General features: G+C 45.6%; 11 protein-coding genes and 3 long non-coding RNA genes across 34 annotated transcripts; 6 read left to right on the forward strand and 8 right to left on the reverse strand.

The window, feature by feature from the left end:
* The first annotated feature begins 16791 nt into the window (after positions 1-16791).
* On the forward strand, positions 16792-359548 carry STK32B (serine/threonine kinase 32B). Of its 3 annotated transcripts, none has more exons than XM_082389996.1 (12): positions 16792-17138; positions 107981-108036; positions 133483-133634; positions 241065-241238; positions 293281-293318; positions 310688-310777; positions 328495-328598; positions 334521-334637; positions 336760-336885; positions 339590-339721; positions 341776-341840; positions 357615-359548. In XM_082389996.1, the coding sequence occupies exons 1-12, from the start codon at positions 17087-17089 to the stop codon at positions 357751-357753; spliced, it is 1245 nt and encodes a 414-aa protein (XP_082246122.1). In that variant the 5' UTR covers positions 16792-17086; the 3' UTR covers positions 357754-359548. The 3 variants fall into 3 exon arrangements, with proteins under 3 accessions (XP_082246122.1, XP_082246124.1, XP_082246123.1); XM_082389997.1 differs by lacking the exon at positions 16792-17138 and adding an exon at positions 18471-20501; XM_082389998.1 differs by lacking the exons at positions 328495-328598; positions 334521-334637; positions 336760-336885; ... (1 more) ...; positions 341776-341840; positions 357615-359548 and adding an exon at positions 313646-313859.
* Positions 269486-310677, reverse strand: LOC309627802. 3 transcript variants are annotated; one of them, XR_014243962.1, is made up of 5 exons: positions 303163-310677; positions 288037-288205; positions 287859-287957; positions 279196-286328; positions 269486-278495 (listed from the first exon to the last, which is right to left on the reverse strand). It is a non-coding gene; the product is annotated as an uncharacterized lncRNA (long non-coding RNA). The 3 variants fall into 3 exon arrangements; XR_014243963.1 differs by having other exon boundaries at positions 269486-286328; XR_014243961.1 differs by lacking the exon at positions 287859-287957 and having other exon boundaries at positions 269486-286328.
* Positions 359549-395827: 36279 nt separating the features above from the next.
* EVC2 (EvC ciliary complex subunit 2) lies at positions 395828-542177 on the reverse strand. 6 transcript variants are annotated; one of them, XM_082389985.1, is made up of 23 exons: positions 541885-542177; positions 535189-535243; positions 531890-532056; positions 528963-529031; positions 526810-526996; positions 521401-521510; positions 516653-516706; positions 499690-499824; positions 496927-497066; positions 467633-467957; positions 460043-460282; positions 457310-457485; positions 454622-454781; positions 450128-450582; positions 444640-444844; positions 440921-441043; positions 424980-425207; positions 415669-415886; positions 413522-413629; positions 412857-412944; positions 403894-404090; positions 401043-401144; positions 395828-398724 (listed from the first exon to the last, which is right to left on the reverse strand). In XM_082389985.1, exons 1-23 carry the CDS (start codon positions 542083-542085, stop codon positions 398454-398456), a joined length of 4014 nt encoding a protein of 1337 aa, XP_082246111.1. In that variant the 5' UTR covers positions 542086-542177; the 3' UTR covers positions 395828-398453. The 6 variants fall into 6 exon arrangements, with proteins under 6 accessions (XP_082246111.1, XP_082246106.1, XP_082246107.1 ...); XM_082389980.1 differs by lacking the exon at positions 413522-413629 and having other exon boundaries at positions 541885-542176; XM_082389981.1 differs by lacking the exons at positions 413522-413629; positions 516653-516706 and having other exon boundaries at positions 541885-542176.
* Positions 542178-544444: 2267 nt separating this feature from the next.
* Positions 544445-626187, forward strand: EVC (EvC ciliary complex subunit 1). Of its 5 annotated transcripts, none has more exons than XM_082389990.1 (21): positions 544445-544858; positions 551282-551407; positions 557117-557200; positions 559288-559520; positions 560952-561036; positions 571525-571623; positions 574383-574520; positions 577355-577513; positions 581779-581995; positions 583686-583834; positions 586286-586384; positions 601013-601225; positions 609617-609726; positions 612094-612304; positions 613271-613477; positions 616202-616346; positions 617913-618024; positions 622932-623058; positions 624208-624301; positions 624972-625123; positions 625476-625580. In XM_082389990.1, the coding sequence occupies exons 1-21, from the start codon at positions 544679-544681 to the stop codon at positions 625500-625502; spliced, it is 2967 nt and encodes a 988-aa protein (XP_082246116.1). In that variant the 5' UTR covers positions 544445-544678; the 3' UTR covers positions 625503-625580. The 5 variants fall into 5 exon arrangements, with proteins under 5 accessions (XP_082246116.1, XP_082246114.1, XP_082246115.1 ...); XM_082389988.1 differs by lacking the exon at positions 625476-625580 and adding an exon at positions 625610-626187 and having other exon boundaries at positions 544446-544858; XM_082389989.1 differs by lacking the exon at positions 625476-625580 and adding an exon at positions 625613-626187 and having other exon boundaries at positions 544446-544858.
* Positions 551414-553602, forward strand: LOC309627804. Its single transcript, XR_014243965.1, has 2 exons — positions 551414-552886; positions 553093-553602. It is a non-coding gene; the product is annotated as an uncharacterized lncRNA (long non-coding RNA).
* Positions 618033-620124, forward strand: LOC309627803. Its single transcript, XR_014243964.1, has 2 exons — positions 618033-619614; positions 619651-620124. It is a non-coding gene; the product is annotated as an uncharacterized lncRNA (long non-coding RNA).
* A 146-nt stretch (positions 626188-626333) lies between the features above and the next one.
* On the forward strand, positions 626334-632334 carry LOC309627801 (uncharacterized protein). The gene is made up of 2 exons (XM_082389999.1): positions 626334-631491; positions 631532-632334. The coding sequence occupies exons 1-2, from the start codon at positions 631313-631315 to the stop codon at positions 632073-632075; spliced, it is 723 nt and encodes a 240-aa protein (XP_082246125.1). The 5' UTR covers positions 626334-631312; the 3' UTR covers positions 632076-632334.
* Positions 632335-632475: 141 nt separating this feature from the next.
* CRMP1 (collapsin response mediator protein 1) lies at positions 632476-704838 on the reverse strand. Of its 2 annotated transcripts, none has more exons than XM_082389994.1 (14): positions 704405-704838; positions 682254-682342; positions 676379-676563; positions 672567-672731; positions 661457-661518; positions 659458-659538; positions 654100-654168; positions 652681-652801; positions 649469-649625; positions 646460-646601; positions 645611-645781; positions 639447-639626; positions 636379-636544; positions 632476-633499 (listed from the first exon to the last, which is right to left on the reverse strand). In XM_082389994.1, the coding sequence occupies exons 1-14, from the start codon at positions 704783-704785 to the stop codon at positions 633408-633410; spliced, it is 2061 nt and encodes a 686-aa protein (XP_082246120.1). In that variant the 5' UTR covers positions 704786-704838; the 3' UTR covers positions 632476-633407. The 2 variants fall into 2 exon arrangements, with proteins under 2 accessions (XP_082246120.1, XP_082246121.1); XM_082389995.1 differs by lacking the exon at positions 704405-704838 and adding an exon at positions 700263-700635.
* Positions 704839-705399: 561 nt separating this feature from the next.
* Positions 705400-827041, reverse strand: LOC309627707 (uncharacterized protein C4orf50). The gene is made up of 13 exons (XM_082389854.1): positions 823883-827041; positions 819222-819360; positions 815412-816005; positions 806392-806503; positions 805183-805310; positions 801185-803743; positions 794058-794231; positions 789684-789740; positions 786890-787072; positions 780443-780752; positions 778586-778744; positions 772730-775778; positions 705400-716660 (listed from the first exon to the last, which is right to left on the reverse strand). Exons 1-12 carry the CDS (start codon positions 824167-824169, stop codon positions 775429-775431), a joined length of 5052 nt encoding a protein of 1683 aa, XP_082245980.1. The 5' UTR covers positions 824170-827041; the 3' UTR covers positions 705400-716660; positions 772730-775428.
* Positions 827042-847194: 20153 nt separating this feature from the next.
* On the reverse strand, positions 847195-861529 carry LOC309627781 (janus kinase and microtubule-interacting protein 3-like). Of its 2 annotated transcripts, XM_082389963.1 has the most exons (5): positions 859261-861529; positions 858457-858510; positions 857861-857926; positions 851475-851543; positions 847195-850072 (listed from the first exon to the last, which is right to left on the reverse strand). In XM_082389963.1, exons 2-5 carry the CDS (start codon positions 858487-858489, stop codon positions 849965-849967), a joined length of 276 nt encoding a protein of 91 aa, XP_082246089.1. In that variant the 5' UTR covers positions 858490-858510; positions 859261-861529; the 3' UTR covers positions 847195-849964. The 2 variants fall into 2 exon arrangements, with proteins under 2 accessions (XP_082246089.1, XP_082246088.1); XM_082389962.1 differs by having other exon boundaries at positions 858457-861529.
* Positions 861530-861669: 140 nt separating this feature from the next.
* JAKMIP1 (janus kinase and microtubule interacting protein 1) lies at positions 861670-957096 on the reverse strand. Of its 3 annotated transcripts, none has more exons than XM_082389959.1 (13): positions 954180-957096; positions 904715-904979; positions 896795-897289; positions 888500-888709; positions 887584-887703; positions 884368-884514; positions 883277-883417; positions 881532-881591; positions 869760-869888; positions 868466-868594; positions 867006-867089; positions 863893-863955; positions 861670-862054 (listed from the first exon to the last, which is right to left on the reverse strand). In XM_082389959.1, the coding sequence occupies exons 2-13, from the start codon at positions 904841-904843 to the stop codon at positions 861881-861883; spliced, it is 1881 nt and encodes a 626-aa protein (XP_082246085.1). In that variant the 5' UTR covers positions 904844-904979; positions 954180-957096; the 3' UTR covers positions 861670-861880. The 3 variants fall into 3 exon arrangements, with proteins under 3 accessions (XP_082246085.1, XP_082246086.1, XP_082246087.1); XM_082389960.1 differs by lacking the exon at positions 954180-957096 and adding an exon at positions 948256-952436; XM_082389961.1 differs by lacking the exon at positions 954180-957096 and adding an exon at positions 930593-932182.
* Positions 869800-881513, reverse strand: LOC309627782 (uncharacterized protein). Its single transcript, XM_082389964.1, has 2 exons — positions 874014-881513; positions 869800-869888 (listed from the first exon to the last, which is right to left on the reverse strand). Exons 1-2 carry the CDS (start codon positions 874117-874119, stop codon positions 869857-869859), a joined length of 138 nt encoding a protein of 45 aa, XP_082246090.1. The 5' UTR covers positions 874120-881513; the 3' UTR covers positions 869800-869856.
* Positions 957097-973034: 15938 nt separating the features above from the next.
* LOC309627805 (uncharacterized protein) lies at positions 973035-1001072 on the forward strand. Of its 2 annotated transcripts, XM_082390001.1 has the most exons (12): positions 973035-973263; positions 977030-977193; positions 980392-980471; positions 981481-981604; positions 984373-984499; positions 987562-987620; positions 991285-991353; positions 991484-991592; positions 994383-994586; positions 995271-995362; positions 997811-997940; positions 1000244-1001072. In XM_082390001.1, the coding sequence occupies exons 1-12, from the start codon at positions 973236-973238 to the stop codon at positions 1000246-1000248; spliced, it is 1191 nt and encodes a 396-aa protein (XP_082246127.1). In that variant the 5' UTR covers positions 973035-973235; the 3' UTR covers positions 1000249-1001072. The 2 variants fall into 2 exon arrangements, with proteins under 2 accessions (XP_082246127.1, XP_082246126.1); XM_082390000.1 differs by lacking the exon at positions 991285-991353 and having other exon boundaries at positions 973146-973263.
* Positions 1001073-1006399: 5327 nt separating this feature from the next.
* SLC9B1 (solute carrier family 9 member B1) lies at positions 1006400-1073998 on the reverse strand. Of its 3 annotated transcripts, none has more exons than XM_082389092.1 (12): positions 1073853-1073998; positions 1052902-1052971; positions 1050781-1050919; positions 1033338-1033508; positions 1031997-1032139; positions 1030798-1030925; positions 1018186-1018361; positions 1014047-1014153; positions 1013012-1013161; positions 1009439-1009547; positions 1008740-1008876; positions 1006400-1006630 (listed from the first exon to the last, which is right to left on the reverse strand). In XM_082389092.1, the coding sequence occupies exons 1-12, from the start codon at positions 1073981-1073983 to the stop codon at positions 1006418-1006420; spliced, it is 1674 nt and encodes a 557-aa protein (XP_082245218.1). In that variant the 5' UTR covers positions 1073984-1073998; the 3' UTR covers positions 1006400-1006417. The 3 variants fall into 3 exon arrangements, with proteins under 3 accessions (XP_082245218.1, XP_082245219.1, XP_082245220.1); XM_082389093.1 differs by lacking the exon at positions 1073853-1073998 and adding an exon at positions 1053899-1063550; XM_082389094.1 differs by lacking the exon at positions 1013012-1013161.
* Between the last annotated feature and the right edge of the window lie 5984 nt (positions 1073999-1079982).

Consider the following 1079982-nt stretch of genomic DNA (forward strand, 5'->3'; position numbering starts at 1 on the left):
TTTTTAGTTGACAGAATGTATTTGCATCAGAAACACAAATTAATTGTAACAATTTTTTTAAAAATTATTCTTCATGCCTGTTTTCAAAAACATTTTTCTTCTATCATATTCAAAATTATCTATTAAACTAAAAGAATATAAATTAGAATATAAATTATTGATATAATTAATAATTATACATTATAATAGAAGAAAATTTAAAATAAAAATTCTTTAAACTAATCAAAAAAGATTTATTACTTTGAAAATATGATGAAATCTCACTGACTACTTTTACGAAATAAAACGATTTTGATTCCATGTTCAACGTCCACCTAGCTGCTAATATAAAGAATCTGTATCACACTTCAGACAAGTTCTATCTAGACTTACACACATTGAAATAAGCACAAAATGAATATTTAGTAATGCAAAATGTTCCTCAGCCACACCATGCGATTCTTGCCAATACCTGGTGGTTCATGAGTGCCTCTGGATCTACCTATTGGAGCCAAAAGGAAGCTAGAAATGGATACTCAGCCCTGCAGGGAAACGATACTCTGTTATACAGGAATCTGACGGTTCATGCACTCTAGAGCAGGGATGCCACGTGTTAACTCCTTTGTCTTTTCTGGTACCTAAACCCTCTGGCTGCTCAAATCCTCCTTACTCTTGGAAGCAGTGTCTGTCTCTAACATCAGCCGTGAATCAACTTACAAATCTTGGAAGCATTGGCATGCAGTCACATTTTGTTTTTAGGAGATAATGCCGGAGATGCAGAGAAGTGTTCCCAGGTTTCTGACCCATCTTTAGGGTTATGGGACATTCTGTGCCAGCTCCCCTGAGAAGGAAGCCCCAGAAGTTCTAACAAATTGCAGGTGTGTTTATGACTTGCCAGACCTTCTAAAAGTGGGGGACCCAGTGCAGGAGCCCCTCATGCCTTGATCTAAGAGAGATACACTCTTTTGTATTAGATTCTTTTGTATTAGATTAGATTGAGGGTAGTTTCTGTATCCTAGATCAGTTTATTTCAGTTTGAGTTTAAGGGCAATTTCAATTCTTTAGAGTACTGATCACTTCCTGAAATATTTTGTTTAAAAAAAAAAAAGCATGCTTTCTTGCCTATTTTCCTTCTTAGAATGTCAACTCTGCAAAGGGAGATTTTTTTCTGTTTTCTTCCCTGCCTTGAGCAGCATGTTGTAAGATCTTGAAGAATAAGAAGTGAATGACTGCAAAACTAAACAAAGGTACCTTGATGGCCCACCACATGCCAAGGTGTCGGGGCCACTTAGGAGCCCACACATAGCCTGGTATAGCGGAGGACAGCTGATTCTAAAATAGACTCAGGCCTGCTTTGCCTCCCCTTCATTCATTCGCTCACTCACTGCATTTGCCAGTGTAATACGAAGAGTGGTACACAAAACTGACCCTGAGGGCTTAGTTAGGCTGCTTGGACAAGGAGATAGCAGGGGGTAGGGGGTCCCCTATCCTGGATGGAGGCTGTACTTTCTCTCCACTTTCTATGACCAGAGGGACTTTTTTTTTTTTTTTTTACTGTGTATTCCATCCTCACAATGTATCTCATATCTTTCTGTAAATTTTTATTTTTTTATTGAAGTGCAGTTAGTTTACAACGTTGTGTTAGTTTCTGGTGTACAGCAAAGTGATTCAGTTAAATATATATATATATATATATATATATATATTTTTTTTTTTTTTTATTCTTTTTCATACTCTTTTCCATTATAGTTTATTACAGGATATTGAAAATAGTTCCCTGTGCTATACAGTAGGACCTTGTTGTTTATCTATTTTATATATAGTAGTTTGTATCTGCTAATCCCAAACTTCTAATCTATCCCTCTCCCACACTTTCCCCTTTTGTAACCCTAAGTTTGTTTTCTAAGTCTGTGAGTCTCTTTCTGTTTTGTAAATAAGTTCATTTGTACTTTTTAAAAAAAATTTTATTTATTTATTTATTTATGGCTGTGTTGGGTCTTCATTTCTGTGTGAGGGTTTTCTTCAGTTGCGGCAAGCGGGGGCCACTCTTCATCGCGGTGCGCGGGCCTCTCACTATCGCGGCCTCTTTTGTTGCGGAGCACAGGCTCCAGATGCACAGGCTCAGTAATTGTGGCTCACGGGCCTAGTTGCTCCACGTCATGTGGGATCTTCCCAGACCAGGGCTCGAACCCGTGTCTCCTGCATTGGCAGGCAGATTCTCAACCACTGCGCCACCAGGGAAGCCCCCATTTGTACTATTTTTTAGATTCCACATATAAGTGATATCATATGATATTTGTTCAACTTACTTCAGACTTACTTATTTCCCTGACTTCGCTTATTATGATAATCTTTAGGTCCATCCATGTTGCTGCAAATGGCATTATTTCGTTCTTTTTTATGGATGAGTAATATTCCACTGTATACATGTACCACATCTTCTTTATGCATTCATCTGTTGATGGACATTTAGGTTACTTCCATGTCTTGACTATTGTAAATAGTGCAGCTATGAACATTGGGGTGCACATATCTTTTCGAATTAGAGTTTTCTCCGGATATATGCCCAGGAGTGGGATTGCTGGATCACATGGCAACTCTATTTTTAGTTTTTTAAGGAACCTCCATACTGTTCTCCATAGTGGCTGCACCAATTTACATTCCCACCAACAGCATAGGAGGGTTCCCTTTTCTCCACCAGAGGGACTTCTACTTCTAATGGACGACTCCAAGGTGCCCAGATGCCAGGCAGCTGGCTTTTCCAGACAGCTGTAAGAGCTGGCACCAAAATCCAAATTGGTGCCAAAAGGGTCAAATTATTCCTGCATTTGAAAAGTTTCCATTCTGATTGTCCTGCACAAAAGGAGAGCAATAGGGGTGGGGTCCCTCCACTGGATGGTAGGCCTCGTCTGGACGCCCAGCAGAGTACCCTGGCCCAGCACACCTCTCCAGGGGAGGGTGGGAGGATGCCACCCCGCCGACCTTGGCCTTGTAAGATTTGCTTTCTCCAATAAAGCCTATTCCTTCACCTAACTCACATGGCTTTGTAGAGTTTAGTTAGAAACCAGGTGCATGGCATTCAAGATCTCCTTGGTATAATAGTCTGTCCATCATTAACCCCACTATCTTCTCTACTGTCTTGAAAATTTAAAAAGAATTTAGGCTAATGGGGAGGCACTACATAAAGCTACACATTCTAGACAGAATGATAAATTCTGTAATATGGGAATGAACACATCTCGGGGGAAGCACTGAACTTGAGATGAGGATTAACTGTGCCTTGGTCCATCAGAGAAGGTTTCACCAAGGAGGTGATACTTGAGTGTATCAACCTGGCCACTTCTCTTCCCCAGTTCACTTCCTTGTTCCCCTGTGACTGTTTTCTGGGGTCACCTCTCCAATAAACTGCTGCATTCACATCCTTTTTGGGGGGTTGCTTCTGCGGGACCCAGCCTAAGATTTATGGTTTCTTAAACACCAAATTTATGTCATGACTTACCTATCACCACCCTCCAGAACTGTGCTCCAGGAATTCCAGTTTGGGGAACACTAGGGTTGGTTGATCTCTGAAATCTTCCTGCTCCAACACCCCAGACTAACTTTTCACCGTGCAAGGCAGGTGGGACAAGGCTATGTTAAGGGCATGGGCTTTTAAGTAAAGCAGATATTGTTACTGAGTCCAAGCTTGTACTGCTCACCAAATGACAGGCCAATAAATCAAGAGATTGCGGCAAGGAATAGAGACTTTATTCAGAAAGCCATCAGACGGAGATGATGGTGGACTAGTGTCCAAAAGAACCATCTTCCCCAAGTTAGAATTCAGGCTTCTTTTATAGCGGGGGCAGGGGATGTGTTTGGTTGTTGCAATCCTCTTGGTGTCAGAATCCTTTGTTCTTGCAGTTGTCCACTAGGTCAGGTCATGATGTTCCTATAAACCTCCAACAAGACAAATGTTTTTCTCTGTTCTGCAGCTTTTTATCTCTATGTGAATGGAAAAGTGTTGTACCTTTAAAGGTCAGAACCTTGAGCATGGGCTATCCTGTATATTTCAGGCTGTAGGCAACTTTCTTAACTTGTAGCAAAAGGAATAGTACACAAAGGTTAAAGCAAAAGAAACTGATCCAATATGGAGCCAGATTTGTTCTTCCCTATTACAATATGCATTTAAGTTTAGTCTACCCATCTTACTACTTAGTGTGACCTTGGACAATATATTCATTTCCTGTAGTTGCCATAAAAGTATCACAAACTAGGCGGCTTAAAACAACAGAGTCTTATTTTCTCACAGTTCTGGAGGCCAGAAGTAAGTCTAAATCAAGGTGTCAGCAGGATTGGTCCATCTTGGAGGTTTCTGAGGGAGAACCTGTTCCATGCATCCCTCAGCTTCAGGCAGTTCTTGGTAATCCTTGGTGCTCCTGATTTGTAGATGCATCACTCCAATCTCTGCCTCTGTCGTCACGTAGCATTCTCCCTGTGTGTCTTTTTCTCTGCATTTCCCTCTTATTATAAGAACAGTCATTGGATTAGGCCCATTCTAATCCAGTATGACCTCAGGTTAACTTGATTACAACTGCAAAGACCTTATTTCCAAATAAGGTCACATTTACAGATTGCAGGTGTTAAGACTTGAACATTACCTTTTTGGAGGACAAAGTTCTACCTGTCAAGGTGAGTTGCCTAACCTCTCTGGATCCACTGTCCTGTCTGGTTAAACAGGGATGAAAATAAGGTCAAGAGGATTAAATGCTAAAATATGTGTCAGATGCTTAGCCGAGGTCCTGGCACATAGTATACACTTAGTAAATGGTGGCTGGGATTATTGGTGAGTCGAGGTGATCAGCCAGAGAGGCCAGAGCCCTGGGTCTACCAGATGGCCTCGGGTATTTCTAAGGCTTTGCAATAAATGAGCTGTCATTTACAGAGATGGGGGCTCAGGTGTTGTCACATGCACGTGGGGCTCAGAGAAATGTCACCAACAACAAAGGAAAAGGTTGAGGTTTCCCCAATTTTAATTGGGGAATGGGGCCCAGAAGGGAAGACCTGGAGCTCATTCCCATGTATTCCCAGAGGAATAACCAAGGTTCTCATGGAGAGAAAAAGGCATGGAATATGGTTCAAAGAGGTCAGGGTTTGACTCTCCATCCCCCCATTTACTGGCTACATGCACTTGGGCTCGTAGCACCTCTGAGCCCTGGTTTCTTCCGTTCCTAGTCCTTCCCTCCCATATCTGTGATATTCTTGTCACTAATCTCATTATCTATATGCTATTATTACCCAATATATTGTTACTCTTATTACTTTAAACAAATGGTTCTTTTCCGGATCAATTAAGAATAAGAAAAGTAAAAGATTTTCTTTATCTTCATTTGTTCCTTCTCTAATCCCCTCCCTTCCCTTATGTAGATCCAAGTTTCTGACCTATAACATTTTCCTTCTCCCTGAAGATCTTCTTTCAACGTATTTTGTAGGGCAGGTCTGAATTTCCTCAGTTTTTGTTTGAGAAAGTCTTATTTCTCCTTCATTTTGAAGGATAAGTTCACTAGATATAGAATTCCAGGTTGGTGGGGGTGGGAATGCAGAAAGGCAAAAACAGATTGGAGGCCATTACTGCAATAATCTACCTACTTAATCCACTAGTGGTCCATGCCTTGCTCATCATAGGATTTGGGGCTCTGCATTGTGGTTGCCCAGCCATTGGACATATGTCATCGTGGTGGCTGCCCATTATCTTTTGAATGGACTTCTTATTTTAGGGAAGGAAATTTCCACGTTGTGAATCCTGCTTACCTCTGCAATGGAGAATCAGAATTCGATTTTCCTAGCTTCCCTTGCAGCTAGGACAAAGGACGTGACCTAGATAGCACCAATCAGATGCAACTAAAGGAGATTTGGCTCCAGAAGAGAGAAATTGTCCACCTTGTTGCAACTTCTGTTCAGCATCTCCAATGCTAGTGCCTAGAAGCAGTGGGATTATGCCTGCAGCCTGTCCAATGGGGAGTTATGATCTTGGTTACTGGCTGCATCATGCCCTGTTCAATTCTCTGGCCATCCCAGGGATTGTGTAAGCTAATGAATATCCTTTAATACTTTCCTTTTATGTGTATATGATTTAGGGCTCATTTTGCTATTTGCAGCTAAGAATCCTAATTATGCACTTGTGTGTAACTTTCTCACCTCTAACAGCTACCATTCCTGCTTATTTCAAAGATTTGTGTAAATATAATAATATATGCTAAAGCCATCTGAAAGCAGCTAGGTGCAATTAGCATGGGGGCTGCGTTTGTTTTATTTCCCACCGAATGCCCAGCACTTAGCAGTTAGTGCCTGGAATGTAGTAGGTCCTCAATGAACATTGGTTGGAAAAATATGCTAAGATCATCACAGCTTACACTGGTAATCACCATCATCAACAACCCACTCCTTCTCCATACAGCAGGCCCCTTATGGTTCTGATTATGAGGATTGCATCCAGGTGTCTCTGAAGTCAGAAAATAAACTCCACAATTGCAGACCAGACTAGAAGATGGCGCTGTTTCCTGATGAGTAATCAAGTGGACCTGAGCAAGTCGGATCAGGTTCTGCCAGCAACAATTCATACATGGATAGAAGGAACTAAAACTTGTGCTGCTGCTATTTTGAGGCAAAGCTTCCAAAATTCCAGTTGACAGTCATAGAAATACTGTTTTATAATTATTTATTAAACACCAAGGCAAGGGTAGCATTTTAAATTGCATACTATAGATCTCTAGCAAGATTTTGAATGTATCATGTGGAAGTCGGTATTTTGATGGACTAGAGCACAGTCTCCCACCACTGGCACTATTGACGTTTGGGAGGGATATTTCTTTGTTCTTGGGAGTTGTCCTGTGCATTATAGAATGTTTAGCAACATTCCTGGTTTCTATCCACTAGATGCCAGCAGCACTGCCTTCCCCCAGTGCCAGTCATGACATCAAAAATGTCTCCAGACATTGCCAAATTTCCTCTGGGTGGGGATCACCCTGATTGAGAACTACTGGGCTAGAGCAATATTTCTCATGCTACCAAATCAGCATCTATTCACATGTATTGAGCCCTTGGTAGGCAGTGGGCACTTTGTTGGGTACTTTGATTCGAAGTTCACAATAACGCTATAAGATAGGAAAAATTATCTTCATTTTACAAATGAAGAAATTGAAAGGAAACTTGTTTGAGCAGAATGACTGAATAATGAATGAGTGGTCCAACAGCCATGGTGGGTTCAGATCACAACCAGCTCTTCTCACTCCCAGGCTGGAACTTTGACCCCTCCAGAACCCCAGGTTCATTGCTAATCAATCTCAATTACTCCGCAGACAAAGGAAGTGGACCTAGAGTGAGGACGCCTTGAGGATTCTGAGAACTGGCTCTGACAGATGAACTTCCCCGAAGCAAATCAGGAACTCCTGATCGTGTTTAAGTTGGTGGAGATAAAGATAGTTCTTTTCTGGAGACCAGCTCTGGGAGACTCTGAAGACTCAAAGATTAAAATGTCACCATGTTTCAGCCTGTTTCAGCTTCCACCGCACTGCTTTTATTTACCAATGCTCCCCTTTCTTCATTGGCTTGTGAGGGTTAGCATGCAGACGTGTTCACTTCTGTACCCACTGGTGCCTGGCATGTAACAAGCACATGTTTGTTGAGTGAATGAGTGAATAACTGAAAGGGGGCAGGAGAGAGGATGAAGGGGGTGTGTGTTACATCTCTTTGACCCCTCTTAGAATCTCGCCTTCCCATCCTTTGTTTGGAAGACGCTGGGCTAAGACAATGCCAGTCACCTTGGTGTTCCCAAGTGACCCTCAGTTCTGAGAAACAACAGGACAGAATTTTAGTATTGGAAGAATACTTAGACATGATATCATCCATAGCCAGTCTGGTTCATCCCAATAATATTCCTGACATGCCCATTAAACCCATTCATTTATTCATTCATTCTTTCACTTTGCTGGCCATCTGTTATGTGTTTATTCTGAATGTAAGGGAAGATGAAGATCTTGGCATTCATCCAATCTGTAGTAGTTAAATAATGGGCTTAACTGCTGAACCAAAGAAACGATGATAACTATGATCGTTAACTATGATAGTATGTTTTCCTCTCTTAACGGTCCAGAGGTGGGCAGGCAGTCCAAGGCCAGCAGGGCATTCAGCTGTGTGAGGTTATCCAGGGACCTGGGCTCCTTCTATCTGATTTTCCTGTTCCTCCCTAGGGTGTGGTCCTCTCCTGCAGGGTGGAAGCTGGCTCAGAATATCATGTCCCTATTACAGCCTACAGAGGAAGGTACAGTCATTATATACACCGTTTCTCACATCCTATTGGCTGGAACTTAGTCACATGGTCACTCCTCCCTATAAAGGAAGCTGGGAAATGTAGTCTCTAGCCAGGTAGCCATGTGCTCAGCTAAAACTGGGTGTGTGCATGTTCTGTTTTTAAAAAGAAAGAAGGGACAAATCAATACCAAAGATCAAGTCGTAGTCTGCCATACAGCCCAACTCCTTCATTCTTCTGGTTTACAGATAAGGAAACTAGGCCCAGAGAGGGGAAGTAGCTTGTCTGAGTTTGCAAAACAAGGCAGTGACAGTAGAAATTTTAAGACCTGTCTCCCACCTCCTAGGTCATACACTTTCCATCTCAATACATGGTGCCTTTTAGTAAATTGTTATTATTACTCCTACTCCACTTGGCTTCTGCTTTCTAAGAAAAGGATTTATTCTCTCTGATACAGACTGTGTAGACTGAAAAAAAATGCACAACCTAAAATTTGAGAGTTATGTTTTATTCGGCGGAAAAAACTGAGCCCTTAAGCCTGGGACACAGCATCTCAGATAGCTCTGAAGGACTGCTCGGAAGAGGCAAGGGGGAGCCAGGATATACAGGGGTTTTTGCGACAAAGCCCAGGTAGTCGGAATGTCACAAGATGACTGTTCATTAAAGAAAGCCAGACATCTCAAGTTAAGGAATTTAGTGCTTTTCTATGCATTATGGGAAGATGCAAGAGTCTGGGCTCACTGAAATCATTCCTTTGATATGCACTTCAGCTATCTGGGGCCAGTATCCTGTGTTTTCTCACCCTGAGTTTCCTCAGGGTGCACCGTTGGGAGAAGGGGGGTGCAGGGGGTAGTGGGTGGCTGCAATTTGAGATTCCATGGTGGGTATTATGTTTTCCATCCTGAGCTCCCTCAGGGCTCACCAGCACCATCCAGGGTGGCTGAAGTGGCCGTAGTGTCTGATGGCTGCTACAGCCTTTGTTCACTGATATGGCAGGCAGCATTTTTAGTTCACAACGATCCTACAGATCAGTGGTTCTTCGTCCTTTTTTTTAGGGGAAGAGGTAGACTCATGGAACTTTTCAGGGAACTATGAAAGACTTTCACTCTCTCCCCATAAAAATACTCAAACATGCAGGCACACGCACACATAAGTACACACACACAAGTTCAGGTGCAGTCTGGAGTATTCCCTCCCATATGACCCTAAGAATCCCTGTCAACCCAGGTGGGAATACAACATAACACGCTCCATGGATGCTGTACTTGGCAGCTACGCAGCCTTCTTCCTGACCGAGCTGGGTTCACGTGACAGCTAGAGTTCCCCGCAAACACTTAATTTGAGATCAGCGTGGAGCTACTATGCAAATTGTTTTAATATAAGAATGAGGAGCTCAGAATTGCTCGGCTACCAAGTTCCGAACGAGGGAAGTTTTATCATGCCAGGAAAGGAAGAAAGGCCATAATAGTAGCAACTGATGGATCCTTCTTTGGGGTAAGCATGTACACCCACGCACTTACCCACAAAGACTCAACAATAAAAGGTAACTCTTGAAATTACCATTTCTTAAATCATTAGGGATAATTTGCTATCTGAGTGAGGTGATTTTCAACAATGCACTGGCTCTGCAAACCACTCCGTATCTTGGTGTGCCACAGAACAGCCTTTCTCATTTTTTCTTTGTAATATACAACACTGCCAAACAGAACATATTGAAAGAAAGTGCAAGCAGACGGTATTTACTCTAAGTGAACCAGAATCAAGTTTTAAATAAAATAGGCTTAACAGAAACGATAACAAAATCTGATCTAGCAGACTCAAAATAATGGCTTGGCACAGAAGACAGCCTGCCCGGAGAATTACATGAGCCTCTCCTGTACGATTGTGTTACATAAAATTAAAGGTTACAGCCGCTGGAGTTTATAGTTCTAAATGCAAGTCTGGTGAATGCTTAATCATGTTCTCTGTGATAGGTCCAGCAGCCCCAAGAATCTACTCATGAAAACTGAAGTCAGAAAAAGCATCCCAGTTCTTATTTTCTGTGCCTCTATTTGGGATTTGAGATGTAACACAGAATCGTATACTCAATTTTGTGTCACATTCATAGGAGAAGACTTAGACCGCAACTTCCATGGTCTTTCCACAGTCAACCTCCTGGGAAAGGCAGATACACTCAGGGCAGAGAAGCAGATGGCTTTTATTTTATTTATTTATTTTGCAGCTAGTCAGAAGACCACACAAAGCCTTATCAGTATGTGAGCCAGGCAAGAGGGCAAGACCTGTAGCTGGCTTCGCCTTGAACACAGCCGATACCAAGTTCAGCCATTCTCATTCAGGGGACTAGGTGACACTCCACATTGTGTAGGAGATGGAGGAGGAAGGTACTTACATCAAAATAATTCAGCCAGATTGTGCCAGGAGGACGTGACCAATTCCTGCAGCCATGAAGAGTCATGACGAGGGTTTCTGGAGGCTTCCAGTCTCAGCTGTCTGCTAGGGAGAGCAGAGCGGGAGATGGAGGGTACCACCTTGTCATCCATCCCCCCTTTCCATACCTGGAGACCTGCCTGGTTGAAAATGAGTCTTGGTTGGCGGGGCGGGGGGTGGGGATCAGATTAAATGTGTGACTCTGTCTCCTTGACAAAAGAAGCCCTCACCCAGACACCAGTAGGAGAATGGAGCTCTCATCTGTCTTCTTTTGGCAGTGGGCTTCTGACTACAAATGTCCATTGGAGTCTCCTCTGTCTCAGTCTTTCCCAACAACACCTGAAAAATCTTTTTCTGTAAAGAGTATTTTATGGGGTTGTAAGTAGTAAGAGTTAAGAACTGAGTTCTCTATGAGGAATGAAAACATAAACTTGTACTTAGCTTTTAAGCATATATTCCATGTATTAGTCTTAATTATCCATATGGAGTCACATCTCTCATAAATCTAGAGCTATATGTGTCACATAATCCTTGGAACAAATGATGACTTTATAGATGACGAGCCACAGAGAACAAGCATAAAGCCTCTGCTCTGCCCCCCAGGATACCTTGGGCAGCATCTTCTCATACGAGGCGGTGGGATGCATTTTTACTTACTGGTCTCCTTAGTGCTCCTAGCCCAGCGTCTGACACAAAATACAAGCTCAGGGCATGTTAACTAAAGCACTAAATGATAGTGAGGAAGCCATTTGCCAGAAGCAGTTTGGACATTATGTCTAACCAGATTTTTATTGGGTTCACTTCTTGTGTTGGCCACTAATAAACATAGCTTGATTGTTACCAATATACCAGGGGCTGTGCTACTTTCTCTACATGAACAAGTTTAATCCTCACACCTGCCCGCTGATGCAGGTACTCTATTTGCTGCTGTAGATCATCTCTGCGCCTCAAGCCCTTCCCCCACGTAGCTCCCAGAGCATCCCAGACTTCGGGTTTCCTCTTATATGCTGGTTACTGCCTCTACAGCTCCCCAGCCTGTTTTTATTAGAGGCCCGCCCTGGGGTTTGACATCTGGCATCTCCTTCTTCCTTGGCGTCTCCAAGATGATCTCCTCCCATCTCAGGGCCTGAAATGTCATTTATAAGCTCAGGATTCCCAAATTTACATTTCCAGTCTCACTTTCTCCACTAATCCCCAGACGTACCTGTCTAGAGGCCGGTAAGCAGCCACAGGAGACATGTCCCAAACAGGACTCCAGACCTCCCCACTTCCCCTCCCATCTCCTCCTGCCACTCACCTCCCCGCCCCACAAATGCACAGATCCTATCCTGCCCACAGTTTTCCCCAACTTGGTCAATGTCAACTTTTTCCTTCCGGTTGTTCAAGCCAAAACCTCCTAGTCATCCTTGTTGCACTGGCTGCCCCTTCTGCCTGTAATGTTCTCACCCCAGGTATCCATGTGGCCAGCTCCCTCCCTGCCTTCTGGATTTTCCTCTGGTGTCCGCCCAGGGAGGCTTCCCTGACCATCCCGCTTAAAAGTCCAGACGCCTGATTGGTGGCCACGGAGTTGGGGTTCCTTTCATGTTTCCCAGCAAAACCTGCATTTCTACACACCTGAAACCATCCTCATTCATCATTTCGTCAGTGAATATTTGTAAGCATCATTTCTGTATCAGGTACTGAACAAGACCTTGGGGGCGCAAAGATCCCTGTATACAGACCTGGCTGCCCTTGAGGCTCATGGATAATAGGAGAGAGGGTAGAATGTGGAAGCGATGCCATGTGGTGTGGGTCCACGCATGCCTGTAGGGAGACAGCCTTGCTGCTGAGTAACTGTGGTGGTTGCCTGGTGGCCCCCAATGAGATACATCCAAGTTCTAACCCCAGCCGGGAACTGTGAACGTGATCTTATTTGGAAAAAGAGTCTTTGGCGGTGTTTTGGGATTTTGAGATGAAAGCATCCCGGATTATCTAGGTGGGTCCTAAATCCAATTTATAAGAGACAGAGGAGGAGGTGACACGGAGACAGAAGGCCATGTGAAGATAGCAGCAGGGATGGGGTTCTGCAGCCCTAAGGCAGGCAATGCCTGGAACCACCAGAAGCTGGAAGAGGCCTGTAACTGATCCCCCCTCAGAGCTTCTAGAGGGAACCCACCCTGCAGACACCTTCATTTTGGACTTCTACCCTCCAGAACAGTGAGAAAATATATTTCTGCTGCTTTAAACCAAGTTTGTGATAACTTGTTACAGAGGCCATAGGAAACTATAATACAATAACTGTGGCATTAAGGACAAGCCATTTGACCCTCTGAGACTCTTTTTCTCCATCTGCAAAATGGGGATCTTCCTAGCACCCCCTCATGTCACACAGTCACGTAGTGATGAACCATGAAACATGCCTCACAAAATCAGGTGTGAGTTAGTGCCCACAGATTGTTTTCAGAATGAAAATATTGCTCATTGTTTTTACTGATTATTAAAATAATACAAAATTTTAAAAAGAAAATAAAAATGATCTGAATTTCACAACTCCAGAAACAGCCACTATTCCCTACTTCCTTTCTTTCAGATCTGATATATATGTTTAATTTGTGGATCTAAATCTCCACCACTTTGCAACCATTCGGCCTTGGCTTAACCTCTCTGTGCTTTTGTCTCTATTAGTACAGGGGTGATAGTCACGTCCACCTGCCAGGTTCGTTGTGAGGATTAAAGGGGGTGATCCATGAAAAGTACTGGAAATAACAGGCCTGACACAATATCTATAAATGGGTAGAGGGTCAGGGAAGGGGTTGCCTGGAGGGCCACGCTTCCTGCAGAGTGCTGGCATGGAGCTGACACGCGGAGAGTGCTCCACACATCACGCTGCAGCTGCTATCCTGATCACCCCCGCACTCAGTCACTGCACTCCAGCGACCTGGAACAGCCGAGGCCCTTCTCACTTGGCCTCCGGACTTTGCTTGGTTGCCCCTCTCTTCTCCCACCTGGCTGATTCTTCCTTGCCCTTCTGGTCTCAGCTAATGTGCCATCGCCCTCCTGTCAGCTTCTTTGAGTGTGGTTCTGTAATAGGGAAGAACAAATCTGACTCCATATTGGATGTTTCTTTTACTTTAACTTTTATATTCTGTTGCTTTTGTAGCCTCTGGCCTGGAATATACAGGATAGCCCATTCTCAAGGCCCTGAACTTTAGAGGTATAACACTTTTCCATTCATATAGAGATAAAAAGTTGCAGAACAGAGAATACCATTTGCCTTGTTGAAGGTTATAGGAACATCGTGACCTGACCTAGTGGACAATTGCAAGAACAACGAATTCTGACATCAAGAAGTTTCCAACAACCAAATACACTCTCTCCCCTTTTAGTGTAAAAGAAGCCTGAATTCTAACTTGGGGAAGATGGTTTTTCAGGACACTAGTCCACCATCATCTCAGTCCTTGCCCCAACAGCTGTCTCTCTATCTATGGGCCTGTCGTGGGGTGAGTGGTATGAACTTGAACTCGGTAACCGTTCAGGGGCCTCCCCTCTGCCTTCACAGCCTGTGCTTATCCCCCTCCCCTTAATCAAAGTATGACCTGCTCTGTGAGTGTTGCCCTTGTCCTTCACCAGCCTTCTAAACTTCAGCTTCACGGAAGCAGACCCTGTCTTACTCATTGCTGGGTCTGCCTCCAGCACCCAGCCCAGGGCCTGGCCCACAGCAAGTGTTCAGAAAACGCTTGTTCAACAAAGGAGGAAGTGAAGGAACAAACACTCGTGACTCCTTTATGGGGGACCCTGCGCCTGCCCTGACTCACAGGGCTGGGACAGGTGCCTCCTGTGTTCCCATAGCCTCCTGGGATCCCTTCCACACAGTACAAATCACAGTTAGAGACTTTGCATGCATGACTGTTCATTGAATATATGTATTTGTCAGCTCTTTCTGTGATAATGCTGTGGAACAACCACCTCCTCAGCAACCTCCCCCCCACCCCCCCAAATCTCACTGGCTTACAAGAACATATTTTTCTTGCTTGTGAGCTTGTAGCTCTGCTTCAGGATACATGTGGGGTCCAGGAGTACACCTTGGGTCTCTCATTCTGGGAACAGAGGCTACCCAGGGCCAGATCTTCTTGTGGTGGATGGCAAAAGGACAAGAGAGCTGAAACATGCAACATCTTAAGGCTGTCACTCAGAACTGGCACACTGTCACTTCCTCCCATAGACCACTGGCCAAGGTAAGTCCTATGGCATGCTCCACCTCAGTGGTGGGAAAGTAGGAAATGCCCCCTCATTCCAGTGAGCAGTATCAAGGACAGGGAGAGAAGGAAAAATTGTGAGCCAATAGTACAATTTACACCATAGCTAATTACTGAGGATAATAACTAACACCTGTGTTGTGCTTATTATGTTCCAGACATCAACATCAATTCATTTATTCTGCATAACAGCCCAAGGAGGGGGAAAATACTGTTATTATCCCCATTTTGCAGATGAACAAACTGAGGCCAGTAGAGGTTAAGTAATTTACCCAAGTTAGCTTGCTAGAGAGTGGCAAAGTGGAATGAAATCTGGGAAGAACAGGGCCCAGCACTCATGCCTGTCATCATCCCTCCTCCTGCCTCTTGGTCTAGGGGCTGTACCTCCTTTATCTTGGTTCAGTACATTGCCTGGTGTAGACTGGCCACTCAGTCAATGCCTGTGGGCAGAATGAAAAGCAAGAAATAGTTATTGATCATTTGTTACATTCCAGGCCCTGTTACCTGCTTTTATAAATATTATCTGATATAATTCTCATAGCAACGCTGGGGAGTTAATATCAACCTCCCTATTTCACAGATGAGAACTGGAAGGGGGGGGGGACACATACAGCCTGTAAGTGGTAGAACCAGTTCTGTAAATGATGCTTGTCTGACCCCTGTGGCCTAGCAGTTTAGGCCAATCCTGAAACTTCAGCTGGATGGGGCTGGCTCCGTCTGCTTGACCTCTTCCCGTTGTCTCTCGGAGTTTTCTTGCTGTGTTAGAGAGAGAGACACTCCCTCCGTTCCCTCCTCCTCCACAGAAAAGAGACAGACAAAGAGACAGAGACAGCTTGGGGGTGGGGGAGACAGGATAGGGAGATAAAAAGAACCATTGCTTTCCACCAAAGCACGGACGGTAACTTAAGGCGCCCAGCAGATGGCAGGATGTGGCCAAAGATTCCTGGCTACCAGGCGCCTGGGCGGGCAGGACTGCACCGCGCGGGTAACCTGCGCGTCCCTCAGGGAGCGCCCTCCGAGAGTCCGCGCTCGCCCCACGAGAGCGTTGGGGCACACCCATCGCATCCCTGTCATTAGCATCACCGTGCCCAGTCTGGCCTCCCCAGCTCCCGCCGCCAGGACCCCACCGACCCAGAGGCGAACCGCCCTTAGTTCAATTTCAGGGGACACCCGAGGCCCACGCAGAGCCACTCCTAGGGAGAATGATTTGGGGCAAACCACGCCCCTTTGGGAACTCAGTTTCCACTGGAGAATGAAGGGGTTAGATTGAGTCCAAAAGGGTACAGACTCTACTTTCACTCATTAAACATTTAGAAAAACATCAAGAAGGAAGAGCGTGTGTTGCAGAACTGGCAGACACACCACTGCCCGGGTCTCAGTCCGCGTGGACAAATAAGGCCAATAGGGCGTCCGGGGGTCTCCCTTCGTAGCCGGGACCGACTGACTACTGACCGAAGAGCTCCTTTACCCCTGAACCTCTACCTGACTCTAAAATGGGCAACAATGCTTTTTCTAACCGTTGGGTTATTGAGAGGGGACATGGGATTGTGTTTATAAAGCTCTTGACTGAGGCCCGGCACACAGTAGATGCTCACGACTCGCTTCCTGCCTGGAGGGAGCGCCCCGACTCCTCCGGGACGACAATGCGCTCAGCTCCGGTGGGTGCAGCGGGGAGGCGGCGGCCCGTGCCCTCTCCTCCAGGCAGCCCCTAGGGCTGCGTTCGCCCGCTGTGCCCGCCGCGCCTTCTCCTTCAGGCCGCCCCTAGGGCTGCGCTCGCCCGCTCGCCCCCTCTGCGCAGCCCCCGCCCATTCCCTCCTTCCCCTCCTGCTCCTCCTCCTCTTCCCGCGCCGCCTCCGGTCTCCCGCGTGGAGCGCGCCTCGGCGGCCCCCGCGCCGCGACCTCCAGCGTTCCAGGGCGGGCGCGGGCGAGGGGCGCGGCGTAAGAGCTAGCGTGGCCAGGGAGCGGCGGGCGAGGCGGGAGAGTGCCGCCACGGGGACGCCCGGGAGGAGGGGGCGCGGTTCCCGCCGCTGCGCGGCGCTCGGCCCCCTCCGGCTCGGCGCGCGGCTGCAGCCTGGGCTGGGCGCTCGCAGCACATTCCGCACCGGCACCCCGGCGGCCGGGCATGTAGTAGCGGCAGCTGCGGCAGGCGCCGCGGCGGAATATGGGCGGGAACCACTCCCACAAGCCCCCGGTGTTTGACGAGAATGAGGAAGGTAAGAGGGCGAGGGGCGCCTGCCCCGCGCCGCCCCCTCGGGCATCGGCCGGGCATCCCTCCTTCCAGCACCCTTGGCTGAGCGCCGGCTCTGTACCCGGCCCGTGCCGGGCTAGGGGCTTCTACCGAGGCAACAACTCCTCGCGTCGGTGCCCCTCAGGGGCCGGGACGGTGCCGAGCGCGAGCCCGGGCGGGGGATTCCGAGAGGAGAGTGAACCCGAAGGCTTCCCTTGGGGGAGCAGGAGGGATGAGTTGACTTCGGAGGCGAGTCTGGATGTTGCTTGGGCTCCGGGGAAGCCGAGGTCTCCTTTAGAGCCCGAGGCTGAAGGAGGCGTTGTGTGTGTGTGTGTGTGTGTGTGTGTCTGTGTGTGTGTGTGTACTACGCATTTGGTCTTGTGCACGGGCAGGTTCCATGCTGCCCCCCTCATTCGCCCAGGACAGCTTAGGGAAACTTTTCTTGATTAAACTCTGTGTCTGGGCGGAAGGCGTCCCGCTGTTGGCAGCCTCCCCGGTGGAGGAGTGGTGTAGGCGGTCCAAACCTCATCTAAACTCCAGAACTGGGTTCTTGTGGCTCAGATCAGTAGAGCTTCGTATTTGGAATAGCAGAACCCCTTTTCCAGCGCTGTGTGTCTGTGGGCAACTTCCTTAACCTCTCTGAAACCTTTGTTTCTTCACCTAGGAGAAGAGACTTATGAAATTGCTTACTACCTTAGGGGGTCGTTTGAAGCTTATAACCACTGGTAATTCATGTGAGAAGTGCCTTGTAAATATAATCAGTTACAGAGCTCTGCACAGTGTTGTTTATGTGTTAACTTTGCCTCTGAAAGCTCGGTTTCCTATTGCACTGGTTTCTCCAGTCTTCACTGTGCCCCCAAATGACAGCCAGGTCTACTGAGCATAGTCCCGGTGCCAGCTAGTGTTCTGGGGCTTTACATGTCCTCACTCAGGCCTCATGGCAACCGTATGAGGTGGGTACTTTTGTTGTTCCATTTTACAGTTGAAGAAAGAGTTGTGTCCTAGTCAGAGCTGGCTTTGAGGCTGGACAGTCTGCCCTGGAGGCAGTGCTTCTTGTGCCCAGGAATAGGCTTGTGGGCATCAGTCATGATCTCTAAATCTACCAAGGCTGTGGGTGGTAGTCAAACGCTCACTCTGGCAGTCCCTCTGAAAAGAATACCTGAATACAGTCAATGTAATTGAGTCAGGCCCATTTGGTCCTTTCTTAAAGGAGTTCCTAGTCTAGTGGCACTGAGGACCATGCATGGTGATAAGGGCAGTGAGTGGGACCAGTGCAGGGGCTTGGAGACCCAAAGAAGCCTAAGCCCTTCCTGGTTGTTTAGTCTGGAGCACAGGTAGATAGGGAGCCAGGAGTGGACAGACAAGAGGTAGCCAGGTGGGTGGGGGAGGCTCTTGTGTATCCCAGGAAGCATTTGGACACCATGTAGCTGAACTCTTCCCCAGTCAAGTTCATAATGACCCTGAATTGCTCTATGAAAGTCAAAGTGATCTTGACACTTAAATCAGTATTTAAATATGTGCTCTGCTAGGGACACATCCTGCTTGGGGTGGATGTGGGGCAGGCCTGTCCCTTTGGGAGAACTTCTGTCCTGTGAGGTTACATTCAGGGGTGCTCAGACCCTATGAGAAGATACACTCATGGACAGATGGAGAGGATGACTTGGGCCAAAAACTTTCTGTTCTCAATCAGTCAAAGGTTTCCTGTCTATTTTGGGGAACGGACCTATATTAGTCTGCTCAGCCTGCTATAACAAGATACCCCAGATGTGGAACTCCCTGGTGGTCCAGTGGTTAGGACTCTGCACCCTCACTGCCGAGGGCCTGGGTTCAATCCCTGGTCAGGGAACTAAACTCCCATAAGCTGCGTGACATGGCCACAAAAAAAAAAAAAAAAAGAAAGCATTCACAAGATACCCCAGATGCTTAAACAAAAGAATTTGGTGTTGGTGGTGGCTTAAACAACAGAAATTTATTTTCTCACTGTTATGGAGGCTGGAAGTCCAAGATCAAGGTGCCTTCAGGGTTGGTTTCTGGTGTGGGCTCTCTCCCTGGCTTGCAGACAGCCTCCTTCTCCTTGGGTCCTCACATGACCTGTGTGCTCAAGGAAATAGAGAGAGATCTCTGGTGGCTCCTCCTCTTCTTATAAGAACACCTGTCCCACAGGGTTAGGGCCTCACCCTTATGACCTCACTGAATGCTAATTACCTCCTTAAAAGCCCTCTCTCCAAACATAGTCATGTTGGAGGCTAGAGCTTCAGCATCTGAAGTTTGGAGGGGACACATTTCGGCCCATTACAGGATCCTTTGATGAAAGCCATGGACTCCTTTCCCAGAAGAAAGCACAAACTTATGCATCACTCCCAATTTTAGAGGTTCGTGGTACTAGCCTGGGTCAAAGGTCACGCTTTAGGTAATATTTTAGTGTCTTTCTCTTTTATTTGCAGAGGAAATTTGCTTCCCTTATATCGACAACTGTCTCTATCCTTTATCCCAGAAAATATGCTTTAAATATCTATTGGCAAAATAGTTATATCTGGCATAGCCAACCTTTTGATTTTCCTGCTGTTGTTCCTCATTCCAAAAGTGGTCGGGCTCAAGGTCAGCTGCCTGGTTGAAATACAAGGTTAGGACTCTCCTCATTTTGCTGGCTTCCAGCTCAGTGAAACATTAACTTGTTTGATTTTGCCAGCATATGTCTCAATACCTGTGCAAGTAACACACTGTTATTTGCCGCCAATTGATTCGCTTATTTCATAGGCATGTACTGGTCGTCTTTTCTGCACCCACCCCTGTGCTGGGCAGCAGGAATATGGAGAAGATGAAGGCAAAGTTCTAACCCTCAGGGAGCTGGCAGAGCAGATAAACAGCCAGGACAATGTAAGAGAGCTCAGGGGACTGTGGTATCCCACAGGAGGTGCCCTAACCCTGGGGCAGAGAGGAGGGATCAGACAAGACTTCCTCTTAGACTAAGTCTTGCAGAAATGATAGAAGTTCCCAGGAAGGAGAGGTTGGTAGTTAAGGGAAAGGTGTTTCAGAGGGAGGGAACAGAATGTGCAAAGACAGATGGTAAAGAATAAACATGGCTCTTTGGGGAGATTGTGGGGACTTTAGTACTCCTGCAATGTGGTGTGTGAGGCTGGAAGCTACAGGAGATGAACCCTGAGTGCTGGGCTGGCCTTAAAGGGCCCAGTGGCCATGTATTTGGAATTGACGTTATGGACATCTGTAGTCATGGAAGGATTTTAAGCAGGGCAGGGACATGGTCCGGTGACCGAACATGCTCTCCCAAACCAGAGTTGCTGAGTGGTTGAAGATGCAGATACCTACGCAACCAGAACGAATCTGATCTGTAAGTAATTTAAAGCTAAATTATAGCTGAAAATTTGCCATTGTGTAATTGTACCATAACTGTCTACATTCTGATGGCAAACATTTAACTTGCATCCAGATAGTATTAAAAACTGTAACTTAGTGATGCATTGTGTGGACTCCTTTTCATACCTAATTGGGAATCATTATCACAACTCAGCCAGGGAGGTCTCAGAATCTGCATTTTACTAGAGAGTTTACAGAGGACCTCCGGAAAACTGCCCAGGGTCCCGTGGCCTGTGTATGGATGAGCTGGGACTCATGAGTTAAACACCCAGGCCTGTTTAACTCCAGAGTCTGGTACCTAACACTGTTTCCTGTACCACCCCTGAGGACCTACAGGAAAATTCATTCCTCATAGATATGTAGGACCAACGCAGAATGAGACTAGCACACAGGTGAGGCTGTGATAGAGGTCTCTTTATGCAAACGTCTATAGGAAGATAGTAACAGTGCATCCTGACAGCACTTGATCATTTACAATAATCAGCTACCATCTTCAAAAAACATTTTGTTGAGCTGTCATATCGTAATGCAAGTTCTGGGAATGAAAGCAAAATCATCTCCCTTTCCAAATTCGTGTCAAAGTTGTTTTTAAGTTTTTTTTCCTTTACCGTCCTAATCTATGTCTAGACATTTTTACATAAGGGTACACTTGCCACACAAAATGATTTCTGCTTTTTCTCTTAGCATCATGTTTTAAGTAGTTTATGTTGCTATAATGTCTTCAAAATTAATATTTGAATGGGCTAGGATATTCCATCTGATGGAACTATTGTAACTTACTTAAATGTTTTCTTGTTGTTAGACATGCAGGCTGTTTTCAGTGTTTCATCTTTATAAGTAAGTTGCCTGAAAATTTTATACGTAAAGCATTTTTCTTCTTTTAAGTGAATTCCTTAAAATGAGGTGCAGTGAGTGAGATTATTGGATCGAAAGGATTGAATAACTTCTAGGACTCCAGAAACATGTTCTTAAATTATGTTTCCAAAAGGTTTTTTTTTTTTTAATATCAATGTTGTATCAATTTATGGCCTGTACCCACATTTGAGGGTATCAGTTTCACAACCTTGTAAACAGCTCTGGGTATTCTCATTTTAGATTGTTAGGAGTTAAAGGGACATTTAAAAAGAAATGTAACTTCTATATTATTGTTGGGCCAGGTAACTTCACATGCAGCGTAGAACATGAAAGCATCTTCTTGGTTAACATAAATATACAACAAAAGTTGTTTAACTCTGGGCACAGTCAGATAACAAAGGCAATTTAAAAAATCACTCCCTAAAGTTGCAATCATGCTTTACTTGGAGATGGTCTTTTGAACCTGGGGTGTCCCTGTCATTGTGATTCACAAAGTGGCTGAAATTTCTTAATGGGGCAGGATTCACTTCCAACTTTGTCTCAACTTTTTTGAACTTGGGGGAAGCTCACTTATGTTATACATTGCTTTTCATGCTCGTACCAGTTGTGGCTTGTGCAAAAGGTGGAAACCAAACATATTCTGAGAAAGTTTGGAATTGCTTTGACTGCACTTTGTTCTTTATATATAGAGTACGTACAGAAGTAGAGGCTGGAGAGAGGCCATGTAAGGGATGTGGGCTTATGGGCTTGGTGTCCATATGTGTATCAGGCATGTGTGTGTCTAATGCAGGAGTCTAGAATGTAAAGCTTAGATTTTAAGATCTACACCTCACTTGAAAGTTCATTTTGATTTGTCTTGTACATGGGGGATTAAGAAAATTACCATAAATCAGTCTGAGATGGTTAAGTAGAAATGAATTGTAGGATGCATTTATACCTTTCAACCCTCCTAGAAAATAAATATGGACTTCATAAGGATAAACCATGTATTAATCATCTCTATAAAGTCAGACATAAGTATACACACTAATGGATTTCATTGACTATAACGTACACACTTTCCCATGTTTTGACATTTCTGAAATTGGGATGTGCTTTATGATCACTGCTGGTCATGGTGGTACTTGTGATGTAATTTTATTGTTTGTACATGGTCACAGTTGTTCGTACTAACATGATATATGAAAGGTCTAAAGGAACTCTTTTAAGGGATGCGAAAGAATCACATCGTAGATTAATTGGCAGCATTTCCTCCTTCTTGGTGGCACATAAAGTAATAGTGCATTTAATGTGGATGGCACCTGAAAGTAGATGGAATAGAGCATGCCAGCCTCCTTCAGCTGCAAGTGACAGAAAAGCAACATGAGTTCCTTTGAAGGGAATTAATTGGCTCTGGCCACTTCTCATCACTTCCATTCTGGTCCAAGCCAGCGTCACCTCTCTTGCTTAGGTTATTACAATAACTTCCTTAACTGGTCTGCTTACTTTTTCCCTTCCCCTCTTCTTGGCACCTCCATGCAGCAGCCAGAGTGATCCTGTTAACATGGGCATCATTTTTCGTGCATTGGTCTCTTCCTAAGGAGTTACAAGCTCCTTAAAGTAGGGATGTGGTGTGATTGATTCACTGCTGTGTCCCCAAGCCCTAAAACACCTGGAACATAATAGATGCTCAATAAATTTTTGATGGACAAATCAATAAATGAATGAATGGAGGTGTAAGTCTCATCAGCTGTGGCTGGAACCAAGTTCCTGAATACTATCATGAGAAATCTTCCTCCTTGGATTCTCTCCTCTGTGTGGCTCCAAGCAGGCTCTCTCCTCATGAGGCCCTTACCACCCCCAGGCTCACAGCCTCCCAACTCCAAGTGTGGAAAAGGGAGTATCTTTTTCACCATCATTGCAGAGAACATTCCAGGGTTAGTTACGATGGGTTCTCATGAGGTCTTGGGCCATTCTTGCACCAATGGCAGTGACCAGGGAGTCTGAGGCTCTAACTGGCCGGGCTGGATCTCATGCCCACCCTTGGATTCAGGGGGTGGCGTTGGTTCCCCTTGAGGCATTGGGACTAAGAAGATATGTGAAGAATATTCTCAAGGAATATTGGAGTATCAACAGAAGAAGAGAAGTGGACCCTGGGTCAGGCAGGTAAAAACAAACAGAAGCATCTACTCCAGTGACTATTATTTTTGTGTTCCTTGAAACATGGAACATTCCTTGTTTATTTTGTTGCATATCCACTTCTGCACTAGACTGTGACTTACTGAAGAGCAGCAATTCTTTCCTTTTCACCTTGGTGTCTGCAAGGCCTAGAATGGGGACAGTGAAGGCCTATGGCAGCTCTTTGTTGAATGAGAGATGAAAGTAATAACTTATTGGCGGCCAATTTCTTATATTCTTCTGAGTTCAGAAGCTGTTGAGAAACAAACGAAGAAATTTCAGATGTATTATTAATAAAGTTGGTTTGGAGAACCGACTTGGATTTGAGTCCAGAATGACCTTTCTATTCTTGTCCCTTAATTTCAAGCTTGAGACTTGCTTGGGCAGAGAATTGAGTCTGTAAGGTGGGCTCTGGGACCGTGGTTCCCAGTCACAGAGAAACCCAAGAAATTTCCAAAAAATGGCAACCTGTAATGATCAATGGATATCGGACTCATGTGTGTCATGATTTGGGCTATCACTTCTCTTCCCATGGAGAGAGAAGGCAGATCTTTCCCCTAGTGCTTTCTGGGTAAGACAAAAATCCCTCTTTTATGGGATAGCAAAAGGGTGGAGAGGGGAGATGGCTCTCACGATATGAGCTGGAGTGGATAGGGTGTTAGGCTGGCGACAGGATTTATGATTAGTCTTGAGGGAAGGGTTTAAATGCCTTGAGGGAAGAAGTATCACTATTTTAGAAGGATCAATCAGCATAAGCTAGCACTGAGCTTAGGCATTCTCCTGAGAGAATTGGTAGGAACAAAATATTCTTAGCAATACTCAGTTATCTAAAATCTGGTCTCTGAGCTATTACAGACAGAGATGGAAAAACTGTTCTACAAAGAGCAGTGAGAGTCCTGACACCCTAAAGGGATATTCTCCTGCAGACAACAATGGGGACAAACAGTTTAGGATACCAGGGGAGAATTGTGCACCAGAACTACCAAGAAGAGAAAATCAGGCTTATTAGCCAGAGCCAACCAAGGAAAAAGTGAAGACCAATATTGTTACTGATCCTCAGTCTAACTCCTTTCAGCCCTTGGTTTTTCTGACCTTCTTGGAGTGTCCTTATTCATTGAGGAGTCTGGCCTCTGGTTCCTGTTTCCATCTGTGAAGTCAGTAATATAAATAGGCCCCATTCTCTCAATGTGGGGCTTTACCACTGTTCACCCATATCCCGTCCCTGTTTATTTCCATGCAAAGAATTGTCCTTCCTTGTCCAGTTGCAGTTCTGTGGGAACATGTGACTTGCTTTGGTCAATGTGAGCAGAGGCAATGTGTGTCACATCTTGGAAAAAGTATTGACGAACTAGGTGTCACTTCGTATGTCTCTAGCTCTAGGCAACCACGATGTTCTGGATGGTGGAACTTACTTCAGCCTGCTTCCCAAAGTGAGTGCAATGTGGAACGGAGGCCACACTGACTACCAGCCCACCTGACCTGGGACATGGCATCAGTGAGACAGACACTTCTGCTTTTTGAAGGCACTGAGATTTGGGGCTGCTTGTTACTGTAGCAGAACACAGCCTGTCCTGATTGGCACACTTACCAAAACCAGCTCTCCCTCAGGTAGAGAGCATTCACTATTTTACAGTTAATTATTATGTTAGCTGTATTGTTATTGTAGATACCCTTTATCATGTTATTTTCCTTCTATCCTGATTTGCTGGGAGGTTTCATTATCAATGAGGGTTGAATTTAAGTAAACGCTTTTTCTCCATCTGTTGAGATAATATGTGGTTTTTCTCCTTTTTCTTTATCTGACTGGGTGAAGAATCAAATTTTTAGAGTATTCTTAAATAATAAATCAACCTTTCATTCTTGGCGTAAAACCCACTTTCTCATGATGTGATATGTTATTAGATTTGATTTGGTAATATTTTGTTTATAAATTTTTCATAAGAGGATATTATGAACAGTATGCCAATATATTTGAAATTTGGGTAAAATAACTACTTTGGAAAACACAACTTAGCAAAAATAATACAAGGAGAATTTAAATATTAGAATAATTCTGTATGTATTAAGGAATTGAACCTGTAGTAAAAATTTTCTTGTAAAGGGAAGTCTAGGCCCAGATGTCTTCATAGGTGAATTCTTCCAAATGTTAGAAATAATAATAATGATAATCTTCCTCAGACTCTTCCAGAGAAGAGCAAGAAAGGGCACACTTGTAAAAAAAATTTTATTGAAGTATAGTTGATTTACAATGTGTTAATTTCTGCTGTACGGCAAAGTGACTCAGTTATATATATTTATTCTTTTTCACATTCGTTTACATTATGGTTTATCACAGGATACTGAATATAGTTCCCTGTGCTCTACAGTAGGACCTTGTTGTTTATCCATTCTATATAAAATAGTTTGCAGCTGCTAAACCCAAACTCCCAGTACTTCCCTCCCCCACCCCCTTAATGTCTTTATTAGTTCTTTTAAAAATAAATTTATTTTAATTTTTGGCTATGTTGTGTCTTTGTTGCTGCACGTGGGCTTTCTCTAGTTGTGGCGAGCAGGGGCTACTCTTTGTTGCGGTGCGCGGGCGTCTCATCGTGGTGACTTGTTGCGGAGCACGGGCTCTAGGCATACGGGCTTCAGTAGTTGTGGCTCACGGGCTCTAGAGCGCAGGCTCAGTAGTTGTGGCGCATGGGCTTAGTTGCTCCGCAGCATGTGGGATCTTCCCGGACCAGGGCTTGAACCCGTGTCCCATGCATTGGCAGGCGGATTCTTAACCACTGCGCCACCAGGGAAGCCCATCTTTATTAGTTTTTTGTATCAAGGTTATATCGGCCTCATTAAAATAATTTGGAAGTATACCATTTCTTGAAATTCTCTGTAAGAGTTTGTTTAGGATTGTTATTATTTCTAAGTTTCACATGTATTGGCCAAATGTTCATAATATGTTCTTAATCTTTTCAGTGTTTGGAGGATCTGTAATGATATCTTCTTTTTTAATTCTGATTTTGGTAATTTGTGTTTTCTCCCTCCTTAATTTATTTTTTGATTGGTCTTGCTTGGGTTTATCAGTTTTTTTAATTTAAAAATACCCTTGGCTTTCTTAATTATTATTTGTTTGCTAATGATTTACTGGTTTATGTTCTCATTTTAATTTTCTCCTACGTACATTTTGGTTTAACTTACTGTTCTTTTTCTAGATTTTTGAGATAGAATCTTTGATCATTGATTATATTTACTCACATATTCTGCTCATTATTTCTTCCTTCACTTGGAAGTTTCCATTGGAATTATCTTCATTTTGCCTGAAATATTTTCTTTAGCATTCCCTTTAGTATATGACTTCTGGTGACAAGTCTCACTTTTTATTTGTCTGAAAATGTCTTCATTTAAACTTTGTTTATGAATTATTATTTTTCTGGATATCAAATCTGTATCGGCAGCTTTTTCCTTCAGCATTTTGAAGATATGATTCTATTGTCTTGTGGTTTTTATTGTTTCTGATTAAAAGACGATTGTCAGTACTATTTTTTGCTCCTTTTCAGCTGACATGTTTTGTCTTGCTGCTTTTAAGAATTTTATATTTTGCTATAAAATTTAAATCAGAAATTAAATAAGAAATTTAATTACGGTTTGCATAGGTCTGTCATTCTGGCCATTACCTCCTGCGGCTCTTGCTTCTTCAATCTGTGCTTGAGTGGCATTGTTATTTTTGCGGGATTCTTATTTTGTCTTCTAATATCACTTCTGACATTTTTTTTCTCCTCACATTATCAAACTCAAATTGCACAGATATTAGGCCTTATCACTATGCCTCGTATGGCTCTGACAATATTTCCGTATTTTAAAAAATTCTTTTCTTTCTCTTTGTTTTTAGTCCGAATATTTTCTTCTACCCTATTTCTTTTGTAATCACTTCAGGTCTCTCTATCTGCTATGAAGTATAACTTTCAAGTTCTTAATATTCATTGTTGCACTTTTCAGTTCTAGAATCACCATTTGGTTCTCTTTTATGGCTTTCACCTCTGCTGAAATTCTCAAAACTTGCTTTTTAATTATTTAAACCTATAAATCACGTTTACTTAGAAGACATGTTTGATAACTCCATTATTTGGTAACCTTCTATTTTTATTATCAATTGTTTCCTTTTAGACATCTTTTGTTTTCTCATTTACCTGGTTGTTGTTTTCTTAATGACATGCTGGGCATTATTTAGGAAACATTATTTAGAGAAATAATTTGAAGCTTTGGATGATGTTATGTTTCCTTAGAAAGGTTTTCTTTTCGCTTTTTGTAGGCGTCTAAGCTGGAGCGCCAGGAATTGCTTTTGATCTCAGTCCTCACAGAGATTGAGATGATGAGACATCCTGTGAGGACAGTTCTCATCCATTTCATACTCATTGCTGGAATAAAGCCCTTTGGCATCCTTACGGGAAGCGCAGAGTTTACCAAGCCTCTTCCTTTTTGGTAGACTCTGATTTTTAGTATGTGTCCTGTCCCTAAAGCCTGCGAGGGCTTCCAAACCCTGTTTGACTTCTCAGCCTCCTGAAAGCTGTTTTCAGATTTGGCAGATACCTCTTGAGGAAGAGTGATCTCAGTGCTGGACCCATCTCTTTGGGCTTTTCTTTTTCATCGATATTCAACCTGCAGCTCCTCGCTCCTTTGATAGCTCTATGAGTCCTTCAAATAGATTTTAAAATATATAGTTTGTACAGTTATCATAGTTCTTATTAGCAGGAAGGTTGACCCGAAACACTCTAGTCGACCAGAAGCAGAAGTCCTCTCCTCAGTGTTTATCTGTGCATAGTGCCTTCTATTTTAATAATAAGCTCTCCCTGGTACCCGTGTCACCTTAGGTCTACTACCCAACATGCCTCACTTTCACAACCATACTTCCCCCCAAAACAGTCTTCTCTTGGTGTCCTCACTTTCTCATGATAACTTGGTCCTTAACTCACTACATTGGCTTCATCATTTCAGTGAAATAGCTCTGAGTCGAGTCACCATGATCATTTGGTTCTTAAAACTAGCATGTGATTGTAAGTCTTTTCTTTCTTGGAAATAAGAAAATGAGCTCATGCATAAACTCATAATCCAACTGAAGAGTAGAGCCTGTCCTGTACTCCTGAAGCTCCCTGGGCTTCTCCCTGACTCCATCCCCTTTCCCACACTTTCTCATTCCTAACCATACAGTGTTTAATTGTTATTGCTTTATGAAATTTATAAAAATGGTACCACGTTTTATGTGTTCTTCTGTACTTTGCAGTTTTTGCTCAAGACTGAGTTTCTAAGATTGACCCACACTGTGTATAGCTGTACTCTCTTCATTTTCACCAATGTATAATGTTCCATCATGTGACTGCACCGTGAATTTTATCCTTCCTACTGACAGTGGACATTTGTACTCTTTCTAGTTTTTGACTATTATGAACAATGCTGCTATGAACAATTTTGTATATATCTCCTGGCGCACATACGCAAGAGTTTCTCTAGAACATATACCATTAGGAAAATGGCTGGGTCATAGAATAGGTGTATGTTCAACTTTGTTAGATAATGGCAAATTGTTTTACAAAGTAGTTGTACCAGTTTACACTCTGGTTAGCCATGTGTGGACACTTCCATTGCTCTACATCAGCATTGTTGTAAAGAAATATGATGGAGTCACCAAATGCAAGCCACATTTGTAATTTAGAAATTTCTACTAGTGACATTATAAAGGTAAAAAGGATTAGGTGAACTTAATAATATACTTTATTTACCCTAACATAACTAAAATATTTTAATTTCAATGTCAAAATTATTGAGATATTTTACATCCTTTTATTCATACTAAATCTTTGAAATTGGGTATGTATTTTACAGTAACAACATGTCTCAATTTGGACTAGCTACATTTAAAGTGCTCAAAAGCCAGATGTGGCTCGTGGCTACCCTGTAGGACCACACACCTTTCCTTCCTTGCCAATATTTAGTGTTATGGACTTTTTCATATTTGCCAATCGAATGAGCATAACATGGTATCTTATTGTTGTTTTAAATTGCATTTCCTCACTAACAGGTTGAGGTTTCTTTATATATTTCGTTCCCAGTTTTGTGAAGTGTCTGTTCATAGCTTTGTTAATTTTTCTTCTAGACGTCTGCCTTTTTGGATTGATTTGTTCTTTACATATTCTAGATAACTCTTCTTTGTCAGTTATATGTGTTGCAAATATTGTCTCCTATTTTTTGATTTCCCTTTTTAAGTCCTTTATGATGTTCATTGGCTGTTCCTTCTCCATCTTCTTTGCAAGTTCAGCCTCCTCCCCCTTGCAGTAAATCTTGGAATTCCTCAATACTGAGCCCTTGTACCTCTTCCTTAGCTCTCTGTACCGTCTCTCCAGGTGATCTTGCCAACCCCTACATGTTCAGTCACTCTGTACCAGTCTGAGTGCAGTCAGGAGACCAAAGCAATGTCAAAAAGGGAAAATGTAGTACAAAGGACTGTCATTCTAGTCAAAAGGTTAACTTCGAAAAGGAGTCAGGACTCTAGGAGATCCACAAGTAGCAATTTCAGGAAAACAGCTGCTCCCGCTAGGGCTGAGGGTGAGTTAACAAGGAAAGAACTCAGAAACCTAGAAGAAGGCTTCCCTCTCCATCTAGGCTGTTTCAGATCTCATTGGGAGGGCCTGGTTGTCAGAGGAACAGGCATCCTACTGGGTGGCACAGAAGCTTGCCGGAGGATGCTGGCTGCAGCTTGTGCAGGAGGGCTGCTGAGATAAGGGCTACCAGGTCCCCTGCACCCCAGCCTACTGCAGCACGTGGAAAGCAGCACGCTGGAAGAAAAAGGGACGTCCCTTCCTCCCACTCTGGACAGGCAGCGTCTCTCTTGCGCCCTCTATTGGCCATGCCGAACATGAAGCCAGCTGGAAATAAATGTCCACAGGGTCCTGTCCAGTATCACAAAGCAGTGGATTTGGAGCTGAGAGACAGCACATGAATAACTGGTGCCTATTCCTCTAAAACAATGACTCAGTAATTTATTTCCTTAATTCACATTTCTCCTCTGGGCTCCCAGTCTGTGTGCCTGTGTATACATTTCCACTTGGATGTCTCAGAAGATTTAATACCTCAAATTCAAAATGACCTCAATCAAACTCATGTGTTTTTCAGAGTTTCCGAGCTTAGTGCACAGTACCATCATCTATCCAGTTGCAGGAGCCAAAATCTCTGAGGTTTTCCTTGATCCTTCCATCTCCCTCACCCCCGTGAATCCAATTAGGCACGTGGCTGTGTTGATTTTACCTCCCAAATATCTCCCAAATCTGCCCTTTCTTTCCAGCCTCACCACTACCATCTCCATTCAACGTCGCCCCTCATGGGACCCCTGTGCTGCCTCCTGACTGGTCTCTGTGCTCCCTCTTGCCCTTTCAGTACATCCTCCATCCAACCACTGGAATCACAGTTTTAAACCATGAATATGACCAAGCTGGTCCTGCTTAGCGGTCCTTAGTGGCTTCATTGCTTAGTGGCTCAGTGGATATTTTTGGAGTGGATTTGTAATCACTGAACTCCCAGCAGCCCTGGGCGGCAGCTGGGTGGATGCAGGGTTGGGCCCTGGGGGGTCTGCAGGGTAGGCGTTTGCATGTTAGCTCGAAGGCAGGGGTAGGTCCCAGAAGGGAAGTGAGTCCCACACTTTGTTCCCAACATCAGAGCTGCGGCTTGATGCTCTTTCAATCACACTCCAGCTTCTAGCCCCGCTTAGAGATAGTATATTGGCCTCTGGGCTTATGTGTCTCTGGGACACAGCAGGCGCCCTGCCAGGTACACCCTGGAATCTTCCAGCAGGGAAGCCCTGTCCACAGCACAGTGGTTAAGAGCACAGACCGTGGAGTCAGACTGCCTGGAGTTCCATGCTGGCTCTGCTACTTACTAGCTGAGCAACCTCAAGTAAGTTTCTTCTCCTCCCTGATTCTCAGTTTCCTCATCTGTAAAATGGGGATTCAGTGGTACTTACTTCATAAACTCTTCTGAGGAGTAAATGAGTTACTATATGTAAAATGCTTACTACATAGTCTGGCGCATAATATGTGCTATGTAAGGTTTATTAAATTAGATTAAGTTTTGTGACTGAAGAAGGTCATGCACAGAGGTTAAAAGGACAGGTTTTGGGGGTTACACAGGTTTAAATCCTGATTTTTCTACATATTGTCTAATTGTGGAGCAGTGCCTTAACCTTCCCAAGCCTCAGTTTCCTCCTCTGGACAATGGGATGCAATCTGATACAGTTGCCATGGGAATGGAGTAAGGTGGTGCTTCTTACAGTGGACAGCGCTTAGGAGGGCACTTGGCCCAACACCTGGCAGCATGATATATGTACAAAGAGAGAGGTCAAGTGAGGACTGCTGTTCCTTTCAGCCTGAAGAAGGAAGTTGTTCTGACTCCCTCCTGCCTTCAACCCCTATCGTCAGGAGGGATTCCTCATTTCCATTCTCCTAGGAAACAGCCTGTTCAGACAAGCTTCCTTGCCCGAGTCCTCATCACATCTGTCAGGAAGGCCAAGGCCTATTTTCAAGAAGCCCGACTCTGGCAAGTTGTGCGGAACAAGCGATCAGGGATAGCCGTCCTCTTGCTGGTGGTCGATGCCACTGACATGGATCAAGCCGACTTTTGAGTCTTTTTGCTAAATCTCTTGGCGGCCCCTATGGAGGGCTTGGGAGTGGAGTGGGATTTTTAGGGAGGATTAGATGTCGGGCCCCCCGTCTTTTAGAAAATGTCCATCATCTTAGGTGCTTGAAGGAAAAAAAGAAAATGACTTCTGGATGCCTCATATTGTGGATTGAGTTGAGTCCCCCAAAATGAGTGTGTTGAAGCCTAACCCCCAATACCTCAGGATGTGACCTTATTTGGGGACACAGATGTAGTTAAGTTAAAAAGAAGTCATTAGTGTGGGCCCGAATCTCATAAAAACAGGAAATTGGAACACAAAGACAGACACACACACAGGGAGAGTACCATGCACACATGGAGGCACAGGTGTGGTGATATGACCACAAGCCGAGGCACACCGAAAACTGGGCAATCCACCAGACGCTGGGAGAGAGGCAGGGAACACGTTCTCCCTCACTGCTCAGAAGAAACCACCCCTGCTGATACCTCAGTCTTGGACTTCCAGCCTCCAGAGCTGTGAGAAAATAAATGTCTATTGTTTTAAGCCACCCAGTTTGTGGTACTTCGTTATGGTGGCCCTAGGACACGATTTCACCTTGTTTTACCATTATGTAGTAACTTCAATGTGACGTTCCAGAGGAAGCCACAAATCAGGTCTGGGAAGTGTTTCTAGAAAAGGCAATTTCTTTTTTTTTTTTAAGATTTTTCTTTTATGTAGACCATTTTTTTAAAGGCTTTATTGAGTTTGTTACAATATTGCTTCTGTTTTACGTTTTGGTTTTTTGGCCTCGAGGCATGTGGGATCTTAGCAGCTCCCAGACCAGGGATCGAACCCACACCCCCTGCATTGGAAGGCAAAGTCTTAACCACTGGACCGCCAGGGAAGTCCCCAGAAAAGGCAATTTCTGAGTCAGTCCTGAGGTAGGGACAGGAAGCATTGAGGGGGGGTAACATGGGAAGGAAGGAAAGAGCTGAGAAGGTGGGGCTGGGGGGGCCCTTTAAGGCTAGGGGAGAAGCATGTGCAGAGGTGAATGGGTGGAAGGAACAGGGAGGTGTTCAGAGTTAATGGGGAGTGAGTATGGTGGGGGAGGGGGCATGGGGGAGGGAAGCCATAGAGATGGGGCTGGAGACTTAGGCCAGAGCCAGGCATTAAAGGGCCTAGAGTGTCATGCTATGTATCTTGGTTGGCTTGGGTTGCCACAGCAAATACCACAGACTGGGTGGCTTGAACAACAGACATTTATTTCTTACAGTTCTGGGCCCTGGGAAGTCCAAGATCAAGGTGCTGATGAGACCTTTCTTCTGGTTTGCAGACAGCTGTCTTCTCTTTGTATCTTCACCTGGTGGAAAGGGATAGAGCGCTAATCTCTCTCTCTCTAAGGACAGTAATTACTCTCTCTCTAAGGACACTAATCTCATCATGGGGCCCCACCCTCATGACCTCATCTAAACTCATTATCTCTCAAAGGCCCCATCTCCAAATACCGTCATCTCATTGGGGGTTAGGGTTTCACCATAACAATTTTGGGGGGACACAAATATGCACATCTCCATATGCTAAGGAATTTGATTTTTATTCTTAGTTGGCAGAACTGACTCTGTTATCTGTGAGACTCAGTGCAAAATAAAAAGGTGGGGTCCCTCATTCCAAAATTGGAAAAATGCTGTTAAAGGTACTAAGATATAAAGCTTTTTCCTTTCTTTCATGGTCTGCCTCTTTCTCTTGGTTTGTCATGGTGTTTTTTATCTGCTATTTAACAGCAATCTCGCTAAATAACATTTAAAATTTTGAATTATCAGTGAGCATTTTACCATTCATCTCTGAATTGTGCAGTGCCAGTTTTAAATGCAAATACAAAAGCATTGAACTCTCGTGCAGAATCACAGAAATTACCCAATTCATACATCGAGGTACATATATGCACATATATTTCATTCTGACCAGAACAGTGGAAACACTGCAGAAAATTAACTCTTTTTATTTCCCTCCTTGATGTGTGTGCTTTCTACCAACGCTGCCTACCTTCAGCTGACTGATGAGTGAGGAGAGATGGAAGGGAAGAGGAACTATGGTTGTCTCATCTTTTCCTTTCCATCTGTGTCATCACTTCAGCCTCAGTGATTCGCTAACACAGGGAAGTAACACAGGAAGGAAAGGATATGACCAAGGTTCCTTGGTCCTTGCAGACTCTTAGGACACCTATGCTTCTTTTCACATTTGGAGTAAGTTAGTTCTAGTTGGACACAATACTTGGTTTCTGAGGGCCGTCAGTGCCCCTGCTTACTCAGGTATAGACAAAACACACTTACCTGGGTCTTGCTGAACCTCCACACTTCATGGATCCACCAGAATTCTGTGCTCACGGAGCATTACAAATGCCATATGGGAATGAGGGACATGCACATTGAGTGTAAAGCCTCTGCCCATGCGCACGCCCCATGGTAATGCCTTACAAAGCTACATTTCCAAGGTGAAAGACAGCAACTCCAGAGTGTTCAACCAAGTGTAGGGCCCTGAGCTCAGAGCTCTGTATTATTGCATGCCCACAAAGCTGGCCCTCTTAGTAGAAGATGAGGCGACACTAATGGTTTTAACCTGGGGAGTGATGTGACCAGTGACCGTTTTAGAATGATCACGATACCTGCAGACTGAAGGATGGGTTGGCAGGTGGAGAAATTGGTGGCTAGGAAGACAGTATAAAAAAATCCATAAGAAAGGGAGGAGGGTTGTAAATCCCCATAATTGGATATGTTGGCATATGTGTAGACAGTTACCTGTATCACTATATATTGATGTACAGGAAAACGCAAATACTCCTACAGGTGTTTTTTTACGAATCTAGCCCCTTCACCCTGTGGATAATGCCAGTGAGCTCCCACTTACAGCCAATATAGCTTATCAAATTCAGCAAAATCATGGCACAGCACAATTTTCTGCAGTTTACTTAGGTGGTATAATATGTTTATAAATTCCATTTAAAATGTAATTAATTTTAAGCACACTTTTTAAACAAAATTGAAAAGTCACTGCATGTCATATTTAATAAGTTCCAACATAGTTTCTTAACCCTCCTCTCCAGAGTACAATTTCTCCATCAGTCTTCCTGGAGAATCAAAGGGAGCTTAGTAGAACACACCTTTCACGCATTAACCAGAATTGTGCTTGCTTTGGAGTTGCAATTGAAAGTTATTTGCGTTGGCATTTTATTTCTTCCAGAACATAACAAATGTTTCTGATCTTCCTGAGGTATCTTGGTCTTAAACTGAGGTTATAAATCTTTCAGAGCTTCTGTTTACCAATTCCTTTAATTTCTGTGACGTGACAGGTAGAGAGAGAAACAAAGCTATAATTTATGACTCTTTTTCTTTCTTAGCCAGCAAATAAGACACAAAATCAGGCCCTGGTATGCAGGTTGGCAATTTGGTTTGTGTTTTGGCTTATGCTTCTGAGTTGCCCCTGGGGGAGGTGTACCTACTCCCCATCTTTCTGGAAATGTTTATCTGTTTGTAAATAATGGGAACACTGTGTTAGATTTTGATATAGATTTCTGGCTGAGGCCTATAGGGCAGAGGGTCTTAAATATGATATTGGTTTGAGATGAAATAGCTGTTTAAAAAACCACTAGTGGGCTTCCCTGGTGGTGCAGTGGTTAAGAATCCACCTGCCAATGCAGGGGACAGGGGTTCAAGCCCTGGTCCGGGAAGATCCCACATGCCACGGAGCAACTAAGCCCGTGCACCACAACTACTGAGCCTGCGCTCTAGGGCCTGTGAGCCACAACTACTGAGGCCGCATGCCACAACTACTGAAGCCGCATGCCACAACTACTGAAGCCTGCGCGCCTAGAGCCCGTGCTCTGCAACAAGAGAAGCCACCGCAATGAGAAGCCTGCACACCACAACAAAAGAGCAGCCCCTACTCGCTGCAACTAGAGAAGGCTCGCGCACAGCAACCAAGACCCAATGCAGCCAAAAATAAATAAATAAATAAATAAATAAATTTATAAAAAGCAAACAAACCGCTAGTACATTATTTGCTGACAACCCCATCATTTGTTTCTGTAGGCACAACTTACGCCCTGCAGGCTTAAATTTTTAGTTGCCAACCCAAAGGTTTTACATGGATATCTGGTAGGAATCTCACTCTTAGTGCCCCTCAGTTGAACTCTTGCTTTTCTACCCCATCCCTAAATCTGATCCTTCCCATCTTCTCTACTTTAACAAATAACAGTTCCATTCTTCCAGTGGTGAAGGCCAAAACTTTGGAGTCATCCTTGACTTTTCGTTTGGCACCTACCTACCCTCTTTCCTTTAGTCCTTCCATTCCTGTCCTGTACTCCTGCCCTTCACACCCACCATTTCAATACCAAGACACTGAGAAATTTGGAGCAGGAGTTGAAAAAGACTCATCTCTCTCAATTGTCTCAGACTCCCACTCCCAGTTCTGTTTATTTTCAGTCTTCTGGAGTTTATTGAGACTTATGTCTTGGCATTTGGTCAACTTGCCATAGCCTCTTGGAAAGAATAGGTATCCCGTAGTGATTGGTGTAGTGTTCTATAAATGTCACTTAGGGATGTTCAAATTTCCTGTATCCTTAATGAGTTTTGCTGCTTTTTTAAAAAACTGGTTACTGAGAGAGGAGTTTCAGCATCTGTATGTATGTTTGTGAATTTTTCTATTCTTTTTAGTTTTGTCAGCGTGTATGTATTTTGAAACATGTTAATAGTTATATGCACATTTAGGATTATTTTGTCTTCTTGATGAATTGACACTTTTATCATTATGAAATCATCTTCTTTATCTCTGAAAGTAATGCTGTTTTTTTTTTTAAGTATTTATTTATTTATTTATGGCTGTGTTGGGTCTTCGTTTCTGTGCGAGGGCTTTCTCTCGTTGTGGCAAGCGGGGGCCACTCTTCATCGCGGTGCGCGGGCCTCTCACTATCGTGGCCTCTCTTGTTGCGGAGCACAGGCTCCAGATGCGCAGGCTCAGTAATTGTGGCTCACGGGCCCAGCTGCTCTGCGGCACATGGGATCTTCCCAGACCAGGGCTCGAACCCGTGTCCCCTGCATTGGCAGGCAGACTCTCAACCACTGCGCCACCAGGGAAGCCCTGCTGTTTTGAATTCTACATGGCTGCTATTAATATAGTCATGCCAGCTTTTTAATGCTTAGTGTGTGCATGGGAAATCATTTTCCTTTTTCTCACTTTCATTTACTGTATCTTTGAATTTAAGCATCACTTTAAACAGCATGTAGTTGGAGCTTCCTTTTTTTGTTTTGTCTGAAAACCTCTGCCTTTTAGTTGGAGTAATTAGTTCATTTATGTTTAATATATTTTTTGATGTGGTTGGGTTTAATTCTGCCTCTGTCAGACTTTGCTCTTTGTTTATTTGTTCCCTGTGCTCTTTGCTCCTTTTTTATTCCCTTTTTGAATTTTTATAAATCTAGTATATTTTAATATTCCATTTTATTTTGACTATTGGCTTTTTAGCTAAGCCTCTTTATATTTTTTAAAAGTTGCTGTAGGGATTATAATATGTGTTCTTAGTTTATCACAGTCTACCTTGAATTAGTATTATACCACTTCATGTATAATGGTAGACTCTTATAATACTGTAGTGTAATTTCATTCTCCTATTTTTGTCCTTTTTTTGTCAAATATATTTATTTCTATGTAGGATATAAAACCCATGGTACTTCATTATTATTTTTTCCTTATCAGTTGTCTTTAAGAAAAAAGTTTTATATTTACCTACATGCATACAATTTCCAATGTGCTTAATTACTTACTGTAGATTCAAAATTTTATCTCATATCATTTCCTTTTTGCATGAAAAATTGCCTTTACCCCTTTGGTAATACAGTTTTGCTGATAACAAATCATTTCAGGTTTTATTTAACTAAATATCTCTATTTCACCTTCATTTTTGAAATGTGTTTTCATTGGACACAAATTCTAAGCTTGACATTTTTTTTTTAGTACTTTCCATTATCTTCTTGACTCTGATGAGAAGTCAGCCATCATCCAAATCATTGTCCTCCTGTAAGTAATGTGTCTTTTTATCTCCAGTTGCTTTGAGGATTTTTCTTTATCCTTGACTCTTACAGCTTGCATCTTATGCATCAAGATGTAATTTTCTTTGTATTTATTCTGCTTAGGGTACACAGAGCTTCTTGGATTGTGGATTGATGTTTTAAATAAAATTTGGAAAACTTTGGACCAATATTTTTTCTTTTTCCTTCTCTCTGTCTCCCTCTCTCTTTATGGAACTCCAATAACGTGTATGTCAGACCACTTGATAGCATTCCATAGAATATTGGAGTGTCTGTTCCATTTTTTTCTATTTGTATGTTAAATATATTTTCTCACTTTGCTTCAGTTTGAGTATCTTTCTGTTGATCTGTGTCTTCAAGACTCTTTCTTCTGTATTGTTCAGTCTGCTCTTTCTATTAAATTAATTTAAAAATTTAAGACATATTTTTCAGTTCTTCGATCTTCATTTGCTTTTTCAGATTTTCCATGTCTCCCCCGAAATTCTTCATGTGCTTATTTGTCCAGTATATTCATTTTTTTCCTATATATTCTTTAACAGTTCTTCTAATTTCAGCATCTTATTGTGTGTCTTTTTCTATGGATGTTGTTTTCTAGACCATGGGACACGTTCTCTTGTTGCTTCACATATCTAGTAATTTTCTTTATATGCTAGACATTGTAGATGGTACAGTGTAGAGGATGGCACTAAACTCATCCTTGGCACAATAAATATTAGCTAGAATTATCGTTTTAGAATGTTTTATGAATACTACATTTTGTCCAATAAACTTTTTATTTCAGATATTGTATTTTTCAGTTATAGGTTTTCCACTTGGTTGCTTTCTTCTTCTGAAGAGTGTGAGTTTTGTTCCACTAAGAAAATAAATTACTATCTGTTTACTTTGATCTTTAGAGTCTTGATTTTAGGCTTTGCTTCTGGGACTTGGTACTTACTCTTACTGGGTTTAACTTGAACTCCAAACTCTGTTGTTGAATACACTGCAAAGTTGCTGAAATTTCTGCTCCTCTCTTTCAATTTTTCACTTGTTTCACTGGACTCCTTGGAGTCTCACCCAACTCATGCCCATTTCAGGAGTCAACTAAGGACTCCAAGGGGAATTTGTATACACATTTTGGGGCGTTAAAATCAATTGTGTCCTGCTGAGTTATTTCTTTATAAATTCCAATGGTGTGATTATTGAAATAAAGAATCTGAATGTCTCTATAACTTTATAACTTGTAAAACACTGGCATTCCAAAACATTTTTCTTAAGTTTTGTTGCTACCAGTACAGCTTAAGTATAACAATTCTTCAAGAACTTCTCTCCAAAAAGTGTTAACATTGTTAAATCTGTTTTCTTGATTAAATAGGTTTGATATGGAACTTGAGGGTTTTATTAATGTTCATGATAGCAATTCCTGAGAAGGATGAACCCTTTTTTCAGGTCTTTATTCATTATTATGTGTCCTCTCTGAAAACTGCCTTTTTATATGTTTGCCTATTTTTTTTCTGTTGTGTTTTTGATTAAAAAATATATCTAAATAGGCTCTTAATTCATTTCGGCGATTAACCCTTGTGTCCAATTTTATCTTCTCCTCTTTTTAAGATTATCATTGGTTAAATTGAATGATAACCAAATTCAGTTCTAGTGAACTATTTTAATTATTTTTTTATAGTTAATAATGCTCATTTATTACTTAGAAGACCTGGAAATCACATAGCACACGTGGGGCCACACAGCAAGGTCACAGGTAGAGGGACGTTCACCTGGGGTTCTGCTTTTATTAAGGGTGGGGGCCTAGAGATTTGTTGGTTCGCTCTTTATTGGTGAATTTAGAACATAAAAGCAGGAATTTAAAGTGTGGGAAGAGAAAAAAATGAAGCATGCGGCCCAAATAGTCAGTTATCAGAATCAACCAAGATTTCTAAAACAAAAGAGCCTCAGTCAAGTGAGGGAGCCTGGCTCTTTATCTTGCCATGTGGCTGGCAGTGTGTTTGTTGAGATAGCCGTCTTTGAAGTGGATGCCTCTGAAATGGATGCCTCAGCAGACAAAGCTTAAGTCAGGCACTTGCCTTACAAAAAAAAAAACCCAAAACAACTGTCAGGGTTGACACTACACTAGTAAATACTGCATATTCACAAGGCTGATCTATACTGACATAATCTGCATTTTGTATCTTATCGGCTAATGCTGTGGAAAAATGTGCTAAAAAGATATTGAATTTTAAGTTGGTGGACTGTGTACATGGTAATTACAGGTTGCAAGATGGTAATGATGATAAACTCTGCATGTGTAAATATTTACCATGGTTACAGTGGCCACAATTATGGGAAGAGATATTGATATCATAGGGTACTTGGACCTTTTTCATAACTAGGTGTGGGTCAGAAGGGAAATCCTTATTCCTTCATTGTAAAATTTTCCCAGGCAGTGGTTTTTCTTTCTTTGCATTGTTATGGAAGGGCTAGGTCACTGCGGGAAGAAGGGCAAGGAGAAGAGAGAAAGGGATGCTTCCTTGCTCACATCTCACCATCTGCACTGATGCCCTCAGGATGAGATGCTCTGTCTTGCTGAAGGACTCCTGGGTTTCTGAGCTGCGTCCCTGGGCTGTCGACTCCACTTGTGTGGACTTTGTCTGCCATGTTTCTCTCTATACACTCAGCAACTAGAACACTGCATGGCACAATATGCAGAAGTCCCCGTAGTATATTTGTTGAAAGAATAAATGAGCCTCCTAGTGTTTGTTACATTGAGTATGGTTTCCCCCATGTCAAGTTACCAACAACATGAAAATGTCATGACAATGAGAATAAGCAGAATCTAACAAAAATATTATGTCTCACTACCCTGTCCACCTCCCTGCTGCACACAGTCACATCCTTTTACAGTCTAGACCTCTTGTTAGTCCCTCCTTATCCCCCAATCTCACCCCAGCCACTAAGATGTCATTGCTATATGCCGGTTTCTCCAGTCAGCTGTGAGGGCAGACACTAGTAACTAAATCATGGCACCACACCCACTGAGCTCAGATCAGCTTCAGAATCCCCCCAAGCACCCCCAGCGGCTTCTCTCCAATGACCAGAGCAGGCATTGGAGGTAAAACCTCTCCCTGGTTGACCCGTTGTTCAGCCTTCCTCTGGGTGCACCTCCCATCCTTCTTTCCAAGACCTCTTCTCCCTTTCCCCCGAGGTTAAATGATCAAAATACCTCTTGCCTATTGCCAAGCCTAAGACACATCTTGTAGTTTTGTACAACAACCCAAGTTCTGTGTAATCCTTAGCAAAGATGCTGCTAGGAAGGCAGGAAATAGGGTTCCCTAACATCAGGATCCCTGGAGGACCCACACCATTGTAACAGTTTCAAGCCTACACTAAGACAGACTCTGTGTCAGGAGATTGTGTGGTTAGAGAAAAAAATTATTCAACGACACTTTCTAAAGTGTGGGAAGGAAGACTCTATTCAAGGTGGGGGGTGCATCTTGTAAGGTGTAGGGACCACTGCAATGGAGTCTTGTGGTGAGGGAGAGAGCTTGGACTCAACTCTGATATAGCATGGGCAAGTGGGAATTTATAGCCATGGAGAATGGTGGGGGCCAGGGGATGGAAAATTACTTGGAGGAACATCAGGATTAAGGGAGGATTCTGAATAAACTGAACTAACAGAATTCTTGCTGAAGGCAGGCCAGGGTGATCACACATCGCCTGGAGGATGGTGGAGGATGAGGAACCCAATTAGATATTGAGGGTAATCAGATATGGAGAATGGGGGATTTTAGCTAAACTAACTTCCAGGATTCCTGCTAAAATTGGACAATGCAGAGATAAGCAAACATGGAGGCTCAAAAGTCAGGCCTAGTTGAAAAGTTCAGAGGAGGCTGAGTAGAGTTTGGCTAAGGAGAGGATCTTTTTGAATATCCAGTAGGATGCTTTTGGCTTCAGGTAATGGAAAACTCAACAAATAGTAAGTTGAACCGTGACGACATTGCTGTGTAATTAACCAGAAGTACAGAAGGGTGTGGACCAGGGATGGCCAGGGAGCAATGATGGCATGAAGACCCTGGCTGTTTTTCTTCCGCTGCTCCACCCTTCTCCCCTTACTGGCTTTTCCCCTCAGGCTCGTCTCTCAAGGTCTCAGGATGGCTGCCACAGCTTCAACATCTCCCCTCGTGACAATGTCTGAAGAGGTGGGGGAGTGAAGGAGGAGAGAGGGCTTTTTCTTCTCTTGCCTCTCTTACAGAGAGGGCAATACAGTTGACCCTTGAACAATGAGGGGTTAGGGGCACTGACCCCCGTGCAGTTAAAAATCCCTGTATAACATTGCAGTTGGCTCTCCATATCCTTGTTTCTGCATCCTGGATTCAAGCAACTGGGGATCGTGTCGTATTGTAGTATGTATTTATTGAAAAAAATCCGTGTATAAGTGGACCCATGCAGTTCAAACCCATGTTGTTCAAGGGTCAACTGTACTTCCTAGAAGTTATTTGCAGAATTCCCTCCTTTGCCACTCATTAGTCATAACTAGGTCACATGTCCTCATCCTCCACCAATCACTGGCCAAAAATAACTGGAATGCCATATTTGTCCTAGATCAACAAGGATTCACTCCCCAGCATTGGTCAAAGAAAACGGGAACTTTCAGCCAGGGAGAAGATAGAATGGCTTTAGGGTAGACAAACTGTAGTATCTGCTACAGCCTAAAAAAACAAAAAAAACAAAACACCTGCCATGGTGTGAAAAGTGGAGGCTAAATTTAAACCATGTAAAATGCAAGACCACATTACTATGAAGTTAATGATATCTGTAGGGCAAGCCTTTCCCACTAGCCATCTAGTGGGAAATTCTGGGGGTCTGGAATTCTGGAGGTCCTACCCCTAGGTCTGAATATATCCAAGCTCCAGATTCCATTTGGCACCTCCTGGTAGCTTTTGTCCACTCTGGCTTAAATATCACCTGGGACACCTCCTGATGTCAGATCCATGGGGACTACTGGGGATTTGGGGAACGATCCTCCACCTCCCATCTTCTCAAGTCAAGGTGGCCAGCATTGTGCTGCCTGGCCTCAGTCCCCTTTAACTATCCCCGCCACCCACTTATCCCAGATGATCCAACTCTCTCTGCCTTTGAAAGGAGGGGCCAGCACAAGGCAGGGAACATTATAATGGGCTTGGTGTTAGCACAGGTTTAAGTGTATTTCATTTTATATCACTACCTGTGAGAGTAGAATAACCATCTCCATTAAAAATAAGATTGTTGGGGCTTCCCCAGTGCAGGGGACACGGGTTCGAGCCCTGGTCCGGGAAGATCCCACATGCTGCGGAGCAACTAAGCCCGTGCACCACTACTACTGAGCCTGCGCTGTAGAGCCCGTGAGCCACAACTACTGAGCCCACGTGCTACAACTACTGAAGCCCGTGTACCTACAGCCCGTGCTCTGCAACAAGAGAAGCCACCACACAACAACCAAGAGTAGCCCCCGCTTACCGCAACTAGAGAAAGCCTGCGCACAGCAATGGAGACCCAGTGCAGCCAAAATAAATAAATAAATAAATAAATATTTTTTAAAAAGATTGTTTTTCCTCATAATATTAAAATTAAAATGTTGAAAAAGCTTCAGTTAGAAGAAAAAAATATTCTTATCATCCAGAGACAACTGTGATGCTTTAGTGATTCCTTGCCAGACTTCTTTTGTTACTATTCACTGTTTTTTTTTTTACACCATATTACACTGTATTACATTTTGTATTGCCATTTCCTTTAAAAGCTATGTTTTAACAATTCATAAAAAAATTTAATGGCTGCACAATATTCTATTATGTGGGTGGGTACACAATAGTATTTTAACTGTATCTCTGTTGTTGAATGTTGGTCTCTTTCCAATTTTTTATTTTTAGAAATAAGAATGTAACTGCATACATAAATCTTTGTACATTTTTCTATTTTCCTAGAACAGATTACTTGAAGGGAAATTAACAAGGTGAAATTTATGAGCATGGCAAAGAGTCTTGATTTTTTTTTTTTTAATTTTAAGTTTTATTTTCACTTCTTTTTGTCATTAGGCTATATCCCACTGGGGATATACAGCTAAATTACTGCATTTTATTTATTTATTTATTTATTTATTTATTTATTTATTTATTTATTTATGGCTGTGTTGGGTCTTCGTGTCTGCGCGAGGGCTTTCTCTAGTCGCGGCAAGCGGGGGCCACTCTTCATCGCGGTGCGCGGGCCTCTCACTATCGTGGCCTCTCCCTTTGCGGAGCACAGGCTCCAGGCGCGCAGGCTTAGTAATTGTGGCTCACGGGCCCAGTTGCTCCGCGGCATGTGGGATCTTCCCAAACCAGGGCTCGAACCCGTGTCCCCTGCATTGGCAGGCAGACTCTCAACCACTGCGCCACCAGGGAAGCCCAAGAGTCTTGATTTTTATCCCCAAATTATTTCTCAGAAAATGTATGCCAGTGCATCCTAGCCAACAAAGAAAGTTCTAATATTTTACATCTTTGCTAATTAAAAAAGCAAATACTTAATCTTATTATTTACATTGGAATTGTTATTGCTTAGTGAGGTAGAATATTTTTTACATGTGGTTGTTAGCTATGTGTCTAAAATTGAAATCTTGATTTTCCCCTCTGAACAGCTCCTGGCAGCGACTCATGGATAATCTATTCTTCTAGATGCTCAGGTCAAAATTTTGGTGTCATCCCTGACTTTTCTGTTTCTCTCTCACCTCTTATCCCTCACCCTGTCTGCAGCAAACCCTCCTGCACCACCCCCACTGCTCCTCCCAGCAGCCTCCTGCTTGTTCTCAGGAATCACTGCAGCAGCCTCCTGATTGTTTGCCCTACAGCCAGGTCTTAGGACAACAGCAAGGGTCATCCTGTTAAACCGTAACTCAACGTTACTCTAGTGCACAGAGCCCTCTGTGGTTCCCTATTGTAGTCAGCGAAAAAGCCAGAAGTTCAAATTCTACAGGGCCCTTCATGATCAGACCTCCTGTTACCTCTCAGACACCATCTTCTTCTGCTTTCCCATCGATCTCCAGTGACACTTGAATATCCTAAGGCCATGCCTGCCTCAGCACCATTGCTCTTACTGTCTGCTGCTGCCACGTCTGCTGTCTTGCTATTCCGTGAACACTCCAGCATGGCCTCAGGACCTTTATACTTGCTGTTCCAGCTCTCTGAAATGCTCTTTTTTTCCAGATACCTGCCTGGCCAGCTTCCTTTCTTCCTTTAGGTCTTTTCTGAAATATCTTTTGTCAGTGAGGTCTTCTCTGGTCTTTTTAAACCTTCCATCCTTCTCTACATTTCACCTTGCCCTTATGACTATCTAGCTACTATATGGGTTACTATTTAAATCCTTTTTTAAAAAAAATTTTTATTGGAATATAATTGCTTTACAATGTTGTGTTAGTTTCTACTGTACAGCAAAGTGAATCAGCTATACATATACATATATCCCCTCTTTTGGGGATTTCCTTCCCATTTAGGTCACCACAGAACATTGAGTAGAGTTCCCTGGGCTATACAGTAGGCTCTCATTAGTTATCTATTTTATACATAGTATCCATAGTGTATATATGTCAATCCCAATCTCCCAATTCATCCCACTCACCTTTCCCCCTTGATATCCATACGTTTGTTCTGTACGTCTGTTTCTATTTCTGCTTTGTAAATAAGATCATCCATACCAGTTTTTTCAGATTCCACATATATGCGTTAATATACGGTATTTGTTTTTCTCTTTCTGACTTACTTCACACTGTATGACAGACTCTAGGTCCATCCACGTCTTTACAAATGACCCAATTTCGTTCCTTTTTATGGCTGAGTAATATTCCATTGTACATAGGTGCCACATCTTCTTTATCCATTCATCTGTTGATAGACATTTAGGTTGCTTCCATGTCCTGGCTATTGCAAATAGTGCTGCAGTGAACACTGTGGTACATGACTCTTTTTGAATTACGGTTTTCTCTGGGTATATGCCCAGTAGTGGGATTGCTGGGTCACAGTAGTTCTATTTTTAGTTTTTTAAGGAAGCTCCATACTGTTCTCCATAGCGGCTGTATCAATTTACATTCCCACCAACAGTGCAAGAGGTTTCCTTTACTCCACACCCTTTCCAGCATTTACTGTTTGTAGATTTTATGATGATGGCCATTCTGACCAGTGTGAGGTGATACCTCATTGTAGTTTTGATTTGCATTTCTCTAATAATTAGTGATGTTGAGCATCTTTTCATGTGTTTGTTGGCCATCTGTATGTCTTCTTTGGAGAAATGTCTATTTAGGTCTTCTGCCCATTTTTTGATTGGGTTGTTTGTTTTTTCTTGATATTGAGCTGCATGAGCTGTTTGTATATTTTGGAGATCTGAGGGTTGTCTTTTGGTCTTGTTTATGGTTTCCTTTGCTGTGCAAAAGCTTTTAAGTTTAATTAGGTCCCATTTGTTTATTTTTGTTTTTATTTCCATTTCTCTAGGAGGTGAGTCAAAAAAAATCTTGCTGCGATACATGTGAAAGAGTGTTCTGCCTATGTTTTCCTGTAAGAGTCTTATAGTGTCTGTCCTTACATTTAGGTCTTTAATCCATTTTGAGTTTATTTTTGTGTATGGTGTTAGGGAGTGTTCTAATTTCATTCTTTTACATGAAACTGTCAAGTTTTCCCAGCACCACTTATTGAAGAGGCTGTCTTTGCTCCATTGTATATTCTAGCCTCCTTTGTCATAGATTAGGTGACCATAGGTGCATGGGTTTATCTCTGGGCTTTCTATCCTATACCATTGATCAATATTTCTGTTTTTGTGCCAGTACCATACTGTCTTGATTACTGTAGCTTTGTGGTATAGTCTGAAGTCAGAGAACCTGATTCCTCCAGCTCCGTTTTTTTTTTTTTTTCCCCTCAAGATTGCTTTGGCTATTTGGGGTCTTTTGTGTTTCCATATAAATTTTAAGATTTTTTGTTCTAGTTCTGTGAAAAATGCCATTGGTAATTTGATAGGAATTGCATTGAATCTGTAGATTGCTTTGGGTAGTATAGTCATATTCACAATATTGGTTCTTCCAATCCAAGAACATGGTATATCTCTCCATCTGTTTGTGTCATCTTTGATTTCTTTCATCAGTATCTTCTAGTTTTCTGCATATAGGTCTTTTGCCTCCTTAGGTAGGTTTATTCCTAGGTATTTTATTCTTTTTGTTGCAGTGGTAAATGGGAGTGTTTCCTTGATTTCTCTTTCTGATTTTTTGTTGTTAGTGTATAGTAATGAAGAGATTTCTGTGCATTAATTTTGTATCTTGCAACTTTACTAAATTCATTGATTGGCTCTAGTAGTTTTCTGGTGGCACCTTTAGGATATTCTATGTATAGTATCATGTCATCTGCAAACAGTGACAGTTTTACTCCTTTTCCAATTTGGATTCCTTTTATTTCTTTTTCTTCTCAGATTGCTGTGACTAGGACTTCCAAAACTACGTTGAATAATAGTGGTGAGAATGGGCACCCTTGTCTTGTTCCTGATTTTAGAGGAAATGCTTTCAGTTTTTCACCATTGAGAATAATATTTGTTGTGGGTTTGTCATATATGGCCTTTATTATGTTGAGGTAGGTTCCCTCTATTCCCACTTTCTGGAGAGTTTTTAATCATAAATCAGTGTTGAATTTGGCAAAAGCTTTTTCTGAATCTATTGAGATGATCATATGGTTTTTATTTTTTAATTTGTTAATATGGTATATCACATTGATTGATTTGCATATATTGAAGAATCCTTGCATCCCTGGGATAAATTCCACTTGATCGTGGTGTATGATCCTTTTAATGTGTTGTTGGATTTGGTTTGCTAGTATTTTGTTGAGGATTTTTGCATCTATGTTCATCAGTGATATTGGCCTGTAATTTTCTTTTTTTATGATATCTTTGTCTGGTTTTGGTATCAGAGTGATGGTGGCCTCATAGAATGAGTTTGGGAGTGTTCCTCCCTCTGCAATTTTTGGGAAGACTTTGATAAGGATAAGTGTTAGCTCTCCTCTAAATGTTTGATAGAATTCGCCTGTGAAGCCATCTGGTCCTGGACTTTTGTTTGTTGGAAGAGTTTTAATCAGAGTTTTAATTTCATTACTTGTGATTGGTCCGTTCATATTTTCTGTTTCTTCCTGGTTCAGTCTTGGAAGGGTTTTACCTTTCTAAGAATTTGTCCATTTCTTCCAGGTTGTCCATTTTATTGGCATATAGTTGCTTGTAGTAGTCTCTTATGATCCTTTGTATTTCTGTGGTGTCCATTGTAACTTCTTTTTCATTTCTAATTTTATTGTTTTGAGTCCTCTCCCTTTTTTTCTTGATGAGTCTGGCTAAAGGTTTATCAATTTTGTTTATCTTCTCAAAGAACCAGCTTTTAATTTTATTGATCTTTGCTATTGTTTTTTTCATTTATTTCTGCTCTGATCTTTATGATTTCTTTCCTTCTACTAACTTTGGGTTTTGTTTGTTCTTCTTTCTCTAGTTGCTTTAGGTGTAAGGAGAGGTTGTTTATTTAAGATTTTTTTTGTTTCTTGAGGTAGGATTGTATTGTTAATGAACTTCCCTCTTAGAACTGCTTTTGCTGCATCCCATAGGTTTTGGGTCATCTTGTTTTCGTTGTCTTTTGTCTCTAGATATTTTTTGATTTCCCCTTTGATTTCTCCCTTGATCTCTTGGTTATTTAGTAGTGTATTGTTTAGCCTCCATGTGTTTGTGGTTTTTACAGTTTTTTTTCCAGTAATTGATTTCTAATCTCATAGCATTGTGGTCAGAAAATATGATATGATTCAATTTTCATTTTGATATGATTTCAGTTTTCTTAAATTTACCAAGGCTTGATTTGTGACCCAAGATGTGAGCTATCCTGGATAATGTTCCATGTGCACTTGAAAAGAAAGTGTATTCTGCTGCTTTCGGATGGAATGTCCTATAAATATCAGTTAAGTCAATCTGGTCTAATGTGTCATTTAAGGCTTGTGTTTCCTTATTAATTTTCTGTCTGGATGATCTATCCATTGGTGTAAATAGAGTGTTAAAGTCTCCCACTAGTATTGTGTTACTGTCGATTTCCCCTTTTATGGCTGTTAGCATTTGCCTTATGTATTGAGACCTCTTGTGTGAGGTGCATAAATATTTACAATTGTTATATCTTCTTCTTGGATTGATCCCTTGATCATTATGTAGTGTCCTTCCTTGTCTCTTGTGATGGTCTTTATTTTAAAGTCTATTTTTTCTGCTATGAGTATTGCTACTCCAGCTTTCTTTTGATTTCCATTTGCATAGAATATTTTTTTCCATCCCCTCACTTTCAGTCTGTATGTGTCCCTAGATCTGAAGTAGGTTTCTTGTAGACAACATACATATGGGTCTTGTTTTTGTATCCATTCAACCAGTTTGTGTCTTTTTGTTGGCACATTTAATCCATTTACATTTAAGGTAATTATTGATATTTACACTCCTATTACCATTTTCTTAATTATTTTGGGTTTGTTTTTGTAGGTGTTTTTCTTCTGTTGTGTTTCCTGCCTAGAGAAGTTCTTTTAGCATTTGTTGCATAGCTGGTCTGGTGGTGCTGAATTCTCTTAGCTTTTGCTTGTCTGAAAGCTTTTGATTTCTCCATCATGTCTGAATGAAGCCTTGATAGGTAGAGTAATCTGGGTTGTAAGTTTTTCCCTTTTATCACTTTAAATATATCCTGCCACTCCCTTTTGGCCTGCAGAGTTTGTGCTGAAAGATCAGCTTATAACATTATGGGAATTCCCTTGTATGTTATTTGTTACTTTTCCCTTGCTGCTTTTAATATTTTTTCTTTGTATTTAATTTTTGTTAGTTTGATTAATATGTGTCTCGGTGTGTTTCTCCTTGGATTTATTCTGTATGGGACTCTCTGCGCTTCCTGGACTTGGTGGCTCTTTCCTTTCCCATGTTAGGGAAGTTTTTGACTATAATCTCTTCAAATATTTTCTCAGACCCTTTCTCTTTCTCTTCTTCTTCTGGGACCCCTATAATTCGAGTGTTGGTGTGTTTAATGTTGTCCCAGAGGTTTCTGAGACTGCCTCAATTCTTTCATTCTTTTTTCTTTATTCTGCTCTGCGGCAGTTATTTCTACTATTTTACCTTCCAGCTCACTTATCTGTTCTTCTGCGTCAGGTATTCTGCTACTGATTCCTTCTAGTGTATTTTTAATTTCAGTTATTGTGTTGTTCATCACTGTTTGTTTGTTCTTTAGTTCTTCCAGGTTCTTATTAAATGTTTCTTATATTTTCTTCATTCTATTTCTGAGATTTTGAATCATCTTCGCTATCATTACTCTGAATTCTTTTTCAGGTAGATTGCCTATTTCCTCTTCATTTATTTGGTCTTGTGCTTTTTACCTTGCTTCTTCATCTGCAATGTATTTCTCTGTCTTCTCATTTTGTCTAACTTACTGTGTTTGAGGTCTCCTTTCCACAGGCTGCAGAGTCATAGTTCCTCTTGCTTCTGGTGTCTGCCTCCAGTGGGTGAGGTTGGTCCAGTGCCTTGTGTAGGGTTCCTGATGGAAGGGACTGGTGCCTGTGTTCTGGTGGGTGGAGCTCCATCTTTCCCTCTGATGGGCAGGGCCTCATCAGGTGGTGTGTTTTGGGGTGTCTGTGGGCTTAGTATGACTTTAGGCAGCCTGTCTGCTGGTGGATAGGTTTGTGTTCCTGTCTTGCTTGTTGTTCGGAGTGGAATGTTCAGCCCCGGAGCTTGCAAGCAGTTGGGTGGAGCCGTGTCTTGGAGTTGAGATGGAGACCTACAGGAGAGCTCTTGCCGATTAATATTCCCTGGGGCCGGGAATTCTCTGGTGTTCCAGTGTTCTGGACTCAGCACTCCCACCCCAGAGGCTCAGGCCCAATCCCAGGCTTGGGAACCGAGACCCTGCAAGCCACACAGCTCCACAAAATAGGGGAAGAAAAGAAAAGAAAAGAAAAAGGGCGGGAAGAAAACAAATGAAAACAAACAGGCAAACAAAACCCAATATAAATAGTAAAGACAAAAACAAGTAAACAGCAACAGCAACAATTAAAAAGAAACAAACAAACGAACAGACAAACAAAACCCCAGACAAATGGTAAAAGCAAAACGAAACAAACAAAATAGAAACACACACACACACAAAATAAGAAACGCAGAGGAAACAAAAAACAAGAGAACAACGAGACAAAGAAAAGAATCCCAAAACGAAAGGAAACAATTAAAACTAAAACTAACAAAAACAAAAACAAAAAACAAAAGCAGAATGCAAACCAGTTATGTGGGGATCTTTCTTGTCCTTTCTGGTGTCCGAGGTCTTGTGCTAGTGTTCAGCTGGTGTTCTGTGAGAATTGTTCCATCTCTAGATGTATTCTTGATGCATTTGTGGAGAGAGATGGACTCCATGTCCTCCTACTCCTCTGCCATCTTATTTTTTCCCATCTTACAATCTACTTTTTAAATCTTAATTGTCGTTTGCATCTCCACTAAAATTAAGCTACAGCAAGGCAGGGGTTTCTGTCTTTCTGATTCACTCCTATATTCGCAGCATCAGTGCCTGCTGGGAAGATCATAGCAGCTCTAATATGTGAATGAATGAATACATGTGTATTGTCTGTCCCAATCCTTTGGCATTTATTTGTTTGGGATCCTCACTAATTTTTTTCTATCATAAAACTAATAAAGGATAAAAATTGGGAAGAGTTCAGAAATCACTGCTGTTGTCCTAACTTTGAGTTGAAACCAATGTTAAATTTTGCTTTATTTCCTGGGACAATTTTTTTTCCTCTCTGCTTAAGTACTTTTTAAATGTATTCTTTGTGCAGTGAAATTTCGCATTCAACTTTTGCACTATTCATTATGAGTTGTTTGTATTTTTCATGTAATGATAACAATTTCTACATAAAATTTTTAGTGATTTCAAAATATTACACTAAATGAACTTACTTTATTTTCCTTAGTTTCTATTATTGGCTCTTTGTATTATTTTCATTTTATTTACTTTGTAAATAGTGCTGTGATGAACATCCTAGTACATATCACCTTTTCTGCCTTTCAGATCATTTTCTTAGACTCAATTTTCCAAAGTTAAAAAATGTTTATGAATAGTTTTAAGGTGTAACATTTTGTCAACTTAAGACTTTCCTTGGAGAGTCCCAGAGATGGCTAAAATTCAGCTTCAATTAATAATTCCCTTTCAAAATATATTTAGAAATTTGTATTCTGTTGGCTTCAAATGCTTTTTGAGATGTTTTCATTTCTGTTCATGGAGTTTGTTGAAGAGGGGTCACTTGGTACTGTGGAAGGTAACAGACTGCGGACTGAGATGTGTTTTCAGCTCTGTATCAGTTACTCATTGCTAGAAGACCTGGGGCGAGTTACCTAACTTTTGAGCCTCATTTTCTGCTTTAGTCAATTGCATATAATTATACCTGCTTTGTGGTAAGGGTTAAATGAGATGGAGTACCTATAGCCCCTTTCACAGACACTGGCATACAGAACATGCTCAGTGAGTGGACGTTGGCACCACTACTATTTCAAATGATTAAGGACTAGAATTATCCCCAGTGTCCACTACATACAGAAATAATCATTAGAACAATGTTTATTCATCATGTATTTAAATAGCAGAAGGAAGTGATAGCCTCTATTTTGGTTCCTTAGCTACAGACTGCTCCTCTTCTGTTACTGGTTTGTTGAACTTTCCATGTCTGTTCCTCTCTACAAGACCATGTTTTTCAGTAACAGCTGCCCCCCAACTTCTATTTTTAAATCCTTGTAGTTTTATTGGATGTTTCATATTTTAGATATAATTTTCTTTGCTGAATTTGTGGATTCATTTCCACCAATCTATACCTATGTCACATTTATCCTCTCTTCACGTCACTATGGCTGGAGACTGTATCCTGTCAGTTGGCACTGCTGTGTGTGTATTTCTTTGTGTACCTTCTGCCTGCACCAACTTCTGTGTAAAAGATGGACACTGGCATTTTGTGATCATCCAGAGCTGTTTATCACAGAATTATTTAAAACAGTGAAAGATGGGTAACAACCTAACAAGTCAACATGAGTGGAAAGATTCTGTAAATTATGATACTTCCCTGTAATGGAATATTTTGAAGGTATGCAAAAAAAATGATGTTTATGAAGGGTTTTAATAGCATGAAAAAAGAATTCTAGTAATAAAAATTATATGTATGGCAAGATTCCAAGTATGAAAAGAAAACAAGGTCCTCAAAATACTAGAAAGAGGTATGCTGACAGAAATTACTTTTGAGTGGAAGGAATTAAGTTTTGTATTTTCTGTTCCTTTAAATATTTTTGTTTTCTTTTCAAATTTTCCTACACTGAGAACAAATTGCCTTCTTCGTTGGGAAAAATAGCTTGTGCAAAATATTGAAGAAAACAATTTTTTAAGGTGGAGCCCGTTCACTTAGTTCTTCTACAACTTCATAAATTAAAATTATATTTGTAAATTCTGCCTCTGGGTAGAATCTTTTGCTTTTGTTTTTGTTTTTGTTAAGGTAGCCTTTAATGCCTACCCCCAAGGAGACACTAAAATTCAGAAGCTTCTATGTATGGATACTCTATAGGCAGACGAGCTCCACATTTCATTCTTCAATCAATATTTAATGTTGTAGCAAGTGTCTGTGGCATGATTTATGACAGCAAAAGTGTCGAGAAAAGCACAAATAGGGTTCTGAATTATGGTGTTTTAGCTCAGCATTTTCCAGAATGTATTCTGAGACACATTAGCTCTCCAAGATTCTCTGTGAACAAATGTTTCTGTGGCCAAGTTAAGTTAGGGAAATCCTGCAGTATGGTGTATTGACTTAGAGCAAAGGCTGGAAAGTACTTCGATTAAATTCCCAACTCTGGCAATTACTAGTTGGGATAATTTACTTAAACTTTCTATGCTTCAGTTTCCTTGCCTGTGAAATGGGAATAATATTATATGGTGGTATGAATTAAATGAGATAATAAATAGAAGTATCTAGCACCATTTTCTGGCCTGCAAGTTACCTGCTGTTATTTTATTTTATATTGTATATTTCCCTTGAAAGTGTGCAGCATCTTTAGGGTAGCAAATTATGGATTCTGAGAAATCTATAGTAAGGAAATATGTTTAAATTTAACGTGCAGATCCCAAACTTATTTCACCACAGAATATAGTACCAGTTGTTTCCCCATGGAACTAGTATTCTGGGGAACACACATTGGAAACATAGCTCAGGATAATTCTAAGAGAATAAATTGTAAAATTCAACTGCACCCTTAGTCATGTTCAAAACAAACATCAAGGGGACATTAGTGAAAGTGGCAGAGCAAGGAACTCTGAAATTCTGAAAAAAAAACTGGCAAAAACTGTCAGAATTAACTTTTTAGAGCTCTGGAAATTAACCAAAGATTTATAGAAACCCAAGGAGCACTTATTCAAGAAAAACAGCTGAATCTCAGTAAGAACAGCAAGCTTTGTGGTATTTCAACTCACCCTAGTCCCATTTCCCACTTTGTACCTCAGCAGTAGCCTTGAAAATAATAGCTCATATTCTTAGTACAAGGGGGAACAGTCCAGACCTCATTCACAAAGAATAATCATTACTAGATCTGTCTGTTGGCTCCCTGGACGAAGACTGGCTGGAAAGTCTTATCTTTATTTCATCTGACTTGGAACTTGCCCACTGCTATCTGGGGGGTGCTGGTAAAAATTATTTACAGGCAAATGTTTTAGTCATTGCTACATGAGACAATAGATAACAGTTGGAGTGAGTAATGGACTAATCAAAAATCTTGGGTGGAAAGGCTGGAGAATGAGATGCTTTGGATAATAAGGGCTTTGAATAGTTCTAGCATATTCATGGGAATCTAGAAGGTCACATGTATTTCCAGGGCTTGAACATGCTCATGAAAGACCTGAGAAGGCCCTAAGATCTCACCTTTGGCTGACCTTGGGGGTCTGTACCAGAAGGAAGTGAAGACTAAGGTATTGTTGTCAGCTGCATGGCTGAGTGTTGAAGGTGTGCTCCAACATACTCACAGAGTCCCTCTGCAAAGGTGGGAGGTTTTTTTCTGCCCAGGAGTGTAAGGAAATCTCTTTCCAATCATTAGCTGACCACTAAGCTAATGGGACCAAGACTTCAGTGGACACACATGACAAAGAATACAGACTTTACAGAATTAGTTCAGAAAAGCCATGAGATAAAAAAACAGCAACTACAACAAACAGCAACAACAGCAAATCCTGAGAAAGGGGAAGAATCTGATTTCCAGAGTTGCCACAACATAATATTCAGTGTCCAGTTTTCAACAAAAAATTGCAAGGATTACAAAGAAGCAAGAATGTATAGTTACTACACAGGAAAATAAAAAAGCAATCAATACAAACTCTCCCTGAGGAAGCCAAGAGATTGGACTTTCTAGGTAAAGACTTTCAATCAAGTATTTAAAACACGTTCAAAGAGCCAAAGAGAACCACACCTAAAGAACTAAAGGAAAGTATGAGAACCATGTCTCACCAAGTAGAATATTGATAAATAGATAAAAGTTATACCAAATATAAATACCAGAGTTGAAAAGTATAAATAACTAAAATGAAAAATTAACTAAAGGGGCTCAACATCAGATTTAACTAGGTAGAGCAAAAAAATGAACATGGAGATAGGTCAATTAAGATTATCTAGTCTGAGGAACAGAAAGAGAAGAGAATGAAGAAAAATGAACAAAGCCTCAGGGACCTGTGGGGTGTCATCAAGTATATCAACACACGCATATAATGGGAGCCTCTGAAGGAGAGGAAAGAGGGAAAAGGGCAGAAAGAGTATTTGAAGATATAATGGCCAAAAATGTTCCAAATTTGATAAAAATGTTAATCCATACTTACAAGAAGCTCAACAAACTCCAGATAGGATAAACTTAAAGAGATACACACCTCTTTAGATTAATCAAGCTGTCAAAGGTTAAAGATGAAGAGAATCTTGAGAAAAGAAAAGTGACTCATCATATGCAAGGGTTCTTCAATAATATCAACAGCTGATTTCTCCTCAGAAATCATGGATGCCAGAAGGCAGTGAGATGATATATTCAGAGTGCTAAAAAATATACTGTTGAACAAATACTCTGTATCCAGCAAAACTACCCTTAAAAGATGAAGGAGAAATTAAGATATTCTCAGATAAACAAAAATTGAGAGAGTTTGTTGCTAGCAGACCTACCCTGTAGGAAATGATAAAGAGAGTCATTCAGGGTGAAGTCAAGGACACTAGATAGTGACTCAAATCCACGTGAAGAAATAAAGAAAACCAGTAAAGGTAAAGGTACCTACACAAGTAAATACAGAGGACGGAATAAATGTATTTTTGTTTGTAACTCTTTTTATTCTATCTGTACTAAAAGATGAGCACGTAAAGCAATTATAAATCTTTGTTGATAGGCATACAATGTTTAAAAAAATAATTTGTGGCAATAACAGCATAAAGGAGGTGAATGGAGATATATGTGAGCAATGTTTTTCTATATTAAATTGGTATTAATCTAAACTAGACCATTATAAATTAAGACATTAATTATAATGCCCAGGGCAACCACTAAGAAAATAATTGAAAACTATACAGGAAAAGAAAAGATCAGGGAATTAATTAAGGTACACTAGAAAAACTTCTTTAACAAAAAGAAGGCAGTAATGGAGGAATTGAGGAATAAAAAAGATATAAGAAATATAGAAAACAAATACCAAAATGGTAGAAGTTAGTCCTACACTGTCAGTAATTATATTAAATAGAAATGGATTAAACTCTCCAATTAAAAGACAGATATTGGCAGAGTGGATAAAAAATATGATTCCAACTATCTGCTGCCTACTAGAGATCTATCAATACTTTAGATTCAGAGACACAAATAGGTTGAAAATAAAAGAGTCAATCCATCAAGAAGCTATAACAAACATTCACTAAAAACAGAACCCCAAGATACATGAAGCAAAAACTGGCATAATTGAAGGGAGAAATAGACAACTGAGCAATAATAGTTGAAGACTTCAATACTCCACTTTCAATAATGGGTAGAACAACTGTACAGAAGATCAAAAGGAAACTGAAGACTTGAGCAACACTATAAAGCAACTATACCTAACAGACATATAGAAAACATTTCACCCAACAATAGAAGAATACATATTTTTCTCATGCACTGTGGAACATTTTCCAGGATAGACCATATATTCAGAAACAAGCCTCAATACGCTTAAAAATATTTGTCATACAAAGTATGTTCTGTGACCACAACAGAATAAAATTAGAAATTAACAACAAAAATAAATTTGGAAAGTTCACAAACATATGGAAATTAACCACACATCCCTAACTAACCAACATTAGAAAATAGTTTGAGATGAATGAAAATGACAGCACAGCATACCAAAATTTATGGGATGAAGTGAAAACAGTGCTCAGAGGGAAATTTATAGTAAATGTCTACATTAGAAAAAGAAAAATCTCAAATCAATAGCCTCACCTTTCTTTAAAAAAATAGACAAAGAATAGCAAACTGAACACATGCAAACAGAATGGAAATAAATGAAATGGAGAATAGAAAGATAATACAGAAAATCAACAAAACAAAAAATTTGTTTTTTGAAAAGATCAAGAAAGTGGTCAAGACTTTAGCTAGTCTGACAACAAAAGAGAGAGAGAGAGAGAGAGAGAGAAGAAAATTATAATACTAAAGTCAGGAATGAAAATGAGGACATTACTACTGACCTTATAGAAATAAAAGTGATTACAGGGCAATGCTATAAACAATTGTATGCCAACAAACTAGATAATCTTGATGAAATAGACAAATTCCTAGAAACACACAAACTGCAAAACTGAGCGAAGAACAAACAGAAAATCTAGACAGACTTATACCAAGTAAAGAGCATTTGATAATAATAAAATATCAAAACCTTCCAACAGATAAAAATTTCAGGACCAAATAGTTTCACTGGTAAATTCTACCAAATATTTGAAGAAGAATTTACACCAATCCTTCTCAAACTCTTTGAAAAGTATAAGAGGAGAAAACACTTCCCAACTCATCTTTGGGGAGCGCATATTACTCTGCTATTAAAACCAGACAAAGATGTCACCAGAAAATCAAAATACAGACCAGTACCACTTAGGAACATTGATGCAAAAATCTGCAACGGAACACCAAAAACTGAATCCATTTAGAAAGAATTATATACCACAAACAAATGGGATTTCCCCAAAGAATGCAATTTTGGTTCAATGTAACAAGATCAATGTAATATACCATATTAATAGAATAAAGAAAAAAGTCACATAACTGTCTCAATAGACACAGAAAAATCATTTGACAAAATTCAGCAGCTGCTTATGGTAAGAAGCATTCAGCATACAATAGACAAGAACTTTCTCAATCTGTTAAAGGGCATCTGTGAAAAACCCACAGCTAACATTATACTTAATGATGAAAGACTGGATGTTTTCTTCTTAAGATCAGGAATGGAAAATGATGTCTGCTCTCACCTTTCCTATTCAGCTTTTTCTGGAGATTCTAGTCAGGGCAGTTAGGCAAGCAACAAATAAGTAAATAAATGATTGATAAATAAATAAATGGCATCTAGATTGGAAAGGAAGAAGTAAAATTCTCTCTCTTTGCAGATGACATGATCTCATATTCAGAAACACCCAAAGAATCCACAAAAAACTCTTAGAGCTAATAAAAAAGTTCAGCATAGTTATATGGTATAAGATCCATAAAAAGTCAGTACTTATATACACTAGCAATGAACATTCTGAAAATGAAATTAAGAAAACAGTTCCATTAAGAATTGCCTCAAAAATATTAAAATACTTAAGAATAAAGTGTAAGACTTTTATGCTGAAAACTATACAAAACACTGTTGGAAAATACTAAAAGAAACCTGGGACTTCCCTGGTGGTCCAGTGGTTAAGACTTCGCCTTCCAATGCAGGGGGTGCGGGTTTAATCCCTGGTCAGGGAGCTAAGATCCCACATGCCTCGCGGCCAAAAAACCAAAACATAAAACAAGCAATATTGTAACACATTCAATAAAATACTTTAAAAATGGTCCACATCAAAAAAGAAACAAAAACTAAACTAAAAGAAACCTAAATAAATAGAAAGACATCCCATGTTTATGGATTGGAAGACAATATTGTAAAGATGGCAATAGTTTCCAAATCAATATACAGGTTAAATGCAACCCCTATTAAAAAAAAAACCCAACTGCCTCTTTGGCAGAAATTGAGAAACAGATCCTAAAACTTAGTGGAAATGAAAGGGACTTGAAATAGCCAAAATAATCTTGAAAAAGAATAACAAAGTTGGAAGAATCACACTTCATCATTTTAAAACTTAGTACAAAACTACAGTAATCAAGAAAGTTTGGTACTGGCATAAGGATAGACATATAGGTCAATATAATAGAACTGAGAGTCCAGAAATAAACATCTACGGTAAATTCATTGTTGAAAAGTGTGCCAGTATCATGCAATGGGGAAGGAATAGTTGTCTCAATAAATGGTGCTGGGACCACTGGGTATGCATATGTAAAAGAATGAATTTAGACCCCTATCTCACAGCATATGCAAAAATGACCTCAAAATGAATTAAAGACCTAAATGTAAAAGCTAAAACTTTAAAACTCTTGGAAACATAGGTGTCAATCTTCATAAACTTAATTAGGCAATGGCTTCTTTTATATGACTGCAAAATACAAGCAACTAAATAAAAAATAAATAAGTTGGACTTCATAAAAATTCAGTACTTTTGTGCTTCAAAGGACATTAGCATCAATGTGTAAAGACATCCCAAAGAATGGGAGAAAGTATTTACAAATCATATATTTGATAAGATCTAGTATACAGAATATATAAAGAACTCTTAAAGTTCAAAATAAAAAGACAACTCAATTAAAAAATGGGCAAAGGATTTGAATAGACATTGCTCCAGAGAAGATCTTCAAATGGTGAAAAAGCACATGCAGAGATGCTCAAGATCATTAATTATTAGGGAAATGTAAATCAAAACCACAATGAGATAGTATTTCATACCTACTAGGATATGTATAGCAATAATTTTTTAAAAATGGAAAATAATAAATGTTGACAAGAATGTGGAGAATTGGAAACTTCATACATTGCTTGTGGGAGTGTAAAGTGGTACATGTGCTATCCAAAACAGTTTGGTAGTTCCTCAAAAACTTAAACATAGAGTTAAAATATTACCTAGCAATTCAACTCCTAGGTTTATAAGAAGAGAATTGAAAACACATGTGCACACAAAAATGTGTACATGAATGTTCATAACAACATTATTCATAATAGCCAAAAAGTAGAAACAACCCAGATGTACATCAGCTGATGAATAGATATACAAAATGTGGTCTGTCCATACAATGGAATATTATTTAGGCATAAAAAGAATGGAGCACTGTCATGTGCTAGAACATGGATGACCTTTGAAAACATTATGCTAAATGAAAGAAATCAGTCACAAAAAGCCACATCTTGTATGATTCCATTTGTTTGAACTGTCCAGAATAAGCAAATCCATGCAGACAGAAAGCAGCAGATGATTGCTTGCCTAGGGATTGGAAAAGTGGTGGTAGGCGGCGGGGGAGGATTGGGAGTGACTGCTAACCAGTACCAGACTCTTTTTGGGGTGATAAAATTTCCTCGATTTAGATAGAGGTATGGTTGCATAATATTGTGAGTATACTTAAATCATGAATTATACACCTTAAGATGGGTGAATTTGTTATGTGAACTGTATCTCAATAAAAATATTGTAAAAAAATAAAGCAAATATGATAGTTAATTTTGTGTCATCTTGACTGGATCATGGGATGAGCAGATATCTGGGTAAACAGTTATTTCTGGGAGTGTCTGTGTCGGTGATTCCAGGAGAGGTTAGCGTTTGAATCAGTAGGCTGAGTAAAGCACACTGCCCTCCCCAGTGTGGGTGGGCATCATCCAATCCATTGAGGGCCTGACTACAATAAAATGATGGTGGTTAGGAGGATTTGCCTTCTCTCTGCTTGACTACTACAGTGGGACATCAATCTTCTCCTGCCCCCGGGGGTTCTAGGTTATCAGACCTTCAGACACAGACTAGAATCTATGCTTACTAGCTCTCTTGCCTTCCAACTATATGGTCTTCCTGGGTCCCCAGCTTACAGATAGCAGATTGTGAGACTTCTTAGTCTCCATAATTTCATGAACCAGTATCTTATAATGAATTATGTAGTTATAGATATAAATCCTATAGGTTCTGTTTCTCTGGTGAACCCTGGTTAATACAGCCAGAGCAAAGGAAAAAAATCAGCAAAAACCATATACTTATTTTCTGCCCCCAGTTATTTCAGAATCAGTAGTGCAGTCTTAGGTCAAGTCCTGCAATTAATTCGTTCATCCAGGCTGCATTTACTGCACACCCACTAGCTGCCACCCCTGAGCTGGGTACCAGGAGTACAGAGAGGAATGAGACTCAGGCTCCCCCTTGAGGAGGCCACAGTCTGGCGGGTGAGACAGAGGTAAGGTGGGTCTAATGCTACTGAGGACAGGTGCTTGAGCTGTGAGAATGAGGGCTAGGGACATTTTCACTAGGAGGGGACAGTCGGAGGGCATACAAGTGGTGTGTTTGGGGTCCAGTCAGAGGTGGCCAAGGGCACTCTGTGAAGAGATCAGGCCAACCTCAGATGCCAGGCTGGGGTTTGGACAGTGACTTAATGCTAAGCTTGGAGATATGGGTTTAAAAATATTAATAGAAATTACATTCTAAAAATATAACAGGGTTCATTCAATAAAACTATATACATTGTTCCAGGCCCTGTACTTGGTTTGGGAGAAATGTTGGTGATTAAAAGAGATATCGTCACTGCTCATGTGGCCCTTCAATTGTGTCTTCGTGGCAGCATGATTTACAATGGGAGAACACCTATAATTTCAGTGTTCAATCTTAACAGAATGGCTAAGTAATTAGAGGACATAATATGATGAAATGTTATTAATCATTCAAAGTAATGTTTGTTGGTAATTTTGATGGTTGATGTTTAAGATTTAAGCAAAAAAGCAGGTTGCAAATATGAACTGAAAAAATTACTGCTGGAATTATATTTCATTGGGTTGTAAAATTATAAGTGATTCTCATTGTATTCCCTCTACTTTTCTACATTTTCTAAGCAGGGAAATATTTTCTACAATGAGCATGTGCTTTAACATAGTAAAAAATTGTTTAATATGCCTTAAGAAAACTCCTAAAAGAGCTAAACGTTTGGGTCTATACCAAAATATCTTTTTAGACTTTTCAGACAGCTGGTATGAGGGATAAAGAGAGTACTGTCTTAGCACTTTAGAATTTTTGTACTTTCCTATTAAATATAATAATGAAACACCCACTTCTGTCTCAGCATGTTTAGCTGCTTGTGGTGCTGGAGGAGCCAGCAGGCGATCAGCATTTCTGCACACCCACTGCTGGGAGTGACCATGTAATCCAAGAAAATTGATCTCCAGGTGTCCTTCACCCCAGATGGCATTTTGACAACAAAGATAAAACATTCACACAGTCACAGTGCACATCCAGCTCAATTAGACTCCCTCGTCTTACCCTGGATCTGTTGGAGGGGCTTCTTTATTTTTAAATCCTCCCTTTGAACTTGAGGAGTGCTTTTTATCAGGCTGTAAGCCTTAGTGGTGTTTTATTGTCTGGTGGCTTTTAGAAACTTGGGGCCTATGGCAACTGCCGAATCCATTTGGGGACACCCTGAGGTTTACCTGAGATTATGGGAAGGGGGAGGGTAGAGTATGTCAGCCCATGTTCAAAAGCCCAAACCCCCTTTGGAGATGGGCACTTCTGTGTTGCCACATAAGGAGCCTGGATGATTACCAATGGGCAGAAAAATAGGAGCAAATATTAACACTCATAGCAACCAAGATTTACTTTCATGATGTTGGCCATTTGTGAAGAGGGAAAGGACTAACATTTATGGAGCTCCTGCTAAGTGCCAGGCACACTCCAAGTGGAAGCTCATTCAACCATCTCAGTGACCCTAGGAGTTAAATGTTTTTATTCCCATTCTAGAGAAGATGAAATTGAAGCTGAGAAAATAAGGAACTTATCCAGCTTGTAAGCAACAGAGATGAGATATGCACCTCAGTCGTTCCAGTTCTAAAGACCTTGTTTCTTCTTCTTGTCCTGACTGTGCTTTATGTATACGAAGTCTCATTTAATCAAATTGGCTTTCTTGCCCATGGTACTTTTATTGTGGGCGGGAAAGGGAACATGAAAACTATTATTATACTAACTAGGGAAGCCTGACTAATTTCTGCAGTAAGTGGATGTGGTCACACTCCACCAGTGTTTGTTGAATGAATGAATGATATGCACGTGCCTTAAAAATGGTATAAATGCTGCTTTTTGTTATACTCCTATGTATGTATGTGTGTATGTATGTATGTGTTTACCTATTTTATTGTTATGAGGACACTTAACATGAGATCTACCTTCTTAACAAACTTTTAAATGTACAATACATTGCTGTTGACTGTAGGTACAATGTTGTACAGCAGATCTATAGAGCTTATCTATCTTGCTTAACTAAAATTTTATGCCCATCGATTACTAACTCCCCATTCTCCCCACCCCCAGCCCTGGTCAACCACCATTCCACTCTTTATTTTATGAATTTGACTATTTTAGATACCTTATAAGTGGAATCATGCAATATTTAACTTTCTGTGACTGGCTTATTTCACTTAACATAATTCCCTCAGGGTTCATCCATGTTGCTGCATAATACAGAATTTCCTTCCTTTTTAAGGCTGAATAGTATTCCACTGTACATAGGTACCACATTTTCTTTATCCATTCATCTGTCCATGGACATTTAGGTTGCTGCCACACCTTGGCTATTGTGAATAGTGCTGCAATGAACACAGAAGTGCTAATACCTCTTTGAGCCTGATTTCAATTTTGGGGGTTAAATACCCAGAAGTGGGATTGCTATACCATACGGTAGTTCTCTTTGTAATATTTAGAGGAAGCTCCATATTGTTTTCCAAAGCAGCTTCATCTTTTTACATTACCACCAACAGTGTGCAAGGATTCTAATTTCTCTACATCCTCACCAATACTGGTTGTCCTTTTTTTTTTTTTTTTTAATATATAATAACCATCCTGACAGTTGTAAGATGATATCTCATTGTGGTTTTGATTTGCTTTTCCCTGATGCTTACTGATATTGAGTGTTTTTTCCTATACCTGTTGGCCATTTGTTATGTCTTCTCTGGAGAAATGTCTATTCAAGTACTTAATCCATTTTAAAATTTGGTTATTAGTTTTTTTTAAAACTATTGAGGTGTAGGAGTTCCTTATATACTTTGGAGATTAACCCCTTATCAGATATACGGCTTGCAATATTTTTTCCCATCCTGTAAGTTTTTTTTACTCTACTGGTTGTTTCCTTTTCTGTGTAGAAGCTTTTTATTTTGATGTATTCCCACTTGTTTACTTTATTTTTGTTACCTATGCTTTTGGTGTCATATCCAAAAAATCATTGCCAAGATCAATGTCATGCAGTTTTTCCCCTATGTTTTCTTCTAGGAGTTTTTCAGTTTATGGATTAAGGACATAAACAGCCTTATATTTGTGTCTTTAATCCATTTGGGGTTGATTTTTGTGTATGGTGTGAGATTAGGGGCCAATTCCATTCTTTTCCATGTGGATATCCTGTTTTCCCAACACTATTTATTGAAGAAACTCTCTTTTCCCCATTGTGTATTCTTGGCTCTCTAGTCAAAAATAAATTGACCATATGTGTGGATTTATTTATAAGTTCTCTATTATGTTCCATTGGTCTATATGTCTCTCTGTATGCCAGAAAACTATGTTTCGATTACTATAGCTTTGTAATATATTTTGAAAACAGGAAGTATGATGCCTCCAGCTTTGTTCTTCTTTCTTTCTTTCTCATTTGGTTGTTCATGGTATTTTGTGGTTTCATTTGAATTTTAGAATTATTTTTTCTATTTATGTAAAAAATGCTATTGGGATTTTGATAGGGATTGCAGTGAATCTGTAGATTTCCTTGGGTAGTATGGACATTTTGATAATATTATCTTCTAACCCATGAAATGGATGCCTCTCCACTTGTTTGTGTTTTGTTTACTTTCTTTCATTCAATGTTTTGTAGTTTTCAGTATACAAGGCTTTCACCTCCTTAGTTAATTTTATCCCTGCATATTGTATTCTTTTATTCTGCTGTTGTAAATGGGATTGTTTCTCTAATTTTTTTTCAGATAGTTCATTATTAGTGTATAGAAACATAACTGATTTTTGTATGTTAATTTTGTATCTTGCAACTTTACTGAATTTCTTTATTAGTTCTAATAGTTATTTTTAACTCTATAACCATAAAAGTATAGTTACATAAAACTTTAAAATATAAATCTTTGGGATTTTCTATATAAGATTGTGTTATCTGCCAACTGGGACAGTTTTACTTCTTCCTTTCAGTTTGGATGCCTTTATTTCTTTTCCTTGCCTAATCACTTTGGCTAGAATTTCTAGTACTATGTTGAATAGAAGTGGTAAGAGTGAGCCTCTTTGACTTGTTCTTGATCTTAGAGGAAAAACTCTCAGTTTTTACCATTGAGTATGATGTTAGCTGTGGGCTTGTCATAAATGACTTTTATATTTTGAGGTAAAATTTCCTTCTATTCATATTTTATTGAGAGTTTTTATCATGAGATGCTGTTGAATTTTGTCAAACTTTTTTTCTGTGTCTGTTGAAATAATCATGTGATTATTATCTTTTATTTTGTTAATGTGAAATATCATATTAATAGATTTATTTATGTTAATCCATCCTTACATCCCAGGAAGAAACTACTTGATCGTTGTATATGATTCCTTTAATGTGCTACTGGATTTGATTTGCTGGTATTTTGTTGAGGATTTTTTGCATCCATTTTCATCAGGGATATTGGCCAGTAGTGTTTTGTTTGTTTGTTTGTTTTTGTTTTTGTCTTGTCTTTGTCTGGCTATGGTATCAGGGTAATGCTGGCTTCACAAAATGAGTTTGGAAGTGCTTCTTTTTTTCAATTATTTGGAAGAGTTTGAGAAAGATTGACATTAATCATTCTTTAAATGTTTTGTAGAACTGACCAGTGAAGTCATCTGGTCCTGGATTTTTCTTTGTTTGGAGGTTTTCGATTACTGATTCAATCTCTACATTAGTTAAAGTCCTATTTAGACTTTCTGTTATTCATGATTTAGTCTTGGAAGGTTGTATGTTTCTAGGAATGTATCTGTTTCTTCTAAGTTATCCAGTTTGTTGGTGTATAATTGTTCACAGAAGTCTTTTATGATCTTTTTATTTCTGTAGCATCAGTTGTAATGTCTCTTCTTTTATTTCTTCCTGTTTGAGTCTTTTCTCTTTTTTTTCTTAGTCTAGAAAAGGGTTTGTCAATTTTGTATGTGTTTTCAAGAAACAAACTTTAGTTTCATTGTTTTTTCTGTTGTTTTTCTGTTTTTAAAATTTCATTTATTTCTGCTCTAATATTTATTTCCTTCCTTCTGTAATTTTGGGCTTAGTTTGCTCTTCTTTGCCTAGCTCCTTGAGGTGTACAGTTAGATTTTTATTTGAGAGCTTTCTTCCTTTTTAATGTAGGTGTTTATCACTGTGAATTTCACTCTTAGTACTATTTTTGCTGCATCCTATAAGCTTTGGTATGTGTGTTTCCATTTTCCTTTGTCTCAAGTTATTTTTTAAGTTATGCTTTTGTTTTCTTCTTTGATCCAATGACTGTTCAAGAATATGTTGTTTAATTTCCTGTATTTGTGAATTTCCAGTTTTCCTTCTGCTATTGATTTCTAGTTTTCCTTTGTTGTCAGAAAAAAAAAACTCAGTTTGCTTTCAGTCTTCTTAAATTTGTTAGGACTTGCTTTGTGATCTAACATGTGATCTATCCTTGAGAAAGACCTGTGTGTGCTTGAGAAGAATGTATATTTTGATACTCTTGGTTGGAATGTTCTATATATGTGTTAGGTTCACATGGTCTGTAGTGTTATTCAAGTCCTCTATTTCCTTATTGATCTTCAGTCTGGATTTTCTGTCCATTAGGGCATTGAAGTCTTCTACAATTAATTTTATTGCTATCAGCTTCTTCCGTCAATTCTGTCAATGTTTGCTTTATATGTTTAGGTGCTCTGATGTTGGGTGCATATATACTTATAATTGTTATATCTTCCTGATGGAGTGATCCTTTTATCATTATATAATGTCCTTCTTCATCTCTTGTGACAGTCTTTGACTTAAAGTTTATTTTGTCTGATATAAGTACAGCCACTTCTGATTTCTTTTGGTTACTGTGTGCATAGAATATATTTTTCTATCCCTTTGCTGTCAGCCGAAGTGTATTCTTAAATCTAAAGTGAGTTTCTTGTAGACAGCATATAATTGGTTTTCTTTTTTAATTCATTCAGCCACTCTTTGTCTTTTGATTGGAGAGTTTAAAACATGTACACTTAAAGTAATTGCTGATAGGGAAGGATTTACTATTGACATTTTTTTAGTTTTCTGTCAGTCTTGTAGTTCTTTTGTCTGCCTTTTTCTCTCTTGCTGTCCTTGCTTGTGTTCTGTTGATTTTTTGTATTGATATGCTTTTATTCACCTCTTGTTTTCTTTTACTTACTTCTATAGGTATTTTTTTTGCATGTGTGGTTACTCTGAGGCCTAAGTAAAATGTTTTTATAGTTTTAACATAATTTTAAGCTAATACCAACTTAAGTTCAATTGCATACCAAACACTATACTTTAACTTCTCCCTCTCCACTCTTTTTATTATTGTTGTCACAATTCGTATCTATTCATACTGCTTATCTTTTAACATTTTTTAGCTATATTTTTAATACTTTTGTCTTTTAACTTTTGTACTGGAATTAAAAGTGATTTACCCACTACTATTACAGGAATGCATTATTCTGTATTTGTCTAGGTATTTACCTTTACCATCATGTTTCAGACGTTTTTATGACATGGCATACTCTTGAGTGTCCCTTTGTTTCATCCTGAAGAACTTTTTTAGTATTTCTTGTAAGGCAGTTCTAGTGGTGACAAACCCCTTTAGCTTTTGTTTGTTGGGAAAGTCTTTATCTTTTCTTCATTTTGAAGGATAGTTGTTTTGCCAAGTGTAGTATTCTTGGTTGGCAATTTTTGGGGGCACTTTGAATATATCATCCCACTCCCTTCTGACCTGCAAGCTTTTTGTTGAAAAATCTGCTGAGAGTCTTATAGGAGTTCCCTTGTATGTGACAAGTCACTTTTCTTTTGCTTCTTCCAAATTATATCTTTATCTTTGACTTTTGACAATTTGATTATAATATGTCTCAGTGTGGATTCCTTTGGGCAGTTCTTATGTGGTGCATTTTGGGCTTCTTGGATCTGGACATTCATTTCTTTCAGATTTTGGGAGTTTTCAGCCATTATTTGTTTGAATAAGCTTTCTGGTCCTTTCTTTCTCTCTCTCTTCCTTCTGGGCTTTCCATTGCATGTATATTAATCATTTGGGGGATATCCCATAAGTTCCTAAACATTTCTTTACTCTTTTTCATTCTTTTTTCCTTTTGCTTCTCTGACTGAATTATTTCCAATAACCTGTCTTCATGTTCACATGAAGATCTTTTCTTCTGCTTTATGTAATTACTATTATACCCTTCAATTGAAATTTTCAGTGCAGTTACTATGTTCTTGAGCTCCTTGATTTCTGTTTGATTCTTAAAATGTATTCTCTCTCTGTTACAATTCTCACATTGTTCATGCATTGGTCTCTTGACCTCAGTGAATATCTTTATGACAATTATTTTGAATTCTCTGTCAGGTAAATCATATAGCTCTTCTTCATTATGGTTAGTTTCTGGAGATTTATCTTGTTCTTTTGTTTGGAACATCTTTGCTTGATTCTTCATTTTCCTTGATTCTCTTTGTTGGTGTCTGCACATTGTACAAAGGAGACACCTCTCCCAGTATTTGCCAACTGGTCTCATACAGGAGAAAACCCCACCAATAAGCTGGGCCAGATAATCTTGGGGCCTCTACCAATTCGCTTCCCCAGGAAGAAACATGCAGCTGTGTTTTTGTCTGCTTGCTCTATGCTGAGTCAGTGAGTGGAAAACTATGGTGTCTACCAGTCCAAACCACCATCTCTGTTCTTTCCCTGGAAGCTAGACTGTATCAGACCTGTCAGGGCTTCAAGACTGGAAAGTCAGATGCCAGTTCTTTGGGGATCACTGGAAAAGTTGGTGTATTGAATACATAATTCAACTGCTTCCCTCCCCAGAAGGAAACCCCTTCTAACTGAAGCTAATGTGTCCTCTTGAGCAAGGGAGGAGTTGCATGGTATTTTTAAAATTCCACAAACTGGGAGAGTGATGTCAGCAAGATGTTAGAATAGGAAATCCTAGCTCGTAGATCCTGCTGTTTCATTAGGAATGTCTACACATCAACAAAGAAAGAGTCCCTGCCTGCTCCTCAACAGAGTGTGAGGGTCTTGCCAAGCATCCCTTTTTCTTGCCAATCCTGTGTGGTCATTGCTGTTCTATCCTCCAGGCATTGAAGTGCAGCCAAGAAGGAAAATCTAAGAACTGGGACTCTTTTCATGATTGTGACTGATCAGAGTCTTTTCAGAGGAATCAGTTTTACAGTTTCAAAAGGACTTAGATTAATATTCAAACAGCACCCTGGTCACTCACTCATTGGTCATCTGCATATGTGATTCACAGGTTTCTACAGTAACTAGTGAGTAACAAAAGGATCAGTTAGCTATTGCTGCATAACAAATCACCTTAAACTCAGTGCCTTAAAACAATAAGCTTTTATCATTGCTTATGAGTCTACAAGTCAGCTGGGCAGTTCTGCTGATCTGGACTAGGCTCAGCTCATCTTGGGTGGGTGTGCTCAGGTGTCTGCAGTCAGCCTGTGGGTCACCCAAGCAATGGCTGGTCTAGGACGGCTGTGGCTGGGGTGAGTCATCTCTGTCCCACATGGTCTCTCATCTGCCAACTGGCAGGTCTGGGCTTGTTCATAGATGGTGGCAGGGTTCCAAGAGAAAGGGTGTAATTGTGCAAAGCCTCTCGAGACCTAGGCTTAGAACTGACATACCATCCCTCCCACCACATTTGTTTGGCTAAATCAAATCTCCAAGCCAGCCCAGGTGCGAGAACTGGGGAAATAGACTCCATATCTTGATGGAAGATGCCAGAAAGTTGTAGTGCAAAGGATGTGATATGAAGATGGGTGAGAAATGGGTGTTAAAGTCAGTGACTTGGAGCAGAGAGAGTTGTTATCTTCATAGTAGAGCAGGGGAGGAAATGGGGTGTTAAGATCTATATGTATGGTTTCCTTTGCTGTGCAAAAGCTTTTAAGTTTCATTAGGTCCCATTTGTTTATTTTTGATTTTATTTCCATTACTCTAGGAGGTGGGTCAAAAAAGATCTTGCTGTGATTTATGTCAAAGAGTGTTCTGCCTATGTTTTCCTGTAAGAGTTTTATAGTGTCTGGCCTTACATTTAGGTCTTTAATCCATTCTGGGTTTAATTTTGTGTATGGTGTTAGGAAGTGTTCTAATTTCATTCTTTTACATGTAGCTGTCCAGTTTTCCCAGCACCACTTATTGAAGAGGCTGTCTTTTCTCCACTGTATATTCTTGCCTCCTTTGTCAAAGATAAGGTGACCATATGTGCACAGGTTTATCTCTGGGCTTTCTATCCTGTTCCATTGATCTATATTTGTTTTTGTGCCAGTACCATACTGTCTTGATTACTGTAGCTTTGTAGTATAGTCTGAAGTCAGGGAACCTGATTCCTCCAGCTCCGTTTTTTTTTTCCTCAAGATTGCTTTGGATATTTGGGGTCTTTTGTGTTTCCATACAAATTGTAAAAATTTTTTTTCTAGTTCTGTGAAAAATGCCATTTGATAGGGATTGCAGTGAATCTGTCGATTGCTTTGGGTGGTACAGTCATTTTCACAATGTTGATTCTTCCAATCCAAGCACATGGTATATCTTTCCATCTGTTTGTATCGTCTTTGATTTCTTTCCTCAGTGTCTTATAGTTTTGTGCATACAGGTCTTTTGCCTCCTTAGGTAGGTTTATTCCTAAGTGTTTTATTCTTTTTGTTGCAGTGGTAAATGTGAGTGTTTCCACATTTCCACAAACAACCAATCCAATAATGGGCGGAAGACCTAAATACACATTTCTCCAAAGAAGACATACAGACTGCCAACAAACACATGAAAGGATGCTCAATATCACTAATCATTAGAGAAATGCAAATCAAAACCACAATGAGGTGTCACTTCACACTGATCAGAATGGCCATCATCAAAAAATCTACAAACAATAAATGCTGGAGAGGGTGTGGAGAAAAGGGAACCCTCCTGCACTGTTGGTGGGAATGTAAATTGATACAGCCGCTATGGAGAACAGTATGGAGGTTCCTTAAAAAATTAAAAATAGAACTACCATAAGACCCAGCAATCCTACTACTGGGCATATACCCAGAGAAAACCATAATTCAAAAAGATACATGTACCACAATGTTCACTGCAGCACTATTTACAATTGCCAGAACATGGAAACAACCTAAATGTCCATCAACAGATGAATGGATAAAGAAGGTGTGGCACATATATACAATGGAATATTACTCAGCCATAAAAAGAAACAAAATTGAGTTATTTGTAATGAGGTAGATGGACCTAGAGTCTGTCATACAGAGTGAAGTAAGTCGGAAAGAGAAAAACAAATACCGTATGCTAACGCACATATATGGAATCTAAAAAAACGGTACTGATGAACCTAGTGGCAGGGCAGGAGTAAAGACACAGACGTAGAGAACAGACTTGAGGACACGGTGGGGGGAAGGAGAAGCTGGGATGAAGTGAGAGAGTAGCATTGGCATATATACAGTACCAAATGTAAAATGGATGACTAGTGGCAAGTTGCTGCATAGCACAGGGAGATCAGCTCGATACTTTGTGATGACCTAGAGGGGTGGGACAGGGAAAATGGGAGGGAGGCTCAAGAGAGAGGGGATATGGGGATATATGTATACTTATAGCTGATTCACTTTGTTGTACAACAGAAACTAACACAACATTGTAAAGCAATCATACTCCAATAAAGATATAAAAAAAAAGATCTATATGTATTATTCATGTAACAGAAGGACCCAGGGAACAAGTACACCCTTGGGGTTAACACACCACCCCAGTGTTTCTTGGCTGAGAACCAGAGCTCTTTCCCAGGTTACAAAACCCAGTGTCAGTAGCAGAGAGTGAGTTGAAGTGTCATCCTAGGAGTTTTTAATGAGTATGTGGTGCATATATGTATGTATGTTCTAAACATTTAAAATAAATCTCTTGTGTGTACCAGTTACTTATTACAGTAATTCTGTAAGGAGGTACTGCTTGCCCCATTTTACAGGCACGGAGACTGAGACTCATTAAAGTGAAATAACTTAACGGTTACCATAGCTACTAGGTGGTGGGCCAGGATTCCAGCCTCCATCTTCTGAGGCCAAAGCCCTGCACTCTTCCCATCTTCTCTCTGTTACAAGCTGATTTCTCATTAGGCGTTAATTGTGTATCCTGGTGACTCAGCAGCCTGGAATGAGAGACAGTGAATCCTTGTCCTTGTGTGATTCTGGGATGCAGATAAGGAATATGTGGTCAGATTCAGTATCTACAGGCTTAGATTGAGCACCAACTATATGAAAAGATGGTGTATTAGTTTCTTACTTCTGCCCTAACAAATTACCATCACCACTGGCTTAAAACAACACAAATTTATTCTCTTACAGTTCTAGAGGTCAGAAGTTCGGAATGGGTTTTACTGGGCTAATATCAAGGTGTCAGTGGGGCTGCTACCTTCTGGAGGCTCTTAGGGGAGAATCTATTCCTTGCCTTTTCCGGCTTCTGTGGGTTGCCTGCATCCTTGGCTCGTAGCATCCTTCTGTTTTCAAAGCCAGCAATGGCCAGTTGAGGCCTTCTCGCATCCCTGTGACTCTGACTTTTCTGCTTCCCTCTTCTACATTTAAGGGGCCTTGTGATTATATTGGGCCCACCTGGATAATCCAGGAAAATCTCCCCATCTACAGGTCATCTGATTAGCAACCTCAGTTCCGTCTGCTCCCTTAATCCCCTTCTGTCGTGTAATGTAACATTTGCAGGCTCCAGGGATTAGAACGTGGACACCTTTGGGGGAGGCATTATTCTGCCCACCATAGAGAGATTCTGCTAAATGGGGAACACAGATGAATTAGGGCCTCTCCCCTCAAGAAGTTTACAGTCTGGTGTGTGTGTGTGTGTGTGTGTGTGTTTGTTCACAGCTAAGTGGAATAAAAGGCAGGATGTGAAAAGGGACATGGCAGGGTTAAGTCTAGGAGGTAGAGGAAGTGAGAGGAGGGTATTGCTTCAGACTGGGGAGTTGAGGGGATAGAGAAAGGCTTTTTGGAAGAGGTGGTCAGTGAACTTAGCGCTGAATGATGGATAGAATTTCAAAGGGTAAAGTTGGTTGGGAGAACATCCTAAGCAAAGGGAATGGCCCAGAAACACAGGATGAGTGTCCTGCTAGAGGTGTGTATGTCGTGGTCCCCAGCTTAGCTGCCTTCAGGGGGCCCCAGTCACAGGGGAGAGAGGAGCCTCCTTCCCCCTTGCTGGCTCCTGGGTTTTCAGGAGGGGTGGGTCCCAGCCAGAGTGGGCAGCTACCACCGAGCTCCAGCGTATTGTCGCCGTGCAGAAACCTGGGCTGGGGTGGCCAGATTGTTGCTTTTCTAAAGAAGCCTGAAATCTGGATTTTTGTGTGAAATACTTAGGTTTTAAAAGTGAGTGTGTAATTCAGTTCTAAAACCCCACAATGGGGGCTTCCCTGGGCTTCCCTGGTGGCGCAGTGGTTAAGAATCCGCCTGCCAGTGCAGGGGACACGGGTTCGAGCCCTGGTCCGGGAAGATCCCACATGCCGCGGAGCAACTAAGCCCGTGCGCCACAACTACTGAGCCTGTGCTCTAGAGCCCAAGAACCACAACTACTGAAGCCTGCGCACCTAGAGCCTGTGCTCCGCAACAAGAGAAGCCACTGCAATAAGCCCGCGCACTGCAACGAAGAGTAGCCCCCGCTCACTGCAACTAGAGAAAGCCCGCGCACAGCAACGAAGACCCAATGCAACCAAAAATAAATAAATAAAATAAATTAAAAAAAAAAAACAACCCACACTGAATAGGCCAAATGGAAATCAGAGGGCTTCCAGCTGTAACTTCTGATGTGAGGCACAGAGAGATTGAGTGATTTGCCCAAGGCCACACGGCTGTGAAATGACAAAGCCAGCATAGTCAGTGATCCCTGGGTTCTTGATAACATGTTCCAAATTACTCAGCCATCGTGAGTATCCTCTGGAGAGGTGGATAGACAGCTGTCATGGACCACAGGAGGTGTTCAAGTCGGGAGAAGATGGCTACTGATCAGTGCGATGGCCTTGTAAGAGCATTAGTGCAAGAGGACAAGATTTCTTTCAACCCTGAGACGCTGTCATTCCAGGAAGATTCGGGACACGTCATGTGGCTTCCCAGGAGGGTCTGCACTGTTCCGCAGCATGAGATCTGGAACATTGATTCAGGAATTTATGTCCTGCAGTTGTTTCTCTGAAAGAGAGAGGCAGCGGGTGGGTGAGGAGGGGAGGGAGGGAGGGAGGGAGAGAGGAAAGAAGGAGAAGAAAAAAAAACAGAAGAAAAGAAAAACCAAAATTACCTCTTTTGTTTATGGTGAAAGAAAAGGCATTTGGCTCACAAAAAGAGAATAGATAATTATTGATATGAAAGTTCATTGGAAACTCCTTTTTTTTTCAAGAACAGAACGATAGAAATGATTTCTTTATCATCATCTCTGATAGAATAGAAATTTTATCCCATCTTGTACCCCAGTTACGGACTGTAATGACTTCGTCTTCGGAAAGAGTTTTGTTTAATACAAAGCATTTCTTTAATTTGCATTTTTACCCTCTGGTTTTGAATAACAGGCTGTGCAATGATAAAACTGCAACTAAAATTCCTATCTGATGGGAATTGCTGTAGAGTTACATTGAGGGGCCTGCTTTTTCAGCAAATGCCCCAGGTAAGTACAATTCAGTTTCGCAAATGTGTCTTGCCCAGTGTTATGTGGTGATTAAGATCCTGGCCCTCAAGTAGGAAGGGCCTGCATTCATTCATTCAGTAGTTATTTGTTAATAAAGTAACCTTTCCTCCCAGTCTGTCCACGACTGCACTGTTTTTCCAGAGTCTCCTCAATTTAGTGTCTCCTTTTATTCTCAAAATTGTCCTGGTTCTAACACTAAAGTATATGGTCATGCTCATCTTGGGTGTTTACTCTGCACCAGGCACTGCTCTCAGCCCAGAGGGAAGAGGTGCTGAATGGGGCAGACACATCCCTGCCCTTTCCTTATATAACCACCTCATAGCTTTGTGACCCGTGGCAAGTTACTTAACATCTCTGTGCCTCAGTCTCCTCATCTGTAGAGCACAGCTGGTTGTATCTACTTGGTGAGGTGGTTGTGAAAAATTAGATGATCCATTCCATGCAAAATTTGTAGCAGAGTCCCTGGCACAGAGAGAGAGCTGGTTACGTGCTAGTTATCATTGTTAGTATCTCTCCTGAACGCGGGGACTGTGCCTGGTCCAGTGTGTGTATAGCAGACGAGAGCACACTAAGATAAGCTGTGGACCAGTGAAGGAGAAAGGAACACACACAATGACAGAGAATCCAAAGGCATTTTTTATTCATTCGTTTATTTAACAAGTAATTTACATGTTTCCTACCAAACCTAGGCTCTGAGCAGGGTTCTGGGGACTCACTGGTAACGGAGAGGTAAACCCTGGTTAACATGGCTTGAGATCACTGTGGTGCAGCTGAGGCCCCCATGCTGTGTGAGCGTAAAGGCGGGTCTCTGGTTTAGGTAGAGGGGTAAAGAGGCCTTTCAGGGTAGGCTGAATTGTGCCGTCTCAAAATTCATATATTGAAGTCCTAACCTCCAAGACCTCAGAGTGTGATCTTATTTCGAGCCAGGGTCTTTACAGAGGTAATCGGGGTCATCAAGATGGGCCCTAATCCAATATGACTGGTGTCCTTATAAAAAGGGGAAATTTGGACACAGACATGCACACAGGGAGAACACCGTGTGATGATGAAGGCAGAGATTGGGGTGATGCTTCTACAAGCCAAGAAACACCAAGGATGGCCATTAAGCCACCGGAAGCTGGGAGAGAGGCCTGGAACAGATCCTCCCTCACAGCCTCAGAAGGAACTCATTCCGCTAACACCTTAATATCAGACTTATCAGAGAATAAATTTCTGTTGCTTAAGCCATGCAGTCTGTGGTACTTTGTTACAGCATTCCCCAGATACCGACAGACCTTCCCAGAGGTCACGGTGTCCAGGCAGGTGTTGCTGGGTGAGCAGAAGCATTTGCACTGGTGGGACGTGTCCCGTCACTTGGCTGGAGTTCCTGGGGGCTGGTACACTCCCTTATCTTAGATATGGACATCCTCGGAGCTCCATTCCAGCCCATTCACTTATCATGACTCCAAATCAGCATGCCAGGGTGACAAAGAGGAGATGAGGCTACAAAAGCATGTTTTGAGGGAGAAAGATGCAAATCGTTGTTTTCCAGAGGCAAGTGATACCACTGGAACAGCTGCAGGAGGAAAGAAAAAAAAAATTGGCTTCAAGTGAACCACAGATTTGGAGTTCTCAGACATACAGCTGCTACCTCGTGTACCTTAACCATTTCAGCCTTCTGTTTTCTGCCATGCATTCAGTGATTGGCTAACTACATTGACCAACTCACAGAAGGAGAGATGTTCAAGTCTGCCACTGGCTTTTTCTATACTTGTGGGGAAATTGTGACATCTCAGGCATAACCACATGCAACTGACACTTGCCATTTGCAAGAGATATGTCTAGAGTCCTTCATGGATTTGAGGATTCGTGAATAGGATCACTCTTTTGTTAATGATTTTTTTTAAGTGAAATATGTCAAACACAGAGAAGTACAGAAATAATATATTGCCCACCAGCATATCCTTCCCCCAGTTTAAGAAATGAAGCATCATACATACAGCTGAAGCCTCCTGTCTAGCGCGCTGTAATCGTTTCCCCTCCCCAGAGATTACCACAAACATTTCCATGGGTTTTTTCATTCTTTTGCCTAATGTTTTGTAACCCAAAGCAATAGATCCTATTCTTAAACTCTACCAAAATGAAATTAGATCATTCTGCAACTTGCTTTTCTCACGCCCCATTACCTTTTAATGTTTATTCATACGATGCAATTCATTTATTGTAACTGCTCTACAGTGTTCCCTGGGATTATGCCACAATTTATTAACTTATTTCCATATTGATGTAGATGTGGTGTAGATGTGAACATTCTTGTTTGGGTTTCCTTGTGAACATTTCTGGGAAGTTCTGTAGGGCACATTTTACAGGATACATATGGAGAAAAGAGTGGTCTTGGTGGGTCATAGGATTGGCCATCTTGGAATTGATAAGATTGTGACAAATTACTCCCCAGAAGAGTACTTTACATTTCCACCTGCAATTTTGACAGTTCCTGCCTGTCCAGGCCTAGCCAACACTTGGTATTATGAAACTTTAAATTTTGGCCAGTATGGTGAGTTTTTAAAATTGCATATTCTGATACCAGCGAAGTTCAACCTCTTTGAAATATTTATTATTCATTCAGGTTTCCAAAATGGGAAAGGGTATTGCCCATTGTATCCTTTGCCCATTTTTTTTTGAACAGGTTGAATTGTTGAATAGCATCAGTAAGAGAGGGCATCCTTGTCTTATTCCTGACTTCAATTGAGATGCTTCTCAAGTTTTAACATTAAAAATTATGTTTGTTTAAATTTTTTGCTGGTTACCTATTACCACATTAAGGAAATTTACTATATTCCCAGTTTTCCTTTAGAGAAGTTATGATTTTGCCATTCATACTCAGATCTACAACCTACTAATAAGATTTTTTGTATAAGGTGGAAGAGAGAGGTCTTTAGCAGACTTAATAAAATTAACAGTAGTTATGTAATATCTTTCGGTCCGTATTCAAATTCCCTCCAGTGCCTAAAATATGCCTTTTGTAGATTGTTTGTTGAAATTGAGATCCAAACAGGGGTTTTCTTTAAACATTACTTTTTCATGCTACTTACTTGTGAAGGAGGTGAGTTGTCCTGAAAGATGTTTTAGGTAATGGGTTTTATTATCTCTTCTTTGTGGTGTCATTTAATTTGTTCCCCTGGCCCTTATGTGTCTTGTAGATCTTCAGTTAGATATAAAGTGTGGATTAGGTTTAACTTTATTTTTGGCATATGGATTCTTCACTAGTGGTGCTTTACCTCATGTCCAGTTTTGGGTTGTCATGTTTAGTGATGCTTAGATTGATAAGTGGGTTAGCTAGTGACAGTTTCATTCCTTCCTTGTAAAATCTCTCATCAACCTTCCACCTAATAATTTTACCATCCATCAATGACCATTGTCTGAATCAGTTATTAACTGAGGAATTGCGAAATGGTAAATTTTAATTCTACCATTCCTTCAGTATTTAGTAAGCAAAAGAACTTTATCCTCTTTGATATTTGATTACTCTGAAGTAACATTCATGTTAGAATGGGAGAATAAATGCGTAACTCTTTCCCTTTATTTATCAAATTTCAGAGGAGTTGGTGTCTTTGCAAGACCCAGTGTTATCCATCCAGTGAGTTTTGTTTCTATCTCCTTTTTTATTGAGGCTAATTATTAACTCATTGTTTTCCATATATTCCATGTATTTTAGTAAATTACAGTCTAATTTTTATGAGTATCTTTATTTATTTATTTATTTATTATTTTTTTTTAGAGAGGGGTTGTTTCTTCCTTTATTTATTTATTTATATTTATTTTTGGCTGTGTTGGGTCTCCGTTTCTGTGCGAGGGCTTTCTCTAGTTGTGGCAAGCGGGGGCCACTATTCATCGCGTTGCGCGGGCCTCTCACTATCGCGGCTTCTCTTATTGCGAGCACAGGCTCCAGACGCGCAGGCTCAGTAATTGTGGCTCACGGGCCCAGCCGCTCCGCGGCATGTGGGATCTTCCCAGACCAGGGCTCGAACCCGTGTCCCCTGCATTGGCAGGCGGATTCTCAACCACTGCGCCACCAGGGAAGCCCCTATAAGTATCTTTATTGAAGCATAATATATGTATAGATGATCATATGAACTGTTCATGTACAGCTTGAGGTGGTTTTCATAAGGTGATACTTATATGACCGCTGCTCATATCAAGAGGTGCAAAATGAAAAGTCTTCCTGTGTTCACAGATTGGAAGACTTAATAATGTGAAAATGTCCATGCTATCCAAAGCGATCTACAATACAGATCCAATGCCATCCCTACCAAGATCCCAAAGACATTTTTTTACAGAAATAGAAAAACAATTCTAAAGTTTATATGGAACCACAAAAGACCACAAATAGCCAAATCAATCTTGAGAAAGAAGAACAAAGCTGAAGGCATCACGCTTCCTGATTTCAAAATATATTACAGAGCTACAGTGACCCATATAGTATTATTTGGGCATAAAGACAAACGTACAAACCAATGAAAATGAATAGAGAGGCCAGAAATAAATTCAGGCATATAGGGTCAACTGATCTTTGACAAGAGTGCAAAGGAAACACAAGGGGAAAGGATAGTCTTTTCAACAATGGTGTTTGGAAAACTAAATAGCCACTTGTGAAAAATGAAATTGGACCCTTATCTCACACCACACACAAAAATCAACTCAAAATGGATTACAGACCTAGATACGAGACCTGAAACTGTAAAACTTCCAGAAGAAAGCATAGGGGGAAATCTTTATTCTATTGATCTTGGCAATGATCTCATGGATATGACAGCAAAAGCACAAGTAACAACAACAACAGAAATACACACGTGGGACTGTTGCCAAGCTAAAAAGCTTCCTCACAGCAAAGGAAACAATCAACACAGTGAAAAGGCAACCTACAGGATGGGAGAACATATTGCAAGCCATGTATCAGATAAGGGGTCAGACTCCAAAATGTGTAGGAAACTCCTACACCTCAATAGTAAAAACAACCAATAACGCAATTAGAAATGGGCTAAGGACTTAAATAGACATTTCTCCAGAGAAGACATAACAAACGGCCAACAAGTAGATATAGGAAAAAAAATGTTCAAAGGCACTAACCTTCTTTTGATTTGCAGGGAAATGCAAGTCAAAAACCACAGCGAGATGCCACTCATACCTGTCAGGATGGCCATTATCAAAAAAACAAAAGACAACAAGAGAAATTGGAGCCCTTGCACACTGTTGGTGGTAATGGAAAACGGTGCAGGTGCTGTGGAAAACAGTATGGAGGTTCCTCAAAAAATTACAGGTAGAAGTACCATATGATCCAGCAATCCCACTTCTGGATATTTCTCCAAAAGAATTGAAATCCAAACCTCAAAGAGATATTAGCACTCCTATGTTCATTATAACTCTATATAGAGTAGCCATGATGTGGTAACAACCTAAATGTCCATTGATAGATGAATAGAATAAGAAAGGTGTACTATATATATATACACACACATATATTCACATATATATATAGACATACATTGGAATTCTATTTTGCCTTAAAAAGGAAGGAAATTCTGAAATATATATAGCTTGGATATACCTTGAGGACATTATGCTAAATGAAATAAGCCAGTCACAGAAAGATAAATATTGCATGATTCCTCTTACATGAGTTATCTAAAATGCTCAAATTCATAGAACCAAAGAGTGAAATGGTGGTTGCCGGGGCTGGAGGGAGATGGAAATAGGGAGTTATTAATCAATGGGCATAAAGTTTCAGTTAAGCAAGATAAATAAGCTCTAGAGATCTGCTGTACAATATTGTACCTATAGTGAATAATATATTGTACACTTAAAAATTTGTTAAGAGAATAAATATCATGTTAAGTGTTCTCACCATAAAATAAAATAAAATAAAATAAAATAAAGCAAATAAAAATAAACGGAGTCTCTTGCAGACAAAAAAAAAGAGCAGTAAGAAGAAGGAAAGAAAGAAATTACTGACCTCAAGAACTGCAGCCCCTCTCTCCTCCACCCCAGGCTCTCTGCCACTCATCTACTCCTATAGATAACCGTTGCCCTGACTTCGTCAACCTCATTTAGTTTTTTTCCAGGTTTGGAACTTTAAATAAATGTAGACCTGTGGTGTATCTTCTCTTGTATGAGGCTTTTTCATTCAACATTATGTTTCTGAGGATCACTTGTTTCATGTAGTTGTAGATTGTTTATTCTAGCTTGTGCCTGTATTTCAGTGTTTGATTATATTGCAGTCTGTTCTTTTGGCTTGATGGAATTTGGGTTGTTTCCATTTGGGGCTGGAACAAACCTTGTATAAGTCTTGCACATTTTTTTTTTTTTTTTTTTTTTTGGTGTACCTGTAATTTTTTGGATGTGTACTTTGGAATGGAATTGCTAGGTCATATGCAAATGCTTAGTTCTGATTGGCACTGTCAAATCGTTTTCCAAAGTGTTTTTACCAATTTACACTTGCACTGTGATATATGAGAATTCTAGTTTTCCCTCATCTTTGCCAACACTCGGTACTGTCATTCTTCATAATTTTAGAAATTCTGGTGTACGTGTAGTGACAATCCATTGTGATTTCAGTTTATATCGCCTTGATGCCTGATGAGACTGAGCGCATTTTCATCTGCATATTGGTCATTTTAATACTCATTTTATGAAATATCTGTTCAGGTCTTCTACCAATTATTTGTCAAATAGGTTTCTCTCTCTTCTTACTGATTTTTAGGTGTTCTTGATGTGTTTTGAAAAAGAAACATTTGTCAGTTATATACATTGCAAATATTTTCTCACACTCTGGCTTTTTCATTCTCTTAATGGTATCTTTTAGTAACAGAAATTGTTACGTGAATGTACCCAACATAACAAGTTTGTCCTTTGTAATAGTTAAGACATATTTTGTTTCCTATTTAAAAAATCTTTGCTACTTATAAGTCCCCAATATTTTTTTCCTGTGTAACCTTTTGAAGGTTTACATTTTTACCTTTCATTAATGATTTTCCATCCATCTGGAGTTGATTTTCTTTATGGGGTGAGGGGAGGAGGGGACAGTATTTATTTCCAGTTTACCCAGTACTGTGAATCAAAAAGGCCATTGTGAACAGTTTGCTATCACTGTGTAACAAAAACTATCAAAAACAATTTAGTCACTTGAAACAACTACCATTTATTTTGGTCACAATTCTGCATGTCAGCAATTTGGGCTGAGGCTCACTTATACATCTGCAACCCACCTCTGGGTTGACTGGGGCACCTTTCCATATGGTTTTTCACCTTACAGCAAGATAACCTGGCTGGTTCACATAGCGGCTAGGTTCTAAGGAGAAGAGAATGTCATAATGTGAAAGCACTTTTCAATATCCGTTTATATCACATTTGCTATCATCCCTTTGGCCAGAGGAAGGCCAGTATTCAACCCCAGACTTTGGGAGGGGACTTCCCCATGTCATGGATATAGGGTAGTGTGGTCATATTGGGGTCCATTCTGCAATAATCTGCTCAAACCATGCTGTCCCCATGGCACTACAATGTCACCCTTGTCTCAAAGGAATTGACTGTACGTGTGTTGGTCTGTTTTTGGTTTTGGACTCTTTATTTCATGGTTCTACTTGTCAGTCTGTATGCTAGTAACATATTTCCTTAATTCCCCTAACTTTGTAATTTTAGATATGGCATTTTAACTTCTCTTACTTTGTTATTCTTCTGTGAGATTGCCTTGACTACTCTTGGCCCTTTGTATTTCCATATAATCATAGGAACAGGTAGTCAATTTTCTTTAAAAAATGGCTGGAATTTTGTTAACTAAATAGATAAATTGGAGGACCATTAACAACTTCAAAATACTGAGTCTTCTAATCCATGAGCATGGTATATCCCTCTATTTATAGTCATTCTATTTCTCTCTGTAAAACTTGAGCTCTTGCACATTTTTTAGATATGAAAAAGTCTGCATACAATTAAACATTATAGATGTTTAATTGTATGATGCTATTTGAGTGTTATCTTTAAAATGATACATAGAAATACAATTGCTTTTTTGTATATTGATCTTGTATCCAGTGTCCTTTCTAAAATTACTTATTAAGTACATTAGTTTTTCTGTAGATTATCTTTGACTTTCTACATATCTAATTGTGTCTTCTGTGAACAAGGGTGTTTTATATTTTCTTTTCCAAACCTTATACCTTTAATTTCTTTTTGTGCCTGAGAAATTTTCTAGGACCTACTGGAGGCTGAATACAAATAGTGATAATAAGCATTTTGCTTTTTTCCTAATTTCTTTAAATATTGAACCATTAGGGTTTTTTTTTAATTTTTAAAATTTTTTTGGTAAATACTCTATCAGATTAAAGAAACTCCATCTACTCCTAAATATACTGTGTTTTATCATGAATTGGTATTGGATTTTATCAAATGCTTTTAATGCATCTGTTAAAATTATTTCAAATGCTTTTTTTTCTCTTTATCTGTTAATGTCATCAATCTTACATTTCTGGGATAAACTGAATCTGGTCGTGTTGTAGTAACCTTCTTATAGCAGGATTCAGTCTGCTAATATTTTATTTAGGATTTTTGCATCCATGTTCATGAGTCAGATTGACCTGTAATTTTCTTTTCTTATAATGTTTTTCTCATGTTTTGGTATCAAGATGAGGCAGTCTCATAAAACACATTGGGAAATGTTCCCCCTTTTTCTGTTCTCTGGAAGAGTTTACATAATTTTGGTGTTCTTTCCTACTTTAATGAAAGAGGCCATCTGGACCTAAAGACTTATTTGTGACAATATAGTTAATTGTAGATTCTACTTCCTGAGAGGTACAAGACTATTCAGATTTTCTATTGAGTTTTTTATCTGTCAACCAGTCAAGCAACTTGCAGAGTGAGAGAATCAAGCTCATGTTAAAGTTCAGGTTCATTTGGCATTACACATTTTTTTTAAGTCAATGGATTTTATTCACACTTATCAATCGTTCCACTAGTGTCTTTCATAACATAAGGAAAAAATTTTCACAGTTCAGGAGCCAATTCAAGATCACATATTACATTTAGTTGTCATGTATATTTCTTTAAAAATTATTTAAGTTGCTTTTTACTTGATAGTGGCCTTTGATTTTATTTATTTATTTCCATTTCTTGCTATTGTGAATCAGTGGCTTAAAATTTAAAGTATTTCTACTCCTGGGAATTATGACTGTTTCTTAAGTGGTTAGCAGATCTGGTGATGGAAAATACATAAATCCACACACACCTGGATTCAAAGTCCAAACCTACCAGTTCTAGCTGTGTGATCTGGGGAACAATGCTCCACTTCTTTGAGCTGCATTTTTTTCTTTTTTTAAATAAAACTTTATTATTATTTTTCACATGTACAATATTATACTTCTACTCCACCACAGTGTGCTTCAGGATCACCTGCAAACCTTAAATCTGCCGATGCTGAGGGTCATTGACTTCAGGAAGTGGGCTCATCATTGTACCTCCTAGAATGACAAGTAGAAATCAGGGGGAAAAACAGAAGAGTGACTAAAACAGTAATTAGGAGAGAACAGTTATGTTTAAATCTGAAACACTCATTAGTCTTGAAGAATGGAAACCTTAAAAGGCAATTTATATGCAAACACTTCCAATGTTCTTTCTGCACCAGGCTGCCCACCATCATTAGCTTGCCAAAGACCACCTCTAAGGAGGATTTTTTCCCTCTCCCTTTTTCTTCCCTCCTAATTGCCATGCTCTCGCCAGCTTCCTTGTCAAATTAATGCAGACAGAAGCCACGTTCTTACCCAGAGCTTTGTCCGGCAACAAAACCATGTGCTTCATTATCCCGCCAGCCACTGATGTCTCAGAATCTCAGGATGTGAAAGCCAGAAGTAGCTTTCCAGGTGCCATGCACAACGGCCTCATTTTCCTAGTGAGGGAGCCGAGGTCCGGGAAGAAGGCACAAGTCCAAGGTTAGATCCTTCCTTCATCCATTTACTCGACAGATGTTTATCAAATATTTATTGAGCAACTACTTCACACCTGGTACAATGGAAATAAAGATAGACAAGTGCCCTAGTTACAGACAGACAGTGAGCTAATAAATTAATACATACAAAATGGGAGAATATGATATATGCCAGAAGGAAATATACAGGGTCCTATGATAGAAAATGATGTGCATGGACCTCCTTGATGGGGTTTGTCTTAGTTCAGGTTTCTCTAGAAGTAAACCCTGAGACAAGGTTCTACATGCAAGCAGTTTGCTTAGAAGGCGATCCCAAGAAAGACGGAGGGAGGGCAAGTGAGGCAGGGAAGGGGAGACAGTCATTAAAGCTTGGGTTATCAAGCAGGTTACCACTGTGGGCACCTGCAGACTTTGGGAAGTGGTATAGAACATGCCTCAGGGTCATCCCACCCCTATGTTCAAGGGATGTGGGATGTTGATTCACCCATGCCCACCAGTCACTGGTTGAAGGCTCCCCCAGGGTACTTGCAATTCTGGGCATTTACCAGCTGCCATGCAGGGCAGAGCAGAGTCCTATCACCAGGTAAAGCCCTCCATCAAAGAGATGCAGGTGTTTGCAGTGTGTGCATTGAGGTGGTAAAGACAGAAGATGAGTGGGGTACCAACAATGTCAGCTACAGGGTAGTATTAGTCAGGGAATCCAGAGAAACAGAAGCAATAGGGACGCTATTGGATGGGTAGATGGATGGATAGATAAAGAGATTTGTTATAAATAATTGGCTTATGCAATTATGGAGGCTGAGAAGTCTCAAGATCTGCTGTCAGAAGGCTGGAGGCCCAGGAGAGCCAATAGTGTAAGTTTCAGTCTGAAAGCTAGCAGGCTCCAGATCTAAAAAGAGCCAATGTTTCAGTTCAAGCCCGAAGGCAGAAAGACTGATTTCCCAGCTCTAGGGAGTCAGTTAGAGTGTTCTTGTACTCCTCAAAAGGGTTAGCTTTTTGTTCTATTCAGGCCCTCAACTGATTAGATGAGGCCAACCCACATTGGGTAGGGCAATCTGCTTTACTCAAACTACCAATTTAAATGTTACTTTCATCCCAAACACCCTTGCAGATAAACTCAGAATAATATTGGACCAAATATCTAGGCATTTCACACCCCGTCACGTTGAAACATAAAGTTGACCATCACAAAGGTAGTCCAAGAAAGTTTCTCTGTGGAGCAGAGGTCTAAGATTGGAAAAATGAACCATGAGTGGGGTTCACAAAGAGCTGGGGAAGAAGAGTCCTGGAGTAGGGAAGGGAGGAGATTGGCTGGCTCTCGGGGTTAACAGATGACTGTGACTGACTAAAGTGAACAACATTCATTTATTCAACAGATGAGATTCAATGCCTCCTATGTACCAGGCACTGGGGAGAAGGGAGTGAACAAATCAGACAAATATGCTAGTTCTTAAGGAGAGAGATAGACAACAACCAAAGGAGTAAAATACATAGTAGGTCAGATGGAGCCTCTGTCAGCCCTGGTCCCTGAGTGAGTGCAGTAGATGGAGCCATCGGCTGATCTGCGTGGACAAGTAGTACAAGTAACAAAACAAACATTCATTATTACAACCCATCAAGATTTTGGGTTTACTTGTTACACAGCATAACCTAGCCCATACTGATTGATGAACCATCTTGCTAAATGGCAAAACAGATCCTATCACCCCATTCTTTTAACACACACACACACACACACACACTCCCCTCTACCACTCAGAACCCTGTATGCTCCCCATTGCCCTCAGGATAAGGCATAACATCTTTATGCAACCTCAAAAGCCCAGCATGGCCTGCTCTTGCCACCTCTTCAGTATCATCTCTTGCCTCTACACCCCCCACCCCAACCCCATTTCAGTGTCTTTGAACTTGCTCTTTCTTCTGCTTGGAATAATCTCTCATACTCTCCCCACTTCCACCCCTCCTGCCCCTCCTCCCAACACTGCCCAACTCCTGTGTATCCTCTGGTCTCAGTGTCAAGTTCACTCCTTCAAAGGAGCCTTCCCTGCCCCCAGGTGTCTTCCTTCCCATGACATCTCTTCTTGTAGCCTTCAGCACTTCTGCCAATTACAGGTAAAATTCCTGTTGAATGTCAGGTTCCTATTAGATTTTAGGTTCCTGAAAGACAGAGACGTCTGTCTTATTTGTTCTGGTGTCTCAGCACACAACACCAACGAAGTCAAAGAATAAGCTCCCTGTAAATATGTAACCAATGAATAAATAACAGATCTTTCTGACATCTTTCCACCAGAGTGCTTTTATTAAAAGTCAGATTTTCTTTTAAAAGGAGTCCTGCATAGAGACATAGGACTCACTTTTGTGAGTTCCAGTCTTTTCAAAGAACTCCCTCCTGTCTTCCAATAAAAAGAGAGACAGGAGAACCGAGGAAACACATCTCCTCCAGAACACACTGTGCCTCCTGCATGGCGGGCGGCCGGGGAGATGTGATGCTTTAATTGGGAGCAGCGGGGGCTCATTATTCCGCGGGTGGAGGCGTGATGCACCTCCCAGGTTGGAGCCCGGCCTTTGGGATTACTCAGCAGCCCCAGCTCTTCCCAACCCCTGACCCCACATTAATGACCCAAGTTAAGGAGAGGGCAACTGTTCCGACCACTTTGTGAGGTCCCGGGCTGCAGGGAACCTACCCTGCATGGGAGGGAGTAGCTGGAGACCTTCCCTGAAATTCCATCATCAGTTGTCAAAGGTCATAGTGAAATTATGATTTAATTTGGTTAGAAGTACAGGGATCTGGGAGATGCTCAAGGGTGGTTCTCTTGTAAGTGTCACATCTCAGGCTGTCCTGTGTCATTGGTTAGCTTTGCCAAGTTGCTTTATCGTCCAAAAGGGAGACTCCCATCTCCTGGTCTTTGGGACGCTCTTGGTGCCTCCAGGGCCTCACGTGCGGATTTGCACGTAACCGGCTGATTGAGCCCAACCCAGTTCCAGTCCCTGGGCCACCAGGCTTCCCAAACAGCACCGGCCCTAAAAAGGATCATAGTGAGGGAGACACGTGCGTGAGCTTGAAAAATTGCTTTCCTACTGTGTTCCAGGAAATATTCAGTTGTCTTAGCAGGCACTGGAAGTATAAGAGGGTGACACAAATGAAAATATGAGTGAAAATAAGGAAGAAAAACAGGGATGGGGCAGAAATGGCACCAGGGGGAAGCTGGAAATGTGTACCTTCAAAGCCCCCATGCAGATCTGAGCTTCCTCGTGGCCAATTCGAAAAGTGTAGCCAGGGCAGTAACCCATTTCGCAGGTCTGTACAGAGAAACCAGGCCTGGTGCTGAGGAGCTGCACAAGGACTCCTGGCCCTGAGGGGCGGCCCTGGACAAGCTGTCTGGAGGGTTGGCTCTCTCCTTGGCACTGAGACTCTGCTGGTCGCAGGAACTTGGCCAAGTCACTTGGCTCCCATTAAATCAAGGACAAGCATCTCTGCTCTGTTCCCCTCCCAGGGTGCCGTGAAGGTCAGAAAAGGGTGGAAATGCTTTTTTGAACCAGAAAGAACGATACAAGCATGAGGCATTATTATCTATAAGAAATTGATGGTACTAATTAATCTCTCTGAGCTTCAGTTACCTTAACTCTAACAACGGGCATAATAACAACCTCACAGGGTTTTTGTAAGAATGTAGATTGTCTGATTGGTGGCAGGACTTGTCTGATCTTAATCCTCTCCCTCTCTGGCTTTCTCTCATTAAGCAAGAGGGACAGACCCTCAGATTGAAATGGAGTGGGTTCAAATCATAATGACAAATGTTCTGCTCTGAACATTTATCTATTCTTTTAAACACTGTACATACATGGAATGCTCTACATACTCACTCACATGTTACACACACACACACACACACACACACACACACACACTGTATTCTGCTACATTACCTGCAAACAAGGCCAGCTCCATGCATGGGACCTGGGCAGTCGCCTCGGGCTGCACCCTGAGAGAGGCCCCACATTTGGTTTGATGCTCTATCACCATCTTGAAATGTTTAATAATATTTGAATAAGGGATCGTGCGTTTTCACTTTACACTGAGCCTTGCAAGTTCGACAGCTGGTCCTGTCCTGACTGCACGCGTGACTGGCCAGCACACTGAAGGAGGAAGAGAAGAGACCTTTAAAGCTGGAAGCTCAACTTCCTCGCAGAGTCTCTTTCTTTTCTCAGTAAAGCAGAGAGGGCTGTCTTACTCACTCTGGTGTCTGCATGTCACTGCCTGCCCGAGACCCCCAGAGACGGGGTGGGGGGCAGGCTTCCACCTGCTTCTGGGAGAAGGGGACATGTGATGGGGGTATCCTGGTGTGGCCGGTGCTTGCTGCATCTTTGACTTTCATTCTTCCGTCTCTGTGACTCCCACTGGCCTCTGATCTCTTCATCTTCATGCTGCCACGGCCGCCTGCGCCAGTGCACATCCTCCTGCACAGTGCTGTGGACCCAGTGGTTTCAGGCTCAGGCTCTAGAGCTGGAACGGCCGGTGTTCAAGTCCTCGGCCTGCCCCTCCGCGCCTCTGACCCAATGGCAAGGTTCCTGGCTTGTTTGGGTCTCAGCTTCCTCGTATGGAGAGTGGAGAGAGTGGGTGTGAGCTCCTCACTGTGAAGACTGAGAGCTAGGCCTGGCCCCGAATCGTCTGAAACGTCAGGCAATTGATGTGGCTGCAGCAGCCTCTTAACCCACACCCCCTTTCTGAGTTTGCTCCCAACCCATCACTTGTGACAGGCAGCAAAAGGGATCATCTGAAAATCTAAGTCAGGTCATATACTGTCCCCGCTTGGGACTCCTCCACAGTACCCCCTACATTTAAATTCACTCCAAGCTCTGTAAACAGTGGCCTGAGGGGCCCACCTACCTCTCTGACTTCAGCTCACTCCCACCTGCCCTTCCCATCACTCACCGCTTCAGACACACGGCCTTTTGTCAGGTGCTCAGAAACACCAAACTTGTTCCTGCCCCAGGACCTTTGCACGTGCTGTTCCCTGTGCTGAGTACTCGTGCACGAATAACTAGCATGACTGTTACAAACACCTGGCCAAATGGCACATTGTCCTTCTACCTCCCCACGCTTGGCTGGTCACTGCAGGCCAGAGCTTCTCAACCTCTCTTGCATCATCACCTTCCCACGCCCGTCCCAGGAGCCTTTTGAGACATCATTTTCCTGATCATCTCCTCCACTCCCCGCCTGCCATGGGATTTTGATAGCTCAGGTATACTGTATACCTGTGCACACTGTCTCTGTATGCCTGTGCTTTGCACTTAAAAGAGTAAGATAATTTTGCCCCCAGAATCAGTTTCCCCCTTCTTGCAGGATTGCATGCTGTGGGTAGTCCTGATGGTGGCGAGCTTCTGCCCCTCAGGCAGGCTCTGAGTTTGGTGTCATTCCCACAGTTTAGTAAACTCTTTCTGTGCCTTGTCCTGTGTGTGAAGTTCTGTCAATGTTAGAAATGAGAAGTTTGATATTCTGTTAGCTGGGAAAGCTCACGGAAGGGGTAGGAGCACGTGTAACCACTGGGGTGTTAGGAAGATTTCATACCAGGCTGGAACAGTTTCCATTTCTACATGGACAGAAAAGGAAATGGTTTGGCCTTTTTCTTAGCGAATATCTGACAAGGAGTGCTTTGGAGCTGGGCTGGACAGTGGGAAGCATGAGATTTCCAGAAAGCTTTCATTTCCTTTTCTTTTTCTCTCAAATATTGTCAATTTTTTCAGACTTCTGTTCTCAAGGTTTTATCTCCTTCCAAGAATCTGACAAAACCCAAGCATATGCTCAGCGACTGAGCAATTTGTGTTATGACTGTATGATTCTGTTATCAAATGTTCCATTTTCAAAATAAATTAGATAAGGACAGTCTCAGTTCTGAAAGAGTGCACTTAGCTTATAAATGTAGTTCACATATGAACTCACAAATTTCAAATAACATATTTGTATGTTCTGAGACTAATGTGGTGACTGGAGCTACAGAAGTTGCTTTTGTTTGCATAGAATCTATTATGTCCTTAAAGTTTTAATGATTTCTTTTTCCTCCACATTTATTTCAATATCCAGTCAGTTTTTAATCCCTACACATAGAGATCCAGTACTCACAAATAGACACTTTTTGAATGAATGATCGTAATGTTTACAGATCATGTGTGAAATCATGAGAATTTTTGAGATCTGTCTGTTAGTGTAAAAACAACTAAATGACTTAGTGACGGTGATCGGGAACCTGCCTGGTGCCGTGCTTTGTTCTGAGCACTTTACAAATATTAAATAATTTGATCCTACAGCAATCCTATTATGTAGCTGTTATTATTACTTTCCTATTACAGAGGAGGAAGCAGGTCCCACAGCTTGTAAGGGGAAGAGCCAGCTTCAGGTTCTGTGTATGTAGTGATGTCATTACAATAACAATTAACAATATTAACAGCTGCCAGTAGTAATGGCTTAGATGGCAGTAACACTAATAACAAAGCAGGTCAGATCTATCAGGTAGAATGCTGGATGTTTTCTGTAAATCATCTCTAATTTTCACGGTGTCTTTCAAAGGTAGTGAAATTACTGTGCCCATTTTGCAGATATGGAAGCAAAGCCCCAGAAAGGTTAAGACAGCCTCAGGTCACACAATGCTGGGTGGAGAGGCTGGGTCTGGAGTTGGGCCTGCATCCAAGTCTCTGTTGGGTCTCGCTGTGAGAGCTGAGAAGACTGCTGTCCCTGATAAGGGGGAAGGGCAGACGTCTGTTCAGGAAATTTCTCCTGGCCACCACTTGGCAGCCAGCCACATCGAGAGGCCAGGAAGGCTAGGAAAAACATAGCCCAGGCCTGTCCATGCAGATCTCCTGGGCCAGTGGAGAAGGGATAAATATCCACAGAATGGGGAAGAGTGGCTGAGTGTTCGCTGTGTCCACCCATTCACTCATTCATTCATTCAGTTGTCCATTTGCCAATGCTTTGAGGGCCTACTGTGTGCAGGCCCTGGCTCCACTGGGGATACTGACCACACCCACACCTGTGGCATTTGACCCAGTGGACCCCTCCGTGGACTCTCCTCCTTGGGTTCTCTTATGGACTGAATGTTTATGTCCCCCTGAATTCATACCCCAGGGTGATAGTATCTGGAGGTGGGCCTTTGGGTGATACTTAGGTTTAGATGAGGTCACGAGGGTGGGGCCCCATGATGGGATTAGTGTCCTTGTAAGAAGAAGAAGAGAGAAGAGAGCTCTCCCTCTCCATCACGTGAGGACACAGCAAGAAGGCAGCTGTCTCTGAACCAAGAAGAGAGGCGTTACCAGAACTGAATCTGCTGGCACCTTGTTCTTGGATGTCCAGCCTCCAGACCATGAAACATAAATGCCTGTTTGTTTAAGCCCCTCAGTCTATGGTATTGGTTACACCAGCCCGAGATGACTGAGACCAGTTTCGTGATATTCTCGGGTTCTCTCCCCTGTCTCCAAGCAGTGTCCCCTCCTGTGTCCCGTGTTGTCTTCCTTTAGCTGCAGGTGTCCCCAGGCTTCTGTCCTCAGCCCCTATTCTTGACCAGCGTGCCCCACCTGGACCAGTTCATCCACCTCTCCCACGCCGGCTGCTGAGTCCAGAGCCAGCACCCCCTCCTTACAACTCTCTGGGTCCTCCTGCTGTCTCTTTATCACCACGGGCCCCTCAAACTCACAGGCCCTGAACCAAACTCTCCATCTTTCCCCACAAATTGTCCTTGTTTCTCCTTTGGTCTTTGCCTCTGCTGGGGCCTTCACCCTCCATATCTAATCAGTCACCTGTGCTGGGGATCCAGAATCTTCACTGAGTCCACGCCTCCCTTCCTCTGTGGCCACTTCCAGTGTTCTTGCTGATTTGTGTCCTTTTCTCTCCTCCTGTCCTGGCTCCGGTTCAGACTCTCTGACCCCCTTGTCTGGATTCTACATGTCTCCTGGCCTCTCTTCCCTGGATCCACACTGTGGTGGGTGTGGGTGATGATTGAATACAGAGTTTTCCCTCTATAACCCAGGGTCTCTCATGTCCCCTAGTCCTGTGCTTTTCCAATAACATCAATATCATCATCATTATTGTCTGAATCTGCTCGGGCCACCATAACAAAGTACCATGGACTGAGGGGCTTAAACAATGGTAATTTATTTCCTCACAGTCCTGGAGGCTAAAAGTCTGAGATCAAGGAGTCAGCAGGGTTGGTTCCTTCTGAGGCCTCTCTCCTTGGCTTGTAGACGGCCGCCCTCTCCCTGTGTCCTCACATGGTCATCCTTCTGTGCATGTCTGTGTCCTAATTTCTTCTTCTTATAAGGACACCAGTCGTATTGGATTAAGGCCCACTCTAGTGACCTCATTTTACCTTAATCCCCTCTTTAAACGCCATTTCTCCGAATAAGTCCCATCTAAGGTTCTGGGGACTTTAGCATGTGAATTCTGGGGGACACAGTTCAGCCCATAACCATCATCGTCAATCATGTCACCATTGTCATCATCCCCATCACTCCTCCCCCACCACACGCACATTTATTGATCACCTGGTATGTGTTGGGCTCTGGTGTAAACCTTTTCACGTGTGATCTCATTTAATTTTCACAGGAATGGGGAGGAGAGAGGTGAGGTAAACCCCCACTTTGCCTCCTCAAGGAAGTGTTCTCTCATGCCCTGCTTCTGTCAAAATGTCATCATCCCTCCAGTTTGTGGGCCAGGGGAGCTGCTACATAGCCCATCCACTTAGAAATCACACCCTTCTTTGAATTATAGAATCTGGCTCTCTCACAGAGAAAAAGTCCTGAAATCTTTGAGTGCATCAGATGTCTAAGCAGCAAAGGATTTCACTATGATTGTCAAGAGCTGTATAGTCCCAACTCTCCTTAAAAGTGAGCAGCACTTTCTGGGCTCTGGAGCCTCCTGAAACCGTCAGAGGGGGTGGCCAGTCCCCCCTCTGCCTCCACCCAAAGCCTCCGGAGCTTTCCTCCATTCTAGCCTTTGTGGGTGCTGCTTACCCTCTTGACGGGCACACCCTGGATATGGCTGGGACCAAGTTTGGTTTGTTTCTGACCCAGGGCCTGAAATAGAATCATATTTCCGTGAAGGTCAGGAAGGAAATACAAAATAAACAGATCTTCTAACCCCAAAGGGACACCACAGGCCACGGATATAAAGCATTTCAATGAGGCTTCTCATCTTATTATTCTGGTTTGCGTTAGGCTAGTAAGGGAATTACATTGTGCGTGTGTGCCCACGTGCATGCATGCATGTGTGTGCATGCCTGTGTGCATGTGTGTGTGTTTTAGGGGCCATCCCTAATCCCTAGCAGTTCAAAACAATAAATTCATCATTTATTTGGCCCTGTAGGTGGCAGAATTTTAAGATGGCCCCCATGAGCATCCGGTCTCCCACTCCACTCCTGTGATTATGTCACATTATATTGCAAAAAGGAGATTATCTAGGTGGGTCATATCTAATCACAGGAGCCCTCTAAAAGCAGAGAGATTTCTCAGAGTAGTTACAGAAAGGACAGTAGGAGAGAGATTGGAAGCATGAGAAGCATTTGCTGTACTATTAGGAGTTTCCAGATGCTTAGAAAACTCCCACTTCACAGCCAGGAAAGAGACAGGCACCACCATCCTACAACCACAAGGAACTGAACCTGCCAACAACCTCGATAAGTTAGGAAGCTGATTCTTCCCCAGAATTTCCAGTAAGAGCAGCCCGGCCAGCACCTTGATTTTGGCTTTGTGAGACCCTAAGCAGAGAACCCACTTGCTTCCACTCAGATTTCTGAACTGCAGAGCTGTGGGCTAATCAATGGATGCTATTTTAAGCTGCTAAATGTGTGATATTTGTTACACAGCATAGAAAACCAATACAGGTCCTTCCTCTGTTTGTAGGACAGGACATGGACCAGGAACCAGGGACATGGAGATTCCTGAGACAGGCCCCTGCCCCCAGACGTTCATGGTCAAATGTGAGAATCCAGAGTTCAGGCTGGAGGACCACAGCTGAAGGCAAAGGTCACTGTGGGGCTGCCATAGCAGCACTTGATGGCAGGAAAGAGTAGTGGGCAGGCCTGGGGCCAGGGCAGGTGCTGGGGGGGAGGACACCGAGTTGGCCGTCCTACCCTCTGACCCAGAGTGGCTTTTCTGAAGCTGTTGGGTCACGTGGGCGTGTTTGGGCTCGGGGCCATCCAGGGCACCCATCCCTGGCTTTCTTTCTCACCTTCCCCGAGCCTCTGCTTCCACCCTCCCCATTTGCCTTCATCAAGGAGTCTGATTCCTCTTTCACAGTGAGAATGGCAGCCCCTTACACCAACTTCATGGTGTCTACAGATCTGCCTCCAGGCTGCCCAAGCTCTTCCTCGGACCTCGCAGCATAGCTGTCTCCTGTTCCCGTCCCAGCAGATTGATCAGTGATCTGACCCTGCCCCCAGCCAAAGACTCTGGCCTTGACTTAGGTCGAGGGATGTCCATGGATGTTCAGTTGTTCCAGCACCATTTATTGAAAGGCTGTCCTTCTTCCGTTGAATTGTTTTTGTACTTTTGTCAAAAATCAGGAAATTGATAGCTTGGTTTCTAGGAGAAATGGTCATGCTCTAAGTCACACAGAGTTTCTCTTTCAATCATTGTGTTGAGAGCTGGCCGGGACATCACTTTTTGTCCAAGGTTGCACAGCTGGAAATAACAAAAGCCTGCCTCTCCCAGAGCTGGTTCCACTCTACCAGAATGAGGAACCAAGTGATGCCATTTTGTTTCTAAAGTATCTTTTTATTTCTACAACTAGACAGCTGTAAGTATACACACAGGTGCATACAGCCACAGATGTGGATCATTTGTTTGGTCATTCATGCATCTACTTGGTCATCCTTTATTCACCCTCTCCTCTGGGCCAGGTGTTGTTCTGGGTGTTCTGGATTGAATAGTGTCCCCCCAAATTCATGTCCACCTGGAACCTCAGAATGTGACCTTAATTGGAAGGAGGGTCTTTGCAGATGTAATTAGTCAAGATGAGGTCATCTTGGATTAGGGCCCTAATCTAATGACTGGTGTCCTTATTAGAAGAGAAGAGACACAGAGACAGACACAGAGGGGAGACGGCCATGTGATGATAGAGGCAGGGATTGGAGTGATGCGGCCACAGCCAAGGAGCAGTAAGGATGGCTGGCAGCCCCAAAAGCTGGAATAGGCAGGGAAAGATCCTTCCCTAGACTGTCTGGAGGGAGCCTGGCCCTGCTGGCACCTTGAGTTCAGATTTCTGGCTTCCAGAACTGTGAGAGAATATATTTCTGTGGTTTTAAGCCACCCAGTTTGTGGTTCTTGGTTATGGCAGCCCCAGGAAATGAATATACTGGGCACAGAGGAAGCAGATGTATCTGAGAGAGTCTTTGCTTCGAGGAATTGTTAGTCTCTCTCTCTCATGTGTTTGATACTTTCCTTATCATAGATTCCACCTGTCCACCAGCATCCAAATTAGCTTCTGTCCTGAGATTATTGCCATATAATATTTTCCTATATGAATTGGGCATATGATTTCCTAAATGCTTATAGAGTCAGTGTTTTTGCTGATAAGAGTATAGAGTGAGAAAAAAAGGCTTTCGGTCTTTATGAAACACATTTATCACGTAGAAAACAAAACAGTTTTTAATGAGGCTAAAAGAAGCAGCTCAGTTTAGCAAACACTGGTTTTCTACTCTGTACGTAAGAAGTCTGGACGGAATAACTGGTCCAGCTCTGGCCCCGACCAGCCAGAGTGGATGCTGGCCAAGGAGCTGGATCAGAGTCTCCAGCTGAATATCAGCCCCTGATGTAACCACGGATGAAATCTACACCTTAGGGCAGAGGAACCACGGTTGAGTGAGGGAGGCTCTATGCAAAGATGGTTCCCTCCAGAGCCCTGAGTGCTACTAGCATAGACTTGCGGATGAACTCATAGCCTTCAGCACTGGGAGTGAATATGTACACGTGGCTCCCCCGTGCAGCCACTCTTCCTGGGTGGGAAGGTGTCAGTTCCAGTCCCGCGTAGCCTATGAGTCTGTGGCCTCTGAGTAAGTAGGCTACCTGGTGAGGGAGGAGGTTACACACCTAGAAGATGGTCGTCTCCATCAGTCATGGGGAAGGAAGAGACTGGTATTTATTGAATGCTTCTTGGAAGGCACTGAGCTTTGTGGTTTTGATGTTGTTACGTGGAACTCTCATCCACTCAATTGATTTTGGAGTCTAGTGAACAGAGAGAGGTACTGATTTGATTTGATTTTTGTCCCAAGAACTAACCAGTTTTCCCAGCCCTACTTACCAAATAGCTCTTCTCTTCTCTGCTGGAGTTCAGCCTGAGCTTGTCAACCTGCAAAGCTGTGTTCCTTCCTCTGCTCCATCCTGAATCTCTGGTGGACATTTTTGTAACTCAGTTTCCCAGAAGAATCACACTTCACTCGGGATTATGTCTTTTTTGTTCACCATAGGCATCTTATCACATGCAGTGACCGTTGAATGTGTAAATAAACTATTACTCTTATGTCTGGTAGGATAAGACTTTTCTCTTCAAAACTTATTTGGTAGAACATTTTACCCTATTCTCACTTATTCTTAAGAATGATTTTGCCAGTTTGGGGGAACAACCTCAATTATGATTATATAAATGTGAGCATGAATTTGAGAGGAACTGACAGATGTCTTCTCGTGTCCTGAAACCTTTACTGCCTTATCCCATTCATCACCCTGACAACCCCATGAGGTTGGCATCATTGTGCCCATTTCACAGATGACTAGGGCGAGATGCTGAGACATGGAGGGCCCCCTCCTCCTTGAAGCTATCTCTAACCCCAATCAGAAGTGAGGCTGCCATCCTTAATGTGCTCAGCACTCTCTTGGACTTCTCCCTTTCATGGCCATTCATTCAATAGGTATTTATTGAGCACTTACTATACGCCAGGCACTGTTCTAGGCTCCAGGGATACTGCAGTGAACAAAACAGGCAAACATCCCAGCCTTCAAGGAGTTGGCATTCAATATGGGGGTGGAGACAACGAGCAGGTTGACATGAGAACAACAGATATTTCAGGTTGTGAGAATGACTAGGATGGAAATAAGATGGTGATGAGGTAGGGAGGACTGAGGGGGAGGTCACCCAAACAGGGCGGTCAGGGAAGACCTCTCACTTCTGCAGGGAAGAGAGACCCAAGGATGGGAAGAAGCTGGCACAGGGGTAAACCAGAGCCAAGCATTCCAGGCGGAGGAACAGCAGGAGAGTACCTGGGCATTTGGGCAACAGCTGGGAGGCCTTGGAGGCTGATGGATGCCAAGGGAAAGGAGCATGCATGGGGAGGCTGGGAGGGAGGGGAGGACAGGTCCTTCCAGGTCATGGTGAAGAGTGTGATTGTATTACCTGTGCAACCGGACACTACTGACGGATGAATCTGAATAGTACTTGAGTTGTAGGCTCTTGGGATGGTGGGCAAAGGAGGGAAGAGAGGACTCTTCTTCTTGGACCTGAGAACAGACTCAGACCCTGGGGTCAATAGGTGAATTGGTCCCTTTCTAAGAATTGCAATGGTCCCATCTGCTGTCCCAAATAACCCCTTACTGAAACCCCGAGTCCCTGCGAGGCTGATTCCCGGGGACTTGGTGGCTTGGTAAATAAGGGGAGAGGATCCTCTTGGGCCGTGCTTTTCCCAAAAAGCTCTTGCGGAGGCTGGACGTGTCCTTGCCCTGAAGAAATGTCTAGTGATCCTTCTGGTGGGTTAACCACCCCCCTCCAACCCCACCCTACTCATTCCTTTCCGCTCATACCCCTGTCCTGCTGTTCCAGGAACTCACCCTGCTGTTTCATGCCACTGGGTGCTTGTTTTCCTTGTAGCTTTTCTTGGAATCATTACTTCTTCTCCTCACCCCCTGGAGAACTCTTATTATTCCTCAAACCCACACTCAGGGTCTTGTGCTTTCAAAACTTTCCCTGACTGTCCCCGAAGGATGGAGTAGATCCCTCTCTATGACCTTGGTCCTAGTCGCTACGGCATCAGCACCCTGCAGGGCCCAGCGTGTCCCCTGCTAGGCTGCCAGCTGCTTGTGAGCAGAACCCTGTCACTTTCGAAGCCCCCTTCTCTCATCAGGATCAGCCCACTGTAGACACGGAAGATGTGAGGATGGACCTAAATCTAGTAATGAGAATGTCTTGTCCCTGCTTCCACATAGGCACAGGCTGAACCAAGGCAGCTACATGCTTGCTTTGCTTCTCCCTTTCCTGGGCTCCTGGCTGATCACCACTCCATCTTTTTTTCTTTTTTTAATGACTTTTTTAGAGCATTTCAAGGTTCATAGCAAAACTGAGGGGAAGGCACAGAGACTTCCCATATACTCCGGCCACCACGCATGCACAGCCTCCCCCATTATCACCTCCCCCACCACAGTGGTACGTTTGTTACAATCAGTGAACCGATGAAACTGACACATCATTATCACCCAAAGTCCATAGTCTACATTAGGGTTCACTCTTGGTGTTGTGCATTCTGTGGGTTTGGACAAATGTATCATGACATGGACCCATCGTTATGGTATCATGCAGAGTATTTGTACGGCCCTAGAAGTCCTCCATGCCCACTTTATCTTTTCAGATAAATTTATTTAGCAGACTGTAACATCATTGCTGGGATTCCACGTCCTTAATTACCATCATGTGGCAGTTCGGTTTCCCTGAGGTTACAGCTAAATTTGCTTATTTCCAAATAGCTTAAACCAACAACACCAAACCATAGTTTTCTTTTCCCTCATCAGGACCCTCTAGTACTTTCCCACCATGTTTAGAAAAATCTCCTAAAGCCATTACCCCAGCCCTGTATGGCCAGCTCCTGACCACCCTTCTGACCTCATCTCTCCTACTTTCTCACCCTCTCAAGCTGCACTCCAGCTATCCTTGCCTGCCTGCTTTTCCTGCAGACCATCATGCATGTTCCTCCCAAGGGCTTTGCACTTGCTGTTCCCTCTGCCTGCCGTTACCATCCCCCAGATATTTACATGGCCTTTTTCAAGGATCTGCTTAATTGTCCTCTCCTTAGAAAGGCCTGCGCTGACCACCCTATTCTACTCCCAACATAGTCGCTGTTTATGGCTGTCCCTGGTGGGGTCGGCAGAATAATGGCCCCCCAGAGATGGCCACATCTCAATCCTAGAACTGTGTATACACTGCATTACATGGCAAAAGGGACTTTGCAGATGTGACTAAAGTTAAGGTCTTGAGATGGGGAGGTTATCCTGGATTATCCTGTGGGTACAATGTAATCACAAGGATCCTCATAAGGGAAAGAGGGAGAAAAGAGGGTCAGAGAAGGAGATGTGACGTTGGAAGCAGAGGTTGGAGTGATATGGGGCCATCGGCCAAGCAATGCAGGTGGCCACGAGAACCTGGAAAAGGCCACAAAATAGATTATTCCCTAGAGCCTCCAGGAGGAACTCAGCCTGCTGACACCTTGATTTTCGTCCGGTGAGAACTGTGTCAGACTTCTGACTTCCAGGGCTATAAGATAATATATATGTATTATTTACGCCCCTGTGTTTGTGCCTGAATTTGCTAGAGCAGCACTAGGAAACTAATACACGTGGATTTATTGTTTTCTTCATAGAATTTACCACTTCATACCAATGAGTTATACATTGATGGATTATTTGCCTCCTTGCACCAGAAGGTCAGCTCCATGGATGGAGGGTCATTTTGTGTTCTGTTCACTGCTGGGTCCCAGTACCTAGAACAGGGCCTGGCACACAGCACACACTTATTGTCACTTCAACAAGTATATATATCCACTCAGTAGACCTTTATTTTTTCAACCAATAAATACTTGTTGAATAAGTGACTAATAGAAGCATTTCATGGTGATGCCTGATGCATCTGGGTCGTCCCTGCTTTCTGTATGGAGGTCAGTTGTGTCCTATAAAGACACAACTGTCTTTCCCAGTCCCAGTTCCTGGACAGCCCAGTCCCTGGAGAGCCCCTTCCTGATCTCCTACCTCACTGCACAGCTCATGTATTCATGCCTGTGTTTGGTCATCTCAACTGAGTACATCCTCTGTGCTACCTGTCACGTATCTGGGAGTCAAGGATGAACAGGGCTCAGCCCCATTCTCAGTGAGTCACCTGGATACATGCATTATCTCTATGCTAATGAGAGACAAAACCAAAACCAAATAATCACCAGCATTATGTGCTGATTATGGAATAGTCTTATCCTGAGAAAAATTCCACCGGATGAGTGTGACCCCATTTGAGAGATGAGCAAACAGATTGTGAGATGCTAAGTGACCAGGCTGAGGGTCCACAGCTGCAGCAGGGATTTGAGTTGATACTTTTCAGGGTGGCTTCCATTTGCAGAATCAGCCTTCTGCTCTGTCATTGCCTGTGGCCCTCACCCCGACTTGGGGAGGTAGACATCGCTACTCCCATTTTACTGATGGGAAAATTGAGGCTGGGGAAGTTAATTTATTTCCTCAGGTTCACAAGGACAAAAATGGTGGGGTTAGGTTTAAAGCTAGCTGTGCAGAACACCAAGCTCTCCCTTCCACCTCTGCCCCTTACCACCTCCCCATCTGATAGGTCTTTTCCCACTACAGTCCAATGACCCAAACCTCAAATACGGGATCAGGCAGGAAACGGAGATGCATGAACTGGGCAGGCATGGATAGTGGCGACTCAGAGAAGACTATTGTCCTGTTGTCAGGGGGCATCATAGGGCCAGTTATGGCAGATCTTCCAATTTTTGAAATGATGGCAAAAATCAGTATTTTGAGGTGAAATTTCCTATACACGCATGACCAACCCAAGTGCAATGGTACAAGAAATGAACTCCAGGTTTCAGCTTTCTAGGGAAATGATAAAGGGGACATTTGCTTGCTGTCCTTGCTTGATGTATTTTTATAGGATATTGATTGGGGTTTACTTTCCATTACAGATTGTTTAAAGAGTAGCTAGCCATCTTGAAAATTCACATTTGGCTCTCTGAATAAGCTGCTTCCTGAATATTGCATGTTGAAAGAGTGCTATGAAATTCATTAGAAATAGTTGGCCTGTTGGAAATGAGAAAAGAACCCAGTAGCTCACAAGGTAGAACAACCAAATTTACCCAGTGTGATAATTACAATCAATAGTTAATAGGCACTAATACAGTTCTCACTTTATCACCCAAGCGATGTTTGGTCATGATTTAATCAGACTAGTGTTGTGTCATAAAGGTGAAAAGTGGGGAAAAGCTACTCATACAGAATAATAATGATAATCATACCTAATATTGGTAGGCATTACTTCAGACTCAGGATTATTCTAAATACTTTACCTATATTGATTCATTTAATATTCATGACAACCATAGATGGGTATTTTACCCATTTTATAAGTGAAGAGACTGAGGCACAGAGAGGTTAAGTGACTTCCCCAAAGTCACCCAGCCGGTGCGTGGTAGAGCCAGAATTCAAATCCAAGCAGTGTGGCCCCTGTGTTTATACCCCAAACAATGTTTTTCTTCTGCCTTTCAGTAAAATCACGATGAGGCTGGAAATTCAACAATAAAATAGTTAGCATTTACTAAGCTCTTACTATGTGACTGTCTTTGTGTATCAGAGAGAAATGCTTCTGGCTTCTTGTAGTAGCAAATCTGACCCACAGTGACTTGAACAAATAAGACTGCTTTGTTCTTTTTTCTAATATAATAAGAAGTCCAGAGGTAGGTGGTTGCTGGCATAGCTTCAGAGGCTCAACAACAGGGAGTGGCTTCTGTGCCCAGAAATCTTGGCCTTTTGCTTGTGTTTGTTGTCTCATAGTCACAAAATGGCTGCTGCATCTCCAGACATCACATCCTCATTCATGGCAGGAAGAGGTGGGAGGGTTCAAGAGCCAGTCCAGCTGTAACTGTCCCTTTTCATCGGGAAAATATGCTTTCCCAGAAATACCCCCATTAATCTCCTGCTTAGATCTCATTGACTAGACCTATGTCATGAGGTCACTGCCAGCTGCATGACTGTCTGTGACAGTGGAGAACAGAATTGTCCAGTGGATAATCAGTATCACCTGGAAACTTGCAACCTGGGAAATACAAGTTCTCTGGCCTCTCCCCAGAAACTCAGGAGGGGACCCACGATCTGTCTTAACAAGCTTCCAGGGGATCCTGATGAACTTACTGGATTGGATCAATTGTGACTCATTGTCTGAGGCCGGCCGCACTGCTCCGTAACAGATCTGAGGTTTCCTGATCAAGGATGAAGGGGGAGTTGGCCCTGGCTGGGCAGGCAACCAGTTATTTAATGGTTCGTGTGTCATTTCATCGTTTGTGTGACAGCCCTCCAGGCAGGCGTCACTGTTTTGGAGCCTTTGGGTGAGGTCACTGGCACCCCCTTGGCTTTGCCTCTGGCTGGCAACGTGCTGCCTGTTTCTACTTTAACAGTGTACTTATTACAGTGTCACCCTTGGCAACCCTAGTGTCTGGTGGTCTGAACAAACACTGCTTTTCAAGAATTCACCTTCCCGTCCCCTGGCCAGCTCTGTAAGTGCTTGTGACTTCTTCAGGTGGGACAGCTGATGATCTAGAAACCTACAGGTGACCAGTTGTCCCAGTTTTCCCAGGACTGTGGGGTTCCTAGCATTGCAGGACCTTTAGGGCTAAGACCAGGAAGGTCCCGGGTAAACCATGACCAGATGGTCACCCTAAGAAACCCACTAATCACCCCTCCTACACCCCTCAGCCAACTCCTCTTGCTCTGGGCCAACAGCCCTAGGTGACAGTGTGATTTCTAGGAGCCGTCTTTGGCCTGGGACTCTCATTGACTGAAGTCATTTCAATCTGCTTATCAATCAAGTGTAAACCCTTCCCTTATTCAGTGTATTCATGGAGGCACTATTATGTAAGTCTCAGTACACCAGGTCAGGGGGATGCGAAATAAATGAAAAACCCGGGCCATACACTCACTCACTTAAATCCAATCTGGGTTATGGACCTAAGCAGTTTGACTCCAGGCTGGGGTCTCCTGATCCCTGGACCGATGTCTGCAGAAGGTTCTGCTATTGCACTAAGGAGAAAGTGATTTGTTGGAAGTGGGGGAAAGCTTCATGAGTGAAAAGAATATGTGAGCTGTGTGTCAAAGGGCAGGTAGGAGTTTTCCCTGAAATAAAGGGTGTCGGAGGAATGGCTTTCCAAGCAGGTGAAATAACAGCACAGGGACATGGCAGCATGAAGGAGCATGGCCTTCAGGGGAGTGGGGATGTTTATTGCTAATTGGTGGGGAGGGCAGGTGTCAAATGCCAACAGTGGTGCCTGCCTCCCGGGACCTTGGGGGCTTGGGATAGGATATGTGCATTTCCTAGCTCATTGCTGGTCACATCACAAGTGCAGTCCCAGCCCACTGCTTTCTCTCTTCCCAGTTTCTTTTCCTGGCAAGTTATGCGCAAGGGAAACCAATCTAGGTCAAGGTTTTGCTAAGTTAACCGTTAACCCTGTCTCTCTATTCTAAGCACGTTAGGTGTTAGGTGGCGCACTGGATTCTGACGTTGGTTTGGCAGGGACACAGTTCAACATAATTATCCTCCATGGTGGTGAGTTGAATGCACGAGGAACTAATTGTATTCATTCACCTCCCCCTATCCTTGCCCCCATAATGTAGTGAACTAATCAGTTCCCTTCATCTTTTGTAAATAGCATGTCTTGCCTAGTTACTAGAAACTGGCCGTAATTCAGTCTAATTCAGAAATATTTACCGAATACTCATTATGTACCAAGAAGTGTGTCTGGCACCATGAATATGGGGATCTGCTTTCAATCATTCCTTTAGTTGATGAATATTTGTCAAATACGACTGTGTACTAATGCCGTACTAGCTGTAGGGATACAGTAGAAAAACAAACATGGCCTTTGACCTCAGGGAGCTTAGAGTCTAGTGGAGGATCAACGATCTTAATCAAATGCATGTAAAATAACACAGAATGATGTCTTTCGGAGCAAATTCCCGGGTGCTGTGAGAGTATATAATAGGCGGAGCAGACTTAGGCTGAAGGGTCAGAGCAGCCTTCTCTGCTTGCAGAAGAATGAAGAGGAAGCAGAGTTAACAAGTGTAGGGCCAAGAAAAGAGCATTAAAGGCGTGGGGAATGGCTGCTCAAAGCACAGAAGGAAAGCTTGCAAGTCTGAAGCTCAGTGGCTGTGAGGAGCATGGTAGGAGGTGAAACAGGAGAAGTAACAGGGGCCCAATTGTGTAGCCTCGTGGCCATGGGGAGGAATTTCCTCTTTTCCCTGAAAGCAATGGAAGGGCCATTGGAGGGGTGTAAGCAGAGGACGAGCAAGAAGACCCCTCTCCTGAGAGAGGTGGTTGGAAGACCACTGTGGTTGTCCGAGCGAGAGACGATGTGGGTTAGACCAGAGGGTGGCCACAGGGTGGATGGATGGGAGAGACAGTGAAGAGGTAAAATGGACCTAACCTAGTGAAGGATTAGATGTGGGGTTGGGAGAGAGAGGAGTCCACGATGAGTTCCAGGCTTTGAGCTTGTGAGGTCGAATGAATGTTGAACCACTCATCCTAGGCCGTGTTTCTTTTTTTTTAATTGATGTATGGTTGATCTACAATGTTGTGTTAGTTTCAGGTGTACAGCAAAGTGATTCAGTTGTATATTCGGTTTTATATACATATATATTCTTTTTCGTATTCTTTTCCATTATGGTTTATCACAGGATGTTGAATATAATTCCCTGTGCTATACAGTAGGACCTTGTTGTTTATCCATCCTATATATACTAGTTTGCATCTGCTCATCCCAAACTCCCAAACCATCCCTCTCCCCCCCGCCTCCCCCTTGGCAACCACCAGCCTATATATATATGTGTGTATATATACCTATGTATGTGTATATATATGTTCTTTTCCATTATAGGTTATTACAAGATATTGAATATAGTTCCCTGTACAGTAGGTCCTTGTTGATTATCTATTTTATATATAGTAGTGTGTATCTGTTAATCCCAAACTCTTAATTTATCCTTCCCCCCTTCCCCTTTCCCCTTTGGTAACCATAAGTTTCTTTTCTATGTCTGTGAGTCTGTTTCTGTTTCGTAAATAAGTTAATTTGTATCATTTTGTTAGATTCCACATATAAGTGTTATCATATGATAGTTGTCTTTCTTTGTCTGACTTACTTCACTTAGTATGATAATCTCTAGGTTTATCCATGTTGCTGCAAATGACATTATTTCATTCCTTTTTATGGCTGAGTAATATGCCATTGTATATATGTACCACTTCTCCTTTATCCATTCTTCTGTCAATGGACATTCAGGTTGCTTCCATGTCTTGGCTATTGTGAATAGTGCTGCTGTGAACATTGGGGTGCATGTGTCTTTTTGAATTAGAGTTTTCATGTTTTCTGGATATATGCCCAGGAGTGGGATTGGTGGATCATATGGTAGTTCTATTTTTAGTCTTTTAGGGAACCTCCATACTGTTCTCCATAGTGGCTGCATCAATTTACATTCCCATCAATGGTGGAGGAGGATTCCCTTTTCTACACACCCTCTCCTAGGTTCCATTTTGGACCCATTGAGTTCAAGGTGGCTCCAAAGCCTCCAGGAGTTTCTGTGTGGTAGGATCAATTGGTACGCACAGCCTGGAAAGTCACTGGCCATTAGGTGGTGACTGAAACCTTTGGAGCCAGTGAGGAGAGGAAGGTTGCAGGATGGAGGCTTGACGGAGTCCAGTAATTAATGGCCAGGAGGACAAAGATGCATGTGCCAAAAGGCTGATGCATGAAATGGAAAATTGAGAGGGTGTGCTTCCATTGAAGTCATGCAGGTGTTTCAAGAAAGAGACAGTGGCCAAGTAGAAGGGGCACAGAAAGTTGTCCATTGGCTCGAGTGGTATAGCCATACGTTGTTGGCCTGTTGTGCTATGGGGATGGGGTATATGCCATACTGGAACAAGGCAGTAGAGATAGCAAGAATGGGGAGCCCCATCAAGAAACGTGATGAAAGGGAGGCATGAGACAGGGTAATACCAGGAGGAAGGTGTGGGATCACCATCCTCATCCTCTTGGCTCATGATATCAGTGGTTAGACAGACACGCAAGCAGGGAAGGACCATGGTGTGGTCATGAAACTTGGGGGTCCAGAGGTTCCATAATGGAGGTGGGATTAACTTCTTGGATACTGAGGCAGGTGAGCTGATGCCTGAGTATGTAAGGTAAGAGTGCTTGATGGACAAGACAGGAACCAGAAGTAAGGAAATGTCATCCTGGCAAAGGGATTAACAGGTACAAGAATTTGATAATCCAAGTATCCAAGTTTTTCTCTGTCCTCCCTTCCCTCTGGCCCAAAAAATGTCTCTCCTCCTATATACCATATAGGTGTATATGGTTGTGGGTGTCTAGGTATATGGTGAGGTGTTAACTGCCAAATATATGTGCTGGGAGGGGAAATGGAATATGCTGAGAAGTATCCATTCAGTGGTGGAGTGCTGCCATGACAAACATGATGCAGTAAACCAGGAGCCATTTGAAATAAATGGGTAGGTGTGCAGGTAAGGACGTTTAAGAACCAAAACAAGGTTTGACAAATCTGACTTATTCCTGTTTTTCTCTTTTTTCTTTTACAGTCAACTTTGACCATTTTCAGATCCTACGGGCCATTGGTAAAGGGAGTTTTGGGAAGGTAAGAATGATGGATTTTAACAAATTTCATCAATAAAATAGGAAAGTTCCGACCACTGGGCTTATGCCTATGTGCATGTTTGTGTGTTTGTTTTTGTGTTGATTGCTGGGCATTGGGAATTTCCTGTTTGACAGAAAGATTTGAATTTGCTAAATTTGAAATGTGAAAGGAAGTCTGAATAGTTTCCTTTGGATATGCTGTAATTTCATTCTGAAAATTAAATTACAGCAGTCCTGCTTTAGGTGAATTACTATGGTAATTATTTCAAGATTGCTAATGCTATTTCTTCCTTGAGGATCTAAATAAGGAAAGTGGAAAAAACCCCGCAAATTTATGTGATGGCCAGCAGTAGCTCTTTTCCTGCAATGGAGGCACTTTAAAAAAATTATTGTGGAAAGAAGATTTAACATGAGATCTGCCTGCTTAAATTTTTAAGTGTACAATATATGTATTGTTGTTGGCTGTACATAGAACACTGTATAGCGGATCTCTAGAGCTTACTCATGTTGCTTGGCTGAAGCTTTATGCCCATTAGTTAGTAATTCCCTGTGTCTCCATCCCCTCAAGCCCTGGCAACCAGCTTTCCAGTCTTTGGTTCTATGAATTTGAATATTTTAGATACCTCCTGTACATGGAATCATGCAGTATTTGTCTTTCTGTGACTGGCTTATTTCACTTGGCATAACGTCCTCAAGATTTACACATGTTGAACAAAAGTGGCGAGAATGGGCATTCTTGTCTTGTTCCTGAACTAAAGGGAAAAACTTTCAGCTTTACACTGTTGAGTATGATGCTAGTTGTGGGCTTGTCATATATGGCCTTTTATTATGTTGAGGTTTCTTCTATACTCATTTTGTTGAGAGTTTTTATCATAAGTGGATGTTGAATTTTGTCAAAAGCTTTTTCTGCATCTATTGAGATGATCATGTGATTTTTATCCTTCATTTTGTCTATTTGGTATATCATGTTGATTGATTTGTGGATGTTGAATTGTCCTTGCAGCCATGGAATAAATGTCACTTTGAATACTGTGGATGATCCTTTTAATGTATTGTTGAATTCAGTTTGCCAATATTTTGTTGAGGATTTTTGCTTCTATGTTCATCAGGTACATTGGCCTGTAATTTCCTTTTTTTGTGGTGTCCTTGTTTGGTTTTGGTATCAGGGTAATGCTGACCTTGTAAAATCAGTTTGGAAGTGTTCCCTCCTCCACAGGAAGAGTTTGAGAAGTATAGGTATTAAACATTTGGGTGTTTGGTAGAATTCACCAGTGAAGCTGTCTGACCCTGGATTTTGTTTGTTGAGAGTTTTTAATCTCCTTACTAGTAATTATGTTTATTCATAATTTTCTCTTTCTTCATTATTCAGTCTTGGAAGATTGCATGTTTCTAGGAATTTATACATTTCTTCTGGGTTGTCCAATTTGTTGGCATATAATGGTTCATAGTAGTGTCTTACGATCCTTTGTATTTCTTTGGTATTAGTTGTAATTTTATCGCTTTCATTTCTGATTTTATGTATTTGAGCCCTCTCTCTTTTTTTCATAGTGAGTCTAGCTAAAGACTTGTCAATTTTGTTTATCTTTTCAAGGAATCAGCTCGTAGTTTCATTGATCTTTTCTATTGTCTTTTTAGTCTCTATTTCATTAATTTCTATTCTGACTTTTATTGTTTCCTTCCTTCTGGTACCTTTGGGCTTCATTTATTCTTCTTTTCCTAGTTACTTTAGCTTTATCGTTAGGTTGTTAATTTGAGGTTTTTCTTGTTTCTTGAGGTAAGCCTCTATCACTATAAACTTCCCTTTTTGAGCTGCTTTTGCTGCATTCCACAGATTTTGGTATGTTGTATTTCCATTTTCATTTGTCTCAAGGTATTTTTTTAAATTTCTCCTTTGATTTCTTCTTTGATCCATTGGTTGTTCAGTGGCATGTTGTTTGTCTCCACGTATTTGTGTTTTTCCAGTTTTCTTCTTGTAAATGATTTCTAGTTTCATACCATTGTGGTCAGAAAAGATACTTGACATGATTTTGATCTTATATTTATTGAGACTACTTTTGTAGCCTAACATATGATCTATCTTGGACGATGTTACATGTCCACTTGAGAAGAACGTGTATTCTGCTGCTTTTGGATGGAATGTTCAGTATGTATGTATTAAGTCCATCTTGTTTAAAGTGTGCTTTAAGGCTGATGTTTCCATGTTGATTTTCTGTCTGGATAGTCTTTCCATTGTTATAAGTGTTATAAGTCCCCTATCATTATTGTATTGCTGTCAATTTCTCCTTTTAGATCTGTTAATATTTACTTTATATATTTAGGTGCTCTTATGTTGGGTGCCTAAATATTTACAAATGTTATGTCTTCTTGCTGGAGATGACTTTATCATTATGTAATGCTCATCTTTGCCTTTTATTAGTCTTTGTTTTAAAGTCTATTTTGTCTAATATAAGTATATCTACCCAAGCTCTCTTTTGGTTTCTATTTGCATGACACATTTTTTTCCATCCTTTCACTTTCAGTTTGTGTGTGTCCTTACATCTGAAATGAGTCTGTGGTGGGCAGCATATATATGGGTCTTGGTGTTTATCCGTTCAGCCATTCTATGTGTTTTGTTTGGAGAATTTAGTCCATTTACATTTATAGTAAGTATTGATAACTATGTACTTATTGCCATTTTGATAATTGTTTTCTGGCCGTTTTGTAGTTCCTCTATGTTTCTTTCTTCTTCTCTTGCATTCTTCCCTTTTGGTTTGATGACATTCTATAGGGTTATGCTTAGATTCCTTTATCACTATCTTTTGTGTATCTACTATAGGCTATTGCTTTATGGTTACCATGAGGCTCACATGTAACAGCTTATATATATATACACAGACACATAAATATATATGTATGTGTATATATAAAATCATCTATTTAAAACTGATAGTAAGTTAAGTTTGAATGCATTCTCGAACTCTGCATTTTGAACCCCCTTCACATTTTATGTTTTTGATTTCACATTTTACATTTTTTAAATTTCATGTATCATTTAACTAAATTATTAGTTATTTTTATTACTTTTATTTTTTAAACTTCATAATAGCTTTGTAAGTGATCAGTACACTACTTTTACTATATATTTACCTTTACCAGTGAGATTTTTACTAATTAGTGCCCTTTCTTTTCAGCTTAAAGAAGTCCCTTTAACATTTATTGTAGGTCTGGGTTAGTGGTGATGAACTCCTTTAGCTTTTGTTTGTCTGGAAAGCTCTTTATCTCTCCTTCAATTCTAGATAATAACCTTGCTGAGTCAATTATTCTTGGTTGGAAGTTTTTTCCTTTCAGCACTTTGAAAGTGCTGGCCTTCAAAGTTTCTGCTAAAAAAATCTGCTGATAGTATTATGGGGTTTCCCTTGTTTGTAACAAGTTTTTCTCTTGCTGCCTTTATGATTTAGCTTCAGCTTTTGACATTTTAACTGTAATGTGTCTCGGTGTGGGTCTATTTGAGTTCATTTTGTTTGGAACTCTCTGGGCTTCCTGAATCTGGATGTCTGTTTCCTTTTCCAGATTAGGGAAGTTTTCAGCCATTATTCCCTTAAATAAGTTGTCTGCCTATTTCTCTCTCTTCTCCCTCTGGACCCATATAATGCAAATGTCATTCTGCTTGATGTTGTCTCATAGGTCCCTTAAGCTATCTCCACTTTTTGAATTTTTTTTTCTTTTTGCTGCTCTATTTGAATGAGTTCCAGTGACCTCTCTTCCAGATCACTGATTCTTTCTCTGCTTCTTGTAGTCTGCTATTGAACCCCTCTAGTGTATTTTTCATTTCAGTTATTGTATATTTCATCTTTGTGACTTTTATTTGGTACTTACTTATACTTTCTATCTCTGTTTAAGTTCTCTCTGTGTTCATCCAGTCTTCTCCCAAGTTCAGTGAGCATCTTTATGACTAACATTTTGAACTCTGTTTCAGCTAAGTTACTTATCTCCATTTCATTAAGGTTTTTTTTTTTTAACCTGTGGTTTTATCTTTTCCTTTTGTTTGGAACAAATTCCTTTCTCTCCTCATTTTGCTTGACTCTCTGTGTGTTTCCATGTATTAGGCAAAACAGCCATCTTTCCCAGTCTTGAAGTAGTGGCCTTGTGAAGGAGATGAACCTTCTTGTTTAAACTTGCCCTAGCTCTTGGTTATATTTTGAACCATTGTGATTGTCTTAGCACCCTGATTTATTCTGGGTAATTCCCAGTTGTTGAAGACTTGTGAGTGTTCCAGAGGGTGGGATCTCAGTTAGCCCTTAATTTCAGGCTGATTAGAAACTAGGCAGCAGCTTTTAAGGTATGCAAATATACACAGTACTGTGAAAATGCAATTGTAAACCTTGCTGGCCTCCGCACCAGGTGATCTACAGGTGTCCCATTAGTGAAGTTGCAAAAATCGGGGCTCCAGGTGAGTGTTTGATTTCATTTCTGGGAGGTACCAGTGAGCTGTAGTGAGGTCAAGGGAGAGCACAAAGGTGATATCCCCTAGACCTTCCATAGCCTCTAGACGTATGGAAAACTGGAAGCCTGTCCATCAGGCTGAAGCTTCAAGACAGGTAAATAGGGCTTTTTCACAGGAAGACTGGGGGTGCATCACAGTCAGCTGTCTGTGCAGTAACTGGAGTGTGGTAGCCTGCCAAGAATAGTCTCTCTGATTGTTTCAGACCCATGGGGTCCCAAAACACAATCCCCCCTGGACACCAGAGCCAGGTGCTCAAGAGGCATACACTGTATGGGCTGCATGTGCCAACTGGCTTTGGCAGGGCTGCAGAAGTGGCATGAGGATGAGGCATGTACACTGGGCCTAACAAGGTGGAGAGAGAGCACAAAAATGGCACCTGCCAGCTTCTGTTTCCAGGAAGAGTCCCAACAGATTCCTGCCCCTCCAGCAGATGCTTTAAGATTAGTAAATAAATCTCCTTCACCTATGGTCTAGACCTTTCCATACTGTTGCTTTTGTGCTGGGTCCTAGGACGAGTGAGTCTGCGTGCGAGCCCTTTAAGGGTGCGTTCCCTGTTCCCTACAGCCCTATGGTTCTTCTGGATGTAAATCCTGCTGGTTTTCAAAGCCAGGCATTTTGGGAGCTCTTCTTACCAGTGCAGGTCCCAAGGATTGGGATGCCAGATGAGAGCACAGACCCCTGGCTCCTCAGGGAGAAGTTTTGTATTTGTGAGACCCCTCCCAATTTCAGGTCACTACGCTGGGCGTGGGGTTTCGGGCAAGATCGCATCTCTGCTTCTCCTTCCCGTCTTGATGTGGCTCTTTTATCCTTTGCTGTGGAGGAGCTGTTCAGCTAGTTTTTGGATCCTTTTCATAGGGAATTTTTCCATAGGTAGCTGTAAATTTGTTGTGCCCATGGAAGGAGGTGAGTTCAGGATCTTCCTACTTCGCCATCTTGAACCGCCTCCTTCCTCAATCTCTGTCTTTACTGATTTTAACAATCTAGTTGTTTTATCCATTTCTGAGATGGTTGTATACAATCTCCAACTCTGATTTTGGAGTTGCTTCTTCTTCCTTTAATTCTGTCAGTTTTGCTTCTTATACTTGGAAGGTCTGTTGTTAGGTGCATACTGTTTTATGGTTGTTATGGCCTCATGATGAATTGACCTTATTATCATTGTGAAATATACTTTTCTATCTCTGCTAATAATCTTTTTTGAAGCCTATTTTTTCTGAGATTAATATAGTCATTCCAACCTACATGGCATATATTTTTCCTTTTTTTTTCTTTCATTCTATCTGTGTTTTTATATCTGACATAAATCTCTTGAGGATAGCATATAGTTAGGTCTTGCTTCTCTTTAAATCCACCTGGTAATCTCTTTTAGTCCTTTATTTGTTCTTGTTCTCTTTCTCTTTTGTTCTTCTGTTTCTCTTTTCCTGTCTTGCTTTGGATTAATTGAATATTTAGAATCTCCATTTAATTTATCTACTGACTTTATAGCTATACTTCCTTGTGTTATGTTTTAAAATTGTTGCTCTAGGGATTATAATACACATCTTCAATTTATTTCACAGTCTGCTTAGAGTTAATATTTTATACTTCACATAAAATATAAAAACCTGGCAGCCGTATAGGTCTATTTACCACTCCTGTCAACCATTATACTATAGCTGTCATATGTATTACAGCTTCTTAAATCATAAGTCTCCAATACAATATTATAGTTTTTTGCTTTAAATGTATAGAAATATATGCATATATAATATATGTGTAAAATATATACTTATTTTAAAATATGTGTAGCTTTTTGGCTTTTAAAAAATTAGGAGGAAAATAGTTCTTGATATTTACCCATACCTTTCGTGAAGGTCTGAATTTCCCTCTGGTATCCTTTCCATTCATCCTGAAGAATTTTCTTTAGTATTTTATGTGGTGCAAGTCTCCTGTCAACGCATTCTCTTAATTTTATTTTATCTGAAATGTATTTATTTCACCTTGTTTCTTAAAGAATATTTTTACTGGATACAGGTTATTGGGTTGACAGTTTTTTCTTCACTGCTTTAAAGATTTTGTACCATTGTCAGCTGACCTCCATGCTTTCTGATGAGACGTCATTAGACTTGAATCATTATTATCTGATAGTAATGTGTCACTTTCGTCTCTCTCCTTTCAAGATTTTCCTTTAATCTTTGACTTTCAGCAATTTGGCTATGATGTGCCTAGGTGGAAATTCTGGATTAAAAGAAAATATTTTCTCTCTCTTTGCTTAGATTTCCTATATTTTCATTTATTTCTATCATATTGCCCTTTATATCATGCAGCATATTCATAGTCATAAGAGCTGTTTTCATGTCCTTTATGCTAATTCCAACATATGGGTCATTTTAAGATTCACCTCCATTGAGGATGGGTTACATTTTCCTGGTTCTTTATATGTTGCATAGTTTTGGGTTGCATCCTGGATATTGCCAATGCTATGTTGTATAGACTTTGGATTGCATTGTATTTCTTTGAAAATATATTTTTAATGAGCAATTGACTTGGTTGGATTTACACTGCATACTCTGCCTCTTGAGCAGGCACACAAAGCGCAGTCTTTTCTTCTTCACTGTATTGCTTATAGTCTGCCCCTTATAGTCCTTAGGGGTCAGCCAGAGATTTGGGCAGAGTTTATGTGCCACGTTTGAGATTCCCCTTCTCTAGATTTTTCAGAGAGAAGAGTTGTGGCCCAGAGAATTTAGGAAGTTTGCCTCTAGTCTCTATGGATAGTAGCTGAACTTCAACAACAACAAAAGATTTTAAAATTCTGTTAAATCTTTAGTTTCTGTTGTCCCTTATGTTGAGGATTTCATGGATGAAGGAAAATGGAAGCAACTTTTTAAATCCACAACACAATCGGCACCACATAGAAGCATATCACTTTTACCCTCATGTCAATGATGATTTTGGTTCTGAGCTCCTTGCACCCCTTCCTGTCATACTACCAAATCTGTTAGCATATGCCCTCATGAATCATTAATTGATTATATCCTGTCACCATCCTTAAAAGTTTTGTTTTCCTTTTCTGCCTACATCTGTGCTGCTGTTTGCCTACTGGCTTGGCTCTCAGAACCTGTATTCCAGAGCATAAATGTATTAAAGCTATGGTTATAATGGATGTTCTGAAAAAAATGCAAGCTTTATAGAGGATCTAGTTTTAAGTCCCTCTTAGGTTGTAGCAATTTCTTGATGACACCCAAATTCATGTAAAATGTACACAAACATCCAGTATTCAGGATGAGGTTAGTTTACTTCAAGGCAATCAAACATAGCTTTGTTGTGGTCAAAATACCAAATAATCACTGCCTTTCATGGTAAGTGCAGATGAGTCTGTATGACTATTATGAGACTCAAGGTGGAGCTGAGCTGGACTAAGATGAAGAAAACCACCCTCCTAATACTGAATGGATATTTTGGCTTCGCTATCTGCCTTTGGCAGGTTTGATATCTGACATTTATTAAGAGTTTTCAAGAAAGACATTTCATTGTTAAAGTATGACAGTAGCCTTGGTTATCAGGAAAAAGCACATGTGAATTCACAGAAATCTCATTTTACTTTCATTCTGGAGGAAGTTGTGCTTCCCCAGTGTAGCACCAAAGTAAACAGCTGCAGGCAATCCACTGATTTTTAGCAAGAATTCACTGAAAATTTGTATAACCCTTTTATGACTGAATTTTAGGACAGTTGAGGCACAGCAGATTAATTTCTACATATCTCAGTGGAAACACTTTAGATTCGGGAAGGAGGCTGCCTCTGATATGTACTAGTTGTGGCTACCTGGGAAAGTGAATTAGCCACCCTGAAGCTTAGTTTACTCATCTGTAAAAAGGAAAGGGAATGGAGAATCATAGTGGACTGTAGTAACTGTTGTTTTTGACTGTTCAGCATGCTTTTTGGTCCCCTTTCTTATCACAATAACATCTCTTTCCTTTGGAAAACATCTCCCCCACCCCATGTAGACTGTCAATTATTGTGGTCCCTCACTCACCTTGTGAGATGGGCATGTGACCTGGCTGGGCCAACCACTTGGGCCATATTCAGCTAGACTGGTGTTTGGTCCAAGGAGTGGCTGTGTGACCCAAGCCCAGCCATTCATAATCCTTCCACGGAATCAGAGGTGAAAGGCTTGTTCTCATCCTCTCATTAATGATGTACTGTAAGAAAACAGGTCTGCATGAGTTGGTGACCGTTTTTCTCAGCAACTGGTGAAGGTGAAAGTCTCTCTGCAAAAGGAAAGAATGAGGCCCAAAGTGAAGAAACAAACAGATGTAAGAGGCAGGTGGAGAGATGGACTCCTGTTGAGTAGGGTCAGGACTGGGGCGAGCAAGCAAGGCACCAGGAGTGAAAATTTAAGGAAGCATTGCTCCCAGGGTCCTCCAAATGCAGGTCGACATTGCTTCCTTACATTTTGCCCCCTCACTTGCTGGACCCCAGTCCTGGCTCTGCTGGGCACTGTCTGAGCTTGGGTTCCTCCAGGAGCTGAAACTGAGACAAAGCATTGAGTGCAAGCAGTTTTTGGGAGGGAGGTGATCCCAGGAAGCACCTGAAAGAGAGAGGGACTGAGACCCAGAAAGCAAGGCAGCCAAGGATGGGCATTTGGTGAAGCCACTCACCACTGAGGCCCTTGGACCCACCTCCATTCTGGAACTCAATGCCGAGGGTGCCTTGAAGGCAGCCGAAGGTCAGAGAAGCTGATGTTTTTATGCACAGTTCCCTGTTCATCATTGATGGAGGGCTGCTTTAAGCAGCATTACCTCTCCTGCACTTTTTGGCTTATCCCATCCAGGGCAGAAGAAGGTCCCCAGCAGAGAGTCACAGGTGTCCACAGTAAGCATCCTGAGGTGTGTGGAGGTGCAGGAGAGGGAACATGGCTAGGTACCATCAGTGCCTCTGCCTTTGTGCTCTTCCAGTCCTGTGAGCCTTATCCACTGTCCTTACCAGCTACAGGAGCTGGCATCCTGTTTTGATTATGCAAGATCATGTTGGGTTCCCAGTATTTGCAACTTGGAGTAGAGTCCTGACCAATCAGAAACTCACAGTCATTGTCCTAGGAACTGGACCCCTCTTACCATCCTTGTTGCCCTAAAAGCCCAGTGTGCTGGGCATTATTATCCCCATTTACATATGATGAGTCAGAAGCCTAGAGAGGACCCCACTGTCACACACAGCCTGTTTTGTTTCCACATGTTCCTCCCAAATACAGAAGTTAGGTTGAAACTAGCTTTAGTCACATGTGTATCAGCAGGAGACCATGGGGGTCAGGGGGATAGTGTCCATCAGTGTCCAAAAACACTGGACATTTGGTTTGGGAAGTAACATAACATAGAGGAAAGAGCATGGGCTTTCTAGATGGGGAGGCCTAGGCTCAGATTCTGGTCCTGCTGTTTCTAGCCATGTGAACTTGGACCAGTCATAAAGCTTCTGCAAACCTATGTTTCCTCTTCTGAAAAACAAGAATGCCCATTTCTGTCCTTATTATGTTCACATTTTCCTTAAAATCCTTGAACATACATAACATATTAATAATAGCTCTTTTAAATTTTGTTTAAAATTGTTTAAATAATTTGATCACTAATGCTTATTTACTAATTTCATCACTGGTGCCATTTCTGGGTTTGTTTTTCTTTATTAATTTTCCTCCTGCTTATGGGTCATATTTTCCTGCTTCTTTGCATGTCTAGTAATTTTTTTTGGACACTGGACATTGCAATTTTACTTTATTTATTTATATATTTTTATTGATTTACAATGGTTAGTTTCAGGTGTACAAAATAGTGATTTGATATTTTCATAGATTATACTACATTTAAAGTTATTATAAAGTATTTGTTATATTCCCTATGCCATACATTATATCCTTGTATCTTATTTATTTTATACCTAGTAGTTTGTTCCTCTTAATTCCCTTTCCCTCTCTTTCCCTTCCCCCCACCCCTCTTTCCTCTGGTAACCACTCAAATAGAATTTAGAGAGATGAGAACTACAATATATGAAATGAAGTATTCATTGGATGGGATTAACAGCAAATTAGGCAGTGCAGAAGAAAAGGTTAGCGAACTTGAAGATATAGCAATAGAAACTATACATGATGAAGCATAGAGGAAAAAAAAATTAACAGAGCCTCAGTGACTTACGGAACAACATGCAATAGTTTAATAACATATGTGTAATTGGAGTCCCAGAAGGAGGGATGGGCATATAAAATATATTTGCAGAAATAGTGGCTGAATTTTTTTTAATTGATGAAAATGATAAAATCAAATCCAAGAAGTTCAACCGACTGCAAGCAAGAGAAACACAAGGAAAACATCATCAATGATCATCATAATCAATTAATAAATAGTTTAAAGCCATTAAGAGAAAATCTTAAAATCAACCAGAGAACAAAAGGACACATTGTGTTAGGAAATGGAAACTATGTAAGCCCAAAGACAACGGAGCGATATCTCTCTAGTGATAAAAGAGAAGAACCATCAACCCAGAATTCTATATTGAACAAAAATACCTTTGTACAATGAAGGCAAATAAAGACTTAAAATAAAGAATGCCCTGAGTGATCTTACTGTGAAAATAAGGGGCAGAGTCCATGCAGCCTTCAACATCAGACCTGACATATGGTTGGCATTTTTAAAATGCCTTCCATGTCTTCTTGGCCCTGGGTGATGTGGTGGGTTCTGGAAAGTTTTAGGTAACCACCTGAAGGGGTGCGTCAGGGGAAGTACCTGTCTGTCTTAGCTTCCTCTTTCCATCTGTCACAGCACATCTTGCCAAGGGATGGTCTTCAGCTTGCTCAGCTGCCTCTGCCATCAGACTGTGAGATTCCTGAAAGCTTGGGATTGGTCATATTCACCTGCCCAGTCCCATCAGCACCTGGCTTAGTGCTCAGCAGGTGGTAAAGGCTCAATAAATGCTACCTAGAGAATGGATGAGGGGGAGAGAGAAAGAAGAGGGAAAGCGCTGGTCCACATAGCAGCCAGTGATGTGATAAAGCATGGATTGGCTCACATGCTTGCTGCTTTCAGAATGAATGCCAACCTCTTCTGCTGGCCCACAAGGCCCAGCAGTCTGACTTATGCCTAGTTTGCTGACACCTCTCTCTACCCACTCCATCTTCCTACTCATTCCACTCAGCCCTTCTTCTCATCTCTCGAACATGCTGAACTTATTTCTAACTCAGAACCTTTACACTTGCTGTGCCCTCAACCTTGATCACTTTCCCCCAGAACTCTGCAAGGATCACTCATACCATACAGAATTCTGCTCAAATGTCCCCTCAGTGGAGGCCCTCTCTGAATATCCACCCCACTTGACTCCACCCCAAGCATTTCATATCCACGTACCCTTTCTGGTCCCCTTTTCTTCAGTGCACCTGTCATTACCTGTAATTCCATTACATGCTTATTAATTTGTCCTCTTAGTTGTTGGTCTCGTGCACCAGAACATAAGCTCTGTGAGGGCAGCAATGTTCCCTCATTGTTCACAGTTGTATCTCCAGTACCTACTAAGCAAATATATATGTATAAAGTATAATACATATACACACATATGTATATTTACACATACATATATGCATAATGCACATACATATACACACTCACTAATCAGCATATAGATACATGTATACACACGTTAAGCAGTGTATATGTGTATATATATGTGAGCACACATATGAATATGCATATATACACACCTAGTAAGCTGTATACATAGACACATGCATATATATATAAACATATACACACATATCTATATGCATGTATATACACATACATATAGTATATATAAACACATGTATATGTATATGCATATAAGCAGTAAATATACATATATACATATATATATACACCCACTAAACAGTTTATATATAGGCAGATATACATATACCCACCATATATTATATACATATACACACTCATATATGTGTACATATATATGTAAGCCCACAAAGCAGTATATATGTATATCTACACACATATAGATATGCATGTATATACATACAAATACATGCATATATACATATCCACTAAGCAGTGTATATATTTATATTCATATATAATATATACTTACATATACACGTGCATATGATACATATGACATATATGCTCTATATAATTAACTGAATGAATACATATTATGTAAATGAATGAAAAACTTGACAATTAACCAATCAACTGATAAGAGTTAGTTGACCGGTTTATACTGACTGCCTCTCGGTTAGGGTCCTGAGGAGAATTTCTCTATCTCCCCTGCTGCAAACTCTAATTTTTCACAAATGTCCCTTTAATTTCCACCTCTCTCCTGCCTCACTCTCCACCTCCCACAGGTTGCTCTTGACCCCTCGGTTGGTTGAGCCATTGGACATTTTGCTCCTGCACCAGCAGAGAGAGTCCAGGCTGGAGTGTTCTGCTCTGAGTCAACTTTGAAGTCAACAGGGCTTAATTATTTTCAAGGGAAGGAGGAAGATACCTTTAGCAGACCTTTCTGAGAAGTTTGCTTCAAAAGTGTGTTTCTTGGATTAGCAAATGGGCCCCGTGCTTAGAGAGTCATAGGGTTGAAGCAAAATAAACAGAGAGTTAATTAAAATTCATGGAATAGCCAGAGGCAGTCTGCACATAAAACAGCAAAAAGTGGCACAGATTTATATGATAATAGCTCTTTATGTCTCTCAAAGGAAGAGTCTGGATAAAATTGAGCAAGAGTTGCACAGATGATAATTCCAGACTCCACACTCTCATTATGCAATGATGATCATTTCCACATGCAAGCATATTATTAGCTGTCTCATTCCACATTCCAGAGTTTCACATCTGCATGTGAATTCATAGTGTGAAAAAAAATTTTTGATTAATAGCGGACTAACCAATTTAGTGCCCAGACTGCAACAAATCCATTCTGGAATTAAGTCGAGATTCGATTTTATATATATGTTTATAAGTTTGAATGTTCAGAAACATTTGACTTAGTGTTTTTTTTCCTTTAAAAATGTAGTCTTTGGAAATCTTTTTCATCTTTTAAGATAAGGGTAGCATGGTGGAAAGCATAGCAGGACCTTGAGTCAGACGGTAAATGTTTATGCCAACTGTTCTGTCCCAGCATTAGTCTAGGTACTTGTGATGGTGTGGCAAACTAGATGGACAAGGTCCCTGATGCCATAGAGCGGACAGTTAGTAAGGGAGACAAATACACAAACAATACCCAACCACGATTTCAATAATGATAGTTGCTCTGCAGAAAATGCATAGTGCAATGACCTGGGAGGGTAGGCCTGCTTTCCTTGGAGGAGAGGGCAACAGAGAAGAAGGCTTTGCTGAGAAGGAGACATTTAAGCCAAGGCCTAACTGCTAAGAAGGAAACAGACCATGTGGAGATCCAGGGGGTAGAGCATCACATACAAAAGGGGCAGCAGATGCAAAGGTCCTGTGGCAGGGACAGACTTAGTAATGGGGCCATGGCAGCAAATGTGTGTAAGATGCCCAGCCAACATTGTGTCTGCCACAAGCAGGAGTTTGGAATATATGTTTGCTCTTTTCAGGACAATGCAGGAGTTAATCAGTTTATAGCAAAATGGTTAGAGAGCTTTGCCTCCAAGTCTGACAGAGCTGAGTTGGAATTCTGGTCAACCAGGTGACTCTGGGCAAGTTACCTAACTTCTCTGTGTTTCCAAAGTGAGCTGCTATTCTTATGTAAGAATCATTTCTAGAATTCTTAAACATGATTCTTTTACTAGAAGCTTTTATTGTTCATGCAGACATCTTTTATAAGCAGTGGAATCCATTTCTTTTTAATGAAATATTTATTCCTTTCATATTAATTAGTCCATGTTTGGCTTGAGGCATAGGTTGGAGGAATTTGCTGGCTCCCAGGGATCACTTTATTAAGAGCTGAATATCACAGGAAATGCAGGCTCATTTGCGAATGGCTTCCAAGCATAGGCCAGAGCAAATGATCCATTACTGACCAGTTTAACAGACATCATTGCTCATTTGCATTTCCCATTTTCCAACAATGACGTCTCATTTCATATTCTGGATGAGCCTTCCCAGGCCTTTTTACATCTATAAAGTGGTCTCAACCTTGCTTCACCCTAAAAGATACATTTCCAGCAATAAGGGTGTCAGAAAGCACCAAGGTTGGTCCTGGACCCTTGCCCCCATGACTACTTTTTGGTGTTTCCTGACAAAGCAATGTCCCTTATGACTCCAGAGGGAAACTGTGTGCGTAAGCAGTGGCATTATTTATAAAACACACGATCACCTCTTGGAATTACCTCCAAACTCTCCTCCACCCTGTTGCCAGAAAGAACTCCCCTCCCCCTCAAAACCCACATTTTCCATGTTGTTTGTTTGTATGTTCTTTCCTTTATTCATTCATTTGCAATTGTATACCTAGGATCCACTTTTTAAACCCTTCTGTAACTCCCCAGTGCCCTCAGGACAAAAGCCAACTGTATTGGTCTGCTGGTGCTGATGTGACAAAATCCCACAGGCTGGGGGCCTTAAACCACAGGAGTGATTGTCTCACAGTTCTGGAGGCCAGAGGACACCAACCCAGTTGGGTTAGGGCCTGCCCTCATGACCCCATTTTAAGTCAATTACCTCTTTAAAAGTCCTGTCGCCAAATGCATCACATTCTAAGGTACTGGGGGTCAGGGCTTCAACATACAGATTTGGGGAAACACAATTCAACCTGCAACACTAACCTTTTAAACATGTCATTCAAAGCCATCTGTCACCTGCTCCTCACTCACCTTTGTCACCTCATCTTTTGCCATGATCTCCATGATGTCTGTCGTGCACTGTCTCAGGGTGAACACCAGGGAGTATCACCTGATACAGGTCAGAACTCACAGATGAAGTGTCCGCGGGACAGGCGCACTGTTTCTTAGCATCTTAAGGGGAGACTGGCTTGGCTTAGAGCATAGCTGGACACACCATGGGGCTGTGCCCCAACCAAGGCATGTCTCCCCATGCTGCTGTCTCTTTTTATGCTGACTGGGGACAGATAGTTTAGAATCAAGTACCAAGCAGTTTGAGCTTCCTGTGCTTCCAAATGCCCAGCACTGGTGGCCTTAGTGACTCCCTGGGCCCATGAGAAGTTGAAATCAGGTGCTGGCTTCTGATCCTGGCTGGCTCATTGCCACGTGTATTAGTCAACGTTCTCCAGGGAAACAGAACTAAAAAGAGGTGTGTAGATATAGATATAGATATAGATATAGATTAATTTATTTAAGTAATTGGCTCACATGATGATGGAGGCTGGCAAGTCTAAAAATCTGCAGGATAGGCTGTCAGGCTAGAGACCCAGGAAGTTGCTGATGTTGCTGTGAAAGGCCAAAGGTCATCTGCTGCAGAATTCCCTCTTTCTTGGGGGAGGTCAGTCTTTTGTTCTATTCAGACCTTCAACTGATTGGATGAGGCCCACCCACATGGAGGGCAATCTGCTTACTCAAAGTCCACCTTTTAAAATTCATCACAAATTAATTTTATCTAAAAGCACCTTCACGGAAACATACAGAATCATGTCTGACCACATATCTGGGCACCATAGCCCAGCCAAGCTGACACATAAAATTAACCATCACACCAAATAGTTGTGAAATTGTTCCTGAGCTCCTTCTTGGGCCACTTCTGCACATCTCTACAACGTTCTCTGGTCTTACCTTCAGTACATGTATGAATGATGATCATAATCACAATAATAATCAATAATTTAGTAAGTGCTTACCATGTAACCCTCACAACCACCCACTAAGATAAGTACACTGCTACCCCCATTTTACAGATGGGGAAGTTGAGAACACTACTAATACATGCTAAAATGCACCATGCATGTTCCATCTCTCTGTACTTAGAGAGGGGCTGTGTGCTCTCCTGGTAATGCACTTCCTTCCCCCTCTTCCTACACCTCCATCCTCATGAAGCCAACCCTTGATGACTGAGAAACAGTTCAAAATGCAGCCTCTAATCCCATAACCCCAAAATGCCTTTCCCTAATCCCATAACCTGGTTAGGATCCCTCTTCTCAGGTCCCTTAGTCCCATGTGCTCACCTATCCTATAGCACTGTTCTTTCCTAAGTAGTAATTATCCATTTCTCCAGCCAGCCAGCCACAGATGTCAACTAGATGTTCCAGGCACTGTTCTAGTCACTGAGGAGGGAGCAGTGAATAAAAGAGAGAAAAATCCCTATCATTATGGGGTTTACACCACAGTGGGCGAGACAGACAAAGGGAAAACAAACAAACCAAGAAGCATGTGCTGTTACAGGAGTTGGCCAGGGTGATGGAGGAAACAGGGAGGGAGGATGGGGACTGAGGAGGGATTAGCTCATTCACACATGGAGGTCAGGGATGGCTTATGGGATAAGGTGATTCATGGGTAGAGCCTGAAGGAGGTGAGGACCCAAGACTGGACATCTGGGGAAGAGCATGGCAGACACAGGAATGGCACAGGGGCCAGGGTGGGAAGTGAGCAGGGAGGAGAGTAACAGATGGAATTAGAGGGGACTTGGGGCCACGCCATGTAGGGCCCAGTGACCTGAAGTGAGTGACTTTGTCTTTCACTCTTGAGTATTGTTTGTTTATCCCATTGAACCTTGAGTTCCTAGAGCAGTGTCATATCTTCATGGCTAACATAGTGCCAGGACCATGACAGGCATTTCACACATGTTTATTGACTGAAATATTCATCCAAATGAGTATTTTTCTTGAAGCTAACTTTTGATCACTCTGGTGAGGCCACCATTGGTCACAGCCCACATGGACTTTCTGTGCCATGAAACATCATCGTATAGTTTGTGTATCAGATGGGGATGTTCTCAGGAATGAGAAACAGAAAATCTGCCTTATAGTGGCTTAAACAAAGAGGGTTTATTTTCTCACATAATAAGTCTGAAGGTAGGTGGCGCTATGATAACAGGCTCAGTAACTCTGGCACCTTCGTAGCTTCATGGTCATAAGGGGCTGCTGCAGCTCCAGACGTTACATATGTGCTCAAGGTAGAAAGGAGAAGAATAGTGGTGAAGGGAAGAAAAGTGGAACCATCTGTAGCTATTCTCTTTTATTCAGAAAGCAAGACTTTTCTTAGAAGCCAATAGCAGACTAATATTTCATTGGCAAGAACTATGGCTACTTCTGGCTACAAATGAGTATTTAATGGATCATACTGCCTCCTTGAAGAAAATTATCCTATTGAAAAGGAAGAAGAGGGAGGATGCATTTGGGTAGTTAACAGTCATTGTCTGCCAAAGACAGTCTTCTTGTCAGATAAGGATATTTGAACAGCAGTACCCAGCATGATCACTCTTTTTTAGTGACCTTATTTAATCTTGATTTTTTTTTTCTTTTTTGCTTTTCCCCAAATTGGTTGTTTCCCAGAATCTTGCTCCTGTAAGCATAACCAGTGTCCGTTAATGTCGCACTATAGCTGTGCATCAATCAACAGCATCTGCTAAGTGTACTCAAGCTGGGGGTGGGGTGGGCAGCACAGAGAAGGTCAACTGAGTCAGGTGAGAAAGGGCATCCAGGCTGGTCCATGGAAGGGCAGAGCCAGCCTTTGCACCCGCACAGTTCTGGGTTACCAGCACAGCTCTGGCTTCTCTGATTCTGGGGTGACCTGTCCCCCCAGAGCTTGGCTTGCCTGAGCTGAAAAGTGAGGGCTACAGTCCTGACCATCAAGGTCACTGAAGATGCAGCCAGACAAGGACTTTCCTGAAGAATCCAGCAAAGTAATTCTCGACTAGCCTGCTTATCAGACTCCCCCCAGGGAGTTTTTACAAAATACAACATCCCAGGACCCTCCCAGACCTCTGGGGGTGCCACAGAACCGAGGTCATCAGTGCTTTGAAGGTAAGATCCGGCTGAGGACCACCAGATGCTGGCATGATGGAGGGTCTCAACACGCGTCCCTACCCCTTCTCTGCTGAATTGGGGTCAATTCCCAAATTCCTGATGCACAGTGTGCTTGACACGTGCCATTCTCATGGCAAATTGCCTGAAATCCATGCTCGCTAGCATTTATTTATTTGTCCCAATAAATTGTAATTAATAATGATAACATCAGGTCCTAATTGAATTAGACTAATGAGGAGTGTTAATTGGGTGCTTGCCTGTCAGCAGCTTGGGTGGCTTTGGCCAAATTGCTCATCCCTTGCCTCATTAACTGTGATTTCTGGTGGAAAGGGCTATGTGCTGACCTGCTGAGGAGCCTTGGGGCCACTTGGGACGCCCCTCTTCTGTTCTGAAGGTTCCCAGGATGTGGGCAGAGCTGCCTGCTGGTGAGGAGGGCTGACGTTCCCTCTAGAACACCTGTCCTGAGCCCAGGAGGCTGAGATGCTGCTTTAGTTTTAGCAGATTCCCTCCGTCACGTGGTCGCCTTGGGCTCCAGAGCTGGGAGGACGGGCAGGCCCTCCTGCTGGGAGTCCAGGCACCGAGGACCCCACCTCCCTCAAGCACACAGGGCCTGGTGGGCCTTGTCGTAACTGAAATTCCAGCTCCCCTGTGGACTCCCGCTCAGGCCTGGAGGTCAGGGTGGCCCTCAGCTCAGGAGATGGTGATGCCCGCAAGGGGTGAGGCAGGGGCCGGCCTGTAGGAAGGGTATTCTAAGCAGAGGGAACAGAATATGCTCGTGCTGGGAGTCAGGGGCCAAGGTGACAAGTTCGCATGTCTGAGCCTCTGGAAGCTCGGGGTTCCATAGGGGACCAGGCAGCATGGCTCCTGCCTTCATGGTGCCTGGGGTCTGCCTGTCAGTCAGTAAACAGGGAAGATCCAGTGTAGGACGCAGCACAGTAGAAATAGGGGCTATGGGAGCCCACCGGGAAGGCTGTTGATGCAGCACCCCCAAAATAAAAGGGAGCCTCCTACAGAAAGTAATGAATGAGCAGAGACAGAGCTGGTGGGTGAGTGGGTAGGAGGGGGACATGGGCCAGGGAGGAAGTGAGAAGGGGAGAAAGCAGTGGTGGTGGAGAAACTCTTTAAAGAAATTCTAAGGGGGATGAGGTAGCTGGCTTGAAGGGGATGTGTGCGTGTGTGTATGTGTATGTGTGTGTATTTGCGTGTATGTGTATATATGTGTGTGTGGTGTGTGTATGTGTGTGGTATGTATGTCTGTGTGGTGTGAACACACACACATGCCTGTCAGAGGTGACAGAGGCACGGAGGACTTTGAATGACAAGACACAGACCTTGAACACTTCCTTAAGGTGAAAGAAAGCCCTTGCAGGGCTTCAAGTCTTTCATTTTGGGGAAGTTCCCACTGGGCAGAAGGACATGTGCAGAGACCAGAGCAGAGGAAACGCTGCTGGTGACGAAGCTATTACAGTGAAATGTTCCCGCCTCTGAAATCTCAGGCACTAACTCTAAGTACCAGAAGTCACTCTGGTCACAGGGACTTAGGGGGAGAGGACACAGGCCAGGGGATCGGGCTGGAATGTGGAGTCCCGGGCACTGACCTGGGAGTTAATGCACTCAGGGCTCAGGGTTGGGTCCCAGGCGGCAAAGTGCTCAGCTCCCCACCAGCCCACGTTTCCTGGGCACCTGTGTGGGCCACACGCTCTGCTGGGCTCCATGGACACCTGACTGTAGACCTGCGGGGCTCAGATGGAACCCGCTGCCCAGGAGGGATCACAGAGGTGCCTGGCCGAGTTGGTCAGCCAGAAGTCGATGGCCATGATGGACATTTACAGACTGTCTTAGTTTCCTGTGGCTGCTTTAACACACTGGGTGATTTAAAACGGCAGACGTTTATTCTCCACTGTTCCGGAGGCTCTGGGAAGGATCTGTCCCAGGCCTGTCTCCTGGCTACTGGGGTTGCGGCGATCCTAGGCCTTCCTTGGCTTAAAGATGCATCATCTCTCCGATCTCTGCCTTCTTTTCTCTTATTATAAAGACACTGGTTGATTTGGGGCCCGCCCTAATCCTAGATGACACATCTTGAGAGCCTTAACTTAATTATATCTGCAAAGACCCTTTAACCAAATAAGGTCACCTTCACAAGCTGAGGGGGTCAGAACCGTTCAACCAGGACTACAGCCTGCCTGTCCCCTCCTATTTGGTTTTGTGCATTGCATTCCCTGTGCCACAGTCATCCTGCCTGACAGAGAGCCTGGGGGCTGGTCCCAAGTGTCCCAACTTCCTCGGGTCTGCAACGTGAAGGGATTGGCTCAAGCCACCCTGGCAAGTCAGTAGGAAATGTCACCCCAAGCTCCAGCCATGGGGCCAGAGATATCTGTGACCCTGTGTCCTGGGAAGCAGGCCTCCCTCCCAGCACCCTGCCCTGCCTTCAGATAAGTCCTTAATGATGGTTGTGATGACAGTACCAGTAATCACAATAATAACTGCATTTGCTGAGAGGCCTCTGTCCCGGGAGCATTAACTGTCCATAACCCTATGGAAAGTAAAGAAAACTCACCTCCATTCGGTACCCCCAACATGACAGCACCACACCACGCCCTTCACAGCATCCCCTCCCATGTCCTCACAACAGCCCTTGGAGCAAGAACATACCACCCCATTTTACTGATGAGTAGACTGAGGCTGAGAGAGGGTGGTTGCACAGCAAAGAACTGGAATGTAAGCCCCGCTCAGAGTGACCCGAGAACCCAAACTCTTTCTGTGTCTCTGAGACTTCCCAGCAGACCTTTGTCTCTACTCAGTGCCTTAGACTTGTCTTCGGTCTTTTTTTCATTTTAGCCTCTCTGTCCCCTGGTCAGGTTGAGTCAGCCATTGCTACCTGCCTTGCTTGGCCAGTGAAGAAGCGAGGGCAGAGGAGCCAGGGATACGTCATGGCAAGACGGCCATGAGCAGAGCCCAGCTCTTCAGACCCTGAGTCCAGCTCTGTGTTCCTGAGAAACATAGAGTGTTTCTAAGATGCCTTAGAAAATAGATTCAAGCCCTCAGTTTATAGAGGAGGAAGTTAAGGAATCCCAGCCACACCTTTTCTTTTATTTTTTGTTTTTTTACTTTTGTTTGTTTTGTTTTGTTTTTTAACATCTTTATTGGAGTAAAATTGCTTTACAATGTTGTGTTAGTTTCTGCCGTATAACAAAGTGAATCAGCCATATGCATACATATATCCCCATATCCACTCCCTCTTGCATCTCCCGCCCACCCTCCCTATCCCACCCCTCTAGGTGGTCACAAAGCAGTGAGCTGATCTCCCTGTGCTATGCAGCTGCTTCCCACTAGCTATCTGTTTTACATTTGGTAGTGTATATATGTCAATGCTACTCTCTTACTTTGTCCCAGCTTACCCTTCTCCCTCCCCGTGTCCTCAAGTGCATTCTTTACATCTGCATCTTTATTCCTGTCCTGCCCCTAGGGTCATCAGAACCATTTTTTTTTTTTTTTTTAGATTCCATATATATGTGTTAGCATACAGTATTTGTTTTTCTCTTTCTGACTTACTTCACTCTGTATGACAGACTCTAGGTACATCCACCTCACTACAAGTAACTCAGTTTCGTTTCTTTTTATGGCTGAGTAATATTCCATTGTATATATGTGCCACATCTTCTTTATCCATTCATCTGTTGATGGACACTTAGGTTGCTTCCATGTCCTTGCTATTGTAAATAGTGTTGCAATGAACATTGTGGTACATGTGTCTTTTTGAATTATGGTTTTCTCAGGGTATATGCCCAGTAGTGGGATAGCTGGGTCATATGGTAGTTTTATTTTTAGTTTTTTAAGGAACCTCCATACTGTTCTCCATAGTGGCTGTATCAATTTACATTCCTACCAACAGTGCAAGAGGGTTCCCTTTTCTCCACACCCTCTCCAGCATTTATTGTTTGTAGATTTTTTGATGATGGCCATTCTGACAGGTGTGAGGTGATACCTCATTGTGATTTTGATTTGCATTTCTCTAATGATTAGTGATGTTGAGCATCCTTTAACTCTTAGAGGAAAACATAGGCAAAACACTCTATGACATAAATCACAGCAAGATCCTTTTTGACCCACCTCCTAGAGAAATGGAAATAAAAACAAAAATAAACAAATGGGACTTAATGAAACTTAAAAGCTTTTGCACAGGAATGGAAACCATAAACGAGATGAAAAGACAACCCTCAGAATGGGAGAAAATATTTGCAAACAAAGCAACTGATAAAGGATTAATCTCCAAAATATACAAGCAGCTCATGCAGCTCAACATCAAAAAAACAAACAGCCCAGTCCAGAAATGGGCAGAAGACCTAAACAGACATTTCTCCAAAGAAGATATACAGATGGCCAGCCACACCTTTTCATCAGCATGGAGCTGGCCAAGACCCCAGGCCTCAACCTCTTCTTTGACTTGTAAATCCAAGCCTTCAAGCTCCAGGCAACGTCCTGTACCAACCTCTCTTCCTTATCTGGTACCCAAAGTCAGACCTCCAAACCCTATTCAAATCCTGAGCTCTGCTTTGAAAGCCAGAATTCTAATCCCATTTTGAAGAGTCTCTTCTAGTTCCTGAGCTGTCTCTGAGCTGCTATGAGGTCACCCTCCTCCTTCCCGCCCACCCCCCTACCCCGCCCCGGGAGGTGAGAGCCATCTCTCAGCACCTTTGCCCATCGTCAGTCATACCAACAGGAGCCGGGGCTGGGAGGGGTCTTCCTCTGACGGGGGTATTGCCCCGACTCCGTGGAATCACAGCCTCAGCTTTTCGAGATGATGCAGCCAACTGGACTTCAGGGCTCCCAGCCCTGGCAGAGACCATGTCTACTCCACATCTCTTCTGAGAAGGCAAATGAGGAGTGAGAGAGATGAGAAACCCTAATTAGTGGAATGATCTGCCCCCTGCGTGTCTGCCTGCGGACGTGGGTCTCAGGGCTCTAGAAATCTCTCTTCAGGTTCCTGCGAACCATGGCCCCAAGGGGCTTTTGGCCACACACCTTTGCCTTCTGTGGTTTTATATTTTCAAGTTCACTGGTAAAGTTCTTGGGCCTTCAACCTCATGCCACTAATCGTACTGCCTGGAAAAGCATTCTTTTGGAGATTTCATGAAATGTGCTTCTTAAGACATTGAGATTCGGGTGACATTTATCATCCCCCAGACACAGCCGGCCACTCCCACTTCCTTGGTGTCATTTAGTTTCACCCCAGTGGGGCAGGGTGGGCTTTGATAACTCAGTTCAGACAGATGCTGAGACAGAAGCTCAGAAAGGCAGCAAGAACCAAAGTGGGAATTGGAATTCAGGCTTTTCCCCACCGTCTTGTATCTGCCTCAGATTCATAGCACGTCGGAGCAAAAGGGGTCCAATTTCCAATAGAAGACCAACTTGGGACGCCCAGAGAAAACCCCGAATTCCCAGGCCCGTAACCATATCCCTTGCGTTCTCTATCACAGACCTGTTCCCAGGGAGGATGCATCATTGGTGCGTCCTGGGAAGGCAGAGAGCCTGGGTTTGAGTCCTGAGGCGTGAGGAAGGTCTAAAATCTTTCTGTGCTTCTCTTCCTTTATCTGTCAAGTGAGGGTAATAAAACTAGTTACTGTACTGGGCTGAATAGTATCCACCCCCAAATTCATCTGATGTCGCTGCTAGCAGGGGGCATCAAGGATTAATAACAACCCCCAGAAATTAGAAGAGGCAAAGAAGGATCCTCCCCGAGAGCCTGCAGAGGGGACGTGGCCCTGGCAACACCTTAATGTGGAGCTTCTGGCTCCAGAACTGTGAGACAGTAAATTTCTGTTGTTTTGAGCCCCCAGTTTGTGGTACTTTGTTATGGCAGCCCGAGGAAATGAATACAATTCCCCATCAGGATGTTGGGAATACAGTACATGCTCACTCTGCTACTTTTTTCCAGCCACACCATACTCCTTGCCGGGTGTCCTAAGGCTCCATGTCCTCCTTTATATCTTTCCTTTCCCCTAAAAGCCTCTTCTTTTGCCTTTGCCATCTTTCCATCCTTTCATGCCCACCCTCTGGCATTAGTGCCTCGAGAGAGCCTTCTCTGACAGCAGGTCCCCCCTCCCAGCGCTGCCCCTTGTGAGTAAGGGCGTCACTCAAAAATCAGACTGTTGTGGGTTTGAATCACTGTCCTGACACCGAGGGGCTTGTTGAACTCTGGGCAAGTTAACTAGTGCACACGGGGCTGCAGCTTCCTCGCGCTCAAGGGAAGATGGAGCCTTTATTCGCAAGGTTCTTGTGGGGGTTACGTGAGATTATCAAGGAGACAGTTTGCTCAGCCTCCCAAAGTAGAGTACTCAGTACAGGAGCTGCCACCATTGCTGCCACCACTTCTCCTTTGCTCCCCCAGGGCCCATGTGCCTTAGTTTGGGTCTCCCCAAGGGCCCTGGAGAGGAAGAAGGCACAGGTAGTGAGTTGGGAAGTGAGTCAGGGAAGGAAAGGCAGGAGACTGCTGGTAAGGGTGTGCCGTCAAGCCAGTTAGCCCTGTGGGCAAACTCTCAAACTTCTGGGAGCCGTGGGATGGACAAGGGACCTGGGGTGTAGATGCCCCAGCTGCCTGCGTGGGTCGAGTGTTGCTTCTGTGGACCTTAACTCTTTGGCATCGCCAGTCCGTTACAGCAACGCGGGCTCTGCTGGCAGACAGAATCGTCGGGCAAAGAGAAGCAGGGCTGGCGATGGAGGTGTGAGCGGAAGTGGGGAGGGCGGGGGCCACGGGAGGCACAGATACGCGTATCTCAGTGTTGTAGATATTGGTGCATCTGTCTGTTTTCCCCCCGGGCTATGAGCTCCTTGAGTGCAGGGCTGCCTTTTCCCCCTGCTGTTTCTGCAGCTGCTTTTTCAGCACTTACTTAGTGTAAATACCTGATCAACAGGTGAATCTGGTCCAGCTCTTCCATTTTGCAAATATTGGAGAGGTTGTGGCATAGCCAGCGCTGCTCCACTAGCAAGATTTCAGAACCAAGACTTGAACCCAGGAGTGGGGATGCCATGAGGGGCTGCCTTTTTGTTCCTTTGAAACGTTGGCCTGAATGTTCTCCCTTTTGGCTGTCACTCAGGTCTGCATCGTGCAGAAGCGAGACACTAAGAAAATGTACGCAATGAAGTACATGAACAAGCAGAAGTGCATCGAGAGGGATGAAGTCCGGAACGTCTTCCGGGAGCTCCAGATCATGCAGGGGCTGGAGCATCCTTTCTTGGTCAATCTGTGGTGAGTGATTCCATCCAGGGCTCTGGTGAAATCCTCATTATGGGGCCAAATGCAAATACGGCTCTGCTGGAAGGAAGCTTCTGTACTGTAGAGAGAAAGAAATGAAATTTTCTGGGTTCAAATATTCTTTTGAATATTTCGTTGGGTATGCTTTCTGATGACTATTCGGTAGAGTACATTTTCTGATGAAATCATTAAGCATATGCTTAATTTTCATTCGGTCCTCTTACCTGGTGAATCAAAATTGAAATTGGTTTAGAAGGGAAGGTTTTTGTATGTTTGAGAACACATGTAGAATGTTATAAGAGGATGCCAAATGGAGTCTTCTAAGGGGAATTTAACTTTTTAGAAAATTACACCCACAGTGTTCATGGCAAGAAGGACTTGCCATGAACATCAGGAGGTGATGTTTTACTCCACTTAGGATGGCTGCCCAGTGTGGACATGCTAAATTCCAAGTTTTGAATCTGGCCGACGAGGCCCACTAGGAGCCATGTTCTGGAACTTTCTCTCCCTCCCACCCCTGGCTATCATCTCTGCTTTAATTTGTGTCCTAGATTCGCCACTTTGCTGGTTGTTTCGTGCCTCTGTGTCTTTGCATGTGAAGTCTCCTCTTCCTGAGACTTCCACCTTCCTGTCTCCCCAGCTTCCTCTGACCAAATGCTGTGCATTCCTTTGGTTCAGCTTTCGAGGTACTTAGGCGAGGAGCCTTCGCTGCCCCACAGGCTGGGTGAACACTCCTCATGTCTCCGCCTTGACCTGTGCTTGATCCAACATAGCCTGCATCACCTTGAACCCAAATTATTGTTTATTTATCTGTCCTTACTAAGAAATCACTTGCTCCTTGAAAACAAAGGCTGTTTCCTGGTTCTTTGTTTCTGGGAGTCTAATACAGCCTCAGACATGTTGGGGGCACTTAATAAATGTTTCCTGAGCTGGATTTTGTTGAAGGGGAGAGGACAGGCTATTCTAGGAAGCAAAATCTGACAGTTTCATTCTGCATCTCAGTTGACAGATTTTTGATCTTAAGAGCATCTTTTCAGATGGGAAAGTCTAGCCTAGCCTGAATCCCTAATATCACCAATTGTTTCTCTTACCCTTCATAGATAGAAGCACTCTGAACATTGGGTGATAGGACAAGGAGGGACATCAGTTGTCCTGTTTGAGAAAATCCAGGTCTGCCTGGCAGATGCCTCAGACTTGGGCATTTCTGTGGGCAAAAGCCATACTGTGTATCATACACTAGAATCTGGGTAACAAGTGTGCATTTGTCATGTCTCCAGCCACCCAAACACTTCAGTTATTTGGGGGAAATAAACCTCTTCATGTTTTGATTGCTGTACGAGGAAATTTTTTAAATTTATTTTTTATTGCGGTAACATTTGGTTTATAACATTATATAAATTTCATGTGTACAACATTATATTTCTACTTCCGTATACCCTACAGTGTGCTCATCACCAAAAATTAAGCTTCCATTCATCACCATACAGTTGATTCCCTTTACCCATTTCACTCCCCTTCCCCCAGCCCATCCCTTTCCTTCTGGTAACCACTACTCTATTCTCAGTATGTATGTACGTGTTTGTTTTGTTTTGTTTTGGTTTTTTTTTTAAAGGGATTTTTCAATTTTACTCATTTTTTTTAAATTAATTAATTTATTTTTGGCTGTGTTGGGTCCTCGCCTCCGTGCGAGGGCCCCCTCCAGCCGCGGCAAGCGGGGGCCACTCTTCATCGCGGTGCGCGGGCCTCTCACCATCGCGACCTCTCCTGCTGCGGAGCACAGGCTCCAGACGCGCAGGCTCAGTAGTTGTGGTTCACGGGCCCAGCCGCCCCGCGGCATGTGGGATCCTCCCAGACCACGGCTCGAACCCGTGTCCCCCGCACTAGCAGGCAGACTCTCAACCACTGCGCCACCAGGGAAGCCCCACGTGTTTGTTTTTGATCGATCTGCTTTGTTCCTTTACTTTTTGTTTGTTTGCTTTTTATATTCCGCATATGAGTAAAATCATACAATATTTGTCTTTCTCCATCTGACGTATTTACTTTAGCATAACAACCGTCAAATTCTATTCATGTTGTTTCAAATGGCAAGATTTCATCTATATTTTTATGGCAGAGTAGTAATCAGTTGTATATATATATACCACATCTTCTTTATCCATTTGTCCGTTGATGGGCACTTAGGTGTTTACCGTATCTTCACTATTATACATAGCACTGCAAGGAACATGGGAGTGCAAATATCTTCTCAAATTAATGTTTTTGTATTCTCTGGATAAATACCCAGAATTGGGACAGCTGGATCATATGTTACTTATATTCTTAATTTTTTGAGGAATCTCCGTACTATTTTCCACTGTGGCTGCATCATTTCTAATCAGAAAAGCAACATTTGTTCATTGCAAAATACAGAAAATGACATACATAAGAAGGCAACAATTATCCAGAATCCTACCACCACCAGATTACATTTCGGTGTGTAATTCTTTTTATACTTCTTTTCTCATATCAATATGACTGTAAATGTCATTGATATAAAACCATGCATAACAATGTTGGATTTTGCTTTTTCAAATTAATTGTCTAGTAGGAGCATTATCTCCTTACTACAAACTTTCTGTAAATCATTTTTAATGGCTACATAACCTTCCACTGTGGAGAAGTTCAATAAGACATCTAACGTCTAACCTGTCGTATAGGTTATTTAGGGCTGTTTCTAATTATCTTGCCAATGTAAATAATGCTGAGGTGAAGATCTCTGAGCTTGAACTGTTTCAGGGGAGACTCCTTAGACCGGGTAAGGGCGTGGGATGTACATTTGGACTGTGATGTGTGTTGAAGGAGGGAGGTTATGTTGGCATCCTCCCTTTTTAGGACCGTTTTTCGATGCTCTGTTCATGGTCTCCAAGATGCCAACAGATTAATGACAGACCCCCTTTAATTCCATCTAAGTGCTGGGTCAATGGGAAAGCTCCCTGTGCACGTTGGCCTCTTAGGGCATTGTATTCCCATCATAAGCAAGAAAGGATAGAACCTGCTGCTTGATTTTGGAGTCTCCACCTCTTTGGCCTCAATTTTTCACCTGCTAATGGTGAAAATAATACCTTGTTTACTGCTAGCACTGTTTTGAGAGTTAACTGATAGGAAAAGATATGACAGTATATCTTCTGTAAATGAAAATATTGTTTACTGTAAGAGGTTATGTATATATGTGTGTGTGTGCATGTGTATACCTACATATGATAATAGATGGATGATAGATAGAGAGAGAGAGAGATAGAGAGAGAGAGAGATAATGCTCCTTCCAGCTATAAGTGAAAAGGAGAGCGTCCTTAATTCTTTGGGCAGTACTGAGTACTTTACATACTGTGTGGCTCAAGGGGCAGAAACTTAAACTTGCTTCAACACCAAAGGGAATTTCTTGGGTTTTATACCTAAAAAGTCTAGAATTCCAGCTGACTTCGGTCTCTATCTCCTGCTTTCCCCTGTGCTGGCTGTGTTTCAGAGCCACGACTCATGCTGACTGATGGTTTTCCTACTTCTACTAGCTGAACAGCCACAGCAGAGGCTGAAGGTCACGGGCGTGATTGACCTGGTCATGTGCCCCTTCCTAAAGCAGTGGGGAAGGGGCCAGGAGGTTGGTCCCACCTGAGTCTTAGGAATCTGCAGAGGGAGGTTGGGAGCTGTTTCCAGAAAACAGTAGTGACTGTGCCCACCACGTGATTGGCACCTGCCACGCAGACATTATATCCTTGGGCTGGAGTCTTCATAACAGCCCTGCGGGACAAGGGGTTTGGGCCCCATTTCTCAAAGAAGTAAAGCAGGGCTCAAAGCAGTTCATGATCTTACCTGAATCAACGGAATTGTGATTCAAACTCAAGACCGTCCAGTGTGCCCCGAGGTTTCCAGTTCTTGTAGGGAAATACCACTAACGTTTATTAGGTTCTTGATAAGTGTCTTCTTTAACTGCTATTAATCCTCCTAACGGCCTCTTTAGTTTCCTACTATCATCCTATTATTATTGTCCCCATTTTACAGATGGGGTAACTGAATCACGCCACTAATAAATGGAGGAGATGGGACTTGAACCCAGGCTGTCTGGCATCATGGCCCACATTCACAACCCTTCTACCATGTCTGCTGTAAGAAGGCCCTGACCCTACCCTGCTTAGCCCACCACACCCCCTTCCTCCCTGCATGGAGCCCCTCCTGCTGGGCTTCTGTTTGGCTGCCTCCCTTACCCTGCTAGGAGGGAGCATGGTGTGGAATTGCTTGTCAGGTTCATAAGGACACCACTGCTTTAAATTAATTATATGTCAGCTTTTCATCTCATTACACGGAGGGTGAATTATCGCAGCCTTGGAAAGCCTGACTACGCCCCTTGTCATTCTTCACTTTTGCTGACATGCTCTATAACTGCCAAAGGCAAAGGCAAAGGCAAAGGCCGGGTACTGATTAGTTTTCACGACAATTTGCCCTCTAAAGAATGAATGATGGGTGCTCCCAAGCCTGTGACGATCCAGGTGGAGTTGTCAAGTGCAATATTTTCACCTGTTCTGAAGCAAAGCTGTTTTGCTCTCTGGGGCTTAAGACAACTGGGGCAAAGGAAAAAGGCGATGAAAAATCACACCCCAGAGAAGAGGGCTGTTCACTAGCGGGAGCCCTGGAGAGGTGGGGAGTGGGAGAGGAGGGGAGGGGAGAGATGGGAAGGGGAGAGATGGCGGGGAGAGTTTCAACACTCGGGCTCTGAGGTCCGATGTCCCAGGTTCTAATGACAGCTCTGCCTCTTGTAGGCAAAGTGGCTACTCTGGAATTGTGTTGCCTCCCCACCCCCTCCCCGCCCCACAATATGACTAACCCCCAATATGACTATATCTGGAGACAGGATCTTTAGGTGGCTATTAAGGTTATACGCGGTCATTAGGGTGGAACCCTAATCCGAAAGGATGGTGGCTTTGTAAGAAGATGGAGAGAGAGCGAGTCTCTGCCATGTGAGGACATAGCAAGAAGGGGGCTGTCTGCAAACCAGGAGGAGAACGCTCACTGGAACACGACCATGCCCAGACCCTGATCTTGGACTTCCAGTCTCCAGAACTGTGTGAGAATACACTAACTTCCGCTGCTTCAGCCTCCCAGGCAGTGGTATTTTGTTATGGCAACCTGAGCAGACTAATACAGAGGCCTTGAGAGTGATTTGATTCTCCCCCCTGTGTCTCAGTTTCCTTATTTGGAAAATGGAAATGAAAAGATGACCACATCTTAGAGTTGCTGTAAGGACCAAATGGGGTAATACGTAACAAGCATTCACATGGTCCCAGGCATGAGGTGACCGCTGGATCAGGGACCTCCACTGCTGTTGATACGATTAGCACCCGTCTTTCAGGTTAGTCTGGGGCTGGCTGGACCAGTTCTCTCCTTCTCTTCCAGCGGGGAATATGAGGACATGCTGACTGTTGGAAGATGAGTCGAGATTTCGGTACTAGATTTTTATCCTGATTACATTGTAGTAGGTAGGTAGTTCATTGTGTTTTCAGACTGTATTTTCAGAATCCAATCCTGCTTACCAGATTGACTGTATTTACTATACTGTTAAAATGTTCTGTTTATAATTAGGCAGTGCCTCCCCTGCCCTGTTTGCTGCTGAATTAACTGTGAGGACAGATACCTGGCAGGATAGGATGAGAACAGATACCTGCAATCAGTTTAAACTGTTCTCATAGCAAGTGTTTCTGGAACCTTTTCTGAGTAGCGGAAGGCTGAGTCAAAACATAGGTCTCTATGAGCCACTCTCAGGCAAGAAAGAATCACTTAAGTTAGTGGCTAGTTTTTCTTAAGCATTGAGACCTTTGATTAGAGTAAAACTATGTAAGGTGTTTAAAGGTGGAGCTGATCTGTCTGAAGCAAGGGGGCAGGAAAGGAGGTTGGGGGGAGGACAGAGACAGAAGGTCCCTCAGGGACCTCTGATGAAGGATAGAAGCCCTTTACAAATAATCACCAGTCACTGAGCAGCTTCATTTCCATAAAACTAATTATCTTTGGCCTTGAATATTGCTACAACCTCCCAACCAGCATTTCAACACTCAGCCATCACCAGTTTTCCCCACACAGGGTGTCTTGGTCAGCTCAGGTCGCTGTAACAGACTACCATAGACTGGGGGCCTTAAAAGACATTTATTTCTCACAGTTCTGCAGGGTGAGAAGTCTGAGATCAGGGTACCAGCATGGTCAAGTTCTGATGAAGACCCTTTTCTTGGTGTAGAGACGGCTGTCTTCCTGCTGTGCCTTCACCTGGGGGAGAGAGAGAGAGCTCTCTCTTGCCTCTTCTAGTGTAAGGGCACTAATCCCATCATGAGGGTTCCACCCTCATGACCTAATTACCCCCCAAAGCTCTATCTCCATCACATTGGAGACTAGAGTTTCAACATATGAATTGGGGGAGGGGACATAAGCACAGTCTATAGCACAGGGCAAGTCTTATCAAAGTGTAAATCCGAGCCCACTCTCTGATTAGAATTCTGCAATGGCTCCCCAAAGCCCACAGAATAAGTGTCTCTCCATGCCCTGGCCTCTGACATTATGTCAGTCTCTCCTCCTGACACCCACCCCTGCTACCATCTTGGTGCGTTTTTGTCCCAGCCATACTAACTGATTAGGGACACCTGTAATTCATCTTGCTGTCATCAGCCCTCCGGGCCTTTGCACATGCTGTTCCTTCTGCCTGGAACACCGTCTCCCCTTTGTTCTCTTTGAGAACTTCTGCCCCCACAAGTATTCATTCATTAAATAGATATTTATTGGACTCTTACTGGGTACCAGGCACTGTGTTAATTTTTAGGGATCCAGAGAAGAAGAAAATCCTTATGGCTACTGCCTTTTAAAGTCTATAAGCCAGGCACCACTTCCTCTATCGAGCTGCCTCAGGATTGCCACCCAGGCCTCAACTGGCAGTGCTTTCTTCTGCACTCTGTTGCAGTACAAAGCAGCTCAATCACATTTATGTATCTGTACATCTGTTTCTACCATTAGCAGTGAGCCACTTGGGGAATGGGACCATGCTTTATTCACCTCTGTACTCCCAGCATCCAATGTTCAATAAATTAATTCATTCAGTGTTTGTTAAGGACCTACAACATGCCAAACCCTGTGTTGGCATCAGTGATAGAACAATGAGCGAGACAGTCACTCTCCTTCTTTACAGAGCTTACAGATGAGAGAGGACAGACCTTAAAGCAACAGCTGACCCTGCTCCCCTGCTCTCTTCCTTCCATCTTGAGTAGTCACTGTCCTTTGGGGTCCTAGGTAACTTAAAAAATATAGAGATTACAAATGTCCACCATGTCCTGGAGGTCATAGATGGGAAATGCTCATGGGTTTTTTCCCAATTCCAATTAGTATCATCTTCTTTAGTCTCCATCACCATGGTAACTCCCTTAATAAAAGGGCACAAGAGGTGATGCTGACTCATCCAGGGTCCTTTTTTCATCCTTTTCTATTCCAAGATTTGTTAACATCACTGGTAACTTCAGTTTGTGCTTTCAAGATGGCAGATTTCTTAGGTGTGTTATTCTTAAGGGGGTGAGTGTGGATTACAAGATGTCCCAGCTGCATTCTGACATCCAGGGTGTCAGCACTGAACTGTGGAAAGGGATGGATGAGGAGCCAGAGGTCATGCTGTGTAACTCCAGGGCTCGAGGAAGGTGGAGTTGGGCCCTGGTGTATCAGACAATTCCTGTGGGTGAAGGGGGTGGATCCAGCAATCAATCAGGAAGGGCATGGAGTTTGCCCAAGGTCAGAAGGAAAGCCACGACTCACTTGGACCCACTGGTGGTCTTTGGGGCCCTCTGATTCCCCACGTTCTGCCCCCCCCATGGCACCTTCTTGTGCCCATTTCTCTGACTGCTCCTCATGCTTCCCACATGTTTTCCTGTAATTAAGACTCTCCTTGGTCCTTGGGGAATCATTAAAGTCTTCCCACACTTCATCAATGCCTAAAATATTGGTAACACAATCCTTTATGGATCACCTGTGGTTCATGGCTCTTTTCCTATTTTATCCTGGTTAATCTTCAGAATCATGTTCTTATCCCCAGCGTACAGTTGGGGAAGCAGAGGACTGGTGGGTTAAATAACTTGCGTAAGATTACGTAGCTGACGAGAGGCAGCGCTGGGATTAGAGGCAACAATGTACCAGGAAAGGCTTAACAGCTGTCCAAGAGGACAAAAAGCAAGTCCTGATTTCTGGAGTCAGCTGATTTCCATGGTGTAAATACTCCCATCATGGCCTGCTACAGACTTAATGTATGTGTCTTCCCATAATTTGTATGTTGAAGCCCTAGCCCCTCAATGGCATGGTATCTGGAGGTGGGGGCCTTTGGGAGATGATTAGGTCATGAGGGTGGAGCCTTCATGAATGGGATTACTGCCCCTACAAGAGGCCCCAGAGAGCTCCCTCACTCCTTCCCCTTCTGCCATGTGAGGACACAGCAAGAAGACAACCATCTATGAGCCAGAAGGCTGATGCTCACCAGACACCAAATCTGTCCGCACCTTGATCTTGGACCTTCAGCCTCCAGAATTGTGAGAAAGGAATTTCTGTTGTTTATAAGCCACCCAGTCTATAGTATTCTATTCTAGCAGCACAAACAGACTAAGACATGGTTGATTTCAAACTAACAGCATGTTGACCAGCTTATAAAATTTCTGAAAATTCAGCAATTCTCATGAGCCAGTCTGAGCCAGCTCCAGCACAACCCTGATAGACCCAGAACTAACACCAAAGCTTTTGTTCTTCCTAAACCAACTTCTGGGAGCCAGGCCCGGGGATAAGCCTCATGAACCTAAGATGAATAAGCAGTGAAAGAGATACCTTGAGAGGAATTAAAAAGAAGAAATACAGTAGTTGGATACTGGACAAAAAATGGTCCTTCCCCTTCCTAGGATGGTATTCTTGGAAAGCCTCAGTTTCCTCATCTGTAAAATGGGGATAATACCTCCCTCCCTTCCATGCTTTGTGAAGTCCAAATCACATGAGGACCAGTGAATGAAAGCCCTATGGAAATGATAATTTGTTAGCGAGATATACATTATTATACTTCCTTCTGAGAAAAACTGAAGGATGGGTAATAGCCTGTAAATCCCATGCACAGTTTGTGTGCGTGAAATTGCCAGTGGAAGGCAGTGAATGCGGTTATACATGTAAGGACTGCAGATAAAGACGACGGATGCTCAGTGAGGAGCAATTTTATGTTAAGTTCATATCCCAAAGCGATACAAAAATTGCATTAGAACGTAATACATTTGGGAAGTATTTACCCGCTGTAGTGAGCTTAATTAAATTGGAGACTGTGGCGCCCTTGTTCCTCAAGTGTTTGAAAGTCACATGGCAGCTCCCCATGTTCTTCCAACAGCTGGGCACACACACCCCCCATCCCCACTCCCCGCTTCCTCCCCTACTCCTGGTCTTTGCACCGGTGTTTCCTCTGCTTGGGACTACTTTCTCTAGACACCTGCAGGGCTCACACCTTCACTTCCTGCAGATCTTTCTCAAATGTTACCTCCTATTTGAGCTCTTTCACTGACCACCCAATTTAAAATCATAAGCTCCTCCCCACCCTGACTGGCAGCCCCTAACCCACTAACCCTCTTCCTTGCTTTATATGCTATGGTACTTTTCATCCTGTAACACGTGATACATTTTACTTATTCATCTTGTTTATTTTTCTGTGTCTCCTACACACACACACACACACACACACACACACACGAAGGAAGGGCTCCAGGAGTGCAGACTCGTCTGCATTTTCACTTCTCCTTCCCAGTGCTCAGAAACATGTCTTGGCGTCAAAGAGATGCTCAGTAAGTACCTGCTGAATGAAGGATTGAATGAATAAATGTCCTGCCTCCACAACACGTGATATTCAGAGAGCCATATATGGCAGCCCCCTTGGTTCTTCACTCCCACCGACCCACACTGACCTGGAAACCAAAACCAAGATGGAACCCTTTAGTCTTCTAAACCCAATAGAAATGATTTTGCTAATCTGAACAAATGGTGTTTCCACCCCCTACCTCTGATCCAGAGTAAGTCTGTGAAACTGAGGAAGGAAAGTGACCTTTTATATTCTGGTGGGTAATGATGGTAGCAGTTCTAATAGTGAACCTTTATTAAGCACTTGCTGGGTACCTGGCTTGTGCTGAGTGTTCCACATGAGTCCTCCTGTTCATTGTTCCCACAACCTTGTCAAGAGCCGCTGTGCCTCTCCATTCTGCAGAGAGACAATTGAGGCTCAGAGCGGTTCGGGGCTGTAAGTAAGCAGACAGTGCATTGGGCTAGCGCTCTGCACCAGCGCCCACTGCCTTTGGGTTCACGAGTTCATTCATTCAGCGCCTATTTATTAAGCGCCTGTTATGCGTGCTGGACATGGTCCTAAGCGCTGGTGATATGCGCAGAGCAAAATAGGCATGGCCTCACCTGCGTGGAGCACCCCCTTTTCCAGTCTGGACAGGAGACAGGCAAAAATCCAATAACTTTATAAAAACATGGACAATTCAAGATTCTGGCAAGTGCTGAGAAGGGAGTGCATGTGCACAGGAAACTGACATTGTAAAGGAAGAGGAAGCTTGGCATCCTTTGTGGCATCGGGGAGACTCCCTGACCAAGTGGCGCCTTGGGGATTTTATGGCACCCAATGCTCACAGCAAGCCCCCACGGCAGGTGTTATTACACATGGGGAAACTGAGGCTCGGAGAAGCTGAGTGATTGATTGTATAGGGCCCGACAGTTAACAGGATAGAGCCGGGATTCACCCAGAACTTACACTTTCCAGAACGTGGCACCACCTCCATTTTTCTAGCTGATGCGATAAAAGTCTTTGGAAATTGTGTGGGAATTTCAGAGGGAAAACTGAGACCTGCCGTTGGGATCTTATCCGCTCACTTGAAATTTGATACCTTCCTTCTCTGGATACAGTTTTCTCCTCCGTGGCCTGAAGGCCTTAGACTCTATCCACTGGTTTCCCTGGAGCCCTGGGGGACCCAGGAAGTTCCTTAGAGGTTACTTGGGGCTGATGAGGCTGAATGTGTAGGGACCAGGCCTCTGTCCTGCCTCATTCTGCGTTCCTGTTTCGTAATGTTCTACATTTGGTTTCATTTAAGGAAGACTTTTTGCTGCTTAACCATTATGACAGCCAGTAGCCTGAGTCGTCTCTCCTGCTCTGTGAGTGTGAGATTGGGCCACTGCAGCCTGTCCTGCGGGCTGAGAACCGGGTCCAAGCACAGCCAGCTCTGAGAAGCAGAGCAGAATGACCCAGACTGTGTGATCAAATCCAAAGAATCACGGGCTTAATGAAAATACATCTCACCGTGTAAAACTAGAGGCAGCACATTCATGGTTAAAGAAAAGTGTTCTGTTCCACACTCAGGTTAACTGCTGTGCCCAGGCCAGTGACAGATACCACGGGGGGCAGGAAAGGATGCCTGAACGTGCTCCCCCAGCCGCATGCGGCTCCCACAGAACCAGGAGCCTCGCAGGGCCTCGGGAGTCAGGAGTTATGTCTGGACAGTTGAGACGCACAGAAAATATAACAGAGTTATTGTTGACTCTCAGGAATGTGTGCTTCGTTTATAAATGGCCACTTGTGCTTTTGCCCTGAGAACTGTTTGAGAGGCGATGGTAAATGACAGTGGAAGACCACATTGCTCATGAAGGGCAGAGTGGAGATTTGCAAGGTCCTCAGTCCAGGATGATGATATTTTCTTAGAAAACCCATCACAAGGGACCTCGAGGGCCATTCTTCCTGCTATTGGATCCCCAGGGATGCCTGTGCGTGCACAACTCCCAGGGGACCATCACATCCTCACAGTCTCCTGCAACATGGTAGCCTGGTCCCCAGGGCCTTCCTGGCTGCCCCTGAGAGCTCTGTGGACCATCACTCTCCTCCATGACTCCTGATGCCCTGTCTGAACGTGACCCTGACAATGTGTTGACCCCTCCTCTCAGCTTGTAAGACTTTGCCTCTGCAAGACTAGACTTCATTCACTCCTTTCCACCTCTCAGCCCCTTCCCCCCAGTAGATCACGAGCCTTCTTCCTGTGCAAGGAGAGGGGAAGGCATGCAGTGAACATCATTAGCTCGATCTGTAGATGAAAAGACCCAGATCTGGTAAGGTGGAGCGATTTCCCCAGCATCATCAGACCTTTAAGCTGGGGAGTCAGTATTTTAACTCGTCTGTCTCACTCCAAAGCCTGAGCGTCTCCCACCACTTTCCCGGCCTCCCTCGCTCCGTGGAAGCCTCGGCCGCCGTCCAGCTGGTGCAGATGCTCAGCGGGAATCCTAAGTGTACATGTTGCTTCTCTGTGAGCCCCTCTTCTGGCTGCGTTTCTGTATTACAAGGGGTCGGTGCCCTCACCTGGGGCCCCTGCCCTGCATGAACCCACCCACGGCTCCCAGGGGCGACTTTTTCACAGGTGACACTGGGTTTTTTATTTCCAGCCACATTATCAGTCACGCGTGAAACTGGGAGAAATATCTTGAAAGGTGGTGACGGGAGGAGCAATGTTCCCGACACATGTGCAAGAAGAGATTTCAGGAAGTTTACTGACTTAGAAGCCAAATGCGTTTGCTGGATTGTTGACACGTTGAACTGGAAACCTACAAAGGCCACCACAGTCAGAAACCCTTATCCTCCAGGGACATCCCTGATCAGCACCTCCGTCCAGAGCAGAAATCCTTGCTCCCTCCTCTGGGTCCCCGCAGCACGTGGCTAATGCTCTCGTGTGGTCCTCCTCAGAGTCTGCCCTGTAATTGTTCCATCCGAGAATCTCAGAAGAGGGTCATGGCTCATTCATTCACAAGAAGCCGTCCTGGACCATTGGCTTTATCCAGCTCACAGGCTTTCTCTGTCACGTCACCCTGTTTTATGTAGAAAGCACACCTCCTTTCTGCCTCTGGTGTTTGCTCATTACTTTACAGACTTTTCCAAGACTAAATATGAGCTCCCTGAGGCCAGGGTCCTGTGTATCTCATATGCTGTGTTTCCAGTACCTAAAACAGGATCTGGCACAGGTGGGCACTTGATAATCCATTTGTTGGATGTTTGCACCCAATCCATGGCTTGGGACATAGTAGTTTCTCAGTGGATGGGAGAGAAAAGGGAGGGATGTTTGGAAAGAAATGGGGAGCTACCTGTTCTCCCAGTGGGTCCTTGAGGGCAGGGACCATGCCTTTTTATGTCTGTACCCCTGGCTTCTAGCACAGGAGAACATGCTTTGCATGGATGATAAATTAGCCCCATAACATGCTGAGTTTAATATGCAAATATATGTGCTCCAGCAACAGAACAATGCACTTAAATGCTTCTCGATCTCAAAAATCCTTTTTTTTCTTTCATTTTTAATTATGTTCTCCATAATTCATAACAGAAGTGCATTTTCTTTTTGATTGGCAGGGCACGTACTTTTTATTTGCCAATGTGTTCTTTACAATAGGTCTAAGGCTGTTGGCTCACATTGAAGTGGAGGAAATGAGGCATTTGTAAAACATATTTCTGTAAGATTCATGTTTACTCCAGCCTTTTTTGCTGCTACCTCCCTTTCCTCCATGCCCTGCTAATGCTAGCAACCTGACGTTCCCCAGGCACATTTCAACAAGCAAAAAAAAAAATGTTGAAATGACCTTGAAAAGTGATTATCCACTTTCCAGGTGATAAATTGATTCTGTGACTTCCTGGAGAAGGAGGTTGGAGAGACCCCATAGCGGCCCCTCATGATGATATGTGCATCATCTTCGTATCTAAGAACCACCTGCATATTATGGACTTAACATTTTTATATCAGCTCACTTTTTTTAAAAATTAATTAATTTATTTATTTGTGGCTGTGTTGGGTCTTCGTTTCTGTGCAAGGGCTTTCTCCAGTTGTGGCAAGCGAGGGCCACTCTTCATCGCAGTGCGCGGGCCTCTCACCATCGCGGCCTCTCTTGCTGCGGAGCACAGGCTCCAGACGCGCAGGCTCAGTAGTTGTGGTTCACGGGCCTAGTTGCTCTGCGGCATGTGGGATCCTCCCAGACCAGGGCTCAAACCCGTGTCCCCCTGCATTGACAGGCAGACTCTCAACCACTGCGCCACCAGGGAAGCCCCTCACTTTTTTATTTAGATTAACTTGATCTTAAAAGCTTGGTATTACCCCATGAGTAAAAAACTATCCTCTGTTTTCTTAAATAGAAAGCAACACTAAGAATTTATACCATGAAACATATATAGTATCATGAGATTCTAACTAAATACTGTTGCCTGCCGAGATGGTGAACCTGAGATCAGGTCTTTTCATTGCTTGAAATGGAGATTGACAGGTAGTAGGATAGTGTTGAAGAGAGGCTGGCATCAAACCCAGACTTTCCCCTTGATACAATCAGGATGGAAATGCAATTGGAATTGGAGTGAGTAGCCCTTTGCTCTGCATTTGATGGCATTCAGTGCCACACCAAAGGCACCTGGGATCATCTTATTGGAAGCAGTTGTGATACAGGGCCCACATCCTCAATGATACTGGGTGCTGATGACCTGCCACGAGCCAGGTAACATTCTGCAGGGTTCTCTTACTCTTTCTTTTTCCCGCTCTTTTTTTCTTTCTATTCCTTTTCTACCCTATTGTTTTGCTCCAAAATTACTTAAAGCCACTCACACAAATTCTTTAAAATTCAAGATAAGATATTACTAAGCGAGAAAACAAAAGGAAGAACTAACGTGGGGAATGTAGGCAATGAAAATGTCGTGAGGAATCAGTCCAAGTTCAGATAAGCACATAGCTCCACTGCCCTGGATCAGTGATGGTAGATGCCATGGCAGACATGAATCCCCTTACCCCCACTCAAACCTCTTTAGAAGCAGCAGGGACTCAATCTGCCAGGACCTCAGCTGGCTTCTTTCTATGAGCAGGTGGGCTTGAGAAGTGACCCTTACCCGCAGGCCCTTGGGACCAGGAGCCATGCCAAATTAGGACTCACAGACTCGGTTGCCTGCAGGGGCAGACAGGTAACAAATGAAGAAAAGTAAGAATTGTGGCCAGCAGAGATTGTGGCCTTAGCACGTCATCAGCCTGTGGGGGTGGTGCAGGGCAGGGTTTGTGGGCGGAGCTGAGAGGAGGCCCCCAGCTCTGTACATCACCCACTGTCTGGGGCTGACCGTCTCTCATCATTTGTCATCCTCTTGGTCTCACTTTGCTGTGTGGCCAGGTGGCAAGGTGGTGGGTGGACCAGTGGGTTTCAGGCTGAACTCTGTGCCATCCCTTTAGTTGCTGCAGGCAGTGAGGGACATGTGTGACGGGAAGGTTCTTATGACTGCAGCCCTTCTATCTGTTTGTCAATACTCTGGATCATTTTCCTCAGAGCATATGTCACCATCAGAAATTAAATTAAATTCGTTTAGTGGTTTATTTACTTCCTCCTCCAGAATGAATGCATCATTTCTGGGACACCAGAGCTTGATCACAAAGAATTCACTCCACAAATATTGGTAAAATGAATGAATACTTGAATGATGAGTCAACATATTCTACTTTTCCAACAGTTCTACCTCTTAACTAGTTCCCTTGTTTGAGTGCATGGATAACCTTGTGGATGTTATCCTTTAATTCTTGTTTTTCTAAGAGTTTTTTTATCCTTGGGGTTGACTTTGAATTTTATCAGATGCCTTTTGAAGAATCATCAAGATGCTTAGGTGTTTGGTTTCTTTGATCTTGAAGTCTGGTTAATTATATTATTAAATTTATCAACAGTGCCTCATGCCACCTGGAGTAAATCTCACTACTATGTTTCATGGTAGAACATGTGTTGTTGTTTTTTCAGCAAATAACAATGACAATAATAGCAATATCTAAAATGCACTGCATTCTTTTTGCATGTCAGTTTCTCTTTAAAATGTGTTATCCCGTGTCATCCTAACCACTTCCTATGATGGAGTATTCCTACTTCACAGAGTGGGAACTTCATAAAATCTATGTAAAATGAGGGCATGGTGCCCAACAATGGTTAAATCTCAAACTCAGCAACTATTATGATTATAAAACTTTATCTGCTTCCCTGATCATTTGCTTAAAATATAAATTATGGGAGACACAATGGCAATCTTAATTTTCTTTCTTCTTTTTTCTTTTTTTCTTTCTTGGCCACACTGTGGGGCTTGCGAGATTGAACCCAGGCCCTCGGGAGTGAAAGCGCGGAGTCCTAACCACTGGACCGCCAGGGAATTCCCACAATGGCAGATCTTGGTGTCAGGCTGGTTTAGAATTCCTGCTGTGCACAGCGTTTATACGGAGGTGGCTAATCCTGTCTTCCCCTCCGAATTCTGCACTTTTGTATGAGGTGCACTGAGAGGGAAAATCAGTCTAAACCACTCTGACAATTTCCATTTTGTTCGCACCCTTGAGATCTGTACTGGGAGTAATGAGATTTCTGATGAACCCTGACCCAGTCACGGCTTTCACGTCTGGATGGTAAACTCAAAGCAGTCTCAGACCTTATGGAGATCCTTTATGGGATGTTAAAATTCAGATGGGTGACCTCGGCTGCCCTTCTCAACCACAAGTCCGGGGAACATCTGGTGTGCAGTGAATGTCATTTTAATTAAGGATGCATGGTGGTGATTTGTGCAAAAACAGCTGAAAGTGAGGCAGGCCCACGCACATCAACACAGTGTGGAAAGTAGAAAGTCTAATAAGGTGTACACAGGAGCGGTACCATGGGGAGCTATTTTAATGAATGTATTAAGTGTTTGTCATTAGCATATCTTTGTTGCTATGTGACCATCTACTTCTGAATATTTGAAAACCTATTAGTACCCTATGTGGTTTGGAATTAGTGCGTCTAATCTTGCTTACATTATAAATCAGTTCCTCAAATGCTTCGTTTTACCTATCTGAGTTGCTCCATATTCCAAATTAGTGGAGCCCACCTTAATAAGATTTTATTATCCATCTTTAAATTAAATGTTCTCTTCACTTCTCTTTGGTTTTCCAACTTGACTAAACTTGACATTGTGATTAAATTAGTTAACCTCACATTGAGCTCCACAAGTACTGGACTCCTTGGAGCCAAGCATCAACATCAAGTGGTTTCAGACACTTGTCCAGGTCTTTGCATGTGATGTTCCATTTTCCTGAATTTTCTCCCAACCCTATTCACCTGGTGAGCTACTATTTGCACCACAAAACCCTGCCCAGTGCTTATCTGTGAAGCTTTCTCTGATCCCATCTGAGGGATGCCTTTCTTTCTTTCTTTTTTAAAATGTTTTTTTTTGAAGTATAGTTGATTTACAGTGTTGTGTTAATTTCTGCTGTACAGCAAAGTGACTCAGTTTTATATATACACACACACACACACACACACACACACACACACACATTCTTTTTCATATTCTTTTCCATTATGGTTTATCACAGGATACTGAATATAATTCCTTGTGCTATACAGTAGGACCTTGTTGTTTGTTCATTCTTTATATAATAGTTTGCATCTGCTAATCCCAAACTCCCAATCTATCCCTCCCCTACCCCACTCCCCTGTGGCAACCACAAGTCTGTTCTCCATGTCTGTAAGTCTCTTTCTGCTTTGTAGATAAGTTCATTTGTGTCATATTTTAGATTCCACATATAAGTGATATCATATAGGATTTGTCTTTCTCATTCTGACTTACTTCACTTACTATGATAATCTCTAGGTCCATCCATGTTGTTGCAAATGGCATTATTTCATTCTTTTTTATGGTTGAGTAATATTCCATTATATATATATATCTCACATCTTCTTTATCCATTCATCTGTTGATGGGCATTTAGGTTGTTTCCATGTCTTGGCTGTTGTGAATAGTGCTGCTATGTGAGTGATGCCTTTCTTGAAGTCAGTGCTTGGGAAAAAAGTTTGTTTTCCCTGAGGAACTAGAAAACATCTTCATTCTGATAATGAAAATTGTGTATCTGGCTGTGTCATCCTCTCCCTTGTGATTGAAAGGAAGCTCAGAGCTAAACCACGTTAGAGAGGCTACAGGGTGCCTTAAGAAGCGAGAACCCTCAGACAAGCAGGCCTGAATTTGAGTCTCAGGTCACTGGCTGCAGGACTTGGGATGATCGATTGAGACTCAGTTTCATCATCTGTAAAATGGGACTAATGTCTGGTGCTTAAGTTTTAAATGTATATTATTAAATGTCACAGTTCCTGAGCTCTTCACACGTTGAAGGACGTTCATTCTTCCACGTGCATTTATATGTTCATTTCCTGCCTCATTTTGATCTGCATTTCTCTGCTCTTCTTTTTTTATTGCTTTGTTCTCTACTTGACATTAAAATTCCTTGGTCCCTAATCTCTTTCTATTTTTATCACCATTTTGTTTTCTATGTTTATGTTGTAAGCTACCTAAAGTCACTTGTGGGACTGGCCAAAACACACTGAAATAAGCCATTCTATTTTTAAAGTGGTTGAAACCTTCCCATATAGTGTGTGAGGGAGTCATGGCACCCAGGTCCTCCCACACTGCTTTTCTCATTTAGGGTTGGGGCGATGGAACAGACCCACAGGGATACAGAGCCAGATGGGCAAGTGCCGCCTTACTAATATATTGGCAAAATCCCCATACCTCATCACACGGTTCTGCAAAAAGCAGGTTTGGAAAGCTCGGCTTGGACTTGCGGTTGAAACGGAAACTGCTTCCTTCAGCTCAAAGCTAGAGGTGGGGGTGTCCTTCAAGATGGCGGAGGAGTAAAACGTAGAGATCACCCTCCTCCCCACAAATATATCAGAAATACATCTACATGTGGAACAACTCCTACAGAACACCTACTGAACGCTGGCAGAAGACCTCAGACTTCCCAAAAGGCAAGAAACTCCCCACGTACCTGGGTAGGACAAAAGAAAAAAGAAAAAACAGAGACAAAAGAATAGGGATGGGACCTGCACCTCGGGGAGGGATCTGTGAAGGAGGAAAAGCTTCCACACACTAGGAAGCCCCTTCACTGGCAGAGACAGGGGGTGGCAGGGGGGAAGCTTCAGAGCCATGGAGGAGAGCACAGCCACAGGGGTGCAGAGAGCAAAGTGGAGAGATTCCCGCACAGAGGATCAGTGCCGACCAGCACTCACCACCCTGAGAGGCTTGTCTGCTCACCCTCTGGGGCAGGTGGGGTCTGGGAGCTTTGGCTCGGGCTTCAGAGGTCGGATCCCAGGGAGAGGACTGGGGTTGGCTGCGTGAAGACAGCCTGAAGGGGGCGAGTGCGCCACAGCTAGCCGGGAGGGAGTCCGGGAAAAAGTCTGGAGCTGCTGAAGAGGCAAGAGACCATTGTTTCGGGGTGTGTGAGGAGAGGGGATTCCTTCCCTGTCTGGCCACAGAAGGCAGAACACTGCCTAAACGAGCTCCAGAGACGGGCACGAGCTGTGGCTATCAACTCGGACACCAGAGACAGGCATGAAACCCTAATGCTGCTGCAGCCCCCAAGAATCCTGTGTGCAAGCACAGGTCACTCTCCACACCTCCCCTCCCGGGAGCCTGTGCAGCCCACCACTGCCAGGGTCCCGTGATCCAGGGACAACTTCCCCGGGAGAACACACAGTGTGCCTCAGGCTGTTGCAACGTCACGCCGGCCTCTGCCACCTCAGGTTCGCCCCGCATTCCAACTATAACTACCATAACCCTCCCTTCCCCTGGCACGAGTGAGCCAGAGCCCCCTAATCAGCCGATGCTTTAACCCTGTCTTGTCTGGCCTGGAACAGAAGCCTGAAGGCAACCTACACGCAGAGGCAGTGCCAAAACCAAAGCGGAACCCCAGGAGCTGTGCGAACAAAGAAGAGGAAGGGAAATCTCTCCCAGCAGCCTCAGGAGCAGCAGATTAAATCCCCACAATCAACTTGACGTACCCTGCATCTCTGGAACACCTGAATAGAGAGTGAATCAACCCAAAAGTGAGGCGGTGGACTCTGGCAGCAACTGTAGACTTGGGGTTTGCTGTCTGTGACTGACTTGTTTCTGATTTTTAGGTTTATCTTAGTATAGTTTTTAGCACTTGTTATCATTGGTGCATTTGTTTATTGGTTTGGTCGCTCTCGTCTTCTTTTTTTTTATTACTTTTCCATTTTATTTATTTTTATTTCTTGTTTCTTTCTTTTTTTTTCCCTTTTCTTCTGAGCCGTGTGGCTGACAGGGTCTTCGTGCTCTGGCCTCATGTCAGGCCTGAGCCTCTGAGGTGGGAGAGCTGAGTTCAGGACATTGGACCACCAGAGACCTCCTAGCCCTATGTACTATCATTTGGCGAGAGCTGTCCCAGAGATCTCTGTCTCAATGCTAAGACCCAGCTCCACCCAATGGCCACAAAGCTCCAGTGCTGGACGCCCCATGCCAAACAACTAGCAAGACAGGAACACAACCCCACCTATTAACAGAGAGGCTGCCTAAAATCATACTAAGTTCACAGACACCCCAAAACACACCACCGAATGTGGTCCTGCCCACCAGAAAGACAAGATCCAGCCCCACCCACCAGAACACAGGCACCAGGCCCCTCCACCAGGAAGCCTACACAACCCACTGAACCAACCTTACCCACTGGAGGCAGACACCAAAAACCACAGGAACTATGAACCTGCAGTCTGCGAAAAGGAGACCCCAAACACAGTAAGTTAAGCAAAATGACAAGACAGAGAAATACACAGCAGATGAGGGAGCAAGGTAAAAACCCACCAGACCAAACAAATGATGAGGAAATAGGCAGTCTACCTGAAAATGAATTCAGAGTAATGATAGTAAAGATGATCCAAAATCTTGGAAATAGAATGGAGAAAATGTAAGAAACGTTTAACAAGGACCTTGTTAAAGAGCAAACAAACAATGATGAACAACACAATAAGTGAAATTAAAAATTCTCCAGAAGGAATCAATAGCAGAATAACTGAGGCAGAAGAACAGATAAGTGACCTGGAAGATAAAATAGTGGAAATAACTACTGCAGAGCAGAATAAAGAAAAAAGAATGAAAAGACTTGAGGACAGTCTCAGAGACCTCTGGGACAACATTAAACGCACCAACATTAGAATTATAGGGGTCCCAGAAGAAGAAGAGAAAAAGAAAGGGACTGAGAAAATATTTGAAGAGATTATAGTTGAAAACTTACCTAATATGGGTAAGGAAATAGTTAATCAAGTCCAGGAAGCACAGAGAGTCCCATACAGGATAAATCCAAGGAGAAACATGCCAAGACACATACTAATCAAACTTTCAAAAATTAAATACAAAGAAAAAACATTAAAAGCAGCAAGAGAAGAGCAACAAATAACAACATAACTTTAAATAACATACCGTAAGGTTAACAGCTGATCTTTCAGCAGAAACTCTGCAAGCGAGAAGGGATGGCAGGACATATTTAATGTGATGAAAGGGAAAAACCTGCAACCTAGATTACTCTACCCAGCAAAGGATCTCATTCAGATTTGACAGAAATTAAAACCTTACAGGCAAGCAAAAGTTAAGAGAATTCAGCACCACCAAACCAGCTTTACAACAAATACTAAAGGAACTTCTCTAGGCAGGAAACACAAGAAAAGGAAAAGACCTACAAAAACAAACCCAAAACAATTAACAAAATGGTAATAGGAACATACATATTGATAATTACCTTAAATGTAAATGGATTAAATGCTCCAACCAAAAGAAATAGACTGGCTAAATGGATACAAAAATAAGACCTGTATATATGCTGTATACAAGAGACCCACTTCAGACCTAGGGACACATACAGACTGAAAGTGATTTCCATGCAAATGGAAATCAGAAGAAAGCTGGAGTAGCAATTCTCATATCAGACAAAATAGACTTTAAAATAAAGACTATTATAAGAGACAAAGAAGGACACTACATAATGATGAAGGGATCAATCCAAGAAGAAGATATAACAATTGTAAATATTTATGCACCCAACATAGGAGCACCTCAATACATAAAGCAAATGTTAATAACCGTAAAAGAGGAAATCGACAGTAACACAATCATAGTAGGGGACTTTAACACCCCACTTTCACCAATGGACACATCATCCAAACTGAAAATAAATAAGGAAACACAAGCTTTAAATGATACATTAAGCAAGATGGACTTAATTGATATTTATAGGACATTCCATCCAAAACCAACAGAATATACTTTCTTCTCAGGTGCTCATGGAGCATTCTCCAGGATAGATCATATCGTGGGTCACAAATCAACCCTTAGTAAATTTAAGAAAATTGAAATCGTATCAAGTATCTTTTCCAACCACAGTGCTATGAGACTAGATATCAATTACAGGGAAAAAACTGTAAAAAATACAAACACACAGAGGCTAAGCAATACACTACTAAATAACCAAGAGATCACTGAAGAAATAAAAAAATACCTAGAAACAAATGACAATGAAAACACAACAACCCAAAACCTATGGGATGCAGCAAAAGCAGTTCTAAGAGGGATGTTTATAGCAATACAATCCTACCTCAAGAAACAAGAAACATCTCAAATAAACAACCTAACCTTACACATAAAGCAATTAGAGAAAGAAGAACAATAAAAACCCAAAGTTAGCAGAAGGAAAGAAATCATAAAGATCAGATCAGGAATAAATGAAAAAGAAATGAAGGAAATGATAGCAAAGATCAATAAATCTAAAAGCTGGTTCTTTGAGAAGATAAACAAAATTGATAAACCGTTAGCCAGACTCATCAAGAAAGAAAGGGAGAAGACTCAAATCAGTAGAATTAGAAATGAAAAAGGAGAAGTAACAACAGACACTGCAGAAATACAAACGATCATGAGAGATTACTACAAGCGACTATATGCCAATAAAATGGACAACGTGGAAGAAATGGACAAATTCTTAGAAAAGCACAACCTTCCGATACTGAACCAGGAAGAAATAGAAAATGTAAACAGACCAATCACAAGCACTGAAATTAATACTGTGATTAAAAATATTCCAACAAACAAAAGCCCAGGACCAGATGGCTTCACAGGCGAGTTCTATCAAACATTTAGAGAAGAGCTAACACCTATCCTTCTCCAACTCTTCCAAAATATAGCAGAGGGAGGAATGCTCCCAAACTCATTCTACGAGGTCACCATCACCCTGATACCAAAAGCAGATAAAGATGTCACAAAAAAAAGAGAACTACAGGCCAATATCACTGATGAACAGAGATGCAAAAATCCTCAACAAAATACTAGCAAACAGAATCCAACAGCACATTAAAAGGATCATACACCATGATCAAGTGGGGTTTATCCCAGGAATGCCAGGATTCTTCAATATACACAAATCAATCAATGTGATACACCATATTAACAAATTGAAGGAGGAAAACCACATGATCATCTCAACAGATGCAGAAAAAGCTTTTGACAGAATTCAACACACTATATGATAAAAACTCTCCAGAAAGTATGCATAGACGGAACCTACCTCAACACAATAAAGGCCATATATGACAAACCCACAGCCAACATCATTCTCAATGGTTAATAACTGAAACCATTTCCACTAAGATCAGGAACAAGACAAGGTTGCCCACTCTCACCGCTGTTATTCAACATAGTTTTGGAAGTTTTAGCCACAGCAATCTGAGAAGAACAAGAAATAAAAGGAATCCAAATTGGAAAACAAGAAGTAAAATGGTTACTGTTTGCAGATGACATGATACTATACATAGAGAATCCTAAAGATGCTACCAAAAACCTACTAGAGCTAATCAATGAATTTGGTAAAGTAGCAGGATACAAAATTAATGCACAGAAATCTCTTGCATTCCTATACACTAACAACAAAAGATCAGAAAGAGAAATTAAGGAAACAATCCCATTCACCATTGCAGCATAAAGAATAAATTACCTCGGAATAAACCCACCTAAGGAGGTAAAAGACCTGTACTCAGAAAACTATAAGACATTGATGAAAGAAATTAAAGATGATACAGATGGAGAGATATCCCATGTTCTTGGATTGGAAGATCAACATTGTGAAAATGACTATACTACCCAAAGCAATCTACAGATTCACTGCAATCCCTATCAAACTACCAATGGCATTTTTCACAGAACTAGAACAAAAAATTTCACAATCTGTATGGAAACACAAAAGACCCCGATTAGCCAAAGCAATCTTGAGAAAGAAAAATGGAGCTGGAGGAAGCAGGCTCCCTGACTTCAGGCTATACTACAAAGCTACAGTAATCAAGACAATATGGTACTGGCACATAAACAGACATATAGATCAATGGAACAGGATAGAAAGCCCAGAGATAAACTCACACATATATGGTCACCTTATCTTTGGTAAAGGAGGCAAGAATATACAGTGGAGAAAAGACTGCCTCTTCAATAAGTGGTGCTAGGAAAACTGGACAGCTACATGTAAAAGAAAGAAATTAGAACACTCCCTAACACCGTATACAAAAATAAACTCAAAATGGATTAAAGACCTAAATGGAAGGCCAGACACTATCAAACTCTTAGAGGAAAACATAGGCAGAACACTCTATGACATAAATCACAGCAAGATCCTTTTTGACCCACCTCCTAGAGAAATGGAAATAAAAACAAAAATAAACAAATGGGACCTAATGAAACTTAAAAGCTTTTGCACAGCAAAGAAAACCATAAATAAGACGAAAAGACAACCCTCAGAATGGGAGAAAATATTTGTAAACGAAGCAACTGACAAAGGATTAATCTCCAAAATACACAAGCAGCTCATGCAGCTCAATATCAAAAAAAATAAACAACCCAATCCAAAAATGGGCAGATGACGTACATAGTAGACATTTCTCCAAAGAAGATATACAGATTGCCAACAAACACATGAAAGGATGCTCAACATCACTAATCATTAGAGAAATGCAAATCAAAACCACAACGAGGTATCTCCTCACACCAGTCAGAATGGCCATCGTCAAAAAATCTACAAACAAGAAATGCCTGAGAGGGTGTGGGGAAAAGGGAACCCTCTCGCACTGTTGGTGGGAATGTAAAGTGATACAGCCACTGTGGAGGACAGTATAGAGGTTCCTTAAAAAACTAAAAATAGAACTACCATACGACCCTGCAATCCCAATACTGGGCATATACCCTGAGAAAACCATAATTCAGAAAGAGTCATGTACCACAATGTTCATTGCAGCTCTATTTACAATAGCCAGGACATGGAAGCAACCTAAGTGTCCATTGACAGATGAATGGATAAAGAAGATGTGGCACATATATACAATGGAATATTACTCAGTCATAAAAAATAACGAAATTGAACTATTTGTAGTGAGGTGGATGGACCTAGAGTCTGTCATACAGAGTGAAGTAAGTAAGAAAGAGAAAAACAAATACTGTATGCTAACACATATATATGGAATCTAAAAAAAAAAAATGGTTCTGATGAACCTAGGGACAGGACAGGAAAAAAGATGCAGACGTAGAGAATGCACTTGAGGATACGGGGAGGGGGAAGGGTAAGCCTGGACGAAGTGAGAGAGTAGCACTGACAATATGTACACTCCCAATGTAAAGTAGATAGCTAGTGGGAAGCAGCTGCATAGCACAGGGATATCAGCTCGGTGCTTTGCGACCACCCAGAGGGGTGGGATAGGGAGGGTGGGAGGGAGATGCAAGAGGGAGGGGATATGGGGATATATCTATATATATACCTGATTCACTTTGTTATACAGCAGAAACTAAAACAACATTGTAAAGCAATTATACTCCAATAAAGATGTTAAAAAAGAAAAAGAAAAAAAAGCTAGAGGTGGGGATCCACGAACCCAGATGTGGCTGCAGAACTAAGAAAAGTTGTGACCAGCAGACCCTGAATGTACTCAACCAAATAGCCTCTTGGTGGTTCAGCCTTTACTGAGCCTCAGATCATTGGGGTGACTTTGCCAATGATGGGTGCTGGGACCCCACTCAGTGGGGTGTGATTGAGCTGAGACCAACGCCCAGGCATCAGTGGTTTGAAAGCTTCTCAAGTGAGTCTAAGGTGCAGCTAGTGTTGAAACTACTGAGCTGCTGAACGCCTCAGCCCTAGGAGGTGTGAATTAAAGGAGTGCAGGAAGCAGAGGCCAGACCCTTCCTGGGACCCTGTGGGTGGAGGAATAGCTGGCAGGGAAATACGCACAGGCTTGCTTTTTGAGGCTCAGCAAATGAATATCAGGGTCTGGTCAATTGGGTGAACCTCTCCTTCTATATTAGGGAGATGTGAGTCAGTGGGGAAGTGAGAGACCAACAGTGTTCTCAGCAACATTCTGGAGTGGGAGGGGCAGCAGCTCCCTCCTGTCCAAAAAGGCAACATTGCTCATGGGAGATCCCTGCGCTCCTGTCCCTGCACCTGAGTCTGAGGATGCAGTGAGCATTCCTGCACCCCACCTAGCCTTGGAAGTCCCCCAGCTCTGTGGGTTTCCACTGAGGAAGCTGTCAGCCAGGTGTTTCGTTTTAGGAAAAGTTGTTTGATGTTCACACACTGCTCAGTGATTGAGGTGCCAATTGTATTCCCCAAAGTCAGTTGTACCCCAGTCTTAAAGTATGGGGAGGGGAGGAAAGAAAGCAGAGTTGTCCAATGCAGGGCACCTTTGGGGAAAAGCTAGTGTGGCTGCTCATCTTCTTGCGTTGCTTAAGCTGATCAGCAAGAAACACAGAGCTGTCCCTAGATGTGGGGCTTGCACCCTGGAATGGAGTGACCTGCAAGGCATAGTACCTGCACTTCAGCCCTAGATCTTGACTGTTCCATCTACTCCCAATGGAGCAGTAATTTCAGGAGTGTCCTCTAGGTACTTTAGTTAAGATTCACCTATTAATGTTTATCTTGGGAAAGGACAACCGAGCTTGGTGCCAAATTAACTTGGCTGGTGTTGACTCGCATTTCCAGCTCTGGCTGGAACTGGTTTATTTATTCTTCTGAAGCAAACACATGGAACATTCTCCAGGAAAATCATATGTTAGGTCACAAAACAAGTCTTAAGAAATTTAAGAAGATTAAAATCAAATCAAGTATCTTTATCATCCACAGTGGTATGAAATTAGGAATCAAAAACAAGAGGAAAGTTAGAAAGTTTGCAAATATGTAAAAATTGAACAGCATACTTCTGAACAACTAATAGGTCAAAGAAGAAATTTAAAAAGGAAATCAAAAACTGTCTTGAGACAAATGAAAATGGAAACACAATATACCAAAAGTTATGTGATGTGGCAAAAGCAGTTCTAAGAAGTATGTTTATACTGATAAATGTCTACATTAAGGAAAAAAAAAGATCTCAAATAAACAACCTAATTTTATGTCTCAAAGAACTAGGAAAAAGAAACAAACTAAACACAAAGTTAGTAGAAGGAAGGAACTAATAAAGATTACAGCAGAAGTATTTAAACAGAGATTAGAGAAACTGTAGAAAAGATCCAAGAAACTAAGAGTTGATTTTTTTAAAAGATAAGTAAAATTGAAAAACTTTTAGCTAGACTAAGAAAAAACTCAAATAAATACATTATAGATGAAAGAGGAGATATTACAACTGATAACACAGAGATACAAAGGATAACACAGAAATACAAAGGATTACAAAAGTTGAAAAACCTTTAGCTAGACTAAGAAAAAACTGAAATAAATAAAATCATAGATGAAAGAGGAGATATTAAACTGATAACACAGAGACTACTATGAACTATTATGTCCCAACAGATAATCTAGAAGAAATGAATAAATTACTTGAAACATACAACCCTCCAAAACTGAATCATGAAGATAAACATCTGGACAGGTCAATAACGAGCAAGGAGATTGAATTAGTAATCAAAAACCTCCCAAAAGGGCTTCCTTGGTGGCTCAGTGGTTAAGAATCCTCCTGCCAGTGCAGGGGACACGCATTCGAGCCCTGGTCTGGGAAGATTCCACATGCCGCGGAGCAACTAAGCCCGTGCGCCACAACTACTGAGCCTGCACTCTAGAGCCCATGAGCCACAACTACTGAGCCCAGTTGGCACACCTACTGAAGCCCACCCGGCTGGAGCCCATGCTCTGCAACAAGAGAAGCCACCGCAATGAGAAGCCCAAGCACTGCAACGAAGAGTAGCCCCCACTCACCGCAACTAAAGAAAGCCTGTGCACAGCAATGCAGAACCAAGGCAGCCAAAAATAAATAAATAAAAATAAATTTAAAAAAAACCCAAAAAACTCCCAAAAAAGAAAAGTCCAAGACCAGATGGCTTCATTGGTGAATTATACCGAAAATTTAAAAATTATGCCAAATCTACTCAGACTCTTCCAAAAAAATTGAAGAGGAGGGACTACTTCCAAACTGATTTCACAAGGCCAGCATTACTATGATTCCAAACCCAGATAAGGACCCAGATAAGAGAAGAAAATTACAGGCCAATATCCCTAATGAATATAATAGATGCAAGTATTCTCAACAACATATCAGCAGATGGAATTCAACAGCACATTAAAATGACAATACACTATGATCAAGTGATTTTTATCCCTGGAATGCAAGGATGGTTCAACATACATGAATCAGTAAATGTGATATAGCACATTAACATAATGAAAGGTAAAAGTCATATGATCATCTCAATAGATGCAGAAAAAGCATTTGACAAAATTTAACATCTTTCATGATAAGGACTGTCAACAAATTTGGTATAGAAGGAATGCACTTCAAAATAATAAAGGCCATATATGACAAGCCCACAGCTAAATTTATCCTTAAAGGTGAAAACCTGAAAGCTTTTCCTCTAAGTTTAGGAACAAGACAAGGATGTCGATTCTCACCACTTCTATTCAACATTCTACTGGAAATCCTAAACTGGGCAATTAGGCAGGAAAAAGAAATAAAAGGCATCCAAATTGGAATGGAAAAAGTAAAAGTGTATCTGTTTACAGATGACTTGATCCTATATACAGAAAATCCTAAATACTCACCAAAAAACTGTTAGAACTAATAAATGAATTCAGTAGAGTCACAGGACACAAAATCAACATAGAAAAATTAGATGTGTTTCTATACAATAACAACAAACTATCTGAAAAAAAAATTAAGAAAGCAAAACTGTTTACAATGGCAACTTGCTGCAGAGCCAGAAGTGCCTGCCTGGGAGTCTGCACTCCTTCCAGGTGACCCTGTAGCCATTGAATGATGGTTCCAGGACTGTGAGAGGCCAACTCTCTTGCACTGAGGTATGTGCCCTCCAGAGCTCCCTGCAGGATCAGGCTGAGGCTGTATTTGCCTGATGTCGCACCCTTGCTTCCTACCCCACTGGTCACCCAGGGAGCACTCCTTAATGAATCACTTGCTGATAAATCCTCATCCCAGGGTCAGCATCCAGAAAAACCCAACTAAGAAAGGTGCATATCTGAAATGGTAGAATTATAGAACTCGGAAACAGACAGTTTGGGGAGTGGAACGAACATGGTCTCTGGAACTTCTGGTTCTGATATCTGAACCCGTGCTCATAGCAAAATGGTGATAACTGAATTGTAGAACTTTAGAGCTGGACAGAGTCCTAGAGGTTAATAAGTGAGATTCCCATAATTCATTTCAGTGGGCATTTTATTGAATATGTGCTCTGTGGTGGGACTGTGATGGGCTTCAGATGGGGAAACTGAGGCCTAGAGAGCGGACGTGGGCCACAGAGCACATGAGTGGTACTGACAGTAAATGGTGGGCTTCTTTTGGTTCTTGTGCAAAATATAGTCCTTGACCCTACTTCTTTCTCCTCCTTGGTGGACCTCTGGTGGCTGTAAGTGGGGCTGGGGCTCTTGAGGCTCCTGCTTCTTTACCCCCTCTCCCTCACTCTCTCCAAAGACAAGGCAGGGTCCAGGGCACATGGAGACATGGAGAAGAAGGGGTGTTGCCCATGGGCCTAACTGGACTGGACTAGACTATGTTGTTGGTGGCTGGAGCCCTGAGGGCCTCTCTGGATGGCTACTCTCTACCTCTGAGGGCTCTGCTGATGGCAGGGGCAGTTTTTCATCTTAGTTGAGGTGTAATTTCAGAGGTTCGGGCTTGGAGGGGGAAGTGACAGTGGGGGTGATGGTGCACTGTGTGTGTCTGGGAAGCTCAAACTGGGAAAGCCGAGGATTGTGTAGAGCCCTCGTCCTCTACTCTGGGCCTTGGGGAGAATCCATCCTGCCTTAGAGGAATTCTTTCCTGCTTAGTCTCACCTCCCTTCCTCTCTCCATCAGAAGATATTGGGACACAAGTTTAGGATGGGGCCTTGGGGCAAAGGAATGGAAAAGGCAACTGGAGCTGGCTTTAATTCAGGCCACCTGGGTTGTCTCTACTTAGGTCAGAAGGAATATTCTTAGCACCAGGGCACCCAGCCAGTCCAGTCCAAGAGGGGCCAAGACTTCCCAACTGGGGGTTTGATTGAAAAGCTTTATAGTGTTCAACCAACTGCTTTAGTCTAGAGTGTCACCTTTGCTATTTCCTTCTCAAGTCTGTGACAAGGATAGAGGCTAGTTATAAGTTCTGGTCAAATACCTTCCCAGGTCATAATGCCTAGCAGAAAAATAAAACATCCAACAAACCAACCCCCTTATATTCCAATAAAAGCTATGACTTTCTTCTCTTGTGGTAATTCATCAGAACTTCCTTCTGACTCCTGACTTTCCTTCAACCGGGGATGGCTCTAGCAGTAGGGCAGGGAATGGCTTCCATGTAAGTGGATTTGCAGCAATATCCTACTATATAGTCACTTTCAGTAGCCCCTGCTTCTGGCTGCTCCTCCACAGAGCTGCCATACTTCTTGGAAACAGTAATGTGGTCAATAGTTGATGGTGGTTATTGCTTGGAGAGCTCATTACAGTTCTCTAGTCCTGAGCTAACAACAGCGTCATCACTTCTCAGGGGTGGTGGCTGGTGTCCTCAGGAGGGAGAGCCCTGGCAGAGGGAGGGGCTAGCGAATGGAGGCCTCAGTAATTGAAGTGACTGCGGGTGAGTCATGCACACTCGAGCAGAGTGGGAACAGCTGTGGAGGGGGAGGTGGAAGTCCCGTCTGTGGAGCCTTTCCATAAACCCAGATCTGTTTCTGTGGAAACAAGACAGCATCCGCCAGAACCATTCTGCACCCATGAAGACAGAGACACATACAAGGAGGAGCCTGAGCCAGGGGACGGGGAGAGGAGAAGCTTAGGGGTTGGGCCTGGGGTGCCTTCATCTTTGAGTTTTCATTGGCTGTCTTCTCTCCCTTCTCTTCTGCTTCCACAAATTCTTCCATTCTTTTCTCCTTAAGTCCCTTTATATCGTTCTTTCTAACCTGGCCAGCTACTACAAAGTGCCGTTGCAGACTCAACCCATTCTTGACCCACTTGATTCTAAACTGCTTTAGATGGTTCTGGTTTTCAGTCTCGATGGGTTGGCAAACTATGCCTCATGGACCAAATTTGATGTGCCTGCTGTTTTTGTAAATAAAGTTTTATTGGAACACAGCCATGCTCATTTCTTTAAGTATTGTGTATGGCTGCTATCACATGACCAAAGCAGAGCCGAGTAGCTATGTGTCCCACAGAGCCTAAAACATTGACCCCACAGCACCTATCCTGACCCCTGTCATCCCTCACTCTGTCTCCATCTTCTCCAACTTCCTGCAGAACTAAAGCCTTTTCGATTTTTCCCAGGCTGATCCTGCCACTTATCCCACAGCCCAGGCTAGAGAGAGCAGACCCAGGAGGGGAAAAGATCTTTTATTTTTCTAGCCATGTGACCAAAAGGGAGCCATGTGGCATTTGTCATACATTTGTTGTCCCTCATCTGGATACTTTCTTTCATTCCTTTCCTTTTTCTCCTCTCGCCCCTCACTTTTTAATCCTCAATTCCTTTTATGTACATGTATTCAAAAAGAAAACATTATCTGAGTTGCTATGATGTTACAGGCACTGCTGTGTTGGTCAAGATGGGCTAAGCTATGCTGCGGTAAAAAACAGTCCTCAGTTCTCAAGAGCTTAAAACAGCAAAGGTCTATTTGTTGTTCATGCTACAGTATGTGCAGCCTGGCCTGACAGAGGGCCCCGTTTTTCACAGGGATCCAGGCCTATAAGTTGATGATATGTCTTGAGCACCATCCATGCCAGGCCAGAGGGAAAGGGAGCTCAGCCCCAAAATGACAGATACCCATTTCTGCTCACAACTCAGAATTAGTTACAGGGCTCTGTCCACCACAAAGGGGTCAGGAAATGTATTTCTACCACGTGCCTAGAAAGGAAGGAGAACCAGGTATTGCTGAGTAGAATGAATGATAAACACTGGTGATGTAGAGATAAATAAGAACAAACCACAATCTGTGCTCTGGAGGAGAACCAAGTCTCATATGTGATTTACTGAGTTCTTACTGTATACACAACGTTTTGTAGTTGTTATGACATTTGATCATCACACGAGTCATGAGAAATTTCCCCACTTACAGGTGAGAAAACTGAGTCCCAGCAAGACTACATGACTTGATTAAAGTCAGTCAGCTGGTGGGACTTGTGGGTATAATTCTCGCTTCAAAGAAAGAGCTCCGTCTGTGATGCTACAAGTGCCCCCAGTTTCCCTGCTCAAACTCTGGCTTTGGATTCCCATCTGTGACTTCAGCCACTGGTCCTTGAAGTGGGGCAGGAGGGAAGATCCATTTAGGAACTCGTTGATCACCCCATGGTGGGTAGGAAAGAGATGACAGAGCCTAATCTTGGCTTGAGTTGTCCAAATCAATCCCATCTGGTAAATATGATCATTTTGTCCAAAGTCTGACAAATTATTGTAATGCCTCATAAGCAATCTTCATTAAATTCCATTTTCAGCGACTTCCCTGGTGGCACAGTGGTTAAGAATCTGCCTGCCAATGCAGGGAACACGGGTTTGATCCCTAGTCTGGGAAGACCCCACATGCTGCAGAGCAACTAAGCCCGTGCACCACAACTACTGAGCCTACACTCTAGAGCCTGCGAACCACAACTACTGAGCCCACGTGGCACAACTACTGAAGCCCCATGCCACGACTACTGAAGCCTGCACGCCTAGAGCCCGTGCTCCAGAATAAGAGAAGCCACCACAATGAGAAGCTCACACACCGCAACGAAGAATAGCTCCCGCTCGCCGCAACTAGAGAAAGCCTGCACACATCAACAAAGACCCAACGCAGCCAAAAATAAAAATAAATTTAAAAATTCCATTTTCAGAAACCACTTCCTCCCCTCTGTGAGATTATTCATGCCCTCCCCCCGCTCCCCCCCACCCCCTGCCCTGCCTCCCATTGCCTTCAGGAGAAAGCCCAAATGTCTTTGATTGATTTTGAAAGTCCTGCCCAGTTGGGCATTCCTCCTCCTCATGAGCCCTCCACCTTATTCAATGTGCTCTATCTTTCTCCCAGCTTCCACCCCTCAGTGCTTCTGTAGATGGAGAGGTTCAGGGCAGACAAGATGAATGTCTGGACTAAGACACTGACAGTAGGATGGGTGGAGGGAGAGAGAGATTGGGAGACTAAGTATGAGAAATTCAGGTTTACGTTTCTTGACTGAGGCAACCACCAGTCAAAATTCTGAAGATAGTGAGGGGAATAACAGTGGGCAAGAGAATAATCTCATGAAATTGCTTTCTCCCCACTCATTCCTGTGTTCCAAGGAGGCAAGGACCAACCTTTACTTCCCCTTGTCTCTTGTCTATTTGACTTTTTAGAGAACTGACTGCATGACACATAGTTCACCATGTCACTCAGTAAATAGTTGTTGAACGGAACTGAATGGATAATGATGATATAGTAATCATAGTAGCCATAGTTTACATTGAACACCTACCATGTGCTGGTCTCCATGCTAGATCCCTCATCTACATTATCTTACCTAATTATCATAAACCCCTAGGAAGCATTTATAATATCCTCATTCTACATAGGAGAAAATTATTCGGAAACTTTAAAGAGCCGTCCAGAGTTGCAAGGCTAAAAAGAAACAATCAGGATGTGCCCCACCCCCAACTGTCTACTTCCAAAACCCAGACCATTTCATCTACGCCGTTACTTGTCCAAGGACAATGTGTTTCATGTTGCCGACACAAGGAATTTTGGCCAAATATGTGAATTTTTAGAGGCTGACTGCCTGGTTTGGATGTAACAGCACAATTCCTAGAAGACTTAAATTATGCATCATTGAAGCACTTCCATTGGAAAGTTAAAATGTCAAACACACGCCCACAGCTCAGCACATACGTAATCTAGCAGCCATTTCCTTGAAAATAGCATCTTGTTACAAAGGCATAATGTCGCAGACTGAATCTCCAGCCTACGTATGCAAATGCGGTTTCTCTAAGTGCATTTGAGGAGAGGAATGAAGAGTCTGGTCAGGGCCAATGGCTTGAGGGCTGAGACATCCCCCCTTACATAGCTCCAGGCATGTGGCATTGATGAAAGGGGCCTGATTCAGCACTGCAGCTCAGTAAAGATGAATATGGGGGTGCCCCCTGGATCTCTCTGCAATAAGCCATTTCCTTCTTTTCAGGATGGTGAACGCCTCTGATCTATTGAAGTCATCTCACCATCCTGGACCTCAGTTTCCTCATCTATTAAATGGATATAATAATTGTACCTACTTCATTGGATTGTTGCAGAGGTTAGATAAATTAATACATGTAAAGTGCTCAGGGTAGTGAGCCAACCCTCAGTGAATATTAATTATATATTAATCATCATCATCATTCCAATGCAGCAAATTCACTAAGGGGTGATCATTGACTTTGGTGTCTGGCAGCCTGCAGATCAAATGCCCGCCCTATCACTTATTAGCTGTGTGGCCTCAGGCAAGTCCTTTATGCTCCCTGAACCTCTGTTTCTTCAATCAATGTGTTTTTATCTAGTACTTTCTAAATGTTAGGTGGGCTGCTCAGCACTTTTCATATATTATCTGTCAGGCCCCAACAATACTGGGAGCTAGATTACAGAGCCCGCCTTTACAGATAAGGAGACTGAAGTTCAGAGAAGTTAAGCAAATTGCCCAGTGCCACACAGCCAGTAGGTGGTGGAGCCAGGCTTAGCCTAGGTCTTTCTGCTTCCAAAACCCGTGCTCTTAACCACCTCACTAAGCCATAACGGTTGGATTCCCTACCTCAGAGGGTTCTTGGGAGGTCTAAACAATATCTGAAATGTCAAACAGCAGTTATGGGGCAAGAATGAAGTGGGTGTTCAAACATGGTAGTAGAAGTATTGATACTTTATCATTATGATTATGGACAATGACCAAACAGCTGCTTCTCTCCTCTTCCTCCTCCTCCCCTTCCTCCTCCTCCTCCCCTGCATCATTATCATCATGATCATCATCAAGGCTTTCCCCAGGATGCCCTGACCCATTGTGCATATCTCGCTTTCCATCTCGCCCCTCCTTGAACCTGCATGACAGCCTGGGCCTGTGTACTCCAGCCTTCTTGCCCTGGTCCCTGCTGTTCTTTCTGCTCTACCCATCTCTGCACATTCACACCTTAGCCAGTCTTTCATCAAAATCACAAATCCTTCCTTTTCCATGGAGACTTTTTCTTGCCCTCGCCTCAAGCTTAACATGTTGTGCTTTTGCATCGTTAATGGTATGTATTATGAACTCGACTTGGGAGTTTATTGACTTGTCAGTCATTCCCTGGTTAGACTTCGAACTCCATGATGGCAGAGATGGAGCGTGGAGTTCACTGTCATGTGTCCAGCCCTGCGGTAGCCACTGGCGGGCATTCAGCAGCAGATAAATGGGCATTTAATACAGTCTTAAATCTGTTCCTTGGAACACGGGTACACATACCACAGTGTGCAAGAGTGTACTGTGGTTAAGTCAGCTTTAGAAATTCTTCTTATATCCCCACTCCTGAAGAGTCATATGAATAGTGGTGTGCAAAGGCTCTGAGAAACCCATTTTCATTTTATAACCCAGTAAACTTATTTGCCCATTGGACCCCCCCTCCCTTCCACAAATACCCATTACTCCTCACACCTCCTCCCTGCGTATGTTGTAAGAAATTAAGAAGAGAAAGCTTTTCTGGTCCAATGCTAATGGGAACGATTTGTAACTCTGGTAGAGAGAAACAGAGCTTCTTCCCCCGCAGACTCCAACTTCCTGGATGTAGAGCTGCCGTGTGGGGAGCAAGATTAGCATCAACAGCCACCGGAAGTGGCCTCACCAGCAGTGGGATGACCGGAAGGACTACCTCCCCTCCAGTGACAGAGCTCAAACCAGGCCATGTGTCCACTGGCTTATGGGATTCAGGCAGAAGAGGGAGGAAGAGGGAGATGGAGATGGATGGCTCTGATTCCTTGCTGGATATGTTGTTCATAACAACTAATGAACGTTATTTGTTCGTTTCTTCGGGGAAGGGAATACTCCATCCAGCATCTCCTACAGGCCAGGCTTCCCTTGTGTTAATTCACTCACTCTGCATAATGACCCTATGAGGTAGGCATCATTCCCTCCCAGAGAGAAATAAACAAATGAAACCAAACAATCTTGTTTCACAGTTTAAAATGCAGTCTGTTCATTTGAAAAATAAACAAACTTGCGTTTTAAACTGTGAATCAAAACAAGCAAGTGGCAAGTCTTCCTGATTTTTAAAAAAAAATTTTAATTTTAATTTTTTCTTGATGTATAGTTGATTTACAATGCTGTGTTAGTTTCTGGTGTACAGCAAAGTGATTCAGTTATACACACACACACACACACACTCACACACACACACTCACACACACAAATATTCTTTTCCATTATGTTTTATTACAAGATACTGAATATAGTTCCCTGTGCTATACAGTAGGACCCTGTTGTTTATCTATTTTATGTATAATAGTTTGTATCTGCTAATCCCAAACTCCTAATTTATCCCTCCCCCACCCCCTTTCCCCTTTGGTAACCATAAGTTTGTTTTCTGTGTCTATGAGTCTGTTTCTGTTTTGTAAATAAGTTCATTTGTATCATATTTTAGATTCCACGTATAAGTGATACCATATGGTATTTTTCTTTGTCTTTCTGATTTACTTCACCTAGTATGATAATCTCTAGGTCCATCCATGTTGCTGCAAATGACATTATTTCATTCTTTTTTATGGTTAATATTCCATTGTGTGTATACATATGTATATAAATATGTGTGTATATATATATATATGTATATATATATGTATATATATATATATATATATATATATATATATACATATTTATATACATATATACAAGACATTCCGTGTCTTGGCTATTGTAAATAGTGCTGCTGTGAACACTGGGGGTGATGTATCTTTTCAAATTAGGGTTTTCTCTGCATATATGCCCAGGAGTGGGATTGCTGGATCACATGGCAACTCTATTTTTAGTTTTTTAAGGAACCTCTATACTGTTTTCATAGTGGCTGCACCAATTATCATTCCCACCAAGAGTGTAGGAGGGTTCTCTTTTCTCCATACCCTCTCTAGCATTTGTTATTTGTAGACATTTTAATGATGGCCATTCTGACCGGTGTGAGGTGATATCTCATTGTAGTTTTGATTTGCTTTCTCTGATAATTAGCAGTGTTGAGCATCTTTTCATGTGCCTGTTGGCCATCTGTATGTCTTCTTTGAGAAGTGTCTATTTAGGTCTTCTGCCCATTTTTTGGTTGTGTTGTTTGTTTTTTGTTATTGAGTTGTATGAGCTATTTGTATGTTTTGGAAATTAAGCCCTAGTTGGTCACTTCATTTGTGAATATTTTCTCCCTTTCCCTAGATTGTATTTTCTTTTTGGTCCCTGATGAACCACCATTTATTTGATATCTGCCATATTATTTCATTTTTGTGACAACTTGGGAGTTGATTTTACTGTCCCCTTTTACCAATGCGGAGACTGAAGATGGGAGAGTGATGATAATTCATTCAACATCCTTGCAACAAATGGTTATTTGGCCCCTATCATGTGCCGTGTACAGTAATAGAGTATGTTGCAGGTGGTCCTATTTAAAGATAATATTACCTGCTAGTCTTTGTTGAACATCCATCGTGCATTAGGCACTCTTCTAGTGTGCTGTACACTGAATGTTTGTGACCCCCAAAATTCACATGTTGAAATCTAACCCCCAATATGCTGGTATTTGGAGGTGGAGCCTTTAAGAGGTGATTAGGTCGTGAGGACCCCAGAGAGCTCCCTTTCCCTTTCCACTATGTGAGGACACAGCAAGAAGACAGTCTATGAACCAGACACCGAATCTGTTAGCAACCTGGAGCTTTCCAGTCTCCATAAGAGAGACAAATAAAAGTTTGTTGTTTTTGTTGTTTAAGCCCTCTGGTCTGCGATGTTTTGTTATAGCATCCCCAGCTGACCAAGACATAGCATTTTATACAGGTCATCCTTTTTTAATCCTCACGATGAGTAGGGAAGCAGATGGGATTAGTGTTCACATTTAACAGATGGAGAAACTGAAGCACAAGATTCAAAAAAACTTGTCCAAAGTGGTGCAGCTGCCCCTGGCTGACCAGGATCCAGCCTCAGGTGGTCAGGGTTATTTGCCCAAGTAACGCTTGGATGTGACACCTCATGAAACAACTGTCCCTTCCCTATAGCCTGTGGCCTTGCTATCAGCCTAATAAAGAGGTCTCGGGACATAATTCATGATTTTCTGCTTTACGGGGACTGTGTGGACCATGAAAGGTACAAAAGATGTGGGTGAACCCCCAGCCCCCCATGGTCCCTCTGAAGAAGCACCCAGTGGTTGCTTAATCAAAGTCAGCTGGCAGCCCTGAAGTCAGAATGCCCTCAACACACTGTGATTTAATCCAAACATTCCAATTTTGTTACCTTAACAAAAGCCACTAGGCGATCTCTCCTGCATTTGTCATCATCCCTTAAAACATGACATAATTGGAAGTTGCTGTGCTGGGCTGAGGGTAGGATGACATTTTATGCACATTCAATTTGGACATAAATGTCATATTTGCACTAGGTTGAGGCTGCTGGCTGTAAGGATAAAATGTTCATGAGGGATGAGCAGACTTACTGGAGATCTTGGTGAGTGAGAAGAAAGCAGCTTCTGATGACCCAGGCAAAGAGAAATTAATTACTGCAGGAAGAAGGTTGGCATTGTTCTCTTAAAAGCAAGTGTCTGCCCTCTGCATTTTCTTACTGCACCACTACAAAATAGATTCTCTCCATCCTCCTGCTCTAAACGTCAGATAAAACGTGATCAGCATTCACTCATTAAAAATGCATATATATGTATATATATGAATATCCCCTTTATATATTAGTACAATACATAATAATATATAATAAATATTATATTTATTTGAAGAGCCATTGTGAATTAGCACCTCTGTCTTCAAGACACGTCACATCCACTATTCTTTACATTTGATTTAATTCTAGGGCTCATCCTTGGTCCCGTCTCTCCCCTCCCCCCGCCCCATTCAATACAATACACACCCCGTTGGCTCTGAAGGCTTATTATCCCTCCACTCCTGTCACCAAGCCACCCTCATGCCTGCTCTGGGTTTGGTGAAAGTGGACTAATGATCTTTTAGCTTTCATCTCTGCCCCTGAGTCTATTCTCCATAGAGCCGCCAGGATAAACTTCAAAAAAACTGAAGTCAGGTCATGTCATACTTGTTCAAAACCATCCAGAATAAAATTCAAGTTCTTTCCTCTTGGGATTTGAGTCTGATAAATAATAGCTTTCCCTCTCTTTTGCCCACCCGGCTTAGAACCAATTGAGAAATGAACCCAGAAGTGAGGCCGATAAAGATGCAAATATCATGTTTATTACTGATACAGAGGTTGTCCAAGAACAGAGCTTGGGTCTGCCTAATGAGTGGACTTCAGTACTCCCCTTAATTGAACTTTCTCCTGCCATATAGAAGCCTGCCTCATTAAAATCACAAACGTTGCCTTCTCGGGGAAGCCTTCTCTGTCCCCTGTTTCAGACACTCCCTCTCCCATCTATAGTCATGCCATTTGCTCATTTTTAACAAGATTGTCTTTTTCCTTATTGGTTTATGGGAGGATTTATATATGTTGGATATCTTCTTGCAATTTGTAGCTTGTATTCACATGTTATGGTGACTTTTGATAAAAATGATCTCAGTTTTAATGGAATTAAATTACCAATCTTTTCTTTTTAAAGTTAGTGTATTTTATGTCTGCTTTGAAAAAGCTTTCTCAGTCTCCAGGTCCCTATATTTTCTTCTAACAGTTTGAAGTTTGGCTTTTCACATTTGATTCTTAAATCCAAAAGGTTTCTATGTATGGTGTGAGATGTTGATTTTTGTATATGGTGATATTTAGGTGCAGTTTTATTTTGTTCCTTATAGAAAACCCACTATTTCAGCACCACTTATTATAGTCCCTCATGGATACAATGTCCCCCCCTTCTCCAGTGACCTGCAGTGTTATATATCATTTTATTATACCTGTGGGTTTGTTTCTGGGTTGTCTTTCAGTTCCTATGGTCTACTTGTCCAACCCTGCACTACTGTCACACTGTATGAGTTGTTATAACCTGATAATAATAAGAGAAAATTAAGAAGAGATTTTAAATCTCTCATGATCCCATCAGCTAAAGACTATCTCTGTCGGGGCTTCCCTGGTGGTGCAGTGGTTAAAAATCCGCCTGCCAATGCAGGAGACATGGGTTCGAGCCCTGATCCAGGAAGATCCCACATGCCGCGGAGCAACTAAGCCCGTGCACCACAACTACCGAGCCTGCGCTCTAGAGCCCGCAAGCCACAACTACTGAAGCCCGTGCACTTGGAGCCTGTGCTCTGCAACAAGAGAAGCCACCACAATGAGAAGCCTGCGCACCACAATGAAGAGTAGCCCCCGCTCGCCACAACCAGAGAAAAGCCCGCGTGCAGCAATGAAGACCCAATGCAACCAAAAACAAAATAAAATAAAATAAATAAATTTACAAAAAAAAAAAAAAAAGACTATCTCTGTCTCAATTTCTTTGGCATTTCCTTTTAGTCTTTTGCTTATGCCTATTTTTGTACATCCAGGAGAGACTGTATATACAGATATGAATTTTCACTTTTCCGTAACATAATTTTAATTTTTCCTTAACATCTGTAATTCCTACAGATTTGAATTTTCATTTTTTTCCTTATAAGGAAGAAATTTTCATTTTTTCCTATATTTAGATGCATATTGGCAAATGCTCCAAATTTGTGTTTTTATTATGAGAAAGATATGAACAAAAGCGTTAAAGTTTTAAGAGGAAGCAAGAAAGCATTTCATCTTGGGAGAAATCAAGAAAGATATTGTGACTCTAAACTACTTACTTAACATAGTTCTTTTCTTGTTGATAAATGAATGGTGACAATATATGGAAAGGGCTGGATCATCCATTCAAAACTGTGACACGAAGACATCTGGGAATGATGGATGTATTAAAAGTCTAACCATCATTTTTGAAGGCCTTTAGATGGAAGCAAGGTATTTGTTATATGGGATCATCACTGAACTATTTATTTCAGGAACAAACAGTGACACAAAAACATGTGGAATCCTTTCCCTTCAGCAGTGTCAATCGTGACCCTTTCAGCGTCAAGAGAACAGAGTCTGGAGAACATAGCGTGTTAACTAAGTTCTAAGTCAAAAGAGAACCATCCTGCAATTTGTATGGCAATTGTGTGAACTGCAATTTTAAATAGGAAATTGATGTGTTGATTGTTGTTGGGAGGTGTTTAAAGATCTTAGTCACTTCAATCAGTTTTTACATCTTTCTCTAATTTGACTGCAGGACTTTCAACATCATTTCCTCTCCAAATGATTATCTATTCAGTCAGCCCCAATTAGGAGACAGTGTGTAAACGCAGAGCACCTTTCACAGGGAACACGCTCCGTTTGATTTCCAATACTGGCAGCTTCTCCCATTCAGGTCTCCTGAAGTTGGACCTTCTTTGTTCTGTCAAACAGCTTCCCACTTAGATTTAATTTTTTTTTTAATTTAGAGCCGTTTATAAAATCTTTATGACTTAGCTTCTCCTGGAGTCAGGTAGAGGACAGTTCCTGGCTTCTGCTATATTTATTCAACATTAGAGGTTGTTTTACCTAAGCCACTCTAAGCTTCATTACGCTCCTTTAAATCTTCAGAGTAGGCACAATTGTGGTGTCTCCAACAGTCTTCGAGATGAATGGTAACATAGCAGCTGGTCTTACCTGACTCAGGAATCTCTTCTCCACCGTTCAAGTCACCGTTTATTGAGTGGTAACTCTAAGCCAGAAAATGTACCTGCACAGCTAGGTGCCTGGTATGCCCTGCTCTCTTTCTCAAGTGCATTCTGTTATGGAACTTTCCTGATTGTGAGAAGATGCCTCCTATCCCTTATCCAAAATCAGCCTGCAAAGAATATCCACCCATTGGTTCTAGTCTTGCCTTTTGTGGTTGAGCAGTGTTAAGTCTTGCCTGTTACAGTGTGAGTGTCTTAGTGTTAAAGATCAGTGGTTCTTGGTGCTGTCTAGAGGTAAATAGATAACTAACAAAGACCTACTGTATAGCACAGGGAACTACGCTCAATATTTTGTAATAACCTATAAGGGAAAAGAATCTGAAAAAGAATATATATATAAAAAAATATATAACTGAATCACTGTGCTGTACACCTGAAACTAACACGATATTGTAAATCAACTATACTTTAATTAGTTAATTAATTTAAAAAAGACCAATGGTTCTCAAACTTTAGTGTGCATCAGAATCACTTGGAGAACTTGCTAAAGCACGATCTTCTGGCCCTACCTTAGAGTTTCTGATTCTGTAAGTCTGTAATGGGACCAGAGAATTTGCATCTCTAAGTCTCCAGGGGATCTCATGCTGCTGGTCTGGGGACCACACTTTGAGAACTTCTGCTAAAGACAAATAACATCCATTTATCTAGGTGCTAGGCATTTGTTGTCTGCCAAGGATACAGCAGTGAACAAAATGGGCACAGCGTTTATCCTCATGGAACTTATGGTCCAAGGGAACTTACTGGAGATATAAACAGCAAAGTAAGGTGTTTGTCATGACAGGGAAATGTTGAGAAACTCTGAGGGTATACAGTAGGGGACCTCATCTGGTCAATGGGTCAGAGTCAGGGAGGCCTCCTTGCAGAAGTGATTTTTGAGCTGTGACCTGAAATATAGATTGGAGTTTGTCAGACTGAAGAAGGAGGATGGAGCAGTGAGAAAGACAAGTTTTATGCGTGGGCACAGGTTGGACAAAGATGGATGGCACATAAATACAAGATGCATAGAGACAGCCAATGTGATGGACATGCAGAAAGTAAGGGGAAGGCTGGAGGAGGTGGAGATGCTTTCTGAACTAGCTTAAGATGTCTAGTTTTTATCCCAAGGTAAATGGGACGCACTTAAAATCCTATGGGGTTTTAAACCAGGTGAAGTGGGTGTACCTCGTTATCAACCTTTCAGGGCTCTATAAACGGCTTAAATCTATACTGCTGTTATTCAAGACCCAGCCCTAGGAGTTGCACAGAGACACTTCTGCTGCACTGCTAGTTAATACAAGCCACTGGGCCAGCCCAGACTCAAAGGGAGTGTAAGTAGATTATACCTTTTGATGGGAGCAGTGGCGAAGAATTTGGTGTCCACTTTTAATCCAACACGCTGATTTGTATGTTTAAAAGCTCACTCTGACTTCTGTGGGGAACATAGATTGGGGTGCAAAAGCAAAACGGCCTATTTAGGAGGCTTTTGTGGTGGCCCAGGAAAAAGATAATAGTGTCTTGAATTAGGCTTGTAAATGGAAAGTAGATGAATTTCAGATACATTTTAAATGTAGAGCCAGATAAAGGATTGGGCCTCATGGGTAAGAACTACAAACGCCAGCCTACAATATGTGAAGAATTCTTAACAAAGAGTCCCAAAGAGAAGATGGGATTAACCCCAGAACCCTCACTCATTATGGCTTCAGGAACCATCAGAGCAAAAGAGCTCCTTGGGAACTGTCCAGGGTCCTGAAGCATTCTCTCAGCTGTTCATCCATCCAAGGGCCTCTGGCTTTGTGCCAGGCACTGTGATAAGGTTTGGGAGTGTTAAGAGCAACAGGACAGGGTTCCAGCTCTCACAAATGAGCACACAGTCCTTTTGTAAGGATTAGCAAGTATGTAAGAAATCCCAGGGACAGGGTGGTGGGTGTTGAGTATAGGTCAGCCTGCTGAGGTCAGATAAGGCTTTCTGGTGAAGATGATCTCTGAGCTGAATACTGAATAGGGAGTGACAGGTTGCAGGTTAGTGTGAGGCAGAGAGAAGGCATTTCATGTATAAGCAGGTAACGGTAACATAAAATACAGAGACATAAAATGCAAAACGTCAAACAACTAGAGCTGAGGCTGGAAAGGCAGAGAGCAGATCACCAAGAACCTCATATGCTAGGCTTAGAAATTTAGATTTCATCTCCAGACATTCATCTGGAGACACTTCCTTTAAGGAGGAAGTGAGGGCATGAAATGATTTATACCTTGGCTGCATCTCCGTGGGAGCGTGGCACTGACTGGAGGCAGAAAGAACAGAGGCGGGAGGTGAGTGAGGTCCCTGTTGCAGTAATCAACTAAAAGAGTGGCAGTGAGAACCATCTCTGCCCTCTCCTCTTTATCAAGCTGACACCCCAAGTAGGAATTTCTACTAAAAAATCCAATCCATTTTCTAAGAAAATTATTGGAGAATAAGCTGCTGTCATTTCTTCGTGCTTCTCATAACTTATCGGATTTCTGAGTAATTGGATATATAACATCACTTAAAACCTCCTTTCTCTATTGAAAATAATTGGCATATTGAAGGTGAGTGTTCCTCTGAGGGTGCCTGGCCCTCTCTATTCCTTAGAGATGGCCTGCCTGGAAGCAGTTCACGTCCTTCTCTTTGTTACTGCCCCGCCCACCAGGATGGTGGGTGAAGCATCTGCTCTATAGATCCAACTCTTTGAATGCTGAAGTTCCAGCGTCTGCTGTTGGAAGGAAGTAATCAGTGGTATCTCTACTTCCACCAGTAGAAGAAGCTGCATTCTTCACCCAACTTTACAACAATAAAATGCATCCAGTATTTCTAACGGGCATGCATTCCTGAGATGTTAAGGAAGTAACATTGGCAGGGCTTGGTGACCTGATTCCTATAGGAGATAGGAGATAAGGGAAGAGGAGGAATCTTAGTGATACCTGCGATTCAGGCTTGGAAGGATGGTACTGTTTACTGAGATGGATAATACAGACGAAGGAAGACATGTTTGGGTGGGAGGCACAATAACTTACCTCACCTGTGAAATGGGCATGTAGCAGGTGCTGTCCGTGCTCTGGCCATGCCCTTGCCTGCTTGGATCACTTTACCACTTGTTGGATCACAGCATGCTTCCCTCCAGCTTGCCAGCACCTACGTGTCTTTGTTGTTGGGCTGCGCTCAGCCTTCTAGAGCCTTCTCTGCCTGATGCACATATTGCTGGAACTGCCCAGGAATTTATATCCTCCTGGAGATACCTGGGTGCAGATGTGTAAATCCTGCAGCTCCCTTGAACCTCAATCAGGGACATCTCAGGAGTGGTTCTCATTGTCTCCAGAGCTCCCCCTTAGAACCCTCCTGTGTATAGATGTCACATTCTTCCTTGGCCTCTTTTCATGCTGGGTCCCACTTCTCTACTCCCTGACTGGTTTTCCTAGAAACCCTTACCAGTAAACTGCTTTCAGACAAATCCTCATCTCAGGACCTGTTATTGGAGAACCAAAACAAAGACTGGGAGCAGTAATTAATAATACCTATATCATAGAGCTGTGAGGATTAAATAATGCTTATAAGGACTTTACTACAATGATTGGCTCATAGTCAACGTTCAAGAACTGTTAGCTAATTTTTTTTTAAGCTGAGATTTTTAGAAATGTTTATTTCAGGTGTCCATGGTCATCCAAGTGGACATCAAATAGACAATTTAGATGAGTGGTTTTCAAAATGTTTTGTCTCAGGTGCCCTTTTACACTCTTGAAAATTACTGAGGACCTCAAAGAGATTTTGTTTATATGGGTTGTATCTATTAATATTTATAATTTTAAGAATGAAAACTAAGGAATTAAAAAGGATTTATTTATAAATGCATTTTTAAGTGACAATAATAAATCCCCTACATGTTAACATAAATAAAATTTTTATTAAAATTCCTATTTTTCCAAACAAAAATATAGTGAGAAAATGCCATTGTTTTACATTTTCTCAAATCTCTTTAATATCTGGTTTTATTGAAAGCAGTATCCTTATATCTGCTTCCACATTCAATCTGTTGCAATGTGGCGCTTTCATTGAAGTATATAAAGAAAACCCAGCATCACACACATATATTGTTGGTGGAGGGTGGAGTATTTTGATGGCCTTTTTTCAGATAATTTTGGATATTCTTCTTTGATATTATTTCAAAACCCAATGAGTGGCATCTCCTTAAAGATCGGTTGTGGTATGATATCTGAAACCATGTCAATGAACTTTTCATATTCTATTACCTTAAAATCCTTTAGTCTATCTTGAAATTTAAGTGGACCCTTTACTCATGCATTATTTTGTAACATAATACATCAGTAATTTGGAAAATAGTCAATGATTTATTCAGAGCTTCTCAGTGTTGGCATACTCCATTATACAACATTTAAAAATCACACTTGTTAATATGACTACCAAACTCATCAGAAACATCTTTACGTGTCAGAAAGCTGTCAAACTCATGTGACAGACACAAGTTTCCTAAAAGTCTACTTTTTAGTTGAAAACTTAAATTTTAGTATCAGCAACAAATACAATCAGATGTTTTTTTCTTGAAATGACAGGCTGACTTCATTCATCTTCAGGTTTGTCAGTCAGTCAATCTCTGAAGTAAAAATGGCGTCCCATGAAAAAAGTGTCTAGTTCAATTCAGTTTATGACTTAACTGCAAAAAAAGGGTTTGTTTTTTTTTTTCTGGAGAGAGGTGCTTTATACAAATTTCCCATTTTGTCACTCAGACTATTAAAAAGAAAGGATATAAATTTATACAGTTTTTTTCCTGCTTCATCAATGCCATTCTTAAGTGAATTGGCTTTTATTTATGAGTGTGTGGCAGCGAGAAACGCAATGGCTATTGGTACAGTTTGGTGCCATTTCTTTAATTTGTGCAAAGGGGCCATCCATTTTACCCATCGTTGCATTTGTGCTGTCAGTGAAAACACATTCCAAGATTCATAAGATAGTCAGCACTTTGAATACTTCAGCACCACTGTTGCGAAATCTTCTTTGATGATTAGCTGATGCTGATACCAGAAGAATACAAGCAAAACTGCAAGTCCTGCCATGTCTGTCGATTTGTAAGACAAAAGTACAGTTCCACATTTGATTGGTTGACTCAGTCTTTATGTTTGCAACTAACTCTTTAACTCAAAAGGTAACTGTGTTGTTGGAAACTGTCAATGCCATGGTTTCTTTTGCGGACTTATCATTCGTCAGACGTTCAGTAATGTCAAGGGTATAAGCCTTTATTAGCCTCTGAGCTATCATCTGTGCTTCCCTAGCCAATGAAATGTGATAGCTTATCCTGTAACATGCTTGAGTGGCTTTTTCATTTAAACTGTGAAAAACTGTAATAAACAACCTTTTTGGCTTTTAAGGAACTTGTTTTGTCTATGTTTAATATATTTAGTTCCTTTTTCTCTAAATTCTGAATGAACTGGCACCACAGTAGTATTCTAAAATGGTCTGTTCCATAGAACACAGTAAGATAAATGATTAACATCTGTGAAGTTGAGGGAACTAAAGTAATTTTGTTTTTCATTGTAGTTTTGTTTGTATTTTTACCTAATTTCTTTGGAGTAGATTGCTTTCTTCCTTGAGTCAGAATGGTCTGATATGTCTGTTTCATCTTTCTCAGGAATTTTAGTTACAGATGATTCAGCTATGGGTTGAGGAGGTGAATCGTCTAAATTATTTTAAGCTAATGACCTGTTCTTAAACAGAAGAAAAGTATTTTATAAATGTTCATTTATTTTAAAGTAAAATATTACTAAGTTATAAAATAACAAAGGTTTTAGATAAGATTTAAATTTTCATATTTTTATTTTCTAGAAATTATTTTGAAATTATTTTCTAAATGTTATTACAAAATGGGACAACATAGGATAGTTTTTACGTTTCTAAGTAAGTATAAGGAGAACTTCAGGATTTCAAATGAACAATTTATTGGATGATAATGAGGTTACAGATATTAAGCAGATATAACCAAAGATGGCTAATAAGAACAGTGGAAATTCTGAGACCAAACTGAGATAATCTTTGAAAATGAACATATGTATACCTCAAACTTGCTACCTTAGAAAGGTCTAGAAAACACAAGAATATACAAGCACGCATTCCATTTAAATTTGACATCATAACATGTCATGTGGCTTTGGAAAACTCCACTACACACTCATGAGAATATGAAAGTTTTGGCAAATAAAGATTTAATAGTATGAAAACAATTTTGATGATGTAGACACCCTGAAAGGATCTGAGAGATCCCCAAAGGAGCACATTTTTTTTTTTTAATTAATTAATTTATTTATTTATTTTTGGCTGTGTTGGGTCTTCGTTTCTGCGCGAGGGCTTTCTCTAGTTGCGGCAAGCGGGGGCCACTCTTCATCGCGGTGCGCGGGCCTTTCACTGTCGCGGCCTCTCTTGTTGCGGGGCACAGGCTCCAGACACGCAGGCTCAGTAGTTGTAGCTCACGGGCCTAGTTGCTCCGCGGCATGTGGGATCTCCCCAGACCAGGGCTCGAACCCGCGTCCCCTGCCTTGGCAGGCAGACTCTCAACCACTGCGCCACCAGGGAAGCCCAAGGAGCACATTTTGAGAACTGTTAGTGCAGAGCTTAAGATGCTTATTTGGGCTAGTGATATGGTGTTTAAGAAGCATTTATACACATGTACATATGTAAAACATGGAGTGCAGTTCTGGCATAGAACACTCAAGAAATATTAGCTGCTATTTATCACAGGGGCTAGATGAACCTACAGAAAATTTCCCCATGGGATTACCTTAGAAGATGATGAGAACAGTTCTAGAATGCAACCTTCAGGAATACCAATATTTAAGGAATGGATGTATTACCAAGAAATTCCAGGAATAGCAGAGGTGGGGGAAATTGGGAGAGAGTGGTTGTCACAATGATGGGTAGAAAACTGCCAGCAGACCTATTTAGAGTCCATGGAAAAGGATATAGAAACTTCTGGAGACAGATACAAGAAAGCAAGAGATAATCAAGCAGGCCTGCTGATGTAGGTACAGTTTCCCAGGTCCTCCAGGCTTCCCTGTCGGGTTGTACAGCAGTAGGAAATGTTCCCTGCCAGACTGAGGACTAGCCAGGCATGAGAAACTCCACTGTCACTCTCATAAGGAATTTATGGCCTTCTTTCAATATTCCTTATCACACTTTCTATGACTTGTTTTATTTGTGCTTTCCTGAGCTCCAAGAGGTGAACAGCTCATGAATGACTTCCTCCATGCTCTAGCTGCCTTGCCTCATATACAGTGGACACTCAATAAATATTGACTGAGCAAATGAAGGATGGATGTGACCTTAGAAAGAGTTGTTCTCAAAGGAATGGTTGTGGGTAGAAAAGAGAAACCAGATAACAAAGGGCTCAAGATTGATGGTCACAGAGGAAGGAGAAGAAACAAGTGTAGACACATCTTTAAAGAAACATGAACGTGAAGAATGAAAGAAGAATCAAAAGGAATCAGTAGCCCTGTGACGATCTAGGGGACAAAAGAGAATCTTTTTTTCGAGGGGCAGGATTAGCAGAATCATGTGCTGAGATGAAAGATCTGAGAGAGAAAGAGAAAGGGAGAGAGAGAGAGAGAGAGAGGGAGAACAAAGATACAAGGGAGAAGGAACCCCATAATAAGGGTGGTAAGAATTCATTCATTCATTCATTCATCAAATAGTAATTGAATGCCTGTTATGTGCCAGGTCTTGTGCTGGTCGCTTGAGATGGGGTGGAGAAGGATGGAGGTATGTCCTTGTCATGCACAGATTTGGAGATGAGGTGGACTTTCTCAGTCCTTTACTAGTGGGCAGCTTTGGGCAAGAAGCTCAATCTGAAGAAAACTCCAGATGTGTCGTCTATAGAATGGGTCCTTGGCTGCCTCCTGCACGAGATTGTCCCGCAGGGTGCTGTGTACAATGCCTAGCACGCGACGGGTGCCGGGTGGCCAGCCTGGTGGACAAGAAGATGTTCCCTGGGACCTGAATACTTGAATTTGAATCCCAGCTCCACCATTTACTGGTTGTGCCACCTGGGGTAAGTTACCTAATCTCCCTGTGCCTTGGTTTCCTCTCCGTGGAAAAGGAATGACAGTGTGTGTCCCTCTTAGTGTTATGGGGAAGGTGGAATGAGGTGGGATGTGGCGAGAGCTTAGAACAGTGCTGGGCATGTGGCCGATGCTCTGTAAGTAGCTGCTGCTCTTCTTCTCATGCCTTCCCCTCTCCTTTGAAAGGTTTCACTGCAACGCTGTAAATGGTGTGGTTTTTTTGGACCATTTGAAGGGTAGTAAGAGTTTTAAAGATCTGTCTACAGAAAGAACACTTCCTCTTTAGATTATTCATCCTAGATTGCATGTCAAACTCAATCCAGCAACTTTATCCAAGAGCTTGTCCGTATGAAGAGAATTGAAGATAAATAGAAGGTTATACCTTAGCCAAATATGACAGAAATTTGCCTACACTTGAAAGGTTGGCATCGCAACTTACTAAATCCAAGTTATAACATAACTTGTTATTTTGACTAAATAAAGTATTTGTCACTGAGGAAGAGAATCTGTTGAGAACAGTTGGCTCCTGTCTCATTTGGCTAAAATTAGAATCTTCAATTTGAACCTTTGAACCCAACAGCACTGCAGATTCTTAACAAGGCTAATAACATCAGGTCCTGGTATAACTTCCTCCTCCTAAGAGTGAGTCTGCAGAAGTGAAGACGGAGGTACCAGATGCAGGAGGAGGGGAGATGGGCTATCGGCCGGCAGACGTGGGCTGGAGTCTGGTCCTTGTCACTTTCCAGCTCTTCAACAAACAAGGGGAACTGAGCATCTAACACTGAGAGACCTGCAGGAGAGGACAGGAGCAGAACAAGACTCCAGGAAAACAGGGGTGGGTGGGGTAACTATGGGATCCATTTGTGGGAGCATCTGGACACTTACTGACCATCAACTGTGGCGTGTTGGTGGTCAGAGCCGCCTCTCAAGCTAGGTTGTATTGGGAAAGTTCTCTTTTTTTTTGCCCGCAGAAATGAAATTTTATTTTTCTGTAGCCAAGCCCAGAGCACTCCTTATGATGAAGACAAAATGCTTAATCATAGTTACTTCCTCTTGGGTATCGTAGGGTGTGGAGCAATTCAGGACATTATCACATGGCTGATTAGGTCACTGATTTCTTCGGGGCAGAGAATATACCTTAGGTTTGTATCTCCAGCACCTAAGAGCTTATACAGGAAAAGAAATTTTCTTTATTTCTTGTTAAAAAATATTTATTTACTTATTTGGCTGCTCCAGGTCTTAGTTGCGGCACACGGGCTCTTAGTTGCATCATGCGAGATCTAGTTCCCTGACCAGGGATCAAACTTGGACTCCCTGCTTTGGGAGCGCAGAATCTTAACAGCTGGACCACCAGGGAAGTCCCAGGAAGATTGTCAATAAATGTTCATTAATGACACAAAAATATTCTTCAATTTTAAGTTTTTGAGGTAGCCCGTGTGATACACTAATTCACTGTTAGAAAAATTTGCTGGAAACAGGAGGCAGATTCTTCCGCCTGAGTTTTATTATTTTTATTTTATTTTTTATTGGAGTATAGTTGATTTACAATGTTGTGTTAGTTTCACGTGTACAGCAAAGTGAATCAGTTATACATATACATATATCCACTCTCCTTTTAGATTCTTTTCCCATATAGGTCATTACAGAGTATTGAGTAGAGTTCCCTGTGCTATACAGCAGGTTCTTATTAGTTATCCATTTTATATATAGTAGTGTGTATATGTCAATCCCAATCTCCCAATTTTAAATGTTAGTGTCCCTCAGAGCTGAGTTTCTGGGTCTTCTTCCCTTTCATTCTAATTCCTTTTTTTTTTTTTTAATTTATTTATTTATTTTTGGCTGCGTTGGGTCTTCATTGCTGCAAGCGGGCTTTCTCTAGCTATGGAGAGCGGGGGCTACTCTTCATCGTGGTGCGTGGGCTTCTCATTGCGGTGGCTTCTCTTGCTGTGGAGCACGGGCTCTAGAGCGCAGGCTCAGTAATTGTGGCACGTGGGCTCAGTAGTTGTGGCTCACGGGCTCTAGAGCGCAGGCTCAGTAGTTGTGGCGCACGGGCTTAGTTGATCTGCGGCATGTGGGATCTTCCCGGATCAGGGCTCGAACCCGTGTCCCCTGCCTTGGCAGGCGGATTCTTAACCACTGCGCCACCAGGGAAGCCCTCTAATTCCTTTTTGAACCTGTTTCCATTACCTTTCATATGCCACCAGTGCCCACATGAGGATCTCCAGGCCAGATCTCATCTTCTGAGTTGCAGACTCATATTTTCAGTGCCTACAGTTGTTTTTTAAAAAAATTTTATTGAAGTATAGTTGATTTACAACGTTGTGTTAATTTCTGCTGTACAGCATAGTGACTCAGTTATACATATATATAGATATACATACATTCTTTTTCATATTCTTTTCCATTATGGTTTATCACAGGATACTGACTATAATTCCCTGTGCTATACAATAGAACCTTGTTGTTTATCCATCCTGTATATAATAGTTTGCATCTGCTAATCCCAAACTCCCAGTCCTTCTCCCCCCCAGTCCCCACCCCGCTTGGCAACCACAAGTCTGTTCTCTATGTCTGTGAGCCTGTTTCTGTTTCATAGATAGGTTCATTTGTGTCGTACTTTAGATTCCACATATAAGTGATATCATATGGTATTTGTCTTTCTCTTTCTGACTTACTTTGCTTAGTATGATAATGTCTAGGTCCATCCAGGTTGCTGCATATCAGTGCCTACAGTTCTTCTTTCATGAATGAGATGGGCATCTCAAACTCCCTATGTCTAAAACTGGATTCGTGGTATTCACCTCCAATTCTGTTTCTTCTGCCATGTTTCCCAGATCAGTAAAAGGACAGCACCTCAGTCCATTTACACACCTGTTCATTCAACAAATACCTACTGTGTGCCTGTGATGTGTTAGGAACTAGATGTCAGGAAGGCACTGATGACTAGGCAGGTCATGACCGCCCTCACTGATCTTTCACATCTTTTCCTTTTCCTTTTCACATCCAGTCTGTCACTAAGTCCTATTGTTCTACTAGAAAACATACTTCTAGTCGTTCCACTTTCCTCCATATCCGTTACCACTGCCTAAGTCCAAGTTACCATCATCTGTCAGCTGAACATCCACAGCATCCCCATAAAGTGATTTTGTTGTGCCCATTCTTAACCCCTTTTCTGTTCATTTTCTCCACTGCCATCGTGGTAAAATGCTTCAAATGCAGTCCTTATAAGACCACGTTAACATCTCTGGGTTAACATGGTCCAGGGGCTTCTCATTACTCTTAGAAGATAGCATAAAATCCTTAACATGACCCATAAAGCCACGGACAATCTAGTCCCTGCATACCTCTCCACTTTTATCTTCTACCTCTCTATGAAACAGCCACATGGCCTTTTTTTTTTGGTTGCGCTGGGTCTTAGTTGTGGCGGGTGGGCTCCTTAGTTGAGGCAGGCGGGCTCCTTAGTTGTGGCATGCGAACTCTTAGTTGCAGCATGCGTGTGGGATCCAGTTCCCCGACCAGGGATCGAACCTGGGCCCCCTGCATTGGGAGCACGGAGTCTTATCCACTCCGCCTTCAGGGAGGTCCCGCCACATGGCCTTTTATATTGAGGTACAACTGAAATACACCACTATATTAGTTTCAGATGTACAACATAATGATTGGATATTTTTATATATTGTGAAATGATCACCACAGTAAGTCTAGTTGACTTCCATCACCACACACACGTTACAGTTTTTTCTTCTTGTGATGAGAACTTTTAAGATCTACTATCTTAACAACTTTTAAATATACAATACAGTATTATTAACTATAGACACCAGGCTGTACATGACATCCCCAAGACTTATTCCATAACTGGAAGTTTGTACCTTTTGACCACCTTCCAAAGGTGAAGATTCAAGGGGAAGTTCTAATTCTCAAAAAGGTCACCTTTACAACTCAGTCGTAGTGTCTCCTGGTCATTCTCCTCCTGTTTCAGGTTCAGTCTTCTGAACTTCACACCTGCTTCTACCTGGCACTCTCTCAGATACATAAAGATCTACAGTTCTGCCTCCTACCCAAGTCTTCTCTTTTCCTAGATGAATAGCCTTTGTTCCTTCTTTAAAATTGTTTAGCTTTAAGAAAAATTCAACACATACAGAAAAGCGCACATGTAATAAGTGGTACAGCTCAAAGAATTTTCCAAAACTGAACTCACCCAGCACCCAGAACAAGAATCAGAACATAGGCACCCCAAGATCCCCTTCGATCTCTATCCCCCAAAAGTAGCCACTATCCTGACTTGGAACAGTATAGATTGGTTTTGCCTGTGTTTGTATTTTATATAAATGCCATCAGACAGTAGTTATGAGATGTAGATAAAGTGCACACAGCATGGGACCAGAGCCTCTTTGTCTGGATTACTGTGTTCAACATTGTGATTTGAGGTTCATCCATACCTTCCTAGGCAATTGTAGATCACTTGTTCTCATTGCTGTGTAGTATTCCATTGTGTGAATATACCACAATTTATTTATCCGTTCTACTGTTGATGGGCTTTTGAGTTATTTCTACTTTGGGACTCTAACAAATAGTGTTGCTATGAACATTCTACTACAAGACTTTTAGTGCAAACATGCACATGTCTGCTGGATATATACCTTGATGTGGAATGACTGGGTCACAGCACATAGGTGGAATGTTTTCATATCCAGTTTGAACAGGTAGAGTCAAACAGTTTGCAAAAGCAGCTATACCAACACCGTCTCTTCTTACATCATGTGTTCCTGATTGCGCTGCATAGGAAGCTCTCTGATGAACTTAGTTTGTAGAAGTGGAATACATAACTAAGAAGAAGAAAAAGGATTGTCCAGAACCTCCAGGAATCATCAGCCTAAATTAAGGTTAAATTCTGCAAACACACCCCCCCTCCCCCCGGCAAAAGGTGTTCTGGTCTGGCTTGGTCACATGCCTGAGCCACTCCCTGTGACCAGGGCAATGGGACCATCTGATTGGCCAGCCTGGCTGTCACTCAGGCTCCCTAGTGCCCTGCCAGGGGTGGGACACTGTGATTGACAGCTCCTCTGCATGGGCAGCTAGCCAAAGGCGAATAGGCGACTATACCCTGACAGGTGGACCGTTCCTGTCACAGCCACTGGGGCATCTGAGAGCCAGGGTGCTCCTGCATTTCACCACCTGCTTCACGCTGTCTGGAGGGACCGCTGGGAGCATCACATGAAGAACTGGATGTGAAAATGCTGTGCAAACATCTGCATATGTTAGTTATTAATGTCCTGCATCCATTTCATCCTTTATTGTGAAGAGTTTTCCCACCCGGCAGATTAATAAGAAAGAACCCAGCTTCTATCAATGAGGTCTGTAAGGCCAGCTGGATTTAATTGTTGGGGAGTGAAGAACTTGCAGATGTTTCCTCTGAGGCCTTACCAGAAAGACTGAGACAATGAATCTAATAGGATGAGGGAAAGGAATTATTAAAAAGAGAAAGGAAATGTGAGCTAGAAACGAATGTGAGCCTTAATGAGAGTGGATCGTGGGAAGGGTGGTGTGTGACCAAGGAGAGAAGCAGCAGCACGTTATCTCCGAGGATATGTGATGCCAATGTCGCCCTTTTCCCCAGAGAGGAATATGTCAAGGTGAAGTCTGCACTGGATGTGTCTCTACTGCCACATAGTGTGTTTGATGACGTTGGAGAGTTAAAGTGAGCTTTCTGGTAAAGGACCACTGGACTCTTTCCTTTGTCCCCTCTCACTAATATTTTTCAACATTTAATTGGATGATAAGATGGAAAGAGAATCAGAATACGTGGTCCAAATCAGAGGTCGAGGCCGCTTTTCCCCCAACAAATTCCTTTTTCTAGGTCTTACTTTTCTTATTTAAAAAAAAGGGAGCTTAAAAATATACAAGGTTGTTTTAAGCTCACAGTCTATGGTTGTGTGATTCTTTGATGAAAATATAGAAGGAGGCGTCAAAAGTTGGATTTGTTTCCTATGGCTACCACGACAAAGTACGCGAAACTGGATATCTTAAAACAACAGAAATTTATTCACTCACAGTTCTGGATGCCAGAAGTCCCAAATCAAGGTGTCCAAAGGGCCATGCTCCCTCTGAAGGCTCTAGAAGGAGAATCCTCCCTTGCCTCTTCCATCTTCTAGTGGCTCCAGCCGTTCCTGGGCTTGTGGCTGCACCATTCCAGTCTCTGCCTCCGTCTTCATGTGGCCCTCTCTCTGTTTCGTTTTTCTTTTTCTGTCTCTTGTGAGGATACTTCATTGGATTTTAAGCCCACCCTAATTCCGGATGATCTCACCTTGAGATCCTTAATTATATCTGCAAAGACTCTTCTTTACAAATAAGTTCACACTCACAGATTCTTGGTGGGCAAGTCTTTTGGGGAGCCATAATTCAACCCCTTATAGCAGTTTTAAGTGGCATCCTTTTTGAAGGGATTGTTCAAACTGTGGATGGCAAAAAAAATCTAGATTCACTTGTGCATGTTTTGGCTTACATCCTGGGTTCAAACCTGGCAATTTGAAATTGAGTTCTGATGAATATAAAGTTCAGCATTTAGAATCAAACAATTAATTACCCAGAAAATGGTGGGAAGACTTGACTTGGCAGTAGTTCATAAAACATTTAATTTGACCAAAAAATTGGCACATGCCATCATTGTGAGTAGGTGCTTATCCACTTAGTCATTGAGTAAATGTGTTTTGGTATCTGCTTGTGTCAAAGAAGAGGGAATTACATGTGGTTCTTGCCTGCCATTATAGGGGGAAGCATTCAACAAGGTTTGTTAACTGAATATTGAATTAAGGAGCCTATTCTAGTAGTGGATACAGACAAGTCAGCCTACATTTGCGGTTGATGTTTGTAGGAGGCTTTGTAAGGGTTCACATCTGTGCACGGAGGAGGCAGGCATCCGTCCTCCTGGGGAAGAGGAGGGAGAGTGGCGAACAGATCGCAGTCAGTGACTACCCTACAGGGTTCTGCTCTGTACAGACCATCGTGGTGGTAATGGGGTCAACTCCGGGGAGCCTCATGTCAGCACATTGCACTAAGAGGAGACTAAAAGGTGATGAGGGGTACAAATTATATCTAAGAAATTTAAGCCTCTCTTTCAATACGACAAGACCAAGGTGAGTCAGGATAGGGTCATAATGGGATGGAGATGACCAGACCACCTGATGTGTGGGAACGGGAACCTTTTAGAGCAGTGCGAGGGGAAGAAGGCAGACCTGGGTGAAAGGACCCATGTTTGGCATTGGTCCTGGTGGTGCCCGATGAGTGTCCACTGGATGACACAGATTCAAGCATGTTTTAGGCAAGTGGAGAAGGTAGCATCTAGAAGGTGGGCCATGATAAATTATTAATTCATTCACCCACTCAGTAATTGCGTGCTCAGCATCAAACGTATGCCAAGGACCGTGCCGGCATCATGGGACGCAGATAAGCACATTCCAACAACCCTGATCTCAAGGAGTTCAAAGCCTGGTGGCGAATATGGATGAGTAGATAATTACAAGGCAATAAATTCAGTGCTATAACAGAGGATGAGTAAGATACTATGGAAATTAGAGCAGGAAGTGCTTAATGCTTCTGAAGAGATTTTGGTGGTGTCTAGAAGGGATGATGTTTATCCTAAATCTTGAAGATGAAAGATGGGAATAATCAAAGGAGGCATTTTTGGGGCGGGGGAGGTTTCCAAGCTGCAAGAGCAGCATGTGGAAGACCCAGCATGAGAGCACAGTGAAGGACTGATGTTACTGGAGCCAAGCGCCGAAGGCAGGAAGACAGAGGCAGAGATGGGAGAGGTGAGCAGGGCCGGTGTCTGGATGTTATTCCAGGAAGTCGGTGAGGTGTTTTAACTAGCAAAGAGATCATATTTTCTTTTCAAAAGATTTCTCTGGCTGCTGGGTGAACAATGAATTGGAGTGGGTTGGGGTTAAAGAGTGAGCTTGCTGGGGGACAGATGTCAAGTGACCAGCAGAACTGGAGGCAGGAAGGCAGGATCACATCTTTCCAGATGATGTGTCCTATACAGGCAGAACTGGACTTGTGGCCCGGGGTTGAGGGGGATGGTTCGGGTAACAGGACTCAGCCCCTGTGGCGAGGGGTGGCCAGAGTGAAGTATCAGGCTCTGAGTCCCCTGAGCATGCCGGAGATGCGAGGTCTGAAGAGTGAAACTGATCTTAGGGCTCCCCAGATGGAGGTGCTGCGCACGCGCATGGAAGTGCTGCGCGTGGACGGGGACTTCCGGCCCGCTCAGGTGCCAGACAGGGCCGAGCCTGCAGGTGGCGCCCATTCTCAGGAAGTCCAGAGGGTTGAGGCAGGTGCTTAAAAGACTCAAAGGCAAGATAAAAAGATGAGTGTTGACTATCAGCTGTAATTATTATTATGGCTATATTAAATAAAATGAAGCTTTTTCTTTTATCTGAATGATGTTGAAGGTTAGACTCTGGTCTCTTTTTGCCTCCAACTTCATTCACCAACTGCAGGTCTGTTCCCAGCAATATGAACAACATGATTTGCTACAAATGAATCATTCTCTTTCATACCCCCATACCTTTTTCTTGGCTGTTGCCTGTGCCTGGACACCCCGTCCTCTGCCAGGTTAACTCCTACCCATTCTTGCTTCCTCCTGGAAGCTTGCTTTCCCTGACACCCCAGGCTGCCCTAGACATTTGACTTGTGCTCCCATCTTGATCTGTGCTTCTCTCCATCGCAGCACTTAGCAGATGAAATTGATGTCGTCTACTTCTCTGTAACCCCCTAGACTAGAAGTTGGCTAGAGAGTGGGACCGTGACTGACTTACTTTTGTGACTGAAGCAGTGATTCAAACCTAAGCTCTCAGTAAGTGTTTTTGAATATGTGGGTGAATGAGGGAGTGAGCAAGTAAGGAGATAATTGAATAAATAAAACTAAAAACAATAATGGCATTCTGCTATCAGGAGGCGTCTTTGGTCTCAGATTAAGAAAGAACCTTCTCACAGGTACCTCCGCTTAGGGAAGGGATAGGCTGCTTGGGGTGGGAGTGGGTGCTCTTATCTGGAGAATGTAACTCTGGGCTGGACGACCCTCACTCAGACAGTGAATTTCTGCCTTGAGTGGGAGACTGGTTAGCAAGACTGCCAACTTCCATTTTAACTGTAAATTCTCTATGCTATTCAGAAATGAGTCAAGCCTGAAATTGGGTTATAATTTGTGGGGATGACACTTTATTGAGGTTTATGAATAATGAGATCAAGAAAAGTTAATTTGTAACTATATCCATCAAGAAACATAGAAAAATGAAGCGGAGAAATTTTGCCTAGCTATTAAACATCTCCTGGACCAAATAATCACATTAATTCCTACCTTGTGATTTTATCTCTCTTAAGTAAGCAATCCATCTTTTTAATATTTATCATAGATTTTAACATATTAACCTTATTAAATGATGGATTGCAGAAACGTTTATCCTGAAAGTCTGAATTTTTAGTTATTTCTGAGAACTCAGTTACTAAATCAACAAATATTTATTGACTTCTTATGTGTGCCATGTGCTTTTTCATATACTGTCTCACTTAAACTTAAAAACAAATACTGCAAGAAATGTATCCTTATTCCAATTCAGACTTACAAAAAAAAATACACCAGTGTGCCCATCACCTTTCTTAAGAAACCACTGAGGAGTGAAAGTACAGTAAAACACGACCACAGACACTACCCAATGGTAAAGTTTACATTACTTTTCTCCATATGGATGTATCAATAAGCAACATGTGATATCGTTTGCATGTCTTTAAATGTTATCATGTTATAGATGATATCATGTATGAAAGTTATCCAACTTGCTTTGTTGTTGTTTTGTGTTTGGAAGTTCATTCATTTTTACTGCTATAAAGATTTTGTCATAGGAAACTATCACAACATATTTATCCATTCTTCTGCTGGAGAGTATTTGTGTTTCCAGTTTTCTATTATTACAAATAATGCCATTATGTGCCTTCTTACACATGCTGTTTGTTTGTCCGTGTTTATGTTAGTGTTTCTCCATGTTTATGACAGGAAGTAAGATTGCTGGGTCACGTGGTACAGCAACCAGATAAAGTCAGTTGTCCCCCAAAGCGGTTTTATCAGTTTGTATCACTTCTAAGATGCTGATAGTTCCTGTTGCTCCATGTTCTTGCCAACACATGATATTGTCAAATTTTAAATTTTTGGCTATCTGATAGTGTGAAACTTTGTTGTTGCTGTTTTACTTAGCATTCTATCATGACTTGTGAAGTTGTCTTTAGCTTTTGTTGATTTGTAGGAGTCTTTTGTATGTTGATGGAATAGGGTGGAAGAAGCAAGTGCCATTGTCATGATTGAAGACTCCCTCAGCCTCATTACCAGATTTCAAAGGCCGAATCTGAAGTAATACTGAGTTTCTGTTCGTGGTCAGGAATAAAGTCACTGATCTTCTGTGCACTGTCTTTTGGCTCCCAGGACTGTCCTACTCTGGTTCCTTGTCCTAATCCCAGCTGATAGAAGGAAGCGCTTTGCCTTCTTAGCTAAAATGAGTCACTGAAGACTCTCATGTTAAAATGTGTGGTGCCTTCACAGCATGCCAAATATTCTGAGCTTGGCTCCACTCACTGGAGGGTCGGTCACCATGCAGGGAAAGCCCTCCTGCCCTAAGTGCCATTAAGAGGGAAAGGGTCTCTGTTTTCTCCCACGATTGGGGGGCTGTGGGCTGAGATGGGGCAGTCTAGGCTTTGGAGCCAGACTGCATCACTTCCTCACCATGAAACCTCAGCACGTCACTAAAGCCATGAGCCTGTGTCCTCATCTGCAGAGTGAGCTCAGTGGAGCACATGCACAGTGCTGTTGGAGGTTGGTCCCTGGTGTCTGGATTGTTTAAGCAGGTTCAGTGACTTGCCCAATGTTCCCATTGGTGAGAGATGGGATCCAGACTCAGGCGTTCTGATTCTAGAGCCCAAGCTCTCTCTCCACTTTCCATCTTCTTCCCTCCCTCCATTCTTTCCTCCCTCCATTTCTCCACCTTTCCTTCCTTCCTTCCTTCCTTCCTTCCTTCCTTCCTTCCTTCCTTCCTTCCTCCCTCCCTCCCTCTCTCCCTTCCTTCCTCCCTCCCTCCCTCTCTCCCTTCCTTCCTTCCTTCCTCCCTTCGTCTCCCCTCCCTCCCCCACTTTCCTTTCTCCAAAACTATTCATTGGCTACTGTGTGCCAGACACTATGTTGAGCATCAGGGATACAGTGGTATCCAATTAAATGTGATTCGTGCTCTTAAGGAGTTTACAGCCTAGTGGGGGGAAAGGAATAAAAACTTAAATTATAGAATTGTGAGGAGCTAAGACAACAATGGATCTACTGAAGTAAGGGGAAGTATATTTATCTATATGTATCTTCAAGGGCTAGCAAAGGCCCAAAGCACATAAAATTCATAATAAAACATAGGTTTAATGTTTATTAAAATAATTTTCTCCCCATGGTTTCCCTCTTCCTTGATCTAGATATCAAGCATAGAGGTAGGTTAAAAGCCTTTTTTCCCAAGGTGTGAATGCCGGAGTTCTCAGGCTGGCTCTTCCCCTAACTCGTTTTGTGACATTTGATAAGATGTCAGACCCTGTGTGGGCACCAGTTTCCTTATCTGAGATGTAAGACTGATAATGCTGCCCTCGCTGCTTCTCAGTGAGTTATATAGAAATTGGATGATGTTTATGAAAGCTCCCTGAGAAGGTACAAGTTATAAATGGATATGTGTAAGGCTTACATTATGAAGTTCATATTCTTTGAACTTCTCTAACCCAGAGATCTCCAATTAGTCTATGGCAAGACCCAGCCAGGGGACTTAATTGAGGCACTTCCAGGAACAGAGTGGGAAAGGAGGAGTTTCTGTGATGAGATACCTTTTCTATACTCAAAGCCACTTCTTTCTATCTCCACCCCCTCGCATAAATTCCTGTCGGACATTTACTACGATTAACCATAAGAGAACCATTTCGTGAGTATCTGCCAGTGCCAGGACCTGTGCTGCATGCACTGGATAAAGAATCTCTAATTCTTACAAGAATACTATGACATCAGTTTCAGTATCCCCATTTTATAGGAAATAAAACTGAAGCTCATGGGCACTGGAAGAAACTGAATCATCTTCCGTATCCATGATAACGACCACCTGTGCTACAGTACTTCATCTCAGAGAGTGATGCTGGGTAGGTAGATGATGAGCAGCCCCGTCTGTACATCTTCTTCAGCCCTGTGTTCTCCTTTGTCCCTTGCCCTTTAGCTATCCTGTCCACTCTATTACACTTACCTATTCCCTCTACTTTAGGCTGTCATTGTCACTCATTTTTAGGAGAGAAAAGAGTGAGGAGAAAGAACCTGAGCTGGAGTCACACCTGGATATAAATCCCAGCAGTACCACTTCTAACCTGTGTGATCTGAGGCAGACTATTTAGCCCATGCCTTGGTTTCCCCATCTGCAAAACAGATGCAGTAAAATCATCGAATCAGTGTCAGAGCTACATGCAATGACTTATAAAGTGCCTGGTACATTGCTTGGCATTCAGTAGGGGCTGAGTAAATGCGAACTTCTTCCTCTCTCATCAGGATTGGTTGCAACCTGTAACTGATCACCATTTCTCTATTCTCTCTAATTATTTGTCCCTTTTAATCCTTCTAGCACCACTGCCACATTTGGCTTCCCAAGGACGTATCCTTGTTCTCAGTGGCTCCTGAACACCTACGAGAACAACTCTTCTCTCTGGCTTTTCAGGATGATACTTTGGCCTTATCGTCCCTTTCCGAAGCTGCTTCTGGAAAGCCCCTGGGGGTTACAGCACTCCATCCAGTAGCACAGGGTTCATCCACTTGCCCTGTTGTTTCTTGGGTAGTTACGTTGTTCTCTCTGCCTAGAGGGAGCTCCCTCCACCTCTGCCTGAAGAAAGCCTATATAAAACCAAGCCTGGTCCTCCAACTAGACATATTTTTGAGACTGAGTGTTTCTCTGGGGCAAGGGTGGTGGCTTATTCATCTGGAATCCCCAGAACCTGGCAAATGTTTATAATTTATTTCATAGATACAGGACCACTCAGATTTTCTATTTCTTCATGTGCTAGTTTTAGTAAGCTATGTCTTCCTAGAGATTTTCATTTCATCTAAATTTTCAAATTTATAGTCATAAATGAATTTACCATACCTCTTATGTTTTTAATGTCTCTAGGATCCAGAATGATGCCTCTTTCTTCACGCCTGACGTTGTTTGTGTCTTTTCCTTATTTTCTTCATCCATGTTACCAGGTGTTTATTAATTTTATTAGTGAGTTCCAAGAAGTAACTTTTGGTCTTATTGGTCTTCTTGGTACATTTGTTTCTATTTCATTGATTATGCACTTTTTAAAAATTATATCCTAGCTTGCAAATTTTAATTTTTTTCTAATTTCTTTAGATATATACATGCATCATTAATTTTCAGCATTATTTTTTCTGTCTAACAATGCACTTAAGGCTGTAATTTTCTTCAAAGCATTGCTGTATCTGAATCACACGAGTGTAGTATATCATATTTTCATTATCATTCATTTTGAATTATTTTCTAATTTCAATGGTAATTTTTGCTTTGACTCATTAGTTTTTGAGAAGTATATTTTAAAATTTCCAAACATCTGGAGATTTTCTAATTAACATTTTGTTATTAAGATTTAGCTTAATTGAACTGTAACCGGAATGTAATCTTTTGTCAGGTTTTGCCTTCTGACCTCACAAGTGCTACGTTCTTAGATGCAGTTCTTCAAATTTTGCCCATACTTTTTTTTAAAGATTACCAAAAATAAAGGTAAAGGAAAAGACTCATGAGATGAAGTGGATGTTATGATCTTGGGTTTTCTTTTGAATTATCCTCAAGCCTCAATAAACATTCCATACATAAAACTCTTAGTTTATTACTAGCAGCCATCATTCACTAAAAAAATATTTATTGAGAACCTTTTTCACACTAAGCATTTAGCTAAATGTTGGAGATTCCACAGCGAGAAAAATCAGACCACATCCCAGATTTCACAGCCCAATGGGGCAGACTGACATGAATCAAATAATCAGTGTAATAATGTGTTATTTTAAACTGAGATAAGTGTTCTGAGGAAAATGAACACGTTCTCTGAGACCATATACTTAAGGAGTCTTGCCTGTTCAGGGTTGGAGAGGGGCAGGTCTATTATTCACACACCAAGTTGTAGAAAAACTAATAGGGTTTGGTGCCTAACATAGCAACGTTCTTGTATTACTTTGAGAGCATCACAGCCATCTGACTTTCCCCTTTTGTTAATTAATACTCAGCCATCTGACTTTCTCCTTCTGTTAATTAATACTTACCTCATAGGATTTTTTTCTTCCTTTTTTCTTTTTTTTGGCCGTACCATGCAGCTTGCTTGCGGGATCTTAGTTCCCCGACCAGGGATCAAACCCATGCCTTCGGCAGTGATAGCCCAGAGACCTAACCACTGGACCACCAGGGAATTCCCAGAATTTTTTAAATTTATTTTTTAATTGAGGTATAACACACATATACAAAGTCCATTAATCTTAGCTATACAGTTTAAAAAAATTTTACATATGTATGTACCTTAGTTGACAATGATCTGAATCAAGATGTGGAACTTTGTCAGCATCCCAGAAGATTCCCTCATGTTCCTTCTTGGTCAATACCCCTACTAAGAGGTTACTGCCCTTCCAGTCTCTATCTCTAGAGGATTATGTGGTCTCTTTCTACCTTATATGAGTGGAATAATGGAATAAATACTCTTTCACGTTTGGCTTCTCTCACTGAACAATGTCTTTGAGATTCATCTGTTGTATCTTGGAAGTTCTTTTTCACTGCTGTATACTATTCTGCAATATGAATTTACTATAGTTTGTTTAATCATTTTCCTACTGATGGACAATTGGGTTGCTTATAATTTGAAGCTGTTATTAATAAGGCTGCTATGAATTTTCTTGTCCATGGTGAACATATGTACTCATGTCTCTTGGGCAATTTACACCTCATGGAGTATTGTTGAAGGAAGTATAATATGCAAGGTATATAGTATGTGCAAGGATATTGCAAGTCCCAGTGCCATATTGCATGTAAGTGGTTGCTTTGGTTATTTATTACTCTGAATTTAGAAGAAGGAAATTGTGGGCTTTGTGCTCTAGAGTTGATGTTTGATCTCATCAGGCCTTCCCGTCTGTTATAGATGTAGACACTGAACCCAAAGGGAGGACGTGACATTCCTGGGACCACACTTGGAATTTACAGATGGTTCATCTCACAAACTTAATGTCTTTTAAGCCAGAGACTGTCTTTCATAAACATGTGTGAAATTTAGTTGACAGAGCGTTCTGTCATAGACAGAGTGTAGGCATATTGACTGGGTGTCCAAGCCTGGAATCTCAGGAGGAGGACCTGAGGTTTTCTAGGGGACAGGAGCACAGAGCGGGGTGGGTTTGTTATACATAAAAGAGCAGACCCAAGGCGAGCATCCATCAAAAACCCTCCCTCCCCAGCCCCAGCCTTCCCAGCCCTTTCCCTTTTCCCCATGGAATAACCCAGCTGTATCCTTTGGTACAGACTTAGAGCACCTCTGTTCTCTGAATGCTCAGCCAAGCTTATGCTTCAGCTTTTCTCTCTGTAGTGTCTGAGCACCCTTTAACTACTTTTCTGACTTTAAGGCCCAGGTCAGACATCCTGTGCCCGGAGAGACTGACTCTCTTCTTGGGTTCCTGCAGCCTTGTATGAGCTAAACTCAGCCTGGGCTCACAATGGATCGGCTACTCTGAGATAAGCCCTACATGCCCCGTAGAGCCCTGACCTTCTAGAATGCCCTGTGCAGTCATGTGCTTCCTGTCTCCTTACCTGGTGAGGTTCTGAGCTCTGTGAGGGTGGGGATCGTGTCTGCCTCGAGCCCACTATCCTTGGCACCTCGCACAGGGCCTCACACAGGGGAGGATGGAGTTATGAAAAGTGCAAAGCAAGCACCCCAGGAATAAGTAAATGAATGAATGAGTGAATGAATGAATGGGCGAATGAATGCAGACTTCTGCCCAGAACATGGCAGCTCCTCTCCACTTCACCGTAACCCTTCTCTGACCACCAGGGTCTCAACCCTTAGTGGTCTCTTCCTCCCATCCTTGGCCCCCTGCAGTCTCTTCACAACACAACAGTCGGGGGGACCCTTTGACCTCTTATCATGTCACTCTGCTCAGAATCCTTCAGTGACTCTCATCTCATTTAAACACTACGGTGGGGAAGAGGGTGGGCCATGGGGTCAGACTTCTTGAGTCCAAATCCCGGCTCCTCGGTACCGGCTATGTGACCCTGTTCCGTTGCTTCACCTCTCTGTGCCTGCTGATGGGCTTGTGGAGAATACTGAGTGAGTCAGTTCATAAGAAGCACTAAGGACAGTGCCGGAGCATAGTCAGAACTGAATAAGATCAGTATAGTGTTGTGAGGATCAAGTCAGAGAATAGAAACAAAAATGGTGATGGTATTGTAAAGTGACACAGCACTGGGGATAAAAGTGCAGGCCGCATACAGTGCTGGGCTCAAGTCCTGGTCTGCCACTTCCGAGCTGTGTGACCTTGGGCAGGTTATAGAACCTTTCTAAGTCTCAGCTTCCCCGTAGTGCATTGGGAGAATCTTAGTTCGCACCTTGTAGGTTTTGAGCAACCCGTACTTTACAGAGAAAATCAGGCCTCTCAGGGCCCAGAGGACCCACACCTGAATTCTGCCTGGACAATCAGGAGAGGCTTCCTGGAGGAGATGCCATTCAGTCTGCACCTGCTGGAGGAGAAGGGGCTCTCTAGGCTGCTAAGTTTGAAAGGTCCTTCTAGAAAGAGAGAGAAGTGTGGGTAACAGTAGGAAGCCGGGACAGTGAGTGGCCTGTGGGAAGGAGAGACAGCTGGCACATGTCACACATGTGAGAGGTGGGTCACCCATCTAGAGAGGTTGCCTGGGTTGCAAGTTGGTTTCTTGGGCAACAGATTCTGAGGTGGAAATGAGCAAGCAGGGGATTGGTAGGGAGGGTCTAATTAGGGAGTGCCCTGGGTATCGGCATCTGGGGAAGGAAGAGAAGGGGGGAGACAGGGTTGAGCAGGGGAGTGGTTGGTCCTGGTGGGGTTTCAGTGAAGCCTTGGATGACCCCATGGGGCGTTCTGAAACTGGCCAGCTCTTCCGAGTTATCCTGAGTCAGGGTGACAGGGCCAGGCTTTTTCTACCCCCAGGGTGGCCAGGCAGTGGCTGTGGGCTGCCCCAGGAAGGCACGAGTGACCTTGGCTAAGGCAGCTCTCTTAAGCTGAGGCAGTTCTAAAAGCAGCTGATGTCTGAGGGCTGTCTACCCTCAGCTCTCCCAGCAGCTGGGTGACGAGCCTGCCGTCTTATTAAGGGTCTAGGGGTGGCTCGCAGCCTCCATCACAGCAGCCTGACCCTCTACATGAAGATTTGTGTCTCTTTTTGAGGCTTGGAACTTGTCCTGCAGGCTGCAGAGAGTCATCAACAGTCTCTGCACAAGGAAAAGACGTGCATTCAGATGTGTATGTACCTGCAGCACTGGAGGAGAGGGGAGGGAGGGAGAGGGCCCCGTGGGGAAAGTTATTGCTTCAGTCCAGGTGAGTGGTGATGAGGCCCTTAGCAAAGATAGTGGCAGTGGGGCCGTGGAAGATTTCTGGGTAAATGAGAGTCATGACAGTCATCATTTATTACGCCCCTGCCCCGTAGTGGACCCTTTAACCTGATGTTATCAACCTTCACAACCGTTATGCAAAGTATGCGTTTTTACACAGAATAAAGTTGAAGATCAGAGAAGTTAAATAACTTGCCTAAAATCACACAGTGGTAAAGAACAGAGCCAGGAATGAAACCCAATTTTACCAGACTTAAAATTCTGCACTTAGGACAGCTTCTGAAACACAGTGGGTACTCAGAACACTAGTTGTCGTTAGTATTACTTATCACGGCTATTGCCATCATTATCTGGATAAAATGCAGGCCCGGGTAGCAGATCTGCATTTTATTAGCAGAAAAAGCACTGAGGATTGCTGACAGCTATGATGATCTTGACAGTATTAAGGGCAGACATATTCAAATGCAATTAAAAACAGCAAATATAATAATCAAATGTAAATGAGCAGGAGCCAGCAATTACTGGTGCATATACAGTTAGCACACATGGTAATTTAGTGGGAGGCATAACTTGCTCCATTTCATCGCCTCTAACAAATTGCTGATGCCTCGCCTTTCCCCTCCCGCCTTTCCCTTCTCTTTGCTGCTAACAGTTTCCTCTCCGTGTTTGTCCACGCTCTCTGTTGGCAGACAAGAGTCTAATTAGCTGGACTCTCTCGGAGCCAGGATGCATCTAGTTGTGGCTCAGAGAAGGAGCTAGCTTCACAGCCTGCCCGGGGCCAGTGGGCAGGAGCAATCAGAGAACTTTGTGCCCTCACTCTTTTGCTGACAAATGATGCTGCTCATGGAAAATGTTAATCATCTTCTCCAGCAAACACTTACTAAGCAGCCACTGTGTGCCAGGCCCTGTGCCGGGCACCAGGAGGACAGAGGTGCATTGGTTCACGCCTTCATTTATTTATCTGCCAGTCATTTGCTGACCACCTGCTCCGTGTCAGCATCTGGGCCAGGCAGTTAGGACGTGGAGAGGAATAAAACAAGGCTGATGTCCTTTGGGAACTCACAATCGTTTGGAGAAAAACAGAGAAGCAAATAGGTAATTTCCACACAGCATGCTGTGTGTGCAATAGAGGTTAGGGTTCGGTCCAGGGCTATGTGTGCAGTGCGCCTGCCAAGGGTTTGGGCTGCCTGCAATTGCATCCTCGATCCTCCTCTTACAAGCTGGGTGACGGTGGCCACATCACTTGACCGCTCTGTGCATTTTTACAGTGATAATATTAACACAGACTCACAAAGGTGGTTGTGAAGACGAGTCGGTTCTCGCAAAGCACTTAGCCCAGTACCCAGCACACACGGCAGATGCTTGGGCAATGTGAGCTGTGGTCACATCCTTATCTCTGCTCTTGGAACTCAGAGGAGGGACAGGCTGCACTTCTGCCCTGGGAGTTACCGAGTTCAGGAAGAGCAAAAGAAAGTCTGGGGGAAGGTGTTAAATTGAGCTTGTCTTGTGGAAGGAACACACTCAGACTCTTACTGGATGATGCCATAACCTCTTTGAGCCTCAGTTTTTGCATCTAGAAAGTGTAGATAAGAATACAGTCAATCCTCATTATTTTTGGATCCCATATTTACAAATTTGCTTACTCACTAGAATTTATTTGAAACCCCAGAATCAGTACTTGTGGCACTTTCATGGTCATTTGTGGACATGCACAGAGCAGCAAAAAAAAATTGAGTCACCAGATGTGCATGTTTCCAGCTGAGGTTGGACAAGGCTGCCTTGTTTCAGCTCTCATATTGTGACAAGCGTCCTATTTGCATTTTTATGCTTCTTGTTGTTGCTGTTGGTGTTTTAAGTGGTCCCCAAGCCTAGTGCTGAAGTGCTGTCTAGTGTTCCTAATCTCAAGGCTGTGATGCGCCTTATGGAGAAAACACGTGTACTAGGTAAGTTTCATTCAGGCATGAGTTATAGTGCTGTTGGCTGTGAGTTCACTGTTAACTAATCAGTAATATACATCAAACAAGCTGTCTTTAAACAGAAACACACACAAAGCAAGGTTGTATATTGATTGGTTGGTAAAACGTTGTGACCAGAGGCTCTTGGGAGCCTAGCCCTGTAGGAGCACTAGTTTGCTATTCACTAATCCAGTGTTCATAGCAACTTCATCCAACAAAGCTACCATGAACAGTGAGAATCAACTGTATCTTTGTTGCAAGGGTGCTATGAGGACTAGCGCTGTGCATAAAGCACCCAGAACAGTGCTTGGCACAGAGCAGGCTCTCAGTAAGTCTGCCTAAATCCACAACAATTTTACACATGAAGAAGCTGAGGCCTAAAGAGCTGAATGGAGTTCGTAATTGCTCCCAAGTGGCTGATAACTAAATTGTCATTGGAATCACAGCCTGAAAAAGATTAAAATAAAAATAAAACAAGCCTCAACAAATGTTAAAGAGTTACAATCATTCAGAGTATAATCTGACTGTAATGGAATCAAAACCAGAAATCAATATCAGAAAGATGCTCAAACACTTGGAACTGAAACAACAAACTCCTGTATAATACAGGATCAATTGAGAGGTATCAAAAAAATTTAAAATACGTTTAACTGAATGGAAGTGAAAATACAATACATCAAAATATGTGGGAAACAAAACAGTGTTGAGTGGTAAATTTATAGCATTAGATGCTTACATTAGAAACAAGAAAAAATCTCAAATTAATAATCTAACTACCTACTTCAAGAAACTAGAAAAAGAAAAGTAAACTAAACCCAAAACAAAGAGAGGAAGGAAATAATAGAGATAAGAATAGAAATCAACAATATTGAAAATAAGAAAACAGTAGAGGGAGTTCCCTGGTGGTCTAGTGGTTAGAATTCAGCGCTTTCACTTCCATGGCTCAGGTTCAATTCCTAGTCTGGAAACTAAGGTCCAGCAAGCCGCATGGCACAGCCGGAGGAGAAAAAAAAAAGAAAGAAAGAAAGAAAAGAAAAGAAAACAGTAGAAAAAAAATTTTTAAGCTGATTTTTTGACATGATCAATAAAATGGAAGAACCTCCAGAAAGACTGACAAAGATAAAAAGAGAGAAGATACAAACCATGAATATCAGGAATAAAACAGAGGTTGTTAGTACAGATCTTGCAGCATTAAGAGGTTAATAAGGGAATACTTCAGTCAAGTTTACAATCAAAATAAATTCAATATCTTAGAAGATATGGAACAATTCCTTGAAGACCACAAACCATCAAAACTTAACTAATATGATATAGATTATCTGAACATTCCTACAACCATTAAAGAAATGGAATTTGTAATTTAAATGCTCTTGAAAAAGAAATCTTCATGCCCAGAGAGTTTTATTGGAGAATTCTACCAAAAATTAAAGAAGAATTAACACCAACTTTATATAATCTCTTCCAGAAAACAGAAGAGGGTAGAACATTCCCAACTCATCTTATAAAGCCATTATTACCTGATACCCCAACCAGACAAAGATAGTACCAACCTGCACCCAAAAAACTATAGACAAATATCTTTCATGAACGTACACTTGAAAATCCACAACAAAATATTAGCAAATTGAATCCAACAATGTATAGAAAGAGTCATACACCATGAACAAGTAGGATTTATCCCAGCTATGCCAAGTTCAGCCTTCAGCATTGTTAGTCAATGTCATCTACCATATCCACAATCTAGAGAAAAAAATCATATGATCATATCTATTGATACAAAAAGAAGCATCTGATAAAATCCCATACTCATTCATAATAAAAACTATCAACAAGTTAGGAATAGAGGGAAACCACTCAACTTGATAAGAACATTTACAAAAACCCACAGCTAAGATCATACTTATGATGAAAGACTGAACTTTTTTCCCCTAAGATTGGGAACAAAGCAAGAATATTCACTTTCACCATTTTTAGTCAACGTAGTACTAGAAGTTCTAGTCAATGTAATAAGGCAAGTAAAGAAAATAAAAATGTATATGTAGTGGAAAGAGAAAAGAAACTATTCTATTTGCAGATATCATGTTTGTCTATATAAAAAAACCTAAAAGAATTTACCAGAAAAAATTCCTGTAACTAATAAATGAGTTCAGCAAGGTTGTAGAATACAAAACCATCACACCAAACTCCATTTCATTTCTATATTCTAACAATGAACATGCAGAAACCAAAATTAAAAACACAGTATCATTTATAATCACTCCAAAGGTAATGAAATATATAAGTGTACACATAACAAAACATTTACAGGCTCTGTGTCCTGAAAATTGCAAGTGCTGATGAAGACAATCAAGAAAGACCCAGATATATGAAGCAGCATACCCTCTTCATGGATTGGTAAACTCAACATAGCAAATATGTCACTTCTTGCCAATTGACCTATAGGTTTAAAACAATCCCTAACATAATCCCAGCAAGGAGTTTTGTTGACCTGGACAAGACTATTCTAAAATTTATATGGAAAGGCACAGGCCTTAAATTAGCTAAAACAATCCTGAAAAAGAAGAAATAAGTTCTTCTTATTCTACCTGATAATAAAGCTTATTCTTCAATTATGCTTATCAAGACCACGCGGTATTGGCAGAAGGGTAGAACTGTAAATCAGTGAAACAGAATGAAACCCCCAGAAATAGAACCACAAATTTGTGTGCTCAACTGATTTTTGACGAAGATCAAAAAACATTTCAATGGAGGAAAGATAGACTTTTCAACAAATAGTGCCGGAGCAACTGGACATTCATAGGCAAAAGAAAAAAAAAAAACAACCTAAACCTTACACCTTATACGAAAACTAACTGAAAATGGATCATGGATTTAAATGTAAAACTATAAAATTTATAGGAAAAAAAATGTAGGAGAAAGTCTTGGGGACCAAGGGCTTAGTGAGAATTCCTAGACTTGATTTCAAAGGCATGATCAAAACATTTGGTAAAATAGACTTCACTGAGATTTGAAATGTTTGTTATGCAAAAACTCCTGTGAAAATACAGGCTACAGAGTAGGAGAAAGTATTTGCAACTCACACATTTAACAAAGAACAAGTATCTAGAATAGATAATGAATAGTGAAAAAAAGCCAGTTAAAAAATGAGCAAGAGACAAGAGTAGTCATTTCACTGAAGAGGATACACAGATGGCAAATAAGCACATGAAAAGTTGTTCAACACTGTTAACCATGAGGGAAATGCAAACTAAAACTGCAATGACAAATCACTCTACATCTATCAGAATGGCTACAATTTTAAAAACTGTGACAACACCAAATGCTGGTGAGAACGTGGAGAAATTGGATCATTCATTCCTTGCTGTGGTGGGAATGTGAAATGATACAGCTGCTCTGTAAAACTTTTGCAGTATTATAGTTTCTGATAAAACTAAACATTAAACTACCATATGACCCAGCAATTGCACTCTCTGGAATGTATCCCAGAGAAATGAAAACTTAATGTTCACACAAAACCTAATCATAATGACTTAATTGGTAATAGCCAAATGCTAAAAAACAGCCCGGGTATCCTTCAATGGGTGAATGGTTAAATAAACTGTTGTACATGCATACCATAGAATATTACTCAGCAATCAAAAGGAACTATTGATGTATACAACTTGGATAAATCTCTGGAGAATTATGGGGAATGAGAAAAGCCAATCCCAAAAGTTTGCGTTATGATTCCATTTATATAACCTTTTTGAAATGACAAAGTTTTAGAAGTGGGGAGCAGATTAGTGAATGACAAAGGTTAGTGGGGAGGGCTGCATAGTGGTGGAGCAAAGGAAGATGGAGGTGAGTGTGGTCTTTAAAGGACAATGCCATGTCTTCTAGCAGTGATGGAACTGATCAGTATCTTGACCATGGTGGTGGTTGCAGGAACCCACCCGTGCGATAAAATTGTGTAGAACTAAATGCACACACCTTTGAGTAAAAGTAAAGCTGGGGAAATATGAATAAGATGAGTGGCTTGCAACAGTGTCAATAGCAGGTTGTAATATTGTACTATAGTTTTGCAAAATATTACTATTTGGGGGAAACTGGGTTAAGGGTACATGGGATCTCTCTGAATTATTCCTTAGAACTTCATGTAAGTCTAAAATTATTTCAATAAAACTTTCAATTAAAAATGGCAGAAGTCAACTAATGATAGAAATGGAATTCTCTGGAGAAGACTCCTTCTGGGTTTGTATTGTATTGAGGAAGAGCTATATGAATTCAGAAGATTTGGAGGTTGGGACATCAAGGACTGAGCTTTGCTTAAGAAGGTCTGATTATATCTTAGATCCTTCTTAATCTTAATGAAATTATGGTGAAATGAGCACTTTTTTTCATGCCTATTTAATACAACTGCCCTGTGTCATTACCCATGACACCAAATGTCCTCTCTTCTTTCTTTCATGAGCTATACATGCATCACTTTGTTCATTATATGTTTGGTCAGTGTATGTGTTCACTTGGTCTTGGTACAATCTGATGGCACTGATCACTGCTGAGATTATTTTCTATGTTTATTTATTTGCGGTCTCCCCCTCCTGAATGAAGGCTCCGGAAGACAGGGCTTTGTCCATTTTCCTCAATGATGTATTCCCATCATCCAGAACTGTGACCAGCACATAGTTTGGGCTATTTCATTATTTTTCAATTTTCCTGTTTTTTTTTTTTTTTTTGGTTGTTGTTCTCAAGTTCTTCTTATTTTTGACTTATGGCTTCTATTTCTTATTTTTTTCTTTAAATAATTTGAAAATACTTATCTACAGCTCCCTTTCAGGTTGTTCCTTTAAGTCCGTTTATTGAGAGGTTAATTCTTTTTAAAAAATCTGATGTGTGGTTAAAGTTTTTGTCAGAGGATTCATCTTCAGCCAATTTTCTGTGTTGCATTGGTTGCAGAAGTATTTCACATTTTCTTCTGCTGGGGTGTCAGTTTCCACTAGTTCAAGGCCAGTTTTTATGTTAAATGCCTACCAGATGGGTGGTATGAATTTCACCTTCCAACCACATTTGATGCAGACTTGCAATTTTTATTTCTTGCAGGTGATTTTTCCCACCATTTCCCAGAGTGGATGGCAAGGTTTTCTTGTATTTCCCTGGGTGTGCAGGAGGTGTTTTAAGTATATTTTCCACTGATCATGTAGGCCTTCAAGGCTCCCTGCTTCATTGAGCCCTCAATTCCCTTTTCTCCCAATTATCTTGGGCCCAACCCCCATCTCCTTTCCCCACATGGGCTGACTCTTCCCCACCTTTAAGGCCTGTTTCTGACTTTGTGAGTGTTTGACTTCATCTCACCTCTCTGACTTAGAGATACCACCTGGTCTCTGCATCTGCCTTCTTTAACTTTCTCACTCTTGACCTTGAACAGATTATTTAGATCTTTTGGTTATCTTTTATTCAGAATGTCCATACCCTTGGAGTGGGAGAGCGTTCACCCCACTTCACCTCTGTGTCCCGACTCTCTTCTTATTGATATACTTCTTACTGGAGCCTCTTGTCCCCTAAACTAGAGAGTGTCAGCCAAAACCACATATGTCCAAACCTGCAATGTGTCCCTAAGTCAGGTAATCCATCCAGAAGCCAAGTGCTCAGACCTGAGAGAAGAATTAGCCTGAGCCAAACCTCAAAGGATAGCTATTCAAGGCCAAAGTATCCACAGGGATAAAAACTCAATGAAAGGAATTATTGGCTGCCTCTGGTTTATATTCAGTCCCTATGGTCTAGAGGGGTGGGAGGTTATTTCCTGAACTGATTAGAATAGATACTCAAGATTGTAATGCATAAGGCAACAAAGTACTCAGGAAGAAAAGAGTGGCCTTTCAAAAACACAGATCTGCTGGTGTCACTCTGTTGATTCAGACTTTTGATTTGCTCCCCCAGACTTTTGGATTCAGGTGCAAATCCTTAGACTGGCCATTAAGACCCTGTCTGTTTGACCATATTCCCCTCTCCCATCTTGGCTCCACACACAGCCTGTGCCCCAGCCTCACAGAATGGCTTGCATTCTCCAAATTCTCGATGCCCCTTTCCGTGGTTTTGGCTTCATGTCTGCAGTCATCTCTTCCTTTTCCCCTCCCACATCTTCATGGAAGCTCCTCCCTCTCTAAGACCTAGTTAAACACTTGTAACAATTGTACAAAACTGAAAACCATTGTGGATGATCCAGAGAAGGTTGGTTAAATGCAGGGCACAGCTTGTGGGGTAGAATTCTACACAGCCATTAAAAATGGCTACGTGGACTCATACAGGCATGAAGAGCTAGCAACGATGTATGGTGAAGTATTAAAGAAAACAGCCTATAAAACAACATGTATAATAAAATCCCATATTCATGTTAAAGAAATAAAGAGCACTTAGCATGGGGAGGTCTGGCAGGAAAGACACAGTCATAATACTTACAGAGCTTATCTCTGAATGATAGGATGTAGACTGAGGTTCACAATACTCAGTGCTTTTCTAATTTTTTTTCACAACGAACCTCTATTACTTTAATTATCAGAGTAAAGCCACTGAGTTACTCCCTTGTGAAGACTTAGCACAAATATCAGCTCCACTCTGAAACCTTCCCTGACCATTCACTCCCCACCTGCCCCAAAGAGTTGACGATCTCCTACCCACCCCTCCATTTTAGCACTTTATTTTATTAAATTGGTTTGTGGAGCTCTCTTTCTACTAGACCGTGAGCTCCTGAAGGGCAGTGTCAGCACCATTAGGGGCTCAGAAAATGTTTGCTGGTGTGAATTGGTGTTCACTAAGGTGGTGAAGAAAGAGGGATGTCTCACTGGGAGACAGTCCATTTGGATCAATACAGGCTCATATATTTTGTGAATATCATCAGGGAGTATCTCAGACTTGATTTTGGCTCTCACCGGACACAGAGCTGTCATCAAGACACAGAGCATGGCTATCACCCCCAAATTTCTTTTATGCACCTTCCTTGTCAATCTCCATTGCTGCATTCCAGGAAATCACTGTTCTTATCTCCTTCACCATAGTTTCATTTTGCCTGTTAGAATTTCATATGAATGGAAAGTTTGTGCCTGGTTTCTTTCAAGCAACATGTTTTTGAGATTCAGTCATATCATTCATTGTGTGTATGTAGTTCATTCCTTTTTCTTATTGTGTAGTGTTCTACTGTATGAAAAATACCCCACTTGATTATCTGTTCTCCTGTTGATAGACATTTGCTGTTTTCAGTTTGGGACTATTATGAGTAAGGCTACTGTGAATATTCTTGTATAGGTCTTTTTGTGAACATATGCTTTCGTTTCTATTGTGTAAACATTTAGGAAAGAGCTGAATTGTTCAACTTTATAAAAAACTGCCAAAGAATTTTCCAAAGTTATCATAAAATTTGATGCTCACTTATGGCAATTTATGAGAATTCTGCTTGCTCCACGTTGTTTTCAACATTCGGAGCCATCAGACTTGTTACTTATAGCCATTCTAGTCAGTGTGTACAGGCATTCCTCTGTGGTTTTAATTTCCTTTTCTCTGATAACTAATGATGTTAGGAACTTTTCATCTACTTATTAGCATTTATATATCTTTTTTGTGAAGTGCCTGCCCAAGTCTTTTGTATTTTTAAAAATTGGGTTTTTTAAAAAAATTATTGAACTATAGATGTCCTTTATAAATTCTGGATGAATTCCAGAATTCTTGGTCAATTATACACTGTGGATATTTTATCACAGTCCGTGAATTGCTTTCCATTTTCTTTGTGATATCGTTGATGAGTAATATTTTAGTTTGGGTGAACTGCAATTGATCAATCTTCTTATCTTATGTATGGCTTCATTTTTTTCTTGTGGTGGTTCTACTTTTTTTTCTTTTGGCCACACCGTGTAGCATGCAGGATATTTGTTCCCCGACCAGGGATCAAACCCACACCCCTTGCACTGCAAGTGCTGAGTCTTAAACACTGGACTGCCAGGGGAGTTGATCAATCTTCTTTATGTTCATTGCTTTTTATCCCCTAAGAATTCTTACTTACCCCAGAACACAAAGAGAGTTTTCTGTGTTTCTTCTAGAAAATATATTCAACCTGTAGATCTGTTATCTGTCTCAAGTTATATTTTGTGTATGGTGTGAGGTAGTGATTGCTATTTCTTTTATCCCATACGGATGCAGTTTTTCTAGTCCTAAATGTTAGAAAGACTTTCCTTTCTCCAGTGACTTTCTTTGGTCCTTTGTTAGAATCTGGGAAATGGTGCAAAACAGCCATCTAAGAATTATACCACCTGAAAAGTGAGAATGTTGGGTGTTTGTTTGACTCCTAAGAGTAGTTGAAGCCTCCTTCTAAGAAAGTGTTAATTCTTTGGATCTTCTAATCTGCTGTATACATAGCCTCCTGCAGGTCCAGATAAATGTCCTTGGGTATAGAAATACAGATACTGGCAGTTAGGAGTACTTCATGGCTAATTGAAATGGTAGAGTCCAAGGTTTATGGGCGGACTTTGACACATTTGCTGTAGAGAACTATAGTGCAAACATCCTGAATTGCACAATGATCATCGAGATGTTTCTAAGATATTTTGAGTTAGGTCAGTCTAACTTTTATTTGTTGCATACATATTAACTTAAAAATAAACATGCAAATAAAACTTTCCACAATCTTGTCACTCCAAATTGACTGTTCTTAATTTTCACTCCTGGTCATTTCAGTGTTTGCCCATACAGACTTACTTCTATATAAAGTAATTATAGATTTTGCATATTTGTCTTCTTTATTTTCCACTTGATACTATATCCCAAGTGCCTTCCCTGTAATTACATAGTGTTGATTTTAATAACAGTGTAATATCCCATAATATGGTACCAAAATGTACTTACCCATTCTTTTATTGTTAGATAATAAGATCAACTCCAGTGTTTGGTAATATATGAAATGATGAGCATCTTTATACATAAACATTTTTTTTCTTATGTTAATTTAGTTCTTTAAGGCAACTTCCTAGGTCTTGGATTCCTGCATGAAAGGATTAAATGGATGGGTATTTCTAGTCTGCTGATATACATGTAGTCCCCTGATAATACGTATGCATTCAGCAGGTTTGGGATTTAAACCAAAGATGCTACGGTGAATTTTATCAATATTTTTTCTAATTACCTAACATTAATAATAACAAAAGCATCAACAACATTTGGAAGCAGTTTATTGTGTTTGGATTTTGACAAAACATATTCAGAGCTGGCTCACAATCTGTCCCTGGAGAAATTAACTTTTTGAGATAGTACAGTTATAAAACTCTCTTTGCAAACTGAGCATATAATGTGAGGTTAAAATAAACAGTTATCTTCAGATCCAAATGAAAGTCTCCAGAGAGTGTCTGAGGGTAAAAGGGTTAGGTCTGGTTTCAAAGAAAATTTTAATTAATGATCTGAAAGACCAGGACAGCAGCTGGTTAATTAAATTCACAGATGGGACTCAGTTGGGAGGTGGCGTGAACTCTGGGAAAAGGTGAAGAAATTAGATAAAGAACTCTGTTGCAATCGCCAAGGAACACAGAGTGAAAGTGAAAATTTGCAGTAGTCTGAATCAAAATTATTTGGTCTCATATTAATAGTGTTTTACCCCAGTCATAGCTCTCTTCTAGCATGACTTAGATGCTCCTCCGGAGCATTGAGTTTGGAAAGGCAATTTGGATGTGAGTTCCTTTCCTCCATCTTTGTGATCTTCACCAATTCCCCTTGATCTCTCTGGGGTTCAGGTTTCTGTCTATACATGGGGGATAATAGTTATGCTGACTTTGCAAATAAAATAACAGGAAGAAGGTGAAACTGCTTGGTCAACTCTAAAGTTACTTTACTTGTAATTCCTTTTCAACCCCCGGAATCTTTTGCATGAACTTTGATTTTATACTTTTAAATATATTTTGCCCACAGCAGAGAAAATTCAATAAAGGCCAAGCAAAGGGCTCCCCATCTCAAACACCCAAACTCTTTGGGGTCCATAGGACCAAGATGGGACCCAGGAGATAGGTTCTGAACCATGAAACCAAGATGACGTAGAATGCTTGGATAGAGGACTTTACACGGAAAATTTGTTTTGTTTGCAAAGAGCATACCACATTTTCAATCACCTTGTTGAAACTTTGAGTGAAGAAGATCTGAAAGATTCCCAGCGAGCAATGAGTGGTAAATAGGTATTCATTATGGCTGAGCCAATGGGTGCAATGCCATTGACATTCTTTTAAGTTCAGTTCAGTCTTTAATTTTTAAAATTGAATAAAAGTATTTATTACAGACTGTGATCTTGATTCTTTCCCTCTCCCCATTTCCCCTAGGTTTCTCAGCTTAGCGCCAAATTCTCTTCTTACTTGGGGAATTGTGTGTGGCTAAGCCTCATGTCTGGGTAGGGAAGGACTCCTGTATCATTAATATGGTTAATAGCAGCTCCCCTGGGAGAGGATGGGAAGGTGAGAGCATCCTCGTATCTCAGGAAAGGAAACAAAATCTCAGGGAGATTAAATGACTTGCCCAAGGTCGCACAGTGAGTAAGTCACAGAGCTGGGACATAAATCAAGTTTATTCAGATATTCTGGTTATGCATTTCTTGAAGCCAAATATGGAGAGAACAAATTATACCAGAATGTGGGGGAAGGAATCTGAAAAATGGTTCCGCTTATTATTGTAAATGGCAGCCCACTCTAAAGAGATACTGTTTGTACCACTTTTTCTCATGCAAAGAGAACCCTTGAATACTTCATCCATTTCTATGCTCTATCATCTCTGGAAGGAAATGTGGCAGCTGCCAAACAACTTGCAGCTCTGTTGTTTCCTTTTTGGGACCAGAGAGTGAGGAGGATGGCTATGGGCTCCATGGGAATGGTTTGCCAGCAATGCTTAGGGTGTGCTGTGGGAGGATGCCTTGGATGAGGTGCAGGACAGCGGTAGGTTTAGGAACCATTCCATCCTGATTGCCAGCAGCCTGTGGGCTGAACACACTCTGCAGATACAAGGAAAAGTGAGCCAATTTCTCTGATGTTTGTTGTTCATCCTTCTAGAGGGAGAGATGTAAAGAAAGTTTCACTTTAATATTTCTTTGTGTGTTTGAGTGCAGTGTTCCCACTCTGCTCCACACCTTGCCCGTGATGTGTAAGACTATCAGATCTGGCCCCTGCCTTCCACTTCTCTCTCTCACTACATGCCAGCCACTCTGGTCCTCATTCTGCACTGCAGTGTGCTGAGCTCACTTCCCACTCATGACTTTTGTACCTGTGGATCTCTCTATCTGCAGTACCCTCCCCCATGACTGCTACATGGTCACCTCCTCCTCAGAGATGCATTCCTGACCAATATCTATAAGGCTGTTTTCCCACTGTCTTCCGGTCCCTAGTGATCACTCTCATTTGCCTAACGCTATCTAAAATTGTCTCATTTATACATTTATTTTTTGCATTATGTTTTTGACTGTCATCCTCCATTAGACTGTAAGCTCATGAGCGCAGAGGTCTTTTTGTCCTGTTCACTGTGCATTCCTGGCACCTAGAACATTCCATAGTCATTACTTCCGTCAACATTTCTTTTGGAAAATCTACTCTGTAACAGAATGTAGGCTAAGGGCTTCCACTTCTGACCAAGGTGGAGTAAGGGAGACCAGATTTATCCTCCCTCCTGAAACAACCAAAGAAGGGAAAAATTGTGTGATACATACAAGGACATTAAAAGTTATTATAACTGTATTCCATAAGTTCAAAAAGTTAAGTAGAAACATGGAAGATATAAAAAAGACCTAAATCGAACTTCTAGAGTTGAAAACTAAATGTTTGTGTTGAAGATATACTGCATAAGATCAATAGCAGGTTAAACATTGCAGGAGAAATGGTTAGTGAACTTGAAGACATACCAATAAAGGGAATACTCCCTAGTTTATTCTTTGAGTCCAACATTACCCTGTTATGAAAACCAGACAGGCATTACAAGAAAAGAAACATGCAGACTAATAACCCTCAGGAACATTGATGCAAAAATTATTCACAAAATTTTAGAAAATCAAATCTAATAGTATATAAAAAGGATAATACATCATTTCCAAGTGAAATTTATTCCAGGAATTCAAAATTGGTTTAACATTTGAAAAGCAATCAATGTAATTCACCATATAAACATGCTAAAAAGAAGAAACATATGATCATTTCCATCAGTGCAAAAACATCATTTGACAAAATCCAACATCCATTCCTGGTAAAAACTTTTAACAAACTTGGAGTACAAAGGAACTTCTTCGACCCGATAAAGGACATCTACAGAAAACCTGTAGATATCATTATATTTAATGGAGAATAATTGAAAGCTTTCCCCCTAAAATCTGGAACAAGAGAAGAATATCCACTCTCACTACTTCCATTAAACATTATAGTGGAGGTTTTAGCCAGTGCAATAAGGCAAGGAAAGAAAAAAAAAGCATTCAGATTGGAAAGGATGGATACAACCCTCTTTATTCGCAAATGATATGATGATGTTGTTTATATAGAAAATCTCATAGAACCTACATAAAAAATAGAACTAATAAGCAAACTTAGTAGGGTTCCAGACAAGGTCAATATATAAAAAATTTATCGTATTTCTGTGTATTAGCAATAAACATTTGGAAATTGAATTTTTAAAAAATACGATTTATAGTAACATAAAAATATGAAATACTTAGAGACGAATCTGAATAAACATGTATAAGACCTATACATGGAATACTACAAAACATTGCTGAGAGAAGACATGAATAAGTGGTGAGATATACCTTGCTCATGGGTCTTAAAATTCAATATTGCTATGATGTCAATTCTCCCCAAATTGATCCACAGATTCAAGACAATCTCAATCAAAATCCCAGTAAGCGCTTATGTAGAAATTGACAAACTGGTTTTAAAATATATGTGGAAATGGAAAGCACCTAGAATAGCCATAACAGCTTTAAAAATTAAGAATGCAGTTACAAAACTAATTTCAAGACTTATAAATATACAGTAATCGGGCTTCCCTGGTGGCGCAGTGGTTGAGAGTCTGCCTGCCAGTGCGGGGGACGCAGGTTCGAGCCCTGGTCTGGGAGGATCCCGCGTGCCGCGGAGCGACTGGGCCCGTGAGCCACAATTACTGAGCCTGCGCGTCTGGAGCCTGTGCTCCGCAACGAGAGAGGCCGCGATGGTGAGAGGCCCGCGCACCACGATGAAGAGTGGACCCCGCTTGCCGCACTAGAGAGAGCCCTCCTCGCACAGAGGCGAACACCCAACACAGCCATGAATAAATAGATAAATAAATAAAAATTTAAAATAGGCATGTGACTTTTAAAAAAATATATATATATATACAGTAATCAAGACAGTGTTGATTGGTATCAACACAGACAGATCAATGGAACAGAATAGAGAGTCCAAGGATAGATCCACAAATATATGGTCAATTGAATTTTGATAAGGCCTCTGTCCTCTAAGGGCAGTCCCCTTCTAATGGGGGGCACAGACTATATTCAGATAAAACAAGTAAACCAATTATATAATATTAAGCAGTGATGTAGTTTCAACTTAGTCACTGCCTATCTAGCCTTCATGTTCTTTCATTATCACAATGAGAGTGAGTTGATTCTGTTCCAATTTGTCATCATATTTTATAGTAAACAATTATTTTTCAGTCATGATTCCAAGAGTCTGTTGTTTTTGTTTTATTTAAAACTGCCACAAATCAATTTCAATGCAAACATCTTATTGTGGTTCATGTCTGGTTGCTCTCTCACCCAGTTTGTGTGGGGAATAAGAAGAAGGCTTCTCGGAGGAGGTACACTGTCTTCCAGGATTGCTTTACCCCTTTGCCATACCTCCGAACCCCCATAAATCCTTTGCTTGCTATCTCATGTCCACCCTTCACATTGTAGCTCTGATGTTGTATCCATGACTGTCACCATTGTATCCCCATCAATTTCTGCAATGGCTGGTGTCCAGTGGGTGCTTTGGAAACACTGGATGAATAGATGGAGGGATGAATGGGGCTTTAGGGCTGAGTTGAGAAGTTCTGGGAGGGTTCCCTGTAGGAAGAACCACCATTGAGTCATTCACATTGAGTACGGCTGGGGCCCAGGTCACTGGTGGGGTGAGGAGGAAGGTGGGCTCAAAGTAAAGGCAGGGCCCACATTTGAGAAGTCAAGGAGAGCCTCATGAGGAACTTTTAGCATTTTAAACAGAACCAGTTTTTCAGCCATGCATCAGTCACCCCAACTCTTCAGGTACTGTAGCACATCACATCTATCTTCTGTTGTAGATGCCCCAAAGCATCTCATTTCACCTAAGAACAAAGTGAGAACACAGTCAGCCCACATTTTAAAGGAAATTTTATCAAGTTTTGATGCTTTTAAAAAGTATACAGACTTATTAGAATGCACATCCTACTTTTGGGAGTTCAGGGGCCCTCTCTTATTATGCCATCCTTGCCATGCACAGGTTCCGTTCCAAGCTCTTCCCCCCAGGCTGCTGCGTAAAGATAGAGAATTTGATGTTTCCAGAGTCTCCGATATCAAATCTTGAAGGAATTCACTGAAAGGGTTGTTGTACATCATGTAGCAACTTCTTGGCTGAGAAGAAAACCAAAGGACTTAAAACACAAGCAGATTCTTTTTCTTTCATTTGTTATTTTAATGGAATAATAATTGCATCTATTTTTCAAACTGCTTCCACATGCATCTTCTCATGTGTTTCTCATAACAACCCGTGATTTGTTATTATTTTTACAATAATCATATTAGAAAGAAAGGAAATGCAGCTCAATGACTTGAGATACTTGCCCAGAGAGGCACAGCTGCAAATGGTAATACATGGTCTCCACCTCTGCGCTGTCCAAATGCCCAGCTCTGGTGTTTTTCTGCAGCACCAAATTGCCTCACAGTGAGAACAGGAGCTTGCCGGGTTTTCCAATTTCCTCCCTGACTGACTGACTCATATAGAGGGCACTCTGTAAATACTTGTTTAATTGCTGTTCATTTGTACTAGTTCCCACTAAATATGAATGCCAGACTTTGGAACCAAGATGGATTGCTCCAGATGATCTTTTATCTCACTGAGTTTGTTCTCTCCAACTCGAAATCCTTGTGATAAACATGGAGCCTTTGAAAGCCAAACAGGTTTGTTTGTTTTTGTTCCTGTTTATTGTGGGTTTTTTTTTTTTAAGATCGAGTATAGCAAGCATGTTCAATTTGGCATTGTAGGATGGTTGTGTTGTAGATGGTAGAGTGCAGAGAGAATCAATGCCCATTCTAGGATTGACTTGAATGTGCTTAGTTTGAACCATTATTTGTGCAAGTGTGTATCTCACTTTTAATTTTCAGTACAGGGCAATGGAAGAACTATTAGAGAACAGGTCATTTCTGGGACAAGAAAGCTGTCTGGAGTATTATTTTTTTACTCAGCCAATTCATTCTTTTTTTAAATTACCTTAGACACCTTAGAAAATTGCAATCAGTAGCAATTTTTGTGGGGTGTGCCTGTGGATCAGCTAACACAGATGTCTAGAAATTGAAGCATGAACCTTCATTTGCTTATGAGTACACTCTCAGACCCATTTTTTCTCCATTTATAACAAGTGGATAAATCCGTTTTCACCTGCCTACCTGGATGTGATGTGAAAATTAATGGGAGGTGTTTTACTCAAAGAAAAAAAAGATGATATAAAGAGCTGCACCTCAAAGTTTATATCTCTGTGGCTCACCCATATATGGTCTTTTTAGTGTTCAGATGGCCAACATTTTCAGGAGCCTTTAAATAGTATTTTTCCTTTCATATTTGAAAAGGATACAGATTTTTTTTTTAATTGTATAAAAATTGTATGTTACTGACAACCTGTAATCTGGATCTTTTAAACATTTCTTTGACCATCAATAAAAATATTTCTGGCTATACTAAGCCTTGCCTATCACTCAGCAGGTATTCTTTAATTATTTGTGCAATGAATTAATAAGTGAGTGACCTAGGAACTGTTTCTAATGCTTGATGTGACACTCTACTGCATATCCACCATCTTTAAGATGCCCTAAATGAGAGCGATTGATCAAGAAGCCATACTCTGCTGTGCCCATAGCTGCTGGCCAGCGGCGAGGTGAATGGAGTGACTGATGAAGAGTCCCAGGGGTGGTGAGGGTTGAAAAAAAGAGCTGCCGTTCAAGATTGCATGGCAGTTTCTACTTCTGGCAAAGCAGTGCTCTAGTATAGGACATGAAAAGCCTCCCAGTAAGAGCACCAAGACACACGGGACAAAACGTATTTTTTTAAATTATTTTAAGTACAGAACTTAGCTTGAAAGAAAGGAAAATCTTCATGTGCCAAAAGTAAGGCGGCCACCAGAAACCAGAGCATGAAGGATGTGAGCTGACACTATAGCTGCCCAGGAACAGGTGAGGGTGCTGATCTCAGTTACACTGGGACTTAGGGTTCAACACCCAAGAGGTAGAAGATTAGACCTTGGGCGAATGTAAGGCAGAGAGTATGAACTGAGACCTCCACATAAACTGGGAACCTTCCGAAGTCTGTGCCTTCATTGAAAAGGCAACCAGGAAAAAAATGTTCATCAGCAAAGGAGATAACCAGGAAGTCTCTAATGGGCTCTGGAAAGAAAAAAAAGTATTTCACATGTGAATGTGAGACCCCAAGTGTACACCTCACAAGTACCAGAGCTTGAATATATATCACCTACATTATTACAGAGAAGTACTGCTGTACAATAAATATCATTGTATACATTTTAAATTATGCTAAACCAAGCAACACATTTTAGATATATGCACAACTGTATATCTATAAAATAGTAAGACAAGGATAAATTTTTTAAAAAGATTAGTAGTTCCATCTGGGAGATAGAGGAAGATGTAATTGAAGAGAGGTCTGCAAAGACTTAGGTGCTATCAGTCAGATTCTATTTTTTGTTTTATTTTTTTATTCTGGCAAAATACACATATAAAATTTGCCATTGTAAGCATTTTTAAGTGTACAGTTCAGTGGTATTAAGTACACTTATATTGTTGTGCAGTCATCACCCCCATCCATCTCCAGAACCCTTTTTATCCTGCAAAACTGAAAATCTATACCCATTAAATAATAATTCCCCATTACCAGCTCCCCCATCCCTGGAACCACGATTCTTCTTTCTGTCTCTATGATTTTGACTACTCTAAGTATCTCATAAAAGTGGAATCATATAGTATTTGACCTCTGGTGACTGGTTTATTTCACTTAGCATTATGTCTTCAAGGTTCATCCATGTTGTAGCATGTCAGAATTTATTTCCATTTTAAGGCTGACTAACAAGGTGGTACTTCATTGTCACTTTGCTATTTGTTTTTTATATACCTTATAGCTTTCTGCCTCTCGTTTCCTTCATTATTGTCTTCTTTTGTGTTGTTATATTTTTTTGTAGTAAAATGTTCAAGCTCCTATCTCTTTCCTTTTGTGTATATTCTATATCTATTTTCTTTGTGGTTACCATGGGGGTTAAAGTTAACATCCTAAGATTATAACATTCTAATTTGGATTTACACTAGTTTAACTTAAATAACATACACAAGCTCTGCTCCTTTACACCTCCATCCTCACTCCTTTCAGTGCTTGATGTCCCAAAATTACATCTTTAAACATTGTGCATCTAAAAACAAACTAATATTTTAAAAAATACATTAGTCTCTTAAATTATGTAGAAAATAAAATATGGAGTTACAAACTAAAGTTATAATAATACTAACTTTTAGACTAATAATTGCTTTTTTAAAAAGTATTAATCTCTTAAATCAGGAGAAGATGAAAAGTGGGGTTACAAGCTGTTGTTACAATAATACTAGCTTTTATACTTGCCCATGTATTTACCTTCATTGAGACCTTTATTTCTTCCTGTGGCTTCAAGTTACTGTCTAGTGTCCTTTTGTTTCAACCTGCAGCACTCCCCTGAGAATTTCTTACAGGGCAGGTCTAGGGGTAATGAATTTCCTCAGCTTTTGCTTATCTGGGGATGTCTTATTTTCTCCCTCACTTTTGAAGGACTGTTTGCTGGATATAGGATTCTTGGTTGACAGGGTTTTTGTTGAGGACTTTGGACATATCAGCCTCCTGACTTCTGGCCTCCAAAGTTTCTGATGAGAAATCTGCAGATAATCTTATTGAGGTTCCCTTGTATGTGGCATGTTGCCTCTCTCTTACCTCTTTCAAGATTTTGTCTTTGGTTTTCCAAAGTTTATAATGTGTCTCAGTGTGGGTCTTTTTGAGTCGATCCTATTGGAGTTCGTTGAGCCTCTTAGATGTTTATATTCATGTGTTTTCTCAAATTTGGGAAGTTTTCAGCCATTATATCTTCAAATATTTTCTCTGCCTCTTTCCCACTTTTCCTCTTAGGACTCCTACGATGTGTATGTTGGTCCACTTAATGGTGTCTCACAGGACCCTTATGCACTGTTTGCTTTTCTTCAATCTCTTTTCTTCTGTTCCTCAGCCTCAATAATTTCCATTGTCCTATCTTCAAGTTTGTTGATTCTTTCTTCTGCTCATTGAAATCTGCCTTTGAATCCCTCTAGTGATTTTTCATTTTAGTTACTATACTTTTCATCTCCAGAATTTCGTTTTGGTTTCTTTTAAGTTTTCTATCTCTTTTTTGATATTTCCATGCTATTTGTGTATCATTTTCTTGACTGTCTCCACAGCTTCCTTTACTTCTTTGAGCATCTTTAGAACCATTATTTCAATGTCTTTGTCTAGTAAATCTGTCATCAGATCTTGTTACAGGGACAGTTTCTGTTGGTTTATTTTTTCCTTTAAACGGGCCATACTATCCTATTTCTTTTTATGTCTTGTGGCTTTTTTGTTGAAAACTGGACATTTGAATTTAATAATTTGGTAACTCAGGAATCAGATTCTTTCCCCTCCTCAGGATTTTTTTGTTTTTGCTTTTGTTTTTGATTGTTGTATATTGTCTCTGTGCCAAGGATCAGTCTGAGGTGTAAACTTTAGATCTTCTCAATTTTTTTCTGAGCCTGTGCTTTTCCCTGTGCATGCATGGTGAATTTCTAATTTTTCCCATATATGTGGTTTTAAATGTACTAGTCATTAATATCTGGTTCCCAAAAGAGGAAAAGAGAAAAATGAAAGTGGGGTGGAAAGGGCACAAGCCCTTTAAGTCTCCTGAAAGTCACTTCGGCCAGTGGGGGCAGGGTTCACAACAGTGGGGGGAGGTGCAACAACAATGGTCACCCACCTCTTTGTCTGCACTTCTGTGATCAGAAGCAACAATTAGCAGTCAGGTCACAGATCTCCAATATTTGAAGAACAGGGTCCTCTTCACCCACCCAGACTTCTGCAAGCTGTGTGCAAGCTGCTCCTGGAATACATGCACAGCTGCCTGCTCTGGGGCTGGGGGTGAGGGATGGGTAGCTACTACCCTACTAAGAGCTGAAATCGACCATACTTAACTTCAATCCAAGCCTTTCCCTGAAAGTTGCAAGCCTTCATCAGACTCCAGAGTTCCCAAATAATTACATCAGACAACCAGTACAATTGTTGTCACGGTGGGAATAGAGATTCCTGGTGCTTCCCTCTCCACCATCTTCCCAGAATCAGGTCTGTTTATTAAGCTATAGAGTTTATTTAATTCTTATTTACAAACCACAGGTACATGTGTTTTATACACATATATATATATATATATATTCTTTGTCTGAAATACTTTTAAGTGACAGCAAATAGAACAAGGTTAAGATAAATAAAATTTAATTCTAAAAACTAGGTTTAAAAAAGACTAGGTAACAATAACATAACAGATATGGAAGAAGAGGTGATCATAATAAAACATATTACTTGTATGTTTTTTAAAAAGAAAGTAGAAATATTGTTTAATTCAATACCATTTTAAGTAAGGTACAGACGTTAAAATTTAAATGTAAGCACTAAAAGTTTAGAAATAGGATACATAGCCAAGAGGGGAACTAAAGAAACTCAATCAGTGAACTTGAAGGCAGATATGAAGGGGAAAAAAGTAAGAAAAAAGTATGGTAGACAGAAAGCACTAAACACAAGGATAACTGTAATTCAAAAAGTCAGTTGTGGGGCTTCCCTGGTGGTGCAGTGGTTGAGAATCTGCCTGCCAATGCAGGGGACACGGGTTTGAGCCCTGGTCTGGGAGGATCCCACGTGCCGCGGAGCAACTAGGCCCGTGAGCCACAACTACTGAGCCTGCGCGTCTGGAGCCTGTGCTCTGCAACAAGAGAGGGCGCAACAGCGAGAGGCCCACGCACCACGATGAAGAGTGGCCCCCACTTGCCGCAACTAGAGAAAGCCCTCGCACAGAAACGAAGACTCAATGCAACCAAAAATAAGAATAAATAAATTTTTAAAAGTCAGTCACTATAATAAATATAAACATACTGAACTCACTAAACAATACTCAAACTCTCAGTTTGGATATTTTAAAAATCTATGCATGGCCTATTTATAAGAGTCACAGCAAAAAACATGAAGGTAGTGAAAAACTATACATAATGAGATGTAAAAAGGTAGACCAGGAAAAGAATATAGATCAAAACTGATGTCACAGCAAAAAAACCTTTTTTTTCAGGATAATGAGGATAAACTACAAAATGATAAGAAGGAAAATTCACGTCTCTTAACTTGTATGCTGATATAAAACTGAAAAATATGTGAAGCAAAAATTGCTGGAATCGTAAGGAAAGATAAGAAGTCAAATATTTGGTGAGAGACTTTTAACTCACCTGTCTCATGGGGAGATAGATCAAAGGGACAGTTAGTAAGACACAATTAACAAGTTTAAGCTAATGCATAGAAATAGCAGGAAACAAAGTGAACAGTCAGAGCACTGGATGAGAGAAGGTATTGTCAGCCTAGACACATATCAAAAGGTTAGTCTCCAATATGTAAACAGTGTCTACAAATAACTAATGAAAGATCAAACAGCCATATAGATAAATGGATGATGAACAACAACAGGCAGTGCACAGAGGAGAAGGCCCAAGTGGCATATGAATCTGTGGTTAAATATCAGACTCATTGTTTTGGGCTGAATTGTGTCCACTCAAAATTAATGTGTTGAAGCTCCCAGAGCCTCAGCATGTGACTGTATTTGAAGATAGGGTCTTTGAAGAAGTAATTAAAGTTAAATTAGGTCATTAATGTGGACCCTAATCCATCTGACTGATGTCCTTATAAGAAGAAGAAATTTGGACACAGACACACACAGAGGGACAATCATGCGAGGACACATGGAGAAGACAGGCACCTTCAAGCCCAAGAGACAGGGGACTCAGGTCGACACTTTGATCTCAGACTTCCAACCCTGCTGAATTGTCAGAGAGTAAATTTGTTATGGTATCCCTGCAAACTAACACACTCAATCAAATACTGTTGGTAGGAACATTTTGGTGCATGTATTTTGGTGTATATAGGTGAACATTTTTGCTGGGTATATACAGAGGAAAGAAATTGCTGGATTTTGTTCAGCCTGTGTAGATACTACCAATAGTTTTCCAAAGTGTTTGGCCAGTTTACACTCCCATCAGTAGGGTATGAGAGTCAGGGCTGATACACAGCCAGCAACTCATGCTATTGTCCGTAGTTCTTATTTTAGCCACTTTATTGAGTGTGATGAGAAACCACATTTTCATTTTGATTTGCACTTCTCTAATGAGGCTGAACTCTTTATATATTTTGTATATATACCAGTTGTATATCCCCCCTTTTGTTGAAGCACCTCTTCAAATCTCTTGCACATTTTTCTTTCACTTTAAATGGGTGAACTTAATCTAATGTATTCACTTTTGAATAGGTATATTCATATGATTTATAATACAAAAGGGTATATAGTGAAAATTCCCTCTTCTAGTTCTGAAACCAGGCCATCTAGTGATCCTGCCCAGATCACAGTTGTCAGTCTTATAAATATAATTCCAGAGATCTTTTAAGTATGTATAAATAACACATATATTTTATGAAAATATATGTGTTATTTATAAAATGTTCTTCCACTTTTTACACAAATGGTTTAGTACACTAAACATGGTTGTGTATGTTGCTATTTTGGTAACAGTTTCATTGAGATATAAATTCACATTCTATAAAAGTCACCCTTTTTAAATGCACAATTAAGTAGTTTTTAATTCATTCACAGAGGTGTATGACCATCACCACCATCTAATTTTAGGACATTTCCATCACCCCTCAAAGAAATCTTATATCCATTAGCAGTCAGTCTTTATTTCCTATACTCCCCAGTTCCTAGAAACTACTAATCTACTTTTTGTCTCTATGGACTTGCCTATTCTGTAAAAATGGAATCCATGCAATATATGGCCTTTGTGACTAATTTCTTTCATTTAGCATAATACATCGTTTCACCCATATTGTAACATGTATCAGTACTTAATTCCTTTTTATGGCTGATTAATCTTCCGTTGTGTAGATTTACTACATTTAATTTATCCATTCATCTGCTGATGAATGTTTTGGTTGTTTCCATTTTTGCCTATCATAAATAACGCTACTATGAACATTCGTGCACAAGTTTCTGTGTGGACGGACATATGTTTTCAGTTCTCTTGGGTATATATCTAGGAGTGGAAGTGCTGGGTTATATGGTTATTCTTTATTTAACATTTTGAAGAACTGCCAGACTGTTATTCCCAGTGGATATACCATTTTGCATTCCCAGCAGCAACGTATGAAGTTTCTCCATATCCTTGTCAATACATGCTATTGTCCATCTTTTTTTGAGCCACTCTAAAGAGTGTGAAATTGTATCTTGTTGTGATTTTGATTTAAATGCCCCAATAACTAATGATGTTGAACATCATTTCGTCTACTTATTGGCCATTTGTATATCTTCTTATAGGAGATATGTCTATTCAAATATTTTGCCCAATTTCAAATTGGATTGTCTTTTTATTGTTGAGTTGAAACAGTTCTTTATTCTAAATAAATGTTCTTTATAATATACATGATTTGCAAATAATTTCTATTCTGTGGGCTGTTTGATAGTGTGCTTTGAAGTTTTTAATTTTGATGACATCCAATTTATCTATTTTGTTGTTGTTGTTCTTGTTACTTGTGCTTTTGGTGTAATATCTAAGAAATCTTTGCCTAATTCAATAATCAAGCTATGGAGCTCTACACCTATGTTTTTTTTCATGAGTTTTAAAATTTTAGCTTTACATTTAGGTCTGTGATCTATTTTCAGTTAATTTTTGTGTGTGGTGGCAGGTAAGGGTTCAGCTTCATTCTTTTGCATGCAGATATTCAGTTGTTCCAGCACCATTTGTTGAAAAGACTTCTTTCCCCTATTGAATTATCTTAGCATTCTTATCAAAATCAATTGATCATAAAAGTAAAGGTTTATTTCTGGACTCTCAGTTCTGTTACATTGATCTATATGTCTCTCCTTATGCCAGTACTGTACTGTCTTGGTTACTATAGCTTTGTAATAAGTTTGAAAATGTTAGAGTAAATCCCTTCACTTTGTTCTTCTTTTTAAAGATTGTTTTGGTTATTATGTGTTTTTTGTTTCCATGTGAATTTTAGTATCAGCTTGCAGTTTCTGCAAAAGCTGCAGTTGGAATATTGATAGGGATTGCATTGAATCTGTAGATGAACTTGGGGGATATTGCTATTTAGTTTTTTGATCCATGAACATTTTCACTTCTTTATGTCTTGTTTAATCTCTTTCACTGATGTTTTGTAGTATTCTATGTAAAAGTCTTGTACTTATTTTGTTAAGTTTATCCCTAAATGTTTTAATAATTTTTATTTTAAATGGAATTGTATTCTTAACTTCATTTTCAGGTTGTTTATTGCTAGTGTATACAGAAATACATTTGCTTTTGTTTTTTTTTTTTTTTTGGTCTATTGATTCTCCTTCCTGTGACCTTACTGAATGTATTTATTAGTTCTAAAAAGTTTTTTTAAATAGATTTCTTAAAATTTTCTATGTACAATATCAGGTAATTTTTGAATGGAGATAGTTTTACTTCCTTTCTAATCTAGTTACCTTTTATTTCTTTTTCTTTCCTAATTGTCCTGACTAGAGCTTCCAGGACAACATTCAGTTGCAGTGGTGAGAGCTGATCTTTGTCATGTTCCTGATCTTAAGGGGAAAGTGTTCAGTCTTTCCCTATTAAGCCTGATTTGACTGTGTTTTTTTCATAAATGACCCTAATCAGGTTGAGGAATTTCCCTTCTCTTCCTAGTTTGTTGACTGTTTTTATCATGAAAGGGCACTGAATTTTGTCAAATTCTTCTGCAGCTATTGACCTCATCATGTAGGTTTTGTCTTTTACTCCATTCATACAGTATTAACATTAATTTTTGTATACTAAGCCAACATTACAATTCTACCATAATTGTTATATATATAAAAACTTGTTATGTGTATATATATATGTATATACCTATATATATACATATATAACAAGATATAATTTATAATGTTATATATATAATGATACATATGTAACAAGATATATATGTGTGTGTGGGGGGGTATATATATATATCTGCCTGAATGACTGACTCTTTATCATTTTAGAATATATTTCTTTGTCTCTAGAAACAGTTTTTATCTTAAAGTTTATTTTGTCTGATATAGTATAGTCACTACAGCTCTCTTTTGATTACTGTTTGTATGTTTATTTTACTTTAAGCCTAATTATTTCTTTGAATCTAAAATGTGTCTCTTGTAAATAGCATATAATTGGATCATTTTTTTAAAACAATCCATTCTGCCAACCTCTGCAATTAAATTGTATCATTTAGAGTGTTTACATTAATGTAATTTTTGATAAGGTGGTATTTACATGTACCACTTTCCTATTTTTTTCTATATGTCTTATGTGTTTTTCCCTTCTATTCTTCCACTACTGCTGTCCTTTGTGTAAAACAAATATTTTCTGGCACACTCTTTTAATTTCCTTGTTTCTTTTAACATACCTTTGAGTTATTTTCTTATTTGTTGCCCTGAGGATAACAATTAAAATTTTAAGTTAAAACAATCTCATTTGGATGTGGGTGTGTGAGTGTGTGTTGGCAAGTTTTATTTTGATATAATTTCAATATTTAAAAAATTGCAAAAATATTACAAAGATACTTATATGCTTTAAACATATCCCCAGTTGTTAACATTATGCCCCATTTTTATTCCATGTGTTTTTTGAGAACTGAAGTTCTTGATTTTAATCAAATCCAATTTATCAATGCATTCTTGTTATCAGTGCTTTTAATATCCTGTTTAGAAGTTTCTGTCTGTCCTAAAGTCATAAAGATCTTCTCCCATGTTTTTTTCTAGAAGTTTCAGTTTTACATTACACATTGAGATCTACAATCCATCTTAAATTGATAGGTGTGTATGATATATGGTCTTTGTCAGAATTCATTTTTCTCCACATAGATATACAATGGATGCAGAAACATTTACTGAAAAACTTGCCATTTGCCACTGGTTAAAATGTCCCTCTTCCTTTTAAAAAAATAAATCAAGTGTGTGATGTTAAGTAAGCTACACTCTCAAGATGCCTGTTTGGGCCTTAGTAAAATAGGTATAATTGTGTATTCCTTTGTAGTTATTGTAAGGATTATAAGAGTAAGGATGTGATACACCTTTATCACTCAGTATGTTTAACATCAGGATGTTAGCTTTATTCATTTAGCCGCTCATTCTTATAATCAGCTCCCCCTAAGACCTCCTATGTGCTACCCACTGTGCTAGTTGCTTAGCTCACTTTACGTAATCCCACAGAGAGAGGGACATGATTTCTGTTGTTTACTTATGTATCCAAAGCACCTAGACCAGTGTCCAACATATGGTTGGTGCTCAATACATGCTTGTTTAATAAATTATCTTGTGCATGTGAGCACAAGAAGAAATATGTAAATAGCCTCATTGCAGCATCACTTGTAACAAGGGAAAAGTAAAAACAATTGTGCTGAAATTTATCTCTCAGTAGGAAATAGATAAATAAACTTTATAAATATAAAATATATACATGGTAATATGATATGGGATACTATATTAAAATGATTCAAATAATGTGTTATAAATGGGTCAATCATCATAGTTTCCAAATACATGAAACAGAATTTGATAGTGCTGAAAGGAGACCTAGAAAAAACCACAATTATAGTTGGGGACTTCTTAGCAATTGATGGAACTTCTAGACAGAAAGTCAGCAAAGATATAAAAGAATGAACACCACCATAACCAAGAGAACCTAACTGACATTTACAGAACATTTCACCAAATAACAGCAGAAAATACTTTTTTTTTTCAAGTTTCCATGGAACAGTCACAAAGATTTACCTGGCTCCTGGTTCATAAAACAAACCTCAACAAATTTTTAAAAATGAAATCATGATAGAGTATGTGCTATGACCATATTGGAACCAAACTAGACCTCAATAACAGAAGGACAACAGGAAAACCTCCAGATACTTGTAAATTAAACACAAATTTCTAATAATCCTTGGGTTAAAAAAGTAGCCTCAAAAGAAATAAAAATACATACAAGTGAATGAAAATGAAAACACAGCATATCAAAATTTGTAGGATTCAGCTAAAGCTGTGATGAGAGGGAAATTTATAGCTCTCAATGCTTACCTTAGAAAAGGGGAAAGGTCTCAAATTAATCTAGTCTTGATCTCAAAAAACTAAAAAACAATGAGAAAAATAAACCTGAAGCAAGCAAAAAGAAGGAAACAATAGAGTAGAATCAATGAAATTGAAAAGAGGAAAGCAATCGAAAAAAAATCAATTGGAACAACAAGCTGGTTCTTCAAAAAAATTTGATAAAACTCTAGCAAGAATGAAAACTATAAACTGAGAGAAGATACAAATTAAGAAAATCACGAATGAAACAGAAGCTATCACTACAGGCTCTGCAGCCATTAAAAGGATAATAAAGGAATACTGTGAACAACTTTATACTCATAAATTTGACAACTTAGAAGAAATGGACCAATTCCTCAAAATCCACAAACTACCAAAACATAACCAAGAAAAAATTAACTTAATTCTATCTTTTTTATATAAATTGAATTTATAATTTAAAAGCTCCCAAAAAATGGAGTTCCGTGTCCAGATAGGTTCACGGGAGACTTATAACAAATATTTAAAGAATTAAATTTAAAGAATTTTATACAGTCTGTTCCAGGAAACAGAAGAGAAGTGAACACTTCCCAATTCAATTTATGAACTTGTATTACCCTGATACCAAAGGCAGATAAAGACAGTGCATTGTCTTTTCATTTTGTTTGTGGTTTCCTTTGCTGTGCAAAAGCTTTTGAGTTTAATTAGGTCCCATTTGTTTATTTTTGTTTTTATTTCCATTACTCTGGGAGACAGATCAAAAATGATATTGCTGCGACTTATGTCAAAGTGTGTTCTGCCTTATGTTTTCCTTTAAGAGTTTTATAGTATCCAGTCTTACCTTTAGGTCTTTAATCCATTTTAAGTTTATTTTTGTGTATGGTGTTAACAAATGTCCTAGTTTCATTTTTTTACATGCAGCTGTCCAGATTTCCCAGAACCATTTATTGAAGAGACTGTTTTCTCCATTGTATAGTCTTGGCTTCTTTGTCATAGATTAATTGACCATAGGTGCGTGGGTTTATTTCTGGGCTTTCTATCCTGTTCCACTGATCTATATTTCTGGTTTTTTGTGCCAGTACCATACTGTTTTGATTACTGTAGCTTTGTAGTATAGTCTGAAGTCAGGGAGCCTGATTCCTCCAGCTCCGTTTTGCTTTCTCAAGATTGCTTTGGGGAACTTCACTGGTGGTGCAGTGGTTAAGAATCCACCTGCCAATGCAGGGGACACGGTTTCGAGCCCTAGTCCAGGAAGATCCCACATGCCACAGAGCAGCTAAGCCCATGTGCCACAACTACTGAGCCTGCACTTTAGAGCCTGTGAGCTACAACTACTGAGCTCATGTGCCACAACTACTGAAGCCCACACGCCTAGAGCCCGTGCTCCACAACAAGAGAAGCCACCACAATGAGAAGCCCGTGCACCGCAACAAAGAGTAGCCCCCACTTACCGCAACTAGAGAAACCCCGCACGCAGCAATGAAGACCCAACACAGCCAAAAATAAATAAATTTATTTTTAAAAAAAAGATTGCTTTGACTATTTGAGGTCTTTTGTGTCTCCATACAAATTTTAAGATTTTTTGATCTAGTTCTGTGAGAAATGCCATTGGTAATTTGATAGGGATTGTACTGAATCTGTAGATTGCCTTGGGTAGAACAGTCATTTTAACAATACTGATTCTTACAATCCAAGAACATGGTATATCTTTCCAACTGTTTGTGTTGTCTTCGATTTCTTTCATCAGCGTCTTATAGTTTTTGGAGTACAGGTCTTTTGTCTCCTTAGTTAAATTTATTCCTAGTTATTTTGTTCTTCTTGATGCGATGGTAAATGGGATTGTTTCTTTAATTTCTTTTTCTGATCTTTCTTTGTTAGTGTATAGAAATGCAACAGATTTCTGTGTATTAATTTTGTATCCTGCAACTTTACCAAATTCATTGATGAGCTCCAGTAGTTCTCTGGTAGCATCTTTAGGACTCTCTATGTGTAGTATCGTGTCATCTGCAGACAGTGACAGTTTTACTTCTTCTTTTCAAATTCGTATTCCCTTTATTTCTTTTTTTTCTCTGATTGCTGTGGCTAGGACTTCCAAAACTATGTTGAATAAAAGTGGCAAAAGTGGAAATCCTTGTCTTGTTCTTGATCTTACAGGAAATCCTTTCAGCTTTTCACCATTGAGTATGATGTTAGCTGTAGGTTTGTCATATATCTTTATTATGTTGAGATATGTTCCCTCTGTGCCCACTGTCTGGAGAGTTTCTATCATAAATGGATATTGAATTTTGTCAAAAGGTTTTTCTGCCTCTATTGAGATGAACACATGGTTTTTATTCTTCAATATGTTGATGTGGTGTATCACACTGATTGATTTGCAGACAACCCACAGAATGGGAGAAGATATTTGCAAACCATGAGACCAACAAGGGATTAGTCTCCAAAATTTACAACCAGCTCATGTGGCTCAATATCCAAAAACCAAACAACCCAATCAAAAAATTGGCAGAAAACCTAAATAGACATTTCTCCAAAGAAGATATACAGATGGCCAAGGGGCACATGAAAAGATGCTCAACATCGCTAATTATTAGAGAAATACAAATCAAAACTACAATGAGATGTCACCTCATACCAGTCAGAATGGCCATCATTAAAAAGTCTACAAACAATAAATGCTGAAGAGGGTGTGGAGAAAAGGGAACCCTACTACACTGTTGATGGGAATGTAAACTGGTAGAGCCACTATGGAGAATAATATGGAGGTTCCTCAAAAAACTAAAAAATAGAGCTACCATATGATCCAGCAACCCCACTCCTGAGCATATATCGAGAGAAAAACATGGTTCAAAAGGATACATGCACTCCAATATTCATTGCAGCACTGTTTACAATAGCCAAGAAATGGAAGCAACCTAAATGTCCATGAAGATATGGTACATATATACAATGGAATATTACTCAGCCATTAAAAAGAATGAAATAATGCCATTTGCAGCAACATGGATGGACCTGGAGATTATCATACTAAGTGAAGTAAGTCAGACAAAGGCAAATATCATATGATATCACTTATATGAGGAATCTAAAAAAAATATGATGATACAAGTGACCTTATTTACAAAAGAAAAACAGACTCACAGACTTAGAGAATGAATTTATGGTTACTGGGGGGAAGGGTGGAAGGGAGGGATAGATTGGCAGTTTGGGATTGACATGTACACACTGCTATATTTAAAACAGATAACCAACAAAGACCTACTGTATAAATAAATAAATAAATAATTTTTTAAAAGACAGTGCAGTGAAAGAAAACTACAGACCAGTATCTCTCATGAATATTGGAATGTGCATAGGAAACACTCCACAAGTGTGAATTACCATTATTTGCTTCCTATTTCTTACTCCATGCTTCCTCTTTGTAAAGAATGCAAATTATACATTTCTTTTGGAATTCAGCCCAAGGGGAGATGTTTGGCTCCATCTCATTCAATCAGACAGTGAGAGTGGGTCGTCTGTTCTGCATTGCCTTTGTTGCTGTGTCCTGTGAAGGAGGTTGAACCATGCTCACAATCAGTTTGTCCATGTGAACAAAACACTCGCCTCTCCTTTGTTCCACATTTTTCCTCTCCATCGCATCCATCAGTCTTACTTTGTTAGGCACTGCAAAACCTTTAGAAGTAAGCAGAAGTGAGCACAGATTTAATCTATAAATGAAACCATTAAGCCACAAGAACAGTGTCCTGCACTGACACAAAGAGATGACACTTTAGGGTCTGCAAATCCCACTGTGTAGCTGGCAGGTGGGGAGGGCCGTGGACTTGCATCTTGCCTTTGCATCATCCCACAATTTCTCCTGCCCTAAACTACCTTGGCCCGGGGAGCCGGATGGCATTTGAGAGTCTCACCTTGATGGCACTTGGCTTACAGGCAGCAGATGGAAACTAACCAGTAATCTCCTGGGACAGAGACAGGGCCAGAATCAGCCTAGTGTGAGAACAGTGAGGGCTAGCGTGTTCGAATGGCTTGATGACTTTTGTGGCTGAAGTCAAATTAAAAATTTTAAAAACAGCTTATTACTGTGAATGTTACTAAAGGCATATGTATCAAGCACAGTTCAGGTTTGATAAGCTCCTTTTTATTTGTCTGATGTGAGCTAACAGAAGGCCCAGCATCCCATTATTGGATTTCTTAGTCTAGAGAGTATTTCTAGCTCCTCTCTTGCTGGATATTAAGTCTCTGAGAATCGCTGGAAGTGAGCATGTTGGGTGAGCCCCCCTCTCTACCTGCTCCCCCTCGAAGATCAAATTGGACAGAAAATGGTCTTAGGAGATGCTCGGCTCCTCGTCCTTGTGGGTGGACAGATTAAGGACAGAGGAGATGAATGTTGGAGACACGTGGCTTGTCCTGCTGCCAGGGCTTCCAGAATGACCATCCCACGGAGTCATCTCTGGGCAGTTAACTCCTTTTGCCTCAGGAAAAGTAGAGAAAGGCATTTGTTTCCAGTGGGCAAGTGGCATTGCGCTGCTGGAAGACTAAGAAGGTTTAGGATTTCCTGCCGAAGGTCCCTTTCATTTCCATGCCTCCCCAGCCATTAATAACACACCGTTGGTTGAAGAGACCAGGTACTGGGCAAGGTGAGATGAAGTGAGAGGGAGCGCTGGAGATGCTCTAACTGGACATTCGAGGCAGATCATTCTTTGTCATGGGACCACCCTGTTCATTGTAGGATGTTTAGCAGCAGCCTTGGCCTCTAATCACTAGATGCCAGTAGCATCCCTTCCAGTGTGACAACCAAAAATGTCTCCGGATGTCATCAGATGTCCCCACTGGAACACTGGTTGGAAACCACTGCTCTGAACTGGGAAGGGGATGATGGATAAGAGTAGAGAGGTGGGATTAGGGAGCATTGTGATTGAGCAGGTAGGGATGAGAGAGTGACAACAATGAGTGTCTTTGGGACTGTTAAGTCCATGGCCAAGGGCAAAAAATGGAAATGCAGCAATGGATCATCAGGGGGCACTTGTCCTGGCACAGGACATCAAACTCCAGACCCCTTATGATTATCCCAAACTCAGGTGACCTAGTGGGGCAACTTCTCCCACTGAATCCCAGCTTCTGGCACAGGGCTGGATGCGTAGTAGAAGCCTACTGAGTGTTTGTTGGTGTGTGCATGAGCTCATATTTGTGAAGTAGTCCCTGAGGCCATTCACCAGCATTTCTTTTATTAAGAAAGCTCATCTGTGAGCATGACACCCAGACCACTTTGCTGTTGCCCCATGTAGCACTGCTTTTACGGAATTGGACTTTGATGCATTCAGTCTATCTTGAGGAACATCATACAAAAATCCCGTTAAACTTGCAACTCTGTTCAGAGCTATTTTATATAGCTCATTGATCACCACGTTACAGAATGCCGTCTTTATAAGAATTCAGTGGGAGAGATTTCCCTCTGGCTTCTGCACCAGCAATAAACATATGAAACATAAAAATAAACAATTGATCTGTTTTTTCACTTTGACCCTTGAATCATGAAGCTGGTCATGATTCTCACTTTGCTCTGGTTGCTGGGAGGGTTAGAAATGCATTGATGGGGCTTCCCGGGTGGCGCAGTGGTTGAGAATCTGCCTGCTAATGCAGGGGACACGGGTTCGAGCCCTGGTATGGGAGGATCCCACATGCCGCGGAGCAACTGGGCCCGTGAGCCACAACTACTGAGCCTGCGCGTCTGGAGCCTGTGCTCCGCAACAAGAGAGGCCGCGATGGTGAGAGGCCCGCGCACCGCGATGAAGAGTGGCCCCCGCTTGCCACAACTAGAGAAAGCCCTCACACAGAAACGAAGACCCAACACAGCCAAAAATAAATAAATAAATTTAAAAAAAAAACAAAAAACAAAAACTGCTTTCTTCTAAAAAAAAAAGAAATGCATTGATGGCCTACTTCAGGCAAGCAGGCAAGTTCTTTGGGCATGGATTGGGGTATTTTTGCCTGCATCCATTTTCTTGTATTCCTTTATTATTCTTTGACTTGGTCTGTGGCTTACTTATTTTTAATTGTATTATGTTATATGTATTTTGCAAGTCACTTTTAATCCATTTTGGAATAAGTAGGAAATTAATACATTTTTTAAAAAACCCAAAGGATGTTGGATTCTTCATGTTGGCCTATGTCAATGTCGAGGCCAGGACTGATGCCATCCAAACTCCTGACCTTCTTTGATCTTGCATATTGAGCCTAATTATCCAGATTTCTCCATGGTCAGCATTACTGCAATCAAGTGCAGGTTTTTCATTTGTGATCACCATCATTTCCATGACAATATGCAACAGCGTCATGAGAACATAATTATAATTCCAGTCCAATAAGAAGCAAAAGAGGCAATGGCACAGAGCTGTGGAATGGCACAAAACTACAGAGAGATCAATGCAAGGTCATTCTCTGTTCTCCGATAATAACATTGAGTCTCCTGGAGAATGTAGGGTCCATGGCCCAGGGTGACGATGGATCTGCAGCGAGAAAAAGCCGTAATCGGAGTTATTGCCTAAATTATTGTTATCTTTGCATTTTGGATTTTCTCTTTAGAATTCATTCTGGTCTGCAAGTTTCTCCCCTGAAAATTCATGTTGCTCCTCCAAAAAGTTCTGATGGAATACTGAATGAGATGCCCTTTGACAGTTTAGCTGTGAATTGAGGGTGCAAGAACTCACTGGTCATTAACATAGCGTTTCAATAGTCCATCAACTATTAGAATACAAATTGAGCATCTGTAGGAGCGTATTACAGCTGATTCCTGTCATTTCTTTCTGAGCATCTAAACCCTTATCTCCAGTAGCAAATACGTGGAAAGATGCATCAGATGACTCTTTCAATTCCAAGTGACAGAAACACAGTGTTAAGTAGCTTAAATCAAAAAGTACAGTCATTGCCCATGTAAATAGGAAGTTCAGGGACAGACTGCTCTTCCGCCCAGGCTGGAGCCCTCCCCTCCAGCAGGACCTCTCTCTGTTTTCAGCCCTTCAGCCCTGCTTGACTGTCTGCTTCACTCTACAGATGGGTCTTATCTTCATTTTGGGCAATAGGATCTAGACAGCCTCAGTTACAGCTTCTAGCTGAGCACACCTAGAGGAAGAGGCTTTTCTTTCCTCATCCACACACTGACCCCAGGAGCACTCTGAGGGGGCCTGATGAACCAACACCAGTGGCCAGAGGACGCACGTAAACTTTCTAGTCATGTTCTCATCTTTTGTTGAGAGGGAGGAGTAGGAATCATCAGACAGCTCCCACAGGTATGCCTTAAGTGAGGAGGGAAAATCCCAAGTGCATCATAAGTGGGGGAATGGAGGGCGTTTTGACACCAGACTTTCTACAAGCACATGATGTCTCTTGTACACTCTTCTTGAACATAGACAAAACAAAATCATTTCATCATACAAAGCCAGTATTACCATGATACCAAAACAGGGTCAGGACAAAGGTAGGAAAATATAAGCCAGTGTCACTTGGAACGTTTGATGCAAAAATCCTAAATGAATAAACCTGAACCCAGTAAAAAAATATATATATATGTATACATATATATATAGTATATGTTATATATAATATACTTATATATATATTTATTATACATTATTATATTATATATATTATATAAGTTATAAATTTAAAATATATATTATAAATATATACTTATATATTTATTTATTATTATATGTTATATATAATACACAGATACATATATATGTGTATATATATATACACATAGATATACATATACGTATGTGTGTTTATCAAGTAAGGTTTAGTCTAGAAATGCAAAAACAGTTTAATGTTAAAAAAAATAAAATAAAACCTTTGAACCCATTCGATAAAAATTCTTAGCAGTCTAGAAAGCAACTTTCTTAACTGGATAAATGATATCCATCAAATATCTACAGCAAACAATTTACTTAATGGAGAAACAGTTTACTAAATTCCAGAACAAGATAAAAATGCCCAGCATCACCTCTTATAATCAATGTTTTACTGGAGGTCCTGGATAGTAAAATAAAACAAGAAAAAGTAAACAGCATAAGGATTGCAGGAGTATAAACATGGCAGTTTTTTGTAGAACACATAATCATCTTCATATAATAAGTGGAAAAAATATAAGAAAGGTATTAGAACTAATAACCAAGAGGTCAACCAAGCTGCTAGATTTAAGATAAACATAAGCAATTCCGGAGTGTATTTTCCCCTAGCAATGACCATTTAGTACACCTTACTTTCAAAGATTATCTTCACAATAGCAATAAAATTTATTTTAAAATATCAGAATACTCTGCTCAATGTTATGTGGCAGCCTGGATGGGAAGGGAGTCTGGGGGAGAATGGATACATGTATGTGTATGGCTGAGTCGCCTTGCTGTGCACCTGAAACTATCACAGCGTTGTTAATCAGCTATACTCCAATATAAAATAAAAAGTTAAAGTCATAAAAAAATGCATACATGCCAGGCCCTTAAGTAGAAAATTATAAAACTTTATTGACAAACATAAAAAGAAGACCAGAATAAATAGATATTTCATGTTCATGGAAAGGTTGGAAAGTTCCAGCATCGTAAAAATGCAAATTCTCTTTAATTTGTAAATTCAACGTAATTCCAACAAAAGTCAGAGTTTTTCAAGAAACCAGATACATTTATTCTAAAATTCCCACGAAGGAGAAAAGGTTAATACAGATGGCTATGACCATGTTGAAAGACAGATTGAAGCGTGGCTTTTACAGTGCTGGCTAAGGAGGCCCTTGGTTACCTGCTCCATGCTCCAGTGTGTCAAGAGCATCTTTGTTTGATTCTCTCCATCCTCGCATGGGCCCAGATAGTCCACCCAGAAAACGTAGTGTCTGGAAAAGGCCAGTGCCTCCAGGCTGGGGAGCCTACCTTGGGCAAGACTCCTGGGCAAGCTTTATTTTTTAACATCTTCACGAGCATCCAACTCCTGCAATGCATCAATTGGAGCAGTGATCACGCACCAGACAGCTTATACTTGTCCTGAACCAAATATAAAGTCCAGCTGGTGCCCTCCAGGTGGCCCTGGACAACCCTACAAGCCCCTGGACCACCTCTTTCCTGCCTGGGCAGGCAGCCACTGCTCCAGCCCTGAAGTCAGCCTGAAAGAGAATGGAAGAAGCTGGTCTGCATCATCACCCTTGGATTGTCAGTGGCTAAGATGCTGAAACTGGGGGGACGGGAGGTGCTGTCCCCAAGACCCTACAGAGTCCTGGACTCCCAGCACCAGAAGGTTCATGCTGTCCTTCTGTCTGGGTCACAGTCGCTGTGTGTCCCAGACCCAGGGTACCCTTCATCTGCAAAGACCTTTCCACCCACCTCACTTGCTGGAGAGCTGACTTCCTCCATCCACATGCCCACTGCACCCCAGAGAGACTTCTAGAGCCCCTGTCCCCCTGCATGACCACTGACTGTTGACTTAGCCCTTCTCTCCCAGGGGACTGTGTGCCCCTTCAGAGTGAGGACAATTGCTTTGTCCCAGTGTCCCCAGCACACCGCCCAATGCCTGTCACAGGACAGGTACTCTGTAAACATCTGGTAAGTTTACAGTTTAAGGTCACAGTATATCACCCCCCTCGTCCCTGCTTTGATTCTGACCCTTATGAACAGCAGGTGAGATATACAAGCAGAACTGTGACTCTTGGGCAGCCATTTCTTCTCTCTCTGGATCCCAATCTCTGTAATACAGGGCTGGTGGGAGTAGATGGCATTTAAGGTTCCTTCCATCCCTGGAGTCCCTCATCCCATAAGCACATGGTCTGCCACCTCCCGTGTGGCCGAATCAGGCTCCCTCCTCAGGGCCGCCCGCCCAGGTCAGGGAAACACAGCAAGTACGTGTTACAGCAGCATCTCAGCAGCGTGTGGTTGTAAGAGCTCCATGAGAGTGGCAGGTCTGAGTCTTATTTTCACCCTGACAGTGGCTCACTGAGGCCCTTCTTCCCCCTTCTGCCAAACGAGGGGAATGGCCTGGCTGGCCCGGGTCTAATAGTCGAGGATCTGAGACACAGATCTAAGCATCCAGGACAACATCCTGTCATTCTGTGATGCCCTTATTACAGTTCATGGTTCTGTACGGAATGTGACGACATTTTATGACGTGATTCTAGTTTACAATTGTTTAACGCCATTCTCAGGGTTTTTATGTTGGTGCTTCAGCCCTTAAAAGGCCTAAGTGCAATTTCTGTTGCTTTGGGGGGAAAATACACCTAAAACCTTAGCGGCTCAAAATACAACCATTTCATTATCTCATGTTCTGTAAGTTGACTGGGCTCATCGGGGCGGCCCTTCTGCTCCATGTGATGGCAGCTGGGACTGCAGCAGAATATCCAGATTCCCCAGGTGGCTCACTCTCACGGCTACTGGTTGGCGCTGGCTGTCACTGAGTGCTCAGCTGGGGCTCTTGAACAGAGCACCTTGTTTTTCCTTCTCGTGGCCTCTCCACAGGGCTTGGGCTCTGGCCAGGTTCTGAGAAGCAATGTGAGTAGAAACTGCCAGTTCCCTTAAAGCCTGGGTGTGTCTTACCAGAGCATCACTGCCTTCAAGGGCTGCAGAAACAAGATCCTTGTGGGGAGCAGCATGTGTGGGGAGGACAGGGGAATGAGTGGAGAAGGGGCTGCAGCTTTGGAGACCAGCTACTTAAGTCCGGACAACATCTAATTAAAGCATGTACTAAAAACCAAGTAACATGTTGGAGTCCAGTATTGGTACAAGTGCCATTTGTGAGCCAGAGGACTGGTGCTGTGTCATAGAACACTGTAACTTGGGCAGCATTAGTGCCTCTCTCTGAGCCTCAGTTTTGCTCTTCTGTAAAATGGGGGCATCGGTCTTGAGGGCATTGGAGTCATCTCCATCCCTAACTTTCTCTGCCCCTTGGTGCTCCTAGGTACTCCTTCCAGGACGAGGAGGACATGTTCATGGTGGTGGATCTACTGCTGGGAGGGGACCTACGTTATCACCTGCAACAGAATGTACATTTCACAGAGGGGGCCGTGAAGCTCTACATCTGCGAGCTGGCCCTGGCCCTGGAGTATCTGCAGAGGTATCACATCATCCACAGGTAACCAGGCTGCTGGAGGGATGCTGGGGGGTAGGGTGTGATGGGGGGGAGTCTGCAGCCATCGAGAGTATTTTCTCACTGACATTCTTTAGAAGTGGCAGTACATGGAGATCATAAAAAGCAGAACAGCTTTATTATTGCTTTTACCTTCTCTACCTACTCCCTTGTCACATGCATCGAGGTGGAACACTCCCACTGCCTGTGTAACCTCCTCTCTTGGTACCCCACTGCTTAGAGACGTGGCTGGTGGTTGGCCTTTGCTTCTCCATTCTGGTGTGTCTTTGGGAGGCTGGAATGTTCTGTCCCTCTAGCGTCAGGTTAGAAAAGTCACAGTGGCATGAGATGGGAATGTGAGGGATTCTACTCTATTCCTTTCCTTACTTTGAAATCAATGCTGTGCATCATGGAGGATTTCTTCCTCTTGGGAGGCTTCAGTGCTGGCTCTGGGCTTTGGATATAAGCTCTGAGTTTCTGCTGCTTCCTCAGGGCCTTTGCTTCTCCCCGCCTGTGCACAGCACCACCACATCCAACCTGGTGAGCAAGGCAAGTTTGACTGCAGAGGCAGGAGGCCAGCGAGAGGCTTCAGAAAGCAATGGTTTCATTAATAAAGTCTTCTCTCTGACCACAGAGGAGGGGGCCAGCGTGAGTAGCTCCAAATCTGTTCACCCATCGTCTTGCACCGTGCCTAGTGGATCTTCTTCTAACTTATACAGTTTTGGAGGACTTGGGAAAGACAAGAACTTGAGCTTCAGGGTAAAGACGGTAGATGAAACACACACACGTGCACACACACACTTACAGTTTCTCCTTTCTAAAATCTCCATAAAATGACAGTAAGGAGGGTTTGAAAAATGGTAAATTCACAAGGATGGGGAAAACTAAAGAGGAGACTATAGCAAAACATGGTGGGGAGGGGGATTAGAAAGAATATGTAGAGTAGTAAATGGCTTAGGATGCCAGAAACTGAATTTTGAGTTGTCCCTGGGAAGAACCATGAATTGATAGGCACTAAAGAATCCCCCGCAAGGCTCAGGAATGGACAGTCATCAGTATCGATGGAAAGAGGAAGAGGGGGTAAAAGAGAGGCTAAAATGAGGTTCATTGTTTGAAAGCCTTGTAAGATGTATTGAGAACCCCCAATCTGCTTACCCATCCTGAATAACTGGATGGCTGTCCCTTCCTCTTCCAAGCGGAAGACTGAAGGTTTGTTCCCTCAAGAGAGTAAAATAGAGAGTGTCTGGACTGAAAGACATCAAGCCTCTTGAGTTGGGATATGGTACTGAAAATAGCACGACTAAGTAGACGCATCCATACCAGATGCTCAGATAACACACCCTCCCCACTTCCAGCTGGGCTCAGGCCTTCCTCCTCCAGGCTGGACACCTGGATGATTTCAGTGGGGGTTTGGCTGAGCCAAGAGGAAAGAGATTTAGACATCAGAAGTTCCCCAAGATCCTTGGAGTGTAGTTCAGGGTCAGCAAGCCCTGCTCATTTGTTATAAGCTCCCAACTAAGTTAGTGACAACTAAAGATTATCAGACATCCAGAGAAATCTTCTAACATGAATAGTGAGAGCCACGCAGTCAAATGGAAAAAGAAAAAAAGCTTGGAATAAACAGAGGCTCTGCCAGGAGAAGACACTATCAGAAGAACTATGGTCAGTATTTTCAGCGGGATGAAAAGATTTTTGCAATTGTGAAATAAGAAGTACTGTGTGTATTTAAAATTCAAAAGACAGACATCAGATCAGAGCTCTTATAAATTAAAAATATGAATGTAGAAATGAAAAATTCAAAAGATAAATGTTTGGAAGATAAAGCTTGAAGATATCCTATGCACAGTAGAATAAAAAGACAAAAAGAAAATATAAGAAAGTTAGAGGACCAGTACAGTAAGTTCAATATCAGAGAGAGAGAGAAGGAAGGAAGAAGGAGAGAGAGAGAGAAAGGAAGGGAGGGAGGGAGGGAGGGAGGGAGGAAGGAAGGAAGGAAGGAAGGGAGGAAGGAAGGAAGGAAGGGAGGGAGGGAAGAAAGAAAAGTGAGAAAACATAAACATAGGGCAAGAAATCATCAATGAAATAAAGAAAATCTCTTGGACCTGAAATATATGAATTTCCAGACTGAAGGGTCCACCAAGGATACAGTGACTAGAAACAGACATACATCAAAACAAACTTTGGATCCAGTAAGCTCGCACTGTAGAACAATAGTTTGGGATTATCAAACACCAGAAGGCAGTGGAAACGTGCTTATCAATCAAATGTGAGATGTACGTTTTCACAAGTTCGAGGTCTCAAAAAATATACTTCTCATATACCTTTTCTCAAGTAGCTGTTAGAAAATGACACGGACTCCACTAAAATGAAGGACTAAATCAAGGAGGAAGAAATGGAATACGGAAAGCTGGAGCTCCAGCAAAGAAGAGAGAGGCAAAGGAAATCTTCCGGATGATGGGTGGGTCAAGGATGTCAGCTGTGCCTGCAGTGTAGACCATGACCAGTTCTGATTGGAGTCAGATCAGAAGTCCCTGGGAGAGACTTCTTCAGGAAGAGTGAGCTGATAGAATTCCTAAGACATCTGGCTGCCTTGAGATATTTATTTATTTGGCAAAGAATCTGAAGTTGAATAAATGCGAAGTTCAGGGAAAAAACTCAGCAATAAATAGAAGATAATTTTTAACTCCAGGGAATGAAAGTGTTGGACAGGACATTGCATATCATACAATTTACTACATGAATCATCTCTGCGTAGCATGCTTAATCATAATCACCTAACCCCTAAAAATTGACCTAACCAAAAATACAATAATACCCCATGAGGGGAAGTGAGGAAATGGGAAGATGAGTGTGCCTTGTGGGGACACACGAAGGAAAGACTCCTACATACTCGTCTTCCATAGTGGGAAGCCAGCAGATGGAGCCGGAAATTGAAAAGTCAAGGAGTCCTGTACAGCGGTCATTTCAAGATAAGGAGCTAAATACCAAAATTATAGCCTGGGAGAGATAAATGGATGGAGAGGGAAAAATCAGGGAGAAAGTGATAGGGATTGTTGCTATATTGTAACAAAACTTTCCGCACAATTTGATTCTTGGAACTGTTCCCCTGTATAATTTTGACACAAATAGTAACAAACATAACAAAATGCAAATGAAGACGAGGAAGGAGGGGAAGGAGAGGTCGAAAGAGGAGGAAGGGGAGGAGGAGGAAGTGTAGTCGTTCCAGTGGTAACAGTAGTAGTAGTAGTAATAGTAGCAGCAGCAGCCCTGGTCGAATAGGAGTAAAGGGACTGTTCAGTGTAACGCAGAGTATTTCCTGAGGTCCATTGTTCATTCACACAGTCATTGACTAGCTTTTGCCCACAGGCATTCCTGCTGTGGAATCTGGGTTTATAAGCACTGTGCTATATTTGTTAAGGAAGGTCACCCTATACCAGAGTAGCCTCTGTGGGCTGGCTGGGCTTCTTTGAAGGCAATGAAAGGAGCGAGTTCTTTACCAACCTATTGTACAAGTGTCATTCACCCATTATCACAGTCCTTCCTCCGCTAGTGTGTAATAGATGATCTATTTGCCTACATCCCCCCAGACACTGAGTCATGTGGACCTTGGTGAGACAGATGCCAACATCCCAGAGCAGAGCTGACGATAGACCAGGCGGAAAATGGAACTGTCACAGAAGAGCATGGTGGTTTGGAACCATTTCATTGTATTTCAACAAATGTTTTTATGTTGCTCTATGTGGGGTCATCTGCCCTCAGATTCCAGATCTACCTGAGAGAAAAGGAGCTATCCAACAATGTAAGGACATTTTTAACAATCCACTAAAAGTAAGTGGAATTACCTTACCATTTCTAAACTTACAGACTTGGCAGAGATTTGAGTCAGGGTTTTTTTCCCCCTCCCATATGGTTCAATAAATCTCTTTTTCATTGTGTATGTATGTACAGACTTGAAATTATGTGTGTCTGTACACATTGTGCATAGGGATATAGGATAATGTTGTGCAATGTTTTGTATTCATTCAACAGCTGAATATGTAAGTCCCCTACTGCATATGTACAAGACACTGTCAATGCCATATTTTATACAGACTGATGAATGTTGCTTCTTTCCAAGTAGCCACACTTGCAAGTGGTAGAATCATTCCACAAATGCAAGCCTGAGTTGAATTGCCAAGAATTTCTATCTTCCATCTTGGTGGACTCAGACATGTGACTTAGCTTTTTGGACTTCCATTTCCTAATCTGTAAAATGGGCCTGATGACACCTACTTCACAAATTCCATGAGATGCAAATTCCATGAGAAAAAGTTCATAAAGGATTTAACTGTGCCTGGGGTCTTTTAGGTGCCTCATCCCTCTTTCTTTCATCTGGGGGAATTGATTTTGAAACCAAGTGTTCATTTATACTTAGTGGTGACAAATCTCCATCCTTTGAGGATGATGTAGATCTAAGTCATTTCAGAGTATAACCCAGTAAGTTTGAAAGTGCATAAGCAGGAAAATACCATTGTGGGTTCAAAATAAATCATTGTCTTAAAACAATTAGAAGATTTACTTTTTAGAGCACTTGAGTTGGCCCTTCATTCTTTCAAAACACCCTGGGCCAAGAAGTGTGCCAGCCCCGGGAAGAAAATGATGGGTGGGACCCTTTGCCTGCACCTGAGCAGATTCCCCGGGTCGAAGAGACAACCACTCTAGAGGCCAAATTACTGCAGTCCGAGGGAGAGAGGGGACCCAGGACAGGACACCACACAGTGGCGGGTGGGACCTCTGAGGAGGGCACCCAGCCCAGACTGAGGTGGGGGGCAGAGCAGGGGGCACAGAGGAGGCTGGCAAGGCTTCCTCTGGGACACGCAAATGTGATTTGTAGGACAAATAGACATTAGCCCAGAGAAGAGGAACGCTGGAGGCACTGGGCAGACAGGCTCCTACTGAGAGGCCTGGGTGGGCAGAGCCTGAGCTGGTCAGCTCGGCGGGGAGCACTTCCTGAGGCTCCGGCTGGTGTCAGTCATTGATGGGTTGAAGCTTGGGAGTGATGTGATCCAACTGGTAATCGAGAATGACGTTCACTGAAGGCACCTCCCCGGGGTGCTCTTCAGCCAGAGCTGGTTACTGGACTAGGTACCCAGAAGGGCCAGGTCATACAAAAGCAGATGACTAACAACAGCAACAGTGAATCAAGTTTATTAAGCTCTTGTGTGTCAGCACTACTTTAAACTATATATATATATATACACACACACATACATACACGCATGTGTATGTGTGTGTTTGCATATGTGTGTGCATATATATGCATATGTGTGTATATTCATATACATACAAATATCATCTCATTTAATTCTCACATCAATCAAATGGGCTAGGTACTAGGATTATCCTAATTTTTCAGAGCAATTGGGTGATTTGCACTCTGGCACACAGCTGGCAGGTCATGGAACCAGGTTTCAAACCAAGACACTCTGACCCCAGATCCCATGCTGATGAGCACATGCTATCCTGGCTTTCTGCATTGAACTGTTTATAAAACACTTATATGAGTGAGGGTGCTTGCACATCTGAACATAAAAATATGCATGGATGGATCTCATCGACTCCTCACAACCGCCCCTGAGGAAGGCTCTTCCAGCAGTGCCCATGAAGCAGGGAGGGCTTCTGGTGGTGACGCCCCTAGCCTGAGGTCACCCCTGACTCACTGCCCGGCACAGAGGAAGTGCTCCATTAACTACATATTGAATCAATGAAGAAGTACTAAAGAAAGAAGTGAAAGACACGCCTTACTTGAAATTACTTGAAAATACAAGTTCAAATTCAATAAGTCACTACCCAAATCTTGCACTGCTTCCTGTAACTTTTCTGCCCAAATATCCCTTGATATCTGAGGAGTCAGCCTTTTGAAAACTTCTGGTGGGGCCCAAAGTAGCCAGGCACAAGCATGAAATTCCTTTGAAATCTCATGTTTGATGTTAAAAATTTCTCCAAGTTCCACTGCAATATGTAGTCATAATTCTTTTGATACATAAAGTAGTGCTTTGAAGAACTACCTTTCATCAGAAAAATAAAGGAAATGAACAATAAAGGCTTCTTGGAGTCTCCTTGGTCAGTGGCAGGTGCTGTTGCATTACATCTATCAATTTGGGGGAGATGAGCAGATTTGAAGAGAGCTCCTGGCTCAGGTGAGGTTCAAGACACCAGTAATTCTCTCCCTTGTCTTTTATTTTTAGATCCAATCCAATCACATAAATATGAGCCTGTAAACAGCAAGCTTGTTCACTGTTTTGAACAGAGCAGTGATCTAAATGCTAATCGAAGTGGGTTTGGGGCAACATTTTCAAACTTCTTTTGAAGAAAAATTTTCACCAGTGAGGTTACTTCTACCAAACTGTGGTCTGAAAATTCCTGAAAGTCCTAGGGCAGTGTCCTTTACTCCCTTGGGAAAATCTCTCGATGAAGTCTGATTATTTATATAGTGCATTTTATTTTGCTTCCAGCCCTGAACCTGCATCACATGCAGATTAACTCATAGTCTCAAAGGTTTGTAATCCCAGTGGTCCTTCACTTCATCAGACTCACAGGCTTCCTTTCCAGGGCAGAAATCTCATCAGATATATGAGAAGCATCTTCAGCTTTGCCTTGGAGTTGTTTATTGAAAGTATTCAGCCTTGAGAAAATATCTACTTAATAGGTCAAATATTTGTGAAGCCCTCTCTATCATTAAAGCTAATTATAAATTTTATTTGAGGGCTTCTTTATGGGCTTTGTCAGAAATCTTTTTCTTTTCCTTTTTATCTTTAGGAAAAATAATAGTTCAATCCTGAAACACTAGCAAGCACCTTTCTTTAAACTAGCATTATCTTTGAGAAGAGCAAGCTTTTCAAAGCCACTTCTCATTTCTACAAATTGTCTAGAAAATAAGTATACAAATGCTAAGTTATATAAAGTTTATCATTTTGTTACCGAGTTCAAGTGCATACTGCTCACCACACAACAGGCTAATAAATCGAGAGATGAGTTGTGGAGGCAAGGAAGAGTGACTTTATTAGGAAAACAAGCAGACTGAGAAGATGGTGGACTCGTGTCCCAAAGAACCATCTTGCCTGAGTTAGAATTCAGGCTTCTTTTATACTAAAAGGGGAGGGAATAAAGCCAAACTTTTCCTGGTTCTGGTCAGCCTCTGGAGGGGATGTGTTCATTTTCTCCTTGCTGCTGTCATTCATAGGTGGGCCTGGTCAGGATGTTTCCTGTGAGCTAAACAAAGGTATTTTAGCTTAATGCCCATTACCTGGGAGGCAGGGTTCCCAGAGATGGACCATTATGCATACTTTAACATCCCTTTAGTGAGTAACCTGTAGTAGAATACAAAGTTCTTCCCTATTACAAGTTTTTGTCACTTTATTGAATAAACTGAGAAAGTAAAGAAGTAAAATTTTTTTTTTGCTATGGGTTTTGTTAGCGTTAAGTCCAGGTCTTATTTTTTAATAGAGAGTATGTGTATGTGTTATAAAGTTCAAAAGATTAAAAAGTGTGCAAGTGAAAAATAATTCTCCCATTATTTTGAGGATTTTCACTTATTTACAGCATATGCTTCAAACTTCCGCTTTGAATTCACCATTCATATTCCCTGTGGACAACTTAATTTAAAAATATTGACAGGTAAAAAGTAAATGAAGCACGTGCATACACACACACGAGATTTTTGGCATTGTGTGTCTTTGGGTGGGAATAGTATGAGAAGGAGATTACTTACTAGGGCAGGGCTTGGAACTGAGCTTTGTTCATATTTATGTACAGTAAGAATTTAAATGCAGTGGATCATCCCCATATTTGAAATCTGTGATTGGTAGGTAACAAAATAGAAATCATTGTTTGTAAGATGCTACACCCATGATGGAGATAAAGATTTGCTGAGCACTTTGCTTGTGCCAGGCTCTGTTTTAAGTACTTTGCAGGTATGATCTCACCTAATCCCAACACCAGCCAACAGAGGTGGGGCCCATTATCAGCCCCATTTTACAGGTGGGAACATTGAGTCTCATAGGGAATAAATTACTCGCCTGGGAGCAAACACTAAGTGGACGCCTCAAGTCACCAAGCTCTTCCTGTCTCTATACTGATAATAAGTGGCAGTCAAGTTCTCTAATCATATTTACACATAGAATCTTTCTATTACCCAGGCTTTTGCGAAGGAAAAATCATGTGACTGACTCTCAGGAAAAGGTGATACCTTTTGCTGTTGTGTTCACATACAAATATAACTCTACTTTTTGTGGCAATATTCAACCTCCTCCGTCCCTGAAGCCCTTGGCATTGCCAGATGAGTTGCTCATTATCTTGTGGGGCAGCATCAGTTTTCAGCTTGCGTTGCACGAACTGATGGGGCTAGCGTTCCTGTCCTTACTTTGGAATGCTTGTGTGTTTATGATTTTTTTTTTTTTTTTTTTGGTAAATAGACTCACTCCCTTATGCTTGTGCCTCCTGAACTCTGGAAAGAGAAACTGTCTTTATTCCTGATAATTTGGCAACATGGCCTACATGCATTTCCCAGGGAACTGTGTGCAGAGTGAGGTGGGGTGTTGGTTTTCAGTGGCCGATATCAGTTTATTGGAAAATCAAATGCCTCTAAGCTGTAGGGACAGGGATTGTGCCGAGGGGTGAAATATGACCGGGCTGCTAATCCCACGTCATCTTTGGCAAAGGCTTGTCCCTCATGTAATGGCAGTGGAAGTGAACCATTTCCTAACCCGTGGCTTCAGTGGCTTTGGCTGAGTCTTGGGCAGTAGCCTGCTCTCTCTGGCTCCCAGTTTGGGTCCCATTTGATGACCAGTGGAATTTGTAAACAAACAATCCCAACCTCTGACCAAAGTGGTGGGACACAGGAAATGAGATTGTGAAGAGGAGAAACCAGACTCCGTACCTGACAGTAGGGGAGGGGTCAAGGGCATCTCCTGCTTGTAGGCAGGGTCCTGGCCCACCACTCCCATTGTAAGGAGTAGTGCTGAGAGTTCCCACATCGTGGTCCAGCCGCAGGAGACCTTGAGTAAGTCCATTACGTCTCTGACTTGAGTCTGCTTCTCCGTTAACAAGAGGAGCGATCGCCCACAGAATGACGTGATGCAGGTGAAGTGTCAGGCACACATGAAGTATTCAGCAAGCGTAGCTCCTTGTTTTCGGGAGCAAAGAGCAGGAAGGCACGGTGGTGAAAAGCCTGGATTCCGCTAAGATAGAGGAGGCTTCCGTGCTGTGAGCTCAGGCACAGCATCTAATTGCTCTGAAGCTCTGGTTTATCACCTGTAGACAAAAATGGTGGTGGACAGAAAAATGCCCTCCCCACAAGATGTCCACATCCTAATTACTGAACCCTGTGAACATGTTATGTTCCATGGCAAAGGGGAATTAAGGGTGCCAGTGGATGAAGGTTGCTCATCTGCTGTCCTTGAGATGGGGAGATTGCCCTGGATTATCCAGGTGGCCCAATGGAATCACAAGGCTCTTTAAAAGTGGAAGAGCAGGCACAAGAAGAGGTCAGAGGGATGTAGTGTGAGAAGGACTCAACTCTCAATCCATTCTTTTCTGGCCTTGATGATGGGGAAAGGGGCCATGAGCGAGGAAAGGCAGGCGGCCTCTAGAAGCTGGGAAAAGGAAGGAAACAGATTCTCCCCAAGAGCCTCCAGAAGGAAAGCAGCCCTGCTGAAACCTTGACTTTCCATCAGACCTCTGACTGGCATACAAAATGTAAGGTAATAAATTTTGTCATTTTAAGTCACTAAGTTTGTGGTCATTTGTTACAGTAGCTGCAGGAAACTAATACTCTACTATACTGGGGTGTTGAAAGAACAAACTGAAATAATGTGTGTTGCATGTTTCAACTTAGTACCTAGTAAGTGTTCAATAAATGTGATCTTCTGTGACAAAGGTTACTGATGATGGTGATGATGATGATGGTGGTGATGATATTGATGATGATGATGATGATGATGGTGTGAGGATGAAGATCATGATGAAGATGAAGAAGGTGATGATGATATTTGAGGGCCTTATTCTTGCCCATCTCTCCAGCCTCATCTCTTGCATCCCCCTCCTCTGGTTCCGCCCATAGACCTTTGCAGTCCACTTGTCCCAGACTCTGCTTTTCTCCCAAGTTCATGCTGCCTTCCACCTCTGTTTTTCCTTTGCGTGATGATCTCTCTTTAAGAAATGCTTTTACTTACCCTATCCACCTGTTTATCTTATTCCCATCTGTTAGAACTCACAATGGAATTCTGAAGGCCACAGGGCAGGGTTTCTCCATATCAACACTGTTGATATTTTGGTCCAGATAATTCTTTGTGGTGGGAACCGTCCTGTGTACTGGAGGATATTTAGCTGCATCCCTGTCTTCTACCCGCTAAATGCTTAGAGCCCTACCTCTCCTTCCCCGCCAAGTTATGACAATCAAAGATGTCCCCAGACATTGTCAGATGTGCCTTGGAAGGCAACATCATCCCTGGATGAGAATTACTGCATTAGGGGATATCATCCTTGAGCCCTGCCCCAAACCAACAGCTTTGCAAACACACGGCTTCCCTGAGGAATGCAACCGTATGGAAAACCTGAATACCACTTTATTTATAGCTGGGCTTGGGCCCCAAACCTCAGAATAAGGCATTTCTAGGAGCAGAGCCGGACGCTGTGGAGCATGATCCCACTGAGCTAATTAGGACTCAGCGCCTTCACACCAGAGGCCAGGAGGCTGCATCTCCCTAGTGCCCAGGAGGATGCCTCAGAAATAGGCGGGCAATAGGGATGGTTGCATCCGTGGCAAGTGCTGAGCAGACTCACACCCCACATGGGCCCGGGCCGGCCACACCCCTGGACGGGAAGAGGTGGTCAGTCATGGAAGAGGTCTTCTGTAGGGCTTCATCTCTGACCACAAGGAAGGGAGAAACAGGAGGGAGTGAGCCCCACCCCTGCACTCACCTTTCAGCACACAGTGGCCCAGCACCTAAGAAAAGAGGCCCTAACCCATACCTGGAATCCAGCCTCTCAGAATAATGGTCTGAGGAGAAGTGAGGAAAAGAGGGATATCAGGAGTTGGTGTTGAGCATGTTCTACAACATCACATTAGTTTCCTGTGGCTGCTGCAACAAAGTACGAAAAGCTTGGAGGCCTGAAGCAACAGAAATTTATTTTCTCCCGGTTCTGGAGGCTAGAAGTCCACAATCAAGGTGTCAGCAGGGTCAGGTTCTCTCTGAAGTCTCTAGGGGAGGATCCTTCCTTATCTGCTGATAGTTTCTTCTGATGGCTCCTGGCGTTCCTTGGCTTCTAGCAGCATCACTCCAATCTCCGCCTCCATCTTCGTGTGACCTTTTCGTCCCTGCCTCTCCATGTCTCAAATCCCCCTCTCCTTTTCCTTTAAAGGACAACAGTACTAGGATTTAGGGCCTACCTTAAACCAGGATGAGCTCATCTCTAGATACTTAATTTCATTTTATCTTCAAAGACCCTATTTCCAAATAAGGTCACATTCACAGACACGGAGGGTTAGGATTTAGACATATTTTTTTGGAGGACACAGTGTAACTCACTACGATCATGTTCCAGCTCCAAGGTCACTCCTGTGTGAAGACTCCCGACTGCTCCAAGGAGCTGGGTGGTTCCTCCTTTGGGCATCCTCTTCACACTTCAAGGGGGACCTCCCTCCACTTGTTTATTGTGTTCAGGAGACCTCCAAAACTATACACTCCTCCAGAAGATGCTTTCAGAATTATCTATCTCCTGGTTACTTATTTTAGGTCCTGGCACATAGTAAGTGTTTAATAAATGTTTATGCCTTACCAGCACTTTTTACAATAGCCAAGACATGGAAACCACCTAAATGTCCATCGACAGATGAATGGATAAAGTAGATGTAGCACATATATACAATGGAATATTACTCAGCCATAAAAAAGAATGAAGTAAAAAAAAAAGAATGAAGTAATGCTATTTGCAGCAACATGGATGGACCTAGAGATTATCATACTAAGGGAAGTAAGCCAGACAGAGAAAGACAAATATATGATGTCACATATGTGGAATCTAAAATATGACACAAGTGAAATTATCTACAAAACAGAAACAGACTCACAGACATAGAGAACAGACTTGTTGTTGCCAAGAGGAAGTGGGGGGCAGGGGAGGGTTGGATTGGGAGTTTGGGACTAGCAGATGCAAATTATTATATATAGAATGGATAAACAACAAGGTCGTACTGTTTAGCACAGGGAACTATATTCAATATCCTATGGTAAACCGTAATGGAAAAGAATTTTTAAAAAAGAAAAAAAATAAATGTTTATGCCTTAAATGAATGATTGAGGCCTAAGAAATAGAAAGGATTTGTCCAGGTAGTGAGATATATCTGCCCTGGCAGGCTTTGAAGTAAACCAAATCTCAGGATCACATTCATTCAGTTAGTAAATGTTTAACTGGCACTTACTGTGTGCCAGACAGCACAGCAGAAACCGTGATACATAAATACTTGGTCCCTTTCTTCAAAACCCAAAATCTTCTTAAGTATGCATTGAGCACCTACTGTGTGCCTACCACTGGGCTCACAGTCGGCCTAGAGAGACAGACATGTAATGGCCATCTCAGCTGGGGTGGGAAGTGCTTGGTTCAAGCACATTCAAAGTGCTACAGAACACGGAGGAGCCAGGATAAAATTTGGCTTCAAGGAGCATTCAGGCTTTGGGGAGATGATGGCATCTAGGTTGGATTTTACTTTTGGGGGAGAAGGGAGTACTTCCTAAGACAAAGCATTCTAGAAAAATAATTTCTGGGCAGTCTGAATATGTATTTGCTGGTGGCAATAGAAATTGTTACAACACTTTTGAAAAGATATTTGGCAATAAGAATCAAGTACTTTAAAAATATTTATACACTTTGACCCACTGATTTCACTTCTTGGAATATATTATAAGTCTCCAGTCTGGCCTGCCTAAAGAGTTCTAAGTGTGAGCATCTTTATTACAACATTGCTTATGATAACCAATAATTTTGAAATAACCCAAGGGAAAGAAATCAGCTTAGTAAACTGTATACCTACTGTTGAGAGACTTGAGACTATGACACACCCACATATATAGGGCTTACTATGAAAATCCTGCAATATTAAAAGGGGTTATTTTCATGATCTTGAAAGAAAATTATAGCTTTTAAAATTATATAAACTATGTAAAATTCTTTACATAGTCTTTACATGACTATGTAAAGAAATGTCTGCTTATTAAACAAACAAAAAATCCCTCAGCTTTCCACTGCACTAGGTTGAAGGGAGATTTTTCTTTCCTTCTTTTTCTTATTTTGAAATTTTCTTTAATAAGCATGTCATCCTTTTAATGAAGAAAATCAAAGCATAGCTTTCTCTCTAAAAGGAAGGTGTTTATCAAACATGAACTTTATTTTTTGTTAATTTTTATTTTTTATAATAGCAATGTTTTATTTATGGCTGCATCAGTAATCATATGTATATTCAGATACACAGTTTAGTATTTTTCTACAGAAATTAGCGTATTTTAGTACCAATTAAATTATCTTGTGTTTCCCTTATATATTTTTTCTAGATCCTTACTGAAAACTACACAATTGGGATGGGGAGGTGAGTACCTTAGAAAAGCAAATACATTTGATAAAAATTCAGAGCTGTTGAAATCACTTTAACATCATCCTAAATTTTGGTGCTTTACACTTAGACTTACAATTAGTCTATCAGACATGAGCTTGAGATTGGAATACCTGGATTGGAATCGTAACACCACCGCTTAAGCCAAATGTGAGAGCTCAGAAAAGTTCATCTCATCATTCCTCAGTTTTGTCATCCTTAAAATGGGCTCATGTGAGAATGGGACGAAATTTTCCATGAATTCTCATAGCATAATGCCTGCTTCACACATACTAAGCCTTCGGTGAGATCCATAGTAAAATAATAATAATTAATAAACACAGAATAAAACCGATATGACCTATTTTTATATCCTAAATATCCTCCCCACCCCCTCTGGCAACACTGTGCTGAAAATAAACTGCCAATTCTCATCAGATTAAAGAAGAAACACTTCATCAATTCTTCTTCACTATCCTGTGGGACCAGGGTCAGAGAAACAAGATAGAAATTTTAAGATGGGAAAAAAAATTGAAGACATGCAGAAGTGTCATTTAAGATGGAAATTCCTATTTAATTTCAGGAGTAACTTTGTTATTTCTAAGCACAAAGCTTGGTTTCCCTTCTGTTATAGGCCAGCATTTTGAGAATTTATGACTTTGTGATGATAAAAAAAAAAAATGAGATACAAGAGAATCCAATTTATTCCTTAAAGGGATTGCTCCATCTCTGGGGTATAAATTGCTCCTGCAATTGGGTGGCAAGCATTTATGTTAGATAATAAATTTTAGAAATAAGGACTTGGATCTCAACTTAATGTCAAAGAAACTGGAATGAAATCTGGGAGCAGAATTTGAAAGCAGAGAATAAACCTCTGAAAGAATCCAATAAATTAGAGGCTGTTTTACAGAAGATGTTCAAAAGCAAGACAATGAATGCAGTGTCAGGAAATCAGGTCAGCATTTTTGGAAGTGTCAGCATGCAGTGAGAACACAAAGATTTCTGAACTTTGTTCCCATGCTGTTCCCTATGGCTCTAAATCCCTTTCCCAAGTAGAAGCCTTCATTCATTCATGCAGTCATTCAATAAACAACAATGGACAAGTTTCAAAGCTTGGGCATTAAGGAGAGATGCATTAAGACAACAAAACTACCCTCAGGAAGCCTCAATCCTTGTGGGAGGAGCACATTGGTTATTAATAATAATAGCTACCATATATGGTGCTCTACATAACCATATACATATATACACACAGTTACAGATATATACCTTATTACAATATATATATCTTATTATACATATCTTATTATTATACATATCATATATATATATATATATAATTATGATTCATTGTAGCCTCCCCACCCCCTTTTAGCAAGTGAAGAAAATACAGGGCTAGAAAGGATATGAATCATGAGAGGGGGTAGGTGAAGACAAAATATTCTGACATTTCCAAGAAGTGAGAGATCACATACATTTTATACCTTGCCTGGGCTTCTGGAGGAGCTGTACTTTGAACTCTGAATAGCATTTTAACAGGCACAGGTGGTGGAGAACATTTTTCCAGGAAGAGGAATTGACACAAGAAAGGGGTTGGCTTACTTCAGGTCTTCTTGTGCAGGACCTTGAGTACAAGGTTATTAAATATGGGCTTTATCTTGTGACAGTTGCCATAAGGATTGTTGGAATAATCCTTCAAGTCAGATGAAGATTGAGATAAAGAAAGAAGAGAGGACTCCCCAACGGACAATGATTTAATCAACCATGCCTACATAATGAAGCCTCCATAAAAATCCCTGAAGTACAGAGTTCGGAGAGCATCTGGTTGGTGAACATGTGGAGGTTCTGGAAAGAAAAGAGAATACGTGAATAAAAAATAGAACAATTGGAAGTCAACAGGCTTTTTTAAAAAATTAAAAGTCACAATGTATTTATATTGCACTGCTTTTCAAAAAGAAGAGATTGTTCCTGAGGAACACAGAGCTTGGAAGATGAGAAAATGACCTGCAAAAAATGATCTTTCACTTAAATGAGTAGATTGCTGATTGGCACCCAGTGGACTAGCACCAACACCATGTACGGAAGGCCACTAGTGCACTAATGTGAAGACTAGCTCATAAAAAAGAGTAAGAGGAGGTGCCTTCAAGATGGCAGAGGAGTCAGACATGGAGATCACCTTCCTCCCCACAAATTCCTCGAAACTACATCTACATGTGGAACAGCTCCTACAGAACACTTACTGAACGCTGGCAGAAGGCCTCAGACTCATGGAACATTCTCCAGGATAGATCATATCGTGGGTCACAAATCAACCCTTAGTAAATTTAAGAAAATTGAGATCGTATCAAGTATCTTTTCCGGCCACAACGCTATGAGACTAGATATCAATTACAGAAAAAAAAAATCTGTAAAAAATACAAACACATGGAGGCTAAACAATACACTACTATATAACCAAGAGATCACTGAAGAAATCAAAGAGGAAATCAAAAAATACCTAGAAACAAATGACAATGAAAACACGATGACCCAAAACCTATGGGATGCAGCAAGAGCAGTTCTAAGAGGGAAGTTTATAGCAATGCAATCCTACCTCAAGAAACAAGAACCGTCTCAAATAAACAACCTAACCTTACACCTAAAGCAATTAGAGAAAGAAGAACAACAACAACAACAAAAAAACCCAAAGCTAGCAGAAGGAAAGAAATCATAAAGATCAGGTCAGGAATAAATGAAAAAGAAATGAAGGAAACAATAGCAAAGATCAATAAAATGAAAAGCTGGTTCTTTGAGAAGATAAACAAAATTGATAAACCATTAGCCAGATTCATCAAGAAAAAAAGGGAGAAGACTCAAATCAACAAAATCAGAAATGCAAAAGAAGTAACAACTGACACCGCAGAAATACAAAGGATCATGAGAGATTACTACAAGCAACTATATGCCAATAAAATGGACAACGTGGAAGAAATGGACAAATTCTTAGAAAAGCACAACCTTCCGATACTGAACCAAGAAGAAATAGAAAATATAAACAGACCAATCACAAGCACTGAAATTGAAACTGTGATTAAAAATATTCCAACAAAAGCCCAGGACCAGATGGCCTCACAGGCGGATTCTATCAAACATTTAGAGAAGAGCTAACACCTTTCCTTCTCCAACTCTTCCAAAATGTAGCAGAGGAAGGAACACTCCCAAACTCATTCTACGAGGCCACCGTCACCCTGATACCAAAACCAGACAAAGATGTCACAAAGAAAGACTACTACAGGCCAATATCACTGATGAACATAGATGCAAAAATCCTCAACAAAATACTAGCAAACAGAGTCCAACAGCATATTAAAAGGATCATACACCATGATCAAGTGGGGTTTATCCCAGGAATGCCAGGATTCTTCAATATACACAAATCAATCAATATGATACACCATATTAAGAAACTGAAGGAGAAAACCCATATGATCATCTCAATAGATGCAGAAAAAGCTTTTGACAAAATTCAATACACATTTATGATAAAAAGCCTCCAGAAACTAGGCACAGAGGGAACCTACCTCAACATAATAAAGGCCATATATGACAAACCCACAGCCAACATCGTTCTCAATGGTGAATAACTGAAACCATTTCCACTAAGATCAGGAACAAGACAAGGTTGCCCACTCTCACCACTATTATTCAGCATAGTTTTGGAAGTTTTAGCCACAGCAATCAGAGAAGAAAAAGAAACAAAAGGAATCCAAATTGGAAAAGAAGTAAAACTGTCACTCTTTGCAGATGACATGATACTATACATAGAGAATCCTAAAGATGCTACCAGAAAACTACTAGAGCTAATCAATGAATTTGGTAAAGTAGCAGGATACAAGATTAATGCACAGAAATCTCTTGCATTCCTATACACTAATGATGAAAAATCTGAAAGAGAAATTAAGGAATCATTCCCATTTACCATTGCAACAAAAAGAATAAAATACCTAGGAATAAACCTACCTAAGGAGACAAAAGACCTGTATGCAGAAAACTATAAGACACTGATGAAAGAAATTAAAGATGATACAAACAGATGGAGAGATATACCATGTTCTTGGACTGGAAGAATCAGCACTGTGAAATGACTATACTACCCAAAGCAATCTACAGATTCAATGCAATCCCTATCAAACTACCACTGGCATTTTTCACAGAACTAGAACAAAAAATTTCACAATCGGTATGGAAACACAAACCGCCCCAAATAGCAAAAGCAATGAAAGAAAAACGGAGCTAGAGGAATCAGGCTCCCTAACTTCAGACTATACTACAAAGCTACAATAATCAAGACAGTATGGTACTGGCACAAAAACAGAAATATAGATCAATGGAACAGGATAGAAAGCCCAGAGATAAACTCACGCACATATGGTTACCTTATCTTTGATAAAGGAGGCAAGAATATACAATGGAGAAAAGATAGCCTCCTCAATATGTGGTGCTGGGAAAATTGGACAGCTACATGTAAAAGAATGAAATTAGAACACTTCCTAACACCATACACAAAAATAAACTCAAAATGGATTAAAGACCTAAATGTAAGGCCAGACACTATAAAACTCTTAGAGGAAAACATAGGCAGAACACTCTATGACATAAATCACAGCAAGATCCTTTTTGACCCAACTCCTAGAGAAATGGAAATAAAAACACAAATAAACAAATGGGACCTAATGAACCTTAAAAGCTTTTGCACAGCAAAGGAAACCATAAACAAGATGAAAAGACAACCCTCAGAAAGGGAGAAAATATTTGCAAATGAAGCAACTGACAAAGGATTAATCTCCAAGATTTACAAGCAGCTCATGCAGCTCAATAACAATAAAACAAACAACCCAATCCAAAAATGGGCAGAAGACCTAAATAGACACTTCTCCAAAGAAGATATACAAATTGCCAACAAACACATGAAAGGATGCTCAACATCAATAATCATTAGAGAAATGCAAGTCAAAACTACAATGAGGTATCACCTCACACGGGTCAGAATGGCCATCATCAAAAAATCTGCAAACAACAAATGCTGGAGAGGGTGTGGAGAAAAGGGAACCCTCTTGCTCTGTTGGTGGGAATGTAAATTGATACAGCCACTATGGAGAACAGTACAGCGGTGCCTTAAAAAACTAAAAATAGAACTGCCATATGACCCAGCAATCCCACTACTGGGCATATACCCTGAGAAAAACCATAATTCAAAAAGAGTCATGTACCACAATGTTCATTGCAGCACTGTTTACAATAGCCAGGACATAGAAACAACCTAAGTGTTTATCGACACATGAATGGATAAAGAAGATGTGGCACCTATATACAATGGAATATTACTCAGCCATAAAAAAAATGAAATTGAGTTATTTGTAGTGAGGTAGATGGACCTAGAGACTGTCATACAGAGTGAAGTAAGTCAGAAAGAGAAAAACAAATACCATATGCTAACACATATATATGGAATCAAAAAAAAAAAAAAAAAGGTTCTGAAGAACCTAAGGGTAGGACAGGAATAAAGACGCCGATGTAGAGAATGGACTTGAGGATACAGGGAGGGGGAAGGGTAAGCTGGGATGAAGTGAGAGAGTGGCATGGACATATACACACTACCAAATGTAAAATAGCTAGTGGGAAGCAGCCGCATAGCACAGGGAGATCAGCTGGGTGCTTTGTGACCACCTAGAGGGGTGGGATAGGGAGGGTGGGAGGGAGACGCAAGAGGGAGGAGACATGGGGATATAGGTATATGTATAGCTGATTCACTTTGTTATAAAGCAGAAACTAACACACCATTGTAAAGCAATTATACTCCAATAAAGATGTTCAAAAAACATAAAAAATTTAAAAAAAAAAAAAGAAGAGAGGAAGATGGTGTAGATTTTCCATATTTACAGGTTGGTGATACCTACTGTGCCAGCCTGCATTATCTCCCTTGGGCTGGAGTCAACAACCTGTGCAGTCTTCACAGGTACCCATTCATTCATTGATTCATTCATTCATTTGTTCATTCAGTTGTTTGTCCATTCATCCATCCAACCATGCATCCATCCATCCATGTATCCATCCATGCATGCATCCACTAAACAGTGACTTACCAGGTACCCACATCATGTCAGGCCAAGGCTGCAGCAGTGAACAGCTGATCAAGTTTCTGCTTGTTTGGTGCATATGTTCTTGTGGAGGGAGGCAGACAACAAACAAATGTGTGTGTAATATGTCAGGAGATGATAAGTGCTGTTAAATTCTATGGCAACATAGGGAGGACCACAAGCAGGGGTCTGGCTTGCTGATGCTTTATGGAGGAGAGTGGTCAGAAAAAGACCTCATACAGGGCCACGTGAGCATGAGCTGGAGGATGTGAGGGTTGGGACTGTGGTAATCTTGGGGTAACCTTTCCAGGTGCAGGTGTAGAGGTGCCAAGATGGGAGTGTGCTTGGCGTGTCTCAGGAACAGCGAGGAGAGCAGTGTGGCTGGAGCATCAGGGAGAGTGGTGGAGGTGAGACCAGGGGAGAGGTGAGGTAGAGGGGAATAGTCATCGGCTTGGGCTTCTACCCTAACAGAGTGGAAAGCTAGCACCCCGTTTTCAGCAGAGGAGTGACATGATTTGATCTATGGCTTCAGTAGAAGTGCATGCATGCTGGCTGCTTCTCACAGGGGCATTCTGGCTGCTGTGTGGAAGCTGGACAGTAGGCAGGAGGAAAGGGGAGCAGCCTCCCCTCCCTACGGATGAAGAGAAGGCATGGCTCTTGCTGGAGAGCAGAGAAACATTTCTACAGAAGGTCAGATAACCTGCCCTAATACCTCATTTGGCCAAACCAACCACAGTTCAGTTACCAGGAAAGAGAGACTCAAAGACCATTTGTTGTTCGTTTGACAAATTCTGCTGTGAGGTGCCAGATCCAACACTACATTCTGGGGTGACAGAATTGGGCTGGAACCATGCCAATCTTCAGAGCACTCCTTGCCCAGTGAGGGGAAGATCAGAGATGCTCACAAACTACAATAAAACAGGTCAGAGAGCCCCACATTCTTGGAGAGAAAAAGCCCTAAGTCAGGGGCAATGTCATTGTGAGCCCGCCCAGGGGAGGGGGTGCCAGGTGAGATTAGGTGACCCTTTGTTGCTTTAGGAGGGGTGTGTGCTCTGCTGTGAGGGGCTGGCCATTTTCTGATTGTTGGAGCTATTGTGTGGGAGGGCATAACTGATGCAGGGCATGGCGTGATCATATGTGCAGGAGGCTCAGGTGTGTGAGGTGGGCATTACCTAGATAGCCTTGCAGCTGACAGAGAGAATGAAGCTGGAAAGCTGAGCTGGAGTTGTTTATTTTTTATTGTGGTGAAATACACATAACATAAAATTTACCATCTTAACTATTTTTAAGTGTACAGTTCAGTAATGTTAAGTACATTCACATTTTCGTACAGCCAGTGTCCAGAACTCTTCCATCGTCCCAACCTGAAGCTCAGAATAAACCCATTAAACAGCAATGCCCCATCCCCCCTCCCTCTGGCCCTTGGCAACCACTGTTGTACTTTCTGTCTCTGAACTTAACTCGAGAGACTTCATATCAGTGGACTTCTACAGTGTTTGTCTTGTCGTGACTGGCTTTTTTCACTTAGCATCACGTCCAAGGCTCATCCATTTGTAGCATGTGTCAGAATTTCCTTCATTTTTAAAGTTGAATAATATTCCATTGTATGTATATACCACATTTTGTTTATCCATTCATCTGTTTATAGGCATTTGGTTTGCTTCCACCTTTTGGAAATTGTGATTAGTGCTGTTGTAAACAAGTCTTTGAGGCATATACTTAGAAGTGGAATTGCTGGATCACATGGGAATTCTATTTTTAATTTTTTGAGAAGCTGCCTGTGCTAGAGTTTTATATTGAAGAACTTCAACTGCTGGACTAAAGAATTCAGACTTTGTTCTGTAGACCATGGGGAGATGAACAGTGTACTCTAGTCTTCCTGGCAACCGCACAGAGCAGGCATTCTAAGAGAGAGGTTTAGGTCAAGGCAGCCAATTAGGAGATGGCTACAGATGTTAATGTCATGGGGTACTAATGTAAAAGGAAAGATTGAAATCAGTATTTCAGTTCTGAGGATATTAGAATTAACTTAGACATTAGAATTAACTTCTAGTACTCACAGTAATTGAGATTGCTTCCTTTCCAACATCATGGGAGGCATTTGCAAATTCTGAATGTTTTGGTGCAGAAACCAGATTTCTCTCTGCAAAAGTAAACAAGCCTTCTTTAATATGAGAGAGTTCATTTCCATCAAGATATATAGAGCACTGTTATTTATTTGTTTGAAAAGGCAATAAAAATTTCATATTGCGGGAGGAGCTCTCCTTAGTGCTGGAAGTAGAAATTTTACATCTGTTCCTTGACTTCAAGTTGGAATTGCAGATATGAAGACACAAACAAATCATAGACAGTCAGCTAAACCCCAGGAATGGAAGGAATAAATTTAAGCCCTTATGCACTCCTAATCTATTTGAAAATTGGCAGGTCTTGTCATCTCGGGAACCATCCCTCAGCTCTCCTCTCTCTTATTCCCACATGCACAGAAGTTCAAAATCCTCCTGGTTTACCTCTCTGCCTCCATCCATCATCATCTCTCTTAGACTAATTCATTGGCCTTTGTATATAGGTCAGGATGCTGGCAGAATATAGAAATCACCCTTAGTATTTCAAACAGAGGGAACTTAGTACAAGGAATTGGTGACATTGATGTATGTCTTCTGTACTGAGGAACAAACAGGGGTTGATGAGGCAACAAAGAGATTAGCCAGAGCAGGCAGCTGCTACATACCCTGGAGGGACACAGGGGACGGGGGATGGGGAGGGTGGTGTCCTGGACCCCTGGAGCCAGGTTTCTGCAGTGGAGCTAGACCCTCAGAGGATCTGGTCCGTGAGAGCTGGAGCTGAGAAGTACCACAGAGGCAGGCACTGTGTGATACAAGCTGGAACAACAACGTGGAGAAGATGCAGCCCTGCCAGGGGTGCTGCCCAAAGAAACACCCTAGCTTCTCCCCAACTCCCACTCTCCAGTCTTCCACCATAGGGCAAAACCAATTGGAAACCAGAAGACAAGTATGCCCAGGAAATGTGGTCCCTGTGATACAGAAAAGAACAGGCAATGGATCAAACCATGTGCTGGCCCATGACCAGCACAACTACCTGGTCTAGCTGGTTATACTTTGGCTTTCCATCAATCCAGCCTCCATACTTCCTGGGTGATTTCCCTAGAACTTTGTTGGTGTGATGTCACTACCAACTCCAGTATTGTCCCCTCCATGGTGGCTACCATGACTTCAAAGGGAAACACATTGCAGTTCCATGCTTCCCTGCTACCAAAGTACCTCATACAGACCCCCACTAGCATAATGACCATCCCTGTAGTCTTAGTCTATTTCTCCCTACAAGCTTGGAACCATATTCTCATCATCAGTACAGACCCAATGCCTAGCAGAGTACCTATCAAGAATGCTTGATGGATGACCGTGGAATGCCTGTAACAAGATTATGCACCTTTTATATAAATACATCTTTCACATAAATATTTTGAAATTCAAACAGTTTAGAGAGTCTTGTATTATTTCATATAATTCACGCAACAATTCTTTAGCTTGGGCTATATCTTATGATTTCCCTTATTTTATAGATGGAGAAAATGGAGGTTCAGAGAGAGGCTATGACTTGTCAAGGCTGCAGGGTTAGTCAGGGCTGGAAGCAGGTCCTGCTGCTGGTGTTCTGGATCAGAGTCCAAGGCCTGGGTGATGTGTCACCTGTGGGTTCTGGGCAACATTTGCACATTAAAGGCAGACTCCAGCCTTGATGCTAGTTCTGTGGCCTTTTCTCAGTTACTATGCCTGGCATTGCTTCTTTTAGATATTATAAGGATTGTCAAAAGTTGAAGCTTTTAGACCAAAACAGAATGACTTCTAGTTCAGGGTTATGAAAAAGATATTATCCAGAGCAGAGCTGCTCTAACCAAAGAATTAGATGTGGAGAAATGTGTTTGGCCAGCCTCCCTATTGTGACTGTTCCTTTGTTTCCTTTATTAATTGATGTGTTTGCTAATTGTGACACATGTCCTGTTACCTATGGGGCTTTGGCTGTATGAGAGATGTTCCTGTGAAGTGTTTACTCCATTACTGAACATAGAAAAATTCAATATTCATTGCTAATTGAATAATCTTAGTTACTAAAAGAGAAAACTGCCTCCTGGCATATTCAGATGAAATTATCAGTTTCAAAATATGCATCCTTCTCTCTCCACCCTCACTGAGTAAGTGGAAACTCTCACAATATTTGCGTGAACCAATGAATGAAAGATCTCCTGACTCATTCCCCTGCTGGAGACATCTTTCTAAAACAAAACTGAACCATGTTACTTTGCTTCTTAAAAACGCTCACTGACTCCCCATTGCCCAGAGAATAAAGTCTGAGTGTCTTAGCCCTGTTGTTCATAATCGGACCCTTAATTCTCATTTTGCCCACTCTTCCCTTTATGCTACTAGGGTACAGCAACTTGTCATAGTTGTTTTAATAAATTCAGAGTGATAGACGCTCAAACCAGTTTAAGAAAAAAGGAAATTTTATTTTAAAAATTTGGAAGTTAGCATATCTGATATTGTTGAAGCCCAGTCTCGGGTGGGGTGTGTGAGCGGGGGAGGGGGGAGAGAGAGAAAGAGATCTTGCTTTGTAGCTGTCTGCTAACTTCATTTGGCAAATAAGCTCTCCAGTGGGCCAGCAGCATAGCTGCTCGCAACCCCACTGCTGCCATGTCCCCAGCTGGACCATCACAGAGGAAACTGGTCTTCTCTTTCACCAGAGAAGCCTGATTGATTCTTCTGAGTCACATGACTATCCCAGAAAAACCTCTGATTGGTTCTGCTTGACTCACGTGACTATCCCTGCCTGAATCCCTGTAGGCAGAACGATGGAATATTATAATTTAGATACTTGAACCATGTACCCCCCCCCAAGCCCCATGGACAGCCCCTCTGGGACCACCATGAGGGGAGAGGGGTTACCGAAAGGAACCAGAAGAAGAGGTAGGAAACTATGTTAAGCCGAAAAACAACTTGCTACTCCAGTCCACACCCACAATATCCTTTTAGGTCTCCATGTGTTCACAGGCTGAATGATGCCCTCTTCTATCAACTCTTCCTGGAAAAAAAAATACTTCCTCCTTTGAGAAGGCTTCCCAAATTCTTCTAAAATATGTAGCTATCTCCCCTCCTTGAATCTTTTTATGCATCTTGCTCCCTTTGGGGTTTAATACAGTGCCTGGCACACAGTAGGTTCTAGATATATCTAGAAGCAGTGAATAAGGTGATCAATAAGAAACCTCTCAGTTTTCTCTACATTAAACCTAAATATACCGTTTCATTCCCATTTTAAAGTTCCTTACATGTTTTTACCATTCATCTTGTTTATCTGCATACTTCAAAAGCTGCATATCAAGTCACATTTGGTTTTATAGCAGTGAAATTAGATTCTGGGCTGGGGAAGAGACTTTTGCGTTTGAAAACCTTCAACCTCACCAGTTGCATGAAAATGCAGAGAATTTCTATTGAGTTTGGCAGCAGGCGATATTCCTGATGTGGCAACACACATTTTCCTGTGGAATGTTGAAAAGTTAACTTGGGAGCTTGCCTTCAATGTTGATATTACTCATTCTTCAAAAGAGACTGATTAGTGAGTCACTGGGAAGAGGATGTTATCAAGAGTTGAGTGAGTGTGTGTGTGTTTGTGTGTGTGTGTGTGTGTGTGTGTGTATCCTGCAAAGGTGTGCTGCCAAGAATCAGACTGCTGAGGGCTTGGGATCTTAAAGGGCAGTGTTCCAGGACCTGATTTAGAACTTGTGACTCCACTCTGCTGTGCTCTTCCATGTTTACAGATGTGCATGAAAAATGTATGGAAAACTCACAGTTGTGCAGGTGCTGGACAGATCCTCCTCCCTAGTATTTATCTCTGTAAGAGGTGTGCATACCCCAAACCTACTTCCAAAAGAACCCGGGGTGACAGAAATGGAAGGAGAGCATGAAAGGCAACAAGCAGAGATTCCAGGTTCCGAGACCGAATCCCTAGCCGTGCTCTCTGTGGAAAGTTGCTTCAGTCCCCGGAGCCTGGATCCACTTCTCATCCTCCAAAATGGGGATGGTGATGATAATCGCAGGGATTCTGTGAGGACTCAAGAGATAATGTACCAGAGTGCCAAGCCCTGGATGTGTCTTGTCACAGTCACTTGCTCAACTTGTCGCATCTCCCCATCTCTCACCTTCCCGAAGGGCTTGACAAGGAAGGTACATTAAAACAGAGTGAAATATTTATTTTAAAAAACTGAGTTTGGAGCCTGCCACTTGCTCTCTGAGTCCCAGGAACAGGCTGATCAATCTCTTTGATTCCTCATTTCCTTCATCTTTAAAATGAGGTGAGTGTATGTCCCTCATAAGAAGATGCTCAGTGCCAGGGAGGTACCAAAGCATGTGTGAGAAAAGGAAACTTGCACATCAGTCCTACTAAGCAGGGCAAGAGGCGTGAATGGCCCAGTCACCTGTCCCAGGTGATGACTCAAGTGGCATCAGATGTACCTGGATTCTTGGTGGCCTCTTTGTAATGTTTTGCATTGAGCAGAAACACCAGACATTTCACACAGAAAGACTTGGGTCCAAATCCTGACCTTGTCTTGGTTGAAGCTGGTGTCAAATTCCTAGACTGCTAAGTTTGGAAGGCAAATTGGAGTGAATAATATCAATTGTGGCCCTGAGGATCGCTGCCATTTACTGCGTGCCTAATGCGGTATAGGGTTCCATTAGGAGCATTACATGCACTATCTCATTTAATCCTCACAACCATCATGTCTGTTGGGCATTGTGAACCACCTGCCTCCCATTTTGCGGCTATGAACATTGAGGACCAGAAAGGTTAAATAGCATGTGGAAGATTGTGAGGACAGGAATTGGTGGAAGGCATTTAAACCCACAACTGCAGATCTCAGTGTCCCTGCCCTTTTCCTCCAGTCTACGTTTAGCTTTTAACTTCAGAAGAAAAAAAAATAAAACACCCTGATCACATGGAAAGAACTCACATTTCTCCCTAGAACTAAGCTAAAAGAGAAATGTGACACATGGGTTGTTTTTTTTAATAAGATATTGACGATTCCTTTGTCAATGCCCAGTGAAAGGCCATTCACCCCACCATGATGCAGAAATGCTCTGGGGCACCTCTGGGGTAGCTCTTTATGCCTTTTGATTTGTCATACGGAAGAGGAAAGATGCTTAAGTTGTGTGACCCCAGAGGGCAGAATTGGCACAAAGGGGCAGATGTGATGGGGAGGCTGGTTGGATTCTCCATCACATAAAGGATTTGGAGCTGTCCAGCCTGTGGCCAACAGCCTCACCAGGCAGTGAGTAGTTGCCTTTCCCTGAGCCCATTTCAATGGAGGCTGGAGGACCACTGAACAGGATGCTGGAGAGAGGACGCATACAGGGGCAGAGCACCGGGCCAGGGGGCTGGCAGCTCCCCCACACCAACACTGAAACTTCCTCGGGCTTGTCTATAGCAACACCCTTGAACCACCCATGGGGCTGTTGCGCTTGGCCAAGTACAAGTCAACTTGTAGGAAGGAAATGTGAACATAACCAGTTTATTATGTTATTTCTGCTTGTTGAGCTATTTAAATCAAATCGTCTTTATTTTTCTCTAATTCTGGTTCAGATGCACAGTGGTGAATGTTCTTTCTCTGTTGGGTAGCAGATCCCATTTTGGGTAGATTCCATCACATCCCAGGAAACTTCGGTAATCAAAAGTCCAATCTAGTCCACTTGGAAACTCTAATCTCATGTAAGATCCAGAGCCTTCCCCTCCCCAGTCACTGTCTACGTGTGGCTGCGGACGCTGAGGTGGGGAGGTGCTTATCTGCCTTCTCCTTTCTTTCCCGTTTCTCCCCTTGGCATGTGAGTGTGGAGATACCCACCCCCAAGTCCCCCCTCTTCTGGGTCTCTCACTTCTCTGGTGTGTCAGGTCAAAGAAGAGGAAGATTAAAAAGGGACTTGAGATGATATCTCATTGTAGTTTTGATTTGCATTTCTCTAATGATTAATGATGTTGAGCATTATTTCATGTGTTTGTTGGCAATCTGTATATCTTCTTTGGAGAAATGTCAAATACAGTATGCTAACACATATATATGGAATCTAAGGGAAAAAAGGTCATGAAGAACCTAGTGGTAAGATGGGAATAAAGACACAGACCTACTAGAGAATGGACTTGAGGATATGGGGAGGGGGAAGGGCAAGCTGTGACAAAGTGAGAGAGTGGCATGGACATATATACACTACCAAACGTAAAATAGATAGCTAGTGGGAAGCAGCCGCATAGCACAGGGAGATTAGCTTGGTGCTTTGTAATCACCTAGAGGGGTGGGATAGGGAGGGTGGGAGGGAGGGAGATGCAAGAGGGAAGAGATATGGGAACATATGTATATGTATAACTGATTGACTTTGATTCACTTTATAAAGCAGAAACTAACACACCATTGTAAAGCAATTATACTCCAATAAAGCTGTTAAAAAAAAAAAAAAAGGGGACTTGAATAACCAGCCATGTTAGTCCTTTTGCTGTTGGCTGACCAGCCATGGATGCTCTCTACATGGAGATGTCTGAATAAAACCACAGCAAACTTACCACTTGCTGGGTCTGGTTCTAAGGGGTTTGCATTCAATAACTCACTTAATGCTCACAACAATATCCTGAATTAGGTCTATTATTATTCCCAATTTATAAACGAGGAAACAGGCAGAGAGGCACAGCGACCTGCCCAAGGTCAAATAGGAGGTGAACCAAGGCGGTCCTGGTGGCACATGGCCTCGTCTCTCATGGGCATGAGTGCATTCTTAAGTGGGCCTGGCAGGGACCCCCTGACATGGGAGTTTCAGAGCAGACCTTCCTTTTTCCACCCCCCTTCAATTCCTGTCTTCTGAAGGACACCCCCAAAGGGGACGCTGCTGGTGTCCCTTTGCCTGGGGACTCTGCACAGGAGACTCACGCATCCTTGCTGTGTCAGATGCTGGGAGGGAGAGGGCTGCCCTCCTGCTATTCTCTTCCTCTTTCCTGCTGTGGCAAAATGGTAAATTGTCCCCAGTAGGTGTTCTTCCCATAGGATTAAATTCTGGCCCATAATATTAAATTGTATCTGGGCATGCTGTCCAGAATAGACACCATGTTGCCTGCCTCGCTTGCATTAGCTGTGATTGTGGGACTGGGTGCTAGCCTATGAGATGTGAGCAGAAATACCAAAGGCAACTTCCACGAACCTTCTGATGAGCAGGCTGATACTTATTCTTTGCCTCTTCCTCCACCCTTTTTCCACCTGGCTGTTTGGATGGAGACATGGTGCCTGGAGCTCCATCCTAGGGGGATGAGAATCCACAGCCCCGTGATGTTAGAGTGGGGAGCTGGAAACAACCTGTTTCCCCAAAGACTTGGTGGTGCCCTGCTGCTGTGCCAGCTCTCGGGTGCCTACCTCTAGATTTCCACATGGAGGAGAAATAAACTTCTTTCTTTTGTCAAACCACAGTTATCTAGGGGCCAAACCTAAATCCAGCTAATCAGTCTCTATCTCTCACTCTCATTCTTTCTTCCACCGTTCAGGTCAGCACAAGGGCAAGCGGCAAGCTCACTGCCTGAGCAGACAGTGGATAAAATGCCGTTCATCAGGTCTTGCAGGCAGCTCTGATCGCTGCTGTGGGTCTCTTACCCCCTCTCTTGGGTGGGTGCAACTCTTCCGTGTTCATGCGCTTCCTTCTCCAAGCTGGCAAATCATGCCTGATGATTCTCACTCTCTACCCTCACCAGTCTTCTTATATGAGGGTTTGGGGTGCAGTGGCAGCTGAAGGATGGACCAACTGTGTCAACTCTTTGCATCCACTTCTTGGACCTGGTGGTCAATTCTCAGGCAACATGAAGATCTCAATCGTGATCCTGTTAGGTGCATTTCCCAGATGTGGGCCAAGATGGTCTATGAAGCTATGAGCAAGCACATTGAACAGAGTTGATTTAAGCAGTTCACCAGTGGTAAGGCTCTTGTGGATGTCTTCGTGTTCGCTGTGGGATTCTCATTGGCTGACTCAGTGCCTGCCACGTTGCAGGAGCGCCATGTTTTTGAATGAATAAACCAGTGAATGAATGAACTCTTTGACAGCCCTTTTGAGAGAGTTTAATCCTGAAGAGTGACTAATGGCATCAGTGGGTAAAGATGGTGATCAAGACTATGAATCAGAGGTTTGTTTATACTTCTGGGGTGAGAAATGTTTTATTCAAGCAAAAGGGTCCCCAAACTCAAATCCAGAGTTCAGTGTGTGCAAGCAGCATCTGAGCTTGGATGTCTAGCTGGAGAGGCAGTTGCCACAGAGCAAAGTTGCTCTACTGGCTGCCACAGAGCCTGGATTGGAGCCCTGGTGCCATCACTGACTCACCATGGCACTTCAGGCGAGATATTCACCTCTGTTAAAGAAAAGACTATCCTGACACTTGCTAAAATGGTAAGGAATACTTTACTCAGGACTATTGCAAAGGGGTCAAGACTGTTGCCGTAGAGAAGAGAGATCAGGTTCAGGTCCAAATACAGCAAAGACAAGTGGGGATTTCTAGCCAAGGAGCAGAATGGGGGGATCAGCAGATGAAAACTTACTAGAAGGAGACATCAAGAGTAGGGGAAGTCTCACTAAACTGATGTAGCAGCAGTGTTCTTCCTAAAGTCAAACTTGGCAGGCCAAAGACAAGACCCCAAGATGAGGTCTGATCAGAAAGGGGGCTCAGAGGAACCTGTCTGGGGTTTAGCCAAGCTTTTGTCATTCTTGAGCCTGTCTCTTGTCTTAAGTCCCCTGCAAGGTTATTATGAAGACAACACAAGGTAGGGCAGCAGAGGAGAGAGGGGAGCTGGAATCCAGCCCTGGCTGTGCTCAGCTCATGGTGCATACGTTTCACCTACAGGGCCAGTGAGGGAATATTTTAGGCTTGTTGGTCGTAAGGTCTTTGTCTCATTGCTCAGCTCCGCCATCACAGTGTGAAAGCAATAATAGACAGTGCTTCAATGAATGGGGGTGACTGCATTCCAATAAAACTTTATTTACCAGAACAAGATTTGTGCCTGAGACATAGGTTGACCTCTGTCTAGAGGGGGGCGTCTTTTTCCAATTCATACAAGAGTACTGTATAGACCAATGGTGCAGTTTTCATAGGGCTTGAATTCTGTTTCCCTCACATTATCACTTATTATTTATTTTATAACCCAGTGGTAATGTATGTGCACATTATCAGTTATTATTTATTTTATAACCCAGTGGTAATATATGTGTTGTGTAAGCCACTTTATAAACCTTTTTGGAATAAAGTGGATATAAATATTTTTAAATATATTCTCTTGTGTGACTGTCCAAGATTCCAGCCTATGGAACTTGGGGCAGGGAGACCAGGGAAGGGCAGTGTCACAGGAGGTGGCACGGTGGGAATGAGAGCCCCCCCGGTGCAGGACACACCCAGATGGTCAAAGAGATGTCCTGCTGGAGGCACAAGCCACTTCTCTCCACCCCTGGCAACAGGCCAGGATGTGGGCTGCACTTGAGTTGACCCTACTCATCCCTGCAGACAGGCAAATAATACAGATAAAGCAGATGGTCCAGAATGAGAGCACAAGAAAATTGGCCAATAGTTGACTAACCCCATGACAGAGAGATGAGCACCAGTAGTTAGAAGGGCTTACATTTGAGAAAATACAGACAAAGGATTGGGGACCAGGGTAACCAGTAAGAGAACAGAAAATGTGGAAGCAGAGGGTACCACAGCCCTGGTACTCCCTGGTTTCTGCCTCCTCTGTCTAGCCGGGTTGTGCATGGACTTGTTAATTTACTGAAAACACCATGATGCCATCCATTCTTTCTGCTGGAGCCTTGAAGCTTCCATTGGGCCAGGACTCATGGTATCCAGCACCGCTTAGCTCTCGTTCTGCATTCTAAACATCGTCATTGCTATTCTGTATTGGCATCCTACCGAGGCAATTGTCCTATAGCTGACCCAAAAATTCAGAGTGTTTAAAAAGGAGAAGATGACAGCTTTCATCTTTTTCTGGGTCAGTGGACTATTTAAGATTAAGATTTCCGCTTAATCCCTATCATTACAATAATAACTGCATCTACACACTTTGAGCTCAAGGCCTCAGCAGGAGAAAGGGGATTCTACCAAACTAATATTCCCAGCTCTTCCTCTCCAACACACATCTGTACTTTTTTCCTGAATTCAGATTGATTTTTGCAAGGCATTTCATGCTACAGAGCATGGAAGCTGAGTTTTCTGCCATAAGCCCAATAAAGTTTAAGATTGGGTTCAGCACAGTGGAGGCCCTTCAAGACACAAGACCCATGGACCTAGTGGTGAATCCTCATTTTGCTTGTTTGAGGTCGACAAGGATTAACTGGATGCTGTTTAGGAGTCAAGCATTTTGTTCACACCAATTGAAAGATGTGATTACAGCAGCAGCGGGGTCAGCCTGTGGAGCCAGGAAGAGCTTTCTAGAGGGAGACAACTTTGCAGCTGTGACTTAAAGCATGAGTAGGAGTCACTCAGAAAACAGAAACAAGATGAGTCCTCATGGGTATAACCTGCCCATCCGTATTTGTTAGGGTTCTCCAGAGAAATAGAACCAATAGGATAGATATACATATTTTCCTCGACTTACAGTGGGGTTACTTCCTGATAAACCCATTGTAAGTTAAAAATATTGTAAGTCAAAAATGCATTTAATACGCCTAACCTACCAAACATTATAGCTTAGCCTAGCCTGCCTTAAACATGCTCAGAACACTTACATTAACCTGCCATTGGGCAAAATCATCCAACACAAAGCTTACTTTATAGTTAAGTGTTGACTATCTCAAGTAATGTATTGACTACTGTACTGAAGTGAAAAACAGAATGGTTGTCTGGGTACGGAATGGTTGTAAGTGTATCAGTTGTTCACCCTCGTGATCATGTGACTGATGGACCTGCAGCCACTGCTGCTGTCCGGCATCATGACACTGCCTATTATGGGGCTGGGAAAAGATGAAAATTCAAAATTCGAAGTATGGTTTCTACTGAATGCAAATTGCTTTTGCACCATTGTAAAGTCAAAAAATCATTAAGTTGAACCATCGTAAGCAAGGGACCATCTGCATATGGAACCAGCCCACTTCACTACAGAGGTGAACACGTGCCAAGATCCACAGGTGAGTCCTCAAGGTGGAGACCCAGGAGAGCTGATGGTATTTCCAGTCCAAGGGCCAGGTGGCTCGAAACCCAGGAAGAGCTGATATTTCACTTCAAGATCAAAGGCAAGCGGGAAACAATTCTCTCCTCCAAGGAGAAGGGTCAGACTTTTTGTTCTACTCAGGCCTTCAACTGATGGATGAGGCCCACCCAAATTGGGGAGGGCAATCTGCTTTACTCAGTCTACTGATTCAAATGTTAATTGCATCCAAAAAATCCTCACAGATACACCCAGAATAACGTTTGACCAAACATCTGGGCACCCCGTGGCTCAGTCAAGCTGATGCAGTAGAATTACCATCACACCATCCATTCACAATTCCCACTAGGGTGGCTGGTCTATGGATTGATCTGGAATTTTAACCAATGACAGCTGAGATTGTTGGAGACAGCAGCTGGGCAGGCAGGGACAACCATGTCAGTCTGGACAGATGACTGGCATCAGAGGCATTGGTGGACATGGTCCTTCCTCACTCCTGATGTTCTGCCTCTGAAGGGCACTCATTGTAACTCTTGGCCTCTCTGAGCACCTCAGTGCTAATGTAGAGTGACTCATCTGATTAGGAACTTGGAAAGACTTACTGGCCGTGGCCTGCTCAGCTTTGCCCACAGAGCACGTGTTCTGTTCTCTGTGCTACACATTTAACTGAGCAGATCTTCTCCATGTGGAGGGACCTTCCTTGGTTGAGTTACCCAAGACTGAGTGGGCAAATATTCTGATTCCCAGGCCCTTTGGGCCCTCCTGCTAGGCCTCATCCTCCAACTTAACCTCTACCAGTAATAAAGACAGCATGTTGGTCTCTAGCTTTACTCTTATTTTAGTCCTCAAAGTTCTCACACTCCAGGTGTGAAAGATATGTGCTATTTAGCAGACGTCTGCTCAGAGATGCCATACATTAATTTAATGATTTAATAAGTTAAAAAGAGTTAAATTTTGGAGGTTGAAACTTCAAGACCATAAGAGAAAAAAAGAGTCATGGAATGGTAGAGAAAACGTTTAAAAAGAAACTCAGAGGGCCAGGGCAAGACTTTACCCAAATTCCCACACTTTGAGAGCAGCAGAAAGAGAAGCAGCAAAGGAATGAGAAGAACAGAGGCGAGAGAACTCAGCCAGCACACACCAACACTCATGGGAAGGAGCTTCAAGAAGGTGGTGGACAGTGGCAAGTGCTCAAGCCAGATATCCAAGAGTTTTCCAATTCACCAACATCCCAAACCCCCAAAGTTGAAAGAACATCCCAGATCTATCCATTTCCTCCACTATTCGTCAGGGCTTTTTAGAGAAACAGAATCAGTAAGATATATCTACACATCTATATCTACATCTATATATACCCTTCCCCCGCTTCTCTGTCTCTCTCTCTCTCTCTCTAAAACAGAGAGCTTTATTTTAAGGAATTGGCTCATGCAATTATGGAGGTTGGCAAGTGCAAAATTTGCTGGGTGTGCTGTCAGGCTGGAGACCCAGGGAAGAGCTGACCTTGCAATCCAAGTCTGAAGATCATCTTGCTGGCAGAATTCCCCCTTGCTTAGGGGAGGTTACTCTTTGTCCTAGTCAGGCCTTCGGCTGATTAGATCAGGCTCACCCACTCTGCAGAGGGCAATCTGCTTTACTCAGTCCACCAATTTAAATGTTATTCTCGACTTCCCTGGTGATCCAGTGGTTAAGATTTCATGCTTCCACTGCAGGGGGCACGGGTTCGATCCGTCAGCAGGAGGGAAGTTCTGCATGCCATGTGGTGCAGCCAAAAAAAACCAAAAACTGAAAAAAAACAATGTGTTACTCTCATCCAGAAACACCCTCACAGAAACACTTAGAAATAATGTTTAACCAAATATCTGGGCACCCCATGGCTCAGTCAAGTTAACACATAAAATTAACCATTAAATTCCCTAAATCCAAAGACCGTGTCCTACGACACAGAAAAGGACACACAGAGACCCAGAGGAGAGAAAGCCACGAAGACAGAGGCAGGAACTGGAGTGAGGCACAAGCCAGGGAACACTGGAGCCACTAGAAACTGGAAGAGACAAGAAAGGACCCTTCCTTAGAGCCTCAAGAGGGAGTTTGGCCCTGCTGACACCTTGATTTTGGACTTCTGGCTTCCAGAACTGTGAGAGAATAAATTTCTGTTGTTTTAAATCATTCAGTTTGTGATGATTTGTTACAGCAGCCCTAGGAAACTCATACTCTACCTTTATGATTTTTGCCATATCTGCATACTACCTATACTATTGTTTAAATAGCATTCAAACTCAATTCGCTTTTGCTAAGATAAATTTGTTTCAGAAAGACACTTTATGTTAGTTCTTGAAAGAGGAAACGGTGTTGTTTGTCGTAAATATAAGGTGACCATGAAAACATAGTGAAATCAAAATGATGTTATTAAGGGCTAGCTAGATCCCATTGTCAAAGGTGCTCATCCTGCTATCTGCTCTCTCTTTGTTAAAAGGGATATTAGCAAGTGTCCGATGTTGAAGAGAGAAAAGAATCAAACCAAAGCACCTCTTTGACCTAATTAGAAGGACTGAATGAGAATCTCTCATTCTGTGCTCCAGCGCAACAGAATGAGGCTGCCTGTGTACTAAAACCACCGCCCACCCACTATGGTCCTGGCAACCCCACTTCCTGAAACTCCAGGCTCCCCGCCCAACCTGCTTTTCATACCCTGCCACCTCCTCCACCTGCTGGCCCAGCCTCATTGCCCACACTCCCTCTGCTCACATTGGACCTTCCTGTTCTCCTAAATTATTTGGATGTTGGACTTGCTAGAATGATCCCCTGTGTTTTAATTTTTTTTCTTATTCTCCATCTGTGAGACTTTTCATTCTAGTTTCTGAGAAATTTCCCTGACTTCATCCTCCAAACCTTTCTATTGATTCTTTTTTTTTTTTTTTTTTAGTTGTCAGATATTCGATTTCCCAGAGCTCTTTCTCCTCCTCTGACGATTCCTTTTTCATTGTGCCCTGTTGTGTTTTATGGGCACAGTATCTCCTCCTACCTCTCTGAGGATATTAATAATAGTCATTTTGAAGTTTCCTCTTCCCTGAATTTATTTCTGTTTCCTCTGAGGTCCTTTGATATTTTTATTTTATCTCTGCTTTTCATTTTGAAGATTTTCCTCAAATGGCCACTGGTCATGGATAACTAACTGTTCACTGATATTGAAGAAGGAGGCGGTTAAAAGCTGGTTGGTGGGTCTTGGGCATGGAAGACCCCACAGTGGAGCTTCACACAGCGAGAGCTGGTGGAGAGCTTCCTCCATGGGATGCCCAGGCAGTAGCTCTGGGGCCTCCTCAGTCTCATGAATGGTGTTGACCCTGGCCTGGCTGCTGAGGTTGTGGCTGCAGGACAGGACACCATTTATGAATCAGACTTTTGTTTATGACCCTCCCCGTTTCAGCCCTGTGCTCACGTCCACCCCTCCCTGTGAGTGACCCAGCATCATGGGGCTGGGAGTGGATTTGTGGGTTCAACACCCTAGGGGCAGAGTGTCAGCTATCCAGCCCCTAGCACAGCCCATCTTCAATGGCTCCCGGTCCTTCTACAGCTGGAGATTCTCCAAGGTTCTGTGAGTGACCGGCTTGCTGGGCTCCCCCGTGGGAGCCCTGACATCAGAGCGTCCTCCAGCCCATTCGATCGGCTCCTCCGTCTGCTTTGCTTTTTAAACATGTGATGGCAGTTCATCCTTTGCTATAAATTGTCCTGATCTCTTTGTCCCAGTGGGTTCATACTGGTTTTATTCCTTGTCTTGCCGGGGGACTCATTCAGTCACGGAATAAATACTTGCTGATCCCTTACCCTGTGCCAGGCACTCTTCCAAAGTAATGAGCAGAAACACAGCCGTCCTTGCCCACCTGGAGCTTGCGTTCTAGTGGTCCAAACGCATCTTGTCAATTCCCCATGTTTACTGGAAAATGTCAAACCATCTTCTACAAACGTAAATCAGACCATGTCACTCCCCCAGTGGAAACCCCTGTAACCAAGTCCAAACTCATAGTGCTCGCTGCACGACAGGCCAATAAATCAAGAGATGAGTGGTTGGGGAGAATAGTGACTTTATTCGGAAAGCCATCAGACCAAGAAGATGGTGGACTAGCGTTCTAAAGAATCATCTTCCCCAAGTTAGAATTCAGGCTTCTTTTATACTAAAAGGGGAGGGCGTATGGCTGTTTGTTGCAACTTCTTGGGGCTGGAATCCTCTGTTCTTGCAGCTGTCCACATAAGTCTGGTCACAAGGTTCCTCTAAGCCTCCAAGAGAATGGTATTCTCTGTTCTGCAACTTTGTATCTCTATATGAATGGAAAAGTGTTAAACCTTTAAAGGTCAGAGCCTTGAGAATGGGCTATCATGTATATTTCAGGCTATAGGCAACATTGTATTATAAAGGGGCAGAGCCAGCATGACTAAGCACAGGCAACAGAGCACAGGGGTTAGAGCTAAAGGGATAGATCCAACATGGAGTCAGGTTTGTTCTCTGTTACACCCCTTCAGGATCCTCACACTGCAATTAGCCTAGACCGAAGGCCCTCAGCTTGGCTGGAGTGTGTCCTGACACCCCCCAACCAAGTCTCCCCAGGACCCTTCACCCTCCCTCCTCTCAGCCTCGATGCTGCCTTTGTCTTCCTGCAGCACTGGGTGTCCTGTTTTCATTTGTTATCACATTAGGCTTCATAGCGCTCCTTGGAGGCAAGAATTGTTGCCTCCACTTTGTAAATGAGGAAAGTGAGGTGTAGAGAGGTCAAATGACTGAGTTAGGTCAGGTCACAAAGTAAGCCAGTGAAGCCAGCTGAGTTCAAGGAGGGACGTCTGACATCCCAGCTCCCCTTGGCTCCCAAACCGCCTTCCTCCCTTCTCTCAAGATCGGTGCACAAACCCATGTTCTCTCTCTCTCTCTCTCTCCCTCTCATCGGTCCCCTGCCTGCCATCTATCCGAGAGCAGAGAGGGACCCAAACACAGCACTGGCAAGACCCAGGAGCCAGCGACCCTACCTGTCTTAGAAAGGCCGGCACAGAGATTTACTTCTTTTCTCCTCCACAAGTGCACACAGATCCCAGGGAACTGTCACAAATGCGGCCGTTTGTGAGCTTCAGGTTGATGAAAATGAGGCTGGAAGAAGCAGAGTCTCCCACAGCATGTTTAGTCCCTTTTAAAGTTATTGTTCAGAATCTGCATCCACCCCTCCCCCTCCCCTCTCCCTCTTCCCCTCTCCGCATCTGTCCCTTCCTCTCCAGGCCCACTCACTTCTCTCCCAGCTTACTGGCAACCCTACTGGCGGTCTCAACGCCTTGCCTTCTTTCTCTGCCTCTTTATCTTCCCAGCTGTCCCGAAGGGTCTTTTTCAAATGCTAAATAAGCAAGTTGCCACCATGTTAGAAATTCTCCCGCGGCTTCTCCTCAGGTCTCCTCAAAAAGCCCAGATTCGGTGGCCCTGTTCCTCATAACAAGCTGCCGCTGTTCCCAACTTCCCGCCTCGTCCTGCCCTGTGCTGTGTACCCTCCTCCCCCTCCCCCGCCTGCGCTGGCTCTCCTTGGTGTGTCCAGTCTGCCAAGCTCTATGTAAAGAGGTAAAGACTCTGGGCAGCTCTGAGCCATGCAGATAGTGAGCACTCAGAGAGCTTTCAGGGGTCAACACTGAGGTTAGGGACAAGGGAACACTGGTGGGGAGAAACCTCAGGATTCAGCCCTGAACTAGACCCCCTCCTCCCCACCTTTGCTGGTCAGTGATAATGGTGAGGTTGAGATTAACTGGTTACCTGAGATTCTGTAAACGGATATTCCTCTATTCCTTATGAGATTGTTGGCACAGCTGGATTCAAACCCAGGTCCCCAAGACCTGTGGCACTAGCCTCTGTGCTACCCCTGGGTGCTCCCCACCACATTCCCTTTCTTCTCAGACCTTTCTCCAGGGTCCCCTTGGCTCCATCACTTGGTCCTCACTCTCTACAACGTCCTTTAACTCCATTGCTCGGTCCACTCTCGGACATATCATCCTTATGCCAACTGCAGACACCCTTTCTGACCTCAGGGAGCCTGGTTCTTCCTGGACCTCTGTTCCCCCATAATCATCTCCAGAGGAGGCAGACCATCCCCCCTTCCACCCAGAGGTCAAGAGGGTTCTCTCCTTTTCATATCATCCCATAAGAGGGTGTTATGAGCTGAATTGTGTCCCCCAAAATTCGTATGTTGAAACTCTAACCCCTAGTACCTCAGAATGTGGCAGTATTAAGAGATAGGGTCTTTAAAGAGATGACTAAGATTGATCATATGGGTGGGCCCTAATCAAATATGATTGGTGTTCTTATAAGAGGGGGAGGATTAGGACATAGACGTGAACAGAGAGACAGCCATGTGAGTTCACAGCAAGAAGACGTCCATCTGTAAGCCGAGGAGAGAGGCCTCAGAGGAAATCACCCCTGCCCACACCTTGATCTTGGACTTTTAGCCCCCAGGAATATGAGAAAATAAATTTCTGTTTTTTAAGCCCTCCATCCTCCCTGCCCCATCTGTGGTATGTTGTTATGGCAGCCCAAGCAGACTATACTGAGGACTAACGGTCCCTCTGGTGCATCCTTGGGGCCTCAAGCAAGTACAACCCCTAGATCCCAGCCCCGCCTAAAGCCAGCTACCTGAGGTCGTTTCCTCCAAGGAGGCAGGGCACAGGTATTCTCCTCCTTGTGCACGTGATGAATTAGGATCTTTGTGGAGGTGACTCTGTTACTAAGAACAGTGAGGTTCATGGCCCAGGGGCTGCTGGCATCAGTATTGCCAGGATTACAGCTGGAGCCACCATTGTCTGAGACAGGACGTGATGAAAGCGTGCACACGTGAGGCTGCCGGAATCTCAGGGCCACATCCAGTGCACAGGGCATCTGCCAAGCCCACTGCTTCTTTCCTGGGGACAATTTAATATGTTTATTATTCTGGTGAAGCTGCCCCTAACCAGACCTATCCTGCAGCTGGCTGAGAGCTACTTCATTATCTCTTCGCTCAACAGATAAAAAAGAAAATGGAACACAGTGGGCTGCATCAGAGCAACCCCTTATTTTTAATCCAGGGTCCTTGCTTCCCTCCCAGCCCCACTCCCAAACTTCTCCAATGCTACCCAGAGAAACACAAAAGGCCAAACTTCTGTACTGAAATTACACTATGAAATAGAAGGGTGTTGCTTGGGAGACATACAGGAACTGTACTAATGCTCTAATTTTGTGAATAGATGTTATATAGAGAAAAGCCTCATGTTTAAGATGAGGATGACTTTACAGGAATCCTGTCCCAGCCCCTCTCCCTCTCTCTGTGTATATACAGGGACTTAAACTCTCTGTTTTAGCTTCCTCATCCATCAAATGGGAATAATTGTCCTTCCAGAGGGGTAGTTGGAAAGATTAATTAAGATAAAGGATGTAAAGTAACAGCAGTTTCTGGCAATGGAAACCTGGGAAATCATCAGTTCCTTCCACAGTGTATTCGGAGCTTACTATGTGCCAGGCACTGCTCTCTACTTGAAACAGAGTGGACGAAACTCAGGCAGGTTCTTACTCTCTTGGAGATTACATTCCAATAGGGAGAGACAAGGAGTGAAAAGGAAACAGGTGACACATGTAGTCATTCACATTGTGTTATTGTTGTGCAGATGTATCCTGGGTGACAGGACCGAGAGCTGGGGGGCAGGGTAGGCTAGTGGGGATGATGATGGTGATGATGATGGTGATGGTGACAACAATGGTGATGACAATGGTGCTGGGGACGATGACGACAGTGGTGATGATGATGGTGACACAACGACCTTTGTACCGTGAGCAGGCTGCCTGACTTCTCTGAGTCTGCAGAATAAGCTACGAATTACATGATTAGAGGTAAAAGCAGGACTAGCTACATAATTAGAGGGGTCCAGTACAAAATGAACACGCAGGCCCCCTGTTCAAATCTTATTAAGCTTCCCTCTCAGCTGTGTCTTCCTTTCCCTCGGGTGGAAGGAACAGAGGGAGATGTGACAGAGGGCCCCTCAGTCCCTCTCCGTGGTCTTCTTCCTGAGGCTGCCCCAAGATGTTAATTCTCAACAACTTGCAGCAAAAAGACCCCAGCTTTCCATCCTGGTCTCAGTTCTGCTACTTTTCGTGGCATTTCCCTTCTCCAAACCAAGAGTTATTTATAATTAAGCAATTAAAATTTTTTAACGTATTAGCTGAGACTTCACAACAAGCCTAGGCTAATTCTTTTGTATACATCATTTCATTGAATCCTCACAACAACCCTTGGAGGTGGACGTGATGATTATCCCACTTTACAGATAAGGAAACTGAGTCTCAGCAAGGTTACAAGACCCACGGCTAGCTTGTTTCAGATATACTTAAGGTCCCTTCCAGCGTTGACAGGCTGGGACTCGGTGACTCTTACACATTTTGGCAGCGTGCTCTCTTGGATGAAATATCAGAGAGATTGGGCCCTAAAAATAGCAACTCTTATAATATTAATTCACTGTAATGCTTCACATAGACTCTTCTTTCTAACCAGGCCTCCCTCATTCTTAGTAAAATCAGAGATTGGGAAATCCCAATCTGGGCCCTGCCATCAGCCTTGGGTGGGTGGGTGTCAGGGGCTGTTTTCTTCTTTCCTTTGCCAGCTGATCAGTACCTGCCATGTCTGGTTGCTTTAGAACCCACTAAAATAGAGCCTGCTCTGCTCACTTCTGCACACAGATCCGCGCTGTGAGTCAAAAGGTGATTCTCCCCTCTCCACATCCCCGCATCACACCAATCAAACTGAGCGGGCCTGCCCCTAAGGGGGCCCACGGGACTCAGCAGCTATAACACAATCCTCCTAACTTATTCCCAAAGGAATCAGAGCCCATTACCGGGGCCCCATGTTTTAGTGAAAGACGCCTACACGCCAGGGATTGGAGACTAAGAATTCTGGGCAATTCGTCTCCTGAATTCAGCCTCCCATTGTGAACCAGCTCAGATATCTGTCTCGCCCCTTAAGCAGAGCAGGGCTCTCAAACCCCAAGAGGCATCAAAATCCCACTGGAGCTTGTCCGAATGCAGGTTCCCAGGCCTGGCTCACAGAATCTGAGGCTGTGGCTGGTCTAGGTTGGGGCCTGAGTTGCTGTATTACTCAGAAGAACCCTGGTTTCTGGAGCTGGAAAACTGTGGACCAACGCTGAGAAACAGATGAAGAGGAATCATGGGGGCAGGCAGTCCTGAATGCTGGGCCTTCACCCACTCAAGTATCCAAACAACTGTTTACTGAGTGTATTCTTTATGGCAGATAATGTTCCAGGTCCTGGTGATACAGCAATGGGGGGAATCATCCCTGCTGTCATGGGGTGTATAGCCTAGTCTGGAGAGGGAAACCACGAAAACAAGTCCGTAAGTAAAGTGTTAGGTGGTGAGGAAGCCGAGGTGGAGGTAAACAGTGGTCTGGAGGGAGTGGGTAGGAGGAAGGTAGTAGAAGTGGGAAAACAAACTCTTGGCGATAGAAAGAACACTGGCCATGGAGAAAGATCTAGCCAGACCTGAGCGCAGCTTTGTAAGGACGTATTTGTAATTTAGAGTAAGTAATTGAACCTCTCTGAGACTCATTTGCTTCGTCTGTAAAAAGGGAGGGAGAAACAAAATTATTTCCTAGCTCCTTTTTTAGCTATACAATACCTTTCTCACTGACTCAGTAAGATCCAGGCGGATAAGAAGGTTACAATAGTCAGGAAAGCAAAATTCAAACCCCAGCCCTGAGGCTAACTTACCGATTGACCCAAGGAAATGACTCACCTCTCCTGAACGTCATTCTGTTGGTCTGGAAAATGACAGGGTTATTCCTGAGGGGGGTCAGGTGTCCCCCTGGCCAGTGCTCTTAGATTCCAGTAGGAATCACATGAATAGAATAAGACCTTGACATGGAGCCTAACTCTTTCCAGTGTTCTCCTCAGAAAGTAGGATTAAGAACATGAGGCATATGTCTGAGCATCTTAATGGAAAAGCAAAGAACTGGGAGCTGTGGGAGGGACCACGGAGCTCCTGCAGAGTCACGGCACTCCTTAGGCTCCGCCACGTGGAACCCACCACGATTACTGAATCCAAGAGGGAAATGCAGGACCAAATGACTGTGGCAGTTTGCAAGCTGCCAGAATTGAGTGAAATAAAATGAGAGCTAAGCCGTGGTCTCTGGGGAAGCCGGGAGAGTTGGGGGGATCCCCTGCCTGGACCACCCCCTGCCAGGACCTGACACTAATTGGCCTGGTTCTCCCTCAGGACCTTTGGACTCAAACATTAGGGTTCTGGCCAACATTTACCCTGTGCCTTGGGACAAGTTTATAGATGTAGGAACTTAATCAATAGTTGTCAAAAGCCCAATCTGTGCTCAGCACCATGCCAGGTTGCTGATCTAGAGGTGGGCCCTGCTTCGATGGAACTCAGAGCCTATTGGGAAAGAAAAACATCATTCAGATAACCATACACACATACACACTGGCTGTGGTCACAGCCAGTGAAGTTCAGGGAACAAGGAAATGCAGGACAGTGACCGGGACCATCCAGGACTTCAAGGAGGGCTTCTCAGAGGCAGTGGCAGCTGAGCAAGGGCAACCAGATGCAGGGGGTTGACCAGGAGGCGATTGGAGAGCTCCAGACCGGGGAACAGCGTGTGCACAGACACAAGGACTGGGTGTCTGCCCCACCCAGGAAATGGAAAGAGCATTGGGCATCAGGAGAGCTGGGTTCAAATCCCTCTGCTGCCACTTTTAACTCTGACCATGGGAAGTCACTTCACCTCTCTAGGCTTCAGTTTCCTTGTCCATGAAAAGAAGATAATGCTGGTTCCACAGGGTATTCATGAGGGTTAAATGAATTACAGTATGGGAAGGGATTTTGTGAACTGTACCACTGTGTACATGTGAAGGATGGTCATAATCATTTTCAGGGTCGGCTCTTCCATCTCCTTTTCTGCCCCATCCTGTTCCCTCTAAACTCCCTGCTAAGTAGGGGTGGGTCCAAGTGGGGGAAATGGTCACCATTTTTTGAGCACCTACTCTATGCTAGGAACTGAGCTAGGTCCTTTGCGTTCATTATTTCATTTCATCCCCATTTTACAGATGAGGAAAACTGAGACCCAGGCAGTCGTAGGGTTCATGTGTGAAGGGCTTCAAAGCTTTATCCATCATCACAGGCTGTCCTGCGGTCACTGCAGGGCGTGGGCAAGCACCCTATCCTTCTTAACACACTTTTATGGTTTTCCATATGCTGTGCAGTGGCGCTTAACTTGAGGAGTTCACAGACTGACTCATGGACAGACCTTTGTAATATAGTGTTCCTAGAGCAACTAGAAAGAAAGAAAACTGGGCTGGGTGGGTCTGCGTGGGCTTCACGGACCCTTCCTGACCTGCCTGGGAAGGCGACACCCTCACTATGTCTAGGGCAGCGTGCTGTTGGGCTCACCCATCCATGAAGGAATTAATTGAGCCCAGTGCATCCCTGAACCTGTTTGTAAATCCTGAAACTCTTGAATTCTCCATGAGGTGTACTTAGCAATTAGCCGAATGCAATTGCCTTAGTAACCAAGTTTACACCCAAACCCCATGGAGTGGCATAGCGTTTGAATGTAATGAATCAATGTCAACCATGCTGATGTTTATTCTTTGCAGGATTAAAGAAAAACTAACAAACCCCAAGCATGGCTTGACCAGATGCACTTTCTCTCCCAAAGGATAAAGTGAGAGGAAAATGATTTGAGTTGCAACAAGAGGTTTTAAGCCAGATGTAAGAAAGAACTGACTCACCAGGCTGTGTATACATTTTAAAAATTGTTTCCATGCCTTTAAATCAAGACCTGTGTCTCTAACTGGTCCATCCAGGCTCTACCATGAACTCTGTGACCTGGAGAAAATGTTTAACTCCTCTCAGCTGCAGTCTTGTTGTCCAGTAAAATAAGGATAATAATATTACCTACCTGTGTTAGTTTGCTGGGGCTGCATACAAAGTACCACAGACTAGGTAGCTTAAACAACAGAAGTTTATTTGCTTATAATTCTGGGGGCAGGAAGTTCAAAGTCAGTGTGTCAGCAGGGTTTCTTCTGAGGCCTCTCTTCTTGTAGACCACCACCTTCTCCCTGTGTCCTCACATGGTCATCCCTGTCTGTATGTACAGCAGAAATGAACACAACATTGTAAATCAACTATACTTCAATAAAATAAATTTTAAAAAATAATAAACACTTCTCCAGGAATGGGCCTGAGGCCTGAGACAGCCGTGCCTTATGCTGAAATTGTGTCCTCATGACTCTTCCGGGCTCCTCCTTCCCTCTTTTTGTACAAGTACAGTGGTAGTGGCTGCTAGTTTTCTTTGATGCCCTCAGTTGATGGCTTTCAAACTTGACGGCCACATCTGAGCATTCACTTTTTATTTTTGAGATTATGTTAGAATATGGAATCCCAGACACCGGCCACCAGCGCTGTGGGTTCCAGAGGGCAATTAAGGGAATTTATGTAAGAAGGGACAGATGTATGTTTTGGAAAGCCATTCGGGTCATATTAAAAAAGAAATACAACCTTGTATGTGGGTGTTGTAATAAAGAAACATATCCTGAAATCCAAGTAACATAATTTTGTTGATCAAATAACATATGTATTATAGGCATGCTCCTGGAATCACTAGATTCATTTTCTTCTTGAGTATTTCCCCCAGGTAGAGAACGTTGATCTAGAGGCAAGTTGAGAATGGGTCTTGTCTGCTGACATGTGACCTTTGACCCTCTGTAAATACTTCTTTCTTCATCAATAAAATAGGACTAGTGAGTGATCCCTGCCTCTAGAGTTGTGTCAGAATAGAGCGGGGTGACGCAGAAGGTGATGCCACAGCACCTGATCCAGAGAAGCCACGCTCCTTGTGAAACCCACGTGACCTGCCCACATGATGCCCAACTCACAGTAGGCTCTGCAGGAAGTGCAGCTGTGAGTAGCATCAGGACTTCTGATGATGTGGAGGCATCGTGTTGGGGGCTGGGGGCCGTACATGGTCCCTGCCCTCCACAGGAGGCAGGAGAGAGACAGGAGAAAGAAGTGAAATCTAACCAGTAGCAACGATATGCGGTTTCAGAATCGGTACCCAGTTTCTGGGAAGACAGTCCGCACCAATATGGTGAGAGATTCCAAAATGTGAGAGCCAAGTTCATCAGCCTCCTGTCCCCCGTCGGCTTGCTGCCGGATGAGTGCCAGCTGGCCACAGAGGTCCACAGCCAAGGTGAATCCCACCCGTTCAACCCTGGCTCAGTCACTGCCTCCAGCCTCCCTCCCCGGTGCCCGTTCTGGTAGCTCATCCCCAAGACTGAAATGTCTTTGCTCCTTCTGTTACTAACAACAGGCGTGCATCCTACAGGCCTGGCCCTTGGCTGGCTGCTCTCATAAAACCCCACCTACCTCAAACGGAATCATCTAGTACCCCAGCCAGCCTGGAGGAAAATCCCAGGTATTGCCTCCTAAGTCTAACAACCTGAAGTTGGTTCCATAATCAAATAAAGCCCCTCGTAAGTGGTCTCAACCCACCTGTCTAAACCCATCTCCCTCTACCCACCAACCTCTAACCCACCACTCCGGCAAGACCAGTCTTCTCCAGCCTCAGAGCTGGCCATCCCTCCTCCTGTCCCCAGTCCTGCCTGTAATGCCTTACATGTAACTCCTTGGACAGCAGTGAGGAACCACAGAAGTTTCTGGATCGCACGACTGAAACTATCGAATTTGCATTTCAGAACACGACCAAGATAAGCTCCTGTAAGAGTTAGAATGTAGGTTTAGGCGCTTTAACAACAGACAAAATAAAAACGACTAAAACAAACAAAAATCCTCACCGTAACTACGTGGAGTATGTGTTATTTTCCAGTTTACAGCTGAGGAAACTGAGGCTCGCCCTGCGCATTGTGCCAGGACCACAGGGCCACCAAATTTGGGGCTGGAATATGACCACTGTGTGTCCGCCTCCTCCTGCTACTTCTGTGATGTCAACAGCATGTTCTTTCTCTAGGGGTAAAATATCCACAGAATTTCATTTCACAGATGTGAATCTTTTTCCACCAGGTTTTTATTTGTCTTTATTACTGCATAAGATCATGGACGTATAACACTCAGAGACCCCCAGCAAAGGCACACGTGCAGAAATGTCCCCACGGCCCTTTTTTGCAGTCTGGATCAGAGCCATTTCTGTGCTATTTTTTTTGTTTTTTTAAATAGCCCAACTGACATTTTATGCTTTGTTTTATTTGGGGGCTGGGGGATAATTCCAAAAGCAGAACCAGGTTTTATAGCCTCGCATGCACACTTTCTATCAAAGTGTCATTTTGCCCAGCTCTGAAATTATTGGACCTGTCCTCAGAAAACATTGTCGCAGACTTGCCTATCCTCGCAATGCTTCTAATGCCATTTCTGAACACACAGGCCCATTTTCAGCAGGATGACGTGCTTGGGCTGAGATACGATCAATGTGAAAAGTGGAACCGGAGGAAATGGTCCTGGAACCCGCTAACCTAGAGGCTCTGATAAGATGCTTTGCCTATAAAATGTTATTCTTATTAAATCCCGAATGAATCAGACTCCCGTCTCTTCCGTGAGGCTTTTCAGGAGTCTGCCTGGTGAGTCTCCTATGAAAGAGATCTAATGCACTTTGCTAAAAGCTCAAGAATCCGCCCCTGAGGCCTCCCTAGCTCCTTTTAAAGAGCAGAGATAGGCCCCTCATCGTTATTTATTTCAGCACTTCTTACGCACTGGGAGCCCTGCTAAGCCTTGCATGATAGCACCTCCGTGTACACGCCCAGCAACTGTCAGATAGGGACTGTCATTCCCATTTTCCAGATGAGGAGAGTGAGGCCCCAGAGTACGTTGCCCAAGATCATATAGCTATCGTAACAATTTTCTGTCCCTGCGGAACAAATTTCCTCTAAATGAGCGGCTTAAAACAAACTCGTATCTATGTATTTCCTCAGAGTTTCCACAGGTCAGGAGTCTGGCCACAGCTTAGCTGGCTCTTCTGCTCAGGTTGTCACAAAGCTTCGACCCCGGTGTCCACTGGGCTGCACTCCTTTCTGGATCTTTCTGGATCTTTCCCAAGCTCTCCTGGTTGTTGGCAGAATTCAGTCCCTTGTGGCTACAGGAATGAAGTCCCCCCATTTCCTTGCTGGCGCTCAGCTCCTAGAGGTGCCCACAGGTCCCTGCCATGTGGCCGCTCCCGCTCCAGCCCGCCAGGACTCAGTCTGATAGCCTGTGATCATGCGAATGACCCCACCACCTTTGTCCTGTTCCCTAGGCTGGACAGATGTCACAGGTTAAGCCATTCACCCTCCCAGCTTTCCGTGGACTCATCTGCAAGATGAGAGCTTGCTCCCGGGTTGCGTCTGACTGTTTCTTGTCATTCACATGTCAAGCTAATGTCACATCTTCTGAAAGTCCTTCCCTGGCCACCTACCAAAAGCAGGTCTCTTTTCTAGACCCTGATTTGTTCTCTTCAGAGCACTTGTCTCAACTTGGGGTCGTGTCACTTATTCGCTCCTGTCAGCCTCCTAGAAGCGAGTTCCATTTGCTGGGTCTGCCTTGTTCACTGTTGCAGCCCCAGTGACCATGGAAGGGACGCCCCCAAGATGCTTGAGGGCCATTGGCTCCCCTCCGTGCTAACAGCCAACACAGAGGCATGTGTCAGACATTAAGTCCACACCACAAAGGGAGCCGAGGCACAGGGAGGTCACCCCGATAGCAGGAGAGGCGCCGGGGTGTCAGACAGTCTGCTCCCGAGCAGGATTCGCCTGGGCAGGACACCCTCTTTCCTTGGAGCCTTGGGGTCTAATTTACCAAGCCACTCGTATCTGTGCCCCTGTTTGGTCCTCATGATATGAGAGACCATGGACGGAGGCCTTTCAGAATGCGGGCTCTGATGGATGGTGGGCCTATCCAAGGTCACACCGTGGTCAGTGGGGGAAGCTGGCTGCCACTTGACATGTACCCACCTCCTTCATTAGCTCCCTTTCTGCTCTGCCAGATGTGTAGCCTCCTGTGGGCTGCTGCAGCAAATTATCACAGAATTGGTGGCTTAAAAAAAACCGCAAAATCGTGACCTCACGGTTTTTGCCAGGACTGAAATTAAGGTGCCAGTGGGGTCAGCCTTCTCCAGAGGCTCCGGGGGAGAATCCTTTCCTTCCTCTTCCAGCTTCTGGGGGGTCCTGGTTCTCCTTGGCTTGTGGTCTCTGCCCCTGTCTTGACATGGCCTCTTCTCTCCGTTGTGTCTGTGTCCAAACCTCCATCTCTTTTCTAAGACAGCAGGCATTAGGACCCCCCAAACCCAGGATGATTTCATCTTGAGATCTTTAACTAATTCCTTGAAGCTGCAAAGGCCCTGTTTCAAAATACTATCACTTTCTGGGGTCCTAAGTAGACGTGAATTCTGGGGGGGACACTCTTCACCCTACTACACCAGGTCACCTCTCCTTAGGTCTGCCACCACCGCCCCATCTTTTCTTGGCTCTGACGCCCTGGTCCCCACTGGTCCGTGTGACTCCCTGGCCGGCCGTTCCCTCTCCAGCTGCCCCAGTTCCATCTCCCCCAGGGTTCACAGCAGTCTCCCTGCACCGTGGCTTCTGTGCCACCCCACCCGCATGTGTCCCTCTCCCACTGATTCTGAGCTTCCAGAGGGGAGGGACTGTGTCCCCAGCTCTCTGCCCAGACCTGCCAGGAGGAGGCATTTGAGGACTATCCCGGGAATGCCCTGGAAGGAAAAGGAAGAAGTCGGAGGAGGGAGTGAGGGATGAAGAAGGAAGAAAAGGAGAGGGGTGGGCAGAAAACCCCGAAACAGGGCAGTTTCAGCATCAGCGGAGGCGGCAGCTCAGGCCAAGGACCTTGCAGGCCTTTGGGGCTCATGCCCCTGGTCCACGGCCACCTCCTCCGAGATCTGCACACCCCAAACAAGGTCATCCCAGTTCTAGGGACACCTTAAAGAAAGGATGCTCTTGATTATTTGCTGCTGTGTTTTCATTCTTGACAAGTATTTATCTTCCCTTTTCTCACCTTTTCTGGAGAAACCCTCCTGGGAGAGGCCCCAGACAGGGGACAAGTGTTTGCTGATTTGAGCCACAAACACTTGACTCCAGGTCTTCCGTCTTTTGTTTTAATTGTGTGAGCTCTCAAGTTCATCCTCCCCCTGGGGACACCCCTAACGACCAATCTCTGTTCACCAGGGACGTGTGTTTGTGAACTTGGCAGCTGGGGTTCCATTGGCTTCATGCTCATCAGTATTCACAAGTCACAATGAAAATTAAAATTTAAAGCTATGGTTTGAGTGTATCTTTCTTCCCCAAAGCCCTAGGCATTACCTCATATTGTTACAAATAACCATGGTGTGTTTTCAGGTAGAATTGCTATTTGATAAACTCAGGAGCAATCGCTTTTTATTTCGAAGAAAGCTGTCATTAGTCTCAAAAGATTTGACATTTACTCTAAATGAGTGAGTGGGGCTTGTATTTCTAAAACCTATGGCTTTAATACAAAGCTTTGGAAAGTGTATGCAAGTTAATGATGGGTGAATCAGAGCTGAAGCCGTCCAATGAGTTTCTCCAAGGCTGTGTTTCTCTCACATTCATTCTTCCGTGTTTCCTGTGTGTTGACAAAGGTTCTTTTCCCCCCCAAACTCTACTCAGGCTCTTCTGAGTTCTTCTGAAACCGGACCTCGTCTTTTGTACTTCTGTGTTGTCTCTGCATTGTCCGGTCTTAGCAAGAACCTGCTAAGTTGGTTTAGCCAGAATCCCCCATCCTCCCGACCTGATCATCTTCTCATCAGGTTGCTCATCCCCCGGGTGGTTTGATCACCCTGGCCTGCCATCAGCAGGAATCCTGAACCCCCCTCACCTCTGATGTCTCCTCTTAGTAACTTTCCATCCACCGATCCCCACCTGCTCCTCGGCTACAAATCCCCACTTGTCCCCGTTGTGTTCAGAATTGAGCCCAGTTCTATGCTGAGGTGTCTTTTCCCCTTTGGTGATTGCAATTGAATAAAATCTGTCTTTACTGCTTTAACTACTGTCCTGGTTTTTCTTTGACTGTGTCTGCTGGTGACAGACACCATGCTAGGGGTGCAGAGGTGAAGAAAGCAAAACCCCTGCCTTTAAAAAGCACAGCTTGGAGTTGGGAGCCCCTTGCTATAATGATGACATAGAGCAGAATTTTCCAGAAACTCCCCAGCCGAGATTTCGCTGGACATGGCCCACTGTGTGCAAAAGGGATCAGCAAACTTCTGAAGGACCAGATAATAAATATTTTAGGCTTTGAGGGTCACATCAGTCTGTGTTATACATTTCTTTTCCTTTTTGCTTTGTGCGTGTGTGAGTGTGTGTGTGTGTCTTGTTTTGTTTTCTACAATCTTTTAAAAATGTAAAAGCCTTTCTTAGCTCACAGACTGTACAAAAACCGGCTGATTGCTGGGTGTGATCTTTTAAGAAACTGAATTGACATCTTCAACCCTGATTTAGTCATCATGAACGTGCATACACTTTCCAAAGCTCCATATAAAAATCACAGATTTTAGAAATTCAAGCCCCATTCACTTCTTTATAATAAATGTCAAATCTTCTGAGATTGTACAAAAACTGGCAGAGGCTGTGGACAAGGCTGACCAGGACAAGTTACTGAACCTCCCAGAGCCTCAGTTCCCGGGTCTATAGAGCAGAGACCATTACACCTGGGAGGTTTAGTACCTAGCAAGGTGGGAAGGCTAAATTCCATCAGGAGGGGTAAGTGTCTGTACCCACCAGTAGAGACCCTATGCTCAGTGAGCAGTCACTCCTGGGACTCAAGAGGCCAGAAATCGTTAAGAATATTGAGGAGAAGAATATTCACACAATCCACTTGCAGTTCCAGGAAAAGGAAAGGGAAGGGAGCAAGAACACGGGGCTCCACGATCATAACAATCACTCTCCTGCTCCCTGTCTGAGCCCTCACGCCAGGAGAGAGACAAGCACTCTAGGTGTTGTCAGGCATTTATCCGCAGTTGTCATGTTTGTCACGTGCTGCTCGGTAGGCTCCAGAAATCACATTTTCAGCTTCTTTGTTTTCTCTTACAGAGACATCAAGCCAGACAACATACTGCTGGATGAACACGGTAAGCCTGTTATGAACGCTTTCTACAGACTATTTCAGTGGGAACTTGGAGGCTCTGGGAATTTGGTCCTGGTCCTGGTGAGTTGGATTTTAGGGTTGACTAGAAAGCCTTCTTTTGTTTCAATCCTGGTGAATGAACACCTGTGTAAATTTCTGGTCTGTGTCCTGCTGCGGTGAGTCAAGTCCAATGTATTTGATGGTTTCATATCTAAAGACATCACCGTTCATGTCCTGGTGTGAGGACAACAGGGCAGAAATGGGAATGGGATACAAGGCTGGAAAGCTCTGAGCCTCCCACCCCTGCTCCCCGACTTGTGAACCCGGGGCTTCAGAGATGTCACTCACCTCTCTAAGCCTCAATATCACCTTCAGTAAAACGGGGAAAATGATACCCACCTTCCAGATTGTCGTGGGGATCAAATGCGATAGGGTGTGCTTGGCAAGCTAGAAATCAGTCATCATCCAGGCTTCCCTCTAAGGGAAGCCTTTCCCTCATCCAGGCTTCCCTCTAAGGGAAGCCTTTCCCTCATCCAGGCTTCTCAAGCTTTTATGTGTGTACGGAGTGTGGGCATCTTCCTAAACTGATTCAGTGGAGTGAGGTGGACCTGGGATTCTGCATTTATAACAGCTCCCAGCTGAGGCTGACACTGCTGGCCCATGGAGAAGCCTCTCCAACTCTGGTCTTATTGGAATCCCCTGGGGGACTTGGTAAGAATCAGAGGCCAGACCCTGTCCTGTTTAGAGAACCTGGGCCTCTGTGTTCTGAGTCAGTCCCAGGGATGTGGTGCCCAGTCAAGTCAGGACCACAAGTCCAGGGCGCAGCCCAGCAATGACTGACACTCCACTGCAGTCCATGCCAAAGGCAACTTGCAGCCAAGCATCATGGCAGTCTTGGAGACTAAATTCCCTGATGTTGCTTCAGGAGCTCATCTCCCAAGGGCTTTCGGGAGTGTGGGCTGGAGTGAGCAGGTGGGGATTTTTCTGATGTGCTGCTGAATCTTTCAGGGATGAGTCTGCCGCCTCTTCTACACGGCTCCTCTGACCTACCTCCCCCACTCCCTCCCGCAGGCTGAGGCTGTGGCTCCAGCCCGAAGCCCCTCTAGGACTTGTGTGTGTCACCAGTGTGTCTCAGGGAATCCTACCTCGTTGTATAAACCCCTTGGCACTGGGAGACAGGGTGGGAGTGGTGGATGGGACCATCTGGGCTCCAGTCTCCCGCCAGAGGCTGAAACCAGACCAAGTGCTTTGGGGTAGAGAGGTGAAATCCCTGTGCTCCCGAATGGAAGGTCAAGGATGACCTTAGGTTGCCAGGGGGAAACTGAGCAGAGCTGAGGCTGCAAATCAAGGTCCCCAGTTTGTATCTAAAAGGCAGGAACCCCAGACCTGGGTCTCCGCTGGTCCCCCAACTAGCTGTGTGTCTTCAGGCAAGTTGCAAAACAAGTAATACCACCTTGCAGGGTGGCAAAGGTCTAAGACAAGATGGTGAAGATCAGCCACTGTCTCAGCACCAGGACATAAAGGTGCTCAGGAGGGCTTGTATTAGCGTATAGTTCTCAGCCTCTCCTGTCCCTTCTCTGCTCAGATCACAGAAGCAGGTGAGGTGGAGGAAGAAGAGGCACAGGCTGGGTGATGCAGGACCCCTGGCAGGGCTGTCCTGGAAACCAGGGGTGTGGAGGGTAGGGTTATGGCTGGGATCCTCACGGCTCCTGCCTAGAGACTTGAGAGAGACTTTTGGACAAAGACCTTTCAGACCCTGGGCAGCTTTCCAGAAGCAAAATCAAGGCAGGAACACCAAGTAGTAGGAATAATTCAGCCATTTCCTCTAGGATGCAATGAGACTCAGCAAGCCTGTGGGGTAACCAGGGCCTGCCTGACGCCGTAGTTCCTGCCCGATGCTACAGCCTCGGGTCAGAGCTCACACAGCCTTCTCTGGGTTCCCTCGTTCCTGAGCTCCTGGATCTCTGTCCATCCCTTCCTACCTCCCCTTCTGTGCTCGTCCTCTCCCCCTCAGCCCTTTCCCACTTTCCTCCCAGATCTCCCCATCCTTCATCATCTCCCACATGCCTTACACAGTGTCCTGACCCTGCCCTCTGGCTTTGCAGCATCCCACACGCTCCCCAAGGATTCGAACCCTCCTCTCTCTTGTCTAAGCTCCTTTTTCATCAAGCTTGCTGTCGAGACAGAGCACTGAACACTATTCCATACTAAGATGTGAATGGCTGATACCCTCCCCTCCATCAGCTTTAGCATCCAGTGAGTGCCTTTTTAGGCAGTGCAGAAGGAAAATCAGGAGCAGAGAATTCTCAAAAAACACAAATCTTCTCCCCTAGGAGAGAAGGACAAGAGAGGAGACTGTGGCTTGTTTTTCCTTTCCCTGATTTATGACAGGAGATAGAGGTTCATCAGCTTTTCTTTCTTTTTTTCTTAGTCATTGTTGCCTTTTTTCCCCTCCAGCTCTATTGAGGTGTGATTGGCAAATAAAAACTGTATATGTTTAGGTTATACAATGTGATTTTTTAAAGATGTACAACATGATGATTTAATACACAAATACATTGTGAAATTAACAACACAAGGTAATTAACGTATCCATCACCTCTTATAGTTACCTTCTTATTGTGTGAGTGGTGAGAACATTTAAGATCTACCCTCTTAGCAAATTTCAACCACACAATACAGTATTATTAACTACTGTCACCATGCTGTACATTAGATCTCCTTACCCTTTTGTTAAATGCATTAAAAAAAAAACAGTTTACAAAACAGATAACTATGTGTTTCTATTTAAAGAGTTTGCTGATCGATCTCATTAAGTGTTTTCTCAGAGAACAAGTTGGTTGCTGTGTTTACAGTGAGTTATAAGCATAATTAAATAAATGCATTCATATTTTATTTAAAATGTTCAAGATCTGCTGGTTATACAAAATCCAAGACTCACAGGAGTGTCTCTGCTCCCCCGGTGTCTGCTCTGCTTTCTGATCTTTCAGGCTGGTTTTATCTCCTAGAATGGGCGCTAAATCTACTTTGAGATTTGGGGTCTCCTGGCTAGCAGCAAAAGCAGAGGGACACCATACCTGGAGGTAAAATGAAGTTGAAGGAGGATGTAGCATCATAGCACAGTGTGAGAGGAAGAGTTGAGAGTGCTTTAGGGCTGAGGGCAAAGTGCTCCAGGAAATGGGGAATTTAAAACTGTAGAGGGAAGGGGAAGGGATTGCATTCATTTTCTGTTGGTACAATAATGCTGGGTGATGAATAACCACATGAATTTAATGGCGTAAACAAGAAGCATCCAGTTAGCTCACAGGCCTGTGGGGTTAAGCTCTTGTAGGCAGGGCTTGCTCCTAAGACTGAGGTCCTGCAGCGTCAGCTAGGCAGCTACAGTGACGTTGGCTGTGCTCACTCCCATGTCTGGGGGTCGCCTGGCTGCCAGCTGGTACACCATGACCTTGGCTCATTGACTGGGCGACTCAGCCCAGCTCCTCATGGCTCACCTTCTGGCAGGCCAGCCCTGTGTGACCTCGCGTGGCCACAGCAGAAACAGAGGCAGGGAAAGCCCAGTCACTTAAGCCACCACCTGCATCACATTTGCTGCCATCCCAGTGGGCAAAGCAACTCACAAGGCCCAACCGGGTCGGGGTTGGGCAATGCCAAATGACATGGCAAAAGGAAGGATACAGAGGAGGAGGAACTGCGGAGATTAATGCAATCATCCAGCAGATGCGCAGGTGGGGGGCTGGTCTTTAACACATGGGAGCTTGACTTCCCCCCAAATGAGCAAAGAGCCAGGAGTCAGAGACAGAAGGGCAGTGCCTGCGTTTTGCCCTGAGTGTCTACTGAGGACCCTTGGTCAAAATGTACTGACCATATACTGTCAGCTTTCTTACCTGGGGTTTCACATTCTAGAATTGAACCAACCTCAGATGGCAAACATTCAGGAAAAAAACTCCGGAAAGTTCCAAAAAGCAAAACTTGAATTTGCTGCTAGCTGGCAACTAGTTACATAACATACACATTGGACTTACAACTATTTACATAGCATTTACATTGTATTAGGTATTTATAAGTAAAAAAAAAAAAAAGTATATGGAAGGGTGTGCCCAGGTTATATGTAAATTCTACACCATTTTATACATGGGACTGGAGCATCCAAAGATTTGGGTATCAGTGGGGGTCCTGGAACCAATCCCCTGCAGATACTGAGGGACAACTGTAGCTCTGTCCTCTTCTGTACACAAGAAAGTAATTCCTTCACTTTTGCAGACCTGCCGTAAGCCAGGCGTTGTGACAGGCGACCCAAGGACACAGACCCCCTGTGGCCGAGGACATCGTGGTCTAGGGTGGCGCTTCTCAGCCACGGCTGCATGTCACACAGGAACTGTAAAAGATGCCAATGCCAAGGTCCCACCTGCAGAGGCACTCACTTGACTCATCTCGCAGGAGAAAGTGCTGGGCGGGGTGAAGGTGGGGTTAAGGTTACCAGATGGTTCTAAGGTGTAGCCAGGGCTGAGGGAGGGACAGAAAAGGAAACAGGTGATTCCGACCCAGCAGGGTCAGTGCTGGGACGGGCAGGGGTGAGGCTGTGCCGGAGCAGAAGGGCAGTGAAGCTGGGGGAGGGGGAGGGAGGGCTTTCTGGATCCTCCCTCCAGAGTGTGGTCACCAAAGCATTTGGGAGCAGAGCATTCCAGAGGGCAAGGGAGAAAGCTCCACTGGCCAGAGGACAGCAGGCTGTAAGGTGTAGAACTCATTCTTTTCTCAGGGACCTCGGGATGGGCGCTTGGGCATCAGAAACCTCACCTGGATGTTTAGTAACAGGTGACACAGCAGCCATGCCAGCAGAATGAATTTGCTTCCTCATTGTATTCACCATGTCTTCTATTTCCTGTAATCTGATGCTTGACTTCTGCACACTCCAGGCCACTATCCACTTGCCCTACACACCCCAGTGCCAGGATCCAGACAGCCAGGGACAGCTCCTGTGCCCCAGAACCCCTGAAATTATTCAGACTAGCCAGTCCTAAGCCTGCTTGCCCTGCCTTGCCTGTTCCTTCCCACAGAAACCACCAGAAAGGCTCTTGCCCACATTTTCTCCCTTCTCCCTCTGTCTCACGACTAACGCTAGTGCTTCCCTGGGGGGGGCCCACATGGTGTGATGTGACCCCTCCTCTTAGGAACTGTGAATAACAAACTATCTTTTCAATGGCAATTGTCTCCTAATCTGTTGACTTTACTTCAAATTTTCTATTAACAGGCTATATTTCAGAGCACTCATTCACTGGACTTATTTCAAAGAACTTCCTCTCCATCTGTTGCTGACATATTTGTCGGCAAGTATGATAAGTGTTCCCCAAAACAGCAGTGGCCAGCAGCAACACCCCCTTATCACTTGTCAAAACACTGTATGTGCCGTGACATCCCCATCACGAGACTCCAGGAAATTAACAAATCAGGCGTGTGTTGATTCTGAAGCCTCAGATGCAGGGATTGGAGCAGTTGAGATGGAAGTGGGAAAAGCCACCCAGGCAAGTTGGGGGGCAGAGGTGTTTCTGCTAAGTCAGAGGAGCCAACAGTGGGTGTCATTATTCTAGACGAGTTTAAAGCTAAAGCTTAGGAATGTGGCATAAAGCTAGCCTGGAGTCCTTGGGAGGTTTGTAATGAGATTCTTTCTGAAGACTGCTGGGAATGGAAGTGTCTATCACAGTGTGATGTCTTAAAGTCCTGAAGACCCAGAGCAGGAATCTCTGAGGACCCCCAATAAATAGCCCCCTGTATTAGTTTCCTAGGGGTGCTGGAACAAAGTCCCACAAATTGAGAGGCAATAAACAGCAGAGATGCATTGTCTCACAGTCCTGGAGACTAGGAACCTGAGGTCACGGTGTCCGCAGGGCTGTGCTCCCTCTGAAGGTGACAGGGAAGGGTGTGTGTCAGTTCTGTTTGCCAGCTTCTGGTTTGGAGACACGCATACTTCCTTGACTTGAGACAGTGTAACTCCAGACTTCAAATGGCATTCTCCTTCTGCTTCCTTTCTGCTTCCAAACCTTGCCTGAGTGCATTTGAATGGCAGAACCTAAATCTTGTCCAGAACCCTAGCTTCAAGAGGGTCAGGACATGTGGTTTTTCTCTCTTTCTGGTCCTTATAATACAGGAGGCAGGAAAGAATGGAGTGGAAAAGGATGCTAGGTATCAAAAGATAGTCTCTATCCTGGTGCCTCTCAGAGTCATTGCAAAGAGCAAATCATGGCTGAGAAAGTTTCTAAAAACCTCTCTGTAAACCTAATTCATTGTGATTAGTATGATTGCATAAAATTACATGCCAACACAGAGACGTGGAAGGGAAATGATTGATCAGGTAGCCATGGCTATGCTGCAGTAACTAATTAACCCCAAATCTAGTGACTTAACATTAAAAGCCACAGAAGTAGAGAAAAGGGGAAAGAAACTCAGAATTGTTGAGCCCTCTCAAAAGCCTTGGGGGAGGCGGTTTCCAAGCAGTATCAAATCAAATAGGGTGTGAAGGTTGGGCAGGTTTTATGAAATCACAATATATCCAGGGGGAAGGTGTTGAAACTCATCTTGGGTGGGAATTCCCCCAAATCTCAGCCCAGGAGCTCAAGAAATCCCACACGTGTTGCATTTCTTGTACCCTGCTATCGTTTGTTCACCCCCGCATAGGGGGAGCAGGGAGCACACAGATTTTTTGTTTTTTGAAGATTTATTTATTATTTATTTATTTTATTTAGTTTTGGCTGCGTTGGTCTTAGTTGCAGCACGCGGGATCTTCATTGAGGCACGCGGGATCTTTCGTTGCGACGTGCAGGCTCTTCGTTGTGGTGCGCGGGCTTCTCTCTGGTTGTGGCATGCAGGTTTTCTCTTCTCTAGTTGTGGTGCACAGGCTCCAGGGTGTGTGGGCTCTGTAGTTGTGGTGTGCGGGGTCCAGAGCACGTGGGCTCTGTAGTTTGCAGCACGCGGGCTCTCTAGTTGAGGCCCACGAGTTCAGTAGTTGAGGCGCGCGGGCTTAGTTGCCCTGCGGCATGTGTATGGGATCTTAGTTCCCTGACCAGGGATCGAACCAGCATCCCCTGCATTGGAAGGGGGACACTGGACAACCAGGGAAGTCCCACACAGATTGTTTTGAAAGTCCTTCTTTCCCATCCCATGTCCAAGATAGGGGAGGAGGTCAAATCAAATAGAACAGAAGAAAATCAGAGGGTCATTCATTCTACATCAGGCAAAGGCGTGCCCCCAAACAGAGTCAATCTTTGGTTGAGGTAAAGCCAAATGAAGCCTGGATAAGCTGGTGCCCTGGAATTTGATTTGGTTTCTTTCTTTCCTTCTTTTCTTCTTCCTCCCTTCCTTCCTTTTCCCTCTCCTCACCCCCTCTCTCTTTCTGCCACTGTCCTGCAGTACATTCACTGTCATCTCCATGAAGACAAGTGGGAGGAGGGAACAGTGCCCAGGATGTGTGATCCTGAGGGACGTATCACAGCCAGGGTAGCATCACACTGACATCTTGGAAGTACAGGTATTATTAGCAGTGAGCGTGTGAGCCTGTCATGGCGGGGCAGTTGGGTCCAGAGCAAGGTTCTCACCCTCTTGGGCATCCAGCTGCATCTTTTCAGCAGCACCACTGTGACCTCTGGCTTAGGCATGATGTAGACCCTGTGAACCAGCTAAGGTGGGGATAGATGTTCCCATGAGGCTTTACTCCAAATTCCAGGGAAACAGGGCAGAAAATAATGTGGGAGGAGATCATCTCTTACACATGGACCCCCTGTCAGCCTAACTCCCAATCTAGTGCCCTCTGGTGGGCACTACCTTAGCACTCACTCCCAGGAATTCACAGCCACGAATCCAATCTTGGCTTCCTGAGGACAGATCTAGAGAGAACTCACTCTGCAGTAAACAAAGCCTGCCGTTGGGTTGACTATCCCCTCCCAAGCAGACCCCATCTTTTCCTGGATTGTGGCCTTGTCGGTCCCAGTGAGAGCACTGCACTGCCCTCACTCATTTGGTAAATACCCAGGCGGGTTTGGGGTTATTTCATTACAGGGGCTGAGAGGGGAGAAGGGAAGGGGGGTGGCATGGTGGAGCAGGAATAGACACTTGTGCAATGTAGCTGCAGAAGAAACAAATCAAAATTCAGCAAAATTCAGGAAGGCTTTGGATGTTTTCTCCTGGAATATATAGGGAAGATGCAGGAATCAGTCTTCGAAGTAGGAGTCCCTGTTACTGGTAATACTGAGAAGATTCTCTGCATTGGCAATTATACCCCAATGAGGGGACTGTGGATGGGACTTTAGCCCCGTGTAACCTCCATCATCCCACCCCCCAGTTCCATGACACAGGTAACTGGCGCATCCTTAGGGTCTGCAGTTTCAAGCCCCCTCCACCCATATGCACAGGTAGGAGGTGCTCATTAAGTGATTGCTAAGTGAATGAAGAAATGAGTGAGAATTTTTCCAAGTCACATGGATGTCAAGTACTTTTGTACTCGGAAAATAGCCCAAGTTACAGGTCCTCGTGGTGCCAATCCTGACACTGGCACCAGTGATTACAAAAACCATGGAGAGTGTGGCCGAGTCCCACCAGCTGAGGTCCAGCTGAAAAAGTGACGTTGCTACAGTTTTAAAAGCCAAAAATTGAAATGGAGTGTTGTCAACTCCTGTAAATATCATGATAGCCTTAAGAAGTAAAAAATGAAGAAAGGTGATAGGATTGTCTACCATATTTCCTTCATTCAGTCTTTCATTTGGTCAGTCGATCAGCCAGTCAACAAACACTTGATAAGTACCTTTTCCAGGTCAGTCCAGTGCTAAGGTACTGGAGACATAGAAATGAATGAGGGAGGGTTCCTGGCCTCAAGGAGATGGACAAAGTGACAGATACAACATGGTGAATGCTAGCATGGGAATGACAATGGAGGGGACTGTGGAGGTATGGGTCGGGGTCCAGAGGAGAGGCCTAAACTAGTCAGTCTGCCATGGATTAAATGTGTCTCCACCAAAATTCATATGTTGAAGCCTTAACCCCCAGTGTGATGGTACTTGGAGCTGAGGCCTTTAGGAAGTAATTGGGTTTGGAAGAAGTCATAGGGTTGGAGCCCCCATGATGGGATTTGTGCCCTATAAGGAGATGAAGGGACCAGAGCACCATATGAAGATACAGCAAGAAAGTTGCCATGTAAACTAGGAATATCTTCACCAAGAACCCAACCATGCTGGCACCCTGATCTTGGACTTCCAGCTTCCAGGACTGTGAAGAATAAATGCTTGATGTTTACACCACTCAGTCTGTGGTAATCTGTTTTAGCAGCCCAAGCCAACCAAGACACACACCCCTCATGGCAGTGAGTCTCCTGTTAGTGGAAGCAAGCAAGCAAAGGTTAGATGTGCGTCCAGCAGTAATATAACTCTCCAGCCAGGTTTTGAAGAATGAATGGAAATCTGCCAGGCAGAGGGGAGGGAAAAGCATTCCATATGGTGTCAGAGTCTTGGAGGTGTGATGAATTTCCATGAGTTCAGAGAAAGGAGAGAAGCAGAGCTGGAGTTCAGGATTCATAAACAGGGCTGGGAGGATGATTATTGATTATTGATTCTCTCATTAAAACTTGTACTAACAGATCTCACACAATATCCTGGGCTCCTTCTCTCCCTGAATTTTGAATGTTTTTAATTTACAGAAAACAAATAGCTGAGAAGTCAGTTCATATTTGCACATTTTGTAGTAAATTTCCACTCTCCTTAGAAGGAACTCAGAGGAGACCTCATATGGCACTAATTTTCACTCTCCCACGTCTTGACTCAACCGTTAAAGGAGACACACCGGGAAGTTACAGCGCATCAGCTCACGCGGTACAGAAACCAGAAGTGGAATTCAGCTGTCTGGCGCTCCTGTTGGACGTGAATTCCCGGGTAGACTGGTCTGCTTCAGAGCTGCCCCAGATCCTCCACCCCAGAGGGCCGGGAGGAAGTAAGGGCTGGGCTGTGAGACTCAGCCCTGAAGGGGGCAGCGTGGGGCGGAGGGAAATGCCCGCCCCGGAAGAAGCTGGAGACAAACAGCTTCCCACGTATCAGCTGCTGACCGTGGGTGAGTCACGGGCCTCTGGAGCTTCAGGCTACTCTTCTGTAAAAAACAGGGTAGCCATACCCCCCTGATAAGAGTACTTCAAGGATTAAATGCGCTTCAGCACCAATTATGTACCAGTTATGCAACCCTAAACAACAGCAGCTTAAATAGATGGGGGGTACATTTTTTTTCTCCCTCTTTATCAGTTTCCCTGCTTTGACTATTGCCCCTACAATCCATACACAAGCCAAAGTGATTCTAAAGTGAGTTGGATTGTATCTTTCTCAAAACCCTCTCACTTGGAGTAAAAGCCATCTGAGCCCCTTTCCCACTTTCTCTCTCTGGCCCCCTCGCTGGTCCCTTGCAGGGCCTTTGTGCTGCCCATTCCCTCTGCCATCACACTCCTGCCCCAGAAGTCCAATGGCTTGCTGCCTCTCTTCTTTGGGTCTTTGCTCAAAGGTCACATTCTCAGTCCCTATCTACCCTGTTTAATGCTTACAACTACCCTACAAGGTGCTTACTAATATTAGAAGAATCAGAGGCTTATAGAGTGAAATAACCTGCCCAAATCTCATGGTAAGTGGCTGCATCATTAGGACGCCAGCAGTGTGTGGCAAAGAACACGGAGCCCAACTCAAATAGTCCTAAGCAATACAGGGGATTTTTAGCTTGTATAGCTGAAGCCCAGTGGATTGTGGCTTCAGGAAGGGTTCGCTCAGGCTTTGGCACCATTTCTCTGCCACCCTTGCAGCTCTGCCTTCTCCAAGGATAGGCTTCATCTTTAGCTTGTCTTTCTTTGTGGAAGCCAATGGCTTCTACAGTTCCTGGGTGGGGCAGGGGGGGGTGGTTATATCCCCACATCACACTGGCCAAAGGCAGAGAATATCACTTTAGGTAGCTCCTGAAAAAAAAGAAAGAAAACTCTTCATTTCCTGAATCCCTAGAAAATCATCTCCCCAGTTTTCATTGGCCCCAATTGGTTCATATGCCCAACCCTGAGCCAACTGTTAGAGCCAAAGGGTGAGGTTGGCCTGGCTGGCTGCAGCTGGAGCCACATGCCCCATTCCACAGCCAGATGTGCAGGGATGAGTAATTGCTGAGATAAGGGGATGTGAGTGGCCACAAACAGCAGATGTCCCACACAGGAGCACAGCTGTTTGTTCCTGAGCAATCTGACTCTAAAGACTGTATTCTTAACCACTGTGCTCTAGGCCCTTCAACCAGGGAAAGGACACCATCATTGTATGCAGATGATGTGCTTCTATGCCTAGAAACACCAAAAGGCTCACTAGAAAAACTATCAAAATTAATAGCGGGCTGTAAAATTTAAGAGAGACATAATTCCTTTTCAAAGACTCACAAAATTTTTTTTAACGAAACAGAAGTAGTTTTCTCTTTGGTAAAAGTCTAATCTCTCCTCCATTGGCATTTACTGTGACCCAAGCTGCTTCTACTTTGTTGCTCCACATCTGTGTGGCCCAAAATATCCCCCCAAGTCCACATAACAGGTGACAGAATGGGGGGGTAGTGGAGGGAATGAGGGAATTCTCATTCCCTTTAAGGAAATATCCTGAAAGTTGCAAATATCATTCTGTTCATATCCCATTGGTCAGAACCTGGTCATATGACCACAGCCAGCTGCAAGGGAGTCTGGGAAATATAGTCTTTAACTGGGTGAGCATGAACTCAATTAAAAATTCTATTACTATCTGAGAAGGGGAGATGGGATATTGGGAGATAATTTCTTGTGCTATGGATGATTAATAGAGTAGCCAAATAGGAGATAAATAAGCAAAACTTAAGAGCTTTTTATTGTACTAAAAACAACTAGGTATAAAAAGAAAAGGAAAATATCCTCATTCAAAATAGTGATCAAAACTATATAATATCTAGGAATAAATTTATCCAGGGAGTTGCAAGGTCTAAATGAAGAAAACACTAAACATACACTGAAGGAATAAAGCAAGGACTGAATGAAAGACAGAGCATGACCTTGGGTGGATTACATGTCCACACTTCTCGCATGAATGCATAACTTAGTGTAATTCCTATCAAAATCTTAATGGGAGTATCTCCTAAAACTGGACAGAATTCATCTCCAAAAATAAATATTTGAGAATAAATATTCTTTTCCATGTTTCCAAGAAAACATGGAAAAGAAACAATCATGAGGGTGACCACTCTCATCTAATTTTACAGTGGGCTACAAATCTATTGTAATGAAATGAATATAGTTCTGGTCCAGCAATAAACAATAGGTCAGTACAACAGAAGAGAGAATCCATACGCAAATCCACATATATGTGTGACTTGATGTAAAATGAAGGTCAAATTACAAGTTATTGGGAAAGGATGAAATTTTCAAGAAATGTTGAAACAAATAGCTATCTATTTGGAAGAAATAAAATCAGAATCTATATTATACCATATAGAAAAATATAATCCATATGGTTGGGAGATTTAAATATTGATATAAAATATAAATTTTATATATATATATATTATAAGAAAATATTGAGGAATATGTAAAATCTTGGGAGTAGAATAGGTTTCTGGAAACTGGAAAGTTATAAGAAAAATAATACTCAGAAACTATAAAAATAATATATTGTTTGAATTCTTTAAACTTTCAAATGGAAGAGATCCTATAAACAAAGTCAAAAGAAAAACAATAATCTAGAAGAAGAGATTTGCAGTAGATGGACCAGAGAAAAGAGTAAATGTATTGAATAGTCAAGGAGCTCTGACTGAAAATGACCAAGACTCTAGATAGGCAGTTCGCAGGGATACTGGTCACATGAAGACTATGCAGCCGCATCAGCATTGAAATAACATTTCTCACCATCTGATAATAGCCAATAAGTAAAATTATTGATAGCAGTTACTGCTAGTAAAAGTGCAGAGAAATACACACTCATATTCTGTTCATAGTACCATAAATTGTAAGTTTTTGGAACATAAAATGCATACCCTTTAACTATACACTTCAACTTCTGGGAATTTATCCAGTCAAAATAAAAGTACCAATATGTAAAGAGAAGCTCAAGAATACTACTGCTGCATATTTTATAAGAACAAGACAAACAATTAAGCAAACAAAACTGGAAACAACCTGAGTGCCATAATAGGAGAATTGTTGAATAAAATATGGTATAACCATATATGGAATACTCTGCAAATACAGGTCCACAATTTCTTATCTGAAACTCTTGGGGCCAGATATGGTTTCATAACTCAGATATTTTCAGACTTAAATATATACTTGTATTAAATAATATATATCATAATAATATGAAAATAATGTGTCTAACATAACATATAATAATATTTTAAAATAATATATGCTGTATATTATGTAATATGTACTGTATACTATGTAGCAAGGCTTGGAGAGCATCTTGTAATCAAATATATAAATATTTCTATAGCAAAACATGACTTTTCACCCTAAGTAGAATAAATAAAACTATGAAGGGCTTCCCTGGTGGCGCAGTGGTTAAGAATCCGCCTGCCAATGCAGGGGACACAGGTTCGAGCCCTCGTCCAGGAAGATCCCACATGCCGCGGAGCAACTAAGCCCATGCACCACAACTACTGAGCCTGCACCCTAGAGCCCACGTGCCACAACTACTGAGCCCACACGCTGCAACTACTGAAGCCCACGTGCCTAGAGCCCGTGCTCGGCAACAAGAGAAGCCACTGCTCACCACAACTAGAGAAAGCCCGCGCACAGCAATGAAGACCCAATGCAGCAAAAATAAATAAAATAAAATAAATAAATTTATTTTTTAGAATAAATTAAAAAGAAAAAAAAAAACAACCTGGGCTTCCCTGGTGGCGCAGTGGTTGAGAATCTGCCTGCTAATGCAGGGGACACGGGTTCGAGCCCTGGTCTGGGAAGATCCCACATGCCGCGGAGCAACTAGGCCCATGAGCAACAACTACTGAGCCTGCGCGTCTGGAGCCTGTGCTCCGCAACAAGAGAGGCCGCGATAGTGAGAGGCCCGCGCATCGCTATGAAGAGTGGCCCCCGCTTGCCGCAACTAGAGAAAGCCCTCGCGCAGAAACGAAGACCCAACACAGCCAAAAATAAATAATAAATAAATAATAAATAAATTAAAAAAAAAAAAAACTATGAAGAGGACTTCCAGGTCAGATTTTATCACCAAATGAATTACAAAAAAACAAAACAAAACAATGGATTTCGAATGGAGGTAGGGATTGTGGATCTCATAAGTAGACCTACGTATACTGATTTGGAAATATGTCCACAATACGTGGTTAAATGCAAAAGTGACTCTTAGAATGACCCATGGAGTATTGAGCTCTTTATTGTAAGAACAAACCAAAGTCCTAACGTATGTGGATATACATTTGCATAAGTGAAGGGAGAAATAATGGAGGAGCTGTATGAATCAGGGTGGTTATATGGCAGGGAAAGGAGAGACTCAAACACATGTTTGTATTCTGTGATTTATTATAATGAGCTGGCTTTACTTTCATAATGCAAATATTAAAAAATTTTAAGAGGAGGAGAAATGAAAGAAAACCAAATAAAAACCATATTTGAAGATTCCAGAATTCCCTCCCAGCGGTGCTGCTGTGCTTGGAACTGTTCAGGTGTGGGGTGCAGAAATGACTCAGATGTCCACCTACTTTCACATACCTCACAGTGGAAAACAGGACTGTGAATTCAGTTGTTTGTTAGTATTAGAAATGAGGCAACGGAGGATGGAGGGGTGGACTGGCCCTAGCTGGAGGGGGATTGGAGCCACGCCTTGGCAGGACAATACTGCTAAGAGTAAATGCTTATACGAAATTCCCTATTTCATGTGTGTCAGTATGCTGTAACCATTTCATATGTATTAACTCCCTGACTCCTCCCAACAGCCCTCTGAGATGGATATTTTGTTATCATCATCCCCATTTTACAGATGAGAAAACCAAGGCTCAGGGAGATTATTTGCCCAAGGCAAATACCACACAGCTGGTCACAACAAAGCTGAGACCCAAACCAAGGCAGCCTGGCTCAGAGTCTGTACACCCAACTACTGCACTGCACTGCCTCTCTGCAGATAGGACCACGGATGGCTGAATGGGAGGGATGCTCATCCCAGCCCCAGAGGCTGGAGCAGACTGGATATGTTCTAGAGATGCTACCTGGGTGGGGACACTGTGTGTCTGGCCAGAAAGGTTTCCCAGCAGAGGCCTGGCTGGGTGACTTAAGCTTCATCCACAAGCAGCTGAGGGGTGCTACAGATCATCACTGAGTACTTCCTGCTGCATCTCCCCCGGGGGGCACTGGACAGAGAGCCTGGCAGAGCAGCTTGGTCACACATCAGTGCTGGCCGTTGAGCCTGAGATTTGGGATTTGCACGTGACACCGCTGGTGCTTTTTCCATCCACTGTGGCTGATCACATCAGGCACGCCTCTCCCATGAGCCTCTCAGCAGGCCTCTGTGCACCTGCTCTAGCGGGGCTCTGTCCATCTCTTGGAGGTGCCCTCCAGGCTCTCCCAATGTACCAGTTTTGTGTATGCCACCCACCTGTGTATTTAAGCCCCAGCATTCCAAACACAGCTCTCAGATTTGGTGAAAATCCCACCATTTTCACAAGGTGATGTGATGACAAACAGAAAGAAATGTGATTGCATTTATATCAGGTATTCAAGGGTCTCAGAGCTGGTTTTATTTTATTTTATGTGTTTTTAAAATTCTGTAGTGCTTTATAGTTTTCAAAAGTTTCACACACATGATTTCCTATAATCCCATAATAACCCTTTTTTTTTATCCCCTACCCCTGCCCTCTCCCCCCCGGTGATCACTAGTTTATTCTCTACATCTGTGAGTCAGCTGCTTTTTTGTTTTATTCACTAGCTTGTTGTATTTTTTAGATTCCACATACTAGTGATATCATAAAGTTTTTGTCTTTTTCTGTCTGACTTATTTCATTTAGCATAATGCCCTCCAAGTCCATCCATGTTGCTGCAAATGGCAAAATTTCATTCTTTTTTATGGCTGAGTACTATCCCATTTTATATCTACACCCATTATACCTCTTCTCTATCCATTCATCCATTGATGGACAGAGCTGGTTTTATTTTATGTTCCAAATTCCCCAGAGGGCCAGTACTCACTATTTTGGATTTTCCTCCTTCTCACCTGTCACCCTCTTTCTGTCACTTTCTTTCTTTTCCGCCTTTATCCCCACATCTCCTTGTCTCCTTCCTTTTCTGCCCCTCTTCCTTCCCTCTCAGGGTTCTTCAACACCCACGTCCCATCTGCTGCCGTTACTTTAGGCTGGATGGAAGGTGGTCTCAATCCCCAAGCCCCCTCCCTACTCAATTCATCAGGTACAGTACTAAGGCCCCCACTGCCCAGAGCAGACAGACAGCAGAACAAGGGTGTCTTCAGGGCATGAGAATCCTCTCTCCCTGTGCCCTCTCCCAACCCACTGTTTTCCTGAGTGAGGGAATCTGGACTCTCCTGTCTCATTTATTTATCAGGAGCTTTCACTCTCTGGACCAGTGCTGCTAAACTTTAATCCATAAAAATTTCATTATGTCTTCAACATATTTGATTATTTATAAATAGTATGCATGTACCACCAAAATTCACATTATAAAACCTGCGTATAAAATAGATTTTTTTTTCACCTCACATATTTATATATGTATATGTATCTATTTTTTGGAGGGTGAGCATATTTGAGTGCTACTATCTTAGCAAATCTTAATTATACAATACAGGGTTATCAACTGTAGTCACCATGTTTTGCATTATCCTCAAACCTTATTCATCTTAGAGCTGAAGGTTTGTATCCTTTTACCAACCTTTCCCTATTTCCCCCTCCCCTGGCCCCTAGCAACCACTTTTCTACTCTCTGTTTCTATGAGTTCGACTTTTTTTTTAGATTCCACATACAAGTGAGACCATGCAGTATTTGTCCTTCTCTGTCTGACTTCTCACTTAACATAATGCCCTCAAGATCCATCCTTATTGTCCCCAATGGCAGGATGTCCTTCTTTCTCAGGGCTGAATAAATTCCACTATGTACACATACCACACCTTGATCCATTTGACTGTTGATGGACACTTAGGTTGTTTCCATAGCTTGGCTACTGTAAATATTGCTGCCCAAAATAGGCACTTCTAAAGTATCAGTTAAAATACTAATGTAAGTAAAAGTTCTAATATTTTCCTCCTGCGCCACCCACCGCTTTGCAGACCACAGCTTTAAATCAGACAAGGAAATAACCCAGCTGCCTGCAGCTCTTGCTAACTGTGGTTTCTGATTCTCTGTCTCCAGGACATGTTCACATCACAGACTTCAACATAGCGACGGTCGTGAAAGGCACAGAAAAGGCTTCCTCCATGGCGGGGACCAAGCCCTACATGGGTGAGTATTCCAGACCCCTTCAGGCCTCAGCATTCCTCTCCTGCTTCATCTCACCCCTCCCTCACCCACCTCCCATCCCCTCACCAGACCCCAAACCATGCCCAGTATGTGCCGTGCTCTCTCACACCTTTGGCCCTTACCTAAGCTGTCTCCCCTGCCAGGAAGTTCATCTCCTCCTGTGTTTTCTAGAGAACTCCTACTCAGCCAGAAAGGTTGGCTCCAGCTTAGGGAAAAACAAACAAACAAGTAAACAACAAACCCTTCTTCTTTTTCCTTAAAGTCCAGTAGTGTTGCCAGAATACAATTTTGGTGTTGGTCATTTTGGATCTATATTCTTAGGTACACAGTGCTCTTGCAATGTGGTTTCAGGTTGGTTTTTCTTTAGGACTTTTCATGGAAATGTCATTTTTTTTATTACACATTCTTTTCCTTTACTTTTTCTTTGTTAAGGATGCCTGTTATCTGAATGTTGGGTCTTCTTTGTCAGTCTTCAATAGTTGCCATTTTCAAATCTTTCTTATCTCTTTCATCCTATGTTTAAATTTTGTCTCATTTTTTTTCTTTCTCTTTATTTTAAAGCATTCTCTGTTGTGTTTATTTGCTTTGTAGTGAAGTATTTATTTCTGAAATAATTTCCCTTTGTTTCTAATTTTTTTCCTGAGTTCTTTTGCCAGATTTCTGAGTATTTAATTATAATTTATGTGTTCTTTCACGTCTTGCATAATTTTTAAATGTCTATATTAGTTATTAATTCTTAATGTCTGTATTAGTTGTCAATTGCTATATGACAAACCATGTCAAAACCTAGTGGCTTAGAACAATAACAATTGTATTATCACAATTCTGCCAGTTGTTTTTTTTTTTAACATCTTTATTGGGTATAATTGTTTTACAATGGTGTGTCAGCCTCTGCTTTATAACAAAGTGAATCAGTCACACATATACATATATCCCCATATCTCTTCCCTCTTACATCTCCCTCCCTCCCACCCTCCCTATCCCACCCCTCTAGGTGGTCACAAAGCACCGAGCTGATCTCCCTGTGCTATGCGGTTACCTCCCACTAGCTATCTATTTTACATTTGGTAGTGTATATATGTCCATGCCACTCTCTCACTTTGTCCCAGCTTACCCTTCCCCCTCCCCGTATCCTCAAGTCCATTCTCTAGCAGGTCTGCATCTTTATTCCCGTCTTGCCCCTAGGTTCTTCTGACCATTTTTTTTTCTTTCTTTTTTTTTTAGATTCCATATATATGTGATAGCATACAGTATTTGTTCTTCTCTTTCTGACTTACTTCACTCTGTATGACAGTCTCTAGGTCCATCCACCTCACTACAAATAACTCAGTTTCGTTCCTTTTTATCTGCCACTTGACTGAGTGGTTCTTCTGCTGGTTTTTGTTGTGGTCACTCATTCAGCTGCTGGGTCAGCCAGGACAGCTGAGATAAATGGGCCCCTCTCTCTGCGTGGTCTTTCCTATCAAGGGGACTAGAGAGAGCTTGCTCACATGGTGGCAGCGGTTTCAAGAAGGAGAACCCAACTCCCACGTGCCTATCAAGCCTCTGTTTGCTTCACACTTCCTGATGTCCAACTGGACAAAGCAAGTCACATGACGAAGACCAGGGACCACATGGGAGGGGATGCACTGGGCATGGATACCAGACAGCCTGATTCACTGGGGAACCATTTATGAAACAATCCACCGCACTGTCTTTTCTGAGGTGCTTTCCTTGTACAATGTCGTTCTGTTCTTTATTCTCCTTTCTCTTATACTTGACATGGAATTTGACTTTGATACTTTCCTGTTGCTCATTTTCACGTGATATTAGTTTTCCTGAACCTTTATAAGATGGTGTGGCTCAGGGTAGCTTTTCTAACAGACTTGCCTCTTCTGTTGTTTAAGTGACATGTCACATCCCAAGGCAGCTTGCTACCTGGGATTTCCTTGCCCACTTCCATCTGGACCTCCTCTTTCTTTGGTCTGAGGGGCCCCCTTCCTGCTCAGTTTTGATTTCACTCCCAACAGTTTCTCCCTGGGATCTTTCCTAGATGGGAGCTCTGGCTGGATTGATGAGAGCGATTTTGTGTCCCAGACTCTCCAGGTCCTGCAAAACTTACCAAGGGCCCTTTTCACTCACCTGAGATGGGTCTGGACAAGTCCCTCCCAGTTTCAGCTGCTATTCTCAGACTGGGCAGCTCTGCCTCCCAGTCAACGTCTGCTCACTATTTTGGAGTTCCCTGTCCTCTGGTCCATCATAGGCTGTGTTGTTTTTTTCTTTGTTTCCTTCTGTACAGAAATCACTGCCATGGAGGGCTTGTCACTGTTGCCGGTTTGTTCCCACCTGCTTATAGTTTGGGGTCTGGGGGAACAACTTAGCTTTGTAGTAAATATTGCCCATGGTTTTTGGTTTAGCTATTTATCTGCTCTGCCATTGTTTATATGTGGATTGTGGAGATTCAGAAACTATGTCAGCATCTCCCCAGAATGGACTCCTTGTGTCCTTCATCTTTAACTTACTAAGTAGATTACATAAATGAAGTTTGGCAATAAATAATGGTAAAAACAATACTTTTTAGCATTTACTATGTATGGGCCAGGCATTCCATCCATAACCTTATTTAATCCTCACAAACATGAAGTAGGTGCAATTATTTATTCCCATTTTTAGAGTTGAGGAAATGGGCTGAGAGAGGTCGGGGGACCTACCCAGGTTGACCTTGGTGGTGAGAGCAGACCCAGGTCAGTGTGAACACCAGAGGGTATACAGTGAGTGGGTCTGTCCACTTCAGAGAATCCCCTTGGGATGCTGAATACAGACCTTAATAAGGCTTTCACTGTTGATGATCTTTCTGAAATCCCATTCCAGAAGGATCCAGAGCTGGGGCAGTTCTATCCAAGGAGGTGCCTGCTTTAAGATTCAACAGAGATCAGACATGGAGATGGAGAATGGCCGTGAAGGAGGGGATAAGGCTGCCTCCAGGCCTCTGAATCAAGCAGTAGAGGGGATTACAGTGAAGATCACTGTGCGGGGAACACCGCAGGAGGAGCAGGTGTGTGGGATGGTGGGAAGGATGAAGTTGAAAGTGAGGTCTGTAGGAACTTCAAGACATTCAGATGTACTCCAAGCATCTGGAGAGTGATGTGGACTCCATCGGTGCATCGGGAGTCACCGGCACAGAGATGCAGCAAAGCCACGGCAGTGACAGGATCCCCCAGGGAGGACACAGGAGAGAAGAACACCCATTCTAAGCCCAGGAGCATTTTGCCAGAAGGGGCAGGTAGAGGCCGGAGGAGTCATCATCTCCAGAGGGAGGATGGAGGAGAGAGGTGACATAAGAGAAGAATCTCCCAATTGGAGCCACCTCTATAATCCTATAAATTAGTTCCCACTGCCTTGAGGCTATTTCCAAAAAGTAAATTGATCTCTAGGAAAGTAGATTCTGGACCACTGGAGAAATTCAAGACAATGTTCTCCCAACCCTGACCTTTCTGCCCCTGCTTTGCCACTGTTCATAGCAGACTTTCCTGGGCTACCTCAGCCTCATGCCCTGACTTCCCACTCATCTCTGACGCAGCTCTGTCCTGGCTCTCAGCTTCTGGGAAAGCAGACCAGGGTTGACCCAGCTGGCCGCTCACCACAGTGGCCCCACTGTCAAAAAGGAGAAGAAAACCAACATGTATTTTGACCCTACCAGATGTCTGTCATTACATTTAATCCCCAGAAGATCCATATGAGGATTCTACATCTCTTTCATTTTATATATGAGTAACCTGAGGCCCATAGAGGTTAGCTAACCTGCCCAGAGTCACACAGCTGGCAAGTGATGGAGCCAGAATTTGAAGCCATGTCTATTTGGGTCGGAAGTCCGTGCTTTTTTAAAAAATTTTTATTGAAATAGAGTTGATTTACAGTCATTGGGTTAGTTTCAGGTGTAGCAAAGTGATTCATTTTTTATATATATGTGTGTATATGTATATGTATATATATGTATAAATATATATATTCTTTTTTTATATTCTCTTCCATTATAGGTTATTACAAGATATTGAGGAGAGTTCCCTGTACTATATAATAGGTCCTTGTTGGTTACTTATTTTATATGTAGTAGCGTGTATATTTTAATCCCAAACTCCTAACTTATCCCTTCCCCCCCTCCCCTTTGGTAACCATAGTTTGTTTTCTGTGTCTGTGAGTCTACTTCTGTTTTGTGAATAACTTCATTTGTATCATTTTTTTAGATTTCATGTATAAGTGATATCATGTGATATTTGTCTTTCTCTGTCTGGCTTACTTCACTTAGTATGATAATCTCTAGGTCCATTCATGTTGCTGCAAATGGCACTATTTCATTTGTTTTTATGGCGGAATAGTATTCCATCATGTATATGTACCACATCTTCTCTATCCATTCATCTGTCGATGGGCACTTACGTTGCTTCAGAAGTCCATGCTTTTGCCACTGTACCAAGGTGCCTTTTTGACACTGAGTTCTTGTATCAGAAAGCCACATTTCTCAGACAAGAAAAAAGTGTATTGTCCCAGCTGTACCTAGGATTCAGGGCTTCTAGTGTCCTTCTAATTAAAGGAGCTTCAGTCCTGAATTAGTGAACGAATTGCACAGGAGAGATTTTTATGGGATTTAGAGAGCACAGCTGATTTACCAAATGGATATATTTTCAGAGACTGTAGGGGTTGGCAGTGCCAAGCAGTGGGAGGTTAGTGGGGAAAATGGGGGTGAGAGGGAAACTCTCTCATTCAGGTCACATCCTGCAGTTCCCAGGGCTGTAAATTCCTGCTATCGAGTGGCAGGTTTGTTGATTTCGTTCACTTGAGCTGTTCAGTTCAAAGGCCCCATAACAAGTTCCCAGAATGTTCCAAACATGGATTCAGGGAACGGGCTGATGAGTAAGCTCCCAAAGGTTGCTCACGATGGATGATCCCAGAAGAAATATTTGCATAGTACTGAATTTTCATTCATTAAAAGAGCAGATGGAATTCACCAACAGAGAAAAAAAAAACTCTCTGGAACGTGCCAGATTAGGAGTCAGAAATGTTCCAGCAGCCTCTCGGAGCTTCAGAGTTTATTCACCTGAGGTGAAATGAAGAGCTGAGTGGTCTTTCGGCAAACACAGCGTGTTGCAGAGATGTGAGGCTCAGGGTCAGGCACCGGGGCACAGGGGTGAGTCATGCTCTCCGGGGCCAAAGGGGCGCAACACCTGTGGGGCAGAGAGCTGTGCAGGCCTGGATTTAAGCAGGTCCCTGTCAAGACGGATTCCCCAGAGTGGGACCATCTGAGGAGTTAAAATCTCAGGGTGTGCTCAGAGCTCACCTGCCAGGTGAGGATAAGGAAAGGCCGTTTCAGTCCGTGCAAAGGCATAGAGGAGGGACGCAGCGTGGTGGGCTGGGAGACCCTAGCGCTCCCATCTTTTTATAGCTTGTAGAACAAGAGGAGGTGAGAGGGAGAGACGAAACAGGCCAAAGTACCAGGGTCTTCAATGCCATGATAAGGGCCACGGAACCAGTGGAAAGGCCAATGCTGGAGACTCACGGGCTTGGCCTCATGGGTGGCCTTGGAGAAGAAAATGGGCAATCGGGCTTGCCAGAAATGGGTCTCAATGAAGTGTGGGCTTCAGCGTGGGGTGATTAGGGTGTCTTCCACTTAGAGGCTGGGTGAACTTAGGCAAATCCCATTAGCCAACATAATACACTTAAACTGCCCAGCATGGTCAAGGTCAAACCACGGGACCTGACAGTGTCCTCATCTGAGAAATGGGATTAATGGTTATGCAGTCTGCCTTAGTAGATTGTTTGTGAGGATTTCATGATGTAACTGTGGAAAGTACATAACCTAAAGTCAAGTGTAGATGCATCAAACTGGTAACTGATATTATTATTGTCGCTGTTGTCATTATTCAGACTATTTAGTATATGTTAAGCCCTGGGAACCCAGAGCCAAATCTGACATTCCCTTGCCTTATGGAGTTTGCAGTCTAATTGGGGAAAGAGACCCCAACCAAATCCTAATTCACGATAGGAGTTGGGTCGGCTGGGGGGGTGGTGGGTGCCCTGGGGGATCATTGGGCCGGTGCCCTGTCGGTACTCACCAGATGTGAGTTCCTTTCCCCAGTGAGCAAACACAGGTGGTTGTGGAGGCACCATGGCCATGCTTGTACTTTCCTTGTAGAAATGATGGAGGCTAAAGGGAGTAAAGTTTGCTACCCCTGTGCCAGAGAAAGTGACAGAGCCAGCATTCAGACCCAGGCCAGTGAGGCTCCAGGGCCCAATATCTTTCCTGAGAACCTGCCAATCCATCCATCCATCCATCCATCCATCCATCCATCTATCCATCCATCCATCATTCATCCATCCATCCATCTATCCATCCATCCATCATTCATCCATCCAACAGAGATTTATTGAGCACCTTCCACCTGCCAGGCAGTGTTCTATGGGCTGAAAACACATCTGTGAACAAATAGGCAATATTCCTGCCCTCATCAGTTTGGCTGTTTGTGAGGGAGACAATCACTTTGCAAATCATCAAACTGATAAATATATAGTTCGAGATGCTTATCTTTGAGGAACAACTTTCATGCAGTAAAATGCACTCTTTTAGTGTAATCCAGTAAATTAATCCACCATAATGAAGACAGAGAAACAGTTCCATCACCTCCAAGGTTCCCTCATCCCAGTTCCTGGCAACCAGTGATCAGTTTTCTATCCCTATAGTTTTGACTATTCCAGAAAGTCACAAAAACAGAGTCGTATTTCTATAAACTTTTGAATCTGGCTTTTTTACTTAGAATAATGCATTTGAGGTTTTGCCTCAAATTTGTGTGGATCAGTAGCTTTCCTTTTGATTTCTGAGTAGAAATTCTTTGGGTGAATATACACATTTGGTTTATCCATTCACCAGTTGTACGGCACTTGAGTTGTTTCCAGTTTTACAAAATTATAAATAAACTGTTTGCATACAGGTTTGTATATAAACTTAAGTTTCTACTTCTCTAGAATAATTACATAGAAGTGGGATTGTTGGGTCATATGTAAATGTACATTTAACTTTTTAAGAAACTGACAAACTGTTGAATATAGTTTCATTTGCTTATTTGCCATCCACATACCTTCTCTGTGAAGTATCTGTTCAAATCATTGCCCATTAATTTATTGGGTCATCTGTTTTTTATTATTAAGTTCTGATAATTCTTTATATATTCTGGTTATAAGTCTTTTACCAGATATATTTGCAAATATTTTCACCAGTCAGTGGCTTGTCTTTCTGTTACCTTAATAGCATCTTTTTAAAAACAGATGTTTTAAATTCAAATGAAGTCCAATTTTTTATTTTTCATTTATTGATCATGTACGGGGTGTCATTCTAAACATCTTTTCCTCCCTCACAAAGATTTTCTGCTTGTTTTCTTGTAGAAGTTTTATACTTTGGGGTTTTGCATTTAGAACTACAGTCCATTTTGAGTTCACTTTTGAATATGTTGTGAATTTTCATTGATTTACAAGGACTGTCCAATTGTTCCATCCAGCATTTGTTGAAAAGGCAATTCTTTCTCTATTGCACTGGCTTTGCAACTTCATCAAAACTCAATTGACCATAAATGTATGGGTCTGTTTCTGAATTCTATTCTGTTCCATTGATCTATTTGTTTATGCTTTGACTAATCTCATACTTTTCCTTTCGCTTCATAATAATACTCGGATCAGGTAGTGAGAGTCCTTCAGCTTTTTTCTTCTTTTCAAAATTATTTTGGCTTTTCTATCCTTTGCCTTTTCATATAAGGAAAAGGCTTTGTGCCCAGTATTTGTCATGAGTACCCAGTGAGGGTATGTAGAGAGGAGTCGGTGAGTAGTGCAAATTCCTCTTGTATCTAGACAAACAATAGTTCTATTCTCTCACTTAAGTTCTTACACAACCTTCAGCAATTCAGTTAAATTAAGCATCTTAATTTAAGTCTCCTTACTTTCTTCTATGGCAGCCCTATTTTCTTCCCATGTTCTTCCCAAGGTAAGCCAGTCTTCACATCCCAAATCTTCTTGAAGGCACTCGTCTTTCCTTAAATTTCAGACTAGTTGAGTTCAAGAAAAGTTATGGTTTCATAGATGATCGAGCTTTTTCTCACTGTTAGGCTGGGAGTGACACTCTTTCCAACTCCTACATTTTAAACAGAGTAGAATTGTTTGAGGTCTTTCTAAGGATTATGGTGGAAAAAGAGAGATGCTGATGGGATAGATGATTAGATTGGAGGGGTCAGGATAACTTTGCTGAGGAAGTGACTTTCAGCTAGTTTCTAAAGGATGAATAGGTGTTGTTCAGCACAACAGGTGGAAAAGCACTCAGGAGATGGCAACTTTTTGCCTAGACCCTGAGGCAAAAAGGAGCTTGTCACATCGAAGGAACCATAAGGAAGCTAGATTGGCCTGAACGAAGTAGGCAAGGAGAGTGAGCCTGGAGACATGGCGGGGCCAGATCATGTGGTACCTGTGTACCCACCAAAGCTTTTGACAGTGGGAAATTTTAATGAACATTATGGGCCTTAGATAAACAGGGATCTTGGAATCCTTTAAGAGTGTAGCACTATCTAAATGAACTTTTCCATCAGCCTAACATGCTATTTAGATGTTTGTCCCCCATGTCACATATTAACTGTGTAAAATGCACTTGATTCTAACCCTGTGCTTTCAGTTAGCACTTTCCATCATTCTCTCTGAAAACTTTCCAAGGGTCTTTTTTTTTTTAATCTACTAATTTAATCTGACACATTTAACATGAAGCAGTTTTCTGGTACTGGTGCATCATTAACTTCTGTATCTCATCAGAGCTTCTCAGCCAATTAAACTTTCCCTGCCGTTCCTTTTCTCATGCAGACAGGTGAGGTCCTACTGGTCTACACCTGAGCAGCGTCTTACACACCTTAATGAAACCACTCTTCTGTTACTATTAACGCTACTAGCATCACCAGATAGAAAGAAATTATCAGACTGATGCAACAGATTCATTTCATCTCAGATTAATATCTGAGTTCATTTGCCAAGATAAAAAGCCAAAGAAGCATGAATTGCCCCCAAGGGATCCAGACAGAGGCCAGGCACCCTGCTCATCTCTGCTTTCCACAGCTTTTCCACATACTATAATCAAAGAATGATGATGGAGCTCTTGAATCATTTGGGGAACATGTACAACATGTACATTTGTGAGTTGAGCTTTCATTTATGTGTACATTTCATTTCCCATTCAATAATGAATTGATATAATAATAACTAGCTCACATCTATTTGGAACTTGCTCTGTGTCAGTCCTTGTTCTAAATGACTCACATATAGCTTTGTGCTAATCCCTGAGGTTTTGACCCTGACTTAGTCATACCCCTATTCAAAGAGCTCACAGTCCAGTGAGAACGGTGGACATGTATATCCTTAATTACAGTACAGCATGATCAGTGCTGCAAGGCAGGAACCGACAAGGGTTTGGTGAGAATCCAGAACACTGATGTACTTGGCCAAGAGAGGGGAAAAGAAGGGAACTGAGAAACTGGAAGGGACTTGAAGAACACTCCACAGAAGGTGTAAAATTTGGTCTGGGTTTTGAAGTATGAGTAGGACTTCATGAGTATAAAAAATAGGGTAAAGATTACCAGGCAAGTCATAGAAGATTAAACATAAAGTGTTTCCTATTCTTTAAAGTTGGCACAATGGATATAATAAAGATAGTGGCCAAAATATGAGGAGGTTGGAACCTATTTTTAGGAATTTTTCATGCTAAGGAGTTTGACCATTATTCTACAGTAAATAGAAAAATTTGGAAAGTTTTTTTTTTATAAATTTATTTATTTTTATTTATTTATTTTTGGCTGCACTGGGTCTTCATTGCTGCTCGTGGGCTTTCTCCAGCTGCAGCAAGCGGGGGCCACTCTTCATTGCAGTGCGTGGGCCTCTCATTGTGGTGGCTTCTCTTGTTGCGGAGCACGGGGTCCAGGCACGCGGGCTCAGTAGCTGTGGCTCGCAGGCTCCAGAGTGCAGGCTCAGCAGCTGTGGCACACGGGCCCAGCCGCTCCGCGGCATGTGGGATCTTCCCGGACCAGAGCTCGAACCCACGTCCCCCTGCATTAGCAGGCAGGCTCTCAATCACCGCGCCACCTGGGAAGCCCTGGAAAGATTTTAATTAAGTGATTTGAACATGTGAATGATAATACAATGACAACAATGTTAGATTGCATTTATTGAGCACTTACTTTGTGCTCAATAAATACGTACAGAACTTCATTTTCTCTTCTCAATAACTTGATGTAGCGGACATCGTTATTCCTTTTTACAGATGAGGAAAACCAAGGTACAAATAAGAGGTTAGGCATTTTGCCTGAGGCCACTGTGGCAGTAAGCCTGGGAGCTGGGGTTCAGGTTCAGGTTGAATAATCACTACACTCACACCTTCCGTCTCTCCGTTCCACTGATTCTACTGACTTAGAAAGGTTTGAGGAGTAAGTGTAGTGGGATTAAAGGGCCCCGGGCTGAGGTAAGGGAGGAGCTGTCCTGAGTCCAAGCAGAAGTGAAAAAGGACCAGAGAAGAGAGGAAGATTCTGGAAGGGAAAAATGATGAGTCTTGAGAATTAATCACATGATCCAAAACATAGGCTGGATGAGGAGCAGGGTCCATGAGACTCCCACGTTTCTGACTTGCACAGCTGAGCAGCCCATCGACAGAGACTGAGAATCCAGGAGAAGGGGCAGTTGGGGAGGGAGAGTTTGGCTTGGACAGATTGAATATGCCATGCCTGTGGGGCTTCTAGGTGGAGGTGTCCAGATCTGGCACATCCTGCCAGCCGGGATGTGTGAGCCACAGAAAGGCTCAGTGGACAGGAGAACTGGGCTCTGGTCCCAGCTGGGCTGGAAGCCATGGAACTCCTCCAACAGGCTTCGGCTTCCTCACCTACAAAATGTAGGGGAGGAAGGAAATTACCTTGAAGGTCCCCTCTAGGCTGAAATGCGGTAATTCTATGTTCCCATTCCAGAAGGACGCAATTACCTGTAGAAACCGATCCTGGAAGCCAGTCAGCTTGTAAGCTAGACGTTGAATAGCATTGTCACGCTCCACTGCAGCAATCAAAGCCTTCAGGAGTATTCGTAGAGCTAAAGCAGCAGACCAATAATTATAACTTAGGAGGCTTCTGTGGGTTTTCTCCATATTTTTAGTCTAATGAGGAAGTAAACTCTGTGTGGTGAGGATAGGGGGCAAAGCCCACCACATGCATATTTACATGGCCTCGGGGTGATCTCTTTCAGACGACACCCCATGTTCTTGCTTTTCTGGAAGGCCAATTCTCTGATGTCCCTTGGAATCCAGACTCACTTTCCATTTAAAACCTGCACTGACAGAATTGCTCAGCTACTGGTAGAAATGGTTAGTGGGAAGTGGGGCTGATCTGTCCACGCCACTGGGCCGTGCCGGGGAAGCGGCTTCCGTGGAGCCCGATTTCCCCCCAGTGTATTCATTCGTGGGCTCACAACTCTCCATGGAGCGTGCAACGTGCATGCACACCGTGAAGGATCCTGGGGATGTAGCGGGGAAGGAAACAGGTGTTGCTGGGGAATGTGATTCAACAGCCCCTTTTATTAATGTGCATGTTAATGGCGAACCACATGTTTTTTTCTTCTTTTGGACTATGTTGAAACCTTAATTTCCTAAATGTAGAATACCCGGACCTTCGTAAATACTCTTGATTTTCGTTCCAATTGAATTCACAGATTTAATGCATTGACCATGGAGAGATTTTGGCGTATAAAACATATAAAGTATATATTGTGTGTGTATATGTGTATCTGTTTTATGATACATTATTTTCAGCATATACATAAAGATGGTGTAAGGTCTGGAGTTTGAAGGAGACAGGGCAAGATCTGGTCGTCATTCTGGATGACCCCAGAGAATGGGGGAGGCCTGGGTTCAAATAAGGCTCAGAGCCACGGTAGCTGTGTCACCTCTCCAAGCCTGGCTTCCTCAGATGGAGATCATGATCGTACTCGCCTCTCAAGTTCCTTCTGAGGATAAAATGAGATAATGCATGTGAAACTGTAGAAAGTGTTCCATAAATGTTAGCTTTCCTGAGGAGTAAATAATATATGTAAAGAAACTTGAAGAGCTTCTAGCACATGGTAGATGCTCAACAAATGGCCACGTTAATAATGGAGCTCTTGGTGTTGTAAAGAAAACCACTGCTCATGATAATAACGGAACAGCTGCATTGAGCGCCCCTTGAAAGTGGTAAGAGCAGCCTTCCCGTCCACGCTCTTCCACTTGTTGTCTCCACGGCCCTGAACTTGCCCCTTTACCTCTCTGTGCGTCTGTTTCTTCATCTGGGGCTTAGGGTGCTTTGAGCATGGGTGGGGGTAATTATGAAGGAATATTTGTGCCCTAGAAAGCTCTGCATGACTGTTTTGTGCATGATGATGATGGTTACAGTGGGCATTTTCTATGGCTCAAAATAGATGCAGGGTTGGCCCTTACCCCACCAGGGCATTGCAAGAAGTTTTAGTTGTTTTTCTTTCTGGAAGACCTTGGGGAATTTCATTCATCCATCACCCCGGCAGGCGTACCCAGACCTTGGGCCCTGGACATCCTTTCTGGGCAAGACCATAGCCAACTTCAGCTATCTGCTTGGTTTGTCGTTTGCTGTCCTGGGCTCCCCCTTCAGGGTTCCGTCATCACTCCCTCTGCTCCAGGGAACCCCCAGTCCTAGCCTTGCCAGCATCAGCCCAGAACATCCTGGTCTTTCCTCAGTGAGACTCAGCTGCAGCTAGCCAAATTCCACGTCATTGTGAAGATTAAATGAGTTAATACCTGCTAAACCCTTAAAACAAAGTTTGGTGCATGACAGATGCTCCAGAAAGATGAGCTGTTTTTATTAGCAGTGTGTCAAGAGCTTAGAACGGGGCCCTGGCACATAGCGCGGGCTGTCCTAGTGTTCGCTTTTTTTTTATACGATCATTCATTTATTTGGCCAGTCAACAAACCTTGCCCACGTGTCTTCTTCATGCCAGGCAAGACTTGGGGAGCCAGGGAGAGCATGACCGTCCCTGCCCTCAGGGAGCTTAAAGTCTAGCAAGAAGCAGACAAATAAGCAAAAATGCAGCCGGAATGTAAAAAATCAAGAGATGCCTGGGGAAGGTGGGGATAAAAAGGAAGCTCTAATCTAGTCTGGAGGGAGGGGAATGATAAGAAAATAATAATAGCAGAGATGTATTTTGAGGAATACATGACACATGTAAAGAAGCCTGCAGAATGGTACGTATTCGGCTCCTAGAAGTGGTAACTCTGAAGCTGCACCCTTTGTGAGAGAACCTGGTGGATTAGGGGAGAGAAAAAGAGACCGATAGACAGACAGGGTGTTCTAGGAAAAGCAAGCAGCGTGTGCAGCTGGAGCCCAAGCTGGCCATGGGCAACCCCTGGGCGGTAATACAGCTTAGAAGATCTACAGGTAGGAGCTGAGGGGCTACAGAATTTAAACCACCCTCTAGGCCACATGGGTTTCCAGCCCTAGTACTTTGTACTGCTCCACTGAAAAATCAAAAAGATTCCAGGATCAAGTCTAATAAATTTCCAAACCATGCTTGCTATTGAGTCATTAAAGGCGCTAAGAAATCTACAAGAAAGAACGCAATTGAACCTCGTCATTTCCCAGACATGTTTGACCTCAGAATCCTTTCTCCTCCAAAATCTATGAGCCCAACATGGCTGGTGGCATTCCTGGGAATACAGATCGTGAAACAGCCATCGTGATAGGAAGACCTTGAGGCAGGGTACTGCCGTGGTCTGAGTTGCATATCAGAAAGCTAACTCCCCCAGAAGCAAGGACGGACTGGAGAAGGAGACTCTGGAAGCCAGAGGACTGGTGGAGAAGCTAGTGCAGGAGACCGGGAGGAAAGAATGGGGATCTGAACAAGGGCCGTGTGTTGGCGAAGAGGAGGAAGGGGATACAGGAGCTGAGGAGGGAGAGTCATTCGGCATTGATGGCTGAATTTAACTGTTCCAATAATGGGAACCCCCTGAACCTGGAAGTCAGGACCAGGAGTTCTGACTTGAGCCGTGAGTTGGTGAGTTGTGGCCGAGGCAAGCCACTCTCGCCCCTCAAGCCCGGTGGCCAATTCTAACACAGAGGGGACGATGACAAGACGGTTTCCAAGGGACCCTGCACCTCTGCCATGCTGACACTCCTAGGCTGTGAGCTGTCTCTACTTCTGAAGCGGGCAAGCAATGTGCTGGACCAGCTCTATGGCACCAGGGTGAAATTGACATGCATTGACTAAGTGCCTACCATGTACTTGGCTGAGTGCCAGGCTCTGGGACAGAGGGAAGGACGGTAGAAGCTTTCATCAGGACCCATCCTCAGGTAAGTCCATCACCCCTGGAAGTCACCTCAGTATAGGAGAAAGGACTTTGGAATCAGATACCGAGAGAGGCTAATCCCAGCTCTGCCATCCCAGCTGGATGACCTGGAGCAAGTTCCCAGCCCCTCTGACTAGTTTCCTAGGGCTACACAACAAAGTCCCACAAATGTGGGGGCTTGGAGCAACAGAAATTCATTCACTCACAGTTCTGGAAGCCAGTAGTTCAATGTCAAGGTGTCTGCAGAGCCATGCGCCCTCGGGGGTGTGGGAGAGGCTCCTTCCTGGCTCTTCCAGCTTCCCGGGGGCTCCAGGGCTTCCTTGGCTTGTGGCCATATCCCTCCAGGCTCTGCCTCCTCCCACGGCTTTCTCTTCCTCTCAAATCTCCCTCTTCTTTCTCTTAGAAAGGCATCAGCCATTGAATCTAGGAAGGGTCCACCCTGAATCCGGGATGGCTTTATCCTGACGTCTGTATTAATTACATCTGCAAAGTCCCTATTTCCAAATAAGGCCCTATTCGCAGGTACTTGGACATATCTTTTGGGGACACTGTTCACCCAACTACACCCCTTCACGTCTCTGCCTCCTCATCTGGAACGTGGAGATCATTGTAGGCTTGTTTTATTGGGCGGTTGGGAGGATGAAGAGAAGTAGTACGTGTAAAATCCTTAACAAAGCACCTGGCAAACTGTAGTTTCCATATTCATTCATTCATACCTGAAATGATGGTGACAGGTCTGTGTCTTGTACCTGTCCTTCAAGCTCTAATCCTATATGATGCCCTCGCCTCTAAGCACTGATCCAGGCCACTAAAGCGGCCGTTTTGGTGGCATATGGATTGTGACATAAAGGTTGTTTTTGTTCTGTCAGCCCTAAGTGTGCAAGGGAGGAGAGACTGTCACCTTCTCTGGGAGTGGGGTCACAGGCTGCAGACATTTGTCACTTGGTTGGTCACAACAGCCAGGACAGACTTGGTCAACAGCCAGGACAGAATTGGTCAGCTGCTGCTTCTACCCTGAATTCCAGATGGGCATGGGGCTGCCAGGCACTACAAGGATTTATGGGGACACCTGGGCACACAGCCTCTCCTGCACTCCTGGGCGTGTCCCTGCCTCCCTCACTGTCTGAGCACATGGGCTGGGCCAGCAGCTGTCAAGGCCCCGGTTCTGTAGAATTACATCTACACATGCACAGACCAGCATGATGTGTCTCCTTCTCTCCTGGAACCCTCAGCACAGAGGGAAGAAGGACAAGTACACAGATTGGGGTGCAGGGAAGGAAGCCCCTCTGGGTTGGAGCTCAGCCTCAGGCTCCCAGTGGGATGCAGAATAGCACAGCTCAGTGCCTGGAGCTGCTAGGAAATGAAATATTTTCTCACTAGATGTTTAATGAACAGGTATGATTGCCACCTTTGAATTCAGGTTGATTTAGGATCGATAGGAAGGGGCAGACAGAAAGATGCTGGAAATGCCAAACTCAGCGGGTCTGTAGACTGATAGGTCATGAGGCTGAGGAGGATGAAGTTTAGCACGCTTCCCAGGCTGACTGCGTGGACCGTGGGGAGGCCGAGTGTGATCAGAAGCGGAGGTTTGAATGACAATTCTAGCCATAAAAACCATCCCCAAGATTCCCGGAATGCTCACAATAGACCGGCCAGGCATCGGGCTTAGCTCTCAGCCTGCATTGTTCCTTAATCCTCATAAGAACCCTATGAATACACTGTTTATTCTTGTTCATGTTTTACAAAACTGAGGCAAATAGAACTTGTTAATTCAGCTCCAGCCCCACTGACCTTCTTCCTGTTTCCCATCACACCATGTTGCTTCCTTTGGGAAGCTCAAATTACCCAAAGGGACATTTCCTCAAACTCCCAACCACATCTTCCCCAGTGCAGACTGAGTATGTTTCTGTACTCAAATGTTGATACGAACCTTTTTTCAAACTGGGATCCGACCAGTGTATCAAGGCGCACGTCAGCTCTGAACTCCCCTGCTGTGTAACTTCCTGTGCACCGCTGTGCCTCTCTGAACCTCTTTGGTAAAATGTGTCAAATGATAACATGGCCCTGAGGGTTGTCGTGAAGAGGAAAGGAGAACCCTCGGGTGAAAGTGCTGTAAAATACAAAGTAAATGGAGAGGGTCTCTAGAGGGCAGCTGGGATCTGGCCGCTGGTCAGGTTCAATGGTCCAGCTGCCAATCCAGAGCCCAGATTCGAGTGTCCATGTCTGCCCTCATCTGCCTCATCTGGCCCTCCCCGATCCCACGCCGTCTGAATGCCAGTCTGAAAATTGAGTCGAGACGTCTTTAAACACAACATGTCCTGCTTCCCTGCAAGAGAGTTTGGCTGCTCTGACACCTGTAAAATGGAATTACATCTACAAATTAATTTGCTAGAAATGATTCACATTTCCCAAGACTTTCCTGGAAGCCAATATGAGCAATTAGAGCTGGAGATGCACTCCTGGCCTGGTGAGTTGGGGGTGAGGCAATGATGAACCCACCACCCATTAGCTTAGGAAGCAGCAGGGCCAGGGGACCCTGGAACAGCTGCAGCCCCCTGAGGAGTAAGGATCCATCACCCAGGGGCCTCCACCCTCCACTTGTTTATTTATTGAGGTGAAATTCACATAACGTAAAATGAACTGTTTTCAAACAGAGTGGCATTTAGTACATTCACAATGTTGTGTAACCACCACCTCTGTCTAGTTCCAGAACATTCATCACCGCAGAGGAAACCCAGTGAGCAGTTGCTCCCCATCCTCCCTCCCGGCCCCTGGCAACCCACGATCTGCCTTCTGTCCCTGTGCATTTACTTATCCTGGATATTTCATATTCGATCCCACCTATGCTAAAATAAAACTGTACCTGAAACAGGCACCAGGCACAAAGGGCTCTAAGCATCCTAGTTGTTGGGACACCTGACCTGGTGTTGGTGCCAGAGCAGAATGACATTTAGCAAGGTTCTTAGCCCCTTGGGGGTGCAGTTTCTTCTTCTGAACTCAGACTTTACTCCCCGTGCTGACCGTGATTCATACTCCAGCAAACCCTCCTCCTCCCCAGACTTTCCCTGACCCTCCCCGAGAGAACGCCCTGCACAGCACACTTGGGGTGCCCCATTTGTATTCTGTCCCAGGTGGCACACCAGTGTTTCCTGTGATGCCTGCACCTTGTGGCTTACGGAGGGCAGAAACCACGTGGCATAGCAGATGGAGTACTGGCTTTGCCATCCAGAAAGCTGGGTTCCTGGCCCCGCGTCCTCTCTGTAAGAGGCAAGGAGTGTAAAGTGAGATGCGCAGTGATGTTCTTTTGTCCTGTCGTTGGCAGCCCCGGAAGTGTTCCAGGTGTATGTGGACGGAGGCCCCGGGTACTCCTACCCCGTTGACTGGTGGTCCCTGGGTGTCACGGCCTATGAGCTGCTGCGGGGCTGGGTAAGATGTGCGCCCGTGTGGTGAACGCGAGGGCTGTGGAAGTGGGGGGCTCAGCTTCTACCAGGCTTGGGTGGTGTGGAATGGCCCTGCCGCTGGACGTGCACCATGCCGGCAAGCAGCCCTGGGTGTCAGTCCTGATTGCCCGTGTGCCAACTACAAGGTCCTGAGCATTAGAAAGCTCTTAACAAGCTTCTGGTCCAGCCCCTCATTCTACTCACGGGGACAGGGATGTCCAGAGGGGGAGGGTCTTGTGTGAAGCTCAGCAGCTGATCCGTGGCAGCTCAAACACCCAAAGCATCTTGGTGTCATGATTTCAAACGCTGTCCTCTCTCAACCCACAACATGATGCGCCCGTGCCCAACTTTCCAGCTTGGTTTTTTGTTGTTGTTATTTTAGTTCCAACCTTCCCCGAATACTTAGCTCAGTGTCCTATAAAAATGGGGCATTCAGTACGTATTTTTGTTTTATTTCTTTTAAATTTAAAAGCTGAAGATGACTAATGGAGCTATTTGGCAACTAATAACTCAGTTTTATTTTAGCAGAAAGAATTATGACAAACGAATTTCGAGGCTTTTTTTTTTTTTTTACACAAGTATCATTTGAAAATGACGCCACTTAACCTCTCAGGACCATGGTTTCCCCTTCATACAATGGGGATAGTAACATCCTTTCAGTCTATTCTGTGGTGCTGAAGTTATCCTGGGATCGATGCGCCCCTAGACTGGGACACTCAGTTTGCATATTACCCACCTTATAGCTCCAGCACCCAGCACACAGCACACAGCGTAGAGAGTCAGTTCCTCCCACTGGCTGCTGCTTTAACATTGTCTCACGGTCATCTGCATATATGCATATTCAGGGGGGTAGACAGCGCCCCTTGAGGGCAGGAGCCCCCAGTGCATAGTGATAACTGGTGGGAATGAAGGAAGGAAGGAATGATGACAGCTGTGTGAAAACCATCCAAGCTATGTGAGTGTTATTAGTTATCCCCCTGTGGTTCAGGCAACTGGGGTCTCTCTTGATCTCAGTGATTTCCCCTGAATTCCTCAAAAACATACCTGATGATGTTGTTAGAATGCAAAAAATATGTATATGGACTTGTGAGTTTTCTCGGGCACTGAATGAAAACAATTCATCTCTCCCCATCTCCCTGGTTGGTTCCTTTGTCATGTACTGGTTCTTTGATATACATGCTCCAGGAGGGGACATGAGGGTCCCCATGATATTTGTATGAACCAGAGAACACAGACATCGCCAGATGATGTTTATCATGGAATCAGTCATACAAATGACCTTGGCAAGCAGTCGACCCAAGCATGATTGGTCATTTGCCAGCAGAAAGTATATTCTCTGTCAGAATACAAGTCAGGACAGTCAAAGATGATGACTTGGCAAAAAGCCCCAAGAGCTCAAAATAAAACGTTTCATTTTCAATTTATCTGAGTTTTCTGCTCAGGGATCGAAATGCCACTTTTAATAGAAGAGGGAGGGTCACATGGTGGGATCGGGCCTTTGGTGTGGGGACAGAGTGAACAAGAATGCCTGTTATGGGTTAGTGTGACTCTGACTCCCAGATATCTTGGTCTGTTCATCTCCGACTTGAAACACAATGAGTTTATGCAAATAGTTTATTCTGTTTTTTTAATCCTGGAAACGATCACATTTAGTCCAAAAGCTGTACTGAAAAACACTCATATTTTTCCATGGACCATGTGCATTTAGAAGTTATCCTTCCTCATTGAAATTCCTCCATCATGTCAGTGACAGCATCCCTGATAGGTGATCCCCCCCCCCCGTTCCTTGATTCCCTCAGGATCCAGGGAGCTCCTTACCTCCAAAAGATGAAAGTCATGATGGGAATTTTCTAACACATATTCTAAGATCATAGAGTTGGAAAGCGTTAGAAATGAAAGGTGTGGGAGATTGAAGGTATTAATATGGTATGTTAGCCAGGGACCCAGGCATGCTCTAGTCCTAGAGCAGAAAGAGACATCTCTCCCGAAATGCTCTATCAGGAGAGCAGAGGAGTGGAGTGCCATCGGTGGGCTTGAAATGTCAATGCAGAGAATTCTGTGATCCCGCTTGGATCCTGTAGCCCAGACGAGGGGAGTAACTTGTACCCAACTTTCCTATGAGCCCAGACAAGAATCTCAGTTCTCACCCTGAGACCTGCTAAGTGAAAAAAAAAAAAAAAGACTCAAGAAGGTGCCACCTGGAGAGTTCCCTTTTGAGCACAATTATCTCTGGGACTGTGACCACACCCCCTGAAGAGAACCCCGTGGGGACAGAGAGGAGAGGGAGGTTTCTCATCCACTGACCCAGAGAAGGGCCTTAAAGGTCTTAGCCCAGCCCATTTCCCCACCTTCCAGGCTCCTTGACGGCATCCCTGGCAGTGTCACGCACCTGTCCTCTGGTTTCCCTCCGCAGGCACAGGGCTCTTATCTCCAGAAAGAACCTGTTTCATTCTTTTAAAGCCCTAATGGCTAGAAAGATTTTCCTCTTACTCAACTGAAAGCTGCCTCCTCATAACACAGAAAGAGGATCTTAGAAGAATTCACAGGTTCAAACCCTGGCTCTACCAGGCGCCTTGTCTGTGATCTTAACCAAGGCCAGTAGACAGACCAAACGCTCAGAATCCTCCATCTGTTAACTGAAAAAATAACAATAATAGTAACACCTACCCAACAGGGTGGCTGTGAATATTAAGTGATTCTGACAATGCCAATTACCCAGCTCTGTGACTGATAAAGGGTCGGCACTCGGTCCATGTCAGCTCCCCTCCCCTGGTCTCTCTGATTCCCACCCCGGGGGCCTGCTGGCAGGCCTGCATCCTTTCCAACTTAGCACCTCTCAAGGTGGAGACAGGCCCTGGGGGAGGAGCTGAGTCACATGTGGCTGCGGACCGTTAGTGGGGAGGTCCTGGGCCCGGTGGGCAGGGGTCCGGGCTCCCATCCACACCCTGTGTGCCTTGATGCTGTGATTCCACCTTAGTCACTTAACTCCTCTGAGCCCTGGCTTCCTCCTTCATGAAATGGGGATGATGAGGCCGGCCTGCGGGGTCACCGTGGGGATTCCGGGAGAAAATGTAGGCGGGGCACAGGTGGTGTCCAGCACACAGGAGGGATGCTGACCGCTACATAAATGTGCACGTGGCGATGATTCTCAGACAGGTAGCTGCAGGGACAGCGCTGATGACTTCTTCTTAGAGGAGCAGGGAAGAATTTCTGAGGGAGGAAGCGTTAAGGGGAATCATACATGAGTTGGTTGGGAAACCGTGTGAGCAGAGACCGGGAAGGGCAGCTGAGGCTGACACAGCAAACATCTTAGACTGACCAGCAGTCAGAAAGACAGTCTGGGGGCTGTCTAGAAAGGACCCTGAGGTCAGCTGGAGGCACTGGCTTCACTTTGTAGGCAGTGTGGTGCTGTTCATGGAAGCGACAGTATGGTGGTCAAGCGAGAGTCTGGGCTTTGGAATCACATGTTCCGGGGATCAAATCCCAGCTTTGTTGCACAGTTTCTGAATGTCTGGGGTGAGCCTGTTTCTTGTCTATCAAATGGGGAGAACAGTGGTTGCAAAGCGCAGGGTTCCTCAGCCTCAGCTCTACGGACGCTTGGGACTGGGTACTGCTTTGTGATGGGGGCTGCTCGGTGCACTGTAGGATGTTTAGCTGCATCCGCGGCCTCTACCCACTAGATGCCAGCAGGACTTTGCCCCCACCCGGTAAGGACAACCAAAATGTCCCCAGACATTGCCATATGTCCCCTGGAGGGACAGATTATCCCCGCTTGAGAACCACTGCCATAGAGTAATCAAGGGGACTAACGGAGATTCTGGTAACCAAACGTTGTCTTCTACATCTGTGACTCTATTTCAGTTTTGTAGATAAGTTCATCTGTACCCTTTTTTAAGATTCCACATAGAAGTGATATCATATGATATTTGTCTTTCTCTGTCTGACTTACTGAGGGATAAATTGGAAGATTGGGATTGACATATACACACTACTATATAAAACAGATAACTAATAAGGACCTACTGCATAGCACAGGGAACTCTACTCAATACTCTGTAATGACCTATACGGGGAAAGAATCTAAAAAAAGAGTGGATATATGTGTATGTATAACTGATTCACTTTGCTGTACACCTGAAACTAACACAACGTTGTAAATCAACTATACTCTAATAAAATTTTTAAAAATAAAGTTGCAACTCCCCTCCTCCCCCCCGCCCACAAACACCTCAGGCCCTCCTTTTTCTCTAAGACACATAACACCACCATGTAATATCTGTTTTATGTATTTTGATCGTCTATTTCCCCACACTAGAATGTGAACTCCATGAGGTGGGGATTTTTCTGTTGTTTATTTACTAACGTGTTCCCCAGCCCCTAGAGCAGAGCTTGATATACCTTGGGGACACAATACTTGCTGACTAAATAACTGATGGATAAATAAAGTCTCAGTCAAGTTTCTTAAAAATAAATAAATGAAAAAATGAGATTCTGAATGTCAGATCACTGGCCCATGGCCTTGCAGCAGGGGATGGAGCCCTAAAAGCCCATGCTATGGTGCCATGAGGACTTCTACCCTCTCTGCTTCCCCCCAACCACCTCCCTCACATGGTGTTACCCTTGCCTTTGACCCCTGTCAGCACTTCTCCTTAGGGTTCAGTAGACAGAGAAGGCGTGGGTGATGGCTAATAGAGGGAGGGGTGTGGCGCTCCTAGAGGTTGGAGCAGAACTAAGAACCGCTGGGCACACACCGGATGGTGGGCTCAACCACAGAGACAAGGAATCTGTTGGTATATTAACCCAAGAAAGGGAGAGAGGCAGCCCTTGGGTTGAGCACCGCCTTTCTGTCCCTCGGTAAAGCAAACAGAGAGAGCCCTGAGCTGGGAGTCAGAAACCTGGGGGGAATTGAACTCTGGGACCTCGCCCCTCCACGTTTTATATCTCCATAAAGGGAGGGGTTTTCAAGCTGTGTTTCCTGGAAGTATAGGACCCTGAAGAGGTGATTCTACAGTTCATATGGGAAAAAAATGTTTCTCCAGGCTTTGGACATTTAAATAGCCCAGGGAACTGTTATTCCCTTTCATCTGTTCTATGTTTGGGATTTTGAGTAAAAAGATTTGGGGGAAAAAACATTGGATGAGATGGTCCTCAAGGCCCAGCTCAGCCCTAACAGTTAAAATAACAGGTCTACTGCAGTTCTTTTCCGGTTTCTTCCATTTCTCGGTAAACTGGCAATTTTTGTAAACTGAGTTTCATGGAACAGAGACGAACCTGCTCTCTATAATGAGTATATCCAGTGCCCTGCTGCCAAAATCACTTTCACCAGCAGAACATGTAATTACTTTACCTTATAAAGACCACTTGGTTTTCTGAGTCAAGACATCCTAAGGCCAATGAGTGAGAACCGAGCATCAGTTGAACTCTACCAGACGCAGATGGAATATGGATCTTAATATGTGCCAGTATTCTTGTCGAAGGACCTGGCTTTCTCCACAACCACGCAAACAGATTAAGGCTGAGCCTGGAGTTTAAAGGCACAGAGCTGATTTTATTTTATTATTTTTAAAAAATTTTTATTGGAGTATAATTGCGTTACAATGTTGTGCTAGTTTCTACTGTACAGCAAAGTGAATCAGCTATACATACACATATATCCCCTCTTTTTTGGATTTCCTTCCCATTTAGGTCACCACAGAGCACTGAGTAGAGTTCCCTGTGCTATACAGTAGGTTCTCATTAGTTATCTGTTTTATACATGGTATCAATAGTGTATATATGTCAATCCCAAACTCCCACTCCATCCCTCCCCCTCCCCCTCCCTCTTGGCCACCACAAGTCTGTTCTCTATGTCTGTTTTAACCGCGTGGGGTCTCCCTCTCTGATGCCGCCTGTTGTCCTTTGGTTGCAGAGGCCGTATGAAATCCACTCGGCCACTCCCATCGATGAGATCCTCAACATGTTCAAGGTGGAGCGTGTCCACTACTCCTCCACGTGGTGCAAGGGCATGGTCGCCCTGCTGAAGAAGGTAAGGGGGCAGCGGCCAGCCCGCCTGGCTAGGGAGCTGGCCACGCGGTGCAGCAACAGGCAGACCAGCAGGTTAAGGAATGAGAAAACGAACGGTGGGACAGTGGTGGAAATAATAAAGTCAGCGGTGCTCTAATGCCTCCTCGTAAGCACTCTCACCATCCCGCATCAAGATCACAAAGCCGCTGGAGAGGGTGGCTTGTAGTCACGTCTGCGACAACAAAGCCCACAGGCTCTTTTCACTCCATGACAAGCTTCTAATAATTAGAAATATTTAATGCATATAGCTCTTTAAAAATTTTACAAATCGTCTTTTAACTCACTGACCTTTAAGACGTTGGGCGTCTCTGACTTCTCCTGGGAACTGTTGCTAGTAGAATAAAGCACTGGTTCTCCAAGGTGGTTCCTGGACCAGCATCCCCCGGGAGCTTGTTGGAAATGCGGATTCTCAGGCTCCACCTGCAGACCTGCTGAATCAGAAATGGTGGGCGGACCCTGTTGTTTGTGTTCTGATAAGCTCGAGTTCAGCATGGGCAGTGGGTCGTGGCGCCCTCCTTCTGAGGCTGACATTCAGCTAAACTCACTCGGAATCCTCCGAGACACAGAGTCGAGCCTTGCATGTGGTCAGCACCAGTCACCTTTAATGAAGGAATTATGATGACGGCAGCCGGCACTGGTTGGGGGAATGTTATATGGGGGCTCTGCTCATTTAGTCCTTACATGCCCTGTGAGAGGAGTAGTGTTAGTGCCCCCATAGTAGAGATGGGAAAACTGAGGCTCGGGAAAGCAAATCATTCACTCACTGCCACAGGGCTGTTAGAAGCAGAGGAGGATTTAAATCCAAGCTCTCTGAACTCCAGATGTCAGCTCTTAATCCCTCCAAACTCTGTAGATGACTTAGGGAATTACTCATTAGTTACATTGCTTTCGGGGTGATTCACCCCCTGGGTTTTAGGCGTCAGTGGTCCTTAACCAACTGCTGATTGGAATCACCTGAAAGCTCTACCCACCTGCCAACACCTCCACCTCCCACCCACCCATGGAGTCAGAGAACTAACCGCTGCCCTAAACGGTGACCAGCCCCCTCCACCGCCGCCCTGCCCTGGGCACTGAAGCAGCATCTCTGTTTAAATCTGTACCCGTCATTTTGGGGACAGTTCCTAGAGAGAGGCCACCATGATCAGCAGGTGGGACCCTGCCAGGTGCCCCTCCCATGGTGTGACTGTAGCCCACTTGCTGCCGTGACGGGCGGGAGCCGACTGGCGGGGGTCCGGACTCCAGCTCCCACCTGCCAGCGCCTGGCTGTGGCATCCGGCCTTGGTGTGTCCCAGCCCCTCACCCATCCCCTTTGGGTCTCATCTGAATCATGAGCCGGCAGTGGAAGAGTCACCATTATCCCTCCTACTTGCAGAGGAGGAAACATGCACAGCGCAGTCGGCAGCTCCGCCGGGGCCACACTGCTACCGAGTGGCCCTCCCAGGGCTGGGCCCCGTCTTTCACTTTTAGCCTCAGTGTTCTTGCACCAGATAAGCTAGTGTTTTGAAAGCTGAAACCCCCTCTGGATGCAAGGTAATATTGTACGGCTATCTTTTTTCTTTTACTGCATCACCCCTTATGAGCAGAAACTCCATTTGAAAGGATGCTAAAAGTTGACCCCTTGGCTACAAATGAGGCCATTCCATCAGACTGCAGAGGTCACCTCATAGCTGTCCAGGGAGAAATTTTATTATGCTTTTGTGCATCCCATTACCAAGCTGAAAGTCCTAAAACAAGGTGGCTAATTCTTTTTATTTTTAATTGGAAGCCTCTGCAGACCTCATTGAGAGGTGGCACGTCACAGGGTGCGATTTCCCAAGGGGAGCACGGCGGGCGAAAATCTAGTCCCTGTCCAAAGAGCCCATTGCTGGATGACCTCCCAGCAGCCTGACCCCTCAGTTCCTCACTGGCTATAAAGAGATGAGTGTAGGTGACGCTTCCAACACAGCAGCCCAAACAGGGCAGGACATTCATGGAACGCAGAAAGCAGGGGCACCTTCATTTTCCCAAGACTCCGCCTTCGGATTCCCCCCAAAACCTCGGTGGGGTGCACTGCCCAAGCGAGCACATTTGCCCTTTGCCTACAGCTCCTGACCAAGGACCCCAAGAGCCGCCTGTCCAGCCTCGGTGACGTCCAGAGCGCACCCTACTTGGCCGACATGAACTGGGACGCGGTGTGGGAGAAGGCCCTGATGCCCGGCTTCGTACCCAATGTGAGTGAGGTCCTGTTCGACGGCATCCCGCCCTGTGCAGGGTCCCCTGCCTGGGCGGGCAGGAAGACGCCAGAAGCTGTCCAGTGGGGGCCCTGCTGGCCACGGTCACCTGAGCACCAGAGGAATCACGTTTCACTGAGATTCAGGGTGGATTTGTACCTGATTTCCGAGGTCCACACCCAGATGCCTGCAGTTGTCCCCTCTGGCCACACTGTTTCTTAGCTCCATACCTGTGAACACACTGCTTCCTCTTCCAGGAATGCCTTTCTTGTCCACTTGGAAATCTCCTACCCCTCCTTCCAGACTCAGCGTAAAGCACAGCAAGTGGTCCACTGGAGGGTTTTGGTAACTGCCTTCTGGATAAGGAGCAAACTCAATCATTGCCTCCTCTGGGACGTTTTCCCAGCCAACCCCTCCACCCCCTTACCTGGAGTGGATCTCACCCTCCCTGGTTCCCCACTGGACAGGTGCCTAGGTCTACGTTAGCGGTCAATCACGTTCTGTTGCGTGCATCTGCCATTCCCTGAGAGCTTCAGAGGGTGGGTTGGCTGACCTTCGCCTGAGAGAGATCCCAGAGCAATGGGTGACCCCAGAAGCTGCTAGAAGACCTTGATATGTGCTTGTCACATGAGTATGGATCAGTTAATGATAATAGCCAATAGGGTTAAGCGTGTTCTAAAGCTTCATGTACATTATGTCATATAAGCTTCACAACAGGGAAGGGGGCCCTGTTAGTAGTCTCAGCTTAAGTGAATAGTCTCAGGTTAAGCAAACTGCCCACAATTACTCAGTGAGAAATTGGCAAAGCCAGAGCTTGACCTCAGGGAGTCTGGATCCAGAGCCTCCATTGAAGGAAGGAAGGAAGGAAGGAAGGAAGGAAGGAAGGAAGGAAGGAAGGAAGGAAGGAAGGGAGGGAGGGAGGGAGGGAGGGATGGAGGGAGGGAGGGAGGGAGAGAGGGAAGATAAATCAGGCCAGGAAAGACTTGGGCCTGGAATCTGACCTGCTCACTGGGAGAGGGAGAATGGTGGGGGACAGATGTGCCACCAAGGGAAAGGGGACTATTAGTGGAGCCATAGAAGTTGGCGGTGTGAGGAGCCCGGCAGGGGCAGGTGTGGGAGAGCTGTCAGTACAGACAATCCCAGTGGGGACTGTTCTGCTGGGACCTCTCTCCAGGATCGAGACGGGAAAGGGAAAAGAATGTAGAACTGCTCCCCATCAGACCACCAACAAAACAATACTAATAATAACTGTGATTAACATTTGCTGGTACCCATCCTGGGGCAGGGACTGGGCTAAGAGCTTTCCCTGCATTGTCTCACCCCAGCCTCACAAGCTCGGAGCACTTACCCTCATTTAACGGTTATGGAAACTGAGGGCCAGAGAGGTTGAGGGACTTGCTAGTGAGTGGAAAAGCCAGGCCTTGCCCCAGTTCTATCTGCAAAGCCCTGGTTCCTCCTCCTGCCCTGGCCATGGCAGGGCACTGGCTGACATCGAGGGGTGAGGCAGCCTGGCCAAGGCAAGTTTGATGGCAGGTAGCAAGACCCTCGCTTGTAAGTTGGGGTTTAAGGCCGGGGCTCCCATGGGAGGCGGCTGGGACTGCAGGGCCGCAGAGGGAGTGGTCAGTCATTGCAGGCCCGCCATGGATCAGGGAGGACCCATTCTAGAAGATTTGCAAACACCATCTCAGTTAACCCTCATCAACCCACTGAGCCTGCTGCATTTTACGCAGATGAGGAAACTGAGGCAGAGAGAGGTTATATGTCTCCCTCAAAGACACGCAGGTGAAAGGTGAGGCTGTAGGACTCAGTGGCAAGGCTGGCAGACCCCCGGGGTTGTGCCTGGTCCCTCTCCTCCCTGGCCCCCATCCAATCAGAAACAGGGACACCTACTCAAGGACTTACTTCTCACTTGGCCCTACATGAAGAACTTTATTAACTTATTTAATCTTGCATGAGGGAGGAATGCTTATCCAGACTTTACAGATAATGAACTGAGTCCCAAAGAAGTTAAAAACTTGTTCAAGGTCAGAAAGCAGCAGAACTGGGTTGTTGTTTTTTCTGAGCACCTTCAGGGCTATTGATGTTATAACCACCAGACTGTGCTGCCTGAGAGGGCCAGCATCCTGGGCTGGGTCTCAGGATGGAAAAGAGCCACCTGGGATAAGTCAGGGAGACCGTTACTGCTCCTGACCAAAGTGGCAGGAGCCCAGCCTAGAGCAGGGCCAGGCCTGAGGGTCAGCTGGCTCTAGCTGCAGGAGAACAGGGAGCCAGGATGGGGAACTGGGTAGATTTTGTCCAGAAATGGTATTTTTAAATGGAATTGTTAAAAATGATATCTATAGAAAAGGTAGTAATGACATGAGAAGGAGAGTATGAGAAAATAAGTGAAAAGAACAGATTGGAAAACTGAACTCAACCTCACGAAATTAACATACGTAAGGAGATCAAGGGAACGTGTGGATGTTAATAAGTGGGGTGTGCAAGGTGGGCGGGATTATGGGGATAAATGAATGACATGTGCAGCGAGGATGTGTCATTGTTCATTATCAGGAAGAAAGTGTAGCTGATGTATCCCATAGGAGTAGTTCATTGGTACTTGTTGAATGAATGATTGATTGAACGAATGGATGAATGAATGAATGAAAATACAATTCAATGGCACGGAACAAAGACAAACCGTGTTTTCTTTTCCATTTCCTTTCAGAAAGGGAGACTGAACTGTGATCCCACATTTGAACTTGAAGAAATGATTCTTGAATCCAAACCACTTCACAAAAAGAAAAAGAGGTTGGCAAAGAACAGGTCCAAAGATGGCACGAAGGACAGCTGTTCTCTGGTGAGTGCTATCTCAGGAGCAGACCCCAGGCAGAGAGGAATCCTATATTCCAGTGAATATGATTGAGCTGCTTCTTAGCCAGATGGGGACTTGTCACTTTGCCCCACCAAATACGTTCATTTGCAGTCAATAAAATGCCTCCATCGAACAAGTGGTCTTTCATAGCAGGACGCCGTGAAAGCATCACTGGAGATGGACATATCCGTGCTCTCATCATTCACATTAGCACTGTTCCTAGTGCAGGAACCTCCGTGTCTGTGAGAAGGAGCAGAAAAAGTGATGCTGAGCGACATCAGCGCTGTTCCGAGTAGCCCCCAGCACCCTCTGCAAAGGTTTTATACTGTGGAGGCACCCAGGGCCACACTCTGTGGGCCCCCGCATTAATTTTCTAGGCTGCCATCACAAAGTATCACACACTTGGTGTCTTAAAACAACTGAAATGTGTTCACACAATTCTAGAGGCCAGAAGTTCAAAACCAGGTATTGACAGAGCTTTGCTCTCTCCAAAGGCTATAGGGAGGGTCCCTCCTTGCCTCTTGCAGCTTCTGGCGGTGGCCAGCAGCCCTTGACATCCCTTGGCTCGCAGCTGCATCACTCCCATCTCTCCCTCCGTCTTCACGTGGCGTTTTCCTCTCTGTGTCTTCACACGGCCCTCTTTTAGGGACACCCGTCATTAAATGTGGAGCCCACCCTGCTCCAGGATGACTTCAGCTTAACTAGTTCCATCTACAAAGACCCTGTTTCCAAATAAGCTCACATTCACCAGTCCAGGGGGTTAGGACTTCAACATATCTTTTTAAAATTTTTTTTATTTTTTATTTTTTATTGAAGTATGGTTGATTTACAATGTTGTGTTAATTTCTGCTGTACAGCAAAGTGATTCAGTTATACACATACATTCTTTTTCATATTCTTTTCCATTATGGTTTATCACAGGATATTGAATATAGTTCCCTGTGCTATACAGTAGGACCTTGTTGCTTATCCATTCTGTATATAATAGTTCGCATCTGCTAATCCCAAACTCCCACTCCTTCCCTCCCCCGCCCTCTCCTCCCCCTTGGCAACCACAAGTCTGTTCTCTATGTCTGTGAGTCTATTTCAGCTTTGTAGATAGGTTCATTTGTGTCATCTTTTAGATTCCACATGTAAGTGATAACATACAGTATTTGTCTTTCTCTTTCTGACTGACTTCACTTAGTATGATAATCTCCAGGTCCATCCATGTTGCTGCAAATGGTATTATTTCATTCTTTTTCATGGCTGAGTAGTATTCCCTTGTATGTATACAAATCTTCTTTATCCATTCCACAACATATCTTTCTGGAGGACACAATTCAACCCACAACTGCCCCTTCCTCCATCAAAATATATTAAAAATTGTAATGCATGATTACATTGGTAGGAAGATGAATATAACTTTCAATGTTAAAAGTTCATTTTTTTCAGCTTATTTGAAAAGAAATTAAAACATCTTTGTAGCCCCTAAAAGTATCGTGGCGCCTCGGCCAGTGCCTGCAGAGCCTAATGCAGAAGTTGGCCTGGGAAGGGCTGGGTGTGTGTACGTAAGGGCGCACAAGGGTGTGGGGTTCCTGCACAGGCATGCGGTGAACATTCGGCATCCAGGCAGCCTCTGGGGCGTGTATTACAGAGCATCCGTGGGACAGGTAGTCCTTGGCACCTGTTCCTGAAGAGAATGAGCACCTTTGCACGATGGCCTTAAATTTCTCCCTCTCCCCGCCATGCTTCTTAATTAGGACTAACGAACATTCAAGTGATCAGGAAACCAAGGTCATGATTTTCAATTCCTATTCCGTTTTAACATGGCTTTTAAATTGGATTTAATGGCTTAAAATGGAGAAAAGCATCTTTGTCTGCCAGCCCCCCTCCCCATCCCCGGTGGCACAGCCGCCGCTACAATCAGGGCTGCTCCAGCCACTTCGATTGTCCCCAGCCGCAAGCATCCGTGATCCCATTTAGATCAGTGTCTGCTCGTCCTCACTTCTTGGATGACGCTTCATCACTTACAATTCCCTCTCTGTGCTCTTTGACAGAATGGACACCTCCAGCAGTGCCTGGAGACGGTGCGGAAAGAATTCATCATATTCAACAGAGAGAAGTAAGTCCACCACCAGCATCTGCTGGGCAGAGCCCTTCCAAGGGCAGAAAGTCTCCCTGGGGGAATCGGGGTCCCTGGCCCCCCATGAAGCCAGCCACGACGCTGGAAGGGAAGCAGCAGGTGGACCCCGTTGTTCTAATCCTGCCTCTGCCGTGTGGCCCGAGCGAGGCACTAACTTCACCTCTCTGGGCCTCAGGGTCTTCATGTGAAGTGGGGTGGCCACAGGAGGACCAAGCTGGCACACAGGATGCTGGCACAGAGGGGCAGGCCTACAGATGGTTACGTGCCTGAGCTCTGGAGCAAAATTGCCTGGGATCAAGTCCTGGCTCTTCCGCTGCCAGAGTGACCTAAGGCAAGTCACTTAACGTCACTGAGCCTCATTTTCAGCAATGACAAAGTGGAAATCTCTCCCTTGCAATGTGTTTGTTGTAAGGTTAAATGAGGCTGTTGATACAATACCTGGCATGGTAGGAGTACTCGTGAAAAGGATTACTATTATTGTTGTTGTTGTTGCCATTGTTCTTGTTATTATTTGACGGGGTAAGGTGGTGTGGACTGTGCTGGGACCCCAGCATCATGGGCTGGCAGGAGATAGGATGATGCTGAGTTGGGAGGGGCGAAGCTGGGGTCTGACCTGGCCGCATGACTGCCCTTACGGCAGCCAAGGAAGCAGAGGCTCAGGCTTGGTCCCAGCTGACATTACTATCTGGGGGCTCATCCGCCTGTGCCTGATGGGTCAGAGCAGAGGCTTGGGCAGCCATGGGCTCGTGCAGCAGGAGCTGAAACCCTGTAGGCAGGACTGACAGCACATCAGCCCCATTTGGCCAACACTCAGCTAGGCCTTGGGCTTGCGGAGATGATCGGATACGCTTCCCTCCCTCCAGGAGGGCCAGATGGACACATACCACGTTGGCCCTTAGGCGTTCACCAGCGTTCCACCATTTTCAGCTTATAGCAGGTGACAGCAGCACTGGGGATGCATGATACGGAAAAGGGCAGCCCAGGCGTGGCTCCGACAGCAGGTGCCAGGCTCAGCCTGGGCGTCAGGGAAGCTTCTGGAGGCACCGTGCCCGGCTGAGTCCTGGCGGGCGAGGAGGGCAAGGCGTGGAGTTCCAGGAGCGAGGACGATGCACGGAGAACGAGACGGCGTGGCAGACACAGGGACCAGCGGTTGTTTCAGAAGTCTGTATTCCCTAAGCGTGCATGGAGGGTGGAGCAGCCCGAGGTGAGGGCCCCGGGGCAGAGTTGTTTGGGTCGGTGGGCAGGGCGGTGCCCCATTCCCAGTGGGCACTGGGGGAGGTGAAGGAGACTGCAGCCTGTCATTTATCCTGGTCAGCTAAAGCTCTAGGGCTGGTGGATGCCCAGGTTAGCCCAGACACACACACACCAAGCTGGGCAGCAAGCCTCACCCACTGCGGGACTACGTCCTTGGTCCCAGCAGAACGGGAAGCGCCTGTGCAACACAGCCCGTCAGACTTGGGACAGGCGGGGGCTGACGTGGTGAGTGGTTTCAGAGCTCATCACAGTTTCCCTGTGGTCCTGCCTGCTCTGAGGCTCACGGTCCCCTCTCAGCGGCAGACACCGAGTCCTGGGAGCTTCTGCTCAAACCAGCTTGGGCACTTTGGACCAAAGTGATGGTGGGCTCCAGGCAACCTTGCCTCGGGTCCTTTATCAGTTCAGGCATGTCTGAAGGGTCCTCCGAGAGTGCCTGGATGGCAGATGTGAGCCTGTGAAAAGGCAGAGGGGTGACAGACCCGAGCGGATAGCAATCACATTGCATATTGTGCTGCGTGCCAGAAGATGCTTCAATCTAAAATCCGAAGAATCCAAGTTGTTTCCCTTTAAAAGAAAATGAACATGAGATATCCCTCCTTGTGTTGTTTAGGGGTTGCATCCGGCTGCTTTTAGCAGAAATCTAACTATATAGTGGCTTCGACCAATTAGGTGTTCTTTCTCACGTGGAAAAGTGAATGGATAAGGAAATGTAGTAGGATCACCCAGCCGTGCTGAGGACCCCTTTGAGAGTTGTGGTCATGGATTTGAAGTGAGCCTGGCACCGTTAACAGAGAGAGGGTGGAAGTCATTTTCCAGATGGGGACTGCGGGGTCAAGGACCAGCATATGCAAAAGCAGGAGGCAGGAAAGAAGATGGCCCGTAAGGGGAGATGTGCATGGGTTTCACCGAGGTTCCTGCTTTTCATCCCTGCCTCTCTGTTCACCTCAGGTGCTCCCCAGTGGCTCTGAGGCTATAGGCTACCTGTCAGAGCAGGTGTGCTGGGAGCAGTGCCTTTCCCCCAGCCTCTCCCCACCCACCATATAAAACTATCCAGGTGGACGGCTTGGTGTCTGGATGCTGTCTCAGCATCATGTCGACCGCTCCATGTCAAACCCCATCCCTGCTCCACAATGTACATGGGAAGGGAGCCACATTGCATCTACCCATAACCCTCTCTGCTGCGGTTTCTCATCTACAAAAGTGCCTGTGAGAAGTCAATTCATGAGGCATGATCTGCCCCAAAGCAAGAGATTTCCTTTTAAACCAAGAAAAAAAAGTCGGCACTATTCATCCTGCACTTCCTTCTGCAATCCTGTTTTTGAAGCACCTGCTGTGTTGGCACTTGAGTAGCTGGAAAATTAAGTCAAGTACCTTCTTTCCGACCTCAGACATGTGGCCAGTGGGGTGACAGTAGGGGACGCCAAGATGCCGAGCCAGGCTTCCCTCCATGCTCCGCTGGGACCATGCTGCCCCCTCGCTGCCTCCCTCCAGCAGTTCTATTTCCTTTCATTCCCTGCACGCCCGGCCGTCAAAGTGCAACAGACTGGTCCTTCTCCATGTACGGTTGTTACAGGCCTTGTCTCTGCAGAAGGCTCTGTAAAGAAGAACCAGAAGGAAGTGCCATAGTCACAGGGGTTCATGTCGGAATCTCCCGGGGGGTTGTTAGCATTTAGAATTGCTGCATCTGTTACAGGTTGAACTATGTCCCCCCCAAAAGATATGCTGAAGTTCTAGCCACCAGGACCTTAGAATGCGACCTTATTTGGAAACAGGTTTGTTGCAGATATAATTAGTTGAGATCAGGTCACACTGGAGCAGGTGACCCTTAATCCAATATGACTGGTGTCCTAATAAGAAAAGAGACACAGACACAGGGAGAAGACTGTGTGAAAATGGCATCAGGGATTGGAGTGATCCATGTGCAAACCAAGGAAAGCCAAGGATGGCCCACAGCCAACAGAAGCCAGGAGAGGGGCCTAGAACAGATTCTCCCTCAAAGCCTCCAGAAGGAACAAAGCCTGCCAACACCTTAATTTCAGACTTCTGGCCTCCAGACTGTGAGCTAGTACATTTCTGTTACTATAAGCCACCCAGCTGGTGGTACCGTGTTACAGCTCCCTGGCCCCGCACCCAGGAAACCAACACGGCATACTTCTGAATCAGAAGCTGAGAGAATGCGCCTGGGGATCTGCACCGTAACATGTTCTTCCAGTCATTCTGATGAGAATTTCTGCGGGAGACCAGTGTGCCCAAACCGTGCATCCTCCAGTTGGCTCTGGGCTGAGTCATGAGAATTCCCCATCTAAAACTGTCTCCGAGGACAGAGGGAATGAAAAGTGCCCAACGAACTGAGAAGGTATCTTGAGACCAAACAGCAAGGCAGGCAGCTCCATAAAGTACAGTTGTGAAGTTTATTGCGGGTAACTTACATGCGGATTGGATGGGGCATATGGCAATCTGGAGGCATCGGCAGCTGCACTCCGCACCTCCGAGGGACCATCACAATTTTATAGTTAACCTAGGGTATGGGGGTAAGTGCTTGGAGACAGGGATTGCATTCCTAAGTCAAGACTTTATCTGATTTATGATGGGTGGGTGCCAGGAATATGTCAGCGAAGGTCTTTATCATTATTTGGAGACTAACAGAGCATAGAGGCTACCTGGACCTCATGATCACAAATCCATTGACGACAGAGAAGAGATTTACTACACAGTACAGTCCTAGGTAGGGTCGGTGGAAGGACAGGAGGAAATGAACAGGCCCGAGATGGCGTCAGTTATGCTAACAGCCATACACACTGCAAACTTTCCAGCACTCTTTCTCCTTTGCCCTGGATCTTTCACCTGCAACTTCGAGCCCTCGTGGGTGGAAGAATACTGCTGAAGGCTCTAACCGCCCCAGCATAGCTACCTACCTCTTGCATGGGCCAAGTGCGCTTCCTCAACTAGAAAAAACTCTTGGACAGAGAAAAGGCTCCCCTCCCTCCGTGGGATGAGGAAGCTGTCATAGGCATGAAGTGCCAAGGGGACACGGGCCGGGCATCTACTGTGGCAGCTCCCATAGAAGGTTCTCATTCAGCCCTTTGACAGATACATTATAATCCTGACCTGAGACTTGGGGTCATGGAAGTGGATCTAGTAGGACCATGTCCTCAGGATGCTTGAAGCCTGCAAAGGAGATGGTGAGATGCAGACATTCTTAGGCCACTGTGCAGACGTGGAGGAGATGCCCTAGGTCTGACCTCTCTGGACTTCAGTTTCTAAACAGAGAACAAGATTAAAATTAGCACTGCCTAATTTTCTGGAAATGCAGCTATTATTGGTTAATGGTCTCAGCTAGCAAAAGGCCACCGAGCCAGGTGGAGCAACTGCTTCCAGGGACTGGTCGGGGCTTCCAGGGCCTGGGCAGCTGAGCTTCCATTAGTCTGAGAAGTGCACTGTGGGGCTTGTCCTCCTATTTTGGCCAAAGATCCAAGCAGGGGTGATTTTTCCAAAAGGTCTTTTCAATAGCATTTGACAAAGTTTTGCAGGATAAGAAGCCCCTGGTGCAAAAGGAGTTTGAGGAGGTGAATTTTCTCTCTGCTTCCTCTCTTAAAGAAATAAAATCATTTAAAAGTACATTTAAGCTACCTTTGGAGCCCTTGAAAACATTACATTTCAAAAATTGAACACTGCACATGTTATGTTTAATAATATTATTAACAGTAACTGTACATGATTTTATGGTTTTAGATCCTGTTCTTTTAATCCAGGGCTTCTCAACCTCAGCTCTGTTGACACTTGATGACTATTGACATCAATTCTTTGATGTGGGGACAGTCCTGTGCATTGTAGTATGTTTAGCAGAATCTGTGACCTTTATTCATTAGATATCAGTAGCACCTCCATAGCTGTGACACCAAAAATGACCCCGGGCATTGCCACATGTTCCCTGGCAAGCAGATCACCCCCAGTGGAGAACCATTGCTCTAATCCTTACTCATCACATTTTCCTGAGGTACTTATTATTATTATTATTATTCCCAAGCTCTTGCAGCTCTTAATTGGAAGATGAAGGACTTGAACTCTCATCTTCCATCCACTGGATTCTGGGCTCTTTCGAAAACTCAAGTTTCATGAAAACTCGAGATCAAGAAATCACACGGGAATCAGGGCCCTCTGTTCATTTCACTCGGTTCTCCATCAAAGGAAATTTCAGCCAGGTGAAAAAGGGTGACTGATCTTGACGTATCAATCTCAACCAATAAAAGATAGGAGCCTTGGTTTTCAGTCAGCCAAGGGAGACACGCAGGCCCTGACAGATCGCCCCGAGTGTATACAACCCCGTTGCCCCGAGCAGTAAAGCACATGCTTTTACTGGTCTGCTCAGACTTAACTCATTTAAAGACCCATCTTTACTTTCCCTTCAATCGGTTTTCTCTAGTAAAAAAGAGGTACCCTAATTTTTTATGTGAATATTTATAGGCCTTATGTGTAATGAGGCTATGTGTAAATTTGAAAATTATAAATAGGACCTAATGTTCTGTTTTAGAATAAATGATGGTGGTGGTGGTGGTGACATTCCCACCAACAGTACAAGAGGGTTCCCTTTTCTCCACACCCTCTCCAGCATTTGTTGTTTGTAGATGTTTTATGATGGCCATTCTGACCTGTGTGAGATGATATCTCATTGTAGTTTTGATTTGCATTTCTGTAATGATTAATGATGTTGAGCTCTGAGCACGTTTAAGGTAGGAAAAGCTAAGCTATGATGTTCAGTAGGTTAGGTATGTTAAATGCATTTTTGACTTTTAGGATATTTTCGACTTACAAGGGGTTTATTGGGATGTGTATATATATGTGTGTGTTTGTGTATGTATATATATATGTGTATGTGTATATATGTATATATGTGTGTATATATACATATAAAAAACACATACCTAAGTCCCATGGCTTAACCTACACAAATCGTGGCTCTAGGAGTCTAGAGAGGCAGATACCAGCATAAATGGTGAATTCTCTGAGACTACCATGGCTACAAGAGATGAAAACAAAAAGAAAACAGCTTCAGTGAAATGGAAACTTACTGGAGGACTCATGTAGCCACAGGAAGTGCTGGAATGCAATGTGATCCCAAAGTAACTGGGATGGGGGCCAGGAACCTTGCCTGAACTCACTCCTTCCTTCTTCCGATGATTTGTTTTTCTCTGCACATCAAAGTCATTTTCTTTTACTGTAAACCAGTTCTTTCTACACACTGAGCTCCAGAGTCTCCCAGCTCTGCCACCAAACTCAAGAAAGTAGATAAAACAGGGAGTTGAGGAAAGACAAGAAGGAGAATGCTTTCCTGATCTCAAATTCGAGTACCCCAGGGAATGACTCTGATTGGTCAGGTGCTAGTCCCTGGACCAATCAAATCTGGCCATTGGAGAACTCTGACTGGTGCTGATTGGGTCATGTGTCTGCCCTTAGGCCAATCAATAGCTGTGAGAGGGAGGTAAGATTTATAAAATCACTAGAAAGGCAAAATGATGGTGGTCCACTCCACTTGGAAAGTAAGGATGATAGCGTAGGGTAAATAGAGCCCAGCAGAGGAAAGAATAGGGAGTGACAGATGTTGAGGTCTGGGGAAGGTTAATAAAGAAGTGGCAGGTGATCCCTCTTGGCTTTCTGTCTGACCTCCTCCCTTCCTCTGGGCAGGTAGAACGTGGTAACTGTACATGGATGGGGCGGGGGAATAGGAGACAGGGAGGGCTGGCTGCCCAGGCATGGAAGTACCGGCCCCAAAGTGGACACCAACTCAGGTCCCTTGGCCGTCAAAGGGTTCATTTCAATCTGCAGCCCCAGGGTTTTCCCATGGTTACTCTCTGGCCCAGAATTGGACTGAGGCCATTATTCACCAACAGACCAGTGTCTGGATCTCCAGAACCCCTCTCTGAACCTAAAGAGGCACAAACTCCCAATCTTGGTGGCTTACAACAGCAAAGGTCTGTTTCCTGTTCATGGCAGGTTAGCTGGGGGGCGGGGGGGGGCGGGTGCTGCTGTCATGTCACCATCCCCATCATTCCAGGCCGCAGACTGAAGGAGCGTCTCTGGAACATGGCCGTGAGAGTGACAGAGGGAAAGAGACCTCGGGAGGGTCTTGCATCAGCAATGCTCCAGCCTGATGGTAGCATTTCTACTCACACTCACTGGCCAGAACTGGTCACATGGCCGCACCCAGCCCCAGAGGAGCCAGGAAGTGCAATCTTGCTGCGTGCCCAGAGAGGGGCAAATCAGAATGTTTGGTGAACACCATTAGTCCCCCAACCCACAGAAGTGAGGACCCAGCAAGTCTCATCCTTAAGCCAGCTCAGACGTAAAAGGTCAGCCCCACCTCTAAATCTAGAGAGAAATCTACTAGTGCCAGTGTATAGGGAGGAGCACTTAGCTGGGAAGATGGGAAGAGCCAGGCCCTCCATTTGAGCCGGGGCTCCCCTCTGAAAAGCTGTGTGACCTACCACTAGTTCCTCACCCTCTCTCATCCTTTTCTCACCCTCAGAATGGGTGCTGTTAATTCTTATCTGGAAGGGTGGGTGTAGGTATTCAATGAGGAGGTGCTGAGGGAGGATGAACTTATCAAATCTCAATCCCTATCTCTCAGAAACCAGGGCTGCCATCCCTTCAGTCTTCCCGGAGCTCATCCATTTGCAAAGGGGTATATAGACATGATGCTCAGTAAGATAATCCCCTACAATTTGCTATATCACACCCACGGCATAGCTGACGCCATCCTAAGACTCCCTCAAATAGGTTTTGCTTCAGGCAAAGCCGATAAAATAGACAGAATTGTAATGCTTCTGGCCAAAGGCTGTTACTGAATTTGTGAGGTAAGTATTGCATACAAGGTGATCTTCCCAATAAGTGATGAGGTTTGAAAGTGGAACAGCCAGTTATGCTGAGTTTTTACTTAAGGAAGAGACACCTCGTGGGAGAGCAGAAACATGTTGTATCAGTCAGAGTTGCAGAGGAAACACTCCAAGGATAATTTATTTCCAAAGGACACTTTACAAAGGTATGGCTGTAAGGGTGTCATAGAAGCTTGTGCAGTGAACTGGGGCTTCGGAGAAGGCAAGGTGTTCCCACCCGGTGGGTGACAGAGATGAGGAGAGGGAGGTCATCCAGGGAGAAGGCTACCTTGATTGGAGCAGCGACCTTCCAGTGTTCCCAGCAGCCCCAGGTGACAGTGCAGGAAAGGGGCTGGGGACCTGATGCCCAAACTTGACTGCCCTTGCTCCTTCTGATTTCTGCCAGGGCTCCCCATGGGCCAAGCCCAGCTGGAAGCCCAAAGAGCTTGGGAGCTTTTGATACAATTCCTACAAGTCGGAGTCCCAAGCTGGAGAGCAGGCGGAGAGTGGGTCAGGGTGGACCTGGGGGACGATGGAAGATGGATGATGGAGGTCCAGGGGGCTTCTAAGAATTGAAGAAATGTCCCATGAGAGAGAAATTAGAATCAGCTGAGTAATTCCAGGAAGCACAACAAAGGCCAACGGGGAGGAGCTCTCAGGCAGCAGATTTCTCAGGTGAAATGTTATATGAAGGAAAAGTTTCTAAGGATTTAAGCAGTTCCCACATGAAATGGGCTATCTTGGGAGGTGGGCAGTGGGGTTTGGGTTAAGACTGGCCGACTCTCTGCTAGGGATGCTAGAGGCGGGATCCTTGCAGTGTACAAACAATTAGACCAGGTGACTGTTCGCTTTCTTCTCTTCAGTATCTAGCCCCTGTCCCCAAACAGACAACCATTCTTCAATTTGGAGTGTTCCCTTTCAGAACTTTCTGGTAACTTCGACTCTGGTTTTTATTAACCATAGAGAAGCAGTATGCGTAACAGCTAAAAGCACAGCCTCTGGAATCAGACTGCCTGGTTTTGAATCCTGATCCATGCTAGCTTTGTGACCTTGGGCCTCACAGTACTGCCTCAGTTTCCTCATCTGTAAAATGGGGTATTAAAACCTACTCCATATGAAGGATTGTTGTAAAGACCAGTGAGTTAACAGATGTTAAGCACTTAACAGCCCCCCTACACAATCAGTCAGCACTGCCCAAGTGTTTGCTAGTAATATTAATTATGCACAAAATTATCAGACCAACACAGTACTGTATCAATTAAGTGCCATGTCAAACATCATTTTGCCGTAATTCTTTAACGAACTCTTACGCATACACACAAAATAACAACCTATCTCGACTCCCTTGGCCACAAGAGAAAAAGCTCCATGCATGTTGACTCATGCAAATTGTTGTCCACGAGGGCTGTGAGCTCGCCAGTTCTAATGGTCATCCAATTTTTGTCCAGCTAAGACATTCTTTTACTCCTTTAATTGGGACTGGCATCCTTCCCCCCTCGGTGTGTTGAGACAGAGCCTGCCAACCTGTGCAAACAGGCTGCTGATGAGTGGTGGAAACCTGGCTGGGCGTTTATTCCTGCATTCACCCGCCCAGCCTTCCAACACACATTGACTGTGCGCCCGCCCCAGGCTGGTCGCTGTGCCAGCTGCTGTGCAGCAACAGATGGCATGCGGTGTCCCTTGCCCAGAGGAGGGGAGACCAGTAACCAGGCTGGAGACCCAGTTCCAGTTGCCAGTTCCATGCCCAGCCTTCCCTGGTTTACAGGCCCCTCTGGACCCCACCATGACTTGTGGGGCTGGATTCCCTCCCCCTGAGCTTATTGTCCTGTTTCACCCATTTCTGGGTCCTGACTCTCAGCCACTCTGTGTGTACCCCCTTCCAGTACCCTCCTCTTCTCCAGGTCTTCAGCCTTGATCCCCCAGAACGAGGCCTGCAGAACCATCTGTGGGGGCCTCCTTGCTGGGAGACATTCATCAGAACTGTGGCAGGAAGTTAAGCTTTACTTACTGATCCTCAGTTTCTCCATCTGTGAAATGGGGGTATCCCCACGCTGCAATCATCATCATAAAAATCGCTGCCCTTTATAAAGTGCCTGTTACAGGGCAGATGGATACTATGCATTAGTTCCTCTTCTCCTTTAAAGAGGTGGTGCTGTGGCCATGTTACAGGTAAGGAAAGAGGGGCTTCAGGAAGCTGGGCAAGTTCCCCCAGGCCCCTCAGCCAGTCATGGCAAAGGTGGGATCCTGATCGAATCCTGTACGGCTCCAAATCCTGCCTTCTCCCACCATGCCACACTGCCACTCCACGATTCCACACAGTTCAGGAGACATATAACCAGTGAAATGACATGAATAGGTGTGGCAGCACTTGAAATGTTTCCCATTTTTAAAGCACACAGCGCAAAGGAAAGCTGGTCATCGCCCTGGAACAGGAGGCCAGGCCGCACCTAGGGTTTGATGCTGCAGATCAATGTTGGTATGAAACTGATTCCACCCTTGGGGTGTGAAATAGCTTGATTTGAAATTAGTTTGATTGCTAACCATTTTATTTTAGTCCTATGTAGTGCTTTGCCTTTGAAAAATGCCTCCAGCCCAAATTATTACAAATTTTAATGTGTTCTGTTCTTGTTAATCGAGGGTCTCCATCACAGAGCACTTCCTTCTGGAATCTAATGCTTGAGTTTGAGACGTTGAGAGCATTCACATCCATCACTCAGAATTCTGGTCACAAAGCTGACAATTAATTTGATAAAGTGGCTGAGAAAATTAAATGTTCCTGCCATCGTGGAGATAACTAGCCAATTTGCATCGATAGACTTGGGCTGTGTCTAGTAAGATGTGTAAAATCCTTTTTCGTTTCCTCCGGAATTATAGGTAACTAGGCTCTGGGCTAGTCATGGAAGTGAGCTCTCGGGGCCAACCATATGGTTTCATATCATTGTCTTGGTTCGTGGGGTCCTAGTTGAGCAAACTGAGACTTTCTAATTCCTTCAGAGTGTGGAAAAATCATTCCATGCTACCTTCCTTCCAGATCCAGATTGAAATGCGTAAGAGTCAGTGGAAAGGGCAGGGGTCTGGGAGACAGACAGCCCTGGGTTTGAATCTAGCCTCACAAAGTTACATGGCTAGTGAATGGCAGACCCAGGGGTAGAACCAGACAGCCTGGCTGCAAACCCAGGCCTTGAATGCCAAGCCATACTGCTTCCTTCCAGCAAAGACTTCATCACAGTGAACGTTCACTGTTTGCTCTCTGTCCTGCCCCCCAGCCCCTTCAACTGTGAGCCTGGAACATAGAACCTGGCACACAGATAGTGCTGGTAAAAAGGATGAGTGGAAGGATAGGGGAGTGAATGGTGGGTGGGCACTGAGCAGATGGGTGGGTGGCAGTGATGAATGGAAATATGGGAGTAGATGGATGATTGGATGGGCAGAAGGGTGGTGGATGGATGGATAGACGGGTGGATGGATTCTAGATGAATAGGTGATGTGAGGTAGCTGTGTGGGTGGATGGGTAAATTGGGGGTCTATGGGGGGAATCAATGGATGGGTGGATAGTGAATAGATGAAATGGATGGTAAGTGGATACTTAGATGGTTGATGAGTAGAAGGGTAGATGGAGGGATGTATTGATGGATGGATGGATAATGAATGGTTGAGGTGAATAGATAGGTGTCTGTTAGAGGTACATGGGTGGGTAGGTCAATAAGTAAGTGAGTAAGGGGAGGTCAGTTAGGTGACTAGGGGTGGACAGGTGGGGGTGGGGTGGGACAGATGGACATATGGATGGATGATGGTTGGATGGATGGGGTAGATGAATAGGCAGATGGGTAAGCAGATGAATGAATATATGGATAGGTGGATAGAAAGTGAATGGGTGGGTGGCTAGTGGCTGGATGCTAAATGGTTGGTAGTAGGTGGGAATGCAGATGTAGTGGGAAGAATGCAGGCTTTGGAGCCTCCCAAAACTAGATTCGAATCCAGTTGTGTAAGCCCGTGGATGGATGGGTGGATGTCTAGAGAGGGGTCCATCCTTCTGGATTCTGTCTTCTCGTCTCACACTGCACCTGGTGGTAAGTTGCAAGGGGCATGACTCACACCTCATTTAGACACCGCTCTAGGCCTCCAGTACCCATGGTCATAGTATTCTTATGAATACTTATGACCCTCCATAGAGGAGGGGAGACTTGAAACAGCTGGTTCTACTCCTTTTTTTTTTTTTAATATTTTATTTTATTTATTTATTTATTTTGGCTGTGTTGGGTCTTCGTTGCTGCGCGCAGGCTTTCTCTAGTTGCGGCGAGTGGGGGCTACTCTTCATTGCGGTGTGCGGGCTTCTCACTGCGGTGGCTTCTCTTGTTGCGGAGCATGGGCTCTAGGTGCGCAGGCTTCAGTAGTTGTGGCGTACGGGCTTAGTTGCTCCACGGCATGTGGGATCTTCCCAGACTAGAGCTTGAACCCGTGTCCCCTGCATTGGCAGGTGGATTCTTAACCACTGCACCACCAGGGAAGCCCCTGGTTCCACTCTTTAAAATAGCTCTGGCCAGAAGGCGGAGCTGAAGTGGCTGAAACTATCCAGCTCCAGAAGGGACTCTGGTCCACCATGCAGTATTGTTTTTACTTTCCGTGACTTACCTCACTGGTGTCCCTTCATTTCAAATCTCCTCCCTCCCTCCCTCCAGCTTCACACATTCCAGACCAATCCTTAAAGCCCAGCTCAAAGGCTGCCTCCTGCAGGAAGCCTTCCCTGATCTACACAAGATTTCAGAATCCATCTCTCCCTCATCAGGGCTCTCTCATCCCTATGCTCCACTCTTTATTATGCAGTCTTTGAAGCTTTATTTTGCGTTATAATCAGGGAAATTCAGAAATCTAGAGATAGTAATGCTGTCTATGCTATGTTTAGGCATTTAAAAGAAAATCTTAATGGCATTCGTCTTTATCTTGCAATATACCCAGAGAATTGTGGGGCTTCACAGATTGTGAACCAAACAGCAATGTCCTACTTTGGAAGTAGAAGCATTTCCCTTTCACTCTCATAGATTTCTCAGTCATTTGAGTTTTCCCTAGTTCCGATCTGATTTTCTCTCCAGAGGTGCCTGAAAGAGTCTCTGAATGTAGGAGAGGGAATAAAGGGCCAGGGGAGCAAGATTCCCAGGCAATCCCAGCCTTGCTGAGGAAGTCTGACCACCTCCCTTCCTCATCCTAGGCTCTCCCCTCCCTGCTCACTTTGGCCTCTAGATCCAGTGCCTCTGGGCCTTTGGGCCCTGAGCCCTCCTCCACTAGGATGATGTATTTTATCCTGACTACCTTTCCCAGTTGTCCTACCTGGAGGGCTGCAAGCCTCAGAGGCAGAGGCACGGGGCACCTGGTCCTAGTCCCTGCAAGTAGACAAAGGACAGGAGGCAGTAGCTCCAAGTTCACTGTCTTATAAACTACTTTGTTGATGCTGGTATTTCACATTGCCTGAAGGACTTGCTCAAATACTGGCATGGTTCCAAACACTAGGCATCTCTGCCAAACACACACACACACAGAAGGCATCCCCACCACACACACACACACACACACACACACACACACACACACACACACACAGCATTCCCACCATGCACACACACACACAAGGCATCCCTACCCTGTGCACACACACAACACACATACACACACATGACATCCCCAACATACACACACACACACACACACACACACAGCTGTGATCCATCGGAGGCCATGGACTGTGTTGTATTCATCCGAGGATCATCCACAGTGCCCTGCACATGGCAAGTACATACAGATGTTTGTTGGGTGAAACAACTCTTTCATTTAAATCAGGCAATAGGTCTGCACTCTGTTTAACAGAACATGCTAATGTAAAAGGTACATTTCAGCTGAAACCTGTGTCTTTCAGAACAAGGTAGAACTGCAGTTGTATTATTTCCAGCCCTGTACTAGATATTTCACACACATTCTCTCTGGTTCCCCTTAGCCACCTGCCAAGGGAGTGATATAGTCCCCAGTGATAGGAAAACTGAGGCTCAGAAGATAAGCAGCTTGACCCCTTGATCCAAGTGGCTGATGTTGAGAGCCAGGGTTTGAGCTGAGTTCTTCCCTATTCTCAAACTTCTCGCTGCCTCCTTAAATGTCTTGGTTTCATTTTTTACCTGCACGGTCCACATGGAGTGACAGCTGTGGGGTAGTGCACGAACCTGAAATTGAAGATCAGAAAGAGAGGTGTGTTGACGTCTTCAATCGTGTGGAAGGTGACCAGGTGACCAGCTGTTAGGAAATGCAGTGTTCACGGTCCTGCTTCCTCAATGTAAATTGGTGCAGCCATTATGGAAAACAGTATGGAGGTTCCTTAAAAACCTAAAACTGGAGTTGCCATGTGATACAGCAATCCCACTCCTGGGCATATATCTGGAGAAAACTCTAATTCGAAAAGATACACGCACCCCAATGTTTGTTGCAGCACTATTAACAATAGCCAAGACATGGAAGCAACCTAAATGCCCATCAACAGATGAATGGATAAAGAAGATGTGGTAAATATATACAATGGAATATTATTACTCAGCCATAAAAAAGAATGAAATAATACCATTTGCAGCAACGTGGATGAACCTAGAGATTATCATACTTAGTGAAGTAAGTCAGACAGAGAAAGATAAACACCATATAATATCACTTATATGCAAAATCTAAAATATGATACAAATGAACTGATTTACAAAACAGAGACAGACCCACAGACATAGAAAACAAATTTATGGTTACCAAAGGGTGAAGGGAGGGAGGAGGAATAAACTAGGAGTTTGGGATTAGCAGTTGTAAACTACTGTAAATAAAATAAACAACAAGGTCCTACTGTAGAGCACAGGGAACTATATTCCATACCCTGTAATAAACCATAATGGAAAAGAATATGAAAAGAGTAGATAGATAGGTAGATAGTTAGATAGAGATATATAGAGATATATAGCTGAGTCACTGCTGTACACCTGAAACTAACACAACATTGTAAGTCAACTATACTTCAAGAAAAAATTTTTTTAAAAAAATTGTGCTCCCTTAACACAGTGTGTCATGGGGTAGTTTGTAAGTCTGGGTGCTCATCTGTTCAGATATTTCTTTGTGGGACAATTTGATCAGTGTCCATCTTCCCCACAGGTGATAAGCTCGATGAGGACGGAGAACCTCACTGCTTTGCTCGCCAGGGTTTCCTCTGCTCCCTGGCACGGTGACTGGTCCATCAGTGGGCGTTCACTACATATACATGCGCGAATGATGTGTGGGACACGCCCCTTTACCTACTGTGTGAACTTAGGCAAATTATATACATGATCTCCTGTGGACTTCACAAGGAGCCATGATGTAGGTATTATTATCTCCATTTTACAGATAGAGAAACTGAGGTTCTGGGTGTTGAGTAGCTCATCAGATCCACACCTGAGCTGGGTGTGGATCCCAGCCTGCCAGGCTCCAGACACAGCATTCTGGCCCCCTCAGGGGTTGTGCTTCCCCAGGCCAGCGGGACATGAAGGCTCCTCGGCCGCCCTGCTTCCCCAGCCGTGTCCCTGGACATCCCCCGCTCCACATCACTAACTTGGGTCTATGCTGTGCTTGTCTGCAGGCTGAGGAAGCAGCAAGGGCAGAGCGGCCAGCTCTTGGACACAGAAGGCCGAGCCGGGAGCGAGGCCCAGGGCAAGCTCCAGGACGGGTGTAACAACAACATTCTGGCCCACGCCTGCTCCCGTGGCTGCAGCAGCTAAGCCACCGCCTGCGGCTTCCAGCGGGACTGCACACACCTCTGCCCTGCCCACCAAAAGCCCCTCTCTGTGCCACGATGGTCCCTGTCTCACCTCTAATAACATCAGATGCAGAGAAGGAACCCTGGGCTCGGAGCTGGGGAGCCTGGGTTCTGGTCCCAGCTGCCCGGCTGATACCTGCTTGACTGTGGACAAGCCTTGCCCTTTCCGTGCCTCAGTTTTCCACGTCTGCCAAAGGGGTTAAACAGCTCTCTGCCCCACCTCTAATTACAAGGTTATTCAAAGAATCCGATTGGGTAGCGGACATGCAAAACCTTTATAAAGTTGTTTACACGGGCAAAATAAAACCTTAATATTTGAAGTGCACTCCCCTCCCCCAAAGCAATTAGATCAACACAACTTTGCAATTCGGTCCATCCTGGCTCTTAAGACAGTACTTTTGAAAATGCAGCCCTCAAACATCTGATGTGTTAGCCCAGCCTATGGAAACACCATTCCCCAATCCTGGAGCTAAGCCGGAAGTGTCTTCTTTTGCCTTCTCTGTCATGCCAGTCTTTCTGACCTTCTAAGATGGCTCTCCACCATCTCCACCTTTAATTTCAGTAGGTCTCCACTCCCACGCCACCCCTGGTGCTGGGATGGCCCGTAGATGCCCATTCAGAAGGTCAAGTCACTGATCATCAGTCTCTCCTATAGAGTGTCGGCAGAGTTCCTCCCAAAACCCAGTCCCACAGCAGAACTCTGAGTCTCCGTCCCCGTCCAGGTTTTCTTTCCTGAAAAGGGGTTATGTCATCTCATCGGCATTGACTTAAAGAGGGTCTCCAACTGCCATCAAGGAGGCTGCTCCACACTGATAAATTAGGAAGCACAGGTGGTTAGAAAGTTTAGGAGGATGGTGGGCTCACACAAAGAGCAAACTACTTTATGATCTGTTCAGGGAGCACTTTGTCTTTGAAGTGGGAGATGCTGTAGCATAGGGGATAAAGCTTGGACTTGGAATCAGGACTGTGTCCAGAATCCAGCCCTGCTGTTTACTAACGGGAAGACCTCAGGCAAATCTCGTAATCCCTTGAGTGTCAGTTTCCTCGTTTTAAAACAAGGATAATAAAACTAACCCTCGGGGGTTGTTATAGGGTTAAAAAAAGATCCTGTGTGTGATATACCCAGCACATATTACTCTGAATGGTAGCAGTTTTTGGTCTACATCATCATCAGCATCATTTGAAGAAACTTTCCTGTTTCATTCATTTGGCAGGTCAGTTTTCTGTAGAAACAAGCCTGGTGTTTAAGATTCTTTGAACTTTTCATCCTGGAGTCTCTGATATCTGTGCATTCCTCTGAAAGTTCAATTGTGTTTTTATTTTTCATCCAACTTTCACTTTTTACATCATAAATCAATCCTTGGGACTGTCAATGCCATCTCTTAGATTTCTTAAGAGACATTTTAATGTATTATGTGGTTTTATATTTTTATTTGAAAAAAAGGAAAGAAATGATTATTGTTTTCCTCCTTCAAACCCAGGCTATTTCTAGATGGTGTTGCCCACGTGTCCACTTGTCTTGCACACTTTTCATTCTTTGATTCCCGTTGGCACCATCCTGTCCCCTCCAGGAAATAACGGGGCTGCTTCTCTCTTCACTGTGACCCTGGCAGCACTTAGGGCCCCTCACTGGGCTGAGTTCATGAATTAGGGGCAGGAGCTGGAAGCAGCCCAAGATGCTGGATTTCCTGGCTCTGTTCAAGTTAGCCTTGTTCCTTGTTCAGAATAAACTATTTCTTGGCCATTCCTTCTTACAACTTTGTTCTTATTCAGGGTTGGGTTGGATGGGCAATGTCCCCTCAAAGTCAAGTTTAATGAGGAACATAGAGACTGGGGGCGGGGATGTGGGGAGGATATCAAGTCAGTGATGTGTTTACTTTGCCTACAGAATAAAACCAAACTTGGCAATTCAAGGCTCAGTCAACTTGATCACAATTCATGTTATCATCATCACCATCATCATCACCGTCATCATCATCACCATCATCATTGTCGTCATTGTCGTCCTTATCATTATTTTAAAAAATACAGAAGATTCTCCACCTAAAGAAAAACACTCTTAAAATCTCCTCAAATTACTGCTCAAACCTTTATATAGCACACACATGGGTGCAAATGAGCAGTAACTGCTCTATTGTACAGATTCCTTAACTTGCCGCCTCCCTGCTTTTGCCCACCCTGCCTTCCCTACCCAGGATGCCTTTCAACACCCATCTCTACGTGTTAAAATACGTGCCTCTCAGGGGCCAATTCCACCTTTCCCGTGATGCTTTCTGGGTCTCATGGCAACCCTAACCCAAGCCAGGTGTAATCTCCTCCACACACCCTCTCACGCATTTTCTGTGACTTTCCGCAGCTCTGATTGCTGCCAACTGCACAACAGGGTGACTTTCGCCCATGGCTCATCCTTCTTATCCTCAAGCTCCTATGAGAGGTCTGATTCTCGTGCCTATGTCCTCTCACCCTCCATCTTCCGGTCCTAACAGCGCCTGTTTCACAGGAGGTAATCAATAATTTGGAATGAATGAGATAAATGCAAACCCAACACAAACTCTCCAAGTGGGTGAAGCTTGCTTTTGGCAGCCTCCTGTCTGGTCCCACTGCCACCTCCCCTGCTTTTTTTTTCTCTCCTGGTCCCAGTGGTTTCCCAGAGGCTGCCTCCCCCTGAACCACCAATGAGGTACCCAGTCCCCACCCCCAATCCCCTTAAGAGCATATCTCCTCAGTCTCAAGTTCCAGATGAGTTTTCCCTTCTCCCTCATCCACAACCCCGTTCCCAGAGTACAGAGCCCCAGGTCAGTTGTTGGGAAAGCAGTCCGATCAGAGAAATATGTATCCAAGCAAGAATTTACATTAGGAATCACCTTATGATTTGGGATTCAGGCACAGAGGGACAAGCTGTAAATTGGTAACATTGACAGGGCTTTCCCACCTCCACTGAAATATAACTTGGGCTTCTCGTGCCAGTAAGTAAAAATAGGTCACGTTTATAGTAATAGTAAACCCAAGCTGCATGCTCTGAGTCCCTTCCCACTCACTGGCAGAAAATACAGTATATTGTCTGAAATCCTCCCCAAATTTGCCTGAGTGACCACAGCATAATTTCCTGTTAGCCAGAAGGGCCCCTTCCCCACCAGTGGGGAGAAGGGGATCCCCTATGAATCCTCAGTGCCTGCGGCTGTTGTCATTCTGCTGTGTTGACCATCCTGGTTCCTGGCCACCATGAGCTGTGACCCTCACCTACAGGCTTCTGCCAGAACATCAGCCTGCACCCCTTTTCTTTCTCTCCAGCCTGTAGAGACACAGCTTGCACTTCTTAAAATCAGCTCTTCTAATGGTGGTTCCAACGCAAAGCTCTTGAGCTGTAGGCAACTCAGTTCCTGCCTTTATGCCTCCTCCCTCACCTTCTCAAAATACACGATGTGGCTGGTCCTGGGACGGTCCTGTGCAGGGACACAATGACCCTGGGGTCCCTGCCTCCTGGTGCTCCCTGGCCCCCTTGCCAGGGCTTATCTCTCAGCTTTCTTCAGGGACCCCTGTCCATCAGACTCACCTCCACTCCCATCATGGGTTGGTCCGCTTCCCTTTCCGGGGTCCTCGACCCACACAGGAATCAGCTCTTGAGGGAGGCAGCAGCTTCCATGTCCTGAAGTCTCCAGCGATGGCTGGGAGGCTGCTCCCCACTGGACACGCTGGTCCTCTCTGGGGTGGGCATGAGCCCACCCAGTCTGATACTGGCCCAGCGAGAGCTGGCTCTGCAGTGGGAGATTTGGCTTCAAATCATGGCTCCACCATTCACTGTGTGGCCCCACTGGGAGGCTCTCAGCAAGTGCTTACATCTCTGAGTGTCAGTTTCTGCACCCATGAGCAGGGCCTGGTAATTCCTGCTCTGCCTTTTTCATACAGCAGTTATGAAGGTCAACTTCAGGGCTCTAAGCGGGGGGTTGCACGTGTTAACTCATGGAGTGCCGTGTAAAGCTGAAGCCCTCACCAAGCAGGGCATTGCTTCCCACTTCAGGAAGCTCTTCCCACACATTGTCCAAGTTGATCTCTGCAGACAGCGGTCTCCACCACCCACCCCCTTCGTAAGCCCTCCATCTCTGTCCCGTCCCATGCAGCCTACTTCAGGCTTCGGGTCAAATAGCTACCAGTGGCCGTCCCAGAAGCCACGACAAAGACCAGGCATGGACGGAGCCCAGCAGGCAGTGCCCCAGCCTGCTCCTCCCCCAGGAGTCCCAAGAGAGGCCAGAGCTTAGAAGGATCAAGAGGTGGGAATACACCCTTATTCCATGCCCATTCCCTGCCAGGAACTTCACATGATTTAAATTTTATGGAGTATGTGCATTTTAGAGATAAACAAAACAAACTCTTCAGAGGACCTATAATTTGTCTGAGGCCACCCAGCTACTTGGTGGTAAAGTCAAGATTTGAACTGTCTGCCAGGATCCAAACTTCATGAACTTTCTATTACACAGTGGAGACCCCACAGGGTTGGCTTGGGGGTGCCCTTCCCAATCTCTCCTAGTATCACAAAACCACCCCATAAAGGTGCTCTTTAGTCCCTGCTCTATAGAGATCCTGGAGCCACCCTGCCACTTGTTACTACAAGGACACTCTGTCATCTACCAGGAAGAGCATTTGGAAGAGAACCTTCTCAGGGGGGACAGCAGCAGCTTCCAGCTCTGATGTGACGCTCCTTACCATTTCCACACTGCTGTGAACCAGGTTTAAAACACTTCCCAGTACATTGGTTGCTTGTGGCCCCTTGCTCTAGAAGGGAGAAAGAGGGTGGCCAGGGGATGGAATCTCTGAATCGGGACCCAGCCCTAGCGCTTCTGACCTTGAGCATCCTACAGAAGATTCCCAGGGACCAAGCCAAGTCCAAGGAAAGGTAAATGCTACCCCTTCTTCCTTTCTTGTGTAATTAAAAGCACAAGGAGTTGCTGGGAGAAGTTGCCTGGAACCTTTTACCTTGACAGATTCCTTGACTTTGACCCATCCAGGAAACTTCCTTCTCTTCAGGGAAGGGAGGTGTGTCAAGAGACTCCTAAGTCATCAGAGGGCGTTATTACTAATAACAACAGCAGTACTATAGCATCAGCAAGTTCTTGTGCTGCCTTTTGTGCCCCATTTCCCTCAGAATGCTGTGGAGTAGGCCAGCAGACATGCACGTGCAGTGGGGTGCATTACACAAAAGGCACCCTGAGCTCAGGGAACCCGGATGTTTTATAACAGGCCGTGAGCACACTCGCCCTTTGCTCCCAAGGGAGACACAGTCTCCATCAGCCAGGTTTGTCTGCTGCACAAACATCCTTGATAAGCTCTTCTAGAGCAGAAAGGCCATCAGTCTCACTTATAAGACATGCACTGACACAAGATATCCACGGAGAGTTGTCTCCCAGCATTGCCAAGCTGTGAACAGTTAGGATTCTCACACCACCCAGCCTGCTGGGTATATGAATCATCTCCATTTTACAGGTGACAGAAGTGCGACCACTATATATGGCAGTGACATATGTGGAGGTCTCAGGAACAATCCTTGTGAGCAGCAGATTCTAATTCAATGGGCCCCAAGTGGGGCTTGAGATTCTGTATTTCTAACAAGCTTCCAGAGCATGCTGATAATAATGGACCAGGGACCACACTTGGAGTAACAATGATCTAGTCCCTTCTATCCTCAGGCCAACCTGGCCACACCCACTTGCTTCCATGTGTCTACAGCTGCATTCAAACTACAACTGCAGAACTGATTATTTACAACAGGGATCAGATGGCCTGCAAGGCTGAAAATATTTATCATCTGGCCCTTTAGGGAAAACGTTTGCTGACCTCTGATCCAGGAGACACATCTGGGACATTAGATGGGCAGATTGAGAATGCACCTTTGTCTTGCTCACCGGCAATTCAGCCCCACAAGTTCCCCATGGCGAAGAATTTGCAGAGAAATCCACAGTCCATTTTGTCTTCATGGGTTGACTGTTGGGCCTTTTCCCAACGGTGGACGCTTGTCAGTGACACCCTTCCCAGTTGAGTATTGAAAGTCACTCTCTTTCTCTCTTCTTCCTCCCCGTGCCAGCAAGTCCTCCCAGCAGCCCTCTGTGTAGCGTCTCTGCTTTTGCGGTTTAATTTTGGCAGCACTTACCACACTGGACCAATTGAAAGTAGCTCTTTTGCCCCTTTCCTGTTTACCCATTTCTGTCCCCCTCTAACCTTAAAAACCAAATTAAAGGAATGAGATCACTAAGCAATTGAAACTAACTCCTGAATTATGCTTTCCTGAATGCACACCATGCCTTGTCTAACCTGTTGATCCTTTTCCTAGATAAAAAGAAGTAAGAATGAAGAATCCAGTAGTTAAGGAATGATTAGCTCTCTACTCCCCAACAACCCCCTAAGGAATCCTGCAGGCAGATCACGCGGGCAAGGTAACATCTGAAGAGAGAGAGTCAGCCAGTGTGCATGCAATGAAGAATGATGCAGAACCCAACCTCCTGCCTCAGTGATTCACTGAGATTCTTCCCCCCATCTTCCCCTTAATACACTGTCATGGCTGAACAGAATCTTCAGAGTTTGTCTCTGGACATGAGTCCACCTTCTCCCCAGATTGCTGGCTTTTCTTTTTTTTTTTTTTTTAAAGTTGAGCATTATGTTGTTTGTTTTATTTATTTATTTATTTATTTATTTATTTATTTATTTATTTTTGGCTGTGTTGGGTCTTTGTTTCTGTGTGAGGGCCTTCCCCAGTTGCGGCGAGCGGGGGCCACTCTTCATTGCGGTGCGCGGGCCTCTCACCATCGCAGCCTCTCTTGTTGCAGAGCCCAGGCTCCAGACACGCAGGCTCAGCAGTTGTGGCTCACGGGCCCAGTCGCTCCGCGGCATGTGGGATCTTCCCAGACCAGGGCTCGAACCCGCGTCCCCTGCATTGGCAGGCAGACTCCCAACCACTGTGCCACCAGGGAAGCCAGGGCTTTTCTGATTAAAGCACCTTTCCTTTCTACTGGCACTTGCCTCTCGAATTATTGGCTTTTGAGCAGTGAGCAGCTGAACCTGAGTTTAGTATAACACAATGATGGTTATGTGTCCCACACACCCCACTCCAGGCTGTGAATTCCATCAGGGTGGGCTGTGTATAGTTGGCCCCCCAGCACAGAGCTGCCTTAAAGCCATCTCTCAATGGACATGAAAGAAGCGCAGACACTCCCACCTTGGCACCGAGCTTAGGACTCATTTAGCAAATGCCTACCACTTTGACGATTCAGCCCATACACTGTGCCTCCCACCATTCACTGTCTGTCCCATTTCCTCTTCTGACCTCAAACATGAAATCATGGCTAGGCCTCTCTCGTGTTTAATTACTGTCACAAGGAACAAGCAGCTTCTTCTTCCTGGGTAATCACAGACAAACATGATTAATGTGTTTCCCTCTCAGTGTCTCTGCACTTCATGTTTATTCTCCATCCCCCCAAACACACACTTGCTAATTATTTCCTCTCTGCAGGGAGGATGGCAAGTTACACTCAGACCCTTCGCAAGCGTAGAGCCTGCATCCTAGCATTGTCTTCATGCTAAGAATCTATTTGTACAACCACCTCCTATGCTCAATTCAATGGCATTTTCTAAATAGGAATTCATTTCACATGTCATGTTTAGTCAACTTAACAATTAAGGGTGAGAATGGGGGGAGGTGCTCCTGGATGGTGTTCTGGCCAGGATGAGAAAAACCTGAATCCTGTTTTGCTGATAGGCCCTTCCCCAGCTCCCCGGCTCCCCTCACAACAGGTTCTCAAGGGAGCTCAGCATACAAGAACATAATAGGAATCATCGAACAACTGACCTTCTCAATGTTGAAACCCCAATGCCGAGCCAGCCCTGTGGGAAGTTCAAGTTGAAGTAAGAAGCCCAGGATCAAAGCTTTAGCAAGGCCCCCTACTCTTCTCAAAATCTGACCTAGGATCCAGCAACCTCAAGGGTGCCAAGCATGGCAGTTCCACCCATTAGTAATAGTGGCCCCATCAATGGCTACTATCAGGCTCTAATTAATGAGATCAAATTCCTCTTTTATTTTGAGAGAAATGGGAAAGGACTGATCACAGACATGCCTGGCAAAGCAAAATGTGTGAAAATTCCCCTTTTCTCTTAACTATGAAGCTGTAGGAGAGTCCTTCTCTATCAGAGAAACCAAAATCGAATAAGCCCAGGATTTATTCACTTGCCTCCTCTACATCTCCTTCCATAGAGTTTCTCCACCCTCACCTATCTACCACTCTTTGAAGTCACGGCCAGGGTGTACTGATAGACATGCTCTTTTGTATTACATTTCACATCTGTGCCTCTGAAAGAATTAGTCCCATATCTTGTAAAGCGCTGGGTATTGCTAAGATTTCTACACTGTCAGGCTACCCACCTGACAATCTGAACCGTAAACATCTATCATTCAGGTAGACGACATTGCACAGGGGGAGGGGGAGTTATAGGAACACAGAGCAGGGATCCTAGCCCAGCTTTAAAGGATCAGAGTAGACTTCCTAGAAAAGGTGACAGTCCCTCAGTCCAGAAGGAAAAGTGAAAGAAATAAGGAGTTAATTAGGGGGTGAAGATTAGGAGGAGGGGAAGACCATTATTTTGCAAAGTCCCAAAGATAAAAAAGAAATCTGGGCATCTTCCAGGAATAGCAAATATTCAATATGGTTTAAGCAGGGAGTAGATAGAAGGTTGGAAGAAAGTGATATTGTGGATATTGGATTTTCAGACTCTAGAATCCTGTGGTCATTAATGCCCTGTGCCCTCTCATGGCCAGTCTGGGTTTTGGCAAGTGTCAGCTGCCCATCCATAATTTGGATAGTTAGGAAATTTCATTGCCACGATAGGTGAAATCCTCCTTCCAATCACTCATAACCCACTGGGTAGTTGCCACAGAGACTGGTAATACAGGCTACTCCATCAGTCTGGGTCCCAGAGTGAAGATTTTTTGCAGCAGAACAGCAGTCAACCTTTGATGGATATGTAGCAGAAGTGGTAAATAGGTCTTTGCTTTGTAAGCCACTCAGTTTGGGGGGATGTTTGTTACTGCAGCACAATCTAGCCTAGTGTGATTCAGTGTTATTGTCTCTTATCAATCAGTCCTGGCCTCAGAACCACATGATTACCAAGAACAGAGGCTTAGAAGCTCAAGAAAAAGATTTGTCAGAAGGACCCAGCGGAGTCCTGCTGACCTAACAGGGGAACTTCAGATGGCCTCATGGGAACTGCGGAGTCAGCAGGCAGCTACAGCTGCCGCCGTCTTCTCTGAAGCTGCAGGAGCCCCTCCGCTGCTCCATCTCTGCACGGCCATGCTGCACTCCTGCTCCTCTTCCCACGCTTGCTTTTCCCGCTGTTCCATCTACTTGCCCATGGCCCAAGGCTTGTTCTTTTCATAGTTCCAGAACATATCACCCCCTGTCCAAGTCCTTCTCTGTAACTCTTGGTCCAAGTGTGAGAGAGTTTGGCCCAGTTCAGGTCAGTGACCGTCCTGATTCAGTCAGGTGAGGCTGTGTGGGCAGGAAGTCCAGGTCTAGAACCCCTTGCCATTTACAAAGGGCTTTACTGAACTATTTACAAAGGGAACCCGTAGCCAAGATTAGGCTCATTTTTAAGAATTGCATGGGGTTAAGTATCTGGTGTCGCTCTTGTAATTTAATTTACATTTTCCCTATTTCTGATGTTCTCGGTGTTCATTTACATTTTTCTATGTTATTAGGTTTCTTCCTTATGAGCCACCTCGAAAGCTCTGTGGAATAGCTGGGCAATAAATAGAGAGCTCTTCCAATTATGTTCATTTGTTCATTAAATATTTATTGAGAACCTACCACGTGCTAAACATTGTTCTGAGTGCTGGAGGCTCAGTGGTGAGAAGGTCCTAGCCTTCATGGAGCCAATATTCTAAACAGGGAAGTCAGTCAAGGAGAGTAACTGAGAAATAAAAATAATTCAAGTTGAGATGAAGGTAATAAAGGGAGTACCCTGGGTGACACACAGACAGGAGCTACCCTGGTGTGCTCAATGAAAGCCTCCTGTGTCAGGACCTGCAGGTTGAAAAACATCAGCCGTGCAAAGAAATGGTGGATGACGTTGCATTCCAGGCAAAGAGGACAAATGCGCAAAGGCCCTAAGTTAGGAATTACCTGGAAGAACAGTAAGGAAGCCAAGGAAGCTGGAGCTTGGTGAGTGGAGTGAAAAATGTACAAGATGAGGCTGCCGAGACAAGCAGGACCGGATCATGGAAATCCAAAGGGACCACAGGAAAGAGTTTGGATTTGCACACTGAGGTGTCCTTGAATCATTTTGGAGAGAGGAGCGACCAAGAGACAGCGCAGACAACAGACAACAGGCAGGAGGAGTGAGGGTGGCAGTTGAGACACCAGTTAGATGGGAGATGCCGCAGACCGGGGAAGGGATGATGGGGCTTGGATCAGGGTGGTAACGCCGGAGATGGAGAAAAGTGGGTGGATTGGGGACATTTCTAGAGGACTTGTCTAAGGATTGAATTGGGCTGGTAAAGGAAAGTGGCAGGACTTTGGAGTCAGATCTTAAGCCACTTTAAATCTCTAAGCCCATCATGGGGAGTGAATAAAATCATGTATTTAGAGCTCCTATTGCCTGGTATGCAATACACACTGAGTGAAAGCTGTCCTCTCCTCTCCTTTATCCCTCTTGTGGGAACAATAAGCACTCGATGCCCTCGGTTGAGCTCTTTCTCCCATCTGCTTCTCTTAGTCAGCTGGCTGCTCCTCTGCCCAACCCTCCATGTCCTGCTCCCTTTACACACAAACACACACACACACTTTCTCCCTCAGATAAAAACATCCGCCGTGTTTAAAGGACATCTCTGTAAGAGTCTCCAGAGAGGTATTTCAAAAAGGTTGCTTGTTCGCAGGAGGATTTTTCTAAAAGTGTAGTGTATCCGTTTTCTTTCTGCTATAAGCAAGAAGAACCCCAACTCTAACCATCTTATGCAAGAAAATGTATTATCCCACTTAACAGCAAGTCCACGGGAGGGAAAATCCCTGGCACAGAATGTTATTAGGTTTCTTCCTTGTGAGCCACCTCGGAACCTTTGTGAAATAGCTGGGCAATCAATAGAGAGCTCTTCCAATTATGTTCATTTGTTCATTAAATATTTGTTCACCGATGGACAGCATCATCAGGAGCCCATGTTCTGTTCATCCTTCTGCACTGACATCCCTGACGTGTCGGCATTGTCTTCAGGATGTTGACCCTCTTGGTCATTAAATGGCGGCCTCAGCTGTGCACATCCTATCGAGATGGAGGCACATTCAGGGGAAGGAGAAGGAACACTACATTCCCATGTCTCGCTCTCAAGAGTGGCAAGGGAGGCGGGTCATGGGAGAGCATGGCAGTTATCCTGGGACCTGTGGGCAGGACTTAGTGACTCGCTTCTAACAGGTACAATATGGAAAGAGGAGGAAAGTCTGTTACAGCGGAGAAAAGTGACAGACACCACCTAACCCAGGTGATCAAAGATAACATCACCAGGAAAAAGTCACATTGATATCATGTATCCCGAATTAGATGTGATGAGCAGGGCACTTCATCTCTGCGGTGGCTTCCCCCAAATCCATAACCCCAGTGGATTCATGAGAAAACATCAGACAAACCTCAACTGAAAATTCCTGACCACCACTCACCAAAGTATCAGAACCATGAAAGACAAGGAAGACTGAATAATATCACAAATTACAAGAGACTAAGGAGACACGACAATTAAATGAATGAGGTACCCTGGATGGCCTCATGCAGCAGAGAGAGGGCATTAGTGGAATAACCGGCGAGATCCAAATGAAGTCCGGCATTTAGTTAATGGTAACGTACCAATGTTCATTTCTTAACTTTGACAAATGTACTGTGGGTATGTGAGATGTCGACACTGGGAGAGGTAAATCATGCTGTCTTTGAAGCTCTTCTGTAAATCTAAAATTATTATAAAATAAAAAGGTTTTTGATTCTCTTTTTATTTTTTTAAATTCTATAGTATTTTACAATTTTCAAAAGTTTCACACACATGATTTCATGTAATCCCATAATAACCATTTTTTTAAAATCTCCTATCCCTATACTGCACCCCCCCCTTCCCTCTCCCCACCGGTAGCCACTAGTTTGTTCTCTGTATCTGTGAGTCTGCTTCTTTTTTGTTTTATTCACTGGTTTGTTGAATTTTTTAGATTCCACATATAAGTGATATCATACAGTGTTTGCCTTTCTCTGCCTGACTTATTTCACTTAGCATAATGCCCTCCAAGTCCATCCATGTTGCTACAAATGGCAAAATTTCCTTCTTTTTTATGGCTGAGTAGTATTCCATTGTATATCTATACCACATCTTCTTTATCCATTAATCTATTGATGGACACATAGGCTGCTTCCATACCTTGGCAGTTGTAAATAATGCTGCTATGAACATTGGGGTGCATGTATCTCAAAAAAGATTTTTAAAAAATATGTCTGCAGAAGAGCTGGCCGTCAGCCCTCCCAACACTGTCTCCTCCGCCCACACCCCAGCAAAACTTCATTTTTTCCAAGACTGAAATTGGAGTCCTACTTTCCAAAGAAACAGAAAGGTCCCTGAGGAGGGCTAACCTAATTGCAGGTCCTAGTGCTCAGGGTAGAGCTTATGCTTGGAGGAGGGGCACTCTGTCTGTCTGTCTGTACCAGTCCTACAGACTGAAGTCAAGCCACGCTCTGACAGACCCCACCCACGGGGAAAACCCACATCAACCTTCCTTCACGGGGAAGTCGAGAGATCGAACATGGTCACACAGGCCTGGCAGAAGCCCGTGGTGCCACCTCGACCATCAGCTTGGTCCTTTATTGACGAACCATAAGAACAGGCCACGATAAGCAGACCTTGGGGAACAGCAGATCACAGGAGAAGGAGGCCAGGATAAACACAGAACAACTCTCCCCAAAGGAAATAGTTGAATCAGGGAAGAGAAGAGAACTCTGAAAGATTAAATTCATATCCTCAGAGAGATTTGAGAAGATATTGCAGCCATAAAATAACAGAACAAGCTGTTCTGAAAAAAAGAGAAGAATATGAACGAGTTCCTGGAAATTAAAAATTATGGCCCCAATAAAATATGCAATAAAAGCGCTGGAGAAGCAAGTGGAAGAAATGTCATAGAACTGAGAGTAAAGAGAATATGAGTGAAATCTGATGGAGAGGTTGAGACACATGAGATCAGTATTTGTAATAATAACACTAAGGTGTACTGAGTGCTTACTACATGCTAAGCAGTCTACCTTGAATGCACATACACGGAACTTTCACGGCCCATGAGATCAACTCAGTTAGGATCTCGATTTCACAGATGAGGAAACCAAGGCCCAGGGATGAGGAATGACTTGTGAAAGTCACACATTCAGTGAAGGAAAGAGCCAGTCCCCAAATCCAGGCCTGAATCTCTTTCCTCCTCTGCTTCTTTCATAGTGGCTGCCTCTTCTTAGAACTAAGCAAACCCTTTGGCTTGGTAGAAATTTATATCCAAGGAAACATAACAAACATAGTATTGCAAATGCTTCTGCTGGTTTAAAATTGTAGAATCAAACCATGGACAAAGCAAAGATGTTTTCCTTATATTTAATAAAGAGAATGTGACTGTGAGTTAGCTGATAGAAGTCAGAAGATGGAGGGGTGAAGCGATGGAGAGAATTCTCCAGGTGCTAAGCAACTCATTTTTTCACGATGGGAGTCCACAGGCACAATTTCAATTGATGAAATAAGAAATAGAGCTTATTATCACCCTCATTATAACATGGTGATTACAGCATGCTAGTAGAGTTATATGTTATATAACTATACTGCATACATATGTGACAACTTTGACATTATAAAGTTAATGGGGCAGATCCGGATTTTGAGGGTCTGGAGCTTGTACAGTTTGTGGACTGTCTTTAAGAAAATGAGCACAATCTTGCAAATTCAAAATTAGGTCCAAGGCTTTGGAAGGAACCTGAGAAACTGAGGCATCCAAAGCTTCAACTGTCTTATATTTACAGTCATTCTACCTCTAATCAACAGATGACACCAAACTTCAAGAAAACAGAAAATGTAGAGGGAGGGAAGAGGAAGTGGATAATACAGCAAATAAACTAGATCCCTTATTATTCAATGTAAAGACTATATAATCTCAAAATTTTTTATTATGTATAATTATAAAAACACACACATACTTCAATTAAAAAAAGAAAACATTAAATTTAGTGATAAAGAACATGCATTTATCATCAGAAGGATCTGGGTTCAAACTTCTGGATTCTTTATGTATATATTTTGGTAGGTTCATCAACCTTCAAGAACTTATTTCTTTATTTGTAAAATAAAACTAAAAACAGGATCTGCCTCCTGAAATTGTTTTCAATATTAAATGGCATAATGCTTGAAATGTGATTATGTTAGTGACTCAATAAATATTACCTATAACATAAAAAACCACAAAAACATACATACGTGCACATAAAATTGGGTGATACACAATCAGAAAAAATAAAAGCAGAAAAGTTTAAACATTATTTCTGTGGCAGGACTCATCTGGAGGTGGGGTCCCCATTCAGGATGCTTGTATTCTATGTTTTCATTTTCATATACTGCTTTTATAATGATACAGGAGCCTTGTGCCAGAGCCCTGGGCACACCAGGCCCCTCCCTCATGGCCACCTGCACACACGTGGGAATTCTGTACAAGTGGGCAGGGCCATGCAGGGGACATTCTGCTGCCAGCGGGGGTTATGGTCTCAAACCCCAGGATGACCATATCGGACTGTGGCAGTGAAGGTCTCCTTCTGCCCAGATCAGGGGGACCGTGTGAGCAACGCCACGCAGGCCTACCTTTTTCTTAACATCTTTATTGGAGTATAATTGCTTTACAGTGTTGTGTTAGTTTCTGCTGTACAACAAAGTGAACCAGCTATACATACACACATATCCCCATATCCCCTCCCTCTTGCGTCTCCCTCCCACCCTCCCTATCCCACCCCTCTAGGTGGTCACAAAGCACCGAGCTGATCTCCCTTTGCTATGCGGCTGCTTCCCACTAGCTATCTATTTTTACATTTGGTAGTGTGTATATATGTCCGTGCCACTCTCTCACTTCGTCCCAGCTTACCCTTCCCCCTCCCTGTGTCCTCAAGTCCATTCTCTACATCTGCGTCTTTGTTCCTGTCCTGCCCCCGGGTTCTTCAGAACCATTTTTTTTTTTGGTTAGATGCCATATATATGCGTTAGCATACGGTATTTGTTTTTCTCTTTCTGACTTACTTCACTCTGTGTAACAGATTCTAGGTCCATCCACCTAGTTACTACAAATAACTCAATTTCGTTTCTTTTTATGGCTGAGTAATATTCCATTGTATATACACTGATCTATTACCCAAACCTTTGGTTGAAGGAAAGCACAGCAGGCGCAGCCCAGACCTCCTGAGAACCCTCTCACCAGCTCTAGGCCTCCACCCCCAGGCCCTGTATGCTTTGCTGCCAAGGGTGTGCCCCTGCAACCTTCCCAGGTTTGCCCCTGGGCACTGGAGCCTTCTTTGCTGGTACAGTTTGCTAGAAGAACTCTCCCAGGGTCCTTCCCACCCCCCCGCACCCGACCCCATAGCCAAGGATGGCCAGTACGGGAATACAAAAGCCTGCACCTTCGCCTGGGGCAGGACAAATTCTGAGATGTAATCTCTGCTTCATCGGCACCGCTCACCATGGGGCTGAGGCTGGAGTTCTGCCGGAGATCAGAATCTGACCCAAGGGGGAAAAATAGTCATGAGGAAGAGAGTGGCAAACCAAACAGCGCAGCCCCTGACTTCAGGAAGCCAATTGCGAAGAAGAACGATAGCTTTGTTGGTGGGTGCTGACCACTGCAGGCTAAGGAGGGCGAGTGCCTATAGTCAGGGATGAAGTCTGTTGGCCGAAGGTGGGAGATTGCTTCAGCCCTCTTCCGCAGATGCACATTCTCCATGGACCGTTCCCACCCCCGCTTCTCAAAGCACACGGGCTTCACCGTGCTGCCTCCCGGTGTGGAGCCTGAAGAAAGTGTGCTGTTGTTCAGTGGAAGCCCAGGGTCCCCTGAGCATCTGGCCTTTGTGCCAATTCTCTTGGGAACAAACATGCAGAACCCAAACAAGGTCCTCAGGTGGATAGAGGTTCAGTTCCCTCTGTCTTCGGAGAGTCTGCCTTGAAGAAGTAGGGTTGTTTCGGGTGTTTTTCTGTTTGTGAAGGGGTTTTTTTTTTTTTAATGTTTCCTGAGAAAACAGAACTGAGCATCATTGAAAAGCTGAAGATGACAAGCGTAGGGGATGAAAGGTGTCTTTTCCCACCCTTCTGAGATTTTCTGACAGCTCCCAGCTGATAGGATGCTAAATGATGAAAGATAAAGGACCCCAGAGAAGAGAGAGGGTGGGTGGGAGGGTGACCTCATCCCCCAGCTGTTTCTCTTTGAATCTGATTTGACAAGACGCCTTCCAGCTGACCCCCCTGGGAGGCTGCTCCGCACCTCGCACATCACCTTACCCAGTCCTCACGACAAAGCTAGAATTCATTTTTTAATCTCCCCGTGAGAGATTACAAACTGAAATTCAGGGAGGTTATGGAACTTGCTTGAGGTTGCTCACGTAATAAAAGAAGGTGGGCTAGAACCCAGACTGATCTACCTCCAAAAGTGAGTTCTTTTTCACTGGATGACAAATATCTTAGGGGTATAATTTCATCCACAGTCTCTCCCCATTTCACCTTTTCAGGCAAATCCTGTGAGGGTTAAATGAGATGACACATGTTAAGTAAACACACTCTGCTGCCCCCTAGCACCGGAGGGGCCGGCGCTGCCGCTGCCGTTGCTGGGATGCTGCTGTTACTACTATTGTTGTTGTTGTTGGCATGTTGATGATGAGGGCCGTGTTGATATACCCGTCTGAATTCATTGCTTCTGTTACAGTTTTCCAGATCAACCTAAACTTCAGCCGGCCATGATTGGCCAGCTTTGCAAGGAGAAATTTCTTCCCTACTCCTGGTATTTCCATAAAGGCAAGAGTATTTGCATCCCACTCTCCAGGAGGGAGAGTCTGAGTTTCTCTCTGTCTCATCATTGAGCTGGGCATGGTCGTCTCCGAACCCCCTTCTCAGAGAGCTGCCTGCTGTGCACCATTGGACAGCACCACTGACTGGGTCTGGGTTAAATCTGAGCTCATCTTGTATGTATGAACTACTGTGATGGTGGGGAGAAAACCTACCTAACGCATGAGGTAGTGGTAAAGTAAAAGGAAATCCATGTGGCCACTCAACTCAGGTACAGGGACCAGTCCAGCCTTTTCTTCTGAAAGCCAGCAGATCAAGAAGGTGGTAGATTAGTGTCCCAAAGAACCATCTTCCAGTTCAACCTTTAAAGATGGTATTCTCATCTCCACCTATCATGCTCCTGGTCTTAATTAGTTCAAAGTTGGGTGTTATCTTGCCTCCAAGATACCCACAAATTCCTCGCAATATAATTCGATTGAATTGTCACCTTCCTAAAGGAATCTTCCCTTCCCACCTGTGAATCTCTGTAGCAGCTCATTATTTATTTGCATTCCGTCGTCTATACCATGAGATACGTGAGTGAACCCAGATAGACAGTGCGTCCTTCAGGCTGATAGCGCGTCCTGAACATCCCCTGCTGCCTCCCCCTCTGCAGGATCAATGGTGTCCTGCTTGCTTCCAAAGCTGAGCATCCTCGTCCCCTCTCCCCAGTGACCACCTGAGTGTGGCCACCTCTGGGCTGAACCCCTGGCAGACAGGAATTTAGCTGCTGATAGTTATTTGCATGCCTTCTTCAAACATGGCACTCAGGGTGCTTGAGGTGAAGGGTGTTAATCAGGTCTGTGCCCTGGGCTGTTTGCGTTGGGTGAGAAGCCGGGCCTGCAGGCTGGACGGGAGGGGACCTGAGATTTGTTCCTGCGAGCAGCACACCAGACACTCTAAGGACTTAACCCCATTTCATCCTCACAACGCGCATGTCAGGAGAGACTCTAACCACCCACGGCACAGGCGAGGAGGAAAGGAAGCTGATCCGGTTCATTCATTTGCTCAGCAGATCTGCCTACCATGCGCTCGGATTCTAAGTGCTTGGATGCATCCCTTCTCATGGAGCGGACATTGCAGTGAAGGGAGACAGGATATAAACAAGTGAATGACACAGTGTGTTACAAGCTGATGAGTGCTATGGAGAAAAACAGAGCAGGAAATGAGGGGAGGGGGATAGGTGTGGGGAGGGAGGGACGGGGTTGCAGTTTTCAACCAGGGAAGGTCTCACTGAGAGGGCAACGTCTGAATGAAAGCTGAAAAGAAGTGAGGAAGCAAGCCCTGTGGAGGGTGAGAGAAGAGTACGGCGGAGAGAGCAATCAGCAAGTGCAAAGGCCCTGAGGGAGCAGCATGTCTAGCTGCTCGAGGTATAGCAAGGACCAAAGTGGCTGGAGCAGAGTGAGAGGGGAAGGAGGGGGAGAAGGGGTCAGGCAAGTAATTGTCCAGTGGGTTTGGCTTTACAGGGCAGAGAAAGGAGCCTGACCTTTTCTCTGTCTGAGAGGGAAACCCTTAGAAGGCTTTGTGCAGAGGAAGCGTATGGCCTGACTTACCATCTTTGTAGGATCAAAGAGATTAAGAAGCTTGTCTCAGACCACACAGCTGGTAAGGGATAGAAGGACAGGTCAGTGTGTCAAACTGTGAAGGCTGTTATTCCCTTTCACCATCACTACATCAGCCGGAGTTCCTTTCCATTTCTTGTGACTAAGAAAGCTGACTGATAGCATTATGTGAAAAATAAAACAGGTGTTGGGGGAAGATGGGTGAGTGTGTGATAATTTAGGTAAGGTAATTTAGACAAGTCTTGGAAGGCCTCCCTGAAGAGAAGATACTTGAGCCAAAACCTGAATGGTAGCAGGGAAATACATGGAGAGTCGCATGTTCAGGAATAGGTGGTACAAAGGCCCTGAGGTGGGATGCAGCTTGGTGTATTGGAAGGATAGAAAGAAGACAAATGTGGCTCAATTACAGTGAGCAAGGGAGAGAGAGGTGCAAGATGAGGTCAAAGCAGACCAGATCCCTCGAGGCCTTGCAGGCCATGGTAAGGAATTTGGATTTCATTCCTATGAGTGATGAGGAACCATTGGAGGATTTTCAGCAGGGAGTGATTTGCGTTGTTTAAAAGATCAGTCTGGCTGCTCTGTGGAGAACAGACTGGGGAGGGGCTTACAGGCTGCATAACCTGAATCTCAGTTTTCCATATAGAAAGTGATCGTTATCCAAGAGAGCTGTTCACTGTGCTATGGGAGAATGGCAGGAGGGTGTTAATTCCACGGAGGGGAGGAATTTGCAAGTAGTGTTCACTGCTGTTCACTGATTCTAGAACAGTGCCTGGCATATAGTAGATCCTCCGTTAACTACTGGTTGAATAAATGAAGGAAGGAAGGAAGGAAGGAATATGCTTTGAAAATTATGAGGCACCACATAAAGGTGAGAGGCTGGGGGGTTTTGCATTGACCATCAAAGTTTAAGGCTTTCCCAAGACATGGAAACAACCTAAATGTCCACTGACAGATGAATGGATAAAGAAGATGTGGTACATGTATACAATGGAATATTATTCAGCCATAAAAAATAAGGCAATAATGCCATTTGCAGCAACATGGATGGACATAGAGATTATCATATTAAGTGAAGTAAGTCAGAAAAAGACAAATGCCATATAGTATCAATTATATGTGGAAATCTAAAATATAACACAAATGATCTTATCCACATGAAACAGAAACAGAATCACAGACATAGAGAACAGACTCGTGGTTGCCAAGGGGGAAGGGGCTTGGGGGAGGGATGGATTGGGATTTGGGGTTAGCAGATGCAAACTATTATATATAGGATGGATAAACAACAGGGTCCTACTGTGTAGCACAGGGAACTATATTCAATATCCTGGGATAAACCATAATGGAAAAGAATATAAAAAAATAACGTATACATATGTTTAATTGAATCACTTTGCTGTACAGTAGAAATCAATACAACATTGTAAATCAACTATACTTCAATAAAATAAATTTGAAAGAGTTTAAAGGCTTTCTCAAGAGAACCTAACTTATACCAATGGGAACTAAAGGGTTAATGAACAATTCTGGGGATTTTTCTTCCTTGGAGTATTGTCATTCTGTGCTAACATATTTCCTGTGATATTCTTGGGAAGGGGGGTGGAATAACCTCCCGCTAATTTCTCAAATTAACATGTTTGGGCTTCATGTTCAGTAACTTCAAACATCTCACACCGTGCAGCCTGTGCAGAATTATTTTCCGGATGCGACTGCAGTGAGTGATAAAGGCTTTTACTGTTTTTGGTATCCCCCACTGGTCGAAAAGTTTTGATATCCTGGTTTTCCTTTTGCATCTCATAGAGGTCTGTCACTCGGCACAGCATCTAGTATATAGAAAATGCTAGACTCTTTTTCAAATGAACAAAGAGAATGGTTGGCGGTGATAATGCAATGGTTTTACTTTCATCTCTAATTTCTAAAGAAAACAGGGACAATTTTTTTCTTGTTTGTCTCCCTCTTTCTTTCCCGTCAGTTGGGAAGAAGCTGCAAGTTTCAAATGCAACTCTTTACTGACCAGACTTAAATAATGGGCAATAGCCAGAGGTTTCCCCAGCACCAGTTTAAAGATGTTAAGGACTTCCCAGACACCCCTACCAAAGGGTCTGAGGATCAGGCTTGATGGCTACAATATCCAGGAACGATGTCCAAATCTCCCTGCTTGTCACCTTCAGTGAAGTTCACCCACTGGCACTTGCATTGAGCTTGGACATCTTATCTTACTAGGCTGACTGCGAGGCTGGACCCCAGAACTCCAGCCCTGCCTGTCCCTCTCTGGAGTAACCTCTGCCGTAATTCTCCTGAGAAAGTGGATTTCCAGAGGCACTTGCCTCATCCAATCATTTCTCTTTTGCAAATCAAAGTCTCAGGTCAGTGCATCTGATTGGTGAAGACTGAGTCACATGCCTGCCCTGAATTGCAAGGGAGGCTGGGAAAGTGAGTTACTGATTTCTGCTTCAGGGATGCAGGTATCATAAGGAGGATAAGTTTCCAAATTTAGGAAGGGTATTCCACAAACTAGGCAGCCACAAACAGGACTATACCCACTGCAGCCTTTCTCTTATACAACTATCTTCTTCTACAGTGTCACCACATAGTATATGCTCAGTAAAGGATGGCACTGCTTTTCCCTAGCCATGCTTCCCTGTTTAGACTCTTTGCCCATCCCTAAATATGAGTCTTTCTGCTTGGGTTCCTGTGCTTGGAATTTCTTCCCAGGGATCCTTTCACTATAACCGGAGCTTTGAAAGGAAGAACAACCGAATTCAACATTCAGAGGTTTACCTCATACAACTTTAGCAACAGATTTGTAGCACAGATTCATGCAAATGTTCAATACAAACATATTTCAAAGACATTATTCTCTAAAAAAATCTGGATACTGACAGTCTAGCTGTTACATCAGAACCTTAGTGTCCCTCACCCAAGGGATGTTTAAAGAGTTTATCTGAATGCTTGTTTTCCCCCTAATGTGCTTACTTATATTGCTTGTTTTGAAGAAATACATTTAATAATTTCGAAGCTATAAGGGAAAATACTTTTACATAAAAATTAAAAGCATTTGCATGACAAAAATATAAAAATTAAAATGACAAATATTATTCTAGGAAAATATTTGGAATTTAAATCACAAGAACAACAAAGTATGAGTATCCTAATATATAAATCTCTATAGAGTTTTCCAAAATTATAGGAGGAAGAAAAACCCCGGTGAAAAATGAGCCAAGAAACAAATAGACAATTTACCAAAAAAGAATCTAAAGTGTATGAAAAGATGTATAACTGACATGAGAAAAATTAACTAAACCTACTTTAGTCTAGAGCCTATGACCAAGATGTAGTAACAAGGACCAGATTTACCCTTCCACTAGAAAAAAAAAGGTTTTTAATAGACTAAGTTACAAAACAATAGTTTTCAAGATATCGGACATCAGGCAATGAAGGACAGTGACCCTGAGAGATGGGAAGTAAATGAACTGAGCCCTGTGATGGCCCCACTTTCTGCCTTGAAAGACATTCTAGGCAACCCTGCAGGGAAGGGAGCTCAGATGGAGTCCAAGGGCTCCTTGAGTTAAGGAGACAGAGCTCAGAGTCCAGAGAGTTCAAGGTGGCCAGAGATTCTGGGCAGAGTACTAGAGAGGAGAGAACTTCAGAGAACTTCAAAGGGTCACCCTCAACTATTCAGTGGAGTACTGTCAGAACACGCATGTGAGAAAACTACTTGAGACCAGGGAAAGAAACACCAAAAAGGATTAGAGGGAATAGTATTCAGGGCTCACACAGGGCTGGGAATGGTGCTCTTCCCAGACCTGACGATCTTTTAATTCTGGGACCATTCTGTAGAGTACTCAGAAAAAGCATATCTCAATAGTGGGGAATAATTAGCCATAGACTAAACACTGCCCTGGTCCCACCTAATAAATCTTAAAAACTAGACTCAAAAGATCAAAACAGGGCTTCCCTGGTGGCGCAGTGGTTGAGAATCTGCCTGCCAATGCAGGGGACACGGGTTCGAGCCCTGGTCTGGGAAGATCCCACATTGCCGCGGAGCAACTAGGCCTGTGAGCCACAACTACTGAGCCTGCGTGTCTGGAGCCTGTGCTCCGCAACAAGAGAGGCCGCGATAGTGAGAGGCCCGCGCACCGCGATGAAGAGTGGCCCCCTCTTGCCACAACTAGAGAAAGCCCTCGCACAGAAACGGACCCGACACAGCCATAAATAAATAAATAAATTTATTTAAAAAAAAAAATGATCAAAACACCTCCAAGTGCTTAACTGCATCCCAGAACAAAGCTCAAGGATATTTATAGGAATAGAAAAATATCTAGCCCCTAACAAGTTACAATGACTGTCATTCAATAAAGTAATAATGATAGGCAGGAGACTCAAAAAAAGCCAAAAATTGAAAAGTTTAAAAAGCAATATGATTTACAATAGTATTAAAAATAATTCATTACTATATTTGTGGGTCAGAAGACTCAGTCTTTTTAAGATGTAAATCCTGCCTAAACTGATCTGTAGATTCAACACAATCTGAATCAAAATCAGGATTCTTGATAGAAATTAACAAGTAATTCTGAGGACTTCCCTGGTGGTCCAGTGGGTAAGACTCCACGCTCCCAATGCAGGGGGCCTGGGTTGCATCCCTGGTTGGGGAACTGGATCCCACATGCATGCTGCAACTAAGAGTCCGCATGCCACAACTAAAAGCCTGCATGCTGCAACGAAGGTCCTGTGTGCTGCAACTAAGACCCGGCTCAGCCATAATTAATTAATTAATTAATTAATTAATAACCAATTAATTAATAAACAAATAAATATTTTTTTTAAACCAAGTAATTCTGAAATTTGTACGGAAATACAAAGAACCTATTATAGCCAAAACAACCTTTTAAAAGGACAACAAATTTATATATCTAATACTACCTGATCTAGGACAATAAAGCTATAGTAATTAAGAAACTGTGCTATTGGTGTCAAAATAAACAAATAGATTAGTGGAAAAGAATAGAGAGTACAGAAACAGACTGACTCATATGTGTATAACTGACACAGGTGTAAAGGCAATTCAGTGGAGAAAGGAGAGCCTTTTCAAAAAAATGATGCTGTAATGACAATTGGATATGCATATGCAAAAAAAAAAACTTCGATCCACAGCTTGCCCTATATACCAAAAAGCCTCAAAATGGAGCATAGATGTACATGTAAAGCTATAAAACTATATATGTATACATGTATGTATATGCATGTATTCATATTGTTGTATATGTGTACATATACATATATAGTACATACATACACATATGTATGTCCATATATACATATATAGTATATACTACATACATATATAATATATGTATATAAAACTTCTAGGAAAAAATATAGGAAAAACCCTTCATGACCTTGGGTTGAGCAAATATTTATTTCTTAGATAACAAAAGCACAATGCATATAAGAAAAAATTGACAATTTGGACTTCAAAATTAACGATTTCAGCTCTTTGAAAGATGCTGTTAAAAGAATGAAAAGATAAGGTGCAAAAGGAGAGAAAATATTTGCAAACCATATATTTGATAAGGAATTCGTCTCCAGAATATAAATAAACTCTTTATACCCCAAATAATAAAACAAGCCACCTAATTAAAAATGGATAAAAGATTTAACCAGATGCTTCACCGAAGAAGATATGCGGTTGGCAAATAAACATATAAAATCCTAATTAAAACTGCAATGAGAAATCACTACTCGCCTATTCGAATGGCTAAAGTACAAAGAACGGCCATACTCATTTAGGTGAGGGTGTGGAGGAGCTGGAATTCTCAGTGGGAATGTAAAATGGAACAACCACTTTGGAGAACAGCTTGACAGATTCTTACAAAGTTTAACATATGCTTATCCTATGATCTAGCCATTCGCTCATAGGTATATATCTAAGAGACATGAAAGCACACTAACAGAGCTTTATATGTAATAGCCAAAGCCGGGAACAACTCATACGTCCATCAAAAGGTGAGTGAATAAACACTTTGTGGTACATCTGTACAACTGAGCACTGCTATGCGATAAAAAGAATAAACTATCGATACACGCAATGACATGGATGAAACGAAATCATTATGCTGAGTGAAAGAAATCAAAGAAGGATACAGGCTGTTTGGTTCCATTTATACAAAATGCTTTAAAATTCAAACCAATTTATAAGGTCTGAGCAGGTCAATGGTTGCCTGGGGATGACGTGGGAGGTGCCTTTAGAGTGGGGATTACAAAGGAGCACAAGGAAACTTTCGTGGGGGACGGATATGTTTTTTATCTTGATTTTGGTGATGGTTTAACAGCTGTATCCAAACTTCAAAATGCATCAAATTGTACATTTTAAGCATGTGAAATCTATTACACGTCAGTTACACCTCAGTACAGTTTTTTTTTAAACTACCTTAATGTGCAATTTCTCCCCTATCAAATTGGCAAAATTCTAACACTTGGACAACATATACTGCTAGCAAGGTTGTAGGGAAGCAGGTTTTTGAGAGAAGCTCTTTCCATTTCCACTCCCACCCTCATGGTCTGAATGTTCCCCATCACTACTAGGTGTCAGGCACTGTCTTAGGCACTGGAGATACAGCTGTGAACAAACCTGACAGCATCCCGACTCCCACAGAACTGACACCCCAGTGCCGCCAGGCAGACCATATACAACCCGTCAGACACATAGGTGTGTGTCAGATGGTGTATGGAGAAAAATAGGCAGAGATGGAGAGGAGAGGAGCTCGGAGGGAGTTGTCATTTGAAAGAGAGGGGTCAGGTGGGTCACCGTGAAAGGTAACACCTGGAGAGAGAGAAAGTGTTGGGATAAGATGACTTGGAAGGGTTGAAAACAAGCTCCTTTTCCAGCACGAGTTTAGTTTTTTTCCCCATTTGTACATGTTTGGAATGCCAGAGGGATTTCATGCCCTTTCTTCTCAGCCTCTGCACCTTTCCACAGAGCTCTGAAGTCTTTTCAAGGCCTGTTGATGTTTTATTGTGAGCTCAGAGTCCCAGGCCTGGCAAGAGTCCTTCTCACCAGCTGGGTGACCCTGAGCAGGTCACTGCATATCTCTGAGCCCTTGTCTCCCCGTGTGAAAATAGAGAAGATAAATAGTTTGTGCATTCATCCAACAAATGTGAATCGAGCAGTTATTAAGTGCCTGGCCCAGTGCCAGGTGCTGAGGATGCTGGTGGGTAAGACAAAGTCACAGCCTTCACTGGTCTGTATCCAGCCAGGCATGCTGACGTGTACAAAGAACCAGGGTGATGCACATTTCCAACAAGACATGTAGGGGCCACGGGGCATAAAGAGAGGACCAGGCTAGGTCTGGACATCAGAGAACGCTTCCCAAAAAGGAATTTAAATGAGACCTAAAGAAGTTAGCCAGGCAGAAGAACAAGGATGGCACATGTGTGCATGTGTGTGTGCCTGTACACACGTGTGTGTTGCAAGGAAGGGAAACATACCAGGAAGCAGGAACAGATCAGGTGTAAAGAACCCTGAAGCAGCACAGACACTGATGCTTTTCAAGGACTTGAGGGGAACGCCAGGATCAGTGTTGACGGAGCAGAATACTCATCTCACAAGGTCATAGAGTCAAATGCGACCACCTGAGCGGAAGATGCTCCCTCCCTTAGATGCTCGACACATGGGACCTCCTGTCTTCCCTTCCTAGAGCTCTGAGCCACCATCAAGGTGCAGGACACTGTCACTGTCCCGTCACGCCTCTAGTAACCTCAGGTTCTGTTATTGCATTTAACCTACACACACGCAGGTTTGACAGTAGAGATTCTTGTGTGCGTTTTCTAGATGAGAAAACAAGCCCTGGGAGAAGTGATATTAATAACACCTTGTTTTCAATCAGTTCAACAAACGTTGACTGATTCCTACAGGAGACCAGCTTCTGGGTGGATCTGGCTTGGACATGCAATGTGAAAGTGACCTGTGCCTGGGAAATCCCAAATATTTATACCCATGATGTGTATCTCAGCTTCCTGTAAGGAGCCCTCATTTTCCAATGCCCACAGCTTTTATGGGGACCTCCTAAAAGAACCAACACCTTTACCCCTCTGGGGCCACCACTCATCCTTGTCATCTGATGATGATGTAGGCTCCAGAGGTAGACTGCCTAGGTTCTAATCCTGGCTCCCTCACCTACAAGTTTCTGCTTCTGTGTGCATTAACTGTTGCACCCCAGTTTTCCTATCTGTAAAACGGGGATTATATTAGTATTTACCTTGCAGAGTTGTTGTGAGACATAAGTGGGTTATTATATATGAGGGGCTAGTCGTTGGTCACACAGCAAGCTCTCAGGATTGGCTCCTCAAAGTCCTTCTGGACAAAAGGACCACTCATCATGGCAGGGAAAGTTCATGCATAGCCTGCTTATGGGAAGCACAACAGCTGTTCCAGTCCCTTCCTTGGTTTTCCTGGGCCCACTGCCAACCTCAACAGTATCAGCAATGGATGGTTTTCTCTGCCCTGCCATGGAAACAATTCCTCCACTCCCCCCGACCACATTGCTTAAGTGAGGCAGACAGGCAAGAATTCCTTATTTAACCAACTATAATTACAGGAACGGAGGTTCTGATGATTGGAATGCTTAGTCTAAAATCATGTAGAAATGTGCTTCTTACATTTCAGACATCCATCCACTTAACAAACATCTGTGGGGTCCCTACCGGATACCTGGACGTGGAGCAAGAGAAAATTCTGGGCTAACCAAGGTTCCCCCCACCATCACCACCCATTTCCTTGTACCCATTACCCATCCACCCCAAACAAGCAGCAACAGTCAACACACATGGTCCTCTCCTTGGAATGACCTGGCAGAAATCAGATTACAGTGGAAGCTGTTGACTTACAAAATAATCTCTTGAAAATCAGAGAAGACACAGGTTTGAAACCCCGATTTTCAACTGCAAGAGGCAAGCTTTGAGAGACTCAGAAGTGTTTCCCGAATCTGGGAGTTGGCAGGATTCTGAGTCTAAAGATTGGATCACACACAGTAGAGATGGCAAAAAAATATGTTAAGAATAAAAACAAGTTTTCTAAACCAACAGGTGAGGCCATGAGGGAAGGAGGGAGAGAGAAGAAAAGAGGGGAAGAGGCTGAGAGAGTGTCTTTTAGAAGGAATTCCACACTCTTCCCCCTTCTCCAGGTGAAACCCTGGAGGTAGGGTGAGGAGAACGTTAGAAACCTCAGTTACATGAGGAGTGTCCGGAGGGAACTTGCACCTGCTTCCTTTCTGGGGCTCCAGGAGGGCAAGAACCCTCAAGGAAAAGGTGCATTGTCATCACGATGCTGGAGTCGGGTTGGTAGAGTGGGGTCCAGGTGGTAGACTGGAGGGCGGCTTCAGGGAATTCACCTCCACGCCTGCATGGCACAGGGAGACAAGAAAAGGGTGCAGGTCCTAGCTGGAGCCTGCAGGGCTGTGATGAGGGGACGCAACCACAGGTGACAGTGTGGGTGCCCTGGCCACAAGCTGAGGTGGAAACTGACAACAAGACCTCAGCCGGCTGGTCATATACACCTCCAGATGCTCATCAAGGGGAACTCTGGACCAGAACCACGGGCGCCTCCCTCTCCTGGAAACCAAAATGGCAGCGGTGGGAGAAGGGGGGAGGGAGAAACGCTGAAATCATCTGAGTTTAAACTAAAACTAAGAAATCACTGATTTTGCTGGGGCTTACCTGGCCATGACTTGGTTAACTTTTTCTACAGCAGAAAATGCTGGCTAGAAATGGAAATTAAGTCATTATGGAAAAAGAGAAAACTCTGTGTCTGCAGCCTATGTCTCTAAGTTGTCAAATGTTCGACCCACTAGAGGAGGAATGAGACTAACCTTTGCTTTCACGGAGGCACCTGAGATTTATATTTATTTCCTCTGGAAAGAACGCAATCCTACCATCCACCATTCCTACCCACCCCGCCACACACTCCCGCCTTCTTAGTTTCAAGAAGTGCAATTCTAGGGAAAGCACATTAACCTTGAAAACAAGCACAGCCGACTCTGTCCCAGGAGCTGGAGACCTGAGGGTGGGTCCACAGAAATGGACTTGGCCACTGAATCCCCCCTGTTCACCAACAGGGAAGAGTAAACTCACATAATTCGAAAAATGAAATTGGAGCTTCAGGACAAACCGCCAGAGTCTCCTGCCCATCACTTTGTAAATTCCCAAAACTTAGTCGCTGAGAAGGAAACAAGAAGAGTGGAAGGGGCTTCCCTGGTGGCGCAGTGGTTGAGAATCTGCCTGCCAATGCAGGGGACACGGGTTCGAGCCCTGGTTGGGGAAGATCCCACATGCCGCGGAGCAACTGGGCCCGCGAGCCACAACTACTGAGCCTGCGCGTCTGGAGCCTGTGCTCCGCAACAAGAGAGGCCGCGACAGTGAGAGGCCCGCGCACCGCGATGAAGAGTGGCCCCCAGTTGCCGCAACTAGAGAAAGCCCTCGCACAGAAATGAAGACCCAACACAGCTAAAAATAAATAAATTATTAAAAAAAAAAAAAAAAAAGAAGAGTGGAAGTGAGGGGCTACAAACACTGGTAAAGACACAGAGGGGCCACCAACAGATGCCCAGACTGAGCTCCATGGCCTGTTCCTCCCCAGGGACACAGAGCGTTTGAGCCTTTGAGATGGAGTCCAGCCCCTGGTCTCCAGGACCTGCCCTGTGTCACCCTGACCCTGCTGCTCTGGAGCATACTCACCCCCTCTTCCCACCCGCACTGTGATCCCTCCAAGCCCAAGCTCCCTTCCTGTCTGCACACCCTGCTCCGTCCTCCCGGCTCAGGTGCGCACCCAGTATCCTTGGTGACATTTTCCTGGGTGCTTCTCAGAAATAGGGGGTCACAGCATCCTGTAGATGGCGCTGTGTGGCCCTGATTGATGTCCCTCACCAGGAAGACAGTGAGCTCCTCCCCACAAGGCAGGCACTTAGTCACTCATTCATTCATTCATTCATTCATTGGACAAATAGTCACTAAGTATCTACTACCTGCCAATACACAATGCACTTATCAATGGCTGAAAGAAAAAGTAAATGATGCCTGCATTTGCAGACCAGGGGAGTCAGGATGGTGCAGTGGAAAGAGATGGGCTTTGGAGTCAGACAGACCTGAGTTAGAAACCCAGCTCTGGAATTTGCAAAGCTGGGTGGCTCTTAGGGAGATATTTACTCTATCTGAGCCCCACTTTCCAGAGGTAAATGGGAATAGTAATATCCACTTCTGAGTCTAAAGAGTTCTGAGGAGTAAATGAGAATGTCCACAGAAGAAACAGCACACAGAAGCCCTAGCTTCCTCTTCCCGTAAGAAAAAAGTCTCAACCATTTCTGGTCTCCCACTGGCCACATGAGAATTTGGCAGAGATTTTGAGTTGCCCACCCATACCATTTATTCCCCTTCTATTTTACTAGAGAACCCCAATTTGGAGGATGCCAGTTCCAAATGACATTTCACATCCTCCCTTTCACTTGGGGTTGTCATATGATTTAGTTCAGGGCAATAATTTGCAAGCAGACCTTATGAAGTGGGGCTTCTAGTAAAGCTCTTTAAAGGGGGCTGCCACATCTGGTATATTTTGCTCTTCTCCTTCCTCTTTCTCTCAGCCTAGAATGAGGATGTGACGATTGGAGTTGCAGCAGCCATCTTGGGACCATGAGATAACCGTGAGGATGGAAGCCATGCACCTAGGATGGCTGAGCAGAAAGATGGCATTGGTGACATTGTGGAACTTCTGCCCCAGCCTGGATGCCACTTCTAGGTTGTGTGTCATGTGAGAGAAAATTAAACTCCTATCTTATTTACATCACTATTACCTTTTTTTCTGTTACATGCAGCAGAACTCAATCGCTAACTGAAACTACGAGTGTCTGCTGATCACTCAAATGTACCCAATCATAGCACAGTAGAAAAACTGGTAAGAAAAGTTGATTTTATGATTTATTATTGTTATGTGAAGTGGATTTTAGATACTCCTAAACGAGGAATATAATTAGAAGGTAAATTATGAAAATTATTTTCTTTATACCAAATTTCTGATTTTAGATACCATTTTGTGCTCTTATCTGACTACAAAGGCAATAGAGATTCATTTTAACAAATTTAGAAGCTACTTAGAAGCACAAAGGAAAAGTAAAAGAAAATCATCTGTAATCAGTTCTCCAGGGGCAAGTAATGTTAACATTTTGCTCTACTTTCTTCAAGTTCTTTTTTTATTCTACATAATCACTTGAAAAACAAGTTTCCTTCTTTCCTTCCTCCCTCCCTCCCTCCCTCCCTTCCTTCTTTTCTTCCTCCCTCCCTCCCTTCCTCCCTCCCTCCCTTCATTCCTTCCTTCCTTCCTTCTATCCTTCCTTCCTTCCTCTCTTCCTTTCTTCCTCCCTCCCTCCCTCCTTTCCTGTTTTATTAATTCATTTACTGAACAGACATTGATTAAATGCTAAACATTGTTATCTCCCATAAGTCTGCTTTTTTTTTACTTATTTGTATTTGTTAAAGCTCTCCTATGTCATTAAATATTCATCAACACCACTAAACAACTGAATAGCAACAATAAAACTAAATAAAATATAGAATATTTATATTATGTTATACTACCATAAAAACATGAATAACAACACAATCAGCCAACATTTGTTAAGCCCTTAATATGTGCTGGGCATTGGGAGTTTGCTTTTTCTTTTCATCCTCTCAACACCCATAAGATGGGTACTATTTCATATCCTCACTGTACAGGTGAATAAAATGAGTAGTATAGAGTTTGAGAAACTCTTCTAGAGTCCCACAGCTCGTCAGGGGGCAACACAGAGCCTCAAATTTGGGTCTGTCTCATGCAATGTTCTTTCTCCAGCTTCATAATGCAGAAACATAGATTATTGATTTTAGATCTTTTGTCTTTTCTACTACATGCATTTGATGGTATACATTTCCCCATACATACTTCTTTTGCTGCATCCATACATTTTGTTAGGTTGTATTTTCATTTTCCTTCAACTCAAAAACTTTTTTAAAATTTTCTCGAGACTACTTTTGGATCCATATGTTATTTAGAAGTGTGTTGTTTAATACCAAATACTTGTGTGATTTTCCAGCTATCTCTCTGTTTTTGATTTCTAGTTTAATTACACTGTGATCTGAAAACATACTTTGTATAATTTCTATTCTTTTAGATTTTTTTAGTTGTGTTTTATAGCCCAGAGTATGGTTTATCTTTGCAAATTTTGCATGTGAACTTGAGAAGAATGTATATTCAGCTGCTGTTAGATGGAGTATTTCTCCTTGTAGTTCTATCATTTTTTGCCTCATGTATTTTGATACACAATTGTTAGGTGAATACATATTTAGGATCGCTATGTCTTCCTGGAAAATTGAGTCATTTATTAATATGTAATGTCTTCTTTATCCATGATAATTCCCTTTGTTCTGAAGTCTGATTTGCTTCACTGTATAAATCCAGACTTTTCTTTTCTTTTCTTTTTTTTTTGATTAGTGTTGGCATGCATGGAATGTCTGTCTCCATCCCTTTGCATAGAATCTGTCTGAGTCTTGGGTCTTGGCTGTGACTATCTTGATTGGCCCATCCCTCCAGATTTCAGGGTGGGAGTTTGCCCTGTGACTTCAGTTCTCTGATAGGATCCAGAAAAGACATTGGTTTTCAGTTTTTTCAGCTTTTCTTCTTGTTGGAAAGACAGAAGTTTTGACTTCTAAGCTGAACATGTCAGAGCTGAAACCAGAAGTGGTGTGAACACTTTTTATATCTTCTGTTTCTCCCATCATGTTTATGTTTTCTCCTTCATTTTGAACATATGGGGAATGTATAATAGCTGATTTAATGTCAACATATGTTAATACTTTCATATCTGTCATTTCTAAGTCAGTTTCAATTGATTGGGTGTTTTTTCTCATACTTATGAATCTTATGTTCTTGCTTCTTGCTTGCCTGGTAATTTTTTAAATTAATTTTTGATTGGAGTATAGTTGATTTACAATGTTGTGTTAGTTTCTGCTGTACAGCAAAGTGAATCAGGCATGTATATACATGTATCCTCTCTCTTCTAGACTCCGTTCCCATATAAGTCATTCCAGAGCACCGAATAGAGTTCCCTGTGCTATACAGTAGGTTTTTATTAATTATCTTTTATATATAGTGGTGTGTATATATCAATCTCAATCTCCCAATTTATCTCCCCCTCTCGGTAACCGTAAGTTTGTTTTCTACATCTGTGACTCAATTTCTGTTTTGTAAATAGGTTCACTTGTACCATTTTTTTAGATTCCACATGTAAGCGATATCATATGATATTTTTCTTTCTCTGTCTGGCTTACTTCACTCAGTATGACAATCTCTAGGTCCATCCATGTTGCTGCAAATGGCATTATTTTGGTCTTTTTTATTTGCCTGGTAATTTTGGATTAGCTACCAGGCATAGGTGATTTTATGTTTTGGGGGCACTGGATTATCTTGTATTCCTGTAAGTGGCTTCAGACTTTGTTCTGGCATGCTGTTAAGTCACTTGAGATCAGTTTAAATTGTTTGAGGCTTGTTTTCTTCTTCTTCTTTTTTTTTTTAACGGTTTTATCAAGATAGAATTTACATACCATAAAGTTCACCCACTTAAAGTGTACAGTTCCCTGTTTTTAGTATATTTACAGAGTTGTGCAATCATAGCTACAATCTAATTTTATAGAATTTTCATTACCTCAAAATGTACCCATTAGCCCTCACTCTCCATAATCCCCATGCTCCTGTCCATCCCTCATGATTCCAGGCAACTACTAATCTACTTTCTGTCTCTATAAATCTGTTGAGACTTGCTTTTAAACTTTGTTATGGTGAATCCAGAGCAGTTAATTTATTCCCATTACCAAGGCAAGATCCATCAGAAGGCCAGCTGATGCATCACACTCTGGCTGGTGGGAATGGGAAATATTCCCAGTCCTTGGTGAGCTTTGGGAATTGTTTGGAAACTACTTCTTTCTGGTGGTTCTTTCTCCCCGCTGACAGTTTACCCTCATGTACACATGGCTCAGTATTCAGACAAAGACCCCGCTGACAGTTTACCCTCATGTACACATGGCTCAGTATTCAGACAAAGACTCAAGGGGGCCCTTTTGTTGATACTAACGTGCCCTCCCTCTTTCTCTTTCTCTCTCCCTCTCTGTGTCTCTCTTCTATATTCTGCCTCGTAAATCCCAGTTGCCTCAGCCTCCCTGAATTCTGCTCTGTCTCCTCAACTCAGGGAGACTGCTGGGCTCTGTTTGGGTTTTCCCTCCATGATCTGCAGCCTTAAAACTGCCTCCAGGCACTAAGCTAGGGCAGTCACAGGGCTCCCTTCATTTATTTCCCTTTTTTTAGATATCACGGTCCCATGCTGCCTGTTGCTCAATGTCTGAAAATAGTTCTTTCCTGTATTTTGGCTAGTTCTCTAGTTGTTTAAGTTGGAAGTTTAAATTCAGTCTCTGTTACTCTATCATGGCCAGATGCCCTTCCATGTTATCTTGAAGCAAATCTCTAACAACATATAATTTCGTCCATAAATATTTCAGTATATTTCTCCAAAAGATGAGTCTTTTTTTTTTTTTTTTACCATAACTATCAATTATTCCTAGCCAATTGTTAACTCTAGGGAAAATGAAAAGTTACCCAAAAAAGGAAATGTAATTAAAATGCACTACATGGATCAGCTTCAAATAAAATTTTATTAGTTATAATAACATAAATGCTGAATATTTAGTGAAAATTGTACTTTAATTGCATAGATAACTGGAGAGGAAGGGTGTGTGTGTTGTGTGTGTGTTTACGTGTGTATGAGTGTCTAAGAAAGCTAAATTCTCATCTGCTATAATAGAAGGTCAATATATGTTATGAATGATAACAGCACTGAGAAGTTGCACTATGTTCCTAAGAGTATAAATCTTGATGCCACAAGAAAGAGCTAAACAGTTGCAATTAGTTGCTCCTGGAAAAGAAGAAATTAAAGGTAAGGAGTAGTGGGCAGGGGACTACAGGGGGCTGTAAGAAACTGTACTTTAATCTTAAATAGAAAAAAAGAAATACTAAAATTTGTAGTATCAGAAGTCAAAGAAGCTGAAAATAGGACAATAGAAACAAATAAAGAAAACATAAATCCAGTTCTTGGAAAAGATCAATAAAATCAATATACGTGTAGCCATGTTAATCAAGGGAGAGAAAAAGAGAATAAGCTCATTACATATTGGAAATGAAAGAGTGGTATTCACAACTATTCTCTTGGACATTAAAAGGAAAACAAAGGAATATTTTCCAAAACTTTATGCTTGCACATTTGATAACTTATATGAAATGGACCAATTTCTCAAGAGACACATGCTACCAAAACTCACACAAGAAGTAACAGACAATCTAAATAGGCTTATATCTTTTAAAGTAATTGAATCAATAATTAATACCCTTCCAAAACAGAAAGCACTAGGCCCAGATGGATTCACTGGTGAAACTATTCCATATGATAATTATTATTATTCAAGGAAGAAGTGATACCAATTCTCTACAATCTCTTCCAGATAGTAGAAGCAGAGGAAACACTTCCTAAATCATTCTATGGGACCAGCATTACCTTAATATCAGATAAAGATATTATAAGAAAGGAAAACAACAAACCAATATCTTTTGTAAGTGCAGATGCAAAAATCCTCAACAAAACATTAGCAAATCAAATCCAATAAGAGTGACATCTTTAAAGTAGTGAAAGAAAAAATTTAAACACTGGAAACCTAGAACTTTATACTCAGTAAAAATAGCTTTTGAATATTTGAAGGCAATAAAGAGACTTTTGACACAAAGTGTGAGAAAACTCATCACCAGAAAACTTGTACTAGAAGAAATATTATGGGACATTTTTTATGCAGAAGGAAAGTGATACAAGATGGAAATATGGATCTACATAAAAGAAAAATGAGCACCAGAAGTTGCAAATATTTGTAAAAACATATTTTTCTAATTTTAAATGTCTTTAAATATAACTGCATATAAAAAGTAAAATATCATCAACATACGTGGGAGTTTAACACAAATAGAAGCAAAAATGTGGTTAACAATAGCAGAAAGGATAGAGAAGGGAAACGGAAGTATATTGTTGCAAGATTCTTACACTATATGTGAAGGTACATAATACTATTTGAAGTCGGAATATAAGTAAAAAATGTACATTGTAAAACCTAGGACAGCCTCTAAACAAAAGAGATATGATAGGATTTCCCTGGTGGCGCAGTAGTTAAGAATCCACCTGCTAATGCAGCGGGCACGGGTTCAAGCCCTGGTCTGGGAAGATTCCACATGCCGCAGAGCAACTAAGCCTGTGCGCCACAACTACTGAAGCCCGTGTTCCTAGAGCCCCGTGCTCCACAACAAGAGAAGCCACCGTAATAAGAAGCCGCGCATCACAACGAAGAGTAGCCCCCGCTCACAGCAACTAGAGAAAGCCCGCGCACAGCAGTGAAGACCCAACCAGCCAAAAATAAATAAATAAAATTAAAAAAAGAAGTATGATAATAGTCCAACAGAGAAAATAAAACTGAATCATAAGAGATACTCAATATCAAAAAGGCAGGAATGGAGGAAAAAGAGAACAAATAACATATCAAAGAATGGAAAACGAAATAGCAATTTGGTAGATTAAAATGCAAACATAACAAATACAGCAAACATCAAAAAATACATTAAATATAATGGTCTAAACACCCCCGTTAAATAAAAGGCAGAGATCTTTAGCATCACCCCCACAGCCTGTAAGGAAACTCTGGGAGTCAGTAATGGTTCATCTCCTGGGGCTGGAGGAGGAATCCCCTTCCCCTGAACATGTTACCACATAAATGAAGTTGGGGTGCAGTAAAATTAAGGAGGAAGTACTCTCAGGTGGGTGAGAAATGGTGGTTCCCATATACATTAATGATGAGTAAGGTCATTTCATAGCAGGTTATCTGTCAAATAAGAATAATAACATCTCCTCTACCTGGTCTTCTTGAGGATTAGGAAAAATTTAGATAAATCTTCAAGTGATGTGCCTGATCCAAAGAAGGCAAACTCAAGAGTAATCGTGTTAGTGTTGTTGTTGGTGGTGGTGGAGTGGTTGCTGGTAATTTTGGCAAACAAAGGCCAGACAAGCAAGGACGCACACAAAGCAGGAGTAGAATTATCTCCTCACTCCCTACCTGTAGCTGTGTATTGGAGGACAGAAGCCAATAAAAAGCCCAAGTAACTGCTTCTACTCCTGGCCCATCCTCCATAAGACCTTTAGAGTCCCTTTCTAAAACAAATCGTATCATGTCACTCCTCTGTTTACAAACTTTCTAAGACAATAATAATAGCTAGCATTTATTGTGTGTTCCCTGTAGCAGACACATTACAGTATCACTTCATTAATCCTATAAAACAGGTGAGGGAAACAAAGGTTCACAGAAATTAGGTAGCTTCTCTAGGGCCACAGAGTAAATGGCAGATCCAGGAGGCAAACCCAGACACACCTTCTTCTTTGTGTCTCATTGCCAATCAATGGCTCCCTGGAAAGTAGAGGCTTCCCCTATAGACACAGGTAGGAAGGTTATTAGAGGACAATTCATGGAGGTCTTGTAGGCATTGACAAGTTTTTGGAGGTCTTTCAGCAAGGGAGTGACTCAGATATGGCTACCATAGAACAAACTGGCTTGAGCCAACCTGGAGAGAAGGGACGCTGCTGGCACCATCCAGGAGAGACGTGGCCTGGGAAGGAGTGGAGGGGAAGAAGAGGGCATAGATGTGAAGGTTAATGCAGTAGTCCAATCAGCAAGACGTAGTCACCATATTTGGGGGTTGAAAACAGGAAGATGTCTAGGATGACTTGTAGGTTTCTGACTTGGTACCATCTACTCAGAGAGGGGACATCCATAGTGGAACAGGTTTTATAGGAAGCTGATGGGTTCAGGGTTGGACAGGCATCTATGACAAATGTGTCTGGAGTCCAAGAGGAAGTCCAGTCTGGAGATAAAGATTTGGGGTCAAAAGCTTAAAGCTGTTCCCAAATATCCCCAGTCAGGTTGCATCTCACTCCCAAATTCCCACAGCATGGTTTTCATAACTCTATTTTATCCCTTGCGCTTAAAGATGATTTATTTTTGTGTCTGTCAACTTAACTAGACTGAACTCTTAGAAGACATAATCCATGGGACGCTGAGCCTCAGAGAGGTTTAGCAATTTTCTCAAATTCTCCCAACTTGTAAGTAATGGAGCCCAATCTTGAAATCAAGTCCTCTCAATTCAAGTTCCCTGGAGCGTCTCTCTTATGAATAGGCTTCCATGTATTGTGGCAGGTGCAGCCCTTCTAGAAGGGTCACTGTCTTCATGTAGGGTGAAAACAGGAATGAAGGGAACCACAAAGCTCAATTTTGTGAGTATGTAAAAACATAATAAATAAATAAGCTACATTTATTGCATATCAACATTTTATTGAACACCAACATTTTATATAATATCCAATATCTGCACTCTTTGTGACATCCCTACCCTAAGGTAGGTATTAGGACGCCTGTTTTACAGATGAGGAGACAGGTTCAGAGTGGTAAAGTGACTTGCTTAAAAGTTGTAGAGCCAGGATTTAAACCTGAGCTACCTGATTCCAGGAGCACAAGATTTCCCTATCACATCTTCCTGTTTCTCATGCAGTGAGTTTAGAGGAATTAAATCAATAGCTAGTCTTTGTCTATTAACATAAGGAGTTATTATTAGGTTCAAATGCTGTATTTTGAATAGCTTGAGCACCTCCTGTTGTTGCTAATAATCTATTCAATCACCCTTCAGCCCATAATTTTGAGCTATTTTTTCGAATCCTTATATGCAATCTACTTTCAACCATGCATAATTCTAGCAGAGTCCTAGAATCAGGAAATTATTAGAAAGGCAGATGGGTCACCTGCAAGGAATACAGAAGGACATAGATGTGGCAGGTGCACACCACCACCAAACACTTTACTGATCCAGTTTCATCTAATCCTCATAACAAGGGATTCTCATCATCCTTTTGTTGATGAAGAATATGAGGCTCTGAAAGGTAAGGTGACTTCCACAGGCCACACAGCTCACGAGCAACAGAGCAGCATCTGAACTTAAGTAAGCTTACACCAAAGACCATGCGTTTTCCACTCCACTATCCTGTGTAAAAATCACTGCTCTTTCTCTCCTCTCTCTTCTCACTTGAGCTTCTGATGGGAGAACTGACCCCATCCACTCTTCTCTCCTGCATTTGCACTGCTTACTTGTGCACACCTGTTAATGCAAAGATGTGGCCAACTGGCAGCCACTACGATGGTACACAGCTGCCCCCTGGAAGAAGTGCAACTCCAGGCAAAGATCCCTGATCACCATGCTGCACGCGTGCTGATGGGAAACTGCAAATAAGACTTGGCCTTCAGGTTGCCAAAGGCAATGCGATGTCTCATGGCAGGTAAGGGTTTGAAAGCTAGGAGACTTGGGTTCAAAGTGAGGATTCCTCCCTTACACGTGGTGTGATCACAGGCAAGTTACTTAAACCTTCTGAGTCTCAGCTTCCTTGGCTGCAAAATGGGAGTAGTGATCCCCATCTGCTGGGTATTGTCAAGGATTAAGAAGTGGGTTCAATAAAAAGGAATGAAGCTGGGTCATTTGTAGAGATGTGGATGGATCTAGAGACTGTCATACAGAGTGAAGTAAGTCAGAATGAGAAAAACAAATATCGTATATTAACACATATATGTGGAACCTAGGAAAATGGTACAGATGAATTGGTTTGCAGGGCAGAAATTGAGACACAGATGTAGAGAACAAACGTATGGACACCAAGGGGGGACAGTGGCAGCGGTGGTGGTGGTGTGATGAATTGGGAGATTGGGATTGACATATATACACTAATATGTATAAAATGGATAACTAATAAGAACCTGCCGTATATATAAAAAAAAAAGAAGTGGGTTCAAATAGCTGTAAGGGTCTAGGAGCAACTCTCATGTAGGAGATGCTTCATCAGAATCCCTTTTCTTCTCGCTGGTGACAGGATTCCCTGCCTAATCATTTCCCACGTTTAGGAAAGACCCACTATAATTGTATTCTTTGCCTGGTTCTCAGAAAAGCTCGTATAATGATCCAACCACACTGTGAGGATGGAGAGGGTCAGGGCACAGGAAAGCACTTTGTGCAACATGAGGACCTGTGTGCAGTCAGTTTGTTGGCAAACACCTGAGGGCAGGTATGTGTCCATTTACCAAGTCCAGGAGAAGGGACAAGGGTTTGGGGCCATAAGGAGTTCAGTGGAGTCCTGACTTTGTTACTTATTGGCTTTATGATCTTGCCTAAATCCCCTCACCTTCTTAAGCCTCTGAGTTTCCTGATTTGAGTTGGATATGGTATCGCCCAGTGGCTGGCACATCTTCTGGCCCCTGGAAAGATGGAGGGCAAATTTCCATTGAACATCACAACGTGGGGGCCAAAACCCAAGAAGGGATTAAAAATAAATGGTTCCTACAGAAAGCAAAGACAAGTTCCCTTGAGAAGAGCTTTAGGTAAAATGATTTTCAAAAGCTCCCTTGATAAAAATAGAATATGTAACAAACACACAATGTGAGAGAAGAGAGAGCCTTGCCTTCAACACACAGCCCACTCTTCAGCCAGGTGTTGCGGGGATGTGAATTAGGGGCCTGGGGCTCCTCCAGACCCTCAGCAAGGTGGGACTGAAAGCAACGAGGGTTCACGGGCTGGTCCCCTGTCTCTTCATGTCCCTTGCGATGCTGAAGGGAATGGGCCATCTGGGAATTCATGGGACCAGATTAAACTGAGCCCATGAAAGTCGTGGTGAGGGAGGGAGAGTGGATGGATGTGTCCTCTGCAAGTGCAATGAATACCTGCAAGTTGTACATTATAAACACACACACACACACACCCATGTGGGCAGGAGGAAACAAATCTTTCTGGCTTCAGACTCCTTGGAGCTTTCCTTTGGGCTAGTTCATGCCCAAGGCCCAAGTGGCCTTTTTGGCATTCAGAAAGTTCTTCTTCTTTTTCCTGGGAGGAAGGTGCAGTGAGATCTCCGGCTCCTTTGGATTTCTGAAGATGAAGAGCTTTTCGCCCGTGTTTAATAAATCAATGGTTTCTGCCCCTACAATGGGCACCGGGGCCAGTTCACCAATAGACTCCAATGACAGGTGTGGCCAACTTCCTTTTCCAGAGAATATCACCCTCTCTCTGAGAGGGGGACACGTCTTCTTTAATATGCTAAAGGAAGAACAGAAGATCAGATACGACATTTTTGGCAACTGACTCTCCCAAGTGTCCTGACAGAGTTCTCTAGGAAAACCCCCTTTTGTCCCTAGGGCCCCAATCAAGTGTCTTTTAAAGAAAGGTTTTTCCCTGTGGTTGCCAGGTTGCCCCTGAGATTAGCTGAAGCCTGTGGCAGTGGTGGTGCAGACAGCTCTCACCAACTCATGACTGTTCACTTTTGTGGAGTTTTGTGAGCCTGTTGTCATCATATTGTCAGCACGGAATCAGCCACAGTGGGAGTGTTTCACACCACGGAAACTAAGTGCTACACATCAGAGCTCCCATCTCCCCCCAGACAATTGTGAGACATTTCCTAGGACACCCCTGCCTGTGGGCCTCACACTAAAAGCAGGCTGATAAAACCTGATGATAAAGCAACAGTTAGAAGTTAGGTAAAATATGTTTGAAATAGAACAGAGCAACACGCTTTGGGAATATCCTGTAAAAGGATGGCTGGAACCTTGCCCATAAGCAGTCCAGCCCCTAAATCCTGGCTGCTCTTCATAATGGTTCTGACTCTTTCTGAGAGTGCTATACAACCTGAAAGCCACAGGGTCCTTTGTCCAAGCGGTGCAGGACGAGGCCATGTCACTGGGGGCCGACCTACTGGAGGCCGCTGGTAGGCTCGTGGGCCCTTCCTGAACAGGCGTGGCTAATGAGGCTCCGCCCCCCTCACCACGAACTCCTGCCCTGGCAGCTGCATGATCTGAGCAAGGACTCAACGCAACTCGGACTGATTCACAGTCTCTCCTCCTCCCACCATCGTGCACAGCACCTCAAGGCAAAAAGGCGAGTACGGCGATCCAAGACAGTGGCGCCAGGGTCCTCCTGATCTGTACTCGCCCACTTGTGTCAGTGCAGCCCAGGAAGGCATTCAGCAGCCCCACCCCATGCTAATCTAGAACAACTGACTTCCGTTCCTTAGTGGAGAGCTTTACATTTATACAGCTTGAATTTAACTTTCTTGGTTTGGGCTCAATATCCGGATCTAATTTCTCTGGGACTAGATTCTGATACCTGGCCCCTTATCAATGGCTCCCAGGTTTTTATTCAGGGACTATTTGGGAAGCTTGTCTCTGCGGCTTCACCGGAGCCCTGAGAAATTATGGAAGGGGCAGGACACTTCTCTTGGACATCCTCTGTTTCCAGAGCACACTTTGGTTATCACATTTTAACCTTGTATGTTAAATGGGCTAACGTAACTCTTGTGACTCATGTTACCCTTTTTCTGAATCTCTAGGGGGAGACACACGAGACCCTTGGTCTGTTGTTTGCAGCACCCTAAAACTGCTCTGTCTCTAACTTTCCTCTGCTCTCCAGGTGTGCCATCACCACAGCTGAAAGAGAAGGCACTCGAGAGAGTGAGAAGAGCGCTGGTCTGGAAGTTCAGGGAAATAAAGGGGTTGGTTACATGGCCCTAAATCCCACGGTCACTTTTAACAGCTGCAGGCATGGGGTCTCTTCCTCTGACCTCCCTGAGCTGGTGAAACGTGGCTGTGGGATTTCCCCCACTTTCCAGAAAGTGGGGAGGCTCAGGGCAGCAAGGCGGGAGAGGGCTTTGTAAACTATAAAGTCTGAACATCTGTAAGGAATTATTCTCCTTCTAATGAGATTCCATTTAAAAAGATCCATTAGATAAAATAAATACTGCAATTAAAATGCTAATAAATGACAGGAGAGCATTCTCCCACTGATAGCTGGCGGCTATCTTCAGCTCGTAAACTAAGCGCACTTTGCATTTTTTTTTTTAATTGAAGTATAGTTGATTTACAATATTGTGTTCGTTTCAGGTGTACAGCAAAGTGCACCTTTTCCATTATAGGTTATTCTTTTCCATTATAGATTATTACAAGATATTGAATATAGTTCCCTGTGCTATATATAAATCCTTGCTGCTTATCTATTTTATATCTAGTAGTTTGTATCTGTTAATCCCATACTCCTAATTTATCCCTCCCCACCCTGCCCCCGCTATCCCCTTTGGTAACCGTAAGTTTGTATTCTATGTCTGTGAGTCTCTTTCTGTTTTGTAAATAAGTTCATTTGTATTACTCTTAAAATTCCACATATAAGTGGTATCATATGATATCTGTCTTTCTCTGCTTACTTCACTTCAAACTAAGCCCACTTCGAATAAAGACTGCGGTCTTTAGGGAAGGAATGTTGGTATGTTTGCAGTGACCCTCCCTTTGTGGTCCCCTCCGCCTCCCCTTCCCAGCTCACAGGCGGTCTGGCTGCCCTCCTCAGCCCACCTGAGCAGATGCCCTCGTTACCTCTCCTTCGTCTTGTGAGCCCAGCGCATCTTTTCTAATCCTCTGCTTATCAGTTCTCCTCGAAGTTTGCTCTCAAAGGCTTGCCACCAGCCCTGATGTTTCCTGAAGGCAAGAAGGGAGCGTTCTTATATTTTTCAAAAAGAACACAATCTTCAAGTGATGCATACTCTTAAAAAGCACGATGGGGACCCCCTCCCTCAGTGTGACCTTTGGCTGACATGAGAAACCCTGGGAGTTTTCACGTTTGTTCTCTCACTCACTCCGCGAACACTGATCAAGCATCTTTTCTGGCCGAGTCAAGACACAGTCTCTGCCGCAAGGGGTCCCCGATCCAGGGGTCACAGACAGGTACCAGGTGACATCAGTCAGATAAAGGAAGGCTGCCGAGATGTGGGACACTTGAGCTGAATCTTGGTATCCCAGCAGAGGGAACGCATGGAGCATTCGAGAAGGAATGGGCTCTCTGCCTCGGCTTGTGTGCAGTCCATCTCCCCCACTGGAGTGGACACTCCATGCAGCAGGACTGTCCTTTACTCTCCCACGTACACCAGTGCCTAAGACAGTCGACATACTAGGATCTCAGTAAGTGTTCATGAATATATGAATAAGAAGGTTGAGAAGGCACAGTGGAGGCTTGGAAGGTGGGTGAGGCAGGGAGTCCTCATGCCACGTGAAGGAGTGTGATTCTCGACCAAAGAAGGGACAGTGTATAAGGAATAGGGGGTGGGGAGATGTTCGCAGGCTTGGGCTCAAGTCAAGTCAATAAAGGTCAGTGTAGGAGAGAGTCCTGTCTATGCCTGCCTCTGGCCAAGTTCATACTCTGCCTCAGCTGGTTCACACTGCCCAGCTGGTGGGGTGAAGGATCCTTGCCCATGCTGGGCCAGGCTCTCTGTCCCAGGAGTCTAGCTCTTGGGCAGAGAAGGCTGGTCCTCTGAAGGGAGCACCCAGAGAGGATGGTCTTCGTGCTCTCCGGGTCCTGCCCGTCCAGGGACCTGGCGTACAGCTCGTCCTGGATCCTGACAGTCCCCCACACACCCTTTCTTGCTTAGATTCATCAGTCAGTTTCTGCTGCTTGAAACCCAAGACTCTGAACTGATGGTGTGCCCGGGCACCAGTCGCTTGGGACACAGGAGTAGTGATTGCCCTGCCCTCAGAGGCTATGGTGAGTGGCTTTTGACTCCAGACGTCATCCAGTCTACTTGGCCATGAGGTCGGGCTACAGAAGGGCATGCCCACGCTCCACACTCCTGGTGACAAGCCACCTGGGCGCTCCTGCTTTGTCCCACATCCACCTGCCCATGCCGGCTCACCAGCCTCCCAAACTAAACTGGCCGAAGGGGAGCCCGTAAACAAGGTCCTCGTGGGCAGCCCTCAGGCAGAGGTGACATCGCTGTGACCCTGCACATTCCTGCTCCAGCGTCACCCCCTACATCTGCCATCTTCATGCTCTTGCCTGACTGTGCACTGAGAGAAACCAGGCTGAGACATGCAACTCTCTGACCACACCCAGCCCTCTGACCACGCCCACACCAGCCCTGACCCCACCCACACCCCAGCTCCTGTGACCACACTCACATCCAGCCCCTCGTGGTGGGCCCCACCAACTCTAGGAAGGCTCGTCCCAGGCCCTGTGGACTCCCACCCGTGCTCAACAGCTGTTGTTCCCACGCTCCTATCCTTCCTCTCACCCTAACCCTACTCTTAGCCCTCCGCTGAGTCAGGGACCCCCTTTACGAGTCAGAAAAAATAATGTACATACCCACCTTTCCACACAATCATGCCATTTTGGCAGACTCATGGGCTCCGAGACATCCATCCCCAGCCTCCTGTGGGTCCTGGTTGAGGACCTCGGCTTCACTGCCTGGCCTTCAACACTTTCAGGTCTGGTCGTGGCTTTCCTTGTAGCCTCACCCCCAACAAATTCTGCTCTCAAGTGGCACCACTGGCTGCCCCAAACCCACCTTATCCACAACTGATCAAACGCACACCTGAAATTTGACCCTAAAAAAGTAGCTCTGCAGCATTATTCATAACTGAGGAAAAATGAACGCAAACTAAATGTCCAGTAAGAGGGTAACAGTTACATACACACTACGCTACACATCTCAGTGGAATAATAGGCAGCTGTTAAAAATAATATCTATGGAGATGTTTCAATAACTGGGAAAAGTATGAATTTTAATTTGTTAATAAAAACAGCAGAAATAGAGTCAAAATAGTGTGATAATTAGAAAGACGTCTGCACGTGGACAGGAGTCGAAAGGTAATAAGCAAACTTGCCTCTGATATAAGGTTCTGAAAAGCAGGACACAAGGTTGTATATACTGGGATTCCTACACACACACACACACACACACACACACACACACACACACACACACACAATGCACACACTCATAAAACCCAGCAGAGGAAACACGTTCTGGAGGAAGAATGGTAGCAAGACGCTAACAGCCATTTTCTCCAGCTGACAGAACCATGGATATTTTTTTTCTTCTTTTTCCTTTATGTATTTATTTCCTTTATGTATGTATTGTATTTATTTATTTCCTTTATTATTTATTCCTTGGGCTGTAAATATGCATATATGGCATATTTACAGCCCAAGGCAACTTATTCTCTTAAGATCCTACTGGGGAAATGAATTGGTGATGAAAAGACAAGCTGTGGACAAAATACTTGGGTCTGCCATGACTTACACAGAGGATGCATGGCGACTCTCCTGGATGCTGTCTGCTTCTTGAGCAAAGAAATTCCCCTGGGAAGGCGGGTGTGCTTGTGCCCCGTGGTCCCGCTCCCCTCTCCCACCCGTTCTCTCTACAGGGACCTCGTTTTCCCACCCTGTACTCACCCCCTCCTGCCCAGGTCGGCCTGCGCCCCGCCGCCGTCACTCTCCGCTGTGTGGTCCTGATGCCTCTGGCCCACGGGATCCAGCACGGAGAGCAGCTCGGGCTGCAAGGCTGCAGGCACAGCCACGCTCAGGAGCCAACGCAGCGTGGCCCCCGGCAGCATCGTCAGCTTCGACAGGTAGGACGCCAGTCTCAGCTCCTAGAGGAGTGAACGCAGGGACTCGGAGCCTCATGGCTCTAACCTTGATGAACAGCAAGTTTTAATGGATCACAGTCTTAGGACTTTTTGTCCCAGGGAGATAAATATTTTAGTACCTCAGTCTTGAAAACATGTTCCCAAATTCACAGAGCTGTCAAGAAAAATCTATTTGGTCAGCAGCCTTGGCTCCCCATGACATTCCCCAAGCCTTCATCCATCCCTTCCAACTACTCTCCACTCACTCATCACAGCTACAGCCCGGGCCCATTAGTAATTTCTCCTCCTACTCATGTTCGGTGAGGCGATAGGGCTCAGAGGGAACAGCACAGACTGGAAACAACTGAAATGTGCCTAAATCAGTGGATGGTTAAAGAAACTGTGCTATGGCCATGCCACGGAATACCAGTCTGCAGTGAAAGGAAAGAATTGGATGGATCCCCAGGGCGTTTCGCTGCGTAAAAAGAGCCAGGCCCCGCTGTACTTCCACGTGAATAACATTCCAGAGGTGACAAAATTTAGAGATGGGGAACAGAGCATTAGTGGCCGGGGTTAGGGGTGTGGGGGGGAAGTGGATATAACTATAAAAGCGTAGCACAAACAGATCTTTGTGGTGACCAAACAGTTCGACATCTTAAATGCGGTGTCACGCTAAACTACACGCGGTAAAATGACACAGAACTATATACATGCATTTTATATGCATGTCAACTTTCTGGTTTTGATGTTGTCCTAGGGTCCTGTAAGATGCAGCCATGCGGGGAAACAGTGAAACAGGGATCAGGGCACTGGAACTCTCCATACTAGCTTTGCAACTTCTTGTGAACCTAAAATTATTTCAGAAAAAGGTTTGAAAAGGAGAAAGAGAGAGTACAGGCAGGCTCTGCACTCCCCCAAACCTGTGTTGGTTCCCAGCCCCACTGCACAGAACTGTGTGTCCTTGGGAAGTGTCTTTATTTCTCTTCGGGCCTCAGCTCCCTCATCTGTAAAATGAGGTAACAGTAATACCTATGCCAAAAGGTTCTGTGAGGACAAAATGAGCTGTGACGTGTAAAACTGGTCTGTGTTAAGAAGGCAAACTCCCTTTCCTAGCAACAGCGTGGGCATGCCTGGCCACCTGGCCAACCAGAGACCTTCCCTGGGATTTTACACAGCAAACCCAGGAGAGAAAAGCACTTTATACAGCAAAACCAGGAGAGCTGGATGCTGAAAGGCCATCAGCTCAGGGCTGTCAGCTTTCATGTCCCTTCCTGTGTGGAATAAGCTTATTAGTGGACACAAAGAAACAGGGGAGAGAGAGAGAGGAGAGAGACCCACAAAGAGTCCTTTGCCAGTTGAGCCCCCAGAGCTCAGCTCTGCTCTTTGAGGGGATAGTCAGGGTATTAATATATTTCGTTTACACTCAAACTAGTTTGAAATGAATTTCTGTTACCTTCACCTAAAAAGAATTCTGACTTTACAAGACATCTAAGTGCTGTGCTTGACAAATCAAGGTCATTCAGTGAGTGTTGGTTGTTGCTGTTGTTACAGTATTTGTATGAGTTTCCTATTGCAGCTGTAACAGATCACCCTAAACTTGGGCTTAAAACAACACACATTTATTCTCTTATGGTTCTGGAGGCCAGAAGTCTGAAATCAGTGTCACTGGGCTAAAGTCAAGGTCAGCCGGGCTGGCTCCTTCTGGAGGCTCCAGGAGAGAATCCCTTCCCTGGCCTTCCCTAGCGTCAGCTGCTGCCTGCATTCTTTGGCTTATGGTCCCTTCCTCCACCTTCAAAGTTCATCCTCCAATCCCTGCTTCTGTCATTGTCACATGGCCGTCTCTTCAAGCTGTGACTCCTGCTTCCCTCTTGTAAGGACACTTGTGATTACATTTAGGGCCCACTGGGATAATCGAGGATAACACCCCCATCTTAAAATCCTTAATCACATCTGCAAAATCCCCTTTGCCATAGAAGGTCATATTCACAGGTTCTGGGAATTAGGACTTAGACATGTTTGGTGGGCCACTGTGCCAGATTATTAGTACATTTATTCATTCAACCAACACCACGATGGAGTCCTACTGGGTGCCAGACCCTGTTCCAGGCACTGGAGGCAGAGCAGTAAGTAACACAGACAAAGTCTCTGCCTTCACGAGGCTCACAGTCAGGTCAAAGAGACAGATGGTAAGCCTACAAAGAAACACCGTATCAGGCAGTGTAGCTGCCAGGATGCAAAACAAGGCAGGATAAAGAGACAGAGGGTGAGGGGCGGGGGTGGCTGATATTTGAGACGGGTAGTCAGGGAAGGCTTCTCTGAGGAGGTGACGTCTGAGCAGGGACCTGAATGAAGTGAGGAAGTGAACTATGGGCACATGGAAGGGAAGAGCTTTCCAGGCAGAGGGAAGGCAAGGGCGAAGACCCTGAGGTGGGGATATCCTTGGCATGTTTCATGGAGAGCGAAGGAGGCCAGTGTGGCTGGCATGGACCGTGTAAGAAGGAGAGTGACAACAGTTAAGTTTGGACAGGTGGCGGCGGATCAGCTCATACGGACCTTTTCATCGTAGGCAGGATTTTGACTTGTCTTCATGGTGAGCTGGGGAGTCACTGCAGGAATTTAAGCAGTGGGAGTGGCATGAGCTGATTCTCATTTTTTAAAGATTACTTTGGATGACACAGGGGCCATGAACCATCTGCAACAAGTGAGGTAGCAGAGGGGCGGCATCTCAGGCAAGAGATGGTAGCTGTGTGAGCCAGAGTGGTGGAGGGGAGGTGGTGAGAAGTGGTGGGACACGGGAGACACTTTGATGGTAGAGCCAACAAGGTTCATTGAAAGACAAGAATAAAGGATGACTCCACCATCTTTCACTTGGGCTGCTGGGTAACTGGTGTCATTTACTGAGATGAGTGGAGCAAGCCTGGGACAGGGGACTGTCAGTCACTTGGAGTTCTGTTTGGACAGGTTAAGTCACTAATGGCGATGTCAAGTCTCAAGTTCAGGGCAGGGGTCTGGAGCTAAGATTAGATGGTAATCAGTGTGGTGATGACATCAGCAAGGGAGTGAATGTAGATGAGAGGGAATGAGGTCCAACGACCGAGTCCTCAGGCTCCCAACGTCCAAAGGCCACGATGCATCCAACACAGGGGCTTGACCACAGGTAGCCAGAGGGCTGGGAGAGAACCAGGTGTCCAGGGTTTGGAAGCCAAGAAGGGAACATATTCAAGCAAAGGGCTGTGGATCAAGTGCCACAGAGAGGTCAAGAAAGACAAAGACATGGACTTGCCCCCTGGATTTGGAAACATGGGGCTGCTTACTACTTTGACCAATGCTTTCAGTGCAGTGATGGGGAAAAGTGTTATTATAAATACCAAGCTCTTTCCTTGCGACCCATGTGCTTCCGTCTGCCTATAGTACACTTTTCCCCAAAGTGCTCTCTGTCTGGCTCTCCTCAACTCATTCTTTTGGTTTCTACACCAGTGTTGGGCTTCTGGAAGCCTTTCCTGACCCCACATTCTGGGACAGATGCCTCTCCTCTGCTTTTCTCTGGTTTTAATCAACTGTATTCTGTCCAATTCTTGTATCAAATTCAATTGTCCAATTTCTCATGTGTCTCTGCAGTGAGGTTTTAGGATGGGGTCAGCATCATATGCCTCTCTACCTCCAGCATTTAACCTGGTTCCTAGCACAGAGAAAAACATCAACAGACGTGGGTCGAATAAATGAAGAATAAACTCCATCAACACCCTGTAGACTCACTTCCTCCTGAGGCAGAGGAGTAACCCTTCATCACTGGGATCCCCACTGGTGAAAGTGGGGACCCACCAGCCCACTGCCATGGCTCTCCCAGCTCTGAAGCTTTCTGATCAATAAAATAATCCTTAAAACAGGTCAATTAACTGGGTCAAGTCTTCCTGAAGGTGGTGACACAAAAAGCATCTGTGTGGGTCACTTCTAGAGACTGAAATGAATCACAAAGCAATGTGGGGACCGGCTGTTCATGCAGAAGGCGGTGGCAGAAAGACCAGGCTTAACGGCAGGCCCTGTCTGTCCCTCTCTCCTGTTCTGCTTCACCATCACTGGACCTGGCATGGATTTCCATTGTTTCGGTGTATCTTGGCATATTTCATCCTTGCCTTGATTTTTAAGAAATACTGCTAATTTTAAGGAATCAAACAATGTAGAAAAGCACAAAAGTGTTAAAGTAATTATTCCAAATGCCACTATCCAGAAATAGTTATCAGTACCATTAGGCAAACCACATTCCAGGAATATTTTTAGGCATATACATAAGCAGATGAATGGATGGATGGATGGGTATACAGATGGACAGATGGGTGAATGGATAGATGGATGATGGATAGTGGGTGGATGGATGGATGGGTGGTTAGGTGGATAGATGGATGAGTGGCCAAATGGACAGATGGATAGATGGATGGATGGATGGTGGGTGGATGGATGGATGGACAGACAGATGGACTGATGGATAGATGGGTGAATGGATGGACGTGTAGACAAATGGACAAGTGAATGGATGGATGGATAGACAGATGGAGTGACGGACAGATGGATGGATGGACATGACTATAAAAATGAGATCATAATCCACATAAAATACTGTTTGGTTTATGTATTTATTTTGTTGATTGCCTGCTTTCCCCACTAGAATATCAGCTCCTGAGGGCATGGGCTTTATCTGTTTTGTTTGCTGCTAAAATCCCAGTGCCTAGGATAGCACTTGCCACTTACTAGGAGCACAGTCAATATTTATTCAAGAACAAAGTCCGTTTAGAAGATCTTAAGCTGAATCTAAGTCATCCTTTACGTGATTAGAAAAGAATGCCACTCTGTTGTCTACAGTGGCTGCAGTCATGCTGGAGCGCCAAGGGAGAAAGGAGGTGAGTTCAGTGAGGACCACAGATGGGGTCCCAGACTCTCCCCACAGCACAGGGAAACTTCTTGCCTTGTGGGGTTAGTACCATTCATTTTTAAATGAGCACCCCCTTCCCGTTTTATTCATGAAGCAATTAGGAAATATTTTGTTTTAAAGGGAATTGTGCAGTAGCATGAAATGGAATGAGTAGAACCTTTAAAGGGAAAAAAACCCTGATTTTAAACCAGTCCCCACTGACTGGCTATGGGACCCCGGCTAAGTCACATCACCTCTCTGACCCTCAGTTTCTTCATCTGTCAAGTGATGATCCTCTCCATGCCTCTCCTCAAGGCTGAGCTGATATCAGCCGCTGTTTGTATCATCACCATCACAGAAGGGCTGATGAATTTGCAGCAGTGCCCTGGGGAGGCTCTTCCCACTGCCAGGGTCCCCAGAGCAATGGTGAGCCTTAACTGGGATGATGTGTGATGTGTCTAGCACAGAGCAGGCATTTGAGAGTGTTATTTTGATATTGTGATAAATATGCAAAAAAGGAGGAGTTGGCAAAGTTGCATAAATATGAAAACATGGGTGCTCGTGTGGAAACTATCCTTCATGCAAATTTTGTAATTCAAACTATGCTGTCCCTAAGGCAGTGTAATCATGAGGAAATAAAACAAAAGAGAGAGAGACAGAGACAGAGAGATCACAAGAGAAAGAAGAAGAAAAAGAAGGAGGAAGAGGAGAAGGAGAGGGAGGAGGAGTAATTAGAAAGAGTAGGAGGAGGAACAGGGAGGGAGGGAGACAGGGAGGGAGGGAGACAGGGAGGGAGAACTGGGCCTTCCTGGTTATCATCTCGCCTGGTACAAGGAAAAAACAGGTAAAATACAGGAGTCCTCTAAACAGGGAGTGATGGTTAACTTTACAGGTCATCACGTCTGGGCCACAGTGTCAAGATATTTGGACAAACATCATTCTGGAGATTTCTTTGAAGGAGCTTTTGGGTGAGATTAACATTTAAGTCAGTGGACTTAAAGCAGATTGCTTTGATGTGGGTGGGCTCCATCTAAGCAGGTGAAGGCCCAAACAGAACAAAGAATGACCTCTGAGCCACAGGGAATTCTGCCAGTAGTGGGCCTTTGGACTTGAACTGTAACATCAGCTCTTCCCTGGGTCTCCAGCCTGCTGGTCTACACTGCCAACCTATTTGGACTTGCCACTCTCCATAGTCACATGAGCTAATTCCTTACAGTAAATCTCTCTCTCCCTCTCTCCCCCCAAGTCTTTGTGGTTCTGTTTCTCTGAAAAATCCTCACTAATACACAGGGGCTGGAAAAGAAACAAATCAGTTGAGTAGACTTTGCTGAGGGTACTCTACAAGGTACAGGGTTGGGGGCAGAGAAAAACCACCGCCTGACCATAGGGCCAATTCTTTAGCAGAGTTCACAGTTTAAAAGAGCCAACAAATCAGAAATGAATCTGGATGAAATTCCACATGTGACACTTTGGCCGTCTGTCAATTCTCTTAGTTACAAAGAAGAAAGGTGGGGGGGCGGGCAATCAGAGTGAGTGTGGAGATGGCTCAGCTCCCCCAGACACCCGGGCCAGAGGCATCATGTGCTCTGCAGGGAAACTGAGCCGAAAGAGCACACCCTGTGCTCTCTAGATATTTACAACAAGAGAGGAGCACCCACCCATGGCAGGACCCAGGAGAGTACTTGTCACTCATCTCACTGACAGGCAGTTCTATCATCACCCCCTTACAGACAGGTCCTCCAGAGGGGAAATTATTGCCCAATTCACACTGAGGAGCCGGGTGAAGTTCACAGAGCACACCCTGTGTAGCACACCCCAGGGTGAATCCTGAGCTCCAAGGCGCGGCAGTGAGCCCTGGAGCCCTCACGCCACCAATCTGGGCATGGTTCCTCTATTTGAAAAATGGAGAAGATAGTCCCCATTTCCCAGCTTTCTGCAAGAATTAAATGAATAAGAGATATGAGCACCTGGGATGATAGTGAACAGCAGGTGTTCTAGAAACTTCCGCTCCCTCCCCCACCCCAACTTTGGAGCTCAGGCTGAAAGATGTGGGGTAGGAAGAATGTGGGTTCCAATCTGAGCTTCACCTGGCTCCTCAGTGTGAATTGGGCAATAATTTCCCCGCTGGAGGACCTGTCTGAAAGGGGGTGATGATAGAACTGCCTGTCAGTGAGATGAGTGGCAAGTACTCTCCTGGGTCCTGCCATGGGTGGGTGCTCCTCTCTTGTAGATATCTAGAAAGCCCAGGTCAGCTCTCATGTCAAAGAGGAAGGAGCACGTTAGACTCACCACTGAACTTGACACATAACCTTGGCTTCCTGTGCAGTGCGATTGCCAGAATAATGGCTTCTAAGATGTCCACACCTCAGTCCCAGAACCTGTGAATATGTCATCTTACATGGCAAAGGGACTTTATGATTAAGCTTAAGGATCATGAGCTGAGATTATCCTAGATTATGCAGGTGGTTTCAACCTCATCATCGCATGGGTCCTTAAAAGCAGAGAACTTTTCTTGCTGTGGTAGGTCAGAGAGAGATGTGATGATAATGGAAGAGGCATCCGAGAGATGCGATTTGTTGGCTTTAAAGATGAAGGAAGGGATCCATAAGCTAAGAAATGCAGATGCCTCTAAAAGCTGGGAACAGCCCTCAGCTGACAGCCAGCAAGGAAGTGGGGACCTCAGTCCTACAACCGCAATGAACCGAATTCTGCCAATTACTTGAATGAGCAGGAAACAGATTCTCCCCAGAGCCTTAGAAGGAGTACAAACCTGCCGACACTGATTTTGTCTGGCTAAACCCACATAGGACTTCTGACCTACAGAACTAGAAGATAATAAATTTGTGTTCTGTTAAGCCACTAAGTTGGTGGTAATTTGTTACAGCAGCAGTAGGAAACTAATACAAGTGGGAAGCTGCGTGTGCCTGTGGACAGCTGTGGCCAATTCTGCTGGCTGGACACCTGAAAGTGTCCCCACCCTTTCTCCTTGCTGGCTGTCTTTGGAGGTGGAGGAAGAGGTGTTAGTTTGCAGCCTCCCTCGTGGCCGGGGGTCCATGGGCTGGGTCTCCTCAGGACGTGAGTAAAATTTACTTCAGGGACTTGGGGGGCATGTACTTTCTTGGAAAGAAAAGACAGCAGGGTGACTGTGTTCTACCTTTACCTTCTTGACCAGAACACAGACACGGTGGCTGGAACTCCAAGAAGGAGAGGTGGCAAGAATCACAGAACAGGACTGTGAACTCACTGAACTGAAGCAAGGGCTGCGACACCTACCTCCTGACGGCTTGTGATTGGCATAAGCTACTGTCACAAATCACGTTTGCTGGAACTCACAGAAATCAGGAAGCCCACCTTTAGATGCACATAAAACACAACTAGTAGCAGACTTATGTAAGTAACTCTACATATGGCTCTATGCACATAGCCTCCGGGCTCTGTCTTGGGAAGGCTGTTGAGAGCTGCAGCTGTGGCCAAGAATGAGACAGATCACCCAGTCTCAACACAGAAAAGTTGAAATGTAGGGTGCAATCTCACTGGACTCCTTACATGGCCCAGATTTCAGTGACCAACTTTGTTCCTGGTGGAACCTACTCTGCATATATTAAACTTACTTAAGACTGAGAAGAAGAAGGTTTGGGTGCCTGCCTAATTACAGAATCTGACCAGGGCAATGATTACTATTGTCATTGCTGCTGCCGTGACCCCCGATCAAATGTCCTCTATGTGCTGGCCCTGGGCCAGGCGTTTTCACAGATCCGCTCGGCAGCTCCCAAGGTTCGTGTTATCATCCCCATCCTGAGGGTGAGGAAACGTGGACTCTGAGAAAAGGGTGAAGTGACGAGCTGGCAAGGGATGGACCCAGGACATGGCAAACTTGTTCTCACCTGGCCGTACAGGGTCACAAAGGTGTCCGTCTCCATATTCTCCAGCAAATCTTCAAGCATGACACCGTTCTCTTGCTCCTCTCTCAAACTAGAGTGAAAACAAAACCTACATGAGTCCAGTTTTGTAATAAAGCTAGTTATTTAAATCCTAGTTATTTAAATAACAAAGGATCACAAATCTAATCAACATGATTTAAAAAAAAAAAAAATCCATCCAAAGAGGTGGCCAGAAGAAGCTCGCTGCTTTTTAGCTAGATTACCTTGCAAATAATGTATCAGGGAGGGCTCACCAGGATGGAGAGCTCCTCGAAGCAAGAAGTTTTGTGGGAGCCATATGGAGACTTTTCTGTGGCTTTGCAGGGCAATCTGTGATCTGCATGGCTATTAGCATAACTGATGCCATCTTGGGCCCTTACAGTCTCTCCTGTCCTTCTGCTGACCCACCTAGGACTGTGCAGTGAATCACTTCTCTGTCATCAAGGGCTTTGTAGTTAATAGATATTGTTCAATAATCATTAGGACCAGGTAGCCTCTATGCTTTGTTAGTCCCCAGACAAGGATGAAAACCTTCCCTGAAGTATTCCTGGCACCCACGAGACTAGTTACCCATTCATAAATCTTGACTTAGGAATGCACGTCCTATTTCCAAGCACCTACCCCCATACCCTAGGTTAACTATAAAATTGAACCAATGGCCCCTTGGTGGTGCAGAATGCAGCTGTGAAGGCTTCTGGATTATTGTCTGCTTGATCCCACCCTGTGAGTATGTTACCCTAGATAAACAGATCCATTGGTTATATGGAGCTGCCTGCCTTGTTTTTCGGTCTCAAGATGCCTGCTCAGTTCGGTGGGCACTTTTCGTTCCCTCTGACCTCCAACCGTGATCCTAATTTGAAAACTCTCAGTATTAGTTGTCATGCTTGTGCTCAAGAACACCAAGATCTGGAGTCTTCAATTACCATGTGCCCTTGTGTTGAAGCGGGCGCAGAACCAACTCCCAAGGATGGACCTGACTCCGACCACAGAGGCTGGGTGGGACCTTATCACACGAGGTCTCTATCAGGCTTCTTGACTTCCCCACAGGGAGGTCCTCCCAGCCTATCCCTCAGCCAATCAAAGTTGGCATCTTGGGTTATCCATCCTGCATTCCTGCTGGTTAATACAATCCAAACCCAATCTGCAGGTACAATTCATACAAAAACCTTGATCACCAGCAGTTTCCTCCATGAAGCATGGAATACATTACTAAAATCCTAAACCAAGTCTAAATAAAGTCAACATCTCTGAGCATTTTCCTCTGATCAAACAGATTCAGTCTCTTATGCAATTATTTCAATGGAAAACAGAACTGCACTTTGATGTTGTGTTTACACAGAAAAGCGTAATCAAATACGTTAAAATAACCTGTAATCTCACCACACAGAAATCACATTTATTACAATTTGGCCTATTTTCTTCAGTTAATTTGTGTGTATGTTTTCAAAAATGAAATCATGCTGTATATATAGTTTTCACCCTGTCCTTCACATGTCAACATTATATTCACAATGGAAAATTACAAAGCTGTTAAAAATTATGTTTTCCAGAAGATATATGTACCTCTATGTTCATTGCAACACTATTTACAATAGCTAAGATATGAAAGCAACCTAAGTATCCATCCATAGATGAATGGACAAAGAAGATGTGGTATATATACACAATGGAATATTATTCAGCCGTAAAAAAGGATGAAATCTTGCATTTGGAGCAACATGGATAGACCTGGAGGGTATTATGTTAGGTGAAATAAGTCAGACAGAGACAAACAAATACCATATGGTTTCACTTATATATATGGAATGTAAAAAACAAAACAAACGAACAAACAAAACAGAAACAGACTCATGGATACAGAGAACAAACCGGTGGTTGCTGGGTTGGGTTGGAGGGAAGGGGGGTGGGAGGAAACTCAAAATAGGTGAAGGGGATTAAGAGATACAAACTTCCAGCTATAAAATAAATAAGTTATGGGGATGTAATATACACATAGGGAATATAGTCAGTAATACCTTAACAACTTTGTATGGTGATGGATGGTAACTGGTTTTACTGCAGTGATCATTTCATAATGTATAAAAATATTGAATCACTATGTTGTACACCTGAAACTAATATAATCTTGTATGTTAATTATAACTCAAAAATAAAATAAAATACCTAGACTCTGTAAGGGAAAAAATATTTTTTTCAACAGTTCTTAATGCCATGGGCAAAGGCTAATTGTCTAATTAATTGAAAAAGAATGCAAAAAACAACAACAAAGAAGATCAGGGGGTTCTGTCTGTTTTATAATTTTACAAAAGCAGGATATAAATATTATGTTTATGGTGAGGCTTGGGTAAGGCCTGTATTCACTGCATCGTGCCAATGTCAATTCCTGCTCTGGATAATTTGTTGTTATCCTGTGAGATGTTGCCATTGGGGGAAGCTGGGTGATGGGCCATAGAACCTCTGCACTATTTTTTTCAACTTCTTGTGAGTCTATAATTATTTCAAAATAAAAAGCTGAAAAATATTATCTTCAGTAAAACCTCAATATTAAATATTCAATAGAAATTAAATATTAATAGACATTAAACAATGAAGTATAAAAAGATGTCAGGAAGAAGCCTGTTACGAAGTTAGCAGCTCGTGCCTGAGTGCTGGGAGGACCTCTCAGACGGGAGCACGATAGCCCAGGTGGGCCTTATCCCGCTGAGTCCGAGAGGCCAGGTGCCCCCCTGGCCTGCGGGGACTGAGCCTACACACTGCCCTTGGGCCCTTGGCTCACCTCTGCTGGTGATGCTCCAGTAGCTTCTGACCCTTGCTCAGGGCCCGTCGCAGGACAGCCGAAACCTGCCTTTCAGAATCCGTCTCCTCCTCTGGCTCATGCAGAAGCCCAGGCCCCTCACCTGCCCACTGCTGCCGACTCTCCAGGGCCCGCTGCAGCTGGGCCGCCTCCTGGTGCGCCAGCTGGTCCTCCAGCTTCCTCTCCAGCTCCTGGAGCTCCTGCACACAGAGGGGCAGGTGATGAGCCCAAGGCAGGTGGACCGCAGGATAAAATCCGCCCTGCTTGGCACGGCGCTGCAAGCCTGGCACCACCTCGTCTTGCTGCCTCCCGGATCTGGCCGTGCCAAACAGCGCGACGAGACTGCATCTGGGTCTCTCACACCTCCGTGCCTTTGCACACACTGTACCCCCACCTGCAGGGCCTTTCCCCGTTTGCCTGGCCAACTCTGAGTCTTCTTTCAAGGACTGGCTTTAGAAGAACCTCCTCAGGAAAGGGCTGTTTTGTGTTGGCTCAGCCTGTGGACTCTGATGTTACTAGCTGGAGATGCCCGGGGGTCCTCACCTGGGTCCACACTCCTTGGGGCAGCGCCCACAGACATTTTCCTGATGGGCTGATGTCAAAGTTGAACCGGCCCTTGTGGTTCTTATGATTGCAAGACTCACCTCAGCAACAACCATCAAGGAGCTTGAAAAAACAAGGTTTATTACTCACACGCCCTGGAGGGTACCTGGCACACCCGGGCCACAAAGCAGGGTCACAAAGAGAGAGAGAACATGGCCCTGGGGCCTGCCTTTTGGATGGTCGAGGGTGGGGTGCCTAGTGTTTCACTGGTTCACTCTTTGTGGGTGGACTTAAATCATAATAAGAGCAGGAATTAAAGGTGCAGGGAGGGCAAAGCAGGGTCACTCAAGAGGTCAGGTATGTAGGTCAACCAGAGCTTTCCAAAAAAGGGGAACTTCATGGGTGGGGCCGCCTGGCTTTTATCTAGTTGTTTAGTTGGCAACCTGTTTATTTTCAGATGACGTCTTTGAAATGGATGCCTCGACAATCAAAAGCTGAATGTCAGGCACATATTACAATCAGAAAAGCTAATTGTCAGGCACTTACTACTGGCTCCCTGAGTCCCCTGGGAGATGCAGAACTCCCTCTCCTCAACTGTCCACTCACCATCCCTCGTATTTTCCTGTTACAGACTGAATGAATATTTGTGGTCCCTCAAACTCCACATGCTGAATCCCTAATCCCCAGTGGGTTGGGGCTTGGAGGTGTGGCCTTTGGGGGTAATTAGGTTTAGATAAAGTTACAAGGATGGGGCCCCCAAGATGGGATTTGTCCCCTTACAGAACGAGGAAGAGACCAGAGCTCCCTCCCTCTGCCATGTGAGCACACAGTGAGAAGGCAGCCATCTGCAAGCCAGGAAAGATTCTTCTCAACAGAAACAGAATCAGCCGCCACTTTGATCTTCGCCTTCCCAGTCTCCAAAACGGTGAGAAAATAAATGTCTGTTATTTAAGCCCTGCAGTCTATGGTATTTGGATACAGCAGCACGAGCAGAATAGGACAGTGCTCCATTTTCTGCTGGCGTGTGAGCTCCTGGGGGGCAGGGCTGCATTTCCATCCCCCGACGTGCAGCACACGGCAGCTCCCACCTGTTCCTGAAACACATGGGTTACCAGCACGTATCCTACATGGCGAAAGCTGTGCTGGACCAGCAACCATGGATAACACCTAACACTGACAGTACGCAGGTCAAGCCTGACCCACTCTAAGCGCTCTGTGTATATTCATCTCATTGAATCCTTATAACAACTGTAAGGAATATATACTTATTTTCCCTGTTACAAATGATGCAACTGAGGCAGGGAGACAAAGTAATCTTCCAGGTCATGCAATTCTTAAGTGGCAGAACCAGAATACGGGGCCAGGCCAGCCGGCTCCAGGGTTTGTGTCCTTAACCCCCAGGCTATACTGTCTCTCACTGGCCAAACAGAAGAAACCTGCATTCTGAGGCCACCAGTCAGAGAATCTGGGTACGAGAGACTGTCCACAGCCTGCTTAGATGGGTAAGAGAGGGTAGGCAGGAAGGTCCCAAGCCTTGTAAAATGCAGACACACCGAACCTGTTATTCACCAACTGGCCAGTGTTCTATGTGGGGTGGAGTGAGGATGGGGCTTAATCGTAAGAGGCCTTGGATAGGTGTCGTCAGGAGATGGTGGCCCTTGGTCCTCCCAAATTTTGTGCCAAACGGTCTGCCTTTCTGCAGAGGGGCCAAAGCTTGCCTCAAATGCTCTGAAGGGTCTCAAAGTCCCCCAGAGGCTCAGAAACACTACTCAGAAACCAAGGCAGAAGAGAAAATGGCCAGAGAGGTAAACTGAAGTCGTAGTGTGGAGAGCGCGTGGGTTGTGCCCTCAGAGCCGTGGAAGCTTTGGAATGCTCTGAGCGTGGGCTACCATCACGCTGAGATTTCCAATTATGACCATCCTTCTCGTTGCTGCGTCCCAAATTGGAAACATAACCAAACACAGCATTTCCAACAGCACTAATGAGTTTCCCGCAGCGTGTTCTGTCAGCACGCCTGGAGCCTGGTCACGGACCAGACTTCCACCGAGGTGCCAGCCCCCAGCCCACAGTGTGGGGAAGGAAAGGACAAACCCACACCAGCCAGTGTCCCCAAAACAGGCAGAGCACAGAGAGCTGGCGAGTCACACTTTGGTTTTCCGAGACCAGGCTAGCCCTGGTTAGGAACAGGAAACAAGGTGGGAACCTGGTATCCTGCAGGTTCTAAGATGCTGATGGGAGGTTCTCCCAGAGGTCAGTTCTCCTCCAAACCCCTGCCTCTTAGCACAACTGGAATCCAAGATTCGGTTCTAGAACTGTCTTCCTTAATGCCTGCTCTCTTCACTAGAGTTTAGATGCTCAGGTAGGGACTCTGGAACTGTCTTGTTCATCCTTCTCCCCAGCAGGAAGCAGGCACCTTGCTTGTGGAAGGAGTCACAGTAATCAGCTTCATCTTACTATTAATAATAATAACGGCAATTAGCACATACCGAATGCCCACCTTGTGCTAGATTTGATTCACGCTATCTTTACATGAATTTATTTAGTCTTCACAAAACAGCACAAGGTAGTCCCATTTTATCGATAAGGTAGCTCAGGCACAGACAGTGTAAGGAAATCTCCTGAAGTTCCAAGAACCCGAGAGAGGAGTGATTTTAAGTTTCTCTGACTCTGGGCCCCATCTCTCGCTTCTATTGTCTCTGGAAAGCATTCTGTAGGCATCTTTTGAATGAATGGATGGTTGGACAGATGGACAAATGATGATGATGAAGACAGACAGACAGACAGGCAGATAGAGAGACAGTTCCAGGCCTTTTATTGGGCACGAGGGATGCGGGGTGAATGAGACATGGCCCCTAGACTCTGGAAACTCACGGTCTAGTGTGGGAGACAGTTGTTCAAACACAGTAACAGTGACAGGTAACAGCCCGTCTCTGGGAATCGAGATGGAGAGTTATTTGAGTACAGAGCTGGGAGAGACCAACTCTGTCCAAGGGAATCATGGATGGCTTCACAGAAGAGGCAACATTCGGCTTGTCTTAGAATATGGAGAGGAGTGTGCAGGTGGGCGGCAGAAGCATTCTAGGCAGAGGTCTTTCCAAGGAATGGAGGCCTGAATGTGTCTCAAGTGTTCAGGAAGCTGCAAGAAGGTCCAGGGGCTAAAACGCAGAGTCTGAGGGAGGGAGGGGTAGAGGGTAAATATTAAAATATGGAGCTGGGAACCGGGCTGTCACTGATCATTTTTATTTTTCAGAAAGGCTCCTCTGGCTGCGGTGTGGAGGAGACTGCAAGGGAAAGAGGAGGGCAGGTGGAAATCAATGTCAGGACAGGAGCCAGGCTTTGCAGGCAGGAGGTGTGGGCTCTGCTTTCCAGCTGTGGGACCCTGGTGAAATGCGTTAACCGTCCTAAGCCTCAACTCCATCTGTAGAATGGGAATAAAAGCATCCTGGGGTTGACAGAAAGTTTACACACTTAACACGATGCCTCGGACTTAACGAGAGCTCAATTAGTGCAAGCTACTCTTGGTGTGATTTTTGGTTTTCAGATTTGTCTGAATAGTGAAGCTGGGCGGCAAAGGTCAGAAGTGAGAAAATTCAGGCAGGATCGACAGACTGGGTGACTGGCAGCAAGTGGGCAGTAAGGCAGAGGGGAGAAGAGAAAGATGTCCAGTCCAGGCTTGGAAAAGTGGATATGCAGCCACTTAAATTGAAATGCAAATACAGTGGGTACAGTTAGTCTGGGGTCACATTATCTGTTATGAGTAAGTCCATCCCATTTAAATTTGCCCATGATTCAATTATGCCTTTGCCTATGTCCCAATTTCACAAAATGAGTCTAAATCTTTCATCAAGTGAGGGGAACTTGATATAGTTTTCTTAGGAGTCATTGCTTCCAAAGCTTTTCATTTCATGCTTTTTAAAATTCTCCTGAATGTGTAACAGCTTAAAAGCCCGTTCCCAATGGGAAAGTGGTTTTCCCAGAATGATCAGATTGCAGAATGAAAGTCTAATATCAGGAGCAAAGTGACAGGTTTGTCTTCCCTCCAAATGCAAATCTTCATTCCAAAAACACCCGGCGTCGTATCCATCACTTTACCAGGAATTTAATAATGCAGCATCCTCTGATTTATTATCAGTTGCTTCCAATTCAGGACACATTAACTCATCTATTCTAAACACACTTGAGAATAAGAAAGCTTTGATGTCACTCAAAAGGGCTTTAAGATAAAATTGAAAATGTCAGTGTTGTGCTGCTCAATTACTAATGGGAATAAGGGTTGTTGCAAGTGGAAAGGGCCATTAGGTGTCTTAGGGCTGAACTGAGGTGCTTCTCAGAGCATTTATGATGAAGAGATGAACTGGGAACTGAAAGCCAGAGGTTCCTAGTGTCTTATTTTGTTCCTAATTTGTTTTTTTGTTGTTTTTTTTTAACATCTTTAATGGAGTATAATTGCTTTACAATGGTGTGTTAGTTTCTGCTTTATAACAAAGTGAATCAGTTATACACATACATATGTTCCCATATCTCTTCCCTCTTGCATCTCCCTCCCTCCCACCCTCCCTATCCCACCCCTCTAGGTGATCACAAAGCACTGAGCTGATCTCCCTGTGCTATGCGGCTGCTTCCCAGTAGCTATCTATTTTACGTTTGGTAGTGTATATATTTTGTTTGATACATGACCTTGGACCTGCCCTTCCTCTGAAGGCCTCACCTGCTTCACCTATAATTCCCGGCAATGGCCACCTCCATGCCAACCACCTGGCAGCGATACTTACTGTGGGTTTTGGGTAAACATCCTGCAGGTATTTCCTCCTATTATTAATTTGCTAAGGAGTCTTACGTTGGATGGGTGCTGAATTCAGTAGAATACTTGTTCTGTATATACTGAAATGACCATAGGAGTCATTTCTTTAATCTGTTAATCTAAGGAATTTTGTGCATGAATGTTTTAACGTTAAACCAACCTTACATCCCTGAGAAAAACTCAGTCTGGTCATGCTGTATTAAATCCTTTTTACAGACGGCTGGGTTAGGTCAATACTTTGTTTATGAACTGTACATCTATGCTCAAAGTAAGACAACTGTAATTGTTCTTTCTCATACTATTCATGTCTGGTTTGGGTGTCAAGGTTATCTGAGCTTCATGAAATGAGGAATATTCCCTATTTTCTTTAACATCAGAAATAATCCTTATATGAGATTGGAAAAACTTGCTACCTTAAGGTCTGGTGGAGCTCACCTGTAAAACTATCAAGGTAAGATATCTTTGCATGTGTGTCAGAAGATTTCAAAACTATTGAATCAATTTCTTTCATGGTAATAGAACTATACAGATTTTTTTTCTAGTTGAGCCAATTTTGGCGATCTATAATTTTTTAGAAAATTTCCTGTTTCATTGCAGTGTCTGAAGTCATCTACATAAAATTATTGTTCATAGAATTCTCGTATTTTTTAAAACTCTAGGGCATCTATTGTTATGTTGCTTTTTATACTTTTGATATTACTTGTCCCTTATCTCTTTTTTAAATGGTCAGTCTTTCTGGATATTTGTATATTTATTAGACTTTTTTCAAAAAATTCAACATTTCACTTTATTGATTCTCTCTGCTGTAGTTTTGTTTTTTTTTTGTTTTTTTTGTTTTTTTTTCAATTTTGTAAGCTTTTTTTATTGTCAAATATAGCACACATGCAGAAAAGTACATAAAATATAAGTGAACAGATAAACAGATTAGCATAGATTGAACACTCATGTAATCAGCACCCAAGTCGGGAACACATCACAAGCACCTTAAAAGACCCCTATGTGTCCTCTCTTGATCATAACCAACTTATTGGAGACCCTGTAGGTCTGTATCCACTGTCTTTTCTTTCTACTCATTCTCTCTTATGGTGTCTTGCCTCCTCATATGTCTGGTTATCTTTGCATATTGCATCCTTTATTTTAAAAATAGTTTTAGAAATAATTTGAGGCCTGAAATGTGATCTTCCTCCAAAGAGCTTTCTGTTCATTTTTTACCAGGTACTGGAGTCACTAGTGATCCAGGGTTACCTTAACACACATACAAACCTTGTAATATCTTATCCTGGGCCACCAAAGGTCTTGACAGGGATCTGTGTCCATGTGAGGACCACTTTACTTCTGGGTTATCTTTACTTAGTGGTCCCAGACAAAAGGTGCAGGAGATGAAGGATCAGAGAGTCTCCAGTCTGTAGTTTTGTTTTTAATTTTATTTATGCTCCCTTCCTTCCCTCTACTTTCTACAGGTTCATTTGTGGTTGTTATCCCCCTAACTGTTTATATGATTTTAATTGTGAGCCTTTCTTCTTTTTCAATATAAGTTTAGGGCATAAATTCCTCTCTAAAAACTGCTTTAGCTGAATCCTGCAAATTTTGATACGTCGTATCTACATTATTTTTCTGTTCTTTGAATTTTAAAATTTCCATTATGATTTCTTTGACCCATGAATTATTAAGAAGTATGCTTTAAAACCTCCAAAGTATGGAAGTTTTAATCTCTTAAGAAAACAGATTTAAACTTAATTGCCCTTTTTCAAAAAGGCGGTCAACAGGGTAATGCATGGTCAATTACTTTTTAACTGTTCTAATATGTGCTGAAGAAAAACGTATGTTCGTTAACCGTTGGCTGTGAGATTCTGCATGTGTATATTAAATACAGGTTGTTAAATGTGTGATTCAGTTCATCTATATCTTCACTGGTGTTTCATTTGATCAATGATCAACCACAGAAGGAGGTGTGCTGAAAGTTCCCACCATGATGAGAGATCTATCAATTTCTCCCTGTTGTTTGGTCAATTTTTCTTTTTATTGTTTTGGGTCTTCTACTACATATATGCAAGTTGAGAATCTCTCTGCTCTCTGGGTGAATGAAACTTTTAAATCATTTTGGAATTATCTTTAACTTTTAAAATAATTTCATAAATCATTATTTTATATTCTATACTGATAATTCAGACATCTAAAGTCTTTGGGGATTTTAATCTGTTGGTTTTTTGTTTCTCTTATATACAGGTCCTCTTGTCTTGTGTCTTTATGTGTTCAGTGACTCTTTAAATTTTAATTGAGAACTCATATTTGGCTGAACTTAATCTGTAGAAATCCTGAGGTGCCCAGATTGAGAATATTTTCCTCTGGAGAGGATCCGCCTTAGCTTTAGCCATGCACCAGGGCAGGCATCCCACCTGGACCTATTTAAATTTAATTTATCACCTTGGAGATTTCCCGACTGAATGGCTAAAGTATTTTTGGATTCCTTCATCACATTAGCAGAAGCCTTTGATGACAAATTCAGAGGAGACTCGCTCCCCCCCTCACCCCCTGCCACCAGCAGGGCTGAAGATGGACAGGTTACCCTGGTGGCTTCTTTGACCACAGGTGGCTTTCTCCTCCCGCCTCACTGGGCATTCTGTCTCCTCAGGACATCCCGCAGCCCCATCTCCTAGTCCTTCAAATTAATCCCCTATCCCTGGGCATTCTGGGTTTCACCCTTTGCCCCTAGATTTCAGCCTCTGGATTTGCTTCTATCTCCCTCTATGAGTTCAGCTTCTCCAGGCTATCCTTAGCCCTTGGGGATTTTCCTCATTCTCTTGCGAACTCGCAAAGCATTAAAAAGTATGTTTATTTTTATTTACCCAGCGTTTGGATGTTTTGTGCTGGGATATCAACAAAGCTTCCCCTTCTTTCCTATCCCTACAAACAGGTGTCACAGTGCAGGGTGCACTATGTTTGCTGGAAAAATAGCTTGGACTCTTCAGAGTCTCATGTTATTTATGACTTCTGTAAAGAAATGACGGGAACCCCCATTAGCAAGATCAACCGGGATAGTCCATGAACGTGACCCAGGGGTCTGAAGTCAGAAAGGGATACATTTCTGGCTCCTGTCACTCATTAGCTCTGTGGACCTCGGAAAGAACTTGACCTGCCACCTGCCCGAATCTCATTTCTTTACTTGAGAACTGAGCACAGAAAAGGTACCGACTTCATGGCATGGCTCGATGATTAATTGGCATCATGTCTGACGAAGAGCATAACTGCAAAGCAGCATAAAATTGCAACTTATTAATAATCATGCTTAAATGATCATCTTAAGACGCACAATTAAGTAATGAATTGTTAATGCTTAAATGAGAGTACGCCCATTTCACAGCTCATTAGTGCTTGCCTGCCACACACGTGACACTCGATAAATGTGAGTTCCCTTTCCTCACTATAAGTAACTATTAAAATATAATAATACATGAAATTCTAAAATTATACATACAGGGACTAAAATTAGTCCTCAAAACCGTTACGTCGGTAGCTTTTGTTTTACGAGTATACCTCTCACGCCTTGAAAAAAAAGCAGCATGTAGGAATAATGAGAATTTTGAAAATAAAAAATAATCCGTTATTTCGGAGCATTCATTGAAAGCTACACGGCTATTTTTCATAGTAGTATGAAAGAAACAATACTGCTGTTGGTTGCAAGAGGCATCCCAGTTTCCCAGATTTTAAAAATGTTAAAACTCAAAAGGTTTGCTTCCTTGGAGGCAATGAAATAGAGTAGTCTTGGGCTGCAAGGGTGCACCACGCTCCCATGTAGGTTTCCTCACTCAACCCTCTCCAGGACGCTGCAGTGGACACAGGACAGTGGACCACCCACCTAGTGGTGGGAGAAGTGGAGGGGGCCACCAGAACGAAACACCCAGGTATGGGGTGCGGCCCCCGCGCCTTCCTTCCCAGGTCTGCCACTCACCGGGCTGTGCGACTCCAGGATCTGCGTGCAGGCTGACTTGGTCAGGGTCTCTGATGCACTCAACTCCTCCAGGAGCAGGTCCTGGATGGTCAGGAGGGCGGTGTACGCCCACAGGGTCTTGGCCATCCTGGCCGCCTTCTGGAACTGCAGGGAGACGAGGGACTCGGCAAAGCGTCCCTCCTGGGCCTCCAGCTGCTGCACCCTCTCGCGAAGCAACTCTCCTCGGACCTGGGAGGGGCCAGCCAGAGAACCAGAGAGCAGTAAGTGGAGGGACGGCGGAGGACGGAGCACGTTGCTTACAAAAGCACGGTATATTTATATTCCTGCAGGCAGGCAGCCAGTCTTCGATTCGGGATTCTGAGCAAGGTCTCAAGTAGTTACAAGGCAGCAGCGCTGGAATCTCAGTGCGCAGTTTAAGACAGCAAGGGCCTCTCTGCTTATAAAGATGCTGCGGGGCTTTCAGAGTCCACCTGTTCATTCCACATTTATCACTCTCGGAGGTAAATCGAACTGCGTTGCTCTCCAGGTCAAAATCCTTCAAGCCTCCCCATCTTAAAGGATGAAAATTCAGTCTTCCTAACACAGCCCCTGAGGCCCTCCCTCCCCGATCCCAGCTAAGGTACAGCTGGAAAGGTCTGGTCTGTTCTGCCACCTCCACCCACATACCTGGGACTTCCATTACTCCTGACAGTTCAGGGCCCTGCACACCATGCACTTTGTGTCTATCAATCATCCGAGCTCTTTGCTATGATTCAAACATCCCGCATCTTTGTCCTCTTGAAAATTTCCTATTTGTCCTTTGCGTCTCTGGTTCCCAAGTGAGCTGCATCCTCACTCCACATCTGTCGCCCTCTTCTCTGTGTTTCCTTTGTCTCTCAAGCTCCTCTCCCCAGCTGGCACCACACTGTTTACCCCACCAGGACAGAGCTCCTCCAGGGAAGGGCCCAACACCCGAGGGGCCCAGCAGCCTCTAGATGAGAGAATCCATTCACTATACTCATTCACTCAACTAAGTAGTTCATTCCAGCTTCTCTACATTTTTTCTCTGCTATCACTACCTCTTACACTTTCTCTAGGAAACTTGCTACAGGGAACAACCTAGTCTACTGCTTCTCTGATTTCACCACCCGAGCCCCTAAAGGCAGGTCCCTGTAAGTGTGCACCCCTCTCCCCTGCACAGGAAGCTAAAGTACAACCCCAAAAGTAGCCTACACAAGCATCATATCCCGATGAAGCCTTTCATTTCATCTTTAAAGGTTTGTGGAATATATTCACAATAGCCAAAGTCAAAGCAACCCAAGGGCCCCTCAACAGACGTACGGATAAACAAAATGGGGTCTATCTACACAGTGGAATATTATGCAGCCTTAAAAAGGAAGGAAATTCTAGCACATGCTACAACATGGATGACATTATGCTGAGTGAAATCAACCAGTCACGAAAGGACAAATCCCGTATGATTCCACTTACATGAGTTTCCTAGAGTAGTCAAATTCATAGAGTCAGAAAGTAGGATGGTGGTTGCCAAGGGCTGGGGAGAGGAGGGGGTGGGAGTTAGTGCTTCATGGGGACAGAGTTTCAGTTTGGGAAGATTAAAAGTTCTGGAGATGGATGGTGGTGACAGCTGTATACAATGTGAATGTACTTAATGCCACTGAACTGGATACTGAAAAAATTGTTAAGGTGGTACATTTCATGTTACGTATATTTTACCACAATAAAAAAATGGAAAAAAAAAAGCTTGTGGAATTTTGTTTCCTGCTACGTAACCTATTTTTAAGATTCATATGTTTATATTCAGAGGTTTTAAAGTAGCTGGCACAAGGGAAAATATTCACACGGCATAGAGGCTGGCAGAAGATGGTGGCCCGGGTTCTCCCATGGCTGCGTAATTTTCCTGTGCCCATTGTGTGTCTTTCAGAGGAAGGCAAATCCCAGTTTAAAAAGCTCAGATTTCACCTGTGTGATCTGTCCTTCAGGAAAAACTCTGCTGCAGGAAGGAGGGAAAAAGTGCCCCAAAGAAGCAAATAGCCCACTTTGGGTATTATTGGCTGGAAAAGAAAACTCTGCTGGGGGACCTGCAAAGGCTTCTTGGAGAGGTGGTGCTTACCACAGGCCACGGAGAAGGAAGGACAACAAGTGAAACTAGTTCTTCAAAGACACGCTGTGGGGACCTGCATATGTGGGTCACAAAGCAGCCCACTAGCAACAGGGGTCAGAGGCAATAACACACAGAACTACGGCATGAAAACAGCTTCTCTGGAAGAAGACACTTCATTTCCCTGCTTGAAAGGAAACATGAAGTCTTGTTATCAAAAGGATGCTACCAGACCCCAGTCTTTCCCTAGTTTGGAGCACCAGGTGACAGCCACTTGTGACAGTCCGGTGACCTGTTTCCATGATAATTACGGATCACTGGCCTGCGTCTTCTAGGTGGGCTTTCTTCGAGGGCCAGCAGCCGTACTCAGCTTGTATGAAGGAGCCTGCACAGCTCATAGGGGTGGTCCAATGTCCTTGCAAGACTGGGCGATGCCCTGTGAGAATGGGGCCCCAAGAGCAGTGTCTGAGTACTTCCTCATGGGGACACTTGGAAACTGAGTCTCTGAAGTGCTTTACAGATCCTAACAGTCTTCCAGCAAACTCTTTCTTCCCACAGTTATTTTTTTCACAGTAAGTTCACCAACAGAAAATATATTTACACCTTTGTTCATTCATCCAAAAAAATTTAATGAGCACCAAATATGTATAATATAAAGGAATGTGTGACGCACCCAGGGAATGGGGACGGGTGCGTCACCAGACATGTATCTAATCCTGAAAGAGCTCAGAATTGAGGAGGGAAGTAGGCACCATGGTGAAAGGCATAGGCTCCAGAGCCAGTACTCTAAATTTGTTTGACATTTTGGCACTTTAATTATCTAGATGATGGGGTGGGTGGCAATGTCTTTCCAGGCATAGAAATCAATTTTTCTATCTTAAATTTAAGCACTAATGATGTTTATTTAGCCAGGTGTTATGTTTATTTAGTTATGTTATGTTTATTTAGTCATGCACATGACTTAGCTTCTCTGAATTCCTAGCTTTGTCTTCTTCACTCGAAGAGTCCACCAGGTTCTCCCTGGCTTCCTTCCCCTGTGCCATGGCCTGGAAGCTCTTTCAGGGCCATACCCAGGACAGTCACAGGGCTCATTTGTTCCCTGTTTCTCAGGGATCACTTTTGACTGTTGTCCAGTGTTTTAAAAGAAACATTATTTCATACATTTTGTTCATTGTTTTTGTTTTGTTTTGTTTTAGGTGAGGGGATAATTTGATGCTTCAATTCCGTTGTGGCCAGAAGCAAAATAAGTCCCTAGTAAGGCTATTTTGATTATTAAATAATCTACTACTTTGAGAAAACCATAATTCAAAAAGAGTCATGTACCAAAATGTTCATTGCAGCTCTATTTACAATAGCCAGGACATGGAAGCAACCTAAGTGTCCATCGACAGATGAATGGATAAAGAAGATGTGGCATATATATACAATGGAATATTACTCAGCCATAAAAGGAAACAAAATTGAGTTATTTGTAGTGAGGTGGATGGACCCAGAGTCTGTCATACAGAGTGAAGTAAGTCAGAAAGAGAAAAATAAATACCGTATGCGAACACATATATATGGAAACTAAAAAAAAAAAAAAAAAAAAAAAATGGTCATGAAGAACCTAGGGGCAAGACAGGAATAAAGACACAGACCTACTAGAGAATGGACTTGAGGATACGGGGAGGGGGAAGGGTAAGCTGTGACAAAGTGAGAGAGTGGCATGGACATATATACACTACCAAACGTAAAATAGATAGCCAGTGGGAAGCAGCCGCATAGCACAGGGAGATCAGCTTGGTGCTTTGTGACTACCTAGAGGGGTGGAATAGGGAGGGTGGGAGGGAGGGAGACGCAAGAGGGAAGAGATATGGGGACATATGTATATGTATAACTGATTCACTCTGTTATAAAGCAGAAACTGACACACCATTGTAAAGCAATTATACTCCAATAAAGCTGTTAAAAAAACCCCAAAAACAAATACTTGAAAGAAAACAAATAAATAAATAGTCTACCACTTTTAATTGACTATAACAGTGCCTGACACACTGAAGTGTTGAATGATGGCTAGCTGTTGTTGTTTATTGTTAGTATTAATTTTATTATCAAAGGTAGAACGTGTTGGTGCCATGAAGGAGGTCCATATATAGTGCTATGATATTTTAGAAGATGGAAGACGGGGAGGGGTCAGGGAAGGTTGTGAAGATATCAGCATTTGAACTGGATATTGAAGGAGCCAGGCATTAAGGAAGAGGGAACAGCACAACCAAAGGCACTGAGGCAGGAGTGTATGGGGTCCCTATAGGGTTAGTGAGAGGGTGAATTAGACCAAAGCTGAAAGGAAAAGTGGAAGAGAAGGACATAGAGGTCAGACAGAAACCACATTACAGAGACCCTCACTGCCAAGGGAAGGTAGGTAGCCTTTCTCCAGAGGCAACAGAAAGGGCTTTGGCAAGCCTGTTAAGGTTACTAAAAAGGAAATACATGAGTGACAGGCAGGTGAACAAGAAATGGACGAGAGGTCCCCTCATTACACACCTGCCATGAGCTCATATTTTCACATTTCCTCCATGTGGTTTCAGTCTTCCCCACCCCTGGACAGGTAGTGGCCCAAATACGCTGTAAGGCCTAGTCCCCTGCAGAGATGCAGGGCAGAGTGAGGGGGCCATGAGGGAGATCTCATTCTATTTATGCAAAGTCATTCCTAAAATGTGGGATAAGTGTAAAGCCTTTTGCATGTACTTCAGGAACAACCCGGACAGTGAAATTAACAAAAGAAAGATTCTCTAACATCCTCTTTCTTCTTGGGAGAGCTTAATTTGTTAATTCTAGCACCAAGAGAATATGCCTCTAAAGAGGGCTTTCATCCTTGTTTAAAAGAACTCCTGGGAAAAGGTACAGATTTGCATTTCTATGAGGTATTAATGACAGGCTTAATTAAATATTCAAGCTACCTAAAGTAATAAAAATTCATTTGCAAAACAATATGCTGCTAAATACTCTTATTTTAAATGTGAAGTTCAAACAACTTCCTAACTAGTTTCCCTGACAGAATGTGCAGTTTTGAAGTAATTTCTTCTATGCATTGGGATGTCCTTTAAACACAAAATAAAATCAACCTGTCAATCAGCAGAGAATTATTGAGATTCTAAGAAGTTCAAGACCTTACACCCCTCCTCCTTGCACAAGTTTGGAAACATATACAACTGGATGCATGGGTGAGCCAGACAGACACCAAATGTCAGCTTTCATATTGATGGAAACTAGACTGGAGAATGTCGCTCAGATGTGTTTGCAAAGGAGTGGACACTCCTCCAAACAGCAGGTCTCCCTGCTAGCTCATCACATCGTAGTCAGAAAACGGGGGCTTCCTGCAGGCAGGCTGGCTTCCAAAGAGAGGAGGGAGTTGCACTGAGCATGCTCAGTTCCTACTTTAATCTTGCCAATCAGATAACACTCTCCTTGGAGAGAAGTGGGCAAGGAATGGAGAGAGGCCAGGATGTCACTAGCAAAGTCCCTCCATGTGGAAAGAGAGGGGTCAGAAAGGAGTCACATCAGGAATCTCACATCCAAATGCTGGGAGGAGATGCTGTTGAAACACTATTTAAATAAAAGAATGCACTCGTATTCTAGTGGCTTGCCCTCTCAAAAAGCAGGTCAGTTTAAACCATGCTTTGCAGGATGGGTTCAAAATTTAAGACTCTCTCCTTTATCTTGCATCAGGAGGGGAGTGGACTCAGTAAAGGTGTGTTGGGTTAATGTTTATTGAATGAAATAACACCTGGCTAAATAAACATCATTAATGCTTCAATTTAAGATAGAAAAATTGATTTCTATGCCTGGAAAGACATTGCCACTCAACCCATCATCTGGATAATTAAAGTGCAAAAATCTCAAACAAATTAAGAGTACTGCCTTAAACTAGTCAGCATAGTTTTATTTCTTTTGTTTATGGCTTATCTGTTATCTCCTACTACAAACTTACCACCTAACTAGCTGTGTGACCTGGACAAGTTGCTTAACCTCTCTGAGTCTCAGTTTTATCTATGAAAAGCAAACAATAAAATGACAGGCAACAATGCCTAGTAGAGTCTGTGCTACCTAATGAGCCCCTAATAAATAGTAGCTGCCATATTCTTACCACTACTATTATTTTGATTATCATTACTATAATTAGTTAAATAGAGTCTCCTTTGCATTGCAGGAAAAAGATAAAACAACAGTTTATAATATTGAGTTTTCTTTCCTCCTTTAAAAATTTTTTCATTTCTAATTACAAAAAACATGCACAATGTAGAAAAATATTAGCAATTGAGATTCCTGGAGAAAGACAGTAGATTTATAACATGCATCTACTGCTCTCTTTAAGGCAGAAGGACTCAAGTAAAACTCTACATACTGACTACTAAAATCTCAGTTCTCTTCCCTCATTTGGCTCCTGACATATGGGCAGCAAGGCCTTTACCATTTAGGCAGGAGACTGGTCTTCTCTGGGCACTCTGACCAGATTTCAAGAAAGCTCTAAAGTTACAGACACTGGGAATTCCCCAAGTGAGTGGTCCAGCCCAGTCACACCAGAGTGAAGGTCACAGTCTGCAAGCCCTACTTACAGCTCAGAGCCTCCAAGTAGCTTTTTTTTTTTTTTTTAATTAATTAATTTATTTATGGCTGTGTTGGGTCTTCATTTCTGTGCGAGGGCTTTCTCTAGTTGCGGCAAGTGGGAGCCACTCTTCATCGCGGTGCGCGGGCCTCTCACTATCGCGGCCTCTCTTGTTGCGGAGCACAGGCTCCAGATGCGCAGGCTCAGTAATTGTGGCTCACGGGCCTAGTCGCTCCGCGGCATGTGGGATCTTCCCAGACCAGGGCTTGAACCCGTGTCCCCTGCAATGGCAGGCAGATTCTCAACCACTGCGCCACCAGGGAAGCCCCAAGTAGCTTTTAAGTACTCCACTCTTAAATATGAGCAGACCACCAAGGATGGCCACATACCGGGAAAGCCTCTAATGAACGTAGAAGTAATAGTAAATATGCAGGAATTTTTTGGAAAAACTTAAATTAGTGTTCTCAGAGAGATACAAGAGTTATAGTAGCCTTAAAACAACAAGACAATGTTATTTCGTAGAGAGCATTCAGAGAAAAAAAACTCTTGAAAAATTAGAAATTAAAAATATAAGTGAAAAAATCAAAAGTTTGGAAGATAAAACTTAAGATATTCCCCAGAATGTAAAGCAAAAGAAAAAAGGGAAGGAAAACAATAAAAAAGAAAAATAGACAAGAGGTCCAACATCTAAATAATTAGAGATCTAGAAAGACAGATTAAAGATAGGGAGTTAATCATCAAAATTATTCAAGGAGGGCTTCCCTGGTGGCTCAGTGGTTAAGAATCTGCCTGCCAATGCAGGAGACACGGGTTTGAGCCCTGGTCCCGGAAGATCCCACATGCCGCGGAGCAACTAGGCCCGTGCGCACAACTACTGAGCCTGCGCTCTAGAGCCCACGAGCCACAACTACTGAGCCCATGTGCCACAACTACTGAAGCCCGTACACCTAGAGCCTGTGGTCCCAACAAGAGAAGCCACCACGATGAGAAGTCTGTGCACCACAATGAAGAGCAGCCCCCGCTCACCGCAACCAGAGAAAAGCCCGCGTGCAGCAACGGAGACCCAACGCAGCCAAAAATAAAATAAAATAAAATAAATAAATTTATAAAAAAAAAATTATTCAAGGAAATTTCCCAGAATTCCAAGATTGGTCGAACTATTCATCAAGTATGGGGGCAGAGTAAAAACAGCTTCAGTCTTGCAAAGCTTTGAAATATTAAATCTCCCATGTGTCCTTTCCTAGGAAACTAATACAGGCTATATTTCATTAAAATAAGGAACATATCGGGAAAGAGAGGGGTGAAGTGAATTTGTAGCATGACTTCAAGATGGCAGCTGTGCATAAGGTATAGAGGGCAACGTCCAGATTGGAGCACATCTCTCCAGAGGTACAGAGACAGATGTCCTCAAGAAGATGGAATTAATAGAAGACATGACTTGTGTGGCAGACCTGATAGGATATTTGGCCATCCATCAAGAAGTAATTGAATTAGTGATAACTACATAACTGAATTAGTGATAACTACAAAAAAGAAACCAAAGAACAATAATAACTCCAGAAAAAACAAAAAGTTACAGAGGAATAAAAATAAATCTGTTTTTATATGGCTTAGATGGGAATAACTTTTAAATAATCATAATAGAAACCTTAAATACGGATCTAACTATATGGAATGTCGGGGAGGACAGGAAGGGCTTATGTGCTGCAGGTTGAAAAAGACAGCTAAATCTTATCTTCTATAAAGAAAAGTGAATAGATAATACCCAAAATAGAGAAATCAAGAAATGGGAAGACAAGCATGGTATTTAAAGATATGGAGGTAAACACCAAAAGATAAAACTATAAAAATTAAAAGTTGTTACCTCTGGGGATTTGAAAATGTGTATGTGTGTGGCTGCAAGGGGTGCTTTTTTTTTCAGCACAAAACTTGTAGAGTTACATGACTCTTTAAAAGAATGCATACATGCGTAAGTTTGATACAAATGAAAAGTAAATTTTAGAATGGACAATATAGAAAAATGTTACTACATTCAAACTATCCAAAGATAACCATGGCAACATTTTGGTATGTGAAAAGTAGAAGTAGAATAAAAGATTAGAAAGGTAAGCTGAAGACTGTTCGTAAGGCCTTGAATGTTACGCTCAGGAATCTGGGTTTTGTTTGGGAGCAGTGGGAAATATGAAGCTTCCCTTAGGAACTCTGCTCAATGTTCTGTAATAGCCTAAATGGGAAAAGAATTCGAAAAAGAATAGATCTGTATATGTATAACTGAATCACTTTGCTGTACACCTGAAACTAACACAGCATTGTTAATCAACTATGCTCCAATATAAGATAAAAATAAAAAAAAAGAAAGAAACTTTCCTTAAAATGGTGTTTCAGGGAGATGACTTTGACAGAGTCTGCCTCAAGGGATAAAACAGGGGCAAGAGTAGACATGAAGAGAACCATCTGGAGGCTTTCCCAGTCTTGGTAGGTGGATGAATGGATTTTCTCGCCTCTTCCTCAAATGCATTCCCTTCCAATGTGCCTTTTTTTCTAAGCTTTATAAAGACCTGTACCATCAGTTTTCTCTCTTGTCAGATCATCTGAAAATGAGCACATTATTCTCATGCTTCAGCTCTAGTCACTTCTGAAATGACAGGTGTGTGAAGAGCTGCTCCTGACAGAAGCGCCAGCCACCTCTGCATAATTGCCGAGGCTGCTGCAGAAACACACTAGGATGCGTGGTCGATTGCACTGCAAGAGCTCCACTCCTGATGGAGGGATTGCTAATGAAGTATGCAAGCATGGCATATCGCGAAACCTGGAAATAGTGAATGAATAATGGATGGGTGAACGGTTATGTGGTAGACACACCACCCAGATGGAGAGCAACATCATTAAAATAATACCAGAAACCGTGGGTGAGCAGAAAATATGGTCACGTCACTTTCATTTATATTTAAATGTTCCTAGAGAATATTTATGAGAAATTTATATATACTTTGCGCAAAACCGTCAAGAGAATGCACCAAAGATGAACTGAAGTATTGCCTTCGTTTCTGGATCCATCAATTAAAATTCTGCTAACAGAACACAGAGGTGGGTATCAAGAGACTGGAACCTTATCCTTGCTGAAGTGTCTGGCCTCAGGGCCCCTCAGTCCCCAGAAACCAATCCAGCTCTCGACAGGGGCTGGGATTGCAACCTTAACCTCCATCTCACACTGACAAGCAGAAGGAAAAGAACAGGTCAGACTAAGACACGGCCCCCAACCCCTAGAGCCAACGAGAGCAGAGGTCAGGAGAGGAGGACTGTTCAACAGAGACTGACTTCTAGAACTACTAATGAATATATCCTGTGAAACATTCTCTACGAAGTGCCTACATCTTGTCAATTTTTCCTCAAAAGGTCTGAGCTTCTCAGTGTAGCTGTCAGGCCTCTCATGACCTGGGTCCTCCCTGCCTCTAGTGCTCCTTTCTCCATATCTAACAGAAAATACTCAGCCTTTCTGAGGACAAATAAAGCCACAAGGTAAGCCTCAATACATTCCAAAGACTTGTTATCATATACACTTTGTTCTCTATCTAAAACATACTAAATGTAGAAATCAATAACAGAAGGATAGGTTTTTTTTCTTTTTAAGGATCTGTTAGAAGTAAAAATCAATCAAAAAAGGATAGGTTAGAAAGTTCTGCTTCTGGCCATGATAGAGGAACAGGGAACAAATTTACTCTTTAACCAGATTTGCTTTCCCACAGCTAGAAAACTAGACAAATCACATGATGCAATAGTTTTCAGACGTTGGACAACAGGTAGCACAGAACTGGGATACTTGAGAGAAAGGAAATAGACAAGGTGAGCCCCACGGTTGCCCCAGCTTACAGCCTGAATGCAGCTCCTGGTACACAAAAGGATTGTGTACTAGGGGAACCCAGGGAGAGACCAGCAGGCTCAGTACTTTCAGAAAACAAAAGCAGAGTTTGGGAGGCCCCTGTGCCTAGAATTTGTGGGGCAGAGTCCTAAAGAGGAGGGAGCTGCCGAGAGAGAGAGAGAGAGAGAGAAAGAGAGAGAGAGAGAGAGAAAGAGAGAGAGAGATCCAGAGATTTGCAGGAGTGTCCTCAAGGCTCTGGCTGAATACTGTGCGTGCTTGAAAAAAACCCAAATAACAAACCGATGCCAGGCCAGGGAAAGAACCACCAGAAATGATAGGCAGAACCATTGCTGGAGCTCACACAGAGCTGGGAAGAGTTTCTGTTCCCACTATCCAGAGTGAAAAGACCCCAAAACGCACAAGGTATCAGGTAGAGTCCTCAGAAGTGTGTCGCCTCAGCAGCGGGGATACATTAGCCCTCGACTAAAGGCAGCTCTTGCCCCAACCTACCAAAGCTTAAAAGCAAGCCTTGAAAGGATAAAATTAATCCAAAATAACATACCTACATGTCAAAACTCCACTATTAAAGAAAATACAAAATCCAGTACCCAACATGTAAAATCTACAATGCCTACCATCCAATCAAAAATTACCATACATGCATAGAAGCAGGAAAATATCCATAATCCAGGGAAAAATCAACCAATGGAAATGAGAGAGATGATGGAATAAGCAGACAAGGACATTGAAACACTGATAAGAAAAAGAAATGAGGTGTAAGGCTCAGAAAGGAGGCTACGAAGCTGTGACTATTTGTAGACATTATGACCAAATGCAAAAAATCAACAGAATCAACAGACATATTCTCACAACAATCTTAAGAGGTAGGTGTATCTATCATCCACACTTGAAAGATGAGTTCGCTAGGGCATAGAGTGGTTAAGTAACTTGCTCAAGCTCACAAGGCTATAAAGTGCCAGAGATAGGGACTTGCACCCAGCAGTCTGGCTCCAGCGATAGAATAAGGGAGTCTGGAAAGACTTATAAAAATTAGTAATATTTCTTTACATCAGTATCAAATAAGCCCAAAACATAATTGAAAATAGGTAATAACTCACAATTGCAACTAAACCTATAATGTATCTGGGAACCATCACAAAGAATACATAAGACCTTATGTATATGTATACCTTATGCATAAGGTGACCCTATGATTTATCGCCCAAGTTGAGAGTAAAAGGAAGAGCTAACGGGAAGGGACATGGGGATGACAGGGGACAATGGGACTGTCCCAAGCACATCGAGATGGATGTTCACCCTATTTAATGGAAACAAATATAAAATCTATTAAAGATCCTAAAAGAAGATCCACATAAAATAAGAAAGATTCCACCTTTTTGGAGGGGAAGACAATTCTCAAATTAACCTGTAATTTTAGTTCAATCCAACAGAAATTTATCTTGGAACTTGATTAACTTATTCTAAAATGTACATGCTCTCCAGAGTCCTCCAGGTTGGAAATCATGCATCTGTGCATTTGTAATGAGCCCATCAGAAGACTGGGATGTCTGTGGAGCGTCACAGGTGCACACAGGCCACTCAGGATGGCTGCCTCTGACCGGAGCTGACAACCCATCAGCTGGACAGAAACGGTGGGCCGGAAGGAAGTCCACTTTCACCCCTCCGCCTGTCTCTCTTTTCCTCCCTGAATCAGTCGTACAAGTCTTTCTGAATGAGTCACATACCACTCATTCAAGGCGGAGCTCAGCATAGTCAGGTGGCTTCTATGTGAAAGCAGGAGGCAAACTTGTAAACGGTCGATGCACAAACTGTCTGCTCACCTAAAACCGTGAACATCTCAAGGGCAGGATCCTGCAACAGTGCCTGGCCCAGAGAACAGGCTACCAAATGTTCTAAAGAAGGAAGTGAAGGAGAATGAGGGAAAGGGGAAAGCTGAGAAGGGCAAGGAAAAGGAAAAAGGTGGAAGAAAGGGAGGGGACGTGGGGAAGAGAACAAAACAGCCCTGCTGGGAGGCTGAAGCCTTCTCGCTGTCACTGCGGGCCCAGCACCATGATGGAAAGGGCATGGGTGATGGAAGCAGACGTGCCTTGTGGGAGCCCCAGCTCAACCACTCACTGATGGAGTGACCTTGGGCAATTCTCCCAACCTCTCCAGATGGCAGAGTCCAGACCAGGGACATATCAACCTGGGGCTGAGGGTTGCAGGGATATCTGATGCAGATTCTAGTAAAGAAAGGGGGCACCTGGCAGGTGCTTCCAGCATGCTCTGCAACCCCAGCTGTGAAGCCACAGTCCCTTTGGGGACAGCACACTGCCAGCCAAACAGGGGCTTAACAATGGGTCTTGGGGCAGTGGCCATTAGGTCCCTGCTCCATCTTGATAGCTACATGAGCTTGGAAGGGGTTCCCAGTCCTAAAGCACAATCAAACAACTCTCAGCTGCTGGCATGCCCCCCAAGGGCTGTCATTTCTGTGCAATTACCCTGCAAATAAAAAATCTGAACAATTGCCACTCGGATGCTAAGAGATGCAGTCGACCAATTTCAGGAGGAACATCAAAGCCGCTGACTGGGGAGTGCCTATTTTATTGGCACTTGCCACAATGAGAGAGCCATTTGTGAAGATGGCCTGTCATGAAAAGGTCACAGCTGACAAATGACTCTCGGCTGCCTTTCTCCATGAGGCCGGGATTAGGTAGCCTATGAGCTGCTCCGTTGTTGGGGAAATGGGCACTGGAGCCCACTCCAAAGTTAAAAAGCACCTTCCAATCCATTTGTTCCTCACAAATCCGGTGACTAGTGGGTTATCATTGTCTCAATCCTGATTTTACAGATGTGGGAGCCAAGGCACGTTCGTCCAACATTACACAACTGTGGGAAATAACCATGTTCCGTGAGAATATTCCCTGTCAAAGACGAAGAAGAGATAGAGCTTTAGTTTGAAGTGCTGGATCCACCACCTCCTGGCTGCAGAAACCTGGATGAACTCACTGTGAAGACTCAGTTTCCACATCTGTAAAATAGGGATATGGACCGTTCCTACTTCTTAAGGAAGTCGGAAGGGGTAAAGCACATAATGGAATGAAAGAGAGACAGGCTAGAATGGGGGAAGCACGTGCGGTCAGGTGAACTCACGGTGGGTGGGCTGCTGAGTCCGGCTCAGGAAACCTCGGGACCTTCTCAACCTATCCTTCATCCTGTCCCTCTCCTCCTTCTACAGCGCTGGTGAGACTCAGCCCATCTTCCCAGACAGGCACTTGAGACCCTCCACCCCGGGTCTGTTCCCCCATCCCCTCGGGAGACCCAGCACCCCAGCAAAGCAGCCTTTTCATGGGGCTGCAGACTCTCTGGGCTCCCCTGAACCTGCATTGTGTCCTTGGCCATGGCTCAGGCCACCCATTCTTTCCACCAAATCAAATCCCCACTTTTCCTTCTCTGACAATATCTACCTTAAGTGTGACAGTGGGTCACAAACCAGCGTGCATTGGAGGAAACGCCCTGCCCCACCCCCCATGCTGCTAGTTCCTCCATGTGGTCCCTGCCTCACTCCACCCTTCTCCTCTTCCCCTCCTGGCTGAACTGGGAATCCACCCCACCGGGCACGCTTGGCTCAGCTCTGCTCTGGGAGCCCCACTTCTGCTCCTCCAGGAAGGCTGCTCCCAGGACCCCCCCCCCACCCCAGGGACACCTGTGATTGGGTGACTGAGTCTGTTTAATTCTGGGATGTTTAGCAAGCCATCTGGCTCTCATGCTAATTTCTATCTTCTGAATTAGCCTTTAACAGTAAGACAGATGATATTTCCACCTGTACCTAGTCTTTGTCTTGTGTCTCAATTTTATATAGAACACAAGTGGGAATAGGGTGCTACTTCTTGTGTCGCTTAAGACATCAACAACCTGTACACACCTGGAAGGAGCCATGACCTTGCCTGGAGCAGGTTCTACGGCTCTTTGCTGGATTACGCATTTGTGTTCTGAGAAATACACTTACATTAAAAAAAAATAAATTAAAATAACTAGGTAAAGGACCTGAGGGACAGAAGGTAGGAACAAAAACAGCAGCTCTAGAATATGGTCTGCACCTCCACTCACTGACACACTCCCCTGGGAGTCTGCCCTTTGCTGGGGAAGGCAGCGGGCCCCTGGCAGTGACAACACGGTGTCGACTCTTAAATGTCACCTCCTCAGAGAGACCTCACCTGACTGTCCCACCTACAGTGGATCCCACTTCCCCCTCGCCATCCCCCCACCCCATCACTATCACACCATCTTATTCGTTTCTTTATCGGCACTGATCACGATCTATCATTTTAAGTGCTCTTTGTCTAGAACGTGCGTCTCTGAGAGCTGGGACCACCCCAGCGGTCGTGAACACCATGCCTGGGACATTGCTGCCTCCTCAGCATCCCAGTGGAATGAAGGAACAGCGTGAGATATGCTAGGACAGGAAAAGAAGTTGGCAGGGGGAGGCGTAAGTGGGAGAACTGGGTGTTCCGGGAAGGCTTCTTGGAAGAGGGGACACCTGAGGACAGAGGCAGTGCCTTAGGACAGCTGAGGACAAAGTCCACTTGTTCAGGTAAAAAGAGGTGGAAAGGTAAATCCAGGAAGAGGGAAGGACACGGGTAAGCAGCCCGTGGTCATACGCAGTATGCGCAGAAACAAAAGTGTAACAAAAGGGGGTTGGTGAGGGAGGCTGGGTTGCTTGTGGGGCACAGAGGAGGGTGTGCAAGATAAATGCGGAGACAGAAGTGAAGCAGCACAAGTGAACCCCTCAGCACAGAGCCAGGCACAAGGATGGTGGCAACCACAGGCCACGGAGGCAGCACCAGAGATGAGGCCAGAAGAAGGGACCAGAGAGAGACCTCCTGGGGGAGAAGTGGAGGAAGAGGGTTCCAGGCAGAAGGACCAGGTGAAAAGGGGCGGGGGGCGGGGCAGGTCCCACCTGCAGGAACACAATGTAAAAGCCAGGTGCTGCGGGGAGGGGGAAGGGGAAGCTGGGACGAAGTGAGAGAGTGGCACGGACATATATACACTACCAAACGTAAAATAGATAGCTAGTGGGAAGCAGCCGCATAGCACAGGGAGATCAGCTCGGTGCTTTGTGACCACCTAGAGGGGTGGGATAGGGAGGGTGGGAGGGAGACGCAAGAGGGAGGGGATATGGGGATATATGCATGCATATGGCTGATTCACTTTGTTATACAGCAGAAACTAACACACCACTGTAAAGCAATTATGCTCCAATAAAGATGTTAAAAAGAAAAAAACAGGTGCTGGGTGGAGATGGACAGTCACAGCCCCCAAGGGCTCTGTGCGCCCTTAAACTGGGCGGCTGCCAGCCCTACCATTGTGCTATGAGGAGTGACACATGGAACACTGACCTTTTCAACCAGGTCTTCAGGGGCCTGTTCCTCAAAGAGCTGAATTTTATCTTCAGTGCACTTCTTCAAAAGGTCTGTCTTGCTTTTGCTCTTGGAGCGTGGCTTCCTCGCCCTGGACTGTGGCTGGAGAGAGGGGAGAAAACATGGGCGAGAAAGTGATCGCCGGCAGGTTGGCGCAGCCCCTGGTCTCCCCAAGCCCAGAGAGGCTCCTGCAGCTCTTGGCACCGCACAGCTGTCTTAGCCAGAGAGGGGAGGAGAGATGAACACTCTCCTGGAATGAACTCCATTCATGGGCCTTCGGTCTTGGCATACTTTGGGAGCTCGTCCCGCCAAAGGGAGGAGAGGGATGCTCGTGGGCAGGGCCGGAGCTTTGCAGTCAGACAGAGAGCGGCCCCACCTGCGTCCACCTCCTCTCCAGTGGGGGGACCTCAACCCATCAGCCTCTGTGAGCAGGCACAGGACGGAAGAGGTCCTTGTCCTTGGGAAGCTTACAAAATAGCGGAGGAAAAAAATCAGTAAACATGAAAACAAATAACTGACCAAGACACTCTCAGAGGGTTGGTGAGTGCCATGAAGACAAGGAGACGGAATGAGCCTGCTGGCTATTTTCTTACATTAGGCGGATGGGGACACGTTTGCAGAGGTGAACGGCTGCTGAGGACATCCGTATGCATGCATTCAAGGAGGCATCACATGTGGGCTTTAACATATACCATCCTCCTAGAATAACAGTCTGCACAACCTACACACACATACCAGTTTCTCACAAATGTAAAGAAGTGACATTGCAGCTGAGCCCCGCATGACAAGGTGTCAGGAGTGTGAAAATGTGGGAACAGAAGGTTCCAGACCCTGAAGACCTGAAGCCCAGAGCAAGGGTGAGAGGGGTCGAAGAAGAGGTTGTGTGGGACTTCCCTGGTGGTCCAGTGGTAAAGAATCTGCCTTCCAATGCAGGGGACCCAGATTCGATCCCTGGTCAGGGAACTAAGATCTCACACACGGTGGGGCAACAAAGCCTGTGTACCACAACTACTGAGCTCACGCGCCTCAATGAGAAAGTCCATGTACCGCAAAAACTACAGAGCCCACACACATGCGCTCTGAAGCCTGTGCGCCCGGGAGCCCGCACGCCACAAAGAGAAGCCTGCGCTTCCACAACGAAGACCCAACACAGCCAAAAAAAAAAAAGACAGAAAATAAATAAATAAAATAAATAATTAAAAAAGAGAAGAGGTTGTGGGTGTTCAGTAAATTGATATTCAACGAATGAATGAATGAATGAATGAGTGTATCAGATGCTACAGTCTGTGAGCCTCAGTTTCCAGACCTGTAAAATGGAGCTAATAATACCTACCTCATAGGATTACTGCAAGAACATAACACAATGGAACATAAATGTAACATAATCTAACATAATAAACAGAAAAATATAACAATACAGCATACTGTAATACAACACGATAGAACCTAACAACATGCCATAACAGAATGTAGCATAAATGAGAATATAACAATAAGACATGACATAACATAGCAAAACATAACACCACGCAGTACAGCATAATGTAGCATGACCAACACAACACACACCACATCTAAGAAGCTCAGTGCAATACGTAGCTGGTGGTCACTCCCCATGAGGGCCAGTCCTCCTCCCTTCCCAGCTCACATACCCACCCTTCCTCCACTCTTTCACTGTCATGATCTCCCAGAGCCTGCTCTAGACCTGGACTCAGGCCTGCCCACCAGACTCTGACCCGGTTCCTATGGCCATGGTGATAATGCAACAGAAGACCCCCATGTCCTCAGGGCCTGCCCCAGAGCACTCAGAGGAAGCAAGCACGTACACAGTAATTCACTGAGTTCAGAGACCCCCATTTGACAGAGGTGGAGACTGAGGCCGGAACAGAATTGTCGGCCTCAGCCACATCATGGGAGCCCTAAGAACTAGATGGTGAGCTTCCTGACTCCAGCACCCAATGTCTTTAAAAACTCGGGCTGGGCTCAGCTAATCCCATGAGTGAACTATAGTTTTTATCTCCTGATCTAAGGTGATAATACCAAAAAGAGGAAATGGGGGGTCAACCCCTCTTAGGAACAGAGCTAGGCTGGTGGGTGAGACCCTGAAGCCCAGAGCAAGGTCTGGCACTGGAAGGGGGGGGGGAAGCCAGAGTGGGGCGGGGGTGGGGCAGATCGTGTGCACCCCTCGCAGCCCCACGCACCGTGATGTCAAGTCGGTAGCCTGAAACTGGCCTTGGAAGGAGTATTTACACCAGGGGAATAGGCAAATGCTACAAATCAGGAACTCTGCACCCCCAATGAGAGTCATTTTACCAGCACATGACTGGTCAGGGGTCAGACCACAGGGGGCCTTGAGATCACGGTAGAACTTATAGCTGGGCAGAGAGCACCAAGGATGTGCCTGAATTTTGTTTTCTCCTCAAGGAGAAGCAGTAGGTTTAAAGTCAGAAAGCACCAGCTCCAAGACCAGTCCTTCCACTTCCTGCTATGTCGGTCAATTCACTTTTCCTCTGCTGGTCGGTGCTTTCATCTGTAGAATGGGGACAAAATATCTACCTCCTGGCCCTGCTGTGAATCACAGATGAGCTACTGGAAGTGTAAGTGATTCGAAATGTTTTCAATCTCAACATAATATCAACTCAAAAGAAGTCCCCGCATTCCGCCCACATCTGGTGGTTGGTTGGTTCAGTCAATAAAATTTATTGCACACCTATTATGCACCAGGCACCTTCTAGGTGCTGGGATGGAGTGCTGAACGGGAACTACAAACAGGGAGCTTGTTGGTAGTGGGAGCACAGACTGTGAGTAAGTCGAGAAACCAGGACATTGCAGATAGCAATCAATTCTCTGAAGAAGCGGGAACGCAGCATGTGATAAAGGATGCCTGGGAAAGTGGTGATCTTGGATAGTGCCCAGGGAAGACCTCTCTGCAGGTGACATTTGAACTGAGATGTGAAGAGACCATAAGGAGCTGGCCCTGTGATGTTCTGGGCAGAGGAAACAGCAGGTTCAAAGGCCTTGTCTCAGGTGGGATTCCCCAGAGGCAGAGCCAGAGACAGGGACTGGGGTACATGCAGTTTCCTGAGAGAGGATCTCTGAGCAAGGCATGGGGGGTGAGGGAACCAGGACAGGAGGGGGAAAGGGCCACGCACGGTGGAGGTCGCAGGTAGGGTCTGGCCGTGACTGGTCCACAAGGGGCTCCAGAGTAAACCCTGCACGCAAGAGTTGCCTCCTCTGTGGCACATAACACGTGCTCACCACAGGCCTCTGTCACTCATCACCCTACGAGGCCCCGGGTGAGAGATGCCCTTTCCCACCTGAGCTGAGCACCCTCCTTGTGCCACATGCAGAAGTACTCTGAGTGGGTCACTGGCTGTGGCCAAGGGAGGGGGCAGGAGGAAGAGTCACCTTTCAGGGCAGGTGGCTCCCATCGCTGAGGGGAATGGTCAGGAGAGGGGCGCAGCTGTGAGCCGTGAGTGGCAGAGACTCAGGGCCACTGGTGGACAGTGCAAAGCCCAGGTACCAGTGTGTCCACCACAGAACTTAAGGTGCTTCCAGGAACAGCTGATGCCAACAGGGCCAGAGAGGAGAGGGTGGGAGATGAGCTGAGGGTGGGTGGCGGAGCCAGATCCTACAGTATCAACCACCAGAGGAGACCCCGCTTCTGCACCCACGAGGCCCCGAGACGCCCATCCTACCTGCAGCTCAGGGGCGGCCAGTGCCTGGTCCAATTTCAGGAACTCTGCTTCTCGCCACGCGGTTTGAAATTGCTGCAGCAGGACTCGGGCCCGGATTTTGGGAAGGGCCAAGCTCCTGTCCATCTGAGCGAAGCAGCCGTGAACTTCCTGCCTCATCCCAAGCAGCTCCCCTTCGGACAGGGAGAAGGCAGAGGACCAGAGCTTCCTGGAAAAGGAAGAACAGTGATATGTTCTCGTGGAGAGAAGACAGTGCGGGCTGTGCTGGGGGGAAAGTGTAAATTCAAAGCTCAAACTCCACTAGTCAAATCCACGTCTGGAAAAAAAACACCATCTCCTTAATCGGGCATTCACTCCACAAGGATTTCTTGAGCACCTAATGTGTGTCATGATGGACACAACATCATATCGGGGCTAAGAATTCAGAGTTGCATGAGACAAGCCTGTGAGCATGTCTGTGAGGAGGCAACAGGCGTCCTGGCGCTCATGACCTTGAAGAGAACCTGTCTCCGTTTAGAACAGACATGAAAACAAAGAACTGTCCACCGAGCCTGGTCAGCAGCAGACTGTAAGTAGGGACCAGCAGCCCAGAGGAGAGATGCCCAACTCGGCAGGTCGTGGGGAAGGGGGGCCTTGTGCTGGGTCTTTATAGGATGATGAGTGACAGCTCTCATTTAGGGAAAACCTATTCCGTGCTGGAAACCATGCAGAGTGATTTACCGTTAGGGGCTGACTGTGTCCTCCCAAAAAATATGTTCAAGTCCTAACCCCTGGTACCTCTGAATGGGATCATATTTGGAAATAGGGTCTTTGCAGAGGTAGTTTAGAAGTAAGTTAAGATGGGGTCATATTGCAGTAGGGTGTACCCTTAATCCAATATGACTGGTGTCCTTCAAAGAAGAGAAGACACACACACAAGGAGGCCATGTGATGATGGGTCTACAAGCCAACAAGTGCTGAGGACTGTAGCAACACCAGAAGCTAAGAGAAAGGTGGGGATCAGATTCTCTCCTGGAGCCTTCAGACAGAGCATGACCCTGCCAACACCTTGATTTGGACTTCTGGCCTCCAGAACTGGGAGACAATACATTTTTGTTGTTTTAAAGCCCCTGGTCTGTGGTGCTTTATTATGCCAGCCCCAGGAAACATTTACCTGCACCCTCACTAATCCTTCGGGGACTCAGTCCTCAATTTACAAATGAGGAAGTTAAGGAATGTCCTCCTCTTCCTCCCAGGCAAGGCCTACAGCCACTCTACAGGGGAGAATGGCCACAAGCTCTCTTTCCCACCTCTGGGGATCCAGTCTGGCCAATGAGATGGAAGAGGAGGTCTGCTGGGACTTCTGGACAGAACGCCCTCCCTGACCCCGGAGACAGCATCTGGGGGGAGGCCATCTCTTCTGTCCTGCTTTGGGCAACATGTGTCTGTTCATTGATCACTCAAAAAATCTTCATGTGGGCCTGCGGGACTTCAGCTCACCTAGAAAGTTCTCTCGTGGAAACAGAATAAGACCGAAAGGGCTGACTTGGGTCCCCAGACAGAAGCGGTCTGAAGGCCCCAAGCCCATGTCTTGGGTTCCCTGAGACTCACCAATTTTTCTGAAGCACTTAAGGAAATTGCAGCTGTTCCTTTGTACCTTCCCTCGTGGAGAATCTTTGCCCCACGTGTTTGCTGCTTACGTGGACTCCAAGGTGAAAGCAACTCTGAAATGAATCTGAGTCTTTATTCTTGCCCATCTTCAAACCAGATTGGCCCAGGGTGATCTGGCTTTAATCCTCCACTAGGTAGGCACCAAGATAATACAGAAAGAAATATAGGAGATAGGGTCTTTGCCCTGAAGGAATTTAAAATCCAGGCAGGAGTTTAGCAAAAAGGTCTCAAAGACACTTTCCCTGGCAAAATATGCATTAATTCTTATTTTATAGGACCAGGTTTACAGCAACTCTCTCTTGCTTGAAATTGAGAAGCCTATAAAAATATGTTTCAAAACTATTGTGCAAAGCCATTTCTACTTAATGCCTCAGAAATAAAGGCTACAACCTTTTAGGGTCTTAAATAAGCAAAGTATATAAGCAGACTCAGATTGTGTGTATTGTTAGTTGACCCCCTTTAACCCTTAGGAAAATCATAAAGAGTTTTCTGATACCAAAGTGAGATTTCTCTTTTCCTGTTGAACGACTCAATCGGCGGCTGCTTTAATAATACTCCCTGCAAAATGGAACCACATGAAGTCAAAGAAGATGACCACCCAATAATGAGAAAGTCAAGTCCAATCCATACACTTTGAAGAGCCCAAAGCAGGCTGGATCGAGCAAAGGGACTTTGGTCGAATGTAGATTGAGCTGAATAATTACTGCTGAGAACAATTCGTGGGAATAAGAAGTGGCATTTAAGGATCTGATTTGTATGGGCTTGGAGAAGACAGCATCTTGTTTGTTCAAGAAAACAAAAACTAACAAAGATTGCAAACTAAACAAGGACAGAACCATAAAGAAAGAGAGATGAGAAGGAGCGGAGAGGTCACTTCATCTAAACCAAGACAATCTCACCCTCTGCGAACACCAGGGACCTCTCCTCCCTGGCAGAAAGGTCAGTCCCTGGGAATGAGTACTTAAGGAGGAGGCACTGCATCCTTGAGGCCAGGAAGACCTTGTTCCATCGGATGTAACTGCCACCAAGGAAGGATGGGCACTGCACAACGATGCTCTGCTATTTGGTATCCCTGAAAGGGTTCAAGGAGAGCTCAGGCCTCGGTGCAGATGGGGAGGACCACCGACGTCCAGCAAGCAGCATGCAGGATCAAGAGAAGAGGGGGACAGATGGACCGAGCAGATAGACTGAGAAGGACGCCTTCCCCTACCCTCCCCCAACACCCCCTCCACAATCCTATGTCGATGCAACCTTTTCTAATTAAAAGGGCTTCAATTCAATTCAGAATTGAAATTGTGGCTAAGATCCAAATGGAACTGTGGAGTGGCCATACCGAGGAAAGAATAGTCAAAGGGCTTTGGTTTTGTTTATTCGCGTCAATAGTGTTTTCTGGGTTGGTTGGTTCCTTTAGGAAATATTGATGGGTGGGTCCATCGGTTAAAAGGAAAAGAGCGCTATGTTATAGCCAAATGGGCACAATTACGCCCTCATGTGTAAACAGTCCATACTACTCTAAATAAACAGACTGGGAAGATGGCAGTTACTGTTTATCTTCACTGCGCTGCTGCTGCTGGGGGTTTTGATTCTGTCTTTCATGCGGTGACATTGGTTTCCCCTCTTCACACCCAGACAAGGATCCACCCAGCTGTTCCACCGCCTAGTCTTGCCCCGCCTCAGCAAGGCAACAGTGGGCGGTGTCCCCTTGTCTCTGGCTCCCAGTTCCAGGTCAGTGGCCGGCACCCAAAATGTACCTTCTTCAGAGCTTGGTAAGGATCCTGGTCCTCCATACGGTTACCTGGTTAATTACTCCCGCTTTGTGTATCACAGTCATCTATTTATGTGTCTGTTTTCCTCCTGATCATCTGAGTTCTTCCAGCACAGGAATGATGGTGGTGATGATAGCAGCTACCTCTTATTATCCACTTACTGCAGACCAAGGGTTGTGTTAAAAGACTGACATATACTTGCTCATGTAATCCCTCATCAATGCTGTGGAGTTGGCGCTTTGCCAGATGTGGTTGATGGCACTTCCTTGCCTCTTATCAGCTCAGCTTTTGTTTAGATGGGTTACTCTCCAACAATGCTGGGGATAGGAACACCCCTCACAGCCCCAGAGAGGGAATCCCAGGTGGTCTAAGGCAGGAATTGGCAAACTATGGCCTTCAGACCAAATCTAGCCCACTGCCTGTTTTTGTCAATAACGTTCTATTGGAACACAGTTACGTTCACTTACGGATTGTCTGTAGCTGCTTTCACGCTACCGGGGTAGAGCTGAATAGTTGCAACAGAAACCATGTAGCCTTCAGAGACTCAAATATTTACTATCTGGCACTTTATAGAAAAAGTCTGCTGTCCTCTGGTCTACGACAGTCATGGCCATTTCACTCTCCTTGCCGGTGAATGGTTTAGGCATGGGCTGGTGATGTAGTCCTGCCCAGTGGAATCAGAAGAATCAGTGCCTCACATGTTAAAAAGAGATGATGTATGTGACACCTGGAGCTGCAGCAGCCATCCTGAAACCATGTGGGGCTGAGCCCAGAGACCAAAGCAGCACACTGAGTACAGTGGAGCAGAAGGATGTTGAGGGCTGGATCCTTGATAGTATCATTGGGTCATGGAATCAAAACTAGAAAATTTACCCCCCCGACTTCTTATAAAATGCTTTTTTCACCTTCTAACAACCCAATAGTATCATGTGCTGCTGAAAGCACTGTAAATGATTTATCATTGTCATCCCGTTCTACAGGCAAGAAAGATGAGGCTCAGAGAAGTTAAGTAACTTGCCTACACTCAGACAGTTGGTGGCAGTGCTGGGATTTAAACCCAGGTTTTTGGTCTACACTGCCCACATTTCATTCCTCTCTGTAGCCCCATGTGGGCCGTGTTCGAGGCTCCTCCAGTTTCCAATCTGACGTGCCAGCCCTAAACAGTTGCCAAAGCTTTGCTGGTGTCTATCACACAACTGATGGCCCCTTTTGGGCCACACCAAATCTCAGTCTGCACAAAGAGCTGGCAAATGCTGCAGGGGAGTGAAGGACTGTCAACAGTGGCCCCTCTGGAATTTGATTTTAACTTGTCCTCATTGCTTCCATAGCTCTCCAATGGCTTTAAAAACATTAGTGGTGCAAATTATCCATTATTTTATAATTATTACACCAGGATTGCTGGCGGGCCATGGCTTACAGCCTCCTAGTCAGAAGTGGATGTCATTCCATGGTTCTTGAATTCAATGAATGAAGGGGCCCCGTAAAGAGACGGTGCAGCGGGCCGTAAGGCCTGGAATGAAGGCCCACTACCATGTGCTCCCCGACATCTGCTGACACAGGGAGGGCCTCATGTGGCTTAACTACAAGTTCCCCTCCCCACCCTGCTCCTGTGGACAAGGTCCCCTCTTTACACAACACTTCTCATCAAGGCGACCAGGCGCAATCCCTGCTTACTCATGAGCAGTGGGTTTCAGTTCCCTGCCAGCCTGTAATTGTCCAAACAAGCCCATCACATCCTCCCACAGGAACCAGGGGGCACCTCACCCTCTTGTTACCCTTGCATTGGCCAAAAAGTTTGTTCGTTTCCCCCCTCACGTGAAAAACCCGAACTTTTTGGCCAACCCAAATACAAAGCCTGCCCCCCACGAGCCCTGGTTGTTTGCTCTGCAACTCCCGAGTGGCCCTGGGGGACATGCACTGCCCGTCTTCCCTGGGCTGTGGGTATAAGTGACTAATGCACTGCTGTCCAGCGTCAGATGGCACGTGTCTGGCCATCCCCGTAACCAGGCGGTGAATCCCTCCCCCACCAATGGGAGGAAAGGAGGCGATGAAAACACACAGGGATTAAAACTCACATGAAGATCAAGTGCTCCCAGTGTCTCAGCTCCGCCTGCTCCTCCGTGGAGGCCTCCAGGGCATCGTCCTTCAGTCTCTGCCTCACGCTCTGGATGCCCTCCTGGCCCCTGTCCCTCTCCTCGCCCTCGAGCCGCTCGGCCCGGGCGGCCAGGTCCCTGCTGTGCTCCTCCAGGATCTGCTGCAGGAAGAGCCAGGGGACCCCGCGCTTGAGCAGCTCCTGGGTCATCACCGAGTTCTGCAGCCGCCGCAGCTGCTCCGTGGCTTTCTCGGACAGTGAGAGGGTCAGGGCCCTGAGCTCGTCCAGGGCAGCCTGGTCCAGGCGCTCCTGCAGCTCCTCCAGGGTGGCGCTGTGCTCGGCCACCAGGCTCCGCCACTGGCGCATGTACTGGCGAGCATCCTCAGCCGCCCCGAAGGCTTCAGCGACGGACAGCTGCTCCCTCCGCTGCTCCTTGTGCTGGCAGGAGTTCCAGAACAGACAGTTAACAGGGGGTGGGACTCGGGTGCACAGCCCTTGGGGAAAACACTCTGGTTGCAGGAAGCACAGAATGTCAACAGCCCTTTCCCCAACCACCTCACATTTAGCAAATTATTCTTTAAAACAAAAAAAGTAACATAATTTAAAGACCAATGGAGATTGCCAAAGTAGCAGCAGAGGAGAACTGAACCACGAAATGGAAACTCTGAATAAATACTTTGCTCTTCTAAAACCAACTAAGATTTTTATGCAAATAGGCTAATAGGACAGAAATACTGCAAGAGCGTGTTCCAAACTGGAAGGACTCTTGATTTCTCCCCATGGTCAAGCTTTAGACAACAAGAGAGGAAATTTCTATTAAGGTTTTATCTTCTTAACAAATCCTCCCCAAAGGAGAAGAGTGTGTAACCTGATTGATCTTTAGTAAAATGTGACCACCTTTTACTCATTTGTTTCAAAGAAGGACCCAGGACATCTTTTTTTCTCTTCCTTCACTCAGATATAATATTCTCTCTATTCTCTCCATCTTGCTCTCTTCTTCTGGACTAGACAAAATCTGCCTCTATGTTAATCACAGTATTCCAGAGGCAAGGGGTGGCAAATTTCATAATTCAAAGATTTATGGTGAGGATTTAAGCAAAAGGCTTAATCTGCCTCATCCAACTGAGCTTTTAGCAGTGCCTCTTTTGTTTGAGGCTGCATTGTTTTTAAATGAATCAATAAACTTGATCGTTGTTCCCCCCTCCCAAAAAACCAAAATTATTCTTTAGAAAATAACCCAAAGTGTAGTGAAAACTTCATTTGTTCAACATTTATTGAACACGTATTTATTGAGTAGGTAAAACGCAAGAGGCAGACCACCTGGGCTCCCATCCTGGCTTCTCCACCTACAAGATGAGCCACCCAAAACGAGTGTCTGGCCCTGTCTGGGCCTCTACTGCCTAATCTGTAAAATGGGGATAATAATAGGATCTACTTCACAGAGTAGTTGTGAGGATGCAATGAGTTGCTGAAGACATGTGTAACTCTGAGAGAAGGGCCTGGTGCAGAATTGGCATCAATGAATGTCTGCTATTATTATTACCAAGTCCCAGGCACATAGGAACTGAAAATTGAGATATCCTAAGAGAAGACCCCCCTGAGATCCATGAGAGACAATTTAAATGAGGAGGTCACAGAAGGCCTTTTAAAGAAGGAGATCCAAATGGATAAACAACAAGGTCCTATTGTATAGCACGGGGAACTATATTCAATATCCTGTAGTAAAACATAACGGAAAAAAACAACAACAAAGGCTAATCACCACCAAGAGTAATTATAGTAATAATACGCTACTACCAATTTTAAAAAGTTAAGAAAATAAAAAATAAAGAAGGAGACCCAAGGGAGACCTGAGGGATGAGGTCATATCTCAGTTGGGTTAAGATGGGGGAAAGGATATTCCTGGGAGAAAGAGCAGTAGGCATAAAGGCCCTGTGCTGGGAAAAAGCTGACATGCATAGAGATGTACGTCACGGTGTTATTAACAATAGTGCACCTGTGGATAGTCTGGGTTCTATTTTGTGCAAATATGTCTTGTTCATGGGTCCAGGTGACCAGAGAGTGTCAATTCCTTCCTTCTACAATATTGGTTGAGCACCTACAATGTGTCCTCAGAGCTGAGGATATGACACAAACCTTTGCCTTTGTGGAGCTATGTTCTAACTCTGTGCCACTCACAAGGTTTCTCAAAAGCAGCTGTAAGAAACAGTACTCATGGAAAACTGCTGAAATATCTGCAGTTCTTCCATCCTTCCAGATCCTAGCCTTGAACCAGGCCAGACCATCAGAGAAGTGTGTTCTTGGGCCTCATTGCTTTGATCCTTGAGCCAGTGGAGATGGATAAGGTGATGCTAAAGATGGGGTGGAGTTCAATGGTCCAGGCGAGAATGCTGGGCCCAACACTTGATAATAAAAGCAGAGTTTTTAATCAATCAAATTAAGTTATTCTGTTTCCCTTTCCCTCCCGCATGGCACCAGACAACCACCTGTGTTATCCCATGCATCTAGTATCTCCTCTGAATCTGTCCTTGTTCCCAGGCTCAGGACATGCTCTCATCAGTTTTGACCTGGTCAAGGTCTACAGCCTCCCACTGGTCCCACTGTAGACCTGATCAAGGTCTACAGCCTGGGGCTCCTCCAACTCTATCCGAAGGCTGCTCACATGAGCTTCCTAAATCCCAAATCTGATCTTCCTTTTGAAACTGAGCAGGACCTGTGGGGCTCCTGGGCATGGGAGCCTTTTGAACAGCTGCTAATCAGGGAAGGGAGGGGAGGCAGAGACAAGGGAGGAGCAGCCAAGAAACAATAGTGCAGCCTTGGGGCAGGGTCCCGGTTCCACCTCAAGGGATACACAGAACAGTATCTCTGAGCTCTTTTACAGAACTAAAACCCCCAACAAACGGAAGATGTTAGCATTCTTCATTCCAGAGAAGGTAATGACCTGCTCATCAGGAGACCACCTGAGGCCAGATTAGGGAACTGCGGGGCCCTGCACACACCCTGATCCTTAGCAGCATGTCTGCCCTTGAACCACTGCTACAAAACTCATCACCAAATCCTCCCGGGTTGGGACACACGGTTTTTCAGGGCATGAGCCCACTGTGTCCTTCTTCGCCTGACAAAGCAATAAAGCTATTCTTTTCTACTTCACCCAAAACTCTGTCTCCAAGATTTGATTCAGCACTGGCGCACAGAGGCCGAGCTTTGGGCATCACTTCTCCTCCTGAAAATCCTTCAGTGTTCCCCACTGTCCTCCAACGAAGGTCAGCTGCCAGCCCGGCACACTGCCCTCATTGACGAGGTGCTGCTTCCCGGGCGTGTCTCCTCCAGCCCCCGCCCCCTGTCCTCCCAGCTCTCATGTTCTCCGAGCTCCAAGCACAGCGGGGCACCCTCGCCTGAGTCTTTGAACAAGACGCCTCCCCATCCCCTGCAGTGTCCTTCCTGCCTTGCTCGCATCAGGTGCTCATTTGTCCCCCAGAACTCGGGTTCCCCAGGAGACGGTGACTTCCTCTCTGTGCTACCGGAGCGTGTAGGGAGCACATGATGCCTTTCTGTGGTTGCCGGTTGGTCTCTCCCCTCTCGAGGTTCACAAACAGCTGAGCAGGTCCGTGTCAAGGACAAGGCCTGGGCTCAATTCCACGTCTGCCACTCACTAAACATGTGACCTTGACCTCATTACTTAATACTGTGATCTGAATGCTTGTGTTCCCCCAACGTCCATATGTTGAAACCTAACATGGGACATGGTGGTGTTAGGAGAGGGGGCCTTGGGGAGGTGCTTAGGTCATGAGGGTGGAGCCCCCTGAATGGGATTAGTGCCCTTATAAAAGAGGCCCCACACTCACCCACCAAGCTACCTCCCCCTTTCCACCCTTCTGACTTCTACCAGCAAGAAGTCAGCTGTCTGCAACCAGAAGAGGGCCTTCACCAGAACCCGACCTTGCTGGAACCCTGATCTTGGACTTCCAGCCTCCAGAACTGTGAGATATAAATTTTGGTTCTTCATAAGCCACCCAGTCTGGTACTTTGTTATAGCAACCCAAAGAGACCACAACACTTAAGCCCTCTCAGCCTCAAATTCTTCATTAAAAAAAGAGAAAACAGTAGCATCTACCTCATAGGGTTAATGTAAGGATTAAATAAAATACATAATACACTTAGCACAGTGCCAATTAAACACTCCATAAATGTTGTAGCACCCATCTGTCATTATTCACTGGAACCAGCACTCCTATTCCCTTGCCCTGGCAGACATTACTAACCTACTGCAACCCTCAGCTTTGCTAGGACCTGTAGAAATCTTGACACAGCATTCCAAAAAGTCACTACCAATCAACTGTAGATGGCACATCAGGATGCCTGCCCAGCTGCCCTTTGGATCCTAGCCCTCTGATGGCAGTGCCTGGCATGGAACCTGGCACTTGGTGGGTGTTCACAATGGTTATGTAAAGAATCAGGAGCATAATTCCTTATATACCTTTTGCAGCATCTCTCGCCTTCTCTTAATTATTAATTTTTGGTGGAGTTTTTTCTTTTCCTGCTTTAAGTCATTGTCCAACTTCTGTTTTATAGAAAAGACTTCTGTCTGAGCCCGCTCCAAGAGCACCCGCATCTGATCTTCATCCAAGTAGCCTGCTCTAGATGAAGAAGATGCAGAGTTAGTTAACACACTCTCCAAACTCACCTGCAGCTTGACTGTGCTGTGGCTGAATGTTCATCTCCATATTAGTTTGGTTTGAATCAGAGGAATCTCTACCATCAGAAGAAGCAGGAGAACAGGCAGCTAAGACGTTACTAAAATGCAGGAAGGGTAAGGTCAGCTCTTTCAGAGATGTGCAGAGAAAGCTCAGCATCCCGAGAGAAATTACAATTGGGCAAGAGTTCTCGGAGAAAGCAACGTTCAAGGGGACCACTGTGGAACAGACAGAATCTTCCAAGAGGAGATGGTAGATTAGGAAGTCCTAGTGACAGGAATGGCACAAGTAAAGTCCAAGAGGTAAAATGTAGGGAAAACTCGGTGTGAGGGTTGATTCTGTTTATCAACTTGACTGGCCAGGGGGCCCAGATTAAAGATCACTTCTGAGTGTGTCTGTGCAGGTGTTTCCAGGTGAGACTAACGTTTGAATGGGTGGGCTCAGTAAAGCAGATGACCCTCCCCAATGTGGGTGGGTACCCAGTCCACTGAGGGCCTGAACAGGATAAAAGGTGGAGGAGTAAGGAATTCGCTTTTTTTTCCTGCCTCACTGTTGAGCTGGGACATTTCATCTCATCTTCTCCTGCTCTAGGGCTGGGATTCATTCCCCTGGTTCTCAGGCCTCTGGACTGAATTACACCACTGGCTTTCCTGGGCCTCCAGCTTGCAGACAGCAGATTTTGGGTCTTCTCAGCCTCCACAGTCACACGACACAATTCCTCATACATATCTTACTGGTTCTGTTTTTCTGTTGCTGCCACTATCACCACTACCATTCCCAGTCTGTCTGCATCCTTGGGCTGGGCCCCCTGCTTGGCATACAGTAGATTCACCATGGAAGCTTCCTGAAGGAATGAATAGGTGACTGAGCAAATGGTAGATACACATTTCAGAAATATAAGTCTGTGCCAACCTATTAAAATAGGATTTAAAAATCAGGGGTACAAAACACTTCCCTGGTAACTGCTCCCAATGGTATAACCAGCTATTGGGTGCTTCCGTTCAAGGCAAGGAGCTGTTTCTTTCACTCGAGTGAAAATGAATCAGGAATGTCAGGTTAACTGCAGTGACAAATTCATTAGCATCTTTGGGTGGGAAGTGTTCACATAATTTGCACCTTACCGAATCCTCATTAAAGAGGGCAAGAGAGCTGCCAAGTCCTAGTACAATTACCCAGGTAGTAGAACCAATTCATAAAAGCACGGCTTGCCCTAAGAAAGCCAACTTTATCAACATGGCCCTACTCATTTTAAAGCTTGTAATCTACAAAGAATAAATTTCATTGTTGACAATTATGCGTCTCCCTAAAGACTAGCTGAGAAGGAATGCTGTCGAGGGGCTAGAGGCTGCAGTGAGCAGCACCATTTACCTGGCTGCATGGTACCCCAGTGTTGCTGAGAAAAAATACTCAGAATCCAAGATAAGCATCTGTGTATTCATACTTAATTCCAAAGGCCAAGACATGGAGGCAACCTAAATGTCCATTGACAGATGAATGAATGAAGAAGATGTGGCATATATATATATATATATATATATATATATATATATATATATATGTAATGGGATATTACTCAGCCATAAAAAAGAATGAAATAATGCCATTTGCAGCAACATGGATGGACCTAGAGATTATCATACTAAGTGAAGTAAGTCAGACAGAGAAAGACAAATACCATGTGATGTCACTTATATGTGGAAGCTAAAATATGATACAAATGAACTTATTTACAAAACAGACTCACAGGCGTAGAAAACAAACTTATGGTTGCCAAAGGGGAAAGGCGGGGAGGGATAAATTAGGAATTTGGGATTAGCAGATACACACTACTATATATAAAATAGATAACCAACAAGGACCTACTCTATAGCACAGGGAACTACACTGAATATTTTGTAATAACTTATAAGGGAAAAGAATCTGAAAAAGAATAGATATATATATGTATGTATAACTGAATCACTGTGCTGTACACCTGAAACTAACAAGTCAACTATACTTCAATTAAAAAGAAAAACAAAAATAAAAACAAACTCCCTCCCCAACCAAAAAAAAAAAAAAAACAAAGGTGAATGCAAGAGCCAGCGGTGTCCTAGAGTTCAAGGAGAAGTGGGCTATCCCAACACACAGTTCATGAAAGCCTCCACCATTGATTTCTCTATGAAATGTTGGGGATTTGCTTTAAAATAACTCAGGGTAGGGATGTATAGCTACCTCAAGATTGCCCACAAGCTGGTACCTACTGAAGCTGACGATGGGCACATGTCGGCTCACTGTATGGTTGTCTCGACTATTGGGTATGTTTTTAAAATTCTGTAATGCAAAGGATTCTTCCAACTAGAGAGTTCTTAAGAAATAAGTCAGGAGCAGCCAGTGCAGTCGCTGAATGAACAGAAGTAGATGGTCTTTGATGAGGAACGTTGGGGCAAGGCTGTTTGTCTGCATCCTTTTGGGTGGCTTGGGGGTTTTACCTCTCGTGTTTCTGGATAAGGAGGGTCAGCTGAGCAGAAGCAGTGCTAAACAGGCCCTGCACACGGGTCTCTGATGACTGTATGTTCTGGACCAGGTACTCCCTGTGGCCAAATCTTTTACTGAGATGGTATCTCTTACTAGCCTGGAAAAAGTCCATTAACTCTTCTACATTCTCCTGTTAAAAAAAAAAAAAAAAAAATCAAGAAAGTATGCTTAAATAAAATTTAAAGAAAATTCTTTCTAGTCAGTTAAAATATCACATTTCCTTTCTGAAGAAAATACATGGGAATAGAAGCCCTGGGATTAACACCTTAAATGTCCCTGCCCCGAACAAAGGCTTAGAAGAAAATTACATACTAATAAGAAATGAGGGCTTTGAAAAGTGCATTTGAGACCCAGATGGTAAAGAGTTATCAAAACAACTTTGCTTCCCTAGGAATGGAATATAAATTTCACTCAGGCATCCTTCACCCATGTGCACAGTCATACCTGTGGCGCTCCCCAAACACAGCACCAGCACAGGTGCTGAAGTTCTGGGATAAGTTAGCCACCGGCTCTGACCCCAGAACTCCCACACTCATGGAGGACACGAGATGAGCCTGGTCACAGAGTAGCAAGAAGTTCTTATAATGTACAAAATGCATAAGAACCCAAGCAAGCACAAGAGAGTAATAATGGCCTTGCATATACTGGATGTTTTTGCTGGGCCTGGCATTGGACCCAGAGCATTTCTCGTCTTTTGTAACTTAACTTAGGGAGAGGATACTATTATTCCCACTTCACAGATGAGGAAACTGAGTCCATATCACACAGCTGGTAAATGACTGAGCAGGGATTTGAACTCAGCCATCTAATTCCAGGGCCTGTGTTTTAACTTCATAATAGGCTGTCTCCCAAATCCAGCTTCAAACAGTAGCATAATAATTAGACCAGCAGTAATTAAACCCACGGTAATTAAAACATCAGCCTCAGTGTACTATCCCACTGACCGGCTCTGCTGTCTTTTTTTCCATCTGGGGAAATACTGTCCATGCAGTGGGTTACCCGAAAGTTCAACATTTTGTTCAATAAGAAACGTATGGTGTTTTCCTTTCCACACAAAAGCTATAATCTCTCCAGGTCCAACACCTGAGGATTTGCACTCCCCTGACAGTGAAAAGCAGAATGGTCGGTGGGATGTGGCCAAATGCCAGCTTCTCTCTGAGAGTTCCTGGCAGCAGAATCAATACAGCAGGAACACTGTGGTGACACTTTCATCCTCTACGGAGCTGGATCACGTGAGTCAGCTGACCTGAGCCCTTGACGTCGGGAAGCTCAGAGTCGGGATCCTCAAATACTAACCTGTCTGTGCCTTGGGACTGTCACCAGGGCTGTTACTTTTTTGTCCCCAGTATTTTTTTTTTTTTAATTTTTATTTATTTATTTATTTTATGTATCTATTTTGGCTGCGTTGGGTCTTCGTTGCTGTGCGTGGGCTTTCTCTAGTTGTGGCGAGTTCGTTGGGGTGTGCAGGCTTCTCATTGCGGTGGCCTCTCTTGTTGCGGAGCACGGACTCCAGGCACACAGGCTCAGTAGTTGTGGCGCACGGGCATAGTTGCTCCACGGCATGTGGGATCCTCCCAGACCAGGGCTCGAACCCGCGTCCCCTGCAATGGCAGGCGGACTCTCAACCACTGCGCCACAAGGGAAGCCCTGTCCCCAGTATTATTAACAATAACACGTGTTCTTTCCAGCATGGAGAGTCAGCCACAGCTTATCATGAGGAGCGGGCAAAACGACAGCAAAATCTGTTAATCCCTAAGTGATGCTGTGGGGTCTGAATACCTAGCCAGGACTTTGTTTACTCTCCTAAAGTTTTACTGTGAAAAACCAAGAGCAAAACGGAGAGGCTGGCTAGCTCTCTCCACGCCAAGATGCCCAGTGCCTTCTGACAGTGGTCCTCTCTTTCCAAAAGGCCCATGAGGGCCGCCTGGTCTCCTCCTGGGACAGCCCTGATCTGTTGCAGCTCTCACTCACGAGGCCTGTGCCGGGACCAGAAATCTGGTGCATTACTGCACATCAGTGATGTACTACAGTGTGTACAGGCACAGGTAAAATGCCTCAGGCAGGCCTCATAAAAATAGTGACAGTCTCATAAACTATTTTCACAGTCATCTAGGAATTTGTTCAGTCTGGGTTAATGACACTCACACTCAAGCTTACATGCAAAAACACCCACAAATTCACCTAAGAATATCGAGACAGAGATCATAAACCTTAGGCATACATCACCACACACATTTGAACACACATACGTATATGCACATATATATTTTTAACCACTATATATATTAAACATATATTGTGCCAAGCACTGCCTTTCCATGAATTAGATCATTAAATCTCCATCATGCCCCTTTTAGTGTGGGGACTCTATTACCCCCATTTTACAGGTGAGGCAACTGAGTCCAGAGAAGTTAGGCAATTTGCTTAAATTCACAGAGCTGATGGGTAGTGGAACTGGAATGCAAGTCCAGGTGAGCCTGAGTCTAAGGCCTGTGCTTCAAGCCCCCATTTGCCCTGCTTACTGGAAACTCAGCCGCCACATCAAGAGGTCGAAGGAAGACAGCATTAGTTCACTGGAACCCAGCACAAAAGAAGAGACAGGACTTAGCTCAGAAAGAGGAGAAATTTACCGAAACAGTTCAGGAAAATGACTCCTCCATCAGAGAGAGCCTCATTTGAGGCATTACCTGTATTTTAGAGTAATCTTGCAGCAGCATTTTCGCTGCCTCTGGCTTCAGTTCCCCTTTGAAAATAGCACTTTTTATCTGGGTAAAAAAGATATTGTGCAGTTCATTCCTCTGGAAAATGGCCAGCTGCCTGTGGGCCTTGGCAAAGTCTTCCTCCTGCTGCAGAGCAAGGGACCTCCTCAGGTGCTCCTGCTCCAGGCCATGGAGGGTCCGCAGGAGGCTGCTGCATTCGATAGCGGACTGTGGAGAAGAGGGGGGCACGTGGGAGGTGACACACTGGTCAGGAATGCAAGGCACATGTGTGCAACATGCAAGCACACACGTGCATGCATGTGCACATGTACATACATACATGCACACACGCACCAACACACACGTGCACAGTGCATATAAATGCACCCAGCAATAATGCACATACAGGCACACATGCATGCATGTGCACATGCACACACACATGTACATAGAGGACACATACATGCACCATCAACATACACACATGCAGAGTGCATATCAATGCACACAGCAGTAATGCACAAACATGCACACACATACAGGTGCACACACATGCATGCACGTGCACAGGCACATACACATATGCACAGCACACAGACATGCACCACCAATGCACATGTGCACACATATACATGCACAGTGCATATAAATGCACAAACAATGCACATACATGCACAAAGATACATGCACAAAGATACAGGCACACGCAGCAACACAAATACAGTGCACACATGTGCACATGCACACACAAGTATGTGTGTGCACACCCACATGGAACACACACATGTATACACACAGTCATACACACAAACTGAATCCCAAATTTGCCATGAGGAAGCTGCTAAACTCTGGGAAATGCTGTTGTAACCTGTCCTCCCTGTTATCTTAACGTTTTCCAGAACCATCTCAAAGAAAAAAAGTCACAAGGGTGGAAATTTTCAAATCAAACTGCCTGAAAGTAGCTCGCAAAATGGAAACATCAATGGACTGTGCTGTTAGGCTCTCAAGCTTATTTCCATCATCTTTCATCCTTAACTTAGTTGAAGAGAAAAATACCAGCAATCAGGCTCAAGCTGATAACATTTTTGTTAAAAGGGAGGCAAAGAGGAGGTAGGAAGTGGCTCCTGGGATGCCTGCACTTTATGTGGTCCAGAGGGAGGACAGCAGGGGGGAGACACACCTTCACTAGGTTCCTGATGCATCTGCACTCCCATTACCTCAAAAGACTCATGCCGCAGGAGGGCATGTTAGTCATTCCACGTGCAGAGGCGGAATTCTAAGAAGGCCCCAAGATTCCTGGCCCCCGGTGTAAGACGTCACACAAATCCCCTCCCTCTGAGTGTGGACATAAACTTTGAATATGATGGGACTGTCACTCCAGTGGTCAGATTATTATGTGGCAAAGCTGAAGGGGTCTTGATGATGTAATTAAGGTCCCTAATCAGCTGACTCTGAGTTAATCAAAAGAGAGGTTATCCTGGGCAGGCCTACCTTATAATGAGAAGAGTCCTGAAAAGGACTGGACCTTCCTGAGAAGACAGCCACTCTCCTCCTCGTTTGGAGGAAGCGAGTAGCATGTGTAAACTGTCTATGGGGAAGGGAAGGCTACAGGCGCTCAGGGTCTCAGTCCTACAACTACAAGGAAGTGAATTCTGCCAACAACCGGAATGAGCTGGGACTAGGGCCCCAGCTCCAGAGGAGGGGAAGGGAGCCCAGCTGAGACCACACTGGCAAGTGTGAGACCTCCACACAGAGAACCCAGCTAAGCCGCGCCCATACTCCAGACCACGGAAACTGTGAGACGGTAGGTGTCTTGTTTTAAGTTGCTAAATGTGTGTTGATCTGGCAGACAAACACACTTTAAAGGCAAAGAAACACAAAGCTCAGAGAAGCTAAGCATGGTTCCCCAATTCCCGCCAGCACTCAAGATGTGGGGGGAAGGAGTGGAAACCAAATCTTTAGGCTCCTAGACACTGGACAGCGTGACCTGTTGGTGAGCAAGTCAGGGGAAGGTGTACGTGTGTGTGAGGTGGAGGGTACGACAGTCTCAGAGGTCAAGGTCAAGAGGGCGTGGGATGGTGGCTGTGGCCAGGCTGAGCAGAGACCTAGGGAAGACAGATGGGCAATGATGGCAGAGGGAGAGGGCCGTACCTCCTCCAGCTAAACAAGGAGATGGCGTGCTTTACATCTTCTGTTTTCAGTGACCGCGGCACCATCTCCCAATCCCCCAAGCCACAGACCCACCCGCTTCCACCTCCAATTGCTCACAAAGGCCTATTATGGTGATACACCCATTTCCAGTTTCTTTCACTGACTTTTCAATTTGCTCAGAATTTGGCCCAGAAAGAGGAATGTTATTTATTTGGGGCCCAAGCAGCCCAGCAGCCAGCACAGGACAATCCCTGCCCTTGGGGAGCTCCCAGAAAGCTTTGCATATGTGAAGAGTAGTGGCCACAGCACCAGAAGCCGGAGGACTTTTGTTCGTATCCCCTGGCCACATCTCCAGGAGCCATCCCAATGGTAATGGTTGGCCTCAGGTACCAGAAAACATCACGGTTCTCTTTAGAAACTGATTTTACAAACAGGATTGGATGACATTTTTCCGAGTCACTCTTCTAGAGAGACGTAGCTATTCACAGCTGACTTGATCTAAATTACGGAATGCAAGTCACCCACAATGAGGGTGTTGGGCCCCTGGCTCTGGGCATCACAGGGATGCTCTGCTACCAGGGGAGTAGCTGGTGCCCAGATAGGTCCATTCATCCATCAAAGTGACCTTCTGCTTTGACAGTATGGAATTCGACAAGCTCCAAACCTCAATTATTTTAATTAATAGGAATGAAACAGGGGTGAAATCCATTTTACTCCCCACAGCCAGGACAAAAAGCAAGCACACAGCACACGTGCGCGCACACACACACATGCATACACACATGCTTGAGTGCGCGCGTGCAAATCCTAAAACGTAATTATCTGTCCTTGCTTAGAATAGTATTTCTGCTGAAGAATAAGGCATGAGGAAATGATGTGTCTGTGTCACAGTGAAATGCTCCTTAAAATAACTTTTGATGGGAGTCCCCCCCATTTCCATGTACACTGCCCTCCTAAGGGGGTCCAGAGACCCACAGAAATGTGTTCATCCCCTGCTCTAGTTCAATCCTTCTGTGGCACGGATGAGAAGACTAAACCCTGAAGCAGGGGACACCACCCAGGCCTGCCAAGCAGGGGAGGTCATGTGAGGTAGCCTGGGAAGTACTGTACTAGGCAGCACTGGGGACTGGGGTAAAGTAGAGAGAGCAAGCCCTGCTTACGGGGTCAGCCACTGCTCAGCCCACCAAAGGGGGCTCTGCAGGACTATGCACCTGGTGTGGCCATATCGTCCCATTTTTTTTTAAGAGAAGCTGAAAGTCTGGATTTTCTATCCAAAATTTTATGTTTTAAATATTGGCAACAAACGTGCATTTTTAAAGGTACATTAAAATAATGGTCACTCACCCCCAACTCCCTATTGAACTTTCCACTAAAATAGACTTCTCAGAGAAATGAGGCATGTTTATCCTTCGGCTTAAAATGCCTAAAAAAGCAACTTGCATGGAGAGATTGGGAGGCATGCATCAGGACAGGGCACTTCGATCCTGGTTCGAGAATCGCAGGCCTGTGCCAGGCTGTTCTGACAACTGCTATTCGCGCTGACTCTAGGCCATCAAAAATGTGAAATCGTGTCAGGAAATTATGACTGTACTAAATGACACTCCCTGTACTCAATTTAGCAAGCTGGGCAAATTGTGAAAATGTTTTATAGAAATAAATCCCCCAGAGATGGTTACAGTGTAAGAGTTCTTGCACTTAAGGCATCTTTTCCTTTAAGACACACTCAAAGGAGTTAGGAAGCCTCTGGAAGCTCAGGGCAGCATGCGCTGGTGCTGCCTCTTCTCCAAGTAGCTGGGAAGCACGTGGATCTGGAAGAGAGTCCCCCTACAAAGCACACACCCTGAACGGCCAGTGGCTGCTTGCAGGAAGCTGGGCAAGTCACCTCCCCTCTGGGCTTCTGTTTCTCCAACTTGAACTGGAAAGATTTCATATCCTGACTGTTTTATGTCATGGGCTTCTTTAAAGATTACACTAAATAATGGAACTGGATAGAACAGGGCTGACCCTGCTAAGCATCGGTCTAAGTACTATACAAGTATTGACACTCCTATATGACAGGCATCATTATTATCCCCAGTTTAAGGATGGGAAAACCGAGACCCAAGGAGCCTGAACAATGCACCTTCTGGAGGAACAAAGTGAGATCTAAACCTAAGCCACCTGCCTTCAGAGTCTATATTTGCCACTACCCTTAAGAGATTCTCCATGCAGAAACGCTTTACAGACTGTACGGGATCATATAGATGTTTAAATGTGAACAGATTTCATCGCTATATTAATTCCTAAACTTTACTCAAAAAAACTGATACTCCTCATTTAGCTTTTTTTAAAAAAACAAAACAAAACTAATTCTTGGAGGAATAATATGGCCAAAATATTTTCATGCATTTTATTTAAAGATAACTACAATAAATGAATAGATGACAAAGTCATTCTAAGATGGAATGATTTGCACAGACTGGAAGGGAAATAGCTCTGTTAACTTTTGCAGCTTTATGCTATTTTTGGAAGTGGATTTGCTCAAATAAGGAGACTTGTCTCTGTACAGGGTGGCCTGGGGGATCCACAGTGATGGTGCCGCCCACCGTGACCCCTGCACAGAGGGAGCAGGAGGACACTGTGGGTCACCCCTTCTCCACGCCCCCAGCAACCAGTGGAAATAATGAGCAAACACTTAAAACTGCGCTGCCGCGGGCAGTCTTTGTAACGAAAGCATTGCAAAGGCAGAAGCCCACCAGGATTACGATGCACTGTTGTATGAGGGTGGCCGTGAGGCTTGGTGGTCGGGGCGAGCTGCCTGGGTGTGAGTCTTGGTCCACCCACGTGTCCTCAGGCAGGTGACCTTCTCCCATCTGTTTCCTCACCTGTATACGTGGGAGCCTATCAATTCCCACTTCACTGAGTGGGTGTGAATATTTGAAGAGAAGGTCCAGGTGATGTGCTCTGAAAAATTCCTGGCCTTCAGTGAATGCTAAGTGTGAGAGGGTTTAATGACATCTGTGATGGTAAGTGGAAACAACCACGATAGAAAGTTCAATGAACCGCATAAACCTTACTCTGTAAAAAAAAAAAAAAGTAAAAATAAAGCAAAAGGTTTATGGTGAAATCCGAGGACAGGAGTGGGGTCCCCTTAGCATGGTGGTGTCTCCAGGCTCAGACACACAGCAGGAACTCAACAAACAGGCTGAAAGAATGTTTGTCTACTGTTGACTGGTGGAATGGGTTTCAATTTTTTTCTGGGTTTTTCTTTTCATGCTTTGGAGCTGGAGTTGGCAGACTTTCAGTAAAGGCCAGATAAATATTTTAGGCTTTGCAGGACACGTCAGGGTTCTGTCACATATTCTTTTTTTGTTTTTACTTTTTACAGTCCTTTAAAAATGTAAAAACCATTCTCAACTCAAGGGCCAGAAGAAACAGGCTGGGCAGGATTGGACTCATGGGTCCCAGTTTGCCAACCTCTGCTTTTGTGTACTTTCCAAGCCTCCCTCATTGAATGTGTATTATTTTTATCAGAAAAAAATATATAACAAATTGAGGAAATAAGAGAGAGAGAGAGAATGAGACTGTCTGGGGCTGAATCAGTGAACAGTGTGTTTAACACATTCTTTTTAAGTGCTGGACTCAAGGAAACACAGTGCTGACCTGTGCAATCATGGATGGAGATCAGAGAGCGGGGTCAGCCAGGAGAACCGTGGTGGGCTGAACGTTGCCCCCTCTCCAAAAAGATACATCCACATCGTAATCCCAGAACCTATGAACATGACCTTATTCGTAATAAGGGTCTTTGCAGATAATCATACAGGATCATTTAGCTAGGTCCTAAATCAAAAGATGAGTGTCCTTAAAAGAGACAGATGTGAAGGTGACAGGGTCATGGGGCCACGTGAAGACCAAGGTCAAGATTGGAGGGATGCAGCCACAAGCCGAGGAACGCTTGGAGCCACCAGAAGCCGGCAGAGGCAAGGAAGGATTCTCCCCAAGAGATTTCAGAGGGGGGATGCCTGGCTGACTTCTGGACTTGATTTTGGACTTCTGGCCTCCAGAACTGTGAGAGAATAAATTTCTGTTGTTTTAAGCCACGAAGTCTGTGGTCATTTGTTACAGCAGCTACAGGAAATGCGTACAGGAGCCAAACAGAAAATAAGGCACACACTAAAATGAGATGTGTGTTGAGGCGAGGGGACCCCAGCTGCAGGGGAGTGGCTGGGGGTGAGACAGCGTGAATCGCGCCTCTCTGCTTTAGTGCCCAGCCCGTAGTCTGACCACAGGTGACCATCTGAGAGCCAGGCGCTGTCACCCTGAGAGCTCTCTACTCACTCCCAGAGGATTTCTGTGCACGGCTGCCAGTCTGCAGAATGGAAGTTAGGAGTTCAGAAGCTCATTCCTAAGATGTTAGACCTCCCTAGGATGATAAATTTTCAGAACAGGTTATGTGGGCTCAAGTCACCGGAGTGAACCAGCCATCTCTTCCATGGAGGAAGGCAGAAATCAGACTGGATTTGGTGCGCCTGGGAAAAAACTCCGGCATGATTCCTTTCAAGACAGAAACTGACACTCTCTTAGGAAAATGAGAGCTGATCTCCGATCAACAGAGACCAGCCCTGGGAAGGCCGAGAGGCGAGAACTCCCAGAACCGGGCACTGTGCACGAGAGCCTTCTACAGCCCACACCTGGGGCTCCTTTCCTACATTACTTCTTCCAGCCGCTCTGAGAGGGGGGCGCCCTCGGCCTTGACTCACAGACTTACAGAGGCTAGTTAAGGCCTTCCGGAGCTGAGCTGGATTGTACTAGAATATGAGTCCAGGTTTGTCTGACTCCAGAGCCCGTGCTGGAGAGAACTTAGCGCGGTGCAGTCCAGACAGACACACATGTGCACTGACATCACAACCCCCCTGAGCTGTGCTCTTGTGAACATGCTTTTCTGTGAATGAAGCCATTCTACTCGTCCTATGATATCCCACAGCACTGTGAATGTACCTCTATTACAACATGGCTGAATGAATTCACATTTGTTATATGCGAGTATCCTTCATTAGACTGTGAACTTCTCAAATGCCAGAACATGTCTCAGTGTTCTCTGTACCTTCACTGCCTAGACAGTAGTGATCAGTAAATGCTTTCTAAATGAATTCTGGGAGGATGGATGGAAGTGTAGATGGACAGGTGGATAGAAGGGTGGTAGATGGATGGATGGATGGGTTGGGGGTTGGATGAATGGATGCATGGATGGGTGGTGAGTGAATAAATAGACAGATGGATGAGTAGATGGACAGATAGATGGAAGGGTGGTAGGTGGGGAGAATGGATGGATGGGTGGGTGCATGGATGAATGGGCAGGTAGATGTATGTATGTATGTATGGATGGATGGATGGATAAATGATGAAGGAGGGAGGCAAATGAAAGCCTTCCTTTCAAAGTTGCCTTACCCTCTCACTAACACGTTTCAGCATCTCTTCTGCTTCCTCCATTGCTGCCATCTCCCTCTGGTACTGGCTTTCTGTCTTCTTTCTTGTTTCCAGGTCACACTCAGCTGTCAAGGCCACCATCTTCCGATCATACTCGTCTTGAATTTCTTTCTCCAGCAACAGAAACTGCTTTTTGAAAACAGCACCCATCCTCCTCTCTACCTGAGGGGAGAGATGGCCACTGCTGGTCAGATTTTTCAGTAGAAGAGCAATGATATCTTTGCTGATTTGGGTTCGACAAGCTTCCAGATCTGAGTCTGCCCGATTCAGGGTTGCAATTTCCAGCCTGGGAAACACAAAGGTCAAGAGAATTCCATTACATAAAATCACAGCAGAAACCAAAGGTCCCTCAGAGCTCTGAGGTTTTAACTTATCTGTAAAGTAAGGTCTTTCTTTTTTCCTTTTCCCTCCTTCTCTTCCTTTTCTCCCTCTCTTCTGCTCCATCCAGTTGTTGAAGGACAGTGACTAAATTAGCAGAATATTATTTAGTAAATTTGCAAGGTACCATGCTGGAAACTACAAGGAATATAATTAATATAAGACATGGTCTTTGTCAACAAGCAACAAGTCAACAAAAACAAGAAGACCAGGAGAAAAATGGTTAAATATTTGGAGGATTTGAAAAATTACGTTCATTTTACTTTTTTCCAATTAAAAATTAATGTATAGATATGTCAAGTAAAAGTAATGTAATACCCTGGATGGAATCCTGGAACAGAAAAAGGACATTAAGTAAAAACTAGGGAAATCTGAACGAGTATGGACTTCAGTTAATAATAATGTATCAGTATTGGGTCATTAATTTTAACAAATGTACCATAGTAATAGAAGATTTTAATAACAGGGGAAACTAGGTACAGGGTATGTAGGAACACTCTGTACTACCTTCTCAATTGTTTTGTAAATCTAAAACTGCTCTAAAAATGAAGTCTACTCAAGAAATATTTGTGAGATACTTCACAGGGTCACAGGTTCTAAAACTTGATTGTAATGGTGGTTGTACAACTATATATACTTACACATATATATCAGACTGTACCCTTAATGTGGGTGAATTTTATGGTATATTGGTTATACCTTTATAAAACTATTACAAAATGCACAGGACAAAATTACATCCATGATAGAAAAATCTGGAAAATAAACACAGAAAAAGATTTCATTCACTGTAGGTCTATCACCCAATCAGAACCAATGGAGGCATTTTGTTGTATTTGCTTCCAGTATTTTTTTTGTCTATACATATTTTTCCCATGGATGTATACTGTTTACATAGATGCAAGTACAGTTTTGTCCTGTTTTCAATTAATGTTGTAACAGGCATCTTCCAGTTGTATTTAAAAACTGTAAAAGTCTCCTTTATAATGGTTGCAAAATATTTCATGATGTGGTGTACCATGATTCAATTAACCATTCTTCTAGTGGTGCACATTTGGGTTACTTGCAAAATTCAAAGTCTAAAATAACTTGAAGTGAACATCTTTGTAAAGAGTTTTTGATATTCACAATGATTTTTTCAGTATGATTTCTATAAAGGGAATCACTGGGTCAAATGCTAGCAATATTTTAAGCCTCTTAGGGCATCCTGCCAAACTGCTTTCCAGAAGTTCCCCAGCAATGCAGTAGGATCCTTATTTCACCCCTCCCTGTAAAATGTTTAAATATCTTTAATAATTTGATAGGAGAAAATGGCATCTGACTGTAAAAATATAAGGGTTTTAAGAAAACTTTATTATGGGGCTTCCCTCGTGGCACAGTGGTTAAGAATCCGCCTGCCAATGCAGGAGACACGGGTTCGAGCCCTGGTCCAGGAAGATCTCACATCCCGCGGAGCAACTAAGCCCATAGGCCACAACTACTTAGCCTGCGCTCTAGAGCACGCGAGCCACAACTACTGAGCCCGTGTGCCACAACTATTGAAGCCCGTGCGCCTAGAGCCCGTGCTCCACAACAAGAGAAGCCACTGCAATGAGAAGTCCACGCACCGCAACAAAGAGTAGCCCCCGTTCACCACAACTAGAGAAAGCCCGTGCGCAGCAATGAAGACCCAATGCAGCCACAAATAAATAAATAAAATTTTTAAAAAATTATGAAAAGAAAAAAAAAGAAAACTTTATTATGGAAATTTTCAGGCACTTAAAGTAAGTAGAATAATCAGACTCCCAATGTAATCATTACTCAACTTGGAAAACTGTCAATATTTGCCAATCTTGTTTTAGTTACTCCCTTCAAAGTTTGCTTAGCATTTTAAAGCAAACCCCAGATTTTTCATTTTACCTTTAATTTCCTCAGTATGCATCGTTAACTGTCAACTGTATATATATATATATATATATATATATATATATATATATACACACACACATACACACACGTGCATATGTATGTCTATATATGTGTATATATGTTTATGTATATCAGTTTTACCTAACCTTGATGTCATTATCATATTCAATATCATTTAACTGTATCATATTTAAAATGTTAACAATAATTCCAATAATTAATATCAGTCATTATTCAAACTACCTCAAGTGTCCCAAAATAATTTTTACAGTTGAAAGTCTAATTCAAGAACCAAACAAAATCCCACAATGTTGACTAAGTCCACTTTATCCTATATCATTCTGCCCTTCCATTTTCCCTTCCATGATTTGTTGGGGAAACCAGGTCATTCATCCTGCAGAATGTTCCACATTCTGGACTTGGCTGATTGCTTCCAAAGGGTGTCATTGTTCCTCTATCCCTTGTATTTCCACAAACTACTAGTTAGATCTAAGGTCTTGATTAGAGTCAGATTAAGTTTGTTTTTTTAAAATGTACCATAAGTAGTACCGTGTGCTTCCTGTAGGATCATACTATGGGTAAATACTAAGATGGATCACAGGTTCAAGTGGTGCCAGCATGATCCCTATATTATGAAATTCCCTATCTACCTTTCACCTAATGGCTTTAGTATGCATTGTAATTGTTACCTAGATCCATGATATCACTAGGGGTTGAAAAATCACACTTTCTAATTCTATCATTTCTTCTGTATTTTTTTAAGCTGGAGTTCTTCACAAAGAACTTTCTCTCCTCAATAATGCAGTTACTCTGACATAAAGCTTATAATTATGATAGATGTTTGATTCTTTGCTAGTTAAAGAGCTGGTGTCATAGCAACCTCCAATGGTGACAAATGAGTTGGGGTCTGTTTGTTCATTGGTTTATTTGCTTGTTTTGATATGAGAGGAAAAGGTTAATAAAACTTTTTCCAACTTCCTGAGAACCTGAGCTTTGGTTTTTACCTGAAAACCTCAGAAGGACGAGAACAGCAAATGTCATCAAAAATGATGCCTGATTGGTAAATTACATCTGGATGGGAGGACTTGTAAATGAACCATAAATCCCTAACAGGGAAGCAGACACTGTGCTTTGAACTTCCCCGAGTGAGGTCATTCTTGGACCTGGGCATGTGCCTTGTGGAAACGCTGGAAGCCATGCCCGCAAGTTGTTACAAAAAATGCTGGCAAGTCTGGGGTATGAAGCGTTTAAGCCAGGAAGGCTCCCATAGCTGCCTGGTGTAGACTGAACCTCCTTGCACTAGAGCTGTGTGACTTGGGGAGAAAATACCTCTTGGACAGCTATAGGTTGCAGTGTGACCTGAGGCAAGGGCACCCACAGAAGACTGTCTAACGCTGCCCTCGCAGTGGACACGTACACTGTGTTCCTGCCCTCGAGTTACATAGAAGGGGTCAAGTGTGGCCTATGGGAGTCTGAAGGGTGCAAATGTTGAGCTGAATCTAGGAAGACCCCCTGCCTCGGCGTAGAATCACTATGAAATTGTATATATTTGGTGGGTTTCAATCGACTGCAGCCATTATTCTTTTCAATGCTCAAATTTTACCATCTTAGATCAAAATGTCTCCCATGTCCTTTCGACCAAATTAATATAGTTTTAAACAACAGCTCGTTCAATTCATTCTTTCATTTCCTCAACGGGTACTTACTGAACATGGCATGTGCGGAGAGTGTCTGCAGGTTACAAAGCAAGGAAAAAGCCAAGAGATGCCTCCAGGTGGTGTATGCATGGTTAAATATCCAAGGAACCAAACAAACCATGTTCCACGGTCTCAGAAAAGAATTACTTCTCTACTGAGACAGACAAAGTAGACTTCACACCTTTAATGAAGTTTTTGTGGTAGACAAAATAATGCCCCCCCCAAAAGATGTTCATGTCCTAATCCCCAGAGGCTGTGAATCTGTTAGGTGACATGGTAAAGGAGAAATAAGGTTGCAGATGGAACTAGGGCTGCTAATCAGCCCACCTTTCACCAGAGATTGATGACAAGGTCTTTAAAAGTGGAAGAGGGAGGCAGAAGAGGAATGGGAATCAGAGGGAGATTCGATGAAGGAAGCGGGCGTAGGGGGGTAGGAGTGATGGGATCATCATCTTTGAAGATGGAGGAAGGGGTCACGAGCCACAGAATGTAGGCAGCTTCAAGAGGCTGGAAAAGGCAACGAAATGGATTCTCCCCTACAGTTGACATCTTGATTTTTCCTAGCGAGGCCCATATTGGACTTTGATGTCCAGAACTGTAAGACAATACATTTGTATTGTTTTAAGCCACCAAGTTTGTGGTCACTTGTTACAGCTGGATATGAAACTCATACACCTTATCTGACTCACTCCATCCATCATTCATTCATTCATTCATTTATTAACTTGTATAAGAAAATGAGTGGCTACCTATTGGGTAAACTGCAAGTGCTTTACCAGGTACAAGGGGATTGAAATGAACAGGAGGACATTTCCCTAAGTTCTTTGCTCTTAAATCACTTCCTAGCTTAAGCAAGCTGGGTAAAGGACTCGGCTTCCCCACCGCACAATGGGGACCATCCTCATAGGTAGTTGTTCAGGGCTAAAAGAGATATAGATATAGATAATACAGATATAGAAAATACATGGTGCGGAGTCTGGCATTTTGTTGTTTCTAAATGCAGTAGTTTCCTTATTCTTTTCTATTCTCTCTCCCAGGAAATTGGCGGCAGAAGAGAGTCGGTCCTCACAGCTCACCCTTCCCGATCCCCTGGGAACACAAGCTCACAGGCACTTTCTGTTTTAATAGTATTAATGTTAATCACCATGGATAAACTCTCAGAAGTAACAATAAAACTGTCAGGGTGTTCCAAAGCCATAAAAGAAAGAAAAATGCCCCTTTAAACCAATTAAAATAGCACGTAATTAATGAAGGTATCATCTGTTAATTTCCCAAACAGCCACAGAAGAACGAAATGCATATTAAGAATGCATAGTTTGCATATAGGATTGGATCCACTGGTAAAATTCTCATCACCCCCTATGGTACTTTTAATTATTTAGACAACAATGAAATACACATATTTTCCCACTCCCCCCCCCCTTCCAAAAGTCCCTAATGCCTCCATGAAACAAAGACATTTTGAGTTGCACAGACTGGACTTGGATTCTTAAACTTCTTTACTGCTTCAACAAGTTGGCAAAGTTAGCCAGATTCAAACGCTTCTTTCCTAGAGAACATTTAATTTTTTCAGGTCGCAAAAGTGTCAGCTTTCGTTACTGTACTTTAGAGAGGAATGTACTTACTCCGGCCAGTTTTGCTGCATATACATCCTGTACAAGCGATAGCCCTCTTATAAATGAGTGATTTCACGTGGGAGTTAGAACAATGACCAGTACGGAGGGAGCACTTCATAAATATAAGCCATTAAAATGTATTAGTGGCTTTCCCATGATAACATCTTTTTCAAAAGAAACGGCACAGCTTAACTTATCCCAGAACTGATTAATACTTTGCTTAGCTACTGACGATACAAAAGAAACAGAGAAAGACATAAGTGTCTTTTTCCTTATTTATTTTGTATAAAAATGAATCAAGTTGTCACCAAATGGCAAGCAAGGTGTCAGAAAGAAACTATGGTAGGATTTGCTACAGAAGGCAGTAGGTGTTCTCCTGAATGAGAAAGAGGACTCATTAGCAAGGAGGGTAATCCATTCAGAGTGAAAATGAAATGGCCATGGCCATTTTTTATAATATAAATCTCCATGTTGGCTGATGTAAGTATAATAGACCCACAAAAACCAACTGAGTATTAGTGAAACCGAAATTTTCCTCATAGGAGCCAATTTCCATGGCATCTTACTGCAGCAAGATTCCATGCAAGGACCATAAATCATATTTATATCCAATCGATTTGAGGGTCTGGACAATAAGAATTCAGGGGAAAATACCTCCTGGGTATCCTCACTGTCAAAACTGTAATGGCAGGTTAAATCAGAGTAAAACTAATTACTGTGTGTGAGTGAAACACTGGTTCAAGTTAAGATAAACCCTACATTTTTTAGTTTGGTATAAACTCAAATAGATTGTCAGATCCAGGGTCAGTATCCTTGTCTTTGACTTTTTCCTCTTAAAGATCTCTTGGTTTAGAAGTCAGCTTGGGCCCTCCCTCTCCAAGCCTGAAGCAGACAGAGGCTCATTAACTCCTTCCATCCTGGCGTTTCCACATCACTGCCCACTCCCCACCCCCTCAGTGGCCAGACCTGACGGGACAGCTCTGGAACAGGCGAAAAATGTAAGGGAGAGTTCCTCTCTCCACTTGGCCGTTTCCCAAGAGATGGTGTTTCACTATGTCTGAAAACATCATGAACTCAGGAGTCACGCCAACTTAGCTTCCAATCTCAGCTCCGCCTCTTAGGCGCTGGGTGACTCAGGTGAGTTATTTGATGTCTCTGATCCTAGATCCCTAGTTGGTTAGTAAGAATATTATCACCCATGTCAAATGAAGGCCATTGAGATACACATGAACTTATCTACAAAACAGAAACAGACTCACAGACATAGAGAACAGACCTGTGGTTGCCAAGGGCAAGGGGGTTGGGGGAGGGAAGGATTGGGAGTCTGGGATTAGCAGATGCAAATTATTATATATAGGATGGATAAACAACAAGGTCCTACTGTATAGCACCAGGAACTATAGTCGATATCCTGTAATAAATCATAATGGAAAAGAATAGGAAAAAGAACGTATTTATGTATAACTGAATCGCTTTGCTGTACAGCAGAAATTAACATTGTAAATCAACTATACTTCAATAAAATACATTCTTAAAAAAATGAAGGTCATTGAGAGGATTAATAGTGCCTTTTATGCACAGGCTTTGTTTTAATAGCTTGATGGATATCAAGCCATTTAATCCCCATGATGATCTTATAAGGTAGGTGAAGAAACTGAGACACAGAAAAATTACCTTGTTGAAAGTCACAATGCTATTAGGTGGCAGAACTGGGATCTGAAGCCATGACATGTGGCTCCAGAGTCCTGGCTCTATACTCTGCCCCGCTGCCTCACACTGACACGCACAAAGCACTTAGCCGGTGCCCGGCACAAAACAGATGCTGGAAAATGTTACTTCACATTGTTGTTGCTGTGATTATGGCCATCAGAGTCTTCCTTGGTGTCATTCTTTATGGCAAAGAAGAGAAAATTTGAAGGGAACATAAACAGATGGATAGATGGATGGAGAAGTGCAGAGATGAATGTTACATCAATAGGTAGATTACATTTGGAATTCTTATTTGTATAGCTGGATCTTGCTCTACATGGAGATTAGATGACAGTGATGGGAAAGAAAATATAAGGTGGAACATTTAAAGACGGCTTTAGAAATGAGATCAACCTTGGACATCAGCTAAGTCATCTTTCCAACCAATGCCCAGGTGTCCTCATTATCTTTCCTGCAGAAGTCCCCCAGCCTCCACTCTGCACACACATGGTGAGGGGTGCTAACTGCCTCTCCGGGCGGGCATTCCATCGTGGGAGAGCTCAGACAGTCAGAATGGTCTTCTTCGTAATCCACTAAAAGCCACCTCCCTAAAATGTCTATTGTTGTTCCAGGTTCCACCATCTTCATGATGATTTCAGAGGTATCTGGCAATGGTGACCATGTGTACACTATTTCCAATTGTGGGCAGATGACACGGGTTTACCAAGAGCAACAGGAGGCTGGCAAAGCCGGGGTCACTGAAAAGAATGGATTGAGGGTCCGGGATGGACGTGAGGTGAGTGCAGGTGGCCGGTGAAGGCATGGCAACGACCAGGAATCGGGTGGTGAAGGTGAGATGGAAAGAGGGGAGAGGTCTGGGAGAGAGAGGTGAGGGGCCCCAAGGAGAGGCCGTGTCGGGATGACGCCCACAGTTCACCAGGCTGTTTGCTTGCTCACGTGGAACCTTGAATGGGGACTCCTGGTTAAAGACGAGGAGGGCCTTTCAAGGACTACAAGCTGCCTACACTGAGACGGACGACTTACTGGTTTCCTGGAGCTGCTGTAACACAGTCTCACAAACCAGGTGGCTCAGGACAACAGAAATGTCTTGTGTCACAGATCTGGAGGCCGGAAGTCTGGATCAAGAGGCAGGAAGCTATGCAGGGGGGTTAAGACCCACAGGAGCATCCTTCAAGCAGTGAGGACTCGGAGTTGCAGATGAATGGTCCAGGGTAAGAGAGACAGAGGGCTGGAGGGTTTGCAGTTTTACACGGGGAACCTTGGGACTCGGCCGAGAACCAACTAGAGGATGCGCGGTTTGGGCACACGGGTCTCCAGCAGAAGTTCTCGAACTATTAGGCATCAGAATGACCAGAATGACTTCATGTTAAAATGCAGATTCCCAGCACTACTCTCAGATTCTGATTCCGAAGAAATGGATTAAGGTGCTGTATTGGTTTCCTAGGACTGCCTTAACAAACCAGGTGGCTTCAAACAACAGAAATGTATTCTCTCCCACTTCTGGAGGCCAGAGTCTAAAGTCAAGGTGTCCACGGGGTTGGTTCCTTCTGAGGACCATGAAGGAGAATCTGTCCGATACCTCTCTCCCAGCTTCTGGTGTTGCCAGCAATCCTTGGCATTCCTTGGCTTGTAGAGGCATCACTAGTCTTTACCTCTGTCTTCACATGATGTTCTCCCTTTCTGTTTGTGTCCAAATTTCCCTCTTATAAGGACACCAGTCATACTGGCATCTTAACTTAATTGTATCTGTAAAGATTCTATTTCCAAATAAAGTCATATTCACTGGTGCTGGGGTTTAGGACTTCAATATATCTTTTTGCGGGGACACAATTCAAGCTCCAACAGCAACCTCCCAAGAATCGAAGCCCCTCACTGTCAGTGAGATATCCAAGTAGAAATGGGTTGACCATCTGTTGGGTGTACTAGAGACAATGGAATGGAGCAGGGCCCCATGGTCCTTGCCCTCCATGTCCTCCACCTGCCTCTTGTCTATAGAAAAACTTTAGCCAAAGAATAAAATTAATCAGAGAGTGAGAAAATGCAGAAGCAAAGGAAAACAGTCAAACACGACCAAATAACAATAGTTCAGTCATTAAGCAAAGTCAAGGACTTTTAGTTCTTCTTCAAGGGCTATAGATAATATTCTGAGCCATATCCTGCGAGCTGTTTTGTAGATACTGGAACCCTCCCCAGGTGGAAGAAGTTAACTACATGATGACCAGACTGTAGCCATGACATAAGCTGCCACAATTCTGAGAACTGGCCTCAAGGAAATGGGAACAAACTGACCCAGAAACTGAAGATTAACTGTACTTGAAACAATCAACATGACGTTGATCAGACCACTGCAGGACCAATTTCCAGATGACTGTCAGAGCTGACTGTGCTGTTTCTGCACGTAGCCCCCTCCCTCCACCTATACACCCCTGAAAATTCCCTTTAAAAGCTCTTGTCCACTGATTGTCAGGGGGCAGTTGGCCTTTGGACACGACTCTGCCTTCTCCCCCGGTTGCTGGCCTCCAAAATAAACGAAACTTTCCTTTCCACCAACCTTGCCTCTCGAGTATTGGCTTTCAAGCAGCGAGTAGCTGACCTAACTTTTGGTAACAAGAATACTTTTTCCCTGGCCAAGAATTTAGACCAGATGACCTCTAAGATCCTTTGCAGCATCAAAACTCTAAGATTCTATTCTCCCAGGAAAGTAGAAATCACTTTATACTTGATGTTAGCTAACAGATGATCAGCAATTTGTGAAAATGGTTTTCATCCCACAGCTGTCCTTTCACTAGTTTATAAGGGTGTACTCTTACATAACCAAGAGAAGCTTATTTTCCTGCTCATTGATGCATACATATAAAATGTGCCCTTTGTTGCTCATTTAACCTTCACCACATCCCAACATTTCATGACAACCACCTCCAAGGTGTGCCATCCTGGCAGCCTCGAGGGAACGTCCAGCCCCTCATGAGCTCAGCCACTACTGTTTCAGGAGGTGAAGGAATTTCTGGGCTTTTTATTGTCACACTTGCACAGAGTTAACTATTTTTCACTTTACGTGCACTGGACACAATCACAGTATTAATCCTATTCTTGTTCACTCATTCACCAACATTTACTGAGCACTCGGGGTGACTTTTCCACTTCTCGGGATTGGTGCTGATTACAGGGCAGACGCGTGCTAAGGACAAGGAGATAAAGCTTCATGGTGCCCAGCATGGTGTGGAATCATATATTTTTCCATGTGGTTCTCTGATGATTGCCTGCCTCCCTCACTAGACTATAAGCCCCGAGGGCCAGGACCCTGCCTGTTGAGCTCATCCTTGCATTTCCAGCCCCTTGCCACCTACTGTAGACTGAACGATTGCCTGGCATGGGTGGGCAGTGGAATAAGGAGTCAGGAGTCACCGAGGAAATGTTGTCCATTTTTGCAAAATCCATGAAACTGAGCCATAGAAAGAAACCATGGGGTTCAGTGGGCAGAATAGAGCCAAGAGCTAAAATGACTGGAAACGGTGACTCACTTACTATGAGCCAGGCATCCCCAGTCTCAGGTCTGGGTGTGGGGGAGCTCATTAAACCTTCACCATCCCCGTGTTCAGATGAGGACACTGACGCACGGGAAGGTTACGGGTTGTGGTCAAGGTCACTAAATGATTAAATGGCGGAGCCAAGAGTGGGGAAGAGCCTTGCCACTCAAGCAGCCCTGTGCTAAGCCCAGGCGACCTCCTCTGCTAACCAGACAAGAAAACACAACTACACCTTCAACATACGAAAAGTTGTCCAACCTCACACATTATAAGAAAAGTGAAAAATTAGAGCTCCAGGGAGGTGCCGTGGTTTCCTATCAGACCGACACAGGTAGAAAGATCAGCTGCCCCTATGACTAGGGTGTGGGAAAGAGAGGATCTCAAACACTGGGGGTGGCAAACTGGTCCGGCCTCTATGGTGGGCAATACCTATTTTTAAAAATACACACTAATGCAGCAACTTGACTTTGAAGAATTCAGGCTACAGACGACCTTGCACACGTGCATAAAGACGTCTGTGCCGGACAGGCACCGCAGCACTGTGGGAGGGTGTGGTTAAGATGGTAGGCTCTGGACGCATGTCCTGACCACACCTCCTACTTGCCTTGTGACCTCTGGAAAGTGACTTAAACTCTCTGGGCTTTAGTTTCCTCATCTGTAAATAGTACTTAGCTCAGAGGCTGCTTTGAAGGGTAAATATGTTAATGTCAATGTCAATAAAACAACCAGATCAGTGTCTCATTCATATTAAGTTCTCCAGAAATTCAGTTATGATTACTGTTATGGGAATATTATGCAGCCACTTAAAAGAGCAAGGTCGCTGTGTAGGTATAGCTCTCCAAGACTGCTGCAAAGTGGGAGAAAAGGGAGCAAAACAGTGGGTAAAGTATGTGATTATTTTGCATTTTAATAAAGGAGTATATGTGTAAATATATATGTAGCCATAGATGATCTCCAAAAGGTACATGACATGGGTAACAGCCTGCCTTTGCCTTGGGGATGACAACCAGAGCGCAGGTGATGAGAAGACAATTTGGTTTTTACAGTATGGCCTCTTCTGTCATTCTAATTCTTGGCCATGTTCATTAGTTACTATTCAAAAAATTGAGTAAAGAAACAGAAAAAAAGCAAACATGGGTGTTATCGGAGTCAGGGACTACGTGTCCCTGCAGGACAGAATGAATTTCTGGGTCGCTTCTGACAACCTCTCTTCTGGCCGCTCTCTGTGGCTGGTGCCAGACCAATGCGGATAGTGATGTCAAGATGGTGGCCCAGGACAGCGCCTCGGAAGTCGGCTAGAAGCACCACCACACCCGAAGCACCCGGCCCTACCTGCCAGCACACACAAACTTCCACGAACTAGTGTCCATCACTGCAGTTGACTGATGGCCTGTGCTGGGGAGGGGCCATGTGCCTTTTCCCCCTGCTTACGGCCCCTCCACGTGGAGAAGATCCGGGAGTGGAAGTGATGGAGGACCGAAGCAGGAATCCCCCGCAGTCAGTTTTAGGGAGAGGCCTGCAGTGGGGCTGGCTATGCTTCCAGATAAAAGCCACATCCTCCAGCCTAGCTTTTCTAAGTAATAAAAGTGATGGGTGATTTATCTGGCTGGACCGGACAACATGCCTGATGTATGTCTTATCTCCCAATTGGCTCAGAACTCAAGGTGGTGGGAGATGGGAGCTGTTTACTGACCCCTCAGACACGCCCAACCGTTGAGATGATTCCTGTTATGTCTAAGAAACTCCTAAGAGGATGCATGAACCTTGTGATCTGGAAGGGGTGGTGTGAGGAAGGTGAGACGCTGAGTCAGAGAGCACAGCCATCACAGCCTGCAATTGTTAAACGGACCATTTGTAAGTCCTTCGCACACAGCAGAGGCGCTGCAGTGGGGGTGAGGGTGCTAGTCGATGATCATCCCAGCCTGCACCGTCTCACTGCGCTGCATTCTTTCGTCTGAGTTGATTCTCCCTGTAGAGGGCTGCATGTTGGGTCCTCGCTTGCTTTGGCTTCCTCTCCAGCACCTCACCCAGCTCTGCGCCAAGCACTCAGCAGGAGCTCGGTAAACACTTGCTGAAAGAAGGTGTTTGTGGGACACAGAACTTCTCCGACAAACACCTTGCTGTGAAGATGAGTGAGGGTCACCATGGAAACCAGACTGGCACTGCTGCTGCTCTGCTCAGCAGCAGTCTCATTATGTCCCCATGAAAATCCCCCTCCGGCTGGTCGGGCACTGGTGGGACCCAGGGGCAAGGCACAGGTGTGAGGACAGGGCTGCTTTCTGCCTCGGTTGGCCTGTGTAGCAAGATGCTTGGCCATTTGATGTTCTAGGTGAACTTGATCCTTCCAGAAATCCAGGAACGGCCCAGACTTGAGTTATCTTCTTAAGAGCCCCTTCACTTCCTGACAATGTCTCGATGACCCTTCAACATCCAGTGCGAATTTCACCCACTCATTCATTCACAAGACGATGGCTGATGCTTACCTAGTACCACCAGACTGGTTCCCTCTGAGGGCTCAGGGTCTAATGTGGAAACAGACACACAGTCTGGGTACCACAAAACCATGTGGTGAGGGCCCAACGGGGGCCCAGGGGTGGGAACACGGGTGACTCTTGTTTGTGTCCCCACCATGTGGCACGGTATCTGACACATACTAGATGCCTAATCAATACAAGAAGAAAAAAAAAATGAAGGAAGAAAAAAGAAAGAAGGAAGGGAGGGGGGAAGGAGAGGAAGGGAGGGGGGAGGGGAGGAGAGGGACGGGAAAGAGGTATCCTCAAAGTCATTTAGAATTTGGGAAGAAAAGAGGAGGGAGTTATTTACTGGCCTCCTAAAACCCACCACGACCCCACTAGTCTCCAGTGGGACATCCGGCCCCAGGCGACGAGGTGCGATTCTTCAAGGCCGTAAGTATTTCCTGAACCCCTGCCACCTGCAAGCTGCCACTTCTATCCCAATCCCACTGAGGGAAGTGGGGAAGCTGTACTATGAGGGGGAAAGCTGCCTCACCTGGATCAGGACCCCTTTCCCTCCTGGGGAGTCTCCTCTTGCTCAGTTTGAGAAGACTGTCCATCAAATGCTTTGTAGACAATGAGGAAGCACCAGAGGGCACCCAGCCTTGGTGTCAGAAGACTCAGATTTGAGCCCCGGACCAACTAGTTCTTAATAGAGAGAAGACCGTTTCCAACGGCCCTTGTCTGAAGAGAACCCTCAGGAACATTCCAGAAACAATGCTATAACCCACCTCCTTGAAACGCCCAACCCACAGACCCCCTCCTCTCACTTCTTCATGAGACCCCTCAAGTCTCCACTCCCTTCCTCATTCTTTTGAGATTTCCTGATCATTTCCTGGAATAATGGCCACCCAAAGATATCAGGTCCTAACCCCTGGAATCTGTAAATGTGGCCTTATTTGAAAAAAGGATCTTTGCAGATGTAAGTGAATAATCATGACTGGGGAGACCATCCTGGATTATCTGGTGAGCCCTCAATCCAATCACGCGTGTCTTCCTAGGAAGAGGCAGAGGGATTGGATACATACAGAAGAGGAGGAGGCCACGTGGGGGAGAGATTGGAGTGATGCGGCCACAAGTGAAGGACTGCTGGCTGCCCCCTGATGCTGGAAGAGGCAGGAAAGACCCTCCCCAGGAGTATCTGCAGGGACTGCAATCCTTCAACACCTTGACTTCAGCCCAGTGAGACCGACCTTGGACTTCCGGCCTCCAGAACTGTGGGACAATAAGTTTCTGCTGCTTGGAGCCATTGTTTATAGTACTTTGTTAGAGCAGCCACAGGAGAATACCACACTCCCCTCGTCCCTCTCCTGCTCACCTGGAAAAGCCCTTCCTGTGCAGAGCAGGGGACCAGCCACTGTCCTAGCACTCTCCGAGGCAGGCACAGTTATCCCCATTTTATAGAAAAGGCAACCAGGCACCCAACGGCAAGTGGCAGAACTCGGACCCAAACCAGGAGGCCCGGCTGCTCAGCCTGAGTTCCTAAACCCTGGGGTCTACAACCAACCTTCGGCTGTCTCTGCATCCACCCAGAGTGCTTTAAGCATTTCCCTCTCATGGGCCCACGTTCTCCTTAAGCTTCGGCTCCATTTCTCTGCTCCCCTTCATAGCAAAGCACCTTGAAGGAGCTGCCCATACTTCTTGTCACCATTCTACTCACTCTGTTCTGGTTTTCTGCCCCTGCCTCTCCCCCAGAGCTGCTCTGATCATCAATGGTATCCCGGTAGCTGAAAGGAAGACACTTGACTGAACTCCAGGCAATATTAGGCATGGTCAGTCACCCCTTTTTTCTAGGATCCCTTTTCTCTTGACTTTCCAGACCTCCTTGTTCTCCTGGGTTCCTCTTACTTTTCTGACTTCTAAATGCTGGCATTCCTTAAGGGATCGTCCTGGTTCCCTTCCTTCCCTGTCCTCTCCCATAAGTTCTCCCATCAACCCCCATCTCTACTTAGCACCTCCATCCAGACTTTCAGCCAATAACAGACCTACACAGCTGACTGCCCACCTGACACCTCCATCTGGGTGTCTCAAAGGCACCTTTCAGTCACCATGTCCAAAACTGACTTCCAATCTTTTCCTCAAAATGCAATCCTGCCCTCTCCTTCCTCATCTTAGGAAATAGCACCACATTCTCCCAGTTGGTCAGGCTGAAATTTAGGCATCATCCTTGATGGCTCTTTCTCCCTCAAACCCCATTCTCAATCCATCAGCAGGTCCTGCTGAGTCTCCCTCATCATTCCTCAATTCCACGAGTATATATGGAACCTGTAGGATGGACATTGGACAGACCTACATCCTAGGGGTTCTAGTTTGAGTAGCCTTGCACCTTCTCTTAATCTTTGCCATCAAATTAACCAACAGTGATTGTAAAAAACATCACATGGTTGGTACATAAAAAACTACTCAATACAAGCAGACCTTGTTTTATTGTGCTCTGCTTTACTGAGCTTCACAGCTACAGTATTTTTTACAAATTGAAGGTTTGTGGCAACCCTGTGTTGAGCAAGTCTATCGGTGCTATTTTTCTAACACCATTTGCTCACTTCCTGTCTCTGTGTCGCATTTTGGCATTCTCGCAATATGTCAGATTTTTTCATCATCATTATATTTGTTAAGGTGACCTGTGATCAGTGATCTCTGATGATACTATTGTAAATGTTTTGGGGCGCCACGAACGGCGCCCATACAAGATGGCAAACTTAACCAATAAATATCGTGTGTGTTCTGACTGCTCCACAGACTGGCCATTCCCTCATCTCTCTCCCTGTCTTCGGGCCTCCCTATTCCCTGAGACACAACAATATTGAAATGAGGCCAATTAATAACCTGTAACAGGGAAGAGCCAATTTTGACCCCAAGTTGGATCCTTCTCTTTTGACTTTAGCCTTTGCTTTTCGTTGCTTTTGTTATTATTATCATACATAATGGCCTGCTTCAGGGAACCCTACCCACCTGTGGATGGCTGCAAGAAAGAAGAAATTAACACATCCCCGCCCCCCTCCCCAAGGCTGGCCATTCCAGGAGATGTTTTGCAAGACTGATGGCCCTTTTTACTTTACTTCCTCTCCGCCTCTCCCTCTCTATTCTGCCCTTTTACTTTACCTCCCTCTCTGATTCTAGAAAAGAAATTGGCATCCAGACCCCTATAAAATGGTTTTTGGGGGGACCCTAGTCCACCATCTTCTCAGTCTGCCGGTTTTCCGAATAAAGTCATGTTCCTTGCCTCAACACCTCGTCTCCAATTTACTGGCCTGTTGTACAGCGAGCAGAGCGAGCTTGGACTCGGTAACAGCCCCACAATGGTCTCTAAGGGTTCAAGTGAAAGGAAGTTACACATCTCTCACTTTAAATCAAAAGCATTTTTTGGCAATAAAGTATTTTTAAATTAAGGTATGTACATTGTTTTCTTAGACATAATGCTATTGCACATTTAATAGACTACCGTATAATGTAAACATAACTTTTACACGCACTGGGAAACCAAAAAATTCATGGAACTCGCTTTACTGCGGTGGCCTGGAACAGAACCTGCAGTACCTCCCAGGTATACCTAGACACATGTTTAAAAGCCTCAGTTTTACAAATACTCTGAACACCCACTTGGTACTGATGCCAAAAGCTCAGCCTCTCAGCACAGGTGTCGAATCAAGTCTTGGAAACGGAGTTTTGGGTGAAGTAGAAAAGAATAGCTTTATTGTTTTGCCAGGCAAAGGGGAACACAGCAGTCCTTGACCTTGAAAACTATGTGTCCCAACCCAGGAGGATTTGATGGGGAGTTTTATAGCAACGGTTCAAGGGTAGGGTTGCTGATAAGATTAGGATGTATACTTGGCCTGCACCTCTAATCTGGTCTCAAGTAATCTTCTTGATGACCTTCTCTGGTTCCTTTAATGTAGCCTCAGGTGGTCTTTCTCATATGAAGAATGTGGACATCTTAAAGAGCTTAAAGGCACTGTTATGTGTATCCCTTGAGTTGGAACCAGGACCCCGCCCCAAGGCTGCACTATTGTTTCTTGGCTGCCCCTCCCTTGTCTTTGCATCCCTTCCCTTTGTGGATTAGCAACTGTTCGAATCTGCCCTTTGGAACTCAGGGAAGGTCATGGAGGTTAGAGTCAAGAAACAGGACATAAAGACTTCTGTGCAAGGAGCCCCACAGGGTCTTGCTCGATTTCAATACAAAACATGATTTTGAGGCAGTTTAGAAGGTGATGTTGGTAGCATCGAAAGATAGCAATAAGCTTCCTTTTAATAACAAAGGAAATAAACACAGATCTGGACTTACTATCTTCTCTTATTTTTCTTTGCCTCTCTAGAAAAACCTAAGCTCAGTCTTTAAAAAGCTGTTCTGTCAATAGAACGGTGGATTTGAAAGCACTCAGGCCTGGGACAAAATCTATTACCACTCGTGTGACCTCAGGCAAAACCAATGAACCTTCCCGAACATCAGAATCCTTTGTGAGAGTTGCTATGAGAATTAAGTAAGGGCATGGGTGTGAGATGCTTGGTGGTGGTCAGAGCCAGAGCAAGGCTGGAGCTAAAACCCTGTGGGCACACTATGCTTCCAGAAGCTTCCGGGACCAGCGAGTCACGGTCATTTCCTCCTTTCTCCTGTCCCAGCATGCCTGGGGCTGAGCCACCTCCATTAGGACCATAGCTGGGGAGCCTGATAAAAATCAAAGGAAATATTCCTTCCTCAAATGCTCTGTGTAAGAGGCAGCCTATGAATAAACAATGTAAAAGATAAACAACCAAGCAAACCAAGGAAATGCTCTTTGTCAAAAATAAATCAGCAATATAGGGCAAAGTTACGGCTCTGATGGGTCTCGGAAATGAGGTAGCAATCAAATCACAGGCATATTTAGAATCCCAGCTAAACCTCAGGTAAGAATTACAAACGGGATAAATGATTTGCTGGAGAAAAACTCTATTTTTAGTGGGGAGACTATCACAGATTCCCATGCATATTAATCCCCTGACATTCTGAGTGACATTTTTCTTTCTGGGAGTTTCTAAGCCTGACATAAATCAAGATGGAAAGATTAAAAGTAATTGGCAATGCTACAGTTTTTTAAACAATCACCAGGTCCCAAAATGAGCGTCCAATCACAGTGCTTTAAACAGAACTGGCATGCAATAAATATTGAGTGTCAGGATGGGGAGGGAGGGCAGAGAGACGGGAGAAGGAAGGGAGGAGAAAATTTAGTTCTCTAGCTGAGGACTTTCAGGTCATGCTTAATAATCAATGTTAAACACTCCTCAGACAAAATAAGATCAGTTCCCAAGGAGAAATAAATATAAAAGTCCAGAGCTACTAAGTAATTTACAAGAATAAAATCTTGGTGAACCCCAATATCCCTATTGCATTCACACACCAGGATCAGCAAATTGCAGCAGCTGAGAATAATCTCATAAAATATAGGGATAAAGGAAGACTTTACCCCTATATTTAGTGTTAGCTTTTCATAAGCTAACACTTCTTGAATCTAAAACAAAACCGGAAGGATCAATACTTTCCGATTTTATAGTACTAATGATACCGAGCAAGACCCTGTGGGGCTCCTGGGCAAAAAGCCTTTCTGTGTCCCCCATTTCTTGATCACAGGAAATAGGCTTCATTCAGCCTCTATGAACTTCCCTGAGTACCAAAGGGCAGGTTCAAACAGATGCTAATTAGGGAAGGGAGAGGACACTAGACAAGGGAGGAACAGTCAAGAAATAGTGCAGCCTTGGGGGAGGGTGCTGGTTCCCCCTCAAGGGATACACATAACAATATCTTTGAGCTGTTTTGCAGATACTGAGACCCCCACCAGGTGGGGGAAATTAACTGTGTGCTGCCCACAAGCCCGTAGACCCCAGGCCAGTTGGAACCAGAAGGTTGATGATGCTGACTCCCGCTTACCTCACCACCAACCAATCAGAAGAATGTCCACGAGCTGATCACGCCCTGTTTGAACTATGACTATAAAACTTCTCCCTGGGGCTTCCCTGGTGGCGCAGCGGTTGAGACTCTGCCTGCCAATGCAGGGAACACGGGTTCGAGCCCTGGTCTGGGAGGATCCCACATGCCGCGGAGCAACTGGGCCCGTGAGCCACAACTACTGAGCCTGCGCGTCTGGAGCCTGTGCTCCGCAACAAGAGAGGCCGCGACAGTGAGAGGCCCGCGCACCGCGATGAAGAGTGGCCCCCGCTTGCCACAACTGGAGAAAGCCCTCACATAGAAATGAAGACCCAACACAGCCAAACATAAATTAATTAATTAATTAATTAAAACAAAAACCAAACTTCTCCCTACCCGCTCCAGGTTGGCACACACAGTTTTGACAGCAATATCCCACTGTGGCCCACTTTGCCTGGCAAAGAAATAAAGCTATTCTTTTCTACTTCACCCAAAACTCTGTCTCCAAGATTTAATTTGGCGTCAGGGTACAAAAACTGGATTTGGCTTCATTAATTACTCAGGTCAGAAGGTGACAGAGTCTGATCTACTTGCAAAATGAAATATCTAAGTGCTGATCACACAAACCAAATCATTTCACTCTACTCATTTTCAAGTTTTGGAAGAAAACAGACTTTTAGTTATGAAATACATGGATAATCACCTGCTCGTACCACTTAATATAATTAGAGATATTCATGAATCTCTGCCAGTAACCATCCCCCTTCTCCCCACTGCCTGTCCTCCCTCCGCTCTCTCAGACAGTGTGGAGAATTTTAATTTGTCACCCTTGGCATTCTGATGAGGGAATTAAGCTAAAATGAAGGCTTACAACTGAATGGCTGCACAACCCTGACACCCAGCAATGGATTAACAGGCCCGATTCCCAGCTGGGTGCCAGCTCAGCCCAGCACTCACGAAGCTGATGGCCTGGCCCTGCACTGAGGCACTCACTCAGCTGGGAAGGAGCTGCCTTTCAAGCAGGAGGAAAGCCCCTCTCTGCTTAGAATACCCTCAGCCCACAAAGTGCTGTGAGTCAGACACAACAGATTTCTCCTCTCGGGCTGATAAGCGGTCCCTCTAAAGACGAGGAGGCCACACTCTCTGTTTCTGATTCTATCTTGGGTCCATGTCTATTCACCATCAGGTTCCAGGGAGACAGGATCACACAGATGCTCAATTTTGCCTCTGAGCTTGTAACAGAGCAGGACCCTATGGGGCCTTCCCGGGACAGACCCCTCCCCCATATCCTCTGCTGTAGCTCCTCTCTGAAGGACCTAGATAACAGTATCGGATGCACATTTCTTGAGCTGTTTTACAGATGCTAAAACCCCTACCAAATGGAAGAAATAAACTACGTGAGCATGTAGCCCCAGGACCTACTGGTGCCTGAGGTTTGATAATATTAACTCTTGTGACTCCGCCCTGTTACCTCACCATCAACCAATCAGAGAACTGTGCAGGAGCTGATCACATACCCTGGGAGGCTCCTCCTTCACCTGGCCTTTAAAAATGCCTTGCTGATCGTCTCAGTGCTCTGTGGTGACCTAAGTGGGAAGGAAATCTAAATAAGAGTGGATATATGTATATGCATAACTGATTCACATTGCTGTACAGCAGGAACTAATACAACACTGTGAAGCAACTATACTCCAATAAAAATTTTTAAAAAATGCTTTGCAGAAAACTATTATATATAGAATGGATGAACAACAAGGTCCTACTGTATAGCACAGGGAACAATATTCAGTATCTAGTGATAAACCATAATGAAAAAGAATATGGAAAAGAATGTATATGTGTATAACTGAATCACTCTGATGTACAGTAGAAATTAACATAACATTGTAAATCAACTATACTTCAATAAAATAAAATTTAAAAAATTCTTCGATGAAACCTACCCGGGAGTTTGGGGTTTTAAGCACTAGCTGCCCTGAACTCCTTACTTGGTGCCCTGCAATCAAGCTGTACTTTCCTTCACCACAAGCAGGTGTCAGTAGATTGGCTTTACTGCAAACAGGTGAGTGGACCCCAGTTTGGTTCAGTAACAAGCTCTTCCATTTTCGGTTCTATCTGCAATGTTCTTGAGAAAGACTCAAGAAAGTGCTGATCATCTTGAACACTTCTCTTCAGCATCTGCTAATCTCCCTTTAACTTAGATCCAGGCTTAGAGGCCACATCGCAGTGAAAACTCTACCATCATGCATCTTTCATATCAGTACACTTCACAGTATCCCAGGGCAGTAGGTTATGGTTTCCCCAGATGAGAGATGAGGAAACTGAGGCTCAGGGAATATTTGTAAAGTATCATGTGCTCAATATTAAATTCTGAGAAAGCTCAAGACCTGTTATGTCACTTACTAGATGTGTGACTATGGATAAACCTCTTTACTTAGCCATGCATCAGATTCTTCACCTATCAACTACTGAAAATAAGATGCCCTAAAGAGCATCGGTATGAGGACCAAATTAACTAAGGCCTGGGAAAGAGACTGTACATTTTTATATACTACCCAAATATGAGTTATTATACAAGAAAATAAGGCATTATAACTTATCAGTATGGTAATGACTCAAAATTCATAGAAATTACTCCCCAGTGGGAAATGGGCAGATGAAGCTACGCCTCTTGACTCTAGACTCAGAAAAAGTTTGCTGTACATGGAATCCAGTTTGAAGGGTTCCCACACGGTCCCAGTATTAATAATCAGCAGTATAACAAGAAAGCAAAGACAGAAAAAATAAAAAGCTGATAAAACCAAATGAGAATCCAGTCTCTTCAGATGGTATATTTGGCATAAATAGATCTTCCAAAGACCTCTGCCCCAGATTCAGCATCTAACTACTGTCCTGAAAGTGAACCCCTCTCCTTCCTCCAATCTCCTGGACACTTCTGCAGCCTCTGGATCTACTGAGCAGCTGGAACTGTTGGGTGGTCCCCCCACTCCCCCTCAAACACAAGTACATAAATAAACTAACAAACAAAACCCAGAACCCTGGGGAGTCATCCAAAAATTTTCCCTCCCCTTCAATGTCCAAACTGCACCCGCCCTGTGCATACACACACAGTAAGGTAACAACGAGTTACCCAGTTCTGCAGGCTCTTCCCACTTGACCCTCTCCTCCTCAAGTCTACCGTTCCCACCCGACATCACACCTCAACATCTCCTGCAAAGTCTCCCTCACTCTCCCCTCTAAGCCATTTGCCATCTGCATTCAGAGTAGTCTTTTAAAACAAAATCTACCCACGTTAATAAATCATTGCCTGGGTCTCCAATGCCTACTATGGAGTCCTGGACATCCAGAGATCTCTGTGACCCAGCTCCTCTTCTCCATCCTAAGCCGTCACTTAAGTAAGTAAACCAAGGCCACATGGGGATACAGCCCAGATTTAAACCTGACCTAACTCCAGGGACCATGGTCTTAACCAAAGCACTCAGTGGTCCTATTGCTCTATGCTCTTTTGAGCCTTGTCTGTTTCCACGTCTATCTCCCTCTTAGGCTGCCACTGATAACAGGGACTCTATCTGGTTCATTGCTCAGAGTATGGTTTACACAAAAAAGGGTTCTGTTCCTATTAACGGTGGTCTAGGTAATTCTGACAAACTATCCCACTGAAAACAGTTAGAAAAGTTGGACAAAAACAAAATCTGTTTGAAAGCATCTGAGAGCTAACAAGGCAGTGAATAAATATGAGGCTAAGATCTAGGAGAATAAGGAAGCTCAGAGATGGCAGTCCCATATTTGGGGTCACTGTGTTCCTAAGAGCATCTTGTGGTTCTAGAAGAGGCAGCCCAGGGGGCTGAAAAGCTGAGCAGAATTTCTGATGATGAAAACTGGAGTCCCAAGACTGCTGAGGAGATGTCAACATGATAAAATCCCTTGGCCTTTTGGTTGGTATTCATACCTTAGTAGTAAAGGACACCTGAAACAGATCAGCCCTTGGAGGAAATGAAGCCCAGCTTCAAATGAACTCAATTTCTGATTAGATTGAGGTAATCCATAATAAAACCCTTAGTTGCCTGGAGGAAGATAACATCATCCTAGTCCTCAAACTGTCTTCTCCATTTTCATTTACAATGTCTGGCACACAATCAAAACTACCTAGGCATACAAGGAGACAGGAAAATAGGATCACAAACTCAGAGGAACGAGAGGTAATAGACACAGAACAGGGGTAAAGATAATGAAGTTTTCAGACAGAGACTTAATAATTATGCTTAATATGTTTGAGGAAATAAAAGATAAGACTGAGAATTTTAGCAACAACTGAAAAAAGGGAACATATAAAGAAGTCATCTGCCAATATCTGTGAAGTGAAAGAAGGAAAGGCCAAATTGATGAAACTTACTGAGTGACAGTCAGCCAACAGACTGTGTCCATTGCCTGGCCAGGAGAAATCGTGGTCAGTGCAGCACCCTGATTAAGGGCATGTGCCCTGGAGCCACAGTGAGTGGGTTTGAAACCTGCCCCTCTCATTTACTAGTGTGTGCCCTAGGGCAAGCTTTTTAACCTTAAGTCCTCACCTGTATGATGGTAAAAACATCAATGCCTGCTTCCTAGGGTTATTGAGAGGATTATACATATTTGCAAAGTTCTTAGAACCATGTCTGGCTCTACGTTCTATTACTCATACATAGAACATTATAAGTATTTGTTAAATAAATAAAAAGAAATGGGTGTACTGGAGGACTTCAGCATCATGGTGGAGTGAGACACTCTCTTTGTCTCCCCTTCAATCAGTAATCAGTAAAGCACCCACAGTGCAACAAAGGTGCCTCTGCCTGACAGGATGCCAGAGAATTCCACACATTTGTACATATAACGGTGAGCAGACTGGAACACAGAGAGGGGGCAGAAGTGGGGGAACAGCAGGGCTGGTGCCTGCAGTCCTGGCCCCCCAAGCCATGGCAGATGAACCCACAGCCCCAAAGATCCCAGTAGCAGCAGGGGGAAGCAGCACACAAGACTGACATCCTGGCCACAGCAGTGCCCATGGCCACAGGTAAGTGGGCAGCAGTGGCAGTGGGGTCTGGGACCCTGTCCCTCCAGCCACTGAGGCACCCATGACTCTGACCCCTCAACCCCCTAACCCCCAGCAGCAGAGCCCATGAACTGTGTAACACTGGACAAGGCAGAGGTGCCTGTGTGAATCCAGCTCCCCTCCACTACCCCTTGTGGTGGCAGAGCCTGCAACTCAGGGATTCCCAGATGTGGCAGAAAAGCCTTTCATCCTGGTGCCCCAGGTAGCAATGCCAGTGACAGTGGCAACAGCAAGGCACCAACAAACCCGGAGACACAAGAAGTAATAAGGAAGACATGGAGCCACACCTCTGACGGAGGCAGTGGAGGATGAAAAGTGCCAACTCTCAGATATAACTAGAGGCAGCGCAGAATCAAGCACAAAGGTGTTTGTTACTTCAAAGGCACTGGCAGAGGAACAACTCACCAAACACCATGAAGAACCACAGTAACACTGCACCACAAAAAGAAAATGACAATCTCCAGAAACCAAACTGAAAGTCACGGAATACTGGGATCTAACATATAAAGAATTCAAAATAGCTGTCATGAAGAAACTCAGTGAGCTACAAGAAAACTCAGAAAGGCAGTTCAATGGGCTGAGAAATAAAATTAATGAATAGAAGGAATGCTTTACCAAAGAAATTGAAACTCAAAAAAAGAATCAAACAGAAATTCTGGAGCTGAAGAACTCATAAACAAGGTAAATAATGCATTAGAAAGTTTTGGAAATAGAGCAGCCCATATGGAGGAGAGAATGAGTGAGCTCAAAAATAGAAATCTAGAAAGATACAAGTAGAAGAGGAAAGAGAAATAAGACGTTAAAAAACAGGGAAATTCTATGAGAGCTATTCAACTCTTTTAGGAAGGGTAACATTAAGGTAATGAGTATCCCAGGGAAGAGAGGGAGAAAAGAACAGAGAGTTTATTTAAAGAAATGATAACTGAGAATTCACAAAGCTGGGAAAGGAACTGGATATACAAGTCTATGAAGCTAAGAGAACACCTAATTACCTCAAGGTAAAAAGACCTTCCCCAAGACACACTATATTAAAATTGTCAAAAGTCAATGACAAGGAAAGAATTTTAAAGGCAGCCAGGGAAAAAGGTTCCTACAAAGGAATCACCATTAGGCTATCACCAGATTTCTCCGCAGAAACTTTATAGGCCAGGAGGGAGCAGAATGACATTCTCAAAATACTGAAAGATAAAAACTGTCACCCAGTAATATTCTATCCAGCAAAGTTATCATTCAGATATGAAGGAGAAATAAAGGTTTTCCCAGACAACAACAGCTGAGGGAGTTCATCACCACCAGACCTGTCTTACAAGAAATGTTGAAAGGAGCCCTTTGATCAGAAACAAAAAGGCAAAGTACCCAAAAGTTTGAGTAAGGTGATAAACAGAATCAGAAAATTGTTACTCTTTCCCAGAATAGTTTTTAAAACATTTTATCATAGCATAAAGGTTAAAGGAGGGGAAAAAAGCAGAAAAAATAATGGTAACTACTTCAGTTTGGTAACTCACAACATAAAAATGGATAATTTGAGAAAACAAAAACATAAAAGGGGAAGAGGAAAAAGATGGAACCCATAGCGTTGAACGAAGATAAGACGCTATCAGCATAAAAAGGACTATTGTATCTATGAAAAGTTTTATACAAACCACAAAACATAAATCTAGGGCAGAGACACGAAACATAAAAAGAGGAAACTGAGAAAAACATCAGAGAAAACCACCAAATCAAAATGGCAGACAGAAACACAGGGGGAAAGAAAACAGTGGAGAGACAGAGCAACCAGAAAACAAAAGATAAAATGGCAGTACTAAGTCCTCATCTATCAATAATAACCTTAAATGTTAATGGACTGAATTCACCCATCAAAAGACACGGAGTGGTTGGATGGATTAAAAAACAAGACCCAACTACATGCTACCTCCAGGAGACCCATCTCAGCTCTAAAGACAAACACATGTTCAAAGTGAAGGGATGGAAGATGATACTTCAAGCAAATGACAGCCAAAAAAGGGGGTGTAGCCATACTCATATCAGACAAAATAGACTTCAAGCCCAAAAGGTAACAAGAGACAAAAATGAACAGTATATAATTATAAAGGGGAAAATTCACTAAGAAGACATAACAGTTATTAATGTATATGCACCTAACATAGGAGCACCAAAATATATAAAACAATTATTAACAGATCTAAAGGGAGAAATTATTTCACACAGTATTGGAAGTCCTAGCCAGAATAATTAGGGAAGAAAAAACCTAAAGTTATCCAAATTGGAAAGAAAGAAGTAAAGCTGTCACTATTTGCAGATGACATAATTTTATACATAGAAAACCCTAAAGACTCCACCAAAAAACTAAAAGAAATAATAAACAAACATAAAATTGCAGGGTACAAAATCAACATACAAAAATCTGTTGCATTTCTATATGCTAACAATGAGCTACCAGAAAGAGAAATTGAGAAAAAAAAAATCCCATTTACAATCACAGCAAAAAATATAAAATAACTAAGAATAAATTTAACCAAAGAAGTGAAAATATGTACACTGAAAATTATAAAACACTGTTGAAAGAAATTGAAGGAGGCACAAATAAATGGAAAAATATTCCATGCTAATGGATTGGAAGAATGACATTGTTAAAGCATCCATATTACCTAAAGTAATCTACAGATTCAATGCAATCTCTATCAAAATCTCAAGGACATTTTTCACGGAAATGGAACAAAAATTCTAAAATTTATGTGGAACCACAAAAGACCCTGAATAGCCAAAGCAATCCTGAGAAAAAAAGAACAAAGCTGGAGGTATCACACGCCCTGATTTCAAACTATATTACAAAGCCATAGTAATCAAAACAGTGTGGTACTGGCACAAAAACAGTTACATAGATCAATGGAACAGAATTGAGAGCCCAGAAATAAACCCATGCATATATGGACAATTAATTTACAACAAAGGAGCAAAGAACATACGATGGATAAAGGACAGTCTCTTCAATAAATGATGTTGGGAAAGCTGGACAACGATATGCAAAAAAAATGAAACTAGATCACTATCTCATATCATACACCAAAGTCAATTCAAAATGGATTGAAGACTTAAATGTAAAACCTGAAACCATAAAACTCCTAGAAGAAAACATAGGTGGTACACTCTTGGTCATGGGTCTTAACAATATCTTTCCAGATATGTCTCCTCAGGCAAAAGAATCAAAAGCAAAAATAAACAAATGGGACTACATCAAACTAAAAAGATTCTGCACAGCAAAGGAAACGAAACTATCAGCAAAACGGAAAGACAACCTACCGAATGGGAGAAGATATTTGTAAACAATATATCTGATAAGTAGTAATATCCAAAATATATAAAGAACAGATACAACTCAACAACAAAACAACCCAATTGAAAAATGGGTGGAGCTGAATAGACATTTTTTCAAAGAAGACATACAGATGGCCAACAGGCACATGAAAACAATAGCACGAATTATTAGGGAAATGTAAATTAAAACCACAATGAGATATCACCTCACACCTGTTGGAATGACTATTATCAAAAAGGCAAGAAATAACAAGTGTTGGTGGGAATGTAAATTGGTGCAGCCATTATGGAAAACAGCATGGAAATTCCTCAAAAAAATAAGAACAGAACCACTATATAATCCAGCTATCCCACTTCTGGGTATTTATCCAAAGAATATGAAAACATTGATTTGAAAAGATACATTCACTCCTATGCTCATTGCATCACTGCAATTGCCAAAACATGGAAACAACCTAAGTGCCCAATAACAGATGAATGGATAAGGATGTGATACGTGTATGGAATATTACTCAGCCATAAAAAGATGAAATCTTGCCATCTGCAACAACATAGATGGACCTTGAGGGTATTATGTAAGTAAAATAAGTCAGGTGGAGAAAGAAAATATCATATGATTTCAGTCATATGTGGAATATAGAAAATAAACAAACAAAAACACAAAATAAATGAACAAAATCAAACACGTATATACAGAGCTCAGAATAGTGGCTACCACAGAGGAATGGTGGGGGAGGGCAAAATGCATAAAGGGGATCAACTGTATGGTGATGGATGAAAACTAAATTTTTGGTGGTGAACATACTGTAGGGTATACAGAAGTAGAAATATTTAATGTTGTACACATGAAATATATAATGTTATAGACCAACATTATCTCAATAAGTAATAAAATAAAATAAAGATACTCAGGTCCTGGTCCTTAAAAGTAAATTATAGATAGATAAATTGATAAAAATTTAAAATAAAATAAAAAATAAAAAGAACTGAATTCAGTTTAGCCAACAATCACAACACCTGGTCTGGCCTCTCTCTCAAGGTGTTACTTCCTCTCCTTCAATACACTACTCAATATTCCAATCCACACGTCAGTCGTACTGAGCTCCTTACACCTCACCAAATGTACATATCTTGTTCACTTCCTATCTTGGCATCTGTCCTGTCTTTCCTCTGCCTGAAAAGCCTCTCCTCCCTTCATCTACTTGAAAAACTTCTGCCCGTGCTTCAAGAATTAGTTAAAATATCTCTTCCTCTGGGAAGCATCTCCATGACCCACTCAGAGGTAATTACTTTTTCTTCTGGGCTCAGCTAGCCCCGATCTTAGCATGGTACTCATCAAACATTTATGGTCACTTCTGTTTCTGTGTTTGTCTTCCCACTAGGTCAGACTGCCTCACAGCTCAACCTATGTCTTATCTCTTTTTTCAAATACCAAGCATAGTGTTCAGGGCATGGCAGTTGTTCGATTATGACTACTGAATGACAAATTAATGATTAATAGGATGAATTAATGAATGAAACACACTCAGTGTTTGCTCTCATGCTGCTATAATAGGTAAAACATTCATCATATCCACGGAAGTATAATGTGACTTAGAATTCTTACTCTTCTAAGGCTTGAAGCATGCTCCCGGGGTCCTCTGAAGACAGAATGTCTATCATTTGGTCATTTAGAGCGAGATCTTCATTCACACCATCAGCTGAGGTGAACTGGGAGCGCTCCAGCTTGCTCTCCTGATGCTGAACCTTCAGGAGAATTTCAGAAACCACAATTGAGTAGGCCTTCTTGTGAATGTCACATGCCGGAAAAGTCATGAGGGAAGGCGGGGATCTGCAGTCAGAGAACCTAGCTGGCCCCACCACTTGTGAGCTGGTAAGACTCAGGCAAGACATTGCACTTCCTTGAGCCTCATTTTCTCATCAGAGAAGTGGGATAATAATTCTGGTAGCCCTGCACAGGCTTGTTGTGTGGATAAAGCAGAGCAATGGATGGAAAGACCTTTATAACTATAAGGACGTAATAAAAATATTTCATCATCATCATCACCACCATCATCACCATCACCATCATCATCATCCCCATCATCATCATCATCATGCAGGGGGAAATTACAGTTGGCAGATGGACTTCAACATCATGGATCTGGCTGGTTTCTAATCAGACTATAGAGTTGTCACATGGACGTGACATCAGAGATAAGCTCAACCCTCCGATTGGGTAGATGATATACCTGTTTTGCTCACTATCATCATTATTTCTGCAGAAATGCATGATAATTATAACTAACATTTAAGAATTCCTGTCCCTGTGCCTTGTATGTGTCATACCATGAAACCGTCACACAAAGTCAGTGTTGATGCCCCCGCTTTACGTATACGGAACTGCAGCTCAGAGAGATGAAATGACATTATCTGAGTTCCCACAGCTCATAAAGCGCCTGCTTGGTTTTCGACCCAAAGTCTAACTAACTCTAAAGGCTGCCTTCTGTTTACAGCATGTTGTCTCCTTGGTCACTACCACAATGGAAAAAAATTTCTTTAATGTGAAGAGAGTTCGTTTTGTGATGCCGGAAAAAAAAAATTTTATAAGAGGCTTCAGACCTTAAATCAAATTCACACTTTGCTTTCCTCCCGCGGTCTTAACAATCAGCCCTTAATCTCCAAGAAATGAATCCTGCTCCTTCATCGAAGTAGCAGGGTGAGTTTTGTTCTTCTGTGATTGATAACAGCTTTGGGAGAGTAAGTGGAATGTCTCATTAGATGGGCCATTTTTCTTTTCCTCACTTCTGCCTGCCAAGGAGACTGTGGGCTGACCTCACTTTGAAATAACAACTCTCTTCTCCAGGAAGCAGAAACAAAATGAACAATGGGACAGGACTGCCAGCCTCCAGAGAGGGTGGCGGGGTGGTCCTCGGAAGCCAGGTCCCAGCCTACACTCGGCCACGTGAAGCAGGCTGTTTAGCTTCACGGGCCTCAGTTTCCTCAGCGTACGGTGAGGGAGAAAGATGATAGATGTTCCTTTCAAGTTGCTGGACCTCTGGGTGACAGAGTCACAGCAGCTGCAGCCTCCATGGCCCTGAAGGAACAAACAACCTACCAGGGTGCTCAGTCCCAGCAGTGCCGTCTCACCCTAGGACGGTGCCCTGCTTTCCTTCCTCTGTCTGCCCATCCTCTGCCTGGGGGCTCATTCATTCCTTCACACGTTTACTGAGTGCCTTCTAAGCGCCAGGCTCTGTACCAGGCAATGGGGATTATAGCAGCCAGCATCCATGCTTCATCCACGTCCCCTCGCCCTTGACGTTCACTGCCTTTTAGCCCAAGATCCACCAGCCAACACCTACGCTTCCTCCCCTGAAGGCTCCTGCTGGCCTTCAGAGCCCATGCCAGGGAAATAACGTTACCCTTTGTCCTGGCCCCCTCACCCCCCTGTCCTCAACCAATGGCCAATGGGATTTGATGGCTAAATACCCCGGCTCCTTCTCCCCTCAGGCTTTATCCCGGGTGGGATAAAGCCCCAGGTGCCCACAGTGGTAGCTTGACTGACTGCCTTCCCTTCCCGCCTCACTTCCTCACCCCCTACCATTACTTCCTGGGATCACTTCCCATATAAACTGTTTGCATTTGGATCCTAGTCTCAGGATGTGCTCCTGTGGGAACCCAGGCCAAGACAGGAAAACAGAGATTGAGGAGTTCACAGGTGGGGATAAATGCTGGGTGGGGTCCAGAAGCTAGTGCGGGAACCCAAAGAGAGAGCCCCCAACTTAGCCAGGAAGTGGCCAGTGATGATTTCCAAGGAGAGGCAAGGCCCGAATGAGTCTTAAAGGATGCGTCAAGAGTTCTGCTCATTGAAGAGTGGAAAGGATTATAAAAGCATCCAGGTGAGTGTGGAGAGCTCAGCAGTCATTGGGTAGAGCCGGAAGCTGAGATGTGAAGCTGGACCACAGGGGACTTTCTTTATAAGCCATGCTAAGGCATCTGGGCTTCACCCTGAGGACAAACAAAGTAAGTCTTCAAAGACTTTTCAGAGGGAAGTGTAGACCAGGACCTGAGTCAGGGTGTGGCATGAACGCACAGCTGGCCATACAGGTGGGCGCTCAGTTCTTCAGTCAGACTGCAGGGGTTCCCAATCCTGGTCGTTTGTTAGAATCATCCAGGGAGCTTTTAAAAACTACTAACGATGGGCACGCTTCTCGGGACAAAGCAGTCGGAGTCTGTGCAGGAGGGCCTGGCTATGAGCATGCCTCACGGTTCCCTGGGGGTCCTGACATCGATCCAGAGTTGAGACTGACTGAACTGAAGGATAAACTTCAACCTCACATCTACCACCAACCAACTACCCTCCAGGAAGAGGATGCACATGGACTCCCACCTGATGTCTGGTAAGCACGCTTCCCTTCAAACACTGATATCGAACCATGAAGAAAAGCACAGCCCAGGTCAGCACCAGGGAGAGGATGAAGGCCACGAAGAACCCTGCTGCGTGGAGGCCGTGGTTTGGTAGAACCTATGGGGATAAGAGAGAGAGATTTGTTTGTGGCCACACTTTACATCTTTCAAATCAAGTTACAACTGCGTTAAAGCAGAACAAGCACAGAGTCAGTGAAACCGACCCGGGTTTAGACCGAGCTCTGCCACCTATTAGCTGGTTGCCTTGAGACCACTGCTGGACCTCTCTGGGCCCAAGTTAAACGGGGCAAGCACTTCAAGGAGCTGAGCATGGAGGCTTGCACACAGTAGGACCAACCACCCCAAGCCTGGCACATCACAGGCGCTCAGGAATGTTAAATTCTCAAATCAAATATGTAACAAACCTAAGGCAGCACTAAAGACCTGTGAAATGTTTTGAGTCGGACAGAATTTTGCAGAGGGCAGAGGAAGAATCCACGGTGCCCTCACCTTCCCTCAAAGCTGTCCGCTCCCCCAACCCTGGGAACTTAGGGGTGCAGCCCACTCTGGACTTCAGGATCGCTCTGGAGGATGCACGTGGCTGGGGAGGCATCACACAGCAGGAGGCAGGCCAGCTGCCAGGCAGTCCAGTAAACGACCAGCCAGGGGGAGCTCGAGACTTCACGTGAGCTTCATCTAATGTGCCCAGTGTACTTCTCCCTCCTCAAAGGCTTCCTCCGGGCTCCAGTCAGCGACATCCTGGGACCAGTGTGAATCCACGGATGGGCCGGAAGTGGCTGGCACCAAATAACAACTGTGAGAAGCAGTAAGTTCTAGACACCCCACATTCCTCCCCTCCCTCCACCATTTCTTTGGGATCTAGAACATGATGCCAAAGACAGCAGCAGCTGCCATCTTCCTAAGCACTCAGCATGGGGCAGGCTTGGGGCTAAGGCTGTGCTCGTACGTCGGAGCTCACATCAGAATCACCTGCAGGGTCTGTGGAAACACAAATTGCTGGGCCCTTCCCTCGGGGATTCTGAGTCACTAGACCTGGGGCAGGAACCGAGAAGAGGCATTTCTAGCAAGTTCCCAGGGGAAGCTACCATGCTTTGAGAACCCCTAAGCTAAGGGTTTCACAAGAATTGACTTCTTGAATTCTCCCAAAGACACTTTGAGCAAAATAAAAACAGCTCTGGTTTCAAATCCTACAGGCCTGGGGCTTCCCTGGTGGCGCAGTGGATAGGAATCTGCCTGCCAATGCAGGGGACACGGGTTCGAGCCCTGGTCCGGGAAGATCCTACATGCCGCAGAGCAACTAAGCCTGTGCGCCACAACTACTGAGCCTGCGCTCTAGTGCCCGCGAGCCACAACTACTGAGCCCACGTGCCACAACGACTGAAGCCAGCAGCCTAGAGCCCATGCTCCGCAACAAAAGAGAAGCCACCGCAATGAAGAGTAGCCCCTGCTCGCTGCAACTAGAGAAAGCCCGCATGCAGCAACGTAGACCCAACACAGCCAAAAAAAAAAAAAAAATCCTACAGGCCTGAATTACAATGCCTCCTCTATCGAAACAGCTCTATACTTTGGGCAAGTGACTTGACCTCTGGAAACCTCAGTTCTCTCATATGTAACATGGGGATAAAAATACCTCACAGCATGAAGATTAAACAAAATAATAATGCAGAGGAGCTTGGTGCAAAGTTTGGCTCATCTATTTAGTCGACAAATAGGTACCGGGTGTCCCCTGTGTACCAGGCCATATGCTAGAAGCTAATAAGATGCTGATGCTTTCTCCCCTTGTGTGATTACACTCTTCCTGTGGACACTGACCGGGGCTGACCCAGCCTACTTGCTTCTCACAGATAAGGGCCTGTAACAGCACAGAGAGTGAAGCTCTTGGGCTCTAGACTCAGACCACTGGGTGTGGGACCCATCTCTGCTACTTACTGGCTGTGTGGCATTGGGGCAAATCACTTCATCTCTTCTTGCCTTTGCTCTTCCCTTGTAAGACAGAGACAAGAGTCTTCCAAAGGATTAAACACGAGACATGAACAAAGTCCAATGAAGTCACTAGAAGAGGGCCTAACCCATGGCACTCACTGACTAAATGTGAGTGATTCTGGCCCTGCCCTCCTTTGTGGGTTGGGTGACCCAAGGCAACTCCACTGCTACAGAAAGGGAGATGCTATGTGGTGACCGTTACCCAGTCATTTCTTCAGAAGGTCACCTCAAAAACAGGCCTGGACTAAAAGAAACTAAGATTTTTATGATACTTTCATCCTTTGGAGTGCTCTCACCAAAATGTCTATACTCAGAAATGAAAGGGAAAAAATGTCTGTGTCCATAACAAGGGGCTTTAAAATGTTCACCCCTTTAACCTAGTGATTTCATATCCAGGATTCACTCCTCAGGAAATAATTCAAAAATAGGCATAAAAGCTTATACACAGGTTGGTTTGATCCAGAAATATGCATGAAGATTTATTTATATATAAGGCTGTTTTTAAGAACATCATATAAAATAACACAAATGGGATGTATCCTAAATACTCCACAACACAAAGAATGGTTAAATATTTTAAGCTTCTATGAGTTATTCTATCCATATAATGGCCAATCATGCAGTCATTTTACAAGTTTTGAGAAGCAGAATAATGCATGTCTGCTAGGGAAAAAAAGGTGTTTAACAGAAGCCAAGGGCTTAAAAAGAGAAGCAAATATCCTGTGTCCTTCTGCATCCTCTTCTAACCCCACTTCCCAGAGGCAACTATCTTAAATAGATACTGGTTTTGGTTTCTATGGTTTAGTGAACCACAATGGTTAGTTAACTTAAATACTCTAAAAATTATGCATACATCTTTATTTCTTGATATGTCAACATTACACATTATGTATGAATTCCTGCTATGACAGATGTGGATTTAGGTCATGAATTTTTACCCCCAAATTTTGAAGGATTGTTACCTACAAATAACCCTCCCTACACTTTCTCCCAATTTCAATGGTTATATTCAGTTAGCTATCTTTGTCTAACTTTAAAAAATTGAAACAGTTTTTATGGCATTAAATTTAGAGAATATTTCTTGTGTTCTTACTAAGAAAGAAAGAAGAAACATGGTGAAACTAGTGCCCCATATTTGCTTCCACCTCTCCTTTCACCACTTCTGCCCTCCAGAATTTGTTTATTTTATACATACATGTACGTATGTATATTCTACAACCACAATTAAGTCTTTGTGGTAGTTTATAAGTTAATTCTGAAAACTAAAAGTAAAAAAATTTTAAAGACAATATCATTATTATGATTAGACATATGTATTCACTGCATAATAAAGTAATTGAATGTAATCCTGTATAACTAAATATAAGCCCCTAAAAGCCACATATTTTTAATGCAGTGCCCTTTCTTACACTATCAATTTTCAAAATCATGCCATAGTTTTAGTTTGCTTCAACTTGGACCAATACTTCCTTGTGTAACTTTTTGTTTTTCCTGGGGTTTCTCACTGCTTTTCTTTTTTCTTCCTGGTATACACCCATTTCTTTAATGATATTAGCTGTTGCAGGGAGTCATCTGTTTTTTTTTTTCTTAAAATCATCACTCCCAGAGGTTTTTGACATTCTAATCTACTCAGGACTGGCTACTTTCTAGGTTTGCTGCACTGCTGTCATTAGAGCTCTCTTTACTGCTTTCTTGTTTTTTGGATTCCATTCCTCCCTCTTTCTTGTATTTTTTTTTTCAGTTTGATAGAGTATTTTCCATATTTATGTGTTCTCAAGTAAATTGGTTTAGAAAATATTTTTATTTCTCACGTGTTAAAATATTGTTACTTTGTGTTTGTTTGATTGTTATCTTGGCTGAGTCTATCACTCAAGGTCCAAAATCTTTTTCCCTCAGAATACTGAAGGAGCCACTCCACTATCTTTTAGCATAAGTGTGCCTGATGACTTCTTAGAAGGATCTTGCTTTCTAGGAGCTTTAAGTTCTGAATGTTTAACCATTTAAAAGGAGATTTTGAATGATTTTTTAAAATAGAGTAAAATACACATTACATAACATTTACCATTTTAATCATTTTTAAGTGTACAGTTGTGTTAAGTACAACCACGCTGTACAACCATCTCCACCATCCACCTCCAGAACTTTTTCATTTTGCAAAACTGAAACACTGTACCCATTAAACAACTCCCCATTCCCTCCTTCCCCAGCCCCTGGTGACCACCATTCTACTTTCTGTCTCTATGAATATGATTACTCTAGGGGCTTCATATTAGTAGAATCATACAGTATTTGTCTTTTTATGAGTGGCTTATTTCACTTAGCATAATACCCTCAAGCTTCATCTAGGTTGTAGCATATGTCAGAATTTCCTTTCTTTTTCAGGCTAATATTCCATTGTATGAATACACCACATCTGTTTATCCACTCACCCATTGATAGACACTTGGGTTGTTTCCATCTTTTAGCGCTTGTGAATAATGCTGCTATAAACATGAGTAAACCAATCTTTTCAACACCCTGCTTTCAATTCTTTTGGGGATATACCCAGATGTGGAATTGCTGGATCATATGATAATTCTATTTTTAACTTTTTAAGGAATTACCATACTGTCTTCCATAAAGGCTGCACATTTTTATTCCCATCAACAGTGCACAAGGGTTCCAATTTTTCCACATTCTTGTCAACACTTGTTATTTTCTGTTTTTTTAATAAAAAAACACATTAACAGGCGTGAGGTGATTTGCATTCCCCTAATGACTAGTGATGGTGAGCATATTTTCATGTGTTCACTGGCCATTTGTATATCTTCTTTGGAGAAATGTCTATTCAAGTCCCTTGCCAATTTTTTAATCTGGTTGTTTGGTTTTTATTGTTACTGAGTTGTAGGACATTAGGGACTGAATGTTTGTGTGTATTCCCAAAATTCATATGTTGAAATTCTAACCACCCTTGTGATGGTATTAGGAGATGGGGCCTTTGGGAGGTAAATGGTGTCCTTATAAAGAGACAAACGGACCAGAGCTCTTTCTGCTCTCTACCAAGGGGGGATTCAATGAGAAGATGGCCATCTACAAACCAGGAAATGGGTTCTCACCAGATACCATATCTACTGGCATATCTACTTTGACCTTGGACTTCCCAGCCTAAAGGACTGTGACAAATAAATGTGGGTTGTATAAGCCATTCAGTCTATGATACTTTGTTATAGCAGCCCAGACTAAGACGTAGGATTTCTTTATGTGGTATAGATATTAACCTTTTATCAGATAAATGATTTGCAAATATTTTCCCCCATTCTGTGAGCTGCCCTTCACTCTGTTGATTGTGTCCTTTGGTGCACAGATGTTGTTAATTTTGATGTAGTCCAATTTATCTGGTTTTTTTCTTTTGTTACCTGTGCTCTTGGGTCATATCCAAGAAATCACTGCCAAATGCAATGTTATGAAGCTTTCCCACATGTTTGCTTCTAAGAGCTTTATAGTTTTAGGTCTTACATTTAAGTCTTTGATGCTCTATGAGTTAATTTTTGGTATACATGGTATAAGGTAGGGGTCCAACTTTATTTTTTTGCAGGTGGATATCCAGTTTCCCAAACATCATTTATTGAAATGACTATCCTTTCCCCATTGAATAGTCTTGGCACTCTTGTTGAAAATCATTTTATTATAGATGTGAGGGGTTTTTTTCCTGGGCTCTCTATTCTTTTCATTGGTCTGTATGTCTGTCTTCATGACATTACCACACTGCTTTGATTATTGCAGCTCTGTAATAAGTTTTGAAATCAGGAAGTGTGAGACTTCTTTGTTCTTTTCCAAGATTGTCCTGGCTATTTGGGTTCCTTTGAGATTTCATATGAATTTTAGGATTTCTATTTCTACAAAAAAATGCCATTGGAATTTTGACAGAGATTGCACTGCATCTGTAGATCATAACAATATGAGGTCTTCCAGTCTATGGACAAGGGATAATTTAATTTTCCACTTACTGGTTTTCTTTAATTTTCTCTCAGCAATGTTTTGTAGCTTTCAGTGTACAAGTCTTTCACCTCTTGGTTAAGCTTATTCCTAAGTATTTTATTCTTTTTGATGCTACTGTAAATTAAATTGTTTTCTTAATTTCCTTTTTGGATTGTTCATTGTGTATGTATATAAAAGCAACTGACTTTTGTGTGCTGAATTTTTAGTAATATAAAAAATGTCTATATCCTAGTATAACATTTTAAAAGAAGACACAAAGCTGTATATACACAAAAATCCCAATTACATTAAAATAAAAATAATATATATGCACCCATATACATATGGAACCTATGAAGAAAATATTCCAGAATTTTGTTGAGCGTAATTACTTCATGAATTTTCTCTTTATGTTTCTGTGTTTTCTATAATGGGCATGTATTACTTGTATAATCAGGAGACAAAAAATGATAATAATGAGTTCTAAAGGTAAGTTTGGTAGACAAGGAGATGAATCACCCAGATCTCCCTTCAAGGAAGGACTAGGTGTCCAGCTACGGGCAGTGTGGTCAGTAGACCTCCCACTTCATGGTCTAGATCAGCTGCAGAGAGCCACCTCACTTAGGTCATGCCAACATCTGGTAACAGAACAAGGCAGAGGCATAATGGCCAGCCATTTAGCCTGATGAGGGATGCGTAGACAGGTGACAACACTTGCCCCACAGCTCTCTGCCAGGTGAAGCTTTGTCAGCCTGGATCACACTTGACTTCTTCCTCTGCCCAAACCTGCTTCCTCCTCCTCCCCTTCACAGGTGATCTGATTGTGTTGGGGGAACCACACGACCACCCCCAGGTTAGATGATTCACAAAGACTCATATATAATCACAAAGGACTCAGCATATAATCATCCTCACAGCTATCATTACAGTGAAAGGATACAAAGAAAACTCAGCAAAAGGAAAAGGCATGTGGGGCAAAGTCCGGGGAAACCAGGAGCAAGCTTCTAAGGTCCTCTCCCAGTGGAGCTACAAAGGGCATGCTTAATTCCTCCAGCAATGAGCATAAACGCTGTCCAACAGTGAAGTTCATTTGAGACTCGGTACCCAGGGTTTTTATTCAGGACTAGTCACTTAGGCATCCTCTGCCTGGCATGTACCAAAATCCCAGACTCCAGAAGAAAATGAGGTGTTCAACATAAAATATATTCTTTATAAAAACAGTTTAGGTGGGTGAGTCACCCATAGTTCAGTAAATGGTGAGAATCGTCCTGAAATCCAAGTTCCCAGATGCCAGCCAAGAGCTAACCTTGTAAGTAGGGCTTTCTAAGGATAGCAGTCTCAGGCCAGCTATGTCAACTCTTCTGCACACTGGTTACCATGTTATACCCCAATTCTGTCTTGGCATCTGCTTCCAGAGAAGCCAACTTGTGACAAGTTTAATTTAAAATGGTTGCAGACCCCAATGTTCATTGCAGCACTATTTATAATAGTCAAGACATGGAAGCAACCTAAATGTCCATCAACAGATGAATGGATAAAGAAGATGTGGTACATATATACAATGGAATATTAGTCAACCATAAAAAAGAATGAAATAATGCCATTTGCAGCAACACGGATGGACCTAGAGATGATCATACAAAGTGAATTAAACCAGACAGAAAGACAAATATCATAAGATATCACTTATATGTGGAATCTAAAAAAATGATATAAATGAACTTATATACAAAATAGAAATAAACCCACAGACACAGAAAACAAACTCATGGTTACCAAAGGGGAAAGGAGGGGGGAGGGATAAATTAGGAGTTTGGGATAACATATATACACTACTATATGTAAAATAACCAACAAGATCCTACTGTATAGCACAGGGAACTATACTCAATATTTTTAAATAACTTACAAGGGAAAAGAATATGAAAAAGAATATATATATATGTATAACTGAATCACTTTTCTGTACACCTGAAACTTATGCAACATTGTAAATCAACTATACTTCAGTAAAAAAGTGGCTGCAGATTATGGGAACATTTAACGCATTATATAGGAGCTGGAAGACAACTAACCCATTCCTCATTACTGTGGTCACAATGCACACTGTAGCTAAGGTTAAATTTTTTTGACAGACCAACAAGGCCAACATGACCTTCCAAACAGTCAAAGCCAAGTTAGGTCGGGAACAGGAGCTTCGGTCCAGACAATTACTGGAACCTGAATCAAAGTGTGTTGCCATGTATGACCTGCCTATGGTGAATCAGCCTCTGTCCATAGAAGCTGTTATCAGAGGTGGTCAGGAAACCAATTCTGTTTTCAGACTCAAACATCCTGATTCTAAATCTTACATTTTGATTAGCACCAAATTGAAATGCAAGTTCTCCATTTGCACTGGAAATAGCCTTCTAAGCTCTGATTTGTGTACCTATCAGATAAGAAGAAAATCAATAAGCTGGGTAACTATGAAAAGCAGTGCAAACAGGTTACATAAAATATTGATGGAAAGGAGACAAAACATCTGTGTCTAAAGAGAACAAAAGGCTATAGATCAGCGATTTGTTTTCAAAGTTTGCTACTGACAGGAGGCAAACACTTTTAATTTTACAGCTTTAGGGAGAAGAATGGCGAGGAAAGGGAATGAATGACATTTGATCACCTACAATATGCCACTCCCTGGGCTAAGTGCATGTAGGGGGTTGAACTGTGTCCTCCAAAAAGCTATGCTGAAATCTTAACCCTCAGTACCTATGAATGTGACCTCATTTGGAAATGAGGTCTTTGCAGACATAGTCAAGTTAAGATGAGGTCATACTGGATTAGGGTGGGTCCTAAATCCAGTGACTGTATCCTTATAAGGAGAGGGAGATTTGGAGACAGACACACACAGAGAAAAGACTACGTGACCATGGAGGCAGAGATTGGAGTGATGTAGCTACAACCAAGGAAGCATTTCCAGGAGCCACCTGAAGCTGGGAAGAAGCAAGGAAGGATTCTTCCCTAGAGTCTTCAAAGGGAGCATGACCCTGCCAACACCTTGATCTCAGTCTTCGAGCCTCCAGAACGGTGACAGGATAAATTTCTGTTGTTCTAAGCTTTGTCATAATTCGTTGTGGCAGCCCTAGGAAACTGAAAAAGTGTGGTATTGCTTTATCTCATTCAATCTTCAGCAATCCTGCAGGGGATGTATTATCCCCATTCCACTGATAGATAAATGGAGACGCAAAGAGATCAGATAGTTAATCAAAGTCCATAGCTGAAGAGGGACAGAGCTAGCTCTGCTTAATTCCAAAGTCTGTGTTCTCCCCGGTACATTATACTACTTACCGTCCAGGGGGCTGTGTGGTTTTCTAAACACATTTTTAGTCTCAGCCTCCCACACCGTGGTAGAAGTTACTTATCTGATGGATGAGAACCAGAAACAGATATTGGGACAGAATTACAGGCAGGCAGCGTCAATGTACTAAAAAAAGCAGGAACAAAACTAACTCATTCTCTCAAAGTCTCCCTCCCTTCCTCCCTTTCCTGCTTCAGGAAGTAGAACAGCCAAGACAAGCCACCTCACTCCTCCTCTTCCCACCTCCACCTTCTCTGAATCTCCACCTTAAGATCTTGCCGTCTTTTGACCAGTCATGTGGCCAAGAGAATTTGAAGAGTCGAGGCAGTGTGAGGAGCAGGAGCTTAATTCAGCAACACGGCTGCAGGAATGAACTCCTGTATTTAGGAAGAGGACAAAGCCAGGCCAGCTCTGCAGATCACACCACCTTTCTCCCCTTCTCTCCTGCAATTCCTACTTTCCAACACCAGGTGATAAGCAAACGTAGGTAAAGACTACCTCCTTGGGGCAAGCCCACTCACAAGTCCCACTTTCTTCTTTTCAACCTTCTTCATTTATCTCTGTTACTAACTTAAGCTAGGTCCTGATCCCCTGACCTGTCCACAACACCTTTACTCTTCAACTTCCCTCCTCCATACAAATGGCCAAAGAAGACGGAATCTCAAGATTTAGCTTTATGGGAAGGAAAATCCCCATAATCACTCATATTACCGCCATCATCATCATTATCATCATCACCATCAACATCACCATCACCACCATCACCATCATCATCACCATCATCCTTACCATAACATCGCCATCATCACCATCAATACCATCATTATCACCATCATCACCATCATTATAGCTAATATGTATTGAGCAGATACTGAGTGCCAAGGATAGTTCCAAGTGCTTTACATGCTTTATCCATTCACTCCCCATGGCAATAGTATAAAGTGGGCACTATTTTAATCCATATTTTACAGATTACAATGCCAAAGTATAAATAAGTTAAATAAATGGCCCAAGGTCACAGAGCTAACAAGTAACAGACCCAGAATTCACACCCCACGGTCTAGGCTAGTAGTCTTCAGTCCGCAGCTGCCTCTCCAGGGCTCAGGCTCCAGCCTGGCCTTTTACCAGGAGCCCTGCACTGAGTCATCAGGGGCTTGTGCCGCTGTGAACATTCTGATTCCCCCTCTGAGTAGACAGCTCACCCTTCTGGGGTAAGTGACTAGCAGGGCAGAATTTTAGAATTCCTGAGTCTCTGGCCAAAAGCCTTCCCTTCAAAACTACGCTTAACTATCAACATCTTTATTGAACTTTCATCAGAGGCCAAGTAATTCCTTTTTAATCTTTAGAACAATGCTTTAAATACAGAATTCACACTTCATGGGTGCAAAATTCAAGCTCAAAATTACTGCCAGGTTTGACTCAATGTTTAGATGTGGTGGTAACCTTTCTTGACAAGGAAAGACAAGGAGGAAAGAGACCCAGGCCCTGCTCCGAGGAGCTCAGCATCCTATAGAGGAATGGCCAGGCACACAGGCTGGGGCGACATGTGTGACTAGGGCAAGGGGGGAAGAGGGGCAGCCCCAAACCCAGCTCAAAGGACAAAGAAGACCTTCCAAGAGGTGACCCGTGGGGAGAGGACAATGAGCCAGGCCAGGAGGAGGGTGATCCAGGCAGAGGGAACAACATGAGCAGGTTGCAGATGCAAGAGACACAGCCCAGGTCCCAGAGGGCCTTCAAGAGAAGGTTAGGGACTTGCGACATCATCCTACGGGCTTAGGGGGCTCCCTGCAGGGTTTTAAGCCAGGAAGTAACATGGTCATATCAGTATTTTAGAAAGAGAAATCCATATGCTGTGTGACTTCAGCCTGGAGGAGGGTGAACCTGGGTGACTCAGCCAATGGAGAAACGATGAGGACCAGAAACAACGCTATGGGAAGCAGAACATACTCGTAAAGACCATGGACTTGGGCCCTCGTTGGGGGTTCAACTCTCAGCTCCTCCCCTACCACACTGTGGGACCCTGAGCCTTTCCCTCCCTAAGCTGCAGTTTCCCCATCTGTAAAATGAGGGCAAAAATCTTGCAGACAAATTCCACTGATAATCATTGTAAGTACAGAATTTCAAAGAGCCTATCTACCTTAAACTTCATTATCTAAGAATAAAGGAAAAGAGGTGGCTCAGTGACCCCAGCTGTCTTATCCCCAGAGCCCGCACTAACTTTCCTTCTTGTCTCTGGAAAAGGATCCGTTATTACCACCACTTTAATCACATATTAGCTGGTAGCAGATTCCTTTGATGAGTTCCACCACTGCATTTATGAAGAGCAATGCCAGACAAAAAAAGACTTTCAAAAGAAATGCTTTAAATGCTTAAAATCCAATAACAAGTTACAAGAGCAAGAGGAAAAATTGTTTATACAATTTGACTTCAATTATGTAATAAATATATTTATAGACTTGCAGAAGGCAAGAAACTACCATGCTAGCAATGGTTATCTCTGGTGGTGGGGATATGAAGAAATGTTATCTTATTCTTCTAACTTTCTCCTTGTGTCTGTGTGTGTGTGTGTGTGTGTGTGTGTGTGTGTGTGTGTGTGTGGAGGGGTTGTTTGTTTAAAGTGTCCACAATAGACGTATATTAAATCCCACCCCCTCCCCAAACCAGGAAAAGTTTGAAGGGGAGAGCATACAGAATGATTTATCTGAAAGACATTTTAGGAGTAATTTAGTTGAAATCCTTCAACTGCTTGAAGAAGCAGAGGAGTCAGTGACTTGCTGACCCTTGTCCCACAGCCCTTGACGGGCAGCTCTGAGGGCAGAGACTCTGATAACTCTGGCAAGAGCAAGAGCTTGAAGGTAACCACAAACAGAGACAATCACACTCACTAATAGAGGTCTGTAAGTTACAATCCAGTGAATAAGGCTTGGACTACAGAACAAACTGCACAGCATGATTCCATTCCTCAATGTTGTATCAAGCTTCAGGACCTTGGTCAGTTCCCAGAGCCTCTCAGGACCTGAGTTTTTTTTTAACTCTTAAATGAGGAAGTAAAACTAGATAATCTTTAAAGTCTCCCCCTGGGCAAAAATTCTATTCTGATGTCAACAAAAATGTATTAAGTGCCAACCAGGGGAATAATCTCAATGTCACAGAGTGACAAGGTTTATCAGATGTCCCAATGCCACTGGATCCCACCAAGGGGTGCCACCAGCCTGCTTGGGGGATGTGAAGGAATCACAGAGGTGGAGAAAGTTGGTCAGGGTCCTGCAGGATGTTTACGAGCTGCCAGAGGACAGGAAGGAAAAGATCAGCATGTGTAAAACCAGAGCGATGTGGAAAACACAGGAACCCCACGGCACAGGGAGATAGCAGAGGTCATCTTTCCTGGTGGAGTCTGAATCCTAACTTAAGGGAATTGGGCTTTATCCAGCAGGCAATGGGGAGCCCCTCCAGAATAGAAGGTAAGCAGGCTGTTGTTTCAGGATGATGGGCTGGAGGGGAGCAGGACTGAACAGGCAGAAGGCTGGTAAGTCATCCAAAGAAGAAGTGACCCAGAGAAGGCAGACGTGATGATATGCGACTGCATGCTTCCAGCCCTCTGAGTTACACCCAAAGCCACATGATTTTGCCAATGGAGTTACACGTTCCCTCCACTGTGATCAAGGGCACACATTGTAAATCTTTGTATTTGAGAAATTCTCATATCGTACATAGCTATCTACTGCGGTATTCTTTATCTTATTAATGAATAGGAGCTCTTTATAATGTATTATAAAGACATTAATCCTTTTTAATGTATGCTACAAATATTTTCCCAAGTTTACCCCTTACCTTTCTTAATACTGTTTTCAAATGTAAAGTTTTCAACTATTTTGTGTACTCAGACCCATGGTTTTCCCCCATGGTTTTTTTCATAGCATATTAACTAATATTTACTTTTTACAAATTGTTTTATCCATTTAGATTTAAATCTGTTGAATTCACCTTCATTTTTCTTCCAAAAGATCCAGTCGGTTGCCCCCCAAACTTATGAATGAGACATTCTCTTCCCGTTGATTTGAAATATCATTTTATCATGTATACATATGTGTAGGTATTCTATTTTGTTCCACTGGTCTGACTTTTTTTGCAGGACCTGAATACAGCATTAATATAGCTTTCTAATTTTTTATATCTGCTAGGGCAAATCCTCCTTTGTTACTCTTCATTTCGAAATTTTCTCATCTAGCTTTGTAAATTTATATTTCCAGGTGAAACTTTGATTTGATCACATTCCTCCCCCAAATTCCACTATTATTGTTATTATTCGAATTATACTCCAAATGAATTTGGGTGACATAACAATTGGTTTAAGTGTCCCTCTCTTGATTAGATTCAGATCCTTGCAGTGAGATATGGTGACCTGTTCTTCTGGTGCCTGGCAGGGTGCCCAGCTTCACTATGAGAAGCTGGAGTGAAGTCCAGCTCAATCAGAACACCTCCACTCAACTACCATCCATAGGATAAACAAGGTCCTACTGTATAGCACTGGAAACTATACTCAATATCCTGTGATAAACTACAATGGAAAAGAATACGAAAAAGTACATATATAACTGAGTCACTCTGCTGTACAGCAGAAATTAACACAACATTGTAAATCAACTATACTTCAATAAAATTTTTTTAAAAAGAACACCTGCACTCAATGTCCGGCACAGGGTGGAGTGATTCTTTTCCTCTCTATTCATCCAGGAGGCAGAAAGGGTAAGAAGACTTCTTGGGGTCTTAGTTGACATATATCAGTTTCACCCTCAGGAAATTAATAAGAAATTAAGGAGGTGATGGCCTCTCTTCCAAGTGTTGCAGTTCCCAGTTTACACAATGGGTTACTCAATGTCTTTGCTTTGTATCTTTTAACTGCTTGAGAAAAATGTCAGAGGAGCTTATACCTCACTGCTGAGCTCCTCCTATTCATCACGGTCACACTTTCCTAGTATAACGACGTTATCTTTGCAGGTGCCCAAGTCAACCGTGCTAGAACACACGCTGCAGCTGGCAAGGGCCGAGCCTCCTCCTTACGTATACCTAAAAGGTGCCGGGCACTGTGCTCGAGCCCAGTAAACCTCGGTTCACGTCCAACCTACAGTCAAACAGGCTTAACCTTGACGTCAGATCTTCAGATACATATTTTAGAAACCTCTCCTCCACCCCTAATTAACTCCTTCCTTTAAGATCCAAGTGAATTCTTACCTCCTCCAAGAGGCCTGCCATCCACCCAGCCCGCCCAGCCCACCCTTTCTCCCTTGTCAGTACCCCCAGCACCTATGATCTGTATGTTGGGTCACAACCTCACAAGTTGTCACAGCTGATGTACATGGTTTGTTTGGCTTTTTGCCCTTGTTTAATGTCTCAGTGTGGGGGAGGGACGGTGGGTGATGGGCGATTGGAATCTCCAGGCTGCCTCAGACTCCACTGCGCCCTAGAATCTTGCGTGGGCCTGACTCACACACTTACAGTACCGGCATGGCCCTCGTGGGAATTTAAGCTTGAGACCCTGATACCTAACATTCTTTTCACAATTAACACAGAACACTTGCACAGCAGCGTTATTTCCATGTGTAATAATATGAATGATGTTTACTGAGCACTTACAGAATGCAAGGCACTGTGCCAAGTGCTTTGCCTGCATCAATCCGTTTACTTTGATGACCACCCTACGAAGCGGGTACTATTATTATTCTCATTTTACAGCCAGGATACTGAGGTCCAGGGAGGTAAGTAATGTGCCCAAGGTCACATACAATCAGTGGAAAAACAGGGATGCAAGTCCAGGCCTCTGGTGCAAGAGCCCGTTGTTCCCACAACACTCTAGGGCCATCACCTGCATATGTCTCATCTCCCCACTCGATAATGACCTCCTTGAACATGGTCCACAGGCAGAGGTCACCTGGCCCAGGGGCCAGTGGGGCTGAAATCCAACCCACTGCTCCACTGCCAAGCCTTGCACCCATGGGTCTGCAGCCCAGGGGGGCCACCTATTCCTGCTTCTCCTGAAGGCAATGAGCTGGAGACAGCCCTGAAGACCTGGGTACGGCTCGTCTCCATCCACGTGAGAAGGTCTGGGCCACGGAGGAAGGGCTCATAAATACTGATTAAATGAATGTTCTCTGACCTTTACTGCAATCACGTAGCATTGATGACAGTCAGCTCAATCATGGGATATTTACCTGTTGAGTGCCACCCACAATGTAAGGCACCGTGCGGGATGCAAGAAGGAATCAGACACGGTGCTGCCTGGCAGGAGCTCACAGACCAGCCAGGAGAACTGTCTGCACCTGTGTGCCTGACTCGGGTTTTGTGCCGGCCTCATCTGTGCAGGCATTCGGCTCACTAGGAGGCAGTGTGGCCCACTGCCCAGCAGCAGGGCTCTGGAGCCAAAGGGCCTGGGTTCATATCTTGTTCTAACACTACCTGTGCAGAATGGCATTCACACAGCCGGCCTGAGACTTCCATCCTCTGGGAGGCCTGCTCAAGGTGCTGGGCCTTGGCTGGTGTCTGGGAACTCAGGTTTCAGAGGGTTCCCACCATCTCCTGATAAGAGGGGCTCACAGGGCCTAAACTGTTGGGCAAAGGATGTGGTGTACACTGAACACATGCTGTCCTCCTGGGAGGTACCAGGCAGAGGGTGCCCCGTGCCCAGCTCCCAGTACAAACCCTGGCACTGGGTCTCTAATGAGCTTCCCTGGTGGACAGCACTTCACATGTGCTGTCACAACTTGATGCCAGAGGAATTAAGCGTGTCCTACGTGTCTCCACCGGGAGAGGACCCTGGAAGCCTGCACCTGGCGTCCTCCAGACCTCGCCCTGAGTCCCTGTTCCCTTTGCTGATTCTGCTTTGCGTCCTTTCTCTGTCATAAATCAGCCTGAGTACGACTATGTGTGCGGTCCTGTGAGCCCTCCTAGGGAATCACTGCACCTAGGAGTGGTCTTAGGAACCCTGACACACTAGCCATGTGACCTTGGGCAAATGACTTGAACTAAGTGTGCCTCAGTTTCTCCATCTATGAAATGGAGGTGATTTAAAATACAATCTATCCCCTCACCTTATGGTGAAGATGTCACAATTCAGCAAATGAAGACTGCTTAGGATGCCTGGCGCCTAGTAGGTGCTTAAGAAATGTGGAGCGTGGTTATATGGTGAATAAATACTTGATGAACATGTGAATGAGTGAATGCATGAGCTGTGGGTGACTGAATGATGAACAAAAATGGAGGAATGTTAATGGTGAACAGCAGAAGCAGGCCTGCAGGGCCCTGGGCAGCTCTGGGAAGACAAAACATGACCACCCACTAGCCGTGGGGTGAACACTGTAGGGCGGGTACCAGCCGGCTGATGGGTGGGTGGAGCCCCAGCCTGCCCAGGCAGTGACCGACCCGTCTTGCCCAGATGAAAGGGTCATCCAGGAAACTAGCCGGACAGCCTCAGGCCACACTGGGGGACCCCAGACTGCACAGAGCCCCCAGCCTTGGCTCGTGTCTGGGAGGCTAAGGCCAGCGGCAGGCCCCTACCCTTGGCTCTGAGGACAGCAAGAGACCACACACCAAAGGCATAAAAAGACACACTGGGGGCATAGAGCGGGTGTCCAGGTCAAAGATTTTCTCCTACCGTTATCTTTTCTTCTGTTGTTATGGTGAAAAGGGCTTTTAGCTGGGCTCTGTTCTAGAAAAAGAAAAAAAAAAGCACTTCAGTAAATAGGTTTTGGCATCTGAGACACGGGGTAACATTTCGTGTTTCCGACCCACCGACCCACCGTGCCTGGAGCAACACCGGGCCCTTGACTTCGGGGGTGGAGGCTTGTAGGGGTCTTAAAGTCCCTTTGGGGGAAAGGTCTATGAAACTGTGATGCCTCCTTCTCTCCGAGAGGCGTGTGTGAAATCCAAACACCAGTTTCCCTAATTGCCAGGGAAACCCAGGCAGTGTGCCCTGGTGGTGAAACACTTGGGGTTACGGTCAGGTCGGGCTGGGGTGAGGGATGACCCTGAAGCTTACCCGCCCCGTGACCTGGAGCAGCCACTTTCACCCTCCGGGATCTGGTCTGTCCCCTTCAGGAAGGGGGAGAGAATCACAGGCTCCGATGTCATTGCTCCGACTGTCAGCCCTCTTTCCAATGCTCCCAACACCCCTAAACCCCAACTCCCGATGTGTCTCCTCCCAATACTTTCTAATACTCCTCTGCTTAGAAAACATAGGAAATGGAAAAATGAAGGGTGAGCGTTATGACTGCTATCTGTCCAACCATGTGGTATCTGAGGAGACTCAACATGAGATCATACTTCTTCCTGGGGGTAGAGTCAGAATATCTTGCAACTGAAAGGCAGTGCAGGGTAGTCTGGAGAGAACCAGAGTTCCCCGGATCATGCCTGGCTCTATCACTCTCCAGCACTCTGGTTTTGGACAAGTTATTGACCTCTCTGTGCCTCAGTTTCCTCATCTGTACAATGGGAATTATATTCAACTCGGAGAGTTGCTGTAAGAATTAATTAGAAGAGTGCCTGGCACATAGGGAGGAGTGTTGTGAAAGTATTACTGCTATTGGGTGTAGCAGGTGGCGATGGGTGGTTGTATCAATGTAGATAACTGGCCTGGAGACTTGGAGCCTGAAGTCCAGTGAGCTAGGCAACCCCTGTGCAATCCTGTCACGGCCACTTGGAGGCATTTTCCCCTGACCTGAGCAATGGTCCACCTGAGGTAGGAAACTTCCTGATCCATGCCCTACAGTTGTTACAGCAGCCGCACTGGGCGCACTGGGGCATCCCAAATGCATCACGGGCCAGCAGGACAAGCTGATGGAGGCTTCCAAGGGAAGTCGAAATGCCACAAGCTTTCTTTTTCAGGAGGGAAATGGAAATTTTAAGAAACAAACAAATAAACAAACAAGTCTCTAAAGAAGAGACATCTATGAAGCAATCACTTGGCCCTTTCTGTTCCTGAATTGTCTGTGCTTCGGAATATTCATGGTGCCCTGTGAGTTTCAGGGTCTCCTGCACTAGTGGGTTCAAAGGTCAGTTTCCTCTCTCTTCACTCCCTCTGGGTCCCTCCTCCCTGTGTTTCCTGACACTCAAAGTCTCAGCAGAGAGGGGCTGAAAGTGTACTTCATCTCTTTGCAAAACATGAATCCTCAGCCCCGCGCCTACATAAACTTCAAGACTTGAGAAACATGTTTTAGATCACAGCCTGAAGTCAGGAAACATGGACCACGTGAGACCCAGTGATGGTTTTATAAGGTGGGCAGGATGTTTATAGAATAAATGGTAAGGAATTGGAGATGAATGTTCTAGATTTTCCCCTCTTTGACCTCCCTTCATCTAGGTCCTGTCTTATCTACCCTTGTATGAATTTGAGGTGCATGTGTGTATGTGTGCATATCCACATGCATGTGTATCCATGTGCATATGTGTGCACGTGTGCATATCCATGTGCATGTGTGTGCGTGTGCATCCATGTGCATGTGTATGTGTGCATATCCACGTGCACATATGTGCATGTGTGTATCCATGTGCATGTGTGTATGTGTGCATATCCACGTGCATGTGTGCATCCAGGTGCATGTGTGTATGTGTGCATATCCACGTGCATGTGTGTGCATGTGTGTGTATCCATGTGCATGCATGTGTGCACATCTGTGTGTGTTTGAGAAAGTAGTTTCCAGATCTAAACACAATGCATCTCTGACAGTACCTACTTCATGCTGTGAGGATTAGTAAGTGGTAACTATTTTTATTACCCTCTCCACTGCTCTCATACCATGTGAAAATGTCAGAACTAGAAGAGATTGTGGGGAGTCTTCCTACCCCTCTCATTTCTCAGGTGGGAAAACTGAAACTCAGAGACACTGAACTGTTCTGAAAACACAGCGAGGACAGCGTTCCCACCTCTGAAATACCAGACACCAGCTCCATGCTAACTTGAAGGATTTCAAGTTGGGCACCTGCATTTTTAAATAACTCCTTTATTCTCCCATTTGTAGTGTGAGCCTCTTTATGGCTGACAAGCAGTGTAGACCAATGTTCTCTTGGGGAGTTGTCGTGAGTCTCACTCAAACTTTGATCATGTGCAGCCCCAAATACACTGGACCTTCTTGCCATCACGCAGGAAGGCCTAGGAGTCACCCAAAGAAACTGTGAAGTCCAAATGGGTGAACCGACTGGAGAACGAGGCATAGGAGCCGCTCACTATCATCAGCACTTATCCACTCAGCAAACGCCGGCCTTCCACGAGCCTTTTCTAAGGCAGGGCCAGGAAGGGTGATGTTGACGGTCTAACGCAGGCGGGAACCTACAACACATGTGAAGCCTGGAGCTCTGGAATCTCCAGGTGGGCAGGGGGACTCTCTGCTCTGTCTACAGAACTGCCCAGAGAGCACCTGAAGGCTTGGAAGGGGACGGAAAGAAACTGCAGGCCACGTGCAAATATAAAATCATCTCTTTTATCACCACAAGAGACTGGAGACTATAGAACAATCTCCCTTTTACTGATGAGAAACTAGAGGCTCAGAGAAGTTAAAAAAGAAAAAAAACACACCTGCCCAAGAACCATTAGTTCACTGATCTATTCATTCATTCACTCAACAAATATTTACTGAGCAACTAGTGTGGGTGGGGCTCTATTTTTGGCACTGAGAACACACCTGGGAATAGGGCCATTGGGGTCCCTGGTCTCATGGAGTGACATTCTAGTGGCGGATGGGGGTTTACTGGGGGGATGGGGTTGATATGACACAGACAGGCACCAAACAAAGCAACGGACAGGACCCGTCGGGGGTGACAGCCAAGGAGGTCGCCCTGGAGTGAGAGGCCCCGGACCTCATGCCTCCTGCTGCCCCACCAGCCTCCCCAGGCTCTGCTGGGAGGTGAAGCCGCCCTGGCCTAACGTCCCCTCCCTACACGAGGAGGTGGAGGCTTCCAATTTCACTGGGTTTCTGAGTTTCTCACTGTTGGTTTCTGACTGTTGCCTTATCTTAAATTTTGACTTTAACATATTTGGTTTCCTGTCCTTTGAAATTCGGATGGTATTTCTTCTGGGCCATTTTTATCTCCATTTTTGTATCCTTCTTTGTCCTCTCTTCTTGACTTTGCATTTAATTGTATTCTGAGACATTTGTCTTTTCTGACAGTTTTATACAGTTTTCTCATATCTGGTCTTTACCTTTTGGGAATCTTTCATTTTATTTAATTTTATCCAGGACTATTTCTCTTATTGCAGCAGAAACATTGCACACAGGCCCCTCAGCCTTGGATGGAAGGATCCGGCAGCTGCGGGGTCCGATATTGATTCTGCCACGTGACCTGGGGCAGTCACCCTTGGAGCCTCATTTTCTAAGTCTATTATAAGAGGTACTTTCTCCAGGGACTGAAATCAGAATAAAATGACCAGAGTAACTAGAGCACGAGCTCCTTGATCTAGAGGCCGGAGATCTTGACAATGTTGTCTTGACAACAAAGACAATACCGGTGATGAACTCTGGAAGGAGAGCTGGGCAGGAGGCAACAGAACCTCTCCACTCCCAATACCTCCGGCCTCGAGCGGAGCACAGATCTCCTCCTCTGTATTCCCAGGAGTACACAGCATGTAGCACGGGTCGTGCAACCAACCACATTCACTGCCTACGTGGATTAACAAAAAAGTGAATGGAAAATGAAGGTGCTAATAGTAATGGGGTTACAGGTTGAATCACGTCCCCCCCAAAATCCATATGTTGAAGCCCTAATCCCCAGTATGTCAGAATGTGTCTGTACTTGGAGACAACCTTTACAGACGGGATTAAGGTAAAATGAGACCATCAAGGTGAACTCTAATCTCACCTGAAAAGTGTCCTTAAAAGAAGAGGACACTAGGACACAGACATGCAGAGAGGCATGACCATGTGAGGACACAGGGAGAAGACAGCCATCTACAAGCCAAGGGCAGAGGCCTCAAAAGGAACAAACCCTGCCCACACCTTGATCTGGACTTCCAGCCTCCAGGACTGTGGACAAACAAATTTCTGTTGTTTTTGAGCCATCTGGTCTGTGGTACTTTTTCACAGCAGCTCTAGCAAACCAATACAAATGGGAGATATTTGGTTGAGTGTTTACTACGCCCAAGACACAGCGATGAGAAATTAACATCTATCGTTTACATATCTTGATAATCAGGTCCAGAGAGGTTAAAATAATTAAGGTCACAAGGAGCTTCGAGGGAGCCTGATTCATGGTAAAGTGTGTGAGATTCCAGGGCCTGCACATTTATCCAGAATTGGGTGTCACTGAACAAATGAAGGATGGAACGAAGAAAAGAATGAACTAACAGATGTTGTGCCCAGGGTTTCTAAAACAACAGTGACAAGAAAGAAATCAAAGTAATAAAGACAATACCGGTGATGAACTCTGGAAGGAGAGCTGGGCAGGAAGCATCAGGACCTCTCCACTCCCAACGTCTCTGGCTTCAAGCGAGGCTGTGTAGCTGACGGAGAAGGAGTCTCCAACTGCTCAGAGAGAAGGCACATGTGGGTCAAGAACGGGGCCCCTGCCACACCCCAGACACAGCCAAGCATCCACAGGCGGCTGGCATCACAGCTGACAGTGGCAGCAAGAGCCCCTTCGATCTCACATACTTGTTATCAGGGAGAAGAAACGGGGCAGGTGTGCTCTTGGAACCCCTCTTTTTTCACTTGGAAGGGCTGTCAGCGCCCTTACAAGGAGCTTTACCTGGGCTCCATCCCATCCTGGGGCTGGGCGGGCCAGTCCTCCTAATTCAGGATGTCATACACTTGGGAAATCCAGAACCTTTTTGTTTTGTTCTGAATCCAGGTGGGGACCTATTTGTTCCCAATGATCCCATCCACACAATGATGGGACAGAGTTTTTATAGGACTTTTGGGCGACACTAGCTGCCGCTTTGACACCTCCAGCTGGTTCTGAAAGCCCAGCACGCAGCACAGGGAAGCAGTGCCAGACCGGGCCCAGGAGGGGGCAGTGGAGAAGGTCACTCAGGCTCACGTAGGGTCTCCTCCAACCTCATGGTCTCTGGCTGGCCTTCGATGGCTTAATTACACAAACAGAGACGCTTCCTAGGAGATGGGGTTTCTGACTCAAAGCTCCCCTTAGTCAGAAGCCAGGACTGGTTAGAAGAAGACGGCTCTGCTATCGGGAGGGGCCACACTCAGTCACACCCCCAGGTGAACAAGCAGACTCCGGAGGCATGGGTGGAAAAAGAGGGACCCCAAACGAAAGCAGGTGACAGGGTGGCCACCACTGCAGGTTTCCAGTTTTGCAGGAGGCAGGGATGTCTCAGCCCCACCTTCTGGAGGTAGAGCCGGCGTGCCCTGGGGACCCTTCCGTCTGATGTTGGAAATGGACTGTGCCCACTTTAACTACTAAAGGCGGAGTTCTCCCACTGAGCTGACGTTCTCAGGTGGGCTCCAGACACCTGGCAGAAACCGAAGGCACGTGTGAACTAAAGCAACATCTATGTCCTTGCTCTTTCTGACGGATGCTCTAAGCCTCAGCCATGGCCTGGGGAGGACGCTGAGTGCTGCTTTGGGGACATGGCCGTGTCTGTCCAGAGGCTGAGACTGGCGGCTGGTTGTCTGAATTAGGGTGGATGTGGAAATGAGACTGTGATACTCCTTTTTTTTAAAAAAACAGCTTTGAGATAAAATTTATGCATCACCCAATTCACCTGTTCTAAGCGTGAGATTCAGAGAATTTTGTATACTTACAGAGTTGTACAGCCATCACCACAGTCTGATTTCAGAACATCCCTATCACCCTAAAAAGTAGCCTGGTGCCCAATGGCAGTTGCTCTCCATAGCCACCCCCAGCCCTAGGCAACCACTGATCTACTTTCTGGGGACTAATTGGCCTTTTTGGACATCTCATGGAAATGAAATCATACAAGCTGTGTTCTTTGTGTCAGGTTCCTTTCCCCGAGCAAACCTCTTTTTTTTGAGGTTCATACATGTCGCAGTGTGTACCAGTACTTCATTCCTTTCTATTGCTGAGCAATATCCCACTGTATGGATAGACCACATTTTGTTTATATGATACTCTCTTGTGTCCCCTTACCTCTATGGAAATTTTTAAAAGTGAAGCATATGAAAAAATTGGGGTTCAATGAATTTCAGCTTCTGGGTCAAGGAGCTGCACCCTTTCTTCTGCTGAAGGAACCCCAACTCCTCCCAGCAGCAACAACCATCGGGGGAGTCTGGACAGAATAAAACAATGGGAAGATGGTCTGGGGAACCTTAATTTAAGAATTTTGACTTTGGACTTCAAAACTTACAAGGGCAAAAATTTTGATCTCAGATTTTAATTCCTTTTGGACTTGAATATATTTGGATTTCTATCTGTCAGGGATTCATTCCTGAACTTTTAATTTCTCCGGGAGAATTTGCAAAAGGGAGGTGCTGGCAGGTCATTGTTGGAGGATCTTGATGCGAATGAACTCAGGGTTGTCCTTGAATCATATTGCAAAACCCCTGACATACTTTGTTTAATAGCATAGCAGGATGTGATCTGAATGGGTATTAGAATTAGGGAGAATTTCCAGCCTTGGGTCTGGAGTATCCTTTGAGTTTATTTCAATAATGTAACACTCGAGTCATTTCCAAAACCTTCATGGGGCAGGAAAAAAAATTTCTTCCACCAACCAGCAGTTCCAGAAGGACACACACAGGGGCAACGAATGGGGGTTTGGGGGAGCAGGGCTGTCCTGAGTCCTGACCAACAGCTGTTCTCCTTCCCCAGGGCACTAGTCACCCCCCTGGCAATCCTCAGATTAACCAGGAGCCCAGTGGGTTTGGAGAACAAAACGATGGAGATCGGCAAGGGAAGCACACACTCACCACCCTTGAGGTTTCTGTCCCTGAGCATGGGTGCCCCACCTGAAACAGGGCTGGCCTCTCCCTGCCCCTTTCTCACTGGGCAATGCACGCCATCCGATGGAAAGTTTGGGTATGCATTGCCAGTCAGCCTATCTTACTCGTGGGAGTGGGCTACTGGCAGAAAGCAAGACTCCTGCTTGTTTTTTTGTCAGGATGGGGGAGCCATCCCAACATGCCCAGTGGGTGACAAAGCCTGTCCAACTCTGCTGGTCAGTCACCCAGCCCACCTGATCTCACCTACACTTGTCCTCTGACTCTGCCTGTACCTGTATCAGGGGTGATATTTTATCCCTAATACGCTATAATGTGCCTCATCTCTCAATGTATTGAGACCTCAAAAAGATGTAAAGAAAAGAGGAGAAATTAGCACTGAGCCTGTGGAATCCCTAGGATTTTTGTTTTAAAAATCCTCAACATTTTAACTTTATTTGTGTGTAATGATAAAAGTTAGATCATAAAGATAAGGTGATAAAGATTAAATTGCTAATTAAAATGATAATACCGGCGAAGGTCATTATAATCAGACCTGGCAGTGATTTTATCACCCTCAAAATGTCTGCAGGACGTCAACTAGTTGATCCCCAAATGGTGTCCTGAGACAGATGGAAAGTACGATATTTCCTGTTGCGGACAGAAGAGAAAACTGAGACTGACAGAGATGAAGTGACTCGTTTAGGGTCACCCAGTTAATAAGTAGGAAGCCACCCATCCCTCTTGGACCTGTGGCTCTTTTAAAGCAGCAAATGATGATGATGATGAAAATGATATTGATATTGTCAGAGCATCGATGAGCTGGGGTCAGATGGGTCATTTGATTCTGTAGTTCTACACTTATTCTTCGGGAAAAAAGTTTCATGCCACTAAGTTGAAAACCAATGTCATATCCCTTGAGATTGCGGTAAGTTACAGACAAACACAATTTGGATATTACTCTCAGGGCATGTAGAATCTAGTAGGCAGAGGTAAGGCGAGGGCATACATACAATAATAATACAGTCACAAGAATAAACATATTTGCCCGTGGCTGGGAGGCGGGGGCAATGGAGTTGCTAGTCAATGGGGATAGAGTTTCAGTCATGCAGGATGAAAAAGTTCTACAGATCTGCTGTACAACAGTTAATAGTACTGTACTGTATACTTAAAAGCTTGTTAAGAGGGTAGATCTTATGTGTTTTTTACCAAACACAAAAATAAAAAATAAAAATAATCACAACAAAATAGCCATGGACTTGGGAGCACTTCCCACGGGCCAGGCTGTGTTGCTTTTCGTGAATGAACTAGCTTCTCCTTAGAAGGACTCCCTGAAGTGTGTCACCAGCACCCCCAGTTCACAGGAGCAGAGGCTGAGGTTCAAGGGTGTGCAGAGCTCATGTGTTGGGGCGGAAGTCAGTGAGTTCATGCATGAAGTTCCTGGGTGGTCCAGGCTCCAAGCAGATGAAATGCAGGAGGGGCAGGTGAATGAGATGCAGGGAAGGAGAGAAGGACCCTCCAGACAGACACAAGAGCAGGATCTGATGTCGAGTCATGGGAGAAAAGTGACAAGTTCGCTCCGCAGGAGCATGGACTACAAAATACCACAGGAGCAACAAGACCAGAGAGGCAAGCCACACTGGAGCAGGCAGAGCGCCAGGCCACATCACCTCGTCTAGACTCTGCAACAGCTCTACGAGGCTGTTATACACATGCCACATCTGGAGTTCAGAGACGGTGATTTACAGGGGCCACACAGCTCTAAAACGGCTAAGTTAGGAGTCAAGCTAGGTCTGTCTGAGACCGAGTCTGTGCTCTGCTCACAGCCCCACGTTCTTTTCTCTGAGCACCAGTTTAAGAATTGGGGGGATTTATTTTTACATCATTGAAGAAAGGCACTGAAGATCACTTAGCTGGGACGTATCATACAGTTTTTATGACACTGCTTAAACCAGAGCCAGCAAAGAGGTCACTACTTGTGGGCCAACTCCACTGGTAGCTTCTGTCAATAATATGGTGTTAAGAAGGATTCTGAGGCTTCATCTAGACTCAGAGAGAAAGAATGCTGGGATTGATGAGCAACGTGGGCCATGTGTATGGAAGTGGAGAGGTCAGTAAGAGTCCCAGGCATGTGAGAGGCACTAGAGCATCCTGGGTATGGGGTGGATGGGGGATCCAGACTTCCTGAGTTTGAATCTCAGTCTTGAGTGCCAGTCCTATGGTCTTGGGCAAGTTCCTCACCACCTTAGTCTCTTTATCTGAAGACAGGGCACCTACTCAGAATAAAAGAAATCTCACCTTCCTAGGAAAACTGACAGTTCTGAAGTCATAGGAACAACTGCATCCAGAATTGGTTTTAAATCTCCTTAATTAACCAATGACAACTCGCCTCAGGAAACACATCTCTGAAAGCCAATCAGTGATGGTGTCATACTTTGAAAGGGAGCCAATCAGTAGTTGAGTTACTCCCGTGAACACGCCTGAACACGCTTGAACATGTCAAGAGCATGCTTCCAGGGCTGATGTCAGACCACGCCCATGTCTGCCCAGCACTCCCCAAAACAAGCTCTTCATTTTACTGAGTGATGGTCATTTTGGTCATCTGGGTGATGGATATATTGGGGTTCACTATAATCTCTGTGTATGTTTGAAATTTTTCATAATAAATGTTGCATATATATATATTGCAAAAACTCTTTCCCCAAAACCCACCTCTCTCAACCTAAGTGACAAGCCAGCTTCCTGGGTGCAGATACTGAGCAGTGGTCTCCTCCTCTGATGCCCTGATGGTACAATCTATTGTGAGGACCGACTGCACGAACACATGTCACGTGTCTAAGAAGATGCCTGCTGCATATCCCATGCTCTGTGAGTATCTGTACGTATTTTCATCATTTTCCACCCCTGACTTCATACACGTGGCTATTACCTTGCAGAAACTTCTTCCTGAAAGCCTGGAACCCTCTTGAGGTCTGGTTTCCAGCCGACTCCCTAACGGTGAGGCCCGTGATGTTGTCCAGTAAGAGCAGGTCAGAGAGGTTGGCAGCCGCGGGCGTCCTCGTGTTGTTCACAAACAGTCGCACGTGGGCTGTCGGCCACTCGCTCTGCACGGACACCTAGGGCAGGAGGCAAAGTGAGGTTGGGCTTGCTGGCAAACCCAACTTCCCAAAACGAGGCCCCAGCTCAACTGTGCCTGTGGGAGGGGATTAGGTCTCACAAAGGTTCTAGAATTTATCAGGTTTGATTTCAAAGGCCCCAGGAGAATTTTGACTCCCGCTTGCCAAGCTGTTGCTCAGAGATAATTTCAAAGAAACCGGGACCCTGAAATGCAGTGAAATCATGCCCACAGAGAAACTTAGAAGAAAAAACATATCCACGCACAGGACCACAGTCAGGCTGGGGAGATTGTGACAACTGGTGTCACCAAGAAAAGCAAACAGTGGCTCTTTCTTACTCTATTAGTTTGAAGATTCAGCCCCAGACAGTCCAGGGCCTCTGACTGCCATCTGATCTCCAGGTTTGCCCCAAGCTGGTCTCCTGTCTCCTGACCAGTCGCCCCCTTCAGGGTTCTGCCTGCCCATATGTTTGAATAGCTCAGGGCTAGGGAGTTCCCTGGTGGCCTAGTGGTTAGGATTCCAGGCTTTCACTGCTGTGGCCTAGGTTCAATCCCTAGTCGGGGAACTGAGATCCCCCAAGCCATGTGGTGAGGCCAGAAAAAAAAAAGTTAAATGAATAGCTCAGCTCTTCAAAGCCAGTGGCCCATCAGCAGCTTGGCTCCCCACCTGGCCTCTGCGACCTTGCCCTGCTCCCTCTCTCGAACCCTGTCTCCCACCACTCCTGCCCTTCCTTCACCCCAGCTCTGCTGAAGAAAGAGGAGCTGAGGAAAGAGAAGGAAGCCATGTATGTCCCAAGAAGAGTGAGCTCTGGAACGTAGTAAATGAAAAAAGCAAGTTGTAAAACTCCGTGTATGGAATACTGGCACCAACGTAAAAAGGGGAAGAAGGAAGGTATGTGTATGTATATACCTGCACCACACACACACACACTCATAACTGAGTGCATGTGGCAGGAAACATCTCTAGAAGGACACAGGAGAAACTGGTAGTACCAATTTTATCCAGGAAGGGGAGCAAGACAGCTGAGGGCCTGGGCTGAAATGAGGGCTGTGCAGTACGTGGTCAACTCAGCAGGCTGGGATTGTCCAAACCCCACACATCCCAAAGAGAGGACCAGCTCCTGGGAGACTAACCTCTAAAGCCCTTGGCATATCCTGCCTGATAAGAGTGTCTTTATATCCTACGGCTTTGGGCCACCCCAGGTAGTCTCTGCAAACAATGTGGTTCACGGTGAGGGCCTTGGGCCAAGCTATGTTCAGGTGACCTGAATAACGGAGGTCAGCGACATGGGTGCACATGCTTACGTGATGGATCCTTAATAAAAATCCTGGATTCCATGGCTTGGGTGAGCATCCCTGGTTGATGCCACACATCATTGCTGGGCAAATTAAACGCTCTTCTTTCAACTCCACCAGGAGAAGACTGGCTGTCTTGGGCCTGGTCTCCCCAGAACTCTGTCCTATGTGCCTTTTGCTTTGCTGACTGTAATCTATATCATTTTGCTGTTATAAACTGTAACTGTGTGTAGAACCGCTTTTCTGAGTTCTGTGAGTCCTTCCAGGGAAGCACTGAAACTGAGGGTGGTCTTGGGGACCCTCAACACAGGATCATGTGAAAGCCATCTCATGAGATTAGTAAGGGTCAAAGACCTAAAGACATTAAGTGAATTTTTAATCTGTCGGGCATCATATCAATGTTAAAATCTGAGAGAAAATATACACTTTCTCATTTTAAATGATCGCAGAGGATTTTCACTGCCAATAATTTTATTGTTACCAAAAAATCTTAGTCCTGGTGCTGCCATATAAAATATAAGATCCCTGTGGGTTGCATCATCACCTGTGTCCAGACATGGGTAGATAACCACGTGATTCACCAGTTCTTTAAATACATAACTCTACTAATATATGATTTGGGCAACTTCAATTATTTTCTCTTTAAGTATAAACTACCTATGAATACTCACCACTGCACATTTCTGAAAAATTACTCCATTCTCAGAAGTTCCTTGAATGTCTCTTGAAATGTCTCCATACTACAATAAAATATAGAAATCATTAGAAAATGAAAAATATTTCATGCTATATTTGTCAAGTAAAAGTACAAGGTGAACTTTTAAAAGGGCCAGGCAGAGGGGTTACTTCTGCTGGTGTAGTAACTCCCATCAGTCCTGAAGATTTTTTTAAAAGGAGTATTACAGGACTGGAACTTAAAACCTATGAGGGGCGAAGAACGTGGACGTGGATCACACGGGGCTGTGTCCCGGTCTGTGGTGCGTGTCAGTGACACCATTGTCACAGGGACTCAGCAAACCAGGCTTGACACTTCAGCAGGAGGCATGTGAGCAGAGCTATGGAAAAATCCTTTAAGGGCTGCGCACATGTCCTGTGTGGGGTACACCAGCCACACGGCAGGGACTGAGTGAACGTGGACCACAGCATGTTGGGGCACCTCCCATGAGCGGGGTGCATCATCAACAGGTAGAGAATCAAGCCAGGATTGGGCTCCTCCAGCCCCACGATGGCTCCCCTGGAAGGAGACCAGTGGAAAGCCAGAGCTCGCCCACCAGATGCCAGCCCCGCTGCCCCTCGTAATCACAACTGGTCCCTGTTCATTTCCGCCCTTGCCATATGCCCCGTGACCCCAGGCCATGCCTCCCCGCTGTCTGCCCTGCCCCCCTCCATCTGCAGTGGGTGGAGCCATACTGTCAATCACAGACCACGGCAGCTCTCGGTGATACCAACGATCATAACAATGGCTATTCTTTCCCAAGTGCCAGGCATAGGCCCATCACTGTACACATATGAATTCTATTACTCCCATTTTACAGATGAGGAAACTAAGCCTCATGAGGGTTAACGCACTTGCCCAAGGCTGCACAGGCAGGAAGCTTGGACTCCACCCCAGGCTGTGTGCTCCGTATCCTATGATCCTCCCACACCGCACACCCCTCTCCAGAGCATGACCCTCTCATTGTACAGAAGCGAACAAAGACACAGAAAGGGGAAGTGATGTTCCTGAGAATACGCTGACCACATGCAGCAGCATAAGCTGCCCAGGCCTCTGATTCTGGTCGAGTCTCTGTCCACGACCCCACTCTCATGCTCTGACGTGCCAGGCCCCCAGTGCGTCCTTGAGGGCAGACACCTGGCTTTCTACTCTTCTGATCCCCACACAGCATCTTGCAAATGACAATTGAATAAACATAGCTTGTTGGGCAAAGACACACAGGAGGGGGGATGGAGGATGGAGGTGCTGCCGAAAGAGGGGTTGAGTCACCTGTCACTGGAGAGGATTGGAAAGATGATGACCAACATGGTGGGTTGAATGTGGCTCCACGTCCTAAAGCCCAGAACCTGGGAATGTCACCCTATCTGGAAAAGGGGTCTTTGAAGATGTAATTAAGCCAAGGCTCTCAAGATGAGATCATTCTGGATTTAGGTGGATTGGATTTAGCTAGGCCCTAAATCCAATGACAAGTGTCCTTATCAGTGACAGAAAAGGAGAGTACACAGCCACAGAGAAGAGGCCACAAGAAGGTGGAGACAGAGTGACAGTAAATGTTACATGTCAACTGGCTGGGCCATGGTACCCAGCCATGGTACCCAGATATTTAGTCAAACATGTCCAGATGTCACTGTGAAGGTATTTTAGATGAGAGTAATGTTTAGGTCAATGGACTTTGAATAAAGCCGATGACCCTCCATGAGGTGGGTGGGCCTCGCCCAATCAGGTGAAGCCTTAATGGAAAAGACTGAGGTTTCCCCTAAGGAAAAGGGAATTCTGTGGCAGACACCTTTCCAACCTGAGCATCAGCTCTTCCCTGGGTCTCCAGCCTGCCCTGCAGAGTGTGGACTTGCCAGTCCCCACAATCACATGAGCAATTCCTTAAAATAAATCCCCCCCTCTCTCCCTCACATGTGTCCTACCTGTTTTGTTTCTACCAGTTTTGTTTCTCCAGGGAATCCTAATAGAGAGATTGGAGTGAGGCAGCCACAAACCAAGGAAAGCGATCAGAAGCTGGAAGAGACAAGGACGGATCTTCTCCTACAAGCCCCCAGTGACAGCACGGCTCTGCTGACACCTTGACTTCCCACCTCCAGAACAGGGAGAGAATAAATGTCATTGTCTTAAGCCACCAAGTTGGTGGAAATTTGTTACACAGTCTAGGAAACTAATACAAACATGTAGCTGGGGGCCAAGAAGGGGCTTGTGGCCATGGCAGCCTGTTGGCTGAACGCAGTGGTCCTCAAGGCATCTTAAGTCATGAAAGCTTAGGTGAAAGTCAGCGCCATGTGAAGCCAACACATCACACAGAATATGAACAACAGCGGGAGCAGGGGCAGTGGTTAAGAGCCGGGGCTCCAAATTCTGGCTCTGCCACTTCGGCCTGTGGGACCCTGAACAAGCCTCTTAATCTCTCCAATCCTCATTTCCTCTCTGTAAAATGGGAATGAAAACAGTACCTGTTTAAGAAACTCGTAATGAGGCTCCAGTGAGATTATGCATAGACAGTGCTAAGCCTCATGCCTGGCAAATAGAAAATATTCGTTAAACACCTAGCCCTATTATCGGTAGCAGCATTTTTATAACAGGAGCAAGTGAATCAGTCGGGTTAAAACAGGACCCCTTGCCCTGCTTTAGAACCAGCAGGGGGGCCCAATGCTCAGATTCACACATCCTGTTCATCTAAATACTGTATATTGTACAGAAGAAGCAGCTCTCTGGAAAGAAAAAGGGATTTACTTCCCAATGATAACTATATTCAGTGAAAGAGGAAGAACAGGTTTTTTGGAGGAACAAAAGCCTGTGACATTTTCTACACATATGGTCCAAAACTGGCTTCTTTACAACTTCTGATATGTCTTTTAAAGAACTGAACATGTTACTTACCAAGTGGTGTGTTACAGCAGACTCTCTTTTAAACAAGGTCTTCTTGGGCCACGAGGGTATAAAAGCAAATACGGAATGAATCCACGGCCCACTGGAGGCTGCAGAAGTCGGAGGTGGGTTAAAGACTTCAGTTTTCTTATTGAATTTCATTCCAAATGGTGCTTCTGCTGCAAAATAACAATGCACATGCATTACACAATACAGAAAGGCAGCGGTTAAACTCCAGAGGCAAACCACATGGTACGTGAAGGCACTTGGGAAATCTTTGCTGAGTAAGTGAATAAGTGAGTAAATGAATGAATGACTTACCATCTCTTTGCCAAGAAGATGAGACATTCTCATTGGGAGACACAGAGCTTAAGGACAGTGTTTCTCGAAGTCTGTGCTCCTTACCTGGGCTGTAGGCTGAAATGTACATTCCTGGGCCCCACCCCAGACCTACTGAGTCAGAACCACAAGGCGAGGGAGGAGCCATAGGTGATTCTTACACACCTGGCATCAGACAGCCCTGCGTTCAAATCCTGGCTCTGTCACTCACCAGCTGTGTCCTTGGGAAACTCATCTGACCACTGTATAAATTTATATTTTGAAGTGACCTGAATTGTGGAGTTGCGCCTTTTCAACATTTATCTTCTATCCAAATATACACTTATATTGACTGAGAATGAATCCTGTTATTCAGTCTTTCTTACACAGAGTATTGATAGCAAGGTCTTTAGAAGTGTTTTTGAACCCTTTTTTAATAGAATTTCTAAATATATGTAGGAAAAATTAAAATTAAAAAAAAAAAGGACGTGGAACTGGAATCCTAGATAAAATCAACATCTTTTTTTCTAGAATAGTACCTGTGGTTGATTCAGTTCATGATGTTGGAATGGGGACAAAGGTGAGCATCGGGGAATTGACAGCCCTCACATGGGAACAGGCAGGAGCTTTCCCAGGCTGGCTGCTCCCTCGGGATTGTTTCAGTCAATCACACAGTGGGACAGGACACCCACCTCCGGACCGCAGCCCAGCCCCTCGGGCTAAGGAACAAATGCTTTCCCAGGAGACTTGCTGGGTGTAAAATCCTAAGGCCACTCTGGGCTTTATCTCTGGTGCAGGCATCCTGCAGGTGCCCCCTGTTCCTCCAGGCCCTCAGAAGGCCCAGCCGCAGGCTCTGATGAAGACCTGAATGAGGCAGCCACTGCTATTGTCCACATACAGTATAGAAGGAAGTCAAGCTCCGAAGTGACCATCACCACCCACTGCATCATTGCCCAGCGGCCTCCCCACTAGTGCCACTGTCACATGGGTCACCTGTACTATTTGTGCAGGTGTTTGGATGCACCCTCACTCCCTCGCCTCTGGGCTGCCACAGGCCTGGAAGCCTCTCCTTCCATCCCCTTGTCCTACTAACTGCCACTCCTCAGGACTCAGTTGAGCAGCACCTCCTCCAGGAAGCCCTCCCTGAAGCCCTCCCAGTGGCCTTAGTCCTCCACCCTCTGCTCTCACTACAACCACAGTCCTTAGTGCACTGCGCTCCCTTTGACCAACAAGTCTGCTTAATCAGTGGCTAAAAGGTCTCTGTGATTACTGTGATATCACCTCAACCTATTTTACTCAAATGAAAACATTGGATTTTGTAAATTGTAAAGACTGCAGAGAGTAATAAAAGATATAAAAAGTACTTCTGACTCCCCCAGGAAATGAAATATGTTTATCCCTGGTATAGAACAAAGAGGTGTATTCATAATCTGTGCCTAGCAGATTCTGGACAAAAAAACTATTCTGCCTGCCCAGGACCCCTCCCTTCACGGTAGCCCCGCCCACACATACACACACTAGTCAGTAAGATTCTTAGTCTATACAGAAAAACCTGGATCCCAGCCCATCCTGGTCCCCAGGAGGCCAGAATTAAGCACGGAACCCAGAACACTCTCCCCGCAAGCCCCAGTGACAGGGTCAGGAACTGGCATGGGACCCAGGCTGCACCCACTGGTCTTTCCTGAACTTTTGCCGAGCTACTGGGAAGTCTCTTCCTTTCTGCAAGTGGCAGCAGTCAGACTCCTGAAAGTCCGGGGCTGCCAGTGGTTGTCTTTCCCACCACGTGGAAAGAATGTTCCTGAAAATCACACTCACCAGAGGAAAGCAGGGGCCGCGACGGAAAGAGAAAGGCAGAGCCCTGACATATATACACTACCATGTGTGAAACAGATAGCTAGTGGGAACCTGCTGTATGCACAGGGAGCTCAGCTCGGTGCTCTGTGGTGACCTAGATGGGTGGGATGGCTGGGTGGCAGGTGGGAGGGAGGTCCAAGAGGGAGGGGATATATGCATACATACAGCTGATTCACTTCATTGTACAGCAGAAACTAACACAACATTGTAAAGCAACTATACCCCAATTAAAAAAAAAAAAAAAAAAGAGAGAGAAAGAGAAAGGCAGAGCCCTGAGAACACCACTCCCCCATCCAGCAGTGCCTAGGGCCTGCGAGGTCCAGTTATAGGGACCAACAAATTCCTCTTTGCTTAAGTTAGTTTCAGTTGAATTTCTGTCACCCAGTGTGGTAGGCTGAATGACAGTCCCCAAAGATACCCAGGTCCTAATCCCAGGAACCTGTGAATATGTTACCTTATATGGCAACAGGGACTCTGCAGATGTGATTAAATTATGGGCCTTGTGATGCGGAAGTAACCTGGATTACCCAGGGGCCCATAAATGTAATCCCAGGTGTCCTTAAAGAGGGAGGTAGAGAGAGATCTGAGAGGCAGAAGAGAAGGCCATGTGCCCGCTGAGGCAAGATGCTATTCCGCTGGTCTGGAGGCTGGAGGAAGGGGCCATGACCTGCATAATACAAGGGATACAGCTCCAGATCCTGGAGAAGGAAAGGCCTTCTTCCCAGGGCCTCAGAGGGAGTGGGGACCTGCCGACACCGTGACTCAGACCAGTTAGACTGATTTTGGACTTCTGCCCTCCAGAACCATACGAGAATACCTTTGTGCTGTTTTCACCACTAAATGTGTAATAACTTGTTACAGCAGCGAAAAGAAACTCATACACTTGGCTAACACAAACATTCTGCATTTTCTTTATCAGATGCCTTCAGGGGGAATGAAGACAGACCACCTCACCCTGAATTCTGGGCTGTGCACCCAAGCTCCAACCCACTGCTGTAGAAGGTGACACATTGCCTTGCTCTGTAAGGCACGCTGGTGAGCAGGGGGCAAGGGAGGCAGAAGTAGGAGGGCTATGGCTTTAGGGTCTGGTTCTCTCTCGTGGTCAAATCAATAAAAAATCAACCAAAAGAAAAACTTACCTGCAGTCAGAAAGTGAGAGCTTTCCACACTGGGCCAAATCCCATGGGGCAAGTCCTAAAAAGAGTCAAAAGGCACAAAGACATTAACGAAGAACATACTAGGGGTGGTTGAAAGCCATTTTTGTAAATGGCTCACGTGGAGAGGAGCTGCACTTTTATCCAGAAATCTGATGTAAATTTTTCTAAGTCGATCATCCCACCAGCTTTTGAGTGCAGGATGATGTAACTGCATTTCTGGGAGCTGTCTAGGGAGACAGCAGAGTGTAGGGGAAATTTCATATAGTTGGACAGACCTGGGTTCAAATCCCATCTCTGCTTTTCACGAACCCTGTGATGTTGGGAGAGCCTCAAGTCTCTGAATTCCCAAGATCCTGCAAGTTTTCAGAGTGGCACATAAAACACTAGCCTGGGAGTCTGGAGAACTGGATTTGAACTGGACCATTTACTCGCTGTATGTCCTTGGCCAAGTCTCTCAGCCTCTCTGAGCCTCAGATTCCTCCTCTGAAAAGTGTGGACCTCAAAGCCTCCTCCCAGCTTGCTTCACCTCGTTCAGTGATTAAAACTTGTCTAAATGGGGCCCAGCCAACCCCTCCACTCTACCTTTGTAAAATACTGAGCCTTGGAAAGGCCCAGACCCCACCACTATAAAATAATGATAATAATAATTACTGTTATTGTAGTGCCCTGGCTACAGCCCTTGAAATGGGCCAAGCCCAGTGCTGTTCACAGCAGCATTATTCACAATAGCCAAAAGGTGGAAGCAACCCAGTGTCCACTGATGGATGGATAAGTAAAAGTGGTCCATGCATACAATTCTACTTATAGGAGGTATGTCAAATTCATAGAGACAGAAAGTAGAATGGTGGTTGCCAGGGGCTGGGGGACAAAAGAATGGGGGGGGTTGTTGATTAATGGGGACAGAGTTTCAGTTTCACGAGATGAAAAGAGTTCTGGAGATGGAAGCACAACAGTGTGAATGTATTTAACATCGCTGAACTGTTAAGAGGGTAAATTTTGTTATGTGTCTTTTGCCGCAATTACAAATATAAACAAAGAAATAAATAAAGCAGATCTGTGATTACCTAGAAGCAACTCTAATATATATCAAGTAAGATCCCTAGGTCATAAAGTTATGAATAATATGGTTTCATTTAATAAATATGGCATTTTAATATGTTTAAGACATTATTATATATTTAATAATTATATTTACGTATTTATATTATCTTTATTTTTATATAAATTACAGTTAGTTTACTAGTATATATTTACATATTTACTTACATATTTAATAACTTGAAAGTATATCTATATATATGTAGATATTTAACAATATACTTAATACTAATTATTTATACATTTAATATATAATTACACGTTTAACAATATACAATATCATAACCACACATTATTTTTAAAAGCCATGAAAGGAGTATGCTGAAGACTTAGACTTTGGGACTTGGGGACCAAGTCTGTGCACAGTAGAGAGGGGGATCCCTTGTTTCCGCACCACTTATATTGTTTCATTTCTTGTAAGAGGAGCGTGTGCCCATGTGTCGTTGCAACAACAGCAATAACGAGAACAGAGACTTAGTGACCAGACACTGATGTGGATGGAATAAGTCTGTGCTGCCATCTGGCAGGAAAAAAACATCTCCTAAGAGCACACATCCAGCCTGTGCATAGTGACCTCCTTCTAACAAGTACAGCGCAGGGGGAGGGGGTAATTTCACAGTGGAGCAACCTGGCCAGCGCTGGTCCAGCCGGGAGTTCAAGGTCAACACCGACAGTGAAACATCCCAGAAAACTTCCTCTTAATTGCTAGTCTCTACTTCTGAAATTGAAGACCGTGGCATAGTTTCCAACTTATTTAATATTTCTTTCCCTTTGACTGGGAATCCACTAAAGAATCATTTTTGTCATTGTGTGTTTCATTCAAAGAAACATTTACTAATATGATCATTTTTACTGTGTGGGCAGATGTCTGTTCCCAATTTAATTCCTGGAAGCCAGGAAGAATTCCAAGCAACTCACAATTATTTGACAGTTTTCCATCTTTGTTTCCACTGGTAGAAACAGCCTTCTTAAATGTTCAACTCTTTCAAATAAATTAATAATATCTTGAATTTATGTTCATGTCTAATCTAATGTTCCCAAACTGGGATAATTTCTAGTCAGAGAAAATTCCCCAAAGCTGTTTTGTAGGACAAGGTGTTCTGTACATTATTTTTTATGTGGCTGCATATAATTATAAACATAGAAACAACAGTTTAATGTATCTAAATCTGTCTTCCTTAGATGCTCATAAATTGAATATGCCCTCAGGACCATGTGGGTGTTTTTTCACGGTTATAAACTGTAGTGAAATCTGAAAACAAACAAATGAAAAAAATAAACACCAACAGCGATAAATCATGTTACTAGATGCACCAAGATGAATCCCAACAGAGGGCACCCTGCAAAATACCTGCCCAGTCCTCCTCTAAACTGCTGAGGTCCTCAAGACAAGGAAAGTGACAGCTACATGTAAAGTGGTGTCCTGGATGGGGTCCTGGGACAGAAATGGACATTGGGTACAAAAGCTAAGGAAATCCGAATAAACTATGGACTTTTACAATAGCATATCAAGGTTAGACCATTAACTGTAATAAATGTATCTTACTAATGTAAGACACTAATAGTAAGGGAAACTGTGTATTGGGGAGAATATATATGAATTTTCTTTACCATGTGTACAATTTTTCTAAAATCAAAAACTGTTCTGAAAACTAAAGTCTGTTAACCAGAAAAGACTAGAATTCATTCGTGAGGTCTTTGGGGCAAACAGTGGTGCCACGGGGCACCCAACTCCCACACACGTCTGCCTATACGACCCCTGCCCCTGGAACTTTCCATCCATTCTTTCACCCAGCCTTTGCCACACGGCAGGCTCTGTGCCAGGTCCCTGACCTCACCGAGGGACAGAGGTCCCCTTCCCAACAGACGCTTCCACTTGAGGGGGAGGGGCAGGACCCAGGTAGCAAATGACTCAGGAAGCCCTCAAGTGCCAGGGACCCTTGGGGACCCTTGGCTATGGCTCCCTGAGGTCTCGCCAGATCCTGGGTATCACTAGCCTAGGGGTGACTCTCTGGGGGCTCCTTGGCTACCGTGAACGCCTGCTCTCACACACACCACACCAACTGCCAGTCGATACCCACCTTCAATATCCAGCCTTCCCCTCCCTGGTGATCCCCCTCTCCAAGATGACACAGCTCCTGACAAGGTCACCAGGACCTCTACAAGGCCTCAGTTCACAGCCAGTTCTCCATCCTTATTGCACACAACTCACCAGCAGCATTTGGTATGTGAGTGTATTAGCATCCTACGGCTGCTGTAACAAATCATCACAAACTGAGTGGCTTAAAACAAACACATGTTTATTACTGTACGGTTCTGGAGGTTAGGAGTCTGACATGGGTCTCACTGAGCGAAAATCAAAGTGTCTGCAGGGCTGCATTCTTTTCTGGAGGCTCTGGGTAAGCCTCTTCCAGCCTCTAGAGGCAGCCCACACTCCTTAGCCCACGGCCCCTTACTCCATCTTCAAAGCCAGCAGCAGTGGGTTGAGGTCTCCCAGTGCATCCCTCTGACCTTCCAATGTCACATCTTCTGACTCTCTCCTGCCTCCCTCTTCCATTTTTAAGGACCCTTGGGATTACCCTGGGACCACCGGGATGTTCCAAGATAACCTCCCTTTTATAAGGTCAGCTGATTAGCAACCTGAACACCATCTGCAATGTTAATCTCCCTTTGCCATGTGATGTAATACACTCACAGGTTCCAGGGATCAGGATGTGAACATCTTTGGGGAGCCCTCTCTCCCTGAAATACTTTCCTCCCTTGACCTGTGGGTCACAGTCTTGGTCTCATCTCCTCTGCTGGATGCCTGGCCCTGGTGTTGCTCCAGGCCTCTGCCCTAAGGCCTCACTCTTCTCAAACCATACTTACTCCCAAGGGCAACTCAGCCAGGCCCTGTGGGGTTAAAGGCCTGTGTACACTGTCCACTCCTTGATATAGATCTCCAGCTCAGATTTCTCCCTCAGATCAAGACTCACCCATCCACACTCTCCTGTACATCTCTACCTGGATGCCTCATAGGTATGTCAAACTCAACAAGACCAAATCAGAATTCCTGATGGCCTCCGAGGTTTCTGCATGTTAGCTAATGGTATCTCTAGTCTCTCATCTGCTCAGGCCCAAGTCCGTGGTTTCATCCTTGACTCCTCTTTTCCTCTCTCTCAACCCACATCCAATCCCAGCAAATCCCCTGGCCCTACTTTCAAAATATATCCCCAATCCACAACTTCTCAGCAGCCCTCCACTAACCTCCCTGGTCCATTTCACCTCCATCGTCTGCCTGGTCTCCCACCTGCCTCCTCTCTTGGTTTTTCTTTCCACCTCTGCCCTCTATCCTTTACTCCCACACCTGCCATGGGGATGTTTTAAAAAGACGAGTCAGAGCAAGCCACTTTTCTGCTCAAGACTCACCCATGGCTTCCATCTAACTCAAAATAACAGCCAGTCTTAAGCATGGGCCACAGGGCCTTTCCTGATCTGGCCCCTCCTCATCCTCTAGCTTCACCTCCTTCCACTCCTCCCTTCTCCCCCCACCCCTCCTCAGGCCACACCAGCCTCCTTACTGGTCCTGGGCCACACAAAGCACTTCCCACCTCTGGCCTTTGCCCTCACTATGATCTCACTCTGGAAAGTTTTTCTCCAGAATCACCCATGCCCCTCCCTCATTCCATCCAAGGCTCTGCTCAACTGTCATCTCCTAAAAGCGCCTTCCCTGACCACCCCGTCTAGATGGTGCTCAAGGCTATATCTGCCAGCCCACTTTGCCCACTGTATTCCTCTCTACAGCCTGACCACCAACTACCACACTATAGATTAACACCATTTAGTGTCTTTCTCCTGCCCCAAGAATGCAGGTCTAAGAGCAGAGACTGTCTTGTTCCCTTGTATCTCAAGCACCCAGAACAGTCTGGTACCTAAAGGGCCTTCCGTAAACACTCAGAAGCCTCTTGTCCACTCACGCCTTCACTGTTTCTCTCCTTCTGACAAACTTCCAATAACACTTTCTGGGATGATGGAAATGCTCTGTGGTCTGGGCTGTCCAATATGGGAGCCACTAGCACATGGGGCCATCGGGCACCTGAAACGTTTAAATTCAAACAGCCACAGCTTGGCCAGAGCCAATGTACTGGACACAGCAGTTTTAGAACAACTGGGAAACAGTTGTAAACTGGCTGTTAGCTCATCCTTTGCAGGAGGGGAGACATAATAAGTTAATGCGAGCATTTGGGTTCAGGTTTTTAAAGCACTCTTTTGTAGAGCCTAGCAACAAGCATCCATGTAAATGTTCTGGCATTGGCTTCCCAAAGGAAAGATCAGGTGAGGACAGGTGAGTGAGCTCTGAACGTGGGGGCCATTGTGAGAGCACAGGACAGGCCTGGGGGCTTGGCTCCCTGGGCCTTGGTTTTCTCATCAGCAAAATGGGCCAGATACTTCCCACCACACCAGACAGGAGCAAGTGAAAGGATCTTGTGAAAATGTTCATCATGAGCTTTATAAAAGCTCAGTAAATTGACACAGCATTACTTTGTCTTCTCTAGTGAAAACCTAAGAATTAATCATAGACAGTGAAGGGAATCTCATTTAAGAGACCTAAAAATCTGTAGCAAGTGTAGCAGGCACCCTGGGGTCTACAGGTAGAAAACTCAACAGGACAAGAGGAGCCGGGTCCTGGGGGAGGGCTGGGAGGACCACAGGGCAGCGATGGGCCAGACCACTGGACAGACATTCCTGGGAACAGAAGCCTGGATTTGCAACAGGGGTCAGGGTGGAAAGGGGATATACGTGGCGAGCGGGGGGCAGGGCAGAGTGGTCAGGTGTATACCATGGACAGGTCACCTAGAGGTGGGGGGAGGAATGGACGGGAAATTAGGGTGTGAGGGTGACCCAGAGGAAACAATCATCAAAGGCCAGAGGCTGAGGGGTGGGGACTGAACCTAGTGGATGCAGCCAGGTGGGTGAGGCAGTGGGGAGTAGACATCAGAACTGATTAGGAGGAAAAGGCAGGGGGACTGGTGACCAGATTTGGCAGAGGGAGAGGGGAAATCTAGGGTGACAGCCAGAGCTCTGTGCCCTCCCAAGTTAGGGACCACACAGGAAGGGGCAGGGTGAAGTAGAAAGTGGCTAAATTTGCAGTCACAGAAAACCCCAGCAATAGTGTCTTTTATCAACTGCTACACTCTCCCGAAGCACTCACCTGTGTAAGATGCTCTACCTACATTCCTGAACTCATCTAAACTCTCACATCGACCCTCTGGGGTGGACCCTGCAATAGTTACAGATCAGGAGAGCGAGGCACGAGAAGTGACGCTACCTGCCCGAGGTCACAGAGCTCTTAGGCTGCTTAGGGGGATCGACCCGGCCTCTGGCAAGGTCCAAACCCACAGCCACCAGCCACACCGCTGTCTCCACCTTTCCAGGGAGTTTTCTGGCCACAAGCGGAAAGGAACACCCGTTGCATCCTACTCAGATCCCGCCCTCCCTTTAGGGTAATTTCCCTAACCCGAAGGGGCCTCCCCGCCGCGGGTATAAGGTGAAGCCAAACTTCCCAACTCAGACCCGAGACTGGGGGCGGGCCCTCCTTACCTCCGCGGTCTGCTCTGGCCCCACCCCGGGAGCCGAGCGGGGATCCGGGGGAGGCTGGGCGCCGAGGGGGCGCCAGAGGGGACCCGGGTCCGCGGGGAGCCGGCCTCGGTCCCCGGGCCCCGCGGGCAGCGCCAGGGCGGCAGCCAGGAGGCCCCCGGCCAGCACCCACGTGGCGTGCCCCCGGGCGCCCGCCGAGCCCATCGCCAGCCAGGGACGAGAGACCCCAGACGTGGCGAGGGAAGGCCGAGTTGGAGCAGCTTCCGGACCCCAGGCCCGCCCCGCCGCCGAGCATGCTCAGTGAGAGCCTCCGCGGAAAGTTTTCTGGAACTGACACAGGCATCTGGGGCTTGGCGGGACGAGAGGAGGCTGAGGACCAAGACCGGCGTGGGAGGGAGGGAGCCAGGCTGGCGCGGCGGGCGCTGGGCGGCCACACTTGAGTTTGATCGCGCCCCAGCCGGGGGGTCTACCAAAATCAGATTGGGTGACCCCTGCTTCCAAAGATTTCAGGGGCTCCAAGTGCCCCTCCATTAATGCCTCCTCCGTTCTCTAAGTCTCAGCTCAGACTCACCTCCTCCAGCAAGGCTTCCCTGACACACACACACCGCGCTGAATCGGGAGTGTGCCCAGGCCCACCAGCCCCCTATTAGAGAACTGTGAAACTTTTGGAGAGGCAGGGTCATGGGGATACAGGACAGCAAGGAGACGGGCTGGGAGGGAAAAGGCAGCTCAGAGAGAGGAAGGCCGCTGTTCATGTCCTGTTGGGTTCTGTTCAACCCAGTGAGGTTCCCACTGTGTGAACCCTTGCTGTGGATGAGCCCTTGGACATGTCCAAGAAGCCACCCTCACATTCCCCCAAGAGGGAGGGGTGGGCAGGTAGTCAGGACAGCCACTGGGGGACCTCTCTGGGGAACCAAAAATAGGGGAGGTGGTGTCTGGAGCCAGGAGGCAGCAGCTGAGCAAACTCCCAGAACTCTCCGTGACAGCAGGGCTGTTACTACCCTGGGCCCGCAGCGACAGCTTACACCTCTTCACCCTCCTGCAGCCTTCCTACAGGGCAGCCTGTCATGCTGTCTGCAGCCTCAGGCCAGGAAGCCTGGCACCTGTGCTCCTTCTTACCCTGCCCCTCCGAGGACCGTCCTTTCCTGACTTGACAGGGACAAGACAATGGGGTTTGGGAATCTGACAGTTTATTAGCCAAGCTTTCCGCACGAGGTACACTGTCCTTGCGGGTACGCAGCATGTGCCAGGAGTGAGACAAGGCCAAAGACTAAATGCTAGCATATTGCTGGAGCATTAATTCTATTAGTGAGTAAAGGATGATTTCGATATGCAACCAATTTTATAATAAAGTAAGATGCAAAGAACACTACATTTTAAGAAATAAAAGCCTGAGTATCCAAAGAAATAGCCAGCATAAAGCAAGAACTTCTGGTTATTGCCCTCATATATGTTCCCAGGAGCCTTGGAGATGCTCCTAAGGAAACATTTAAGAAGCACCGCATGGCAGAGAGTGTGAGTCCTGAAACCAGACAGACACGGGTGTGAATATATGTGCCCAGTTTCCTATTGCAAGACCTTGAATGAGCCACTTCTCCTGTCTGGCTGTCAGTTTCTTCATCTATAAAAAGTAAATCTAGATAATAGTTCCCATCTTGCCAACTTGGAAGGAGTGAAGAGGAAATGATGGAAAAAACCAGAAACTTGAGCTGGATATCCAGGTTAAGGACACAAAACCCCTCTCTGGATCCCCAGAGATCCCCATGGTACCCCTGCTCTGGCCCTCACAGGGAATTAAGCTCCAAAGGTTAGGGGTGTGAGTGCATTCGTGCGCGCCTGCACGTGTGTGTGTGTGTGTGTGTGTGTGTGTGTGTACCCCAGCACCCAGAAAGAGAGCTAGCATCAGTAAATGTTGCTTAAAGAAAGAACAGTTGCTGAATTCTTCTGCCTATCTCCCCACACAGCTGTGAAATCCTCCCTGGCGGACCTTGTCTGGTTGGTGGCTGCCCTGGCGCTGGTTCAGACAGCAGGGTCTCTGGAAATGCTGAGCGAATGAATGACCACGTGGCACCTCCTGGCTAGCAGGGGCTGAGTGTAACAATCTCCCTACATGTAGTCTTAGAGGAAAGCATCGACCATCCTGGAAGAAAATAGCATTAAAACAGGAGTCTGCAGGCAAACAAGTTCAGAGGCAAGGCCGGCCTGTGCGGTCCAAAGGGGGCCAGTTGGTAGAGGTCAGGAGCAAGGCTGAGTCAGACTTGCAATGTATCACTTAGTGCTGACCCTGACCCTCATCAGGAGGAAGGGCGCGTAATAGTGCCCATCTCCGAAGGTTGTTAAGAAAGTTACTCGGATCATCAGGCTAAATGCTTAACAAATCCTAAGCACTCAATAAACAACCCAGCACCACCCTCCTCCCTGGCTGTGGTCCCCTCCCCCTCTGGAAGTCAAGAGGCCCGTGCAAAACAAGACTCCTCCCAAAAGGTCCTCCCGGCTGAGAAGCACGCCTCTGGCCGGGCATGCTCAGTGCAAAGGCAGGGCTGGAGGCGGGGGTGGTTCAAAGTTTTGGGCGGAGGGTCCAGGCTCCTCCCTCCGGCTGGGCAGCACCGGGAAGCCGGAGGGGAGCTGGAGGAAGGAGGCAGCACAGGCCGGAGGAGTCGGCGGAGCGCGCCGCGCCCCTGGCCCGCCGGGGACCAGGTCCACTGAGGACCTGGCGGGGATGGAGCTCCGAGCGGCGGGCGCGGGCAGCGCGCGGCGGCGGGTGGGATGCGGCGGGCCGGCCGCCTGAGCACCCCCGATGGCCCGTGGCGCGGCGACCTGCGGGAGCGACGCGCGGCTGCAGCTGGGCCGGGACGCGGTGCGGCCGGCGCCCGCGCTGCTGGTCCCCGCCGTGCTCCTGGGCACCGCACTCGGCCTCGGTCTCGGCCTCGGCCTCTGGCTCGGCTGCCGCGCCGCCCGCCCGCGTCCGCCGCACCAGGTGGGTCGGCCGAGCGGGCAACCGGGGTGTGGGGCGCGGGGGCGCGGTCTTCCTCGGCCCTGTGGTCCGGGTTTCCAGCCCCCTTCTCCGAGTCCATCTGAGCGTGATCTTGGGCATCGCTCGCAAAAGGTCTTGCCCTGGGGGATTCCCCTTCTGCTCCGGGAGGCGGCTGGAGACAGTGATTTCAGAGGGAGCCGGCCAAGTGACAGAAGGGCTCTGGCTTGGAGTTGCCCCGAAGTGTCTGCTCCATCTGACAACGCTGTGTGACCTTAGCTGATGAAGGCCTCCAGGCCTCAGTCTCCTCATCTGTAGCACTAAGCGTTTGGACTTATGGGCGGAGCTCAGCGTGGTGGACAGGAGGGCAGGGGATTTCCCCGCCCCTGGATGTCCATTCTGCTTCCTTGCTGTGTGCATTAGCCAGTTAGCTCCTCTTGAGTCCCAGCTGCTACATCATCATGCATTCAACATTCGACCACACAGCAAAAGTTTGCTGAGCACCTTCTACTGCCAGGCATGGCCTAGGGGCTTAGACACTACATCAGTGTACAGGATAAACCCTGCTCCTGCCCCTGGAGGTTCACAGCCTCTGGATGGACAGATTACAAGTAAACACTTGATTATAACACAGCCCCATCATGAGTTCTGTGATGGGAAAATGAAAATGCTAGCATTTATTGAATTCTGGCTGTATGCTGGGTGCTGAGCTACACTTTCTACCTGAAAATGATCTCATTGACTCTCCAAAACAGCTTGTGAGCTTGTTCCATTAATGTCCCCATTTTGCAGATGAGGAAACTGAGGCACAGAGAGGTTAAAATAACTTGCCAAATGACAGGCGTGTGTGTCTAACCCCAAAGCCACTGTATAGGAGGTGGATGGGATTGGTCACAGGTGGCTGCCTGAAAGGGATTAATGGATGCTTCATATGGCAGTTGTTGTTATGGAATCGGATGTTGTGTGGAGGTATCGGGCATACAGCAGGCATTCCATCAGTGGTGGTATGATTACTGTTTTAGGTCCCTGCAGCTTTGACCTCTTTGAGGGATGAAGTCTGGTGGGATCTGAGATAAGGTGGTGTGGTTTTGTTCCCCCATTCCTGGCCCACATGAGAAGGGGATGCAGCCAGCAGATGTAAGCATCTCACATGGCAGGTGAATTCAGGGGCGTGTCGTGCTGCAAAGGGGTGATAAAAGTTGAAATTAACATACTGCAAGATGCTTGTAGGTAAGTTTGAGGTTGTCACATCCCGCTGGTGATTAAGAGACACTGGCTCCTTGTGTGAAGAGGGAAGTAACACGTCAGAGCCTTTCCTGAGTGTCAGGCCTCTTGCCAGGAGTTTGCAGGCATTTGTTTCTATATTCTCACTCCAAGCCTTTGAGTGGGGGGACTGTCAGCCTCACTTTCCAGGTGAGGACATCTAGGCTCTGCAAGGTTGTTCTCTGTCCAGGGTCACATGATGAATGAACAGTGGCTGAACTTCAACTGCAGTCTGTCTGAACCCCTAAGTCAGAGTGTTTAGTCATCCGCTACCTGGTAAGGTGGTAGTTAGTATCTGTCTTAGTCTGGGCTGCTATAACAGAAATACCATCAACTGGGTAGCTGATAAACAACACAAACTTATTTCTCACAGTTCTGGAGGCCAAGAGCCCAAGATCAGGGTGCCAGCATGGTTGGGTTCTGGCTAAGGTCCTCTTCCAAGTTGCGGATGACTGACTTCTTGCTGTGTCCTTATATGGCAGAAGGGACAGGGGAGCTGCTGGGGCCTCTTTTATCAGGGCACTAATCCCATTCATGGGGGGCTCCACCCTCATGATCTAATCACCTCCCAAAGGCCCCACCTCCAAATACCATCACCTTGGGGGTTAGAATTTCAACACATTAACTGAGAGGGAAAGGGACACAAACATTCAGATGATAGAGCAGCCCATTTCGCAGCTGAGTAAGCTGAGGCTGACAGAGACTCACCAAGCTGTCCGGGTTTGCACAGCTGGTCGGTCACAGCTGCACTAGTCCAGTTGAGGGTGGTGGCGGCTCAGACCAGGTTTGTAGCTATGGAGGGGGCTCTGGCTCAAGGATAAGGCTGATTGGGTTTTCTGATGGTTTGGATGTGACCTTTGTATCACTCCTTTCTAAGTGTCCTCCTTTCCTCTGTCTCCTGCCTCTAGTTTCTATTTCTAAAATAGAAACAATATGACTGTCCTGGTTAAAAACCTCCAGTGGCTCCTGGTTGCCTACACGAGATCACGTCCAGTTTCCTCGCATGGTATATAAGGCGACTGACCTTCCCTGGGGCATGGGCGCCCATGCTCTAGCCACCCAGAATCCCCTTGATCCCCAGATGTCGCTGCACTTCTGCACATCTGTTCTTTGCCTCTTGTCCCACCCATCCTTCAGGACCCAGAAAGAAAACCATGTAGGGAAGTGTTCCCAACCTCAGGCTGGATCAGACACTTCCTCCCTCTTGGGTCCCGGGCACTCTGTTCTCCTCCTCTGGTCCAGGTCACCCAGCTCATAATTCTGTCTTGCACCACTTTCCCTTTGTGGTTTCTGTTTTATTTTTGTTTATTAGTTTTATTTCTTTCATCATTAAAACTTTTTTTTTTTGCATCAAAGTTACACATGCACATAATTTAAAATGTTCATTTGCAACCATTTCCCACTTTTCAGAAGCCATCTTGTTCGACTCTTGTTCAGCTGGCTATTTTGGTCATTTACTTCTAAATAACCTGCTGACATGGCTGCTTGACTTCCCACTGCGGAAGTGCGGAGTGATTTAGCTCTCTTTTCTCCCCTCCTTCATATTTACACCCTCCTTATCCACCATCACCACCTCCCTGTGTGGTTATGGGGTAATTTTGGTGAAATCAGTATTTGGTGTTTTCGTTATTACAATTCCATAAACATAATTCACTGTCAGCCAAGGATCCGCTGTACTTATGATTACTTTCCTTTTTTGCACAATACTTTGTTTTCCCTGAAATTAATAATTACCCGTTTTTTTCATTTGCTTAGATTCTGTGTACTTATCATCTGTTTAACAGTAAACTTTCCCCCATTTGTCTACATTTTCTTTCAAGGCATTTGAATACATTAGGTATTTGATCTGTTTTATCTTCTGGGAAAACTTCTCTCCCAGAAAGCTTCTGAACTCTCCAATATGAGCCGGTTGCCTCTAGACCGTTGCTATTCTCATAGTGAACCAGAGCAATCTCATCAGCATCACCTGGGAGCTTGTTAGAAATGCCAGTTCTTGGGCCCCACCCCAGACTCACCGATGAGAATCTCTGGAGGTGGGTCCAGCAAGCTGTGTTTAACAAGCCCTCTCATGGTCTCTCTGTTCTTAAAGTTCAAGAAACAGCTGCTGTAGGCTTTTGCTGTCACCATTGGGACCTCTTGGGGCCATCATGCTGGAACTTCTTCACCTCTCTCCTGGGTTGGACCCTCTTTCAGGATCTCCTACACTGTCTTTATTGGCTAATTTCCTCATTTGGGTAGAGCACGTCCTCCAATAGCTTTCTGAGAAAAGGATAGGTGGAAGTTCTTTTGAGAATTTCTATGTCTGAAAATATCTTTCTTCTGTCTTTATACTTAATTTGGTTAGAGTAGTTAAGTTATAGAATTCCAGGTTGGAAATAATTTTCCCCCAGAATTTTGAAGGCATTTTCTCCATTTGTCTTTCAATTTCCGTTGTTGATGTTGAGAAATCAGGTTGTATTCTGATCCTTGATATTTTGCATGGTATCTCTTTTTTTTCTTCTGTTCCTCAGTAGAATCTTAAAGTATCTTTTCTTTACTCCCAGTATATGAAATGCACCAGGATGGGTCTTGGGGGAAATCTAATGCTTCTTATTGTGCTGTGCATTCAGAAGGCCCTTTCAATCGAGAAATTCATTTTCTTGATTTCTTTAATGACTCTTTTCTTTCTCTATGTTCTGTTGCTTCTTTCAGGAACTCCTATCAGTTTTTGGTTAAATTGGGCCTCTAATTATCTTCCTTCTCTCCTATTCTCGATCTCTTTGTCTTTTTATGCTGTTTTTTGGGAGACTTTTCTCAACTTTATACTTGTACTGAGTTTTTCATATTCTTAATTTTCAAGAGTTCTTTTTGTCCTCAGAATAGTCTATGTTTTTACTAGCCTGTTCTTATTTTGTGACTGTAAAATCTTCTCTTATCTCTCTGAGGATATTATAATTGTTTGTTTTTAGTTTTCTTTTCCCCATGCAGTGTCTATTTCCTGCCTGCTTTTTCCTTTTGTTTGTTTTGGGGTTTGTCTTTCATATTAGAATCTGTCCTGAAATGGCTGGTGACCCTTGATCTCCTGGCCATTTTTAATTGGGGAGCAAAAAATCTGATACTCCTCCTTGGGTGACTGAGGTTTTTCTCCTGGAGTCTTTACAGTGATTGGACCAGGTCCTTCCCTGCAGAAGCCTTGTGCTGGTCAGCTATGGCTGCTAAACAAACAACCCCCAAATCTCTGGCTTCATCTAACCTTGCCTACCCCACCCCCAACTGCTCCAGACACATGGGCTTCCCTGGACATGCTGAGCATGCTTGTGCCTCAGGGCCTTTGCACTTGCTGTGCCCTCACCCTGAAATGCTTGTCCCTGTGATATCTGAATGGCTTGCTCTCTCACTTCCATCAAGTTTCTTTTCAAATGCCACCTTGTCCAAGAGGCCTTCCCCTCCCATCACTCTCCATTCCCCCATCCTCCATTGATTTTCCCTATAGCACTTACACCTCCGACACACTATATATTTATTTTGTTTGCTTATGTCTCTCTTCTGTCACTAGAATGTAAACTCCATGAAGGCAGCGGCTTTGTTTGTTTTGTTCATTACTCTATTCCCAGTGACTAGATTAAGGCTTGACACTGAGTAGATGCTCTATAATAGCTGGTGACTAACTCAATGACAAACTGGTGATATATCCTCAGTTCAAGATTATATCCATGAGCAGCCAGTGGTCAAAGAGGGGCTTGATAAGTGTCTCTGGCATAATAGGATTTTCAATACAGTAGATAATTATGTTCTATAAAATCAGCGCAAACGCAGGACTAGCAAATACTGAAGCATTGCTCCCAGGGGAGATGCAGGGTTTTGTTTCTACAAGATCCTGGTCATAATATTTTCATTAACCAATCAATACATGTGTTTATGTGTGTTTCTGTTTAAAGGTGCCTCATTTAACATATGGTTGATTCATTAACCTTGAACTCACAGCCAACAGCACTATAACTCATGCCTGAACAAAGCTTATCTAATACATACATTTTCTCCATAAGGCACATCACAGTCTTCTTGTCCTTAGAAACACTAGACAGCACTTAGGGGTCATTTTCAACAAAATCACCAACAAAAGTGCTAAAAAAGAATGGTACTAAATAGAACATGGAAAGGACACTTGTTTGCAGTATGAGCTGAGACAAGAAATTAGAGTGTGGCCTTCTTCAATCTCATTTGGAAACTGCACATCGGGCAATTCACATTTTTCACATTTCTGCTCGTGTCCAGGAAGGACCGCAAAAGCACCCCAAGTGTCGGTTTGGGGGATTACAAATAAATTTACCAAGTAGGCAAGTTTGCAGATACAGAATCCACAAATAATGAGCATCAACTGTAGCTCACAACAGAAACCATTCTATAGTTTAAGGTTACCTAAGATATTTTCTTAAAAATTATCCAATCACATTATAGGAAGTAACAGGAATTTTAATATTTATGTGTCATTCTCCATGTTAAGCTGTTACCCCACCCCAAGGAGCTCACAGGCTACAGGAGCTGGGGAAGTGGGGACCAACTCAGAAAAACAATGGAATGAGCTTTTTCAAAATTAATTAATTAATTAATTAACTGATTTATTTTTGGCTGCCTTGGGTCTTCGTTGCTGCACACGGGCTTTCTCTAGTTGCAGCGAGCAGGGACTACTCTTCGTTGCAGTGCACAGGCTTCAGTAGTTGTGGCATGTGGGCTCAGTAGTTGTGGCTCGCGGGCTCAGTAGTTGTGGCTCGCGGGCTCTTGAGTGCAGGCTATAGTGGTTGTGGTGCACGGGCTTAGTTGCTCTGCAGCATGTGGGATCTTCCTGGCCCAGGGCTCGAACCCATGTCCCCTGCATTGGCAGGCAGATTCTTAACCACTGCACCACCAAGGAAGCCCTGGAATGAGCTTTGATCCAAGTATTGCCTCCAGGTCCTGAGGACACGCTGAGATGGGGCTTTGGGGGCTTGTCAGGAGGGTGACACCTGGATAGTCTTGAAGGATGTGGACCTGACTCCAGGTGGAGGGAAGCACTGCACACAGAGGGCCAGGCCCGGAGCAGAGATGAGCAGCTGTGATGGCTGGGGGTGGGGAGTTGATGGCTATTGTCACAGGGGCACTAGGCTGACCAATTTCAATGTGTTCCCCCACCCCACCTTTGGATTTTAGAAAGATGACGCTCAGAGTCTGCTCAAGAATTTGGAGTCTAACGTTCAGACCCCGTCGGAAACCGGCTCCCCATCCAGGAGGAGGAAGAGAGAAGCACCGACTTCAAAGGATGAGGAGGCTCTGAACGTAAGCTGGGTGTTTGGGGTGCATTGGAAGAGACTCACGCTGGGTGTCCCGTGCCCTACCTGGATTTCATCCAGAGGAGCCCCAGCAGATCTCATGTCCCAATAGGCTTCTTTTTGAGGTATAATTTACATAGAAAAAATGCACAGATTTTAAGCTTACAGTTTAATGAGTGACAAGTGTATACACCCCTGTAACCAAGACCCCAATCGGGAACGTTCGTTTACTCCGGAAAGTTCTCTAGTGCCCCTTTCATAGGCAGCCACTGCTGTGATTTCCATCACCATGACTGGTTTTGCTGTTCTAGAATTTTACATGAATGCAATCACGTGCTTTTCTGTGCCTGTTGATCCAGGTCGTCGTTGCACTTGTCATTTGTCCCTTTTAATTGCTCAGCCCGCTGTGGGGATGTGTCACAGTGGGGGTTGTTTCCAGTGCTTGGTTATTCTGAACAAGGCTTCTGTGAATGTTGGTGTGTAAGTTTGTTTGTTTTCATTTTGTTTTATTTCTTTGAAGTAAATATCTAGGAGTGGGAGTTCTGGGCCTCTGATGGAGATGTTAAAAGATGGATACTCCCTGTACCTTCCTTGCTGCTCCCCTCCCCACTCCGTCCAGCCTGAATCGGCCCATAGGGCATCGCTTCCTGCATAAGCTCCGTGGACGGAGAGGGCGTTTCTTCCAAAGATGTGTTCTTTCTAGTCACTTCCTGGTCCCTAGAAGGGACCAGACTCCAGTCATTTGCTCAATTGACTCCAGCCTCAATTGCCCAAAGGTGAATATAGACATCTACATAGGTAGGTAAGTAGGTAGGTAGGTAGGGAGAGAGAGAGAGAGTGAGAGAGAGAGAGAGGTGCTGGGAAAAGGGGAAAGATTGGAACCAAGTTTCTTATTTAGCATCTACTGAGTTCCAGGCATTTTCACGTGTCACTTTTGAGTGATGTAAACACTCGTGTGAATTCTCTCATGCAATCCTCTCAGCACCCCATGATGTAGACCTTGTTTATTTGCCCATTTTCCAGATGGGGAAACTGAGCCTCGTGGAGCCAGGTCACTGTCCTCAGTCACGTAGCTGAGATTTGGGCCTGGGGGTGTTCAGCTCCTGCCTGGGAGGGCTGCTTCCCCGCAGCCTCTGACACTCAGTCATGTTCTGCAGCTTCTGCTTACCAAGCAAGGAAAGTGCGTTGGGTATTCTAAAACAAATTTCACCAAAAAGTTGGAAATGAATAGGAAAAGCTTCTAGTTAAGCTGAAAATTCAGTGTTCGAGTCACCCCCGTGTCTGTACTTCCCAAGGGTTCTGGAGACAGGGCTTCCCTTCCCCACGCTGGGCCAGACCCCGTGGAGCGATCAGCTGCCCTCCCAGGGCTGAGACATGGGGAGCTGGAGAGGAAGAGAGAGCGCCTGGCTGTTCCCGGAGATGAGTCCACCCTTCCTCGTCTGTGCTGTGTGTCTCGAGCTCACACTCCCAGCCTCTCTGTTTCCAGGTGCTTGTCTTTCCATGTGTGTCTGTCTATGTGTGTATCAGTGCATCTCGCTGCGTGTCCATGTCTGTTTTTGTGTGTCTCTCTCCATGTGCATCTCTGTGGGCCTGTGTGTGAGAGTGTGACAGTGTGGCTTTGTGATGTCTCCCTGTCTTAGTTTCTCTCTCTCCCTCATCTATCTCTATGCCTCTGTTCCCCTCACCCCATAGGATTAAAACCCTGCTCACAGCAATGAAAACATATGTCCATGCAAAAACATGTGCACAAATGTTCCTGACAGCCCTAATCACAATAGCCAGAACGTGGAAACCCAAATGTCCATCAGCTGACGAATGAATGAACAGAATGTGGTGCTTCCATACAATGGAATACTGTTCAGCTGTAAAAACAACATGAGTGAAACTTGAAAATAGTATGCTAACTGAAAGAAAGCAGTCACAAAAGACCACATGTTATAGGATTCCATTCATCTGAAATGTCCAGAACAGGTAAACTTACAGAGGCCAAAAGTAGATTGGTGGTCGCTTAGGGTGGGCGTGGGGAATGGGAGGGGTAGGGGTAATAGCTAAAGGGTACAGGTTTCCTACTGAGATGATAAAGATGTTCTAAAACTGACTGTGGTAATGGTTGCACATATCTGTGAATATACCGAAACGTATTCAATTTACATGGTTCAGTTGCATGAATTATATCTCAATAAACATATTTGAAAAAAAAAACCCTTCTCACACAGAGGGCAGCCTCAGATATGATACAAACAACGTTGGCTTTGGGATCCAGAATCCTGGAACCCAGGCCCAGCTCTGCCACCTGTGTGCTGTGTGATGTTGGGCAAGAGACATAACCTCTCTGAGCCTCAGGGTTCTTAGCTTTGCGTTGACAGTAGTGGTGGCGGCCCCACAGGGTCACCCATGAATCAACTCTGTGAACCCTCCTACCACAGAATGAGTCAATCTTTGCCGGGGACCCAGATCTCCACCTCCCCAGAAGTCTAACCCATTTCTTCCACCTAGTAATGTTTTACCTGTTAACCATTAGCTGTGCCTCGCCGATGCCCATTATCAAGCTAATAATTGCCAAGAGTTAAGTTAAAGATCTGCCCGTTCCGGTGACTGGCTTGCCAAAATGCCCCTGCCTTCTGCAGGCTGAGCTTGTCAAGGAATGAGGGCAGGGCTGATTTTGACAGGGCAAGTTGAGCTGTAACCCTGACATCCTCCAATGCCCAGAAAACCAAGGCATTTGGGGTCCACGCCACTCCTTGCATGAACTCTGTTTTGATAAATAGCTCATGTTAGCCACAAACAAACAAAATTCCAGAAGGCTCTGAGGCATGCTACTCCCCAGCCTCCTTCTGTCCTTTGGCTGTGGCGGAGGGAGGGTGCATACCTGCCCTCTGGAGGTATTTGTGCATTTGCCAAAAAGAGCACCTTTTCTCAGAGAGTGAAATGGCTTTTCTTTTCCTACAATTATGTTTTAGCTAATTTTCTGAATAATCGCACTGCTTCAGCTGAAGAAGTTTTACATTGTAAATTTGCACTACAGCCAATTTTCTGAATAATTGTGTTGCTATGGTTGGGGAGATGATTGGACTTTGGAGGACTTAATAAGAAGAAGAGCTGTGAAAAACTAAAAACAGCCCAGGCTCCCGGTTCCCAGGTTCTGCTTCTGTCTATCTCAGGTGGACCCCTGCGTCTATATTCTTTGCTTCCTATATTATGTTTTTCCCCTGAAGTGCAATGTTTGTTTGGTGTCTCCTCTTTAGAAGATGCACTCCTGGAAGGCAGAGACCAAGCCTTCCTCTCATTTTCTACCCCTTTCATTCCGTCCTTTCTTTTCACCTCTGTTTGGAAGAAGTTTAAAAATGCACAGTGCTCTTTCTGCTTTTGCATCGTTCCTTGAAAACGTGTTTCCACTGGACCATCAGCCAGGGCCGGCTTCATAGGTGGACGTGCCCTATGGTCACACAGACCCCGTGTCCAGTCACCATGCCCCCTTCTCCCCCCCGCCCCCCGCCAGTTTCTGGACTCTGCTGTCTTGAAATTCTTAATCATTTTGAGTAAGACCCACCCACCCCGCCGCTGTTTTCATTTTGCACGGGGCCCCACAGATTATGTCACCCGTTCTGAAGTCAGCCTTTTTAGTCTTACGGCCACGCTTTGCTGTTGTACCAGTCCCCCAGCTAAGAGAGTGGGACTGGCTGCTGGGAGCTGGGGACAGGCCTTGCTCTGCTCCCTCGGATCCAAGGAAAGCCAGGAAGTGATGGGAATTGTATGGTTTTTGATGGCCACGGGGGGAGAATGGATTGGAAAGTGTCCACCTCTGAGCCTTCCTTTGCCTTTCTGTAAAATGGGCCTGATCGTGATAGCACCAACCTCCCCAAGCTGACTGTTGTGTGATAAGGATATGAGCAAACACGCATCACGTGCCAGCACATAGTAGGCCCTCAGTACATGGATGGGGAGCCAGGTAAGAGGCTATTGCTGCCCCTTGGGGTAAATATAATGGTGGCTTGGGCCAGGGCTGTGGATTTGAGAGATGTTTAGGAGGTTAAGTTGGTGGGATTTGTGGTCGATTGGATGTGGCAGATATGGGAGCGACAAGTATCTCAGGATCCAACTTGTGTCCCTGGGGCATGGCAAAGCATGGCTCTTCCTCTTGTTCTCATTTGTGTCATGTCGAAGGAGATGGATGGTGTCAGCTGAAGAGGAGGGACTCTGGAGCCAGGGAATTTGATTCAAATCCTGATTCTGACATTTAATAGCTGTGTTACCTTGGGCGCACAGCTCAACCTCTCTGTGTCATCTTCCCCACCTGGGAAATGGCAGGGTCCTTGGAAGTTTAAGGATGGATAGGTGGACGTATGAATGGTCCTTAAGTTTAAGGACCACATGTTGGTGGTCTTTCCCCATTCTTGTCATCTAAGTCTGTTTTTGCGAGTCCGAAGACAGAGATAGACATGACAAGAACTGGGGCCCTTGCCCCAGAGCTTCCCCTCTGCCCTGCTCTGAAGGGCACACGGTGACACCCTCTCTGGACATGTATACAGGCCACGTCACAGGCTCTGTCGGGTGCTGTTTCAACGTCACACAACGTGAGGAAGCGATAAATTCTTCCGCTTTCCTCGTGATAGGATATGTAATTCCAAGGAGAACTCAGCAATCAGAAATCAGTCATTTGTTACGGAGTTCCTTTTTTTAAGATTTAGTTGCAAAGCGTTGGAATCGATGTGGATGCAGTTTTCACCTGCCAGCCAGGTCAGAATTGCTGAGTAGAGATTCCTCCCGGCCTGGAGCGCCGGGCTCCTGAACTGCTGCCCGCTCAACTTCATTCACCCGCTGGTTGTGGCCAAGCATTTATTCAGCACCGACCGTGCAAAGTGCAGGGGCGACCCTGACAGGAGAGCGATATGGGAAGGATGTGGGGCCTTTCTGTGTCGTGTGGAGCAGGCACGAATCAGTCCATCGAGCTGCGGTTGGGGAGCTGGTTCCTGAGCAGTGTTTGCTGGTGTCTCTTTACTGCCGTGACGTATAGCTGTCCGTCGCCTCGCTTCTGCTGTGTTCCAGCAGCTCTGCTGGGAGCTTTGTCCGCACCGTCCTTGGGGCCAGATGCGCTACCTGCTTACTGTCTGCGAAGACTGAGGCTCAGAAAAGTGAAAAGACCTGTCCAACCACTACTTTTCATTTAAGGGTCTAATCAAAAGCCTTGCGTGAATATTGCCACACGTAAGCGCTTGTACACCTGGCAGTGCTAAAAATATTTGGTTCCTTATTCCACCAAAAAGTGGTTCACAATTTTTAGGAAAACTTTTGGTGTTGTCAAGTTATTTAAATCCTTACTTCTTCCAGGGCTGAAGGCTTGGAATTAAATGAAGAATGTGCTATTTAACATCGGTCCGTTCGCCCACCCACCCATCTGTACATCTATCCCTCCCACACACATCCCTACACCCATCTATCCATCCATCCACCTGCCCATTCATCTGTCCATCTGTCCATCCATTCGTATGTCCATCTATCCATCCATTCATCCATCCATCCATCCATCCTTCCATCCTTCCATCCATCCATCCATCCTTCTAGCAAGTGAGCACTACTTGGGTCTAAATGTGCTTATTATGGTCCCTTCCCGAGGCCACTGTTACAAATGGGATGTGGCATTTTGGAAACTCTTGGTGGTTTGTCCTTCATTTTACCAAAAGCCCCCATGCCATTTGTTTTTTTTTTTCCTTCCCAGGAATGTGAGCCATCTTTCAATAGCAATATCACAGCGTTTGCACTGAAGGCAAAAGTCGTCTATCCCATCAATCAGAAGTTCCGGGTGAGAGTCCTGAGCTCCGTCTTAGAAATGCAATTAACCAGTAATGTGCTAGAGATTGGGGTAGGAGAAGGGGGATTAAATGTGCAATTTGGGGTCCTATTTGAGGATTTTATGGCAAGTCATTTTAATAGAGATAATTTTGTGGCTTTGTAATGGAGCATGACTTTAGGGTTAATCCATTTTATGACAGTGTTGTCAGGGACAGGGTATGCCCATGGTATATAAAGCAAGGTATCCACAGGGACACCAGGTGACAGCACAGTAGGGCAGCATCTGCCCTGACCTTTTAACACTAGTACAAATACTAACAAGTTACTAACATTGATCCTTACAGACCCTGGGACTAATGCCAGCAGCTGACGCTGAACATTTACTGTGGGGCTGGCACAGTGCTAATCATTTGTCATACATTACACATTTCGGTATTCCTTGCAACATTCCTATAAGGTAAATAATATTGTTCTCTCCATTTATGCATAAGGAAACTGAGGCCGGGAGAGGTTAATGATCTGCTCAAGGTCATACTGCAGGAAGTGGCAGGGCAAGAGTCGTACCCTCAGGTCTTACACCTGGAGCCAGGAGTTCACACCTGTGGCTGGGAGTTTTGCAGAGAGCAGCATATTCCTTGATGTTTCAAGGAGCCCTCGGCCTATGTGATGCTCCACGAAAAAAATAGTTTCCTGGTCAAGTAAGCTGAGGAAAGTGCTGCCTGCTCTCCTGGAGATAAAGAGGACAGGCTCAAACCCAGCTCCTATCTCAGCCGTTTACTCTTGGCCATTTCCTGACTTCTCAGGACCTCAGCTTCTTCATCAATAAAATGGGGGTAAAGGGCCCTCCTGCCTCACCCAGTTGTCTTGAGGGTGAGATAGGGAATTAGGCGTAGGGCTTAGAGCAGTGTGTGATGTTTGCGCACTCAGTACATGTTCAGTTTTTTAAATTATTATCTGCTTTTGAGGACAGCCAGAGCCTATCGAAAGCGCTGAGAATTCCTGTACCAAAGAAATGATTCTACCTTGTTCACGCAGACTTTCCCAAACTAATTTTTCTGTGGAACCCTCACAGTGAGCAGTAACTGTATAGTTCATGAGACTGCTCCCCGGAACACACATTGGGAACCACTTCCTTCACTATCTGGTGGGTGGGTGAAGGTGCAAAACCCCCAGACCTGGGGCGTTCATTCGCCATCAGATCCCGTGCTAGGCAGGCTCTGTGGTGGGCCCTGGTGATTATCCAGTGGTCAGGAGAGCACTGTCCTCACCCTGGAGGCCCTCCCAGCCTGGCGGGTATTGCAGGATGGCGTGTGAGAGCAGGCAGGACAGAAATGACCGGGGTCCTGTGGAACCCCGTGTGGGCTAGGCCCGGGGATCAGGGTAGGAAGATTCAGCGGTCTGTGTCTGGAGGGAGGGATGCTTCAGCCCAGCAGACAATGAGTTAGGGGTGTTTCAGGCAGGGGGACAAGAGTCTGGAAAGGCTCAGAAGCACAAAATGATAGTGAGGGTTTGGCGCTGGCCACCAGCTCAGTGCTCCCTGGGCGTGCACCTCTGGGAGCAGCAGGAGACGGAGCTGGACGTAGGGATGGCTGGCATCTGCTGAGCTCTCTGGCTGTGCCAGGCACTAGGCTATGACCTCATGTGTGGTCATGGCAGCGCAAGGGGCTTGAGTTCCTTGTTAAGGGGCTTTGAGTCTATCCAAGGGCAGGTCAGTGGACAGAGTGGGCCTGGGGTCTGGGACAGCAGCCGGAGAGGTGGGGCAGGGCAGGCGGGCTGCTGGGGAGGTCAGAGCCGGCAGCCGAGGGTAGGTACAGGTGGGCCATCGGGGAACAGACCCAGGCTGATAGCTGGAGGGGAGGAGCCTGGTGCAGAGGGGCTGGCCTTTGGGGACAAGTGATGTGACAAGAGCTGTGACGAAGGCCCCTAGGGCCGTGGCCGTGCCCCTAGGGCAGAAGCTCCGCGGTGTCCACTCACACCCTCCCTGCCTGCCCCGGCTTGGCCGTCCTGGGAGCCACCGCGTGTGTCACCGGTGGAATTACAGGAACACTCACGATGGGTCACGTGGACTGAGAGTACACTTTCTCTCCTGCCCCCCAGCCTCTGGCCGACGGTTCCTCCAACCCATCTCTGCACGAAACCTTAAAGCAGCCAGTCTTGCCGAACCAGCCCGTGGAGGCATCGCCTTCCAGCAGCCTGGGGAGCCTGAGCCAGGCTGAGAAGGACGACTGCAGCTCCTCGTCCAGCGTCCACTCGGCCGCCAGCGACGACAGGTTCCTCGGCCGCACCTTTCTGGGGGCGAGCAGCTTCCCCGAGGCACTGACCTGCGAGAGGTGAGGAGGGGGTGGGATGGAGGATGCAGACTGATAGGCTGTATCATGCTCAGTGGAGGAAATGGAGGCCCAGAGAGGTTAAGGACTCAGCCATGGACACACAGCGACCCGGTGTCAGAGCTGGAGCTGAATGTGTGGTGTTGGCCAGCATGGGGGTCAGGGAGCCAGGCTTGAGCCCTGGGGAGAGACAGAGGGGACCTCCTTTAATCACTGACCTGCCCCGTGCACTGCATAGCAGCAGCTAGCACTGGCTGAGTGTCTTCTGTGTACAAAATATTAAGCACTTTGCAGGGATTAATTCTCTCTTGAGCACGAGGAGCAGGTCTGTCTTATTCACAGCTGTGCACTACCACCCGGTGGGAGCCTGGGACAGGCAAGTGATGAACAAGTATTAATCAGTCAATGAATTAATTCCTCTCAACAGCCCGACGTTGTTAAGGTTGTGTAGTAGCTGCTAATATTGCCCTCATTTTCAAAGAATAAAATGAGACACAGAGAGGCAGAGTGACTTGCCCAAGGTCACGCAGCAGGTGAGTGTTGGAGCCTGGTGTGACCCCACCACCTTATCTTGCAGCCCATGCTCTAAATCGCCAAACTGTCCAGCCCAGAGTAAGGCTCAGCACCCAGTAGGTGCTCAAAAAACTAGTCAGCAGGTTTGCACGTCAGTCCTCAGGCCTCTCTCAGATCTGAATTTCCGTGAGTCCAAGGAGCCCTGGGTGATTTGAACCAGGCGTGGCCTGGCTCAGGGCTGTGGAAAGAGTGGGATCAGAACCCCGAGCTTGGTGTTGACCCTGAAGGTGGCCCCGGGAAGGAGGGACTTCATTGAATTGGAGCTTTCTTGGCTCCCCTGCCTGGCTGGGAAGGGGTGTTTCTTCCTATTCGGACGAAGAGGACTTGAACAGTTCAGGTGGACTGTAGTCATTTAAAATGCATTTGCCTATGTCGGAGAAAAGGTCAAAGGCCTTTATCTTCACACTGCCAATTATCTGCCCCTGTGACCACGTGACCGCTACTTGATTTCTCTGACCCTTGATTTCCTGAGTCAGTTTCCTCATCTGTAAATGGCTGTGAGAATGTGTACATGATGGCAGAAAGGAAGGATGACACGTGACACTAGACATGAAAATGCCGGGGGGGCCTGTGGGGGAGTGCTCTTTTTCATTTCTCTCACCTTCCATCTCTTCCTGTGTTCTGTCTTTGATGTCTCGGGCAGCTGCTTCCTTCTGGTCACAAGTGGGTTTCAGATGGCTACTTCGATTGCTCTTATGCACCTGGGGTGGCTGTGAGCAATCTCTGCATGCCGCAGAATTTAAAAACTGGAGTCAGGATGCACCGTGGCTTATCCTGCAGGGATGTACTGATAACTCGGTAACCTTACTCCGCACTTCAAATACTCTGAAAGTCTCTTCTGTTTCTCTTTGGACTTTTCAGCGTGGACCTTGACTTGTGTATCTACAACCTTCACTTAAAAGACCTGCTGCATCTGGACACGGCGCTGAGGCAGGAGAAGCACATGGTAGGTGGAGCACTCAGGACCCGGGAGACAGGCTCTCCATGTGCATGGAGTCCCGGAGACCCTTGGGAAACAGGTGTCGGTGACAGCGGAGCTGCCACAAGGGGAAGGCAGAGCAGGGTTAGGCGTCCGACCACAAAATGGAAAAGCAATTCGTGCCTGCAGATGGGGAGCAGGATTTACTTTACCCATTGCCATTGGGGTTAAAAGCAGAAAGCTGGGTACCTACTCTCTGCGCACACCTCCTGATGGAGACCAAAGAGAACAGGATTTTTAGAGGAATGATAATAGTGATCATAAGATTTATGAGTGCTTACTATGTACTAGGTGCTGGGGGTGTTACACCGGTGGTTATGTTAAAGCTCACACAACCCGGCGAGGTGGGTGCCATCATTATGTCCACTTTATAGATGGGGAAACTGAGGCACAGAGTGGAGACTGGCCCTAAGTCATAAAGTTCTAAGTTGGGGCTGAGATAGGAAGTTGGGTACCTTGTTGTGGGTGTGCATTCTCTGAGTGAAGGAAGGAGAAATCAGAGCCATGGACATGAGGAAACAAGATTGGTCTCTGCCAGATGCACATGGATCCATACTGGATCCAGGTTACAGAAAATCAGAGGGATGAGTCCCCCTGTAGCTACAGAACCTCCATGGGTTAGCCAGGCAGCAAGACCACTGGGGTTAAAAAAAAAAAAGAATTATTTTGGGCTTCCCTGGTGGCGCAGTGGTTAAGAATCCGCCTGCCAATGCAGGAGACACGGGTTCGAGCCCTGGTCCAGGAAGATCCCACATGCCGCAGAGCAGCTAAGCCTGTGCACCACAACTACTGAGCCTGCTCTCTAGAGCCCGTGAGCCACAACTACTGAGGCTGCGTGCCACAACTACTGAAGCCCGTGCACCTAGAGCCCGTGCTCTGCAACAAGAGAAGCCACCGCAATGAGAAGCCCGCACACTGCAACGAAGAGTAGCCCCCACTCGCCGCAACTAGAGAAAGCCCGCGTACAGCAACGAAGAGCCAAACGCAGCCAAATATAAATAATTAAAATAAAATAATAATTAAAAAAAAGAATTATTTCTCCATGAGACACATCCTCTGAATTACTGAATGAGGGAGGAGACCTACAGAGAGAAGGGAGGAGAGAGAAGGCCTGTTGGGAAAAGAAAGGGAGGGGTAGATAGAGAGAGTGACAGAGAGACAGACAAAGACAGATATGCCCACAGGTGCTTCATTGTAAACAGGAGAAATAAAAGAATATTAAGTTGAGGATGCAACAGAAAGAAATTTTGCTCTGTGTGAGCAGAACGGGCCTCGTAAACAGGTGCCAGTATTTGAAACCGTAAATCATCCTAGGATTCCAGAAATCGAGCCTGTTCCTACAGCCCCACAGACCCCCGTGCAGAGGCTCATGGACATGAGGCACGAGCCCACCTGCAGCTGCAGCCTGCTTTCACTTAGCCACACCTGGTCCTGCTTGGGGGCAGGTGGCCCTGGCGATTTTCTCAAAGGCTCTGCTCCCTGGAGGGTGATTGTTTCTGTGCTTAGAGCCCCATCCAGCTGGTGAGTGACGTGGTCCTGGCCCCTCGCCCCTGGAGCGGCCAGCAAATGCCCACAGGGAAGCAGCCTACTGTCATGAAGAGAGCATTCACCGTCACTCATCTGTGGGCAGCCTCCCCGCCCTGCTGGACACAATACTTGGGACAGCCCCTGCCTTTATGGAGCCCACTGTCCAGGGGAGAGATGGCAGTCAATAGACTGCACAAAATGCACAGAGGCAAAAAGTATGACAAAGCAAATGATGGAGTAGCATGAGGGCATGTAAGAGAGGACCTGAAGGCGTGTAGGCTTCAGGGAGGTGGTCAGGCTTCCCTGGAGGGAGATACTTAAGCTGGAACCCGGGAAAGTTCCAGGAACACCAGATTAGGAATTAGAAACTTGGGTTCTAGTCTACCCTTTGACACTTATGAACTGTGTGACTTTTTGTAAGTCACTTCCCCTCTCTGGGCCACTTTAGGAAAGGTGTGAAAATAATATACTTCCAGCTTTTACTCCATGGAATTACTAGGAAGTCAAGTCCCACTTTGAAAGTTCTCTGTAGGCAAAGTTCTGGGCTCTGTTGGTCTGTGTGATCTGCGTCATCACAGCATCATTTATGAAACACTGAAACTCTGCTAGGCTAAACACTTTAAATGTCTGATCTCATTGAAACCTCAGTGCTGTTCCACTCATGAGGAACCTGAGTTTCAGAGAGGTCTAGTCAGTTGCCCAAGATCACACAGCTGGTAAACTACAGAGTCAGAACCCAAATGAGGTTTGTCTGAGTCCAAGGTCTGTGTATCCTCAGAGCCCAGAACAGTGCCCTGCACATAGTAGGTGCTTAATAGAAATGTGTCTGGTTGACACCGTTGCCACCCTGGGAGAGCTGCTTTCTAAACATGGCCTTCCATTCACTGCAGGGCATGTCTTCATCGTGTGTAAGACCTAGAGAAACATGGGGAACAGGAGGGCACCGTGTTACACAAAGACTTCAAATTTCATTTCTCTGGTAGAGATCCACTATCACAGGTCAGGGTTCAGAAGTGACTCAGACCAGACGTGACCACTGTGCAGCCAAGAAGCTTAGAGCTCTCTGGTGGCCCTGGAGGAGGAAGACACTGGTGCTGGGCTTGTCTAGGAGGTGGAGTTGTAACCTTTAAAAGCAGAATGGCAGAAAAGAAAATAGATCAGGGGATGTGGGAGGGGGGTGGCTAATATCAGAGGAGCACTAGGACTAGTGGATTTCTCCTGGTGCTGGAAAATTCTCTATCTTGATTGTGGCAATACATGGGGAAAAATTGCATAGAACCACATGCACGCATATAAACACAAATGAGTGCATGTAAAAATGGGTGAAAACTGAGTAAGGTCTATAGTTAACTCTATTGGACCTATGTCCATTTTCAGGTTTGATATTGTACCACAGTGATGTAAGATGTCACCCCTGGGGACAAAGCACACAGAACTCTGTACTGTTTTTCATCTTCCTCTAAGTCCATAATTATTCCAAATTAAAAAGTTTTTACAATTCAAAGGAATGGGACAAGACCTCTAAACGTTACTGATTCAGTTTGGGGTCAAAAAGAAAATAGATTTGAGATTAACATCTTGAGAAAAGAATGTTACTGTACATAGCCTCAGACTTCAGTGGATGGAAAATCAAGACAATTTTTGTCTTTTTAGAGCTTATTAGCATTGGCAAGCATAATGAAGGTTGGTGAAGAGTTCTGGGTCTGTCCCTCATGGATGTCCCTCATGACATGAGGCCAGTTGTCCAGATTTCTCAACTGAGAGTTCCTCATCTGTAAAATGGGGAATATTGTACCAACCTCCTGCTGTGATGATCACTTGAGATAATATATATATTAGCCTGGCACAGAAGAGTGTTTAACAAACCTTAAAACAAGGATTGTAAACTATGGCCCTTGGGCAAATCTGGCCATACCTATTCTTTTACACATCACCTATGGCTGCCTTCATGCTGTAACAGCAGAATTCAATAGTTGCAAAAGAGATAGTATGGCCTGCAAACTCCAAAATATTTACTTTGTGGACATTTGGAGAAAAACATTTGCTCACCCGTGCATTTAAAAATGTCTTACCACGGGGGCAGTCCAAGATGATGGCATAGGAAGATCCTGTTCTCATCGCCTCCCATGGACACACTGAATCTATAGCTACATATGAAATAGATCCCTCTGAAAAAGACCTAAAAACTGGTGAACAGCTCCTTCATGACTAACACTCTTGGCATACCCTAAACAAGTGGGACCCATCAAGAATAAATTAGGCTGCTGCGGAGCAACTAAGCCCGTGCGCCACAACGACTGAGCCTGCGTTCTAGAGCCTGTGAGCCACAACTACTGAAGTCCACACGCCTAGAGCCCGTGCTCTGCAACAAGAGAAGCCACCGCAATGAGAAGCCCACACACTGCAACGAAGAGTAGCCCCTGCTCACTGCAACTAGAGAAAGCCCATGCGCAGCAATGAAAACCCAACACAGCCAAAAATAAATAAATTAATAAATTAATTTTTTAAAAGAAAAGAATGAAAAAGAATAAATTAGGCTGCTTAGACAATCACAAAGGTTTGAGAGACAACCATGAGCTAGGGCAAGGTTGAAAGATAAAGTTCATCTTTTACAAGGCCACTTCTTCAAGACTGGGAGAGGTAGCTGTTTTGCCTAATGCATAGAAACAAACACAGTCAATCAAAATGAGGAAACAGAGCAATATGTTCAAACAAAAGAACAAGATAAAACGTCAGGAAAAAAGCCTTAATGAAAAGGAGATAAGTAATTTACCTGATTAAAGAGTTCAAATAATGGTCATAAAAGCTAATCAAACTCGGGAGAAGAATGGATGAACAGAGTGAGAACTTCAGCAAAGAGAAAATGTAAGTACCAAACAGAAGTCACAAAGCCAAAGTATACAATAACTGAACTGAAAAATACACTAGGGGGTTCAACAGTAGACTAGGTGAAGCAGAAGAAAAAATCAGTGATCTAGAAGACAGGGCACCCAAACAGAACAGCAAAAGGAAAACAGAATTTTAAAAAGTGAAGATAGCTTAAGGGACCTATGGGACAATATTACATGAAATAACATTCGCAGTACCAGGGGTCCCAGAAGGAGAAGAGAGAGAGGGGCAGGAAACATATTTAAAGGAATAATGGCTGAAAACTTTCCTAACCAGGGGAAGGAAACAGACATCCAGATCCAGAAAGCCCAGAGGGTTCCAAAAAAGATGAACCCAAAAAGATCCACACCAAGATACATTAAGATTTAAAAGTCAAAAGTTAAAGAGAGAATCTTAAAGCAACAAGATTAAAAAACAACTTGTTAACTGCAAGGGAACCCCCAAAAGACTATAAGCATATTTTTCAGCAGAAACTTTGCAGGCCAGGAGTGCCACAATATATTTAAAGTGCTGAGAGGAAAAAACTTCCAATCAAGAATGCTCTACCCAGCAAGGTATTGTTTAGAGTTGGAGAGATAAAGGGTTTTCCAGACAAGCCAAAGCTAAAGGAGATCATCCACTAAACCAACCTTACAAGAATTGTTAAAGGGACTTCTTTAACCTGAGAAGAAAGAGCATTAATTAGTAACAAGAAAGCATACGAAAGTAAAAGTCTTACTAGTAAAGGTAATTATATAGTAAAGGTAGTTAATTAATCACTTATAAAGTTGGTATGAAGATTGAACGAGAAAAGTAGTAAAAATATAACTACAATAATCACAGAAACACAAAATAAAAAGATGTAAAATGTGACATCAAGAAGTATAATATGTGTGTGCCAAGAGCAGAGGGTGGGTGGGAAATGTTGAGTTTTAGATTGCACCCAAACTTAATATGCTATCAACTTAAAATATACTGTTAAATATATAAATATTATATGAGCATCATGGTACCCACAAAGCAAAAACCTATATTAGATACACAAAAGATAGTAAGAAAAGAATCTAAGCAAAACACTAAAGAAAGTCATCAAACCACAAGGGAAGAGAGCAAGAGTAAAAGAAAGGAACAGAAAGTAACAACAAAACAGCCAGAAAACAATGAACAAAATGGCAATAAGTACATACCTATCAATAATTACTTTAAATGTAAAAGTACTAAATTCTTTAATCAAAAGACATAGAGTGACTGAATGGATTAAAAAAACAAGACCCAGCTATATACTGCCTACAAGAGACTCATTAAAGATATATGTACACAAGTACACACATGGACTGAAGGTGAAGGCATGGAAAAAGATGTTCCATGCAAATGGAAAGCAAAAGAAAACTGGTATAGCTATACTTACATGAGGAAAAAGTAGACTTTAAAATAAAGATTGTAATAAAAGAAAAAGAGGGGGATTATATAATGATAAAGGGGTCAGTGCAACAAGAGGATATAACATTTGTAAATATTTATGCATCCAGTATAGGGGCAACTAAACATCTAAAGCAAATATTAACAGATCTAAAGGGAGAAACTGACAACAATACAATTATAGCAGGGGGCTTTAATATCCCATTTACATCAATGCATAGATCATCCAGACAGAAAGTCAGTGAGGAGACATCAACCTTACAGTACACATTAGACCACATCGTCTTAATATATATAAACAGAATATTTCATCCAAAAGCAGCAGAATACAAATTCTTCTCAAGTGCACGTGGAGCATTCTCCAGAATAGATGATATGTTAAGTCACAAAACAAGTCCCAATAAATTTAAGATCAAAATCACATCAAGCATCTTTTCCAACCACAATGGTATGAAACTAGACATCAGTTAACAGGCATACCTTGGAGATATTGTGGGTTCAGTTCCAGATGACTGCAATAAAGCAAATATCACAATAAAGTGAGTCACATGAATTTTTGGTTTCCCAGTGCATATGAAAGTTATGTTTACTCTATACTGTAGTCTATTAAGTGTGCAATGGCATTATGTCTATGAGAACAATGTACATACCATAATTAAAAAATACTTTGCTGTTTAAAAATGCTAACCATTATCTGAGCCTACAGCACACTGTAATCTTTTTGCTGGTGAAGGGTTTGAAATATTGCAAGAATTACCAAAATGTTACGCAGAAACACAAAGTGAGAAAATGCTGTTGGAAAAATGATGCTGATAGACTTGCTCAACACATGGTTGCTACAAACCTTCAATTTGTAAAAAATGAAATATCTGCAAAGTGCAATAAAGCACAGTTCAATAAAACGAGGGATACCTGTACAGGAAGAAAACTGGAAAAATCACAAATATGTGAATATTAAACAATGTGCTACTGAACAGCCAATGGGTCAATGAAGAAATCAAAGGAGAAATCACAAAATGCCTTGAGACAAATAGAAGTGGAAATATAATTTACCAAAAATCTATGGGATGCAGCAAAAGCAGTTTCTAGAGGGAAGTTCATAGCCATACAGGCCTACCTCAAAAAAACCAAGAAAAATCTCAGAAAAACAATCCAATTTTACACCTAAAGGAACTAGAAAAAGAAGAAAAAACCAAGCCCAAAGTTAGTAGAAAAAAGGAAAATAAAGATCAGAGTGGAAATAAATGAAATAGACTAAAAAAAAGCATAGAAAAGGTCAATGAAACAATGGCTGGTTCTTTGAAAAGATAAGCAGAACTGACAAACTTTTAGCTAGCTTCACCAAGAAAAGAAGAGAATGGGCTCAAATAAATAAAATCTGAAATGAAAGGGCAGTTACAACTGATACCACAGAAATACAAAGGATCATAAGAGACTACTATGAACAATTATGTGCCAACGATTGGACAACCAAGAAGAAATGGATAAATTCCTAGAAACATGGACTCTTCCAAGATGGAATCATGAAAAGAGAAAATCTGAATAAACTGATTACTAGTAAGAGGATTGAATCAGTATGCAAAAACTTCCTGACAGACAAAAGTACAGGACCAGATGGCTTCACTGGTAAATTCTACCAAGCACTTAAAGAAGATTTAATACCTATCCTTCTCAAACTCTTACAAAAAATTGAAGAGTAGAGAATGCTTCCAAACTCATTTCACTAGGCCAGCATTTTCCTGATACCAAAACCAGACAAGGATGCCAGAAAAAAAAAAGAAGAAAATTACAGGCGAATAGCTCAGATAAACATAGATGCAAAAATCCTCAACAAAATATTAGCAAACCAAATTCAGCAACAGATTAAAAGGATCATATACCATAATTGGGATTTATTCCAGGAATGCAAGAATGGTCAACATGCACAAATCAATCACCATGATATACCACATTAACAAAATGAAGGATAGAAATCATATCATCTCAAAACAGAAAAAGCATTTAACAAAATTCAACATGCATTTATGATAGAAACTCAACAAAGTACGTATAGAGAGAATGTACCTCAACATAATAAAGTCCATATATGACAAACCTGCAACTAACATCATACTCAACAGTGAAAAGCTGAAAGCTTTTCCTCTAAGATCAGGAACAATACAAGGATGCCCACTCTCGCCACTTTTATTCAACATAATATTGGAATTACTATCCAGAGCAATTAGGCAAGGAAAAGAAATAAAAGGCATCCAAAATGGAAAGGAAGAAGTAAAGCTGTCAGTATTTTCAGAAGACATGATTTTACACATAGGAAAGACTGGACAAAAAACTGTTAGAACTGATAAATTCAGTAAAGTTACAGGGTACAATGTACAAAAATCTGTTGTGTTTCTATACACTAAAAACAAACTATCAGAAAGAGAAATTGGGAAAACAATCCCATTTACAATTCAATCAAAAAGAATAAAAGACCTAAGAATAAATTTAGCCGCGGAGGTGAAAAACTTGTACACTGAAAACTTGACATTGATGAAATAAATCAAAGAAGAAACAAATAAATGGAAAGATATTCCATGCTCATGGGTTGAAAGAATTAGTATTGTTAAAATGTCTGTATTACCCAAAGTAATCTACAGATTCAATGCAATCCCTATCAAAATCTGAATGGCATGTTTCAAATAGAACAACCAATCCTAAAATTTGTATGAACCCCCAAGACCCCAAATAGCCAAAGCAGTCTTGAGAAAGAAGAACAAAGCTGGTTATGTCAATTATTCTTCAAAAAAAAAAAAGCACCTTACTACACAAATATGTCTAACTGACCTTTGACAGAGGTGCAAATGGAGTTCAGTGGAGGAATGATAAGCTTTTCATTAAATCATGCAGTTGGACATCCATAAGCAAAACAAAATGAACCTCAAGCTAAACCTCATACCTCATACAAAAATTAACTCAAAATGGATCATGTGCTTAAATGTAAAATATAAAACTATGAATCTTTTAGAAAAAAAAAGGGGAAAATCTTTGGGATCTAAGGAAAGAGTTCTTAGATTAACACCAAAAGTGTGACCCATAAAAGGGAAAACAAATTGAAACTCATCAAAATAAAAAACTTCTGCTCTGCAAAAAATCCTGTTAAGAGGATGAAAAGACTGAGGCAATATTTTGCAAGCCACATTCTAAGAAAGGACTAGTACCTAGAATATATGAGGAACTCTCAAACCTCAATCCTAGAGTCTGTCATACAGAGTGAAGTTAAGTCAGAAAGAGAAAAACAAATACCGTATGCTAACACATATATATGGAATCTAAAAGAAAAAAAAAAAACGGTTCTGAAGAACCTAGGGGCAGGACAGGAATAAAGATGCAGACATAGAGAATGGACTTGAGGACACGGGGAGGGGGAAGGGTAAGCTGGGACGAAGTGAGAGAGTGGCACGGACTTATATATACTACCAAATGTAAAATAGATAGCTAGTGGGAAGCAGCCGCATAGCACAGGGAGATCAGCTCGGTGCTTTGTGACCACCTAGAGGGGTGGGATAGGGAGGGTGGGAGGGAGAATCAAGAGGGAGGAGATGTGGGGAAATATGTATATGTGTAGCTGATTCACTTTGTTATAAAGCAGAAACTAACACAACATTGTAAAGCAATTATACTCCAATAAAGATGTTAAAAAAATAATAATAAAAAAAAGAAAAAGAAATAAGTAAACAATCCGATTGGAAAATGGGCAAAAGACATGAACAGATTATTTCACCAAAAAGAACGTACGGCTGGCGAGGAAACACACACAAAAGCACATGAAAAGATGTCCAACATCATTAAGCCATTAGGGAAATGCAAATTAAAACCACATGAGATATGACTACACACCTATCAGAATGACAAAAATAAAAATAACAACACCACCAAATGCTTGTGGGGTTGTAATGAAACTGGATCACTCATACATTGCTGGTGGGTATATAAAATGCCACTCTGGAAAACAGGCGATTTCTCATAAAACTAAATATACAGTTACCAGAAGACCCAGCAGTTGCCGTCTTGGACATTCATCTCAGAAACACATATGTTCAGTCAAAAACCTGTATGTGAATGTCCATAGCAGCTTTATTTGTAATAGCCCCAAACTGGAAATACTCAGATGTCCTGCAATAGGTGAATGATTAAACAAATTGTGGACACAGCACCCTTGGACTTGCCAGGGTGTCCCTGCCTATGGAGGACCCTTCTTGGTTTAGAGGACATGTCCGTCCATTGAGACAGGGGGCTGGAGTGGATGACTTTACACATCCCATTTCCGTACAACCATCCCTCTGATTCTTTCCACAAAGAAGCAACCCCCTTCGCCTCACCTGTTTTCTTGACTCATGGAAATGGGGAAAGTGGGGGCTTCCCACAGAGTGGGCTCCTCATAAGTATGTGCAGAAGAAATGAAGCATTTTTCTTTAGAAGCTTCATGAAAATGCAGTCCGTTACAGGCAATTGTCATGACTTTTAATCTGAGGTCTTTTCCTAGATCGAAAAGTGTGTGGGCAGTTGGGGGAGAGAGAAAGAAGGAGGCAGGAGAAAAAGGAGGGAAGGGAAATACCATTGTTTAAACCTTTCTCTTTGTTATGTTTCCCTTTTTGGCAATAGATGTTTATTCAGATTTTTAAAATGTGCCTCCTTGACCTTCTTCCTAAAAAGAAGACTGATGATGAATTATACCAGAAGATTCTCTCAAAACAAGAAAATGTAAGTCTTCAACCTATATTTCAAAATAACTTAAAAAGTTTATTATGATATATAAAACAGTAAAGTGTTTTTTAATGTATAAAAATAGTTTATTACAATATATACTTTTCAATACAATATGGTATATAAAAGTATAGCTATAAACATAAAACTAACAATGTGTATTATTAAAATGTGGAAAAATAAGTAGAAAAAAAGAGAATGTTGGTCATACCCACTACTCAAAGAGAACCACTATTGATTCTATTTTCTGTACAAGTGTGGGGTATTTTAAAATACATAATTTGCTTATTGGTTATAACTCTTCCTACTACTTTGCATTCTTCTTGTTTCAGTCTTTTATACAAGCTTTATACTGTTTTACGTGCAGCAAAATGAGTCAGGGCTTGGAGTCAGAGTGGTGGAGATTGATATCCTGGTCCTGTCTTTCACAAACTCTCAGAATCCTAGGTTGTTCCTTTGTGCAATGGGATAATAATTCCCGTCCTGCGGGATTACAGAAAGAAGAAAATGTGCATGAAGCGCCTAGCAAAGTAACAACCAGACCCTGATTATATGATCGCTGCCATCATTCCCATTCCTACCAACACCACCACAATCATCTTCATCATCATCATCAATATCATTGCCATTATTATCGTTCTATTACCAACACAATCACCACCACCACTATCATTATCATCACCATCACCACCACCGTCTTTATTATTGTCATCATTGTCATAATCATTCTTATTATGACCATCACCACTGTTATCATTGTCTTCATCATCATTCTCATCATCCTCATTACCACCACCATCACCATCCTCCTCCTCATTACCACCACCACTACCAACATTTCATCATCGCCACCATCATTGTTGCCATCATTCTCACTCCTCCCATTGCCACCATCGTCCTCATCTGCATCGTTATCCTCGTCTTCGTTACCATGACCATCACCACCTCCACCATCATCCTCATCATCCTCACTTCTGCCATCACGACTTTCGTCTTCATTATCATATCATTGTCATAATCCTCGTTCCTTCCATCCCCACCATTATCTTCATCATAGTCATCATTATCATCCTTATCACTGCAACCATGAGCTCTGGGGGATTGGGAGGAGAGAGTGTTTCTTCCTCACTCTTCTGGATTCCAAGGGGGAGGATTCATCACTACATCCCAGGGAGAAGGCAGTACATCTTCATTTTTGTTAACATCTTTGTCATCATCCTCAGTACCACCACTACTGTGACCCGCATCATCAGGCAATGCACAGAGTGCTTTACACACATTATTTAATCTTCACAACAGCCTGTGAGTGACCATCATTCTTTTTGTTTATAGCTGAGGAAGTTGAGGCTCAATGAGTTTAAATGACTCTCCAATGACAAAAAGAATGATAATGGTGGTGATACTTGTAATTGTACTAGTCATGAATGTCACATGGAGAGAATAAGAGCTTTGGTATCTGCAGGCCTGGGATCAAATCCCACCTCTACCACTTCCAGAGCATCTTAATTATGTCAGTGGCTACTGTTCAGTGGAGGTAGTCTGGCCAAGGGCTTTAAATGCATACTTTCCTATAATATTGACAACAGCCTCAGAACTTCTAGATGAAGATGAGAAGTGCCCAGAAATGGCAGGTGCTTTGGAGAGAAGCAGCATAGCGCATGCAGTTAGAAGAGTGGGGCTCTGGAGTCAGTGAGCCTAAGGGGCCTCGCCTAGCACACCACTTCCTACTGGGAGACTTTGGACGAAATATCTCAACTTCCCATAGATAAGGTTCCTCATCTGGGAAAGAACCCTCATTTCTCTCTTGTAGAGATGCTGTGAGAATGAGAAGTCACACATGGCTTCCGCTTGGATAATCAATAGCAGTTTTCCTAATGAATTTGGACCCACACCAGTGTTGATTACATGTCAGTGAACACAGGTCTAGAGAAAACAGAACAGCCCAGAAAACAGAACAGAAAACAAACCCTCCACACTCCAGGTTGGGGTTTGAAGGACTCCATACATAGGGTTCCCCTTTTCCTTCTAAGTTCTGAGTTAATTAAGAGAAAGCGTTGGGGAGACAGAGAAATGTCAGCTTTATCACTGAAAGGGGCCAGCTTGGAAGACATAGCTTAGGTGCACAGCGATCATGGCTTCCTAACACTGAATCCCAGTATTAGCTAAATTGCTTATGTAAATTGCTTCCTGGCAAAGCTGGGCCACCTCAGGCCTCCCCACACAGAAGTGGGACCTTTGCTGCCCAGCTCACTCTGGGCTGAGGCCACACCAGAGCAGTGACTTCCCCTGAATGGTCCATCCCAAAGAGGAAGAGGTTGGGCAAGCTAGGGGCTGTGCTCACTTCCTGCTTTTGAACCGCCAGTCAAATACATATCACTTCCTCCCTGGGGTGTACTAAGTAGTCCTTCCCCATGGAAACCAGAGGAATGGGGAGGAGACATTCCATCCCACAGCCCAGATGTCATGACATGTTCCCGGACTTCATAAAGATAGGAAGATACTATTTCATTGTTTTTAAAATATGGCCTATTTTGGGGGGATGAGGGAAAGACTATAGAAGAAAATACGTAATCCATTATTCCCGAAGCTCTGTGATGATTTTTATCATCAGTCCTTCAGTAGGACAACACCCAAAGCATTTAATTATGGTTAAGAAATATTTTATGATAATGGGGTGAAAATAAAAGCATTTCTTCTCTAAAATTTAAGATACATTAGGTTTTTTCTGTATTTGCCTTTTTTCTTTTTTTCTCCAGGATTTGGAGGAATTAGAAAAGAGACTTCAGGTCAGACTGTCAAACACGGAGATGTTGGGTGCTGGTGACTCTGAATACATCACCCTGGCAAATGTAGAAAAGAAGGAGAGAGAATATTCTGAGCAGCTAATAGCTAATGTATGTGATGGATTTTCTTTCCCATATAAAAAGCGTGGTTTCTGGGACAGTTCATTTGTCGAGATTAAAGAGATGGTACCTAGAAGCATGTTTAATACTAGAATTCCCTGTTGTGTTCTTCCCTGGAGCCAAGGATCCAGTTTCTGAAATTAAGTGATAGAGAAGGTATAATTAAGGGGCCGAGATTTACTGAGGGAGTCTTTTTTTCCTGTTAATGAATTCTCCTTGTTTAAATTTTACATTGATCTTTTTATCATTCAAAGCAAAGATCACTGTAACCCTGTGTGTCATTACCGCCCTGTGGCTTAGAGCAGATGCCAGCTGCTAACTTCTCAAACTCCAGGCATCACTCGTAAAAGCATGTTTTAAATTCTAGAGAAGGTTGGCTTCCCTCAAACTCTCTTTTCTTTGAGGTTCTACTACCTGCTGTTCAGATATTACGAATTAAACAAATATTTTCTTGGCACCCAGGTGTTGTGTTGGACTCTGGGAATTCAAAATGAACTTAGACCTGGCCCTGCCAGGGAGATGCTCAGGCCTGTCCGGTGGGGGGCACTGACAGGTGAACGGATGAGGACTTTGTGGGTTACAAGTGCCATGATAGATAGATAGAAGTATGGGAAGACTGAGGTACAGCGGGGAGAGCGATTCATTTTACCCCAGGGTTATGAAGGTCTCTGTAGAAGAAAGGGCCATCAAGAAGCTTTTGGGGAGAAGTGTGGATGGATGCTGTCCAGTGGGTGGGCAGAGAAGGGAGCCAGGGCTAGGAAGCGGGCTGAGCAAGATAAAGCCAGAGGTCTTCCCTGAGGGTTTTCATCTCATGCCAAGGAGATGGGAGTCACTGAAGCAGCAGAGGGTGGCTTGGCCCTGTTCTAGAAGGACTGCCCAGGCTGCTGTGTGGAGGATTGTTAGGAGCTTTGGGGCTAATCCAGTAGGAATTTCGTGAAGGCAATTGCAGTTGGGATGGAGAGGTAAGAAAAAGTGGAAGAGCTGATAGGGTGGTGTCTAAGGAGGTGGTGGTGGGAAGAGAGGAGGGTGTAGAGGATCAGGTCTACGGAAATAAGGATCCCAGAATGAGAACAAGTTGGGAGGGAAGATGGTGAGTTTGGCTTGACATCCTGAGTTGGAGATGCCTGGGGATGGAGAGTCTCCACTAAACTCAGGTAGGATCACATGGAGAGCGAGGATATTCTCAGGATGAGATGGCTAAGGGAGGGTACTCAGCCCAGATTCTGGTGGTGCCTAGACTCTCCACAGCAGTGGAACATCTTGTCCGTGTCTGCACATTTCAGGCAGAGGATTGATAGTTCTCATAAGATTCTCCAAAGTATTGGTGTCCTTCACTAACAGAGATGCTTCTGGTCCAGGAGTGTGTGTACAAGGGGTAAAGAAAGGAGCCTCATGCCAAATCTTGGATCTTGCCAGCATTGAAGGAGCAGGAGTCAAGGAGAATCAAGACAAGAAGCAGAGCATGGACCTTGAAGAACCAGGAGAAAGTCATGTCACGGATGCCAAGGGAGTCACGAGTTTTTCAGAAGAACAGAGTGGACGTCCTGGTTCTCTGCGATGGGAAGAGAAGAGGCGAAGCTGTTTGGATGTAGAACTCTGTTTCTGGATGTGCAGGAATTCACGGATGATAGTCCATATTCTCTGAGAGCAGTTGGAAAGGAAGTCATCTGCTGGGGCGAGAGGGGGCAAGAGCAGGGTGTGAATGTGAGGGAGGAGGTGGCCAGGGCAGATAAAGGGTTTGCTGAGCTGCCACGAGGCGCTTGAGACAGGATACCAGACTTTCGAAGAGGTGCCAGTTCGTACAGGTGTGGGTTTTCTCCCGGCCATGCCCAGCCCCTGAGAGATGGCTGGCCGGATTAACTCAGAGTTTCAGGTCACCGTCTCTCTCCACCTCTAGCCACAGCAAGAAGATCAGCATGGGCTTCTGGAGACACTAAGCCCTGACCCCTCCCGCACCCTGCCCAGCAAGCAACACCCATCTCAGCATCTGAGAGGTGGAGCCAAGATGGAGAAAATCACAGCTGTGGGAGTTGAAGGGACCTGAATCGAATATGCCTCTGCTTCTCGTTGCCTCTGTGACCCTTGTCGAGTGACCTAACTTTCTGAGGCTGTTCCTTGTCCCTCCGATACATAGTTCATCTAGAAATAAAATGTGTGAAGCACGGAGCCTGGCTTATAACCTGCATGCCGTAAAGAAAAGTTGCTATGACTATGGGCATCGTTGTTCTTAGAGCTCTGGAAGGCTGCAGTGACAAAAATTTAGCCCCCAACGTTCTAAACCACTTGGCGATTCCCTACTCTGTTCCTGATAAGATGGTGGAGAGAGGAAAAAGATTTGGAGGCAAAATGTTTTTATGGTCATCGTCATCTCTGTCATATTGTTCTTTTATACTTTTAGGACAATAATCAATATTTAAATGGCCATTCATGCTTTTATTTCCAGGATGCGTTTAATCCCCTTTAAAGATCTGGAAGCTTCCAGGAGCGCATTGTCAAATTTCATGCATCCCCCGCACTCCCCACCCCACCGCCGGGCAGTCTTTCAGCTGTTTGAGCTGGGGGATCTCATGGTGCTTGCCTTCCTTATCAGCAGCCTGTTGGTGTTTGCTGAAAAGCCACCTTGAAACTGACTGGCACCTACAAAGAGGAACCTCTGGAGAATGTGATTGTTGCCAAGATAACTTTCTCCAACGTGTAGAATTGTTTATAATCTCAGTTTGTGATAAGGGGTGAATAGTAATGCCCAAGCCTGAGCCGGACAGCTTTAAAGCTTTCTTAAATAAGTTTTCTCCCCCCACCTCTTGCATCTCATTCTCATTTCACAGATGGAAGCTTTCTGGAAACAGATGGAAAACATCCAGCACTTTCTGGTGGACCAATTTAAGTGTTCCAGCTCCAAAGCCCGACAGCTCATGATGACTCTGACAGAAAGAATGATTGCAGCTGAAGGGCTATTGCGTGATTCTCAGGATTTGCAGGCTCTGGTAACGCTGGAGGGGGCAGGGAGGGAACGTGATATTCCAACTAGAGACGTGGAATCCGGAAGCTTGGAGCACCGTAGGGGTCATTAAGTTCAACACCTGCAGATTGTAGAAAGGGATATAGAGGCCAGAGAAAAGCAGTGTATCCATCCATCCCTCCATCTGTCCATCAGTCATTTATCTGTCCGTCCATCCATCTAACCATTCCTTTAGTGGAGAGACTGGCCCGCTCCACATCACTACAGCATAGGGCACTGGTTCTCAATCCTGGCTGCACGTTGGAGTTATCTGAGGAGGTTTAAATGGTACTGATGCTTGGGTCCAAGATGGGTCCCCACCCCAGAGATTCTGACTTAGTCTGGATTTTTTAAGGTTCCAGGTGACCACAGTGAGTAGTCATAGTTGATGCCCACTGGTGTGGATGGAGCTTCGGTTAGCTCTCCTGACGGCCCCATGTATCACCTAGGGGGCTTAAAATAATGCCCATGTCCCGGGCCTCTTGCACAGAGATCCAGTCTGATTGGTCTGAAGTGGAGGACCTGGCATTGCTCTTTTTAAAACTCCCCAAACAATTCCGATGTATAGCTGGGAGTGCAAACCACTGGCTCAGAGGAATCCACAAATCCAAGTCGGACTTTGAATCTAAGCTTAGCCACCTGAAGCTGTGTGATCTCGAAGAGGTTACGTAACCCCTCTGAGCTTCAATTACTGTACTTAAAAAAGGTGGTCCCCAGGAGTTGCTGCAGGCAGGGCCCGGGGAAATGCTCGGTCACCGTCGGGTTTTGTTGTGGAGGTTTCAGTCTAGCCCTGCTGTGTGCAAAGTCCAGGGCACTACCCACCCATTTCCCCTTCCTCTGACCTTGAGAACTCATGAATTACATCTCAGACCTGTGCACCTGCCCAGGTCACTCCTGACTCAGAAACCTGCAGCAGCCGCCCTGCCCTCAGCTCAGAGACTCAGCTCCTCAGACCTGAGGAGAAGGCGCTGCTGAACGGAGTGGTCCCTGCTGCTTCTGCACAAACTGCTCTGCTCCTCAAAGTGTGGTCTGCAGACCGGTAGCATCAGTGTCACCTGAGAGCTGGTTAGAAATGCAGAATCTTGTCCCCCCTCCTGAATCAGGACCTGCATTTTTTAACAAACTCCCAGGTGCACGCAGCTGTTTGAGAACTTTCTTTGCTTTTGCTTATCACGTACACGTATAGTTTCCTTTCCCTCCTCGGCACTGCTGAAAGATAGACACACAGATATTTCATTCCCAAAGAGCAGAGGAGCCAGCTAAGCGACTCACCTAGGACTCCCATGTTGCCTAATGATATCGCTCAGCCTGTGCCCCAGGCTTCCTGGTTTGCCATCCAAGGCCCTTTGAATTGGATTTTGATTTGCTAAGGCCGCCGATATGAATGCTTATCAAAAAAGAAAGACTTTTTTCCTTTTATTCTTTTTTTCTTTGTATTTAATTATTATTCCATCAGCAGGATATTGATGCAGAAAAATAATGTATCCTTAGCTGACTCTGGCCCGAGTGTTAGCCGGTCACTTCCAAATAGGAAGAAGGGAAAGAATTTTCTCCAGGTTTTCTGTAGGCCTTTTCTTCTGTCAGCATTTCATGAGCACCTACTGTGTGCCACGTCCTGTTACAGGAACAGTGTTGCAGACTGGAGCTAGAAACCTGAGCTCATCCCACAGTTGCCTTTTATTAGCTGTATGACATTGAACAGGTTACTTAACCTCTCTGTGACTCAGTTTCATCATCTGTAAAATGGGAATCTGAATAGCATCAGCTCTGAGAGTGTTAGAAAGTGGACAACATGTAAGACCTTTAGAACAGAGCCTGGCCCAGGGGAAGTGCTCAGTATGTGATAGCGATTAGACTCTGGCAGGCCAAGTGTCAGCAAACAAAATAGACATAAACAAGTCATCGAAATGATGTGTGGAAAGAGCTACAATCTATGTTTGTACAGAGAGGGACGGGTTGGCTCTGCCTGTATGTCAGCGTATGTTGTTGATAAACTCCAGAAGAATTCAAATTCTCAGGCTGGAGACGTCTGAGCACTCTGGCCTGGGCAGTCGGAATGTGTCGCATGGAGTTGCTGAATATCAGAACTGGAAGAGCCCCGGAACGGGCCCCAGAGGTCATCAGAATCAGTTTCTAGGGATACTCGAGAGAAAGAGGATGCCAGGAGGGATGTGGGGACCTGCTGTACATAATTATGACGACAGCTTGCATTCACGAGCACCTACTATCTTCTGGTTGCTATTTTAAGTGCTTTACCTATTTTAACTTATTTAGTGTTCACATCCACTCTGTAAGTCAGGCGTAGGTGAGGACACTGTGCCCAAGGTCATGCAGGTCTGGAGCCAAGTTTGAGCCCGGGCACGTTTGAGGACTGGCTACAGCTCTCAGAGCCAGCAGTGGCCCCTCGCCTCCTATGCAAGTCCCTTTACTCCTCCCACCTTCCATCTGATGCCCCTCTGCTCATGCTCGCCTCTCGACTCTACTCCTGTCTTTCCTTGAATATAAATCCAGAGGCTGAGCTGTCACTCTCCAGCCGGGTGGCCTGACCGTGATGCCTTAGAGGTGGCTGCTCTGGGCACCGGGCGCTGTCCCCCACGCCCTGAGCCTCGCTGGATCCCTTGCCGTCCACACCTGCACCGAGCGCTTATCCTCTTGCGCCCTCTAGCGGTCATGGGCCCGCTGACGGCCGTCGGGCTTATTTAGTTGGCGGAGAGGAAGGTTCAGAGCCGCTGTCCCTGGGCTATTTGGGTGGCGTTCCAGAATAAACCTCAGTGCTCTTGTCCCTAACTGGGGGATCATTGTCCTTGTCCTGTTCACACGTTGTTCAAACACGGACCAATGCAGTTCAGCAAACAGTGAGGCCCAGGGCTGGTTACCGGGTGTTGCAGGTATGGCCGCTGTCTTAAGGGCTCTCAGCCCAGCCTGGGACTGTCCCTATGCTTAGACAGAGGCACAGGAGCAGCAGAGACGGGAGGAGGGGGCCGTGGAGGTGGAGACGGTCAGGGGAGGTGCCACACAGCGCGTAAGGAGGAGCAGGACCTGGCCAGGCGGGGGAGCGAGAGGAGGCCGGGAGGGTGTTCCAGGCGGAGGCCCGTGCGTGCAAAGGCCGGGTGTGTTGGGCAGCCAGGAGCAAGGAGGTGTGTGGGATGAGGCTGGAGACTCGGCCAGGCTTGGTCCTGAAGGGCCTCGTGCACCGTGCCCAGGAGTTTAGACTTGGTTTGAAGGCAGTGACTGCAAGGTTTGGGCCCCAGGATGGCAGAGCCACGTTTGCACCTCAGACAGGCCCCCTGCCTGCCGTGCGGGGCGGAGTGGAGCGGGCAGGTGGGAGGCTGGGAGAGCAGGGACGGCCCTGGGCAGTAGCCCAGGGCGGAAGTGACCAGGGCCTGAGCTGGCCATGGCTCTGGGCCAGCAGGAAGGAGACGGAGCGGAGGCGGAGGGGTGTGAAGGAGGCAAGGGTGCCGGCGTGGTGGGGAAGAAGGGCAGAGGCGAACTCAGGCCGCTGTGCCAGGGGTCCTGGGGACCCATCTCTAGGTGGGAAAGGTGTCCTTCTGAGGCGCAGGGCGTGCAGCTTTAATGTGGTGCACGTGCTCTCATTCTACAAGGTTCCTGGAGCGGCTACTCTCTGAGAGGCGAGGACAGGAGATGCAGACCTGCAGGGTCTGCCCCTGCCTCTGGTGGACATTTCCTCCATGGGGGAGGCGTCTTGTCCGAGAGCCATGTCCTAAGTGAAGGACAGCGTGGTAGGGCAGGCAGGCCTGTTCTAAAGTCTGACGGCTGGGGTCACCCTCCAGGTCAGGCTTACCCGGAAAATCTCTTTAATCCCCAGCACTCAGGTTCCCGGAGGCTCGAAAGCCAAAAGTCCCACGACCTTTATTGTTTCTCCTAATGTTTCTCCTCCAGGGCTGTGCAGGCCTGAGGCCCCGTCGACTGGGGAGGGATGACAATGGGAAAGGGGGACTTTCCTCTTTGGTCGTGTGCATTTATTTTCCTCCCCAGAAGCGTGGCCCACTCACCGAGTACCAAGCGCTTTCCTCGTGTTATGCGGCGTCAGCCTCACCATGTCCCCGTGCGGGACCATTTTGTCCCCATCTGAGGCGCAGACACAAGAAGCTCGTGAGAGCAGTTTGGTCTGTGCTCTGCTCACAGGGAGGTGGGGCCCCAGGACCAAGCCCGTGACTGTTTACAGACCCTCATGGCCAAGTGCTGACCCAGGGCGTTCCAGCCCGTTGTCGCCTGTGTTTCTCTTCTTAGGACACCCTGGAGAGGACAATGGGGCGGGCACACGTGGCCAAAACAATTGAGTTCCTGAAGCTGCAGATCCAGGAGGAGACCAGATGCCGCCTGGCCGCTATCTCGCACAGCCTGGAGCTGCTGACCGTCGAGGGAAAGCTGTCGGGGCGGCAGAAGGAGGAGCTGCTGACCCAGCAGCACAAGGCCTTCTGGGAGGAGGCGGAGCGCTTCGGCAGGGGTGAGCGAGTGGGCCAGGCCCGGGCGCCCGGGTACCCCGTGTGTGCTGCAGGCTGTGTGGGCCAGGGCCGGTGGCGGCACTTGCAGGCGTCGGGAGCAGCTCCCGTGAGACTAGCACAGGCTGCCATCCCAGATCACCTCCTGGGGTCCGGGATTGCCCACTCCACATCGTCGTCAGTGATTCAGGCTGCCAGAGAAGCACCCGGAACATGCAGAGGGCAAAGGAGGCGGGAACGCCCAGAAGCCCTGCATGTGTCACGGGGCCTGGCACAGCTGCAGGTGGGTGAGCGTGGACAGGGGTCAGTCACGTGGCGCAGGAGAGGGAACCCAACGTGGCTGTTTCCCACATGCGCTACAGCTCCCGGGCCCGACCCTGGGAGATGGGCAGATCAGGGCTCAAGACATCAAGGGCATCTGGGACTTAGTCCAGGTCACGCCGCTGGTGGGACCCACAAGAGGAAACCCAGGTGTTTCACCTGCAGGAGGTGACCACATGGAAAACTTTCTGTTGGCTGGAACTTTGGACCATGTAGAATCTGAATGCATCTGGCCTTGGGGGTCACCATACACAGTGGTCTGGGCTTTATCAGTGGGAAGAGAGTGGCTGGGATGGGAGGGTGAAGCAGCCCCCTAGGTGGGGCTCTGTTGAACTTGGACAAGGTCGGGGAGACAAGGAGACAGTCAGGGGTGGAGGGAGGACCCCAGGCAGAGGGAGGACTCCGGTCTCTCCTGACCACCTGGCCACACTCTTTTCTTTGGTGCTAGAGGCTAAACAGATTCTCAGGTCAAACCTAAGGAAGTGTGCCTGCGTTAGGGCAAGTGCAGAAGGAGGTATGACGTGTGTGTGTGGCGGTGGGGATGGTGTGAGATGCTGAAACCAGCACTTCCAAGGACTGCAGACCCCTCGTCGCCAGGCCCTCACTTGCTTCAACAGCTTCTTTGCTCAGCACCTCCCCCAAAACCCAAGTGAACAGAATCTGGCCCACCTCTTCCTTGGCTCTACTCCCAGGAGCCTTCTCTGGGGTCCCATGCTGCCCGTGTCCCCTCTTCCTCCTCCTCTCTCACCACCCCAGCCCTCATGCAGCGTAATTTCTTCTGCATTCCTCGTCTTCCCTGGACCATGAGCATCTTGAGAGCTGGGCTGGGTCCTGCTCACTGGTAGACCCCAGTTCCTAGCCCTGTACTTGGCACACTGCTGAGGCCGAATGACGCGGGTGGGCTGAGGGGTGGTTTTAGGCCTCGCCCCTCTCTCCCCAAGTTCACCTTCCCCTGCCACAGGGGGCCTTGCCCTTGGGTTCACCCTCCTTCTCTTCTGCTGATCTAATAACTCACCCTGGCAGTTTTTGAATCTCGACTCCAGTCTGACATGTCACTATCTTCCTGAAGACTCAGGCTCTCTGTACCCTGTGTCACCTGTCCCTCCCTCTGCCACCTACCCCTCCCTCACACTCTTTTCTCCAGGAAAATACCCCTTTGTTTACTTCTTGGTCAGGTTGGCCGGCCGCCCTGCACAGCAGTTACATAAAACCTCTTATGTTGCTCTGAGCCCTGGGCCCCAGGGGGAGGGCCCTGAATGATAAAACCAGAATAAAAAGGGGACTTGCCCCAGAGTTTCTGACCCTCCACGTGCTGGCAGAAGCAGCCAGTGCAGGTTTTGCCAGGGGAGCAACCTTGTTTCATTTCAATTTCAGAGTTTGTCCAGCGAGGCAGAGACCTGGTCAAGGCCTCACTGGTTCACCAGGCGGAGGGGATGGCAAGGCTCACGCTGGCCCAACAAAAGGAACAGAGGAGCTTCCTGGCCACGGCGCCGCAGACCGCCGACCCCGAGGACTTCCTCCAGGTGACCTGCTCCTGACTCGCTCCCACTTCCGCGGGCACAGCCGTCCCAGGGAGCCACGCGGGTTGATCAGGGTGGCAGGAGGGGGCTCGGCCCCCCGCTACCGTGCTTGGGAAGCCAGAGGCTTTGGCATCTGCCAGACAGGAGGTCTCTCCTCGCCTCCCACCTGTAGCCCAGTGACCTTAGCCAGCTCCCCTGGGCTCTGCATCCCTAGCTTCCTCGTCTGTAAGCCAGTGGCTCGAGCAGCACCGCCCTCACTGGGACGATGGAAAGACGGTGGGAGGGGCCGTGGAGAGGGCTTCACACAGATGGCGCAGGGCAAGGGCCCAACCTGCGATGCAGACCAGCGTGCGATGTCCCCAGAGGGGACAGGCACGTCCTGGATGTAAGGCAGGCTGTCACACAGGGATGGGCCCCCTCGCTGGGTCAGGTGGCAAGTCAGGGGAGGACGCTGCATGTGGGACTGAGCAGGTAGGACCAGGGAGGTGGCCAAGCTAGCCAACGCTCGTGGTCTTGACTGGGAAAAAGACAAGGGGACCGGCTGGAGGGCAGGAAGCAAGGTGTCACCCTGCTTGAGGGATAGCAAGTGAGCTGGCGCCAGCACAGGCTGCAAGGACCAGGGCTTGCAGTTTGCAGAGGGAGAGCAGGACTCGGCCTCAGTGTTTCCCTGTTGGTGGAGGTGGGGCGGGGGTAGGCAGGGCTGCTTGTCAGTGGCCGTCCCCCAGGCTTGTTAAGCATTTGGGTGCTGAGGCAGCAGGACCTGGCTTTGGATGCTGGCTCTGCCACTGTGTCTGGGTGACCTTGCTAACCCTCTGGCTTCCTCATCTGTGCAATGGGAATAATAGCACCCACCTTGCCGGGTTGTTAAGACTCAGCCAGACCAGTAAGGGGCAGCCGTGGCCTGACTGATTCTCTGGGTCCTTCTGCCCTGCGCTAGCATTTGCTTGTCTCAGCTCTGCCGAGGGGATGGCAGGACTGTAGCTGGGTCCAGGCTCAGCGCAGAGCCCAGATACATGCCCTCCATGGGGGCCAGCATGGTGGCAGCGGCTATACCCCAGTGAGAAGCCAGCGTCCAGAACAGAGGAGAGGTCTTCACGTCCCTGGTTCCCTGGTCCAGTGCCCTTCCCCGCCCACAGAGCCTCCTCCCAGGGCCCACGCCTGGGGTTCCTGGGGTTTGTCATACCGTGGGGTGGGGGGCTGTTTCTCTCTTTAAGAAGATCCATTTGAAATGAGAGTGAAAAGATACGAGTATACAGCAGTTTGTTACTCTGAGATTTGTAGGCCCTTCTCTCTGACATCACATTGCTCAGTGCAAGTCCTGAGCATGGAGACGGTGACAGCGTCAGCTCTGCAACCCAGGACTTCAGCACAGCCAGGACCTGGTGCTCAGGAAACACGGGACCAAGGAGGGAAGGGTTGAGCGCATGCATGCATGAAGGAATGAGGGAATGACTGAATGAACAAATGTATCAATGAATGATGGATGGAAGAACAAAGGAACACATAATTGAAGGAACAAAGAAATGAATGAAGAACTAACAAATGAAAGAAGAGTCAAACGAATGAAGAAGTGAAGGAAAGAATGAATGAACACGTGAATGAATGGATGGATGGATGGATGATGGATACAAAAGAACAAATAGTTGAATGAATGAACAAACAACAAAAAAGTGATTGAATGAACAAGGAACTGATGAATGAGCGCAGACTTTGGCACCACGCGCAGCCCCTCCCTCTCAGCTCCCCTCCCGCTCTGCCACCACCAAGGCCAGACGGTTCTAACTGCCTGTCCGTTGCTGTTGCTCCTTGAGCTGGGGTTGTGTTGGCTCCCCATCTTCCTTCCAGGGACCCCTCCTTGTCCTTCAAGACTCAGCTTACTCATTTCCCCGCTGGGGCCTCTTCCCCTACAACTGCCCCCTAAGAGGAGTACACCCTCTGGGGTTTTGCCTTGCGGTGCCTTCTGACTGTGTCTGGGGCATCTGGTCCTCGCCCCCCTGTCACTCTGCTGGGCTCCTCGAGGTCCACGTGGTCAGAGCCGAGTCTGGCTGGCCACTGACTGCACTGACCTCCAGTGGCCCTGCTAGGCCTCGGGCTCTGCTGGGTGGGCCTCCCAGGGCCTGGCTGGTGGTCCCCAGCAACTGAAATCAGAAAATGATGTCTGGGTGGCTTGTGGCCAGGAGAGAAGGGTGATGGGGGTGCTGGCCGCACCTTCTCCTGCTGGGTACACAGACAGAGTCACAGTCTGTGGTTTTCCTGGAGGTCAGATTCACTGGTCCCGGCCTCAGCCACAACTCACAAGCCATGAAAGTCACATACATCCCTGTGCCTCAGTTTCCTTGTGTATAAGTTGAGGTGAACATCCTTCCCACCTGAGAGGCGGGGTCAGTTGAGGAGGTTTTCCTGGGAAGAATATCAGCATTTTCGTACCAGATTCAGCTCCTGTTTTACTCACAGGTTTTTCACGAGGTCCTGGAGAGGCAGAGGCTGATTCGGAGTGACCTGGAGGAAGAGGAGAATGTCAGTGCCGCCAAGGCCGTGGCCGCGCTCTGCCAGGTATGTGGTTTCCAGGTGAGACCGGCAGGAAAACCTCAGGATCCGGGCATGTGTGAGAACCTCACGTCCTCCTGGGCCGGGGACCCCGAGACCCTCTTTGGCAGAAACCAGGGAGGGAGGTTGGTCCAGGTCACATCTGAGGCCCCTTCCATTTCTGAGGTGCTCGGGACCCTCACCTCCAAATGTCCCTAGAGGCAAAGGTCTTTGGAAGTCAGCTCACCCAGGATGAAAATAGGCCAGCGTTTGTGGGCGTCATGAGTGTAGAGCGGTGATGAGGAAGGAGGGTTGGGCTTGAAACGGAGGCCTAAGTTCCAGTGCTGGTGCCACCTCTTTCTCCCTGGGCAACCTCGTGCGGCTCTGGAACGACGGCTGGCTTTGAGAGAACGGGAGAGAGCCCCTGAGCCCTCCAAAGCCAGAAGGGCTCCCGGGATATGACAATGACCAAGACAGGTAGAGCTCCTGCCCCAGGCAGGACCCAGAGCTGCTGGGAAGGTGGAATGTGGCCCCGGTCAAGAAGGAAGGTGACAAGTGCCACCGTGGTGGGGAGCACCCTGGAGAAGGTTCACCTGGACCCAGAGTGCCTGTGTCTGCATCCTGGCTCTCCTCCCTCCTCGCCGTGCGGCCTCCAGAACATTACTTGGCCTCTCTAGTTCTCAGTTTCCCCATCTGTGAAATGGGGCCAGTGATGCCCACCTTCATGGTGGTGGTGTGAACACCGAATGCACGTGAGGCCCTTGGACAGCAGCTTGCACCTGGGACATGCCCAATCTGAACTGGCTGCCCTTACAACATCCCTGCTGACGGGTGCAGAGAGGAGGGTTGAGAGACATAGGGGTGAAGGTGAGGTCAAGGACGGCCATCCGCTGGAGGTGATGCCTGAGATGGGCTTTGAAGCAGGACGTGGGCTCCAAGTGGACCAGGAGTCAGGGGGCAGCCCAGACAGGACATGAGGAAGGACAGGGAGTGCAGCCCCTCGTCACGATGGCCACTGTGCGGGGTTCAATGGTGTCTGTATGAGTTTTCAGAGGCTGCCATATCAAAGTACCCCAGCCTGTGCCTTAAACACAGACATTTATTTTCTCACTGTTCTGGAGGCTGGAAGTCCAAGATCAAGGTATCATTTAGGTTGGGTTCTAGTGAGGCCTCTCTTCCTGGCTTGGAGATGGCTGCCTTCTCACTGTGTCCTTGCATGGCAGAGAGAGAGCTTGGGTGTCTCTTCCTCTTACAAGGACACCAGTGCTATCAGGTTAGGACCTCACCCTGTGACCTTGCTTAAGCTTAATTATCTCCTTAAAGGCCCTATCTCCAGATATAGTCACATTGGGGGTTAGGGCTTTAGCATATGAATTTTGGAGGGACATAATTCAGTCCATAATAGTGTACCTCAAATTTCATGTCCACCAGGAACCTCAGAATGTGAACTTATGTGGAAATAGTGGGGGTTTTGCAGATGTGATTAGTTAAGAAGAGATCATTCTGGATTAGCATGGGCCCTAAATCTAATGACTGGTGTCCTTATGAGAAAGTCATTGTGAAGACAAGACACACAGGGAGGTGGCCATGTGGAGACAGAGGCAGAGACTCGGGTGATGTGGCCACAAGCCAAGGAACACCTGGAGCCTCCAGAAGCCAGAAGGGGCAAGAAGGATCCCCCCAGAGCCTCCAGAGGTAGCTGACACCTTGATTTCTGACTTCTGGCCTCTATAGCTGTGAGAGAATAGATTTCTGTAGTTTTGGCTACCCAGGAAACTGATACCGGAGCCAGTCTTGTTCAGAGCCAGCCACTGTTGTAAGTGCTTTCTGAGTATTTGATCATTTTATCCTCATGAGAATCCTGTGAGGCAGAAACTGCATTTTCCTTCTTTCACAGATGAGGAGCCAGGAAGGATTTTCTTGAGAAAAGTACAGGGTGGGATTCAACTTGTCAAAGCCGCAGGCTCCCAGGCAGGAAAGGAACAACACCATGCATGGTGGGGGGAGTCAGGACTCAAATCCCTGGGCTGGGAGTGAGCATTCTGAATTCCAGTCCCCTTCTGGGTACTAACATGCTGTGTGACCTTGAATTGGTTACATAATCTCTCTGTGCTGGCCCAACCATCCTGCTCAAGTCCTACAGCCAACAAGCAGAGAGATGGGATCTAAAGTTAAGTCTCTCTAACCTTAGTGCTGATGTCCTCGCCATGACCCATGCTGCTGTGCGTGGGCTGTGAATACCGCAGTGAGGACAGATTCTGGACTCAGATGGCCCGGGGTCCAATCCCAGCCCAGCCATTGACCAGCTGTGTGGTCGGCAGCAGGTTATCTAACTTGTACCTCAATTTCCTCTGATGCACAGCACAGTCTGAGGACCGCTGCCTTGGGGGGATGGGGTGAGAGTCCAATGGACTAAGGCTCATGGGCAGATGCCACTGATGATGCGCCCCAGCAGGGGACAGTGTCCAACAGGCTGACGCTTCCTCCTTTGAGCTGCAATTAGAATCTAAAGTCTTGGTCAACTAAATGCCACTTTCCTCCTCCACAAAGCAAGGATAAAACACTGATCACTGCTACAAGGAGGAAATACAGGTGGAAGTGCCGGGCCAGTCTCAGTGGGTGGCAGTGAATACATCATTTTCAGTAAAGATTTGATGATGCTGATGTGACCACAGCCTCAGGCCCCAGCAACGTCCTTAGGATATTGTACACTTGGCTTACCGTGGCTGGTCTGGCTGCCAGCCCATTGAAGTGTGGGCCAAGGAAGTAAAGACGCCCTTGTTTCTAGCATCAGGAGAGCCCAGCAGGTGTGAGTGAGGGGTGATGGCTGCTGGAGTCTCTGTCTCGGAAGCAGGCACTTGGAAATGCCCTGCATGAGGAGGGGTCAGGGGCAAGGGGAAGGGGGGCCAGCAGTTCTGTGCATCTGTGCAGGTGCTTTTGAAAGAGATGGCCCAAGGCCTGTGCCAGCTTCTCTCCCAGAGTCACTGCAGAGCTCTTTCCTATGATTCACGTCGTCATTGCACATCAAGCCCTCTGGTACCAGATAACTTTGGTTGATTTTACATCCCTTAATTGTGGAAATCATTGCCTTGGGTTTTGGAAACTGCTTTATCTGATATTTCCAAAAGGTGGAGGTTGAAATCCTCTGGTGTGGTAGAAAGAAGCCAATTGGAAGATTGGAATGCTTGGCGAGGACATTCCCGGGTGGGCGCCCAACATTCCTGGGTGGGCGACCTTGGGCAAGAGCCTTAACTGCTCCAAGCCCATTTCCTTATCTGCGAGATGGAGACAGAGAGCCTGTTGACCATTATGGCAGCGCAGGAGGGCAGGGCGGAGGGCCTCACGTGGCAGGTGCTCAGTTAACACCTCCCCTTTTGCCCCATCACTGAGCGTGAGGCCTTGAGCAGGAGGCCTTGAGCCCAGGGGTGGTGAGCCTGACTCTGGATCCAGGGCCTGGGGGAGAGCGTGGCTTCCTCGCCGACCAGCTGTAAGCTCGTGAGCCTGTTAGTTCATTCGTTCAATGAATATTATCGAGCACTGCTTTGTGCAACCCACAGTCTCAGCACCGGGGCCTCAGCAGTGAACCAAACAGATAAAGTGCTTATTTTTGTGGAGCTGGAGAGGCAGCGACACACGTGGGGTTCCAGCAGCCGCAGCAGCAAGGAGGCCAGTGTGGCAGCTCTGGGGGAAGGGGAGACAGGTACGGGCTAAGGTCAGAGTCCTGTAGGGCCTTGCAGTCCATCCGAAGACGTTTGCATTGACTTCTGAGTGACATGGGAAATTGCCGGCATGTTTTGAGTAGGGAAATGACTTGCCTTAGGTTCCCAAGGATCCCTCTGGATTCTGTATGGAGGATGGACTGTAGGGGGCAAAAGTGGAAGCAGGGAGGCCTGGGGAGGCATCGCAGTGGTCCAGGCAAGAGATGCTGGGGGCCTGGGCCAGGATGGTGCGGGTGAGGATGGTGAGGAGGCCTGGGATTGGGGTCGGTTTTGATGGTCAGTATCTGGGTCTCCTCTTAAAATGGGGATGGTCACTATCTGGGTCTTCCTATGGCTGTTCAGAGGTTTGAATAAGTTCCCACATGCAAAGCATATAGGAGAGTGTGAGGCACACAGCGAGCGCTGAAATCCGTTACCGCGATCCTGGTTGTTATCACTCACCGTCTAAGAAGGTGTGTCTACGCAGAGTGCACCCATGAGGTAACCTGCCTTGCAGTCTGGCTGGCTCCTTCCCAGACCTGGTCACACAGAGGCATAATTCCCCCCTTTCTTTGGGCACTGATCGTGATATTGCAGGCACGGCGGCTGTGAGATAAATTTGATCACCACCTAACGGTTCTCAGGCTGCAGAGAAAAGTGCATTTTTCTAAATTCCCACTGTCTCTTGGCCTCTAAACAAACAGCGAATTCTCATTTTGACTGAGATGGATGCCGCTAAATTACACGTCTCGGTGCCTTGTAGAGAGATTCCTGAAATGAGCCCAGAGTCTTCCTGATAATGACGGGCGCAGAGCTGAGTTTGCCGCTGTTGCCTCACAGGGTGCCCCGGAGACCTGCTTGTTTATTTGTTCATTTCTGACTGTCCTCCCCCTGCTGTTTCTCCTGAAGGGCTCCTGGGGGAGTAGGGTGATAACAGCCCTGCCAAGGTCAGCCGTCTCAGCTTCAGAATCTCATGGGAAGTTAAGGCTGAGGAAAATAAGAGAAAAAGTGAACCTCTGTCCTCAAAGAAGGCAGGAATAATGGTGATAGGCACTCATGAAGTGTTTGGGAGTAGTCCCCAAGACCACCCTTGCTTCTGATACCAAATGCAAGTCCAGAGGTCCCCAAGACCACCCTCAGGTTCTTCAGTTCTCTAGAAGGACTCATACTGAAAGCTGTTCTACTCATGGTTATGGTTTATTACAGCAAAAGGATACAGATTTAAGTCAGCCGAGAGAAGAGGCACATGGGCAGAGTCTAGAGTTCTAAACGCAAAGCTCCCAGTTATCCTGTCCTGGTGGAGTCGTGGGCAGTGCTAACTTCTCCTGGGAACAGTGTGTGGCGTTACACACCGAGCATTGCCATCCAGGGAAGCTCAGCCAAGCCTTAGTGTCCACAGTTCTTATTGGGGCTCAGTCACATGGATGTGGTGGACCGCCAACAGGGCTGACCTTAAGCCCCAGCCCCTCTAGAGGTGGAGCTGGTGCCACATGGCCCAAGGACCCCACCCTAAATCGCATCATGGTCATAGATTGTCTGAAGCTGCCCAAGGTTCCCAGGTAAATAGAGACCCTCTTATCAGGCAGGACATTCCAAGAACTTAGAAGTCACTTCCCAAGAACCGTGGACCAAGGCCAGGCCTCTCTTTCAGCAAGGTCAGTTCTTCTGCACAGCACTGAAAGGTTAAAGTATTTTGTTCAAGGTCACACAGCTGGGGGCCTGGGATACAGGCCCAGGGCTGTAACATTCAGGTGGGGAGGAGTGATTTGGTGGACAAGAGGAAGGCGGGGGCGTGGAGTCCTTGCGGGGAGGGCTGCGGTGTGTTCTGCAGAATCCAGCTGGGGATGACACATTGCAGGCAATCAGTCAACACTGATGAGTAAACGAATGGGTGAATCAATGCATCAGTGAATATATCAATCAACTGAAACATTGGCATCCTGAAGATGGTGTGTTATTGCTGATAGAACAAACTACCACAACTTAAACTTAAAAACAACGAAAGTTATTACCTTACATTTCTGGAGGTCAGAAATCCAAAATGGGTTTTAGTGGGCTGAAATGAAGGTATCGGCGGGGCTGGTTCCTTCTGGAGGCTCCAGGGAAGAATTCGTGTCCTTGCCTTCTCCAGCTTCTAGAGGTGCCTGCATTGGTTGGCTTGTGGCCTCTTCCTCCATCTCCAAGCCACAGCCGTGCTCCTCCTGCCTCTGCTTCCATCCTACCTCTCCTTTCACTCTGACTGCCTGCCTCTCTCTTTCATTTACAAGGACCCTTATAATTATGTGGGAGCCACCTAGATAACCCGGGATAATCTCATCTCAGGATCCTTGGTTTTCACTTAGCCCTTTAATCACATCCACAAAAATCTCTGACTGTGTAGCACATTCAAAGGTTTCAGGGATTAGAACATGGACATCTTGGGGAGCCATTATTTTGCCTACCACAGGTGGGAAACAGTAAGTTTCCAAAGAGTAGAAGAAACTAGGTTTGGGAGAAGTACCAAAACAATGATTTGGGGGCAGTGTTCTATTGGACGTAGATCTTGAGAAGGAAATTGACCAGTGTAGGCACCATACGGCTCCTGTCACTGGAAAGAGGATTTCCCTGGGTGCTATAGAGGGTGAGTCAATTCCATGGTCCTTTATCAAGGTTAAAAGTGTAATAAATCATCACTAAGTATGACAAGTCTGAGAAAGATAGACTGTCATGCTTATGTCTACTTTACTGTAGCAAGCTACGGGAACATGGCTTTTTGTTTTATTTTAACAAGACTAGTAGAGTAATTAATTTATGTTTTCTTTATGTACAGAAGTAAAACTTGCCAGTGCCCTCAGGGTACCACATGCTACCTGATTATACCTCTCCCTCCTTTTAGTAGTTTTCACAATCAGCTCACCTCCCTGCAAAGAGGTGCAAAACTGCAAAGGAGAGAAGAGTCACCCAGGAATCAGGCCAGGTGTGGGCCTGATTCAGCTGTGTACCAGCTATGTGGCCTGGTCCATATCATTTAACCTCTCTGATGTAGGAATTCTTAGCTGCCTTCTTTGTAGATTGATCATATGGAAGAACCCACTTAATACCCCAGAATGCCACCCATAGCTCTCAGGATAAAGTCCAACATCCTTAACCTGGCCATGGTGACCACCCAGCCTGGTCCATGAAGTGCTCACATGGCCTGACCCATGAGACCCATCTGACTTGGCCCAAAGGCCAACCTAGTCTGGTCCATGAGACCCACCCAACCTGGCCCATAAGCCCCCTGACCTAACCCACAAGGCTCATGTGACACAGCCCACTCACCACTTGTCTGGAGGCATGTCCCTTGCTCCCTGCTTCCAGCCAATGTCAGACATCCCTCAGCTCCCCAGAGGTGCCCCAGTCCCTCCTGCCACAGTGCCTTTGCATGTGCTCTTCTGCTACCTGAAATACCATTCCCTCCATCCCCTCAGTTTGGCTTGTTCTCATCTTGTCTCAGCTTACATATCACTTCTTCGGGGAGCCCTTCTCCGACTCCTCCTCAGATCTGTTAGATTCCCTGGTCTGTCCCTAGGGCTCCCAGCCTCCCTGCCATCACACTTGCCATAGGATATTGTGAGTTCCTGTGCGATGTCTGCCCCCTCACTGGGGGTGCGTTCTCTAAAGTCAGGGTCCACATCAGCTTTGTTCACCCAGTGGCCCTGGCACAGAGCCTTCCTGCAGTAGGTGCTCAAGAGACATTTGCAGGATGAACCCGTGAAGGCTGTGAGGATATGACACCTTTACACCAGAGCTTTCACCTTTAGGGCCCCTTCTGTCTGGTGTGGTATCACATAATTATGACCACAGTAAAGCTGTGCAACAAGATACCTCAAAACCCTGTTGCTGAAAATGACAGTGATTTATCCCCAGGGTCTGTGCATCAGCTGGTGGTTGGCTGATCTAGGCGTGACTAACACAACTTGGCCACACACACAACTGTCTCTACTCTCCTTGGACTAGTGGGCTGGCCTGGGAATGTTCTCCTCATAGCGATGACAGGGGTCTAGCCTCCAAACTAGCCCATTTCACCTCCACCTCATTCTATTGACCAACGCAAGTCACATGACTGACCCAGAGTTAAAGGGTTGGGGAGGCACTTCCCACTCCCTGTGGGAGGGCATGCAAGGTTATGTGGCAAAGGGCATGGCTCTGGGGGAGAGGAAGAGCTGGAGCCACTGTGCCCATCCATGCACATGTCTCCTGTGTCTCATGTCCTCAGGAAGCAGGTATCATTTTCCTCCTCTGTTGGGTGAAGCCCCAGAGAGGAAGAGAGTCGCCCCTGGTCACACTGCTGGCAAGTGACCCAGTGCAGGTGGGTTCCCAGGCTCCTGACCCTTGATCCAACCTACTTCCAGTTTTGTGGGTTTTTTTAACATCTTTATTGGAGTATAATTGCTTTACAATGTTGTGTTAGTTTCTGCTGTATAACAAAGTGAATCAGCTATACATATACCTATATCCCCATATCCCTTCCCTCTTGGCGTCTCCCTCCCACCCTCCCTATCCCACCCCTCTAGGTGGTCACAAAGCACCGAGCTGATCTCCCTGTGCTATGTGGCTGATTCCCACGAGCTATCTATTTTGCATTTGGTAGTGTATATACTGGTCCATGCCACTCTCTCACTTCGTCCCAGCTTCCCCTTCCCGTTTTTAAGAGACCCAATTTCACCTGTGCTCTCAGCACTGCTCTGTCCCAGGATCCTGTGCACACCTCACTCTGAAGCAGTTAACTGCGCATCTTCAAAACTGTCAGGGTGTGGTCCCTGCAGGGGAACATTTCTGGTTCCTGTGATGAACCGGAAACTCACAGGGAGCCGGGCCGTGTCCATGGGATCCTGGAAGTACATGTTTTATTCACACAGTCAGCACTCACCCTCATCAGTACACCTTCAGACCTGGCCACGTCCGCGCCTTGTGTGAGCTCCTTCACGGGTGCGGGCTGCCAGGTCTTGACTCCTCCGCGTGGCATTGAGCTCCCTGCTGCTCCTCTGCTTCCACACATCCCGTGCTCCCGCCCACTGGTCCACCTGGCTTTCTCCCAAGGGCACCTGCCCACCTCTGCTGGGAACGCCCCCTTCCCTTCCCTCTCTCCTCCCCACCCTGCAAGCAAATGGAAACACAAACTGCCTTTTCTCCAAAATGCTCTGTTCCTGGAATAAAAATAGCAACAGGTAACATTTATTGAGAGCCACATGCTAACTTTTCCCAACCTCTCTGGAATGATAATAGCCAGCGTTTATGAAGCATTTGCTCTGTGCTGTGTGCTGTATCTAATCCTGACAATCAGCCCTCAAGGCAGATGCTGTCTTTACAGATGTAGCTTGCGTCTTATCCCTTTTGCAGGGATGAAAACTGAGACTCCTTTTCAAAGGTTTCAGAATATGTGCCCTTCCCCTGCCCCAGTCCTTTCTCTGCAAGAAGCCTGGAGAGGACACTGGATCCTCTGGGTCAGGCTGCAGAGGCGGAAACCCGAGTGAAGGACGAGTCAGGGTGAAATGCCGCCCTAGCTTGGGTTCTGTGTGCTTCTATTTGAGGAAAAGTGCAGGGCTGAGGCCCAGGGCCAGCCTCTCCCCTGACCAGCGTCCCCCTGCTGTCCGACCCCTCACACGCACTGAGAGAGAAGAACACAGATTAATTCCTGTTCTATCTCAGGCACAGAATAAATCAGCATCTCCCAAACAAAACGTGTCAACGTTAAGTGGGAAGCCATGTGTTTTATGGCCTATCAGAGCACGTGTGATGATGCAGATGTGTCTCTGTCCAGGGAGCAGACAGAATCCAGCACATTTTTTATTAGAAAGAGCCTCGACTAATGGACTATGTAGCTTTTACAAAGTTCACCTTTCTTGAATTTGCAAACAGTGTATTTTTGCAGTTTGACAATCATGAACAAAAAAGAAAAAGGTGTGTCTTAGTATCCCCAACTGCTGCTATCGAAGGATAGATTACAATATAGGAGAATCAATTTTTAAAATCTGTCTCCTAGCAGAAAATTGGGATTTCCAGAGGCTGGAAGAAAATGTAAATCACTCCCATATTATTAAACCATTTTTATTGCGAAATGTAATAGACACAAATAAATGGATAACACATAACCTTATGGATTAACAAATGACTGTTAAAAATACATCTCTGTAACCCCCATCTAGATCAAGAAAGACATCATGACCAGGACCTCTGAAGCCCCCTCACACCTCCTCCCAATCCCAATCCACTCCCTGCTCACAAAACAATATTAAGAAAAATTAATAAGACCTAAATAAATGTAAAGATACACCATGTTTCTGGATTGGAAGATGTGATATTGTAAAGATGTTCATCCTCACCAAATTGATCTATAAATTCAAAATGCTAATCAAATTGGTGGCTATTAGTTATGGAGGATATGGACTGAAGCTACACATACACACAGCCCAACAATTCCGCTCCTTGGCATGTGCCCAAGAGAAACAGGAGCACATGTGTATCAAACAGCATCCACAAGAAAGTTCACGTCAGCAGAATGTGTAATAGTCTAAAATAAGAAGCCACACAAATGTCCCTCAACAGTAGAATGGATAAATGGTGGTGTATTTATACAGTGAAATACTACAGACCAGTGAGGAAGAATGAACTACTAGCTACACACGACAACACAGAGGAATGTCACAAGGACATATAAAGTTGAGATACGCAAACCTAACATGCTATATGATTCCATTTAAATAAAAGCAGGACCTTTGTAGTTTCTACCCTCAGGTATAATGTTTGCTATAGTTTTTTTTTTTTTTTTTCAGATTGAGGAAGTTTCCTTCCATTTCCTATTTTGCTAAGAGTGTTTCTTCTGCATGGAAATTAAATTTTGTGAAGTACTTTTTTCTTCATTTATTCACATAATCGTCATGATGCTTTTCAGCTTTATTTTGTTAATGTGACAAATTGCATTGATTTGGGTAATGCCATTAAGTGCATACAAATTTAGAACCTTTACATCTTTCTGGTGAATTAAACCTTTTGGTGCTCTGAGCTGATCCCCTTTCTCTCTAGGAGAGCTTTTTTTCTTAAAAACTATTTTATCTACTTTTTAAAAAAATTTATTTGTTTTTGTTTTTGGCTGTGTTGGGTCTTCATTGCTGTGCGCGGGCTTTCTCTAGTTGCGGTGAGCAGGGCTACTCTTCGTTGTGGTGCGCGGGCTTCTCATTGTGGTGGCTTCTCTTGCTGCGGAGCACGGGCTCTAGGTGCGCAGGCTTCAGTAGTTGTGGCACGCGGGCTCTAGAGCGCAGGCTCAGTATTTATAGCACACAGGCTTAGTTGCTCTGCGGTATGCGGGATCCTCTGGGGCCAGGGATCGAACTCGTGTCCCCCTCATTGGCAGGCAGATTCTTAACCACTGCGCCACCAGGGAAGCTCTTTATCTACTATCAATGTCACAAAAAGTGACCCTGTGTTTATTAGGTGCTGCTTACACTCTCATCCATTCTTTGTTAAAAAAAATTACCTAAGAGCATCATGGTTAGATCATGGGTGCAGGAGCCTGACCACCAGGGCCCTGTGTGTGAACTGATGCGATTTACTTAACCTCTCTTTTACATGTACAGATAAAACCTCAGCTTCCTCATCTGTAAATTTCTTTCATCAGTTTTGAGAGATTCCTCAGCCATTATCACTTCAAATATGACTTCTGCCTGGACTCTCTCTTCTTTCCTTCGGGGACTCCAATTAAATTTTGGACTTTCTCACTGTATCTTTTAGCCTTTATCTTCTCCTCTGTATTTTCCATCCCTTAGTCTCTCTTTACTTTTTTCTGGATTTTCTCCTGATCTTTCTTCCAGTACTAATTCTCTCTCCAGCTGCATCTAAACTGCAATGAAACCTATACATTGGGTTCATATTATTGAACAGCGTTCGTCAATTCTAGAAGTTCTGACTTTTTTTTAAAAGTAAGTAGCGTTACTTTTTATAATTTCTAGCTCTTTGCTTTAAGGTTTAAGAGTGGCTTTTAACGTCATGAGCATGGTAAGCATCAATCCTATAAAGTCCTCGTCTTCTAATTACACTCTCTGGACTACCTGTGGGTTTGTTTTTCATGTCTGTTGTTTGTGTAGGTCTTTGGTCATATTCTTATCTCCTTGTGTACCTGTTTATTTTTTCTCATATGCCTCGTCTCAGATTTGTACATATATTGGTAAGAATATTTTCAAGCATGCAGTGATGCCCTCCTCCCCCAGAGAGGATTTTCCTTTGCTTCTGCCCGATGACTGGGCCTCTAATGATCCAGAGTCACGTTAATTCAAGGTCTGGACTTGAAATATGCTGGGTCACCCACATGACCAGACTCCAGGTTGCCATCTGTTTAAACCAGTCAGATCTGGTTTCCTTCCATTTCAATCATGTATCTCTGGTGCTGCTTTTTGGGTTCCAGCCCTAAGTGTGGAATGCTTTACGAGGCCCCAACCCATACAAGCTGTGAACTCCACCTTCTGTCCCCCCGACTGCTTGAGGCTGTCAGAGGTCCGTCAGCTGTGCAGCCACCTCCCCTGGATTGACCTAAACCCCTTATGTAAACACAGCCCCAGGGCCGGGCACACTTCTCTGACTGCATCTTCTCCCGACCTTGGGCACCACACTCTTCACTACCTTGTTAGCTCTTTCGGACTTTTATGATGATTTAATAAACATTTTGTCCAGCTTTTTAAAAAATTTCATCTTCAGTGGGAGAAATTGGTTCAAATTACCTGGTTGGCCACTCTCAGAAGTAGGATCTCTAAATCTTTTTAAAAGGTGTGGGTCCCTTGTGCCCCTGTCACGGTCGCTTTATCACAAACAAAGTTCAGCTTGGCCATGAACTTTTTAAAACATGGCATTCATTGGGTTTCATTAACACTGATTTGAGTTAAATTTAACTTATATTCATTGAGCACACCAAGTATGACTTCGGTACACCAGAGGAGGTGCTGAGAATTTTTTTTTCCAAAAAGAACCAATTATCCTTGTAGCATACAGGTTAAGAGCATGAGTCCAATAGTCCAACAGCCAGGACCCACCCTCTGCAAATGTCCAGTTACTTATCTTCTCTGGGTCTTAGTTTCCTCACCTGTAAAATAATGGTAATTATAATAGAACATCTTCATTGGACTGTTAGGATGAATGAGATTATACAAGAAAAGTGTTTATGACACTCTCTGGCACATGGTAAGAATTCAAAATTATTAACAATTATAATATTATTACCTGATATTTGCCAGGTGCTCTTCTAGGCCCTATAGATGCTAAAGTAATAAGACTTTATTCGTAAAAAACCCTGTGGTCGGCATATATATGGAATCTAAAAAAAAAAAAAGTTTCTGAAGAACCTAGGGGCAGGACAGGAATAAAGATGCAGATGTAGAGAATGGACTTGAGGACATGGGGAGGGGGAAGGGTAAGCTGGGACGAAGTGAGAGAGTGGCATGGACTTATATATACTACCAAATATAAAATAGATAGCTAGTGGGAAGCAGCCGCATAGCACTGGGAGATCAGCTCCGTGCTTTGTGACCACCTAGAGGGGTGGGATAGGACGGGTGGGAGGGAGACACAAGAAGGAGGAGATATGAGGATATATGTATATGTATAGCTGATTCACTTTGTTATAAAGCAGAAACTAACACACCATTGTAAAGCAATTATACTCTGATAAAGATGTTAAAAAAAAATACAAAAAACAACCCTGTGGTCAGGAGGCCTTCCCAGAAGAGGAGACCTCAAATTGAGTTTGGAACATGTGAGGGGAGTTCCTAGATGGAGAAGGGGAAATGGGCATTCTGCATCATGTTGGTGTGTGATGCATTCAGAAACTGCAGTGAGGTGATTAGTCTAGGAGGGTGTGAGACGTGGGTGCAGATCTGAGTATGATGCAGCCTCTGCTCTTGGGCAATTGTGGTCCAGGAGGGATGACAGATAAACTGTAGTTTTGATGCCCTGGTGGGGCTAACCAAAGAGCTGCAGGAGCCCAGGGTGAGAAATGTCCATGTTAGTCTGAGTGGCCCAGGCAAGGCTTCACAGAGAAGGGATTATTTTGCAGGGGTTTTGCAAGGTGAAGAGGAGTCCATTTCAGATGTGAAAGTGCCTGGAGGTGGGGAGAAGGGGAGAGGCTTTAAAAAGCATCCATATAATGAAACATGCAACGAGATGCCATTTATGTGAAGTAACACACACACCAAAAGCCACATTTATGGGCATCATATATAGTGAAAGTATAGAAATCTAAATTGGAGACAGATGCTGAGTTCATGGGGATGGCTATCTCTGAGGACGCTGGGAGGGAGGGGAAAAGAATTGCAGAGCGAACTTAAAGGATTCCAACTTAACCTGTAAGGTTTAGTGTTTTTAGTCTGAAACCAAAAAGGAAAACTGAGTGGTGGATTCAGAGATGTTTAATATATTATTATCTACAGGTTTTTGTTTTTCACAATTAAAAAGATTTTTAGAAAGAGAATGGAGTGGGGGAGGTGGGATGAAGGTAACAAAATGGTGAGAAATGAGGCAGCCCCTGAAGCCCTGCTAGGCAGCTCTGATTGCGATGAGAAGAGAGGTCTTGCAGGTTATTTGAGCTGGAATTGAAAGATCTATGCTTGTGCAAATAACTCGCCTAAGTGTGGAGGGTGGAGGGAGGCAGGGAGACCAGTGAAGGGTCATGAAAATAATCTGGATGGAGGTTTAGAGGAAACGCCAGTGATTAAGGGCTCATTGGGTCAGAAGCGCAGGTCTGGCACTTGACTGGGTGAGGGTGAGAGGGCTGGAAGGCAGTGGGCGTTTCCCAAGACTGAGTGTGTTTGTGTGCATGTGTGTGCATGCACGCGCCTGTGTGTGATTTGAGAGCTCCCTTCGCTGGATTTCCTCTGTGTCCTGCGTGAAACCCTTGGCCCTGCCCTGGGTGAGAGCCTGACATGTAGCTCCGTCGTGTGGCTTTCGGCTTCAGGAGCTGTATCGCAGCACCGTGGAAACGTTCCAGAAGTTTGTGGACGTCCTGTTCCTCCAGACGCTCCCCTGTGTGACTGACCTCTCCCAGGCAGAGTGTGAATACCTGAGGCAGGAGGCCCAGGAGAACGCGGCCCAGCAGCTGGAGAAGTTGGATCGGTTCCGGAGTCAGCAGTGGAAACTCTTCCAAGATCTCCTGGAGCAAGAAAAGCAGGTGCACCATTTTGTACAACTGGGTCTGGAGTCTGCCTTTTTTTTAAACTTCTGAAGAATAACGAGGGATTTCCTTCACTGAGCATCCCCTAGTGCCTATGCTAGATGCTTTGCCAAGATTCTGGTTGCCAACCTTTCACAATGGGAAGAGGGGGAGAAGAGAGCAAGAGCCATCCTCTCCCAGGATAGGAAGTCAGTAGATGATGCCTTCGGTTAATCCAACAAGAAGGGCAGCAAAGCCTTCTTTAGAATAATAGAAATAAACGACAGAGAGCGGTTCTTCAAGGGAGTGGACGGGTGGGGGGGGGGAGCTGCACACACGGGACTCCTGTTTTTCAGTGAAAGTTGATTTCATTATTAAAACCATGTATATATGTGGTAGACAGAATAATGTCCCCACATCCTAACCCCCAGAACCTGTGAATATGTTACCTAACAGGGCAAAGGGACCTTGCGTGCAATCAAATTAAGGATCTGGGGATGTGAAGATTATTCTGGATTATCTGAGTGGCCCAGTGTGATCACAAGGGTCCTTTTAAAAGGGAAGGAGGAGGGTCAGAGTCAGAGGAGATGTGATGACCTAAGCAGAGGCTAGAGTGATGCGTGCATCAGCCGAGGAATGCGAGCGGCCTCGAGAAGCTGCAAAAGGCACGGAGCCGACTCCCCCCAGAGTCTCCAGAAGGAACACAGCCCTGTTCCTTTCATTTCAGACTTCTGACCTCCAGAACTGTAAGATACTAAATTTGTGTCATGTGAAGCCACAGCGTTTGTGGCCATGTGTTACAATAGCTATGTAAACTAATATACCTCAATTTTATTTTTAAAGAATTAAGACCTGTCAAATTTCTAAATGAAAACGCCCACATTTCCTTTCTCTCTTGCTTTCCTGCATGCTAGAGGCTGTAAAACTAACATGCTCAATATCCCAGCATCTAGAAGCGGCCGCGTGATGCCGTTCTAGCCTATGAGAGAAGGTATGGTACCTGCACAAGGCTTCTGTTCCCTAATGCAAAGGCCAAGTGTTGCCAGGAGACATCCTCCTCTTCAGTGTTCCCTGTTCTTCCTGCCCAGAGCAGGTACAGGAGGACTGGAGGTATGCTGGCCTTCCTTTGACTTAGAGGCAGGATTCAGGAGGGTGGGACAGAAAGGCGGACTGTCCCAGCCCTGGACTGCCTACCCCAAGGTGCTTGTTATGAGAAACACCCTGTCTTTTTACATTGAGTGTTCAGTTAGTTACAAAAGAGCCCTCAGCTGATGCATCCAATAGAGGTTTTCTAAAGCAGCTAACGGGCGCTGTACAAAGTACCAATAAATAAAGGGAAGCATCATGCAAACATAGGGCCAATTCCAGCCTGGGACAAGCATAGGGCCTAGTTTCCTGCCTGTCCAACTTATTAGACCTCCTTCTAATTAATTGCAATCCGCCATCAGCTGCATTGTGTCATCTTGTCACTGGTGACTTGCAGTCTCCTTGATATGGCTGTAGGCTCCTGGAGGACAGCAGCTCTGCTTTTCATATTTCACTTCCTTAATCAAAGCCCAGTAGCTGGGATATAGCAAATGCTCAGGAAAACTTTGCTGCATTTCCAGCAACAATAATGCAGCTTTGGAAATTATCACAGGGTCACCAAGGGTAAATGAAGCTGAATTCCTCTGATTCATACCAATCCTGGGCCCCAGACCATATAATTTACCATCTCCGGGGAAGGAGGGGAGAAACCTGGGCCTCAGCGGTTTGGAAAGATCACCAGATAAGTCTGATGTGCCTCTGATCTCGGTTCCCAAATGGGAATCAGGCCTTTTAGAGACAGTTGTGGTTTGAAGACAGGCTTCTAATCTTGGAAGCTGAATGCCTGGGTTTGAACCAGGGCAACCCCGTGAATGGGCTGGGTGACTCTTGCCAGTCAGCTGATTTCCCACAACTCTGCTTTTGCACAGCTTGCTAAATTTCTCTGAGCCTCAGCTTTCATGTGAAAAATAGGGATCAAAATACCCAACAGGGTTGCTGCGAGATAATGCAGGTTAAGACCCTTCACGCAGTATCTGTTTAATTGCTTAATGACTGACATTGAAAAAATCTAGAACTTCATTTCTGATAAATTATTAGGCAAACAGCCATGATTCATCTAAAAACCTCTAGTTATGAGTCTTAAGTTACTTTAAGCAGATATCAGACAATGCATAGCTTCTGGTTTTTATTTTTTATTTATTTACTTTGTGAGCATATGCATGCGTGTGAGTATTCCTTTGCTTGTGCAGAAGTATTTCAAGAGGAGTTCTGCATGCAAGAAGCAAGCAGAAGTTAATGACCTCATCAACTGATTAAATAAGTATGACCCAAGTCTGTTTTCTCAAAGTTTGGATGTCAAAATTAATTTACTGATTGATTGTTTAATTGCCTTAAATTACCACAAGATATTTAGAGATCCATATTCTCTCCCACTTTCCATATTTCCTTGTTGATGATAAAAATGAGATGAACTTTCTGTGGTCAAGATGAATATTTAGTCATGAGAAGAAAAGGCCAACAAAACTATTCATGGAAAATCTAACACACACCCAGACTATGAAATGCATTTTCCACTTATTTTCTATCCAAAAGGCCTTGGTGATTTCATATCCTGTTACTCAGAGAAGTTGTTAAATATTGTGGAGTTTGTCAGTCACACAACTGGAACAGATTGTAGAATGGTGGTTCTCAAAATGTGATCTGTTCTAATGCAGGTTTGTGGGCTTCTCCCAGTCTGCTGAGAGCAAGCCCTCTGGTCTCCCTGAACCCACGGCCCCTTGTGGTCTATTCTCAACCCTCAGCCAGAGTGATACTTTCACTTAAAAATTTTTTTTCTCTTCCATTTTATTAAAAAAAATTTTTTTCTCTTCCATTTTTACCGAGATGTAATTGACATTACAGCACTGTATAAGTTTGAGGTATAAAGCATAATGATTGGACTTACATACATCATGAAATGTTGACCACAGTAGGTTTAGTGGACACCCATCATCTCATATAGATACAAATTCAAAGAAATAGAAAAGAATATTTTTTCCTTGTGATGATTTTCCTTGTGATGTGAGGATTTACTCTCTTAACAATTTTCATACAGAACATAGAGCAGTGTTCATTATACTTGCCATGTTGTACATTACATCCCTGGTACTTATTTATCTTACAAGTGGAAGTTTATACCTTTTGACTATTTTTATCCCATTCCTCCTCCTCCTCCTCCGGTAACCACAAATCTGATCTCTTTTTCTATGGGTTTGTTTGTTTTTTGTTTGTTTTTGAAGTATAAATGACCTACAACACTACGTTAGTTCCTGTTACACAACACAGTGATTCAATATGTCTGTACATTTCAAAATTATCACCATGATATGTCTAGATACGACACGTCACCATACAAAGATATCAAATAATTATTGACTGTATTACCCACATTTCATACCCCTGACTCATTTATTTTGTAACTGAAGTTTGTATCTCTTAACCTCCCTCACCTATTTCTCTCCTCCCCCCTACCCCCTCCCCTCTGGCAAGCACCTGTTTGTTCTCTGTGTCTGTGACTCTCTCTTTTGTTACGTTTGTTCATTTGTTTTGTTTTTAAAAATCCACATAGAAGTGAAATCATACAGTATTTGTGTTTCTCTGTCTGACTTACTTCACTTAGCATAATAGCCTCTAGGTCTGTCCATATTGTCGCAAATGGCAAGATTTCATTCTTTTTTATGGCTGGGTAGTATTCCATTGTATATACCACATCTTCTTTATCCATTCATCTATCAATGGGCACGAGTTTGCTCCCATATCTTGACTATTGTAAATAATGCTGCAATGAACATAGAGGTGTGGATATCTTTTCTAATTAGTATTTTAATTTTCTTCAAATAAACACCCAGGAGTGGGATTGCTGCCTTATATGGTAGTTCTGTTTTCAATATTTTGAGGAATTTCCATACTGTCTTCCATATTGGCTGCACCAATTTACATTCTCGCCAACAGTATATAAGGGTTCCCTTTTCTTCACATCCTCGTCAAAACTCATTTGTTGTCTTTTTGATAATAGCATTCTGACAGACATAAGATGATACGTTATTGTGGTTTTGATTTGCATTTCCCTGACGATTGGTGATGTTGAGCATCTTTTCATGTGCCTGTTGGCCATCTGTATGTCTTCTTTGGAAAAACGTCTATTCAGATCCTCTGGTCAATTTTTAAGTGGGTTGTTTGGTTTTTTGATGTTGAGTTGTATGAGTTCTTTGTATATTTTGGATATTAACCCCTTACAGGATATATCATTTGCAAATATCTTCTCCCATTCAATAGACAGCCTTTCCGTTTTGTTGATAGTTTCCTTCACTGTGCAAAATCTTTTTAGTTTGATTTAGTCCCGTTTGTTTATTTTTGCTTTTGTTTCCCTTGCCTGAGGAGACATATCCAAAAAAATATTACTAAGACCACTGGAAGGTAAGGCTGGTCTTGGGGCTAGTGCTGGCCCACTGGTGGGCAGAGCCAGGTCCTGGGGCCTCTGGCTGCAGGGCCCTGGGGGTTCTAGAGTTGGTGTTGGACCACTGGTGGGCACGGTAGGGTCCTGGGCCAGCTGGAGGCTCTCAGGGGTCCTAAGGCAGTTGGCCTACTGGTGGGTAGGGCTGTGTCCCTGCCTGGTTAGCTGCTTGGCTTGAGGTGTCCCAGTACGGGTGCCAACAGGCTGGTGGGTGGGCTGGATCCCTGCGCTAATGAACCAGAGGGAGGATTCCGAAAGGGCGCTTACCAGCACCAGTGTCCTTGTGGTAGAATGAGCTCCCCAAAATGGCTGCTGCCAGCATCTCTGCCCCCAGGGGGAGCACCAGTTGCCTCCTGCCTCTCTGGGAGGCTCTCCAAGATCAGCAGGTGGGTCTGACCCAGCCTTCTTTCAAATTACTACTTCTGCCCTGGGTCCTGGACCTTGTGAGATTTTGTGTGTACCCTTTAAGGATGGCTCTCTATTTCCCATGGTCCTTTGGCTCTCCCGAAAATATAAGCCCCACTGGCCTTCAAAGCCAAATGTTCTGGGGGTTCATCTTCCCAGTGCAGGACCCCTGGGCTTGGGAGCCTGATGGGCCTCAGACCCCTTACTCCTTGGGGAGAACCACTGCAGTTGGAATTATTCTCCTGTTTGTGGGTCACCCACCTGGAATTATGGGACTTGACTTAACCATGACTCTGCCCCTCCTACCCATCTCCTTGTGGTCCCTTCTTTATACCTCTAGTTGTAGATTTTTTTCTGCTAGTCTTCAGGTCTTTCTCATCGATAGTTGCTCTGTAAATAGTAATTTTGATGTGCCATGGGAGGAGGTGAGCTCAGGGTCTTCCTATTCTGCCATCTTGGCCAGTCACTGCTCCAGAGGGAGCATATCATATACCACTCATTTTTAAGATGCAGATTTTAATACCATTTTAACACCTCTGAAATTGAGATGCATCTTAATTTAATTATCAGTGATTTTTCTCTTTGTGTGGTACCCCAAATAACTGCATCTCATAATTACTGGCACATTAGATTTGATAAAAGACAGGGTGTCACATCGTGTCATTTCTCAGCTCAAAACCCCCTTCTCATTTCATGCAGCGGAAAAGCCAGAGTCCTCACCATGCCCTACACAGCCCCGCCTGTCAGGACCTGGTTACCCTCTGACCCCCTCCCTGTCTCCCCCTCTCACCCCACTCCAGCCTGCCCGGCATGTTTGTGTCCCTCCAGCTCCCTGGGCGCTCCTGCCTCACTCGTCCTGCTTCAGGTCTTTATCCCGAAGCCACCTTCACCTTGAGGCCTCCTCTGACCGTGCTTTTAAAACTGCAGTGCCTCCCTCCCCCCAGCACTCCAGTGTCTGCGTTAGGTGTTGACTTTTCCACCGGCCCTACCTCTAAACCCACCCCTTTTATAGGAGCATGTACCAGGCATGTACTGCCAGTTGGTTCCTTTTCCCCTTCTCTCCTTAGTAAATGAAAATTTGAAACAAAGAGTAAACATATGGGAAACCACAGAATAACCTGGTAGCAATGAACAGGGTCAGTGCTCTAGCCCACGGAAGCAGGTTTTTGCTTCGGAATTTAAACATTCATGAACCTGCATTTGATAACGTTGAAGAGGGTGGTGTGACCATTGCAGGCACCATCTGATCCTATGATCTCCGTCCTCTTGATCGGCTTTGGATCCCGTTGCTAGTTTTATCTGCCTTCTCAAAACGCACACCAAAGACCCCCATGTTCTTAGTGACAATGTTAATTTACCTTTTAGAGAATCTACACTGTGTAGAATTTTCTAGAATGTTCTGGTTTCCCAAGCACTTTGACAGGTTATTGTAGACCCCTCACAAGAGGCGTCAGGGACTGACTTAAAGGAAAAGTTCTGAGTCACACAGTGTGATTTTGTGAGATTAAGTATGTGCTACGAATCTCAGGGCCCAGAGAACTGAAGTCTAGGCTGCTTACTCACACCCAGACCTCTATGCTTTGTCCCTGTTCTGCATACAGCATGGCCATCTCCAGAAAAGAGCTACATATGTGGGAAAGTAAAAGAGTCTCACCTTAGTGATTGAGCCCTTGGTGTAACACAGTCCAGCTGCATGTTTCTAGGTGCATGTTTCTCCCTGTGATGCGAGATAGTCAGGGAGGAGCAGATGCAGCTAGAAAAGATTTGAGCTTTGGGGACAGACAGACTTAGATTTGAGCCTCTGCTCCACTAAAAAGCTGTGTGGCCTTGGACCTCACAGGATTTTCACAGATAAAGCCACACTGAAGATGAGCTAACATCCAAAATTACAAAACACACAAGCAACAATCCACCATAAGTGAGGGCCAGCATGTACAGTAAGCACCAAGTTTAGACCACAACAAGCACCGAGAAATTCAGGTGAAGGGACTATTAGAGAGCGCTTATAAAGGAAGTATGTTTAAAACAATAGCAGGAGGAATTACTAGCGTAAAAACAAGACATGATGTAAAAAGATGACAGATAAAAAACCACATAGTTTACGAATGAAAATTATAGTCATGAAAACAAATTTAATGGATGAGTTAAACAGCAGATCAAATTATGGTTGAAGACGCAGTGTGTAAACTAGGAGATAAAGGTGAGAAAGTGGTCCAGAATATGGCACAGAGAGCTAAAGAGATGGAAAATATGAGAGGTTAGGAGACATGGGAACAGAATGAGAAAGTCCTGGAGGGTCTTCCTTAGTCTTCTAAGAATTCTAGGAGAGAATGAAGGAGAGAGAAAATTCAAAGTGATAACAGATAAGAAATTTTCAGAAGTGCTGACTGTCATGAATTCTAAGGTAAAAGAAATGTTGATTAAACTTAAGATTTCTGGAGTCGGGAATGTAATTAAAAATTTAAAACCACTGAAGAAATAGAAACAGAATAGGTAACTTTCAAAGCAGTAGAGGAGAACAGTGATAACATAAAGATCCTCTTCAGAATAAAAGCTACAGGGAGCCTAAAAGATCCCCTTCAGTATCAAAGCTAAAAGCCTAAAAATAAATCTGACCAATGTTTATAAGAGCTTAATGGAGAAGTTTATAAAATGTTGTTGAAAGGATAAAGCAAGAATTGAGAGAAAGGCCTTGTTTTTGGATAGGACAACTCAATTTTGGAAAAACAGTGATTCTCTACAAATTAATCTGTAAATTCAATCCAATTACAAGAAAATCTAAAAAAAGCTGTTTTCCCAAACTTGATAAACTGATCCTAAAATTCGTATGTAAAGAAAAGCAACCAAGAATAGTTAAGACAGTTTTGTACAAAAGAATGTGGGAAGACTTACCCTAGCAGCTATGAAGTCTTCCTATAAACTATAGGAATTAAAGCAGTGAGGTATTTGTATAGAAATAAACAGACAGATCCACAGAATAAAAGGAGGAGCCTGGAATGAAATTCATATATATATGGAAACTATGTCAGACAAGGTGGCATGACAGGCCCATCATAAAAAGATAAATTATCTAATAAATGGTGCTAGGGCAATTAGTATCAGTTTATCCAGGGAAAATTAGATCCCTTCCTCATGCCACAGAAAATACGTATTAAATGGCTTAAGATGTACATGCAAATAGGAAACATTTTTAAACTTTAGCCGAAAATATAAGAGAAAAATTTAATTAAATCCAGGGAGAAAGGGATTTTAAAAAAATAAGAAACAAAAGACGTGATCCAACAAAGCAATGATGGATGAAATGAACTTGAGTTGACCCCTGTCCCTCTGTCCTGGGGTTTAGGTGTGGATAGAGGAGGGATTTTTTAAAAATCCCTTAAGAAAGGAATTAAAAAAAAAATAAAAAACAAAAGGTATGACCCAACAAAGCAATGATGGATGAAGTGAACCTGAGTCGACCCCTGTCCCTCTGTCCTGGGGTTTAGGTGTGGATGGAGGAGCACACACTGTCCACTGTGCTGCAGACACACCTGCGGGATGACCAGGAAAGCATCATCCACCGAGTCTTGGGCCAACTTGGCGGCCTCAGTGAAGAGTGAGTACAGCTTTCTGGAGGGTGGGGGCCTTGTGTCCTGTGTGATACTCCATGCTAACCTCAGTGTCCTCATCTGTAAGGTTACCCATTCCCCGGCCTCCCTTACAGTGTGATCTTGAGACCAAATTGTAAATATAAATGTGAAATAGAGTGATAGCAAAGTGCCATGGATGCAAGCTTGGAGTCAGAATTGATGTGGGCACATGACTTACTGGATATTTTACATCTCTATATATTTTCAACCCCATGAGATATTAGTTTTGGTTTATGCAGTCAGTATTCATTTAGATTTACCCTTTCCGTTGCTCTTGATTGTTTCCTGTATCTTTAAGTTTCCATCTAGGAGTATTTTCTTTTGCATGAAGGTTCTCATTATTTTAGATTTGCTAGTGACAAATTCTCTTAGGTTTTGTTTGTCTGAAAATGTCTATCTCATCTTCATTTTTGAGGAATGTTTTCGTAGGGTATAGAATCCTAGTTTGGTTGTTTTTTTAAAATACTTTTAAAGGTGATACTTTGTCTTCTGATTTCAATTGTTTCTGGTTGCTTTTAAGATTTTCTTTTGTTCTTTGGTTTTCATCAGTTTATTATAATATGCCTAAACATGGATGTGGTTTTTTGTGAATGTCTTGTTTGCTTGTTTTAAATAAATCTGTAGTGCTTCTTGAACCTGTGATTTGCTATATTTCATCAGTTTTTGAAAATTCTGAGCCTCTATCTCTTTAAATATTCCTTCTGCCTATTCTGTCCCTATTCTTCCTGGGGCTGCAGTTACACGTTTATTAGATTTTTTTCACCTTATGTCATTTGCTTCTTAGAAGCTATTCTATATTTTTGTTCCCTGTGGTTCAGTCTAGATACTTATTTTGAACTATCTTCCAGTTCATGCTCTCTTCAGCTGTGTCTTATCTGCTGTTAAACCCATCTACTGAATTCTTAATGTTGGTTACTATGTTTTCAGTTCTAAAATTTCCATTTTATTTTTGTCTTAGTTTCCAGTTATCTTCTAAAGTTCATCTTATCATTTAATTTCCTAAACATATTCATCATAGCTGATTATTCTAATGTCCAATATCTTGTGGGTATGTTTCTATTATCCATTTTTTCTCTTTATTTTTGGTCAATTCTTAATCTGTTTGCAAGTCTGGTTATTTTTATTGAATGCTGGACAGTGTTATTAAAAATTGTAGAGATAATTTGAGACTTTGAATGATGGGATCTTCCTCCAGAGAGGATTTATCTTACTTCTAGCAGGGATTTCAGAAAGTGGCAGATCAACCACTCCATTTGTGAATTTAGCTGATTCAGAGTTAGGTCTTTACAAGGGATGATTCCTTATTCTTAGGATGAGGGCCCCCAGCTGGAAGCCTGGAGTGTTTGCCAGGTCTCTTCTCCTTGGTAAACTGACTGACAGTGCTTTGTTCAACTTTTCAGGCTGTCAGAAAATACCTTAAGTTATAAAACCAAATGTCAAGCCTCCTGGGTAGACCGAGGTTTTCTACTTGACTCATTGGGATAGGAACTCAAAAATAGCTCATGATTTCAGTTTTGGATGTGTTAATTTTGAGAGCTATGTAAGAAATTTGAGTGGATATGTACTGAAGGAAGCTGCATATATGCACCTGAAACTTGGGGCAGAACGTGATAAAGTTTAAAAGATTAGTAAAAGAACAGATGGCTGAATATAACCCAGGTCAGCACCGCGTCTAAGAGGATGGGCAACAGGGGATGGGATAATTCCAACCTACTACCTCTGTAAAGGTTCCCTGTGGGGCATGACTATTTGGGGTATTTCTTGGTGGGTCAGTGTATTAGGATTCTCCAGAGAAACAGAACCTATAGATATAGATATAGATACAGAGAGAGAAGCTGAGATGTCCCAAGATCTGCAGCTGACAAGCTGGAGACTCAGGAGAACCAATGTGTAGTTTCAGTCCCAAGTCCAAAGGCCTGAGAACCAGGAGGGCTAATGGTGTAAGATCCAGTCTGAAGGCCAGCAGTCGCAAGACCCAGGAAAAGCCAGTGTTTCAGTTTGAGTCCAAAACGAGAAACCTATATCCCACTCAAGGCCGTCAGGGAGGAGTAGTTCCCTCTTACTCATGGGTAAGTCAGCTTTTTCCTCTCTTCACACCTTCAACTGACTGGATGAGGCCCACCCACATTAGGGAGGACAATCTGCTTTACACAGTCTACCCATTCAAATGTTAATCTCATACAGAAACACCCTCACAGAAGTTCTCAGAATGATGTTTGATCACATGTCCAGGCACCCCATGGCCCAGTCAAGCTGTCACATAACATAAGCCAATCACACTCAGTGAAGCCAAGAATATCGACCCCTCAGCCCGGCACCCCCTTTCTCCAAAGGTCCACGCAGTGCATCCTGCAGGGGCACGACCTGCTCTTACGCTCAGCTCTCCGGAGGCTGGCTCTCCGCGGCAGCGCCATCACCACCCTGACCCAGATGAGGCTGTCAGGGAAGAAGAGCCTTCTCCAGGAGTTGCGAGAACAGCACGTCCTGGAGCAGGACTCCTCCCAGTGTTTGGACGAGCATCAGTGGCAGCTGCTCAGAGCCTTGGTAAGACCGTGCGTCAGCCCCCTGCCCCGCAGACAGGAGTGCTGCTTCCTCAGCTTCCAGGCTCCAGCCCGGTTTAGCCAAAACCCCAAGCCTGCCCCAGCATCGTTGCGGGGTCAGGACAATGGCAGCCCGCCCCCCCCCCCCGTAGTGGGGCACCCAGTATGCCCAAAGCTTCTGGTGTACATTATAATGAGAATTATACTAAAAACGCACATGAAATCAGAGCACGGATAGGTACAGTCGTCATCGGGCGTTGGGAGAAAAGGGCTCTGTAGTCTGTTTTAAGGTTTTAACAGATCAAAAGAAAGTCTTTGTAAATTGTGGGACTGGGATTTAAACCCAAGCAAGCTGACTCCAGGTCTCCTGTAGCCACTGCGCTATAGGAGCAGCTGATGTTTTTTGACCCCTTCGTGAGGGACAAGCTCACAGTCTCTTTTGCTCGGCCCAGGAGGGCTCGGTGGGAAGCAGGCAGGATGTACTGCCCAACCTCTGATTCCCCCACCTCCTTCTCCAGCTCTTATTCCTTCAAGAAAAGGAATCCCCATAGGCCTTGTGTTGGCCTCCACGATGTCCCAGGCTACTCGCGGACTCAGATGTGACTTTAGAACCTGCTCTGCTGTGGGACTTAGAGAAAGTTACTCAGCCTCTCTGAGCCTCTGTGTCCTCATCACTGCTAGTGTCCAGGCCTCACGGTGTTTGGAATGAATGAGGAAGTGCTTCTGTATGTGAGAAGCCACGGATGGCACTGGGCACGTGGTTGGTGCTCAGTAAATGCCTTGGGGGATCTTCAAGATACCCAGGCTCATCAAGTGCGTTTAGAGGTCCCCACTTTCCCTTCTCCATCCCTTCTCCAGCTTTCCTGGAACCCCGGGCAGGGCCGACCCTACATCCTGGTCCTGGCCCTGACCGGAGCATCCGTGCAGGGCAGCAGTGGGGCTCCAACCTCTCCCCGCCCGTCCTTTTCAGGAGGCGCGCGTCCTGGAGGAGGCTGGCCGGCTGGAGGAGGAGACGCAGCAAACACGGCTGCAGCTTCGGCAGCAGCTCCTGGCCGAGGCCCAGGAAGTCGGGCAGCTCCTACAGCACCACACAGAGCGGGCCATCGGGCACACACTGCTGGGCCACGCGCGGAACGTGGCCTCCAAGAGCCGGGCCAAGGACAGGGATGATTTCAAGGTGCGAGGCCACCCCAGCCCCAGGGAGCCCGAGGCACAGGAGACTTTGGGCTGGGGTGGGGAGGAAGGGCGGGCAAGAGGCAGGGTTTGGGCAGAGCAGCAGCCGGGGCCTGCCCAGGAGCTTCTGGCCTCGCAGGGCTTACCTGGCTCCGCTGAGCCTCCTTTTCCTCCCCCGTAAGAGGGAAGGCCCCCCCCCCCCCCCGTGGAGCAGTGAGGACTTGCGCCTGCTGCCTGGCCCCATGTCGCATCTTTCTGAGCCCTGGCTCGGTCCTTGCAGCAGCTCCGGGAGGGCCGTGGTTTCAACCAGAGCCGCCCAGCCGGTCAGTGGCTGACGCAGGATTCGAACCGAAGCCCCTCTCCCAGTGAGAGACATGGACACTCCCTGCCTCTGGCCGCCTCTGTGGAGACCTAAGGGTTGGTGGCGTTGGCCCTGACAGCTGAGCAGTGCAGCTAAAATCAGTCTGACTTGAGTAAGCAGTGGTTTCCTCCTTGTACTGACGGTGATGACAAACCGCAGGCGTGCAAATAGCCATAGTAAGAAGTGACGTGAGCGTTGCCTTTCTACGTCTGCAGGAGGGCTTTGTCTGCCTCGTCTCACTGGGCTCTCACCACAACCCTTGCACAGAAAGGATGATTTTTCTTTCCATCATTCGGGTGGGAAGACTGAGGCTTATCATTGGGCAAAAGACATGCTTAAAGCCTCCCATCCTTAGTGAGTGGCCGGGACCGGAGGCTGGCCTTGCCCTGCATGACCGGTGCATATGCTCGGCTTCTCCTTGGCTGCCTCCTCACCCAAGCCAAAAGAAAAGGCAAGACACCCCGTGTATTGCAGACCACGGCAGAGAGAGTCCATGGCCGGCACCCACGGGAGGTGTCGCAGATCTGCGGCTGGCAGCAGACCCACATCAGGATATGCCAGGACGCTTGCGGGCACCTTCCATGTGTCCTTTCATTTACGTAAAGTCACTCATCTGCACAGGAAAGAGGTTGGACCCACGTTTCTGAGACACCCCTTGTCGTTCTAAATCTCTCACGTCTGCCCACATCATCCAGACATCAGGGCTAGCGATGCTGGATGGGTCTCTTCCTTCCCCTAAAATTCTACAACTCTGACCTAATCAACGGTCGTTACAGGAAAACAGAATGAAATATGAGTTTGGCATATTTTGTCCTCACCTTCCCCAAGGGACTCTGATTCAGAATTAGATAATGATGAACACCCCTCCCCGCTCCCAGTACACACACACACACCAGAAAGAACATGGGTTCAGTATCTGGAAGGATGTTCATTTCACAGGGCTCCTTGGCCCCAGGCCCTGCGGCAGGTGCTGGGATAGAGAGTAGCCAGGTGGCAGCATTCCTGCCTTCAAGGAGCTTATGATCTAATGGGAGAGGACACGCTAGCCCTTGAGAAGTTTTGCAGAAACTGAGACACAGGCAGTGCCTGAGGGGGATCGAGAGAGGGCTGAAAAGTTGGAGCTACTCAAGCAAATGTGTTTGCTGATTCGAATGGTATACGAGCTGGAAAAACTGATGAGGAGGGGAGAATGGTGGAGGCCCTGGAGAGGGGTGGAGGGGTGGGATGCAGAGGGGGTAGACACCACTTGCCTGTGGCAGGAAGACAGATGGACAGAAAGCGTGATGTGCAGGTGGGTTTGCTGACTTGAGAGGGGAGAAGAGGGACTTCCTGTCTCCTGCCTTCCATGTGCTAAATGAAATTCAAGGAAGGCCACTGGCCATCGGTGGGAGCTCCTGACTGGAAGTGCAAGGCCAGAGCCCAGAGTCCTCGTGGGAGGTGGAATCAGATGTAGATGTCCGACAGAGGGGGAGAGAGAACCGGCCACAGTAAGGGAGGAGCAGGGCCCGGGAGTGAGAAGGTGGGCTCTCACCTGCTCTGCACCCTGAGCTGCAACCCTCCTCACCTCCACAGCTTCCGTCCACACCTGCAAATCAAGGAACATTTCTTAGGCCTTGGAACATAACCAATCACTCAACAATAATAAATGGGTATTTTTTCCTTGCCCAAAGCTTGGAACCATTCAATAAATGCTGAAATGGGGGCTCTGGAACCTGACTTTTGCCCATCATCTTATGAAGTAAAAGATGGTGATTTTGCCAGTGCACAACCAACATGTCCCTGGTGATGGGACATCTCAGCATTTCCTTTCTGTTCTGTTTTGGGTCTGAAGGTATATCATTGAGGAATGCATGTAACTGCAAGTGACAAAAATAAATAGAAGTTACTGATCTCACATAACAAGAAATGTGGAAGTAGGTGGTTCCAGGCTGGCACAGAGGCTCTGTGATATGACCAAGGACCAGACTCTCTGATCCATCACTCTTGGTGTTGGTTGGTTGCCTCATAGTCTCAAAATGGCCACTGCCACTCCAGACATCAAGTTTGCATTCTAGGCAGGAAGAGGGAAACAGCAAAGTCTTTCATCCCCACCAAGGCTTTGCCTTAATGTTCGGAAAGGGTAGGCCCTCAGCAGACTTTCCCTAATATTTCATCTCATTGGCCAGAATTGGGTCATACAGTCAGCCTCAGACCATCCCTGACAAAGGAAAATAAGATTATCGAAACTGGTTTAAACCAGCCACGCACTCTCCGCCTGCTCCTGACCAGCCAATGTTGAGAGTGGGTGGAATATGGGAGCCAGGACCATGCCGGCCATGGCTGGCTCCACGTGTGCCCTCTGCTGAGACGTGCCCCTCCTGCCCACAGAGAACACTGATGGAGGCGGCTGTGGAGAGCGTCTACGTGACCAGCGCTGGTGTCGGCCGGCTCGTGCACGCGTATTACCAGCAGATCAGGAGGGCCATGCAGGACCACGAGGAGAGAAAGCTGCACCATCTGAAGACCCTGCAGGGTATAGCACCCTTCCACTGGGAAGCCCTGCCAACAACGAGCCAAACATGCTCTTAGTTGGGGACAGGGCAAGATGTCAGGTTTTTCAAATTTTATTTTGGGAGATTTAATTTTTTTAATGTTTTATGTATTTAATTATCTCCTGCTTTGTCCCCAAAAGGCTTTTGAAAAAGCACTTAAAGAAACATATCCATACGGTACAATAGGATTTTTTTTTTAAAGTAGGTTAATCAGGACAAGGACGTTAGGGTTAGGGTTAGGCCATTGTCTGGGACATATGCCATCAGATCCCTACTTAGAGGTGCCATGGGTTTGGCTCTGGACGTCCTGGTGGCCAAAGAGATAGAAATTTCCTCAATTAAAGCTGTCACAGTGTCCATAAGAAAAGGCTAGTGGCTCATAAATGTGCCTGAGACCCAGACAGTTTTCCCCTGTGGGCTCCTGTAAGAGGCCACCCAGGGGATGGAATGGACAAGATCCCCAAGGCCAGCAAGAACATGGTGTAGTAATAGACAAAACCCAGTTCCTTAGAGCCTGTTCTTGTAACATCCCTCCCTGCGTCCAGGGCTTCAGAACAAAGTAGAATCCCGTGTTCTCTGACGGATGCTTCCTGGACGGTCCAAGATCCCTAGACGAAGGACCGGCAGCGGGTCCTGGGGGCAGGTCTCCTGTGAATATTATGTTTCTCAATAAGCTCAGCTGCCACTTTTCTCTTCCCCTTGCCCTGGGGAATTTGAGCCCTACATTCAGATAAAATCTGGGACACGCCCAGAAATCTGCCAGCTGGCTACAGATCCTTCCTGATGTTTTTCCGAAGTAAGGGTTGGTCTCCTTCAGCAGGAGACAGATGAGATTGATCGCCTCTGCAGAACGTTCAGGAACCAGGGTGTTCACATCCCCTCTCTAGGCCTCGGTTTCTGCATCTGCAGGGCTAGGGTTGGGCTCCCCCTTCATACATCCTCTCATTATAACTAGGGTCCAATAAATAGGCAGTTAATTCAGGTGGTAGTAAGAATCCAGGAGAAAATAATTTTAGTCTTCATCATCTGTTTCAAAATATACCATTGTTTTAAATTAAAAAAAAAAAAAAGAAGAAGCAGGTTCTGATATGCAGACCAGTGCACCTCGGACTCAGAGGCTAAACCTCCCCGCTCCTTGGAAAGCACCCAGTTCAGCACCCATGTCTGTAAGGCTAACTGCACCCCTACAGCTCTGCTTGTTGAATGGTTTTTCCTTCCTGGTGTGGATTTTTATCCATTTGTGGTGGCCCTTTAGTGTTAACTCTTTCTTATTCGGCTTCCCTTTCTCCTGATACTTACAAGAAAGCCGGGCCTGAGCAGTTGCAGGGAGAGCCGGGGTACTGCCCTCCCGGGTTCGCGGGGTGTGATGGAAGCTGCAGCATCCTCACGCACACGGAGTCCTTCCCAGGGTGAACTGTGGCGCTGGCAGAGGCACACCTGAGAGCACATGTGTCCTGATCCCTGCACCTCAGCGCCCGGGCCAGACCTGGCAGTGTCAGCCCTTCAAACATGGACCTTGACCGTTGTGTGTATGTTAAATGCTCTAGGTGAGAGAATGGAAAATTTCAAGCTGCGGAAAAAGCAGGAACTCGGTGATCCTTCATCAGGGGCCGAGGTAGCAGGTGGAGCTCAGGAAGCCTCCGGAGCTGTGCACCAGAGGTGAGGCCTCACTGCTGTCTGCGGGTCCCCACAAGGGTCGTCCCGGCCCCTGTGCATCGCACGTGTCTCTCGGCACTGACCTTACACTCAGTGCAAGTGACACTGACACTCCCGGCAGCTGACCTCCCGCACATTCGCCTGCGGACCCGGGTCTCCTCTGCCTCCCCCGCTGCGTGGAAGCCTATGAGCCCCCGCCTGGCTCTCCCTTCTACCCACGGCCCCCTGCAAGGGACCTGGCGCAAGGGCACAGGTCAAGGTGTGGTGGGAGCTTCCCTTCCAGGTCTGAGTGGTCTTCACAGCCCTGCACTGGCACCTCCTCTCTGGTCCGTGCTGAGGGTTCCCCCAGAAGCAGACCCTGAGCCAAGGACCTGGGGGGCAGGCGAGCCCGGGAAGCACAGGGAGGGAGCAGGGGAATGAGGACGAAGGCTGTTTGCCGTAACAAGGACCCATCGCGAATCACACGCTGTGTTATCTCAGGGATCCAGAGGTCAGAAGTCGGGTGGGCGCCGCTGGTTTCTCTAGGCCTCACAGGCCAAAATCAAGGTGTTGCTGGCCAGGCTCTCATCGGAGGCTCTGGAAGCTTCCACGCTTCTTCCGGTGTCGGCAGAATCCAGTTCCTTGTAGAACGGAGGTCCTGTTTCCTTGTGGCTATCGGCTGGCCCCCCCACCCTGACCTCCCCTCGGCCACTCTCTGGTCTTTGCACGTGGCCCCTGCATCTCGACCATTAGGTCCTGCCTACACTTGGAATCTCTTCTGCTGCATCTCTCTGACCCCAGCTGGAGAAACTTCTCTGCTTTTATGGGCTCTGGTGATTGAGACTCACCAAGATAATCAAGGATAATCTCCAAATTTAAATCAGTAACCTTAATCACGCCTACAAAGTCCCGATTGCTGTGTAACATAACATCTTCACACATTCCAGGGATTAGGGCGTGGACACCTTTGGGGGCCGCTGAGCAGCCTACCACATGGGAGAAAAGCCAGTAAGGCCTGTGATGATGAGGGGTTTCCATGGCAACTGAGGCCCAACCCCGGTCTGGACCTCCTGAGAGATTGTGCAGAACTCAACTTCCAATTACGCCGGCAAGGGGCAAGGAAAATAGGGGATTTGTCTACCAACCCCCTTCCACATTGGTTGAGGGTCTGTCCTGGAGGTGTTAACTCTCCATCCTTCCCAGGCATCCCTGAGCTGGCCAAGCCCCCCACCCGCTTCATGGCAGGAGGAAGCCCTGGTACCTGGTCACAGGTGCTTGTAAGATGCCGTTGGTGCATGTGGGAACTGTCCACTGAAGGGCAGCCGGCCACCAGGTGGGCTGAGGAGATGTGGGCTCAGCACCGACAAGTCCCTGTAAGTGCATACTTAGGTCCTGAGCTAGGCGCGGGGGACAGCACCTCCCACCCGGGTGCTCACAGCCTGCAGGGAGAGACGGACAAGTAAAGAGATGGCAGTAAGTTGGTGCAGGCACTATGATGAGGGGAGGGGGCACTGCAGATCCGCAGCAGGGGCAGGGGTCCCTTGTCTAAGGAGAGGCATCCCGCCGGCTGGAAGCAGCAGCAGGACCACCGCTCTGCAGGGTAAAGGAGAGCAGGTCCATGCCACCGCTCTGCAGGGTAAAGGAGAGCAGGTCCATGCCATGCCATGCGTAAATCCCAGCCCTCATCTGATGCTCTTTTAGGAAACAGGAACCACAGCGTCCCCTGGGTCAGAGTGAGTCCAGCATCCCCTCCGTAAATCCTCCGGCCATTAACAGCGGTCAGTAAATACCCTGCCATGGGGTTGAGGCTGGGGCTTGCTCTGACTGTCGCATATCCATCAAACTACAGCGGTTCTCAGATCTGCGGGACATCCGTCTCACCTGGCTTTCTGCTGAACATGCGGGGCCGCCCCACACCTGGAGCCCCAGACTCAGGGACTTTGAGGGAGGCCCAGGCATCTAATTGCACACGCTCCCTCCCTCCAGGGATTCTGATGGATGTGGTCCAAGGGCTCCACTTTGACCCCAGTGACCCAAGAGGAGGGGCCTCGGCCACCACCTGGTCCAACCCTGCCGGGTTTATGGAAAATAAAAGCAAAGCCCAGTGCGGGTGTGGGTGCATGACCCAGTCTCACTGATTTAGAGGCTCATACATGGCCGTTGATGCCCTTCCCTCCATGCCCATCTCCTTGAGTTCATAAGTGCAGTTTCTAGTGAAAGTCAGCCAGAGCTCCTAGGGACAGAGCAGTGTGGTGATGACAAGTATTGACTTTAAAAAACGATATGACAATAAGCACAATTCTCAGTCAGATGGTAAATTTCAAACTGCATCTCTGGCAAGGGGTGGGATTGTGAGTGAGCTTGCCTAGGGCTACCAGGTGATGCAGTGGCGACCCCTCCCATCAGCCACATAGTGGCTGGGTCCCTTCACGCCCCGAGCCCCAGGTTCCCCATCTGTAAAATGGGGTCGCAGTAACACCTACGTCATGGATGTATAACTGTGCAGATGAGCCACGCAAAGCCTGCAAAATGCTCACACAGAGGCCAGCACGTGGCCAGGGCGCTGATGTCCGTCATTGCCGTCAGCACTGTCACTGCCGAGCCCTCAGCACTGCACAGTGCAATGTGAACTTCAAATAGTTCTGGAATCAGAACGCTTTCAGAATGGATTTTTTTAAAAATTTTCATTTCCATAGTCAAATCTGAGTCCAAACACAAGAGGTCTATGAACTTACGCATCTGACTCGGTGACTCAGATCCCACAGCCAGGCCTACAATCAGGCCGTTTCCTCCCTCCAGGACGTGCCAGGGGTCAGCAGTCCCGAAGGGGCTCCTGCCCCCGAGCTCGGGCACCACCTGGCTGTCCCAGCACAGCCTTTGTCCTCTGCAGGCTCTCTTGTCCGGGGCCCTCGTTACTCCCCTCCTGGCTTAGAGCTGCAGCCTCTGACCAGACTCCTGCTCGCCCTCCCTGCTTCCTGTGCTGCAACCAGGGCATCGCGAAAAAAAAAGGGGCAGCCTGTGTCTCAGATTCTCCTGGGCCCTCGCATGGCTCCCCAGGCCTCGGGGGTGAAGCCTTGCCCCTAACCCGGGCACACAGGCCCTTCCCGGGCAGGCCTGTCACTTCCCTGCCTTCCCAAGGGCCAGGTCCACGGGGGAGCAGACAAGCCAGCAGGACGACAGTCGAGAGTGACCAGGACTGGTGACAGGGCGGGTCTGGGGAGGAAGCTGCTCACGGAAAGGAGCCACCCAGCTTCTGCAGCGAGCTGAACAGGGGCCCGCAAGAGATATGTCCACGTCCTAATCCCTGAACCTATACGTGCGACCTTATTTAGAAAAAGGTCTTTGCAGATGTCATTTATGTTAAGGATCTTGAGAGGAGGACATCACCCTGGGTTATCCCAGTGGGTCCTAAATCCAATGGCAAGGGAAGCAGAGGGACATTTGGCCACACACAGAGAAGATGATGTGACGACAGAGGCAGAGATTGGAGTGACACAGCCACAAGCCAAGGGGTGTCAGCGGCCACCAGAAGAGGCAAGGAACGTGTTCACCTCTAGAACCTCCAGAGGAAGCACGGCCCTGTCAACTCCTTGACTGAAGATTTCTGGGATCTTCTGTGAGAGGACAGATTTCTGTTTTTCTAAGCCCCCTAGTTTATGGTCATTTGTTAGAGCAGCCCCAGGAAAGTAATGCATCCTCCTTGAGGGTGTGAGAGAGAACCACACTGCAGAGCACTGACCTCAGCCCTATCACAGTTATTTGTTCGATGTCTATCCCCCTCCCCAGCTCAAAGTGGGGCCCCATGAGGGCAAAGACTATGAGTCTCTTATTCACAACTGTGTCTTTAAAACCCAGCATAGCACCTGGAAGTCCAGAAATACTTTTAAGAATAAAGGAATGAGTGAATAGATGGATGGATGACGGATGATGGGGTCTTGTAGGATGAATAGGAGTTTGCCAGACAAAGAACAACGAAGAGGGGAAAGGCATTACTGGTAGAAGGAAGAGCAAAAGCAAAAGCAGGTGGAATTTTGTGCCTTCAGATATACTCCAGGGACAGCTGCCTATTGATGCTAAAAGTGACTTCTGCCTTCAGGTCTAGAAATTCAGCCCCTTTCAGAAAATCAACCACAAGATTGAAAGGAAGAAGGCAGAGAACGATTACAGAAACAGGGTGGGTGGTATTGAATGCTCCTGTTTGCTGAGGACTAGAGGAAGGTCAGCCAAGGGAGAGAGGGTATTCAAAGCAGGAGGGGAGGGGTCTCTGCTCCTGAAAGGGAGGTGGGGCCTCTCTCCAGGTCAGGGACCCTGCTTCAGCCCCAGCTCTGTCCTCTGCCACTAGCAGTAATGAGGCTGCTGTATTCAGGGTTTCTCAGACTCTGTATGCTAGGAAACGAGCCTTCTGTTTTACAAGGGAGGAGCTAGGGCAATTCTGAAATTTTAAATAAAGATGGGTCCTATCAGGGGACTATCTCCCTGCTCCCTGCCACACCCTGGGGTTAAAATGATTTTCTCATATGAAGATGCCACTTGCAGCCCAGCCGCTTTGCAGCTGTGGGACCTCAGGGTTGCCCCCAGCCCTCTGAGCTGCTCCCGAGCTTTTCTCCTCTCTGTCCTGCTGATGTCACCAAGCCACCCTGAAGATCAAGTGAAAAATGTGTGTGTGAGACTCTGTAAATTCTCAAGTGTTAATCAGATGGCATCTGCTTTTCTGATGAGTCAGCCACTGGTAGAGGGACTCGAGCTGTGTCCACGGGGCATGTGGCCGCAGTAAATCGTGCCCGCGATGACCATTCTTCTGGCTCCAAGGGCTCAAGGATGGCTATCGGTCACTAGTTACCACGACTCAGCAGGCCCTGGGGAAAGGTTCGTGCTGGGTCTGACGAACCTGCTGGAAGGGCAGCGCTGACGGCCTTCGTTCCTTTCCCCAGGATGTTGGCGCAGCAGAAAAAGTTCCTGGCCCAGTTCACGGCACACCAGCGGACCCGCCGGGACGCGTGGAAGCAGAGCGTGAGGGTCATGGACCATCTGGAAGCCCAGCTTGAGACCCAGCTACAGGTACAACTTCTGAAAACGGGCCTTTGCAAAGTGGGCAGTGGTTTACAGGGGACTGGAAATAGTAAAAGGCTAAGCTCATGATCACAGGTCAGCACTGGAGCCTTTGTGAGGACCACACGCCCTGCTCGGGACCCCCTCAGCCCCCGCTAGTCTCACAGGCTGATGACACATCAGCCTCGCTGCTCAGCTGTGAACTTTGATTTCCCCCGGGTCTGCAGCACCAGCTCCGGGCCAGGCCCTGACCACTCATCAGTTTTGTCTGTTGAGCTGAAAGGAATGAGCGTCTCCCTGTGTGTGAATCGCCACCATGGGGGCCTCTTGGTGTCACGGCAAACATCAGTATCATTCAGGCAGTGCTGCTGTGACTAAGGTTTGCGCTTTACCTAGAACGTACAGGACGCTCAGCTTTCGTGATATTTCTCATCCCAGAAAACTCTCATCAGCGTGAGATTTTAAGGTGTGGCTTTAAAGCAAAGTGGCCGCCTGTAAAAAAAATCAGATATTCCCGAATGGAAGTGCTGAGTGGACTGCTGGCCCCATCTGAGTGCTCGCCACCGGTGTGGCAGTGACATCCGAGACAGTGATGAGAGAGATGTTAATGGCGGTTAACATCTATTCCCTGAGGGTCTCTTGTAGACAGTCCCTGAGCAGAGAGCTTTACATCCACCACCTAAAGTCCTACTCCGACAGCCAAGGAGCGGGTTACACCCAGTATCCCATTTACAGATGAGGAAACTGAGGCCCCGAGAGGTAAGTCACCTCCCAGTGCCCCACAGTGAATAAGCCACGGAATCCGGGTCTGGCTGTTAATCAAATGGTGTTGGCAGTTAAGGACTCCGACTCGAGTCAGGCAGGGGTGGGCTTGATTCTGGTTCTGCTGCCCTCGCCGAGCCCCTCACACCTCAGTGTTCTCATCTGTAAAGTGGGATCCGTGGCTGGCGTGAGCGAGGATGGATGCTTAGCTGCCCCCGCATCACACGTGCCTCTGCCTGCTCCTGGCGTTTCTGGATGCCTCTTGGAGAGTCCTCCTCCACTTGGGGACGCGGTCCTGTCCCCACTCTCAGAGCGCCCCCTCGTGCTGATGGAAGGCGATGTAGAGGCGGAGCAGGGCAGAGGGAGGCCCAGCTGACCCTCTCTCTCTGCATCCAGGAAGCTGAGCAGAGCTTCATCTCAGAGCTGGCGGCGTTGGCCCGGGTGCCCCTTGCCGAAAGCAAGCCGTTTTCCAATAAGCATGGGCTGTCAGGTGAGTCATAGAAGGCGATGCCCTGCAGGCTCTCTGGGCTGGGAGTACAGGTTCTAGCACCGGGTCTACCACTAACTGGCGTGTGGCCCCAGGCACCGCACTTACGCTCTCGGGCTGGGCTTGTGTGTCCTGTCTGTAGATGAGCAGGCTAGGCTAGGATGCCCTGTGTCCCGGGCCCTTCAAAATGCAATAATTCCGATTCCTGGGTCTGCCGCTCAGTAGCTGACTCTCATCTCTGACTCTGTTTCCCCATCTGTAAAATGGGGATAATTAGCCCTCCTCCCTTGACCAGCGGAACTTCAGGGACATCTTAGAGTGCTGTAGCCTCTAACGGGATAGCAAGGGGAAGGTGTGTAAAGTCACGGAGGGCTATTAAAATAAAAGCTATGGTACTGGAGCTGTGTTCTAGGTTCTTACTGCTTCGGAAGGCTGCCAGTCTGCTGGGTGTGGTAGAAACACAGCAGGAGCCTGGCCGACTGAGTTTGCATTCCAGCTCTGCCACCTTTCAGCCTTGTGGGCTTGGGATAGCTCTCACCCCCTGCGAGGTCTCAGTTTCCTCACATGTTAAATGGGTCTAAGAGCAGTAGGTACTGAGTGCATACTTGGCCCCCAGAGGTACTCAAACAATGCTGGGGTGGCGTGAGGTCAAGAGATGCTGTCACCTACCCAGAGTCACAGAGCCAGTTTCTGGGTTCACGTGTCTCCTGCAGAGAAACCCCTAAGGACCAAAAGGAAGAAGCCGGCACCCCGGGACAGAGGGGACTTTGGGGGGCCCAAGGACGACGACCCTGCCTCAGGGGGCCTCCCCTCAGGATCGCTCAGGTACACCGGGGCCCTTGTTGATCACCTAAATCTGGGCAGGAAGTCCAGCGCCTCTCAGAGGTGTTGACTCGGGTCCGAGAAATGATGGGTGATGACGGGAAGTGTTGGTGTTACTGTTGCTGCTATTGTTGGTGTCCAGTTGGGCCCAGTCAGCCACGACCCACCTCCCCAGCCCGTCAGCATCCAGCCTGAATAGCTGGCAATCCCAGGCCTCACCAGGGCGCTGCCAGCTACAGATGCTTCCGGATTTGTGGTAGCGTGGATCCATCCTGGGGTGCGTCCGTCGTCTGCGCATGGGTTGGACCTCCCACCAAAGAGAGGGAAACTGGGAGTTTCTTTTGTTTCTTAGCAGCCCATGTCAAAATGCAGATTGTTTTGATGGCCTGTCACCACCTTTTCATGTGATCAGATTGGATGCATTGTTATTGCATCTAGACAGACCTGGAATCAAAGTTCTGACCAACTGCATTTCTTCCATATTTTAAGCAGCAAAAGGCTGAGCCAGCAAGAAAGTGAGGTTGGTGACGGTGAGAATTCCAAGAAGATGCTAAAGAGAAGAAGCAATCTGTAGCTTAAGGCTGGTCGGGGAGACGGAACCTGAAGACCCCGTCTGAATGCCACCTGCCCCTCCCCCAGGCAGTGAGGAGGGACTGGCCACCCCGGGGTGGGGGACAGTGGGGTCTCCCCTCTGCCCACAGCCTTGCTGTGCAGGGATGGAGAATGGGTATCAAAGTCCCAGAAAAAGGCCAAAAAGAGCAGGGCGGACCCTACCGCCTGTGAAGATGATACCCACCCCCACCCCTGTGTTGGAAACATGTCTGCTCCAGTTTTTCAGTGTCTCCTTGGCTTCGAGATGCGGCTCCGTTCCTTGGGAAGCCCCTCCTTCCTGGCTGCCTGTGCTTCCCACCCCCCGTGTCCCGATGTCAACCCGAACCTGCGTTCCGCGAGCACTAAGTGGTCTCATTCCCGCCCTGGGGGCCCTCTGCTCGCCAGCCTCCCCTCCCGGTGGAGTTCCGCCTATAACAAAGGGATCACCAGGTGTTGCTGGTGTTTTCTGGGTCCGAGGCCTTTTCTCCTCCGTTCCCATCGCCCCCGCTCTCTCTGTCCCCTGCACCGTGGGCACTGGCCAACATGGAATCTCATCAGGACCCATTCCCTTCTTTGGCTCAGCCAGCAGCGAAGGCCTGGTCTCAGTGAGGGTATCTGAGGAGTCTCAGAGCCCCATGACATAGTCCATGGAATCCCTGGCCGGGAGGCCTATCCTCACCCACCCTGGGGTCCTAAGGACCCACAGATACATGACACCTGCGTTAGGGTCTTCTGTTGGAGACACTTAAAGCGCTAGGAAGGAGGCCCTGCCCAGGAGGACTTCCCCTGGGAGGGATGAGTTCTTCTGCCAGACAGCAGTCCTCCCCTAAGGAGAAATGCTTCTCCCAGGGGATGCTGGGAATATCCAGAAGCTTTCAGACCAGCCAGTGCCTTTCCCACCTGGAAAGAAAATTGCCTTTTTCATCGAAATCAGGGATTCTCAGTCTTGGCACTATGGATATGTGGAGTGAGAACATTTCTTTGTTTGGGGGTGGGGCTGACCTGTGCATGACGGGATGTTTAGCAGCCTCCCTGGCCTCTTCCCACCAGATGCTGGAAGCACTCCCCAGTTGTGTCAACCAAAAATGTCTCCAAACATTGCCAGATGTTCCCTTGGGGGCATCACCCACTGATGTAAGTCAGAGCGTGCTGACCCCGGGCAAGTCTGGGATGGAGAGTACAGGGTTTCCACAAATTCCCAGTACACAGTGGGCTCCAGGTTATAGAAGCTCCTGTCTCAGGGATTTTCTGGACCATTTGTGGTCTGGATTTTTATTTCTTACAACCTAGATTAGTCTCTCTTAGTCAGGAAAGCGAGGTTCCTTAACAAGAGAAGTAATCCATACTAGTTAACATCGTTTGTTAAGGATACTAGCCATCGATTGGAGCATCCTCAAATCCTGACTGGTCACCAGGCGAATTTCCAAAGTTAGCCAACAGCCCCCTCTAGGGGCTAAATAAAATATTTCCTTATTCTGCAGAGTCTTGTAACAAGTTTGACTTCCTTCCTGCAATATTTTGCGAACCTGTTTTACATAGCAATTGCTTTTGTCACATGGGTCCTGTGCACAGAGGCATTCTGAAGGCAGATGCCTCCTATGCTGGGAACGTCTGATTTGGTGACGTGAGTTTGGTAAATGCAGATGCCCTGGCAGCACCAGGATCTCTGGAAGATCCCGAGCAGTGTAGGTTCAGCCTCCACGGATCTTGCATGGACGATGCTTTTGCTTAAGTGTAGCTTCCTTAGCCCAGGGGACATGTCACCTGTCACATGCTGCTGGACTGCTTGGCACAGTGTGGGGCGCATAACTCTCCATGAAAGCTTGTGGACTGTGTCTGTTTTCATCACATCAACAATCGACTCTAGAGGTGCCTTTCATAACGGAATTGCCTCCTTGTTCAAAACAAAACGTGACTCTCATGTCTGGAAGGACTCTTGGCTGTGTTGGGCGCAGGCTCTGGGACACCGGGATGTGGAGGAGGACTTTCAGGCCTGATACTGAGCTGCATGAACACAGCACACCCAGGGCCGGGGAGAGGGGAGGAACAGCAAGAAGACCCCGAGGACACATCTCAGCTGCCCTCCCTCCATCTGGGTTGTGTCCCCAGTTCTTCTTATGGGCTGTAATGGAAGGAGGAGAAAGTGGAAGGGGTTCATGAATGATGATATATTAAAGAGTTTAGTGGATTAATTTTTATGCACATTTAGCCTCTCTGATCTTGTCTGAGCTGCTAGGATGAAGCCGATGTGGTATATGAGGTCAACAGAGTCTCCAGCCAACCTGGGGTTTGTCTTGCATTCATCACCCCGGGGCTGGTATTGCTGCTGCTGCAGAAGCCTCCTAACTGCTCCTGATCTTCCCTCCTGCCCTGCCCCACCCTCCTCTCATCTGTCCACACTTCCTAAAACACAGATCTGACTGCAGCTCTTTAGTGGCGTTCCCTTGCTCTTAGGAGAAAAAGCAAACTCTAACAGGGACCACAGGGCCTTGCGAGGTCTGGTATCCACCACCCCTCCAGCCCAGCTGATGCCGTTGCCCCCATCCAGCCTCTGTCTCCTCTCACGGCCTCATAGGTGCCACACCCCGTGCCTACCACAGGGCCTTGGCACATGACAGTCTTCTCTCTGGAACCCTGCTGCCCCCTCCCATCCCCTTTGCCTCATTAGCTCCTAACCATTGTTCACATCTCAACAGGGCTCACTCACGACTTCAAGAGCCACCCCTGCCCACCTTGATAAGATCAGACCCCCCCTCTTTCGCTCTTAAGAACTGTCTGTATATTTTGTTGCTGGGATGGGGGAGGGGATGGTAGATACATTGCTTTATTTCTCATCCAAGTTTGGAACCGGTTGAGATAGAGGCAAAGCAGCCACAGAGATCTGCATGTCAGCTCTATAACTGATGAGGCCAAATTGGGGGACCCTGTGTCCACGAAGAGCCTGCTCATGCTTACCCCTGAACTAAACTGCCCGCCCCCAACACAGACAGAGACGTGGCCCCGGTCACAGGCTTCTACCATGGGGACACCCCCAAAACACATTGAGAGGAGTGGCGAGGGGGCCCAGGTTTGGTGGGGGGGTTAAGGTGGGGTGGGAGGATGGGAGGGTGTCTGAAACTTGTACATTTGGGCAAGGAGAGTTTCATAAAAAGCCAATAAAATTACAAAAGGTATAAAAGAGAATACTGTATATGTTTAGAATGAGAGACGAGAGCAGAACAAATATTTTTAGAACCTGATGAACTCCACAAAATCACAAATACAAAAATATAATTTTTTAAGTCAATGAATTGCCTAACCCACTTCTGTAATACTTTGTTCTAACGTTTCTCCACTCACTGTTGTGTGCATCGGATGCCTAGATTTCCATGGACCAGTTTCTGGCTCTGCACACTTGCCTCAGTGCTCCCTCTCCTCGTTGCTGGGCGCACTTCCGGTCTGGGCGCACTTCCGGTCTGGGCGCACTTCCGGTCTGGGCGCACTTCCGGTGCCAGGTGCCACGGGACGCATTTGCGTCGTGTCCCCTGGCCTGCGCTCCGTGTCACGATGCAGGGGAGTTGGCACAGGGGGTGGCCATTTGTGCCTGGGCTGGCTGGAATTACGTCCACTGGACACATGCCCATCCCCACTGAACCCAACTCAATCTGCCCTAACCCAGATCCCAGATACGCCCGTGGCCTCCCAGTGTCACCTGATGAGCGTCACTAACTTCGAGGTAAATTTTGCATCCAAGGAAGTGTGTCCTGAGGCCCGTCATCTCCGTGGAGGGAGGAAGGGAGCCACTTAGCACTCTCAGTTCTGAAAAATCAGGTGCTTTCCCTCTGCTGGGGAAGAATGAGTGAGACAGAGGCCAGGAGAACCTCCATGTTTGTCCCCCAGAGAGCGGACGCCCCTCTCTGGGGGACATGAGGAGTGGGAGATGAGCATTCTCTACTCCCTGCAAAATGCTTCCTTTATAGCACTTAGCATGGTGTGTAATTAGATGCTTTGGGTAATAATTTGGTTAATATCTGACCTTCCCCCTGGAATATATACCCATTGCTTTCCCCTACTAGCACGATGCCTAGTACTGAATAGGCACTCCTCGTACACTGGTGGAAGGAAAAATGTAGGGAAGGAGGGAGGAGGGAAATTTCATTTTGGTAGAAGCCCTTTTTGTTCAGGAATCTTCTTCTTGCTCTCTTGCTCCACGAATTGACGTCACTGAAGGAACACTTGAAGCCAATGACACCAAATATACTGGCATTTACTGGGACACCAGACCCGACTTACATTGCATGGATTGAAAGCTCACTGGCTTCATGTTGGTAGCTTGAAATTGGCTACAGTGAGAGTACTGGCACCATAGAAGTTAGCAGACACTACAGACTGGGGCTCCCACCCCAGCCCAGCCAAGCTCAGAGTCCAATGTTTATTTAGCAGTGTACCTCAGGACCACTGGGTTAGAAGACCATGCACTGTGGTCACCCTGGTCTACAACCAAGGCTCTGCTGCAGCTTAATGAGGGAAAGGATGGTCTTTTCAATAAATGGCACTGCTTCGATTGGATTCTATATGGAAAAAAAGCAAGCCTTGAGCCCTATTTTACACTGTGTACAAAGATTAATGAGAGATGGGTCATAGACCTAAATGTGAAAGATAAAACTTCTAGAAGGAAACTCAGAAGACTATTGTGGTAGCAGAACAGTGCCCCCTCCCCAAGACTTCCACATCCTAATTCCTGGAACCTGTGACCATGCTATGATCTCTGCAAAGGGGAAGTAAGGGTGCAGATGAATGAATAGGAGAATAGATAGCCTTCCCCTAAAGCTCCCCACCTCCTCCTACCATTTCAAGAGATGAATGAAAAGAACGTTACTTACAAGGAATGCTGGAGCTCAGCCTCCTAGAATTAAGGCTTGTCTGTCTTGCAGCTGCCAGGACACCTGTGCCTGTGCCTCTTGGGAACCTGATGTAGGTCAGGGGTGCTGGCGACCTCAGCAGGTGATGCCAACTGGGCGGTGGTCCGGTGGCTTGGCGGCCGGGCAAAGGCCCCATCAGAGTCGGTCCTACAGGGAGGATGTTAGGGCTGCTTCCGCTTCAGCATCTGCTCCCTGATGGGCTGGGGGGTGATGCGGGAGAGAGGAAGTGCTTTCCAGACAGCAGGGTGGGTAACTGATTGTTGCCGACTTTACTCTTCTGGAAGTTTCTGCATTGTCCTCTAGTAGTCCCAATGGGCCAAGGCCAAATATCAAGTCATTACCCTCCATTCTTGATCTTTCTTAATATTTAGCTTTGTTTCAAGAAAATCCATAACTGACCCTAAGCCACCACCTCTCTGGACCTTAAAGTATCCTAACCCAGTGAGTGTGGGGGGAGAAGACACTAAAAGCATAAAGTAGACGTACGCCCATCCAAAGCCATCCTGCCTCAAATGACAAAGCTTGGCAGTTAGAAGCAAGGAGCTTTGGCCATGTGGGTCCTGGATTTAAATATTGGCTGTGCCACTTCTTGTGTGATCTTAGATGAATTATTGACCTCTCTAGGACTCATCTGTAAAAGATGTTAATAATAGTGCCTACCTTACAGAGCACCTGACATGTAGCATGTGCTGTACAGATAATGCTGCCATCATTATCACCACGACCACCACCACCATCACCATCATCACCATCACCATCACCATCATCATCACTATCATCAGCAGCATCACCATCACCATCATCAGCATCATCATCACCATCACCACCATCACCATCACCATCAGCAGCATCACATGACATCACCATCACCATCATCACGTGACATCACCATCACCACCATCATCACCATCAGCAGCAGCATCATCACCATCAGCAGCAGCAGCATCACCATCAGCATCATCACCACCACCATCATTATCACCATCATCATCATCACCATCAGCATCATCATCACTATCATCAGCAGCATCATCACCATCAGCAGCAGCATCATCACCATCACCACCATCATCATCACCATCAGCATCAGCAGCATTATCACCATCATCACCGTCACCATCAACAGCATCATCACCATCACCATCAGCAGCAGCATCACCATCAGCAGCAGCATCATCACCATCACCACCATCAGCATCATCAGCAGCAGCAGCATCACCATCACCACCATCATCACCATCACCATCAACAGCATCATCACCATCACCATCACCATCAGCAGCAGCATCACCATCAGCAGCAGCATCATCACCATCACCACCATCAGCATCAGCATCAGCATCACCATCACCACCATCATCACCGTCACCATCAACAGCATCATCACCATCATCATCATCATCACCATCATCACCATCATCATCACCATCAGCATCATCACCATCATCACTACTAACTGGTAATCAAGACAAACAACTTTGAGGTTTTACTCCTCCTTAGAATGTATACCTCCCATGGGACTGGAGGTCAGAAATGTGAAGTTTAGGAGCTGGGCACTTCCAATCTGAGGCAGTCTGACCCACATAACACACAGGAAGAGACAGCACACCAAGGAAAGGCTGGGCAGGAGGGAAGGGACATGATGTGATTTCAACCTATTTCACAGAAGCCCTTGGCCGGCCATCGTCCTCCTATTCTCATCCTTGTTCTCATGACCTAACACTCCCCAAATCATGACTGGCTCCCTCTCCTCCCTCCTCTGCTGCCCCGACTACCTAACAAGAGCGAGTCCTGGGGAAGCAAGCACCACTGTCCACTACTACAAAGGGGAGCACAAAGCATGAGCACCTGAGCAGCCATCACTTAAATGCAAACACCCCAGTCAGGGAGTGGGCCATTTATTTTCTTTATTTTTTCACAAGCGCTGAATTCAGAAATAAGAGTCACAATAAGTCAGCTGTTAAGTAAAAATGAGGGTGATTACAAAGGAAAACTATGTACAAAACTTTAAAAATCTGACGGCCTCGTCATCCGCCTGGGAGGGACCAGGACACGGGCACCGGGAGCAGCTGTGGCCACACCGTGGTCAGCCCTGAATGAGGGTGGGAGACCCCTTTCTGAGTGTGAACCTGGCTAGGCCTGCAGCCTGGAGCGGGCTGGAAGGACACACACAGACCGGAAAGACGTCATGGCGAGTTACAGGTGCCACGGAGACCAGGGTTCCTGACACAGGACGAGAGTGATGCTTCTCTGGCGGTGGGGCGGGCTTCCTTCTCGTGTAGACCTGGGGGAGGGGATGATGAGGACACATCTTCCTGCTATGAGTTTTGGAGCTGCCCCCGAAGGCTTGAGGTCTGGGCTTCGTGTCTATGTAGGGCCGTGGCTGTCTTCTGTCGGACGCACTCACAGACTCGCAGACGTAACTTAGTAACATGCATCAACTATCCTAGAACAGCTACAGGGGTGCAAGGGAACCACTCAGAGAACCGTGGAGCCCGTGGCGTCAGAAGTGGGAGGGACAGTACAAGACGAGGCTGGAACCTGTGTTCACTAAGGAGGGGCCTGGAGACGCCATGCTCTGAGGTGGACTCAGATGAACACACGACTGTGGGCAAGGGATTTCCAAGCAAACACACCACACTAGTACCAATTCTTCCTAAACCAAAAAGGAAAGAACATCATTCCATTTTCCCCCCATCAGTACCAAACGATACTGTGGGTTTCCAAACACTGACAGGGCAAGGGATGGACATCCTTCCCAGAATCCTTCACACTCGCTCATCCACGAGTTGCCTTCACCCGAGGCTGGTGATGTTGGAGCGGCCACCAGGGGGTGCCACGATGCGGTGGCCGGTGCGCCGGGGGTTGTTGTCATCTATCTGGGCACCTGGAAGAGACAGAGCCAGTCACTCCAGCGAGATCTGCTGACACCAGCTCCATGTGCTGCTCCCGCGGGCTGGGTGCCCTCTCATGTCATGTCCCCCAGCCTCTGGGACGCCGAGCCCTCGTCTCAACACGCCTTCCATCCTCACCATCCTTCAGCCCAGGATGACCTCTGGGAAGGCTCCCTGACCTCCACGGGGTCCGTTGCTCCCTCTTCTACACCGCCCCAGGCCCCGGGGCCACCCTCCTGCAGCCCTGACCACCCTGTGCTCTTTCTTGTCTGGCTTCATGTTCTTGAGACAAGTGGGCAAACACTTACTGAGTGCCTACTGTGTGCAGGCGCAGACTTGGTGCTTTAACATGTGCTGCTGAATTCAGGGCTCACAGCAATCCTATGAAGGGAGTGTTGTTTTAGCCCCAGTTTACAGATGAGGAATTTGAGGCCCAGGTCACGCATTGTAGGGGGCACCACTGGAGGGCAGGGAAGCCAGGATCGTAGCCCCACTGGCTTGTCCCCAAAGCCCCAGCTCCTACCACACACTCACGACGACACTTGGCAGCGTCCGTGGTTCCCAGAGTGTTTTATGTGCTACGCGTGGGAGCACACGTATGTGCATTTGTATATTGTGTGCATGTGTGTGTGTATCTGTGCATGTGTGTGCACACGTGCGTGCTTGTGTGTGAACACTTGGAGCTGGATTTACCCACCCTGTTTGCAATGGGCAGGTCTGCGTGGGGATGGGGGGGCGGCCTTGTTTGTTTTAAATCTGCAAAGCCAACCATCCACTCCAATCTCACGCATTCTCTTGCAGTTAAAGAAAGACTTAAAATTGGAGCACTAAGCTCAGTGCCTGGCGCTCAGTGACTATGTATTAAATGAAGACTGGGTGACGGATAATGCTGGGAAGGAGGGATGTTGGGGAGAGGGGTCCAGTCGGGAGACTTCATTTCCAGCGCAAAAGGTGCCTGGAATTTGGGTAATTTGGAGTCAGACAATCTTCTCTCCTGGCCTCATTTCCTTTTCTGTAAAATAAGAGCCGACTCCTATCCACAGTATTGTGTAATCTATTGCCTCAAACCACAGGATCAATTTTATGGCAAAGCAGGTGTAACAATGAGCACACGACAACAGGATTCAATGGATTCACCGTGAACCTCATTGATCGGAAGAAGCTGGCCTGACACGAAGTTGGGATGGTCTACATTGAGAGCTCTGCTAGGCTGTCTGCTAGGGTCAGGCGCTGCCTCCCAGGGTACAGTATGTGTACTGAACCAATGCCCGATATTCGATGTCATGTTCCCAGGAACCAGGAGGTGGAAACTGGATTATCCCCTCTCACCATCACTCCCAATGACTTCACCAAAGAGGAAATTTAAAATAAACACATGAAAGATGCTGAACTTCATAAGGAATCAAAGATTTACCAATTAAGACTTCAATGAAAACAACAGTGACAAAAATAACTAGATGAGGTCCTTCTACCTCTGACTTTATATGATCTGTGTAAGCCACAACGAATTTGGTTTAGAGTACTGACTTTGATTTTCTCTCATTGTTTCATTGATAGACAGTGTGTCTTCCTGACCCAGAAATCAGGCCAAGTGCTTAATATCTTTCTACCTCATAAGCATCTGTACCTTGCATCTGTACCTTTCTACCTCATAAGCATCTGTACCAGTTGTGTTTAGGGTCCATTTGTGCAAAAATATTAGTTTTCTTTAGACACTGGATCACACGGTGTGGGAGATACTCTTCCATGACAGGCTCAGGGAAAGTGAGATGGACTGGACTGGCGGACCCTCTGATTCATGCTCCCCACTGCGTAATCCCTGAATGGATGGTAGGTTGTCACCCCCGCAATTTAAACTGGTATTTCATCTTCTCTCTGCCCCTTCCATTCTCTCTTTTGCCAACTACATCGCCTTTTCTGTTTAAATGTCCTTCACTCCTGCTGGACCAGAAGTCAGCCCATTGAGGAAACTCAGCCCTGTTTTTACAACCCATGAGGTAAGAATAGTTTTTTGCATTTTTAAATGGTTCCATTTCAAATGGTCTTAGATATTGCCTCTTGGCTCACAAAGCTTAAAATATTTACTACCTGGCCTTTTAAGAAAAAGTTTGCCGACCTCTAGAATAGACTGAGCCTGCCCAGCTGTGTCTTATTCATCACCGTATTCCTGGCACCTAGCACAGCATATAACTCATGCTAACACCTCAAATATTCGAAATTCCAAGGCAATGTCCCGAAAGGTGCACACCTGCCCTTGTGTGGCGATCTGATGAAACTGCAGACACACGTCCCAAGAGCCTTCAGAAAGTCTGAAGGACCACGTGAACTTTTGATTTTGTCTGCACACATTTGTTGAGAACCAAGTCCTGGCATTTTGACGCTAAATGTCTTGGAGCCTTAATTTCCTCCTTAAAGAAACAGGAATAATACCACTCTACACACAGGGCGGTTGTGAAGATGAAACAGTCATGAGTTATGAGAGTGTGTGCTGAACTACCATGGATGGCTGAAGACCCGACCCAGAACGTACATCCAGCAAAGGCAGCTACCCTGATTCCCCTCTCCACACATAGCTTCATGGGTAAGAGTGTAAAATGTCCCCAAGAGTGTTAAGGAAGAGCCTAAGGACAATTTTCAGGCAGACTCTTCATAAACCAGGGTCAGGTATCTCTGTGCTGCTCCCACGGACCCTCTCTGCTCTCTGACCTCCCCCAGCCCTCTCTGCTCAACCGCAGGAGGGGAGGGGAGGGGAACCCACACTCCCATCTTTGGCTCCTCATCGAGTGCCTGAGGCTGAGGGTCCATTTCTCAGGAGTTCAGGGCTCTGGGAGCCACTGTGGGGTGGAGAACCTTGGCCGCTGTAGTTTCTTACCTGATAAACTGAAGTTGGACTGGTGGAGGTTTCTGATCGGTGGAGGCTGGTGTTTGGAAGGCGAGGATTTGACAGAAGGAGCAGGAGTTGCATATTTGGGTGTGGCTGGCACCTCATACACAGGACCGTCATACATGCCCCTGGGAACCCCTTGCAACCCAGAAACCTAAACAGAGGACAAGAAGAGCAACTGATTGACAAGATGCACGTATGCATTCCCGTGTGCAGGAGAGTGACCATGGTCTCCTTGGGGATACACACATGTACACACAAACATGCACACACCTGCTTGTACACACACCACACAAGGCACCCGCTCACACATGCATACACACGTGCACAGGCGTACATATATGCATGCACACAAACATGTGCGCACGTATACATATGCATGCACATCCCACACACACACTCCACATACACATAATTCACACGTGTGTGTACATGCACACACATGCCTGCACACACACTAATATGCATAGTACACAATCACATGCATACACACGTGCACAGGCATACATATATGCATGCACACAAACGTGCAACACATACATATGCATGCACACCCCACACACACACTCCACACATGTGCATGTACATGCACACACATGCCTGCACACACACTAATATGCATAGTACACAACCACATGCATACACACAATTCACACATGTACGTGCACACACATGCCTGCATACACACCAACATGTTTAATATACACACTAACATATATAACACACACATACAATCCAACACACATTCATAAAAAGACAGGCAAGTGCACACTCACGTGCATACACACATATACATACACACACAAGCACAGACACATACACAGCTTCGTGCAGGAGGACTCCGAAGCTATTTCCAAGAGGAAAACACTTCCCTGACACCCTCACAAGGACCCCTGAATCGGGGACTGGTGGCATCAGGGGGTCGTCTTCATTGTGGATTTGGGGGCAGGTAGTTTGGGAGGTGATCCCGCAAAGGAGGAGGGAGAGAGGAAGGGAGAACACCTACCACAGGGAGAGAGAACGAGAGGGCCGCCTCTGAGGGCACCTGGCTCAGGGCTACTGCAGGGAGCAAACCTCCTGGGCCCCAGGGAGGATGGGACACAGCACACAGCCTCCATCCCCATGGGTTGAGGGCCGTCCTGGGAGAGAGAGCCATGAGGCAAAGAAGCCAAAAGCTGCAGGGGCTCGGGTGGGAGACTGGGAGCCTGCTGGTGAGCTCAGAGCCAGCCAGGGGAGTGTGGGCGTCCGTCCCAGGCCCTGGGAGACAGAGTGTGGCCAGGAACATGTGCAGGTTCCCACTGTGAGTCAGTGACAGTGCCCCGACCCCACCTTCACGTCCCTCTTCCCCTGCACAGGTGACAGCGCCCGACCCCAGCCCTAGGCTCCCTCCTCTACAACGAAGGGGTCCTTTTTCAGCACCAATATCAAGGGCCCAGAGCTGCTTGGTGATAACCCATCCTCTGCCCCCAGCAGCCCTGCTGTCCTGACGCCCTGGGACCTCATTGTCTCTGCCCCATCCCTCTTAATACCTGCTTCCTGCGCCTCTGGGCTTCCCTGGTTCCAGCCGGTTCCAAGCCTGTGTTCCTGGCCCCCAGTTCCCTTCAGTGACCTCTGAACTCAGCTTGGCCAGATGTAGGTTCCGGGGCAGGGCCTGTCCCCCACCTGGCCTGGCCTCTGTGCTCTGCCGTCAGGTATGCGGGGAGGGTGGCCCTGTGCCAGGGGACCTGTCCGCCTGGCCACCGCAGATCACGTCTTGGCATCGAGGTCAGGCATCCACCTCTCACAGATGCCGTTAACCACAGACCTCAGGTTCAAACTGATTTAGAGGGAATGAAGCCAGCCAAAGTGTGTTTCTGCCCCCTTGGTGGGTGTCCCAAACAGGAGTTTACACAAGTCCCTTTGTCTCTCAGCAGCCTGCTGTGGCCACATCGCTATCCCTGGCCATCTTTCGGATCTAACTTGCTAATTCTCCATGTCCATCATTTCCCCATCTGACGCATAACATCTGTGCAATTTGGTATCCTTGACTGGGGATGCTACACTTTAAGGCATGGAGAGGGACAGTAAACAGACATAGAGCATTGTGATGGTTGGCCTGGGAGTCTGGGAATGCCAGGTCTCTGGGCTCTTGCATCTAAATTGGTGGCACTGGTGCCACTTATGAAGCACAAGAAGAGTGGGACCATACACAGGTGGGCACACATGCACACACACATATACAAGCACATAAGCGAGCACAGGAGCACATACACACAGGAGCACCACGTGCATATACACATACACCCATGCACATACACACACAGACATACACATATACACGTGCACATACACAAATAAAGCTGGGCTTTCTGGCAGACATCAGCCGTTTTAGTGCGGGAAGCAGGTTGTCATGGTGATGGGAGGGACTTAATTAGGGAAGATGATTGATCACAGACGGGAGTCTTTCTGAAGCATGAGCCAACTTCCTCCTCTGAACTGGACTGGAGACGGGACAGAGCCTGTGCCTACTCCATGCCCTTTGACCTCCTGAGTCCACGCTAAGACTCCTCAAGAAAAAGAGGGGAAGGAGGATGCAGAATGGAAGGGGAGCAAGGAGGAGAAAAGAGGGCAGATCGAAGGGAGTCTAGATGCAGTTCTGCCACCCCTCGAGTGGGCTAGGGCGGTTTATTTTTACCAAACGGCACTAAGGGCTTCAGAGCTCTCCCAGCCGTGTGATGCTGGACAGTCCTGCACTGCTTTGAGCGCCAGGGTTCTGATCTGCAGAAGGAAGGTCACGACACCTAAAAGAGGGGGTGGTGAAGACCCCCCCCCCCGCAAGATGATGCAGGATGTGCGTCCTGGCTGGTGTACTCCCAGGACTCTTCCCATCACCCCACGTGCACAACCCTTTACAGTTGGCAAATCCCTGGCACCTCCCCGGTCTCGTCTGGTCCTCACTCCAGCCTGAGACGCAGGCAGGTCACGTCCCAGCTCATCTGACACGTGAGGAAGGGGAGGCTCGTGCAGCTGTGACATTTGTTCGCTCTCTGCACACGGCAGACCCTGGCTCCGCATACCTTGTTCCTGATCCTGACGCGCTGGTAGAGGTACTCGGGGAAGGGCTTCCTCGGGATGAAGCGGCCCACGCCCTTGTTGACGTTGACGTTGCCGTCCTCAAAGACGACCTTGCCCTGGCTGATGACCACCAACGGGGAGCCGTGGCACTCCATGCCTTCGAAGATGTTGTACTCCACAGCCTGCACGGCAAGAACCACGGGCTTTTATCCAGCTTCCAAGGCTTCTCTCCGCATCAGCCCCGTTCATCCCAATGGTGATTCTGCTACACATCCTATCACAGGCATTTTCCAATGCTTGTTCTTTCTGGAAAACACCTTTAGGACCGTGTAATATTCTTTGGTACACTTTCATTTGCATAATCAGCCCCTCACGGTTGGGCTTTTACGTTGCTGGTGGTTTTATATACTCTAACTAATATCGTCTGGGGCATGGTGAAAGTGAATGGGGCTCCTGGAGTTAGGCAATGAAGCCACTCTGACTATAACTGAACATTTTGGGGTCTTCTTTTAAAAACATTTTCTTTCATTTTTCCTAAAATTAAATTACTGGGTCAAAGGACATGAGCTTTTGAAAGGCTGCCAAATTATTTTCTGAAGGCATCGGACCGATTGACGTGACATCGGCAGTGGGGGAATATTTCATAATTTCATGTCTATGAAATCCCCTCCGGCACTAGGTAAAGTCATTTTTATTTATTTATTTATTTACTAATTTGAAAGACAAAACATTTCCTAGAATATATGCATTCCTTTCATTAGTCCTAAAGTGACTACAACTACCACCAGCCAAACTCTTTGATTATTCAAAAAGTAGGTAAAAAATACGGTAAAAAGTCGAACGGCACAAAAGATATATATAATTTTAAAAAGCAGGTCTCTCTTTGACCTCAGACTGAGATGCCTGCCTCACACTGACCTTTCTGGAACCCCAGATATTTTCTGTGCGTGAGTAACTTTCTCATGTTCCAAGCGCTCTGGACAGTTTCACCTTAGTTTTTCTCCTTACCTCAGAGAATGCTCCCCATCAGTGAACGTTCCTGTGTCGTGGGTTAAAAATGTTTTGATATTCCTTAAACTGCTGCACTGGATTCCACCCCAGGGACATACTATCATTTACCTATCCAATTCTCAGGGACAAGCACGTGGGTCTTTGCCCTGCTTTTGCTAAAAAAGCACAATAAACACACTTGAGTGTCCACACCGGCACGTGTGAGTATCTTTGTAGATGTGGACTTTGGGCCAAAGCGTAAACGGATTATAACTTGGACAGATTTGCCTTCCAAAAAAGGCAGCGTTGATTTCCATTCCCGACAAAACTCCATGAGTTTGTCAGCATGCTAGTTCCACCTCAACTCCATCCTATTAAACCCCTGCATCTCAGACACTGGCGCAGGTAAAAACAGCATCTCACTGCAGTGATTTGTATTTGAGATCGGATCTGTTTTTAAATGAATAGAAACCCTTTGTATATTTCTTCTTCTGTCACTGCGTTTTTGCGCCCTGTTCTATTAGGTTCTTGGTATTTTCCTTAATGGTTTCTAAGGACATATTCAATGTTAAAAAATCTCTCCCTTTGTTTGTCCTGTGTATTGCCAATACTGTGTATTACCAAACTTCCCTGTCTGTCCTCTGCCTTTTGATCTCATAAAGTAATAAATATTATCATTTGCTGCAATATAGAGGGTTTTTTTTCTTGGTTTAATTTGTATGTAGTCAGTGGTCAAACAGACCAATCTTCTCCTTTGTATTTTCTAAGTTTTGTGTCTTGCTCAGAAAGGTCTTCTCCCCTTCAAAATGATCATTTTAAAAAATGTGTTTTATTCTAGTCCTTTTATAACTTTATTTTATTTCAATCTTCCACCCATTTTGAATTAGTTTTGTGGTCAAGAGTACAGCAGCCGCCTAGCCCTATGAGCCGGGTATTCAAACACAATTGGTTGAATAACTGTCTTTGTGTAATTTTAACAGTCTCCTTTGTTGAAACCAAACTCTCATATATGCGGTCGGTCTATTGCCTGGCTCTCTTTTCTCTTCTGCTAATACCAAACTGCCTCAATCACTGTAGCTTTATAATATGATTTAATAACTGGGATGATTAGCGTTCTCTCTTTAGTTTTTGTTTTCTTAGAAATGTTTTGGCTATTCTCAAATTGTCCATCTAGGAACTCTGTTTTTCTAGTTAAAAAACAATTCCATTCCATTTTCTGATGCGATGGCTTCAAGTTTATAGATTAAATGAGAAAGAACTGATGTTTTTACTCTACTGAATGTTTTTAGCATAAAAGGACTTGCGCTTATGGAACTCTTTAGTTTTGATTGTTATTAGAAACAGGATTTTGATTTCCATTCTGTTTTTCAAAGTGCTCTTTAATTATCTCATAGAAAAGGTATCAATTCTTTATATTGATTTGGAATCAGCTGATGGATTCTCTTATTGTTTTTGATGGTTTTTAGGTGCGTACTCAGGGCTTCGGGGAAACAATCATGTTGATTTTTTACAAACAGCTGCTAATACTATGCTTTAGACTCTTTGTGGCCGCTGCCTCCCAGGCCCCAGGCAGAAGATCTGTTTTCAGTTTTAACATGAGCTCATCTAACACTTCCTGAGTCACCCTGAAGTGACCCCGCTAGGCAGTAATTTACAATTTTGCTGAAGCCCAAATGTGGATTGTAAATACTGAAAGGCAGTGCAAGAAGCAAATCACTCACCTCCCAGTCAAAACTAGACAACTGCCCAACTCACTCAGCGCAGCATGGTCTGTTAGTTGTCTTCTTAGTGGAAGGACACATTACACGCCACAGTGGCATTCCTCAATTGGGGAATTCTTATGAGGCTCAGGTTATATTACCCACAGATGTCACGGTCTATATTTCACAACTACATGGAGTTTTTGGCTGTTGTTGTTTGTTTAATTTTTCTATTTCTGGCCACGCCGCATGGCTTGCGGGATCTTAGTTCCCCGACCAGGGATCGAACCCGTGGCCTTGGCAGTGAGAGCACAGAGTCCTAACCACTGGACCGCCAGGCAAGTCCCACAACCACATAGAGTTTTAAAAGCTAATTGTTTCTTGCGTCTCCCTCCCACCCTCCCTATCCCACAGGGATATATGTACATGTATAGCTGATTCACTTTGTTATAAAGCAGAAACTAACACACCATTGTAAAGCAATTATACTCCAATAAAGATGTTAAAAAAAATAAATAAAAGCTAATTGTTTCATTTCCTAAAGGTACTTATGAACCATGTAAAAACTCAAATAATACAAAAGACTATGATTTAAAAAACTGTTGTGTCTCCCATCCTGGAGCCCCAGTTCCCCAGTACCTCTCCCAGGAAGCAACTACTGTTCCTCAGTCTTTTATGTCCTATAAAAGATAGCCTGACACTGGCGAGTGGATAAGCATGGTATATGTTTATATCCATCAGTGGATGAATGTGGTTTATCCAAGCAGTGGAAGATTATTCAACCATAAAAAGGAATGGATTGATACCTACTACAGTGTGGATGGGCCTCCAAAACATGATACCAGGTAAAAAGAAACCAGAAACAAAAGGCCACATACTGTGTGATGCCATTTATAGGAAATGTCTCGAATAAACAAATCCAGAAAGAAAGCAGATTTGTGGTTGACAGGGGCCTGGGGAGGAGGAATGGAGAATAATTGCTGACGGGTATTGGGTTTCTTTCTGAGGGGATGAAAACGTTCTGGAATTAGTAGTGGTGATTGTACAACTTTCTCAATATACTAAACACACTACTGCATTGTACATTTTAAAATGGTGAAATTTATGTTACGTGAATTATATCTAAACATAAAGAGTGTAAAAAACCTAGGTAGTCTATGGATATACAAGCATGTATGTGACCTATGGTGTGATACTTCGAAGCAAATACTTTTCCCACGAAGATATGAAAGAATAAAAGTTGTGTTCTTTTTACAGAAAAGTAGATTTAAATTTTTAATCACCGATCAAGATATAAGAAAAGATTTTCATCGTCAAAAGGAAAGTAATGTTTTTAAAACTGAAAAAATAAAACCAACCTCTAAGAGCATTTTTCAATCCATGTTCTGAAAAACATTCATTTCCTGCACTATGTGAATTGCATTGCTTTAAACAGAGAAAATGGAACAGACAAAAACGCTGTGGGCAACTGGTCTCACGGCATCCTGAACTGTCCTCTTCTTATTATGAAAATCACTCAAATCTGGCTTGGGACAGAGAGGGCACGCTTTTCAAGTTTAACGAATCTGAAACATTCCTTCTCACATGGGTAATCTCAGGTATGTGACTTACTATTATGGGTTCAATTGTCCCCAAAAAGGTATGTTGAAGTCTTCACCCCCAGTACTTCAGAATGTGACTGTACTTGGAAATAGGGTCATTGCAGATGTAATTAGTTAAGATGAGGTCACACTGGGGTAGAGTGGGCGCTAAAGCCAATGACTGGTGTCCTTATAAGAAGATGATAAGACATAGGGAGACGGCCAGAGATTGGAGTGACGCATCTACAGACCAAGGATGGCCAGCGACACCAAAAGCCAGGAGGAGGGCACGGAACAGATTCTCTCTGCCTTCAGGGAAGCCCGGCCCTGCTGACACCTTGATTTCAGACTTCAGGCCTCCGGAACTGTGAGAAAATCAATTTCTGTTGTTTCAAGCCACCAGTTTGTGGTACTCTGTAACAGCAGCCCCAGGAAGCTAATACACGTATCTTCTCTCTGTCCATTTTCTTACTTATTAATAAATAATAACATACCTAACTTAGAAGGTTATTGTATTAAGTGAGATGATGCATGGAAAATGTAAGCACAGAGTAACTACAAGATAATATTTGATAATATTTGGAGTTTGATAACAATTGGAACCCCTGCTCCTTGACCCAGGCGTCCTCTTCTTCCCTGGACCACGGCGGCCTTGTGAGCTGACACCACTGGGGAGCAGCGTGCCTCTCCTGCCTTCCCAGACCCCACCTGGTCTGTGCACATCACCGCATCCATAGTAATTAAAACGGAGTCGTGTGTCTGCTGGGCGGTGAGAGTGGAGAAGAGCATACACCTTTCTCCAGGGGAGGCTACCTCAGGCTCATTTCCTCCTGACCTGTCCCCAGGGAGGGGGGTGAGGGAAGCCAGCCTGTCATCAGGGAGCTCTGGTTATTTTAAGAATGACCACTGGTTGATAAGCTGGACAGACCTCCCTGTCCCCAGGCCATGGGTCTTGCGGCCGAGGGGGACCTGGGGGCCACACTCATGAGCTACTACAAGTGGTCCTTGTCACTTTCTCTTGAGGCTTCCTCGTGCCTGGTGTTCTGTCCCCATGCACGTGGTCTCGCCCCTCACCAGCAAGTGACCACGGGGCTGGGGAATGGCAGCCGAGGGGGGTGAGGTCTCCCATCGCAGTGGTGCTGTGTGCACACGCTCTGCCTCCCAGCCCACGCCCTGTAACAGACTTTGGTGAACCAGGGACCAGGCTGAGGACTCTGTGTCTTGTGAGTGTGAACATTAATCTGGACCCAAGACCGCTGCTGACCATGCAGAGTGGGTCTGAAGCGAGCACTTAGGGAGGGAAAGATGTCCTACGTCTCTCTGCATCCTTAGAGGTTTGCTGGATGAGTGAAGAAATCAAGGGCATGTAAGACACAAAGGGCAGAGAAAACCCACACCCCTAGGCTTGGGGCTTGGAGCCCGGGAGACTGTGCACGAGTCAGTCCAATCCTTTCCTTTGATGACTGCGAGCCCAGCCCCAAACTGAAGTAGGTTTCTGATATAGCAGATCAAACCCTCTCTAGCTTGATAACTAAATTGGAGAAAGAATCTTGGACCTTATACTTCCCCTCTCTGAGCCTGATGGCTTACTCCATGGAATTAGGAGCAGAGTCAGCTGTTTAAGAATGCATGCATCTGTAGATAGGAGCCCCAGAGAGAGAGAGAGAGAGACGTGGGAGAGACACATGCAAGAACAGCTTAGTTGAGCCTGCTCCAAACTCTTCTCCCAATCTCTCCAACTGGAGGAAAAATCTGAAAGGCGGAGTCATGCCAGATATCAGATCACATTCTAGTTGGAAAATTCATAAGTCATTTTTAACCAGAGGCTTCTAAAATGATTGCAGAGCAAGAATTGCTCACCCAAGCCAGGAGTGTCACTAATAAACCGGGACTTACCGACTTGTGACTCTTGGCTGTTATGGTCTTCACCTTGTCAGGGTCCCAGATGACCACGTCGGCATCCGAGCCCACGGCAATCCGCCCTTTTCTGGGGTACAGGTTAAAGATCTTGGCTGCATTCGTGCTGGTAACAGCAACAAACTGGTTCTCATCCATTTTGCCAGTAGCCTGAAGGCAAGATCCATTGGTGAAAAGAGCATCTCATAACAGGACCAGAAGGGGCAGACAGGCACAGATCTAAACCAGCCAACAGGAGTCCTTACAAGGACTCTGGAATTTTCTCCTCTCCCTGCTGAAACCAGGCCGCCCTGAAAGAGCGCCAGAGGCCTGGCTTCATCAGAGCGGAAACGTAATTAACCGTTCAGAGGTGTGATGACATTTCCACAACGGCCACCCTGACATCTGGTCAGTTTCATTGGGCCCAAGTTTAACAGAAAATAAAGATCTACCGTTTCAAGTGAGTGATCAAGGTGTGACCTGGGGCTTCCTTACACAACAGGAAGCCTCCATACCTACTCTCAACCCCAAACCAGAACACACACACAGTTTACAAAGTCATCTTTACGTGGACTAAGATGTGGTTCAAAACAAAACAAAACATTTTCATCCTTAAAGACTAAAGGACAGCTGCTGTCACATCTGCAAATGCAAAGGACACCACAGGACTCGCGCTGCTTTCTTAAGGGTCACATGTTTTCCGTGCGCCCTCCTAGTGAGTTCTGCTTCTGCCTCAAAGTAGGAAGGGAATTTTAAGAACCAGAAGTGCATAATGCATGGCTTTGATGGGCAAGAGGGCCAGGAGGGGTGTTTCTAGAATATTCCAGGAGGGAGACGGCGCCGCCTTACCACTGCCTTGTCCCAGACCACGGTCATCCGCTCCTCTATCCCGTTGACGCCCTCAGGGATCAGAGTGAAGTTGTCCTTGCCCACCGCCTTCTGGGCAGTGCTGTAGGGACAGTGGCCGCTGCCTGTGACCTGCAGGTCTCCACTGGCAAAGACAGAACAGGGTGGGGTTCAGACACCCAAGGAGGCTGTGAAACTCAAACCCCACAGAGATCTGGGGCACATCACAGGCCTTACTGAGTGACACCGGAAGGCCCTGTGGCCTTTGGTGTCTTGCTGAAGACTGGAAAGAGGCCTGTGCATCGGGAGAGGGTTCTGTTTGAGTGTGGGCTCCAGCTGGTCCAGGTAAGGCTCTCCGGGTCAGCCTCCTCCTCCTCCTGCCCTAAAACGCTCTGATCCTGGGCAGTGGGTCTGTTCTTTCACCCCCCAGAGAGAGCCCACAGGGCCTCAAGATGCTGCAGGCATCTGTGAGGAGAGACTTGCTGAGAACAGAAGATGCTAGAGGCCAACAGAGTGACTCTGCTTCCATGCATCTCACTAGACCCCTGAACAGCCCCTGATGCAATTTGACTTTGCAAATCCAACGGGTCTGCTTTTAAATCCCAGAACTGCCACCTCCTGGCCAGGCAAGTCACTCCTCTTTTCTTCATGCGTAAAATGGAAAAGAGAATGGAACCTTCCTTCCCGGATCACCCTGAGGAGACAATGAGCTACTTGCCTGGCACACGGCAGGCGCCAAAGATGCTAACTCCCTGCTTCCCTCTCCATCCTCCACCTCTTCTCTTTAAAATCGAGTGCCCGGCGAATTTTATGTTATGTGAATTTTATCTCAAGGTTTAAAACTGAAGAAAAAATACTGAGTGGAGCCAATGAATGAATGGATGAGTGACTGAATGAATATATAAATAAGTGAGTGAATAAAACCCAGCCTCCAGCACGTGTCTGTGTGTTTCTCAGAGTCACGGATGTTCGTGCTGGAAGGATGGTCATGTTCCTGGCCTCGTGTCTCCGCCAGGTCACATGGGAAACCATAATGTGCTGACCTTGGTCTCCCTCTGTAAGGCTGTTGATGTAAGGCCTGGCTAATGTTTCTGTGCTGTGCCCGAAGGACAAAATGCTATTCATTGGTTGTAGCAAAGTGACACAAGCTCACTGGCTTTGCTTTTCTGTCACTCAGGCTTTGGAGAGAAAATACTCTGGGGCTGTATGATGAGCCCCTAACTGGCATCTGAATCAATGGAATAAGTGGAGTTTTATTTTGTGATTTTCAACGAGGGCAGAGGTCAGCCTCCATTTCGGGGCCCCAGGGCATGTTAGCAATCATGTAGACGTACAGAAATATATTTGGATGTGACATTCACTCATTTATTCAACAAAGGTGTGTTGCACACTTCCTGTGTCTGGCATGGTCTTAGGCAACGGGGATGCATCTATAAGCAGAAAGAGACAAATTCCTGTGTTCATTAACTGACATTCCAGTGCAGGGTGGGCGGGGGGCGGGAGTCAGAAACATACGGTCAGGAGAATGAGTTAGGGGGAGGTGGGGGGGGGTGATGGGGTAGCGCTGGGACTGCCGTTTTTAAGAAGATGATCAGAACTATCTCACTGAGAAGAAATCTTCCAGCAAAGATCTGAAGTTGGCAGAGAGCAAACCGCAAGATGACGAAGAAAACAGTGCTAGGGAGGGGTAGGGTGAGTGCAAAGGCCCTGTGGCACCATCCTGCCTGGGATCTATAGTTAGCGTGACAGCAGTGGGATGGACCGAGGGAGCCACGGGGAGAAGAGGACCAGGCGAGGTTAGTGAGGAGTGCGGGCAAGATCAGGCTCGGCCTTGAGGGACATTGTGCGGACTTGTGTTTCACTTTGAGAGGAAAGGACCCTGGAGGTCTCCTGGCAGAGGGCTGGCTTGGTCTGACTTATGTTTTAAAATACCTGAGCGTCTTTTGAGAACAGATTGTGATGTGATAAGGGTGTGGAAGGGACAGTACGGAAATAGAGAGGCTTGTCAGGAGGTGAGAAATGATGGCCCTTGAGCCAGGATGGCTGCAGCCAAGGAGGCGAGAAGCAGCTAGATGCCAGGGCCTTTGGTCTGTGTCCTGCCATCTCCTGAGATGGGCAAGACTGTGGGAGCAGCAGCTTCATGGGGGAAGATGGGGGGTTTGTTTTGGACTTGGAGCTGCCCACCAGACATCAGGCTGCAGACGCCAGGTATGTCATGGGCTGCTGCAGCATTTAGGGAAAAGGAGAACACACCCTCACCCCCTTACAGTTCCTTCTGATTAGAAGTCCCACCTTATTCTCGCCCCTCAGGGAAACTCTTATGCATCCCCTAGCTCTGGGCCTGATGTCACTTCCTCCAGAAAGCCTTCCAAGCTTGCATCTCTGCTTCCAGAGCAACCTGCACACCTCACCACTTAGCCTTCTCCCGTGGCCTTAAGTGTTCTTCCCTCACACTGGCTGATGGCAGAGAAGGGGTTAAACTAGCTGTGCTCCTACTGTGTGCAGGAAGCAGAGTGTAATGCAGTGGCCGCTGTGAACCCTGAATTCCAGGCCTTTTACCTACGCTGTCTCACACCCACCTCTGCAGTAGGTACTGTATTCTCCCCACTTTGCCCAGGCGTCAACTGAGGCAGAGACATTACAGGTTATGTGACATGGCCAGGGTGACACAGCCAACTAGGGGTTGAGGCAGGATTAGGATCCTGGTCTCACATTCCTAATTCTGGGTGTTTCCCAATACACCACAGTGCCAGGCACACAGAGGTGCTTAAATACCGCTGAATGAACGGGAGGTGACCTATAAACATGAATGGAGCGGTTACTGACTCGAAGGCCCTCAGTCCTGCTGTAAACAACCCGGGGTTTTGCTCTGAGGTCTCTCGGGCAGCCAACCCAAGGCCCCTTCCCAAGTGTGTCTGAACCAGATCTGATTTCCTATCCTTCAACCCTCCGCTCCCAGAAGTCCTGCCCCCCTGCCCAGGCCCACGAGCCCGCCAGCCCCGGGGCTCTCACCAGGCCAGCAGGGAGGTCAAGTAGTCGGGCGTGGTGGGGTCCGGGCTCAGGGGAGGGGAGGTCACGAAGGCCGCCGCCTTGGCCCAGTTCTTGCTCCAGTAATGGGTGCCATCCGTCCCCAGACTGGCAGCGATGGGCTCGCCAAAAACGAGGGGGCCTTGGGAGGCAAACACAAACACGCATGGTTGAGAGCCAATGGTCTCTCACGGGAGATGCGGGTGCAGGAAAGTAGAATCTCGAGGCCGGAGAATGAGACTGGGGATAAATCACCCATCCTTCCCCCAGGCTTCACCACACACACACACACCCCCCAGAGCCCCAGCTCCTCGGCCACCAGGCACTCAGCACCCCGCTGTCCTGCTCAGCAACCTTTTGGACTGTGAATGCTTTTAGCATTTGGATTTGACTATTTTTGACTATTATCTCTTTTTACGATGCTCAGCCAAAGCACAGAGACCTGACGTGCTGTCTCGGTTTGGATTCCGCCAAAAGCAGATCTTCAAATGAAAAATCGAGTTCAAGAGTTTTATTCGGAGGTGATTCCAGGAAACAACTCAGTGGGGACTGAGGAAGTGACATAAGGCAGAGAGAGAAGCCAAGGAAAGATGAGTTATCACCGAGTCGTGGCCTTGGGCACGCGCAGCTCAGTGCACTGGGGACCCCGGCAGCCTCAGAGCCATCCCACCCCACAGGGGCCAAGGGGCCAGGACGTGCGGCCACCAACCCACTACTGGAGGGCTCCTTTCTGAGCATTCACTTTGCCGAAAGTCCAGCTTGCCTTCCAGGGAGTGGGCCAGAGGTGTTTCTGCCAGAACAAAAGCCCAGGGGCAAAGTCTCAGGCTTCCCAGTGAGAATCCCCGCAGCAGAGAAAGTGCCAAGGGGACGACGTGGGCCCAGGGTTCTGTGGCATCAGCCCGAGGTCACCCTGCTGGCAAGCGGGAGGCAGGCTTTGGGCTCCAGCAGCCTGGCTCTGGGACGGCGACTCCCAACAGCACAGCGGTGCTGGGACTGCTCTGGACGGTTCTGCCCAAGACAGCGGCCACCAGCCTCACGTGGCCCTGGAGCACAGGAAACAGGGCTAACGCGACTGAGGAACCAACTTCAAAATTGTACTTAACTTTACTTAAATTGAAATAGCCATGAGAGGGTGGAGGTCACTTTATTTCTCGGCAGCTGCAGGACCTGCAGGCTTAGCTCTCCTGCATGCTTACCGCTGCTTCCAGATTCTTGTTACCTCTCTGAGCGGCAGTTTCCTCATCTTTAACCTGGGGCTGGTCCTCAGCAAGCTGTGCTAACCTAGATCACTCTCTGTACAATGCCTCTACTCGTCAGCTTGCCCTTAAAAATACTAAAACTGGGCTTCCCTGGTGGCGCAGTGGTTGAGAGTCTGCCTGCTAATGCAGGGGACGCGGGTTCGAGCCCTGGTCTGGGAAGATCCCACATGCCGCGGAGCAGCTGGGCCCGTGAGCTACAACTACTGAGCCTGCGCGTCTGGAGCCTGTGCTCCGCAACAAGAGAGGCCGCGACAGTGAGAGGCCCGCACACCGCGATGAGGAGTGGCCCCCACTTGCCACAACTAGAGAAAGCCCTCGCACAGAAACGAAGACCCAACACAGCCATAAATAAATAAATAAATAAATAAATAAATAAATAAATAAATAAATGAAATATTAAAAAACAAAACAAAAAAACAAAACAAAAAAAACCCCACTGTGTTTGTGGTATTTAAAAAAAAAAAAATACTAAAACTAGGTATTTGGGGTTCAACGCTGCTCTGTCCCACACGGAAACCACCAGCCACATGTGGCTTTCAGGCATTTGGTCTGTGTCGAGATGTGCTGTAAGGGTGAAATACACACTGGATTTCGAGGACAGTACAGAAAAATAATGCAAAATATCTTAATCCATTTATACTGATTACACGTGGAATGAATATTTTGGATATATTAGGTAAAATAAAATACATAATTAAAGATTTTTAAGAATAGAGCCACTTACACTTCCCACGAAGGGTTCCTGTAAGAAAGGAGGAGCATCCTGCATGCAGAGGGTGGTGGAGGCAGCCAGGGCTGTGCCGCTGTTGTGGATTTCCACCCGGCTGCCCCCTCCGACCCAGAGCTCCCGGTCAACCTCATACGACTCCCAGAAAGCAGACGGGTGGACCTTGTCCGGGTGGTGAACATTCTTGGTGAAAGTCCACAGGACGAAAGGATTCTAGCGACTGTCTTCGTGTGACGTGTGCTACCCCCTCTGTCATTCTCTCTCTCTCTCACCCTGAGTTAGGGAAGGAAGGCTGCTTTGGGCAACCTTCATTCTCTATCTGGTGGGTGTTGGGGACTGTGGGCCTCAGTCAAGAAGGCCTGGGGACCGCACTCGGGTGGCTCCTCTGAGTCTCCTGGGGAATGGCCACCACACAGGTCAGAGCCGCTCAGAGCACCAGTGGCTCCTGTGCCCCAGGGTCCTCAGGAGCCCTCGGGACCCACCAAGGACTTGGCTGGAACTTCACATCTGTGAGCCCATCGGGTCCATTTTGAGATGAAGCAACAGTAGCTCAGAGAGGTTAAGTAGTGCGTCCAAGTCTTAGAGCTGGAGGCTGCCTTCCTGCCACACTCCCTTGATGTCCAGCACGGGGCTGTCCCCAGACCCTCTGGCTCTGGAAAAACACCTTCCCTCTTCCCACCCTGCAGCTGAGACTCTGTGTGGGCCCCACGGTGGAGCCTGGGTGCAGGCACCCACTAAGAGGCCCTAGATAGGGGACCCAGGATGAAGGGCCCAGAGAGAGGACCAGAAAGAGGGTGGGCAGGAACCAAGAGCTGGTGCAGCCCTGGCTCCATCACTTCTTTGATGTGAAACCCAGGGGAGAACTTGGAACTCTTCACAGATCTTTAAAATACATGGTCTCATGTGACCCACAAGGAGGGGATAATTACCTTAGCTACAAATGGGGAAACCGAAGCTCAGACCACTTACCCAAGGTCACACCCGGGGCCCATGGCATCCCAGGAATCAAACCTAAAAATGACTGCACATCTTGTGCCTGCCCACCATCCCAAGCTCCCTTTTCAACCTGGCCTACAGGGCCCAGGCTGCAGGCAACTGGCAGAATGTCTCTGCCCTGGGGAGTGGCTCCGTCAGTGAACTTGAGCCTGCTGGACATGCCCCTTCCTCACGCCGCAGCTTCCCGCAGGAGGCCCATGCACTGGGCCGCGTACCTTTCTTCCTGGCCAGGGTGATGATGTCCGCTGCGCTCTTGCTCATCACCTTGGTGATGTACACAGGGCAGTTGATCCGGCCCGCGATGGTGATGGCTCGGAACACGGCCTCGGCCTCCAGCTGCGGACACAGCAAATACATGGGTCACAGGAGGGAGAGGTGGGAGGCACCACCCACCCTGAGTTCCTAGGGCTCTCCCTGATCAGGCGCCTTTGATTCTCCTTAAGTGTGGTCAGAGGGAAATCTACTGCATCAAGAGAGGAAAATACTGTAGATTTTTCAAAAGGAAGGACAAACTAAGAATGTATTTGGCTAGAGGGTTGGAAGGCAGAATTATGTTTTTCACTTGCTTGGAAGTATTCTGCACGCTCTGTTAGGAGATCGCCTAGGCAGTAGAGTCATCAAAAGGCCCATAAGGTGGTTGGTTACTTATAAAATGCCTGACAGCAGGGAACACACGTGTCCAACATGCATTCCTTCCTTCATTTGTTCAATAACCAAGTGAAACCACCTGCTGTTGGGTTTGGTCTCTGCCCCCGCTAGAGCAAACAAAAGGACCAGTGATGTATTGTTTTAATTTCCAGTCTGCCGTGCCGCTAGTGGCTGGCAGGCAGCCCAAGCCACAGCCGCGTGCCAGGGGTCCAGCCACACCCACAAGGGTCCCCAGGCTGCTCACATGCCTGGAGGCGGTGGCCACGTCCACATGCTATAACGGTTTGTAGACACTGTCTCAGGTCTGTCCTGGTCTCACCAGGGACCGGGAACCCAGCTCGTGGGCGTGGAGCTCACGTCTGGAGCACTGGGTCCGATCAGGAGCCTTTGGGTAAGGAGTCTGTGTACTCGTGTGTTGTGTCCCATGTCCTGCACAGGCCGGCCTAGAGCGGAGGTCCGGGAAGACTACTAATGATCTGATGAGACACCAGAAAATACTGGACGTCCATCCTGTTCCATGCCCAACCTGCTTGCCTTCCCTCTGTCCCCCCACCCCCCGTGTCCCGCCACACATGTGCCGTATCACTCCTAGGGGATTCGTCCCTTGTCGAGTCTTAGAGCACAGCGGACAGGAGGTCCGTGCAAGGGCAGTTGTTTTGAAGTCCTCTGCCTGGGACGTGGGGCTCCACTTTCCTGTCATCAAATACACCTTGTCCTCAGTAGGGATTCTGAAGTGTCCATGGGACCATGCTGTGAAGTTCCTAGGCCCTGGGAGAGGCAGAGCCTTTCCCGGCTCCTCTGATCGACCTGCAGGCCCCAGGGTTCCCCAGCCCGAGGGCAGACCCGGAGAGGACCACACGTGCTGGGATGCTCATGTAGGGGAAATGAGACGGAGACGGGGGCTCTAGCCGGGCTGTTCCAGCTGGAACAGCATCGGGGTGAGCTCTCAGCTATGTCAGGGTCACACCCAGTGGAGGCTCCTTTACCTCTTCAGGTCTGCTCAGAGCATGGCCCTCAGGACCCGTGATGCCCATCTCTAAGATCCGCTTTTGTTCCTACAAGACAAGAACGAATGAGTCAGTGATTACAGAATGTCAGAGCCGGGAGAGGCCAATCCTCCAGCCCCGTTAGACAGAGGGGGCAGCTGAGTCCAGGAGCGGGAGTGGTCTGCATGGGGCCTAACGGGCTGCGGCGATCCACAGCTTCTTTGCTCCCTCCACTACCCCTGCCCACCGTCCCCCTTTGCAACCCTGGATATCCCCATCCACACCTGCTCTATTCAACACCACGGGACCAGTGAGAGGAAGTAGGGTTATACGAAATTAGCCTTAAAGACCACCCAGCGCTCTTCCAACTTCCAAGTCTCTGCTGCAGGGTAAGAGAGAAGGAAGATGGGTGGTGTTTGGGTATGACATGGATGCAGAAATCAACCTGGGCATCCAGCTCCAGAACCGATCGTCTCTGTCGGTTCTGAGCCTCAAGGTTCTCTTTTTTTTTTTAATTGAAGTGTAGTTGATCTACAATGTTGTGTTAGTTTCAGGTGTACAGCAAAGTGATTCAGTTATATACACACACACATATATATATTCCTTTCAGATTTTTTTCCCTTACAGGTTTACAAAATATTGAGTAGTTTCCTGTGCTATACAGTTGGTCCTTGTTGGTTATCTATTTTATATATAGTAGTGTGTATATGTTAATCCCAAACCTCCTAATTTATCCCTCCTCCCCTTCTTCTTTGGTAAACGTAAGTTTGTTTTCTGTCTGTGAATCTGTTTCTGTTTTGTAAATAAGTTCATTTGTATCATTTTTTTAGATTCCACATTTATGCAATATCACATATTTGTCTCTGTCTGGCTTACTTCACTCAGTATGATAATCTCTAGGTCCATCCATGTTGCTGCAAATGGCATTATTTCATTAATCTTCTCTTCTTTACATTGGAAACAACAGCACCTACACACTGGAGTTGCTATAATACATCACTGAGGTGGCAGATGTGAAATGCTCGCACGATACCTGGTGTATAGTAAGGGCTCGTTGATGGTCAGCAGCTCTCATTTTCTCTACTGTAGTTTCCTCTTCCTGGTACCTGTCTTTCTAGCAGGAAAACTCTACCTCAAGCTTATCATATAAATGAAATGGTTCCCTGAGCTAATAGCCCAGATGCAAATCTATTTGCTCCAAGGCTCCAAGGTGCCCCCTCCTTAGGAATACTGTAATATCTCAAAACTAATATTTTTACATTGCCCAGGTGTCAGCTGTGCGGCTAATTTTAACTTCCACAGTTTCTGTATCATCATTCTGGAACACAGCCCTACGAGGAGCCCCAGGCCCTATCAACAATAAAAAAATCATAATTTCAACTGTGCATCTATGGTTATCAAGCTCGAGTTTATTATAAGAACATAAGCTGGAAACAATTTCAAGATCTAACAGCTGGGGTGGATTTAAGTAAAGAATGAAATGATGTCAGCTATTGAAGATGGTGTTTACAAGGCATTTTTGTAAACTGTTTACAACAAGATTTATGACATGGAGACATCCCTCTGGAAGACTATTTAAATGTCAGTTACTATTTCTGTTGGAAGGAAGGAGAAAAAGGGAGGGAGGACAAAAGATGATGTAAGGGGGGAAAAACACAGATCACAAAAGACTAGAGTAGGGTTTCTAGTTAAAAATCATGGGCTGAGCACACACATTATTTTTACTCCATCCTGAAACTCTGCTAAAGTGACAGAAATGGTACACAAGAACCAAGAGAATGCAGAGAAGATAACAGAAACAAAATTTTGGAAGCTGGGAAACAGATGTACAAAAGGTAACAGATTTATTGGAGCTGAGAAAACTCAATCTTAAGTTGGCAGCGAGGAAAGCTAAGAATTCCCTGATGTACAGCTTAAGAACTGGGGACTCCAAACTCAACTTTTCACACACATTTGGTGGGATATAGGTTGGTACACCCTGGAAAACAGGGTAGCAGTAACTGTAAGACCTGAATATGTGCACACCCACGACCCAGAAATCCCCCTCCTAGGTACTTACCAACAGAAATGGGAACATATGTTTAACAAAAGACTGAACAAGAATGTTTAAGGAAGCTTTATACATTGTAGTCCTAAATTTGAAACTATCCAAACATCTATCAACTGAAGAACAAATTGTGACCTATCCCTGCCGTGGAATTCTACACCATGATGACAAAGAGAATACTATTGCTTCAGGTAACAAGAGGGATGAATCTCACAAATCTAGTTTTGGTCAAAAGAAGCCAGATGTAAAAGAGTACCTACTGTGTGGTTTCATGTTTATGAAGTTCAAAACCAGGCAAACCTAAGATACATGTGTTGGGCAGCTTCTAAGAGGCTCCCAGTGAGCCTGCCTCTGCTTGCACGTGGGCTGGACCTGGCACCTTGCTTCCAATGAGCAGAACACGAGGAAAGAGATGGGATGTCATTTCTGAGGTTAGGTTACAAAGGGACTCCCACTTCTCCCTTGCTCACCCTCTCTTGCTCTCTCACTTGGAAGGAAGCAGGTCACCATGCTGTAGCTACCCATGTGGCAGAGAACCGAGGGGGCCTCTGTCTAACAGCCAGCAAAGAATAAAGGACAACAGTCCGATAGCTTGCAAGGAACTGAATCCTAGAAGCAACCCTCTGAGTGGGAATCCTGCAACCCTCTGGAAGGGAATCCTGCCCCAGACCAGCCCTGAGATGACTGCAGCCCTGCCTGACACCTTCACTGCAGTCGGTGAGAGACCCTGAGCCCGAAAACCCAGCCAAGCCACATCTGGACGCCGGACCCATAGGACGATGATGTAGAAAACATTTTTTGTTTGACAATGCTAAATTTAGGGGGTAATTTGTTATGCAGCCACAGAGAACTGAAACAGATTTTGGTATTCAGAAGTAGGGTGCTGCCATAGCAATTAACTAAAAATGTGGGAGTGGCTTTGGGACCGGGCAGTGAATGGAGGCTGGAAGAATTTCAAGGCATGTGTTAGAGAAAGCTAGTCTGAAATGGACTCTTAGTAGAAATATGGATTTTGAGGACCTTGCTAGCGAGAGCTCGAAAGGAAATGAAGCGTCTGTTATTGAAAACTGGAGGAAGGGGAATCTTGTTATGTAGTAGCAGAAAGCTTGGCAACACTGTCACCTGCAGTGATGTGGAAAGGGGCAAATGTGTCTAATGAACTCAGGGATCTAGCTGAGGACAGTCCCCAGCAAATTGTCAAGGTACCGCCTGGCTTCTTCTTGCTGCTCATAGTAAATAGTAAAATGTGAGAGGGACAGATAATTGAGGGTGTGCCCATAGATCCTCTCAATCAAATTAAGGCCTCTAGGAAACTCAAGGATGTACCTCTTGGCTGTCTGACCAGGAGGAGGAGGGCTTATTGAAAAGAAATCTGTGGGTGCCTTTTGTCTAATGGGGTGAATTACAGTGAGATTCAGAGGAGGCCCACAAAGGTTTTGGGAGGATTATCTTAGCAAAACACCCACAGCCTGGACTGGACGGGATAAGACATACAAAATGAATGGAGGCAGTTGGACTCCTAAAATTCCACTATGCAGGAAGCAGGCTGAGAAAATTCCTCAGCTGCAAGCATGGGCTAACTTTCATGAAAAGGAAGGATAGAGCCAATAGCCCAGAAGGTGGAGCCAAGAGCCATGGAGGATTATTCTCAGGCTTCAAGACCTAATCAAGGAACTGCCAACATTTGTCTAACTGGATTTCAGAACTGCTATGGACCAATGACTCCTGGTGTTTTCCATTGTCCCTTTTTCAATAGGAATGCCCACCCCACCACTATATGTCATGTGTTGAGTGTGGGGGGGGGGGGAGGGAGATAACTTGCCTATTTTCTTCAAAGACCTACAGATTGTAGGGACTAAACCCAAGAAGCCTCATCCACACCTAGACCTGGCTTAGATGATTCCAGTCTTTGATGGTGTAATGAGGTGAGAGTTTGGAGGACCCTGGAAAGGAATGAATGTGTTTTGCGTGTGAGAGGGTCATCAGTCACTGGGGGCCAGAGGAGAGACTGGCAGACAACCTCTGATACGGTTCCCAGTGATCCTCACTTCCCGGCATTCATTCCTTTGTACAATCCCATCTTTTGGGGTGAGGGCTGGATTTAGTGACTTCTTGCCAATGACCAGAATACTGCTGTGTGATGGTACTGAGTTGTTCTTTTTTATTTTGAATTTGAAAGAATTTCAATTTTACAGAAAAACTGCAAGAACACAAATAATAAGAAATAAAGACAATAGCTAACCTTAATAGTGAAGCTTCAGATCTCATGCCCTTAACCGTCATGTTGCAATTCCACTGGGCTTTGGAACCAGATGGAACTGTATTCACACCCTGGCTCCGATGCCCCATGTAACAGTGAGTAAGTTATTACTGTCTGAGCCTCAGTTTCCCTACCTATGAAATGAGGATGTACATACTCCTTAACATCACGCACGGCATTGACTACTTTCATTGGATGCATCCAAATCTTCCATATACCTGATCTTGATTTGTGGCATCATGATCAGCCCTGCACACAGACCAAGCAGCCATTCTTGACTTCCTCCTCTTCTTCCCCCATCCAATCAATCGATGAGTCCTGTAGATTGTGCACCTTCCCTAGCATATTCTTGCCTCTTCCACCTCCCCTCTGTCTCCTCTCTTCATTTCCTATGAGAATTGCTGGAGTAAAACCTAGCTGACTTTATTCTATTCCTATCAAATTATCCACCCTATGGCCAGAATGATCAAAATGGGTTCACGTCTCACACTACCCAAAACTTCTGAATGGTTACAGCCTGTTACATGTCCGACATTGATCTACACATACACGATATCATTTAATCCTCACAACCACACTGCGAGGCAGATGCTTCTAAATGAAGCACAGGAGCCTTCGTGGGGTAGAGTTCCTTGCCCAATGTCAGGAGGCCAGACTGGAACACCTGCTCCCAGCCTGAGCTCTGTCCATTGTCCCCGCTCTCAAGTCGTGGAAGATGATAAGCAACCCCAGCTTCCAAGCATTTTCTTTCAGATCCTTATTTGTTGCTCATGCAAACCCACCATGGTTTACAGGGCAGTAATATTACCCCCATTGTACAGGTGAGAAAATCGAGATTCTCAAGGAGGAGGCAATTATGACCTGCCAAAGGCCACGCTGCAGATAGTGTGTGCGTGCCTCACACCTGGAGTGTCTGACGTGCCATCCGGTTCTTGGCTTGACCCTTCATTGCCTAGTGACCTGGCTGATCAATGCCTCCACCCCCTTTTCTCATATCCTTCACAAGGAGAAGGAGACTGAGGTGGAAGGGGTGGAAACTCACACCACTCACCTGAGCTATCAAATCTCCATTTTCTGCGTGGACCAAGATCACAGCTCCCAGCCCCTTAAGGAAGGTGAAGGCTTCGTAGAGCTAAGGAGGGATAAAGGGGGGTTGGGGTGAGATAAAAATATCACAGCACGAGCGTTTGCAAAGCCTGCTCTTACGACTAACACACGGTCAGCCGCCTGCCAGGGATGCTCCATCCACATCAATGGAATGCGTCGCTCAACCAGTAAGAACTGGAAAAGGTTTCCCCTTGACCCTGACACCCTCCAGATCCAAAAGCAGACAGTCTGGGTGGGGGAGAGGCACATAACTGATAAAAGTGACACCAAGGCGTGATTGTATCCACGATTATACCCACGCGAGCCTTTGCTTTCTTTGTGGCTTTGCTCCTCTGGAGCGTGACGTTGTTAATGGTGACAACTGCAGCTGAGAAGCTGTTTTCAGTTTTACTGAAATTGTATAACTAAACCTGCTAAGCCTGTACTGTAGCCACCACCAATCACAGGGCATGTGTACATCTTTACAAAAATTCCAACCCCTGTCATTTTATAGACCAACTGGGGTAGAGAGACCAAGTCCTCTAATAACTTTAATACTCAGATGACATACATCCTGCCAAGCATCACCTTATTTCGCCAATCCAGGCCCTGTCCACTGTCCAGTGCCCTCTTCCCACCTGTAAAGGATCTGCAATCAGACATTTGCACCAGGTGAGGACCAAAGCCACATGTTCCGTCCCCAGGGACTCCTGAATCTCAACTTTGTCCTCCTTACATACAAGATAACACCTCCCTCGCCCAGGATGTGTGCTTTTAGTTGTAGACAGCAGGTGGGGGAGGCACTTGGAGGCATGAAGCACTTTTGAAGACACACACCCAAAGTCTGCTCAACTCCGTCTCTAACTAGGGCTTCAGTGAAACAGACATTAGAATGAAACAGGTGAAAATTTCAATTACACTAGAGAGACACACGTTATTTTTTCCATGAAACGGAACAAACTTTCAGCCTTTTGGTTTCCAGGCCATCTCGGGGTAAGTTATATTATGTAACTCCAAGTGTCTATTTTGAAAGGTAAGACATGGGTGCTTCCTCCATTGCACATGAGACCCCATGGGGATAATGAAAACCAGCTTATTAACACTCGTATGGCACCTGCTGTGTGCCAGGCACTGCCCTAGAGCTTTACTTGTATTAAATCACTTAATCCTCCGACACCCTCTCTGAGGCAAGTGCCATGAAGGGCCTAAAGCACAGAGAGGTTAGGAAATCTGCTCCAGGCTGCACAGCAAAGTCAGGGCTTGCTGCCAAGCAGTCTGGCTCCAGCAGCCATGCCCTTTGCCACCGCACAGTCCCGCCTTTTTAACAAGCAGAGGGCAGGGCAATAATAACAAAACCAAACCAAGAGTCCCAGTGGTGTAAGAAGGCCAGGTGCCCGACAAATTGTACCCCCTACACCTGTACTCCTTAGACCACCTTCTTCCTTGACTCATCTCACCCACAGAACAGTTGTTTGAGGTTGGCAGGGCCAGAGATGCTCACGTTGTATAGATGAGAAAACTGAGAAAGGACATGACTTGCAATTGGCTGGAGGGACAGCCAGGGCTCTCCTCCAGGTCAGAGCTAAGGTAATGGTCCCCAAACTCGCTTGAGCCCCAGAATCAACTGCAGAGCTTTCAGAAAGTACAGACTCCTGAACCTTACCCGCGAGCGTATGTGATGGAATATAAGAGTCTGTGTATTTAGTGAGCTCTTTAGATGAGGCTGAAGACGAGCCGAGTTTGGGAACCACCAAGCAGGGGATCCCTGCTCCACGCCACTCTTATAGGCAGAAAGGAATGCAGGTCCAGGGAAGAGCGATGACTGACAGTTCAGTGTCAGAACCAGGACTTGAACCCAAAGCCCTCCCTGGCCTGCTCTGACATCTCCCCTGCCCTGTGCTGCTTTGCCTGACAAGGCAGGCCCATTCCTGCCCAAGGGAGGTGGGGGGTGTGCAAGGACCTACCTGGCTGTCGGACATTTGGTAGAGATCCTTATAGGCCATGTAGACTTGGAAGGAATTGACACCTGTTTCAAGATAAAAAAGAGAGTAGAAAAATGCTTTTAAGAAGAAAGGACATGTCTTTCCAGTAAATCGATAAGCATTGCACAGGGTGGTAACAACCAAGACAGAAGGGTGCCATCAGAATTCACAGCAGGGGCACCTAAGCCAGCCTGGGGGTGTGGGTGAGGGTCTAAGGAGGCCTCCAGGGAAGGTGACATGTCAGCTGAGTCTGAAGGAGAAGGAAGAGGAGGGGGAAAAGGAAGAAGGGGAGGGGGAGGAGCCGGGGGAAGGCAATTATCTGGGCTGAGAGGGATGGGTATGCATGGCGTGGACAGTGCGGAGCATAAAAAGACATTAGGTATGCGGGTACGAGAAAGTGTCCTGTGGCTGAAGCAAAAAGGAGCGTGTGCTTTAAAAAAAAAAAAATCACTTTTTTTTATTATGGTAAAATACACATAACAAAATTTACCATCATAACCGTTTTTAAAGTGTACAATTCAGTGGCATTTACAGCATTCACAACATTGTACAGCCATCACTACTATCTGGTAGAACATGTGCTTTTAAAGCAAGGGAATGACACGATCAGACTTTGTCTCAGAAGGACAGTTCTGGAAGGAGGATGGGTGTGCAGAACAGCAGGGAGAAATGGAGAAATAGAGTTGGAGGATGCTGAAGGCAAAAGAGACGGGTGGGCTGAGGCTCTGAGTGGGCGGATGCAAAAAGGCTGAGATGACAGGACTTATCGTGCAGCCAGTGGGGAGCAGAGGAGGTGGGGGGAGGACTGTTTCTTAATATGCCTTCAAGTGATTGAGGACGGGAACCACATCTTATATATTATTTCATCTTGCACATCCACAGCATGTGCTGTGCCATTAATATTTGTTGATGGAATCAGGAATCCTTTGGATAAGAAAAAGAAGAAATTCAGGCAAAAGTACTAAATGGGATTGAGACTTCTTTTTTACTAAGCAACAGTGAAGACAAGCCAAAAATCATTTCTGGTCTAGAAAACCTTGGCAACAAAAATTTATTTTCCCAAAAGATTAAGAAAAAATAGTATTCAGAGATTAACATAAAAGTATCAATCTCTCTTTAATCAAGTATACTTAAATACAAAAACAAAAACCCAGTTATATACACAGACATAGAAGAACAATCAGTGGGTAAACAGGTAAAGCCATAGTGAGAGGTAAATTCATAGCCTTAAATGCTTCATTATTTTTTGAAGGAGAGGGGGAGCATACATCAACTGAGTAAGCTTCTATGATAAGAATCTTTAAAAGAAGAAAATGGAAATTCACCAGAAATTAGAAGTAAACAATACAAGTAAAAGCAGAAATAATGAATTGGCAGAATTGATAAATATGACCTAGAACTGGTTCTTGTGGGTGGGTGGATGGGGTAAAGCTATCTCAGATTAGAAGCTTTCCTTCAAATCATGATAGATTTGACTTGTTATAAATGGAAAATGTCTATAAGTTAATTCTTAAAAATTCAAAATAAAAAGCAAACAACCAACATGGTGAACATATCTGCAACAAATTTAACAAAGGTTTTTTTTAAAAAACCTCTTATTTAAAAAACATCAGACAGTGGTTACTTTTGGGGGGGGGAGGGAGTTGTGGCTACAATGGGGGGCCATGAGGGGTTTGTTGGGGGTCTTTTTTTGGGGCAAAGTTCTATTTCTTACCTGGAAAGGGTAATCTCATAATTCACAAAGCCACATTTTTTCCTTGTGTGGTTTTCTGTATGTTTCGTTTTATAGTTTAAAATGCTTAAAATGAAAACAATGAAGAAAAAAAGGCAAACAGAATTTTTAAACAATTTTTTAAAATGCCTTACAAATAAAGATGAGAATAAGATTTGGTCTCATTTGTAATCAAAGTAATTCAGATGAAAACCTCAGTACTGTACTACTACCATACGACCCAGCAATCCCACTACTGGGCATATACCCTGAGAAAACCATAATTCAAAAAAGAGTCATGTACCACAATGTTCATTGCAGTTCTATTTACAATAGCCAGGACATGGAAGCAACCGAAGTGTCCATCGACAGATGAATGGATAAAGAAGATGTGGAACATATATACAATGGAATATTACTCAGCCATAAAGAGAAACGAAATTGAGTTATTTGTAGTGAGGTGGATGGACCTAGAGTCTGTCATGCAGAGTGAAGTAAGTCAGAAAGAAAAACAAATACCGTATGCTAACACATACATATGGAATCTAAAAAAAAATGGTTCTGAAGAACCTAGGGGCGGGACATGAATAAAGACGCAGACGTAGAGAGTGGACTTGAGGACATAGGGAGGGGGAAGGGTAAGCTGGGACGAAGTGAGAGTGGCATGGACATATATACACTACCAAACGTAAAATAGATAGCTAGTGGGAAGCAGCTGCATCGCACGGGGAGATCAGCTTGGTGCTTTGTGACCACCTAGAGGGGCGGGATAGGGAGGGTGGGAGGGAGACACAAGAGGGAGGAGATATGGGGATATATGTATACGTATAGCTGATTCACTTTGTTATACAGCAGAAACTAACACACCATTGTAAAGCAATTATACTCCAATAAAGATGTTAAAAAATAAATACATAAATAAAAGACTATTCAAGAATAGAATAAACAGGGAGCATTTCCAAAACTTATGAGACCCCAGAAGTCCTTCTTCATGGAATATTTATTTTCTCACTCATCAAATATTCACTGAGTACTTACTATGTACAAGCACCGTTCTAGAAGCTAGAGATACAGCTGTGAACGAGATAGGAAGGATCCCTGTCTACATTCTAGTGGAAATAAGCAATGAACAAACAAACAAATAAGATAATTTCATGTAGAAGTAGGAGGCAGAAAGAGACTAAACAGGCTGGTAAATAGTTTAAAGTTTCACAAAACATTTGCAGTGACCCTTCTCAAGAGCTAGAACCTCTTTCCTCACTCCTTGAGCGTGGGCTGGTCTCGAGACTGGCTCCGCCCAGCAGAACAAAGCGGAAGTGTCAGTGGACACATTCCAAGCCTGGGCTCCACTCACCCTTGTGGAGCCACCAAGGGAAGAAGCCCACGAGAGTCTGCTGGGGAAGGGAGGGTGTAGAGAGCCGTCCCACCTGCCCCATCCTCCCAGCTGGGGCGCAAGGCATGAGTGAGCCAAGGTGAGCAGAACCGGCCAGCTGAGCCCAAACCAAAGTGCCTTTCCACAGAGTTGTGAGCAAAGAAATAACTGCTGCTTTTCATTAGTTGTGGTAAAATATACCTCACATGAAATTTACTATCGGAGCCATATGTAAGTGCAGTGGCATTAAGTACGTTCACATTGTTGTGCTTCCATCTCCAGAACGCTTCACCTTGGCAAAACTGAAACTCTGTCCCCATTAAACACTAATTCCACGTTGCCCCTCCCCCAGCCCCTGGCAACCACCACTCCACTCTGTCTCCATTAAACACTAATTCCACGTTGCCCCTCCCCCAGCCCCTGGCAACCACCACTCCACTCTGTCCCCATTAAACACTAATTCCACGTTGCCCCTCCCCCAGCCCCTGGCAACCACCACTCCACTCTGTCCCCATTAAACACTAATTCCACGTTGCCCCTCCCCCAGCCCCTGGCAACCACCACTCCACTCTGTCCCCATTAAACACTAATTCCACGTTGCCCCTCCCCCAGCCCCTGGCAACCACCACTCCACTCTGTCCCCATTAAACACTAATTCCACGTTGCCCCTCCCCCAGCCCCTGGCAACCACCACTCCACTCTGTCCCCAATAAACACTAATTCCACGTTGCCCCTCCCCCAGCCCCTGGCAACCACCACTCCACTCTGTCCCCAATAAACACTAATTCCACGTTGCCCCTCCCCCAGCCCCTGGCAACCACCACTCCACTCTGTCCCCATTGAACACTAATTCCACGTTGCCCCTCCCCCAGCCCCTGGCAACCACCACTCCACTCTGTCCCCATTGAACACTAATTCCACGTTGCCCCTCCCCCAGCCCCTGGCAACCACCACTCCACTCTGTCCCCATTGAACACTAATTCCACGTTGCCCCTCCCCCAGCCCCTGGCAACCACCACTCCACTCTGTCCCCATTGAACACTAATTCCACGTTGCCCCTCCCCCAGCCCCTGGCAACCACCACTCCACTCTGTCCCCATTGAACACTAATTCCACGTTGCCCCTCCCCCAGCCCCTGGCAACCACCACTCCACTCTGTCCCCATTGAACACTAATTCCACGTTGCCCCTCCCCCAGCCCCTGGCAACCACCACTCCACTCTGTCCCCATTGAACACTAATTCCACGTTGCCCCTCCCCCAGCCCCTGGCAACCACCACTCCACTCTGTCCCCATTGAACACTAATTCCACGTTGCCCCTCCCCCAGCCCCTGGCAACCACCACTCCACTCTGTCCCCATTGAACACTAATTCCACGTTGCCCCTCCCCCAGCCCCTGGCAACCACCACTCCACTCTGTCCCCATTGAACACTAATTCCACGTTGCCCCTCCCCCAGCCCCTGGCAACCACCACTCCACTCTGTCCCCATTGAACACTAATTCCACGTTGCCCCTCCCCCAGCCCCTGGCAACCACCACTCCACTCTGTCCCCATTGAACACTAATTCCACGTTGCCCCTCCCCCAGCCCCTGGCAACCACCACTCCACTCTGTCCCCATTGAACACTAATTCCACGTTGCCCCTCCCCCAGCCCCTGGCAACCACCACTCCACTCTGTCCCCGTTGAACACTAATTCCACGTTGCCCCTCCCCCAGCCCCTGGCAACCACCACTCCACTCTGTCCCCATTGAACACTAATTCCACGTTGCCCCTCCCCCAGCCCCTGGCAACCACCACTCCACTCTGTCCCCGTTGAACACTAATTCCACGTTGCCCCTCCCCCAGCCCCTGGCAACCACCACTCCACTCTGTCCCCGTTGAACACTAATTCCACGTTGCCCCTCCCCCAGCCCCTGGCAACCACCACTCCACTCTGTCCCCGTTGAACACTAATTCCACGTTGCCCCTCCCCCAGCCCCTGGCAACCACCACTCCACTCTGTCCCCGTTGAACACTAATTCCACGTTGCCCCTCCCCCAGCCCCTGGCAACCACCACTCCACTCTGTCCCCGTTGAACACTAATTCCACGTTGCCCCTCCCCCAGCCCCTGGCAACCACCACTCCACTCTGTCCCCGTTGAACACTAATTCCACGTTGCCCCTCCCCCAGCCCCTGGCAACCACCACTCCACTCTGTCCCCGTTGAACACTAATTCCACGTTGCCCCTCCCCCAGCCCCTGGCAACCACCACTCCACTCTGTCCCCGTTGAACACTAATTCCACGTTGCCCCTCCCCCAGCCCCTGGCAACCACCACTCCACTCTGTCCCCGTTGAACACTAATTCCACGTTGCCCCTCCCCCAGCCCCTGGCAACCACCACTCCACTCTGTCCCCGTTGAACACTAATTCCACGTTGCCCCTCCCCCAGCCCCTGGCAACCACCACTCCACTCTGTCCCCGTTGAACACTAATTCCACGTTGCCCCTCCCCCAGCCCCTGGCAACCACCACTCCACTCTGTCCCCGTTAAACACTAATTCCACGTTGCCCCTCCCCCAGCCCCTGGCAACCACCACTCCACTCTGTCCCCGTTGAACACTAATTCCACGTTGCCCCTCCCCCAGCCCCTGGCAACCACCACTCCACTCTGTCCCCGTTAAACACTAATTCCACGTTGCCCCTCCCCCAGCCCCTGGCAACCACCACTCCACTCTGTCCCCGTTAAACACTAATTCCACGTTGCCCCTCCCCCAGCCCCCGGCAACCACTCCACTCTGTCCCCGTTAAACACTAATTCCACGTTGCCCCTCCCCCAGCCCCTGGCAACCACCACTCCACTCTGTCCCCGTTAAACACTAATTCCACGTTGCCCCTCCCCCAGCCCCTGGCAACCACTCCACTCTGTCCCCATTAAACACTAATTCCACGTTGCCCCTCCCCCAGCCCCTGGCAACCACTCCACTCTGTCCCCGTTAAACACTAATTCCACGTTGCCCCTCCCCCAGCCCCTGGCAACCACCACTCCACTCTGTCCCCGTTAAACACTAATTCCACGTTGCCCCTCCCCCAGCCCCTGGCAACCACCACTCCACTCTGTCCCCATTGAACACTAATTCCACGTTGCCCCTCCCCCAGCCCTTGGCAACCACCACTCCACTCTGTCCCCGTTAAACACTAATTCCACGTTGCCCCTCCCCCAGCCCCTGGCAACCACCACTCCACTCTGTCCCCATTGAACACTAATTCCACGTTGCCCCTCCCCCAGCCCTTGGCAACCACCACTCCACTCTGTCCCCATTGAACACTAATTCCACGTTGCCCCTCCCCCAGCCCTTGGCAACCACCACTCCACTCTGTCCCCATTGAACACTAATTCCACGTTGCCCCTCCCCCAGCCCCTGGCAACCACCACTCCACTCTGTCCCCATTGAACACTAATTCCACGTTGCCCCTCCCCCAGCCCCTGGCAACCACCACTCCACTCTGTCCCCATTGAACACTAATTCCACGTTGCCCCTCCCCCAGCCCCTGGCAACCACCACTCCACTCTGTCCCCATTGAACACTAATTCCACGTTGCCCCTCCCCCAGCCCCTGGCAACCACCACTCCACTCTGTCCCCATTAAACACTAATTCCACGTTGCCCCTCCCCCAGCCCCTGGCAACCACCACTCCACTCTGTCCCCATTGAACACTAATTCCACGTTGCCCCTCCCCCAGCCCCTGGCAACCACCACTCCACTCTGTCCCCATTGAACACTAATTCCACGTTGCCCCTCCCCCAGCCCCTGGCAACCACCACTCCACTCTGTCTCCATTAAACACTAATTCCACGTTGCCCCTCCCCCAGCCCCTGGCCACCACCCACTCTGTCCCCATTGAACACTAATTCCACGTTGCCCCTCCCCCAGCCCCTGGCAACCACCACTCCACTCTGTCCCCATTGAACACTAATTCCACGTTGCCCCTCCCCCAGCCCCTGGCAACCACCCACTCTGTCTCCATTAAACACTAATTCCACGTTGCCCCTCCCCCAGCCCCCGGCAACCACCACTCCACTCTGTCCCCATTGAACACTAATTCCACGTTGCCCCTCCCCCAGCCCCCGGCAACCACCACTCCACTCTGTCCCCATGAAACACTAATTCCACGTTGCCCCTCCCCCAGCCCCTGGCAACCACCACTCCACTCTGTCTCCATTAAACACTAATTCCACGTTGCCCCTCCCCCAGCCCCTGGCAACCACCACTCCACTCTGTCCCCATTGAACACTAATTCCACGTTGCCCCTCCCCCAGCCCCTGGCAACCACTCCACTCTGTCCCCATTAAACACTAATTCCACGTTGCCCCTCCCCCAGCCCCTGGCAACCACCACTCCACTCTGTCCCCATTAAACACTAATTCCACGTTGCCCCTCCCCCAGCCCTTGGCAACCACCACTCCACTCTGTCCCCATTGAACACTAATTCCACGTTGCCCCTCCCCCAGCCCCTGGCAACCACCACTCCACTCTGTCCCCATTGAACACTAATTCCACGTTGCCCCTCCCCCAGCCCCTGGCAACCACCACTCCACTCTGTCCCCATTGAACACTAATTCCACGTTGCCCCTCCCCCAGCCCCTGGCAACCACCACTCCACTCTGTCCCCATTGAACACTAATTCCACGTTGCCCCTCCCCCAGCCCCTGGCAACCACCACTCCACTCTGTCCCCATTAAACACTAATTCCACGTTGCCCCTCCCCCAGCCCCTGGCAACCACCACTCCACTCTGTCCCCATTGAACACTAATTCCACGTTGCCCCTCCCCCAGCCCCTGGCAACCACCACTCCACTCTGTCCCCATTGAACACTAATTCCACGTTGCCCCTCCCCCAGCCCCTGGCAACCACCACTCCACTCTGTCTCCATTAAACACTAATTCCACGTTGCCCCTCCCCCAGCCCCTGGCCACCACCCACTCTGTCCCCATTGAACACTAATTCCACGTTGCCCCTCCCCCAGCCCCTGGCAACCACCACTCCACTCTGTCCCCATTGAACACTAATTCCACGTTGCCCCTCCCCCAGCCCCTGGCAACCACCCACTCTGTCTCCATTAAACACTAATTCCACGTTGCCCCTCCCCCAGCCCCTGGCAACCACCACTCCACTCTGTCCCCATTGAACACTAATTCCACGTTGCCCCTCCCCCAGCCCCCGGCAACCACCACTCCACTCTGTCCCCATGAAACACTAATTCCACGTTGCCCCTCCCCCAGCCCCTGGCAACCACCACTCCACTCTGTCCCCATGAAACACTAATTCCACGTTGCCCCTCCCCCAGCCCCTGGCAACCACCACTCCACTCTGTCCCCATTGAACACTAATTCCACGTTGCCCCTCCCCCAGCCCCTGGCAACCACTCCACTCTGTCCCCATTAAACACTAATTCCACGTTGCCCCTCCCCCAGCCCCTGGCAACCACCACTCCACTCTGTCCCCATTAAACACTAATTCCACGTTGCCCCTCCCCCAGCCCCTGGCCACCACCCACTCTGTCTCCATTGAACACTAATTCCACGTTGCCCCTCCCCCAGCCCCTGGCAACCACCACTCCACTCTGTCCCCATTGAACACTAATTCCACGTTGCCCCTCCCCCAGCCCCTGGCCACCACCCACTCTGTCTCCATTAAACACTAATTCCACGTTGCCCCTCCCCCAGCCCCTGGCCACCACCACTCCACTCTGTCCCCGTTGAACACTAATTCCACGTTGCCCCTCCCCCAGCCCCTGGCAACCACCACTCCACTCTGTCCCCATTGAACACTAATTCCACGTTGCCCCTCCCCCAGCCCCTGGCCACCACCACTCCACTCTGTCCCCATTGAACACTAATTCCACGTTGCCCCTCCCCCAGCCCCTGGCCACCACCCACTCTGTCTCTCTATGAACTGGGTAATTCCAGGCATCTCCTATGAGCACAGTCATACTGCATTTGTCTTTTTTGTGACGGGCTTATTTCACTTGACATAATGTCCTCAAGGTTCATCCACGTCGTAGCAGGTGTCAGAATTCCCTTCCTTTTCAAAGCTGAATGACATTCCGCTGTAAGGATGGACCACATTTTGTTTACCCAACCATCCTTGAATGGACATTTGGGTTGTTTCCTTCTTTTGACTGGAGAATTAACACCGAGTTCAGACCAGGAGTCTCACGCCTGGTACCAGAGCTCTGACACTATGTATGGGGAGTCACCGGGCGAGCCTCAGAGAGGTCAGCTTGCTGACTTGCCCAGTGTCACAAGGCCAAGAAGTGTGAGGGCAGGATTGAGATTCTGCTGGGATCAACTGCTGGGATCTTTCTACAACCTGGACCCTGACTCTGTACAAAACAAGAGTGTGATTCACAGCAGCTTCAATGAAGGGATAAAACCATCTGGATATAGAAGCTCAGACTTACGAGACCCAAACTGGTAAATGGGCAAGGAACACAATCGGACATTCACATAAAGGAAAAACGTATGCAAAATGTTTAATGTAATTAGCAGTTAGAGAACTGCAGTGTTCAATGGTAGATTGACTTTTATTCATCAAATTAGCAAGGATTTCATACAAGTAATAACACCCAATGGTGCAAACATGCAGGGAGTGAGAGACATGGGCTGTGGGCATGCAAGTGGGTGCATTTCTGGGGAAAGCAATTTGGCGGTAAGTGTCATGATTTTGAAAAATGTTAAAACCTTGACCCCGTAATGCCATCTCTGGAAATCTAAGGAAATAATTAGAGACGCAAACAAGTGTTTATATACAAAGATGTTCACCAAACACGATTTACAGTAAAGCAAACAGAAAACCTAAATGCCCAATAAAAAGGAAATAGCTAAGCAAATTAACCATTACATTGCGTATTACGAGCCATTGAAAAGTTATTAATGAAGAGTAATGATTACTCATACAACGTTAAGTGAAAAAAGGATTCCAAATAACTGCTATCATATAACTATATATGGAGAAAATTGTCTAAATAGATAGGGAACAGAAAGTAATAATCCTTAATATTAATGGTAAGTGGCAACTGGGGGGTAAGACCAGAGGGAAAAACTTTTTCCTTCTCTTGATTTTCTGACTTTTTTTTGTATTTGGGTGATGATACTTTTATGAGAAAACACAGCATATATATTTAAAAAATTGAAAACATCCCCCCTATCTCTCCTTGAAGCATTTCATTCGAGGGTGCTTCCTCAGAGAGTCTCAGAACTGCCTCTTTCCGAGGGACCACTCACGCCTGGTTTATTCTGTTCTCTTGCTCTTGCGGGTGTTCAGTTCAATTCACCTCCATTTGGTGTAAGGCACACTGTAAAGTACCCACACTGTGCAGAGATGTCTGGGTTGAGCTCACACAGAGGGGAGAGAGGGTGGGATACAGAGATGCACAGACATAATCCCCTCCCTGGTAAGCTCAGGGTTTAACAGAAGAGCCAGACAGACAACCAGTGTCCCGCAATCCAGAAATAATGCAAAAGGTGCCCCCAAAGAGGTCCAAGTAACCTTCTATGGATATTCAAGGGATGAAGCAGTTCTGAAGTTCTGATTGGGGAAACTGGGATAAGTTGAGCTGGGAAGCAGAGTAGAAGAAAGGGCATCCCTGGTAGGGGGTGCAGAGACTGCAACAGCAAAGGCCCAGTGGAGTAGCAGGTTTCAGGGGATGGCGTCCAGGATAAGAAGCACCCAGATGAGTTTATGGCAGAGAAAGAAAAGTGAGGCTAGATCAGTGGGGGCCTTGTGTGCCAGGCTAAGGAAATCGGGCTTTCTTCTATAAACAGGGGGAACCTCCAAAGGGCCTGAAGCAGAGGAAGACAGACTCCTTAAGGAGGGTCTAATTTTTCCACTGTTGATGGGGCAGGGCACAGCTCACAGTTGGGCTCATAGCAGATGCAGATAAAGGGATTCTAACTCCACAAGTCAGACCCACAAACAAAACAGGGATTCCAGAACTGGGCCCCCATTCTGGGGCTTTAACTGACCTTTGTCCTGCGCCAGCACCTCGAGCTCCTCCCTAACACCATCGTACCAGCTGGTGATGTCCACGTGGAGGGAGTAGTCGCAGCAGGACTTAGTGTCTGCCGCTTCGTGCCATTTCTCGAAGGAGGTCAGCAGGCTGGACCCAGGTTCAGGGACAACATGGTCAACTGGGACAGAAAAATACGTGTCACATTCCAAGATGCTTAGGACCCAAGTCATCCCAGTGGCAGCCTCTTCACTGCCATCATGACCGTCATTATCTCCAGTATTAGCATAATCATCGTGACCTTCCCTATCCCCCACATCACCACCATCACCATGACCATCATCATCATCACCACCACTTACATCACCGAGATCAGCATCCTCACCATCACCATCCTTTTCATCATCATTCCCACCATCATCAACATCAATACTGCCATCGTTGTCACCATCATTATAATAACCATCAGCAGTGACATGGTCACCACCCTCTTTAGTCTTCATTACCACCACTGTCCCCACCATTGTTACCGTCATTTCATCCTCCTCCTCACCATCACCATCACCATCATTATCATGACTGTTTATTGAATGTTTCTGATGGGTCAGAAACTGCCACAAAGGCTTTATATAAATTATCTCATTAAATACTCGCAACTACCCTGTGAAGAGAATAAAAATAGCCCCATTTGACAGATGAGGAAACTTAGGCTCAAAGAGGGTGAAAAACTTGTCCAAGGTCACACAACTAGTAAGCAGTACGGAGAAGACTCCCAGAGTCCTGTCAGCTGCAGAGTCTGGACCCTTTCCCGCTACTACATGCTGCCTTCGTGGGCACAGAACGCCAAGGTGAAAAGGACCTAAAAGAATATGAACTTCATCATCCCTTTTTCAAATAAAGCCTTAAATGTAAAGCAGATCAAAGGGGAGACAACTGTCTTTTAAACCTCACTGGGCTTCGCACATCCCTCTAGCTCCCACCCTGTTTCCTACATCCACCCGTCACGGCCAGACGTCTATAAAGAGCAGTCTCTGCTCCCCACTCCCTCTCACTCGTCCACCCACCCAGAGCATCAGCCTTTGCTAATTCGCCCTTCCAGTCCTCACTCTACTTGACCTCTCAGAACACAGTGAATCACTCCCTCCTCCTTTAAACTCGCTCCTCCCTGGTTTCCATGGCAACGGCTTTCTGGCCTTTTGTCCCACTTCTGTGGCCATTTTTTCCTTGAAGACTCTTCCTCCTCTACTTGGCCATTAAGTGATCAAACTCCTTATGACTTGGCCCTAGAACTTTTCTTTCTACGCGGCTGCTCATTCAAATGTATCCCCCGTTCTCAGCCACAGGATTCTGAACTCTCCACTAGGATGACTCAAGAGCGCCTCAAGATAAGAATGTCCAGAACCTCATGCCACACTGTCCCCTCCCCACTGGCAAAGCAGGTCCCCCACCCCCGCCCCAGAATGGTAAGGATATCGCCTCACCATTCCAAAAGCTAGAGGCCAAGGGGTTACTCTTGACCCTTCGTTTCCCTCATGCACCTCCATTGCTGATCCATCACCACTGTCGATTTCCCTCTGATATGTCCCTGGAGCTGTCCACATCTGTCTGCCTCCGGGTCACACTCCTAGTCCAAGCCACCCTCAACTCTCAGCTGAACAACTGCAATCACCTCCCACTGGTCTCGTCACATTCAACCTAGGCCACTCTATTCAGGTCTCTTTAAAACAGATCACATCACTTCCTGCTTCACATCCCTCAATGGCTGCACATCACACATATGAAAAAGACCAAAATTCTGACCTTGGCCATCAAGGCCCAGTACCATCCTCTCCTCCCAGCCTTATCTCACAGGATTCCAGCCCTCCATCTCCGCACTTTTGCCTCCTAGGCCTTCTTTCAATCTCTTAAACACAAGCTGTGTTCCCCCACCACAGGGTCTTTGCATGTGCTGTTCCCTCTTCCTGGAGCTCTGCTCCCCTATATCCTCTTCACCCAGTTAACTCCCACTCATCCTTCAGATCGATGCACAAATGCCACTTCTTCAGGGAAGCCTCCCCGAGCCCTTTGCCCCACAGCTCAAAGCACTGTGCCCCTTTCTTCTGTAGAACTAATCCGCTTACAGTCATTTGTGTGGGTGATTAGTGACTCCCCATGGACCATGAGCCCCTGGAGAATAAGCATCATGTCTGCTTTGTTCCTGCTCTTCCCCACCACCTAGCACAGTGCCTGGTGCAGAGCAACCCTCAATAAATATCTGCTGAATGAAGAAATGGGGTGGGGACTCAGAACTCCCTGCCCCCTCTCACACACCTCCTAACTGTGCTTCTCATGGTGCCTTCATAGGCTCTTGGTGCTCCATGAAACATACTTTGAAAAGCACCCTTTTATAGATGGGGAAGATGAGGCCCATGGGGTTGGTGGAGGGGTCCCCCAGAGGTTTCACAGCTGGTGATGGGAAAAGAGCAAAGGGGAACTCCAGGGATCCTGATTCTTCATCCAGGGCTCTGTCCTCTACCTCACACAGGTCCCCTGGGCCTGGAACTTCCATCTCCACCTCTCAGAATATCCCAGCTCCTATTCCCAAAGCACTTACCACCATATGCCATGCACTATGTTAAGGAACCACATGTATGAGCTGGGGGGCACATTATAAAGTCCATGTTACTGACGAGGAAGCTGAGGTTCACAGAGGCTTAATACTGCCCAGTGGTGCAGCTGCTGAGTGGCCGTGACCAGTGCAAACCCTGGCAGCTAGGATCCAAGTCCAAAATCTGGGCTCCTCCCACCTTCCTAACCAGCAGACACAGGGCTGCTTTTTGGAAAAGAGATCAGAACGGTGCTTGCCTCCTGAGCTGGGCCATATGCTCCTGGCTCAGGGGGAGGGAACTCTGATACGTGAGCTCTGCTCACGGTGGCCAACTCCAGCCAGCGTGCACCTCCAGAGGAACTCTTCGATGGGGAGAGATGGGCAGGGCTGGGGCCAGCTCAGGGACAAGCCACCTAGATGTGGAGTCTAACTATTGAAAGAACATTTCAAATACACTGCTGCATATTTAATCAAAACTGCTTATTAAAATGGAATCCAAACAAAAGCACTGTTGGATTAAAAAAAAAAAATACAACAATCTGGCTGCAAAGGGCAGTAGAGGAAGAGTCCAGCATCCCAGACAGACCACTGTGGTAGATGGCGTTATTTGTCCACAATTGTTCTTTCCCTCTCCACCCTCACCATGGTTCACCGTGGGCAGAATGCAATTTCAGGGACTTTGCGCTTGGCCGTGTGATTTGCTTTGGCCAACAGAACAGAGGGCTGAAGTCACAGTGTGTAGGTGAAGAAATGAGGTGGTAAGAGGAGGAGCAAGTTTCTGCCAGACACTTCCTGCACTTCTGCCTTCCACTTGGAGAAGAGCATGGTTGAGTTGGTCATTGGTTCCAGAATGGGAGATCCATGGTACCCCCACCCCAAACCCAACCCACAGCCTAAAGCAGACCCACACCAGTCCTGCTCCTACTCCTGTGGACCCTTGAATAAGAAAAACAGTGTGTGCTTGAAGTTTGGGGGCTGTTTGTTATACAGCATTATCACAGCATTACGGCAGCAACACTGACCAATACAACCACTTCCCAGCTGTGTAACCTTCAGCAACTTATCTCACCTCTCTGAGCCCTTACAGCCCCATCTGTCATAACAACATCTATACCACTGGTTCCAAAACTTTAGCCACCTGCACACCAGGTACCCTGAGCAAAGTGCCTGGTGTTACTCAAGATGCTGAGGATGCAGAAGAGAAGTCACAGCCTATGCTCTAAGGCAGGGGTACGACTCACTGATCATCGTGGTCCCTCCTGCCAGTGCTGCCTTGGTCCCTTGGAAGAAGTCATCAGCGGCCGTCATCCCCTGGGAGGGCTTCTGCAGGTACGTGTTGACATCGATACCTCCGGGAATAACCATCCGCCCATTGGCCTCAATGGTCTTCACTCCACCAGGAACAATTAAGTTCTCTCCTATTTGCCTGGGCACAAACAACAGAGACGGACTTTGGTTCTTAAAAGAAAAACAAAATGGCTGTCAACCGTGCAGCTTCAGTTCCATTAGAAAAACATTTCTGAGGCAGGTCCTACGCAGGCCACTGGGTGAACAGAGATAACTCAGGCAGGGTCCCTGCCCTCCAGGGGCTCACAGCCTAATGAGGAGGAAAGGCATGTAAAGCAGATGGTTACAATCCAGTTCACACAGGGCGTGGGGAGCGCAAGGTGGGCCATTTCACCAGCCTGGTTATCTGGGAGGGCTTCCAGGGAGAGGCAGTGGCAGAGCTGAATCCAACAGCAGTGAGACCAGCATCGGTATCGAGTGGCAAAGGGTTCTCTGAACAGCCCGACACTCCAGAGCACTTCACACACTTTTGGCAACTGCTTTGTGGACACAAAGGTGAGCGATGGGGGGAGGCAGTGAAAAGTCTCCTTAGCTCTGCAAGTCTTCAGAGACAGGGCTGTGAGGTGAGCTGTGACTTCCCAAAGTCCATATTTTCAAGTCCTAACCCCCTAGCCCTTCACAATGTGACTGAATTTGGAGAGAAGGCCTTTAAAGGGGTCATTAAGTTAAAACGAGGCTGTTAGGGTGGACCCTGACCCAATCTGACTGGTGTCTTTATGAGAAGAGGAGATTAGGACACAGACATGCAGAGAGGGGACTATGTGAGGACACAGGGAGAAGACAGCCGTCTATAAGCCAAGGAGAGAGGCCTCAGAAGAAACCAACTTGCCCACACCCTGATCTCAGACATCCAGCCTTCAGAACCGTGAGAAACAAATATCTGTTGTTTAAACCTCCGAGTCTGTGGACTTTGTTATGTCAGCCCCCGGCAAACTGATACTGACAGGCAACCTGGGTTCTCATTTGAAACAGTCATGAGCACCAGCCTCGGGAAAGCTTCTTAAGCCCCCGTAAAACCCGCCATGAGGGAATCACACGGCGGGTGGCAGAGCTTTCCTAGGCAGGCTGACCAACACTTTTGTTTCCCCACGTGCTTGGTGCCTGGAAACTTCCTCTAGGAGGAGGGCAAATTCCAAAAGCTGGGAAAGGAGGCAGAAGAGCCTAGGAATTTCAAAGCCTTGCCCCTGCGGTGTCAGCTGTGTCTTATGTGTTGGAACCAGGGTCAGGAGACGCATCCCTCACCAGGGTGGGCTGAGGGAGGCTCAGCCAGACCAGGACAGATTCAACAGCTCCACGGTGAGTGCCCGGCTGAGACCACCACATCTGACCACGAGCAATTTTTATTTAAAAAAGAAATCCAGTTGTTCTAAACTCCTGGGATGTGGCCCCAATATTAGTTTTTCTAAGTTACCTAAAAACACCAGTAATGAAGACATAGGAAAATATTCCTTCAGTGACCGCAATGTCAGGCCCCAAACAGAATCCACACGCAGGTGCGAAAGCTCCTTGCTTTTCTGGACTCCTGGGCCGGCTGGTCCAGGCACGTCGGGGCACAGGAGTGACGGGGCTCTACCTGGGGCTCTTCCACAGAACTGGAGCATCGCACACTGTCTACCCTGAAACCAGAAACTGGTCTAGTCCAAGCGCAGTGCCAGGGCCACGGCGAGCCCCCAGGAAATGTCAGCATTTCTGCCAATTCCACCAGCACTACAACTGCGGCCGCTGCTGCTTCTAATCGCCACCCCACTCCCTCCGTAATTCCCATCGTCATGTACAGAATCCTGCCTGGTCCAATCTTCCCACCGTCCATCTCCAAGCTCATGGCCATGTGCCAGGAGCTGAAGGGAAGGGGATTCAGAGAAGTCACCCCCTACCTTTACAACAAGGGCAGTGAATCGCTATTGAGCACCAACTATAGGATTCTCTTCTGATAAGCCCTTCACCGACGGTCTCATTTTCGCTCACACTAGCTTCTAAAGAAGACCGGGGGTGGGGGGGGGGGGGGATGTTCAGAATGCGTAGCACTGGCAAAGGAAGGGGCTCAGCCCAATCAGAATGGGCATGCGCAGACGCTCGGCACAGCCCTCCAGTGGGAACCAGTGGAGTCACAGCCCCATCTGATCCCGGTCTGTGACTCAGCCGCCACACTGCGCTGCCACAAGTTCTCCAGTCCAGGGCCACTCTTAGCAGGCAGATCATCGCCTATTAACAAACCCTCTCTAATCCCCTGCCAACAACCTGTGAGGGAGGAAGTATTCACATTCTGCAAAAGAGGAAAACGGAACCCGGGGCGGGGCGGTGACTTATCGAAGGCCACACAGCAAGTCAGCGTTGGATCTGGATTCAAGCCCAGCGTCCCCAAGTCTAGTACCAGGCTCTGCCCACCAAGCTCGGCTGTCTCCCTGCTTCCCTTCTGCAGAAGCAGCAGATTCTTCCCAAACTGGGATTAAACTAAATGGAACCCCGCCCCCCATGAATTAGGAGGAAGACTCCCTGAACGGTTCTCAGCGGCAGTGTGCATGGAAGGAAAGGGAAGAGAGGAAGGAAGCCGGAGAAGCAGACACCTGCCCTTACCCCAACGCCACCCTCACCACCACTCAGAAAAAAGTCCTGCGCCAGCAGCATTTGATTCTCCAATGCTTAGCCAACTGGATGGAGCCCTCGATGAATCATAACGGATTCTGCACAAACCCAGCTGAATAGCTTTTAGTAAAACTTGGCGAATGGCCACACAATGAAAGGATTCTTGGGGTTTAATCAAAGTGAAGGGAAATAACCGAGCCTCCTCATGCCAAGCGGTCCCTCAGGCTCTCCCCCCCTTCCACACCTCCCCATGCCCCACGTGACCATCTGAAGACCCTGCAAGGCATTCAGACACAGACACTCGCTCTGCTTAATCAGGCAGGAAAAGCAGCACCAGTGCTTAGAAAGCTTTTCAGCAACAGGGTTAAAAGTAAAAGGCGTCTCCCACTAAGAGGAGTGGACAAATATTGAATTTATGGAAACTGCCTATTTCCTGAATACCCTGGGTGGCTTAAGTCCTAAGTCTCCAGGTGTTCACACATACAGCAAACATTTAATAAATGCAACCCGACCGATGAGCACTTGCTCCATCTGCCGATGTCCTGGATTGTAAGCCTTCCAACCTCCAATTGTGTGTCGCTGGTGGGAATGGTGGTCCCATGAAAGGGTTCTCCGCGTCTCTGTCCCCAGGACCCCAGAGGTCCCACATAAGCGGGGAGCTCAGCACCGATTGGTTGTGCCTTATCTAAGCAGTGGTGACTTAGAAACCTCACTTGATCATGCATCTCACCACACCCCACCCCACCATCTGCCTTTATCTCCTTTCTGGTTCCAGGCTGTACCGTGGCTGAGATCGAGGTCCCCACCATCTGATGTGTCAGTGTTTGTATATTACACTCGCTTCAACACTCCAGGGTCCCATCCATCCTTGGCACTGTGCCAGGTCCCTGGCTGGGAGGCAATAAGGCAAGACCCCTCGTCAGGGGCAAATGCACAACCAAGGGGGGAGAGGCGGCCAGCACAGAGGGAGCGGTAGCCAGTACAGAGGAAGAGCCTGGGCTCCGGAAGGCTTCCTGGAGGAGGAGCCACACAAGCTGGGCCCATAGGACAAACGGGAGTTGGGGGGCAGGGGCATGAAACGAGAATGGGGGGAGGGGCAAGGCATTTCAGGCGGAGAATTTATGGGTGCAAGGTTGTTCCCAGGTGAGGGTGCTTGGCAAGTTCTGCAAACACCAAGTTTTCAGTGCGGCTGGAAGGAGTGAGCTGGGCGGGGGGGGAATGAACTGGAGGAAGTGAGGCCTGAGTTGGACCAGAAATGGTCAGATGCATCCACGACTAGGGGTGGCGGCAGGCAGAGGGAGGTAGGGAAGGGCTCAGTGCTGCCTTGAGCACCTCCTCTTCACAGGGCCTTTGCACAGATGGTCTGTTAATGCGCATGACAATCCATAACCGCTGCCTCCTCTTCCTCCTTCTCCTCCTCCTCCCCCTCCTCCTCCTCCTTCCCCTCCTCCTCCTCCCCCTCCTCTTCCCTCTTCCTCCTTCTCCTCCTCCCCCTCCTCTTCCCTCTCCTCTCCTCCCTCCTCCTCCCCCTCCTCCTCCCCCTCCTCCTCCCCCTCCTCCTCCTCCTCCCCCTCCTTCTCCCCCTCCTCTTCCCTCTTCCTCCTTCTCCTCCTCCCCCTCCTCTTCCCTCTTCCTCCTTCTCCTCCTCCCCCTCTTCCCTCTTCCTCCTCCTCCTCCTCCCCCTCCTCCCCCTCCTCCTCCCTCTTCCTCCTTCTCCTCCTCCCCCTCCTCCTCCCCCTCCTCTTTCCTCTTCCTCCTTCTCCTCCTCCCCCTCCTCTTCCCTCTTCCTCTTCCTCCTCCTCCCCCTCCTCCTCCTCCCCCTCCTCCTCCTCCTCCTCCCCTCCTCTTCCCTCTTCCTCCTTCTCCTCCTCTTCCCTCTTCCTCCTCCTCCTCCTCCCCCTCCCCTCCTCTTCCCTCTTCCTCCTTCTCCTCCTCCCCCTCCTCTTCCCTCTTCCTCCTTCTCCTCCTCCCCCTCCTCCTCCTCCTCCTCCCCCTCCTCCTCCCCCTCCTCTTCCCTCTTCCTCCTTCTCCTCCTCACCACCATCATCATCATCATCAGAGCATACATGGCCCTGGGGTGGGCCCACCAATAGACCCCATTCCTGTTTGAACTTGGCCTTGCTCACACCCCCTCTGCCTTTCCTTCCAGTGCCAGCTGCCCAAGCTGGATCCTGAGATGGTCTCTGACTCTACTCTTCCAGACTTCAGAAGAAGAAGCCGAGCAGCAGATGGTAAAATGTGGAAACCACGTAAAAACCACTGTCTGGTGTTATGGACTGAATTGTGTCCCCCAAATCCACATACTGAAGCCCCAATACCTCCGAATGTGACTGTGCTTGGAGATAAGGTGTTTAAAGAGGTAATTAAGTTAAAATGAGGCTGCTAGGTCGGGGGTCCTAATGCAATAGGGCTGACGTCCTTATAAGAGGAAGAGAAACTGGAGGCACACACACAGAGCAAAGGCCACGTGAGCACACAGCAAGAAGACGGCTGTCTGCAAGCCAGGGATAAAGGCCTCAGGAGAAACCATCCTGCTGGCACCTTGATCCTGGCCTTCAGCCTCCAGAACTGGGAGAAATAAACTTCTGTTGTGTAGGCCACGCCATCTGGGGTATTGTGTTATGGCAGCCCAGATAGACTAACACACTTGGGATGTCCTAGCAGGGCTGAAGGGGCAGCCAATGGGGAGAAGGCAAAGGAGAGCTCCAGTCCCAAGGCATGTCTTCCCTTTAAATGCCAAGGCTCTGCCTGGGGGCTAAACAGGACTCCTTCTCTCCCAGCCCCCTCCACCCAATTCCAGAAATTCTGGGCAGGTAGAAAAAAGAGCTGTGAATCAGTCAGATGAGCTAGGTTGGAATCGAGGCCTTGCCCCTAACTCATTCTGCAACGTGGGAGAGCCACTTAACCCCATGGTCCCCCCTCCCAAGAACAGAAGAGGGGCCAGCATGTGTACTTCACAGCCTCTGTGGGCATCATGGCCTGCGTGAGCGCCGTGGCAGGGAGCCTGGTGTGGTCACGGGGCGCTCAACAAACACGAGCCCCTTCTACAGCCATGGTTTGCACCTCCCCACATCTCTCCATCCCTGAGAGTCACAAGAGCTGGCAGAATGCCAGCCTTCCATTCCCTCTAAGGGCCCGGCAGCCTAGGGAGACGGGTTTCTTAAAAGGTCTGTTTGGTCAACCCACTTTATGAGTCCATCTTCCAGGTAGACGTCGGCATAGAAGGACTGGTCATCGTTGATGATTCGTCCACCCTTGATGAGGAGTCGGTCACTCTGAAAAGCCAAGCAAAGTAGTAAATGTCATTAGAGAAGAGCGAGGAAATGTGTTTTTTCTTTCTAACTTTTAACATAAAAATTCTCAACTCTTTTCTAAAGTAAAGAAATGGTATTAAAAAGCCCCCTGAGAACCTTCACCCAGATTCTTTAAATACTTCACCATTCTCCTTTCACCTCTTTCCCCTCCAAACACTTTGGCTTTGTTTTTGCTGAGATATTATAAAGCAAATCCCAAATATCATATAATTTCACCTATAAATACTTTAGTACATAATCTCTAACTGTTGAATATAATAAAACTCAATTTAGAGACATTTTAAAAGACAGTGAAATGACCAAAAAATAAATGCAACTCCCCCAGAAAAACTCCAATCAATGTTCTGATGTTTTTCTCCGATTTCCCTCTATTTTCCATACTTGTGATCCTAGCACACATAGCCATTCACTCACCCGTGCACCCATTAGATACCAGCCGATTGCCTCGGCTCCAAGCCCAGGGCCAGGCCCTGATGAGCCAGGGTAGAATGAGCTCTCGTGGAGCTGAGGAGGGAGAGACAGAGGTTTAACAAATCCTGGGAGTAGGTGGGGTTCCAAAAGAGGAGAAGTATAGGGTGCCCACCATGGCCACAAAGTAAAAGGGCTGCCAACCTTATTAAAGGTCAGGTAAGGCAAGCTCAGATCGAGAAGATAATTCTAGATAAGCTGGACCAAACAAAGGGTGGGGGAGAAGGCCAGTATGGTGAGTGCTGAGTGTCTGGGCAGAGAAATGGTGTGCCAGGTCCCAGAGGCAGCAAGGGATGTAGCAAATTCTAGGAGCTAAAAAGAAAACACGATTGTGCCCTTTTTTGCATTTTACCATAACCATAATTTTTAAGTGGCTACAAAATATTCCACTTTATGGATGCACAATAGATTGTTGATTTCCCCCACTGTCCTTTTCAATGTTTCACAATGATACATATTGCTATAATGAACATCTTTATGCACAAAGCTTTTCCCTGAATTTGTACTATTTGTTAGGCTAAATTCTCAGAAACGTGACAACTGAGTCAAACAGTATAAACCTTGCTTTCAGCCCTTGATAAATATGACCAGATTGCTTTCCAAAAGTACCTCCCCAATTTGCCATCCCGAGACCACCAAAACACCCTTGGTTATCATTAATATTTGTTAATTTGCATTTCTTGGAGGCTGAGAACTTTTTTGCCACGTGCATATTTACTATTTGTATTATCTCCTAGCTGGAGATGGGGTGATAGATAAAACACAGCTTCTGCCCTTAAGCCCCACCCTTTGGGCAGGAAGACAGACAGGAAACAGACAGCAACGACTCAGGGTAGCCACCTCAGAAGGAGCGTCTTGCATGGGTTCCCCTGGAGGCAGAGCCTGAGACAAGGATTTAGACGCAAGCAGTGATTCTGGGAGGTGATTCCACGAAGTGGAGTGAGGGAGGCAGGCACTGATCTGGCTAACACTGTGAGCAACTGGGGCTTGATCCCACCAGGACCCTCTTAGGAACCCTCTATCCCAGAATGTGCCTCAGATCGGTGCCAGCGGTCCCACGGCATTGACCACGAGAGGAAGGCAGAGGATGCTGCACAAGCCTGGAAAAGAAGCGTTTCACACAAACTCAGGAATCGGGCAAGGCTTGCTGAGCAGACACAGAGCACGCAGCCTGCGGCTCAGAACCCTCCAGTGGGCTCTTGCCGCAGTATATTTTCCCCAGAGTGAAAGCCAAGTCAGCGAGACCCTATTTTATCTGGAATCCTACTATGTAGGCAAAATTCACTCTCTCATTTGCTTCAGGTCTCTGCTCAGTGTCACTTACCTGACAGCCCTCCCCTTGGCTGCCCTGTTTGGGACACCTTACACCGCTGCCCTGCCTGCAGACCCCTCACCTCTTACCCACTTTATGTTTACATAGTACTTAATATAGTATATCTGACGTAGTCTCTATTTACAAGTTTGTTTAAAAACGTGACTTGTCCCACTGACATCAGAGCTGTGGCGTGTTACCCCGCTGGCTGTGTCAGGCACAGCTCACAGGGGACCAATCACAGACACGTTGCTGTGGATGGATGGCACCTCCTAGAGTTCTCCCTGCAGTTCCTTAAGAGACTTAGCTCCACGGGGGCAGAGATTTCATCTGTTTTCTTCATTGCTGCATCTCTGATACTTTGGACACAGCCTGGCAGGATGGATGGATTGATGGATGGATGGATGGATGGATGGATGCCTGAACTGATTACTGAAGGATGAATGGGTGAAGACGGAGAGAAAGGGCATCACAGCCATAAGACAAAGAACTATGAGCCATGAGCCAAGGAAGAGAAGTATGTCCTGTTCTCGAGGAGAAGGGTCTCTGGAGGAAGGGGCTTCAAGCTCAGTCACTCCCAGGGCCAACAACCTCCCTCTTAGCCATAAGACAGAAGCCAGGACCTAGGGAAAGAGGCATGGGCTCTGCATATCCAGAAGCAGAGACACGCTGGTGTGCAGGTTTCCCCGGGCACCAGAAAGCAGGAAAATGTGAGTCATCGGCAGCTGGTGCCTGGCTTCTGGAACATGGCCTCCCACAGGCAGCCGTCTGCCTTGTCACATTTAATAGAGGGCTTTTCAGGCTAATCCTGAAAGGTGGTATTTAATGTGCTGCACGCCAGAAGATCAGCCCCACCCTGCTCTGCCCTTCCCAGAATCAGATGTTCAAATCCATGCCCCTCCCTACCAACTACCAGCAGATATTGTGGGCAGCTACCGCCAGGGTCCCGGCTCTTTCTGTTCTCAGGGGCCAGCGTGTTTCTAAAAAATAAGCCCACCAGAAGGCAAGAGCTGATGTGACTTTTTTCTTTTCTCCCTTAAAGTTAGTACTGTGTTTGCCTTTTAATTGGCACTTTCAAAACCGTGTTCTTTGGAACTCTAGCCCAGAGGGGTTTTATTAGAGGCTGAGCCCAAAGGAGATTCCCAGGTGTAGTGAGTTTAGAAAATTCTGGGTGAAAGAGAAGCAAAGATCATTTTTATGTCAGGAATTCCCACATCCTTTACTCTGCTGATGTGTAATGTGAATATTCAAGAGGGGAACTGAGTTTGATCATTTCCAAATTTAGACCCTTTCATTTTGTGAGACATTTGACAAAGAGACTCCTCCTGAGAAGACACCTTAGGAAATGTGCTTTAAGGCAGTGACGCTCTCCACGCCTGTTTGTGCTGAGTGGTTCTTGTGGAATGTGAGGTCTAGTCAACCTCAGATGGAAATGGGGCTCGAGATGAGTTGAACTGTCAAATTCACACAACCAACATGCGTGGAGGTTAGACCCAAGGTCTCCTAACTTCCTGTCCAGCATTCGCTCCAGCAAACACACTTTTGTCATAATTTAAACATGTTCACCCTGTAGAATCCATGACACCCCATAATCAGATGCAATTTAGAGAGAACCTGAGGACCTAGCTCTCCAGGGTTCCCTCTCTTCATGCAGGAAGTGAGTGTGAAAGCCTAAAGAACCATCCATCCCCTCCCAAAACAGTGAATTTTATGATACATAACTTTTAAGAATTTAATAAAAGTCACACATTTAAAAGAAAAAAAATACCCTGCCTCTCCCAGGATTACCATGAGGAGCCCACAGTCGACAGATATGAACAATGACAAACTCTGTACAAAATTCACTGTTTAAATACCTTGAAAGAAAATGAACTATCTCATTAAAAATTCAACAAAAATCAAACAGCAAGGGTATGCCAGAGACCGCCCATTCCTTCCAGGGTGACAGCAGTGACCTAAAGAGACTTATGCTCAGCCTGGCTCACGTCCTTGGATCAGTGTTGTATAACAACAAAATGTCCAGAGTCGGACAGATGCAGCTTCCAATTCTTGCCCATTTGCTATCCACATGACTTAACCTCTCCAAGCCTCAGTTTCCTCATCTAGAAATTGGGGATAACTGTCCCTGCCTCACAGGGCTGTGGGAGAACCCCATGGGGTACATATATAAAGCGCTTTGCCCAGGCCCACCAACTACTCAGCAGAGTTACACATTGTTTATTCTGTGCCATTTTCTGTAGCACGAACTACAATAAATATTTGCTTAAGGAAAGAATATGTGCAGCTAAAAGAAATAGTTTTTGTTCTTAAGGAGGTCTCAGGCCAGTGGGGGAGACTGAGTCATAACCAGACCTTTGCACTCCAGTGTGGGAAGGGCTGGGACAGAGGGGTGGTGGGAGCAGAGGAGGCCTCCACTCCAGCCCTTCCAGGGGAATCATGCTTATGCTGAGCTTGAAGAATGAGTAGGAATCCACCACATGGCAAAGGAGAGAAGAGATTGCAGAGAGAGGGAATGGTGGGGTAAAGGTACGGGGTTTGGGGGAGCCTGGTGTGCTTGGGGGTCTGTAAGTGGTTTCCTCGGCGGAAGTACGACCTCAGGGTGGGCAAGCTGGAGAGGCAAGCAGGTGCTGGCTCATGGGGACTCTATTGCCACGAGCAGAGGGCGAGGCTAGGCTGGTGTCGACGCTAATGAAAGGGCTTTCATCACGGAAGAACTCAAACCTACAAAAGTTTCTGAACTGAAGCATCACCCAAAAACTGGGCAGAAGTGGAAGAAGAGAAACTGATAACCTTTACATTTTCCTCCAAGCGGGGATTTCTCAATAAGAGTAAGCGTCGGCCACATTTACAAAATGTATCAAGGGTCTTAAAATTGTTCACGACTTTTGACCTAGAAATCTAATGCTGAGAATTTGTCTTCAGGAAAATATCCCAAACAGAGTCAAAGAATTATACACAAAGAGGTGAACCAGAATTACTGACAATCTTGCAACCACGCCACTAATGGGGTGACATACAGCTACTAAAATATTCCCCAGCAATATTTAAGGCTAAACAACAGCGCTAGACCATAAAATGTTAGGTGGGAAAGCAAAATACTTACCTCTCCACAAGGTAGATCTTTCTGGTAGTTCTTGACCTGAGGTGTCTCCCTATGTCCCCGTGGCCCCTTGCACACACCTCCCCAACGATACTCATCACACCATGGTCATTGTTCAAGTGCCTGTCTCCTGCTGGGCTGGACACCCCTCCACGGCCAGGAGAGCACTGTGTGAGTCATCTCCAAATCCCCAGGGACCAGGCATAAACCTTACACAGTTTTTAGCAAGTGTTTGCTGAGTGGGAGGAGAGCGGGTGACAGCCAGGAGGCAAGGAGAGAGGGAGGGAGAAAAAGAGAGTGTTTGAAATGGCAGAGGGAGTGAGGAGAGAAAAGGAAAGTGAGATAAAGGAGTGATAAAAGGGAAGGGAATATGAAGGAAAGAGGGAAGAACGAAAGGGAGGAAAGGGGGAGGGGAGAAATAAAGAAAAAAGGAGGAAAGAGTAGACTGACAGATCAGAAACCTCTCTTCTCTGCTTTTCGAATTCCCTGAAAGCCTAACCCTGTGGCTTGGGAATAGAAGCCTGCTTAATGCAAAGCCTGTCTAATACAGATGAGGCTGGAAGGTCTTCTCACAAGGGGCCCACCTAAACCTCGGTGCTGGGCCGTCATCACTTCTTTACTGCCAAATATCCTGGGAGTCAGAGGAGTATCCCAGAGAAGGGAAGGCCTTCTTCTCCAAACCTACCATTCATCTCCACTCCAGCCCAACCGGGAGGAAAGAGCTGGTGTTGGCGGGATGCCTTTGCTCTCTTCACAAACATTAACTGCTATGTTGAGCGCCGCTTACAAAAATGAGCCTTTAAAGCTTCAGACATTCTTACCCACACAACAGCAAAATAAACAACAGTCAGCCTCAACTAGGAGGGGAGGTCTGGATCACAGCGCATCTTTTGCATCACTCTCTGTCCCTGAGTGAAGCATGACGCCTCCCCGCATTCTGTTCTCCCTCCTTTCCTGCATGGTGGGAATAAAGTTGGTCGTTTCCAATGCAAAGTCAGAGGAATAGAAAACTCATTACAGTCTGGGGAGCCTCGGAAGAAAAAAGAGGTGCTACTCTCATCAAATCAACAACTTACCCCAAAATCACTAGTTTAGCAACCTTGGCTATCTGAAAAACAGCAGAGAACAAAAGCTGTTATTACAGAGACAGAGAAAGGCAGTGACTACATCATCAAGGAGAAGATGTTTGATCCGGGTTCTGAAATATGAGAAGTTCATGAAGCCGAAAAACGGAGGAGAAGGAGAACAGTCCAGCAAAATAAATAGTATATACACAGCAGTGTTCTGCAGTTTCCAGGTTCCACGCTGTAAATGAGGAAAGCGAAGGGGAATGTTGTGCTGTCCGTGGTCCTGAAACATCACTGGGCACTGGGACAGCGAGGTTTCTCCAAACCCTGGGACCCTGAAGATCCCTCTTCCTCCTACCTCACCCAGGCTTGGAGTTCCTCACTGCTTTTCTTTCTCAGCTCACAGGCATATCTGTAATCTTTACATTGCCACGGAACAAAAACAATCACAGATTATGTTTCACAATGTATGTAGTTGGTTTCAAATACATTTCACTCTGAGTGCTACCCTATCAATACTTTAATTATCCCACCCAGGAAGTTGTGAGGAGGGCATGTGACAGTCCCATGTCCCCTCTCCTACAATGCTTCACTAATACACACATCGGAATCTGGGGTCAGTGAATGAGTGAGTGCCAAAAACGGATCTCAGAGGTCTGGCCTTCACACGAAAAGGGCAGCTTCATCCGGGGGCTGCAGGTGCACACAGATTCTGATGAGGCTGCCTGATTTATCCGTGGGAAGGGGCTCAGAGAAACGAAATGAAAAGTTACTCCTGGAAAGATGAAGAATATCTTCCTTTCCAAAGGGCAAGCGTGAAAACGAGTCTCAAAAAGATAAGGGAAGCCGCATTTGGTAGAAATGTGCTTGCCCATGCATTGAGTGCAGGTGAAACGGCTTTCTCGTAAGGCGAGGAGATGTCAAGGTGAGTTCTGAAAGTTATTAGTCCTTCAGACTCTACAAGTCACTGACATTAAGGCTCACGCTGCAACTCAAACATTCAATAGGAAAGGTAGGCACACCCCTCACTCATGCAAGTACAACTCACAACATGGCACCAGAGCCTAGATAATCCTGAAAATCCACTGGGATTGTCTGCTAAAAACTCCAATCCAGGTGCTTTTGTCAAGATTTTCATTTGCCAGATCTAGTTTATGGGCCAGGAATTTGTTATTAACAAACATCTAGGATATTCTTGATGGAGACCCTCTGTGGTAGATTGTGTTATTTCTTTCACCACCTTTCCTGCCTTCCCACCCTTGCCATGCTCTGATGTGGGTGCAGGGCTCTCCCAGCCGCACTGACTGTGGGTGTGCCTACTTGAGTTGCTTTGACCAACAGAATGAGAGTGGATGTGACTGCACCAGTCTGAGCACAAGCTTTTAAGAGGCAGGTGGGTTCCAGCTCCATTTCTTAAGAGTCCATCCTCCACCATGAAAACCACAGGACCCAAGGAATGGTGTCTCCTTCAGTCTGAGTCCCAGAATGAGACGCTATGAGGAGCATGCCTGACCCAAAAAGAAGCCTGAAGACAAATCTAGCTAAGCCCTCCTAAGCCTCTGCCACCCACAGACCTGTGGACAACAAACAACTATTTGTTACTGTAAGCCACAGAATTACAGGGTTGTTTGTTACGTGGCATTACTGCATCAAAGCGAATTGATACACCATCCAAATGCTGTGCTGGGAGTCACAGCCACGGTGATGGCTGTCTGAGAGATTTTCCAGCTCAAATACTTCATAAACCCAGGACTCTGTTCCTACCTTTACTGACCAGAGCCCCCTTCCTCCCTGGCTCCCCTCACAGATCGCCCAACCAGCCTCCTTGCAGTGAGGGGCAAGTGCTGTCTGCAGTGCAGCTGCACACTCATCTTTATTCACAGAAACGCAGCCCGTTTGCCTTTGGTTCTGCCTCAGCGGACGGCCTGTCAGCCGGTGGAGCTTTGCCACACTTTTCAGGAAAGCAACCCTGGAAGTGGCAACAGGCCTGAGAGTGAATATAACGAGCACACATTGGTTCCCACCCGCATGGGTCAGGGACACAGTGGCATTTTCCTCCTTCATGAATCAGAAATACAGGCGGTCCCCATGGACTGCAGGTCTCTTCTGTGAGCTCAGGCCCATTTCCATGACAACTGCAATTTTAACAGCGAGATTTCAAGCTCCATTGTCCCTGACAGACATTCAGGAAATATTCCCTGACGGAGTATCTGGCGTTAAAATAACACACCTCTGTCATGACCCCAGGAGTGGGCAAGGTCTTCAGGCTCCCTATAGAAGGATGATGCTAGCTAAGTCTGTATATATGTGTAGACCCATTTCTGTATGTTTTTGTCTCTGCCTTTTACCTTATATAAAGCAATCTGAATAGAAATCCTTTGCCTTCAAGAAAACCACATTCCTGAGTACACACTAAGTATCATTTCTGCATTACATGGGTTTTCATTTTTAATTCTGAAGTCACCTTAAGAAGTGGGTATCATTGCTACAAATAAGGAAACTCAGAGAAGGGAAGTGATTTTGCTCAAGGTCACACAGCCAGGAGATGGTGGAGTTAGATATGAACCTAGTACCACCTGGTACCTACAGAGTGACAGCCCAGCGTCCCGTGGTAGTTATCCCAGTGTTCTCCTCACTCTATCTAGTTAAGATATCTGAGCCTCAGCTCCTTCCTTTGAAAAACGGGAATAAGCAGGAATAGACCATACATCTCAAGCCCGTTCCCAATGCCACGCACCTCACTGGTCCTTCTGATAGGATTGTTGCGACTGTGGCCAAAAGGGAGTAAGGCAGATTAAAGGGCTCTGGAAGTTGCAAAGGGCTCTCCAGTAGTAAGACATTAAAGGCAGAGCCCTGTTCACCTGATAAACACTGACAATGCCTCCTGTAAGCCAGATGCTTCTACACCTATTATCTCATTCAATACTCATTTAACAAAGAGGCAGTGCTGTCTGCTGGTTAAGGACATGGTAGTAGAGGCCAGAACGCCTGAGTTCTAACCGGGTCCCACATTTACTATCCTTGTGCCTTAGGCACGTTTACCTCTCTGTGCTTCAGTGTTCCATCTATAATGCAGAGAGTGGTTTTGAAAGTTAAATGAATTAATGTGTGGACAGAGCTTAGTGCCTGATTTTTAAACTCTTCCCATTGTGGGGAGATAAATCTCATTCAAATGCCCAGTTCCATCTTCAGCTTCTCTCTAACCTCTCACACCCCAAACCCAACTCTTTTGCAGATCTTGTTGCATCTGCTCCAGAAGTGTCCTCATACCCCCTGCTGATATCCACCTCGCACAGCACCTGCTCCAGGTCAGCCTTCCCCACCTGTCTCCCTGCTGCCTGCCTTGTCCCCTCCACACGACAGCCAGTGACCTTTCTGGTCACAAATGCAACTATGTCGTGCCTCTCCTTAAACCCTTCACCAGCTTGTTCTCACACATAGGACAAAGTATGCCCTCCCAGGCTCTTTCTGGCCTGACCCCTGCCCTCTCCTGGCCTTGCGCTATACTCATATACTCACACCATATTCTGGCTCTCTGAGCTGCACTTTCACACCCCGTGCCTTTGTCTGTGGCATCTGCTACCTGGATTTCTTGCCACACCTGCTCTGCCCATTGATTTCCAGCTCACCTTGTCAGGGGCAGTGTCCTGCTTCCAGGAACATGTGCTTACCTCCTGGAGTTCCTAAAGTGTAAGGCTTGCACCTTTATTAGCATTGTTTCACAACTGCACAGAACTTCATCTTTTGGCTCATTTTTATATGTCCATTTCCCGCATGAGACCATGAGATCCTTCACCCCAGAGACTACAGCTTGTTCCCACACAGCTTCTTAGCTGGGTGACCTGCGGCAATAACTTAACCTCTGTGTTTCAGCTGTTTTTTGGGTTTTTTTTGTTTTTTCTATTAGTGGAGCTAATCGAAGTACCCAACTCACAGGATTACTTAAGATAAGTAAAAGCTCACGACACAGTGAATACCAGCCTATGAAGCCCAATGCTTTATGCTGAATGGTCTGTGTCTGTGCATTTGAGGAAGCAGGGAAAAGTTTCCATTGCTTTTATCAGTTTCTCAAAGGAGTCTATGGACCCAGAAAGTATTTAAACCAGTTTAAAAGGTGCCCAATAATTAAAGTTTTATTTTGGATCCATTTTGTTCTACATGCTCAGATATAAAGGACAGCAAAAAGAAAAAAAAAAAGCAGAAAAGAAAGGGAAAAAAGAGAAAAAAGGAGAGAAAAATCCAAACACTGTACTTGGAAATTGCAGTAAAGAACTGGGGCTATTTTGGAAGAGAGAAGGTCCTAAGTAACTGAGAAATATCGTCCAGAGCCTCTAGGAATATCACTGTGGAAGAGGAAGAAACCTGTGAACAATTCTGAGGGCAAAAGGCAGACTCTTCCCTCTGCATACAAAAGACTTTCCAACAACAGAACTGTCCAAGAGTAAAGCAGGCTGCTGTGTGAAGTGGTGATCTCCCTGCCCCTGGAGGTGGGCAAGGAGAGGGTACTTGCAATTCCTACACTAGAGGGGGGATTGGGGGTGGGGAAGAAGCAATGGACACTCTTTTCTGCCGCCTCAAATGCACAAACGCTGAAAAATTCACATAATTTAAAAGGTTCCTTTCAACTTTGAGGTTGTATAAGTCACATATTTGCTTCGGATTTAATCCCTAAGGGGCTATGAATATGGTCTGATATAAAGTACATGGCAGCATAACTTGGGGACAGGTACAAAATCTCGAACAGCCACGTATTTGCTTTATGCAATTCTGCATCAGATCCGTGGAGTTTTCCCATGGAACTGACCCCAAGTTCTAACACCAAGTAGTTATTCAGTCAAGACCCTGGGGAAACATGTACTTTAATGATTCAACATATATATATGGAAGATTCCTCTTGTAAAAGCTTGCTCTCAGTGTGAAATGCAGTGAAGCCCATTAATATGCCAGATCTGCCTTCTCCCCACTGCCAAAGTACCACTTGGGAAGTCTTTATTTTTTACCTCCAGAAACCCTTCATGCCACCCTCATCTCCTTCTGGATGGTAACTACCTAAATGCTAAATCCATGGATAGGACATTTGTTAAGGTCAATTGCAAGAGTGTCTAAGACCTCACTCAGCAAAGATGCACAGCTTGCAATCTAGTTTTTATTCATCCACTCACAGAATATGGAGTCCCTGCTATGAGTCACCAATGCATAAGAGTGCTCCTGAGGAGATGCTGAGGAAAAGTAGATGTTGTCCCAATCCTCCAAGTGTGCACAGTCAAGTGGACAAACCGAAGTTACCCAAGTGGGAGCGCACCTGGGGCACAGGCCCAAGGAAGGAGTAGGAAGCGGAAACTTCGTATGTCCATAGCCATCACTTCCCTCCTTTTACCTGTTTACTCTTGTTTTCTAGACCAGCCTCTCTGTGAAGTATCCTAGATCCCATTCCATTTCCTAAACCACCAATTCAGAGTTGTCTTTTCTCACTAAGAGCAAAGTTAGGATTTGGTCTTTGCATCTCTCTACGGCAATGAATCTCAACCTTTCTGTGTTCCGGACATAGTTACAAATGGTATAAAAATTTGCAGCAGTCCTGAAGGGATTAAAGACATAAAACACCACCAAATGAGTCAGCAGCAATCACTACCATGTCATCCCAACTACAGTGTGACTGTGTCCATCTCAGAGGGCCTTTAGTGTCTCCTTAATTGAACTTGCTTACTCTTCAGCACCATGGCGCTGCGCCGTCCACTGCCCTGACCCTGTTCTCTTATATGCTCAAGGGGCAAAGGCTTCTGATGTCCCCTTTCCATTACAAGAGCTTCCTTTTCCTCACAAAAAAATTAGACTCTATTCCATACTGTTCTGTTCGTGAGTGCTCAGGGATCCACCTGATAGATGTTACTAGAACAATTTGTAGACTTGGTTGTAGTAAACATAAACTTTAAATGCTGATCAAAATTTAGCATCGCATCTACACAGGATTTTTTCAGTACACCACTGTGCTCGCAGCACATGGGCTGAGAACCACTGGTTGCTGGAATATCTTGCATTTTCCTATCTTCCACCAGTGCCTCTTGTACATGGGTCCTTAATCTCTGTCTCTGGGCCTTGCCTCTCACCCCCATGCCGTTCTAACTGCCCAGTGAGACGCCTCAATTTGGTGATCAATCCTAACTCTAATTCAGCCTAGGAAACGATGCAGGCCTTTTCTTCCAAACTCACCTCTTAAACTTCCTGACCACCTCATTATCAGCTCCAACAGGTGTTTATTAGCATCTCTAATGTGCCACGCTGTTCACATTTAATCCTCGTATCTGCTCCGGAAAGACTGACACTGTGCTCCTCGCCATCAATTTAGGCCTTGATTATGCAACTTGCTTTGGCCAATGGTTATGAGCAGATATGAAATGTGCCGTAGTTGAGCAGGAGCTCGTAAAGGCATTTGTGCTTCAAGCCTCTGCTCCTTCAGCCTGTGTCTCAAGGTGAGGAGATACAAGGAGCAGACCCATTGTTCACAACAGCCAGGGGCAAAGCTACAGCCAATCCAGGCCCTCATGCAACATGAGCAAGAAATAAATGTGTGTTGCTGAAAACCATTGAGACTTTGGATTGGTTGCCATGGAACAAAGCTAACTAATACACCATCTTGCAGTAAGAATAATAACCGCTAACCCGTAGAGCATATACTATGTGCAGGTACTATTCTAAATATCTCACATATATTAAGTCATTTAATTCTCAAGGGAAAAAAACCCTATGGAGTATTACTATTATTACCATTTTACAAGTTAGAAAATGGCTGCATAGAGAAAATAAGTGATTTGCCAAAATTACACAGCAAGCAAGTGGAGCAGCTAGGATTCAAATCCAAATAGTCTGGCTTCAGAATCCACAGTAATATATAATGTGGCCTTTATTATACCATCCTCCCAGTTCAAGAACTTCCAGAGGCTTCCTATTACCCACAGAATAAAGTCAGAATACCCTATAACTAGGAGCTGAATTATCTAATCTAACTCTGTAAAGAAAAGGAATCTGAGGCCCAGAGAACTGACTTGTCCAAGATCAAATACCCAATTTGCATTTAAGTCAGACTTAGAACCCATGGGCTATTTCCATCACTTCGGGTGCATTCTGCCTGACTCCCAAAGCTTGTAGAATTCCCCAATCCCCCAGCCATTCAAATTTATTTCAAGATCCTCACCCTCGGATTTAGCTACGTAAAACTCCTCACTCTCTTCTGACAACATTCATTCCCTAGCCCAGGTCTTGACCCTGCTGTTCCACCTGCCTTGCATTTTCTTCCTCTGTCTCCACCAATCAAATCCCTCAACACCTAGCTCATGTCATCCCCTAAGCCCCAAGAGGGCACCTCTTATTGCCTCTGCCAGTGCTGAGCCCTCCCTTCCCTGAACTTCTCTAACACCTGTGCTCTATTCCACACTTACCCTTTGGCCATTTTTAAGTCGTTCCATGTATGTGCAATTTTTCACTTAGATGGAAAGGTCAGGATCATGAAATACATATTTTTTAACTGCTCGTGACACCTTGCACCGTTCAAGGAACAAAACAGTTAAGATATGCAGTTAACAGTCGTTGATTACCTGCCATTCTGAATTTTCATCTCCTCAAAGAGAGCCTGAGTTCAGGGAAGGGAACTATCGTCTATCTGTTAGCCACTTACTATGTGCCTGGTACATTCACATATGTCATATCATGTGTTTCCAGGTATTCAGTCTTGGCCAAGTTCATTACAAGACACAGGCAATCAGGGCTAAGTTGGCATCGTTATGTTATGGAAGATGTCACAACTCAGTATCACTTGCATGCTCACAAACACTTTTTAAGAATTTAATTTAAAATAATTCTTCCCCAAAGAAAATGGCCCACTTCTTCCTGTCTGATCATGAACTTGACCTAACTGAGAGTGTCTGCTTCTCTGCCCTGGATGACAGAAGCTCTGAATCAGGACCATATGTCCAGAAGCACACCCACAGTGGTCCAAATCACTGGCAGGTTTGGTCTCTGCTCTTCCTTGAGCCTCAGTCTTGCTATTCTACTTCCCTCTGATTTCACTATATGCAGGATAAATCACTCTCGGCATCTCAAATCCTTTGCATAAAAAGGCAACGAGATAAACTAAATACTTATAGGTAGGCTGAATGCCATCCTCAGGAAGAAGCAAGTTTTTTGCATATTTGTCCATTAGAATAACTAATTCAGTCCAATGTAATTTTTATTTAATGATCTCTTTCTTCTCTGCTCATCTTTACTGTTTTACTGTTTGATCTAACACACACACACACAGACACACACACAAACACACACACACACACACACGCGCACACACACAGACAAACACAGAGATTTCAATCAGACAGTGACTATCTTACCAGGCAGACCAGCCCATCTACCCTCCCTGCTTGAACAGGACCTCTTCATTCCTCCACAAGACATTGAAGAAGCTTCCAAGTCTCTATAATCCTCAGTTTACTCTTTGGGAAACAGGCTGCCTTCCTCATAGGACTGTTCTGAAAACCCAACGAAAGATCACGGAAATCCTTTTGAATGCTGTAATGGTCTGCAAACTCATGATGTCGTATCTGTAATAACAATACTTCATAACCTTCGTGGTGGACACTCCTGGCTCCCCCTTCAGTGGCTCTGCTGGGACAGCTGCGTCTGCAGGGCCACGAGCCCTGTGCCTTTGTTTGCTCAGAGCCACACCCAGGATGCCCTTACTCACTTAACCACCGCAGTGGGCACCGAAAAACCCTTTTAACTAAATTAATCCCGCTATGCCATTAATTTTTGAAAAAAAAGCCACACATGAAAGAGAGCTTTATTAATGCTTTAAACAATCCTTGGGGGCTGAAGCCAAGTGTTTTGGCTTTTTCCCTCTTCTCTATCAGGCTACTCTAGCATCTCAGAAAAAGGCTGAGGCAGAGAAAAGAGGAAAAGACACCATAGTCCACATGAGTAGAGCATTTTTGTGATTCAGCCGTGCCCCTGCCTTTGCCCACACTGTGCCCTGTCTGGAGTGTCCCTTTTCGTTCTCTGCTCACATACTCTCTCTCCTATCTCTGATTTCACTGCCGAATCTGAGACCTTACCCCCTTTGTTCAGATGAGCAAGCTGAGGCCCACAGGAGCACAGTGACCCAACATCAAGCAGGTGGGAACCTGGAGATGCAGCTGACAGCTGTATCTTGGTCCTTTTTTAAGCCCCCCCGGGTCCCTCCACAGGCCACACATACCGTGGCTGCCAAAAACATCTTAACCATCTCTAGGATTCGCTCTAACTGCACAGAGAAGCCACACTTGGTCACAGAGGTTGGGCTCCTGCAATGCTGACTTTCCTTCAGTTTCTCCAACGGGCCACACTCTTTTGCCACAGAACCCCTCCCTCCTCCCCCACCAGGACTAGGCTGGGTGTCCCTGCTGTGGTCTCCTCAGCCTCTTGTACTTCCCTTTATAACACCCCCCCACCAATATTTTGTTGCTATTTCAGGCTGAAATGCCAGTCTTTGCTAAACTCTGTGAAGGCAAAGGGCATGCCCATCTCATGCCCACTTTCCTTAGCACCCAGACAGTGGCAGGCACAGACCAGGTGCTTATTATTAACTTACCAAATCAGTTCTATTGATTGAACAGGTTACGGGTGCAGCATGTGGAAAGCGACAATGCCTATCCATTCATTTAATGGCAGTCTGGTTCCTGTCAGACCACGTACATTATCAGCAAAAGGTCCTCAGGAAGCTGTGGGTCTTACAGAGGAGCTCCATCCAAGTCCATCCTCTCTGGCGTCTCCTTTAAACCACACATTTTTCTAGCTGGAGTGGACTATGTGGGCCAAACTAAACACAAATGTTTCATCAAGGACAGCTTTCCCAGGAAATACGGGGCATTTTCAGCATCTCTCCTCCGCATGCTATTGAAGCTGTGGGATCCACTCCATGTGATTCTCTTTTACACACGGGTTGACTACCTGCTTCGCACAAAGGACTAAAGCAGCGGGATCAGCCAGCAGTTCTGAAGCCCTTACTGTGTGCCTACCAAACACTAAGCACTTTGCCAGTGTCCTCTCAGATGCTCAAGGGTCCTGTGAAATGGCCAGTGCTAAGCCCACTTCGGATATCAGAGCACGGAGGCTCAGAGAGGAGGCACCGCAGGGATGCACACCCAGATCCGTCTGCTGCAAAAGCCTGGGCAGTTTATCTCCACTCCAGAGGGCCACAGCCCGCAGGCAGGGTGACCGTTGCGGCTGTGCAGGCAGAACTACACAACTCCGGAGGCACTGTTCCCACACACCTGCCTCAAAGACCATCTGGCTAAACTTGCTTCTTGGAAACCGGGATCCTGAATGGGGCACAGACCTGCCATGGGCAATAGCCACAAAGGTACTCCGGGTTCCTGACTCATCAGTCACTACATCTCCTCTACCTCCATCTCCTGCCTCAGTTCCCCTGGGGTCAGGGTTGGAGAGTCGGAAAGCCCGGACCGGCTCATGCAAATATCCAGTTCGTTCCTCCCACACTGCCTAGCCCAGGGCAACCACATCCCTTCCATTGATTCTTAGCCGACTACAGTGTTAAGGGATTGGTCACTTATACCGCTGTGTCTCAGAGGGCAAGGATTAGGGATGGGCAAGAGGTGGTCCCCACCCTCAGGGGGCACATCTCTGGATGGTAACTCAGCAAAGGTCTGCTGACAAGAACTGAAGCTGGGCGGAAGAGGAGTTTTCTAAGAGAGACTCAATCCAGAGTTGGGCAGAATGCAGGGCTGTTCTGGGCAGGCGAGGGGTCCCAGTTCTTTCCCAACCTTCCTCTCAATCGCGCCCCCAACCAGTGCTCCAGCCTCTGAGAACTTTATGTGGACAATGCCTCCTTCGAAAGATTTATTGAGAAGATTCAAGAAAACAAGATCCACAATACACTGGGCAGGCAAGTGGGAAATGTCAGCTTCTTCCCCCCTACCCAAGGCTGCCCTCTCCAAGGTGTTCTGGGACCATCCCTGAGCCTGGATTCTGGATAAAGGCGGATGCTAGGTCTCCTGCCCTCAAACCTCAAGCACTGCCCTGGAGGATTCCATCATGCCTTCCAGCACCTGGCTGCTCAGATATCAGCCACCCAAGGCCCATGGGTTTCACCAGCACCTGTGGTCCACATCCCTCAGGAATGGTTTGGTTCAACTCTGGTGCCAGGCAGGGAATGGGGTGGAGGCCAGGTCTCTGGACCCGCTGTGTCCTCAGCTCCCCACCCTGAGACAAAGCATAAAGACCAGGGATCCTTTGTTTCCGGCCACACCCAGGGACACCGAGGACAGCTCAGCCACCGCCACCATTCCCACCCCCCGGTGTTAACCCTTCCCGGGACACAGCCGCCAGGGCCGCCCCATCAGGTTATTTTTAGCTGCAGTGAGGAATGGGAGGGGCTCCTCCATCATGGCGCTGTCTCTAGGTCCAGACTTCCACTTCATCGGTTTGGGCGGGGAGTGAGGGGGCGGGGGGGGGGGAGGGGCGGTGGTCGATCATTTTCCTTACTCTGGCGGGGAAGAAACGCTGCCGCGAGGTGCAACAGCTAGACGGTGCAAAGGCCGCCCGCTGGAGGCTCAGCTCCAGGGCCAGAGGGAGGGGGTTCGGACACCGCGCCCCTCCCTCTTTTGTTCAGCTCCGCATCCTCTGGGTCCACGCCATCCGCTGCAAGCCCGCGGGGAGAGGGACCCGAGGCTCCCGCCCCGCCCCGCCACGCCGGGCTGCCCTCCCCCCCATTGTCCCCAGAAGCTGGGGGGAGGAGGCTGCAAGGCCGAGACCGGCCCCGCCCCACCCGCCGCGACGCAGGAAGCCCCTCGGGGGCCGCCCCTTAGGTTCCCCAGCGGATCCCGACCCCGGCGGCGACCACCACCACCTCGCCAAGAGCGGCGGGGCCAGGGCGGGGGCCCAGCTTACCGTGATATGCGGAATGCTCTTCTTGCCCTGGTAAGACATGGCCCCCCTCTGGCGCCCTCCGCCCGGCCGGTGGACCTGTGGGGCTGGCTTTCGCTCTGTCCGGCTCTCTCTCGGTCCCGCTCCCCGCGGGCGCGGTGACAAAGACCCGAGCTCAGTGAAGACAGGGACGGAGGCTCGGCGCCCGCGGCTGCCCACGCGCCCGGCTGCCCCGGCTGCTCGGCCCGCCCGCCGCCGCTGCCGCTCCGGCTGCCAGCACCGCCCCGCTCCGCGAGGAGGGCGGGAGGAGGAGGGAGAGGCGAGGGCGGGAGGAGGGGGCTGCAGGCAGACAGCTCCTCCCGGCGGCGCGGAGCCGAGCCCGATTCGCCCCTCTCAGCTCGAACCAGGAAGCGCTTCCCCGCATATCCCCCCCACTCCGCCCCCCGCCCCCTCCCCAACCGCCCAGCCCCGCCGACCCCCGCCCTGCGCACACGCCCTCTGCTGGGCCCCGGCCTCGCTCTCGGATTGGGTAGGTCTGGTTTTCAGGGCTCCTTTAAAAGCCAGAGATGAACTTCGGGTGCGCAGGCAGAGGCCGTGGGCAGCGCCACAGGTGTGCAGCACTGCATCTGCAGGCCTCCCCGAACATCTGCGTGGGGGAGGGAGTGTGGGCCGGGTGTCCAGAACCCGCCCCGGCTGCTGGTGCGCTCGAGGACCTCCAGGATCCAGCCCAGGCCTCTCGTTCCACAGCCTGCGTTAGTCCCTCTGCTGCGCCACTCCCTGAATAGACCAAGCACATCTCCAAGCCCAAGTCCAAGCCTTTATTCAAACTGTGTCCTCTCTCTGAATATCTTACCTCAGACAGAAGCCTATCTATTCTCCCAGACTCACCTCCTAGGGCTTCTCCATAAAGCCTTTCTCTGCCACTCCTCCCACCCCCATCATTGAACCAGCCTCCCTCCCTCCCTGCAGCAGGGACCCCAGAGACAAAGCCCTAATTAGTGGCTGACCTGCTCTACCGCCTGCAGCCCCTCTCTCATCACAGGGCCCCCTGCCATTGGGGCCACCGGCTTATCCCCAGAGCCTTGTCTACCAGGCAGTAACTGATGATTGCAGAGCCAGACCATTGGCACTAAGGAGCCCAGAGCCCCCAGACAGGCTAGCGGTCAGGAGGGGGAAAAGGATGTCCTGGTTCCCAGTGGAGAGTGGACACCAGCCCCAGCACCCATAATCCAGATGTTGCTTTGGGGAGAGGTGGGCAGGAGTCCTGGGCTAGCTTGATTAACTTCTTGACAGAAGAGGGAAGGGGGGGGAGCCCTAGCAAGCCCCCATAGGACTAGACAGGTGCCTCCCAAATCCAGGCAGATTAAAATGCCAACCTTCTACTTTCTGCCTATAAAACCCAAACCCACAGGCTCGGTAAAAAGACCCCACCTTCTTTACTTCCAGTTGCCACCCAGAGGGAGGGGTGCCAGGCCTGGTAAAGCTCCCACCACTCAGGTTAGGGCCTGAAGCCTTTACCTCCACTGCCACCTGGAGGCCAGTCCTCCAGTCCAGGACAGAAGGCCAGAGATGCCTGGGCCTTAAAGTGGAGATAGGGTTGTATGTTCATAAAATAGAAACGGCTTAGTATTCCAGGAACATTAGGCCATAAGTTCCCCATTTCACAGGTGCGAAATTGAGGCTTACAGAGATAGAATGAAATCTTAGATACAAAGCATGTTAGCTGCAGCAGAGCAGTATCTGGAAGCCAGTTTCCTGCACAACTTGTCTAGAGCTCATTCTCGGCTCTGAGTTGGGTCCTAAATTCTTGTTGCTGACCGGAAATTGCAGGTCTCCCTCTCTCTGACTCTACATCCCCTTCCTCAGCGTTGCTAAGGGCTAGGTTCCACGAACCAGGGCCCCTCCCAGGCTTCAGTCTGGGCAGGGAAGCTCCAGGATTGGAGAGGAGACCTCCTGCGTATCGGGGGAGGGGCCCGCGTCTGCTATTGGCCAAACAGACCACCGCTCCCAAGTGGACTTCCCGGGTACAAAAGCGCCGCAGTTGCACAGCCTTGGGCCTCTGCAGACGCTGCGCCTGCGCCGCAGAAACCCCTCCTCCCTCCCCGGGAAAGAGCTTTACGGACGGGGGGGAAGGGCCCCGGCACCCTCTGCAAAGCTCAGGAGGAGCGAGGCCCGCCGGCCCACGAACCCGAACCCCGTGGCTGCTCGGTCCGCAGAAAGTAAAACTCTCCCCCCCAGGGAGACCGCGAGCACCTAGGCTCCACAGTCCCGAACCTCGCGTGCTCCTGGAGCCCTTGGCGCGCCGGAGGCGCTGCCTTTTGTCCAGTACCCGAGAAGCCATGGAGAAAGAGAAGGCTAGAGGGGGGAGAGGAAAGAGGAGTGGGAGAAGTGAAGGGATCAGCGTCCCCAAGGGCCGAGGCGCGGCTGCGGAGCCGTCCCAGACAGAGCTCAGGGGCGATGCTGGCTTTGGTGACACTGACTGCAGCTCCATCAGGGACGCTCTTCCACAGCTCCCGGCCGTGCACAAAGCTCTCTCGCCTCCCTGATACTCCACCACGCCTTGAGGGAGGCTGGGAGATGCCACCCCCATTTCACAGATGAAGAAGCTGAGGCTCAAGAGGACGCAGAGCCTTGACTGGCAACTAGTATTCTCCGGTATTGGCCCCGGCTTCTTGGTCCGCGGCCCCGAAGCCTCCCGCTCGGGCTGTGAAGCCTGGATCCCAAGCGAGGTCGGACACTAGGGAAGGAGGTGGGCAGGGCAAGATATAGAAGGGATAGGGACAAGGAGACGGGACCCTCTCGATATCTCCATTCCTTGCCCCCCCCACACCCCCTCGCTGTAGACCTTCCTCTCGCGAGGCTCCGGATTCAGGACCACGGAGAGTTCCCGAGCTACCGAGACAGAATACCCGGGGTGTGGGGGTGGGGGCAGGAGGAGACCCACTATTGGGTCGTAGCAGCCACAGGCCGGCCCAGCACCCCCGCCCCTCCTCCAGGAAGCCCTCCCAGATTTCTGTCCAGATCAAGCTCTGCCTCCTCCCGGCTCACTGTATGCCTCTCAGAGCATTTAAGGGGAGAAGGGTTAATAAAAATGATGATAATGATCAAACTCATAATAAACAACGAACATTTATTGTATGCTCACTACGTAGCGGCATTAACTGATTTAATTTTCACAATGAATTTGTCACCCACCCTGGCCTAGGGTGGGGCCGGAGTGCTAAACAGGGAACCCAGCACCTATCAGGGGCCTGGGACCTGAGCAGTGCTCAGACATGGAGTTCTGGGGTAAGGCTACAGCTCGTCGGCCCTCGAGTGCTCCAACTTCCGTTTTCCAAGCACCTCACCCATATATCCCAAAGCTGGGTCGTCTACCCATCTTCCCCCAATGCTCTGGCGACCCCAGCTAAAGGGAGATGAGCCATAGGGCCCACGGCCTGGCGTTCCCTCTCCCTGATGTTTCCCCACTTTCGTGGGGGGGAACCTCCAAGTCTAGGAAGCTACTGACCCCGGTTCAACCCCCCTCTCTGCCTCCAACTTGCTGTGTGAAGTGAGCACACAGGCGTTGTGCTGTGGGACTCAGGACATCCTCTGAAGATGTCGGTGACTGCGGCTAGCGGTTTCCAGTTCTATCTGCCCCACGATCTAAATCTTTAACCAAATCCTTCCCCCAGAAAATACAGAGGGAGCACTCAGGAAAGGCCCTACTATAGAACACATAGTAGGTGCTCTATAATTCCTCATGAGTGAGTGAATAAATGAAGGGATGAATGCGGGACAGAGCTCCCTGTCTTTTCATAAAGCAGAAAAGGAGGATCATTGGATGAAATTAACCCCAGAGGTCCCTCTGCGCTTTAAGGGACCATGTGGCGGCTTTAGCCAACTTACTTCCCCTCTCAGAACCTCGCTCTCCCTTTCTGCAGTGGAGGAGCGGGGGGGCTGGATCTCGAAAGACCCTTTGGAGTCTCACGGACTATGCTGGCCAACGCTGACCGAGTCGCACAACCTCTCCGAACCTCCTGAATGATTGGGTGGGGGAGGGGCGTTCCGTAGCTCTCCCAAGCCTGGCCACAGTGGCCCCAGCACTCCCGCCCGGGCACTGCCCCACGCCCAGCGACCCGAGGGTCCTTTCCCCTCCGTCCGGCCCACGCGCGCCCCGAGGGTACCTGGCCATTGTCCCGGCCGAGTGGCAGGGCGCGGGGCGCGGGGCAGCGGATGCGCAGCGCAGGCGGTCGCTCGTCGCGCTCGCCCGGCGAACTGACTGCCGAGCCCGAGGGATCGCTCACGTCGCTGGCCGTGTCCTCGCTGCCTCCGGGCCCCGGCAGGCCGACCGCGTCAAGCCGGCCCGCACTGCGCGGTGTGCGCGCGGAGCCGCGGCGGCCCACGCTGTACGCGTCGAAGTCGATGGTCTTATTCTCGTAGGCGCCCTCCACCGCGGCGAACATGCCGCCGTACTTCTGGCGCGGGGTCTGCGCCGCGCTGCCCGGCCGCGCCAGGTACACGGGCAGGTCGTCCTCCGTGTTCCACGCGCGCCGCCGGTCCGCCATACCGGTCCAAGGCCGGCCGCCCGCCCGCGCCCCCGCCCGCCCGCGGCCCTAGCCACCGCTGTGCGCCGAGCTCAGCGCTCCGTAAGGGCCGAGTCTGCCCAGGAGAGACTGCGGCCCGAGGAGGGGCGGGGCGGGGCGCGAGGCGGGGCGGGGCGGGGGCGGGGCCTCCGGGCGGCTGTCGGAGAGCGCAGCGGCAGGCTACAAAGGACCGGGAGGCGGGGACTGCAGCGAGGGCGGGGAGGGACCGTGACGAGCCCTCGCCGCAGCGCCGAGGGCGGGCAGCAGAACTGCAGTGCCCTCGCCGCGCCCCCCGCTCCCCGCCCACAGGCTGAGCGCGGGGCGCGAGGAGAGCGAGGGGTGCTAACCGCGAGCACGCACACACACACGCTCCCGAGGCACACGCAGGTTGGTACTAGCACACCAGACAATTATGCCATACAAACACGTGAGAAATGCACAAACATGCTGGCACACACAAGAGTCGATCACACTACACGCTCCCTAGACATACGTAGGCTCGTTCACGCACATCAGAGACAATTTTGCACACACATACATGCTTGTACATATTCCTAGTCAATGACACACACACACACACACACACACACACACACACACACACACCCCAGAAATTCTCAGTCACCCAACCCAGCGCATAGACAGCATCACACTGAGATTGATTGCACAACCAGAGAGAGACTCTCACACACTGGACACTGCATTCATTCACTCAGCACTATTATATTGAGTGCCCTGCTGGTGCCTAGCACGTTGTTGGCACTGGGAACAGTACTGTGAACAAAATAGACCGAGTTCTGCCCTCTGGGAGCTGACATTCTAAGGAGGAAAGAGACAAACACACACATAGTGTACCGGCCAGTGCTGGACACCAGGAAGGATGAAACAGCAAGTCAAGAGGGATGTGCTGGGTCCACATTCACACTGACAGACAACAGAAAAACACTCTTGCATGTGAACCAGTGACTCACACATGTACACGAGGCTCATGCCAGCAACATCCACACAACAAAGAGATTTTCACGCCAAAGGCAAACTCACAAGATGACTCCACACGCATAAACCCCGACAGGACGCCTACACACAAATCCACACCAGAAATATGGGTAGTTGGGAGCTTAAATAGAAACGCCCCAGAAAAAGACACACAAAGAGATAGATCATCTCACACACATGCACACACTCCTGTCAGTCACCCAGACAAATATTCCCCATTCCAGGGTCACTTCCCATGACCACTGATGCGGCGTACCCTTGCTGAGCTAGGAGCTTGCAGCCTGGGAGTCCCAGGATTCCTCTGACTAGGGCCAGGGTGAAGGGCGAGGGGCCTCGGGGTCACTCTGCTGGGGCTCCCCTCTACCCCTCTTCAAAGCCAGGTGCCATGTGCCTTCCCTAGATACCCTCGCTCATTTTTCCCTGATCATTATCAGGCAGAGAGTCCTAAGAGTCTCCAGGGACATGGTGGTCCCAGCTGCTCTTTCTGGATGGGTGGAATCACCAGCTGCCGACCCGCTCCTCAAGCAAGTTCAGACATGTGGCAACAGGCTGGGTGGGGACCCAGCTGGGAACTTCAGTGCCTTGTGCTGCACCCCACCTCTCACCCTGCCAGCTTCCAGTGCTGGGAACTGTCCCTTCAGTACTCGGCCTCACTGGTTCCAGGAGTCCCAGACTCTGCAAGACTCTGGGGTGCAGTGCAAGTGTGTTTTTAATGAAACCTTCTATCTGTCCTGTGAAATACTGTTCCCAGCACATTCCAGGCAAGGAAATTTCCTGTTGAAGACCACATAGAAACTTCTTCTAAAGCTCCAAAACTATTTGTGGTGACCAAACTCATAGAAACATCAGAGAAACCAAGAATCTGAGTTAGATGAAATTTTGAGGTCAATCCTCATACTTGGATGCCTGAATCTGCTCTCACATCTTGAGGAGACTGTCTCTCCAGCTTTGCTTAAATACCGCTGGTAATGGAGACCTCACTACTTTCCAAGAAAACCCTTTTCATTGGGAGAAAGGGCTAGGCAGTTGCCAAGATTAGGAGGGAGTAACACAGAGGGAGGAGAGAAAGAGTTGTCTTTGTGTAGAAGCAAGAAAGTATAAGAATAACTCCCACTTACAGAGTTTACTACATGCCAAGGACCATTGTAGACTTTGTACATGCAGTTACTCTTTTAAGGCTCACAGCGACCTTTGAGATATGTACCGTTTTAGCCACCTTTTACAAATGAGAAAACTGAGTCTCAAGGAGATACGTAACTTGTCTAGGGTCACAGCTGGTAAATGATGCCACTTTGGATTGAAACACAGTAGTCTGGTCCCAGAGTCTGCATCTTAACCAGTATCATTTTCCCTCCCCCAAGAAGCCTGGCTGAAGAGCTCCCACTGGGAAAGGGGGGAAGAAGGCATGAACCTGGCATAGTTAGAAGAGACTAGATTTTTGAGTTTGAATCCTGTCCTCCATGCAACCTTGGGCAACTAATCATTCCACATTCATCCAACACACATCTTGGGCACCCACTGTGTCACTGACTTTATTTTCCTCCTGACTTTATTTTCCTCCTCATCTGACTTTATTTTCCTCCTCATCTCTCCTGTCTTCTAGAGGAGGGGGATCTGACTTTTACTGAGCTCCTACCATGTGTCAGGGTCTATGAACACTCTGTTTATTTCCACACGTTACATCCTGCTTTCAGCAGCCCCCTTGGCAGATGTTGCCCCCTCCGTTTCCAGGCTGGAATGCTGAGGATGACAAAGCTTAAACCTACTGCTCAAGTTAACCTCCAGGAAGTGACCATGCTGGGATTCCACCTCAGGTTTGTCTGAGTTCTTTCTACAACATCTCCTCATCTCAAGACCAGTAACCCCAGTGTAACAGAAGAAGGGAGGCAGGAAACAAAGTCAGGGTATAAGTTAGGAAATGCACCCACCAGCCTGCAGGGAGACCAAGGGGAGCAGCGTCTGGCAGAGGCCAATAGAGGAAAGCCCAGGAAACCTGAGCAAACTGCACTTGGTCCAGAGGTTGGCTGTCACCTTCCCCATCCTGTCCTCTGATGGCTCTCAGTCCTCCAGGGAAGGAATGCTCATAAGTGTATTAAACCATGACATCTGGTGAAGGACAAGCCTCCAGCTCATCCTGTCAGACCAGGAAGGCTTCAGGGTGAGGGCAGCGAACAGAGTGGGCAGGGAGAGGACAGGAGACGCCACTCAGCTCTGATGCATATTCTCCATCAGGACTTTTTTGGCAAACACACACACAAAAAAGATTTTTTTTAAAACCTCATAAGTTATAAAAATGAGAAGAAGGGAATTGTAGTTTATTGTTAGGTGCATAATACTCAGCAAATCTGTGAGGCAAGTAATGGATTATTGCACTCATTGTGGAAATAAGGAAAAAGGTTCAGAGAAGTAAAGCAACCTCCCTAAAGTTATATGGCCAGAAAGTGGCAGAGATCCAGTTCAAATGCAGGCCTGTTTGATTCTAAAATGTTTGTTTTCCTCTGCTGCCTCCAAATCAGTTCGTAGGGGATTGTGGTAGGCAGAATAATTATGCCTTCTTCCCAAAGATGTTTACCTCCTAATCCCAGAACCTGTATATATGTTACCTTACATTGCAAAAGGTAACTTGCAGATGTGATAAAGCTCAGGATCCTGAGATGGGGCGATTATCCTGGTTTATCCAGGTTGGCCTAATGTAATCACAAGAGTCCTTAATAAGTGAAAGAGGGAAGGAGACAGGAGGGTCAGAGTCAGAGAAGGAGATGTGACAACAGAAGCAGGTGCCAGAGCCAGAGCAAGATTTGAAGATGCAATGCTGTTGGCTTTGAAGACGGAGGAAGGGAGCACGAGCCCAAGAATGCAGGAAGCTTACAGAATTTGGAAAAGGCAAGGAAGCCAATTCTTCCCTAGAGTCTCCAGTAAGAACACAGCCCTGCCAATACCTTGATTTATAGCCCAGTGAGACCCATTTCGGACCTCTCTTCTCCATAACTGTAAGATAATAAATATGTGTTGTTTTAAGCCCCTAGGTTCATGGAAATTTGTTACAGCAAAAATGGTAAACCAATACAGGCATATAATGGATCATACAGGACATCACCTGATTACTTGTGAGAAGTGGACTTGACTTCTGGGAAGATCGTTTATTCCCCACCAAAAATCAAGAGTCTTGGATTCGTTGCCTTTTTGTATTGTGTTAGGGTCTACAACACTATGTAAGGAACCATCAATAAGTTAAACATTCAAAAAAGAAAAAAAAACTTTAACTGTGAAAAAGGATACATTTTAATGTACAAAATTACACAAATTATACATTTAACTAACATAGAAAAATACATCTTGGTAACAAGAGAAAATGCCAGCCTATTTTACACAAGATTGAGCAATCATTACAAATCTTGAAAACACAGAAAGGAGTATTGAGTCCGATTCACAACTGGTCAGGAATCTGATGGGCATCTCCGATGACTGATTGCTCTGTTCATTTCACTGCAGGCAGGAGTTTGGGGACAGCCACTGCTTCAGGACCCAAGGGAGGGTCCCACTGCAGAACATCCAAAAGGAAGCGGGGTCCACCTATGTTGCCAGACCACTTCCATGTGAACCAATGCTTCTAACCGAGGGGAGAGGCAGAGCATGGACTGCCAAAATTCTGACCCTGTGTTGATTAATAGAGGTGCATAATATAGGAGTCCTTTTAGATTCATGCAATTGCAAGGTGTCTAGTTGTTGTGCATTTGGGATCCAGGAGGAAAGTACACAGTTTCCAAACTGATGTCTGTGCTTCACAGCTTTCATGTGATATCTGCCCAGGATTCAACCTGGAAGAGTGAGGAGACCGAGGAGCTTCTGCCAAAATGAACTCACAAGCCATGTTCGTCACCTTTGCCAGTGACACCCAAGTCCCTTTCCTGCTTCACCAGCAGAAGTTGGTTGTGCAAATCTGAACGTTGGGAGATCATCTTAGTCACCCAGCTGAGGTTGGTGGTGCATGTCCCACCATGGCACTGAAATGTGTCTGGACCATTTCCAAAATGTTGAGGGAAGGTTCTCAATGTTCACAGAGCACTAATATGTGCTGAGTGCTTTAAAAAAAAAACCTGTGCTCTCTCATTAAGGCTCACACCTTCCCTGATGTTTCCCTGGAGGACATTGAGACTGCGAGAGGTAAGTATTCCGTTCAAGCTTGCACAACCAGTTGGTGGCAGGGTCATAGTTCGAACCCCATGTATCTGGCCCATAACCCATTCTGTGAAAGGCAGAACTTGTCCTTGTCCCGATGCAAAGTCTAATAGTTAATAGTTATAACATTGCTGCATCGATATTTATTGTCCCCATCACTTTCAATGTCATATTTGCAAACAATGTGTTATATCACTTTACTTTAAAAAGAAAATATTGATAGAGTTGATACCGAGTTTTCAGCACATTCGTCTTTCTCTTCCCTATTCTACCACCATATAAAGGTATCATCAGTCTACCTTTGGGCATAGCCTGATGATATTTTTCAAAGACAAAAAAAAATTGTTATTAAAGCAAACCTTATTTTGATGGTATCAATTCCCCCATTAGTCTTCCCATGACTCTATGTAATACATTTATGCCAAGGATGCAGACGTCAGATTGGATGGGAGCTGTGCTTGCTGAAACCAGAGTAGGATTTAGGGAAACGGGATAAAGCAAGCCCAATCCTTCCATCCTAAGCCTATTGACTTTTTAAAAGCAGTTTTAGATCCAAGGCATATACTATCTTTTTCTAGAAATTCTCATAAAACAGGAAAGAGGACTAAATACATCCACAAACCCCAGGGGTTTCTTCTTCTCTGCCCATTAAAGTACCAGAGAATTTCCCAAAAATTTATTTCAGAGCCAGGTAGGAACCCAGCTGGCCGCTGGTGCAAATGCCGAATAGAAATCTGTTTCTATTTGCTTACACAACTGGTCAATTTATATATCACACTGGACTTAGAATATCTATTTCTGGAAGATTTCAGGATTCAAGCAACTGTACCCAAGAAATCTGCTTTGTGTGCCTATTGCATCACTCAACTGTATAATCTGAACTTCCGTGTAACCATGCCATGATCAGCCACCAAGCACTTGGCATCCAGTTCTGCTTACGGTGGAGCTGAATGCTACAGCATGCTACGCATTTCATTTTCATAGGTCCACTAGCTGCTTAAAAGGTGAAGTTACCACGCTGACTCATGGTCCAAAATATTCCAAAGATGAGAACTATCCTCCTGTCAACTCTGAGGATACATTTCTTTCCTAGCAAGGAACAAAAATAAATGAGTCTGACACAAAAGAAACACACAATGGCATCTGGGAATTTAATTAACACAGGGGATGGGAGAATGAAAAGTGATTGTGAGGCTACAGTGTTGTGGTTCTCCCCCTGGCTGCCCATTAGAATCACTGGGGGACTCTTTAAAGATCCCTGCCTGGGACCCACGCAAGACAACCTGACTTAGGTGGCCTGGAGAGGGAGCTGGGCATCGGACTTCTAACTGCTCTCCAGGTGAGCCCAACATGCAACCAGGGTGAAGAATCATCACTACAGAGGGCAACCTTCTACTGGTAGCCTAGAGAGGGGGCGTGGCAGGGTTCATGCCACACCTGTCCCCTGACTCCCAGCCCAGAGCCCCTCCAACTGCAAGGCACTGTCTGAATAAAGAAAAAGAGGCTATATGTCTAAAATATGTCAGAAATGTCTAGCACCCTATTCTCCGATGTGGACTGAGTTCTCAAGAAGTTTCTCATTCCAGACCTGGAATTTCACCCTAGAATTAAACAAGAGCTGTGAATCTCTTTTAAAAAAGCTTACCAGCCTGAATGTAAAAAGCCACACTCAAGTTTGCGAAGTTTACTCAACAAATTGCTGAGTAACACAAATAGAAAGAAAGAAACTCATCTTTTAAAGGATTTGGGCTCCCCGTCCTCTGCAATGATGGATAAGTAAGCTCATACAGTAATCTCATCACAGAGTGATTCATAAACTTTTGATCAGCTTTGCTGCTTCATTTTCACACTGGGAAACTAAGGTAGGGAAGGAAGGCTGTGGAGGGGTGGATTTAAACTACAGTCATCTCAGCCTAGCTAAGAAGTAAGTGAGTTTTCGTGATATCTTGGGATTCAGGGCTTCCCCAGGGAGAAACGTGGGGAAAATTCTTTGATAGAATAAATGTTGGTAAGTGATGACATGTGGATTGTAATCATTAGAAAATTAATTGCATCAGACCCAGATCTAAAATTCCAAATCAGAAGAACGGGCATCGTGGCACAGCTGGAGAACCCTGTATGAGATATCAGAACCAGATTCGGCTCCATCTGCCATCAAGAGGCTGTGTGACTATGGGTGTTCACTTAACCTCTCTGGGCTTCAGTTTCCTCACCTATCAAATGGGAAAAGGCAAGGTGCTACTACTAAAGTCTCTAGCTCTAACAATGGATGCTTCCAGATCTGTTATTTTAATTACTGCACTACTGGCCTGCCTGGGAAAGGCAGAGCCATCAGACCACGTGGACTCTGTGTGTCTTCGCTTCTGCCACACCTCTAGTGAACCTATTTTAAGAACACTGCCTAGCAGTGCATGGGGTAATGTTGCCATGCCAACTCGCTGGCTGTTGCTAATCACGATCTATGAATGTGCAGTACAACCATCTGACAAGCAATTCTCTTCTTCCTTAGCCTGGATACCTCTTCCAAATTGTCATAAGACAGACCACCTTCTTCATAATAGCACACAGTAGGTACATAATGGGTGTGCATTTAATTAATGATGTGAATCAATGACATGAAAGTGTATGCACCACACTGAAGTCTGCAAAGTGTTTTCCCATGCAGTGTATCTATTAACGCTCCCAGCAGGTGCTAAGGCAGGTATTTTATTGCTCCATTTGCCAAGTGAGTAAACTGAGGAGGGGAAGTGAATTTCCCATCATCTCGGAGCTAAGAGGTTGCAGAACCCAGACTCCAGACCAGTGATTCTATTTTAAACCCTAATCTCTCTCCTTCACCAGGTAGTCTCTCATCTCTCCAGCATGTGAAGGTCAAATCCTATATATTTATGCAGAACTTAAGAGTTGACCAAGGGCTTTTTCCATCCACCTTCCCGTTTCATCCATCCAAAGCCTGAAGGTAAAGAGGTGGGGCTCTGCCAGGGCCACACCTGGCCTCTTAGGTTTCCCAGGTACACTGGGATGGACGGCTCCCCTCAGGAGAGTCTCACTGGCCCTGAAGTGACTCAGAGGCCCCTGGCAGGGACTCTGAGATGGACCGAGGTAACAGAAACAGCACAGTGAGTAGAAAGACCCAGTGGTGGGTGACAGTAGGGGCTCAGGACAAGCATGCCTTCTGGGGCAAAGCACATGCAGCAACAGAGATGAGCCTTGAGGGTGAAGCCAGGGCCTCTGGTAAAGCCAGCTCAGAAGAAGCACTTCATGAGCGATGATCGGCCGACTAATCCATTGACTGATATAAAACCTGCCCACAGGAACAGGAATTTGGTCTGTTTGTTCTCTGCTGTAACTCCAGGTCTGTAGCGGTGCCTGGCACTTAATGCTGGTTGGATGAAGGAAGGAACGCCAGTGAGCGACACACCTCAACCCCAAGAACACGTGAACCCGGGAGTGCTCCAGTGGGAGGCTAGAAACTACACTTTTTCCTCTTTTTTTTTTTTTTGGAAAACATGCCATCATTTTCACCTGAGAGAGAGACTTCTGCTTGGCAAGGGAAGGAGGGAAACTAAACTCTATTGAGCATCGACTCTGTGCCAGGCACCTTAACGTTTCTCACCCACCTTGTGCTGGTGAGGACCAGGACATTGCCCCGTCTGACAGCTGGGGGTCTGCAGCTCGGAGAGGCGGCTGACCTGCCAGGACCCCCTGCAGGTAAAAGGCAGAGGGTAGGCTCTGAAATCAGGCTGAAGGACTCTGCAGTGACACCGGTGACACCAGGACATCACATCTCTTGCTGGGTGTTGCTCTGCTGCCACGGGGATTTGGAGCCCTTGAACGCAGCCCTCACCTGTTCCAAAGTAACCTGTGTGAAGCACCTGCTGTGTGCCAAGCCCTCTGCTGGGGCTCTAAGCTTCCCTGTCTCAGTTAATCCTCAGAATAAGCCCGTGGGGGAGGCATGGTCCCTTTTCCCATTTTGCAGATGAAGAAACAGACCCCCAAACCCTAAGCTGCCTGCCCCGTCTGCGCTGTTAATAAGCCCCTCATATCCCAACCCCACATTCCAGTCACCACGCATCCCCTTCTTTCTGTCTCAACGATTCCGTAAGGATGTCGGAGAAGGTTCCGTCTCTCCCAATTCCCTCCGAAAGAGGAATCTTAGGCTCAGAAAGGTCAAGGTCACAGGGGCAGGCAAGTGGCAGAGCTGCAACCAGACCCCAGTCCAAGCCTTCCTGGATGACAGCAGTCACATCACAATCCCGCCCATGGGACCTTGGGCACAGCTCACTGTGCCTCTCTGGTCTCTGTGTCTACCCATAACCGGAGGGTGCTGGCAGACCAGGCAGGGGAGGCGGGGAGCGAGGAGGACACCAGGAGGGAGTGGGGGCCTGAGGCCCCCCAGGCTGTGTGCCTGTCGGCAGGGGAGGGAGTGGCTGGCCTCATTCATCTCTGAGTGTGGCCAGGAAGCTAGAAGCCTGGAGTTGCCAGATTGACTGTTTTTCCAAAAGAAGCCAGAAATCCAGATTTTAATGAGAAATCTCTTGGCTTTTAAATGTTATTTGCTAATTCCAACATTAACAAATACAACATAGGTATTTGTACCCCCATGTTCATGGCATTATTCACAATAGCCAAGAGAGGGAAGCAACCCAATTGTCCATCGACAGGTAGATGGATAAGCAAAATGTGATCTACCCGCACAATGGAGCATTACTTAGCCTTGAAAAGGAAGGAAATTCTGACACATGCTACAACATGAATGAAACCTGAGGACATTATGCTGAGTGAAATAAGTCAGTCCCAGAAGAAAAAATTTTGTGTGATTCCACTTATATGAGGTCCCTAGGGTCAACAAACTCATAGAGACAGAAAGTAGAAGGGAGGTGGCTAGGAGCTGGGGAAGGGGAAAATAGGGGATTAGTGTTTAATGGGGACAGAGTTTCAATCTGGGGAGATGGAAAAGTTCTGGAGATGGACGGTGGTGATGGTTGCACAACGATGTGAATGTGTTTAATGCCAGTGAACTGGGCATTTAAAAATGGTTAAGACGGTAAATTTTATGCTACACATGTTTTAACCTCAATTAAAAAACAAAACAAAAACATAAGCTAAACAAGACATGTTTGTGAGCCAGATCTGGCCTGAGGACTGTAGACTAGGAACTCTCTGAGGTCTGTCCTATGGGTCGTGGGACCTGTGTGAGCCCAGCCCTGGTTCTTCTGAGGTCCCAGACCCCACCAGCTGCCTTCCTGCCATCAACCTCTGCCTCAAGAAAGAACTCAGCTAATCAGGTTGCACCATGCACAGGCTGCTTTTCATTCGGCCTTTCTCGGGGTGCTAAGGTTTCAGCTGTCCCCGTTAGCCCCTTGGTTGCTGAATGAGGTGGCCTCACAGCCCTTCAGTTTGCAGGGAAGTCTTTAAGAGGGAGCAAACCCCCTCGGTCTGAGCACAGCCACTGGGCCACAATGCTCTTTAACTGCTGGGCCAGACGAGCGGAAACAGGGCTGCAGTACTTCGGGCACTTTGGGGTGCTTTGGTTATTTGTGGGGGGTGGAAATTCACAGACACAGTGGCCCGAAGTGACTTATGTTTAGAAAAGAAGAAATCTCCGCTTATTCTGGAAGCAAGGAGGCTGGGTTCGGGACCTTCCCAGCTGACCAGAGGCTGCCCCACAGAAAGAACCCAGATGATGTTTGCTGCAGCGGGACGAGCCTCCTCTGAGGGAGGACACAACGCACGGAGGGGCTGCAGACTCATCAGAGGTCCAAGCAGGGAGGGATGCTGGAGGGCACGCGGTCACACCCATTTCACAGATGAGGAACTGAGGCCCAGAGGGGCCAAGGGACGGCCTCAAAGTCACTGGCCAGTTAGAGGCAGAGCTGCGTCTCCAGGTTCCTTAGAAAGAGTCCTTTCCCCCTAGACTAGCAGTGCTTGACCCTCGGGGGTCCCAGTCTCATTTGAGAATCTAGTGAAATCCATGGCCCCTCTCCCAAGGAAAGTGCTCACACACATACAATGTTTTGCACAGGCTAGCCCTGCAGGAGCTCTAGAATAGCAAGATGACTGCTCAGATGTCTCTTAAACCATCATGCTGCCAGGCCTCACATCACCCATCTTGGGTGGCAGCTACGTAGAACTATAATGAGTACTTACGGCAGACAGCCCTCCTGAGCAGACGTCAGTACATGAGTGAGAGAATATGGAATCACACTTTACCAACAACAATGATCCCTGACACATGGGAAGCATCTTAGTGTTCAGGGCACTTTCGCAGCCATTAGCTCATTAGGTTGTCGGAACAAAACCATCAAGTAGGCTTTAGGCCCCTCAAACCGATGAAGAAGTGGAAATTCTAAGAAGGTTAGTAATCTGTGCAGGAACAAAGCTTAGGAGTGGCTGAGCCAGCCAGGACCTTGGGACTCCAGCCCCGGGCTCCTTCCGCCACTCTGTGCCAATACATAACGGGCTTCTGACAACCAGCCATCTCTTTGGTTCCCTGGTTGGTATTATACAGAGTAGAGACGTTGTCAAGCGTGACTTGAAATAGGAAGATGGTCGTTTGGCTTGTAGTTCAGCTCCCTGGAAGGGATCGCAAATCATGGGGCCACCTCGGCTCCGCTAGTCAGTTGGGAGGGATGTAAATATTTTCCAGTTTGGTGTGCTTGCCTCTGTGCTGTCTTCTTTCCTGCAACAACAACAACAACAAAAAACCCAGGGAGATGAGTTCTTAAAGGGAACGTACCAACCAGCATGGTATCTACATGAAGCCATCTGAACACATAAGCTTTTAAGATGCTGGGAGTCTCACATTCATCTCAATTTGTATTGGATTTAAATCATGATATGTGTATACAATTCATAAGCTGCTCTCTCTAGAAAAGAACCTTAGCTTGGAATTAATAAACAATGCCCTCTCTATCTGGAATTTTAAAATCGTTTATTGAAGTATAGTTGCTTTACAACGTTGTGTTAATTTCTGCCGTACAGCAAAGTGATTCAGTTATACATATATATTCTTTTTCATTATGGTTTATCACAGGATACTGAATATAGTTTCCTGTGCTAAACAGTAGGGCCTTGTTGTTTATCCATCCTATATATAATAGTTTGCTTCTGCTAATCCCAAACAGAAATATGGAACACTTCACTAATTTGCATGTCATCTCTGCGCAGGGGCCATGCTAATCTACTCTGTATTGTTCTGATTTTAGTAAATGTGCTGCCTAAGCAAGCACTTTATCTGGGGTGTTTTTGAACCTTGAAACAATATGGGAGTTTTATGTGAAGAAGTATTCATGTATATCTGTACAGAGAGGGTTTCTATTCTAGGTTTCATGAGACTCTCAAAGGGGCCAATGGCCAAAAGAAGTTTAAGAACGACTGATCCAAAGGAAGAGAGAGATTGAGGTTCTCAGGGCTGTCTTCTTTCACCCATTTAACAAAGTTATCAGGCACCTGCTGTATGTCAGGCTCGGTGCTAGGCATTGAGGTTGCAGTGCTTGCTCTCTTGTGGTCAAGGAGACAGAGGGCAACCTAGGAATCACAAAAGAAATGTTATGTCCCAGATGTGGGAGGGCAGAGTAAGACAACTGCAGGGTGCCAGGAAGGAACAATTTAGGTGGGGGACAGCAGGAATGTGAGGGGAGAGGAGCATTCCAGGCAGAAGACTGACACAGCCTGTGCAAAGGTCCTGCAGAGAGAGGAAGGGAGCACAGGAAGCCAGCGTGGACAGACCAGAGAAGTGAGGGGAAGCATCACAGGAGATGAGGCTGGGAAGGTGTGCAGTGTGGCAGATGCTGGGATGGAGGGAAGTTGGGGGGCTCCGGTGTAGTGCTGGGACATGATAAGGGCTTAATTAATGAAGGACAAAAGGAAGGAAGGACATGAAGAAGGTGGAGGAGGAGGACTGCCTGGAGAACGTGATATTTGAGTAGCGCCTTGGAGATGTACAGGAGTCCTCTGGGCAGAGGAAACAGCTTGGGCAGAAGCCAAGAGGTGTCTTGGCTTCTGAGTGAACATGGGCTGGGAGGACTCAGCAAGGCAGATCAGTTTGCCAGGAGGAGTCTTCTTGGGTGTTGCCAGACCAATAAGTGTACTTGAGCAATCTGACAGTTTGCGGAAGGGGACCCCAGAAACATTAAAACCCTATCAAAGAGCAGCATCCCTTTGCAGTTCTACTGTTACTTCCATAATTGATTTCACTGAGCTGGGCTTTTAATGTTGAGGGTCTCCAGAGATGGATAATAATGGCTCACACATCACTCACAGCCACATCCAGGATGAGGATTCTGGTGAGGACGCCAAGCACAGCATCACCCTGTGTGTCTCCAGTCTTGGGGTAAAGTCAGATCTCACTTGCTTAGGTTGTTTATTTGTGTAGGTGGTTTTTAAGTCTGCTTTTCAAAATGTATCTACATATATCTTGTAAGCTGCTTTCAATCCTTTTATTTAAAGGAAATAAACAAGACAAAAATAAATCCAACTACAATCCTTAAAGCTTATAGGACCACTGGTACCCAAACTTCACTGTACCTCAGAATCATATGGAGAGCTGTATAAGAATTCAGATTCCCAGGCTCAAGCCCAGACTTATGTAATCAGTACCCAGGAAATGAAGCTCAGAAATCTGTGTTTTCACTGAGTCCCATGCTCATGCATTTAGCTGGGTGGTTTTTATACATTAAGTACATGCATTAAGAACCTGGCATCTGGGTATCACTGAAATGGGTGATGCACCAGTCTGAGGACAAAGCAGACATGTAAAGTTAATGTCGCTGGAATCAGGTGAGGGAGACCAAACACAAGAAATCATCATCTCTTGCCTACATCATGCACAGGGTTGGTGCCCAAATTCTTGCACTGATCTTGCATTCATCAAGAAATTAATGTAGGTCTTCCTTGGTGGCTCAGTGGTTAAGAATCCGCCTGCCAATGCAGGGACATGGGTTCAAGCCCTGGTCCGGGAAGATCCCACATGCCACAGAGCAACAAAGCCCGTGTGCCACAACTACTGAGCCTGCGTGCCACAACTACTGAAGCTCACGCACCTAGAGTCCGTGCTCCACAACAAGAGAAGCCACTGCAGTGAGAAGCCCATGCACCACAACAAAGAGTAGCCCTGCTCACTGCAACTAGAGACTCAACGCAGCCAAAAATAAATAAATAAATAAATAAATAAATAAATAAATAGAAATTAACAACTCTTCCAGGATTCATAAGCATGATAGGTCACCTCTGTAACCCATGTGGGTCACTCATAGATGATAATTCCTGATAAAGTTACATCTTAAAAATTACAACAATTACAAAGATACACAACTCCTGAGAGATGATCAGATACAATAAATTGGAGAAATCTCTATTGGGGCATTACACAGAGATTCTAAAAAGGATTTTAAAATAAGAATGCTTACAATATTCACATGTACATTCTATGAATGAAAAGTAGAGTAACTGATACAAGACCTCAATCAGCAGGTTAGACAGACACAGATGAAGAGAGATTTAGTGAACTGAAAGATGAATCTGAGGAAATCACCCCAAATTCAGCACAGAGAGATAAAGAGGTGAAGGGGCAAAGGGAGATACTCTAGATTGAGTGGTTAGAAATGGTCTTTTTGAGGAGGTGTTATTTGAGCTAAGACCCAAATGACAAGAAGACCATTAAAGAAATGAGAGTCAAGGGTCCTAGGCAGAAGGGGCAGATGTATAAAATGCTTAAAGTGGGAGAAAGCTTAGCAGGAACAGGTTGGTATGTCTGAAGAACATAAGCAGGTTGCTGTGGTTCCACCAGGTGAGAAGCCACGATGGGGAAGAGGAAAGTGTGATCCTGTGTGGCGTGAACTTCAGCTCAGAAAGTGGTGGTTAGCAGGAAGCATGTTTCAGCTGAGGGTAAAGAAGAACTTTCTAACACTGAGAGCTAACCACTCACTCACTCATTCATTTACTCATCTGTCCATTCATTCAGTCATTTACTTGTTATCAAGTACCTACTCTATACCAGACACTGTGTACAAGGCTATGGGGAGTGTTGAGATGAATAAAACACATGCACCTTAGTCCTCAAAGGCCTCACAGTTGAGTGAGTAAAACAGACAGGTAAACTGTAAGGTCAGACAGAATGAAATGCTGGCTTCACAGAAATATCAGTGGCTGTGGAGAGTCAGAGAAAGGAGTCACGAAGGTGATCCACCTGAGATGCCAGGACTGCCTCTTGGGGGAAGAGTGTGCTCAGTGTACTGCAGATGTGTGGATATCAGCGGGGACTACTGCACTTGGAGGAACACTTAACAAGCAGACCCTAAGTTCCCTTCCAATCCTAGAATCGATGATTCTATAAAACAACAGTAGGCATTTACATGCCCAGGGCAGTTGGAGAGGACTAGCCTGCAGCTCCGCCTCCTAGTCCGTTGGGGGAAGCAAATGTCTGAGCAGATAATGGCGGAGATCCCAGGCAGGGAGACAACCACATGATGGGGAGAGGGGAAGCCCTTGGGTATAAGAAAATGAGGGCAAAAATGGGGACACTAGTTCATGCCCTACTTAGTTCCAGACCTTTGTGAAGACAAGAGCTCCTCAATGAGAGAATGCACTCTGACAAGAGGGCCCAACACAGACGTGACTGTCCTTGACACCATTCACTTAACACCCAAGGTCATGCAGCCTTTTTTAGGGGGATGTATAGATGAGATGAGAAAGTCATACTCAGGGACCACTGTGTCACTGCCCTTTCTCTTGCTCTGATCTGTAAATCAAAGCAGTGCTGAACTGACCTACTTCACAGATTAAAGACACTTGGAATGTACAGAACTGGTATTCTCTGTTCCCTCTCCTCCTCTCCCCCAGCCCAGACCACCACCATCTCTTAGCTGAATCACTGAAACGGCTTCCTAAGCAGGCTCCCTGCTGCCAGGCTGGCCCCACCCCAATCCACTCTCTAAACAGCAGCCAGAATTACTAGAAAGCTGGTCACATCACTCCCTTGCTTCCACTTCCTGTCTTTCTCTGCTTTTAGGATAAAACCAAGCTCCTTAGCAAGACTTCCAGGACACTGTAATGTCTAGCCCCGCCCACCTGTCTTATCTCATCTGTGGAAAGGCAAACCCTTCCACTTCACGCAGCAGCCACACAAGCTCTTTGCACACCGAGTGTGCTTGTCTTGGTCGCACAAGCAGTGTTAGGCGCCTAGGGTTGGAATAAATGAGTAGGTGCTTGATGGCAAGTGCTCCTGGCACTGATGGGCACGTTCAGTGGGTTCTCCCTTCAACTCTATTCTCCTCTGGGTATTTGGGGAATAGGAGCTTCCATTCCACCAACACTTCATCAGGAGGAGTTCCTGGGCCAGAAATCGTTTCCCTTTTTCAAGTGTCTCTCATCTGAATGTCAAGTCCAGCTTGGTCAATTAAGCAGGTGCTCAGCTCCCTGGACATGCTAGACAGTGGGTTAAATGCTCTAGATTTCCACAAATGCAAAGTTTGTGCTCTCAGGAGCTTGCAGGACAAGACGGATGGACCTGCAGCCTCCACAAGAAAATCAGGACCAGGAAGGAGGGAGTCTGGGGAAATGGAGGTGAGGAGGGTTTTGTGGGGCATCTTCCCTGGGGAGCCAGTGCTCCAGGTAGGAGGACCAGTAGGGGCAGAACTTGATAATCCAAGAGTTACAAGGACAGCAATCCTGGACCACACCTACTATGTGTCAGCTACTGCCCTGAGCCCTTGACAGATATCACCACACTGAATCCTCACAACTCCCCATGATCCATGTTTATCATTTTCCCCACTTACAGAGGAGGACATCGAGAGGCTTAGAGAGAAATTTCCCCAAGATCCTATAGCAGGTAAGTGGTGGGGCTGGGATTTTAAACAAGACCTATCAGACTCCAGGGCCCAGAGAGAAAGGCATGTGAAATGGCCCAAGCAGATGAGAAACTGTGGCTGAACAGAGCAGATGCTGACAAGGAACAGATTAAATGTGGATCAACTTAATGTGATTCTCACTGAATGCAAACCGGTTCCAACATATTTCCTCAGGGAACATTCAGCATTTTCTTGCAGGTAAAGGGAATCAAATGCAAAATTCATGATTTTTTTTTCAAACAAAATTCTTCAACATTTAAGAACCTTCTCAATCTGCTCCATTTGGCCACTAATTTTTGTATTTTAAATGATGTCTGTTTGTGATACACATTATGCTATAAACAGGTTTGGTGTGAATCCGGGTGTTTTAATTAGAATACTAGTTATTCTCAAGAAGTCATCTAAAATAAGCCTTGAATAATTACTTGAGGAAACAGACCTCCAGAGAGAAAGCGACCCCGCAGTAATCACGCAGCTTGATGGATAAGGGTGAGCTTGGACTAGATTCCCAGTCCCCTAACTAATGCCAGCATTGATCCAGAAACTTCTAGGTGCCTGGCATTGGGCAAGAACCTATTGTGGTGTCAGAGGAAAAATGAAATAAAGTCCCTTCCCTCAAGCTGCTCACATTTTTTTTTTTTCTTTTTTGGTGCCTCCTTACTGAACTTGAAAGAAGTACCATGTCCCTTAACCCTTAACATAGCATCAGATCCCACATGTTAAGGGCTTAGTCCCACAATACTACTCCCACTTCAGATGCCAATTGCAAATCTATGTTGTTACCTGTGCTTCTGACCAATTGGCTCTAAATTGGAAGTTCCTATGACCCCCTCCTTATGTTTGATTAATTTGCCAGAGGGGCTCACAGAACTCAGAGAAACTTTTACTTATGTTTACCAGTTTATTATAAAGGGTATTGTAAAGGATACAGATGAAGAGGTACATAGGGCTGGGTTCAGAAGGGTCCCCAGTGTAGGAACTTCTGTCCCCATGGAGCTTGGTGTGCACAATCCTCCAGGCACATGGATGAGTTCTGGTTCACCAACCTGGAAGCTCTGTGAACCCATCTTTTTTTTATAAAGCCTTGTTATAAAGAAACAACAGGCCCCAAATGGAGTCACTTGTGCTAAGCCCCATGTCAGCAAACCAAGACTACATACTTAGCCTGACTGCAGTCTCAGTCTCTCCCAGTAATGTAGTCTTAACCAGTCAGTCTGGAATTTCCTGATCAGCAGTAGTGAGGTAATCCCCCTGATAGACCCCTTCATCCCTCCCCAAAAAGATGAGGCAATCCACTTTTTCCTTGTCCTTGCCCCCTCTGTCTGTAAAAGCCTTCTACTTTGTATAGCTCCTTGGAGCTCATTTCTACTTGCTAGATGGGATGCTGCCTGATTCATGAATCCTTGAATAAAGCCAATTGGATCTTTAACTTTACTCAGTTGAATTGTGTTTTTTAACAGGCTTATTTTATAGGCATGAATGATTAAATCATTGGCCCTTGGTGATAGAACTGAATCTCCAGCCCCTCTCTCCTCCCCAGATCTCTGGGGTGGGACTGAAAGTTCCAACCCTCTAATCACGTGGTTGGTTCCCCTGGCAACCAGCCCCCACCTTCAGGTTACCTGGGGGCTTCCCCCAAATCATCTCATTAACATAACACGGCCATCTTTATCTTAACAGTTAGGAAATTTCAAGGGTTTTAGGAGCTATGTGCCAGGAACAGTGGATGGAGATCAAATATACATTTCTTATTATAAATCATAATGTCACTGAGGAGTTGGTAGACAATGTTCACAAGCAGCTCTGGCCAGCCAGGAGGGGCCATCGCCAGCACACCACTGTGTGTGTGTGTGTATTTGGGGAGAGTGGATGCATAAAGAATGCATGAATGAATGAATGAGAGAGAGATACCAATTCTGCAAAAGTGATAGGAAAGAATTGGAATGAATGGGATGTTTTTATAACTGCAGTAAATAGATTTTACAAATAAAATAAGCCAGGATCAGTGCAAAAAGCATACTAAACAGCTTTTCCAAATTACTTTCAAAGAATCATGCCTGTTTTTTCATAAAGGGCCATGATGACAAAGTGCACCAGCTTTATAACTTGCTACCTCTGTGACCCTGGGCACGATACTTAATCTCTCTCTAAGTCTCCCCATCTGTAAATGAGGGCAATAATACCCACCACAGAGCTAGTATGACGAAGGCACCAAGCAGAGGCCTTACCAAATGGCAGAGCTAGCATCTGAGCCTGGGCAAACAACTGAGGTGCAGACTACATCCTAGAGGATGAGTATACCCCCAGCAGCCTGCACAATTCCTGGAAAATGGCAGATATGCAATGATTCTTCTTGAAATAAATTTGGAGTAAGGGTAGTGGGGGTCAGCATGCTAGTGTGTAATGTGGAAAGAGCATATACTATGAAACAACCTCTATTCATTTTCCATGAGCTTCCTAATTGTACGGGATACAAAAAATATAGATAAAGATAAAATGCTTTTTTCCCCCCAAAATGCCCTAATCTGTGTTTCAATATCAAGATTCACTGGAACTATTTTCACTTTCACTGTTCTTAGCATTCTGGTCTAATTGATGGATTCCTTTATGAGCTGAGGCCCCGCTGAATTTCATTATACTAGGGCTTCTGGGCATATTGATTCTCTTTAGAAATAAGGCAATAAATTGTCCACAGACATAATGACCAAACCCACTGCCAAGGGAGAGAATACAGAGGCAGGTTTCCTCACTGCATTGTCTGTCTTTAACTGAACTTTTATCACGAGTTTGAATTTCTGAATCAGCAATAGGTATCAATGGCTTTAAAAATGTTTGTTCCCTTTGAGATAGTAATTCCATTTCTGAGAATCAATATCCAAGAAATAGTTTTCTATGAAGACAAAATTTTATACACAGTCATAAGCATCACATTGTTTATTATGAAGAAAAAAGGAAGCCACTCAAATGATCAATAACAGGGGTCAAGAAAGTTTTGTGTTATGTAACCGTGAGAAGTGAAGTTTACAAAAACTATGTTAGCATGGGGAAAAAGCCTACAAGATGAGATTAGATAAAAAAGCAGCATATAAAATTGTACATTGATTATGATTATGAATATTGTAGGGAAACTTACCCATAAGGATAGAAAGGACATGGGCCAAAATAGCAACAGTGATTTCATTTTTATGGTTTTTGATGTTTTCTTCTTAACAATTTTTCTCCGTTTTATACATTTTTTTTGTAATAAGCGTACATCACTTGATATTAATCTTCACAATTTGAATTTTTTAGTAGTATATATAAGTACACTATAGCCTTTCTAATGTGGCCAGCAGATCTATATGAAGGAACATGTACAACAGTATTTCCCATTTTTCGCTTGTTGGAAATACTTAGCCTAATATCCTATTCTATAGTGTTAATGTGATTTGTACTCACTCTCCCATGGATGCAACCTTGAGTTCGTTTTATGTGGCAGAGTCAGTAACTTAAAGTGGCCTGGAATTTGCTTACACACAAAGAAATGCAAAGAAAAGCCACTTTCATCATCTGAAAAGTCAGATGTAGGCACCAGATCATAGTCTCTTTCTCCACTAGGATAAATTCTTCTATATTTCTCAAGAGTTTTAGTTTAGTCTCATTTTTCTGTCCAGTCACTTCCTTGATCCAATAAGTAGCTCAGGAAGGAGTTACTCTAAATTCTGTGCCTGTTAATACTATGTTCAATTCACAGGATGGGCACTGGGAACACCTCTAACTTGCTTTCAGTCCAATTCCCCTCCAAGCCGCCCTCCAGGTAATAGCCAGGGTGATCTTTCTAGAATGTAACTCTGGTCCTGACACTCCTCCACCTGGCTTAAGCACCTTCAGTGGCTCCCATGGGTATGTCAGGTCCTCCTCCATCTTGCCTGTCAGCATCCTTTTCCCCCACCCTCTAAGGGCCACTCACATCCAGTTCCTACCATTCCTAGACACAGCATATTATTGGTGCTCATACTACTAGGGAAAGACACAAGTTGTTGGCCAATCCACAGCTTTTCTCAAACCCTTTTTCTTTTGTCACCTCCCAGCCTAGAGGTTGGAAAGGTGGAAATTGGCTTTCGGGTAGGAATGGCTGTGGGACATATTTATGGGCAGATTTGGCCAGTGAGGTACAAAACAAAGTCTGCTGGAGGCATCTGGGAAAGGTTTGCCTTCCCCTTTCCTCTTAGGACACAGATGTGAAGCCTGAAGCTGGAGCAGCCCTGCTGTGACCATGAGGCAATTATCAGCAGGAAGAAACACCAACAAGCGGCAGACAGTGGATCTGAAGGAGGGAAAGCAGCTGAGTGGTTGCTGGTATCACTGAGATGCCAGACCAGCCTTGAGGCCATGCAGCTCTGACTCCCTGAAGAGCGAATAAGGGGTTCTATTGCTTGCAGCTACATTTCTCCTACCAGACTCACTCTTCCCTCACATTAGGAAATGTACACAAAGTGGTGACTTCAGTGCCTGGAACATTCTAGAAGGTCAATCCATGTTATTCTCCTCTCTCTTCTTCCTTAGTATCCCTTTTGGGCCACACTTATGGGAATACACTGTACCCCAAATTGTAAATTTTACTGAGAAATACCAGGTTGTGTATCTGCATACGTGATTTGACTGCCTGTGACAGAAATGAAGTTGAAGTGGCTGAGGCAAAAATGGGACCTTATGGCAAGGATCCCTCCCATCCGCAGGGACGGGGTGGTTTCCACACACAGCTGCCACCAGCAACACAGGCGCCGCCAGGAAGCTCTCACCACCTTTCTGTTTCTCCTTGGCTGTGACTTTTTTCTTTCTTACTCTGCACTGGCTTCCTTCACGGTGACAGGGAACTGCCACACTGACAACTCCTGAAGCTACTATGGAACCCGTACCCAGAGAGAATGGTTCTCAGTTTCAGAGTGAAAAATCCTAGAATTCTGATTGGTCTGCTTGGGTCAGGTGTCTAGCTGTCGGCCAATCAACAATGAGGGGGTGGAGCAAAGCCACATAGGTTCTACCCCCTGCAGGGCTGGTGTGGGGCAGGCTCTGTGCTCAGCTGGACCCCGGGTGATAGGTTGGTGTCCCTCACACCACAGCCCCTGCCCACCGTCCCCAGTACACAGAACCGGTCACCCTAGGGCAGCATAAGTTACCCAAGGGCAAAAGCCATTATTCGGCATGTTCATAAAAACCGTCTTGGTTTGGGTGTCCCCAAAAGCAGAGCCTGAGACCTCTAAGAAGCACACATAAGTCCCTTTTCTGCTTAGAGGATGGGAGCCCGTGCTTGAGGTGGGCGCAACGTGGTCTGAGCGCCCTGGAATGAGTCCCTGCAGCTGAGAGAAGAGACAGGCTTGGAGATGTCGTATCAGGGCCCAAACATGTCTGCTACACAGACAGAGGAGGGTGTAATTCCAGAGCTGCCTTTTCTTAGACGTTAGAAGGGTCCTTGGTTCAGTACAGAACTAGCCTGACCTAAGTAAAGATTTGGCCAAACAATAGTGAACCCAGACAACAAGGTCTTACTGTATAGCACAGGGAACTATGTTCAATATCCTGTGATAAACCATAGTGAAAAAGAATATGAAAAAGAATATACATATATGTATAACTGAATCACTTCGCTGTATAGCAGAAATGAACACAACATTGTAAATAAACTATACTTCAATAAAATTTTTTAAAAAGTGGACCCAAGATTTCCAGACCACCTACATGGTGCCTACCCTACCAGATGCCCCCAACATTATTTTGGATGAAATTCTGTCATCCTAACGTTACTGTCTCCTCGTCCCCATGTTAAAGAAGACAGAACTAAGACTCAGAGATGTCAAGTAACTTGTCCAAAGTCACCCAGCTGAAAAGTGGCAAAACTGGCATTCAAATCCAGGGCTGCCTTGCTCCACAAAGCCCAGATTCCCACACAGCACCTTGCTGTCCCCAGAAAGGTTCAGCCCAAAGGGAAAGCCAGCCTGAGAATCTCTGAGATGGTGACTCATTCACACAGCCCTGCTCAGCCAGCCTGGGTTGCAAAAGCTGGACATTTTTAGCATGTACCTAAAATAAAATTAAAACATGCAGAAAAGTATAACTGAAAAATCTCAGTGATCTTAAAAAAAAAAAAATAGGAATAACAACGATGGGCCAAGATGCAGGGAAGTTTGTGGGTTTCAGTTCCTCTGTTTCTACCTTGAGTCTTGAGGCACAGACCTAACCCCAGAGGACATTTCCTTGTCGAGCTCTCCAGTGCTTCAGTGGTCGCCTCATGTCTCGGTTTGCACAGGTCACCCGGAGACGTACAGCCTCGGATGCCTGTAAATCATTGTGAGCCAAGCAGAGGCCCAGGGCCAGGCGATGCAATCAGCTCAGAGTGCAATGAGATGCCGCAGTCATTCATCAGAGATCCAGGGACCGGATGGACGCAAATGATGACTAAGAAAAATGATGCCAGGGCCGAGGGTGAGGCATGGTGTGAAAGGGCAACATTAGACAAAGAAACCACGCTGTCACTTCTGTCTTCAGGAAGCTCCAAGAAGAAGCCCCCAGAGACAGGAGACCCCCAAAATTCAACAGCAAGAAGCAAAAGAGGAGGAGGGGTTCCCTGGCACGACCCCCTCCACCATAGCAAGGGTGTCAATCATCGGGTATCACGGAGCAGAAAGGGTGGTCGGCTCTGGGTTAGAATCTTTTTCATGTCTTGTGTGTAAATTCACATGAAGCAATGCAGGTGACCCTGACACATAGTATGTGTCCAATCACTGGCCGTTTCTTTCTCTTCCCTCCTTCCCCAACCATCACCCCGAGCCCCAATTCTGTCTGCATGTGATGATTTTGTCATTTGGACTTTTCAGCTCATCATGATGTTCAGCACCCTGGGGCTCCCTCACTGGTCTTTCTCGCATTCACTTGTGACCCTGCGATCAACTTTCCAAACAAGCGGACACGGTGAACCAATGCCAGGGCAGGTCACACCCCTGCTTTAAAACTCTCCAGCAGCACTTAGAAGAAAATGCAAAGTGCCACCCCCACTTCCAGCCTCCTGAATGGCCAGCCTCCCTGACCACATCTCCCAACACTGATTCCCGTACTCAGTGCCCTCCAGGGACACTGGCCTTCACGCCGTCCCTTGAGTCTCCAGGTTCTTTCTTGCCTCAGGACTTACACATGCTGTTCCCTCTGCTGTGATGCTCTTCCCCACAATACCCAGAGGGCCTCTACTCATCCTCCAGATCTTAGCTTAGCTGGTACTTCCTCTGGAAGTTTCCCCACCCAGAGTCCCCTGTCATGGCCCTCATGGCCCTCTTCCTAGCAATTACAAGAATTGAAACTGATTCATTTCTCGTGTAAGAAATGAATCATTTATGTACCATTTCAGTCTGCTCTAAGCTGTGTGTGGCTAGGATGGTGTGTCTGTCTCACTCCTGGCTGAAGCTCCCACACCAGGCCCAGCACCTGGCACATCAGAGGTATTTAATAAATATTTGATAAATAAAATGTTTAATAAAGAGATAAATGTCACTTATCCTGGACAGATAACATGTTATCCTGGGTTAAAAGACCTTCAAAGGAATTGTCTATTCTTTATTCACATTTGGGCTTTAATGGTTAGTCATCTTTCTTTTCAGAGAAACAAAAAAGCCGAAACAAAATAAAATAAAAAGAATTTTGCACTCTTCACTGACAATGAACACCAGTGTTCCTCTCTCCTTTAAGAAATGATCTAATAGTCATAATGGTCATCATCATGCAGCATTTAGGGTGTGCTGTGCTGAGAGCTGGACTCAGCTCATCCTCACAACCACCCCAGGATGGAGCACTGCCCTCCCCTCCCATGTCACAGATGAGGAAAGGGAGTCATGGGTGCTGAACGCCTTGCCCAAGGCGATCCGCCTAGAAAGCGGTGTTCTGGAGGTCAAATCCGGGCAGTTTGGGTCCTGAGCCACATTCCTAACCACTCACATCACCACCTTTGGAAAGAAAAAAACCAACCCAATTTCTTTGCACAGCTAAGTCTTTACCAGCAGTCGAGGTCATCGGTAATGAACTTGTCTCCTGCTCGGTGCTGGGCCCCCAGAGGCTGGCGCCGCACAGAGGAGGGGAGTCAGGGCTGGGCCTGGGCTGGACACAGCACGTGATCTCAGAAGGCAGCTTCAGGGGAACGCGAGAGCAAATCACAGCTTAGCTGCTTGCTGGTAAATCGACTTTCCTTGCAGCCACCTCTCAAAGGCATTTTAGGGGAACTGACCGCTTCTGAGGCCCTTCTGAATCTAGTTAGTCTCTTTTGCAAGCAGCCCTAGAAGCTCCTGCCTGGCCAAGTGGGCCACCCCGGGGGTCACCTGGGCCCGGACTTCATGTCAAAACCAGCTGGAAGCTTTCAGAAGTGGCAATCCCTGGACCCCTCCCAAACCAAGTGGAGGGAGTCTCTGGGCCTGGGGACCAGGCATCACAGTCATTTAAAACTCCTCTGGGTGTTTCTAACGTGCAGCCATGGCTGGAATCCTGACCCAGACCACATTCCTCTCCAGGCAGGTGGAGAGACTGGGGCCTGGAGATGCCGAGGGCTAACTCAAGGGCCCACGGGGCCTGGTGGTTTTCTTTTTTTAAAGTTTTACATTTATTTTTATTTTTGGCTGCATTGGGTCTTCATTGCTGTGCGCGGGCTTTTCTCTAGTTGCGGCGAGCAGGGGCTACTCTTCGTTGCGGTGCGCGGGCTTCTTATTGCGGGGGTTTCTCTTGTTGCGGAGCACGGGTTCTAGGCACTCAGGCTTCAATAGTTCTGGTGCGCAGGCTCAGTAGTTGTGGCTTGCAGGCTCTAGAGCGCAGGCTCAGTAGTTGTGGTGCACAGGCTTAGTTGCTCCACGGCATACGGGATCTTCCCGGACCAGGGCTCAAACCCGTGTCCCCTGCATTGACAGGTGGATTCTTAACCACTGCGCCACCAGGGAAGTCCTGGCCTGGTGGTTTTCAAAGAGAACTTGTTAATACGGCCTCTGTCGGGACAGATAATAGTCTGTGTTTCTCAGGTGAGGACGTTGCCAGTGAGCTGCAGGGCGGGGCTGATGGCAGATCTCAGGGCTCCTCTTTCTCGTTCAGGGTCCCTTGGCTGTGCCTTTTCCGGAGCTGGAGGTGCTGCCACCGACTCTGGGGCCTGTTTTCAGCTCAGAGGAAGCCCCAGCTCTTCAAGTTAGCAGATCTGGTGTGCAGTTTTGGTGGATATCGCAGCTCAGGCAGGTTCTGAAAGTCTGGCTGGGCTAACTGGGGATGACACATCAAGTCTGCCCTGCTCACTCCTCATAAGTTGTGGACTGAGGCAGGTGCAGATGGGGTAGGGGTGGGGGGCACGTCCCTTCTTGGGGGGGCTCATCTGCCTCAGTGCCTCCAGCAGCCCTACTGAGCCCCTGCCAGGATGCTGGGTTCAGGATATTCCCTGGAACATTCCCTGGGGACAAGCCACAGAAGCATGGACAGTGAAGATGGCTGCTCTGTCTCCAAGAGCCTCCTTTGTATCTTTCCTGAAACCAGGGTCAGTGAACACAGTGCTGAGCAGAAGCCCCTTTGCAGGGTTTGCTGCTGTGAGCAAGAGGGGGACACTGCTTGGTGCCCAGGGGACTCCAGAAGGACCACAGCAGACGAAATCGCTGCTGGAATGGAGGTGGGTAGAGAAGGAATGCTCACGCCCTAGTCATCATCATGTGTTGCAGAGCTGTTAGAAGCTTGGCCACGGAGCCAGCCTTACCAGTTCACATCCCGCCTCTGCACTCACTGCACTGTGATCATGGGCAAATCAGTTAACTTCTCTGTTTCCATGTCTATAAAGAGGCATGATAATAATATCTACTTCGCAGCCTTGGTTGTGATGATGGAGTGAGTTGATGTGTGCAAAATGCTTCTAAAACAGCCTGGAGCATTATAAGCACTTATGTGTTAGTTGCTGTCTTAATCCATTCAGGCTGCTATAAAAAGTAGCATAGGCTGGGTGGCTTATAAACCACAGAAATGTACTGCTTGCAGTTCTGGAGGCTGGAGGCCCAAGATCAGGATGCCAGCATGATCGTGTTCTGCTTAGAGCCCTCTTCCAGCTTGCAGACTTCCAACTTCTCTCTGTGTCCTCACAAGGCAGAAGAGGTGAGGGAGCTCTCTGAGGCTTCTTTTATCAGGGCGCTAATCCTGTTCATGAGGGCCCCACCCTCATGACCTAAACATCTCCCAAAGGCCCCACCTCCAAATACCATCACATTGGGGGTTAGGGCTTCAACATATGAATTTGCACGGATACAAACACTCAGTCCATAACAGTTGTGACTATTGTTTCAGCTTGTGTGATGAGGGCAGGAGAATAAATAGTGAATTTGAGTTTTAATTGCAAGTACTATGATAGTAGAGCAAAAGTAAACAACTTTGTTCTGATCAGCAAGAAAGATGTGATGTTAGTTCTGCAGGTGACTAAAAATTGGTCCCTTTGGGCAGAGAGGCTGAACCACTAGGAAGTCTCGGTTTGTGCCCCATGACCACCAGTGACCCTTGGACCACAAGTCAGAGTAACTGTGGGATGTGGCCTGCTGATCTGGCTGATACCTCTAGCCCTGGGCTAGCTGCTGGGGTGGGGGTCAAAAGGACCCCATCCATCCATTTCTGGTCTTTTTCATCTTGAGAGGATCCAAGGAGATGAGAAATGTCCCAGTGGGGCTATGAGATTGCTCATTGTAGAGTAGGTGATGGAGGTAAGTAGTCTCCTGTACTTACTCTTCAGGCAGTTCTGCATTGCTCAGTACTGCCTGGGTAAGAGGATTCTTTAGGGGCTCAGAGAGAAGCCAAGGGCTCATCCCAGTTGAGCATGGGCTGGGGAAATATAATATTACTCCCATGGACACAGGAGCCTGAGCCCTGGGATACATGCCATCTGGGAAATATACATACATGTGTGTCTGTGTAATGTATATAAACGCACATGTCTTCATGTGCACACACAGGGAGAGGGATGAATGCCGTAAGATGGTGCAGATAAAGTGAGGAATGTGGGTTAGAGGTTGCTTCCAGCTGATGGAAACTGCCGAAGCCTTCGAGGAAGAAATTGCTTTTGAGGCAGCATCCAAGGGCAGGAGGGTTTAGGTATGGAGTAAGCTGTGAGAAAGACATGGGGTGGGGAAAGGCAGCATGTGTCTCTCGAGGAGCCATAGGGTTGGGTGTGTTGGCAGGTGGGGCTGGAGATAAGAGGAGGAGGAGGGAGAACTGGAGAGGGTGGCAAAGGCTACCAATGCCGAGTTTAGGAGTTTGGACTTTTCCCTGCAGATAACAGTGAGACAGATTCAAGAACTATTTTTGCACACTGGAGTGATATAAAAAGTGCTGCTCTTTCAAAGAAAGAGCAGTCTGTTGGCTGGTACAGAGAGGTGAGAAAATGGGGACAGGGGAGCTGGTCTGAGGCTGCTGGTGGTGGAAGGCGGAGAAGAGCTCAGCTCCTCCATCAGACACAAAAGGCAACGGAGCAGCTCTCTGATCCCACTTGGACATCCCTGTAGGAACCGGTAACTGGAGCAGCAATAGCCCAGCGCTTGATCCCCAGCGCACTGGTTTCTGCAAAGGGGGGAAGTGACAGGAACCCAGAGAAAATGCAAATAGAAAGATCTCAGGGTGACTGCCCAGCTCAGACATCAGCACTGTCGGAAGACAAATGAATAACCTTGTGGGTCGGAGTAATGCACGTCTGGTCCCCGACTGCTCAGAGACTGGCTTTTATTAAGTTAGTTCAACTCAACACTCATCCATCCACATCTTCCAGGTGCCCGGTCCTGTGCTGGGTGTTAGGGAAACGCAGGGGACAAGACAGAGTCCTTGGCCTCAAGGAACTTATAGTCTCGGGTCCAGGGTGAGGGGGATGAACCCACAAAAGGACTGGCACTGCACATGACGGGTAACTCCATAGAAGAGGTCACAGGGAGAGAGTTCTGACTTATACATCATTTTCCTGCCTCACACGTGGACTGTTGGCGCTTGAGGGCAGGAGTAGGGCTGTCCGCCAGCACCAGCACCCACGGCAGTTCCGGGCACAGGGTGGACATATCATGTGTTTATTGAATGGAGGGAGGGATGGACCCACAGGAGCTGAAGGTGTGGAGGGACCCAGGGAGTTTGTTGGTCATCAGTCTCCACGCCCCAAGTAACACGCCCCTCACAATCTCTTAATTGGTTATGTTTTCTCACTGAGTCTCTAAAAGACCCCCTGAAGGCAGGAGGATAGAGTTTCATCTCACACCATGCATCTCTCCTGGCTGCCCAAAATTTTAATTAGTCCTAATCATTATCAACATGTTTACAGCACTTTAGCATTTCCAAACCACTCTCCACACATCATCTCCCTGGGATCTCATGCAACTCTGAAAGGCTGGGCAATGATCCACTTTACCGAGGGTGTTCGTGATTTTCCGTGTCACAGGAGAGAAGGGAAGCGATGTTTTCCATGTGTCCTCATGCGCTGCTTGCCTTTCACATGCTGTTATTATCTTTTCTTTTACACATGTAGCTTATTTAATTATCTCAGCAACAATGCCAGGCAATTATAATTCCTGTTTTACACATGAGAAACTGATATTCAGAGAAGTCAAGCATTGTCCCCAAGTGTGCACAGCAAGCGAGTTGGGATTCAAACCTGGTTCTGTCTGATTCCAAGTCTAGAAATAATGACAACAAACATGACGAGAATGATGATGATGATGATGGTGGTGGTGGTGGGCACTTGCTGAGTGCTAACTCTGGGCCAAGCACTGAGCCTGGCACTTCATATGTTTTATTAAATTAATACTCAATTTAATACTCACTGAGTATTAATTTAATATTCAACACTAATTTAATACTCCTGACAATCCCATAGGGTAGCTACTATTGTTATCCGTGGTGCTTCTTTTACTGGGCCAGATGCACTGCGGATTGTGTATTTCAGGGAAGGTGATAGGGGGCTATTATCTGATGCTTCACAGGCATTAAGTAGCTCCAGGTTTAATGCTTTGTGCTACCAGTTTAGGGCTCAGTATGCAGCACAGCGACAATGTATAGAAAATAGAAATGAACTGGACATCGGGAGACTTCCTCCCAAGAAGCATAAATGAAATGTACCTTTAGACTTGATAGTATTTGAATTTTGTTTTAATATGCTTATTCTCATGGGCCCTAAAAAGGATGACTTCAGCTCCAAAGAATGAAGATTTTTCTAAGAATTCAAAATGGACTAGGCAGCCTGGGGCAATAGTGAGCTCCCTGTCGCCAGAGATGTCCAGGTAAAGGGGGCAAAAAGCTAAACATCCAGGATATAACAGTTCTGTGCTGGGGCGGGGGGGTTGGTCTCTCCACAGAAAGGGGAGCACCAAAGCAAGTAAACAGGCATATAAATATTTACAAGGCAGTGAGGAAGCGAAGGGCATCTCTGGGAGCTGGAGCTGGCCAGGGGCTGTCAGTGGCTGGTGCCGGCAGCTGGCAACACTCACAGCCCAGGTGTCCTCCACCTTGGTGGAGGTGAATTCCACCTTGCAGAACATCAATATCAGACCAGGCCTTTCTGGGCCTGAGATGAAGTGAGACCCAAAACAAGAATTTTCTGCTGTCTTCTTTAAGAACAGGCTAAACAGGGTAGGTGCAAAGCACAGAAATGACCAAACACCCCTTATGCTGGCTGCCTTCATTTCCTATGGATGCTCCAACAAATTACCACAAACATAGTGCCTTGAAACAACACTACTGTGTTCTCCTACTCTTCTGAAGGTCAGAAGCCTGAAATGGGCCTCACTGGCTAAAATTAAAGGTGTCTGCAGGGATGTGTTCCATACTGGAGGCTCCAGGGGAGAACCCGTTCCCTTGCCTTTTCCATCTCCTAAAAGCTGCCACATTCCTTGGCTTGTGGCCCCTTCCTCTATCTTCAAAGCCAGCCATGGTGGGTTGAGTCCTTCTCATTCTGTCTCACTCTGACACGTATTCTCCTGCCTTCTTTGTCTACATTTAAGGACCTCGTGATGACACTGGGCCTGCCCGGATAACCCAGGGTGGTCTCTGTATCCGAAGGTCAGCTGATTTGTCCTGTTCGTTCCCCTTGCCGTGGACCATAATACGTTCACAGGTGCTGGGACGTGTTTGGGGAACATTATTCTGCCTCCACACTGGCTAATATGAGTGAGGGCTGTTGCTCCACCGGTGCATCTGCACCTTTGCTCAGTCAAGGCTTCCCTGCTTTGAGATGAGATTTAACGAGACGCCCAGTTGCAGGATGAGCCCTGCTTTCTGACAGCATCCAATCCAGAACAAAGCCCTTCTTCCTTGAAACCTCCCCCAAACCACCTCCTAGAAGCCCACATCTTGCAATCAGGCCTTTCTAGCATGTTCTAACTGGAAGCCCCACATTCCCAGTGGTGTGTGTCCTTTCATCTCACCAAGCAACGAACCCAACTTGGTCAGTGGCTGGGGAGTTCTTGGTGGTCTTTGGTGGGGGCCCTGGGGACAGCTGGGGTGAGAGGATGGAGTGTGCACATGGCAGGGGTAAGAAGAAAGTTCCAGGAGGCCATGACTTTCCAGCTAAGTATAAATGGAAAGCAGGAGCTTCTGGATGAGAAGCCCAAGGCGGAGAAACTGCGCTGCAGAGGCTGGGGGCACACAGGTGGGCGCTCGTGGTTTTGGTAGTGTCTGGAGTTTCAGGGGGGCTATGAGGACGAGCCAGGGGCTGCGCAGCTCCTTGGCAGCCCAATGGTGGAGATTAATTGTCACCCCTTTGGGATAGAGGAAGAAACGGCCTCCGAGGGTCACAGGACCCAGGGCCAGTAAGAGGAGAATGTGGGAAGGGCGAGCAAGAGCCCACCGCAGGGCCAAAAGGGGTGTCCACCAGCACGAAGGCAGGCCCTGGCCCCCAAACAACAGCCCGACTGACTGGCCGGGTCTCCTCCCTCAGGGAGGAAAGGCGAGGCTGCGTCCAGCCAGCAATCTGGAACCAGAGGTTCTGTGTAAACGTGAGGTGGGAGGCAGGGACGGGGGCGTCCGCTTGCCAGTTTAAACAGCCTCAGAGGGACAGAGTTACAGATGAGGATAACACGCCCCCCCTTTAGACCTGCTTGAGTTTCAGTCACTGTGGGTCATCTGAGCAGGATTAGGAAGGAGGCTGATGAAGGAACAGGAAGGTTGTAAGGTCCGGAGGGAGGTCTGGGCTGGAGCCAGACGCCAGGCCGAGGAGCATACCCCGGGGAAAAGAGCATCGGGAGGCAGGAAGAGAAAGTCGGTGAAGAGGTTGGGGATTCCACAGGCAGGAAGGAGAGCAGGAGAGGGCGGGGTCCGGGCGCAGGGAGAGAATTCTGAGCAGAGTGGGCTGAGAGATCAAGTACACAGAGACCAGCAGGTGGTCTCGGAGCTGCCCAGATGGAGACCTGGGGGGAAGTGGTTTCTGATGAGTGGGGCAGGGAGCAGCGTGGGGAGAAGCCGGGCGGAGTGAGTGGGGGGCTGGGCGAGCCGGGAAGCAGCAGGAGCTGCAAACACAGACTGGGCAGCGGCAGAGAGGACACGGGGCGGGAGCCTGGACGCGGAGGCAAGCAGGGACTTGTCTGTTTGGTTTGTGTTTAGCCTGAGGCAAAGAAACCAGGGGTTTGGGGATGCTTGACAGGAACAGCTGATGGCGGGGCTTCTAAGAGGAGGCACGGGGCGGGGGCAGAAGCGGGAGAGAGGGAGCCCCCTTCCTTTGGAACTGCAAGAAAATGAAGTACACTGGGGAGGGGTGTTGGTGACCTCCAAGACCCAGGGTCCCATATTCTTTGTGGAGAACTATTCCAGGCAGAGAGGGTCTGGGGAGCACAGGAGCTTGTGTAGGAAGTGGTCACCATTCCTTCTGCGGCCTGAGAACTAGAATATAAACAAACTTGACCCAAGGCCACAGGGCCAGGCAGGCCAATGGTCACCCCATGGGGTGGGCTGTAACAACGGAGGTTCTGGAAGGGCCGAGCGACCCTGTAGGCAACCAGTCTGTCACTGGAAGCATTGACAGAAGGGAGGCTGCGTCAGAGACGGGTCCCTCTCCTAGGCATCCCCAAATTGGGTTTCTATGGCAACCTGCCTCTGACCTGCATATCCCACAGACATTTAGCTCCAGCAAAGCACTTACTGAGCATGGGCTCTGCACTCTCAGAGACAAGGAGGTGTGCTCTCGGCCCTGGAAAGCCATGGTCTTGTCGGGGAGGCTGAAGAGAGACAGACACTCTACCTGGGTTTAGGATGAGGACGGCGCTGGGGAAACTGAGGCCAACTCCGGACTCCTCCTCAGGAACCAGGGATGACTTCCAGAGGTGGCAATACCTAATAAGAGTTGAAAGTGAGCTGGAGCTAGTGAGGCAAAGGAAGCTGGGGCCTGAGGGAGCTGGGAAGAGCGGCAGCCTCAGGGAAAGTTCTCAGCAATACAGAGAAAAACTTGAAGAGGAGACAGGGAAGATGGAAAGGTGATGGTGTGGTTGTGGTGAGGTGGGCCTCAAGGAAACTTTCCCTTTATCGTATGTATGTATTTCTGTCAGGTTTACACTTTTATAAGGAGCCTGTATTAATTTGGTAACTTAAATATTCATAAGAGTCAAAAAATGGGAACCTCCCAAATGCCCATCAACTGATGAACGGATAAGCAAAGAGTGGCATATCCACATAGTGGATTATTATTCAGCCATAAAGAGGAATGAAGTGCTGATGCTACAATGTGGATGAACCTTGAAACCACATGCTGAGTGAAAGAAGCTGGACACAAAAGGCCAAATATGCTACGATTCCATTTATATGCATTGTCCAGAAGAGGCAAATCCACAGAGACAGTAAGATGAGTGGTTGCCAGGAGCTGGGAGGGGAGGGAATGGGGATTGTCTGCTTACTGGGTATGGAGTTTGTTTTTTGGATGATGAAAATGTTCTGAAATCAGATAGCGGTGTTGGCTGTTCAATATTGGGAATGCACTAAAAGCCACTGAATTGTAAACTTTAAAATGATTGGAAAGATGAATTTTACATTATTTACCTCCATTAAAAAAAAATGGATGACCCAGCAGATCACCTGTACCCTCTGACCTGGAGACCACATTTCTGATCCAGAGGAAGAGCTAAATAAGCTGATTGAAATAAACCAGTTTAGGGACTTCCCTGGTGGTCCAGTGGTAAAGAATCCACCTTCCAATGCAGGGGATGAGGGTTCGATCCCTGGGCAGGGAACTAAGATCCCACATGCCTCAAGGCAGCTAAACCTGAGACCCGCAACTACTGAGCTCGCGCACCTCAGTGAGAGAGCCTGCGTGCCACAAACTACAGAGCCCACGCGCCCTGGAGCCCGCGTACCACAACTTGAGAGAGAAAACCTGCATGCCACAACTAGAGAGAAGCCGGCGAGCCACAACAAAAGATCCCTCAGGCCTCCACTAAGACCCGACACAGCCAAAAAAATAAAGAAAATAAATAAATTTTTAAAAAGAAATAAACCAATTTATAAGTAGAAAATGTCACACACACACCCCGTGACCATTCATTCCTGGTTTCCTACCCTGCCAGGATGCCTGCTCACGGGCCTTAAGAAGAACCACAGTGCCTCCATTGCCCATTGAGGATCATTCATTTACCCACTCATTCATTCAGTAAGTATTTTACGGGCGCTTTCTGTGTGCCCACATTTCAGGTGAAATGCATCGTGGCGCCGCCCTCTCGGATCTCAGCTGTGGAGGGGAAGGCAGCCCAGGGGCCGATGCACATGGTCAATGGCCATGAGCGCTGTGAAGCCACCCAGGAGGGTCAGGGGTGGGGAGAGGACTGGTGTACAGTCTCCCCTGGAGCCAGCTGTGCCTTGGAGCCAAAGGACAGGTCATTCAGAGGTGACTTGGTAACAGGGCCTCAAAAGCAGGTCTCGTGGCAACAGACGAGTTGGCTGCACGTGTCTAGGGCCACCATTGGGCCCCCCGTGCCTCAAGGGCCGGAGTCCTCCAGACCCTGTCGCCTTCTCCAGCCCATCACTGACCACGCCCCCCTGCAGCCACACTCAACGCCTCGCCGTTGTTCTAGCTTCTGGCCCTTGTCCACTTTGTTTCCTCTGCCTAGAACTTTCCTGCTTTCTACGCCTGCCCTCTGCCTGGTAACTTTTCCAGTCTTCGTGGTTCAGCTTAGACGCGGCCTCCTCCAGGAAGCCTTCCTCAACTACACTGCCGATCCAGGGTCAGGCACCTCCTCTGGCTCTCAGCACTGATCACACAGCGTCGCTATTGTTTGATTTCAGCCGTGTGTCCCTGAATGGACCCTGAGCTCTGCCAGGACCAGAGACCTGACTGTCATCTCTGTGTCCCAGTTCCAGCTCGGTGGAGAGGTCTGCAAATATGGAGCGAAATTAATACACGGAACTTGCAATATTAAGGAACATAAAGTTTATAGCCTTCTATAAACATTAAATGTTCATAATACACCTGATAATTTAATTGAGATAGAGCTTATTAAGTCAAAAGTAGAAATAAAAATCTTTCACAAAATTTCCCTGAACAATGTGTCTTAATTCATTTCATATTCATTGAGTGAAGGAATAAGAACCGCAGAGTATTTAATCTTGCAAGGTCAAAGGCAAAAGCAGTAAACAATAAACAAAGCTCTTTGGCGGGTGGGCTGGCTCTCTCTCTCCCTTTCATGGACACACACACACACACACACACACACACACACACACGGACAGCTACCTGAGACAGCAGCAGTTCTCGGTCACCAGGGAGTGCGGGGAGCCGATGATAAAGTACCTTTGTTTGTTCTGACTGGGAGCTGTAGGGAAGCAGCCGGCAGGTCCGCGGGGACAGGACAAAAATGGAGAAGGCGAGATTCTCCATGAGCTTCTGGAGGAAGAGGGGTGGGCATAGCATTAACTGGAGGCACAAACACCCCACACCTCCCAGTGATAAAACATCTCCCAGGGGCCATGAGCTATTCTTACCATGGAGGACACCTCCTGTCATTTCCAAAGGGGCAGTGACTTCTGACATACAATTCCTAAGAGTGACACCTCCAAATTAATATGTCAAAATGTTTTTTAAAAATTTCTTTTTCCCCACTATATAATTTTTATGTGCATCTTAGTGCTTTTTGGGAAAATAGATAAAAAACAAAGGTATTTGGGGAAATAAACACAAAAAATTAGTCAGCTTCCCAGAAAACACATTTGTGTGTGTTTTCAACATAATCAAGATTATAAAATTTCACAAGCATTCTGACTTAGCATTATAAGATTTCCTCAAAGCATAATGTTTTTAGCAGCCGTTGTAAACAGCTGCAAATCTGCTGTTTTATCTTTGTATACCCACCTCCTAACCCTGTCCTTGGTACACAGTAGGCACTTAATAAGTATTGATATGTGTCGCATGAAGGCTAAATGGCTAATATTTCATTGATGGGATATACTGCCATTTACTTAACTATTTCCTGCAGTTGGACATTGAGGTTGTTTCTAATAACTGGCTGATATAAATCATTCTGTGATAAATTGTGCATATTATATCTGTGTGTCAATGATCAACCAAGTAGAGAATCCCCTAAAAGGGTTTTACCCAGTCAAAGGGTGTGAATATTTTTCAGGCTGCTGGCTCATCTGCCAGCAGACATTTTTTTCAAGCCAATATCTGCCTTATTTTAAAGATTGGAACTTGGGTAAATATTCCTTTATCCCAAACCCAACACCAAGGTAGCTAGAATTTACATTGTGTTTTGCAAAAGCAAGTGCATTCTCCTTTAGGAATAACATTACGTTTTCTTGACTTGAATGCCAATATGAAATATATACCTTTGAGAAGCCCAAGAGAACTGACTCTGATGTGAATTGTATTTTAATACCAGTGACTTGCATTGAAAGCCAAAGGATGGAAGGAAAGGAGATGCGAAATTTACAATTTACTTCTTATAAACAGGAAAAATAAAAGTGAGAAACTCAGGGAAATGAATCCTCTGTCCCTTAAGCACGTCTTGAATAAATACAGTGGCAGCAAGCCAGAAGCTGCCTGGAGCTCTGTCTGAGCCAAACCCAGAGAGTTTCCATCAAGTAGAGACCACTGTAAAATTGGGAGAGAGTTAAAAGTTCAAGAGCCTGATCCAACTACCTAATTCTGCTATCATCTAATAAAGTGTAATTAAGTGTTGAAGACACTAGATCATTAAGGGCTGTTGTGACAATAAGCAGCTTTAAATATCAGCCACACCACAGCCAACGAAGTTTATTGGGCGCTAACCAAAGGAGTGAAGTTTCAGGTGGTTTTCACATGATAGGTTTATAGCCTCATGAATGTGTATGACCTTTAACTTCTGCTCCTGTGCTCATAGACTCAGATGACATCTCCAGGCGTGATGACAACCAGGTGTTGTATGGATATCGTGAGGTCCTGGCAGAGGCTGCCTGTATTGGGGGATGGGTGCAGGACTGAAAATCCGGGAACCTGGGCTCTGAATGCCGTGACACTCTAGCACTGACATGCTTTGGGTCCTTGGTCAAGGCGCTGCCTCTCCCTGGCCCCAGATTCATCCGCCTTCAGTGAGGACCTTAGATTGGATGGTCTCTGCGTGCCTTCCATTTCTTTGAAAATATCAGCTAGTGATAAGAGCCAACATTACTGGGTGTTTACTATGTGCCAAGAGTCTCAAAAGCTCTACGGGGCCAACCCTTGACACCCTGGTCCCATCCCGAGCTCTCCTTTCTATCATCTCAGACTGACTCTGGCTTCAAGTGTTTGCTCAAACCATCTTCAAATTCCTCTGAGCTTTTTTTTTTTTCAGTTGACCACCTCATAGGGCTACCCGAGAGTCAAAACATTGAGGTTTCATAAACTGTGAAATAATAGACAATTTTAATCATTTTAATCAGCGCATACGTATCTGAGTGGCCTGTCCCCAGTGTCACACTGTGTGGACAGGTGTGGCAGCTTTGTAATGGGGTGCATGGAGCAAGAGACCCCCAAGCCCAGCCCACCTGAGGAAGTCAGATCGCTCCTCCAGAGCCTGGGTCACCCTTCCAGTAGGGGTGCAATCAGCTCCAGTTTCCATCTCCCCTGGGAGCACGTGAGTCCCCTGAGGGCAGGGACCATGTTTAGATTCAAATCTGCCATTCATGGTGCTGGGTCCAGGCCTGGGAGATGCTCCAAAAGATGTTGAAATGCATAGGTGGAAGGAGAGAGGTGGGGAGGGGACAAAGGAAGGAAAGGGGGATGGGGGACTGCCCTGGGCAGGATGGCATCAATGCCTCGTGCTTAGTGAGCAAATAGTTCAGCCCGACTGGCAGCCTCGCAATGAAGTGAGATCTGTTCTCCTGGGTCTGTTCCAAGGAGACTAGGATGAAAGCGCGGTGCCCGGGATTTCACAGGTCACTGGAATCCGTCTCTGTCAGGCCCAGCTGAAAAGACATTCCCAGAGTCTGGGACGGAGCTGGTAACACCCCACAATGAACCCCTGGGGCCTCACCATCCAGGCACTTGGCTGGTGTGTTCCCATGACCTTGGTGGTTTGTAGCCAGGGCAAAGGAAGGAGAAAAACAGAAGCGGCTCTAAGAGGGTTTCCAGGAGGAGGCACATTTGGTCTCCTGCATAGAGGAACACGCCCTCACGTTGGTGAAGATTTTCCACTGTTAATCTCCCAGTGGAGAGATAGAATGATTGACCAGGATTCTCACTTCATGGAGGAGAAAAAAGACTTAGGAACAAAGAGCTATTTACCCTGTGATTATGCAGCTCTTAAGAGGCCAAGCAGAACTAAAAACCTGCCCATTTTGACCCTGAGTCCACTCTCCAAACACCATGCTCTGGCTTTGCCCTTATTCTCTCCATCCTAACACAGAAGGACTCCCCTGCTCCTAAGATGACCCTGCTCCACTCTATCTGCAGGAGGATTCCTCGTATCCACCTCCTCCGGGAAGTCTTCTCTGATTACGCATGCCTGCTCCCCCCATCCACCCACTCATCCCCTGGCCGGACCAGGCCTCTTCCTTTGGGCTTTAACACAGAATTCACCACCCTGTGTTGTCCTTGTCTTCGATGTCATTTCCTCCCTCTATTCATTTATTCAAGAAAATTTACAGAGCACCTAGAGGAAGGGAGACTGAGGCTGGGAAGTCCAATTGTGCAAAGCCATACAGAAAGCTAGATCAGAAGCCATGTGACTGTATGTTCACTCAGTGAATTTAGAGAGAGTTGCCACATGACTCCCAAACACTGAGCTCTTTCTAACACCTGCCTCTTTATGGGGTCTCATTTCTGCACAATATTTGGATTTCAGCCCATCCTCCTGGTCAGGACGGCAGGTGTAACTTAGTAACTTGCCAGGAATTAGCCCAGCGGCCACCTGTCTACACAGGCACGTGGACCACGCCCACAGGACTTGACTGAACGCCCCGTAGAGCAGAGAGGGTATCATTTTCACTCTAGCACCTTCCGTCCTTGGTCCATTTATGCAGCCCCTGCATGAGCAGTGAAGCTGGGCTCCTTTAGAGAATCCAACCATCGAAGAGCGGCGTTTAACTCCCAGATCTGCCACCAGATAGAGAGTAACTCTTTGGAACCTCAGTTTCCTTTGCTGCAAGATGAGAATATCACTAGTTCGTAGATTGGTATAGATGATGCATTAATGATGACACGCAGCCCAGCTCCCCCTGGCATAAAGCAGGGCACTCAATAAATGGCACACATATCATTATCATTATTGTTAAATGTTACCATCTTGACCTCTGCCCTACAGCTTTTGTAGATAGGTTTCCTTTTAGAAGAGCTACCCCACAAACCAGGCATCAGGAGCACTGGGGCGAGAAGAGCTTGGGTTTGCTGCATTGATCGTAAGCAGCCCAGCACGTTCTTGAGACCTTTAGTCTTTCTGCTGCTCAGTTTTCTCATCTGTAAAATGGAGATTGTCGGACCTGCCCTCCTCTCTCACAGAGGGTGGAGGAAGGATCAGATGCAGTGAGGCACATGAAAACGCTTTTTAAAAGTGTTTTTTAAAATTCACTTGGCAGAATACAAATATATGCTGTTACTGCCCCACTGAAAAACTCCGGATGGCTCCCTACTGATTCTGGGAGGAGATCCAAATTCCCGAGGCTACCATTCCCAGAACTTTGTGACTGGGGCTTTTTCTACTCTCCAGCCTCTTTGAATGGCAGTTCCTGCCTGCCTCCTCCCATTCCCACCCCGCTATCCTCCATCTGTCGCGGGCGGGAACCTCCCTGACCTCTACTCTCCCAACGAGCATCCATCACATCAGGCTACACTCCAATTACTTGCGCATGTGACCAGAGTCCCTGAGGGCTGGCGCTGTCTCGCTCAACGCTGTGTCCCCAACACCAGCACTCGGCCAGCCCAGACTCGCTAAATGTCTGCTGCAGGAAAGAAGCGGGTAGAGGGCTGTCTGAGGCAGGGGCTGGTTTCGTCCTGTCCCACAGTGGCTTCTCCCTGCAGTGCTTAGGCGCTTGTGGGAAACAGGCCGGGGCAGCAGCAAGGTCCTCTCTGGGCTGGACCCACACGGAGGACCCAATCTTGAGGCTGGTGCTCAGGCAGCCCTGGGAGGCATGGAGGTCAGGCCCCTTCAGGACAGAGAAAAGCCAAAACACTGGATCCTGGTGATGTGGCTGCAGTGGGGAGGGGTGGGAGGAGGAGGTCAGAGGAGAAAGAGAGGGGAGAGAAAGGGGGAGCAGAGGAGGACAGGGGGCCAGGCCTGCCTCCCCCTCTTTCTTTTAAAACTGGAGAGGTGAGGTAGTATACGGGTTGAAAGTGGACTCCAGAACCAACCCCTCACCACCTGAGCCACCACTTAACCGCTCCATGCCTCAGTTTCCTCAACTGTAAGAAGGGATAATCAAGCAAAAGTCTACAAATGACAAATGCTGGAGAGGGTGTGGAGAAACGGGAACCCTCCTACACTGTTGATGGGAATGTAAGTTGGTGCAGCCACTCTGGAAAACAGTATGGAAGTTCCTAAGAAAACTAAAAACAGAATTACCATATGATCCAGCAATCCCACTCCTGGGCATATATCCAGACAAAACTATAATTCAAAAGATACGTGCACCCCTATGTTCATAGCAGCACTCTTCGCAACAGGCAAGACATGGAAACAACCTAAATGTCCATCAACAGCTGAATGGATAAAGAAGATGTGGTACATATATACATGGAATATTACTCAGCCATAAAAAAGCATGAAATAATGCCACTTGCAGCAACATGGATGGATCTAAAGATTATCATACTAAGTGAAGTGAGTCAGAAAGACAAATATCATATGATATCACTTATATGTGGAATCTAAAATATGACACAAGAGAACCTATCTATGAAACAGAAACAGACTCAGGGACATAGAGAACAGACTGGTGGTTGCTAAGGGGGAGGGGAATAAGAGAGAGATGGAGTGGGAGGTTTGGGTTAGCAGATGTAAGCTTTTATATATGGAATGGATAAACAACAAGGCCTACTGTATAGCACAGAGAACTATATTCAATATCCTATGCTAAACCATAATGGAAAAGAATATTAAAAAAAGAATGTATATATATGTAGAACTGAATCGCTTTGCTGTATAGCAGTAATTAACACAACATTGTAAATCAACTATACTTCAATTAAAAAATTTTTTTTAAATTAAATAAAGCGCAGGACTCCACAGGGTGGCTGTGAAGATTAAAAGACTAAATAGTAATGAGGGCCTGGCACCTAGTGAGCACACAGGAAGTGTCAGCTGCTATTCTTAAAAATCAGGCATCATTCAAACGCATTGATCCTTTCCACTCCACCACTGTCTTTATTATCTTTCTGTCCAAATATCATCAATTCAAAATTTTCAGCAAGTTTCCTTTTATGGGAAAACTCAACACAGAATTGAACTTAAAAAAAAAAATCATTTGCCACTCTCCTACACAAGGACTTTCTCAGCTCTTCATTTCCTGCAGGAGAATTCCTCTCTGCCTTGTCTGGCCTCCAGTGTCCTCTGCGATCTGGTCCAATCAGCCTCTGCTCTGTGTCCTGCTGCTCCTCTGCGAATGCTCTTCCCAGCCACACCGATCACTGGCACATGCCTTGCCCATGCCTTAGCTTCAGATCACCTGCCACATCTCTGCCACCCAACCTCTCCAATTCTATCCTCATCCTCATCTCATATGTCACTTCTGCAGCCAGGCTGGGAGAAGCAAGCGTTCCTTACATATGTGGATCTGGGGGTTCCGGGCCATGAGATCCTAGGGCCTGGGAACAGGATTTACTTGTAAATAATGACAATAACAATAATAGTAGTAGTAATAACAATAATACATTTATAATAATAATGCTAATGGCCACTGTTGTATAACCATGTTTATGGGCCAAAGACCATGCAAAGCATCTTCTCATAGCCTGGGAGGCAGCACAGTGTTGGCTTAATAGCCTGCATTTGGACCTAGACCACCTAGGTTCAAATCTAGCTCTCCACTTTCTGGCTGGGTGATCAGAGTTGTGCCCCTGGGTGATAGTGCTGTGCCTCATTTTCCCAGCTGCAACACAGGGTTAGTAATTGTGTGCGTATATGGTTGCTGTGATAACTGAGTTAATACACATGAATGCTGAAGGCAGTGCTTGGCACAGAGAAGCGCTAGACTCATGATTGCTGTTATTAAAGGTTGTTATTTTTTTCCACCCAGCAGCTGTATAAGGAAAGCGTTTAGCAGAAGAGGGAGCCAAGGCTCACAGAGGTGAGAAACAATCTGGGATGGGGGGAAAGAGCCACACGGGATTCGGATTCGACCTGTTTGTTTAACCCTGAGGGCTGAGCTCACGTCTTCTCCGCATTGCCAGCCTTGACTGGATTCTTGCTCTCATGTTTCCACAGGATCAATCTGTGATCACTGGAACTTGCTGGAAACGCAGAATCAGACCCATACCTACTGCCTTGACTGCTTGTTGACAAGACCCCCAGGTGATCATGTGCACTCTGACCTCTGAGTGCCCAGCGAGACATGCATTCACTGCCCTGTAAGGCAGTGGCTACCTCAGTTACTGCTGTGCTCGGGGCATGGAGAGCATCAGGCTGAACAAGAAACATTTGTTAACTGACCTCAGGAAGAATATCATACCCTCCAATTAAGTTCCTCTTGTCCTCCTTCCAGGCGTGCTCTCCTGTGCTTAGGACCAGACTCTTGAGCGGATGGAGATGCGGTTCCAAGTGGTGGCCAAGGCTCTGAACTGGGCCAAGGCCTGGGCTCTTAGGTGTCCAGTCATCCAGTCTGTCCACTCGACAAATATTTCTTGAGTCCAAGCTTGATCTGGGCTCCGTGCAAGGTGTGAGGTTGTGAAGTTGTGAAGAAGACCAAGGAAGACTTTGGTCTCCCCCAGTATGGCAGATGGGATAACTTCCTGCTGGATAAAGCACTTAAAGCATCTTCTACATGACGGGTTGAACTCACAAGCCAGGAAATCTACATGAAAGATGCTGCCCTGGGAAGGCTGTGCTGTTCTCTGTAAATTAGGAGAATGGGATTTAACACATGCAGAGACAGTCATGACCCTGGAACTGAGACCACCTCATAAGCTAGGACCCTTGAAGGAATGGTCCCTCAGCAAAAGAATAGATCAGATGGAGAAATTCTACCTTCAGCACAAAAGATCACAGGAATGCTTGTCTTTCTCAGCCAGAGCTCTAGGTGAGGAAAAAACATCTCCCTTGAGAACATGTGACCACAGGCCTGTATCTCATGGGAATGTGGGGTTGAACTCATAGCATCCAAATGGCCCATAAAACTCCAGTCAGTAAATGAACAGAAAAAGGTTTTCTGAGCCAGTGAAACTCTGGTTGTTATTCTCCTAATATTCCTAACACCCACAGGCCAGTGATATTCCAGAAATTCCTGGGCCAGTAATGCCCTTGATATCGTTGAGCCTATAATACTGTTATGGCTGAAGCTGAGACACATAGGACTCACACCAGTAAAGCCCCACAGACCAAGATTACAGAACACCCAAGAACACTCTATTTTTTCATGAATGGAGACCTAAGACATAATCAGCAGAGTTAAGTTCCCCAAGAACATCAAATAGTAGAACTATTGGATAGAGACCATAAAGTAGGTCCTAAAAATAATGTCTAACTTTTATATAGCACTTATTATGGGTCAGGTACTGCTCTAACAGTGTTTTTTTAAATATATTGACTCATTTAACCTCAAAATAATTTTAGGTAGTTGGTGTTATTGTAACTTCCACTTTAAAGATGATAACACTGACGTACAGAAAGATCACAGGGTCTAAATTTGAACCCCAATAGTCTGAATACAGACTTCCTGCTGCAGAAAAATACAGCAACTTGAAGATTCACCTGAGGAAATTAACTAGAATGTTACTTAGAGAGATAGAGTTAGAAAACATGAAAGAGAGGTCATAAGCTGAGGAAAAATAAGGTAGTCCAACAATACTAATATGAGTTCCAGAAGGAAAGAAAGGAAAAAGGAAGGAGGGTAATAGTCAAATATATAATGACAGAATTTTACAGAAATACTGAAAAATATAAATTCTCAGATTCAAGAATTATAAGTTCCAAGTGGGATAGATAAAAATAAATATGTCTTATAGCAGAACTTTATAATCCCAAGAGAAAGAGAAGATCCCAAAAGCAACCAGAGAGAGAAAGTGACAGATTACCTAAAAATATACAGCAATTACACCAATAGCAGGTGTTTTGACAGAAGCCAGAAGACAATGGAATAACATCGTCATATTACCAAGAAGAAATAACTGAGGATCTAGAATTCTATATCCACCTAAATGGTCACTCAGTAGTGAAAACAAAATAAAGACATTTTCAGGCAAAAACTGAGAAGGTTAACTGCTAAAATGCCTTGCTGATAAAATGCTAGCAACCAATAGGCTCCTGGGAGAACTAAACTGAACCCAAAAGGAAAACATAAAGTACAAGAAGGAATGGTAGGCAAAGAAATTTGTAAATCTAAACAAGTAATGACTATATAAACTAATAATGACTAATTTGAGATGTATAAAAGCAGAGTGGAAATATATTATTGGACAATATGAAAGATGCAAAAAAATATATCATAATTAAAGTCTTCTAAGATCCTGTGTACAGGTGGAAGATAGAGGTATTAATCCAAGGATGCACATTGAAACATTAAAGAGTAGTCACTAAAAGAGTAGAAATATAATGTATACCTGGGGTAAAATGTGGAATAAAGAAAACAATCAGTTTTACAGAAAGGAGAAAAAGAAAGAGAAAGAAAGAAAGAAGAAAAATAAGAATCATAGCAAAGACAGGGTAAATTATAGGCACAAAACAAGATGATGGAAATCAAATGTATATATCAGTTATTATAATAATTATAAATGGACTAAACTCTCCATTAGAGATCAGGGATCATCTATTGGATTTCTAAAATAAAGCTACATGCTGTTACCAGAGACACACCTAAAATGTATGGACAGAGAAAGATTGACTTTTAAAAGAATAGGAAAAGTTGTACCAAGCAAATACTAACCACCAAAAGAAACTCAGTATAGCTATTTAACATTAAACAAAATAGACTTGAAAACACAAAATGTTATTAAGGATAAAGAGGGTCACTACCTAATTGTAAAACAAAGATTGATAGTGTGATAGAAAAATATTAGACTTAAATGCATTGAATAATATAGCCTCAAAATACACAAAGCAAAAATTAAGAAAATTAGAGAAATTGCTAAATCTACACAATAGTTGGATGTTTAAACACATCTTCCTCAGACCTTGACAGATCAAGCATACAAAAACACCAGTCAGGACAAATCACATTTGAAGAACACAATTAACAAGCTTGATACAATGATATATATAGGAGTCTGAAACTAATAATAACTAAATACATTTTATTTTCAAACACACGTGGAACATTTGCAAGAAGTAATCATAATCTTGGAAACAGAGCAAGTCCCCACTAGTAAAAAAGATATTAAGGGGGTTTTGTAATCCATTTACTGGGTCCCCTAAGCAAGTCATTTTTCTCCCTGGGCCTCAGTTTCCTCAAATGAGATAGTTGAGCTGATTCATCCCCAAGTCTCAGATAACTGCTTTATTTTTTAAACTTAATTTAGATTATCCCCAGTTTCAATACTGCTAAATATCACAGGATCAAGACAAATTCTTCTTTCTCACTGGAAAAACCTGTCAAATCCCTTTCACAATATAATGTCAGTTTTCTTCTCTTTCTTATCATTGAAGACAAATGACGCCTCTTTCGGCTTGGCTTCACCTTAATCTTCCCAAGTTTGCTGCTGAGACAGATGGCCCATTCATCAAGTAGCATGCCTTCCTCTGTCCGCTCATGGTTATCTGCTTTATTGATTCATGAAAGAAATAGACCAAATCAGTCATCACGCAGCCCCTCAGTCACTGTCCAAAACCAGGCAGCATCCTCACACCGTCCTGTCTCCACTGTTGTCTCCCCTCCAATCCCTTCTCCACACTGGGTCCAAAACGGTCTTCCGAAACACACAAAGTCGTCCCCCTGCTGGAAGCTCCCTTATGGCTTCAAGGGAGGCACGAGCTCAGATACCTACAGCAGCCCAGCAGCATGCTCAATGGGTCCTTTCCCTGGCAAAGCCTGAATGGGCATCCTTTTCTTCTGAGCCTCCAGACTATGGAAAACTCTGCTCTATTGTTCAAAGGCTTTCTTATTGGTTTATCTACTCCCCACCCTGCACAGCTTTAGAATCTGGCAGATGTCTGGAGGAGAAAATGAACCAGGTATTTGACTCCCCTACCCCCTTCTCTAATTCTGTCTGTCTGGCCCCATGAGTGGGCATCTCTCTGTACCTAGCAGCAGCATTCACTGTACCAGGCCTGGGCTCATGGCCTTGCCCCCAGGTTGCAAAAGACCCCGGAGAAAAAGCAGCAGCTGGCCCTCCACGGTTCTCCCCTCTCCAGAACCTGGTTCCCTCTAGTTCTCACTGTTTCAGCTGCTCCCTGAGGATTTAAACGGATAACTTTTATATTTTATATAAAACAGACTTTCTCATTGTTCTTGGCAGGAGTGGTTGTCTGCTAACAACTCCATCCTACCCAGGACTGCCTCTCATTTTTTAACCCCGAACTTGCTGGCTTCAGAAGTCCAGAGGCAGGAGCAATGAGCTTGTGGAAGAAGTGCTGTGTCCAAAGTACCCTGAACTATGTGGCCAGGACATCAGAAAGTGACCTCACCAAGAGCTCCTGCAAGACAGATTGTGGCTAGGTCATTCTATTCCCCCTGTCAATTCAGGGCCCTCAAAAACCATACACCTCTCTCTTCCTTAGTGCCTAGGGAGAACTACACACCTCTGCTGATATTAACATGTTTCTCATCAACAAAATCAACATGACTTTACCATCTGACTCCTCAAAAGAAATCTTACCTCTCATCTGCAACACAGCTGGCTCTTCTGCATTTTCTTCAAATCCTGCATTTCTCACTGACAGAAAAAGCCCTAGTGCCCTCCTCCCAGCTCCTAGTCTGCAGCCTGGATCCCACCATCTCAGTCATTTTAAGGGATCTGCAGACGTGGCTTGAATATTCCTAGTATAGTGAAGTCCTCGAAGCTAATTTTGCTGTGTGGATAATGGCTATGGAAGCCAATGCGCCTGGCCTCAAAAATGTTAGCTGCTTCTGTGGAGGACTGTTTGCAAAGCTGGTCAAAAGAATCTCTCCCTCCTCTGTGTGCATATGCATTTGTAATGTGATTCCCCTGCCTTGTCACATGGTTGGAGCAATAGAGAGGGGCAGAAGTGACCGTTGTGGGTTTTCTGAGCCTGGGCCTCTGAAGCTCTTAAAGCACCTGCTCTCTCTCTTTCGGAACGCTGCCTTGAGACCACCAGGTGCAGAAGCTTGAGCTAGCCTTCTGGAGGGTGAGAAGCCTCGTGGAGCAGAGATGAGCATCCTACCTGAACAGAACAGCTGACTGCTGGCTGGAGCCAACCACCAGATTTGAGGCCATCTTAGACTACCCAACCCCAGTCAAACTGTCTGATGAGCACGGCCACATGAATGACCCAGGTGAGATAAGCAAAAAATCTACCTGTCAGGTCAATCCAAACTCCTCACCAATATAGGTGAATAAATGAAACAGTAATGGTTTTAATCAGTAAGCTTTGGGAGTGGCTTATTACTCACCAATATCTAATTAATGAGCCTTCCTTCTGCCAATTATATAGTGTTCTGATGACGATGATGATTTTTGTTAACTGGGTGCTTCCTCTGTGCCAGGCTCTAAGTGTTTTACAGGTTTAAAGCTCTTATATTCTTACAACAACGCTATGAGTTAAGGACTCTCATTGCTAATGAGGAGACTGAGGCCCCAAGAGATGAGGCAATTTGCATAAGGCTGCAGAGCAAGCAGGTAGTGGAGTAGGAACTGGAACTCTGGTAAGCTGGCCCCAATTCCTCCATCCTTTGCCACTGCCCACACCACTTCTCTCTCATCCTGAAATTCTCCCCCCCACCCCGGGCAAACCCCCATTCCCTCCCCACCTCCTCGTAACTTCCCTCTGGGGCCTGTATAGAATGACATGGAAGGAAGAACTCACATTTGTTTACTGAGTATTCATTTACTCAATAACATGCACCACACCTGCTGGGTGCCCAATACTCTTCTAGAAATTAAGGATACCAGTTTCTAGAACACAGTAGACCAGACCTCTGCTCTTCAAGTCTAAACACGTGCCTAGCGCATACAACCACTCTGAGCACATTCTCTCGTGGGGTCCTCACAGCAGCATCATGCGGTAGACAGCGCCATCCCCCTCTTACAGATGAGGCTGAGGGGAATAAGAACACTCACTCAAGGTCACCTAGGGCTTGGGACCCAGGGTGGCCTGACCCCAGACCTAGGCTTTCCCCAATTCACCGTGAGACCTTCTTCCACCCACAGCTCCTTGAGGATGGATGTCCTCCAAGTCTTCTCCAAACTAAAGACCCCATTTCCCTTCTTTGTCCTTCTTATGTTTTGGTTTCAATCCCAAGAACCTCCTGTTCACCAATGTTTCTTTTTAAGACTTGCTTTCAGCTCAATTGTGTGCACATTTATGGAGCGCTGGGCATCTGCCAGGCACTGGGTAAGGGGCTGGCGCTCAGGGGGGAATCCCAGTCCAGCTGCTTAAGAAAACTGCAGAAGAGGTGGCTGTTGGTTTGAAATAATAGGGGATGGAGGGTGGGTTACCAATGGACTGAAAAGGTCTCCCTTTCTGCACACCCCACCCCAGGAAGCAGCAACAATCAATGCCAGACAAATCAATAATAGCATCTATTGCACCAATCTGGTTTGCTCAGAGCTAAGATCGGGCACGGGGCGGTCCGAGAACAGACCAGGGGCTTGAGGGTCCGACTGGACCCAAAGCAGTTGGAATCTCGCCTGTGCCAATCACTGTACGACTTGGACAGTGACTTGTCTGCTCCAAGTCTCAGTTTCAACATCTGCAAAATGGGAGACAATACCGATTTCTTGGCTTCATTACACAAATTAAATGTAGCAACATGTGTAAAAAGGCCTTGGAAAATGCCCAGCATAAATTTAGTAGTGTGTGGGGCTTAAATAATTTTACCCAAAATAATAATACTATCCAATATTTAGTGAGGACTTGTATGCCAATCCCTGTTCTAAGCACATTACATATTTGGTTCAGTTCCTCCTACAGATATATAAGACAGGTGCTATGCTTACTGCTTTTCATTTGAGGCAATGGAGGCACAGAGGGATTAAGTCAATTTACCCACAGCTAGTAAGTGGCCTGAGAGGCTAGCTCCAGAATCCACAATCTTAACCATCACGCTCTCCTGCCCCAATAAAATAATATGATGACAGTGCAAGGTTGAATGGGAGATACTAGTAAATACCATACACAATATGATCTCAAGTTGAAAAAAGTCTGGCTGCATAAGGACGAATGTCAAAATGTTGAAAGTGAACTTCTCTTAATGGTGGGATTCCATGTGTTTTTGTTTCTTTATTTTTTGTATTTTCCAAACTTACTGAAATAAACATATATCAATTTTTAGAAGCAGGGGAAAAAATCGTTATTTAAAATGTTTCTTAGTAGCTGCTATGCCAGCCTTGGTTAGGCACTAGGCATATTTTTAAGGATATTATATTATCCTGGGTTTTCAGGCACTATCTGGAAAGCTTCTAGCCTGACACAGAATAGATACTCAATACATGTTTAGCCTCTTTCCTCTCAGTAGCAACAGCTATTTCTAGTGTCCCACAAAGCACCCATAGCATGCTTCTTCCTAAAGTGGTCCCTAAAACTGTTATGAACGCAACAGAACCAAACAATAGCTTAATGATTTTGTTTCTTTACATTCACTCTGAAGATAAGCCCCCAAGTCTTCCCAGTTCATATTTTGGATCCCTGAACTTAATTTTTGGATTTTACTGTGGGGGCACCTCTGGGTTGATGTCCAGGCACCAGCAGGTGGAATCTGGGGTAATATGGAGGTATATGCGGTGTTCTTTCCATTCCATGGGGAGCAGGGAGGTAGGAGTAAAGCCACCCTCTGCCCTTCACCCCAGCTCTGTGACCTTGAGCAGATGCGTAAAACTTCAGTTTCCTGATCTGTAAAATGCTATCCTCTTCTTTATCCCTGGTATGTTTGTCGGGAGACTCAAACAAGAGCACACACAAGGAAATACTTTGAAAACTTTAAAGTCCCATCCAGAAACAAGAGGTGGGAAATACCTAGAGGAAGCCACGCAGCCTCTAAGCCACTTGCTATGGTCTGAACATTTGTGTCCCCCCAAATTTCATAGGTTGAAATCCTAATGCTCAATGTGACGGTATTAGGAGGTGGGACCTTTGAGAAGTGCTTAGGTCATGAGGGTGGAGCCCTCATGAATGGGATTAGTGCCCTCGTAAAAGGACGCCACAGAGCTCCCTTCTGCCACGTGAGGACACAACAAGGAGTCAGCTGTCTGTAACCCAGAAGAAGATGCCCCGCCTTCTAGAACCCAACCATGCTGGCACCCTGATCTCAGACTTCCAGAACTGTGAGAAATAAATTTATGCTGTTTGTAAGACCCCAGTGTGTGGGATTTTATTTTAGCCACCTGGACGGACTGAGACAACACTGATCACACAGTGGATGGAAAACAGACAGGAAACTGAGAACCTGACAATAATCCCTGGCAACTCAGGAAATTACGTTTCATTCAAGTTCACTTCCCTATATAATATTACACTATCAGAAGTTTATTTCTCAGACAGTGAATTTTTTTTTAAATTTTTATTGGAGTATAGTTGCTTTATAATATTGAGTTAGTTTATACCATACAGCAAAGTGAATCAGCTATATGTATACATATATCACCTCTTTTTTGGATTTCCTTCTCATTTAGGTCACCAAAGAGCATTGAGTAGAGTTCCCTCTACTATACAGAAGGTCCTCATTAGTTATCTATTTTATACATAGTATCAATAGTGTGTATATGTCAATCCCAATCTTCCAATTCATCCCACTCCCCCTTACCCCTTGGTATTCATACGTTTGTTCTCTACGTCTGTGTCTCTATTTCTGCTTTGTAAATAAGATCGTCTGTACCAATTTTTAGATGCAGAACAAGCTTTCAACAAAATTCAACAACGATTTATGATAAAATACTCTCCAGAAGGTAGGCATTGAGGGAATATACCTCAACATAATAAAGGCCATATACAACAAACCCACAACAAACATCATTCTCAATGGTGAAAAACTGAAAGCATTTCCTCTAAGATCAGGAACAAGACAAGGTTGCCCACTGTCACCACTATTATTCAACATAGTTTTGGAAGTCCTAGCCATGGCAATCAGAGATGAAAAAGAAATAAAAGGAATACAAATTGGAAAAGAAGTAAAACTGTCACTGTTTGCTGATGACATGATACTCTACATAGAAAATCCTAAAGATGCCACCAGAAAACTACCAGAGCTAATCAATGAATTTAGTAAAGTTGTAGGATACAAAATTAATGCACAGAAATCTCTTGCATTCCTATACACTAACAGCGAAAGATCAGAAAGAGAAATTAAGGAAACAATCCCATTTACCACTGCAACAAAAAGAATAAAATACCTAGAAATAAACCTACCTAAGGAGGCAAAAGACCCGTACGTGGAAAACTATAAGATACCAATGCAAGAAATCAAGGCAACACAAACAGATGGCGAGATATACCATGTTCTTGGATTGGAAGAATCAACATTGTGAAAATGACTCTACTACCCAAAGCAATCTACAGATCCAATGCAATCCCTATCAAATTCCCAATGGCATTTTTCACAGAACTAGAACAAAAAATTTTACAGTCTGTATGGAAACACAAAAGACCTCGAATAGCCAAAGCCATCTTGAGAAACAAAAAATGGAGGTGGAGGAATCAGGCTCCCCGTGAGTTCTTTTTGAAAGTGAAGATATTTAGATATTTAGATGTTATGTAGACCCTATAGCGGTCTAAATATGAAAGCGGATTCTCAGGAGGACACAGTTAGACAGCGGGTCAAAGAACCCCCACCCCCCAGCACCCGGCAGCCCCGGGGAGGGTGAGAACAGCTGTCTCTTCCGGAGGCCTCTGCAAGCAGCTCTTTGAACTCCGTATCTCTCCTGCCAGCATCTCTGACAGACTGTGTCTTGGCCGATGGGACACAGCCCTGGACAGGAAGGCACAAGACCCACACTCTGGTCACCGCACGTCACTGGTTCTCAGGCCCCTCCCCTGCCTCCTGGATGGTCACAGGGCACAGCCTCCGAGTTCCCTTCAGCTCTGAGACTGGGTTCTCAGCCTGTCCTGGGCTCTCCCTGGGGAGCTCCTCCCTGACCCCCAGTGGGGTCGGACCCCCCTGCTGCCCCCCACAGCCCGCTGCAGGGGGACAGCCTGCTTGCAGGGCCGTCTCTCTCTCCCCCAGGAGTTCTTTCTCCTCTTCTCTGCTCCCCGGCACCTCGGAGTTGCTAGGTGAACCTCTGCGGAATGAAGGAGTGACTGAACGAAGGGATGGAGGGGAAGACAGAGCAGCAAGACAGAAAGCATGACCCGGAGCAGCTCCGCACAGCCTCCGCTCAGACCCGCGAGCAGAGCTCACATCCTGGAGAACCTTCTGCAGCCTCCGCCCTCCCAGGCTGTGCTGGGCTGGAGGAGAGAGATGAGAAGGCGGGTCTGTCTTTGGGGAGCACAGAGCTTGGCGGGGAGAGACAGGCAAGTGACAAGACAGCAAAGAGCAAGGCAGCTGGGACAGGGCTGCTGGGTGCAGTGGGAAATGGGAGTCTGGGAAGCCTAGGGGCACGGGGTCCAGGGTCTCGGAAGACTTCTGGGGACTGGGAGGTAAGAAAGGGGAGGGCTAACACTTTCTAAGCACTGAATATAGGCCAGGCACCCTGCCCTAATTCACTCATGCCTTATAAAAATCTATCTTACAGGGAGGGACACTGAAGTACAGCCCCTAGAGAACACCTGTCCAAGGCCCCATAGTTGCTAAGAGGTGTGGCTGGAATTCACACTGAGAGAGGCTGGGACGTGGGCCCCTTTGCTGCAGCACTTGCACCTGGACAAACATCTCTTCCAGCAACAGAATACAAAGAAACTATAAGGAACTAAAAATAACCGCACACGTGGACAGTTGGGGCAAATTACGAACAAGGCACCAAAAGGCCAAAACCCAATGGCCACTTCCAAGGTGCCGGGAGCGAAAGCAGGGTCCCGCGCACGATCCCTGCACACAGCACCACGCAGGTGGAGGCAGGGGGCAGACCCCCTAAGCCACCCCTCAGGCCGGACCCACCAATCCAGCCCCAGCCTCACCCCATTTAAGGAACCAGCTCGTCCCCCTTCAGGGAGTGAGCAAGGGAAACTGTTACTTGTTTTCGTCCCTCCTGCTACGGCACGAGCCCCAGTAAAGCCTTGCCTGAATTTCTCGTCTGGCCATTTCTACTGATTAAAGAGTCCAAGAACCCAGGTCGGTAGCAGCACCAGGCACATCTGGCCCCATGGCCTGTCCTCGGATTTATAGAATAAATCTTGATAAAAGACATGTGGCTCCAGCACTTGATCTGCACAGGGAGGTGCTCTGGGATGAGAATTCTAAAGCCCTTCCGGCGAAGCAGAGGATCTGGCTGAGTCCTCAGAGCCCCAGCTCCCACTGCATTAGGGGAGCCAAGGCAGAGAGCGGAGGGTCTCCCTTAGTAAGCAGCATTCTGATTAGACAGTCCGGCAACAGCATGACATCTTAATCAGTCCTCCTTGAGGGGCTGCTCCTGACTCAGCCTGGCGCACAGATTTCCCAGGGGCGAAGCGGCTGCTGCTTCCAGGTCCCACTAAGGCCAGACCTCAGGGACTCAATTCATTTTCCTCCATGTCATCTTCCCCAGCACTGATTAGCCTGCTGGAGCTCCAGGGGAGGGAAAGACCTACATTGTGTTCCCGGCCGTGCTTCATGATCATGAGCTCCGAGCGTCTGTGCATCAGGGATCCACTGGGGGGCCCCAGTGAGCAAGACTTCGGAGCTGCCGCCCAAGGAGACACAGCTCAGACTTGCCTGGCCTCCTGACTCCTTAAGAAGCCTCTTTCTCTCCATCTCAGCGGCTTCTATTCATCATTTGAGGGAGACTTGAATTTTTCTTGAGTGTCCGCTATGTGCTGGGCCCTGAGCTAGGCTCTGATTGACAGTGGCCATCTGAGTTTCCTCTCTGTTTTCATACACCCTGCTGTCCTCCGGGCCACCAGCTCTTTCCGTTTTCTGGGCCCCAAGAGGCCGACCTCTAAGGACAACCCCAGGAAGTTGACCCTAAGGCTGACCTCTCATTTGATCTCTGGCTTCCAGTTTGGTTCGGCCAATGAGAGGCACGAGGAGGAGTCTGGAGGGAGGCGGGAGAGAAGGTTCCAGAATTTGTTCTCCGCCCCATTGGGAGCAGGTCTGCAGTGGCTGGGTGTCTCTACCACAGCCCAGCTCTCGGCAGCCTCGGGGGTAGCAGCGCCCTCTCCTGGCCCTGCAGCCCGGGGCGGGCACCTGCTTCCTTCTGGCCCTCCTCTGTTCCCTCCTCACCCTGCCCCCCCAATAGTAAGTGCACCCTCTTCAGTCACCCTTTTTGGGGGTGTCTCCTCTCTCCTGCCAGGACCTGGTTTGTGAGATGAGGAAGCAGCACTATCCAACCTCCAGACATGAACCTTGAGGACAGTACGCTGAGTGAAATAAGCCAGTCACAGTAGCACAAACGTACAATTCCGTTTAAATGAGGTACTTGGAGACAGAAAGTAGAATGGTGGTCGCCAGGGGCTGGGCGGGGTGTTTAACGGGGACAGAGTTTCAGTTCGGGAAGATGAAGAAGTTCTGGAGATGATGGTGGTGACGGCTGCATAACAATGTGAACATACATATTGGTTAAAAAGGTAAATTTTATGACATGTATATCTGGCCACCGAGAAAGACACACCAGTCAATCACAGTGTGAAGACCTTATTTAGATCCTGATTCAAACAGACTGCAAAAAAAGTTAACTCTAAATTTATAAGATAATGAGAAACTGGAACACTGATTGGATATTTGATGAAATTAAGGAATTGCTTGAGGTATGGTGACGGTATGATGGTTTCAAAAAATATGTACGAATTAAGCGATGAGTTGTCTAGTTCTACTTCAAAATAATATGTGTGGGGGGAAGGGTGTTGTACAGATGAAACAAGATTGTTCTCGAATTGGTAATTTTTGAAGCTGAGTGACATCTACGTGGGGGTTCCTATTATTATTCTGTCTACTTTTGTAACTGTTTGAAGTCGTTCACAGTAAAATGTTTTCCAAAATGAGGTTAAATCTCAGTCCTGTCTTTTACTAGCTGGGTCCTCTTGGGCAAGCTACTTCACCACTTTCCTGCATTCCTTCTTCAAGACGTTTTCTACTCAAAGCATCACCTGCTCTGAGCAGCCTGGGAGGACGGCGCTGCATGTATAAGAGCGCCCTCCTCATTTCCTACCCCCTTCTCCCCCTCTTCTTCCTCTTCATCAACCATGACTTGAAATTACACCACGTATGAGTCTGAGTATAGCCTTTCTCTCCCCTCTGACTTGTTCATAGCTGCAGCTCCTACATCAAGGAGCATGCCTGGCACATAAGAGATGATCAATAAGTATTGCTCCAATGAGTGAATGCATGAATCATCTATAAAATTAAGGAGGTAACAACTGCCCCGCCAGGTCAATATGAGCATGAGTGAGATGAAGCTTTCAGCCCAAGACCCAGAGGAGAATAGATGCTCACTGATCACTACATATTTCCCTTTTCTTCTCTCCACCTTGAAAGCAACACCTGCCTTTCTTGCACTTTTATCTTCCTGAACCCACAACTCCTGGGTGAATGATTCTGTGTGTGTGTGTGATAAAAAAACACATAACATAAAATTTACCATCTTAACCATTTATAGACTTGTATACTGTTGTACAACAGCTCTCTATAACTTCTTCAACTTGCAAAACTGAAACTGTACACCCAATGAACAACCATCCCCTGTCCCCGCCAACCACCATTCTACTCCCTGTCTCTACGAATTTGTCTCCTCTACGTACCCCATATAAGTGGTACATAAATCGCACAGTATCTGTGCTTTTGTGACTGGCTTATTTCGCTTAACACAATGTCCTCAAGATTCATCCACATTATAGCATGTGTCAGAATGTCCTTCCTTTTGAGGCTGAATCATATCGCATTGTAGGGATAGACGGCTCTTTCTTTTCCATTCATCCGTTGATGGACACCTGGGCTGCTTCCACATCTTGGCTACTGCGAATAATGCTGCAGTGAATATGGGAGTGCAGATGTCTCTTTGAGATGGTGATCTCAGTTCTTTTAGACGTATACCCAGAGGTGGGATGGCTGGATCATATGATGGTTCTATTTTCAACTTTTTGAGGAAACTGGCTGTCTTTTGACTAGAACTAGAGAGCCCCTCTAGAATTCTGGGTCTTTGGGCCTATGACATGGACAAAACGTTTGACCCTACAGTACAACAGTGTGGGGAGGCCACTCGCAACCCCCCAGTGAGAAATGTGATGCTAAAGGAGGCTGATGATTAAACCAGCTCAGAAGAAAGGTGGGGGATGACTTAGCAAGAAATGAAATTAATCCTATTGAACAACGTGGTAAAAGCCTTAGGGTTTAAACGAGAGCAGTCTACACCTTGGATGAGAGTAGACGCAGGGGCCCCTCTTCACCTAAAAGGGTCAGGCTCCTAAAAGTGGCCCAGGTGAGAAGATCGGTGGTGGAAGAATTTGAGGCTTCACAGGAGAAAAAAGGTTGTGAGTGAACCTATGAAGATCCATATACAGAGTTCTCAGAGAATAAAGAGAATGGTGAGGAAATACATGATATACAGAAAACACTGACGAAACATCGGGGGGAAGGATAGAGAGCATTTTATCCCCTTGTTCAACAGAAACTTTTCAGGTGCTTTCTTCCTTAAATTTTCAGCAAGATGCCAACGAATTTGCTCTGTTTTGTTGCTAACGGCATGAATGGTGAGGCCATGCCTGGTGTATTTGATTTTGAATCCAAATGCTCGATGCCATCCTGGTTTTATAACCGAAGAGTTGATGCTAGTTGAGGCCGAGACTGTAGAGGCCAATCTCATGATCATTTTCCACTTGCTTTTTATAACGGTACACTAATTTTGGTTGGGGTTGCCATGTGTCCAACTAACAGACTATATTCCCAGTTTCCTTGGCAGCTAAGTATGGCCATATGACTAGGTTCTAGACTTTGGAAAATATCAGTGGAAAATGCCTAAAGGGTTCCTTCGGGAGTAAGTTCTCCCACCACTCCACTACCAACAATAACATTTTCTGTTTCCTGGAACTTGGACTTGATGGCCGACACTTCTGCAGCCATCTTGGATCATGAGGTGACTTTGAGAATGGAAGTTTTGAGCTGAGATGTTATAGAATAAAGAAGGAGCATGATGCCCATGGATCCCCCATGAGACCCCTGGATGCTCAGCCCTGAGGTACGTAAAGAAACTTCTATTTCATTTAAGCCATTATTATTTGGGACTTCATTAGATGCAGCCAAATCCATTTTTAATTGAAACACCCTCTCCTGCATGTTAGGACCCATCCTGGTCTCAGGGTCACAGGGGGACTTGGAAGCTTGAAGTGGAAAAAAATCTGAGTTGCTTTTATATCAACTACCCTGATTTTTTCTCTCCCCCCCATCCTCCCAGTACTCAGTGCTTACAGTTCAGGCTCTGCCCCTGAAAACTTCCTGTCAGATCAAGCCGTCAGCCTTTCTTATACTCATCCTTCCTCTCAGGGGCAGGAAGGGGGGCTGTCTCTGGCCTCCAGAAGCTTCCATGTAATGAATGATATCATTTATTCCATCCTCTTATTCCTGCTGCTGGTCCCTCAGACTCCCTCTTTTTGAAAACCCCTGATCACTCATTTTCTCATTATTCCCAAGAGGAGTGACTCATTGTTTGGGTTGAATAAGACTCAAATTAACATGGCTGACAAAAAAAAAATAAGACTGCACATGCTAAGGGACCATTGTTGGAGGAGGAATTGTGATGTTATTTCCATGTTGTATCAATGCAGACATACAGTTTGTATGACACAGGCCCATTCCCCATGGAAAACTTTCCCCCGCATTCAATGCATAGAAAGAGTACCAGACAGTGTGGGAATCAGGAGTCCCAGGCTCCACGCTCAGCTCTATCCCTGGCTTCCTGTGTGACAAAGGGAGCCACTCTCCCCTTCTCTGAGCCTTGATACCCTCATCTATAAAGCAAGGGCACTCTAAGGCATCAGTTCATTTTATCCCTCTGCCCCCAGATCTGCCAACTGAAATTTCCCCTTCGCTAGTGAGTATCTTCTTCACAAAATACAAGTGTCCCTAGAAACTATCAGTCATTCATCACATAGTATGAAATACTTAAACAAGATGGCTTTCCTAATAACAGTACGGTAAAGCCACCTGTACTGAATGCATTGGAATGATTGTTCTGATGGAGGGAGGAGGGTTATGGTTATGAAGCAAGGGAAACTGTGGAATGAGAAACTGAGGCTCAAAGAGAATATGTCTCTGTAGGTCCCATCGCTAGCTAGTGACAGATCCAGTGCTGGTATTCCAGTCTGTGTCATTCCAAGTTGCTGTCCACTACCCTGCAAACCAACACTTGCAGAAACTCTTCATGATACAAGAAATACAAATATAAAGCTGAGAAAAGACGTCACCTTATCTATAAGGTGACATTTATGGTCCTAATATTTACAACAGCCAGGACATGGAAGCCACTTAAATGTCCATCAACAGAGGAATGGATAAAGAAGATGTGGTACATATATACAGTGGAATATTACTCAGCCATAAAAAGGAATGAAATTGGGTCATCTGTAGAGATTTGGATGGACCTAGCGAGTGTCATACAGAGTGAAGTAACTCAGAAAGAGAAAAGCAAATATCATATAATAACGCATGTATGTGGAATCTAGAAAAATGGTATAGAAGATCTTATTTGCAAAGCAGAAATAGAGACACATACGTAGAGAACAAATGTACGGATACCAAGGGGGAAAGGGGTGGGGTGGGAGGAATTGGGAGACTGGGATTGACACATATACACTATTGATACTATGTATAAAATAGACAACTGAGCATACTGTATAGCACAGGGAACTCTACCTAATGCACAGTGGTGACCTAAATTGCAGGGAAGTCCAAAAGGGAGGGGATATCTGTATGTGTATGGAGGATTCATTTTGTTGCAGTGGAGGCTAACGCAACATTGTAAAGCAACCATACTCCAATAAAAAGTAAAAGAAAAATTCATGGTCCTAGTAATAATGGCACAGATAAAGCATCTGTATTAAATGGAGTAAGACAGACAGTGCATAATAAATACCAGTCCTTCCAAGGGAAAAATTCCAAAGATGAGGAGTGAGTCTGAAATTTCCCTTCCCTCCCACCCTCCCACCTCCACCTCCTTCTCAATCCCTGCCTGTGACGTCTCCACTCTCTGACCCACCTTCCTTCCATTCCAGACCCCTAGCAACGCCTGGGCCCTTTACTCCAGCAGCTGATGGCAAAAGTCTTGGTGCAGGAGGAATGGGGTGGGGAGGGGAGCTGGGTTAGAATTCAGCTCTCCCTTCTGCTGAGTCACTTCCTTCCTATCCTCCAAAGCAAAAATGAAAAGGATAGTAATATTTTCTCATCCAGCAGGATCTGTACTAGAGACAACCAGATACAGTAAAATAGGTGCTTGGAGCACCATTAAAAGAAAACTGAGCAACTAACTTATGCATTCATTCAACAAACATTTATTGAGCCTCTAGTGGAAACCAGGCACAGTTCTAGGCACTGGGGATGCGGCTGGAAAAAAAAAAGTGTTGGGGGGCCATAAGAAGTGGTCAGATCTTGGATATATTCTAAGGGTAGAGCTGACAGGATTTGCTGACCTGGGGATGGACACACACACACACACACACACACAGGGCAAGAGAAGGAGGAGGAGGAAGAGAAGAAAGAGGGCATAGAAGTTAAGCTCACTTTGCAGCTTTCTTTGCTCTACTGAATTCCTGCAGGAAGCCAGCAAAATCACACCTCAGAATACTGAAAAGGCTGGCAACGGGCCCGGGACACCTCTGAGTGTGGAAAGGCAGAGCAGGACTAAATACAGGAGGACTGAAATCTGTACAGAAAGCAGCTGGGCCCTGGGGTCCCTGCCCCCGGGGCTGCTCAGCCAGGCGACCACCTCCCAGCCCCTGGCTGCCGGTGGGAAGCAGGTCCCAGGCCTGGGACTTCAGGAAGCCATCTGTTCTCACTCCACTTCCTTTCCTTAAGGGAACTTTGGGGAAAATATTCCAAACTTCCTGCGTAATCAGGTGCTGAAGGAAAAAGTACTGCCTGGTCCCTTTGAGGATGGACTTGATTTGATCATTCTTTTCTGGATGTCTTGGTTTAGATGTGTTTGGAGAAGTCAGAAGGAAAGCCAGGTGTTTCCAGGAGGCAGAGTGGGGAGGAGGGAGATGTCAGAGGAGCCGGAAAATGAGCGGGCCCTTCAGCTGGGCGCTCTGACCGTTAAGGATGACTGTGCTATGCGCCGCCGGGCCCTTGGCCCCTTACTCCACTGAGAGCACGTGAATTTTCTTTTTAAATTTTTTTTAAATTTATTTATTTTATTTTTGGCTGCATTGGGTCTTCGCTGCTGTGCGTGGGCTTTCTGTAGTTGCGGCGAGCGGGGGCTACTCTTTGTTGCGGTGTGCGGGCTTCTCATTGCAGTGGCTTCTCTTGTTGCGGAGCACGGGCTCTAGGCACGAGGGCTTCAGTAGTTGTGGCACGTGGCTCAGTAGTTGTGGCGCACGGGCTTAGTTGCTCCACGGCATGTGGGATCTTCCCGGACCAGGGCTCAAACCTGGGTCCCCTGCATTGGCAGGCGGATTCTTAACCACCGGAGGGCGTGTGAATTTTCTGTCATGAATTTTGGTTTTACTTGGACATATTTTATCCCCATATAAAGATACTTGAGGAAAGGCAAAGGAGCGCAGCAGAGGGAGCAGAAAGCTGCCACATGCCTCCTGTGAAGGGCACACTTTGCATGTGAGGTCACCTCCCATCTTGACCACCCTCCCACGTGGGGCACGTCCAAGTCCCACCGTGAGGGTGTAGTAGGTGGGACTGTTCTGATCGGTCCTTCCTCCTCTTGCCCTGTGGCCTTGTAATGCCGGGGAGTGGGTGGGGGAGTCTGTTTCCCCATCCTGTTGATGTTCTACCTGTTCACACAACTTACTGTGGCCCGTGGAATACGGTTCTGGGCCGAGGCATTAAGAGGCACTGATGCTCCGTCCACTCTCCTGTGTGCCACTAGAAGACAATGAATTCCAAGAATTCCAAGGAGAACATGGTGACGGGTGGCACAGGCCTGAAGCCAACCCTCAGCCTAGAGCAGAGCCTCCCTGCTGAGCCCAGCATGGTTAGCCAAACCTCAGTGCACCTCAGACCTGACAGTGTGAGAGTGGACGCTTGAGGTCGCTGAGTTTGGGCTTGTTTGTTATGTGGTGATATTGATGCTACAGCTGATTAACACAGAGAGGTTAAGTGACTCCCCTAGGGACACACAGCTATTAAGCAGTAGTCCTGTGACTTCCTTATCAGGTGTTCCTTCTCTCCCCCCAGGCTGGGGCTGGGTGCAGAAGCAGGATGTTCCCAGGACAAGACCAGGATGCAGGGCTCAGACTACTTGGGGGAAATGGAAGAAAGCCGTGGCCTTGGTGGGGAGCAGTACCCTAATCACGCCAGTGAGCAGAAACTACCTTCCTGTTGAGGGTTGCTCCCAGGCCAGGCTCAGGGAGAGCTTGGGCTCCTGAGTCAGGTTCAAAGATGCACGGGGGCAGGACACGGCCCTCCAGCCCTTGGCAAACAGGAGGGCCGCACTGGGAAGGCCTTGGGGGCTCCCTGAATCCTCTAAGACCTGCTGACCTCAGCCTGCTGACTTGGCACCTCTGGGCCTGAGTCGGCAAAAATAAGGTGCTGAGGCTAGTCTGGAGCGTTTGTGCGGAATCACAAAAAGATGCCCACGCCAGGTGGCTGCAGCCCACAGGTCTCTGTGTGAACTTGTAAAAGGCACCACTTCCTCCAGCCAGGCACGGTCTCCTGGCACGGACAGAGCTGGGGGATTTAACCCCCTTTTGCCTCTGGACCATATACTTTGTTCAGTACACAAAGTGAACAAGAAGACCAGCAGCCCTGGAAGAGTGAGGAGGCTGGCTGTTTGGCTCCTGCTGCCTGACCATGGACCCGACTGGCCCACGCACACCCTCAGCAGGTGTGCTCGGAACCTGCTCTGCTGATCGCACCCAGGACAGCACCAGGGCACGGCAGGCCCTCAGTGTTGACCTGTGTCTGGTGAATAAACCGTCAGTAACAATAGGGAGTTGTCTATTGAGGCCACTGGGACTTAACCCATCAGCTTCTGTCTGCAGTCTTCCCCCTGTGTGTGTGGTGGAGGATATTGACTCTGGGGTCTGGTCCGGTGTGAGGCAAACACCAGGGTGTCCCAGTCCTAGGGATGGGGATGGGGATGGCGGAAGCAACAGCAGCTGGAGGCAGTGAGACCCAGCCCCGCCCCCCTCCAGCCTCACACCTGCTTCCCGTCGCTAAATTGCTCTCAGCTGCCAGCAGACAGAGCCGCTAGTCTTGGAGCTGAGCCCTGGAGGGCTTGGGGGAGCATTTGGCTGAGATTTATAGCAAAGGGGAGAATTGATGTGTGTTGGGGAGGCAGGCAGAGGGATGGGGGAGGGGTGTGGGAGGGGAGAGCAGGAAGGGGAAGGGGAAGGGCTTGGGAGGAGTAATGGGGGGGATTAGCTCTGGGCAATAATCCAAGAGGCAGGGCCTCCCTGAGCTGGGCAGTGCAGCAGAGGGGAAAGAGCTTAGGAGCACGGCAGGCCTGCGCTGGTTCTGAGATTTCTGTCCCTCACAAACCAAGAAAACTTACGTGGGAGTCGAGGCCTCTCTATGCGTTCTCGTCTGTAAAGGACAAGTGATGATGCTGAGCCCAAGGGGCTGTGAGAACCCCATGAAGGCAGGTGTGGACCCCTGGCACAGGCAGAGGCAGGAAGCAGCTTCTATCACATATTCCTTCCCGCTCCCAAGGTTGGGGAGCTGTGCTACCAGGGACACAAGTCACCATTTATCCCCCATTCACTGTATAGAAACCCTCAGGATGATTCCCCTCAGAGCTCAGAGCTGGAGGAAAAGTTCTCCAGAGCTGCTTCCTTTTACTGGCAATTCAATGCCGTCAAACCCATGTTATTCCCCTTTTTGCCTTGACTACCAGGAAGCTCAGACCTCATCTTTCCATTCAACTGTCATAGCTGCCCATAGCCTTAGTGCAGGGTATAATTATTCTCTCCTACCATCAGTTATTATCTGACCCTAAGTTTTCACTCTCTGTAATACAGATTCTTTTTATTGTATCCATGTCTTTTAAGTATCTTTAACTCCTTCTTGGAAGTAGGTAGGGACATATATAGCATGCCTGGGGGGTGGATTACATGGGTACAGGTGTGAGGACCCGTGTGTCAGGTATTGGGATTTGGCTCCAATGGAGGAAAAATTGATTTCAGAGTCAGAGCCAGACAGACTGGGCCTCAAATCCTGGCTCTGTCAGTCTGGGCATCTGTGAGCCTCAGTTTTCTCAGCTGCAAAATGGGGATAAACCCCCATCCCTCACAGGCTAGTCAGTGAGGAATTTCAGAGGCACACTGTGATAAAGCCATGCATGCCCAATGCCTGGGGCAACGATGGCTGTTATTTGGCCAGTGGGGGCACTATATTTTATACAACTCCGGAATTGGGAAGACATGCTGAGCCCTGACTTTAGCAGGTGGTGAATGTAACAGCAACAACAACAATAATAATAGCTTGCACAGTGAGCCAGGCTCCGTGCTTTATGCCTCACTGAATTGTCTTCCTAAGACAGGAGGTCAAGTGTCCCCATTTTACAGATGAGAACACCGAGGCCCAGAGGGGGTCCGGTGTCATACAGAAAGGAAATGGCAGGCAGAATCTGAGGCCAGAGACTGTTTTGTTGCACCCTGTAACTGCTCTCAAGGTCGACAGGCCAGGCAGAGGGGACAGAAGAGGCCGGGCCCTGTGGCCGTGCTTGGTCACCCTGTGGCTAGAGCAGGGGTGGGGGGGATGAAGCTGGAGGGGTTTGTCGGTCAGATCCCTGAGGGGCTGAAGGCCAGTGCCTGGGGCTGGGCTGCATCCTGTAGACTTGGACTCAAAGGGAGGAGGAAGTAGCTCAGGAAATTATTTTCCATGCCTAACAGTAATTTCTGTGTTTTTGAAAACGCTTTTTCTGGATGGCAGGGGATGCTGGCTTTCTACTTGAAGGCATGGTGGCAAGTTGTACTTGAAGATAACATCAACACCGCAAATGGCCAAGAGGCAGGCATTTAGCCTCTACTTAATCCTTCTGAGATACACTTTGGGAGGTGGGTCTGTTATTTGCATCGTTTTTCCAGGGGAGGAAACTGAGGCACAGAGAGAGTAAGCAGCTTGCTCAAGGTCACACAGCTGATGGTGGCAGAGCTGGATGTTAGAGCAGCTGCACAGCTTATACTCTACCGCCTATGTTAGGTTTGTTCATTTTAACAAGGGTCAAATGAAGTGAGAAGGCCTGGCCCAAGCAGTGGAAACGAGCCTCCTCATGGATGTTGAACAGGGGCTTTTAGGAAATGGGAGACACCAGCCCAGACCACCTCCTGAAGCCCTGGACAAAGACACCCTTGAATCCGTGGGAAGGCTTTCCGGGAAGAGGCAGACCAAGGAAGACGACCAAAGACCCTGGAGGGAACTGCAGCGGTTTGAGCCGGGTGGGGAGGGTCAGCGCAAAGCCGCACAGGGATTGAGCTCCTGTGACTGTTAAGTGTTGAAAAGCTCTCGGCCGGCTCCTTACAGCCCTGGATGAGCTTGGCTGCATCATCACCCACAGACCTGACACAGCACCATCACTTCCCCCAATCTCTTTACACCTGCCTCCTCAGGGAGGCTTTTCAGTCCTAAGCTCTGTCTCATCTGTACCACCAGTGATCCGCGCCCTCTCCTTACACCCTGGACTTCACCGATTCTTCATCTTCTCATTCTGCTTTTTAACATCACATGCATCAAGAGGAAACAGTGGCAGCATTCCTATAGCTCTCACCACATCCCAGGGCCTCTTTTTAGTGCTTTTACTCACTCACCCCTCACAAACCACCCTATGCTGTAGGCACCCCCATTGTACAGGTTAGAAAACTGAGGCACAGAGAGGAGAGGTGAGGAGAGGAGCCAGAGCCCAAACCCAGGCAGGGCATGTGTGCTCAGCTCCTGGGCCACCTGCCTCCCAGCATTAGAGGGAAAGAAGGAAGGATGCGCACCTGGGCTAGGAGGGCCATGGGCGAGGCGCTGGTCACGGGGCATCTCCTGTAAGATGCCAGTGAGGTAAGACGAGCTTATGATGCTATTTCCATTTTCTCAGGAGGAAACCAAGCCTTCAGGGGCCTTGGCTCAAGGCCCGCAGGTGGAGCATGGTGGGGCTGGCATGTGAAGGCAGGACTCTGTGTTCAGGGCCCACACCCCATCCACCTGCTCGGGAGAGCCGGCCTGGGTACCAACTGCCACATGGGACTGTCTGCCCATGCCTCCTCTGCCCTGGCCCCTGCCAGCCCTCCTCCTGCTTCCTCTGCCCTAGCCGGGCTTCTACGTCTGGGGGAAGCCCGGGCTGGAGTGTCCACCACTGAGCACAGTGTCTGGCATAAGCGTAGCTCAGAAGCCCTAGATCCCTTCCTGACTGGCCTCCACCCAGGCCACCACTTCTGCTCTCAGGACAATATCGCCCATCATGGCTCAGCCCAGACGCCACCTTCTCTGCTCCCCCTTGGCCTCCAAATTCCTCAGGGCCTTATCAGCTGTCCGTCCCTGGCGGCCAGACCCCAGCTTCCCTGTACTGAGGTCACTCATGCCCACGCATCAGCCTCCTGTCCGGGCGGCCAGTGCCTGCAGGAGGGAAACACGGACGGTCCCTCGCTGGGGTCCTGTTCACTGAGCCGTCTCCCCAGTCTGATGTATCCCCTCCTCCTGAGGGCAGGGCCCCATCTGTCTAGTTCACCGCCTCAAACCACGCTGGTCCATGGTTGAGGCTCAAAAAGTAAATGCTGAATTGAATCAGCACATCCTAGGGTGAATGATGGCGGGGACCCCCAAGCCTCATGAGGGGGAGCGAAAACTGTACCGTCTCAAAGTGGGGCGGGGAGTGGGTGTGGACAGGGCTCTCAAAGCGACAAAGGCTTCTCTGCTCTGACCCAGAAATTCCTCTTCTAGGAATCTGCCCTCAGATGAACTCACACGTGACTGAAGGGATGGATGTACAAGCATCTTCATGACAGCACCGGTTTTAACAGCAAAAGATCAGAAACAATGCGAAAGTCCATTGAAAAGGAGCTAGTAAAATCCACACAATGGAAAACAGTGCAAGTGTTTAAAAACTGAATGAACAAAACTTATGTTCTGATGGGGAATGATCACCGAGATAAATGAACTGAAAAAACCAGAGCACAGGCATCGAGGTAAAACGGGTGTGTGTGTGTGTGCGGGTGTGTGACTGCTTAGAATATACAGGGTATCTCTGGAAGGAGTCATAAGAAACTGGGGTCATGTTTGCCTCTGGGGAGGGGAACCGGGAACAGGGGTGGGAAGGAGACTTGCACCATATAGATTTCTGCGCCTTCTGAATTTTGAAGCATGAAAATGTCTTCCCTATACTAAAGACACATGTAAAATCAAACAGAAAGTCACAGTGGGATTGCAAAAAAAAGCAGCGCCTTCCACCGGGGGATTATAGAAGCACGTGTATATCCATCCACCTCTGGTTTCCTACCCCCGACACCACCCCAAGCCTTTGCCTGTGTGTTTGCCCCCGCCCGCAAGGACTCTCTCCCTGGCTGAGCCCTGCTCATCTGCGGGGCCCACCTCAGTCACCACTGACCCCTCCCTGACCCCTCCCTCGCTGGTCAGCCACTGCTTTGTGCCCCTGGACCCTGCATTCTCCCTGCTGCACCCTGCTTATGCCACTCGGTCTCCGGCTATCTGCACATCCGTCCCCGCAGGAGCCTGGAGGATGGGGACCTGGAGTGAGACCCCTGAGACCCAGCCCCCCAGTGCCTCATCTGCCCCGGCAGGTTCTCAGGGAAATATTTGCTGAACAGACCGCTTTGCGGTAGGAGCAAAATGCCTCCCGGAAGGGCATGGCAGTGAATGGCAGTGAGTCAGGTGCAGGGAGACGCTGCACTGAGCACTTGAACCGCTTGGCCAGGGGCCAAGGCAACCCTCTCATCCGATTTGCCTAAAAGCCCAGGTGGTTCGCAGCAGCGGGGGCGGGGTGTGCATTTACCTCATTGTGTTCAGGGCTCCTCCTCTGCGTAGCTCGGCCAGGCACCCCCAAGAAGGCGTCCACTGCTGCTTGCTGACAGCCCCGTGTGACAAATTGTTTTCTGCAGAGGCAGCTGGGCTGGTCCATCTGGCTGGTCTCCAGAGGCCTTGGGTCACTCGTGGTGGGAGGGGCGGCCCGAGCCAGCTCCTGTGGGCTGGGTTCCTGCCTGTCACCACTCGGTCACCCGAGCAGGTCCTGTCTCTCGCCTGGGAGCATCTGACCAGGCTGGGCCCTGGCCCCATCAGGCCCACCAAGGGGGCAGCAGGGGAACACGGGGCCCCTTCCAAGGACGGGACGGGAGTCTACGGTCGAGGCAAGGCAAATGCCGCAGTCTACCATCCACCATGGCAAACGTGTCACCAGGAGGAATCACAGCACAAAGCAGTGACCCAGCTTGAGGAAATCCAAAGTGCCAGCCCCAGGCGGATTCACGGCTCAGGTTAATAATAAGCGGCTCCTGGCTTCAGAACATGATTTATTACGGAATCATCGGGCTACGCTGCAAAGATTGCCGTGGCTTCTTTAATGGATTTTCCCCGGTGACCTTTCTGCTGAAGCCCAGCATGTGAGCAGAGGCGGGAGGGAGCACTCAGGTGACAGAACACCGATGTCTGAACCTGGTGGGAGTATCTGGGGACCAGAAATGGCCTTGACTGCATCCGGCAGGCTCGGCCCTGTGGCTTAGCTGGCTGCTCACCCCGACATCAGCCGGTTCATAGCCTGTCTTCAGCGTACTCCCAGTGATCAAAGCTCATGGCATCGTCCCAGAAAAAAGGGAGGAGAGGGCAGAAGAGGTGAGCGCAAACCAGCTCTGCAGGACGCCGCACAGTTGGCAGTTATGGGGTAGCTGTGCTGATTCAAACCGTGAAAGTGATGACAGCAGTGGTTTCCAATCTGGGGACTCCTTGGGGTGTGATGGGGCCACAGGGCTTACAGGAGGTTCTGGAGGACGGAGATGGGCATCTTCTGTATTCTTGTTTCCCAGCACCTACCCGAGGTTCCGGAGCTCACGTGGCAGTTACATTAGATGCTGAATGAACAAATGAATGGGTGGATCCATTGGTAACCCAATCCAAGGAACTGTGGTTGGACGTGATGGCCCACGACAGTCCCGGGGGCTAATGAAGATGGTAGCAGCTTGATGAGCTGATGCTCGCTCATGGATGTGCTTTTCTTACGCCTTGATGGCCCCCCAGTTCTCCTCAAAATAAATCCATTCAGTTCTATCCTTGGGCTATGGTTAGGTACATAAGGTGCTAACGTCAGGGGAAGCTGGGTGAGGGCGTGTGGGAACTCTTTGCACTTTTCATTTCCACATACAAAGCTAAAATACATGAAAATAAAATCAATATGCTTTGCCTACTGCCCCAGGAGCCCTCGGTTTCTTGTCCTGGTCCTTCCTTGTCCTTATGTGACAAGCCCCTCACCAGCCCCTGCTAAGGAGAGATATGATGTCTCTGATCGGTGATCCCGGGGACAGGGTCTGGGCACCTGTGGCCCAAGCCCCCTTGACTCTTCTTCTGCCTCTGGGTCCCACACCTGGGTCAGGGCAGGGTCCTGTTCCCGGAGGAAGTAATTGATGCTGGATAGGGATGAGGCCGTGACTCTTTGCACCCGGCTTGGCAAAGGGCTACTCTGCACGTTCCCGCTCTGGTGGCACACCGAAGTCCAGTTTCATCCTCAGAGCCTTTGCCCATGCTGTTCCCTCCTTCCCCACCTCACCCATGTACTGAACACCTTACCTCGTTGGGTCCATGGGCTCTGCTTAGCCATTCCTTCTGGAATGACCTCCCATTCCCCAAAGCCAGGCAGAACTGGCTTCAAAGCCCTTTGTCTCACATCTCACGGCACACTTAACCGTGACTGCACGGTGAGTTGTTTACACGTGTGCCTCTGTTGCCCTGTGAGCCCCTGGGGCAGGGGCCAACGTGGACTCACCTCTTTCTCCCTCATATCATATTGCCTGGTGTATATTAGATGTCCACAAATGTCTGTTGAATGAATGGACTTATCACAAGGTTCTGATTGGTTTTAATGTTTTAAAATGTGAAAGAGATAATTACTTAAATGTCTCCTTTGGTAGACAAAAATCTTTTAAAACATGGGGAAGGGCCCCAGGCAGGAAAATAACAAAACAGTTCTCTGCAGCTGACAATGTTAGGAGCTATTAGATCAGGCCAGGGCTTCCCAACCCCGGCACTGCTGACATTTGGGCTGGACAATTCTTTGTTCTAGAAGGCTGTCCTGTGCACTGTAGGCGTTTAGCAGCATCCCTGGCCTCTACCCACTAGATGCCAGTGGCAGCTTCCCAGCTGTGACAACAAAAAATTTCTCCAGACGTTGTCAGATTTTGCCCTGCGGGATGGGGGGATCATACCCAGTGGAGAGCCATTGGGCCGGTCACTCAGTAGGTTTTGGAACAGAAAATATTGCCTTTGCTGCCTGGATATTTGCAAAGCTGGCCTCCTAAGAATTCACAAGTCCAGTATTTCTCTTGAGCTCTGACAATCAACACAGATCCCCAAGCCACAGGCAAAGCCACTTGCCACCGAATGAGGGTTTTGAGTGCACCAATTTCTTAAAACGCTCTCTGAAAGTTCTGCATCAAATATTTACGGAGTCTAGGAAATGGCCCCAGAGAGTGAGTGGTCCTATTCCATTTATAACTCCAACGGTGATTTATTGACCTGGGAAGTGCTGCAGATGCTTTGTCGAAGCTCTTGGTGCAAAGCCAGGATCCTTGCGGGGCTCAGGAGCTCGGGGGATGGCAGGAGGTGCTCAGCTTGGAGGCCAGGACAGGACATTCCACCTTTTTCTTGCAGACGTTGCACAGGGAGCCCTGGTTCCACAGCGATGGAAGCCTGGCACATTCCAGGGTCAGGCGTCGGCCCCAAGGGCCAGGGAAGCTGGAGGCAAGAGCACAACGAAATGGTCTCTGCTTCTACATGTCCATAAAAGCCCCTTTGGTCCCACATTTTATCCACGGAAGAGATGGCAACAATACCGAACATTTATTGAGCACTTTCTGTGCCAGGCAGCTGCTATTACATGTCAGTGAGGCACATGCCATCAGCACTGAGTTATAGACGAGGCAGTGCAGATTGGGGTGGGGAAGGCTCGAACCCCAGGTCATCTAAAGGCCTGACAAGACGATCACTGACAGTATCTCCATAGAGTCATGTCCTCTGTAAATTTTGTTGCTCACGGTGACAAGAGATGATGACCTTTCCATTAAAAGGAAAGCAATGTCCACTGGATGCCAACCTCCTACTCCCCTGTTTTTGGGTTTTTTTCCCTCTAAGCTCAACCATAAAATAATTGTGACATATGACAAATTTAGTTACTGCCTTTCAAAAATGACCTCATTTTCCTTCTAGGTCACTAATGCCCTGGTGTCGTTTAGAGTTCATTTTCACCATGGGAAGCTCTTACCAAAAGCCGGCCCAGAGAGACGGCCTGCAATCTGTTTTTCCTAGGGCAGAGAGCTCCGCTCCTCAATGCCTGTTACAACTGAACAGAACCAAGGCTGTGGGCAAAATGCAATGCTGGGGATAAGGACGAGGTGCCTGCATGACCTTCTAGAGAAAGAGCCCAACAGCCGCCTCCCACCACCTCACTCTTCATCCAAATCCACCCAACAAGGCCTCCTGTGGACCAGGTACTGTGTAAAGCACTCGAACAAAGACATTTACATTGACTATTCTGTCATCTCGCTATAAAGAAACAAAAGTATCCTGTGGCCTTGAAATTATGTCCAATAAAGGAGGAGTTTTTATCCAGCAGCATTCTACAGTGTGGTGAGAACTCTGAAGAAGGTTGAGGAACACTTGAGAAACTTGGAACCATAAGAGTATTAAGATGCACTTGGGTTCATCCATTCATTCAATTTATGCTCCAACTATTTCCTCAAAAGCTTTGCTATCAGGTTCTGGCCAGTATCACTGAGTGCAGACATTGGAGGGTTTTTTTCTCACATTGAACTCCAGATTGTAACCTCAAGGGGGGCAGGAGAGACAACTCTCATCCCCCCACTGAAGGCCCAGCACGATCCGGACACATAATGACCAGAGCATCAGTTCTAGAGCCAGACTGCCTGTGTTGGAACCTCAGCTCTTTAGCTGTGTGACCTGGGGCTGGCTATTTACCCTCTCTGTGCCTCACCTTTTCTCACAGGTGAAGTGGAGTGAATGTCAAGATCTATTTTGTGGGCCCATAGTGAGTACTGGAAAAGCTGATGGATTGCACATAGTAAGCATTCAAGAAATGGAAGCGGGGGTTTTCTTTCTCATTGTTTTTCTTATCAACATCATCATTATGATCTCCTAGACTCCTCTTTCCTTTATGCTGCAGCCTCATTTAATTGCTTACCAATCCCCCAGTGCTTCAGGAGCATTCATCCCTCTGTCTTTGCAGGTGTCATTCCCTTTGCCCAACATGCCTTCTACCTGCTTGTAATAAGGTAGGCCAAAGATCAAAAGTCAGATGTAATTTTCCTAGAAAAAGATCAAAGCTGGAAAGAAGTTCTCATTACTAGATAATAAGCCTACAGATAAGTAATTTGAAATGAAAGTCACCAGTTAGAAAAAAAAAGTTTAAGGTCAATCAATAACAATTTATTGAACACCTCCTGTGCCAGGCAGTACAGTAATTATGTTATGTGCATGATTTCATTGAATTGTCCCAAAGACCCCGAGAGGCAAATATTAGCTCCATTTGTTAGATTAAAAAAATTAATATAAGCATGAAGGCAAGAGAGAAGCCATAGGAATAAAAGGAAGAAGAAAAACAATAATAATAAGCTGAAATAAAATGCCAAGAATAAGATCAGTTTCCTCCTAAGTAATGGCTGCTTTTTTTTTTTTTTGGAGCATCTCTTATTTTCCAGAGACATATTCAACTCTGCTTATCTGATTTTATCCTCATATCAGCAGTAGGCAGCATTATCCCCATTTTACAGATGAGGAGATTTAAGCACAAAGTAAGTAATCCACCCAACATCACACTGAATTACAGCTGAGATTTGAACTCAGGCCTGTCAGACTCCAAATATCATAAGTAAAATAGGTTTTCTCTGGGAAAACAGAGTGCTTCTCTGGCTCTGACTGATTAGGACATTTTGGACCAAACCTCCAGTAAGAGCATCTAGGAAAGCTAGACAAAATATAGCAAAAGATCTATTTGAAACCATCTGAGAGCTACAAAGACTGTGAGGATATGTGGGACTAAAATTCAAGAAAGGACAGAAGCCAAGAGTAGTTGGCCCACATTGAAGGCTGTATTTCCCTCCAAGTGAAGGTGAAGCCTGTGTGTGATTGTGGTGGCTGAGAGGTAGAAAGCTAAGCAGAGATTTTGACAGCCTCATGGAGTGGGAAGCGGCTGGGGAAGGACACTGATAAACATTACAGGTTTTTGCTTGGAACCATGAAAGGCTATGCCCTAAGAGTAAGAGTGAGCAAGAAATAAAACAGATCTCGTAAGTACTAAAATTATCTCTGAATCAGTTCTGATGTGCGGAACAAAGGAAGTCCTGTCTGGATGAAGACACTATCAAATTACATCTTCACATTTTCACACATGATGTCTAGCACTCAGTGAAAAATAACAAGACAGAACACATGATATGACCCAATACACAAAATTAAAAAACATAATAAAAAGAGACTAGAAGGGGAAAACAGAGGGGTGCTTTGTGGTCACTTTCTAGTTCTGGACCTGGTGATGGCTTTATGGGCACATACCACTCCATGACAATTCACTGAGCTGTACATTTCCGAGTTGTACCCTTTTCTGTATGTGTGTTATACTTTCAATAAAAACGTTTATTTGAGAAATTAAGTGACTGATGTCCTCTCACCTTCAAAGAATCCAGTTGAGCTGTCTGTGCTGGAATAGGCCAGGACTCTGAATGCAAAGGTCTTTGGAGGACACTGTCCATTTTGGGATTCAGGAGGTATTTCTGAGCTAGAAGAGAATGTTCTCAGTCAAGCCTCAGTTCAGAAGTCTATTCTAAAAATCAACAAGTCGGACCTCCCTGGTGGCACAGTGATTAAGAATCTGCCTGCCAATGCAGGGGACGCAGGTTCAAGCACTGGTCCGGGAAGATCCCACATGCCCCGGAGCAACTAAGCCCATGCACCACAACTACTGAGCCTGTGCTCTAGAGCCTGCAAGCCACAACTACTGAGCCCACGTTCCACAACTACTGAAGCCTGCGTGCCTAGAGCCTGTGCTCTGCAACAAAGAGAAGCCACCACGATGAGAAGCCTGAGCACCGCAACGAAGAGTAGCCCCTGCTTACCGCAACTAGAGAAAGCCCGCGTGCAGCAACGAAGACCCAATGCAGCCAAAAATGAATAAATAAATGAATAAATTTAAAAAGACCCTATATGTCATAAAATAACCTTAAAAAAAAAAATCAACAAGTCTCTGAGCCTTTTCATTGTCTTTCATTCCCAGATCCCTTCACCCCACAACAGAGGCCCTCTTGGGTGCATTTGAACTCTGAGTGCCACATTCACAGCCCTCTGATGGTACTGCCATGGTCTTGGGATATCCTAGAAAATTGCCTGCCTGCTTCGCTGTCCACTACCAGGCTGTAAGCTCCTTTAGCGCAAGGACCACCACCTCTGAAGCTGACTCATTTTTGTAAGCCCTACAACACCTATCAGGGATCTGGCACATGGCAGCTTTCTAGATATGCTGAATGAATAAGTAACTAAATGAATCTAGTACATTTCCTTCTTTTAAAGGTGAGGAACCTGAGCCCAGAGAAGGGACGACACTTGCATAAACTAGTGGCAGAAGCAGGACCAGCTAGAATTTATGTGCCTCCAACTGTGAAAACAGATGCCAACTCAGGCTGCAGGGATAGAAGACAAAGGTACAGAAGGGCAGGCCCATCCTGACCAGCTAAAAACAGAAGCCAGGTACCTCTTCTTGTTTGTTGGCGCCCTGCAATGTGTCAGGCACTAACACTTCTGAAAAAGATCATGTTATCCTCCTTTTAAAGATAAGAGTCTGGGGCTCAGAGAGGTTAATTAACTCATCCAAGATCACACAGCTGTAAGAACAGAATCTAGTAATAAGAATCGCTAAGCGAGCAGTTATCAAGAGCAGCTCAGTTGCCTAAAGGTAACTCTATCCATACTTTCTTCACTTTTATATTGAGCACCTGAAAACAAAGTAACCCTAAACAAACCCTTAGGAACACCCCTCCCCCAGTGCTGCTACTACACTGCACTCGTAAAACAAGGCCCAGGGAAGTTCTCTCTGGCCAGAGAGCATCTTAACTTTCTTTTTAACAATAAGAATAATAGAACAACAAAACCCCACCCATGTTACCATCTAAGTAACCACTGTTGGTATTTTAGTTTACCTTCTAGCCTAAGTTGCCAATCATTCACAGATGTTCACGTACAGTTGTATCATTGTAGTCCTCCGATACATTCCATTTTCTATCCTTTTTTAATTTAGTAGGATATCCTAATTCCCATGCTATCACATTGGTACTTATCAGCATCATTTTAGTGACTAGTACTTCATACTCAGTGAATATGGGTTAATTAACAATACTGGAGTTTTTCCCCACAGTTTTTCACTGTTATCAATACCCTGGCATGAATATGCCTGTCCATTGAGCTTTTCCACATATAGAATTATTTACTTAGGATAAATTTCCAGGACTGAAACTACAGGGTTGCAGAATTTGGCCACTTTGGCAGTGGCAGTAGTTTTCTAATGCGTTCCTCCTTAAGCAGTGAAATGAAAAGGCAGAGTCAGTAGGGAAGAGAGTGCAAGATAGTGTGGTCTGGTTTCCTTTAGTCGTCTGCACTTGACCGTGGGCTTTTCCCCACCCTGGCCCACCTGTCAGATTGTCCTGCCGGTGTGGACTGTGTCTGAGCATGCAGACTATTCCTAACTGAAAATCACACTGACCTCTTACAACTGCTGTCTTCTCAGACTCGACGTCCAGGTGATGGCTTGTCTGGAAGAAAAGACATCTCAGCAGTTATTCTTCATGACACAGCTGGAAAAGCCTTCTACAGACAACTACAACTGGAAAAACCAGCCCCCTCACCGCTGCAGAAAGTGCATTCTCTGGCCAGATCCACTCCTCCCTGTGTGTGCGAACATACAGGCAGGACCTCCCCTCCTCCTCTGCCTACAATCCTCAGAGGGGTCCAGGACTTGCTCCCAGGGATACAGGTGAGAGGAAAAGCTTCCACTTCCTTTACTCAAATTGAATCTCCAAAGGGAAACTGATGACTGCATTTTTTTTTTAATAAATTTATTTATTTTTATTTTAGGCTGTGTTGGGTCTTCGTTGTGGTGCGCGGGCTTCTCATTGCAGTGGCTTCTCTTGTTGCCGAGCATGGGCTCTAGGCACGTGGGCTTCAGTAGCTGTGGCACTCAGGTTCAGTAGTTGTGGCTCGTGGGCTCTAGAGCGCAGGCTCAGTAGTTGCAGCGCCCGGGCCTAGTTGCTCCACAGCATGTGGGATCTTCCCGGACCAGGGCCCGAACCCGTGTCCCCTGCATCGGCAGGCGGACTCCCAACCACTGCGCCACCAGGGAAGCCCTGATGACTGCATTTTAAAAGCTCTTAAAAGGGGGGAAATGAGGGCAGCTGGACGGCAGAGTCTCCAGGAGAAATACTCTCTCTGTGTGGAAGTCCCTTCGACACCTTGTGAGAGCTGATTGCTGAGCTGCACCTGGGACTCCTGACTCAGTCACCCAGGAAATCAGGTCGGACTGGACCTGAGTCCCTGCACCACCCCCTGGTGGACTAGTTGTCCTCCTGCCCCCCCCCACACACACACAGGAAGAGGTGAAGCGGCAATGGTAACTCTGCTCTCAGAGCACTTCACTTATATCCCCTAAAACTGTGTGTCTTCGAGTACCATGACCCTTCACACCCCAGTGCCTTTGCTCATGCAGGTCTCTCAGCCTAGAGGGCCTTCACTCCATCCTTCCAGCTAGTAAAACTCTTCTTTTTTAATCCTTCAAGGCTTATTTTGTGTGCTTCCTTCTCCAGGGATTATATTCCCAAATAAGTCTCCTTCTCTCTGCTCATTGCTATGTTTCAAGTGAATGCTTTTGTTCACACCTGGGTTTGGAGCTAGTCTTACTAGACACAGACTTCTTCAAAGTGAAACTGAGGTTTCATTGACTTTTGTTTCCACAGAGTAGTCTCACCGGCACTAAACTACTTCTGGAGGCACTGCATATTCAGTACCTGATCAGAGATCTATAGATCTTTCCCCTGCTTCCTGCTCCTCGTTTAGCCCATAGGCCTGGAGAGGCTTGGAGCCAGGCAGCCACAGGTTGAATCCTGGCTCTGCTGTTTACGGGCTCCATGGTCTTGGCCAAGTCAGCTGAACTCTCTGAGCCTTGTTCTCTCCATCTGCAGAGTGGAGCCACTAATATGGTCCTTGCAGGGTTTTGTCAGAGTGAAATAAGAATGAACGTCTAGGGCTTCCTTGGTGGCGCAGTGGTTGAGAATCTGCCTGCCAATGCAGGGGACACGGGTTCGAGCTCTGGTCTGGGAAGATCCCACATGCCGCGGAGCAACTAGGCCCGTGAGCCACAATTACTGAGCCTGCGCATCTGGAGCCTGTGCTCCGCAACAAGAGAGGCCGCGATAGTGAGAGGCCCGCACACCGCGATGAAGAGTGGCCCCCGCTTGCCACAACTAGAGAAAGCCCTCGCACAGAAACAAAGACCCAACACAGCCATAAATAATAAATAAATACATAATTAATTAAAAAAAAAAAAAACAATGAACGTCTACTAAATGCTCCACATACAGTAGCAGATGGATAAAGCCTCACCCTACGCACTCCACTCCCCGACCCCTCTCCCCAGGTAAACTTTTGGGGGAATATTCTCAACTTCATAAAAGGTAGAACATCAAGAGAAAATAATTGCCTGGATCCTTGGGGGCCCAGGCTCGGGGTTGTTGATTTAATGAATTAAGGGAGTTTAGGACTCTCAGTCTCACTGCTTCTTTCAAGATGAGATTCCATTTCCAAAGGCCCATATATAGATCTTGTTGACCAATGCCCAGAGGAGAGCAAGATGTTTCTAGGACATGGAAGAAAGAGGAAAAAGCAGGGCAGGAGGAAGTGGAATTAGCAGCCTCCTTGCCAGGTGGCTTGTGTCTCTCCGAGGCTGGGGTCTCCATGACCCTCAGGTGTTAGTACGTCAATCCCCTGACCTCCCCCAGTGGAGCAGTACTCTGGTTCTGCTTGAAGGGACCCTACATCCTCTGTGAGTGTCTTTATGTGACAGCACTGTGAGGGGAATTTCAGGTGGGATCTTGTTCAACCCTCACAGAGCCCTACAAGAGGTCAGCAACCCCCGCCCCTTGCTACCAAGGCCTAAGAGAGCAGGCGGCTTTGGGAGGTGAAGCACCGGAGTGGCTTGGCACAGAGGACTGTCACAGAGTGGCAATTCTTCAGGATCTGGGGTGTCTTTATCTGCCGGGTGAAACTCTGTGTGTGAAGAGAGGGCAATAATCCTCACGTCCCAGGAACCGCAGGGAGTCAGGCAGGGCCAACCCATCCAGGTCTCTGATGGACCTTCCATTTGTTGAGTTGACCCCAGGCTGGACCCTGCAAGCATGGGCAGGAGGGCACCCCTGAACTACTTCCCCTTGGCACCCGGGCATCTGCCTCCAAGAAGGGGATGACACCTGAGTACAAGCAACAAAGAAGGTGTCTCATTCTTGGCTTGGGAATGTCAATAGCCTAGGTCCTGGTGAGATCCAGAAAAAATAGGTGTCCTGGGACTGGGGAGGGTGGAGGAACTTAAGAGGCCCTGAGAAGGTGCCCTGAGCCCTGCCCAGTCAAGCCAGTTTGGGGGATGGGGTGGAACTGAGAACCCCCCGTCTCCATTTAGGAGTCCAAGAATGGAAGGAACCCGCCCTTCTCGTGCTCCCATCTCAGCTAAAGCCAGGGAGGTGGCAAGACCCCATGTTCCCAGATGGAAGACAGTAGGAGAGCTGGCCAAGCTAGCCTCGTGGAATCCTCCTGCTTCAGGACCAATGCCCGAGCTGAAGAGAACCAGCAGAGCTAGAGGAAGGCCACCAGGGCGGGTGCAAGGCCAACCTGTGGACATCCAGCCCACAGGCCTGCAGGGTTCCTCTTCCCGAAGCACATCGATCCTGTTCCACCCCTTCAGCAGCTCTCCATTCACTGCAGAACCAAATGCAAACACCCCTGCGGGCAGTCAGGTGTCCGTGACCTCCCATCCAGCCTCTCGGAACTCCTCCACTTGGGATCCCACACTCCAGCCAGCCTGGAGCCCTCTTTGCTTCTTAAACACATCACAGGGGTTTTTTTCCCCACTGCCTTATATCTGCACACTGAGGATTGGCCTTCCAGCGACAAGAGGGACAGACTCACTGAAGGCCTAGTCTGTATGTGCCAGAGCCCGTGCTGCTGCCCACATGCCCCACAGCCCTGCAAGACACCCAACACACCCCCCTTCGCACAGGGGTCGCAGCTGCAGTGCACAGAATCCCACGGCCAGGTTCAAATCCCAGCTCTGCTCAGGCAAACGATTTAACACACAAAAAGCTGAGCTAGAAAGCTGCTTATAGACGTGTGTCTTTGGGCACGACTTGTAACCTCTTTGAGCCTCAGTTTTCCCATCTGGAAAGGGGGATAATAATAGCACCTCCCCCATGGAAGGACTACCTGAGTCAGTTACATAAAGTCCCCAGGGTAAGTGATACATGTCAGTGTCCCCTCCTAATGCCACAGAGCTAGACAGCAGCAGAGCTAAGATTTGAAGCCAGGGCTCCTGGGTGCCAGAACCCGCCCCCTTGGCAACTGCTCACCCAAGGACCAGGTTCCTAACTCGTGGGACATCCCTGCACAAGGTGCTTCATGATCTCCAACTGTCTTCATGTCCATTCTGCCAAGTAGGTCGTAATATTCCCACTTTACAGATGAGCAAACTGAGGCTCAGAGCAATTAAGGTCTTTTCCAAAGACACACACACAGTCTCTGTCTAAGCCCTTCCTTCTTGACGCTCGCTATAATTTATGATTATTTCTCTCTTTGACTGCATGCACGTTTTGGCCTGTTTGGTTCACCATTTCTCCCCAACCCCAAGCACTACGCCTGACTTGTGGCAATAGGTGCTCAATAAATATTTGTGGAATGAAATGGCAGAGCCAGGCTTTTGTGGTTTGTGGAGGGAACAGTGAGCCGCCTCCCAGATCATGAAAATGGGGGTGTTCTTGGTGAGCTGAACTGCAAAATAATGCAAAATGGGTCACGGCCGATTCAAAGTCACCTTAAAAGGAGGAAGTAGAAGCTTATGATTGGCCATAGCCTTTCAAAAGGTCTGGGTGGGGAGACACCCTGGCCCCAGGGGAGTCATGTGGAGCACATCCTTACAGGAAACTAACGCATCAGGCTGATGACACCATTAACACTCTCTGTTCTCATTGAATGACCTTCTGACTATAAATATATATTGACTTACAAATGAAAAAAATGAATGAATGAACTTGACTTTCCAGATAACTCCACTATAGGGAGAGAATATGCTGATTATTTTTTCATCCATCCAATATTTCATCCTGCACGCAGTTCAGTCTCTCATGGGAAACTATTAAGTTAGTGTTCAGGTTTATACCTCAGTCTCTGTGAATTTGGTCAATGTAAGTCAGCCTGTTCAATCCCAGTGAACAAATCGGGTCTAATTTCAGAGGCTGCCAGACCGAGAGCAGCCCTTGGAGGGTGGGGCCCTCAGTGCAATGATGTCTTCTCAGCACACAGCCAGCCTCCCTCCCAGGTGACACCTGCCGCATCCAATATCTTCCCTGGAACTCTGCACACAGGGACTGTGCCCGGTCCCTTGACAAGATGCTGACCTCTCTCTCCATCCTTATTCTGCCTCTGAAGAGGCTTGAAACCCTCGGGCAAAAGGATGAGCACTGGACCGGGAGTCTGGGGCTCTGGATTCAAATTCTGGCTCTGAACCAAGTCGCCATGGCCCTGAGCAGGCCCCTTGGCCTCCTGGTGTCCATGTCCGTTGTGTGGCAATTTGGACGAGAGGACACCTAAAACCCTGAAGGCTGTGGGGGAAGGAAGGGACAGAGAGGGTCGGCCTGCAGAGGCTGGGCTGGGAAGGCCGAGGAAGGTGACGCAGGCCTGGGGCTACACTGCCAAAAGCAGGCCCCCCTGGGGGCAGAGCCCAGGAGGGACCCTGGAAAACAGGGCTGGCTGCGTGCACGGCAGCAGCTGCATTTCACCCTCGCATCATCAGGAGCTGAGCTAGTCTGGTGGGGGCACAGCTGGCTGGTCCCCAGGAATGGGGCTGTGTGCCTGGGTATGTGTGCATGCTTGCGTGTGCGTGTGTGTGCATGTGCGTGTGCGCGCGCGTGTGCATGGGCAGACTCAGCTGAGCACCCGAGGGTGCTGTATGCACACAGACACCCAGGTACCACTGTTGAGAGCCAGGCGGAGACCCCGGAGCATCTTTACTAGACCTGGGTCAGAACTGGTATCCATCACCATCTGCACTACCTGGTAGCTGTGTGACCTCAAGAGAGACTTCCAACCTCTCTGAGCCTCTGTTTCCTCCCTCTTCTGTAGACCGTTAGGAGAGGAAATCCTCATTCATTTACTTCATTACTTCGTTCATTCAACAAATATTCCCTGAGTAGCTTTTCTGTGCCAGGCACTAGGGAGACAGAAATGGATATGAAGCAGCTCTGGTTTCAACAGAGAAACGCTGACAAAACTCCCCTAACAGTAGGGGGCAAATCCCTCGAATGTCCCACGTCAGTCATATCCATGTGCAATGAAGGACGGAGGGGCGTGTGGCTAATCCTGTGGTCCGCGGAATTTAGAGCAGACTCCTGGGCAAGGTCACACCTGAACTGTGCCCTGAAGGATGGATGGTGGGGGCTACAGGACAGACAAAAAAATCTGCCAGAGGAAGCAGTACTAAGGTCTTGAGGCACACGTGAAAGACCCATCTAGTGAAATAAACGCCACAGTGCTTGTTTGATGCTGAATTGAGACAGGCAGGTCAGGCAGGTGGAGGGTAGGCTGCTGAGCTCACAGCCCCAACAGGAAGAGGGCAGGGCTGTCCGTGGGAATCTACCTGTGGGACCCCCGGAGCCAGGAAGGTGGCCGCGTACTCAGCCAGCGCCCCGTCATTCACCACGTTGCTTGCCGTCTCGGAGAGCTGGTGGTTCTCCACCCCGTGTCTGTGCAGCTCCTGGAGCAGGTGTGTGATCAGGTGGTTCCTCTCCCGACACTTCTGGACCAGGGAAGCCAGCTTAGCCTGAAAGGGTGGGAGGGAAGACACAGTCAGGTGGGTCCACGCATGCAGGACTCCCAGGGGGGCTGGATGACTGAGCTGGGGGGCAGGGCATCGGCTCCCTGCTCTGCATCCCGCAGCCCTGCCTTAGCTCAGCCTCCTCCCTGCAATCCCTCCCTCCACCCAGAAGCCAGAGCCAGCTTTGAAAACAAGGGGCCGCGCTGCTGCCCAGCACCCCAGGGGCTCCTCACTGCTGTCTGGACGCCTTCTGGACGGGTAGGCAGCGTGGACTTCAGCTAGCTATGAGACAAGCCCCTCTCTATCCCTCGACTTGCTCATCTGTACCCTGGGCATCATCAGGGCACCAGGACCAAAGGAGATGGTGCAGGCAAAGCACGCACACGGGGCCAGCCCAGGCAGCCCCTCATGCACGAAAGGTCAGACCTGTCCCTGTGCCTCTCCAGCCCCATCACGACCACCCTCCTTCTCACTCCTCTTATTCCGGACACACGGGTCCACTCCCCAACCCCGGCACCCCAGAACTTCCCCATCACTCCTTTGTAGCTCATGTCCCAAGCCCAGAAAAGCCTTGCGCAGATCCATGCAGAGGCCAGCCTGGGCATCGTCTCCCCAGGTAGGCTTCCCTCATGCTCAGGACTTGGGTATCTCTGTGCCCAGGCTCCCGGCTTCCTTCTGTCCCAGCAGTTAATCTTTGTATTTGTCTCCCACATAGCCTGGGGGATCCTCAAGGTCAAGGCTGACATTCCCCTGGGTCCCCGGCACCGTCCCTACGCTGTGGCTGGGCACAGCATGGCCCATGGGAGAGATGTGTTACATGAGTGATGTGAGTTCGTGACCCTCCCACCATGAAATGACCTCCCACATTTGTGCATGTCCGGAGGGGCTGATAGACTCTTGCCATCTCCTGCTCCATCGGAGGAGGTGATGACCCCTTCCTGCCAGAACTCCCTTCCAAGCCCATCCCAGAGGGTCGGGGACTTTTGCACATCAGTTTCTAGGCAGTGATGTCCGGGTGCCCAGTACCGCAGGCAGGCAGCACAGGAGGGTGGTCTGACCTGGACGCTGGGGTGCCCCAGGCCCCCTGAATCACATCCCTGAAACATCGGGGCCTCTTCATTCAGCCAGCATCAGCTGAACACCTACTATGTGCAGCTCTCCCAAGAAAGAGGCCATTGTTGACAGTGACAATGACTCCACTGGGTTCTTGGAGAGACAGCGAGGCCAAGGGGAAGGTTGCAGCCTTTGGCATCAGACAGAACTGGGTTAAATCTTGTTTCTGCCACTGAGTAGCTCTGTGTGACTATGGGCAAGGCACTGCATCTCTCTGAGCCTCAGTTTCCCTATCCATAGAGTAGCCTTCATGTTCCTGACATGCTGAGAAACTGTGCTACTGAGAAAATATGTCTGGAGTACCTGGCACATGGCAAGCATTCAACAGAGAGTGGCCATCGTCATTAGAATCCTTACAAAACCTCCCACGCCAGGTTAGGAATCACGATTCCCATCTGCAGATGAGAAAACTGAGCCTCCAGCGGTGAATGACGCCCCTGAGGAGGGGCTGGATCTTGAACCCAGATCGCTATGGCTCCTCCCGTCCAGCCCGACCTCTTCTGCTCAGGCCTTGCCTCGTGTGAATGATGTGGTGCTGGTGCTGTTTCTCTTTCCATCTTGAGTTTGTAAAACACTTTGTCGTGTACAAGGGATTACGGTTCTCATTTAAGTAAATGGTACATAGCAAATGTTGAAAATAACGAAGGAGCAAGAAAACCTCCCATTTTCAAGAGCTTTACACTTTGCTCTCCACTTTTCCATGGACACCATCCATGGAGGGTCAGAAGAAGCTGTGAGAGCAGCCGAGCAGGAATTACTGTTATTTCAGAGTGAGTGGGCTTTGGCAAGTCAGTGGGGTCCCGGGGCTCAACCATGTCCTTCTAACTCCCAGCCAGAGCCCCTTCTAAGTCCACCCTGCCCAGAGAGTAGAAATAAAAAGCAGCCCCTCCAGGTCCACTGCCCAAATCCAGGTGCCATATTTGAGATTAAATGTGCCACCTCAACCAAACTACACTTTCAATTAGCATGTTAAACCCTGTGAGCCAGTAATGCCATTTCTGGGAATCTGTCCTCAAGAAATGTCTAGATATGTGGGGAAAACTTTTCTAATAAAAAATGTGCATCATGGTGTTTATGTGCAATAAGGCAAAAGAGAGAGGGAGGGAGGGAGAGAGGGAAGGAGAATGGACAGAGGGATTTGAACACCCGAAAGGGTCTGGCAGCTTTATGAACTGCGGTGTCTCCTGCTTTAGACTGCAGCATGAACAGCAGCTTCAAAGGCTGGTAAAGAGAAGGCAGCCCCTATATGGGTTATACTCCCAAGTGGAAAAAGCCGGACACAGACATACAGGTAGAGTAGGATCTCAGACACATGTAAAATATACTGGAAGAAAATGCATGCAAATGTTAGATTCAAATAGGGACTTGGGGTGCCATTTGTCTCTTTCCTTCTTCTTTCCAGTGTTTTTATACAATAGAGATGGACTGCCTCCTAATGGGAAAAATACTAAGCTCTTTTTTCTTTTGAAAGGGACATTTCATATTGATTTCACACATGTATTACCTTCAAAGGAGTCACAGCCAAATTTGCTTCATGGTGCTTTTTCTGAAGTGCATCAACCTGAAAGAGAACCGAGATTTTTGATAACGTTGAGCTGTGGATTACACAGCCCGGTGCGTCCACAGGCGAGCCATGCTCAGAGAGGTTGGCTCTTATCCCCCTCTTTCCCCACAGGAGTTCTCGGTGCGAACAGGGACCTTTCCCATCAGCTCCTCGGCCAGATCAGAGGAGGACGGATGCTCTGAGCACTGGAGAATGACCTCTGCCAGACTGCAGTTGCCAGGGCCAGTTCTGTTGCCTCTTACTTCAGGAAGGAAGCCTTCCCCATTCCGCATGCAGAGGTGCCAGAGTTCTTTGGTGTGGTGTTAAACCTATAGGTTTCCTAGCCAGACACCCTAACCCTGGTCCAGCCACTCACTAGAACTGTGACCCTGTGCAACTCAAGTCTTTCTCTGCCTCAGCTTTCTCATCTGTAAAGTGGGGTTAATATTAGTGCCAACCTAAGGGTGAAGATTGGATAAGGACTCTGTGAATCGATTCCTGTAAAGTACTTAGACAAGGCCTGGCATCTGGTCAACATTCGATGAATATAAATCATTATTACTCTCTGCGGCAGGCACGTGTGTGAAGCCACCTTGGACCATCCAGCCTAGCCCAGCATCCAGCTGAATACCACCAAGTGATCCCCACTGATGCTTTGCAGAGCAGAATTGCCCAGCTGAGTCCTGCCTAAATTCCTGTTTCACAAAATGAACATTTCTATACATCTATTTTGGCACACGTTTCTGAATATATTTAAAAAGTAAAAGGCCAGCTCCAAGCAGACTGTCTTCTATTCAAAAGGCACACAGTAATAAGCTACAATAAGACAGGTGTTCTGTGAATTCTTCTCACTCACTCTCTGATTCCCTCTGTAGTCAGTACAAGAAAACTAGATAAATAAAAGTACGTCTTCCTCTTCCCTTGACCTTTTCTGACCTCTAATACTATTTTCAACCCTACATACCCATAATCAGAATTCATATGTGTATATATACACACATGAAACTATACTATACAAAATGTTTTACAGCTTGCTTTTGTCATTTAATATAAAATCGTGGTGTTAATTCCATGTTATTACATACAAACCGATCACATTCTTTTAAAATCTTGCATACTATTTGATCATGAGGTTGAAACAAAATTTATTTAACCAATTCTTTGTTTATGAAAATGTATATTGTTTCTGTTTTTTTTTTGCTTTACAAACAAGGCTTTAATGAACATTTCTATATATCTATTTTGGCACACATTTCTGAATATATTTGAAGAGTAAAATGCCAGCTCCAAGCAGACTGTCCTCTATTCGAAAGGCACACGATAATATTTGCAGGCTTGGATGAAATCTTCTCTCTACTTCAGTGTAAGAAGTAGCATGAATATATTTCTGTGAGCTGTGTACTGGGGCATTTGCAATTAAAGAACAGACGAGAAGAAAGTGAAAAGACAACAGAATGGGAGAAAAATTTGCACATCCTATAGCTAATAAGGGACTGTATCTAGAATATATAGCAAACTCTTACAACTCAACAACAAAAAAAGAAACGACCCAACTACAAAGTGGACAAAGGATCTGAATAGACATTTCTCCAAAAAAGGTATATGAATTGCAAATAAACACATGAAAAGATGCTCAACACTATTAGCCATTAAGGAAATGCAAGTCAAAACCACAGCGAGATAACCACTCACACCCACTAGGATGGTTAGCAACAAAAAGACACACAGTAGCAAATGTTGGTGAGAATGTGGAGAAGTTGGAACCTTCATCCATTGCTAGTGGGAATGTAAAATGGAGCTATCAGAGACAGACCTGAAAATAACTTTGATTAAAACGTTTAATAATTATATTACAAGAATTTCATCAGAGAACTGGAAGCTATAAAAAATTAGTCAAATGGAAATTCTAAGACTGCAAAATACAATACCTGAAATGGAGAACTAAAATAATGAGTTTAAGAGCAAATTTCGACTCACCTAAAGAGTATTACGTGGGCTTCCCTGGTGGCGCAGTGGTTGAGAATCTGCCTGCCAATGCAGGGGACATGGGTACGAGCTCTGGTCTGGGAAGATCTCACATGCCGTGGAGCAACTGGGCCCATGAGCCACAACTACTGAGCCTGTGCGACTGGAGCCTGTGCTCCGCAACAAGAGAGGCCGCGAAAGTGAGAGGTCCGCGCACCGCGATGAAGAGTGGCCCTCACTCGCCACAACTAGAGAAAGCCCTCGCACAGAAACAAAGAACCAACACAGCCAAAAAATAAATAAATAAATAAATAAATAAATAAATAATTCAAAAAAAAAAAGAATGAGCTTTAAAAAAAAAAAAAGAGTATTACGTAACTGGAAGACGGATTAGAAAGAAATATCCAAACTGAAGCAGAGAAAGACAAAAAGAATGGAAAGAATAAAAAATAGACTTAAACATATATTGGGTAGAAAGGTCTAACGTGTGTAACTGGAGCTCTATTTTTCACAGATCAGTGACAGACAGGACAAAAAAGTCATCATACCTCCTATGCTGGTTGAGGGCACAGTGACAAATATACCCTCATTAATCGCCTTGGCTTTGGAGGTAGGTGCCAATACTTTGGAAAGCAAATTGGCAATATGTATTTAGAATGAACACTATTTCTTCTCCTTAAACCAGTAATCCCAGTTCTCCGAACTATTGTATATAAACAATGATATATAAATTAATGGAAATAACTATAGATCCAATAGTAGGGGAACAGAAATCACATCCACCCCATAGATTACTGCATAGTCCAAAAAATAAGGGACAAAAAGGCTATGAAGCAACATGGACAGAGGACATAAAACTCCATGTATAGTGTATTCGATTATACAAAGAATGCATAAGAAGGAGTCGGAAATCACTCCAAAATGTTGATAGTGTATTTTCACCCATCGGTTTGCCAAAAAAAATGTAAAGTGTGATATGATTCAGGGTAACAAGTTGTGGCCAAACAAATACACTCATTTATTTCTGGTGGGAGTATACATGATGCAACATTTTGGAGGGTTATTTGCCATTATCGATCAAAGTTAATTATGTACATAGCCTCTGACCCAGTAACTCTTTCACTAGGATGTAACATAAACATATCCCAAGACAGATGTATAAAATGTATAAAATGTTCATTTGTAAAGCAAAGTAGCAGAAACAATTTAGATTTCCACAAAGAATTGGTTAAGGAAGTTATGGTTTGGTCTCTTGAAAAATAATATGCAAGAGTTTAAAATAATGAAGTTCAGTTTGCATGTGTTGATATGGAAATATCACCAAAATGTTTTATTAAATGATAACAGCAAGATGCAGAATGTTTCTGTATGGTATGATTTCATATATGTACACACACGTACTGAATGTGGGTAGATAAGGTTGAAAAAAATGGAAGTTAGAAGGAATTGGGGTTGAGGGGGAGAAAGGACTATATTTTTCTGCATTTTTTAAAGGTTGAGATAATTTTAGATTTACATACAGTTTAAAAAAATAATACAGAGAGATCGCTTGTATACTTTGCCTGGTTTCCTCTAATGGGAACGTTGTGCAAAACTATAGTATATTACAACTAGGTATTGATGTGGATACAATCCACCATTCTTTTTTTAAAGATTTATTTTATTGAAGTATAGTTGATTTACAATGTTGTGTTAATTTCTGCTATACAGCAAAGTGATGCAGATATATATATATATATATATATATATATATATATATATTCTTTTTCATATTCTTTTCCATTATGGTTTATCACAGGATATTGAATATAGTTCCCTGGGCTATACAGTGGGACCTTGTTGTTTATCCATCCTATACATAATGGTTTGCATCTGCTAATCCCAATTCACCATTCTTATTCGGATCTCTCCTGTGTACGTTTGTGTGTGTGTGTGTGTGTGTGTGTGTACCAAGTTCTGTACAATTTTATCACCTATGTAGGCTTGTGTCTCCACCACCACAGACAAGATACTGAACTGTTCCAACTCCACAAGGACCTCTCTTGTTGCTCTTTTATATTCACACCCACTTCCCTCCTTACAGAGAAAGGACTTTTATTTATGTAACATTTAAAAAACTGTTTGACTGTTTAAAAAGCCATACACATGTATTATTATTTTTAGATCTAACAAAGGTTACCTGGATGGAGGGATTCCAGGCTGGTTTTTCTTCCCTATACTGCTCTGCACTTTCAAAATCTAATACATACTTACAAACTGCGGGAAAGGGCCAGTGAGATCTTACCTACTTCTTTTTTCTACTCTCAAAACTTTCCCAAGTGAGGGAACATTGGTTTTCAGGTGGGAAAGGGAAGCGTGGGCCCAGCCTACCTTGTCCTTGAGCTCACACCGGAGACGGGCAGCCTCATCTCGAGAAGCCTGCAGCTCCTGGTGTGCAGACCCTTGGTCTCGGAGCTGGCACTGCAGGGTCAGCACTTGGTGATGAAGTTGTCTGACACACAGCCTGAGGTCCTCCTTGGAAGCCTCAGCTTCAGGGTCCTGGAGCTGTGGAATCACAGATTTGACTGCTATTCTTAGGTTATCTTCCAAGTAATTTGCCTTAGTCAACAGACAGTACCCGTTTTCCTTCTTCATTTGTTCTCCTGCTTACATGTTTCTCATAGTCAATAAATTCCACAAAATAAAGTAACAGAGATCACTCCAAAAACTATTAGCCAGCATAAACATCATTATTATCCATATATTAACTTATATTTTCAGTCTTTCTGCTATGCCCTTACCCAGGTGCCCTTACCCTTGAGTGGGAGAGTTGGAGAGGGTCTAGGGAATCACAGAATAGCATTCTAGAGTGTTATTTTCAAAAAAAATTTTTTCACAAGTGAAAAGTATGTGAAATGGCATGGTATTCCAGAGTCTGTTTTAATAGACATCAGTCACCATTATACTGAAACACAGTATGATGAATGAAATTTAGTGTTCAAATCCAATTATGAGATGCTTATTACACTAAAGCTTCATATATTTCTATGAAACAGAATATACTGCATTTTCCCAAAACACTCTTCTTAAATCAGTACAAAACAGCCTCTCACCCTTCTTGGGTCAAACACGAGTGGGTTTCATATGAACATCAAATAGGGAATTTCTGGGAGGGCAGAAAGTGAGAAAGAAGAGGCTGATTTATCACCCTGGGAAGTGTGGTCAAATGGCAGTGACGCTACTGCCCCCAGTGGCTCTGGACTCTAAATTTTTATTTTTTAATAACGTATACATACATATACATAAACATGCATATATATGTATATATGCGTGGATATATATATATATCCACGCATATATATATATACACACACACACACATATCCCCACATATTTTTTTCTATATACATTTATATGCCATATATATCTTTTGTATCCTGTTTTTCTCCCTTAATACCATGTCATGGTCATTTTTCCATATCATTAAATAATGTCGAAAACCCTGTTGTTAGTATCTATGCAGTATTCTGTGGCATGTTGAACGCTCAGATTATTCTAATATACTGATGCTATAATTGGGGCTGTGATAGAAAGCCTTACCTGACACACCTCTGGTTCTTCCCCTGAGATCATCAGAGGGGAATTTCTACGTCAAGGTCCTGAGCATCATTAAGCTCTTGATTCATGCTACTAAGGTGGCCTTGGGAAGGAGCAGCCCTGCTAACAGTAAAAGTTCCAATTGCAATGTGTCCGGGGTCCCAGAAACTCAGAGATGTCTCAAATGCCTTTGCTCCCGGCCCTGGCAGTCTAGCTTTCATTGAAAGCAGCCACCTCGGGAATTGAAAGCCCACAGAGATTATCTCTTCCACGTGTTCCTCACCTGGGTGTGAGCTGGCAGGAGAGGGAGGAGAGAGAAGATGGAAGGGAGACAGAGAGAGCAGAGTCAAGGTGAGTCAGTGGCCGATCAGGCCTCTCCCTTGTAAGCAAGGAATATGATAGCAGAATGTGTTTTTGTTTTGTTTTTTTTCTTAGTTAATAGAAATTCACAGATTGTGGGCCTGAGATTCACAGGCTGGGCCCTGTCAAAAACAGATGGGTGCTCCGAATGGTTCCATAAGATCCAGCTCCAAGACTTGCAAAACAACTTGGCCTTTCTGGGAAGTTTGGTGCCTTTGCTGCCTCTCTCCTCTGAGGTGATTTGGGCTTCATCCCCAGGGTCCTAAGAGAGCATCCACAGGACATTATTCTAAAGAGAATAAAAGTGTGGGGTGGAGGCCGGCCCCGCCTGCCACGTGGGACCGCCCCACTCAGTGACCCTTGTGAACAGCCCATGACTCACTTGCTCCCTAAGAGACCTCAGAGGCACGTGCTCTAGCCACAGGCTGCACTTGGAGCCTGGGAGCCCTGGGGAACACGGCCCTCGGGGAGCTCTGTCTGGTGGGGGAGGTTGACGCAGAAATAAGCCACTAGCACAGGGTGGTGAGGGGAAGCCAGGAGGCTGCCGGAGCCTAAGGGAAGCACTAAACCAAAGGCGCCCACTGCCACCCAGCGGTGTGTGGTGAATGCATAACAACCACTCTCCAGGGAGGGAGGGGCACACGGATGTGTAGCATTTGCTGGTTTCCGTGGTTTAAATACCATCATGGCCAACTGCAAGCTACCAAAATGGCACCACTGAAAGCGGAGTTGGGGAGAGATGTGCATGAGTTGCCTCTGCACTGAATCCATCCTGGGGGATTGGGAGGAGATGCCCTAAAATGAGACCTGGAGGGTGAGCAGCAGTTCTCAGGAGAAAGCTGGGGTGTGGGAGGGGCGGGTTGAGGAACTAGGAGCGCAGAGACCAGGGAATGTATCCAGCAACAGCCGAAGCTCCCCAGGGGCCAGTTTATAAATCACCAAAAGGAATCTGGACTTCATACCAAGTGTGACAGGAAGACCCAGAGGGTTTAAGGTTTTTATTTTAAGCAAATAAAAACATGATCAGGTTTGTAACTTGGGACGAGGGAAACAAGAAGCTTTCTTCGCCCTCTGCCTCCTGTCCATCAACAAATCCCATTGATTCTAACTCTAGTTTTTACCTGGAATCCTCTATTTTTTTTTTTAATTCCAAATTCCTCTAGTCTAGCATCATCTCTTGGCAAAAATCCTCTTGACTGTTCTCCCTGTGTCCTCCCTGTGTCTTTACAGCATCAAAGATCGCATTTTTTACGACAGAAATTTAATCATGTTGTCCTGCTGAAAACCCTCCAATAGTTTCCCACCGCATTTGGAAGTGATCAAAACCAGAGCCTACAAGGCCTTCCGTGATCTTTCTCATGACAACAACTTTTCCATCCTCATCTCATACCACGCCCCACCCATGCCCACCACGATCCAGCCACGCTGGCTACTTTCTGCTTTTCAGCAAGCTAGGCTCATTCCTGCCTCAGGGGCTGGCCACTTGCTTCTCCCTCTGCCTGGAATGTTCTTCATTCGCTGCTCCTTTCAAACCTTGAGACTCTCAGCTTGAAATTCACCTCCTCAGAGTTTTAGTTCCCACCAGGCCTTACTAGCTGGGATTTGACAAGATATGAGGGAACTACATAAAAACAACTCTTTGCAGGCATTAAATGGTAGCCAATGCAGGGCTACAATCCATGAGAAAAAGGATGCACAACAAGGTGAGCTCTACATTGTCCCTGGAACATTTTCCAAACCATGGTTCAGGGAAATAGATCCCACGCTGAACATGGTGGTCCTGCTAAGTGGAATCAGAGACTGGGGTTCAGGGATGCTATGACAGCTGGGGTTTGTGGGACAAAGCAACAGAGAGAGGTGAGCCACAGAGAAGAAATCCAGACACTGTCCTAGAAATACCCTTGGGCCCTTGGCTGAATCATACGTGGTGCAACATAGTGTAAGACTCTGAGGCCTAGCAGAGAACAGCAGCTGGGAGATCAATTGCTAAAGAGATTCTGGAGGTCACACACTGCTACAAAGATAGCAAAGTTTTGGCTTAGCTGAAGTGGAGAGTCTTTGGTGAATGCTCTGGGAACTCAGTTGATACCACTGAAAGGCCATGTTCTAGAAGCAAGGACCACACTTGAGGAGTAAAATCAAGCCCTGGTACTGAGGGGAAAACTGAAGTAGACCTGCACAGGAATAATGGTCTGCTGTTCATTCAGTGACCTACCAGAACAAAACTTACTCAACATGCTTTAGAGGAAGCTAATAAGCAGGAATCTCTACACGTTCCACAAAATGTCCAACATTTTTAAAAAAATTATTAGTCACATGAAGAAGCAGAAAAGTGGGCCTTAACCAAAAAATAAAATAGCCAATAGAAACAGACTCAGAGATAATCTAGATATTGGGGTTAGCAGACAAGACTTTCAAAATAACTATGATTATATTTTTTAACAACATAGGAAAAGACAGACAAAAATGAATGAAAATGTGGAGTATTTCAACAGAGAATCAGAATCTCTTTAAAAAGGATAAAATGGATATGCTACTGCAAAATACAGTAAATGAAATTAAGAACTAATGGATGGGTTTATTAGAAGACAGGACACAGCAGAACTGAACAGCAGAACTTTTAGTGAACTAAAAGACAGGTCAATAGAATATTCAAACTGATACACAAAGAGAAAAAAATAGAACAGTTCCAAAAGATGTGGGATAAAGTGGAAAAAAAAAGTCTAGGTTTTTAGGAGAGGAGAGAAAAATAGAAAAGAACAAAATATTTGAAGAACTAATGGCCAAGAATTTTCCAAATCTGATTAAAGATATGACTCCACAGTTTCAAGAGGCTCAGAAAAACCAAGCAGGATAAACATAAATAACACTTCATGTAAGCACATCATAGTCTAACTGCCAAAACCCAAAGATGAAAAGCAAATCTTTAAAATAGTCTGAGGTAAAACGACACATTTCTTTCAGGGGAAAAAAAGACAAATTATTCCATTTCTGAACAGAAACTGTGGGAGCCAGAAGACAATGAAATGAGATCTTTAAAGTGTCAAAAGAGGGAAACATATCTTCCTATCTAAAATTCTGAATCCAGAGGGGAAAAAATCTTTTAAAAGTGGAGTTAAAAAATTGTTTTCATAAAAAGAAATTTGAGGGAATTCATCACCAGCAAGAAATAACAAAGTTCTTCAGGTGGATGTAAAACAGATCCACAGAAGTAGAAGACAGAATGAACAGCACAAGAATGTAGAAAGATATGAATAAACATAAGAGATTATTGAGTGTTTAAAACAACAACAGTAATAGCACTTTGTAAGGTATATATACATAGAAGTAACGTAGTTGACAAAAATAAACAATGAAAAGGATGAAAAGGAAAAAATGGAGCAAACTATTGAAAGATTTTTGAATTATCTGAGACATGGTAAAAGTACTAATTTAAAGTAAATTTTAATAATTAATACATACATTTTGAAATTTCTAGGGTAACCACTAAAAGAATGACATTAAAATGTATAACAAAATAAACTAATAGAGAAGAAAATGGAATAATAGAAAATAGTTTACTAATACCAAAAACAAAGGCAGAAAGAAGGAATAAAAGAAAAGAGAACAGAACAAATAGAAGAAATAGCAAGAAGGTAAACATAAAGCCAATTACACCATTATGTATATGAAATGTAAATGGACCAAACACTCCAACTAAAAAGCAGAGGATATCAAACTGAACTAGGTTTAAAAAAAAAACAAAAACAGCCATATGTTGTTTCTAAGAAACATACTTTAAATATAAAGATACTGATAGCTCGAAAACAAAAAGATGGATGGTGTGAAAAAGTTATATACCATGAAAATACCAATGAAAAGAAACTGATGTGGTACTTTAATATCAGACAAAGTCAACTTTAGGGCAAGAAATGTGAGAGATAATGAGAGACATTTCATCATGATAAGAATTCACCAGGAATACATCATAATCCTAGATCTATGCATATCTAATAAATAATTTCAAAACATATGGATCAAAACTAACGTAACAAAAAAGAAGAAATAAACTAATGCACACTCAGAGTTGGAGATTTCAAAAGCCATCTCGGTAGATGACAAAACAAATAGACCATACATCAGTAATGATATTGAAGATTTGATTAGCATAATTAATTGGCTTGGCCTAATTAATACTCAACAACTGCAGAATATTCATTCTTTGCAAGGGCACATAGAATATTTACCAAAATAGACCATAACATGGTCAATGAAAAAAATCTCAACAAATTTCAAGATTAAAATAATATAGTGTATGTTTTCTGACAACAATGAAATAAAACTAGACATCAATAGCAAAAATATAACTAAAAAATTCTACAGATGCTTGGAAATTCAACAACACACTTCTAAATAACCCATGGGTCAAGGAAGAAATTACAATAGAAATTAGAAGCTAAACTTCGAACTGAACAGACATAAAAAGTGCAACGTATCAAAATGTGTGGGTTGTACTTGAAACAGTACTTAGAGAGAAATGCAGAGATTTAAATGCATAAATCACAAAAGAAGAAGAGTTGAAAATCAATGATCCAAACTTTCAACACAAGAAGCCAGAAAAAGAACAGTCAATTAAACCAAAAGAAAGTAGAAAAAAGGAAACAATGAAGATATTAGAAGAAACCAATGAAATAAAATACAGACATACAATAAAGAACATCAATAAAACCAAAAAATGATCCTGTGAAATGACTGATGAAATTGGAGAGAAAGAGAGAGAGACAGAGACAGAGACAGAGAGGCAGAGAGATCGGATATGAATATATACAAAGGACTCAACACTAAATATTCTACAGACACATTCAAGACCACTGGAAAAATGAATTTCATCCTAGCAGTCCTGAAAGTCGAGCATTGTCCACAGATGAGGAAAACAACTCAGAGAAGTCACGGATGTAGTCAGCACAGAGCTGGGTTTGAACCCTGTTTGACTGAGTTCTAAAGCCCACTGCTCTCTCCTTTCAAGACCCAGTATTCAGTGTGATAGAGGTGTTGGCTAAAGCTATGGTGGTAATCAGATTGCGATATAGAAATGTATCAACTCAACACATTGCACATCTTAAACTTACACAGTGTTAGATATCAATTATATCTCAATATAAATACATAAATACCCCCCCCAAAAAAAAGACTCAATGTGCAGAATTATAACTTGAGCTGCTTGAAAAACTCCTTGGTCTGAAAGTAAAAGCTCTAATATTAAAGTGTAAACACCCACTCCATGTCCCACCAGATACCAATTTGAACAGCCTGAGCAGAGGGGCAGACTCGCATTATCTTGTCCAGGGTAAGAATAAAGACTCTGGAGCCTGAATGCCCAGGTAGAGTCTGGGCTCAACCCCTCCTAGCTGTATGACTCTGGGCAAGTCACTTAACTTCTCTGTGCCCACGTTTTCTCATCTGGGAAATGGGGGTGGTGACTGTTCCCCCCTCCTAGGGCTGCTGGAGGACACGGTAGTAAAGGGTGTGGTCAGTGCTATAAGTCAGCAAGATGATTAAACAGCCATACAGAGTCAACCTACCCGGGGGCCACTGCGTGGGGACTTCAGAGCTCGCCCTTGGTCTGCAGAACACCGTGGTCCTTTGTCATCTTTCTCCAAATGTACTTCTTTCACTCCTGCCCCATCGGTGTTTCCTTGCAGGGCACTGGATCCTGCGGCATTTCCCCAGACCAGTGATGTAGCAGGAGAATCAGCACCGCACCTGGAATTCTCCAGGCCTAAACAAGGTCCCGTCCACCCTCCAGTCAGACCCATTTCCTGCTCCGAGGGTGGCCCAGGGCCCCTTGCAGTCAGTTGCCCTGAAGGCTGAGTCACCTGCACCCCCCTTTCTACAGCATTCCCCTGGCCCACCGCCATCGTGTTTCTTCCCTGGAGATACTCCTCTGCGTTCACCGAAACTCCCTCATCTGTGCTGCTCCCCGACACGACTTCCCCCTCCAGGACTCGGATCCTTTGTAGAAGGTGTTCGTTCTCCCCCCTGAAGGCCTGCATCACGTCTTCTATTCCCAGCACTATATCCTTTATCAGCTCTTTATAACTGACCCCAAGCTCCGAAATCAGTGCACTGAGCTCCCAGTTTTCCAGGGTGATGCACTCCATCACGCCTTTGGATTTTCGGATGCTCGCAGACATGGCTTTCCGGAGCTGCCCAAGGTGCCCTTTCAATCTCTCGTTTTCCTCTTCGAGCTCAGAAATTTTGCAGTAACTTTTCCGGTTACAGTCTTCAAGGTCAGAAATGACCTGTACGTACTGGTCCAGCTCCCTCTTTACGTGAGAGATGTCTCCTAACAGCACGCCGTTATCCTGTTTGAGCGCGGATATTTTTTTCACATTCCTCTCCCTCTCTTTTTCCAGGACACGCAGTTTTCTGCGGCATCGCTCCTGATCTCCCTGAAGCTTGGCGTTGTCACATAAAACTCTGCTTCTCTCCTTCTTCAATCCAGAAATAAGCTGACGAAACCTCCTCCTCGCTCTCTCGAGGGCTCTCGGCTGCTGAGAGAGCTGGTTCCGACCCCTCTCGGAGGGCCCCTCTGGAGGGCCGGGGCTCAGGTTGACCAAATCCAGCACCGGCCCTGGAAGAACTTCGCCAGCTCCTAGGGCCTCAGTCTCTCCCGGCTTAACGTCCTCAACAGGCTCCTCGGGGTTTGCTTCCTCGGCATAACCAATATCCAAATCCTGGTTTGCCAAAGTCTGCTGAGGATACGCGTCCTCCTGGCAGCTGTGCCATCTCCGAACAAAGCTCCAGTTCTCTCCTGCCAATGAGGAGGCTTTCCAGCCATGCCCCCCACTCCCAGGCTTCAGGATGGAGAGTTGCTGGAAACAAGCCTCCATCTCCTCTTCAAATTCCTCTATTTTTAACGCAGATCCCTCACTGCCTTTGCTCGGAGCCCGGGGGTGACTGGTAGGTCGGGCCCCCTCGGGCCATAAAGCCAATCCAGGAGATGGTGGCAAACCTCCCTCCTGCGGTAGGAAAAGCATTTCCTTGGCCTCACAGTCCTCAGAGCCAGGCTCCTCCCGGACATCCCTGCGGCCCGGGCTGGACCCTTGGAGATGCGACAATCCCTCCTCCTCCTCCTCTTCCTGTGCTTTGTCCTCAGGGCTTTCCTCTGGGAGAAGCAGAGCATTTCCAGACCACACGTCGTCTTCCTCCTTGCCCGGAACTCTCCTGATGGCCCTGTCCTGCTCTGCAAGGGGCTGAGCACCTGCCGGAGGCGGCCCATTGGTGCCATGGGCCCTGGAGAAGGCAGCTGTGGCGGCCTCTTCCTCCTCTGACGATGAAAGCCCTCCTCCTCCCCCTTCTCCTCCTTCTCCCTCTTCTCCTCCTTCTGGGAGGCTCCAGACATGCCCTTCCCCCCGCCCCCTCCTGCTCAGGGATTCCGGACCCTCCGCCGACACTGAGGCCTCCCCCTGAAGAAGGGGCAGTGGAAGCTCCCTCCTGGGCCCAGGGCAGGAGGCTGCAGCCGGGGGTTCAGAAGCCCCGTTCTCGTTCCGTCCACCCTCTGGGGCCCTGACACCAGCCTCCAGGCTCAGGTTCTCACAGCTTTCCTGACTTGACTGAGTTCTGTCACCGAGGTCGTCCTCCTTCCTGCCCCCAGCCCTCCTCACCTCCCGCATCTCCGGTCTCCACCCTGGGGCTCCTCCTCCCTCCTTGCAAGAGTCTTTTAGATCCTTGGGCCCTCTGCTGGGAAATCGGTGGTTTGAAGTGCATGGGGACTCCGGGCAGAGGGAGGCATCGTGGCTCCTTGCCTGGTGATGATCCCGGCTGGGGCGCCCTGCAGCGGAGGGAGCCGGCGGGGGCCTGGCCTCCAGCACCTGCTGGGCTTGCAGTTCTTCCGGGGAATCTTCCAGGAGCAGCCGCGGCAGCGGCAGGGGAGCTGAGTCCCCAGCCTGCCCCCAGGGAGGGCGTGTGGATGTCCGCGCTGGGAGGAAGGACACCTGGGCCGGGGTGGCTGCTAGCGTCCACTCTGAAACCCAGGCCAGCTCCGCCGGGAGGACTGAGCCGTCCATGTCCTGCCCCGGGGGACAGCCACGGATGAGAAGGAGCGTCTGTTCACCCAAGCCGGGCTCAGCCGGAGTAAACTAGGGGAGGGAAGACAAGAGAAGGGGTGAAGCGGCCCCTTCCCCCACAGAGCCTCTCCCCACCTCTCTGACCCCATCTCCTCACCCAGCCATACAGGTCTTCCTAACACCCCAGGTCTGTTAGCACTCCAGGGCCTCTGCCCCCCGCCACGGCTCACCCTCTGGCTTCATTAACATCTCAGCTCAAACGTTACTTCCTCAAAAAGGCCTTGCTGACCTCTCGCACCACTGTCTGTCCATTCATCCCCTTTCCCTCCCTCTGTGGCGCCCTCCCCTCGCTCACATCATGTAGGATATGGGTGTGTGTATTGTTTAACTCCTCCCACAGCCCTGCACTGTCCAATACGGTAGCCGCACAGGCCACATGGGGCTCTTCCAATTTAAAGCAATTCAGTGAAAGTTAACACTCAGTTCTGCAGTGACACCAGCCACGTTTCAAGGGCTCAGAAGCCACGCGTGGTTCACGGCTACTACACTGGACCGCACAGGTGCAGAATATTGCCAGCACTGCGGAAGGCTCTAGTGGACAGCACGGTGTAGACTATCTGCCTAGAATAGTCCCGGGCACACAAGAGGTGTTTCATAGTTTTTGAATATCTTTTTATATTTACTTATTCAATGAGCTGAACCAGAGAGGAGGACTGGCCCGACTCAGAGAACAAACCCAGGCTGGGCTGAGGCCCAGGAGATGAAACTTGGCTTCATCCAGGCTCAGTAGGAGCCCTCGGCTCACATGCGACCACGACCCCACTCCCACCTCGCAGCGCTCCCAGCCTCACCGCCTTTACCTGGCGGGTCTTCCCACCTGGCCTGCCCTTTCGCTGTCCATCCCTGGTTTCCTGTCTGTCTAACTACTTCCCCAGCTTTTCTATGAAGCTCTCCCCACCCCAGGAACTGCTCTCGGCTCTTTTCCCACCTTGGGTGTGACACAGCACACCACGCAGTGGCTCAGAGCAGGAGGTGAATGAATGAAAGTAGGTGAGCAAGGAAAGCCCCCTCTCTTCAGAACCGCATCAGGGCTGGCTGGAACCAGGCTCTTGACCCGCAGGGCAGAGTGTGGTGCAGAGTGTGGGCTGTGGAGACGTGAGGACCCCAGTCCCCTAGAGGGCTGTGAGGCCTTGGGAAATCACGACTTCTTCCTCTGCAGAACGGGAGGTCATGGCTCCTGCCCCATCGCTGGCGGGGAGGCTTCAGTGAGATGAAGTTTGCTACGTGGCAGCTGGGTCTGGGCACACAGCTGGGGCACACAGCCTTCCTGCCCACTCCCCAACCAAGGCTCAAATCTCCCTCTCAATTATATACAGAATGTTCTTCCAAACCCCAAGCTTCTTTACCTCCTTCTCCCACCTTCTGCGTGGTGGCCACACCGTGCAGCACACACAGTAGGGCTGATCAGACCCAGCTGGCACCCCAGGCACGCAGAAAGCCTCTGGCCTCACCTGTCCACGGTCAGATCCTGCGAGGTCTCCTGGGAGCTTGTCCATGGTCTCTGGGCCTGGGATCAAGACAGCGGTGCCTTGTCCAGCCCCAATGCAGTCCCAGGCGCGGGGGCCCTCGGAGGGCTGGCCTGGGAAATGACAGGACCCGAGAGTTAAGAAGACCCTCCTAGGAGCTTTCCCATGATTGCCACCAGCAGTGCCATCTGCTGTTAGGATGAGACAGCACTTCTCATGACTCAGGGCCTTTGAGCCTCCAAAAGTGGCCTACTGGCCACCACTGCCTGTCAGGTGAGAAACCCAGGCTCAGAGATGGGGAACGACATCCACCGATGAGCCGCAGAATCAGGTCTGGAAGCCACCTCTTCTGACCACGAAGCCCACGACATCTCCCCGGCCCCGCACCCTCACGGTCACACAGGGTCAGAATCCCTGGCCCCCAGCCCCTCACAGTCAGCACGGAGACAGAGGAATTGATGCCCAGGCTTTGCCAGACACGCCCTGCCCCCTTCTCCAAGGACAAACCTGACCTCGTTTGACTTGTCAGCTCTGTTCCCCAGAAATGGGGTAGAGGGGAAAGGTCAGCTTTGCTGGTCGACAGCCCCGCTGGATATAACTGACCCCCTCATCCTTAAGTTGAACTTCACCTTGGAAAACTGTACATAAACCACAGACGGCCGGTTGGACACCGTGGCTTTGGGGCTCCCTGCGTGCAGTGGCTTTTGTAGCAGGGACCCTGGAAGCTGCACCCGAGACTATTAGCAGAGATATTGGTTCCCGTTAGGGACAACTTAGGGATAAGGGGGTCCCAGCAACTCCCAGACTTCACACTTGTCTCACACCTGAGCTGTCACTGGGGCGGGGGCGGGGAATAGAACAGCTCCTGGTCACGACACGGTCTTCTGCGAAGACAAATCCCCCCGAAGGGACCCCTGCTGCCTGAGGCTGGCACGTGCGTCGCTGGTTGGCACCCTTCTGAGGGCTGAGAGAGTGAGCCTAAATGTCGGGTTGAGCCCAAGTCACAGACCTTGCCGTGGGCATTGTGGACTCCGCTCCTACCTTTCCCAGCTGTGTGGCATCAAGCAAGCAACACTACCTCTCTGAGCCTCAGCTTCCTGTCTGTAGAGCAGGGACCGCCACCCTGCTGTGTCATCAGGATGTCCTAAGAGAGCTGGCCCGTCAGTGGATATCCATGCAGGGCCCCCCACGCACCTGCCGAGCCCCTTGGACAAGGGGCCCCGTCGGGGCCTCGGTTTCCGCAGGCATCCGGAGCCTCCTCCCAGGGCAGGGGCAGCGATTCATCCTGAACACAGCCCAGGGCGTCCTTGAGGAAAAAAACACAAGAAGACAAGACAGCTGTGAGTGCCCCTGGTTGCAAGGGACCCTCCAAGCCTGTCCCAGCCAAATCCCTCCCAAGGAGGGAGTCGGATCCCCTCCCCAGGTGAGGACAGCAGAGGGCAATGCCCTGGCCACAGGGCCCTGGTCCTGCGTTCTCGGTCCTGCCAACCGAACTGCCTCCTGTGAGCACCCAGCCTCCATTTAGCAGACAATGAGGAGCCTGTCCATTCAGCCAAGATTTTTCTGGGCCCCCCAAGGTGGCACCAAAGGCTCCAGTCCCCTCTCCTTCCGGTGCGGAAGTTCCCTCTGTATCCACGCGAGGTGGGAGCCTGCCCCGGCCTCTGGACAGTCCTGTCCCTCAACTGTCCACAGGCCCCAAACGCCGCAGCCACGCATCTCCGGGCGGCGCCCTCCTCCTCTGGATCGCACCCCAAAAGGCAAGCTGGGGTGCAGCAAGGAGCTTCCCTAACCCAACGCCCACCCCCGCCCCGCAGAGCACGTTAGAGGCAGCACCTTGACTGCAGCTCCAGCCGCCACCACGAGGGGCCAGGGCACAGGTCTCCTGCAGGTTCCCACTGCCCCGGGTACGCCTAGCCCGGTTCTAAGGGGTGCTGTTTGCTTCCCACCTGCTCCCGCACTAGACCTGAGGTCGCTCAGGAAGGAAACTGGCCTTCATTCGGTCCGCACTGTCACTCCAGCCTGGCACACACTAGGTGCTTAATAAAGGTTTGGCAGTTGGATGGATAGACAGAACCTGCAGAAAGGCAGACATTTCGGACTCGCCGTGCATTTATTCAGCAAACATTTATTAAGCTCCTACTGTGGGTCAGGTGCTCTTCTAGGGGAGGGAGAAACGGAAATGGACAGGTCATGCCCCGTCCCCATCCCCAGGTCCTCACCTGCTCTCAGCAGACCCCTGCGTTGGCCACTAACTGGGCCCCCTGCTTCCCCTCCCGTCCTGCCCGCAGCTGCCAGGGACCCTCTGACCTGCAAGTCCCCCCTCATCTCCCCCACTCAGTCCACGGGATCAGCTCCTGTGTTGCAGTCAGGCACGGGAGGCCGTCCAGGGCTGTCACCGCAGCCCCTGACCCTCCTGGTCCTGGCTTCCTCTCTCAGTGCCTCCTTGTCCCCCCACCCTGGTTCCTGCTGGCCTCTGCGCACGCGGTTCTTCCTGCCTGCCTGGCGCATCCTCCTGGGAAGGGTACTGGTCGCAGGCTGCCTCCTTGCAAAGCCCTTCCTGCCCCTGGCTCTCTGCCCCTCCTTTCCACACCCTTCGGCAGCTGAGCAATTGCACTGAAATGGAAACCGGGTCAGGTTGCCCTCCTGTTTCCAGCCCTTCCATGCTTCCCACTGCCCTGAAAGATAAAACCCCTGCCTGCCCGGCCTCACCACACCCATCTCTGCTCTTTGGATGGACTCTTCTCCCTCCTGCCTCGGGGCCTTGCACCCCTAGTGCCTACTGCCTACACCTCTCCTCCCCACCCTTCTGCCTGGCCCAGCTGCTCCCTTCTGGGCTTAACTTAAAGGCCAGATCCTTAATGAGGCTTCCCTGAGCCTCCCCCAAATGAAGCCCCTCCCTCACCGCAGCATCTCCTCCTCATACCCCAAGTTTGTGACCTTCCAGTTACTGTGCGACAGTCTGTGTCTTGTCCAGTTCTCCTCAGAGACCAGACTCTGGCCACACCTTAGGATCACCCAGAGGCTTTTAACAAGTACCAGAACAGGGCCCCAGCCAAGACCAATGAAAACCAGAGGGGTCTGGGCACAGCCCTGCTCTGCACCCAGACGGGCCCGGCCAACCTGCCACAGGTGCCTTCTGCCCACAGACCTTGCGGTACCTCATGGTTTTCTCCACTGGCTTCCCACTTGATCAGAATCAAACACCTTTGTCAAGAATTTAAAATCGCTATTGGAAGGAGGTGGAGATGAGAAAAATGGAGAGAGAGAAGGCACAAGAGAAAGGAAGAGAGAGAAGGCAAATGAGAAAGAAAAAAAAGAGAGGAAATAGGATGCAAAAAGGGAGACAGAAATTCAAAGGCATGAGAGCAAGCAAGAGAGAGAAGCAGAAGGAAGGAGGAGGGAATAGATGAAGGGGAGGCAGAGGGCAGTGTCGAAGGCCACCATCGTTCTGCTGTTCATTTCTATTTGGATTTTGCTCCAGTACCCAAGTTGACTTCCATTCAGTCCAACAAATACTTTCTGAGCACCTACTATGTGGCAGGCTTTGTCCTGGGGCTGGGACACAGCCATGGGTAACACACACAGACCCCTGCCTCGAGGAGCAAACATCCAGGGGAGGACTTCCGAGATGATGCTATACCCGCTTCATGTCACAAGTGATGAAATCAATACTCAGAGAGGGAGAGTGACTTGTCCAAGGTCACACAGCACACACAGTGGGAGAACAGGACCTGAACTCAGGTCTCTGAACTTGATCCGGGCCTTCTCTCCCCCTTCCTGCCCCCCTCTGCTCAGTGTTGCCAGCCCTCCCTGCTTTTCAACACTCACAGGAGCATTTGCCTGTAACTTAACTTGGCTTTAGTTTTAACGTGTAATTATTTTGAAAGAAGAAAATGAGGAATACAGTGATATCCAAACACAAATATGACAAATGTGTGAAAATATATCCCTCTGGGCTTTGTTTCTATGCATAGACATTTAAATTCTTCCAAAAGTCTGTTTCTACAAAATGTTGACTTTCGCGTTGTGCATTTTTCATGTGATGGTATCGAAGGATCATTTCTCCACAACTTCTTCTGTAATGTGGTGTTTTAGGGCTGCCGAATAATCTCTGACGTAAGGAATGCCTTCACTTACCAAATCAGGTCCCTCTGATCAGACATTTAAGTTGTTTCCAATATTTACCAACTATAAACAGTATTGAGGTACTTTTAATATATGACAAATATTCAGAATACAGTGGAATCTTGAGGTTTTGCTCATTCGTATTTTTTTTTTTTAAGTAATGGACCTTTTTTGTAAGACCACGGGCCATCTGTATTTCCTTTTATGTTATTTGTATGTTCGTGGCTTTTGCCTATGTTTTGTTTTTTGACATTATCGAAACTGTTTTAAAGCCCTGGCTCGCTGCAGGAGTGAGTGACAAATGTGCAACGGGCACTTCTGCTCAGGTGCAAGCTTTGAGCAGGAAGGGGTTGCCTGGACTCAGGAAACAATGAAGAGATTCTCATACTGGCCACCAGGGGTCGCTCTACTCATATCGCTGGGGCCGAGAAGCTGGCCTGAGCAGCCCGCATTCCTGAGGCCACTGTCACAAGGAGCAGGGTCTCAGCTCTGGGATGACAGCCTGACACTGACATTATAAGAGAGTGACTTTTAATCTCTTTATATGAGCCTCCTTGTTACCCTCCAGGCCGGGCCACTGCCCCAGGGTGTCCCCTGCTGCAGCGGTCATCACCCAAATTGCCCTTTCTGCTCCTGTGTCTATCTCCCCTACAAACTTTTGAAGAGCGGGATCGCCTCCCCAGCCCCAGTGGCCGGCACGGTGCCTGGAACATACAGGATACCCAGTGCACGCTTGCTAAAAAGCATTTGGACACATCTGCAGATAGGCTTTGCTTCTCTTGCAAACCAGAGTCCTCTTAAATTTTCTTTCACCTGGGATTCTGACCAGAGACCCCCTCCCCAAACTCCTCCCCGAGTTGGGCGTTTGTCCTCGCAATGGCCGTTCCTTTGGGGACCTGGGCTCCAAGCAACTTGTTCTAGAAACTATAAACTGTGTGATCCTGGGCAAGGCATGTGCCTCCTCTGTGGGGTTGGGGACAAAATCACTGATCCCTGCCTGGCTACCTCCCAGTATCAAGGAGATCCTGTTTGGGGAAGTGCTTTATAAATAGGAATCAAATAAAATATCTTCTCATAACGATTACCCTCACCATAAATCACACCATGACACACATCAGATGTAACCAAGGGGCTGGTTTGGGTTGGAGGCACCCTAATAATTTGTAATGATTTTCAATATGATACACACTTCCCTGGGGCTAGACCTCCCTCTCGTTTCCCAGTTTCTATACCTCACTTCCCAGCATTGCCATCTTAGGCTGGTCCCTTCGGCTGGAAGTTTCCATTTCCCATGGGCAATGGAGCAAATATCTTCTTTTGGCCATTTATTCACTGAGTCACTTGCTCACCAAGTATTCCACAGCCTGTGGGCAGGGGCTGGGATTTATGGCTGAATCGGACCCAGTTGGTGATGACGATGAAGGCACAGCTATGGGGGGGGTGGGCAGCCAGGCCCAGCACAGTGAGAATTAGGGTCACCAGAGGTGGGTCATGTCATGATGGGAGCACCAAGGAGGGAAGGAGCTGACATAAAATCAGGAAGGTCTTCTTGGAGGAAGAGACATTCTCACCAAATGGAGAGAAAGAAGCAGGGGTTTACCAAGGGGCCGTGGGGAGCAGACAGTAGAAGTCTCTAGACACAGGGAAAGTAAGCAGGCTGGAGAAGCCTGGCATATTTAGGGACCTGCAGGACCTCAGGGTGGCCAGGCAAGGTGGGAGGAAGGGGTGGGCAGTGAGCCTGGAGTCAGCGGCTAGAGCAGCTGGGGCCTTGAATGCCGTGGTTAGGAAGTGGAGCTGGATCCCAAGGCGATGGAGCTGCTGGGGGCTTATGAAAAGAGATCATTTGGGGGTTACACCGTTATCCAGAGAAAGGTGCTGAAGATCTGCCGCGTGGCTCTTAACCATTCTGAGTCCTGCCCCTTTGGAAATGCACTGTCAGCCTTGGGAAATCATGCATGCATGCATGCAATGCTCTCAGAACACTGAGTACAATTTCATACATGCACAGCCATGGCCACAGGCCAGACCAAGACCTGAGGGACACCATCTGGCTTTACAGTGTTGTTATCAATAGATTCTAGCATTTTAACTTTAAAATTGCAAGCCATGCTGCCCCATGAGCTGGTGACTGGCTGGCATTTCCCATCTCTCCAGCGCGCTCTCTGGAGGATTTCTTCCTTTCAAGGTGGCCCTTTACGACTCCAAGGTGCTCAGAGTCAGGGCTGTCAGTGCCCTCTGAGAGTAGGACAGTTTGGAAGACTCTGACATACCCTGTGGCCCTGGGTCCGTTCCCCATTCCAAACACCAAGATCCCCAACAGTGACCCACAGATTGTCAGGCCCCTTCCCCCTTCCTCTGTCTGCACCCTCTTTCTCCAGGCAGTCTGTCATCCCGTGCAGGCAGGGGTCTTGTCTTACTTCCCAGCCCTGGTACCAAGCTCAGGCCTGAGTACACCTCGTGGTAAGGCACCCGTTAAATGCTGATTTGGGACCCACTGACCACTAGTTACCGGAGGAGCAGAGCATGGCACTCACAGGGTCATCTCAGGGTCAGCCTGCCGGGGCGCAAATCCTGCCCCACCACTTAATATCTCTGGGACCCTGGGACTCTCTGGGCCTCCACTTCCTCATCTGTAAAATGGGGGTAAAATAGTGCCTCCCTTGAAGGTCGCTGAGGGACAAAATGAGTGGACAGCAGATGTAGAGCACCAGAGATGGCGTCTAGTGCAAAGACTCCCTCATAAATATAGGAATCGTTTTGTACTCCCATGAAGCCGGCGAAGAAGCACATCAAGGAACTAGAACCGACAGTTCTACCGTTTCATGGGGCCTCATAATGGTGCATCCAGGAGGGTACTTGTTATGAGTTAAATTGTGTCCCCCCCTCAAACTTCCTAAGTTGACTCTTAACCCCCAGTACCTCAGAACATGACCTGATTTGGAAATAGAGACACGATTGATTAAGTTAAGATGGGGTCATTCAGGTGGGCCCTAATCCAATATGACTGGTGTCCTTATAAAAGGGGGACATTTGGACACAGAGATGCATAGAAGGAAGACAATGAGACACAGGGAGAAGACGGCCGCCCACAAGCTAAGGAGAGAGGCCCGGAACAGATCTTCATTCACAGGCCTCGGAAGGAACGACCCTGCCCACACCTCGATCTCGGGCTTCCAGCCTCCAGGACTATTGTTGAAACCACACAGTTCGTGGTTCTTTGCTAGGGTAGCCCCAGGAAACTCTCATAGCACCTACGTTTCTATTTGCTCAATAAGGAAATTGAGGCATAGAAATAAAACGACTGGCAAGGTTCCCGGGGCTCCTAGAAGGCAGGGCCAGGCTCCAGGCCCACCAGTTGGGGGAACTCAGCCCTGCTTGTCTCCATCTGGGAGAACTGCTAACGTCTGGCTGGAGCAAGAAGCTGGTCACCCTGGTGCCGAGAGATCATCAGCAAGGGGATGGGAGCCACTTTCTAGAAGTGAGAGCAAGCCACACAGGAAATGCACAAACCACGATGAAATGGACACCGACGGCCAAAGCAAGCCCTTGCTAATATCACTCTCCCAGCCCGGATGCTCACAGGCTGCCATTTTAGATTGCTAAAAGCCAGGAGCAGTGACCGTCCCATGACACTCTATGCTGAAATGGTAACTGACATTTGTCCATCTTTAAAGGCCTCTTACATTCACGCTCCCATGGGCTCTTCACTCTGACACACTCAGAAGACAGCAAGCGCTGCTACCCCTTCACCCAGCAGAACCCACTGCCTCTGGCCACTCCGGGTCCCACCTGCCATTTTAGAGCATGAGCGTCTCACCCCAGTGTGTACGGCTCCCATGTTTAAGGATCAGCATTTTCTATTCCACGGGCCCCTGCTTCCTCCGCTACTCATCTGATAACAGGCTGGCTTCTCCGGATGCTATAGAGGCAGAACTGGATGCGGACCACACTTTATGGGAAATTTAAGGAGTTTTTGAGAGACTTTTGACTGTGCACAGCAGCCTCCAGCAAAGTCTTGAGAGCATGCAGTTCTCCTTGGGCATTGGGTCTTTTAAATGATAAGGCATGAAACACTGAGAAGGTCACAGATGCATGTCAACAAGGGGCTTATAACTGATGGCACACAAGCTGCCAAACGCAGCCACTGACACTGCCCCAAACTCCGCAAGAACCAACGCTGGCCCCAGCATCTTAAGGTAAGGACAGCATCTTGGAGTCACAGCCTTGATCTGGCCCGTGTTCCCTTGCTGGCCCTAATACTTTGGAGCTGCATGCCTGTGGTCAAGTCACTTAACCTCCTGGGTCTCAGTTTCTCCATCTAGTCAGTGGGATAATAGCACCTGGCTTGCAAGGCTGTACTAATGATTAAATGAGAGAACACAAAATGTACAAAACATTAGGAGGCATCTCTAAAATATTTAGGTATTCACCCTTTTCCTTAGATAAAAGAAAGAGTAGCAGTGCATGGGAAGACAGAAAGATTGGGAGAATAAGGATGTAAGCCAACAGCCTAAATTATAATCTTATGTTTAAGAAAATTACAGAAAGGATTCTAAATGACAATTTCCATCTCTACACGATTTATTTTCTGAAATTACAACAAGGTGCCTATATTAAAGGTACACTGTATTCCTTTTACCTGATGAACATAATGGAGGAAGAACGAACAGGACACGCAGAAGTAACATGAGTAGGATGAAGTACTAAAAAGATAAAATATAACCACAGATAAACTCATTATTAAAATGATCTAGGCAGGATACACTTCATTATCTTGAGAAAACTAAAGTTCCAGTTAATTTGAAATAGGTTGTCCAGGTCCGAAGATAAATTTGATTTGTTTTTTTTAATGAGTAATCTTCTTTGGGCTAAGGTGGCTCCCTTATTTTTCCTTAAATGCAAATTAACCCAGTGGGATCTTGATCTCTTGGAGGGAGCTGAGTTAACTCTCCCTTTACAGGGAGGCAGCCTGGTGCAGGAGAAACAAAGCACTCTGGACTCACATCCAATTTGGATCAAATTCTAGTTCTGCCTCTTCTGAGCTGTGTGACAACAGGTCAGTGCACTGCCTCTCTGAGCCTCAGCCTCCTCTCTGTGGAGTGGGGACATTAATAGTACCTGCTTTACAGTTTTAGGAGCATTAAATGATGCCTTTGAAAACACCGTAGGGTGCCAAGCACATGGCAGGAGTATATTAAACGGTAAGTTTTTGCTCGTCTATCAGTTAGGTGATAACATCAGTGTCCAGCCTGCTCTCGGCTCCAGAGCTTAAGAAACTTGCTCGGGGTCACACAGCTAGCAAATAGGAGAACCAGAAAGGGACCGAACCCTGCATGTTCTCTGCTGCACAGTCCTGAGGGCCTCCTGTGTGCTGCTGCTGGGGCGGCCGCTACAGAAGCCATCTGACCTGGACCTGCCCTCAAGGGGCTCACAGTCTAAAGAAGGAGAAATGAAGATGCACGTACAGCACCGGCACGCTGGGACCGTGGTCACCTTTGGAGCTGTGAGGGAGGTGGGAAAGGGTGATCGCTTTCCCAGGGAGGGGTGGATCGGGGTGGAAGTCACGAGACCATGACAGTTAATGTCATACTGCACGTGGAGAAGCTCGCCCAGCACGGGGCCTGGCACAGGCAGGGACCCATCAAATGTCAGACAGATGGACGGACAGGAGGAAACAGACGATGAGGGATGAAGGGTAGCTGGTTGGTTGCCTGGAGAGTGGCTGCAAGGAGAGATGGACAAGCAGATGGTCGGGTGAAAGGGATGATGGAGTGTGGGTAGAGGAGTGGGTGGGTGGGTAAACAAGACGGTGGGTGAGGGCACGGACAGGTGGATGGTGGTTGAGCAGGTGGGCAGATGGTGGTGAGGTGGCTGGGTTGGTGAACGGGTGAGTGAAGTTGTAGGGGTGGATGGGTGCCACCAGGTGGGTAGATGGGCGGATGGAATGAAGGATGGATGAACGGGGCTGGTGGGTTGGAGGGGTGGTTGAAGAGGAAAACTGGGGAATGACGGAGTCCGTGACTTGACCAAGCGGCAGAAAGTTAGAGAAAAGCAGAAAATCACTCGTGCCCTGGGTTGCGGCCACTTACCAGGCTACAGTGACCAGCAGGGGCCGTGCTGAGCGCTCTCTCTCGGGGGGCCTGGGCTCCCAGCTCCTCTCGCAGGCACCTGTTTTGCTGGGCGAGCTCCTCCACCTGGCCCTGCAGGCCGATCTCCGACAGCTTCAGCCCATAGATGCAGCAGCGCAGCTCCTCCAGCTGCCCGCGGAGCAGCCGCTCGGTGGCGCGCTGCTCCCGCAGCCGGCGCGCCGCCTGGTCCCGCTCGCGCTCGCCGCGCTCGGCCCTGGCCCGCAGCGCGCGCGGCTCCGCGGCCTTCTCGGGAGCGCCCCGGGGACTGGCCGGGCCTGGGGGTCGGGGGCCACCCGGGTTCGGGGCGTCCAGCTCGGCCAGCAGGAGGCCCGCGGCGTGGCAGAGGCGCCGCACGTCCCGCTCCAGCCGCTGCACCTGCGCCCGCAGGATGCGCTCCTGCTCGCGCGCCAGGCGCAGCTGACGCCGCTGGATCCGCCGGCCGCGCTCCAGGGCCGCCGCCTGCCGCCCCAGCGCCTCGTCCTTGCGCCGCAGCCGCTCCCGCAGCCGCCGCAGCCGCCACCGCTGCCGCCGGGCCGCGCGCTCCTTCTCCTGAACCTACGAGTTGGCGGTGGAGGAGGGCGTCAGGAAGGCGGCCGGGGACGCACCGTAGCTCGCATTGAGCCTGTCTTTATTTGAAACTTCGATATTTTGTTGTTCAGCGCGCTTTTTCTTTTTGCATTAATTTTTGCGTTAAGACATTGCTGCAAAATATTATTTATCTCGATGACTGTTTTTTGGCGCCCCTTTAAAGTTTGCCCAGGAGACGAGTGCCTTACTCACCTCCCCCTAGTGTGGGCCCTGCACACCCGTGAGCTCCCCGAGTTCTTGGAAGGAAACTGTGCAACGGGCAGGATGGGGATGGGCTGGTGCACACTGGGAGGGCCAGTGGTTCCAACATGTAATTCCCCCACACCAGTTTGTAAAGAGCTGCCACCTGGACCCCCCTGAGTGTCCCCACTTCCCCACTTGCAGAACTTCCCAGACCTCCCCATTTCCCAGTGCCTACAGAGTTAATGCCTGGCCCAGTAAGGATCAGCTGACCATGACTTCTGGCTGGTGAGACAGGACCACCAGTGTCACAGCATTTGTTCCTTCCTGTGAATACGCCCCGTGGAGCTACTCAGAAGTGACCTGCATAATGTCACACGACTAAAAGTCACTGAACCGCCACGTACTTGACTCAAGACCTTTCCTTTTTCCGCTTGGCCCGCTGCCTGTCCAAGGAACACATCTCCCTGTTCTTAAACCTTGGCCTCCCCCCACCTATGAGCTGTAGGCTGGACTGGGGTGACCCACGCACTGCAAAAATGGGCGTCCTTGCCTAATTTTCAGAATTAATTTATGCAAATGGGTAGAACTGCCTTCATGTTAAGCTCTCTTTCAACTGCTAGTGCCTGCTGCCGATGCCCAGTCACAGCCACGAGAGCTTGCAGAAGACAAAACAAACAAGCAAGAGCAAATGGGAAAGAGGAAACTTGGGAACAGCCCGGCAGGCTTTGTTTGACAGCGTGTTTTGGGGGGAAATGGGGCAGATAAAATTGGAGTTAGATTCCCTGCGAGGAAAATTGCTGGGGGTCTTCCCGATGGTATGAATCCTGTAATCGGTGATGCTGGGTGCACGGTGCCCCATCACCTGAATGGGTCTACCTTTATCACCTTTGGGAATGACCGCGGGTCACCACAGAAGTGAGGTGTCTTTGTATGCAAAGGATTACTGCAAATATTGACAACAATGGGGCAAATTGCCATTTGGCAAATATCAGGTACAAAGGGCAGAGTTCATGCATTCCTGCAAAATATGCTCTGAAATGCAGATAGTTCTGGGGAGAGATTGAGGGTTAGTGTCTGGGCTGGGTTGAAGCTGGGCCAAGTGGTCTCCGAGGGGACCCAAGCCAGACCCCTCACCTCTCTGAAATTTTGCCCTTCATCTGGAAATGGGGTTTTGTGACAGGACATTCCCAGGAGCATCCAGATTACAGGAGAATGCAATAAAGAAATGTGTGTGGGCCACATAACTGCAGGTCCTGCAGTGCCCCGAGCTCGCTAATGGCATTTCCCTTGCTTGTCACCCTCATCCTCTGTCTCCCCATCATACTAGGAACCTCTGGTGATTGCAGGACTGTGTCTTTTCACCTGGGAAACCCTATATGTATATAAGGCATGACAAAAAATATTAATTACAGGATTTTCCACAGAGAGATTACATTCTTGATGGTGGGATCCCACATAACACTACTATACCTCGGGTTAAAAACTCTCGGACACTGACGATGATGTGCTGTGAACCAAGGAGGATGAACTCAACTTTCTGCACCTGAAGTTCAATGCAAAGGGGAAAAGTGGCACTTGCATGTCTCCCTGGCATCTCAAAGACTAATTTCAATTTAATTGAACTTCTTATCTTTCCATGCATCACTTCTATTTCAGTTGAAAGCTAATCAATCTGGTGTTTTTCAAACTTTCTGGACTACTTCCCACGGTAAAAAATACATTTAAGAACATGCCCCGTTATACATATGCGCATGTTGACAACTGAAACAGAAGTTTCAGGAAACAGCACTCCCCTTCGTACACGTGATGCCCTTTCATAATTCCTAGTCAATTCCATTCTTAAAATGCTGGTTGTGAGTTACGGAATTGATTTCACAACCCACTGACGGGCGTCAACCTGCAATTTAACAGTCACTGTGCTGCCCTGTGAGTAGCAATTTACTGAAACCAGATGCCTCTCGGGATCTCTGGGTCTCTGCCTGCCAAGCCTCTGCCCTCCAGCCTTCGTCATCTCTCCCCTGGAATATTTCAGTAAAGACTAGTAATTACGAAGGCAGCTAGGGCTATCCAAATGCCTACCGTTGTGAGTGTTTTACACGTATTACCTTCCTTTACCCACACAACAATTGAACGGGGTTGGTACTGTATCATTCCCATTTCACAGATGAGGAAACTGAGGTTCAGAGAGGTTAAGTCACTTGGCCTAGATCACACAGCTCATGAGTAGCAGAGCCAGGGTTTGGCTCCAGGCTTCTGCCTCCAGAGCCTATCCTCTTAACCACCCACTCCCTCTCCAATCACGCTCTAACTTGCCCCCTGCCCCTGCCGCCTCTCTCTCCCATGCAGTTAGAGCGATATTCCCAAAAGCTCTGACTATGAGCCTCTCCTGCTAAGGTCCCCCTAAGTCCTGCTCCCCCTTGCCTCCAGAATTTGGGTCATGCCGGGGCCCTGGTGATCTGTCCTCCCTGCAGCCCTCTGGCCTCACCAACTCTGTCTCCCCACCACACACCACATTCCCCATGGCTCCCAGCATCCAGCTTTGGAGTTACTTGTTTCCCATCTGTGTCCCTGCCCGCAAGCCAGCTCCTGAGGGCAGAGACCCCGCATCAGTCCTCTCCTTGTCCTTAGGCCAGAGCCGGCTCCCCTGATGTCAGGCACCAAGTCCGCAGAAAGGAACCTCTGGCCAGAGCTCCCAGCAAGTGCACAACCCCTGCATGCCACCCAGTGGATCCCAGCCAGAGCCCTATGAGGCGGGCAGGACAGGATGGGAGCCCCGTTTTACAGATGGGGCAGCCGAGGCCGAGGGATGCCACGTGACCTTGCCCAGGTCCAGCGGCCCCTGCTTGCACTGTTAGAATTGGGACCTCTCTTACCCCTTCTGGCTAGGCTCTCCGCCCCACTGTCTATGTTCAAGGCCAGCTGCTACCACGTCCAAACCTATGGGGTGACTCTGCTGGGACAAGAAACAAGTACTGGAAAGAAGGAGGAGGGACTCGGTACCTGGCTGGCGAGCTCCCCCTGCAGCACCTCCAGCTGCTCCTGGGCCCGGAGAGAGGCACTTCTCTCCTGGAATACGAGGGCGCTCAACTGGTCCACCTTCTGGAGGAGTTTCCTCTCCGACAGCTCCAGCTCCTGAATTCTGCGCATTGAAGCAGCAAGGCGCTTACTCAGGATGCAGTAAGCGTGGCCTAAGGTTTTCACAGACACCAGGATCATCTTTTTTTCCTCTGTTATTTGGCCAATTTGATATTCTGACAAAACGACATTTTGTAAAACATTCATACCTATCTTTTTGAAGATGATCTAAAATACTTCAGAGCCCTCTTTTGAATAATAAGGCACTGGGAATCTTAACAGTGTTCTCATCCCTAAACCAGTAATCCCCAGTTCAGGTCATACCAATGAAGAAGGACTGAAGCAAACATCTGAACCATACATCTGCATTGTCTCAATTAATCCTTACAGGTGGATTCCCTTCCCCCTACTTCGCACATGAGGAAACAGGATCAGAGAGGCCGGGCAACTTGCCCAAGGTCACAGAGCATTATAGAGTCCAGGCTGCATGGCTCCCAAACTCATGCTTTAACCCTGTGCTCTGTTGCCTCCCATTTAAGCTAAATTATTGCAAATCTCTTCTAAGGAAATGACTGAAATGCAGAAAAAAGGTTTCTGCGATTTAAAAAATTAATCTCTGGATTACAAAAGTGAGAGGTTGGAAATGACCTAACAGTTAGGGATGGCTAAGCCACCTGAAGTCTTCAGCACTTCAGGAAGTGCTGAAGTTGTGTCATATGCAAAGTAATACCCAGGCTGGAAGTGAGCCCTGACCTCAGCTACATAGAAAGGAGGAGCACATGTGAATGGAGGGAAGCCGGAAGGAACATCTGCCTACTGGTCCCATGAGGAGCGGAGGAGCCACATAGACTCACTTGTCTGTCTCCTGCTGGTACCTAGTATCCAAGTCCCCTCAATGTGCCAATCTCACTTCTATAATAGAAGACCATGAAGCACGTGGAAAGTGCATTCTCAGCCTACATGGACAAGCTCTGCACAACCTCACTCCTTTACCCAGCTCCACACCAGGTGACCTGCTCATCCAGGACAGACTCTACTTCCCTGGGTGAGGACTTAGCTTTGCCTCCTGGCTCTGCCACTTACCTGCCATGAGGCCTTAACTGGGCTCATTCACCACTATGACCCTCAGTATCTTCATCTGTAAAACAGGTAATTGCACCTTGCTCAGAGGGTTGTTGTGAAGATTAAATAAAGTGAGTCACTATTATTAATAATAGGGCCAAGAGTCCCCTCTCCTGCTCTAGTTTTGAGGCCCTGGGGGAGGGTCTCTAGAGTGACAGAAGGGAGGGTGCCCTCTTGTGTAGATTAAAATTAAGTTCCTTCCAAAATGAACCCAAGGAGTGGCCGCTCATTAATCAGTCAGAGGCTTGGGTGGAGTGCCTTCTGATTGACTATAAAACGTGGTGATATCTGAATGGGAAAAGAAAAGTTTAACTTTTTAGTTTTTGAGACCAATCTGAAATGTTAAATCTGGGACAATATTGAATTCTGGTATTATCCCTATACTTAAACTAGGCAGAAAATGACTACTTTCACGGTGGCAGGCTGAATAACAGCCCCCAAATATATCCACGCCCTGCTCCCCGAAACTTATGAATGTTACCTTAAGATGCAAAAGAGACTGTAGATGTGATTAACTTAAGGAGCTTGAGACGGAGAGATTATCCTGGATTATCTGGGTGGGCTTAACCGCAATTACAACTGTCCTCATGAGAGGGAGGCAGAAGGGGAGGCCATGTGACCACTGAAGCAAGATGCTACCCTGCTGGCTTGAAGATGGGGAGGGGCCAGAAGCCAAGGAATGCAGCTATAGATGCTGGAAAAGGCAGACACAGGTTTCCCCTACAGCTTCTGGAGAGAGCACAGGCCTACGGACACCGTGACTGTAGCCCAGTGAGACTGCTTTAGGACTTCTGCCTCCAGAACTGAAAGGCAATGAATGTGTGTTGTTTGAAGGCAGCACGTTTGCAGTAATTTGTTTTAGCAGCCATAGGAAACATATACACACACAAATAGGAACTAGACAATGAAGTACCATTTTTCACTGATTAATGACAAATTTAAAAATATATATTACAGTGTAGAGCTGCAAAGAGTGCTACAGAACTGGGAGACTCCATCAGGGAATATCCACCAGGATAAATCGGGCAGGCGGCCTGGGTGGTCCCAGCGCCCCCATGTAGCCGGGTGTGTGACCACGGAGAAGTTACTTAAGCCAGCACCTTAATTTCCCCATCTAGAAATTGAGGATATTGCTATTACTTCATTTTCAGTAATTTATTTTTAAGGATTAAGTCTGTTAATACGCGTCAAGCATGTAAATAGTGCCTAGCCCAGAGTAAACACTCAACAAGTGTTCAGCTATTATTAATTTCGTTGCATTTAGATTGTAAATGAATTTGCAGCAATGATAGTGTTATGGAGGTGGGAGTGGGGTTCTCGTTCTCAAATTTCTAACAACGTGGTTGCATTAGTTTTGCAATAAATACTTTAAAATATTAACTCTTTAACTGAAGTGAAGTCCAATGTACACTATCAATCTTTTACTATCCCCTACTTAGAGCAAACCCATGGTGAAATTAGCCTGAAATCTATATTCACAGTTGTGCATTCAGACCCTGGCTTCAGCTCTCAGTGACACTGAGTAATGTATTTCATCCACTGAGCCTCAGTTTCCTCATCTGGAAAAGGGGATCATATCACTCTATGTGTCACAGGGGTCAAGGGAGCAGTGATGGAGGCATTGTGGGGGGAGGTCAGCACTGTGCCCTGCGCCACAGGATCTTGGTAAGCCTTAAATCTTTTTTCTCCCAACCCCTGCCACAGATCCGGCGTCCCCTCCTGAAGCCCTGCTTCTACCGGATGGTGCATCCCACCTTCAGAGAACTGAGGACACAGCTCACATTTCCCCACAGGCGGGTCTAGGACACCGCCTCCAGGATGTCCTCACCCCAGGCCCCAGCCACAGAGGCCCCTCATCTCCGTCACTCATGGTGCCTCCACGCTGCCTGTTTCTCCCTCACATAGAGAGGTCCCCTCTGGCAGGGGTTTCCCACCCATCTTTCCCAGGCCTAGTGACCTTCTGGTTTTCACTGCCATGTACAACCTTGCGTGAGTTATACTTCTATCTCTCCAGGGCTGGGGCCCTGCCTTTCCAGCTCTCAACCCCTAGAACTCATGTTTTGGGCTGAATATGTCCTCCCAAATTCATATGTTGAAGTTAGCTAACCCTAGTACCTCAGAATGTGACTGTATTTGGAGATAGGGTTTTTAAAGAGGTAATTTAGTTAAAATGAGGTCATTAGGGTGGGCCCTGATCCACTATGACTGGTGTCCTTATAAGAAGAGGAGATTAGGACACAGACATGCACAGAAGGAAGACCACAGGAAGACACAGAGAGAAGGCAGATATCACCAAGCCAAGGAGAGAGGTCTCAGAAGGAAACAACCTTGTCCACACTTTGATCTTTTACTTCCATCCACCAGGACTATGAGAAAATAAATGTCTGTTGTTTAAGCCCCCCAGTCTGTGGTGCTTTGTTATGGCAGCCCCAGCAGACTCATACAACAAACAGTATGTGATTCCCGAGGGCTAAGTGCACATTGTAGAATGAGTGAATGAATGAGGGAATGAATGAGTAAATGGATGAATGAGTGAATGGACAATCACATAGACTGATACTGAAGGTGACAGAATAATTTTTCTCATATGTGAATTTTTTCACGTGAAAAGTTTTACAAAGAGGAGAAAAAGTAAAGATCATGTAAATAAATACACATTTACTGACTTGCCCTTACTAAAATGAAGGAAAACACACAAAAAATGGTGAAGTCAGACAAATTTAAGACACTTGGCTGTTGGCATATTGGTAAACCTGTCAGACCCCAGCCATAACCGTACTGCATTTCCATGCTGGGTTTCTCCTCATTCTACTGGCCTAGGTATCAAAACAGAGCATGGGCTTTGGAGAAGGACCTGGATTCAAACACCCCACCTCTGGACCATGTCGGTTCCATCAGGAAAATAGAGCCTAGGCCAGGAGGTTCAGCAGCGAGAATCAAACAAACATAGGGAATCTGCTACAAAGATGATGGAAGAGATGAAAGGCCAGACAGAGATGACAGGCAACCCAGAGGTTAGCAACTGCTGGGAGCCACTTCTGCCCCTGGGGCTGGAGGGATAGACAGGGAGGAGGTGGTGATACTGGGGCCCAGGAGCAGGACCACAGAGGAAGCCGAACGCATGACTGAATGGCAGCCATGGTCAGAGACGTCACCCAGAGCAGAAGAGAAGGGGAGACTCCCCTGGCTTCGCCCGTCCTCCTCCCTTCAGCGTCTCCCATTGGCTGGACCCAGATGGAAGCCAGTGAGCAAGGGAGCCTGGGAGGTAGGCTCAGCCCCTACGATACGGAGCAGAGGAAGGGAAAGACAGAGGAGCCAGGGACTGCTGTGGCGGGTTATGGAACACTGATTGTTTTGCCTGCATCCTCAGTCATAGAAATGATTCAACACTCCACCCTGACACAATTAGGATGCCCCAGGATTCGTACATACACAAAGAAGAGGTCCAAATGGTATATATTTACCTGCTCCTCAGCCCAGACTCTGACATCACGTACTTGTCCACAGCTGCCAACAGCTTCTGTTCTGAGGATTCCAGGTGCTTCCTGAGTGTTCCCGTGCCCATGTCTGGGCTTCTGGCTGCTTCTTCTGGAAGACATTCCGGCTCCTCACCAGTCTCCTCTACATCCTGGAAGATCCAGGACGTGTCGATCTTCACATCGACGTTCATTATATCAAACCCATCGCTGCTGGGGGCTCTGACAACGTAGCTGAAACTTTTTTCAGTCCGTCCTTTAGCTGTCGGCTCCATCCCAGACATAGTTCATGGGCCAAGACTTAATACAATTAAGTGAATCTGCAACATGGACTTTCTGGAGATTTCAAGGTGGCTGCAGTGCCTTCAGATTGTGCAGGAAAATATCCTTTGAGGAGGGCAAGAACAGGTGGATTATTTATGAGTGGGGGACTTGGGTTTCACCTGCAGAAATGTCATACAATATGAATGAAAGCCTCTCGTTTTACAAGCCAGCATGCCTGCACTCACCCAAAGCAGAAAAGTCACTTGGAATTAAAAATTTAATAATGTGTACAAAGAGGTAAAATAAGATTTCTAGGCAGGACCATCAGAGTGTTATAAATTCTCAGCAATGAGGCTCAAGTTTTCACCAGGTAATAAATGAAGTTCTAAACCTCCTTTCTGAGTCCAGCAAACATTTATCACAGGCTTGGAGTTTACTAGGGGAAGGGAAAGGGAAATTAGCACTGCACTGGGTCATCTCACCTTACCTAGTCCGATTCTCCTGGAAACCCCAGGAGGTGGGCATTTTTATAACCATTTTATAGATGCTGAAACAGAGGCTCTGGAAGCTGGGGGAGTTGGCCAGGCCCCACAGATGGGCAGTGGCAGAGTCAGGATTCAAATCCAAGTCTGACACCAAAACTCAAGGGGTGAGGGATGAACCCAGACCCCGAAAAGGAGGAAACACATCCTGCTGTGGAGGAGGCTGAGGCTGTATAGATGGCCAAGGAATGACCCATCACAGCTGGCAGAGGTGGGCAGAAGGTTCTTCCAGGCGGAGGGAGTCTCAGGACCAAAGCCCCAGGACAGAGTCAGGACAGGTGAAGGGAGTGGGAGTGGTCGGGTTTGGCTGGCCCAGTGGACACACTGAAGGGGGAAGTGAGGACCCAGGACAGAAGGTGACTTGGAGCCATATCCCTGTGGGCCTTGGACTCCAGGACATGGCATCTCTGTGTGGGAAGCAGGGGGGTCCCTGGAGTGTTTAGAGCCAAGGTGGGTCCTGGTCAGATCTTTGAGGATGGCGTACTGCGGGGGGTGCAGGAGGCGAGAACGGAAGGAGCTGGCCAGGGAAGGGTGCAATAAATAGGCCTGATGCAGAGTGGTGCAGGAATAAATAGAAATTTAAACTACGAGACGTAATTCTCCCTGTTAAAAATGGTGGAAGGGACTTCCCCCACCCTTTTCTGAGAGCACCTACTTTAGAAAACTTGTCGTTCTTTCTTCACCTCTTTGAAATATATGTTAATTCTTTTAAAAGCTATATAGGCCTTTTGCTGCTTTTCTGACCCAGGAACGTGTTTCTGAAGATCCTGGGAGCCATCTCTTTGGCATGCAAACATCCAAGGAAAATAGAACCCTGTCTCCCAGTTCCTGTGGGAGGGTCGGAGCCTAACTTCCTGGTCTCCCGGCTCCAAGTTGCAAAACCACCTCCTGTCATAGAGATAGGAGAAATTCCACTTTTCTTTGTACAAAACAAATGAACAAACACAGAGGGTCACTCCAATGGCCAGGTGGATTTAGGGTGACCTATATGTAATAAGTAGTGCTGCCAAGTTCTCTTACGTGACAACAAATTATTGTTTATCCTGAGGACCTGTACGAATTGGGCTGTATCTCCTTGGCTAACAACAAGTGAGATTCTTTTCTGTCTTTGCAGATCTCTTAGCGGATGGTCTGTGATGCACATCACATTCTGGTTTGATGCTCATTCGATAATAAAATTGTTTTCTTTCTTGTCTACCTTAGTGGAGAGGTTGTCTGGGTTGGGAGAAAATTGTGTTTTAGAGTGTATTTCCCAACCATAATGGAAAAAAAATTTTTTTAAACCCAACAAGGTCCTATTATAGAGTACAGGGAACTATATTCAATATCCTGTAATAAGCCATAATGCAAAGGAAAAAAAAATTAAAATCTACTTCCTCAAAAGTGGCTGTGTAGGGTGGCGCAGGGGGCTTGCAATAGACACGGAGCGGTCAGAGGCAGCAGGGCGGGGTATCGGCCAAGAGGGGGCGCAGTGGGGCAACTCAGATCTCCGGTGTTTCTTGGATGGAATCTTGGACAAATCACCTAAGTACTCATAAAAGGTGGGCGTGGGTAGTGAAAATAGTACCCACATCAAGAGCTGTTGAGGCACAGACGAGCGGCCGTAGGGCAAGCAGTGCACAGCGCCAGGCACACAGTGAATGCAGCATGCGGGCTGTGCTTGCCAGGCGGAAGCAACATGTGGTTCAGACCGCCTGCCTGGGCTGTGTCCAGCTCTGCCTCTTGCGCGCCAAGATCTTAGGCACTTAACCCAGCTCCCTGCAAAATGAGATGAACAGCAGTCCCCTCCCTGCTGTTGCACGAGTCACTTAGCTCTCAAGTGCCTGGTCCTGTGCCTGGCACAGCGAGCCCGCAGGGACCTTAGCTGCCAGGAGCATCCTCGAGCAGAAGGATTGATTGACAGCTGACTGGGGCCAAGTGACCACCTAAAAAGTCATGTGCCAGGCCTGCAAGGAGGAGGAAGCAGGTATTCTAGACCTTTCTTAGGGGAGCAGCCCAGAGGAAAGGTGCATCCGGGACAGGTCAAGGGCATTTGAGCCCCAGTGCCTCTGCCTGGGGAAGTGTCTACAGACTTTTTTTGGATAAGTAACTAAGACCGTGGGCTTCATTTGGAATGAACCATCTGTGTCTGAGGGAGAAGGACAGGAACGTGGATTGCCCGTGGATTATCACCTCTGCGGGCTTCTCAGGGCTGGAGACCTGAGGAAAGGGGACAGATGGCCGTGGAACCGCTCTAAGGACGTGGCCCTGCATCATTCGCAGCCTGGGTGAGGTTCCCCAAGGCTGAGGGCGACCACAGGAAGGACACAGAGCTTGGCTGAGGGCAGGACAAAGGGGTCCCCACTTCAGATGAAATGGTAGCCCCAGAGAGATGGTGGGGAGGGGGCGGGAGGAGGGTTGGGAGGGAGGTGGGAGGAGGCCAGGCTTCTGGAGTCCGGCAGCTCTGCCCCTCAGCTGGAATCAGGGTCACAGTGCGGGGTCTGCAGGAGTCCCCAAGGCTTCTCAGACAACCTGGGGGGCACCCCAAATCGGCTGGTTGGGATCCCCAATTTGGCAGGCCTCTATCAGGTCCTGGTTAAATGTGAGAAAAGAGAAACGTGCTTTTCTGTACCGGAAGCGGCGGGTGGGATTCCCGCTCGTCAGCTCTTCACAAGCTGGTTCTGGAAGCTGAGGGGAGAGCAGGAGCCCCGGACCCGGAGGCTCAACTGCGGAACGCGAGAATCCAGAAAGAGGGAAGCAGGGCTGGCCAATGGAAGGAGAGAGAATGATGAATTCGCCGAGAAAGGTGCTGAGCGGGCGCTAAATCGCGGAGTCCAGCTCTCCAGGTGACCAGGGCCCCCAACCAGGGCCTGCGCGTGCGCAGTGCACCTGCGGCGCCACCCCGCCCCCGCTCCCCAGCCCCGCCCCACCCTCCGCGCGCAGGGCCCTGGGCACCGAGTCAGTGCACCTGGGACCTCTAGGGTGAGCGGACTCTAGAAGCTTCAGCTCCCGCACACGCCCGCCTGTTGCATTTCACCCGACTCCAACTCAGTACGTGCAGCGGGGGGCGGGGGGGGGGGTGAGAAATGCCCAGTGTGCCCGGGACTCCCCATTTTAGAACTGGAAGCCCTGACCTGGGCAAACTGGCTGGCTGGTCACCCGCAGGGCTGGTCTCCGGGCCCACACCGCTGCCAGACGGTGGCGGCGGGGCACGGTCTGCCCCCTGGACTTTTCTACCCTGCCCCTCACTGGTTTCCATTGCCTGTACAGGACTGAGGGATATGGGGGCGGGGAGTGAGGGGAGGGGAGGAATGAAGTATGAGGTGGGAGGGGAGGGGTGAGATGGGAGGGGAGTGGGAAACAGCACATTTAAGTGGCACAGCATGGCGTTCCCTGTGTCAGGAACTTGACCTGGGCTCTCCCTTCATCCCCCCCAAATAGATCTGTGAGGAGGCTGGTGGTAAAGGGTGGACCCGGCCCTTCTCCTTTCTGTGTGAGAAACTGACTTGGGTTCCGTGGAGTCTGTAGCTCTACCACCTGGAAACCACATCTGGGCAGAAGGTCAGTTGCATTACTAGGCAACAAGCACAACAGCAGCCCTGAGCTGTGTGTCTCATCTGGGCGCGGAGGGCAGAGGATGACGTATGAGTACATGAGTACGCACCTGGTGGGCTGCCAGAACTCTGAGGCCCCCTGTGGCTCTTGTGACTGGGCCTGTCCCTGGCAGGAACCTTGGAAGCGATGCCTGGGACTGTCACAAGAAATGCCGACTCGTTGTTGGCTCCCTGCACCTGCCTGTATGAGCCTCACTCCCTCGCACCTGAACTGTCTCCTGGGGGCCAAAGAGACTGGCCCCTGGTCCCCTGTGGGCCGTATGGTCTCCTTGGAGGACGACTTCCACAAGGGTGCATCAGATGCTGCCTGCTGCATCTCCTGCCAGTATCCGAGAGTCTTTGGGTCTAACTGTCTAGTTGTGCCCAAAGAAGACCTCTTGTGAGGTGCTATGTGGGAACTATCACCCCCCATTCCACAGATGAAGAAATTAAGACTCTGAGTGGCAAGTACTTTGCCAGTGTCCACTGCAGAGGAGTGGCTGGTCTAGGAGTGGACCTGGATGGGTCTGACTTCAAAGCCACTGCCATTTGCATCCTGTTGTCTGAGTGGGAGAGCTGAGAAGACAGAAGCGTGGGGCAGGAGGGCATGAGGCCCACACTCCTGCAGCAGGGAGGGATGGGCACTCTGTGCTGTGGGACTAGCTTCCCAGAGACCCTTGCACACCTCCTGGACTTCTGCTACTAAGTCAGCAAAGCAAGGCTTCTCTGTGTATCTTTGGCCCCAGAGAAAGCAGACGTGCTTTTCATTTTCATTTGCTGCATGGTTCCACATTCCCATTGCTGCCTGGAGTTCTCAGATGCCTGCTTTTTTCAAGCAAAGACATCAGTTCATTTGCTTTTGGTTATCAGATGTGGGAAAGTCATGGGGGCTGCGGTGGTGGCGCTTTGGGTTTAGATTTCAAAAGAGAATGATCACTTCTCAGCTGTCTTGGGTGTGTGTTTTCTTAGAGCCCCCTAATCCTTTGGTTTGGTTTGAATATCCCTCTCCATCTGGTTGGGTGCCCCTTCTGTGCTGAGCTCCATGTCCTTCTCCATCCTTGGGTTTATCCTTCTGAGAACTTTCAGCTCCTCTGTTGGATTCCCTGCCCTCCTTGATTCCTTTGGTAGCCTGAATTTCAGTCATTTTAGTTTTCTCCAAAGGTTATTCTCACTAGAAGTTATAGGATTGCTCTTGCAGCCCAACAAACACAGAGCAATGAATCTTTCCGTCCTTGGGATCAACCCATCCTTGCCTTCAGCTGCTCCTTCCAACAAGATGCAGCTGTCCTTTCCTTCACATTCACTACCTTCCATTTCACTTGATCTATTTTGATTCCCAACGTCTTCCTTCCGAAAGTTTGGGAGGGATCAGTCATATGAGCAGGTGCCTTTTCCTGGAGATGCTCCCCCACCCACCTGCTCACCCTAGAATAACAACAGCAACAACATCCAAAAGTAACTTCTCTTCTCCAGGATTTGCTCCTGGGCTTGACTTCTACCAGCTGGTGTCCTGGCCTCCTCGGCTGCCCCACCCAATCCATTCTCCTGGGAGGCTTGGTGCAGAGGCAGGTCTCCTGGGATCAGGAATGGCTGTCTCCTCCTCCGAGGTTGTAAGAAAGTGGACCTGGTCTCAGACGACTGCGGAAGGAGCCTCATTTCCCGCGGGTGCTCCAGGGATCACTCCACAACCCAGCATTTCTTCCTTGCCAGCCCCTTGCAAATTACCACCCAGATGTGAGACAGCCCGAGTGTGGTCTAGGTGGGGACGCTGTCCACCTCTCAATCCTTGATCTACAATGGCCCAGGTGCAGTCAAGCTCTGGGACTTTCACCTTCAAGAGTGATGGAGCCTGTGGCTTCCCCCTTGTAAATCTGAGGTCCCGGGGTCCACTGTCCACAATGGGCGAGGCTCCAGCCCTCTCTCTCTGGCCATCAGCTGCTGAATTCAGCTGCACACAGATCTGGAGGGTTTTGTTGACTGGGGCTTGACTTTGGGTTCAGATCACAGGGACATTTGCAAGTCACTCTGGCTGATAGACTCCAGGATGCACACGGCACAGTTCATGGAGACATATGTACACAGTCAGTGTCTAGCCGGGCGCACACACCACAGCTAGGGGAGGCATGCTGTGCAGGGACAAGGATGCAGTCTGTCCCCAGACAGTGCAGCGGCCCTCCAATCAATCTATTTCTAGTAATTGCACTTAGTTTCCTGGTATTCAGGTCTCTGCCCCTCGGGCTCTTGAAGGTGCCACAGTGGGGACTTGGATGTGGCCCTGAGCTTGACAAATTCCCCATCATCCTTGCAGAGCTCCTACAGCTCGGCCCAGCCAGGACCCAGCCATAGATCCTAAATGCCTCCCGTTCAAGCTGTCGTGTAGTATCTGTGAATTCTGGTTTCAGTCTCTGGGCTTGGAATAGCTTGTTTTGCTGTTGAATTTTGGTTTGAGTGGGGTTGGGTTTGCCATAGGACTCAGTTTATTCCATAAGCTCTTTTTCTATCCTGGAAAATTAAAAAATAATTTGAAATGACACAAGAACCAAGGGTGAGAATGGCTGGGGAAGCCCCTGGCTTATCTGCCCTCACCTGTTCCCATCACTGTCCTGAACTCTCCAGCTGAGCCCACTGAGGGACCTTCCCCGACAATCCAGGGAGCGAGGAAATAGGGTTCAGATGGCCTGTCTCTCAGCACCCACCCCCAACCCACTATGGCAGCACCCACCCCCAACCCACTATGGCGACCCCCACCCCCAGTCTGATCAGAGCTGGGATCATTCCTTTATTTGCTGCACAAGCACGGAATGAGCATCAACCATGTGCCAAGCGCTGTCCTAGGACCGGGGCACAGAGGATCCAAGGAAGAGCCCTGTGTGCAGGGGTTGGGCTCAGGGTATCCACAAGGACATCAGTCAGGGACACAGTGTCAGAGCTCAGCCTGGGGGTCCAGGCGGCTAGTAGGCTGTGGGCATCCTCAGAATTCACAGGGCCCTCACCTGGGCTGGATTCAGCAGCAGAATTCTAGACTCTAGGGGCCCTGGCAGACCCCAGTCCATGGTGGGCACTCAGAACAGGGAGAATGGGGGAGGCCTGGGTTCCAAAGGAACTCAGGATGAGACACGCAGGGTCCAATGATCAGAGAAGGACCAGCTGCCAGGATGGCATCAAAACCAGGCCTGGGGTCCAGGGCAGGGGGTAGGGGAGAGGCAAGGAGCTTGGGCTCTTTACACAGGCTTCCTGGGCATTTTGTATGCAGGTCATGGACTTGCCCATCAGCCTCCTACTCCTGCAGACCCCTGATCCCAGAAGCCCACTCTGATCTGGACCCTACGGTGAATTTACTGTCCCACAGGCAATAGAGAGCACCAAAAACCAAAGCCAAAATAGAAAGAACCTTTGGAAAAAGCCACAACTGCCTTCTCAAGATAAAATACAACAGGGGGACAACCAGGTCCCCATTGTCCGATCTTATTCACAGAGAGCTCCCTGATCTTCCTCTCAGGGGTGGAACTCGCCAGTGACCCCCGGATGCCCCGGGGCCAGTGAGCCTGACGAGGACCAATCCACCACAAGGCCACCTTCCATGGCACCTAAAGGAATGTTACAGTCAGAGCTGGGAGGAAATCTCCTTTTTAGAAAAGTCATTTTTATCAGTGAAAATGAAAGGATACCAACCCGAGTTCTTGGCTCACTGAAGTCATCAAGGCCACAGAATGAATGCTAGTGAGAAAAACAAAAAAAGGAACAAAAACTATAAAATAAGACCAAAAGAAAATGAGGGGGAAAAAAAGAAAAGAAAAAAAGATGTAAGATATGTAGTATGGAACTCAATGACAGCATTTCACAAGAACTACACCACTGGGGTTGGGTTTGGAAAGAGAAACAGGAAGTCAGTGGGCTTTAGGAGCTGATTTCACCTGAGAAACCCATTCTATGGGATGTCTCACCCAGGGTGGGTTGTCCCTACACAGTCCTCAAACATCTGGCTAATTTAGACAGGGGAGATGTACACCATGGACCAGGGCTTTTTGGTGCAGAGGTGTGACTTTCTTGAAGAAACTGGCAGGACAGTATATATAGAGGAAGAACTCTCCAATAGTCATAGCTGATGGTCCCACCAAAGGCTAGGTGTGACATGCATACAAGGATCAAGGAAGATTCCACCCAGGTCACAGGTCATCCAGTCTGACCTGCAGGCTGGCCCCTATACCATCTGTGACAGGGCCCACTCTCCCAAGAGATTCCACTGTTTAAAATCTTTAGTGCCATTTGATTAGTCTACTTTAAAAAGAAAAAAACTGCGGAAAAAAATGGCTTTAAGGGAATGAAGAATTATACAGGTCAGTTTGAGAGTAGAGTTTTTTCCCTTAGTTTATTTATTACTTGCTTTATTCAAAAAGAATTGCTGGTGATTAGGTGAAACATGTCTGAACATTATCCTGGGCTTTTGAAAATAATTCATTATTTTTTTCCAAATCAAGGTAATAGCTCCTCTAAATTGTTATTGAAAAAATGAAAATCCAAACAGACAGCCACCAAATTTTAAAGAAAATTTAGAATCATTGGAAGTTAGAGCTAGAAGGGGCTTTTAGAATCACCTAGCTCTTCATGTTCTCCATGAGGAAACTGAGGCCCGGGGAAGGGGAGGTCCTTGCCAAGACCAGCCTGTGGAGTGTGGCAGGGAAAGAGTTCCTGCCCACTGACCATGGTGGCTGGAGTTATTCTTCCACCAGCCCAGGCCAATAGTGCCTGCGGGGAAATCCTTGAAGTATCCTTGAGATCCCCTCGGCTCCTCAAAATAACCTTGGAAGCTGGGGAGGGGGGATGGCATGCAGCAGATGGGGACTCTAGGAATCTGCTTAGACCGAATTTCCATGGGATTTCCAGGGCGCCGACAGGAGAACTGGCCCAAATCCTCCAGCCATGACCCTCTGCTGCCCCCCTGCTGGTTGTGCAGGCTGGGAGGCCCCAGGGCTCCAGGTGCAGATGGGAAGATGCCGGGAAGGTGAATGAACCTGTGTAATAGCTGACTCCCAGGAGAGAAGGCTGGTGTACCATCTGAAGAGCTCTTCTGTCTCTTTGGGCCATTGTGTTTGATTCCCTCTAGACAGAGCGGGCTGTCATCCCCTTTGTAGATAGCCCTAAATCTGCTCTCTGGTGGCTTTCATGACTTTGAACCCACTCTGTCCATGGAATGAGACGGCTTCCTCTCTCCAAAGACCAGCCTCAGATACCTGAAGCCCAGAAACGCCCTTTCTCCATCTGCTGCCCCGGGGTGACAGCACATCACCCTTCAAGCTTCCTGGGGCACATTGTCCCCAGCAGACCACCCCGATGGGGTCAGAGCCCTTCACCTGTTCCCACATGTGAGCATACCTCTGCGATATAAAATGTGCAGTTGTGGGTTTTCTCTCTACTCATCTATTACTCATTCTGCAGACATTTGCTGATGCCCTATTCTGTGGCAAGAACTGTCTTGGATAAAGAGATGAATAAAAGCTAGTGGATGGACAGGAAGTGGTAAGTGCCCTGACAAAGATGCCGCATGTGTGGACTCATTTGTCCGTCTGGACCAACAGCGTGTGGCGGGGGCACTGGTGTGACCTCCCTGGAGACCCCGGGTATCCCTTTCCAGCTGTGGGATCATGGACAAGTGTCTGAATCTTTCTCAGGCTCAGCGTTCTCACCCTTAAAATGGTGATAACCGTAGGGAGACAATGGGGCTGGGTGTCAGCCGTACTTCCTGCTGGAGGGAGGGGACTTCCAAGAACACTCACTGGTTTTGGGCATATATGTCGTTTAAGGTGAATAAGTCCAATGTCTGTGGCTGGTTTATGGCTCACAAAAGATGGTGAGGTAGTGTCAGGGGGCTTCACCAGAAGGTCTTTTGTGGAAAAAAAAAAAAGACACCACCCTCCTCCCTCACACACAGTTGATCCCAGACTGTACTTTTCTTCCCTAGAAAAGTACTTGATGGGGCTACCTATTTCTTGGACTGCCAGTTTGGGGGACATGGGCAGAGAAGGGAGGGCTGGAGACAGAGCCCATTCCTTGGGTTTCATGAAACTGACAGGAGAAGAGAATATTCCATGTGAGCGACTCATGGAGAGAAGCCCAGGGGGTGGTCTGAGCTCACACCACTCACCTTTTCCTCCAGCTCTTTCAGATGTCGCTTCTGGACCTCCAGTTTATCCTCCAATTCTCGGATTCTCTGCAACACATTAAGTTCTGTATCAGAAAAAGTAAAATTTCCAGGTTCAAACCTTACTCTTCGTTGTTTATCGTGGTGTGGCGTATAAGCAGTGACACATACAGATACTAAGTGGGCAGCTCGACTAACTTTTATACGTGTGCAGGCCTGTCTCTCCACCCCCTGAATCAAGACTGAGGGCTTCTCCAGCACCCAGGAGGCTCCCTCAGGCCCCCATGTGACTCTATTCTGACCTCTGTCACTAAAAGTAGATTTTGCCTGTTCTTGAAATGCATGGTAATGGAATTACCATGCATACTCTTAAGTGCATACTTTTAAGACAGGATCTTTTTAAAACATAAACATCAAGACTAGACCGAGACACAGAGGTGCCTTGGGTAGGTTAATAAAGATCATGGATTTGAAGTAGCACCAAATGACTTGTCCAAGATTTATTTAGCTGGAGCCTGGGAGCTGGTGCAGAGATGAGTGCCAGTGGTAGGCATGGCTGTAGCATCCACTCAGATTCTTAGAAGCCCACGTAGCGCTAGGTTTTAGGATGACAAACTGTCCCCATTTGCCTGGGACATTCCCGGTTTTAGCACTGAAAGTCCAGAGTCCTGAGAAACTCATCAATCCCGGGGAAACAGGGACAGTTGGTCACCGACCTGGCTCTGCGCCTGCCGAATGCCCCTAGGCGTGCACACCAAGCCTCAGTGGTTCATCAATCCGTTCCTTCCAGTTCCACACAGGATCCCATCCAGGGGGTCTGGTAAGTACAACCTTTTCCAGTTTGTCATGTGTCCAGTAGCACTTCAACACCCCTCAAGGGCTGGTACCCCCGGACAGCTGCCTAGCTGGCTACAGCCTTGCCAGTCCTGAATGCACATGGAGACCTCACTCCTCTGGAGAACGCTGTCGGGCTGAAGGGCGGAGACTCAGGTCAGCCCGAATTAAGCATGTGGACCCCTCATCAGTTCAGAGAAGCCTTCTGTCCGGATTCTCAAACTCAGATCAGCATCACCTGGAGGCCCTGCGGATCCCAGGAGCCCTGCCCCAGAGTTTCTGACTCAGCGGTTCAGGGTGGGACCTGAGAAGCTGTATTCCCCACAGGTCCCCAGGTGATGTGGATGCTGCTGGCCGGGGGACCCCACTCTGAGAACCACCACTGTGGGCACATTCACCCATTCGGCAAATGTGGCTCAATATGCCCGGGGCCTCGAGGAGTTTGTGGTCCCATCAGGTTCAGACAATGGTATTACGCAAATACGTAGATGGTGCCCTGGATGAATACAGATGTCACGGAGAAAGTCGAGCAGGGGTAGGGAAGGAATGGGGTGCTATTTCATATGGGTGCTCAGGGAAGATCACACTTAAGCAGAGGTGAGGGGGGTAAGGAGTGGAAGTGTGGGCCGGGAGGTCCAGAGGAAACACAAAACCCAGCCCACTGTGGTTTTCCAGACGCCAAAGAGGGAAGGGAACTCCAGGCAAAAGGAATGCTGTGTGTGTGCAGGCAGCTGGGAGTGCAGGGGGGCAGAGCTCAGAGGGTCTGGAATGTCCCGATGAGGAGCTTGCAGATTTGGGGGTGTCATGGAGAACTCGTGAAGGATTTCAAGTAAGGAAATAATGAGATTTTGATTTTGGAAAGATCACACTGGCAGCAAAACAGAAGATGGATTGGCACGGAAGAGAGATGAAAAATACTTCTGCTCTCAGATATGTGACCTTGGGCAAGTAGTTCAGCCTCTCTGGCCTTGGTTTCCTTATCTGTAAATTGGGGGTAATAGTGTTGCCCACATCTGAGGATTTAGCAAGTGAATCTGTGCAAAGTACTTATAGCAAAGTCGGCAGAGAGTACGTGCTCTATAAAGGACGAGAAACCCTGTATGTTTCTAATTCTCTTCCACCTGAGGGAGACTGTGACCGCCCTCCAGAGACCCCCTTGCAAGGCGGGCAGGCAGAGAGCATCTGAGAATGAGCACAGAACTCGGCTAGACCCTTGCTTGGATCCCGGGCCCCAAATTTACCAGCGGGTGGACTTTGGAGAGTCATGTAATCCAATAATCTCTCTGTGTGGAATGCCTCTTCTGTAATAACTGCACAGTGACCCTGTGACCCTGGGGGTGAAATGGGGACCCGGGGGAAAGTGCCTTGTAAATCACAATGCCACGTGGAGGGAGGACAATGCTTTACAGCTTTCGAAGGATTTGCAAAAATCTCCCAGGAACAACTTCTGGGCTTTAAAAATCAGCCTGAGTCCATTTGTATCATTTTTTTAGATTCCAACTATAAGTGATATCATATGATATTTATTTTTCTCTGACTTACTTAGTATGATAATCCCTAGGTCCATCCTTGTTGCTGCAAATGGCATTATTTCATTCTTTTTTATGGCTGAGTAATATTCCATTGTGCATATGTACCACATCTTCTTTATCCATTCATCAGTTGATGGACATTTAAGTTGCTTCCATGTCTTGGCTATTGTAAACAGTGCTGCTATGAACACTGGGGTGCATGTATCTTTTCAAAGTATGGTTTTCTCCGGATATGTGCCCAGGAGTGGGATTGCTGGGTCATATGGTAGCTCTATTTTTAGTTTTTTTGAGGAACCTCCATACTGTTCTCCATAGTGGCTGTACCAATTTACATTCCCACTAACAGTGCAGGAGGGCTCCCTTTTCTCCACACCCTCTCCAGCATTTATTGTTTGTAGACTTTTTAATGATGGCCATTCTGATCAGTGTGAGGTGATACCTCATTGTAGTTTTGATTTGCATTTCTCTAATAATTAGTGATGTTAAGCATCTTTTCATGTGCTTTTTGACCATCTGTATGTCTTCTTTGGAGAAATGTCTATTTAGATCTTCTGCCCATTTTTTGCACTTATTTACAAAACAGAAACAGACTCACAGACTTTGAAAACAAACTTATGGTTACCAAAAGGGAAAGATGGGGGGGAAGGGATAAATTAGGAGTTTGAGATTAACATATACACACTAATATATATAAAATAGATCATCAACAAGGACCTACTGTATAGCACAGGAAACTCTACTCAATATTCTGTAATAACCTATATGGGAAAAGAATCTGAAAAAAATGGATATATGTATATGTATAATTGAATCACTTTGCTGTACACCTGAAACTAATACAACATTGTAAATCAACTATGCCCCAATATAAAATTTTTAAAAAAGATTAAGTGGAAAAAAGTAAATATTTTTATTTAAAAAAATCAGCCTGAGAAGCTGATTCTCATTCTAGTCTTTCCTGAATTTTTTTTAATAACCAGGGTCAGTCTCTCATCCAGTCATGGGAGGCTGGAAGGGGCAGTGCTTAAGAGCTTTGTCATCGGATGACATGGGTTCACATCCCAGCTCTGCCACTTCCTGGCTGTGTGACCTTGGGCAAGTTGCTTACCCTCTCTGAGAACTCACCTCACCTGTGAAACTGCATCAATGGTTCCCACTCAGAGGGTTGGTGTGACCATCAGTGAACCAACATTTATGGAGCCCCTTCTATGTGCCATCACTGATCTGTCTCCCTGCACTGGAATATAAGCTTCATGAGAGCAAGTGCTGTATCCCCAGCACCTAGAACAGAGCCTGGTATGTAGATGTTAGAAAAATTGCAAATGAAAATGGTGTGACATAGAGCAGGAGAAGCTCGTGAGAGAGGCAGCCGATGCATTTGTAGAGGTGAGCACAGGGCCCAGGGGGCTCAGGGTGTGAGGCTAAGCAACCCAGACTTCATCTTCTGGGCACGGGGGAGCCAGCGAGGGTCTTTGGGGAGGGGTGGTGCTATGCCATGTTAGGAAGGCTTCTGCGGTGCAGTGGATGGATTGGCAGGGAGAGGGGCAGTGAGGGGTGAGGGTCGTACTGCAATTGCTTGTGGTCCCAGCAGATATCTGTGGTGCAGGCCAGCTGGTGCTGGGGAATAAAACCTGGCGAGGGAGAGGACAAAGCAAGTTTATATGAGTGGATCAACTCCAATCTTCGCTCCGGGAGAACATTTTGCAAATGTGCAGAATCATTCTGTTGGGAAAGGTACCATGGGCTGATTGATTTTTTTCCTGCACCCACTTTTCCCCTTACTTAATAGGGCTTGAAAACTGAAATGCCCGCTGGGGCCAGGCTGATGACGTCACGTCACTGCATCCCATGGGCCAAATGCAGGCAAAACGGACAGGGGCCATCCAGGGCAAACTGGGACGCGTTCTTCCCATCAACGCAGGCAGCTGGAGCTCCAGGCCGGGTCAGAGACAGCTGAGTGCTGCCGGAATGCCTGGCAGTGCGGTGCTGTGTTGTGTTGTGTGTGTGCTGTACTGTGTTGTGTTGTGTGTGCTGTACTGTGTTGTGTTGTGTGTGTTGTGCTGTGTGTGCTTTGTCATGTGTTGTGTGTGCTGTGTTGTGTTCTGGAAGTTGTGTGTTGTGTGTGCTGTGAGTTGTGTGTTGTATGTGTTGTGCTGTGCATTGTGTGTGCTGTGCCGTGTTGTGTTGTGTATACTGTGTTGTGTTGTGTGTGCTGTGAGTTGTGTGTTATATGTATTGTGTTGTGCATTGTGTGTGCTGTGCCATGTTGCATATGCTGTGTTGTGTTGTGTGTGCTGTGTGTTGTGTGTTATATGTATTGTGTTGTGCATTGTGTGTGCTGTGCCGTGTTGCATATGCTGTGTTGTGTGTGCTGTGAGTTGTGTGTTATATGTATTGTGTTGTGCGTTGTGTGTGCTGTGCCGTGTTGTGTTGTGTATACTGTGTTGTGTTGTGTGTGCTGTGAGTTGTGTGTTATATGTATTGTGTTGTGCATTGTGTGTGCTGTGCCATGTTGCATATGCTGTGTTGTGTTGTGTGTGCTGTGTGTTGTGTGTTATATGTATTGTGTTGTGCATTGTGTGTGCTGTGCCATGTTGCATATGCTGTGTTGTGTGTGCTGTGTGTTGTGTGTTGTGTGTGCTGTGAGTTGTGTGTTGTATGTGTTGTGCTGTGCGTTGTGTGTGCTGTGCTGTGTTGTGTTGTGTATACTGTGTTGTGTTGTGTGTGCTGTGAGTTGTGTGTTATATGTATTGTGTTGTGCATTGTGTGTGCTGTGTTGTGTATACTGTGTTGTGTTGTGTGTGCTGTGTGTTGTGTGTTATATGTATTGTGTTGTGCATTGTGTGTGCTGTGCCGTGTTGCATATGCTGTGTTGTGTTGTGTGTGTTGTGTGTTATATGTATTGTGTTGTGCGTTGTGTGTGCTGTGCCGTGTTGTGTTGTGTATACTGTGTTGTGTTGTGTGTGCTGTGTGTTGTGTGTTATATGTATTGTGCTGTGCATTGTGTGTGCTGTGCCGTGTTGTGTTGTGTATACTGTGTTGTGTTGTGTGTGCTGTGAGTTGTGTGTTATATGTATTGTGTTGTGCGTTGTGTGTGCTGTGTTGTGTATACTGTGTTGTGTTGTGTGTGCTGTGTGTTGTGTGTTATATGTATTGTGTTGTGCATTGTGTGTGCTGTGCCATGTTGCATATGCTGTGTTGTGTGTGCTGTGTGTTGTGTGTTATATGTATTGTGTTGTGCGTTGTGTGTGCTGTGCCGTGTTGTGTTGTGTATACTGTGTTGTGTTGTGTGTGCTGTGAGTTGTGTGTTATATGTATTGTGTTGTGCATTGTGTGTGCTGTGCCATGTTGCATATGCTGTGTTGTGTGTGCTGTGTGTTGTGTGTTATATGTATTGTGTTGTGCATTGTGTGTGCTGTGCCGTGTTGTGTTGTGTATACTGTGTTGTGTTGTGTGTGCTGTGTGTTGTGTGTTATATGTATTGTGTTGTGCATTGTGTGTGCTGTGCCGTGTTGCATATGCTGTGTTGTGTTGTGTGTGCTGTGTGTTGTGTGTTATATGTATTGTGTTGTGCGTTGTGTGTGCTGTGCCGTGTTGTGTTGCGTATGCTGTGTTGTGTTGTGTGTGCTGTGTGTTGTGTGTTATATGTATTGTGTTGTGCATTGTGTGTGCTGTGCCGTGTTGTGTTGCGTATGCTGTGTTGTGTGTGCTGTGAGTTGTGTGTTATATGTATTGTGTTGTGCGTTGTGTGTGCTGTGCCGTGTTGTGTTGCGTATGCTGTGTTGTGTGTGCTGTGAGTTGTGTGTTATATGTATTGTGTTGTGCATTGTGTGTGCTGTGCCGTGTTGTGTTGCGTATGCTGTGTTGTGTGTGCTGTGTGTTGTGTGTTATATGTATTGTGTTGTGCGTTGTGTGTGCTGTGCCGTGTTGTGTTGTGTATACTGTGTTGTGTTGTGTGTGCTGTGTGTTGTGTGTTATATGTATTGTGTTGTGCATTGTGTGTGCTGTGCCGTGTTGCATATGCTGTGTTGTGTTGTGTGTGCTGTGTGTTGTGTGTTATATGTATTGTGTTGTGCGTTGTGTGTGCTGTGCCGTGTTGTGTTGCGTATGCTGTGTTGTGTGTGCTGTGAGTTGTGTGTTATATGTATTGTGTTGTGCATTGTGTGTGCTGTGTTGTGTTGCATATGCTGTGTTGTGTGTGCTGTGAGTTGTGTGTTATATGTATTGTGTTGTGCGTTGTGTGTGCTGTGCCGTGTTGTGTTGTGTATACTGTGTTGTGTTGTGTGTGCTGTGTGTTGTGTGTTATATGTATTGTGTTGTGCGTTGTGTGTGCTGTGCCGTGTTGCATATGCTGTGTTGTGTTGTGTGTGCTGTGTGTTGTGTGTTATATGTATTGTGTTGTGCATTGTGTGTGCTGTGCCGTGTTGCATATGCTGTGTTGTGTTGTGTGTGCTGTGTGTTGTGTGTTATATGTATTGTGTTGTGCGTTGTGTGTGCTGTGCCGTGTTGTGTTGCGTATGCTGTGTTGTGTGTGCTGTGAGTTGTGTGTTATATGTATTGTGTTGTGCATTGTGTGTGCTGTGTTGTGTTGCATATGCTGTGTTGTGTGTGCTGTGAGTTGTGTGTTATATGTATTGTGTTGTGCGTTGTGTGTGCTGTGCCGTGTTGTGTTGCGTATGCTGTGTTGTGTGCTGTGAGTTGTGTGTTATATGTATTGTGTTGTGCATTGTGTGTGCTGTGTTGTGTATGCTGTGTTGTGTGTGTGTGCTGTGTGTTGTGTGTGGTGCGTGCTGTGTTGTGCCGCTGTGCTGTGCTTGCACTCAGCATTGTTCTGGGCGCTGGGACACGGCAGCTGCCCTGCCCTCAGAGCCTCGTGGGGAGAGAGACAGTCAGCAAAGACCAGGTAGTGAGAAGTGACGGGAAGAAAAGTAAATCAGGGGAGCTGCTTAAGCAAGGCCATGGGGCAGCCGCTCTCAGGTGACATTTGAGGAATGCGTCCCCGGCAGGGGGACAGCAGATGCAAGGCTGGATCTGGGCACAAGGGCTGGGGTGACACGGGGCCGGAGCGCACGCACCTGGGATCTTCTTCCAAGAATGAAGGGAAGACTTGGGGGGTTTCAGGCAGGGCCCATTCCTTCCCACCCTCAGGTGTCCATGTCAAGGCCCCCCCACCAGCAGGGCTCTCCCTGGCTCCCAGCACCCCCTGTCACGGCCACCCCCTGCCCAGGGCCTGCCTCTGTGTTCACTATAACAGGTGTGAGCTCTACAAGGCCAAGGGCATCTCACTCTCCCTCCTCCCAGTCCTGGAGCACAGCCTGGACCACACTTGCCTGATCAGCATGTGCTGGGGACTCCAGCAGTGGCCTTGTTACTGTGAGTGACAGAACCTGCAGCGGAGGCCAGGCTGGGTGGGAAAGGCCCAGGGCAGCGGGTAGGAGCTGACACCTGTCCAGGGCTTAATTCATGGCAGGTTCTCGTCCAAATGCTTCACAGAAATTCTCCATTGACCTCAACCCTTGAGATGTGTGCTGGCAGTGTCCCCATTCTGCAGATGAGGACACCCACCCAAGGCTCACAGAGCTGAGTACCTTGTCTCGGGTTACACTGGGCGGGGCCAGGGGAATTTGAATCCAGACCTGTCTGACTCAAGACCCTGTGCTACTAATGCCACATTGTAGCTCTCCATTCGTAGCTTTAAAATGCTGTTTTTTATGTTCCTGGAGGGAAAAAAAAATCACTGTGATGCACGTTTGAAATTCTCAGGCTCCTAACCCCCTTCTCCCATTGGAAATGTGGCTTATTCAAAATTATTTTTTTTTAATGCCAGATTTCTGGAGACTCTATCAAATTCAGGACAAACACTTGCCAAAGACAAATAGTAAACCTCAGGGAATTAGTATGACGTGAACTCAGAACTGGCCCCTAGTGGAATGGCCACTGCTTCCTAAAGGCGGGTTGGCCTTAATCAAGTTGTTTTGGCCCCTGGGCCTCTGTTTCCCATCAGTTAAACTGGGTCGAACACTTAGATAGCCAAAAGTTTTACAAGCCATGTGATACTCTACAAACTGGGGTTTTAACAATGCTCATTACAACTATTGTTTCGGGTTGACGGGTCTCTTTTAAAAATCCTGTATGTGGTGGGAACTGCTTTTGAAAACTACAGCTGATGAACAACGTAAACGTTTTCTCCAGCATAGTAAACCTGTTCCCACCTCAGGGCCTTTGTGCTTGCTGTTCTCTCTTCAAATAGCTGAATGGCTCACCTCTCGCATCATTTTAGCCTCAAGTCTCACCGTTTCTGATATCTACGTGCATGTTGCTTGTTTCCCCTCAGTGAGGTATGAAAAGACACCCTCCAGGAAAGCAGGGACTTTGCCCACTGCTCCATCTCCAGCGGCCAGACCTGTGCCCAGCACATGATTGGTGCCCAGTGATAAGCTGTTGAATGAAAGCTCAAGACAGGAGGGTCTCTCTGTCCCCAGCATCATGCTGTCATGGGGCTTGTTGTAAGGGAAGTCTCTCTACCCAGGCATCACCTGCATGAACCAAATCCAGCCCATTCCTTTAAAGGAAACACCCAGTAAAACAGATGTACTCTGAACTCTGAGCATCTTTTGCGAAGGCACTGAGATGCTGGCTGGGGCTCCTGCTTGTTGCTGCTATTACACGTGTGATGCTGGGCTGGGAGAGGGGGGAGCAAGAATCCGTGAACGTCATGGCATCATCGGTTACATCTGTGCCACACTGGGAGAGTTTGGCCAAGCATTTCTGCCTACAGGGTGACACAGGACCCTTAAGACAAAGCCTGGAGCTGGAGCTGCTCCGAACCACCCACAAAGAACAGGAGGCCAGGAGGGTGTAGCCCTGCTGACAGTTCCGGAGCTGAGCCCAGAGAAGGGAGGAGGTGGAACCTTTCCCCTGGATTCTGTGGCATGATGTGATGGAGGAGGGGCTCACCTGAGCTGAGTCAGGGAAGAAGGCATGAGAACTCATTTCCTTACAAAGCCAACAACGTATCGGGAACCCTGCTATGGACTGAATTGTGACCCCTCTAAATTCTTATGTTGAAGCCCTAATGAGGGCATAGGTGGGGCCCTAATCTGGTAGGATTGGTGGTCTTATAAGAAAAGGACAATCTCTCTCCCTCCCATCTTTGCCCCAATCTGCCCCCTGCATCCCCCTTGCCATGTGGGGTCACAGAGAGAAGGTGGCCGTCTGCAAACCAGGAAGAGAGCCTTCACCAGCAACCCAATCAGCCAGGCCTTGATTTTGGATATCCAGCCTCTGTTGTTTAAGCCATGCAGTCTGTAGTATTTTGTTATGGCAGCCCAAGTAAACTAATACAGACATTTACACCCCTCTCTAATTCACAGCCACGTATCTCTCAGACTAACTAGCATTTAACAACCTAACTTGCACAGAAATCTCCTGGCAATCTTGTAGACACAGAATCCTATTCAGTAGGTCTAGGGTGGGCCCTGAGAGTCTGCATTTCTAAGAGCTCCCAGGAGATGCTCCATGGACCACACTATGAGTAGCCAGGGTGGACAGGACAGAACGCGGCCTCGGGTGTCAACATCCACGTTTGTAATTATATAAAGAGAGTCCTCCTTTTACTAGACACCTCCCAGGCACCAGGCACTCACTAACTGCTTCGCATGTCCTATCTCATTAATGCCTCAGAGTGATATATCATCTGTCATTGGTATTGGCTGACAGATGCATATCAGTGTATATTAATGAGAGTGAGGGCAGCCTTCATTTTCAGTGGGAGGAAGGGTATCTACCATTTACCCTCAGCAGAATTCTCAACTGATTTGAAAATGTTCCAGAGATAAAGGAAAAGCAGCTAGCAGCCCTGGGTCAAGCTCTTAGTCAACTTTCCCCATGCTTAGGTACATGCAATTTACTACATAGGCCAAGAGAAATATAAAAGGAAGTGATTGGTCCCATATGATGTTACACAAACACTCCAAAACACTTGTATTTTAAATGATTTTCTTCTTTAAGGGAGCCTAGTCCTCAATCGGCCACACAGCCAGCATGGCTTGCTTTCTGCTTTTTTTTTTTTTTTAATCACCTGAGTCCCTTTTTCTCTTAGTATGTGGGACATGGTGCTTTTCAGGGAGTCACGGCCACATGCGGCATTGCCCTTTGTCTTTAGGGTGTGCTCACTGGCCCATCCATCATACGTTCTGGACTTAGGCTATAACCAGCACCTTCGTGAGATCTGGGTCCTCAGGTGGGCAATGACTTTTTGGTTCAAATGCACAAATGCTCTGCTTTCAGCTGGATTTGCTGAACACGAAATCAACCCCTTCATTCACACTCAGTTGGCAAGTCCTGCAAACGACACCCAGTGCTGGGCATTAGCTAAGCCAGCACCCAGCTCCTAGCCTGGTCTGGCCCTGGTCCTGCTACACCTACTCACAGTCTACACTTGGCAATAATAACACTGCCTACACTTACTGAGAACACTTTCCATGTAATAGTTCACTTAAACCTTACAGCATCCCAGTGAGTAGGCATTTTTACCATCTCAGGAAAGTGAGACCCAGAGAGGTTAAGTCACTTGTCCAAAGCCACACAGCCAATAAGTGGGAAAACAGGGTGCAAAGCCAGGCTGTCTGGTCCCAGGGTCTGTTTTTTCAACCACTGCTACCCCATCTGACCACCCCTGCTCTGCTGCTGTCTGAAACACTGCTCCCCCAATGGCCACATGGCTTCTTCCTATTTACCTTCAAAACCTGGCTCAGCTGGGCCCTCCATCGGGACCTTCACAGCTTGCCCTGGGAAGGGACCTCCCCGCACCCCCGGCACTTTGTGCGCACTGACTGAAGAGCCCCAGTCACGCTAGATGCTTGGGATCTGTCCCGCTGGGGTGCGGCCACCTCAGGGGACTCTTCACTAGCGATGTGACCATAACGGAGATGGTTCAGTGACAGTGTCCTTGTCACACCCCCTCCATGCTTTTCCCTTCTCTCCCCTCCATCTCCATCCTCTCCCTCCTGGTGTCCCCAGCATTCCTAGCATGTGCCAGACATCATACCGGCTCAGGAGCTATGCCCATCAGAGCCAGGTCACTCAGGAGCTGGCGAGCAGATCACATTGGCACAGAGGGGGCAGTGCGGGAGCCCAGGCGGAGGATCGCGGGGGATGCCCGAAGTCCTTTCACCCAAATCAAGTGTGGAATGAAGAGTCCGCCGTCATAACCTCCAGTTACCCTTTCCCCCTTCATCACGGCTCTTTCACTCCACAACCCAATGCAGTCGGCTGTGTGCCCCACACCCCTTCCTCAAACCCACCAGGGATCTTTGCTTCTCAGTCCTAATGGCGGCTTCCGCTGCTTCGGACACAGCTCTCTACCTGCTCCTTCTTTCAATTCTCTGTCTCTGTCTCTCTCCTTCTGTGACATCGACCCCCACTGGTTATCTAGATCCTTCCTCACAGACAGGACTCCTTATGAGCTGTGTGACCTTTAGGCACATGAGTTAACCTTCCTGAGCCTCAGTTTTCTCATCAGGAAAATGGACATAATCATCCCACCCACAGGTGTGCCGTGAGGTAAAGGATCTAAAACAGTGAGCACCCAATGAATGCCAGAGCTACTGCTGCGTCCTCATCTTCGTCCCCCTCACAAGTCCTGGGAAGCTGTCCCCGTGCGCTCGGCAGCACATGACATTCGCATAGGACCCCAAATACATTTCGGAATACATTTAGGTTTTCAGAGGTAACAACTAATACAGCTTCCAGATCCAGTCCTCAAAGTAGCCGTCATCACGAGATCAGCCCCAAAGCAAACTGTCCAGCCCGCACCTCCTGGTTACAAGAACCTGAGTTTAAACAGAACACAAATGCTGGAGGAAGAGGGGACGCCTTGCTTTGGTTTGTGTTACCATTCAGCAGGGGTGGGGACTGTGTTGTTTAAGTGTGTGATTAGAAACAGTTGGCGGTATAGTGGGCCCGGGAGCCCCGCGTCTCCCCATCACCGAGGATTCACCTGTGGGCTATGAGGGCGTCCATGGGAAGACCTCCCTGCTTCACGGAAACTTGATTTCCTGCCAGCTCTCCATCGAATGTGCCCGTCAGAGGTGTCAGTGTGCCGACAGGGGACAGGAGGGGTGGAGAAGCGGGGATGGTGGCCAGTGGTGGCCAGTGGCACCCAGCTGGGCCCCTGCCCCTACCTGCTGGGCCTGCTGCAGCAGCTCCATGCGTTCCCGCAGGATCTGGCTGTCAAACTCCCGGCTCTGCCGCAGGATCTGCCTGCGCAGCTTCTCCACGGCGGCCTGCAGGTCCTCCCGCTGGCCCTCGCTCAGCGCCTCGCTGGCCCGCCGCCCGGGCTCCTGCTGCAGCGCATCGTATAGCGTGGCCTCCAGCTCCTGGATTTTCTGAGCGGCCCAAATCACACAGACAGTGGGAGGTCACAGGTGGGTGGACGGGAACCCCTAGGACACTGCAGCCGAGCGAGGCCCAGCTGGGGGATCTTGGGCAGGGAGGGGAGGCATGCAGGGGCCGAGCAGAGCGGCCAGCGGTCTCGGGGGTGGGCATGGGGGCGAGGGAGCCCCTCTCAGCCCTGTGCACACGGTTTTGAGAACACTTCTTAACTCTATTCAATCAAGACACCCTACTCTGTACAGGAGGGGACTAGGGCAATAAGAAGAAATAGTCATAACCGCCCCTTAAGATATGTGATTCAAAGAGAGGTTTGACTCGACTGGGCTTTATTTTTGTCTTTGGCTTCCAATTTACTGCCTCCAGCTTGGGAACAAGTCTCCCCTTTTATCTCGAGTAGCGTGGAAAATGTGTCCCAAATTGCACGCACTTGGCATTCAGCTGCCTAGTTAGAAAAGCAATTTCAACCCCAAGCAAATGGGGACAGTGTCCTCATTGCTCTCTCCTCCCCCTGAAAAGCAAGACACCCCTGGTTAGCAAAGCACATGAGAGATTAGTAGCCAGTGGAGGAGATCCTTGGGAAAGCTCAGAGTTTTCATCATGAGAGGGAAGTTATTTCTTTTCAGCCTCACGGCAAGACACTGTAATACATTTACTTTATGGGAATATCCAGGGACAAAAGAGAGAAGTATCTCCTTGTCTGCCATCCTAAATCCCCACCCACATCCCTTGCTAGGAACAGCTCTTTCTCTTCCAGAGATGCTATAGACCAATCACCCGTTTTAATGGAAATTGCTGTGAAGATGCAGGAGGAGGGTTGAAGCAGTGGGTCAACACGGGCGGCCCTCTGTGCCTGTGGCCACCTGCTCCTGCAGCCTCCCCAGCTTCAGCGTGGCTGTGCTAACCGCCCCCAAGGGAATTCCAGGCCCATCAGACCGAGCTTAGCCAGCAGGCATCAAATTCCCCTCTCCTGACCCCAGTCGTCGCCTCTGGGAAACTAGAAGGTGGGAATCTGTCCACTGACACAGCCAAGGGGTCCACATGGAGCGGGAGCTTGCCTGTGCCTGCTGGTTGTCCCCTCCCCCTTCAGCAGCTGAGCTCCTAGGAGACCCGCATGTGGCCAGCTTCCAGCCAGGACCCCACCACCCAATTCTGGAAGCTCCACTGTGGCCCTGCACCATCCCACTCAGCTCAACGACAAAGGAACACAGGTGTGACTCTGGCACCTGCCGTCCTCCCTTCTGCCTGCGGCCGCGGCACTGCCACCCTCTGGAGCATGTTTCTTCCCTGACTGTTCAGGTCAGCCTAGCGCTGATCACAACTCCAATCTCGTCATGTGCCTGAAATCCCACTTGAGGCTTTGGAATATTCTTTGGGTAAGAATGTCGTTTCTACCCAGTGGCAGGATCAGCACGCCCGGGGGCCTCCTCTGTAGAACCTGGACTCAGGGTCCCCCAGGGCCTTTCTGCACATGGCACTTAGAGAGCCAAAGGCGGACACCAAGTTTTCCAAAGTGCGTTGGGAAACAGCAGTCTTGCAAGATGTCCCTTGAAAGAGGGCCCCAAGAGCCACTGAACTTGGACACGGCTTGCTCTGTTCCTCTTGAAGTCTCAGCCCATCCTTTAGGACCCAAGAAGTCCTCAGAGTTTTCCAAACTTACTCTCCTGCAGCCTCCCCCTCCTTTTTTGGCTGTAAGTTTCTATGTTATCTCCTGAAATCGTATTCCTCAGAACCTTCTGGGGAAGGCCAGGGAAGGACAGAGATGGTGTATAGTGCAGCGGCAAAGGGTGCTTGCAAAAGGACGGAGAATGGGCAGAATCAAGGAAAACCCAAAAAAGGGAAAGAGGGAAGAAAAGGGTGAGTATGCTTTGATTTCTAAATTGCCCGTAACAGCGCGTGCCCAGAAGTAAGAACTGGATGGGAAAATGCCACTTCCTGACGAGGCTCAAACCGCCCTGACCTTCTCCATCTGCTGCCCCCTGCCCTAGGGATTCAAGCCTCAGAGCCTGGACATGAAGGGTCGAGGGTCACAGTGATGTGGACCAGCCTTCAAGTCCAGAATCTCCCACCTGTGCTAAGCCCAGCGTCCTACTCTGTCTTCATGGAGACGGGGATTTTTAGTTATTGATTCTGTATTTCTTAGGTACAAACCCACTTTGTAAAATGATGTTAGCTACAAATGATCTGAGCAAAGCCTTGCTCCAGGCTTTATATACTCACTGCTTCTTCCTGCAAGAGCGGTGCTGAACTCCAAGTGCACTCTACTGTGGGGACATCCTGGAAATGCCCCTTCAAAGCCATAGGAACCTGAGCATGGTCCCACCTCATGTTCATCACCGGGAAGTCCAGAACCAGTTCTGTGACCCAGGCACAATGTTGCACAGGACCTCACAAGTAATTCTTGTTCTGATGATCACCCACCCTCCACTCATTGCTTTACCTTTGTTCCTTTGTGACTGTCTCTTTTTGCTATTTATGGGAAAACTTGCTCTGGGCTTTAAGCATAAATAAATATTAATAAGAAAAACTAATAAGCAGAAAGTTTCTTTTCCTTCATCTCAAATGATTACTAGAACTGAATAAGTATGCCTAAAGAAACCATCAAGCTAACTAAATGTTTTTGAAAAATCACGACTGATTTGGAAAAAGTGACAATTTATCTGTATGGTCATTCGGGCTGAAACCAGTCGAAATGTGGAGATGGCATTGGTATCGCGCCACGCAGCATTTCAAGGACCCCAAATGTGCCGTCAGCCCCCAAAGGAAGAGCAGCCTGTAACGCTGAGTCTGAAGAATCAGAACATCCAACCCACTTCCGGTCCTACCAGGTAAGCCTGGTCGAGGGCTTGCTTCCTGTAGTCTAGCTCCTCCTCCAGGTAGCCCTTCTGCCTGCTGAACAGGTCCTGAAAAAGAGGAGGTCCCCAAGGTCAAAATCAATGTGAGAACCCATCACCGGGCAGCTCTTCAGAGCCAACCTACTCACACTTGCTGGACAGTGACGGTCCCACCGAGCTGGGGACCCGCCAGGTGCTTGGGTGAGAAGCGATGTCAGGTCTGCCCTGCTTGCTTCTGCGTAAATCCCCAGCAGGAGCCTCGCTGGCCCAGGAGCCTTGATCAAGCCTGTCCCAACTCCTCCCAGCTTCCTTCCTCTCGGGTGCCTGACCTGGTTCCCACGCCCCGGGCTACAGGAATCCTTCTCGATTCCTCTTGTCACATCCCGGTGGACCCTGGATGCGGCTGGTTCTCAGATGTGGCCCTTCCTCCCCACACCAATGGCATCACCCACCTCCTGATTACTCTCACTGCTGCACGCACCCTCCCCACTCTCCGGTCACTCAGTCCCTGAAAGCGTGATCTCTCTGAAACCCAAATTTTTTTATATTACTGATTGGAGGGTTTCAGGGTTAGAGCTCAGCAGTTGCAGCCACTTGATTTTATAGAGGAGGAAACAGAGGGCCAGAGAGGACCAGTGCCTTGCCCTAGATGCCACAGTTCACTGGTGACAGAGGTGGGACTAGACACCCAGGCCTGGTGATTCAGCCCAGGGCTCTTCCCACCCAACACTCTGCTTCCAGGCCTTAGGCTCTTCCTTCCTCCTTCCCCTCTCATTTCTACCTAGAAAACTTGATTTGGTCTTTGAAGGCTCAAGAACCATTTCTTCTGGGAAGCCTTCTCTGACATCCCCAGGCTGGGTAAGATGGATCCCACTGTACACTCACGGCACCTGGTGAAGAGCTGGCATCACTGTTTATCAGGTACCGCATGTGCCAAGCACTTTGTGAAAATGGGCCATGTGTCCAGTATCTCTCATCCCTATGGCCCAGCGGGGCGGAGATAGGAAACCCCATTAGCAATGAGGAAGCAAAGTCCAGTGTGTCTCTCCCAAACTCATGTCCAAGAAGGGGCAAGTGAAGCCTGGAGCTCCATCTTGGTGTCCCTGAGCCCCTGGTCCAGGTGCCTCCATACCACCAAAGTGCCTCTCCTAATGTTCCCACACTACACTGCCGCTGCCAGCTCCCGCGCACACATCCCCAAGGGCTTGCAGGCTAGACAAGGCAGGGACCCCGCTATTCATTACTGAACCCCTAATCCTGGCATAGTGTCCAGGATAGCAGAGGCTCTAAAAATATGTATCAAGTGAATAACTGAGTGAATGGATGATACTTACACAGAAAAGCAATGAGAGCAAAAGCAAAGTTTAGAAATGCATGCAAATCAATACAAAACACATGCAAAGCCTTACTGGGAAGAGGATTATCTGAGCTCTGTCAACCCCCCTCCCTCCTAGGGGGTTGCATCTTTTACCTTCTCTTTCTCCAAGTCTAGCATCTTCTGGGTCAGGGCCGCCTCCGTTCCCTCTATTTGCTTCAGCCACTGGAAAACAGCAGGGACAGAAGGCGCAGCTAGTGAGAACAAGAGCCCATTGGGGGCCGTCCTCCAAGAGGAGGCTCCTGGCCTAGAGGGGGTCCCCATCATGTCCCAAGGTGGTCCTCGAAATGGAATTTCAAAGTCCATCCTGATGTTTCAACTTTGACAGATGTTAGCTCAGGGATCATGGGTACACACACGTGCGTACGGGCATGCAGGTGGGTGTGGGGTGTGAGCACCCGCAAGCCTGCAAGTAGGGGAGGTTGTGGGTGTGCGTGGTGGATGCACGTGGGAGGCTGCGAGTCTGTGCCCTGGGATCCCCGCAGCCAGGCGGGCGAGCCTCTCTGGGTTCTACCCTGCCAAGTGCTGTGCTGGCAGCTTCATGCCTGGGACCTCGTCCGGCCCCCTCATGACCACCCCGTGGAGCAGGCAGCGTCTCCGCATTTTGCAGGTGAAGACATGGCAGCTGAGTTAAGTCACTTGTCCAAGGTCACACAGGTGAGAAGTGGGGATTTTGAACCCAGCCTGCGGGACTGCACCCCTGGAGCCACTGGGGCGTGTCTGAGCAGCCGGGGGCACCGCGGGATGCAGGCGTGAAAGGGGGTCTGGCCATGCAGGGTGTGAGGGCCTCAGAGCATGGGCGGGGGCACCTGCCATGGGCTGGTGATGGGGGTCCATCTGCCTGTTCTCAGGTCTGGGCTGGGGGTGAGCAGTAGGCAGGCAGCTGTTCCTCAGGTGTAGGCACGTGGGTGTCTCTTTACGAGGAGCCCACCTGAGAGACAGGGGGAGGTCCACACACCTGGCTAACGCCCTGTGGGGATGCTTTAGGTTTTAGGGGTGTCTGGGGATGTCAGTTTGACAACATGTGTAAATGTGTACATTCAACCTCCTCGTTGCTAAAGCCAACGGACGACCTCCCTGCCGTGGGCCTGCCTGCCACCCACCTGTAGACGCGCCCCTTCCCGACGGCCCAGACCCTTTGTCCTCCTCCTCTGGCTGCGGCTGCCCGTCCTGGACTCTTGGCGCCCTCAAAGTCCCCACCCTTGTCTGTCCCCTCTCCTCAGCACTCCCCCAGGGGTTCCACCCTCCCCTATGCTCTCTCCCTCTCTGAAATGTCCCCCTCCAGCCCAGATCTGCCCCACACACCCCGATGCCTCAAGCTCCCTGAGAAAGGGCTTCCCTCGAATGGGAAGAGCCCCAGCTCACCTTGACTGGGAAACTGGGAGCAGCCACGCCTCCTCCCCCTTCACTCCCCAAACGTTGGTTCTACTCCCTCCCATTTCAAAACCCCACCCACCACACTCCACCACCACCACCCAGCGCAGGCCCCCTCTCAGCCCCCAGGCTCACGTCAGACCCCAAATCCCCTTCTGCCCACCAGCCAGCGTGTTCTCTTAAAAACACTTAGCATCTCTCACGGACCTTCCCTGCTCCCACTGAAAGCCTCCCCAAGGAGATCCCATCGCTCCTGACAATGGCTGGGGGACCAGCCACGCCTTCTCTCACCTCAGGGCCTTTGCACATGCTGCTCTCTCTGCCTGGAACAGCACGACCTCTGCCATCCCCAGCTTCAGCCCCAGGCCTTTATACCTACTCAGCTTCTGGACCTGAGTTAGCTGTCGCCTCCTCCAGGAAGCCTGCCCTGCTTCCTGAGTCTGTGGGGCCTGGTGCCCTCCATGGATCCCCTGTCACAGCACTCACCTGACAGACTGCTGTTTCCCTTTTCCCACGATATGGGATGTGTTCTGTTAAATTTCCTTACTCTGCACAGGGCCTGGCGTGAGGCAAGCACTTAATAGACGTTTGCTTAGGGAAGGAGGATGCAGGGGTCTGGAGGTCTGTGGGGTGTGTGCTGGTTGCATAGTGGGAACAAGCCTAGATAAAGCTCTGCCCACAGAGCCTCCCTGCTAAAGTCCATGTTAGCATGGCCCCCAAGAGTGGCCCCAGAGCTAGCGGCAGAAGCAGGCACCCAATGCAGCATTGCTTTAGACGTTGCTGAGCCCGTGTGCAATGTCTTAGAAACAGGTAAGCATATTTTTGACAAGGAATGAAAAATATTTCGTTTTTTACTATCCTAATGCAAGCAGTCATAAAATGAATAAAATAAAATGGAAAAAAAAATCCAGTTTTGAATCACTACAAGCTGCTCTTAGGTTTTGTAGAACACAATGTCCAGTTTTTCCTTATTGTTAAAAAACAAAGATTTGACAGGCATATTATGCACATAAAGAAAAAACTTGACAGGTCCTCTTCAGCCACTGGGAGAGTAAAGTGAGAACAGAAAATGCTGGCCCTGGGCCTCCTGGGCGTGTGAGGGCACGGATTTCTTATCGGAGTCTGGCCAGATGTCTATGGGGCCTCGCTCCGGGGTGAGAACCTGGGGAGTGGGGACAGGGTGCCTGCCTGCCCCCCAAACCCTCAGGGAGAAGTGAGTCAGCCCACCGGGCACGGGAAGAGGACTCTCGCGGGAGGTGTGGCTGGTGCACCTCCGCCCCAACCGGCACTTTGCCCACAGGTGCAGGACCCTGATCTCAGAGCGGGGGAGTGGGGGACCTCCCCCCTCTAACACTCAACCCTTCCTTCAGAGAAGGGTCCCAAGGCCTTGACGCTGGGCCAACTATTAGAAGGCTTGCCTGTGGCCTAAGCTGCATTTTCTCATCTGTTGTTACCAGTGAGAGCGTGGATTTTTAAAAACTTCCATCTTTCTGATTGATTTTGAACTCGAGGCAGAAGAGGCATGACTTGTGATCACTTGTAAGTCCCCCTGACGCCCCATGTTCTCTGCTCAGCATGTGTGGTGTGTGTTTTGGGTTGAGGCAGCAAGGCGACGTCCCCAATCTTGGACTCCGCTAACCAGAGGCGGGTCTGGAGGGCGCTGAGATGGGCCGGCATGTGTTTCTCTGAACCTTCCAGACAGAGCAGGGCTTCCCCGGGTGGTGATGGGAGGAGGGCAAGTGCCCAGGGCAAGATGCCATTTGCAGCAAGAATGCCAAGGGACATGCAAACTAGCTTGAGTCGCGCTTCGCTTACAGGCTATGAAAGGAGCCTTGTGCCCCTAAGTAGAAGCTTGAAGTGGACCTCAGTACTGCCAGTCAGATACCAGTGCTGAATGGCAATTTTTTAAATGAGGTATAACTTGGTTGAGGGGGGTTGACTGATGACGTCACAGGGGCCTCTGAGCCCCACTGCGAGATTTTCTTCAGCACCCATCAGCCCCGGGGTGACCAACTCGTCCCCGTTTGCCTGGAAGTGTCCCCATTTCGGCACTGAAAGTCCCATGTGTCCTGGGGAAAGCGGACGGTCGGACACCCTGACTGTCCTGTAGGTGCTCCCAGGGGAGTCCCGTTGGCCCACTTTTTTTCCGAGGGTGCACTAAGCACCAAGTTCTCTCCATGGGGGGAGACACAGCACCTCCCAAACACTGGGCCTTCAATCACAGACATGCGGCGGAGCTAGTGTCCCTAAGAATATGAGGCAACACCAGTCTAAGTCCAGTCCCCACAGACTGTCCCAAATGGGGAACTGGGCCTCGCTCACCTGGTCCAGAGTCGGGCCTCTAAAGGCCAGCGCCGGGCACCGCCTCTCCTGCCACCACCCTTGTGGACTTCGAGAGGAGCTGGCAGGCCAGGGCAGCTGACACAGCTCTCTGCGTTTAGGGTGCAGAGCGTAGCGCCAGCCAGCCAGCTTGGCAGGGCTGTGTGGTCACTGGCAGACAGGCAGCAGCCGGCAGGGGCTGGTACAGGTGGGCACGGGGTGGGCGACAGGGTGAAAGCAGACAGCAGCCGCATGCCAGGCAGGCCCCGTGTCCTCTGTGTCCAGGGGCCCGTGCTGCTAGCCTCGCATGATTGTTGAGGAGAAGAGGAGCCCTGAAAGCCCGAGCTGGGGCCAAGGCCGGAGGTCTGGAGCCTGGCGGGGAGGAGAGTGTCGGGAAGGGCCCGGGGGTCTGGAGCCTGGCGGGGAGGAGAGTGTCGGGAAGGGCCCGGGGGTCTGGAACCTGGTGGGGAGGAGAGTGTCGGGAAGGGCCCGGGGGTCTGGAGCCTGGCGGGGAGGAGGGTGTCAGGGAGGACCCGGGGGTCTGGAACCTGGCAGGGAGGAGACTGTCGGGAAGGGCCCGGGGGTCTGGAGCCTGGCGGGGAGGAGGGTGTCGGGGAGGGCCCGGGGGTCTGGAACCTGGCGGGGAGGAGGGTGTCGGGAGGGGCCCGGGGGTCTGGAACCTGGCGGGGAGGAGGGTGTCGGGAAGGGCCCGGGGGTCTGGAACCTGGCGGGGAGGAGGGTGTCGGGGAGGGCCCGGGGGTCTGGAACCTGGTGGGGAGGAGGGTGTCGGGGAGGGCCCGGGGGTCTGGAACCTGGTGGGGAGGAGAGTGTCGGGAGGGGCCCGGGGCGGGAGAACTTGGTAACTGGCAGAGGGCTGGGAACTCCCGACAGTCTGCCGCCCTCCAGGAGGCTCTGGGGGTAGGAGAGAGGGAGAGCCCCCTCCCCAGGCCCACTGCCCCAGCCCCACCCCGAGTCCCTGGCAGTTCCTGCTCTTTGCTCACTGACCACAACCATCGATCAAACACGTCTCAGTCCCCAGCCTTGCCCCAGGTGCTTGGCAGCGAGGCTTGGTCCCATTTAAAAGTGCCGTGCCCTGGAGTCCTGACACTAACTCTGCAAGGCTCGCGGCCCAGAGGGATGAAGGCGCTGGCCTGCAGCAGCCCCTGCAGTTGGCGGGTTGGCGGGGGCTAAGAGCCAGGCCAGGAGGGGCCTCCGGGGGATAAGGGAGGAGGCCTGGGTCTGGCATCGCCACATCCTCCGGGCGTGCTGGGCGCTGGGCGCCCGGAGGCTCATCCTCAGTGAACGTTGGAGTGAACGAGGAATAAACTGAAAACGTCTGCTGGGCTCTCTGTGTGACCCCCTGGAGGCTACACTGTCGCATTTGGCTCTCCTGGTGGGAGGGATGTTTACTGAATGCACACTTACCATCACCTGTATCTGAGGGGCCACCAGCCAGCCAGGTATGAGTCATCCTCATCCCCCCGCCCACCTGGGGACACAGACTCAGCCAGGTGACCGTAGCAGTGCTGTGGGCATCGCCACTTACCACCTGTGTGACCTCAGCAAGGGTTTGCCATAAGTCTGTTACCAACATCTAGTGCCCTGTACACGGGGAAGGATGGACAGGTGCTCAGGGAAGAAAACTATATTTTAAATGCCCTTCCAAAGATTCTGGAAGGAATCCTGATTAAGATCATTAAGACTTCATCATTATAAAAATAGCATTTTAAAGTTTAACTCATGTGCTTTAAAAGAAAAAGATCTATAGACCAGACTACATTAACAAGTTGGGTATGCCTGAAACACCCTAAATTAATGGAAAAGGCAAATCAGGATGTATTTTTAATAAATACGGCAATAAGTTATTATATTTAGTATGTAAAGCATATAGATAAGTCAGTAAGAAAAACCATAGTTATGACCAAATACGTATTAAATAAGTGAATAGATGAATGCATGATTGAATTAATGTATGAATGAGTAAGTAACAAACAAGGGCAATGGAATGTAATTACGATTCACAAGAAAGAAGAAAATGGATAATACACAAAAAATCCATTATCACTAGCACTCAAATAAATGAAAATTAAAATAATGACATCATATAATTTCTGCCTATCCTATCAGCAGAGTTCTTAGTGGTATGCCTTGTTGAACAAAAAACCGGCAGCGGTAACACTCAGGTAGAGGGGAATTGGTACCACTTTTCTGGAAACCATTTGACAGCATGAAAGCTCTTAAAAATTCTCTTACCCATCAGCCCAGTGATTCCACTTCTAGAATCTACCCTGTAGAAGTGTTTTAAAATGAAAATAAAAACTTATGGGTAAAGACGCTCATCGCTGCATGATGGTAAATAGAAAAAAGAGCAGAAATGCCCTCAATATCTTAACAGCGAAAGAATCATTACTGAGGGTGTGGCTATAGGTGGAATGATGCAGGGCCGTTCATTCTCATGGTGGAAGCTTATGAAGCAGGATTAAAAACTCAGGTATGATCCTGACCAAGTTTTTTAAAAGGGCGTGGGAAAAAACTGGAAGGAAATAGACCAACTGTCGCAGATGGTTTCCTTGAAGGGGGTTTTGATTTCCTTCCACGGTCTCTAAGTTTTCTACCATAAGCATGAGTGATTTTCAATCAGAAAACAAAAAGGCATGCACGTGCGCATGCAGACACAGACGGACCAGAACCATGCTTCCAGAACAAAGCGAGACGCCAATGTACAGTTTCTTGTATGGTGCCGGGAAGCTCAGACAAGGTGTATGGACAGAAATGCCGCTGGGCTCTACCTTTTCACACAGGGCAAGCACAGTTCCAGCCTGGATTATTGCAACCTGTTCTTCATTTCTCAAATTCTAAAACACAAAAATGGGCAAGGGCATTTTACACTGATCTCACATCACGTGCAGACAGTCAGCCCTACACAACTCTGACAGCGGCCTCCCCAGGGTCAGCCCCACTCACTGACGGGACCAGATGTGACATATCTGAGGACCGGCCCTCGGGGTGGGAATGTCTCATGTAGCGGCACTGAGCCTTTCAGAAATAGGGCCTTGCTCAAGCTAATCTTTTAAGAAGGCAGAAGTCTCACTTTCTGATTTCAGAAATCTCGAGTGATTCCACTTTCTTTCTGGACATTCATTTTTAGGTTTTCTTCCCCCTCATCACTCACAGGCTATCAGGATGATCTAACTTCAGAACCCCACTTCTGATGGATGTGGACCCAGCCACCCACGCAGGAATGTGGCCATACAAAAGCCTTACATTGTACTTAGGAGATCTCTTAAATTAGGAAGAAATTAAAACGAAACGAAACAAAAGCCACACAGAGTACACCCGAATCAAAACAAGAACACGAAACCGGAAACCGATCGCTCATAGTTACCCCATTATCGCCAAGGATATCTAATTTCTTCATAAGTTCAGAAATATTCACATCCTGGAAAAGATGTCCAACGTTCATTTTGTGTGAGCTACAAAGACCATCCACACCAATCTCTAGGGCCTCAGCCCTCAGTCCTTGATAAGACACCTCTCCCTTTCTCGTCTCTAAGAGTCTAAGGCCGGGCGGAGAGTTACTCTTGGCAGTTCCTTCAGGGAGGGAGGGAGGGCTGGTAACTGCTGCGTATTGGCTGAGTTTTATGCCAGCACAAACACCGCTTTCTAGAAAGGTTCATGGAATCCTGTGGGTCAGAAGGACCCCCTCTGTGCCCACGGGCCTAGCGGGACTCCAGGGTCACGGCAAACACTGAGCTGCTAGAACGACCACAGCTACTGTCTCTAGAATACTCAGCACGCTCTGGGCACTGCACTGAGCCCTTCATGTTCACTATCTAATTTAACTGTCACACCCACTTCACTGTGTGGGTGTTGCCACTCAGCTCTCCTAGATGAAGAGACTGAGGGTCAGAGAGGTTCCAGGCCAGAGCTGGGAAGTGGCCAAGATGGGGTTTGCCTTCAAGGCTGCATCCCAAGGCTCTGCTCTTTTAACATGAGTACAAGTAGAGTAACATTTGGTGACCCGCTGGAATAATGAACTCTGACTTTCAAAATATAGTGGAGGGACGGGGGTATCTTGTCAAAATCATTTCAACCCCTGGCACCGGCACACGATCCCCTTTCCAGCTGAGCCTAGCATTTGAGCAGGCTGTGGCCGTAGTAGAGCGGGGGCACCCCCCAGGCACGCTACCTTAACTCCTTCCTGGTGACAGAACAGCTGGAGGGCGCTGCTGTTGTTCTCGGGGAAGGTGGTGATTTGGAGGTTAAATGCTGGCGACCTCCGCTCTCTCTCCTGGGGAAAAGATTTGGTTTAAAAACAGAACTTTATTGGATTATTTACCACTTGCCATTTTCCCACGTTACTCAGCAAAAACCAACGAATTCCAGTTGGCAAAGGTGTTACTAGAAAGCACGCATTCAGGCTACAATCTTGATGGAGACTCTGTGTCCTGTCTGCACCACAGTGGATCTCCTGTGGACACGGGGTTACTTCTTAACCTAATCAGCTGGGAAGAAGTGGTTAGCAGAGTGCCATGAGTTAACCTGCTGATGGAAGCTCAGGAAGTCACACTATCATCATTAAATACTCGGTAAGAACAAGCGCGTGAAATTTCAACAGAAATCATCGTTATCTCACTTCATCCTCACACAACCCCACGAGGCAGCCATGACTGCTTCCGTTTTGTGGACAAAGAGGAGACTGGGGAGGTAAAGACCCACCGAGGTCCCACACGAGTGAGTGGCAGGGCCAGGACCCAGACCCTGGCCTCACATCTTTTTCAATATAATCTGCTGACTTTGTTCACAATTTTTTTTTGAACCGCACTAACACTCTGATGATCGTTCTACCTCTGCCTTAGATTAACAGTCAAATCTCAACTACTCAGGAAGGAGAGCAAGCATTTTCCCAGAAGCAGTACATTAATCATGTGTAAAGTGACAAGTTTTTAAAAAGGACAGGAGAAGCCCAATTACTTACAGAAATAAAGTACAGCAGCAGAACAGTACTCTGGTCTCAAATGTGTTTTCTACACAGAGCTGCCTTTAAACCCTGAGCAATGGACAGGTCAGCCAGCAGAGAAGATCTTTCCCAAATGATACCTTGAAATCAAACTGCTTTTATTTTCTCAGAATTATGGTAAGTAAGCTTGCTTTGGACCATGCCTGCAGAACCTAGCTACAGAACCAATGGGCTTCTTTAGCCATTTGACTAAGAAATGTAGCCAAGATGAGCACCAGATGGCAGGTCTTAAGCAGATGCTCTAAAGGAGAGAGGAAGGGTGGGGCCATTAATTCAATTAATTTCCACGAAGCCCCAATCTGCCTAACCTGGTTTGAATCAGTTTAGATAGAAAACCTTATTTCCCTTATTAGACAAGAACAACACAATTCACAATGGTTCCGTGCTACAGATGCCTTTTCTACCTGTAATGCTTACTTAAATGGGGTCTCCACAGAAAAGGTGACAAAAGAAAGCTCATGTTTTATATGAACAGAAGTCAGAAGACTGGTTTCCAATGCCTCCAAAGGATGGTGGAGACACTCAAAGAAAGTTCGAGTAAAGTGATCGATGCTTATGGAATTCTCATAAGAAGGACACAGAGCAAAGAGCCGTGAAAGGTTTTCTAACAGTGGCAGTAGTATTAACCATGACCTTTCCTAACTTCTACTTCTGCCGCATGAACGAAGGAAGGACTCAGTTCAGGTTCAAGCAAGAGCTGAGTTGCACGGCAACACTTGGTTCTGAGACATTCAGGCCACGGTCCATGTCAGCACAACAAAGAACAAAATGGGAAGTTCCAGGGCAAGCAGAATTTTAACTGAGGCCGGGAGGAGAAAACAAAATCAGAGAAACACCAACATTGCCAAGGAGCTCGCTTTTACTGAGGGTTCTGGACATGCAAAGGCTTCAGCGGAGGGAGAGCAGAGCCGTGTCACCACAGATGCTTAGAGAAAACAAGTCACAAACTCAGGTGATGTCTCACAGGTCGATGAGTTTTAAATGGAAACAAACAAAAAAGGAGTATGAAGTGGTAGCAAGGCAATAAAGTAACACACCCGAGGCAAGGTTCCAGTTGGAAGCAATAATCCCATCAATAGCCCTCACACTGGATCCAACTCCGTGTATTTGGGAAGTCACTGAAGGTTTGGGACACGATTTCTACCTGTGAACAACATTCAATCTCTCTTCACGCTAAAGAGTCGTTCTGAGTTGCCGTTTGAGTTACAAACAACAATTGTGTTAGTCCAATACTGCTTGCAACGTCTGTATTCACTACATCAAGGAGTTGGAACAACGTTATAAGCTTTCTCAACCACCTATGCAAATACCTCCTTTCACCCTGTTTACTTACCTTGTGTTTACCTTGGCAAATAGAAAATGGGCCAAACTAGCAGTAAACACAGTATAGAGTCAGCTGCGGGCCAGGTCAGACCCCGCTCTCTCAAAAGGTGAGATTCATGCATGCAAGGTCACTTAAAAAGGTGTGTTATTAATTGCAACAGTGCTTCTGTCCGGGTTTGCAGAATGCATACCAGGTGACTATGCATGCAAGAAGGAAGTAGTTATGGAAATGAAACACAAATAAAAAAGGCAAAATATTGCAAAAACAAATTATTTTATTAAGTGCAAAAACAAGCCGTAGGCAATAAATATATTAGCTCTGGTACATGTCCAAAGACTTCGGTGAGCATTCTCTCCAGAACATATTAAGGCAGTGAAATTATTCTGAACATACAGATTTAAAAAAAAAAGAAAAGAAAACAAGTGTCACACGTCCCCTTACACATGCTTGAAAACATCTGGGACTTTACATGAATTTCAGTTTGGGCTCAAAGAGAATGTCTGCTCCGTTTGAGAGTTTACAACAGATAGAGTCTCTTACTTCGAGTTCTAGCACTCTGAATTCTAACAGCTCGTTCTGATCCTTTGCGTCTTGCATTTCGTTCTTCAGCTGGTTCTCTTCCATTTCCAGCCTGTAAATCTAGAGCAGAAACACCTGTGGGTTAACGGGTGGGAGAACCACTGTCTCTCACCGGGGGCCGTGAGAATGTGTCCCCCGATCACAGACCCCCTCGGTGTTGGCCTGAGGACACAGGGGCTGTCACCAGGGGCAGGGTGGGAAGGGGAGGCTTTCAGCGAGTGGATGAGGCAGGCCTTTTCTGCTCCGGGAGCTGGGGATGGCACAGACAGAGGTCGCGCCTGCTGCGCCCCTGCGGCCCCGAGCCTGGCCCAGCATGGGGGCCAGATATTTGCTGAATACACGAATGGTGGGGAAACTGAGGCATGGAGCAATTAAGTCCCTTCCCCAAGGTCAGTCGTGGGGGAAGCAAGAGTGATCCCCGAGCTTGTCTGAGTTCCTTCCGACCCGGCCCCCAACTCAGCCCACCCAGAGTCCGGCCAGTTGCAGCAGGAAGGCACCCTGTACTCCCCAGAGGGCCCCTATGAGGAGCCCGAATGGTAGCAGATCTCCCCAAAGCACAGTCTGGGAAGGGGCCGGCCTGGGTCCCAACACCCCTGGGAGACCCTGGGCCAGCCACGTAGCTGTCGGTACCTTAGAGGCAAACAGCTGCCCCCCACTAGGCTGCCTGCAGTGAGACTAAGACGATGCATGGAAACGAGGGCCCCGGTGGGTCACGGTCACCTTTACTCCCTCCTGTCTCTACTGGGGTGGTACCGCCCCACCCCCGGGAGACATTTCGAAACAGTGTGAGAGCTTTCCGTGCCTCCCAGAATATAGCGAGCAGGACCAAGGATACAAAATCTCTCCCAACGCACGGGGCTGCCTCGCAGGACAATACCAGTCCTGTCCCAATGCCCCAGATGCTGTGGAGAGACACGGGACAATGAATGGCCACACAGCGGGCCAGTGCAGAGCTGGGACAGGGCCGCGGCCCCCCACCCAAGGGGGCAAGGCTGGGCTCGTCCAGTTGGGGCATTCTAGGATGCTTAGAAGCTACGGCCTAACCCAGGTCCAATTCCACTAGTACGGGAGGCGCAGAACAAGCAAATCTATCGGGACAGAAAGTAGGTTGCCAGGGACTGCAGGGTGAGAGATGGGGAGTGACTACAAATGAGCACGAGGGATCTTTACAGGAGGCCGAAAATGTTCTAAAAATTGCATGGTGGCGGGACTTCCCCGGCGGTCCAGTGGCTAAGGATCCACACTTCCACTGCAGGGGGCCCGGGTTTGATCCCTGGTTGGGGAACTAAGATCCTGCATGCCGTGCAGCACAGCCAAAAATTTTTAAAAGAGATAAAAATGGCATTATGGGGATGGTTGCATGACTCAGTAAATTTACTTAAAAAAAAAAATCCCTAATTGTTCACAAATAAGAAAAAAATAAAGCTAAGGTCTTGTCCCAAAGCTATAGATCTACTCGCCAAGCTGACTCCTTGAGAGAGCTCTGGCAAGTTCCTTGACCAGAAAGTTCCATGACCAGAGAGGGAAGGCCAGGCTCAGCTCTGCCAGCGCCACGGCCTCTGGTGCATGAACTGGACCATGACCGCCGAGGGCCTGCTCACCAACCAGTGCCTCAGGCCCCTGCACGGGGAGCAGGCAGGGGAGGAGGTCTGGAACCCAAGGCAATGGCAGAGGTGGCCCGGAAGCCCAGCGTCAGAAGGATGGGTGGCCCCCATCACGTCTGCAGGGTGCTCTAAACCAGCTCTGTGGACCCCGCCCCAGAGGACAGAACCAGGACCAGAGGCCGGGAGCCCCCAGGAGGGGCGTGGGTCAGACTCCCGCGGCCAGAGCCGGCCTCTGAAGTCCATGGGGGCTCCATGATCCCCTGCGGCGGGGGTCAGGGTGTTTGTGCCACATACCTTTTCCAGCAAGTCTTGGTTTGTTCTGATGAGCAGCTGCTTCTCTTCAACCCATTTGGAATCCTAAGGAAAAGTACTAAATATGTTCATATTCATTGAAGCGAACAGTTAAATAACAAATAAAGTGGCAGTGGGAAAGGTCACTTCATAGGAAACTTTCTATGAAAACGTCAGAGAAAAGGACAGCAGTTAGAACGATCGCATCATCCCTCAAAACCTGAAAAAGAGAACCAGCAGGTCTGTGGCGCATCCCTCCTCCACCTCTCACATTCCTTGAAGCACAGGGAGCTCGTCTGTATCACTGACAGAAAAGCACCTGCACAGCGACTGAGCCGGCCCCAGAAGACCCTCCCCTGGCTTGTTCTCTGCGGCCCGCGGGCCAGCGTCCAGGCCGCGCCCCAAGGGTCTGCCCACACTCAACACACCTGGAGTCGTTATGGTAACACATTTCTGCTCATCCTAGACCCTCTGCCCGTGACGCCCTAACCATGTCTCTTTGCCTGGACAAGTCCCGTCCAGGCAAGTTCCAGGAGCACAAGGCGCTAAGTCTGTCTTTACGCCAGCATCCTGAGTGCCTAGCATGGTGCTTGGCACACAGCCAGTGCTCAATAAATGCCAGGGGATGGATGAAGGAGTACACAAGGGAACTTCCTTCCTCCCTTCCTTCTACCCAACACTATCACCCTGTGCCGTCCCTGGCTTGACACACTTGTAGGTCCCACGAGGCTGAATCCCTGTGAGGACAGAGCCAGTTCCATTCATCTTTTTTCCTGTGGGAGGTTGCTGGCAACGTCCCTCCCATCTCTGTGCCCCTTTGCAACGTGACTCTGCAGCTCCTTCCGTGGAGAGATGCATCTCTTCCTGCAACCTCGAGGCTGGGCATGCCTGCAGTGTGCTTCGGTGACTGGGATATTAGTGAATGTGATGCAGACAGAGGCGTGGCATGTACTCGTGCTTTGGGGCCTGCCTTTTCTTCCTGCCCCCAGACCACCAGGTAAAGGAGCCAGGGTAGCTTCCTTAAGGATGAGAAACCATAAGAATCTGGCCAACAGCTGGCACCAATGCAAAGACAGGACAGAGAGGCCACTTGGGGCCATCTATCCCCAATCGATCTACCAACAATGAAGCCTCTAGAATGACCCCAGGTGAGACCAGCAGCAGAACCACCAGCTGAGCCCAACCCAAACTGCTGACCCATAAAATTGTAGCCAAATAAAATTTTTGTTATTGTAAACAACTAAGTTTTGGGGTGATTTGTTAGGTGGGATAGTTATCCCACACACCAAGCACAGAGCCTGGCGCAGGGCAAGGGCTCGGGTAAGTGCTCACCAAATGAATGGCCATGTGCTCTGTCCCAAACTGGCCTCTTCATTTAGCAGGAACTGAGGGCAGAGCGGGCCCACTAACAGGGCCTAGCACCCTCAGGTAGGAGGTTAACTTATTCGTAGACTGTGGTCAGGTAAGGTACAACCTGTGAGCTCAGCCTGGAAGAGGGAAGCTGAGGTCAACGGCAGGTTAGGACAGGAGTCTGAAAACAGCTTCATCTCTCGCCTGGACTCCGCCCAGGCTGCTGCTGAGTCTCCCTACCCCCCTTCCCCTATGTGTTAAGTACTATTATTAGCCCCATTTCAAAGATGAGGCACCTGAGGCACAAGAGACCACGTAACTTGCCCAAGGCTGTGCAACAGGTCAGTGGTGGGGCTGGAATGCGGTGGGTTTGCCGCAGCGAGTGCCCTGCACTGAACTCCTGCCTCCGCGGAGGATTCTGGACCACGGTTACGTGACCAGCTCCCGAGGGCCGGCTGCTACCCTGTGCCCAGTCAGTCCTGCATAAATGCTGCCGCGGTGAACTGCTCTGTGCAGGCTTGAGTTCTGGTTACCAGCCAGCTGCCTCCGTTTGAATCTCAGTCACAACCTGAGCCCTCGTCCCACTGACTGGACACCAGAGTCAGTTCTAAGCCATCTGCTCTGTAGCTCTTCCTGAGCCCCCGTTAACCCTCCTGGAGCCTCTTACAACCCCTTCCCTTACACCCACCTCCCCACTCCCTGAGTCCCACCGTAGGGCCTCTAGTAGCCCGTGCCAGACCTCCTCAGGTCACCTCCTGCCCTGGGGTTGGGGCAGTGGTGCCACCACACGCTCCACCTGCCCACACACTCCTTGGCACCCTTACAAGAGGCAGGAAATGTGCCTGTTTAGGCTGAGGCGTTGAACAGCCTCTCCTGGCCCCTGTCGAGGAGGATGTGCTGTGGATAGGCCAGTACAAGATGGCACTGCCTCCAGTGCTGGATCCCTGAGTGACCACATGGAGCGGAGACCCTCTGCCTACAGGAGGACAGGCAGCGCGTCAAGCAGGACAGAAACCCTGTGGTAAGCCACTGAGAAGCCCCGGTTATCTCTGTCCACAGAGAGCCTTCTGACGTGGAGAGCACAGCCCACCCGTACTGACCCTTGGGTTGGTGTTGCTTTTAGATGCTACCCTCTGAGAGGCTGGACCTCCACCCAGAGCCCCTCAGGGTCCCCCCGCCCCAGGGGACGGGTCTGGGCCCAGGTTTTGCCTCTCTACTGTGTCCTGCTGTCAACATATGCAATGAATTCAAATTCAGAGAATTCAGGCCTAACCAAATTCAGAGAAAGTGCAAACGGAGGTGACTCTAATCTGAGAAGCTCGGGGCCCAGATCTTTATGTGGCAGTCACAGCATGGAATCGCAAGGCCGCCTCTGCCTGCCATCACTCAGAGCTAGCTGCAGGTACCAGTTCTTTTCCACAACTGAATCTTTATAGGCAATGCCAGCTTTTTTTCCAGATTCAAGTCAGAAAAGATTTTGGTGACCACTTTACTTTTGGAATTGTCTCCTATTCTTGCGCATTTGACAAACAAACAAAGAAAAAGCCAAGTCAGGATCTCATAATGTGTCTGATTTTTAAAAACTCGGTAAAGAGGCATGTGAGCTGGGATATTCTCGCCTGGGCTCTGCTAGTGTTTTTTTCTCTTGTCTCTGCAGTGAACGATGCAGATCCACAGAATAGTCCCCTTGGCACCAAGGCCCCAGGGACACCACCAAGGGAACAGAAATGTAAACAGCCACAGAGCACGTGACCATTTCTGCTCACCTGTCCCTTCTCAACCAGTAACTTCTCCAGATCTTCGATTTTGGCCTGACACCTCAGCAGATCAGCTTGGAGCTGTTCCCGAGTCTGGAATGAAAAAGACCAGGAAGTGAGCACGTCACCCTGGATGGCGACAGGAAAATGGAAAGGACCAGGCTGCAGGATCCAGTCCTAAGACACAGGTCCTTTTTTAGGAGCACACGTGCAAACTGGCCTGCCTGGTTCCTCTGTCACCTACAGGTATGACGTGTGTAAGAACTGCAAGGCCTTGAGAGGCCGTCAGTGCTACCCCCTCAGTTTAGAAATGTCTGCAGACTGGAGAAGGGGCCAGTTTCTTCACTCACGTCAGGTCCCAGCCCAGCTGACCAAGTGCAGTGGCTGCATCACGAATGCCAGCAACACTTTCACGCTTGCTTAGCCCATCTCGTGGGCCTTTGCCACCTAGAACAAGGGCTGAATTCCAAAATACCCCAAGGACCAGGCAGGTACTATAAAGAAGGGAGCCAACTGGGTGTGGGGTAATAGGGAGTGGTGGGGACTGTGGCAAACCGGAGGCACATGTCCCATCTCAAGGGGACTGCCACTCAGCGGTTGCGGCCAAATGGGACTATGTGGAACGGGAAGCCCCGTTCTGCCAGGTGTTCTGAGCTCTCGAGAGAAGCCAGGAATTGGGATTTCTATGTGAAATCTCCTGACTTTTAAATGCTGCAAGTAGATGAAATTTTTAATGAAAACCACGATTCAGCCCAAACCACTTCTGGCAGTATACCTCCTCCAATCTATCGGTTACAGGCAGAATGCTACTGTAGCACTAGAAGCTTCCTTCTGCCAGCCTCACTTGCCACCTCCCACCTCATGGGGCTGTTGTGGGAATGAAACGGGGACGTGCTGGGGTGAAACGTTGGCCCCAGCGGGTGTGCTCCCTGGGAGTCCCCCTCGCCTTCAGAAGGAATGGCCAGCAGACCCTGGTCTGTGTGACTCCTGAAGGTGGGGTGATGGCCAGTGAGTGGACGTTACTAGAAGGCAGAGCTCAGCTCAGCAGGAAGGCTGGCGTGGCCGACCTGGGTGTCCAGCAGAGCGCCGTGTGGGCTGGGACACCCCAACCGTCTCTGCCTGGGCTCCTTACGGACATTCTTGAGGGCTCCTCAGCCAGGAGGGAGGGAAGCCTGTTTAACAGTGAGCCTGATTTCATCATTGAGTCTTAAATTCTGAAACCGTTCTTGCCAATGGACGGCACACACGATACGTATGAGACGGCAGCGTTTCTTCGGCGAGTTCCACTGTCACACTGAGGATGGGCAGATAGTTCCCGTTCGGTTTGCTAAACACTGGAATGTTGCCACGGCGGAGGCTGTTAGGCGTCCCCATCCCCGCTCAGCACCCCTGCGGAATCCCGATGCCGGAAAGGGCACGAGCCACCCGGCCTCTGCCCAGCCGCTCGCCGCCCCGCCCGCCGCACCTACCCGGGCCTCTCGCTCGGCGTCCAGCGTCCCCCCCACCTGCTCCTGAAGCAGGGCGTAGGCTCGCTGCAGGGCCTGGTACTCCCTGGTCAGCTGGCAGAACCTCAGGTCAGCCTCTTCTCGGGTTGTAGTCTTAACATCATGGAAAAGAAAAGCACAAGGAAGTGCGTGACTTGACGTGAACTGCGGTGCCAGGGTCAAGTCAGGCAAGGCGCATGTCCAGATCTCACGACTGCTGCCAACAGTTACATAATGACCCGGTCACTGCCACGACCTAACTGGAACTCTGGAGTGAAGGGCTCGGGGAGAAGACGCCTCCTCTGCCGTCAGCGCCCTTCCCAGGAGCTCCCTGAGCCCCAGGAATCACTGAGTCATGTGCAGGCGAGCAAGGGTGAGCCCGCCCCGACTGCACGGGTGAGCATCTACGTTGTAAAGGGCGCCCCTCCCACCCAGCACGAGGAGCCCTCCTCATTCTGGGAGTTTCTCCTAAGGAAACCACCACTCAAAGGGCATCGCTGCAGTTGTGAGAAACTGGAATCCGTGTAACCCCTCTCATCGGGGTCTGTTAGCTTAGATGCACATGCAGGTGCGTGAGGATGTGCTCGTGACAGAGGGTGATGTGCAACACGGTGTTTGGTGCCGAAAGAGGGCTGTTACACATTCTTGGTGAAAAGAGCAAATCAAAAAGCACGTGTCTGACGCGATCATGTTTCATGGGGTTTCCTGAGTGAATGCCACCAGGTGGGGGAGAGTGAAGCTGTTCTTCCCTCCTTTGTGGCTCCAGCTCACCAGAGCCACGGTCACGGACGCGGCTGTGCACTGATGGAGGGTCAGGAAAGTGTGAGGGCGCTGAGCCACGATGAGAGGCTCCAGGTGGCTTTCACTCTGCTCTTTACCCTTCTCAGTGCTGCTTGGATCCTCTCCTACAATGATATGCCATCTTCATGTATATGGGTGGTGTGTGTGTCTGTGTGTGTGCACGCATGTGCGTGTGTGAGCACAGGGGGATGAGGAACAGACCGCCACTCGGCGGCTTTAATGACAAAGGGTAAGCAACAACGCAGTGGCCACAGATCTCCTGTGTGAGAGCCGTGCTGGGGAAGCAAGGGGTCCCCACGTGCTGCCAGCGCCCCCATCGCCATCCTCGGAACCTGTGACAGTGGGGACCACGTTTCCTGGACGCTGGGCTGTGATCACACAGGTCCTGCAGGGTTCACGCCTCACAGCGAGGGAGCGATGCCTGCAGCGGCCAGAGGCGCGGGCGCCCTACAAGCACCCCAGGGTGAGGGCCGCTTACGTCGTCCAAGTCCTCCTCGGGCGTGGCCGGAGCCCTGTCCGTCCTGTCTGTGTTGCAGGACGTCTCTGACAATGTTTCCGAGTCCACAGACTCCTCGTCAAATCCAAAAAATGTTTCCACAACATGCTTCTGTAAAAGGCAATTTGCATGACGTGAGGAGGGGACTCAGAATCACCTGGATCCTCCATCCCGTGTTCCCCGGGGCAGAGGGGGCTACGATGGGCATCTGGGCCAACAGGGCATCCCAGGAGGTGGGTGGTAGGGTCTGTCTGTGATTGCCGGGGGAGAAAGGGGGAGCCAAAGGTGGTCAGAGGGTGAAGGGCTGCCGCAGAGCGTGCTGGCCCAACCCTGGCTCCAGGCTCATGAGCTGATGACCTTTTGCAAGTCAGCCACTTGGCCCTTCTGAGCGCCAGCTACTTCCTCCATCGGACAGACGTGGGACCCCCACCTCACCTGTGGGCACAAAGTGAGGCCACCAAGCCCCGTGCCCAGGGCAGTAACAGTGAGCAGCGTCCTTGCTGTACTGAGGAGGGGAGGGGAGGGGGAGCCACGTGAGATGTGGTGCTCTAGACCAGGCACAGGGAAAGGTGGTGAGGCAGAGCGTCCTCGGGTGGACCCTGGGACTCCGGCTGGACGAGCGTGGGCCCCAGGTCCTCACCAGACGTTGCCCGTGAGGCAATTATAGTTTAACTGTTGGTCATGGAAAACTTGGAACACTTACAAAATGAGAAGGAAGAGTGTAACAGACCCACATACACCCAGTATTCAGATTCAGAGGCAATTTTAAATGCTCTGTGTGCTGGCCTCCCGGTGACCCTGCCCAGCACTTCTCCCACCCCAGATATCACAGGAGATGGGGCTTCATTCACTCATTCATTCATTCATTCAGCAAACACCTGACTGAGCGCCTTCTATGGGTCAGACACTAGGTTGGGCCTGGGGGCTGCAACTAGACCAAAACCAGGCCTGGTCCCTACCACAAAGAGCTTCTGTCCCCTGGGGCCGCAGATGTCAACTCACAATTACCAGATCAACATCCCTCGTCCTAGAAACACTGGCACTTTTTTTCCCTAAAATAGCCCCTGAGAGGGACTTTTATTTGTTTTTACAATCAATGAATGCTCTTGACCATGAAGAAAGAACTATAACGAAATCCAGAGCCAAGCCCAGGCTCCTACCCGTTCATCTGAACCGGCTCCTCCCAGATCCGCCCCCCCCCCACCCCGTAACACACAGAGGGAGGGGTCAGGGCGCTCCCCACGTGCGCAGGGCACCTCCCACTCTGTTGGAGCTAATGCTTGTGTACAATCTCACGTGCCCAGATGTAAGAAAAATGTGGCTGGTACCACCATCAGTAACGTGATAAGGAAATAATTCAGAATCAGGAAGGAAGAAGAAGGGGGGCTCCTGTGTCATCTTGTACGGTTAGTGTCTGTCATGAGGCTTTGCTGGAGGCACCTGACCACCGCTGTCACCCACAATGGCTTTGCATTTGGCATTCGTGTTTCTGCAAACTGCTTTCACCCTGTGCTCCTTTTTGTTTATTTAATACAGGAGGGGCACGTACTGCCCCGTGAACTCCCAAATAATCTCAACAGCTCCATGGGTGGCTGGTGGACACCCCCAAACCAACTGTTCCCACAGTCTAACGTGCTTGTCACCAGCAGCTCCATACTTATAGTTCCTCAGGCCAAAAACCTAGGTTTCCCCCCCCCCGCCCCGCCCCCCATGTTCCACGCCTCTGGGAGAAATCCTGTTGGCTCCATCTTCAGCCCAGAATCCAATCCTCCAGGAACCAGCGCCTCCCTCCTGGCCCAAGCCACCATCATCTCTCACTGAAATTTTAAAAACTGCCTCCTACTGTCCGTCCGGCTCCTGCCCTTGTCCCATAACCTGGTGGTCAGATGAACTATTTTGAAACAAGAGTCAGGTCGTGTTGGTCCTTTGCTCAAAGCCCACTGGCTCTGCACCACACCTCAGTAAAAGCCAACATCCACACTGCAGTCCACAGGCCCTGCAGGACCCGCCTCCTACTCTGCTCTGGCCTCATCCCCTTCACCACTGGGCTCCAGCCACACTGCCAAGAACACCCTTGCACCTTCCACATGCCTGCTCCAGGGCCTTTGCACTGCCTAGATGCTCTTCGCCAGAACGCACAAGGCTCTCTCCCTCCCTTCCCTCAAGTCTTCGCACAAATGTAACATTAAAAAAGACCTCCCTGACCACCACATCAAAGTCCTGACTAACCTATCCCCACCCCAGCCTCTGTTCTCCTTCCTTTATTTTTCTCCACGGTGCTCATCACTACCTAACATAAGACATATTTTGCTTATGTGTCTATTAGCTGTCTCTCTCCTCTAGAATATAAGCCCTATGAGGACAGGGATTTTGCTCCATGAGGGCGAGGATTTGGGCTCTTCTGTTCCCCACTGTAGCCCAGGACCTGACACACTCAAGAAATACCGGTTGTTCAATGAGTATCTGCAATGAACTCAATGCCAAACAAACTTGTTTACCCACAAATAGTGTCGGGTTTGCACGTGACCTCCCTTCCCTCATTCATGCATCCAGCATCAGCTGGGCCTCCACCTGACTGTGCACCCCAGGTGCATCCACCAGGTAGGAATGTGAGGCCCTATTAGGCTCCTGTCTGAGGCGAGGTTGGAGGAGACAATCCTACACTCAAATCCCCCCTGCCCCTGGGTTGAGAAACCCCACCTGAGTTCAAGTGTCAACGATGTTCCAGATGTTCCATCTCCAGGGAGCTGTGGCTATGACATCTGATGGCGGATGCATTTACAGCGCTCAGCTCCTCTGCGCACACGCAGTTCACCTGAGCCCCAGGCTCCTTATTTTTCTGGGCAGCCACTCAGCTGACCTCATTTCTTGTAAACACTGCTAACTGCTAGGCCTCTGGGGACAGGCCTGTTGTGCTGAGTGGCAGTGAGCCGTGACGCGGGGAGGGCCCTGCCTGGCACACCAATGGAGCCCCAGGAAACATCAAGCCTCACAGTCTCTGCACGACCAGGATGCAATGCTGAGTGGTGGTCACTCACCGCAGGCGTCATGGGCCATTCTGGGAGGCGATGACTCAATGTTCCATTACCTAGGATAACCTGCTTTTCGAAAACTTGCGGGACTGCGAGTTAAGTACTCAATTACTGAGCCCTAATACAGTGTATTAACTACAGACGCTGCAGCTGTGCATTTAACGCAGACCTGCCCAGACCCAAGTGGAGCCCCCTGAAGTATCATGTGGCCCCAGAGACCAAGAACCCTAGGAAGCATGCTGCAGTGAGACAAGGAGGAAGCAGCTCTGAGGGTGGGGATCAAACACAAAAGGACATTCAAATTATACCCCTATAATCAGAAAGGAGACGAATCCACAAATACACAGCACACACAATTTCCAGGGCAGCAGTGAGCTGACTATGACCCGAGCCCCACCTTGTATAACATATGGGTGAGGTTAGTTAGTTTCCTCCAAGGGTTAGTTTTTTTAAGTGACTGTATTATATGGGAAGCCAGAATGTACTATGTATATTTATGCCTTTATTAATAAAAAAAAAATAGAAAAAGACATTTTAATGTTTCAAGTGAAAATCTGGTGGCTGTCTTCTTGGAGACGAAGCAACTCTGCCTTCCACTGCATTTTCGTATACACAAAATAACACACCAGTCTCCAAGGAATGAGAGGAAAATCACCTGCAAATACTGTTTCCTCAAATGCTCGGCTCATAATGGGCTTTTAAAAAAAGTCAAGCATGAAAGAAACCGTCGATTTTTCGGAGCCTCCATCGTTCAAAGATTCCCTGGGAATTTCTTAAGAAAAGACACTTCAGGAGCATAAAATTTCCATCTTTGCCCATTCCAAGTGCATTTTCTATATAGAAGGGGCCCACTCCTCCAGACTTCTATTTTCTTTACCACCAAAGTCTTGCCTTGCTGACACCTTTTTACTAACTAATCCAAATGCTTGAAATGCAGTTTGGGCAAAAAATGACAGAAAAATAAACATTTCTTCTCCATTTACATGCTGAATAGACGCTCATTCTTAGCAGATCACATGGGATGGAGAGGAAAAGGGGAGGCACCTCCCAAATAAACAACCCCTCAACTGACTCCAGCCTCTCTCAGCCTCCTCTCTCCTCATCTGTGTCATTCCCAACAATCGTGGTCATAGGAAGGAGCTCCCCAATCATAGCCACTTACTTTCACATGGCCACAACCAATCCCCCAAAGCTGGCCACTTACCTTCATGCTTATAGGTCATCTCCTGGCAGCCAGAAAAGTACAGGCACACCAGGGCACAGAGACAGAGGAAAAAGGAGAAGTATAGCACAAAGAGGATATACTCCATGGCGGGGAGGGGCTGCAGGACCCGCTAGCCCATGTGTGTCGAGGGAACCGAAAGCCACATCATTGCCATCAATTTCCAGGCCTCTCTCAAGTCCTAGGAGGAAGCACCGATTCTTCCCCAGAGCATTCTCCTTCCCTCGACCACACAAGCCCACTGTCTTCCTTCTCTACTGCAGAGTTCTGGGAATGAAGATACTCCAGAAGATGCACCTTTATTAAAAGGGATGCCAGCTCTGGGGCAGATCCGTGGGCTGAGGGGAGCTGGTTTCCAGGGGCCGGGCCTGGGCGTGTCAGTCACAGAGGACGGCCTCCAGGCTGGCTTATTCTCTGGGGGTTTTCCTCCCAGACCCCAGGTTCCCTGAGCCGCCCTGCTGTCGGGGCCATTCCATGGGCCCGGGTCCCTGGATGATCGCAAGGGCCCCCGGGAACAGCGCTAGCAACCGTGAAGCCGAGAGAGGCTTCTTCAGGACCAGAGCCCAAAACGGGGAGGCCTGGGAAATTTCTCTGTTGATCCCCGTCCACCCTGTACGCGCCCCGGACTAGTTAAACTCATGGGTTCTCAGCAATTCTTCTGTAAGTATTTGTTTTTATCATTTATATGAACCGAAACAAACCATCATCCAAAAGAAAAAGTGCAACTAGAGAGGTCTTCAGTTTCCCACCCGTGTGGCACCTACAAGGGCCTTGTGTTTCTTGCAGAAGCTTCTCTAGGCATAAGATCAAAAGAAAAAAACCCTCCTAGTGGAGGGTTTTAAAAAGGGCATATTTTACCATTAAAAAGTAAAAATTCTGTAATTTGAAAGGTAGTAAAGCAACATTAAAAGGTAGTAAAGCAACATTAATTCACAAAAGAAAAAATATACATAGCCAAGTTCATATATATTTTAACTTCAATAATGTGTGATACTCTGCTCCTTTCAAAGTAGCCATGGTATGAGCTGCGTAACCATGTCATACTAGGCAACTTAGTGCTAAGTCTTTAAGTCATCTTTCCAAATGAGCTGCCACCCAGGCAGAGTTGGGACTGGTTCAGGCATGGGCCTGTGACCAGGCTGAGCTAAGGAGCACCAGCCTTGGGACTTTTGCTGGAACCACTGAGGAGAGACATCCTCTGACCACAAAGGTTGCTAGACAGGTATAATGCCAGCCTGAAGCTGCTAAAGCTGTTTGGGCCACCACATGGGAGAGCCTGCTTGAGAAAGAGGCCAGCCCAGAGGAAAGTACACTTGAAAGATGGAGATAGACAGGTACCTGGCAATATCGTGTGAGCATCTGGATCCAGCCGTGCCTGAAACCAGTCTAAACTTCTCAGTTATATAAATTTTTTTCTTTGTTTAAATGACTTTGAGTTTTTGATGCTAGCAACAGAAAAAATCTTGGCTAATGGGGAAGAGGGAGATAATCCTAGAAATCAAGTCATCTGCAAACTGTTGAGTTCTGCGATAAGCCTAAAGACCGATTTCTCTCCGAGCTGCTCTACACATGAACCCTCAAGAAAAACGAAAGACAACCTTTGCCTTGCAAGCGGATTCCTGGCTCTGTGGACACCATGACACGCGTCTAGTGGGGCTGCCTCCTGGACCTACTTAGAACCACTTTTGCTGGAAGCTCCTCAAGAGCAGAGGCACCCCTCTGCACCCATCACCTGACGCTGTGCTGTGCCCAAGGCAGATGCGCCACGGATGATGGAGCAGTGGCGAGAGAGATGGGGGGATGGGAAGGGCTGAGAGCTGCACCGCCTTGGCCTTCACCACCTAGCCCACTGTGGACACGAGCCACCGCAGGCCTTGGGCAGGAGGCAAGCGGGACCAGGTCCCAGAAGAAATGGGGAACCAGTGGAGGGTTTCTAAGAAGAAGGTGGCAGGGTCAGACTCGTGCCTTAAAAAGATCGTTCTGACAGCTCTCGGGGGAGGAAGATGCTGGAAGCAGGGGAACAGCCAGGGAGCTGTGGCAATAACCCCAGGACAGCAGACGAGGGCCCAAAGGAAGGTGGTGGAGACAGATGAGGAAGCAGAGGCCTAGAGGGGAGGGTCTGGAATCAGGGAGCTCTGCCTCAAGCCCCTCAGCACTGGGTCTGGGGTCCCCTCCTAACACCAGGCAGGAGGCCAGGAGCTGCAGACCCGCCTTCCAGCTGGCTCCTCTCCGAAGACTGAGTCTCACCCCCATGCTCACTCCCAGTGTTGGGGTTTCCTGCCCTGCTAGAATACATTGCCTAGAACCACCATCACTTCCTGTCTATGCCAGAGTCTTCGGGTACAGCCTGGATGTCCCCATGGGCGTTGCTATGCGGGATGAGGTGCCCTGGGCAGGCTCTGCAGCCAGGTCAGGCCCCCAGCTCTGCTTTCTCTCCTCCCTCCATTGCCCAGCAACCTGCAAAGCTGCCCCAGGTCGGGACAGTGCAGACTGCGTGTGTGGCTAGCTACTCAGCTGCCCTGCGTCTTCAAAATCGTCCCCATGTTTTATCTCCAGGACCCAAATCTTTTCCCGAGTCCTTTACCAAACGGCCCCAAAAACCCGGCAGGCGGCACCTGGAGCAGCTCCTGGGGGCCTCATGTACTCCTGATGTAGAGCTCAGCCACCTGCCTGACCAGGTTATGGCGGAGGGAACAAGCGACAGGGGTGCTGCCCAGCCTGGAAGGGACAAGCCCTTGTCCCTTCCAGGGAACGAAACACCCAGCGAGAGCCCTCGGCTGCACGTTGCCACGCGGGGAGCCTCACAGACCAGCAGGACTGAAAGGAAGAATAGCTCACTGAGTCAATGTGATCGAGCCCCACTGTGTGGGCCGGGTGCTGTGCTGGGAGCTGCTCGTAACTGGACGAACGAGGCAGGATCCAGCCCTCTCCACACTCAGAGGCTGATGACAGAGCCACGGGGAAGGGTTGTACAGGAACAAAGTCAAGTGGAAACAACCAGAAAGGGGAAAAAGGATTCCTATGGCTACTTAAACATGGGAAATGTATTCACATGATGGAAAGTGCCTGGCATCCAGCCAGGCTAAGGTATGGCACCCTGGCTTCTGTGCCAGAGCAGCTGCTGGCACCCTGGTCCTTCCCTCCACAAGGCCGCAGGCTTGGCCTTGGAGGCACAAGGTCAAGTTTGGATAGGCCCTAGGTGTCCTATCAGAATGGATGCAGGAGCCACTGACCAGGAGTGACCTATCAGAAGCTCCCCAGGTGTGAACTGTGTCCTGGTGACGGCAGACCCCTGGTCCATTTGGGAGAGGGGACCACAGAACAGATGCTTGAACCCAAGGAAGGGCCTATTCTCAGGTGGTGCTTTGATGTTTCCCAACCTCCCCTCAAAGGATGGCTGCTGTCTACAGGGCATCGAGATGTCACCTCACTGCTACCTGAGACTGTCTCTCTCTAAAAGATGGTGACGTGAATTAGAGTGGGGGGAGGGGAGGGGCAGGGCCTGGGAACCTGCATCTAAAAGGCTCTCCAAAAGAAAGCTACTGATTTAAGATGAAGGGAGAAAGAGAAATTATAATTTATTGATCCCTGACGACACAACAGGCATGGAGCTAGAAGCTTCATTTAATCTCATGGATGTGATGTTCATCGTAAGAACCAGGAAACCGAGGTTCCCAGAGTTCAAGGCCACACAGCTAGGAGCCGGTGTGACCCTCACGCTGTTCCAGGCTACGGTTTCTGAGCCTCAACCAAGATCCCAGCCCCACTTTCAAGGTGCATGAGCAAACTGTACTAATTTTAGCCATTCTTCATGCGCCCAGCTCTCTCCTAAGACACAGCTCTCCGCTGCCAGGCCACACGGGCTGACCCCCTACCACCCGCCACTCCATGGCGGGGCTCTGATTCCAGTTAGGCCCTGATCAGACCTTCCGCAGAGCAAGTCCCCCTCCCTGGCCAGGGCCCGAGGAACCGCTCAGGGTCCCTTCTCCTGCAACCTCCACCCGGGGCTGAACTAGCAGGGTCCCCGGGCAGGGACAGCCAACACCAGTCTTGTCCCCAGAAGCCCCATGAGACAGGTCAGCAGCCCTTGGGGACAGGATGGTCCCCTGGAAGATGAGGGCTGGCATCACTGCTCTGCCCTCAGCACTTCTGCAGCAACTGGGCTGTGGGTGTGGAATTAGAGGAGCCCCTTCGGGGGAACTGCAGAGTCCAGGGAGGCTTGCAACAGCCAGAGAGCAGGGATGGCTGGCAGACTTCCAGAAAATTCTGGAAACTTCAATGCGTTCACCGTGACACTGTGTCATGCAAGGACCTGGACAAAGTGGTAAAGTGCGTAGATGCATAAGGGACAGAAAGTGCTATGGAGGCATTTAAGGAGAGAAAAGAAAGTTCTGAATCCCTGCGGCCTGTGGAGAGAAGGAAGGGAAGTTGCCCAGCTTGAGAGGCAGCCCTGCGGAATTAAAAACCTAACTGGGTCCCCGATGGACCCAGATATATATCCCATCCAGCCCCGGACAAGCTGGGATTGAGTAGAAGCATAAGGGAAACAGCTGTACACTGAACCTTGAGAAAAAGAAAGATGCTGGTGGGTCATAGTAAGTGGGAAAGACCCTGAATCAGGTCAGGAAATTTCCCACAGAAGTTCCCAAACTCCGCCTTCCAGTGGCATAAAGCTATTGCAATTACAGTGACCAAACATCCGCATCCTGAGAAGACCCAGCGTCAGGCAAATGTATTTTTTCCAGTAAAAGCAATTTGTTTATTGAGTCAACAACTATTTAGGGCCACCCACTCTGTGCCAGGCAGCGACCAGGACATGGTGAGCAGGACACAGATGCTGCCCTCCTTGCCTGCTGTACATGCAAACCTAGCAAATCCTAAGCCCATTCTAGGCCTTTGTAAAGTTTCTTCCCATAGACACATTCAGAAACAGGAAAAGGGGAAACATAATCTTCTCTTATTCCAGGCATTCTGATAAGGTTTGAAAAATATAGTTACAGCCCAAACCCAAAGTGGGTTTCCTGAAAACCTTTCTGGGGTATATGAGGCCACAGCATATCCAGTTCATGCAACAAATTGAACACCTTTAGATTGTTGCTTTTTAAACATATGTCCTGTGGTGAAAATGGCATTGGTGTACATTACTGGCAACTGTGCAAAATGACGCAACCCTTCTATAAAGCAGGGGTGGGGGGCTGGGGGCGAATGTTCTTGACTGAAGCCTTCGCACCCTCTGATCCACATTTCGACTTCTGGGAATCTACCCACGGGAACGATCCAGACTATGGACACAGTTTTCTGGACAAAAGGAGTTCGCTATGGCGACATTTACAGAAGCAGGAAGCCCAGGAAGACGGAAAGGGTGGTCACCTAATGAGATGTTTAACACTCAGGGAATCCAGCAGAACTGGCCCGTGAAGAGTGGTCTGCTAAGTACAGACACATTTATTGCAGCATTATTCACAACCGTGAGGAGCTGGAAGCAAACATGCCCGGCAGACACAGGACAGTAAACAAATTTATAGCCCATCCACTCAATGGATTATGTAGCCATGAACATTCATATTTATGATGACAGCATCATAACATGGATAAATGCTTTATAGTATAGTAGTAAGTAAAAACCCAGGGTGCAAAAGTGTATTCTACAATTACAGTTACATTATTAAAAAAAAAATGGAAGCAGAGTGAGGATGGGGGAAGCGGAGACTGCACTAAAATGCCAACACTGATTGCACTGGGGAGGTACGGCTGTGATGGACCACTTGTCTCCCAGATAGTCGACAATGTGGTTATACTACTTCCATAATAAAACATATATATTTAAAAATAACCAAGTTCTGCTGAACCACTTCCCTTTTCTAAGTTTCTAATGTCAGTGCATAGAGATTTGCACCTCGTTCAACTTCACTTGGTGGCACGAGCTTGGGCCTTGGAGCCCGAGACTAGAGTCTGAAGGTCAGCCTTGTCAATTACTGTATCTCTTTGACTCATTTCTAAATTTTATATCTATATACTTCCTGTAACTTTAAAATGAAAAAAAATAACACCAATCTCACAGGGTTGCTATGAAGATTAAATGAGACGGTATAAATAACCACTTCTCCATGTGTCCAAATTCGGTCCACAGATATATTTTTATTTGGCCCACAGAGTGTACTATAAACAATTTGCACCAATATTTACAACCCTTAGATTTTACATAAAGGTGTTACGGGTTGAACTGAGTCCCCCCAAAAAGATATGTTAAAGTCCTAACCCCCCAGTACTTCAGAATGTGACTTCACTTGGAAGTAAGGTCATTGCAATAATATGAGGGCACACTGGAGTGGCATGGACCCCTATGTGACTGGTGTCCTTATAAGAAGATAGCCACGTGATACAGAGACATACAGGGAAAATGGCACATGACAACAAAAGTAGAGATTGTGGTTATGCAGCTTTAAGACAAGGAAAGCCAAAGATTGCCAGTAAATCACCAGAAGCTAAGATGAGGCAAGAAAGGATTCCCCTACAGGTTTCAGAGGGAGCATGGCACTACTAACACCTTGATTTTAGATTTTTAGACTCCAAAGCCTTGAGATAACACATTTCTATTGTTCTAAGCTACCCAGTTTGTGGTACTTTGTTACAGAAGCCCTAGGAAACTAATGCATAAGGAGTCCCACTTCTCTTGAATGAGTGGAATACCTGATACCACCTGGCTCACTTTCTTATAGCAGCTAATATTCTGGGCCCAGTTTTCCACAGTCCCCACCACTCCCTACTGTCACCCTGACACCAAAGCCATATATCTGTGATCATTCAGTAAGACATCTGCACTGTTGTTTTCTTTATAGGAAGGAAATATTTCTCTACAACCATATCTCTACCAAAAGATAAACCACGAGGGGCATCTGGTTCAATAAAAAGGAGAACAGGCCCACATCTTCATGGAAGTGAAAAATGTTTACGGGTATTAATGCAAACTAAGTCCTTTTAAAATACCAATTTGCTCTTTTACTTTCCAGCTTGGTCCCTGTGGGCATCTGAGTTTTCCAAACCCAGCTCTGCTCTCCTCACTGGACGTTTGGACACCATCTCCATAAAATGGGCAAAACCACATTTTCCAAAAAGAACGCATTCTGTATCATTCCAAAAAAGCCCAAAGCTCCTGATTTTTCAAAACAGGATATAGATGTTATAAACCAAGACTAAGTATCTTTTAAATCCTTCAAAAGGTCTAAGTATTTATGTTTTTAATTTTGGGTGAGCATCCCCTGAGGCCTAAATACAGAATTCATCCGTAAATTTTCCATGAATAAATTACAATAAGCAGGCCCACGTTGCTTTGAGAGGTAGTTGTAACGGGTTTTTCACCATCGAATATGCAGAGATGTGAGTGTGTCTGCCTTTAGGGCTCCTCTGTGGATTGCTCGCTTCTCCCCCATGCCTGGACCATCCGCCCTGCAGACCCTGGCATGGAGCCAAAGCAGGGCAGCTGCGCCATCGCACGCTCACCTTGGGTGGCTTCAGGCCCTTCCCACGATGTCTTCTGGAGCGCAAGAGCCGTTCTCTCTCCTAGAAGGAAACACAACTGTTGGGATTTTCAGCCAGTCTCACATCACATCCACCAACCCAGCTGACTTCAGAGGGCATAACTTACAATGCTGCTGTGCCTATCTGTCTGCACCAGGCCTGGGTCAGTCCAGGTTCTGGGCACCCAAGGCATGGCTGCTTCTCAGAACTGACAGCTACAGAGCCACACCGTTAACTGGACTTGGACCATCCCAGAAAAAATGCCAAGATTTGCCAGTCCTGCCTGTCTGCCTCTGGGGCTGTAAGCTATAAAACTTTAGGCAGTGTTGACTAGACATCAGCTGTCAGTGATCCCAGCAGAAAATAAAAAAGCTTGCAGCTTTGATCTCAGACAGAGCTGGGGCCAAATCCCCATGGGGCCTCCTCCTGGTCAGGTGACACACCGCATTTCTGATTCTCAGGTTCTTCCTTTGCTATATGGGCTGGAACCTGCCCTTCCGAGACTGTGGGTACCTGTGTTTCTTGTCAGTAGAAATGGCACCCACCGAGTAGTAGCAGGAGTAGCAGCATTCTGCCCCAGATAAAACCAGTACATTCTCTCCTTCCTAATCAAACGTTCCTATTCTCTTTGGCTGCCAGGAAACCCAGAGACAAATCTGGTGCTTGGCTACAGCCCACATGGTCCACCCATGTGTCCCTCCTGATCTTAACTGATGCTGCTATCTTCATTTTCTCTAGTCTTATCTGTTAATCTTCCTCTTTCAACTCTATCATTGTTTTGTTGGATGTGTTTTTTTCATCTTATGTGGCATAAAGACTTTCGTGTAATGAAGCAAAGATGAATGGAAGGATAAATGATTAGATGATGGTTGGAATGAAGGTGGGATAGAGGGAAGAAGGGATGGGTGGAAGAAGGGGAGGATGGGAAGATGGATGGAGGGATGGGAGGGAGGATGGATGGGTGAGTGGAAAGAAAGAAGGAAGGAGTAGAGATAGAGAGATAGGCAAGCAAAGTGAATTGGACAATTACAGTCAAAGCCTTTTCTAGAATTTTGATCACTGGCTTTTCTACTTTTTGAAGATCCACTAATGGAAGCATCACATACCCCCTTGGGCAAGCAGAACACACTTTGCTTCTAAGATGCAACTAAAGCTCACTATAGATGCTCCCTTCCTGGTTCCTAAGCTCCTTCCACAAAGAGATGCAGAATTCTCTGGATGTAACTCTCACTCCACCTATTTAAGACATACTCACAACCCCCTTAATGATCACACACACACACACACACACACACACACACACACAGTCTTAACAAGTCCTTCAAATTCTGCTCTGATTATAAGGTTCCAGTTTTCAAGTTCACAGTCTGCAACAACTAGGCTAAAAGAAAAAAAAATAGATTTCTTGGGGACAGATCATGCCCACTCTGTAAAGGCCAGAAGGCTCTTTTTTAAAAACTGATGTTGCTTCTCAATGGCAGCAAACTAAGGATAAGATTTGAGAAAAAGAGTAGCCATGAAAACGGCTCCCAGATACCAGTGATGTCGTATAAACGAAGTGGAGGCTGCTTTCTGGAAGAACAAAGCAGCAAGGTGCCCATCACCAGGAGGAGCTCTGTGAGATCCCACCCCGCCAGCAGCATCGCCCTGCAGCCCTGATGCCATCCCCAAGGCCTGGGTCTCATGGCGCCCACGGAGGGCTGTCGCTCATGCTCATGCAGACTTACCAGCGAGAGATCGTCGATGACATGCTGCTGCTCCAGCACCTGCAGCCGCAGGAACTCGATTTCCTGCTCGTCCCTTGTCAAGCTGAGGTCATTCAAGGACGTGTGCCTCTTCAGGGACGCCTGTGCCGACAGCTTCTCTTTCTGCAGCCAAGGGAAGAGAGGGCACTGCAGGGCCACTCATCCACAACACTTGATAGGAACCCACCGTGCGCGTCAGGGCATGGAGTGTGGGCTTGGGGATACGGGATGGAAGAATGGAGGGAGGGATGAGAGCCCCCTGGTCGTCAGGCTGGAGGAGTGGACAGCTGCAGACCGGAGCCAGGCCCGAGGTGTGGCTGACTGTGCCCGATGCTGACAGAAAGGGCTGGGTGGGCACTGGGGCAGGGAGAGGTGGATGTCTGCACCAAGCCTGGAAAGCTTGGTTGCTGGGGAAAGAGAGCACGGAACACATGGTAACGACACACACTCACACCTGGACCTGCCAGGGCATGGGAGAAGGGTGTTCTGTCTCCCGGAGCCTCAGTCTTCTCAGCTGTAAAATGGGCATGACTGACACTAGTTTGGACAATGAACCTCAGAGTATTCCTTAAACCATCAACTGCAAGACACCACCCTGACCACAAAGACCAATCATTCTTGTTGGAGCAAATAAAAGGCCCAAATTCAAAGCACTTAGAGCAAAATTGTAATCGTTCACATACTGAGCTTCCTCAGTGCACCAGGTTTTCTGTGAGAACGTTTTATGCCATCATTCCATCCTCCCTCTAAACCCACAGCACTGATATTTTCATCCCCATTTCACAGATGAGGAAGCTGAGAGAATGAGGGCTGGGCCTAAGGACCCTGGGTGGAGACGGCAGAGCGGAGGCGCAGACCCGCTGTCTGACTGCCCCGGGCTCTCCGTCAGGCACAGACACCCACGGTGCTGTGGATTGTGGAGAACAGAGGCAGGAGGGACGGGTGCAGACTGAGACTGCTCGGCAGGCTTCCTGGGGGAGGCGGGTAGGAGGTGGCCCCACAGGATGTGTACGGTGAGGGCCAGGAGCTGGAGGAGCCCGGGCAGAGACAAGGACTCCGAGACGATGACTTACCATCTCCACATTTTCCCGCGTGAGATTCTTGATCTTCTCCTCCATCCTCTGGATGCTCTGCAGCAAGTCCTCATTCTTCTTGTTCATTCGCTTGTTCTTCTCCACCAGGGGCTTCAGCTGGACCTCGGTCTCACGGGAGCGTTTCAGCTGTGGTCAGACAGAGAGGGCAGCAGCTGTAAGACCCAACCTCAGAGGCCAGTGGAGATCCCCCCTGGCCTGGAGCTGCCACTGCTTGGGACCACATTTCCTGGGTGGTGCAAACACCACGAAGAGCCCACAGACACCTGGCTTCCAAATGCAGGCTCCCACCTGAGCCTCAGAGGGCCTCGGGCAGGGCAAGAGGAGGGGATGCAGCCCAACACGGAGGCCCAGAGATCTCCCTCAGGTCGTCCGCGCCGGCAAGTGGCCTGAGCCTCGTCCACACTTCCTTTACCTCCGGGCATGACCCCCAGAGGTCATAGGTCACATGCATAAAGGTCAATCCAGCTACCTAGCTCCTCCTGGCCACCATTCCTCCCCAGGTAGAGACCAAGCCTAAAGCACAACACTTTTCAGACAACAGACGATCCCTTGGCCCTGCTCTGTGCCAGCCTCAATGCTCAGGGCTCCGTCCAGCCCTGGAGCCGCGCCCTGAGTCCTCCGAGCACAGCCCCTGTGACTGACGGGGTGTCCTTCCAGTCTCTCTCATCCCATCAGCATCTGGGGAGCCCCGCTGGGGCCCGGGCCCTGTGCTGGGAGCTGGGTCAAAGGGATGACACAACGGGGTGACCGTCCAACAGACGGGAGAAGAGGACAAAGACGGTGACAGAGGTAAGAACACAGTGAGACAGGCGCCGGTGGACACACCAGACCGGGGAACCACACATCCAGGGGTTCAGAACGGGCAAGAAGACGGCGCGTCACTGAGTGCAGCGGGAGCGCGGAGCTTGGGGGATGGGCAGAGAAGGGGCGGGCATGCTGAGGTCTGACCTAGGGAGCTGAGAGCTCTGCCATTTGTTTCCACCTGCAGCCGCACTCCTGCCGCGCCCAGGGCTTTGAGGCAGGAGCACTCTGTGGTCAGCACGGCCTTCTAGAACAATCCACCACTCTGACTGCTGTGTGGAGGCCAGTCCAGCGAGACAGAGACATGAGAGATGACAGGGGAGGGGGAGGGCGAGCTGGGACCGGGAGGCTGCTCCATTAGAGGCACCCACTCTTCCTCCTTCTGAGTACGGTGTCCTCCGTGACACACACACTAGCTGCATGACCACGGCCGAGTTGTCAGCCTCAGTTCCCTCTTCTGTAAGATGGGAATAACGGTAGTATCTGCCTCAGAGACTTGTTATGAGAACTAAATGCATAGTGATAGTCTTCGCAGGGTTATTTTAATGGATGAAAATTATAAACAATTTAAAATATTTATCAATATCACGACAATCACAAGAACCACTGCATCTATCGAGTACTCGCCATGTGTCCAAAACGATGTTCGGCCCTCCCAGGCATCCCCTCTCATTTAACCCTCACCACCACCCTAGGAGGGGGCCCATCCCCATCCCCATTTCACAGACAAAGAACCTGGCTACAAAGAGGTGGGGTGATGTACCACACAGAAAGTGCCAGAACCAAGAACCAAACACAAGGGACTGACTGCAGACCCCTGCTTTTGGTTACCAGGCTGTGAAAGTTAAGATAAAACACTGATGGTAGCCATTAAAATATAACATGTACCTTGACTCATACATTGTACCTCTAGAAATCTATCCTGCAGAAATAAAGGTTCAAGTCGGTAAAGACAGAAATGTATCTTCTGTGAGGCATTGTTCACAACAGCAAAGAAACCTGAAACAGCCTAAATCTTCACCAGTAGAGGAATGGTTGAATAAACCATGGTTTGTCTACACAACAGAGTATGATGCAGCTGTTACAAAGACAAAGGTAGATCTTCACGCATTGCTGGGGAGCGCTGTAATTGATACAGCAAGTGAAAAAAGCAAGTTGCAGAACAATATTACATAGGGAAAATAGCCCGTTTGTAACCACAAAACAATAAAAAAAAGGCTCTTCGTGGGTGTCAAAATATTTGCATAAGCATTAAAAACATGTAAGAATCACCTCAAACTGTTAACAGAAGTTACCTCATGATTTTAAGATCCCACCCAGTGCTGGCCAGCTTATTGATTCTTACTTTAAACACTTCAGAAGGTCTGAATTGTTTCAAGCAAGCTATTTTTTTTTCTAATCCACTTAGTAAACTATTTTGCCTCTCATGAGGGATTTTTTTTTTTAAGCTCATGAATATTTAAGTGAAAAGTGGAGACATAATATTAGGTGTACAGTCTGATGAAAACTATATAAAAATATGCCTTTAAAACTACTGGAAGGAAATGAATTTATTCTGATCCTGTTAAAATTGTGAAGAGGTGACACTTATTAACACTTTTCATCTCCCATGTTTTTCCAATATATTGATACACTTACTTTCATAATAAAATTTAGAATAAAGAGAAATATTACGAGACGTTTGTCAAGACATTTGTACGTGTTGACTACCACTACATAAAAATTAGGCTAATTGTTTATCCAGCGAATTTAAACATATTCAAGAAATTGCTATTTTTACTAGAGATTTATTTTTTTTAACCAGAAGTTCACATTCACTACTTTTAAAATTAGAGATATGTGAACTTTTATGCAAAAGAAAGTAAATAGATAAGCAAAAAGTAAAAATTATCCATAATCACACCACCTAAAACAACTTCCAATATCCAGGATGATGACAATGTATTTTTGTTCTGTAGACTGCTTTTATCATTTAATTCATTGTGAACAAATTTCTATGGCAAATAAATGTGACCTATAACATCATTCTTAATGACTGCACGCAATTCACTGCATAAATGTTCCATCATTATTTTGATCAACACTTAGGTGGGGTTTGGTTTTGTTTTGTTTCGGTTTTGGTTGCTACTGTAAACAACACTGCAATGAAAACCCTCTCCATACCCCTCACTGAACTTCTCTGATTGTCAGCTCAGGATAAATTCCTACAGAATCAAGGGCACTAACAGCTTTCTTCAACAAGCGTGTGTTAGATTTTTAATCAGGAAGAAATTAGAAGGAAAGTAGAGAAAACCAGATGGCCTGTGCATTAACTTCCTGTTTAGGGTGTGGTTGTGGCCCCAGGGCTGCTTTCCTGCATCCCAAGGCACCATCTGTCTCTTGGGGGCTGATTACCAGTTCATTCCTCTCGTCTGCCAAGAGGGTATTTCTGTCTTCCAGCTTCCGTATCACCGAATTCAGTTCAGCAATTTTTAGCTGAAATCGCCGCACATCTCGCTCGTCCATATGCTGATCCTAAAAAAGAAGCAAGACACAAACATACTTTGAAAAAGCTTAACTGAGTCAAAGCGCTCTGTGGACCCTTGTGGAAAACTCTGACGACAAAGGTGAGCTCCTCACTAGGAGGACCATGCGCCATGTTGGGGCTCCCCCAAGTCAAGCAACATGTGGAAAGACTTCATCTCAAAGGCGACAAGACCTCAAACCCTCCAGAGGCTCCCTGACATCTGAACGTGGTATCTGGGGACCTTCCCGTCCGAGCCCCTGCCCGCCAAGCATCTCTGACAAAGGCACAATCATAGACGTTCCAGGACGCTCCTCGAGGGCAGGCACTGTGCCCACCTCACTCACCACTGAGACGCCAGCACCTCATGTGGTGTCTGCACACAGCACGCTCAACAGACACTTGAGTATTTAGTGAATGAATGAATGAGTGAATGAATGAATGCATGCAGCTTTGGCCTCCTCTGTGCCTGTTAAGTACCAAGCTGTGGCCCCAGGTGCCCTCTCTGCTGGCTGAGCTCTCCTCATGGGCAGAGCTCTGCCTTTAAGTCATGTCCTGTCCTGACTGGGTCCCTTTCTGAGCTCTCACTGTATACTCGGCACTCATGTTTTCATTCCTTTTCAACTGAGCTCCACGTTTGGGGAGGAAGGGGTAAGGGAGGGAAGGAAGGATGCGCAGATGGATGGGAGGGAGGGGGGAGGGGTGGGGGAAAGGCAGGCAGGCAAGTTCGCCAGAAGAATGACCAGTAGGAGGAAGGACAGGTAGGTGGTCAGCTCTGAGGCCCCAGTGCTTGCATGAGCCCCTCACCTGGACACCCATGAGCTCGGCCATGTCCCCTATGCCAGGTGGGAGCTCTCTCTTTGGACTACCGTGGTACCGCTCAGCCTCTCTGACCTGAACCAACTGCTCATCCAAAGCCTCTTTCTGAAGAAGCAGCTTCTGGGTCTGCCCAGTCTGCACGCCGAGTTCCTTCTCCAAGGCCAGAATCACACGATCTTTTCCCTTGATCTCATCCATCTGGAAAGAGAAAGAATAAGCATTCAATTGTAGGGGCTCGTGACCAGGGAAAGCTCTCTCTTGCTGGTCTCAGGCCCAGGGAAAGGTTCAGCAGGTCCATGGACCTGCGGCAGCTGAACTCAGCAACACAGGACAGAGAGACACCGTAGTGCACAGCCCAGGCCCTGCTCCGCCGTCACCGCCCCCAGCACAGAGGAGCACAGAGCTGTGGGTTCAACGACCTATATGGTCAACCAGACACTTACCCTCGAAACTGATCAGTGCTCGTGTCTCTCTCACCTTAATGAAATAAAGTCAAATCCTGACCCACCAGGGCCCTCCAGCCATCACCCCCTTGCCCTCCGGCAGCTCAGCTTCTTCACAGAGTTGGTCGTCCTCCTCTCTCCCACTCCTGTCTGGCCACGTCCCCACCCCTCCAGTAAACAGCTCTTGCTAACGTCTCCAACACTCTCCTGGCCCGCAAACTCACTGAACAATTTTCCATCCTCTCTCCTTCTCACCCCATCTGACACTGTCGCCCACTCCAGCTACGTGAACTGCTCCCACCCTCCCGTCCTCTGTGGGACTTCACTGTTTCCATCTTCTTCTCGCCTTGCCCTGGTCACCATCGAAATCTGTAGTTTCCAAGGCTTGGCCCTCTTCCCAGTCTGTATCCTCTCCTCAGCCAGCTGCATCCTCACCTAACATGCTAACTCCCTGTGTGCAGCTGACACTCCGACCTCCTCCCTCCGCCCTGACGTCTCTCAGGGTCCCACAGTCGGAGAGCCGACTGGATGCTTCTGGGGCCTCCAAAGCGCCTCAGCCTCCCCACATTCGAGCCTCAGCATGAGCCCCAGCTCCCCCAGCCCAGCCTCGTCCCACATTCCCTAGAGGAAACCAAGCAGAAAGAAGCTTACGGAGGAGGGAGCTTCTGCCACGGGCCATACACTTCGACTGTTTCTGGACACAAAGCCAACAGCTGGGAAACTGCCCCAGTAAGGGTGCTATACTGGGGTGCCCCTCGCCCAAATCCATGTCCTTCCTACAACCTGAGAATGTGACCTCATTTGGAAATAGGGTCTTTGCGGATATAATTAGTTAAGATGAGGTCACAGTGGAGTCAGGTGGGCCCTAACGACTGGTGTCCTTATAAGAGGAGAGACACACAGACACATAGGGAGAAAATGAAGGCAGAGACTGGGGTGATGCGGTCACAAGCCAAGGAACGCCTGGAGCCACCAGAAGCTGGAAGAAGCAGGAAGGATCCTCCCCTATAGCCTTCAGAAAACATGGTCCTGCGACACCTTGATTTCAGACCTCTAGCTTCCAAAACTGTGAGTGAATAAATTTCTGTTGTTTAAGCCACCCAGTTGATGGTACTTTGTAACAGCAGCCCTAGGAAACTAATACAGGTGTTAAAAGAGAAAATTTCCCAAGTACTAGAGTTTCATTAATTGACAAAAATCATAAGGGTTTCAGCTACAGTGATTACTGTCATCATGGGATTTAGGAATAAATTCTATTTGAGATAAGGTACGTTAAAAAGTTCTGAAAAGAATACAAATGCTTTAGTAAGGATGGTTTCAACGAAATCTGGATAAAGTCTATATGATGTGGCTTTATTTAACACATACCTGTGAGTGCCCGCCACGAGCGGGCCTGTATGTAAGGCAATGTAACGTGGATACTACCTTGATTACCCAACATAAAGGTTAAAGCCAACTGATATAAAACAACTTGGCGCAGAGGAAAAAGCACTGTGCATGGAGTACAAAAGTATGAACTGGAGACTAATCCCCCACTGGCAAGCTGTGCGACCTCTGGCAAGTCACTCAACCTCTCTAAGCTTCAGGCTCCTCACCTGTAAAATGGGGATGTAGGAACATCCACCTGGAAGGGGAGCTGTGAGGACTGAAGGGGACAGCAGAGACAGGCAGGCTGCTTAGGAGCAAGGCCACTGGGCCCAGACTGCCTGGGTTCTAGCCCTGATGCCACCACTTATTGGCTCCGTCACCTTGGTTTAGTTACTTGATTTCTTCCTAAGCCTCAGTTTTCCATCTGTGAAATGGGGATAATAATAGGGATGTTTTGAGGATGAAATACATTAACACATAAAAACTGCCTGGCACGCAGTAGGCATAAAATAAACACTAGCTCTAATTATAATTGTTGCATGCGCATAGTAGGTCTCAATAAATAGTAGTTCCTGTCTTTCCTAGACTTTTGTTTCCATTAGGTGTGCAAATATTGAGGAAATGAATGAATGAATACTGCAGTGGTTTGAATTGTGGTTCCTAAAAAGACATGTCCACATCCTAACTTCAGATACCTGTGAATGGGACCTTGTTTGGGAAAACGGTCTTTGCAGGTGTAATTAAGGATCTTAAGATGAGGAAATCGTCTTGGATTAACTGGGTGGGTCCTAAATCCAATGACAAGTGTCTTCATAGGACGAAGAGAAGATGCAGACCGAAGAAGAAAAACAGAGGGGAGGCCATTGTTGACTTAGAAAAAAAGGCACAATGTGAGAGTTGCGAGTTAAGTTTTATTTGGGGCAAAATGAGGACCGCAGCCCAGGAGACAGCGTTTCAGGCAACTCTGAGAAACTGCTCGGAGGAGGCGAGGGGAGGAGCCATGATGTATAGGAGTTTTTGCGACAAAGGCAAAGTAGTAGGGAACATCAAAAGATTATTGTTAATTAAAGAAAACCAGATATCTCAAGTTAAGGAATTTAGCGCTTTTCTATGTATGGGAAGATGCAAGAATCTGGGCTCACTGAAATCATTCCTTTGATATGCACCTCCGCTATCTGGGGCCAGTATCCTGTATTTTCACACCCTGAGTTTCCTTAGGGCTCACCACTGCAGGGAGTGGCTGCAGTCTGATGGCTGCTAGATGGCAGGTATTCTGAAACTCTTACTTCTGAATCGTACATCTCGCATTCAGACACAGATCGCTACAGCAGAGAATGCTAGTTAGGAGCCCTGCCCTGAGGGCGGACAGAAGCTGGCTCAAATCCCCGCCCCTACCTGCTGTGTGACTCTGGGCAGACTGGGCCACGCCTCTTAGCCTCAGCCTCGGTAATGTGGGGACACTGAGAACAGCCCGTCCAACTGGGGGGAGACTTCAACCACGGGAAGAATTTAGCACAGAGCCTGGCATCTTACAAGCACACAATCAATGTTAGCGGCCACTATTAATCTACTTTAGCTCCTGCTTAACAGAAGGCTATCTGATTTAAACAGCAGACCATGAAAAACTTATAAAATACAGTTTACAGAAGGCAGCAAATGGTACCCCCGACCTCCAGACTGAGGTTTTCAAGCAAAGTCCCAGAGCTCTGACAAGCTCTTTGAGTGGCCTTTCTTTAGAAGAAAAAAGGATACTCCCCTTCCCTCTGTATCCCCAGCCACCTCCCCGTGACAGTTTCCCGGAACTCCAGCCAAGGGTGTGCCCGGCGCAGCTTCTCCTTCAGCAGCTGCATAAGGTGCCCGCTGCTCCCCCTGGTGACGGTCACCTGCAGCTCCCCGCTCTTCAGAGCCGGAGGTGGGAGCACCTCCCCGCTGTAGGGAAGAACACTTAATGATGCAGAAAACACTGTTGCCACTGCAGAGTTCAATCCAGAAGCAATGTGAACCACGTGAAAGGAGTTCATTAATTGAAACCACTTAAACATGCTTTCATTAATTCAACAAATACTGAATTGAGTGCCATCAGCAGGTGCTGGGAAACACTGATGAGCAAAACAGATCAGAGTTCCCGCCCTCAGAGCTTCCATTCCAGAGGGGAGGGTAGCTGAAAACAGAATAAAAAAGTCAACATGGAGTAGATCAGAGCATGATTAATGCTAGGAGAAACAGATAAATCGAGGGGAATCAGTGGTGCCGGTTGGGGAGGTGTTACAAGTTAACAGGTAGGGCTCCAGTCCGTCCCCCTCAGCATCCCAGCTGCACACTCCTGGCTTTGCACTGGAGCCCAGAAGCGCTGCCTCCACCACTGCATTACACTAGTTCCTCCCACAAGAAAGAACAGCATCTTAAGCAAGACATCTCTGGAAATCCAAATTCTCAGCCTGGAAGAGCACCGATTCCCCATTTATCCTAGAAAATGAGCAGAGGGCTTACACCCCATCATGTGGGAAAGGTTCCCAGAAAACAGCCTCCACTAGTGGAGACGGCATCCAGGAATGGATGGATGATGTGGAATAGATTCTGGAGCCAACATTGTCTAGGTTGTCACATTTCCCCAGCCAGAGTCCTGAGGCTCCACAGGTCAGGAGACCTGCCAGCTCACACAGCTACACAGGCACTCTCACTATTTGTCGACTCTGGTCTGGCCCCCAGGCTGGGCTCTTAGTGATCTTGCCCCCTGCCCTGAGGACCTGAGGAAGTGTAAACCTCTGACAGTGAGCTACTCAAGCTTCCCCAAACCCCATCACCTGAGTGTGCTGGACATTCCTGGGTTGCCTCCCAGCATCCGTTTCCCCTTCTCCCACACTCCCACTCTCACCATGTGGTTCAGGAGAGGGGTGGGGCTGAAATCACTCCAAGTTCCCAGGGCAGGCCCTGATTGGCTCACATCACCTGCATGCCTCCGCCGCCTAACAGTAACTGGTTCAGGGATGGATACGTGACCCAATCAGAGCCAACAGACCTGAAGAGGGTGTTGCTAGGACCCTCCTGTTTCTCCTTAGGAGCTAAGAAAGAGCTTCTCTCACACCCCGGTGTTCATTGCAGCACTATTTACAATAGCTAGGACACGGAAGCAACCTAAATGTCCTTTGACAGAGGTATGGATAAAGAAGATGTGGTACATATATACAATGGAATATTATTTAGCCATTAAAAGGAATGAAATAATGCCATTTGCAGTGACATGGATGGATCTAGAGATTGTCATACTGAGTGACGTAAGTCAGACAGAGAAAGACAAATATATGATATCACTTATATGTGGAATCTAAAAAAAATGGTACAAATGATCTTATTTACAAAACAGAAATAGAGTCACAGATGTAGAAAACAAACTTATGGTTACCAAGGGGGAAAGGGGGGGAGGGATAAATTGGGAGATTGGGATTGACATATACACACTCCTATATATAAAATAGATAACTAATAACAACCTGCTGTATAGCACAGAGAACCCTGCTCAATACTCTGTAATGACCTATATGGGAAAATAATCTAAAAATTAGTGGATATATGTATATGTATAACAGCTTCACTTTGCTGTACAGCAGAAACTAACACAACATTGTAAATCAACTGGGCTGTTTCCTGTGAGGATGTGGGGTCTGGCACAGTGGTGGCATCTCACCAGCACATTGAGAGCTCAGAGCCTGAGAAAGATGCATCAGGGGACACAGCAGAGCCTGAGAAACCTGGGTCCGGGGTGACATCATTAGTGCCACTGGAGCTATGCCTGAGGCTAGTCCTGCTACTTCAGTCATGAGAGCCGACAGACTCATGGTTTAAGCTAGTTTGAGGTGGAATTTCTGTCACTTGCAACCATAAGATTCTAGTTGACATACAGTTAGGGAAAAAACAATAGTCTGGATGATGGCTATCACTTTTTACTTACAGGCTAGTGTGAGCTTGGGACTACATTTGTACTTAAGAGACACTCTCTCTCTCAGTCTTCAAAAGACCCTCAAAGTAGACATTATTTACTCCACCTTACAGATAAGCTTGAGGTCCTGAGAGGTGAATGTGCCCACACACTAGTCAGAAGCAGATCCATGATTCAGACTCAGGTCAGCCCCTGCAAAGCCCTCACTATGCCCTCTCTCAGCCCCAGAGGCACAGAATCTCATCATTTCTCAGCAGTCACATCCATCAGGACACTCGCCTCAGTGAAAACCTCAGTTTAGCCAGCTCCCAACAAACCCACCAATTTGTGAATAATTCTGTTAGTTCCACTTCATTTGCAAAGTTTGGAGCATCAAAGAATGAAAAAGAAGCTGCTACCCCAAGATCCATTCTCGTCTCCTCCTTGGTACCTGTAGTTGGATGAATGGTGTCCCCCTCAAATTTCATGTCTATTAGGAAAATCAGAATGTGATCCTATTAGAAATAGGGTCTTTACAGATGTAACTAAGATGAAATCATAACAGATTGGGGTGGGCCCTAGATCCAGTAACTGGTGTCCTTATAAGAAGATGACAAGACACAGCCACGTGGGGAAGAGAAGGCCATGTGGAGGCAGAGGCTGGAGTAATGCAGCTGCAAGCCGAGGAACGCCAAGGATTCCCGGCAACCACCCAAGCCTGGAAGAGGCAAACAAAGGATTCTTCCCTGGAACCTTCAGAGGGGCACAGCCCTGCTGACACCTTGTTTTCAGACTTCTAGACTCCAGAACTGTGAGAGAATAAATTCCTGTTGTTTTAAGCCATGGAGTTTGTTACAGCAGCCCTAGGAAATGAACAGAGTGCCACACCAGGATTTGTTAGGAGCTGCCATGCATTTCCCAGCTCCCCTTGCAGCTGGGTGAGGCTGAGAGAGTAACTTCCAGCCAAAGAGATGGAAGTGGAGGTATATGGAACCTCCAGAAAGAAAAGTGCTCTTAAATGAAGACCATACCCTCCTTCATCTGCCCTCCTATTGCCAACCTGGGATGCAGATGTGATGGCTGGCACTCCATGGCATGAGGGGCCATGAGGACCATGGCCACATCCTAGAGCCCCTTCTGAGGGGAAAGGTAAGAGGCCCTGTGGCCTACACTACTCTGTGGAGCACTTTACAGACTTTGTATATGAAAGAGAAGTAACTTCCAGATTTTAGGCCCCTGTGTATTGGGGGGAGTCTTCTCAGACCTAATCCTAACTGGTCTAAAGAATGTGTCCAATAGCCCCACGTTGACCATAATTGCCTTTTCTTCTTGACTGTTTCTTAAGAGGCATGTTAAATGTGTAAGTGGAAGCCTGGAAGCCTTCTTGCATTTCTAATCCAATCCAGCTGACTAAGAAACAAAACGCAGGCCACTTTCTGAACACGTTGCCAAGAGGCCTGTCTGACGAGGGACATTTATCAAATGTGTGGAGAACTGTAGAAATGGACATTTATTCTTTTCACTCTATTCTCCTAAGTGGCTCCCACACACTGAGACTACCTGAGCTGGGGATATTTCTGTTTGGCACCGAAATGGAAACAGACACCAAGTCCTTGGTTCGTTTTAAATTAAGCTCAATCTGTCTCTTGTGCAAATACTTGTTTTTTCCCCATTTTATTTACCTTAAATATACATTTCCTGTAACAGAGGAACATATTTTACATGTCTTCTATTACACAAACTATAAGCTGCTGATAGATGCTTTAGTTAACTTAATTCTCATAATGTTGTAACAGATACGTGATTGTTCCTCCTTTTGTAGGTGAGGCACCAGAGGCTTAGAGACCGTAAGCAACTTGATTGGGCTCACACAGCTAACAAGTGAGGGAGTCTGGATTCACACCCAGAAGAGACTTTCTCCAAAGCCTTCTCTTCCTATTATATGATAACACCGCCCCTACACACACAAAGGGAAAAGGGGCTGGGGAATACTTCTGAGAACTTAGTATCGGTATGTGCTTAGATTTTCTATACATTAGACATTTAAAATCAGTGCATCTCTTCTGCCATTCTTGGTACTGGCTTGTTAAGCTGTGAACTGATGCTCTGTCACTGACTGGTGACCAGTCTAGGGGTGGACAGCTGGACCAGGACTCCAAAAGGACACCTGGTCCTTCTGCCTCCAGTCCTGAAATTCCTTAGGTGTCTTCCACAGACAGGAGAGGCCTGCCAAAGCTTCCATTCCACGCCCAGGATGGCAGGGGCTTTGCTGGAACCCCAGGGTCTAGAACCATGCCTGGAGCACAGTGGGTCCCCAAAACTCGGCATTTACTGCTCTGTGAGGGAGAACTGGGGCACTTGCTTGTGGAGAGAACACGGCTCATGCATCATGGAAGGACGGGCTCCGAGTGTGCGGAAGGAGGGCTTGCATGTGTGCAGGGAAGACAGGGTGCTTGTGCGTAAGAGCAGGGTGCGTGTGTGCAGGGAGGATGGGCTGCGTGTGCGGAAGGTCAGGTACGCACTCGAGCCGGTGAGGGGAGAGGGTAGCACACTTACCAGCCGGCGGATGTCGCGCTCGCACTCGCGCTTGATGCGGTGCACCTCGTCCTGGTGCGCCTGGTAGGCAGCGCGCAGGTCGGCCGCCTTGGTCTTGTCGGCCTGCATGCAGTTGCTGAGCGCCTCCTCCGCCTGCTTGCGTGCCGCCTTGAGCTCCAGGATCTCCTGCTGCAGCCGCAGGCGCTCGCCGTCGAAGGCCCTGCGCGCCTCTTCGCGCGCCTCGGCCAGCAGCGCCGTCTTGACCTTGTCAGCCGCACCGTCGCGCAGCACGTTCAGCGTGGCCTGCAGCCGCTGCAGCTCGCCCTCCTTGATCTTGGCCGTGCGCGCCGCCTCCTGCTCGTGCTGGCGGATGAGCACCTCGCGCAGCGCCTGCAGCTCCTTGGTCTTCTCCTCGTGCAGCTTGGCCCTGAGCTCCGAGATGTAGGCCGTGTGTCGCCGCTGCTCCTGCTCGCGCTCCAGCTTGGCCTCCTGCAGCCGCTCGCGCAGCTTGCCCACCTGCAGCCGCGGGGGGAGAGCCAGTCAGGGTCAGGGCTGGGGGAGCCGGCCAGGCCCGCCACCACCTCCCCGTGTCCCTTCGTGTGTGACAGGCCCCTGAGACCCTCCCCCGGACCCCACACTCCAATTCCCCCTCCCGCCACCTCCATCAGTCCCACCCAGAGTCTTCCCTACTATTTTGTCGAGATTTTCCCAGCTGTGGAAAAACATCTGAGGGTGCTGGAGAGGAGAGTAAGGCTTTGACATCCCTTCCAATTTGGAGATTTACGAGGAAGGACAATTTATCAGTCACAAAATATGCCCCGCAGAAATCATCTGTCTCATCAGAGCAGAACAGATTGTCAACCAGAAACACACTTCCAGTGCCCATGCCCTGAACTCTGGAGTCAGAGGAGGCCGAGCAGGTGGACGTAGAGAGGGGCAGGGGTGAACGTGCCCTCACTGCTGAGTGGCTCTCCTGCCCGGGCTGGGGGCTTCTGTGCCCCCCGCCACATGAAGCTCTCACAGCGCCAGGAAGGAGGTAACTGCTTCGCCACAAGGCAGCCGAGCATCAGAGATGCACCGGTGACCTGCCTGGGATGAGGGGCTGCCAAGGGGCAGAGCCAGGCTTCACCCCCAGGCGCCTGGCCCCAGGGCCAGTGCTCTGCAGGTGCCAGGCTGCTATCCCCACCAGAAGGTATTCGTCTATTCAGCAAACAAAACATTATTTGTAAAATATGCCAAGGGAGTGTCTTCTTCAAACACTCCAAAAGGCTTTATTCGATCTCTTTATTTCAAATATCACACAATTACACACATTCCACAGAAACCCATTCGTTTTCTAAATTACAGCGATCTCTGAAGAACAGAAACCAATGTGTCTTTCATGGATAAGCTGCTTCCAAGGTGGCAACATTTCCCCCCGACCAGTCTATAGAACACCAACAGGCTGAAATTAATTTTAGGTGAGGAGTTTTATGATGTCACTCGGGCTGATAAATCCTTACTCATAACAGCGGGGAAAGGAGCAAATAAACCCGGCCAGGCAAAGATACAAGATCAATGTCTCCTTACATCAAACACGCATAATCACAGAAATAAAACAAGGACCAGACCTGTCAGAGGGCTCATCTCACCCAAGAGCTAGAATTGGCCTCTTCCTAAGGGACTGAGTGCCAGGAAGCCAGAACTTTAAATATTTAACGTGATCTCCCCAGGGAGGAACTAAATGCTTCTGGCATTCTCCTTCTAAGGAGGCAACACTGTTCTAACTTTCTGGGATGCTGACAGTGATTTGAAGTCAAAGGGATGGGATCTTGTCGGAATCCGAATCCGCACTGACGAGTGCATTTCCCTCTGCAAATTACTTAACCTCGAGATGGTTAATGTTATGTGTCAACTGGGCAGGGCTGTGGTACCAGGTCATTCGGCCAAACACCAGTCTAGATGTTGCTGTGAAGGAATTTTTAAGGATGTGATTAACATTTAAATCAGTAGACCTGGAGTAAAGCAGATGAGCCTCTATAATGTGGGTGGGCCTCACCAAGTCAGTTGAAGGCCTTCAGAGAAAAGACGGAGGTCCCCAATGAGGAAGGAATTCTGCCTCATTACTGTGCGATCAGTGCTCCCTCGAATTTCCAGCCTATCTGCCCCACAGATTTCAGATTTGTCAGCCTCCATGGCCATGTGAGCCACCTTCTTGAAAAAAACCAAATCCCTCTCCATCTCGCTCTCCTACTGGTTCTTTTTCTCTCTGAAGAACCCTGACTATACAAACCTCCCAGAGCTTCCTGATCCTTCCCTGTGAAACAAGGCTATCAACAGCTGCCCCTTAAAGACTGTCCGGAGGAGGAAAGCTGAAAGCGGATGAGCGGATAAAGGGAAGTTTGCTCCCAGGTAGTAAAGGAAGGAGGAATGTGGCCAGTGTGAGCAGACGTGTGTGCAGGGCAGCCTGCGGGAGGCCGGGCCTGTCCCTGGGAGGGGCCGAGGGGGCCAGCTGAGATGGGCCAGGTGACACCCGTGTGTAGGGCAGGGAGGCTAATGGTGGATGGGCTGCGGGAGAAGGCCCTGCCGGGTCCCACCAGCTCTGCCTAGAAAAGCTGAGGGCCAAGCCCAGGCGCCATGACCCAGGTGTGGCACAGTGAGGCGGGGGTGGCCCCCGGTGGGCACAGAGCACGCCCTCCTTACTCCACTGAGTTGAGCAGGTCTACGAAAGTCATGTGCCACTTGACTCGCCACCAGATGCCACCAAGCTGTGCCCCGCCCCCAAGTCCAGAGGTGCAGCAGGAGAGAGGGGCCCTTACCAGCCTTGCCTCAGCATCTGGGCTCTAAATGTGGCAAGAGCAAGGTGACCAAGAAAGGGCAGACATCTAGGTGGGAGGGGCTGGCCTGGAGAACTCTGAGCCAGCACCGCCAGCGCCCCAGTGGGCACAGTGAAGTCAGCCTCCACTTGGCTCCTTCCCCCACTCCTCATCCCATCTGTCAGCGCTGGGTCTCCACTTCCAGGCCTCGACCACTTTTCCCCGTTCCCTGCGACCACCCTGGTCCAAGCCCGCGGCAGCATGGCAGTCACCTTCTCACCCATCGCCCTGCCTCTGCCCCTGCACACTCGCCCTTTAGTCCTTCCCAGCGGCCAGCACAGGCCTCTGAACACACACGTTAGAAGGTTTCCCTCTACTGCCTTCTGAATCCACGGGGTGCAGGTTAACCATTCTGAAACCACTGGAGTGCTGAATAACTAAGTAAATGGGTGGTGGGGTCAGGCCCTCCCTGCTGGAGGGAGGACAGATGAGCAAGGGAAGGAGGCCGGAGGATCCAGGTGGTAGTGGATTAGACTGGGGACATCAGTAAGAACTCACGTTTGACTTAATATACATATAGATGTTACATTTAGAAATAGTTTAGATATGTATACATACACGGTTAGTATACACGCATACACTTCCTTGCTCTGTCAGCTAAGCCTAGAAGCAATGACATGCCAGCAGTGGTGAGCACACCCAGTGCCCAGATCTTGGTTTCTCATGCCATTCTCTAATAAGTAGGACCAGGGCTCCTTGGAGAAATGAGTGGCTCTAGGACTGGGGCAGGGAATATACAAGACGAACCTGGAGCACCTTACAGGACTGGAAGGTAAGGGTGCACCCAAGAATAAATTAATAAATAAATGCCACAATGATGGGGTGCAAAGGAACACAGGGGTCAACTGAAAGAGATCCCCGTGGCCAAAGCTAGAACAGTTTGAGCAACAAAATAAAGTAGTATTGGATTATAAGCCAAAGTGTAAAATAAGTGTTCATAGTGATATAAATGACTGAATTGATACATGTAAAAATACGAAAGAAAACAAAAAAACCCTCGAGGGCTCTGTGGCATCCAGCATACAAGCCCAAGTCCTCCCCGGCCCACAGGACTGACCCCGGCTGATGGCTCTCCGGTCCTCCTCCCTGACCACCCAGCTCAAGCCACGTCCCCGGCTGCTGCACCTCAGACATGCAGGCACCTTCCCGCCTGCGGCCTTTTCCCAAGCCGGCCCTTCTGCCTGGAATGCGCCCAGCCAGGCCTCTGCAGGACCTGCCCTCCCACCCCCTGCAGCACCCCTTTGCTGACCACCTCCCAAAAAAGCCACCCCCGCTGCAACCCCACGACTCTCCACCTGCTTCTCCTGCTTTACTTTCTTGGCACTTTTCACTATGGAATAAATATTACATGTTAATCTCCTGGCCTTCGTTCCCTACCTCCCCCATTAGATACTAGCTCCAGGAGAGGATCTCCAGGGCAACCCAGCTTCTGGGACAGAGCATGGCACACAGTAGGTGCTCAATAACTAGTCACGGACTGAGCACAGGAAAGAACGAAAGGATGATGGGCCTGGCAGTTTTGTAAATAATGAATGACAGCATCCACTCCCTGGGGCATGAGGGTGGCCGTGGTTCTGGGGCACTGGCCTTTCCCCAGATGGGTCCTGGCTCCTAGGCTAGCTGGTCCCTCTGCCTGGTCCCTGTGCCTTCACCTTCCCTCCATTCTCCAGGAGGCCCGGAAGGCTTCCCCGACTGGGTCAGGGCCTCCGCTGGGCTCCCAGAGCCCTGCATTATTCCTTCCATCACCACACAAATCACACCCGAATTCCAACTCTCCCGGCCTACCCACTGCAGCCAGCAGCCCCTGGAGGGCAAGATGAAGCCCGATTCACTTCTGTAGCTGGACTAGTCCCTGGCCCAGTGTAGATCCAGACCAGGGTGGGCTGCTCACTGCAAGAACGAATGAATCACCAGCTGGTGAGTGGTGGGCAGCAGCCAGAACCTCCATGGCCTGGCTTGGGCCCATGTGCTGACCACTGCCCTCTCTGCCCCCACCCACTCCAGGCCATGGGCCTCAACAAGTCAGGGACTCTGCCCCAGTGGCCTTGGCACCCTGATTGGCGCTGAGGATGCTCCCAGGTGATGCCGGACACTTGGGATGGTGTGAACCCCGCTCCCTTTTGTGCCAGCTAGCAAAACCCTTCAGAGCCAGCTCGAGACCACCTCTGCAAAGCTTTCTCAGGCCACTCTGACCATTGCATGGTTTCCTAAAATCTCTGGTGCAACATGCCAAGTACTGTCATCCGGCTAGCTCCCTGAGGATCTGAGCACCCAGCCTGCCTGAAGGCAGGCCATTTCTGAGTCACTTCCAAACGCCCAGCCCAGGCCCAGAGCACAGGCACGGGGCGGGGGGCTGGGGGCTTGATGAATGTGTGGATGAACCAACAGGTACGTTCCCCACATGCCCTCACCCTGCGGTGTTCAGTGGGGACTCCTCTGCTAAAGTAACAACGCTGTAAATGCAACACCAGCAACAGTTACATGAGAGCATACAGAAACAGCAGTTAAGCGCAATCATAAAGTTTATACTTATGTTTCTCATACCAGCCAGTAAGCACATTGCTGAATTCTCTGAGAACAGAAACTCCCCCAGTGGTGGCCTGGATAAGCCCCCCGGCAGGGCCACGGGGTGGCTGGACTGAGCAAACGGGCAGCCAGGGCACGGAGAGGCAGGAGGTGCCTAGGGAGGCACAGACTGGGTTTCTTGTAGGCCTGGCTTCCAACCCAGTGCCAACACCTGTGACTGTGCGGACCTGCTGTGATGGGCTGAATTGTGTCCTCCCAAATTCCTTATTGGCTGTCCTAACCTCCAGGCCCTCAGAATGTGACTGTATTTGGAGGCAGTCTTAAAAGAGGTTACTAAGTTGAATGAGGTCATGGGGGTGGGTCCTGATTCAATACAACTGGTGCCCTGACAAGAAGAGATTAGGACACAGACGCACACAGAGAAGCGCATGTGAGGACACAGGGAGAGGGCGGCCGTCTACAAGCCAAGGAGAGAGGCCACAGGAAACACCAACTCTGCCCACACCTTGCTCTCAGACTCCCAGCCTCCAGGACTGTGAGGAAATAAATCTCTGTTGTTGAACCCCTACCCCAGTCTGTGGTACTTTGTTACGGCAGCCCAGCCACCTCTCCTCTCCAACCCTCAGCTTGCTCACCTATAAAGTGGGGAAAGCCACATCTGACCTCACAGGTCACTATGAGGGTCAGGAGGCCCTCTAAGGTACCTGGTGTGGCCTGTGGAGCAGACGCATAAGTGCCTGCCAACCGCTGAGTAACTACATGTGACAGGCAGTGCCCAGGCCCCGGATATGACTCTCTCATTCATTTCTTAAACAACCCAGGGAAGCAGACACATCAGATGTCCCCATTTAACAGATAGGGAAACTGAGGCATAAGGCAGCTACCTGGCTTGCCCCAGGCCTCAAGGCGAGTTAGGCAGTGGAGGTGGGACGGAGACCTGGCCGAATGATGGTGGCTGTGTGGCTTTCCCCATAGCCACAGCTGCTGCTGCTACTTCCTGGTCAGCCCCTCCAGGCCCAGCTGTGCAGCTGACCACCCAGGGGATCCTGGCGGGCAAATCCTTCCTGAGCGGGACAGGATGTGGACAGGCCGGCACCACCAGCAACTGTGCTGAAAGACCCTGGCCGCACTGGCCCCGGAACTCTGAGCGTCTGGGGCTGGGAGGCAGCACGTGTGTCCCCAGGCTCCAGGAGCCCAGTCTTCATCGCCCCAGGTCGGGGACTCTGCCTCTGCTCTCCACGTAGCTGTCTTGAGCTGGGGTCAGAGCCAAGGACCAAGCCCCAGCCCCCTCCCCACCCAGGAGCTGGACCCCGCTCCGCCCTGCAGCTGCTGCCAGAGTCCCAGCTCTCAACCAGACACCTGCTGCCATCCCCCAAGCAGTCCCTCCCCGCCCTCAGGTGCTATGGGCAGGGCCGGAGGGTACCTTCACGGCTTGGGGTATAAGGCCAGCCCCTCAGTCGGCCCCCCACGAGCAAGCGCAAACACCATCCTCCTTCTCTTCTCACACGAATGGCGGCTCCACCCTGCTAGCAGAGCACCTCCACCCTGCCTGCTTTTGCCCTCAAACCACCCAGGTCAGAACCACACCAACAAAGAGGACTGCGGCAGCGCCCAGGCACCGGATGGGTTTTTCTTGCTTACATTACCTAAGATCTTTAAGACAACCTTAAACTGGGTGGTTATCATGATCCCATGTTACACGTGAGAAAACGGAGGTTCAGAGACTTTATGTCACTCATCTAAGATCGTGAAGCCAGTCAGGGGTCAAGGTGAGGTCTGAAGCCAGGTCTGCATGATTAGAAAGCTGGGCTCCTCCCACTGTGACTAGCTGCCCATCACGCCAACTCTCTGATTGGCACCCAACGGGGCATCGTACTGACTGGCTCCAAAGCTCATACCTGCCTTACGAGAGCAAAATAGCTCCCATCACAGAGCCAGGCTCCAAATCAAGCCCTTTATGTCAGGGGTCCCCAACCCCCAGGCCGTGGACCGGTACCGGTCCGCAGCCTGTTAGGAACCGGGCCGCACAGCAGGAGGTGAGCGGCGGGCGAGCGAAGCTTCACCTGTCGCTCCCCGTTGCTCCCCACCGCTCGCGTTACCACCCAAACCATCCCCCGACCCTGTCCATGCAAAAACTGTCTTCCACGAAACCGGTCCCTGGTGCCAGAAAGGTTGGGGACCGCTGCTTTACGCATTGATATATGTATTTACATCCTTACTCCTGCCCACCAGCCCATCAGGTGGTACTGTTAGGATCCCATCTTGCAGGTGAGGGAAATTACGGTATGGAGAGTAAAGTAACTTGTCCGAGATCAGAGCCAAATGTCAGGGAGGGTGTGGGGGGGGGGTAGCGGATAGGATTCGCATCCAGGTGGTCTCTGTACCACCACTGATGTTATACCCATTTTAAAGAGAGGCAAGCTGAGGCTCAGAGAGGTGGAGTGCCCAACCCCACCCCAGGCCTGGGACACACCCTTCACACTTACCTCAGGGGCAATTTGTCCACCGGGAATTCACAGCCCACCCCTCACTTGAGCCAGGAGGCCCTTGTCCCTCCCACCTTGCTCTTTTCCTGCTGGAACTCGATCTGAATGCTGGTCAACTTGGCCCGCAGCTCCTCGTTGGCCATCTGCACCGCGTCCATCTCCACCTCAGGCTTCTCGCCCTTGCTCCGGCCTTTCTTAGACATGCTTCCTCTCAGGTTGAGATGCTGAGATCCTGTGTTCACTCCCGCCAGCCAGCAGGCGCCGCTCCCAGCTCCGCCGTGCTAATCAGTCTCACAGGGCTCAGCTCCTCCTCTGCGTAAACCACCATCACTTGGGATCCTGGGGGAAGAAGGAAGCCAGGTCAGCAGAGAGAGAGGGGCTGGTGCCCCCTTGCCTGGGGCACTCAAACACGATGGCAGCCAGCGTTTGCTGATGCCTCCCTCCCTGATCCGGGCACCTGCTCACCCCGAAGATGCCCCACCATTCACAACACTGACCTAGGGCTTCTCCAACAGGGGCTGCATCAGAATCACTTGCAAGCTTGTTAAGACAGAGTCCTGGGCCCACCCCCAGGAATCTGATTTGCATGTCTCCCAAGCTCCCAGGTGAGGCTCCCAGGTGACCACCCCTCATTGAGTAGCTCTGTCTGGTCCAGTCCTGGCCTCATCAAGATGAGACTACGCCACCTAAGCAACTATAGACCTCGGTCTGCAAGTGTGACTGAGCCTCAGTCGCCCTGGTGCTTGATTCAAAGGCAGGATTCTGGGGGAGCACAGAGCTCAAAGCTTGAGGCCTGTGGGGAGGGGGCCAGGGGACCTGGATGTCTCATCCACACACCCAGGTGATTCAGGAGCAGGGTCTAAGGACCGCACTCTGAAAACTGGGCTTTCAGACTCCCTAAAGGTTAGTGGTTCCCTCCCCACCCCAAGGACTAGCACAGCACTGGTTGCCCAGAACTGCTAGCTCTGGGCCCAGTGTTGATGCCCAAGCCAGCCTGGGGGAGTAGCACAGCCCCTGGAGGAGGTGACAGCCAAGCATGGTGCTCTGCGGTCCTCCAGGCCTCTGTGCCTGCCTGGCCAGGCCTGAGCTGGTCACGCGGTCAGCGGGATGCCCTGCTAAGCTAACGGCCCCTCCAGCACCCACATTTCCCTGGGGGGCCCCAGACCTTCCATTTGGTAGGGCTGCCCTCACAGCCCACACGGTGTCAAAGCCAAAGCCATTAAAATCAGGCCCGAGTGACAGCTAGTAGCACTGTGTATTGGATGCTACACGTCTGTCACCCCACAGAACACGGCACAGCACAGTGTTGACAAAGGAGCCCAAGAGCCTCAGCAAGGAGATGTGACTGCTCAATGCCACACCACGGGGAGAGCAGAGCCGAGAAGGTGCATTCCACAAGCCATACTCAGCACTGGCCCTGCGCTAGCCCTGGGATGCGACGGAGGACCAGACAGGCTCCCAGCCATCCTAGAACTTTCTAGCCAGGGAGACAACTACGGAAATGAATACATAAAGTAACTCTGGATTGTGACTGGCGTCGGAAAGAAATAGTAAACAGGATATTTGAGACCTCTATCAAATATTACCCAAGTCACTGGCAGAGGGAGACAAGGGGAGTAAACTGCCAGACCACATGGGGCCTGGAGACCATGGACAGAGTCAAGGCCAGGTACAGAAGGTGCAGCCCAGTGCAAAATGGAAATGCAAGGGTCTTGTTTCAAAAACTGTTCAGCATTTCATGACCATGACACTGAGCATTAAACCAAGAGTGAAGGCCTCTGACGGCCTCTACAACCACACCATGCACCGGTGACGCTGGTCCTGGACAGAACTTAAGCGCAACTCCGAGGATGCTTGGTTGGGCAGCAGGTCCCAAGCAACAGGGGTCAGCTTCTGGCTGATGAGGACTACAGTGGGCTGAATGGTGGTCCCCAAAAGACATGTTCACATCCTATTCCCCAGAACCTGGGAATATGCCCTTATTTGGAAAAAGGGTCTTTGCAGATGTAATCAAGTTAAAGATCCCAAGATGAGATCATCCACGATGAGGTGAGTCTTAAATTCAATGACATGTGCCCTTGAAAGAGACACAGAGGAGAGAACACGCAGAAGGGAAGGGCATGTGAAGAGAGAGGGGGGACTGGAGTGATGCAGCTGGAAGAGGTCGGGGCGGGGGCGTCTTCTCCCAGAGCCTCCAGAGTGAGCAGCTCCCCGCCGACACTACTGACACCGCCAGATTTTGGACTCTGCCCTCCAAAACTGTAAGAAAGTAAATTTCTGTTGTTTTAAGCCACTCCATTTGTGGAAATTCTTTATGGCAGACACCGGAAAGGAATACACTGGGCATGAAGGGAAAAACGCTCATGGGACACATTCAGCACTTTGTTTAATGACTTAAGATAGCCAGCTTCTCAACACTGAGCCCTGCTTCTTTCCCTGCTTCCTTTCACATCAGTAATAAGCCAGCTCACACCACACCACAGGCAAATCTCCTGTCCCTCACTCGGAGCCTACTATCTCATGATTTACACACAGTGCTAGCAAGCTGAGCTGTCTGTTCTCCCAGCCCAGAGCAGAGGGAAGCCAGAAACTGGCAGACGGTGTTCTGCAAAAGGCAAACACGCAGACAGGAGAATGAAAAGAGAGCAAAGATTTTTCTAGAAAGCAAAGATTTTTCTACCATACCTTCCGCCCCAAAAAATAAGAGAGTAAAATAATAATTACCTTTATTACCTTCAGTATTACCTTTAATACTTGAAAAGCCTGCAAGGCCTAAAATATTAACATTCTTAGGACACCTCATTCTCCAATTACAGCAAATCAATAAGGTGCTCGCTGTCCAGACTCTTCTTATACAGTGTTGGTGCAAGACAGTCAGTGGGAGTTAAAAAAAAACGTTCATGAGATGTAATAAAGTCAACTGAGTCGAGTTTTCCTAACACACATTCTAGGCTCCGGGGCTCAGGGCTATAAAGAGGACCCAGAAGGAGGAGCAGGGCTCAGTCGCTCAGCCCAGCGCTGCCACCAACCTCTGTGCTCTGCTCACCCAGGACTTTCGAGCCATGAAGTGGAGCGGGCCGCGCAGGGCTGGTGTGGGCGACAGGGCTGGCACCAGGGCTAAACCCCAGAGCAGGTTGCCCGCAACCACAGGGCCGGGGCCTCTGCGTCCCGTGACAGACCCCAGCAGCCCGAGCTGGCACGTCTTAGAAATGAAGACAGAACAGCACATCTGGCGGCGCTCGGCTCCCTGGGCCCTGTTCCAAGCTCTCTGTGTGGCGGCTCGGTCCTCACCTTGACCCCGGGGCTCCTGACCATCAGTGTCCGGCCACCAAGCCTTGTTGCCACCAGTTCTCAGAGGTGTCCCCTCCTCCCAAGGCTCTGGCCATCCCTCCGGCCTGACTGTGGCCTCCCCTGTCTCCTGGCCTGCACACTGTCTGCCCCCACAGGCTCCAGGGGCAGTGGGATGACCCTCCCCGCCTCTCCCTGCTGACAACCTGCAGGGGACAGTGCCCATGGCCACAGAAAGCAGCCCTCTGTGCTGCGCCCTGATCCACTGCCCGGCCTGAGCCAGTGGTGGCCCCCGTGCGCCACACCTGCCGTCCCCTGCGGTCCTCAGCCCGTGCCTCTCCCTGCCTGACAGGGCCACCTCCTAACTGTGCCCAGCACTCGACTCCGGCCACACCTCCTCGGCAGCCCTCTCCACCCCACAGGCAGGGTCAGGGTGTCCTTGCAGCCCAAGCCCCACCAGATTGACTCTCAGCCACCATCCAGGACCACGAGTCCAGCAGGGCTGGGGCCACCACAGGAGACAGCATCATTTTACCGATGGGGAAACTGAGGCCCAGACAGATCAGAGGCCTGCCTGGGGTCACAGGGAGGGGGGCCCAGTGGGGAGAGGAGAACTCACCACTCCCCTGAGCCCACCTGGCAGTCGGCAGAGCTTGCCTTGAGCTGCAGAGGCTGTGGGGTGGGCACCACCCCACACGGACCCCACGGGCCCAGCCCCAGCTCACTGAGGTGCCCTCGGCTCCCATGATCCCCACCGCTGGGCCAATGATGTCATTCATCACAGCAGCTAGGCTCCCCCACCTGGGCTTGCTAACCCCTCACCTAGGACCCTCTCATCCCAGGGGCCACCGGAGCCAAGACCCTGACAAGCTCCTCTCTACACCGAGGGCCACCTGTTCCCACTGAGCTGGGACTCAAGCCACTTGCTGCCAAGTCTCCCAGCCGCGGACTCACAACCACGAGGCCTGCGCTGTGCTGACCTCCTTTTCTAGTTCAGGTTATAAATTTTGCACCCAACAAACATCTGAGGGTCCCTCTAGTGACAGGGAGGGGTGGCTTCTGTTAATGTTCTACATACACCACACACCACACAAACACACACACACCACAATGCACACATCATACAGAAGCACACCACAATGCACACATCATACAGAAGCACACACAGAATGCACACACCACACATACACACCACAGAGAAGCGAGTACACATACGCACTGCTAAGGACTGAATGTCTCTCTCCAAAATTCGTATGTCGAAATTCTAACGTCCAATGCAATGGTATTAGGAGCTGTGCCTTTGGGAAAAAGTTAGATCGTGAGGGTGGAGTCCTCATGAATGGGATTAGTGCCTTTATAGTCTCTGCCTTGTAAGGACTCAGCAAGAAGGCAGCTGCCTACAAGCCAGGAAGAGGGCTCTCATAAGAACCTGAGCATCCTGGCACCTTGATCTTGGACTTCTAGCCTCTGCAACTGTGAGAAATAAATGCCTGTTGTTTAAGCCATGCAGTCTATGGAATTCGGTTATAGCAGCCCAAGCTGATGAAGACACATACACACCACACCACAGGCATCAAACACCACACACACAGATGCACACCAAACACCACAAACTCACCACACACATACCCTCCAAACACAACACACATCCCATACACAACACACACACTAGTTCAGCATTTCCAACAAGGATGGGGAAACCCCGAATGTCCAAGGAAAGCATTTCTGAGATGCGCAGAACTGCCTCTCCAGCCTCCATGTCGGAATTCCCAAAAAGGGGTCCTGAGCATCTTGTGAAGGCTCCTTGGAGCCTCCAATGACTCGGGAAGGCCTGGGTGCTTCAGAATTCCTGTTATCAACAACAAAGGGAAGCACAGAATCGGCAGGCTCTGAGCAGGTGGGCTCACAGCAGGCCCACAGGCTGACGGGATCATCATTCCCATCGTTCCACGGAGGGAACTGGGCTCAGAGGGGTTCAGAGCCGCCCAAGTCACTGCAGGCGAGCCCCACCCGAGTCTGGTTTACCAGCTGCCCGCCATGACCCACCTCACCCCGGCCAAACCACAGAGTGACCCCAGGGGCAGGCAGGGCAAAGGTTGCTCTCCCAATTAAGAGATGAGGAAATTGAGGCACACACACACACACACACACACTAAAAAGCCACACATCTGGGTTTGCTGAAAAGCTGGTTCTTCTGGAAGGAAGGGGGTAAGCAGAGGAGAAAGGGGGTGTGGGCTGTGCCCTGGGGGTAGCAGGGCAGAGACTGCAGGCCCTGGCAGGGGAAGCTCGGTGGTCAGCCTCAGACTCCCACCGGCCAGGTCACTAGCATGACCCCACCGGCACACTGGTAAGGGCCAACTGGGACAATGGCTATGACAGTACTTGGAAGGCCATGAAGTGGCCCAGAAACAGGGCTCTTCACTGTGTGATGAAAAAATAACGCAAACAAAGACAAGGTCAGTGGGCAGGGACCCTGGGACCCAGAGGCCCCACAGGTCACCTCCTCCCGGCCATTCCCCTGCAGGAGCCGCCACACGTGGCCTTCCAGCCTCTCTTGAAAGTCCTTCCAGGGACAGGAAGACGTCATCACAATGGGAAAGTCTGCTTTCCAGGGCATCCCTACTTTAGAAAGCACTTCCTATTTTCAAGCCAAAAACACACAGACACACAAATAAAAAGGGCCTCCTTAGGACTTCTGCTGTTAGTGCCTTCCAGCACCTGGAAGCTGCCCCAAACAAGCCCACTCCCCCGCCACACAGAAGGCCCTTTAGAGACTGAAGATGCCCATCACACTCCCCCACCTTCCTCTCCTCCAGGGGACGAGGCATAAGAAGAGCGAGGCACATGCCCTCATCAGGCACCACGGTCAGCCTTTTACAGGACAAATCCAGCTAAGCCTCCCAATGACTATGATGCAGGTGCTATTGTTACCCCCATCTTGTGGATGGAGGAATCGAGGCCCAAAACAGTAAGTAAGTTGCCTGCGGTCTCGCAGTTAGAAAAGAGGCAGGCAGACATGGATGCAAATCCCAGTGTCACTCTGGTCTGCGGTCTGTGATCTGAGGTCCCTGGGCCTCAATCTTGCCATCTGTGAAGTGGAGCTGTCACTATTGAGAAGGTCCTAGACAGCAGGTACTCAGCAAGGGACATCTCTCCATGGGGGCAGGGCCGGCCGGCACCGGTTTCCTGTGGGTGTGTTTTTCCAAACGTGTGGACACAGCACTCTACACCCCGGAGCCAGGCACTGCGGCTGGTGTGGTGGATGGAGCTCAGAGGGACAGAGAAAGAGGAGGGGGTGAAGGGAAGCCCGGGGCCTGGGAGTTTGTCCCCACAGTGGGGAACCCAGCTGGTGGCAAACTTGCTTCCTCAAGTGGAGAGAAAAGAATGGACTCATCTACTGGACAAACCCCAGCTCAGGCGGACACACAGGCATGGGCCGCTCCTCCCACCATTGACTTTGCTGCCTGCCCCTCACGGGCAACACCCGAACCCACGGTGCCACCTGTCAGATTCCCTCTAGCGTCCTTCCCTTTCCCCGCACCTGCCACCTGCAGCCTGGTGGACTACCAAGCTGTCTCCCTGGCCCCCCTACTCCAGTCACCCACCTACAGCCACCAAGAGGAAGCCTCCTGAAGCAGAAGTCAGCCCACATTGCACCCCTGCCTAGAAAATAATCAAAACAACAACAGTAATAATCAAACAACATGTCAACCTGCTGTGGTCCCACTGCCTCAGGGGAAAGTCCGCACATCACCGAGGATGCCTTGCGAGGCCCCTGCCATCTCGCCCCATTGCCGCGTCTCCTTGTCTGCTTGCCCTGCCGGATTCTCAGCTACTCTGAAACCATCTTACTCACTTGACTCTCCAGTATCAAGCAAAGTGCCTGCCCAGAGCAGGTGCTTGGTGACATCAGGACCCCTCCCGGACGTCTGCTGACCTGTAAAAGCATCACATATACTTCTTTCATACCCAGCCCATGGGTGTCTTTACAATTACAAAGTTCAGGCAGAAGGACACAAGAGATCCTTCAAGGGACGCAGGATTCCTGAGTCCTTGGTAAAAATAATCCCCCAACCATGACGCCGAGCATCACTACGTGAGAACTGACTTCTGTGTGGACAGAGATGCGAGTGCCCGGGATAGTGGGTCTGGCTCACTTGCAAGCTGGCCCCCTTGCTGTGCCAGATGGGTACCCCATAGTCAAATATGGCCCTCAGCAAAATGACAAGATATGAGCATCAAAGACTTTGGCCTTGCCCTCGGGTAGCTGGTTGCAGAGAGGAGCTCAGCCGAATGAACACGTCATTCCCTCATTTGTTCAGCGCAAGCTCACCGCTCACTTCCTGTATGCAGGCCCCGTGCTGGGCACCAGACCACGGTACCAAGTAGCCCCGCCCCGCCCCACCCCCACCTCAGGATGCTGACGGCCTCTCCAGCCCAACGCTCCCTCCTCTCAGACTCCTGCTCCCTTGCTCTTTTCAGTATCTCCATATGCAGCTGAGAAGGAGACCTGCCCTTTGCACCTTAAAACTGCTGTAAGAAGGGTGTAGTGAGATTTCTCCAAGGACCACCACTCTTCAATCCCTAGAAAAATATTAGGAGGTCAGAACACCCCCTCCTTTTGATGGCAGCATCACCTGCCATCGTCCCCTGCCATTGTCACCCCAGTCACAGAATCAGCATTGTCACCTCTGAGGTCAAGACCATATGAATGGCTGGAGCTGACATAAGCAACAGCTGGACACTGAGGACACCCCTTCAACAGGAGCAGGAGAGCCCAGGGATCTCCGGACAACCTCCATCACCTGGTCCTAGCATGTCCATCTTGATATGTCCCAAAGAAGTAAAGTACAGCCAAGTTCAGGGACAGGAGGCCTCTCTGAACTTGCAGACTCTGAAACACCAGGACTCATGGTCAAGGACTCACAGAGGCCACACCTGAACTCATGGATGCCAGCTCTCCTCCCCTGCCAAAAAACCCAGAGAAACCCAAATAGGGCAATACTGTGCAGTTACCTGCCCCGTGGCCACGTCGGCAAAGTTCTGCCCAGTGAAAAGGAGGGGATCCCTACACAGGAGGAAGGAAGGGAGGAAAATTGGAAGAAAAAAACAAGGGAGGGAGGGAAGGAAAAAGGGAAGGAAGGAGGGAGGGAGGGAGGGAGAACACAGAAAGAATGGAATCAAACTTCTAGTTTCTGGTCTGGTGTGTAAGGAACTTGGGAGTCATCACTCTCATTCATACAAGACAAGAGCTGAACAAACTGAAAATCAGTAACTTTTCTTATATCCGTCAGAGAACTGAGGTCATGAGGCAAACCACTGCAGACAGGCAGATACAGAGAACAACATGCCACAGCAGAAACCCAGGAGTAGAAACCTCTGTGGGAACCGGTTCAGATTCCTTTTACCATATACTTCCTGGCCAGCTTTCAACAACAACAACAAGTTACAAGGTATACTAAAAGGCAAAAACAAACAGACAAACAAAAAACAACCAAACAGAAAAACAGTTTGAAAAGACAGAACAAGCATCAGAACCAGACTAAGATATAGCAGTGATATTGGAATTATAAGACTGAAACCTTAAATAACTCTGATCATTACGCTAAGGGCACTAATGGAAGAAGTAGACAACATGCAAGAACAGATGGCTAATGTCAGCAGACATGGAAGTTCTAAGAAAGGACCAAAAAATGCTGGAGATCAAAAACACTGTAACAGAAATGAAGAATGCCTTTGATGGGCTCATTAGTAGACTGGACATGGCTGAAGAATCAGTGAGTTTGAAGATACATCAATACAAACTTTCCAAAGTGAACAGCAAATTAAAAGAAAAAACTCTGAGATAAACAGAATAGAATATCCCAGAACTGTGGGATAATTACAAAAGCTGTAACATATGCATAATGAGAGGAGAAGAGAGAAGAAAGAGAGAAAGGAACGCAAGAAATACTTCAAGCAATATTTGAATGTTTGAAGTCCCACTCCTGCCTGGACTTGAACCCAAACCTTTGAAAGCCCAGTCCACGGGTTCCTTCACAAAGCACTGCCCAGTAGAACTGCTAGCTCTCACAGAAATTCTTACAAACGTTTTCAAATCATCATCTAACACCGTGATAGAGACTGGTGTCCTGGGAATTAAGAAATAGTGGGAGGGGGAAAATTCCACAGTGAATGGACCATTCCTTCAATGCTTATGGAAGTGCTCTGGTTTCCTGCAGGCATCTATGAATCCATATTTTGGTCTGTTTAAACCCAAATAACCGTGAGAATATTTAAGCACTTTTGGAAAGATCCTATTTCAGCACCCCAGTGATAATATCTCCCTCCAGGAGCAGGAATGAGGGAAGCACAAATTAGGGACCTATTAGAACGTGCTAAGTGTCTGCACAGAGTCATCTCACTAACCCTCTCGAGCTCCTGACAGGGAGGCTCATCTGGCATACTTTGCACATTAGACAACTGAGGCACAGAGAGGCTGAGCCACTGCCCATGCTCACACAGCCAGAAAGGGCCCCTGCCGTCCCCACCCCACCCCTACTCTTAGCCCTTTCTTGCTTGCTTTTCTTACTTTTGATGAAACTTAGTACTAGTTAAGAGCCAAGCTAAGGTAAAGCATCTAGATTTCTAAGAAATGGCCAGCCCAGGAAAAAACAAACAAGTCAGGTCTGCTCCCCCTCCACTCTGGTCAGCTGACCAGAACCCACATGGCAGCAGGTCCTCTGCACCCAGAAAGCTCTGTTCTGTGAACAGCCTGCAGAAACCAAACAACAGTGACAAACCATGTAGCCACTCAGCATTTAAACAGTTTTGTATTGAAACTCCATAACAAGCTCATGGAATTCAGTTGACTACCCATTTTACAGCTGAGGAAACTGAGGCTCAAGGAGGTGAAATGGGAGCCTCGATCCCACTGGGCCTGACTCCACAGCCTGCCCCCTCCGGCCTCCTCTGCTCCACTCTGTGGCCCTTCTCCTCTCCCAAGGGAGGGATAACTGCTTCTCCCCCCACCTCCCACCTGACTCCACACTTTCAGAGTAAGGGGCTGTTTGTCGCCTTGCCTGGTGGCACTCCCCATCTTATGCCCCAGAACACAGCCCGTGCAGCCCCGCCTCTTCCACGCTCCTCCATGTGAACAGACAGGTGCTTTGCATGTGTTCTCATTGCCCGTCCCGCGGGCTCACCCATCTCTGCTGAGAGACAGCGTGTTGTTGCTGTTCTCCTAACAGGACCCAGAGCAGCTTTAGGCTGCACTTCTTGAGACTTTGCTGGGATTCAGGAAATGCACAAGGCTCTGCCCTGTGGCGCCATCACTGCCACACACCTGCTCCAGTTCCTGCAAAGTTGACTCACACTCCGGGAAACAGCACATGCTGCATGTCAAGTACGAACCCTCCAAGTCCTTTGCTCCAGGACATCAGTGGTTCATTCAAAGATGAGAGGCAGAAGCTCTTCAAAACTCTCTTTAGAGGTCTGGCCATACTCTCTCATACCCTGAGGAAATGACCCCACAGGGGGAGAAACGTGCCACCGTCAACTGCGGAGGCTGGCAAGCTGAAATCTACACTTCTCAGCTCCATCGGGGCTAGCGTTTCACATGGGACTCACACTCCATCCTTCATTCAATTCATTCAATCGTTCATAAACACAAGGTTTGACTCCAGGATAAATGGGCAACCAGGTGCTGGCGCCAGGCGCCCATCTGCTGGTGTGGGCCTGGTAGACATGGGATGCTCTGGTGCTCCTGGGGTCTGGCCACCTCTCTGCTTGCAGCTGTAGCCCTGGGACAGTGGTTTCCAACCCCCCAGCTCCCCAGAGGCCAACTCTGGGGTGGTACCCTGAGGCCCAGCCCAAACCCCACTCCTCCACCTTCCAAGCATGCTGTCAGCACCTGCTTCCCTGTGCAACACCCCTCTGTTTAAAGGAACCCAAGAGAGTGGCTTCTGTTATCTGCAACTGAACACAGATTAAAATGGGGGTGCCCCAGAAACCTGAGTTGAAATGAAAGGGGGGACACACAATGTTAAATCACACAGCACAAAACCCAATACTTTGTTCATGCTCAGCACAAACAGACCCTACCTCATCTACACTCCACTGATGGAATTTCTCATTCCAGAAGCTCAGAAATGGCAGTGGAGTGGAGGGTTCTCAGGGGCTGACTCTGGCATCAGACTGAGCTAACTACCCCTCATTAGCTGTGTGTCTCTGGGCAGGTTACCTGTCCTCTCTGGCTTTCAGTTTCTCCACCTGGGAAAATGACAAAAGTAATAACACCTACCTCACAGGGTTGGGTTGTTGTGAGTACAGCATGAGTTGCATTAACTTAAGTCATAATTTAATTATTAATTAATGTTATTAATATTAATGAGTACATATAATTAATTAATAAGTATTACATGTTCATTATGGAAAATGTGAACAAGACAGATAAAGGTGAGATTAAAAATCACTTATGGGCTTCCCTGGTGGTGCAGTGGTTGAGAATCTGCCTGCCAATGCAGGGGACACAGGTTCGAGCCGTGGTCTGGGAAGATCCCACATGCCGCGGAGCAACTAGGCCCGTGAGCCACAATTACTGAGCCTGCGCATCTGGAGCCTGTGCTCCGCAACAAGAGAGGCCGTGATAATGAGGCCCGCGCACCGCGATGAAGGGTAGCCCCCACTTGCCACAACTGGAGAAAGCCCTCGCACAGAAACGAAGACTCAACACAGCCATAAATAAATAAATAAATAAACCCAAAGTTAAAAAAAAAAAAACTGTCAAATACTAAAAATAAATATTATAAAAATCTTAAAAAAAAAAAAAAATGCTGCATTCAGAGAAACGGCCACCCCAGAGGGAGAGGGGACCAGAAGCAGAGCCAAGCAGGAAACCAGGTGGATGCAGAAGAGAAGCAAAGCGGTGAAAGTGCAAAGGCTACGTTTGGGAAGAGCTACTCCTAATTCTCTGTCCTCTGTCTGCATTTTTTTAGCCCACTAAGTTATTTTAATAACTTGGTCGCTTTCACATCAAAACCTTTTGCAAGAAAAGCCCTCCAAGATGTCGCATCCGCATTCGCAGAAGGGATTTACCACAAAGAGTGCAAAGAGAGACTGGTAGCCTTCCAAGTCCCAGTATTGCGACGAGCTAAATAATTGAAGGGAAGCCTTCTGTGCCCTTAGCAACTAGGCAAGGAGTTTGTCAGATGTGTACAGCCCTTTAAAAAATAGAAATAGAAAATGAATGGGGAGGTGGATTGCAGCCTAGAAAAAGGCCCTATTGAAAAGGTAGACGGGGAACCTTAGCATGACTTCAAGAGCCCTGCCATGCCGGGTCCATCGCGTGCAGGAACCACTGCCCGACTCTGCAGCCCGGCAACTGGAGCCCCTTCCAACTCAGCCCCCAGCTGCCTCCTTCTCAATTTACTGATTATGAGCCCCATCCCAACACCCCATACCCAGCCGCAATGATCTACTGACATCACCCCAAACATTCAGCTACACCTTTGCATGTGCCGGTTCATCAGCCAGGACAGCACTTCCTTCCTTCTCCACCTGGAAAACTCCTATTCATTCCTCAAAGGCCCAGGAATGATGGCCAAGTTCAACCATCACCTCCCACAGAAGTCTCCCCTCATAGAATCTCTCCCTCCACAGAGCAGCACAGAGCACACGGGACAGGGCAGGGCGGTGGGGGGTGTTCCATGGGGCTGGGGCCAAATTCTAAAGGGCCTTCCTTCCTTGTCCAGTGTGTAAGGAATTTACAGTTCATCCTCAGGCAGTGTGGGAAGTCAGGGAGGAGACATGAGCAGAGAAACACTTCCAGACGAGCGTGGTAGAAAATTTCTGGTGACAATGTGGGAGACAGGCTGAAACTGGATCCGTGATGACGAAGTGAGTCTCCAGCATCAAATCGTATATGCTTGACTGCTTGTATCCAGAGCTTCCTTCCAGAGTCACTGCTGTGCCCAGACACCGTGCAGAGAAAGCAGGGCCCCTCCCCTACCTGCCAGGCAGTATCACAACCAGCACCGCAGCTAATATGCACATAACACAGCCTGGTTACCATTTATCAGTCCCGCTCTAAGCACCTACATCGAATCCCTACAATAGCCCTAAAATGTAGGTACTATTATTGTCCCATTTTAGGGATGAGAAAATATGGCAAGGTTCAGGAAGTTGCTCAAAAGCGCCCAGCTAACAAGTGGCAAAGGAACCCAGGTGGGCAGGCTGGGAGAACTACGGCAGACCCATACCTCACCCTTAGAAAGTCAGCCCAAGTACCGCTGCCCAATTTACCCTAAAGAAACCACGGGAGAGTTGCGCAAGGATTTAGCTGCAGGGATAATCATGGATGTGTTGTTTACAACAGGAAAACAAGAAACGACTAAGTATTTGCTAAACATCCAAATATTAGCAAACGTCCTGAACTACCGTGGAGCATTTACGCAGTGGAATGCTATGAAGTCGTTAACACGCTAATAGAGTCGTAAACTCTATTTCTCACATCTCGCTTTGAAGTCCTCCTGCCCCTGGAGATCCCAGGGTGTGTGTGAAAATGTGGATTCCTGGGTCCCTCCTAGACCTCATGAAAGACAATGTCTGGAAGTGGGGGACCTGGTAATCAGAATCTTTGCATGTAGAGTTTTCTGCATGGTAATGTTTGAGAACCACTGCTGGGGATGAATATTTATGCCATGGAAAGGGTCAGCTCCGCGAGTAGTTCTGTTCGCCACAGGGTCCCCAGTGCCTAGAACAGCGCCTGGCACACGGCAGGTGCTCAAGAAATATTTGGTGACTGAATGAACACATCAATCAGCAAACTATTCTGCAATGCTCTGCTGGCAGGTCTAAATGACTGACCAATCTGTGTGCCTCTGAGGAGCAGGGCCTGTGAACATCTTGTTACCCTGCTGTGCCCAGCACAGAACCAGCCCTCGGACGCGGTCCACCAGCACATGAACACATAAACACATGAACACTGCCGTTTGCATTGATTCTGAGCTGCATGTTCTTACACTTCTTAACATTTCTGAAATCAGACTGTGTCTTAAAACCTAACCCTGTCATGGTTTAGCTGGCAGCGTTGTTTCTTCCCTTTCCTTAGTGGTACAAAGATAATGATGCCATCTCTCAATTGCTGTCATCTTAGATTAAAATACAGGAACTGAGTACATAATTCTGATTTTAAAAAATTAAAGTCAGATGCCAACACAGCTAACAGATTGCCGTGCATTCCCTTTCTCATGATTTGCAAAAATTAATCCAATGCCATCTGTCCTAAGCTTTTGGCTGCAGCCCCCAGTAGTCCTGGTCATTCAACCCTTTGCTGCTGAGATGCAAAACCAAGATCTGATGCAAATGACAGGCTTTTTCACCTGTCTTCACCTGGGAAACTTCTGACAGCATCGGCTGGAGGGTTTCTCTACATTCTTGGAGGCCGCAGGATGTGCCAGAGGGTGCTTCTGGCCCAGACTTGGGTTCATCCCAGCCCCATCGCCCCTGGATGTTCGGCCTGGCACGTGGTCTGTCCACAACAGCTGTTGGTCCTCTTGTGACTTCTCAGCACTCAGAGGACCGGCACCCTTTGGCCAGTGCTCTACAGCCCTGCATTTCCTTTAACAGGTCCCATGGCTAGATGACAGTCGGACACCCTAGGCAGGTTACTCTCATCTGCAAGAAGGGGTTGGGGATGGGAATCCGGCCCACTACACAGGGTTGTTCTGAGAACCAAATGAGATTCATTTGAAAATTCTCTGAATAGCAGCAATTTCTATACAAGGTAATTCGTGACATTTAGGAGACACAAATGAGTAGAAATCCTCAAACTTTCAGGAAAACTTCAGCACCTACTTTCCATCGTAACACTTGCCTTTTTTTTTGATTAAAATCCATCATTGCCCAGACCTTTTCGTGAGTCAGTGGCCCAAACCATCACAGCAGCTAAGAGCCAGGAACTGGGGCCAGAATCCCAGCACCGTCTCCCTGTGCTGCCTTGGACGCGTCACCTAAGCTCTCTGAGCCTCCATCTCCTCGTGTGTAAACTGGGGCTAACTGTCTAGTTTCCCCATTCCCTGTACAGTTAGATCCGCCTCTCTGTAAAGCACCAGGCACAGAGCCTCCCTCCCGCAGTGCGTCTGGTGAGGAGAGCAATTCCCATGAAGTCTTCATTTAGAGCAACAGCACTGGGTTAGCTCAGCTTTCCTTCTATGGAGCGTTTTATTCCCCCAAAGCGCTAGAGCTAACTAAGCTTCCACGACCTCAGAAGAGTTATTTGGGCCACATTTCCAGGGCTAGAGGAACAGAGAACAGTGCAACACGGCAGAGCCCCCGCTGTAGGCTGGCTCCGCTCCTTCCCCTGTGTGGGACCCTGGCCAGGCTATTCTGCCCTCTTCTCACTGTCTCCAAGCCTCAACAGAGTGAGGATGATAAGAATGGACCACCTCACAGGGATGCTGTCAGAACAGCAGACAGATAACGGCCAGCACAGAGCGAGCGCTCCAGACATCCCAGCTTTCCCCACGCACGTTCCAGCTTCCCACAGCCTCGAACACGAAGCACGTGAAGGCCAAGAGCCTTCCAGCATGGGGACAGCAGCGGGGTGGTGGTGTCTGCCTGCCCGCCTGCTTCCAAGTAGGAATGCCAGAGATGCTGCGAACGAACACAGGTCCACAAAGGCTTTGTGGTGGGTGAAGAAAGGCACCAGGGGTCGTGGTTTCTGAAGCCCCTGCCTAACTCGTGTGGCTGCCCCGGCACAGGGCCTGGCAGAGGAGGTGGCAAGCGAATGTCTGTAGGTGAAGTAAAGGTTTAGCGTTGGAGCCCCGGGTGAGATACGATTAGGGAGAAAGAAGGTATAAGAACATTCCAGAGGGGCTGCGGTATAGGGGTGATCACCCGCAGAGGATCTTTTGGGCTCCTTCAGATAATAGTTGTCATTCTCAGACAGGAAGTCTACCTTTTTCAGTTAGCAAAGAAAAACCTGGTTTGAAAACTTCAAGCTGGGAGTTTGTGTCTCTCTCCTTAGGGGTAAAACGTGGGCTGCTCAACAGATCAGTGAGATGGGAGAGACAGTCCAAAAACAGATCCAAGGACGGACACAGGAATTTAACACACAAAAATGGGGACAGAGAGCAGCTCGTCCACTACAACTGGATTGGGACAGAGGACTAGCTATTTGGGAACAAATAAAACTGGATATCTACCTAGATCCTTACAGTAAAACAACTTTCAAGTGGATTACAAATTGAAATAAAGACAAAGATCCATTGACAGATGCATGATAAAGAAGATGTGGTATATATATATATATATATATATATATATATATATATATATATATATATATATACATACACACACACACACACACACACACACACACAATGGAATACTACTCAGCCTTAAAATAGAATGAAATAATGTCATTTGCAGCAACATGGACCTAGAGATGACGGACCTAGAGATTATCATACTAACTGAAGTAAGTTGGACAGAGAAAGACAACTATCATATGATACCACTTATATGTGGAATCTAACAAAATGATACAAACAAGCTTATTTACAAAACAGAAACAGACTCACAGACATAGAAAACAAACTTATGGTTACCAAAGGGGAAAGGGGCGTATAAGTTAGGAATTTGGGATTAACAGATACACACTACTAAATATAAAACAGATAAACAGCAAGGTCCTACTGTACAGCACAGGGAACTATATTCAGTATCTTGTAATAACCTATAATGGTAAAAATCTGAAAGAATAGGTATGTGTGTTTATGTATATATATATATACATATATAAATACATATACGTATGTAACTGAATCACTTTGATGTACACCTGAAACATTGTAAATCAACTATACTTCAATTTAAAAATACATTTGTTTAAAAAAAAACAAAGAAACACAAAACAAAGAAATCTCCTAAAAACAAGCATTAAAGGAGGCAAACAGTCTAAGCATCCACGGAAGTCACCAATGTTAAACTTCTGGAGGGGAAAAACATCACAGAGCGAAAACATCAGACCAAAAGTTGGGAAAAAATATTTGTAACATATCAAAGACCACAGGTTAATATCCCTTTTAGTGAAGAGACTTTACAAATCAAAATTGCTTTAAGCAACACATCAATAGAAAAATTAGTATAAATAAGGAAGAAGCAATTCTCCAGAGAAGAAAAGCACGTGGCCAGTACACAGACCGCAAGATGCTCAGCCTCACTGTAATCAGAGGAACGAGAATAGGGGTGAGAACTCTCATTTATCACACTGGCAAAGATCTGCAATATCCATTGTTGGCAAGGTTCTGGGAAACTGCTATTCGCATTCATTCCTGGTGGGTGCAAATTGACGCAACTCTTCTGGAGTGCCATTTGGCAATTTCTGTCAAAATTTTAAATATGGATTGCTTTCACTCAGTAGCTTCACTTCTAGAATCTTTCCTAAGGGAACAATCAGACAAGGGGATAATCCATAAAGATGGGAATAATAAGGGACTCGTTAAATAAATCATAATACGTCCAAGCCGCAGAGGCCATGGAAAGATTTCTGTATACCCGTGTGTGTGAAAAGCTGGTCACAAACGGGGTGACCCCGTTTCTCAGGGGAAAAACCCCACATTGAGACACTCGCTGACATCACAGCCCTAACTAACGAGTAGGATAAGCCAAGAAAGTATTTCCATTTAGGGGCAAGGGAAGGAGGCTGTGTGAACAAAGAGGATTCTTAGAAAGAGAAGGTGGAAGGCTCCTATCAGGGGCGGGGAGGGAGAAAAGAACCAGGAAACGGAGTTGGGGTGGGCTAGGTTTAGGCCAAGAAAAAGAGAGGGAGAAGAAATTAGGCTGGAGAGAAGCCACAATGGCACTGAGAAGATGAAAGTCAAACGTCCAGTCTGAAATATACTAATGGGACTTTTAGAATTCCCCAAAGTAGTTGGATAGGGCTAAGTGACCCAAAAAATAGCTTTCTTTCCTATATACCAGCAATAACCAATTCGTGGATAAAACTGGAAGATGATTCCATTTATAACCGAAACAAAAGGAGTTAGGAATGAACAGCACAGACTGTCAGGAGAGAAAAGAAAACGGTATTTTTCTATAAAGGAGAGAGCAAGCTGAACTGAGAATCAGACAGGGTCACCCTCAAGCCCACACTCCCAAATCAACACCCCCTTCTTCTCTGGCCCTGGACCCCTTATCATCCCCATCTTTTCCCAAACCTCCCTCTTTTCTCCCAGCTGCTGCAGTGTCACCTCCCTCCAAGGCTCCTCACTGTCAGCTTTATATACTCGGGTCATTCCCATTAAAATAAACAGACTTCTCTCTGTCCCCAACACCCCTAATCTCTGCCTCTCTCTGCTTTGCCACAGTCACTGAGGCTATCATCTGGATTGCCTCCTCACTTCCTACAGACTGTGAGCTTCTTGAGGGCAGGGACTGGGTCTAAGTCATCTTAGTCTCTATCCTTCAGCACAGGGTGCACGTGGGATACCCCGGTAGCGGGGTTAAAGGGGTGGGAGAGTGGATGGATGGATGGATGTCTGGATGCATGGATGCATGGATAAACAGAGGGATAAAGAAAAACTGCTCAGTTCAACTCAGAACTTCAACAGAGGATTTAGAGCCCAAGTAGAGTTTGGTCCAGGGGGTCCATAAGATTCCTTCCAACCTGAGCTTCTAGGACTTTATGGAACAGTCCCCTGATGCCTGGGGCTGGCCTCAATTCTTGGGCTTGGCTTAGAAGGAAAATTCTCAGAAGAAACACCACTCAAAGGAGGGAAACAATCATTTCTCAAACTGGAGGAGTCTTTTCCATTGAGGAATTTTGCTTTTAGGACAACTTTTAAAAATAAACAAGATGTAAAAGAATAAAATGCTCAGGAATAAATTTAGCAAAAGAAGTAAAAAACTGAAAAATACAAAATATTGTTGAAAGAAATTAAAGATGACCTTAATAAATGGAAAGGCATCCTATGTTCATGGATCAGAAGACTTAATATGGTTAAGACCAAATTTACCTACTGATTTGACACAATTCTTATCAAAATCCCAGCTGACTTCTTTAAGAAGCTGATTCTAAAATTCATATTGCAGTTCACACTTCAACATGAACAACCTTGAAAACAAACAAACAAAAAGTTTGAGGACACAGACTTCCTGATTTCAAAACTCACCACAAAGCCACAGTGATCAAGATAATATGATACTGGCATAAGGACAGACGTATAAATAAATGGAACAGCATTGAGAATTCAAAAATAAATGTTTACATTATGGTCATTTGATTTTTAACAAGAGTACCAAGCCAAGTTGATGAAGAAAGAATAGGTTTTTCAGCTAATGGTGCTTGGGCAATTAGATATCCACAAACAAAAGAATGAAGCTGCACACCTACTTCACACCATATACAAAAATTAACTCAAAATGGATCAAAAAACTAAATGCAGTAACTAAAACTATAAAACTCTTAGAAGAAAACATAGGAATAAATCTTCATGACCTTGGATCAGGCAATGGTTTCTTAGATAAGATACCCAAAGCACAAATGGCAAAGAAAAAATAGATAAATTGGACTTGACCAAAATTTTTAAATTCGAAGGATACTGTAGTGGTTTGAATAGTGTCCTTCAAAAATTCATGTCCACCAGAACCTCAGAATGTGTCCTTATTTGGTAATAGGGTATGTGCAGACACAATTAGTTAAGGATCTCAAGATGAGATCATTCTGGATCTAGTGTCTTTATAAGAAGAGAAGAGGACACCAGAAAGGCAAGCAGGGAAGAGGCCGTGTGAAAACAGTGGTAGAGATTGGAGTGATGTGGCCACAAGCCAAGGAATGCCTGGGGCCACCAGAAGCTGGAAGAGCCAGGACGAGACTTCAGAGAGAACATGACCCTGCTGACACCTTGATTTCAGACTTCTGGCCTCCAGAACTGTGAGAGGATAGATTTTTGTTGTTTTAAGACAATACCACCCAGTTTGTGGTTATACAGCAGCCCCAGGAAACTAATACAGGTAGCACAAAGAAAATGAAAAGAAAACCCACAGTAGAAAATATCTGCAAGTCATATATCCAATAAGGGGCCTATATCCAGAATATATAAAGAACTCTTACAATTCAACAATGAAAAGACAAACAACCTCATTTTTAAATAGGCAAAGGATTTAAATAGATATTTTTCCAAAGAAAATATATACAAATGGCCAATAGGCAGATGAAAAGATGCACAACATCACTAGTCATTAAGGAAAATCAAAACCACAATGAGACAGCACTTTAAACCCACTAGAGAATAAATATCTGTTTTAAGCTACCCAGCTTGTGGTACTTTGTTACAGCAGCCCTGGGAAACTCTGTGTATGTGTGCACACATATATACATGATGTTTTCCTTTTTTTTTAATTTAAGTATAGTTGATTTACAATATTGTGTTAGTTTCAGGTGTACAGAAAAGTGATTCAGTTATATATATATATATATATATATATATTTCAGATTCTTTTCCATTACAGGTTATTACAAGATATTGAACATAGTTCCCTGTGCTATACAGTAAATCCTGTTATCTGTTTTATATACAGTAGTGTGTATCTATTAATTCCATACTCCTAACTTATCCCTCCCCGCTTTCTCCTTTGGTAACCATAAATATGTTTTCTATGTCTGTGAATCTATTTCTGTTTTGTAAGTAAATTCATTTGTATTATTTTTTAGATTCCACATACAAGTGATACCATGACATTTGCCTTTCTCTGTCTGACTTACTTCACTCAGTATGACAATCTCTAGGTCCTTCCACATTGCTGCAAATGGCAATATTTCATTATTTTTAATGGCTGAGTAGTATTCCATTGTATATATGTACCACATCTTCTTTATCCATTCATCTGTTGATGGACATTTAGGTTGCTTCCATGTCTTGGCTACTGTAAATAGTGCTGCAATGAACATTGGGGTGCATGTATCTTTTTTGAATTATGGTTTTCTCTGGATATATGCCCAGGAGTGGGATTGCTGGATCATATGGTAACTCTATTTTCAGTTTTTTAAGGAACCTCCATACTGTTCTCCATAGTGGCAGCACCAATTTACATTCCCATCAACAGTGTAGGAGGGTCTCCTTTTCTCTATACCTTCTCCAGCATTTATTTGTAGATTTTTTTTTTTTTTTTTTTGGCCATGCCGCACAGCATATGGGATCTTAATTCCCCGACCAGGGATTGAACCCACGCCCCCTGCATTGGAAGCTTGGAGTCTTAACCACTGGACCACCAGGGAAGTCCCTATTTGTAGACTTTTTGATGATGGCCATTCTGACCAGTGTGAGGTGGTACCTCATTGTAGTTTTGATTTGCACTTCTCTAACAATTAGCATTGTTAAGCATATATGATTTATTTTTAAACTGACTTTTAGCCATTAGGCAAGTGAACCAAACAAAACTCTCAAGGCTGAGAGGAGCCATGTCGATGCCCAGAGCCTGCAAAGGACAGCTGTGACCAGATCTGACCAGAGACATTAAACCATTAACCATGGCCTCAGAGAGGCAGCCTCAGAGGGGGTGTCAGGGGAGGAAGGGCACAGAAAGTGAGGCCAGGGGTTGACAAAGCACATGGGAGGCAGTGGTCAGAGTGCTGAGAGCCACAGCCTGAGGGACAAAGCAGACAGTGAGCGAGACCCAGAGCCAGTTCATGGCATAGAGCATCCCCACAGATCCCGCAAATGGATCTCGCTTGTATGACCAGCTGCTAATGTCACAGTGCAACACAAGAAGCTCTAGGTCCTGAAGAACCAGAGCCTTTCCTTAGAGATGGTAGGAATACAGCATAGGACTGTCTTATGCGTTTCAGACCCATGTCCCCAACTGCCATCTGTACCTCCCCTGGCTGACCCCCAGATGCCTCATACTAAGCAGCCCAGAACTGGGCTCCCCATCTCCCTCCTTCACATCTGTGCTTCTACCATGTTCCTCAGCCCAGAGAAGACCCCACCAGCCCCCCAGGCCAGAAATCTGGGTGTGCTTCTTAGCTACTAGCTAATAATAGCCACCAGATTATTATAACATCAGTGGTTTTCAAACTGCTGTGCACCAAAAGCCCTGGAGGGCTAATGAAGGTCACAGAGGCCCAGCTCCTAAAGTCCCCCTGTGATTCTCCCGCCCCCCACGTTGGAGAGCCGCTGTACTTGATAAACAGTTATACCCACATATATGCAGCTACTGATGTTGAGGGGGACTCCCGGGTGTCGGGTGCTGTGCAAGCTGCTTATAAACGTTATTTCTCAGGCTACTCTTTGGAGCAAATAATTTATTTCCCCCATTTTATAGATGAAGACAGAGTTCAAGAGAGGTTAAGTAAGTTCCGAGAGGTCACATAGCCCAGCGGGGAGCAGGAGAAGCGGAGTCTCTGTGTAGGTCTCTGACTTCAAGGTGCTTCACCTCACCAAGGTCAGGAATTAGAGGCTAGGAACGCAAGGCTGGCCCTCAGGACCTATTGCCGGCAGCACAGGAGCCTCGAGGGGCCAGGCACAAGCTCTAGGTCCGGGGCAGCTGTTCTCAGCCCCACTGCCCACCGGAAAAGTCTGGAGAATTTATTGTTCATGCCCCTGCCTGGCTCCACCTGGCCACAGAATCAGAACTCTCCAGGGGCAAGATGGTATTATATTCTCACCTCCCCAGGAAACGAGGGTTTAAAAAAAAAAAAAAAAAAAAAAAAAAAGGCTTGAGCTGCGGTTCTCAACATTGGCTGAGAATTCCCAGCGCGCAGGCCCCTCTCAGTACCAGTGACTCAGCATCTTGGAGTGGGGTTCGGCCCTCAGTGGTTTTTTAAGGTCCTCAGGTAATTCCAACGTGCAGCCCAAGTTGAAGTCGGTGGCTTCGGGCCCTGCCTGCTCCAGGTGTGGCCTCCAGGTCCAGAGCACTGGCTCCACCAAGTAGCTTGTTAGAAATGCAAGATTTCAGGCCCACCTCAGACCTGCTGAATCTGAAACTTGGGGGTGAGTTTAGCTAGTCTTCCAGGTGCCGTTGATGCTAGTTCAAGTGTGAGAATCTCTTGCCTAGGGCCTTGCAACTCACAGTGGGTCCACAGGCTGGCAGCGTCAGCATCACTGGATCTTGTGAAAGACAGAGTCTCAGCTCTCCCCGCCCCCCACCAGACCCACTGAATCAGAACCTGCATTTTAACAAGATGCCCAGGTGATTTAAGCACACAGTAAAGAGTGAGAAGACCCTCCCTTCTTCTCCTCTCCCTGCCCCTCCCCCCACTTTGGATTAGAAGCTCTCATCTCACCAGGGGTGACGCCCAGGTCCTGTTTAAGTTGATACTGTGCTGCACACAGGCTACTCTAAGTAACAAGGTCAGAGTCACATGAGCCTGGGTTACAAGCTGACTCAGCCACTGAGAGCAGGACTGGGTGACAGTTTAATGCAGTGCTTCTCAAACTTTAACGTGCATGAGAATGACAAGCTCCTTGAATGCCCCTTAGCTGGCCCCTCCCCAGTAATGCTGATCCCATGAGTTGGGGCCCATGAGTCAGCATTTCCACAGAGCTCCCGGGTGATGTGATGCTGGAGATCCCAGGATCATACTTGGGTAACCCTGATTTAGTGTGGGCTCTGAAGCCAATCTATCAGGGTTTGAATCCAACTTTAGCATGCACTAACTGTGTGGCCCTGTGCCTCAATCGTCTCACCTGGCAAATGGGCCTAGCGATGGTTACAACCTCATAGATTGTTATGAGCAGGCAATAGATTCAGACAACTAAAGTGATTACAAGAGTGCCTAGTATGGACAGGCCCATAATTTTAAGTTTTACTACACCACCACCAACACCGCAGCCACCACCATCCCTGCCATCGGCCCCTCCACCACCATCCCCAATACCACATCAGCTTCACCACCACCATCACCTTCCCCACCACCACCATCAATACCATCACCACTGCCGCCACCACCATCACCATCGTTCACCACCACCAACACAACACCACCATCACCCTCAACACCACCAGCACCACTACCACCAACGCCCATCACCACAACCACCCTCACACCACCACCACCACCAATACCACCACCATCACCAATATCATCAGCATCACCGCCCTCCCCTACCACCACACCACCCTATCACCATCACCACCCTCCCCACCATCAATACTGTCACCATCGCCACCACCAGCACCATCATCAGCATTACCATCCTCACCACCACCTCCATCACCATCACCACAATTACCACCAACACCATTATCAGTCAGTACCACCACCGCCACCACCACCACCAATACCATCACCATCACCACCCTCCCCACCACCAATACCGTCACCATCAACACCACCAGCACCATCATCACCATCACCACCCTCCCCACCACCCCACCAGCACCACCACTGGGTATTCACAGTACAGTCTCAGCCATCAAAGAATGTCAGCCTATGTGGACAGGCAGACAAGAAACTGAGAGAGAGAGAGAAGGATATAGAACCTGCTGTCATGTAGACCAACTCAATTCACTTCAGCACTTGTTCAGAACCAAATGCCATGGGAATGAATACAAAATAGTGACGGGTGTGGGAAGACAGAAGAGGAATCTTTACATGCTCTGCACGTTGTTGGATAAACCTCAAAAACCACCTAGACTAGGTGAGGTTAGGACTGTGCTTCTTTCATCTCCAACTGTCGACTCCCGGTACGGCGCCTGGCATGTCATCAGGAATGAGTCCACAAGACCTGACTTTTCCAAAGTCACTTTCCCACTCAGCTTATGCCTCCATTAAACAGGGAAAATGCTAATTTCAAAGCTGCTGAAGTGTATATTCCTACAAAGCTATGAAGACATTTAATAGTCAAGCACTATTAATATTGAATAACTATTTAATAATTTAATAATCAAAACTAACAGAAAAGCCGAATTTCTCATTTCTAACAAGCTCCCCAATTGACACTGACCATGACCACTCTTTCCAGGACACATCCCACACCATTCCACCAGGGAATTCCCAGCACACTCTCTTCCAGTAACCTAAATTGTCTAAAATCTTGGTCCAGTGCTCTAATGTCTACAGTTCCGCCATCAGATGAGCCAGGGCCCCTCCAGCCTGAACTGGCGGGCAAGCTTGGGACAGCTGCCCAGAGCAAGGGGTGCTCTTCTCTGCACTGCCCAAGCACACTGGCTGAGAAGCCAGCCCCTCAGCTTTACATCCTGCTAAAATTTTTAACATCCTCCAGCTTGCAGTGACCTGGTCCCTTGGCACCAATTGGACGATCTGCAGATAAGATTAATAAATTCCAGCTGCAGAAAGCAGTGCCTCTAATGAGGAAGCAGTCGGGATCATGGCAAGATAACAAGACCAGGCCAGGCTCACGTCTAAATCCTGTGCTGCTCCAGCCCTGGCCTGGGCTTCTTCCTGTTGCCCCCGAGACTCCCAGTGGGCCAAGCCTGTACGGGGCTTGGGGTGGAAGAGAGGACCCAGCCCTGGTCCCGCCCTTGGTCGCTCATGGCCATCCCACCAGCCTGGCCCACATAGGGCATTAATGCCAGGACAGAATCAGCCAGGGCATGGGAGCCTCAGGGCGGCAGTGACCATGTTCCCCAAAGTGACTTTCCAACCCCAGATGCCCAGGGGCCTGGGACTCTCTTCCCAGGAGCTAGGAATGTTTGAACGAGAAGGCTTCTCTTACCTGCAAGGCTCTCCTCATGTGGCTTCCTCGCCCTGCCCATCTGTTCACTCTACAAACACTGACTGTACATCTCCTGGGCTCCTGGCTCGAGTGCAGACGATGAAATGGAAACAGCTGTTGCCTTTGCATTACCCACGATCTGGCAGGGGAGGCGGCCGTTAATCAGATGACTGCAATGAAGTAAGGTCAGCGCTCAGAGTCTGGGGGGCTTTCTGGAGGAGGTGGCCCCTAAGTCATGTCTTCAAGGAGAGGCAGGAAGCCCAGGTTAACAAAGGATAAAAAATGAAAGGAAGACACCAAGCCCTACTAGATGTGTGTGCGCGTTTCTATGTGTTCCCACGAGCACGGGAGAAAGTTCTGGGGGTTCCACCTACCACTGGTTACCCCACACTGGATGGAGAAAACTAGAGTCTATTCATTTCTTTATTCTCTTCTCTGTTTGAATAATTAAAATAACAAATACTACTTTAGTAATTTTGGAAGGCAACACAACTTTTTAAAAAATGTAAGGGAAAGAGGGAAATGAAAATTTTAGGGAAAGTTGACCCAAAAGCAAAGATTCTGAAAATCTAATGAATTCTCTGTAGAGGGAAGAATGAATTTTGTCAAAAGGCTGTGCCTCTATTTCAAGACTGGCCCCCAAGGGTCTGATCAGACTCGAACTGTGGGGTGAGCAGTTCTCTCCACCTAGAGGCAACTGAGACACAGAAGAGGCCAGAGACACCAGGCAGGACAGGCGGACACAGCCGAGCCTCACCACGCCTCTCCCACTAGGAGTATTTTTCACAAACTTTTCAATTTGCAAAGTTTCGAAACTACAGAAAAGTCCCAAGAATACTATAATGAACTCCTCATACCTTCACCTAGACTCACCAATTGTTCACATTTTCCCACAGCTACTTTATAAAGATACATTTCTATATATAAATGTCTATTTTTATGAATCATTTGAAAGTATATTGCAGACATCATGACATCTCACACTCAATGCTGTGGCTTTCATCCCTTACCGCCAAAGACATCATGAAATCATAACACAATTATCAAAACCAGGAAATTTTATCATTGATACATTTCATATTCCAATGTCACCAACTGTTGCAATGATGTCCTATGTAGCAAAATGATTATTTTTCTTCACCCAGCACTTATTAAAGAGCACTTGTTTGCAGGATGCATTTGTGTCTCTGTCAGAGGTACTCCAAACCACAGACAAACTTTCCCAAACAATCAAGTGGAAAAGTAAAACGTAACAATCAAGAATAATAAACATCATTAGGCACAGAATAATCTTTGACAATAGGGCAGGGCAGCTGGAAGGGGTTCTGGGCACAGCGATAAAGGAGGATCAGTCTCAAATCACCCCTCAGCTGATGCCAGCCCTGGTCCTTAGCTCTGTGTCTAAGAAAACACAAACCACATGCTCTCAGGCAGGACAGTGGGGTCCTTCTGTCCTTGGGCTCTGGCAGCGTGGGCCCGTGGGCCATGGTGCAGAAAAGCAGGGGACCTGGGCTCCCACCTCTCAACTGCTGAGTCACTCTGGAGAAGTCACACGGCCGCTGTGGGCCTCAGTTTCCCCATCTGTAGGGATGGGATCTGGCCACTTCCTCCCCCCCTGCCCCACTCCATGCAGCCCCAATTGCCCCACGTCCATGGCCACCCTGAGCGCCGCGGAGTTCTGATCCAGGGCCTCTTGAGCCGGGAGTCTACCACTACTTTTCTGAGAGTCAGAAATAGTAAAATACATTCGTAGACTGCCCTTGGCTCTCCACTGACCTCAGGTGGAAAACCAAACTCCTTGGCTTGGATAAAGCCCCTCCTCATCTGTTCCCCACCTCCCCCTTACCACAGATCCCCTCGGACTCCCCTCACCCGCCATCCCAACCAACGTCAGAAAGCAGCAGCCCTGACCAGCAATGGCATTCTCTAGGGGACGGACTGCTAAGGCCATGGAGTCCCAGAGAGGTTGACAAACCTGCCCTAGTTCAACAGCTCAGGAGTGATAGAACCAAGGCACAAAGAAGTGAGCTCCAAGCCAGATCCCTTCATCCCACATGAAAGGCAAAATGTTTCATCGATACAGGTCTCTACATGCACACTGCCTCTGAACAATGCTGGAAAGGACATTAAAACAGTGGTTCAGAGGGTGCTGGGAATATAGGTGGGTGCTGGTGTTTTTTTTTCTTTATGCAATACTTCCATTAATTTTGTATAGTTTAAAATTTTCTCAGTGGAAAAATAAAAGTGACTAGAAATCGGCAGGCACTAAGTGATGAAGAATTCCACAAGCATCTCACTGTCACTATTGCTGATATGCTATGCACAGGAGATAAAACTGGTGGCCTGATTTCAGCTGGGAACTCACGCCAGTGTGGCTGGCACAGGTAGGATTTCCCCCTGAGCTCTGCCCAGGCAGGTGGACGCTACCCTAGCCCATGACCCTACCCACATCTGCAGCATGCCTGCCTATCCTGGGCTCTCTCTGCACCTGGAAAAGACTTCAGGTTTTTTTTTCCAATTGAAGTAATAGATGCCTCATGGCTCCCTTTAAAGAGCTTAAGAGAGTAACCATATATTTATTTAATGATCATTTTGAATCCCATCAAGACCCATTATCCTCTCTGCACTTCAGCTTCTTCATCCATATAAGAGATAATAATACTGGCATCCACAGGGCTGTAACTGAAACTCCTAACAGTGGAGGAGGTACCCTGCTCAGTAGACAGGCAGCACCATTACCACTTACTGAGAATCTACTAAGTGCCAGATACTTTCCCAGGCACTAAAGGTACAGAGATGAACAAGACACAGTGCTGCCCTGGAGTGATTACAAGCCTTTCCTGTAGGAGGAAGCACAATAAATCCCTAAAGGGCTAGTACTTGACCTTGAGCACAGCAAGGAGCCACTGGTTAAGGTTTATGCCTGGGAGGACAAGGTCAGACACCCATGCATTTCAGACCACTTGCTCAGGGTCAACACGGAGGGCTGCCTGGAGGGGGCCCCTGGAGGCACAGTGCTGAGGCTGTGTCCTCACCTGGTAGGGGACGAAGAAGCCTGAGGTGAGCCATGGATGTGAATATTTCAGGAGGCAAAGCCTATAGGATTTATAGTCCAAGTGAACGGGACAAAGAAGACTTCCTAAAGCTTGAATTAAGCTGTATTTTACATTTTAATCTATTTTTAAATCTCTTCAAACGTTTACCAAGCTCCTTATTCCTACCACAGGGCTGCTTTTCTGCAGAAATGTGAAGCAGCACTGTTTCACCTCACCCTTGGCTCCCCACTGCCCTCAGGGTGAAAACCAAGGTGGGGGGGATGGGGGAGGGAGGTCAGGAGATTAAGGGAGATAATACCTCCGTGTTTACAAATAGGGAAGTGGAGGCTCTCAGAGGCAGATGGACTGGCCTAAGGTTCCACGGAACATGCAAGAAGACTGGGATTTGAACACAGGTCTGTCAGGCCCCAGGGCCTGATTCACGGCATCACCCAGCAGGTGAACCTCCTAGCAGCACTGATAGCCTGGGTGGCCAGAAAGAGTTGGAGTCTTTCAAAATGGCGGGCAGGGCACAGCCCTTGTTGTCGTGAACAGGGACACCTACCTGGACACCCACTGGCATCCTGAAACCAGGAAGGGAGCTCAGGAAGAGAGACAGTGTTGGTAGTCAGATGTCAGGCTTCCCCAAGAGAAAAATATTTAGCAAACATTGATGTAGAGAAGGAGTGAGCCCCAGACTTAGAAGGGATGTTGAGAAAGGCCATCTGGTCCCGCCTCCCCATTGTACAGATGGGACATGGAGCCCAGAGAAAGTGTGTCTAATGCAAATGTACACAGGGAGGCAGGATTTGAACCCAATCCTCTGCTCTCCTTACCCTGACCTCATACTTAGCCTGGCAAAGGTGTATAAGCCACATCACCACCCGCTCCAGGAAGTCCTCCATGACTGCCAAGGCTCCTGCCCCTGAAAACCTGGGCCTCCCAAAAATGCCTGGACTTCACTGTCAGACCCAGAGTCGAATCCTGGCTCCATCCCTTATTTCCTGTAGGACCTAAATCAAGTCATGTCACCTGAACGAAAGAAAATCCTGCCTCCTGAGAATGTTGTAAGGATTACATGAATTAGGAAGACCCCTGCAGAATCTAGACTTCCATGGATGGGCCCAGAGAACAGCCATACAATAGCAGCTGCGTTCCCCTTAACGTCAGTGCCACAGACTCTGCTCCCCTTCAATGCCACTACCTACGTCAGAGCCACCATCTTCTCTGCGGCCTGGGAAGCACCTGACCCCGTCCTGCCGCCGGGCCTCTCACACGCTGCAGGCCATCCCTCGTCCCTCTGCCTGGTCTCCTCTCCCCCCTGCCAAGCCTCCTCAACTCCAAAGGCAAGTTTGTGCAGTAAAGCCCTGACGTCAACCCGAAGCCGCCAACTCCGACGCCCGCCCCTTCCACTTCTGGCCAGTCCTGCGTCACTTCCTGCCACGGACTTTTAAAGTGGAGCCTGACTCTTCCCCTTCCGCTTCAGGTCCCCAGCCCACTTCCTTAGCCACGCCCACAGCCTGCTTCCTGTCTCCGCCCCAGAGGAACCACGCCGTGGGGAAGTCTTCAGCATGGATTGCTCCTTTTAAAAAGAAGGGCAGGCTACAAAGTTGCTTCAGTATGACCCCAGTAAAATACAAAACTAGCATATATGTTCAGAGGGCAAAAAAAAAAAAAGATTAGAGGTGCCTTTCAAACAGTTTTTGCTTTTTTTCATGAAATGAAATCTTGTTGGACAGTTCACATGAAGCCGCTCTTGGAAGGACCCACAACCAAACCTCAGCCTCTTATGCCACCTTTGCTGAGCCCACCCAGAAAGCGCCAGCGTGGGTGGAGAGAGGGCAAGGCTCTCGTCCTGAGGCTCCACCGCTCACTAACTCTGACTGTTCAATGACTGTGTAACCTCCCAGGGCCTCCTGTGCCCTCTTACCTTCTTACATGGTGGTTGAGGGGCCCAGAGAGGAGCAGAAAGCACCTGCCCAGGGGGCACTCAGTAAATACCACTGCTGAGAGGCAGACTGGATAGAGCTGGACAGGAAGGCAGAGGCCAAGGGGGAGGGGGGGGTTGCTGGCTGTGCTCTCCTGGGAGACCCTGCCCCATCTACCACCACCTGCCTCCTCCACCTTCCAGAAACCCTCAGGTGCCATCAATGGGATAATGCCGCAAACCCACAGGAAAGCAGGCCTCTCACCCACACACACAGCCACCTCCTCTGCAAAAGGTGACCCTACCCATTCTGCCAGCCAGAGAACAAGAGAAAGGAAGTGGCCCAGGGTGGCCCCGAGTCAGGCTGCATGGGACTCTTGGGGCAGGACTCCTTCCTCTGGGCCCTAAAAGCAGCAGCTAAACCAAGAGCTGCCACTCATAAGAGCCTACTCTATACCAGGCAATGTGCTGGGCCTACCCATCTCAATCCATCCTCAAAACGTCCTTGTGAAACAAGTAACAGTATTATCCCCATTTGACAGATAAGGAAACTGAGGCTCAAAAAGGTGAAGTCACCTGCCCAAGGTCCATGGCTTGTAAGTGGCAAAGCCAGGACTGAACCTAGGTATGTCTGACTCTAAGGCCACTTCCCAGGTGCCCAAAGAACTGTCAATTTTGTTTTCTAACCTCAGGACCCAGCACCATGCCTGGAATGCTCTTAGAAGGCACCCAAAAACATTTTTAGGAATGAACAGCCAGGCTCCTTCCTGCACATCATGCCATCACCTTCCAAGAACAAAGCATATTGACAGCAAATCAAATGTCACTGAATGAGTGACATTTATAAAACACTAAAACATATAAAACAGTAAAACTTTCTCAATCATGAAAAACTTCCAATATCATCAGAAAACCACCTACTTCAATTCCCCACCAAACACACCCACAAACACAATCTGATAAAATTGCTACTCGTGTGCAGGACCCACATAACAAAATTCTCATCAAATAGAGGAATGATAGTTGTTTATCAATAGTTACAAAAACATGATGAAACTTCCTTTAGAATATTCTGTGCATGTGAAGTCTTCTTTTTTCTGTAGCTTTTCACTGTAAAATCTTACCAGGTGCTGAACAGGAGAGAAACTTTGAGGTGGGGATGAGCAATGGGAACAATAACTGTGCTGCAGGAAAAACAAAGCATCGTGGCAGCACCCATACTCCTCTTCCATCAGACAGAATTCAATACAATTCAACAAACATGCACCAAGTTAACAGTAATAACAGTCCCTGCTTATAGAGCAGTCTCTCTGTACTAGAAACTGTTCCAAACTTTCCAGATTCTTCATTATTCCACAGCCCTATGACATGGGTGTTATTAGTGCCCCATTTTAGTGTTCAGGCAGGAAAGAGTACCTTGGCCAAGGTGACCCAGATAGCAAGTAGGGGTGGGAGGTTGTCTGGCTCCCACCAGGTGGTCTGGCTTCAATGTCCATGTTCTTACCTCCTGTGCTATGTAGCTTCCAGGTGCCAGCTATTATGCTAGGATGTGAAGATAGAGCCACTAGGGTGGCCCAGGCACTGCCTCATCCACAAAATGCCAAAGTAAATACATTTATAAGACTAACTAAGCCTCAGCCATTCTGCATACCTGGGGGTAGATTGCTGCTACCCCTTAGGCAGCCAAAACGCATCAGGTCCTTACACACGTAATCCTGGTGCTCACGAGGTCCTGGAGAGGCACATGTTATTTTCCTCATCTTATAGGGACAAAATTTCAGCTGAAAGTAAGTAAAGGACTTGCTCGAGTCCCCATCTGAATACAAAGCCTTTGCTTTCTGCTACTACGTGCTGACTCTTCGCAAACCCCCTGCACCATTTTGTAATCTCCCCTTTACTGATGTGCAAGGGCCCCTTAAGAAGTCCCAGAAAAGGCCTCAGCCATTAGGCTGTTTCTGTCCCACCTTTCCTGAGATGAGTCACATAATCACACCACTGAGAACAAGCAGTGTGACTCGTGACTTTCAAGCCAAGAGCAACTTCTTTTGTGGTTTCCACATCCTTTCTACACCAGACACTCAATGTCGTCTGATATGCCTGGGGCACTCCTCAACAGACACTTAACGAATGACTCCAGAACTGGAGGACAGGGGAAAGGGTGGCAAGGCTGAAGCAAGCAGGGAGAGACAAGGGGCTCAAATCGGAACACTAATTACAGGGCTCGGGTGCTCAGACCAAGATGAACTTACTGCCAGGTTATTCACTACCAGGTTACTACCACCATCGGGAAGGAAGATGGTTAAGGATGACTTCATCAGGTGCAGACATTTGCCAAATCCCTCGAATGTGCTGGCCCAGCGCTGGGCGTCCCAATGGTTCCCCCACATGCGTGAGGAGTTCCCGTCAAGTCAGGGAGGCAGGCAAGGAAACAGAGTGCAGCAAACCCAGGTGATAAGTGCAGACCAGGGCTGTGGGTCCCAGTAGAGTGTGAAAAAAGAGACATCTGAAGTGGGCCCTGGCAGGGGTGAAATGTGAACATGCAGACAAGGGAATAGGGGTCTAAGGAAGGTTGAATGGCGTTTAGGCAGGGAGAGCAGCAGAAGCACATTCAATCAACATCCCGGTGCCTGCCCATACCAGGCCCTGTGCTGTGCACAGGGACTTCAGACACGAATCCCAGCCAGGCGGGAAGAAAAACTGTGAAAGACGACAGCCCCGCAGTATGGCCAAAGCTGGGACAGAAAGATGTGCAAGGCCTGGGGAGTCAGGGAAGTACCTGAGGATATGAGCCTGAGCCACCTCTAGAGGCGGCAGAAAGGGCGTGCTAGAGAGAGGCTACAGATGTGCAAAGACAGGAGGAACGGAGGGCAAGTTCAAGGAAGGCAGACTCTTCCATACGGTAGGGGACAGTGTTATGGACTGAATGTCTGTGCCCCACCCCCAAATTCATATGCTGAAACCCCAATCCCCAATGTGATGGTATTTGGAGATGAGGCTTTCGGGAGGTGATTATGCCCTCATGACGGGATTAGCGTCCTTATAAGAAGACACACAAGAGAGCTTACTTCCTCTCTCTGTTCACCTCATGAGCACACAGTGAGAAGGCGGCCATCTGCAAGCCAGGAAGACAACTCTCACCAGAAACAGAATCAGCCACCACCTGGATCTTATACTTCCCAGCTCTAGAACCGTGAGAAATAAATTTCTGTTGTGTAATCTGCCCAGTCTATGGTATTTTTTGTTATAGCAGCCAAAGCAGACTAAGATAATTGGTAAAAGCAAGAGCATCGAGAGATGAGGTCACAGATGTGGTGACAAGGAGTGTGTGCTTCATCCCAGGACAGGCGGAGCCCATCGAGCAGAGGGGTGACACAGCCAGGTGTGGTTTCTGTGGTAAGATATCAGCCTTTCTTGGTATGACTGTTTGTCTTCCCAAATACTCCCAATAACTCAAGAGCCATCCTGAGGAAGGAGTGGGTGGGCAGAACCTTCAGACTGTCCTCGGAGAGCACCGGACCCTCAAGGTCTGTTCACAGAGACCTGGGGTGAAGCAAGTGCTGGTCCTAATGCAGTTCTTTCTCCAGCCCGGCTCAGCTCAGTCAGTGACAGTCCTGGAGGCTCCTACTTCCCAGGGCCCAGTCTTAGGAACATGAGGACACTTGGAGGTTGAGACAGAACCAATGTGATACTGATGGGCAGATGACAACACAGAGACACAGGTGTCTGCGAAGGGATGGTGGCCAGTACCTAAAACAGAGCAGAACCCTCAGAACTTTGGGGCACTGGGAGATGGTGACCAGGCCTGGACTTCAAACCACATTCCATGGAGCCCTGGTCCTCCCTGAAGATGCTCAGGGGTATCAGAGATCAGGGTTCTGGAGCAACAAATGTTTGGTTCTATTTTTTATAGGTAGAATCATTTTAAACTACAAACACGGCATACAAGCTCAAATGAGCTGCACACCAAATGTCAACCCTCTGTAGACGCCACTGCATGGACCTGGGTTGCCAGGTGAATACTCAGCTTTATACAGGTCTTGGGGTTGAGACTCTCCTGTCATCTCCAGCAAAATGGATCCTGAAACTAGAAGACGAGTTGTTGACAAAAACCTTACCGATTGCAAATGTGGTAGGTAAAGATTCCCAGAACAGAATATTTTCACAACCACAACAAAGCCCAATTAACACTCAGGGTGCCATGCTATTAAGAATACTACTGTCACCCCAAACTTTTCATTTTGTAAGTTACATTCATCAAAGCAACCTCACTGTTCTCACGGACTGACGTGACGTGAAGCCCTATAAGTTTAGAGTCATAAAATAAATGTGACAATCAACTATTGCCAAACCGCTACACCCCGACCCAGTATTTCTGACTCAGCAGCTCAGGGTGGGGCCTGAGAATGTGCACTACTAAAATGTTCCCAGGTGACGTTGATGCTGCTGGTCCAGGACCCTACTTGGAGAACCACTGCTCTAATCTGCTCGTTACAAACTCTGCTTATTGTGACTCATTAGGGCAGGTGGTCCCACATGCCCGGATAGGTAGGTCCTCCTAAGACAGCAAGGATGGGGAAGGCAGAGGAACAGGCATTCCAGGGAGTGGGGCAGCATACGCAAACACATGGAATCTGGAAACAGTGGGTAAGGAAGTCAGTAGTTCATCCACTGAAGTCAGTAGTTCAGTGGGTAAGGAAGTCAGTAGTCAGTTGTATCAGGCTTACAAGGGTGGAACTGAACATCAGCTATGGACCAGGCCCTGTCTTTGCTGCTATTGATTTCTCATTTCATTGCATTGTGGTCAGAGAACATACTTTGTATTATTTCTATCCTTTCAAGTTTATCGAGGTTGTTTTATGGCTGAGCATATGGTCTATCCTGGAGAACGATCCATGTGCCCTTGAGAAGAATATATATTCTTGGTGAGGAAATGGAGAAAAGGGAACCTCTGTGCACTGTTGGGTGGGAATGTAAATTGGTGCAGCCACTATGGAAAATAGTATGGAGGGTCCTCAAAAAATTAAAAATAGAACTACCACATGATCCAGCATTTCCACTTCTGGGTATTTACCCAGAGAAAATGAAAACACTAACTTGAAAAGATAAACACACCCCCATGTTCATTGCAGCATTATTTACAATGGCCAAGAAATTAAAAGAACCTAAGTGTCCATCAGTGGATGAATGGATAAAGAAAATATGAAATAGATAGATACAAAATGGAGTATTATTCAGCCACAAAAAAAGAATGAAATCTTGCTGTTTGTGAGACATGGATGGACCTTGAGGGCATTATGCCAAGTGAAATAAATCAGACAGAGAAAGAAAAATACCACATGATCTCACTTATATGTGGAATCTTAAAAAACAACAACAAAAACCAAACTCATAGATACAGAGAACAGATTGGTGGCTGCCAGAGGTGGGGGACAGGAGAGTAGGCAAAATGGGTTAAGGAGGTCACCAAGCGCAAACTTCCAGTTATAAAATACACAGTTCATGGGGATGCAATATACAACATGGTGACTATAGTTAATAATACCATATTGTATATTTGAAACTTGCTAAGAGAGTAGATCTTAAAAGTTTTCATCACAAGAAAAAATTTTTGGTAACTATATGTGGCAATGGATGTTAACTAGACTTATTTTGGTGATCATTTCACAATGTATACAAATATCAAATTATTATGTTATACACCTGAAACTAATATAATGGTTTATATCAATTATACCTCAATTCTACATATATATATGTATATATATATTATTATGTTGGTGGAGTATTCTATAGGTGTCTGTTAAGTCTGGTTGGTTTACAGTGTCCTTCAAGTTTTCTATTTCCTTGTTGATCTTCTGTCTAGTTGTTCTATCCATTATTGAAAGTAGGGTATTGAAGTATCCAAATATTATTGCTGAATTATTTACTTCTTCCTTCTTTTAGATCAGTTTTTGCTTCAAATATTGATATTTTGGTGTTCTGTTGTTAGATGCCTGTGTGTTTATAATTGTTATATCTTCCTAATGGATTGACCCTTTTATCATTGTAAAATGTTATTAAATGTCATTATAGAATGTCCTTCTTTATCTCTATTTTTTATTTTAAATCTATCTGGTATGATATCAGTATAGTCACTCTAGCTTTCTTATGGTTGCTCTTTGCATGATGTATCTTTTTCCATCCTTTTACTTTCAATCTATTTGTATCTTTGAGCCTAAAGAAGTATGTCACCTGTAGACAGCATATAGTTAGATCATTTTTAATATACGCTACTGCCTTTTGATTGGGTTGGGGGTTTTAAAAATATTTATTTATTTATTTATTTATTTATTTATTTATTTATTTATTTTGGGCTGCATTTTGTCTTAGTTGCGGTACGCGGGATCTTCGTTGCGGTACGCAGGCTTCTCTTTAGTTGTAGTGCACGGGCTCCAGAGCACGTGGGCTCTGTAGTTGCGGCGTGCAGGCTCAGTAGTTGTGGCATGCAGGCTTAGTTGCCCCACGGCATGTAGGATCTCACTTCCCTGTCCAGGGGTCGAACCTGCATCCCCTGCATTGGAAGGCAGGTTTTTAACCACTGGACGACCAGGGAAGTCCCTGATTGGGTTGTTTAATCCATTCACATTTAATGTTATTATTGATATAGTTGAGTTTACATCTGCCATTTTACTTTTTGTTTTCTACATGTCTCATGTCAGTTTACTTCCTCTATTCCTCCTTTACTGTGTTCTTTTGCATTAAATGAATCAGGCATATGTCACAGCAAGAACTTCAAAGAGCTTATTCTTTTTAATTCAGAAAACAAAATCACCTCTCCAGCAATTTTTAGTTTCTTAAATGGTTCATTTTCTAATCAATCATGGGTTTTTTCTCTCTGGTTCCAATAAACAGGAGCAAATGAATTATTCACCCAATAGTCATAGAAAATCATCTATAATAATGTCCACTACCAGATTCCTGGGTTGGAGAATTTGAGGCTAGAGTTTGACCTTCCCACAAAGAGGAGGCATGGGGCCACTCACGGTGTTTTGAGGATCACCTTCATGACACGTGATGATAAAAAGTGTCATAACAGTTCAGTGCTTCAGACCAAGGTGCGAAAGGATGGTTGGAATTCACAACAGAGTCCATAGCATGGATATTTTCAAGTGCTGTGGCACTGCTTTCACAGACACCTGGCACAGATGCTAACAAAGATCTGGTGAGCGGAGGGCCTTTCTATACCAGCTACAACGAACAGGTGAGACACCACAAACTGATCAGCCCACATCCCTTCCAGGGAGTGATTTAATACCCGCTCCCAATCTCCTTGTCACTTGACCTCTTAGTTTACCTACAAAGCCCTCTGTTCATCAACAAATATGAAGGGAAACTACAATCCGGGAGCTTGTGAATTGTGAAATCCCAAATTCACAATTTATGTTGTGAACACCTGAGGTTTGGGGCACCCAGCACCCCTCCCCCATCTTCTGACTGGAGCACTCCCAATTTCCGATATCCTATCCAGCAACAGGACTTGTTTGCGTATTTGATATGAAGTGTCTTGCATTCACCTTTAGCCATGCCTATAGAAAACTCAGGGGATCTGTAATGCCCAGGCGCTCATAAACTGGGCTCATCCTGGGTATCTGGTACGCTTCCAGGGAGAGATAGATCCTAAAAGTAAAGTGCGCATTTGCCCAACAGTTTAAACAGATTAGGCACAATTTGGGGGCATCCGGGCCCTTGTTTAAAATAAGGTGTCTGGTTGGCAACTAGAACCTCTTCCAGCCCCGATCCTGAAAGCCTCCAAGACTTGCCACAGAAACTCAATTACCGCCAGGCTTAATGAGCTCACTCACCCAGCTGCCCTGGCCCACAAAGCAGCCCCGCCAACTTCCAAAAAGAAGATGTGTCTTCCAAAGCGTATTCTGAGGTGCAGCTTGGGAGAAATGGAAAAATCAGAGCACTTTAACAAGAAATATGACCTGTGAACACAAGAACATGGTTTGGATTCTGAAGAACAGCTGTCTAACATTTTTTTTTTTTTTTTTTTTTTGGCCCTTAACTAAAAGCAGGCTGCACTGCAAGGCCGTGAAATCCCCGTGTGCAGGGGAAGGGTAGCTTTACTGAGTTCTACAGAAGCTTCACAAATGTCATCTCTGGGCTGATAGAACCACCAGGGGTGTTTCCACCACGAGTACTGAGGGGTCGGAGGTTTGGAGAATTGATGTCACTAGAGGAGGCTGCTACAGAGAAAGGAGTGGGGCTCATTGAGGGCAGAGTGGACCTGATGCAAACAACAGAGAGAAGAACCTACGGCACCCGCTTACGGTCCCTCCCAACACTGCCATTATAGGAATATGAAACACGTTCATTTCTCCTTTCTTGGCCCAGAAGTGAAAACAATTCAGTCATAATACTACAAACAGCAAATATTAAGGCTAAAGGCCAAAAGCGATTGACCACCTACTGTGCCCCTCACCCTGTGCTGGGTTCTGGGAATCCCACCGTGAATCAGGCGGCATCCCTACTTTTCTGGAACCTTCTGTCGAGTGGGAGAGTCGGACAAGTCACTGGCAGCTGGAATACAGAATCCAGGGCAGTGACAGAGGGATGCTCGGAGCAACGGGAGCCCTGGGGACATAGCTGACCTGGCCTGCGACGCGGAAGGATTGTCAAGGAAGGTTTCCTGGAGGAAATAAGGCTGATAATGGATCTTAAGCACCCGTGGAGGATGGTCACTGGGTGAATGGGGGCAGGAAAGGCTAATGGGCAGATCTGCCAGAGGGAACAGCATGTGCAAAGGCCTGGCTCAGCCAGGAATGGCAGGCAGATGGTACGGCTGGAGGCTGGAGGCATGCTCGACTGAAGGCCTGGGAGGAGAGAGGCGGGAGCAGGCCACGCCACCCTGGGGAGATCAGGAGAGCACCGGAAGCCTCTTTAGCCCGCCTCTCTGCCTCCAGGCTGTTCCTATCTTAATCCAGCCCTGGTGACTTCATCCACTGCATCTTCACTTGTAGAGTAAGCAAACAGGTCTCTCCTAGGGCTCCGCCATCCAAGCTGGGCCATGGAACGTGCAGGGTTTCACAGGTGGGGGGTGAGTGAGGGAGGTATTCCAGGCAGAGGGAGCTGGCAAGCAAGGGTCTGGAAGAAGGGACAGCGCTTAGGAGGCGGGTACAATTCACCAAGGGAAATATGGGAATTGAGTTGGGAGCAGGCCATGGGGGCCCTGAACACAGGCTAAGTTGGCTGTACTCTTTTCATAAGTAATCAGCAACTGGAGTAGCCAGAGGTCTGACCCCCATCACTGCCATTTCTACCTGGGCAATCTCGGGTAAGTCACTCATTCTTCACCAGTGAGGTGGTACGGGCCCAACAGGGGCTGGAGAGGAAGACTCGCTGTTGCCCTCAATAACCCACTTCCACGTACACGTCAGCACGATCCACTCCTCAGTCCCCACCTGAGCAGCAGCGGAAGGCCAGCAACTCGCAGGCAGGTGTGCGCGTGGAAGATGAGGAGGACAACATTCGCCGACCCCTGCAAAACCTGGACAAAGCCCTTCACGGGCATCTCTCCACGTGGAACACACGGCACCCTGGGTTGGGGAGAGGGGTGTGACCCCCCCAGGACACCAGAACTCCCAGGGGTGATGTGCTTTGTCTCCCTCGTGGCTCCTGGCTGGGTGGGGAGTGGAGTTCAACCCAGACTCCCTCCCAGGTCTGGCAGAAAGCAGTGGGGATATGGTCCGGGGCAGAGGAGATGCGCAAAACAGGGAGGTGGCCTTGCCACGCCCTGAGAATCAGCTTCCCACGACTAATCAGCTCTGGCCATTGGGCAGCCCTGCCCACTGCTCTGAGAAGCATGGAGAGATCTCCGCCTTCAGAGGCCATGGGAAATGAACATGCAAACTCTTCAGAGGACAGAAAAATTCTGGTGCGGTTATTCTATGCAGAGGGAGTAAAAAGGCTAGAGCCACTGAGTGGAGGCGACTCAGAAGAGTGTCCCAACACTCTTCATCCTAATCATGTTGCCACCAGTTACAGAGAGCCTACCACGCACCTGGCTATACGTGGATCCACGCCTGTTCCCCCTCACAGGGTCTGCCCTCAGGGCTCCCGGCGAGAGACCCAGCTCTCATCACCCTGTGATTGTTCACCAAGTCTCCTTACTCATATTCTCCAGGTGACAGTCACAGTCTTAGTGATGGGATTTGTGTTTTATTTGTGGGTCTCCCCTCTCTCAGAATGAAAGTTGCCATGGGCAGGGACCTTGCCGCGCCTGGTCTTCCTGGGGCTCTAGTTCCTTCCGGGGGCACACAGGAGGCCCTCAAATGTGCACTGTCACTCTTTGTTATCAGACTGAGCGCCTTGTTTACAGAGGAGGAAACTGAAGCATGGAGAAAACGTAACTCACTGGTCCAGGGCCACACACTTCACAGAAGGCAGAGCCATCATCCTCTGGGCCTGGTCCCTGCCCCTGAGGAGCATAGCGTCTAGAGCAGCACTGCCCCCCAAAATACAATGTGAACCCCAGGTACAATTTTAAATTTTCTAGCAGCTATTAAAAAAAAGTAAAAAGAAACAAGCGAAACTAATTTCAATGATACATTTCATTTAGCCTGACATATCCACAACAGTTTTGTTTCAACAAGTCATCAATGTTAAAGTTATTACTGAGATCTTTCTCATTCTCTTTTTCCTACAGAGTCTTTGAAATCCAGTGCGTGCTTTCCATTCCCCAGGGCAAGTGAGCATATGACTTAGGAGGCCCATTCACAATCATTATGACCACTACTTCTGGAACCACCAGTGTCAGCAGCGCCAGCTGACAAATACCTACTGTACACCAACATGCTCTGGGCCATCTGCACAGTTATTTCTGACCTTCACACCAACCCCAAGAGCTAGGGACACTGAACTTTCTCCATACTGAACAGAAGGAAAAAGTGAAGCTTGGAAAGATTAAGTAACACGCTCCAGATCACCAAGCTACCAAGGTGGAGTTAGGAAATTAACTCACATCTGACTCTAAGCAATAACAACAATTATTTCTTGGGCACCTACTGCATGCCAACATCCTGTGCTGAGAGATAGAAAACATGCCAGTCGAGGTTCCTGCCCTCACGGTGCTTTCAGTCTAGCTCAGGAGGACCAGGGGAATGATCACAAATGGGGAAACAAAACGCATTTCAGATCATGATGATTTCAGAAGAAACGGGGTGCCAAAGGGGAGAATAACAGTGGAGGGGAAAGGCAGGCATCTACCTGAGAAGGGCAGGGAAGACCTCTCCAAAGAGGGGAAATTTAAGCTGAGACATGAAGGGTGAGAAGAAGCCAGTTCTGGCGAGGGCAGGAGATGAACAGGCCAGGCAGCAAGCAGCAGACACAACACTCTGGGCAGGAGAGTCCAGTACATTCCAGGAACCATCAGAAAGGCTCCCTATGCTGTGCCAGCTGCCTCTCCGGGCCACTGGGTTGGCCCCTGGCCGGCCCTCCTGCCTCAGGGTGCTCCCACACTCTGGCTTGGAAAATGAGAAATCTACAAACCGTTCTCCGGATGTCAAGAGCAAGTCAAGGCTGGAGGTTCCCAGCACAGAACCTGGCAAGGAGGGCACATTCATAGCCATCTGATGAGTGGCTGAACGGATGAATCAGTGAGCAGTGGGAGGAGAGAGTGGAAGCACCACAACAGAAGCCTGGTAGCCAAGGCCCCAAAAAGAAAGCTTTAACACTTTAAGCTATGCTTCAAACACTCTGCGCAATAGCCGAAAGGTAGAAACCACCCAAGAGTCCATCAACAAATGAACGGATAACAAAATGTGGTCCATCCTTACAATGGAATATTATTCAGCCTCAAAAAGGACTGAAGGGGCTTCCCTGGTGGCGCAGTGGTTGAGAATCTGCCTGCCAATGCAGGGGACACGGGTTCGAGCTCTGGTCTGGGAAGATCCCACATGCCGCGGAGCAACCAAGCCCATGAGCCATAATTACTGAGCCTGCGCGTCTGGAGCCTGTGCCCCGCAACAAGAGAGGCCCCCACAGTGAAAGGCCCGCGCACCACGATGAAGAGTGGCTCCCGCTTGCCTCAACTAGAGAAAGCCCTCGCACAGAAACGAAGACCCAACACAACCATAAATAAATAAATAAATAAATTTAAAAAAAGTACTGAAGTACAGATACATGCTACGACCTGGATGAACCTTGAGGATATTATGCTGAATGAAAGAAGCCAGACACAAAAGGCCACATATTATATAAGCCCACGTATATGAAATTCCAGAATAGGGAAATCATACAGACAGAAGGCAGATGGGTGGTTGCCAGGGGCTGAGGGAGGGGGAGGGGGAGTGAGTGTTCCACGAGGAGGGAGTTTTCCTTGGGGATGATGAAAGTGTTTTAAAGCTAGACAGAGGTGTTGGCTGTACAACACTGTGAATGTACTAAATGCCACTGAATTGTATACTTTAAAATGGTTAATCTTACGTTGTGTGAAATTCAGCTCAATTTTTAAAAAATGGGAAGGGGAGGAAAAAAGAATTGTTTCAACAGAAGGGTCAGGTCATGATCCTGTTTAGTAAAATAAAACCCCATGTCTCAGAAAGCAGATAGGAGTGATCAGCCTCCAGAAGTACGAGAATAGAAAAGGAAAAGAGAGAAGACGGACTTTCCAATGTTAAAAGAAGCAGAAAGCTATTGATACTTCACCAGATCACTCTCACCTCCACTATCGACGCCTGTGATCCTCACGGTCTTCCCATCCTCCATAGGAAGCAGGACACTCCTCAGTGGTGTGTCCCACCCCTACCAGCCCTAAGGAAGGGACGAGGGGCCAGTCCAGGGCTCCTGAATCAAAATGCAGCCGAGATGGAGGCTTGGGGGCCAGCAGGCTGAGCCAGCGCATCCCCTGACCTGGCACACACAAGGGCATTACTGCCACAATGGGCAGCCCTTGGCAGCCCCGGGATGACCACAACAGAACCTCCTTTCATTCCCTAAAGTGGCCCTTCAGCCAAGTCTGGGCCACAGGGGAGAAAGTACAGCAGGAAACCTGCCTCCACACAGCACATGGGTCCTCTGAGGTCCAGTTGGGGGCTTTAGGACACATGACGGGTCCTGAGGATGATTCCAAGACCTGGAAAGGAAAAAGGGGACACCACGAGCCACACAGAGAGGACACACTGATCTAACGACTGATTAAGGGTGCGGCTGTTCCAGGGAACGGCATCACAGCGACTGTCCACCGCACAAGGCTGGGCCTTCACCGCTGTTCTTTATTTCATCCTTACACCCACGTGGATGGCAAGGATGGGGATTGGGGTTATTCCCATTTCGCAAATGAGGACACTGAGCTGTGGAGGGTTCAAAGGGTACAGACGATCATCCACGGTCAGCATACGGCAGAGCTGGCATTCAAACCCAAGGCCGCCATCAACGCCTCCTGTGTTAAATTATGATGCTGCTGATGTTTGCTTTTCTCTACCAAACTCCCACAAGGCAGGATGGAGTCATGGTTAAGAACATGGGCCGCCAGTTTGGGATGACAGAAAAGTTCTGGAGATGGATGGCGATGATGGCTGCACAACAATGCGAATGTACTTAATGCCACTGAACTATACCCTTAGAAATGGTTAATATTAAATATTATATATATTTGAAACAAAGATATTTTAAGAATTGGTCAGGTACTAGGACATTAAGAAATTATCAACAAATTTTAAAAAATAGATATCATACAGACTACATTCTCTGAACATGGTAAGATTCTGTTAGAAGCTAAAAAAAAATATAAATTCTTCCCCTGCTGGAAAAAATCCCTGCTTCCCCAGTTACCAGTTCTGTGACCCTGGGTAGGCTTCACAGCCTCTCTGTGCCCACCTGTAGAATGGGAAATGCAGGGCTTCTCCCTCTGGGGTTGTGTTCAGGATTGAATGAACTCAAACCAGGGAGAGAGCACAGACCAGAGGGTGGCAAACTTCTGTAAAGGGCCACGTAGTAAATGTTTCTGGCTTTACTGATGTCTTCTCCAACTGCCCAACTCTGCCAATACAGGGTAGAAGCAGCCACAGACAGTAGGTACACAAATGGACATGGCTGTGTACCAGTAAAACTTTCTTTACAAAATCAAGCAGCGGGCCAATGAGCAGTAGCTTGCGGACACCCTGGCACTTGGTAAGTGCTCAGCCAATGTTAACTGTTACAATTAAGAAAAACAGCATTTATCTCAATTCACTTCTGTAGACCAATGAGAGGTACAGTACTCCTTGTTGCGGTTCTGAAAATAAAGACTATCACCAAAGATGAGAACAGAGCCGCTGTCCCCACTGGGGAGCTGGCACCTCCCTCACTCTGAGCACCCCTGCGCCCTCTCTCTGCTGCTTTCAGGTTGATTCAGAACCAGCATGTTAATTACCTCCTGGGCTACTCTCTGCAAACACTCTTGCCCTTCCCACCTCCCACAGGAGGGGCTCCTGCCCCCTGCCCTTCACACCATGAGGCCCCCAGGACCCCCTTCCTTGTCCTTGCCCCTCCCTGCTGGCCCATGGTCCCTGGGCTGTCCATCTGGCTTTGGAAAGGCATAAGCAAAGAAAACATTTTCAGAAGGCATTCAGGGCTAGAGTGACAAGCCAAGGTCCCACTGCTGGCCAGCCTTGGGGTTTTTTTCTGAGCCTCAGGCTACAGCAACACCAATAGCTACTACTGGCTTTAAGGTAACATGTTTCTATTAAAAGCACTGAGAAGGCTCCTCTGACTGATTTCTCTCACTAGCCCTGTAGGAAGGTTTTCTTTCCATTACTGGAATCAGCATGCTTCATGGAGCAACATCTAAGCTCTGGAGCGAGAGAAACACCCCCCACCCCCCACCCCACACACACACTGCTTAATTCCACCTCCACCTCCACCTCCAGACGCAGCCCCTGCTTGTCAGGGGCTCACATAATCTTTACCCTTCCTGGTGCTGTGCAGTTTAAATGAGATAATTCATGGCAGGAGTGGGAGTTTAAGCAACAATAGAGAGCTATTTTCCCTATGTGAACATCACAGGAAAAGGAACTGGGCGCAGAGAGGTTAAGTGACTTGCCCAAAGTCACACAGCCAGTAGGTGTGAGGTGGTTCTCAACGCAGCTCCTCTAACCCAGCCCTGTTCCCTCACAGCCCACCTCACCTAGCTGGTGGCCACTGCTCATGACAATTAGTTCCATTAAGAGTTTTCCTTAAAATAGATAACCAACAAGGACCTACTGCATAGCACAGGGAACTATAGTCAATAATACGTAATAACCTATAATGGAAAAGAATCTGAAATATATATATAACTGATTCACTTTGCTGTACACCTGAAACTAACACAACATTGTAAATCAACTATCTTCCAATAAAAACAAAAATTTTTTAACGAGTTTTCCTAAGAATTGGGTGGAAATTATTGTAACTGCTGCACCCCAACACTGAGCAGGGAGAAAGTCTAGATGAAAGAGGCATCGAAGGAACCGTTCTGGGACCAGTGGACTCTGAGTTCAGGATTGCTGCATGTAGCTCTCAGCACCTTCTCACACAAGTCTGCACAGTTGGGATTAGTCAACATGGCACCCACCCCTTTCATCTTTCATTCCTGCTTATTGAATATTTAGCTTATTGGCGTGATGTTGTTAGCTTGCGAAGGACAAAGAGGGCCTCTAACCAGGCCATTTGCTCTGTGACAAAGCTAAAGGATTTATTTTTTTCAAATCACTTATGACACCCTCCTTCCTTGTCATGACCACTTATTTAAGTGCCTCCAATGCCCAGAGACCACACTTCGGATCTCACACCAACTCAGCCAAAGACAGACCACCGCCCTCATTTGTACAGGATATGGAGGTTCAGAGAGGTTAATCCTCTTGCCCAAGATCACACAGCCATAAGGAACAGGCACAGGTGAGTCCAGCTTCAGAAGCCCTGCAGGTTGACCCAACGACAGTGGGGAAGGAGGCTGACAGAGAAGAACCAGGATACACCGCAGTCACCCCCAATCTCTCTGAGGAAGGCACCCCATTTTAGTTAGAAAGCCCAGGTGGGAAGCACTTGCCCAGTCACAGATGAGTAAGGGGCAGGGCCCGAAGGGGAACCCAGGCAGTCTGGCTCTACAGACTGGAGAGAGGGAGAGCCCGTCCTCGGGGAGGTAAACAAATAGCCATAGCACACAGCGGCAATCACTGCTGGTTTATGCCTTCCTCAGAAACTGTTCCTTCTGTCGCTCCTCTCCAGCCCCAACTTGCTCTGTGCTAAGACAGCGGGCTCCATCGTGCCTCCTCCTCATGAAGCCTTCAGGTCGGGGGAAGGGAGCTGTCATGCTCTCTCCCTCTGTGCATGTCTCTCTTCCAGCGCTGGCAGTACCAGTGCCAGTATGAAGGCCTCCCCAGGAAAATGGAGCCCCCCCAAAGAGGGGCTGCCTCTCAGACTTCACTGTGCCCCTAGTCTCTAGTGGGCAAGGTCTGCTTAAGGAAAAATGACACAAATACTATACCACGTACAGATATAAGGTTCTGGGAGAGAACTACACAATCTGTTTGGCAGAGTCAAGGAGCACCGCAGAGAAGTAACATGAGAGCTGGGCCTTGTCATATGAATAGGAGTTCTCCAGACAGACAAAGGAGGGGATCATTTCTGGGAGAAAACACAGCACGTGGGGAAAACCTAAGTGGGAAGATGCATCTGGGGACACAGAGTTGGCATGTGTGGCTGAGATTGTGGTGGGGAGAGGAAGAGGTGGGCCAGGGAAGCTGGGATGTGAGGAACTTGTGAGGTCATGGAGGCAGTGGGAGCCATGGATGGTTTGTGAAGGATGAAAATGGCAATGAGCTCATTTGTGGGACCCACACTCTGACCCTTTGAGGGGCTTCTTGCTGTGATAAGACTCAAGGCAAGAGTTGCCCCCAGATCTGAGCAGAGATGTTCAGCATTACAGACCACATGCAGGCATCTCAACAACAAAAACTGTGCAGCCATCCATAAACCTCCATCGAGTTGTACAAAACGAAAAGTTTGCTCAGACCAGCAGGTCTCTGGGAGTTGACAATGCCCTGCTGGGCAAGCATCCTGGGGGCAGGAAGTGGGGGGGTCCTGACCATCCCACCCCATCCCCAAACCTGTCCCTCTTCTTCGTACATCCGGGCTCATGGAAGAGCCAGCCACCTGCCCAAGGCCCTGGAGAAGAAGCCAACTCCGTCCACAGCCTCGCCCCATACCAGGTCACCCTGAGTTGGGGGAAGGCCCCCCCCCCACTTAGGCCGGATATTTACTCTGGGTGGATCCCTCCGCGAGGGGCTTAGGCTCCCCCGCCCTCCGCCAGAACCTCTTAGTCTGGTCTGGGAGGCGGAGGCCATCTGATAGGGCGGCAGTATGTCCAGCTCTGCCATACAGGAAAGCTCAGGCGTGGCACGGGGCTCTCCCTGCCTTGCTCTAGAAGGAGCTGTCCAGTTAAAGGAGGGGAGTTCCCGCAGAGGGAAGAGCAAGAGCAAAGGCCAAGGAGAGTGTGCCTGTGAGTGTGCATGGAAGGGGTGTGGGGGGCGGAGGAGGACCAGGGTTAGATACAGTATCTCTGGACCTTAGAGAGCTGGGCAGACGCTGGCGGAGAGCCCAGGCCGGCCAAGACTTCAGAAGAAGGGTAGACTAGAGTGTGTGGCGAGGGGAGGTGGTGGTGGTGGTGTATGTGTGTGCGGGGGCGAGGGGGGCGTCTTTAGGCGAAAGGCTCCAGCCTGGGAAGCAGCCTCTATCAGGGATGACGAGGCCGGCTCAGGAGCCCGAAGCAAGGAGGGTGGAGTGATGGAGCGATGGAGTCAGGCGGCTGGGGGCGAAGGCGCGGCAGGCCCGAGCGGCCGCTAGCCTGAACGCAGGGCGTCCGGCAAGGTGCCCGGCCCCGCGGGAGCCAATCTCTGTGCGCCATCTCCGGAGGCAGAGTACGCCCAGGGCGCGCCGGCCAGGCAGGAGGGTGGGTACCAGCCTTTCTTCGCATTTCTCCAGCCTCCTCCCCGGTGCCCACGTGGGCGGAGCAGCGTGGGGGTGTGCGTGGCAGGGGCCGCGGCAGCGTGTGCTGTGCGTGGGGTGCGGCGGCCTCGCCCTCCCCGCCGACTGCCTCCACGGCGCGGCCCGGGGCTCCATCTCCTCTGTACCACCTCGGCAGAGATCCGTGGGACCCAGACCTACTCAGTGGGTGGGATCCAGGGAGAACCGGCCGGCCACGCCCCCCGCGCCACTCCCGGGAGGCACCCGGTGGATCCCCCTCCCCCTCCTTAGCTTGGAGACGGAATGGGGAGAGGAGTGGAAATGGGGGTGGCATAAGAAAGAGAGGGCTGGGGGCGGGAGAAGGAGAGGGTGTATGTAGGAAGGCGACGCAGAGTCCTCCGGCTGGGAGACTTCAGGGGGATTTGGAGGGGATTGGGGGATGGGAGCGGAAAGGTGCAGGACCTCGGAGGTGAGATGCAAGAGTGGCAGTGGGATCAAATGGGGGCGCGAAGGCTGGAGGAGGGGCGGGGAAGGTGGGAGATGGGGCGGGGCGGCACTGGTCACTGCGTCCCTTGCCAATGGGTCAGCCCATCGGTCGTGGAGTCCGCGGCTCCCCTTTGGCCATCGCGCGCCTCCCGCCCCCCGGCGCACCTGTACCCACCTGCTCGGTGCTCAGGCCCGAGCCGGGCAGCAGCAGCAGCGGGCGTAGCGAGCGCAGCCCCGCACCGCATCCTCCGGCCGCCCCCCTCCCCGCCCAGAGCTTACGCTGCCGCCGCCCCCGCCTTAAAAAGGACAAAACGGAACAGAAAAAGGATGCATGCAAAAAAAAAAAAAAATCGTAAGAAGCAAATGAGGAAGACGGGCTGATGTGCGCGCGCGGCCCGGCGGGGCGGGGGTTGAGATGCAGCGACGCGGGTGACCGTGCTTAGGGCAGCCGGTCGGCGCGTGCCGCACACTCCCGGCTGCAGCTCCCGCGGCAGCCCGGCGCCCGGCTCGCAGCGCGGCCCCGCCCCTCACCCGGGGCGCCCCTCCGGTTGGTCCGTCCTCCTGCCAGTCAGAGGGGTGGGCCCAGCGTTTGCCCCGCCCCCGCCAGGGGCAGAGGCCGGGAGCCGTTCTGCCACTGCGAGAGGAGTTTAGGGGAGGCCTGAGCGTGCGCAGTGGGCCCAGCGGCTCGTGCCAGGGAGGGGCTGGGGAACCTGCTGCTGAGCTCCACCAGCCTAGCAGCTCTGCCCGGTGCTGGGTAGAAGCTGACTCTGGCGGCTCCATCTAGAGCTAAGGGCCCCAGGAAGCTCGTTCCTGCCCTCAGGGGGCTCACACCCAGTTTGGAGACAGTGTATTGATATTTATAACCTGAGACTGCGGCCGCCATCCTGGGCCATTCGTGGTCCAGAAGACACAACCACAATGGTACTATGTTTCCCCCTTTGTATAGATAACAATCTGAAAGTCAGAGGTTAAAGGAAAATGTTGAAGGTAACACAACCAGCAAGTGGCAGAGCCAGGAGTCTTACTCCTGAGCCCAGAGGCTTCACTACTAGGCAAAACAGCATCACCGAACAATAGTAAAATGAACGATGTGATGTCCAGCTGAGGCTTGAAGGAAGGGTAGCATTTAGCTAGGCAAAGATTCATTCATTCAGTTTCGTTTCATAAATATTTATTGTACCAGGTACATATCCTCTGTACCGGTATGTGTCCTATGTACCAGATAGCCATTAAGATCTAGAGATACCACAGTGAAAAAACAGAAAGCAAACAGCTGCCCTCCTGAAGCTTACATTCTAGCAAAGAGAAGGGAGGAAAGCGCATCCACATAAAGGGAACAGCACGTGTAAACCCCTTGACTGGAGGAAAATGTGGCATATTTGAGAATCTAAAAAAAAAAGTGGGTGTCTCTGTGCCACAAAGAGGTAAGCGGGAGAGTGGGGAAAGCTGAAGATGGGAAGGTGGCCAGAGGCCAGAACATGTAAGCTCTCATAGGCTATGGGAAAGAATTTAGAATTTATCCTGAGACTGTCTCACCAGGGAAGGTGGTCTGTAGGAGCACTGTCAGATTCATATTTTTAAAATGTACGTGTCAGGATAAACTATGTGAAGCCCCAGTAACAAACAAACCCAAATCTCACCATCTTGCTCATGCTACATATCCCACCTGGGCCAACAGGGGGCTCTGGTTGCTCTAGTGAATCAGGAGCCCAAGCTGATGGAGGCTCTATCTGAAACTGTGTATTGTACCCACAATATTTTTGGCAGTTTGAATGAAAGGTGGCAAATTGTACCGGCTTTTAAAGTTCCCACTTGGAAGAAACACATCACTTCCCCTCATGGCTCATTGGCCAAAGCAAGTCACATGGCCATTCCTGACTTGAATCAGGGTGAGAAGTGCAGACCTCCCGTGTTCCCAGTAGATGGGAAGAACTGGAATATCTGTGAACAGATCTGAGACTCTCATTAACAGATGCACTGGCTGCCTATGGACTGTGGACTGAAGAAGAAGGCAAGTGTGGATCAAAGAGGTGGGTGAGCGTGGCTTTGGTGGCAAGGGAAGAGGAGCATCAGAGAGGGTCAAGCATCAAATTGGCAAGACTTGCTCAAGGCTTAGACAGGAGGCACCCAGAGAGAAGAGGCATCAGGGATGGCCCTGGTGTTATGGGTTGACTTGCATTCCAAAAAAAATCAAACGTTGAGGGCTTAACTCCCATATCTCAGAATGTGACCTTTTTTGGAAATAGGGTCATTGCATATTAATTAGTTAAGATGAGGTTGTACTGGAGTGAGGTGGGCCTTAATCTAATATGACTGGTGTCCTTATAAAAAGGGGAGATTTAGACACAGACACACACAGGGAGAATGCTATGTGAACATGAAGGCAGAAATCAGAGTGATGCATCAGTAAGCCAATGAATGCCAAAGATTGCCAGCAAACCCCCAGAAGCTAGGAGAGAGCCCTGGAACAGACCTTTCCCTGGCACCTTCAGAGGGTGCATGGCCATGCTGATACCTTGATCTCAGACTTCTAGCTTCCAGAACTGAAAAATAATAAATTTCTCTTGTTTAAGCCACTCAGTTTGGGGTACGTTGATACATGCATATTTCAATAGTTAGGGATTATATTTGGCTGTGAGTAATCAAAGTGCCAACTATACAGTGGCCTAAACAAATTATTTTTTTCTCACTCAACGAGAAACCCAAAGGTAAGCCATTGCTTCTTTTATCCGTTTTCACTGCTTCATCCTCAGCATACAATTTTCTTCCTCATTATATCCTCATGGTGGCAAGATGGTCGCCCTTACTGCAGCATCTCATCACTATTCCAGTCAAGAAGAAAGGGAAGGGACTTCCCTGGGGGTCCAGTGGTAAAGAATCCACCTTCTAATTCAGGGGACATGGATTCGATCCCTGGTCAGGGAACTAAGATCCCACATGCCAGGGGGCAACTAAGCCCGTGTGCCACAACTACTGAGCTCACGTGCCTCAACAAGAGAGCCTGTGTGCCACAAACTACAGAGCCCATGCACTCTGGAACCCGTGAGCCACAACTACAGAGCCCACCCGCCCTAGAGCCTGCATGCCACAACTAGAGAGAAGTCTGCACGCTGCAAGGAAGAGCCCGCGCGCCGCAACAAAAGATCCTGCATGCCGCAACGAAGACCTGATGCAGCCAAAAATAAATAAATAAATAAATAATCTTTAAGGAAAAAAAAGAAAGGGAAGGGCAAAAGGCATAACTCAACTGAGTTGGCTCCCTTTAACCACTTTCCTGGAAAGTCTTCCCAGAGACCTCTGTTCTTGAACCAGGTCAGTGTCACATGGCCACCCCTGGCTTCATAGAAATTTAAAAAACAAAAAAGTAAGGAGGGTTCATTGTTGCCTGAGACAAAATCAGGGTTCTCTTGGCGAGGAAGAGGGGAGAATGGATTTTGAGCGGGCAACTAGCAGGGGTGGACCAGGTTTCACAGGACCTGGAGCTTCCACAATTTGGGAGGTCCTCTTTAAGAAAAAGAAATTTTAAAATTACAATACAAAATTAAGTACAAAAGTGAATATGTATTTAGAATAATTTTAAACATCACAACAAATGTTTAAACGTTTCAAGTTGTCAGATATCACAAGCATTTAAAAAATCCAGAAAAATAATATAATAACTTTTAATTAACTGATATCCACCTTTATAATATCTTTCTCTACTTTTTTTGGCTTTTTCATCTTTTTGGATTGTCTCTTCATAGGACAATAATTTCGCAATATTTTTTTCTATGGAGAAAATAGAAAGTAATTCAGAGTGCTCCTCTAATGATGGATTTTTTTAAAAAATATTTATTTACTTATTTATTTATTTGGCTGCTCCGGGTCTTAGTTGCAGCACATGGGATCTTCGTTGCAGCATGTGAGATCTTCTAGTTGCAGCATGCAGGATCTAGTTCCCTGACCAGGGATTGAACCCAGGCCCCCTGCACTGGGAGCACAGAGTCTTAACCACTGGACCACCAGGGAAGTCCCTAATGATGGATTTTTATAAAACGTTAATTAGAAAACTTTCTTTCAGCTTCATAACTCGTTATTAGTAGTCATGTACATTGTTGGGATTGTTGTCAAATTTGGGAAGACTTCTATCATTGTTTCATAAATGAACAGTAGGATTTGGAAGACTTGCTTTTTTTTTCAGTTTCCTCATTGTGATTTTATTAATTTTGGGGACAAAAGGCAATTGTACAGATTCAAATAAGTCTTCTGGAAATTGTACAGATCTTCCAGAAGATGACTCTGCCAGCAGTTCCAAAACCTTGGTGCCCCTCACAGGCACGTGTGGAAACATATAAAAAATGCAGATGCCCGGACTCCTCTGCATCTCACTGAAGTGGGGCCTTGGAATAGCAGGGCCCAGGAATCGGTATTTTACTAAGTGCCCCCATGATTCCAATGTCTGCTGAGGCCTGAGAGGCCCTGGATTAGGTGAGTCCAAGGTTGCTTTCTGATTCTGAAGGTTTGCAAATCCAGGTCTCCCCGTTGGAAAAATTACCTTTTAAACCTCGTTCCTCCTCTACCCATTTACTCAGGCATCAGGTGGCCCTGGATTGGCACAGTGTGGGGAAGGGCACACCTGGAAGCCATTGTACCTGCTCAGGGAGCAATAACTTGACCTACACAGATTGGCTAAGGACCATATATACATAGCCCACTAAACTCACATCAAGACATCCTCCACTCAACTTCCCTTCAGCTACATCCCCAAGATGCCTTCAGCCACCCCAGCACCTCCCAACATGAGGACTATGATGATGGGAAACCAGTGGGAAAGAGACAGTGGGTGTTATGGTCTGAACTGTGTCCCCCAAATTCATATGTTGTAGACCTAGCCCCCAGCACCTCAAACTCTGGCTGTATTTAAAGACAAGGTCTTTAATGAGCTAATTAAGGTAAATGAGGTCTTTAGGGTGTTTCCTAATCCGACATGACTGGTGTCCATGTAAGAAGAGGAGATTAAGACACAGACACACACAACAGGAAGGCCACGTGAGGACACAGGGAGGAGACGGCCATCTGCAAGCCAAGGAGAGAGGCCTCAGAGGAAACCAACCTTGCCCACACCTTGATCATGGACTTATAGCCTCCAGAATCGTGAGAAAATAAGTTCTGTGCCATATAGTCTATGGTACTTTGTTATGGCGGCCCTAGCAGTGGGCTTGACCAACTGTGGCTAAAATATCTCACATTTGCAAAATTGTCAAAACTATGTGACCACCTGAACCCACAGCTCAGGCCCTCCCCAGTCTTGGAGGAGCCTGCAGCTTCACCCTCCTTACTTTGCAGGGAATCCACGCCTACTGCCACTGTGTGCCCACTGCACACCCTCAGGACAAGCCTACAAGTCAGGTAGCATCACTACTTCCTCACTAGGGATGAGGGGGCCCCAGGGCCCAGACACAGGAAGCAGTAACGTGGGGGCCAAGAGCCCATCCCTCTCCTCCAAAGCGGCCTCCCTGGCACATGGGACTTGTGGTGTGTGACCCAGGCCTGGACATCACAGGGAGGTAGGTTTCAGCTCAGCATCATGAGGACAAAGGCTCTCATCAGAGATGCTGCTCCGAGAAGTTGTAGCTCCCTTGCCTGTGAAGGCCGTGAACTTGTGAGAGCGTTGGAGAGGGGATTCTGCCAGAGTGAACCTGAGGCTCGTGCCCGCCACTGCAGGAGCCTGGCTGCCTGCATTGGATCCCAACTCTGTCACTTACTAGCTGGTGACCTTAGGCAAGTTATGGCCCTTTTACTTTCCTCAGTTTCCCCATCTGTAAAGTGGAGCTTATAATGGTAATAACCTCCGAGCTTTGGGTGGGGATTAAATGAGTTAATATATATGAATCTCTATTGGTTTCCTAGGGCTGCCATACCACACACCTGCCAGATGGTCTGGGATGTGAATCCTGGGTCCACCATCTGGTCTCTAGGTTACCTTGAACCTCAGTCCCCTCATCTGAGTAATGGGAAGAACAGAACCTACTTCACAGGCTGCTTTGGCTATTTAAATAGATTCTGATCAAGACACACCTAAAACAGGGTCGGGGCTATTAACTGTACTTGGTAACACTGCTGGTAAACATAGCTGAAAAGCTTACCTCCTTCCATCCCTGCAGAGCAGGTGCTGTGATTCCCATTTTCTAGATGAGACAGTGGAAACTCAAAGAGGCCAAGTCACTCTGACAAAAAGGATCTGGAAATTACAGCCAGGTCTCTATGGCCCCAAGGCCATGCTCTCCATCAGTTCACTTTCAAATGCAAAGGATGGGGATGATGGGGAGTGAGAACAGCTGTATGATTCCATTTATATAACTTTATCAAAATGACAAAACTCGGGCTTCCCTGGTGGCGCGGTGGTTGAGAATCTGCCTGCCAATGCAGGGGACACGGGTTCGAGCCCTGGTCTGGGAAGATCCCACATGCCACGGAGCAACTGGGCCCGTGAGCCACAACTACTGAGCCTGCGCGCCTGTGCTCCGCAACAAGAGAGGCCGCGATGGTGAGAGGCCCGCGCACCGCGATGAAGAGTGGTCCCCACTTGCCACAACTAGAGAAAGCCCTCGCACAGAAACGATGACCCAACACAGTCATAAATAAATAAATAAATAAATAAATAAAAGAACGTGAATTTCTTTAAAAAAAAAAAAAATGACAAAACTCTAGAAATAGAGAACTGATTAGTGGTTGCCAGGAGTCGGGGAGGTGGCTGTGAGTATAAAGGGTTAGCAGGAGGGGTCCTCGTCTGGAACTGTTCTGTATCTTGACCGTGGTGGTGGCACACAGAGCTACACATGTGATAAAGTTGCATAGGACTAAACACGCACACGCACACGCACACGCACATGCACACGCACAAGTTCATATAAACCCAGGGAAATCTGAATAAGGTGGATGGCTGGTATCAACATTGATTGTCTGGTTTGTGATGTTGTGCTATAGTTTTGCAAAGTGTTACCAGTGCGGCTAATTGGGTGACGAGTATAATGAGTCGCTGGGTATTTTTTCTTACAACTGCATGTGATACAATTATCTCAAAATAAAAAGTTTTTTTAAAAGACAGTGGTGACCGTTAAGATAGCTGACCAAGGCTCTTGCACCGGACAGCGTTCTTCTCTGGGGCAGGGAGATGGCACGGGGGTGGGGGGGTGGGGGGGCGGATTGTCCTCCAGAAACAGGGTGGAGCAGCCTGGACGCGGGTGGGGCAGGCAGAACGCCCAAGTTCTCTACCACCTCCAGCGTGGAGGCGTCCAGCCTCCTCAGCAGCAAGGTCCCTGTGCCAGGACAGGCTTCTTTCATCTCCCGTCCACCTTCCGATGAAAACGGTTTTCTGTGGGCTATTTCTGGTTCTATGAATAATACATGCTCATTGTAAAGAATTCAAACAGTACAGGCAGATATAAAAAGGAAAACAAAGGTCACCTTGAATCTTGCTGCACAGGGTAACCCCCATGGGCCCTTGGGTGACCAGGCCTTCATGCATCTCCTCCAGTGCAGATACATACAAATGATTTACATGAATGGACTCCTTTTACGCACCACATTTTTATTGTGGGTGCTTGAAAGTATATACTATATACATACACGCATACACGCCTACATACACACACACATACAGGGGTTTGGGGGGTCATTGTTTTACAAAATGAGTCCATCCTAATCACATTTATCTGCTTCTTACTTTTCATGCTCATCGACACCTGGCGAAAATCCCTGCTAGCATCTAGAGGGAACTAGATTCATCCTTTTGAAAGGTTGAAAGGCTGATGGCTTCCATGAAGTAGGCATCCTCTTTGTCCTTGTCAGCTAAGGACAGTGGACGGTAAATACTCTTGCACGCATGTCCTCACATATCATTCTACAAATGGATCCCCAGGCATGGAATTGCTGGTTTGAACTTTTATTTTAGTAGATGTTGAGAGGTCAACTTCCCGAGACTCTGTGACACCTCACCCTTCTACCTCAATGTGTTTATTTCCCATCGTCAACCGATGCTGATGCTACAGCGTGCTGTAATTGTTGCCATTCTGATGGATGTAAAGTGATATGTCCTTGTTATCCTAGTTTGCGTTTCTCTGTCCATTGGGAAATTTGGCAGAATTTGAATATATACATAACTTTAGATTTGCTCTTTTGATAACTGTTCATACTCTTTGCCCATTTTTAGTTGGGGTTTTTTCCTTTGTCAGTTCTTAAGATTGCTCAGTAGAGCAGTTACCTCTCTGCCTGTCATGACTGTTCAGGCACTTTTTCCAGATCCAGCCTTCATCTCTCAAGTTCTTCACGTGTGGCATCTTTGCCACACAACAATGAACTTTTTATATAGTCAAATATGTAAATGTCTCTCACTTTCTTTTTCTTTCTTTACATAGTTTCTGAGTTTTTTTTGTGGTTAGAAAGTCTTCAAGACACCTAGACTTCACAGGCAGTTTCCTAGATTTTCTTGCATGTACAAAAAACTTGGTTTCACAGACAGAACCTCTATTCCAGAGTATATACCATAGGAACGGAATTGCTAGGTCATGAATATCTTCACCTTAACAAGATAACTGCCAAATAGTTTTCCAAAACGTTCATGCTAATTAATTTTCCAACCAACAGTCTGCAAGAAATCCAGTTCCTCCTCATCTTTGCCAACATGTACTATTGGCTGGATGTTAAGTTGTTGCCAACCTGGTGAGAGTAAAGTGGAGTCTCAGAGTCAATGAATTGTGAATTTCTCTGACAGCAACTCTTTGTGTATTTCTGGCTACTCATATTTTGTATCAATGAACGTGCCTTTCCATGTATCTTGCCTATTTTTCTATTGGGTTGTCTTTTTCATATTATTTTCAGGGATTGTTTATATTTTCTATATAACTAATGTTTTGCTGGGCCTGTGTTTTGCACATACCTTCTTTCAGTTAAGGGCCTGTCATTTCTTATTACTTTGGTTTCCTTTGGGTGAATAAAAATATTAATTTTAATATAGTTGTTTTTTCAATATTTTCATTTATGATTTCTGCTTTTTCCATTTTGTTTAAGAAGTTCTTCCATATCTTGAAGCACTAAAAATATTCTCCCATATTCCCTTCTAAATGTTTTAAAGTTTTACTTTTTAGTTTTAAGAATTAATGCCCCTGGAATTGGGTTTTGTGTGCACTGTGAGGTAGAGGTCCTATTTCATTTTCTTCCCTCATGGGAAGAGCCAATTGTCCCATCATCACTTATTTAAAACTCCATCCTTCCTCACAGTGAACTGCAATGCCACCTGTGATATATATCAAGTTTCCATGTATTCATGGTCTGCTTATTTTGTCCCATTTGTCTATCTGTCTGACTCTGTGTCAATATCACACAGTCATAATTACTTTAACTTTATAGTAAGTCTTAATATCTGTCACTTGTTCTGTCTTAATATCTGTCACTTCCCCCCCTCACTTGTTCATCTCTTTCAGGAGCATTTAAGCTATTCTTAGCCCTTTGCTCTTCTATATACATTTTGGAATTAGCTTTGCAAATTTTGCGAAGAACCTTATGGGGATTTTATTCGGAACTGCATTAAATCTATCACACAATTTGGAGAGATATGACATCTTATATCAAGTCCTTCTATTGATGAATCCCACTATTTATTTGGGTCTTCTTAAACATCTTTCAATATGGAATTGTAATTTGCTCTGTTAAAGTCTTGCATATCTGTCAATAAATGTATTTCTCATTTTGTTTTGCTATTGTAAATGGTATCTTTTTTAAAAAAATTATTTATTTATTTTGGCTGTGCTGGGTCTTAGTTGCGGCATGTGGGATCTTCGTTGCGGCATGTTTAGTTGTGGCATGCGGGATCTTTTTAGTTGCGGCATGCATGCTCTTAGTTGCAGCATGCTGACTCTTAGTTGCGGCATGCATGTGGGATCTAGTTCCCCACCCAGGGACCGAACCCAGGCCCCCTGCATTGGGAGCGTGCAGTCTTATCCACTGGATAACCAGGGAAGTCCTTGTAAATGGTATCTTAAAATGATAAATGTTCTTTATATAAGTTGAGGATTCTCTGTGTGTTCATTAAATAAAGCTGACTATAGTTGTGTTGTTCAGATCTTCTCTATCCTTATCAGCTTTTAACTCTTTGGCTTATAAATTATTAAGTGGTATGTTGACACTTCACACTCATTTGGATGGCTACTATCAAAAAAACAGAAAATAACAGGTGTTGGAGAAGATGTGAAGAAACTGGAACCCTTGTGCACTGTTGGTGGGAATGTAAAACGGTGCAGCCATGTGGGAAATGGTATGGTGATTCCTCAAAAAATTAAACACAGAATTACCACATAATTCAGTAACTTCACATTTGGGTATATACCCAAAAGAAGTGAAAGCAGGACCTTGAACAGATATTTGTACACTCATGTTCATAGCAGCATTAATCACAATAGCCAAATAGTGGAAGCAACCCCAGTATCCATCAACAGATAAATGGTTAAATAATGTGTGATACACACACATACACACACCCCCCAGAATAGTATCGACTCTCAATAAAAGAAGGAAATTTTGACATATGCTACAACGTGGATGACATTATGCTAAGTAAGGTAAGCCAGTCATGAAAGGACAAATACCGTGTGATTGCACTTATATGCGGTCCCTACAGTGGTCAAATTCATAGAGACGGAAAGTAGAATGGTGGGTATCAGGGACTGGGGGAGAATGAAAAATGGGAAGTTATTGTTTAATGGGGACAAAGCTTCAGTTTGGGGTGACGAAAAAGTTCTGGACATGGATGGTGGTGATGGCTGTACAATGTCAATGTGAATGTTCTTAATATCACTGAACTGTACTGTTAAAATGGTAAACTTTATGTTATGTATATTTCACCACAATAAATTAAATTTTAAAAAGTGGTATGTTGAACTGCCCCACTAAGATAGTGGAATTGTCAATATCCCCTTCCAGTTCTCTCTGTCTTTTTTCATATATTTTTGTTTCATATACCATGCATGCAATTCTAGATTGTGATCTCTTGCTGGCGAATTAATTATTTGGTAGTAATCCTCTTTATCCTAATGGTGATTTAATCTAATGTTTATTTTGTCCAATAGTAAAAGCTACTGCAGCTTTCTTTTACTTCATGGATTTTATTTCATCCTTTGACTTCCAACCTTCCTGTGTCCTTCTCACACTTTAGGTGTGTCTTGTATACTTGGGTTTTGAATTTTTACAACGTAACACTCCATCCTTACCCAGCCAGCTTCTTCATCTAGGCAGACCGTGAGTATAGGTCTCTTTGCAGCTATTTCTACCCATCTGATTTTGTCTTGCTTCTTTTTTTTTTCTTCTCCCTTTTCTCTCTTTGTTTCTTCTTTAGATTACAAGAGCTTTTTTCTTATTCCATTTTCCTCTGTTTGAAAGTTATCATTTATTTCCATCTTTTCAGTGATTAACCTGGAAGTTTTACCATATTTACTTTGCGAAGCCTAAATTAATCAAAATCTTAATCATCATCTCAAACAATAAGTACTTTAACCTCAGTCACTTCTCTCTCAGGTTACACAGTTTTTGTCCAGTATTTTAATTCTGGCTTCTATTTTTTTAACCCTATTAAGTAGATCACTAATTTTATATACACAGTATGTATTATCATCCAGTTTTAAATATTTTCTGTTTCCCCTGGTTTCCAGTCAATCCCTTGATTTCTTTTTTGACATGTGTATTAATTAGAAATATGTTGCTTAATTTCTTAATATTTGGGGGATTTTATATACATCTTCTTGTTACTGAATTCTGCTTTAATACTACTGTTGTCGAAGATGATACTCTGTATGGTTTTGGCCCTTTTAAATTTATTGAGATGTATTTTATGGTCTAGCACAGGATCTATCTTGGTGAATTTTCCATCTGCACTTGGAGAGAGGCAATATCTGCTTTTATTGGGTAGAGGATTCTATGAATGTCAGTGAGGTCAAGTTGGTTGATAGGGCTGTTCAGATCTTCTTATGTATCAACTGGTTTTTGTCAATTATCAAGAGAGTGAGTGGGGTCAAAAAAATCTACAACTATAATTGTGAATTTGTCCATTTCTCCTTTCAGTTCTGTCACTTTCTGATTCATTTTTTGAAGCTTTATTATTACATATATCCATAATTAAGGTTGTCGTGTCTTCTTCATGAACTAACCCTTCTATCATTATGAAACCTCTCTGGTAACATTCCTTGTTGTAAAGTCTGGTTTTTTTCTGTTATTTATATAGCCTTGTGAAATTCCTTATCCTTAAGAATATTGAATGGTCTATTGTTTTCCAGCCTTTTACTTTCAGCCCATCTTTCTTCTTGTTTAAAGAGGGTTTCTTATAAACAGAATATCACTGGGTCTTCTTATTTATTTAGTTGACAATCTGCCTCTTCTATGGAGTTGTTAATCCATCCATTTTTAATGTAATTGTTAATACAGGTGGGCTGAAGTCTGCCATCTTGGTATTTGCTTTATATTTTTCCCACTTGTTATTTATTCCCCTTTCCCCTTTTGCTTCTTTATTTTAAATTAAGTGTTTTTAGTATCCCATTTTCTATCCTCTATTAACTTATTGGCCATACCTCTATTTAATTTTTTTACTGGCTGATTTTAGGATTTATAATATGCATCTTTATCACAGTCTAGTTCAAATAACACATACCACTTCCCATGTAATGTGTGAACTTTTAACCTTATACTTCAATCTTCTCCCATCCTTTCCTTTGTGCTATTGTCCATTATTTTACTTCTATACTTCTTATAAATTGAAAAGTGTGGTGTAATTATTTTTGCTTAAAACTGTCAATTATAATTTTTCTTTTTGTAACAACTTTATTGAAGGGAAATTAGTACAGAATAAGCTGCACGTATATAAAGTGAAGATAAGTCTTGACACGTGTAGACACCTGTGTAGCCATCACCACAAATCAAGACAATGAACCTATTCATCCTTCGAAGGCTTCCTGGAGCTGCTTTGTGAGGCCTCCTTCTTGCCTCTCCCCTTCCCCAACACCCACCTCTCATCCCTGGCGCTTTCCTGGTCTTGTTTCACTAGACAGTTACTTTGAGATTCATCCAGGTTGTTGCACCGGTCAATAGTTCACTCCTTTTCTTGCTCAGAAGTATCCTGTTGGATGGATATACCACAATTTGCTTGTCCGTTCACATGTTAATGGACATTTGGATTGCTTCCAGTTTTCAGCTATTACAAATAAAGCTGCTGTTAACACTTGTATATAAGTCTTTGTGTGGACATATACCCTCATTCCTTTTGGGTATATATCTAAGAGTGTAAAATCCAGGTCAGGTAGCAAATGTATGTTTAACTTTTTAAGAACTGACAAACTTTTCCAAAGTGGTCGTACCATTTTACCTTCGCACCAGCAGTACATATGAGAGCTCCAGTTCCTGCACATCCTCGCCAAAACCTTGTATGGTCTGTCTTTTTAATTTTAGACATTCTCATAAGTGTGTCGTGGTAGGTCATTGTACTTCTAATTTTCATTTTTATTTACATGATTAATGCTCTGACATCTTTTCATGTAACTATTTGCTATCTGTATATCTTCTTAGTAAAGTGTCTATTCAAATCTTTTGACAATTTTAAATGGGTTTGTTTGTTTTATTGTGGGAGTTGATACACACACACACATTCACATTATTTATGTAATCATATAATTTCTCCCAGTCCATAGTTTGCCTTTTCACTGTTTTATCAATGTCTTATGCTTTTGGTACTGTACCTAAGATCTATGTCCAACCCAAAATCACAACAATTTTCTCCTGGAATTTTTATTATTTTTATTTTTATTTAGGTCTATGACCCATTTTGAGATAATTGCCATATATGGTTCAAGGTATGGATCAAAATTCATTTTTATATAGATATCCAATTGTTCTAGCACCATTTGTTGAAAAGACTGTCCTTTCTCTACAGAATTTTCTTTACACCTTTGTCAAAAATCAATTGACCACATAATGTGTGGGTCTATCTCTGGAGTCTATTCTGTTCCATTGACCTATTTGTCTATCTTTGATGCCAATACCACAGTTATAAGACTTCATACTGGGGCTTCCCTGGTGGCGCAGTGGTTGAGAATCTGCCTGCCAATGCAGGGCACATGGGTTCGAGCCCTGGTCTGGGAAGATCCCACATGCCACGGAGCAACTAGGCCCGTGAGCCACAATTACTGAGCCTGCGCGTCTGGAGCCTGTGCTCCGCAACAAAAGAGGCCGCGATAGTGAGAGGCCCGCGCACCGCGATGAAGAGTGGCCCCCGCTTGCCGCAACTAGAGAAAGCCCTCGCACAGAAACGAAGACCCAACACAGCCATAAATAAATTAATTAATTTTAAAAAAAAAAGTAATTTGTCTTAAAAAAAAAAGACTTCATACTGAATCTTGAAAAGCCAGGTAGTGTAGGTCTTAGACCTTTGCTCTTCTTTTGATGTACTATTTTCTCTGGCTGGTCTTAAGATTCTCTCTTTTATTACTGTATTTCAGCAATTTCAGACGTGCATTGGGGTGTGTGTGTGTGTGTGTGTGTGTGTGTGTGTGTGTGTATGCTGCTTGGGATTTGTTGAGCTTTTTGGATTTTTGCGTTTATAATTTTCATCAAATTTAGATTTTTTGGTCATTATTTCTTTAAATATTAGTTCCTGCTATACTTCTTCCAATACTCTAATTATATAGCCATTTGATATCCCACAAGTCACTTAGGATTATTCATTTTTCAGCTTTTTTTCCTGTACTTTAGTTTGAATCGCTTCTATTACTATATTTCCATGTTCACTATTCGTTTTCTGTAGGGTCTAATCTTCTCTGAAACTTATCCAATGAATTTTTATTTCTGACATTGCATGTTTCAGTTCTAGAAGTTTCATTTGGTTCTCTGTTTTATCTTACTTTATCTCTTAATTGGTTTCACGTTTTTCTCTACATCCTTAAGCATATTAATAATAGCTTCTTGTAAGCCCTTGAATGCCAGTTCCATCATCTGTCATATCTGGATCTTTTTCTATTGACTTTTTTTTTTCTAGTTATGTTGACATCTTCATGGTTCTTCATTTGTCTAGTAATTTTTGACTGGATGCTGAACATTGTGAATGTCATGTTGCTGAGTGTTTAGTTTTTGTTTTCTTCCTTTAAAGAATGTTTGGCTTTCTTCTGTCAGACAGTTAATTTACTTGCAGATCAGTCTGATACTTTTGAAGTTTAGTTTTACTGTCTGTTAGATTGGGTCCTAGGCTTGCCTTCACATTAGCGCTAGATGGGCCCTATTCCTAAGGCATGGCCATTCTGGGGTCTCTACTGAATGCCCTGGGGTATTCAACAAAGTCTTTCCACTCTGACTGATTAAACCTCAAATGTCTCCCAGCCCTTTGAGAGATCTAGTAGTTATTCGATTTTTAGCTCAAGAAGTTTCATCTGATATATTCTTGGCTTAGTATTCATCCATAGACACAAGAGAAGCCCTCTGTAGAGTCCTAGATCTTTCTCCCCATAGTCCTCTCATGTCTGGTTCTCTGCCTCTGAAGTCCCAGCTGCCTTGGCTTCCCTCCCTTCTCTCTCTCTCTCCTCAACTCAGCAAATGTGTGCTCTGCTTTGATTCCTCTTCCTTGCACTGCACTTGAGGAAGTGCCTCCAGACAGGAAGCCAGGTTACAGAGTTTCCTTATTTGCTTCTTTTCCTTCAGGGATGAGAGTTCTGCTCTGTCTGTTGTCCAATATCTGAAAACAATTTTTTCATATAGTTTGTCCAGTTTTCCCCAGGGACAGAAACAGCAATCTAAATGCTCTGTTTTTATTTTTATTTTCTCTCAGAACCTTGAATTTACCATGTCTCTGTCTTTGAGTTTCCACTGTTGCTGTTGACATGTCTGTGGTCAGTCTACCATATTTCACTCACTCTAAGACATCACTGAGTATATGATCCACCAATATTTTACTACCATTAAGAAATACTCTGTCAATTAGAATTGTAATACTTTATCAATAAGATTGGTCCCAATGTCATGCATGTTAAATGGTGAGAAAATATGCAACTTAGAATTGATGAAATATGGTAACTTTGTTGAATATCTGTCTTTTACTTCTCTGATTTATCTTTGATGTCTTCTTGTTTCATCTGATATGTTTATGTGTGATTCTTTTTATTTATGCTGCTTACTATACATTGTTTTTCCTAGATCTGAAATTTGGCAACTTCGAACTATTGTGAAAAATTCTCAGTCATCATCTAAGTATTGCTTCTCCTCCACTTTCTCTATTCTCATCTTGTGGAACTCTAACTAGACAGACGTTAGACTTTCATATTTTATCATGTGTGTCTCCAAAGCTCTCTCTCCTATTTGTCATTTCCTTGTCACTTTGAGTTGCTTTTGGGTAATATCCTCAAATCTGTCCTTCAGTTAACTAATTTTCTCTTCAGACAATTGATCTGCTATATGACCCATCAGTTGAGGTTTTTATTTCAGTGATTATATTTCTTATTTCAAGATGTTTTAGTTGATTCTTTTTCAAATGTTCCTGGTTATTTTGTTTGACCTTTGAACTCTTTTTATTCCATTTTTATTTCTTTTAACATTTTTTGTTTATACATGATTAATTTTAGTCTGTGGATTATGTGTCTACTATCAGAAATACTTCAGTATTTAAATTAATGTTACTCTTCAGAATCTCACTTATATTGCATTATTTCTTCGTGCCTGTGGTAATTTTTATTATGAGCTCATATATGGTATACGGTGATGGGCCTGGATTGAAGATGTTTTTTCTCCAGAGAGCATTTGCATCTGCTTATTCTGGGCTCCAGGGGGCGATACTAACCTGCAACTATTTTAATTCAGTTTGATGGGTGAGTTTACTTTGGGGGCAGTGCAAATTTGAACCTCAGACACACATGGGAGTAGTCCTCTGGCTACAAATTCTCAAGAGAGACTATTTATTTATAACGTTTGTGGTTTTTCCACCCAGAGGCAGCAGGTATGAGCAGGTTTTTTTCATTGGTCCACTGAACCAGCATGAGTCCCTAAAACTTGAAGTTCATGTTATAGGTGGTTGTATCCTGTGGAGCTCAGATTTCTGTGTTAATACCCACTCTATTTTGGGCTGATTAGTCTTTTTTTTATGTGGGAGGTGTGATTATTCTTTTTATGTGTGGGATATTTCCCCGTGGGTTCAGCAGGGCATTTTAAGTTTGTTGTAAAGAATCCCCCATCTCTGTACTTTGATCTGAGAGGGTGTTCCAGTTGAGCTATCTAGCTGAGCGTGATATTGGGATCCCAATGTCTTGTATTATTTTTATTGTTTCCTTTATTAGTTTAGGTCTGTAATCCATCTAGAATTTACTTTTGTATTTGAAATTAGATTGGAGTCCAGCCTTTTTCTTCTCAGGTGGTTAGCCAGTTAGCAGTATTGATTAATAATTCATTCCCTTTTTTTTCTGAATTAAGCTATTATGTTTGTCATAAATTAACTAACACATATTCTGGGATTTAATTTTGGTTCCATCTTCTGTTACACTCACGTATTCATCCATTCCTCTATCAACACCTTACTGATTAGATTCCAGTGGCCTTATGTACAGGCTGATGTATGAAAATACAAGTCTCACTTGAATATTCTTCTCTTTCACAATTTTCCTAGCTAATCTCAAGGATTTATTTTAAGAGAATATTTTTTACTCAGTTTTGCAAGGAGGGGATCTCCTCCTGTATTTGCTGCACTTAATTAGACTGAATTGAGAAGCTGCATGGGGAGGTAGAAGGAGCTTCATTTGGGCAAGCCACTCTCCCTCTCCAGGACTCAGTTTCCTCCACTGGCAAAAAAAAGGGCTGGGACTCAGGATTCCTGGGCTCCTTTCCTTCTCTGGAGTCCCAGTCCAGGTTGACTCAGCCCTGGGGCTTCCCTGTGGGCATGGACAACACCAGCGGTAAGAGCAGCTATTTATGTCATTAGCCGCAAAATACACACCAGGCACCAGGCGTGGTACTCAACAATTCTATACATTCACCTCTCACAGCATCTCATTTAATCCTCAAACATCCCTGTGATGCTATTAATACTATCTTTATTCTATAGAGGAAGAAACTGAGGAACAGAGACCTTTAGTGGCTAATTTGTTGAAGCCATTGGTTGGTTAAAAATAAAAACAAGGGAATGGAGTGGGGAGCTGTGGGGAGTATGAAAAGACCAAATTATGTATTTACACAATTATTGCTCATTACCCTTGATACATGCAGAAAACCTCAGAAACAATAACTGACACATTTCTGGACTGCCTCTGATGCACTTTAGGAGTATTAAGTCACTGATCCTACAATCGTCCTATCTAATGGGCACTAGTATTATCCCCACTTCTCAGATGAAGAGAGTGAGGCCCAGAGAGGTGAAGTAACCAGCCCAAGGTCACCCAGCAGAGGTAGGCTGGTGGACTCAGCCCGTGTGGCTCCAGGGACCGTTCCTTCCTATAGGAAACCTCTAAATTACAGAGAGTGTGTGGAGCCCATGACTGCCTTCGGGTCACCTGCCACAAACCGGAAGGAGATATGCAAACGTAGAAGTGTTGCCACTGGAAGGCGGGTGGAGCTCGTGGCTATCTCTAAATGTTTAGAATTATCTTTGAAAGTGTATTTTGAAAATTTTTTTAACGTAAAGGAGGCCCTCCAATGGGTTTACAGGTGGTTGGCTTCGAGGTGCTGGATTCCGCGAGAGGGGCTGGCTGCTCTGGATTTTCTAATTTCGCCACAGTGCTAATGTATTATGCATTCTTGTGTGCCTTGAAAATACTGAGACGTTTAAATAGGGGCACTTACGTAACTGAAGGGGCGGGTGGAGGGACCCGCAGCTCCAAAGCAGGGTTTCGGGCGCGGGGCGGGGCTGCCCTGTCCTCCGCCCCTCCCGCTCTGGCCCCGCCCAGACCCCGGTTACTCCGAAAGCCTGGAGCCCGGAGCTCCCCCGCGCGGCTGGGACTCTCGACCCACGCGCCTGCCCACGTCTCAGCGGCCAGACGCTGTCCAAGGCGGACAAAGCCCGCGCCCCTGGGACGGGCAGCAGCGCGGGGAACGACGGCTCCAGAGAGCCCGCCCGCCCACGGCGTGCGGGGCGGGGCGAAAACGGAGCCGAGGGCGCGGGGCGGAGCGGCAGGCGCTGGGCTGGCGCACCGGGTGGGCCGAGCCCGGAGCCGCAGGCGCGGGGTGGTGGCCCCGGCGGGCGGGCGACATGCAGCGGGACAGCGGCCAGGCTGCGGGTCAGTGGCTGGACTTGCGGCCCCTCCCCTCTGTCGCGCGCGCCCCGCTCCCCGGGAGTGTGTGTGTGGGGGGGTCGTCCCCGGGACGGGGTGGGCGCGTCCCGGTGCAGCCCAGCCCCGCGGCGCGGGTGTGGATGCCCGGGGCGGTGCCCAGGCCCTGGCACGTGACTGGGGCCTGCGCCGGGCCGGTCCGTTCCCCGCGCGACCCTCGGCGCAGGTGCCCGTCTGTTCCCCCGCCGCCCCCGTCCGCGCTCTGGTGACCTCCTCCCCGCCCCTGAGCCGCCCGAGAGCGGGTCCGGCGCCGTCCGCGGCCGCCAGTGCTGAAGCAGGGGCGGCCCTGGCTCCGGAACCGGCCTGCGGTCCCGGCCCGCCGCCACGGTCACCAGTCGCTGCTGGGGGCGGACGCGTGCGCGTCAGCGGGCGACTCTGGTCAGGAGAGCTGTTGCGTTGTGCGGCGGTCGGGCCGCGCGCTCGGCTCAAAGAACCTGTACTCACCTGTCCCGTGTAACGCCCTGGCGACCTGGGGGCGGGGACTGTGCTCCACAGTGAGAAACAGAGGGCTTTCAGTGACTTGAACGAGCCCCTCGGGTCGTTAGGGGAGTAACCAGGATTCGAGCCCAGGTCGGTGGGTGTCAGAGCTTCAGCGTCTACCGTGCAAATGTTGAAACTGACGCTGGAAAGATTCAGGTCTCTGTCCAGAACCTTCCCTTTATGCAGAAAATCCCGTTTCCCGACCTTGTATGATAATTTAGTGAAAATCCCGTAATTTGCTCCTGGCTGATATGTTTCTGTCACCTGCGGGCAGGTGACATTCGAGCCTAAAGTTGAACTCTGAAGACTGTATTCTCACGTTCCAACGCAGACTCTGACGACGTTAGAATACCACCAGTTCTTGGCTATAGCCTGCTATCTGGGAGCCAGGCGCTGTAATAACCATGCCACCTCTTAGTAGTCCCATCTTACAGTTGAGAAAACTGAGGAACGAGAGATGATGTGCCTAATAGGTGGCAGAGCTGGCTCTGAGGCCAGACGTTTTGGCTGAGGCATAGGGGTGACCACTGCACTCTCCAGTAAGTGGGGAGGCCAGTGCCCCAGGGCAGGCACCACTTGTCTCTGGATTGAAGAGCCTGAGCAAGTCATAGACTATTCCACAGTCTCAGCATTAGGCAAAGTAATCACCATGGCTTTTGCCCTCCAAGGAACTAGGACTTGGTATTGACCTAGAGCTCCCTGCAGTCTGCATTGTCAGCCACTGCTGTTTCTGCAGCCGCTGCCTGCGGCCTGGCACTGGTCCTAATGTCTGTCCACTGAATGAATGAATCGACTGGGAGCTGTCCTCCAAATGGGTTCCTTCCTGCTGTTCCTGGATCCTTGGAAAAGGGTGAAGGCAAGGCAGGGGAGATTTGGGGCTGCGCTCAGTGGGATCAGGACATCAGAATTCGGGCTGTACTAGGTGGGAGAGGATTTCTGCTTGTTGGTGAGATGGCTGGGGAGATGGGAAGAGTAGGCAAGCCAGTGTGGAGGGCCCCATCTGCCCTGCCATGCTGTGGACACTTGGGAAGGTCACTGACCTCTCTGAACTTCTTTCTCCATCTGTGGGTATTGCCATGGTAATCAGAGTCATGCTGAAGATTAAACGGGATAATATGCATAAAGGGTCTGATTATCATACATTTTCATCACCACCTTTTGGAGTCAGTTATATCAGTTGGATGAGCGTGCAGCTGGATGAGTCATTAGGGCCCAGCCTCCTGGAGCTTCAGATACCAGACTAGGGGGCCTGGACTCCATGCCGATGTCAGGGGGAGCCATAGGGTGATATGAGCAGAGAGGGAGGTGGTGAGATTTTCACCTGTGGACCCAGAGACAGGGATCCTCAGGAGGAAGCCAGGTCCTACGCTGCTGGTGGGCGTGAAGTGGGTCCAGCCTGTGGAGGGGTATGTGCCAGCCAGGGTCCATCTAAATTACAAACACACATGCCCTTTGACCCAGCAACCGGATTTCTAGAGAGCCCACTGCATGCATGAAATGCTATGTGTGCAAGACCAGGAGTAACCTGCATCTGTTACTAGGGGCCGCTAACTGCTCTGTGGCCCATTCACCAGAAAATGCAGCAGCTGTAAATGGACTGGTGCAGAAAGAACTCAAAGACATAGTAAATGAAAGAAGTAAATTTAGTGCAGTGCAACTAGTTTGCCATTGTGTGGGGGACAGAAGTGTTTGTAAATGAACAGACTAGCTCTGGAAGGGCATGTGAAGAGCCCCCTAACCGGTAGCCTCCAGGGAGGGGACTCGGTGCTGGAGGACCAGGGAGGGGCACTGTCTACCCTTTACCATCACCCGTGGGTACCCCCCCCCCATTTCTGAGCCATACCCACGAGTTATGATTCAAAACAGAAATACCATTTAAAAAAACGAGAACAGTCCTAGTGATGGATTACAAGGCCTGGACCAGGCTTGGCCATGTGGATACAAGCCAAAGAAAATTCCAGAATGCTGGGCTTTGTCCTCATTATTTGCCACACTTCCCCTTCCCAGGAAGCTGAGGGGGAAGTCAGTGGATTCCTTCCTGTCTTTCCTCACTCTAAGACAAGTCAGCGTCTGGAGCTGTTTGGCAGGGGGCCTGCATTGTGGTTGTTAAGTAGTACTTAATGGGATACTGATGGGGTCACTCTTGAGCATGGTCACTTGAAAGTTATTACCTTCCCCTCCGCACGAGAAACCATAGGGGGTGCAGGTTGGAGGAGGAGGACAGACCTCTGGGCTGGCAACTAGGAGACCTGGGTTCAAGATCTCACTTGACTTTTCCCACCTGTGTGATTCTAGGCTTCTCTCTGGAATCACTTTGCTTCCAGGCACCTCAGTTTCTCCATCTACAAACAGGTTGTGTGTGTGTGTGTGTGTGTGTGTGTGTGTGTGTAGGTCGTGCATACATCTAATAGATCTGAGCTATGTAGTGTCCCATTCCCACCTCTCTCCCATCTGTAAAATGGGATCATAATTACCATCCTGCCTACTTCACAGGGGATCAGGGGATAACTTGACCACAGATAACATTCTTGACATTCTCAAAGGATAGTTTTCTGTAAACGCACCAATTTAAAATGTCACTAAAATAACAGTGACATTACTGAGAACCTACTGAGGGCTGTGTGCTGCTCTGAGGACCCTACACGTTTTAGTTTAATCCCCCACCCTCAGAATGTAAACTCCAGGGGGACTGGATATCTGTCTGTTCTATGTGCTGTTGTCTGCCGTGCCCAGCATATAGCAGGCATCCTGTAAATACCTAGGGTGTGAATAGGCGTTTCAACAACTCCGTGAAGTTGGTCTGGAGTTTGCCCTAACATTGTGAAGAGGAAGCCACGGTCCCGGCAGGTGAAATGAGTTGCTGCTGGCGTGAAGCTGACTCATGGGACCTGGGGGCTGAACCCCAACAGTCTGGGTCCAGAGCCCACACTTCTAACCATGATGCTCCCCTGGGCGAGGGTCCGTGAGGCAGGTCCAACAGAGCAGGACCTGAGGGCCAGCTCGGTTGTCCTGCTCACAGGGAGTGACTTGTTTCTGTGTGGCACCTCCCCTGTCCTTACCATCTGTGCCCCGGAGAAATGACCACCAACTCAGGTTTTAGGCATTTGCTGTCACTTGTGGGCATTTGAAAACACAAATGGCATATCGCAGAGTGCCTGTGTTGGATGGACTGACTCTAGGGGTGGTGGTGATTTCAATGTCTCTGACCTTATGCGGCCGTTTCTTGCTGTTTTAGTGCCCATAGAATTCCTTCTCCCATCTCCAAATGGGACAGGCAGCCTACTACCTGGGAGCTCCGTGATCCAGACGCGCTGCCGGGACCTGGTGTCTCTGCCCACTCAGCACATTGTGCTGCCTGAACCGGGGGACCCGAAGGAGCAGGGCTCAGAGGAGCCAAAGGCAAGTGCGGTCCAGGGCAGGCACAGAGGGCCTCACGTGCTGCGTTGGCATCGTAACACGAGTGATAACACCCGCATGTTTAGTGTGTTCTGTGCTCCGAGCTCTAGGCTGGCACTCCTGGGCATTGTCTCTTCAAACCCTCTCAACCCTGTGAGGCACAGAGAAGTCAAGGAACTTGCCCAGGGTCACACAGTAAATGGCAGAGCAGGATTCGATCTCAAAGAGCTTGGCTCCTGAGCCTAACTACTCCAGGAAACGTGGGGTTTCTGGTGAAGGTTCTGGGGTGAGGTGAGCCATTCTCACCTGGGAGATGACCCCCATTCATCCTCTGTGCAGGGAAAGCAGCTGGTGAGGAGTGGAGTGGAGTGCACAGTGTGGCTAAGTGAGAAAATAACCAGGACCTGGACTTTGCTGGGGGAGTTGATTGTAAAACCACTGGGGCCAAGATCCTTTTCCCAACCATGATTATAATCATCATCTGAGCTTTGATCTGGTTCCCAAATGATTGACGTGATTAGTTGTGTAAACTGAAATATTTTTCTCCTTGAGATCTGCTCAGTTGCCTTGTAGAATCCTGTTCATTGGTATGTTCTTGAGTTTTTTTTTACCTTATCAATAAAGAGAAGGAACATACATGCATTGAGCCTTGCTATGTGCTGGGACTGTTCTGGCCCTCTACAAACCCACCCCAGTGCTGCCTTTTGTTGTGTCACAGTTAGGAGCTGCAGAGGTAAGGGGGGCTCAGACTTAGAGTGTGTCAGAGCCAGGGAGTGAGCCCATATCTGTCACTCAAGCCCCTCATACCTTCTGCTACACCCTGCTGACTCCCAATGGACATTTTCTTTGTAAAAGAAAATTCTGTGTATAAAACCAAATATCCAAAATTCACTGTCTGTTACAGTCTGAACATGAAAGTTCTGTGCTGGTCAAGAATCCAATTGAAATGGATCTTTTCCCCTTGAATTTTGCCAATCCACTGATTTTCTGCTCTCCTGCTGACTGCACTTTTTTGTAATCAGTCTTTCCTTGCTCAATCATGTTCTACTTCTGCTTTTCCTTTTAAACTAATGTAGTTGAGTGTGTGGGAAATGCTCTCCATGTAGTAACACCTTGTGCTAATGATCAGCTCACTGTGTACGTGGCTCTATTTAGGGCAGAGTCAATTTGGTATAAATCTTGTGTGAGAAATTCAGCGAGAACAAAAAGCTTCAGAGAAAAGTATCCCTGCAGCCTTCCCAAGTGCCTTTGTCTCTGTAACTATGGTTTCCAGGCAAACGAAGAAAACACTCAGGAAGGATTTTCTTTTAATAAAGAACCTGAGACAAAGGACCAAAGATGGCAGTAAAATGATAAGCATTTTTATTTTTAGTTTTGACTTATGAAACTAAAATATAGAGTACAATAAATACCAATAAATGAAAGTGTTTCCTCCAATTAGAAACAAACAAACAACTTCCCCCGTGTGCTACGGCAGAGGAGCTGAGCAGGCAGACAGGAGGTGGCTACTGTGAGGCAGGGCTGGGTGAGCCGGTCCACATCCCACGTGCCTCCAGGCAGCTGTGGGGTCTCCCTCGGAAGGCACGGCTCTAACAGAGGCCGCCAAGTGGCCAAGTCCTTCCTCTTTCTGAGTGTCTTCCTGTGGCGTGGGATGATTGAAATATTTGCTTCTGGTGGGGAATGTGAGACTCAAATTCAGGAACATGTGTGTTGGAAAGCTCCCAGTGACCTGGACTGTAGAAATGGTTTCAGTTTTTCTTACACGGAATCAGAGCTGACCTCAGGACCCGGGAGCTCTCCAGGGTTCTGAAAGGCTTGTCCTTCACTTTCAGACTCCAGGGATCAGCAAGGAAGTGAAGAAGGGAGAGTGTCATTTCTTGTCATTTCTGAGTGTCATTTCTGTCATGCACCTACAGCCTGCCCGGCACCTTGCTAGGTGCTCTGCAGCAATCTCTCTCTCACACACGTGGCTACTAGCCTGGCTCTTTGCCTCTGCCTGGCCCGAGCTCTACCCTCCGGTTCCTCAAGTGCCCATGCCAGCTGCTGCCCTGACCTCCTCCGTCCTTTGGTCCCCAGCACATGTGGCCTGGCTGTGGCAGCGCCAGATCCTCACCCAGCCAGCCTGCTGGGCCACTGACCAACTTTGTGTCTCCTGGCCCTGGAAAGGCCACAATGGGCATGTCTGGGAGGGAGTTTTGAAAACTGGAAAGCTGAAACAGCTGAAACAGAGGTTTTTAAGGCCACATTTTGATTACTCTCCACCATTAGTGGCGTGTGTATGTGTGTTTGGTTTAGGAAAATTTGAAACTGAGACGTGAATGGAAGGGTGTCCAGGCTGTCGTTCTGTAACTGTTATCCCTGTAATGAATTGTTGCCATTATTTACATGCATCAGACCTCCTGCATCAGACTGGGCTGCTTGAGGGCCAGGTCTGCGTCTTACTCAGCCCTCTAGCCTCCGAACGTGGCACAGGGCCTCAGTGGCAGCAAGGGCACAGGCACTGTTGATGAACCAAGAAACGCAGTGAACGGAAGAGAGAGGGGCAGCTTGGGTCTCCCTGCCGAGAGCTGGCTGCCACAGGAGGGGTCTGCATTCGATTGTGGCGGCCTGCGTTTAGTGAGCACTTACTAGGTGCCTGGCTCTGTTCTAAGAAATACATGAATATTTCCACATTTAATCCTCACTGCAACCCACAAGGTTCAGACTTTTATGATCCCCATTTTACAAGTGGGGAAACGGAGGCACGGGGATGTTACTAATTTACCTGAGGCCGCATAACAGGTAAGTGGCAGAGCTGAGATGGGAACCCAGGCTGAGCACCAGGCAAGCTCAGATGTTTACGCCCTGTCCCCAGTGCTGACGCCGGGCCCCACCCGCTGTGAACCGAGTTACTGAAACCTCATGTTGCTCTCTTGATTGCGCCCAATGTCCGCATGCAGTCATAACACAATGGGAGGGAATGTCTCCGGCTCCCCCACCTTCTGGGGACACCAGGGCAGTGATGACGTCCTCCAAGCCTCGGTTCTCTCATCTTCAGGGCACGATTATTGCTACGCCGCAGAGCTGCCAGGAGGTCAGAGGCCGCGTGGGTAAAGTGTGACGAGGACACTTTAGTATGTTGCCGTATTGTAGGCTGTGATTCGAATATGGTAAATCATTGTTGACAATCCTGAGGTTCTCCTCTGTGTATTACTCTTTCAGAAAAGGAAAGGGGGCTGGCCTAAAGGCAAGAAAAGGAAACCCCCGAGGGAGCCTCCTGTTCCCCGCGCTCCTAGGACAGGGTAAGATGGGGAGATTACCTGACGGATGTCCAGGTAACATTTTGGGCTCACCATGTGGCCTCTGCTGTGTGCCAGGCCTGGATGGCCTCTTATCCCATCTCAGCCTTTATCTGTTTTTCAGGGCCCTTGATCGTTATGGGGCCTCACCCCCCAGGGAGTGAGGGAGGGTTGTTTAGTTCTTTAAGCTAGAATAAGGTTCTGATGCCCAAAGGAGAGCTGGGCTTGGCTCACAGACAGGAAAGGGGGTGGCTGTGAGGCCAGCAGGTCTGGTTTCCCTTTCAGGCTTGCAGATGTGGATGCTTCATGGCCTCAGGCGAGCTAGTTAACCTTCATCAAGGCTCAAAACGCCCCCCCCCAACCAAGTGCACTGAGACCGTCCGTCCCTTGTCCCCTGCCATCGGAGGCTGCAGAAGAGAGGCCCCAGGCCAGTCACTTCCCACTGCTCTGAGGGTCACTTTGCTCCTCTGGAAGCTTGTGCGCTTTTCTCTTTTATCCTCAGGGTCCGCACATTTCTAAGGGTGAAGGTCTTTTCTCAGTTTCCCTGTAATTCCTGTGGACGTGGCTTTTGTTCCAAAGACTGGTTTGTCTCACCCCAATGCCCACAGCCTCTCTCCCTCTCCCTCAACCCGAACCTGATCGGGAGGGTTAGAGGGCCTGTACCTGGAGCATTTGGGCTGCACAACAACCTCATGAGCAGTGTTATATCCATTACACAGAGGGGAAAACTGAGGCTCAGGTGGGTTGAGTGAGTTTCCCACTCAGTCTTCATGCCCCTCCCATTGGGGGGGGCCCCCTTAGGTCTTCCATCAGTCTCTGGATAAGCCAGCCATTCAAATATTTCCCGCTTTTCCATTAACCTCCATTTCAGGGTTAGATTGAAAAATATGGGCAAACCCATGACTGTTTATTTTTATGAAAACCTGAAAGTGGAAGTGGCTGCAGCAGGCCCTGCGGCCTCCCCTCCAGCCGGTAGCTCAGAGCTGTTGTGTTTGTTCCGTTCCTGGTGCAGGTACGTGATATTCCTCAATGAGCAGAGGAGCCCCCTGAGGGCCAGGCACCCAGGTCTGCCTTTCACGGAAATCACGAAGATGCTGGCCGCTCAGTGGGCTCAGCTGCCCCAAGAGAAAAAGCAAGTAAGTCCTTTTCTGCGTGGAATGAGCAGAGGAGTGGGCCTAGCTGTCTGCGGCCTTGATTAGGGGCTGTTCCCTCCTGGTCCGTCTTTTCACACTGGAGCCAGAGGGAACTTGCCAGAAGGCAGGTGGGAGGTGCCTCTCACCCCACCCCTTAAAAGCAATTACTGGTCTCTGTGGCTTTGGCGTCCACCATCTCCCAAACTGTGTCAGGAGGAAGGGCGAATCCATGAAACATGGCTAAATGGTCCAATAAGTTTAGGAAATTCTGGAGTAAATCAAGTGAAACAGATCTTTTTTCCCCCTGCAGGAATTCTTGTTGGAGCATTTTAATATAATTTTATTCACTTAAAAATATTTCAGGTGAGGTCTGTGCTCTGCTGGAAGGAGGTGTGGAAGGAGAGACGGGGCAGAGCACTCCAGGGGTGTGAGAATCTCTGTCATCTCTCCTGTGAGGCTTTCTCAAACTAATTCCACTATGGAACCCCTTATACACAGAGCACCTGTTAGCCTCCTAGGGAAGTACGTTCTGGGGTCACAGGGGAAGAAACACTAACGTAGGGGATACAGTCATGCCTTTACCATGGCATTCATGTCCAACGTCAACTTCTGCCACCACCCCACCCCACATTCCAGTCACACGGATCAAGACACGCCTACTTCAGCATCCCTTCCTACAAAATCCCTCCCAAACTCCTTCTAAGTATGTCTGACCCCAGAGCCCATACTTTTCCCAGAACTGCCCGCTGCCTCTGGAGTGTCATTTCTTTGGGTTAAATGCAAAGACTCTGAGATGAGCTTCTTTAAACCCCTGCGCTTGCAACTTTTTTGCTGTAGAAAACCCTTGCTTCAAATTAACTATTGGGTTGGCCAAAAAGTTCATTTCGGTTTTTCCATAACAGCTTACGGAAAAACACGAACGAACTTTTTGGCCAACCCCGTGAAATCCTAAGTTGGGGGCGTGGTGTCAACTAATAACATTCCTCTCCTTGCTACTCAGGTTTGCAACCACTCAGGAAGTAGATCCAGTAGCCAGTGAGACAACTGGAAGAGCCCTGGCTGTCCCAGTCTGGGCAGGCCCCCCCACCCCGACTCTGTCTAAGAGCAGACTGGGGCCCTGGCTGTCTGCTGGAGGCAGGTCTCGGGGGAGGAGAGAGGCGGGGCTCCACCAAGCATCTCTGGTTCTGGCTCCCAATTTACCCTTAGATAAACCCCTCCTCCCACATGGAGGAGAGGGCAGTGCAGGAGAGGCCAGAAGGATTACGCTTCCGCCTTACAGAAGGAAACATTGGGAGTGGGGAAGAAATGTTCCCACCACACATACCTGCTGAAATGTAAAAGAGGTCAAAGCAAAACTACCTTGGTTTAGTTGGGTGAGGATGGTTAGGTTTAGTCCCCACCTGCTACAACGGCTTAAACCGCTAACATGCCAGTGTGAGGGGCTGAGCAAAAATTACAATTGGCTTTGAAATAAGCATAGTGATTGCAAAGCATAGGGTAGCTCTTATGGGGCAGCGAGGGGCAGAACCTCTGATCCAAGGTTTTAGGGAGTCTCTAAGCTATTTTCATAATTTCAGAAATTCTTTACTCTCTCTGCACCCCAGCTGCCATACCTGGAGCTCCTTCAAATCTTTTAAAAGCCCTGCCTTACCGCGTTGTCAGTTGTCCCCTCAGTGAGACTCAAGTCCCTGCAGGAATGAGACAGAGGCCGTGCACCACATGCCAGGTGGAAAGAGGGTCCAGAAGCCTGAGGAAAGAGGCCATCTAAGGGACTGTCAGCTCCATACTTTATTAGGACCAGTTCAACACATCAATGCTTTAAAAGTTTTTTACTTAACGTGATAATTTATTTCAAATTACCAAGTGCATAAAGTAAATAATCACTGTGAATAATAATTACTTGACAACTATTCTTAGAGTGACCTTTGGCGACACAGACACACACACACACACATACACACACACACACACACACACACACACACACACATACACACTAGTTGTCCCTGGGTTACACCAGCTGGTGCCAGCCTCTGTGGCTGGAGATGAGTCCAAGTCCCTGCCTTCAAGGAACTCACAGTCTAGGCTGTCGGGACCCCCGAAGTGGACGCATACAATCCATGGTGAGGGGTACAGAGGTCTGTACCAGGGGCAGGGGGTCTCCAGGAGGCACCTAAACCAGTGTGGGAGTGCCCTGAGTCAACCTGGGGGCATCAGAGAAAGATGCTCAAGGAGGTAAATGTTCTGTGATATATCTTGAAGGATTAGTAAGATCTGGCCAGGGGAGGAAGGTTGAGACAGGTGTTACTGATGGAGGGAAAACAGTAACAGATGGGGTAGCTTGGGGCTGGGTCTGATTCGTCTCTATCACTAGTGCCCCACCCAGGACCCTGCACAGAGTTAACCACTGATGTTTGCTTGTGTGATAATTGAATAGAAGTGTAAGGTCCCTCAAGGCGGGGAGGGGAGCTGAGTGCTACCCTCCTCTGCAGTCATCAGACCACACCTAGCAGGATGGTAAAAGCCACAGGGAGGCAGATTCCAACTGATTGGAAGGGAAACTTTCTGTGGTCTGCATCATTCAAGTAAGGAATGAACTTGCTGTTAGGTAGTGAGGTTCCCATCCCAGCAGGTATGCAAGTAGAAGATGAGCAGTAGCTTCTTGGGACCATCCTAGAAAGACTGAGGCAAGTTGGACAAGAGGACACCTCCAGCCGCCCCCCCTCCCCCGGATTAGGAGAGTCTCAGAATCTCTGTGCTCCTTCTTCCAGAGGTACGTTTATGAGGCACTTGAGGACAAGCAGCGCTACATCCGAGAGCTGCAGGCCTACCAGAGCTCCAAGGCCTACCGAGCCTTCCTGCGGAGGCGGGCAGCGCACAAAGTGCAGGCACTGTGCGGTGAGTGGGGCCCGGCTGGGGTGGGCTGCAGCTTCTGCCTCCCAGGCCTGAGGCTATGGGATGTTTTACGGCAGAAGTGACATTTGAAAAATGCTCTGTGTTAGTCTCAGCCTTGGTCAGCATTCACATCCTTATATATTATGGATATTAACCCCTTGTCAGATATACTGTTTGCAGGTATCTCCTCCCGTTTTGTAGGTTGGCTTTTCATTTTGCTGACTGCTGCACAGAAGCTTTTTAGTTTGATGTAGTCCCACTTGTTTATTTTTGCTTTTGTTGCTGTGCTTTTGGTGTCATATCCAAAGCACTATTGCCAAAACTGGTGTCTAGGAGCCTTTTCCTTACATTTTCTTCTAGTTTTTTCAGTTTCAGGTCTTACATTTAAGTCTTTAATCCATTTCAGGTTCATTTTTGTGTATGGTGTAAAATAAGTGTTCAACTTCATTCTTTTGCACGTGGTTATCCAGTTTTCCCAACATCATTTATTGAAGAGACTATCCTTTCCCCATTGTGTATTGAATTCACTGAGAGTAGATCCTCTTTGAACACTTTAAGTATATACATTTTTAAACGTGTCAATTATACCTCCGCAAAGCTGGGGGAAGAGCCACGCCCCGAACAAAGCAGCCAGCATCATGGTCTCCCTTTGCGGCTCTTCTGGCCGGGTTGAGACACATCTTGTACCTGATTAAAGAGGAGACATCTCATTCCCTCCTTCTCGGGAACGTCAGAGAACGGTCAGGTAGTGCTGGACCAGTGATTACATTTTAGTCCTTAGAAAGAGGAAAGGAACCCGCAGTTATGGAACTCACTGCTTCTCAAACACGAAAGTACCCTGGATCACTGGGAGTCTTGTTAAAATGCAGGTTCTGACCCTGCAGGTCTGGGGTCTGCATTTCCAACACGCCCCTGGGGCTGCCGAGGCTGCTGGTGCAGGGACCACACTCTGATTACGCTGGGGGTCCATGTCCCCATAGCATCTACCGGCCCCACGTGCCAACAGCATCCTACTGCAGGCCCCGGCATTGCCCAACTGGAGTCAGGCCTGATGTGTCAGGAATCAACACACCGAGCATCCCTAAACCAGTGCGCACAGGAATGGCAAGAATGGCAGGTAAACACCGCAACTCCCGCAACCCGCCATGCTGAGATGTGTCCCGTGCGCCCCCTCGAGGCTCCTGGTGGGACTGCGCCCTATTGACTGTAGTGGCCTCTGCTCAGCAAGGGCCCCCATACTGGCTTTCTCCCCTTCCCGACCCACTTCCCCACTCCTCTACCAGCATTTCCTGGGATCACTGTCCAAAAACCCCCACTTGCACCAAAATTCTTGTCTCAGAGTGTGCCTCTGGGGGTGCAGACCTAAGGCAGAGACGCAAACTCCCTTTATTGTCTGCTGACCCTGCCTTCACCACGGAGGTCGCTTCTCGTTCACCGTCTTTGCCATCCTTATTGGAAGCTGTATCAACTGCAGTGCCCACCAGAGGCCCATTTTACATTCAGACTCAGGGCTGCCACCCCACCCGTGGCACATTCCCCTCCAAGGGGCACACGGCCTCAGGGCAGCTGGGGTGTCCTCACCAGTGGTGCGGGGTCCGTCACTGTCCGTCCTGAGGGTTCTTCCTGCACGCCCCATGCTGGGGGCTGACCGGCATCCCGCCAGAGCCCATCAGCTCTCCACTTTGCCGCTTCTCACTCCCGCCTGGGCCTGGCTGAGCGCTGCCTCCATAGTGGTCAGGTGTGGGCTCAGCGGTCCAAATGCCTGGATCCAAATCCTGGCTCTGCCACCTTGCACAAATCACTAAAGCATTTAGTGCCTCCGTTTCCTCATATAGAAAGTCGGGCTGTAATAGGACCTCCTGCACAGGGCCTGGTGCTGATCAAACGAGTTAAACCATAGGAACTTGGTGCTCAGTGCCTGGCACACAGCGAGTTCAGCAAGTATTCGTGCTTCATACCCTTGGCACTGGGGCACGAGCCTCCCCCCTCCGCCACAGCTTCATCCAGAGAGAGTATCTGCAAACTTCTGTAAAAGACTAGATAACACTTTACTCTCTGTGGACCCTGTAGTCTGTGTTGCAACCCCTCAACTCTATGGTTGTAGCAGGAAAGCAGCATAGACAATATGTTAATGAATGGGTGAGGCCGCATGCCAATAAAACTTAATTACAAAAACAAGCAGAGGGCTGAGTTGGTCCACAGGCAGCTCCACTCCGGCCCATTGTATTTCTTGGGTTTCCACTTAACATTTGTTTTCAATCAAGCACCTGCGGATAAAAATAATCCATTGAAAACCACCGGTCTAGCATATAATTAGTGTTAGCAGAGTGGGATGTCGGATGGTTCTGAGGGAGCTGTGAGGCCTCTGGTCCTCATTTGAATGTCAAAGCTAAGCCGATTGTGCCCTGAGACCTCTGGCTAAGGGTCTCCCCATGAACAGCTGTCATTCCCCGTTCATATTTTTCTCCCTAAGAATGCTATGTCAGGCTTCGCAGAGAACACCGCATCGTGCTTAATCCTTCAGCCATGCTGGAGTTCTGCTGCCGTCTTATTTTTGTGATTATTTGTAGATTGTCATCACATGACAAGCTGGCGTGTTACAAAGAAAGGCCGCTCCAAGAGAGCTTGGTTTTTAAATAAGATGTATTTCTGTCTTATTTAAAACACAGTAAATTTTAAAAGTTTACTATATAAAAATATAATAATTATAATAATTTTTAAAAATACCACTGGATTCTGCCATGCTAATAAAAAATGAATTGTTTATGTTTTTCCTTGTTTCTCTCTCATCTTCATTCCGTACCTGGCCAGGTGTTTATAAACTGAAGTCAGAGGTATCCGGTTTTTCCTCTTGGTTTATAATAAGGGATTTTCAGACCTCTATTGAAATTGAGCAGCTGAAGTCAAGCACTGATCCTCCAGCAGGAAGCATGGCGACCTCTTAGGATAAATCTTTTCAGCCTCAGAAGGCGCTTCTGACCCTTGTGTTGATGCTTCTGCAATAAGGCTGAGGCCTTTTCTGAGACAGATGCTTTGTAAAATGATGCTGTTTTTTTCTCCATCAGGAACAGGTACACTAGGATGTGAATTTGAGAGCGAGGGCCTTGACTTCTCAGCAATTGACGTAAGTATTCGCTGGGGGGGCAGGGGGATGTGGTTTTAAAATAATCACCCTCATTTGGTATGGGCGGCTGATAAATGGTCCCTCCCAAAGGATATCTGGGTCCTAATCCTTGGGGCCTGTGAATGCTACCTTATATGGCAAAAAACGGGTTGGTCTTTGAAGTTGTGATCTAAGTTAAGATCTTGAGGGAGGGGAATTATGCAGTCACAAGTGTCCCTAGAAGAGGGAGGGAGAGGGACATTTGACACAGAAGACGAAGAAGCCATGTGACCACTGGCAGAGATTGGAGTGATGTGGCCACAAGCTAAGGAAGCTGTCAGCCACCAGAAGAGGCTGGAAGAGGCAGGAACAGTTTCTCCCCAGCACCTCCAGAGGGAACTAAGCCCTGCCCACACCTTAATTTTGGTCTAGTAAGGCTGATTTCAGACTTCTGGCCTCCGAAACTATGAGAGAGTAAACTTCTGTTGTTTTAAGCCATCCAGTTAGTGGTAGTTGGTTATGGCAGCCCCAGGAAACCACAGCATCCGGGCACAGGATTTCATGCACTGCTGGAGTGTGGCTCACACATCAGTCCCTTATGGAGGCCTTTCTTTGTGTGTTCCTTGGACAAGTATGTACTGAGCCCAGCTCGGTGGGAGGTGGGAGACCAGGCTGAGGATGCAGAGGTGGGTGAAGCACAGCCTGACGGCTCCTGTTCAGGGGAAACTGGCAAGTGTGCAACACTTCACACCAGGATCTGCTGTGATGGACACACGTGCACGGTGAGAGCAGCCCCTGACTCTGGGCGAGTCAGTCTCAGGGCAGGTGATTCTGAGATGATGCTCGTGAAGAAGAAATGGGAAATTCCTAGAGGAAATGCTGGCCGGATGGAAATGAAGCACAGCGGGAGCTCTAGGCTGGGGAAACAAGCATTGCAAAGGCCCGGGGATGGGAAGCAGCCCAGTGTGTGTGTGGGACCCTGAGCAGCTCAGGACGCCTGGAGCAGACAGCGTGTGTGTGGGGACGAGGACACGGCAGTGGGGACCAGGGCTGTCAGGTGGTCTGAGCTAAGGTGTAACTTGTAGGTGTTTCCCCTTTGAATTTAATTGATGATGAAATATATATAGTTAACAAATGAAGAACAATTGAAAGTGAATCTTAAGGGGCAGATGTGTTTACATTGAAACGTTCTGGAAGGCTACACAAGAAGCTCTTGTAGTACAGTGAGTAGAAATGGGAGTTGGGTACCTTTTACTTTTCACTTTACACCCCCCCTTTTCCGTTACTTTCAACATGCATTTATAATAGCTTTAAACATTGTTTGAAGTACACCACCTTCTATCATTAGAAAATGATTTGAGACTTAGAGGGCAAAGGACTTCCTGTGTCCATTGTCCACCTGAAAGGTCAGCCCTCTGCGGCCCAGGCTGGAGCCGCTATGAAAGGAGCCACATGAGTGGAAGTCCCGCCGGCAGCCCCTCCCCCTGAAGGGGTCTGCTGTGCGCAGCCAGCTACTCTCCCACCAACCCAGCCATCCTCTCCCTGGAGCCTGCGCTGGCTCCCCATTGCTTTCCATGACCTGGCGTCCATCTCCCTACCCACCATGTCCCCCACCCACCATGGAGGGAGGCCAGCAGGCACCACGCTTTTTTAGATCCTTGCCTTTCTTCCTCACCCATTCTGTGACCTTAGTCAAGGCTGAGGCTGGCCTTCCTCATAACAAAATATAGCTCAGAACATGACTGTGAATGATGTAAGAGCTGACAGTCATGCAGTGTCCATGCCTGGCTTGAAAATATTAGTCACTGTTATTGTTTCACGTCTCATATCTCTGTACACCAGTGTAGGTGGGACCGTGTGTCACATTCTTTATGGGGCTGCCCTGTTAATACCTGGTAATGCAGGGGCACGAAGCCAAGAGGCCAAGGGCCAGTAGCTCAGCGCCTGGTACCCAATGAAAGTGCAGCTGCTCTAGTTGAATTTGAAGGGAAACATGCACTGATTCTCATAGATGAAGACCTCACACTTTTACGGAGAAATAGTCAGGATAAATGGTTCCTGGCTATTGTTTTTCTTGGACACTTTTTCTTGGGTGCCTGTGATTCATCTTCTCTTGACAGTGGTTCCTAGTCTTGGCTTCGGGTTGTGAAAGGATTTGTACTAGGGATTACCTGAATGAGTTTTGGGTCCCTCCCATAATTGTTCAAAAGGTCACCAAACCTAGAAGGCTCAGCCCCACCACCCTGGGCTACGTGCGATTAATTTTACAATAATGACGTATTTCTATAAGCAAAAGTGAGAGGATGGAATTTTTTGTTGAGGTGTACTTGCAGCTTGGATGTTCGCTCTGATGTCTTGGCACCGGCCTTGATGAGCATTTGGGGCCCTTTCTCGGCAGTGGCCTCTCTCTCCTCCGTGAAGTTCCCTCCTGACGAGTCCCCCTCCCTCTGCCAGCCCTCCTCATCTTCCCGCGGTGGAGCTCCCTGGGGCCCCCTTGCTCCTGGCCTCTCTTAGCAGGTCTTTCTGCTCATTTAGTGAGAGGCGGAGGCAAGCCTCACAGAGGGTGCGGAAGGAACCCTACAGACACTCTTCCAGTTGGGGGCACCTATCTGGGCTGAAGGAGTGCCCCTCTGATGCGGGAGAGGATTCCTGAGAAGCAGAGTGAGTGGCAGTGTCCTGAGCCTGGTCAGGTCCCCGCCAGCTCTCGGGGCGGCAGGGGACACTTCAAGTCTGTGACAGGAACCATCTCTTGTCAGAGCTTGGGGAGTTTTTACATCTCTGAACTAAATGTAAGCAAATACATACAGCTCTATTTTTTTTTAATTAACTGTTTTTCTTTTAAAAATAATATACGTGGGCTTCCCTGGTGGCGCAGTGGTTAAGAATCCGCCTGCGAATGCAGGGGACGCGGGTTTGCGCCCCAGTCTGGGAAGATCCCACATGCCGCAGAGCGGCTAGACCCGTGAGCCACAACTACTGAGCCTGCGCGTCTGGAGCCTGTGCTCCGCAACAAGAGAGGCCGTGATAGTGAGAGACCCGTGCACCGCGATGAAGAGTGGCCCCCGCTCGCCGCAACTGGAGAAAGCCCTCGCACAGAAACGAAGACCCAACACAGCCAAAATAAATAAATAAATAAATAAATAAAAATTAAAAAAAAACAAAAACAAAAACAAAACAAAACCGTGGTCTTCAAATTAAAAAAAAAAAAAATCTTAAAAAAAAAAAGTCTCCTTTCCCCCCAAAAAACTAATAAAAAGGTAAACTATGTATTCTATATTAAAAATATATATATATATACGTGCATGGTAAAAAAAAAAAAATGCAAACAGTGCACAAAGGTTTACAATGAGAGGTGGGTTCTGTGCACAGAGCCCCAGACCCTCACTCCCCCGCCCCATCCCTGCATCCCAAGGCATCCACTACGACCAGTTTCTAGTGCATCTTCCAGAATAGTCCATGGATGTATGAGCACCTACAGGTTAGTACATATGTATTTTGATGAAAGGACACATCTTTGTCATTTAGTCACAGAGTTCATTTTGTTCATGTTTTCAAAGCAAACTCTTTGAAAATATGAAAAACTCAGAATTGGTTGTGGACTCAGACAACACCACCAATTCTCAAAACCTCCCTGTCATACCCTCTTTGGCACGTTCCTAACACTTTCTCTCTCACTCGGTGACAGAGGCCTTGGGATGAGTTGAAATTCTCAGCCGTGCTCAGAAAAGCCTCAACTCGGCAAGCGATCTCACAGGTGAAAAGAGGACTAGCAAGATCCAGCCTGGCCCGCCTGAAGCCCATCTGCCGTTTTAAGCTAATTTTATGTTCAGAGAAGGCGGGATCCCGCCTCCTCCCTGCTCACCAGAAACTGTCTCGGTCCACAGGGGGATGAGAATGATGACCTGTACTGTCGGACCTGCAGGCAGTTCTTCAGTTCCCTGCATAACAAGCGAGAGCACCTGCTGGGGAAGCAGCACCTGCAGAACCTCACAGGTAACCAGCCTCTGCTCAGTGCAGCCCCTGCTCTGCACCGTGCTTGCTGAGTGGGCTGGGGCCACTTACTTAACCTCTCTGTGCTTCCACTACCTCATCGGTAAAGTAAGGTTGAAATCGCCTGCCTCACAGGGCTCTTCTGAAGATGGATATCAGAGCCGTGTGCAGGCCTGGTTCAGCTGAGATGTCACCTCCCCCAGGAAGTCTTTCCTGGTTTCAGACATGGGGTGGGGGGCTCCTGAGGGTGTGACATGTATCCTTTGCTTAATAATTATCATCCCCTGCTACTGTCACCATCACCCTGCAACATGTGTGTGTGCACATACATGCAGAGACACAAGACACACTCACACACAGTCATGACTGTGTGTGCACGCACACACACACACACGTCTGTTCTCCTGGAAGGAAGGAGCCATGTGGTTTAGGACATATCTCTTACCCACAGTAGAGTCTCAATAAACATTTGATGAGGGAATGCACACATGTACAGGAGGCTCACCTTTGTCTGGGGTTTGTAAGGAAATAAACTGTCTTCAGTAATGTCTTGTTGAAGGTGAATAATGGCAATGAAAGTAAAAATGAATCTCATTACCTGAAACTGAGTATAATGTGTGCACTCCATATGCCTAGAGTTATACTGTGTAAATTACCCGCTGGAGAGGATTATGGCTCATTTCAAAATCTATAAAATCATGTACTGGGGGACCATGAGGCTGTAGATACGTGTGGCTCTGATTCCATGTAACTCTCTGAGGGCCTTTGCAGTTATTTAAAGGGAAACAGACATGGGCACGCCTTGCTTCGTCTTCTCCCTAAACTGCCTACCAGTTTTATGTTAACAGGCTCTCAAGAGCGTTTCCATGTCTGCCTTAATTGCTGTGATATTGTTGGAAAGCAGGGCTTTGAGCAGCTGCGGTATCTGAGTCTCTGGGTCTCTGAGTCTCGGTCTTGATGGGAGGGGGCATTAGCCACTCATCCTTTCAGAGCAGGATCTCATGTGGCTCTCGTTGCCTGGGATCCCCCCAACCCCTCGAGATGAGAGTGAGCCCAGGGACCGCCTGCTCCTGCTGTCACCGCCCCAGAAGAACCTGAGCGGTCCCCTCCCCGGCTCTCCACTCCCTCTCAGCAAAACCAGGGTGGGGAGCAGGCATGCGGCAAGGTCCCAGAGCTCTTTGGTTTAACAGTGTTATTGAGATCTAATTCACACACCATAAAACTCACCCACAGAAAGTAGTTTTCAGCATATTCACAGATATGTGCAACCACCACTGCAATTACGTTTAGAACATTTTCATCACCGCAACAGAACCCATCCCCGTGAGCAGTCACTCCCCATTCCTGGGCAGCCACTAGGGTGCCTTCTGCCTCCATAGGAGGCTCTGGCAGTTTAATACTTGATGTCTCCTTTCTGTGGTGACAACAGTCATCCCCGCCTTGGTGACATCTTAGGTGGGCAGCACCCTGTCACCATTAAGGACCTGAGTTTGAATCCCTGCTCTGCCACTTACTGTGTTTATCACCTTGGCTGAACTCTCTGCCCACTGCCTTCATTTTTTCAAGTGCAAAATTGGGAATAATGATAATAATACTGACCTCACAGGGCTGTCATAAGGAAATGAGTTAATCCTGTGATGCCCGGCACACTCTGGGTGTCCACTGTGTTATTATTATGAGCTTGGGGGCTGTAGCGGATAAGCAACTCCCTACCTCCCCCCTTACTTTCCAGGAATCTCAAACTGCTAATGGTTCCCTGTAGCTCCCTGCTCTGCAATTTCTTTTCATCTCCCCTCAAGCTGCCCTTCTCCAGGAATGGCCTTCCCACCTCTGTGTACTGGGTCTCACTCCTATTCATCCTTCAAAACCCTATCAAAAAGGTGAATAATAGCAAGTGCTGGGGAGGCTGTGGAGGAATCACATCCTGATTCACTGCTGGTGGGAATGTCAAATGGGGCAGCCACTTTGGAAAACAGTCTGGCAGTTCCTCAAAAATTTAGTTACTGTATGACCCAGCAATTCCACTCCTAGGTATGTACCCAAGAGAACGAAATATATATGTTCACACAATATTATGAATGTACATGACAACATTATTCATAGTAGCCCCAAAGTGGAAACAACCCAAACATCCATCAACTGATAAATGGATAAACAAAATACGGTCCATTCATGCAGTGGAGTATTATTCAGCCTGAAGAGGAGTGAGGTACTGATATGTACTACAATGTAGATGAACCTTGAAAACAAACATGGTAAGTTAAAAGTCCAGTCACAAAGGACCACAGATTGTATGATTTCCTGTATATGAAATGTCCAGAATAGGGAAATCTGTAGAGACAGAAAGCAGGTTAGTGGTTGCCTAAGGCTGAGGGAGGGTTGGGGAGTGGGGGTGATGGCTAAACGGAACCAGAGTTTTCTTGGGGAGGTGATGCATATGTTCTAAAAATGATTGTGGTGGTGACTGCACATATCTGAATATACTAAAAACCATTTAAGTATATACTTTTAATGGGTAAATTGTATGGTATGTGATTTAGATCTCAATGAAGTGGTTTGGAAAAAAGATACCCGTCTCAGTCAAGGACCCCCTCCTCCAGGAAGCCTCCCTTGCTGCCCTCCATCTGGCACTGGTCCCAGTACATTCTTCTTGTACATCTGGAGACCTGGGCAGGGACTGGGGTTCGGAAGGGATGGGCTTGCCCATATCTGGACAGAGGGCCAGACCCCGAGGAGCCGCTCATCTTTTGCTCAAGGGGCTGACCTTTGACACGGGATTTCTTTGCTTTTTAGGGGAATTTGAAAAAGATTCTGTCGAGTGCTTGAAGCATCTGGAGCCTCTGGAGGGAGAGGTAGGTCAGAATTTGAACAAAGGGGACTCAGAGGAGGAAGCTGAGTGCCCTGATCCACTTCCACTCAGAGGCCTGATTCCAGAGACGAGTTTTGCTTCACTTGACTTATGTTTCTTGCAAGAGTTCATCTTTAAACTTCTGAAAAGTGAGTAGTCAAGTTCTACAACTCCCTAGTAACTTTGGTGACCAAGGGTTTTATAATCCTAGTAAGAGCAACCTACATAATAGGTTATAATATTAAGTGGAACAAAAAAAAAGAAAAAAAAAGAAAGGTTGCAATTACGAGAATAACAATAAGTAAAGATAATAAATAATCAGATGGGAAATAACTGAGGGCTTCCGGTAAGCCAGGCACAGGTCTAAGAAGTTTATACAAATTACCTTTTAATTGTGAGATCGGTTATAGTATCACCTCCTTTTAAAGATGAGAAAAGTGCAGCATGGGGAGGTTAAGTAACTTGCCCATGGTTGCATAGACAGTGAGCTGAGATGGGATGGGTTCCAAGACCCATGTTCTTCATAACTTCCCTACGATCTCAACTATATTTATAAAATTATGCATATGTGAATCTGTGCCAATGTTAACAGTGGTTACCTCTGGCAGGCAAGAGGAAGGTGCTGTTTTTCTTTATTCCTTTCTTATTTCCCCCAATGGATAGGTGTCCTTTATATTATCAGAATGAAATAGGCAATATCAAAAAGGGTTTTGAGGACACCCTGTACATGTCAGGGTCCCAGCTGTTGCCTGTGTGAGGTGCAGTTCAAAGAGAAGGGGAGGTTTTGATGGAAAGAACAGGTAAAGACGGCCTTCTCTCCCCTTTCCTCCCAGTCAAAGAATTTGAGCTCAGAGAGCTGAGGAAGACTTTAGAAAGAGCTCAAGTAGAGCAGGAGGCCCTGCAGAGGCAGCTGCTGGAGTTCCAGGTGAGGCTCTCGGGAGGGAAGCGCCCAGTCCCATCTCTGTAGCCCCATTGCTCAGCTCAGGGCCCCACCTGGTGGGGTCGGGAAGCAGGGGAAGAAGACCGTGTGGTCCAATTGAAATAACGCATCACAAACCAAGGTGCTACTCGCCTCCCCACCATTCCTGCTAGAGCATACTTGTTGTATATTCTTGTAAAATACGGAGTGTTTGTGTTTTCGACGTAGAGAAATTGTGCTGTGAGCCTTCTCGTGCTGCGTGCTTGCTTCACGCAAGGCTCCGTGTTCATCCACGCTGCCCCGTGGCATTTGGCCTGTTACTTCTGCACCCACTGCATGCCCCTGGCCCACTCCCCTCGCTGGGGGCCCCGGTTTGCACCACCTTAGGGTGTGACGAGCATCCTTGCTCGCATCCTGTTCCATGAGAGGTGGTCTGGACCACATACCGTAAGGAGGGTTGCCTTGTGTTGATTGTGAATAATTTTCAGTTGGCAAGTGTGTGCACATTTATGCATTGATGGGTGGTACCTGTTTTGATGAAAGCAAAGAGAAGATGAGGTGAAACCGTGCATAAAGTCACAATTTTTAAATGTGTTATTTTATTCTGATTACAAAATTAAGTTATAGTCCTTGAAGAAAATTTTGAAATTTCAGAAGAAATTTTGAAATCTTTCAGAAAAATGAAATCCAATCATTAGAGAAGCATCATTAACATTTGTGTAGCATCTTTTAGTCTTGTTTTCCACAAATATCTAAATCTGTTTACATAGATAAATATATTTGTATATTATCTATATATGTATGTATCTCTGTATTTATCTAAATAGGTAGAGATAGGTAGGTAGGTAGGAAGAGAGACAGAGACAAAGGAAAAATTGGAATAAAAACCACACAGTTTGATTCCTACGGTTGCCATTTCATTCCATGGTAGGTAAGCATTTTCACATCTCCTTCGATGTCCTTGTATGAATTGCCTCTCATGGCTGCAAAATATGTCATTATGTGGATGAACCATAATGGATTCCCGTTTCCCAGTTGGTGGGCATTTTGGCTACATCCAATCATTATATTATAATAACGCAGTGAACACTCTTGTCAGTCTGTACACTCGTCCTTGAGCTCCCTGGGGAGGGATTCCTAGAAGTCTGATGCTTACTTAACAAGCACAAGCCTTAAAGAGGTCCAGAAAGGAGGTGGCATCTGCTGTCGTTCCGAGCACAGGCTCTCGGGGTTGGAATACAGGCTCTGCCCCCAGCTGTGTGCCTCGAGCTCCCCTCTTCATTTCTTCACCTCCCCGGTTATCAGTCTCTCCATGCACCACGGGGGGGAACAGTAGGTCTGCCCCATGGGGTGGTTGTGAGCGATTAAATGAGCTGATCCACCTGGCAGGGTACCAGTGGGCATCACAGCATCGCCCTCTGGGGCTGTCCCCTCCAATGCCTCCAGCAGACTCTTCATCCCACACTTCTGTGCACCCCAAAGTTCCACCGCCATTCCTGTTTCCTTTGAGTGTAGTTTTGTTAAAGAACTTTGAAGAACAGTGAACGGTTAAAAAAATATTTTAAAAAAAGGAAATACCCCAGTTATCTGAAGCCATCGTGCAATGACCCCCCTGACATAGGTCCCTGGAAATCAGCCCTGCCAGGGCTCCTCGCTTAGCAGCCTAGGCGGCAGGGAGAGTGTGTGCCGGGGTGGGGAGGGGTGTCCCTTACTGTCCGGGACCTCCTTAGCAAGGCATCTCACTGAACTCCCAGCCCACATCTTAGAGGAGGACAACCACGCCTGCCTCCCAGGGATGCTGGGAGGGGCCGAGGGCGGGGCACACAGTCAAGCTTTCTCCAGGGTGGGAGCCCACCCACTGCACACACAGCCCTTGCCCTGGGGCTGCCCCATGTCATCCTGGCCCCCAGGGCCCTGCAGATGGCAGCATGAGAAGGGCTGGCTCGGAAATCAGGCCCAGCTGTGGGTCTGGGCTCCCCTCCATGGTCAGGGGGCTGGGGCAGGCCACTGACACCCCGGAACCTTGCTTCCCAGGTGGGGACACATCCTCAGCAGGAGGGTGAGTGAGATACTGAGCGATATAAAGGGTCCAGCCTGAAGTAATAGGGTTTTTAACAAGTGGGGGCTGTGTGAGTGGGGTGGCTCTTTTACTTATTGGAAGTGGGGAGGGGAGATTGACTATGTTCATGGATTCTGTGTGTGCCCTACAAGAGCAGCTGCAAGACCCTCTTTGTTTAATTGTTTATTTGATTACTTATCTACTTGGAGCCTATTTACTTATATACTCATTTACTTTTAATTATTTATTGTTCATTTACTTATTTACTTTCTCATTTACTTATATACATATTTATATACTTATTTATTCACTTGTTCGTTTGTTCATTCATTCATTCATTCATTCCATTGGAAAGTCTTGGAGCTAGCTGCCTGAACACTTTGGTGTTCTTTTAGAACCGGCAGCAGAGGCTGGAGGTGGAGCTGGCCGGCCTGAAGACCTACGGGGTCGTCCTGGAGAAGGAGTTTGAGAACCTGAACATGGTCCTGATGCTGTCCCACTTCGGCCTGCGAGTCATAGACACGAGTGAGCCTGCTGTCCGGGGCTGTCCCTTTCCCCCTCTCCCCAGGCCACGCGCATGCTCCCTCCAGGTCCTCGCTGGTCTGTAAAACCGAGGCCCAGACGTTCCTGTCCATTCACTTATTCATGCCTGCGTCCCTCACTTCTTCACTCAGCATGCTTCCCGCATGGCCAGTGCGTCCAGGCTTGGTGCTGGGTGCTGGGGGATGTACGGAGATGAACGATGATACTGTGATCCTAAAGCCAGCACCCACAGGGTGCCAGACCCTGAGCTGGGCACCGCCAGGGGATGAAGAGGTGGAGAAGCCCCTGGTCTCAAGCTCTAATCAGGTGGACAGACCCTCAGTCACTAGACTGTCGGGGTGCAGTGTCCCAGCGGGGAGCTGCCCTCCATGGACAAGATGCTGTGGGCACTCAGTTGGGAGGCAGTTCCCTATCTATGGGAGGTGGGCTTCTAGAAGGACTTGACAGAGGAAGGACCCAAGAGGACAGTCCCAAACTCCTGAGGCAAAGAAGGGGCCAGAGGCACAGCAGGCAGGGAGCCCCGCATGTGCCAAGGCGGTGAGGGAGGGCGTAGAGCACATGCGTGGCTGTGTCCTGTGCAGGCCTGGTGCAAACACTCTTCTCTTTGAAGAAAAAGTCATGAATACCATTTCATTGTAAAATGTTTAAATGTGACCTTTTGGAGAAACATAAAATGTGAACATTCCCCTTCACTCCCCACTCCCCTGCCCGATCTCTTCCCTGCCCTCCCTAGAAGCTTTTACTGTTCGCATCTTCCTGCATCTCCTTCCTTCCAGCCGTTTTCTATCTGTTTATGAATGGGGTGGTGTTAAAAATCATTAACAACAGGAATTTCTTGAGACATGGCTGGCCATGAGCTGAGAGCAGGGTCCCTGGAGCCCCTGCTGGACCAGGCCTTAACCCCCTTGGTTGCTGGATTGGGCAGCTCCTGGGCAGTTAGGGGCCCTTGGGCAGTGGCTGTTTACCAATCAGTCTGGCAGATGTCAGTACTTTCAGACCTGGTATAGCCTCCCTGGTGCATTACTGGCTGGCCACCAGCACTGTGCAGGCGAGAATCAGACGGATTTGTTCACTGACAGCTTGTCTGTTTGCTACGAATGGGACAGCGCCCCAGTCCCCTGCTGATTCACGCTGGCTGGGACACGTGGGGTTTCACATCACGGTGAAGCACTGACTCCAGAACACATCGCATCTGGGCACAGGGTGGAGGGTCCCTGCTCTATAAATAGCGAAGCCTCAAGGCCAAGGGCCCCGGCAGTGAGACGGATGGAGCAGGTCCTGCTGCTGTGGAAATTTGGAGACCTGTCCTCTTTCCCTCCCGTGCCCTCTCCTCCCCATCCTCGCTTGAGAGCATCGGCCCTGGCCAGATTCCATGTGAATTTTTGTACTTACATAGTGTAAGTGAGATTAGGGAGAGGTGGCCAGGCTTGAGCGCTCCTAAGAAAGGAGGGTTACACAGGCTCAGGTTCCTACTGGATGTGGGAAGCAGGTAGGAGGTGTGTTCTCCAGTGTTGATAAGCCCGTGGGCCCCAGCTCTCTCTCCCTCCCTGTGGCCTCTTTCTTTCCTTGTGAATTGGATCCATTTACTGCAGTCATGGCACCGGCAGCTCTGGGGAGCAGACGAAGGATGCTATGGGAGTTGGTTAATGCCCACGTGTTTTCACATGGTGTCCTTCCCAGGGAAGGCATGATGGAGGGCATTGGATGTGGTGCCTGGGCAGTATAATGTAAAGGAAACCTGGCTTTTAGAAAGCATTTACTGATCATTGGCTCCAAATTTATCATTGCATCTGGTGTCAAGTAATGTCCAGAAAGTGGTTTTGCAGGTTCAGCTCCTTCTCTGCTCCCACCACCCTCTGTTTCCTGTGGTGGGCAGGAAACAGCCCACTCAGCCCACTCACTTGGTTCACTACATCCAGAGACATCCTCTGAGCCCTGGGCTTGGTGCTGGGAAGCCAGAAATTCCCGGAGACATTTTATGACCTCACAGCGCTCCAAGTCTCAGAGGGTGACACTAGGGAATAAATTGGGGCTGATGATGTGACCCAGCCGTCCTGCCTAAGCCTGAGTCGTGTGCAATGGAGCACCAGGTGGGCCCTCCTCTCAGACCCCCTTCTGCAGGACCCTGTCCGAGTTCTCTGTCCGGGACCAGTGCACAGTTGTCTCTGCAGGAGTGTCTGAGATGAGCAGAGCAAGCCTGGATCATGCTTCATCTGAAGGAGCCCTTGGGCTCCATAGCTTTTTCCTGGCAGTAAACTGTCTGCTCTCCCTTTCCAACTCTGCAGCATAAAGCAGTGCCCACCCCTGCACCAACGGAACCCCAGGACGCATTCTGGACACACGGGGGTCAGCTTCCAAAGATGCATTTCCCTCAGTGGAGGAAGAGTGGAAGATCCTGGGGTCCTGCGGATGGGACGGCCAGGACGGCTCTACTGACCCAGGAAAGAATAAATTGTGCATGTGTGTTTGCACAACAGACTCAATCTGTCTTTTGTCTGGGGCTTGGCAGCGTCTGCCCTGTAAGTATTCCTTCTACGGACTAAAAGTTGAGCAGCTTTAATCTGGGAAAATGTTGCTGGAGCGTGCCTGCCTCTGCAAGCACAGAGAGCGAGTGCAGTGCCTACCCGCTCGCAGAGCACACTGGGCCCGGCAGCCCTGAGCCTCCGGCGCACTTTGAGCAGCCCCTCTCCTGCTCGGTCTCTTGGACACTTTGGTTTCCTCTGCTGAATTATAAAGGCAGTAGTGCTGCCCATCAGCCTCAAGGGATGGGATGAAGATGGAGTAACACAGTCAACTTGTATGAATTTAGGTCCCCTGGAAGCTGACCTTGAGATCAGGACCTGCATGAAGCAGGTTGTTTGGGAGGTGATCCCAAGTAGGGGAGTGGGGAAATGAAACAGAGAGGGGAGGACAGACATGAGAGGGTACAGTGTATAAAGAAGAAACTGTGGCTGAACCCCCGGGGAAATTCTGGGAGCCAGGGAAGGACCCATACCTGAGAGCATCTCACCCAGTGGCCTGGAAGGTGGGGTATTTATCCACCAAGTCCCTTCCATCAGTGCTGGAGGATGGCTTCCAGGAAGGGTCAGTTCCTTTTCCTTCCAGCCTGCTGTGCAGGTGACAAGGGGTGGGCGGGCACAGGAGGCCAGAAGAGCCTTGAGCAGGGAAATGTACGCTGCAGTTGGAATGCTGGCCAGTGTGCCCCCTGGGGTGGCAAGGACAAGGGATGTGGGTAGGGCACCAGCAGTGTCTGTTATGGGGCTGTCGTAGGGCTTTATAGGCTATTAATTGATATACAGCTACAAAACGGGGGCAGGGGTCATGGTGGGTCCTGTACACACATGGGTGTAGACATCAGGGACTAGGTCTGCCTGCCTGAAGCAAAGACCCGACCACAGTGGCTTCACCACGTAACGAAAGGTCCAGCAGTGAGCAGCAGGGACAGGGACAGCAGCTACCCAGAGGGGCCCAGGCACCTCTTTCTACTCAGTTCCCTCCAGCATTGGTTCTTGTGCGTATATCCATTGCCCCCAGGGTAGCTCTCCAGCCTCCAGCATTGCTTCTGCACTCCAGGCATGGTGGGGGCAAAGGGAAGGGCAAAAGGGAGGCTCCAGCCGGTCAGCCTCCTTTTACAAAGAGCTTCCAGAGAGCCCCACTTTCTAGAAGAGTTTCCAGAAAGCAACTTCCACTTGTATCTCGGGGACCAAGATGGCGACATTTGGCCAAGACAGCTGCAAGAGAGGCTGGGAAATGTATTTTAGGTGAAAACAGGACCACCCAGAGCAAAGTGGTTTGGGTTAGTGAGGAAAAAGGAGTTAGTTAGAGAAGAAATGGGAGGGCAGAGGGCAAGCCCCAGTGGACACCATTTCTAGAGGAGGAAGCCAGCTTGTTGTGACCCTGTGGGGGTCTGTGTGCAGTCTGGCTGGCGTCCTGTGGAGGAGCCCAGCGTCTCTCTGCTCAGCAGATGATGATGGAGTGTCTCCGAGCCTGTTTATGGCAGCATTCAGCTGGGGTGATAGCCGCTACTCTAGTGCTGTTGAAAGCCTGCTCTGTACCTGGCGCTTTGTACACATTTCACTTAATGCACCCAATGCCCTTGCAAGGCAGCTCTGCTTGAGCCACTTACTTACTGATGGAAAGACAGGAGCCCAGTAATTGGCCCGAGATGAGATGCTGTTGGCAAGGGGGCCAGATTTGGTTTCCATCACAACTGTATCCTATGGAAATTCAGCGCTTTGCTTTAACCGCGTGGGCCTACAGGACTCGCAGCTGCTTTGCAGGAAGAAGGTCATCTGTCTCTTTCCAAACCAACTCAGTCGCTCCCTCCCTACAGTCACCCTGTCCCACATTTACCTACAGCTCAAAGCCACACTCCCTGAATCTTGCTGAATAAGAACACCCAGATGATCCAAATTAGACCATCAAGAGGACTGCCAGATTTAGCAAATAAAAATACAGGACACTAGTTAAATTTGAATTCAGATAAACAATGACTTTTAGTATAAGTATGTCCCATACAATATTGAGGACGTACTGAAAAATCGTTCAAAAAATTTTAACCAGACACTCCATATTTTATCTGACAGCCCTAACACGAATGCCTCGCTGGCTGTGTAACTCACCAAGCTCAGCCCCTTCATTTTATCGGCAGGAGAACATGTGGCTTTCTCCCAGGAGGATGCATGGCACATTGGTGGTGGCGCCTGAACTATATCCAGGTCCCAGGATCTGAGACCCTGACTTTTTCACCAAACCAAGAGAAGCAGGCAATGGCAGGTCCTAAGAGAGGCAGGGCGGGCCTCCTCGGGTGCAGGTGGAAACTTTACCCATGGATGGTGGGCAAGTTTGATTCTAGCCTCAGCTCTGCTTCCAAAACCCTGCGGGGCCTGGAACCCATCCTTTCATTTCTGTTTTCCCACTTCCTGCAAGGGAGCTGGACTAGCCCGGGTCTAACACTTCAAGTCTGAATGCCCAAACACACCCTGACATATATTATCTCCACTTAGCAGCTGTGGGATTCTGAGCAAGGCATTTCTTCCTGGAGCCTCAGTTTTCTGCTCTGTAAAATGGGGATGTCAACACCTGGTGGGGTCACTGCCAGGACCAAGGAGCTGTGCCTTATAAGGCACCCTGCACAGGGCCTGCAAGCTGCAGGGGCTCTGGACGTGGATGTGCCTGTTGCCCCTGACAACCGCTCTGCCAGGATCCATCCTGGGACTCATGGTGGCAATAAGACCTTGATCGACCACCTGACAGGTGCTGAGTGTGTCGCCTGTCTCATGCTCGTCCCCACGGCCGAGCGTCTTTGCTGAAGTGACTCCATTCACCAGGCACCATGGGGTCTGGCTTGGGTTTAGGTTTCTCACACCCCTCCAGGGCTCTGGCAGTGCAGGACCCCATGCCACTGTCCTAGGTGGGATGCGGGGCTGAGGTGGGGGATGATGCTATTGGGGTAGTCCTGATGCAGAGAGGTCCAGATGCAGGAGCTCAGTGGTGCCTCCTTCTAGGTGCCCGCCCTCCTCGACCCAAGTCTTGGCCCAGAAATCTGACTCCCTCCAGATCCAGTCACTGAGGCCCTCCAGGAGGGGTGCCTCCACAGCTCCGGGCCCAGCCTCTGCATGAAGTACCCCAGGGAAACCAAATCACTGGGGGTGATGGGGCTCATGACGAGACCACGGTGCCCTTGGACTGCAGGAGTGACAACTGTACTGGGTATGCCCCCTGGCCAGCAGAGCTGAAACGTAATTATCTGAGCTGGACTTGCGTTCAAGGAGGCACAGAAAGAAATAGAATTGATGTGTGACCCAGCACACACAAATAGAGTTAAGACCAAACTCATGCAAAACAATAGTCACTCTGCTTCAGGGGTACACTCTGACACTTTGTCTTCTTTTCTATTTCACATTTTAAAGTGGTTGGGCACAGCCCACCAAATTGATTTCAGGACTTCCTAATAGGTCACGGCTACAGTTAAATAAATCTTTCTTGGGCATCCTCACTGCAGGCCCCTTAGGTATGATTACCAGAATCTATGACTGAGCAGGTTGGAGTTCTGGCCTGAATTCTTTCCTCTGTTCACTCTGGGAGGCAAGAAACCTGGGCCGGGCATCTAGCTCTGCCTTCCTGCAGGGACGGGCTGTGGTGGGTGAGACACTGAGGACTCTGAGAGTAGAGGTGGTTGATAATCCTCCTGCTGTAGAATGAAGTAGAATGTACAGCTGAGCTGTTAGGAGCACTGGCTCTGGAGCCAGACTGGGTGTGCAGACACTGCCACTTGCTAGCTGTGTGACCCTGGGTAAGTCACTTTACCTTCAGGACGCTCAGTTTCCCCATCTGTAAAATGGGGATGATAGCAGGACCTCATCGGATCGTTGTGAGGATTACATGGGTTCCTACACCAGGTCTGGCATGTGGGGGGTTCAGTAAATATTAGCCACGGTGGTCATCATGGCTGGCTTCACAGGTGTGCAACCTCTCAAGTCTCACAGAGTCCCACTCTCAGAAGGACTTCGTTTAATGTTTTGCTGTCGCCATCTTGAAAGTCTTAGTAATTTTTTCTTTGAACTTGTGCTTTGTAATTGACGTCTGACAGGACAACAGAGTATGCACGTGGGATGTGCCAGGTTGCAGTGCACACAGGCGCAGTGGGCAGTGCTCCAAGCAGCTAGCTTGGTTGCTGGGCTACGCACACACACATATGCCTGGGGTGGCCTGGGGCACTGTGGGGTCCTGGATAGGGGGTGGCCGGGGCTGGGACCTAGGCTTGGGTTGCTGGTGGTGATGGTGGCAGCAGTGAGAGACACTAGGAGAGATGAGGAACTCTATCCCTGGAGCCTGTCCTGGGGGGACCTACATAAATATTAACTCTCAGGCCTGAGGGCCAGGGTAGGAACTGCAGGGGCTCAGGCAGTAAATTATTACAGAATTGAAGTGCACACATGGACATTGCAATACAGCATGCCAGAAGTTATTAGAACTCTTCAGTGAACTTAGAATCTCTGGTTTTGAAAGCTGTCGTAATGCTACAAATATCCAAAGGCTTATAAATAGAAATTAAATGTAAAGATTGTCACATTTGATGGTAAAAAACACTATATCCATATCAAGCTTTGATGAACCAATGATTAAAGAGGAAGACAATTTTAAAATAAATTTCCCTTGTAATTCAAGGTATAGTGAAAGAATGCATAAATAGGTGATTGAACTATATACAAGTCATGAAGCCACTTTTGGTTTCTGGTATAACCTCCACAAGTTACAGGAAATGTCAGACAGTAAACATTAAAATATCATTGTATACATTTACATTTAAAACTAAATTCAGGCTTACATGAAACTGATTTGTATGAAGAGTTAAATCTTTTTAGAAAAAAACGTTCTACGAGAATCATCAGCTCTAGATGTACCAGAATTTGTATTTCAAAATAATTTATCAGAAATGTATCCCGATGTGATCACAGCTTGTAAAATACTCTTAACAGCTCCAATAATGGTTGTATCAGCAGAAAGTTCCTTCTCAAAATGAAAAATTATCAAAAATGTTTTGTGATCGTGCATTTGTCAAGAGCAACGGATGTCACTTTCCATTATATCGATTGAAAATAAGTTGCTAAAAGTATAAATTTTGATGAACCTAATACACAAATTTGCACAGAAGCAGCCAGGAAAATCTTATCACCAAGCTATCATGTTAATAAGATATTATTTGTTGTATTATATAAATTATGACACCAAAAGTTTATTTTTACAATTTGTAAAAGTGTATGTTGTTACTCATGCGTCACTATTGTCCTTATAATATTGTGTGCATAATAAAATAGTCTAAAGGGAAATACTTTATATTTAATTCTTTTAACTGCACTTTTTCCCCGTTTTTGAAACAAGGGGCCCCGCATTTTTATTTTCCACTGGGCCCCACAAATTATGTAGCCAAGTGATGGGAATGCAGGTGAAAAGCACTGTATAAACTGTAGTAAAACCAGAATTTAAAATGCATTTAGTTGACCCACTTAAATTTGGTGTGTTTTATTCTTGTCATTTTTTTTTTCTTTTTTCTGGTAATCTTTTTAACTGAATTACTAACCTGATGGAGAGTTCTACTCCTATTTAGAGACTTACACTATCTTATCTTTCTGTCATTAGGTTCATTTAATTTTTTATGATGCTTAGTTTGTATTATGACAGTAAATCCAACCTGATGGAGTTCTTTAAACTTTCCTAGGGTATTTATAAATTTACTTTGTTCTTGAAATACATAAATACTAACAAGGCATTCTATTTTATATTATTTTTATTAAATTAACTTTGGAATAAAAAGTCATAGGAAACATCTGTAGTGAAATCATATATTTATTAACTCCTTGGTTCTGTGTAGTCTCCACATATTTGTACCTTTTAATTTTTCTCTCATGTAAGAGAATTCATTAAGAGAAGCAGGCAGGTGATGGCAAATCAACTTTTTAATGAAGTTCTAATCCTGCTAATTCCACTTTCATTTTGTTTGGATCATGGCGAGTAAGTACTTTAGGTCCCAGAATGCCAATAATTAGAGCTCCATTTGGAGCTGTGATCAAGATGGCTAGAAAAGCTATTGTCATCACATCCTTCGAATATGGTTCCAAATGGGGTGCACTGATTCTTGCTCTTTCTAGAGCCAGAGGACCTAATACAGCCTACATTTAGAGGAGAAAAAGATGAGGCATAAAGAAAAATGTTAAATGGAGTTAACATATAATAAAAGTAAATAGCCCTGTTAAAACAAATAACACCTAGCACTAGACTACTAGAAAAGAGACAAGACAAAGTGTTGAGGAATTTTCATAAATTACTCATCAATCCTATGTTCTTCCCAGCAAATATATCTGGAAGGAGAGTGAAAAAGTGACAAACCAGTGTGCAGACATTTGGGGGCTGTTTTTGTTTTCTTGTCATCTCAGCTTTCCCCTGTTTAAATACATTTTTTGAGTGCTCACATTATTTTCAGAACCTTAGGAGTTCACCTGAAACCAGAGCTTTGCATATTTGCCTTTACCATGTACCACTAGGTTCCTGGCTACAACGAGACAACACAAAATGCTAAGGTTTCTTACGGTTCTTTAGGATTTTGTTGTCTGTCTTCTTGTTCTTACTACTGGGAGGCAGTGTGATACAGTAAAACTGACAAGAGGTTTGGAATCTATACACTGGGCACTGAGAGGTTACAAAGTAACTTGCCTAAGGTTATAGGCAAGTAACATGGTATTCAAAATAGGCAGCCTGGTCCCAAGGACCTGCTTTTCTAACCATGACATATAGAGGGTTTTGTTGCATGGAAACTCACAAGCTTCTGTTTTGGAATAACAATGGAGAAAATCTCAGGAAATCAAGACATTATATTGTCAGGTTAAACAGTCTGACTATAAGTAGCAATACCTTATCACTGAATCAGAGAGCAAAACTACAAGGTCTCCCTTTTCTCTCTCTCTTTCATTCAGTCATCATTCATTCTTGTAGGCATGCAATGCTTATTTATTGTGTACCTCCTGCATGTTAGGCACTGTGTTAAGTGCTAGGGAAAAAGAATAACAGAAAAAACAAGCACTGTTCCTATCCTTCCTATATAATCTAGTGGAGAGATTCAGTCATCAATCAAATAGTCATACAAATTAAATATATAATTAAAAATAATATATGTGCATTCATGTATGGTAGAGTGGGTGGCAGGCATAGGAAAGATATATTTTAAAAAGAATCAGCGTGTCTCTAGTTTAAAATCATAACACTTAGCTCTACAATATTCAGCAAAATGTAAAAATTCCAATTTTCAGATATACTCTTTTTTTTTATAATCAAAAAAAAGGTGTTTTTTTTTTTAAGATTTAAACAATGTTTTAAATATAATGCAAATCTGCCACCTCACACTCTGATACCTAAAGGAAAAGCGCACCTCACAGCATCCTGCAGCCCCACAACCAGCCCCTCCCCGTGCACAAAGTTGCTGCTCCCTCCCCCCCACCCCCAAGTTCATTCACTTTCAGGGGCTTCTCATGTGATTTTGGACTCACAAATAAGTTGTAAAAGTAATACAAAGACTTTCTATATACCCTTCATTCAGATTTCCCAAATGTTAACTCTTGTATGACCACAGTTCAATAACCAAAAATCAGAAAATTAACACTGGTATAATATATATTATATATATACACACACACATACACTAATCTAGAGACCTCATTCAAATTTCAACAACTGTCCAACTAATGTCCTTTTTTTTGGACCAGGAGCCAATGCCTGAACTAAATCCACTGCATTTAGTAAGTGTTTCCTTGGTCTCCTTTTATGGGAGACAGATCCTTAGTCTGTCTTTGTCTTACATGACCTTGACACTTTTGAAGAGTACTGGTCAATTAGTTTGCACACTGTCTCTCACTTTGCTTTTGTCTAATATTTTCTCATGATAAGATTGACGTTATGTGTGTTTGGCAGGAACACCCAGAAGTAATGCTGTGCCCTTTTCAGCGCATTCAGGTATACTCTTATTTTATGTCTTGGGAAAACAGAAAAATGTTTTTGTAAGTTTAGGAAGTATTTGTCATTAAAAGCACAGTTTTCAATTTCAGAAAAATTGCTTTTAAAACTGAGTTTCTTAAAGATTACATTAATTTTAATGAGTAGTGACGATCAATCAAGCATTTTAAAAGTAAGATTAATGGCCCATATTTTGTGACTGGATGTTTTTTTCATTTAGAATTTTTTAAAAAAATCAACATTAAAATAATTAGAATGACTTAATATGTTCTTACTTGGACTGTAGCTTTGGGCATCCACGATAAAGCAATAAATATTTTCTCCTTAAAATTAAAACCAGCAAAAGACATCAATACAAATGTAAAAGAAATTCGAACCAATAATGCCAAACTCAGTGTAGCAACACAAATGCCTACAACAGATAAAAACAAACATAAATAACACAATATTTGGGAAGTAGTGGTTCTTTATGCCTAGAGATAGATATGATTTGTAAATGGGTTGAAAGCATTTTAGGGCTAGTGTCTCTGTATATCTTTATTTTTTTTAAGTAAAAACAATAATCATAAAAATACAAATATGATTGAGGCTTCTATGTAAAGTGCAAGAGATAATATGATGGTGGAGGTATGATGAAAAATAAGATAAATTACATTTATTTAATTCTGAGCTAACAGACGTTGAACTTTTACTATAAATGAAAGTATTCAAAAGGTGCTAATGGTATCCAATATTTCCCCTCAGAAAAATTTCTAATCTCCATTTCCTCAGATCACTCAGGGAAGATATTCAGGGTTGTCTTTGGTTACAAAGAGCGTACAGGATAAAGGAAGAACAAATGTATGTTACAACATGTGCTTCTGAAGAAGGTCCTTGTAGCATTCAAAGACATGTTGTAAATAAAAATAAAAATTATTCAAAGTTTTCTTAAATGTTTTCAAATCTTATATTTTTGTGCCTCTGATCATTCTTACCAATAGCATTTGATTTAAGAGATGTGACAGATACTTCCGCTCCAACCAAACCGAAAAGAAGAGGTTGAAAAATATTCCATGCAGTTCCAATAATTTTTTGGACTCTAATCTGTAGAAAAGGGTAATAAATTTTCAGTTATTGTGACACATATAAGTATTTGCATTTCAGAAGTTTAAAGTCTCTCAACATTTAATAAACTTAAGATATTTTATTTGTAGAAGAAATGTTAAAACAATAAAAATTAAATGAGTAGGTTAATTCTTTTACACAAACACTTAGAATTTGATTAAAAGAAATCTACAAAGCAATAAAATAAAAATATTATTTGGTAATTCTCTCATGGAACAAGTAAGGTCTTTGAAGTTCCACACATGTTCTGATGGTACAGTAAGAGTTCTACATTTTGTTTGTAAGGCAACTGAACAGAGACAGAACTACATCATGCCTGATGAGAACATACTCAAGATCATTCAGACATTTCAGCTCTCAAAAATGAGTTGGGGGGGACTTCCCTGGTGGCGCAGTGGTTAGGAATATGCCTGCCAATGCAGGGGACACGGGTTCGAGCCCTGGTCTGGGAAGATCCCACATGCCGCGGAGCAACTACGCCCGTGCGCCAGGGCTGCTGAGCCTGAGCTCTAGAGCCTGCGAGTCACGGCTCCTGAAGCCCGTGCGCCACAACTACTGAAGTCCATGCACCGAGAGCCCGTGCTCCGCAACAAGAGAAGCCACCACAATGAGAAACCCACGCACCGCAAAGAAGAGTAGTCCCTGCTCACTGCAACTAGAGAAAGCCCGCGTGTAGCAACGAAGACCCAACGCAGCCAAAAATAAAAAAATAAAAAAATACATTTATTAAAAAAAAAAAAAAATGAGTTGGGAAGACCTCCACTAAAAATTATCCTGGGACCAAATCCCATGAAAGTGAATCCTGATAGGTCCTAAACAACTAGGAAAAAAATTCTGGTAATCTGTTAGGCCTGCTTCCAAAAGGACCCATATTGAAAACATCAAAGTTATTTTCTCCTTAAAACCAAACCAGAACATTTAATAGATTCTAACTTGGTTGCCTGCCTGGCTTCCCTTTCCGGGAATGAACCCCCCCAGTGCTGCTTCCACAATTACATGGTTATAGGAAATGCGCCTAGTGACATCACAGTACTCTGGCTCTTTTCCAGGAATTTGGATGAAGAGATTTTAGTCTCAGTCTGGGTTTATCTTTTTTTACAGGTGGAGATACATAAAACTTTAATATCCTTTGTTTGAGGCATAAACTATCTTCATAACTACTGCCCTTACGACTAGGTTTTCTGGTTGTCGTTTATAAAAGTAAGTTTAAAAAAGGAAGTAACAAAGGAAAACCAATATTACTCTTTCTTCTTTGTAGCACATTATCTTATTTGTTACTTTTAATCTTTAAAATCTATTTATTCTTTACTTTTTGATTTCCTTTATCATGTAAAAAAACTAGTAGTTTTCATTTATTTGTAATTTATTATTAGTGATTTAATTTCTCTTACAATTATGAATTTCTCAGAATACTAAACAAAATGCCCATATGATTTTTGGATAGGGAAGTTCTCAAGCTCATTCTAAAATTTATCTAACAAAGAATATGGGCAGGAACAGCCAAGAAATAATTTAAAAATAGGTATAATAAGAAGGAATCTTCTATATTAGATTTTGAGACATAAAACTACAGTGATTTAAAGTATAGTGGTATTGGCATAGAAATAGAGAAGTTTAAATAGATTCCAGAAGTAAATTTATATATATATATATATATATATATATATATATACATATGAGTTTAGCACATGTTAAAAGAGACACTTAAGTCATTGAATAATTAATGGATTAATCAATAAATACTTTGGCAAAAATAGATTATACAATTCATATGCATATATATGTATGTATATATATGTATGTCTATGAATACATATATATAAACACACACATGTACATCCTTACCTCACATCATTCACAAAAATAGATTCCAGATGGATTAAAGAACTAAATGCAAAATAAAACAAACTACCAAAGTATTAGATAATATATAAGATGTTATAATGTTTATAATCTCATAATCTTGGGTGAAAAAATCTTTCTTAAACAAGATGCAGAACCCAAAACCAAAAAGGAAAAACTGACAGATTTGACTATAGGAAATTTTACTGCCATACAAAAGACATCAAAAACAAAGTTGAAGATAAGCAAAAATTACACGTAACATGTAGATAACAAAGAATTAGTAGCCCTAACATATAAAGAAACTCTATAAATTAGGAACAAAAAGGCTAATAAACCAATTAAAAAATGGGCAAAGAATATGAATAAGTAGTTATAAAAGAACATATGAATAGAAGCTTACTCCACTACTAATCAGAGAAATATAAATAAAGAATAACAATGTAATATAGTTTCTTACCCATCAGATTGTTAAAAAAAAAAAAAGAACAATTGATAATACCCAAGATTGTTGATGGGTTTAGGTGTTAGGGACTCTCCTACACCGTTGGTAGTAAACAGTGTAAATAAAATCCTTTTAAGGGATAATTTGGCAGTACCCATCAAAATAGAAATGTACAATTTCTAAATCCAGCCATTCCACTTCTAGAAATATTCCTTCAGAAGTACTCATACATTTGCAAAACCGCACATGAATAGGATTGTTCATGGAAGTACTGTTTGTAATAACAAAACATGGAAGTGATCTAAATGTCTACAGATAGAGGAGTGATTAGAGGAAATGATCTGGGAAGGAGATTTGATATTTGGCAATGGTGGGGGAAAAGGAGTCTTTTACATTGTATTCCATATGTGGGCCTTCTTACTGTTTTATTTATTTATTTATTTATTTATTTATTTATTTATTTATTTATGTTTATAAATTTATTTATTTATATTTGGCTGCATTGGGTCTTCCTTGCTGCGCGCGGGATTTCTTTTAGTTGAGGTGAGCGGGGGCTACTCTTCGTTGTGGTGCGCGGGCTTCTCATTGCGGTGGCTTCTCCTGTTGCGGAGCACAGGCTCTAGGTGCACGGGCTTCAGTAGCTGTGGCATGCAGGCTCAGTAGTTGTGGCTCGCGGGCTCTAGAGCGCAGGGTCAGTAGTTGCGGTGCACGGGCTTTGTTGCTCCGCGGCATGTGGGATCTTCCCAGACCAGGGCTCGAATCCATGTCCCCTGCATTAACAGACGGATTCTTAACCACTGCGCCACCAAAGAAGTTCCCTTCTTATTCTTCTAATATTTATGAGCATATTTGTATGTGTTAATTGTATAACTAAAATTTTAATAAATAAAATAATTAAATCAATAAAAGTTATATAATCATATTGCATTAAACTTGGGAAAAAGAGAGAGGCCTGATGTGATAACTCAATTTCTGACTGCATTTTAGTCCTTCTTCTAAATATTTTATTTCCTTGACTGATTCATTCACTTCCTTGAAGATACTAACTTATGGAACATCTTCCAACTAGAGTGCGATTTCCTAAAATATCCATTATAGATGTAAAAAAAATGCAGTTATTTTATCTTTTAAAAAATGGTGTATTAAAAATATTCACCTTTTCTTTGGACCAACTTGTCCCTGCAACGAAACTCAATACTAGTGTGCATAATCCTCCAGCTGCATGCAAACCAATGCGATGGCTGCCTAAGACAGCAGAAACACACATACTCAAAATAAGAAATGCTCTCTTCACTGCAAGTTTTCCCTAGAATTTGATAGATATTTGGAAATTAATTTATGTTAAATATATAATACAATTATCATATTATCTATCATTTATTATTGACCCTTTGATACCATGTCTTCATATGTTGTATCAAATAATGTCTAAAATTTTGACTTTCTCACCACATATTTTAGCAAACTAGGTATCAAGTGACAAAATTTGCAATTACTGAGTTTCATCTTCTGCCATATCTCTGATACTAACGTCAGTAAAATGGTTATAATACTTTAACTGTAAGAGAAGAAGGAAAGAAAAGAGACCCATATAACCTGTATTTCCATATAACATATCCAAAGAATTCTTAAAAGTAAATGTCTGAATATCTTTTTAGCTAAGACAATAATTGCTGGGAAATTAAGATGGAAGTTACAGAAATCTAACAGTAATGGCATATCCTTTAGGGCAGGAAAGGGTTGAGTTTGATAGTGTTTCCTTGGTCAAAGGGAGAGGGAGTGAATTTAAGTCAGAAAATATGCAGAGATAAATGGGAATATATTTCTCCAAAAATGTTCAATGTAAAGTTTGAGGGAAAAAGATTTTTTAAAAAATGTCAGGAGTCAACAGGGAATTTAATGAAGAAAGGAGTGGGATGGAATGGAGAAGCTACTCTGAATTAAGTACATTTTTCTGATATTCCTTATTTGCCTAATCAGGAAGCTGGGACTTCAGTTAGGACCACTGACCTGGAAAAATCACAACTGTGCTCAGTTTTAAGCAGAGTAGGCATTGGAGGCCTCTTTTGGAGAAAGAGAACTAAATATTAAATTTATTATTTCATGGATCTTCTAAAAGTTCAAATTTTTGAAAGAAACGTCTTTTGAAAGAAATACTGTACTTCCAAACAATAGATTATTTTTTATTTACCTGATCTCTACTTGGAAAATATCGAGTAAACATTCCCAAAACAATTCCTACCAGCACACCAACAAGTACATCCCGAAAAGAGGACATGAGGTTGCTAAGTACACCACCTGTAAGGGCACACAATAAGAAAAACATTTCATAGAGAAGTATTTTCACATACCCAACACATCGGAAAATCAAATGTAGGTGATTCATAAAGAAAGGTATGTATCATAGAATAAATATACAAAAATGGACCTTTAATGTTCAAACACGTGAAAACATATGCACATCTATTTGATAAATTGAATATGTACTCTCCAATGATTTAATACATATACACAACTCAGAAATGTTCATTGAATAAGTACGCCAGAAAACAAAGCAGTAATAAACCACAATGTGCTCCCCTTACACACCCAACCTAAAAGACCAAGTGAGGTAGAAGAATGCACAGAGATTGGCAAAGGGGAACCTCTGGTACCTAGCACATGGTTGTTAATGTTTTCCTCTGATATTCTATTATGATAAACAAATAATTTAAACATAAAAAGGACAATTTAATAACAACAACAACAACATAAAAAAAAGATTTAACCCAGGGTCAATCCTAGGAATATTCAAGGATCAACTGATTTTTCAATATAATGTCTCATGGATACATGTAGTTTATTGTAATAAGTTTTAAAAAATATCCAGAGTCACAAAAAAGTTCAGCTATGCTCTGTGTATTCAACTCAATAAGGTATGTAAATATACATATTTTAGAACTATTTTCCCATTAAAAATAATAGAAGTGGAGGGTGACAACAGTAGAAGGTAGAATGGGAACCCCAGAACCTTGATCCCCTACAGAGACACCCATTTAACAACAATATACAGTCCAAAAGGCTTTCTGCTCATTTAAAAAATTACAGCAAGAGAAAAGCAACACATCATATATAAGAGAGCGTCCATAAAATTATCAGAGGCTTACATAGCAGGAACCTTATAAGAAGGTAGGATGATATATTCAAAATTTTGAAAGAAAAAATTGCCACCCAAGAATACTATCCCACAAAATTGTCCTTCAAAGTGAAGGCAAAATTAAGACTTCCTCAGATAAACAAGGCTGATGGAGTTCATCACCACTAGACCTGCCTAACAAGAAATGTTAAAGGGAATCCTTCAAGTGGAAATAAAAGGATGTTAGACAGCAACACAAAAGCATTAAATATAAACCTCCAGTAAAGGTAAATAGATGAATTCAGAATCCTGTAATACCTTAATGGTGCTAAGGAAATCACTTTTAATTCTGTTTTGGAATTTAAGATAAAAGCACAAAAGATAACTATAAAACTATGTTAATGGATACATAATATAAAAAATGTAATTTGTGACACTGATAACATAAAGTGAGGAGGCTGAGAGGTAAAGGAATAGAGGAGTAGAGTTTTTGTATGCAATTGAAGTTGTTATCATTTTAAAACAGATTGCTGTAACTTTAAGGATGGCAAAAGATATTCCATGCAAATGGTACCCCAAAGAGAACAGGGGTGGTCATACTTATATCAGACAAATAGACTTTAGGTCAAATACTGTCACAAGAGGTAAAGAAGGACATTACCTAATGGTAAAAGGGCCAATTGACCTGGAAGGTAAGGTTAGATCTCAATATCTACTATATTCCAAAATATAGATGCTTTGAAGATCTAATGCGTAAAATAAAACTTTAAAAGTCCTTAAAATTTTAAGAGACAGTTTACATAGTTATGTGGTGGAAGAGGATTTTTAAGCATGTACCTGCTTGGTTTCCACTTTTTCGGTCCTCCTCAAATTAGGTTTGGTCTCCTGTAGCATGTTCCCCTAGCATCTTATGCTATGTAATATTTATTACATCTGTAATTATTTGTTTCATATAAACCCCTTGAGACCATTGGCCACATGGTCTTCTCTGTCTGCTGTGTTGGGAGGCAGGATAGAATAGTAGTTAAAAGTGTGGGTCTGGGGTCAGACTGCTACGTTTGCATCTTGGTTCCCCTACTTATTATATCTGTGACTTTGAGCACATTACTTAACCTCTGTTCCTTAGTTTCCTTATCTGCAAAATGAGCATAGCACTACTGTGACTATTGAGTCAAAACATCTACAGAACTTACAGCAAGTACAAAGCAGTTACTCAATAAAAACTAATATTGTTGTTCACTGTTGATCCTCAGTGTTTGATACAGTAGCTGGTACAATGGAAGAGGAGCACAAAAAATATGTTTTGAAAGAATGACTGATACCAGTCATGAAGGAAAAGATGGCCAGATCTGACAATAAAAAATTTAGGACTTCTGAATGGCAGAAAAGAGATAAAGTTAAAAGTCAAATTACAAAAACCATAGGATATAAAACAAATGGTTATCATTCTTAATTTTGTGCAGAATCTTAACAAATCAAAAGAACAAATGATGAACATACCTATAGGATATAGACAAAATATTTCAAGAAAAGCAATCTATTAAACATTCCAAAATGCTAATGACCAATAAACACGAACATTTGTTTAACACCACTAGTATTCAAAGTACTTCATTTAAAGAGACCTCACTCTTCACCTGTCAAATTAGCTAAGCTAAAAAGGACTAGTAAATACCTAATTTTGAAGAAGGTGAAGAGAAAGTGGCACGCTTGTGCACCCTGGTAGGACAAGATATTGTGGCAATATATTTCAAAAATCTTAGAATGTTATATACTTTTTAACTCAATAATTTCTCTTTTAAGATTAAGAAAATATTGGGACTTCCCTGGTGGCGCAGTGGTTAAGAATCTGCCTGCCAATGCAGGGGACACGCGTTCAGTCCCTGGTCCAGGAAGATCCCACATGCCGTGGAGCAACTAAGCACGTGTGCCAGAACTACTGAGCCTGCGAGCCACAACTACTGAAGCCCGCATGCCTAGAGCCCATGCTCTGCAACAAGAGAAGCCACCTCAATGAGAAGCCCATGCACCGCAATGAAGAGTAGCCCCTGCTCACCACAACTAGAGAAAAGCTTGCATGCAAAAACAACCCGACACAGGAAAAAATAAAACATTTTTTAAAGTATTAAAAAAGATTAAGAAAATATTAAGATTAGGTACAACTATTTAGCTGTAAGATGTTCAACCAAGCATTATTTTAATAGTAAATATTGGTGTCAACTTCAATTTTCAACATGTTAAGTAATCATGATGCAGCCAATCGAATACTATGCAACCATTACAAATGTCATAAAAATGTTTACTGAAAAGGACCATCTTTGCAATACACAGGTAACTGCAAAACAACTCAGGTTATAAGAAAGTATGGTTAATATTCAATAATTTTATAAGAATATTGGGAGGGAGAGAAAGAGCTAGAGATAGATGGGGATGGGGGAGAAAAGGAGAAGTCTGGGTGAATTTACATCAAAAGATTCACAATTATTATTCCTGGGGGTATAACTATTACAGACTTTATTTTTACCTTTTCCCTTTTTTCCTTCTTATTCATTTATATCTTATGATTTTAAGAGAAACTATATATATAACTTTTCAACTTTAAAATGTTTTGGTGCTTTAATAATACAGAATATTGAACTTCGAACACTGGCAGATAATTAATGCATTATTAAATGTGGAATGTTTACTTTCACAATTTCTGCCAAGTGACGTTCAAGACCAAATATCACCTTGGGATTTAGAATTGGTGCAGGATCTTGTCCCATCACTGCCAAAAAGACACACACTTGTCCACACTCTATATATATAAGTTGGCTTAGTAACAGAACAACCAGTTATTTATAATGATGGCCAGAAAGGTACATCTCCAAATATCTATTCGATATATTAGTAGTACTAATAATATTTCTGCCTAAATTTTTCTATTGAAAACTGTGATAAAATTCCAAAGCAACAAGAGCAGATAAATGGTAATAATATGGGTTATCAAATTAATTGGAATATTTGGTTATTAAAAGGAAATCACTTGTGTTAAGTAGTGGTATCTTAACCCACTGAAATTCCTTCTCTGGTCTAGAATGAGCTGTCTGTGAAGAATAAAAAGATGTTACATAGAAAAGTCTTCATTAATAAATGCAGAGGCAAAGCCACAAACCTTGTTTAAAGAATAAAAAAAGCAATGAGTTATACAGTAGCTGTTGTATTTTTTTGTTTACCTGAGGAGAAGACTATGCTCAAGCATGTATTGAATCCAGTGATAGCTACAATGTCATCCAAACTGCTGGCAGCTATTAATAAGGTTGGAATGCCTTTCTCAACACCATATCCCTTTTCTTGCAAATGTAGCATGGAAGGGACAACAACAGCAGGAGAGACGGCACCGACTACAAAACTGAGAGAAAAATCTTTGAAAACCAACCTAAAAACATCCTTTTAATGAAAGTGTTTTATAGTAAATTGTACAACAAATATATTAACCTTTTCAATGACTTTTTTATTGGAGTATAATTGCTTTACAATGTTGTGTTAGTTTCTGCTGTACAGCGAAGTGAATCAGCTATATGTATACATATATTCCCTCCCTCTTGGACCTCCCTCACCCCCCTTCCCACCCATCTAGGTCATCACAGAGCACCAAGCTGAGCTCCCTGTGCTACACAGCAGGTTCCCACTAGCTACCTATTTTACACATGGTAGTGTATATATGCCAAACCTAATCTCCCAATTCGTCCCACCCTCCCTTTCCCCCTCTGTGTCCACATGTCTGTTCTCTACATCTGTGTCTCTATTCCTACCCTGGAAATAGGTTCATCCGTACCATTTTTCTAGATCCTACATATATGTGTTAATATACGATATTTGTTTTTCTCTTTCTGACTTACTTCACTCTGTATGACAGACTCTAGGTTCATCCCCATCTCTACAAATGACCCAGTTTCATTCCTTTTTATGGCTGAGTAATACTCCATTATATATATGTACCACATCTTCTCTTTACAATGACTTTGAATGTAAAAATTCTGCTTTTGAGTGAATGTCATTTAATGGTGGTAAAAATGTTCACATATTCTTTAGTGCTGGTTAAAACTCTATAGAAATTTCATTCAAGATGTTGGGTCAAGCACAAATTGCAGCCTTTACCTCCATCTCAAAACCATTTGAAATGAAGACATGAAAATAATAGGAGAGGGAGGAACTAAGATGGCGGAGTAGAAGGACATGCTCTCACTCCCTCTTGTGAGAACACCAGAATCACAACTAGCTGCTGGACAATCATCGACAGGAAGACACTGGAACTCACCAAAAAAGGTACCCCACATCCAAAGACAAAGGAGAAGCCACAATGAGACGGTAGGAGGGGCGCAATCACAGTAAAATCAAATCCCATAACTGCTGGGTGGGTGACTCACAGACTGGAGAACACTTAGACCACAGAAGTCCACCCACTGGAGTGAAGGTTCTGAGCCCCACGTCAGGCTTCCCAACCTGGGGGTCTGGCAACGAGAGGAGGAATTCCTAGAGAATCAGACTTTGAAGTCTAGTGGGATTTGATTGCAGGACTTTGACAGGACTGGGGGAAACAGAGACTCCACTCTTGGAGGGCACACACAAAGTAGGGTGTGCATCGGGACTCAGGGGAAGGAGTAGCGACCCCAGGGGAAACTGAACCAGACCTACCTGCTAGTGTTGGAGGGTCTCCTGCAGAGGCGGGGGTTGGCTGTGGCTCACTGTGGGGACAAGGACACTGGCAGCAGAAGTTCTGGGAAGTACTCCTTGGTGTGAACCCTCCCAGAGTCTGTCATTAGCCCCACCAAAGAGCCCAGGTAGGCTCCAGTGTTGGGTTGCCTCAGGCCAAACAACCAACAGGGAGGGAACCCAGCCCCACCCATCAGCAGTCAAGCAGATTAAAGTTTTCCTGAGCTCTGCCCACCAGAGCAACAGTCAGCTCTACGCACCACCAGTCCCTCCATCAGGAAACTTCCACAAGCCTCTTAGATAGCCTCATCCACCAGAGGGCAGACAGCAGAAGCAAGAAGAACTACAATCCTGCAGCCTGTGGAACAAAAACCACATTCACAGAAAGACAGACAAGATGAAAAGGCAGAGGGCTATGTACCAGATGAAGGAACAAGATAAAACCCCAGAAAAACAACTAAATGAAGTGGAGATAGGCAAACTTCCAGAAAAAGAATTCAGAATAATGATAGTGAAGATGATCCAGGACCTCAGAAAAAGAATGGAGGCAAAGATCGAGAAGATGCAAGAAATGTTTACAAAGACCTAGAAGAATTAAAGAACAAACAAACAGAGATGAACAATACAATAACTGAAATGAAAACTACACTAGAATGAATCAATAGCAGAATAACTGAGGAAGAAGAACAGATAAGTGACCTGGAAGACAGAATGGTGGAATTCACTGCTGCGGAACATAATAAAGAAAAAAGAATGAAAAGAAATGAAGACAGCCTAAGAGACCTCTGGGACAACATTAAACAAAACAACATTCGCATTATATGGGTCCCAGAAGGAGAAGAGAGAGAGAAAGGACCAGAGAAAATATTTGAAGAGATTATAGTTGAAAACTTCCCTAACATGGGAAAGGAAATAGCCACCCAATAGCTGTCCAGGAAGCGCAGCGAGTCCCATATAGGATAAACCCAAGGCGAAACACGCCAAGACACATAGTAATCAAATTGGCAAAAATTAAAGACAAAGAAAAAGTATTGAAAGCAGCAAGGGAAAAACGAAAAATAACATACAAGGGAACTCCCATAAGGTTAACAGCTAATTTCTCAGCAGAAACTCTACAAGCCAGAAGGGACTGGCATGATATACTTAAAGTGATGAAAGGGAAGAAGCTACAACCAAGATTACTCTACCTGGCAAGGATCTCATTCAGATTCAATGGAGAAATCAAAAGCTTTACAGACAAGCAAAAGCTAAGAGAATTCAGCACCACCAAACCAGCTCTACAACAAATGATAAGGAACTTCTCTAAATGGGAAACACAAGAAAAGAAAAGGACCTACAAAAACAAACCCAAAACAATTAAGAAAATGGTCATAGGAACATACATATCGATAATTACCTTAAATGTGAATGGATTAAATGCTCCAACCAAAAGACACAGGCTTGCTGAATGGATACAAAAACAAGACCCATCTATATGCTGTCTACAAGAGACCCACTTCATACCTAGGGACACATACAGACTGAAAATGAGGGGATGGAAAAAGATATTCCATGTAAATGGAAATCAAAAGAAAGCTGGAGTAGCAATACTCATAACAGATAAAATAGACTTTAAAATAAAGAATGTTACAAGAGACAAGGAAGGACACTAAATAATGATCAAGGGATCAATCCAAGAAGAAGATATAACAATTATAAAGATATATGCACCCAACATACGAGCACCTCAATACATAAGGCAACTGCTAACAGCTATAAAAGAGGAAATCCACAGTAACACAATCATAGTGGGGGACTTTAACACCTCACTTACATCAATGGACAGATCATCCAAAATGAAAATAAATAAGGAAACAGAAGCTTTAAATGACACAATAGACCAGATAGATTTAATTGATATTTATAGGACAATCCATCCAAAAACAGCAGATTACACTTTCTTCTCAAGTGCGCACGGAACATTCTCCAGGATAGATGACATCTTGGGTCACAATCAAGCCTCAGTAAATTTAAGAAAATTGAAATCATATCAAGCATCTTTTCTGACCACAACGCTATGAGATTAGAAATGAATTACAGGGAAAAAAATGTAAAAAAACACAAACACATGGAGGCTAAACAATACGTTACTAAATAACCAAGAGACCACTGAAGAAATCAAAGAGGAAATCAAAAAATACCTAGAGACAAATGACAATGAAAACACGACGATCCAAAACCTATGGGATGCAGCAAAAGCAGTTCTAAGTGGGAAGTTTATACCTATACAAGCCTACTTCAAGAAACAAGAAAAATCTCAAATGAACAATCTAACCTTACACCTAAAGGAACTAGAGAAAGAAGAACAAACAAAACCCAAAGTTAGCAGAAGGAAAGAAATCATAAAGATCAGAGCAGAAATAAATGAAATAGAAACAAAGAAAACAATAGCAAAGATCAATAAAACTAAAAGCTGGTTCTTTGAGAAGATAAACAAAATTGATAAATCATTAGCCAGACTCATCAAGAAAAAGAGGGAGAGGACCCAAATCAATAAAATTCGAAATGAAAAAGCAGAAGTTACAACAGACACTGCAGAAATACAAAGCATCCTAAGAGACTACTACAAGCAACTCTATGTCAATAAAATGGACAACCTGGAAGAAATGGGCAAATTCTTAGAAAGGTATAACCTTCCAAGACTGAACCAGGAAGAAATAGAAAATGTGAACAGACCATTCACAAGTAATGAAATTGAAACTGTGATTAAAAATCTTCCAACAAACAAAAGTCCAGGACCAGATGGCTTCACAGGTGAATTCTATCAAACATTTAGAGAAGAGCTAACACCCATCCTTCTCAAACTCTTCCAAAAAATTGCAGAGGAAGGAACACTCTCAAACTCATTCTGTGAGGCCACCATCACCCTGATACCAAAACCAGACAAAGATACTACAAAAAAAGAAAATTACGGACCAATATCACTGATGAATATAGATGCAAAAATCTTCAACAGAATACTAGCAAACAGAATCCAACAGCACATTAAAAGGATCATACACCATGATCAAGTGGGATTTATCCCAGGGATGCAAGGATTCTTCAATATACACAAATCAATCAATGTGATACACTATATTAACAAATTGAAGAATAAAAACCATATGATCATCTCAATAGATGCAGAAAAAGCTTTTGACAGAATTCAACACCCATTTATGATTTAAAAAACCCTCCAGAAAGTGGGCATAGAGGGAACCTACCTCAACATAATAAAGGCCATATACTACAAACCCACAGAAAACATCATTCTCAATGGTGAAAAACTGAAAGCATTTCCTCTAAGATCAGGAACAAGACAAGGATGTCCACTCTCACCACTATTATTCAACATAGATTTGGAAGTCCTAGCCATGGCAATCAGAGAAGAAAAAGAAATAAGAAGAATACAAATTGGAAAAGAAGTAAAACTGTCAGTGTTTGCAGATGACATGATACTATACATAGAGAATCCTAAAGATGCTACCAGAATACTACTAGAGCTAATCTATGAATTTGGTAAAGTTGCAGGATACAAAATTAATGCACAGAAATCTCTTGCATTCCTATACACTAATGATGAAAAATCTGAAAGAGAAATTAAGGAAACACTCCCATTTACCATTGCAACAAAAAGAATAAAATACCTAGGAATAAACCTACCTAGGGAGACAAAAGACCTGTATGCAGAAAACTATAAGACACTGATGAAAGAAATTAAAGATGATACCAACAGATGGAGAGATATACCATGTTCCTGGATTGGAAGAATCAATATTGTGAAAATGACTATACTACCCACAGCAATCTACAGATTCAATGCAATCCCTATCAAATTACCAATGGCATTTTTTATGGAACTAGAACAAAAAATCTTAAAATTTGTATGGAGACACAAAAGACCCCGAATAGCCAAAGCAGTCTTGAGGGAAAAAAACGGAGCTGGAAGAATCAGACTCCCTGACTTCAGACTATACTAGAAAGCTACAGTAATCAAGACAATATGGTACTGGCACAAAAACAGAAACGTAGATCAATGGAACAAGATAGAAAGCCCAGAGATAAACCCATGCACCTGTGGTAAACTAATCTATGACAAAGGAGTCAAGGATATACAATGGAGAAAAGACAGTCTCTTCAATAAATGGTGCTGGGAAAACTGGACAGCTACATGTAAAAGAATGAAATTAGAACACTCCCTAACACCATACACAAAAATAAACTCAAAATGGACTAGAGACCTAAATGTAAGACCGGACACTATAAAACTCTTAGAGGAAAACATAGGAAGAAAACTCTTTGACATAAATCCCAGCAAGATCTTTTTTGATCCACCTCCTAGAGTAATGGAAATAAAAACAAAAATAAACAAATGGGACCTAATGAAACTTCAAAGCTTTTGCACAGCAAAGGAAACTACAAACAAGACGAAAAGACAACCCTCAGAATGCGAGAAAATATTTGCAAACGAATCAACGGACAAAGGATTAATCTCCAAAATATATAAACAGCTCATGCAGCTCAATATTAAAGAAACAAACAACCCAATCCAAAAATGGGCAGAAGACCTGAACAGACATTTCTCCAAAGAAGACATACAGATGGCCAAGAAGCACATGAAAAGCTGCTCAACATCACTGATTATTAGAGAAATGCAAATCAAAAGTACAATGAGGTATCACCTCATACCAGTTAGAATAGGCATCATCAGAAAATCTACAAACAACAAATGCTGGAGAGGGTGTGGAGAAAAGGGAACCCTCTTGCACTGTTGGTGCGAATGTAAATTGATACAGCCACTATGGAGAACAGTATGGAGGTTCCTTAAAAAACTAAAAATAGAATTACCATATGATCCAGCAATCTCACTACTGGGCATATACCCAGAGAAAACCATAATTCAAAAAGACACATGCACCCCAATGTTCATTGCAGCACTATTTACAATAGCCAGGTCATGGAAGCAACCTAAATGCCCATTGACAGATGAATGGATAAAGAAGATGTGGTACATAAATACAATGGAATATTACTCAGCCATAAAAAGGAACGAAATTGGGTCATTTGTTGAGACGTGTATGGATATAGAGACTGTCATACAGAGTGAAGTAAGTTAGAAAGAGAAAAACAAATATCGTATATTAACGCATGTATGTGGAACCTAGAAAAATGGTACTGATGAACCGGTTTGCAGGGCAGAAGTTGAGACACAGATGTAGAGAACAAACGTATGGACACCAAGGGGGGAAAGCCTCGGGGGGGTGAGAAAAAAAATTCAAACTACCTCCTCATCCTCCTCTCAGTAAACGTGGACTACTATTTAAGATTCAAAATTATTTCCTATTTAATTTTGTCATTTTTAATCTTCAATTATTAGAATCGTGATGATATTTAATACAATTTTGAAATTCAAACAAAAAACAGCATGTATGATATAACCCTAATTTTATTAAATATATATTATTAAAAAAAAGAAAAGAAAATAATAGGAAAATTCATAACCTAGTTAGAAGACAAAAGGGGAATCCTCAATGGACAAGAAACTAAGTGTATACAGGAAGATTAGAGACAGACAGTTTAGGATTGAAAAAGGAAACCATGAGCCAAAAAGCATATAAGATTGGTACAAAGGATATGGTGTACTTTTAAAAATGTCCCAAGCCCAGAAATGGCAGATGCTGGGAGTAGGTGGCACCTCTGAGGAAATCAAATGGTAATTACTTAGAGCACCGCCGTAAGAATGGCCAGTCAGATGTAGTCTCCACACCATCCCTACCTCTTGAACAAGTCAGAAAGGAAGACATCTGCCCGAAAGAAGGAACAATGAGTGTGGGCACCTAAGTCACAAAGGCAAATGAGAAAATTTCTGGGGTGGTTGAAGACACCCCTAAGGAATGGGGACATTCCTGCTCAGAATACCTTCTGTTCGTATATCCCATCCAGAACCTTGCCTTGTCTCTTCCACATTCACCTTCTAAATGCTGCAGTAGTGATGCGCGTGGTCCCCACCAGAACCCATTTGCCGGGCCAGTGTACATGTGCCCCGGCTGCTGCTTGTCGCCTGCTAACCACTGACATCTGCAGCTTTCTGGGAGCCTTGCCCTGATAACAAGAGCTTACCTGCGGGTGCTAAGGAGGTTCACCACTTCCCCCTTCCAGACAGCTCCTGCCAATGACTGACTGATGTGAGGGTCTAACAGTTTAGCTCCTTTGCCTCTGGCTGTACAATCTCACTGGTGCAGTTTATAATCAAGATTTCCCTAGGGACTCAAGAAGAACCTAGAATTCTCTGAAAACACATATTTGCCCAGTTCAGTGGTTCCTGAACTTTACTGCACATTGGAACCACCTATTTATCTGTTGCTGCTTAACAATCATGCCCAAACGTAGAAGCTTAAAACAACACACAATCTCACTTCTGTGGGTCAGGAGTCTGGGTATGGCTTAGCTGTATGCCTCTTCCTACTCAAGGTCTCTCATGAGGTGGGTGGGAGAAGATCTGCTTTCAAGTTTACTCACATGGCCGTTGAAAGGTTCAGTCTCTTGCCATGGGGGCTTCTCCGCAAGGCTGCTCGCAACATGGCAGCTGTCTTCCCCCAAGACAAGCAATTAAAGAGAGTGCAAGAGAGAACAAGGAAGACAGAAGTCATTGTCTTCTTATGACCTAATCTTCTTAGAAGAAATATCCTTTCACTTCTGCGGTATTCTGTCCATTAGAAGCAAGTCAGTAAGTCCAGCCCACATTTAAACAAAAGTTTAAATATCAGAAGGCAGGGATCACTGACAGTGATTTTACCATGTACTTGGGATTTTTAAAAAATACTAATGCCTGGATTCACATTCCAAGACATTCTGATCTGATCTAGGATGAAGTTTGACCTGAATACTGGGATACTGTAAAGTTTTTTAATTGTTGTAAAAAATACATAATATAAAATTAACCTTCTTTATTTTTAAGTGTACTGTTCATTAGTGCTAACGATACTCACATTGTTGTGTAACATATACTTAGAACTTTTTCATCTTGCAAAACCAAAACTCTATACTCATTGAACAACACCCTTTGCCCCCTCACCCAAGCCCCTGACAACCACCATTCTACTTTCTGTTAACATGATTTTGACTACTCTAGATATATCAGTGGAATCATACAATATTTGTCCTGGTTTATTTCACTCAACACAGTGTCCTCAAGGTCTATCCATGCTATAGAATGAGACAGGATTTCATTCTTTTTTACAACTGAATAATATTCCTCTGTGTGTGTGTATATGTGTGTGTGTGTGTGTGTGTGTGTGTGTGTGTGTATCCCACGTTTTCTTTATCCATTCACCTGTCCATGGCTATTTGGGCTGCCTCTACCTCTTGGCTATTGTGAATTATTTTGCAATTAACATGGGCGTGCAAATATCACTTTGAGATCCTACTTTCAGTTGTTTTGGATATATACCCAGAAGTGGCATTATTGGATTAAATGGTAATTTTACTTTTAGTTTTTTGAGAAAACTCCAAACTATTTTCCATAGCAGCTGCCCATTTTATATTCCCAAAAGCAGTGTACGAATGTTCCAATTTCTCCACGTCTGTGTCAACACTTGTTATTTTCTAGCTTTTAAAAAAATAGTAACCATCCTAATGGGTATGAGGTGTTATCTCACTGTGGTTTTGATTTGCATTTTTCTAATGATTATAAATGTTGAGTCCTTCCAGATGCTTGTTGGCCATTTGTATATGTCCTTTGTAGAAATGTCTATTCAAGTCCTTTGGCCATTATTTAGTTATTTTTTAAAATTTGTTGAGTTGTAGGAGTTCTTTACATACTCTGAATATTGATCTCTTTTCAGATATATGGTTTGCAATTATTTTCTCCCATTCTATGTGTTGCCTTTTCACTTTGTTAATTGTTTCTTTTGCTGTGCAGAAGTTTTCAAGTTTTATGCAGTCCCACCTATTTTTGCTTTTGTTGCCTGTGCTTTTAGTGTCATATCCAAGAAATCATTGTCAAATTCAACGTCATGAAGTTTTTACATGTGGTTTGCTAGATATAGTATTCTTGGTTGGCCATTTTTTTTTCCTTTCAGCATTTTGGATGTATCATCCCATTCCCTTCTGGCCTGCAAGGTTTCCACTGAGAAATCCAACTATTATCTTATGGGAGCTCTTGCTTTTCTCTTATTGTTTTTAAGATTCTCACTTTCTGTGACTTTTGACAGCTTGAGTACAATGTATTTCACTGTAGGTTTCTTTGGTTTTATCTTAATGGGAGCTTTTTGATCATCTTGAAATTGTATGTCCATTTCCTTCCTCAAATTTGGAGGTTTTGGCCCATTATTTCTTCAAATAGGCTTTCTGACCATTTATTTCTCTCTTCTTTTTCTGAAACTCCCATAATGCATAGGTTTGCCCGTTAAATGGCATCCCACAAGTCCCTTAGGATCGCTTCACTTTCCTTGTTTTTCTTTTTGCTCCACTGATTCTATAATTTCAAATAACCTGTCTTTACGTTCACTGATTCTTTTTTTTCATCCAATCCAGTCTGCTATTGATCCCCTCTAGTCAATTTTTCAATTTATCATATTCTACAGCTCCAGAATTTATTTTTGGTTCTTTTTTTCATAGTTTCTATATCCTTGTTGGTATTCTCACTTTGTTCATGCATCATTTTCCTGGTTTCTTTTAGATGTCTGCAACATCTTTGAGCTCACTGAGCATTTTTATGATGGTTATTTTGAATTCTTTGTTGAGTAATACATTTCCATTTGTTTCGGGTTGGTTTCTGGAATTTTATTTTGTTCCTTTGATTGAGCCCTGAGTCCCTGTTTCTTTGTATGCCTTGTTATCTTTTGTTGGAAATTGTATATTTGAAAAAACAGCCACCTCTCCTAGTCTTTATGAAATTCTTCACTAGGGAAAGACCTTCACCAATCATCCCAGCTAAAGATTCTGGGAGTCTCTCAAACCTTTCTGGAATGTGCCTTCTCCAGGCTTTGGTGCATTATCTCCAGCTGGACTATGGCTTTTTCCTACTCCAGAGTAACCCCAGGTATCTATCAGCAGTACTGCAATCAATATCTCTGGAGTATAGCAATGCACACGACTCACCTTTGTTCTCAGTGGACCTCGGGCATCTAAAATGTGCCACTCTCTTAAAATATGCCACTCTCTTAAAATGTGCCACTCTCTTTTCCGTCAGTGTTCCAAGTAAGATGAGACAGAAACCAGTGCCTTGGGCAGCCTCTTATAAAGCCAGAATATAAGACACATGTTCCAGCTTTTTCTTTTCCTCCTGAGGGAGAACTCAAAAGTTGGGAGTTTCCTCCTGATTGCCCTTGCTCTGTAGGAGGGACGTGGGGTATGGTGGGTAAGTGCAATGGAATGTTCTAATTGCTCCATTGTGCCTCTTCCTGGCATTGTGCTTGCATGGAATGCTATAACCTCTCAAGTGGTTTCTGGAGTTACCATAAAGGTAATCTGGTCCTCATATTGTTATGAGAGTGTCTCCATGTGGGAAAGTGAGCCTGGAGTTTCCTATTCTGCCATCTTGCTGACATCACTCCTCTAATTTCTGGGATTTTCAAAAACTCCCCAGGTGATTTTAATGGGTAGCAAAGTTTTGGAACCACTGACTTTTTCCCACACTCCTATCTGGCTTTCTTCACTCAGAGGTTTCTACTGAGAGCTCCCTTAATAAATCATCTGCATAAGAATCTTAGGGAATTCCCTGGGAGTCCAGTGGTTAGGACTTGGCACTTTCACTGCTGTGGCCCAGGTTCAATCTCTGGGTGGGGAACTAAGATCCCACAAGCCATGAGGTGTGGCCAGAGAAAAATCTTAATCTCAGCCTGAGCTTCTAAGAAAACTTGCTTGGTAGCATGATTGGCCTATTTCCTGCAAGAAGGCAATAGCAAACAGATAAAACAAAACACAGGTTAATAGGAAGTTTCAATTAAAAAAATGAGTACCCATTAAAGTATTACCAAATATTTGGGGAAAGCCAACACTTTGAATTGAGGCACCATGTTCATTAAATGGAATAATTTATACCCAAGGAAAGAGATATACTAAGAAGAGAACAACAAGAACATGACTTCAGAATAACTAAATATCCTCAGAATCATGAAAGTATACTGTATCTGTTCATAACATTTAACTATTGTTCTTAGAAATTAACAATTAATTGCCAAAGTTAAATAAATAAATAGGTGATATGGACATAACTGTAGAGTGAGTTAATAAGCTAGAGAACTGAGCAGAGAAAATTTTCCAGTGTGTACTGCAAAGGCAAACAGATGAGAAATATAAAGAAAAACTTAATAGATATGGAGGAGGGAGTTACAAAAGGACATAATAAAAGAGAACTGAGGAGAGATAAAAGATATATTCAAGACCTGGACAAAAACTGGATACACAATCCTTTGATTGATTCAAAGATTCCACCAAATACTGAGTAGATCAAAAATTTTTTAAAAACCACCTAAGGATAATAAGAAATTGTTAATTTAGTTAGAAAATGCACTTATCTTTTAGAAATGCACATGGCATCCACTGGAATGGATAAGTGGAGGCAAAAGTTAAATGGACTGAAAAATGAAAAGAAGCTCAGGATATAGAGATAATGATTATAGACTATTATTCTGAGGAATTTGGACATGAAGGGAAATGGATGGCGGATAATAATAGATGGGACATTGGATCTAGGAAAATAGCGTTTGCTGTTTTTTGTTATAATATCTATATCTATACAAAATATCTTTCATATATAATACATATATTACATATAATAGATACAGATTTTATATCTATGTACATATGGTGTATAAGGAAGAAGTCATTACGTTAAAAATAGAGATAGATTACAGTATAGGAGGAAAAAATAAATTGATGACATGAATTATCTTGGCATTAAGCATTTAGAGACTATGAATATTTGTTAAGGATATAGTGGATTTAGGATTTATGGCTCTGTTTCTGACCAACGGATTTCCAAGATTTTCTACCACTGTGAAAATAATTTTAATGATAAGCTTGTCTATACAATATTCTGAATATTTCAACAATTTAAAACCAAGAATTTTAACTGAATATTTTCATAGAGAAAAATGAGAAAAAGTTACCCTAATAGAAATCCCCATTGCCAGGGAAAATTCATAAGCAAGTGGGAAACAACAGCAGTTGAACATGCCTCTATGAGGCAAGGACCCATAGACAATCTTAAACAAACTCCTTTCAAATGCTTCAAAGCCTGAAATATAAACATAGTCACATTTAGACAAACCTATACTGGCCAATAAGAAAGTTATTTTAAGCAAATATTGAAATACATTCCAGATGTCCCACTGGGCTTTAAATGCTAATGCAGCTCATTTTATATGTCATCATATATTGGATTATAAACTATTTCATAGTTTATAAAACACTCGTATTTTAATTATTAAAAAAGACTCATTTCTCTGTGATTAAATAACTATTTCTGCCTCCCTTATCTTCTTAGTAAATAGTATAATGAAAGTATCCTATAGGTTTATTTCCATCAGTTAACTTGTAGAGATGAACTGTTTGATTAGCGGTAATAATTATGCCAAAAGAGAAAATCATTTAAAAACTGCAAAATTAACTGACAGGGAAAACTTTTAAATTTTCTTATTGGTTCAAATTTTCTACTGGATAATACAATAAATTATCACTGTCTATAACTATTTATGCTCTTAAGATACTTCCACCAGTCTTATATATTTGCCACATTTGTTATATCCTGAATAGCTGGTATATTCAAGAATATCCATCTTTAAAAACCCAAATAGATTTATGATCCCTAAACAGTAATATTTTAAGAAATATTTGAAAAGATTAGCTTTTACAAAAATGTAAAGATAATCAGGAACATAGTTCTGTGGGAAAAATTCATGAAACAATAATATTATTGAAATTCTTAATCATTCTGAGAAAACAAAACAAAAGCAATAACCTTTTACAGGAGGACCTTATCCTTTGTTAACTGAAAAGTAAATAGTTCTCCACAGAAGAGCCACAACTCTCAAATGATACAAATGTTGCATGCATAAGGGACATTTATGTCTATGTAAATAATTAAAGATTATCTCCAATAGAGATCTTATATCACAGAGATTTCTTTTCATATCAGTAATATAACCAGAAGTAGAAATTAAGGTGTCAATATTTCTGCAAAATCTTTGTTCTTTGTCTTAGTTTTGCTCTACCTGGAACAGCAGTAAGAAAAATTTTGCCTCTTTTTCTTTTCCACCAGCCTCTAATATTGAAAATAACTATACTCAAGGTATAATTGGAAATCTACCTGTGGATCGAGTCCAAGCCCAGCTTGCACTAGAATAATGGTAAGGGCAGTGTTTCTTAAAGTTGAAGACATTGTGTTACTAATATAGACGTGATCACTGAGGAATGGAACATTCCTAACGGTAAAACCAGCCAGTAACATCCCTTAGAAGAAAGAAAATAAACCATGTCTGATTCAGTTCATTTTCCCAAGAGAGAAAACAGAAATGCTTAATTTCCCTTCTTCAAACACACTATGTCTCTCGCTACTTTGGTGAAGGGCAGGTTACATGCAAGTAGAGGAAACAGCATAAATGAAGGAATGGATATAAGAAATGATATATGTCAATGGGGTGCAACAAGCAATTCAGTATTGCTGGAACATAAAGGACTAGGATGGGAGTGGGGAATGGGCTGGAGGGGTCAGATCATGGAAAGCTACCCCTACCCTCTACCCTCCCCTGTTTTGGCAGAGTAAGGCACCATGGGAAAGTTTTAGGCAGGAAGTGAGATAATGAGTCTTGTATTTTCTATGTGATGGTCTTGGCAAATTAGATAGACATAAAACTGAAGGAGAGACCAGACAGAAGGCTCTGCCGTAGTCCACGGAATGGTTAGAAACAAAGAGGCTGAGCTAGGACAAAAGCGGAAGTTTTGGAGAGGAGGAAAAAAAGATTCAGTAAATACTTGGGAGGTGCTGAATGGGTGTTATGAACACAGAAAGGGTGTTAGAGATAAGCGAGAGTGATTACCTCTATTGACAGTAACTAAATACTTGAATGTATTGAATACTTAGAAGATATAATACACCTCTGATAGAAGTTCTTCCACTAATTTTCCTCTACCTGGAGAATTATATAATAATGGTGATGAAGAAATAGGGGGTACCATTGTTTAGGCAGATGATGCATTGATGAATATACATAGTGGAGATGCTCAAACAGCTCACCCAAAAACTATAAAACCTTTTGGTGCCCTAGTCACTATAACATTTGAATCTTGTAATTGTATTTGAATTAGGTTATCTACAGAAAAATTCAGTTTTTTTCAAATTTTTCCTTTTCTACAATATATGTAAAGTTAAGTAAAAAATGTCCTATTAAATGATAAAGCAACAAGAATCATATGCTGAGTATATTTAAAGTATTTAAAAATATATTTCAGGAAAAATCTGTGTGTGTATAGAGAATAAATACTTTTATAAACAAGCTATATATACACATACATAATAAGTACACATATAAAAAAGCTATATAGATCATATACATTGAAATCGTTCTAAATTATATCTACTCTGACTAGAATATAGTCATAATTTACATGTAGTCAATGACAAAAAAATGAGAGCTAATTATTCACTTACCAAGAAGAGGGGGAAGTTGAGGCACTGAAGGTATTCTAATGATTTCCAAAAGTTTCCCGCCAATAACAGCACCATAAAAGATAGTTAACAGTCCAAATAAACTTCCATCAGGAAGAACTTCAGGGCCTGAGAATGACCAGGTTACACACCATATCATAAAAAGTATAGCTCCTGAAATATAAAAAAGTGCATGTCTATATATCTATCTAGACGTAGATATATACATATAAGAGAGGAATTTGATTTCATCGAATATATTAATAGCCAATCCTATATAATGATACATAATGTACACTAATGTTGCTTGCTAGTGTAGTTAAAGAAATGTCTGTTTAACATATATTCCAAAGTCCTTGTCAATCTAAAAAAAGTATTTTTATTAAAAAATATTTTTAAACTATCTGTGAATCCTTTAAAGTGCTAAGCTTTCTCATAATATATGACATTTTAAAAATGTCATGGCAGTATGAAGAGATTTACTTCATTTTATGTTTTAAAGTAGCTTTTTCACCAGGAATAAGATGATTTGTTGTGATAACAGTTCTCAAATTTATTGAAGATCATAGTGACAGTGTGCCACTTTTTTTTTTTTTAACATCTTTATTGGAGTATAATAGCTTTACAATGGTGTGTTAGTTTCTGCTTTATAACAAAGTGAATCAGTTATACATATACATATGTCCCCATATCTCTTCCCTCTTGCGTCTCCCTTCCTCCCACCCTCCCTATCCCACCCCTCTAGGTGGTCACAGACAGTGTGCCACATATTTTAATGGCAGCAGACTAAATATTTGTATTGAAAGGATAACTCAGTTGATGTTTGGGTATAAATTATTAAAGGGGACAAAGGCTGAGGAAAAAGTAAACCTGGTCTTCGGGAGAATGTAAAGTATCTTAGATTATGTATAGGAAGTAGAGGTGGACAGGATGAGTAATGATAAGGTAGTAGCCATATTATTTCTGTCAACTAGGTACTAAGGAAAGTCCCTACTCACAGAGGGAATTCATAGATTTCTGTAAAGGACAGAAGGTTATACTGCAAACTGCCATCTTCAAATTAAATAGCTACCTTCATTTACTATGAATCATAATTTCTAATGTTTTTTTTTCAGGTCCTTAAAACAGCTTAAGTGTATTCTTTAGCTGTGACTCCTTTTTGGTGGCTCCAATCTGCCAAGGGTGAAAGAGGAGAATTTTGACAAACTCAAGGCAGGAAGTTAGAAATAAGATTCTTGTCCCCTCCTCTCTGACTATAACCACTCCACAAAATTGGAATACTTAAAGGACTGAACTCTTACTAAAAGAATGAACCAGAAATTATCATTCTACTGATAAAGGGAGAAGACAAGGCAGATTGTTTGTCTTAGCTGGTCTCCGGGTGGCAAAATCACTTCTGAGAATTCATACAGGCCTCAACTAACTTATGTTTTGGGTTCAAATTTACATGATTTGTATGGTTTAGGAACCCCCAAACCCTGAATTTGGCATAAAATGTATCTTCCCATGGAACTATTCCTAGGGCACTTGGTAGATTCTAGTTCAAAATATCCCTAATAGACACTCCTGATTCCAGACTGCATAAAGTCTCAAAGACAAAAGCCCACTGAATCTGAATTTATAATAAAAACTTACAAAATAAGAAGTAATCCCCATGAACAAAAGTTGATAGATACAACAAAGAATGGGCTTAGATATCCAAAAACTTCAGCTAACAGAACCAGTAGATAGACAATATAAAATATGTATTTTCAAAGAAACTCAAGACAATTAAAAAAATACTTAAGACATAAGAAAAGAAATACCTGGAAGCATTGTAAAAGACTCAAATACAAATTTAGAAAGAAACTATAATTACTGAAATTTAAAAATTAGATACCTTAAACAGCAGGCTAGATACAGCTGAAAAGAGAAATATGGTAAACTGGTAGATATGAGGAAATTACCTAGAGTGTAGCATAACAAGAAAAATGAGATGGAAAATATGAGATATTTAGATTTTGGAAAAGATGTAAAATATATCTAATAGTAATTTCAGAAACAGAATAGAAAGAGTGAAAAAGAGACAATATTTGAGAAGAAAATTGGCTTAACAAATTTATAGAATTGATTAAAACCATAATCAATTCTGTATTGATTTGGACACAGGAAGTAAAATAAATTCTCACCAGGATTAAATAAAAATAAATAGATACTTAGACACAATGTTGAGAAACTACAGATCACCAAAAACAAAAATAATGTCTTAAAGAATCTAGAGGGAAAAACATAGATTAGTCATAAAGAAATAAACATTAGAGCAGATCCTCAATTCTCAACAGCAACAACAGAAGTTGGAATATAATGAAATAAGGTCTTCAAAGTACAGAGATAAAATATCCAATGTTGAATTCTGCAGCAAGTTAAACTATCATTCAAGAAAAGGACAAATGAAAGATATTGTCAAGCAAATATATCTAAGAATATATTCCATTTTTACTAGGGGAAAAACTATTAGAAGATATGCTTTAGGAATAAGGACATAGGACTATAAAGGAAGGAAAAATGAACAAAAAAAATTGTAAACATGTAGGTTGGTCTAAACAAGTGTTTGATTGTATAACAAATACCTAATCAAAATTGTTAAATCAGGGGATATAAAAATAAGTTGGATATGGGATTTCCAACAATGATAACATGAAGAAGTTGACAGTTTATTTCAATAAAAAAGTCTACATATAAAACTGTATAAAATAATAAAAGCAACCATTTCAGGACCTTGAAAACTGACCAAAGGCAGTTATCAAATTGAGAAGCATTTATTCTTGAAAAAAATGCTAGAGTTTTGGGTAGGATCACTGAGAGTCTGAGGCCTTCCTGCCTGGGATTGCTACCATTCCTCTCATCCTTCTCCCCCGCTTCAGCTCAGTTGGGAGAAACTAGTTATACCAGCATGGAGTTGGAAGTAAAAACCAGCAGCTTTCCTGCCAGAGGAGGTGGAATGGATTTGATATAGAGTGGAGGCAGAAAACCCATGACCTTGCTGGCTAAAAGTGGCAGACTGGTTTGGGAATGGACAGAGAAAACATGTAGTTTTGCTAGTTTGAGGCTGCAGTCCAAGTTGAGGCAAGTGGCAGACCAGCCAAAAATGTGACTGGGAGATAATGGATATGAAAGAGGTATCGAACGGTTGAAATAAGTTCTCTACATATCCATGGCTAATTGGGCAAGTATGCAAATGCAGGGAAGACTCAAAGAGTATGGCAAAAAGTGAAAAACGATGTGAGACCTGAGTACTAGCAGCAACTTTAAATGCATTCTTCAACCCATCTACAAATCACCTGGCAGAGGGTGGAAGACTTATTGGCCTGAACACAATGTCTCTCCCAAATCATTAGGTGACTACTAAGCTATGCAGACAAAAGGGAAACCACTAGGAAGATAGTCTAACAACAAAAAAATAAACAAACAAAAAATTGATAAGAACCACTGGCTGCTGCAAACCATGGGGCAGGTAAAAATCCACAGTTTAAGCACATGTGAATTACCAAAACAACAATAATAATAACAAAAACCCTAAAAAATAAAACTGAATTCAAAGTTGCAATAATGTGTAATTAAAATGTTTAGTTTTCAACCAAATTTTCTAGATGTGCAAAGAAACATGAAAGTATGATACCTACTCAGGAAAAAAGCAATCAATAGACATAGAGTGAGTCCAGGTGTTAGATTTACAAAGTGTTCAAAACAGCTATTATAAACATGTATAAATAATTAAAATATGATAAAAAATGTGCCATTTAATAGAGAATATCAATAAAGAGATAAAATTTACTTTAAAATGAAAATGGGCATGGGAGAAATGGGTGAACTGTTTTTGTTTTTAGTTTAAATAAATTGAATTTAAAAAATTATAAGAGATTATCTAATGCAGATCCATAACTTTAGGCAGGCCAACTTCCATTTTTTTAATAAAAGAAAATCTAGAATTGAAACATACAACAACTGAAATGAAAAATTCACTGGAGAGGTTCAACAGCATATTTGAGCTTGTGAAAGAAAGTATCAACAAACTTGAAGATAGATCAATAGAGATAATCAATATGAAGAACAACAAGAAAAAAGGAATGAAGAAAAACATAAACAGAGCCTCAGACAGCAATGGAATACCATCAAGAGTATTAACATATGCATAAGGGGAGTCCCAGGAGGAGAAGAGAGAGAGATAAAGGGGGAGAAAATATTTGAAAATATAATGTCCAAATTTCCAAATTTAATGAAACCAAAGACAGCCAAAGACAAAGCAAAAATCTCGGGAGTGGCAAGAGAAATGACTCATTACATATGGGGACAATAATACAATTAATAGCAACATTTTCATCAGAAAAAACGGAGGCCAGAAGGCAGTGAAGTGACATTTCAGAAGTACAGAAAAAAAAGCAACAACTGTCAATCAAGAATCCTTTATGCAGTAAAACCATCCTTCAAAATGAAGCTTAAATAAAGACATTCTCAGACAAATAAATAAATAAATAAATAAATAAATAAACAGAATTCATCTTTGCTGAAGAAACACTAAAGAAAATCTTTAAGTTGAAAGGAAATGACACAAGGTAATTTGAACCAATAAGAAAGAATAAAGGGCACTGAAAATGATAAATAAATGTCCAAGTATAAAAGATTGTGTATATATGTTTTTCTCATTTCATCTCAATTTTTTTAAAAAAAGCTTAAGATTTTTAAAAGCAATAAGAATAACAAAATATTGTTGAGTTTACAGTATATAGAGAGGTATATTGGCTCAAAGCTGCTATATAATACCAAATTACGTCAATATTAAACTGAAGTAGACTGTAAAAAGTTGAAGGTGATTATGGTAATTCCTAGAGAAACCATTCACACTAAAGCCTCTAAAATACAGCTAAAATAATAACAGAGAAATTGAAATAATACACTAAAAATACTTGGTTAAAACAAAAGAAGCAGTAGAGTAAGAACAGAAAAATAAAAAGATATGACAAATAAGAAATAATGCAATGGTAGACATAAGTCTAACAATATCAGTAATTATGTTAAATATGACTGGACTAAAATCAAAAGGCAAAGATTGTCATAGTGGATTAAAAAAATATCCAACTATATGGTGTCTATAAGAAACACACTTCAGGTGAAATGAACAGGCTAAAAATAAAAGGATATAAAATATATATCATGCAAATGGTAATCATGAATCAAAGAGGTAAACACAAGGGGATTACAACATGTCTTAAAGTGAATAAAAATGAAAACAGAATATATCAATATTAAAGGAATGTGATATGTGTAGAGGGAAATTTATAGGTTTAAAAATATATTAGAAAGAAATAAATAATCTAAAACTGACAATCACATCTATCTTAAAAAGTTAGAAAAAGATAAGTAAGCCAAATCAAAAGTAAGTAGGATGTATGAAATTAAAAAGACTGGAGTAGAAAATAATAAAATAGAAAATAGTAAAACACTAAAGAAAATCAATGAAACAAAAAATTGATTATTTGAGAAGGTCAGCAAAATGGATAAAGTTTTAGCTAGAGTGACCAAGAAAAATGAGAAAAGACACAAACCACCAAAATCAGAAATGAAAGAGGAAACATCACTATAGACCCTACAGAAATTAAAAGAATGTTAAGGAAATATTATAAACAACTTCAAGCTAAAAAATTAGACAACTTAGATGAAATAAACAAATTCCTAGAAAGACATAAATTACCAAAACTGATTCAAGAAGAAAGGAAAAATCCAAATAGACCAATACCAAATGTCTGCTATTTAAAAAACAAGAGTACTGTATACAGAACAAGTTTAGTTACTATGTTACTGGGAAGAGGGAGTAAAATAAGATGGAATTCAGTTGATTTAAGATCCAAAGATTCTTTGATTTTATGGTGTCCAACCAGATTATATCTGAGGTGATAGAGAAATTTGGGCTCTAAGGTTACTCATGAAATTGTAGCTCAATTCCTGAAAGAGGAAATAAAGGGGGTATAGTACAGGAATGATCTTCTAGGAGATGGATCAAAAATTTTTTTCAGTAAAGGACCAGACAGTAAATATTTTCGGCATTGTGAGTCATATGGCCTCTGTTACAAATACCCAACTTTGCCATTTTAGCACAATAGAACTTTATAAAACAAGTAGGGGACTGGATTTGGTCTATGGGCTGTAGTTTCCCAGCTCCCATTTTAACAACAAATAAAAAATTATACCTGGATGTAAGTGAAGAGCAGACTGCTTCAGGCAGAAAATTACTGTAAGGGACCTATGATGATTTCTTGGGTTCTATTCTTCCTAACATCTTTCTTCCAGCAAGGCTACAAAATTTTTCTCTGCATCATATATTTTTTCCTAAAGTTAGTAATATTTCATGAAATTTTACTAACCAGATATTTATTAGCATAAATAAGCACATTGTTTGAAATTAATCTTTTTGCTGTCTTGCCCAACACCAACCTGAGAGCTGATAAACTAAATGAATGAGAGTTTTGATTAAATGAAGGAAGAAAAGGACATAAGAACAAAACCAAGCTAGTTCAAGATGGCAGACAGGGCACATAATGCTTAACTGAAATAAAAGTATAGAAATATAAAAAGGAAAAAACATATCACCATGAAGAGAATTGGGGGAGAAGAGATAGTGGTTGTCACACACTTCTGGGAGGTGAAAGCAGATAGGACCAGGTTGAAGGATGGAAACAGGTAGAGAAAGCTGCAGCCTTAAATATGTGAGGTACCTACAAAAGAAATCCATTTGACAATAGAAACTGGAGGAAAATCTGAGCTTAGAAATAGAATACAGCTAAAGGAAGGAGTGAGAAAAGGGGCCTAAAAAGGGGAAATTAATCAACGGTTTGTACATGGTACAGCAGCATCAGTCAGCAGCTCTACTCCTCTCTCCATTCCTGTGCTTAGAAACTGCTAACATTTATACTTTTAGTCATTGAATGGATTACCTAAGGGAGAGCTAAAGCTTTAAGAGTGATTGTTCAGAAACTAACACACCATTGTGAAGCAATTATACTTCAATAAAAATGTTTAAAAAAAAAAAAAAAAAGAGGGATTGTTGGATGTTGGAGTTCCAGAGTGAAAACAACTCATTCTGGTATGTGGAAAGCCCACAACTTCATAGTCAGCTCTATGTCCATTGACCACAAACTAAAGCCCATCAGTCAATAAAGCTTTGTCCTGCCCTGTCCCAGGCAGAAGATGGTCTCAGAGGGGGGACCTGACAAGGAAACAGTCCTACCTTCACAACAGCATAGTATATCTGCGTAAGTTATTGAGACCTTCCTTCTTAAGTATCAGACAACCGAGGATCATTAACATAAAACAAAACTCAGCAGCAAGAAAAGGAAAAGTCAAGCAAAACAAACTGAAAAACTGTCCTCAGAAGAAACTGATAATTCAGGGACCAGAATGAAATAAAACAAAAATTTTAAATTATATTCTCAGAGATTTGAGAATGTACATGAAATAGGAATAGAATACCATATGAAAGGAACAATTAGAGAACAAAAAGGATTCTTGGAGATAAAATAAATATGATTGCTGAAATGAAAAACTAGAAAAATGAAAGACTGAAAATGAAGTAAAGGAAATCTCCTAGAACAGAAAGCAACATAAAGTGGTGGTAAATATGAGATAAAAACCAATCCAGGTTGTCCAATATCTGACCAGAAAAGAGAATAAAGAAAAAAAAAAGCAGGGGAGGGGGGAAATTATCAAGGAAATAATATGCAACTTTCTTAGTGTTCAGGTTGAAAAGGTCAACTAAATGCTCAATACAAAGCATGAAAAAAGATCCATACTTACACTTATCACTGTAAAATGTTGCAAAAGCAAAGATATAGAGATGCTAAAGTCTTCTAGATACCTTGAAAAAAGCCATTTCCAAATGAATCATAAACAGATTTATATACTATTTCTTAGCAGCAACTCTAGATACTAGAAGACAGCAGATAAACCCTTCCAAAATTCTATGAAAAATTATTTCTAATCTAGAATTATATACCCAACTAATCAGATGTGAGAGCAGAATAAAAACGTTTTCATATATGTGAGGTCTCTGAAAGTTTAGCTGTCATGTATCCTTTTTTTTTGGCACTTCCTTGAGGTTGTATGCTAGCAAAACCAGGAGGAAACCAGGAAAGATGAAGGATTTTAATCTTGGAAACAGTGGATCCAAACCAAGAGGGCATTGAAAGGAAGCTCTAGGATGACAGTCTTCCACAGCCCTAGAAAACAACCACATAGGTGGAAGCAGAAAAGGAGGTCTCTGGGAGGAAAGTCTCCAGGAATAAAGAGGACTTCTTAAAGTTATAAAACCACGAAGACAGTAAAAAAAAAATCAGTGATTGCCAGGGGATTCCAGGAGGAGGGAGGAATGAATAGCTAGAGCACAGGAAGTTTTTAGGGCACTGAAACTATTCTGTATGATACTGTAATGGTGGATGCCTATCATTATAAATATGTCAAAACCCACAGAACACAAAGAGTGAACCCTAATGTAATTTATGGACTTTAATAATAATGTATAATATTGGTTTATCAATTGTAACAAATATACCACACTAATGTAAGGTGTTAATGATAGCGGAGACTGTGTGTGTGTATGAGGGGGTAAAGGGTTAAATGGAAACTCTCTGTACCTACCACTCATATTTTAGGTAAATCTAAAAAAATTGCTTTAAAATGCTATTAATTTTAAAAGAAAAAACCTATGAAACAATATGAAATGGTGTGACATATGTATAATTGAAGTCCCAGAAGAAGAGGAGAGAGAGAATGGAGCAGAATAAATATTTGAAGAGAAGATGACTTTTCAAAATTGATGAAAGACAATACACAGGTCCAAAAAGTCTAGTGAAGCCCAAGCAGGATAAATACAAGGAATAGTATGCCTAGTCACATTATAATTAAACTGTAGAAATCAAAGATGAAAAGAAAAAGTTTAAATCATCCAGAAAATATAGTCAAATTACATTTAGAGGGACAACAATAAGAATTATGCTGGCTTGTCATTAGAAATAAAGGAAGCCAAAAGACAATTAAAGAACAGCTTTAAAGGGCTTAAAGGAAACAGGGTCTGTGAACTTGAAGTCTATACCCAACAAAAATATACTTCAAAAATAAACGTCAGAGGGCTTCCCTGGTGGCGCAGTGGTTGAGAATCCGCCTGCCAATGCCGGGGACACGGGTTCGTGCCCCGGTCCGGGAAGATCCCACATGCCACGGAGCAAGTAGGCCCGTGAGCCACAACTACTGAGCCTGCGCGTCTGGAGCCTGTGCTCCGCAACAAGAGAGGCCGCGACAGTGAGAGGCCCGCGCACCGCGATGAAGAGTGGCCCCCGCTCGCCGCAACTGCAGAAAGCCCTCGCACAGAAACGAAGACCCAACACAGCCAAAAATAAATAAATAAATAAATAAATTTATAAAAAAAAAAAAGTAAATAAACGTCAGAAAGAAGAACAAAGGAGGTATCACGCTCGCTGATTTCAAACTATATTACAAACTTATTGTAATCAAATAGTATGATATTAGCATAAAAACAGACACATAGATCACTGGGTCATTTGTTATTCTGGAGCCCAGAAATAAACTGATATATGGTCAATTAATTTATGACAAAAGAGCCAAGAATATACAATGGGGAAAGGACAATCTTTTCAATAAACGGTATTTGGAAAATTGAACAGTCACATGCAAAAGAAGGAAGCTGGACCTCTATCTACACTATACACAAAAATTAACTCAAAATGGATTAAAGACTTGAACATAAGACCTGACATCGTAAAACTTTCAGAAGAAAACATAGGTATTAAGTGTTGGTATTGGTGATGAATTTTTGGATTTGACACCAAAAGCAAAGGCAGCGAAAGTAAAAAAAAAAAAAAAAAGGGCGGGGGGGAGTGGACTACATCAAACTAAAAAGCTTCTGCACACCAAAGGAAACCATCAACAAAGTGAAAAGGCGACCTACCAAATGGAAAATATTTGCATACCTTATATATGATAAGTGGTTAGTGTTCATAATATACAATGAACTCATACAACTCAATAGCAAAAAAACCCAGACAATTTGATTAAAAATTGGGCAGAGGATCCAAACAGGCATTTTTCCAAAGAAGACATACAGATGGCAAACAGGTACACGAAAAGATGCTCAGCATCACTAATCATCAGGGAAATGCAAATCAAAACCCCAATGAGATAACACCTCACACCTGTTAGAAAGGCTATAGTCAAAAAGACCACAGGTAATAAATTTTGGCAAGAATGTGGAGAAAAAGGAACCCTCATGCACTGTCAGTGGGAATGTATATTGATGTAGCCACTATGGAAAACAGAATGGAGGTTCCTTAAAAAATTAAAACTAGAACTACCATATGATCCAGTAATTCTACTTCTGGGTATTTTTCCAAAGAAAACTCTAATTCAAAAAGTTGTAAGCATCCCCATGTTCATAGCAACATTATTTACAACAGCCAAGATATGGAAACACCTTAAGTGTTCATCAATGAATAAATGGATTAAAAATGGTAGATACATATACATATATATAGTACTATATATAGTATATATATGTATATATAATGAAATATTATTCAGCCATAAAAAAGGAGGAAAATCTTGACATTTGCTACAACATAGATGGACTGACCTTGAGGGCACTATGCTAAGAGAAATAAGTCAGACAGAGAAAGACAAATACCATATAATCTCTCTGGAATTAAAAAAAAAAATCAAGTTCATGGATGTAGAGAACAGATTGACAGTTGCCAGAGGCAGAGGGTAGGAGGGTGGGTAAATGGGTGAAGGGGGTCAAAAGGTTCAAACTTCCAGTTACAAAATAAGTCATGAGGAGGTAATGTACAGCATGCTGACTACAGTTAGGAACACTGTATTGCATATTTGAAAGTTGCTAAGAGTAGATCTTAAAAGTTCTCATCACAAGAAAAAAATTTTTAACCATGAATGATAGACTTATTGTGGTGATCATTTTGCAATATTTACAAATATCAAATCATTATGTTATGCACCTGAAACTGTTATATGTCAAATGTACTTCAATTTTTAAAAAGGCCAAATTAGAAATTTTCAGACAAATAAAAGCTGAGAGAATTAATTACTAGCACAATTACACAACAAGAAACATTAAAGGAAGTTTTTTGGGCTGAAGGGAAAGAATCCCACATGGAAGCCCAGATTGCCAGAAAGAAATGTAGAGAACTAGAGAATGTAAACATGTGAACAAATATAAGGGAAATTTTTTTTAAACTTAAAGGCTTTGGTTTTTTAAAGCAAAAATAATAAGAATGTAGAAGTAAAATATATGATAAATCTAGCACAAGGGCAGAAGAGGGATAAATAAAGTCATACTGTTGCAAGACTTTTCTGTTATCTTGATGTGAGCGATGGTTTTCGACAAATGTATACATTTGTCTACATTCATTGAGCTGTGTACACTTAAGATCTGTGCACTTTGTGGTGTGTTGACTATAATTCAATAAAATACTATTAACAACAAAAATTTTATGAGATGATGGAGTGTTTGGAAAAAAAACAGGAGTATGATACAACAAGCAGTGTAAGCAACCCCAACCCCAAATTTTGGCAGTTATGGACAAAGCTGCTATAAACATTTGTGTGCAGGTTTTTGTGGGCATAAATTTTTAGCCCATTTGTGTAAATAATACCAAGAAGAGTGACTACTGAATCATATGGTTAGAGTACATTTAGTTTTGTAAGAAACTGCCAAACTGTCTTCCAAATTGGCTGTACTATTTTGTATTTTTAGCAGCAATGAATGAGAGTTCCTGTTGCTCCATATCCTCACCAGCATCTGGTGTCAGTGTTTGGGACTTCTGGCCACTCTAATGGATATGCAGTGGTACTTTGTTGTTTTAATTTGCAATTCCCTAATGACATATGATGTTGAGAACATTTTTATATGCTTATTTTCCATCTGTATATTTTCTTCAGTGAGGTGCCTTTTAAGGTCTTTTGCCCATTTTTAATCAGGTTGTCTGTTTTCTTATTGTTGAGTTTTAAAAGTTCTTGGTATATTTTGGATAGTTCTTTATCAGTTGTGTGTTTTGTAAATAGTTTCTCCCAGTTGGTGGCTTGTGTACTCATTCTCTTGACATTGTCTGTCACAGGGTGGAAGTTTTAATGTTAAATAAGTTCAGCTAATCAATTATTTCTTTCATGGATTGTGCCTTTCCTGTTCTGTTTTGTTTTTTAAGTAATCACCATAACTAAGGTCATCTAGATTTTCTCCTATGTTAACTTCTATGAGTTTCACAGTTTTGCATTTTACACTTAGGTCTATGTCCCACTTTGAGTTAACTTTTATGAAGGGCATAAGGTCTGATCTAGATTAATTTGTTTTGCATGTGTATGTCCAGTAGATCTAGCACCAGACTACCTTTCTTCCATTGGGTTGCCTTTGCTCCTTTGTCAAAGGTCAGCTGACTACGTTTATGTGTATCTATTTCTGAGCTCTCTATTCTGTTCCATTAATATATTTACATCCTGTTCACCAAATTATACTCTCTTGATTATTGTAGGTTTATAGTAAGTCTTGTAGGGGAGTAGTGTCAGTTCTTCAATTTTTAATTTTTCTCCTTCAATATTGTGTTAGTTATTCTTGGTCTTCTGTAATATCTATATAAACTTTAGAATGAATTTGTCGACACCATGAAACAACGTGGGGATTTTAATTGGAGTTGCATTGAATCTATAGATCGAGTTGAGATGAACTAATTTCTTGACAATATTGAGTCTTCCATGAACATGTAAAATCTATACATTTATTTAGTTTTTAAATTTCTTTCTTCAGAATTTTGCAGTTTTCCTCATGTAGATATTGTACATATTTTGTTAGATTTATATGAAGGTATTTCATTTTGGGAGTACTAGTGTAAATGGTGATATGTTTTTCATTTCAAATTCCATTTGTTCATTGTTGGTAAATAGGAAAAAAACCTGACCTTTGTATACTAACCTTGTATCCTGCAACGTTATTATACTCACTTTTTAGTTGTTGCAGGAGATTTTTTCCCCTAGATTCTTTGGATTTTCTACATAGACAATCATGTCATCTGTGAACAAAGGCAGTTTTATTTCTTCTTTCCCAGTCTGTAGGCCTTTTATACCCTTTTCTTGTCTTACTATATTAGCTAGGACTTCCAGTACAATATGGAAAAGGAGTGGTGAGAGAGGGCATCATTTTCTTGTTCCTGATCTTACTGGGAAAGCTATTTCCTCACAATTAAGTATGATGGCAGCTATAGATTTTTAATTGATGTTCTTTGTCAAGTTGACAAAGAACTTGTAATTTGCTGAAGTTTTTATCATGAATGAGTATTGGATTTTGTCAAATGCTTTTCCTGCATCTATTGATATAATCATGTGATTTTTCTTCTTTAGCTTGTTGATGTGATGGATTACATTAATTCATTTTCAAATGTGAACCAACCTTGCATACCAAGGATAAATCCCACAAGGTTGTAAAGTATACTTCTTTTTATATGTTGTTGAGTTCTATTTGCTAATATAGAGAATTACAACAAATTGAGAATTTCTGCATCTATGTTCATCAGAGATATTGGGTTTTTTTCCCCTTCTAATGTCTTTAGTTTTGGTATGAAAGTAATACTAGACTCATAAAATGAGTTGGCAAGCTTCCCTCTGCTTCTATCTTCTGGAAGAGATTGTAGAAAATTGGTATAATTTCTTTCTTAAATAGTTAGTAGAATTCACAAGTGAAATCATCTGAGTCTGATACTTTCTGTTTTGGGAGGTTATTAATGGTTGATTCAATTTCTTTTACTGGTATAGTCTTATTCAGGTTATCTATTTCTTCTTGTGTGCATTTTGGTAGATTGGGTCTTTCAAGGAATTGGTCCACTTCCTCTAAATTATCAGATTTGTGGACATAGAGTTGTTTATGATGTTCCTTTATTATCATTTTAATGCCCATGGAATCTGCAGTGATGTTCCCTCTCTCATTTCTGATATTAGTGATTTATGTTTTCTTTTTTCTTAGTTAGCCTAGCTGGAGGCAATCAATTTTACTGATCTTTTCAAAGAACAAGCTTTTGGTTTCATTGATATTCTCTATTTCTTGATTTCAATTTTATTGATATCTGCTCTAATTTTTATTATTTTCCTTTGCTTACTTTGAATTTATTTTGCTTCTTTTTCTAGTTTCCTAAGGTGGAAGCTTAGATAACTGATTTTATACCTTTCTTCTTTTCTAATATATGCATTCAATGTTATAATTTTCCCTCTAAGTACTGCTTTCAGTGCATCTCACAAACTTTGATAGCTTGTATTTTCATTTTATTCAAAATGTTTAAAACTGTCTCTTGAGGTTTCTTTTTTGACCTATGTGTTACTTACAAGTATATTGTTTAATCTCCAAGTATTTGGGGATTTTCTAGCTGCCTTTCTGTTAATAAATTATACTTTTAAGTCCACTGTGGTCTGAAAGTTTATGTTGACAAATCCCCAAGCTCAGATTCTTTCCTCAGCTGTGCATAGTCTCCTAATGAACCCATTGAAGGCATTCATTTCTGTTACAGTGTTTTTGATTTCTAGCATTTCCATCTGTCTGTTTACATTACCCATCTGTTCTTACATGTTGTCTACCTTTCCATTGGAGTCTTTAGTATATTAGTCAGAGCTGTTTTAAATTCATGGTCTGATAATTCCAACTCCCTTGCCATATCTGGGTCTGGTTCTGATGCTTTCTCTGTCTCTTCAAAATGTGTTTTGTGCCTTTTAATACATTTTATATATTTTTGTTTAAAAGGGAACATGATGTTCTGGTAAAAGGACCTATGGTAATGTGACGGTAAGTTGTAGGGGGAGAAGAAGAGTTCTATAGTCCTATGATTAGGCCTCAGTCTTTTAGTGAGCCTGTGTGCCCTGGGCTGTTCACAAGTTCTTTTTCTTTTTTCTTTTTTCTTTTTTTTTTTAAATTAATTTTGTAAGTGAAATAGGGAGCATTTTCTTTTTTCTTTTTTTTTTAATTTTTTTATTTATTTATGGCTGTGTTGGGTCTTCGTTTCTGTGCGAGGGCTTTCTCTAGTTGTGGCAAGCGGGGGCCACTCTTCATCGCGGTGCGCGGGCCTCTCACTATCGCGGCCTCTCTTGTTGCGGAGCACAGGCTCCAGACGCGCAGACTCAGTAATTGTGGCTCACGGGCCTAGTTGCTCCGCGGCATGTGGGATCTTCCCAGACCAGGGCTCGAACCCGTGTCCCCTGCATTGGCAGGCAGATTCTCAACCACTGCGCCACCAGGGAAGCCCTCTTTTTTCTTTTTTCACCCCCTTAGGTTCATGGGATGGCTAGAGAGGGCTGGAGTTGGGTATTTCTCTTCTCCTTAGTTGGTTAGGCTAATAAAGTCCCCACAGGTTATACTTTGATAAAACAGTTTCTCTTGAGGGCAGGTTTTATTAAGAACAGGATGCTCTGGTGTATCTCACGGTGGTCACCGTTTCTCTCTCCCTGACAGATGGCTCTTGGAGGTACAGCTCACAAAAGGATGTCCCCCAACACTGTGACTGGGCTCCTCCTGTAGTTTTTAACTCTCAGACTTGCCCACACTGAGCTTCCAGCTAACTGACGAATTTCCTGCCCTCGCTACTGGTTCCCGCAGAGGTTTCTGCTCTAACTTAGGATTCTCTGTATCAACCTGTCTCTAATTTGGGGGGCAGTAATTTGCCCTGTGACCTCACTTCTTTGATGGAACTACGAAGAGCTGGTGATTTTTCCATTTGTTCAGCTCTTTATTTGTTGTAAGGATGGAGTGATGATGCTGGACCAGAAACTGGAATTGTCTGGGATATTATTTTTGAGCTCTAAACTTCCAAGACTGCTTACTTTATGAAACTAGTGGTAAGATTTTAATGGAGAAATTTGGTTCCAAGATTATTTGAAAATCATAGTTGGATGTATAATAAAGCTTCCCTCTCACTTATTTAAAGGAAAAATAACTTAATGGAAATAAGTTAGTACCTTTATTCAAAGTAAACTAAAAAGAAACAAAAAAGGAGCAATAGCTAAAACCTAAACTTATTGCCCTAGAGTATCCATTTCTTTGCGATTAGGGAAGCCAACCTCCAAGTAAGATATAAACAGTGTGATTAAAAGTGATGAGACTGATTTCTACATGTGGTTGAAAGTTTAGATTTCTTATTTAATTTAACCTGTGTACACTGCAGGATTGCTGAATTAAACATGACTTGTTGACAAACGGCAGCTCTATTTCTTTCTATTATCCAGAGTATACACTCTTTTAAGAGTTTGTTTAGTTTGAAAATAGGGTGTGCGTGTGAGAGGGAGAGAGACAGAGAGACAGACTGAAAAAGAGAGTACAAGAATATAGACCCCCAAGATAGAAACATGAAGCTCCTTAATTTCTCTAAATTTGCAAAATCAAAAATGAAGGAAAACAAAGGGGGAAACCAGTTAGAAGTATCAAAGTTTGTTGTTATAAAATTCCTCAACTAGTTCCTGAGCAAACCATAGTCCTCAACCTCAATGGATAATATTTGGTGACCAATACATTTCCCTCTCTTCCACAGGCACCAGCCCTACTTCTAACAACTGCTGTATAGAAACTGCCCCCTAAATAAGGTCATGGGGATGTGTATGTGAGACCTATGTGCAGAAGTTATATTTACAAAGGAGTCCAGTCACTTACATTGGCAGATGTTCAAGTTTACTAGATTCAGGGCCTTAAAAATACTGATTTTAATTAAAAAGCAACCTTTGCTAAATGAATTTACTACATCAATTAATAAAATTTTCAAAGTTTAAAGTTAGCAAGCAGCAAAGAAAAACAATGTAAACTTCAAATACTAATCCTTCATCATATTTTAATCTAATTTTTGTTCTCTGTGAGATCTGTACTTCTAGAGGTCAAACACTCTCTGTCTCTCAAGTTTAATCATATAGAAATCTAGGGAAAAAAAACCTTCTATAAATATTTGGTGACAATGAGATGCTTTAAAATTTTAGTGGGAAAGCAAGTTCTACACAACTCTTTAAGACAGCCTAAAATTTGGGGCTTAATTTAAATAAGAACCTTAATATTGGCAGAAGTACAATGTTCCTTCTAGCTACTTAAAACTAAATGTCGAAAGTAGGTTTTAAATAAAAACCTATCACTTCTGTTTCTGATTTCCAAAATTTAACATAAAAAGTTATGGAAAACACTAAAATATAGATCTGTTAAGCAATTATTATTTTTGACAGATTTAAGGAACTGTTTCCTCTTTGTCCACATATTGCTTGTAAATAGGGCTGCTCATCTGATCTGAAGCGTATAGATTAAGCAGTGTCTTTGTTGGCTTGTATTTTAATATTTATCAAATATATTTCTCATTTTCTATCCATTTACATATCTTATTTCACATACCATTTGTAATAGTTTTATTCAGTGTTCCTTGTGGAGGACAAGAACCCTTCTTTTCCATCTGTGGTTTTGTTTCCTCTGTTTTTGACAAGACAGTTTCCTTAGTTTCTTCACGTCCATTATTATCACTAGCTTTGAGGATCTGAAGTAAAACAAGAAAGTCTTTTAAGAAATAGACTTGTACAATTTTATGAATGTAAGAGACAACCAAATCTCGTAATTAAATTCATATTATTACTGTGAACATGGAGAATTATACTTACAAAAGAATATTCATGCTCTATATCAATAGGTATTTGGGGAGGTAACAACAGTGTATTTTGTAGGGCACCTTGATTTAGCCTTTTGTAGATCTGCCTCCCTGCCATATTCATTTGTGATTTATGTATACTGAATAAGTGTGCCTATAGTGCAGGCAGAATAATTAAAACTGTCTCTACTTAGTCTAACTCCCAAAGATCATTCAACAAAACTTTTGTAGAATTAAAATGCAACTAAATTGGAAAGGAGGTGAAATATAATTGGATTCATTTCATTTGAAAAATTATATGACAAAGAAAAATGAGAAAAACAGATCAAGCTTTCAGAAATTCAAGGTTCATGCTTTTTCCACTACTATTTATAGATAACATATTTAGATGGTTTATGGGTATACCTCAATCTTCCAGTATTTAATGGTAGTTAGTCTAATAATGAAACTGCTGATTTAGGGGGAAAAAAGACACCTTTAGTTTGTGAGAATATTGAAAGGCTTCTCCCAAGGTAAAAACCAAACCAAAACAAAAGATTAAAAAGAAACAGAACAGAATAGTTAACCATGGAATAGCGATATTCAAACATCCTTGCTGTTATCATGATGCATGTGTGTGTGCATATGCATGTACGTGTGTGGACATGCAGGCCAACGCTTTGAGTGTATTGATAATATTTTTGAGTGCAGTGGAGAGAGAACATCACATTGTCACAAGAAATGGTAACAAAGGCTAGAGAGCTTGGACAGATTAAGGAAAGGAAGAGGAAGCATTTAATGACTCGGGAGACAGCCGCACCACAGCAGCTGATGTAAACGAATTATGTAGCTCTTTAAAATCAAAGTTCTTTAAACCGGATCATGATTAATCTGTTGGAGTTCTGATATAGAGACCTTTTTCTGGAAAGTCTGTCACTATACAAAAGGTCCAGGGTAAAGACACAAAGGTGAGTTTTGATTAGGGTGGGTGAAAGGTCATATACAATAAAATCATGTTATTTTAAGTTTTATTATTTCAGAATTTACAATAAATTGACATAGAGTAAGATGAAGTCTTTACAGATAAAGTAATTAGAATCAATGGTGAATATTTTAAACATTTTTTAAAAAGGACTTTTTTGGCCCTTAAGAACTGTAGAAACCTCTATTTAAAAAATAAACAATTTATAATTCTAATTATGAGCAATTATTATTTAGTAAAACTAGGTCAACAAAAGGTCTAATGACTTACTCTACATACTTGCAAGAATAAAAACCTGGGTCTCCTTCGAATGTACAGCACAACATTTTAATTAATTTAGATTTTTCTTTACCTCTTGTACTCTAAACTACTAACTTTATTCTGGACATGGCAAGAAATAGTAAGCCAAATTTTCATTATTCCTAAAATCTGCCTCTTCGGTTCCAAAATAATCTATGGTCACCCCTTCCATGTTTTCATTCCTTTTGCCCATTTCTTGGGACATATTAAAACTAGCTATTTTAAAATGACCACTTCGTTGTGTTTTTTTTAAGCATGAATCGTTTATTTTTTAAATACCCATATTGATATATATTTATCTAGAAATGTGTGCGTGTATGTAAAAGAGAGAGGGAGACTGAGAAAGGGAGAGAGTATGTGTGTTATTTATTAATAAAAATGTAAATATACTAGTGTTCCATAACCTGCTTTTTTACTTAATATGTCATGGATATCTTTCACATTCAATAAGTATAGGCTACGAATTCATTTTCTATGGTTTCATAGTATAAAATGACCACTTCTCACTTTTAAAACAAACATATAAAAAAACCTATTAAGTAAACTTTAAAAATAAATTTTAGCATCAGCTGGTTTTCACATCATATGTTACAATATAGTTTTAATTTTTTACCTGAGGAGTTGTAGATGACTGGATGTTTTTATCCTCCAAATGTTCATTTTTTGGATCTGTGATGTACATGCTAATGTTTAAAAGTAATTTGAAAGAAAGAAAAAAAAAAAGGACTGTAAGTCCATCTGAAAACAAACACGGTTAAGTGGGATTAATTTTTAAATAATTTTTTAGCATAAAGTTTCACCACAGTCAAGTCAGATATCTTTATAGTAAAAACAGTCCAAATATTCATTTTAAAGTTATTAACCAAAGTCATGTGCATAAATTTAAAAAATCATTATCACAAAACAATTTAATACTTCTCAGTAGTTCATAATCCTGGGCCGTATCTTAAAAGCATATATCAGAAAACTTAGTTCTTTATTTCATGCACTGAAATAATATGTTTGAGCTAATTTCCATCATTGATTTATTCTACTCAGTCAACTCCTGCATAAGAGACTCCAAAAAAATTTAAAATGAAATGTGATCAACTACATTAAAATCTACATCTATAAGCATGCTGTCTTTATAAATGGTCCATTAGAAAGACCTGTGGGGGGCTTCCCTGGTGGCGCAGTGGTTGAGAATCCGCCTGCCAATGCAGGGGACACGGGTTCGAGCCCTGGTCTGGGAAGATCCCACATGCCGCGGAGCAACTAGGCCCGTGAGCCACAATTACTGAGCCTGCGCGTCTGGAGCCTGTGCTCCGCAACAAGAGAGGCCGCGATAGTGAGAGGCCTGCGCACCGCGATGAAGAGTGGCCCCCACTTGCCGCAACTAGAGAAAGCCCTCGCACAGAAACGAAGACACAACACAGCCATAAATAAATAAATAAATAAATAAATAAAATTTAAAAAAAAAAAAAAAAAGGTCTGTGGGTCCAACACTTAAGTAAAATAAAATAGGTTTTATTTTGAAGAAGAATGAACTAGGAAAAAACAGTGAACTAGAACCATATCAACAGGAGAATTCGTTCTGGAAACATTTATTTTAAAATATCTGTTGTTTCTACCTTCTCTGTGATCTTTGCTGCCTTTGAGTAGAGGAAGAGTATCTCTGCCTTAAAAATATCTTTCAATTCTTGAGTTACTGTTGAGGACAAAATTAAAGATTTCAAGTTTTAATTTTTAAGTACTTGATAATAATGTGTTTCAAGTATCTATATTTTTTAAAAAGGCAAGCAATTTTAATAATGAAAGTTTTTAATGAAAAGTAACATTAATATCTGAGTACCTACCATATGCTGGGTGCTTACATATATTGTCTCACTTTACGAAGTAAAATATTAGTGTGTAAAATCCTATAAGGAATCATAACTGAACTTATGATATTAAAACAGAAAATAACATTTATTTTTCAAAATTTGATGAAAAAATTAGATCTCTAAGTCCTTTTAAAGTAAAACTCCATTTTAGTTAAAGGGAATATCAGAATTATTAGAATGACTACCTGTTAGCTGTTAGACCAGAAGCTAAGTGTTAGTAAGCCCTATGAACAAGGAATGTGGGTGAATCACGTAAGCTGTGTCAGGTTCTGAAGGGACAGGCTGAGGGTTAGCACCATTAAAAAATCTGAACGCCAGTACACAAGAGTCAGGGCACAAAGTTCACCTACTCAGTAAGTTCTGAATGCCTACTCTTCTGGACTCTGAAGATAAAAGCAGCAAAACAAAACGGGAATATAGGTTTCTACTCTCATGGAGCTTATATTCTTGTAGGGGTGAAGGGAAAGACAATAAACAATATTTTCAGACTGCAATTAAATACTGAAGAAAATAAACCAGCATGATGTCACAGTGATCAAGGGGACATTTCAACAGCGACTTGAATGAGGACAAATTGTGAGTCATAACTAGGCAGATGGACTAGGAGCATGCAAACATAACATCAAGAATCACACAAGGAGAGGGCTTCCCTGGTGGCGCAGCGGTTGAGAGTCTGCCTGCCAATGCAGGGGACACGGGTTCGAGCCCTGGTCTGGGAAGATCCCACATGCCACGGAGCAACTAAGCCCGTGAGCCACAGCTACTGAGCCTGCGCTCTAGAGCCCGTGAGCCACAACTACTGAGCCTGCGTGTCTGGAGCCTGTGCTCCGCAACAGGAGAGGCCGCGATAGTGAGAGGCCCGCGCACCGCGATGAAGAGTGGCCCCCGCTTGCCACAACTAGAGAAAGCCCTCGCACAGAAACGAAGACCCAACACAGCCATAAATAAATAAATTAAAAAAAAAAAAAAGAATCATACAAGGAGAGATATCAAGAAACCAGGCAGCATATTTTAAGATCTGCAACTATGTCATGATTAGGATGGCAGGACTTGGGATCCAGGGGAGCAAACAGTGCATTAGAGCTTGAAAACCTAGATAAGGGGTCTGAATAATAAATTTAATAGGTTAGGAGCTATAAGAGAAGCTTGATAGTGTGTCAAGCAATATTTGTGACTGGCAATTACTCAAAACTCTCTTTACATATTTGCCAAAAGTGGAATTGGTAGGTGGTATGCATAGTAACTAAAAGCAAGAACTTTGAAGCTGAGATAGAAGTGATTTACTTCCCTAGGCCTCAATTTCCTTATCTGTAAAATAATGATATAATATTGCTTAATTTATTGGTTATTGTGAGGATTAAATGATATAATAACAGCTGACACAACTTGGACTGTTAAACACTTAACATGAATTATCTCATTCGATTCTCACAACTCTATGAATTATTTACTACTATTATCCTTATTTTACAGATGTTGAAACTGAGACCCAGGAATTTTAAGTAATTTCCCCAAAGTCACACAGCTGGCAAGTAGCATAGTTGGAATTTGAACCAAATACTCTTTAGTATTATTCAAATCCTTATTAACCTTGGTATCATCTGTCTTTTTCCTTTTAGTTATTCTGGTGATACTGCATTATGGATTTAAGTTGCATTTTCTTGATGACTAATATATTTCATATATTTATTGGCCATTTAAATATCTTTTTTAGTAAAGTATCTGTTTAACTCTCTTGCCCATTAAAAAAAATGTATTGGCTGAATTTTTCTAATTGATTTGTTGGGAGTTATCTATTCTAGAATGGATCTTTTCTTGAATATATAAATAGCCAATATCATCTCCTACTCTGTTGCTTTCATTTTCACTCTGATGATGTCTCTGAATGAACAGAAGTTTTTATTTTAATTTAGTCCAATTTGTTCTTTTCTTCTTTTATGGCTGGAGTTTTTATTGTTTTAGAAATCTTTGCCAACCCTGAGATCATAAAGATATCTCTTTACATATTCTTCTGGAAGCATTAGTGTTTTGCCTTTTACATTTAAGTCTATTATCCATCTGGAATTGATTTTTATATATAGTGTGAGAAAAAGATAAAAATTGATTTTTTTCCCATACGATATCTAATTGACTCAGCACCATTAATTTAAAAAGACCATCCTTTACCCATTGCACTTCAGGGTCACCTTTGTTGTAAATAAGGTGACCACATATATGTGAATTTATTTTTGGATTCTGTTCTGGTCCACTGGCCTATTTTTCTATCCTTATGCCAACACTACATTAGTGCTTATATAATAGGTGTTGATAGAGTTGGACTGACTCTTTGGCTTTTTGTATTGCCATATGAATTTTAGAATCAAGTTGTCAATTCACAAATACACACACACACACACACACACACACACACACACACACAACCTGCTGGAATTTTGTCTGAAATTGTACTGAATCTACAGATCAATTTGGGGAGAACTTGATATCTTAATAGTATGTCAATCCTTCAACATTGTATATCCTTCCACTTATTCAGATTTTCTTTATTTTAATAACGTTTTGTAGACCTCTAAACTGAATTTAGAGGTCTTGCACATCTTTCATTATGCTTATTTCTAGGTAGGCTTATTTCTAGGCATTGATACTTTTTTGGATGTTACCAAAATAGTATCATTTAAAAAATTCATTATTTGTTTTTGCTGATATACAGAAATACAAGTAATTTTTGTTTATTTATTTTATATGCAGGCCTTAATAAGTTTACTTTATTCTAATAGTCTGTAGATTCTTTTGGATTTTCTAAGTATACAAGTAAGTATACAAGTTTTATTTATGCATTTAATCTCCTTTTCTTTCTTTACTGCACTGGTTGTAACCTGTCTTTATAGTTGCTCAATATACTTGATGACCTTGGTATCGTCTGTTTTCAGTATTTCTTTTACTATAGATCTGTTGACAATAAACCCTTTCATTATTTATTTGTCTGAAATGTGCTAATTTCACCTTCACTTTTGAAGGGTATTCTCACTGGATACAGAATTCTAGGCTAGAAGTTATTTTCTGTAAGCATTTAAAAAATGTTCCATTGCATTCTGGCTCCCATAATTTCTGTTAAGAATTTAATTATCATTCTTACCATGACTCCTTTGAAGATAATACATTTTCCCTCTCTTTGACTGATATTAATTATAGTTACTAAAAAAAATTTTTATTTTGATAAAAGATGCATGACATAAAATTCACCACTTTAAAGTGTGCATTTCAGTGGTATTAAGTGCATTCACATTGTTAAGCTATCATCACCACTGTCCATCTCCAGAACTTTTTCATCATCCCAAACTGAAACTCTGTATCCATTAAACAATAACTCCCTATTCTCCCCTCCTGAAACCCCCTGGTAACCACCATTCTACCTTCTGTCTGTACGATTTGACTACCCCAGGTACCTCATATAAATGGAATCATACAATATTTGTCCTTTTGCATCTGGCTTATTTCACTTAGTATAATGTCTCCAAAATTCATCCATGTTGTAACATGTATCAGAATTTCCTTCCTTTTTAGGGCTGGATAATATTCCATTGTATGTATATACCATATTTTGTTTACCACTTCATTTGTCTTTTTTTTTTTAGTGGTTCAATATTAATAATTTAATGATTAAGTGAGATAATCCAAATAAAATATTCAGCATAGTCCCAAGCATATGGTAAGCACTCCACAATGGTAACATACTCAGAAAGGAAAACAGAGTTGCTTAGCTAGTTAAAGGTAGAGAAGTCAGGAGGTCTAACCCCTGGTTGAGTGGCTTACTTATGATTTAGATTCCCATCCAATATGTAGCATGGAGAATTCAAATGGAGAAAAGCAGTCAGTTGCAGGAAAGAATGCTGATTCTTTTATTTTGCTTAGAACAAGTTAGAGATTGTAAGATTATAAGCTGGCAACATACTATAGTGTTCATTTACAATTTATTTTATACTCAGAACACATCTTGTTATTTATGTTTTTCAGATAGTTGTTGAAATCCAACAACGCTATGGAGCAATCTGCATGGTAAACATTTCTTTTAGGATTATCGCCTTCCTCTGTGTGCCCTTTTCCTCTTTTGCTTGTAACCTGTGCATTGTCCACTAGATGGCAATACACCAACATAAAATGCAAAGGAAACTGCCATACCGTAGCATCTTATTTACTCGATTTAGTGGGAGATGATCGTTTTCCTGGAATATTAGCCTGCAAGTAGTGGGTTAGGACTACATCCATGCTTCCTATTGTGGAATTAATTAAAACCAGTGCTGATGAATGAATAGATGCTGAATGAATAAGTACAATCATATATTTAGTGCTTACAATGTACCAGACCCCGAGATAGGTAGAACACACATGATATGTGTCTGCTTTCCTCATATCACCACGCCCTCCCCCCATTGAACACATGAGGACTCTGAGGACTGGAGGGTCAGTAGCTTTCCCAGGGTCATACAACTAGAGAAAGATGAAGCCAGGACTGCTCAGTGGCAGGGGAAGATGATGAGTTTGAAGCCAGTGGTCACATCCAAGTACCAGAATGCAATGGAAACATGGAATTCTACCTTAGGACTGGGCAAAAGCTATGAATTTAATCCCTTCATTTGTTGATGGACATTTGGGTTGTTTTCACCTTTTGGGCTATTGTGAATAATGCTGCTATAAACATGGATGTACAAATAACTGTTCAAAGTCTGCTTTCAATTCTCTTGCGTATGTACAAAGGAGAACTGCTAGATCATATGGTAATTCTACGTTTAATTTTTTGAGGAACTGACATACTGTTTTCCACAGTGACTGTACCATTTTATATTCACACCAGCGATGCGCAAGGGTTCCAATTTCGCCACACACTTGTTGACACCTGTTATTTTGTTTTTTTGTTAATAGCCATCATAATGGGTATGAAATGGTATCTCAATGTGGTTTTGATTTGCATTTCCCTAATGATTAGTGATGTTGAGAATCTTTTCATGTGTTTATTGGCCATTCGTGTATATCTCCTTTGGAGAAATGCCTATTCAAGTCCTTTGCCCATTTTAAAACTAGATTGTTTTTTGTTGTTGAGTTGTAGGGGTTCTTTAAATACTATGGATATTAATCACTTATCTGATATCTGGCTTGCAAATACTTTTCTTTCATTCTGTGGGTTGCCTTTCCACTCTGTTGATAGTGTCCTTCAATGTGCAAAAGTTTTTAATTTTGATGTTGTCCAATTCATCTATTTTTTCTTTTTGCCTGTAGTTTGGGTGTAATGTTCAAGAAATCACTGCCAAATCCAAAGTCATGAAGCTTTCCCCCCATTTTTTCTTCAAAGACTTTTATAGTTTTAGTTCTTAAAATCATAGTCATCTTAACATCTTTGTCTCCTAACTCAAAAATCTGGGTCCTCTTTGAACATGTTTCTATTTTCAATTTTCTGTCTTGGTTTGTGGTCATAAAGTATTGTCTAAAAGCTAGCATGGCTAATAACTTTTATTGAAAACTTGACGTGTATAAGAAATGATACAGTCTCCAAATGTTATCTTCTTCCAGAAAGAAATGTGTGGTGGGGGGGGAGTGCTAATCACTTTAAGCAAATCAGAGACTGAGCTCAGTTGAGATAGATTTGTAACACTCAGTTTTACCTCAATTTGTTCTGGCTCCTAGGGAATAGTTCTCTAGGAATTTTGCCTTAGATGATGCCCCCGACAAATTACGATAACCTCACTTGTTTTTCCCAGATCAGAAATACATTATTTCCCCTTGGTTCCCTCCTATTGTCTATGCTTTCCTGTCCTGTAATAACTGGGTAACTTTTCCAAGGTCACAAAGGTATAAATAAAGGAGCTGGGCCAAAATCAGGCAGTTTGGCTCCAGAGCCCACACTCTTAAAAATAAAGTGCTTATAATATATCAGACACTGTGTTAGACATAGACAAAGCTCTCACAGGGTTTAGATGCTAACATTTAGAAAATGGCCATTATGGCTTAAATCTGTTTTTAAAAACGAAAAGAAAATCTATCAAGTATCTATCTAACTTTTTGGTTTGTCTATTTTAGAAAAGAAAGTACTAAAAATAAGGGCCTTAGAAAAAACTTGAAAATAGGGTGTAAATAATAAGTCAGAGAAGGCTAAGATTATTTAGAAATAGCTCATTGGAAATCAATTATAAAGGTGTTAAGATCCCTCTACGTGCCTCTTACCCTCCAACCCCTTTCACTGAGCACTCTGGAACTTCTGCTAGAATTATCAAACTCTCAACCTCTTATATTCTCAACCTCTTCAGAGCATTCTCTCAAATTCTGTGTCCTATCTGAAACCAAGCCCTTCCCTTAAGCATACAACTTCCCCTATAGTCCTCTTTCATAATAGCTGTTTATTTGCTTACTTCCTTCTGACAACTGCTATTTATATACATTACTTTTAAAAAAACCTTGCCTCTTTGAAGTTTGTATAGTTTGACAATACACCTTTCTCCCTCTTCCAATCACTGTTATTTACTGACCTTATCTTGGTCCCTTTCCATTATTCACCAAAGACATGAACAGCTGACTCCCAAATCTGTAATCCTTCTGAGTCTTAAACATATACCTGGGTAATTCATTTATTACCGTGGCTCCACATATAACCCCTCATTCTCAGTAGATAACCTTACCTCCAACTTCCATTACAAATCTTTCTCTCCCTCTTACATTAAAGGAAGTGTCTTCCTCCTAAGGCAATCAGAGCACTTGTATTTTGGACTATATTCCTTCTTGTATTCTCAAGAATTTTATATCATCAATGATCCTTCTCTGCCTGTATCAACTATTCCTCCTCTCCCACTTCCTTTCAACGAGATCCTTCCCAGTGACGTTTAAATGAGCTCATCTTCATAAAAGTTTCCTAGAAACCCACATCCCCATTCAGCTGCTCCTTCCCTTTACTAATAAACTTTTTGCAGAGTTGGTGGTTCTCACCACAGTCTTCTTTCCCTCACAAACCACTCACTCATCAATATTTGCCACTTGAGGTTCTACTCCTTTCACTCCACAAAATAATTCTCCTTAAGGTCATAAATAATCTACAAGTGAACATATGACATGATGAAACATTCTTCTTTTCACTCTTATTAAACCACTCTCTTACCCCACCCCCCATCTTTCTTCTTATTCCTTTCCTGTCTTCTTTGCAGACCCATTTTCTCTCATCAACTGCTAAAAGTTGGGAGTCATGAAGGTTCTGCCCTCAATCCTCACTTCAGTTCACTGGTTGAGTGCCCCAGTACTCCTTACTGGCTTTAGGATAAAGACAAAAATATTTAACATGGCTGTGTTCAAACGACTACAATAAAGTACCAAATACTGGGTAGCTTATAAACAACAGAAATTTATTCCTCACAGTTCTGGAAACTGGATGCATCCCAGCATGGTTGGTGAAGGCCCTCTTTTGGGTTGCAGACTGCTGACTTCTCGTTGTATCCTCATATGACAAAGAGACAGCTAGAGAGCTCTCTGGGGTCCCTTTTAAAAGGGTACTAATCCCTTTTATAAGGACTCTACCATCATGACCTAATTATCTTCCAAAGGTCCCACCTCCTAATACTATCATTTTGGGGATTAAGATATCAACATATGAATAAACATCCAGTTAATTGCAATGATAATCCTACAGGATTCTGCAAATGTAGTCCATGGGTCCCTCTCAAGCCTAATTTCATACCATTCCCTATTCATTTTTTTCATTCCTAGGCCACTCTGATGTTCTTACAGTTCCTTGAAATTGCTAGATTCCTTCTGCAGAGCCTTAATACTTGCTCTTCCCTCCAACTGAAATACTCTCCACCAACCTCCCCTTCATTTGGTTAACTCCTTTTTAATCCCTCAGCTCAAGGACCTCAGAGAAATATTTATGACACCACCGCTGCCTGTAGACTAAGTAAGGTCCAGTTTTTTATGTTCTTATAGAATGTTGATCATTTTTTTCAGAGCAGTTACCTCAGTTTGTAGTCATGTATTGATTAGAGTGACTGTTTACTGTGTTTGTCTCATTAGGCTGTAGACTCCATAATAGTGTCCCACAGGTCCTTGAGGCTCTGTGCATTTTAGTTTTCAGTCTTTTTTTCACTCTGTTTTTCAGTGAGAATGATTTCTATTTATCTATCATCAAGTTCATTGATTCTTTCCCAGTTCATTTCCATTCTGCTATTGAGTCCATCCAGTGAATGTTTTATTTCAGATACTGTACTTTTTAGTTCAAAAATTTTTACTTACTTCTTTTTTACTGTTTCTATTTTTCTGCTGTGAATGAGTATCTTTCCATTTATTATGACTATGCTTATCTTTACCACATGAAACATAGATGCTTCAACATGTTTGTCTGATAATTCAGCATCTGTGTCATTTTTGGCTGGCATCTGTTGATTTTATTTTCCCTTAAGACAATCATTTCCTGGTTCTTTATATGTCAAGTACTTCCGGAGTATATCATGGATATTTTGTTGCATAGACTCTGGGTCCTGCTAAAATCCTCTGAGGAATATTTATTTTTTGTTTGTTTTAGCAGGCAATCAACTTGAGTTGGTGTAGATCATAAGCTCTCTCTTAGTTTCTGTGGCCATTGGTTCCAATCTCAGTTGTTTCCAAAGCCTTTGTTATGCTGCCTTTGGTTTGTCCCATGAAGCCACTCAGGGGTTAGTGGCTTGGGCAGTGTTTTGTTTTGTTTTGTTTTGTTTTGTTTCTTAATATTACTTCAGTTTTTAAAGCCATTGTGATGCTGCTTTGGGCCTGTCTCATGCATGCATAGCTGGAGGTGACCCAAGACACTTGGTTGGGTTCATGCACAGAATTAAGGAACCCCATTCTTCAGCTTTCTCCTTTCCTGAATCCACACCTCCTCCCAACTCTATTTCTCTCAAGGTCTCTTTCTGTGGTTTCTCTAATAAGAATATGGGGCTTTTCTCTGAGTTTTAGCTGTCCATAATTCCATAAACAGTGCCAGCCCTTGGGGAAAAGCCGCAAAAGGAAAACAACAGCAATAACAATGATTCCTCACACTCGCTTTGGACTATAGGGTCCATTTCCCCAGATCTTCAGGCCAGAAAAATAGGTTTTCTATTGTAGTTTTTGGCCTCCTGTGTGGGCCTTGCATGGCTGAATGACTGGGGCCTACCTTCAGGTTAAAGCCACAAGAGCAAGAGAAACTCACCCTCATAGTTTTGACTCTCCTTCACAATATACCTGCTTTTGTTTACTTTTCTGAGTCCTCAGGTAGTTGCTGTTTGCATCTTATCCAGAGTTTTGGGTTGTGAGCAGTGAAAAAGATGTTGTAGTGGATTTATTCTAGCTTGGATGGAACTGGAAGCCTGTGCACTTCAGGATAGCAGGGACTATATGTGTGTGTGTGTGTGTTTTTTTTACCCTTGATCTTCACAGTACCTAGCAAATGGCAGGCACTCAATAAATATTTGTGGAATAAACTGAGAATAAAAAAACACCAGATACTCAAAATGACAACAAAAACAAAAACATTCTGCATGGTTAACAAGAAGGGCATCTTTGATAGAAAAATAAGAGATTCTAACATCTAGCATAAGCGTTTCAAATACGTTAAGAAAAAGGAAACAAATTATAAAATGAGTAAGATCCTTAATGATTATGCTGTAAAGACAGATAAGAAATTAACAGGGTAACTTAGAAAACAGTTCTGCTCCTATAGAACAAAAACTTAGAGAGTGGAAGTTTTGAAGAATTAGGACTCTGACTAGGATAGATTTGGGGCATAACTTTAATGGGGGAAGTTGAAGAGGAAAAACCAAATACTTGAGTAACGTAGGGATTAGAAGCAGACTAGGCAGAATACATGGGCCTTAGCCCTCTCCCCACTGCCCCTTTTCCCCCTTTTTAATATTGTGCCTGTCTGCTTTCTTCTTTGCTCTAGATATCTCCTTATCTTTATTTTCCTTTGGACTTCTCGCTCTCCCTGGACACCTCTTTCTCTCCTATCTAATTTTTAAAATGCCTATTTCCTTAACATAATATAAATTTTGTAATTAAAAATGTAGATTAAATTAAACTAACAAATTTTATCTTTCTCTTAAGAATTGGTTTTTTGGGGATTCAATTTCTTGATAGAAAAACATCTTGTTAACAGCTCTATACAATTACTTGAAATATACTTGATATAAGCAAAAGCCTTCCTGTGTAATTCAGGAGTAACTGTGGTAATCCAAGTGTCTAATGGTTACAGTGAATGTATTCTGTTAGGAGTGAAACCAAGCAGGACCCTGCGGGGCCTTCCCAGAGGCAGACGACCCCCTACTTCTTGTTTGTAGAAAAGCTTTAGACTCCTAGGCCTTCCCCAAGTTCCAAAGAGCATATTTAATCAGACAAGTGAGAAAATGCAGAAACAGAGGAAAACAGCCAAGCAAGACAAAATAATCATAGTTTAGCCATAAAACAAAGTCAAGGACCCTTAGTTCCTCATCAAAGGTTATAGATAATATTCTGAGCCATATCCTTGAGTTGTTTTGCAGATACTAAAGGCCCCACCAGGTGGAAGAAGTTAATGGCATGCTGTCCACAAGCTCCTAGACCCCAGACTGGTTGGAACCAGAAGGTTGATGATGCTGACTCCCAAAATACCACCCTGTTACCTCACCACCAACCAATCAGATGGATGTACATGAGCTGACTATGCACCCGTTGACCCTTCCCTCACCTTGCCTTTAAAAACCCTTCCCTGAAAGCCATCAAGGAATTTGAGTCTCTTGAGCATTAGCTGCCTGTTCTCCTTGCTTGGTGCCTTGCAGTAAACTTTGTACTTTCTTTCACCACAACACTGTGTCAATAGATTGGCTTTACTACACGTCAGGTGAGCAGACCCAAGTTTGGTTTGATAACAGGAGTCCTCTCATTATATGTCTAGATAGCTGGCATAATGGAAGGAATGAGGGCTTTGAAATCAGAAATATACTACTTGTATGATCTTGGGTAAATTACAATCTCCTGTCATCATTTAATGGGTATAGTACTATCTACTTTTCTTACTTTGTGCTCACAGCTGGAGAAAGCAGAATAGTTATCCAAATTTGAGTTTACTGGACATCATGCTTTTTGTATACTAACAAAAAGAAGACTTCATTGTGATTTTTATTCCAGTATCTTACATTTATGATCACCTCAGTATTTAAATAAAATTTTATGCTCTATTTATTGAAATAAGCCTCTTAAAATCCTTTTTGGAATGAGGCAGAGTATAAATACATACATACTACATATCTTGCTATTAGGGGATCAAGTGAGATGTTTGTACAGTTCATAGCAAAAGCTATGGTATTCAACTGATAATTTTTATTACAAGTATGTACTATCACCATATTGCTAAGCTTTGCTTTTAAAGTCATGGAAAATTTTGATTGATTTAGAGGTTCTGTTTTCACCTGTTTTTATTAGAATGTCTCTTTGATTGCACATATAAATAATGGACACAGTCTGTATTATAGAAGAGCTGGGCAATCTAAGCTCTATGCTTTTAATCTGCTACATAATATTGAGTAAATTTCTTGTCACTTCACCATCCAGTACCTCAATTCCAAACCTATAAAATGGGGTAGGGAGGAAGGATGTTAGATGATCTAATGCCTTTATCAGCTTTAAGGCTCTGCTTCTATTCCCTTACGGACCCACTGTAAAACAAACAGGGTGACAGAATACCGATACACACTGCTTGGGAATTTCACATTTTACATAAATATCATGTATGTATATATCACTTAATAGAAACAACTTCTTGTCTTTCCCCAGGTGTGTGTTCTTGTAGTGTATACTGTACTTTGGATTTACTCTTTTGCAGCAATGTTCAACAATAGTGACATCTAGTGACTACATGCTACATATCATTCAGCAAAAGTTTATGACCAATTCTTAGTCTTCTAAATGTGGACGATTCACTTTGTGACTTAGCTAATACCTGAAATCATTCCTCATCTCTCCTCCCTATAGATTTAAGAAATATGAATTAAATTTGACAGTTGCATTAACAATTGGATACATAATAGCTGAAAATGTCTTCAAAAAATCATAATGCATACAAGATTTAAATATTAACTATTCTAAGGGAGACTGCAACTTTTTTCCTTCCATTGAGAGTGGCAGAACCGGGAGTTGAGTTCGGGTGTGTTTCAATATGTAGTCCATGCCCTTAGCCACTATACATCACTGACACATAATAGCCATTTAACATATATTTGTTAACTGAGAGTTAGGTAAAGCATGTATGTCAATGTCTGGGTTTGTGAGTATGTATTCCTTTAGAATCTTTGGAACTATTGCTGCCTTTCAGACAGAAGTCTTTTTGAGTTTATGTCAAAGATCATCAAGTAACAACAACAGTATAATTCTTTCTGAACAAATGAATTTGAGAGTTACATCCACTGAGAATACTCTTTATAAAGAGCACTGAATCTAGATCATTTTTTTTTAAGACAATGACTAGCTGACATCACTATTTAATTAGGACAATACAAATCTGGACACTACTACTCCAGTTCAAATGGACTCTGCCACTATTAAAATTACTATAGTATTTAGTGTTTGTTCTCATTAATCAGATATTATCTTGAATTTTTATTCTTTTCAGGTGCCTAGATTTTGTTTCCACAATAAAATGGTAAGGTATTCCATGATTCGGAGCATGTTTTATATTCTTGTCTTTTTCTTAGTACCAAACACAATGGCTTTTCTCACCCATAGAATAAAGTTACTAACAACTTGTCCAGAATCCAGGGTTTTCCACAACATGGCATCAAACCATCTTGTCAGCTTCCTCTGTAGCTCTCTTGACCCTGTATTTCAGTCAAATTAAACTGTTAACTACTCTCCTATGCATTATTTGTTTTCTCTTATTTGCTTGGAATACCTTCCCACTGCATCTCTTCTTTGCAAATTATCTGTTGCTTAAGGGTATTCCAGGAAAAGCTTCCTGCAAGGTATACCCAAAACTGGAAGTCATCTTCCCGTCTGAATTCTCACATCATTTTGTCACTCGCTCTACCTTCCTTCTCCCTCTCTAGTTGTCTATCTTTGGCCTTCTTTACAAGCTTCTTTTCCTTTATCTGTCCCTTAAATGTTGAGGTTCCTTGGGATTCTGCCTTCTGCCCTTTTTTCTTGTCACTCTCTCTCTATATTTTTTAAGATATTTATTTTACTCCCAATGACCAATAAGCTGATGAGCCTGGCCTAGAGAAGACCTCTTGAGATTCTAACTAGTATATTTACCTAAATATTGAATATCTCTACTTGATCACCTTTATAAGTATCTTAAGCTCAATGTACGTACAACTGAACCCAAGACCTTTCCCCACCAAATCTATTCCTTCTTCAGAGAATTTCCTATCTCAGAGAATGAAGCTACCATCTACCTAGCTGCTCAAATTAGAAACTGAGGAGTCATTCCTTCTCCCCCCTTTTCCTTTCCTGCTGACATCTGGTGAGTTACTAAATCATGATAACACAAGCTCCTAAATATTAAAAAATTTTGCCCACTTTTCTCCATATAAATTGCCACTATCCCGGTCCAGGCCATAAGCACCTTTCCCTCTAAACACTATAATGGTCTTTCCAACTGTTTTCCCCACTTCCAGCCTTGGTCTTCCCCCCTGTAATTTCTATAATGCAGAGTAATCTTCTAAAATGTACAGTGATTACAGCAAGTTCCTGCTTAATATTCTTCAATGGCATCCCATATAAGAGAAACATCCAAACTCTTCAAACTCAGCTTACAGAGCCCTCTGTTATAAGGGCTAACCTTGTCCTTGTGTATCTCCTCATTCTTCACTTGGCATTCTAAACTTCAACCGTACTAAACTGTAGTTCTTCAAACTTGTCATGCCTCACATCCCCAAGACTTCATACATTCTGTATGTTGCCTTCTCACCCGACACCCCTGCTTTTTTCTCAGCTAATTCTACATAGTTTAAGAAGTCATTCTTGTAGAAGCTCCCTTCAGTATGCATTCTTATTGCAGCATCCACCCCAGTACAGTGCGTGCTTGTTTAACTACCATCATTCTTTTACTTGACAAATATTAATTGAGAGTGCACTATGTAACTGGTACTATATTCTTTACATAGAATTTAGTCAGTATAGGGTATTGTGAAAGCACATATGGTACATGGGGTCCAAGAAATGCTTCTCAGTGACTCGCATTTCCGTTTATTTTCCTGGTAGATTGAATCAGTGCTGATTTCATAATTATTTCTGGGTTCTTTGAATTACCTAACACAACAGATGGTAGATAAATATCTAATCCCATTAACTGTTGGATTTTAAACACATACGAAACATTTTCACATTGTAAGTGGACTCCAGCCAGCCATTACTTTCTACTTAGCAGAGCTTTTCTTTGTTATCACTTTGGATATAATGGAGTGTAAAAAGTGAAGAGGCAAACTACTATAGTGAAAGATATGGGACTTATTGTCAGAACACCATGGTGAGTAATTCTGCCACTTTCCAGGTATGTGTCCTTAGTCAAGACACTTAACCTCTCTAAGCCTCAGTTTTCTCATCTGAAAAAGGTAGCTACAAAATCAAATGAGATAAGAGAAAATAAAAGCATAACATAAAATATAAAGGGGTATCCAAATGCAATTATTATTATTGTTATTAGGGTGACTACAGATCAGGTCTCCCTGTTACTTGTCATCCCAGCTCTATAGGCAACAGAAGTTCCAAATCTCATCCTTCACCTTCCCTTTACTATTTAAAAGGTAGGCTTTTGTACTTTAATAAACACATACTCATGAAAATGTTTAAAAAAACAAAAACAAAAAGACAACTACTGTATGATTTCACTTATATGTGGAATCTAAAAAATAAAGCAAGCTAGTGAATATAACAAAAAAGAGGCAGACTCACAGATATAGAGAACAAACTAGTGGTTACCAGTGGCGAGAGGGAAGGGGGGCCAATATAGGGGTGAGAGATTAAGAGGTACAAACTACTATGTATAAAATAAATAAGCTACAAAAATATATTGTACTGCACAGGGAATATAGCCAATATTTTACAATAGCTATAAATAGAGTATAACCTTTAAAAATTGTGAATCACTATGTTGTACACCTGAAGCTTATATAATATTGTATATCAACTATACCTCACTTAAAAAAAAAGTCAGATAACAAGTGTTGACAAGGATTTGGAGAAATGGGACCCTCACATACTGCTGGTGATAATGTAACATGGTACAGCCACTTTGGAAAACAGGCTGGCAGTTTCTCAAATGATTTAACATAGTTACCATATGACCCAGCAATTCTACTCTTAGGTATATTCTCAAGAAAACATATGTCCACACAGAAATTTGTACACAAATATTTATAGTAGCATTATTCATAATAGCCAAAAGGTGGAAACAACCCAAATATTCAACAACGGATGAATGGATAAGCAAAATGTGGTATATCCATACAATGGAATATTATTCAGCCATAAAAAGAATGAAGTACTGATACATGCTATGATAAACCTTGAAAACATAATGCTAAGTGAAAAAAGTCAATCACAAAAGATCACATACTATATGCTTCCATTAATGTGAAAGTACAGTATAAGGAAATCTATAGAGACAGAAAGTAGATTAGTGGTTGCTTAGGGTAAGGGGTGGGGAGGACATAAGGGTGTTAGCTCCAAGGTATGGGGTTTCTTTCTGAGGTGATGAAAATATTCTAAAACTGTAGTGATGGTTATATATATCTGTGAATACACCGAAAACACTGAACTGTATCCTTTAAATAGGTGAATTTGGTATGTATGGTATGGTATGTGAATTATATCTCAAAAAATCTGAGTTAAAACAAAAACAAAACACACACACACACACACACACACACACACAGAGATAAACAGCCAAAATATTTAACAACTAAATATTAAAGGGACAAGAGAGTCAGAAACACCAGCCTATGAAAGTCTAGAATTTAGATGTATTGGCCAAAAACCATCAGGCCACAATTTTTTTAAAAATGTTAACTGGAAGGGTAGGTGGCACAAAAGAGTAATGATCTGAACCATTTCTCAGTAAAATAGTAACCCATTGAGCTGGAAAGTCAGGGTATCTGGGTTCAAGGACTAGTTTAGCTACTAACTTAACCACTAATACCCAGGTAGTCTACCCACCCACCACTCTGGTCTTTCAGTTCCTTGATCTCCTTGGCTCCTATGATCTTTTTTCCACCCTATCTCAGCCACTCACTCACAAGGCCACAAATATGAAATGGCCACTCAATTCTGCCCAGCTATGCTACGATGTTTCTCTAGTGTTGCTACAGACTGAATATTTGTATCTCCTCAAATTCCATATGTGGAAATCTTAACCCCCAATGTGATGGTATTAGAAGGTGGGCCTTTGGTAGGTGATTAGTTCATGAGGGCAGAGCACTCACGAATGGGATTAGTGTCCTTATATGAGACCTGGAGAGCTCTCTTGCCTCTTTTGGCCATCTATAAAACAAGAATTGGGCCCTCACCAGAAACTGAATCTGCTGCCACCTTGATATTGGACTTCCCAGCCTCTAGAACTGTGAGAAAAAAAATCTGTTTATAAGACACCCAGACTATGTTTTTTTTATTGGTTATAGCAGCCTGAACGGACTAAGACAAGTATGACTGCCTTCTATCTTCGAAATGACTATTTTATGTCTTTTCTTCACCCCTTAAACCTCTTATCCAAACATTCTACCTCTCTTCTACTGATCCTGCCTCATAATTTCTTTATGCTCATTGAGAAAAAGAGAATTAACTTCAGGCAGAAACTCTCTCATCTTCTAATCACTGAATCTACTCATGTATCTGCATCTCTACCTATACTCTCTTTCTTCTCATTACTATAAATTTTATGTTCATGTTCCTAAGCCAACATTTCTACATATTCCCTGGATCCCATCCCCTCTCACTTTCTCAAAGACTCCACTCCTAAGATATACATTTTATCTCTTATACTATATTTTTCCCCTCTATACTGGGTCATTCCCATTAGGCTAAAAACATACTTAAGTATCCCCATCTTTAAGAATCCTACTTCGACCCCATATATTCTTCTATAACCTCCATTTCTAGTTCTTCTTCATAGTGAAATGTCTTGAGATGTCTACAGTTTATGTCCATTTCTTCACATCACATTTACTCTTCATTATGCTTGTCAAAATTCAAGTCAGATTTCTTTACCTCATCTCTCATCACATTTCAGTACCACTGGCCATGCTTTGTAGTCTTGGCTTTTTAAGTCACCACACACTTCGGACTTTCTTCCTACTTCACTGGCTACTCTTTCTCCATCTCCTCTGCTTGCTTCTTTTCCTCTGCTTTACCTCAAATCATTGGAATGCTCTCTATGAACACACTATCCCTAGGTAGCTTTATCTACATGTCTGATGTCTCTCAACTTTATATCTTTGGTTCCATACACAGAACTCAAGACTCAGAACTTACTTTAGATTTTTAATAAGCAGACCAAACATAAGGTGAGCAAAACAAAAACAGTCCTCCCTCTACACATTTTCTTCTCTAGTCTTTTCCATTTGGTAAATGGCAAAACCATCCACTAGGAGCTTCTCCCTTTTTCTCACCCCTATATTTAAAACATCACCAAGTCTGTAGGCTCTGCCACCAAATATATCTCACATCCATCCATGTTTATACCACTTTAACCAAAACTATGGTCATTCCTTCCTGGATTACCACAAGGGTCTTCTGCTCTTAATATTGCTTCCCATCCCCTATGACCCATTCACCATGTAACAGGTGGAACAAACCTTTATACAATAAATCAGATTATATTACTCCCTTCCAAAAAACCCCCTACTGGTTTCTTATCATACTTTAAATAAATTCCTAACTTGTCCCATGGGTAGATCCCCATGGCCGATTCAAAGCCCTTTGACTCCTACCTATGCTTTGGCTCCTACCTATCTCTCCAAGCTCATCTTGTCCCACTTTCTCTACATCCCAGCTACAGTATTCTTTACGATGTTCTTTGAAAGAGTCAAGTTCTTTCCTACCTTGGGCTTCTGTAGTTGAAGTTTCCTTTACCTGCATTGCTCTGGTCCCAAATATTTCCATGGCTGGCTATTTTATATCACTGAGGTCTCAGCACAAATGTCAGCTCTTCAGGGAGGCCTTCCCTAACCAATCAATCTCAAGTAACCCCTCCCTGAGGTCCTCTCACCTCACACTGTTTTACTTCTTCACTGCACTCACCATTATCCAAAATTTCTTTGTTCACATATTGTTTACCTGTTTATTTTCTACCTTCATTACAATTTAAGCTCCATGAGAACAGGAATCTTGCCAGTCTTTTTAACCATCATATTCACAATGTCTGGCAAAATAGTAGATTCCCTAAAAATATGTGATGAATTCCTATCCCTGAGCGAGTCACTCGACCTCTCTAACTCACATTTGTGGGCTTACTGTTGCTAGACTTACCTCTGGGTCTGGAGAATACAAAAGTGAATAAGACATGGCTTCTTGAAAATCTCATCCATTTATTCCTTTTTTAATATTTACTGAATGTATATTGTACTATGTTGCACGTACTGCTCAATCTCAGTGTTTGTTTAGTTCCTTCTTCAGTAAAATGGAGTTTTGTTAACCAGCTCTATCTCATAGGCTATATAAACAGGATGAGTATGAAAATAATATACAAAATGAGAAGTGCTATAAAAATATTACTTTATATATTGCTATTGTTGCACCTGCCTCTTTCCTTTTGTCTGGTACTGGCCAGGAGTTTATGACAACAGAGAGTCAATTGACAAAACCAGTAGTATAAATTCTAGTACTCACAGAAGGTAATAAATATGAATATCCATTTCATAGGCAGATAGTGCCTAAAATGTCTGGTGCGTGAATTCTTAAATGTGATAGGAATAAGTGTCAATTTCCCACACTTCTGTTGCAGTAACAGAATAACAATAACAAATAATAATACTATTTACCCCTATGAAAACTTACAGAGTGAGGTGTGACCTCTCTCGGTGCCACCCAAGCCAATCTTCCCTCTCCATCACCCCATCTGATCTTTCATAGACTACAGGACACACACAGAGGGGCATCAGTGACCAGTTATGGGCCTGCAGAGCTCTTATAAGGACTCCTACATGATATGCTTGACACATGGTACCTGTGCAACAACTGTCCTTAATCCTTCAAAAGCACTGATCTAAAGGGCTTGTCCACTGTGATAGAACAGGCGGGGTGAGGGGCGTGGGAGGAGGGAGGTGAGCCTTCCCAGGATCAGCAACCAATCCTGGAACACATCTCCAATCACAGGAGCGTACGAACGTTCATTTGCAGATATGCACCATTTGTACAGTAGTCTGCGCTTAATAAAATTAATTTTTCAGTCAGTCCTGACTGACAGACATTTTCTTACTTGCGAGTACCTGTAAAATGAAAGAAACGCAGGAGGAAGGGAGAGAATAAAGAAGAGAGATGTGGGGTGAGGGAGTAAAGAAACGAGTCAGGGAGAGGAGAGAAAGAGGTCTGTGACTGTTTTCCCCAGCGCCGGGCAAAGGAGCCCCCTAGAACTACGCTCCCTAGAACTGAAGGGGACGGAAAGGCGTTCCTGGGGGCTACCAGAGACTTAAGACCGCGGGAGACAGGGGACTAGTGCCAAAGGGGAGAGTAAAGACAAATGGGCCGTACATACAATTCCTTTAGTATCCCCCGCTGCCCCGGGAGCGGCCCTGGCGCCCAGCAACCGCCGCAAAGCCCACGCGCAGCTCTGCGGTACAGGTGGCGGAACCTCGGAAAGCGCAGTGGGCTGCAGGACAGCGGCATCTGGGCGGGGCTGACGACGGCGGGGCGGGGCTAATGGCAACGAGGCGGGACTAATGGCAACGAGGCGGGACTAATGGCAATGAGTCGGGGCTGGCGGCGGCGTCGGGGCGGGGCTGGCGGCGGCGGCGGGGCGGGGCGGGGCTGGCGGCGGCGGGGCTGGCGGCGGCTGGGCGGGGCTGACGCGTTTAAGTGGCGTCATGGTCTCCCCTGGCCCCGGAGCTGGAGGGTTCTGGTGTTCTCCGCGACAGCCCGGTGTGTTTTCAGTCTATTCAAGCCCTTTCCTTTCCATGTCTCAGAACACTGACCTATTGTGTTGTAAAAGTCCAGGGACGCAGTTAACTTCGGAGGGGCATTAGCCAAAAAGCAGCGCCAGGGGCTGCGCGTGCCAGAAATAACTTGTCAAAACTCAGATCATATTTCCTCTTACGTCAACTTAAATATAGTGCAGTCTTAAAAGAACATAGTCTCTGGGGTCAGGACTGCGCTCAAATTTCAGCACTGCCACTTTGTAGCTTTGGGACCACAGGCAAATACATAATCTCCCTGAGTTTTGGGTTTTCTTATCTGTAAAGGATGTGGTGGTGTTGTGAGACTAAATGAATTGATGCCTGGTAAGTGTCTGCAACAGGGCTTGATACAAAGTAAACACACGATATCCTGTTATCAGTGTAAACCCTTTGTTTTGTTTTGTCCCCGGCACCATGAAATCTTATGTGGAAATCTTCATATGAAACAAATGAAAGCAGAACTGCTCTGGTTTAAGGTGGGCCCAGAAGCTTTGGGTTCTCAGTGCCAAAGGTGGACTTCAAGTTTCCTCTATGGAATCCCCAAGCTTCCTACAATATAGACGAAAACAACTGTTATTGGAGAAAGTCTAAACTTCTTAAAAAGACAAACTGACCTTTCGTATTTTTTTCTCCTGATACTCCAAACAACTTTTTCTCCTGCACACGCTGTATTCCTTTTTGACCCCATGTTTTTTCTAAAGTCATTCCGTCTATGCGGAGTGTTCCCTTTCTCCTTTTCTTATTTATCATTTAAGGTCTCATTCAAATTACAACTCTTTCTGGGGCAACTGAGTAAAAATTCTCTTTTTATTGTAACCCCTTCCCACTTTCAGCATGGTGTAGACAGCTCAGCAAGGATTTAAAGTCATTTTCTTCCTTGTTTTAGGAGAGTAGACAAGGTCTTTTGTGATTATAGGGTAAAGGAAATGCTTTGTTCTCATGGTAGGGAAGGAAAAAGCAAGGAGATCCCCAAGGATACTGGGATGAAGAACAAATGGTAGAGCTGGGAAGAAGGACCTTTGAGAGGAATATGCTGGACTCCAGGACACTGCTCTCTGCCCCAGATGCAATGGATTGCTGGAGGTCAAATGCTTTAGGGTCTATTTAAGGAAGATGGAGGGCACATCAACAAACAGAGTTTCGGAATTCTCACCAGGTCAGAGGGCTCAGGCCATATTTAATTTGAGTTAGTCAACTAAAGCATGTGATATCACTTGCTCCCAAAATGGCACGAAGCAATTCCCATCTGTTACAGAGAACTAAATTATTCATATAGAAATATAATGTTCTGAAACATTTCAAAAATAATGTCCTTCATTTATTTAAAGACAGTATAATACAAATTTAATAATAATCACTTAAAAAGCGCTAAAGAAACATCTGAAGCTTTTTTGGTAAAAAAAATCAATAGTAAGTTAATAGTAATTAAATTGGTTATATTTGCAACAATGCCATTAAAGGCAAAAAAATAAAAACTTTTGAGGAACAAAGAGAACCTTATTCATTACAGCAGTTTTCACTAAATTTGATATGAAAGTAGTTTCAAAAATATCTTCTCTATAAATGGTTCTGTACTTCTGAAAGCACTTCAGTAAAAATAGAAATTTGGCCAATGATCTATTTGGTATGATTTAAGTGCCAATTTTCTTTTCCAGTCTTACCTCTCACTAATTCCCTTTATCAACCTTAAGTGTCAGCCATTTACCCCAGGCTTTACTGTTTTCACACTTGGCTAATATGCCAGCCCTGTACCTAGCTGTTCCCTTCTTCGCTTTACTCCGTAATATCAACTCATCAATCCAAATCATATCGTTTCTTCAAGGTCCGGTTCAAGTATCACCTCCTTTAAGAAGTTTTCCTCACTGAGAACAGTTTTGAATCATTCATTTGGATTACAGCTATTTGTACACATCTTACTCCCTTGTAAGGTTCTTGAAGGCAAGTATCTTATTCATATTTGTATTCCCCTCAGAGTCAATCTCCCACTAGAATTCAAGTTCCATTAAACAGAACCCTTGAATATCTTCTTCATCACTGTATTCCCCAGCACCTAGCAAAACTGGCACATAGTAGCCAAGTTACAAGTGTATTCTGAGTGAGTGAATGAATGGATTTTAGAACATAACTCCATAAAGGCAGGGATTTATCTGTTTTATTCATTGCAAAATGAATATTTGAGTATTACCAGGTGAATAAATTATTTTTTGGAAGGCTTAGCATTCATTATATACAACAAAAATTCTTCAATCTATATGCCTTCACAGAAGTCAAATGTATTTATGTTGCCTTTCACCCAACTACTTCGGTGGATGATATATCGTTCTGAAAATAAGACATCCCCCAGAACTGCAGGAGTAAAATTTAAAAGAATCAAAATAAAATGGGTGTTTACATTAGTTTCAGTTTTCTTTATTGTGCTTTTCTGTGTTCTAAATTTTCTGCAATGAAAATGTATTATTTTGTAAGCAGACAAAAATAATCAGTACCATTTTTAAAGAATGTAATGGATGAGATCACTTGCAAACATAAGACTGAGGACATTTTAAGAACATTAAAGTCCAATCAATGTTATATGGAGTTAATACCAGAAAGAAGAACACTGGACTGTGAAAATAACTTGAAGAGCTGAAACCTAATCAGTCTGCCTAAAGACAAACAAACAGACAATAAACAAACACTTCTCAAAGGGGAGATTGATGGCACCAACCCTAGGAAAAATAGGGGTGTTGAAGAACATGAATTTATAGTGTTTGTTTAGCACTGTCCTTGGAAGTATGACACCCTTGCTGTGCACTGAATTGTGTCCCCCCGCCAAATTCGTAAGTTGAAGCCATAACCCCCCAATGTGATGGCATTTGGAGATGGGGACTTTGAGAGGTAATTAGATTGGATAAGATCATGAGGGTAGAGCCCTCATGGTAGGATTAGTGACTTTATAAGAAGAGACACCAGAGAGCTTGCACACTCTCTTCCATCCCCATTTTTTCCCCCCACCATGTGAGGACCCAGCGAGAAGGAGGTTATTAGCATGCTACGAAGAGAGCCCTCATTAGAGCCTGATGATGCTGGCAACTTTCACGTTTGACTTCCAGCCTCCAGAACTGTGAGAAAATAAATATCTGTTGTTTAAGCCACTCAGTCTATGGTATTTTGTTGTAGTAGCCCAAGCAGACTAAGATAGACTAAGCAGACTGACATCTAAACTGTTATGTGGCAGGTAGTTTTCTGATACTGGAAGAGAATTTCCTCACTGACTCAGTTAATAAAAATTTACTAAATGCCCACTGTGCTCCATGCCCTGTGCAAACTGCTGAGGATCCAACGATGACCAAGATAAGGTTCCCACCCCTCAGGGGTTAATTTAATAGGAGACAAACATATAAACAAACTGAAAAAAGGACTATAAGTACTATGACAGAAGTGTGTATAGGGTACATACACTGTTCTTTCAGGTACCCAGAGGTTAGAGTAATGGTTTCTATCTGTGGTTGCGTGGGTGGAGTAAGTTTGGTTGTCTTGAGTCAACACTCTGTATCAAATTAACTCTGAGTTCACCAGCCAAGTCAAGAGCTGTGCCTTACGATGTGGTGACAAACCTGAGACTTCATGGTGAGCCCTGCTGAGACCAATACTGGACAGAGAGCCATAGAGATTTGGGTGGGGGCTGCTGACCCAGTAGAGGTAGGAAGTAGCTGCATGCTCTGAAAATGGCATAGGCTATGGCAGTGGCTTACTGTGCTCTTCAACTATTTCTACATTCTGTAAATTTCCATGTCTAATTCTTCTTTGGGGCCTTGAATATTTATAACAACATTCTCATTTACTTATACTAACTGTATTTTGTATTAGTTAAAAAGTATTCAAAGCCTGTTACATGGAGAAGAGCTACTGGTGAACATGGGAACCAGCACTAACTGCAGCACCCTTGGGCCTCACATGCCTTTTGCTAAGTCCCAATCATCCCCCATGTCCTAACCCGAGTCCTACTTTCTCTGGAGGCTGTGTCTAAACCGCACCTCCCCCTGGATTGATAAGGTGCCCCTGCTATGAGCTCCCTGGCGCCCCTCTACTTCCTGCATCATGGCACGTATCATACTGTTTTGCAGTCTCTTGTTTAATGGTTGCTCTCCTCTATCAGACTGTCAGATCCTTAAAGATGGGAACAATATTAGTCTTCATGATGTGCCTGGGTCACCAAAGGCTTTCAGTAAGTAATTGTTGGATGAATCTAGTTTCAGAGCTTGTGAAAGTAGAGGACCAGGTGAGCATTAAGTTTATGGTGCTACCACCAAGGTGCACCTGGCCAAGGAAGTTCATCCATCTGAACTTTGGTATACATTAATCCAGTCCAAATTGAGAACATAAACACTAAGGGAATACAGTCCCAGAAAGTAACCAGAGTCAGGCTGACATACATAAAAATGAAGATTCTATGGCTTCGTAGTATGTTAGCTTAATAAAAATTAAGCTAGTTTTGAACAGAGGTGAATGTCATGGTGGAAGGGGCTGGAACAGTAGTCTAATGATAAGATTATTTCAATATGAGATGTTAGTCTAATAACTAAATGAAGGGTGTATGTACCCTATTCGCACTTCTGTCAGAGCACTTATATCCCTTTTTACAGTTTGTTCATATGTTTGTCTGCTATTAAATCAGACCCTTAGGTAGTCTAATGACATGTTTATTTAAACATGATTATTCTAACAACTAGGCAGGAGTTGACCTAGAGTAGAGGAACTTAACGGGTGACACACAAAGGCAGAGATGTTCTGTTGATTAAGTGGGATAAAATGTGACTTTTGCAGATACGCCTTTCTTGTTATCTTCTCTACTAGCATGTTGCAATCCCTGAAATTCCTGCCACAGAAGTCACTCTTTTGGTTAAAGTTACTATCTTTAGATAGTCCTTGTTAACCTGCAAGAATATGCTATTAGGTGATGGCAACACCCAACACAATGGTACTTCTGGCTCTCAAATCTGATCTTTCCATCTCCCAGGAATGTGAATGCTTAGTGAGAGACACTTTCTCAGCCTCTTCACAGCGGGGTGTGGTCTTCACTAACACTATGTAAGAGGAGAGATGTGTCCAACTCCACATCACTTCCTTAAAAATAAATTGCTGGGGCTTCCCTGGTGGCGCAGTGGTTGAGAATCTGCCTGCCAATGCAGGGGACACAGGTTCGAGCCCTGGTCTGGGAAGATCCCACATGCCACGGAGCGACTGGGCCCATGAGCCACAATTACTGAGCCTGCGCATCTGGAGCCTGTGCTCTGCAACAAGAGAGGCCGCGATAGTGAGAGGCCCGCGTACCGCGATGAAGAGTGGCCCCCGCTTGCCACAACTAGAGAAAGCCCTCGCACAGAAACAAAGACCCTACACAGCCATAAATAAATAAAATTAAAAAAATAAAATAAAAAAATAAATTGCTTGCCTTGGACTTTCTTTTTTCCTTCTTCCCGAGGATTAGAAAGGGGACAGACATCTATAACCTTTGTCCTAAGCTAGGGCATGGCAGAGCCTCAAGACAGAAGGACATGGGTCTCTGAGTAGACCGCATGAGCAGAGTAACCCTGTCAGCTGGTTTCATAAGAGGGAAATAAATTTCTCTATTTAAGTATTTCATGTTTCATTTCTTCATTATAGCAGCTTACCTTACCCTGATTAATATGATATTCATGAGGCTGTTGTAGAAATTGATGAGGGATTGTA

Source organism: Balaenoptera borealis, assembly GCF_965194805.1.
Source record: "Balaenoptera borealis genome assembly, chromosome: 4".
NCBI lineage: Eukaryota > Metazoa > Chordata > Mammalia > Artiodactyla > Balaenopteridae > Balaenoptera > Balaenoptera borealis.

Bases quoted from the DNA above. Each gene is read 5' to 3' on its own strand.
- STK32B (XM_082389996.1), top strand. From the start codon at position 17,087: ATGGGCGGGAACCACTCCCACAAGCCCCCGGTGTTTGACGAGAATGAG. The intron at 241,239-293,280 runs GTAACCAGGCTG...TTTCTCTTACAG, and splicing joins AGGTATCACATCATCCACAG to AGACATCAAGCCAGACAACA. The intron at 341,841-357,614 runs GTAAGTCCACCA...GCTTGTCTGCAG, and splicing joins ATCATATTCAACAGAGAGAA to GCTGAGGAAGCAGCAAGGGC.
- EVC2 (XM_082389985.1), bottom strand. From the start codon at position 542,085: ATGGGCTCGGCGGGCGCCCGGGGGCACGCCACGTGGGTGCTGGCCGGG. The intron at 457,486-460,042 runs GTAATGCCTCAA...TTTTTTTAACAG, and splicing joins AAGATTACTCTAAAATACAG to GAGAATGTAGAAGAGTTAAT. The intron at 401,145-403,893 runs GTGAGTACAGGG...TCTTGCCTTCAG, and splicing joins GCCGACCTGGGCAGGAGGGG to GAAACATCAGGGCTGGTGGC.
- EVC (XM_082389986.1), top strand. From the start codon at position 544,679: ATGGCCCGTGGCGCGGCGACCTGCGGGAGCGACGCGCGGCTGCAGCTG. The intron at 544,859-551,281 runs GTGGGTCGGCCG...TTTGGATTTTAG, and splicing joins GCCCGCGTCCGCCGCACCAG to AAAGATGACGCTCAGAGTCT. The intron at 571,624-574,382 runs GTAAGTCTTCAA...TTTTTTCTCCAG, and splicing joins TTCTCTCAAAACAAGAAAAT to GATTTGGAGGAATTAGAAAA.
- LOC309627801 (XM_082389999.1), top strand. From the start codon at position 631,313: ATGCTGCCATCATTATCACCACGACCACCACCACCATCACCATCATCA. The intron at 631,492-631,531 runs GTGACATCACCA...CATCAGCAGCAG, and splicing joins ATCACCATCACCATCATCAC to CATCATCACCATCAGCAGCA.
- CRMP1 (XM_082389994.1), bottom strand. From the start codon at position 704,785: ATGGCGGACCGGCGGCGCGCGTGGAACACGGAGGACGACCTGCCCGTG. The intron at 672,732-676,378 runs GTGAGTCGTACC...TTTCTGTCCCAG, and splicing joins AGGAGGGACCACGATGATCA to TTGACCATGTTGTCCCTGAA. The intron at 645,782-646,459 runs GTAAGGCGGCGC...TCTTGCCTTCAG, and splicing joins TGGTCTGGGACAAGGCAGTG to GCTACTGGCAAAATGGATGA.
- LOC309627707 (XM_082389854.1), bottom strand. From the start codon at position 824,169: ATGGAGCCGACAGCTAAAGGACGGACTGAAAAAAGTTTCAGCTACGTT. The intron at 816,006-819,221 runs GTACCGAGTCCC...GCCAACTCGTAG, and splicing joins AGGGGGAGCTCGCCAGCCAG to GTTCAGGAGAAGGAGCGCGC. The intron at 805,311-806,391 runs GTGCGTGGGGGG...GTCATTTCCCAG, and splicing joins TTGTCCAAGGGGCTCGGCAG to GCCAGCCCTCCGAGGGCCCC.
- LOC309627781 (XM_082389962.1), bottom strand. From the start codon at position 858,534: ATGAACGTTGGACATCTTTTCCAGGATGTGAATATTTCTGAACTTATG. The intron at 857,927-858,456 runs GTAACTATGAGC...TTTGTGTTTTAG, and splicing joins ATATCCTTGGCGATAATGGG to AATTTGAGAAATGAAGAACA. The intron at 851,544-857,860 runs GTAGAGCCCAGC...GCTGTTTTCCAG, and splicing joins TGCTTGCCCTGTGTGAAAAG to TGGCTGAAGCAAATAGAGGG.
- LOC309627782 (XM_082389964.1), bottom strand. From the start codon at position 874,119: ATGGAGTATATCCTCTTTGTGCTATACTTCTCCTTTTTCCTCTGTCTC. The intron at 869,889-874,013 runs GTAAGTGGCCAG...TGCCTTTTACAG, and splicing joins GATGACCTATAAGCATGAAG to AAGCATGTTGTGGAAACATT.
- JAKMIP1 (XM_082389959.1), bottom strand. From the start codon at position 904,843: ATGTCTAAGAAAGGCCGGAGCAAGGGCGAGAAGCCTGAGGTGGAGATG. The intron at 887,704-888,499 runs GTGAGGGGCTCA...CTTCTTTTTTAG, and splicing joins CCGAGCTCATGGGTGTCCAG to GATCAGCATATGGACGAGCG. The intron at 868,595-869,759 runs GTAAGCGGCCCT...CATGATGTTAAG, and splicing joins CCGAGGAGGACTTGGACGAC to ACTACAACCCGAGAAGAGGC.
- LOC309627805 (XM_082390001.1), top strand. From the start codon at position 973,236: ATGCAGCGGGACAGCGGCCAGGCTGCGG. The intron at 984,500-987,561 runs GTGAGTGGGGCC...TTTCTCCATCAG, and splicing joins CAAAGTGCAGGCACTGTGCG to GAACAGGTACACTAGGATGT. The intron at 994,587-995,270 runs GTGAGTAGTCAA...CTTTCCTCCCAG, and splicing joins CATCTTTAAACTTCTGAAAA to TCAAAGAATTTGAGCTCAGA.
- SLC9B1 (XM_082389092.1), bottom strand. From the start codon at position 1,073,983: ATGCCGCTGTCCTGCAGCCCACTGCGCTTTCCGAGGTTCCGCCACCTG. The intron at 1,018,362-1,030,797 runs GTAACTTTTTCT...TTTTTCTCTCAG, and splicing joins CAATGGGGATTTCTATTAGG to TTTTGTAGTCGGTGCCGTCT. The intron at 1,013,162-1,014,046 runs GTAAATAAAAAA...ATCAAATTCTAG, and splicing joins ATTTTCCAAGTAGAGATCAG to GGAAAACTTGCAGTGAAGAG.